This window comes from Ranitomeya imitator, chromosome 7 (assembly GCF_032444005.1).
Source record: "Ranitomeya imitator isolate aRanImi1 chromosome 7, aRanImi1.pri, whole genome shotgun sequence".
Taxonomy (NCBI): Eukaryota; Metazoa; Chordata; class Amphibia; order Anura; family Dendrobatidae; genus Ranitomeya; species Ranitomeya imitator.
Genome location: NC_091288.1, coordinates 81,994,333 through 83,147,765, shown reverse-complemented (window position 1 = coordinate 83,147,765; position 1,153,433 = coordinate 81,994,333).

The window sequence follows — 1,153,433 nt, the reverse complement described above, 5'->3', positions numbered from 1 at the left end:
TTACTCCTCCCAGTATAAAAATACTCCTCAAAATTGCTAAAAAAGAATATTCTTAACCTGCTGTAAAATATGTAGTGCGACCTCTGCTCTCATGAATACTCACCACTCTATGTATTTTATTTTTAAAAATGTTGCTACTTTTTTTCCCCAGTGATGTTCATAGACTTATACTGTTCGCTCGTTCCCCAAAGAGTTGGACCCACTGACTCATTTTTATTTTATTTTCAATTATTTTTTATTTGGTTTTCTTAAAATAAAACATTTGTAACTTTTTTTTTATGACAAAAACACAATCAATCATACAACATATCAATAGTTGCCGTACAATTAGGATTATTAGGTATGACTGTTTTTTTAAGTAATTTTTATTTGGTTTTACAATGCAATCAATACAACACAAAATATAATGATCACTGGCACAAAGGGTGTTCATCTACCGTGTGCTGAGCCAGCAGGCCTCAGAATATCACAATACCTATTACATTAGTAAATGCAGAGAAAAGAGATCTCTAGTTAACAAAACCTAAAATCAAAATCTATAATCATTACCATAAATACACATAACAATATTCACCTAATATAGTAATGTATACAATATATACATATAGAGAGCTAGATAGATACATATACACCGGGCTGAGGGACATATATGGCAAGATGTAGTGTATATATATATATATGTAGCAAGATGGGGCTAAGATGAGGAACATATGTACCTGAAGGGCCAATTCTTGCACCGGGGCCCATCGGACCCTAATTACATCCCATATCTGCACGGTACCAGGGCTGGGGTCAGGTATAACAAGAAACTCCTCACTGGCACCAACCGACACATTCCAACTGTCATGTCACAAATGGCAGAAAAAGGAAGCATCTGATTGGTTGGTTCAAAAATTCACTCATTAATATTAACAAAGAAAACAAAGCAAGCATCTGATTGGTTCATTACACTCATCACTTAGGTAAATGAGAGAATCAAGGAGCGTCTGATCATTTAGAGGTTCACGTGTAAAACTGTGTATGGAGAAATATGTCAACATTACAAGGTCTAAATAACAGAAAAAACTTATTCAATATAAATCCAAATCAGCATTGAACTTATTCAAAAAGATATATGTAAAATACAATATAAATAAAAAATGTAGGGAATTAATATTGTAAAATAAGATCTTGCTTTGGTTGAGAACATATGATATGCGTGTAGAGGACCTTCCACCAAATCTTTCATGTTGACCTGGACACACAACGTAATAGTGGCTGCAGAAGTGGAATAAAACTTTTTTTTTTAGTTTTTTTTCACCTCTCTCTTGCAGATATACCAGCAATCAAAGTATTTGGCATCCAATGAGTTCACTTTAGTTAAGCAGAAGTGGGTGTTTTTATTGGGGTGTGTACTTCTTCTCTCTGTAGGAGTCGCTCTCTGGTAACACCCACTTGGACGTGACAAAAGTTAACTCATTAGGTGCCAAATGATTTGATTGCTGATATCTCCACAAGGAGAGATGAAATTAAAAATAAATAAAAAAAAATGTTTTATTCTGCTCTGCAGTCACTATTACATCGTGTGTTCAGTTCAGCATGTGATGAAAGGTCCTTTACACGTATACCATCCAGTCTCAACCAAACACAAAATCTTATTTTACATTTTTAATTCGCTTTAGTTTTTTAATTTATAGTGTATTTTACATATATTTTTGTTTATAAGTTCAATTATGGACTTTGGAAATTGTACATATTATGTTATTATTGGGTTTCTTTTTTCCACTCTTGGATTAAAATGATCCCAAAACCTGGACAGGGAACATCTAAGGTTTAAATTTGCAACTTTTATTAATCCAGGATCACCCTGATATTCTAACATATAATTGGAAATGCACTGTGGTGAATAAACTCATGTCTAATGTTCAGGGATTCTTCCAGGAATTTCACAGCACCGTACTGTCAAACTTTTTGGGCCCCAGTTAGACTCCACCCAGGCTCCACCTGCACCCCAACTGCGCCTCCACCCCTTGAACACTTCAAAGTTCCACCGCCCACTCTTGGAAAAACTCTACTTCTGTACCACGTCCTTACCAATCACACATTAACAGTTCCCATAGAACACCAGATCACATACATAGCCAGCAGCTTTTGTTTCGCCAAAAGATTTTTTAAGAAGCTACACAACATGGTAGACTCTTCTGGCAGGACCCAACTCTACTCTAACCTATTAAACATTTCTTAAATACCCATGCTCTTTTTAGATATATTTTTATTTATTTTTCTCTAAGGGAATGTGTCACATACATTTTTTAAAATGACCAATAATACTATACACAAAGGACAAGCGCCATCACCAGGGGTGGATTAAGGGTAGCCAGGGCCCCGGGCTGTTCAGACACTTTGGGCCCCCCCCGGTCATGTGACGGGGGTCATGTGACGGGGGTCATGTGACGGGGGTCATGTGACGGGGGTCATGTGACGGGGGTCATGATATACCCGAACCAGATTATTCCAGAAAAATGGCCGGGCCCTACTCTACTGTAACCTATTAAATATTTGGTAGAATCTGCAATACAATTTAGGTATATTTTGACCAATAATATCACATACAAGGAACAAATACCACCGCAACATGACCAGACCACAAATTACAACCACAGTGATCGAATAATATCACATACAAGGAACAAATACCACCGCACCATGTCAAGACCACATATTACCACCACTTGGTGACCAAATATCACATACAAGGGACAAATACCACAACACCATTTCCAGACCACATATTACCACCACATAGTGACTGAATACTACAATACTGATCAGTAAAAAACAACAACACAATACTATCACCATAAGTGCCAGTATTCACAGGAGATCTGTACTTAGTATGCAGTGTCTGTGTAGAGGTAATACAGAGATCACTGGTGGTATTATACACAGGACCTCTATATAGTATACAGTGTATAGTGTCAGTGTATAGGTAACACTGACTCACCAGTGACGTCTCTAGGTGAAGTCCTTCATCTTTCATCCAGCACAGACCACCATCATTTCTTCCAGCCAGGACTCGTTTCTGCAGGAAATAACACAGTTATCTCGAGCTCCGCTTGTAGAACACATTACTTAATTTTTCACAACTTCTACATTACACCACATGAAGAAAAAAGGCGATATAGTGTCACTCTGCACAGTAACAGGACTGACCCCCATTTAAAACAGTATACTCAAAAAATAAAATAAATACATCACTGCAGTAATAATATCCCTTAATTAGCCCCTATGGTAATAATATTCCCCACCCTGGCCCCGTGTGTCTCATTCCAGGCTCCAGCCATATGTTCTCGCATCCTGCCCTCATGAGTATCCATTCTACTCCATATGATCTCCACATCCTGCCCCATATGTCTCCATCGTATCCATCCTGCCCCATGTCTTTCATTCTGCCCCGTGTCTCCAATCATGCCCTGTGTCTACATTCTGCCCATGCCTCCAGTCCTGCCCCCAGTGTGCCCAGCAATCTGCCCCAGTATGTCCAGCATATTGCCCCAGTGTCCAGCAATCTGCCCCAGTGTCTCCACCATATTGCCCCCAGTGTGTCCAGCATTGCCCCCAGACAGTGTGTCCAGCAATCTGCCCCAGTGTGTCCAGCAATCTGCCCCAGTGTGTCCAGCATATTACCCCCAGTGTGTCCAGCAATCTGCCCCAGCATGTCCAGCATAGTGCCCCAGTGTGTCCAGCAATCTGCCCCAGTGCGTCCAGCATTGCCCCCAGACAGTGTGTCCAGAATATTACCAACCGTGTGTCCAGCAATCTGCCCCAGTATGTCCAGCATTTCCCCCAGTGTCTCCAGCCATCTGCCCCAGTGTCCTCCAGCCATCTGCCCGTGTCCTCCAGCCATCTGCCCCAGTGTCCTCCAGCCATCTGCCCCAGTGTCCTCCAGCCATCTCCCCCAGTGTCCTCCAGCCATCTGCCCCAGTGTCCTCCAGCCATCTGCCCCAGTGTCCTCCAGCCATCTGCCCCAGTGTCCTCCAGCAATCTGCCCCAGTGTCCTCCAGCATTGCCCCAGTGTCCTCCAGCCATCTGCCCCAGTGTCCTCCAGCCATCTGCCCCAGTGTCCTCCTGCCATCTGCCCCAGTGTCCTCCAGCAATCTGCCCCAGTGTCCTCCAGCATTGCCCCAGTGTCCTCCAGCCATCTGCCCCAGTGTCCTCCAGCAATCTGCCCCAGTGTCCTCCAGCATTGCCCCAGTGTCCTCCAGCATTGCCCCAGTGTCCTCCAGCCATCTGCCCCAGTGTCCTCCAGCAATCTGCCCCAGTGTCCTCCAGCATTGCCCCAGTGTCCTCCAGCATTGCCCTCAGTGTGTCCACCGTTATAAAAAAAAAAACAAAAAAAAAACAAGCAGTCTCCTCACCTGTCCGCGCTCCAGGCGGCGAGCTCCCTGCAGCAGAGCACACTCGCCGGCGACTGACAATGACGTCAGACGCCGGCGACGTGTGCGCCTGCGGCCGACATCAGCCGCCAGCCTCCAATTGGCTGGCGGCTGTTGTTAACTATTGACGTGCGGGAGCGCACCTGCACATCAATAGGAAACCGCCGCAGCGCCAGAAGGGGCCCGGTGAGCAGATGAGAAGGGGCCCGATGCGGGCCCCCTCTCTCTGCCCACCGGGTACGGCGGGGGGGGCACATAAATACCGGCGGCGGCCGCCGGCATTCACAGATGATTATCAGAGGGTCAATCTGTGCGGTAGCCCAGGGCCCCCCAGACCGCTGGGCCCTGGGCTACCGCCCATATTGACCCTCTGATAATCCGCCCCTGGCCATCACAGCATGACCAAATCACATATTACCTCAACATAGTGACCGGATAATACCACATACAAGGAACAAATGCCACAACACCATGACCAGACCATGTATTACCACCACATAGTGACCGAATACAATACTGATCATTAATTAAAAAAAAAAATACTAAGTGCCATTATACACAGGAGCTCTGTATATAGTGTCAGTGTTCAGGTAAGACAGTGATCACAAGTGACATTGTACACATGAGCTCTGTCTATAGTGTCAGTGTACAGGTTCATACCCAGAAAAAAGATGACATAAGGTGAAAATTAGAGTACAAAAAACAATACTTTATTGATAAAACATTATAGACCATAAATGCTTGAAGGCAATAAAAACGAACAAAACAAGCTGAGTGTCATAAAACAATGGCAGGAGGAAGGCTAGGGAAAGGTCCTAATACATAATCCAACGATAAAAGGGATAAAGCCCCGTATAATTGACACTATAAACGGCGGGATATCCACTCCTATAGAGTCAGGAGTAAGTGGTAGGAACAACGGTTGCTGAGACTAGCACCATGCGGAGTAATCCCCACCCATAATTAGTATAAGCAGACAGCGATTGTAAGCCCAAAGTGGTTATGCTGCCGCAAAGTATACCGCCGTTGGTACCACTCACATAGTAGTATTAATGTGCACACACCAAAATCAATAAATAATCATGAGAATTACCCACCGCAATAGGGGACCCTCCACGAACCTGCCTCCGCCCCAACACGCGTTTCGGCACAAACAACCTTCGTCAGGGGGCATTGAAGTGAACTACAGCCGTGTACATATAGGAACAACCCCGGAAGTGAAAGGCGGCAATGACCCGGAAGTGACTGACGCTGCCATAGCAACCACCAACGCTAAACACTACAGGAACTCCGGGCAGAGACCAGCGACCACGGGGACCCCACGTGATCAGCCGTCACCCGACCGGGACCTGAGCGCTACAGCGTTGAGGGGGATGACAGCGCATAGAAGAAGTGGTAAGTAACATCACAGATGACAGTATGCCACGCACTAGAGAAAGCGATGTGCCAGAAGTAACACTTAACATACAAGAAATGTAAGCAGAGGTGATAGCAGGATAGTAAATAAACACAATGCTGACTATATATGCTGACTAATAATAGCCCACAGAGTGTACAAAGGGCGGAAATATACAGCCATAAACGGACAATCAAGAAAACCCGATTAAATCACAATACTAATAAATATAGCATAAATTGCAAAAGTCTACACCCCCTCAATAATATAAATAGCACTACAGCAATCACACTCAAAATATATACGTTTCGGCAATCAATAATTCTTGAAATATTCAGCCACATTTGGCCATAAATGTCCTCCAACACACGACAGCAACACAAAGTTCATCCGTAGATTGCAGAGAGACGCCGGTAACCGCCTAAGATCATCATAATGGAAAATCCACCGGGTAGGTAACCTAAACACCATACTGGACTAACATAACAGCAGTTAAAAACTTTAAAACAAAAACATATAAATTTGACACTCATACCCAAATGCTCAAATGCACAGCAGCCACCCGATAACTACAAAAAAGGGGCATAGCTGATATTATCATTTAATCCTATTGGGTGGACCGTATTAAGTGTCCAGATCCACCTAGACTCAATCTGGGCTAAACGTTGGAAAGTTCCCCCTCCTCGTATTCCCACCTCCAATTGGACATTTAGCCCAGATTGAGTCTAGGTGGATCTGGACACTTAATACGGTCCACCCAATAGGATTAAATGATAATATCAGCTATGCCCCTTTTTTGTAGTTATCGGGTGGCTGCTGTGCATTTGAGCATTTGGGTATGAGTGTCAAATTTATATGTTTTTGTTTTAAAGTTTTTAACTGCTGTTATGTTAGTCCAGTATGGTGTTTAGGTTACCTACCCGGTGGCTTTTCCATTATGATGATCTTAGGCGGTTACCGGCGTCTCTCTACAATCTACGGATGAACTTTGTGTTGCTGTCGTGTGTTGGAGGACATTTATGGCCAAATTTGGCTGAATATTTCAAGAATTATTGATTGCCGAAACGTATATATTTTGAGTGTGATTGCTGTAGTGCTATTTATATTATTGAGGGGGTGTAGACTTTTGCAATTTATGCTATATTTATTAGTATTGTGATTTAATTGGGGTTTTCTTGATTGTCCGTTTATGGCTGTATATTTCCGCCCTTTGTACACTCTGTGGACTATTATTAGCATTATTTGTAATATGTCGGGGTGTAGACTTTTGCAACATGTGCCATAATCTGGTCATTTGGCCATTTTATGTCCGCTTGGGGTGGGATTGGTATTTAGAGGAGGGTTTATAGTAATTATGTATCATTTAATTATTTATATGATGGTTGCCTCCTTTGTTTCTTTTCCCCCCCCTTCTCTTTTCCCCCTTTCTTCCCCCCTCCCCTTCCCTCGCTTCCCCTTTCTTCCTAATATAGTCAGCATTGTGTTTATTTACTATCCTGCTATCACCTCTGCTTACATTTCTTGTATGTGAAGTGTTACTTCTGGCACATCGCTTTCTCTAGTGCGTGGCATACTGTCATTGGTGATGTTACTTACCACTTCTTCTATGCGCTGTCATCCCCCTCAATGCTGTAGCGCTCAGGTCCCAGTCGGGTGACGGCTGATCACGTGGGGTCCCCGTGGTCGCTGGTCTCTGCCCGGAGTTCCTGTAGTGTTCAGCGTTGGTGGTTGCTATGGCAGCGTCAGTCACTTCCGGGTCATTGCCGCTTTTCACTTCCGGGGTTGTTCCTATATGTACACGGCTGTAGTTCACTTCAATGCCCCCTGACGAAGGTTGTTTGTGCCAAAACGCGCGTTGGGGCGGAGGCAGGTTCGTGTAGGGTCCCCTATTGCGGTGGGTAATTCTCATGATTATTTATTGATTTTGGTGTGTGCACATTAATACTACTATGTGAGTGGTACCAACGGCGGTATACTTTGCCGCAGGGATTCAAGCTTGAGGAGGCTAATTTGCATATTCCAGGTGCCTTCTGGGAAAAGCGAAGAGTCTCCCTAAGCTAGAAGATCGTTGGGTACAGCCGGGACCAGCTGCTTGGAAAGCATCACCAAACCAGGAATTCAAGCTTGAGGAGGCTAATTTGCATATTCCAGGTGCCTTCTGGGAAAAGCGAAGAGTCTCCCTAAGCTAGAAGATCGTTGGGTACAGTTCGGGACCAGCTGCTTGGAAAGCATCACCAAACCAGGGATTCAAGCTTGAGGAGGCTAATTTGCATATTCCAGGTGCCTTCTGGGAAAAGCAAAGAGTCTCCCTAAGCTAGAAGATCGTTGGGTACAGCCGGGACCAGCTGCTTGGAAAGCATCACCAAACCAGGGATTCAAGCTTGAGGAGGCTAATTTGCATATTTGCCTGTAGGACATTATTGCAAGAGAGCTTGGCTGAGTACATTACACAAGAAGGAAAACACACAGCAAGTCAGCAGGATCTAGGAGCAACATGGCAGATGTGACAACCTACATGGTGAGCTGCAGCATGTGCTACATGTTCACAGATCGACCAGAAGAAGAATCCAATTTCACCTGTCAGAAGTGTAGACTAGTGGCCCTTTTAGAAGAAAAGGGGTGCGGGGTCTGGAAGAAAGAATAGCAACTTTGAAACTCATCAAAGAGAATGAAGACTTTCTAGACAGAACAGAAGCATCTCTACTGGTCACAGAAGGTGAAAAAAGTGTCAGAGAACCTCCAAAAGCAGATGAGTGGAAGCATGTGACCAAAAGAACCAAGAAGACCATGGAGAAATCACCAACCACACAACTGAAGAACCGATATCAAATCTTTGTAGAGGATGAAGACGGCACACCTAAGGATGAAGCAATACCAGCAAGCAAAAAAGAAAAGGGCACACAGCAACAAGTGACAGCAAAAAGTACAGCCAAGAAGCAACGAAGAGTGGTGGTGGTGGGAGACTCACTACTGAGAGGCACAGAAGCAGCCATCTGCAGACCGGACATAACCGCAAGAGAAGTATGCTGCCTTCCAGGTGCGATGATGAAGGATGTGACCGATAGGATACCAAAGCTCTTCAGCTCCAAGGACGTCCAACCATTTCTTCTGATACATGTTGGCACCAATGACACGGCAAGGAAGGACCTACCGACAATCTGCAAAGACTTTGAAGAGTTGGGGAAGAAAGTAAAGGAACTGGATGCACAGGTAGTTTTTTCTTCTATCCTTCCAGTAGACGGGCATGGCACCAGGAGATGGAACAGGATCCTTGATGCAAACAACTGGCTAAGACGATGGTGCAGACAACAAGGATTCGGATTCCTGGACCACGGTGTGAATTACTTGTACGATGGACTCCTCGCCAGAGACGGACTACACGTCAACAAACCTGGGAAACACACATTCGCCAGAAGACTCGCTACACTCATCAGGAGGGCGTTAAACTAGAAGAAGAGGGGACGGGAAGAAAAACATTAGACTTGAACAAAGAAGACCCAGGAAAACATACTCAGAAGGGAGGTAAGAACATTTCTAAAACAATCCACAGCGAGGTGATTGGAACAAAAAAAATCCTCTAAACTGCATGCTCGCAAACGCCAAAAGCCTGACAAACAAGATGGAAAAACTAGAAGCAGAAATATCTACAGGTAACTTTGACATAGTGGGAATAACCGAGACATGGTTAGATGAAAGCTATGACTGGGCAGTTAACTTACAGGGTTACAGTCTGTTTAGAAAGGATCGTAAAAATCGGAGAGGAGGAGGGGTTTGTCTCTATGTAAAGTCTTGTCTAAAGTCCACTTTAAGGGAGGATATTAGCGAAGGAAATGAGGATGTCGAATCCATATGGGTCGAAATTCATGGAGGGAAAAATGGTAACAAAATTCTCATTGGGGTCTGTTACAAACCCCCAAATATAACAGAAACCATGGAAAGTCTACTTCTAAAGCAGATACATGAAGCTGCAACCCATAATGAGGTCCTGGTTATGGGGGACTTTAACTACCCGGATATTAACTGGGAAACAGACACCTGTGAAACCCATAAAGGCAACAGGTTTCTGCTAATAACCAAGAAAAATTATCTTTCACAATTGGTGCAGAATCCAACCAGAGGAGCAGCACTTTTAGACCTAATACTATCTAATAGACCTGACAGAATAACAAATCTGCAGGTGGTCGGGCATCTAGGAAATAGCGACCACAATATTGTACAGTTTCACTTGTCTTTCACTAGGGGAACTTGTCAGGGAGTCACAAAAACACTGAACTTTAGGAAGGCAAAGTTTGACCAGCTTAGAGATGCCCTTAACCCTGCTGTTCTGTTCGGTCTGGGGAGACCTATTTTGAACTTTGGTATTTTTTGGGGTGTTCAAGATGCGGTTCTGAAACTTGTGGTTGATTGACTTAAATGAGGATGGGTCGGTCGGCCACGGGTTTCAGAGCCGCATCTTGAATATTTTAAAGAATATTGAAGTTCAAAGTCGGTCATTTTTGACCAACAGAACAGCAGGGTTAATCTGGTAGACTGGGACAATATCCTCAGAAATAAGAATACAGATAATAAATGGAAAATGTTTAAGAACATCCTAAATAGGCAGTGTAAGCGGTTTATACCTTGTGGGAATAAAAGGACTAGAAATAGGAAAAACCCAATGTGGCTAAACAAAGAAGTAAGACAGGCAATTAACAGTAAAAAGAAAGCATTTGCACTACTAAAGCAGGATGGCACCATTGAAGCTCTAAAAAACTATAGGGAGAAAAATACTTTATCTAAAAAACTAATTAAAGCTGCCAAAAAGGAAACAGAGAAGCACATTGCTAAGGAGAGTAAAACTAATCCCAAACTGTTCTTCAACTATATCAATAGTAAAAGAATAAAAACTGAAAATGTAGGCCCTTTAAAAAATAGTGAGGAAAGAATGGTTGTAGATGACGAGGAAAAAGCTAACATATTAAACACCTTCTTCTCCACGGTATTCACGGTGGAAAATGAAATGCTAGGTGAAATCCCAAGAAACAATGAATACCCTATATTAAGGGTCACCAATCTAACCCAAGAAGTGGTGCGAAACCGGCTAAATAAGATTAAAATAGATAAATCTCCGGGTCCGGATGGCATACACCCACGAGTACTAAGAGAACTAAGTAATGTAATAGATAAACCATTATTTCTTATTTTTAGGGACTCTATAGCGACAGGGTCTGTTCCGCAGGACTGGCGCATAGCAAATGTGGTGCCAATATTCAAAAAGGGCTCTAAAAGTGAACCTGGAAATTATAGGCCAGTAAGTCTAACCTCTATTGTTGGTAAAATATTTGAAGGGTTTCTGAGGGATGTTATTCTGGATTATCTCAATGAGAATAACTGTTTAACTCCATATCAGCATGGGTTTATGAGAAATCGCTCCTGTCAAACCAATCTAATCAGTTTTTATGAAGAGGTAAGCTATAGGCTGGACCACGGTGAGTCATTGGACGTGGTATATCTCGATTTTTCCAAAGCGTTTGATACCGTGCCGCACAAGAGGTTGGTACACAAAATGAGAATGCTTGGTCTGGGGGAAAATGTGTGTAAATGGGTTAGTAACTGGCTTAGTGATAGAAAGCAGAGGGTGGTTATAAATGGTATAGTCTCTAACTGGGTCGGTGTGACCAGTGGGGTACCGCAGGGGTCAGTATTGGGACCTGTTCTCTTCAACATATTCATTAATGATCTGGTAGAAGGTTTACACAGTAAAATATCGATATTTGCAGATGATACAAAACTATGTAAAGCAGTTAATACAAGAGAAGATAAACTTGGGCTGAAAGGTGGCAGATGAGGTTTAACAATGATAAATGTAAGGTTATACACATGGGAAGAAGGAATCAATGTCACCATTACACACTGAATGGGAAACCACTGGGTAAATGTGACAGGGAGAAGGACTTGGGGATCCTAGTTAATGATAAACTTACCTGGAGCAGCCAGTGCCAGGCAGCAGCTGCCAAGGCAAACAGGATCATGGGGTGCATTAAAAGAGGTCTGGATACACATGATGAGAGCATTATACTGCCTCTGTACAAATCCCTAGTTAGACCGCACATGGAGTACTGTGTCCAGTTTTGGGCACCGGTGCTCAGGAAGGATATAATGGAACTAGAGAGAGTACAAAGGAGGGCAACAAAATTAATAAAGGGGATGGGAGAACTACAATACTCAGATAGATTAGCGAAATTAGGATTATTTAGTCTAGAAAAAAGACGACTGAGGGGCGATCAAATAACCATGTATAAGTATATAATGGGACAATACAAATATCTCGCTGAGGATCTGTTTATACCAAGGAAGGTGACGGGCACAAGGGGGCATTCTTTGCGTCTGGAGGAGAGAAGGTTTTTCCACCAACATAGAAGAGGATTCTTTACTGTTAGGGCAGTGAGAATCTGGAATTGCTTGCCTGAGGAGGTGGTGATGGCGAACTCAGTCGAGGGGTTCAAGAGAGGCCTGGATGTCTTCCTGGAGCAGAACAATATTGTATCATACAATTATTAGGTTCTGTAGAAGGACGTAGATCTGGGGATTTATTATGATGGAATATAGGCTGAACTGGATGGACAAATGTCTTTTTTCGGCCTTACTAACTATGTTACTATGTTACTATGTTACTATGTAGCATAACCACTTTGGGCTTACAATCGCTGTCCGCTTATACTAATTATGTGTGGGGATTACTCCGCATGGTGCTAGTCTCAGCAACCGTTGTTCCTACCACTTACTCCTGACTCTATAGGAGTGGATATCCCGCCGTTTATAGTGTCAATTATACGGGGCTTTATCCCTTTTATCGTTGGATTATGTATTAGGACCTTTCCCTAGCCTTCCTCCTGCCATTGTTTTATGACACTCAGCTTGTTTTGTTCGTTTTTATTGCCATCAAGCATTTATGGTCTATAATGTTTTATCAATAAAGTATTGTTTTTTGTACTCTAATTTTCACCTTATGTCAGGGTGTGGTATAGTCCTATCTGTGGTATGATAAATATTTAATGATCACTAGTTATGTACCATGTTCAGTAACACTATAAGTGTATATTCAGTGTACAGGTTGTACGGTGATCACCTGTGACATTATAAGAACCCAAATTTCTTTCACCACCTCCCTAACAATCTTGCACTGGATACTTGAATGAATACATAACTAAAATCCATGAGATAGGTCACAACAAAAACCCATGAGATAGGTCAGTCTTAGGTGTCTGATATTAGGGATGCCGTTTTTCTGACCGGTTTCAAGTTTGCCCTAAGTGAGTCAAATTCGTAAATTGTATTGTACATAGTTTTAACACTCCAAACTTAGCGTATTACCATCTTACTAGTAATTTTCTGTATAGACTCTATTACCTGAATGTAGTTTGCAAATCATTGGACAGTAAATTGTGCAGTAGATACTTGGTCTTTGTGCTGCGATCTCTGCTGAAACATGGACTTTTATGACTTTGATACATCAGCTTGCACATGACACTGTCCCTATGGAAGAAATTATAGTCATTTACATTCCAGAAGAGACGACATGTGACATCCCACAGGGGCGTAACATCTCAGAGGTCGCGACCGAACCCATGTGAGTGGAGGCTCGATGACGTCAGCACAATCCTCAACTGGGTGTGCATCCTCAGACCCACATTTAGTTGAAGTGTGTTGCAGCACAGAGACCCTTTGGGTATGTGCATGGCAATACACACCGCCGGCAAATCCGAGGCCAGAAGTTGACTATGGGGGAGCATTATACTACTGTGGGGGTGTATTATACAGCTATGGGGGTGCATTATATTACTACTAGATGGTGGCCCGATTCTAACGCATCAGGTATTCTAGAATATGCATGCCCACGTAGTATATTGTCCAGCCACGTAGTATATTGCCCAGCCACGTAGTATATTGCCCAGCCACGTAGTATATTGCACAGTCACGTAGTATATTGCCCAGTCACGTAGTATATTGCCCAGTCACGTAGTATATTGTCCAGCCACGCAGTATATTGCCCAGCCACGTAGTATATTGCCCAGCCACGTAGTATATTGCACAGTCACGTAGTATATTGCCCAGTCACGTAGTATATTGCCCAGTCACGTAGTATATTGCCCAGTCACGTAGTATATTGCCCAGCCACGTAGTATATTGTCCAGCCACGCAGTATATTGCCCAGCCACATAGTATATTGCCCAGCCACGTAGTATATTGCCCAGCCACGTAGTATATTGCCCAGTGATGTAGTATATTGGCCAACCACGTAGTATATTGCCCAGCCACGTAGTATATTGCCCAGTGACATAGTATATTGCCCAGCCACGTACTATATTGCACAGTCACGTAGTATATTGTCCAGCCACGCAGTATATTGCCCAGCCACATAGTATATTGCCCAGCCACGTAGTATATTGCCCAGTGACATAGTATATTGCCCAGCCACGTAGTATATTGCACAGTCACGTAGTATATTGTCCGGCCACGTAGCATATTGCCCAGCTACGTAGTATATTGCCCAGACACGTAGTATATTGCCCAGTGACGTAGTATATTGCCCAGACACGTAGTATATTACCCAGTCACGTAGTATATTGCCCAGTGACGTAGTATATTGCCCAGACACATAGTATATTGCCCAGTGACGTAGTATATTGCAGTCACGTAGTATATTGCCCAACCACATAGTATATTGCCCAACGATGTAGTATATTGCCCAGCCACGTAGTATATTGCACAGTCACGCAGTATATTGTCCAGCCACATAGTACAGTATATTGTCCAGCCACATAGCATATTGCACAGTCACGCAGTATAATGTCCAGCCACGTAGTATATTGTCCAGCCACGTAGTATATTGCCCTGCCATGTAGTATATTGCACAGTTACTTAGTATATTGCCCAGCCACGTAGTATATTGCCCACCTACGTAGTATATTGCCCAGACACGTAGTATATTGCCCAGACACGTAGTATATTGCCCAGCTACGTAGTATATTGCCCAGTGACGTAGTATATTGCCCAACCACGTAGTATATTGCCCAGTGACGTAGTATATTGCCCAGTCACGTAGTATATTGCCCAACCACGTAGTATATTGCCCAACCATGTAGTATATTGCCCAGTGACGTAGTATATTGCCCAGCCACGTAGTATATTGCCCAGTTACGTAGTATATTGCCTAGTGACGTGTATATGGCGCAGCAACGTAGTATATTGCCCAGTTACATAGTATATTGCCTAGTGACATGTATATTGTGCAGCCACGTAGTATATTGCCCAGTTACGTAGTATATTGCCCAGTGACGTAGTATATAGCACATAGCCACGTAGTATATTGCCCAGTTACGTAGTATATTGCCCAGTGACGTAGTATATTGCCCAGTGATGTAGTATACAGCACAGAGCCACGTAGTATATTGCACAGCGATGTAGTATACAGCACAGAGCCACGTAGTATATTGGCCAGTCACGTAGTATATTGCCCAGTGATGTAGTATACAGCACAGAGCCACGTAGTATATTGCACAGCGAAGTAGTATACAGCACAGAGCCACATAGTATATTGACCAGTCACGTAGTATATTGCCCAGCCAGGTTTGTCACAGGTTAAAAAATAAAAAATAAACATATATTCACCTTTTCGAGGGCCCCTTGTAGTCCATGGCAACTTCCGGTCCCAGGGTTGGTATGAGCGCAGGACCTGTGATGACGTCGCGGTCACATGACCGTGACGTCATGGCAGGTCTTTGTAGCGCAGGTGCGCAGGGCCTGTGATGACGTCATGTGACCGTGATGTCATGGCAGGTCCTTCTCCCATACCATCTTTTGTCTACATTCAAAGCTTTGAAAATTTGATAGAATGCTTGATCAATTGCTTACCACCCAGTTGGAATATGACCTGAATTCTTCAATGTCTTCCTAGGAATCCAATAGTCCAGGAACCGCTTCCAGGTAAGTAATAGGATCTTCCTGTTCTACAAGAAAGCAAAGCAAAAAAATATATTTGGACAAAAAGGGAAGATTATATCCAAACATTTAAATATAACATTAGTTCTACTTACCTTGATTTGTTGTTTTTAAAAAAAATGTTCAATAAAATCCACACATCTTCTTGAAGTTTCTTCTGATTGAAAATTTTCTTGATGGAAGGTCCAAAGCGATGTCGTAATCCAACATTCAAAAGATGACCCTTTGACAAAAGCAGAAGATCCTTTCCAAGGTTCCTCTATAACATGCATTAGCTATGCCATGGCTCATGCAATGAGCAAAAAGTTATTGCTCATAGCTCTGTGCATGCACATAGATTCACAACAATGCAGTAAAACAACTCTTTGACAAGAACCTTTACTGCATTTATCATTGTGAAATGTGTGGGCATTGCATAGGAACAACTAAGCACTTGAACATGATCTTCTTCCAATAAAAGCCTGAGGATACATGTTTCATTTACTCCAAAAAGGAGAATTGCCTGTATCGTGGACGGTCCCTTGTTTTTCTAATGAAAACACAGCAGTTTAGCTTGTAATAATAAAAATGAAATCTCAATGTAGAGCCTCTCAGCTTTCTGACACATGATGATTGCATATTGTCTACATTCAAAGCTTTGAAATTTTGATAGAATGCTTGATTAATTGCTTACCACCCAGTTGGAATATGACCTTAATTCTTCAATGTCTTCCTAGGAATCCAACAGTCCAGGAACCGCTTCCATGTAAGTAATAGGATCTTCCTGTTCTACAAGAAAGCAAAACCAAAAAACATATTTGGACAAAAAGGGAAGATTATATCCAAACATTTAAATATTACATTAGTTCTACTTACCTTGATTTGTTGTTTTTTAAAAAAATGTTCAACAAAATCCACACATCTTCTTGAAGGTTCTTCTGATTGAAACTTTTCTTGATGGAAGGTCCAAAGCGACGTCATAATCCAACATTCAAAAGATAACCCTTTGACAAAAACAGAAAATCCTTTACAAGGTTCCTCTATAACATGCATTATCTATGCTATAGCTCATGCAATGAGCAAAAAGTTATTGCCCATAGCTCTGTGCATGCACATAGTTTCACAACAATGCAGTAAAACAACTCCTTGACAAGAACCTTTACTGCATTTATCATTGTGAAATGTGTGGGCATTGCATAGGAACAACCAAGCACTTGAACATGTTCTTCTTCCTATAAAGGCCTGAGGATACATGTTTCATCGACTCCAAAAAGGGGAATTGCCTGTATCGTGCACAGTCCCTTGTTTTTCTAACGAAAACACAGCAGTTTAGCTTGTAGTAATAAAAATGCAATCTCAATGTAAAGCCTCTCAGCTTTCTGACACATGATGATTGCATATTGTCTACATTCAAAGCTTTGAAAATTTGATAGAATGCTTGATCAATTGCTTACCACCCAGTTGGAATATGACCTGAATTCTTCAATGTCTTCCTTGGAATCCAATACTCCAGGAACCGCTTCAAGGTAAGTAATAGGATTATCCTGTTCTACAAAAAAGCAAAACCAAAAAATACATTTGGACAAAAAGGGAAGATTATATCCAAACATTTAAATATTACATTAGTTCTACTTACCTTGATTTGTTTTTTTTTTTTAAATGTTCAATAAAATCCACACATCTTTTTGAAGGTTCTTCTGATTGAAACATTTCTTGATGGAAGGTCCAAAGTGACGTCGTAATCCAATATTCAAAAGATGACCCTTTGACAAAAGCAGAAGATCCTTTCCAAGGTTCCTCTATAACATGCATTAGCTATGCCATGGCTCATGCAATGAGCAAAAAGTTATTGCTCATAGCTCTTTGCATGCACATAGTTTCACAACAATGCAGTAAAACAACTCCTTGACAAGAACCTTTACTGCATTTATCATTGTGAAATGTGTGGGCATTGCATAGGAACAACCAAACACTTGAACATGATCTTCTTCCAATAAAAGCCTGAGGATACATGTTTCATTGACTCCAAAAAGGGGAATTGCCTGTATCGTGGACGGTCCCTTGTTTCTCTAACGAAAACGAAAACACAGTAATTTAGCTTGTAGTATTAAAAATGAAATCTCAATGTAGCGCCTCTCAGCTTTCTGACAAATGATGATTGAATATAATTTACATTCACAGGTTTGCACATGTAATTGAATGGTGGGATAAATACTTACCATCCAACTGAAGCATAAAGTGAATTTTAAAATGTTTTTCAATGATTCCAAAAGTCCAGAATTTGCTTACAGAGAAATAATTTTCTTGCCTACACAAAGCAAAACAAAAAATGTCAGCTAAGACCAATGGAGAAAATACAATGCAAAAAATGAAATACTAAATTTGTTCTACTTACTTTGATTTGTTGTCTTCCAAAAATTAAAGAGTAAAGGCCTCACATGTTCTTCAATGTTTTACTAATGGTATCCATTCTTGATAGAAGGTCCAAAATATCCTCAAAATTCAACACTTAGAAGGTGCTCCTTTGTCAAGAATGGCAGTATTTTTTCAGCTCTTCTACAAAGTGCATGAGCCATAGCTTAAGCCATGCAATACGTACGAAATGTGCATCCTAGGTTATGCGTAGGCACACAAATTCGCAACAATGCAGTAGCAACTAATCTGTATTAAGAACTTTTACCGTACTTATCAATGCAAAATGTGAGGGTATTGCACAGAAGCAACTAGTTAGGTCAACAAATATTTCGTACCGTATTTGGCTTGAGGATAACAGATTTAAGCAACTGCCAAAAGAGGATTGCATGGATCGAGGATGGTCTTTCGTTTCTTAACTGAAATACAAAAGATAAGTTTGTAGTAATAAAAATGCAATCTCAATGTAAAGCCTCTCAGCTTTCTGACACATGATGATTGCATATTGTCTACATTCAAAGCTAACATATTAAACACCTTCTTCTCCACGGTATTCACGGTGGAAAATGAAATGCTAGGTGAAATCCCAAGAAACAATGAATACCCTATATTAAGGGTCACCAATCTAACCCAAGAAGTGGTGCGAAACCGGCTAAATAAGATTAAAATAGATAAATCTCCGGGTCCGGATGGCATACACCCACGAGTACTAAGAGAACTAAGTAATGTAATAGATAAACCATTATTTCTTATTTTTAGGGACTCTATAGCGACAGGGTCTGTTCCGCAGGACTGGCGCATAGCAAATGTGGTGCCAATATTCAAAAAGGGCTCTAAAAGTGAACCTGGAAATTATAGGCCAGTAAGTCTAACCTCTATTGTTGGTAAAATATTTGAAGGGTTTCTGAGGGATGTTATTCTGGATTATCTCAATGAGAATAACTGTTTAACTCCATATCAGCATGGGTTTATGAGAAATCGCTCCTGTCAAACCAATCTAATCAGTTTTTATGAAGAGGTAAGCTATAGGCTGGACCACGGTGAGTCATTGGACGTGGTATATCTCGATTTTTCCAAAGCGTTTGATACCGTGCCGCACAAGAGGTTGGTACACAAAATGAGAATGCTTGGTCTGGGGGAAAATGTGTGTAAATGGGTTAGTAACTGGCTTAGTGATAGAAAGCAGAGGGTGGTTATAAATGGTATAGTCTCTAACTGGGTCGGTGTGACCAGTGGGGTACCGCAGGTACTGCCAAAAGAGGATTGCATGGATCGAGGATGGTCTTTCGTTTCTTAACTGAAATACAAAAGATAAGTTTGTAGTAATAAAAATGCAATCTCAATGTAAAGCCTCTCAGCTTTCTGACACATGATGATTGCATATTGTCTACATTCAAAGCTTTGAAAATTTGGTAGAATGCTTGATCAATTGCTTACCACCCACTTGGAATATGACCTGAATTCTTAAATGTCTTCCTAGGAATCCTACAGTCCAGGAAATGCTTCCATGTAAGTAATAGGATCTTCCTGTTCTACAAGAAAGCAAAACCAAAAACATATTTGGACAAAAAGGGAAGATTATATCCAAACATTTAAATATTACATTAGTTCTACTTACCTTGATTTGTTGTTTTTTTGAAAAATGTTCAACAAAATCCACACATCTTCTTGAAGGTTCTTCTGATTAAAACTTTTCTTGATGGAAGGTCCAAAGCGACGTCGTAATCCAACATTCAAAAGATGACCCTTTGACAAAAGCAGAAGATCCTTTACAAAAAGGTTCTTCTATAACATGCATTAGCTATGCTATGGCTCATGCAATGAGCAAAAAGTTATTGCTCATAGCTCTTTGCATGCACATAGTTTCAGGAAAATGCAGTAAAACAACTCCTTGACAAGAACCTTTACTGCATTTATCATTGTGAAATGTGTGGGCATTGCTTAGGAACAACCAAGCACTTGAACATGATCTTCTTCCACTAAAAGCCTGAGGATACATGTTTCATCGACTCCAAAAAGGGGAATTGCCTGTATTGTGGACGGTCCCTTGTTCTTCTAACGAAAACACAGCAGTTTAGCTTGTAATAATAAAAATGAAATCTCAATTTAGAGCCTCTCAGCTTTCTGACAAATGATGATTGAATACAATTTACATTCACAGCTTTGCACATGTAATTGAATGGTGGGATAAATACTTACCATCCAACTGAAGCATAACTTGGATTTTAAAATGTTTTTCATTGATTCCAAGAGTCCAGAATTTGCTTCCAGAAAAATAATTTTCTTGCCTACACAAAGCAAAACAAAAAATATCAGCTAAGACTAATGGAGAAATTACAATGCAGAAATTGAAATACTAAATTTGTTCTACTTACTTTGATTTGGTGTCTTCCAAAAATTAAAGAGTAAAGACCTCTCATTTTCTTCAATGTTTTACTAATTGCATCCATTCTTGATAGAAGGTCCAAAATATCCTCAAAATTCAACACTTAGAAGGTGCTCCTTTGTCAAGAATGGCAGTATTTTTTCAGCTCTACTACAAAGTGCATGAGCCATAGCTTAAGCCATGCAATTCGTAAGAAATGTACATCCTAGGTTATGCGTAGGCACACAAATTCGCAACAATGCAGTAGCAACTAATCTGTATTAAGAACTTTTACCGTACTTATCAATGTAAAATGTGAGGGTATTGCACAGAAGCAACTAGTTAGGTCAACAAATATTTCGTACCGTATTTGGCTTGAGGATAACAGATTTAAGCAACTGCCAAAAGAGGATTGCATGGATCGAGGATGGTCTTTCGTTTCTTAACTGAAATACAAAAGATTAGTTTGTAGTAATAAAAATGCAATCTCATTGTAAAGCCTCTCAGCTTTCTTACACATGATGATTGCATATTGTCTACATTCAAAGCTTTGAAAATTTGATAGAATTCTTGATCAATTGCTTACCACCCAGTTGGAATATGACCTGAATTCTTCAATGTCTTCCTAGGAATCCTACAGTCCAGGAACCGCTTCCATGTAAGTAATAGGATCATCCTGTTCTACAAGAAAGCAAAACCAAAAAACATATTTGGACAAAAAGGGAAGATTATATCCAAACATTTAAATATTACATAAGTTGTACTTACCTTGATTTGTTGTTTTTTTTTAAAAATGTTCAACAAAATCCACACATCTTCTTGAAGGTTCTTCTGATTGAATCTTTTCTTGATGGAAGTTCCAAAGCGACGTCGTAATCCAACATTCAAAAGATGACCCTTTGACAAAAGCAGAAGATCCTTTCCAAGGTTCTTCTATAACATGCATTAGCTATGCCGTGGCTCATGCAATGAGTAAAAAGTTATTGCTCATAGCTCTGTGCATGCAGATAGTTTCACAACAATTCAGTAAAACAACTCTTTGACAAGAACCTTTACTGCATTTATCATTATGAAATGTGTGGGCATTGCATAGGAACAACCAAGTACTTGAACATGATCTTCTTCCAAAAAAAGCCTGAGGATACATGTTTCATTGACTCCAAAAAGGGGAATTGCCTGTATCGTGGACGGTCCCTTGTTTTTCTAACGAAAACACAGCAGTTTAGCTTGTAATAATAAAAATGAAATCTCAATGTAGAGCCTCTCAGCTTTCTGACAAATGATGATTGAATACAATTTACATTCACAGCTTTGCACATGTAATTGAATGGTGGGATAAATACTTACCATCCAACTGAAGCATAACGTGAATTTTAAAATGTTTTTCATTGATTCCAACAGTCCAGAATTTGCTTCCAGAGAAATAATTTTCTTGCCTACACAAAGCAAAACAAAAAATGTCAGCTAAGACCAATGGAGAAATTACAATGCAAAAATTGAAATACTAAATTTGTTCTATTTACTTTGATTTGGTGTCTTCCAAAATTAAGGAGGAAAGGCCTCACATGTTCTTCAACGTTTTACTAATGGCATCCATTCTTGATAGAAGGTCCAAAATATCCTCAAAATTTAACACTTAGAAGGTGCTCCTTTGTCAAGAATGGCAGTATTTCTTCAGCTCTTCTAAAAAGTACATGGGCCATAGCTTAAGCCATGCAATACGTAAGAAATGTACATCATAGGTTATGCGTAGGCACACAAATTCGCAACAATGCAGTAGCAACTAATCTGTATTAAGAACTTTTACCGTACTTATCAATGTAAAATGTGAGGGTATAGCACAGAAGCAACCAGTTAGTTCAAGAAATATTTCGTACCGTATTTGGCTTGAGGATAACAGATTTAAGCAACTGTCAAAAGAGAATTGTATGGATCGAGGATGGTCTTTCTTTTTTTACCTGAAATACAAAAGATAAGTTTGTAGTAATAAAAATGCAAACTCAATGTAAAGCCTCTCAGCTTTCTGACACATGATGATTGCATATTGTCTACATTCTAAGCTTTGAAAAATTGATAGAATGCTTGATCAATTGCTTACCACCCAGTTGGAATATGACCTGAATTCTTCAATGTCTTCCTAGGAATCCAACAGTCCAGGAACCGCTTCCATGTAAGTAATAGGATCTTCCTGTTCTACAAGAAAGCAAAACCAAAAAACATATTTGGACAAAAAGGGAAGATTATATCCAAACATTTAAATATTACATTAGTTCTACTTACCTTGATTTGTTTTTTTTTTTAAAAAATGTTCAACAAAATCCACACATCTTCTTGAAGGTTCTTCTGATTGAAAATTTTCTTGATGGAAGGTCCAAAGCGACATCGTAATGCAACATTCAAAAGATGACCCTTTGACAAAAGCAGAAGATCCTTTCCAAGGTTCTTCTATAACATGCATTAGCTATGCTATGGCTCATGCAATGAGCAAAAAGTTATTGCTCACAGCTCTGTGCATGCAGATAGTTTCACAACAATGCAGTCAAATAACTCTTTGACAAGAACCTTTACTGCATTTATCATTATGAAATGTGTGGGCATTGCATAGGAACAACCAAGCACTTGAACATGATCTTCTTCCAATAAATAGCCTGAGGATACATGTTTCATTGACTCCAAAAAGGGGAATTGCCTGTATCGTGGACGGTCCCTTGTTTCTCTAACGAAAACACAGCAGTTTAGCTTGTAGTAATAAAAATGAAATCTCAATGTAGAGGCTCTTAGCTTTCTGACAAATGATGATTGAATCTAATTTACATTCACAGCTTTGCACACGTAATTGAATGGTGGGATAAATACCATCCAACTGAAGCATAACGTGAATTTTAAAATGTTTTTCATTGATTCCAAGAGTCCAGAATTTGCTTCCAGAAAAATAATTTTCTTGCCTACACAAAGCAAAACAAAAAATGTCAGCTAAGACCAATGGAGAAAATACAATGCAAAAATTGAAATACTAAATTTGTTCTACTTACTTTGATTTGGTGTCTTCCAAAAATTAAAGAGTAAAGGCCTCACATTTTCTTCAATGCTTTACTAATGGCATCCATTCTTGATAGAAGGTCCAAAATATCCTCAAAATTCAACACTTAGAAGGTGCTACTTTGTCAACAATGGCAGTATTTTTCCGCTCTTCTACAAAGTGCATGAGCCATAGCTTAAGCCATGCAATACATAAGAAATGTACATCCTAGGTTATGCATAGGCACACAATTTCACAACAATGCAGTAGCAACTAATCTGTATTAAGAACTTTTACCGTACTTATCAATGTAAAATGTGAGGGTATTGCACAGAAACAACAAGTTAGTTCAACAAATATTTCGTACCGTATTTGGCTTGAGGATAACAGATTTAAGCAACTGCCAAAAGAGAATTGCATGGATCGAGGATGGTCTTTCGTTTCTTAACTGAAATACAAAAGATTAGTTTGTAGTAATAAAAATGCAATCTCAATGTAAAGCCTCAGCTTTCTGACACATGATGATTGCATATTGTCCACATTCAAAGCTTTGAAAATTTGATAGAATGCTTGATCATTTGCTTACCACCCAGTTGGAATATGACCTGAATTCTTCAATGTCTTCCTAGGAATCCAATAGTCCAGAAACCGCTTCCAGGTAAGTAATAGGATCTTCCTGTTCTACAAAAAAGCAAAACCAAAAAATATATTTGGACAAAAAGGGAAGATTATATCCAAACATTTAAATATTACATTAGTTCTACTTACCTTGATTTGTTGTTTTTTTCACCCCTTAATCCCATATGACGTACTATCCCGTCAAGGTGCCCTGGGACTTAATTCCTAGTGACGGGATAGTATGTCATACGCGATCGGCCACGCTCACGGGGGGAGCGCGGCCGATCGCGGCCGGGTGTCAGCTGCCTATCGCAGCTGACATCCGGCACTATGTGCCAGGAGCGGTCACGGACCGCTCCCGGCACATTCACCCCCGGCACACCGCGGCATGATCGCGGTGTGCCAGTGGTGCAGGGAAGCATCGCGCAGGGAGGGGGCTCCCTGCGGGCTTCCCTGAGCCCCCCCAGCAACACGATGTGATCGCGCTGCTGCGAGGGTCTCTTCACCTCCCTCCCTGCTCCAGGCCCGGATCCAAGATGGCCACGGCATCCGGGTCCTGCAGGGAGGGAGGTGGCTTCACAGAGCCTGCTCAGAGCAGGCACTGTGAAGCCTGCACTGCTCTCAGACAGATCGGTGATCTGACAGAGTGCTGTGCAAACTGTCAGATCATTGATCTGTGATGTTCCCCCCTGGGGCAAAGTAAAAAAGTTAAAAAAAATTTTTCCAAATGTGTAAAAAAAAATAAAAAAAATTCCTAAATAATGAAAAAAAAAATATTATTCCCATAAATACATTTCTTTATCTAAATTAAAAAAAAACAATAAAAGTACACATATTTAGTATCGCCAGCCAATTCTGCGTTGAAAAAGTAAAACAGTGCTCCTTCCCTTCCGAGCTCTCCCATGTGCCCAAACAGGGGTTTACCCCAACATATGGGGTATCAGCGTACTCAGGTACTCAGGACAAATAGGACAACAACTTTTGGGGTCCAATTTCTCCTGTTACCCTTGGGAAAATACAAAACTGGGGGCTAAAAATAATTTTTGTGGGAAAAAAAAAGATTTTTTATTTTCACGGCTCTGCGTTATAAACTGTAGTGAAACACTTGGGGGTTAAAAGTTCTCACAACACATCTAGATAAGTTCCTTGGGGGGTCTAGTTTCCAATATGGGGTCACTTGTGGGGGGTTTCTACTGTTTAGGTACATTAGGGGCTCTGCAAATGCAATGTGATGCCTGCAGACCATTCCATCTAAATCTGCATTCCAAATGGCGCTCCTTTCCTTCCAAGCCCTCCCATGCGCCCAAACGGTGGTTCCCCCCACATATGGGGTATCAGCGTACTCAGGACAAATTGGACAACAACTTTTGGGGTCGAATTTCTCCTCTTACCCTCAGGAAAATACAAAACTGGGGGCTAAAAAATAATTTTTTGTGGAAAGTTTTTTTTTTATTTTCACGGCTCTGCGTTACAAACTGTAGTGAAACACTTGGGGGTTCAAAGCTCTCACAACACATCTAGATGAGTTCCTTAGGGGGTCTACTTTCCAAAATGGTGTCACTTATGGGGAGTTTCTTCTGGTTAGGTACATTAGGGGCTATGCAAACGCAATGTGATGCCTGAAGACCATTCCATCTAAGTCTGCATTCCAAATGGCCCTCCTTCCCTTCCGAGCCCTCCCATGCGTCCAAACGGTGGTTCCTCCCCACATATGGGGTATCAGCACACTCAGGACAAATTGGACAACAACTTTTGGCATCCAATTTCTCCTGTTACCCTCGGGAAAATACAAAACTGGGGGCTAAAAAATAATTTTAGTGGGAAAAAATTTTTGTTTTATTTTTATGGCTCTGCATTATAAACTTCTGTGAAGCCCTTGGTGGGTCAAAGCACTCAAAACACATCTAGATAAGTTCCTTAGGGGGTCTACTTTCCAAAATGGTGTCACTTGTGGGGGTTTCAATGTTTAAGCACATCAGTGGCTCTCCAAACGCAACATGGCGTCCCATCTCAATTCCTGTCAATTTTGCATTGAAAAGTCAAATGGGGCTCCTTCGCTTCCGAGCTCTGTCATGCGCCCAAACAGTGGTTTACCCCCACATATGGGGTATCGTTGTACTCATGACAAATTGTAAAACAACTTTTGGGGTCCATTTTCTCCTCTTACCCTTGGTAAAATAAAACAAATTGGAGCTGAAGTAAATTTTTTGTGAAAAAAAGTTAAATGTTCATTTTTATTTAAACATTCCAAAAATTCCTGTGAAGCACCAGAAGGGTTAATAAACTTCTTGAATATGGTTTTGAGCACCTTGAGGGGTGCAGGTTTTAGAATGGTGTCACACTTGGGTATTTTCTATCATATAGACCCCTCAAAATGACTTCAAATGAGATGTGGTCCCTAAAAAAAAATGGTGTTGTAAAAATGAGAAATTGCTGGTCAACTTTTAACCCTTATAACTCCCTAAAAAAAAAAATTTGGGTTCCAAAATTGTGCTGATGTAAAGCAGACATGTGGGAAATGTTACTTATTAATTATTTTGTGTGACATATCTCTGTGATTTAAGGGCATAAAAATTCAAAGTTTGAAAATTGCAAAATTTTCAAAATTTTCGCCAAATTTCCGTTTTTTTCACAAATAAATGCATGTTATATCGAAGAAATTTTACAAATGTCATGAAGTACAATATATCACAAGAAAACAATGTCAGAATCGCCAAGATCTGTTGAAGTGTTCCAGAGTTATAACCTCATAAAGGGACAGTGGTCAGAATTGTAAAAATTGGCCCGGTCATTAACGTGCAAACCACCCTCGGGGCTTAAGGGGTTAAAAAATGTTCAATAAAATCCACACATCTTCTTGAAGGTTCTTCTGATTGAAACTTTTCTTGATGGAAGGTCCAAAGCGACGTCGTAATCCAACATTCAAAAGATGACCCTTTGACAAAAGCAGAAGATCCTTTCCAAGGTTCTTCTATAACATGCATTAGCTATGCTATGGCTCATGCAATGAGCAAAAAGTTATTGCTCATAGCTCTGTGCATGCACATAGTTTCACAACAATTCAGTAAAACAACTCTTTGACAAGAACCTTTACTGCATTTATCATTGTGAAATGTGTGGGCATTGCATAGGAACAACCACACACTTGAACATGATCTTCTTCCCATAAATAGCCTGAGGATACATGTTTCATTGACTCCAAAAAGGGGAATTGCCTGTATCATGGACGGTCCCTTGTTTCTCTAACGAAAACACAGCAGTTTAGCTTGTAGTAATAAAAATGAAATCTCAATGTAGAGCCTCTCAGCTTTCTGACAAATGATGATTGAATATAATTTGCATTAACAGCTTTGCACATGTAATTGAATGGTGGGATAAATACTTACCATCCAACTGAAGCATAACGTGAATTTTAAAATGTTTTTCATTGATTCCAAGAGTCCAGAATTAGCTCTCAGAGAAATAATTTTCTTGCCTATGCAAAGCAAAACAAAAATGTCAGCTAAGACCAAAGGAGAAAAAACAATGCAAAAATTTGAAATACTAAATTTGTTCTACTTACTTTGATTTGGTGTCTTCCAAAAATTAAAGAGTAAAGGCCTCACATGTTCTTCAATGTTTTACTAATGGCATCCATTTTTGATAGAAGGTCCAAAATATCCTTAAAATTCAACACTTAGAAGGTGCTCCTTTGTCAAGAATGGCAGTATTTTTCAGCTCTTCTACAAAGTGCATGAGCTATAGCTTAAGCCATGCAATACGTAAGAAATGTACATCCTAGGTTATGCGTAGGCACACAAATTCGCAACAGTGCAGTAGCAACTAATCTGTATTAAGAACTTTTACCGTACGTATCAATGTAAAATGTGAGGGTATTGCACAGAAGCAACCAGTTAGTTCAACAAATATTTCGTACCATATTTGGCTTAAGGATAACAGATTTAAGCAACTGGCAGAAGAGAATTGCATGGATCGAGGATGGTCTTTCGTTTCTTAACTGAAATACAAAAGATTAGTTTGTAGTAATAAAAATGCAATCTTAATGTAAAGCCTCTCAGCTTTCTGACACATGATGATTGCATATTGTCTACATTCAAAGCTTTGAAAATTTGATAGAATGCTTGATCAATTGCTTACCACCCAGTTGGAATACGACCTGAATTCTTCAATGACTTCCTAGGAATCCAATAGTCCAGGAACCGCTTCCAGGTAAGTAATAGGATCTTCCTGTTCTACAAAAAAGCAAAACCAAGAAATATATTTGAACAAAAAGGGAAGATTATATCCAAACACTTAAATATTACATTAGTTCTACTTACCTTGATTTGTTGTTTTTTTAAAAAATGTTCAATAAAATCCACACATCTTCTTGAAGGTTCTTCTGATTGAAAATTTTTTCTTGATGGAAGGTCTAAAGCGACATCGTAATCCAACATTCAAAAGATGACCCTTTGACAAAAGCAGAAGATCCTTTCCAAGGTTCTTCTATAACACGCATTAGCTATGCTATGGCTAATGCAATGAGGAAAAAGTTATTGCTCAAGCTCTGTGCATGCACATAGTTTCACAACAACGCAGTAAAACAACCCTTTGACAAGAACCTTTACTGCATTTATCATTGTGAAATGTGTGGGCATTGCATAGGAACAACCAAGCACTTGAACATTATCTTCTTCGAATAAATAGCCCGAGGATACATGTTTCATTGACTCCAAAAAGGGGAATTGCCTGTATCGTGGACGGTCCCTTGTTTTTCTAACGAAAACACAGCAGTTTAGCTTGTAATAATAAAAATGAAATCTCAATGTAGAGCCTTTCAGCTTATTGACAAATGATGATTCAATGCAATTTACATTCACAGCTTTGCACATGTAATTGAATGGTGGAATAAATACTTACCATCCAACTGTAGCATAACGTGAATTTTAAAATGTTTTTCATTGATTCCAAGAGTCCAGAATTTGCTTCCAGAGAAATAATTTTCTTGCCTACACAAAGCAAAACAAAAAATGTCAGCTAAGACCAATGGAGAAAATACAATGCAAAAATTTGAAATACTAAATTTGTTCTACTTATTTTGATTTGGTGTCTTCCAAATATTAAAGAGTAAAGGCCTCACATTTTCTTCAATGTTTTACTAATGGCATCCATTCTTGATAGAAGGTCCAAAATATCCTCAAAATTCAACACTTAGAAGGTGCTCCTTTGTCAAGAATGGCAGTATTTTTTCAGCTCTTCTACAAAGTGCATGAGCCATAGCTTAAGCCATGCAATACGTAAGAAATGTACATCCTAGGTTATGCGTAGGCATATAAATTCGCAACAATGCAGTAGCAATTAATCTGTATTAAGATCTTTTACCGTACTTATCAATGTAAAATGTGAGGGTATTGCACAGAAGCAACCAGTTAGTTCAACAAATATTTCGTACCGTATTTGGCTTGAGGATAACAGATTTAAGCAACTGCCAAAAGAGGATTGCATGGATCGAGGATGGTCTTTCGTTTCTTAAGTGAAATACAAAAGATTAGTTTGTAGTAATAAAAATGCAATCTCAATGTAAAGCCTCTCAGTTTTCTGACACACGATGATTGCATATTGTCTACATTCAAAGCTTTGAAAATTTGATAGAATGCTTGATCAATTGCTTACCACCCAGTTGGAATATGACCTGAATTCTTCAATGTCTTCCTAGGAATCCAATAATCCAGGAACCGCTTCCAGGTAAGTAATAGGATCTTCCTGTTCTACAAGAAAGCAAAACCAAAAAACATATTTGGACAAAAAGGGAAGATTATATCCAAACATTTAAATATTACATTAGTTCTACTTAAATTGATTTGTTGTTTTTTTTTAAAAATGTTCAATAAAATCCACACATCGTCTTGAAGGTTCTTCTGATTGAAACTTTTCTTGATGGAAGGTCAAAAGCGACGTCGTAATCCAATATTCAAAAGATGACCCTTTGACAAAAGCTTAAGATCCTTTCCAAGGTTCCTCTATAACATGCATTAGCTATGCCATGGCTTATGCAAAGTGCAAAAAGTTATTGCTCATAGCTCTGTGCATGCACATAGTTTCACAACAATGCAGTAAAACAACTCTTTGACAAGAACCTTTTCTGCATTTATCATTGTGAAATGTGTGGGCATTGCATAGCAACAACCAAACACTTGAACATGATGTTCTTCCAATAAATAGCCTGAGGATACATGTTTCATTGACTCCAAAAAGGGGAATTGCCTGTATCGTGGACGGTCCCTTGTTTTTCTAATGAAAACACAGCAGTTTAGCTTGTAGTAATAAAAATGAAATCTCAATGTAGAGCCTCTCAGCTTTCTGACAAATGATGATTGCATATAATTTACATTCACAGCTTTGCACATGTAATTGAATGGTGGAATAAATACTTACCATCCAACTGAAGCATAACATGAATTTTAAAATGTTTTTCATTGATTCCAAGAGTCCAGAATTTGCTTCCAGAGAAATAATTTTCTTGCCTACACAAAGCAAAAGAAAAAATGTCAGCTAAGACCAAAGGTGAAAATACAATGCAAAAATTTGAAATACTAAATTTGTTCTACTTACTTTGATTTGGTGTCTTCCAAAAATTAAAGAGTAAAGGCCTCACATGTTCTTCAATGTTTTACTAATGACATCCATTCTTGATAGAAGGTCCAAAATATCCTCAAAAAATTCAACACTTAGAAGGTGCTCGTTTGTCAAGAATGGCAGCATTTTTTCAGCTCTTCTACAAAGTGCATGAGCCATAGCTTAAGCCATGCAATACGTAAGAAATGTACATCCTAGGTTATGCGTAGGCACACAAATTCGCAACAATTCAGCAGCAACTAGTCTGTATTAAGAACTTTTACCGTTCTTACCAATGTAAAATGTGAGGGTATTGCACAGAAGCAACCAGTTAGTTCAACAAATATTTTGTACCGTATTTGGCTTGAGGATAACAGATTTAAGCAACTGCCAAAAGAGAATTGCATGGATCGAGGATGGTCTTTCCTTTCTTTTTAGTTAAGTAAATAGGGCAGCACACTGCAGCGCCAAAACATGCAAACTAGAAAACACGAAATTTGAACTGCATTACTGCACTAGAAATATGAAAAATGAGAGCTTTTAGCGCATAAAAATGGTCAATTTTATGTGTACCTCGTAGCCACTTTACGGCATCTCTCTTATACGAGGTCCTACACTTGACCTACCTCGCTGAGAATAAACATCTCCATCTGAATGGGTACATGTGAAACCTCTTCTTGGACTTAAATTCTCTCTCTCTGTGGAGGGGTATTGGACCTACTATAATTAAAACACCTGAAGCTAGGAGGCGGGGAGTGCACGATCAGAAGGCTAAAGAATACATTTCAAAAACCTGACCTGCACATCCAAACATAGACTGAGTGTGAACAGGTGCTGAACCCAGAGTCGCCAACTCGTATATAGTTAAGTAAATAGGGCAGCACACTGCAGCGCCAAAACATGCAAACTTAAAAACACGAAATTTGAACTGCATTACTGCACTAGAAATATGAAAAATGAGAGCTTTTAGCGCATAAAAATGGCCAATTTTATGTGTACCTCGTAGCCACTTTACGGCATCTCTCTTATACGAGGTCCTACGCTTGACCTATCTCGCTGAGAATAAACGAGAATTGCATGGATCGAGGATGGTCTTTCGTTTCTTAACTGAAATACAAAAGATTAGTTTGTAGTAATAAAAATGCAATCTCAATGTAAAGCCTCTCAGCTTTCTGACACATGATGATTGCATATTGTCTACATTCAAAGCTTTGAAAATTTGATAGAATGCTTGATCAATTGCTTACCACCCAGTTGGAATATGACCTGAATTCTTCAATGTCTTCCTAGGAATCCAATAGTCCAGGAACCGCTTCAAGGTAAGTAATAGGATCATCCTGTTCTACAAAAAAGCAAAACCAAAAAATATATTTGGACAAAAAGGGAAGATTATATCCAAACATTTAAATATTACATTAGTTCTACTTACCTTGATTTGTTGTTTTTAAAAAAAATGTTCAATAAAATCCACACATCTTCTTGAAGGTTCTTATGATTGAAACATTTCTTGATGGAAGGTCCAAAGTGACGTCGTAATCCAATATTCAAAAGATGACCCTTTGACAAAAGCAGAAGATCCTTTCCAAAGTTCTTCTATAACATGCATTAGCTATGCCATGGCTCATGCAATGAGCAAAAAGTTATTGCTCATAGCTCTGTGCATGCACATAGTTTCACAACAATGCAGTAAAACAACTCTTTGACAAGAACCTTTACTGCATTTATCATTGTGAAATGTGTGGGCATTGCATAGGAACAACCAAACACTTGAACATGATCTTCTTCCAATAAAAGCCTGAGGATACATGTTTCATTGACTCCAAAAAGGGGAATTGCCTGTATCGTGGACGGTCCCTTGTTTTTCTAACGAAAACACAGCAGTTTAGCTTGTAATAATAAAAATGAAATCTCAATGTAGAGCCTCTCAGCTTTCTGACAAATGATGATTGAATACAATTTACATTCACAGCTTTGCACATGTAATTGAATGGTGGGATAAATACTTACCATCCAACTGTAGCATAACGTGAATTTTAAAATGTTTTTCATTGATTCCAACAGTCCAGAATTTGCTTCCAGAGAAATAATTTTCTTGCCTACACAAAGCAAAACAAAAAATGTCAGCTAACACCAATGGAGAAATTACAATGCAAAAATTGAAATACTAAATTTGTTCTACTTACTTTGATTTGGTGTCTTCCAAAATTAAAGAGGAAAGGCCTCACATGTTCTTCAACGTTTTACTAATGGCATCCATTCTTGATAGAAGGTCCAAAATATCCTCAAAATTTAACACTTAGAAGGTGCTCCTTTGTCAAGAATGGCAGTATTTCTTCAGCTCTTCTAAAAAGTACATGGGCCATAGCTTAAGCCATGCAATACGTAAGAAATGTACATCATAGGTTATGCGTAGGCAAACAAATTCGCAACAATGCAGTAGAAACTAATCTGTATTAAGAACTTCTCATTGTAAAGCCTCTCAGCTTTCTTACAATTGATGATTGCATATTGTCTACATTCAAAGCTTTGAAAATTTGATAGAATTCTTGATCAATTGCTTACCACCCAGCTGGAATATGACCTGAATTCTTCAATGTCTTCCTAGGAATCCTACAGTCCAGGAACCGCTTCCATGTAAGTAATAGGATCTTCCTGTTATACAAGAAAGCAAAACCAAAAAACATATTTGGACAAAAAGGGAAGATTATATCCAAACATTTAAATATTACATTAGTTGTACTTACCTTGATTTGTTGTTTTTTTTTTATTAAATGTTCAACAAAATCCACACATCTTCTTGAAGGTTCTTCTGATTGAATCTTTTCTTGATGGAAGGTCCAAAGCGACGTCGTAATCCAACATTCAAAAGATGACCCTTTGACAAAAGCAGAAGATCCTTTCCAAGGTTCTTCTATAACATGCATTAGCTATGCCATGGCTCATGCAATGAGCAAAAAGTTATTGCTCATAGCTCTGTGCATGCAGATAGTTTCACAACAATTCAGTAAAACAACTCTTTGACAAGAACCTTTACTGCATTTATCATTATGAAATGTTTGGGCATTGCATAGGAACAACCAAGCACTTGAACATGATCTTCTTCCAATAAAAGCCTGAGGATACATGTTTCATTGACTCCAAAAAGGGGAATTGCCTGTATCGTGGACGGTCCCTTGTTTTTCTAACGAAAACACAGCAGTTTAGCTTGTAATAATAAAAATGAAATCTCAATGTAGAGCCTCTCAGCTTTCTGACAAATGATGATTGAATACAATTTACATTCACAGCTTTGCACATGTAATTGAATGGTGGAATAAATACTTACCATCCAACTGAAGCATAGCGTGAATTTTAAAATGTTTTTCATTGATTCCAAGAGTCCAGAATTTGCTTCCAGAGAAATAATTTTCTTGCCTACACAAAGCAAAACAAAAAATGTCAGCTAAAACCAATGGAGAAATTACAATGCAAAAATTGAAATGCTAAATTTGTTCTACTTACTTTGATTTGGTGTCTTCCAAAAATTAAAGAGTAAAGGCCTCACATGTTCTTCAATGTTTTACTAATGGCATCCATTCTTGATAGAAGGTCCAAAATATCCTCAAAATTCAAGACTTAGAAGGTGCTCCTTTGTCAAGAATGGCAGTAATTTTTCAGCTCTTCTAAAAAGTACATGGGCCATAGCTTAAGCCATGCAATACGTAAGAAATGTACATCCTAGGTTATGCATAGGCAAACAAATTTGCAACAATGCAGTAGAAACTAATCTGTATTAAGAACTTTTACCGTACTTATCAATGTAAAATGTGAGGGTATTGCACAGAAGCAACCAGTTAGTCCAAGAAATATTTCATACCGTATTTGGCTTGAGGATAACAGATTTAAGCAACTGCCAAAAGAGAATTGCATGGATTGAGGATGGTCTTTCGTTTCTTAACTGAAATACAAAAGATTAGTTTGTATTAATAAAAATACAATCTTAATGTAAAGCCTCTCAGCTTTCTGACACATGATGATTGCATATTGTCTACATTCAAAGCTTTGAAAATTTGGTAGAATGCTTGATCAATTGCTTACCACCCAGTTGGAATATGACCTGAATTCTTAAATGTCTTCCTAGGAATCCTACAGTCCAGGAACCGCTTCCATGTAAGTAATAGGATCTTCCTGTTCTACAAGAAAGCAAAACCAAAAACATATTTGGACAAAAAGGGAAGATTATATCCAAACATTTAAATATTACATTAGTTCTACTTACTTGATTTGTTGTTTTTTTGAAAAATGTTCAACAAAATCCACACATCTTCTTGAAGGTTCTTCTGATTAAAACTTTTCTTGATGGAAGGTCCAAAGCGACGTCGTAATCCAACATTCAAAAGATGACCCTTTGACAAAAGCAGAAGATCCTTTACAAAAAGGTTCTTCTATAACATGCATTAGCTATGCTATGGCTCATGCAATGATCAAAAAGTTATTGCTCATAGCTCTTTGCATGCACATAGTTTCACGAAAATGCAGTAAAACAACTCCTTGACAAGAATGTTTACTGCATTTATCATTGTGAAATGTGTGGGCATTGCATAGGAACAACCAAGCACTTGAACATGATCTTCTTCCACTAAAAGCCTGAGGATACATGTTTCATCGACTCCAAAAAGGGGAATTGCCTGTATTGTGGACGGTCCCTTGTTCTTCTAACGAAAACACAGCAGTTTAGCTTGTAATAATAAAAATGAAATCTCAATGTAGAGCCTCTCAGCTTTCTGACAAATGATGATTGAATACAATTTACATTCACAGCTTTGCACATGTAGTTGAATGGTGGGATAAATACTTACCATCCAACTGAAGCATAACTTGGATTTTAAAATGTTTTTCATTGATTCCAAGAGTCCAGAATTTGCTTCCAGAAAAATAATTTTCTTGCCTACACAAAGCAAAACAAAAAATATCAGCTAAGACCAATGGAGAAATTACAATGCAGAAATTGAAATACTAAATTTGTTCTAATTACTTTGATTTGGTGTCTTCCAAAAATTAAAGAGTAAAGACCTCTCATTTTCTTCAATGTTTTACTAATGGCATCCATTCTTGATAGAAGGTCCAAAATATCCTCAAAATTCAACACTTAGAAGGTGCTCCTTTGTCAAGAATGGCAGTATTTTTTCAGCTCTTCTAAAAAGAGCGTGAGTCATAGCTTAAGCCATGCAATACATAAGAAATGTACATCCTAGGTTATGGTAGGCACACAAATTCGCAACAGTGCAGTAGCAACTAATCTGTATTAAGAACTTTTACCGTACTTATCAATGTAAAATGTGAGGGTATTGCACAGAAGCAACCAGTTAGTTCAACAAATATTTCGTACCGTATTTGGCTTGAGGATAACAGATTTAAGCAACTGCCAAAGAGAATTGCATGGATCGAGGATGGTCTTTCGTTTCTTAACTGAAATACAAAAGATTAGTTTGTAGTAATAAAAATGCAATCTCAATGTAAAGCCTCTCAGCTTTCTGACACATGATGATTGCATATTGTCTACATTCAAAGCTTTGAAAATTTGATAGAATGCTTGATCAATTGCTTACCACCCAGATGGAATATGACCTGAATTCTTCAGTGTGTTCCTAGGAATCCAATAGTCCAGGAACCACTTCCAGGTAAGTAATAGGATCTTCCTGTTCCACAAAAAAGCAAAACCAAGAAATATATTTGAACAAAAAGGGAAGATTATATCCAAACACTTAAATATTACATTAGTTCTACTTACCTTGATTTGTTGTTTTTTTTTAAAAATGTTCAATAAAATCCACACATCTTCTTGAAGGTTCTTATGATTGAAACATTTCTTGATGGAAGGTCCAAAGTGATGTTGTAATCCAACATTCAAAAGATGACCCTTTGACAAAAGCAGAAGATCCTTTCCAAGGTTCTTCTATAACATGCATTAGCTATGCTATGGCTCAAGCAATGAGCAAAAAGTTATTGCTCATAGCTCTGTGCATGCATATAGTTTCATAACAATTCAGTAAAACAACTCTTTGACAAGAACCTTTACTGCATTTATCATTGTGAAATGTGTGGGCATTGCATAGGAACAACCAAGCACTTGAACATGATCTTCTTCCAATAAAAGCCTGAGGATACATGTTTCATTTACTCCAAAAAGGGGAATTGCCTGTATCGTGGACGGTCCCTTGTTTTTCTAATGAAAACACAGCAGTTTCGCTTGTAATAAGAAAAATGAAATCTCAATGTAGAGCCTCTCAGCTTTCTGACAAATGATGATTGAATACAATTTACATTCACAGCTTTGCACATGTAATTGAATGCTGGAATAAATACTTACCATCCAACTGAAGCATAACGTGAATTTTAAAATATTTTTCATTGATTCCAAGCGTCCAGAATTTGCTTCCAGAGAAATAATTTTCTTGCCTACACAAAGCAAAACAAAAAATGTCAGCTAGGACCAATGGAGAAAATACAATGCAAAAATTGAAATACTAAACTTGTTCTACTTACTTTGATTTGGTGTCTTCCAAAAATTAAAGAGTAAAGGCCTCACATTTTCTTCAATGTTTTGCTAATGGCATTCATTCTTGATAGAAGGTCCAAAATATCCTCAAAATTCAACACTTAGAAAGTGCTCCTTTGTCAAGAATAGCAGTATTTTTTCAGCTCTTCTACAAAGTGCATGAGCCATAGCTTCAGCCATGCAATACGTAAGAAATGTACATCCTAGGTTATGCGTAGGCACACAAATTCGCAACAATGCAGTAGCAACTAATCTGTATTAAGAACTTTTACCGCACATATCAATGTAAAATGTGAGGGTATTGCACAGAAGCAACCAGTTAGTTCAAGAAATATTTCGTACCGTATTTGGCTTGAGGATAACAGATTTAAGCAACTGCCAAAAGAGAATTGCATGGATCGAGGATGGTCTTTCGTTTCTTAACTGAAATACAAAAGATTAGTTTGTAGTAATAAAAATGCAATCTCAATGTAAAGCCTCTCAGCTTTCTGACACATGATGATTGCATATTGTCTACATTCAAAGCTTTGAAAATTTGATAGAATGCTTGATCAATTGCTTACCACCCAGTTGGAATATGACCTGAAATCTTCAATGTCTTCCTAGGAATCCAATAGTCCAGGAACTGCTTCAAGGTAAGTAATAAGATCATCCTGTTCTACAAAAAAGCAAAATCAAAAAAAATATTTGGACAAAAAGGGAAGATTATATCCAATATTACTCTAGTTCTACTTACCTTGATTTGTTGTTTTTAAAAAAAATGTTCAATAAAATCCACACATCTTCTTGAAGGTTCTTATGATTGAAACATTTCTTGATGGAAGGTCCAAAGTGACGTTGTAATCCAATATTCAAAATATGAACCTTTGACAAAAGCAGAAGATCCTTTCCAAAGTTCTTCTATAACATGCATTAGCTATGCCATGGCTCATGCAATGAGCAAAAAGTTATTGCTCATAGCTCTGTGCATGCACATAGTTTCACAACAATGCAGTAAAACAACTCTTTGACAAGAACCTTTACTGCATTTATCATTGTGAAATGTGTGGGCATTGCATAGGAACAACCAAGCACTTGAACATGATCTTCTTCCAATAAAAGCCTGAGGATACATGTTTCATTTACTCCAAAAAGGGGAATTGCCTGTATCGTGGACGGTCCCTTGTTTTTCTAATGAAAACACAGCAGTTTCGCTTGTAATAAGAAAAATGAAATCTCAATGTAGAGCCTCTCAGCTTTCTGACAAATGATGATTGAATACAATTTACATTCACAGCTTTGCACATGTAATTGAATGGTGGGATAAATACTTACCATCCAACTGAAGCATAACGTGAATTTTAAAATGTTTTTCATTGATTCCAAGAGTCCAGAATTAGCTCTCAGAGAAATAATTTTCTTGCCTATGCAAAGCAAAACAAAAAATGTCAGCTAAGACCAAAGGAGAAAAAACAATGCAAAAATTTGAAATACTAAATTTGTTCTACTTACTTTGATTTGGTGTCTTCCAAAAATTAAAGAGTAAAGGCCTCACATGTTCTTCAGTGTTTTACTAATGGCATCCATTTTTGATAGAAGGTCCAAAATATCCTTAAAATTCAACACTTAGAAGGTGCTCCTTTGTCAAGAATGGCAGTATTTTTCAGCTCTTCTACAAAGTGCATGAGCTATAGCTTAAGCCATGCAATACGTAAGAAATGTACATCCTAGGTTATGCGTAGGCACACAAATTCGCAACAGTGCAGTAGCAACTAATCTGTATTAAGAACTTTTACCGTACTTATCAATGTAAAATGTGAGGGTATTGCACAGAAGCAACCAGTTAGTTCAACAAATATTTCGTACCATATTTGGCTTAAGGATAACAGATTTAAGCAACTGCCAAAAGAGGATTGCATGGATCGAGGATGGTCTTTTGTTTCTTAACTGAAATACAAAAGATTAGTTTGTAGTAATAAAAATGCAATCTCAATGTAAAGCCTCTCAGCTTTCTGACACATGATGATTGCATATTGTCTACATTCAAAGCTTTGAAAATTTGATAGAATGCTTGATCAATTGCTTACCACCCAGTTGGAATATTGTTGTGAATTCTGTGGCTGAATTCACTCCTGTGGTCACAAGTGGTACTGCAGCTTCTGAGCTTCCTCCCTCAGGTGTTCTGGTGAGCTCGTTAACTGCTTCATTACTTAACTCCGCCTGATGCTGCTATCCTTGCTCCTTGTCAATGTTTCAGTGTTGGATCTGAGCTTCTCCTGATTGTTCCTGTGACCTGCTGCTCTGTATAGCTAAGTGCTTTTTGCTTTTTTGTTGCTTTTTTTCTGTCCAGCTTGTCTTTTGTTTTGCTGGAAGCTCTGAGACGCAAAGGGTGTACCGCCGTGCCGTTAGTTCGGCACGGTGGGTTTTTTTTTGCCCCCTTTGCGTGGTTTTGCTTTAGGGTTTTTTGTAGACTGCAAAATTCGCTTTACTGTCCTCGCTCTGTCCTAGAATATCGGGCCCCACTTTGCTGAATCTATTTCATCCCTACGTTTTGTCTTTTCATCTTACTCACAGTCATTATATGTGGGGGGCTGCCTTTTCCTTTGGGGAATTTCTCTGGGGCAAGTCAGGCCTATTTTTCTATCTTCAGGCTAGCTAGTTTCTTAGGCTGTGCCGAGTTGCCTAGGTAGTTGTTAGGCGCAATCCACAGCCGCTTTTAGTTGTGTTTAGGATAGGATCAGGTGTGCAGTCTACAGAGTTTCCACGTCTCAGAGCTCGTTCTTGTATTTTTGGGTATTTGTCAGATCACTGTGTGCGCTCTGATCGCTAAGCACACTGTGTTTCTGGATTGCCTTCATAACACCTGTCATTAGCAAACATAACAGTACAAGGAGCCCAAACTAATGATTCTCAATAGAGGGAAAGAAAAAGTTCTGACATCATTTTTTTTTTTTTTTTTTCTTTTTTCTGCTCTGTGTTCACTTTTTTTTTTCCCCTAGACATTTGGGTGATTCTGGACACAGGTGTGGACATGGATATTCAGGGTCTGTGCTCTTCAATGGATAATCTCGTTTTAAATGTACAAAAAATTCAAGATACTATTGATCAGAAATCTATGTTAGAACCAAGAATTCCTATTCCTGATTTGTTTTTTGGAGATAGAACTAAGTTTCTAAGTTTCAAAAATAATTGTAAGCTATTTCTGGCCTTGAAACTTCATTCTTCTGGTAATCCTATTCAACAGGTTTTGATTATTATTTCTTTTTTGCGCGGCGACCCTCAAGACTGGGCATTTTCTCTTGCTCCAGGAGACCCTGCATTGAGTAGTGTCGATGCGTTTTTCCTGGCGCTCGGATTGCTGTACGATGAGCCTAATTCAGTGGATCAGGCTGAGAAAAATTTGCTGGCTTTGTGCCAGGGTCAGGATGATATAGAAGTATATTGTCAGAAATTTAGGAAATGGTCAGTACTCACTCAGTGGAATGAATCTGCGCTGGCAGCTTTGTTCAGAAAGGGTCTCTCTGAGGCTCTTAAGGATGTCATGGTGGGATTTCCTATGCCTGCTGGTTTGAATGAGTCTTTGTCTTTGGCCATTCAGATCGGTCGACGCTTGCGCGAGCGTAAATCTGTGCACCATTTGGCGGTACTGCCTGAGGTTAAACCTGAGCCTATGCAGTGCGATAGGACTATGACTGGAGTTGAACGGCAGGAATACAGACGTCTGAATGGTCTGTGTTTCTACTGTGGTGATTCCACTCATGCTATTTCTGATTGTCCTAAGCGCACTAAGCGGTCCGCTAGGTCTGCCGTCATTGGTACTGTACAGTCCAAATTCCTTCTGTCCATTACCTTGATATGCTCTTTGTCGTCGTTTTCTGTCATGGCATTTGTGGATTCGGGCGCTGCCCTGAATCTGATGGATTTGGATTATGCTAAACGTTGTGGGTTTTTCTTGGAGCCTTTGCGGTGTCCTATTCCATTGAGAGGAATTGATGCTACACCTTTGGCCAAGAATAAACCTCAATACTGGGCCCAGCTGACCATGTGTATGGCTCCTGCACATCAGGAAGTTATTCGCTTTCTGGTGTTGCATAATCTGCATGATGTGGTCGTGTTGGGGTTGCCATGGCTACAAACCCATAATCCAGTATTGGATTGGAATTCCATGTCGGTATCCAGCTGGGGTTGTCAGGGGGTACATGGTGATGTTCCATTTTTGTCGATTTCGTCATCCACCCCTTCTGAGGTCCCAGAGTTCTTGTCTGATTATCAGGATGTATTTGAAGAGCCCAAGTCCGATGCTCTACCTCCGCATAGGGATTGTGATTGTGCTATCAATTTGATTCCTGGTAGTAAATTCCCTAAAGGTCGATTATTTAATTTATCCGTGCCCGAACACGCCGCTATGCGCAGTTATGTGAAGGAATCCCTGGAGAAGGGACATATTCGCCCATCGTCATCACCACTGGGAGCAGGGTTCTTCTTTGTAGCCAAGAAGGATGGTTCGCTGAGACCGTGTATTGATTACCGCCTTCTTAATAAGATCACTGTTAAATTTCAGTATCCCTTGCCATTGTTATCTGACTTGTTTGCTCGGATTAAGGGGGCTAGTTGGTTCACTAAGATAGATCTTCGTGGTGCGTATAATCTGGTGAGAATCAGGCAAGGAGATGAATGGAAAACTGCATTCAATACGCCCGAGGGTCATTTTGAGTATCTAGTGATGCCGTTCGGACTTGCCAATGCTCCATCTGTGTTTCAGTCTTTTATGCATGACATCTTCCGTGAGTATCTGGATAAATTCCTGATTGTTTACTTGGATGACATTTTGATCTTCTCAGATGATTGGGAGTCTCATGTGAAGCAGGTCAGAATGGTTTTTCAGGTCCTGCGTGCTAACTCTTTGTTTGTGAAGGGATCAAAGTGTCTCTTCGGTGTGCAGAAAGTTTCATTTTTGGGGTTCATCTTTACCCCTTCTACTATCGAGATGGATCCAGTTAAGGTCCAAGCCATCCAGGATTGGATTCAGCCGACATCTCTGAAAAGTCTGCAAAAGTTCCTGGGCTTTGCTAATTTTTATCGTCGCTTCATCTGTAATTTTTCTAGCATTGCCAAACCATTGACCGATTTGACCAAGAAGGGTGCTGATTTGGTTAATTGGTCTTCTGCTGCTGTGGAAGCTTTTCAGGAGTTGAAGCGTCGTTTTTGTTCTGCCCCTGTGTTGTGTCAGCCAGATGTTTCTCTTCCGTTCCAGGTCGAGGTTGATGCTTCTGAGATTGGAGCAGGGGCGGTTTTGTCACAGAGAGGTTCTGATTGCTCAGTGATGAAACCATGTGCTTTCTTTTCCAGGAAGTTTTCGCCCGCTGAGCGTAATTATGATGTGGGCAATCGAGAGTTGCTGGCCATGAAGTGGGCATTCGAGGAGTGGCGTCATTGGCTTGAAGGAGCTAAGCATCGCGTGGTGGTACTGACTGATCATAAGAACTTGACTTATCTCGAGTCTGCCAAGCGCTTGAATCCTAGACAGGCCCGTTGGTCGTTATTTTTTGCCCGCTTCGACTTTGTGATTTCGTACCTTCCGGGCTCTAAAAATGTGAAGGCGGATGCTCTGTCTAGGAGTTTTGTGCCCGACTCTCCGGGTTTATCTGAGCCAGCGGGTATCCTCAAGGAAGGAGTCATTGTGTCTGCCATCTCCCCTGATTTGCGGCGGGTGCTGATCGTTGTCCAGCAGAGAAACTGTTCGTCCCTGATAGATGGACTAATAAACTTATCTCTGAACTTCATTGTTCGGTGTTGGCTGGTCATCCTGGAATCTTTGGTACCAGAGAGTTAGTGGCTAGATCCTTCTGGTGGCCATCTCTGTCACGGGATGTACGTACTTTTGTGCAGTCCTGTGGGATTTGTGCTAGGGCTAAGCCCTGCTGTTCTCGTGCCAGTGGGTTGCTTTTGCCCTTGCCGGTCCCAAAGAGGCCTTGGACACATATTTCGATGGATTTCATTTCTGACCTTCCCGTTTCTCAAAAGATGTCAGTCATTTGGGTGGTCTGTGATCGCTTTTCTAAAATGGTCCATCTGGTGCCCTTGGCTAAATTGCCTTCCTCCTCTGATTTGGTACCTTTGTTCTTTCAGCATGTGGTTCGGTTGCATGGCATTCCTGAGAATATTGTTTCTGACAGAGGTTCCCAGTTTGTTTCAAGGTTTTGGCGAGCCTTTTGTGGTAGGATGGGCATTGACCTATCCTTTTCCTCGGCTTTCCATCCTCAGACTAATGGCCAGACCGAACGAACCAATCAGACCTTGGAAACATATCTGAGATGTTTTGTTTCTGCAGACCAGGATGATTGGGTGTCCTTTTTGCCGTTGGCTGAGTTCGCCCTTAATAATCGGGCCAGCTCGGCTACCTTGGTTTCTCCATTTTTTTGCAATTCTGGGTTCCATCCTCGTTTCTCTTCAGGACAGGTTGAGTCTTCGGACTGTCCTGGTGTGGATTCTGTGGTGGATAGGTTGCAGCAGATCTGGACTCAGGTAGTGGACAATTTGATCTTGTCCCAGGAGAAAGCTCAACTTTTCGCTAATCGCAGACGCTGTGTGGGTCCCCGACTTCGTGTTGGGGATCTGGTTTGGTTATCTTCTCGTCATATTCCTATGAAGGTTTCCTCTCCTAAATTTAAACCTCGTTTTATTGGTCCGTATAGGATTTCTGAGGTTCTCAATCCTGTGTCTTTTCGTTTGACCCTCCCAGACTCCTTTTCCATACATAATGTATTCCATAGGTCGTTGTTGCGGAGATACGTGGCACCTATGGTTCCATCTGTTGAGCCTCCTGCCCCGATTTTGGTGGAGGGGGAATTGGAGTATATTGTGGAGAAGATTTTGGATTCTCGTGTTTCTAGACGGAAACTCCAGTATCTGGTTAAATGGAAGGGTTATGCTCAGGAAGATAATTCCTGGGTTTTTGCCTCTGATGTTCATGCTTCCGATCTTGTTCGTGCCTTTCATGCGGCTCATCCTGGTCGGCCTGGGGGGTCCGGTGAGGGTTCGGTGACCCCTCCTCAAGGGGGGGGTACTGTTGTGAATTCTGTGGCTGAATTCACTCCTGTGGTCACAAGTGGTACTGCAGCTTCTGAGCTTCCTCCCTCAGGTGTTCTGGTGAGCTCGTTAACTGCTTCATTACTTAACTCCGCCTGATGCTGCTATCCTTGCTCCTTGTCAATGTTTCAGTGTTGGATCTGAGCTTCTCCTGATTGTTCCTGTGACCTGCTGCTCTGTATAGCTAAGTGCTTTTTGCTTTTTTGTTGCTTTTTTTCTGTCCAGCTTGTCTTTTGTTTTGCTGGAAGCTCTGAGACGCAAAGGGTGTACCGCCGTGCCGTTAGTTCGGCACGGTGGGTTTTTTTTTGCCCCCTTTGCGTGGTTTTGCTTTAGGGTTTTTTGTAGACTGCAAAGTTCGCTTTACTGTCCTCGCTCTGTCCTAGAATATCGGGCCCCACTTTGCTGAATCTATTTCATCCCTACGTTTTGTCTTTTCATCTTACTCACAGTCATTATATGTGGGGGGCTGCCTTTTCCTTTGGGGAATTTCTCTGGGGCAAGTCAGGCCTATTTTTCTATCTTCAGGCTAGCTAGTTTCTTAGGCTGTGCCGAGTTGCCTAGGTAGTTGTTAGGCGCAATCCACAGCCGCTTTTAGTTGTGTTTAGGATAGGATCAGGTGTGCAGTCTACAGAGTTTCCACGTCTCAGAGCTCGTTCTTGTATTTTTGGGTATTTGTCAGATCACTGTGTGCGCTCTGATCGCTAAGCACACTGTGTTTCTGGATTGCCTTCATAACACCTGTCATTAGCAAACATAACAGAATATGACCTGAATTCTTCAGTGTGTTCCTAGGAATCCAATAGTCCAGGAAACGCTTCCAGGTAAGTAATAGGATCTTCCTGTTCTACAAAAAAGCAAAACCAAGAAATTTATTTGAACAAAAAGGGAAGATTATATCCAAACACTTAAATATTACATTAGTTCTACTTACCTTGATTTGTTGTTTTTTTTTAAAAATGTTCAATAAAATCCACACATCTTCTTGAAGGTTCTTCTGATTGAAAATTTTCTTGATGGAATGTCAAAAGCGACGTCGTAATCCAACATTCAATAGATGACCCTTTGACAAAAGCAGAAGATCCTTTCCAAGGTTCTTCTATAAAATGCATTAGCTATGCTATGGCTCAAGCAATGAGCAAAAAGTTATTGCTCATAGCTCTGTGCATGCACATAGTTTCACAACAATGCAGTAAAACAACTCTTTGACAAGAACCTTTACTGCATTTATCATTGTGAAATGTGTGGGCATTGCATAGGAACAACCAAGCACTTGAACATGATCTTCTTCCAATAAAAGCCTGAGGATACATGTTTCATTTACTCCAAAAAGGGGAATTGCCTGTATCGTGGACGGTCCCTTGTTTTTCTAATGAAAATACAGCAGTTTCGCTTGTAATAAGAAAAATGAAATCTCAATGTAGAGCCTCTCAGCTTTCTGACAAATGATGACTGAATCTAATTTACATTCACAGCTTTGCACATGTAATTGAATGCTGGAATAAATACTTACCATCCAACTGAAGCATAACGCGAATTTTAAAATGTATTTCATTGATTCCAAGCGTCCAGAATTTGCTTCCAGAGAAATAATTTTCTTGCCTAAACAAAGCAAAACAAAAAATGTCAGCTAGGACCAATGGAGAAAATACAATGCAAAAATTGAAATACTAAACTTGTTCTACTTACTTTGATTTGGTGTCTTCCAAAAATTAAAGAGTAAAGGCCTCACATTTTCTTCAATGTTTTGCTAATGGCATTCATTCTTGATAGAAGGTCCAAAATATCCTCAAAATTCAACACTTAGAAAGTGCTCCTTTGTCAAGAATAGCAGTATTTTTTCAGCTCTTCTACAAAGTGCATGAGCCATAGCTTAAGCCATGCAATACGTAAGAAATGTACATCCTAGGTTATGCGTAGGCACACAAATTCGCAACAATGCAGTAGCAACTAATCTGTATTAAGAACTTTTACCGCACATATCAATGTAAAATGTGAGGGTATTGCACAGAAGCAACCAGTTAGTTCAAGAAATATTTCGTACCGTATTTGGCTTGAGGATAACAGATTTAAGCAACTGCCAAAAGAGAATTGCATGGATCGAGGATGGTCTTTCGTTTGTTAACTGAAATACAAAAGATTAGTTTGTAGTAATAAAAATGCAATCTCAATGTAAAGCCTCTCAGCTTTCTGACACATGATGATTGCATATTGTCTACATTCAAAGCTTTGAAAATTTGATAGAATGCTTGATCAATTGCTTACCACCCAGTTGGAATATGACCTGAATTCTTCAATGTCTTCCTAGGAATCCAATAGTCCAGGAACCGCTTCAAGGTAAGTAATAGGATCTTCCTGTTCTACAAAAAAGCAAAACAAAAAAATATATTTGGACAAAAAGGGAAGATTATATCCAAACATTTAAATATTACATTAGTTCTACTTACCTTGATTTGTTGTTTTTAAAAAAAATGTTCAATAAAATCCACACATCTTCTTGAAGGTTCTTATGATTGAAACATTTCTTGATGGAAGGTCCAAAGTGACGTCGTAATCCAATAGTCAAAAGATGACCCTTTGACAAAAGCAGAAGATCCTTTCCAAAGTTCTTCTATAACATGCATTAGCTATGCCATGGCTCATGCAATGAGCAAAAAGTTATTGCTCATAGCTCTGTGCATGCAGATAGTTTCACAACAATGCAGTAAAACAACTCCTTGACAAGAACCTTTACTGCATTTATCAATGTGAAATGTGTGGGCATTGCATAGGAACAACCAAGCACTTGAACATGATCTTCTTCCACTAAAAGCCTGAGGATACATGTTTCATTGACTCCAAAAATGGGAATTGCCTGTATCGTGGACGGTCCTTTGTTCTTCTAACGAAAACACAGCAGTTTAGCTTGTAATAATAAAATTGAAATTTCAATGTAGAGCCTCTCAGCTTTCTGAAAAATGATGATTGAATACAATTTACATTCACAGCTTTGCACATGTAATTGAATGGTGGGATAAATACTTACCATCCAATTGAAGCATAGCGTGAATTTTAAAATGTTTTTCATTGATTCCAAGAGTCCAGAATTTGCTTCCAGAGAAATAATTTTCTTGCCTACACAAAGCAAAACAAAAAATCTCAGCTAAGACCAAAGGAGATAATACAATCCAAAAATTGAAATACTAAATTTGTTCTAATTACTTTGATTTGGTGTCTTCCAAAAATTAAAGAGTAAAGACCTCACATTTTCTTCAATGTTTTACTAATGGCATCCATTCTTGATAGAAGGTCCAAAATATCCTTAAAATTCAACACTTAGAAGGTGCTCCTTTGTCAAGAATAGCAGTATTTTTTCAGCTCTTCTACAAAGTGCATGAGCCATAGCTTAAGCCATGCAATACGAAGAAATGTACATCCTAGGTTATGCGTAGGCACACAAATTCGCAACAATGCAGTAGCAACTAATCTGTATTAAGATCTTTTATCGTACTTATCAATGTAAAATGTGAGGGTATTGCACAGAAGCAACCAGTTAGTTCAAGAAATATTTCGTACCGTATTTGGCTTGAGGATAACAGATTTAAGCAACTGCCAAAAGAGAATTGCATGGATCGAGGATGGTCTTTCGTTTCTTAACGGAAATACAAAACATTAGTTTCTAGTAATAAAAATGCAAACTCAATGTAAAGCCTCTCAGCTTTCTGACACATGATGATTGCATATTGTCTACATTCAAAGCTTTGAAAATTTGATAGAATGCTTGATCAATTGCTTACCACCCAGTTGGAATATGACCTGAATTCTTCAATGTCTTCCTAGGAATCCAACAGTCCAGGAACCGCTTCCATGTAAGTAATAGGATCTTCCTGTTCTACAAGAAAGCAAAACCAAAAAACATATTTGGACAAAAAGGGAAGATTATATCCAAACATTTAAATATTACATTAGTTCTACTTAACTTGATTTGTTGTTTTTTTTTTAAATGTTCAACAAAAACCACACATCTTCTTGAAGGTTCTTCTGATTGAAACTTTTCTTGATGGAAGGTCCAAAGCGACGTTTTAATGCAACATTCAAAAGATGACCCTTTGACAAAAGCAGAAGATCCTTTCCAAGGTTCTTCTATAACATGCATTAGCTATGCTATGGCTCATGTAATGAGCAAAAAGTTATTGCTCATAGCTCTGTGAATGCACATAGTTTCACAACAATTCAGTAAAACAACTCTTTGACAAGAACCTTTACTGCATTTATCATTGTGAAATGTGTGGGCATTGCATAGGAACAACCAAGCACTTGAACATGATCTTCTTCCCTTAAATAGCTTGAGGATACATGTTTCATTGACTCCAAAAAGGGGAATTGCTTGTATCGTGGACGGTCCCTTGTTTCTCTAATGAAAACGAAAACACAGCAATTTAGCTTGTAGTATTAAAAATGAAATCTCAATGTAGAGCCTCTCAGCTTTCTGACAAATGATGATTGAATATAATTTACATTCACAGCTTTGCACATGTAATTGAATGGTGGGATATATACTTACCATCCGACTGAAGCATAAAGTGAATTTTAAAATGTTTTTCAATGATTCCAAAAGTCCAGAATTTGCTTACAGAGAAATAATTTTCTTGCCTACACAAAGCAAAACAAAAAATGTCAGCTAAGACCAATGGAGAAAATACAATGCAAAAATTGAATTACTAAATTTGTTCTACTTACTTTGATTTGGTGTCTGTTAGGAGTCGAGTTTCCTCTGCTGCACAGGGGGAATCTCGATCCGTGTCTGCTGCGGTCTCCCATTCAGCATCGGCCGCAGTGGGGTCTGCTCAGCAGAGACGTCGCTCCCAGCGTCTCGCTGAGGCTGATTCTGTGCATAGGGTCACCACTGCCTTTTCTGGCTTTCCTATGGTACCCTGCACTGATCTGCGGCGAGCGGGTCTCTCTGGGACTAAGTCCTTATTTGCACACACTGAGCATGCCCAGGGCAACGTCTCCCATTGGAGGTCAAGGGTCACATGTTCGGTCAGATGTTCAGGTACTGCAGCGCATCCCATTGGTCCTCCAGGAAGGTCCTGAAAGGGCAAAACTTCGGTAGCAGCTTCCTGTGCTGTAACTATATAAACTGCGCATGACCGCACGGCCATGCGCTAGTATTGTCTTATGTTATGTGCTTTGCGCCAGTGTGGTCACATGTATGTGTGTTCAGGGACCCGGCTGAAATAAGCCCCTAGAATGCTGGCTCCTCCGGCGAGGAGATTGAGTCTGAGTGTATTCAGGGACCCGGCTGAAATAAGCCCCTAGAATGCTGGCTCCTCCGGCGAGGAGTTTTGTGTGTTTGTGTGACCACTGACTGCTCTCTGTTTGGGCAGTTAGCCTGTGCCTCTGTGGAGTCTAACAGGGCACAGTGCTTTCCTTTCACGGCTACTCAGTGAGATAACTGAGTTAGTCTATACCGCCATATAGCTCTGCCGTTTGCTAGCAGCAGGTACTCCTGCACGGTGGACCCCGGGCTGCGAACGCACCAATATCAATAAACATCTCTATTTACTCGGTGCGTTCCGCTAGCCCTAACAGAATACTAGCGCCAGGGTCTGGCTAGTAAATGGCGGACATTCAGCAATCTTTGCGGTATATCCAGCAGCTGGAGGGTAGGTTGGCGGCTCTCGAGAGCTCAACCTCAGCTGTGGATGTTACCGCAGTTGCTGTACAGGCTGCTAGCGTGGCTGCAGCAACCTTGTCCACTGCCACCCCTGTTCCGACGTTATCTCGCCTCCCACTGCCAGAAAAAATTTCTGGAAATAGCATAACTTGTAGGGGATTCGTGAGTCAGTGCTCTATTCACCTCGAGCTCCTGGCTGCACGTTTTCCTACAGAGCGGGCTAAGGTGGGATTTATTATGTCTCTTTTGTCGGACAGGGCGTTGGAGTGGGCTACGCCGCTGTGGGAGCGTGGTGATCATGTGGTACAGAGTGCTCCGTTGTTCCTGAGCACTCTGAAGAAGGTCTTTTTAGGACCTCAAGTGACCCATGACACAGCGCTCCAACTACTGGCATTAACTCAGGGTGAGTCCTTGGTCAGCCATTTTTCCGTCCGCCTCTGTACTTTAGCTTCCGAGCTGGAGTGGTCGGATAAAGCCCTTATCCCCATATTTTGGAGGGGCCTGGCTGACCACATTAAGGACGCTCTGGCCACTAGGGAGATTCCTGCCACACTGGAGGAGTTAATAACTGTCTCTACTCGTATTGACCTCCGTTTTAACGAGCGGAGGTTGGAGCAAGCCCAGTGTAGACAGAGGTTTCGGCTGGCTCCCACCTTCGCCAAACCTTTGGAATCTCCAGTCCAGGCATCCGAGTCACATGAGGCCTTAAAGGTGACACGAGCGGGATCCAAGTCTCAGTCCGCCCGTGCACATAAGGTCCGTCATGTTTGCCAGCAGTCAGGACACCTTGCCTCCAAGGGTCCTCAGCGGTCGGGGAAACGTCAGCGTCTAGTGGCAGTTGGAGGAGGTACACTAGACACGGCGACGTTTGCCTCAAAGTTGTCCTTCAAGGGGACAATTACCATAGGCCCATCCACTCTTATGGTCGAGCTATGCGTGGATTCTGAGGCAGAGGGTAACTTTATGTCTTCTGCTTTTGCCCAGCGTCACGCAATACCCTTGGTGATGCTCGCCAAGCCAGTTACCGTTCGAGTGGTAAATGGGTCAACACTACCTTCACAGATTACCCACCAAACCATTCCTTTCACGCTATCTGTGTCTCCATCACATCAGGAGATAATCTCCCTATTAGTCATTCCTGAGGGAATTGATGAGGTCCTGTTGGGGATACCATGGCTTCGCTACCATTCTCCTCATATTGAGTGGTCCTCTGGGAGAATTTTGGGATGGAGTAAATCCTGCGAGGGTAGATGTCTGAGGGAGTGCGTTCAGGTTGCTACTACACAGGTACCCGCAGATCTTTCCTCTCTCCCCAAGCACTATTGACCCTATGCAGACGTGTTCTTCAAAAGAGCTGCGGAGACCCTTCCGCCTCACCGCCCCTATGACTGTTCTATTGACCTCTTGCCTGGTGCTGAGCCTCCCCGGGGTCGAGTCTATCCGTTATCTCTCCCGGAGACGGAGGCAATGTCCCAGTACATCCAAGAGAATCTGGCAAGAGGATTCATTAGGAAGTCAGTGTTACCGGCAGGGGCTGGGTTCTTCTTCGTACAGAAGAAGACTGGAGACTTACGTCCATGCATAGACTACAGGGGTCTTAACGCCATCACCGTTAAGAACAAGTACCCATTACCCCTGATATCTGAGCTGTTTGATAGGCTACGGGGAGCGAGGGTATTTACAAAGTTAGATCTGCGGGGTGCTTACAACCTGATTCGCATCCGTGAGGGGGATGAATGGAAGACGGCTTTTAACACCAGGGATGGGCACTATGAATATCTGGTGATGCCCTTCGGGCTCTGTAATGCCCCAGCCGTTTTCCAAGACTTTGTGAACGACATCTTCCGGGATATGCTCACCACCTCGGTCGTAGTCTATCTGGATGATATTCTCATCTTCTCTCCAGATATTGAGGGCTAATAAAGAACAATCATGAAATAATAAACACAGGAATTTTATTGACAAACAACAACTTCAAAAACATAAAACATAATTAAAAACAACGGTACTGAATACATATGGTCCACATGTAGATATAACATATACAGTCCATATATCCATAATAACAGTCTGCAAACCTCAATATATATAATAATAGAAGTAACCCTCTGGCTCATGGAGCTAAATGCAAAAAATGGGCAAATCTGCACAGCCTAATAGCAGACAGAAGCACCTACCGAACCTAGGGAGTAACCCTTAAGAAAGCCACTTGCAGGAAAAAACCACCCTGATATAATGGCTCAAGATGCAATGTTAGAAAAACATCATAAGGCCCAGAGGCACCTCATGCCCCTAATAAGGCAGCAAAGTATAACATACCCACGTAGCCAAAGCGAGAGGGGGAGACAGACCGTCCCCAAGTGCAGACCCGTGTGGACCAAAAAGATACAGCCCAACGCGTATCGCCCTGCTAAAGAGGGCTGACGAAGCCCTCTTTAGCAGGGCGATACGCGTTGGGCTGTATCTTTTTGGTCCACACGGGTCTGCACTTGGGGACGGTCTGTCTCCCCCTCTCGCTTTGGCTACGTGGGTATGTTATACTTTGCTGCCTTATTAGGGGCATGAGGTGCCTCTGGGCCTTATGATGTTTTTCTAACATTGCATCTTGAGCCATTATATCAGGGTGGTTTTTTCCTGCAAGTGGCTTTCTTAAGGGTTACTCCCTAGGTTCGGTAGGTGCTTCTGTCTGCTATTAGGCTGTGCAGATTTGCCCATTTTTTGCATTTAGCTCCATGAGCCAGAGGGTTACTTCTATTATTATATATATTGAGGTTTGCAGACTGTTATGATGGATATATGGACTGTATATGTTATATCTACATGTGGACCATATGTATTCAGTACCGTTGTTTTTAATTATGTTTTATGTTTTTGAAGTTGTTGTTTGTCATTAAAATTCCTGTGTTTATTATTTCATGATTGTTCTTTATTAGCCCTGGGTGTGCATTCTATTGAGCAGCTTCTTTTTCTTTTGGTTCTAGTTTCAGTAGTTTGGCTGCTTGTTTGCACCCCGATAGGCATTTTATATTTCTTGGTACTAGTAGTGCGCTCTATCCTTTGTATTTCGCCTCTCCAGATATTGACTCCCATCGGAGAGATGTTCGCAAAGTATTCGACCTCTTACGGGCAAACTCCCTCTACGCCAAGTTGGAGAAGTGTGTGTTTGAGCAGGAGTCCTTGCCTTTCCTTGGTTATATCATCTCTGCCCAGGGTTTGGCTATGGATCCTGTAAAGCTACAGGCTGTAATGGACTGGCAGGAACCCCATTCTCTTAAAGCGGTGCAGCGCTTTATGGGGTTCATTAATTACTATCGCCAGTTCATTCCACACTTCTCAACTTTGGTAGCTCCCTTGGTTGCCCTCACCAAGAAGGGAGCAAATCCCAAGTTGTGGTCAGAGGAGGTCTCCAAAGCCTTTCTCTCGATCAAGTCACACTTCGCTAGCGCACCCATCCTACATCGCCCCGATGTTGATAAACCATTTATCTTGGAGGTGGATGCCTCATCCATTGGTGCTGGAGCAGTCCTTTTCCAAAAGGATGCTCAAGGTCGGAAGCATCCTTGCTTCTTCTTCTCCAAGACCTTCACACCAGCGGACAGGAATTATTCCATCGGGGACAGGGAGTTGCTAGCCATGAAGTTGGCTTTTTCAGAGTGGAGACATCTCTTGGAGGGAGCTCGCTTTCCCTTCCAAGTCTTCACTGACCACAAGAACTTGGTATATCTGCAAATGGCCCAGCGGCTGAATTCTCGCCAGGCTAGATGGTCCCTGTTCTTCTCCCGGTTCCATTTTACTCTCCATTTCCTCTCCGGGGAGAAGAACTTTCGTGCTGACGCTCTCTCCCGCTCCGTAGTGTCATCGGAGGAGGAGCCTCGGCTTATTGTCCCTTCTGAGAGCCTGAGAACTGTAGCTCCGGTTTCGCTAGAGTCTGTGCCCCCGGGCAAGACTTTCGTGCCAGCTAACTTGCGACCGGAGGTTCTCTCTTGGGCTCACTCCTCCAGAGTGGGTGGGCATTTTGTGACCAAGAGGACATCTGAGCTTTTGGCGAGAACATACTGGTGGCCGCATATGGCCCGAGATGTCAGGGACTATATTCAGGCGTGCGTTTCTTGCGCCCAGAATCGGTCTCCTCGGCAACGGCCTGCTGGGTTGCTTTATCCTCTACCGGTGGCAGACAGGCCCTGGGAGATGGTCGGGATGGACTTTGTGGTGGGCTTACCCAAGTCGCGTGGCTGCTCCATTGTTTGGGTTGTCACCGACCATTTCTCTAAGATGATGCATTTGGTGCCGCTTCCTCGGTTACCCTCAGTACGGGCCTTGGCGGTGTTGTTCATCAAGCACGTTTTCCGATTGCATGGTATGCCTGATAAGATTGTCAGCGATCGGGGTCCCCAGTTCGTGTCTCGGTTTTGGAGAGAGCTCTGCCGTTTACTCAGCATACAGTTAAACCTCTCCTCTGCATACCATCCCAAGACGAATGCGTTGGTGGAGAGAACCAACCAGACTCTGGTGACATATTTGCGACATTTCGTCTCTGCTAGGCAGGATGACTGGGCATCTTTGCTACCTTGGGCGGAATTTGCCTTGAACAACGCCGTAGCCGATTCCACTGGTCAAACACCTTTTCTCCTTAATTACAGCCAGCATCCGGGTGTCCCTGTGCACATGCCCGTGTCATCCACCGATTCTAGGGTGGCAGACTGGGCGGTGGAGCCACGTGACATCTGGGACCGCACACAGGATGCCATCCGGGCCTCCAAGGAGAGAATGAGGGTTTCGGCTGATACACACTGGCGCCCTGCTCCGGTCTTTGCTCCTGGCGACTTAGTGTGGCTCTCCGCCCGTAACATCAGGCTGCGAGTTGAGTCCACTAAGTTTGCTCCTCGCTACATTGGCCCGTTTAAGGTTCTGGAACAGGTCAACCCTGTGGTCTACCGTTTGGCTATTCCTCCACGCCTTGGTATCACCGATACTTTTCACGTTTCCCTCTTAAAGCCCGTTCGTTTGTCCAGGTTTTCTGAGTCATCTGCTGGGACATCGGGTTCATCCACGGATGAGTTTGAGGTGAATACTATTGTGGGGTGCAAGGTGGTACGTGGCAAGAAATTTTATCTGGTGGACTGGAAGGGTCACGGCCCAGAGGATAGAACCTGGGAGCCTGTGGAGCACATTCGGGCTCCGCTGCTTATTGCAGCTTTTGAGCGTAGTGAGGCTCAAGGAGGGGGGCCCTAGGAGGGGGGTAATGTTAGGAGTCGAGTTTCCTCTGCTGCACAGGGGGAATCTCGATCCGTGTCTGCTGCGGTCTCCCATTCAGCATCGGCCGCAGTGTCTCGCTGAGGCTGATTCTGTGCATAGGGTCACCACTGCCTTTTCTGGCTTTCCTATGGTACCCTGCACTGATCTGCGGCGAGCGGGTCTCTCTGAGACTAAGTCCTTATTTGCACACACTGAGCATGCCCAGGGCAAGGTCTCCCATTGGAGGTCGAGGGTCACATGTTCGGTCACATGTTCAGGCAAAACTTCGGTAGCAGCTTCCTGTGCTGCAACTATATAAACTGCGCATGACCGCACGGCCATGCGCTAGTATTGTCTTATGTTATGTGCTTTGCGCCAGTGTGGTCACATGTATGTGTGTTCAGGGACCCGGCTGAAATAAGCCCCTAGAATGCTGGCTCCTCCGGCGAGGAGATTGAGTCTGAGTGTTTTCAGGGACCCGGCTGAAATAAACCCCTAGAATGCTGGCTCCTCCGGCGAGGAGTTTTGTGTGTTTGTGTGACCACTGACTGCTCTCTGTTTGGGCAGTTAGCCTGTGCCTCTGTGGAGTCTAACAGGGCACAGTGCTTTCCTTTCACGGCTACTCAGTGAGATAACTGAGTTAGTCTATACCGCCATATAGCTCCGCCGTTTGCTAGCAGCAGGTACTCCTGCACGGTGGACCCCGGGCTGCGAACGCACCAATATCAATAAACATCTCTATTTACTCGGTGCGTTCCGCTAGCCCTAAAAGTGTCTTCCAAAAATTAAAGAGTAAAGGCCTCACATGTTCATCAATGTTTTACTAATGGTATCCATTCTTGATAGAAGGTCCAAAATATCCTCAAAATTCAACACTTAGAAGGTGCTCCTTTGTCAAGAATGGCAGTATTTTTTCAGCTCTTCTACAAAGTGCATGAGCCATAGCTTAAGCCATGCAATACGTAAGAAATGTGCATCCTAGGTTATGCGTAGGCACACAAATTAGCAACAATGCAGTAGCAACTAATCTGTATTAAGAACTTTTACTGTACTTATCAAAGTAAAATGTGAGGGTATTGCACAGAAGCAACTAGTTAGGTCAAGAAATATTTCGTACCGAATTTGGCTTGAGGATAACAGATTTAAGCAACTGCCAAAAGAGGATTGCATGAATCGAGGATGGTCTTTCGTTTCTTAACTGAAATACAAAAGATTAGTTTGTAGTAATAAAAATGCAATCTCATTGTAAAGCCTCTCAGCTTTCTTACACATGATGATTGCATATTGTCTACATTCAAAGCTTTGAAAATTTGATAGAATTCTTGATCAATTGCTTACCAACCAGTTGGAATATGACCTGAATTCTTCAATGTCTTCCTAGGAATCCTACAGTCCAGGAACCGCTTCCATGTAAGTAATAGGATCTTCCTGTTCTACAAGAAAGCAAAACCAAAAAACATATTTGGACAAAAAGGGAAGATTATATCCAAACATTTAAATATTACATTAGTTGTACTTACCTTGATTTGTTTTTTTTTTTTTAAATGTTCAACAAAATCCACACATCTTCTTGAAGGTTCTTCTGATTGAATCTTTTCTTGATGGAAGGTCCAAAGCGACGTCGTAATCCAACATTCAAAAGATGACCCTTTGACAAAAGCAGAAGATCCTTTCCAAGGTTCTTCTATAACATGCATTAGCTATGCCATGGCTCATGCAATGAGCAAAAAGTTATTGCTCATAGCTCTGTGCATGCAGATAGTTTCACAACAATTCAGTAAAACAACTCTTTGACAAGAACCTTTACTGCATTTATCATTATGAAATGTTTGGGCATTGCATAGGAACAACCAAGCACTTGAACATGATCTTCTTCCAATAAAAGCCTGAGGATACATGTTTCATTGACTCCAAAAAGGGGAATTGCCTGTATCGTGGATGATCCCTTGTTTCTCTAACAAAAACTAAAACACAGCAATTTAGCTTGTATTATTAAAAATGAAATCTCAATGTAGAGCCTCTCAGCTTTCTGACAAATCATGATTGAATATAATTTACATTCACAGCTTTGCACATGTAATTGAATGGTGGGATAAATACTTACCATCCAACTGAAGCATAAAGTGAATTTTAAAATGTTTTTCAATGATTCCAAGAGTCCAGAATTTGCTTACAGAGAAATAATTTTTTTGCCTACACAAAGCAAAACAAAAAATGTCAGCTAAGACCAATGGAGAAAATACAATGCAAAAATTGAAATACTAAATTTGTTCTACTTACTTTGATTTGGTGTCTTCCAAAAATTAAAGAGTAAAGGCCTCACATGTTCTTCAATGTTTTACTAATGGTATCCATTCTTGATAGAAGGTCCAAAATATCCTCAAAATTCAACACTTAGAAGGTGCTCCTTTGTCAAGAATGGCAGTATTTTTTCAGCTCTTCTACAAAGTGCATGAGCCATAGCTTAAGCCATGCAATATGTAAGAAATGTGCATCCTAGGTTATGCGTAGGCACACAAATTCAAAACAATGCAGTAGCAACTAATCTGTATTAAGAACTTTTACCGTACTTATTAATGTAAAATGTGAGGGTATTGCACAGAAGCAACTAGTTAGGTCAACAAATATTTCGTACCGTATTTGGCTTGAGGATAACAGATTTAAGCAACTGCCAAAAGAGGATTGCATGGATCGAGGATGGTCTTTCCTTTCTTAACTGAAATACAAAAGATTAGTTTGTAGTAATAAAAATGCAATCTCATTGTAAAGCCTCTCAGCTTTCTTACACATGATGATTGCATATTGTCTACATTCAAAGCTTTGAAAATTTGATAGAATTCTTCATCAATTGCTTACCACCCAGTTGGAATATGACCTGAATTTTTCAATGTCTTCCTAGGAATTCTACAGTCCAGGAACCGCTTCCATGTAAGTAATAGGATTTTCCTGTTCTACAAGAAAGCAAAAACCAAAAACATATTTGGACAAAAAGGGAAGATTATATCCAAACATTAGTTCTACTTACCTTGATTTGTTGTTTTTTTTAAAAAATGTTCAACAAAATCCACACATCTTCTTGAAGGTTCTTCTGATTGAAACTTTTCTTGATGGAAGGTCCAAAGCGACGTCGTAATCCAACATTCAAAAGATGACCCTTTGACAAAAGCAGAAGATCCTTTCCAAGGTTCTTCTATAACATGCATTAGCTGTGCCATGGCTCATGCAATGAGCTAAAAGTTATTGCTATTAGCTCTGTGCATGCAGATAGTTTCACAACAGTGCAGTAAGACAACTCTTTGACAAGAACCTTTACTGCATTTATCATTGTGAAATGTGTGGGCATTGCATAGGAACAACCAAGCACTTGAACATGATCTTCTTCCAATAAAAGCCTGAGGATACATGTTTCATTGACTCCAAAAAGGGGAATTGCCTTTATCGTGGACGGTCCCTTGTTTTTCTAACGAAAACACAGCAGTTTAGCTTGTAATAATAAAAATGAAATCTCTATGTAGAGCCTCTCAGCTTTCTGACAAATGATGATTGAATACAATTTACATTCACAGCTTTGCACATGTAATTGAATGGTGAAATAAATGCTTACCATCCAACTGTAGCATAACGTGAATTTTAAAATGTTTTTCATTGATTCCAAGAGTCCAGAATTTGCTTCCAGAGAAATAATTTTCTAGCCTACACAAAGCAAAACAAAAAATGTCAGCTAAGACCAATGGAGAAATTACAATGCAAAAATTGAAATACTAAATTTGTTCTACTTACTTTGATTTGGTGTCTTCCAAAAATTAAAGAGTAAAGGCCTCACATGTTCTTCAATGTTTTACTAATGGCATCCATTCTTGATAGAAGGTCCAAAATATCCTCAAAATTCAACACTTAGAAGGTGCTCCTTTGACAAGAATGGCAGTATTTTTTCAGCTCTTCGAAAAAGAACATGGGCAATAGCTTAAGCCATGCAATACATAAGAAATGTACATCCTAGGTTATGCGTAGGCAAACAAATTCGCAACAATGCAGTAGAAACTAATCTGTATTAAGAACTTTTACCGTACTTATCAATGTAAAATGTGAGGGTATTGCACAGAAGCAACCAGTTAGTTCAAGAAATATTTCATACCGTATTTGGCTTGAGGATAACAGATTTAAGCAACTGCCAAAAGAGAATTGCATGGATTGAGGATGGTCTTTCGTTTCTTAACTGAAATATAAAAGATTAGTTTGTAGTAATAAAAATGCAATCTCAATGTAAAGCCTCTCAGCTTTCTGACAAATGATGATTGCATATTGTCTACATTCAAAGCTTTGAAAATTTGGTAGAATGCTTGATCAATTGCTTACCACCCAGTTGGAATATGACCTGAATTCTTCAATGTCTTCCTAGGAATCCTACAGTCCAGGAACCGCTTCCATGTAAGTAATAGGATCTTCCTGTTCTACAAGAAAGCAAAACCAAAAACATATTTGGACAAAAAGGGAAGATTATATCCAAACATTTAAATATTACATTAGTTCTACTTACCTTGATTTGTTGTTTTTTTGAAAAATGTTCAACAAAATCCACACATCTTCTTGAAGGTTCTTCTGATTAAAACTTTTCTTGAAGGAAGGTCCAAAGCGACGTCGTAATCCAACATTCAAAAGATGACCCTTTGACAAAAGCAGAAGATCCTTTATAAGGTTCTTCTATAACATGCATTAGCTATGCTATGGCTCATGCAATGAGCAAAAAGTTATTGCTCATAGCTCTTTGCATGCACATAGTTTCACAACAATGCAGTTAAACAACTCCTTGACAAGAACCTTAACTGCATTTATCATTGTGAAATGTGTGGGCATTGCATAGGAACAACCAAGCACTTGAACATGATCTTCTTCCCTTAAATAGCCTCAGGATACATGTTTCATTGACTCCAAAAAGGGGAATTGCCTGTATCGTGGACGGTCCCTTGTTTCTCTAACGAAAACACAGCAGTTTAGCTTGTAGTAATAAAAATTAAATCTCAATGTAGAGCCTCTTAGCTTTCTGACAAATGATGATTGAATCTAATTTACATTCACAGCTTTGCACATGTAATTGAATGGTGGGATAAATACCATCCAACTGAAGCATAACGTGAATTTTAAAATGTTTTTCATTGATTCCAAGAGTCCAGAATTTGCTTCCAGAAAAATAATTTTCTTGCCTACACAAAGCAAAACAATAAATGTCAGCTAAGACCAATGGAGAAAATACAATGCAAAAATTGAAATACTAAATTTGTTCTACTTACTTTGATTTGGTGTCTTCCAAAAAATAAAGAGTAAAGGCCTCACATGTTCCTCAATGTTTTACTAATGGCATCCATTCTTGATAGAAGGTCCAAAATATCCTCAAAATTCAACACTTAGAAGGTGCTCCTTTGTCAAGAATGGCAGTATTTTTTCAGCTCTTCTACAAAGTGCATGAGCCATAGTTTAAGCCATGCAATACGTAAGAAATGTACATCCTAGGTTATGCGTAGGCACAGAAATTCGCAACAATGCAGTAGCAACTAATCTGTATTAAGAACTTTTATCGCACTTATCATTGTAAAATGTGAGGGTATTGCACAGAAGCAACCAGTTAGTTCAACAAATATTTTGTACCGTATTTGGCTTGAGGATAACAGATTTAAGCAACTGCCAAAGAGAATTGCATGGATCGAGGATGGTCTTTCGTTTCTTAACTGAAATACCAAAGATTAGTTTGTAGTAATAAAAATGCAATCTCAATGTAAAGCCTCTCAGCTTTCTTACACATGATGATTGCATATTGTCTACATTCAAAGCTTTGAAAATTTGATAGAATGCTTGATCAATTGCTTACCACCCAGTTGGAATATGACCTGAATTCTTCAATGTCTTCCTAGGAATCCAATAGTCCAGGAACCGCTTCCAGGTAAGTAATAGGATCTTCCTGTTCTACAAAAAAAGCAAAACAAAAAAATATATTTGGACAAAAAGGGAAGGTTATATCCAAGCATTAAAATATTACATTAGTTCTACTTACCTTGATTTGTTGTTGTTTTTTTTAAATGTTCAAAAAAATCCATACATCGTCTTGAAGGTCTTTCAGATTGAAACTTTTCTTGATGGAAGGTACAAAGCGACGTCGTAATCCAACATTGAAAAGGTGACCCTCTGACAAAAGCAGAAGATCCTTTCCAAGGTTCTTCTATAACATGCATTAGCTATGCTATGTCTCATGTAATGAGCAAAAAGTTATTGCTCATAGCTCTGTGCATGCACATAGTTTCACAACAATTCAGTAAAACAACTCTTTGACAAGAACCTTTCATGCATTTATCATTGTGAAATGTGTGGGCATTGCATAGGAACAACCAAGCACTTGAACATGGTCTTTTTCCCTTAAATAGCCTGAGGATACATGTTTCATTGACTCCAAAAAGGGGAATTGCCTGCATCGTGGACGGTCCCTTGTTTCTCTAACGAAAACACAGCAGTTTAGCTTGTAGTAATAAAAATGAAATCTCAATGTAGAGCCTCTTAGCTTTCTGACAAATGATGATTGAATCTAATTTACATTCACAGCTTTGCACATGTAATTGAATGGTGGGATAAATACCATCCAACTGAAGCATAACGTGAATTTTAAAATGTTTTTCATTGATTCCAAGAGTCCAGAATTTGCTTCCAGAGAAATAATTTTCTTGCCTACACAAAGCAAAACAAAAAATGTCAGCTAAGACCAATGGAGAAAATACAATGCAAAAAATTGAAATACTAAATATGTTCTACTTACTTTGATTTGGTGTCTTCCAAAAATTAAAGAGTAAAGGACTCACATGTTCTTCAATGTTTTACTAATGGCATCCATTCTTGATAGAAGGTCCAAAATATCCTCAAAATTCAACACTTAGAAGGTGCTCCTTTGTCAACAATGGCAGTATTTTTTCAGCTCTTCTACAAAGTGCATGAGCCATAGCTTCAGCCATGCAATACGTAAGAATTGTACATCCTAGGTTATGCATAGGCACACAAATTCGCAACAGTTCAGTAGCAACTAATCTGTATTAAGAACTTTTACCGTACTTATCAATGTAAAATGTGAGGGTATTGCACAGAAGCAACCAGTTAGTTCAACAAATATTTCGTACCATATTTGGCTTAAGGATAACAGATTTAAGCAACTGCCAAAAGAGAATTGCATGGATCGAGGATGGTCTTTCGTTTCTTAATCTTAACTGAAATACAAAAGATTAGTTTGTAGTAATAAAAATGCAATCTCAATGTAAAGCCTCTCAGCTTTCTGACATATGATGATTGCATATTGTCTACATTCAAAGCTTTGAAAATTTGATAGAATGCTTGGTCAATTGCTTACCACCCAGTTGGAATATGACCTGAATTCTTCAATGTGTTCCTAGGAATCCAATAGTCCAGGAACCGCTTCCAGGTAAGTAATAGGATCTTCCTGTTCTACAAAAAAGCAAAACCAAGAAATATATTTGGACAAAAAGGAAGATTATATCCAAACATTTAAATATTACATTAGTTCTACTTACCTTGATTTGTTGTTTTTTTTAAAAATGTTCAATAAAATCCACACATCTTCTTGAAGGTTCTTCTGATTGAAAATTTTCTTGATGGAAGGTCCAAAGTGACGTTGTAATCCAACATTCAAAAGATGACCCTTTGACAAAAGCAGAAGATCCTTTCCAAGGTTCTTCTATAACACGCATTAGCTATGCTATGGCTCATGCAATGAGGAAAAAGTTATTGCTCATAGCTCTGTGCATGCACATAGTTTCACAACAATGCAGTAAAACAACTCTTTGACAAGAACCTTTACTGCATTTATCATTGTGAAATGTGTGGGCATTGCATAGGAACAACCAAGCACTTGAACATGATCTTCTTCGAATAAATAGCCCAAGGATACATGTTTCATTGACTCAAAAAAGGGGAATTGCCTGTATCGTGGACGGTCCCTTGTTTCTCTAACGAAAGCACAGCAGTTTAGCTTGTAGTAATAAAAATTAAATCTCAATGTAGAGCCTCTCAGCTTTCTGACAAATGATGATTGAATATAATTTACATTCACAGCTTTGCACATGTAATTGAATGGTGGGATAAATACTTACCATCCAATTGAAGCATAACGTGAATTTTAAAATGTTACTCATTGATTGATAGAGTCCAGAATTTGCTTCCAGAGAAATAATTTTTTTGCCTACACAAAGCAAAACAAAAAATATTAGCTAAGACCAATGGAGAAAATACAATGCAAAAATTGAAATACTAAACTTGTTCTACTTACTTTGATTTGGTGTCTTCCAAAAATTAAAGAGAAAAGGCCTCACATGTTCTTCAATGTTTTACTAATGGCCATTCTTGATAGAAGGTCCAAAATATCCTCAAAATTCAACACTTCGAAGGTGCTCCTTTGTCAAGAATGGCAGCATTTTTTTTCAGCTCTTCTACAAAGTGCATGAGCCATTGCTTAAGCCATGCAATATGTAAGAAATGTGCATCCTAGGTTATGCGTAGGCACACAAATTCACAACAATGCAGTAGCAAATAATCTGTATTAAGAACTTTTACCGTACTTATCAATGTAAAATGTGAGGGTATTGCACAGAAGCAACCAGTTAGTTCAAGAAATATTTCATACCGTATTTGGCTTGAGGATAACAGATTTAAGCAACTGCCAAAAGAGAATTGCATGGATCAAGGACGGTCTTTCGTTTCTTAACTGAAATACAAAAGATTAGTTTGTAGTAATAAAAATGCAACCTCAATGTAAAGCCTCTCAGCTTTCTGACACATGATGATTGCATATTGTCTATATTCAAAGCTATGAAAATTTGATAGAATGCTTGATCAATTGCTTACCACCCAGTTGGAATATGACCTGAATTCTTCAATGTCTTCCTAGGAATCCAATAGTCCAGGAACCGCTTCCAGGTAAGTAATAGGATCTTCCTGTTCTACAAAAAAGCAAAACCAAGAAATATATTTGGACAAAAAGGGAAGATTATATCCAAACATTTAAATATTACATTAGTTCTACTTACCTTGATTTGTTGTTTTTTTAAAAAATGTTCAATAAAATCCACACATCTTCTTGAAGGTTCTTCTGATTGAAAATTTTCTTGATGGAAGGTCCAAAGCGACGTTGTAATCCAACATTCAAAAGATGACCCTTTGGCCATTCTTGATAGAAGGTCCAAAATATCCTCAAAATTCAACACTTGTTAGGGCAAGTTAGGTTAGGCTATGGGTTGAACTAGATGGACTTAAAGTCTTCCTTCAACCTTAATAACTATGTAACTATGTAACTATGTAACTATGTAACTTCGAAGGTGCTCCTTTCTACTGTTTAGGTACATTAGGGGCTCTGCAAATGCAATGTGACAACTGCAGACCATTCCATCTAAGTCTGCATTCCAAATGGCGCTCTTTCCCTTCCGAGCCCTCCCATGCGCCCAAACAGTGGTTCCCCCCAAATATGGTGTATCATCGCACTCAAGACAAATTGGAAAACAAATTTTGGGGTTCAATTTCTCCTGCTACTATCGGGAAAATACAAAACTGGGGGCTAAAAAAATCATTTTTGTGGGAAAAAATGTTTGTTTTATTTTTATGGCTCTGCATTATAAACTTCTGTGAAGCCCTTGGTGGGTCAAAGCGCTCAAAACACATCTAGATAAGTTCCTTAGGGGGTCTGCTTTCCAAAATGGTGTCACTTGTGGAGGGTTTCAATGTTTAAGCACATCAGTGGCTCTCCAAACGCAACATGGCGTCCCATCTCAATTCCTGTCAATTTTGCATTGAAAAGTCAAATGGGGCTCCTTCGCTTCCGAGCTCTGTCATGCGCCCAAACAGTGGTTTACCCCCACATATGGGGTATCGTTGTACTCAGGACAAATTGTAAAACAACTTTTGGGGTCCATTTTCTCCTGTTACCCATGGGAAAATAAAACAAATTGGAGCTGAAGTAAATTTTTTGTGAAAAAAAGTTAAATGTTCATTTTTATTTAAACATTCCAAAAATTCCTGTGAAGCACCAGAAGGGTTAATAAACTTCTTGAATATGGTTTTGAGCACCTTGAGGGGTGCAGATTTTAGAATGGTGTCACACTTGGGTATTTTCTATCATATAGACCCCTCAAAATGACTTCAAATGAGATGTGGTCCCTAAAAAAATGGTGTTGTAAAAATGAGAAATTGGTGGTCAACTTTTAACCCTTATAACTCCCTAACAAAAAAAAATTTTGGTTCCAAAATTATGCTGATGTAAAGTAGACATGTGGGAAATGTTACTTATTAATTATTTTGTGTGACATATCTCTGTGATTTAAGGGCATAAAAATTCAAAGTTGGAAAATTGCAAAATTTTCAAAATTTTCGCCAAATTTCCGTTTTTTTCACAAATAAATGCACATTATATCGAAGAAATTTTACAAGTATCATGAAGTACAATATATCATGAGAAAACAATGTCAGAATCACCAAGATCTGTTAAAGCGTTCCAGAGTTGCAAAAAATTGAAATACTAAATTTGTTCTACTTACTTTGATTTGGTGTCTTCCAAAAATTAAAGAGTAAAGGCCTCACATGTTCTTCAATGTTTTACTAATGGCATCCATTCTTGATATAAGGTCCAAAATATCCTCAAAATTCAACACTTAGAAGGTGCTCCTTTGTCAACAATGGCAGTATTTTTTCAGCTCTTCTACAAAGAGCATGAGTCATAGCTTCAGCCATGCAATACATAAGAAATGTACATCCTAGGTTATGCGTAGGCACACAAATTCGCAACAATGCAGTAGCAACTAATCTGTATTAAGAACTTTTACCGTACTTATCAATGTAAAATGTGAGGGTATTGCACAGAAGCAACCAGTTAGTTCAACAAATATTTCGTACCGTATTTGGCTTAAGGATAACAGATTTAAGCAACTGCCAAAAGAGAATTGCATGGATCGAGGATGGTCTTTCGTTTCTTAATCTTAACTGAAATACAAAAGATTAGTTTGTAGTAATAAAAATGCAATCTCAATGTAACGCCTCTCAGCTTTCTGACACATGATGATTGCATATTGTCTACATTCAAAGCTTTGAAAATTTGATAGAATGCTTGATCAATTGCTTACCACCCAGTTGGAATATGACCTGAATTCTTCAATGTCTTCCTAGGAATCCAATAGTCCAGGTACCGCTTCCAGGTAAGTAATAGGATCTTCCTGTTCTACAAAAAAGCAAAACCAAAAAATATATTTGGACAAAAAGGGAAGATTATATCCAAACATTTAAATATTACATTAGTTCTACCTACCTTGATTTGTTGTTTGTTTTTTTTTAATGTTCAATAAAATCCACACATCTTCTTGAAGGTTCTTCTGATTGAAACTTTTCTTGATGGAAGGTCCAAAGCGACATCGTAATCCAACATTCAAAAGATGACCCTTTGACAAAAGCAGAAGATCCTTTCCAAGGTTCTTCTATAACATGCATTAGCTATGCTATGGCTCATGCAATGAGCAAAAAGTTATTGCTCATAGCTCTGTGTATGCATATAGTTTCATAACAATTCAGTAAAACAACTCTTTGACAAGAACCTTTACTGCATTTATCATTGTGAAATGTGTGGGCATTGCATAGGAACAACTAAGCACTTGAACATGATTTTCTTCCCATAAATAGCCTGAGGATACATGTTTCATTGACTCCAAAAAGGGGAATTGCCTGTATCATGGACGGTCCCTTGTTTCTCTAACAAAAGCACAGCAATTTAGCTTGTAGTATTAAAAATGAAATCTCAATTTAGAGCCTCTGAGCTTTCTGACAAATGATGATTGAATATAATTTACATTCACAGCTTTGCACATGTAATTGAATGGTGGGATAAATACTTACCATCCAACTGACTCATAACGTGAATTTTAAAATGTTATTCAATGATTCCAAAAGTCCAGAATTTGGTTCCAGAGAAATAATTTTCTTACCTACACAAAACAAAAAATGTCAGCTAAGACCAATGGAGAAAATACAATGCAAAAATTGAAAAACTAAATTTGTTCTACTTACTTTGATTTGGTGTCTTCCAAAAATTAAAGAGTAAAGGCTGTTAGGGTTGGCGGAACGCACCAAATATATTGTTTATTAAATGGAATTGGTGCGTTCGCAACCCGGGATCCACCGTGCAGGAAAGTACCTGCTGCTAAATAATGGCGGCTCTATATGGCGGTATATACCAACTCTGTTAGCTTCACAGAGTAACCGCGAGAGGCAGGCTCTGTGCCCTGTTAGACTTTCACAGAGGCACAGGCCAACTACCCAGATGTGAGCAGTGAGGGGTCATGCATACATACACAATCTCCTCGCCGGAGGAGCCAGCATTCTAGGGGCTTATTTCAGCCGGGTCCCTGAACACACTTATACACAATCTCCTCGCCGGAGGTGCCAGCATTCTAGGGGCTTATTTCAGCCGGGTCCCTGAACACATACAAACACATGACCACATTGGCGCAAAGCATATGACAAAAGACGATACTAGCGCATGGCCATGCGGTCATGCGCAGTTTATATAGTTACAGCACAGGAAGCTGCTACCAAAGTTTTGCACTTTCAGGACCTTCCTGGAGGACCAATGGGATGCGCTGCAGTACCTGAACATGTGACCGAACATGTGACCCTCGACCACCAAAGGGAGACCTTGCCCTGGGCATGCTCAGTGTGTGTAAATAAGGACTTAGTCCCAGAGAGGCCTGCTCGCCGCAGATCAGTGCAGGGTACCATAGGAAAGCCAGAAAAGGCAGTAGTGACCCTATGCACCGAATCAGCCTCAGCGAGATGCTGGGAGCAATGTCTCCGCTGAGCAGACCCCACTGCGGCCTATGCTGAATGGGAGACCGCAGCAGACACGGATCGAGATTCCCCCTGTGCAGCAGAGGAAACTCGACTCCTAACATTACCCCCCCTCCTAGGGCCCCCCCTCCTTGAGCCTCACTACGCTCAAAAGCTGCAATAAGCAGCGGAGCCCGAATTTGCTCCACAGGCTCCCAGGTTCTATCCTCTGGGCCGTGACCCTTCCAGTCCACCAGATAAAATTTCTTGCCACGTACCACCTTGCACCCCACAATAGCATTCACCTCAAACTCATCCGTGGATGAACCCGATGTCCCAGCAGATGACTCAGAAGACCGGGACAAATGAACGGGCTTTAAGAGGGAAACGTGAAAAGTATCGGTGATACCAAGGTGTGGAGGAATAGCCAAACGGTAGACCACAGGGTTGACCTGTTCCAGAACCTTAAACGGGCCAATGTAGCGAGGAGCAAACTTAGTGGACTCAACTCGCAGCCTGATGTTACGGGCGGAGAGCCACACTAAGTCGCCAGGAGCAAAGACCGGAGCGGGGCGCCGGTGTGTATCAGCCGAAACCCTCATTCTCTCCTTGGAGGCCCGGATGGCATCCTGTGTGCGGTCCCAGATGTCACGTGCCTCCACCTCCCAGTCTGCCACCCTAGAATCGGTGGATGACACGGGCATGGGCACAGGGACACGCGGATGCTGGCCGAAATTAAGGAGAAAAGGAGTTTGACCAGTGGAATCGGCTACGGCGTTGTTCAAGGCAAATTCCGCCCAAGGTAGCAAAGATGCCCAGTCATCCTGCCTAGCAGAGACAAAATGTCGCAAATATGTCACCAGAGTCTGGTTGGTTCTCTCCACCAACCCATTCGTCTCGGGATGATATGCAGATGAGAGGTTTAACTCTATGCTGAGTAAACGGCAGAGCTCTCTCCAAAACCGAGACGCGAACTGGGGACCCCGATCGCTGACAATCTTATCAGGCATACCATGCAATCGGAAAACGTGCTTAATGAACAACACCGCCAAGGCCCGTGCTGAGGGTAACCGAGGAAGCGGCACCAAATGCACCATCTTAGAGAAATGGTCGGTGACAACCCAAATAATGGAGCAGCCACGCGACTTGGGTAGGCCCACCACAAAGTCCATCCTGACCATATCCCAGGGCCTGTCTGCCACCGGTAGAGGGTAAAGCAACCCAGCAGGCCGTTGCCGAGGAGACCGATTCTGGGCGCAAGAAACGCATGCCTGAATATAGTCCCTGACATCTCGGGCCATATGCGGCCACCAGTATGTTCTCGCCAAAAGCTCAGATGTCCTCTTGGTCCCAAAATGCCCACCCACTCTGGAGGAGTGAGCCCAAGAGAGAACCTCCGGTCGCAAGTTAGCTGGTACGAAAGTCTTGCCCGGGGGCACAGACTCAAGCGAAACCAGAGCTACAGTTCTCAGGCTCTCAGAAGGGACAATAAGCCGAGGCTCCTCCTCCTCCTCCTCCGATGACACTACGGAGCGGGAGAGAGTGTCAGCACGAACGTTCTTCTCCCCGGAGAGGAAATGGAGAGTAAAATGGAAGCGGGAGAAGAACAGGGACCATCTAGCCTGGCGAGAATTCAGCCGCTGGGCCGTTTATAGATATACCAAGTTCTTGTGGTCAGTGAAGACTTGGAAGGGAAAGCGAGCTCCCTCCAAGAGATGTCTCCACTCTGAAAAAGCCAACTTCATGGCTAGCAACTCCCTGTCCCCGATGGAATAATTCCTCTCCGCTGGTGTGAAGGTCTTGGAGAAGAAGAAGCAAGGATGCTTCCGACCTTGAGCATCCTTTTGGAAAAGGACTGCTCCAGCACCAACGGATGAGGCATCCACCTCCAAGATAAATGGTTTATCAACATCGGGGCGATGTAGGATGGGAGCGCTAGCGAAGTGTGACTTGATCAAGAGAAAGACTTTGGAGACCTCCTCTGACCACAACTTGGGATTTGCTCACTTTTTGGTGAGGGCAACCAAGGGAGCTACCAAAGTTGAGAAGTGTGGAATTAACTGGCGATAGTAATTAATGAACTCCATAAAGCGCTGCACCTCTTTAAGAGAATGGGGTTCCTGCCAGTCCATTACAGCCTGTAGCTTGGCAGGATCCATAGCCAAACCCTGGGCAGAGATGATGTAACCAAGGAAAGGCAAGGACTCCTGCTCAAACACACACTTCTCCAACTTAGAGGGAGTTTGCCCGTAAGAGGTCGAAGACTTTGCGAACATCTCTCCGATGGGAGTCAATATCTGGAGAGAAGATGAGAATATCATCCAGATAGACTACGACCGAGGTGGTGAGCATATACCGGAAGATGTCGTTCACAAAGTCTTGGAAAACGGCTGGGGCATTACAGAGCCCAAAGGGCATCACCAGATATTCATAGTGCCCATCCCTGGTGTTAAAAGCCGTCTTCCATTCATCCCCCTCACGGATGCGAATCAGGTTGTAAGCACCCCACAGATCTAACTTCGTAAATACCCTCGCTCCCCGTAGCCTATCAAACAGCTCAGATATCAGGGGTAATGGGTACTTGTTCTTAACGGTGATGGCGTTAAGACCCCTGTAGTCTATGCATGAACGTAAGTCTCCAATCTTCTTCTGTACGAAGAAGAACCCAGCCCCTGCCGGTGACACTGACTTCCTAATGAATCCTCTTGCCAGATTTTCTTGGATGTACTGAGACATTGCCTCCGTCTCCGGGAGAGATAACGGATAGACTCGACCCCGGGGAGGCTCAGCACCAGGCAAGAGGTCAATAGGACAGTCATAGGGGCGGTGAGGCGGAAGGGTCTCCGCAGCTCTTTTGGAGAACACGTCTGCATAGGGCCAATAGTGCTTGGGGAGAGAGGAAAGATCTGCGGGTACCTGTGTAATAGCAACCTGAACGCACTCCCTCTGACATCTACCCTTGCAGGATTTACTCCATCCCAAAATTCTCCCAGAGGACCACTCAATATGAGGAGAATGGTAGCGAAGCCATGGTATCCCCAACAGGACCTCATCAATTCCCTCAGGAATGACTAATAGGGAGATTATCTCCTGATGTGATGGAGACACAGAGAGCGTGAAAGGAATGGTTTGGTGGGTAATCAGTGAGGGTAGTGTTGACACATTTACCACTCGAACGGTTACAGGCTTGGCGAGCATCACCAAGGGTATTGCGTGACGCTGGGCAAAAGAGGAAGACATAAAATTACCCTCTGCCCCAGAATCCACGCATAGCTCGACCATAAGAGTGGATGGGCCTATGGTAATTGTCCCCTTGAAGGACAACTTTGAGGCAAACGTCGCCGTGTCTACTGTACCTCCTCCAACTGCCACTAGACGCTGATGTTTCCCCGACCGCTGAGGACCCTTGGAGGCAAGATGTCCTGACTGCCGGCAAACATGACGGACCTTATGTGCACGGGCGGACTGAGACTTGGATCCCGCTCGTGTCACCTCTAAGGCCTCATGTGACTCAGACGCCTGGACTGGAGATTCCAAAGGTTTGGCGAAGGTGGGAGCCAGCCGAAACCTCTGCCTACACTGGGCTCGCTCCAACCTTCGCTCGTGAAAACGAAGGTCTATGCGAGTAGATATGGCTATGAGCTCCTCCAGTGTGGCGGGAATCTCCCTAGTGGCCAAAGCATCTTTCACATGGTCAGCCAGCCCCCTCCAAAATACGGGAATGAGGGTTTTATCTGGCCATTCCAACTCAGATGCTAATGTCCGGAAGAGAACAGCAAAATGGCTGACCATGGTTGAACCCTGAGTCAAAGCCAGCAGTTGGAGCGCTGTATCATGGGTGACTTGAGGTCCTAAAAAGACCTGTTTCAGATAGTCCAGAAACCGAGGAACCACATGATCGTTGCGCTCCCACAGCGGCGTAGCCCACTCCAACGCTCTGTCCGACAAGACGGAGATTATGAATCCCACCTTTGCCCGCTCAGTAGGGAAACGTGCAGCCAGGAGCTCGAGGTGTATACCACATTGGCTCACGAAACCCCTACAGGACTTACTGTCCCCAGAGTATCTCTCAGGCAAAGGAAGGTGAGATAGGGTCGGAACAGAGGTGGCAGTGGGTAAAGCTGCTGCAGCCACGCTAGCAGCCTGAACAGCTATTGCGGTAACATCCACCGCCGAGGTTGCACGCTCAAGAGATGCCAATCGGCACTCCAGCAGCTGGATGTACCCCTGCAATCGCTGTTCATCCACCATTACTTAGCCAGATCCTGGCGCTAGTATACTGTTAGGGTTGGCGGAACGCACCAAATATATTGTTTATTAAATGGAATTGGTGCGTTCGCAACCCAGGATCCACCGTGCAGGAAAGTACCTGCTGCTAAATATGGCGGTATATACCAACTCTGTTAGCTTCACAGAGTAACCGTGAGAGACAGGCTCTGTGCCCTGTTAGACTTTCACAGAGGCACAGGCCAACTACCCAGATGTGAGCAGTGAGTGGTCGTGCATACATACACAATCTCCTCGCCGGAGGAGCCAGCATTCTAGGGGCTTATTTCAGCCGGGTCCCTGAACAAACTTGTACACAATCTCCTCGCCGGAGGAGCCAGCATTCTAGGGGCTTATTTCAGCCGGGTCCCTGAACAAACTTATACACAATCTCCTCGCTGGAGGTGCCAGCATTCTAGGGGCTTATTTCATCTGGGTCCCTGAACACATACAAACGCATGACCACATTGGCGCAAAGCATATGACAAAAGACGATACTAGTGCATGGCCGTGCGGTCATGCGCAGTTTATATAGTTACAGCACAGGAAGCTGCTACCAAAGTTTTGCACTTTCAGGACCTTCCTGGAGGACCAATGGGATGCGCTGCAGTACCTGAACATGTGACCGAACATGTGACCCTCGACCACCAATGGGAGACCTTGCCCTGGGCATGCTCAGTGTGTGTAAATAAGGACTTAGTCCCAGAGAGGCCTGCTCGCCGCAGATCAGTGCAGGGTACCATAGGAAAGCCAGAAAAGGCAGTAGTGACCCTATGCACCGAATCAGCCTCAGCGAGACGCTGGGAGCGACGTCTCCGCTGAGCAGACCCCACTGCGGCCGATGCTGAATGGGAGACCGCAGCAGACACGGATCGAGATTCCCCCTGTGCAGCAGAGGAAACTCGACTCCTAACAAAGGCCTCACATGTTCTTCAAAGTTTTACTAATGGCATCCATTCATGATAGAAGGTCCAAAATATCCTCAAAATTCAACACTTAGAAGGTGCTCCTTTGTCAAGAATGGCAATATTTTTTCAGCTCTTCTACAAAGTGCATGAGCCATAGCTTAAGCCATGCAATACGTAAGAAATGTACATCCTAGGTTATGCGTAGGCACACAAATTCGCAATGATGCAGTAGTAACTAATCTGTATTAAGAACTTTTACCGTACTTATCATTGTAAAATGTGAGGGTATTGCACAGAACCAACCAGTTAGTTCAACAAATATTTTGTACCGTATTTGGCTTGAGGATAACAGATTTAAGCAACTGCCAAAAGAGAATTGCATGGATCGAGGATGGTCTTTCGTTTCTTAAAGGGCCACTGTCACCCCCCCGGCAGCCGTTATAAACTAAAAGAGCCACCTTGTGCAGCAGTAATGCCGCATTCTAACAAGGTGGCTCTTTTAGTTTTGTGTTCAGGTATTACTAAAATAAAGCAGTTTGAAACTTTGCAGAAATACCTGTCTTTGTCCACGGAGGCGGGTCTGAAGCCTCCTCCGTGAAGCGCCCAACTGCCGTCACTCATGTCTTCTAGGGCGATGGTCGCCGCCCCCTCCGCGCTGTTTTCTTTTCAAATCCGGCGCCGGCGCTGTGTAAATATTTGTGGGGCAGGCGCAGTAAGCTCTGGCGGTCTGACGTCCCAGCCAGGCTTGCAGACTGCGCCTGTGCTGGCAGTGCGGCCACCCACCTCGGTAATCCCTGCCCCGCACTGTGTTATGCATTATGCACAGTGCGGGGCTGAGATTCCTGGGCATGCGCACTGCGTGTGTCAGCGGGGGGACTTGGGTGAGTGGCCACACTCACACACACACAGCGCCGGCGCCGGATTTGAAAAGAAAACAGCGCAGAGGGGGCGGCGACCATCTCCCCAGAAGAGATGAGTGACGGCAGTTGGGCGCTCCACAGAGGAGGCTTCAGACCCGCCTCCGTGGACAAAGACAGGTATTTCTGCAAAGTTTCAAACTGCTTTATTTTAGTAATACCTGAACACAAAACTAAAAGAGCCACCTTGTTAGAATGCGGCATTACTGCTGCACAAGGTGGCTCTTTTAGTTTATAACGGCTGCAGGGGGTGACATGCCCTTTAACTGAAACACAAAAGATTAGTTTGTAGTAATAAAAATGCAATCTCAATATAAAGCCTCTCAGCTTTCTGACACATGATGATTGCATATTGTCTACATTCAAAGCTTTGAAAATTTGATAGAATGCTTGATCAATTGCTTACCACCCAGTTGGAATATGACCTGAATTCTTCAATGTCTTCCTAGGAATCCAATAGTCCAGGAACCGCTTCCAGGTAAGTAATAGGATCTTCCTGTTCTACAAAAAAGCAAAACCAAAAAACATATTTTGACAAAAAGGGAAGATTATATCCAAACATTTAAATATTACATTAGTTCTACTTACCTTGATTTGTTTTTGTTTTTTTAAATGTTCAATAAAATCCACACATCTTCTTGAAGGTTCTTCTGATTGAAACTTTTCTTCATGGAAGGTCCAAAGCGACATTGTAATCCAACATTCAAAAGATGACACTTTGACAAAAGCAGAAGATCCTTGGTTTCCAAGGTTCTTCTATAACATGCATTAGCTATGCTATGTCTCATGCAATGAGCAAAAAGTTATTGCTCATAGCTCTGTGCATGCACATAGTTTCACAACAATGCAGTAAAACAACTCCTTGACAAGAACCTTTACTGCATTTATCATTGTGAAATGTGTTGGCATTGCATAGGAACAACCAAGCACTTGAACATGATCTTCTTCCCATAAACAGCCTGAGGATACATGTTTCATTGACTCCAAAAAGGGGAATTGCCTGTATCGTGGACGGTCCCTTGTTTCTCTAACGAAAACACAGCAGTTTAGCCTGTAGTAATAAAAAAGAAATTTCAATGTAGAGCCTCTGAGCTTTCTGACAAATGATGATTGAATACAATTTACATTCACAGCTTTGCACATGTAATTGAATGGTGGAATAAATACTTACCATCCAACTGAAGCATAACATGAATTTTAAAATGTTTTTCATTGATTCCAAGAGTCCAGAATTTGCTTCCGGAGAAATAATTTTCTTGCCTACACAAAGCAAAACAAAAAATGTCAGCTAAGACCAATGGAGAAAATACAATGCAAAAATTGAAATACTAAATTTGTTCTACTTACTTTGATTTGGTGTCTTCCAAAAATTAAAGAGTAAAGGCCTCACATGTTCTTCAATGTTTTACTAATGGCATCCATTCTTGATAGAAGGTCCAAAATATCCTCCAAATTCAACACTTAGAAGGTGCTCCTTTGCCAAGAATGGCAGTATTTTTTCAGCACTTCTACAAAGTGCATGAGCCATAGTTTAAGCAATGCAATACGTAAGAAATGTACATCCTAGGTTATGCGTAGGCACACAAATTCGCAACAATGCAGTAGAAACAAATCTGTATTAAGAACTTTTACCGTACTTATCATTGTAAAATGTGAGGGTATTGCACAGAAGCAACCAGTTAGTTCAACAATTATTTTGAACCGTATTTGGCTTGAGGATAACAGATTTAAGCAACTGCCAAAAGAGAATTGCATGGATCGAGGATGGTCTTTCGTTTCTTAACTGAAATACAAAAGATTAGTTTGTAGTAATAAAAATGCAATCTCAATGTAAAGCCTATCAGCTTTCTGACACATGATGATTGCATATTGTCTACATTCAAAGCTTTGAAAATTTGATAGAATGTTTGATCAATTGCTTACCACCCAGTTGGAATATGACCTGAATTCTTCAATGTCTTCCTAGGAATCCAATAGTCCAGGAACCGCTTCCAGGTAAGTAATAGGATCTTCCTGTTCTACAAAAAAGCAAAACCAAAAAATATATTTGGACAAAAAGGGAAGATTATATGCAAACATTTAAATATTACATTAGTTCTACTTACCTTGATTTGTTGTTTTTTTTTTAAAATGTTCAATAAAATCCACACATCTTCTTGAAGGTTCTTCTGATAAACTTTTCTTGATGGAAGGTCCAAAGCGACATCGTAATCCAACATTCAAAAGATGACCCTTTGACAAAAGCAGAAGATCCTTTCCAAGTTTCATCTATAACATGCATTAGCTATGCTATGGCTCATGTAATGAGCAAAAAGTTATTGCTCATAGCTCTGTGCATGCACATAATTTCACACCAATGCAGTAAAACAACTCTTTGACAAGAACCTTTTCTGCATTTATCATTGTGAAATGTGTGGGCATTGCATAGGAACAACCAAGCACTTGAACATGATCTTCTTCCCATAAATAGCCTGAGGATACATGTTTCATTGAATCCAAAAAGGGCAATTGCCTGTATTGTGGACGGTCCCTTGTTTTTCTAACGAAAACACAGCAGTTTAGCTTGTAGTAATAAAAATGAAATCTCAAGGTAGAGCCTCTCAGCTTTCTGACAAATGACGATTGAATATAATTTACATTCACAGCTTTGCACATGTAATTGAATGGTGGGATAAATACTTACCATCCAACTGAAGCATAACGTGAATTTTAAAATGTTTTTAATTGATTCCAAGAGTCCAGAATTTGCTTCCAGTGAAATAATTTTCTTGTCTGCACAAAGCAAAACAAATAATGTCAGCTAGTACCAAAGGAGAAAATACAATGCAAAAATTGAAATACTCACTTTGTTCTACAGGGTGGGCCATTTATATGGATACACTTAAATAAAATGGGAATGGTTGGTGATATCAACTTCCTGTTTGTGGCACATTAGTATATGGGAGAGGGGAAACTTTTCAATGGTTGTGACCATGGTCGCCATTTTGAAGTCAGCCATTTTGGATCCAACTTTATTTTTTTGAATGGGAGGATGGTCATGTGACACATCAAACTTATTGAGAATGTGGCAAGAAAAACGATGGTGTTTGGTTTTAACATAACTTTATTCTTTTATGAGTTATTTTCAAGTTTATGACCACTAATAAAATGTGTTCAAAGTGCTGCCCATTGTGTTGGATTGTCAATGCCACCCTCTTCTCCCACTCTTGACACACTGATAGCAACACCACAGAAGAAATGCTAGCACAGGCTTCCAGTATCCGTTGTTTCAGATGCTGCACATCTTATATCTTCACAGCATAGACAAGTGCACCACCACATTATGGGTGTCAGGTCTGAGCATTCCTACATGAACAGTTTCCTGGAAAGTGGATCAGTCATCGTGGGCCAGTGGAATGGCCCCCAAGGTCTCCCGATCTGACCCCTTTAGACTTTTATCTCTTGGGTCATCTGAAGGCAATTGTCTATGCTGTGAAGATACAAGATGTGCAGCATCTGAAACAACAGATACTGGAAGCCTGTGCTAGCATTTCTTCTACGGTGTTGTTATCAGTGTGTCAAGAGTGGGAGAAGATGTTTGCATTGACAATACAACACAATGGGCAGCACTTTGAACACATTTTATAAGTGGTCATAAACTTGTAAATATCTCATGAAAGAATAAAGTTACGTTAAAACCACGCACACCATTGTTTTTCTTGTGAAATTCTCAATAAGTTTGATATGTCACATGACCCTCTTCCCATTGGAAAAAATAAAGTTGGATCCAAAATGGCCAACTTCAAAATCGCTGCCATGGTCACAACCCATCTTGAAAAGTTTTCCCCTCCCATATACTAATGTGCCACAAACAGGAAGTTAACATCACCAACCATTCCCATTTTATTTTGGTGTGTCCATATAAATGGCCCACCCTGTACTATGAGGATATATTATAGTTTTATGGAAGTGTATTATGCTATATATGACTATGGGTGAGCATTATACTGATATGGAGGTGCATTATACTACTATGGGGATGCATTATACTACTTTGGGGTACATTTTACTACTATGGGGTGCATTATACTACTATGGGGTGTATTATACTACTTTGGGGGTGAAATATATGACTATAGAAGTGCATCATATGACTAGAGGGATGCATTATACTACTGCGGGGGTGCATTAAACTACTATGGGAGTGGATTATATACTAAGGGTTATATTATACTACTATGGGGTGCATTATACTACTATGCAGTGCATAATACTGCTATGGGTGCATTATACTGCTATTATGGTGCATTATCCTGCTATTGGGGTGCAATTACTCTATATATAATTGTTGAGGTGCATTATACTCCTATTGGGTTCATTATACGATACATGACTATGAGGGCGCTTTATACTGATATTGGGTGCATTATACTCCCATGGGAGTGCATTGTACTATATATGACTGTGGGTGCATTATATGGCTATGAGGGTGCATAATATTGATACTGGGGAGCATTATATTATATCTGACTATGGTGGTGGATAATACTACTATGGGGGTGCATTATACTACTATGGGGGGTCATTATACTACTATGGGGGTGCATTATACTACTATGGGGGTGCATTATACAACCATAGGGTGCAAAATACTACAATGAGGGTGCATTATACTCCCATGGGGGTGCACTGTATTGCTATAGGGGTACATTATACTACTATGAGGGTGCATTATTCTACTATGGGATGCATTATACTGCTATGGGGGTGCATTACACTGCTATGGGGGTGATTTATAGTATATATGACTATGGGGCTGCATTATACTACTATGGGGGTGCATTATACTACTGTGTTTGTGCATTATACGACTATAGGAGTGCATTATACTACTATAGGGATGCATTATCCTGCTATGGGGGTGGATTATACTGCTATGGGGCTGTATCATAATATATATGACTATGGTGGTGCATTATACTAATATAGGGGTGCATTATACTACTATGTTTGTGCATTATACGACTATAGGGGTGCATTACACTACTATAAGGATGCATTATCCTGCTATGGGGTGCATTATACTGCTATGGGGCTGTATTATAATATATATGACTATGGGGTGCATTATACTAGTATGGGGGTGCATTATACGAATGGGGCTGCATTATACTAATATGGGGGTGCATTATACTGCTATGGGACTGCAATATACTGTACACTGCTTTTGGGCTGCATTAAGCTGCTATGGGGATGCATTATACTGCTATGGGGGTGCATTACACTATAAATGACTATGGGGTGCCTTATACTGCTATGGGGGTGCATTATACTGTTATGGGGTGCATTATACTATATACTGCTATGGGGGTGCATTATACTACTATGTTTGTGCATTATACGATAGGGGTGCATTATACTACTATAGGGATGCATTATCCTGCTATAGGGGTGCATTATACTATATATGACTATGGGGTGCCTTATACTGCTATGGGGGTGCATTATACTGTTATGGGGTGAATTATACTATATACTACTATGGGGGTGCATTATACTACTATGTTTGTGCATTATACGATTATAGGGGTGCATTATACTACTATAGGGATGCATTATCCTGCTATGGGGGTGCATTATACTGCTATGGGGCTGTATTATAATATATATGACTATGGTGGTGCATTATACTGTTATGGGGGTGCATTATACTGTATACTGCTATAGGCTGCCGTCACACTAGCAGTATTTGGTCAGTATTTTACATCAGTATTTGTAAGCCAAAACCAGGAGTGGAACAATTAGTGGAAAAGTATAATAGAAACATATGCACCACTTCTGCATTTATCACCCACTTCTGGTTTTGGCTTACAAATACTGATGTAAAATACTGACCAAATATTGCTAGTCTGACGGCAGCCATAGCGGTACATTATACTGCATATGATTATGAGGTGCATTATACTGCTATGTGGGTGCATTATACTGATATTGGGTTGTATTATGCTATCTATGACTATGAGGTGCATTTTACTCTATGGGTTACTCTATGACTATGGGATTATACTGCTATGGGGGTGTTATTCTCCTGTGGGGGTGCATTATACTGCTATGGGGTGCATTATACCACTATGGGGGTGCAATATATGACTATGGGGGTGCATTGTACTGAGCGGGATACAGTATGCTATCCGTTTCCATTATACTGCTATGGGGGTGCATTTTACTGCTATGGTGGTGCATTATACTGCTATGCGGCCACATTATAGTCCTATGTGGTGCACTATAGTATATATGACTATGTGGTGCATTGTACTGCTATGGGGGTGCATTATACTACTATGGAGATGCATTATACTACTATGGGGGTGCATTATATGACTGGGGCTGCATTATACTAATATGGGGATGCATTATACTGCTACGGGGTGCATTATACTATATATGACTATGGGGTGCCTTATACTGCTATGGGGCTTGTAAGGATTTCACTCACTCAGCTGCGACGGCTGACACTCAGGAGACGTGTTCCTTTAAAGTTCACTGGGTTTATTGCTTCATAAACCATGTTGCAAACAACAGAAAACAAATAGCCTTTGGTTCAGGTAAAGAAAAACAAGTGTCCAGTTCATCCGGCTCAGTCCTGAAGCCGTAACACACTCAGGAGGGTTTCACCTCCACACATCTCTGCTGTGTAAAGGATTAGCCAGTCTTATAAAGAGCTAACCCCACCCAGTAACCCATCACATGATTAGCCATGTGGTCTGACATTACCACAGGTCCTGAAACACATATACAAGATTATGTGCAAGAAAGGAATACTCCGGGCTACATTACAGCAACCAGGCACTTATGTGGCACATACCTCCCATCGACTACAAACCCTTTAGCCATGCTACATACCTCCCCCCTCTGCCTAAAGCCGTGGGGCTTGGCACTTTCCCCCACTAAACAAGGGATTCTCGATAGGGCATCCGCATTACCGTGCAGCTTTCCGGCCCTATGTTCCACATGGAAACTGAAGTCCTGCAGGGCTAAGAACCAACGGGTGACTCTAGCATTTCTTCCTTTCGTTTCTCTCATCCACCTAAGCGGGGCATGGTCAGATACCAGTCTAAATTTACGTCCCAGCAGATAGTACCGCAATGTGTCCACTGCCCATTTTATGGCCAAGCACTCCTTCTCAACGACTGAGTAGTTCTTTTCAGATGAGGACAGCTTCCTACTCAGATAGAGAACAGGATGCTCCTCCCCACGTAGTTCTTGGGAAAGGACTGCTCCCACCCCAACATCTGAGGCATCTGTCTGAAGAATAAACTCTTTCTTGAAGTTTGGGGCCATCAGAACGGGTTGCTTACATAAAGCCTCTTTCATTTCTTGGAAGGCTGAATCTGTTTCTTCGGACCACTTAACCATTACTGATTTTGTCCCTTTTAGCAAGTCAGTCAGAGGCGCCGCCATTGTGGCGAAGTTTGGGATGAACCTCCTGTAATATCCCACGATTCCCAGGAAGGCTTTAACTTGCTTCTTGGAAACTGGTTTTAGCCATGTTTGAATTGCCTCCACTTTACTGGTTTGGGGTTTTATTTCTCCATGACCCACTATGTATCCAAGGTACTTAGCTTCTTCTTTACCCAATGCACACTTCTTCGGGTTTATTGTAAATCCGGCCTCTCTTATAGCATCAAACACCGCTTGGACTTTCTCCAGATGACTCTCCCAGTCCGGGCTAAAGATGACGATATCATCTAGGTACGCAGCAGCGTATGCCTTGTGGGGTGCAAGGACTCTATCCATAGCCCTTTGGAAGGCGGCCGGAGCTTCCTGTAGGCCAAATGGCATCCGGACATACTGGAAGCATCCATCTGGTGTAGAAAACGCCGTCTTCTCCTTGGCTTCCTGTGCCATGGGGATCTGCCAATACCCCTTCGTCAAATCCAAGGTGGTTATGTACCTGGCGGGCCCAAGCCTTTCGATGAGCTCATCAACTCGGGGCATGGGATATGCGTCGAACTTGGAGACCTCATTCAACTTCCTATAGTCGTTGCAAAATCTCCACTCCCCATCAGGTTTTTGGACCAGGACAATTGGGCTCGACCAACCGCTCTTGGATTCCTCAATGACTCCAAGCTTCAACATACGTTCCACTTCCTTGGAGACTATTTCTCGACGGGCCTCAGGAATTCTATAGGGCTTCACGTTCACGCGCACATGGGGCTCTGTCAGGACCTCATGCTCTATGACCTTCGTGTGCCCAGGCAACTCGGAAAACAGGTCCCTGTTTTTCTGGAGTAACTCCCGGCATTGCTGTTTCTGGGACTCCGATAGCGTCTCCGCTATAGTAACCGCTCCAACCTCATCTTCTGGGTTGCTTAACAACGATGGAGTTACTGTCGGCTCTCTATCTTGCCACGGCTTGATAAGGTTGACATGGTATACTTGGAATGGTTTCCGTCTTCCTGGTTGGTGAATTTTATAGTTTACTTCACCAAGTTTCTCGACAACCTCATATGGCCCTTGCCATTTGGCCAAGAACTTGCTTTCCACTGTCGGAACTAACACAAGAACTCGGTCTCCCGGATTGAATTGCCTCACTCTTGCAGACCGGTTGTAGACCCTGGCCTGAGCTTCTTGTGCTTGGAGAAGGTGTTCTTTCACGATAGGCATCACCTTTGCAATCCTCTGCTGCATCAGGGCCACATGCTCAATGACGCTTCTGTGGGGCGTGACTTCGGCTTCCCAGGTTTCCTTGGCTATATCCAGGAGTCCTCGTGGATGTCGGCCATACAGAAGCTCAAACGGTGAGAAACCTGTGGAGGCCTGTGGAACTTCACGAATGGAAAACATCAAATAGGGTAAGAGACAATCCCAGTCTCTACCGTTTTTCTCTATAGCTTTTCTCAGCATGCTCTTCAGTGTCTTGTTAAATCTCTCAACAAGGCCATCTGACTGGGGATGGTACACCGAGGTCCTCAACTGGGAGATTTTCAGGGCTTTGCATAGTTCCCTCATCACCTTGCTCATGAAAGGTGTCCCCTGGTCAGTCAGGATCTCCTTCGGCAGACCTGTCCGGGAAAAGACATGGACCAACTCGCGAGCTATACTCTTTGAAGAAGAATTTCTCAAGGGAATTGCCTCAGGATAGCGTGTGGCGTAGTCCAGGATGACTAATATATACTGATGGCCCCGGGCTGATTTAACTAAGGGACCGACCAAGTCCATGGCAATTCTCTCGAATGGCACCTCAATAATGGGCAGTGGCACAAGGGGGTTCCGGAAATGAGGAGTGGGAGCAGTTAGCTGACATGTAGGGCAGGACCTGCAATAGTTCACTATTTCCCGGTGGCACCCAGGCCAATAGAACCTCTGCACAACCCGTTCCTGCGTTTTTTCCACCCCTAGGTGTCCACCCAAGATGTGTGAATGGGCCATGTCCAACACCTTCCGTCTATATGGACCCGGCACTACCAACTGCTCTACCAACTCCTCCCTTATTTTCGTGACCCGGTACAACAACTCCCTGCTCATTAGAAAATAGGGAAATCTTGTGTCTGCCACCGGCTCCTGTACCACCCCGTCAATAACTGTGACATTATTAAAGGCTTCCCTCAGAGTGGGGTCCCTATGTTGGGCAGTCCCAAAATTTTCACCGGATACCTCTAACTCCAGAATGTCAGATGCAGGGGACACTTCCTCCTCATCTCCAGCCAGGACACAAAAAGGAAATCTGTCTGACTCTGGGTGTGGCACCACCCTTCCCGGGTTCACTGGTTCCCTACTCTTGCTAGGGAGCTCAGAACCTTTCCCCCACAAATCCCAAAACAAACAGAAATCCCGGCCAAAAATTATAGAATGCAACAAGTCCTGAACGACGCCGACTATGTGGGACTCCGTGCCACATGTCGTTTCAATGTTCACACTGGCCACAGGGTAGTCCTTTGCATCACCATGTATGCACCGCACTCCGACCTTCTTTCCCGGGAGCAGGTGGAGAGGAAAAGTGGCCCTCACCAGGGTCACTAGGCTCCCCGAGTCTAACAGTGCCGTTACTGCTTGACCGTTCACCTTCACGGGACATGCTTGAGGTCCCTCGTTGGGCGGAGAGTTCACACTGCAAGCTGGATACGCATAGTATGAACAACGGCGTCCCATGCTGCAGTCCATCTGCTCAGTGGTTTGGGAACAACGGGCAGCTATATGTCCTGGCTTGTGGCACCTCCAACAAATAATATCACCCGTGGGGACCTTGGGCACCACCTCCCCCGCCCTTTGTGACCTTGGACGCACCACCCCTTTTTGGGACTCAGCTGCCTTCTGGGATCCCCAGTACGGCATGGGCTGCCTCCCGAAGGAGCCTTCCAACCCTTGGTACCTCTCAACCAGTCCGATCAGCTCGTCGGCATTCTGGGGATCACCCTGGGCAACCCAAGACTGTATAGGCCTCGGGAGGGAATGGACAAACCGATCCATCATCACCCGTTCTACCATCTGTGCAGGCGCAGAGGATTCTGGCTGCAGCCATTTCTGGACCAGGTGCAACAGATCAAACATTTGGGAACGAGGTGGTTTGTCCCGGTGATAGCCCCAGGAGTGAACTCGCTGTGCCCTGACAGTCAGTGTCACCCCCAAACGTGCGAGAATCTCGGCTTTCAATTTGTGATACTCTTTGGCATCCTGCAAGGTCAAATCATAGTACGCCTTTTGGGGTTCTCCCGTCAGGTATGGCGCAAGTACCTCTGCCCACTGCTCTGGCGGAAGTTTTTCCCTCTCAGCGACCCTCTCAAACACCGTCAGGAAGGCCTCAACATCATCCCCGGGAGTCATTTTCTGCAACGCGCGTCTTACCGTTTTCCGGACGTGGGTGTCATCAGCCAAACCTGGGGTTGGGGCGCTCGTCTTGCCCTGGATGGCGGTTGCCAGAAGCTGCATCTGCTGCTGATGCTCCTGCTGGCTCTGCTGCATCTGCTGCCGTTGCTCCTGCTGGCTCTGCTGCATCTGCTGCTGGCTCTGTTGTAACTGCTGCCGTTGCTCCTGCTGGCTTTGTTGCATCTGCTGCCGTTGCTCCTGCTGGCTCTGTTGTATCTGCTGCATCAACAGCCTGTTGGTCTCTTGCTGCCTTTTCTCCTGCTGTGACTGCATCTGGACCAATTGTTTCAGCAGGTCCTCCATTTTCTCCGGCAATGCTTGCTGGCTTGCAACAGCCTTGACCCAGGACATTCAAAATAAACTCACGTCTCCGCTGGGAACGCTGCCCGCATTCTCCACCAATTGTAAGGATTTCACTCACTCAGCTGCGACGGCTGACACTCAGGAGACGTGTTCCTTTAAAGTTCACTGGGTTTATTGCTTCATAAACCATGTTGCAAACAACAGAAAACAAATAGCCTTTGGTTCAGGTAAAGAAAAACAAGTGTCCAGTTCATCCGGCTCAGTCCTGAAGCCGTAACACACTCAGGAGGGTTTCACCTCCACACATCTCTGCTGTGTAAAGGATTAGCCAGTCTTATAAAGAGCTAACCCCACCCAGTAACCCATCACATGATTAGCCATGTGGTCTGACATTACCACAGGTCCTGAAACACATATACAAGATTATGTGCAAGAAAGGAATACTCCAGGCTACATTACAGCAACCAGGCACTTATGTGGCACATACCTCCCATCGACTACAAACCCTTTAGCCATGCTACAAGCTGCATTATACTGCATACTGCTTTCGTGCTGCATTAAGCTGCTATGGGGATGCATTATACTGTTATGGGATGCATTATACTACTGTATATACTGCTTTGGGTGTGCATTATACTGCTTTGGGTGTGCATTATACTGTATATGATTATGGGGTACATTATACTGCTATTGGGGTGCATTATACTATATACAGTGGGGAAAAAAGTATTTAGTCAGCCACCAATTGTGCAAGTTCTCCCACTTAAAAAGATGATAGTTGGCTTAATTGACATCATAGGTAGACCACACCTATTAGAGTCACAATGAGAAAACAAATCCAGAAAATCACCTTGTCTGATTTTGCAAGATTTATTTTGCAAATTATGGTGGAAAATAAATATTTGGTCACCTAAAGACATGCAAGATTACTGGCTCTCACAGACCTGTAACTGCTCCTCTGTCCTCCACTCATTACCTGTAGTAATGGCACCTGTTTGAACTTGTTATCAGTATAAAAGACACATGTCCATAACCTCAAACAGTCACACTCCAAACACTACTATGATGAAGACCAAAGAGCTGTTGAAGGACACCAGAAACAAAATTGTAGCCCTGCAACAGGCTGGGAAGACTGAATCTGCAATAGGCAAGCAGCTTGGTGTGATAAAATCAACTGTGGGAGCAATAATAAAATGGAAGACATACAAGACTTTGATCTGGGGCTCCACGTATGATCTCACCCCGTGGGGTCAAAATGATCACAAGAACGGTGAGCAAAAATCCCAGAACCACACGGGGAGACGTAGTGAATGACCTGCATAGAGCTGGGACCACCATAACAAAGGCTACCATCAGTAACACACTACGCTGCCAGAGACTTAGATCCTGCAGTGAAAGACGCGTACCCCTGCTTAAACCAGTACATGTCCGGTCCCGTCTGAAGTTTGCTAGAGAGCATTTGGATTATCCAGAAGAGTACTGGGAGAATGTCATATAGTCTGATGAAACTGAAGTAGAACTGTTTGGTAGAAACAACACTTGTCGTGTTTGGAGGAGAAAGAAGGCTGAGTTGCATCCAAAGAACACCATACCTACTGTGAAGCTTTGGGGTGGCAACATCATGCTTTGAGGCTGCTACTCTGCAAAGTGACCAGGACGACTGATCGGTGTACATGAAACAATGAATGGGGCCATGTATTGTGAGATTTTGAGTGCAAACCTCCTTCCATCAGCAAGGACATTGAAGATCAAACATGGATAGGTCTTTCAGCATGATAATGATTCCAAACACACTGCCAGGGCAATGAAGGAGTGGCTTTGTAAGAAGCATATGAAGGTCCTGGAGTGGCCTAGCCAGTCTCCAGATCTCAACCCCATAGAAAACCTTTGGAGGGAGTTGAAAGTCTGTGTTGCCGAGCGACAGGCCCAAAACATCACGGCTCTAGAGGAGATCTGCATGGAGGAATGGGCCAACATACTACCAACAGTGTGTGCCAACCTTGTGAAGGCTTAATGAAAACATTTGACCTCTGTCATTGCCAACAAAGGATATATAACAAAATATTGACATGATCATTTGTTAATGACCAAATACTTATTTTCCACCATAATTTTCTAAATAAATCTTGCCAAATCAGGCAAGGTGATTTTCTGGATTTGTTTTCTCATTTTGACTCTCATAGTTGTGGTTTACCTATGATGTCAATTACAGGCCTCTCTCATCTTTTAAGTGGGAGAACTTGCACAATTGGTGGCTGACTAAGGCTGGGATCACACTAGCGTATGAGAAAGCAGCATAGGGCTGTGTAGTTCTTACCTTCAGATCCACATACATCCGCATCCGTCCTGCGTAACTATCTTTAACATTGTGTCCACAGGGACATGCGTGGTCCTGCGTTGAATGCGGATGCGTCCCTGTGCGGCGTTTTTTACGTGCCCCCCGAACGCAACATGTTAAAGATAGGTGCACAGGACGGATGCAGATGTATGCGGATCTGAAGGTAAGAAGTACGCAGCCCTATGCTGCATACCCAAACGCTAGTGTGAACCCAGCCTAAATACTTTTTCCCCACTGTATGATTATGGGGTACATTATACTCATACAGAGGTGCATTATACGGCTTTGGGGGTGCATTATACTATAAATGACTATGGTGGTGCATTATACTGCTATAGGGGCGCATTATACGCCTATCAGGGGTGCATTATACTATATATGACTATAGGGGTGCATTTCATTGCTGTGAGGGTGCATTATACTACTATGGGTATGCATTTTACTATATCTAAGACTATGGGGGTGCATTACATTATACTACTATATATGACTATGAGATGCATTATATTATTATGGATGACTGAGGGGTGCATTATACTATTATGGATGACTGTGGTGTGCATTATAATGTTATGGATGATTACGGGGTGCATTACACTAATTCTAGATGACTATGGGGTGCATTATATTATTATAGATGACTATGGGTTGCATTATATTACTATAAATCACTATGGGGGCAGTATGGGAGGACACTTGGGATTCAGAATGTGGGAAAGGCCGGGATCACACACAGCGAGATACGGCCGAATCTCGCAGGTTAAAACCAAGCTCTGGCACCGGCACTCCAGAGCGGAGTGTGCAGCTGCATAGCAATACATGGAGCTCTACGCTCCACTCCGGAGTGCCAGCGCCAGAGCTTGTTTTTAACCTGCGAGGCTCGGCCATAACTCGCTGTAGTGTGACTCCAGCCATATTATTACTCTAGGGGCTAATTAAAGAATATTATTTTTGAGGATACTGTTTTCAGCATGGGGGAGGAGAGGTACTGTTACTGGGCAGGGCTGCACAGTCGCTTTTTTTTCTTTATCTCGCATAGTGTAGAGGTTGGTGAAAAATTGGGGAATGTGCTCTAGATAACTGTTTTATTTTCTGCAGAGACAAGTCCTAGCTGGTAGAAGTGATGGCGGTGTGCGCTGGATGAAGATGATGTCACCGGTGAGTCAGTGTGTTACCTGTACACCAGCATTGTACACTGTATACCATATAGAGTTCCTATGTATAATGTCACTGGTGATCACTGTATTACCTGTACACTATACACTATATACAGAGCTCCTGTGTATAATGTAACTGGTGATCACTGTATTATATGTACACTATACACTATATACAGAGCTCCCATGTATAATGTCACTGGTGAGTCAGTGAGTTACCTATACACTGACACTATACATTGTATACTATGTACAGAGCACCTGTGTATAATGGCACATATTGTAAAATTTGTATTGTTTTTTTATTAATGATCAGTATTGTAGTATCCGTTAACTATGTGGTGGTAATATGTGGTCCGGCCATGGTGTGGTGGTATTTGTTCCTTGTATGTGGTATTATTCAGTCACTATGTGGTGATAATGCGGTCTGGTCATGGTGTGGTGGTATTTGTCCCTTGTATGTGGTATTATAGGTAATTATGTCGTGGTAATATGTGGTACGGCCATGGTGTGGTGGTATTTGTTCCTTGTATGTGGTATTATTCAGTCACTATGTGGTGATAATGCGGTATGGTCATGGTGTGCTGGTAGTTGTCCCTTGTATGTGGTATTATTCAGTCACAATGTGGTGGAAATATGTGGTTCGGCCATGGTGTGGCAGTATTTGCGCCTTGTATGTGGTATTATTCGGTCACTATGTGGTGGTGATATGTGGTCTGGTCACAGTGTGACAGTATTTGTCACTTGTATGTGGTATTATTGTTCATTTTAAAAAATATATGTGACTCATTCCCTTAAAGAAACAGAAATAAAAATATACCTAAAAAGAGTATTAGATATTTTAACAAAATGTTTAATAGGTTAGAGTAGGGTAGGGTTCAGGCAAAAGAGTCTACCTAGTTGTGGTGGTGCCTTAAAAAAAATCTTTTAGCCAAACAGAAGCTGCTGACTTTGCACTAATCTCCCAATATCTTCCCTCACGTAATCTCTGGTCCTCCCAAGACCTCCTTCTCTCCTCCACAGTTATTCGCTCTTCACCCAACCGCCTCCAAGACTTCTCCCGAATATCCCCCATCCTCTGGAATTCATTGCCCCAACACGTCCGACTATCAACCACATTCGGATCGTTCAGACTGAATATGAAAACCCACCTCTTCAGGAAATCTAACAGCCTGCACTCACCCCGCTGCCTCCTCACCACTACCGGAGCTACTGCCTCACCAAAACCAGAGCTGCTGCAACCCCCCAACCTACTGCTTTCTTCCCCACCATCCTGTAGAATGTAAGCCCGCAAGGGCAGGGTCCTCTCCCCTCTGCATCAGTCTGTCATTGTTACTTTGCCTACTGTAAGGGATGTCTGTAATTTGTATGTAACCCCTTCTCATGTGCAGCACCATGGAATCAATGGTGCTATATAAATAAATAATAATAATAATGTATGAGATCTGGTGTTAGTTGGGAACTGATAATGTGTGGTTGGTGAAGACATGGTGCAGATGTGGAATTTTTCTATGAGTGGGCGGTGGGACTGTGGAAGGTTCAAGGGTTGGAGGTGGAGCTGGGGTGGAGCCAGCGTGGAGAGTCAAGGGGGCGAGAAAATGTTGCCAGTATGGGGCCTTGAAATTCCTTGTGACATCCCCTGATTGTCATAAAAAACTCTCTGCTGCCCCACATCACCCTGAACAATAAATTTGCCTGGGGTTGGGGGTAAATTTATTATGAGATTATTACTGCAGAGCTTATTACATTTAATAATTTCATAACAATCCCCTCGCTGCTCACCCCAACACCCACACAATAGTCCTGGCGTAATCAGCACTAAATGTAATAATCTCATAGTAAACCCTTTGTTACCTTGATGAGGTCGTTGTTTGGTCTCAGAAGAAAAATCTGCAGTCACTCAATGTGACTGCAGACTGCTGACCACTACATTGTGTGATATGCATGGGGTCACAATTCCCCTGTATTCCTAGTATGTATGTGTGGTTATGTAACCACTAATCTAAATTCTAGTCCCTGACCCCGCATCTCAGTCAGGGAGCCGGCATATGGCATAACTGTAGGTCATATGTCAGAAAGGGTCAAAGGGGTCATTTCACTGATTTTTATGTCATGTAGTGCTCATACATACTGAGACGCATGCAAGATCAGAAGGCATTATGCACTTATCTTGGAAGATTTATGGGGTCGTAAATTAATTAGCACTTCTTATCTCAGATTTGGAACCGATTGGCTCCATAGCACCACTTTAAAAGGATTGACAATCTTTTCTTAATTGCCACAAGGTATAGCATAAATAAACTGTTTTCGTAGTGTCCTGATGGGCTCCGCTCCTCCAATATCAACGATATGTTCCCAATTGGTATCCTGACTTAAATAATGTCATGTGACCACTGCAGCCGAGAAACAGTGTCTCCTCCAGTTTGGTAGAATAGAGAATGCTGCAGCCAATCAGCGGTCACATGACATTGTTTTTGTCAGGATATGAGTGAGGCTGCCGTTTCACTAGCAGTATTTGGTCAGTATTTTACATCAGTATTTGCAAGCCAAAACCAGGAGTGGGTAATAAATACAGAAGTGGTGCATATGTTTCTATTATACTTTTCCTCTAATTGTTCCACTCCTGGTTTTGGCTTACAAATACTGAGGTAAAATACTGACCAAATACCGCTAGTGTGACGGCAGCCTGGAGAGGAACATCACTGGTCTGAAAGGAACATGCTGCCGCTGTTAAGAAGGGGTCATCTAGTAATGGACAACCCTTTAAAGAAGGGGTGGGGAATCGTTTTTCTGCCAAGGGCCATTTGGATATTTATACCATCCTTCGGGGGCCGTACAAACTCCGTCCACAAACATTCTAACTCTGGCACTGGTTTCAGGATGTAATCTTTCATTGCATGCCCTTCAGTGTTCAGTAGTGAACACTGTATATGTGTGTGCTAACAAAGCAAGAATGCGGTCCTTGAAAATCTGCCTGATAATTGAGGGCCGTAAATGGCCCTGGAGCCTGAAATTCACCACCCCTGCTTTAAAGGGAACCTGTCAGCAGGATTGTGCACAGTAACCTACGCACAGTGTCAGGTCGGCGCCGTTATACTGATTAAAATGATACCTTGGTTGATGAAATCCATTGTGTAGTTGTTCTTTAATCTTTTTTTTTCAGTTTTTTGCTAATGAGATTCTCGTGCCTTAAGGTGGGGTTGGGGTATGTGGTGCTCTGAATAGATATTCATAATGCAGACTGCAGACAGGTCACTGATCCCACACTGACCCGCCCCCTAGTTTGCATAATGAATACCTAACATACTGAATTAAAAAAAAGGCTTCTGCAAGTAGATGCACCTGCGCTGCGGCATAATCGCATGGCTATTATGCACTTAAACCCTTTTGCAGATTTTACTTGAGCGAGGAAAAAAAAGTTATTTTGAAAATGGCGCCAGCCGCGTCTACGCAGTGGCAGCTATCGGTTTGTATAGAGATCCGATAGCTGCTGTTGCGCAGGCGGCGCCACCTTGCTGGAGAAAAAAAATGTCCTCCACCAACATGGTGCCGCCCGTGCCTACACAGTAGCAGCTCTCGGAGATCGCAATCAGCTACTATTGCGCGTGCGCAGGTGGCGCCATCTTGGTGGTTGCTCAAGTAAATCTGCAAAAGGGATTAAGTGCACAGTAACCATGCGATTATGCTGCAGCGCAGGGGCCACGGCCAGCAACTGCCTCCAGAAGCGATTTTTTAACATTAATTCAGTATGTTAGGTATTCATTATGCAAACTAGGGGGCGGGTCAGTGAGGGATCGGTGACCTGTCAGCAGTCTGCAGTGTGAATATATAATCACCACATACACCAGCCCCACCTTAGGGCACGAGAATCTCATTAACACAAAACTGAAAATAAAGATTAAAGAAAAGACGGATTTCATCAACTAAGGTATCATTATATTCAGTATAACATCACCGACCTGACACTGTGTGTAGGTTACTGAGCACAACCCTGCTGACAGGTTCCCTGTAACATAAACCTTCTCTTGGCCTGTTATTGCAGTACAGCCTTTTCTAGAGGTTACACTAATCCTTTATTAAAGGGTTATTAAACTTTAAGGATGCTCATCTGTATTGGTCAGATATTAAAATGAGATGGTCCTCACCTTCCGAGTCCAGCTCTGGCTGTCCGCTGCTGCTATGGGCTCTTTATATTGGTGAGCTCACAACTACAGCCAATACAAAGAGACCTGGGCAGCGGAGAGCCGGCCCTGGACCCGGGGAAGGTGAGGGGAGCACCTGATTCTATTATTTATACACAGCACTGCCCAATACAGAGGACTCTCTGGAGAGTGGAAAACCCATTTCATGCTTGGAGACATGTATCTCTTTATATGTAGTGAGGCCTTAACATTCTGTAAACGTGCTTACTATAAATGTGACTTTATGCAAATTACTTACTCCTCCTTGTATTAAAATACTCCTTAAAATTGCTAAAAAGAGTATTCTTAACCTGCTGTAAAATATAATAATCCTATATGTCAAGCCAGCAACAAAAAGTGCTCAGTGCAAAGAATGAAAAAGTGTAAAAAGGTGCAAGGATGTATAGGACAAGGTTCAGTGCAAAACCATGAAAATCATACCAAGAAACAAAGCACCATAAAGAACCAAAATACTTAAAAATATAAACTTTATTATTCACAACAAATTGCATCATGCATGTTTTGAAAACAGGGACAAGACAATGGAATACCAGAAGATGCAACCACGGTAATAATACAGGTTAGCAAATTGCAAAAAAAACAAAAACCCAGGCCAAGTTAGTAGGGCAAACAGGTCATAAAAAAATAGTGCTAAAAATGTGTATCATAGTACAACAACAATATAGAGACCACTGTGGTAAAGTACTCATTGCGCACAGAATATACGTGGACTAGCAGCCATCAAGGCAACAAAGTACTAGACCTGAAGTCATTGATTTAAAGTATATAAAAAAGCCAAAGAGGATACCTGTATAACTGTGGAGACTCCCACCCCAACGCACGTTTCGGCAACAGTGCGACCTCTGCTCTTATGAATACTCACCACTGTATGTATTTTATTTTTCAACATTTTGCTACTTTTTTCCCCAGTGATGTTCAAAGACTTCTATTATATATGTTGTACTCTTCCGTACATTATCTATGCCATACTATCGCCAATATTTATTTCTCCTAGCACAGGTGACATGTTCACTTGTTCCCCAAAGAGTAGGACCCACTGACTTATTTTTATTTTATTTTCAATTAATTTTTATTTGGTTTTCTCAGATTAAAACATTTGTATTTTTTTTTATGACACAATCAATCATACAACATATCAATAGTTGCCGTACAATTAGGATTATTAGGTATGACTGTTTTTTTAAGTAATTTTTATTTGGTTTTACAATGCAATCAATACAACACAAAATATAATGATCACTGGCACAAAGGGTGTTCATCTACCGTGTGCTGAGCCAGCAGGCCTCAGAATATCACAATACCTATTACATTAGCAAATGCAGAGAAAAGAGATCTCTATTTAACAAAACCTAAAATCAAAATCTATAATCATTTCCATAAATACACATAACAATATTCATGTAATATATATATATAAAATATATATATATATACCAGGATAGATGGAATACAGATGAAAATACCAGGCTGAGGGACATATATAGCAGGATGTAGGGTATATATATATATATATATATATATATATATGTATATATATATATATATATATATACTGTATATATACAGTGTGTATATATATATATATATATATATATATATATATATATATATATATATATATATAGCAAGATGGGGCTAAGATGAGGGGCATATATACCTGAAGGGCCAATTCTTGCACCGGGGCCCATCGGACCCTAATTACATCCCATATCTGCACGGTACCAGGGCTGGGGTCAGGCACAACAAGAAACTCCTCACTGGCACCAACCGACACATTCCAACTGTCATGTCACAAATGGCAGAAAAAGGAAGCATCTGATTGGTTGGTTCAAAAATTCACTCATTAATATTAACAAAGAAAACAAAGCAAGCATCTGATTGGTTCATTAAACTCATCACTTAGGTAAATGAGAGAATCGATCTGATCATATAGATTTTCACATGTAAAACTGTGTATGGAGAAATATGTCACGTGATATGTTTAAATCATACCTTGGACTTATGAACCCTTTTTACAAAACGTAGCTCGTTCTTAGCAATTAAAAATAATCTAAGACACCACACCGCCTTATGTTGTCACATGAAACTCCCCTGAAGCGTCCACATACAATCAGGAAAGTTTGCCAGTTGTTGCGTTCCTCTGGTTACACACATTTGTTTAAAGGGATCCACTTTTCCCCCTCCATTTCCTTTCAGCATTTTCTTGGGATTTCTGTGTAAACCTCAGTTGTTCTAAGCTGTTCATAGTTCAAAATATTACAAGGTCTAAATACCAGAAAAACGTATTCAATATAAATCCAAATCAGCATTGAACTTATGCAAAAATAATATGTAAAATACAATATAAGGCCGGCGTCACACTAGCGAGTTTTACGGACGTATGAGCGCAGAAAATACGTCCGTAAAACACGCATTACAAACGGCCAAATGATTGTCAATGGGTCAGGTCCTAGTAGCCGTATACTACGCATCCGTATTATATGGATTTCTACGGCTGTACAAAATTGCAGCATGCTGCGTTTGTCAGCGTATTGCGCAAAAAATACGCCAATGAAAGTCTATGGGGGCAGGCAAAATACGCAATGCATACGGACCATGCGTGTGACTTGCGAGAAATACGCTACACTCAGGCAGATGTCCGGAAATGTCCAAAGGCCTCAATCAGGCAGGTGAGACATGCTAATTAGCTGAAAAAGCCAGACAGTGAACCCAGAAGTCTGCTGCACGCCTCCACGGAGTGAGAATCAGCATGGCTAACATTATTAATGTGGACATGCTCATTATTTTGGTGCAAGAAAGGCCAGTAATTTGGGACCAGAGAGATCCCAACTATTCCAACAGGGCCCAAAAAGAGGCAGCATGGAGGAGTGTGTGTGGGTCCCTATTCCCACATTATGAGCAGCAGCCACGTGAGGCACAGAGACAAATAAGTAAGTACACCCATGTTTGTAATTTATTTTTCGTGTGAAACAGCAGTACCTAACTCCTTTGATTTGTTAAACATGACTTTGATAATTATTACAGAACTTAATTTAAAGCACACCAGTACGTACATGGTGCTGTACATGACAATCGGATTTAAATAATGGTTGTAACAGATGTCCCTTACAGTGTTAACCTGAACAATTACATTCTGGGATAGAGGGTAGCGGACTCTGTACTTGTGGCCTTACATACAAATTGTATTATTTGATCTCAATTACTAATAATGTATTCCACAAATGCATATTCCTATGCTACACTCAAATCTGTGTAGTCAATTACACCTTGTGTGACCACTGTGCATAATGGGGTAATCAATTTGTTTAATGTATTTTGTTGCAGTGGGTGATGTTACGACAAGATGGCGGAGCATCCGCGATCAATATAGGAGGGAGAGGCAGCAGCGTGACAGGAGTGGGGCAGGCGCACCTCCTAAGAAAAAAAATATATATATTTTGATCTCGTGACATTCTTGAATCCCAGCATGGACCTCAGACCGTAAGTACAAACCTCCCAACACATTTTCATCCTTTTTTTTTGGGGGGGGGGGGGGTTAAAAAAAAAAAAGATATTTAAAAAAACAAAAATTTCATTACAGAACACAGTCTAACCTCACTGACAGGGAGAAAGGGTCGGATTCAGAATTGGTCATAGACCCAGTTGGGGAAGGAGAAGAGGTGGCTGGCCCATCTTCTGCTCCCTCAGGCTCCATCCCTCAAGGATCTTCAACATCTTCCCAGCCAGCTCCAGCACCACCATCCCAAGAAGATGCCCCACCATCAGCAGCAGCAGCAGCACCACCTAGTCAGGATGACCCTGCAAACAGCAGCAGCCCTACTGTTGCCCTGGAGCAATCACCACAGGCTGCAGTGATAACACAGCGTGGTCGCCGAAGAAGACAACTCCTCCAAAGTAGGAGAAATGTGGATGCTGGGGTGTTGGACTACCTGGCAAGGGTTTGTGAGGATGATGGGGAGGAGGGCTTTACGAGGAGCCTGGCCCGCGGATCAACATTCACCGGATATGGCTGCCCAAAGCGACGCGACAACAGCCAGTGAAACAACACCCACTGAGTTGTGCTTAAAGACACATGGTCAGACATGTTTGGAAGGTACAACCAACACAGACAAAATAAGCACAACAAATAAATGGGCAGATGGGAGGGTTCCACCTGTTGTAGAGGGCTTAAATAGTGATGTTAATGATGATTTGAATTATTTGCAGGCCAGAGAACCGTTAAATGTCCATTTTGTGATGTTGCGTGAAAAATACGCCCTACGGATCACACACGCAACAGTACATGCGCAAAATACGCGACCACACCTAGGCAACGGATTACCTACGGAACAATATTTCTAGGACATTTCGGCATATTACGCGCGTATTACGGCCGTAAAATACGGACCGTATTGTCTCACGCCGAGTGTGACGCCGGCCTAAGTAAAAACTATAGAGAATTAATATTGTAAAATAAGATCTTGCTTTGGTTAAGAACATATGATATGCGTGTAGAGGACCTTCCACCAAATTTTTCATGTTGACCTGGACACACAACGTAATAGTGGCTGCAGAAGTGGAATAAAACTTTTTTTTAGTTTTTTTTTCACCTCTCTCTTGCACATATACCAGCAATCAAAGTATTTGGCATCCAATGAGTTCACTTTAGTTAAGCTGAAGTGGGTGTTTTCATTGGGGTGTGTACTTCTTCTCCCTGTAGGAGTCGCTCTCTGGTAACACCCACTTGGACGTGACAAAAGTTAACTCATTAGGTGCCAAATCATTTGATTGCTGATATCGCCACAAGGAGAGATGAAATTAAAAATAAATAAAATGTTTTATTCTGCTCTGCAGCCACTATTACATCTTGTGTTCAGTTCAGCATGTGATGAAAGGTCCTGTACACGTATACCATACAGTCTCAACTAAAAACAAGATCTAATTTTACATTTAATTCTCTTTAGTTTTTATTTATATTGTATTTTACATATATTTTTGAGCATAAGTTCACTTATGAACTTTAGAAATTGTACATATTATGTTATTGGGTTTCTTTTTTTCCACTCATGGATTACATTGATCCCAAAACCTGGGGCAGGGAATATCTAAGGTTAAAATTGAAAACTTTTATTAATCCAGGATCACCCTGATATTCTAACATATAATTGGAAATGCACTGTGGTGAATAAACTCATGTCTAATATTCAGGGCTTCTACCAGGCCCCAGTTAGACTCCACCCAGGCTCCACCTGCACCCCAATTGCGCCTCCAACCCTTGAACATTTCACAGTTCCACCGCCCACTCTTGGAAAAACTCTACTTCTGTACCACGTCCTTACCAATCACACATTATCAGTTCCCATAGAACACCAGACCACATACATAGCCAGCAGCTTTTGTTTTGCCAAAAGATTTTTTAAGAAGCCATCAGACATGGTAGACTCTTCTTGTCAGGGTCCTACTCTACTCTAACCTATTAAACATTTCTTAAAATACCCAATGCTCTTTTAGGTATATTTTTATATAAATTTTCTCTAAGAGAATGTGTCACATACATTTTTTAAAGCGACCAATAATACTACACACAAGGGACAAGTGCCATCACAGCATGACCAAATCACATATTACCTCCAAATAGTGACCTGATAATACCACATACAAGGAACAAATGCCACCACACCATGACCAGACCACATATTAACACCACATACTGACCGAATACTGCAATACTAAAAAACCACAATACTAAGTGCCATTATACACAGGAGCTTTGTATATAGTGTCAGTGTACAGGTAATACAATAAACACAAAAGAAAAAAGACTCGACCAATAATGGTATGCACACCCATAAAATATGTGAAAATATCAAAAAATGTTTAATTACACCTCAAAGAACATGACAAACATATAAAACCATTTAAAAAGGTCTTAATACAGAACCATGAGTCACCACCCCTAAGCACAAATATCATGAAATAACAATACTACATGGATAAAGTGCTATATATGTACAAAATGTATCCTATCTAAACATGTAATGGTCCAATATGACATACATGAATATATAAAGGCCGAAACAAATGCATACGTAAACCTGTAGTCGTGCACTGACAGATAATGTAGCAATAAAATTACTGCAATTAGGTGTTTGGTATGTAACAATATAAAATGTTATATAAGCATGCTGTTTATAGCATTCCATTTACTGACCAGGTTTTGCACCTCATCTCCATTTGTTGTGCAGGGCTGCACCACTTATATCAATTGTACAGGTAATATAGTGATCACCAGTGACATTGTACTTTGGGGCTCTGTATATAGTGTCAGTGTACAGGTAATATAGTGATCACCAGTGACATTGTACTTTGGAGCTCTGTATATAGTGTCAGTGTACAGGTAATACAATGATCACCAGTGACATTATACACAGGAGCTCTGTCTATAGTGTCAGTGTACAGATTGTACAGTGATCACCACTGACATTATAAGGTCCCAAATTTCTTTCACCACCTCCCCAACACTCTTCCACTGGTTATTTGAATGCGTGCATAACTAAAATCCATGAGATAGGTCAGAACTAAAATCCATGAGATAGGTCAGAACTAAAACCCATGAGATAGGTCCGTCTTAGGTGTCTGATATTAGGGATGCAGTTTTTCTGTCCGGTTTCAATTCTGCCCTAAGTGAGTCAAATTCGTAAATTGTATTGTACATATTTTAACACTCCAAACTTAGCATATTACCGTCTTGCTAGTAATTTTCTGTATAGATTTTATTACCTGAAAATAATTTGCAAAACATTGGACAGTAATTTGTGCAGTAGATGCTTGATCTTTATGCTGTGATCTCTGCTGGAACATGGACTTTTATGACTTTGATACATCAGCTTGCACATGACACTGTCCCTATGGAAGAAATTATAGTCATTTACATTCCAGAAGAGACAACACGTGAAATCCCACAGGGGCGTAACATCGCAGAGGTCGCAACCAGACCCAAGTGGGTGGAGGCTCAATGACGTCAGCACAATGCCAAATTGGGTGTGCATCCTTAGACCCATGTTTAGTTGAAGTGTATTGCGGCGCAGAGATACATCGGGTCTGTGCATGGCAATACACACTGCAGGCAAATCCGAGGCCAGAAGTTGACTATGGGGGTGCATTATACTACTATGGGGCTTTATTATACTCCTACAGGGGTGCATTACACTATATATGACTATTGGGTTGCATTACACAGCTATAGGGGTGCATTATACTACTATGGGATGCATTATACTACTATGAGGGTGCATTATATGACTATCGGTGTGCATTTTACGACTGTGGGGGTGCATTATACTGCTATGGAGTGCATTATACTACTATGGGGGTGCATTATACTGCTTTAGGGTGCATTATACTACTATGGGACGCATTATATGACTATGGGGTGCATTATACTGCTATGGGTTTGCATTATATATGACTATGGGGGTGCATTAAACTGGTATTGGAGCGCATTTTACTGCTATATAGGTAGATTATTCTGCCATGGGGGTGTATTATACTATATACTGCTATGGGGATGCATTATGCTGCTATGTGGGTGCATTATACTGCTATGGGGTGCATTATACTGCTATTATGGTGCAGTATACTACTATGGGGGCGCATTATACTGATTTGGGGTGCATTATACTGTGTATGACTATGGGCTGCATTATATGGCTATGGGAGTGCATTATACTGCTATTGGGGTGCTTTATAATATATATGACTATGGGGTGCATTATACTTCTGTGGGGGTGCTTTACACTATATATGACTATTGGGGTGAATGATACTCCTATGGGGTGCATTATACTATACATGAGTTTGGTGGTGCATTATACTGCTATGGGGGTACATTATACTCCTATGGTAGTGCATTATACGACTATGGGGGTGTAGTATACTGCTATGGGGGTGCATTATACTGCTATGGGGGTGCATTATACTGCTATGGGGGTTCATTGTACGGATATGGTGGTGCATTGTACTATGTATGACTATGGGGTGCATTATACTTCTGTGGGGGTGGATTACACTATATATGACTATTGAGGTGCATTATACTCCAATGGGGTGTATTATTTTATACATGACTATGGGGGTGCTTTATACTGCTATGGGAGTGCATTATACTATATATGCCTATGGGGGTGCATTAAAATACTTTGGGGGTGCATTATGTTATATATGACTATGGGGGTGCATTAAACTACTTTGGGGATGCATTATACTACTATGGGATGCATTACAGTCATGGCCAAAAGTATTCACACCCCTGCAATTCTGTCAGATAATACTCAGTTTCTTCCTGAAAATGATTGCAAACACAAATTCTTTATTATTATCTTCATTTAATTTGTCTTAAATGAAAAAACACAAAAAGAATTGTCCTAAAGCCAAATTGGATATAATTCCACACCAAACATAAAAAAGGGGGTGGACAAAAGTATTGACACCGCTCGAAAAATCTTGTGATGCTTCTCTAATTTGTGTAATTAACAGCACCTGTATCTTACCTGTGGCACCTAACAGGTGTTGGCAATAACTAAATCACACTTGCAGCCAGTTGACATGGAATAAAGTTGACTCAACCTCTGTCCTGTGTCCTTGTGTGTACCACATTGAGCATGGAGAAAAGAAAGAAGACCAAAGAACTGTCTGAGGACTTGAGAAACCAAATTGTGAGGAAGCACGAGCAATCTCAAGGCTACAAGTCCATCTCCAAAGACCTGAATGTTCCTGTGTCTACCGTGCGCAGTGTCATCAAGAAGTTTAAAGCCCATGGCACTGTGGCTAACCTCCCTAGATGTGGACGGAAAAGAAAAATTGACAAGAGATTTCAACGCAAGATTGTGCGGATGTTGGATAAAGAACCTCGACTAACATCCAAACAAGTTCAAGCTGCCCTGCAGTCCAAGGGTACAACAGTGTCAACCCGTATTATCCGTCGGCATCTGAATGAAAAGGGACTGTATGGTAGGAGACCCAGGAAGACCCCACTTCTTATCCCGAGACATAAAAAAGCCAGACTGGAGTTTGCCAAAACTTACATGAAAAGGCCTAAAACGTTTTGGTACAATGTTCTCTGGTCAGATGAGACAAAAGTAGAGCTTTTTGGGCAAAGGCAAAGGTATCTTCCTTACCTGACCTATCTATCGCAGTCAATGACATCATGCTTTCCCCTGTACCCGAAGTCCGCTGCCTCGGAGTAACCTTCGACTCTGCCCTGTCCTTCAAACCACACATCCAAGCTCTTTCCACCTCCTGTCGCCTCCAGCTCAAAAATATCTCCAGGATCCGTCCTTTCCTCAACCCCCAATCTACTAAAATGCTTGTGCACGCCCTCATCATTTCCCGCCTTGACTACTGCAACATCCTTTTCTGTGGCCTCCCTGCTAACACCCTTGCACCTCTCCAGTCCATCCTTAACTCTGCTGCCCGACTAATCCATCTCTCTCCTCGCTACTCCTCCGCTTCCCCCCTCTGCAAATCTCTTCACTGGCTCCCATTCCCTCAGCGTATCCAGTTCAAATTGCTAATACTGACCTACAAAGCCATCCACAACCTGTCTCCTCCATATATCTCTGAACAAATCTCTCGATATCTTCCCTCACGTGATCTCCGGTCCTCCCAAGACCTCCTTCTCTCCTCCACACTTATTCGCTCCTCATCCAATCGCCTCCAAGACTTCTCCCGAATATCCCCCATCCTCTGGAACTCTCTGCCCCAACACGTCCGACTATCAACCACAGTCGGATCCTTCAGACGGAACCTGAAAACTCATCTCTTCAGGAAAGCCTACAGCCAGCACTGACACCGCTGCTGCCTCATCACTATCGAAGCTACCGCCTCACCAACACCAGAGCTACCGCCTCACCAACACCGGAGCTACCGCCTCACCAACACCGGAGCTCCTGCAACCCTCAACCTACTGTCTCCTTCCCCATAATCCTGTAGAATGTAAGCCCGCAAGGGCAGGGTCCTCGCCCCTCTGTATCAGTCCGTCATTGTTAGTTTGTTACGATACGATACGATACACTTTATTGATCCCGTGGGAAATTATGGTATTACAGCAGCACGACTTAAAACATAAAAATCATAAAGGAATTACATAGTTGACATGACAGTTTGTTGACAGAAGAACATTATACATTAGAATAGGACATACACAACAAGTGAACTGAAATGTAGAGAAATAAGTAGACATTCACCTTGGTGGTTTAACCCTAATGTTATTGTTGTACATTCCCATGGCAGTTGGCACAAACGATTTCCTATATTTTTCCTTCTTACACTTAGGAGTATAAGCCGGTTACTGAAGGTGCTCTTCTGTCTCATGAATAGCTCATATAATGGATGTGCATTATTGTTCATAATTGTCATACACTTTCTCAGAGTTCTTTTCTCCACTACCTCCCCAAAAGAGTCCAGCTTGCAGCCCACAGCAGAACTTGCCTTCTTAATAATCTTATTCAGCTTATTAGCATCAGAGGCCCGCACACTACTACCCCAGCACGTGATTGCAAAAAAGATGGCACTTGCCACCACAGACTGGTAGAACATTTCTAACATTTTGCTACACACACTAAAAGACCTCAGTTTCCTTAGGAAATACAGTCTGCTCATCCCCTTCTTGTAGACAAACTCTGAGTGGCATCTCCAGTCCAGTTTGCTATCCAAATGGACCCCCAAATATTTGTAACTCTCCACCTGCTCTACCTCCTGACCAGCAATAGTGATCGTTAAGCATTCCATCTTTATCCTGCTATAGTTGGCCACCAACTCCTTAGTTTTCTTAACATTTAGTTGCAGATAGTTACCATTGCACCAATCCACAAAATTCGACACCACCCTTCTATATTCCTCATCCCCCTGATCTCCCCTAATGCATCCCACAACCACAGAGTCATCCGAAAATTTTTGAAGGTGGCAAAGTTCAGATTTATACTGAAAGTCTGAAGTATACAGTGTGAATAGAAAGGGCGCAAGCACCGTTCCCTGGGGGGCACCTACACTGCTCAATAATCTGCTTGACACCACTGCTCCCATCTGTACAAACTGTGGCCGATCTGATAGGTAGTCAGTTATCCAATTTCTCATCCCCTCCTCAACCTTCATATCAGTCATCTTTTTGTGTAGTAAAAGTGGCTGCAGGGAGTTAAATGCACTCGAGAAATCGAAGAACATCGCTCGCACCATGGTTCCGTCAATCTCCAGAAATGAATGTACCCTATGTAACAGAGAAAGAATAGCATCATCCACCCCCAATCTATGTCGGTAAGCAAACTGAAGGGGATCAATAAAAGCATTGACCCTCGGTCTTAAGTGAGCAAGCACTAATCTTTCCAAGGCCTTCATAGCGTGAGATGTTAAGGCTACAGGACGATAGTCATTTAGGGTTGCAAGAGAAGTCGTCTTGGGTACCGGCACCAGACAGGAAGTTTTCCATAACACTGGTACCCTCTGTGTTTGTAGACTTCCATTAAATAGGCGCGTAAAGACAGTACACAGCTGGTCTGCACAAACTTTAAGGACACGTGAGCTGAGTCCATCAGGTCCTGCAGCTTTACCAATGTTAAGTGACTTAAACTGCCTCCTCACATCATTTTCGGATACTCTAAAATAGGTCTGCTCATCCTTCAATATCGATGTTGCAGAATTTGCACCCAGTTCCCATCCACTATCAGTTTGCATTACACATGTACTGCTAAATCTATTGAAATACTCATTCATCTCATTAGCCTTGTCCATTGTTCCTGGATCATTTTCAAGCCTCAGCTTAAGCCCAGTCAGTAATTTCATTCCTGCCCAAACCTCTCTGGTATTATTGTGGGACAGTTTCTTTTCAAGTTAAATTCTGAAGGCTTCCTGGGCCTCCTTTATTTTATGCTTCAATTCATGCTGTATCATTTTAATTTCCTCTTTGTCACCCAGTTTAAATGCCTTTTTTTTCCTGTTGAGCAAATGCTTACTGTATGTGATATTTGTAACTTGTATGTAACCCCTTCTCATGTACAGCACCATGGAATCAATGGTGCTATATAAATAAATAATAATAATAATAATAATAATAATAATAATAATAAAAAGGCATCAACATAGAGTTTACAGGAGAAAAAAAGAGGCATTCAAAGAAAAGAACACGGTCCCTACAGTCAAACATGGCAGAGGTTCCCTGATGTTTTGGGGTTGCTTTGTTGCCTCTGGCATTGAACTGCTTGACCGTGTGCATGGCATTATGAAGTCTGAAGACTACCAACAAATATTGCAGCATAATGTAGGGTCCAGTGTGAGAAAGCTGGGTCTCCCTCAGACGTCATGGGTCTTCCAGCAGGGCAATAACCCAAAACACACTTCAAAAAGCACTAGAAAATGGTTTGAGAGAAAGCACTGGAGACTTCTAAGGTGGCCAGCAATGAGTCCAGACCTCAATCCCATAGAACACCTGTGGAGAGATCTAAAAATGGCAGTTTGGAGAAGGCACCCTTCAAATATCAGGGACCTGGAGCAGTTTGCCAAAGAAGAATGGTCTAAAATTCCAGCAGAGCATTGTAAGAAACTCATTGATGGTTACCGGAAGCGGTTGGTCGCAGTTATTTTGGCTAAAGGTTGTGCAACCAAGTATTAGGCTGAGGGTGCCAATAATTTTGTCTAGCCCATTTTTGGAGTTTTGTGTGAAATGATCAATATTTTGCTTTTTGCTTCATTCTCTTTTCTGTATTTTCATTTAAGACAAATTAAATGAAGATAATAATACCAAAGAATTTGTGTTTGCAATCATTTTCAGGAAGAAAATGAGTATTATCTGACAGAATTGCAGGGGTGTGAATACTTTTGGCCATGACTGTATATGACTATGGGGTGCAGTATACGACTATGGGGTACAATATACTGCTATAAGGTACATTATACTACAATGAGGGTGCATTATACTACTATGGGGTGTTACGCTAACACCCTTTCTTGTTGGCATGAGCGAGGGGGTGTGGCTCCACTGTGAAACAAACCAGACTACCCTGGAAGGGGTGTGACTAAGTAGCTACCTTGGTGTTCACTGGAGTCTCTGATGGTAAGGTCAGGCTTGTGCGGCAGGTAGCTACCAGGTACCAAAATTTTATGAAGCATTCTTTGCTCGTATATTTTTATTTAAATGTGTTGGTATAGTCTAGTAGCATTTATTTATGCACGTTGATCTATGTCACCTCTATTGGATATATCAATGGTGAATTTATTTATGATAGTGGCTGTTTTCTACGTATACTGAACATCTGTTTATATTGTATGGTGCTTATTCTTGGTACATGCCCGTGTTGGCAGTGTCTTTGTCTGTGTTCCTTTTTATAATTATATTTATATGTATGTTAATGTTATAATATATTAATAAAATTTGTTTGGATTTTTATATTGGGCGTGTAACTTCCTTATATGTTCTTCTTTGGTTGTATTGATATTGGAAGTGCCATATATCTAGGCCTAGTGCTTTTTCTGATATAAGGAGTACATTATACTACTATGGGGGTGCATTATACTGCTAAGGGGTGCACTACACTGCTATGGAGCCACATTATACTCCTATGGGGGTACTTTAAAGTATATATTACAATGGGGGTGCATTATACTGCTATAGGGGTGCATTATACTGCTATGGGGGTGCATTATACTATATACTGCTATAGCGGTGCATTATACTGCATATGATTATGGGGTGCATTATACTGCTATGGGGGTGCATTATACTATACCTGACTATGGGGTGCATTTTACTCATATTGGTGTGCATTATAGTCTTATGGAGGTGCATTATGCTATAAATGGCTATGGGATTATACTGCTTTGGGGGAGCGTTATACTCCTGTGAGGGTGCAGCATATTACTATGGGGTGCATTGTCCTGCTATGGGGATTCCTTATACTATGCGGGTGCATTTTACTGCTATGGGGGTGCATTTTACTGCTATTGGGGTGCATTATACTGCTATGCGGCCACATTATAGTCCTATGGGGGTGCATTATAGTATATATGACTATGGGGTGCATTATACTGCTATGGTGGTGCATTATACAACAATAGGGGTGCATTATATTACTATGGGGCTGCATTATACTGTTTACTGCTATGGGGTGCATTATACTGCTATGGGGGTGCATTATACTGTTATGGGGTGCATTATACTATATATGACTATGGGGTACATTATACTCATATGGAGGTGTATTATACTATATATGACTTTGGGGTACATTATACTTCTATTGAGGTGCATTATACGGCTTTGGGGGTGCATTATACTATAAATGACTATGGTGGTGCATTATTCTACTATGGGGGTGCATTATATGACTGGGGCTGCATTATAGTAATATGGGGGTGCATTATACTTCTATGGGCCTGCATTATACTGTATACTGCTATGGTGGTGTATTATACGGCTGGGTTGGGGGGTAGATTTATTATGAGGTTATTACATGCAGAGCACATGTGATTTAATAATTTCATAGCAATCCCCCGGCTGCTCACCCCAACACCCACACAGTAGTCCTGGCGTAATCAGCACTAAATGTAATAATCTCATAATAAATAGTCATCAATAGTGATGAGCGAATATACTTGTTACTCGAGATTTCCCGAGCCCGAGTATTTTTTAGTGCTCAGAGATTAAGTTTTCCTCACCTCAGCTGAATGATTTACATCTCTTAGCCAGCTTGATTACATGCCTGGCAGCCCCCACATGTACTTATGCTGGCTAATAGATGTAAATCATTCAGCTGCGGTGATGAAAACTCAGGGAATCTCGAGTAACGAGTATATTCGCTCATCACTAATAATAAACCCTTTGTTACCTTGATGAGGTTGTTGCTTGGTCTCAGAAGGAAAGTCTGCAGTCACTCAATGTGACTGCAGACTGCTGACCAGTACAGTGTGTGATACGCATGGGGTCACAATTCCCCTGTATTCTCAGTATGTATGTGTGGTTATGTGACCACTAATCTTAATTCTTCCCCCCTGACACAAACGCCTCCCAGCCGTCACTCAGGCCTCTGTGCGCCGGACGCCACCTCCATTTCCTTCCTGAACGTCCCCGGCACCTACGCTGTAAGTTCCCGTCATGTGAATGTGATGGGAGTGGAAGGGCAGCGCAAACTGTGCATGCCAGAAAAGAAACTTACAGCACAGGCGCCGGGGACGTTCAGGAAGGAAATGGAAGCGGGGCCCGGCGCACGGAGGCCCTGAGTGACGGCTGGGAGGCGTTTATGTCAGGGGGAAAAGACATGCCCCCCTGACAAACTGCAGGTATGAGGGGCAAATTCTAAAAACGATTATTTCAGCGTTGGCAGGGACCCGAACTAAAAGAGCCACCTTGAGAGAATGCAGCATTAGTGCTGCACAAGATGGCTCTTTTAGTTAAAAACGCCTGGGGGAGGGGTGACAGGTTCCCTTTAATCTTTATTTTCGGTTTGTAGTTACGGTAATAAGATTCTCGTGCCCTAAGGTGGGGTTGGGGTATGTGGTCATTAGATATTCATAATGCAGACTGCTGACAGGTTACTGCTCCCTCACTGCCCCGCCCCCTAGTTTGCATAATGAATACCTAACATACTGAAGAAAAAAAAACCCTGCTGCATAATCGCACGGTTACTGTTTACTTAATCCCTTTTGCAGATTTACTTGAGCAAGGGAAAAAAAGTCATTTTTAGAATGCTGCTCGCTGTGCCAGCGCAGTAGCAGCTTTCGGTCTATATAGAGATCCAATAGCGGCTGTTGTGCAGGCGCCAGCGGCGCCATCTTGCTGGAGGAGAAAAAATGTCCTCCACCAAGATGGCGTCGCCTGCACAGTAGCAGCTCTCGGAGATCACCAACAGCTACTATTGCGCATGCCATCTTGGTGGTCGCTCAAGTAAATCTGCAAAAGGGATTAAGTGCACAGTAACCATGCGATTATACTGTAGCACAGGTACCACGGCCGACACCTGTCTGCAGAAGCGTTTTTTCTTTTTTTTATTCAGTATGTTAGGTATTCATTATGCAAACTAGGGGGCGGGTCAGTGAGGGATCGGTAATTCAGCTACATAGGGGCGATCTGAGCATCGCTCCTATGTAGCAGAGCCGATCAGGCTATGCCTGAGGCTACTGAAGCATGGCAAAAATAAAAAACAAAATGTTTTTAAAAATATGAAAAAAATATTTAGTATCACCGCGTTCAGAATCGCCCGATCTACCAATAAAAAAAGGATTAACCTGATCACTAAATGGCGTAGCGAGAAAAAAAATTTGAAACACCAAAATTACGTTTTTTTTGTTGCTGCAACATTGCATTAAAATGCAATAACGGGAGATCAAAAGAACGTATCTGCACCAAAATGGTATCATTAAAAATGTCAGCTCAGCACACAAAAAACAAACCCTCACCCGACCCCAGATCATGGAAAATGGAGACGCTATGGGCATCGGAAAATAGCGCTTTTTTTTTTTTTAGCAAAGTTTGGAATTTTTTTTTTTACCACTTAAATAAAAAATAACCTAGACATGTTTGGTGTCTATGAACTCGTAATGACCTGGAGAATCAAAAGAGCAGGTCAGTTTTAGCATTTAGTGAACCTAACAAAAAAGCCAAACAAAAAACAAGTGTGGGATTGCACCTTTTTTGCAATTTCACCGCACTTGGAATTTTTTTCCCATTTTCAAGTACAGGACATGCTAAAACCAATGATGCCTTTCAAAAGTACAACTTGTCTCACAAAAAATAAGCCCTTGCATGGCCATATTGACAGAAAAATAAAAAAGTTATGGCTCTGGGAAGGAGGGGAGCGAAAAACGAAAACGCAAAACCGAATGAAGCTGGGGTCATGAAGGGGTTAAAATGAGATGGTCGTCACTTTCCCTGAGTCCAGCTCCGGCTGTCCGCTGCTGCTATGGGCTCTTTATATTGGCAGCAGCAGTGAGGTCACAACTACAGCCAATACACAGAGACCTGGGCAGAGGAGAGCCAGCGCTGGACCCGGGGAAGGTGAGGGGAGCACCTGATTCTATTATTTATACACAGCACTGCCCGATACAGAGGACTCTCTGGAGAGTGGAAAACCCATTTCATGCTTGGAGACATGTATCTCTTTATATGCAGGGAGGTCTAAACATTCTGTAAACGTGTTTACTATAAATGTGACTTTATGCAAATTACTTACTCCTCCTAGTATAAAAATACTCCTCAAAATTGCTAAAAAAGAATATTCTTAACCTGCTGTAAAATATGTAGTGCGACCTCTGCTCTCATGAATACTCACCACTGTATGTATTTGATTTTTAAAAATTTTGCTACTTTTTTTCCCCAGTGATGTTCATAGACTTATACTGTTCGCTCGTTCCCCAAAGAGTTGGACCCACTGACTCATTTTTATTTTAATTTCAATTATTTTTTATTTGGTTTTCTTAAAATAAAACATTTGTAACTTTTTTTTATGACAAAAACACAATCAATCATACAACATATCAATAGTTGCCGTACAATTAGGATTATTAGGTATGACTGTTTTTTTAAGTAATTTTTATTTGGTTTTACAATGCAATCAATACAACACAAAATATAATGATCACTGGCACAAAGGGTGTTCATCTACCGTGTGCTGAGCCAGCAGGCCTCAGAATATCACAATACCTATTACATTAGTAAATGCAGAGAAAAGAGATCTCTAGATAACAAAACCTAAAATCAAAATCTATAATCATTACCATAAATACACATAACAATATTCACCTAATATAGTAATGTATACAATATATACATATAGAGAGCTAGATAGATACATATATACCGGGCTGAGGGACATATATGGCAGGATGTAGGGTATATATATATATGTAGCAAGATGGGGCTAAGATGAGGAACATATATATACCTGAAGGGCCAATTCTTGCACCGGGGCCCATCGGACCCTAATTACATCCCATATCTGCACGGTACCAGGGCTGGGGTCAGGTATAACAAGAAACTCCTCACTGGCACCAACCGACACATTCCAACTGTCATGTCACAAATGGCAGAAAAAGGAAGCATCTGATTGGTTGGTTCAAAAATTCACTCATTAATATTAACAAAGCAAACAAAGCAAGCATCTGATTGGTTCATTACACTCATCACTTAGGTAAATGAGAGAATCAAGGAGCGTCTGATCATTTAGAGGTTCACGTGTAAAACTGTGTATGGAGAAATATGTCAACATTACAAGGTCTAAATAACAGAAAAAACTTATTCAATATAAATCCAAATCAGCATTGAACTTATTCAAAAAGATATATGTAAAATACAATATAAATAAAAAATGTAGGGAATTAATATTGTAAAATAAGATCTTGCTTTGGTTGAGAACATATGATATGCGTGTAGAGGACCTTCCACCAAATCTTTCATGTTGACCTGGACACACAACGTAATAGTGGCTGCAGAAGTGGAATAAAACTTTTTTTTTTAGTTTTTTTTCACCTCTCTCTTGCAGATATACCAGCAATCAAAGTATTTGGCATCTAATGAGTTCACTTTAGTTAAGCTGAATTGGGTGTTTTTATTGGGGTGCGTACGTCTTCTCCCTGTAGGAGTCGCTCTCTGGTAACACCCACTTGGACGTGACAAAAGTTAACTCATTAGGTGCCAAATGATTTGATTGCTGATATCTCCACAAGGAGAGATGAGATTAAAAATAAATAAAAAAAAATGTTTTATTCTGCTCTGCAGTCACTATTACATCGTGTGTTCAGTTCAGCATGTGATGAAAGGTCCTTTACACGTATACCATCCAGTCTCAACCAGACACAAAATCTTATTTTACATTTTTAATTCGCTTTAGTTTTTTAATTTATATTGTATTTTACATATATTTTTGAGCATAAGTTCAATTATGGACTTTGGAAATTGTACATATTATGTTATTGGGTTTCTTTTTTCCACTCTTGGATTAAAATGATCCCAAAACCTGGACAGGGAACATCTAAAGTTTAAATTTGCAACTTTTATTAATCCAGGATCACCCTGATATTCTAACATATAATTGGAAATGCACTGTGGTGAATAAACTCATGTCTAATGTTCAGGGATTCTACCAGGAATTTCACAGCACCGTAGTGTCAAACTTTTTGGGCCCCAGTTAGACTCCACCCAGGCTCCACCTGCACCCCAACTGCGCCTCCACCCCTTGAACACTTCAAAATTCCACCGCCCACTCTTGGAAAAACTCTACTTCTGTACCACGTCCTTACCAATCACACATTAACAGTTCCCATAGAACACCAGATCACATACATAGCCAGCAGCTTTTGTTTCGCCAAAAGATTTTTTAAGAAGCTACACAACATGGTAGACTCTTCTGGCAGGACCCTACTCTACTCTAACCTATTAAATATTTCTTAAATACCCATGCTCTTTTTAGATATATTTTTATTTATTTTTCTCTAAGGGAATGTGTCACATACATTTTTTAAAACGACCAATAATACTATACACAAAGGACAAGCGCCATCACCAGGGGTGGATTAAGGGTAGCCAGGGCCCCGGGCTGTTCAGACACTTTGGGCCCCCCCCGGTCATGTGACGGGGGTCATGTGACGGGGGTCATGTGACGGGGGTCATGATATACCCGAACCAGATTATTCCAGAAAAATGGCCGGGCCCTACTCTACTGTAACCTATTAAATATTTGGTAGAATCTGCAATACAATTTAGGTATATTTTGACCAATAATATCACATACAAGGAACAAATACCACCGCAACATGACCAGACCACAAATTACAACCACAGTGATCGAATAATATCACATACAAGGAACAAATACCACCGCACCATGTCAAGACCACTTATTACCACCACTTGGTGACCAAATATCACATACAAGGGACAAATACCACAACACCATTTCCAGACCACATATTACCACCACATAGTGACTGAATACTACAATACTGATCAGTAAAAAACAACAACACAATACTATCACCATAAGTGCCAGTATTCACAGGAGATCTGTACTTAGTATGCAGTGTCTGTGTAGAGGTAATACAGAGATCACTGGTGGTATTATACACAGGACCTCTATATAGTATACAGTGTATAGTGTCAGTGTATAGGTAACACTGACTCACCAGTGACGTCTCTAGGTGAAGTCCTTCATCTTTCATCCAGCACAGACCACCATCATTTCTTCCAGCCAGGACTCGTTTCTGCAGGAAATAACACAGTTATCTCGAGCTCCGCTTGTAGAACACATTACTTAATTTTTCACAACTTCTACATTACACCACATGAAGAAAAAAGGCGATATAGTGTCACTCTGCACAGTAACAGGACTGACCCCCATTTAAAACAGTATACTCAAAAAATAAACTAAATACATCACTGCAGTAATAATATCCCTTAATTAGCCCCTATGGTAATAATATTCCCCACCCTGGCCCCGTGTGTCTCATTCCAGGCTCCAGCCATATGTTCTCGCATCCTGCCCTCATGAGTATCCATTCTACCCCATATGATCTCCACATCCTGCCCCATATGTCTCCATCGTATCCATCCTGCCCCATGTCTTTCATTCTGCCCCGTGTCTCCAATCATGCCCCGTGTCTACATTCTGCCCATGCCTCCAGTCCTGCCCCCAGTGTGTCCAGCAATCTGCCCCAGTATGTCCAGCATATTGCCCCAGTGTCCAGCAATCTGCCCCAGTGTCTCCACCATATTGCCCCCAGTGTGTCCAGCATTGCCCCCAGACAGTGTGTCCAGCAATCTGCCCCAGTGTGTCCAGCAATCTGCCCCAGTGTGTCCAGCATATTACCCCCAGTGTGTCCAGCAATCTGCCCCAGTATGTCCAGCATAGTGCCCCAGTGTGTCCAGCAATCTGCCCCAGTGCGTCCAGCATTGCCCCCAGACAGTGTGTCCAGAATATTACCAACCGTGTGTCCAGCAATCTGCCCCAGTATGTCCAGCATTTCCCCCAGTGTCTCCAGCCATCTGCCCCAGTGTCCTCCAGCCATCTGCCCGTGTCCTCCAGCCATCTGCCCCAGTGTCCTCCAGCCATCTGCCCCAGTGTCCTCCAGCCATCTGCCCCAGTGTCCTCCAGCCATCTGCCCCAGTGTCCTCCAGCCATCTGCCCCAGTGTCCTCCAGCCATCTGCCCCAGTGTCCTCCAGCAATCTGCCCCAGTGTCCTCCAGCATTGCCCCAGTGTCCTCCAGCCATCTACCCCAGTGTCCTCCAGCCATCTGCCCCAGTGTCCTCCAGCCATCTGCCCCAGTGTCCTCCAGCCATCTGCCCCAGTGTCCTCCAGCAATCTGCCCCAGTGTCCTCCAGCATTGCCCCAGTGTCCTCCAGCCATCTGCCCTAGTGTCCTCCAGCAATCTGCCCCAGTGTCCTCCAGCATTGCCCCAGTGTCCTCCAGCATTGCCCTCAGTGTGTCCACCGTTATAAAAAAAAAAACAAAAAAAAAACAAGCAGTCTCCTCACTTGTCCGCGCTCCAGGCGGTGAGCTCCCTGCAGCAGAGCACACTCGCCGGCGACTGACAATGACGTCAGACGCCGGCGACGTGTGCGCCTGCGGCCGACATCAGCCGCCAGCCTCCAATTGGCTGGCGGCTGTTGTTAACTATTGACGTGCGGGAGCGCGCCCGCACATCAATAGGAAACCGCCGCAGCGCCAGAAGGGGCCCGGTGAGCAGATGAGAAGGGGCCCGATGCGGGCCCCCTCTCTCTGCCCACCGGGTACGGCGGGGGGGGCACATAAATGCCGGCGGCGGCCGCTGGCATTCACAGATGATTATCAGAGGGTCAATCTGTGCGGTAGCCCAGGGCCCCCCCCTGGCCATCACAGCATGACCAAATCACATATTACCTCAACATAGTGACCGGATAATACCACATACAAGGAACAAATGCCACAACACCATGACCAGACCATGTATTACCACCACATAGTGACCGAATATTAAGTGTCCAGATCCACCTAGACTCAATCTGGGCTAAACGTTGGAAAGTTCCCCCTCCTCGTATTCCCAACTCCAATTGGACGTTTAGCCCAGATTGAGTCTAGGTGGATCTGGACACTTAATACGGTCCACCCAATAGGATTAAATGATAATATCAGCTATGCCCCTTTTTTGTAGTTATCGGGTGGCTGCTGTGCATTTGAGCATTTGGGTATGAGTGTCAAATTTATATGTTTTTGTTTTAAAGTTTTTAACTGCTGTTATGTTAGTCCAGTATGGTGTTTAGGTTACCTACCCGGTGGCTTTTCCATTATGATGATCTTAGGCGGTTACCGGCGTCTCTCTACAATCTACGGATGAACTTTGTGTTGCTGTCGTGTGTTGGAGGACATTTATGGCCAAATTTGGCTGAATATTTCAAGAATTATTGATTGCCGAAACGTATATATTTTGAGTGTGATTGCTGTAGTGCTATTTATATTATTGAGGGGGTGTAGACTTTTGCAATTTATGCTATATTTATTAGTATTGTGATTTAATTGGGGTTTTCTTGATTGTCCGTTTATGGCTGTATATTTCCGCCCTTTGTACACTCTGTGGGCTATTATTAGCATTATTTGTAATATGTCGGGGTGTAGACTTTTGCAACATGTGCCATAATCTGGTCATTTGGCCATTTTATGTCCGCTTGGGGTGGGATTGGTATTTAGAGGAGGGTTTATAGTAATTATGTATCATTTAATTATTTATATGATGGTTGCCTCCTTTGTTTCTTTCCCCCCCTCTCTTTTTCCCCCTTTCTTCCCCCCTCCCCTTCCCTCGCTTCCCCTTCCCCTTTCTTCCTAATATAGTCAGCATTGTGTTTATTTACTATCCTGCTATCACCTCTGCTTACATTTCTTGTATGTGAAGTGTCACTTCTGGCACATCGCTTTCTCTAGTGCGTGGCATACTGTCATTGGTGATGTTACTTACCACTTCTTCTATGCGCTGTCATCCCCCTCAACGCTGTAGCGCTCAGGTCCCGGTCGGGTGACGGCTGATCACGTGGGGTCCCCGTGGTCGCTGGTCTCTGCCCGGAGTTCCTGTAGTGTTCAGCGTTGGTGGTTGCTATGGCAGAGTCGGTCACTTCCGGGTCATTGCCGCCTTTCACTTCCGGGGTTGTTCCTATATGTACACGGCTGTAGTTCACTTCAATGCCCCCTGACGAAGGTTGTTTGTGCCAAAACGCGCGTTGGGGCGGAGGCAGGTTCGTGTAGGGTCCCCTATTGCGGTGGGTAATTCTCTTGATTATTTATTGATTTTGGTGTGTGCACATTAATACTACTATGTGAGTGGTACCAACGGCGGTATACTTTGCTGCAGGGATTCAAGCTTGAGGAGGCTAATTTGCATATTCCAGGTGCCTTCTGGGAAAAGCGAAGAGTCTCCCTAAGCTAGAAGATCGTTGGGTACAGCCGGGACAAGCTGCTTGGAAAGCATCACCAAACCAGGGATTCAAGCTTGAGGAGGCTAATTTGCATATTTGCCTGTAGGACATTATTGCAAGAGAGCTTGGCTGAGTACATTACACAAGAAGGAAAACACACAGCAAGTCAGCAGGATCTAGGAGCAACATGGCAGATGTGACAACCTACATGGTGAGCTGCAGCATGTGCTACATGTTCACAGATCGACCAGAAGAAGAATCCAATTTCACCTGTCAGAAGTGTAGACTAGTGGCCCTTTTAGAAGAAAAGGTGCGGGGTCTGGAAGAAAGAATAGCAACTTTGAAACTCATCAAAGAGAATGAAGACTTTCTAGACAGAACAGAAGCATCTCTACTGGTCACAGAAGGTGAAAAAAGTGTCAGAGAACCTCCAAAAGCAGATGAGTGGAAGCATGTGACCAAAAGAAGCAAGAAGACCATGGAGAAATCACCAACCACACAACTGAAGAACCGATATCAAATCTTTGTAGAGGATGAAGATGGCACACCTAAGGATGAAGCAATACCAGCAAGCAAAAAAGAAAAGGGCACACAGCAACAAGTGACAGCAAAAAGTACAGCCAAGAAGCAACGAAGAGTGGTGGTGGTGGGAGACTCACTACTGAGAGGCACAGAAGCAGCCATCTGCAGACCGGACATAACCGCAAGAGAAGTATGCTGCCTTCCAGGTGCGATGATCAAGGATGTGACCGATAGGATACCAAAGCTCTTCAGCTCCAAGGACGTCCAACCATTTCTTCTGATACATGTTGGCACCAGTGACACGGCAAGGAAGGACCTACCGACAATCTGCAAAGACTTTGAAGAGTTGGGGAAGAAAGTAAAGGAACTGGATGCACAGGTAGTTTTTTCTTCTATCCTTCCAGTAGACGGGCATGGCACCAGGAGATGGAACAGGATCCTTGATGCAAACAACTGGCTAAGACGATGGTGCAGACAACAAGGATTCGGATTCCTGGACCACGGTGTGAATTACTTGTACGATGGACTCCTCGCCAGAGACGGACTACACCTCAACAAACCTGGGAAACACACATTCGCCAGAAGACTCGCTACACTCATCAGGAGGGCATTAAACTAGAAGAAGAGGGGACAGGAAGAAAAACATTAGACTTGAACAAAGAAGACCCAGGAAAACATACTCAGAAGGGAGGTAAGAACATTTCTAAAACAATCCACAGCGAGGTGATTGGAACAAAACAAAATCCTCTAAACTGCATGCTCGCAAACGCCAGAAGCCTGACAAACAAGATGGAAAAACTAGAAGCAGAAATATCTACAGGTAACTTTGACATAGTGGGAATAACCGAGACATGGTTAGATGAAAGCTATGACTGGGCAGTTAACTTACAGGGTTACAGTCTGTTTAGAAAGGATCGTAAAAATCGGAGAGGAGGAGGGGTTTGTCTCTATGTAAAGTCTTGTCTAAAGTCCACTTTAAGGGAGGATATTAGCGAAGGAAATGAGGATGTTGAATCCATATGGGTCGAAATTCATGGAGGGAAAAATGGTAACAAAATTCTCATTGGGGTCTGTTACAAACCCCCAAACATAACAGAAACCATGGAAAGTCTACTTCTAAAGCAGATAGATGAAGCTGCAACCCATAATGAGGTCCTGGTTATGGGGGACTTTAACTACCCGGATATTAACTGGGAAACAGACACCTGTGAAACCCATAAAGGCAACAGGTTTCTGCTAATAACCAAGAAAAATTATCTTTCACAATTGGTGCAGAATCCAACCAGAGGAGCAGCACTTTTAGACCTAATACTATCTAATAGACCTGACAGAATAACAAATCTGCAGGTGGTCGGGCATCTAGGAAATAGCGACCACAATATTGTACAGTTTCACCTGTCTTTCACTAGGGGGACTTGTCAGGGAGTCACAAAAACACTGAACTTTAGGAAGGCAAAGTTTGACCAGCTTAGAGATGCCCTTAATCTGGTAGACTGGGACAATATCCTCAGAAATAAGAATACAGATAATAAATGGAAAATGTTTAAGAACATCCTAAATAGGCAGTGTAAGCGGTTTATACCTTGTGGGAATAAACAGACTAGAAATAGGAAAAACCCAATGTGGCTAAACAAAGAAGTAAGACAGGCAATTAACAGTAAAAAGAAAGCATTTGCACTACTAAAGCAGGATGGCACCATTGAAGCTCTAAAAAACTATAGGGAGAAAAATACTTTATCTAAAAAACTAATTAAAGCTGCCAAAAAGGAAACAGAGAAGCACATTGCTAAGGAGAGTAAAACTAATCCCAAACTGTTCTTCAACTATATCAATAGTAAAAGAATAAAAACTGAAAATGTAGGCCCTTTAAAAAATAGTGAGGAAAGAATGGTTGTAGATGACGAGGAAAAAGCTAACATATTAAACACCTTCTTCTCCACGGTATTCACGGTGGAAAATGAAATGCTAGGTGAAATCCCAAGAAACAATGAAAACCCTATATTAAGGGTCACCAATCTAACCCAAGAAGAGGTGCGAAACCGGCTAAATAAGATTAAAATAGATAAATCTCCGGGTCCGGATGGCATACACCCACGAGTACTAAGAGAACTAAGTAATGTAATAGATAAACCATTATTTCTTATTTTTAGGGACTCTATAGCGACAGGGTCTGTTCCGCAGGACTGGCGCATAGCAAATGTGGTGCCAATATTCAAAAAGGGCTCTAAAAGTGAACCTGGAAATTATAGGCCAGTAAGTCTAACCTCTATTGTTGGTAAAATATTTGAAGGGTTTCTGAGGGATGTTATTCTGGATTATCTCAATGAGAATAACTGTTTAACTCCATATCAGCATGGGTTTATGAGAAATCGCTCCTGTCAAACCAATCTAATCAGTTTTTATGAAGAGGTAAGCTATAGGCTGGACCACGGTGAGTCATTGGACGTGGTATATCTCGATTTTTCCAAAGCGTTTGATACCGTGCCGCACAAGAGGTTGGTACACAAAATGAGAATGCTTGGTCTGGGGGAAAATGTGTGTAAATGGGTTAGTAACTGGCTTAGTGATAGAAAGCAGAGGGTGGTTATAAATGGTATAGTCTCTAACTGGGTCGGTGTGACCAGTGGGGTACCGCAGGGGTCAGTATTGGGACCTGTTCTCTTCAACATATTCATTAATGATCTGGTAGAAGGTTTACACAGTAAAATATCGATATTTGCAGATGATACAAAACTATGTAAAGCAGTTAATACAAGAGAAGATAAACTTGGGCTGAAAGGTGGCAGATGAGGTTTAACAATGATAAATGTAAGGTTATACACATGGGAAGAAGGAATCAATGTCACCATTACACACTGAATGGGAAACCACTGGGTAAATCTGACAGGGAGAAGGACTTGGGGATCCTAGTTAATGATAAACTTACCTGGAGCAGCCAGTGCCAGGCAGCAGCTGCCAAGGCAAACAGGATCATGGGGTGCATTAAAAGAGGTCTGGATACACATGATGAGAGCATTATACTGCCTCTGTACAAATCCCTAGTTAGACCGCACATGGAGTACTGTGTCCAGTTTTGGGCACCGGTGCTCAGGAAGGATATAATGGAACTAGAGAGAGTACAAAGGAGGGCAACAAAAGTAATAAAGGGGATGGGAGAACTACAATACCCAGATAGATTAGCGAAATTAGGATTATTTAGTCTAGAAAAAAGATGACTGAGGGGCGATCAAATAACCATGTATAAGCATATAATGGGACAATACAAATATCTAGCTGAGGATCTGTTTATACCAAGGAAGGTGACGGGCACAAGGGGGCATTCTTTGCGTCTGGAGGAGAGAAGGTTTTTCCACCAACATAGAAGAGGATTCTTTACTGTTAGGGCAGTGAGAATCTGGAATTGCTTGCCTGAGGAGGTGGTGATGGCGAACTCAGTCGAGGGGTTCAAGAGAGGCCTGGATGTCTTCCTGGAGCAGAACAATATTGTATCATACAATTATTAGGTTCTGTAGAACCCATGTGACCGGCACGCGGCCAATCAGAAGCCGCGACGTCATTCTCATTCACAAAACTGCTAATGCTAGGAATTGAGGACCTGCGAATGACGTCGCGGCCTCTGATTGGTCGCGTGCCGGTCACATGGGCGGCACGCGACCAATCAGAAGCCGGGACGTCATTCACAGGTCCGAAAGGCGCGCTTTTTAAACAAAGAAGCCTCCCGGTTAGCAGCGTGAAGTCCAGGGGCCGCCGGAGAGGTGAGCATATCAATATTTTTTATTTTAATTCTTTATTTTACACATCCCTATTAATTCGGTACCGATACCCAATATCACAAAAATATCGGATCTCGGTATCGGAATTCCGATACCGCAAGTATCGGCCGATACCCGATACTTGCGGTATCGGAATGCTCAACACTAGTTATGTACCATGTTCAGTAACACTATAAGTGTATATTCAGTGTACAGGTTGTACGGTGATCACCTGTGACATTATAAGAACCCAAATTTCTTTCACCACCTCCCTAACAATCTTGCACTGGATACTTGAATGAATACATAACTAAAATCCATGAGATAGGTCACAACAAAAACCCATGAGATAGGTCAGTCTTAGGTGTCTGATATTAGGGATGCCGTTTTTCTGTCCGGTTTAAATTTTGCCCTAAGTGAGCCAAATTCGTAAATTGTATTGTACATAGTTTTAACACTCCAAACTTAGCGTTATACCATCTTACTAGTAATTTTCTGTATAGATTCTATTACCTGAATGTAGTTTGCAAATCATTGGACAGTAAATTGTGCAGTAGATACTTGGTCTTTGTGCTACGATCTCTGCTGAAACATGGACTTTTATGACTTTGATACATCAGCTTGCACATGACACTGTCCCTATGGAAGAAATTATAGTCATTTACATTCCAGAAGAGACGACATGTGACATCCCACAGGGGCGTAACATCTCAGAGGTCGCGACCGAACCCATGTGAGTGGAGGCTCGATGACGTCAGCACAATCCTCAACTGGGTGTGCATCCTCAGACCCACATTTAGTCGAAGTGTGTTGCAGCACAGAGACCCTCCGGGTATGTGCATGGCAATACACACCGCCGGCAAATCCGAGGCCAGAAGTTGACTATGGGGGAGCATTATACTACTGTGGGGGTGTATTATACAGCTATGGGGGTGCATTATATTACTACTAGATGGTGGCCCGATTCTAACGCATCGGGTATTCTAGAATATGCATGCCCACGTAGTATATTGTCCAGCCACGTAGTATATTGCCCAGCCACGTAGTATATTGCCCAGCCACGTAGTATATTGCACAGTCACGTAGTATATTGCCCAGTCACGTAGTATATTGCCCAGTCACGTAGTATATTGTCCAGCCACGCAGTATATTGCCCAGCCACGTAGTATATTGCCCAGCCACGTAGTATATTGCACAGTCACGTAGTATATTGCCCAGTCACGTAGTATATTGCCCAGTCACGTAGTATATTGCCCAGTCACGTAGTATATTGCCCAGCCACGTAGTATATTGTCCAGCCACGCAGTATATTGCCCAGCCACATAGTATATTGCCCAGCCACGTAGTATATTGCCCAGTGATGTAGTATATTGGCCAACCACGTAGTATATTGCCCAGCCACGTAGTATATTGCCCAGTGACATAGTATATTGCCCAGCCACGTACTATATTGAACAATCACGTAGTATATTGTCCAGCCACGCAGTATATTGCCCAGCCACATAGTATATTGCCCAGCCACGTAGTATATTGCCCAGTGACATAGTATATTGCCCAGCCACGTAGTATATTGCACAGTCACGTAGTATATTGTCCAGCCACGTAGCATATTGCCCAGCTACGTAGTATATTGCCCAGACACGTAGTATATTGCCCAGTGACGTAGTATATTGCCCAGACACGTAGTATATTACACAGTCACATAGTATATTGCCCAGTGACGTAGTATATTGCCCAGACACATAGTATATTGCCCAGTGACGTAGTATATTGCAGTCACGTAGTATATTGCCCAACCACGTAGTATATTGCCCAACGATGTAGTATATTGCCCAGCCACGTAGTATATTGTCCAGCCACGCAGTATATTGCCCAGCCACATAGTATATTGCCCAGCCACGTAGTATATTGCCCAGTGATGTAGTATATTGGCCAACCACGTAGTATATTGCCCAGCCACGTAGTATATTGCCCAGTGACATAGTATATTGCCCAGCCACGTACTATATTGCACAATTACGTAGTATATTGTCCAGCCACGCAGTATATTGCCCAGCCACATAGTATATTGCCCAGCCACGTAGTATATTGCCCAGTGACATAGTATATTGCCCAGCCACGTAGTATATTGCACAGTCACGTAGTATATTGTCCAGCCACGTAGCATATTGCCCAGCTATGTAGTATATTGCCCAGACACGTAGTATATTGCCCAGTGACGTAGTATATTGCCCAGACACGTAGTATATTACCCAGTCACATAGTATATTGCCCAGTGACGTAGTATATTGCCCAGACACATAGTATATTGCCCAGTGACGTAGTATATTGCAGTCACGTAGTATATTGCCCAACCACGTAGTATATTGCCCAACGATGTAGTATATTGCCCAGCCACGTAGTATATTGCCCAGCCACATAGTATATTGCACAGTCACGCAGTATATTGTCCAGCCACATAGTACAGTATATTGTCCAGCCACATAGCATATTGCACAGTCATGCAGTATAATGTCCAGCCACGTAGTATATTGTTCAGCCATGTAGTATATTGCCCTGCCATGTAGTATATTGCACAGTTACGTAGTATATTGCCCAGCCATGTAGTATATTGCCCAGCTACGTAGTATATTGCCCAGACACGTAGTATATTGCCCAGACACGTAGTATATTGCCCAGCTACGTAGTATATTGCCCAGTGACGTAGTATATTGCCCAACCACGTAGTATATTGCCCAGTGACGTAGTATATTGCCCAGTCACGTAGTATATTGCCCAACCACGTAGTATATTGCCCAACCATGTAGTATATTGCCCAGTGACGTAGTATATTGCCCAGCCACGTAGTATATTGCCCAGTTACGTAGTATATTGCCTAGTGACGTGTATATGGCGCAGCAACGTAGTATATTGCCCAGTTACATAGTATATTGCCTAGTGACATGTATATTATGCAGCCACGTAGTATATTGCCCAGTTACGTAGTATATTGCCCAGCCACGTAGTATATTGCCCAGTGATGTAGTATATTGGCCAACCACGTAGTATATTGCCCAGCCACGTAGTATATTGCCCAGTGACATAGTATATTGCCCAGCCACGTACTATATTGCACAATCACGTAGTATATTGTCCAGCCACGCAGTATATTGCCCAGCCACATAGTATATTGCCCAGCCACGTAGTATATTGCCCAGTGACATAGTATATTGCCCAGCCACGTAGTATATTGCACAGTCACGTAGTATATTGTCCAGCCACGTAGCATATTGCCCAGCTACGTAGTATATTGCCCAGACACGTAGTATATTGCCCAGTGACGTAGTATATTGCCCAGACACGTAGTATATTACCCAGTCACATAGTATATTGCCCAGTGACGTAGTATATTGCCCAGACACATAGTATATTGCCCAGTGACGTAGTATATTGCAGTCACGTAGTATATTGCCCAACCATGTAGTATATTGCCCAACGATGTAGTATATTGCCCAGCCACGTAGTATATTGTCCAGCCACGCAGTATATTGCCCAGCCACATAGTATATTGCCCAGCCACGTAGTATATTGCCCAGTGATGTAGTATATTGGCCAACCACGTAGTATATTGCCCAGCCACGTAGTATATTGCCCAGTGACATAGTATATTGCCCAGCCACGTAGTATATTGCACAGTCACGTAGTATATTGTCCAGCCACGTAGCATATTGCCCAGCTACGTAGTATATTGCCCAGACACGTAGTATATTGCCCAGTGACGTAGTATATTGCCCAGACACGTAGTATATTACCCAGTCACATAGTATATTGCCCAGTGACGTAGTATATTGCAGTCACGTAGTATATTGCCCAACCACGTAGTATATTGCCCAACGATGTAGTATATTGCCCAGCCACGTAGTATATTGCCCAGCCACATAGTATATTGCACAGTCACGCAGTATATTGTCCAGCCACATAGTACAGTATATTGTCCAGCCACATAGCATATTGCACAGTCACGCAGTATAATGTCCAGCCACGTAGTATATTGTTCAGCCATGTAGTATATTGCCCTGCCATGTAGTATATTGCACAGTTACGTAGTATATTGCCCAGCCACGTAGTATATTGCCCAGCTACGTAGTATATTGCCCAGACACGTAGTATATTGCCCAGACACGTAGTATATTGCCCAGCTACGTAGTATATTGCCCAGTGACGTAGTATATTGCCCAGTCACGTAGTATATTGCCAAACCACGTAGTATATTGCCCAACCATGTAGTATATTGCCCAGTGACGTAGTATATTGCCCAGCCACGTAGTATATTGCCCAGTTACGTAGTATATTGCCTAGTGACGTGTATATGGCGCAGCAACGTAGTATATTGCCCAGTTACATAGTATATTGCCTAGTGACATGTATATTATGCAGCCACGTAGTATATTGCCCAGTTACGTAGTATATTGCCCAGCCACGTAGTATATTGCCCAGTGATGTAGTATATTGGCCAACCACGTAGTATATTGCCCAGCCACGTAGTATATTGCCCAGTGACATAGTATATTGCCCAGCCACGTACTATATTGCACAATCACGTAGTATATTGTCCAGCCACGCAGTATATTGCCCAGCCACATAGTATATTGCCCAGCCACGTAGTATATTGCCCAGTGACATAGTATATTGCCCAGCCACGTAGTATATTGCACAGTCACGTAGTATATTGTCCAGCCACGTAGCATATTGCCCAGCTACGTAGTATATTGCCCAGACACGTAGTATATTGCCCAGTGACATAGTATATTGCCCAGACACGTAGTATATTACCCAGTCACATAGTATATTGCCCAGTGACGTAGTATATTGCCCAGACACATAGTATATTGCCCAGTGACGTAGTATATTGCAGTCACGTAGTATATTGCCCAACCACGTAGTATATTGCCCAACGATGTAGTATATTGCCCAGCCACGTAGTATATTGTCCAGCCACGCAGTATATTGCCCAGCCACATAGTATATTGCCCAGCCACGTAGTATATTGCCCAGTGATGTAGTATATTGGCCAACCACGTAGTATATTGCCCAGCCACGTAGTATATTGCCCAGTGACATAGTATATTGCCCAGCCACGTACTATATTGCACAATCACGTAGTATATTGTCCAGCCACGCAGTATATTGCCCAGCCACATAGTATATTGCCCAGCCACGTAGTATATTGCCCAGTGACATAGTATATTGCCCAGCCACGTAGTATATTGCACAGTCACGTAGTATATTGTCCAGCCACGTAGCATATTGCCCAGCTACGTAGTATATTGCCCAGACACGTAGTATATTGCCCAGTGACGTAGTATATTGCCCAGACACGTAGTATATTACCCAGTCACATAGTATATTGCCCAGTGACGTAGTATATTGCCCAGACACATAGTATATTGCCCAGTGACGTAGTATATTGCAGTCACGTAGTATATTGCCCAACCACGTAGTATATTGCCCAACGATGTAGTATATTGCCCAGCCACGTAGTATATTGCCCAGCCACATAGTATATTGCACAGTCACGCAGTATATTGTCCAGCCACATAGTACAGTATATTGTCCAGCCACATAGCATATTGCACAGTCACGCAGTATAATGTCCAGCCACGTAGTATATTGTTCAGCCATGTAGTATATTGCCCTGCCATGTAGTATATTGCACAGTTACGTAGTATATTGCCCAGCCACGTAGTATATTGCCCAGCTACGTAGTATATTGCCCAGACACGTAGTATATTGCCCAGACACGTAGTATATTGCCCAGCTACGTAGTATATTGCCCAGTGACGTAGTATATTGCCCAACCACGTAGTATATTGCCCAGTGACGTAGTATATTGCCCAGTCACGTAGTATATTGCCCAACCACGTAGTATATTGCCCAACCATGTAGTATATTGCCCAGTGACGTAGTATATTGCCCAGCCACGTAGTATATTGCCCAGTTACGTAGTATATTGCCTAGTGACGTGTATATGGTGCAGCAATGTAGTATATTGCCCAGTTACATAGTATATTGCCTAGTGACATGTATATTATGCAGCCACGTAGTATATTGCCCAGTTACGTAGTATATTGCCCAGCCACGTAGTATATTGCCCAGTGATGTAGTATATTGGCCAACCACGTAGTATATTGCCCAGCCACGTAGTATATTGCCCAGTGACATAGTATATTGCCCAGCCACGTACTATATTGCACAATCACGTAGTATATTGTCCAGCCACGCAGTATATTGCCCAGCCACGTAGTATATTGCCCAGTGACATAGTATATTGCCCAGCCACGTACTATATTGCACAATCACGTAGTATATTGTCCAGCCACGCAGTATATTGCCCAGCCACATAGTATATTGCCCAGCCACGTAGTATATTGCCCAACCATGTAGTATATTGCCCAGTGACGTAGTATATTGCCCAGCCACGTAGTATATTGCCCAGTTAAGTAGTATATTGCCTAGTGACGTGTATATGGCGCAGCAACGTAGTATATTGCCCAGTTACATAGTATATTGCCTAGTGACATGTATATTATGCAGCCACGTAGTATATTGCCCAGTTACGTAGTATATTGCCCAGCCACGTAGTATATTGCCCAGTGATGTAGTATATTGCCCAGCCACATAGTATATTGCCCAGCCACGTAGTATATTGCCCAGTGACATAGTATATTGCCCAGCCACGTAGTATATTGCACAGTCACGTAGTATATTGTCCAGCCACGTAGCATATTGCCCAGCTACGTAGTATATTGCCCAGACACGTAGTATATTGCCCAGTGACGTAGTATATTGCCCAGACACGTAGTATATTACCCAGTCACATAGTATATTGCCCAGTGACATAGTATATTGCCCAGACACATAGTATATTGCCCAGTGACGTAGTATATTGCAGTCACGTAGTATATTGCCCAACCACATAGTATATTGCCCAACAATGTAGTATATTGCCCAGCCACGTAGTATATTGTCCAGCCACGCAGTATATTGCCCAGCCACATAGTATATTGCCCAGCCACGTAGTATATTGCCCAGTGATGTAGTAAAATTGGCCAACCACGTAGTATATTGCCCAGCCACGTAGTATATTGCCCAGTGACATAGTATATTGCCCAGCCACGTACTATATTGCACAATCACGTAGTATATTGTCCAGCCACGCAGTATATTGCCCAGCCACATAGTATATTGCCCAGCCACGTAGTATATTGCCCAGTGACATAGTATATTGCCCAGCCACGTAGTATATTGCACAGTCACGTAGTATATTGTCCAGCCACGTAGCATATTGCCCAGCTACGTAGTATATTGCCCAGACACGTAGTATATTGCCCAGTGACGTAGTATATTGCCCAGACACGTAGTATATTACCCAGTCACATAGTATATTGCCCAGTGACGTAGTATATTGCCCAGACACATAGTATATTGCCCAGTGACGTAGTATATTGCAGTCACGTAGTATATTGCCCAACCACGTAGTATATTGCCCAACGATGTAGTATATTGCCCAGCCACGTAGTATATTGCCCAGCCACATAGTATATTGCACAGTCACGCAGTATATTGTCCAGCCACATAGTACAGTATATTGTCCAGCCACATAGCATATTGCACAGTCACGCAGTATAATGTCCAGCCACGTAGTATATTGTTCAGCCATGTAGTATATTGCCCTGCCATGTAGTATATTGCACAGTTACGTAGTATATTGCCCAGCCACGTAGTATATTGCCCAGCTACGTAGTATATTGCCCAGACACGTAGTATATTGCCCAGACACGTAGTATATTGCCCAGCTACGTAGTATATTGCCCAGTGACGTAGTATATTGCCCAACCACGTAGTATATTGCCCAGTGACGTAGTATATTGCCCAGTCACGTAGTATATTGCCCAACCACGTAGTATATTGCCCAACCATGTAGTATATTGCCCAGTGACGTAGTATATTGCCCAGCCACGTAGTATATTGCCCAGTTACGTAGTATATTGCCTAGTGACGTGTATATGGCGCAGCAACGTAGTATATTGCCCAGTTACATAGTATATTGCCTAGTGACATGTATATTATGCAGCCACGTAGTATATTGCCCAGTTACGTAGTATATTGCCCAGCCACGTAGTATATTGCCCAGTGATGTAGTATATTGGCCAACCACGTAGTATATTGCCCAGCCACGTAGTATATTGCCCAGTGACATAGTATATTGCCCAGCCACGTACTATATTGCACAATCACGTAGTATATTGTCCAGCCACGCAGTATATTGCCCAGCCACATAGTATATTGCCCAGCCACGTAGTATATTGCCCAGTGACATAGTATATTGCCCAGCCACGTAGTATATTGCACAGTCACGTAGTATATTGTCCAGCCACGTAGCATATTGCCCAGCTACGTAGTATATTGCCCAGACACGTAGTATATTGCCCAGTGACGTAGTATATTGCCCAGACACGTAGTATATTACCCAGTCACATAGTATATTGCCCAGTGACGTAGTATATTGCCCAGACACATAGTATATTGCCCAGTGACGTAGTATATTGCAGTCACGTAGTATATTGCCCAACCACGTAGTATATTGCCCAACGATGTAGTATATTGCCCAGCCACGTAGTATATTGTCCAGCCACGCAGTATATTGCCCAGCCACATAGTATATTGCCCAGCCACGTAGTATATTGCCCAGTGATGTAGTATATTGGCCAACCACGTAGTATATTGCCCAGCCACGTAGTATATTGCCCAGTGACATAGTATATTGCCCAGCCACGTACTATATTGCACAGTCACGTAGTATATTGTCCAGCCACGTAGCATATTGCCCAGCTACGTAGTATATTGCCCAGACACGTAGTATATTGCCCAGTGACGTAGTATATTGCCCAGACACGTAGTATATTACCCAGTCACATAGTATATTGCCCAGTGACGTAGTATATTGCCCAGACACATAGTATATTGCCCAGTGACGTAGTATATTGCAGTCACGTAGTATATTGCCCAACCACGTAGTATATTGCCCAACGATGTAGTATATTGCCCAGCCACGTAGTATATTGTCCAGCCACGCAGTATATTGCCCAGCCACATAGTATATTGCCCAGCCACGTAGTATATTGCCCAGTGATGTAGTATATTGGCCAACCACGTAGTATATTGCCCAGCCACGTAGTATATTGCCCAGTGACATAGTATATTGCCCAGCCACGTACTATATTGCACAATCACGTAGTATATTGTCCAGCCACGCAGTATATTGCCCAGCCACATAGTATATTGCCCAGCCACGTAGTATATTGCTCAGTGACATAGTATATTGCCCAGCCACGTAGTATATTGCACAGTCACGTAGTATATTGTCCAGCCACGTAGCATATTGCCCAGCTACGTAGTATATTGCCCAGACACGTAGTATATTGCCCAGTGATGTAGTATATTGCCCAGACACGTAGTATATTACCCAGTCACATAGTATATTGCCCAGTGACGTAGTATATTGCCCAGACACATAGTATATTGCCCAGTGACGTAGTATATTGCAGTCACGTAGTATATTGCCCAACCACGTAGTATATTGCCCAACGATGTAGTATATTGCCCAGCCACGTAGTATATTGCCCAGCCACATAGTATATTGCACAGTCACGCAGTATATTGTCCAGCCACATAGTACAGTATATTGTCCAGCCACATAGCATATTGCACAGTCACGCAGTATAATGTCCAGCCACGTAGTATATTGTTCAGCCATGTAGTATATTGCCCTGCCATGTAGTATATTGCACAGTTACGTAGTATATTGCCCAGCCACGTAGTATATTGCCCAGCTACGTAGTATATTGCCCAGACACGTAGTATATTGCCCAGACACGTAGTATATTGCCCAGCTACGTAGTATATTGCCCAGTGACGTAGTATATTGCCCAACCACGTAGTATATTGCCCAGTGACGTAGTATATTGCCCAGTCACGTAGTATATTGCCCAACCACGTAGTATATTGCCCAACCATGTAGTATATTGCCCAGTGACGTAGTATATTGCCCAGCCACGTAGTATATTGCCCAGTTACGTAGTATATTGCCTAGTGACGTGTATATGGCGCAGCAACGTAGTATATTGCCCAGTTACATAGTATATTGCCTAGTGACATGTATATTATGCAGCCACGTAGTATATTGCCCAGTTACGTAGTATATTGCCCAGCCACGTAGTATATTGCCCAGTGATGTAGTATATTGGCCAACCACGTAGTATATTGCCCAGCCACGTAGTATATTGCCCAGTGACATAGTATATTGCCCAGCCACGTACTATATTGCACAATCACGTAGTATATTGTCCAGCCACGCAGTATATTGCCCAGCCACATAGTATATTGCCCAGCCACGTAGTATATTGCCCAGTGACATAGTATATTGCCCAGCCACGTAGTATATTGCACAGTCACGTAGTATATTGTCCAGCCACGTAGCATATTGCCCAGCTACGTAGTATATTGCCCAGACACGTAGTATATTGCCCAGTGACGTAGTATATTGCCCAGACACGTAGTATATTACCCAGTCACATAGTATATTGCCCAGTGACGTAGTATATTGCCCAGACACATAGTATATTGCCCAGTGACGTAGTATATTGCAGTCACGTAGTATATTGCCCAACCACGTAGTATATTGCCCAACGATGTAGTATATTGCCCAGCCACGTAGTATATTGCCCAGCCACATAGTATATTGCACAGTCACGCAGTATATTGTCCAGCCACATAGTACAGTATATTGTCCAGCCACATAGCATATTGCACAGTCACGCAGTATAATGTCCAGCCACGTAGTATATTGTTCAGCCATGTAGTATATTGCCCTGCCATGTAGTATATTGCACAGTTACGTAGTATATTGCCCAGCCACGTAGTATATTGCCCAGCTACATAGTATATTGCCCAGACACGTAGTATATTGCCCAGACACGTAGTATATTGCCCAGCTACGTAGTATATTGCCCAGTGACGTAGTATATTGCCCAGTCACGTAGTATATTGCCCAACCACATAGTATATTGCCCAACCATGTAGTATATTGCCCAGTGACGTAGTATATTGCCCAGCCACGTAGTATATTGCCCAGTTACGTAGTATATTGCCTAGTGACGTTTATATGGCGCAGCAACGTAGTATATTGCCCAGTTACATAGTATATTGCCTAGTGACATGTATATTATGCAGCCACGTAGTATATTGCCCAGTTACGTAGTGTATTGCCCAGTGACGTAGTATACAGCACAGAGCCACGTAGTATATTGCACAGCGACGTAGTATACAGCACAGAGCCACGTAGAATATTGGCCAGTCACGTAGTATATTGCCCAGTGACGTAGTATACAGCACAGAGCCACGTAGTATATTGACCAGTCACGTAGTATATTGCCCAGCCAGGTTTGTCACAGGTTAAAAAATAAAAAATAAACATATATTCACCTTTTCGAGGGCCCCTTGTAGTCCATGGCAACTTCCGGTCCCAGGGTTGGTATGAGCGCAGGACCTGTGAAGACATCGCGGTCACATGACCGTGACGTCATGGCAGGTCTTTGTAGCGCAGGTGCGCAGGGCCTGTGATGACATCATGTGACCGTGATGTCATTGCAGGTCCTTCTCCCATACCATCTTTTGTCTACATTCAAAGCTTTGAAAATTTGATAGAATGCTTGATCAATTGCTTACCACCCAGTTGGAATATGACCTGAATTCTTCAATGTCTTCCTAGGAATCCAATAGTCCAGGAACCGCTTCCAGGTAAGTAATAGGATCTTCCTGTTCTACAAAAAAGCAAAACCAAAAAATATATTTGGACAAAAAGGGAAGATTATATCCAAACATTTAAATAGTATATTAGTTCTACTTACCTTGATTTGTTGTTTTTTAAAAAAATGTTCAATAAAATCCACACATCTTCTTGAAGGTTCTTCTGATTGAAACTTTTCTTGATGGAAGGTCCAAAGTGACGTCGTAATCCAATATTCAAAAGATGACCCTTTGACAAAAGCAGAAGATCCTTTCCAAAGGTTCTTCTATAACATGCATTAGCTATGCCATGGCTCATGCAATGAGCAAAAAGTTATTGCTCATAGCTCTGTGCATGCACATAGTTTCACAACAATGCAGTAAAACAACTCTTTGACAAGAACCTTTACTGCATTTATCATTGTGAAATGTGTGGGCATTGCATAGGAACAACCAAGCACTTGAACATGTTCTTCTTCCTATGAAAGCCTGAGGATACATGTTTCATCGACTCCAAAAAAAGGAATTGCCTGTATCGTGGATGGTCCCTTGTTCTTCTAACGAAAACACAGCAGTTTAGCTTGTAATAATAAAAATGAAATCTCAATGTAGAGCCTCTGAGCTTTCTGACAAATAATGATTGAATACAATTTACATTCACAGCTTTGCACATGTAATTGAATGGTGGGATAAATACTTACCATCCAACTGAAGCATAACGTGAATTTTAAAATGTTTTTCATTGATTCCAAGAGTCCAGAATTTGCTTCCAGAGAAAAATTTTTCTTGCCTACACAAAGCAAAACAAAAAATGTCAGCTAAGACCAATAGAGAAAATACAATGCAAAAATTGAAATACTAAATTTGTTCTACTTACTTTGATTTGGTGTCTTCCAAAAATTAAAGAGTAAAGGCCTCACATTTTCTTCAATGTTTTACTAATGGCATCCATTCTTGATAGAAGGTCCAAAATATCCTCAAAATTCAACACTTAGAAGGTGCTCCTTTGTCAAGAATGGCAGTATTTTTTCAGCTCTTCTACAAAGTGCCTGAGCCATAGCTTAAGCCATGCAATACATAAGAAATGTACATCCTAGGTTATGTATAGGCACACAATTTCACAACAATGCAGTAGCAACTAATCTGTATTAAGAACTTTTACCGTACCTATCAATGTAAAATTTGAGGGTATTGCACAGAAGCAACCAGTTAGTTCAAGAAATATTTCATACCGTATTTGGCTTGAGGATAACATATTTAAGCAACTGCCAAAAGAGAATTGCATGGATCGAGGATGGTCTTTCGTTTCTTAACTGAAATACAAAAGATTAGTTTGTAGTAATAAAAATGCAATCTCAATGTAAAGCCTCTCAGCTTTCTGACACATGATGATTGCATATTGTCTACATTCAAAGCTTTGAAAATTTGATAGAATGTTTGATCAATTGCTTACCACCCAGTTGGAATATGACCTGAATTCTTCAATGTCTTCTTTGGAATCCAACAGTCCAGGAACCGATTCCATGTAAGTAATAGGATCTTCCTGTTCTACAAGAAAGCAAAACCAAAAAACATATTTGGACAAAAAGGGAAGATTATATCCAAACATTAAAATATTACATTAGTTCTACTTACCTTGATTTGTTGTTCTTTTTTTAAAATGTTCAACAAAATCCACACATCTTCTTGAAGGTTCTTCTGATTGAAACTTTTCTTGATGGAAGGTCCAAAGCGACATCGTAATGCAACATTCAAAAGATGACCCTTTGACAAAAGCAGAAGATCCTTTCCAAGGTTCTTCTATAACATGCATTAGCTATGCTATGGCTCATGCAATGAGCAAAAAGTTATTGCTCATAGCTCTGTGCATGCACATAGTTTCACAACAATTCAGTAAAACAACTCTTTGACAAGAACCTTTACTGCATTTATCATTGTGAAATGTGTGGGCATTGCATAGGAACAACCAAGCACTTGAACATGATCTTCTTCCCTTAAATAGCCTGAGGATACATGTTTCATTGACTCCAAAAAGGGGAATTGCCTGTATCGTGGACGGTCCCTTGTTTCTCTAACGAAAACGAAAACACAGCAATTTAGCTTGTAGTATTAAAAATGAAATCTCAATGTAGAGCCTCTCAGCTTTCTGACAAATGTTGATTGAATATAATTTACATTCACAGCTTTGCACATGTAATTGAATGGTGGGATAAATACTTACCATCCAACTGAAGCATAAAGTGAATTTTAAAATGTTTTTCAATGATTCCAAAAGTCCAGAATTTGCTTACAGAGAAATAATTTTCTTGCCTACACAAAGCAAAACAAAAAATGTCAGCTAAGACCAATGGAGAAAATACAATGCAAAAAATGAAATACTAAATTTGTTCTACTTACTTTGATTTGTTGTCTTCCAAAAATTAAAGAGTAAATGCCTCACATGTTCTTCAATGTTTTACTAATGGTATCCATTCTTGATAGAAGGTCCAAAATATCCTCAAAATTCAACACTTAGAAGGTGCTCCTTTGTCAAGAATGGCAGTATTTTTTCAGCTCTTCTACAAAGTGCATGAGCCAAAGCTTAAGCCATGCAATACGTAAGAAATGTACATCCTAGGTTATGCGTAGGCACACAAATTCGCAACAATGCAGTAGCAACTAATCTGTATTAAGAACTTTTACCGTACCTATCAATGTAAAATGTGAGGGTATTGCACAGAAGCAACTAGTTAGGTCAACAAATATTTCGTACCGTATTTGGCTTGAGGATAACAGATTTAAGCAACTGCCAAAAGAGGATTGCATGGATCGAGGATGGTCTTTCGTTTCTTACCTGAAATACAAAAGATAAGTTTGTAGTAATAAAAATGCAATCTCAATGTAAAGCCTCTCAGCTTTCTGACACATGATGATTGCATATTGTCTCCATTCAAAGCTTTGAAAATTTGGTAGAATGCTTGATCAATTGCTTACCACCCACTTGGAATATGACCTGAATTCTTAAATGTCTTCCTAGGAATCCTACAGTCCAGGAAATGCTTCCATGTAAGTAATAGGATCTTCCTGTTCTACAAGAAAGCAAAACCAAAAACATATTTGGACAAAAAGGGAAGATTATATCCAAACATTTAAATATTACATTAGTTCTACTTACCTTGATTTGTTGTTTTTTGAAAAAATGTTCAACAAAATCCACACATCTTCTTGAAGGTTTTTCTGATTAAAACTTTTCTTGATGGAAGGTCCAAAGCGACGTCGTAATCCAACATTCAAAAGATGACCCTTTGACAAAAGCAGAAGATCCTTTACAAGTCTCTTCTATAACATGAATTAGCTATGCTATGGCTCATGCACTGAGCAAAAAGTTATTGCTCATAGCTCTGTGCATGCACATAGTTTCACAACAATGCAGTAAAACAACTCCTTGACAAGAACCTTTACTGCATTTATCATTGTGAAATGTGTGGGCGTTGCATAGGAACAACCAAGCACTTGAATATGATCTTCTTCCCTTAAATAGCCTGAGGATACATGTTTCAATGACTCCAAAAAGGGGAATTGCCTGTATCATGGACGGTCCCTTGTTTTTCTAACGAAAACACAGCAGTTTAGCTTGTAATAATAAAAATGAAATCTCAATGTAGAGCTTTTCAGCTTTCTGACAAATGATGATTGAATACAATTTACATTCACAGCTTTGCACATGTAATTGAATGGTGGAATAAATACTTACCATCCAACTGTAGCATAACGTGAATTTTAAAATGTTTTTCATTGATTCCAAGAGTCCAGAATTTGCTTCCAGAGAAATAATTTTCTTGCCTACACAAAGCAAAACAAAAAATGTCAGCTAAGACCAATGGAGAAATTACAATGCAAAAATTGAAATACTAAATTTGTTCTACTTACTTTGATTTGGTGTCTTCCAAAAATTAAAGAGTAAAGGCCTCACATGTTCTTCAATGTTTTACTAATGGCATCCATTCTTGATAGAAGGTCCAAAATATCCTCAAAATTCAAGACTTAGAACGTGCTCCTTTGTCAAGAATGGCAGTAATTTTTCAGCTCTTCTAAAAAGTACATGGGCCATAGCTTAAGCCATGTAATACGTAAGAAATGTACATCCTAGGTTATGCGTAGGCAAACAAATTCGCAACAATGCAGTAGAAACTAATCTGTATTAAGAACTTTTACCGTACTTATCAATGTAAAATGTGAGGGTATTGCACAGAAGCAACCAGTTAGGTCAAGAAATATTTCATACCGTATTTGGCTTGAGGATAACAGATTTAAGCAACTGCCAAAAGAGAATTGCATGGATTGAGGATGGTCTTTCGTTTCTTAACTGAAATACAAAAGATTAGTTTGTAGTAATAAAAATGCAATCTCAATGTAAAGCCTCTCAGCTTTCTGACACATGATGATTGCATATTGTCTACATTCAAAGCTTTGAAAATTTGGTAGAATGCTTGATCAATTGCTTACCACCCAGTTGGAATATGACCTGAATTCTTAAATGTCTTCCTAGGAATCCTACAGTCCAGGAACCGCTTCCATGTAAGTAATAGGATCTTCCTGTTCTACAAGAAAGGAAAACCAAAAACATATTTGGACAAAAAGGGAAGATTATATCCAAACATTTAAATATTACATTAGTTCTACTTATCGTGATTTGTTGTTTTTTTGAAAAATGTTCAACAAAATCCACACATCTTCTTGAAGGTTCTTCTGATTAAAACTTTTCTTGATGGAAGGTCCAAAGCGACGTCGTAATCCAACATTCAAAAGATGACCCTTTGACAAAAGCAGAAGATCCTTTACAAAAAGGTTCTTCTATAACATGCATTAGCTATGCTATGGCTCATGCAATGAGCAAAAAGTTATTGCTCACAGCTCTGTGCATGCAGATAGTTTCACAACAATGCAGTCAAATAACTCTTTGACAAGAACCTTTACTGCATTTATCATTATGAAATGTGTGGGCATTGCATAGGAACAACCAAGCACTTGAACATGATCTTCTTCCAATAAATAGCCTGAGGATACATGTTTCATTGACTCCAAAAACGGGAATTGCCTGTATCGTGGACGGTCCCTTGTTTCTCTAACGAAAACACAGCAGTTTAGCTTGTAGTAATAAAAATGAAATCTCAATGTAGAGCCTCTGAGCTTTCTGACAAATGATGATTGAATCTAATTTACATTCACAGCTTTGCACACGTAATTGAATGGTGGGATAAATACCATCCAACTGAAGCATAACGTGAATTTTAAAATGTTTTTCATTGATTCCAAGAGTCCAGAATTTGCTTCCAGAAAAATAATTTTCTTGCCTACACAAAGCAAAACAAAAAATGTCAGCTAAGACCAATGGAGAAAATACAATGCAAAAATTGAAATACTAAATTTGTTCTACTTACTTTGATTTGGTGTCTTCCAAAAATTAAAGAGTAAAGGCCTCACATTTTCTTCAATGCTTTACTAATGGCATCCATTCTTGATAGAAGGTCCAAAATATCCTCAAAATTCAACACTTAGAAGGTGCTCCTTTGTCAACAATGGCAGTATTTTTCAGCTCTTCTACAAAGTGCATGAGCCATAGCTTAAGCCATGCAATACATAAGAAATGTACATCCTAGGTTATGCATAGGCATATAAATTCGCAACAATGCAGTAGCAATTAATCTGTATTAAGATCTTTTACCGTACTTATCAATGTAAAATGTGAGGGTATTGCACAGAAGCAACCAGTTAGTTCAACAAATATTTCGTACCGTATTCGTCTTGAGGATAACAGATTTAAGCAACTGCCAAAAGAGGATTGCATGGATCGAGGATGGTCTTTCGTTTCTTAAGTGAAATACAAAAGATTAGTTTGTAGTAATAAAAATGCAATCTCAATGTAAAGCCTCTCAGCTTTCTGACACACGATGATTGCATATTGTCTACATTCAAAGCTTTGAAAATTTGATAGAATGCTTGATCAATTGCTTACCACCCAGTTGGAATATGACCTGAATTCTTCAATGTCTTCCTAGGAATCCAATAATCCAGGAACCGCTTCCAGGTAAGTAATAGGATCTTCCTGTTCTACAAGAAAGCAAAACCAAAAAACATATTTGGACAAAAAGGGAAGATTATATCCAAACATTTAAATATTACATTAGTTCTACTTAAATTGATTTGTTTTTTTTTTTTAAAATGTTCAATAAAATCCACACATCGTCTTGAAGATTCTTCTGATTGAAACTTTTCTTGATGGAAGGTCAAAAGCGACGTCGTAATCCAATATTCAAAAGATGACCCTTTGACAAAAGCTTAAGATCCTTTCCAAGGTTCCTCTATAACATGCATTAGCTATGCCATGGCTTATGCAAAGTGCAAAAAGTTATTGCTCATAGCTCTGTGCATGCACATAGTTTCACAACAATGCAGTAAAACAACTCTTTGACAAGAACCTTTTCTGCATTTATCATTGTGAAATGTGTGGGCATTGCATAGCAACAACCAAACACTTGAACATGATCTTCTTCCAATAAATAGCCTGAGGATACATGTTTCATTGACTCCAAAAAGGGGAATTGCCTGTATCGTGGACGGTCCCTTGTTTTTCTAATGAAAACACAGCAGTTTAGCTTGTAGTAATAAAAATGAAATCTCAATGTAGAGCCTCTCAGCTTTCTGACAAATGATGATTGAATATAATTTACATTCACAGCTTTGCACATGTAATTGAATGGTGGAATATATACTTACCATCCAACTGAAGCATAACATGAATTTTAAAATGTTTTTCATTGATTCCAAGAGTCCAGAATTTGCTTCCAGAGAAATAATTTTCTTGCCTACACAAAGCAAAACAAAAAATGTCAGCTAAGACCAAAGGAGAAAATACAATGCAAAAATTTGAAATACTAATTTTGTTCTACTTACTTTGATTTGGTGTCTTCCAAAAATTAAAGAGTAAAGGCCTCACATGTTCTTCAATGTTTTACTAATGGCATCCATTCTTGATAGAAGGTCCAAAATATCCTCAAAATTCAACACTTAGAAGGTGCTCGTTTGTCAAGAATGGCAGTAATTTTTCAGCTCTTCTAAAAAGTACGTGGGCCATAGCTTAAGCCATGCAATACGTAAGAAATGTACATCCTAGGTTATGCGTAGGCAAACAAATTCGCAACAATGCAGTAGAAACTAATCTGTATTAAGAACTTTTACCGTACTTATCAATGTAAAATGTGAGGGTATTGCACAGAAGCAACCAGTTAGTCCAAGAAATATTTCATACCGTATTTGGCTTGAGGATAACAGATTTAAGCAACTGCCAAAAGAGAATTGCATGGATTGAGGATGGTCTTTCGTTTCTTAACTGAAATACAAAAGATTAGTTTGTAGTAATAAAAATACAATCTTAATGTAAAGCCTCTCAGCTTTCTGACACATGATGATTGCATATTGTCTACATTCAAAGCTTTGAAAATTTGATAGAATGCTTGATCAATTGCTTACCACCCAGTTGGAATATGACCTGAATTCTTAAATGTCTTCCTAGGAATCCTACAGTCCAGGAACCGCTTCCATGTAAGTAATAGGATCTTCCTGTTCTACAAGAAAGCAAAACCAAAAACATATTTGGACAAAAAGGGAAGATTATATCCAAACATTTAAATATTACATTAGTTCTACTTACCTTGATTTGTTGTTTTTTTGAAAAATGTTCAACAAAATCCACACATCTTCTTGAAGGTTCTTCTGATTAAAACTTTTCTTGATGGAAGGTCCAAAGCGACGTCATAATCCAACATTCAAAAGATGACCCTTTGACAAAAGCAGAAGAACCTTTACAAAAAGGTTCTTCTATAACATGCATTAGCTATGCTATGGCTCATGCAATAATCAAAAAGTTATTGCTCATAGCTCTTTGCATGCACATAGTTTCACGAAAATGCAGTAAAACAACTCCTAGACAAGAACGTTTACTGCATTTATCATTGTGAAATGTGTGGGCATTGCATAGGAACAACCAAGCACTTGAACATGATCTTCTTCCACTAAAAGCCTGAGGATAAATGTTTCATCGACTCCAAAAAGGGGAATTGCCTGTATTGTGGACGGTCCCTTGTTCTTCTAACGAAAACACAGCAGTTTAGCTTGTAATAATAAAAATGAAATCTCAATGTAGAGCCTCTCAGCTTTCTGACAAATGATGATTGAATACAATTTACATTCACAGCTTTGCACATGTAGTTGAATGGTGGGATAAATACTTACCATCCAACTGAAGCATAACTTGGATTTTAAAATGTTTTTCATTGATTCCAAGAGTCCAGAATTTGCTTCCAGAAAAATAATTTTCTTGCCTACACAAAGCAAAACAAAAAATATCAGCTAAGACCAATGGAGAAATTACAATGCAGATATTGAAATACTAAATTTGTTCTACTTACTTTGATTTGGTGTCTTCCAAAAATTAAAGAGTAAAGACCTCTCATTTTCTTCAATGTTTTACTAATGGCATCCATTCTTGATAGTAGGTCCAAAATATCCTCAAAATTCAACACTTAGAAGGTGCTCCTTTGTCAAGAATGGCAGTATTTTTTCAGCTCTACTACAAAGTGCATGAGCCATAGCTTAAGCCATGCAATACGTAAGAAATGTACATCCTAGGTTATGCGTAGGCACACAAATTCGCAACAATGCAGTAGCAACTAATCTGTATTAAGAACTTTTACCGTACTTATCAATGTAAAATGTGAGGGTATTGCACAGAAGCAACTAGTTAGGTCAACAAATATTTCGTACCGTATTTGGCTTGAGGATAACAGATTTAAGCAACTGCCAAAAGAGGATTGCATGGATCGAGGATGGTCTTTCGTTTCTTAACTGAAATACAAAAGATTAGTTTGTAGTAATAAAAATGCAATCTCATTGTAAAGCCTCTCAGCTTTCTTACACATGATGATTGCATATTGTCTACATTCAAAGCTTTGAAAATTTGATAGAATTCTTGATCAATTGCTTACCACCCAGTTGGAATATGACCTGAATTCTTCAATGTTTTACTAGGAATCCTACAGTCCAGGAACCGCTTCCATGTAAGTAATAGGATCATCCTGTTCTACAAGAAAGCAAAACCAAAAAACATATTTGGACAAAAAGGGAAGATTATATCCAAACATTTAAATATTACATTAGTTCTACTTACCTTGATTTGTTGTTTTTTTTTTTAAATGTTCAACAAAATCCACACATCTTCTTGAAGGTTCTTCTGATTGAATCTTTTCTTGATGGAAGGTCCAAAGCGACGTCGTAATCCAACATTCAAAAGATGACCCTTTGACAAAAGCAGAAGATCCTTTCCAAGGTTCTTCTATAACATGCATTAGCTATGCCATGGCTCATGCAATGAGCAAAAAGTTATTGCTCATAGCTCTGAGCATGCAGATAGTTTCACAACAATTCAGTAAAACAACTCTTTGACAAGAACCTTTACTGGATTTATCATTATGAAATGTGTGGGCATTGCATAGGAACAACCAAGCACTTGAACATGACCTTCTTCCAATAAAAGTCTGAGGATACATGTTTCATTGACTCCAAAAAGGGGAATTGCCTGTATCGTGGACGGTCCCTTGTTTTTCTAACGAAAACACAGCAGTTTAGCTTGTAATAATAAAAATGAAATCTCAATGTAGAGCCTCTCAGCTTTCTGACAAATGATGATTGAATACAATTTACATTCACAGCTTTGCACATGTAATTGAATGGTGGGATAAATACTTACCATCCAACTGAAGCATAACGTGAATTTTAAAATGTTTTTCATTGATTCCAAGAGTCCAGAATTTGCTTCCAGAAAAATAATTTTCTTGCCTACACAAAGCAAAACAAAAAATATCAGCTAAAACCAATGGAGAAATTACAATGCAAAAATTGAAATACTAAATTTGTTCTACTTACTTTGATTTGGTGTCTTCCAAAAATTAAAGAGTAAAGACCTCTCATTTTCTTCAATGTTTTACTAATGGCATCCATTCTTGATAGAAGGTCCAAAATATCCTCAAAATTCAACACTTAGAAGGTGCTCCTTTGTCAAGAATGGCAGTATTTTTCAGCTCTTCTACAAAGTGCATGAGCCATAGCTTAAGCCATGCAATACGTAAGAAATGTACATCCTAGGTTATGCGTAGGCACACAAATTCGCAACAGTGCAGTAGCAACTAATCTGTATTAAGAACTTTTACCGTACTTATCAATGTAAAATGTGAGGGTATTGCACAGAAGCAACCAGTTAGTTCAAGAAATATTTCGTACCGTATTTGGCTTGAGGATAACAGATTTAAGCAACTGTCAAAAGAGAATTGTATGGATCGAGGATGGTCTTTCGTTTCTTACCTGAAATACAAAAGATAAGTTTGTAGTAATAAAAATGCAAACTCAATGTAAAGCCTCTCAGCTTTCCGACACATGATGATTGCATATTGTCTACATTCAAAGCTTTGAAAATTTGATAGAATGCTTGATCAATTGCTTACCACCCAGTTGGAATATGACCTGAATTCTTCAATGTCTTCCTAGGAATCCAACAGTCCAGGAACCGATTCCATGTAAGTAATAGGATCTTCCTGTTCTACAAGAAAGCAAAACCAAAAAACATATTTGGACAAAAAGGGAAGATTATATCCAAACATTTAAATATTACATTAGTTCTACTTACCTTGATTTGTTGTTTTTTTTTTTAAATGTTCAACAAAATCCACACATCTTCTTGAAGGTTCTTCTGATTGAAATTTTTCTTGATGGAAGGTCCAAAGCGACATCGTAATGCAACATTCAAAAGATGACCCTTTGACAAAAGCAGAAGATCCTTTCCAAGGTTCTTCTATAACATGCATTAGCTATGCTATGGCTCATGTAATGAGCAAAAAGTTATTGCTCATAGCTCTGTGCATGCACATAGTTTCACAACAAAGCAGTAAAACAACTCTTTGACAAGAACCTTTACTGCATTTATCATTGTGAAATGTGTGGGCATTGCATAGGAACAACCAATCACTTGAACATGATCTTCTTCCAATAAATAGCCTGAGGATACATGTTTCATTGACTCCAAAAAGGGGAATTGCCTGTATCGTGGACGGTCCCTTGTTTCTCTAACGAAAACACAGCAGTTTAGCTTGTAGTAATAAAAACGAAATCTCAATGTAGAGCCTCTGAGCTTTCTGACAAATGATGATTGAATCTAATTTACATTCACAGCTTTGCACACGTAATTGAATGGTGGGATAAATACCATCCAACTGAAGCATAACGTGAATTTTAAAATGTTTTTCATTGATTCCAAGAGTCCAGAATTTGCTTCCAGAAAAATAATTTTCTTGCCTACACAAAGCAAAACAAATAATGTCAGCTAAGACCAATGGAGAAAATACAATGCAAAAATTGAAATACTAAATTTGTTCTACTTACTTTGATTTGGTGTCTTCCAAAAATTAAAGCGTAAAGGCCTCACATTTTCTTCAATGCTTTACTAATGGCATCCATTCTTGATAGAAGGTCCAAAATATCCTCAAAATTCAACACTTAGAAGGTGCTCCTTTGTCAACAATGGCAGTATTTTTCAGCTCTTCTACAAAGTGCATGAGCCATAGCTTAAGCCATGCAATACATAAGAAATGTACATCCTAGGTTATGTATAGGCACACAATTTCACAACAATGCAGTAGCAACTAATCTGTATTAAGAACTTTTACCGTACTTATCAATGTAAAATGTGAGGGTATTGCACAGAAACAACAAGTTAGTTCAACAAATATTTCGTACCGTATTTGGCTTGAGGATAACAGATTTAAGCAACTGCCAAAAGAGAATTGCATGGATCGAGGATGGTCTTTCGTTTCTTAATCTTAACTGAAATACAAAAGATTAGTTTGTAGTAATAAAAATGCAATCTCAATGTAAAGCCTCAGCTTTCTGACACATGATGATTGCATATTGTCTACATTCAAAGCTTTGAAAATTTGATAGAATGCTTGATCATTTGCTTACCACCCAGTTGGAATATGACCTGAATTCTTCAATGTCTTCCTAGGAATCCAATAGTCCAGAAACCGCTTCCAGGTAAGTAATAGGATCTTCCTGTTCTACAACAAAGCAAAACCAAAAAATATATTTGGACAAAAAGGGAAGATTATATCCAAACATTTAAATGTTACATTAGTTCTACTTACCTTGATTTGTTGTTTTTTTAACCCCTTAATCCCATATGACGTACTATCCCGTCAAGGTGCCCTGGGACTTAATTCCTAGTGATGGGATAGTATGTCATACGCGATCGGCCACGCTCACGGGGGGAGCGTGGCCGATCGCGGCCGGGTGTCAGCTGCCTATCGCAGCTGACATCCGGCACTATGTGCCAGGAGCGGTCACGGACCGCTCCCGGCACATTAACCCCCGGCACACCGCGGCATGATCGCGGTGTGCCAGTGGTGCAGGGAAGAATCGCGCAGGGAGGGGGCTCCCTGCGGGCTTCCCTGAGCCCCCCGCAGCAACACGATGTGATCGCGCTGCTGCGAGGGTCTCTTCACCTCCCTCCCTGCTCCAGGCCCGGATCCAAGATGGCCACGGCATCCGGGTCCTGCAGGGAGGGAGGTGGCTTCACAGAGCCTGCTCAGAGCAGGCACTGTGAAGCCTGCACTGCTCTCAGACAGATCGGTGATCTGACAGAGTGCTGTGCAAACTGTCTGATCATTGATCTGTGATGTCCCCCCCTGGGGCAAAGTAAAAAAGTTTAAAAAATTTTTTTCCAAATGTTTAAAAAAAAATAAAAAAAATTCCTAAATAATGAAAAAAAAAAAATATTATTCCCATAAATACATTTCTTTATCTAAATTTAAAAAAAAACAATAAAAGTACACATATTTAGTATCGCCAGCCAATTCTGCGTTGAAAAAGTAAAACAGTGCTCCTTCCCTTCCGAGCTCTCCCGTGTGCCCAAACAGGGGTTTACCCCAACATATGGGGTATCAGCGTACTCAGGTACTCAGGACAAATAGGACAACAACTTTTGGGGTCCAATTTCTCCTATTACCCTTGGGAAAATACAAAACTGGGGGCTAAAAATAATTTTTGTGGGAAAAAAAGAGATTTTTTATTTTCACGGCTCTGCGTTATAAACTGTAGTGAAACACTTGGGGGTTAAAAGTTCTCACAACACATCTAGATAAGTTCCTTGGGGGGTCTAGTTTCCAATATGGGGTACTTGTGGGGGGTTTCTACTGTTTAGGTACATTAGGGGCTCTGCAAATGCAATGTGATGCCTGCAGACCATTCCATCTAAATCTGCATTCCAAATGGCGCTCCTTTCCTTCCAAGCCCTCCCATGCGCCCAAACGGTGGTTTCCCCCACATATGGGGTATCAGCGTACTCAGGACAAATTGGACAACAACTTTTGGGGTCGAATTTCTCCTCTTACCCTCAGGAAAATACAAAACTGGGGGCTAAAAAATAATTTTTTGTGGAAAGTTTTTTTTTTATTTTCACGACTCTGCGTTACAAACTGTAGTGAAACACTTGGGGGTTCAAAGCTCTCACAACACATCTAGATGAGTTCCTTAGGGGGTCTACTTTCCAAAATGGTGTCACTTATGGGGGGTTTCTTCTGTTTAGGTACATTAGGGGCTCTGCAAACGCAATGTGATGCCTGAAGGCCATTCCATCTAAGTCTGCATTCCAAATGGCCCTCCTTCCCTTCCGAGCCCTCCCATGCGTCCAAACGGTGGTTGCCCCCCACATATGGGGTATCAGCACACTCAGGACAAATTGGACAACAACTTTTGGCATCCAATTTCTCCTGTTACCCTCGGGAAAATACAAAACTGGGGGCTAAAAAATAATTTTAGTGGGAAAAAATTTTTGTTTTATTTTTATGGCTCTGAATTATAAACTTCTGTGAAGCCCTTGGTGTGTCAAAGCACTCAAAACACATCTAGATAAGTTCCTTAGGGGGTCTACTTTCCAAAATGGTGTCACTTGTGGGGGTTTCAATGTTTAAGCACATCAGTGGCTCTCCAAACGCAACATGGCGTCCCATCTCAATTCCTGTCAATTTTGCATTGAAAAGTCAAATGGGGCTCCTTCGCTTCCGAGCTCTGTCATGCGCCCAAACAGTGGTTTACCCCCACATATGGGGTATCGTTGTACTCATGACAAATTGTAAAACAACTTTTGGGGTCCATTTTCTCCTGTTACCCTTGGTAAAATAAAACAAATTGGAGCTGAAGTAAATTTTTTGTGAAAAAAAGTTAAATGTTCATTTTTATTTAAACATTCCAAAAATTCCTGTGAAGCACCAGAAGGGTTAATAAACTTCTTGAATATGGTTTTGAGCACCTTGAGGGGTGCAGGTTTTAGAATGGTGTCACACTTGGGTATTTTCTATCATATAGACCCCTCAAAATGACTTCAAATGAGATGTGGTCCCTAAAAAAAAATGGTGTTGTAAAAATGAGAAATTGCTGGTCAACTTTTAACCCTTATAACTCCCTAAAAAAAAAAATTTTGGTTCCAAAATTGTGCTGACGTAAAGCAGACATGTGGGAAATGTTACTTATTAATTATTTTGTGTGACATATCTCTGTGATTTAAGGGCATAAAAATTCAAAGTTGGAAAATTGCAAAATTTTCAAAATTTTCGCCAAATTTCCGTTTTTTTCACAAATAAATGCACGTTATATCGAAGAAATTTTACAAATGTCATGAAGTACAATATATCACAAGAAAACAATGTCAGAATCGCCAAGATCTGTTGAAGTGTTCCAGAGTTATAACCTCATAAAGGGACAGTGGTCAGAATTGTAAAAATTGGCCCAGTCATTAACGTGCAAACCACCCTCGGGGCTTAAGGGGTTAAAAAATGTTCAATAAAATCCACACATCTTCTTGAAGGTTCTTCTGATTGAAACTTTTCTTGATGGAAGGTCCAAAGCGACGTCGTAATCCAACATTCAAAAGATGACCCTTTGACAAAAGCAGAAGATCCTTTCCAAGGTTCTTCTATAACATGCATTAGCTATGCTATGGCTCATGCAATGAGCAAAAAGTTATTGCTCATAGCTCTGTGCATGCACATAGTTTCACAACAATTCAGTAAAACAACTCTTTGACAAGAACCTTTACTGCATTTATCATTGTGAAATGTGTGGGCATTGCATAGGAACAACCAAGCACTTGAACATGATCTTCTTCCCATAAATAGCCTGAGGATACATGTTTCATTGACTCCAAAAAGGGGAATTGCCTGTATCGTGGACGGTCCCTTGTTTCTGTAACGAAAACACAGCAGTTTAGCTTGTAGTAATAAAAATGAAATTTCAATGTAGAGCCTCTCAGCTTTCTGACAAATGATGATTGAATATAATTTGCATTCACAGCTTTGCACATGTAATTGAATGGTGGGATAAATACTTACCATCCAACTGAAGCATAACGTGAATTTTAAAATGTTTTTCATTGATTCCAAGAGTCCAGAATTAGCTCTCAGAGAAATAATTTTCTTGCCTATGCAAAGCAAAACAAAAAATGTCAGCTAAGACCAAAGGAGAAAAAACATTGCAAAAATTTGAAATACTAAATTTGTTCTACTTACTTTGATTTGGTGTCTTCCAAAAATTAAAGAGTAAAGGCCTCACATGTTCTTCAATGTTTTACTAATGGCATCCATTTTTGATAGAAGGTCCAAAATATCCTTAAAATTCAACACTTAGAAGGTGCTCCTTTGTCAAGAATGGCAGTATTTTTCAGCTCTTCTACAAAGTGCATGAGCTATAGCTTAAGCCATGCAATACGTAAGAAATGTACATCCTAGGTTATGCGTAGGCACACAAATTCGCAACAGTGCAGTAGCAACTAATCTGTATTAAGAACTTTTACCGTACTTATCAATGTAAAATGTGAGGGTATTGCACAGAAGCAACCAGTTAGTTCAACAAATATTTTGTACCATATTTGGCTTAAGGATAACAGATTTAAGCAACTGCCAAAGGAGAATTGCATGGATCGAGGATGGTCTTTCGTTTCTTAACTGAAATACAAAAGATTAGTTTGTAGTAATAAAATGCAATCTCAATGTAAAGCCTCTCAGCTTTCTGACACATGATGATTGCATATTGTCTACATTCAAAGCTTTGAAAATTTGATAGAATGCTTGATCAATTGCTTACCACCCAGTGGGAATATGACCTGAATTCTTCAGTGTGTTCCTAGGAATCCAATAGTCCAGGAACCGCTTCCAGGTAAGTAATAGGATCTTCCTGTTCTACAAAAAAGCAAAACCAAGAAATATATTTGAACAAAAAGGGAAGATTATATCCAAACACTTAAATATTACATTAGTTCTACTTACCTTGATTTGTTGTTTTTTTTAAAAATGTTCAATAAAATCCACACATCTTCTTGAAGGTTCTTCTGATTGAAAATTTTCTTGATGGAAGGTCTAAAGCGACGTCGTAATCCAATATTCAAAAGATGACCCTTTGACAAAAGCAGAAGATCCTTTCCAAAGTTCTTCTATAACATGCATTAGCTATGCCATGGCTCATGCAATGAGCAAAAAGTTATTGCTCATAGCTCTGTGCATGCAGATAGTTTCACAACAATGCAGTAAAACAACTCCTTGACAAGAAGCTTTACTGCATTTATCATTGTGAAATGTGTGGGCATTGCATAGGAACAACCAAGCACTTGAACATGATCTTCTTCCACTAAAAGCCTGAGGATACATGTTTCATTGACTCCAAAAAGGGGAATTGCCTGTATCGTGGACGGTCCCTTGTTCTTCTAACGAAAACACAGCAGTTTAGCTTGTAATAATAAAATTGAAATTTCAATGTAGAGCCTCTCAGCTTTCTGAAAAATGATGATTGAATACAATTTACATTCACAGCTTTGCACATGTAATTGAATGGTGGGATAAATACTTACCATCCAACTGAAGCATAGCGTGAATTTTAAAATGTTTTTCATTGATTCCAAGAGTCCAGAATTTGCTTCCAGAGAAATAATTTTCTTGCCTACACAAAGCAAAACAAATAATGTCAGCTAAGACCAATGGAGAAAATACAATGCAAAAATTGAAATACTAAATTTGTTCTACTTACTTTGATTTGGTGTCTTCCAAAAATTAAAGCGTAAAGGCCTCACATTTTCTTCAATGCTTTACTAATGGCATCCATTCTTGATAGAAGGTCCAAAATATCCTCAAAATTCAACACTTAGAAGGTGCTCCTTTGTCAACAATGGCAGTATTTTTCAGCTCTTCTACAAAGTGCATGAGCCATAGCTTAAGCCATGCAATACATAAGAAATGTACATCCTAGGTTATGTATAGGCACACAATTTCACAACAATGCAGTAGCAACTAATCTGTATTAAGAACTTTTACCGTACTTATCAATGTAAAATGTGAGGGTATTGCACAGAAACAACAAGTTAGTTCAACAAATATTTCGTACCGTATTTGGCTTGAGGATAACAGATTTAAGCAACTGCCAAAAGAGAATTGCATGGATCGAGGATGGTCTTTCGTTTCTTAATCTTAACTGAAATACAAAAGATTAGTTTGTAGTAATAAAAATGCAATCTCAATGTAAAGCCTCAGCTTTCTGACACATGATGATTGCATATTGTCTACATTCAAAGCTTTGAAAATTTGATAGAATGCTTGATCATTTGCTTACCACCCAGTTGGAATATGACCTGAATTCTTCAATGTCTTCCTAGGAATCCAATAGTCCAGAAACCGCTCCCAGGTAAGTAATAGGATCTTCCTGTTCTACAACAAAGCAAAACCAAAAAATATATTTGGACAAAAAGGGAAGATTATATCCAAACATTTAAATGTTACATTAGTTCTACTTACCTTGATTTGTTGTTTTTTTAACCCCTTAATTCCATATGACGTACTATCCCGTCAAGGTGCCCTGGGACTTAATTCCTAGTGATGGGATAGTATGTCATACGCGATCGGCCATGCTCACGGGGGGAGCGTGGCCGATCGCGGCCGGGTGTCAGCTGCCTATCGCAGCTGACATCCGGCACTATGTGCCAGAAGCGGTCACGGACCGCTCCCGGCACATTAACCCCCGGCACACCGCGGCATGATCGCGGTGTGCCAGTGGTGCAGGGAAGAATCGCGCAGGGAGGGGGCTCCCTGCGGGCTTCCCTGAGCCCCCCGCAGCAACACGATGTGATCGCGCTGCTGCGAGGGTCTCTTCACCTCCCTCCCTGCTCCAGGCCCGGATCCAAGATGGCCACGGCATCCGGGTCCTGCAGGGAGGGAGGTGGCTTCACAGAGCCTGCTCAGAGCAGGCACTGTGAAGCCTGCACTGCTCTCAGACAGATCGGTGATCTGACAGAGTGCTGTGCAAACTGTCTGATCATTGATCTGTGATGTCCCCCCCTGGGGCAAAGTAAAAAAGTTTAAAAAAAATTTTTCCAAATGTTTAAAAAAAAATAAAAAAAATTCCTAAATAATGAAAAAAAAAAAATATTATTCCCATAAATACATTTCTTTATCTAAATTTAAAAAAAAACAATAAAAGTACACATATTTAGTATCGCCAGCCAATTCTGCGTTGAAAAAGTAAAACAGTGCTCCTTCCCTTCCGAGCTCTCCCGTGTGCCCAAACAGGGGTTTACCCCAACATATGGGGTATCAGCGTACTCAGGTACTCAGGACAAATAGGACAACAACTTTTGGGGTCCAATTTCTCCTATTACCCTTGGGAAAATACAAAACTGGGGGCTAAAAATAATTTTTGTGGGAAAAAAAGAGATTTTTTATTTTCACGGCTCTGCGTTATAAACTGTAGTGAAACACTTGGGGGTTAAAAGTTCTCACAACACATCTAGATAAGTTCCTTGGGGGGTCTAGTTTCCAATATGGGGTACTTGTGGGGGGTTTCTACTGTTTAGGTACATTAGGGGCTCTGCAAATGCAATGTGATGCCTGCAGACCATTCCATCTAAATCTGCATTCCAAATGGCGCTCCTTTCCTTCCAAGCCCTCCCATGCGCCCAAACGGTGGTTTCCCCCACATATGGGGTATCAGCGTACTCAGGACAAATTGGACAACAACTTTTGGGGTCGAATTTCTCCTCTTACCCTCAGGAAAATACAAAACTGGGGGCTAAAAAATAATTTTTTGTGGAAAGTTTTTTTTTTATTTTCACGACTCTGCGTTACAAACTGTAGTGAAACACTTGGGGGTTCAAAGCTCTCACAACACATCTAGATGAGTTCCTTAGGGGGTCTACTTTCCAAAATGGTGTCACTTATGGGGGGTTTCTTCTGTTTAGGTACATTAGGGGCTCTGCAAACGCAATGTGATGCCTGAAGGCCATTCCATCTAAGTCTGCATTCCAAATGGCCCTCCTTCCCTTCCGAGCCCTCCCATGCGTCCAAACGGTGGTTGCCCCCCACATATGGGGTATCAGCACACTCAGGACAAATTGGACAACAACTTTTGGCATCCAATTTCTCCTGTTACCCTCGGGAAAATACAAAACTGGGGGCTAAAAAATAATTTTAGTGGGAAAAAATTTTTGTTTTATTTTTATGGCTCTGCATTATAAACTTCTGTGAAGCCCTTGGTGTGTCAAAGCACTCAAAACACATCTAGATAAGTTCCTTAGGGGGTCTACTTTCCAAAATGGTGTCACTTGTGGGGGTTTCAATGTTTAAGCACATCAGTGGCTCTCCAAACGCAACATGGCGTCCCATCTCAATTCCTGTCAATTTTGCATTGAAAAGTCAAATGGGGCTCCTTCGCTTCCGAGCTCTGTCATGCGCCCAAACAGTGGTTTACCCCCACATATGGGGTATCGTTGTACTCATGACAAATTGTAAAACAACTTTTGGGGTCCATTTTCTCCTGTTACCCTTGGTAAAATAAAACAAATTGGAGCTGAAGTAAATTTTTTGTGAAAAAAAGTTAAATGTTCATTTTTATTTAAACATTCCAAAAATTCCTGTGAAGCACCAGAAGGGTTAATAAACTTCTTGAATATGGTTTTGAGCACCTTGAGGGGTGCAGGTTTTAGAATGGTGTCACACTTGGGTATTTTCTATCATATAGACCCCTCAAAATGACTTCAAATGAGATGTGGTCCCTAAAAAAAAATGGTGTTGTAAAAATGAGAAATTGCTGGTCAACTTTTAACCCTTATAACTCCCTAAAAAAAAAAATTTTGGTTCCAAAATTGTGCTGACGTAAAGCAGACATGTGGGAAATGTTACTTATTAATTATTTTGTGTGACATATCTCTGTGATTTAAGGGCATAAAAATTCAAAGTTGGAAAATTGCAAAATTTTCAAAATTTTCGCCAAATTTCCGTTTTTTTCACAAATAAATGCACGTTATATCGAAGAAATTTTACAAATGTCATGAAGTACAATATATCACAAGAAAACAATGTCAGAATCGCCAAGATCTGTTGAAGTGTTCCAGAGTTATAACCTCATAAAGGGACAGTGGTCAGAATTGTAAAAATTGGCCCAGTCATTAACGTGCAAACCACCCTCGGGGCTTAAGGGGTTAAAAAATGTTCAATAAAATCCACACATCTTCTTGAAGGTTCTTCTGATTGAAACTTTTCTTGATGGAAGGTCCAAAGCGACGTCGTAATCCAACATTCAAAAGATGACCCTTTGACAAAAGCAGAAGATCCTTTCCAAGGTTCTTCTATAACATGCATTAGCTATGCTATGGCTCATGCAATGAGCAAAAAGTTATTGCTCATAGCTCTGTGCATGCACATAGTTTCACAACAATTCAGTAAAACAACTCTTTGACAAGAACCTTTACTGCATTTATCATTGTGAAATGTGTGGGCATTGCATAGGAACAACCAAGCACTTGAACATGATCTTCTTCCCATAAATAGCCTGAGGATACATGTTTCATTGACTCCAAAAAGGGGAATTGCCTGTATCGTGGACGGTCCCTTGTTTCTGTAACGAAAACACAGCAGTTTAGCTTGTAGTAATAAAAATGAAATTTCAATGTAGAGCCTCTCAGCTTTCTGACAAATGATGATTGAATATAATTTGCATTCACAGCTTTGCACATGTAATTGAATGGTGGGAAAAATACTTACCATCCAACTGAAGCATAACGTGAATTTTAAAATGTTTTTCATTGATTCCAAGAGTCCAGAATTAGCTCTCAGAGAAATAATTTTCTTGCCTATGCAAAGCAAAACAAAAAATGTCAGCTAAGACCAAAGGAGAAAAAACATTGCAAAAATTTGAAATACTAAATTTGTTCTACTTACTTTGATTTGGTGTCTTCCAAAAATTAAAGAGTAAAGGCCTCACATGTTCTTCAATGTTTTACTAATGGCATCCATTTTTGATAGAAGGTCCAAAATATCCTTAAAATTCAACACTTAGAAGGTGCTCCTTTGTCAAGAATGGCAGTATTTTTCAGCTCTTCTACAAAGTGCATGAGCTATAGCTTAAGCCATGCAATACGTAAGAAATGTACATCCTAGGTTATGCGTAGGCACACAAATTCGCAACAGTGCAGTAGCAACTAATCTGTATTAAGAACTTTTACCGTACTTATCAATGTAAAATGTGAGGGTATTGCACAGAAGCAACCAGTTAGTTCAACAAATATTTTGTACCATATTTGGCTTAAGGATAACAGATTTAAGCAACTGCCAAAGGAGAATTGCATGGATCGAGGATGGTCTTTCGTTTCTTAACTGAAATACAAAAGATTAGTTTGTAGTAATAAAATGCAATCTCAATGTAAAGCCTCTCAGCTTTCTGACACATGATGATTGCATATTGTCTACATTCAAAGCTTTGAAAATTTGATAGAATGCTTGATCAATTGCTTACCACCCAGTGGGAATATGACCTGAATTCTTCAGTGTGTTCCTAGGAATCCAATAGTCCAGGAATCGCTTCCAGGTAAGTAATAGGATCTTCCTGTTCTACAAAAAAGCAAAACCAAGAAATATATTTGAACAAAAAGGGAAGATTATATCCAAACACTTAAATATTACATTAGTTCTACTTACCTTGATTTGTTGTTTTTTTTAAAAATGTTCAATAAAATCCACACATCTTCTTGAAGGTTCTTCTGATTGAAAATTTTCTTGATGGAAGGTCTAAAGCGACGTCGTAATCCAATATTCAAAAGATGACCCTTTGACAAAAGCAGAAGATCCTTTCCAAAGTTCTTCTATAACATGCATTAGCTATGCCATGGCTCATGCAATGAGCAAAAAGTTATTGCTCATAGCTCTGTGCATGCAGATAGTTTCACAACAATGCAGTAAAACAACTCCTTGACAAGAAGCTTTACTGCATTTATCATTGTGAAATGTGTGGGCATTGCATAGGAACAACCAAGCACTTGAACATGATCTTCTTCCACTAAAAGCCTGAGGATACATGTTTCATTGACTCCAAAAAGGGGAATTGCCTGTATCGTGGACGGTCCCTTGTTCTTCTAACGAAAACACAGCAGTTTAGCTTGTAATAATAAAATTGAAATTTCAATGTAGAGCCTCTCAGCTTTCTGAAAAATGATGATTGAATACAATTTACATTCACAGCTTTGCACATGTAATTGAATGGTGGGATAAATACTTACCATCCAACTGAAGCATAGCGTGAATTTTAAAATGTTTTTCATTGATTCCAAGAGTCCAGAATTTGCTTCCAGAGAAATAATTTTCTTGCCTACACAAAGCAAAACAAAAAATATCAGCTAAGACCAAAGGAGAAAATACAATGCAAAAATTGAAATACTAAATTTGTTCTACTTACTTTGATTTGGTGTCTTCCAAAAATTAAAGAGTAAAGACCTCACATTTTCTTCAATGTTTTACTAATGGCATCCATTCTTGATAGAAGGTCCAAAATATCCTTAAAATTCAACACTTAGAAGGTGCTCCTTTGTCAAGAATGGCAGTATTTTTTCAACTCTTCTACAAAGTGCATGAGCCATAGCTTAAGCCATGCAATACGTAAGAAATGTACATCCTAGGTTATGCGTAGGCACACAAATTCGCAACAATGCAGTAGCAACTAATCTGTATTAAGAACTTTTACCGTACTTATCAATGTAAAATGTGAGGGTATTGCACAGAAGCAACTAGTTAGGTCAACAAATATTTTGTACCGTATTTGGCTTGAGGATAACAGATTTAAGCAACTGCCAAAAGAGAATTGCATGGATCGAGGATGGTCTTTCGTTTCTTAACTGAAATACAAAACATTAGTTTGTAGTAATAAAAATGCAAACTCAATGTAAAGCCTCTCAGCTTTCTGACACATGATGATTGCATATTGTCTACATTCAAAGCTTTGAAAATTTGATAGAATGCTTGATCAATTGCTTACCACCCAGTTGGAATATGACCTGAATTCTTCAATGTCTTCCTAGGAATCCAACAGTCCAGGAACCGCTTCCATGTAAGTGATAGGATCTTCCTGTTCTACAAGAAAGCAAAACCAAAAAACATATTTGGACAAAAAGGGAAGATTATATCCAAACATTTAAATATTACATTAGTTCTACTTAACTTGATTTGTTGTTTGTTTTAAAAATGTTCAACAAAAACCACACATCTTCTTGAAGGTTCTTCTGATTGAAACTTTTCTTGATGGAAGGTCCAAAGCGACGTCGTAATGCAACATTCAAAAGATGACCCTTTGACAAAAGCAGAAGATCCTTTCCAAGGTTCTTCTATAACATGCATTAGCTATGCTATGGCTCAAGCAATGAGCAAAAAGTTATTGCTCATAGCTCTGTGCATGCACATAGTTTCACAACAATGCAGTAAAACAACTCTTTGACAAGAACCTTTACTGCATTTATCATTGTGAAATGTGTGGGCATTGCATAGGAACAACCAAGCACTTGAACATGATCTTCTTCCAATAAAAGCCTGAGGATACATGTTTCATTTACTCCAAAAAGGGGAATTGCCTGTATCGTGGACGGTCCCTTGTTTTTCTAATGAAAACACAGCAGTTTCGCTTGTAATAAGAAAAATGAAATCTCAATGTAGAGCCTCTCAGCTTTCTGACAAATGATGATTGAATACAATTTACATTCACAGCTTTTCACATGTAATTGAATGCTGGAATAAATACTTACCATCCAACTGAAGCATAACGTGAATTTTAAAATGTTTTTCATTGATTCCAAGCGTCCAGAATTTGCTTCCAGAGAAATAATTTTCTTGCCTACACAAAGCAAAACAAAAAATGTCAGCTAGGACCAATGGAGAAAATACAATGCAAAAATTGAAATACTAAACTTGTTCTACTTACTTTGATTTGGTGTCTTCCAAAAATTAAAGAGTAAAGACCTCACATTTTCTTCAATGTTTTACTAATGGCATCCATTCTTGATAGAAGGTCCAAAATATCCTTAAAATTCAACACTTAGAAAGTGCTCCTTTGTCAAGAATAGCAGTATTTTTTCAGCTCTTCTACAAAGTGCATGAGCCATAGCTTAAGCCATGCAATACGTAAGAAATGTACATCCTAGGTTATGCGTAGGCACACAAATTCGCAGCAATGCAGTAGCAACTAATCTGTATTAAGAACTTTTACCGCACATATCAATGTAAAATGTGAGGGTATTGCACAGAAGCAACCAGTTAGTTCAAGAAATATTTCGTACCGTATTTGGCTTGAGGATAACAGATTTAAGCAACTGCCAAAAGAGAATTGCATGGATCGAGGATGGTCTTTCGTTTCTTAACTGAAATACAAAACATTGGTTTGTAGTAATAAAAATGCAAACTCAATGTAAAGCCTCTCAGCTTTCTGACACATGATGATTGCATATTGTCTACATTCAAAGCTTTGAAAATTTGATAGAATGCTTGATCAATTGCTTACCACCCAGTTGGAATATGACCTGAATTCTTCAATGTCTTCCTAGGAATCCAACAGTCCAGGAACCGCTTCCATGTAAGTAATAGGATCTTCTTGTTCTACAAGAAAGCAAAACCAAAAAACATATTTGGACAAAAAGGGAAGATTATATCCAAACATTTAAATATTACATTAGTTCTACTTAACTTGATTTGTTGTTTTTTTTTAAAATGTTCAACAAAAACCACACATCTTCTTGAAGGTTCTTCTGATTGAAACTTTTCTTGATGGAAGGTCCAAAGCGACGTCGTAATGCAACATTCAAAAGATGACCCTTTGACAAAAGCAGAAGATCCTTTCCAAGGTTCTTCTATAACATGCATTAGCTATGCTATGGCTCAAGCAATGAGCAAAAAGTTATTGCTCATAGCTCTGTGCATGCACATAGTTTCACAACAATGCAGTAAAACAACTCTTTGACAAGAACCTTTACTGCATTTATCATTGTGAAATGTGTGGGCATTGCATAGGAACAACCAAGCACTTGAACATGATCTTCTTCCAATAAAAGCCTGAGGATACATGTTTCATTTACTCCAAAAAGGGGAATTGCATGTATCGTGGACGGTCCCTTGTTTTTCTAATGAAAACACAGCAGTTTCGCTTGTAATAAGAAAAATGAAATCTCAATGTAGAGCCTCTCAGCTTTCTGACAAATGATGATTGAATACAATTTACATTCACAGCTTTGCACATGTAATTGAATGCTGGAATAAATACTTACCATCCAACTGAAGCATAACGTGAATTTTAAAATGTTTTTCATTGATTCCAAGCGTCCAGAATTTGCTTCCAGAGAAATAATTTTCTTGCCTACACAAAGCAAAACAAAAAATGTCAGCTAGGACCAATGGAGAAAATACAATGCAAAAATTGAAATACTAAACTTGTTCTACTTACTTTGATTTGGTGTCTTCCAAAAATTAAAGAGTAAAGGCCTCACATTTTCTTCAATGTTTTGCTAATGGCATTCATTCTTGATAGAAGGTCCAAAATATCCTCAAAATTCAACACTTAGAAAGTGCTCCTTTGTCAAGAATAGCAGTATTTTTTCAGCTCTTCTACAAAGTGCATGAGCCATAGCTTAAGCCATGCAATACGTAAGAAATGTACATCCTAGGTTATGCGTAGGCACACAAATTCGCAACAATGCAGTAGCAACTAATCTGTATTAAGAACTTTTACCGCACATATCAATGTAAAATGTGAGGGTATTGCACAGAAGCAACCAGTTAGTTCAAGAAATATTTCGTACCGTATTTGGCTTGAGGATAACAGATTTAAGCAACTGCCAAAAGAGAATTGCATGGATCGAGGATGGTCTTTCGTTTCTTAACTGAAATACAAAAGATTAGTTTGTAGTAATAAAAATGCAATCTCAATGTAAAGCCTCTCAGCTTTCTGACACATGATGATTGCATATTGTCTACATTCAAAGCTTTGAAAATTTGATAGAATGCTTGATCAATTGCTTACCACCCAGTTGGAATATGACCTGAATTCTTCAATGTCTTCCTAGGAATCCAATAGTCCAGGAACCGCTTCAAGGTAAGTAATAGGATCATCCTGTTCTACAAAAAAGCAAAATCAAAAAATATATTTGGACAAAAAGGGAAGATTATATCCAAACATTTAAATATTACATTAGTTCTACTTACCTTGATTTGTTGTTTTTAAAAAAAATGTTCAATAAAATCCACACATCTTCTTGAAGGTTCTTATGACTGAAACATTTCTTGATGGAAGGTCCAAAGTGACGTCGTAATCCAATATTCAAAAGATGACCCTTTGACAAAAGCAGAAGATCCTTTCCAAAGTTCTTCTATAACATGCATTAGCTATGCCATGGCTCATGCAATGAGCAAAAAGTTATTGCTCATAGCTCTGTGCATGCACATAGTTTCACAACAATGCAGTAAAACAACTCTTTGACAAGAACTTTTACTGCATTTATCATTGTGAAATGTGTGGGCATTGCATAGGAACAACCAAACACTTAAACATGATCTTCTTCCAATAAAAGCCTGAGGATACATGTTTCATTGACTCCAAAAAGGGGAATTGCCTGTATCGTGGACGGTCCCTTGTTTTTCTAACGAAAACACAGCAGTTTAGCTTGTAATAATAAAAATGAAATCTCAATGTAGAGCCTCTCAGCTTTCTGACAAATGATGATTGAATACAATTTACATTCACAGCTTTGCACATGTAATTGAATGGTGGGATAAATACTTACCATCCAACTGAAGCATAACGTGAATTTTAAAATGTTTTTCATTGATTCCAAGAGTCCAGAATTAGCTCTCAGAGAAATAATTTTCTTGCCTATGCAAAGCAAAACAAATAATGTCAGCTAAGACCAAAGGAGAAAATACAATGCAAAAAATTGAAATACTAAATTTGTTCTACTTACTTTGATTTGGTGTCTTCCAAAAATTAAAGAGTAAAGGCCTCACATGTTCTTCAATATTTTACTAATGGCATCCATTTTTGATAGAAGGTCCAAAATATCCTTAAAATTCAACACTTAGAAGGTGCTCCTTTGTCAAGAATGGCAGTATTTTTCAGCTCTTCTACAAAGTGCATGAGCTATAGCTTAAGCCATGCAATACGTAAGAAATGTACATCCTAGGTTATGCGTAGGCACACAAATTCGCAACAATGCAGTAGCAACTAATCTGTATTAAGAACTTTTACCGTACTTATCAATGTAAAATGTGAGGGTATTGCACAGAATCAACCAGTTAGTTCAACAAATATTTCGTACCGTATTTGGCTTAAGGATAACAGATTTAAGCATCTGCCAAAAGAGAATTGCATGGATCGAGGATGGTCTTTCGTTTCTTAACTGAAATACAAAAGATTAGTTTGTAGTAATAAAAATGCAATCTCAATGTAAAGCCTCTCAGCTTTCTGACACATGATGATTGCGTATTGTCTACATTCAAAGCTTTGAAAATTTGATAGAATGCTTGATCAATTGCTTACCACCCAGTTGGAATATGACCTGAATTCTTCAGTGTGTTCCTAGGAATCCAATAGTCCAGGAACCGCTTCCAGGTAAGTAATAGGATCTTCCTGTTCTACAAAAAAGCAAAACCAAGAAATATATTTGAACAAAAAGGGAAGATTATATCCAAACACTTAAATATTACATTAGTTCTACTTACCTTGATTTGTTGTTTTTTTTAAAAAATGTTCAATAAAATCCACACATCTTCTTGAAGGTTCTTCTGATTGAAAATTTTCTTGATGGAAGGTCTAAAGCGACGTCGTAATCCAACATTCAAAAGATGACCCTTTGACAAAAGCAGAAGATCCTTTCCAAGGTTCTTCTATAACATGCATTAGCTATGCTATGGCTCAAGCAATGAGCAAAAAGTTATTGCTCATAGCTCTGTGCATGCACATAGTTTCACAACAATGCAGTAAAACAACTCTTTGACAAGAACCTTTACTGCATTTATCATTGTGAAATGTGTGGGCATTGCATAGGAACAACCAAGCACTTGAACATGATCTTCTTCCAATAAAAGCCTGTGGATACATGTTTCATTTACTCCAAAAAGTGGAATTGCCTGTATCGTGGACGGTCCCTTGTTTTTCTAATGAAAATACAGCAGTTTCGCTTGTAATAAGAAAAATGAAATCTCAATGTAGAGCCTCTCAGCTTTCTGACAAATGATGATTGAATCTAATTTACATTCACAGCTTTGCACATGTAATTGAATGCTGGAATAAATACTTACCATCCAACTGAAGCATAACGCAAATTTTAAAATGTTTTTCATTGATTCCAAGCGTCCAGAATTTGCTTCCAGAGAAATAATTTTCTTGCCTACACAAAGCAAAACAAAAAATGTCAGCTATGACCAATGTAGAAAATACAATGCAAAAATTGAAATACTAAACTTGTTCTACTTACTTTGATTTGGTGTCTTCCAAAAATTAAAGAGTAAAGGCCTCACATTTTCTTCAATGTTTTGCTAATGGCATTCATTCTTGATAGAAGGTCCAAAATATCCTCAAAATTCAACACTTAGAAAGTGCTCCTTTGTCAAGAATGGCAGTATTTTTTCAGCTCTTCTACAAAGTGCATGAGCCATAGCTTAAGCCATGCAATACGTAAGAAATGTACATCCTAGGTTATGCATAGGCACACAAATTCGCAACAATGCAGTAGCAACTAATCTGTATTAAGAACTTTTACCGCACATATCAATGTAAAATGTGAGGGTATTGCACAGAAACAACCAGTTAGTTCAAGAAATATTTCGTACCGTATTTGGCTTGAGGATAACAGATTTAAGCAACTGCCAAAAGAGAATTGCATGGATCCAGGATGGTCTTTCGTTTCTTAACTGAAATACAAAAGATTAGTTTGTAGTAATAAAAATGCAATCTCAATGTAAAGCCTCTCAGCTTTCTGACACATGATGATTGCATATTGTCTACATTCAAAGCTTTGAAAATTTGATAGAATGCTTGATCAATTGCTTACCACCCAGTTGGAATATGACCTGAATTCTTCAATGTCTTCCTAGGAATCCAATAGTCCAGGAACCGCTTCAAGGTAAGTAATAGGATCATCCTGTTCTACAAAAAAGCAAAACCAAAAAATATATTTGGACAAAAAGGGAAGATTATATGCAAACATTTAAAGGGAACCTGTCACCTGAATTTGGCGGGACCGGTTTTGGGTCATATGGGCGGAGTTTTCGGTTGTTTGATCCACCCTTTCCTTACCTGCTGGCTGCATGCTGGCCGCAATATTGGATTGAAGTTCATTCTCTGTCCTCCAAAGTACACGCCTGCGCAAAACAATCTTGGCTTGCGCAGGCATGTACTATGGAGGACAGAGAATGAACTTCAATCCAATATTTCGGCCAGCATGCAGCCAGCAGGTAACGAAAGGGTGAATCAAACACCCGAAAACTCCGCCCATATGACCCAAAACTGGTCCCGCCAAATTCAGGTGACAGGTTCCCTTTAAATATTACATTAGTTCTACTTACCTTGATTTGTTGTTTTTTTTTAAAATGTTCAATAAAATCCACACATCTTCTTGAAGGTTCTTATGATTGAAACATTTTTTGATGGAAGGTCCAAAGTGACGTCGTAATCCAATATTCAAAAGATGACCCTTTGACAAAAGCAGAAGATCCTTTCCAAAGTTCTTCTATAACATGCATTAGCTATGCCATGGCTCATGCAATGAGCAAAAAGTTATTGTTCATAGCTCTGTGCATGCAGATAGTTTCACAACAATGCAGTAAAACAACTCCTTGACAAGAACCTTTACTGCATTTATCATTGTGAAATGTGTGGGCATTGCATAGGAACAACCAAGCACTTGAACATGATCTTCTTCCACTAAAAGCCTGAGGATACATGTTTCATTGACTCCAAAAAGGGGAATTGCCTGTATCGTGGACGGTCCCTTGTTCTTCTAACGAAAACACAGCAGTTTAGCTTGTAATAATAAAATTGAAATTTCAATGTAGAGCCTCTCAGCTTTCTGAAAAATGATGATTGAATACAATTTACATTCACAGCTTTGCACATGTAATTGAATGGTGGAATAAATACTTACCATCCAACTGTAGCATAACGTGAATTTTAAAATGCTTTTCATTGATTCCAAGAGTCCAGAATTTGCTTCCAGAGAAATAATTTTCTTGCCTACACAAAGCAAAACAAAAAATATCAGCTAAGACCAAAGGAGAAAATACAATGCAAAAATTGAAATACTAAATTTGTTCTACTTACTTTGATTTGGTGTCTTCCAAAAATTAAAGAGTAAAGACCTCACATTTTCTTCAATGTTTTACTAATGGCATCCATTCTTGATAGAAGGTCCAAAATATCCTTAAAATTCAACACTTAGAAGGTGCTCCTTTGTCAAGAATGGCAGTATTTTTTCAGCTCTTCTACAAAGTGCATGAGCCATAGCTTAAGCCATGCAATACGTAAGAAATGTACATCCTAGGTTATGCGTAGGCACACAAATTCGCAACAATGCAGTAGCAACTAATCTGTATTAAGAACTTTTACCGTACTTATCAATGTAAAATGTGAGGGTATTGCACAGAAGCAACCAGTTAGTTCAAGAAATATTTCGTATCGTATTTGGCTTGAGGATAACAGATTTAAGCAACTGCCAAAAGAGAATTGCATGGATCGAGGATGGTCTTTCGTTTCTTAACTGAAATACAAAACATTAGTTTGTAGTAATAAAAATGCAAACTCAATGTAAAGCCTCTCAGCTTTCTGACACATGATGATTGCATATTGTCTACATTCAAAGCTTTGAAAATTTGATAGAATGCTTGATCAATTGCTTACCACCCAGTTGGAATATGACCTGAATTCTTCAATGTCTTCCTAGGAATCCAACAGTCCAGGAACCACTTCCATGTAAGTAATAGGATCTTCCTGTTCTACAAGAAAGCAAAACCAAAAAACATATTTGGACAAAAAGGGAAGATTATATCCAAACATTTAAATATTACATTAGTTCTACTTAACTTGATTTGTTGTTTTTTTTAAAAATGTTCAACAAAAACCACACATCTTCTTGAAGGTTCTTCTGATTGAAACTTTTCTTGATGGAAGGTCCAAAGCGACATCGTAATCCAACATTCAAAAGATGACCCTTTGACAAAAGCAGAAGATCCTTTCCAAGGTTCTTCTATAACATGCATTAGCTATGCCATGGCTCATGTAATGAGCAAAAAGTTATTGCTCATAGCTCTGTGAATGCACATAGTTTCACAACAATTCAGTAAAACAACTCTTTGACCAGAACCTTTACTGCATTTATCATTGTGAAATGTGTGGGCATTGCATAGGAACAACCAAGCACTTGAACATGATCTTCTTCCCTTAAATAGCTTGAGGATACATGTTTCATTGACTCCAAAAAGGGGAATTGCTTGTATCGTGGACGGTCCCTTGTTTCTCTAATGAAAACGAAAACACAGCAATTTAGCTTGTAGTATTAAAAATGAAATCTCAATGTAGAGCCTCTCAGCCTTCTGACAAATGATGATTGAATATAATTTACATTCACAGCTTTGCACATGTAATTGAATGGTGGGATATATACTTACCATCCAACTGAAGCATAAAGTGAATTTTAAAATGTTTTTCAATGATTCCAAAAGTCCAGAATTTGCTTACAGAGAAATAATTTTCTTGCCTACACAAAGCAAAACAAAAAATGTCAGCTAAGACCAATGGAGAAAATACAATGCAAAAATTGAATTACTAAATTTGTTCTACTTACTTTGATTTGGTGTCTGTTAGGAGTCGAGTTTCCTCTGCTGCACAGGGGGAATCTCGATCCGTGTCTGCTGCGGTCTCCCATTCAGCATCGGCCGCAGTGGGGTCTGCTCAGCAGAGACATCGCTCCCAGCGTCTCGCTGAGGCTGATTCTGTGCATAGGGTCACCACTGCCTTTTCTGGCTTTCCTATGGTACCCTGCACTGATCTGCGGCGAGCGGGTCTCTCTGGGACTAAGTCCTTATTTGCACACACTGAGCATGCCCAGGGCAAGGTCTCCCATTGGAGGTCAAGGGTCACATGTTCGGTCAGATGTTCAGATACTGCAGCGCATCCCATTGGTCCTCCAGGAAGGTCCTGAAAGGGCAAAACTTCGGTAGCAGCTTCCTGTGCTGCAACTATATAAACTGCGCATGACCGCACGGCCATGCGCTAGTATTGTCTTATGTTATGTGCTTTGCGCCAGTGTGGTCACATGTATGTGTGTTCAGGGACCCGACTGAAATAAGCCCCTAGAATGCTGGCTCCTCCGGCGAGGAGATTGAGTCTGAGTGTATTCAGGGACCCGGCTGAAATAAGCCCCTAGAATGCTGGCTCCTCCCGCGAGGAGTTTTGTGTGTTTGTGTGACCACTGACTGCTCTCTGTTTGGGCAGTTAGCCTGTGCCTCTGTGGAGTCTAACAGGGCACAGTGCTTTCCTTTCACGGCTACTCAGTGAGATAACTGAGTTAGTCTATACCGCCATATAGCTCCGCCGTTTGCTAGCAGCAGGTACTCCTGCACGGTGGACCCCGGGCTGCGAACGCACCAATATCAATAAACATCTCTATTTACTCGGTGCGTTCCGCTAGCCCTAACAGAATACTAGTGCCAGGGTCTGGCTAGTAAATGGCGGACATTCAGCAATCTTTGCGGTATATCCAGCAGCTGGAGGGTAGGTTGGCGGCTCTCGAGAGCTCAACCTCAGCTGTGGATGTTACCGCAGTTGCTGTACAGGCTGCTAGCGTGGCTGCAGCAACCTTGTCCACTGCCACCCCTGTTCCGACGTTATCTCGCCTCCCGCTGCCAGAAAAAATTTCTGGAAATAGCATAACTTGTAGGGGATTCGTGAGTCAGTGCTCTATTCACCTCTAGCTCCTGGCTGCACGTTTTCCTACAGAGCGGGCTAAGGTGGGATTTATTGTGTCTCTTTTGTCGGACAGGGCGTTGGAGTGGGCTACGCCGCTGTGGGAGCGTGGTAATCATGTGGTACAGAGTGCTCCGTTGTTCCTGAGCACTCTGAAGAAGGTCTTTTTAGGACCTCAAGTCACCCATGACACAGTGCTCCAACTACTGGCATTAACTCAGGGTGAGTCCTTGGTCAGCCATTTTTCTGTCCGCCTCTGTACTTTAGCTTCCGAGCTGGAGTGGTCGGATAAAGCCCTTATCCCCATATTTTGGAGGGGCCTGGCTGACCACATTAAGGACGCTCTGGCCACTAGGGAGATTCCTGCCACACTGGAGGAGTTAATAACTGTCTCTACTCGTATTGACCTCCGTTTTAACGAGCGGAGGTTGGAGCAAGCCCAGAGTAGACAGAGGTTTCGGCTGGCTCCCACCTTCGCCAAACCTTTGGAATCTCCAGTCCAGGCATCCGAGTCACATGAGGCCTTAGAGGTGACACGAGCGGGATCCAAGTCTCAGTCCGCCCGTGCACATAAGGTCCGTCATGTTTGCCAGCAGTCAGGACACCTTGCCTCCAAGGGTCCTCAGCGGTCGGGGAAACGTCAGCGTCTAGTGGCAGTTGGAGGAGGTACACTAGACACGGCGACGTTTGCCTCAAAGTTGTCCTTCAAGTGGACAATTACCATAGGCCTATCCACTCTTATGGTCGAGCTATGCGTGGATTCTGGGGCAGAGGGTAACTTTATGTCTTCTGCTTTTGCCCAGCGTCACGCAATACCCTTGGTGATGCTCGCCAAGCCAGTTACCGTTCGAGTGGTAAATGGGTCAACACTACCTTCACAGATTACCCACCAAACCATTCCTTTCACGCTATCTGTGTCTCCATCACATCAGGAGATAATCTCCCTATTAGTCATTCCTGAGGGAATTGATGAGGTCCTGTTGGGGATACCATTGCTTCGCTACCATTCTCCTCATATTGAGTGGTCCTCTGGGAGAATTTTGGGATGGAGTAAATCCTGCGAGGGTAGATGTCTGAGGGAGTGCGTTCAGGTTGCTACTACACAGGTACCCGCAGATCTTTCCTCTCTCCCCAAGCACTATTGGCCCTATGCAGACGTGTTCTTCAAAAGAGCTGCGGAGACCCTTCCGCCTCACCGCCCCTATGACTGTCCTATTGACCTCTTGCCTGGTGCTGAGCCTCCCCGGGGTCGAGTCTATCCGTTATCTCTCCCGGAGACGGAGGCAATGTCCCAGTACATCCAAGAGAATCTGGCAAGAGGATTCATTAGGAAGTCAGTGTTACCGGCAGGGGCTGGGTTCTTCTTCGTACAGAAGAAGACTGGAGACTTACGTCCATGCATATACTACAGGGGTCTTAACGCCATCACCGTTAAGAACAAGTACCCATTACCCCTGATATCTGAGCTGTTTGATAGGCTACGGTGAGCGAGGGTATTTACAAAGTTAGATCTGCGGGGTGCTTACAACCTGATTCGCATCCGTGAGGGGGATGAATGGAAGACGGCTTTTAACACCAGGGATGGGCACTATGAATATCTGGTGATGCCCTTCGGGCTCTGTAATGCCCCAGCCGTTTTCCAAGACTTTGTGAACGACATCTTCCGGGATATGCTCACCACCTCGGTCGTAGTCTATCTGGATGATATTCTCATCTTCTCTCCAGATATTGACTCCCATCGGAGAGATGTTCGCAAAGTCTTCGACCTCTTACGGGCAAACTCCCTCTACGCCAAGTTGGAGAAGTGTGTGTTTGAGCAGGAGTCCTTGCCTTTCCTTGGTTATATCATCTCTGCCCAGGGTTTGGCTATGGATCCTGTAAAGCTACAGGCTGTAATGGACTGGCAGGAACCCCATTCTCTTAAAGCGGTGCAGCGCTTTATGGGGTTCATTAATTACTATCGCCAGTTCATTCCACACTTCTCAACTTTGGTAGCTCCCTTGGTTGCCCTCACCAAGAAGGGAGCAAATCCCAAGATGTGGTCAGAGGAGGTCTCCAAAGCCTTTCTCTCGATCAAGTCACACTTCGCTAGCGCACCCATCCTACATCGCCCCGATGTTGATAAACCATTTATCTTGGAGGTGGATGCCTCATCCATTGGTGCTGGAGCAGTCCTTTTCCAAAAGGATGCTCAAGGTCGGAAGCATCCTTGCTTCTTCTTCTCCAAGACCTTCACACCAGCGGAGAGGAATTATTCCATCGGGGACAGGGAGTTGCTAGCCATGAAGTTGGCTTTTTCAGAGTGGAGACATCTCTTGGAGGGAGCTCGCTTTCCCTTCCAAGTCTTCACTGACCACAAGAACTTGGTATATCTGCAAACGGCCCAGCGGCTGAATTCTCGCCAGTAGGGTTGAGCGAAACGGGTCGAACATTTTCAAAAGTCGCCGACTTTTGGCGAAGTCGAGTTTCATGAAACCCGATCCGACCCCTGTGCGTGGTCGGCCATGCGGTACGCGACTTTCGCGCCAAAGTCGCGTTTCAATGACGCGAAAAGCGCCATTTCTCAGCCAATGAAGGTAAACGCAGAGTGTGGGCAGCGTGATGACATAGGTCCTGGTCCCCACCATCTTAGAGAAGGGCATTGCAGTGATTGGCTTGCTGTCTGCGGCGTCACAGGGGCTATAAAGGGGAGTTCCCGCCGACCGCCATGTTACTGCTGCTGATCTGAGCTTAGGGAGAGGTTGCTGCCGCTTCGTCAGAAGCAGGGATAGCGTTAGGCAGGGTCCATTAACCACAAAACCGCTTGTGCTGTAGCGATTTCCACTGCCCAACACCACCTTCGGTGTGCAGGGACAGTGGAAGCTCCTTTTTTTTTTTTTTCCTCAGCGCTGTAGCTCATTGGGCTGCCCTAGAAGGCTCCCTGATAGCTGCATTGCTGTGTGTACGCCGCTGTGCAAACCAACTGCTTTTTTCAAAGCACAAATCCTCTTGTTCCTTCCTTTCTGCACAGCTATCTTGTTTGTTTGTCCACACTTTTTATTTAATTTGTGCATCAGTCCACTCCTTATTGCTGCCTGACATACCTGGCTGAGATTACTGCAGGGAGATAGTAATTGAAGGACAGTTCCTTTTTTTTTTTTTTTTTTTGTGGGAGATTAAGATTGACATTTCTGCTAGAGTGCCATCTCTGTCTGTGTCATCTCTCACTCAGTGGGCCATAGAAAGCCTATTTATTTTTTTGCTTGATTTAGGTTCCAAAATCTACCAGAAAAAATCACAACATCAATCAGTGGGAGAAAAATATTGGCCTCAGGGCTTGTGTGCCACTCCTTACTCCTGTGTGTGCCATCTCTCACTCAGTGGGCCATAGAAAGCCTATTAATTTTTGTGCTTGATTTGGGTTCTAAATTCTACCTGAAAAAATCAATAAATCAATCAGTGGGAGATTAATATTGGCCTTTGGGCTTGTGTGCCAGTCCTAAGCGTGCCATCTCTCTCTCTCTCAGATAGTGGGCCATAGAAAGCCTATTTTTTTATTATTTTATTGGGTTTATAAATTTTCCCTGGAAAAAAAAAAAAAGTGGGAGATTAATATTGGCCTCTGGGCTTGTGTGCCAGTCCTGAGCGTGCCATCTCTCTCACAAATAGTGGGCCATAGAAAGCCTATTTATTTTTTTGGTTGATTTGGGTTCATAATTCTACCTGAAAAAATCAATCAATCAATCAGTGGGAGATTAATATTGGCCTTTGGGCTTGTGTGCCAGTCCTAAGCGTGCCATCTCTCTCTCTCAGATAGTGGGCCATAGAAAGCCTATTTATTATTATTTTTTTTATTGGGTTTATAAATTTTCCCTGGAAAAAAAAAATGGGAGATTAATATTGGCCTCTGGGCTTGTGTGCCAGTCCTGAGCGTGCCATCTCTCTCACAAATAGTGGGCCATAGAAAGCCTATTAATTTTTTTGCTTGATTTGGGTTCCAAAATCTACCAAAAAAAATCACTAAATCAATCAGTGGGAGATTAATATTGGCCTCTGGGCTTGTGTGCCACTCCTGACTCCTGTGAGCGTCATCTGTCACTCAGTGGGCCCTAGAAAGCCTATTTTTTGTTTTATTTGTTTTCTAAATTCTCCCTGAAAAAATCATTTTATTTTCTTTGGTTTCTAAATTATTCCTGAAAAAAATCATTTTTTTTGTATTTTTTTTTCTCTAAAGTCTCCCTGAAAAAAAAAAATAAAAATCTGTGGGAGATTCATATTGCCCCTTCTGCTTGTGTGCCAGTCTTGACTCCTGGGTGTGCCATCTCTCTCTCTCTCCCCAATTGTGGGCCATAGAAAGCCTATTAATTTTTTTGCTTGATTTGGGTTCCAAAATCTACCAAAAAAAATAACTAAATCAATCAGTGGGAGATTAATATTGGCCTCTGGGCTTGTGTGCCACTCCTGTCTCCTGTGTGCGTCATCTGTCACTCAGTGGGCCCTAGAAAGCCTATTTTTTGTTTTATTTGTTTTCTAAATTCTCCCTGAAACAATCATTTTATTTTCTTTGGTTTCTAAATTATTCCTGAAAAAAAATCATTTTTTTTGTATTTTTTTTTCTCTCAAGTCTCCCTGAAAAAAAAAAAAAAAAAAAAATCTGTGGGAGATTCATATTGCCCCTTCTGCTTGTGTGCCAGTCTTGACTCCTGGGTGTGCCATCTCTCTCTCTCTCCCCAATTGTGGGCCATAGAAAGCCTATTAATTTTTTTGCTTGATTTGGGTTCCAAAATCTACCAGAAAAAATAACTAAATCAATCGGTGGGAGATTAATATTGGCCTCTGGGCTTGTGTGCCACTCCTTACTCCTGTGTGCGTCCTCTCTCTCTCAGTGGGCCCTACAAAGCCTTTTTTTTTTTTTTTTTTCCTAAATTCTCCCTGAAACAATCATTTCATTTTATTTGTTTTATAAATTCTTCTGTAAAAAATAATTTTTTTTTAATTTTTTTTTTCTGAAGTCTCCCTTTTAAAAAAAACAAACACAAATCAGTGGAAGATAAATATTTACATTTGCGCTTCAGTGACAGTCCTGCGTGTGTGCCATCTCATTTGTTGCCAACAACAACAGAGTGTGTAACATTGTGGCTGATTTTCGTTGTGGTCTCACCCACCTGTAAAGGGGTAGCTAAATCATACTGAAGTTATAGCTCACCGTGTAAGTTGTGTGACAGCAACAAATACCGTTCGTTTGGTAACGTTTTTAAAACAATGAGGAAGTCTGGTGGAAGAGGTCGTGGCCGGGGGCGTTCATTGTCAGCTGGTAATGAGGGTAGTGGTAGTGGTGGAGCATCAGGTGGTTGTGGAAAAAAAAATATTGCACCTAAGTCTGGAGCTGTGGAGCCAGGTTCGTCGTCTGGCTACACAAGGCCTCGAACCCTCCCTTTTCTGGGAGTAGGAAAACCGCTTTTAAAGCCGGAGCATCAAGAGCAAGTTTTGGCTTATCTTGCTGACTCAGCCTCTAGCTCTTTTGCCTCCTCTCGTGAAACTGGTAAAAGTAAAAGCAGCGCGTCGTTAGTGGATGTTCACGGTCAGGGACAAGTCGCTTCCTTGTCCTCTTCAGCAAAAACAACAACAGAGAAGAATGCAGCAGGCGACGCAACGGGTTACTCCATGGAGCTCTTAACACATACCGTCCCTGGCTTAGAAAGTGAAGCAGTTAACAGTCCATGCCCATTACAAGTTGAATCTGACATGGAGTGCACTGATGCACAGCCACAGCCAGACTACTATGCTGGTCCTTTGACTCAGACCACAACATTGCCCTCGCAGGGTGCTGATCAAGAATCAGACCCTGATGAGACTATGTTGCCCCATCACGAACGCTATACCACCGACCGACACGGTGACACAGACGAAGTTGCACACGAGCTACAAGAAGAGGTAATAGATGACCCAGTTCTTGACCCCGATTGGCAGCCATTGGGGGAACAGGGTGCAGGCGGCAGCAGTTCTGAAGCAGAGGAGGAGGGGCCGCAGCAGGCATCAACATCGCAACAGGTTCCATCTGCCGGGCCCGTCTCTTGGCCAAAACGCGTGGCAAAGTCAAAACCTGTTGGAGGACAGTGTGGCCATCCGGTTAAAGCTCAGTCTGCAATGCCTGAAAAGGTATCCGATGCTAGAAAGAGTGCAGTCTGGCATTTTTTTAAACAACATCCAATTGATCAGCACAAAGTAATCTGTCAAAAATGTTCAACTACCTTAAGCAGAGGGCAGAATCTGAAAAGTCTCAATACAAGTTGCATGCATAGACATTTAACCACCATGCATTTGCAAGCTTGGACTAACTACCAAACGTCCCTTAAGGTTGTAGCACCCTCGGCTAATGAAGCTACTCATCAACGCAACATCCCTTCCGGCAGTGTAGGGCCACCATTTTCTGCACCACCTGCAGTATCTGTGCAGGTTTCTTTGCCAGGCCAAAGCAGTCAGGGTCAGGGAATCTCCAGTTTCGTAGTAGGAAACACTGCATCTAGGGCACCGGCGGCAACAATACCATCTCCCACCGTCTCTCAGTCTGCCATGTCCACCGGCACCCCCGCTAGTTCCACGATCTCCAGCTCTCCAGTCCAGCTCACCCTACATGAGACTATGGTTAGAAAAAGGAAGTACTTAGCCTCGCATCCGCGTACACAGGGTTTGAACGCCCACATAGCTAGACTAATCTCGTTAGAGATGATGCCCTACCGGTTAGTTGAAAGCGAAGCTTTCAAAGACCTGATGGACTACGCTGTACCACGCTACGAGCTACCCAGTCGACACTTTTTTTCCAGAAAAGCCATCCCAGCCCTCCACCACCATGTTAAAGAGCGCATCGTCCATGCACTCAGGCAATCTGTGAGCACAAAGGTGCACCTGACAACAGATGCATGGACCAGTAGGCATGGCCAGGGACGTTACGTGTCCATCACGGCACACTGGGTAAATGTGGTGGATTCAGGGTCCACAGGGGACAGCAAGTTTGGGACAGTTCTGCCTAGCCCACGGTCTAGGAAACAGTTGGCTGTAGCCGTTCGCACCCCCTCCTCCTCCTCCTCGTCCTCCTGCAGAAGCGAGAGCTCGTCCACAGACCGCAGTCGCACAACCACTCCATCCGCAGCTGCCACTGTTGCACACCAGGTCTCCCATTATGGGGCAGCTACTGGCAAACGTCAGCAGGCTGTATTGGCTATGAAGTGTTTGGGCGACAACAGACACACCGCGGAAGTTCTGTCCGATTTCTTGCAGCAAGAAACGCAGTCGTGGCTGGGCACTGTAGATCTTGAGGCAGGCAAGGTAGTGAGTGATAACGGAAGGAATTTCATGGCTGCCATCTCCCTTTCCCAACTGAAACACATTCCTTGCCTGGCTCACACCTTAAACCTGGTGGTGCAGTGCTTCCTGAAAAGTTATCCGGGGTTATCCGACCTGCTCCTCAAAGTGCGTGGACTTTGCGCACATATCCGCCGTTCGCCTGTACACTCCAGCCGTATGCAGACCTATCAGCGTTCTTTGAACCTTCCCCAGCATCGCCTAATCATAGACGTTGTTACAAGGTGGAACTCAACACTGCACATGCTTCAGAGACTGTGCGAACAGAGGCGGGCTGTTATGTTTTTGTGGGAGGATACACATACACGGGCAGGCAGTAGGATGGCAGACATGGAGTTGTCAGGTGTGCAGTGGTCGAAGATTCAAGACATGTGTCAAGTCCTTCAGTGTTTTGAGGAATGCACACGGCTGGTTAGTGCAGACAACGCCATAATAAGCATGAGCATCCCCCTAATGTGTCTGCTGATGCAAAGTTTGACGCACATAAAGGATCAGGCATCTGCACCAGAGGAAGAGGAAAGCCTTGATGACAGTCAGCCATTGTCTGGTCAGGGCAGTGTACAGGACGAGGTAGCGGGCGAAGAGGAGGTGGAGGATGAGGAGGATGATGGGGATGAGTATATTTTTAATGAGGAAGCTTTCCCGGGGTCATTGGAAATTGGTGGCGTGGCAAGGGCGGGTTCTGGTTTTTTGAGGGACACAAGTGACGTAGATTTGCCTGCAACTGCCCCTCAACCAAGCACAACCGCAGATTTGACAACTGGAACTTTGGCCCACATGGCGGATTATGCCTTGCGTATCCTCAAAAGGGACACACGCATTACAAAAATGATGAACGATGACGATTACTGGTTGGCCTGCCTCCTTGATCCTCGCTATAAAGGCAAATTGCAAAATATTATGCCACATGAGAACTTGGAACTAATATTAGCAACAAAACAATCAACTCTTGTTGACCGTTTGCTTCTGGCATTCCCTGCACACAGCGCCCGTGATCGTTCTCACACGAGCTCCAGGGACCAGCAGACCAGAGGTGTTAGAGGGGCAGAAATCAGAAGTGGCGTTGGCCAGAGGGGTTTTCTGACCAGGTTGTGGAGTGATTTTGCTATGACCGCAGACAGGACAGGTACTGCAGCATCAATTCAAAGTGACAGGAGACAACATTTGTCCAGTATGGTTACAAACTATTTTTCATCCCTTATCGACGTTCTCCCTCAACCGTCATTCCCATTTGATTACTGGGCATCCAAATTAGACACCTGGCCAGAATTGGCAGAATATGCATTGCAGGAGCTTGCTTGCCCGGCAGCTAGTGTCCTATCAGAAAGAGTATTCAGTGCTGCAGGTTCAATACTAACTGAAAAAAGGACTCGTCTGGCTACCCAAAATGTAGATGATCTAACCTTCATTAAAATGAACCACAACTGGATTTCGAAATCTTTTGCCCCACCTTGCCCGGCTGACACCTAACTTTCCTATGAAAAGGTCTTGCCTGTGGACTCTTCTGAATGACTTTTCCAATCTCGTAATTTTCTGCACCTGATTGTCCAGCATACGACATGTTTACTCCTAACAAAATGGCCAAACTCCCCACACGGGGCCGTGGTATCGCCACTTTGCGCCAGCACCCGTGAGAGTGCTGTTTGTCTGAAGAGGTGGGTGTGCCCGCTTTTGGTCGACGGCACTGCCACTGGGTCCCTCCTAGTACAATAAAGTGTCTCTGGCGGTGGTGGTGCGCACCCAACGTCAGACACACCATTGTAATATGAGGGGCCCTGGGCCTGTACCGCCGGCCACAAGACAGTTCCCCCCCCCAGCTCAAACAGTGCTCTACCACTAGCAAAATTATCTCTCACAGCTTCACCAATGTTTAGTCTATGCGCTGACATCCTTCAATGCCTGGCACTGACAATACCATTGTTTTGACATTTTTGTTATGTTAGGCCTTCGAAGCCTGTCTGCGGTCCGTTCTTTCTACAACTACTACACTGACCAGGCCACTGCTGGCCGTGTTCCCCTGGAATCAATTTAAACTTGCCTACAGCCAGCCCAATTTTGTTATGTTAGGCCTTCTTAGCCTGTCTGCCGTCACTCCTTCCACTAGACTTCCACTGACCAGACCACTGTTGCCCGTGTACCCCTGGAACCAATTTTAAATTGCCAACAGCCAAATGTTATTATGTTAGGCCTTTGATGCCTGTCTGCCGTCACTCCTTCCACTAGACTTCCACTGACCAGACCACTGTTGCCCGTGTACCCCTGGAACCAATTTTAAATTGCCAACAGCCCAATGTTATGATGTTAGGCTTTTGATGCCTGTCTGCCGTCACTCCTTCCACTAGGCCTCCACTGACCTGTCTACTGCTGCCCGTGTTCCCATGGAACCAATTGTAAATTGCCTACAGCCAGCCCATTTTATTACGTTAGGCCTTCGAAGCCTGTCTGCGGTCCCTCCTTCCACTAGGCCTCCACTTACCTGTCTACTGCTGCCCGTGTTCCCCTGGAACCAATTTTAAATTGCCTACAGGCAGCCCAATTTATTATGTTAGGCCTTCGAAGCCTGTCTGCGGTCCCTCCTTCCACTAGGCCTCCACTTACCTGTCTACTGCTGCCCGTGTTCCCCTGGAACCAATTTTAAATTGCCTACAGCCAGCCCATTTTATTATGTTAGGCCTTCGAAGCCTGTCTGCGGTCCCTCCTTCCACTAGGCCTCCACTGACCTGTCTACTGCTGCCCGTGTTCCCCTGGAACCAATTTTAAATTGCCTACAGGCAGCCCAATTTATTATGTTAGGCCTTCGAAGCCTGTCTGCGGTCCCTCCTTCCACTAGGCCTCCACTTACCTGTCTACTGCTGCCCGTGTTCCCCTGGAACCAATTTTAAATTGCCTACAGCCAGCCCATTTTATTATGTTAGGCCTTCGAAGCCTGTCTGCGGTCCCTCCTTCCACTAGGCCTCCACTGACCTGTCTACTGCTGCCCGTGTTCCCCTGGAACCAATTTTAAATTGCCTACAGCCAGCCCATTTTATTATGTTAGGCCTTCGAAGCCTGTCTGCGGTCCCTCCTTCCACTAGGCCTGCACTTACCTGTCTACTGCTGCCCGTGTTCCCCTGGAACCAATTTTAAATTGCCTACAGGCAGCCCAATTTATTATGTTAGGGCTTCGAAGCCTGTCTGCGGTCCCTCCTTCCACTAGGCCTCCACTGACCTGTCTACTGCTGCCCGTGTTCCCCTGGAACCAATTTTAAACTGCCTACAGGCAGCCCAATTTATTATGTTAGGGCTTCGAAGCCTGTCTGCGGTCCCTCCTTCCACTAGGCCTCCACTGACCTGTCTACTGCTGCCCGTGTACCCCTTGAACCAACATCATAAAATAAAAAAAAAAGTATTTTGCTTATAAAAAAGAAAATACTGGTGAGATATCAAATGCAGACATTTTAACATTAAAAACAAACACACAACTAAAATCTGGTACAGTACTAAAAATGGCCACCAGCTACAATTACTTTATCCTGCAAGTATTTAACTGAAAGGTTTTTTAAATTGAAAACACAGATATGGCATCCACCGAGTGTTGTCCTGTCGCGTCTTCTTTATATTATTGCCGAGAAGATGCAAAACAATGAAAATAATAAAATCATTAATTACCAAAATAATAGAGAAAGTCAACACCACATTGCAAATAAACATTCATTCCAAATAAAGAAGCAGGGCGCGTCCGAGGGTGAGTATATACCTAATAAGAATATAATCACCCTCGGACACGCAATGCTTATTTCCAACAGCCTTCCTTCCTAAGAATCAGCTCTTCCGTGGTGTAGAGAGACGTTGTGTTACACTTCAAGGTGTTCCCCAGGTTGTCTTTCCTGAGCTTCGATCTTCCGGCTCTCGTTTAGTAGTTCTTGGAAACTACACTGCATTAGGCCTTCAAATTGGGTATGGGGTGTAGAGAGAGGGTGTGTTACACTCCAAGGTGTTCCCCAGGTTGCCTTTCCTGAGCTTCGATCTTCCGGCTCTCGTTTAGTAGTTGTTGGAAACTACGCTGCATTAGGCCTTCAAATTGGGTATGGGGTGTAGAGAGATGGTGTGTTCCACTCCAAGGTGTTCCCCAGGTTGCCTTTCCTGAGCTTCGATCTTCCGGCTCTCGTTTAGTAGTTCTTGGAAACTACACTGCATTAGGCCTTCAAATTGGGTATGGGGTGTAGAGAGAGGGTGTGTTACACTCCAAGGTGTTCCCCAGGTTGCCTTTCCTGAGCTTCGATCTTCATGCTCTCGTTTAGTAGTTGTCGGAAACTACGCTGCATTAGGCCTACAAATTGGGTATGGGGTGTAGAGAGAGGGTTTGTTACACTCCAAGGTGTTCCCCAGGTTGCCTTTCCTGAGCTTCGATCTTCCGGCTCTTGTTTAGTAGTTGTTGGAAACTACGCTGCATTAGGCCTTCAAATTGGGTATGGGGTGTAGAGAGAGGGTGTGTTACACTCCAAGGTGTTCCCCAGGTTGCCTTTCCTGAGCTTCGATCTTCCGGCTCTCGTTTAGTAGTTCTTGGAAACTACACTGCATTAGGCCTTCAAATTGGGTATGGGGTGTAGAGAGAGGGTGTGTTACACTCCAAGGTGTTCCCCAGGTTGCCTTTCCTGAGCTTCGATCTTCCGGCTCTCGTTTAGTAGTTCTTGGAAACTACACTGCATTAGGCCTACAAATTGGGTATGGGGTGGAGAGAGATGGTGTGTTACACTCCAAGGTGTTCCCCAGGTTTCCTTGCCATTGCTTCGGTCTTCCGACTCTCGTTTAGTAGTTGTAGAAAAGTACACTGCATTAGGCCTACAAAATGGGTATGGGGTGGAGAGAGATGGTGTGTTACACTCCAAGGTGTTCCCCAGGTTGCCTTTCCTGAGCTTCTATCTTCAGGCTCTCATTAAATTGTGGTTAAATGGAACAACTGCATTTGGCGTACTAGTTGGTTTGGGGCCTACTATCGGTGTCTGCCACTCCTTGCTGTTCTCCTGGTTTCCTGTCCTGAAATTCCATTTTCAGGCTCTCGTTAAGTAGTTGTTAATGTTAGACTGCATTTGGCCTACTAGTTGGGTTGGGGCCTACTATCGGTGTCTGCCACTCCTTGCTGTTCTCTTCCACTGAACAAAGCTGTGCCGCCTGTTTACTACGGTTGCCAATTTTGAACTGCATTTCGACTACTTACTGATTTGGCCCTACTCTCTGTGTCAGCCTCTCATTCCAGTTGTCCTCCACTGCAATGCCCCCTGGTTATTCCTGTGTTACCAATTTTGAACTGCATTTAGCCCACTTTATTCTTTGGGCCTATATCTGTGTTTCCACTTCATCGTGCCCATTGCCCAGCCAGTGATAGATGAGTCTGCTGGTACATTGACCCATAACGCAACATTCCCCGTGCATGCTACACAACAACATTGTGACCCTGCTGAAAGTCAGGTTGCTCTTCCCGCATACCATACCACCTTACACGGGGACAAAGAGGAAGGTGCAGATGAAAGTGCAGGTTCCTTCATCAGGTGGGGGGAGGAATACTAGTTGGCGACGTCACTGGCACAGGGCCTCTCATAGTACGCAAAAGTGTTGCTGCCGGTGGGAGGCGCCCCCGCCGTGCAAACACACCGCTGTACTTTGAGGGGCCCTGTGCCAGTGCCAATGCCAACAAGTGGGCCCCCCCTGCTTGCTCAGGATCACAGCACTTGCAAAGTTGAAATACTTACCTCTCCCTGCTCCACTGCCGTGACGTGGTCCAGATTTCCTGGGCCCACTAATTACTTGAACCAGCCCTACCCCACACAACTTTAGCGAAATGACCCCCAATTTCAAATGCCTTTCAATTATTATAAGGTAAATTACGCTTGACAAGCTTCATTAAGAAGAATGGATGGTTTTGACATTAAAATGGGCACTCTAGGTGTTTTCCTGGCCCCCACTCACTGCCGACTATGCTGCCCCATTGACTTGCATTGGGTTTCGTGTTTCGGTCGATCCCGACTTTTTGCCATAATCGGCCGATTTCACTCGACCCGACTTTTGAGATAGTCGGGTTTCGCGAAACCCGGCTCGACTCTAAAAAGGTCAAGGTCGCTCAACTCTACTCGCCAGGCTAGATGGTCCCTGTTCTTCTCCCGGTTCCATTTTACTCTCCATTTCCTCTCCGGGGAGAAGAACGTTCGTGCTGACGCTCTCTCCCGCTCCGTAGTGTCATCGGAGGAGGAGCCTCAGCTTATTGTCCCTTCTGAGAGCCTGAGAACTGTAGCTCCGGTTTCGCTAGAGTCTGTGCCCCCGGGCAAGACTTTCGTGCCAGCTAACTTGCGACCGGAGGTTCTCTCTTGGGCTCACTCCTCCAGAGTGGGTGGGCATTTTGGGACCAAGAGGACATCTGAGCTTTTGGCGAGAACATACTGGTGGCCGCATATGGCCCGAGATGTCAGGGACTATATTCAGGCGTGCGTTTCTTGCGCCCAGAATCGGTCTCCTCGGCAACGGCCTGCTGGGTTGCTTTATCCTCTACAGGTGGCAGACAGGCCCTGGGAGATGGTCGGGATGGACTTTGTGGTGGGCTTACCCAAGTCGCGTGGCTGCTCCATTATTTGGGTTGTCACCGACCATTTCTCTAAGATGATGCATTTGGTGCCGCTTCCTCGGTTACCCTCAGCACGGGCCTTGGCGGTGTTGTTCATCAAGCACGTTTTCCGATTGCATGGTATGCCTGATAAGATTGTCAGCGATCGGGGTCCCCAGTTCGCGTCTCAGTTTTGGAGAGAGCTCTGCCGTTTACTCAGCATACAGTTAAACCTCTCCTCTGCATACCATCCCGAGACGAATGGGTTGGTGGAGAGAACCAACCAGACTCTGGTGACATATTTGCGACATTTCGTCTCTGCTAGGCAGGATGACTGGGCATCTTTGCTACCTTGGGCGGAATTTGCCTTGAACAACGCCGTAGCCGATTCCACTGGTCAAACACCTTTTCTCCTTAATTTCGGCCAGCATCCGGGTGTCCCTGTGCACATGCCCGTGTCATCCACCGATTCTAGGGTGGCAGACTGGGCGGTGGAGGCACGTGACATCTGGGACCGCACACAGGATGCCATCCGGGCCTCCAAGGAGAGAATGAGGGTTTCGGCTGATACACACTGGCGCCCTGCTCCGGTCTTTGCTCCTGGCGACTTAGTGTGGCTCTCCGCCCGTAACATCAGGCTGCGAGTTGAGTCCACTAAGTTTGCTCCTCGCTACATTGGCCCGTTTAAGGTTCTGGAACAGGTCAACCCTGTGGTCTACCGTTTGGCTATTCCTCCACGCCTTGGTATCACCGATACTTTTCACGTTTCCCTCTTAAAGCCCGTTCGTTTGTCCCGGTTTTCTGAGTCATCTGCTGGGACATTGGGTTCATCCACGGATGAGTTTGAGGTGAATACTATTGTGGGGTGCAAGGTGGTACGTGGCAAGAAATTTTATCTGGTGGACTGGAAGGGTCACGGCCCAGAGGATAGAACCTGGGAGCCTGTGGAGCACATTCGGGCTCCGCTGCTTATTGCAGCTTTTGAGCGTAGTGAGGCTCAAGGAGGGGGGCCCTAGGAGGGGGGTAATGTTAGGAGTCGAGTTTCCTCTGCTGCACAGGGGGAATCTCGATCCGTGTCTGCTGCGGTCTCCCATTCAGCATCGGCCGCAGTGTCTCGCTGAGGCTGATTCTGTGCATAGGGTCACCACTGCCTTTTCTGGCTTTCCTATGGTACCCTGCACTGATCTGCGGCGAGCGGGTCTCTCTGGGACTAAGTCCTTATTTGCACACACTGAGCATGCCCAGGGCAAGGTCTCCCATTGGAGGTCGAGGATCACATGTTCGGTCACATGTTCAGGCAAAACTTCGGTAGCAGCTTCCTGTGCTGCAACTATATAAACTGAGCATGACCGCACGGCCATGCGCTAGTATTGTCTTATGTTATGTGCTTTGCGCCAGTGTGGTCACATGTATGTGTGTTCAGGGACCCGGCTGAAATAAGCCCCTAGAATGCTGGCTCCTCCGGCGAGGAGATTGAGTCTGAGTGTATTCAGGGACCCGGCTGAAATAAACCCCTAGAATGCTGGCTCCTCCGGCGAGGAGTTTTGTGTGTTTGTGTGACCACTGACTGCTCTCTGTTTGGGCAGTTAGCCTGTGCCTCTGTGGAGTCTAACAGGGCACAGTGCTTTCCTTTCACGGCTACTCAGTGAGATAACTGAGTTAGTCTATACCGCCATATAGCTCCGCCGTTTGCTAGCAGCAGGTACTCCTGCACGGTGGACCCGGGGCTGCGAACGCACCAATATCAATAAACATCTCTATTTACTCGGTGCGTTCCGCTAGCCCTAACAGTGTCTTCCAAAAATTAAAGAGTAAAGGCCTCACATGTTCTTCAATGTTTTACTAATGGTATCCATTCTTGATAGAAGGTCCAAAATATCCTCAAAATTCAACACTTAGAAGGTGCTCCTTTGTCAAGAATGGCAGTATTTTTTCAGCTCTTCTACAAAGTGCATGAGCCATAGCTTAAGCCATGCAATACGTAAGAAATGTGCATCCTAGGTTATGCGTAGGCACACAAATTAGCAACAATGCAGTAGCAACTAATCTGTATTAAGAACTTTTACTGTACTTATCAAAGTAAAATGTGAGGGTATTGCACAGAAGCAACTAGTTAGGTCAAGAAATATTTCGTACCGTATTTGGCTTGAGGATAACAGATTTAAGCAACTGCCAAAAGAGGATTGCATGAATCGAGGATGGTCTTTCGTTTCTTAACTGAAATACAAAAGATTAGTTTGTAGTAATAAAAATGCAATCTCAATGTAAAGCCTCTCAGCTTTCTTACACATGATGATTGCATATTGTCTACATTCAAAGCTTTGAAAATTTGATAGAATTCTTGATCAATTGCTTACCAACCAGTTGGAATATGACCTGAATTCTTTAATGTCTTCCTAGGAATCCTACAGTCCAGGAACCGCTTCCATGTAAGTAATAGGATCTTCCTGTTCTACAAGAAAGCAAAACCAAAAAACATATTTGGACAAAAAGGGAAGATTATATCCAAACATTTAAATATTACATTAGTTGTACTTACCTTGATTTGTTGTTTTTTTTTTAAATGTTCAACAAAATCCACACATCTTCTTGAAGGTTCTTCTGATTGAATCTTTTCTTGATGGAAGGTCCAAAGCGACGTCGTAATCCAACATTCAAAGATGACCCTTTGACAAAAGCAGAAGATCCTTTCCAAGGTTCTTCTATAACATGCATTAGCTATGCTATGGCTCATGTAATGAGCAAAAAGTTATTGCTCATAGCTCTGTGCATGCAGATAGTTTCACAACAATTCAGTAAAACAACTCTTTGACAAGAACCTTTACTGCATTTATCATTATGAAATGTTTGGGCATTGCATAGGAACAACCAAGCACTTGAACATGATCTTCTTCCAATAAAAGCCTGAGGATACATGTTTCATTGACTCCAAAAAGGGGAATTGCCTGTATCGTGGATGATCCCTTGTTTCTCTAACAAAAACGAAAACACAGCAATTTAGCTTGTATTATTAAAAATGAAATCTCAATGTAGAGCCTCTCAGCTTTCTGACAAATGATGATTGAATATAATTTACATTCACAGCTTTGCACATGTAATTGAATGGTGGGATAAATACTTACCATCCAACTGAAGCATAAAGTGAATTTTAAAATGTTTTTCAATGATTCCAAAAGTCCAGAATTTGCTTACAGAGAAATAATTTTTTTGCCTACACAAAGCAAAACAAAAAATGTCAGCTAAGACCAATGGAGAAAATACAATGCAAAAATTGAAATACTAAATTTGTTCTACTTACTTTGATTTGGTGTCTTCCAAAAATTAAAGAGTAAAGGCCTCACATGTTCTTCAATGTTTTACTAATGGTATCCATTCTTGATAGAAGGTCCAAAATATCCTCAAAATTCAACACTTAGAAGGTGCTCCTTTGTCAAGAATGGCAGTATTTTTTCAGCTCTTCTACAAAGTGCATGAGCCATAGCTTAAGCCATGCAATATGTAAGAAATGTGCATCCTAGGTTATGCGTAGGCACACAAATTCTAAACAATGCAGTAGCAACTAATCTGTATTAAGAACTTTTGCCGTACTTATTAATGTAAAATGTGAGGGTATTGCACAGAAGCAACTAGTTAGGTCAACAAATATTTTGTACCGTATTTGGCTTGAGAATAACAGATTTAAGCAACTGCCAAAAGAGGATTGCATGGATCGAGGATGGTCTTTCGTTTCTTAACTGAAATACAAAAGATTAGTTTGTAGTAATAAAAATGCAATCTCATTGTAAAGCCTCTCAGCTTTCTTACACATGATGATTGCATATTGTCTACATTCAAAGCTTTGAAAATTTGATAGAATTCTTCATCAATTGCTTACCACCCAGTTGGAATATGACCTGAATTCTTCAATGTCTTCCTAGGAATTCTACAGTCCAGGAACCGCTTCCATGTAAGTAATAGGATCTTCCTGTTCTACAAGAAAGCAAAAACCAAAAACATATTTGGACAAAAAGGGAAGATTATATCCAAACATTAGTTCTACTTACCTTGATTTGTTGTTTTTTTTTTTAAATGTTCAACAAAATCCACACATCTTCTTGAAGGTTCTTCTGATTGAAACTTTTCTTGATGGAAGGTCCAAAGCGACGTCGTAATCCAACATTCAAAAGATGACCCTTTGACAAAAGCAGAAGATCCTTTCCAAGGTTCTTCTATAACATGCATTAGCTGTGCCATGGCTCATGCAATGAGCAAAAAGTTATTGCTATTAGCTCTGTGCATGCAGATAGTTTCACAACAGTGCAGTAAGACAACTCTTTGACAAGAACCTTTACTGCATTTATCATTGTGAAATGTGTGGGCATTGCATAGGAACAACCAAGCACTTGAACATGATCTTCTTCCAATAAAAGCCTGAGGATACCTGTTTCATTGACTCCAAAAAGGGGAATTGCCTTTATCGTGGACGGTCCCTTGTTTTTCTAACGAAAACACAGCAGTTTAGCTTGTAATAATAAAAATGAAATCTCAATGTAGAGCCTCTCAGCTTTCTGACAAATGATGATTGAATACAATTTACATTCACAGCTTTGCACATGTAATTGAATGGTGGAATAAATACTTACCATCCAACTGTAGCATAACGTGAATTTTAAAATGTTTTTCATTGATTCCAAGAGTCCAGAATTTGCTTCCAGAGAAATAATTTTCTAGCCTACACAAAGCAAAACAAAAAATGTCAGCTAAGACCAATGGAGAAATTACAATGCAGAAATTGAAATACTAAATTTGTTCTACTTACTTTGATTTGGTGTCTTCCAAAAATTAAAGAGTAAAGGCCTCACATGTTCTTCAATGTTTTACTAATGGCATCCATTCTTGATAGAAGGTCCAAAATATCCTCAAAATTCAACACTTAGAAGGTGCTCCTTTGACAAGAATGGCAGTATTTTTTCAGCTCTTCGAAAAAGAACATGGGCAATAGCTTAAGCCATGCAATACATAAGAAATGTACATCCTAGGTTATGCGTAGGCAAACAAATTCGCAACAATGCAGTAGAAACTAATCTGTAGTAAGAACTTTTACAGTACTTATCAATGTAAAATGTGAGGGTATTGCACAGAAGCAACCAGTTAGTTCAAGAAATATTTCATACCGTATTTGGCTTGAGGATAACAGATTTAAGCAACTGCCAAAAGAGAATTGCATGGATTGAGGATGGTCTTTCGTTTCTTAACTGAAATATAAAAGATTAGTTTGTAGTAATAAAAATGCAATCTCATTGTAAAGCCTCTCTGCTTTCTGACACATGATGATTGCATATTGTCTACATTCAAAGCTTTGAAAATTTGGTAGAATGCTTGATCAATTGCTTACCACCCAGTTGGAATATGACCTGAATTCTTAAACGTCTTCCTAGGAATCCTACAGTCCAGGAACCGCTTCCATGTAAGTAATAGGATCTTCCTGTTCTACAAGAAAGCAAAACCAAAAACATATTTGGACAAAAAGGGAAGATTATATCCAAACATTTAAATATTACATTAGTTCTACTTACCTTGATTTGTTGTTTTTTTGAAAAATGTTCAACAAAATCCACACATCTTCTTGAAGGTTCTTCTGATTAAAACTTTTCTTGAAGGAAGGTCCAAAGCGACGTCGTAATCCAACATTCAAAAGATGACCCTTTGACAAAAGCAGAAGATCCTTTACAAGGTTCTTCTATAACATGCATTAGCTATGCTATGGCTCATGCAATGAGCAAAAACTTATTGCTCATAGCTCTTTGCATGCACATAGTTTCACAACAATGCATTAAAACAACTCCTTGACAAGAACCTTAACTGCATTTATCATTGTGAAATGTGTGGGCATTGCATAGGAACAACCAAGCACTTGAACATGATATTCTTCCCTTAAATAGCCTGAGGATACATGTTTCATTGACTCCAAAAAGGGGAATTGCCTGTATCGTGGACGGTCCCTTGTTTCTCTAACAAAAACACAGCAGTTTAGCTTGTAGTAATAAAAATGAAATCTCAATGTAGAGCCTCTGAGCTTTCTGACAAATGATGATTGAATCTAATTTACATTCACAGCTTTGCACATGTAATTGAATGGTGGGATAAATACCATCCAACTGAAGCATAACGTGAATTTTAAAATGTTTTTCATTGATTCCAAGAGTCCAGAATTTGCTTCCAGAAAAATAATTTTCTTGCCTACACAAAGCAAAACAATAAATGTCAGCTAAGACCAATGGAGAAAATACAATGCAAAAATTGAAATACTAAATTTGTTCTACTTACTTTGATTTGGTGTCTTCCAAAAAATAAAGAGTAAAGGCCTCACATGTTCCTCGATGTTTTACTAATGGCATCCATTCTTGATAGAAGGTCCAAAATATCCTCAAAATTCAACACTTAGAAGGTGCTCCTTTGTCAAGAATGGCAGCATTTTTTCAGCTCTTCTACAAAGTGCATGAGCCATAGTTTAAGCCATGCAATACATAAGAAATGTACATCCTAGGTTATGCGTAGGCACAGAAATTCGCAACAATGCAGTAGCAACTAATCTATATTAAGAACTTTCATCGCACTTATCATTGTAAAATGTGAGGGTATTGCACAAAAGCAACCAGTTAGTTCAACAAATATTTTGTACCGTATTTGGCTTGAGGATAACAGATTTAAGCAACTGCCAAAGAAAATTGCATGGATCGAGGATGGTCTTTCGTTTCTTAACTGAAATACCAAAGATTAGTTTGTAGTAATAAAAATGCAATCTCAATGTAAAGCCTCTCAGCTTTCTTACACATGATGATTGCATATTGTCTACATTCAAAGCTATGAAAATTTGATAGAATGCTTGATCAATTGCTTACCACCCAGTTGGAATATGACCTGAATTCTTCAATGTCTTCCTAGGAATCCAATAGTCCAGGAACCGCTTCCAGGTAAGTAATAGGATCTTCCTGTTCTACAAAAAAGCAAAACCAAGAAATATATTTGGACAAAAAGGGAAGATTATATCCAAACATTTAAATATTACATTAGTTCTACTTACATTGATTTGTTGTTTTTTTTAAAAATGTTCAATAAAATCCACACATCTTCTTGAAGGTTCTTCTGATTGAAAATTTTCTTGATGGAAGGTCCAAAGTGACGTCGTAATCCAACATTCAAAAGATGACCCTTTGACAAAAGCAGAAGATCCTTTCCAAGGTTCTTCTATAACATGCATTAGCTATGCTATGGCTAATGCAATGAGGAAAATGTTATTGCTCAAGCTCTGTGCATGCACATAATTTCACAACAACGCAGTAAAACAACTCTTTGACAAGAACATTTACTGCATTTATCATTGTGAAATGTGTGGGCATTGCATAGGAACAACCAGGCACTTGAACATGTTCTTCTTCCCATAAATAGCCTGGGGATACATGTTTCATTGACTCCAAAAAGGGGAATTGCCTGTATTGGGGACGGTCCCTTGTTTCTCTAACGAAAACACAGCAGTTTAGCTTGTAATAAAAATGAAATCTCAATGTAGAGCCTCTCAGCTTTCTGACAAATGATGATTGAATCTAATTTACATTCACAGCTTTGCACATGTAATTGAATGGTGGGATAAATACTTACCATCCAATTGAAGCATAACGTGAATTTTATAATGTTTTTCATTGATTCCAAGAGTCCAGAATTTGCTTCCGGAGAAATAATTTTCTTGCCTACACAAAGCAAAACAAAAAATGTCAGCTAAGTCCAATGGAGAAAATACAATGCAAAAAATTGAAATACTAAATATGTTCTACTTACTTTGATTTGGTGTCTTCCAAAAATTAAAGAGTAAAGGCCTCACATGTTCTTCAATGTTTTACTAATGGCATCCATTCTTGATAGAAGGTCCAAAATATCCTCAAAATTCAACACTTAGAAGGTGCTCCTTTGTCAACAATGGCAGTATTTTTTCAGCTCTTCTACAAAGTGCATGAGCCATAGCTTCAGCCATGCAATACGTAAGAAATGTACATCCTAGGTTATGCGTAGGCACACAAATTCGCAACAGTTCAGTAGCAACTAATCTGTATTAAGAACTTTTACCGTACTTATCAATGTAAAATGTGAGGGTATTGCACAGAAGCAACCAGTTAGTTCAACAAATATTTCGTACCGTATTTGGCTTAAGGATAACAGATTTAAGCAACTGCCAAAAGAGAATTGCATGGATCGAGGATCGTCTTTCGTTTCTTAATCTTAACTGAAATACAAAAGATTAGTTTGTAGTAATAAAAATGCAATCTCAATGTAAAGCCTCTCAGCTTTCTGACACATGATGATTGCATATTGTCTACATTCAAAGCTTTGAAAATTTTATAGAATGCTTGGTCAATTGCTTACCACCCAGTTGGAATATGACCTGAATTCTTCAATGTGTTCCTAGGAATCCAATAGTCCAGGAACCGCTTCCAGGTAAGTAATAGGATCTTCCTGTTCTACAAAAAAGCAAAACCAAGAAATATATTTGGACAAAAAGGGAAGATTATATCCAAACATTTAAATATTACATTAGTTCTACTTACATTGATTTGTTGTTTTTTTTTAAAATGTTCAATAAAATCCACACATCTTCTTGAAGGTTCTTCTGATTGAAAATTTTCTTGATGGAAGGTCCAAAGCGACGTTGTAATCCAACATTCAAAAGATGACCCTTTGACAAAAGCAGAAGATCCTTTCCAAGGTTCTTCTATAACACGCATTAGCTATGCTATGGCTCATGCAATGAGGAAAAAGTTATTGCTCATAGCTCTGTGCATGCACATAGTTTCACAACAATGCAGTAAAACAACTCTTTGACAAGAACCTTTACTGCATTTATCATTGTGAAATGTGTGGGCATTGCATAGGAACAACCAAGCACTTGAACATGATCTTCTTCGAATAAATAGCCCAAGGATACATGTTTCATTGACTCCAAAAAGGGGAATTGCCTGTATCGTGGACGGTCCCTTGTTTCTCTAACGAAAGCACAGCAGTTTAGCTTGTAGTAATAAAAATTAAATCTCAATGTAGAGCCTCTCAGCTTTCTGACAAATGATGATTGAATATAATTTACATTCACAGCTTTGCACATGTAATTGAATGGTGGGATAAATACTTACCATCCAATTGAAGCATAACGTGAATTTTAAAATGTTATTCATTGATTGCAAGAGTCCAGAACTTGCTTCCAGAGAAATAATTTTTTTGCCTACACAAAGCAAAACAAAAAATATTAGCTAAGACCAATGGAGAAAATACAATGCAAAAATTGAAATACTAAACTTGTTCTACTTACTTTGATTTGGTGTCTTCCAAAAATTAAAGAGAAAAGGCCTCACATGTTCTTCAATGTTTTACTAATGGCCATTCTTGATAGAAGGTCCAAAATATCCTCAAAATTCAACACTTCGAAGGTGCTCCTTTGTCAAGAATGGCAGCATTTTTTTCAGCTCTTCTACAAAGTGCATGAGCCATAGCTTAAGCCATGCAATATGTAAGAAATGTGCATCCTAGGTTATGCGTAGGCACACAAAATCACAACAATGCAGTAGCAAATAATCTGTATTAAGAACTTTTACCGTACTTATCAATGTAAAATGTGAGGGTATTGCACAGAAGCAACCAGTTAGTTCAAGAAATATTTCGTACCGTATTTGGCTTGAGGATAACAGATTTAAGCAACTGCCAAAAGAGAATTGCATGGATCAAGGACGGTCTTTCGTTTCTTAACTGAAATACAAAAGATTAGTTTGTAGTAATAAAAATGCAACCTCAATGTAAAGCCTCTCAGCTTTCTGACACATGATGATTGCATATTGTCTACATTCAAAGCTATGAAAATTTGATAGAATGCTTGATCAATTGCTTACCACCCAGTTGGAATATGACCTGAATTCTTCAATGTGTTCCTAGGAATCCAATAGTCCAGGAACCGCTTCCAGGTAAGTAATAGGATCTTCCTGTTCTACAAAAAAGCAAAACCAAGAAATATATTTGGACAAAAAGGGAAGATTATATCCAAACATTTAAATATTACATTAGTTCTACTTACCTTGATTTGTTGTTTTTTTTAAAAATGTTCAATAAAATCCACACATCTTCTTGAAGGTTCTTCTGATTGAAAATTTTCTTGATGGAAGGTCCAAAGCGACGTTGTAATCCAACATTCAAAGGATGACCCTTTGGCCATTCTTGATAGAAGGTCCAAAATATCCTCAAAATTCAACACTTGTTAGGGCAAGTTAGGTTAGGCTATGGGTTGAACTAGATGGACTTAAAGTCTTCCTTCAACCTTAATAACTATGTAACTATGTAACTTTGTAACTATGTAACTTCGAAGGTGCTCCTTTCTACTGTTTAGGTACATTAGGGGCTCTGCAAATGCAATGTGACAACTGCAGACCATTCCATCTAAGTCTGCATTCCAAATGGCGCTCTTTCCCTTCCGAGCCCTCCCATGCGCCCAAACAGTGGTTCCCCCCAAATATGGTGTATCATCGCACTCAAGACAAATTGGAAAACAAATTTTGGGGTTCAATTTCTCCTGCTACTATCGGGAAAATACAAAACTGGGGGCTAAAAAAATCATTTTTGTGGGAAAAAATGTTTGTTTTATTTTTATGGCTCTGCATTATAAACTTCTGTGAAGCCCTTGGTGGATCAAAGCGCTCAAAACACATCTAGATAAGTTCCTTAGGGGGTCTGCTTTCCAAAATGGTGTCACTTGTGGAGGGTTTCAATGTTTAAGCACATCAGTGGCTCTCCAAACGCAACATGGCGTCCCATCTCAATTCCTGTCAATTTTGCTTTGAAAAGTCAAATGGGGCTCCTTCGCTTCCGAGCTCTGTCATGCACCCAAACAGTGGTTTACCCCCACATATGGGGTATCGTTGTACTCAGGACAAATTGTAAAACAACTTTTGGGGTCCGTTTTCTCCTGTTACCCTTGGGAAAATAAAACAAATTGGAGCTGAAGTAAATTTTTTGTGAAAAAAAGTTAAATGTTCATTTTTATTTAAACATTCCAAAAATTCCTGTGAAGCACCAGAAGGGTTAATAAACTTCTTGAATATGGTTTTGAGCACCTTGAGGGGTGCAGATTTTAGAATGGTGTCACACTTGGGTATTTTCTATCATATAGACCCCTCAAAATGACTTCAAATGAGATGTGGTCCCTAAAAAAATGGTGTTGTAAAAATGAGAAATTGGTGGTCAACTTTTAACCCTTATAACTCCCTAACAAAAAAAAATTTTGGTTCCAAAATTATGCTGATGTAAAGTAGACATGTGGGAAATGTTACTTATTAATTATTTTGTGTGACATATCTCTGTGATTTAAGGGCATAAAAATTCAAAGTTGGAAAATTGCAAAATTTTCAAAATTTTCGCCAAATTTCCGTTTTTTTCACAAATAAATGCACGTTATATCGAAGAAATTTTACAAGTATCATGAAGTACAATATATCATGAGAAAACAATGTCAGAATCACCAAGATCTGTTGAAGCGTTCCAGAGTTGCAAAAAATTGAAATACTAAATTTGTTCTACTTACTTTGATTTGGTGTCTTCCAAAAATTAAAGAGTAAAGGCCTCACATGTTCTTCAATGTTTTACTAATGGCATCCATTCTTGATATAAGGTCCAAAATATCCTCAAAATTCAACACTTAGAAGGTGCTCCTTTGTCAACAATGGCAGTATTTTTTCAGCTCTTCTACAAAGAGCATGAGTCATAGCTTCAGCCATGCAATACATAAGAAATGTACATCCTAGGTTATGCGTAGGCACACAAATTCGCAACAATGCAGTAGCAACTAATCTGTATTAAGAACTTTTACCGTACTTATCAATGTAAAATGTGAGGGTATTGCACAGAAGCAACCAGTTAGTTCAACAAATATTTCGTACCGTATTTGGCTTAAGGATAACAGATTTAAGCAACTGCATGGATCGAGGATGGTCTTTCGTTTCTTAATCTTAACTGAAATACAAAAGATTAGTTTGTAGTAATAAAAATGCAATCTCATTGTAAAGCCTCTCAGCTTTCTTACACATGATGATTGCATATTGTCTACATTCAAAGCTTTGAAAATTTGATAGAATTCTTCATCAATTGCTTACCACCCAGTTGGAATATGACCTGAATTCTTCAATGTCTTCCTAGGAATTCTACAGTCCAGGAACCGCTTCCATGTAAGTAATAGGATCTTCCTGTTCTACAAGAAAGCAAAAACCAAAAACATATTTGGACAAAAAGGGAAGATTATATCCAAACATTAGTTCTACTTACCTTGATTTGTTGTTTTTTTTTTTTAAAATGTTCAACAAAATCCACACATCTTCTTGAAGGTTCTTCTGATTGAAACTTTTCTTGATGGAAGGTCCAAAGCGACGTCGTAATCCAACATTCAAAAGATGACCCTTTGACAAAAGCAGAAGATCCTTTCCAAGGTTCTTCTATAACATGCATTAGCTGTGCCATGGCTCATGCAATGAGCAAAAAGTTATTGCTATTAGCTCTGTGCATGCAGATAGTTTCACAACAGTGCAGTAAGACAACTCTTTGACAAGAACCTTTACTGCATTTATCATTGTGAAATGTGTGGGCATTGCATAGGAACAACCAAGCACTTGAACATGATCTTCTTCCAATAAAAGCCTGAGGATACATGTTTCATTGACTCCAAAAAGGGGAATTGCCTTTATCGTGGACGGTCCCTTGTTTTTCTAACGAAAACACAGCAGTTTAGCTTGTAATAATAAAAATGAAATCTCAATGTAGAGCCTCTCAGCTTTCTGACAAATGATGATTGAATACAATTTACATTCACAGCTTTGCACATGTAATTGAATGGTGGAATAAATACTTACCATCCAACTGTAGCATAACGTGAATTTTAAAATGTTTTTCATTGATTCCAAGAGTCCAGAATTTGCTTCCAGAGAAATAATTTTCTAGCCTACACAAAGCAAAACAAAAAATGTCAGCTAAGACCAATGGAGAAATTACAATGCAGAAATTGAAATACTAAATTTGTTCTACTTACTTTGATTTGGTGTCTTCCAAAAATTAAAGAGTAAAGGCCTCACATGTTCTTCAATGTTTTACTAATGGCATCCATTCTGGATAGAAGGTCCAAAATATCCTCAAAATTCAACACTTAGAAGGTGCTCCTTTGACAAGAATGGCAGTATTTTTTCAGCTCTTCGAAAAAGAACATGGGCAATAGCTTAAGCCATGCAATACATAAGAAATGTACATCCTAGGTTATGCGTAGGCAAACAAATTCGCAACAATACAGTAGAAACTAATCTGTAGTAAGAACTTTTACAGTACTTATCAATGTAAAATGTGAGGGTATTGCACAGAAGCAACCAGTTAGTTCAAGAAATATTTCATACCGTATTTGGCTTGAGGATAACAGATTTAAGCAACTGCCAAAAGAGAATTGCATGGATTGAGGATGGTCTTTCGTTTCTTAACTGAAATATAAAAGATTAGTTTGTAGTAATAAAAATGCAATCTCATTGTAAAGCCTCTCTGCTTTCTGAAACATGATGATTGCATATTGTCTACATTCAAAGCTTTGAAAATTTGGTAGAATGCTTGATCAATTGCTTACCACCCAGTTGGAATATGACCTGAATTCTTAAATGTCTTCCTAGGAATCCTACAGTCCAGGAACCGCTTCCATGTAAGTAATAGGATCTTCCTGTTCTACAAGAAAGCAAAACCAAAAACATATTTGGACAAAAAGGGAAGATTATATCCAAACATTTAAATATTACATTAGTTCTACTTACCTTGATTTGTGGTTTTTTTGAAAAATGTTTAACAAAATCCACACATCTTCTTGAAGGTTCTTCTGATTAAAACTTTTCTTGAAGGAAGGTCCAAAGCGACGTCGTAATCCAACATTCAAAAGATGACCCTTTGACAAAAGCAGAAGATCCTTTACAAGGTTCTTCTATAACATGCATTAGCTATGCTATGGCTCATGCAATGAGCAAAAAGTTATTGCTCATAGCTCTTTGCATGCACATAGTTTCACAACAATGCATTAAAACAACTCCTTGACAAGAACCTTAACTGCATTTATCATTGTGAAATGTGTGGGCATTGCATCGGAACAACCAAGCACTTGAACATGATATTCTTCCCTTAAATAGCCTGAGGATACATGTTTCATTGACTCCAAAAAGGGGAATTGCCTGTATCGTGGACGGTCCCTTGTTTCTCTAACGAAAACACAGCAGTTTAGCTTGTAGTAATAAAAATGAAATCTCAATGTAGAGCCTCTGAGCTTTCTGACAAATGATGATTGAATCTAATTTACATTCACAGCTTTGCACATGTAATTGAATGGTGGGATAAATACCATCCAACTGAAGCATAACGTGAATTTTTAAATGTTTTTCATTGATTCCAAGAGTCCAGAATTTGCTTCCAGAAAAATAATTTTCTTGCCTACACAAAGCAAAACAATAAATGTCAGCTAAGACCAATGGAGAAAATACAATGCAAAAATTGAAATACTAAATTTGTTCTACTTACTTTGATTTGGTGTCTTCCAAAAAATCAAGAGTAAAGGCCTCACATGTTCCTCGATGTTTTACTAATGGCATCCATTCTTGATAGAAGGTCCAAAATATCCTCAAAATTCAACACTTAGAAGGTGCTCCTTTGTCAAGAATGGCAGTATTTTTTCAGCTCTTCTACAAAGTGCATGAGCCATAGTTTAAGCCATGCAATACATAAGAAATGTACATCCTAGGTTATGCGTAGGCACAGAAATTCGCAACAATGCAGTAGCAACTAATCTATATTAAGAACTTTTATCGCACTTATCATTGTAAAATGTGAGGGTATTGCACAAAAGCAACCAGTTAGTTCAACAAATATTTTGTACCGTATTTGGCTTGAGGATAACAGATTTAAGCAACTGCCAAAGAAAATTGCATGGATCGAGGATGGTCTTTCGTTTCTTAACTGAAATACCAAAGATTAGTTTGTAGTAATAAAAATGCAATCTCAATGTAAAGCCTCTCAGCTTTCTTACACATGATGATTGCATATTGTCTACATTCAAAGCTATGAAAATTTGATAGAATGCTTGATCAATTGCTTACCACCCAGTTGGAATATGACCTGAATTCTTCAATGTCTTCCTAGGAATCCAATAGTCCAGGAACCGCTTCCAGGTAAGTAATAGGATCTTCCTGTTCTACAAAAAAGCAAAACCAAGAAATATATTTGGACAAAAAGGGAAGATTATATCCAAACATTTAAATATTACATTAGTTCTACTTACATTGATTTGTTGTTTTTTTAAAAAATGTTCAATAAAATCCACACATCTTCTTGAAGGTTCTTCTGATTGAAAATTTTCTTGATGGAAGGTCCAAAGTGACGTCGTAATCCAACATTCAAAAGATGACCCTTTGACAAAAGCAGAAGATCCTTTCCAAGGTTCTTCTATAACATGCATTAGCTATGCTATGGCTAATGCAATGAGGAAAATGTTATTGCTCAAGCTCTGTGCATGCACATAATTTCACAACAACGCAGTAAAACAACTCTTTGACAAGAACATTTACTGCATTTATCATTGTGAAATGTGTGGGCATTGCATAGGAACAACCAGGCACTTGAACATGTTCTTCTTCCCATAAATAGCCTGGGGATACATGTTTCATTGACTCCAAAAAGGGGAATTGCCTGTATTGGGGATGGTCCCTTGTTTCTCTAACGAAAACACAGCAGTTTAGCTTGTAATAAAAATGAAATCTCAATGTAGAGCCTCTCAGCTTTCTGACAAATGATGATTGAATCTAATTTACATTCACAGCTTTGCACATGTAATTGAATGGTGGGATAAATACTTACCATCCAATTGAAGCATAACGTGAATTTTATAATGTTTTTCATTGATTCCAAGAGTCCAGAATTTGCTTCCGGAGAAATAATTTTCTTGCCTACACAAAGCAAAACAAAAAATGTCAGCTAAGTCCAATGGAGAAAATACAATGCAAAAAATTGAAATACTAAATATGTTCTACTTACTTTGATTTGGTGTCTTCCAAAAATTAAAGAGTAAAGGCCTCACATGTTCTTCAATGTTTTACTAATGGCATCCATTCTTGATAGAAGGTCCAAAATATCCTCAAAATTCAACACTTAGAAGGTGCTCCTTTGTCAACAATGGCAGTATTTTTTCAGCTCTTCTACAAAGTGCATGATCCATAGCTTCAGCCATGCAATACGTAAGAAATGTACATCCTAGGTTATGCGTAGGCACACAAATTCGCAACAGTTCAGTAGCAACTAATCTGTATTAAGAACTTTTACCGTACTTATCAATGTAAAATGTGAGGGTATTGCACAGAAGCAACCAGTTAGTTCAACAAATATTTCGTACCGTATTTGGCTTAAGGATAACAGATTTAAGCAACTGCCAAAAGAGAATTGCATGGATCGAGGATGGTCTTTCGTTTCTTAATCTTAACTGAAATACAAAAGATTAGTTTGTAGTAATAAAAATGCAATCTCAATGTAAAGCCTCTCAGCTTTCTGACACATGATGATTGCAGATTGTCTACATTCAAAGCTTTGAAAATTTGATAGAATGCTTGGTCAATTGCTTACCACCCAGTTGGAATATGACCTGAATTCTTCAATGTGTTCCTAGGAATCCAATAGTCCAGGAACCGCTTCCAGGTAAGTAATAGGATCTTCCTGTTCTACAAAAAAGCAAAACCAAGAAATATATTTGGACAAAAAGGGAAGATTATATCCAAACATTTAAATATTACATTAGTTCTACTTACCTTGATTTGTTGTTTTTTTAAAAAATGTTCAATAAAATCCACACATCTTCTTGAAGGTTCTTCTGATTGAAAATTTTCTTGATGGAAGGTCCAAAGCGACGTTGTAATCCAACATTCAAAAGATGACCCTTTGACAAAAGCAGAAGATCCTTTCCAAGGTTCTTCTATAACACGCATTAGCTATGCTATGGCTCATGCAATGAGGAAAAAGTTATTGCTCATAGCTCTGTGCATGCATATAGTTTCACAACAATGCAGTAAAACAACTCTTTGACAAGAACCTTTACTGCATTTATCATTGTGAAATGTGTGGGCATTGCATAGGAACAACCAAGCACTTGAACATGATCTTCTTCGAATAAATAGCCCAAGGATACATGTTTCATTGACTCCAAAAAGGGGAATTGCCTGTATCGTGGACGGTCCCTTGTTTCTCTAACGAAAGCACAGCAGTTTAGCTTGTAGTAATAAAAATTAAATCTCAATGTAGAGCCTCTCAGCTTTCTGACAAATGATGATTGAATATAATTTACATTCACAGCTTTGCACATGTAATTGAATGGTGGGATAAATACTTACCATCCAATTGAAGCATAACGTGAATTTTAAAATGTTATTCATTGATTGCAAGAGTCCAGAACTTGCTTCCAGAGAAATAATTTTTTTGCCTACACAAAGCAAAACAAAAAATATTAGCTAAGACCAATGGAGAAAATACAATGCAAAAATTGAAATACTAAACTTGTTCTACTTACTTTGATTTGGTGTCTTCCAAAAATTAAAGAGAAAAGGCCTCACATGTTCTTCAATGTTTTACTAATGGCCATTCTTGATAGAAGGTCCAAAATATCCTCAAAATTCAACACTTCGAAGGTGCTCCTTTGTCAAGAATGGCAGCATTTTTTTCAGCTCTTCTACAAAGTGCATGAGCCATAGCTTAAGCCATGCAATATGTAAGAAATGTGCATCCTAGGTTATGCGTAGGCACACAAAATCACAACAATGCAGTAGCAAATAATCTGTATTAAGAACTTTTACCGTACTTATCAATGTAAAATGTGAGGGTATTGCACAGAAGCAACCAGTTAGTTCAAGAAATATTTCGTACCGTATTTGGCTTGAGGATAACAGATTTAAGCAACTGCCAAAAGAGAATTGCATGGATCAAGGACGGTCTTTCGTTTCTTAACTGAAATACAAAAGATTAGTTTGTAGTAATAAAAATGCAACCTCAATGTAAAGCCTCTCAGCTTTCTGACACATCGATGATTGCATATTGTCTACATTCAAAGCTATGAAAATTTGATAGAATGCTTGATCAATTGCTTACCACCCAGTTGGAATATGACCTGAATTCTTCAATGTGTTCCTAGGAATCCAATAGTCCAGGAACCACTTCCAGGTAAGTAATAGGATCTTCCTGTTCTACAAAAAAGCAAAACCAAGAAATATATTTGGACAAAAAGGGAAGATTATATCCAAACATTTAAATATTACATTAGTTCTACTTACCTTGATTTGTTGTTCTTTTAAAAAATGTTCAATAAAATCCACACATCTTCTTGAAGGTTCTTCTGATTGAAAATTTTCTTGATGGAAGGTCCAAAGCGACGTTGTAATCCAACATTCAAAAGATGACCCTTTGGCCATTCTTGATAGAAGGTCCAAAATATCCTCAAAATTCAACACTTGTTAGGGCAAGTTAGGTTAGGCTATGGGTTGAACTAGATGGACTTAAAGTCTTCCTTCAACCTTAATAACTATGTAACTATGTAACTATGTAACTATGTAACTTCGAAGGTGCTCCTTTCTACTGTTTAGGTACATTAGGGGCTCTGCAAATGCAATGTGACAACTGCAGACCATTCCATCTAAGTCTGCATTCCAAATGGCGCTCTTTCCCTTCCGAGCCCTCCCATGCGCCCAAACAGTGGTTCCCCCCAAATATGGTGTATCATCGCACTCAAGACAAATTGGAAAACAAATTTTGGGGTTCAATTTCTCCTGCTACTATCGGGAAAATACAAAACTGGGGGCTAAAAAAATCATTTTTGTGGGAAAAAATGTTTGTTTTATTTTTATGGCTCTGCATTATAAACTTCTGTGAAGCCCTTGGTGGGTCAAAGCGCTCAAAACACATCTAGATAAGTTCCTTAGGGGGTCTGCTTTCCAAAATGGTGTCACTTGTGGAGGGTTTCAATGTTTAAGCACATCAGTGGCTCTCCAAACGCAACATGGCGTCCCATCTCAATTCCTGTCAATTTTGCATTGAAAAGTCAAATGGGACTCCTTCGCTTCCGAGCTCTGTCATGCGCCCAAACAGTGGTTTACCCCCACATATGGGGTATCGTTGTACTCAGGACAAATTGTAAAACAACTTTTGGGGTCCGTTTTCTCCTGTTACCCTTGGGAAAATAAAACAAATTGGAGCTGAAGTAAATTTTTTGTGAAAAAAAGTTAAATGTTCATTTTTATTTAAACATTCCAAAAATTCCTGTGAAGCACCAGAAGGGTTAATAAACTTCTTGAATATGGTTTTGAGCACCTTGAGGGGTGCAGATTTTAGAATGGTGTCACACTTGGGTATTTTCTATCATATAGACCCCTCAAAATGACTTCAAATGAGATGTGGTCCCTAAAAAAATGGTGTTGTAAAAATGAGAAATTGGTGGTCAACTTTTAACCCTTATAACTCCCTAACAAAAAAAAATTTTGGTTCCAAAATTATGCTGATGTAAAGTAGACATGTGGGAAATGTTACTTATTAATTATTTTGTGTGACATATCTCTGTGATTTAAGGGCATAAAAATTCAAAGTTGGAAAATTGCAAAATTTTCAAAATTTTCGCCAAATTTCCGTTTTTTTCACAAATAAATGCACGTTATATCGAAGAAATTTTACAAGTATCATGAAGTACAATATATCATGAGAAAACAATGTCAGAATCACCAAGATCTGTTGAAGCGTTCCAGAGTTGCAAAAAATTGAAATACTAAATTTGTTCTACTTACTTTGATTTGGTGTCTTCCAAAAATTAAAGAGTAAAGGCCTCACATGTTCTTCAATGTTTTACTAATGGCATCCATTCTTGATATAAGGTCCAAAATATCCTCAAAATTCAACACTTAGAAGGTGCTCCTTTGTCAACAATGGCAGTATTTTTTCAGCTCTTCTACAAAGAGCATGAGTCATAGCTTCAGCCATGCAATACATAAGAAATGTACATCCTAGGTTATGCGTAGGCACACAAATTCGCAACAATGCAGTAGCAACTAATCTGTATTAAGAACTTTTACCGTACTTATCAATGTAAAATGTGAGGGTATTGCACAGAAGCAACCAGTTAGTTCAACAAATATTTCGTACCGTATTTGGCTTAAGGATAACAGATTTAAGCAACTGCCAAAAGAGAATTGCATGGATCGAGGATGGTCTTTCGTTTCTTAATCTTAACTGAAATACAAAAGATTAGTTTGTAGTAATAAAAATGCAATCTCAATGTAACGCCTCTCTGACACATGTTGATTGCATATTGTCTACATTCAAAGCTTTGAAAATTTGATAGAATGCTTGATCAATTGCTTACCACCCAGTTGGAATATGACCTGAATTCTTCAATGTCTTCCTAGGAATCCAATAGTCCAGAAACCGCTTCCAGGTAAGTAATAGGATCTTCCTGTTCTACAAAAAAGCAAAACCAAAAAATATATTTGGAAAAAAAGGGAAGATTATATCCAAACATTTAAATATTACATTAGTTCTACCTACCTTGATTTGTTGTTTTTTTTTTTAATGTTCAATAAAATCCACACATCTTCTTGAAGGTTCTTCTGATTGAAACTTTTCTTGATGGAAGGTCCAAAGCGACATCGTAATCCAACATTCAAAAGATGACCCTTTGACAAAAGCAGAAGATCCTTTCCAAGGTTCTTCTATAACATGCATTAGCTATGCTATGGCTCATGCAATGAGCAAAAAGTTATTGCTCATAGCTCTGTGTATGCATATAGTTTCATAACAATTCAGTAAAACAACTCTTTGACAAGAACCTTTACTGCATTTATCATTGTGAAATGTGTGGGCATTGCATAGGAACAACTAAGCACTTGAACATGATTTTGTTCCCATAAATAGCCTGAGAATACATGTTTCATTGACTTCAAAAAGGGGAATTGCCTGTATCGTGGACGGTCCCTTGTTCTTCTAACGAAAACACAGCAGTTTAGCTTGTAATAATAAAATTGAAATTTCAATGTAGAGCCTCTCAGCTTTCTGAAAAATGATGATTGAATACAATTTACATTCACAGCTTTGCACATGTAATTGAATGGTGGAATAAATACTTACCATCCAACTGTAGCATAACGTGAATTTTAAAATGCTTTTCATTGATTCCAAGAGTCCAGAATTTGCTTCCAGAGAAATAATTTTCTTGCCTACACAAAGCAAAACAAAAAATATCAGCTAAGACCAAAGGAGAAAATACAATGCAAAAATTGAAATACTAAATTTGTTCTACTTACTTTGATTTGGTGTCTTCCAAAAATTAAAGAGTAAAGACCTCACATTTTCTTCAATGTTTTACTAATGGCATCCATTCTTGATAGAAGGTCCAAAATATCCTTAAAATTCAACACTTAGAAGGTGCTCCTTTGTCAAGAATGGCAGTATTTTTTCAGCTCTTCTACAAAGTGCATGAGCCATAGCTTAAGCCATGCAATACGTAAGAAATGTACATCCTAGGTTATGCGTAGGCACACAAATTCGCAACAATGCAGTAGCAACTAATCTGTATTAAGAACTTTTACCGTACTTATCAATGTAAAATGTGAGGGTATTGCACAGAAGCAACCAGTTAGTTCAAGAAATATTTCGTACCGTATTTGGCTTGAGGATAACAGATTTAAGCAACTGCCAAAAGAGAATTGCATGGATCGAGGATGGTCTTTCGTTTCTTAACTGAAATACAAAACATTAGTTTGTAGTAATAAAAATGCAAACTCAATGTAAAGCCTCTCAGCTTTCTGACACATGATGATTGCATATTGTCTACATTCAAAGCTTTGAAAATTTGATAGAATGCTTGATCAATTGCTTACCACCCAGTTGGAATATGACCTGAATTCTTCAATGTCTTCCTAGGAATCCAGCAGTCCAGGAACCGCTTCCATGTAAGTAATAGGATCTTCCTGTTCTACAAGAAAGCAAAACCAAAAAACATATTTGGACAAAAAGGGAAGATTATATCCAAACATTTAAATATTACATTAGTTCTACTTAACTTGATTTGTTGTTTTTTTTAAAAAATGTTCAACAAAAACCACACATCTTCTTGAAGGTTCTTCTGATTGAAACTTTTCTTGATGGAAGGTCCAAAGCGACGTCGTAATGCAACATTCAAAAGATGACCCTTTGACAAAAGCAGAAGATCCTTTCCAAGGTTCTTCTATAACATGCATTAGCTATGCTATGGCTCATGTAATGAGCAAAAAGTTATTGCTCATAGCTCTGTGAATGCACATAGTTTCACAACAATTCAGTAAAACAACTCTTTGACCAGAACCTTTACTGCATTTATCATTGTGAAATGTGTGGGCATTGCATAGGAACAACCAAGCACTTGAACATGATCTTCTTCCCTTAAATAGCTTGAGGATACATGTTTCATTGACTCCAAAAAGGGGAATTGCTTGTATCGTGGACGGTCCCTTGTTTCTCTAATGAAAACGAAAACACAGCAATTTAGCTTGTAGTATTAAAAATGAAATCTCAATGTAGAGCCTCTCAGCTTTCTGACAAATGATGATTGAATATAATTTACATTCACAGCTTTGCACATGTAATTGAATGGTGGGATATATACTTACCATCCAACTGAAGCATAAAGTGAATTTTAAAATGTTTTTCAATGATTCCAAAAGTCCAGAATTTGCTTACAGAGAAATAATTTTCTTGCCTACACAAAGCAAAACAAAAAATGTCAGCTAAGACCAATGGAGAAAATACAATGCAAAAATTGAATTACTAAATTTGTTCTACTTACTTTGATTTGGTGTCTGTTAGGAGTCGAGTTTCCTTTGCTGCACAGGGGGAATCCGTGTCTGCTGCGGTCTCCCATTCAGCATCGGCCGCAGTGGGGTCTGCTCAGCAGAGACGTCGCTCCCAGCGTCTCGCTGAGGCTGATTCTGTGCATAGGGTCACCACTGCCTTTTCTGGCTTTCCTATGGTACCCTGCACTGATCTGCGGCGAGCGGGTCTCTCTGGGACTAAGTCCTTATTTGCACACACTGAGCATGCCCAGGGCAAGGTCTCCCATTGGAGGTCAAGGGTCACATGTTCGGTCAGATGTTCAGGTACTGCAGCGCATCCCATTGGTCCTCCAGGAAGGTCCTGAAAGGGCAAAACTTCGGTAGCAGCTTCCTGTGCTGCAACTATATAAACTGCGCATGACCACACGGTCATGCGCTAGTATTGTCTTATGTTATGTGCTTTGCGCCAGTGTGGTCACATGTATGTGTGTTCAGGGACCCGGCTGAAATAAGCCCCTAGAATGCTGGCTCCTCCGGCGAGGAGATTGAGTCTGAGTGTATTCAGGGACCCGGCTGAAATAAGCCCCTAGAATGCTGGCTCCTCCGGCGAGGAGTTTTGTGTGTTTGTGTGACCACTGACTGCTCTCTGTTTGGGCAGTTAGCCTGTGCCTCTGTGGAGTCTAACAGGGCACAGTGCTTTCCTTTCACGGCTACTCAGTGAGATAACTGAGTTAGTCTATACCGCCATATAGCTCCGCCGTTTGCTAGCAGCAGGTACTCCTGCACGGTGGACCCCGGGCTGCGAACGCACCAATATCAATAAACATCTCTATTTACTCGGTGCGTTCCGCTAGCCCTAACAGAATACTAGCGCCAGGGTCTGGCTAGTAAATGGCGGACATTCAGCAATCTTTGCGGTATATCCAGCAGCTGGAGGGTAGGTTGGCGGCTCTCGAGAGCTCAACCTCAGCTGTGGATGTTACCGCAGTTGCTGTACAGGCTGCTAGCGTGGCTGCAGCAACCTTGTCCACTGCCACCCCTGTTCCGACGTTATCTCGCCTCCCGCTGCCAGAAAAAATTTCTGGAAATAGCATAACTTGTAGGGGATTCGTGAGTCAATGCTCTATTCACCTCGAGCTCCTGGCTGCACGTTTTCCTACAGAGCGGGCTAAGGTGGGATTTATTGTGTCTCTTTTGTCGGACAGGGCGTTGGAGTGGGCTACGGCGCTGTGGGAGCGTGGTGATCATGTGGTACAGAGTGCTCCGTTGTTCCTGAGCACTCTGAAGAAGGTCTTTTTAGGACCTCAAGTCACCCATGACACAGTGCTCCAACTACTGGCATTAACTCAGGGTGAGTCCTTGGTCAGCCATTTTTCCGTCCGCCTCTGTACTTTAGCTTCCGAGCTGGAGTGGTCGGATAAAGCCCTTATCCCCATATTTTGTAGGGGCCTGGCTGACCACATTAAGGACGCTCTGGCCACTAGGGAGATTCCTGCCACACTGGAGGAGTTAATAACTGTCTCTACTCGTATTGACCTCCGTTTTAACGAGCGGAGGTTGGAGCAAGCCCAGAGTAGACAGAGGTTTCGGCTGGCTCCCACCTTCGCCAAACCTTTAGAATCTCCAGTCCAGGCATACGAGTCACATGAGGCCTTAGAGGTGACACGAGCGGGATCCAAGTCTCAGTCCGCCCGTGCACATAAGGTCCGTCATGTTTGCCAGCAGTCAGGACACCTTGCCTCCAAGGGTCCTCAGCGGTCGGGGAAACGTCAGCGTCTAGTGGCAGTTGGAGGAGGTACACTAGACACGGCGACGTTTGCCTCAAAGTTGTCCTTCAAGGGGACAATTACCATAGGCCCATCCACTCTTATGGTCGAGCTATGCGTGGATTCTGGGGCAGAGGGTAACTTTATGTCTTCTGCTTTTGCCCAGCGTCACGCAATACCCTTGGTGATGCTCGCCAAGCCAGTTACCGTTCGAGTGGTAAATGGGTCAACACTACCTTCACAGATTACCCACTAAACCATTCCTTTCACGCTATCTGTGTCTCCATCACATCAGGAGATAATCTCCCTATTAGTCATTCCTGAGGGAATTGATGAGGTCCTGTTGGGGATACCATGGCTTCGCTACCATTCTCCTCATATTGAGTGGTCCTCTGGGAGAATTTTGGGATGGAGTAAATCCTGCGAGGGTAGATGTCTGAGGGAGTGCGTTCAGGTTGCTACTACACAGGTACCCGCAGATCTTTCCTCTCTCCCCAAGCACTATTGGCCCTATGCAGACGTGTTCTTCAAAAGAGCTGCGGAGACCCTTCCGCCTCACCGCCCCTATGACTGTCCTATTGACCTCTTGCCTGGTGCTGAGCCTCCCCGGGGTCGAGTCTATCCGTTATCTCTCCCGGAGACGGAGGCAATGTCCCAGTACATCCAAGAGAATCTGGCAAGAGGATTCATTAGGAAGTCAGTGTTACCGGCAGGGGCTGGGTTCTTCTTCGTACAGAAGAAGACTGGAGACTTACGTCCATGCATAGACTACAGGGGTCTCAACGCCATCACCATTAAGAACAAGTACCCATTACCCCTGATATCTGAGCTGTTTGTTAGGCTACGGGGAGCGAGGGTATTTACAAAGTTAGATCTGCGGGGTGCTTACAACCTGATTCGCATCCGTGAGGGGGATGAATGGAAGACGACTTTTAACACCAGGGATGGGCACTATGAATATCTGGTGATGCCCTTCGGGCTCTGTAATGCCCCAGCCGTTTTCCAAGACTTTGTGAACGACATCTTCCGGGATATGCTCACCACCTCGGTCGTAGTCTATCTGGATGATATTCTCATCTTCTCTCCAGATATTGACTCCCATCGGAGAGATGTTCGCAAAGTCTTCGACCTCTTACGGGCAAACTCCCTCTACGCCAAGTTGGAGAAGTGTGTGTTTGAGCAGGAGTCCTTGCCTTTCCTTGGTTATATCATCTCTGCCCAGGGTTTGGCTATGGATCCTGTAAAGCTACAGGCTGTAATGGACTGGCAGGAACCCCATTCTCTTAAAGCGGTGCAGCGCTTTATGGGGTTCATTAATTACTATCGCCAGTTCATTCCACACTTCTCAACTTTGGTAGCTCCCTTGGTTGCCCTCACCAAGAAGGGAGCAAATCCCAAGATGTGGTCAGAGGAGGTCTCCAAAGCCTTTCTCTCGATCAAGTCACACTTCGCTAGCGCACCCATCCTACATCGCCCCGATGTTGATAAACCATTTATCTTGGAGGTGGATGCCTCATCCATTGGTGCTGGAGCAGTCCTTTTCCAAAAGGATGCTCAAGGTCGGAAGCATCCTTGCTTCTTCTTCTCCAAGACCTTCACACCAGCGGAGAGGAATTATTCCATCGGGGACAGGGAGTTGCTAGCCATGAAGTTGGCTTTTTCAGAGTGGAGACATCTCTTGGAGGGAGCTCGCTTTCCCTTCCAAGTCTTCACTGACCACAAGAACTTGGTATATCTGCAAACGGCCCAGCGGCTGAATTCTCGCCAGGCTAGATGGTCCCTGTTCTTCTCCCGGTTCCATTTTACTCTCCATTTCCTCTCCAGGGAGAAGAACGTTCATGCTGATGCTCTCTCCCGCTCCGTAGTGTCATCGGAGGAGGAGCCTCGGCTTATTGTCCCTTCTGAGAGCCTGAGAACTGTAGCTCCGGTTTCGCTAGAGTCTGTGCCCCCGGGCAAGACTTTCGTGCCAGCTAACTTGCGACCGGAGGTTCTCTCTTGGGCTCACTCCTCCAGAGTGGGTGGGCATTTTGGGACCAAGAGGACATCCGAGCTTTTGGCGAGAACATACTGGTGGCCGCATATGGCCCGAGATGTCAGGGACTATATTCAGGCGTGCGTTTCTTGCGCCCAGAATCGGTCTCCTCGGCAACGGCCTGCTGGGTTGCTTTATCCTCTACCGGTGGCAGACAGGCCCTGGGAGATGGTCGGGATGGACTTTGTGGTGGGCTTACCCAAGTCGCGTGGCTGCTCCATTATTTGGGTTGTCACCGACCATTTCTCTAAGATGATGCATTTGGTGCCGCTTCCTCGGTTACCCTCAGCACGGGCCTTGGCGGTGTTGTTCATCAAGCACGTTTTCCGATTGCATGGTATGCCTGATAAGATTGTCAGCGATCGGGGTCCCCAGTTCGCGTCTCAGTTTTGGAGAGAGCTCTGCCGTTTACTCAGCATACAGTTAAACCTCTCCTCTGCATACCATCCCGAGACGAATGGGTTGGTGGAGAGAACCAACCAGACTCTGGTGACATATTTGCGACATTTCATCTCTGCTAGGCAGGATGACTGGGCATCTTTGCTACCTTGGGCGGAATTTGCCTTGAACAACGCCGTAGCCGATTCCACTGGTCAAACACCTTTTCTCCTTAATTTCGGCCAGCATCCGGGTGTCCCTGTGCACATGCCCGTGTCATCCACCGATTCTAGGGTGGCAGACTGGGCGGTGGAGGCACGTGACATCTGGGACCGCACACAGGATGCCATCCGGGCCTCCAAGGAGAGAATGAGGGTTTCGGCTGATACACACTGGCGCCCTGCTCTGGTCTTTGCTCCTGGCGACTTAGTGTGGCTCTCCGCCCGTAACATCAGGCTGCGAGTTGAGTCCACTAAGTTTGCTCCTCGCTACATTGGCCCGTTTAAGGTTCTGGAACAGGTCAACCCTGTGGTCTACCGTTTGGCTATTCCTCCACGCCTTGGTATCACCGATACTTTTCACGTTTCCCTCTTAAAGCCCGTTCGTTTGTCCCGGTTTTCTGAGTCATCTGCTGGGACATCGGGTTCATCCATGGATGAGTTTGAGGTGAATACTATTGTGGGGTGCAAGGTGGTACGTGGCAAGAAATTTTATCTGGTGGACTGGAAGGGTCACGGCCCAGAGGATAGAACCTGGGAGCCTGTGGAGCACATTCGGGCTCCGCTGCTTATTGCAGCTTTTGAGCGTAGTGAGGCTCAAGGAGGGGGGCCCTAGGAGGGGGGTAAAGTTAGGAGTCGAGTTTCCTCTGCTGCACAGGGGGAATCTCGATCCGTGTCTGCTGCGGTCTCCCATTCAGCATCGGCCGCAGTGTCTCGCTGAGGCTGATTCTGTGCATAGGGTTACCACTGCCTTTTCTGGCTTTCCTATGGTACCCTGCACTGATCTGCGGCGAGCGGGTCTCTCTGGGACTAAGTCCTTATTTGCACACACTGAGCATGCCCAGGGCAAGGTCTCCCATTGGAGGTCGAGGGTCACATGTTCGGTCACATGTTCAGGCAAAACTTCGGTAGCAGCTTCCTGTGCTGCAACTATATAAACTGCGCATGACCGCACGGCCATGCGCTAGTATTGTCTTATGTTATGTGCTTTGCGCCAGTGTGGTCACATGTATGTGTGTTCAGGGACCCGGCTGAAATAAGCCCCTAGAATGCTGGCTCCTCTGGCGAGGAGATTGAGTCTGAGTGTATTCAGGGACCCGGCTGAAATAAACCCCTAGAATGCTGGCTCCTCCGGCGAGGAGTTTTGTGTGTTTGTGTGACCACTGACTGCTCTCTGTTTGGGCAGTTAGCCTGTGCCTCTGTGGAGTCTAACAGGGCACAGTGCTTTCCTTTCACGGCTACTCAGTGAGATAACTGAGTTAGTCTATACCGCCATATAGCTCCGCCGTTTGCTAGCAGCAGGTACTCCTGCACGGTGGACCCCGGGCTGCAAACGCACCAATATCAATAAACATCTCTATTTACTCGGTGCGTTCCGCTAGCCCTAACAGTGTCTTCCAAAAATTAAAGAGTAAAGGCCTCACATGTTCTTCAATGTTTTACTAATGGTATCCATTCTTGATAGAAGGTCCAAAATATCCTCAAAATTCAACACTTAGAAGGTGCTCCTTTGTCAACAATGGCAGTATTTTTTCAGCTCTTCTACAAAGTGCATGAGCCATAGCTTAAGCCATGCAATACGTAAGAAATGTGCATCCTAGGTTATGCGTAGGCACACAAATTAGCAACAATGCAGTAGCAACTAATCTGTATTAAGAACTTTTACTGTACTTATCAAAGTAAAATGTGAGGGTATTGCACAGAAGCAACTAGTTAGGTCAAGAAATATTTCGTACCGTATTTGGCTTGAGGATAACAGATTTAAGCAACTGCCAAAAGAGGATTGCATGAATCGAGGATGGTCTTTCGTTTCTTAACTGAAATACAAAAGATTAGTTTGTAGTAATAAAAATGCAATCTCATTGTAAAGCCTCTCAGCTTTCTTACACATGATGATTGCATATTGTCTACATTCAAAGCTTTGAAAATTTGATAGAATTCTTGATCAATTGCTTACCAACCAGTTGGAATATGACCTGAATTCTTCAATGTCTTCCTAGGAATCCTACAGTCCAGGAACCGCTTCCATGTAAGTAATAGGATCTTCCTGTTCTACAAGAAAGCAAAACCAAAAAACATATTTGGACAAAAAGGGAAGATTATATCCAAACATTTAAATATTACATTAGTTGTACTTACCTTGATTTGTTGTTTTTTTTTTAAATGTTCAACAAAATCCACACATCTTCTTGAAGGTTCTTCTGATTGAATCTTTTCTTGATGGAAGGTCCAAAGCGACGTCGTAATCCAACATTCAAAGATGACCCTTTGACAAAAGCAGAAGATCCTTTCCAAGGTTCTTCTATAACATGCATTAGCTATGCCATGGCTCATGCAATGAGCAAAAAGTTATTGCTCATAGCTCTGTGCATGCAGATAGTTTCACAACAATTCAGTAAAACAACTCTTTGACAAGAACCTTTACTGCATTTATCATTATGAAATGTTTGGGCATTGCATAGGAACAACCAAGCACTTGAACATGATCTTCTTCCAATAAAAGCCTGAGGATACATGTTTCATTGACTCCAAAAAGGGGAATTGCCTGTATCGTGGATGATCCCTTGTTTCTCTAACAAAAACGAAAACACAGCAATTTAGCTTGTATTATTAAAAATGAAATCTCAATGTAGAGCCTCTCAGCTTTCTGACAAATGATGATTGAATATAATTTACATTCACAGCTTTGCACATGTAATTGAATGGTGGGATAAATACTTACCATCCAACTGAAGCATAAAGTGAATTTTAAAATGTTTTCAATGATTCCAAAAGTCCAGAATTTGCTTACAGAGAAATAATTTTTTTGCCTACACAAAGCAAAACAAAAAATGTCAGCTAAGACCAATGGAGAAAATACAATGCAAAAATTGAAATACTAAATTTGTTCTACTTACTTTGATTTGGTGTCTTCCAAAAATTAAAGAGTAAAGGCCTCACATGTTCTTCAATGTTTTACTAAGGGTATCCATTCTTGATAGAAGGTCCAAAATATCCTCAAAATTCAACACTTAGAAGGTGCTCCTTTGTCAACAATGGCAGTATTTTTTCAGCTCTTCTACAAAGTGCATGAGCCATAGCTTAAGCCATGCAATATGTAAGAAATGTGCATCCTAGGTTATGCGTAGGCACACAATTTCTAAACAATGCAGTAGCAACTAATCTGTATTAAGAACTTTTACCGTACTTATTAATGTAAAATGTGAGGGTATTGCACAGAAGCAACTAGTTAGGTCAACAAATATTTTGTACCGTATTTGGCTTGAGGATAACAGATTTAAGCAACTGCCAAAAGAGGATTGCATGGATCGAGGATGGTCTTTCCTTTCTTAACTGAAATACAAAAGATTAGTTTGTAGTAATAAAAATGCAATCTCATTGTAAAGCCTCTCAGCTTTCTTACACATGATGATTGCATATTGTCTACATTCAAAGCTTTGAAAATTTGATAGAATTCTTCATCAATTGCTTACCACCCAGTTGGAATATGACCTGAATTCTTCAATGTCTTCCTAGGAATTCTACAGTCCAGGAACCGCTTCCATGTAAGTAATAGGATCTTCCTGTTCTACAAGAAAGCAAAAACCAAAAACATATTTGGACAAAAAGGGAAGATTATATCCAAACATTAGTTCTACTTACCTTGATTTGTTGTTTTTTTTTTTTTAAATGTTCAACAAAATCCACACATCTTCTTGAAGGTTCTTCTGATTGAAACTTTTCTTGATGGAAGGTCCAAAGCGACGTCGTAATCCAACATTCAAAAGATGACCCTTTGACAAAAGCAGAAGATCCTTTCCAAGGTTCTTCTATAACATGCATTAGCTGTGCCATGGCTCATGCAATGAGCAAAAAGTTATTGCTATTAGCTCTGTGCATGCAGATAGTTTCACAACAGTGCAGTAAGACAACTCTTTGACAAGAACCTTTACTGCATTTATCATTGTGAAATGTGTGGGCATTGCATAGGAACAACCAAGCACTTGAACATGATCTTCTTCCAATAAAAGCCTGAGGATACATGTTTCATTGACTCCAAAAAGGGGAATTGCCTTTATCGTGGACGGTCCCTTGTTTTTCTAACGAAAACACAGCAGTTTAGCTTGTAATAATAAAAATGAAATCTCAATGTAGAGCCTCTCAGCTTTCTGACAAATGATGATTGAATACAATTTACATTCACAGCTTTGCACATGTAATTGAATGGTGGAATAAATACTTACCATCCAACTGTAGCATAACGTGAATTTTAAAATGTTTTTCATTGATTCCAAGAGTCCAGAATTTGCTTCCAGAGAAATAATTTTCTTGCCTACACAAAGCAAAACAAAAAATGTCAGCTATGACCAATGGAGAAATTACAATGCAGAAATTGAAATACTAAATTTGTTCTACTTACTTTGATTTGGTGTCTTCCAAAAATTAAAGAGTAAAGGCCTCACATGTTCTTCAATGTTTTACTAATGGCATCCATTCTTGATAGAAGGTCCAAAATATCCTCAAAATTCAACACTTATAAGGTGCTCCTTTGACAAGAATGGCAGTATTTTTTCAGCTCTTCGAAAAAGAACATGGGCAATAGCTTAAGCCATGCAATACATAAGAAATGTACATCCTAGGTTATGCGTAGGCAAACAAATTCGCAACAATGCAGTAGAAACTAATCTGTATTAAGAACTTTTACCGTACTTATCAATGTAAAATGTGAGGGTATTGCACAGAAGCAACCAGTTAGTTCAAGAAATATTTCATACCGTATTTGGTTTGAGGATAACAGATTTAAGCAACTGCCAAAAGAGAATTGCATGGATTTAGGATGGTCTTTCGTTTCTTAACTGAAATATAAAAGACTAGTTTGTAGTAATAAAAATGCAATCTCATTGTAAAGCCTCTCTGCTTTCTGACACATGATGATTGCATATTGTCTACATTCAAAGCTTTGAAAATTTGGTAGAATGCTTGATCAATTGCTTACCACCCAGTTGGAATATGACCTGAATTCTTAAATGTCTTCCTAGGAATCCTACAGTCCAGGAACCGCTTCCATGTAAGTAATAGGATCTTCCTGTTCTACAAGAAAGCAAAACCAAAAACATATTTGGACAAAAAGGGAAGATTATATCCAAACATTTAAATATTACATTAGTTCTACTTACCTTGATTTGTTGTTTTTTTGAAAAATGTTCAACAAAATCCACACATCTTCTTGAAGGTTCTTCTGATTAAAACTTTTCTTGAAGGAAGGTCCAAAGCGACGTCGTAATCCAACATTCAAAAGATGACCCTTTGACAAAAGCAGAAGATCCTTTACAAGGTTCTTCTATAACATGCATTAGCTATGCTATGGCTCATGCAATAATCAAAAAGTTATTGCTCATAGCTCTTTGCATGCACATAGTTTCACGAAAATGCAGTAAAACAACTCCTTGACAAGAACGTTTACTGCATTTATCATTGTGAAATGTGTGGGCATTGCATAGGAACAACCAAGCACTTGAACATGATCTTCTTCCACTAAAAGCCTGAGGATACATGTTTCATCGACTCCAAAAAGGGGAATTGCCTGTATTGTGGACGGTCCCTTGTTCTTCTAACGAAAACACAGCAGTTTAGCTTGTAATAATAAAAATGAAATCTCAATGTAGAGCCTCTCAGCTTTCTGACAAATGATGATTGAATACAATTTACATTCACAGCTTTGCACATGTAGTTGAATGGTGGGATAAATACTTACCATCCAACTGAAGCATAACTTGGATTTTAAAATGTTTTTCATTGATTCCAAGAGTCCAGAATTTGCTTCCAGAAAAATAATTTTCTTGCCTACACAAAGCAAAACAAAAAATATCAGCTAAGACCAATGGAGAAATTACAATGCAGATATTGAAATACTAAATTTGTTCTACTTACTTTGATTTGGTGTCTTCCAAAAATTAAAGAGTAAAGACCTCTCATTTTCTTCAATGTTTTACTAATGGCATCCATTCTTGATAGAAGGTCCAAAATATCCTCAAAATTCAACACTTAGAAGGTGCTCCTTTGTCAAGAATGGCAGTATTTTTTCAGCTCTTCTACAAAGTGCATGAGCCATAGTTTAAGCCATGCAATACGTAAGAAATGTACATCCTAGGTTATGCGTAGGCACAGAAATTCGCAACAATGCAGTAGCAACTAATCTATATTAAGAACTTTTATCGCACTTATCATTGTAAAATGTGAGGGTATTGCACAAAAGCAACCAGTTAGTTCAACAAATATTTTGTACCGTATTTGGCTTGAGGATAACAGATTTAAGCAACTGCCAAAGAAAATTGCATGGATCGAGGATGGTCTTTCGTTTCTTAACTGAAATACCAAAGATTAGTTTGTAGTAATAAAAATGCAATCTCAATGTAAAGCCTCTCAGCTTTCTTACACATGATGATTGCATATTGTCTACATTCAAAGCTATGAAAATTTGATAGAATGCTTGATCAATTGCTTACCACCCAGTTGGAATATGACCTGAATTCTTCAATGTCTTCCTAGGAATCCAATAGTCCAGGAACCGCTTCCAGGTAAGTAATAGGATCTTCCTGTTCTACAAAAAAGCAAAACCAAGAAATATATTTGGACAAAAAGGGAAGATTATATCCAAACATTTAAATATTACATTAGTTCTACTTACATTGATTTGTTGTTTTTTTAAAAATGTTCAATAAAATCCACACATCTTCTTGAAGGTTCTTCTGATTGAAAATTTTCTTGATGGAAGGTCCAAAGCGACGTCGTAATGCAACATTCAAAAGATGACCCTTTGACAAAAGCAGAAGATCCTTTCCAAGGTTCTTCTATAACATGCATTAGCTATGCTATGGCTAATGCAATGAGGAAAATGTTATTGCTCAAGCTCTGTGCATGCACATAATTTCACAACAACGCAGTAAAACAACTCTTTGACAAGAACCTTTACTGCATTTATCATTGTGAAATGTGTGGGCATTGCATAGGAACAACCAGGCACTTGAACATGTTCTTCTTCCCATAAATAGCCTGGGGATACATGTTTCATTGACTCCAAAAAGGGGAATTGCCTGTATCGTGGACGGTCCCTTGTTTCTCTAACGAAAACACAGCAGTTTAGCTTGTAATAAAAATGAAATCTCAATGTAGAGCCTCTCAGCTTTCTGACAAATGATGATTGAATCTAATTTACATTCACAGCTTTGCACATGTAATTGAATGGTGGGATAAATACTTACCATCCAATTGAAGCATAACGTGAATTTTATAATGTTTTTCATTGATTCCAAGAGTCCAGAATTTGCTTCCGGAGAAATAATTTTCTTGCCTACACAAAGCAAAACAAAAAATGTCAGCTAAGTCCAATGGAGAAAATACAATGCAAAAAATTGAAATACTAAATTTGTTCTACTTACTTTGATTTGGTGTCTTCCAAAAATTAAAGAGTAAAGGCCTCACATGTTCTTCAATGTTTTACTAATGGCATCCATTCTTGATAGAAGGTCCAAAATATCCTCAAAATTCAACACTTAGAAGGTGCTCCTTTGTCAACAATGGCAGTATTTTTTCAGCTCTTCTACAAAGTGCATGAGCCATAGCTTCAGCCATGCAATACGTAAGAAATGTACATCCTAGGTTATGCATAGGCACACAAATTCGCAACAGTTCAGTAGCAACTAATCTGTATTAAGAACTTTTACCGTACTTATCAATGTAAAATGTGAGGGTATTGCACAGAAGCAACCAGTTAGTTCAACAAATATTTCGTACCGTATTTGGCTTAAGGATAACAGATTTAAGTAACTGCCAAAAGAGAATTGCATGGATCGAGGATGGTCTTTCGTTTCTTAATCTTAACTGAAATACAAAAGATTAGTTTGTAGTAATAAAAATGCAATCTCAATGTAAAGCCTATCAGCTTTCTGACACATGATGATTGCATATTGTCTACATTCAAAGCTTTGAAAATTTGATAGAATGCTTGGTCAATTGCTTACCACCCAGTTGGAATATGACCTGAATTCTTCAATGTGTTCCTAGGAATCCAATAGTCCAGGAACCGCTTCCAGGTAAGTAATAGGATCTTCCTGTTCTACAAAAAAGCAAAACCAAGAAATATATTTGGACAAAAAGGGAAGATTATATCCAAACATTTAAATATTACATTAGTTCTACTTACCTTGATTTGTTGTTTTTTTAAAAAATGTTCAATAAAATCCACACATCTTCTTGAAGGTTCTTCTGATTGAAAATTTTCTTGATGGAAGGTCCAAAGCGACGTCGTAATCCAACATTCAAAAGATGACCCTTTGACAAAAGCAGAAGATCCTTTCCAAGGTTCTTCTATAACACGCATTAGCTATGCTATGGCTCATGCAATCAGGAAAAAGTTATTGCTCATAGCTCTGTGCATGCACATAGTTTCACAACAATGCAGTAAAACAACTCTTTGACAAGAACCTTTACTGCATTTATCATTGTGAAATGTGTGGGCATTGCATAGGAACAACCAAGCACTTGAACATGATCTTCTTTGAATAAATAGCCCAAGGATACATGTTTCATTGACTCCAAAAAGGGGAATTGCCTGTATCGTGGACGGTCCCTTGTTTCTCTAACGAAAGCACAGCAGTTTAGCTTGTAGTAATAAAAATTAAATCTCAATGTAGAGCCTCTCAGCTTTCTGACAAATGATTATTGAATATAATTTACATTCACAGCTTTGCACATGTAATTGAATGGTGGGATAAATACTTACCATCCAATTGAAGCATAACGTGAATTTTAAAATGTTATTCATTGATTGCAAGAGTCCAGAACTTGCTTCCAGAGAAATAATTTTTTTGCCTACACAAAGCAAAACAAAAAATATTAGCTAAGACCAATGGAGAAAATACAATGCAAAAATTGAAATACTAAACTTGTTCTACTTACTTTGATTTGGTGTCTTCCAAAAATTAAAGAGAAAAGGCCTCACATGTTCTTCAATGTTTTACTAATGGCCATTCTTGATAGAAGGTCCAAAATATCCTCAAAATTCAACACTTCGAAGGTGCTCCTTTGTCAAGAATGGCAGCATTTTTTTCAGCTCTTCTTCAAAGTGCATGAGCCATAGCTTAAGCCATGCAATATGTAAGAAATGTGCATCCTAGGTTATGCGTAGGCACACAAAATCACAACAATGCAGTAGCAAATAATCTGTATTAAGAACTTTTACCGTACTTATCAATGTAAAATGTGAGGGTATTGCACAGAAGCAACCAGTTAGTTCAAGAAATATTTCGTACCGTATTTGGCTTGAGGATAACAGATTTAAGCAACTGCCAAAAGAGAATTGCATGGATCAAGGACGGTCTTTCGTTTCTTAACTGAAATACAAAAGATTAGTTTGTAGTAATAAAAATGCAACCTCAATGTAAAGCCTCTCAGCTTTCTGACACATGATGATTGCATATTGTCTACATTCAAAGCTATGAAAATTTGATAGAATGCTTGATCAATTGCTTACCACCCAGTTGGAATATGACCTGAATTCTTCAATGTGTTCCTAGGAATCCAATAGTCCAGGAACCGCTTCCAGGTAAGTAATAGGATCTTCCTGTTCTACAAAAAAGCAAAACCAAGAAACATATTTGGACAAAAAGGGAAGATTATATCCAAACATTTAAATATTACATTAGTTCTACTTACCTTGATTTGTTGTTTTTTTTAAAAATGTTCAATAAAATCCACACATCTTCTTGAAGGTTCTTCTGATTGAAAATTTTCTTGATGGAAGGTCCAAAGCGACGTTGTAATCCAACATTCAAAGGATGACCCTTTGGCCATTCTTGATAGAAGGTCCAAAATATCCTCAAAATTCAACACTTGTTAGGGCAAGTTAGGTTAGGCTATGGGTTGAACTAGATGGACTTAAAGTCTTCCTTCAACCTTAATAACTATGTAACTATGTAACTATGTAACTTCGAAGGTGCTCCTTTCTACTGTTTAGGTACATTAGGGGCTCTGCAAATGCAATGTGACAACTGCAGACCATTCCATCTAAGTCTGCATTCCAAATGGCGCTCTTTCCCTTCCGAGCCCTCCCATGCGCCCAAACAGTGGTTCCCCCCAAATATGGTGTATCATCGCACTCAAGACAAATTGGAAAACAAATTTTGGGGTTCAATTTCTCCTGCTACTATCGGGAAAATACAAAACTGGGGGCTAAAAAAATCATTTTTGTGGGAAAAAATGTTTGTTTTATTTTTATGGCTCTGCATTATAAACTTCTGTGAAGCCCTTGGTGGGTCAAAGCGCTCAAAACACATCTAGATAAGTTCCTTAGGGGGTCTGCTTTCCAAAATGGTGTCACTTGTGGAGGGTTTCAATGTTTAAGCACATCAGTGGCTCTCCAAACGCAACATGGCGTCCCATCTCAATTCCTGTCAATTTTGCATTGAAAAGTCAAATGGGGCTCCTTCGCTTCCGAGCTCTGTCATGCGCCCAAACAGTGGTTTACCCCCACATATGGGGTATCGTTGTACTCAGGACAAATTGTAAAACAACTTTTGGGGTCCGTTTTCTCCTGTTACCCTTGGGAAAATAAAACAAATTGGAGCTGAAGTAAATTTTTTGTGAAAAAAAGTTAAATGTTCATTTTTATTTAAACATTCCAAAAATTCCTGTGAAGCACCAGAAGGGTTAATAAACTTCTTGAATATGGTTTTGAGCACCTTGAGGGGTGCAGATTTTAGAATGGTGTCACACTTGGGTATTTTCTATCATATAAACCCCTCAAAATGACTTCAAATGAGATGTGGTCCCTAAAAAAATGGTGTTGTAAAAATGAGAAATTGGTGGTCAACTTTTAACCCTTATAACTCCCTAACAAAAAAAAATTTTGGTTCCAAAATTATGCTGATGTAAAGTAGACATGTGGAAAATGTTACTTATTAATTATTTTGTGTGACATATCTCTGTGATTTAAGGGCATAAAAAGTCAAAGTTGGAAAATTGCAAAATTTTCAAAATTTTCGCCAAATTTCCGTTTTTTTCACAAATAAATGCACGTTATATCGAAGAAATTTTACAAGTATCATGAAGTACAATATATCATGAGAAAACAATGTCAGAATCACCAAGATCTGTTGAAGTGTTCCAGAGTTGCAAAAAATTGAAATACTAAATTTGTTCTACTTACTTTGATTTGGTGTCTTCCAAAAATTAAAGAGTAAAGGCCTCACATGTTCTTCAATGTTTTACTAATGGCATCCATTCTTGATATAAGGTCCAAAATATCCTCAAAATTCAACACTTAGAAGGTGCTCCTTTGTCAACAATGGCAGTATTTTTTCAGCTCTTCTACAAAGAGCATGAGTCATAGCTTCAGCCATGCAATACATAAGAAATGTACATCCTAGGTTATGCGTAGGCACACAAATTCGCAACAATGCAGTAGCAACTAATCTGTATTAAGAACTTTTACCGTACTTATCAATGTAAAATGTGAGGGTATTGCACAGAAGCAACCAGTTAGTTCAACAAATATTTTGTACCGTATTTGGCTTGAGGATAACAGATTTAAGCAACTGCCAAAAGAGAATTGCATGGATCGAGGATGGTCTTTCGTTTCTTAAAGGGCCACTGTCACCCCCCCGGCAGCCGTTATAAACTAAAAGAGCCACCTTGTGCAGCAGTAATGCCGCATTCTAACAAGGTGGCTCTTTTAGTTTTGTGTTCAGGTATTACTAAAATAACGCAGTTTGAAACTTTGCAGAAATACCTGTCTTTGTCCACGGAGGCGGGTCTGAAGCCTCCTCCGTGAAGCGCCCAACTGCCGTCACTCATTTCTTCTGGGGCGATGGTCGCCGCCCCCTCCACGCTGTTTTCTTTTCAAATCCGGCGCCGGCGCTGTGTAAATATTTGTGGGGCAGGCGCAGTAAGCTCTGGCGGTCTGACGTCCCAGCCAGGCTTGCAGACTGCGCCTGTGCTGGCAGTGCGGCCACCCACCTCGGTAATCCCTGCCCCGCACTGTGTTATGAAAACAGCGCGGAGGGGGCGGCGACCATCGCCCCAGAAGAGATGAGTGACGGTAGTTGGGCGCTTCACAGAGGAGGCTTCAGACCCGCCTCCGTGGACAAAGACAGGTATTTCTGCAAAGTTTCAAACTGCTTTATTTTAGTAATACCTGAACACAAAACTAAAAGAGCCACCTTGTTAAAATGCGGCATTACTGCTGCACAAGGTGGCTCTTTTAGTTTATAACGGCTGCAGGGGGGTGACATGCCCTTTAACTGAAACACAAAAGATTAGTTTGTAGTAATAAAAATGCAATCTCAATATAAAGCCTCTCAGCTTTCTGACACATGATGATTGCATATTGTCTACATTCAAAGCTTTGAAAATTTGATAGAATGCTTGATCAATTGCTTACCACCCAGTTGGAATATGACCTGAATTCTTCAATGTCTTCCTAGGAATCCAACAGTCCAGGAACCGCTTCCATGTAAGTAATAGGATCTTCCTGTTCTACAAAAAAGCAAAACCAAAAAACATATTTTGACAAAAAGGGAAGATTATATCCAAACATTTAAATATTACATTAGTTCTACTTACCTTGATTTGTTTTTGTTTTTTTAAATGTTCAATAAAATCCACACATCTTCTTGAAGGTTCTTCTGATTGAAACTTTTCTTCATGGAAGGTCCAAAGCGACATTGTAATCCAACATTCAAAAGATGACCCTTTGACAAAAGCAGAAGATCCTTGGTTTCCAAGGTTCTTCTATAACATGCATTAGCTATGCTATGGCTCATGCAATGAGCAAAAACTTATTGCTCATAGCTCTGTGCATGCACATAATTTCACAACAATGCAGTAAAACAACTCCTTGACAAGAACCTTTACTGCATTTATCATTGTGAAATGTGTTGGCATTGCATAGGAACAACCAAGCACTTGAACATGATCTTCTTCCCATAAATAGCCTGAGGATACATGTTTCATTGACTCCAAAAAGGGGAATTGCCTGTATCGTGGACGGTCCCTTGTTTCTCTAACGAAAACACAGCAATTTAGCCTGTAGTAATAAAAATGAAATTTCAATGTAGAGCCTCTGAGCTTTCTGACAAATGATGATTGAATACAATTTACATTCACAGTTTTGCACATGTAATTGAATGGTGGAATAAATACTTACCATCCAACTGAAGCATAACATGAATTTTAAAATGTTTTTCATTGATTCCAAGAGTCCAGAATTTGCTTCCAGAGAAATAATTTTCTTGCCTACACAAAGCAAAACAAAAAATGTCAGCTAAGACCAATGGAGAAAATACAATGCAAAAATTGAAATACTAAATTTGTTCTACTTACTTTGATTTGGTGTCTTCCAAAAATTAAAGAGTAAAGGCCTCACATGTTCTTCAATGTTTTACTAATGGCATCCATTCTTGATAGAAGGTCCAAAATATCCTCCAAATTCAACACTTAGAAGGTGCTCCTTTGCCAAGAATGGCAGTATTTTTTCAGCTCTTCTACAAAGTGCATGAGCCATAGTTTAAGCCATGCAATACGTAAGAAATGTACATCCTAGGTTACGCATAAGCACACAAATTTGCAACAGTACAGTAGCAACTAATCTGTATTAAGAACTTTTACCATACTTATCATTGTAAAATATGAGGGTATTGCACAGATGCAACCAGTTAGTTCAACAAATATTTCGTACTGTATTTGGCTTGAGGATAACAGATTTAAGCAACTGCCAAAAGAGAATTGCATGGATCGAGGATGGTCTTTCGTTTCTTAACTGAAATACAAAAGATTAGTTTGTAGTAATAAAAATGCAATCTCAATGTAAAGCCTCTCAGCTTTCTGACACATGATGATTGCATATTGTCTACATTCAAAGCTTTGAAAATTTGATAGAATGCTTGATCAATTGCTTACAACCCAGTTGGAATATGACCTGAATTCTTCAATGTCTTCCTAGGAATCCAATAGTCCAGGAACCGCTTCCAGGTAAGTAATAGGATCTTCCTGTTCTACAAAAAAGCAAAACCAAAAAACATATTTTGACAAAAAGTGAAGATTATATCCAAACATTTAACCCCTTTCTGACATGGGACGTACTATCCCGTCGAGGTGGGGTGGGCCCCCATGACCACGGACGGGATAGTACGTCCAGCGCGATCGGCGGCACTCACGGGGGGAGCGCGGCCGATCGCGGCCGGGTGTCAGCTGTTTATCGCAGCTGACATCCGGCACTATGTGCCAGGAGCGGTCACGGACCGCCCCCGGCACATTAACCCCTGGCACACCGCGATCAAAGATGATCGCGATGTGCCGGCGGTATAGGGAAGCTTCCCGCAGGGAGGGGGCTCCCTGCGGGGCTTCCCTGAGCCCCCCCACAGCAACGCGATGTGATCGCGTTGCTGCGAGGGTCTTACCTCCCTCCCTGCTCAGTCCAGCCCCGGATCCAAGATGGCCGCGGATCCGGGTCCTGCAGGGAGGGAGGTGGCTTCACAATGTAAAAAAGTAAAAAAAATTTTTTCAAAATGTGTAAAAAAAAAATAAAAAAAAATATTCCTAAAAAATGAAAAAAAAAAAAAAATATTATTCCCCTAAATACATTTCGTTATCTAAATAAAAAAAAAAACAATAAAAGTACACATATTTAGTATCGCCGCGTCCGTAACGGCCCGACCTATAAAACTGGCCCACTAGTTAACCCCTTCAGTAAACACCGTAAGAAAAAAAAAACGAGGCAAAAAACAACGCTTTATTATCATACCGCCGAACAAAAAGTGGAATAACACGCGATCAAAAAGACAGATATAAATAATCATGGTTCCGCTGAAAGCGTCATCTTGTCCCGCAAAAAACGAGCTGCCATACAGCATCATCAGCAAAAAAATAAAAAAGTTATAGTCCTCAGAATAAAGCGATGCAAAAATAATTATTTTTTCTATAAAATAGTTTTTATCGTATAAAAGCGCCAAAACATAAAAAAAAGATATAAATGAGGTGTCGCTGTAATCGTACTGACCCGAAGAATAAAACTGATTTATCAATTTAACCAAACGCGGAACGGTATAAACGCCTCCCCCAAAAGAAATTCATGAATAGCTGGTTTTTGGTCATTCTGCCTCGCAAAAATCGGAATAAAAAGCGATCAAAAAATGTAACGTGCCCGAAAATGTTACCAATAAAAACGTCAACTCGTCCTGCAAAAAACAAGACCTCACATGACTCTGTGAACCAAAATATGGAAAAATTATAGCTCTCAAAATGTGGTAACGCAAAAAATATTTTTTGCAATAAAAAGCGTCTTTCAGTGTGTGACGGCTGCCAATCATAAAAATCCGCTAAAAAACTCGCTATAAAAGTAAATCAAACCCTCCTTCATCACCCCCTTAGTTAGGGAAAAATAAAAAAAAATGTATTTATTTCCATTTTTCCATTAGGGTTAGGGCTAGGGCTAGGGTTAGGGCTAGGGTTAGGATTTGGGCTAGGGCTAGGGTTAGGGCTAGGGTTAGGGCTAGGGTTAGGGTTAGGGTTAGGGCTAGGGTTAGGGCTAGGGTTAGGGCTAGGGTTAGGGCTAGGGTTAGGGTTAGGGTTAGGGCTATGGTTAGGGCTAGGGTTAAGGCTACAGTTAGGGTTGGGGCTAAAGTTAGGGTTAGGTCTATGGTTAGGGCTAGGGTTAGGGCTACAGTTTGGGTTCGGGCTAAAGTTAGGGTTGGGGCTAGGGTTAAGGCTACAGTTAGGGTTGGGGCTAAAGTTACGGTTAGGGTTTAGATTACATTTACAGTTGGGAATAGGGTTGGGATTAGGGTTAGGGGTGTGTCAGGGTTAGAGGTGTGGTTAGGGTTACTGTTGGGATTAGGGTTAGGGGTGTGTTTGGATTAGGGTTTCAGTTATAATTGGGGGGTTTCCACTGTTTAGGCACATCAGGGGCTCTCCAAACGCGACATGGCGTCCGATCTCAATTCCAGCCAATTCTGCATTGAAAAAGTAAAACAGTGCTTCTTCCCTTCCGAGCTCTCCCGTGTGCCCAAACAGGGGTTTACCCCAACATATGGGGTATCAGCGTACTCAGGACAAATTGGACAACAACTTTTGGGGTCCAATTTCTCCTGTTACCCTTGGGAAAATACAAAACTGGGGGCTAAAAAATAATTTTTGTGGGAAAAAAAGGATTTTTTATTTTCACGGCTCTGCGTTACAAACTGTAGTGAAACACGTGGGGGTTCAAACCTCTCAGAACACATCTAGATGAGTTCCTTAGGGGGTCTAGTTTCCAAAATGGTGTCACTTGTGGGGGGTTTCTAGTGTTTCGGTACATTAGGGGCTCTGCAAATGCAATGTGACACCTGCAGACCATTCCATCTAAGCCTGCATTCCAAATGGAGCTCCTTCCCTTCCGAGCCCTCCCATGCGCCCAAACAGTGGTTCCCCCCCACATATGGGGTATCAGCGCACTCAGGACAAATTGGACAACAAATTTTGGGGTCCAATTTCTCCTGTTACCCTCGGGAAAATACAAAACTGGGGACTAAAAAATAATTTTTGTGGGAAAAAATTTTTGTTTTATTTTTACGGCTCTCCATTATAAACTTCTGTGAAGCCCTTGGTGGGTCAAAGTGCTCACCACACATGTAGATAAGTTCCTTAGGGGGTCTACTTTCCAAAATGGTGTCACTTGTGGGGGGTTTCTACTGTTTAGGTACATTAGGGGCTCTGCAAACGCAATGTGACACCTGCAGACCATTCCATCTAAGTCTGCATTCAAATGGCACTCCTTCCCTTCCGAACCCTCCCATGCGCCCAAACAGTGGTTCCTGCCCACATATGGGGTATCAGCGCACTCAGGACAAATTGGACAACAACTTTTGGGGTCCACTTTCTCCTGTTACCCTCGGGAAAATACAAAACTGGGGGCTAAAAAAATAATTTTTGTGGGAAAAATTTTTTGTTTTATTTTTACGGCTCTGCATTATAAACTTCTGTGAAGCACTTGGTGGGTCAAAGTGCTCACCACACCTCTAGATAAGTTCCTTAGGGGGTCTACTTTCCAAAATGGTGTCACTTGTGGGGGGTTTCAATGTTTAGGCACATCAGTGGCCCTCCAAACGCAACATGGCGCCCCATTTCAATTCCTGTCAATTTTGCATTGAAAAGTCAAACGGCGCTCCTTCCCTTCCGAGCTCTCCCATCCGCCCAAACAGTGGTTTACCCCCACATATGGGGTATCAGCGTACTCAGGACAAATTGTACAACAACTTTTGGGGTCCAATTTCTTCTCTTACCCTTGGGAAAATAAAAAATTCGGGGCGGAAAGTTAATTTTTGTGAAAAAATATGATTTTTTATTTTTACGGTTCTACATTATAAACTTCTGTGAAGCACTTGGTGGGTCAAAGTGCTCACCACACATCTAGATAAGTTCCTTAAGGGGTCTACTTTCCAAAATGGTGTCACTTGTGGGGGGTTTCAATGTTTAGGCACATCAGGGGCTCTCCAAACGAAACATGGCATCCCATCTCAATTCCAGTCAATTTTGCATTGAAAAGTCAAATGGCGCTCCTTCGCTTCCGAGCTCTGCCATGCGCCCAAACAGTGGTTTACCCCCACATGTGGGGTATTGTCGTGCTCAGGACAAATTGTACAACAATGTTTGGGGTCTATTTTCTCCTGTTACCCTTGGTAAAATTGAACAAATTGGACCTGAATTAAATTTTTTGTGAAAAAAAGTTAAATGTTCATTTTTATTTAAACATTCAAAAAATTCCTGTGAAGCACCAGAAGGGTTAATAAACTTCCTGAATATGGTTTTGAGCACCTTGAGGGGTGTAGTTTTTAGAATGGTGTCACACTTGGGTATTTTCTATCATATAGACCCCTCAAAATGACTTCAAATGAGATGTGGTCCCTAAAAAAAAATGGTGTTGTAGAAATGAGAAATTGCTGGTCAACTTTTAACCCTTATAACTCCCTAACAAAAAAAAATTTTGGTTCCAAAATTGTGCTGATGTAAAGTAGACATGTGGGAAATGTTACTTATTTAGTATTTTGTGTGACATATCTCTGTGATTTAATTGCATAAAAATTCAAATTTGGAAAATTGCGACATTTTCATAATTTTCGCCAAATTTCCGTTTTTTTCACAAATAAACGCAGGTATTATCAAAGAATTTTTACCATTGTCATATTGTACCATTGTACAATATGTCATGAGAAAACAGTGTCAGAATCACTGGGATCCGTTGAAGCGTTCCAGAGTTATAACCTCACAAAGGGACAGTGGTCAGAATTGTAAAAATTGGCCCGGTCATTAACGTGCAAACCACCCTTGGGGGTAAAGGGGTTAAATATTACATTTGTTCTACTTACCTTGATTTGTTGTTTTTTTTAAATGTTCAATAAAATCCACACATCTTCTTGAAGGTTCTTCTGATTGAAACATTTCTTGATGGAAGGTCCAAAGTGACGTCGTAATCCAATATTCAAAAGATGACCCTTTGACAAAAGCAGAAGATCCTTTCCAAGGTTCCTCTATAACATGCATTAGCTATGCCATGGCTCATGCAATGAGCAAAAAGTTATTGCTCATAGCTCTGTGCATGCACATGGTTTCACAACAATGCAGTAAAACAACTCTTTGACAAGAACCTTTACTGCATTTATCATTGTGAAATGTGTGGGCATTGCATAGGAACAACCAAGCACTTGAACATGATCTTCTTCCCATAAATAGCCTGAGTATACATGTTTCATTGACTCCAAAAAGGGGAATTGCCTGTATCGTGGACGGTCCCTTGTTTCTCTAACGAAAACACAGCAGTTTAGCTTGTAGTAATAAAAATGAAATTTCAATGTAGAGCCTCTGAGCTTTCTGACAAATGATGATTGAATATAATTTACATTCACAGCTTTGCACATGTAATTGAATGGTGGGATAAATACTTACCATCCAACTGAAGCATAACGTGAATTTTAAAATGTTTTTCATTGATTCCAAGAGTCCAGAATTTGCTTCCAGTGAAATAATTTTCTTGCCTACACAAAGCAAAACAAAAAATGTCAGCTAAGACCAATGGAGAAAATACAATGCAAACATTGAAATACTCACTTTGTTCTACAGGGTGGGCCATTTATATGGATACACTTAAATAAAATGGGAATGGTTGGTGATACCAACTTCCTGTTTGTGGCACATTAGTATATGGGAGAGGGGAAACTTTTCAATGGTTGTGACCATGGTCGCCATTTTGAAGTCAGCCATTTTGGATCCAACTTTATTTTTTTGAATGGGAGGATGGTCATGTGACACATCAAACTTATTGAGAATGTGGCAAGAAAAACGATGGTGTTTGGTTTTAACATAACTTTATTCTTTTATGAGTTATTTTCAAGTTTATGACCACTAATAAAATGTGTTCAAAGTGCTGCCCATTGTGTTGGATTGTCAATGCCACCCTCTTCTCCCACTCTTGACACACTGATAGCAACACCACAGAAGAAATGCTAGCACAGGCTTCCAGTATCCGTTGTTTCAGATGCTGCACATCTCATATCTTCACAGCATAGACAAGTGCACCACCACATTATGGGTGTCAGGTCTGAGCATTCCTACATGAACAGTTTCCTGGAAAGTGGATCAGTCATCGTGGGCCAGTGGAATGGCCCCCAAGGTCTCCCGATCTGACCCCTTTAGACTTTTATCTCTTGGGTCATCTGAAGGCAATTGTCTATGCTGTGAAGATACAAGATGTGCAGCATCTGAAACAACAGATACTGGAAGCCTGTGCTAGCATTTCTTCTACGGTGTTGCTATCAGTGTGTCAAGAGTGGGAGAAGATGTTTGCATTGACGATACAACACAATGGGCAGCACTTTGAACACATTTTATAAGTGGTCATAAACTTGTAAATATCTCATGAAAGAATAAAGTTACGTTAAAACCACGCACACCATTGTTTTTCTTGTGAAATTCTCAATAAGTTTGATATGTCACATGACCCTCTTCCCATTGGAAAAAATAAAGTTGGATCCAAAATGGCCAACTTCAAAATCGCTGCCATGGTCACAACCCATCTTGAAAAGTTTTCCCCTCCCATATACTAATGTGCCACAAACAGGAAGTTAACATCACCAACCATTCTCATTTTATTTTGGTGTGTCCATATAAATGGCCCACCCTGTACTATGAGGATATATTATAGTTTTATGGAAGTTTATTATGCTATATATGACTATGGGTGAGCATTATACTGATATGGAGGTGCATTATACTACTATGGCGATGCATTATACTACTTTGGGGTACATTTTACTACTATGGGGTGCATTATACTACTATGGGGTGTATTATACTACTTTGGGGGTGAAATATATGACTATAGAAGTGCATCATATGACTAGAGGGATGCATTATACTACTGCGGGGGTGCATTAAACTACTATGGGAGTGGATTATATACTAAGGGTTATATTATACTACTATGGGGTGCATTATACTACTATGCAGTGCATAATACTGCTATGGGTGCATTATACTGCTATTATGGTGCATTATCCTGCTATTGGGGTGCAATTACTCTATATATAATTATTGAGGTGCATTATACTCCTATTGGGTTCATTATACGATACATGACTATGAGGGCGCTTTATACTGATATTGGGTGCATTATACTCCCATGGGAGTGCATTGTACTATATATGACTGTGGGTGCATTATATGGCTATGAGGGTGCATTATATTGATACTGGGGAGCATTATATTATATCTGACTATGGTGGTGGATAATACTACTATGGGGGTGCATTATACTACTATGGGGGGTCATTATACTACTATGGGGGTGCATTATACTACTATGGGGGTGCATTATACAACCATAGGGTGCAAAATACTACAATGAGGGTGCATTATACTCCCATGGGGGTGCACTGTATTGCTATAGGGGTACATTATACTACTATGTGGGTGCATTATTCTACTATGGGATGCATTATACTGCTATGGGGGTGCATTACACTGCTATGGGGGTGATTTATAGTATATATGACTATGGGGCTGCATTATACTACTATGGGGGTGCATTATACTACTGTGTTTGTGCATTATACGACTATAGGGGTGCATTATACTACTATAGGGATGCATTATCCTGCTATGGGGGTGGATTATACTGCTATGGGGCTGTATCATAATATATATGACTATGGTGGTGCATTATACTAATATAGGGGTGCATTATACCACTATGTTTGTGCATTATACGACTATAGGGGTGCATTACACTACTATAAGGATGCATTATCCTGCTATGGGGGTGCATTATACTGCTATGGGGCTGTATTATAATATATATGACTATGGGGTGCATTATACTAGTATGGGGGTGCATTATACGAATGGGGCTGCATTATACTAATATGGGGGTGCATTATACTGCTATGGGACTGCAATATACTGTACACTGCTTTTGGGCTGCATTAAGCTGCTATGGGGATGCATTATACTGCTATGGGGGTGCATTACACTATAAATGACTATGGGGTGCCTTATACTGCTATGGGGGTGCATTATACTGTTATGGGGTGCATTATACTATATACTGCTATGGGGGTGCATTATACTACTATGTTTGTGCATTATACGATAGGGATGCATTATACTACTATAGGGATGCATTATCCTGCTATGGGGGTGCATTATACTATATATGACTATGGGGTGCCTTATACTGCTATGGGGGTGCATTTTACTGTTATGGGGTGAATTATACTATATACTACTATGGGGGTGCATTATACTACTATGTTTGTGCATTATACGATTATAGGGGTGCATTATACTACTATAGGGATGCATTATCCTGCTATGGGGGTGCATTATACTGCTATGGGGCTGTATTATAATATATATGACTATGGTGGTGCATTATACTGTTATGGGGGTGCATTATACTGTATACTGCTATAGGCTGCCGTCACACTAGCAGTATTTGGTCAGTATTTTACATCAGTATTTGTAAGCCAAAACCAGGAGTGGACCAATTAGTGGAAAAGTATAATAGAAACATATGCACCACTTCTGCATTTATCACCCACTTCTGGTTTTGGCTTACAAATACTGATGCAAAATACTGACCAAATATTGCTAGTCTGACGGCAGCCATAGCGGTACATTATACTGCATATGATTATGAGGTGCATTATACTGCTATGTGGGTGCATTATACTGATATTGGGTTGTATTATGCTATCTATGACTATGAGGTGCATTTTACTCTATGGGTTACTCTATGACTATGGGATTATACTGCTATGGGGGTGTTATTCTCCTGTGGGGGTGCATTATACTGCTATGGGGTGCATTATACCACTATGGGGGTGCAATATATGACTATGGGGGTGCATTGTACTGAGCGGGATACAGTATGCTATCCGTTTCCATTATACTGCTATGGGGGTGCATTTTACTGCTATGGTGGTGCATTATACTGCTATGCGGCCACATTATAGTCCTATGGGGTGCACTATAGTATATATGACTATGTGGTGCATTGTACTGCTATGGGGGTGCATTATACTACTATGGAGATGCATTATACTACTATGGGGGTGCATTATATGACTGGGGCTGCATTATACTAATATGGGGATGCATTATACTGCTATGGGGTGCATTATACTATATATGACTATGGGGTGCCTTATACTGCTATGGGGCTGCATTATACTGCATACTGCTTTCGTGCTGCATTAAGCTGCTATGGGGATGCATTATACTGTTATGGGATGCATTATACTACTGTATATACTGCTTTGGGTGTGCATTATACTGCTTTGGGTGTGCATTATACTGTATATGATTATGGGTACATTATAATGCTATTGGGGTGCATTATACTATATACAGTGGGGACAAAAGTATTTAGTCAGCCACCAATTGTGCAAGTTCTCCCACTTAAAAAGATGATAGTTGGCTTAATTGACATCATAGGTAGACCACACCTATTAGAGTCACAATGAGAAAACAAATCCAGAAATTCACCTTGTCTGATTTTGCAAGATTTATTTTGCAAATTATGGTGGAAAATAAATATTTGGTCACCTAAAGACATGCAAGATTACTGGCTCTCACAGACCTGTAACTGCTCCTCTGTCCTCCACTCATTACCTGTAGTAATGGCACCTGTTTGAACTTGTTATCAGTATAAAAGACACATGTCCATAACCTCAAACAGTCACACTCCAAACACCACTATGATGAAGACCAAAGAGCTGTTGAAGGACACCAGAAACAAAATTGTAGCCCTGCAACAGGCTGGGAAGACTGAATCTGCAATAGGCAAGCAGCTTGGTGTGATAAAATCAACTGTGGGAGCAATAATAAAATGGAAGACATACAAGACTTTGATCTGGGGCTCCACGTATGATCTCACCCCGTGGGGTCAAAATGATCACAAGAACGGTGAGCAAAAATCCCAGAACCACACGGGGAGACGTAGTGAATGACCTGCATAGAGCTGGGACCACCATAACAAAGGCTACCATCAGTAACACACTACGCTGCCAGAGACTTAGATCCTGCAGTGAAAGACGTGTCCCCCTGCTTAAACCAGTACATGTCCGGTCCCGTCTGAAGTTTGCTAGAGAGCATTTGGATTATCCAGAAGAGTACTGGGAGAATGTCATATAGTCTGATGAAACTGAAGTAGAACTGTTTGGTAGAAACAACACTTGTCGTGTTTGGAGGAGAAAGAAGGCTGAGTTGCATCCAAAGAACACCATACCTACTGTGAAGCTTTGGGGTGGCAACATCATGCTTTGAGGCTGCTACTCTGCAAAGTGACCAGGACGACTGATCGGTGTACATGAAACAATGAATGGGGCCATGTATTGTGAGATTTTGAGTGCAAACCTCCTTCCATCAGCAAGGACATTGAAGATCAAACATGGATAGGTCTTTCAGCATGATAATGATTCCAAACACACTGCCAGGGCAATGAAGGAGTGGCTTCGTAAGAAGCATATGAAGGTCCTGGAGTGGCCTAGCCAGTCTCCAGATCTCAACCCCATAGAAAACCTTTGGAGGGAGTTGAAAGTCTGTGTTGCCGAGCGACAGGCCCAAAACATCACGGCTCTAGAGGAGATCTGCATGGAGGAATGGGCCAACATACTACCAACAGTGTGTGCCAACCTTGTGAAGGCTTAATGAAAACATTTGACCTCTGTCATTGCCAACAAAGGATATATAACAAAATATTGACATGATCATTTGTTAATGACCAAATACTTATTTTCCACCATAATTTTCTAAATAAATCTTGCCAAATCAGGCAAGGTGATTTTCTGGATTTGTTTTCTCATTTTGACTCTCATAGTTGTGGTTTACCTATAATGTCAATTACAGGCCTCTCTCATCTTTTAAGTGGGAGAACTTGCACAATTGGTGGCTGACTAAGGCTGGGATCACACTAGCGTATGAGAAAGCAGCATAGGGCTGTGTAGTTCTTACCTTCAGATCCACATACATCCGCATCCGTCCTGCGTAACTATCTTTAACATTGTGTCCACAGGGACATGCGTGGTCCTGCGTTGAATGCGGATGCGTCCCTGTGCGGCGTTTTTTACGTGCCCCCCGAACGCAACATGTTAAAGATAGGTGCACAGGACGGATGCAGATGTATGCGGATCTGAAGGTAAGAAGTACGCAGCCCTATGCTGCATACCCAAACGCTAGTGTGAACCCAGCCTAAATACTTTTTCCCCACTGTATGATTATGGGGTACATTATACTCATACAGAGGTGCATTATACGGCTTTATAGTGCATTATACTATAAATGACTATGGTGGTGCATTATACTGCTATAGGGGCGCATTATACACCTATCAGGGGTGCATTATACTATATATGACTATAGGGGTGCATTTCATTGCTGTGAGGGTGCATTATACTACTATGGGTATGCATTTTACTATATCTAAGACTATGGTGGTGCATTACATTATACTACTATATATGACTATGAGATGCATTATATTATTATGGATGACTGTGGGGTGCTTTATACTATTATGGATGACTGTGGTGTGCATTATAATGTTATGGATGATTACGGGGTGCATTACACTAATTCTAGATGACTATGGGGTGCATTATATTATTATAGATGACTATGGGTTGCATTATATTACTATAAATCACTATGGGGGCAGTATGGGAGGACACTTGGGATTCAGAATGTGGGAAAGGCCGGGATCACACACAGCGAGATACGGCCGAATCTCGCAGGTTAAAACCAAGCTCTGGCACCGGCACTCCAGAGCGGAGTGTGCAGCTGCATAGCAATACATGGAGCTCTACGCTCCACTCCGGAGTACCAGCGCCAGAGCTTGTTTTTAACCTGCGAGACTCGGCCATAACTCGCTGTAGTGTGACTCCAGCCATATTATTACTCTAGGGGCTAATTAAAGAATATTATTTTTGAGGATACTGTTTTCAGCGTGGGGGAGGAGAGGTACTGTTACTGGGCAGGGCTGCACAGTCGCTTTTTTTTCTTTATCGCGCATAGTGTAGAGGTTGGGGAAAAATTGGGGAATGTGCTCTAGATAACTGTTTTATTTTCTGCAGAGACAAGTCCTAGCTGGTAGAAGCGATGGCGGTGTGCGCTGGATGAAGATGATGTCACCGGTGAGTCAGTGTGTTACCTATACACCAGCATTGTACACTGTATACCATATAGAGTTCCTATGTTTAATGTCACTGGTGATCACTGTATTACCTGTACACTATACACTATATACAGAGCTCCTGTGTATAATGTAACTGGTGATCACTGTATTATATGTACACTATACACTATATACAGAGCTCCCATGTATAATGTCACTGGTGAGTCAGTGAGTTACCTATACACTGACACTATACATTGTATACTATGTACAGAGCACCTGTGTATAATGGCACATATTGTAAAATTTGTATTGTTTTTTTATTAATGATCAGTATTGTAGTATCCGTTAACTATGTGGTGGTATTATGTGGTCCGGCCATGGTGTGGTGGTATTTGTTCCTTGTATGTGGTATTATTCAGTCACTATGTGGTGATAATGCGGTCTGGTCATGGTGTGGTGGTATTTGTCCCTTGTATGTGGTATTATAGGTAATTATGTTGTGGTAATATGTGGTACGGCCATGGTGTGGTGGTATTTGTTCCTTGTATGTGGTATTATTCAGTCACTATGTGGTGATAATGCGGTATGGTCATGGTGTGCTGGTAGTTGTCCCTTGTATGTGGTATTATTCAGTCACAATGTGGTGGAAATATGTGGTTCGGCCATGGTGTGGCAGTATTTGCGCCTTGTATGTGGTATTATTCGGTCACTATGTGGTGGTGATATGTGGTCTGGTCACAGTGTGACAGTATTTGTCACTTGTATGTGGTATTATTGTTCATTTTAAAAAATATATGTGACTCATTCCCTTAAAGAAACAGAAATAAAAATATACCTAAAAAGAGTATTAGATATTTTAACAAAATGTTTAATAGGTTAGAGTAGGGTAGGGTTCAGGCAAAAGAGTCTACCTAGTTGTGGTGGTGGCTTCAAAAAAATCTTTTAGCCAAACAGAAGCTGCTGACTTTGCACTAATCTCCCAATATCTTCCCTCACGTAATCTCTGGTCCTCCCAAGACCTCCTTCTCTCCTCCACAGTTATTCGCTCTTCACCCAACCGCCTCCAAGACTTCTCCCAAATATCCCCCATCCTCTGGAATTCATTGCCCCAACACGTCCGACTATCAACCACATTCGGATCCTTCAGACTGAATATGAAAACTCACCTCTTCAGGAAATCTAACAGCCTGCACTCACCCAGCTGCCTCCTCACCACTACCGGAGCTACTGCCTCACCAAAACCAGAGCTGCTGCAACCCCCCAACCTACTGCTTCCTTCCCCACCATCCTGTAGAATGTAAGCTCGCAAGGGCAGGGTCCTCTCCCCTCTGCATCAGTCTGTCATTGTTACTTTGCCTACTGTAAGGGATGTCTGTAATTTGTATGTAACCCCTTCTCATGTGCAGCACCATGGAATCAATGGTGCTATATAAATAAATAATAATAATAATGTATGAGATCTGGTGTTAGTTGGGAACTGATAATGTGTGGTTGGTGAAGACATGGTGCAGATGTGGAATTTTTCTATGAGTGGGCGGTGGGACTGTGGAAGGTTCAAGGGTTGGAGGGGGAGCTGGGGTGGAGCCTGCGTGGAGACTCAAGGGGGCGAGAAAATGTTGCCAGTATGGGGCCTTGAAATTCCTTGTGACATCCCCTGATTGTCATAAAAAACTCTCTGCTGCCCCACATCACCCTGAACAATAAATTTGCCTGGGGTTGGGGGTAGATTTATTATGAGATTATTACTGCAGAGCAGATTGAGTTTATTACATTTAATAATTTCATAACAATCCCCTCGCTGCTCACCCCAACACCCACACAATAGTCCTGGCGTAATCAGCACTAAATGTAATAATCTCATAGTAAACCCTTTGTTACCTTGATGAGGTCGTTGTTTGGTCTCAGAAGAAAAATCTGCAGTCACTCAATGTGACTGCAAACTGCTGACCACTACATTGTGTGATATGCATGGGGTCACAATTCCCCTGTATTCCTAGTATGTATGTGTGGTTATGTAACCACTAATCTAAATTCTAGTCCCTGACCCCGCATCTCAGTCAGGGAGCCAGCATATGGCATAACTGTAGGTCATATGTCAGAAAGGGTCAAAGGGGTCATTTCACTGATTTTTATGTCATGTAGTGCTCATACATACTGAGACGCATGCAAGATCAGAAGGCATTATGCACTTATCTTGGAAGGTTTATGGGGTCGTAAATTAATTAGCACTTCTCATCTCAGATTTGGAACCGATTAGCTCCATAGCACCACTTTAAAAGGATTTACAATCTTTTCTTAATTGCTACAAGGTATAGCATAAAATAAACTGTTTTCGTAGTGTCCTGATGGGCTCCGCTCCTCCAATATCAACGATATGTTCCCAATTGGTATCCTGACTTAAATAATGTCATGTGACCACTGCAGCCGAGAAGCAGTGTCTCCTCCAGTTTGGTAGAATAGAGAATGCTGCAGCCAATCAGCGGTCACATGACATTGTTTTTGTCAGGATATGAGTGAGGCTGCCGTTTCACTAGCAGTATTTGGTCAGTATTTTACATCAGTATTTGTAAGCCAAAACCAGGAGTTGGTAATAAATGCAGAAGTGGTGCATATGTTTCTATTATACTTTTCCTCTAATTGTTCCACTCCTGGTTTTGGCTTACAAATACTGAGGTATAATACTGACCAAATACCGCTAGTGTGACGGCAGCCTGAAGAGGAACATCACTGGTCTGAAAGGAACATGCTGCCGCTGTTAAGAAGGGGTCATCTAGTAATGGACAACCCTTTAAAGAAGGGGTGGGGAATCGTTTTTCTGCCAAGGGCCATTTGGATATTTATACCATCCTTCGGGGGCCGTACAAACTCCGCCCACAAACATCCTAACTCTGGCACTGGTTTCAGGATGCAATCTTTCATTGCATGCCCTTCAGTGTTCAGTAGTGAACACTGTATATGTGTGTGCTAACAAAGCAAGAATGCGGTCCTTGAGAATCTGCCTGATAAAAGGTCATTGAGGGCCGTAAATGGCCCTGGAGCCTGAAATTCACCACCCCTGCTTTAAAGGGAACCTGTCAGCAGGATTGTGCACAGTAACCTACGCACAGTGTCAGGTCGGCGCCGTTATACTGATTAAAATGATACCTTGGTTGATGAAATCCATTGTGTAGTTGTTCTTTAATCTTTTTTTTTCAGTTTATTGCTAATGAGATTCTCGTGCCTTAAGGTGGGGTTGGGGTATGTGGTGCTCTGAATAGATATTCATAATGCAGACTGCAGACAGGTCACTGATCCCACACTGACCCGCCCCCTAGTTTGCATAATGAATACCTAACATACTGAATTAAAAAAAGGCTTCTGCAAATAGATGCACCTGCGCTGCGGCATAATCACATGGCTATTATGCACTTAAACCCTTTTGCAGATTTTACTTGAGCGAGGAAAAAAAAGTTATTTTGAAAATGGCGCCAGCCGCGTCTACGCAGTGGCAGCTATCGGTTTGTATAGAGATCCGATAGCTGCTGTTGCGCAGGCGGCGCCACCTTGCTGGAGAAAAAAAATGTCCTCCACCAACATGGCGCCGCCCGTGCCTACACAGTAGCAGCTCTCGGAGATCGCAATCAGCTACTATTGCGCGTGCGCAGGTGGCGCCATCTTGGTGGTTGCTCAAGTAAATCTGCAAAAGGGATTAAGTGCACAGTAACCATGCGATTATGCTGCAGCGCAGGGGCCACGGCCAGCAACTGCCTCCAGAAGCGATTTTTTAACATTAATTCAGTATGTTAGGTATTCATTATGCAAACTAGGGGGTGGGTCAGTGAGGGATCGTTGACCTGTCAGCAGTCTGCAGTGTGAATATATAATCAGAGCACCACATACACCAGCCCCACCTTAGGGCACGAGAATCTCATTAACACAAAACTGAAAATAAAGATTAAAGAAAAGACGGATTTCATCAACTAAGGTATCATTATATTCAGTATAACATCACCGACCTGACACTGTGTGTAGGTTACTGAGCACAACCCTGCTGACAGGTTCCCTGTAACATAAACCTTCTCTTGGCCTGTTATTGCAGTACAGCCTTTTCTAGAGGTTACACTAATCCTTTATTAAAGGGTTATTAAACTTTAAGGATGCTCATCTGTATTGGTCAGATATTAAAATGAGATGGTCCTCACCTTCCGAGTCCAGCTCTGGCTGTCCGCTGCTGCTATGGGCTCTTTATATTGGTGAGCTCACAACTACAGCCAATACAAAGAGACCTGGGCAGCGGAGAGCCGGCCCTGGACCCGGGGAAGGTGAGGGGAGCACCTGATTCTATTATTTATACACAGCACTGCCCAATACAGAGGACTCTCTGGAGAGTGGAAAACCCATTTCATGCTTGGAGACATGTATCTCTTTATATGTAGTGAGGCCTTAACATTCTGTAAACGTGCTTACTATAAATGTGACTTTATGCAAATTACTTACTCCTCCTTGTATTAAAATACTCCTTAAAATTGCTAAAAAGAGTATTCTTAACCTGCTGTAAAATATAATAATCCTATATGTCAAGCCAGCAACAAAAAGTGCTCAGTGCAAAGAATGAAAAAGTGTAAAAAGGTGCAAGGGTGTATAGGACAAGGTTCAGTGCAAAACCATGAAAATCATACCAAGAAACAAAGCACCATAAAGAACCAAAATACTTAAAAATATAAACTTTATTATTCACAACAAATTGCATCATGCATGTTTTGAAAACAGGGACAAGACAATGGAATACCAGAAGATGCAACCACGGTAGTAATACAGGTTAGCAAATTGCAAAAAAAACAAAAACCCAGGCCAAGTTAGTAGGTCAAACAGGTCATAAAAAAATAGTGCTAAAAATGTGTATCATAGTACAACAACAATATAGAGACCACTGTGGTAAAGTACTCATTGCGCACAGAATATACGTGGACTAGCAGCCATCAAGGCAACAAAGTACTAGACCTGAAGTCATTGATTTAAAGTATATAAAAAAGCCAAAGAGGATACCTGTATAACCGTGGAGACACCCACCCCAACGCACGTTTCGGCAACAGTGCGACCTCTGCTCTTATGAATACTCACCACTGTATGTATTTTATTTTTCAACATTTTGCTACTTTTTTCCCCAGTGATGTTCATAGACTTCTATTATATATGTTGTACTCTTCCGTACATTATCTATGCCATACTATCGCCAATATTTATTTCTCCTAGCACAGGTGACATGTTCACTTGTTCCCCAAAGAGTAGGACCCACTGACTTATTTTTATTTTATTTTCAATTAATTTTTATTTGGTTTTCTCAGATTAAAACATTTGTATTTTTTTTATGACACAATCAATCATACAACATATCAATAGTTGCCGTACAATTAGGAATATTAGGTATGACTGTTTTTTTAAGTAATTTTTATTTGGTTTTACAATGCAATCAATACAACACAAAATATAATGATCACTGGCACAAAGGGTGTTCATCTCCCGTGTGCTGAGCCAGCAGGCCTCCGAATATCACAATACCTATTACATTAGCAAATGCAGAGAAAAGAGTTCTCTATTTAACAAAACCTAAAATCAAAATCTATAATCATTTCCATAAATACACATAACAATATTCATGTAATATATATATTTAAATATATACCGTATTTTCCTCTTTGTAAGACGCACTTTATTTCCCCCAAATTTGGGGGGGAAATGTGGGTGCGTCTAACAAAGCGGATATACCGCTTACCATTACAGGCTGGGAGGAGGGGGTGTCCGCCGCCGCTACCGCCTGCCGCCGCTGTCATCCGCCGCCACTGCCGGGGTTGTCCGCTGCTGCCCCGGGTGATGCTGAAGGCTCCGGTGCTGCGGGGGGCTCTGGCGACATTTTGTGAAAGACCAGAGCCCCCCGGCAGTTCTTCCATGCGTTCCAGTATGACTAATTCCGGGAAAATGGCCGCCGGAATCTCGGGAGATGAGATTTCAGCGCTGAGATCTCATCTCTCGAGATTCCGGCGGCCATTTTCCCGGAGTTAGTTCCAGTATGACTGACTCCGGGAAAATGGCCGCCGGAATCTCGGGAGATGAGATTTCAGCGCTGAGATCTCATCTCTCGAGATTCCGGCGGCCATTTTCCCGGAATTAGTCATACTGGAACGCATGGAAGAACTGCCGGGGGGCTCTGGTCTTTCACAAAATGTCGCCAGAGCCCCCCGCAGCACCGGAGACAGCCCTACAGCACAGGAGCCCCCTGCAGACCCCTCATCCCAGCCTGCAGCAAAGGAGCCCCCTGCAGACCCCTCATCCCAGGCTGCAGCACAGGAGCCCCCCTGCAGCACAGGAGCCCCCTGCAGACCCCCTCATCCCAGCCTGCAGCAATGCTCCACTCCTGCCTCCGGCAACGAGCCTGGGACCCTGATCCACCACAACCACAACCCCTGGTAAGTAATAAGACGCATGGATTATAAGACGCCCCACCAATTTATTAAAAAATAGTTTTTTCCTATTTTTCTCCTCAAAATTTGGGGTGCGTCTTATAATCCGGAGCGTCTTACAAAGCGAAAAATACGGTATATATATATATATATATATATATATATATATATATATATATATATACCGTATATATATACCAGGATGGATGGAATACAGATGAAAATACCAGGCTGAGGGACATATATAGCAGGATGTAGGGTATATATATATGTAGCAAGATGGGGCTAAGATGAGGAACATATATATACCTGAAGGGCCAATTCTTGCACCGGGGCCCATCGGACCCTAATTACATCCAATATCTGCACGGTACCAGGGCTGGGGTCAGGCACAACAAGAAACTCCTCACTGGCACCAACCGACACATTTCAACTGTCATGTCACAAATGGCAGAAAAAGGAAGCATCTGATTGGTTGGTTCAAAAATTCACTCATTAATATTAACAAAGCAAACAAAGCAAGCATCTGATTGGTTCATTAAACTCATCACTTAGGTAAATGAGAGAATCGATCTGATCATATAGATTTTCACATGTAAAACTGTGTATGGAGAAATATGTCACGTGATATATTTAAATCATACCTTGGACTTATGAACCCTTTTTACAAAACGTAGCTCGTTCTTAGCAATTAAAAATAATCTAAGACACCTCACCGCCTTATGTTGTCACATGAAACTCCCCTGAAGCGTCCACATACAATCAGGAAAGTTTGCCAGTTGTTGCGTTCCTCTGGTTACACACATTTGTTTAAAGGGATCCACTTTTCCCCCTCCATTTCCTTTCAGCATTTTCTTGGGATTTCTGTGTAAACCTCAGTTGTTCTAAGCTGTTCATAGTTCAAAATATTACAAGGTCTAAATACCAGAAAAACGTATTCAATATAAATCCAAATCAGCATTGAACTTATGCAAAAATAATATGTAAAATACAATATAAGGCCGGCGTCACACTAGTGAGATTTACGGACGTATGAGCGCAGAAAATACGTCCGTAAAACACGCATTACAAACGGCCAAATGATTGTCAATGGGTCAGGTCCTAGTAGCCGTATACTACGCATCCGTATTATATGGATTTCTACGGCCGTACAAAATTGCAGCATGCTGCGTTTGTCAGCGTATTGCGCAAAAAATACGCCAATGAAAGTCTATGGGGGCAGGCAAAATACGCAATGCATACGGACCATGTGTGTGACTTGCGAGAAATACGCAACACTCAGGCAGATGTCCGGAAATGTCCAAAAAACCAAAGAAAAACAGGATTCATAAAAAATAACCTTTATTAATATATACTACTAAAAAACTCTAATCATTAAAACACAATAGCAGAAATGTGCCTATATGATCCTAGAACGACACTACGCTTCGTCCTACCTGGCAGCGGGGGTTGGCACCCTAAATTACGCTTGGCGCCCCCACTCCACGACGGCTCGCCCTCAGAATCCCTAGAGATCCCTACGATACAGGAAACCTGGAGCGACCTAATAAATGCCTAACGGACAAACCGTACCTGACAGTGGAGGTTGGCACCCTACTTTGAAACGGTTGGCGCCCCCACTCAGCGTCGACTAACCCTAGGATCCCTCAAAAATCCCTACAATGGAGATAAAGTTCAGAAAAAATGTCCCAATACACCCTGATAACCACGAAAAAAAATAAAGAATGAAAAATGTGAAACAAAAACATAAGAAAAAGAAAAATACCCCAACAAGATAATAAAGAGATCAGTATATCACAGATTGGGCTTCAATCTACAAAATCGGATATGCCCAGCTGATAAAGGGTATATCAGGATGTAGTAAATAAATCTCACATCATCAAAATAAGAAAAGATGATAACAAATATCCAATAGGGGGACACATTTATGTTTTAAAATAAATCAGTACATGATTATGTTACCGAGACACGATCGTCTCTAACCGAGCAGGCAATATACAAATGTTTAAACAGATTGTCCAGAAAGCCCCCTTATATGGACAAAAAAATAGGCTATTACATCAATCTCCAATCATACAAGTACAAACGGCAATAATAAAGTGCAAAGTGCCAAAATGATAAAGGGCGTAGGACCGATAATTATAGCAGCGTTATCGTCACAAAAAGCCCCGTACTAACTCAGACTTAACCCTTAATAATAAAGGGTACAGAAACAATAGTCACAGCAGCATGGTAATTCAATGATTAGCACAGTAAGATCAAAGATACTCATCTGTGAGCTGCGGCACGAGATCCCGAAATCCGGGTAACGCCGTAGGAGATGATGATAAGGAGATGACAAAAGCAGCACTCGATCAAAATCTTATCCCCAAAACAATGCCCAAATGTCCGGAAATGTCCAAAGGCCTCAATCAGGCAGGTGAGACATGCTAATTAGCTGAAAAAGCCAGACAGTGAACCCGGAAGTCTGCTGCACGCCTCCACGGAGTGAGATTCAGCATGGCTAACATTATTAATGTGGACATGCTCATTATTTTGGTGCAAGAAAGGCCAGTAATTTGGGACCAGAGGGATCCCAACTATTCCAACAGGGCCCAAAAAGAGGCAGCATGGAGGAGTGTGTGTGGGTCCCTATTCCCACATTATGAGCAGCAGCCACGTGAGGCACAGAGACAAATAAGTAAGTACACCCATGTTTGTAATTTATTTTTCGTGTGAAACAGCAGTACCTAGCTCCTTTGATTTGTTAAACATGACTTTGATAATTATTACAGAACTTAATTTAAAGCACACCAGTACGTACATGGTGCTGTACATGACAAACGGATTTAAATAATGGTTGTAACAGATGTCCCTTACAGTGTTAACCTGAACAATTACATTCTGGGATAGAGGGTAGCGGACTCTGTCCTTGTGGCCTTACATACAAATTGTATTATTTGATCTCAATTACTAATAATGTATTCCACAAATGCATATTCCTATGCTACACTCAAATCTGTGTAGTCAATTACACCTTGTGTGACCACTGTGCATAATGGGGTAATCAATTTGTTTAATGTATTTTGTAGCAGTGGGTGATGTTACGACAAGATGGCGGAGCATCCGCGATCAATATAGGAGGGAGAGGCAGCAGCGTGACAGGAGTGGGGCAGGCGCACCTCCTAAGAAAAAAAAATATATATATTTTGATCTCGTGACCTTCTTGAATCCCAGCATGGACCTCAGACCGTAAGTACAAACCTCCCAACACATTTTCATCCTTTTTTTTTTTTTTTGGGGGGGGGGGGTAAAAAAAAAATAAGATATTTAAAAAAACAAAAATTTCATTACAGAACACAGTCTAACCTCACTGACAGGGAGAAAGGGTCGGATTCAGAATTGGTCATAGACCCAGTTGGGGAAGGAGAAGAGGTGGCTGGCCCATCTTCTGCTCCCTCAGGCTCCATCCCTCAAGGATCCTCAATATCTTCCCAGCCAGCTCCAGCACCACCATCCCAAGAAGATGCCACACCATCAGCAGCAGCAGCAGCAGCACCACCTAGTCAGGATGACCCTGCAAACAGCAGCAGCCCTACTGTTGCCCTGGAGCAATCACCACAGGCTGCAGTGATAACACAGCGTGGTCGCCGAAGAAGACAACTCCTCCAAAGTAGGAGAAATGTGGATTCTGGGGTGTTGGACTACCTGGCAAGGGTTTGTGAGGATGATGGGGAGGAGGTCTTTACGAGGAGCCTGGCCCGGGATTTACGGCCCCTAGAGCGGGAGGTGAGGATTCGTGTGAGGGGGTGCTTTCAGATCCTTATTGATGCATGCACCCCCCCAAATAACCCATACCAGCTTATGGAGACAATTGAAAATTGGCAGCTGTCACCACAAAATCTCCTGCGGCTGCAAAGATGTCCACAGGTGCATGCTCAACAAGGATCTGAACCACCCCCTCCATGTGAGCCCACACCTCAACCCCTACCCACGACCAACCCACCATGGCAACCTCAGGCCCATATGGCAGGCTATCAGCAACCAGCCCAATATGGCTACTTGTCCAGACCCAGTGCTGGAGGCTGGTCCCAACCTGGGTTTGGACGACATGGCCATATTGGGTTTGGATATGATTCTAGGCCATATTATCCTCAACATGAGGGTTTGCCACAAAATCCTTATGGCCATTACACAACTGGCCCACATGAGTCCAGGCAGAACGTACCTCCAGCCCAAACATCATCCACACAGGGTGAAGGACAATTGGCCAGACAAAGGCCACCTGATGATGACCAAGATCTTACCCTATCTCCACCACCTACTTATCAAGATCTTTGATGTTTATTATTTTTTTGTATTATTTTTTTGGACATTTTAATGTCTTTATTATGTTTGTTCTGACATAGTACTATGGTTTTTTTTTTGGTTTAGGCATATCGTGGCCTTAAAAAATATTGGCTAAAAAGAGTTAAAAGTTGAGAAAAAAAAAAAGGCATTTCATTTTAGTAAAAATGAGCAGTTACCAAGCCTAATTATGGTTGTCGGCAATTCATTATTACATTACACACACATGCTAGCCTCAGAATCATATGTGATTTAAGAAAAGACAACACACAGTAGTTTGAGTTTGAAATGTAAATTGTTATTAAAATATGACAAATATATAGAAAGGCAAAAATTCAAACATGCAAAATTGACAAATCTTGCCAGGGAGTTGCACCTTGAGAAGAACAAAAAAAATTGGTGAAAACATCCCTAACTTTTAGACCAGAAAGGGGATGCCGTGGAGGATGGCCATATGGGGTAGGCCTAATCACATTGCTCATCAGTTGTTCACCAATATCAGCTGAGGAACAATCATGGATGCGGGTAAAATTGTTCAAAATAACACAGGCTTTTATGACTTCATTCACTGAAGCCTCACTGAGCTGAATGGCAGACTGGAGAACACGCCCTTTTGCAACAAGAATCCCAAAGGCACACTCCACCAGTCTTCGTGCCCTGGAAAGCCTCATATTAAAGACCCTCCACCAGTGGTCCAGGTTGCGCCGGGGATAAGGCCTCATGACGTGCCTTGTCAGTTGGAAAGCCTCATCTCAAACCAAAACAAAAGGCACTGCTTCCGCATTGGAGCCTGGTAGTTGTTGTGGTGGTGGGAGGTTTAACTGGTTGTCACGTAGCCGACGACCCATTATGGACGAATTGAAGACCCTAGAGTCTCCAGTTCGCCCATAGGCCCCAATGTCTACAATTATAAACCTGTAGTTACTGTCAGCAACAGCTAACAGAACTACAGAGAAAAACTGCTTATAATTGTAGAATTGGGAGCCAGAGTTCGGCGGCTTACGCACCCTGATATGTTTCCCATCCACAGCTCCAATGCAGTTAGGGAAGTCACAAGTGTTCTGGAATCCACGGGCGATTTTGAGCCAATCCTCCTGTTTGGGCTCAGGCATAACAAGTTCCTGAAGTTTCTCCCATATTTGAAAAGAGGTTGAACGAACAATGCCTGAAATTGTCGAACGCCCAATCAGAAACTCCAGGTGTAGTCCCGCATACGACAAGCCTGTGGACAGGAATCTGAAAGTCAAAGAAAGATAATATTAGGTATTTAACATGAGTAGAATGAAAACATGAAGAAGGACAAGTGCATAGTATATTTACAAAGACATTATTTTCATTTGCATGATAAAAATTACCTGGGTTACTTAACTACAACATTCACCACAGTTTGGGTGAAGTGCTTGGGCCATAATGTCCAAAAATACTTTAAAAAACATGCTAAAACACAACATTCTAAAAAAAAAATCATCAACATACAGTATGTGAGAATGTGGGATACATACCGTAATGTTAGGAGAAGACGCTCCTCAGCAGAGATGGCTTTTCACATCCTTGTGTCCTGATAGGTGATACCTGGACATAAGATCTCCAACAAGATATCAAAGGTCCTGATGGTCATGCGACAGTACAGATAGAACTTGTCAGGATGTGACCTCAAAGCTGTATAGAGCCTCTCAAAATGTCCTTTACTGAGGCATTGGGTCAATAGAGGATGCACCCACAATCTTCGACTCCTCTTTCGCGGATCAACATTCACCGGATATGGCTGCCCAAAGTGACGCGACAACAGCCAGTGAAACAACACCCGCTGAGTTGTGCTTAAAGACACATGGTCAGACATGTTTGGAAGGTACAACGAACACAGCCAAAATAAGCACAACAAATAAATGGGCAGATGGGAGGGTTCCACCTGTTGTAGAGGGCTTAAATAGTGATGTTAATGATGATTTGAATTATTTGCAGGCCAGAGAACCGTTAAATGTCCATTTTGTGATGTTGCGTGAAAAATACGCCCTACGGATCACGCACGCAACAGTACATGCGCAAAATACACGACCACACCTAGGCAACGGATTACCTACGGAACAATATTTCTAGGACATTTCGGCATATTACGCGCGTATTACGGCCGTAAAATACGGACCGTATTGTCTTACGCCGAGTGTGACGCCGTCCTAAGTAAAAACTATAGAGAATTAATATTGTAAAATAAGATCTTGCTTTGGTTAAGAACATATGATATGCGTGTAGAGGACCTTCCACCAAATTTTTCATGTTGACCTGGACACACAACGTAATAGTGGCTGCAGAAGTGGAATAAAACTTTTTTTTTTAGTTTTTTTTTCACCTCTCTCTTGCAGATATACCAGCAATCAATGAGTTCACTTTAGTTAAGCTGAAGTGGGTGTTTTCATTGGGGTGTGTACTTCTTCTCCCTGTAGGAGTCGCTCTCTGGTAACACCCACTTGGACGTGACAAAAGTTAACTCATTAGGTGCCAAATCATTTGATTGCTGATATCGCCACAAGGAGAGATGAAATTAAAAATAAATAAAATGTTTTATTCTGCTCTGCAGCCACTATTACATCTTGTGTTCAGTTCAGCATGAAAAATGTGATGAAAGGTCCTGTACACGTATACCATACAGTCTCAACCAAAAACAAGATCTAATTTTACATTTAATTCTCTTTAGTTTTTATTTATATTGTATTTTACATATATTTTTGAGCATAAGTTCACTTATGAACTTTAGAAATTGTACATATTATGTTATTGGGTTTCTTTTTTTCCACTCATGGATTACATTGATCCCAAAACCTGGGGCAGAGAATATCTAAGGTTAAAATTGAAAACTTTTATTAATCCAGGATCACCCTGATATTCTAACATATAATCTAACATATAATTGGAAATGCACTGTGGTGAATAAACTCATGTCTAATATTCAGGGCTTCTACCAGGCCCCAGTTAGACTCCACCCAGGCTCCACCTGCACCCCAACTGCGCCTCCACCCCTTGAACATTCCACAGTTCTACAGCCCACTCTTGGAAAAACTCCACTTCTGTACCACGTCCTTACCAATCACACATTAACAGTTCCCATAGAACACCAGATCACATACATAGCCAGCAGCTTTTGTTTTGCCAAAAGATTTTTTAAGAAGCCATCAGACATGGTAGACTCTTCTTATCAGGGTCCTACTCTACTCTAACCTATTAAACATTTCTTAAAATACCCAATGCTCTTTTAGGTATATTTTTATTTATTTTTCTCTAAGAGAACGTGTCACATACATTTTTTAAAGCGACCAATAATACTACACACAAGGGAAAAGTGCCATCACAGCATGACCAAATCACATATTACCTCCAAATAGTGACCTGATAATACCACATACAAGGAACAAATGCCACCACACCATGACCAGACCACATATTAACACCACATACTGACCGAATACTGCAATACTAAAAAAACACAATACTAAGTGCCATTATACACAGGAGCTTTGTATATAGTGTCAGTGTACAGGTAATACAATAAACACAAAAGAAAAAAGACTCGACCAATAATGGTATGCACACCCATAAAATATGTGAAAATATCAAAAAATGTTTAATTACACCTCAAAGAACATGACAAACATATAAAACCATTTAAAAAGGTCTGAATACAGAACCATGAGTCACCACCACTAAGCACAAATATCATGAAATAACAATACTACATGGATAAAGTGCTATATATGTACAAAATGTATCCTGTCTAAACATGTAATGGTCCAATATGACATACATGAATATATAAAGGCCGAAACAAATGCATACGTAAACCTGTAGTCGTGCACTGACAGATAATCTAGCAATAAAATTACTGCAATTCAGTGTTTGGTATATAACAATATAAAGTGTTATATCAGCATGCTGTTTAGCCAAGATGATAGCAGTACCAAGATAGGTATATACATGCGGGCTACAAGCATGTGCTAGAAAGCCTCAAGTATGACATACATGAATATATACAGGCCGAAACAAATGCATACGTAAACCTGTAGTCGTACACTGACAGATAATGTAGCAATAAAATTACTGCAATTAGGTGTTTGGTATGTAATAATATAAAATGTTATATAAGCATGCTGTTTATAGCATTCCATTTACTGACCAGGTTTTGCACCCCATCTCCATTTGTTGTGCAGGGCTGCACCACTTATATCAATTGTACAGGTAATATAGTGATCACCAGTGACATTGTACTTTGGGGCTCTGTATATAGTGTCAGTGTACAGGTAATATAGTGATCACCAGTGACATTGTACTTTGGAGCTCTGTATATAGTGTCAGTGTACAGGTAATACAATGATCACCAGTGACATTATACACATGAGCTCTGTCTATAGTGTCAGTGTACAGATTGTACAGTGATCACCACTGACATTATAAGGTCCCAAATTTCTTTCACCACCTCCCCAACACTCTTCCACTGGTTATTTGAATGCGTGCATAACTAAAATCCATGAGATAGGTCAGAACTAAAACCCATGAGATAGGTCAGAACTAAAACCCATGAGATAGGTCAGTCTTAGGTGTCTGATATTAGGGATGCAGTTTTTCTGTCCGGTTTCAATTCTGCCCTAAGTGAGTCAAATTCGTAAATTGTATTGTACATAGTTTTAACACTCCAAACTTAGCATATTACCGTCTTGCTAGTAATTTTCTGTATAGATTTTATTACCTGAAAATAATTTGCAAAACATTGGACAGTAAATTGTGCAGTAGATGCTTGATCTTTATGCTGTGATCTCTGCTGGAACATGGACTTTTATGACTTTGATACATCAGCTTGCACATGACACTGTCCCTATGGAAGAAATTATAGTCATTTACATTCCAGAAGAGACAACACGTGAAATCCCACAGGGGCGTAACATCGCAGAGGTCGCAACCGGACCCAAGTGGGTGGAGGCTCAATGACGTCAGCACAATGCCAAATTGGGTGTGCATCCTTAGACCCATGTTTAGTTGAAGTGTATTGCGGCGCAGAGATACATCGGGTCTGTGCATGGCAATACACACTGCAGGCAAATCCGAGGCCAGAAGTTGACTATGGGGGTGCATTATACTACTATGGGGCTTTATTATACTCCTACAGGGGTGCATTACACTATATATGACTATTGGGTTGCATTACACAGCTATAGGGGTGCATTATACTACTATGGGATGCATTATACTACTATGAGGGTGCATTATATGACTATCGGTGTGCATTTTACGACTGTGGGGGTGCATTATACTGCTATGGAGTGCATTATACTACTATGGGGGTGCATTATACTGCTATAGGGTGCATTATACTACTATGGGACGCATTATATGACTATGGGGTGCATTATACTGCTATGGGTTTGCATTATATATGACTATGGGGGTGCATTAAACTGCTATTGGAGCGCATTTTACTGCTATATAGGTAGATTATTCTGCCATGGGGGTGTATTATACTATATACTGCTATGGGGATGCATTATGCTGCTATGTGGGTGCATTATACTGCTATGGGGTGCATTATACTGCTATTATGGTGCATTATACTACTATGGGGGCGCATTATACTGATTTGGGGTGCATTATACTGTGTACGACTATGGGCTGCATTATATGGCTATGGGAGTGCATTATACTGCTATTGGGGTGCTTTATAATATATATGACTATGGGGTGCATTATACTTCTGTGGGGGTGCTTTACACTATATATGACTATTGGGGTGAATGATACTCCTATGGGGTGCATTATACTATACATGAGTTTGGTGGTGCATTATACTGCTATGGGGGTACATTATACTCCTATGGTAGTGCATTATACGACTATGGGGGTGTAGTATACTGCTATGGGGGTGCATTATACTGCTATGGGGGTGCATTATACTGCTATGGGGGTTCATTGTACGGATATGGTGGTGCATTGTACTATGTATGACTATGGGGTGCATTATACTTCTGTGGGGGTGGATTACACTATATATGACTATTGAGGTGCATTATACTCCAATGGGGTGTATTATTTTATACATGACTATGGGGGTGCTTTATACTGCTATGGGGGTGCATTATACAATATATGCCTATGGGGGTGCATTAAAATACTTTGGGGGTGCATTATGTTATATATGACTATGGGGGTGCATTAAACTACTTTGGGGGTGCATTATACTACTATGGGATGCATTACAGTCATGGCCAAAAGTATTCACACCCCTGCAATTCTGTCAGATAATACTCAGTTTCTTCCTGAAAATGATTGCAAACATAAATTCTTTATTATTATCTTCATTTAATTTGTCTTAAATGAAAAAACACAAAAAGAATTGTCCTAAAGCCAAATTGGATATAATTCCACACCAAACATAAAAAGGGGGTGGACAAAAGTATTGACACCGCTCGAAAAATCTTGTGATGTTTCTCTAATTTGTGTAATTAACAGCACCTGTATCTTACCTGTGGCACCTAACAGGTGTTGGCAATAACTAAATCACACTTGCAGCCAGTTGACATGGAATAAAGTTGACTCAACCTCTGTCCTGTGTCCTTGTGTGTACCACATTGAGCATGGAGAAAAGAAAGAAGACCAAAGAACTGTCTGAGGACTTGAGAAACCAAATTGTGAGGAAGCACGAGCAATCTCAAGGCTACAAGTCCATCTCCAAAGACCTGAATGTTCCTGTGTCTACCGTGCGCAGTGTCATCAAGAAGTTTAAAGCCCATGGCACTGTGGCTAACCTCCCTAGATGTGGACGGAAAAGAAAAATTGACAAGAGATTTCAACGCAAGATTGTGCGGATGTTGGATAAAGAACCTCGACTAACATCCAAACAAGTTCAAGCTGCCCTGCAGTCCAAGGGTACAACAGTGTCAACCCGTATTATCCGTCGGCATCTGAATGAAAAGGGACTGTATGGTAGGAGACCCAGGAAGACCCCACTTCTTATCCCGAGATATAAAAAAGCCAGGCTGGAGTTTGCCAAAACTTACCTGAAAAGGCCTAAAACGTTTTGGTACAATGTTCTCTGGTCAGATGAGACAAAAGTAGAGCTTTTTGGGCAAAGGCAAAGGTATCTTCCTTACCTGACCTATCTATCGCAGTCAATGACATCATGCTTTCCCCTGTACCCGAAGTCCGCTGCCTCGGAGTAACCTTCGATTCTGCCCTGTCCTTCAAACCACACATCCAAGCTCTTTCCACCTCCTGTCGCCTCCAGCTCAAAAATATCTCCAGGATCTGTCCTTTCCTCAACCCCCAATCTACTAAAATGCTTGTGCACGCCCTCATCATTTCCCGCCTTGACTACTGCAACATCCTTTTCTGTGGCCTCCCTGCTAACACCCTTGCACCTCTCCAGTCCATCCTTAACTCTGCTGCCCGACTAATCCATCTCTCTCCTCGCTACTCCTCCGCTTCCCCCCTCTGCAAATCTCTTCACTGGCTCCCATTCCCTCAGCGTATCCAGTTCAAATTGCTAATACTGACCTACAAAGCCATCCACAACCTGTCTCCTCCATATATCTCTGAACAAATCTCTCGATATCTTCCCTCACGTGATCTCCGGTCCTCCCAAGACCTCCTTCTCTCCTCCACACTTATTCGCTCCTCATCCAATCGCCTCCAAGACTTCTCCCGAATATCCCCCATCCTCTGGAACTCTCTGCCCCAACACGTCCGACTATCAACCACAGTCGGATCCTTCAGACGGAACCTGAAAACTCATCTCTTCAGGAAAGCCTACAGCCTGCACTGACACCGCTGCTGCCTCATCACTATCGAAGCTACCGCCTCACCAACACCGGAGCTACCGCCTCACCAACACCGGAGCTACCGCCTCACCAACAGCGGAGCTCCTGCAACCCTCAACCTACTGTCTCCTTCCCCATAATCCTGTAGAATGTAAGCCCGCAAGGGCAGGGTCCTCGCCCCTCTGTATCAGTCCGTCATTGTTAGTTTGTTACAATACGATACGAACGATACGATACGATACGATACACTTTATTGATCCCGTGGGAAATTATGGCATCACAGCAGCACGACTTAAAACATAAAAATCATAAAGGAATTACATAGTTGACATGACAGTTTGTTGACAGAAGAACATTATACATTAGAATAGGACATACACAACAAGTGAACTGAAATGTAGAGAAATAAGTAGACATTCACCTTGGTGGTTTAACCCTAATGTTATTGTTGTACATTCCCATGGCAGTTGGCACAAACGATTTCCTATATTTTTCCTTCTTACACCTCAGGAGTATAAGCCGGTTACTGAAGGTGCTCTTCTGTCTCATGAATAGCTCATATAGTGGATGTGCATTATTGTTCATAATTGTCATACACTTTTTCAGAGTTCTTTTCTCCACTACCTCCCCAAAAGAGTCCAGCTTGCAGCCCACAGCAGAACTTGCCTTCTTAATAATCTTATTCAGCTTATTAGCATCAGAGGCCCGCACACTACTACCCCAGCACTTGATTGCAAAAAAAGATGACACTTGCCACCACAGATTGGTAGAACATTTCTAACATTTTGCTACACACACTAAAAGACCTCAGTTTCCTTAGGAAATACAGTCTGCTCATCCCCTTCTTGTAGACAAACTCTGAGTGGCATCTCCAGTCCAGTTTGCTATCCAAATGGACCCCCAAATATTTGTAACTCTCCACCTGCTCTACCTCCTGACCAGCAATAGTGATCGGTAAGCATTCCATCTTTATCCTGCTATAGTTGGCCACCAACTCCTTAGTTTTCTTAACATTTAGTTGTAGATAGTTACCATTGCACCAATCCACGAAATTCGACACCACCCTTCTATATTCCTCATCCCCCTGATCTCCCCTAATGCATCCCACAACCACGGAGTCATCCGAAAATTTTTGAAGGTGGCAAAGTTCAGATTTATACTGAAAGTCTGAAGTATACAGTGTGAATAGAAAGGGCACAAGCACCGTTCCCTGGGGGGCACCTACACTGCTCAGTAATCTGCTTGACACCACTGCTCCCATCTGTACAAACTGTGGCCGATCTGATAGGTAGTCAGTTATCCAATTTCTCATCCCCTCCTCAACCTTCATATCAGTCATCTTTTTGTGTAGTAAAAGTGGCTGCAGGGAGTTAAATGCACTCGAGAAATCGAAGAACATCGCTCGCACCGTGGTACCGTCAGTCTCCAGAAATGAATGTACCCTATGTAACAGAGAAAGGATAGCATCATCCACCCCCAATCTATGTCGGTAAGCAAACTGAAGGGGATCAATAAAAGCATTGACCCTCGATCTTAAGTGAGCAAGCACTAATCTTTCCAAGGCCTTCATAGCGTGAGATGTTAAGGCTACAGGACGATAGTCATTTAGGGTTGCAGGAGAAGTCGTCTTGGGTACCGGCACCAGACAGGAAGTTTTCCATAACACTGGTACCCTCTGTGTTTGTAGACTTCCATTAAATAGGCGCGTAAAGATAGTACACAGCTGGTCTGCACAAACTTTAAGGACACGTGAGCTGAGTCCATCAGGTCCTGCAGCTTTACCAATGTTAAGTGACTTAAACTGCCTCCTCACATCATTTTCGGATACTCTAAAATAGGTCTGCTCATCCTCCAATATCGATGTTGCAGAATTTGCACCCAGTTCCCATCCACTATCAGTTTGCATTACACATGTACTGCTAAATCTATTGAAATACTCATTCATCTCATTAGCCTTGTCCATTGTTCCTGGATCATTTTCAGGCCTCAGCTTAAGCCCAGTCAGTAATTTCATTCCTGACCAAACCTCTCTGGTATTATTGTGGGACAGTTTCTTTTCAAGTTAAATTCTGAAGGCTTCCTGGGCCTCCTTTATTTTATGCTTCAATTCATGCTGTATCATTTTAATTTCCTCTTTGTCACCCAGTTTAAATGCCTTTTTTTTCCTGTTGAGCAAATGCTTACTGTATGTGATATTTGTAACTTGTATGTAACCCCTTCTCATGTACAGCACCATGGAATCAATGGTGCTATATAAATAAATAATAATAATAATAATAAAAAGGCATCAACATAGAGTTTACAGGAGAAAAAAAGAGGCATTCAAAGAAAAGAACACGGTCCCTACAGTCAAACATGGCAGAGGTTCCCTGATGTTTTGGGGTTGCTTTGTTGCCTCTGGCATTGAACTGCTTGACCGTGTGCATGGCATTATGAAGTCTGAAGACTACCAACAAATATTGCAGCATAATGTAGGGCCCAGTGTGAGAAAGCTGGGTCTCCCTCAGACGTCATGGGTCTTCCAGCAGGGCAATAACCCAAAACACACTTCAAAAAGCACTAGAAAATGGTTTGAGAGAAAGCACTGGAGACTTCTAAGGTGGCCAGCAATGAGTCCAGACCTGAATCCCATAGAACACCTGTGGAGAGATCTAAAAATGGCAGTTTGGAGAAGGCACCCTTCAAATATCAGGGACCTGGAGCAGTTTGCCAAAGAAGAATGGTCTAAAATTCCAGCAGAGCATTGTAAGAAACTCACTCATGGTCACCGGAAGCGGTTGGTCGCAGTTATTTTGGCTAAAGGTTGTGCAACCAAGTATTAGGCTGAGGGTGCCAATACTTTTGTCTGGCCCATTTTTGGAGTTTTGTGTGAAATGATCAATGTTTTGCTTTTTGCTTCATTCTCTTTTGTGTTTTTTCATTTAAGACAAATTAAATGAAGATAATAATACCAAAGAATTTGTGTTTGCAATCATTTTCAGGAAGAAACTGAGTATTATCTGACAGAATTGCAGGGGTGTGAATACTTTTGGCCATGACTGTATATGACTATGGGGTGCAGTATACGACTATGGGGTACAATATACTGCTATAGGGTACATTATACTACAATGAGGGTGCATTATACTACTATGGGGTGTTACGCTAACACCCTTTCTTGTTGGCATGAGCGAGGGGGTGTGGCTCCACTGTGAAACAAACCAGACTACCCTGGAAGGGGTGTGACTAAGTAGCTACCTTGGTGTTCACTGGAGTCTCTGATGGTAAGGTCAGGCTTGTGCGGCAGGTAGCTACCAGGTACCAAAATTTTATGAAGCATTCTTTGCTCGTATATTTTTATTTAAATGTGTTGGTATAGTCTAGTAGCATTTATTTATGCACGTTGATCTATGTCACCTCTATTGGATATATCAATGGTGAATTTATTTATGATAGTGGCTGTTTTCTACGTATACTGAACATCTGTTTATATTGTATGGTGCTTATTCTTGGTACATGCCCGTGTTGGCAGTGTCTTTGTCTGTGTTCCTTTTTATAATTATATTTATATGTATGTTAATGTTATAATATATTAATAAAATTTGTTTGGATTTTTATATTGGGCGTGTAACTTCCTTATATGTTCTTCTTTGGTTGTATTGATATTGGAAGTGCCATATATCTAGGCCTAGTGCTTTTTCTGATATAAGGAGTACATTATACTACTATGGGGGTGCATTATACTGCTAAGGGGTGCACTACACTGCTATGGAGCCACATTATACTCCTATGGGGGTACTTTAAAGTATATATTACAATGGGGGTGCATTATACTGCTATAGGGGTGCATTATACTGCTATGGGGGTGCATTATACTATATACTGCTATAGCGGTGCATTATACTGCATATGATTATGGGGTGCATTATACTGCTATGGGGGTGCATTATACTATACCTGACTATGGGGTGCATTTTACTCATATTGGGGTGCATTATAGTCTTATGGAGGTGCATTATGCTATAAATGGCTATGGGATTATACTGCTTTGGGGGAGCGTTATACTCCTGTGAGGGTGCAGCATATTACTATGGAGTGCATTGTCCTGCTATGGGGATTCCTTATACTATGCGGGTGCATTTTACTGCTATTGGGGTGCATTATACTGCTATGCGGCCACATTATAGTCCTATGGGGGTGCATTATAGTATATATGACTATGGGGTGCATTATACTGCTATGGTGGTGCATTATACAACAATAGGGGTGCATTATACTACTATGGGGCTGCATTATACTGTTTACTGCTATGGGGGTGCATTTTACTGCTATTGGGGTGCATTATACTGCTATGCGGCCACATTATAGTCCTATGGGGGTGCATTATAGTATATATGACTATGGGGTGCATTATACTGCTATGGTGGTGCATTATACAACAATAGGGGTGCATTATACTACTATGGGGCTGCATTATACTGTTTACTGCTATGGGGTGCATTATACTGCTATGGGGGTGCATTATACTGTTATGGGGTGCATTATACTATATATGACTATGGGGTACATTATACTCATATGGAGGTGTATTATACTATATATGACTTTGGGGTACATTATACTTCTATTGAGGTGCATTATACGGCTTTGGGGGTGCATTATACTATAAATGACTATGGTGGTGCATTATTCTACTATGGGGGTGCATTATACGACTGGGGCTGCATTATAGTAATATGGGGGTGCATTATACTTCTATGGGCCTGCATTATACTGTATACTGCTATGGTGGTGTATTATACGGCTGGGTTGGGGGGTAGATTTATTATGAGGTTATTACATGCAGAGCAGATGTGATTTAATAATTTCATAGCAATCCCCCGGCTGCTCACCCCAACACCCACACAGTAGTCCTGGCGTAATCAGCACTAAATGTAATAATCTCATAATAAATAGTCATCAATAGTGATGAGCGAATATACTTGTTACTCGAGATTTCCCGAGCCCGAGTATTTTTTAGTGCTCAGAGATTAAGTTTTCCTCACCTCAGCTGAATGATTTACATCTCTTAGCCAGCTTGATTACATGCCTGGCAACCCCCACATGTACTTATGCTGGATAATAGATGTAAATCATTCAGCTGCGGTGATGAAAACTCAGGGAATCTCAAGTAACGAGTATATTCGCTCATCACTAATAATAAACCCTTTGTTACCTTGATGAGGTTGTTGCTTGGTCTCAGAAGGAAAGTCTGCAGTCACTCAATGTGACTGCAGACTGCTGACCAGTACAGTGTGTGATACGCATGGGGTCACAATTCCCCTGTATTCTCAGTATGTATGTGTGGTTATGTGACCACTAATCTTAATTCTTCCCCCCTGACACAAACGCCTCCCAGCCGTCACTCAGGCCTCTGTGCGCCGGACGCCACCTCCATTTCCTTCCTGAACGTCCTCGGCACCTACGCTGTAAGTTCCCGTCATGTGAATGTGATGTGAGTCGAAGGGCAGTGCAAACTGTGCATGCCAGAAAAGAAACTTACAGCACAGGCGCCGGGGACGTTCAGGAAGGAAATGGAAGCGGGGCCCGGCGCACGGAGGCCCTGAGTGATGGCTGGGAGGCGTTTATGTCAGGGGGAAAAGACATGCCCCCCTGACAAACTGCAGGTATGAGGGGCAAATTCTAAAAACGATTATTTCAGCGTTGGCAGGGACCCGAACTAAAAGAGCCACCTTGAGAGAATGCAGCATTAGTGCTGCACAAGATGGCTCTTTTAGTTAAAAACGCCTGGGGGGGGGGGGGGTGACAGGTTCCCTTTAATCTTTATTTTCGGTTTGTAGTTGCAGTAATAAGATTCTCGTGCCCTAAGGTGGGGTTGGGGTATGTGGTCATTAGATATTCATAATGCAGACTGCTGACAGGTTACTGCTCCCTCACTGCCCCGCCCCCTAGTTTGCATAATGAATACCTAACATACTGAAGAAAAAAAACCCTGCTGCATAATCGCATGGTTACTGTTTACTTAATCCCTTTTGCAGATTTACTTGAGCAAGGGAAAAAAAGTCATTTTTAGAATGGTGCTCGCTGTGCCAGCGCAGTAGCAGCTTTCGGTCTGTATAGAGATCCAATAGCGGCTGTTGTGCAGGCGCCAGCGGCGCCATCTTGCTGGAGGAGAAAAAATGTCCTCCACCAAGATGGCGTCGCCTGCACAGTAGCAGCTCTCGGAGATCACCAACAGCTACTATTGCGCATGCCATCTTGGTGGTCGCTCAAGTAAATCTGCAAAAGGGATTAAGTGCACAGTAACCATGTGATTATACTGTAGCACAGGTACCACGGCCGACACCTGTCTGCAGAAGCGTTTTTTCTTTTTTTTATTCAGTATGTTAGGTATTCATTATGCAAACTAGGGGGCGGGTCAGTGAGGGATCGGTAATTCAGCTACATAGGGGCGATCTGAGCATCGCTCCTATGTAGCAGAGCCGATCAGTCTATGCCTGAGGCTACTGAAGCATGGCAAAAATAAAAAACAAAATGTTTTTAAAAATATGAAAAAAATATTTAGTATCACCGCGTTCAGAATCGCCCGATCTACCAATAAAAAAAGGATTAACCTGATCACTAAATGGCGTAGCGAGAAAAAAAATTTGAAACACCAAAATTACGTTTTTTTTGTTGCTGCAACATTGCATTAAAATGCAATAACGGGTGATCAAAAGAACGTATCTGCACCAAAATGGTATCATTAAAAATGTCAGCTCAGCACACAAAAAACAAACCCTCACCCGACCCCAGATCATGGAAAATGGAGACGCTATGGGCATCGGAAAATAGCGCTTTTTTTTTTTTAGCAAAGTTTGGAATTTTTTTTTTACCACTTAAATAAAAAATAACCTAGACATGTTTGGTGTCTATGAACTCGTAATGACCTGGAGAATCAAAAGAGCAGGTCAGTTTTAGCATTTAGTGAACCTAACAAAAAAGCCAAACAAAAAACAAGTGTGGGATTGCACCTTTTTTGCAATTTCACCGCACTTGGAATTTTTTTCCCATTTTCAAGTACACGACATGCTAAAACCAATGATGCCTTTCAAAAGTACAACTTGTCTCACAAAAAATAAGCCCTTGCATGGCCATATTGACAGAAAAATAAAAAATTTATGGCTCTGGGAAGGAGGGGAGCGAAAAACGAAAACGCAAAACCGAATGAAGCTGGGGTCATGAAGGGGTTAAAATGAGATGGTCGTCACCTTCCCTGAGTCCAGCTCCGGCTGCTGCTATGGGCTCTTTATATTGGCAGCAGCAGTGAGGTCACAACTACAGCCAATACACAGAGACCTGGGCAGAGGAGAGCCAGCGCTGGACCCGGGGAAGGTGAGGGGAGCACCTGATTCTATTATTTATACACAGCACTGCCCAATACAGAGGACTTTCTGGAGAGTGGAAAACCCATTTCATGCTTGGAAACATGTATCTCTTTATATGCAGGGAGGTCTAAACATTCTGTAAACGTGTTTACTATAAATGTGACTTTATGCAAATTACTTACTCCTCCTAGTATAAAAATACTCCTCAAAATTGCTAAAAAAGAATATTCTTAACCTGCTGTAAACTATGTAGTGCGACCTCTGCTCTTATGAATACTCAGCACTCTATGTATTTTATTTTTAAAAATTTTGCTACTTTTTTTCCCCAGTGATGTTCATAGACTTATACTGTTCGCTCGTTCCCCAAAGAGATGGACCCACTGACTCATTTTTATTTTATTTTCAATTATTTTTTATTTGGTTTTCTTAAAATAAAACATTTGTAACTTTTTTTTATGACAAAAACACAATCAATCATACAACATATCAATAGTTGCCGTACAATTAGGATTATTAGGTATGACTGTTTTTTTAAGTAATTTTTATTTGGTTTTACAATGCAATCAATACAACACAAAATATAATGATCACTGGCACAAAGGGTGTTCATCTACCGTGTGCTGAGCCAGCAGGCCTCAGAATATCACAATACCTATTACATTAGTAAATGCAGAGAAAAGAGATCTCTAGTTAACAAAACCTAAAATCAAAATCTATAATCATTACCATAAATACATAAAACAATATTCACGTAATATAGTAATGTATACAATATATACATATAGAGAGCTAGATAGATACATATATACCGGGCTGAGGGACTTATATGGCAGGATGAAGGGTATATATATATATATATATATATATATATATATATATATATATATATATATAAATATATATATATGTAGCAAGATGGGGCTAAGATGAGGAACATATATACCTGAAGGGCCAATTCTTGCACCGGGGCCCATCGGTCCCTAATTACATCCCATATCTGCACGGTACCAGGGCTGGGGTCAGGTATAACAAGAAACTCCTCACTGGCACCAACCGACACATTCCAACTGTCATGTCACAAATGGCAGAAAAAGGAAGCATCTGATTGGTTGGTTCAAAAATTCACTCATTAATATTAACAAAGCAAACAAAGCAAGCATCTGATTGGTTCATTACACTCATCACTTAGGTAAATGAGAGAATCAAGGAGCGTCTGATCATTTAGAGGTTCACGTGTAAAACTGTGTATGGAGAAATATGTCAACATTACAAGGTCTAAATACCAGAAAAAACTTATTCAATAAAAATCCAAATCAGCATTGAACTTATTAAAAAAGATATATGTAAAATACAATATAAATAAAAAATGTAGGGAATTAATATTTGTTAAATATTAATTATTCTTATTTTTATTCTGTACCGAGCACATGGTTTCTTGCTGACACTATCAAAAGCTATTTCTGTGTATGTAGCTCAGAGTATAAGTTAACTCCATATACAGAAGACACGTGATCAGTGTTGAACATATATAAACGTCTCTTAGGAGGGGGTGGGGGCTTTTTGTCACGTGGGACGGTCACCTCCCTTCCTTCACCATCATTCTCCATGGACATGGGACAAGACACGAGGAACAACAGCTGTTAGCTACTCCATGCTATGATGACTTCAGACTTCACACAGACAGATGACTTCTACCATTCTACCTTTTAAAGATGAGTAACAAGAAAAGCGCTGATATCTACACATGGACACTCTGTTTGTAATTGTTTCATCTACCTTTTATGTTTTCTGCAATTTGGTTTTTCTGTGGACTAGTCAATAAACCACTATACTTTCTTCAGAAAATCATGACATTTTTCTTTTAAGAATAACGCACCTGGTTAAGTCTTGATTAGATATTTTTGCGCAATAACGATTTTTAACATTTGGTCAAGCCAGCCAGTTTTGATTTTTTGTGCTATTTTTGCGTGAATTTCCTTCTTCTTGCACACGGGGGAAGACAGAAGAGTTCCGCTAGATTGTGCAAGTATTCAGGAATTCCACTTCAAGTCACAAAGATCTCACAAGAACCTACGAATTACGAAGACTTTAACAGGTGTCAGACGGATTGACAGCAAGCACTGGTAGTGCTGAAGATAGATGTGCTGAAAATAGCCGTGCTGAAGTCCGGAGCCCAGCGTTGTAAAAGCAAAGGAACTACAAGCTGAGATTTCAAGGTAAGACAAATGGATTTGATTAATTCATATGCTAAATCAAGTCAGATAGAATTTGTAAGTTTGTACGGATCTAGCTTAGAAATATTTTGGTCTAATTTATTTGCAGAATGCAGAATAGCGAATTCGAATTTGAATTTAGATTCTAAGCTAATGTTTAGGAAAAAAGAAAGAGAACAACTGAAAAATATCTTACATATGGTTTATGTATTTAACGAGTTTGTGACAGAGAAGTCCAAAAAAGACAGTGTAGAAAGAATTTCTAAGGAAACTAATGATGTTCCCAAGATTGACTGTAATGAGAAGAGTGAGGAAGATGTGACACACGTGTGTGTGTGTGCCCAAGGTGACATTGATGTGTCACAAGATGAAAAACAAGATGGAGGAAGCGTAGGAGAAACTGACAAAGATGATCTACGAGGGACAGATGTACCATTGCCCTTAAAAATAGAAGACGACTCAGAGTCCCAAAAACTCCAAACTAAATCTAGAAAAATCTTGCTAAAATTATGCAAAATCACATCTATGAAGTACGAAGAAAATTACTTATTTGCTACAAACCCTATGAATAGATTCAGGAGTCTATTAAAGAAATTTCTCTGAAAGATTTAAAATCTGAAGGCTCAGATCTGTCTCTAAAGATGGCGGAGACTGACAGACGGAAGCAGGTGAGTATCCCAGGGGGAGCTCTGCTGAACACTCCATTATCACAGCAGCTCTTCAAAGAGTCCATAGGGTTAAAACTGACCTTACTAAATTTAGCATTTCAGCAGATTATTGACAAACAGCCAAATTTTGGGATAGGAATTGGCTAAAAATTAATTATATTATATGATGAGTTATACAATGTATTATTTATTAATGTAATTATTCTATTTCAATATAATTCTGCAGTTACATATATTAATATAATATACAGTAAATACTGTAGCATATTTGTATAAGTAGAGATTATATTAACTGCATTTTTATATATATAGTGAAATAATTAAAATTTACTCCAGTAAAAAATATTTAGAATTACAATTAAATACATTTATTAAATATATACATATGTATAAGATATCTAAATTATTTTGTTTTGAAATAAATATGAAATTAACCTTTATCTTTCATTTTCCCTTAGAATTTTACTTTCAGAGCGAGGATTGAACAAAAAATACCTGTTTCATGAATTTATGTCTTATTCACACAGGAAGCTATATTAACTGCATGATATATATATATTTAACACTTAAAAATAAATAATATATCTAATAACCTAAAAATGTGTGTACTACATGTTTTTCTGTAACATTATGTTTTTTTTTTCCTCCCACTGCATGGTGCATGGTGTGACATATGTGAGTTAAGAAATATTATATAGCCTTGTTTTTTTAGTTTTAGGAATTTTCCTCAGCTTTACATGCAAATGGATTCCTGTACCGAAATAGCGTTGGAACATTCAACTCGGGTTTCTTGTAAATGGAGGAGTCCTTTCTATAGGTTAAAACATAGTGTTAGATAATATTTGGGGAATATTCAAAGGAATATTAGAATACTAAATTTAATAGATTACAATGCGCATTGATTGATAATTAGGATACAATATTTTGGGTTAATATACATGTTTTTTATTCTTTGTATGTGAAATGTATTGTGAACGTCTATGTGTGTCACAGTTTGAGTGACAGGTAACAGAGAATATGGGCAGCTGCTAAGAGTGAACCTAATGCTAAGTGTGTAATGTAAGAGTGACCAGAGCGTGGTATGTGGAATGTGGATGCACAGTTTGACTGAGGCCTCATGATTTATGGTATGTTTGAAAGAAAAAAAAAAAAAAACACCTTGTGTTAATGAGAAAATAATAGGATTCAGTTAAATTATTAGAATATTAAGATATATTTAAATATTATTATTCAACATATATTTCTTTAGTGATTATTAGTGAATAAGTACAATAACATTTCCCAAATTATAATTTTATGATATTCAGTGTTTTTTATGGTTACATAGATGAGTACACATCTTCAAACAAATATATGGCACAAGTTGATATGACAGTTATAAAAATAATGATTTTTCACTTGGGTTTTTACAAATTAATTTTTTCATAAAATAATATTTTTTGATATTAAGGGGGAAATGTGTTTTTGATTCTGATCACATCATCACATTTCATCAATACCTCTTTTTCTCACATTTTAATAAAGAAGAAATATTAATAAGGTATTATTGGGTATAATAACAATACATATTATAAAAGTCATTTTTTTCTCTAATGAAGGGTATTATATGCAAAGCTGCATAATTTCAATATTTTGGTGATCCAAGGTTATGACAACATCTACATGAGGAAAATATTAAGGGAATGTGTTACTGAGACATAATCTCAGCATTTGTCATCAACATATAAAGGCCTTATTTTTATTTTTTATTCTCGTTTTTATTTTTCATTTTTTTCCACTTTTCTTTCAATTTTTATTTTTCATTCTTATTTTTCATCAAGGAAAAATCAATATTTAATAGAGTAATGTCTACAAGCATATTGCTTTATCAAATATAGTGATCATATGGTTTCATTATATAAGAAAATTTCAATTCTGAGTTAAATACAACAATTCTTTCACTCATTCATTCATTCATATATATATACTTATTTTGGTTCATGGCTATACATACTTACATATTATTGGTCTACTGAACATAAATTAATAATGTTTTAATACTAAATATCAGCACTTGTTACATAAAAGACACACTGACATCTATGGGTTCAAAAAGAAATTACACCTATGACATAAAAATGTCCAATCACATGAAGAATATGGTTAATAATATACTATCATTTATCATTTATTATTATTATTATTATTATTATTATTTTATTTTTCCAAATATAAACTCCATTTTAATATCATTTAATAATTATATGGATATTATTGATTGCTATGGTACGCTGTGATATTATAAGTTAGGGAAATTACCAGATTTGGTATAGAATAGGGAATGAAGACTTCAATCAAGATACTAAAGATGTTAATAAAGATTTTCATATTTCTAAATTCAATTGATTCTTAAAAGTTGCAAGAAGAAAAGCCGTTATCCAGAAGTTCCACAAGGTAACAATGCTCTGATTTCTGAGTAATAATAGACTGTGTCAAATACAATTCATGTCACCACTCACAACTACAGCATCCATCACTGACAACTGAGTACAGTATCAAAGATGAACTGTGTTATTACGTTCTTATCACGATCCAGTGGTTTCCTATCACCTATAAGACTTCCATGAAAGCTGGTGAACACTCAGGTAATTGTCAGGACGCTACAGCCCTGACATGTGTCCTGTGCACTAAGGACTGGTTATGGTGCTATGTTTAGCAAGGAAGAGTCAATGTAACCCTTGCTGTGCTGACCAAAGACGTCACACCTGTTCCAACACCAACGTGGATGATATGAGGATTACAGATGATTTCCAAGGCGAGCCAATGTAAGTCCAGGTCTCTAAAGGTGACACTGCACAGATATTAAAGCTTCATTTCATCTATGGACTTTGTTTTCTTATCAACATTTGATTTTATGGACTTTGATTGACACATGACACTCAGTCTCTACATATCTACATGTTATCATCTATTAGAAAAGACTTATAATAAAGATTGTTTTAAAAGAAGAAGATATCAATATGAAGACCAGATGACATCAGACCTGAGATGCTTCAAGTAGATATAGGGAAGTATAATAATATATATTTTATATGAATATTAGTCACGGCTTACCATAACATGAATTACCATAACATGAATTACCATAACATGAATTTACATATCATTATATTATTGAGAACATATAACGATATTATTATTAATAATATTATTTATTACATCATTTTGCCAAAGAAGAAAGAAGATTTTATTAATATTTTAATTTGAGGGTTCCAATCAATGTCTGTCACCCTCAAAAGGGGGAATTGTTAAATATTAATTATTCTTATTTTTATTCTGTACCGAGCACATGGTTTCTTGCTGACACTATCAAAAGCTATTTCTGTGTATGTAGCTCAGAGTATAAGTTAACTCCATATACAGAAGACACGTGATCAGTGTTGAACATATATAAACGTCTCTTAGGAGGGGGTGGGGGCTTTTTGTCACGTGGGACGGTCACCTCCCTTCCTTCACCATCATTCTCCATGGACATGGGACAAGACACGAGGAACAACAGCTGTTAGCTACTCCATGCTATGATGACTTCAGACTTCACACAGACAGATGACTTCTACCATTCTACCTTTTAAAGATGAGTAACAAGAAAAGCGCTGATATCTACACATGGACACTCTGTTTGTAATTGTTTCATCTACCTTTTATGTTTTCTGCAATTTGGTTTTTCTGTGGACTAGTCAATAAACCACTATACTTTCTTCAGAAAATCATGACATTTTTCTTTTAAGAATAACGCACCTGGTTAAGTCTTGATTAGATATTTTTGCGCAATAACGATTTTTAACAATATTGTAACATAAGATCTTGCTTTGGTTGAGAACATATGATATGCGTGTAGAGGACCTTCCACCAAATCTTTCATGTTGACCTGGACACACAACGTAATAGTGGCTGCAGAAGTGGAATAAAACTTTTTTTTTTAGTTTTTTTTCACCTCTCTCTTGCAGATATACCAGCAATCAAAGTATTTGGCATCCAATGAGTTCACTTTAGTTAAGCTGAATTGGGTGTTTTTATTGGGGTGCGTACGTCTTCTCCCTGTAGGAGTCGCTCTCTGGTAACACCCACTTGGACGTGACAAAAGTTAACTCATTAGGTGCCAAATGATTTGATTGCTGATATCTCCACAAGGAGAGATGAGATTAAAAATAAATTAAAAAAAATGTTTTATTCTGCTCTGCAGTCACTATTACATCGTGTGTTCAGTTCAGCATGTGATGAAAGGTCCTTTACACGTATACCATCCAGTCTCAACCAGACACAAAATCTTATTTTACATTTTTAATTCGCTTTAGTTTTTTAATTTATATTGTATTTTACATATATTTTTGAGCATAAGTTCAATTATGGACTTTGGAAATTGTACATATTATGTTATTGGGTTTCTTTTTTCCACTCTTGGATTAAAATGATCCCAAAACCTGGACAGGGAACATCTAAGGTTTAAATTTGCAACTTTTATTAATCCAGGATCACCCTGATATTCTAACATATAATTGGAAATGCACTGTGGTGAATAAACTCATGTCTAATGTTCAGGGATTCTACCAGGAATTTCACAGCACCGTAGTGTCAAACTTTTTGGGCCCCAGTTAGACTCCACCCAGGCTCCACCTGCACCCCAACTGCGCCTCCACCCCTTGAACACTTCAAAATTCCACCGCCCACTCTTGGAAAAACTCTACTTCTGTACCACGTCCTTACCAATCACACATTAACAGTTCCCATAGAACACCAGATCACATACATAGCCAGCAGCTTTTGTTTCGCCAAAAGATTTTTTAAGAAGCTACACAACATGGTAGACTCTTCTGGCAGGACCCTACTCTACTCTAACTTATTAAACATTTCTTAAATACCCATGCTCTTTTTAGATATATTTTTATTTATTTTTCTCTAAGGGAATGTGTCACATACATTTTTTAAAACGACCAATAATACTATACACAAAGGACAAGCGCCATCACCAGGGGTGGATTAAGGGTAGCCAGGGTCCCGGGCTGTTCAGACACTTTGGGCCCCCCCCGGTCATGTGACGGGGGTCATGTGACGGGGGTCATGTGACGGGGGTCATGATATACCCGAACCAGATTATTCCAGAAAAATGGCCGGGCCCTACTCTACTGTAACCTATTAAATATTTGGTAGAATCTGCAATACAATTTAGGTATATTTTGACCAATAATATCACATACAAGGAACAAATACCACCGCAACATGACCAGACCACAAATTACAACCACAGTGATCGAATAATATCACATACAAGGAAAAAATACCACCGCACCATGTCAAGACCACATATTACCACCACTTGGTGACCAAATATCACATACAAGGGACAAATACCACAACACCATTTCCAGACCACATATTACCACCACATAGTGACTGAATACTACAATACTGATCAGTAAAAAACAACAACACAATACTATCACCATAAGTGCCAGTATTCACAGGAGATCTGTACTTAGTATGCAGTGTCTGTGTAGAGGTAATACAGAGATCACTGGTGGTATTATACACAGGACCTCTATATAGTATACAGTGTATAGTGTCAGTGTATAGGTAACACTGACTCACCAGTGACGTCTCTAGGTGAAGTCCTTCATCTTTCATCCAGCACAGACCACCATCATTTCTTCCAGCCAGGACTCGTTTCTGCAGGAAATAACACAGTTATCTCGAGCTCCGCTTGTAGAACACATTACTTAATTTTTCACAACTTCTACATTACACCACATGAAGAAAAAAGGCGATATAGTGTCACTCTGCACAGTAACAGGACTGACCCCCATTTAAAACAGTATACTCAAAAAATAAACTAAATACATCACTGCAGTAATAATATCCCTTAATTAGCCCCTATGGTAATAATATTCCCCACCCTGGCCCCGTGTGTCTCATTCCAGGCTCCAGCCATATGTTCTCGCATCCTGCCCTCATGAGTATCCATTCTACCCCATATGATCTCCACATCCTGCCCCATATGTCTCCATCGTATCCATCCTGCCCCATGTCTTTCATTCTGCCCCGTGTCTCCAATCATGCCCCGTGTCTACATTCTGCCCATGCCTCCAGTCCTGCCCCCAGTGTGTCCAGCAATCTGCCCCAGTATGTCCAGCATATTGCCCCAGTGTCCAGCAATCTGCCCCAGTGTCTCCACCATATTGCCCCCAGTGAGTCCAGCATTGCCCCCAGACAGTGTGTCCAGCAATCTGCCCCAGTGTGTCCAGCAATCTGCCCCAGTGTGTCCAGCATATTACCCCCAGTGTGTCCAGCAATCTGCCCCAGTATGTCCAGCATAGTGCCCCAGTGTGTCCAGCAATCTGCCCCAGTGCGTCCAGCATTGCCCCCAGACAGCGTGTCCAGAATATTACCAACCGTGTGTCCAGCAATCTGCCCCAGTATGTCCAGCATTTCCCCCAGTGTCTCCAGCCATCTGCCCCAGTGTCCTCCAGCCATCTGCCCGTGTCCTCCAGCCATCTGCCCCAGTGTCCTCCAGCCATCTGCCCCAGTGTCCTCCAGCCATCTGCCCCAGTGTCCTCCAGCCATCTGCCCCAGTGTCCTCCAGCCATCTGCCCCAGTGTCCTCCAGCCATCTGCCCCAGTGTCCTCCAGCCATCTGCCCCAGTGTCCTCCAGCCATCTGCCCTAGTGTCCTCCAGCAATCTGCCCCAGTGTCCTCCAGCATTGCCCCAGTGTCCTCCAGCATTGCCCTCAGTGTGTCCACCGTTATAAAAAAAAAAACAAAAAAAAAACAAGCAGTCTCCTCACCTGTCCGCGCTCCAGGCGGTGAGCTCCCTGCAGCAGAGCACACTCGCCGGCGACTGACAATGACGTCAGACGCCGGCGACGTGTGCGCCTGCGGCCGACATCAGCCGCCAGCCTCCAATTGGCTGGCGGCTGTTGTTAACTATTGACGTGCGGGAGCGCGCCCGCACATCAATAGGAAACCGCCGCAGCGCCAGAAGGGGCCCGGTGAGCAGATGAGAAGGGGCCCGATGCGGGCCCCCTCTCTCTGCCCACCGGGTACGGCGGGGGGGCACATAAATGCCGGCGGCGGCCGCCGGCATTCACAGATGATTATCAGAGGGTCAATCTGTGCGGTAGCCCAGGGCCCCCCCAGACTGCTGGGCCCTGGGCTACCGCCCATATTGACCCTCTGATAATCCGCCCCTGGCCATCACAGCATGACCAAATCACATATTACCTCAACATAGTGACCGGATAATACCACATACAAGGAACAAATGCCACAACACCATGACCAGACCATGTATTACCACCACATAGTGACCGAATACAATACTGATCATTAATTAAAAAAAAAAATACTAAGTGCCATTATACACAGGAGCTCTGTATATAGTGTCAGTGTTCAGGTAAGACAGTGATCACAAGTGACATTGTACACATGAGCTCTGTCTATAGTGTCAGTGTACAGGTTCATACCCAGAAAAAAGATGACATAAGGTGAAAATTAGAGTACAAAAAACAATACTTTATTGATAAAACATTATAGACCATAAATGCTTGAAGGCAATAAAAACGAACAAAACAAGCTGAGTGTCATAAAACAATGGCAGGAGGAAGGCTAGGGAAAGGTCCTAATACATAATCCAACGATAAAAGGGTTAAAGCCCCATATAATTGACACTATAAACGGCGGGATATCCACTCCTATAGAGTCAGGAGTAAGTGGTAGGAACAACGGTTGCTGAGACTAGCACCATGCGGAGTAATCCCCACACATAATTAGTATAAGCGGACAGCGATTGTAAGCCCAAAGTGGTTATGCTGCCGCAAAGTATACCGCCGTTGGTACCACTCACATAGTAGTATTAATGTGCACACACCAAAATCAATAAATAATCATGAGAATTACCCACCGCAATAGGGGACCCTCCACGAACCTGACTCCGCCCCAACACGCGTTTCGGCACAAACAACCTTCGTCAGGGGGCATTGAAGTGAACTACAGCCGTGTACATATAGGAACAACCCCGGAAGTGAAAGGCGGCAATGACCCGGAAGTGACTGACGCTGCCATAGCAACCACCAACGCTAAACACTACAGGAACTCCGGGCAGAGACCAGCGACCACGGGGACCCCACGTGATCAGCCGTCACCCGACCGGGACCTGAGCGCTACAGCGTTGAGGGGGATGACAGCGCATAGAAGAAGTGGTAAGTAACATCACCAATGACAGTATGCCACGCACTAGAGAAAGCGATGTGCCAGAAGTAACACTTCACATACAACAAATGTAAGCAGAGGTGATAGCAGGATAGTAAATAAACACAATGCTGACTATATATGCTGACTAATAATAGCCCACAGAGTGTACAAAGGGCGGAAATATACAGCCATAAACGGACAATCAAGAAAACCCCGATTAAATCACAATACTAATAAATATAGCATAAATTGCAAAAGTCTACACCCCCTCAATAATATAAATAGCACTACAGCAATCACACTCAAAATATATACGTTTCGGCAATCAATAATTCTTGAAATATTCAGCCACATTTGGCCATAAATGTCCTCCAACACACGACAGCAACACAAAGTTCATCCGTAGATTGTAGAGAGACGCCGGTAACCGCCTAAGATCATCATAATGGAAAAGCCACCGGGTAGGTAACCTAAACACCATACTGGACTAACATAACAGCAGTTAAAAACTTTAAAACAAAAACATATAAATTTGACACTCATACCCAAATGCTCAAATGCACAGCAGCCACCCGATAACTACAAAAAAGGGGCATAGCTGATATTATCATTTAATCCTATAGGGTGGACCGTATTAAGTGTCCAGATCCACCTAGACTCAATCTGGGCTAAACGTTGGAAAGTTCCCCCTCCTCGTATTCCCACCTCCAATTGGACATTTAGCCCAGATTGAGTCTAGGTGGATCTGGACACTTAATACGGTCCACCCAATAGGATTAAATGATAATATCAGCTATGCCCCTTTTTTGTAGTTATCGGGTGGCTGCTGTGCATTTGAGCATTTGGGTATGAGTGTCAAATTTATATGTTTTTGTTTTAAAGTTTTTAACTGCTGTTATGTTAGTCCAGTATGGTGTTTAGGTTACCTACCCGGTGGCTTTTCCATTATGATGATCTTAGGCGGTTACCGGCGTCTCTCTACAATCTACGGATGAACTTTGTGTTGCTGTCGTGTGTTGGAGGACATTTATGGCCAAATTTGGCTGAATATTTCAAGAATTATTGATTGCCGAAACGTATATATTTTGAGTGTGATTGCTGTAGTGCTATTTATATTATTGAGGGGGTGTAGACTTTTGCAATTTATGCTATATTTATTAGTATTGTGATTTAATTGGGGTTTTCTTGATTGTCCGTTTATGGCTGTATATTTCCGCCCTTTGTACACTCTGTGGGCTATTATTAGCATTATTTGTAATATGTCGGGGTGTAGACTTTTGCAACATGTGCCATAATCTGGTCATTTGGCCATTTTATGTCCGCTTGGGGTGGGATTGGTATTTAGAGGAGGGTTTATAGTAATTATGTATCATTTAATTATTTATATGATGGTTGCCTCCTTTGTTTCTTTCCCCCCCCTCTCTTTTCCCCCCTTTCTTCCCCCCTCCCCTTCCCTCGCTTCCCCTTCCCCTTTCTTCCTAATATAGTCAGCATTGTGTTTATTTACTATCCTGCTATCACCTCTGTTTACATTTCTTGTATGTGAAGTGTTACTTCTGGCACATCGCTTTCTCTAGTGCGTGGCATACTGTCATTGGTGATGTTACTTACCACTTCTTCTATGCGCTGTCATCCCCCTCAACGCTGTAGCGCTCAGGTCCCGGTCGGGTGACGGCTGATCACGTGGGGCCCCCGTGGTCGCTGGTCTCTGCCCGGAGTTCCTGTAGTGTTCAGCGTTGGTGGTTGCTATGGCAGAGTCGGTCACTTCCGGGTCATTGCCGCCTTTCACTTCCGGGGTTGTTCCTATATGTACACGGCTGTAGTTCACTTCAATGCCCCCTGACGAAGGTTGTTTGTGCCAAAACGCGCGTTGGGGTGGAGGCAGGTTCGTGTAGGGTCCCCTATTGCGGTGGGTAATTCTCTTGATTATTTATTGATTTTGGTGTGTGCACATTAATACTACTATGTGAGTGGTACCAATGGCGGTATACTTTGCCGCAGGGATTCAAGCTTGAGGAGGCTAATTTGCATATTCCAGGTGCCTTCTGGGAAAAGCGAAGAGTCTCCCTAAGCTAGAAGATCGTTGGGTACAGCCGGGACCAGCTGCTTGGAAAGCATCACCAAACCAGGGATTCAAGCTTGAGGAGGCTAATTTGCATATTTGCCTGTAGGACATTATTGCAAGAGAGCTTGGCTGAGTACATTACACAAGAAGGAAAACACACAGCAAGTCAGCAGGATCTAGGAGCAACATGGCAGATGTGACAACCTACATGGTGAGCTGCAGCATGTGCTACATGTTCACAGATCGACCAGAAGAAGAATCCAATTTCACCTGTCAGAAGTGTAGACTAGTGGCCCTTTTAGAAGAAAAGGTGCGGGGTCTGGAAGAAAGAATAGCAACTTTGAAACTCATCAAAGAGAATGAAGACTTTCTAGACAGAACAGAAGCATCTCTACTGGTCACAGAAGGTGAAAAAAGTGTCAGAGAACCTCCAAAAGCAGATGAGTGGAAGCATGTGACCAAAAGAAGCAAGAAGACCATGGAGAAATCACCAACCACACAACTGAAGAACCGATATCAAATCTTTGTAGAGGATGAAGATGGCACACCTAAGGATGAAGCAATACCAGCAAGCAAAAAAGAAAAGGGCACACAGCAACAAGTGACAGCAAAAAGTACAGCCAAGAAGCAACGAAGAGTGGTGGTGGTGGGAGACTCACTACTGAGAGGCACAGAAGCAGCCATCTGCAGACCGGACATAACCGCAAGAGAAGTATGCTGCCTTCCAGGTGCGATGATCAAGGATGTGACCGATAGGATACCAAAGCTCTTCAACTCCAAGGACGTCCAACCATTTCTTCTGATACATGTTGGCACCAGTGACACGGCAAGGAAGGACCTACCGACAATCTGCAAAGACTTTGAAGAGTTGGGGAAGAAAGTAAAGGAACTGGATGCACAGGTAGTTTTTTCTTCTATCCTTCCAGTAGACGGGCATGGCACCAGGAGATGGAACAGGATCCTTGATGCAAACAACTGGCTAAGACGAAGGTGCAGACAACAAGGATTCGGATTCCTGGACCACGGTGTGAATTACTTGTACGATGGACTCCTCGCCAGAGACGGACTACACCTCAACAAACCTGGGAAACACACATTCGCCAGAAGACTCGCTACACTCATCAGGAGGGCGTTAAACTAGAAGAAGAGGGGACGGGAAGAAAAACATTAGACTTGAACAAAGAAGACCCAGGAAAACATACTCAGAAGGGAGGTAAGAACATTTCTAAAACAATCCACAGCGAGGTGATTGGAACAAAAAAAATCCTCTAAACTGCATGCTCGCAAACGCCAGAAGCCTGACAAACAAGATGGAAAAACTAGAAGCAGAAATATCTACAGGTAACTTTGACATAGTGGGAATAACCGAGACATGGTTAGATGAAAGCTATGACTGGGCAGTTAACTTACAGGGTTACAGTCTGTTTAGAAAGGATCGTAAAAATCGGAGAGGAGGAGGGGTTTGTCTCTATGTAAAGTCTTGTCTAAAGTCCACTTTAAGGGAGGATATTAGCGAAGGAAATGAGGATGTCGAATCCATATGGGTCGAAATTCATGGAGGGAAAAATGGTAACAAAATTCTCATTGGGGTCTGTTACAAACCCCCAAATATAACAGAAACCATGGAAAGTCTACTTCTAAAGCAGATAGATGAAGCCGCAACCCATAATGAGGTCCTGGTTATGGGGGACTTTAACCCTGCTGTTCTGTTTGGTCTGGGGAGACCAATTTTGAACTTTGGTATTTTTTGGGGTGTTCAAGATGTGGTTCTGAAACTTGTGGTTGATTGACTTAAATGAGGATGGGTCGGTCGGCCACGGGTTTCAGAGCCGCATCTTGAATATTTTAAAGAATATTGAAGTTCAAAGTCGGTCATTTTTGACCAACAGAACAGCAGGGTTAACTACCCGGATATTAACTGGGAAACAGACACCTGTGAAACCCATAAAGGCAACAGGTTTCTGCTAATAACCAAGAAAAATTATCTTTCACAATTGGTGCAGAATCCAACCAGAGGAGCAGCACTTTTAGACCTAATACTATCTAATAGACCTGACAGAATAACAAATCTGCAGGTGGTCGGGCATCTAGGAAATAGCGACCACAATATTGTACAGTTTCACCTGTCTTTCACTAGGGGGACTTGTCAGGGAGTCACAAAAACACTGAACTTTAGGAAGGCAAAGTTTGACCAGCTTAGAGATGCCCTTAATCTGGTAGACTGGGACAATATCCTCAGAAATAAGAATACAGATAATAAATGGAAAATGTTTAAGAACATCCTAAATAGGCAGTGTAAGCGGTTTATACCTTGTGGGAATAAACGGACTAGAAATAGGAAAAACCCAATGTGGCTAAACAAAGAAGTAAGACAGGCAATTAACAGTAAAAAGAAAGCATTTGCACTACTAAAGCAGGATGGCACCATTGAAGCTCTAAAAAACTATAGGGAGAAAAATACTTTATCTAAAAAACTAATTAAAGCTGCCAAAAAGGAAACAGAGAAGCACATTGCTAAGGAGAGTAAAACTAATCCCAAACTGTTCTTCAACTATATCAATAGTAAAAGAATAAAAACTGAAAATGTAGGCCCTTTAAAAAATAGTGAGGAAAGAATGGTTGTAGATGACGAGGAAAAAGCTAACATATTAAACACCTTCTTCTCCACGGTATTCACGGTGGAAAATGAAATGCTAGGTGAAATCCCAAGAAACAATGAAAACCCTATATTAAGGGTCACCAATCTAACCCAAGAAGAGGTGCGAAACCGGCTAAATAAGATTAAAATAGATAAATCTCCGGGTCCGGATGGCATACACCCACGAGTACTAAGAGAACTAAGTAATGTAATAGATAAACCATTATTTCTTATTTTTAGGGACTCTATAGCGACAGGGTCTGTTCCGCAGGACTGGCGCATAGCAAATGTGGTGCCAATATTCAAAAAGGGCTCTAAAAGTGAACCTGGAAATTATAGGCCAGTAAGTCTAACCTCTATTGTTGGTAAAATATTTGAAGGGTTTCTGAGGGATGTTATTCTGGATTATCTCAATGAGAATAACTGTTTAACTCCATATCAGCATGGGTTTATGAGAAATCGCTCCTGTCAAACCAATCTAATCAGTTTTTATGAAGAGGTAAGCTATAGGCTGGACCACGGTGAGTCATTGGACGTGGTATATCTCGATTTTTCCAAAGCGTTTGATACCGTGCCGCACAAGAGGTTGGTACACAAAATGAGAATGCTTGGTCTGGGGGAAAATGTGTGTAAATGGGTTAGTAACTGGCTTAGTGATAGAAAGCAGAGGGTGGTTATAAATGGTATAGTCTCTAACTGGGTCGGTGTGACCAGTGGGGTACCGCAGGGGTCAGTATTGGGACCTGTTCTCTTCAACATATTCATTAATGATCTGGTAGAAGGTTTACACAGTAAAATATCGATATTTGCAGATGATACAAAACTATGTAAAGCAGTTAATACAAGAGAAGATAAACTTGGGCTGAAAGGTGGCAGATGAGGTTTAACAATGATAAATGTAAGGTTATACACATGGGAAGAAGGAATCAATGTCACCATTACACACTGAATGGGAAACCACTGGGTAAATCTGACAGGGAGAAGGACTTGGGGATCCTAGTTAATGATAAACTTACCTGGAGCAGCCAGTGCCAGGCAGCAGCTGCCAAGGCAAACAGGATCATGGGGTGCATTAAAAGAGGTCTGGATACACATGATGAGAGCATTATACTGCCTCTGTACAAATCCCTAGTTAGACCGCACATGGAGTACTGTGTCCAGTTTTGGGCACCGGTGCTCAGGAAGGATATAATGGAACTAGAGAGAGTACAAAGGAGGGCAACAAAAGTAATAAAGGGGATGGGAGAACTACAATACCCAGATAGATTAGCGAAATTAGGAATATTTAGTCTAGAAAAAAGATGACTGAGGGGCGATCAAATAACCATGTATAAGTATATAATGGGACAATACAAATATCTAGCTGAGGATCTGTTTATACCAAGGAAGGTGACGGGCACAAGGGGGCATTCTTTGCGTCTGGAGGAGAGAAGGTTTTTCCACCAACATAGAAGAGGATTCTTTACTGTTAGGGCAGTGAGAATCTGGAATTGCTTGCCTGAGGAGGTGGTGATGGCGAACTCAGTCGAGGGGTTCAAGAGAGGCCTGGATGTCTTCCTGGAGCAGAACAATATTGTATCATACAATTATTAGGTTCTGTAGAAGGACGTAGATCTGGGGATTTATTATGATGGAATATAGGCTGAACTGGATGGACAAATGTCTTTTTTCGGCCTTACTAACTATGTTACTATGTTACTATGTTACTATGTAGCATAACCACTTTGGGCTTACAATCGCTGTCCGCTTATACTAATTATGTGTGGGGATTACTCCGCATGGTGCTAGTCTCAGCAACCGTTGTTCCTACCACTTACTCCTGACTCTATAGGAGTGGATATCCCGCCGTTTATAGTGTCAATTATACGGGGCTTTATCCCTTTTATCGTTGGATTATGTATTAGGACCTTTCCCTAGCCTTCCTCCTGCCATTGTTTTATGACACTCAGCTTGTTTTGTTCGTTTTTATTGCCATCAAGCATTTATGGTCTATAATGTTTTATCAATAAAGTATTGTTTTTTGTACTCTAATTTTCACCTTATGTCAGGGTGTGGTATAGTCCTATCTGTGGTATGATAAATATTTAATGATCACTAGTTATGTATAGTGTTGAGCGATACCGTCCGATACTTGAAAGTATCGGTATCGGATAGTATCGGCCGATACCCGAAAAATATCGGATATCGCCGATACCGATATCCGATACCAATACAAGTCATTGGGACATCAAGTATCGGAAGGTATTCTCATGGTTCCCAGGGTCTGAAGGAGAGGAAACTCTCCTTCAGACCCTGGGAACCATAGGGATGTGTAAAATAAAGAATTAAAATAAAAATATTGATATGCTCACCTCTCCGGCGGCCCCTGGACTTCACGCTGCTAACCGGGAGTCTTCTTTGTTTAAAAAGCGCGCCTTTCGGACCTGTGAATGACGTCCCGGCTTCTGATTGGTCGCGTGCCGCCCATGTGACCGGCACGCGACCAATCAGAGGCCGCGACGTCATTCGCAGGTCCTCAATTCCTAGCATTAGCAGTTTTGTGAATGAGAATGACGTCGCGGCTTCTGATTGGCCGCGTGCCGCCCATGTGACCGGCACGCGGCCAATCAGAAGCCGCGACGTCATTCTCATTCACAAAACTGCTAATGCTAGGAATTGAGGACCTGCGAATGACGTCGCGGCCTCTGATTGGTCGCGTGCCGGTCACATGGGCGGCACGCGACCAATCAGAAGCCGGGACGTCATTCACAGGTCCGAAAGGCGCGCTTTTTAAACAAAGAAGCCTCCCGGTTAGCAGCGTGAAGTCCAGGGGCCGCCGGAGAGGTGAGCATATCAATATGTTTTATTTTAATTCTTTATTTTACACATCCCTATTAATTCGGTACCGATACCCGATATCACAAAAATATCGGATCTCGGTATCGGAATTCCGATACCGCAAGTATCGGCCGATACCCGATACTTGCGGTATCGGAATGCTCAACACTAGTTATGTACCATGTTCAGTAACACTATAAGTGTATATTCAGTGTACAGGTTGTACGGTGATCACCTGTGACATTATAAGAACCCAAATTTCTTTCACCACCTCCCTAACAATCTTGCACTGGATACTTGAATGAATACATAACTAAAATCCATGAGATAGGTCACAACAAAAACCCATGAGATAGGTCAGTCTTAGGTGTCTGATATTAGGGATGCCGTTTTTCTGTCCGGTTTCAATTTTGCCCTAAGTGAGTCAAATTCGTAAATTGTATTGTACATAGTTTTAACACTCCAAACTTAGCGTATTACCATCTTACTAGTAATTTTCTGTATAGATTCTATTACCTGAATGTAGTTTGCAAATCATTGGACAGTAAATTGTGCAGTAGATACTTGGTCTTTGTGCTACGATCTCTACTGAAACATGGACTTTTATGACTTTGATACATCAGCTTGCACATGACACTGTCCCTATGGAAGAAATTATAGTCATTTACATTCCAGAAGAGACGACATGTGACATCCCACAGGGGCGTAACATCTCAGAGGTCGCGACCGAACCCATGTGAGTGGAGGCTCGATGACGTCAGCACAATCCTCAACTGGGTGTGCATCCTCAGACCCACATTTAGTTGAAGTGTGTTGCAGCACAGAGACCCTTCGGGTATGTGCATGGCAATACACACCGCCGGCAAATCCGAGGCCAGAAGTTGACTATGGGGGAGCATTATACTACTGTGGGGGTGTATTATACAGCTATGGGGGTGCATTATATTACTACTAGATGGTGGCCCGATTCTAACGCATCGGGTATTCTAGAATATGCATGCCCACGTAGTATATTGTCCAGCCACGTAGTATATTGCCCAGCCACGTAGTATATTGCCCAGCCACATAGTATATTGCACAGTCACGTAGTATATTGCCCAGTCACGTAGTATATTGCCCAGTCACGTAGTATATTGTCCAGCCACGCAGTATATTGCCCAGCCACGTAGTATATTGCCCAGCCACGTAGTATATTGCACAGTCACGTAGTATATTGCCCAGTCACGTAGTATATTGCCCAGTCACGTAGTATATTGCCCAGCCACGTAGTATATTGTCCAGCCACGCAGTATATTGCCCAGCCACATAGTATATTGCCCAGCCACGTAGTATATTGCCCAGCCATGTAGTATATTGCCCAGTGATGTAGTATATTGGCCAACCACGTAGTATATTGCCCAGCCACGTAGTATATTGCCCAGTGACATAGTATATTGCCCAGCCACGTACTATATTGCACAATCACGTAGTATATTGTCCAGCCACGCAGTATATTGCCCAGCCACATAGTATATTGCCCAGCCACGTAGTATATTGCCCAGTGACATAGTATATTGCCCAGCCACGTACTATATTGCACAGTCACGTAGTATATTGTCCAGCCACGTAGCATATTGCCCAGCTACGTAGTATATTGCCCAGACACGTAGTATATTGCCCAGTGACGTAGTATATTGCCCAGACACGTAGTATATTACCCAGTCACATAGTATATTGCCCAGTGACATAGTATATTGCCCAGACACATAGTATATTGCCCAGTGACGTAGTATATTGCAGTCACGTAGTATATTGCCCAACCACGTAGTATATTGCCCAACGATGTAGTATATTGCCCAGCCACGTAGTATTTTGCCCAGCCACGTAGTATATTGCACAGTCACGCAGTATATTGTCCAGCCACATAGTACAGTATATTGTCCAGCCACATAGCATATTGCACAGTCACGCAGTATAATGTCCAGCCACGTAGTATATTGTTCAGCCACGTAGTATATTGCCCTGCCATGTAGTATATTGCACAGTTACGTAGTATATTGCCCAGCCACGTAGTATATTGCCCAGCTGCGTAGTATATTGCCCAGACACGTAGTATATTGCCCAGACATGTAGTATATTGCCCAGCTACGTAGTATATTGCCCAGTGACGTAGTATATTGCCCAACCACGTAGTATATTGCCCAGTGACGTAGTATATTGCCCAGTCACGTAGTATATTGCCCAACCACGTAGTATATTGCCCAACCATGTAGTATATTGCCCAGTGACGTAGTATATTGCCCAGCCACGTAGTATATTGCCCAGTTACGTAGTATATTGCCTAGTGACGTGTATATGGCGCAGCAACGTAGTATATTGCCCAGTTACATAGTATATTGCCTAGTGACATGTATATTATGCAGCCACGTAGTATATTGCCCAGTTACGTAGTATATTGCCTAGTGACGTAGTATACAGCACAGAGCCACGTAGTATATTGCACAGCGACGTAGTATACAGCACAGAGCCACGTAGAATATTGGCCAGTCACGTAGTATATTGCCCAGTGACGTAGTATACAGCACAGAGCCACGTAGTATATTGCACAGCGAAGTAGTATACAGCACAGAGCCACGTAGTATATTGACCAGTCACGTAGTATATTGCCCAGCCAGGTTTGTCACAGGTTAAAAAATAAAAAATAAACATATATTCACCTTTTCGAGGGCCCCTTGTAGTCCATGGCAACTTCCGGTCCCAAGGTTGGTATGAGCGCAGGACCTGTGATGACATCGCGGTCACATGACCGTGACGTCATGGCAGGTCTTTGTAGCGCAGGTGCGCAGGGCCTGTGATGACATCATGTGACCGTGATGTCATTGCAGGTCCTTCTCCCATACCATCTTTTGTCTACATTCAAAGCTTTGAAAATTTGATAGAATGCTTGATCAATTGCTTACCACCCAGTTGGAATATGACCTGAATTCTTCAATGTCTTCCTAGGAATCCAATAGTCCAGGAACCGCTTCCAGGTAAGTAATAGGATCTTCCTGTTCTACAAAAAAGCAAAACCAAAAAATATATTTGGAGAAAAAGGGAAGATTATATCCAAACATTTAAATAGTATATTAGTTCTACTTACCTTGATTTGTTGTTTTTAAAAAAAATGTTCAATAAAATCCACACATCTTCTTGAAGGTTCTTCTGATTGAAACTTTTCTTGATGGAAGGTCCAAAGTGACGTCGTAATCCAATATTCAAAAGATGACCCTTTGACAAAAGCAGAAGATCCTTTCCAAGGTTCTTCTATAACATGCATTAGCTATGCCATGGCTCATGCAATGAGCAAAAAGTTATTGCTCATAGCTCTGTGCATGCACATAGTTTCACAACAATGCAGTAAAACAACTCTTTGACAAGAACCTTTACTGCATTTATCATTGTGAAATGTGTGGGCATTGCATAGGAACAACCAAGCACTTGAACATGTTCTTCTTCCTATGAAAGCCTGAGGATACATGTTTCATCGACTCCAAAAAAAGGAATTGCCTGTATCGTGGATGGTCCCTTGTTCTTCTAACGAAAACACAGCAGTTTAGCTTGTAATAATAAAAATGAAATCTCAATGTAGAGCCTCTGAGCTTTCTGACAAATAATGATTGAATACAATTTACATTCACAGCTTTGCACATGTAATTGAATGGTGGGATAAATACTTACCATCCAACTGAAGCATAACGTGAATTTTAAAATGTTTTTCATTGATTCCAAGAGTCCAGAATTTGCTTCCAGAGAAAAATTTTTCTTGCCTACACAAAGCAAAACAAAAAATGTCAGCTAAGACCAATAGAGAAAATACAATGCAAAAATTGAAATACTAAATTTGTTCTACTTACTTTGATTTGGTGTCTTCCAAAAATTAAAGAGTAAAGTCCTCACATTTTCTTCAATGTTTTACTAATGGCATCCATTCTTGATAGAAGGTCCAAAATATCCTCAAAATTCAACACTTAGAAGGTGCTCCTTTGTCAAGAATGGCAGTATTTTTTCAGCTCTTCTACAAAGTGCCTGAGCCATAGCTTAAGCCATGCAATACATAAGAAATGTACATCCTAGGTTATGTATAGGCACACAAATTCGCAACAATGCAGTAGCAACTAATCTGTATTAAGAACTTTTACCGTACCTATCAATGTAAAATGTGAGGGTATTGCACAGAAGCAACCAGTTAGTTCAAGAAATATTTCGTACTGTATTTGGCTTGAGGATAACATATTTAAGCAACTGCCAAAAGAGAATTGCATGGATCGAGGATGGTCTTTCGTTTCTTAACTGAAATACAAAAGATTAGTTTGTAGTAATAAAAATGCAATCTCAATGTAAAGCCTCTCAGCTTTCTGACACATGATGATTGCATATTGTCTACATTCAAAGCTTTGAAAATTTGATAGAATGTTTGATCAATTGCTTACCACCCAGTTGGAATATGACCTGAATTCTTCAATGTCTTCCTTGGAATCCAATACTCCAGGAACCGCTTCCATGTAAGTAATAGGATCATCCTGTTCTACAAAAAAGCAAAACCAAAAAATATATTTGGACAAAAAGGGAAGATTATATCCAAACATTTAAATATTACATTAGTTCTACTTACCTTGATTTGTTTTTTTTTTTTTTAAATGTTCAATAAAATCCACACATCTTCTTGAAGGTTCTTCTGATTGAAACATTTCTTGATGGAAGGTCCAAAGTGACGTCGTAATCCAACATTCAAAAGATGACCCTTTGACAAAAGCAGAAGATCCTTTCCAAAGTTCTTCTATAACATGCATTAGCTATGCCATGGCTCATGCAATGAGCAAAAAGTTATTGCTCATAGCTCTGTGCATGCACATAGTTTCACAACAATGCAGTAAAACAACTCTTTGACAAGAACCTTTACTGCATTTATCATTATGAAATGTTTGGGCATTGCATAGGAACAACCAAGCACTTGAACATGATCTTCTTCCAATAAAAGCCTGAGGATACATGTTTCATTGACTCCAAAAAGGGGAATTGCCTGTATCGTGGACGGTCCCTTGTTTTTCTAACGAAAACACAGCAGTTTAGCTTGTAATAATAAAAATGAAATCTCAATGTAGAGCCTCTCAGCTTTCTGACAAATGATGATTGAATACAATTTACATTCACAGCTTTGCACATGTAATTGAATGGTGGGATAAATACTTACCATCCAACTGAAGCATAACGTGAATTTTAAAATGTTTTTCATTGATTCCAAGAGTCCAGAATTTGCTTCCAGAAAAATAATTTTCTTGCCTACACAAAGCAAAACAAAAAATATCAGCTAAGACCAATGGAGAAATTACAATGCAAAAATTGAAATACTAAATTTGTTCTACTTACTTTGATTTGGTGTCTTCCAAAAATTAAAGAGTAAAGACCTCTCATTTTCTTCAATGTTTTACTAATGGCATCCATTCTTGATAGAAGGTCCAAAATATCCTCAAAATTCAACACTTAGAAGGTGCTCCTTTGTCAAGAATGGCAGTATTTTTTCAGCTCTTCTACAAAGTGCATGAGCCATAGCTTAAGCCATGCAATACGTAAGAAATGTACATCCTAGGTTATGCGTAGGCACACAAATTCGCAACAATGCAGTAGCAACTAATCTGTATTAAGAACTTTTACCGTACTTATCAATGTAAAATGTGAGGGTATTTGCACAGAAGCAACCAGTTAGTTCAAGAAATATTTCGTACCGTATTTGGCTTGAGGATAACAGATTTAAGCAACTGTCAAAAGAGAATTGTATGGATCGGGGATGGTCTTTCGTTTCTTACCTGAAATACAAAAGATAAGTTTGTAGTAATAAAAATGCAAACTCAATGTAAAGCCTCTCAGCTTTCTGACACATGATGATTGCATATTGTCTACATTCAAAGCTTTGAAAATTTGATAGAATGCTTGATCAATTGCTTACCACCCAGTTGGAATATGACCTGAATTCTTCAATGTCTTCCTAGGAATCCAACAGTCCAGGAACCGATTCCATGTAAGTAATAGGATCTTCCTGTTCTACAAGAAAGCAAAACCAAAAAACATATTTGGACAAAAAGGGAAGATTATATCCAAACATTTAAATATTACATTAGTTCTACTTACCTTGATTTGTTGTTTTTTTTTTAAAAATGTTCAACAAAATCCACACATCTTCTTGAAGGTTCTTCTGATTGAAACTTTTCTTGATGGAAGGTCCAAAGCGACATCGTAATGCAACATTCAAAAAATGACCCTTTGACAAAAGCAGAAGATCCTTTCCAAGGTTCTTCTATAACATGCATTAGCTATGCTATGGCTCATGCAATGAGCAAAAAGTTATTGCTCATAGCTCTGTGCATGCACATAGTTTCACAACAATTCAGTAAAACAACTCTTTGACAAGAACCTTTACTTCATTTATCATTGTGAAATGTGTGGGCATTGCATAGGAACAACCAAGCACTTGAACATGATCTTCTTCCCTTAAATAGCCTGAGGATACATGTTTCATTGACTCCAAAAAGGGGAATTGCCTGTATCGTGGACGGTCCCTTGTTTCTCTAACGAAAACGAAAACACAGCAATTTAGCTTGTAGTATTAAAAATGAAATCACAATGTAGAGCCTCTCAGCTTTCTGACAAATGTTGATTGAATATAATTTACATTCACAGCTTTGCACATGTAATTGAATGGTGGGATAAATACTTACCATCCAACTGTAGCATAACGTGAATTTTAAAATGTTTTTCATTGATTCCAAGAGTCCAGAATTTGCTTCCAGAGAAATAATTTCCTTGCCTACACAAAGCAAAACAAAAAATGTCAGCTAAGACCAATGGAGAAATTACAATGCGAAAATTGAAATACTAAATTTGTTCTACTTACTTTGATTTGGTGTCTTCCAAAAATTAAAGAGTAAAGGCCTCACATATTCTTCAATGTTTTACTAATGGCTTCCATTCTTGATAGAAGGTCCAAAATATCCTCAAAATTCAAGACTTAGAACGTGCTCCTTTGTCAAGAATGGCAGTAATTTTTCAGCTCTTCTAAAAAGTACATGGGCCATAGCTTAAGCCATGTAATACGTAAGAAATGTACATCCTAGGTTATGCGTAGGCAAACAAATTCGCAACAATGCAGTAGAAACTAATCTGTATTAAGAACTTTTACCGTACTTATCAATGTAAAATGTGAGGGTATTGCACAGAAGCAACCAGTTAGGTCAAGAAATATTTCATACCGTATTTGGCTTGAGGATAACAGATTTAAGCAACTGCCAAAAGAGAATTGCATGGATTGAGGATGGTCTTTCGTTTCTTAACTGAAATACAAAAGATTAGTTTGTAGTAATAAAAATGCAATCTCAATGTAAAGCCTCTCAGCTTTCTGACACATGATGATTGCATATTGTCTACATTCAAAGCTTTGAAAATTTGGTAGAATGCTTGATAAATTGCTTACCACCCAGTTGGAATATGACCTGAATTCTTAAATGTCTTCCTAGGAATCCTACAGTCCAGGAACCGCTTCCATGTAAGTAATAGGATCTTCCTGGTCTACAAGAAAGCAAAACCAAAAACATATTTGGACAAAAAGGGAAGATTATATCCAAACATTTAAATATTACATTAGTTCTACTTATCGTGATTTGTTGTTTTTTTGAAAAATGTTCAACAAAATCCACACATCTTCTTGAAGGTTCTTCTGATTAAAACTTTTCTTGATGGAAGGTCCAAAGCGAAGTCGTAATCCAACATTCAAAAGATGACCCTTTGACAAAAGCAGAAGATCCTTTACAAAAAGGTTCTTCTATAACATGCATTAGCTATGCTATGGCTCATGCAATGAGCAAAAAGTTATTGCTCACAGCTCTGTGCATGCAGATAGTTTCACAACAATGCAGTCAAATAACTCTTTGACAAGAACATTTACTGCATTTATCATTATGAAATGTGTGGGCATTGCATAGGAACAACCAAGCACTTGAACATGATCTTCTTCCAATAAATAGCCTGAGGATACATGTTTCATTGACTCCATAAAGGGGAATTGCCTGTATCGTGGACGGTCCCTTGTTTCTCTAACGAAAACACAGCAGTTTAGCTTGTAGTAATAAAAATTAAATCTCAATGTAGAGCCTCTGAGCTTTCTGACAAATGATGATTGAATCTAATTTACATTCACAGCTTTGCACACGTAATTGAATGGTGGGATAAATACCATCCAACTGAAGCATAACGTGAATTTTAAAATGTTTTTCATTGATTCCAAGAGTCCAGAATTTGCTTCCAGAAAAATAATTTTCTTGCCTACACAAAGCAAAACAAAAAATGTCAGCTAAGACCAATGGAGAAAATACAATGCAAAAATTGAAATACTAAATTTGTTCTACTTACTTTGATTTGGTGTCTTCCAAAAATTAAAGAGTAAAGGCCTCACATTTTCTTCAATGCTTTACTAATGGCATCCATTCTTGATAGAAGGTCCAAAATATCCTCAAAATTCAACACTTAGAAGGTGCTCCTTTGTCAACAATGGCAGTATTTTTCAGCTCTTCTACAAAGTGCATGAGCCATAGCTTAAGCCATGCAATACGTAAGAAATGTACATCCTAGGTTATGCGTAGGCACACAAATTAGCAACAATGCAGTAGCAACTAATCTGTATTAAGAACTTTTACCGTACTTATCAATGTAAAATGTGAGGGTATTGCACAGAAGCAACCAGTTAGTTCAAGAAATATTTCGTACCGTATTTGGCTTGAGGATAACAGATTTAAGCAACTGCCAAAAGAGGATTGCATGGATCGAGGATGGTCTTTCGTTTCTTAAGTGAAATACAAAAGATTAGTTTGTAGTAATAAAAATGCAATCTCAATGTAAAGCCTCTCAGCTTTCTGACACATGATGATTGCATATTGTCTACATTCAAAGCTTTGAAAATTTGATAGAATGCTTGATCAATTGCTTACCACCCAGTTGGAATATGACCTGAATTCTTCAATGTCTTCCTAGGAATCCAATAGTCCAGGAACCGCTTCATGGTAAGTAATAGGATCATCCTGTTCTACAAAAAAGCAAAACCAAAAAATATATTTGGACAAAAAGGGAAGATTATATCCAAACATTTAAATATTACATTAGTTCTACTTACCTTGATTTGTTGTTTTTAAAAAAAATGTTCAATAAAATCCACACATCTTCTTGAAGGTTCTTATGATTGAAACATTTCTTGATGGAAGGTCCAAAGTGACGTCGTAATCCAATATTCAAAAGATGACCCTTTGACAAAAGCAGAAGATCCTTTCCAAAGTTCTTCTATAACATGCATTAGCTATGCCATGGCTCATGCAATGAGCAAAAAGTTATTGCTCATAGCTCTGTGCATGCACATAGTTTCACAACAATGCAGTAAAACAACTCTTTGACAAGAACCTTTACTGCATTTATCATTGTGAAATGTGTGGGCATTGCATAGGAACAACCAACAACTTGAACATGATCTTCTTCCAATAAAAGCCTGAGGATACATGTTTCATTGACTCCAAAAAGGGGAATTGCCTGTATCGTGGACGGTCCCTTGTTTTTCTAACGAAAACACAGCAGTTTAGCTTGTAATAATAAAAATGAAATCTCAATGTAGAGCCTCTCAGCTTTCTGACAAATGATGATTGAATACAATTTACATTCACAGCTTTGCACATGTAATTGAATGGTGGAATAAATACTTACCATCCAACTGTAGCATAACGTGAATTTTAAAATGTTTTTCATTGATTCCAAGAGTCCAGAATTTGCTTCCAGAGAAATAATTTTCTTGCCTACACAAAGCAAAACAAAAAATGTCAGCTAAGACCAATGGAGAAAATACAATGCAAAAATTGAAATACTAAATTTGTTCTACTTACTTTGATTTGGTGTCTTCCAAAAATTAAAGAGTAAAAGCCTCACATGTTCTTCAATGTTTTACTAATGGCATCCATTCTTGATAGAAGGTCCAAAATATCCTCAAAATTCAACACTTAGAAGGTGCTCCTTGTCAAGAATGGCAGTATTTTTTCAACTCTTCTACAAAGTGCATGAGCCATAGCTTAAGCCATGCAATACATAAGAAATGTATCTGCCCCGTATTCACATGTAAAGCGCCATGGAATAAATGGCGCTATAAAAATGCATAATAATAATAATAATAATAAATAAAATGTACATCCTAGGTTATGCATAGGCACACAAATTCGCAACAATGCAGTAGCAACTAATCTGTATTAAGAACTTTTACCATACTTATCAATGTAAAATGTGAGGCTATTGCACAGAAGCAACCAGTTTGTTCAAGAAATATTTCATACCGTATTTGGCTTGAGGATAACAGATTTAAGCAACTCCCAAAAGAGAATTGCATGGATTGAGGATGGCCTTTCGTTTCTTAACTGAAATACAAAAGATTAGTTTGTAGTAATAAAAATGCAATCTCAATGTAAAGCCTCTCAGCTTTCTGACACATGATGTTTGCATATTGTCTACATTCAAAGCTTTGAAAATTTGATAGAATTCTTGATCAATTGCTTACCACCCAGTTGGAATATGACCTGAATTCTTCAATGTCTTCCAAGGAATCCTACAGTCCAGGAACCGCTTCCATGTAAGTAATAGGATCTTCCTGTTCTACAAGAAAGCAAAATCAAAAAACATATTTGGACAAAAAGGGAAGATTATATCCAAACATTTAAATATTACATTAGTTGTACTTACCTTGATTTGTTTTTTTTTTTTTTAAATGTTCAACAAAATCCACACATCTTCTTGAAGGTTCTTCTGATTGAAACTTTTCTTGATGGAAGGTCCAAAGCGACGTCGTAATCCAACATTCAAAAGATGACCCTTTGACAAAAGCAGAAGATCCTTTCCAAGGTTCTTCTATAACATGCATTAGCTATGCCATGGCTCATGCAATGAACAAAAAGTTATTGCTCATAGCTCTGTGCATGCAGATAGTTTCACAACAATTCAGTAAAACAACTCTTTGACAAGAACCTTTACTGCATTTATCATTATGAAATGTTTGGGCATTGCATAGGAACAACCAAGCACTTGAACATGATCTTCTTCCAATAAAAGCCTGAGGATACATGTTTCATTGACTCCAAAAAGGGGAATTGCCTGTATCGTGGACGGTTCCTTGTTTTTCTAACGAAAACACAGCAGTTTAGCTTGTAATAATAAAAATGAAATCTCAATGTAGAGCCTCTCAGCTTTCTGACAAATGATGATTGAATACAATTTACATTCACAGCTTTGCACATGTAATTGAATGGTGGAATAAATACTTACCATCCAACTGAAGCATAGCGTGAATTTTAAAATGTTTTTCATTGATTCCAAGAGTCCAGAATTTGCTTCCAGAGAAATAATTTTCTTGCCTACACAAAGCAAAACAAAAAATGTCAGCTAAGACCAATGGAGAAAATACAATGCAAAAAATGAAATACTAAATTTGTTCTACTTACTTTGATTTGTTGTCTTCCAAAAATTAAAGAGTAAAGGCCTCACATGTTCTTCAATGTTTTACTAATGGCATCCATTCTTGATAGAAGGTCCAAAATATCCTCAAAATTCAAGACTTAGAAGGTGCTCCTTTGTCAAGAATGGCAGTAATTTTTCAGCTCTTCTAAAAAGTACATGGGCCATAGCTTAAGCCATGCAATACGTAAGAAATGTACATCCTAGGTTATGCGTAGGCAAACAAATTCGCAACAATGCAGTAGAAACTAATCTGTATTAAGAACTTTTACCGTACTTATCAATGTAAAATGTGAGGGTATTGCACAGAAGCAACCAGTTAGTCCAAGAAATATTTCATACCGTATTTGGCTTGAGGATAACAGATTTAAGCAACTGCCAAAAGAGAATTGCATGGATTGAGGATGGTCTTTCGTTTCTTAACTGAAATACAAAAGATTAGTTTGTAGTAATAAAAATACAATCTTAATGTAAAGCCTCTCAGCTTTCTGACACATGATGATTGCATATTGTCTACATTCAAAGCTTTGAAAATTTGGTAGAATGCTTGATCAATTGCTTACCACCCAGTTGGAATATGACCTGAATTCTTAAATGTCTTCCTAGGAATCCTACAGTCCAGGAACCGCTTCCATGTAAGTAATAGGATCTTCCTGTTCTACAAGAAAGCAAAACCAAAAAACATATTTGGACAAAAAGGGAAGATTATATCCAAACATTTAAATATTACATTAGTTCTACTTACCTTGATTTGTTGTTTTTTTAAAAAATGTTCAACAAAATCCACACATCTTCTTGAAGGTTCTTCTGATTGAATCTTTTCTTGATGGAAGGTCCAAAGCGACGTCGTAATCCAACATTCAAAAGATGACCCTTTGACAAAAGCAGAAGATCCTTTCCAAGGTTCTTCTATAACATGCATTAGCTATGCCATGGCTCATGCAATGAGCAAAAAGTTATTGCTCATAGCTCTGTGCATGCACATAGTTTCACAACAATGCAGTAAAACTACTCTTTGACAAGAACCTTTACTGCATTTATCATTGTGAAATGTGTGGGCATTGCATAGGAACAACCAAGCACTTGAACATGATCTTCTTCCAATAAAAGCCTGAGGATACATGTTTCATTTACTCCAAAAAGGGGAATTGCCTGTATCGTGGACGGTCCCTTGTTTTTCTAATGAAAATACAGCAGTTTCGCTTGTAATAAGAAAAATGAAATCTCAATGTAGAGCCTCTCAGCTTTCTGACAAATGATGATAGAATCTAATTTACATTCACAGCTTTGCACATGTAATTGAATGCTGGAATAAATACTTACCATCCAACTGAAGCATAACGCGAATTTTAAAATGTTTTTCATTGATTCCAAGCGTCCAGAATTTGCTTCCAGAGAAATAATTTTCTTGCCTACACAAAGCAAAACAAAAAATGTCAGCTAGGACCAATGGAGAAAATACAATGCAAAAATTGAAATACTAAACTTGTTCTACTTACTTTGATTTGGTGTCTTCCAAAAATTAAAGAGTAAAGGCCTCACATTTTCTTCAATGTTTTGCTAATGGCATTCATTCTTGATAGAAGGTCCAAAATATCCTCAAAATTCAACACTTAGAAAGTGCTCCTTTGTCAAGAATAGCAGTATTTTTTCAGCTCTTCTACAAAGTGCATGAGCCATAGCTTAAGCCATGCAATACGTAAGAAATGTACATCCTAGGTTATGCGTAGGCACACAAATTCGCAACAATGCAGTAGCAACTAATCTGTATTAAGAACTTTTACCGCACATATCAATGTAAAATGTGAGGGTATTGCACAGAAGCAACCAGTTAGTTCAAGAAATATTTCGTACCGTATTTGGCTTGAGGATAACAGATTTAAGCAACTGCCAAAAGAGAATTGCATGGATCGAGGATGGTCTTTCGTTTCTTAACTGAAATACAAAAGATTAGTTTGTAGTAATAAAAATGCAATCTCAATGTAAAGCCTCTCAGCTTTCTGACACATGATGATTGCATATTGTCTACATTCAAAGCTTTGAAAATTTGATAGAATGCTTGATCAATTGCTTACCACCCAGTTGGAATATGACCTGAATTCTTCAATGTCTTCCTAGGAATCCAATAGTCCAGGAACCGCTTCAAGGTAAGTAATAGGATCATCCTGTTCTACAAAAAAGCAAAACCAAAAGATATATTTGGACAAAAAGGGAAGATTATATCCAAACATTTAAAGGGAACCTGTCACCTGAATTTGGCGGGACCGGTTTTGGGTCATATGGGCGGAGTTTTCGGGTGTTTGATCCACCCTTTCCTTACCTGCTGGCTGCATGCTGGCCGCAATATTGGATTGAAGTTCATTCTCTGTCCTCCAAAGTACACGCCTGCGCAAAACAATCTTGGCTTGCGCAGGCGTGTACTATGGAGGACAGAGAATGAACTTCAATCCAATATTTCGGCCAGCATGCAGCCAGCAGGTAACGAAAGGGTGAATCAAACACCCGAAAACACCGCCCATATGACCCAAAACTGGTCCCGCCAAATTCAGGTGACAGGTTCCCTTTAAATATTACATTAGTTCTACTTACCTTGATTTGTTGTTTTTTTAAAAAATGTTCAATAAAATCCACACATCTTCTTGAAGGTTCTTATGATTGAAACATTTCTTGATGGAAGGTCCAAAGTGACGTCGTAATCCAATATTCAAAAGATGACCCTTTGACAAAAGCAGAAGATCCTTTCCAAAGTTCTTCTATAACATGCATTAGCTATGCCATGGCTCATGCAATGAGCAAAAAGTTATTGCTCATAGCTCTGTGCATGCAGATAGTTTCACAACAATGCAGTAAAACAACTCCTTGACAAGAAGCTTTACTGCATTTATCATTGTGAAATGTGTGGGCATTGCATAGGAACAACCAAGCACTTGAACATGATCTTCTTCCACTAAAAGCCTGAGGATACATGTTTCATTGACTCCAAAAAGGGGAATTGCCTGTATCGTGGACGGTCCCTTGTTCTTCTAACGAAAACACAGCAGTTTAGCTTGTAATAATAAAATTGAAATTTCAATGTAGAGCCTCTCAGCTTTCTGAAAAATGATGATTGAATACAATTTACATTCACAGCTTTGCACATGTAATTGAATGGTGGGATAAATACTTACCATCCAACTGAAGCATAGCGTGAATTTTAAAATGTTTTTCATTGATTCCAAGAGTCCAGAATTTGCTTCCAGAGAAATAATTTTCTTGCCTACACAAAGCAAAACAAAAAATATCAGCTAAGACCAAAGGAGAAAATACAATGCAAAAATTGAAATACTAAATTTGTTCTACTTACTTTGATTTGGTGTCTTCCAAAAATTAAAGAGTAAAGACCTCACATTTTCTTCAATGTTTTACTAATGGCATCCATTCTTGATAGAAGGTCCAAAATATCCTTAAAATTCAACACTTAGAAGGTGCTCCTTTGTCAACAATGGCAGTATTTTTTCAGCTCTTCTACAAAGTGCATAAGCCATAGCTTAAGCCATGCAATACGTAAGAAATGTACATCCTAGGTTATGCGTAGGCACACAAATTCGCAACAATGCAGTAGCAACTAATCTGTATTAAGAACTTTTACCGTACTTATCAATGTAAAATGTGAGGGTATTGCACAGAAGCAACCAGTTAGTTCAAGAAATATTTCGTACCGTATTTGGCTTGAGGATAACAGATTTAAGCAACTGCCAAAAGAGAATTGCATGGATCGAGGATGGTCTTTCGTTTCTTAACTGAAATACAAAACATTAGTTTGTAGTAATAAAAATGCAAACTCAATGTAAAGCCTCTCAGCTTTCTGACACATGATGATTGCATATTGTCTACATTCAAAGCTTTGAAAATTTGATAGAATGCTTGATCAATTGCTTACCACCCAGTTGGAATATGACCTGAATTCTTCAATGTCTTCCTAGGAATCCAACAGTCCAGGAACCGCTTCCATGTAAGTAATAGGATCTTCCTGTTCTACAAGAAAGCAAAACCAAAAAACATATTTGGACAAAAAGGGAAGATTATATCCAAACATTTAAATATTACATTAGTTCTACTTAACTTGATTTGTTGTTTTTTTTAAAAATGTTCAACAAAAACCACACATCTTCTTGAAGGTTCTTCTGATTGAAACTTTTCTTGATGGAAGGTCCAAAGCGACGTCGTAATGCAACATTCAAAAGATGACCCTTTGACAAAAGCAGAAGATCCTTTCCAAGGTTCTTCTATAACATGCATTAGCTATGCTATGGCTCATGTAATGAGCAAAAAGTTATTGCTCATAGCTCTGTGAATGCACATAGTTTCACAACAATTCAGTAAAAAAACTCTTTGACCAGAACCTTTACTGCATTTATCATTGTGAAATGTGTGGGCATTGCATAGGAACAACCAAGCACTTGAACATGATCTTCTTCCCTTAAATAGCTTGAGGATACATGTTTCATTGACTCCAAAAAGGGGAATTGCTTGTATCGTGGACGGTCGCTTGTTTCTCTAATGAAAACGAAAACACAGCAATTTAGCTTGTAGTATTAAAAATGAAATCTCAATGTAGAGCCTCTCAGCTTTCTGACAAATGATGATTGAATATAATTTACATTCACAGCTTTGCACATGTAATTGAATGGTGGGATATATACTTACCATCCAACTGAAGCATAAAGTGAATTTTAAAATGTTTTTCAATGATTCCAAAAGTCCAGAATTTGCTTACAGAGAAATAATTTTCTTGCCTACACAAAGCAAAACAAAAAATGTCAGCTAAGACCAATGGAGAAAATACAATGCAAAAATTGAATTACTAAATTTGTTCTACTTACTTTGATTTGGTGTCTGTTAGGAGTCGAGTTTCCTCTGCTGCACAGGGGGAATCTCGATCCGTGTCTGCTGCGGTCTCCCATTCAGCATCGGCCGCAGTGGGGTCTGCTCAGCAGAGACGTCGCTCCCAGCGTCTCGCTGAGGCTGATTCTGTGCATAGGGTCACCACTGCCTTTTCTGGCTTTCCTATGGTACCCTGCACTGATCTGCGGCGAGCGGGTCTCTCTGGGACTAAGTCCTTATTTGCACACACTGAGCATGCCCAGGGCAAGGTCTCCCATTGGAGGTCAAGGGTCACATGTTCGGTCAGATGTTCAGGTACTGCAGCGCATCCCATTGGTCCTCCAGGAAGGTCCTGAAAGGGCAAAACTTCGGTAGCAGCTTCCTGTGCTGCAACTATATAAACTGCGCATGACCGCACGGCCATGCGCTAGTATTGTCTTATGTTATGTGCTTTGCGCCAGTGTGGTCACATGTATGTGTGTTCAGGGACCCGGCTGAAATAAGCCCCTAGAATGCTGGCTCCTCCGGCGAGGAGATTGAGTCTGAGTGTATTCAGGGACCCGGCTGAAATAAGCCCCTAGAATGCTGGCTCCTCCGGCGAGGAGTTTTGTGTGTTTGTGTGACCACTGACTGCTCTCTGTTTGGGCAGTTAGCCTGTGCCTCTGTGGAGTCTAACAGGGCACAGTGCTTTCCTTTCACGGCTACTCAGTGAGATAACTGAGTTAGTCTATACCGCCATATAGCTCCGCCGTTTGCTAGCAGCAGGTACTCCTGCACGGTGGACCCCGGGCTGCGAACGCACCAATATCAATAAACATCTCTATTTACTCGGTGCATTCCGCTAGCCCTAACAGAATACTAGCGCCAGGGTCTGGCTAGTAAATGGCGGACATTCAGCAATCTTTGTGGTATATCCAGCAGCTGGAGGGTAGGTTGGCGGCTCTCGAGAGCTCAACCTCAGCTGTGGATGTTACCGCAGTTGCTGTACAGGCTGCTAGCGTGGCTGCAGCAACCTTGTCCACTGCCACCCCTGTTCCGACGTTATCTCGCCTCCCGCTGCCAGAAAAAATTTCTGGAAATAGCATAACTTGTAGGGGATTCGTGAGTCAGTGCTCTATTCACCTCGAGCTCCTGGCTGCACGTTTTCCTACAGAGCGGGCTAAGGTGGGATTTATTGTGTCTCTTTTGTCGGACAGGGCGTTGGAGTGGGCTACGCCGCTGTGGGAGCATGGTGATCATGTGGTACAGAGTGCTCCGTTGTTCCTGAGCACTCTGAAGAAGGTCTTTTTAGGACCTCAAGTCACCCATGACACAGTGCTCCAACTACTGGCATTAACTCAGGGTGAGTCCTTGGTCAGCCATTTTTCCGTCCGCCTCTGTACTTTAGCTTCCGAGCTGGAGTGGTCGGATAAAGCCCTTATCCCCATATTTTGGAGGGGCCTGGCTGACCACATTAAGGACGCTCTGGCCACTAGGGAGATTCCTGCCACACTGGAGGAGTTAATAACTGTCTCTACTCGTATTGACCTCCGTTTTAACGAGCGGAGGTTGGAGCAAGCCCAGAGTAGACAGAGGTTTCGGCTGGCTCCCACCTTCGCCAAACCTTTGGAATCTCCAGTCCAGGCATCCGACTCACATGAGGCCTTAGAGGTGACACGAGCGGGATCCAAGTCTCAGTCCGCCCGTGCACATAAGGTCCGTCATGTTTGCCAGCAGTCAGGACACCTTGCCTCCAAGGGTCCTCAGCGGTCGGGGAAACGTCAGCGTCTAGTGGCAGTTGGAGGAGGTACACTAGACACGGCGACGTTTGCCTCAAAGTTGTCCTTCAAGGGGACAATTACCATAGGCCCATCCACTCTTATGGTCGAGCTATGCGTGGATTCTGGGGCAGAGGATAACTTTATGTCTTCTGCTTTTGCCCAGCGTCACGCAATACCCTTGGTGATGCTCGCCAAGCCAGTTACCGTTCGAGTGGTAAATGGGTCAACACTACCTTCACAGATTACCCACCAAACCATTCCTTTCACGCTATCTGTGTCTCCATCACATCAGGAGATAATCTCCCTATTAGTCATTCCTGAGGGAATTGATGAGGTCCTGTTGGGGATACCATGGCTTCGCTACCATTCTCCTCATATTGAGTGGTCCTCTGGGAGAATTTTGGGATGGAGTAAATCCTGCGAGGGTAGATGTCTGAGGGAGTGCGTTCAGGTTGCTACTACACAGGTACCCGCAGATCTTTCCTCTCTCCCCAAGCACTATTGGCCCTATGCAGACGTGTTCTTCAAAAGAGCTGCGGAGACCCTTCCGCCTCACCGCCCCTATGACTGTCCTATTGACCTCTTGCCTGGTGCTGAGCCTCCCCGGGGTCGAGTCTATCCGTTATCTCTCCCGGAGACGGAGGCAATGTCCCAGTACATCCAAGAGAATCTGGCAAGAGGATTCATTAGGAAGTCAGTGTTACCGGCAGGGGCTGGGTTCTTCTTCGTACAGAAGAAGACTGGAGACTTACGTCCATGCATAGACTACAGGGGTCTTAACGCCATCACCGTTAAGAACAAGTACCCATTACCCCTGATATCTGAGCTGTTTGATAGGCTACGGGGAGCGAGGGTATTTACAAAGTTAGATCTGCTGGGTGCTTACAACCTGATTCGCATCCGTGAGGGGGATGAATGGAAGACGGTTTTTAACACCAGGGATGGGCACTATGAATATCTGGTGATGCCCTTCGGGCTCTGTAATGCCCCAGCCGTTTTCCAAGACTTTGTGAACGACATCTTCCGGGATATGCTCACCACCTCGGTCGTAGTCTATCTGGATGATATTCTCATCTTCTCTCCAGATATTGACTCCCATCGGAGAGATGTTCGCAAAGTCTTCGACCTCTTACGGGCAAACTCCCTCTACGCCAAGTTGGAGAAGTGTGTGTTTGAGCAGGAGTCCTTGCCTTTCCTTGGTTATATCATCTCTGCCCAGGGTTTGGCTATGGATCCTGTAAAGCTACAGGCTGTAATGGACTGGCAGGAACCCCATTCTCTTAAAGCGGTGCAGCGCTTTATGGGGTTCATTAATTACTATCGCCAGTTCATTCCACACTTCTCAACTTTGGTAGCTCCCTTGGTTGCCCTCACCAAGAAGGGAGCAAATCCCAAGTTGTGGTCAGAGGAGGTCTCCAAAGCCTTTCTGTCGATCAAGTCACACTTCGCTAGCGCACCCATCCTACATCGCCCCGATGTTGATAAACCATTTATCTTGGAGGTGGATGCCTCATCCATTGGTGCTGGAGCAGTCCTTTTCCAAAAGGATGCTCAAGGTCGGAAGCATCCTTGCTTCTTCTTCTCCAAGACCTTCACACCAGCGGAGAGGAATTATTCCATCGGGGACAGGGAGTTGCTAGCCATGAAGTTGGCTTTTTCAGAGTGGAGACATCTCTTGGAGGGAGCTCGCTTTCCCTTCCAAGTCTTCACTGACCACAAGAACTTGGTATATCTGCAAACGGCCCAGCGGCTGAATTCTCGCCAGGCTAGATGGTCCCTGTTCTTCTCCCGGTTCCATTTTACTCTCCATTTCCTCTCCGGGGAGAAGAACGTTCGTGCTGACGCTCTCTCCCGCTCCGTAGTGTCATCGGAGGAGGAGCCTCGGCTTATTGTCCCTTCTGAGAGCCTGAGAACTGTAGCTCCGGTTTCGCTAGAGTCTGTGCCCCCGGGCAAGACTTTCGTGCCAGCTAACTTGCGACCGGAGGTTCTCTCTTGGGCTCACTCCTCCAGAGTGGGTGGGCATTTTGGGACCAAGAGGACATCTGAGCTTTTGGCGAGAACATACTGGTGGCCGCATATGGCCCGAGATGTCAGGGACTATATTCAGGCGTGCGTTTCTTGCGCCCAGAATCGGTCTCCTCGGCAACGGCCTGCTGGGTTGCTTTATCCTCTACCGGTGGCAGACAGGCCCTGGGAGATGGTCGGGATGGACTTTGTGGTGGGCTTACCCAAGTCGCGTGGCTGCTCCATTATTTGGGTTGTCACCGACCATTTCTCTAAGATGATGCATTTGGTGCCGCTTCCTCGGTTACCCTCAGCACGGGCCTTGGCGGTGTTGTTCATCAAGCACGTTTTCCGATTGCATGGTATGCCTGATAAGATTGTCAGCGATCGGGGTCCCCAGTTCGCGTCTCGGTTTTGGAGAGAGCTCTGCCGTTTACTCAGCATACAGTTAAACCTCTCCTCTGCATACCATCCCGAGACGAATGGGTTGGTGGAGAGAACCAACCAGACTCTGGTGACATATTTGCGACATTTCGTCTCTGCTAGGCAGGATGACTGGGCATCTTTGCTACCTTGGGCGGAATTTGCCTTGAACAACGCCGTAGCCGATTCCACTGGTCAAACACCTTTTCTCCTTAATTTCGGCCAGCATCCGGGTGTCCCTGTGCACATGCCCGTGTCATCCACCGATTCTAGGGTGGCAGACTGGGCGGTGGAGGCACGTGACATCTGGGACCGCACACAGGATGCCATCCGGGCCTCCAAGGAGAGAATGAGGGTTTCGGCTGATACACACTGGCGCCCTGCTCCGGTCTTTGCTCCTGGCGACTTAGTGTGGCTCTCCGCCCGTAACATCAGGCTGCGAGTTGAGTCCACTAAGTTTGCTCCTCGCTACATTGGCCCGTTTAAGGTTCTGGAACAGGTCAACCCTGTGGTCTACCGTTTGGCTATTCCTCCACGCCTTGGTATCACCGATACTTTTCACGTTTCCCTCTTAAAGCCCGTTCGTTTGTCCCGGTTTTCTGAGTCATCTGCTGGGACATCGGGTTCATCCACGGATGAGTTTGAGGTGAATACTATTGTGGGGTGCAAGGTGGTACGTGGCAAGAAATTTTATCTGGTGGACTGGAAGGGTCACGGCCCAGAGGATAGAACCTGGGAGCCTGTGGAGCACATTCGGGCTCCGCTGCTTATTGCAGCTTTTGAGCGTAGTGAGGCTCAAGGAGGGGGGCCCTAGGAGGGGGGTAATGTTAGGAGTCGAGTTTCCTCTGCTGCACAGGGGGAATCTCGATCCGTGTCTGCTGCGGTCTCCCATTCAGCATCGGCCGCAGTGTCTCGCTGAGGCTGATTCTGTGCATAGGGTCACCACTGCCTTTTCTGGCTTTCCTATGGTACCCTGCACTGATCTGCGGCGAGCGGGTCTCTCTGGGACTAAGTCCTTATTTGCACACACTGAGCATGCCCAGGGCAAGGTCTCCCATTGGAGGTCGAGGGTCACATGTTCGGTCACATGTTCAGGCAAAACTTCGGTAGCAGCTTCCTGTGCTGCAACTATATAAACTGCGCATGACCGCACGGCCATGCGCTAGTATTGTCTTATGTTATGTGCTTTGCGCCAGTGTGGTCACATGTATGTGTGTTCAGGGACCCGGCTGAAATAAGCCCCTAGAATGCTGGCTCCTCCGGCGAGGAGATTGAGTCTGAGTGTATTCAGGGACCCGGCTGAAATAAACCCCTAGAATGCTGGCTCCTCCGGCAAGGAGTTTTGTGTGTTTGTGTGACCACTGACTGCTCTCTGTTTGGGCAGTTAGCCTGTGCCTCTGTGGAGTCTAACAGGGCACAGTGCTTTCCTTTCACGGCTACTCAGTGAGATAACTGAGTTAGTCTATACCGCCATATAGCTCCGCCGTTTGCTAGCAGCAGGTACTCCTGCACGGTGGACCCCGGGCTGCGAACGCACCAATATCAATAAACATCTCTATTTACTCGGTGCGTTCCGCTAGCCCTAACAGTGTCTTCCAAAAATTAAAGAGTAAAGGCCTCACATGTTCTTCAATGTTTTACTAATGGTATCCATTCTTGATAGAAGGTCCAAAATATCCTCAAAATTCAACACTTAGAAGGTGCTCCTTTGTCAAGAATGGCAGTATTTTTTCAGCTCTTCTACAAAGTGCATGAGCCATAGCTTAAGCCATGCAATACATAAGAAATGTGCATCCTAGGTTATGCGTAGGCACACAAATTAGCAACAATGCAGTAGCAACTAATCTGTATTAAGAACTTTTACTGTACTTATCAAAGTAAAATGTGAGGGTATTGCACAGAAGCAACTAGTTAGGTCAAGAAATATTTCGTACCGTATTTGGCTTGAGGATAACAGATTTAAGCAACTGCCAAAAGAGGATTGCATGAATCGAGGATGGTCTTTCGTTTCTTAACTGAAATACAAAAGATTAGTTTGCAGTAATAAAAATGCAATCTCATTGTAAAGCCTCTCAGCTTTCTTACACATGATGATTGCATATTGTCTACATTCAAAGCTTTGAAAATTTGATAGAATTCTTGATCAATTGCTTACCACCCAGTTGGAATATGACCTGAATTCTTCAATGTCTTCCTAGGAATCCTACAGTCCAGGAACCGCTTCCATGTAAGTAATAGGATCTTCCTGTTCTACAAGAAAGCAAAACCAAAAAACATATTTGGACAAAAAGGGAAGATTATATCCAAACATTTAAATATTACATTAGTTGTACTTACCTTGATTTGTTGTTTTTTTTTAAATGTTCAACAAAATCCACACATCTTCTTGAAGGTTCTTCTGATTGAATCTTTTCTTGATGGAAGGTCCAAAGCGACGTCGTAATCCAACATTCAAAGATGACCCTTTGACAAAAGCAGAAGATCCTTTCCAAGGTTCTTCTATAACATGCATTAGCTATGCCATGGCTCATGCAATGAGCAAAAAGTTATTGCTCATAGCTCTGTGCATGCAGATAGTTTCACAACAATTCAGTAAAACAACTCTTTGACAAGAACCTTTACTGCATTTATCATTATGAAATGTTTGGGCATTGCATAGGAACAACCAAGCACTTGAACATGATCTTCTTCCAATAAAAGCCTGAGGATACATGTTTCATTGACTCCAAAAAGGGGAATTGCCTGTATCGTGGATGATCCCTTGTTTCTCTAACAAAAACGAAAACACAGCAATTTAGCTTGTATTATTAAAAATGAAATCTCAATGTAGAGCCTCTCAGCTTTCTGACAAATGATGATTGAATACAATTTACATTCACAGCTTTGCACATGTAATTGAATGGTGGAATAAATACTTACCATCCAACTGTAGCATAACGTGAATTTTAAAATGTTTTTCATTGATTCCAAGAGTCCAGAATTTGCTTCCAGAGAAATAATTTTCTAGCCTACACAAAGCAAAACAAAAAATGTCAGCTAAGACCAATGGAGAAATTACAATGCAGAAATTGAAATACTAAATTTGTTCTACTTACTTTGATTTGGTGTCTTCCAAAAAATAAAGAGTAAAGGCCTCACATGTTCCTCAATGTTTTACTAATGGCATCCATTCTTGATAGAAGGTCCAAAATATCCTCAAAATTCAACACTTAGAAGGTGCTCCTTTGACAAGAATGGCAGTATTTTTTCAGCTCTTCTACAAAGTGCATGAGCCATAGTTTAAGCCATGCAATACATAAGAAATGTACATCCTAGGTTATGCGTAGGCAAACAAATTCGCAACAATGCAGTAGCAACTAATCTATATTAAGAACTTTTATCGCACTTATCATTGTAAAATGTGAGGGTATTGCACAAAATCAACCAGTTAGTTCAACAAATATTTTGTACCGTATTTGGCTTGAGGATAACAGATTTAAGCAACTGCCAAAGAAAATTGCATGGATCGAGGATGGTCTTTCGTTTCTTAACTGAAATACCAAAGATTAGTTTGTAGTAATAAAAATGCAATCTCAATGTAAAGCCTCTCAGCTTTCTTACACATGATGATTGCATATTGTCTACATTCAAAGCTTTGAAAATTTGGTAGAATGCTTGATCAATTGCTTACCACCCAGTTGGAATATGACCTGAATTCTTCAATGTCTTCCTAGGAATCCAATAGTCCAGGAACCGCTTCCAGGTAATTAATAGGATCTTCCTGTTCTACAAAAAAGCAAAACCAAGAAATATATTTGGACAAAAAGGGAAGATTATATCCAAACATTTAAATATTACATTAGTTCTACTTACATTGATTTGTTGTTTTTTTTTAAAAATGTTCAATAAAATCCACACATCTTCTTGAAGGTTCTTCTGATTGAAAATTTTCTTGATGGAAGGTCCAAAGCGACGTCGTAATCCAACATTCAAAAGATGACCCTTTGACAAAAGCAGAAGATCCTTTCCAAGGTTCTTCTATAACATGCATTAGCTATGCTATGGCTAATGCAATGAGGAAAATGTTATTGCTCAAGCTCTGTGCATGCACATAATTTCACAACAACGCAGTAAAACAACTCTTTGACAAGAACCTTTACTGCATTTATCATTGTGAAATGTGTGGGCATTGCATAGGAACAACCAGGCACTTGAACATGTTCTTCTTCCCATAAATAGCCTGGGGATACATGTTTCATTGACTCCAAAAAGGGGAATTGCCTGTATTGGGGACGGTCCCTTGTTTGTCTAACGAAAACACAGCAGTTTAGCTTGTAATAAAAATGAAATCTCAATGTAGAGCCTCTCAGCTTTCTGACAAATGATGATTGAATCTAATTTACATTCACAGCTTTGCACATGTAATTGAATGGTGGGATAAATACTTACCATCCAATTGAAGCATAACGTGAATTTTATAATGTTTTTCATTGATTCCAAGAGTCCAGAATTTGCTTCCGGAGAAATAATTTTCTTGCCTACACAAAGCAAAACAAAAAATGCCAGCTAAGTCCAATGGAGAAAATACAATGCAAAAAATTGAAATACTAAATATGTTCTACTTACTTTGATTTGGTGTCTTCCAAAAATTAAAGAGTAAAGACCTCACATGTTCTTCAATGTTTTACTAATGGCATCCATTCTTGATAGAAGGTCCAAAATATCCTCAAAATTCAACACTTAGAAGGTGCTCCTTTGTCAACAATGGCAGTATTTTTTCAGCTCTTCTACAAAGTGCATGAGCCATAGCTTCAGCCATGCAATACGTAAGAAATGTACATCCTAGGTTATGCGTAGGCACACAAATTCGCAACAGTTCAGTAGCAACTAATCTGTATTAAGAACTTTTACCGTACTTATCAATGTAAAATGTGAGGGTATTGCACAGAAGCAACCAGTTAGTTCAACAAATATTTCGTACCGTATTTGGCTTAAGGATAACAGATTTAAGCAACTGCCAAAAGAGAATTGCATGGATCGAGGATGGTCTTTCGTTTCTTAATCTTAACTGAAATACAAAAGATTAGTTTGTAGTAATAAAAATGCAATCTCAATGTAAAGCCTCTCAGCTTTCTGACACATGATGATTGCATATTGTCTACATTCAAAGCTTTGAAAATTTGATAGAATGCTTGGTCAATTGCTTACCACCCAGTTGGAATATGACCTGAATTCTTCAATGTGTTCCTAGGAATCCAATAGTCCAGGAACTGCTTCCAGGTAAGTAATAGGATCTTCCTGTTCTACAAAAAAGCAAAACCAAGAAATATATTTGGACAAAAAGGGAAGATTATATCCAAACATTTAAATATTACATTAGTTCTACTTACCTTGATTTGTTGTTTTTTTTAAAAATGTTCAATAAAATCCACACATCTTCTTGAAGGTTCTTCTGATTGAAAATTTTCTTGATGGAAGGTCCAAAGCGACGTTGTAATCCAACATTCAAAAGATGACCCTTTGGCCATTCTTGATAGAAGGTCCAAAATATCCTCAAAATTCAACACTTGTTAGGGCAAGTTAGGTTAGGCTATGGGTTGAACTAGATGGACTTAAAGTCTTCCTTCAACCTTAATAACTATGTAACTATGTAACTATGTAACTATGTAACTTCGAAGGTGCTCCTTTCTACTGTTTAGGTACATTAGGGGCTCTGCAAATGCAATGTGACAACTGCAGACCATTCCATCTAAGTCTGCATTCCAAATGGCGCTCTTTCCCTTCCGAGCCCTCCCATGCGCCCAAACAGTGGTTCCCCCCAAATATGGTGTATCATCGCACTCAAGACAAATTGGAAAACAAATTTTGGTTTTCAATTTCTCCTGCTACTATCGGGAAAATACAAAACTGGGGGCTAAAAAAATCATTTTTGTGGGAAAAAATGTTTGTTTTATTTTTATGGCTCTGCATTATAAACTTCTGTGAAGCCCTTGGTGGGTCAAAGCGCTCAAAACACATCTAGATAAGTTCCTTAGGGGGTCTGCTTTCCAAAATGGTGTCACTTGTGGAGGGTTTCAATGTTTAAGCACATCAGTGGCTCTCCAAACGCAACATGGCGTCCCATCTCAATTCCTGTCAATTTTGCATTGAAAAGTCAAATGGGGCTCCTTCGCTTCCGAGCTCTGTCATGCGCCCAAACAGTGGTTTACCCCCACATATGGGGTATCGTTGTACTCAGGACAAATTGTAAAACAACTTTTGGGGTCCGTTTTCTCCTGTTACCCTTGGGAAAATAAAACAAATTGGAGCTGAAGTAAATTTTTTGTGAAAAAAAGTTAAATGTTCATTTTTATTTAAACATTCCAAAAATTCCTGTGAAGCACCAGAAGGGTTAATAAACTTCTTGAATATGGTTTTGAGCACCTTGAGGGGTGCAGATTTTAGAATGGTGTCACACTTGGGTATTTTCTATCATATAGACCCCTCAAAATGACTTCAAATGAGATGTGGTCCCTAAAAAAATGGTGTTGTAAAAATGAGAAATTGGTGGTCAACTTTTAACCCTTATAACTCCCTAACAAAAAAAAATTTTGGTTCCAAAATTATGCTGATGTAAAGTAGACATGTGGGAAATGTTACTTATTAATTATTTTGTGTGACATATCTCTGTGATTTAAGGGCATAAAAATTCAAAGTTGGAAAATTGCAAAATTTTCAAAATTTTCACCAAATTTCCGTTTTTTTCACAAATAAATGCACGTTATATCGAAGAAATTTTACAAGTATCATGAAGTACAATATATCATGAGAAAACAATGTCAGAATCACCAAGATCTGTTGAAGCGTTCCAGAGTTGCAAAAAATTGAAATACTAAATTTGTTCTACTTACTTTGATTTGGTGTCTTCCAAAAATTAAAGCGTAAAGGCCTCACATGTTCTTCAATGTTTTACTAATGGCATCCATTCTTGATATAAGGTCCAAAATATCCTCAAAATTCAACACTTAGAAGGTGCTCCTTTGTCAACAATGGCAGTATTTTTTCAGCTCTTCTACAAAGAGCATGAATCATAGCTTCAGCCATGCAATACATAAGAAATGTACATCCTAGGTTATGCGTAGGCACACAAATTCGCAACAATGCAGTAGCAACTAATCTGTATTAAGAACTTTTACCGTACTTATCAATGTAAAATGTGAGGGTATTGCACAGAAGCAACCAGTTAGTTCAACAAATATTTCGTACCGTATTTGGCTTAAGGATAACAGATTTAAGCAACTGCCAAAAGAGAATTGCATGGATCGAGGATGGTCTTTCGTTTCTTAATCTTAACTGAAATACAAAAGATTAGTTTGTAGTAATAAAAATGCAATCTCAATGTAACGCCTCTCAGCTTTCTGACACATGATGATTGCATATTGTCTACATTCAAAGCTTTGAAAATTTGATAGAATGCTTGATCAATTGCTTACCACCCAGTTGGAATATGACCTGAATTCTTCAATGTCTTCCTAGGAATCCAATAGTCCAGGAACCGCTTCCAGGTAAGTAATAGGATCTTCCTGTTCTACAAAAAAGCAAAACCAAAAAATATATTTGGACAAAAAGGGAAGATTATATCCAAACATTTAAATATTACATTAGTTCTACTTACCTTGATTTGTTGTTTTTTTTTTTAATGTTCAATAAAATCCACACATCTTCTTGAAGGTTCTTCTGATTGAAACTTTTCTTGATGGAAGGTCCAAAGCGACATCGTAATCCAACATTCAAAAGATGACCCTTTGACAAAAGCAGAAGATCCTTTCCAAGGTTCTTCTATAACATGCATTAGCTATGCTATGGCTCATGCAATGAGCAAAAAGTTATTGCTCATAGCTCTGTGTCTGCATATAGTTTCATAACAATTCAGTAAAACAACTCTTTGACAAGAACCTTTACTGCATTTATCATTGTGAAATGTGTGGGCATTGCATAGGAACAACTAAGCACTTGAACATGATTTTCTTCCCATAAATAGCCTGAGGATACATGTTTCATTGACTCCAAAAAGGGGAATTGCCTGTATCGTGGACGGTCCCTTGTTCTTGTAAGAAAACACAGCAGTTTAGCTTGTAATAATAAAATTGAAATTTCAATGTAGAGCCTCTCAGCTTTCTGAAAAATGATGATTGAATACAATTTACATTCACAGCTTTGCACATGTAATTGAATGGTGGAATAAATACTTACCATCCAACTGTAGCATAACGTGAATTTTAAAATGCTTTTCATTGATTCCAAGAGTCCAGAATTTGCTTCCAGAGAAATAATTTTCTTGCCTACACAAAGCAAAACAAAAAATATCAGCTAAGACCAATGGAGAAAATACAATGCAAAAATTGAAATACTAAATTTGTTCTACTTACTTTGATTTGGTGTCTTCCAAAAATTAAAGAGTAAAGACCTCACATTTTCTTCAATGTTTTACTAATGGCATCCATTCTTGATAGAAGGTCCAAAATATCCTTAAAATTCAACACTTAGAAGGTGCTCCTTTGTCAAGAATGGCAGTATTTTTTCAGCTCTTCTACAAAGTGCATGAGCCATAGCTTAAGCCATGCAATACGTAAGAAATGTACATCCTAGGTTATGCGTAGGCACACAAATTCGCAACAATACAGTAGCAACTAATCTGTATTAAGAACTTTTACCGTACTTTTCAATGTAAAATGTGAGGGTATTGCACAGAAGCAACCAGTTAGTTCAAGAAATATTTCGTACCGTATTTGGCTTGAGGATAACAGATTTAAGCAACTGCCAAAAGAGAATTGCATGGATCGAGGATGGTCTTTCGTTTCTTAACTGAAATACAAAACATTAGTTTGTAGTAATAAAAATGCAAACTCAATGTAAAGCCTCTCAGCTTTCTGACACATGATGATTGCATATTGTCTACATTCAAAGCTTTGAAAATTTGATAGAATGCTTGATCAATTGCTTACCACCCAGTTGGAATATGACCTGAATTCTTCAATGTCTTCCTAGGAATCCAACAGTCCAGGAACCGCTTCCATGTAAGTAATAGGATCTTCCTGTTCTACAAGAAAGCAAAACCAAAAAACATATTTGGACAAAAAGGGAAGATTATATCCAAACATTTAAATATTACATTAGTTCTACTTAACTTGATTTGTTGTTTTTTTTAAAAATGTTCAACAAAAACCACACATCTTCTTGAAGGTTCTTCTGATTTAAACTTTTCTTGATGGAAGGTCCAAAGCGACGTCGTAATGCAACATTCAAAAGATGACCCTTTGACAAAAGCAGAAGATCCTTTCCAAGGTTCTTCTATAACATGCATTAGCTATGCTATGGCTCATGTAATGAGCAAAAAGTTATTGCTCATAGCTCTGTGAATGCACATAGTTTCACAACAATTCAGTAAAACAACTCTTTGACCAGAACCTTTACTGCATTTTTCATTGTGAAATGTGTGGGCATTGCATAGGAACAACCAAGCACTTGAACATGATCTTCTTCCCTTAAATAGCTTGAGGATACATGTTTCATTGACTCCAAAAAGGGGAATTGCCTGTATCGTGGACGGTCCCTTGTTTCTCTAATGAAAACGAAAACACAGCAATTTAGCTTGTAGTATTAAAAATGAAATCTCAATGTAGAGCCTCTCAGCTTTCTGACAAATGATGATTGAATATAATTTACATTCACAGCTTTGCACATGTAATTGAATGGTGGGATATATACTTACCATCCAACTGAAGCATAAAGTGAATTTTAAAATGTTTTTCAATGATTCCAAAAGTCCAGAATTTGCTTACAGAGAAATAATTTTCTTGCCTACACAAAGCAAAACAAAAAATGTCAGCTAAGACCAATGGAGAAAATACAATGCAAAAATTGAATTACTAAATTTGTTCTACTTACTTTGATTTGGTGTCTGTTAGGAGTCGAGTTTCCTCTGCTGCACAGGGGGAATCTCGATCCGTGTCTGCTGCGGTCTCCCATTCAGCATCGGCCGCAGTGGGGTCTGCTCAGCAGAGACGTCGCTCCCAGCGTCTCGCTGAGGCTGATTCTGTGCATAGGGTCACCACTGCCTTTTCTGGCTTTCCTATGGTACCCTGCACTGATCTGCGGCGAGCGGGTCTCTCTGGGACTAAGTCCTTATTTGCACACACTGAGCATGCCCAGGGCAAGGTCTCCCATTGGAGGTCAAGGGTCACATGTTCGGTCAGATGTTCAGGTACTGCAGCGCATCCCATTGGTCCTCCAGGAAGGTCCTGAAAGGGCAAAACTTCGGTAGCAGCTTCCTGTGCTGCAACTATATAAACTGCGCATGACCGCACAGCCATGCGCTAGTATTGTCTTATGTTATGTGCTTTGCGCCAGTGTGGTCACATGTATGTGTGTTCAGGGACCCGGCTGAAATAAGCCCCTAGAATGCTGGCTCCTCCGGCGAGGAGATTGAGTCTGAGTGTATTCAGGGACCCGGCTGAAATAAGCCCCTAGAATGCTGGCTCCTCCGGCGAGGAGTTTTGTGTGTTTGTGTGACCACTGACTGCTCTCTGTTTGGGCAGTTAGCCTGTGCCTCTGTGGAGTCTAACAGGGCACAGTGCTTTCCTTTCACGGCTACTCAGTGAGATAACTGAGTTAGTCTATACCGCCATATAGCTCCGCCGTTTGCTAGCAGCAGGTACTCCTGCACGGTGGACCCCGGGCTGCGAACGCACCAATATCAATAAACATCTCTATTTACTCGGTGCGTTCCGCTAGCCCTAACAGTGTCTTCCAAAAATTAAAGAGTAAAGGCCTCACATGTTCTTCAATGTTTTACTAATGGTATCCATTCTTGATAGAAGGTCCAAAATATCCTCAAAATTCAACACTTAGAAGGTGCTCCTTTGTCAAGCATGGCAGTATTTTTTCAGCTCTTCTACAAAGTGCATGAGCCATAGCTTAAGCCATGCAATACGTAAGAAATGTGCATCCTAGGTTATGCGTAGGCACACAAATTAGCAACAATGCAGTAGCAACTAATCTGTATTAAGAACTTTTACTGTACTTATCAAAGTAAAATGTGAGGGTATTGCACAGAAGCAACTAGTTAGGTCAAGAAATATTTCGTACCGTATTTGGCTTGAGGATAACAGATTTAAGCAACTGCCAAAAGAGGATTGCATGAATCGAGGATGGTCTTTCGTTTCTTAACTGAAATACAAAAGATTAGTTTGTAGTAATAAAATTGCAATCTCATTGTAAAGCCTCTCAGCTTTCTTACACATGATGATTGCATATTGTCTACATTCAAAGCTTTGAAAATTTGATAGAATTCTTGATCAATTGCTTACCAACCAGTTGGAATATGACCTGAATTCTTCAATGTCTTCCTAGGAATCCTACAGTCCAGGAACCGCTTCCATGTAAGTAATAGGATCTTCCTGTTCTACAAGAAAGCAAAACCAAAAAACATATTTGGACAAAAAGGGAAGATTATATCCAAACATTTAAATATTACATTAGTTGTACTTACCTTGATTTGTTGTTTTTTTTTTTAAATGTTCAACAAAATCCACACATCTTCTTGAAGGTTCTTCTGATTGAATCTTTTCTTGATGGAAGGTCCAAAGCGACGTCGTAATCCAACATTCAAAGATGACCCTTTGACAGAAGCAGAAGATCCTTTCCAAGGTTCTTCTATAACATGCATTAGCTATGCCATGGCTCATGCAATGAGCAAAAAGTTATTGCTCATAGCTCTGTGCATGCAGATAGTTTCACAACAATTCAGTAAAACAACTCTTGACAAGAACCTTTACTGCATTTATCATTATGAAATGTTTGGGCATTGCATAGGAACAACCAAGCACTTGAACATGATCTTCTTCCAATAAAAGCCTGAGGATACATGTTTCATTGACTCCAAAAAGGGGAATTGCCTGTATCGTGGATGATCCCTTGTTTCTCTAACAAAAATGAAAACACAGCAATTTAGCTTGTATTATTAAAAATGAAATCTCAATGTAGAGCCTCTCAGCTTTCTGACAAATGATGATTGAATATAATTTACATTCACAGCTTTGCACATGTAATTGAATGGTGGGATAAATACTTACCATCCAACTGAAGCATAAAGTGAATTTTAAAATGTTTTTCAATGATTCCAAAAGTCCAGAATTTGCTTACAGAGAAATAATTTTTTTGCCTACACAAAGCAAAACAAAAAATGTCAGCTAAGACCAATGGAGAAAATACAATGCAAAAATTGAAATACTAAATTTGTTCTACTTACTTTGATTTGGTGTCTTCCAAAAATTAAAGACTAAAGGCCTCACATGTTCTTCAATGTTTTACTAATTGTATCCATTCTTGATAGAAGGTCCAAAATATCCTCAAAATTCAACACTTAGAAGGTGCTCCTTTGTCAAGAATGGCAGTATTTTTTCAGCTCTTCTACAAAGTGCATGAGCCATTGCTTAAGCCATGCAATATGTAAGAAATGTGCATCCTAGGTTATGCGTAGGCACACAAATTCTAAACAATGCAGTAGCAACTAATCTGTATTAAGAACTTTTACCGTACTTATTAATGTAAAATGTGAGGATATTGCACAGAAGCAACTAGTTAGGTCAACAAATATTTCGTACCGTATTTGGCTTGAGGATAACAGATTTAAGCAACTGCCAAAAGAGGATTGCATGGATCGAGGATGGTCTTTCCTTTCTTAACTGAAATACAAAAGATTAGTTTGTAGTAATAAAAATGCAATCTCAATGTAAAGCCTCTCAGCTTTCTTACACATGATGATTGCATATTGTCTACATTCAAAGCTTTGAAAATTTGATAGAATTCTTCATCAATTGCTTACCACCCAGTTGGAATATGACCTGAATTCTTCAATGTCTTCCTAGGAATTCTACAGTCCAGGAACCGCTTCCATGTAAGTAATAGGATCTTCCTGTTCTACAAGAAAGCAAAAACCAAAAACATATTTGGACAAAAAGGGAAGATTATATCCAAACATTTAAATATTACATTAGTTCTACTTACCTTGATTTGTTGTTTTTTTGAAAAATGTTCAACAAAATCCACACATCTTCTTGAAGGTTCTTCTGATTAAAACTTTTCTTGAAGGAAGGTCCAAAGCGACGTCGTAATCCAACATTCAAAAGATGACCCTTTGACAAAAGCAGAAGATCCTTTACAAGGTTCTTCTATAACATGCATTAGCTATGCTATGGCTCATGCAATGAGCAAAAAGTTATTGCTCATAGCTCTTTGCATGCACATAGTTTCACAACAATGCAGTAAAACAACTCCTTGACAAGAACCTTAACTGCATTTATCATTGTGAAATGTGTGGGCATTGCATAGGAACAACCAAGCACTTGAACATGATCTTCTTCCCTTAAATAGCCTGAGGATACATGTTTCATTGACTCCAAAAAGGGGAATTGCCTGTATCGTGGACGGTCCCTTGTTTCTCTAACGAAAACACAGCAGTTTAGCTTGTAGTAATAAAAATGAAATCTCAATGTAGAGCCTCTGAGCTTTCTGACAAATGATGATTGAATCTAATTTACATTCACAGCTTTGCACATGTAATTGAATGGTGGGATAAATACCATCCAACTGAAGCATAACGTGAATTTTAAAATGTTTTTCATTGATTCCAAGAGTCCAGAATTTGCTTCCAGAAAAATAATTTTCTTGCCTACACAAAGCAAAACAATAAATGTCAGCTAAGACCAATGGAGAAAATACAATGCAAAACTTGAAATACTAAATTTGTTCTACTTACTTTGATTTGGTGTCTTCCAAAAAATAAAGAGTAAAGGCCTCACATGTTCCTTAATGTTTTACTAATGGCATCCATTCTTGATAGAAGGTCGAAAATATCCTCAAAATTCAACACTTAGAAGGTGCTCCTTTGTCAAGAATGGCAGTATTTTTTCAGCTCTTCTACAAAGTGCATGAGCCATAGTTTAAGCCATGCAATACGTAAGAAATGTACATCCTAGGTTATGCGTAGGCACAGAAATTCGCAACAATGCAGTAGCAACTAATCTATATTAAGAACTTTTATCGCACTTATCATTGTAAAATGTGAGGGTATTGCACAAAAGCAACCAGTTAGTTCAACAAATATTTTGTACCGTATTTGGCTTGAGGATAACAGATTTAAGCAACTGCCAAAGAAAATTGCATGGATCGAGGATGGTCTTTCGTTTCTTAACTGAAATACCAAAGATTAGTTTGTAGTAATAAAAATGCAATCTCAATGTAAAGCCTCTCAGCTTTCTTACACATGATGATTGCATATTGTCTACATTCAAAGCTATGAAAATTTGATAGAATGCTTGATCAATTGCTTACCACCCAGTTGGAATATGACCTGAATTCTTCAATGTCTTCCTAGGAATCCAATAGTCCAGGAACCGCTTCCAGGTAAGTAATAGGATCTTCCTGTTCTACAAAAAAGCAAAACCAAGAAATATATTTGGACAAAAAGGGAAGATTATATCCAAACATTTAAATATTACATTAGTTCTACTTACATTGATTTGTTGTTTTTTTTAAAAATGTTCAATAAAATCCACACATCTTCTTGAAGGTTCTTCTGATTGAAAATTTTCTTGATGGAAGGTCCAAAGCGACGTCGTAATCCAACATTCAAAAGATGACCCTTTGACAAAAGCAGAAGATCCTTTCCAAGGTTCTTCTATAACATGCATTAGCTATGCTATGGCTAATGCAATGAGGAAAATGTTATTGCTCAAGCTCTGTGCATGCACATAATTTCACAACAACGCAGTAAAACAACTCTTTGACAAGAACCTTTACTGCATTTATCATTGTGAAATGTGTAGGCATTGCATAGGAACAACCAGGCACTTGAACATGTTCTTCTTCCCATAAATAGCCTGGGGATACATGTTTCATTGACTCCAAAAAGGGGAATTGCCTGTATTGGGGACGGTCCCTTGTTTCTCTAACGAAAACACAGCAGTTTAGCTTGTAATAAAAATGAAATCTCAATGTAGAGCCTCTCAGCTTTCTGACAAATGATGATTGAATCTAATTTACATTCACAGCTTTGCACATGTAATTGAATGGTGGGATAAATACTTACCATCCAACTGAAGCATAACGTGAATTTTATAATGTTTTTCATTGATTCCAAGAGTCCAGAATTTGCTTCCGGAGAAATAATTTTCTTGCCTACACAAAGCAAAACAAAAAATGTCAGCTAAGTCCAATGGAGAAAATACAATGCAAAAAATTGAAATACTAAATATGTTCTACTTACTTTGATTTGGTGTCTTCCAAAAATTAAAGAGTAAAGGCCTCACATGTTCTTCAATGTTTTACTAATGGCATCCATTCTTGATAGAAGGTCCAAAATATCCTCAAAATTCAACACTTAGAAGGTGCTCCTTTGTCAACAATGGCAGTATTTTTTCAGCTCTTCTACAAAGTGCATGAGCCATAGCTTCAGCCATGCAATATGTAAGAAATGTACATCCTAGGTTATGCATAGGCACACAAATTCGCAACAGTTCAGTAGCAACTAATCTGTATTAAGAACTTTTACCGTACTTATCAATGTAAAATGTGAGGGTATTGCACAGAAGCAACCAGTTAGTTCAACAAATATTTCGTACCGTATTTGGCTTAAGGATAACAGATTTAAGCAACTGCCAAAAGAGAATTGCATGGATCGAGGATGGTCTTTCGTTTCTTAATCTTAACTGAAATACAAAAGATTAGTTTGTAGTAATAAAAATGCAATCTCAATGTAAAGCCTCTCAGCTTTCTGACACATGATGATTGCATATTGTCTACATTCAAAGCTTTGAAAATTTGATAGAATGCTTGGTCAATTGCTTACCACCCAGTTGGAATATGACCTGAATTCTTCAATGTGTTCCTAGGAATCCAATAGTCCAGGAACCGCTTCCAGGTAAGTAATAGGATCTTCCTGTTCTACAAAAAAGCAAAACCAAGAAATATATTTGGACAAAAAGGGAAGATTATATCCAAACATTTAAATATTACATTAGTTCTACTTACCTTGATTTGTTGTTTTTTTTAAAAATGTTCAATAAAATCCACACATCTTCTTGAAGGTTCTTCTGATTGAAAATTTTCTTGATGGAAGGTCCAAAGCGACGTTGTAATCCAACATTCAAAAGATGACCCTTTGACAAAAGCAGAAGATCCTTTCCAAGGTTCTTCTATAACACGCTTTAGCTATGCTATGGCTCATGCAATGAGGAAAAAGTTATTGCTCATAGCTCTGTGCATGCACATAGTTTCACAACAATGCAGTAAAACAACTCTTTGACAAGAACCTTTACTGCATTTATCATTGTGAAATGTGTGGGCATTGCATAGGAACAACCAAGCACTTGAACATGATCTTCTTTGAATAAATAGCCCAAGGATACATGTTTCATTGACTCCAAAAAGGGGAATTGCCTGTATCGTGGACGGTCCCTTGTTTCTCTAACGAAAGCACAGCAGTTTAGCTTGTAGTAATAAAAATTAAATCTCAATGTAGAGCCTCTCAGCTTTCTGACAAATGATGATTGAATATAATTTACATTCACAGCTTTGCACATGTAATTGAATGGTGGAATAAATACTTACCATCCAACTGAAGCATAACATGAATTTTAAAATGTTTTTCATTGATTCCAAGAGTCCAGAATTTGCTTCCAGAGAAAAAATTTTCTTGCCTACACAAAGCAAAACAAAAAATGTCAGCTAAGACCAATGGAGAAAATACAATGCAAAAATTGAAATACTAAATTTGTTCTACTTACTTTGATTTGGTGTCTTCCAAAAATTAAAGAGGAAAGGCCTCACATGTTCTTCAATGTTTTACTAATGGCATCCATTCTTGATAGAAGGTCCAAAATATCCTCATAATTCAACACTTAGAAGGTGCTCCTTTGTCAACAATGGCAGTATTTTTTCAGCTCTTCTACAAAGTGCATGAGCCATAGCTTCAGCCATGCAATACGTAAGAAATGTACATCCTAGGTTATGCATAGGCACACAAATTCGCAACAGTTCAGTAGCAACTAATCTGTATTAAGAACTTTTACCGTACTTATCAATGTAAAATGTGAGGGTATTGCACAGAAGCAACCAGTTAGTTCAACAAATATTTCGTACCGTATTTGACTTAAGGATAACAGATTTAAGCAACTGCCAAAAGAGAATTGCATGGATCGAGGATGGTCTTTCGTTTCTTAATCTTAACTGAAATACAAAAGATTAGTTTGTAGTAATAAATATGCAATCTCAATGTAAAGCCTCTCAGCTTTCTGACACATGATGATTGCATATTGTCTACATTCAAAGCTTTGAAAATTTGATAGAATGCTTGGTCAATTGCTTACCACCCAGTTGGAATATGACCTGAATTCTTCAATGTGTTCCTAGGAATCCAATAGTCCAGGAACCGCTTCCAGGTAAGTAATAGGATCTTCCTGTTCTACAAAAAAGCAAAACCAAGAAATATATTTGGACAAAAAGGGAAGATTATATCCAAACATTTAAATATTACATTAGTTCTACTTACCTTGATTTGTTGTTTTTTTTAAAAATGTTCAATAAAATCCACACATCTTCTTGAAGGTTCTTCTGATTGAAAATTTTCTTGATGGAAGGTCCAAAGCGACGTTGTAATCCAACATTCAAAAGATGACCCTTTGACAAAAGCAGAAGATCCTTTCCAAGGTTCTTCTATAACACGCATTAGCTATGCTATGGCTCATGCAATGAGGAAAAAGTTATTGCTCATAGCTCTGTGCATGCACATAGTTTCACAACAATGCAGTAAAACAACTCTTTGACAAGAACCTTTACTGCATTTATCATTGTGAAATGTGTGGGCATTGCATAGGAACAACCAAGCACTTGAACATGATCTTCTTTGAATAAATAGCCCAAGGATACATGTTTCATTGACTCCAAAAAGGGGAATTGCCTGTATCGTGGACGGTCCCTTGTTTCTCTAACGAAAGCACAGCAGTTTAGCTTGTAGTAATAAAAATTAAATCTCAATGTAGAGCCTCTCAGCTTTCTGACAAATGATGATTGAATATAATTTACATTCACAGCTTTGCACATGTAATTGAATGGTGGAATAAATACTTACCATCCAACTGAAGCATAACATGAATTTTAAAATGTTTTTCATTGATTCCAAGAGTCCAGAATTTGCTTCCAGAGAAAAAATTTTCTTGCCTACACAAAGCAAAACAAAAAATGTCAGCTAAGACCAATGGAGAAAATACAATGCAAAAATTGAAATACTAAATTTGTTCTACTTACTTTGATTTGGTGTCTTCCAAAAATTAAAGAGGAAAGGCCTCACATGTTCTTCAATGTTTTACTAATGGCATCCATTCTTGATAGAAGGTCCAAAATATCCTCATAATTCAACACTTAGAAGGTGCTCCTTTGTCAACAATGGCAGTATTTTTTCAGCTCTTCTACAAAGTGCATGAGCCATAGCTTCAGCCATGCAATACGTAAGAAATGTACATCCTAGGTTATGCATAGGCACACAAATTCGCAACAGTTCAGTAGCAACTAATCTGTATTAAGAACTTTTACCGTACTTATCAATGTAAAATGTGAGGGTATTGCACAGAAGCAACCAGTTAGTTCAACAAATATTTCGTACCGTATTTGACTTAAGGATAACAGATTTAAGCAACTGCCAAAAGAGAATTGCATGGATCGAGGATGGTCTTTCGTTTCTTAATCTTAACTGAAATACAAAAGATTAGTTTGTAGTAATAAATATGCAATCTCAATGTAAAGCCTCTCAGCTTTCTGACACATGATGATTGCATATTGTCTACATTCAAAGCTTTGAAAATTTGATAGAATGCTTGGTCAATTGCTTACCACCCAGTTGGGATATGACCTGAATTCTTCAATGTGTTCCTAGGAATCCAATAGTCCAGGAACCGCTTCCAGGTAAGTAATAGGATCTTCCTGTTCTACAAAAAAGCAAAACCAAGAAATATATTTGGACAAAAAGGGAAGATTATATCCAAACATTTAAATATTACATTAGTTCTACTTACCTTGATTTGTTGTTTTTTTAAAAAATGTTCAATAAAATCCACACATCTTCTTGAAGGTTCTTCTGATTGAAAATTTTCTTGATGGAAGGTCCAAAGCGACGTTGTAATCCAACATTCAAAAGATGACCCTTTGACAAAAGCAGAAGATCCTTTCCAAGGTTCTTCTATAACACGCATTAGCTATGCTATGGCTCATGCAATGAGGAAAAAGTTATTGCTCATAGCTCTGTGCATGCACATAGTTTCACAACAATGCAGTAAAACAACTCTTTGACAAGAACCTTTACTGCATTTATCATTGTGAAATGTGTGGGCATTGCATAGGAACAACCAAGCACTTGAACATGATCTTCTTTGAATAAATAGCCCAAGGATACATGTTTCATTGACTCCAAAAAGGGGAATTGCCTGTATCGTGGACGGTCCCTTGTTTCTCTAACGAAAGCACAGCAGTTTAGCTTGTAGTAATAAAAATTAAATCTCAATGTAGAGCCTCTCAGCTTTCTGACAAATGATGATTGAATATAATTTACATTCACAGCTTTGCACATGTAATTGAATGGTGGAATAAATACTTACCATCCAACTGAAGCATAACATGAATTTTAAAATGTTTTTCATTGATTCCAAGAGTCCAGAATTTGCTTCCAGAGAAAAAATTTTCTTGCCTACACAAAGCAAAACAAAAAATGTCAGCTAAGACCAATGGAGAAAATACAATGCAAAAATTGAAATACTAAATTTGTTCTACTTACTTTGATTTGGTGTCTTCCAAAAATTAAAGAGTAAAGGCCTCACATGTTCTTCAATGTTTTACTAATGGCATCCATTCTTGATAGAAGGTCCAAAATATCCTCCAAATTCAACACTTAGAAGGTGCTCCTTTGCCAAGAATGGCAGTATTTTTTCAGCTCTTCTACAAAGTGCATGAGTCATAGCTTAAGCCATGCAATACGTAAGAAATGTACATCCTAGGTTACGCATAAGCACACAAATTTGCAACAGTACAGTAGCAACTAATCGGTATTAAGAACTTTTACCATACTTACCGTTGTAAAATATGAGGGTATTGCACAGAAGCAACCAGTTAGTTCAACAAATATTTCGTACTGTATTTGGCTTGAGGATAACAGATTTAAGCAACTGCCAAAAGAGAATTGCATGGATCGAGGATGGTCTTTCGTTTCTTAACTGAAATACAAAAGATTAGTTTGTAGTAATAAAAATGCAATCTCAATGTAAAGCCTCTCAGCTTTCTGACACATGATGATTGCATATTGTCTACATTCAAAGCTTTGAAAATTTGATAGAATGCTTGATCAATTGCTTACAACCCAGTTGGAATATGACCTGAATTCTTCAATGTCTTCCTAGGAATCCAATAGTCCAGGAACCGCTTCCAGGTAAGTAATAGGATCTTCCTGTTCTACAAAAAAGCAAAACCAAAAAACATATTTTGACAAAAAGTGAAGATTATATCCAAACATTTAACCACTTTCTGACATGGGACGTACTATCCTGTCGAGGTGGGGTGGGCCCCCATGACCACGGACGGGATAGTACGTCCAGCGCGATCGGCGGCGCTCACGGGGGGAGCGCGGCCGATCGCGGCCGGGTGTCAGCTGTTTATCGCAGCTGACATCCGGCACTATGTGCCAGGAGCGGTCACGGACCGCCCCCGGCACATTAACCCCTGGCACACCGCGATCAAAGATGATCGCGATGTGCCGGCGGTATAGGGAAGCTTCCCGCAGGGAGGGGGCTCCCTGCGGGGCTTCCCTGAGCCCCCCCACAGCAACGCGATGTGATCGCGTTGCTGCGAGGGTCTTACCTCCCTCCCTGCTCAGTCCAGCCCCGGATCCAAGATGGCAACGGATCCGGGTCCTGCAGGGAGGGAGGTGGCTTCACAATGTAAAAAAGTAAAAAAAAATTTTTCAAAATGTGTACAAAAAAATAAAAAAGAATATTCCTAAAAAATGAAAAAAAAAAAAAAATGTTATTCCCTTAAATACATTTCTTTATCTAAATAAAAAAAAAACAATAAAAGTACACATATTTAGTATCGCCGCGTCCGTAACGGCCCGACCTATAAAACTCGCCCACTAGTTAACCCCTTCAGTAAACACCGTAAGAAAAAAAAAACGAAGCAAAAAACAACGCTTTATTATCATACCGCCGAACAAAAAGTGGAATAACACGCGATCAAAAAGACAGATATAAATAATCATGGTTCCGCTGAAAGCGTCATCTTGACCCGCAAAAAACGAGCTGCCATACAGCATCATCAGCAAAAAAATAAAAAAGTTATAGTCCTCAGAATAAAGCGATGCAAAAATAATTATTTTTTCTATAAAATAGTTTTTATCGTATAAAAGCGCCAAAACATAAAAAAAAGATATAAATGAGGTGTCGCTGTAATCGTACTGACCCGAAGAATAAAACTGATTTATCAATTTAACCAAACGCGGAACGGTATAAACGCCTCCCCCAAAAGAAATTCATGAATAGCTGGTTTTTGGTCATTCTGCCTCGCAAAAATCGGAATAAAAAGCGATCAAAAAATGTAACGTGCCCGAAAATGTTACCAATAAAAACGTCAACTCGTCCTGCAAAAAACAAGACCTCACATGACTCTGTGAACCAAAATATGGAAAAATTATAGCTCTCAAAATGTGGTAACGCAAAAAATATTTTTTGCAATAAAAAGCGTCTTTCAGTGTGTGACGGCTGCCAATCATAAAAATCCGCTAAAAAACTCGCTATAAAAGTAAATCAAACCCCCCTTCATCACCCCCTTAGTTAGGGAAAAATTAAAAAAAATGTATTCATTTCCATTTTTCCATTAGGGTTAGGGCTAGGGTTAGGGCTAGGGTTAGGGTTTGGGCTAGGGCTAGGGTTAGGGCTAGGGTTAGGGCTAGGGTTAGGGTTAGGGCTAGGGTTAGGGCTAGGGTTAGGGCTAGGGTTAGGGCTAGGGTTAGGGTTAGGGTTAGGGCTATGGTTAGGGCTAGGGTTAAGGCTACAGTTAGGGTTGGGGCTAAAGTTAGGGTTAGGTCTATGGTTAGGGCTAGGGTTAGGGCTACAGTTTGGGTTGGGGCTAAAGTTAGGGTTGGGGCTAGGGTTAAGGCTACAGTTAGGGTTGGGGCTAAAGTTACGGTTAGGGTTTAGATTACATTTACAGTTGGGAATAGGGTTGGGATTAGGGTTAGGTGTGTGTCAGGGTTAGAGGTGTGGTTAGGGTTACTGTTGGGATTAGGGTTAGGGGTGTGTTTGGATTAGGGTTTCAGTTATAATTGGGGGGTTTCCACTGTTTAGGCACATCAGGGGCTCTCCAAACGCGACATGGCGTCCGATCTCAATTCCAGCCAATTCTGCATTGAAAAAGTAAAACAGTGCTTCTTCCCTTCCGAGCTCTCCCGTGTGCCCAAACAGGGGTTTACCCCAACATATGGGGTATCAGCGTACTCAGGACAAATTGGACAACAACTTTTGGGGTCCAATTTCTCCTGTTACCCTTGGGAAAATACAAAACTGGGGGCTAAAAAATAATTTTTGTGGGAAAAAAAGGATTTTTTATTTTCACGGCTCTGCGTTACAAACTGTAGTGAAACACTTGGGGGTTCAAACCTCTCAGAACACATCTAGATGAGTTCCTTAGGGGTCTAGTTTCCAAAATGGTGTCACTTGTGGGGGGTTTCTAGTGTTTAGGTACATTAGGGGCTCTGCAAATGCAATGTGACACCTGCAGACCATTCCATCTAAGCCTGCATTCCAAATGGAGCTCCTTCCCTTCCGAGCCCTCCCATGCGCCCAAACAGTGGTTCCCCCCCACATATGGGGTATCAGCGCACTCAGGACAAATTGGACAACAAATTTTGGGATCCAATTTCTCCTGTTACCCTCGGGAAAATACAAAACTGAGGGCTAAAAAATAATTTTTGTGGGAAAAAATTTTTGTTTTATTTTTACGGCTCTCCATTATAAACTTCTGTGAAGCCCTTGGTGGGTCAAAGTGCTCACCACACATGTAGATAAGTTCCTTAGGGGGTCTACTTTCCAAAATGGTGTCACTTGTGGGGGGTTTCTACTGTTTAGGTACATTAGGGGCTCTGCAAACGCAATGTGACACCTGCAGACCATTCCATCTAAGTCTGCATTCAAATGGCACTCCTTCCCTTCCGAACCCTCCCATGCGCCCAAACAGTGGTTCCTGCCCACATATGGGGTATCAGCGCACTCAGGACAAATTGGACAACAACTTTTGGGGTCCACTTTCTCCTGTTACCCTCGGGAAAATACAAAACTGGGGGCTAAAAAAATAATTTTTGTGGGAAAAATTTTTTGTTTTATTTTTACGGCTCTGCATTATAAACTTCTGTGAAGCACTTGGTGGGTCAAAGTGCTCTCCACACCTCTAGATAAGTTCCTTAGGGGGTCTACTTTCCAAAATGGTGTCACTTGTGGGGGGTTTCAATGTTTAGGCACATCAGTGGCTCTCCAAACGCAACATGGCGCCCCATCTCAATTCCTGTCAATTTTGCATTGAAAAGTCAAACGGCGCTCCTTCCCTTCCGATCTCTCCCATCCGCCCAAACAGTGGTTTACCCCCACATATGGGGTATCAGCGTACTCAGGACAAATTGTACAACAACTTTTGGGGTCCAATTTCTTCTCTTACCCTTGGGAAAATAAAAAATTGGGGGCGGAAAGTTAATTTTTGTAAAAAAATATGATTTTTTATTTTTACGGTTCTACATTATAAACTTCTGTGAAGCACTTGGTGGGTCAAAGTGCTCACCACACATCTAGATAAGTTCCTTAAGGGGTCTACTTTCCAAAATGGTGTCACTTGTGGGGGGTTTCAATGTTTAGGCACATCAGGGGCTCTCCAAACGAAACATGGCATCCCATCTCAATTCCAGTCAATTTTGCATTGAAAAGTCAAATGGCGCTCCTTCGCTTCCGAGCTCTGCCATGCGCCCAAACAGTGGTTTACCCCCACATGTGGGGTATTGTCGTGCTCAGGACAAATTGTACAACAATGTTTGGGGTCTATTTTCTCCTGTTACCCTTGGTAAAATTGAACAAATTGGAGCTGAATTAAATTTTTTGTGAAAAAAAGTTAAATGTTCATTTTTATTTAAACATTCAAAAAATTCCTGTGAAGCACCAGAAGGGTTAATAAACTTCTTGAATATTGTTTTGAGCACCTTGAGGGGTGTAGTTTTTAGAATGGTGTCACACTTGGGTATTTTCTATCATATAGACCCCTCAAAATGACTTCAAATGAGATGTGGTCCCTAAAAAAAAATGGTGTTGTAGAAATGAGAAATTGCTGGTCAACTTTTAACCCTTATAACTCCCTAACAAAAAAAAATTTTGGTTCCAAAATTGTGCTGATGTAAAGTAGACATGTGGGAAATGTTACTTATTTAGTATTTTGTGTGACATATCTCTGTGATTTAATTGCATAAAAATTCAAATTTGGAAAATTGCAAAATTTTCATAATTTTCGCCAAATTTCCGTTTTTTTCACAAATAAACGCAGGTATTATCAAAGAATTTTTACCATTGTCATGAAGTACAATATGTCACGAGAAAACAGTGTCAGAATCACTGGGATCCGTTGAAGCGTTCCAGAGTTATAACCTCACAAAGGGACAGTGGTCAGAATTGTAAAAATTGGCCCGGTCATTAACGTGCAAACCACCCTTGGGGGTAAAGGGGTTAAATATTACATTAGTTCTACTTACCTTGATTTGTTGTTTTTTTTTTTAAATGTTCAATAAAATCCACACATCTTCTTGAAGGTTCTTCTGATTGAAACATTTCTTGATGGAAGGTCCAAAGTGACGTCGTAATCCAATATTCAAAAGATGACCCTTTGACAAAAGCAGAAGATCCTTTCCAAGGTTCCTCTATAACATGCATTAGCTATGCCATGGCTCATGCAATGAGCAAAAAGTTATTGCTCATAGCTCTGTGCATGCACATGGTTTCACAACAATGCAGTAAAACAACTCTTTGACAAGAACCTTTACTGCATTTATCATTGTGAAATGTGTGGGCATTGCATAGGAACAACCAAGCACTTGAACATGATCTTCTTCCCATAAATAGCATGAGGATACATGTTTCATTGACTCCAAAAAGGGGAATTGCCTGTATCGTGGACGGTCCCTTGTTTCTCTAACGAAAACACAGCAGTTTAGCTTGTAGTAATAAAAATGAAATTTCAATGTAGAGCCTCTGAGCTTTCTGACAAATGATGATTGAATATAATTTACATTCACAGCTTTGCACATGTAATTGAATGGTGGGATAAATACTTACCATCCAACTGAAGCATAACGTGAATTTTAAAATGTTTTTCATTGATTCCAAGAGTCCAGAATTTGCTTCCAGTGAAATAATTTTCTTGCCTACACAAAGCAAAACAAAAAATGTCAGCTAAGACCAATGGAGAAAATACAATGCAAAGATTGAAATACTAAATTTGTTCTACTTACTTTGATTTGGTGTCTTCCAAAAATTAAAGAGTAAAGGCCTCACATGTTCTTCAATGTTTTACTAATGGCATCCATTCTTGATAGAAGGTCCAAAATATCCTCAAAATCCAACACTTAGAAGGAGCTCCTTTGTCAAGAATGGCAGTATTTTTTCAACTCTTCTACAAAGTGCATGAGCCATAGCTTAAGCCATGCAATACGTAAGAAATGTACATCCTAGGTTATGCGTAGGCACACAAATTCGCAACAATGCAGTAGAAACAAATCTGTATTAAGAACTTTTACCGTACTTATCATTGTAAAATGTGAGGGTATTGCACAGAAGCAACCAGTTAGTTCAACAATTATTTTGTACCGTATTTGGCTTGAGGATAACAGATTTAAGCAACTGCCAAAAGAGAATTGCATGGATCGAGGATGGTCTTTCGTTTCTTAACTGAAATACAAAAGATTAGTTTTTAGTAATAAAAATGCAATCTCAATGTAAAGCCTATCAGCTTTCTGACACATGATGATTGCATATTGTCTACATTCAAAGCTTTGAAAATTTGATAGAATGTTTGATCAATTGCTTACCACCCAGTTGGAATATGACCTGAATTCTCCAATGTCTTCCTAGGAATCCAATAGTCCAGGAACCGCTTCCAGGTAAGTAATAGGATCTTCCTGTTCTACAAAAAAGCAAAACCAAAAAATATATTTGGACAAAAAGGGAAGATTATATCCAAACATTTAAATATTACATTAGTTCTACTTACCTTGATTTGTTGTTTTTTTTTTAAAATGTTCAATAAAATCCACACATCTTCTTGAAGGTTCTTCTGATTGAAACTTTTCTTGATGGAAGGTCCAAAGCGACATCGTAATCCAACATTCAAAAGATGACCCTTTGACAAAAGCAGAAGATCCTTTCCAAGTTTCATCTATAACATGCATTAGCTATGCTATGGCTCATGTAATGAGCAAAAAGTTATTGCTCATAGCTCTGTGCATGCACATAATTTCACACCAATGCAGTAAAACAACTCTTTGACAAGAACCTTTTCTGCATTTATCATTGTGAAATGTGTGGGCATTGCATAGGAACAACCAAGCACTTGAACATGATCTTCTTCCAATAAAAGCCTGAGGATACATGTTTCATTGACTCCAAAAAGGGGAATTGCCTGTATCGTGGACGGTCCCTTGTTTTTCTAACGAAAACTCAGCAGTTTAGCTTGTAGTAATAAAAATGAAATCTCAATGTAGAGCCTCTCAGCTTTCTGACAAATGACGATTGAATATAATTTACATTCACAGCTTTGCACATGTAATTGAATGGTGGAATAAATACTTACCATCCAACTGAAGCATAACGTGAATTTTAAAATGTTTTTAATTGATTCCAAGAGTCCAGAATTTGCTTCCAGTGAAATAATTTTCTTGTCTGCACAAAGCAAAACAAATAATGTCAGCTAGTACCAAAGGAGAAAATACAATGCAAACATTGAAATACTCACTTTGTTCTACAGGGTGGGCCATTTATATGGATACACTTAAATAAAATGGGAATGGTTGGTGATACCAACTTCCTGTTTGTGGCACATTAGTATATGGGCGAGGGGAAAGTTTTCAATGGTTGTGACCATGGTCGCCATTTTGAAGTCACCCATTTTGGATCCAACTTTATTTTTTTGAATGGGAGGATGGTCATGTGACACATCAAACTTATTGAGAATGTGGCAAGAAAAACTATGGTGTTTGGTTTTAACATAACTTTATTCTTTTATGAGTTATTTTCAAGTTTATGACCACTAATAAAATGTGTTCAAAGTGCTGCCCATTGTGTTGGATTGTCAATGCCACCCTCTTCTCCCACTCTTGACACACTGATAGCAACACCACAGAAGAAATGCTAGCACAGGCTTCCAGTATCCGTTGTTTCAGATGCTGCACATCTCATATCTTCACAGCATAGACAAGTGCACCACCACATTATGGGTGTCAGGTCTGAGCTGTCAGGTCTGAGCATTCCTACATGAACAGTTTCCTGGAAAGTGGATCAGTCATCGTGGGCCAGTGGAATGGCCCCCAAGGTCTCCCGATCTGACCCCTTTAGACTTTTATCTCTTGGGTCATCTGAAGGCAATTGTCTATGCTGTGAAGATACAAGATGTGCAGCATCTGAAACAACAGATACTGGAAGCCTGTGCTAGCATTTCTTCTACGGTGTTGCTATCAGTGTGTCAAGAGTGGGAGAAGATGTTTGCATTGACAATACAACACAATGGGCAGCACTTTGAACACATTTTATAAGTGGTCATAAACTTGTAAATATCTCATGAAAGAATAAAGTTACGTTAAAACCACGCACACCATTGTTTTTCTTGTGAAATTCTCAATAAGTTTGATATGTCACATGACCCTCTTCCCATTGGAAAAAATAAAGTTGGATCCAAAATGGCCAACTTCAAAATCGCTGCCATGGTCACAACCCATCTTGAAAAGTTTTCCCCTCCCATATACTAATGTGCCACAAACAGGAAGTTAACATCACCAACCATTCTCATTTTATTTTGGTGTGTCCATATAAATGGCCCACCCTATACTATGAGGATATATTATAGTTTTATGGAAGTGTATTATGCTATATATGACTATGGGTGAGCATTATACTGATATGGAGGTGCATTATACTACTATGGCGATGCATTATACTACTTTGGGGTACATTTTACTACTATGGGGTGCATTATACTACTATGGGGTGTATTATACTACTTTGGGGGTGAAATATATGACTATAGAAGTGCATCATATGACTAGAGGGATGCATTATACTACTACGGGGGTGCATTAAACTACTATGGGAGTGGATTATATACTAAGGGTTATATTATACTACTATGGGGTGCATTATACTACTATGCAGTGCATAATACTGCTATGGGTGCATTATACTGCTATTATGGTGCATTATCCTGCTATTGGGGTGCAATTACTCTATATATAATTATTGAGGTGCATTATACTCCTATTGGGTTCATTATACGATACATGACTATGAGGGCGCTTTATACTGATATTGGGTGCATTATACTCCCATGGGAGTGCATTGTACTATATATGACTGTGGGTGCATTATATGGCTATGAGGGTGCATTATATTGATACTGGGGAGCATTATATTATATCTGACTATGGTGGTGGATAATACTACTATGGGGGTGCATTATACTACTATGGGGGGTCATTATACTACTATGGGGGTGCATTATACTACTATGGGGGTGCATTATACAACCATAGGGTGCAAAATACTACAATGAGGGTGCATTATACTCCCATGGGGGTGCACTGTATTGCTATAGGGGTACATTATACTACTATGATGGTGCATTATTCTACTATGGGATGCATTATACTGCTATGGGGGTGCATTACACTGCTATGGGGGTGATTTATAGTATATATGACTATGGGGCTGCATTATACTACTATGGGGGTGCATTATACTACTGTGTTTGTGCATTATACGACTATAGGGGTGCATTATACTACTATAGGGATGCATTATCCTGCTATGGGGGTGGATTATACTGCTATGGGGCTGTATCATAATATATATTACTATGGTGGTGCATTATACTAATATAGGGGTGCATTATACCACTATGTTTGTGCATTATACGACTATAGGGGTGCATTACACTACTATAAGGATGCATTATCCTGCTATGGGGGTGCATTATACTGCTATGGGGCTGTATTATAATATATATGACTATGGGGTGCATTATACTAGTATGGGGGTGCATTATACGAATGGGGCTGCATTATACTAATATGGGGGTGCATTATACTGCTATGGGACTGCAATATACTGTACACTGCTTTTGGGCTGCATTAAGCTGCTATGGGGATGCATTATACTGCTATGGGGGTGCATTACACTATAAATGACTATGGGGTGCCTTATACTGCTATGGGGGTGCATTATACTGTTATGGGGTGCATTATACTATATACTGCTATGGGGGTGCATTATACTACTATGTTTGTGCATTATACGATAGGGGTGCATTATACTACTATAGGGATGCATTATCCTGCTATGGGGGTGCATTATACTATATATGACTATGGGGTGCCTTATACTGCTATGGGGGTGCATTATACTGTTATGGGGTGAATTATACTATATACTACTATGGGGGTGCATTATACTACTATGTTTGTGCATTATACGATTATAGGGGTGCATTATACTACTATAGGGATGCATTATCCTGCTATGGGGGTGCATTATACTGCTCTGGGGCTGTATTATAATATATATGACTATGGTGGTGCATTATACTGTTATGGGGGTGCATTATACTGTATACTGCTATAGGCTGCCGTCACACTAGCAGTATTTGGTCAGTATTTTACATCAGTATTTGTAAGCCAAAACCAGGAGTGGACCAATTAGTGGAAAAGTATAATAGAAACATATGCACCACTTCTGCATTTATCACCCACTTCTGGTTTTGGCTTACAAATACTGATGCAAAATACTGACCAAATATTGCTAGTCTGACGGCAGCCATAGCGGTACATTATACTGCATATGATTATGAGGTGCATTATACTGCTATGTGGGTGCATTATACTGATATTGGGTTGTATTATGCTATCTATGACTATGAGGTGCATTTTACTCTATGGGTTACTCTATGACTATGGGATTATACTGCTATGGGGGTGTTATTCTCCTGTGGGGGTGCATTATACTGCTATGGGGTGCATTATACCACTATGGGGGTGCAATATATGACTATGGGGGTGCATTGTACTGAGCGGGATACAGTATGCTATCCGTTTCCATTATACTGCTATGGGGGTGCATTTTACTGCTATGGTGGTGCATTATACTGCTATGCGGCCACATTATAGTCCTATGGGGTGCACTATAGTATATATGACTATGTGGTGCATTGTACTGCTATGGGGGTGCATTATACTACTATGGAGATGCATTATACTACTATGGGGGTGCATTATATGACTGGGGCTGCATTATACTAATATGGGGATGCATTATACTGCTATGGGGTGCATTATACTATATATGACTATGGGGTGCCTTATACTGCTATGGGGCTGCATTATACTGCATACTGCTTTCGTGCTGCATTAAGCTGCTATGGGGATGCATTATACTGTTATGGGATGCATTATACTACTGTATATACTGCTTTGGGTGTGCATTATACTGCTTTGGGTGTGCATTATACTGTATATGATTATGGGGTACATTATAATGCTATTGGGGTGCATTATACTATATACAGTGGGGAAAAAAGTATTTAGTCAGCCACCAATTGTGCAAGTTCTCCCACTTAAAAAGATGATAGTTGGCTTAATTGACATCATAGGTAGACCACACCTATTAGAGTCACAATGAGAAAACAAATCCAGAAATTCACCTTGTCTGATTTTGCAAGATTTATTTTGCAAATTATGGTGGAAAATAAATATTTGGTCACCTAAAGACATGCAAGATTACTGGCTCTCACAGACCTGTAACTGCTCCTCTGTCCTCCACTCATTACCTGTAGTAATGGCACCTGTTTGAACTTGTTATCAGTATAAAAGACACATGTCCATAACCTCAAACAGTCACACTCCAAACACCACTATGATGAAGACCAAAGAGCTGTTGAAGGACACCAGAAACAAAATTGTAGCCCTGCAACAGGCTGGGAAGACTGAATCTGCAATAGGCAAGCAGCTTGGTGTGATAAAATCAACTGTGGGAGCAATAATAAAATGGAAGACATACAAGACTTTGATCTGGGGCTCCACGTATGATCTCACCCCGTGGGGTCAAAATGATCACAAGAACGGTGAGCAAAAATCCCAGAACCACACGGGGAGACGTAGTGAATGACCTGCATAGAGCTGGGACCACCATAACAAAGGCTACCATCAGTAACACACTACGCTGCCAGAGACTTAGATCCTGCAGTGAAAGACGCGTCCCCCTGCTTAAACCAGTACATGTCCGGTCCCGTCTGAAGTTTGCTAGAGAGCATTTGGATTATCCAGAAGAGTACTGGGAGAATGTCATATAGTCTGATGAAACTGAAGTAGAACTGTTTGGTAGAAACAACACTTGTCGTGTTTGGAGGAGAAAGAAGGCTGAGTTGCATCCAAAGAACACCATACCTACTGTGAAGCTTTGGGGTGGCAACATCATGCTTTGAGGCTGCTACTCTGCAAAGTGACCAGGACGACTGATCGGTGTACATGAAACAATGAATGGGGCCATGTATTGTGAGATTTTGAGTGCAAACCTCCTTCCATCAGCAAGGACATTGAAGATCAAACATGGATAGGTCTTTCAGCATGATAATGATTCCAAACACACTGCCAGGGCAATGAAGGATTGGCTTCGTAAGAAGCATATGAAGGTCCTGGAGTGGCCTAGCCAGTCTCCAGATCTCAACCCCATAGAAAACCTTTGGAGGGAGTTGAAAGTCTGTGTTGCCGAGCGACAGGCCCAAAACATCACGGCTCTAGAGGAGATCTGCATGGAGGAATGGGCCAACATACTACCAACAGTGTGTGCCAACCTTGTGAAGGCTTAATGAAAACATTTGACCTCTGTCATTGCCAACAAAGGATATATAACAAAATATTGACATGATCATTTGTTAATGACCAAATACTTATTTTCCACCATAATTTTCTAAATAAATCTTGCCAAATCAGGCAAGGTGATTTTCTGGATTTGTTTTCTCATTTTGACTCTCATAGTTGTGGTTTACCTATAATGTCAATTACAGGCCTCTCTCATCTTTTAAGTGGGAGAACTTGCACAATTGGTGGCTGACTAAGGCTGGGATCAGACTAGCGTATGAGAAAGCAGCATAGGGCTGTGTAGTTCTTACCTTCAGATCCACATACATCCGCATCCGTCCTGCGTAACTATCTTTAACATTGTGTCCACAGGGACATGCGTGGTCCTGCGTTGAATGCGGATGCGTCCCTGTGCGGCGTTTTTTACGTGCCCCCCGAACGCAACATGTTAAAGATAGGTGCACAGGACGGATGCAGATGTATGCGGATCTGAAGGTAAGAAGTACGCAGCCCTATGCTGCATACCCAAACGCTAGTGTGAACCCAGCCTAAATACTTTTTCCCCACTGTATGATTATGGGGTACATTATACTCATACAGAGGTGCATTATACGGCTTTGGGGGTGCATTATACTATAAATGATTATGGTGGTGCATTATACTGCTATAGGGGCGCATTATACACCTATCAGGGGTGCATTATACTATATATGACTATAGGGGTGCATTTCATTGCTGTGAGGGTGCATTATACTACTATGGGTATGCATTTTACTATATCTAAGACTATGGGGGTGCATTACATTATACTACTATATATGACTATGAGATGCATTATATTATTATGGATGACTGTGGGGTGCTTTATACTATTATGGATGACTGTGGTGTGCATTATAATGTTATGGATGATTACGGGGTGCATTACACTAATTCTAGATGACTATGGGGTGCATTATATTATTATAGATGACTATGGGTTGCATTATATTACTATAAATCACTATGGGGGCAGTATGGGAGGACACTTGGGATTCAGAATGTGGGAAAGGCCGGGATCACACACAGCGAGATACGGCAGAATCTCGCAGGTTAAAACCAAGCTCTGGCACCGGCACTCCAGAGCGGAGTGTGCAGCTGCATAGCAATACATGGAGCTCTACGCTCCACTCCGGAGTGCCAGCGCCAGAGCTTGTTTTTAACCTGCGAGACTCGGCCATAACTCGCTGTAGTGTGACTCCAGCCATATTATTACTCTAGGGGCTAATTAAAGAATATTATTTTTGAGGATACTGTTTTCAGCGAGGGGGAGGAGAGGTACTGTTACTGGGCAGGGCTGCACAGTCGATTTTTTTTCTTTATCTCGCATAATGTAGAGGTTGGGGAAAAATTGGGGAATGTGCTCTAGATAACTGTTTTATTTTGTGCAGAGACAAGTCCTAGCTGGTAGAAGCGATGGTGGTGTGCGCTGGATGAAGATGACGTCACCGGTGAGTCAGTGTGTTACCTGTACACCAGCATTGTACACTGTATACCATATAGAGTTCCTATGTATAATGTCACTGGTGATCACTGTATTACCTGTACACTATACACTATATACAGAGCTCCTGTGTATAATGTAACTGGTGATCACTGTATTATATGTACACTATACACTATATACAGAGCTCCCATGTATAATGTCACTGGTGAGTCAGTGAGTTACCTATACACTGACACTATACATTGTATACTATGTACAGAGCACCTGTGTATAATGGCACATATTGTAAAATTTGTATTGTTTTTTTATTAATGACCAGTATTGTAGTATCCGTTAACTATGTGGTGGTAATATGTGGTCCGGCCATGGTGTGGTGGTATTTGTTCCTTGTATGTGGTATTATTCAGTCACTATGTGGTGATAATGCGGTCTGGTCATGGTGTGGTGGTATTTGTCCCTTGTATGTGGTATTATAGGTAATTATGTCGTGGTAATATGTGGTACGGCCATGGTGTGGTGGTATTTGTTCCTTGTATGTGGTATTATTCAGTCACTATGTGGTGATAATGCGGTATGGTCATGGTGTGCTGGTAGTTGTCCCTTGTATGTGGTATTATTCAGTCACTATGTGGTGATAATGCGGTATGGTCATGGTGTGCTGGTAGTTGTCCCTTGTATGTGGTATTATTCAGTCACAATGTGGTGGAAATATGTGGTTCGGCCATGGTGTGGCAGTATTTGCGCCTTGTATGTGGTATTATTCGGTCACTATGTGGTGGTGATATGTGGTCTGGTCACAGTGTGACAGTATTTGTCACTTGTATGTGGTATTATTGTTCATTTTAAAAAATATATGTGACTCATTCCCTTAAAGAAACAGAAATAAAAATATACCTAAAAAGAGTATTAGATATTTTAACAAAATGTTTAATAGGTTAGAGTAGGGTAGGGTTCAGGCAAAAGAGTCTACCTAGTTGTGGTGGTGGCTTCAAAAAAATCTTTTAGCCAAACAGAAGCTGCTGACTTTGCACTAATCTCCCAATATCTTCCCTCACGTAATCTCTGGTCCTCCCAAGACCTCCTTCTCTCCTCCACAGTTATTCGCTCTTCACCCAACCGCCTCCAAGACTTCTCCCGAATATCCCCCATCCTCTGGAATTCATTGCCCCAACACGTCCGACTATCAACCACATTCGGATCCTTCAGACTGAATATGAAAACTCACCTCTTCAGGAAATCTAACAGCCTGCACTCACCCCGCTGCCTCCTCACCACTACCGGAGCTACTGCCTCACCAAAACCAGAGCTGCTGCAACCCCCCAACCTACTGCTTCCTTCCCCACCATCCTGTAGAATGTAAGCCCGCAAGGGCAGGGTCCTCTCCCCTCTGCATCAGTCTGTCATTGTTACTTTGCCTACTGTAAGGGATGTCTGTAATTTGTATGTAACCCCTTCTCATGTGCAGCACCATGGAATCAATGGTGCTATATAAATAATAATAATAATAATGTATGAGATCTGGTGTTAGTTGGGAACTGATAATGTGTGGTTGGTGAAGACATGGTGCAGATGTGGAATTTTTCTATGAGTGGGCGGTGGGACTGTGGAAGGTTCAAGGGTTGGAGGGGGAGCTGGGGTGGAGCCTGCGTGGAGACTCAAGGGGGCGAGAAAATGTTGCCAGTATGGGGCCTTGAAATTCCTTGTGACATCCCCTGATTGTCATAAAAAACTCTCTGCTGCCCCACATCACCCTGAACAATAAATTTGCCTGGGGTTGGGGGTAGATTTATTATGAGATTATTACTGCAGAGCAGATTGAGTTTATTACATTTAATAATTTCATAACAATCCCCTCGCTGCTCACCCCAACACCCACACAATAGTCCTGGCGTAATCAGCACTAAATGTAATAATCTCATAGTAAACCCTTTGTTACCTTGATGAGGTCGTTGTTTGGTCTCAGAAGAAAAATCTGCAGTCACTCAATGTGACTGCAGACTGCTGACCACTACATTGTGTGATATGCATGGGGTCACAATTCCCCTGTATTCCTAGTATGTATGTGTGGTTATGTAACCACTAATCTAAATTCTAGTCCCTGACCCCGCATCTCAGTCAGGGAGCCAGCATATGGCATAACTGTAGGTCATATGTCAGAAAGGGTCAAAGGGGTCATTTCACTGATTTTTATGTCATGTAGTGCTCATACATACTGAGACGCATGCAAGATCAGAAGGCATTATGCACTTATCTTGGAAGGTTTATGGGGTCGTAAATTAATTAGCACTGCTCATCTCAGATTTGGAACCGATTGGCTCCATAGCACCACTTTAAAAGGATTGACAATCTTTTCTTAATTGCCACAAGGTATAGCATAAAATAAACTGTTTTCGTAGTGTCCTGATGGGCTCCGCTCCTCCAATATCAACGATATGTTCCCAATTGGTATCCTGACTTAAATAATGTCATGTGACCACTGCAGCCGAGAAACAGTGTCTCCTCCAGTCTGGTAGAATAGAGAATGCTGCAGCCAATCAGCGGTCACATGACATTGTTTTTGTAAGGATATGAGTGAGGCTGCCGTTTCACTAGCAGTATTTGGTCAGTATTTTACATCAGTATTTGTAAGCCAAAACCAGGAGTGGGTAATAAATACAGAAGTGGTGCATATGTTTCTATTATACTTTTCCTCTAATTGTTCCACTCCTGGTTTTGGCTTACAAATACTGAGGTAAAATACTGACCAAATACCGCTAGTGTGACGGCAGCCTGAAGAGGAACATCACTGGTCTGAAAGGAACATGCTGCTGCTGTTAAGAAGGGGTCATCTAGTAATGGACAACCCTTTAAAGCAGGGGTGGGGAATCGTTTTTCTGCCAAGGGCCATTTGGATATTTATACCATCCTTCGGGGGCCGTACAAACTCCGCCCACAAACATCCTAACTCTGGCACTGGTTTCAGGATGTAATCTTTCATTGCATGCCCTTCAGTGTTCAGTAGTGAACACTGTATATGTGTGTGCTAACAAAGCAAGAATGCCGTCCTTGAGAATCTGCCTGATAAAAGGTCATTGAGGGCCGTAAATGGCCCTGGAGCCTGAAATTCACCACCCCTGCTTTAAAGGGAACCTGTCAGCAGGATTGTGCACAGTAACCTACGCACAGTGTCAGGTCGGCGCCGTTATACTGATTAAAATGATACCTTGGTTGATGAAATCCATTGTGTAGTTGTTCTTTAATCTTTTTTTTTCAGTTTATTGCTAATGAGATTCTCGTGCCTTAAGGTGGGGTTGGGGTATGTGGTGCTCTGAATAGATATTCATAATGCAGACTGCAGACAGGTCACTGATCCCACACTGACCCGCCCCCTAGTTTGCATAATGAATACCTAACATACTGAATTAAAAAAAAGGCTTCTGCAAGTAGATGCACCTGCGCTGCGGCATAATCGCATGGCTATTATGCACTTAAACCCTTTTGCAGATTTTACTTGAGCGAGGAAAAAAAAGTTATTTTGAAAATGGCGCCAGCCGCGTCTACGCAGTGGCAGCTATCGGTTTGTATAGAGATCCGATAGCTGCTGTTGCGCAGGCGGCGCCACCTTGCTGGAGAAAAAAAATGTCCTCCACCAACATGGCGCAGCCCGTGCCTACACAGTAGCAGCTCTCGGAGATCGCAATCAGCTACTATTGCGCGTGCGCAGGTGGCGCCATCTTGGTGGTTGCTCAAGTAAATCTGCAAAAGGGATTAAGTGCACAGTAACCATGCGATTATGTTGCAGCGCAGGGGCCACGGCCAGCAACTGCCTCCAGAAGCGATTTTTTAACATTAATTCAGTATGTTAGGTATTCATTATGCAAACTAGGGGGCGGGTCAGTGAGGGATCGTTGACCTGTCAGCAGTCTGCAGTGTGAATATATAATCACCACATACACCAGCCCCACCTTAGGGCACGAGAATCTCATTAACACAAAACTGAAAATAAAGATTAAAGAAAAGACGGATTTCATCAACTAAGGTATCATTATATTCAGTATAACATCACCAACCTGACACTGTGTGTAGGTTAAGCACAACCCTGCTGACAGGTTCCCTGTAACATAAACCTTCTCTTGGCCTGTTATTGCAGTACAGCCTTTTCTAGAGGTTACACTAATCCTTTATTAAAGGATTATTAAACTTTAAGGATGCTCATCTGTATTGGTCAGATATTAAAATGAGATGGTCCTCACCTTCCGAGTCCAGCTCTGGCTGTCCGCTGCTGCTATGGGCTCTTTATATTGGTGAGCTCACAACTACAGCCAATACAAAGAGACCTGGGCAGCGGAGAGCCGGCCCTGGACCCGGGGAAGGTGAGGGGAGCACCTGATTCTATTATTTATACACAGCACTGCCCAATACAGAGGACTCTCTGGAGAGTGGAAAACCCATTTCATGCTTGGAGACATGTATCTCTTTATATGTAGTGAGGCCTTAACATTCTGTAAACGTGCTTACTATAAATGTGACTTTATGCAAATTACTTACTCCTCCTTGTATTAAAATACTCCTTAAAATTGCTAAAAAGAGTATTCTTAACCTGCTGTAAAATATAATAATCCTATATGTCAAGCCAGCAACAAAAAGTGCTCAGTGCAAAGAATGAAAAAGTGTAAAAAGGTGCAAGGGTGTATAGGACAAGGTTCAGTGCAACACCATGAAAATCATACCAAGAAACAAAGCACCATAAAGAACCAAAATACTTAAAAATATAAACTTTATTATTCACAACAAATTGTATCATGCATGTTTTGAAAACAGGGACAAGACAATGGAATACCAGAAGATGCAACCACGGTAGTAATACAGGTTAGCAAATTGCAAAAAAAACAAAAACCCAGGCCAAGTTAGTAGGTCAAACAGGTCATAAAAAAATAGTGCTAAAAATGTGTATCATAGTACAACAACAATATAGAGACCACTGTGGTAAAGTACTCATTGCGCACAGAATATACGTGGACTAGCAGCCATCAAGGCAACAAAGTACTAGACCTGAAGTCATTGATTTAAAGTATATAAAAAAGCCAAAGAGGATACCTGTATAACCGTGGAGACACCCACCCCAACGCACGTTTCGGCAACAGTGCGACCTCTGCTCTTATGAATACTCACCACTGTATGTATTTTATTTTTCAACATTTTGCTACTTTTTTCCCCAGTGATGTTCATAGACTTCTATTATATATGTTGTACTCTTCCGTACATTATCTATGCCATACTATCGCCAATATTTATTTCTCCTAGCACAGGTGACATGTTCACTTGTTCCCCAAAGAGTAGGACCCACTGACTTATTTTTATTTTATTTTCAATTAATTTTTATTTGGTTTTCTCAGATTAAAACATTTGTATTTTTTTTTATGACACAATCAATCATACAACATATCAATAGTTGCCGTACAATTAGGAATATTAGGTATGACTGTTTTTTTAAGTAATTTTTATTTGGTTTTACAATGCAATCAATACAACACAAAATATAATGATCACTGGCACAAAGGGTGTTCATCTACCGTGTGCTGAGCCAGCAGGCCTCCGAATATCACAATACCTATTACATTAGCAAATGCAGAGAAAAGAGATCTCTATTTAACAAAACCTAAAATCAAAATCTATAATCATTACCATAAATACACATAACAATATTCATGTAATATATATATTTAAATATATATATATATATATACCAGGATGGATGGAATACAGATGAAAATACCAGGCTGAGGGACATATATAGCAGGATGTAGGGTATATATATATATATGTAGCAAGATGGGGCTAAGATGAGGAACATATATATACATGAAGGGCCAATTCTTGCACCGGGGCCCATCGGACCCTAATTACATCCCATATCTGCACGGTACCAGGGCTGGGGTCAGGCACAACAAGAAACTCCTCACTGGCACCAACCGACACATTTCAACTGTCATGTCACAAATGGCAGAAAAAGGAAGCATCTGATTGGTTGGTTCAAAAATTCACTCATTAATATTAACAAAGCAAACAAAGCAAGCATCTGATTGGTTCATTAAACTCATCACTTAGGTAAATGAGAGAATCGATCTGATCATATAGATTTTCACATGTAAAACTGTGTATGGAGAAATATGTCACGTGATATATTTAAATCATACCTTGGACTTATGAACCCTTTTTACAAAACGTAGCTCGTTCTTAGCAATTAAAAATAATCTAAGACACCACACCGCCTTATGTTGTCACATGAAACTCCCCTGAAGCGTCCACATACAATCAGGAAAGTTTGCCAGTTGTTGCGTTCCTCTGGTTGCACACATTTGTTTAAAGGGATCCACTTTTCCCCCTCCATTTCCTTTCAGCATTTTCTTGGGATTTCTGTGTAAACCTCAGTTGTTCTAAGCTGTTCATAGTTCAAAATATTACAAGGTCTAAATACCAGAAAAACGTATTCAATATAAATCCAAATCAGCATTGAACTTATGCAAAAATAATATGTAAAATACAATATAAGGCCGGCGTCACACTAGCGAGTTTTACGGACGTATGAGCGCAGAAAATATGTCCGTAAAACACGCATTACAAACGGCCAAATGATTGTCAATGGGTCAGGTCCTAGTAGCCGTATACTACGCATCCGTATTATATGGATTTCTACGGCCGTACAAAATTGCAGCATGCTGCGTTTGTCAGCGTATTGCGCAAAAAATACGCCAATGAAAGTCTATGGGGGCACGCAAAATACGCAATGCATACGGACCATGCGTGTGACTTGCGAGAAATACGCAACACTCAGGCAGATGTCCGGAAATGTCCAAAAAACCAAAGAAAAACAGGATTCATAAAAAATAACCTTTATTAATATATACTACTAAAAAACTCTAATCATTAAAACACAATAGCAGAAATGTGCCTATATGATCCTAGAACGACACTACGCTTCGTCCTACCTGGCAGCGGGGGTTGGCACCCTAAATTACGCTTGGCGCCCCCACTCCTCGACGGCTCGCCCTCAGAATCCCTAGAGATCCCTACGATACAGGAAACCTGGAGCGACCTAATAAATGCCTAACGGACAAACCGTACCTGACAGTGGAGGTTGGCACCCTACTTTGAAACGGTTGGCGCCCCCACTCAGCGTCGACTAACCCTAGGATCCCTCAAAAATCCCTACAATGGAGATAAAGTTCAGAAAAAATGTCCCAATACACCCTGATAACCACGAAAAAAAATAAAGAATGAAAAATGTGAAACAAAAACATAAGAAAAAGAAAAATACCCCAACAAGATAATGTGATGTAATAAAGAGATCAGTATATCACAGATTGGGCTTCAATCTACAAAATCGGATATGCCCAGCTGATAAAGGGTATATCAGGATGTAGTAAATAAATCTCACATCATCAAAATAAGAAAAGATGATAACAAATATCCAATAGGGGGACACATTTATGTTTTAAAATAAATCAGTACATGATTATGTTACCGAGACACGATCGTCTCTAACCGAGCAGGCAATATACAAATGTTTAAACAGATTGTCCAGAAAGCCCCCTTATATGGACAAAAAAATAGGCTATTACATCAATCTCCAATCATACAAGTACAAACGGCAATAATAAAGTGCAAAGTGCCAAAATGATAAAGGGCGTAGGACCGATAATTATAGCAGCGTTATCGTCACAAAAAGCCCCGTACTAACTCAGACTTAACCCTTAATAATAAAGGGTACAGAAACAATAGTCACAGCAGCATGGTAATTCAATGATTAGCACAGTAAGATCAAAGATACTCATCTGTGAGCTGCGGCACGAGATCCCGAAATCCGGGTAACGCCGTAGGAGATGATGATAAGGAGATGACAAAAGCAGCACTCGATCAAAATCTTATCCCCAAAACAATGCCCAAATGTCCGGAAATGTCCAAAGGCCTCAATCAGGCAGGTGAGACATGCTAATTAGCTGAAAAAGCCAGACAGTGAACCCGGAAGTCTGCTGCACGCCTCCACGGAGTGAGAATCAGCATGGCTAACATTATTAATGTGGACATGCTCATTATTTTGGTGCAAGAAAGGCCAGTAATTTGGGACCAGAGGGATCCCAACTATTCCAACAGGGCCCAAAAAGAGGCAGCATGGAGGAGTGTGTGTGGGTCCCTATTCCCACATTATGAGCAGCAGCCACGTGAGGCACAGAGACAAATAAGTAAGTACACCCATGTTTGTAATTTATTTTTCGTGTGAAACAGCAGTACCTAGCTCCTTTGATTTGTTAAACATGACTTTGATAATTATTACAGAACTTAATTTAAAGCACACCAGTACGTACATGGTGCTGTACATGACAAACGGATTTAAATAATGGTTGTAACAGATGACCCTTACAGTGTTAACCTGAACAATTACATTCTGGGATAGAGGGTAGCGGACTCTGTCCTTGTGGCCTTACATACAAATTGTATTATTTGATCTCAATTACTAATAAATGTATTCCACAAATGCATATTCCTATGCTACACTCAAATCTGTGTAGTCAGTTACACCTTGTGTGACCACTGTGCATAATGGGGTAATCAATTTGTTTAATGTATTTTGTAGCAGTGGGTGATGTTACGACAAGATGGCGGAGCATCCGCGATCAATATAGGAGGGAGAGGCAGCAGCGTGACAGGAGTGGGGCAGGCGCACCTCCTAAGAAAAAAAATATATATATTTTGATCTCGTGACCTTCTTGAATCCCAGCATGGACCTCAGACCGTAAGTACAAACCTCCCAACACATTTTCATCCTTTTTTTTTTTTTTTTTTGGGGGGGGGGGGGGTTAAAAAAAAATAAGATATTTAAAAAAACAAAAATTTCATTACAGAACACAGTCTAACCTCACTGACAGGGAGAAAGGGTCGGATTCAGAATTGGTCATAGACCCAGTTGGGGAAGGAGAAGAGGTGGCTGGCCCATCTTCTGCTCCCTCAGGCTCCATCCCTCAAGGATCCTCAATATCTTCCCAGCCAGCTCCAGCACCACCATCCCAAGAAGATGCCACACCATCAGCAGCAGCAGCAGCACCACCTAGTCAGGATGACCCTGCAAACAGCAGCAGCCCTACTGTTGCCCTGGAGCGATCACCACAGGCTGCAGTGATAACACAGCGTGGTCGCCGAAGAAGACAACTCCTCCAAAGTAGGAGAAATGTGGATTCTGGGGTGTTGGACTACCTGGCAAGGGTTTGTGAGGATGATGGGGAGGAGGTCTTTACGAGGAGCCTGGCCCGGGATTTACGGCCCCTAGAGCGGGAGGTGAGGATTCGTGTGAGGGGGTGCTTTCAGATCCTTATTGATGCATGCACCCCCCCAAATAACCCATACCAGCTTATGGAGACAATTGAAAATTGGCAGCTGTCACCACAAAATCTCCTGCGGCTGCAAAGATGTCCACAGGTGCATGCTCAACAAGGATCTGAACCACCCCCTCCATGTGAGCCCACACCTCAACCCCTACCCACGACCAACCCACCATGGCAACCTCAGGCCCATATGGCAGGCTATCAGCAACCAGCCCAATATGGCTACTTGTCCAGACCCAGTGCTGGAGGCTGGTCCCAACCTGGGTTTGGACGACATGGCCATATTGGGTTTGGATATGATTCTAGGCCATATTATCCTCAACATGAGGGTTTGCCACAAAATCCTTATGGCCATTACACAACTGGCCCACATGAGTCCAGGCAGAACGTACCTCCAGCCCAAACATCATCCACACAGGGTGAAGGACAATTGGCCAGACAAAGGCCACCTGATGATGACCAAGACCTTACCCTATCTCCACCACCTACTTATCAAGATCTTTGATGTTTATTATTTTTTTGTATTATTTTTTTGGACATTTTAATGTCTTTATTATGTTTGTTCTGACATAGTACTATGGTTTTTTTTTTGGTTTAGGCATATCGTGGCCTTAAAAAATATTGGCTAAAAAGAGTTAAAAGTTGAGAAAAAAAAAGGCATTTCATTTTAGTTAAAATGAGCAGTTACCAAGCCTAATTATGGTTGTCGGCAATTCATTATTACATTACACACACATGCTAGCCTCAGAATCATATGTGATTTAAGAAAAGACAACACACAGTAGTTTGAGTTTGAAATGTAAATTGTTATTAAAATATGACAAATATATAGAAAGGCAAAAATTCAAACATGCAAACTTGACAAATCTTGCCAGGGAGTTGCACCTTGAGAAGAACAAAAAAAATTGGTGAAAACATCCCTAACTTTTAGACCAGAAAGGGGATGCCGTGGAGGATGGCCATATGGGGTAGGCCTAATCACATTGCTCATCAGTTGTTCACCAATATCAGCTGAGGAACAATCATGGATGCGGGTAAAATTGTTCAAAATAACACAGGCTTTTATGACTTCATTCACTGAAGCCTCACTGAGCTGAATGGCAGACTGGAGAACACGCCCTTTTGCAACAAGAATCCCAAAGGCACACTCCACCAGTCTTCGTGCCCTGGAAAGCCTCATATTAAAGACCCTCCACCAGTGGTCCAGGTTGCGCCGGGGATAAGGCCTCATGACGTGCCTTGTCAGTTGGAAAGCCTCATCTCAAACCAAAACAAAAGGCACTGCTTCCGCATTGGAGCCTGGTAGTTGTTGTGGTGGTGGGAGGTTTAACTGGTTGTCACGTAGCCGACGACCCATTATGGACGAATTGAAGACCCTAGAGTCTCCAGTTCGCCCATAGGCCCCAATGTCTACAATTATAAACCTGTAGTTACTGTCAGCAACAGCTAACAGAACTACAGAGAAAAACTGCTTATAATTGTAGAATTGGGAGCCAGAGTTCGGCGGCTTACGCACCCTGATATGTTTCCCATCCACAGCTCCAATGCAGTTAGGGAAGTCACAAGTGTTCTGGAATCCACGGGCGATTTTGAGCCAATCCTCCTGTTTGGGCTCAGGCATAACAAGTTCCTGAAGTTTCTCCCATATTTGAAAAGAGGTTGAACGAACAATGCCTGAAATTGTCGAACACCCAATCAGAAACTCCAGGTGTAGTCCCGCATACGACAAGCCTGTGGACAGGAATCTGAAAGTCAAAGAAAGATAATATTAGGTATTTAACATGAGTAGAATGAAAACATGAAGAAGGACAAGTGCATAGTATATTTACAAAGACATTATTTTCATTTGCATGATAAAAATTACCTGGGTTACTTAACTACAACATTCACCACAGTTTGGGTGAAGTGCTTGGGCCATAATGTCCAAAAATACTTTAAAAAACATGCTAAAACACAACATTCTAAAAAAAAAATCATCAACATACAGTATGTGAGAATGTGGGATACATACCGTAATGTTAGGAGAAGACGCTCCTCAGCAGAGATGGCTTTTCACATCCTTGTGTCCTGATAGGTGATACCTGGACATAAGATCTCCAACAAGATATCAAAGGTCCTGATGGTCATGCGACAGTACAGATAGAACTTGTCAGGATGTGACCTCAAAGCTGTATAGAGCCTCTCAAAATGTCCTTTACTGAGGCATTGGGTCAATAGAGGATGCACCCACAATCTTCGACTCCTCTTTCGCGGATCAACATTCACCGGATATGGCTGCCCAAAGTGACGCGACAACAGCCAGTGAAACAACACCCGCTGAGTTGTGCTTAAAGACACATGGTCAGACATGTTTGGAAGGTACAACGAACACAGCCAAAATAAGCACAACAAATAAATGGGCAGATGGGAGGGTTCCACCTGTTGTAGAGGGCTTAAATAGTGATGTTAATGATGATTTGAATTATTTGCAGGCCAGAGAACCGTTAAATGTCCATTTTGTGATGTTGCGTGAAAAATACGCCCTACGGATCACACACGCAACAGTACATGCGCAAAATACGCGACCACACCTAGGCAACGGATTACCTACGGAACAATATTTCTAGGACATTTCGGCATATTACGCGCGTATTACGGCCGTAAAATACGGACCGTATTGTCTTACGCCGAGTGTGACGCCGTCCTAAGTAAAAACGATAGAGAATTAATATTGTAAAATAAGATCTTGCTTTGGTTAAGAACATATGATATGCGTGTAGAGGACCTTCCACCAAATTTTTCATGTTGACCTGGACACACAACGTAATAGTGGCTGCAGAAGTGGAATAAAACTTTTTTTTTTAGTTTTTTTTTCACCTCTCTCTTGCAGATATACCAGCAATCAATGAGTTCACTTTAGTTAAGCTGAAGTGGGTGTTTTCATTGGGGTGTGTACTTCTTCTCCCTGTAGGAGTCGCTCTCTGGTAACACCCACTTGGACGTGACAAAAGTTAACTCATTAGGTGCCAAATCATTTGATTGCTGATATCGCCACAAGGAGAGATGAAATTAAAAATAAATAAAATGTTTTATTCTGCTCTGCAGCCACTATTACATCTTGTGTTCAGTTCAGCATGAAAAATGTGATGAAAGGTCCTGTACACGTATACCATACAGTCTCAACCAAAAACAAGATCTAATTTTACATTTAATTCTCTTTAGTTTTTATTTATATTGTATTTTACATATATTTTTGAGCATAAGTTCACTTATGAACTTTAGAAATTGTACATATTATGTTATTGGGTTTCTTTTTTTCCACTCATGGATTACATTGATCCCAAAACCTGGGGCAGAGAATATCTAAGGTTAAAATTGAAAACTTTTATTAATCCAGGATCACCCTGATAGTCTAACATATAATTGGAAATGCACTGTGGTGAATAAACTCATGTCTAATATTCAGGGCTTCTACCAGGCCCCAGTTAGACTCCACCCAGGCTCCACCTGCACCCCAACTGCGCCTCCACCCCTTGAACATTCCACAGTTCTACAGCCCACTCTTGGAAAAACTCCACTTCTGTACCACGTCCTTACCAATCATACATTAACAGTTCCCATAGAACACCAGACCACATACATAGCCAGCAGCTTTTGTTTTGCCAAAAGATTTTTTAAGAAGCCATCAGACATGGTAGACTCTTCTTATCAGGGTCCTACTCTACTCTAACCTATTAAACATTTCTTAAAATACCCAATGCTCTTTTAGGTATATTTTTATTTATTTTTCTCTAAGAGAATGTGTCACATACATTTTTTAAAGCGACCAATAATACTACACACAAGGGACAAGTGCCATCACAGCATGACCAAATCACATATTACCTCCAAATAGTGACCTGATAATACCACATACAAGGAACAAATGCCACCACACCATGACCAGACCACATATTAACACCACATACTGACCGAATACTGCAATACTAAAAAAACACAATACTAAGTGCCATTATACACAGGAGCTTTGTATATAGTGTCAGTGTACAGGTAATACAATAAACACAAAAGAAAAAAGACTCGACCAATAATGGTATGCACACCCATAAAATATGTGAAAATATCAAAAAATGTTTAATTACACCTCAAAGAACATGACAAACATATAAAACCATTTAAAAAGGTCTGAATACAGAACCATGAGTCACCACCACTAAGCACAAATATCATGAAATAACAATACTACATGGATAAAGTGCTATATATGTACAAAATGTATCCTGTCTAAACATGTAATGGTCCAATATGACATACATGAATATATAAAGGCCGAAACAAATGCATACGTAAACCTGTAGTCGTGCACTGACAGATAATCTAGCAATAAAATTACTGCAATTCAGTGTTTGGTATATAACAATATAAAGTGTTATATCAGCATGCTGTTTAGCCAAGATGATAGCAGTACCAAGATAGGTATATACATGCGGGCTACAAGCATGTGCTAGAAAGCCTCAAGTATGACATACATGAATATATACAGGCCGAAACAAATGCATACGTAAACCTGTAGTCGTACACTGACAGATAATGTAGCAATAAAATTACTGCAATTAGGTGTTTGGTATGTAATAATATAAAATGGTATATAAGCATGCTGTTTATAGCATTCCATTTACTGACCAGGTTTTGCACCCCATCTCCATTTGTTGTGCAGGGCTGCACCACTTATATCAATTGTACAGGTAATATAGTGATCACCAGTGACATTGTACTTTGGGGCTCTGTATATAGTGTCAGTGTACAGGTAATATAGTGATCACCAGTGACATTGTACTTTGGAGCTCTGTATATAGTGTCAGTGTACAGGTAATACAATGATCACCAGTGACATTATACACATGAGCTCTGTCTATAGTGTCAGTGTACAGATTGTACAGTGATCACCACTGACATTATAAGGTCCCAAATTTCTTTCACCACCTCCCCAACACTCTTCCACTGGTTATTTGAATGCGTGCATAACTAAAATCCATGAGATAGGTCAGAACTAAAACCCATGAGATAGGTCAGAACTAAAACCCATGAGATAGGTCAGTCTTAGGTGTCTGATATTAGGGATGCAGTTTTTCTGTCCGGTTTCAATTCTGCCCTAAGTGAGTCAAATTCGTAAATTGTATTGTACATAGTTTTAACACTCCAAACTTAGCATATTACCGTCTTGCTAGTAATTTTCTGTATAGATTTTATTACCTGAAAATAATTTGCAAAACATTGGACAGTAATTTGTGCAGTAGATACTTGGTCTTTATGCTGTGATCTCTGCTGGAACATGGACTTTTATGACTTTGATACATCAGCTTGCACATGACACTGTCCCTATGGAAGAAATTATAGTCATTTACATTCCAGAAGAGACGACACGTGACATCCCACAGGGGCGTAACATCTCAGAGGTCGCAACCGAACCCAAGTGGGTGGAGGCTCAATGACGTCAGCACAATCCCAAATTGGGTGTGCATCCTTAGACCCATGTTTAGTTGAAGTGTATTGCGGCGCAGAGATACATCGGGTCTGTGCATGGCAATACACACTGCAGGCAAATCCGAGGCCAGAAGTTGACTATGGGGGTGCATTATACTACTATGGGGCTTTATTATACTCCTACAGGGGTGCATTACACTATATATGACTATTGGGTTGCATTACACAGCTATAGGGGTGCATTATACTACTATGGGATGCATTATACTACTATGAGGGTGCATTATATGACTATGGGTGTGCATTTTACGACTGTGGGGGTGCATTATACTGCTATGGAGTGCATTATACTACTATGGGGGTGCATTATACTGCTATAGGGTGCATTATACTACTATGGGACGCATTATATGACTATGGGGTGCATTATACTGCTATGGGTTTGCATTATATATGACTATGGGGGTGCATTAAACTGGTATTGGAGCGCATTTTACTGCTATATAGGTAGATTATTCTGCCATGGGGGTGTATTATACTATATACTGCTATGGGGATGCATTATGCTGCTATGTGGGTGCATTATACTGCTATGGGGTGCATTATACTGCTATTATGGTGCATTATACTACTATGGGGGCGCATTATACTGATTTGGGGTGCATTATACTGTGTATGACTATGGGCTGCATTATATGGCTATGGGAGTGCATTATACTGCTATTGGGGTGCTTTATAATATATATGACTATGGGGTGCATTATACTTCTGTGGGGGTGCTTTACACTATATATGACTATTGGGGTGAATGATACTCCTATGGGGTGCATTATACTATACATGAGTTTGGTGGTGCATTATACTGCTATGGGGGTACATTATACTCCTATGGTAGTGCATTATACGACTATGGGGGTGTATTATACTGCTATGGGGGTGCATTATACTGCTATGGGGGTGCATTATACTGCTATGGGGGTTCATTGTACGGATATGGTGGTGCATTGTACTATGTATGACTATGGGGTGCATTATACTTCTGTGGGGGTGGATTACACTATATATGACTATTGAGGTGCATTATACTCCAATGGGGTGTATTATTTTATATATGACTATGGGGGTGCTTTATACTGCTATGGGGGTGCATTATACTATATATGCCTATGGGGGTGCATTAAAATACTTTGGGAGTGCATTATGTTATATATGACTATGGGGGTGCATTAAACTACTTTGGGGGTGCATTATACTACTATGGGATGCATTACAGTCATGGCCAAAAGTATTCACACCCCTGCAATTCTGTCAGATAATACTCAGTTTCTTCCTGAAAATGATTGCAAACATAAATTCTTTATTATTATCTTCATTTAATTTGTCTTAAATGAAAAAACACAAAAAGAATTGTCCTAAAGCCAAATTGGATATAATTCCACACCAAACATAAAAAAGGGGGTGGACAAAAGTATTGACACCGCTCGAAAAATCTTGTGATGTTTCTCTAATTTGTGTAATTAACAGCACCTGTATCTTACCTGTGGCACCTAACAGGTGTTGGCAATAACTAAATCACACTTGCAGCCAGTTGACATGGAATAAAGTTGACTCAACCTCTGTCCTGTGTCCTTGTGTGTACCACATTGAGCATGGAGAAAAGAAAGAAGACCAAAGAACTGTCTGAGGACTTGAGAAACCAAATTGTGAGGAAGCACGAGCAATCTCAAGGCTACAAGTCCATCTCCAAAGACCTGAATGTTCCTGTGTCTACCGTGCGCAGTGTCATCAAGAAGTTTAAAGCCCATGGCACTGTGGCTAACCTCCCTAGATGTGGACGGAAAAGAAAAATTGACAAGAGATTTCAACGCAAGATTGTGCGGATGTTGGATAAAGAACCTCGACTAACATCCAAACAAGTTCAAGCTGCCCTGCAGTCCAAGGGTACAACAGTGTCAACCCGTATTATCCGTCGGCATCTGAATGAAAAGGGACTGTATGGTAGGAGACCCAGGAAGACCCCACTTCTTATCCCGAGATATAAAAAAGCTAGGCTGGAGTTTGCCAAAACTTACCTGAAAAGGCCTAAAACGTTTTGGTACAATGTTCTCTGGTCAGATGAGACAAAAGTAGAGCTTTTTGGGCAAAGGCAAAGGTATCTTCCTTACCTGACCTATCTATCGCAGTCAATGACATCATGCTTTCCCCTGTACCCGAAGTCCGCTGCCTCGGAGTAACCTTCGATTCTGCCCTGTCCTTCAAACCACACATCCAAGCTCTTTCCACCTCCTGTCGCCTCCAGCTCAAAAATATCTCCAGGATCTGTCCTTTCCTCAACCCCCAATCTACTAAAATGCTTGTGCACGCCCTCATCATTTCCCGCCTTGACTACTGCAACATCCTTTTCTGTGGCCTCCCTGCTAACACCCTTGCACCTCTCCAGTCCATCCTTAACTCTGCTGCCCGACTAATCCATCTCTCTCCTCGCTACTCCTCCGCTTCCCCCCTCTGCAAATCTCTTCACTGGCTCCCATTCCCTCAGCGTATCCAGTTCAAATTGCTAATACTGACCTACAAAGCCATCCACAACCTGTCTCCTCCATATATCTCTGAACAAATCTCTCGATATCTTCCCTCACGTGATCTCCGGTCCTCCCAAGACCTCCTTCTCTCCTCCACACTTATTCGCTCCTCATCCAATCGCCTCCAAGACTTCTCCCGAATATCCCCCATCCTCTGGAACTCTCTGCCCCAACACGTCCGACTATCAACCACAGTCGGATCCTTCAGACGGAACCTGAAAACTCATCTCTTCAGGAAAGCCTACAGCCTGCACTGACACCGCTGCTGCCTCATCACTATCGAAGCTACCGCCTCACCAACACCGGAGCTACCGCCTCACCAACACCGGAGCTACCGCCTCACCAACACGGGAGCTCCTGCAACCCTCAACCTACTGTCTCCTTCCCCATAATCCTGTAGAATGTAAGCCCGCAAGAGCAGGGTCCTCGCCCCTCTGTATCAGTCCGTCATTGTTAGTTTGTTACGATACGATACGAACGATACGATACGATACACTTTATTGATCCCGTGGGAAATTATGGCATCACAGCAGCACGACTTAAAACATAAAAATCATAAAGGAATTACATAGTTGACATGACAGTTTGTTGACAGAAGAACATTATACATTAGAATAGGACATACACAACAAGTGAACTGAAATGTAGAGAAATAAGTAGACATTCACCTTGGTGGTTTAACCCTAATGTTATTGTTGTACATTCCCATGGCAGTTGGCACAAACGATTTCCTATATTTTTCCTTCTTACACCTCAGGAGTATAAGCCGGTTACTGAAGGTGCTCTTCTGTCTCATGAATAGCTCATATAATGGATGTGCATTATTGTTCATAATTGTCATACACTTTCTCAGAGTTCTTTTCTCCACTACCTCCCCAAAAGAGTCCAGCTTGCAGCCCACAGCAGAACTTGCCTTCTTAATAATCTTATTCAGCTTATTAGCATCAGAGGCCCGCACACTACTACCCCAGCACTTGATTGCAAAAAAAGATGGCACTTGCCACCACAGATTGGTAGAACATTTCTAACATTTTGCTACACACACTAAAAGACCTCAGTTTCCTTAGGAAATACAGTCTGCTCATCCCCTTCTTGTAGACAAACTCTGAGTGGCATCTCCAGTCCAGTTTGCTATCCAAATGGACCCCCAAATATTTGTAACTCTCCACCTGCTCTACCTCCTGACCAGCAATAGTGATCGGTAAGCATTCCATCTTTATCCTGCTATAGTTGGCCACCAACTCCTTAGTTTTCTTAACATTTAGTTGTAGATAGTTACCATTGCACCAATCCACGAAATTCGACACCACCCTTCTATATTCCTCATCCCCCTGATCTCCCCTAGTGCATCCCACAACCACGGAGTCATCCGAAAATTTTTGAAGGTGGCAAAGTTCAGATTTATACTGAAAGTCTGAAGTATACAGTGTGAATAGAAAGGGCACAAGCACCGTTCCCTGGGGGGCACCTACACTGCTCAATAATCTGCTTGACACCACTGCTCCCATCTGTACAAACTGTGGCCGATCTGATAGGTAGTCAGTTATCCAATTTCTCATCCCCTCCTCAACCTTCATATCAGTCATCTTTTTGTGTAGTAAAAGTGGCTGCAGGGAGTTAAATGCACTCGAGAAATCGAAGAACATCGCTCGCACCGTGGTACCGTCAGTCTCCAGAAATGAATGTACCCTATGTAACAGAGAAAGGATAGCATCATCCACCCCCAATCTATGTCGGTAAGCAAACTGAAGGGGATCAATAAAAGCATTGACCCTCGATCTAAAGTGAGCAAGCACTAATCTTTCCAAGGCCTTCATAGCGTGAGATGTTAAGGCTACAGGACGATAGTCATTTAGGGTTGCAGGAGAAGTCGTCTTGGGTACCGGCACCAGACAGGAAGTTTTCCATAACACTGGTACCCTCTGTGTTTGTAGACTTCCATTAAATAGGCGCGTAAAGACAGTACACAGCTGGTCTGCACAAACTTTAAGGACACGTGAGCTGAGTCTATCAGGTCCTGCAGCTTTACCAATGTTAAGTGACTTAAACTGCCTCCTCACATCATTTTCGGATACTCTAAAATAGGTCTGCTCATCCTCCAATATCGATGTTGCAGAATTTGCACCCAGTTCCCATCCACTATCAGTTTGCATTACACATGTACTGCTAAATCTATTGAAATACTCATTCATCTCATTAGCCTTGTCCATTGTTCCTGGATCATTTTCAGGCCTCAGCTTAAGCCCAGTCAGTAATTTCATTCCTGACCAAACCTCTCTGGTATTATTGTGGGACAGTTTCTTTTCAAGTTAAATTCTGAAGGCTTCCTGGGCCTCCTTTATTTTATGCTTCAATTCATGCTGTATCATTTTAATTTCCTCTTTGTCACCCAGTTTAAATGCCTTTTTTTTCCTGTTGAGCAAATGCTTACTGTATGTGATATTTGTAACTTGTATGTAACCCCTTCTCATGTACAGCACCATGGAATCAATGGTGCTATATAAATAAATAATAATAATAATAAAAAGGCATCAACATAGAGTTTACAGGAGAAAAAAAGAGGCATTCAAAGAAAAGAACACGGTCCCTACAGTCAAACATGGCAGAGGTTCCCTGATGTTTTGGGGTTGCTTTGTTGCCTCTGGCATTGAACTGCTTGACCGTGTGCATGGCATTATGAAGTCTGAAGACTACCACCAAATTTTGCAGAATAATGTAGGGCCCAGTGTGAGAAAGCTGGGTCTCCCTCAGACGTCATGGGTCTTCCAGCAGGGCAATAACCCAAAACACACTTCAAAAAGCACTAGAAAATGGTTTGAGAGAAAGCACTGGAGACTTCTAAGGTGGCCAGCAATGAGTCCAGACCTGAATCCCATAGAACACCTGTGGAGAGATCTAAAAATGGCAGTTTGGAGAAGGCACCCTTCAAATATCAGGGACCTGGAGCAGTTTGCCAAAGAAGAATGGTCTAAAATTCCAGCAGAGCATTGTAAGAAACTCACTCATGGTCACCGGAAGCGGTTGGTCGCAGTTATTTTGGCTAAAGGTTGTGCAACCAAGTATTAGGCTGAGGGTGCCAATACTTTTGTCTGGCCCATTTTTGGAGTTTTGTGTGAAATGATCAATGTTTTGCTTTTTGCTTCATTCTCTTTTGTGTTTTTTCATTTAAGACAAATTAAATGAAGATAATAATACCAAAGAATTTGTGTTTGCAATCATTTTCAGGAAGAAACTGAGTATTATCTGACAGAATTGCAGGGGTGTGAATACTTTTGGCCATGACTGTATATGACTATGGGGTGCAGTATACGACTATGGGGTACAATATACTGCTATAGGGTACATTATACTACAATGAGGGTGCATTATACTACTATGGGGTGTTACGCTAACACCCTTTCTTGTTGGCATGAGCGAGGGGGTGTGGCTCCACTGTGAAACAAACCAGACTACCCTGGAAGGGGTGTGACTAAGTAGCTACCTTGGTGTTCACTGGAGTCTCTGATGGTAAGGTCAGGCTTGTGCGGCAGGTAGCTACCAGGTACCAAAATTTTATGAAGCATTCTTTGCTCGTATATTTTTATTTAAATGTGTTGGTATAGTCTAGTAGCATTTATTTATGCACGTTGATCTATGTCACCTCTATTGGATATATCAATGGTGAATTTATTTATGACAGTGGCTGTTTTCTACGTATACTGAACATCTGTTTATATTGTATGGTGCTTATTCTTGGTACATGCCCGTGTTGGCAGTGTCTTTGTCTGTGTTCCTTTTTATAATTATATTTATATGTATGTTAATGTTATAATATATTAATAAAATTTGTTTGGATTTTTATATTGGGCGTGTAACTTCCTTATATGTTCTTCTTTGGTTGTATTGATATTGGAAGTGCCATATATCTAGGCCTAGTGCTTTTTCTGATATAAGGAGTACATTATACTACTATGGGGGTGCATTATACTGCTAAGGGGTGCACTACACTGCTATGGAGCCACATTATACTCCTATGGGGGTACTTTAAAGTATATATTACAATGGGGGTGCATTATACTGCTATAGGGGTGCATTATACTGCTATGGGGGTGCATTATACTATATACTGCTATAGCGGTGCATTATACTGCATATGATTATGGGGTGCATTATACTGCTATGGGGGTGCATTATACTATACCTGACTATGGGGTGCATTTTACTCATATTGGGGTGCATTATAGTCTTATGGAGGTGCATTATGCTATAAATGGCTATGGGATTATACTGCTTTGGGGGAGCGTTATACTCCTGTGAGGGTGCAGCATATTACTATGGAGTGCATTGTCCTGCTATGGGGATTCCTTATACTATGCGGGTGCATTTTACTGCTATTGGGGTGCATTATACTGCTATGCGGCCACATTATAGTCCTATGGGGGTGCATTATAGTATATATGACTATGGGGTGCATTATACTGCTATGGTGGTGCATTATACAACAATAGGGGTGCATTATACTACTATGGGGCTGCATTATACTGTTTACTGCTATGGGGTGCATTATACTGCTATGGGGGTGCATTATACTGTTATGGGGTGCATTATACTATATATGACTATGGGGTACATTATACTCATATGGAGGTGTATTATACTATATATGACTTTGGGGTACATTATACTTCTATTGAGGTGCATTATACGGCTTTGGGGGTGCATTATACTATAAATGACTATGGTGGTGCATTATTCTACTATGTGGGTGCATTATACGACTGGGGCTGCATTATAGTAATATGGGGGTGCATTATACTTCTATGCGCCTGCATTATACTGTATACTGCTATGGTGGTGTATTATACGGCTGGGTTGGGGGGTAGATTTATTATGAGGTTATTACATGCAGAGCAGATGTGATTTAATAATTTCATAGCAATCCCCCGGCTGCTCACCCCAACACCCACACAGTAGTCCTGGCGTAATCAGCACTAAATGTAATAATCTCATAATAAATAGTCATCAATAGTGATGAGCGAATATACTTGTTACTCGAGATTTCCCGAGCCCGAGTATTTTTTAGTGCTCAGAGATTAAGTTTTCCTCACCTCAGCTGAATGATTTACATCTCTTAGCCAGCTTGATTACATGCCTGGCAGCCCCCACATGTACTTATGCTGGCTAATAGATGTAAATCATTCAGCTGCGGTGATGAAAACTCAGGGAATCTCGAGTAACGAGTATATTCGCTCATCACTAATAATAAACCCTTTGTTACCTTGATGAGGTTGTTGCTTGGTCTCAGAAGGAAAGTCTGCAGTCACTCAATGTGACTGCAGACTGCTGACCAGGACAGTGTGTGATACGCATGGGGTCACAATTCCCCTGTATTCTCAGTATGTATGTGTGGTTATGTGACCACTAATCTTAATTCTTCCCCCCTGACACAAACGCCTCCCAGCCGTCACTCAGGCCTCTGTGCGCCGGACGCCACCTCCATTTCCTTCCTGAACGTCCCCGGCAGCTGCGCTGTAAGTTCCCGTCATGTGAATGTGATGGGAGTGGAAGGGCAGCGCAAACTGTGCATGCCAGAAAAGAAACTTACAGCACAGGCGCCGGGGACATTCAGGAAGGAAATGGAAGCGGGGCCCGGCGCACGGAGGCCCTGAGTGATGGCTGGGAGGCGTTTATGTCAGGGGGAAAAGACATGCCCCCCTGACAAACTGCAGGTATGAGGGGCAAATTCTAAAAATGATTATTTCAGCGTTGGCAGGGACCCGAACTAAAAGAGCCACCTTGAGAGAATGCAGCATTAGTGCTGCACAAGATGGCTCTTTTAGTTAAAAACGCCTGGGGGGGGGGTGACAGGTTCCCTTTAATCTTTATTTTCGGTTTGTAGTTACGGTAATAAGATTCTCGTGCCCTAAGGTGGGGTTGGGGTATGTGGTCATTAGATATTCATAATGCAGACTGCTGACAGGTTACTGCTCCCTCACTGCCCCGCCCCCTAGTTTGCATAATGAATACCTAACATACTGAAGAAAAAAAAAACCCTGCTGCATAATCGCATAGTTACTGTTTACTTAATCCCTTTTGCAGATTTACTTGAGCGAGGGAAAAAAGTCATTTTTAGAATGGTGCTCGCTGTGCCAGCGCAGTAGCAGCTTTCGGTCTGTATAGAGATCCAATAACTGCTGTTGTGCAGGCGCCAGCGGCGCCATCTTGCTGGAGGAGAAAAAATGTCCTCCACCAAGATGGCGTCGCCTGCACAGTAGCAGCTCTCGGAGATCACCAACAGCTACTATTGCGCATGCCATCTTGGTGGTCGCTCAAGTAAATCTGCAAAAGGGATTAACTGCACAGTAACCATGCGATTATACTGTAGCACAGGTACCACGGCCGACACCTGTCTGCAGAAGCGTTTTTTCTCTTTTTTTTATTCAGTATGTTAGGTATTCATTATGCAAACTAGGGGGTGGGTCAGTGAGGGATCGGTAATTCAGCTACATAGGGGCGATCTGAGCATCGCTCCTATGTAGCAGAGCCGATCAGGCTATGCCTGAGGCTACTGAAGCATGGCAAAAATAAAAAACAAAATGTTTTTAAAAATATGAAAAAAATATTTAGTATCACCGCGTTCAGAATCGCCCGATCTATCAATCAAAAAAGGATTAACCTGATCACTAAATGGCGTAGCGAGAAAAAAAAATTGAAACACCAAAATTACGTTTTTTTTGTTGTCGCAACATTGCATTAAAATGCAATAACGGGCGATCAAAAGAACTTATCTCCACCAAAATGGTATCATTAAAAATGTCAGCTCAGCACACAAAAAATAAACCCTACCCGACCCCAGATCATGGAAAATGGAGACGCTACGGGCATCGGAAAATAGCGCTTTTTTTTTTTTTAGCAAAGTTTGGAATTTTTTTTTTTACCACTTAAATAAAAAATAACCTAGACATGTTTGGTGTCTATGAACTCGTAATGACCTGGAGAATCAAAAGAGCAGGTCAGTTTTAGCATTTAGTGAACCTAACAAAAAAGGCAAACAAAAAACAAGTGTGGGATTGCACCTTTTTTGCAGTTTCACCGCACTTGGAATTTTTTTCCCATTTTCAAGTACACGACATGCTAAAACCAATGATGCCTTTCAAAAGTACAACTTGTCTCACAAAAAATAAGCCCTTGCATGGCCATATTGACAGAAAAATAAAAAATTTATGGCTCTGGGAAGGAGGGGAGCGAAAAACGAAAACGCAAAACCAAATAAAGCTGGGGTCATGAAGGGGTTAAAATGAGATGGTCGTCACTTTCCCTGAGTCCAGCTCCGGCTGTCCGCTGCTGCTATGGGCTCTTTATATTGGCAGCAGCAGTGAGGTCACAACTACAGCCAATACACAGAGACCTGGGCAGAGGAGAGCCAGCGCTGGACCCGGGGAAAGTGAGAGGGGCTTCTGATTCTATTATTTATACACAGCACTGCCCGATACAGAGGACTTTCTGGAGAGAGGAAAACCCATTTCATGCTTGGAGACATGTATCTCTTTATATGCAGGGAGGTCTAAACATTCTGTAAACGTGTTTACTATAAATGTGACTTTATGCAAATTACTTACTCCTCCTAGTATAAAAATACTCCTCAAAATTGCTAAAAAAGAATATTCTTAACCTGCTGTAAAATATATAGTGCGACCTCTGCTCTCATGAATACTCACCACTCTATGTATTTTATTTTTAAAAATGTTGCTACTTTTTTTCCCCAGTGATGTTCATAGACTTATACTGTTTGCTCGTTCCCCAAAGAGTTGGACCCACTGACTCATTTTTATTTTACTTTCAATTATTTTTTATTTGGTTTTCTTAAAATAAAACATTTGTAACTTTTTTTTTATGACAAAAACACAATCAATCATACAACATATCAATAGTTGCCGTACAATTAGGATTATTAGGTATGACTGTTTTTTTAAGTAATTTTTATTTGGTTTTACAATGCAATCAATACAACACAAAATATAATGATCACTGGCACAAAGGGTGTTCATCTACCGTGTGCTGAGCCAGCAGGCCTCAGAATATCACAATACCTATTACATTAGTAAATGCAGAGAAAAGAGATCTCTAGTTAACAAAACTTAAAATCAAAATCTATAATCATTACCATAAATACACATAACAATATTCACCTAATATAGTAATGTATACAATATATACATATAGAGAGCTAGATAGATACATATACACCGGGCTGAGGGACATATATGGCAGGATGTAGGGTATATATATATATATAGCAAGACGGGGCTAAGATGAGAGGCATATGTACCTGAAGGGCCAATTCTTGCACCGGGGCCCATCGGACCCTAATTACATCCCATATCTGCACGGTACCAGGGCTGGGGTCAGGTATAACAAGAAACTCCTCACTGGCACCAACCGACACATTCCAACTGTCATGTCACAAATGGCAGAAAAAGGAAGCATCTGATTGGTTGGTTCAAAAATTCACTCATTAATATTAACAAAGCAAACAAAGCAAGCATCTGATTGGTTCATTAAACTCATCACTTAGGTAAATGAGAGAATCAAGGAGCGTCTGATCATTTAGAGGTTCACGTGTAAAACTGTGTATGGAGAAATATGTCAACATTACAAGGTCTAAATACCAGAAAAAACGTATTCAATATAAATCCAAATCAGCATTGAACTTATTCAAAAAGATATATGTAAAATACAATATAAATAAAAAATGTAGGGAATTAATATTGTAAAATAAGATCTTGCTTTGGTTAAGAACATATGATATGCGTGTAGAGGACCTTCCACCAAATTTTTCATGTTGACCTGGACACACAACGTAATAGTGGCTGCAGAAGTGGAATAAAACTTTTTTTTTTAGTTTTTTTTCACCTCTCTCTTGCAGATATACCAGCAATCAAAGTATTTGGCATCTAATGAGTTCACTTTAGTTAAGCTGAATTGGGTGTTTTTATTGGGGTGCGTACGTCTTCTCTCTGTAGCAGTCGCTCTCTGGTAACACCCACTTGGACGTGACAAAAGTTAACTCATTAGGTGCCAAATGATTTGATTGCTGATATCTCCACAAGGAGAGATGAAATTAAAAATAAATAAAAAAAAATGTTTTATTCTGCTCTGCAGTCACTATTACATCGTGTGTTCAGTTCAGCATGTGATGAAAGGTCCTTTACACGTATACCATACAGTCTCAACTAGACACAAAATCTTATTTTACATTTTTAATTCGCTTTAGTTTTTTAATTTATATTGTATTTTACATATATTTTTGTTTATAAGTTCAATTATGGACTTTGGAAATTGTACATATTATGTTATTATTGGGTTTCTTTTTTCCACTCTTGGATTAAAATGATCCCAAAACCTGGACAGGGAACATCTAAGGTTTAAATTTGCAACTTTTATTAATCCAGGATCACCCTGATATTCTAACATATTATTGGAAATGCACTGTGGTGAATAAACTCATGTCTAATGTTCAGGGATTCTACCAGGAATTTCACAGCACCGTACTGTCAAACTTTTTGGGCCCCAGTTAGACTCCACCCAGGCTCCACCTGCACCCCAACTGCGCCTCCACCCCTTGAACACTTCAAAGTTCCACCGCCCACTCTTGGAAAAACTCTACTTCTGTACCACGTCCTTACCAATCACACATTAACAGTTCCCATAGAACACCAGATCACATACATAGCCAGCAGCTTTTGTTTCGCTAAAAGATTTTTTAAGAAGCTACACAACATGGTAGACTCTTCTGGCAGGACCCTACTCTACTCTAACCTATTAAACATTTCTTAAATACCCATGCTCTTTTTAGATATATTTTTATTTATTTTTCTCTAAGGGAATGTGTCACATACATTTTTTAAAATGACCAATAATTCTATACACAAAGGACAAGCGCCATCACCAGGGGTGGATTAAGGGTAGCCAGGGCCCCGGGCTGTTCAGACACTTTGGGCCCCCCCGGTCATGTGACGGGGGTCATGTGACGGGGGTCATGTGACGGGGGTAATGTGACGGGGGTCATGATATACCCGAACCAGATTATTCCAGAAAAATGGCCGGGCCCTACTCTACTGTAACCTATTAAATATTTGGTAGAATCTGCAATACAATTTAGGTATATTTTGACCAATAATATCACATACAAGGAACAAATACCACCGCAACATGACCAGACCACAAATTACAACCACAGTGATCGAATAATATCACATACAAGGAACAAATACCACCGCACCATGTCAAGACCACATATTACCACCACTTGGTGACCAAATATCACATACAAGGGACAAATACCACAACACCATTTCCAGACCACATATTACCACCACATAGTGACTGAATACTACAATACTGATCAGTAAAAAACAACAACACAATACTATCACCATAAGTGCCAGTATTCACAGGAGATCTGTACTTAGTATGCAGTGTCTGTGTAGAGGTAATACAGAGATCACTGGTGGTATTATACACAGGACCTCTATATAGTATACAGTGTATAGTGTCAGTGTATAGGTAACACTGACTCACCAGTGACGTCTCTAGGTGAAGTCCTTCATCTTTCATCCAGCACAGACCACCATCATTTCTTCCAGCCAGGACTCGTTTCTGCAGGAAATAACACAGTTATCTCGAGCTCCGCTTGTAGAACACATTACTTAATTTTTCACAACTTCTACATTACACCACATGAAGAAAAAAGGCGATATAGTGTCACTCTGCACAGTAACAGGACTGACCCCCATTTAAAACAGTATACTCAAAAAATAAAATAAATACATCACTGCAGTAATAATATCCCTTAATTAGCCCCTATGGTAATAATATTCCCCACCCTGGCCCCGTGTGTCTCATTCCAGGCTCCAGCCATATGTTCTCGCATCCTGCCCTCATGAGTATCCATTCTACTCCATATGATCTCCACATCCTGCCCCATATGTCTCCATCGTATCCATCCTGCCCCATGTCTTTCATTCTGCCCCGTGTCTCCAATCATGCCCCGTGTCTACATTCTGCCCATGCCTCCAGTCCTGCCCCCAGTGTGCCCAGCAATCTGCCCCAGTATGTCCAGCATATTGCCCCAGTGTCCAGCAATCTGCCCCAGTGTCTCCACCATATTGCCCCCAGTGTGTCCAGCATTGCCCCCAGACAGTGTGTCCAGCAATCTGCCCCAGTGTGTCCAGCAATCTGCCCCAGTGTGTCCAGCATATTACCCCCAGTGTGTCCAGCAATCTGCCCCAGTATGTCCAGCATAGTGCCCCAGTGTGTCCAGCAATCTGCCCCAGTGCGTCCAGCATTGCCCCCAGACAGTGTGTCCAGAATATTACCAACCGTGTGTCCAGCAATCTGCCCCAGTATGTCCAGCATTTCCCCCAGTGTCTCCAGCCATCTGCCCCAGTGTCCTCCAGCCATCTGCCCGTGTCCTCCAGCCATCTGCCCCAGTGTCCTCCAGCCATCTGCACCAGTGTCCTCCAGCCATCTGCCCCAGTGTCCTCCAGCCATCTGCCCCAGTGTCCTCCAGCCATCTGCCCCAGTGTCCTCCAGCAATCTGCCCCAGTGTCCTCCAGCATTGCCCCAGTGTCCTCCAGCCATCTGCCCCAGTGTCCTCCAGCCATCTGCCCCAGTGTCCTCCAGCCATCTGCCCCAGTGTCCTCCAGCCATCTGCCCCAGTGTCCTCCAGCAATCTGCCCCAGTGTCCTCCAGCATTGCCCCAGTGTCCTCCAGCCATCTGCCCCAGTGTCCTCCAGCAATCTGCCCCAGTGTCCTCCAGCATTGCCCCAGTGTCCTCCAGCATTGCCCTCAGTGTGTCCACCGTTATAAAAAAAAAAACAAAAAAAAAACAAGCAGTCTCCTCACCTGTCCGCGCTCCAGGCGGCGAGCTCCCTGCAGCAGAGCACACTCGCCGGCGACTGACAATGATGTCAGACGCCGGCGACGTGTGCGCCTGCGGCCGACATCAGCCGCCAGCCTCCAATTGGCTGGCGGCTGTTGTTAACTATTGACGTGCGGGAGCGCGCCCGCACATCAATAGGAAACCGCCGCAGCGCCAGAAGGGGCCCGGTGAGCAGATGAGAAGGGGCCCGATGCGGGCCCCCTCTCTCTGCCCACCGGGTACGGCGAGGGGGGGCACATAAATGCCGGCGGCGGCCGCCGGCATTCACAGATGATTATCAGAGGGTCAATCTGTGCGGTAGCCCAGGGCCCCCCCCTGGCCATCACAGCATGACCAAATCACATATTACCTCAACATAGTGACCGGATAATACCACATACAAGGAACAAATGCCACAACACCATGACCAGACCATGTATTACCACCACATAGTGACCGAATACAATACTGATCATTAATTAAAAAAAAAAATACTAAGTGCCATTATACACAGGAGCTCTGTATATAGTGTCAGTGTTCAGGTAAGACAGTGATCACAAGTGACATTGTACACATGAGCTCTGTCTATAGTGTCAGTGTACAGGTTCATACCCAGAAAAAAGATGACATAAGGTGAAAATTAGAGTACAAAAAACAATACTTTATTGATAAAACATTATAGACCATAAATGCTTGAAGGCAATAAAAACGAACAAAACAAGCTGAGTGTCATAAAACAATGGCAGGAGGAAGGCTAGGGAAAGGTCCTAATACATAATCCAACGATAAAAGGGATAAAGCCCCGTATAATTGACACTATAAACGGCGGGATATCCACTCCTATAGAGTCTGGAGTAAGTGGTAGGAACAACGGTTGCTGAGACTAGCACCATGCGGAGTAATCCCCACCCATAATTAGTATAAGCGGACAGCGATTGTAAGCCCAAAGTGGTTATGCTGCCGCAAAGTATACCGCCGTTGGTACCACTCACATAGTAGTATTAATGTGCACACACCAAAATCAATAAATAATCATGAGAATTACCCACCGCAATAGGGGACCCTCCACGAACCTGCCTCCGCCCCAACACGCGTTTCGGCACAAACAACCTTCGTCAGGGGGCATTGAAGTGAACTACAGCCGTGTACATATAGGAACAACCCCGGAAGTGAAAGGCGGCAATGACCCGGAAGTGACTGACGCTGCCATAGCAACCACCAACGCTAAACACTACAGGAACTCCGGGCAGAGACCAGCGACCACGGGGACCCCACGTGATCAGCCGTCACCCGACCGGGACCTGAGCGCTACAGCGTTGAGGGGGATGACAGCGCATAGAAGAAGTGGTAAGTAACATCACCAATGACAGTATGCCACGCACTAGAGAAAGCGATGTGCCAGAAGTAACACTTCACATACAACAAATGTAAGCAGAGGTGATAGCAGGATAGTAAATAAACACAATGCTGACTATATATGCTGACTAATAATAGCCCACAGAGTGTACAAAGGGCGGAAATATACAGCCATAAACGGACAATCAAGAAAACCCGATTAAATCACAATACTAATAAATATAGCATAAATTGCAAAAGTCTACACCCCCTCAATAATATAAATAGCACTACAGCAATCACACTCAAAATATATACGTTTCGTCAATCAATAATTCTTGAAATATTCAGCCACATTTGGCCATAAATGTCCTCCAACACACGACAGCAACACAAAGTTCATCCGTAGATTGCAGAGAGACGCCGGTAACCGCCTAAGATCATCATAATGGAAAAGCCACCGGGTAGGTAACCTAAACACCATACTGGACTAACATAACAGCAGTTAAAAACTTTAAAACAAAAACATATAAATTTGACACTCATACCCAAATGCTCAAATGCACAGCAGCCACCCGATAACTACAAAAAAGGGGCATAGCTGATATTATCATTTAATCCTATTGGGTGGACCGTATTAAGTGTCCAGATCCACCTAGACTCAATCTGGGCTAAACATTGGAAAGTTCCCCCTCCTCGTATTCCCACCTCCAATTGGACGTTTAGCCCAGATTGAGTCTAGGTGGATCTGGACACTTAATACGGTCCACCCAATAGGATTAAATGATAATATCAGCTATGCCCCTTTTTTGTAGTTATCGGGTGGCTGCTGTGCATTTGAGCATTTGGGTATGAGTGTCAAATTTATATGTTTTTGTTTTAAAGTTTTTAACTGCTGTTATGTTAGTCCAGTATGGTGTTTAGGTTACCTACCCGGTGGCTTTTCCATTATGATGATCTTAGGCGGTTACCGGCGTCTCTCTACAATCTACGGATGAACTTTGTGTTGCTGTCGTGTGTTGGAGGACATTTATGGCCAAATTTGGCTGAATATTTCAAGAATTGTTGATTGCCGAAACGTATATATTTTGAGTGTGATTGCTGTAGTGCTATTTATATTATTGAGGGGGTGTAGACTTTTGCAATTTATGCTATATTTATTAGTATTGTGATTTAATTGGGGTTTTCTTGATTGTCCGTTTATGGCTGTATATTTCCGCCCTTTGTACACTCTGTGGGCTATTATTAGCATTATTTGTAATATGTCGGGGTGTAGACTTTTGCAACATGTGCCATAATCTGGTCATTTGGCCATTTTATGTCCGCTTGGGGTGGGATTGGTATTTAGAGGAGGGTTTATAGTAATTATGTATCATTTAATTATTTATATGATGGTTGCCTCCTTTGTTTCTTTTCCCCCCCTTCTCTTTTCCCCCTTTCTTCCCCCCTCCCCTTCCCTCGCTTCCCCTTTCTTCCTAATATAGTCAGCATTGTGTTTATTTACTATCCTGCTATCACCTCTGCTTACATTTCTTGTATGTGAAGTGTTACTTCTGGCACATCGCTTTCTCTAGTGCGTGGCATACTGTCATTGGTGATGTTACTTACCACTTCTTCTATGCGCTGTCATCCCCCTCAACGCTGTAGCGCTCAGGTCCCGGTCGGGTGACGGCTGATCACGTGGGGTCCCCGTGGTCGCTGGTCTCTGCCCGGAGTTCCTGTAGTGTTCAGCGTTGGTGGTTGCTATGGCAGAGTCGGTCACTTCCGGGTCATTGCCGCCTTTCACTTCCGGGGTTGTTCCTATATGTACACGGCTGTAGTTCACTTCAATGCCCCCTGACGAAGGTTGTTTGTGCCAAAACGTGCGTTGGGGCGGAGGCAGGTTCGTGTAGGGTCCCCTATTGCGGTGGGTAATTCTCATGATTATTTATTGATTTTGGTGTGTGCACATTAATACTACTATGTGAGTGGTACCAACGGCGGTATACTTTGCCGCAGGGATTCAAGCTTGAGGAGGCTAATTTGCATATTCCAGGTGCCTTCTGGGAAAAGCGAAGAGTCTCCCTAAGCTAGAAGATCGTTGGGTACAGCCGGGACCAGCTGCTTGGAAAGCATCACCAAACCAGGGATTCAAGCTTGAGGAGGCTAATTTGCATATTCCAGGTGCCTTCTGGGAAAAGCGAAGAGTCTCCCTAAGCTAGAAGATCGTTGGGTACAGCCGGGACCAGCTGCTTGGAAAGCATCACCAAACCAGGGATTCAAGCTTGAGGAGGCTAATTTGCATATTTGCCTGTAGGACATTATTGCAAGAGAGCTTGGCTGAGTACATTACACAAGAAGGAAAACACACAGCAAGTCAGCAGGATCTAGGAGCAACATGGCAGATGTGACAACCTACATGGTGAGCTGCAGCATGTGCTACATGTTCACAGATCGACCAGAAGAAGAATCCAATTTCACCTGTCAGAAGTGTAGACTAGTGGCCCTTTTAGAAGAAAAGGTGCGGGGTCTGGAAGAAAGAATAGCAACTTTGAAACTCATCAAAGAGAATGAAGACTTTCTAGACAGAACAGAAGCATCTCTACTGGTCACAGAAGGTGAAAAAAGTGTCAGAGAACCTCCAAAAGCAGATGAGTGGAAGCATGTGACCAAAAGAACCAAGAAGACCATGGAGAAATCACCAACCACACAACTGAAGAACCGATATCAAATCTTTGTAGAGGATGAAGACGGCACACCTAAGGATGAAGCAATACCAGCAAGCAAAAAAGAAAAGGGCACACAGCAACAAGTGACAGCAAAAAGTACAGCCAAGAAGCAACGAAGAGTGGTGGTGGTGGGAGACTCACTACTGAGAGGCACAGAAGCAGCCATCTGCAGACCGGACATAACCGCAAGAGAAGTATGCTGCCTTCCAGGTGCGATGATGAAGGATGTGACCGATAGGATACCAAAGCTCTTCAGCTCCAAGGACGTCCAACCATTTCTTCTGATACATGTTGGCACCAATGACACGGCAAGGAAGGACCTACCGACAATCTGCAAAGACTTTGAAGAGTTGGGGAAGAAAGTAAAGGAACTGGATGCACAGGTAGTTTTTTCTTCTATCCTTCCAGTAGACGGGCATGGCACCAGGAGATGGAACAGGATCCTTGATGCAAACAACTGGCTAAGACGATGGTGCAGACAACAAGGATTCGGATTCCTGGACCACGGTGTGAATTACTTGTACGATGGACTCCTCGCCAGAGACGGACTACACCTCAACAAACCTGGGAAACACACATTCGCCAGAAGACTCGCTACACTCATCAGGAGGGCGTTAAACTAGAAGAAGAGGGGACGGGAAGAAAAACATTAGACTTGAACAAAGAAGACCCAGGAAAACATACTCAGAAGGGAGGTAAGAACATTTCTAAAACAATCCACAGCGAGGTGATTGGAACAAAAAAAATCCTCTAAACTGCATGCTCGCAAACGCCAGAAGCCTGACAAACAAGATGGAAAAACTAGAAGCAGAAATATCTACAGGTAACTTTGACAGTGGGAATAACCGAGACATGGTTAGATGAAAGCTATGACTGGGCAGTTAACTTACAGGGTTACAGTCTGTTTAGAAAGGATCGTAAAAATCGGAGAGGAGGAGGGGTTTGTCTCTATGTAAAGTCTTGTCTAAAGTCCACTTTAAGGGAGGATATTAGCGAAGGAAATGAGGATGTCGAATCCATATGGGTCGAAATTCATGGAGGGAAAAATGGTAACAAAATTCTCATTGGGGTCTGTTACAAACCCCCAAATATAACAGAAAGCATGGAAAGTCTACTTCTAAAGCAGATACATGAAGCTGCAACCCATAATGAGGTCCTGGTTATGGGGGACTTTAACTACCCGGATATTAACTGGGAAACAGACACCTGTGAAACCCATAAAGGCAACAGGTTTCTGCTAATAACCAAGAAAAATTATCTTTCACAATTGGTGCAGAATCCAACCAGAGGAGCAGCACTTTTAGACCTAATACTATCTAATAGACCTGACAGAATAACAAATCTGCAGGTGGTCGGGCATCTAGGAAATAGCGACCACAATATTGTACAGTTTCACTTGTCTTTCACTAGGGGAACTTGTCAGGGAGTCACAAAAACACTGAACTTTAGGAAGGCAAAGTTTGACCAGCTTAGAGATGCCCTTAATCTGGTAGACTGGGACAATATCCTCAGAAATAAGAATACAGATAATAAATGGAAAATGTTTAAGAACATCCTAAATAGGCAGTGTAAGCGGTTTATACCTTGTGGGAATAAACGGACTAGAAATAGGAAAAACCCAATGTGGCTAAACAAAGAAGTAAGACAGGCAATTAACAGTAAAAAGAAAGCATTTGCACTACTAAAGCAGGATGGCACCATTGAAGCTCTAAAAAACTATAGGGAGAAAAATACTTTATCTAAAAAACTAATTAAAGCTGCCAAAAAGGAAACAGAGGAGCACAATGCTAAGGAGAGTAAAACTAATCCCAAACTGTTCTTCAACTATATCAATAGTAAAAGAATAAAAACTGAAAATGTAGGCCCTTTAAAAAATAGTGAGGAAAGAATGGTTGTAGATGACGAGGAAAAAGCTAACATATTAAACACCTTCTTCTCCACGGTATTCACGGTGGAAAATGAAATGCTAGGTGAAATCCCAAGAAACAATGAAAACCCTATATTAAGGGTCACCAATCTAACCCAAGAAGAGGTGCGAAACCGGCTAAATAAGATTAAAATAGATAAATCTCCGGGTCCGGATGGCATACACCCACGAGTACTAAGAGAACTAAGTAATGTAATAGATAAACCATTATTTCTTATTTTTAGGGACTCTATAGTGACAGGGTCTGTTCCGCAGGACTGGCGCATAGCAAATGTGGTGCCAATATTCAAAAAGGGCTCTAAAAGTGAACCTGGAAATAATAGGCCAGTAAGTCTAACCTCTATTGTTGGTAAAATATTTGAAGGGTTTCTGAGGGATGTTATTCTGGATTATCTCAATGAGAATAACTGTTTAACTCCATATCAGCATGGGTTTATGAGAAATCGCTCCTGTCAAACCAATCTAATCAGTTTTTATGAAGAGGTAAGCTATAGGCTGGACCACGGTGAGTCATTGGACGTGGTATATCTCGATTTTTCCAAAGCGTTTGATACCGTGCCGCACAAGAGGTTGGTACACAAAATGAGAATGCTTGGTCTGGGGGAAAATGTGTGTAAATGGGTTAGTAACTGGCTTAGTGATAGAAAGCAGAGGGTGGTTATAAATGGTATAGTCTCTAACTGGGTCGGTGTGACCAGTGGGGTACCGCAGGGGTCAGTATTGGGACCTGTTCTCTTCAACATATTCATTAATGATCTGGTAGAAGGTTTACACAGTAAAATATCGATATTTGCAGATGATACAAAACTATGTAAAGCAGTTAATACAAGAGAAGATAAACTTGGGCTGAAAGGTGGCAGATGAGGTTTAACAATGATAAATGTAAGGTTATACACATGGGAAGAAGGAATCAATGTCACCATTACACACTGAATGGGAAACCACTGGGTAAATCTGACAGGGAGAAGGACTTGGGGATCCTAGTTAATGATAAACTTACCTGGAGCAGCCAGTGCCAGGCAGCAGCTGCCAAGGCAAACAGGATCATGGGGTGCATTAAAAGAGGTCTGGATACACATGATGAGAGCATTATACTGCCTCTGTACAAATCCCTAGTTAGACCGCACATGGAGTACTGTGTCCAGTTTTGGGCACCGGTGCTCAGGAAGGATATAATGGAACTAGAGAGAGTACAAAGGAGGGCAACAAAATTAATAAAGGGGATGGGAGAACTACAATACCCAGATAGATTAGCGAAATTAGGATTATTTAGTCTAGAAAAAAGACGACTGAGGGGCGATCAAATAACCATGTATAAGTATATAATGGGACAATACAAATATCTCGCTGAGGATCTGTTTATACCAAGGAAGGTGACGGGCACAAGGGGGCATTCTTTGCGTCTGGAGGAGAGAAGGTTTTTCCACCAACATAGAAGAGGATTCTTTACTGTTAGGGCAGTGAGAATCTGGAATTGCTTGCCTGAGGAGGTGGTGATGGCGAACTCAGTCGAGGGGTTCAAGAGAGGCCTGGATGTCTTCCTGGAGCAGAACAATATTGTATCATACAATTATTAGGTTCTGTAGAAGGACGTAGATCTGGGGATTTATTATGATGGAATATAGGCTGAACTGGATGGACAAATGTCTTTTTTCGGCCTTACTAACTATGTTACTATGTTACTATGTAGCATAACCACTTTGGGCTTACAATCGCTGTCCGCTTATACTAATTATGTGTGGGGATTACTCCGCATGGTGCTAGTCTCAGCAACCGTTGTTCCTACCACTTACTCCTGACTCTATAGGAGTGGATATCCCGCCGTTTATAGTGTCAATTATACGGGGCTTTATCCCTTTTATCGTTGGATTATGTATTAGGACCTTTCCCTAGCCTTCCTCCTGCCATTGTTTTATGACACTCAGCTTGTTTTGTTCGTTTTTATTGCCATCAAGCATTTATGGTCTATAATGTTTTATCAATAAAGTATTGTTTTTTGTACTCTAATTTTCACCTTATGTCAGGGTGTGGTATAGTCCTATCTGTGGTATGATAAATATTTAATGATCACTAGTTATGTACCATGTTCAGTAACACTATAAGTGTATATTCAGTGTACAGGTTGTACGGTGATCACCTGTGACATTATAAGAACCCAAATTTCTTTCACCACCTCCCTAACAATCTTGCACTGGATACTTGAATGAATACATAACTAAAATCCATGAGATAGGTCACAACAAAAACCCATGAGATAGGTCAGTCTTAGGTGTCTGATATTAGGGATGCCGTTTTTCTGACCGGTTTCAATTTTGCCCTAAGTGAGTCAAATTCGTAAATTGTATTGTACATAGTTTTAACACTCCAAACTTAGCGTATTACCATCTTACTAGTAATTTTCTGTATAGACTCTATTACCTGAATGTAGTTTGCAAATCATTGGACAGTAAATTGTGCAGTAGATACTTGGTCTTTGTGCTGCGATCTCTGCTGAAACATGGACTTTTATGACTTTGATACATCAGCTTGCACATGACACTGTCCCTATGGAAGAAATTATAGTCATTTACATTCCAGAAGAGACGACATGTGACATCCCACAGGGGCGTAACATCTCAGAGGTCGCGACCGAACCCATGTGAGTGGAGGCTCGATGACGTCAGCACAATCCTCAACTGGGTGTGCATCCTCAGACCCACATTTAGTTGAAGTGTGTTGCAGCACAGAGACCCTTTGGGTATGTGCATGGCAATACACACCGCCGGCAAATCCGAGGCCAGAAGTTGACTATGGGGGAGCATTATACTACTGTGGGGGTGTATTATACAGCTATGGGGGTGCATTATATTACTACTAGATGGTGGCCCGATTCTAACGCATCAGGTATTCTAGAATATGCATGCCCACGTAGTATATTGTCCAGCCACGTAGTATATTGCCCAGCCACGTAGTATATTGCCCAGCCACGTAGTATATTGCACAGTCACGTAGTATATTGCCCAGTCACGTAGTATATTGCCCAGTCACGTAGTATATTGTCCAGCCACGCAGTATATTGCCCAGCCACGTAGTATATTGCCCAGCCACGTAGTATATTGCACAGTCACGTAGTATATTGCCCAGTCACGTAGTATATTGCCCAGTCACGTAGTATATTGCCCAGTCACGTAGTATATTGCCCAGCCACGTAGTATATTGTCCAGCAACGCAGTATATTGCCCAGCCACATAGTATATTGCCCAGCCACGTAGTATATTGCCCAGCCACGTAGTATATTGCCCAGTGATGTAGTATATTGGCCAACCACGTAGTATATTGCCCAGCCACGTAGTATATTGCCCAGTTACATAGTATATTGCCCAGCCACATACTATATTGCACAGTCACGTAGTATATTGTCCAGCCACGCAGTATATTGCCCAGCCACATAGTATATTGCCCAGCCACGTAGTATATTGCCCAGTGACATAGTATATTGCCCAGCCACGTAGTATATTGCACAGTCACGTAGTATATTGTCCGGCCACGTAGCATATTGCCCAGCTACGTAGTATATTGCCCAGATACGTAGTATATTGCCCAGTGACATAGTATATTGCCCAGACACGTAGTATATTACCCAGTCACGTAGTATATTGCCCAGTGACGTAGTATTTTGCCCAGACACATAGTATATTGCCCAGTGACGTAGTATATTGCAGTCACGTAGTATATTGCCCAACCACGTAGTATATTGCCCAACGATGTAGTATATTGCCCAGCCACATAGTATATTGCCCAGCCACGTAGTATATTGCACAGTCACGCAGTATATTGTCCAGCCACATAGTACAGTACATTGTCCAGCCACATAGCATATTGCACAGTCACGCAGTATAATGTCCAGCCACGTAGTATATTGTCCAGCCACGTAGTATATTGCCCTGCCATGTAGTATATTGCACAGTTACGTAGTATATTGCCCAGCCACGTAGTATATTGCCCAGCTACGTAGTATATTGCCCAGACACGTAGTATATTGCCCAGACACGTAGTATATTGCCCAGCTACGTAGTATATTGCCCAGTGACGTAGTATATTGCCCAACCACGTAGTATATTGCCCAGTGACGTAGTATATTGCCCAGTCACGTAGTATATTGCCCAACCACGTAGTATATTGCCCAACCATGTAGTATATTGCCCAGTGACGTAGTATATTGCCCAGCCACGTAGTATATTGCCCAGTTACGTAGTATATTGCCTAGTGACGTGTATATGGCGCAGCAACGTAGTATATTGCCCAGTTACATAGTATATTGCCTAGTGACATGTATATTGTGCAGCCACGTAGTATATTGCCCAGTTACGTAGTATATTGCCCAGTGACGTAGTATATAGCACATAGCCACGTAGTATATTGCCCAGTTACGTAGTATATTGCCCAGTGACGTAGTATATTGCCCAGTGACGTAGTATACAGCACAGAGCCACGTAGTATATTGCACAGCGACGTAGTATACAGCACAGAGCCACGTAGTATATTGGCCAGTCACGTAGTATATTGCCCAGTGACGTAGTATACAGCACAGAGCCACGTAGTATATTGCACAGCGAAGTAGTATACAGCACAGAGCCACGTAGTATATTGTCCAGCCACGTAGTATATTGCCCTGCCATGTAGTATATTGCACAGTTACGTAGTATATTGCCCAGCCACGTAGTATATTGCCCAGCTACGTAGTATATTGCCCAGACACGTAGTATATTGCCCAGACACGTAGTATATTGCCCAGCTACGTAGTATATTGCCCAGTGACGTAGTATATTGCCCAACCACGTAGTATATTGCCCAGTGACGTAGTATATTGCCCAGTCACGTAGTATATTGCCCAACCACGTAGTATATTGCCCAACCATGTAGTATATTGCCCAGTGACGTAGTATATTGCCCAGCCACGTAGTATATTGCCCAGTTACGTAGTATATTGCCTAGTGACGTGTATATGGCGCAGCAACGTAGTATATTGCCCAGTTACATAGTATATTGCCTAGTGACATGTATATTGTGCAGCCACGTAGTATATTGCCCAGTTACGTAGTATATTGCCCAGTGACGTAGTATATAGCACATAGCCACGTAGTATATTGCCCAGTTACGTAGTATATTGCCCAGTGACGTAGTATATTGCCCAGTGACGTAGTATACAGCACAGAGCCACGTAGTATATTGCACAGCGACGTAGTATACAGCACAGAGCCACGTAGTATATTGGCCAGTCACGTAGTATATTGCCCAGTGACGTAGTATACAGCACAGAGCCACGTAGTATATTGCACAGCGAAGTAGTATACAGCACAGAGCCACATAGTATATTGACCAGTCACGTAGTATATTGCCCAGCCAGGTTTGTCACAGGTTAAAAAATAAAAAACAAACATATATTCACCTTTTCGAGGGCCCCTTGTAGTCCATGGCAACTTCCGGTCCCAGGGTTGGTATGAGCGCAGGACCTGTGATGACGTCGCGGTCACATGACCGTGACGTCATGGCAGGTCTTTGTAGCGCAGGTGCGCAGGGCCTGTGATGACGTCATGTGACCGTGATGTCATGGCAGGTCCTTCTCCCATACCATCTTTTGTCTACATTCAAAGCTTTGAAAATTTGATAGAATGCTTGATCAGTTGCTTACCACCCAGTTGGAATATGACCTGAATTCTTCAATGTCTTCCTAGGAATCCAATAGTCCAGGAACCGGTTCCAGGTAAGTAATAGGATCTTCCTGTTCTACAAAAAAGCAAAACCAAAAAATATATTTGGACAAAAAGGGAAGATTATATCCAAACATTTAAATATTACATTAGTTCTACTTACCTTGATTTGTTGTTTTTAAAAAAAATGTTCAATAAAATCCACACATCTTCTTGAAGGTTCTTCTGATTGAAACTTTTCTTGATGGAAGGTCCAAAGTGACGTCGTAATCCAATATTCAAAAGATGACCCTTTGACAAAAGCAGAAGATCCTTTCCAAGGTTCTTCTATAACATGCATTAGCTATGCCATGGCTCATGCAATGAGCAAAAAGTTATTGCTCATAGCTCTGTGCATGCAGATAGTTTCACAACAATGCAGTAAAACAACTCTTTCACAAGAACCTTTACTGCATTTATCATTATGAAATGTTTGGGCATTGCATTGGAACAACCAAGCACTTGACCATGATCTTCTTCAAATAAAAGCCTGAGGATACATGTTTCATTGACTCCAAAAAGGGGAATTGCCTGTATCGTGGACGGTCCCTTGTTTCTCTAACGAAAACGAAAACACAGCAATTTAGCTTGTAGTATTAAAAATGAAATCTCAATGTAGAGCCTCTCAGCTTTCTGACAAATGATGATTGAATATAATTTACATTCACAGCTTTGCACATGTAATTGAATGGTGGGATAAATACTTACCATCCAACTGAAGTATAAAGTGAATTTTAAAATGTTTTTCAATGATTCCAAATGTCCAGAATTTGCTTACAGAGAAATAATTTTCTTGCCTACACAAAGCAAAACAAAAAATGTCAGCTAAGACCAATGGAGAAAATACAATGCAAAAAATGAAATACTAAATTTGTTCTACTTACTTTGATTTGTTGTCTTCCAAAAATTAAAGAGTAAAGGCCTCACATGTTCTTCAATGTTTTACTAATGGTATCCATTCTTGATAGAAGGTCCAAAATATCCTCAAAATTCAACACTTAGAAGGTGCTCCTTTGTCAAGAATGGCAGTATTTTTTCAGCTCTTCTACAAAATGCATGAGCCATAGTTTAAGCCATGCAATACGTAAGAAATGTGCATCCTAGGTTATGCGTAGGCACACAAATTCGCAACAATGCAGTAGCAACTAATCTGTATTAAGAACTTTTACCGTGCTTATCAATGTAAAATGTGAGGGTATTGCACAGAAGCAACTAGTTAGGTCAACAAATATTTCGTACCGTATTTGGCTTGAGGATAACAGATTTAAGCAACTGCCAAAAGAGGATTGCATGGATCGAGGATGGTCTTTCGTTTCTTACCTGAAATACAAAAGATAAGTTTGTAGTAATAAAAATGCAATCTCAATGTAAAGCCTCTCAGCTTTCTGACACATGATGATTGCATATTGTCTCCATTCAAAGCTTTGAAAATTTGGTAGAATGCTTGATCAATTGCTTACCACCCACTTGGAATATGACCTGAATTCTTAAATGTCTTCCTAGGAATCCTACAGTCCAGGAAATGCTTCCATGTAAGTAATAGGATCTTCCTGTTCTACAAGAAAGCAAAACCAAAAACATATTTGGACAAAAAGGGAAGATTATATCCAAACATTTAAATATTACATTAGTTCTACTTACCTTGATTTGTTGTTTTTTTGAAAAATGTTCAACAAAATCCACACATCTTCTTGAAGGTTCTTCTGATTAAAACTTTTCTTGATGGAAGGTCCAAAGCGACGTCGTAATCCAACATTCAAAAGATGACCCTTTGACAAAAGCAGAAGATCCTTTACAAGGCTCTTCTATAACATGCATTAGCTATGCTATGGCTCATGCAATGAGCAAAAAGTTATTGCTCATAGCTCTTTGCATGCACATAGTTTCACAACAATGCAGTAAAACAACTCCTTGACAAGAACCTTTACTGCATTTATCATTGTGAAATGTGTGGGCATTGCATAGGAACAACCAAGCACTTGAACATGACCTTCTTCCCTTAAATAGCCTGAGGATACATGTTTCATTGACTCCAAAAAGGGGAATTGCCTGTATCGTGGACGGTCCCTTGTTTTTCTAACGAAAACACAGCAGTTTAGCTTGTAATAATAAAAATGAAATCTCAATGTAGAGCCTTTCAGCTTTCTGACAAATGATGATTGAATACAATTTACATTCACAGCTTTGCACATGTAATTGAATGGTGGAATAAATACTTACCATCCAACTGTAGCATAACGTGAATTTTAAAATGTTTTTCATTGATTCCAAGAGTCCAGAATTTGCTTCCAGAGAAATAATTTTCTTGCCTACACAAAGCAAAACAAAAAATGTCAGCTAAGACCAATGGAGAAATTACAATGCAAAAATTGAAATACTAAATTTGTTCTACTTACTTTGATTTGGTGTCTTCCAAAAATAAAGAGTAAAGGCCTCACATGTTCTTCAATGTTTTACTAATGGCATCCATTCTTGATAGAAGGTCCAAAATATCCTCAAAATTCAAGACTTAGAACGTGATCCTTTGTCAAGAATGGCAGTAATTTTTCAGCTCTTCTAAAACGTACATGGGCCATAGCTTAAGCCATGCAATACGTAAGAAATGTACATCCTAGGTTATGCGTAGGCACACAAATTCGCAACAATGCAGTAGCAACTAATCTGTATTAAGAACTTTTACCGTACTTATCAATGTAAAATGTGAGGGTATTGCACAGAAGCAACCAGTTAGGTCAAGAAATATTTCATACCGTATTTGGCTTGAGGATAACAGATTTAAGCAACTGCCAAAAGAGAATTGCATGGATTGAGGATGGTCTTTCGTTTCTTAACTGAAATACAAAAGATTAGTTTGTAGTAATAAAAATGCAATCTCAATGTAAAGCCTCTCAGCTTTCTGACACATGATGATTGCATATTGTCTAAATTCAAAGCTTTGAAAATTTGGTAGAATGCTTGATCAATTGCTTACCACCCAGTTGGAATATGACCTGAATTCTTAAATGTCTTCCTAGGAATCCTACAGTCCAGGAACCGCTTCCATGTAAGTAATAGGATCTTCCTGTTCTACAAGAAAGCAAAACCAAAAAACATATTTGGACAAAAAGGGAAGATTATATCCAAACATTTAAATATTACATTAGTTCTACTTATCGTGATTTGTTGTTTTTTTGAAAAATGTTCAACAAAATCCACACATCTTCTTGAAGGTTCTTCTGATTGAAACTTTTCTTGATGGAAGGTCCAAAGCGACATCGTAATGCAACATTCAAAAGATGACCCTTTGACAAAAGCAGAAGATCCTTTCCAAGGTTCTTCTATAACATGCATTAGCTATGCTATGGCTCATGCAATGAGCAAAAAGTTATTGCTCATAGCTCTGTGCATGCACATAGTTTCACAACAATTCAGTAAAACAACTCTTTGACAAGAACCTTTACTGCATTTATCATTGTGAAATGTGTGGGCATTGCATAGGAACAACCAAGCACTTGAACATGATCTTCTTCCACTAAAAGCCTGAGGATACATGTTTCATCGACTCCAAAAAGGGGAATTGCCTGTATTGTGGACGGTCCCTTGTTCTTCTAACGAAAACACAGCAGTTTAGCTTGTAATAATAAAAATGAAATCTCAATGTAGAGCCTCTCAGCTTTCTGACAAATGATGATTGAATCTAATTTACATTCACAGCTTTGCACATGTAAATGAATGGTGGGATAAATACTTACCATCCAACTGAAGCATAACGTGAATTTTAAAATGTTTTTCATTGATTCCAAGAGTCCAGAATTTGCTTCCAGAAAAATAATTTTCTTGCCTACACAAAGCAAAACAAAAAATATCAGCTAAGACCAATGGAGAAATTACAATGCAGAAATTGAAATACTAAATTTGTTCTACTTACTTTGATTTGGTGTCTTCCAAAAATTAAAGAGTAAAGACCTCTCATTTTCTTCAATGTTTTACTAATGGCATCCATTCTTGATAGAAGGTCCAAAATATCCTCAAAATTCAACACTTAGAAGGTGCTGCTTTGTCAAGAATGGCAGTATTTTTTCAGCTCTACTACAAAGTGCATGAGCCATAGCTTAAGCCATGCAATACGTAAGAAATGTACATCCTAGGTTATGCGTAGGCACACAAATTCGCAACAATGCAGTAGCAACTAATCTGTATTAAGAACTTTTACCGTACTTATCAATGTAAAATGTGAGGGTATAGCACAGAAGCAACCAGTTAGTTCAAGAAATATTTCGTACCGTATTTGGCTTGGGGATAACAGATTTAAGCAACTGTCAAAAGAGAATTGTATGGATCGAGGATGGTCTTTCGTTTCTTACCTGAAATACAAAAGATAAGTTTGTAGTAATAAAAATGCAAACTCAATGTAAAGCCTCTCAGCTTTCTGACACATGATGATTGCATATTGTCTACATTCAAAGCTTTGAAAATTTGATAGAATGCTTGATCAATTGCTTACCACCCAGTTGGAATATGACCTGAATTCTTCAATGTCTTCCTAGGAATCCAACAGTCCAGGAACCGATTCCATGTAAGTAATAGGATCTCCCTTTTCTACAAGAAAGCAAAACCAAAAAACATATTTGGACAAAAAGGGAAGATTATATCCAAACATTTAAATATTACATTAGTTCTACTTACCTTGATTTGCTGTTTTTTTAAAAAAATAGTCAACAAAATCCACACATCTTCTTGAAGGTTCTTCTGATTGAAACTTTTCTTGATGGAAGGTCCAAAGCGACATCGTAATGCAACATTCAAAAGATGACCCTTTGACAAAAGCAGAAGATCCTTTCCAAGGTTCTTCTATAACATGCATTAGCTATGCTATGGCTCATGCAATGAGCAAAAAGTTATTGCTCATAGCTCCGTGCATGCACATAGTTTCACAACAATTCAGTAAAACAACCTCTTTGACAAGAACCTTTACTGCATTTATCATTGTGAAATGTGTGGGCATTGCATAGGAACAACCAATCACTTGAACATGATCTTCTTCCCTTAAATAGCCTGAGGATACATGTTTCATTGACTCCAAAAAGGGGAATTGCATGTATCGTGGACGGTCCCTTGTTTCTCTAACGAAAACACAGCAGTTTAGCTTGTAGTAATAAAAATGAAATCTCAATGTAGAGCCTCTGAGCTTTCTGACAAATGATGATTGAATCTAATTTACATTCACAGCTTTGCACATGTAATTGAATGGTGGGATAAATACCATCCAACTGAAGCATAACGTGAATTTTAAAATGTTTTTCATTGATTCCAAGAGTCCAGAATTTGCTTCCAGAAAAATAATTTTCTTGCCTACACAAAGCAAAACAAAAAATGTCAGCTAAGACCAATGGAGAAAATACAATGCAAAAATTGAAATACTAAATTTGCTCTACTTACTTTGATTTGGTGTCTTCCAAAAATTAAAGAGTAAAGGCCTCACATGTTCTTCAATGTTTTACTAATGGCATCCATTCTTGATAGAAGGTCCAAAATATCCTCAAAATTCAACACTTAGAAGGTGCTCCTTTGTCAAGAATGGCAGTATTTTTTCAGTTCTTCTACAAAGAGCATGAGTCATAGCTTAAGCCATGCAATACATAAGAAATGTACATCCTAGGTTATGCGTAGGCACACAAATTCACAATAATGCAGTAGCAACTAATCTGTATTAAGAACTTTTATCACACTTATCATTGTAAAATGTGAGGGTATTGCACAAAAGCAACCAGTTAGTTCAACAAATATTTCGTACCGTATTTGGCTTGAGGATAACAGATTTAAGCAACTGCCAAAAGAGAATTGCATATATCGAGGATGGTCTTTCGTTTCTTAACTGAAATACAAAGATTAGTTTGTGGTAATAAAAATGCAACCTCAATGTAAAGCCTCTCAGCTTTCTGACACATGATGATTGCATATTGTCTACATTCAAAGCTTTGAAAATTTGATAGAATGCTTGATCAATTGCTTACCACCCAGTTGGAATATGACCTGAATTCTTCAATGTCTTCCTAGGAATCCAACAGTCCAGGAACCACTTCCAGGTAAGTAATAGGATCTTCCTGTTCTACAAAAAAAGCAAAACCAAAAAATATATTTGGACAAAAAGGGAAGATTATATCCAAACATTAAAATATTACATTAGTTCTACTTACCTTGATTTGTTGTTGTTTTTTAAAAGTTCAATAAAATCCATACATCTTCTTGAAGGTTCTTCTGATTACATAGTAACATAGTAACATAGTAACATAGTTAGTAAGGCCGAAAAAAGACATTTGTCCATCCAGTTCAGCCTATATTCCGTCATAATAAATCCCCAGATCTACGTCCTTTTACAGAACCTAATAATTGTATGATACAATATTGTTCTGCTCCAGGAAGACATCCAGGCCTCTCTTGAACCCCTCGACTGAGTTCGCCATCACCACCTCCTCAGGCAAGCAATTCCAGATTCTCACTGCCCTAACAGTAAAGAATCCTCTTCTATGTTGGTGGAAAAACCTTCTCTCCTCCAGACGCAAAGAATGCCCCCTTGTGCCCGTCACCTTCCTTGGTATAAACAGATCCTCAGCGAGATATTTGTATTGTCCCCTTATATACTTATACATGGTTATTAGATCGCCCCTCAGTCGTCTTTTTTCTAGACTAAATAATCCTAATTTCGCTAATCTATCTGGGTATTGTAGTTCTCCCATCCCCTTTATTAATTTTGTTGCCCTCCTTTGTACTCTCTCTAGTTCCATTATATCCTTCCTGAGCACCGGTGCCCAAAACTGGACACAGTACTCCATGTGCGGTCTAACTAGGGATTTGTACAGAGGCAGTATAATGCTCTCATCATGTGTATCCAGACCTCTTTTAATGCACCCCATGATCCTGTTTGCCTTGGCAGCTGCTGCCTGGCACTGGCTGCTCCAGGTAAGTTTATCATTAACTAGGATCCCCAAGTCCTTCTCCCTGTCAGATTTACCCAGTGGTTTCCCGTTCAGTGTGTAATGGTGATATTGATTCCTTCTTCCCATGTGTATAACCTTACATTTATCATTGTTAAACCTCATCTGCCACCTTTCAGCCCAAGTTTCCAACTTATCCAGATCCATCTGTAGCAGAATACTATCTTCTCTTGTATTAACTGCTTTACATAGTTTTGTATCATCTGCAAATATCGATATTTTACTGTGTAAACCTTCTACCAGATCATTAATGAATATGTTGAAGAGAACAGGTCCCAATACTGACCCCTGCGGTACCCCACTGGTCACAGCGACCCAGTTAGAGACTATACCATTTATAACCACCCTCTGCTTTCTATCACTAAGCCAGTTACTAACCCATTTACACACATTTTCCCCCAGACCAAGCATTCTCATTTTGTGTACCAACCTCTTGTGCGGCACGGTATCAAACGCTTTGGAAAAATCGAGATATACCACGTCCAATGACTCACCGTGGTCCAGCCTATAGCTTACCTCTTCATAAAAATTGATTAGATTGGTTTGACAGGAGCGATTTCTCATAAACCCATGCTGATATGGAGTTAAACAGTTATTCTCATTGAGATAATCCAGAATAACATCCCTCAGAAACCCTTCAAATATTTTACCAACAATAGAGGTTAGACTTACTGGCCTATAATTTCCAGGTTCACTTTTAGAGCCCTTTTTGAATATTGGCACCACATTTGCTATGCGCCAGTCCTGCGGAACAGACCCTGTCGCTATAGAGTCCCTAAAAATAAGAAATAATGGTTTATCTATTACATTACTTAGTTCCCTTAGTACTCGTGGGTGTATGCCATCCGGACCCGGAGATTTATCTATTTTAATCTTATTTAGCCGGTTTCGCACCTCTTCTTGGGTTAGATTGGTGACCCTTAATATAGGGTTTTCATTGTTTCTTGGGATTTCACCTAGCATTTCATTTTCCACCGTGAATACCGTGGAGAAGAAGGTGTTTAATATGTTAGCTTTTTCCTCGTCATCTACAACCATTCTTTCCTCACTATTGTTTAAGGGGCCTACATTTTCAGTTTTTATTCTTTTACTATTGATATAGTTGAAGAACAGTTTGGGATTAGTTTTACTCTCCTTAGCAATGTGCTTCTCTGTTTCCTTTTTGGCAGCTTTAATTAGTTTTTTAGATAAAGTATTTTTCTCCCTATAGTTTTTTAGAGCTTCAATGGTGCCATCCTGCTTTAGTAGTGCAAATGCTTTCTTTTTACTGTTAATTGCCTGTCTTACTTCTTTGTTTAGCCACATTGGGTTTTTCTTATTTCTAGTCCTTTTATTCCCACAAGGTATAAACCGCTTACACTGCCTATTTAGGATGTTCTTAAACATTTCCCATTTATTATCTGTATTCTCATTTCTGAGGATATTGTCCCAGTCTACCAGATTAAGGGCATCTCTAAGCTGTTCAAACTTTGCCTTCCTAAAGTTCAATGTTTTTGTGACTCCCTGACAAGTCCCCCTAGTGAAAGACAGGTGAAACTGCACAATATTGTGGTCGCTATTTCCTAAATGCCCAACCACCTGCAGATTTGTTATTCTGTCAGGTCTATTAGATAGTATTAGGTCTAAAAGTGCTGCTCCTCTGGTTGGATTCTGCACCAATTGTGAAAGATAATTTTTCTTGGTTATTAGCAGAAACCTGTTGCCTTTATGGGTTTCACAGGTTTCCGTTTCCCAGTTAATATCCGGGTAGTTAAAGTCCCCCATAACCAGGACCTCATTATGGGTTGCAGCTTCATCTATCTGCTTTAGAAGTAGACTTTCCATGCTTTCTGTTATATTTGGGGGTTTGTAACAGACCCCAATGAGAATTTTGTTACCATTTTTCCCTCCATGAATTTCAACCCATATGGACTCGACATCTTCATTCCCTTCGCTAATATCCTCCCTTAAAGTGGACTTTAGACAAGACTTTACATAGAGACAAACCCCTCCTCCTCTCCGATTTTTACGATCCTTTCTAAACAGACTGTAACCCTGTAAGTTAACTGCCCAGTCATAGCTTTCATCTAACCATGTCTCGGTTATTCCCACTATGTCAAAGTTACCTGTAGATATTTCTGCTTCTAGTTCTTCCATCTTGTTTGTCAGGCTTCTGGCGTTTGCGAGCATGCAGTTTAGAGGATTTTGTTTTGTTCCAATCTCCTCACTGTGGATTGTTTTAGAAATGTTCTTACCTCCCTTCTGAGTATGTTTTCCTGGGTCGTCTTTGTACGAGTCTAATGTTTTTCTTCCCGTCCCCTCTTCTTCTAGTTTAACGCCCTCCTGATGAGTGTAGCGAGTCTTCTGGCGAATGTGTGTTTCCCAGGTTTGTTGAGGTGTAGTCCGTCTCTGGCGAGGAGTCCATCATACCAGTAATTCACACCGTGGTCCAGGAATCCAAATCCTTGTTGTCTGCACCATCGTCTTAGCCAGTTGTTTGCATCAAAAATCCTGTTCCATCTCCTGGTGCCATGCCCATCTACTGGAAGGATAGAAGAAAAAACTACCTGTGCATCCAGTTCCTTTACTTTCTTCCCCAACTCTTCAAAGTCCTTGCAGATTGTCGGTAGGTCCTTCCTTGCCGTGTCATTGGTGCCAACATGTATCAGAAGAAATGGGTGGACGTCCTTGGAGCTGAAGAGCTTTGGTATCCTATCGGTCACATCCTTGATCATCGCACCTGGAAGGCAGCATACTTCTCTTGCAGTTATGTCCGGTCTGCAGATGGCTGCTTCTGTGCCTCTCAGTAGTGAGTCTCCCACCACCACCACTCTTCGTTGCTTCTTGGCTGTACTTTTTGCTGTCACTTGTTGCTGTGTGCCCTTTTCTTTTTTGCTTGCTGGTATTGCTTCATTCTTAGGTGTGCCATCTTCATCCTCTACAAAGATTTGATATCGGTTCTTCAGTTGTGTGGTTGGTGATTTCTCCATGGTCTTCTTGCTTCTTTTGGTCACATGCTTCCACTCATCTGCTTTTGGAGGTTCTCTGACACTTTTTGCACCTTCTGTGACCAGTAGAGATGCTTCTGTTCTGTCTAGAAAGTCTTCATTCTCTTTGATGAGTTTCAAAGTTGCTATTCTTTCTTCCAGACCCCGCACCTTTTCTTCTAAAAGGGCCACTAGTCTACACTTCTGACAGGTGAAATTGGATTCTTCTTCTGGTCGATCTGTGAACATGTAGCACATGCTGCAGCTCACCATGTAGGTTGTCACATCTGCCATGTTGCTCCTAGATCCTGCTGACTTGCTGTGTGTTTTCCTTCTTGTGTAATCTACTCAGCCAAGCTCTCTTGCAATAATGTCCTACAGGCAAAAATTTGGTGATGCTTTCGAAGCAGCTGGTCCCGGCTGTACCCAACGATCTTCTAGCTTAGGGAGACTTCGCTTCTCCCAGAAACTTTTCTTGATGGAAGGTCCAAAGCGACGTCGTAATCCAACATTCAAAAGATGACACTCTGACAAAAGCAGAAGATCCTTTCCAAGGTTCTTCTATAACATGCATTAGCTATGCTATGGCTCATGCAATGAGCAAAAAGTTATTGCTCACAGCTCTGTGCATGCAGATAGTTTCACAACAATGCAGTCAAATAACTCTTTGACAAGAACCTTTACTGCATTTATCATTATGAAATGTGTGGGCATTGCATAGGAACAACCAAGCACTTGAATATGATCTTCTTCCAATAAATAGCCTGAGGATACATGTTTCATTGACTCCAAAAAGGGGAATTGCCTGTATCGTGGACGGTCCCTTGTTTCTCTAACGAAAACACAGCAGTTTAGCTTGTAGTTATAAAAATGAAATCTCAATGTAGAGCCTCTGAGCTTTCTGACAAATGATGATTGAATCTAATTTACATTCACAGCTTTGCACACGTAATTGAATGGTGGGATAAATACCATCCAACTGAAGCATAACGTGAATTTTAAAATGTTTTTCATTGATTCCAAGAGTCCAGAATTTGCTTCCAGAAAAATAATTTTCTTGCCTACACAAAGCAAAACAAAAAATGTCAGCTAAGACCAATGGAGAAAATACAATGCAAAAATTGAAATACTAAATTTGTTCTACTTACTTTGATTTGGTGTCTTCCAAAAATTAAAGAGTAAAGGCCTCACATTTTCTTCAATGCTTTACTAATGGCATCCATTCTTGATAGAAGGTCCAAAATATCCTCAAAATTCAACACTTAGAAGGTGCTACTTTGTCAACAATGGCAGTATTTTTCAGCTCTTCTACAAAGTGCATGAGCCATAGCTTAAGCCATGCAATACATAAGAAATGTACATCCTAGGTTATGCGTAGGCACACAAATTCGCAACAATGCAGTAGCAACTAATCTGTATTAAGAACTTTTACCGTACTTATCAATGTAAAATGTGAGGGTATTGCACAGAAGCAACCAGTTAGGTCAAGAAATATTTCATACCGTATTTGGCTTGAGGATAACAGATTTAAGCAACTGCCAAAAGAGAATTGCATGGATTGAGGATGGTCTTTCGTTTCTTAACTGAAATACAAAAGATTAGTTTGTAGTAATAAAAATGCAATCTCAATGTAAAGCCTCTCAGCTTTCTGACACATGATGATTGCATATTGTCTAAATTCAAAGCTTTGAAAATTTGGTAGAATGCTTGATCAATTGCTTACCACCCAGTTGGAATATGACCTGAATTCTTAAATGTCTTCCTAGGAATCCTACAGTCCAGGAACCGCTTCCATGTAAGTAATAGGATCTTCCTGTTCTACAAGAAAGCAAAACCAAAAAACATATTTGGACAAAAAGGGAAGATTATATCCAAACATTTAAATATTACATTAGTTCTACTTATCGTGATTTGTTGTTTTTTTGAAAAATGTTCAACAAAATCCACACATCTTCTTGAAGGTTCTTCTGATTGAAACTTTTCTTGATGGAAGGTCCAAAGCGACATCGTAATGCAACATTCAAAAGATGACCCTTTGACAAAAGCAGAAGATCCTTTCCAAGGTTCTTCTATAACATGCATTAGCTATGCTATGGCTCATGCAATGAGCAAAAAGTTATTGCTCATAGCTCTGTGCATGCACATAGTTTCACAACAATTCAGTAAAACAACTCTTTGACAAGAACCTTTACTGCATTTATCATTGTGAAATGTGTGGGCATTGCATAGGAACAACCAAGCACTTGAACATGATCTTCTTCCACTAAAAGCCTGAGGATACATGTTTCATCGACTCCAAAAAGGGGAATTGCCTGTATTGTGGACGGTCCCTTGTTCTTCTAACGAAAACACAGCAGTTTAGCTTGTAATAATAAAAATGAAATCTCAATGTAGAGCCTCTCAGCTTTCTGACAAATGATGATTGAATCTAATTTACATTCACAGCTTTGCACATGTAAATGAATGGTGGGATAAATACTTACCATCCAACTGAAGCATAACGTGAATTTTAAAATGTTTTTCATTGATTCCAAGAGTCCAGAATTTGCTTCCAGAAAAATAATTTTCTTGCCTACACAAAGCAAAACAAAAAATATCAGCTAAGACCAATGGAGAAATTACAATGCAGAAATTGAAATACTAAATTTGTTCTACTTACTTTGATTTGGTGTCTTCCAAAAATTAAAGAGTAAAGACCTCTCATTTTCTTCAATGTTTTACTAATGGCATCCATTCTTGATAGAAGGTCCAAAATATCCTCAAAATTCAACACTTAGAAGGTGCTGCTTTGTCAAGAATGGCAGTATTTTTTCAGCTCTACTACAAAGTGCATGAGCCATAGCTTAAGCCATGCAATACGTAAGAAATGTACATCCTAGGTTATGCGTAGGCACACAAATTCGCAACAATGCAGTAGCAACTAATCTGTATTAAGAACTTTTACCGTACTTATCAATGTAAAATGTGAGGGTATAGCACAGAAGCAACCAGTTAGTTCAAGAAATATTTCGTACCGTATTTGGCTTGGGGATAACAGATTTAAGCAACTGTCAAAAGAGAATTGTATGGATCGAGGATGGTCTTTCGTTTCTTACCTGAAATACAAAAGATAAGTTTGTAGTAATAAAAATGCAAACTCAATGTAAAGCCTCTCAGCTTTCTGACACATGATGATTGCATATTGTCTACATTCAAAGCTTTGAAAATTTGATAGAATGCTTGATCAATTGCTTACCACCCAGTTGGAATATGACCTGAATTCTTCAATGTCTTCCTAGGAATCCAACAGTCCAGGAACCGATTCCATGTAAGTAATAGGATCTCCCTTTTCTACAAGAAAGCAAAACCAAAAAACATATTTGGACAAAAAGGGAAGATTATATCCAAACATTTAAATATTACATTAGTTCTACTTACCTTGATTTGCTGTTTTTTTAAAAAAATAGTCAACAAAATCCACACATCTTCTTGAAGGTTCTTCTGATTGAAACTTTTCTTGATGGAAGGTCCAAAGCGACATCGTAATGCAACATTCAAAAGATGACCCTTTGACAAAAGCAGAAGATCCTTTCCAAGGTTCTTCTATAACATGCATTAGCTATGCTATGGCTCATGCAATGAGCAAAAAGTTATTGCTCATAGCTCCGTGCATGCACATAGTTTCACAACAATTCAGTAAAACAACCTCTTTGACAAGAACCTTTACTGCATTTATCATTGTGAAATGTGTGGGCATTGCATAGGAACAACCAATCACTTGAACATGATCTTCTTCCCTTAAATAGCCTGAGGATACATGTTTCATTGACTCCAAAAAGGGGAATTGCATGTATCGTGGACGGTCCCTTGTTTCTCTAACGAAAACACAGCAGTTTAGCTTGTAGTAATAAAAATGAAATCTCAATGTAGAGCCTCTGAGCTTTCTGACAAATGATGATTGAATCTAATTTACATTCACAGCTTTGCACATGTAATTGAATGGTGGGATAAATACCATCCAACTGAAGCATAACGTGAATTTTAAAATGTTTTTCATTGATTCCAAGAGTCCAGAATTTGCTTCCAGAAAAATAATTTTCTTGCCTACACAAAGCAAAACAAAAAATGTCAGCTAAGACCAATGGAGAAAATACAATGCAAAAATTGAAATACTAAATTTGCTCTACTTACTTTGATTTGGTGTCTTCCAAAAATTAAAGAGTAAAGGCCTCACATGTTCTTCAATGTTTTACTAATGGCATCCATTCTTGATAGAAGGTCCAAAATATCCTCAAAATTCAACACTTAGAAGGTGCTCCTTTGTCAAGAATGGCAGTATTTTTTCAGTTCTTCTACAAAGAGCATGAGTCATAGCTTAAGCCATGCAATACATAAGAAATGTACATCCTAGGTTATGCGTAGGCACACAAATTCACAATAATGCAGTAGCAACTAATCTGTATTAAGAACTTTTATCACACTTATCATTGTAAAATGTGAGGGTATTGCACAAAAGCAACCAGTTAGTTCAACAAATATTTCGTACCGTATTTGGCTTGAGGATAACAGATTTAAGCAACTGCCAAAAGAGAATTGCATATATCGAGGATGGTCTTTCGTTTCTTAACTGAAATACAAAGATTAGTTTGTGGTAATAAAAATGCAACCTCAATGTAAAGCCTCTCAGCTTTCTGACACATGATGATTGCATATTGTCTACATTCAAAGCTTTGAAAATTTGATAGAATGCTTGATCAATTGCTTACCACCCAGTTGGAATATGACCTGAATTCTTCAATGTCTTCCTAGGAATCCAACAGTCCAGGAACCACTTCCAGGTAAGTAATAGGATCTTCCTGTTCTACAAAAAAAGCAAAACCAAAAAATATATTTGGACAAAAAGGGAAGATTATATCCAAACATTAAAATATTACATTAGTTCTACTTACCTTGATTTGTTGTTGTTTTTTAAAAGTTCAATAAAATCCATACATCTTCTTGAAGGTTCTTCTGATTACATAGTAACATAGTAACATAGTTAGTAAGGCCGAAAAAAGACATTTGTCCATCCAGTTCAGCCTATATTCCGTCATAATAAATCCCCAGATCTACGTCCTTTTACAGAACCTAATAATTGTATGATACAATATTGTTCTGCTCCAGGAAGACATCCAGGCCTCTCTTGAACCCCTCGACTGAGTTCGCCATCACCACCTCCTCAGGCAAGCAATTCCAGATTCTCACTGCCCTAACAGTAAAGAATCCTCTTCTATGTTGGTGGAAAAACCTTCTCTCCTCCAGACGCAAAGAATGCCCCCTTGTGCCCGTCACCTTCCTTGGTATAAACAGATCCTCAGCGAGATATTTGTATTGTCCCCTTATATACTTATACATGGTTATTAGATCGCCCCTCAGTCGTCTTTTTTCTAGACTAAATAATCCTAATTTCGCTAATCTATCTGGGTATTGTAGTTCTCCCATCCCCTTTATTAATTTTGTTGCCCTCCTTTGTACTCTCTCTAGTTCCATTATATCCTTCCTGAGCACCGGTGCCCAAAACTGGACACAGTACTCCATGTGCGGTCTAACTAGGGATTTGTACAGAGGCAGTATAATGCTCTCATCATGTGTATCCAGACCTCTTTTAATGCACCCCATGATCCTGTTTGCCTTGGCAGCTGCTGCCTGGCACTGGCTGCTCCAGGTAAGTTTATCATTAACTAGGATCCCCAAGTCCTTCTCCCTGTCAGATTTACCCAGTGGTTTCCCGTTCAGTGTGTAATGGTGATATTGATTCCTTCTTCCCATGTGTATAACCTTACATTTATCATTGTTAAACCTCATCTGCCACCTTTCAGCCCAAGTTTCCAACTTATCCAGATCCATCTGTAGCAGAATACTATCTTCTCTTGTATTAACTGCTTTACATAGTTTTGTATCATCTGCAAATATCGATATTTTACTGTGTAAACCTTCTACCAGATCATTAATGAATATGTTGAAGAGAACAGGTCCCAATACTGACCCCTGCGGTACCCCACTGGTCACAGCGACCCAGTTAGAGACTATACCATTTATAACCACCCTCTGCTTTCTATCACTAAGCCAGTTACTAACCCATTTACACACATTTTCCCCCAGACCAAGCATTCTCATTTTGTGTACCAACCTCTTGTGCGGCACGGTATCAAACGCTTTGGAAAAATCGAGATATACCACGTCCAATGACTCACCGTGGTCCAGCCTATAGCTTACCTCTTCATAAAAATTGATTAGATTGGTTTGACAGGAGCGATTTCTCATAAACCCATGCTGATATGGAGTTAAACAGTTATTCTCATTGAGATAATCCAGAATAACATCCCTCAGAAACCCTTCAAATATTTTACCAACAATAGAGGTTAGACTTACTGGCCTATAATTTCCAGGTTCACTTTTAGAGCCCTTTTTGAATATTGGCACCACATTTGCTATGCGCCAGTCCTGCGGAACAGACCCTGTCGCTATAGAGTCCCTAAAAATAAGAAATAATGGTTTATCTATTACATTACTTAGTTCCCTTAGTACTCGTGGGTGTATGCCATCCGGACCCGGAGATTTATCTATTTTAATCTTATTTAGCCGGTTTCGCACCTCTTCTTGGGTTAGATTGGTGACCCTTAATATAGGGTTTTCATTGTTTCTTGGGATTTCACCTAGCATTTCATTTTCCACCGTGAATACCGTGGAGAAGAAGGTGTTTAATATGTTAGCTTTTTCCTCGTCATCTACAACCATTCTTTCCTCACTATTGTTTAAGGGGCCTACATTTTCAGTTTTTATTCTTTTACTATTGATATAGTTGAAGAACAGTTTGGGATTAGTTTTACTCTCCTTAGCAATGTGCTTCTCTGTTTCCTTTTTGGCAGCTTTAATTAGTTTTTTAGATAAAGTATTTTTCTCCCTATAGTTTTTTAGAGCTTCAATGGTGCCATCCTGCTTTAGTAGTGCAAATGCTTTCTTTTTACTGTTAATTGCCTGTCTTACTTCTTTGTTTAGCCACATTGGGTTTTTCTTATTTCTAGTCCTTTTATTCCCACAAGGTATAAACCGCTTACACTGCCTATTTAGGATGTTCTTAAACATTTCCCATTTATTATCTGTATTCTCATTTCTGAGGATATTGTCCCAGTCTACCAGATTAAGGGCATCTCTAAGCTGTTCAAACTTTGCCTTCCTAAAGTTCAATGTTTTTGTGACTCCCTGACAAGTCCCCCTAGTGAAAGACAGGTGAAACTGCACAATATTGTGGTCGCTATTTCCTAAATGCCCAACCACCTGCAGATTTGTTATTCTGTCAGGTCTATTAGATAGTATTAGGTCTAAAAGTGCTGCTCCTCTGGTTGGATTCTGCACCAATTGTGAAAGATAATTTTTCTTGGTTATTAGCAGAAACCTGTTGCCTTTATGGGTTTCACAGGTTTCCGTTTCCCAGTTAATATCCGGGTAGTTAAAGTCCCCCATAACCAGGACCTCATTATGGGTTGCAGCTTCATCTATCTGCTTTAGAAGTAGACTTTCCATGCTTTCTGTTATATTTGGGGGTTTGTAACAGACCCCAATGAGAATTTTGTTACCATTTTTCCCTCCATGAATTTCAACCCATATGGACTCGACATCTTCATTCCCTTCGCTAATATCCTCCCTTAAAGTGGACTTTAGACAAGACTTTACATAGAGACAAACCCCTCCTCCTCTCCGATTTTTACGATCCTTTCTAAACAGACTGTAACCCTGTAAGTTAACTGCCCAGTCATAGCTTTCATCTAACCATGTCTCGGTTATTCCCACTATGTCAAAGTTACCTGTAGATATTTCTGCTTCTAGTTCTTCCATCTTGTTTGTCAGGCTTCTGGCGTTTGCGAGCATGCAGTTTAGAGGATTTTGTTTTGTTCCAATCTCCTCACTGTGGATTGTTTTAGAAATGTTCTTACCTCCCTTCTGAGTATGTTTTCCTGGGTCGTCTTTGTACGAGTCTAATGTTTTTCTTCCCGTCCCCTCTTCTTCTAGTTTAACGCCCTCCTGATGAGTGTAGCGAGTCTTCTGGCGAATGTGTGTTTCCCAGGTTTGTTGAGGTGTAGTCCGTCTCTGGCGAGGAGTCCATCATACCAGTAATTCACACCGTGGTCCAGGAATCCAAATCCTTGTTGTCTGCACCATCGTCTTAGCCAGTTGTTTGCATCAAGGATCCTGTTCCATCTCCTGGTGCCATGCCCATCTACTGGAAGGATAGAAGAAAAAACTACCTGTGCATCCAGTTCCTTTACTTTCTTCCCCAACTCTTCAAAGTCCTTGCAGATTGTCGGTAGGTCCTTCCTTGCCGTGTCATTGGTGCCAACATGTATCAGAAGAAATGGGTGGACGTCCTTGGAGCTGAAGAGCTTTGGTATCCTATCGGTCACATCCTTGATCATCGCACCTGGAAGGCAGCATACTTCTCTTGCAGTTATGTCCGGTCTGCAGATGGCTGCTTCTGTGCCTCTCAGTAGTGAGTCTCCCACCACCACCACTCTTCGTTGCTTCTTGGCTGTACTTTTTGCTGTCACTTGTTGCTGTGTGCCCTTTTCTTTTTTGCTTGCTGGTATTGCTTCATTCTTAGGTGTGCCATCTTCATCCTCTACAAAGATTTGATATCGGTTCTTCAGTTGTGTGGTTGGTGATTTCTCCATGGTCTTCTTGCTTCTTTTGGTCACATGCTTCCACTCATCTGCTTTTGGAGGTTCTCTGACACTTTTTGCACCTTCTGTGACCAGTAGAGATGCTTCTGTTCTGTCTAGAAAGTCTTCATTCTCTTTGATGAGTTTCAAAGTTGCTATTCTTTCTTCCAGACCCCGCACCTTTTCTTCTAAAAGGGCCACTAGTCTACACTTCTGACAGGTGAAATTGGATTCTTCTTCTGGTCGATCTGTGAACATGTAGCACATGCTGCAGCTCACCATGTAGGTTGTCACATCTGCCATGTTGCTCCTAGATCCTGCTGACTTGCTGTGTGTTTTCCTTCTTGTGTAATCTACTCAGCCAAGCTCTCTTGCAATAATGTCCTACAGGCAAAAATTTGGTGATGCTTTCGAAGCAGCTGGTCCCGGCTGTACCCAACGATCTTCTAGCTTAGGGAGACTTCGCTTCTCCCAGAAACTTTTCTTGATGGAAGGTCCAAAGCGACGTCGTAATCCAACATTCAAAAGATGACACTCTGACAAAAGCAGAAGATCCTTTCCAAGGTTCTTCTATAACATGCATTAGCTATGCTATGGCTCATGCAATGAGCAAAAAGTTATTGCTCACAGCTCTGTGCATGCAGATAGTTTCACAACAATGCAGTCAAATAACTCTTTGACAAGAACCTTTACTGCATTTATCATTATGAAATGTGTGGGCATTGCATAGGAACAACCAAGCACTTGAATATGATCTTCTTCCAATAAATAGCCTGAGGATACATGTTTCATTGACTCCAAAAAGGGGAATTGCCTGTATCGTGGACGTTCCCTTGTTTCTCTAACGAAAACACAGCAGTTTAGCTTGTAGTAATAAAAATGAAATCTCAATGTAGAGCCTCTGAGCTTTCTGACAAATGATGATTGAATCTAATTTACATTCACAGCTTTGCACACGTAATTGAATGGTGGGATAAATACCATCCAACTGAAGCATAACGTGAATTTTAAAATGTTTTTCATTGATTCCAAGAGTCCAGAATTTGCTTCCAGAAAAATAATTTTCTTGCCTACACAAAGCAAAACAAAAAATGTCAGCTAAGACCAATGGAGAAAATACAATGCAAAAATTGAAATACTAAATTTGTTCTACTTACTTTGATTTGGTGTCTTCCAAAAATTAAAGAGTAAAGGCCTCACATTTTCTTCAATGCTTTACTAATGGCATCCATTCTTGATAGAAGGTCCAAAATATCCTCAAAATTCAACACTTAGAAGGTGCTACTTTGTCAACAATGGCAGTATTTTTCAGCTCTTCTACAAAGTGCATGAGCCATAGCTTAAGCCATGCAATACATAAGAAATGTACATCCTAGGTTATGCATAGGCACACAATTTCACAACAATGCAGTAGCAACTAATCTGTATTAAGAACTTTTACCGTACTTATCAATGTAAAATGTGAGGGTATTGCACAGAAACAACAAGTTAGTTCAACAAATATTTTGTACCGTATTTGGCTTGAGGATAACAGATTTAAGCAACTGCCAAAAGAGAATTGCATGGATCGAGGATGGTCTTTTGTTTCTTAACTGAAATACAAAAGATTAGTTTGTAGTAATAAAAATGCAATCTCAATGTAAAGCCTCAGCTTTCTGACACATGATGATTGCATATTGTCCACATTCAAAGCTTTGAAAATTTGATAGAATGCTTGATCATTTGCTTACCACCCAGTTGGAATATGACCTGAATTCTTCAATGTCTTCCTAGGAATCCAATAGTCCAGAAACCGCTTCCAGGTAAGTAATAGGATCTTCCTGTTCTACAAAAAAGCAAAACCAAAAAATATATTTGGACAAAAAGGGAAGATTATATCCAAACATTTAAATATTACATTAGTTCTACTTACCTTGATTTGTTGTTTTTTTCATCCCTTAATCCCATATGACGTACTATCCCGTCAAGGTGCCCTGGGACTTAATTCCTAGTGACGGGATAGTATGTCATACGCGATCGGCCACGCTCACGGGGGGAGCGCGGCCGATCGCGGCCGGGTGTCAGCTGCCTATCGCAGCTGACATCCGGCACTATGTGCCAGGAGCGGTCACGGACCGCTCCCGGCACATTCACCCCCGGCACACCGCGGCATGATCGCGGTGTGCCAGTGGTGCAGGGAAGCATCGCGCAGGGAGGGGGCTCCCTGCGGGCTTCCCTGAGCCCCCCGCAGCAACACGATGTGATCGCGCTGCTGCGAGGGTCTCTTCACCTCCCTCCCTGCTCCAGGCCCGGATCCAAGATGGCCACGGCATCCGGGTCCTGCAGGGAGGGAGGTGGCTTCACAGAGCCTGCTCAGAGCAGGCACTGTGAAGCCTGCACTGCTCTCAGACAGATCGGTGATATGACAGAGTGCTGTGCAAACTGTCAGATCATTGATCTGTGATGTCCCCCCCTGGGGCAAAGTAAAAAAGTTAAAAAAAAAATTTCCAAATGTGTAAAAAAAAATAAAAAAAATTCCTAAATAATGAAAAAAAAAATATTATTCCCATAAATACATTTCTTTATCTAAATTAAAAAAAAACAATAAAAGTACACATATTTAGTATCGCCAGCCAATTCTGTGTTGAAAAAGTAAAACAGTGCTCCTTCCCTTCCGAGCTCTCCCATGTGCCCAAACAGGGGTTTACCCCAGCATATGGGGTATCAGCGTACTCAGGTACTCAGGACAAATAGGACAACAACTTTTGGGGTCCAATTTCTCCTGTTACCCTTGGGAAAATACAAAACTGGGGGCTAAAAATAATTTTTGTGGGAAAAAAAAAGATTTTTTATTTTCACGGCTCTGCGTTATAAACTGTAGTGAAACACTTGGGGGTTAAAAGTTCTCACAACACATCTAGATAAGTTCCTTGGGGGGTCTAGTTTCCAATATGGGGTCACTTGTGGGGGGTTTCTACTGTTTAGGTACATTAGGGGCTCTGCAAATGCAATGTGATGCCTGCAGACCATTCCATCTAAATCTGCATTCCAAATGGCGCTCCTTTCCTTCCAAGCCCTCCCATGCGCCCAAACGGTGGTTCCCCCCACATATGGGGTATCAGCGTACTCAGGACAAATTGGACAACAACTTTTGGGGTCGAATTTCTCCTCTTACCCTCAGGAAAATACAAAACTGGGGGCTAAAAAATAATTTTTTGTGGAAAGTTTTTTTTTTATTTTCACGGCTCTGCGTTACAAACTGTAGTGAAACACTTTGGGGTTCAAAGCTCTCACAACACATCTAGATGAGTTCCTTAGGGGGTCTACTTTCCAAAATGGTGTCACTTATGGGGGGTTTCTTTTGTTTAGGTACATTAGGGGCTCTGCAAACGCAATGTGATGCCTGAAGACCATTCCATCTAAGTCTGCATTCCAAATGGCCCTCCTTCCCTTCCGAGCCCTCCCATGCGTCCAAACGGTGGTTCCTCCCCACATATGGGGTATCAGCACACTCAGGACAAATTGGACAACAACTTTTGGCATCCAATTTCTCCTGTTACCCTCGGGAAAATAAAAAACTGGGGGCTAAAAAATAATTTTAGTGGGAAAAAATTTTTGTTTTATTTTTATGGCTCTGCATTATAAACTTCTGTGAAGCCCTTGGTGGGTCAAAGCACTCAAAACACATCTAGATAAGTTCCTTAGGGGGTCTACTTTCCAAAATGGTGTCAATTGTGGGGGTTTCAATGTTTAAGCACATCAGTGGCTCTCCAAACGCAACATGGCGTCCCATCTCAATTCCTGTCAATTTTGCATTGAAAAGTCAAATGGGGCTCCTTCGCTTCCGAGCTCTGTCATGCGCCCAAACAGTGGTTTACCCCCACATATGGGGTATCGTTGTACTCATGACAAAATGTAAAACAACTTTTGGGGTCCATTTTCTCCTCTTACCCTTGGTAAAATAAAACAAATTGGAGCTTAAGTAAATTTTTTGTGAAAAAAAGTTAAATGTTCATTTTTATTTAAACATTCCAAAAATTCCTGTGAAGCACCAGAAGGGTTAATAAACTTCTTGAATATGGTTTTGAGCACCTTGAGGGGTGCAGGTTTTAGAATGGTGTCACACTTGGGTATTTTCTATCATATAGACCCCTCAAAATGACTTCAAATGAGATGTGGTCCCTAAAAAAAAATGGTGTTGTAAAAATGAGAAATTGCTGGTCAACTTTTAACCCTTATAACTCCCTAAAAAAAAAAATTTTGGTTCCAAAATTGTGCTGATGTAAAGCAGACATGTGGGAAATGTTACTTATTAATTATTTTGTGTGACATATCTCTGTGATTTAAGGGCATAAAAATTCAAAGTTGGAAAATTGCAAAATTTTCAAAATTTTCGCCAAATTTCCGTTTTTTTCACAAATAAATGCACATTATATCGAAGAAATTTTACAAATGTCATGAAGTACAATATATCACAAGAAAACAATGTCAGAATCGCCAAGATCTGTTGAAGTGTTCCAGAGTTATAACCTCATAAAGGGACAGTGGTCAGAATTGTAAAAATTGGCCCGGTCATTAACGTGCAAACCACCCTTGGGGCTTAAGGGGTTAAAAAATGTTCAATAAAATCCACACATCTTCTTGAAGGTTCTTCTGATTGAAACTTTTCTTGATGGAAGGTCCAAAGCGACGTCGTAATCCAACATTCAAAAGATGACCCTTTGACAAAAGCAGAAGATCCTTTCCAAGGTTCTTCTATAACATGCATTAGCTATGCTATGGCTCATGCAATGAGCAAAAAGTTATTGCTCATAGCTCTGTGCATGCACATAGTTTCACAACAATTCAGTAAAACAACTCTTTGACAAGAACCTTTACTGCATTTATCATTGTGAAATGTGTGGGCATTGCATAGGAACAACCACACACTTGAACATGATCTTCTTCCCATAAATAGCCTGAGGATACATGTTTCATTGACTCCAAAAAGGGGAATTGCCTGTATCATGGACGGTCCCTTGTTTCTCTAACGAAAACACAGCAGTTTAGCTTGTAGTAATAAAAATGAAATCTCAATGTAGAGCCTCTCAGCTTTCTGACAAATGATGATTGAATATAATTTGCATTAACAGCTTTGCACATGTAATTGAATGGTGGGATAAATACTTACCATCCAACTGAAGCATAACGTGAATTTTAAAATGTTTTTCATTGATTCCAAGAGTCCAGAATTAGCTCTCAGAGAAATAATTTTCTTGCCTATGCAAAGCAAAACAAAAATGTCAGCTAAGACCAAAGGAGAAAAAACAATGCAAAAATTTGAAATACTAAATTTGTTCTACTTACTTTGATTTGGTGTCTTCCAAAAATTAAAGAGTAAAGGCCTCACATGTTCTTCAATGTTTTACTAATGGCATCCATTTTTGATAGAAGGTCCAAAATATCCTTAAAATTCAACACTTAGAAGGTGCTCCTTTGTCAAGAATGGCAGTATTTTTCAGCTCTTCTACAAAGTGCATGAGCTATAGCTTAAGCCATGCAATACGTAAGAAATGTACATCCTAGGTTATGCGTAGGCACACAAATTCGCAACAGTGCAGTAGCAACTAATCTGTATTAAGAACTTTTACCGTACTTATCAATGTAAAATGTGAGGGTATTGCACAGAAGCAACCAGTTAGTTCAACAAATATTTCGTACCATATTTGGCTTAAGGATAACAGATTTAAGCAACTGGCAGAAGAGAATTGCATGGATCGAGGATGGTCTTTCGTTTCTTAACTGAAATACAAAAGATTAGTTTGTAGTAATAAAAATGCAATCTTAATGTAAAGCCTCTCAGCTTTCTGACACATGATGATTGCATATTGTCTACATTCAAAGCTTTGAAAATTTGATAGAATGCGTGATCAATTGCTTACCACCCAGTTGGAATATGACCTGAATTCTTCAATGACTTCCTAGGAATCCAATAGTCCAGGAACTGCTTCCAGGTAAGTAATAGGATCTTCCTGTTCTACAAAAAAGCAAAACCAAGCAATATATTTGAACAAAAAGGGAAGATTATATCCAAACACTTAAATATTACATTAGTTCTACTTACCTTGATTTGTTGTTTTTTTAAAAAATGTTCAATAAAATCCACACATCTTCTTGAAGGTTCTTCTGATTGAAAATTTTCTTGATGGAAGGTCTAAAGCGACGTCGTAATCCAACATTCAAAAGATGACCCTTTGACAAAAGCAGAAGATCCTTTCCAAGGTTCTTCTATAACACGCATTAGCTATGCTATGGCTAATGCAATGAGGAAAAAGTTATTGCTCAAGCTCTGTGCATGCACATAGTTTCACAACAACGCAGTAAAACAACTCTTTGACAAGAACCTTTACTGCATTTATCATTGTGAAATGTGTGGGCATTGCATAGGAACAACCAAGCACTTGAACATTATCTTCTTCGAATAAATAGCCCGAGGATACATGTTTCATTGACTCCAAAAAGGGGAATTGCCTGTATCGTGGACGGTCCCTTGTTTTTCTAACGAAAACACAGCAGTTTAGCTTGTAATAATAAAAATGAAATCTCAATGTAGAGCCTCTCAGCTTATTGACAAATGATGATTCAATGCAATTTACATTCACAGCTTTGCACATGTAATTGAATGGTGGAATAAATACTTACCATCCAACTGTAGCATAACGTGAATTTTAAAATGTTTTTCATTGATTCCAAGAGTCCAGAATTTGCTTCCAGAGAAATAATTTTCTTGCCTACACAAAGCAAAACAAAAAATGTCAGCTAAGACAAATGGAGAAAATACAATGCAAAAATTTGAAATACTAAATTTGTTCTACTTATTTTGATTTGGTGTCTTCCAAAAATTAAAGAGTAAAGGCCTCACATTTTCTTCAATGTTTTACTAATGGCATCCATTCTTGATAGAAGGTCCAAAATATCCTCAAAATTCAACACTTAGAAGGTGCTCCTTTGTCAAGAATGTCAGAATTTTTTCAGCTCTTCTACAAAGTGCATGAGCCATAGCTTAAGCCATGCAATACGTAAGAAATGTACATCCTAGGTTATGCGTAGGCATATAAATTCGCAACAATGCAGTAGCAATTAATCTGTATTAAGATCTTTTACCGTACTTATCAATGTAAAATGTGAGGGTATTGCACAGAAGCAACCAGTTAGTTCAACAAATATTTCGTACCGTATTTGGCTTGAGGATAACAGATTTAAGCAACTGCCAAAAGAGGATTGCATGGATCGAGGATGGTCTTTCGTTTCTTAAGTGAAATACAAAAGATTAGTTTGTAGTAATAAAAATGCAATCTCAATGTAAAGCCTCTCAGTTTTCTGACACACGATGATTGCATATTGTCTACATTCAAAGCTTTGAAAATTTGATAGAATGCTTGATCAATTGCTTACCACCCAGTTGGAATATGACCTGAATTCTTCAATGTCTTCCTAGGAATCCAATAATCCAGGAACCGCTTCCAGGTAAGTAATAGGATCTTCTGTTCTACAAGAAAGCAAAACCAAAAAACATATTTGGACAAAAAGGGAAGATTATATCCAAACATTTAAATATTACATTAGTTCTACTTAAATTGATTTGTTGTTTTTTTAAAAAATGTTCAATAAAATCCACACATCGTCTTGAAGGTTCTTCTGATTGAAACTTTTCTTGATGGAAGGTCAAAAGCGACGTCGTAATCCAATATTCAAAAGATGACCCTTTGACAAAAGCTTAAGATCCTTTCCAAGGTTCCTCTATAACATGCATTAGCTATGCCATGGCTTATGCAAAGTGCAAAAAGTTATTGCTCATAGCTCTGTGCATGCACATAGTTTCACAACAATGCAGTAAAACAACTCTTTGACAAGAACCTTTTCTGCATTTATCATTGTGAAATGTGTGGGCATTGCATAGCAACAACCAAACACTTGAACATGATGTTCTTCCAATAAATAGCCTGAGGATACATGTTTCATTGACTCCAAAAAGGGGAATTGCCTGTATCGTGGACGGTCCCTTGTTTTTCTAATGAAAACACAGCAGTTTAGCTTGTAGTAATAAAAATGAAATCTCAATGTAGAGCCTCTCAGCTTTCTGACAAATGATGATTGAATATAATTTACATTCACAGCTTTGCACATGTAATTGAATGGTGGAATAAATACTTACCATCCAACTGAAGCATAACATGAATTTTAAAATGTTTTTCATTGATTCCAAGAGTCCAGAATTTGCTTCCAGAGAAATAATTTTCTTGCCTACACAAAGCAAAACAAAAAATGTCAGCTAAGACCAAAGGAGAAAATACAATGCAAAAATTTGAAATACTAAATTTGTTCTACTTACTTTGATTTGGTGTCTTCCAAAAATTAAAGAGTAAAGGCCTCACATGTTCTTCAATGTTTTACTAATGACATCCATTCTTGATAGAAGGTCCAAAATATCCTCAAAAAATTCAACACTTAGAAGGTGCTCGTTTGTCAAGAATGGCAGCATTTTTTCAGCTCTTCTACAAAGTGCATGAGCCATAGCTTAAGCCATGCAATACGTAAGAAATGTACATCCTAGGTTATGCGTAGGCACACAAATTCGCAACAATTCAGCAGCAACTAGTCTGTATTAAGAACTTTTACCGTTCTTACCAATGTAAAATGTGAGGGTATTGCACAGAAGCAACCAGTTAGTTCAACAAATATTTTGTACCGTATTTGGCTTGAGGATAACAGATTTAAGCAACTGCCAAAAGAGAATTGCATGGATCGAGGATGGTCTTTCCTTTCTTTTTAGTTAAGTAAATAGGGCAGCACACTGCAGCGCCAAAACATGCAAACTAGAAAACACGAAATTTGAACTGCATTACTGCACTAGAAATATGAAAAATGAGAGCTTTTAGCGCATAAAAATGGCCAATTTTATGTGTACCTCGTAGCCACTTTACGGCATCTCTCTTATACGAGGTCCTACACTTGACCTACCTCGCTGAGAATAAACATCTCCATCTGAATGGGTACATGTGAAACCTCTTCTTGGACTTAAATTCTCTCTCTCTGTGGAGGGGTATTGGACCTACTATAATTAAAACACCTGAAGCTAGGAGGCGGGGAGTGCACGATCAGAAGGCTAAAGAATACATTTCAAAAACCTGACCTGCACATCCAAACATAGACTGAGTGTGAACAGGTGCTGAACCCAGAGTCGCCAACTCGTATATAGTTAAGTAAATAGGGCAGCACACTGCAGCGCCAAAACATGCAAACTTAAAAACACGAAATTTGAACTGCATTACTGCACTAGAAATATGAAAAATGAGAGCTTTTAGCGCATAAAAATGGCCAATTTTATGTGTACCTCGTAGCCACTTTACGGCATCTCTCTTATACGAGGTCCTACGCTTGACCTATCTCGCTGAGAATAAACGAGAATTGCATGGATCGAGGATGGTCTTTCGTTTCTTAACTGAAATACAAAAGATTAGTTTGTAGTAATAAAAATGCAATCTCAATGTAAAGCCTCTCAGCTTTCTGACACATGATGATTGCATATTGTCTACATTCAAAGCTTTGAAAATTTGATAGAATGCTTGATCAATTGCTTACCACCCAGTTGGAATATGACCTGAATTCTTCAATGTCTTCCTAGGAATCCAATAGTCCAGGAACCGCTTCAAGGTAAGTAATAGGATCATCCTGTTCTTCAAAAAAGCAAAACCAAAAAATATATTTGGACAAAAAGGGAAGATTATATCCAAACATTTAAATATTACATTAGTTCTACTTACCTTGATTTGTTGTTTTTAAAAAAAATGTTCAATAAAATCCACACATCTTCTTGAAGGTTCTTATGATTGAAACATTTCTTGATGGAAGGTCCAAAGTGACGTCGTAATCCAATATTCAAAAGATGACCCTTTGACAAAAGCAGAAGATCCTTTCCAAAGTTCTTCTATAACATGCATTAGCTATGCCATGGCTCATGCAATGAGCAAAAAGTTATTGCTCATAGCTCTGTGCATGCACATAGTTTCACAACAATGCAGTAAAACAACTCTTTGACAAGAACCTTTACTGCATTTATCATTGTGAAATGTGTGGGCATTGCATAGGAACAACCAAACACTTGAACATGATCTTCTTCCAATAAAAGCCTGAGGATACATGTTTCATTGACTCCAAAAAGGGGAATTGCCTGTATCGTGGATGGTCCCTTGTTTTTCTAACGAAAACACAGCAGTTTAGCTTGTAATAATAAAAATGAAATCTCAATGTAGAGCCTCTCAGCTTTCTGACAAATGATGATTGAATACAATTTACATTCACAGCTTTGCACATGTAATTGAATGGTGGGATAAATACTTACCATCCAACTGTAGCATAACGTGAATTTTAAAATGTTTTTCATTGATTCCAACAGTCCAGAATTTGCTTCCAGAGAAATAATTTTCTTGCCTACACAAAGCAAAACAAAAAATGTCAGCTAAGACCAATGGAGAAATTACAATGCAAAAATTGAAATACTAAATTTGTTCTACTTACTTTGATTTGGTGTCTTCCAAAATTAAAGAGGAAAGGCCTCACATGTTCTTCAACGTTTTACTAATGGCATCCATTCTTGATAGAAGGTCCAAAATATCCTCAAAATTTAACACTTAGAAGGTGCTCCTTTGTCAAGAATGGCAGTATTTTTTCAGCTCTTCTAAAAAGTACATGGGCCATAGCTTAAGCCATGCAATACGTAAGAAATGTACATCATAGGTTATGCGTAGGCAAACAAATTCGCAACAATGCAGTAGAAACTAATCTGTATTAAGAACTTCTCATTGTAAAGCCTCTCAGCTTTCTTACAAATGATGATTGCATATTGTCTACATTCAAAGCTTTGAAAATTTGATAGAATTCTTGATCAATTGCTTACCACCCAGTTGGAATATGACCTGAATTCTTCAATGTCTTCCTAGGAATCCTACAGTCCAGGAACCGCTTCCATGTAAGTAATAGGATCTTCCTGTTCTACAAGAAAGCAAAACCAAAAAACATATTTGGACAAAAAGGGAAGATTATATCCAAACATTTAAATATTACATTAGTTGTACTTACCTTGATTTGTTGTTTTTTTTTTTTTTAAATGTTCAACAAAATCCACACATCTTCTTGAAGGTTCTTCTGATTGAATCTTTTCTTGATGGAAGGTCCAAAGCGACGTCGTAATCCAACATTCAAAAGATGACCCTTTGACAAAAGCAGAAGATCCTTTCCAAGGTTCTTCTATAACATGCATTAGCTATGCCATGGCTCATGCAATGAGCAAAAAGTTATTGCTCATAGCTCTGTGCATGCAGATAGTTTCACAACAATTCAGTAAAACAACTCTTTGACAAGAACCTTTACTGCATTTATCATTATGAAATGTTTGGGCATTGCATAGGAACAACCAAGCACTTGAACATGATCTTCTTCCAATAAAAGCCTGAGGATACATGTTTCATTGACTCCAAAAAGGGGAATTGCCTGTATCGTGGACGGTCCCTTGTTTTTCTAACGAAAACACAGCAGTTTAGCTTGTAATAATAAAAATGAAATCTCAATGTAGAGCCTCTCAGCTTTCTGACAAATGATGATTGAATACAATTTACATTCACAGCTTTGCACATGTAATTGAATGGTGGAATAAATACTTACCATCCAACTGAAGCATAGCGTGAATTTTAAAATGTTTTTCATTGATTCCAAGAGTCCAGAATTTGCTTCCAGAGAAATAATTTTCTTGCCTACACAAAGCAAAACAAAAAATGTCAGCTAAAACCAATGGAGAAATTACAATGCAAAAATTGAAATACTAAATTTGTTCTACTTACTTTGATTTGGTGTCTTCCAAAAATTAAAGAGTAAAGGCCTCACATGTTCTTCAATGTTTTACTAATGGCATCCATTCTTGATAGAAGGTCCAAAATATCCTCAAAATTCAAGACTTAGAAGGTGCTCCTTTGTCAAGAATGGCAGTAATTTTTCAGCTCTTCTAAAAAGTACATGGGCCATAGCTTAAGCCATGCAATATGTAAGAAATGTACATCCTAGGTTATGCATAGGCAAACAAATTCGCAACAATGCAGTAGAAACTAATCTGTATTAAGAACTTTTACCGTACTTATCAATGTAAAATGTGAGGGTATTGCACAGAAGCAACCAGTTAGTCCAAGAAATATTTCATACCGTATTTGGCTTGAGGATAACAGATTTAAGCAACTGCCAAAAGAGAATTGCATGGATTGAGGATGGTCTTTCGTTTCTTAACTGAAATACAAAAGATTAGTTTGTAGTAATAAAAATACAATCTTAATGTAAAGCCTCTCAGCTTTCTGACACATGATGATTGCATATTGTCTACATTCAAAGCTTTGAAAATTTGGTAGAATGCTTGATCAATTGCTTACCACCCAGTTGGAATATGACCTGAATTCTTAAATGTCTTCCTAGGAATCCTACAGTCCAGGAACCGCTTCCATGTAAGTAATAGGATCTTCCTGTTCTACAAGAAAGCAAAACCAAAAACATATTTGGACAAAAAGGGAAGATTATATCCAAACATTTAAATATTACATTAGTTCTACTTACTTGATTTGTTGTTTTTTTGAAAAATGTTCAACAAAATCCACACATCTTCTTGAAGGTTCTTCTGATTAAAACTTTTCTTGATGGAAGGTCCAAAGCGACGTCGTAATCCAACATTCAAAAGTTGACCCTTTGACAAAAGCAGAAGATCCTTTACAAAAAGGTTCTTCTATAACATGCATTAGCTATGCTATGGCTCATGCAATGATCAAAAAGTTATTGCTCATAGCTCTTTGCATGCACATAGTTTCACGAAAATGCAGTAAAACAACTCCTTGACAAGAACGTTTACTGCATTTATCATTGTGAAATGTGTGGGCATTGCATAGGAACAACCAAGCACTTGAACATGATCTTCTTCCACTAAAAGCCTGAGGATACATGTTTCATCGACTCCAAAAAGGGGAATTGCCTGTATTGTGGACGGTCCCTTGTTCTTCTAACGAAAACACAGCAGTTTAGCTTGTAATAATAAAAATGAAATCTCAATGTAGAGCCTCTCAGCTTTCTGACAAATGATGATTGAATACAATTTACATTCACAGCTTTGCACATGTAGTTGAATGGTGGGATAAATACTTACCATCCAACTGAAGCATAACTTGGATTTTAAAATGTTTTTCATTGATTCCAAGAGTCCAGAATTTGCTTCCAGAAAAATAATTTTCTTGCCTACACAAAGCAAAACAAAAAATATCAGCTAAGACCAATGGAGAAATTACAATGCAGAAATTGAAATACTAAATTTGTTCTACTTACTTTGATTTGGTGTCTTCCAAAAATTAAAGAGTAAAGACCTCTCATTTTCTTCAATGTTTTACTAATGGCATCCATTCTTGATAGAAGGTCCAAAATATCCTCAAAATTCAACACTTAGAAGGTGCTCCTTTGTCAAGAATGGCAGTATTTTTTCAGCTCTACTACAAAGTGCATGAGCCATAGCTTAAGCCATGCAATACGTAAGAAATGTACATCCTAGGTTATGCGTAGGCACACAAATTCGCAACAATGCAGTAGCAACTAATCTGTTAAGAACTTTTACCGTACTTATCAATGTAAAATGTGAGGGTATTGCACAGAAGCAACTAGTTAGGTCAACAAATATTTCGCACCGTATTTGGCTTGAGGATAACAGATTTAAGCAACTGCCAAAAGAGGATTGCATGGATCGAGGATGGTCTTTCGTTTCTTAACTGAAATACAAAAGATTAGTTTGTAGTAATAAAAATGCAATCTCATTGTAAAGCCTCTCAGCTTTCTTACACATGATGATTGCATATTGTCTACATTCAAAGCTTTGAAAATTTGATAGAATTCTTGATCAATTGCTTACCACCCAGTTGGAATATGACCTGAATTCTTCAATGTCTTACTAGGAATCCTACAGTCCAGGAACCGCTTCCATGTAAGTAATAGGATCATCCTGTTCTACAAGAAAGCAAAACCAAAAAACATATTTGGACAAAAAGGGAAGATTATATCCAAACATTTAAATATTACATTAGTTCTACTTACCTTGATTTGTTGTTTTTTTTAAAAAATGTTCAACAAAATCCACACATCTTCTTGAAGGTTCTTCTGATTGAAACTTTTCTTGATGGAAGGTCCAAAGCGACATCGTAATGCAACATTCAAAAGATGACCCTTTGACAAAAGCAGAAGATCCTTTCCAAGGTTCTTCTATAACATGCATTACTAATGCTATGGCTCAAGCAATGAGCAAAAAGTTATTGCTCATAGCTCTGTGCATGCACATAGTTTCACAACAAATCAGTAAAACAACTCTTTGACAAGAACCTTTACTGCATTTATCATTGTGAAATGTGTGGGCATTGCATAGGAACAACCAATCACTTGAACATGATCTTCTTCCCTTAAATAGCCTGAGGATACATGTTTCATTGACTCCAAAAAGGGGAATTGCCTGTATCGTGGACGGTCCCTTGTTTCTCTAACGAAAACACAGCAGTTTAGCTTGTAGTAATAAAAATGAAATCTCAATGTAGAGCCTCTGAGCTTTCTGACAAATGATGATTGAATACAATTTACATTCACAGCTTTTCACACGTAATTGAATGGTGGGATAAATACCATCCAACTGAAGCATAACGTGAATTTTAAAATGTTTTTCATTGATTCCAAGAGTCCAGAATTTGCTTCCAGAAAAATAATTTTCTTGCCTACACAAAGCAAAACAAAAAATGTCAGCTAAGACCAATGGAGAAAATACAATGCAAAAATTGAAATACTAAATTTGCTCTACTTACTTTGATTTGGTGTCTTCCAAAAATTAAAGAGTAAAGGCCTCACATGTTCTTCAATGTTTTACTAATGGCATCCATTCTTGATAGAAGGTCCAAAATATCCTCAAAATTCAACACTTAGAAGGTGCTCCTTTGTCAAGAATGGCAGTATTTTTTCAGCTCTTCTACAAAGAGCGTGAGTCATAGCTTAAGCCATGCAATACATAAGAACTGTACATCCTAGGTTATGGTAGGCACACAAATTCGCAACAGTGCAGTAGCAACTAATCTGTATTAAGAACTTTTACCGTACTTATCAATGTAAAATGTGAGGGTATTGCACAGAAGCAACCAGTTAGTTCAGCAAATATTTCGTACCGTATTTGGCTTGAGGATAACAGATTTAAGCAACTGCCAAAGAGAATTGCATGGATCGAGGATGGTCTTTCGTTTCTTAACTGAAATACAAAAGATTAGTTTGTAGTAATAAAAATGCAATCTCAATGTAAAGCCTCTCAACTTTCTGACACATGATGATTGCATATTGTCTACATTCAAAGCTTTGAAAATTTGATAGAATGCTTGATCAATTGCTTACCACCCAGTTGGAATATGACCTGAATTCTTCAGTGTGTTCCTAGGAATCCAACAGTCCAGGAACCACTTCCAGGTAAGTAATAGGATCTTCCTGTTCCACAAAAAAGCAAAACCAAGAAATATATTTGAACAAAAAGGGAAGATTATATCCAAACACTTAAATATTACATTAGTTCTACTTACCTTGATTTGTTGTTTTTTTTTAAAAATGTTCAATAAAATCCACACATCTTCTTGAAGGTTCTTCTGATTGAAAATTTTCTTGATGGAAGGTCCAAAGTGACGTCGTAATCCAACATTCAAAAGATGACCCTTTGACAAAAGCAGAAGATCCTTTCCAAGGTTCTTCTATAACATGCATTAGCTATGCTATGGCTCAAGCAATGAGCAAAAAGTTATTGCTCATAGCTCTGTGCATGCACATAGTTTCACAACAATGCAGTAAAACAACTCTTTGACAAGAACCTTTACTGCATTTATCATTGTGAAATGTGTGGGCATTGCATAGGAACAACCAAGCACTTGAACATGATCTTCTTCCAATAAAAGCCTGAGGATACATGTTTCATTTACTCCAAAAAGGGGAATTGCCTGTATCGTGGACGGTCCCTTGTTTTTCTAATGAAAACACAGCAGTTTCGCTTGTAATAAGAAAAATGAAATCTCAATGTAGAGCCTCTCAGCTTTCTGACAAATGATGATTGAATACAATTTACATTCACAGCTTTGCACATGTAATTGAATGCTGGAATAAATACTTACCATCCAACTGAAGCATAACGTGAATTTTAAAATATTTTTCATTGATTCCAAGCGTCCAGAATTTGCTTCCAGAGAAATAATTTTCTTGCCTACACAAAGCAAAACAAAAAATGTCAGCTAGGACCAATGGAGAAAATACAATGCAAAAATTGAAATACTAAACTTGTTCTACTTACTTTGATTTGGTGTCTTCCAAAAATTAAAGACTAAAGGCCTCACATTTTCTTCAATGTTTTGCTAATGGCATTCATTCTTGATAGAAGGTCCAAAATATCCTCAAAATTCAACACTTAGAAAGTGCTCCTTTGTCAAGAATAGCAGTATTTTTTCAGCTCTTCTACAAAGTGCATGAGCCATAGCTTAAGCCATGCAATACGTAAGAAATGTACATCCTAGGTTATGCGTAGGCACACAAATTCGCAACAATGCAGTAGCAACTAATCTGTATTAAGAACTTTTACCGCACTTATCAATGTAAAATGTGAGGGTATTGCACAGAAGCAACCAGTTAGTTCAAGAAATATTTCGTACCGTATTTGGCTTGAGGATAACAGATTTAAGCAACTGCCAAAAGAGAATTGCATGGATCGAGGATGGTCTTTCGTTTCTTAACTGAAATACAAAAGATTAGTTTGTAGTAATAAAAATGCAATCTCAATGTAAAGCCTCTCAGCTTTCTGACACATGATGATTGCATATTGTCTACATTCAAAGCTTTGAAAATTTGATAGAATGCTTGATCAATTGCTTACCACCCAGTTGGAATATGACCTGAAATCTTCAATGTCTTCCTAGGAATCCAATAGTCCAGGAACCGCTTCAAGGTAAGTAATAAGATCATCCTGTTCTACAAAAAAGCAAAATCAAAAAAAATATTTGGACAAAAAGGGAAGATTATATCCAAACATTTAAATATTACATTAGTTCTACTTACCTTGATTTGTTGTTTTTAAAAAAAATGTTCAATAAAATCCACACATCTTCTTGAAGGTTCTTATGATTGAAACATTTCTTGATGGAAGGTCCAAAGTGACGTTGTAATCCAATATTCAAAATATGAACCTTTGACAAAAGCAGAAGATCCTTTCCAAAGTTCTTCTATAACATGCATTAGCTATGCCATGGCTCATGCAATGAGCAAAAAGTTATTGCTCATAGCTCTGTGCATGCACATAGTTTCACAACAATGCAGTAAAACAACTCTTTGACAAGAACCTTTACTGCATTTATCATTGTGAAATGTGTGGGCATTGCATAGGAACAACCAAGCACTTGAACATGATCTTCTTCCAATAAAAGCCTGAGGATACATGTTTCATTTACTCCAAAAAGGGGAATTGCCTGTATCGTGGACGGTCCCTTGTTTTTCTAATGAAAACACAGCAGTTTCGCTTGTAATAAGAAAAATGAAATCTCAATGTAGAGCCTCTCAGCTTTCTGACAAATGATGATTGAATACAATTTACATTCACAGCTTTGCACATGTAATTGAATGCTGGAATAAATACTTACCATCCAACTGAAGTATAACGTGAATATTAAAATATTTTTCATTGATTCCAAGCGTCCAGAATTTGCTTCCAGAGAAATAATTTTCTTGCCTACACAAAGCAAAACAAAAAATGTCAGCTAGGACCAATGGAGAAAATGCAATGCAAAAATTGAAATACTAAACTTGTTCTACTTACTTTGATTTGGTGTCTTCCAAAAATTAAAGAGTAAAGTCCTCACATTTTCTTCAATGTTTTGCTAATGGCATTCATTCTTGATAGAAGGTCCAAAATATCCTCAAAATTCAACACTTAGAAAGTGCTCCTTTGTCAAGAATGGCAGTATTTTTTCAGCTCTTCTACAAAGTGCATGAGCCATAGCTTAAGCCATGCAATACGTAAGAAATGTACATCCTAGGTTATGCGTAGGCACACAAATTCGCAACAATGCAGTAGCAACTAATCTGTATTAAGAACTTTTACCGCACATATCAATGTAAAATGTGAGGGTATTGCACAGAAGCAACCAGTTAGTTCAAGAAATATTTTGTACCGTATTTGGCTTGAGGATAACAGATTTAAGCAACTGCCAAAAGAGAATTGCATGGATCGAGGATGGTCTTTCGTTTCTTAACTGAAATACAAAAGATTAGTTTGTAGTAATAAAAATGCAATCTCAATGTAAAGCCTGTCAGCTTTCTGACACATGATGATTGCATATTGTCTACATTCAAAGCTTTGAAAATTTGATAGAATGCTTGATCAATTGCTTACCACCCAGTTGGAATATGACCTGAATTCTTCAATGTCTTCCTAGGAATCCAATAGTCCAGGAACCGCTTCAAGGTAAGTAATAGGATCATCCTGTTCCATAAAAAAGCAAAATCAAAAAAAATATTTGGACAAAAAGGGAAGATTATATCCAAACATTTAAATATTACATTAGTTCTACTTACCTTGATTTGTTGTTTTTTAAAAAAATGTTCAATAAAATCCACACATCTTCTTGAAGGTTCTTATGATTGAAACATTTCTTGATGGAAGGTCCAAAGTGACGTCGTAATCCAATATTCAAAATATGAACCTTTGACAAAAGCAGAAGATCCTTTCCAAGGTTCTTCTATAACATGCATTAGCTATGCCATGGCTCATGCAATGAGCAAAAAGTTATTGCTCATAGCTCTGTGCATGCACATAGTTTCACAACAATGCAGTAAAACAACTCTTTGACAACAACCTTTACTGCATTTATCATTGTGAAATGTGTGGGCATTGCATAGGAACAACCAAACACTTAAACATGATCTTCTTCCAATAAAAGCCTGAGGATACATGTTTCATTGACTCCAAAAAGGGGAATTGCCTGTATCGTGGACAGTCCCTTGTTTTTCTAACGAAAACACAGCAGTTTAGCTTGTAATAATAAAAATGAAATCTCAATGTAGAGCCTCTCAGCTTTCTGACAAATGATGATTGAATACAATTTACATTCACAGCTTTGCACATGTAATTGAATGGTGGGATAAATACTTACCATCCAACTGAAGCATAACGTGAATTTTAAAATGTTTTTCATTGATTCCAAGAGTCCAGAATTAGCTCTCAGAGAAATAATTTTCTTGCCTATGCAAAGCAAAACAAAAAATGTCAGCTAAGACCAAAGGAGAAAAAACAATGCAAAAATTTGAAATACTAAATTTGTTCTACTTACTTTGATTTGGTGTCTTCCAAAAATTAAAGAGTAAAGGCCTCACATGTTCTTCAATGTTTTACTAATGGCATCCATTTTTGATAGAAGGTCCAAAATATCCTTAAAATTCAACACTTAGAAGGTGCTCCTTTGTCAAGAATGGCAGTATTTTTCAGCTCTTCTACAAAGTGCATGAGCTATAGCTTAAGCCATGCAATACGTAAGAAATGTACATCCTAGGTTATGCGTAGGCACACAAATTCGCAACAGTGCAGTAGCAACTAATCTGTATTAAGAACTTTTACCGTACTTATCAATGTAAAATGTGAGGGTATTGCACAGAAGCAACCAGTTAGTTCAACAAATATTTCGTACCATATTTGGCTTAAGGATAACAGATTTAAGCAACTGCCAAAAGAGGATTGCATGGATCGAGGATGGTCTTTTGTTTCTTAACTGAAATACAAAAGATTAGTTTGTAGTAATAAAAATGCAATCTCAATGTAAAGCCTCTCAGCTTTCTGACACATGATGATTGCATATTGTCTACATTCAAAGCTTTGAAAATGTGATAGAATGCTTGATCAATTGCTTACCACCCAGTTGGAATATGACCTGAAATCTTCAATGTCTTCCTAGGAATCCAATAGTCCAGGAACCGCTTCAAGGTAAGTAATAAGATCATCCTGTTCTACAAAAAAGCAAAATCAAAAAAAATATTTGGACAAAAAGGGAAGATTATATCCAAACATTTAAATATTACATTAGTTCTACTTACCTTGATTTGTTGTTTTTAAAAAAAATGTTCAATAAAATCCACACATCTTCTTGAAGGTTCTTATGATTGAAACATTTCTTGATGGAAGGTCCAAAGTGACGTTGTAATCCAATATTCAAAATATGAACCTTTGACAAAAGCAGAAGATCCTTTCCAAAGTTCTTCTATAACATGCATTAGCTATGCCATGGCTCATGCAATGAGCAAAAAGTTATTGCTCATAGCTCTGTGCATGCACATAGTTTCACAACAATGCAGTAAAACAACTCTTTGACAAGAACCTTTACTGCATTTATCATTGTGAAATGTGTGGGCATTGCATAGGAACAACCAAGCACTTGAACATGATCTTCTTCCAATAAAAGCCTGAGGATACATGTTTCATTTACTCCAAAAAGGGGAATTGCCTGTATCGTGGACGGTCCCTTGTTTTTCTAATGAAAACACAGCAGTTTCGCTTGTAATAAGAAAAATGAAATCTCAATGTAGAGCCTCTCAGCTTTCTGACAAATGATGATTGAATACAATTTACATTCACAGCTTTGCACATGTAATTGAATGCTGGAATAAATACTTACCATCCAACTGAAGTATAACGTGAATATTAAAATATTTTTCATTGATTCCAAGCGTCCAGAATTTGCTTCCAGAGAAATAATTTTCTTGCCTACACAAAGCAAAACAAAAAATGTCAGCTAGGACCAATGGAGAAAATGCAATGCAAAAATTGAAATACTAAACTTGTTCTACTTACTTTGATTTGGTGTCTTCCAAAAATTAAAGAGTAAAGTCCTCACATTTTCTTCAATGTTTTGCTAATGGCATTCATTCTTGATAGAAGGTCCAAAATATCCTCAAAATTCAACACTTAGAAAGTGCTCCTTTGTCAAGAATGGCAGTATTTTTTCAGCTCTTCTACAAAGTGCATGAGCCATAGCTTAAGCCATGCAATACGTAAGAAATGTACATCCTAGGTTATGCGTAGGCACACAAATTCGCAACAATGCAGTAGCAACTAATCTGTATTAAGAACTTTTACCGCACATATCAATGTAAAATGTGAGGGTATTGCACAGAAGCAACCAGTTAGTTCAAGAAATATTTTGTACCGTATTTGGCTTGAGGATAACAGATTTAAGCAACTGCCAAAAGAGAATTGCATGGATCGAGGATGGTCTTTCGTTTCTTAACTGAAATACAAAAGATTAGTTTGTAGTAATAAAAATGCAATCTCAATGTAAAGCCTGTCAGCTTTCTGACACATGATGATTGCATATTGTCTACATTCAAAGCTTTGAAAATTTGATAGAATGCTTGATCAATTGCTTACCACCCAGTTGGAATATGACCTGAATTCTTCAATGTCTTCCTAGGAATCCAATAGTCCAGGAACCGCTTCAAGGTAAGTAATAGGATCATCCTGTTCCATAAAAAAGCAAAATCAAAAAAAATATTTGGACAAAAAGGGAAGATTATATCCAAACATTTAAATATTACATTAGTTCTACTTACCTTGATTTGTTGTTTTTTAAAAAAATGTTCAATAAAATCCACACATCTTCTTGAAGGTTCTTATGATTGAAACATTTCTTGATGGAAGGTCCAAAGTGACGTCGTAATCCAATATTCAAAATATGAACCTTTGACAAAAGCAGAAGATCCTTTCCAAGGTTCTTCTATAACATGCATTAGCTATGCCATGGCTCATGCAATGAGCAAAAAGTTATTGCTCATAGCTCTGTGCATGCACATAGTTTCACAACAATGCAGTAAAACAACTCTTTGACAACAACCTTTACTGCATTTATCATTGTGAAATGTGTGGGCATTGCATAGGAACAACCAAACACTTAAACATGATCTTCTTCCAATAAAAGCCTGAGGATACATGTTTCATTGACTCCAAAAAGGGGAATTGCCTGTATCGTGGACAGTCCCTTGTTTTTCTAACGAAAACACAGCAGTTTAGCTTGTAATAATAAAAATGAAATCTCAATGTAGAGCCTCTCAGCTTTCTGACAAATGATGATTGAATACAATTTACATTCACAGCTTTGCACATGTAATTGAATGGTGGGATAAATACTTACCATCCAACTGAAGCATAACGTGAATTTTAAAATGTTTTTCATTGATTCCAAGAGTCCAGAATTAGCTCTCAGAGAAATAATTTTCTTGCCTATGCAAAGCAAAACAAAAAATGTCAGCTAAGACCAAAGGAGAAAAAACAATGCAAAAATTTGAAATACTAAATTTGTTCTACTTACTTTGATTTGGTGTCTTCCAAAAATTAAAGAGTAAAGGCCTCACATGTTCTTCAATGTTTTACTAATGGCATCCATTTTTGATAGAAGGTCCAAAATATCCTTAAAATTCAACACTTAGAAGGTGCTCCTTTGTCAAGAATGGCAGTATTTTTCAGCTCTTCTACAAAGTGCATGAGCTATAGCTTAAGCCATGCAATACGTAAGAAATGTACATCCTAGGTTATGCGTAGGCACACAAATTCGCAACAGTGCAGTAGCAACTAATCTGTATTAAGAAATTTTACCGTACTTATCAATGTAAAATGTGAGGGTATTGCACAGAAGCAACCAGTTAGTTCAACAAATATTTCGTACCATATTTGGCTTAAGGATAACAGATTTAAGCAACTGCCAAAAGAGGATTGCATGGATCGAGGATGGTCTTTTGTTTCTTAACTGAAATACAAAAGATTAGTTTGTAGTAATAAAAATGCAATCTCAATGTAAAGCCTCTCAGCTTTCTGACACATGATGATTGCATATTGTCTACATTCAAAGCTTTGAAAATGTGATAGAATGCTTGATCAATTGCTTACCACCCAGTTGGAATATTGTTGTGAATTCTGTGGCTGAATTCACTCCTGTGGTCACAAGTGGTACTGCAGCTTCTGAGCTTCCTCCCTCAGGTGTTCTGGTGAGCTCGTTAACTGCTTCATTACTTAACTCCGCCTGATGCTGCTATCCTTGCTCCTTGTCAATGTTTCAGTGTTGGATCTGAGCTTCTCCTGATTGTTCCTGTGACCTGCTGCTCTGTATAGCTAAGTGCTTTTTGCTTTTTTGTTGCTTTTTTTCTGTCCAGCTTGTCTTTTGTTTTGCTGGAAGCTCTGAGATGCAAAGGGTGTACCGCCGTGCCGTTAGTTCGGCACGGTGGGTTTTTTTTGGCCCCCTTTGTGTGGTTTTGCTTTAGGGTTTTTTGTAGACTGCAAAGTTCGCTTTACTGTCCTCGCTCTGTCCTAGAATATCGGGCCCCACTTTGCTGAATCTATTTCATCCCTACGTTTTGTCTTTTCATCTTACTCACAGTCATTATATGTGGGGGGCTGCCTTTTCCTTTGGGGAATTTCTCTGGGGCAAGTCAGGCCTATTTTTCTATCTTCAGGCTAGCTAGTTTCTTAGGCTGTGCCGAGTTGCCTAGGTAGTTGTTAGGCGCAATCCACAGCCGCTTTTAGTTGTGTTTAGGATAGGATCAGGTGTGCAGTCTACAGAGTTTCCACGTCTCAGAGCTCGTTCTTGTATTTTTGGGTATTTGTCAGATCACTGTGTGCGCTCTGATCGCTAAGCACACTGTGTTTCTGGATTGCCTTCATAACACCTGTCATTAGCAAACATAACAGTACAAGGAGCCCAAACTAATGATTCTCAATAGAGGGAAAGAAAAAGTTCTGACATCATTTTTTTTTTGATTGATCAGAAATCTATGTTAGAACCAAGAATTCCTATTCCTGATTTGTTTTTTGGAGATAGAACTAAGTTTCTAAGTTTCAAAAATAATTGTAAGCTATTTCTGGCCTTGAAACTTCATTCTTCTGGTAATCCTATTCAACAGGTTTTGATTATTATTTCTTTTTTGCGCGGCGACCCTCAAGACTGGGCATTTTCTCTTGCGCCAGGAGACCCTGCATTGAGTAGTGTCGATGCGTTTTTCCTGGCGCTCGGATTGCTGTACGATGAGCCTAATTCAGTGGATCAGGCTGAGAAAAATTTGCTGGCTTTGTGCCAGGGTCAGGATGATATAGAAGTATATTGTCAGAAATTTAGGAAATGGTCAGTACTCACTCAGTGGAATGAATCTGCGCTGGCAGCTTTGTTCAGAAAGGGTCTCTCTGAGGCTCTTAAGGATGTCATGGTGGGATTTCCTATGCCTGCTGGTTTGAATGAGTCTTTGTCTTTGGCCATTCAGATCGGTCGACGCTTGCGCGAGCGTAAATCTGTGCACCATTTGGCGGTACTGCCTGAGGTTAAACCTGAGCCTATGCAGTGCGATAGGACTATGACTGGAGTTGAACGGCAGGAATACAGACGTCTGAATGGTCTGTGTTTCTACTGTGGTGATTCCACTCATGCTATTTCTGATTGTCCTAAGCGCACTAAGCGGTCCGCTAGGTCTGCCGTCATTGGTACTGTACAGTCCAAATTCCTTCTGTCCATTACCTTGATATGCTCTTTGTCGTCGTTTTCTGTCATGGCGTTTGTGGATTCGGGCGCTGCCCTGAGTCTGATGGATTTGGATTATGCTAAACGTTGTGGGTTTTTCTTGGAGCCTTTGCGGTGTCCTATTCCATTGAGAGGAATTGATGCTACACCTTTGGCCAAGAATAAACCTCAATACTGGGCCCAGCTGACCATGTGTATGGCTCCTGCACATCAGGAAGTTATTCGCTTTCTGGTGTTGCATAATCTGCATGATGTGGTCGTGTTGGGGTTGCCATGGCTACAAACCCATAATCCAGTATTGGATTGGAATTCCATGTCGGTATCCAGCTGGGGTTGTCAGGGGGTACATGGTGATGTTCCATTTTTGTCGATTTCGTCATCCACCCCTTCTGAGGTCCCAGAGTTCTTGTCTGATTATCAGGATGTATTTGAAGAGCCCAAGTCCGATGCTCTACCTCCGCATAGGGATTGTGATTGTGCTATCAATTTGATTCCTGGTAGTAAATTCCCTAAAGGTCGATTATTTAATTTATCCGTGCCCGAACACGCCACTATGCGCAGTTATGTGAAGGAATCCCTGGAGAAGGGACATATTCGCCCATCGTCATCACCACTGGGAGCAGGGTTCTTCTTTGTAGCCAAGAAGGATGGTTCGCTGAGACCGTGTATTGATTACCGCCTTCTTAATAAGATCACTGTTAAATTTCAGTATCCCTTGCCATTGTTATCTGACTTGTTTGCTCGGATTAAGGGGGCTAGTTGGTTCACTAAGATAGATCTTCGTGGTGCATATAATCTGGTGAGAATAAGGCAAGGAGATGAATGGAAAACTGCATTCAATACGCCCGAGGGTCATTTTGAGTATCTAGTGATGCCATTCGGACTTGCCAATGCTCCATCTGTGTTTCAGTCTTTTATGCATGACATCTTCCGTGAGTATCTGGATAAATTCCTGATTGTTTACTTGGATGACATTTTGATCTTCTCAGATGATTGGGAGTCTCATGTGAAGCAGGTCAGAATGGTTTTTCAGGTCCTGCGTGCTAACTCTTTGTTTGTGAAGGGATCAAAGTGTCTCTTCGGTGTGCAGAAAGTTTCATTTTTGGGGTTCATCTTTACCCCTTCTACTATCGAGATGGATCCAGTTAAGGTCCAAGCCATCCAGGATTGGATTCAGCCGACATCTCTGAAAAGTCTGCAAAAGTTCCTGGGCTTTGCTAATTTTTATCGTCGCTTCATCTGTAATTTTTCTAGCATTGCCAAACCATTGACCGATTTGACCAAGAAGGGTGCTGATTTGGTTAATTGGTCTTCTGCTGCTGTGGAAGCTTTTCAGGAGTTGAAGCGTCGTTTTTGTTCTGCCCCTGTGTTGTGTCAGCCAGATGTTTCTCTTCCGTTCCAGGTCGAGGTTGATGCTTCTGAGATTGGAGCAGGGGCGGTTTTGTCACAGAGAGGTTCTGATTGCTCAGTGATGAAACCATGTGCTTTCTTTTCCAGGAAGTTTTCGCCCGCTGAGCGTAATTATGATGTGGGCAATCGAGAGTTGCTGGCCATGAAGTGGGCATTCGAGGAGTGGCGTCATTGGCTTGAAGGAGCTAAGCATCGCGTGGTGGTACTGACTGATCATAAGAACTTGACTTATCTCGAGTCTGCCAAGCGCTTGAATCCTAGACAGGCCCGTTGGTCGTTATTTTTTGCCCGCTTCGACTTTGTGATTTCGTACCTTCCGGGCTCTAAAAATGTGAAGGCGGATGCTCTGTCTAGGAGTTTTGTGCCCGACTCTCCGGGTTTATCTGAGCCAGCGGGTATCCTCAAGGAAGGAGTCATTGTGTCTGCCATCTCCCCTGATTTGCGGCGGGTGCTGATCGTTGTCCAGCAGAGAAACTGTTCGTCCCTGATAGATGGACTAATAAACTTATCTCTGAACTTCATTGTTCGGTGTTGGCTGGTCATCCTGGAATCTTTGGTACCAGAGAGTTAGTGGCTAGATCCTTCTGGTGGCCATCTCTGTCACGGGATGTACGTACTTTTGTGCAGTCCTGTGGGATTTGTGCTAGGGCTAAGCCCTGCTGTTCTCGTGCCAGTGGGTTGCTTTTGCCCTTGCCGGTCCCAAAGAGGCCTTGGACACATATTTCGATGGATTTCATTTCTGACCTTCCCGTTTCTCAAAAGATGTCAGTCATTTGGGTGGTCTGTGATCGCTTTTCTAAAATGGTCCATCTGGTGCCCTTGGCTAAATTGCCTTCCTCCTCTGATTTGGTACCTTTGTTCTTTCAGCATGTGGTTCGGTTGCATGGCATTCCTAAGAATATTGTTTCTGACAGAGGTTCCCAGTTTGTTTCAAGGTTTTGGCGAGCCTTTTGTGGTAGGATGGGCATTGACCTATCCTTTTCCTCGGCTTTCCATCCTCAGACTAATGGCCAGACCGAACGAACCAATCAGACCTTGGAAACATATCTGAGATGTTTTGTTTCTGCAGACCAGGATGATTGGGTGTCCTTTTTGCCGTTGGCTGAGTTCGCCCTTAATAATCGGGCCAGCTCGGCTACCTTGGTTTCTCCATTTTTTTGCAATTCTGGGTTCCATCCTCGTTTCTCTTCAGGACAGGTTGAGTCTTCGGACTGTCCTGGTGTGGATTCTGTGGTGGATAGGTTGCAGCAGATCTGGACTCAGGTAGTGGACAATTTGATCTTGTCCCAGGAGAAAGCTCAACTTTTCGCTAATCGCAGACGCCGTGTGGGTCCCCGACTTCGTGTTGGGGATCTGGTTTGGTTATCTTCTCGTCATATTCCTATGAAGGTTTCCTCTCCTAAATTTAAACCTCGTTTTATTGGTCCGTATAGGATTTCTGAGGTTCTCAATCCTGTGTCTTTTCGTTTGACCCTCCCAGACTCCTTTTCCATACATAATGTATTCCATAGGTCGTTGTTGCGGAGATACGTGGCACCTATGGTTCCATTTGTTGAGCCTCCTGCCCCGGTTTTGGTGGAGGGGGAATTGGAGTATATTGTGGAGAAGATTTTGGATTCTCGTGTTTCTAGACGGAAACTCCAGTATCTGGTTAAATGGAAGGGTTATGCTCAGGAAGATAATTCCTGGGTTTTTGCCTCTGATGTTCATGCTTCCGATCTTGTTCGTGCCTTTCATGCGGCTCATCCTGGTCGGCCTGGGGGCTCTGGTGAGGGTTCGGTGACCCCTCCTCAAGGGGGGGTACTGTTGTGAATTCTGTGGCTGAATTCACTCCTGTGGTCACAAGTGGTACTGCAGCTTCTGAGCTTCCTCCCTCAGGTGTTCTGGTGAGCTCGTTAACTGCTTCATTACTTAACTCCGCCTGATGCTGCTATCCTTGCTCCTTGTCAATGTTTCAGTGTTGGATCTGAGCTTCTCCTGATTGTTCCTGTGACCTGCTGCTCTGTATAGCTAAGTGCTTTTTGCTTTTTTGTTGCTTTTTTTCTGTCCAGCTTGTCTTTTGTTTTGCTGGAAGCTCTGAGACGCAAAGGGTGTACCGCCGTGCCGTTAGTTCGGCACGGTGGGTTTTTTTTTGCCCCCTTTGCGTGGTTTTGCTTTAGGGTTTTTTGTAGACTGCAAAGTTCGCTTTACTGTCCTCACTCTGTCCTAGAATATCGGGCCCCACTTTGCTGAATCTATTTCATCCCTACGTTTTGTCTTTTCATCTTACTCACAGTCATTATATGTGGGGGGCTGCCTTTTCCTTTGGGGAATTTCTCTGGGGCAAGTCAGGCCTATTTTTCTATCTTCAGGCTAGCTAGTTTCTTAGGCTGTGCCGAGTTGCCTAGGTAGTTGTTAGGCGCAATCCACAGCCGCTTTTAGTTGTGTTTAGGATAGGATCAGGTGTGCAGTCTACAGAGTTTCCACGTCTCAGAGCTCGTTCTTGTATTTTTGGGTATTTGTCAGATCACTGTGTGCGCTCTGATCGCTAAGCACACTGTGTTTCTGGATTGCCTTCATAACACGTGTCATTAGCAAACATAACAGAATATGACCTGAATTCTTCAGTGTGTTCCTAAGAATCCAATAGTCCAGGAAACGCTTCCAGGTAAGTAATAGGATCTTCCTGTTCTACAAAAAAGCAAAACCAAGAAATATATTTGAACAAAAAGGGAAGATTATATCCAAACACTTAAATATTACATAAGTTCTACTTACCTTGATTTGTTGTTTTTTTTAAAAATGTTCAATAAAATCCACACATCTTCTTGAAGGTTCTTCTGATTGAAAATTTTCTTGATGGAATGTCTAAAGCGACGTCGTAATCCAACATTCAATAGATGACCCTTTGACAAAAGCAGAAGATCCTTTCCAAGGTTCTTCTATAAAATGCATTAGCTATGCTATGGCTCAAGCAATGAGCAAAAAGTTATTGCTCATAGCTCTGTGCATGCACATAGTTTCACAACAATGCAGTAAAACAACTCTTTGACAAGAACCTTTACTGCATTTATCATTGTGAAATGTGTGGGCATTGCATAGGAACAACCAAGCACTTGAACATGATCTTCTTCCAATAAAAGCCTGAGGATACATGTTTCATTTACTCCAAAAAGGGGAATTGCCTGTATCGTGGACGGTCCCTTGTTTTTCTAATGAAAATACAGCAGTTTCGCTTGTAATAAGAAAAATGAAATCTCAATGTAGAGCCTCTCAGCTTTCTGACAAATGATGATTGAATCTAATTTACATTCACAGCTTTGCACATGTAATTGAATGCTGGAATAAATACTTACCATCCAACTGAAGCATAACGCGAATTTTAAAATGTATTTCATTGATTCCAAGCGTCCAGAATTTGCTTCCAGAGAAATAATTTTCTTGGCTACACAAAGCAAAACAAAAAATGTCAGCTAGGACCAATGGAGAAAATACAATGCAAAAATTGAAATACTAAACTTGTTCTACTTACTTTGATTTGGTGTCTTCCAAAAATTAAAGAGTAAAGGCCTCACATTTTCTTCAATGTTTTGCTAATGGCATTCATTCTTGATAGAAGGTCCAAAATATCCTCAAAATTCAACACTTAGAAAGTGCTCCTTTGTCAAGAATAGCAGTATTTTTTCAGCTCTTCTACAAAGTGCATGAGCCATAGCTTAAGCCATGCAATACGTAAGAAATGTACATCCTAGGTTATGCGTAGGCACACAAATTCGCAACAATGCAGTAGCAACTAATCTGTATTAAGAACTTTTACCGCACATATCAATGTAAAATGTGAGGGTATTGCACAGAAGCAACCAGTTAGTTCAAGAAATATTTCGTACCGTATTTGGCTTGAGGATAACAGATTTAAGCAACTGCCAAAAGAGAATTGCATGGATCGAGGATGGTCTTTCGTTTGTTAACTGAAATACAAAAGATTAGTTTGTAGTAATAAAAATGCAATCTCAATGTAAAGCCTCTCAGCTTTCTGACACATGATGATTGCATATTGTCTACATTCAAAGCTTTGAAAATTTGATAGAATGCTTGATCAATTGCTTACCACCCAGTTGGAATATGACCTGAATTCTTCAATGTCTTCCTAGGAATCCAATAGTCCAGGAACCGCTTCAAGGTAAGTAATAGGATCATCCTGTTCTACAAAAAAGCAAAACCAAAAAATATATTTGGACAAAAAGGGAAGATTATATCCAAACATTTAAATATTACATTAGTTCTACTTACCTTGATTTGTTGTTTTTAAAAAAAATGTTCAATAAAATCCACACATCTTCTTGAATGTTCTTATGATTGAAACATTTCTTGATGGAAGGTCCAAAGTGACGTCGTAATCCAATATTCAAAAGATGACCCTTTGACAAAAGCAGAAGATCCTTTCCAAAGTTCTTCTATAACATGCATTAGCTATGCCATGGCTCATGCAATGAGCAAAAAGTTATTGCTCATAGCTCTGTGCATGCACATAGTTTCACAACAATGCAGTAAAACAACTCCTTGACAAGAACCTTTACTGCATTTATCAATGTGAAATGTGTGGGCATTGCATAGGAACAACCAAGCACTTGAACATGATCTTCTTCCACTAAAAGCCTGAGGATACATGTTTCATTGACTCCAAAAAGGGGAATTGCCTGTATCGTGGACGGTCCCTTGTTCTTCTAACGAAAACACAGCAGTTTAGCTTGTAATAATAAAATTGAAATTTCAATGTAGAGCCTCTCAGCTTTCTGAAAAATGATGATTGAATACAATTTACATTCACAGCTTTGCACATGTAATTGAATGGTGGGATAAATACTTACCATCCAATTGAAGCATAGCGTGAATTTTAAAATGTTTTTCATTGATTCCAAGAGTCCAGAATTTGCTTCCAGAGAAATAATTTTCTTGCCTACACAAAGCAAAACAAAAAATATCAGCTAAGACCAAAGGAGAAAATACAATGCAAAAATTGAAATACTAAATTTGTTCTAATTACTTTGATTTGGTGTCTTCCAAAAATTAAAGAGTAAAGACCTCACATTTTCTTCAATGTTTTACTAATGGCATCCATTCTTGATAGAAGGTCCAAAATATCCTTAAAATTCAACACTTAGAAGGTGCTCCTTTGTCAAGAATAGCAGTATTTTTTCAGCTCTTCTACAAAGTGCATGAGCCATAGCTTAAGCCATGCAATACGAAGAAATGTACATCCTAGGTTATGCGTAGGCACACAAATTCGCAACAATGCAGTAGCAACTAATCTGTATTAAGAACTTTTACCGTACTTATCAATGTAAAATGTGAGGGTATTGCACAGAAGCAACCAGTTAGTTCAAGAAATATTTCGTACCGTATTTGGCTTGAGGATAACAGATTTAAGCAACTGCCAAAAGAGAATTGCATGGATCGAGGATGGTCTTTCGTTTCTTAACGGAAATACAAAACATTAGTTTGTAGTAATAAAAATGCAAACTCAATGTAAAGCCTCTCAGCTTTCTGACACATGATGATTGCATATTGTCTACATTCAAAGCTTTGAAAATTTGATAGAATGCTTGATCAATTGCTTACCACCCAGTTGGAATATGACCTGAATTCTTCAATGTCTTCCTAGGAATCCAACAGTCCAGGAACCGCTTCCATGTAAGTAATAGGATCTTCCTGTTCTACAAGAAAGCAAAACCAAAAAACATATTTGGACAAAAAGGGAAGATTATATCCAAACATTTAAATATTACATTAGTTCTACTTAACTTGATTTGTTGTTTTTTTTTTAAATGTTCAACAAAAACCACACATCTTCTTGAAGGTTCTTCTGATTGAAACTTTTCTTGATGGAAGGTCCAAAGCGACGTCTTAATGCAACATTCAAAAGATGACCCTTTGACAAAAGCAGAAGATCCTTTCCAATGTTCTTCTATAACATGCATTAGCTATGCTATGGCTCATGTAATGAGCAAAAAGTTATTGCTCATAGCTCTGTGAATGCACATAGTTTCACAACAATTCAGTAAAACAACTCTTTGACAAGAACCTTTACTGCATTTATCATTGTGAAATGTGTGGGCATTGCATAGGAACAACCAAGCACTTGAACATGATCTTCTTCCCTTAAATAGCTTGAGGATACATGTTTCATTGACTCCAAAAAGGGGAATTGCTTGTATCGTGGAGGGTCCCTTGTTTCTCTAATGAAAACGAAAACACAGCAATTTAGCTTGTAGTATTAAAAATGAAATCTCAATGTAGAGCCTCTCAGCTTTCTGACAAATGATGATTGAATATAATTTACATTCACAGCTTTGCACATGTAATTGAATGGTGGGATATATACTTACCATCCGACTGAAGCATAAAGTGAATTTTAAAATGTTTTTCAATGATTAAATAAAGTCCAGAATTTGCTTACAGAGAAATAATTTTCTTGCCTACACAAAGCAAAACAAAAAGTGTCAGCTAAGACCAATGGAGAAAATACAATGCAAAAATTGAATTACTAAATTTGTTCTACTTACTTTGATTTGGTGTCTGTTAGGAGTCGAGTTTCCTCTGCTGCACAGGGGGAATCTCGATCCGTGTCTGCTGCGGTCTCCCATTCAGCATCGGCCGCAGTGGGGTCTGCTCAGCAGAGACGTCGCTCCCAGCGTCTCGCTGAGGCTGATTCTGTGCATAGGGTCACCACTGCCTTTTCTGGCTTTCCTATGGTACCCTGCACTGATCTGCGGCGAGCGGGTCTCTCTGGGACTAAGTCCTTATTTGCACACACTGAGCATGCCCAGGGCAAGGTCTCCCATTGGAGGTCAAGGGTCACATGTTCGGTCAGATGTTCAGGTACTGCAGCGCATCCCATTGGTCCTCCAGGAAGGTCCTGAAAGGGCAAAACTTCGGTAGCAGCTTCCTGTGCTGCAACTATATAAACTGCGCATGACCGCACGGCCATGCGCTAGTATTGTCTTATGTTATGTGCTTTGCGCCAGTGTGGTCACATGTATGTGTGTTCAGGGACCCGGCTGAAATAAGCCCCTAGAATGCTGGCTCCTCCGGCGAGGAGATTGAGTCTGAGTGTATTCAGGGACCCGGCTGAAATAAGCCCCTAGAATGCTGGCTCCTCCGGCGAGGAGTTTTGTGTGTTTGTGTGACCACTGACTGCTCTCTGTTTGGGCAGTTAGCCTGTGCCTCTGTGGAGTCTAACAGGGCACAGTGCTTTCCTTTCACGGCTACTCAGTGAGATAACTGAGTTAGTCTATACCGCCATATAGCTCTGCCGTTTGCTAGCAGCAGGTACTCCTGCACGGTGGACCCCGGGCTGCGAACGCACCAATATCAATAAACATCTCTATTTACTCGGTGCGTTCCGCTAGCCCTAACAGAATACTAGCGCCAGGGTCTGGCTAGTAAATGGCGGACATTCAGCAATCTTTGCGGTATATCCAGCAGCTGGAGGGTAGATTGGCGGCTCTCGAGAGCTCAACCTCAGCTGTGGATGTTACCGCAGTTGCTGTACAGGCTGCTAGCGTGGCTGCAGCAACCTTGTCCACTGCCACCCCTGTTCCGACGTTATCTCGCCTCCCGCTGCCAGAAAAAATTTCTGGAAATAGCATAACTTGTAGGGGATTCGTGAGTCAGTGCTCTATTCACCTCGAGCTCCTGGCTGCACGTTTTCCTACAGAGCGGGCTAAGGTGGGATTTATTATGTCTCTTTTGTCGGACAGGGCGTTGGAGTGGGCTACGTCGCTGTGGGAGCGTGGTGATCATGTGGTACAGAGTGCTCCGTTGTTCCTGAGCACTCTGAAGAAGGTCTTTTTAGGACCTCAAGTCACCCATGACACAGCGTTCCAACTACTGGCATTAACTCAGGGTGAGTCCTTGGTCAGCCATTTTTCCGTCCGCCTCTGTACTTTAGCTTCCGAGCTGGAGTGGTCGGATAAAGCCCTTATCCCCATATTTTGGAGGGGCCTGGCTGACCACATTAAGGACGCTCTGGCCACTAGGGAGATTCCTGCCACACTGGAGGAGTTAATAACTGTCTCTACTCGTATTGACCTCCGTTTTAACGAGCGGAGGTTGGAGCAAGCCCAGTGTAGACAGAGGTTTCGGCTGGCTCCCACCTTCGCCAAACCTTTGGAATCTCCAGTCCAGGCATCCGAGTCACATGAGGCCTTAGAGGTGACACGAGCGGGATCCAAGTCTCAGTCCGCCCGTGCACATAAGGTCCGTCATGTTTGCCAGCAGTCAGGACACCTTGCCTCCAAGGGTCCTCAGCGGTCGGGGAAACGTCAGCGTCTAGTGGCAGTTGGAGGAGGTACACTAGACACGGCGACGTTTGCCTCAAAGTTGTCCTTCAAGGGGACAATTACCATAGGCCCATCCACTCTTATGGTCGAGCTATGCGTGGATTCTGGGGCAGAGGGTAACTTTATGTCTTCTGCTTTTGCCCAGCGTCACGCAATACCCTTGGTGATGCTCGCCAAGCCAGTTACCGTTCGAGTGGTAAATGGGTCAACACTACCTTCACAGATTACCCACCAAACCATTCCTTTCACGCTATCTGTGTCTCCATCACATCAGGAGATAATCTCCCTATTAGTCATTCCTGAGGGAATTGATGAGGTCCTGTTGGGGATACCATGGCTTCGCTACCATTCTCCTCATATTGAGTGGTCCTCTGGGAGAATTTTGGGATGGAGTAAATCCTGCGAGGGTAGATGTCTGAGGGAGTGCGTTCAGGTTGCTACTACACAGGTACCCGCAGATCTTTCCTCTCTCCCCAAGCACTATTGGCCCTATGCAGACGTGTTCTTCAAAAGAGCTGCGGAGACCCTTCCGCCTCACCGCCCCTATGACTGTTCTATTGACCTCTTGCCTGGTGCTGAGCCTCCCCGGGGTCGAGTCTATCCGTTATCTCTCCCGGAGACGGAGGCAATGTCCCAGTACATCCAAGAGAATCTGGCAAGAGGATTCATTAGGAAGTCAGTGTTACCGGCAGGGGCTGGGTTCTTCTTCGTACAGAAGAAGACTGGAGACTTACGTCCATGCATAGACTACAGGGGTCTTAACGCCATCACCGTTAAGAACAAGTACCCATTACACCTGATATCTGAGCTGTTTGATAGGCTACGGGGAGCGAGGGTATTTACAAAGTTAGATCTGCGGGGTGCTTACAACCTGATTCGCATCCGTGAGGGGGATGAATGGAAGACGGCTTTTAACACCAGGGATGGGCACTATGAATATCTGGTGATGCCCTTCGGGCTCTGTAATGCCCCAGCCGTTTTCCAAGACTTTGTGAACGACATCTTCCGGGATATGCTCACCACCTCGGTCGTAGTCTATCTGGATGATATTCTCATCTTCTCTCCAGATATTGACTCCCATCGGAGAGATGTTCGCAAAGTCTTCGACCTCTTACGGGCAAACTCCCTCTACGCCAAGTTGGAGAAGTGTGTGTTTGAGCAGGAGTCCTTGCCTTTCCTTGGTTATATCATCTCTGCCCAGGGTTTGGCTATGGATCCTGTAAAGCTACAGGCTGTAATGGACTGGCAGGAACCCCATTCTCTTAAAGCGGTGCAGCGCTTTATGGGGTTCATTAATTACTATCGCCAGTTCATTCCACACTTCTCAACTTTGGTAGCTCCCTTGGTTGCCCTCACCAAGAAGGGAGCAAATCCCAAGTTGTGGTCAGAGGAGGTCTCCAAAGCCTTTCTCTCGATCAAGTCACACTTCGCTAGCGCACCCATCCTACATCGCCCCGATGTTGATAAACCATTTATCTTGGAGGTGGATGCCTCATCCATTGGTGCTGGAGCAGTCCTTTTCCAAAAGGATGCTCAAGGTCGGAAGCATCCTTGCTTCTCCTTCTCCAAGACCTTCACACCAGCGGACAGGAATTATTCCATCGGGGACAGTGAGTTGCTAGCCATGAAGTTGGCTTTTTCAGAGTGGAGACATCTCTTGGAGGGAGCTTGCTTTCCCTTCCAAGTCTTCACTGACCACAAGAACTTGGTATATCTGCAAATGGCCCAGCGGCTGAATTCTCGCCAGGCTAGATGGTCCCTGTTCTTCTCCCGGTTCCATTTTACTCTCCATTTCCTCTCCGGGGAGAAGAACGTTCGTGCTGACGCTCTCTCCCGCTCCGTAGTGTCATCGGAGGAGGAGCCTCGGCTTATTGTCCCTTCTGAGAGCCTGAGAACTGTAGCTCCGGTTTCGCTAGAGTCTGTGCCCCCGGGCAAGACTTTCGTGCCAGCTAACTTGCGACCGGAGGTTCTCTCTTGGGCTCACTCCTCCAGAGTGGGTGGGCATTTTGGGACCAAGAGGACATCTGAGCTTTTGGCGAGAACATACTGGTGGCCGCATATGGCCCGAGATGTCAGGGACTATATTCAGGCGTGCGTTTCTTGCGCCCAGAATCGGTCTCCTCGGCAACGGCCTGCTGGGTTGCTTTATCCTCTACCGGTGGCAGACAGGCCCTGGGAGATGGTCGGGATGGACTTTGTGGTGGGCTTACCCAAGTCGCGTGGCTGCTCCATTATTTGGGTTGTCACCGACCATTTCTCTAAGATGATGCATTTGGTGCCGCTTCCTCGGTTACCCTCAGTACGGGCCTTGGCGGTGTTGTTCATCAAGCACGTTTTCCGATTGCATGGTATGCCTGATAAGATTGTCAGCGATCGGGGTCCCCAGTTCGCGTCTCGGTTTTGGAGAGAGCTCTGCCGTTTACTCAGCATACAGTTAAACCTCTCCTCTGCATACCATCCCGAGACGAATGGGTTGGTGGAGAGAACCAACCAGACTCTGGTGACATATTTGCGACATTTCGTCTCTGCTAGGCAGGATGACTGGGCATCTTTGCTACCTTGGGCGGAATTTGCCTTGAACAACGCCGTAGCCGATTCCACTGGTCAAACACCTTTTCTCCTTAATTACAGCCAGCATCCGGGTGTCCCTGTGCACATGCCCGTGTCATCCACCGATTCTAGGGTGGCAGACTGGGCGGTGGAGGCACGTGACATCTGGGACCGCACACAGGATGCCATCCGGGCCTCCAAGGAGAGAATGAGGGTTTCGGCTGATACACACTGGCGCCCTGCTCCGGTCTTTGCTCCTGGCGACTTAGTGTGGCTCTCCGCCCGTAACATCAGGCTGCGAGTTGAGTCCACTAAGTTTGCTCCTCGCTACATTGGCCCGTTTAAGGTTCTGGAACAGGTCAACCCTGTGGTCTACCGTTTGGCTATTCCTCCACGCCTTGGTATCACCGATACTTTTCACGTTTCCCTCTTAAAGCCCGTTCGTTTGTCCAGGTTTTCTGAGTCATCTGCTGGGACATCGGGTTCATCCACGGATGAGTTTGAGGTGAATACTATTGTGGGGTGCAAGGTGGTACGTGGCAAGAAATTTTATCTGGTGGACTGGAAGGGTCACGGCCCAGAGGATAGAACCTGGGAGCCTGTGGAGCACATTCGGGCTCCGCTGCTTATTGCAGCTTTTGAGCGTAGTGAGGCTCAAGGAGGGGGGCCCTAGGAGGGGGGTAATGTTAGGAGTCGAGTTTCCTCTGCTGCACAGGGGGAATCTCGATCCGTGTCTGCTGCGGTCTCCCATTCAGCATCGGCAGCAGTGTCTCGCTGAGGCTGATTCTGTGCATAGGGTCACCACTGCCTTTTCTGGCTTTCCTATGGTACCCTGCACTGATCTGCGGCGAGCGGGTCTCTCTGAGACTAAGTCCTTATTTGCACACACTGAGCATGCCCAGGGCAAGGTCTCCCATTGGAGGTCGAGGGTCACATGTTCGGTCACATGTTCAGGCAAAACTTCGGTAGCAGCTTCCTGTGCTGCAACTATATAAACTGCGCATGACCGCACGGCCATGCGCTAGTATTGTCTTATGTTATGTGCTTTGCGCCAGTGTGGTCACATGTATGTGTGTTCAGGGACCCGGCTGAAATAAGCCCCTAGAATGCTGGCTCCTCCGGCGAGGAGATTGAGTCTGAGTGTATTCAGGGACCCGGCTGAAATAAACCCCTAGAATGCTGGCTCCTCCGGCGAGGAGTTTTGTGTGTTTGTGTGACCACTGACTGCTCTCTGTTTGGGCAGTTAGCCTGTGCCTCTGTGGAGTCTAACAGGGCACAGTGCTTTCCTTTCACGGCTACTCAGTGAGATAACTGAGTTAGTCTATACCGCCATATAGCTCCGCCGTTTGCTAGCAGCAGGTACTCCTGCACGGTGGACCCCGGGCTGCGAACGCACCAATATCAATAAACATCTCTATTTACTCGGTGCGTTCCGCTAGCCCTAAAAGTGTCTTCCAAAAATTAAAGAGTAAAGGCCTCACATGTTCATCAATGTTTTACTAATGGTATCCATTCTTCATAGAAGGTCCAAAATATCCTCAAAATTCAACACTTAGAAGGTGCTCCTTTGTCAAGAATGGCAGTATTTTTTCAGCTCTTCTACAAAGTGCATGAGCCATAGCTTAAGCCATGCAATACGTAAGAAATGTGCATCCTAGGTTATGCGTAGGCACACAAATTAGCAACAATGCAGTAGCAACTAATCTGTATTAAGAACTTTTCCTGTACTTATCAAAGTAAAATGTGAGGGTATTGCACAGAAGCAACTAGTTAGGTCAAGAAATATTTCGTACCGAATTTGGCTTGAGGATAACAGATTTAAGCAACTGCCAAAAGAGGATTGCATGAATCGAGGATGGTCTTTTGTTTCTTAACTGAAATACAAAAGATTAGTTTGTAGTAATAAAAATGCAATCTCATTGTAAAGCCTCTCAGCTTTCTTACACATGATGATTGCATATTGTCTACATTCAAAGCTTTGAAAATTTGATAGAATTCTTGATCAATTGCTTACCACCCAGTTGGAATATGACCTGAATTCTTCAATGTCTTCCTAGGAATCCTACAGTCCAGCAACCGCTTCCATGTAAGTAATAGGATCTTCCAGTTCTACAAGAAAGCAAAACCAAAAAACATATTTGGACAAAAAGGGTAGATTATATCCAAACATTTAAATATTACATTAGTTGTACTTACCTTGATTTGTTTTTTGTTTTTTTTAAATGTTCAACAAAATCCACACATCTTCTTGAAGGTTCTTCTGATTGAATCTTTTCTTGATGGAAGGTCCAAAGCGACGTCGTAATCCAACATTCAAAAGATGACCCTTTGACAAAAGCAGAAGATCCTTTCCAAGGTTCTTCTATAACATGCATTAGCTATGCCATGGCTCATGCAATGAGCAAAAAGTTATTGCTCATAGCTCTGTGCATGCAGATAGTTTCACAACAATTCAGTAAAACAACTCTTTGACAAGAACCTTTACTGCATTTATCATTATGAAATGTTTGGGCATTGCATAGGAACAACCAAGCACTTGAACATGATCTTCTTCCAATAAAAGCCTGAGGATACATGTTTCATTGACTCCAAAAAGGGGAATTGCCTGTATCGTGGATGATCCCTTGTTTCTCTAACAAAAACTAAAACACAGCAATTTAGCTTGTATTATTAAAAATGAAATCTCAATGTAGAGCCTCTCAGCTTTCTGACAAATGATGATTGAATATAATTTACATTCACAGCTTTGCACATATAATTGAATGGTGGGATAAATACTTACCATCCAACTGAAGCATAAAGTGAATTTTAAAATGTTTTTCAATGATTCCAAGAGTCCAGAATTTGCTTACAGAGAAATAATTTTTTTGCCTACACAAAGCAAAACAAAAAATGTCAGCTAAGACCAATGGAGAAAATACAATGCAAAAATTGAAATACTAAATTTGTTCTACTTACTTTGATTTGGTGTCTTCCAAAAATTAAAGAGTAAAGGCCTCACATGTTCTTCAATGTTTTACTAATGGTATCCATTCTTGATAGAAGGTCCAAAATATCCTCAAAATTCAACACTTAGAAGGTGCTCCTTTGTCAAGAATGGCAGTATTTTTTCAGCTCTTCTACAAAGTGCATGAGCCATAGCTTAAGCCATGCAATATGTAAGAAATGTGCATCCTAGGTTATGCGTAGGCACACAAATTCAAAACAATGCAGTAGCAACTAATCTGTATTAAGAACTTTTACCGTACTTATTAATGTAAAATGTGAGGGTATTGCACAGAAGCAACTAGTTAGGTCAACAAATATTTCGTACCGTATTTGGCTTGAGGATAACAGATTTAAGCAACTGCCAAAAGAGGATTGCATGGATCGAGGATGGTCTTTCCTTTCTTAACTGAAATACAAAAGATTAGTTTGTAGTAATAAAAATGCAATCTCATTGTAAAGCCTCTCAGCTTTCTTACACATGATGATTGCATATTGTCTACATTCAAAGCTTTGAAAATTTGATAGAATTCTTCATCAATTGCTTACCACCCAGTTGGAATATGACCTGAATTTTTCAATGTCTTCCTAGGAATTCTACAGTCCAGGAACCGCTTCCATGTAAGTAATAGGATCTTCCTGTTCTACAAGAAAGCAAAAACCAAAAACATATTTGGACAAAAAGGGAAGATTATATCCAAACATTAGTTCTACTTACCTTGATTTGTTGTTTTTTTTAAAAAATGTTCAACAAAATCCACACATCTTCTTGAAGGTTCTTCTGATTGAAACTTTTCTTGATGGAAGGTCCAAAGCGACGTCGTAATCCAACATTCAAAAGATGACCCTTTGACAAAAGCAGAAGATCCTTTCCAAGGTTCTTCTATAACATGCATTAGCTGTGCAATGGCTCATGCAATGAGCAAAAAGTTATTGCTATTAGCTCTGTGCATGCAGATAGTTTCACAACAGTGCAGTAAGACAACTCTTTGACAAGAACCTTTACTGCATTTATCATTGTGAAATGTGTGGGCATTGCATAGGAACAGCCAAGCACTTGAACATGATCTTCTTCCAATAAAAGCCTGAGGATACATGTTTCATTGACTCCAAAAAGGGGAATTGCCTTTATCGTGGACGGTCCCTTGTTTTTCTAACGAAAACACAGCAGTTTAGCTTGTAATAATAAAAATGAAATCTCAATGTAGAGCCTCTCAGCTTTCTGACAAATGATGATTGAATACAATTTACATTCACAGCTTTGCACATGTAATTGAATGGTGGAATAAATGCTTACCATCCAACTGTAGCATAACGTGAATTTTAAAATGTTTTTCATTGATTCCAAGAGTCCAGAATTTGCTTCCAGAGAAATAATTTTCTAGCCTACACAAAGCAAAACAAAAAATGTCAGCTAAGACCAATGGAGAAATTACAATGCAAAAATTGAAATACTAAATTTGTTCTACTTACTTTGATTTGGTGTCTTCCAAAAATTAAAGAGTAAAGGCCTCACATGTTCTTCAATGTTTTACTAATGGCATCCATTCTTGATAGAAGGTCCAAAATATCCTCAAAATTCAACACTTAGAAGGTGCTCCTTTGACAAGAATGGCAGTATTTTTTCAGCTCTTCGAAAAAGAACATGGGCAATAGCTTAAGCCATGCAATACATAAGAAATGTACATCCTAGGTTATGCGTAGGCAAACAAATTCGCAACAATGCAGTAGAAACTAATCTGTATTAAGAACTTTTACCGTACTTATCAATGTAAAATGTGAGGGTATTGCACAGAAGCAACCAGTTAGTTCAAGAAATATTTCATACCGTATTTGGCTTGAGGATAACAGATTTAAGCAACTGCCAAAAGAGAATTGCATGGATTGAGGATGGTCTTTCGTTTCTTAACTGAAATATAAAAGATTAGTTTGTAGTAATAAAAATGCAATCTCAATGTAAAGCCTCTCAGCTTTCTGACAAATGATGATTGCATATTGTCTACATTCAAAGCTTTGAAAATTTGGTAGAATGCTTGATCAATTGCTTACCACCCAGTTGGAATATGACCTGAATTCTTCAATGTCTTCCTAGGAATCCTACAGTCCAGGAACCGCTTCCATGTAAGTAATAGGATCTTCCTGTTTTACAAGAAAGCAAAACCAAAAACATATTTGGACAAAAAGGGAAGATTATATCCAAACATTTAAATATTACATTAGTTCTACTTACCTTGATTTGTTGTTTTTTTGAAAAATGTTCAACAAAATCCACACATCTTCTTGAAGGTTCTTCTGATTAAAACTTTTCTTGAAGGAAGGTCCAAAGCGACGTCGTAATCCAACATTCAAAAGATGACCCTTTGACAAAAGCAGAAGATCCTTTACAAGGTTCTTCTATAACATGCATTAGCTATGCTATGGCTCATGCAATGAGCAAAAAGTTATTGCTCATAGCTCTTTGCATGCACATAGTTTCACAACAATGCAGTTAAACAACTCCTTGACAAGAACCTTAACTGCATTTATCATTGTGAAATGTGTGGGCATTGCATAGGAACAACCAAGCACTTGAACATGATCTTCTTCCCTTAAATAGCCTCAGGAGACATGTTTCATTGACTCCAAAAAGGGGAATTGCCTGTATCGTGGACGGTCCCTTGTTTCTCTAACGAAAACACAGCAGTTTAGCTTGTAGTAATAAAAATTAAATCTCAATGTAGAGCCTCTCAGCTTTCTGACAAATGATGATTGAATCTAATTTGCATTCACAGCTTTGCACATGTAATTGAATGGTGGGATAAATACCATCCAACTGAAGCATAACGTGAATTTTAAAATGTTTTTCATTGATTCCAAAAGTCCAGAATTTGCTTCCAGAAAAATAATTTTCTTGCCTACACAAAGCAAAACAATAAATGTCAGCTAAGACCAATGGAGAAAATACAATGCAAAAATTGAAATACTAAATTTGTTCTACTTACTTTGATTTGGTGTCTTCCAAAAAATAAAGAGTAAAGGCCTCACTGTTGTGAATTCTGTGGCTGAGTTCACTTCTGTGGTCACAAGTGGTATTGCAGTCTCTGGGCTTCCTCCCTCAGGTGTTTTGGTGAGCTCGTTGGCTGCCTTGCTATTTAGCTCCACCTGAGTCTGTCTTCCTTGCTCCTTGTCAATGTTCCAGTGTTGGATCTGAGCTACTGCATCTTTCCTTGGGCCTGCTGCTCTGCTAGATAAGTGCTTCTAGTTTGTTTTCTGTTTTTTCTGTCCAGCTTGTTATTATCTTTTGCTGGAAGCTCTGAGAAGCAAAGGGGTGCACCGCCGTGCTGTTAGTTCGGCACGGTGGGTCTTTTTTGCCCCTTTGCGTGGTTTTCGTTTTAGGGTTTTTTGTAGACTGCATAGTTCTCTTTGCTATCCTCGCTCTGTCTAGAATATCGGGCCTCACTTTGCTGAATCTATTTCATTCCTACGTTTGTCTTTTCATCTTGCTAACAGTCATTATATGTGGGGGCTGCCTATTCCTTTGGGGTATTTCTCTGAGGTAAGTCAGGCTTGTATTTCTATCTTCAGGCTAGTCAGCTCCTCAGGCAGTGCCGAGTTGCATAGGTAGTTGTTAGGCGCAATCCACTGCTGCTTCCAGTTGTGTGAGGACAGTTCAGGTACTGCAGTCTACAGAGATTCCACGTCTCAGAGCTCGTCCTATTGTTTTGGGTTTTTGCCAGATCTCTGTATGTGCGCTGATTACTGCACGCTGTGTTGCCTGATTGCCAGCCATAACAGTACAAGGAGCCAATTCAATGATTTCCAATAGAGGGAAAAAAGAAATCCTGACATCATTTTTTTTTCTTAGCTCTGTCTTCAGTCTTTTTTTTCCCCTAGACATTAGAGTGCTTCAGGACACAGCTGTGGACATGGATATTCAGGCTCTGTGCTCCTCAATGGATAATCTCGTTGTAAATGTACAAAAGATTCAAGATACTATTGATCAGAAATCGATGCTAGAACCAAGAATTCCGATTCCTGATTTGTTTTTTGGTGACAGAACTAAGTTCCTGAGCTTCAGAAATAATTGTAAGCTATTTTTGGCCTTGAAACCTCATTCTTCTGGTAATCCTATTCAACAGGTTTTGATTATTATTTCTTTTTTGCGCGGCGACCCACAGGACTGGGCGTTTTCTCTTGCACCAGGAGATTCTGCATTGAGTAATGTTGATGCATTTTTCCAGGCGCTGGGATTGCTTTACGATGAGCCTAATTCAGTGGATCAAGCTGAGAAGAATCTGCTGGCTTTATGCCAGGGTCAGGATGATGTAGAAGTATATTGTCAGAAATTTAGAAAATGGTCAGTACTCACTCTGTGGAATGAATCTGCACTAGCGGCTTTGTTCAGAAAGGGTCTCTCTGAAGCTCTTAAGGATGTAATGGTGGGATTTCCTATGCCTGCTGGTTTGAATGAGTCTATGTCCTTGGCCATTCAGATCGGTCGTCGCTTGCGCGAGCGTAAATCTGTGCACCATCTGGCGGTATTGTCTGAGAGTAAGCCTGAGCCTATGCAGTGCAACAGGACTATGACTAAAGTAGAACGGCACGAACACAGACGTCTGAACAGACTGTGTTTCTATTGTGGTGATTCTACTCATGCTATTTCTAATTGTCCTAAACGCACTAGGCGGTTCGATAGCTCTGCCGTTATTGGTACTGTACAGTCCAAATTCCTTTTGTCCATTACCTTAATGTGCTCTTTGTCATCATATTCTGTCATGGCGTTTGTGGATTCAGGCGCTGCCCTGAATCTGATGGATTTGGATTATGCTAAACGTTGTGGATTTTTCTTGGAGCCTTTGCAGTGTCCTATTCCGTTGAGAGGAATTGATGCTACACCTCTGGCCAAGAATAAGCCTCAGTACTGGGCCCAGCTGACCATGTGCATGGCTCCTGCACATCAGGAAGTTATTCGCTTTTTGGTACTGCATAATTTGCATGATGTGGTCGTGTTGGGGTTGCCATGGCTACAAACCCATAATCCAGTATTGGATTGGAACTCTATGTCGGTAACCAGCTGGGGTTGTCAGGGAGTACATGGTGATGTTCCATTTTTGTCTATTTCGTCATCCATTCCTTCTGACATCCCAGAGTTCTTGTCGGACTTTCAGGATGTATTTGAAGAGTCCAAGTCTGATGCCCTTCCTCCGCATAGGAATTGTGATTGTGCTATCGATTTGATTCCTGGTAGTAAATTCCCTAAGGGTCGTTTATTTAATTTGTCCGTACCTGAACACACCGCTATGCGCAGTTATGTGAAGGAGTCCCTGGAGAAGGGACATATTCGCCCATCGTCGTCACCATTGGGAGCAGGGTTCTTTTTTGTAGCCAAGAAGGATGGTTCGCTAAGACCGTGTATTGATTACCGCCTTCTTAATAAGATCACTGTTAAGTTTCAGTATCCCTTGCCATTGATTTCTGACTTGTTTGCTCGGATTAAGGGGGCTAGTTGGTTTACTAAGATTGATCTTCGTGGTGCGTATAATCTGGTGAGAATCAGGCAGGGAGATGAATGGAAAACGGCATTTAATACGCCCGAGGGTCATTTTGAGTATCTGGTGATGCCGTTCGGACTTGCCAATGCTCCATCTGTTTTTCAGTCTTTTATGCATGACATTTTCCGTGAGTATCTGGATAAATTCTTGATTGTTTACTTGGATGACATTTTGATCTTCTCAGATGATTGGGAGTCTCATGTAAAGCAAGTCAGAATGGTTTTCCAGGTACTGCGTGCTAATTCCTTGTTCGTGAAGGGATCAAAGTGTCTCTTCGGTGTGCAGAAAGTTTCATTTTTGGGGTTCATCTTTTCCCCTTCTACTATCGAGATGGATCCGGTTAAGGTTCAGGCCATCCAGGATTGGACTCAGCCGACATCTCTAAAAAGTTTGCAGAAATTCCTGGGCTTTGCTAATTTTTATCGTCGCTTCATCTGTAATTTTTCTAGCATTGCCAGACCATTGACCGATTTGACCAAGAAGGGTGCTGATTTGGTTAATTGGTCTTCTGCTGCCGTGGAAGCTTTTCAGGAGTTGAAGCGTCGTTTTTGCTGTGCCCCTGTGTTGTGTCAACCTGATGTTTCTCTTCCGTTCCAGGTCGAGGTTGATGCTTCTGAGATTGGTGCAGGGGCGGTTTTGTCACAGAGAGGTTCTGGTTGCTCAGTGTTCAAACCATGTGCTTTCTTTTCCAGGAAATTTTCTGCTGCTGAGCGTAATTATGATGTGGGCAACCGAGAGTTGCTGGCCATGAAGTGGGCATTCGAGGAGTGGCGTCATTGGCTTGAGGGTGCTAAGCATCGCGTGGTGGTTTTGACTGATCATAAGAACCTTACTTATCTTGAGTCTGCCAAGCGCTTGAATCCTAGACAGGCCCGTTGGTCGTTATTTTTTGCTCGTTTTGATTTTGTGATTTCATACCTTCCGGGCTCTAAAAATGTGAAGGCGGATGCTCTGTCTAGGAGTTTTGTGCCCGACTCTCCGGGGTTATCTGAGCCGGCGAGTATCCTCAAGGAAGGAGTCATTGTGTCTGCCATCTCCCCTGATTTGCGGAGAGTGTTGCAGAAATTTCAGGCTAATAAACCTGATCGTTGTCCGGCCGAGAAACTGTTCGTCCCTGATAGGTGGACTAGTAAAGTTATCTCTGAACTTCATTGTTCGGTGCTGGCCGGTCATCCAGGAATCTTTGGTACCAGGGAGTTGGTTGCTAGATCCTTCTGGTGGCCATCTCTGTCGCGGGATGTGCGTGCTTTTGTGCAGTCCTGTGGAATTTGTGCTAGGGCTAAGCCCTGCTGTTCACGTGCCAGTGGGTTGCTTTTGCCCTTGCCGGTCCCAAAGAGGCCTTGGACACATATTTCGATGGATTTCATTTCTGACCTTCCCGTTTCTCAAAAGATGTCTGTCATTTGGGTGGTCTGTGATCGCTTTTCTAAAATGGTCCATCTGGTGCCCTTGGTTAAATTGCCTTCCTCCTCTGATTTGGTGCCTTTGTTCTTCCAGCATGTGGTTCGTTTACATGGCATTCCTGAGAATATTGTTTCTGACAGAGGTTCCCAGTTTGTCTCGAGGTTCTGGCGAGCCTTTTGTGGTAGGATGGGCATTGACCTATCTTTTTCCTCGGCCTTCCATCCTCAGACTAATGGCCAGACCGAACGAACCAATCAGACCTTGGAAACATATCTGAGATGTTTTGTTTCCGCTGACCAGGATGATTGGGTGTCATTTTTGCCGTTGGCTGAGTTCGCCCTTAATAATCGGGCCAGCTCGGCTACCTTGGTCTCTCCATTTTTCTGCAATTCTGGGTTCCATCCTCGTTTCTCTTCAGGACAGGTTGAGTCTTCGGACTGTCCTGGTGTGGATTATGTGGTGGACAGGTTGCAGCAGATCTGGACTCAGGTAGTGGACAATTTGACCTTGTCCCAGGAGAAGGCTCAGCTTTTCGCTAATCGCAGACGCCGTGTGGGACCCCGACTTCGTGTTGGGGATCTGGTTTGGTTATCTTCTCGTCATATACCTATGAAGGTTTCCTCTCCTAAATTTAAACCTCGTTTTATTGGTCCGTATAGGATTTCTGAGATTCTCAATCCGGTGTCTTTTCGTCTGACCCTCCCAGACTCCTTTTCCATACATAATGTATTCCATAGGTCGTTGTTGAGGAGATACGTGGCACCTATGGTTCCATCTGTGGAGCCTCCTGCCCCTGTTTTGGTGGAGGGGGAATTGGAGTATATTGTGGAGAAGATTTTGGATTCTCGTGTCTCTAGACGGAAACTCCAGTATCTGGTCAAATGGAAGGGTTATGCTCAGGAAGATAATTCCTGGGTTTTTGCCTCTGATGTCCATGCCCCAGATCTTGTTCGTGCCTTTCATGTGGCTCATCCTGGTCGGCCTGGGGGTTCTGGTGAGGGTTCGGTGACCCCTCCTCAAGGGGGGGGTACTGTTGTGAATTCTGTGGCTGAGTTCACTTCTGTGGTCACAAGTGGTATTGCAGTCTCTGGGCTTCCTCCCTCAGGTGTTTTGGTTAGCTCGTTGGCTGCCTTGCTATTTAGCTCCACCTGAGTCTGTCTTCCTTGCTCCTTGTCAATGTTCCAGTGTTGGATCTGAGCTACTGCATCTTTCCTTGGGCCTGCTGCTCTGCTAGATAAGTGCTTCTAGTTTGTTTTCTGTTTTTTCTGTCCAGCTTGTTATTATCTTTTGCTGGAAGCTCTGAGAAGCAAAGGGGTGCACCGCCGTGCTGTTAGTTCGGCACGGTGGGTCTTTTTTGCCCCTTTGCGTGGTTTTCGTTTTAGGGTTTTTTGTAGACTGCATAGTTCTCTTTGCTATCCTCGCTCTGTCTAGAATATCGGGCCTCACTTTGCTGAATCTATTTCATTCCTACGTTTGTCTTTTCATCTTGCTAACAGTCATTATATGTGGGGGCTGCCTATTCCTTTGGGGTATTTCTCTGAGGTAAGTCAGGCTTGTATTTCTATCTTCAGGCTAGTCAGCTCCTCAGGCAGTGCCGAGTTGCATAGGTAGTTGTTAGGCGCAATCCACTGCTGCTTCCAGTTGTGTGAGGACAGTTCAGGTACTGCAGTCTACAGAGATTCCACGTCTCAGAGCTCGTCCTATTGTTTTGGGTTTTTGCCAGATCTCTGTATGTGCGCTGATTACTGCACGCTGTGTTGCCTGATTGCCAGCCATAACACCTCACATGTTCCTCAATGTTTTACTAATGGCATCCATTCTTGATAGAAGGTCCAAAATATCCTCAAAATTCAACACTTAGAAGGTGCTCCTTTGTCAAGAATGGCAGTATTTTTTCAGCTCTTCTACAAAGTGCATGAGCCATAGTTTAAGCCATGCAATACGTAAGAAATGTACATCCTAGGTTATGCGTAGGCACAGAAATTCGCAACAATGCAGTAGCAACTAATCTGTATTAAGAACTTTTATCGCACTTATCATTGTAAAATGTGAGGGTATTGCACAGAAGCAACCAGTTAGTTCAACAAATATTTTGTACCGTATTTGGCTTGAGGATAACAGATTTAAGCAACTGCCAAAGAGAATTGCATGGATCGAGGATGGTCTTTCGTTTCTTAACTGAAATACCAAAGATTAGTTTGTAGTAATAAAAATGCAATCTCAATGTAAAGTCTCTCAGCTTTCTCACACATGATGATTGCATATTGTCTACATTCAAAGCTTTGAAAATTTGATAGAATGCTTGATCAATTGCTTACCACCCAGTTGGAATATGACCTGAATTCTTCAATGTCTTCCTAGGAATCCAATAGTCCAGGAACCGCTTCCAGGTAAGTAATAGGATCTTCCTGTTCTACAAAAAAAGCAAAACAAAAAAATATATTTGGACAAAAAGGGAAGGTTATATCCAAACATTAAAATATTACATTAGTTCTACTTACCTTGATTTGTTGTTGTTTTTTTTAAATGTTCAATAAAATCCATACATCGTCTTGAAGGTCTTTCAGATTGAAACTTTTCTTGATGGAAGGTACAAAGCGACGTCGTAATCCAACATTGAAAAGGTGACCCTCTGACAAAAGCAGAAGATCCTTTCCAAGGTTCTTCTATAACATGCATTAGCTATGCTATGTCTCATGTAATGAGCAAAAAGTTATTGCTCATAGCTCTGTGCATGCACATAGTTTCACAACAATTCAGTAAAACAACTCTTTGACAAGAACCTTTCATGCATTTATCATTGTGAAATGTGTGGGCATTGCATAGGAACAACCAAGCACTTGAACATGATCTTTTTCCCTTAAATAGCCTGAGGATACATGTTTCATTGACTCCAAAAAGGGGAATTGCCTGCATCGTGGACGGTCCCTTGTTTCTCTAACGAAAACACAGCAGTTTAGCTTGTAGTAATAAAAATGAAATCTCAATGTAGAGCCTCTTAGCTTTCTGACAAATGATGATTGAATCTAATTTACATTCACAGCTTTGCACATGTAATTGAATGGTGGGATAAATACCATCCAACTGAAGCATAACGTGAATTTTAAAATGTTTTTCATTGATTCCAAGAGTCCAGAATTTGCTTCCAGATAAATAATTTTCTTGCCTACACAAAGCAAAACAAAAAATGTCAGCTAAGTCCAATGGAGAAAATACAATGCAAAAAATTGAAATACTAAATATGTTCTACTTACTTTGATTTGGTGTCTTCCAAAAATTAAAGAGTAAAGGACTCACATGTTCTTCAATGTTTTACTAATGGCATCCATTCTTGATAGAAGGTCCAAAATATCCTCAAAATTCAACACTTAGAAGGTGCTCCTTTGTCAACAATGGCAGTATTTTTTCAGCTCTTCTACAAAGTGCATGAGCCATATCTTCAGCCATGCAATACGTAAGAAATGTACATCCTAGGTTATGCGTAGGCACACAAATTCGCAACAGTTCAGTAGCAACTAATCTGTATTAAGAACTTTTACAGTACTTATCAATGTAAAATGTGAGGGTATTGCACAGAAGCAACCAGTTAGTTCAACAAATATTTCGTACCATATTTGGCTTAAGGATAACAGATTTAAGCAACTGCCAAAAGAGAATTGCATGGATCGAGGATGGTCTTTCGTTTCTTAATCTTAACTGAAATACAAAAGATTAGTTTGTAGTAATAAAAATGCAATCTCAATGTAAAGCCTCTCAGCTTTCTGACACATGATGATTGCATATTGTCTACATTCAAAGCTTTGAAAATTTGATAGAATGCTTGGTCAATTGCTTACCACCCAGTTGTAATATGACCTGAATTCTTCAATGTGTTCCTAGGAATCCAATAGTCCAGGAACCGCTTCCAGGTAAGTAATAGGATCTTCCTGTTCTACAAAAAAGCAAAACCAAGAAATATATTTGGACAAAAAGGGAAGATTATATCCAAACATTTAAATATTACATTAGTTCTACTTACCTTGATTTGTTGTTTTTTTAAAAAATGTTCAATAAAATCCACACATCTTCTTGAAGGTTCTTCTGATTGAAAATTTTCTTGATGGAAAGTCCAAAGCGACGTTGTAATCCAACATTCAAAAGATGACCCTTTGACAAAAGCAGAAGATCCTTTCCAAGGTTCTTCTATAACACGCATTAGCTATGCTATGGCTCATGCAATGAGGAAAAAGTTATTGCTCATAGCTCTGTGCATGCACATAGTTTCACAACAATGCAGTAAAACAACTCTTTGACAAGAACCTTTACTACATTTATCATTGTGAAATGTGTGGGCATTGCATAGGAACAACCAAGCACTTGAACATGATCTTCTTCGAATAAATAGCCCAAGGATACATGTTTCATTGACTCAAAAAAGGGGAATTGCCTGTATCGTGGACGGTCCCTTGTTTCTCTAACGAAAGCACAGCAGTTTAGCTTGTAGTAATAAACATTAAATCTCAATGTAGAGCCTCTCAGCTTTCTGACAAATGATGATTGAATATAATTTACATTCACAGCTTTGCACATGTAATTGAATGGTGGGATAAATACTTACCATCCAATTGAAGAATAACGTGAATTTTAAAATGTTATTCATTGATTGCAAGAGTCCAGAATTTGCTTCCAGAGAAATAATTTTTTTGCCTACACAAAGCAAAACAAAAAATATTAGCTAAGACCAATGGAGAAAATACAATGCAAAAATTGAAATACTAAACTTGTTCTACTTACTTTGATTTGGTGTCTTCCAAAAATTAAAGAGAAAAGGCCTCACATGTTCTTCAATGTTTTACTAATGGCCATTCTTGATAGAAGGTCCAAAATATCCTCAAAATTCAACACTTCGAAGGTGCTCCTTTGTCAAGAATGGCAGCATTTTTTTCAGCTCTTCTACAAAGTGCATGAGCCATAGCTTAAGCCATGCAATACGTAAGAAATGTACATCCTAGGTTATGCGTAGGCACACAAATTCACAACAATGCAGTAGCAAATAATCTGTATTAAGAACTTTTACCGTACTTATCAATGTAAAATGTGAGGGTATTGCACAGGAGCAACCAGTTAGTTCAAGAAATATTTCATACCGTATTTGGCTTGAGGATAACAGATTTAAGCAACTGCCAAAAGAGAATTGCATGGATCAAGGACGGTCTTTCGTTTCTTAACTGAAATACAAAAGATTAGTTTGTAGTAATAAAAATGCAACCTCAATGTAAAGCCTCTCAGCTTTCTGACACATGATGATTGCATATTGTCTATATTCAAAGCTATGAAAATTTGATAGAATGCTTGATCAATTGCTTACCACCCAGTTGGAATATGACCTGAATTCTTCAATGTCTTCCTAGGAATCCAATAGTCCAGGAACCGCTTCCAGGTAAGTAATAGGATCTTCCTGTTCTACAAAAAAGCAAAACCAAGAAATATATTTGGACAAAAAGGGAAGATTATATCCAAACATTTAAATATTACATTAGTTCTACTTACCTTGATTTGTTGTTTTTTTAAAAAATGTTCAATAAAATCCACACATCTTCTTGAAGGTTCTTCTGATTGAAAATTTTCTTGATGGAAGGTCCAAAGCGACGTTGTAATCCAACATTCAAAAGATGACCCTTTGGCCATTCTTGATAGAAGGTCCAAAATATCCTCAAAATTCAACACTTGTTAGGGCAAGTTAGGTTAGGCTATGGGTTGAACTAGATGGACTTAAAGTCTTCCTTCAACCTTAATAACTATGTAACTATGTAACTATGTAACTTCGAAGGTGCTCCTTTCTACTGTTTAGGTACATTAGGGGCTCTGCAAATGCAATGTGACAACTGCAGACCATTCCATCTAAGTCTGCATTCCAAATGGCGCTCTTTCCCTTCCGAGCCCTCCCATGCGCCCAAACAGTGGTTCCCCCCAAATATGGTGTATCATCGCACTCAAGACAAATTGGAAAACAAATTTTGGGGTTCAATTTCTCCTGCTACTATCGGGAAAATACAAAACTGGGGGCTAAAAAAATCATTTTTGTGGGAAAAAATGTTTGTTTTATTTTTATGGCTCTGCATTATAAACTTCTGTGAAGCCCTTGGTGGGTCAAAGCGCTCAAAACACATCTAGATAAGTTCCTTAGGGGGTCTGCTTTCCAAAATGGTGTCACTTGTGGATTGTTTCAATGTTTAAGCACATCAGTGGCTCTCCAAACGCAACATTGCGTCCCATCTCAATTCCTGTCAATTTTGCATTGAAAAGTCAAATGGGGCTCCTTCGCTTCCGAGCTCTGTCATGCGCCCAAACAGTGGTTTACCCCCACATATGGGGTATTGTTGTACTCAGGACAAATTGTAAAACAACTTTTGGGGTCCATTTTCTCCTGTTACCCTTGGGAAAATAAAACAAATTGGAGCTGAAGTAAATTTTTTGTGAAAAAAAGTTAAATGTTCATTTTTATTTAAACATTCCAAAAATTCCTGTGAAGCACCAGAAGGGTTAATAAACTTCTTGAACATGGTTTTGAGCACCTTGAGGGGTGCAGATTTTAGAATGGTGTCACACTTGGGTATTTTCTATCATATAGACCCCTCAAAATGACTTCAAATGAGATGTGGTCCCTAAAAAAATGGTGTTGTAAAAATGAGAAATTGGTGGTCAACTTTTAACCCTTATAACTCCCTAACAAAAAAAAATTTTGGTTCCAAAATTATGCTGATGTAAAGTAGACATGTGGGAAATGTTACTTATTAATTATTTTGTGTGACATATCTCTGTGATTTAAGGGCATAAAAATTCAAAGTTGGAAAATTGCAAAATTTTCAAAATTTTCGCCAAATTTCCGTTTTTTTCACAAATAAATGCACATTATATCGAAGAAATTTTACAAGTATCATGAAGTACAATATATCATGAGAAAACAATGTCAGAATCACCAAGATCTGTTGAAGCGTTCCAGAGTTGCAAAAAATTGAAATACTAAATTTGTTCTACTTACTTTGATTTGGTGTCTTCCAAAAATTAAAGAGTAAAGGCCTCACATGTTCTTCAATGTTTTACTAATGGCATCCATTCTTGATATAAGGTCCAAAATATCCTCAAAATTCAACACTTAGAAGGTGCTCCTTTGTCAACAATGGCAGTATTTTTTCAGCTCTTCTACAAAGAGCATGAGTCATAGCTTCAGCCATGCAATACATAAGAAATGTACATCCTAGGTTATGCGTAGGCACACAAATTCGCAACAATGCAGTAGCAACTAATCTGTATTAAGAACTTTTACCGTACTTATCAATGTAAAATGTGAGGGTATTGCACAGAAGCAACCAGTTAGTTCAACAAATATTTCGTACCGTATTTGGCTTAAGGATAACAGATTTAAGCAACTGCCAAAAGAGAATTGCATGGATCGAGGATGGTCTTTCGTTTCTTAATCTTAACTGAAATACAAAAGATTAGTTTGTAGTAATAAAAATGCAATCTCAATGTAACGCCTCTCAGCTTTCTGACACATGATGATTGCATATTGTCTACATTCAAAGCTTTGAAAATTTGATAGAATGCTTGATCAATTGCTTACCACCCAGTTGGAATATGACCTGAATTCTTCAATGTCTTCCTAGGAATCCAATAGTCCAGGTACCGCTTCCAGGTAAGTAATAGGATCTTCCTGTTCTACAAAAAAGCAAAACCAAAAAATATATTTGGACAAAAAGGGAAGATTATATCCAAACATTTAAATATTACATTAGTTCTACCTACCTTGATTTGTTGTTTGTTTTTTTTTAATGTTCAATAAAATCCACACATCTTCTTGAAGGTTCTTCTGATTGAAACTTTTCTTGATGGAAGGTCCAAAGCGACATCGTAATCCAACATTCAAAAGATGACCCTTTGACAAAAGCAGAAGATCCTTTCCAAGGTTCTTCTATAACATGCATTAGCTATGCTATGGCTCATGCAATGAGCAAAAAGTTATTGCTCATAGCTCTGTGTATGCATATAGTTTCATAACAATTCAGTAAAACAACTCTTTGACAAGAACCTTTACTGCATTTATCATTGTGAAATGTGTGGGCATTGCATAGGAACAACTAAGCACTTGAACATGATTTTCTTCCCATAAATAGCCTGAGGATACATGTTTCATTGACTCCAAAAGGGGGAATTGCCTGTATCGTGGACGGTCCCTTGTTTCTCTAACAGAAGCACAGCAATTTAGCTTGTAGTATTAAAAATGAAATCTCAATTTAGAGCCTCTGAGCCTTCTGACAAATGATGATTGAATATAATTTACATTCACAGCTTTGCACATGTAATTGAATGGTGGGATAAATACTTACCATCCAACTGACTCATAACGTGAATTTTAAAATGTTATTCAATGATTCCAAAAGTCCAGAATTTGGTTCCAGAGAAATAATTTTCTTACCTACACAAAACAAAAAATGTCAGCTAAGACCAATGGAGAAAATACAATGCAAAAATTGAAAAACTAAATTTGTTCTACTTACTTTGATTTGGTGTCTTCCAAAAATTAAAGAGTAAAGGCTGTTAGGGTTGGCGGAACGCACCAAATATATTGTTTATTAAATGGAATTGGTGCGTTCGCAACCCAGGATCCACCGTGCAGGAAAGTACCTGCTGCTAAATAATGGCGGCTCTATATGGCGGTATATACCAACTCTGTTAGCTTCACAGAGTAACCGCGAGAGGCAGGCTCTGTGCCCTGTTAGACTTTCACAGAGGCACAGGCCAACTACCCAGATGTGAGCAGTGAGGGGTGATGCATACATACACAATCTCCTCGCCGGAGGAGCCAGCATTCTAGGGGCTTATTTCAGCCGGGTCCCTGAATACACTTATACACAATCTCCTCGCCGGAGGTGCCAGCATTCTAGGGGCTTATTTCAGCCGGGTCCCTGAACACATACAAACACATGACCACATTGGCGCAAAGCATATGACAAAAGACGATACTAGCGCATGGCCATGCGGTCATGCGCAGTTTATATAGTTACAGCACAGGAAGCTGCTACCAAAGTTTTGCACTTTCAGGACCTTCCTGGAGGACCAATGGGATGCGCTGCAGTACCTGAACATGTGACCGAACATGTGACCCTCGACCTCCAATGGGAGACCTTGCCCTGGGCATGCTCAGTGTGTGTAAATAAGGACTTAGTCCCAGAGAGGCCTGCTCGCCGCAGATCAGTGCAGGGTACCATAGGGAAGCCAGAAAAGGCAGTAGTGACCCTATGCACCGAATCAGCCTCAGCGAGATGCTGGGAGCGATGTCTCCGCTGAGCAGACCCCACTGCGGCCTATGCTGAATGGGAGACCGCAGCAGACACGGATCGAGATTCCCCCTGTGCAGCAGAGGAAACTTGACTCCTAACATTACCCCCCCTCCTAGGGCCCCCCCTCCTTGAGCCTCACTACGCTCAAAAGCTGCAATAAGCAGCGGAGCCCGAACTTGCTCCACAGGCTCCCAGGTTCTATCCTCTGGGCCGTGACCCTTCCAGTCCACCAGATAAAATTTCTTGCCACGTACCACCTTGCACCCCACAATAGCATTCACCTCAAACTCATCCGTGGATGAACCCGATGTCCCAGCAGATGACTCAGGAGACCGGGACAAATGAACGGGCTTTAAGAGGGAAACGTGAAAAGTATCGGTGATACCAAGGCGTGGAGGAATAGCCAAACGGTAGACCACAGGGTTGACCTGTTCCAGAACCTTAAACGGGCCAATGTAGCGAGGAGCAAACTTAGTGGACTCAACTCGCAGCCTGATGTTACGGGCGGAGAGCCACACTAAGTCGCCAGGAGCAAAGACCGGAGCGGGGCGCCGGTGTGTATCAGCCGAAACCCTCATTCTCTCCTTGAAGGCCCGGATGGCATCCTGTGTGCAATCCCAGATGTCACGTGCCTCCACCGCCCAGTCTGCCACCCTAGAATCGGTGGATGACACGGGCATGGGCACAGGGACACGCGGATGCTGGCCGAAATTAAGGAGAAAAGGAGTTTGACCAGTGGAATCGGCTACGGCGTTGTTCAAGGCAAATTCCGCCCAAGGTAGCAAAGATGCCCAGTCATCCTGCCTAGCAGAGACAAAATGTCGCAAATATGTCACCAGAGTCTGGTTGGTTCTCTCCACCAACCCATTCGTCTCGGGATGATATGCAGATGAGAGGTTTAACTCTATGCTGAGTAAACGGCAGAGCTCTCTCCAAAACCGAGACGTGAACTGGGGACCCCGATCGCTGACAATCTTATCAGGCATACCATGCAATCGGAAAACGTGCTTAATGAACAACACCGCCAAGGCCCGTGCTGAGGGTAACCGAGGAAGCGGCACCAAATGCACCATCTTAGAGAAATGGTCGGTGACAACCCAAATAATGGAGCAGCCACGCGACTTGGGTAGGCCCACCACAAAGTCCATCCTGACCATATCCCAGGGCCTGTCTGCCACCGGTAGAGGGTAAAGCAACCCAGCAGGCCGTTGCCGAGGAGACCGATTCTGGGCGCAAGAAACGCACGCCTGAATATAGTCCCTGACATCTCGGGCCATATGCGGCCACCAGTATGTTCTCGCCAAAAGCTCAGATGTCCTCTTGGTCCCAAAATGCCCACCCACTCTGGAGGAGTGAGCCCAAGAGAGAACCTCCGGTCGCAAGTTAGCTGGTACGAAAGTCTTGCCCGGGGGCACAGACTCAAGCGAAACCAGAGCTACAGTTCTCAGGCTCTCAGAAGGGACAATAAGCCGAGGCTCCTCCTCCTCCTCCTCCGATGACACTACGGAGCGGGAGAGAGTGTCAGCACGAACGTTCTTCTCCCCGGAGAGGAAATGGAGAGTAAAATGGAAGCGGGAGAAGAACAGGGACCATCTAGCCTGGCGAGAATTCAGCCGCTGGGCCGTTTATAGATATACCAAGTTCTTGTGGTCAGTGAAGACTTGGAAGGGAAAGCGAGCTCCCTCCAAGAGATGTCTCCACTCTGAAAAAGCCAACTTCATGGCTAGCAACTCCCTGTCCCCGATGGAATAATTCCTCTCCGCTGGTGTGAAGGTCTTGGAGAAGAAGAAGCAAGGATGCTTCCGACCTTGAGCATCCTTTTGGAAAAGGACTGCTCCAGCACCAACGGATGAGGCATCCACCTCCAAGATAAATGGTTTATCAACATCGGGGCGATGTAGGATGGGAGCGCTAGCGAAGTGTGACTTGATCAAGAGAAAGGCTTTGGAGACCTCCTCTGACCACAACTTGGGATTTGCTCCCTTTTTGGTGAGGGCAACCAAGGGAGCTACCAAAGTTGAGAAGTGTGGAATTAACTGGCGATAGTAATTAATGAACCCCATAAAGCGCTGCACCTCTTTAAGAGAATGGGGTTCCTGCCAGTCCATTACAGCCTGTAGCTTGGCAGGATCCATAGCCAAACCCTGGGCAGAGATGATGTAACCAAGGAAAGGCAAGGACTCCTGCTCAAACACACACTTCTCCAACTTAGAGGGAGTTTGCCCGTAAGAGGTCGAAGACTTTGCGAACATCTCTCCGATGGGAGTCAATATCTGGAGAGAAGATGAGAATATCATCCAGATAGACTACGACCGAGGTGGTGAGCATATACCGGAAGATGTCGTTCACAAAGTCTTGGAAAACGGCTGGGGCATTACAGAGCCCAAAGGGCATCACCAGATATTCATAGTGCCCATCCCTGGTGTTAAAAGCCGTCTTCCATTCATCCCCCTCACGGATGCGAATCAGGTTGTAAGCACCCCACAGATCTAACTTCGTAAATACCCTCGCTCCCCGTAGCCTATCAAACAGCTCAGATATCAGGGGTAATGGGTACTTGTTCTTAACGGTGATGGCGTTAAGACCCCTGTAGTCTATGCATGAACGTAAGTCTCCAATCTTCTTCTGTACGAAGAAGAACCCAGCCCCTGCCGGTGACACTGACTTCCTAATGAATCCTCTTGCCAGATTCTCTTGGATGTACTGAGACATTGCCTCCGTCTCCGGGAGAGATAACGGATAGACTCGACCCCGGGGAGGCTCAGCACCAGGCAAGAGGTCAATAGGACAGTCATAGGGGCGGTGAGGCGGAAGGGTCTCCGCAGCTCTTTTGGAGAACACGTCTGCATAGGGCCAATAGTGCTTGGGGAGAGAGGAAAGATCTGCGGGTACCTGTGTAATAGCAACCTGAACGCACTCCCTCTGACATCTACCCTTGCAGGATTTACTCCATCCCAAAATTCTCCCAGAGGACCACTCAATATGAGGAGAATGGTAGCGAAGCCATGGTATCCCCAACAGGACCTCATCAATTCCCTCAGGAATGACTAATAGGGAGATTATCTCCTGATGTGATGGAGACACAGAAAGCGTGAAAGGAATGGTTTGGTGGGTAATCAGTGAGGGTAGTGTTGACACATTTACCACTCGAACGGTTACAGGCTTGGCGAGCATCACCAAGGGTATTGCGTGACGCTGGGCAAAAGAGGAAGACATAAAATTACCCTCTGCCCCAGAATCCACGCATAGCTCGACCATAAGAGTGGATGGGCCTATGGTAATTGTCCCCTTGAAGGACAACTTTGAGGCAAACGTCGCCGTGTCTACTGTACCTCCTCCAACTGCCACTAGACGCTGATGTTTCCCCGACCGCTGAGGACCCTTGGAGGCAAGATGTCCTGACTGCCGGCAAACATGACGGACCTTATGTGCACGGGCGGACTGAGACTTGGATCCCGCTCGTGTCACCTCTAAGGCCTCATGTGACTCAGACGCCTGGACTGGAGATTCCAAAGGTTTGGCGAAGGTGGGAGCCAGCCGAAACCTCTGCCTACACTGGGCTCGCTCCAACCTTCGCTCGTGAAAACGAAGGTCTATGCGAGTAGATATGGCTATGAGCTCCTCCAGTGTGGCGGGAATCTCCCTAGTGGCCAAAGCATCTTTCACATGGTCAGCCAGCCCCCTCCAAAATACGGGAATGAGGGTTTTATCTGGCCATTCCAACTCAGATGCTAATGTCCGGAAGAGAACAGCAAAATGGCTGACCATGGTTGAACCCTGAGTCAAAGCCAGCAGTTGGAGCGCTGTATCATGGGTGACTTGAGGTCCTAAAAAGACCTGTTTCAGATAGTCCAGAAACCGAGGAACCACATGATCGTTGCGCTCCCACAGCGGCGTAGCCCATTCCAACGCTCTGTCCGACAAGACGGAGATTATGAATCCCACCTTTGCCCGCTCAGTAGGGAAACGTGCAGCCAGGAGCTCGAGGTGTATACCACATTGGCTCACGAAACCCCTACAGGACTTACTGTCCCCAGAGTATCTCTCAGGCAAAGGAAGGTGAGATAGGGTCGGAACAGAGGTGGCAGTGGGTAAAGCTGCTGCAGCCACGCTAGCAGCCTGAACAGCTATTGCGGTAACATCCACCGCCGAGGTTGCACGCTCAAGAGATGCCAATCGGCACTCCAGCAGCTGGATGTACCCCTGCAATCGCTGTTCATCCACCATTACTTAGCCAGATCCTGGCGCTAGTATACTGTTAGGGTTGGCGGAACGCACCAAATATATTGTTTATTAAATGGAATTGGTGCGTTCGCAACCCAGGATCCACCGTGCAGGAAAGTACCTGCTGCTAAATATGGCGGTATATACCAACTCTGTTAGCTTCACAGAGTAACCGTGAGAGACAGGCTCTGTGCCCTGTTAGACTTTCACAGAGGCACAGGCCAACTACCCAGATGTGAGCAGTGAGTGGTCGTGCATACATACACAATCTCCTCGCCGGAGGAGCCAGCATTCTAGGGGCTTATTTCAGCCGGGTCCCTGAACAAACTTGTACACAATCTCCTCGCCGGAGGAGCCAGCAATCTAGGGGCTTATTTCAGCCGGGTCCCTGAACAAACTTATACACAATCTCCTCGCTGGAAGTGCCAGCATTCTAGGGGCTTATTTCATCTGGGTCCCTGAACACATACAAACGCATGACCACATTGGCGCAAAGCATATGACAAAAGACGATACTAGCGCATGGCCGTGCGGTCATGCGCAGTTTATATAGTTACAGCACAGGAAGCTGCTACCAAAGTTTTGCACTTTCAGGACCTTCCTGGAGGACCAATGGGATGCGCTGCAGTACCTGAACATGTGACCGAACATGTGACCCTCGACCACCAATGGGAGACCTTGCCCTGGGCATGCTCAGTGTGTGTAAATAAGGACTTAGTCCCAGAGAGGCCTGCTCGCCGCAGATCAGTGCAGGGTACCATAGGAAAGCCAGAAAAGGCAGTAGTGACCCTATGCACCGAATCAGCCTCAGCGAGACGCTGGGAGCGACGTCTCTGCTGAGCAGACCCCACTGCGGCCGATGCTGAATGGGAGACCGCAGCGGACACGGATCGAGATTCCCCCTGTGCAGCAGAGGAAACTCGACTCCTAACAAAGGCCTCACATGTTCTTCAAAGTTTTACTAATGGCATCCATTCATGATAGAAGGTCCAAAATATCCTCAAAATTCAACACTTAGAAGGTGCTCCTTTGTCAAGAATGGCAATATTTTTTCAGCTCTTCTACAAAGTGCATGAGCCATAGCTTAAGCCATGAAATACGTAAGAAATGTACATCCTAGGTTATGCGTAGGCACACAAATTCGCAATGATGCAGTAGTAACTAATCTGTATTAAGAACTTTTACCGTACTTATCATTGTAAAATGTGAGGGTATTGCACAGAACCAACCAGTTAGTTCAACAAATATTTTGTACCGTATTTGGCTTGAGGATAACAGATTTAAGCAACTGCCAAAAGAGAATTGCATGGATCGAGGATGGTCTTTCGTTTCTTAAAGGGCCACTGTCACCCCCCCGGCAGCCGTTATAAACTAAAAGAGCCACCTTGTGCAGCAGTAATGCCGCATTCTAACAAGGTGGCTCTTTTAGTTTTTTGTTCAGGTATTACTAAAATAAAGCAGTTTGAAACTTTGCAGAAATACCTGTCTTTGTCCACGGAGGCGGGTCTGAAGCCTCCTCCGTGAAGCGCCCAACTGCCGTCACTCATGTCTTCTGGGGCGATGGTCGCCGCCCCCTCCGCGCTGTTTTCTTTTCAAATCTGGCGCCGGCGCTGTGTAAATATTTGTGGGGCAGGCGCAGTAAGCTCTGGCGGTCTGACGTCCCAGCCAGGCTTGCAGACTGCGCCTGTGCTGGCAGTGCGGCCACCCACCTCGGTAATCCCTGCCCCGCACTGTGTTATGCATTATGCACAGTGCGGGGCTGGGATTCCTGGGCATGCGCACTGCGTGTGTCAGCGGGGGGACTTGGGTGAGTGGCCAGAGCTTACTGCGCCTGCCCCACAAATATTTACACAGCGCCGGCTCCGGATTTGAAAAGAAAACAGCGCGGAGGGGGCGGCGACCATCGCCCCAGAAGAGATGAGTGACGGCAGTTGGGCGCTCCACAGAGGAGGCTTCAGACCCGCCTCCGTGGACAAAGACAGGTATTTCTGCAAAGTTTCAAACTGCTTTATTTTAGTAATACCTGAACACAAAACTAAAAGAGCCACCTTGTTAGAATGCGGCATTACTGCTGCACAAGGTGGCTCTTTTAGTTTATAACGGCTGCAGGGGGTGACATGCCCTTTAACTGAAACACAAAAGATTAGTTTGTAGTAATAAAAATGCAATCTCAATATAAAGCCTCTCAGCTTTCTGACACATGATGATTGCATATTGTCTACATTCAAAGCTTTGAAAATTTGATAGAATGCTTGATCAATTGCTTACCACCCAGTTGGAATATGACCTGAATTCTTCAATGTCTTCCTAGGAATCCAATAGTCCAGGAACCGCTTCCAGGTAAGTAATAGGATCTTCCTGTTCTACAAAAAAGCAAAACCAAAAAACATATTTTGACAAAAAGGGAAGATTATATCCAAACATTTAAATATTACATTAGTTCTACTTACCTTGATTTGTTTTTGTTTTTTTAAATGTTCAATAAAATCCACACATCTTCTTGAAGGTTCTTCTGATTGAAACTTTTCTTCATGGAAGGTCCAAAGCGACATTGTAATCCAACATTCAAAAGATGACACTTTGACAAAAGCAGAAGATCCTTGGTTTCCAAGGTTCTTCTATAACATGCATTAGCTATGCTATGTCTCATGCAATGAGCAAAAAGTTATTGCTCATAGCTCTGTGCATGCACATAGTTTCACAACAATGCAGTAAAACAACTCCTTGACAAGAACCTTTACTGCATTTATCATTGTGAAATGTGTTGGCATTGCATAGGAACAACCAAGCACTTGAACATGATCTTCTTCCCATAAACAGCCTGAGGATACATGTTTCATTGACTCCAAAAAGGGGAATTGCCTGTATCGTGGACGGTCCCTTGTTTCTCTAACGAAAACACAGCAGTTTAGCCTGTAGTAATAAAAATGAAATTTCAATGTAGAGCCTCTGAGCTTTCTGACAAATGATGATTGAATACAATTTACATTCACAGCTTTGCACATGTAATTGAATGGTGGAATAAATACTTACCATCCAACTGAAGCATAACATGAATTTTAAAATGTTTTTCATTGATTCCAAGAGTCCAGAATTTGCTTCCGGAGAAATAATTTTCTTGCCTACACAAAGCAAAACAAAAAATGTCAGCTAAGACCAATGGAGAAAATACAATGCAAAAATTGAAATACTAAATTTGTTCTATTTGTTCTACTTACTTTGATTTGGTGTCTTCCAAAAATTAAAGAGTAAAGGCCTCACATGTTCTTCAATGTTTTACTAATGGCATCCATTCTTGATAGAAGGTCCAAAATATCCTCCAAATTCAACACTTAGAAGGTGCTCCTTTGCCAAGAATGGCAGTATTTTTTCAGCTCTTCTACAAAGTGCATGAGCCATAGTTTAAGCCATGCAATACGTAAGAAATGTACATCCTAGGTTATGCATAAGCACACAAATTCGCAACAGTACAGTAGCAACTAATCTGTATTAAGAACTTTTACCATACTTACCGTTGTAAAATATGAGGGTATTGCACAGAAGGAACCAGTGAGTTCAACAAATATTTCGTACTGTATTTGGCTTGAGGATAACAGATTTAAGCAACTGCCAAAAGAGAATTGCATGGATCGAGGATGGTCTTTCGTTTCTTAACTGAAATACAAAAGATTAGTTTGTAGTAATAAAAATGCAATCTCAATGTAAAGCCTCTCAGCTTTCTGACACATGATGATTGCATATTGTCTACATTCAAAGCTTTGAAAATTTGATAGAATGCTTGATCAATTGCTTACAACCCAGTTGGAATATGACCTGAATTCTTCAATGTCTTCCTAGGAATCCAATAGTCCAGGAACCACTTCCATGTAAGTAATAGGATCTTCCTGTTCTACAAAAAAGCAAAACCAAAAAACATATTTTGACAAAAAGGGAAGATTATATCCAAACATTTAACCCCTTTCTGACATGGGACGTACTATCCCGTCGAGGTGGGGTCCAGCGCGATCGGCGGCGCTCACGGGGGGAGCGCGGCCGATCGCGGCCGGGTGTCAGCTGTTTATCGCAGCTGACATCCGGCACTATGTGCCAGGAGCGGTCACGGACTGCCCCCGGCACATTAACCCCTGGCACACCGCGATCAAAGATGATCGCGATGTGCCGGCGGTATAGGGAAGCTTCCCGCAGGGAGGGGGCTCCCTGCGGGGCTTCCATGAGCCCCCCCGCAGCAACGCGATGTGATCGCGTTGCTGCGAGGGTCTTACCTCCCTCCCTGCTCAGTCCAGCCCCGGATCCAAGATGGCCGCGGATCCGGGTCCTGCAGGGACGGAGGTGGCTTCACAATGTAAAAAAGTAAAAAAAAATTTTTCAAAATGTGTAAAAAAAAAAAAAAAAAACTATTCCTAAAAAATGAAAAAAAAAAAATATTATTCCCCTAAATACATTTCTTTATCTAAATAAAAAAAAAACAATAAAAGTACACATATTTAGTATCGCCGCGTCCGTAACAGCCCGACCTATAAAACTGGCCCACTAGTTAACCCCTTCAGTAAACACCGTAAGAAAAAAAAAACGAGGCAAAAAACAACGCTTTATTATCATACCGCCGAACAAAAAGTGGAATAACACGCGATCAAAAAGACAGATATAAATAATCATGGTTCCGCTGAAAGCGTCATCTTGTCCCGCAAAAAACGAGCTGCCATACAGCATCATCAGCAAAAAAATAAAAAAGTTATAGTCCTCAGAATAAAGCGATGCAAAAATAATTATTTTTTCTATAAAATAGTTTTTATCGTATAAAAGCGCCAAAACATAAAAAAAATATAAATGAGGTGTCGCTGTAATCGTACTGACCCGAAGAATAAAACTGATTTATCAATTTAACCAAACGCGGAACGGTATAAACGCCTCTCCCAAAAGAAATTCATGAATAGCTGGTTTTTGGTCATTCTGCCTCGCAAAAATCGGAATAAAAAGCGATCAAAAAATGTAACGTGCCCGAAAATGTTACCAATAAAAACGTCAACTCGTCCCGCAAAAAACAAGACCTCACATGACTCTGTGAACCAAAATATGGAAAAATTATAGCTCTCAAAATGTGGTAACGCAAAAAATATTTTTTGCAATAAAAAGCGTCTTTCAGTGTGTGACGGCTGCCAATCATAAAAATCCGCTAAAAAACCCGCTATAAAAGTAAATCAAACCCCCCTTCATCACCCCCTTAGTTAGGGAAAAATTTTAAAAAATGTATTTATTTCCATTTTTCCATTAGGGTTAGGGCTAGGGCTAGGGTTAGGGCTAGGGTTAAGGTTTGGGCTAGGGCTAGGGTTAGGGCTAGGGTTAGGGCTAGGGTTAGGGTTAGGGCTAGGGTTAGGGCTAGGGTTAGGGCTAGGGTTAGGGCTAGGGTTAGGGTTAGGGTTAGGGCTATGGTTAGGGCTAGGGTTAAGGCTACAGTTAGGGTTGGGGCTAAAGTTAGGGTTAGGTCTATGGTTAGGGCTAGGGTTAGGGCTACAGTTTGGGTTGGGGCTAAAGTTAGGGTTGGGGCTAGGGTTAAGGCTACAGTTAGGGTTGGGGCTAAAGTTACGGTTAGGGTTTAGATTACATTTACAGTTGGGAATAGGGTTGGGATTAGGGTTAGGTGTGTGTCAGGGTTAGAGGTGTGGTTAGGGTTACTGTTGGGATTAGGGTTAGGGGTGTGTTTGGATTAGGGTTTCAGTTATAATTGGGGGGTTTCCACTGTTTAGGCACATCAGGGGCTCTCCAAACGCGACATGGCGTCCGATCTCAATTCCAGCCAATTCTGCATTGAAAAAGTAAAACAGTGCTTCTTCCCTTCCGAGCTCTCCCGTGTGCCCAAACAGGGGTTTACCCCAACATATGGGGTATCAGCGTACTCAGGACAAATTGGACAACAACTTTTGGGGTCCAATTTCTCCTGTTACCCTTGGGAAAATACAAAACTGGGGGCTAAAAAATAATTTTTGTGGGAAAAAAAGGATTTTTTATTTTCACGGCTCTGCGTTACAAACTGTAGTGAAACACTTGGGGGTTCAAACCTCTCAGAACACATCTAGATGAGTTCCTTAGGGGGTCTAGTTTCCAAAATGGTGTCACTTGTGGGGAGTTTCTAGTGTTTCGGTACATTAGGGGCTCTGCAAATGCAATGTGACACCTGCAGACCATTCCATCTAAGCCTGCATTCCAAATGGAGCTCCTTCCCTTCCGAGCCCTCCCATGCGCCCAAACAGTGGTTCCCCCCCACATATGGGGTATCAGCGCACTCAGGACAAATTGGACAACAAATTTTGGGGTCCAATTTCTCCTGTTACCCTCGGGAAAATACAAAACTGGGGGCTAAAAAATAATTTTTGTGGGAAAAAATTTTTGTTTTATTTTTACGGCTCTCCATTATAAACTTCTGTGAAGCCCTTGGTGGGTCAAAGTGCTCACCACACATGTAGATAAGTTCCTTAGGGGGTCTACTTTCCAAAATGGTGTCACTTGTGGGGGGTTTCTACTGTTTAGGTACATTAGGGGCTCTGCAAACGCAATGTGACACCTGCAGACCATTCCATCTAAGTCTGCATTCAAATGGCACTCCTTCCCTTCCGAACCCTCCCATGCGCCCAAACAGTGGTTCCTGCCCACATATGGGGTATCAGCGCACTCAGGACAAATTGGACAACAACTTTTGGGGTCCACTTTCTCCTGTTACCCTCGGGAAAATACAAAACTGGGGGCTAAAAAAATAATTTTTGTGGGAAAAATTTTTTGTTTTATTTTTACGGCTCTGCATTATAAACTTCTGTGAAGCACTTGGTGGGTCAAAGTGCTCACCACACCTCTAGATAAGTTCCTTAGGGGGTCTACTTTCCAAAATGGTGTCACTTGTGGGGGGTTTCAATGTTTAGGCACATCAGTGGCTCACCAAACGCAACATGGCGCCCCATCTCAATTCCTGTCAATTTTGCATTGAAAAGTCAAACGGCGCTCCTTCCCTTCCGAGCTCTCCCATCCGCCCAAACAATGGTTTACCCCCACATATGGGGTCTCAGGGTACTCAGGACAAATTGTACAACAACTTTTGGGGTCCAATTTCTTCTCTTACCCTTGGGAAAATAAAAAATTGGGGGCGGAAAGTTAATTTTTGTGAAAAAATATGATTTTTTATTTTTACGGTTCTACATTATAAACTTCTGTGAAGCACTTGGTGGGTCAAAGTGCTCACCACACATCTAGATAAGTTCCTTAAGGGGTCTACTTTCCAAAATGGTGTCACTTGTGGGGGGTTTCAATGTTTAGGCACATCAGGGGCTCTCCAAACGAAACATGGCGTCCCATCTCAATTCCAGTCAATTTTGCATTGAAAAGTCAAATGGCGCTCCTTCGCTTCCGAGCTCTGCCATGCGCCCAAACAGTGGTTTACCCCCCACATGTGGGGTATTGTCGTGCTCAGGACAAATTGTACAACAATGTTTGGGGTCTATTTTCTCCTGTTACCCTTGGTAAAATTTAACAAATTGGAGCTGAATTAAATTTTTTGTGAAAAAAAGTTAAATGTTCATTTTTATTTAAACATTCAAAAAATTCCTGTGAAGCACCAGAAGGGTTGATAAACTTCTTGAATATGGTTTTGAGCACCTTGAGGGGTGTAGTTTTTAGAATGGTGTCACACTTGGGTATTTTCTATCATATACACCCCTCAAAATGACTTCAAATGAGATGTGGTCCCTAAAAAAAATGGTGTTGTAGAAATGAGAAATTGCTGGTCAAATTTAACCCTTATAACTCCCTAACAAAAAAAAATGTTGGTTCCAAAATTGTGCTGATGTAAAGTAGATATGTGGGAAATGTTACTTATTAAGTATTTTGTGTGACATATCTCTGTGATTTAATTGCATAAAAATTCAAAGTTGGAAAATTGTGAAATTTTCATAATTTTCGCCAAATTTCCGTTTTTTTCACAAATAAACGCAGGTACTATCAAAGAATTTTTACCATTGTCATGAAGTACAATATGTCAAGAGAAAACAGTGCCAGAATCACTGGGATCCGTTGAAGCGTTCCAGAGTTATAACCTCACAAAGGGACAGTGGTCAGAATTGTAAAAATTTGCCCGGTCATTAACGTGCAAACCACCCTTGGGGGTAAAGGGGTTAAATATTACATTAGTTCTACTTACCTTGATTTGTTGTTTTTTTTAAATGTTCAATAAAATCCACACATCTTCTTGAAGGTTCTTCTGATTGAAACATTTCTTGATGGAAGGTCCAAAGTGACGTCGTAATCCAATATGCAAAAGATGACCCTTTGACAAAAGCAGAAGATCCTTTCCAAGGTTCCTCTATAACATGCATTAGCTATGCCATGGCTCATGCAATGAGCAAAAAGTTATTGCTCATAGCTCTGTGCATGCACATGGTTTCACAACAATGCAGTAAAACAACTCTTTGACAAGAACCTTTACTGCATTTATCATTGTGAAATGTGTGGGCATTGCATAGGAACAACCAAGCACTTGAACATGATCTTCTTCCCATAAATAGCATGAGGATACATGTTTCATTGACTCCAAAAAGGGGAATTGCCTGTATCGTGGACGGTCCCTTGTTTCTCTAACGAAAACACAGCAGTTTAGCTTGTAGTAATAAAAATGAAATTTCAATGTAGAGCCTCTGAGCTTTCTGACAAATGATGATTGAATATAATTTACATTCACAGCTTTGTACATGTAATTGAATGGTGGGATAAATACTTACCATCCAACTGAAGCATAACGTGAATTTTCAAATGTTTTTCATTGATTCCAAGAGTACAAAATTTGCTTCCAGTGAAATAATTTTCTTGCCTACACAAAGCAAAACAAAAAATGTCAGCTAAGACCAATGGAGAAAATACAATGCAAAAATTGAAATACTAAATTTGTTCTACTTACTTTGATTTGGTGTCTTCCAAAAATTAAAGAGTAAAGGCCTCACATGTTCTTCAATGTTTTACTAATGGCATCCATTCTTGATAGAAGGTCCAAAATATCCTCAAAATCCAACACTTAGAAGGTGCTCCTTTGTCAAGAATGGCAGTATTTTTTCAACTCTTCTACAAAGTGCATGAGCCATAGCTTAAGCCATGCAATACGTAAGAAATGTACATCCTAGGTTATGCGTAGGCACACAAATTCGCAACAATGCAGTAGAAACAAATCTGTATTAAGAACTTTTACCGTACTTATCATTGTAAAATGTGAGGGTATTGCACAGAAGCAACCAGTTAGTTCAACAATTATTTTGAACCGTATTTGGCTTGAGGATAACAGATTTAAGCAACTGCCAAAAGAGAATTGCATGGATCGAGGATGGTCTTTCGTTTCTTAACTGAAATACAAAAGATTAGTTTGTAGTAATAAAAATGCAATCTCAATGTAAAGCCTATCAGCTTTCTGACACATGATGATTGCATATTGTCTACATTCAAAGCTTTGAAAATTTGATAGAATGTTTGATCAATTGCTTACCACCCAGTTGGAATATGACCTGAATTCTTCAATGTCTTCCTAGGAATCCAATAGTCCAGGAACCGCTTCCAGGTAAGTAATAGGATCTTCCTGTTCTACAAAAAAGCAAAACCAAAAAATATATTTGGACAAAAAGGGAAGATTATATGCAAACATTTAAATATTACATTAGTTCTACTTACCTTGATTTGTTGTTTTTTTTTTTAAATGTTCAATAAAATCCACACATCTTCTTGAAGGTTCTTCTGATAAACTTTTCTTGATGGAAGGTCTAAAGCGACATCGTAATCCAACATTCAAAAGATGACCCTTTGACAAAAGCAGAAGATCCTTTCCAAGTTTCATCTATAACATGCATTAGCTATGCTATGGCTCATGTAATGAGCAAAAAGTTATTGCTCATAGCTCTGTGCATGCACATAATTTCACACCAATGCAGTAAAACAACTCTTTGACAAGAACCTTTTCTGCATTTATCATTGTGAAATGTGTGGGCATTGCATAGGAACAACCAAGCACTTGAACATGATCTTCTTCCCATAAATAGCCTGAGGATACATGTTTCATTGACTCCAAAAAGGGCAATTGCCTGTATCGTGGACGGTCCCTTGTTTTTCTAACGAAAACACAGCAGTTTAGCTTGTAGTAATAAAAATGAAATCTCAAGGTAGAGCCTCTCAGCTTTCTGACAAATGACGATTGAATATAATTTACATTCACAGCTTTGCACATGTAATTGAATGGTGGGATAAATACTTACCATCCAACTGAAGCATAACGTGAATTTTAAAATGTTTTTAATTGATTCCAAGAGTCCAGAATTTGCTTCCAGTGAAATAATTTTCTTGTCTGCACAAAGCAAAACAAATAATGTCAGCTAGTACCAAAGGAGAAAATACAATGCAAAAATTTAAATACTCACTTTGTTCTACAGGGTGGGCCATTTATATGGATACACTTAAATAAAATGGGAATGGTTGGTGATATCAACTTCCTGTTTGTGGCACATTAGTATATGGGAGAGGGGAAACTTTTCAATGGTTGTGACCATGGTCGCCATTTTGAAGTCAGCCATTTTGGATCCAACTTTATTTTTTTGAATGGGAGGATGGTCATGTGACACATCAAACTTATTGAGAATGTGGCAAGAAAAACGATGGTGTTTGGTTTTAACATAACTTTATTCTTTTATGAGTTATTTTCAAGTTTATGACCACTAATAAAATGTGTTCAAAGTGCTGCCCATTGTGTTGGATTGTCAATGCCACCCTCTTCTCCCACTCTTGACACACTGATAGCAACACCACAGAAGAAATGCTAGCACAGGCTTCCAGTATCCGTTGTTTCAGATGCTGCACATCTTATATCTTCACAGCATAGACAAGTGCACCACCACATTATGGGTGTCAGGTCTGAGCATTCCTACATGAACAGTTTCCTGGAAAGTGGATCAGTCATCGTGGGCCAGTGGAATGGCCCCCAAGGTCTCCCGATCTGACCCCTTTAGACTTTTATCTCTTGGGTCATCTGAAGGCAATTGTCTATGCTGTGAAGATACAAGATGTGCAGCATCTGAAACAACAGATACTGGAAGCCTGTGCTAGCATTTCTTCTACGGTGTTGTTATCAGTGTGTCAAGAGTGGGAGAAGATGTTTGCATTGACAATACAACACAATGGGCAGCACTTTGAACACATTTTATAAGTGGTCATAAACTTGTAAATATCTCATGAAAGAATAAAGTTACGTTAAAACCACGCACACCATTGTTTTTCTTGTGAAATTCTCAATAAGTTTGATATGTCACATGACCCTCTTCCCATTGGAAAAAATAAAGTTGGATCCAAAATGGCCAACTTCAAAATCGCTGCCATGGTCACAACCCATCTTGAAAAGTTTTCCCCTCCCATATACTAATGTGCCACAAACAGGAAGTTAACATCACCAACCATTCCCATTTTATTTTGGTGTGTCCATATAAATGGCCCACCCTGTACTATGAGGATATATTATAGTTTTATGGAAGTGTATTATGCTATATATGACTATGGGTGAGCATTATACTGATATGGAGGTGCATTATACTACTATGGGGATGCATTATACTACTTTGGGGTACATTTTACTACTATGGGGTGCATTATACTACTATGGGGTGTATTATACTACTTTGGGGGTGAAATATATGACTATAGAAGTGCATCATATGACTAGAGGGATGCATTATACTACTGCGGGGGTGCATTAAACTACTATGGGAGTGGATTATATACTAAGGGTTATATTATACTACTATGGGGTGCATTATACTACTATGCAGTGCATAATACTGCTATGGGTGCATTATACTGCTATTATGGTGCATTATCCTGCTATTGGGGTGCAATTACTCTATATATAATTGTTGAGGTGCATTATACTCCTATTGGGTTCATTATACGATACATGACTATGAGGGCGCTTTATACTGATATTGGGTGCATTATACTCCCATGGGAGTGCATTGTACTATATATGACTGTGGGTGCATTATATGGCTATGAGGGTGCATTATATTGATACTGGGGAGCATTATATTATATCTGACTATGGTGGTGGATAATACTACTATGGGGGTGCATTATACTACTATGGGGGGTCATTATACTACTATGGGGGTGCATTATACTACTATGGGGGTGCATTATACAACCATAGGGTGCAAAATACTACAATGAGGGTGCATTATACTCCCATGGGGGTGCACTGTATTGCTATAGGGGTACATTATACTACTATGAGGGTGCATTATTCTACTATGGGATGCATTATACTGCTATGGGGGTGCATTACACTGCTATGGGGGTGATTTATAGTATATATGACTATGGGGCTGCATTATACTACTATGGGGGTGCATTATACTACTGTGTTTGTGCATTATACGACTATAGGGGTGCATTATACTACTATAGGGATGCATTATCCTGCTATGGGGGTGGATTATACTGCTATGGGGCTGTATCATAATATATATGACTATGGTGGTGCATTATACTAATATAGGGGTGCATTATACTACTATGTTTGTGCATTATACGACTATAGGGGTGCATTACACTACTATAAGGATGCATTATCCTGCTATGGGGGTGCATTATACTGCTATGGGGCTGTATTATAATATATATGACTATGGGGTGCATTATACTAGTATGGGGGTGCATTATACGAATGGGGCTGCATTATACTAATATGGGGGTGCATTATACTGCTATGGGAATGCAATATACTGTACACTGCTTTTGGGCTGCATTAAGCTGCTATGGGGATGCATTATACTGCTATGGGGGTGCATTACACTATAAATGACTATGGGGTGCCTTATACTGCTATGGGGGTGCATTATACTGTTATGGGGTGCATTATACTATATACTGCTATGGGGGTGCATTATACTACTATGTTTGTGCATTATATGATAGGGGTGCATTATACTACTATAGGGATGCATTATCCTGCTATGGGGGTGCATTATACTATATATGACTATGGGGTGCCTTATACTGCTATGGGGGTGCATTATACTGTTATGGGGTGAATTATACTATATACTACTATGGGGGTGCATTATACTACTATGTTTGTGCATTATACGATTATAGGGGTGCATTATACTACTATAGGGATGCATTATCCTGCTATGGGGGTGCATTATACTGCTATGGGGCTGTATTATAATATATATGACTATGGTGGTGCATTATACTGTTATGGGGGTGCATTATACTGTATACTGCTATAGGCTGCCGTCACACTAGCAGTATTTGGTCAGTATTTTACATCAGTATTTGTAAGCCAAAACCAGGAGTGGAACAATTAGTGGAAAAGTATAATAGAAACATATGCACCACTTCTGCATTTATCACCCACTTCTGGTTTTGGCTTACAAATACTGATGTAAAATACTGACCAAATATTGCTAGTCTGACGGCAGCCATAGCGGTACATTATACTGCATATGATTATGAGGTGCATTATACTGCTATGTGGGTGCATTATACTGATATTGGGTTGTATTATGCTATCTATGACTATGAGGTGCATTTTACTCTATGGGTTACTCTATGACTATGGGATTATACTGCTATGGGGGTGTTATTCTCCTGTGGGGGTGCATTATACTGCTATGGGGTGCATTATACCACTATGGGGGTGCAATATATAACTATGGGGGTGCATTGTACTGAGCGGGATACAGTATGCTATCCGTTTCCATTATACTGCTATGGGGGTGCATTTTACTGCTATGGTGGTGCATTATACTGCTATGCGGCCACATTATAGTCCTATGGGGTGCACTATAGTATATATGACTATGTGGTGCATTGTACTGCTATGGGGGTGCATTATACTACTATGGAGATGCATTATACTACTATGGGGGTGCATTATATGACTGGGGCTGCATTATACTAATATGGGATGCATTATACTGCTATGGGGTGCATTATACTATATATGACTATGGGGTGCCTTATACTGCTATGGGGCTTGTAAGGATTTCACTCACTCAGCTGCGACGGCTGACACTCAGGAGACGTGTTCCTTTAAAGTTCACTGGGTTTATTGCTTCATAAACCATGTTGCAAACAACAGAAAACAAATAGCCTTTGGTTCAGGTAAAGAAAAACAAGTGTCCAGTTCATCCGGCTCAGTCCTGAAGCCGTAACACACTCAGGAGGGTTTCACCTCCACACATCTCTGCTGTGTAAAGGATTAGCCAGTCTTATGAAGAGCTAACCCCACCCAGTAACCCATCACATGATTAGCCATGTGGTCTGACATTACCACAGGTCCTGAAACACATATACAAGATTATGTGCAAGAAAGGAATACTCCGGGCTACATTACAGCAACCAGGCACTTATGTGGCACATACCTCCCATCGACTACAAACCCTTTAGCCATGCTACATACCTCCCCCCTCTGCCTGAAGCCGTGGGGCTTGGCACTTTCCCCCACTAAACAAGGGATTCTCGATAGGGCATCCGCATTACCGTGCAGCTTTCCGGCCCTATGTTCCACATGGAAACTGAAGTCCTGCAGGGCTAAGAACCAACGGGTGACTCTAGCATTTCTTCCTTTCGTTTCTCTCATCCACCTAAGCGGGGCATGGTCAGATACCAGTCTAAATTTACGTCCCAGCAGATAGTACCGCAATGTGTCCACTGCCCATTTTATGGCCAAGCACTCCTTCTCAACGACTGAGTAGTTCTTTTCAGATGAGGACAGCTTCCTACTCAGATAGAGAACAGGATGCTCCTCCCCATGTAGTTCTTGGGAAAGGACTGCTCCCACCCCAACATCTGAGGCATCTGTCTGAAGAATAAACTCTTTCTTGAAGTTTGGGGCCATCAGAACGGGTTGCTTACATAAAGCCTCTTTCATTTCTTGGAAGGCTGAATCTGTTTCTTCGGACCACTTAACCATTACTGATTTTGTCCCTTTTAGCAGGTCAGTCAGAGGCGCCGCCATTGTGGCGAAGTTTGGGATGAACCTCCTGTAATATCCCACGATTCCCAGGAAGGCTTTAACTTGCTTCTTGGAAACTGGTTTTGGCCATGTTTGAATTGCCTCCACTTTACTGATTTGGGGTTTTATTTCTCCATGACCCACTATGTATCCAAGGTACTTAGCTTCTTCTTTACCCAATGCACACTTCTTCGGGTTTATTGTAAATCCGGCCTCTCTTATAGCATCAAACACCGCTTGGACTTTCTCCAGATGACTCTCCCAGTCCGGGCTAAAGATGACGATATCATCTAGGTACGCAGCAGTGTATGCCTTGTGGGGTGCAAGGACTCTATCCATAGCCCTTTGGAAGGTGGCCGGAGCTTCCTGTAGGCCAAATGGCATCCGGACATACTGGAAGCATCCATCTGGTGTAGAAAACGCCGTCTTCTCCTTGGCTTCCTGTGCCATGGGGATCTGCCAATACCCCTTCGTCAAATCCAAGGTGGTTATGTACCTGGCGGGCCCAAGCCTTTCGATGAGCTCATCAACTCGGGGCATGGGATATGCATCGAACTTGGAGACCTCATTCAACTTCCTATAGTCGTTGCAAAATCTCCACTCCCCATCAGGTTTTGGGACCAGGACAATTGGGCTCGACCAACCGCTCTTGGATTCCTCAATGACTCCAAGCTTCAACATACGCTCCACTTCCTTGGAGACTATTTCTCGACGGGCCTCAGGAATTCTATAGGGCTTCACGTTCACGCGCAGATGGGGCTCTGTCAGGACCTCATGCTCTATGACCTTCGTGTGCCCAGGCAACTCGGAAAACAGGTCCCTGTTTTTCTGGAGTAACTCCCGGCATTGCTGTTTCTGGGACTCCGATAGCGTCTCCGCTATAGTAACCGCTCCAACCTCATCTTCTGGGTTGCTTAACAACGATGGAGTTACTGTCGGCTCTCTATCTTGCCACGGCTTGATAAGGTTGACATGGTATACTTGGAATGGTTTCCGTCTTCCTGGTTGGTGAATTTTATAGTTTACTTCACCAAGTTTCTCGACAACCTCATATGGCCCTTGCCATTTGGCCAAGAACTTGCTTTCCACTGTCGGAACTAACACAAGAACTCGGTCTCCCGGATTGAATTGCCTCACTCTTGCAGACCGGTTGTAGACCCTGGCCTGAGCTTCTTGTGCTTGGAGAAGGTGTTCTTTCACGATAAGCATCACCTTTGCAATCCTCTGCTGCATCAGGGCCACATGCTCAATGACGCTTCTGTGGGGCGTGACTTCGGCTTCCCAGGTTTCCTTGGCTATATCCAGGAGTCCTCGTGGATGTCGGCCATACAGAAGCTCAAACGGTGAGAAACCTGTGGAGGCCTGTGGAACTTCACGAATGGAAAACATCAAATAGGGTAAGAGACAATCCCAGTCTCTACCGTCTTTCTCTATAGCTTTTCTCAGCATGCTCTTCAGTGTCTTGTTAAATCTCTCAACAAGGCCATCTGACTGGGGATGGTACACCGAGGTCCTCAACTGGGAGATTTTCAGGGCTTTGCATAGTTCCCTCATCACATTGCTCATGAAAGGTGTCCCCTGGTCAGTCAGGATCTCCTTCGGCAGACCTGTCCGGGAAAAGACATGGACCAACTCGCGAGCTATACTCTTTGAAGAAGAATTTCTCAAGGGAATTGCCTCAGGATAGCGTGTGGCGTAGTCCAGGATGACTAATATATACTGATGGCCCCGGGCTGATTTAACTAAGGGACCGACCAAGTCCATGGCAATTCTCTCGAATGGCACCTCAATAATGGGCAGTGGCACAAGGGGGTTCCGGAAATGAGGAGTGGGAGCAGTTAGCTGACATGTAGGGCAGGACCTGCAATAGTTCACTATTTCCCGGTGGCACCCAGGCCAATAGAACCTCTGCACAACCCGTTCCTGCGTTTTTTCCACCCCTAGGTGTCCACCCAAGATGTGTGAATGGGCCATGTCCAACACCTTCCGTCTATATGGACCCGGCACTACCAACTGCTCTACCAACTCCTCCCTTATTTTCGTGACCCGGTACAACAACTCCCTGCTCATTAGAAAATGGGGAAATCTTGTGTCTGCCACCGGCTCCTGTACCACCTCGTCAATAACTGTGACATTATTAAAGGCTTCCCTCAGAGTGGGGTCCCTATGTTGGGCAGTCCCAAAATTTTCACCGGATACCTCTAACTCCAGAATGTCAGATGCAGGGGACACTTCCTCCTCATCTCCAGCCAGGACACAAAAAGGAAATCTGTCTGACTCTGGGTGTGGCACCACCCTTCCCGGGTTCACTGGTTCCCTACTCTTGCTAGGGAGCTCAGAACCTTTCCCCCACAAATCCCAAAACAAACAGAAATCCCGGCCAATAATTATAGGGTGCAACAAGTCCTGAACGACGCCGACTATGTGGGACTCCGTGCCACATGTCGTTTCAATGTTCACACTGGCCACAGGGTAGTCCTTTGCATCACCATGTATGCACCGCACTCCGACCTTCTTTACCGGGAGCAGGTGGAGAGGAAAAGTGGCCCTCACCAGGGTCACTAGGCTCCCCGAGTCTAACAGTGCCGTTACTGCTTGACCGTTCACCTTCACGGGACATGCTTGAGGTCCCTCGTTGGGCGGAGAGTTCACACTGCAAGCTGGATACGCATAGTATGAACAACGGCGTCCCATGCTGCAGTCCATCTGCTCAGTGGTTTGGGAACAACGGGCAGCTATATGTCCTGGCTTGTGGCACCTCCAACAAATAATATCACCCGTGGGGACCTTGGGCACCACCTCCCCCGCCCTTTGTGACCTTGGACGCACCACCCCTTTTTGGGACTCAGCTGCCTTCTGGGATCCCCAGTACGGCATGGGCTGCCTCCCGAAGGAGCCTTCCAACCCTTGGTACCTCTCAACCAGTCCGATCAGCTCGTCGGCATTCTGGGGATCACCCTGGGCAACCCAAGACTGTATAGGCCTCGGGAGGGAATGGACAAACCGATCCATCATCACCCGTTCTACCATCTGTGCAGGCGCAGAGGATTCTGGCTGCAGCCATTTCTGGACCAGGTGCAACAGATCAAACATTTGGGAACGAGGTGGTTTGTCCCGGTGATAGCCCCAGGAGTGAACTCGCTGTGCCCTGACAGTCAGTGTCACCCCCAAACGTGCGAGAATCTCAGCTTTCAATTTGTGATACTCTTTGGCATCCTGCAAGGTCAAATCATAGTACGCCTTTTGGGGTTCTCCCGTCAGGTATGGCGCAAGTACCTCTGCCCACTGCTCTGGCGGAAGTTTTTCCCTCTCAGCGACCCTCTCAAACACCGTCAGGAAGGCCTCAACATCATCCCCGGGAGTCATTTTCTGCAACGCGCGTCTTACCGTTTTCCGGACGTGGGTGTCATCAGCCAAACCTGGGGTTGGGGCGCTCGTCTTGCCCTGGATGGCGGTTGCCAGAAGCTGCATCTGCTGCTGATGCTCCTGCTGGCTCTGCTGCATCTGCTGCCGTTGCTCCTGCTGGCTCTGCTGCATCTGCTGCTGGCTCTGTTGTAACTGCTGCCATTGCTCCTGCTGGCTTTGTTGCATCTGCTGCCGTTGCTCCTGCTGGCTCTGTTGTATCTGCTGCATCAACAGCCTGTTGGTCTCTTGCTGCCTTTTCTCCTGCTGTGACTGCATCTGGACCAATTGTTTCAGCAGGTCCTCCATTTTCTCCGGCAATGCTTGCTGGCTTGCAACAGCCTTGACCCAGGACATTCAAAATAAACTCACGTCTCCGATGGGAACGCTGCCCGCATTCTCCACCAATTGTAAGGATTTCACTCACTCAGCTGCGACGGCTGACACTCAGGAGACGTGTTCCTTTAAAGTTCACTGGGTTTATTGCTTCATAAACCATGTTGCAAACAACAGAAAACAAATAGCCTTTGGTTCAGGTAAAGAAAAACAAGTGTCCAGTTCATCCGGCTCAGTCCTGAAGCCGTAACACACTCAGGAGGGTTTCACCTCCACACATCTCTGCTGTGTAAAGGATTAGCCAGTCTTATAAAGAGCTAACCCCACCCAGTAACCCATCACATGATTAGCCATGTGGTCTGACATTACCACAGGTCCTGAAACACATATACAAGATTATGTGCAAGAAAGGAATACTCCGGGCTACATTACAGCAACCAGGCACTTATGTGGCACATACCTCCCATCGACTACAAACCCTTTAGCCATGCTACAGGCTGCATTATACTGCATACTGCTTTCGTGCTGCATTAAGCTGCTATGGGGATGCATTATACTGTTATGGGATGCATTATACTACTGTATATACTGCTTTGGGTGTGCATTATACTGCTTTGGGTGTGCATTATACTGTATATGATTATGGGGTACATTATACTGCTATTGGGGTGCATTATACTATATACAGTGGGGAAAAAAGTATTTAGTCAGCCACCAATTGTGCAAGTTCTCCCACTTAAAAAGATGATAGTTGGCTTAATTGACATCATAGGTAGACCACACCTATTAGAGTCACAATGAGAAAACAAATCCGGAAAATCACCTTGTCTGATTTTGCAAGATTTATTTTGCAAATTATGGTGGAAAATAAATATTTGGTCACCTAAAGACATGCAAGATTACTGGCTCTCACAGACCTGTAACTGCTCCTCTGTCCTCCACTCATTACCTGTAGTAATGGCACCTGTTTGAACTTGTTATCAGTATAAAAGACACATGTCCATAACCTCAAACAGTCACACTCCAAACACCACTATGATGAAGACCAAAGAGCTGTTGAAGGACACCAGAAACAAAATTGTAGCCCTGCAACAGGCTGGGAAGACTGAATCTGCAATAGGCAAGCAGCTTGGTGTGATAAAATCAACTGTGGGAGCAATAATAAAATGGAAGACATACAAGACTTTGATCTGGGGCTCCACGTATGATCTCACCCCGTGGGGTCAAAATGATCACAAGAACGGTGAGCAAAAATCCCAGAACCACACGGGGAGACGTAGTGAATGACCTGCATAGAGCTGGGACCACCATAACAAAGGCTACCATCAGTAACACACTACGCTGCCAGAGACTTAGATCCTGCAGTGAAAGACGCGTACCCCTGCTTAAACCAGTACATGTCCGGTCCCGTCTGAAGTTTGCTAGAGAGCATTTGGATTATCCAGAAGAGTACTGGGAGAATGTCATATAGTCTGATGAAACTGAAGTAGAACTGTTTGGTAGAAACAACACTTGTCGTGTTTGGAGGAGAAAGAAGGCTGAGTTGCATCCAAAGAACACCATACCTACTGTGAAGCTTTGGGGTGGCAACATCATGCTTTGAGGCTGCTACTCTGCAAAGTGACCAGGACGACTGATCGGTGTACATGAAACAATGAATGGGGCCATGTATTGTGAGATTTTGAGTGCAAACCTCCTTCCATCAGCAAGGACATTAAAGATCAAACATGGATAGGTCTTTCAGCATGATAATGATTCCAAACACACTGCCAGGGCAATGAAGGAGTGGCTTCGTAAGAAGCATATGAAGGTCCTGGAGTGGCCTAGCCAGTCTCCAGATCTCAACCCCATAGAAAACCTTTGGAGGGAGTTGAAAGTCTGTGTTGCCGAGCGACAGGCCCAAAACATCACGGCTCTAGAGGAGATCTGCATGGAGGAATGGGCCAACATACTACCAACAGTGTGTGCCAACCTTGTGAAGGCTTAATGAAAACATTTGACCTCTGTCATTGCCAACAAAGGATATATAACAAAATATTGACATGATCATTTGTTAATGACCAAATACTTATTTTCCACCATAATTTTCTAAATAAATCTTGCCAAATCAGGCAAGGTGATTTTCTGGATTTGTTTTCTCATTTTGACTCTCATAGTTGTGGTTTACCTATGATGTCAATTACAGGCCTCTCTCATCTTTTAAGTGGGAGAACTTGCACAATTGGTGGCTGACTAAGGCTGGGATCACACTAGCGTATGAGAAAGCAGCATAGGGCTGTGTAGTTCTTACCTTCAGATCCACATACATCCGCATCCGTCCTGCGTAACTATCTTTAACATTGTGTCCACAGGGACATGCGTGGTCCTGCGTTGAATGCGGATGCGTCCCTGTGCGGCGTTTTTTACGTGCCCCCCGAACGCAACATGTTAAAGATAGGTGCACAGGACGGATGCAGATGTATGCGGATCTGAAGGTAAGAAGTACGCAGCCCTATGCTGCATACCCAAACGCTAGTGTGAACCCAGCCTAAATACTTTTTCCCCACTGTATGATTATGGGGTACATTATACTCATACAGAGGTGCATTATACGGCTTTGGGGGTGCATTATACTATAAATGATTATGGTGGTGCATTATACTGCTATAGGGGCGCATTATACGCCTATCAGGGGTGCATTATACTATATATGACTATAGGGGTGCATTTCATTGCTGTGAGGGTGCATTATACTACTATGGGTATGCATTTTACTATATCTAAGACTATGGGGGTGCATTACATTATACTACTATATATGACTATGAGATGCATTATATTATTATGGATGACTGAGGGGTGCATTATACTATTATGGATGACTGTGGTGTGCATTATAATGTTATGGATGATTACGGGGTGCATTACACTAATTCTAGATGACTATGGGGTGCATTATATTATTATAGATGACTATGGGTTGCATTATATTACTATAAATCACTATGGGGGCAGTATGGGAGGACACTTGGGATTCAGAATGTGGGAAAGGCCGGGATCACACACAGCGAGATACGGCCGAATCTCGCAGGTTAAAACCAAGCTCTGGCACCGGCACTCCAGAGCGGAGTGTGCAGCTGCATAGCAATACATGGAGCTCTACGCTCCACTCCGGAGTGCCAGCGCCAGAGCTTGTTTTTAACCTGCGAGGCTCGGCCATAACTCGCTGTAGTGTGACTCCAGCCATATTATTTCAGCGTGGGGGAGGAGAGGTACTGTTACTGGGCAGGGCTGCACAGTCGCTTTTTTTTCTTTATCTCGCATAGTGTAGAGGTTGGGGAAAAATTGGGGAATGTGCTCTAGATAACTGTTTTATTTTCTGCAGAGACAAGTCCTAGCTGGTAGAAGTGATGGCGGTGTGCGCTGGATGAAGATGATGTCACCGGTGAGTCAGTGTGTTACCTGTACACCAGCATTGTACACTGTATACCATATAGAGTTCCTATGTATAATGTCACTGGTGATCACTGTATTACCTGTACACTATACACTATATACAGAGCTCCTGTGTATAATGTAACTGGTGATCACTGTATTATATGTACACTATACACTATATACAGAGCTCCCATGTATAATGTCACTGGTGAGTCAGTGAGTTACCTATACACTGACACTATACATTGTATACTATGTACAGAGCACCTGTGTATAATGGCACATATTGTAAAATTTGTATTGTTTTTTTATTAATGATCAGTATTGTAGTATCCGTTAACTATGTGGTGGTAATATGTGGTCCGGCCATGGTGTGGTGGTATTTGTTCCTTGTATGTGGTATTATTCAGTCACTATGTGGTGATAATGCGGTCTGGTCATGGTGTGGTGGTATTTGTCCCTTGTATGTGGTATTATAGGTAATTATGTCGTGGTAATATGTGGTACGGCCATGGTGTGGTGGTATTTGTTCCTTGTATGTGGTATTATTCAGTCACTATGTGGTGATAATGCGGTATGGTCATGGTGTGCTGGTAGTTGTCCCTTGTATGTGGTATTATTCAGTCACAATGTGGTGGAAATATGTGGTTCGGCCATGGTGTGGCAGTATTTGCGCCTTGTATGTGGTATTATTCGGTCACTATGTGGTGGTGATATGTGGTCTGGTCACAGTGTGACAGTATTTGTCACTTGTATGTGGTATTATTGTTCATTTTAAAAAATATATGTGACTCATTCCCTTAAAGAAACAGAAATAAAAATATACCTAAAAAGAGTATTAGATATTTTAACAAAATGTTTAATAGGTTAGAGTAGGGTAGGGTTCAGGCAAAAGAGTCTACCTAGTTGTGGTGGTGGCTTAAAAAAAATCTTTTAGCCAAACAGAAGCTGCTGACTTTGCACTAATCTCCCAATATCTTCCCTCACGTAATCTCTGGTCCTCCCAAGACCTCCTTCTCTCCTCCACAGTTATTCGCTCTTCACCCAACCGCCTCCAAGACTTCTCCCGAATATCCCCCATCCTCTGGAATTCATTGCCCCAACACATCCGACTATCAACCACATTCGGATCCTTCAGACTGAATATGAAAACCCACCTCTTCAGGAAATCTAACAGCCTGCACTCACCCCGCTGCCTCCTCACCACTACCGGAGCTACTGCCTCACCAAAACCAGAGCTGCTGCAACCCCCCAACCTACTGCTTCCTTCCCCACCATCCTGTAGAATGTAAGCCCGCAAGGGCAGGGTCCTCTCCCCTCTGCATCAGTCTGTCATTGTTACTTTGCCTACTGTAAGGGATGTCTGTAATTTGTATGTAACCCCTTCTCATGTGCAGCACCATGGAATCAATGGTGCTATATAAATAAATAATAATAATAATGTATGAGATCTGGTGTTAGTTGGGAACTGATAATGTGTGGTTGGTGAAGACATGGCGCAGATGTGGAATTTTTCTATGAGTGGGCGGTGGGACTGTGGAAGGTTCAAGGGTTGGAGGGGGAGCTGGGGTGGAGCCTGCGTGGAGACTCAAGGGGGCGAGAAAATGTTGCCAGTATGGGGCCTTGAAATTCCTTGTGACATCCCCTGATTGTCATAAAAAACTCTCTGCTGCCCCACATCACCCTGAACAATAAATTTGCCTGGGGTTGGGGGTAGATTTATTATGAGATTATTACTGCAGAGCAGATTGAGTTTATTACATTTAATAATTTCATAACAATCCCCTCGCTGCTCACCCCAACACCCACACAATAGTCCTGGCGTAATCAGCACTAAATGTAATAATCTCATAGTAAACCCTTTGTTACCTTGATGAGGTCGTTGTTTGGTCTCAGAAGAAAAATCTGCAGTCACTCAATGTGACTGCAGACTGCTGACCACTACATTGTGTGATATGCATGGGGTCACAATTCCCCTGTATTCCTAGCATGTATGTGTGGTTATGTAACCACTAATCTAAATTCTAGTCCCTGACCCCGCATCTCAGTCAGGGAGCCGGCATATGGCATAACTGTAGGTCATATGTCAGAAAGGGTCAAAGGGGTCATTTCACTGATTTTTATGTCATGTAGTGCTCATACATACTGAGACGCATGCAAGATCAGAAGGCATTATGCACTTATCTTGGAAGGTTTATGGGGTCGTAAATTAATTAGCACTGCTCATCTCAGATTTGGAACCGATTGGCTCCATAGCACCACTTTAAAAGGATTGACAATCTTTTCTTAATTGCCACAAGGTATAGCATAAAATAAACTGTTTTCGTAGTGTCCTGATGGGCTCCGTTCCTCCAATATCAACGATATGTTCCCAATTGGTATCCTGACTTAAATAATGTCATGTGACCACTGCAGCCGAGAAACAGTGTCTCCTCCAGTTTGGTAGAATAGAGAATGCTGCAGCCAATCAGCGGTCACATGACATTGTTTTTGTCAGGATATGAGTGAGGCTGCCGTCACACTAGCAGTATTTGGTCAGTATTTTACATCAGTATTTGCAAGCCAAAACCAGGAGTGGGTAATAAATGCAGAAGTGGTGCATATGTTTCTATTATACTTTTCCTCTAATTGTTCCACTCCTGGTTTTGGCTTACAAATACTGAGGTAAAATACTGACCAAATACCGCTAGTGTGACGGCAGCCTGGAGAGGAACATCACTGGTCTGAAAGGAACATGCTGCTGCTGTTAAGAAGGGGTCATCTAGTAATGGACAACCCTTTAAAGAAGGGGTGGGGAATCGTTTTTCTGCCAAGGGCCATTTGGATATTTATACCATCCTTCGGGGGCCGTACAAACTCCGCCCACAAACATCCTAACTCTGGCACTGGTTTCAGGATGTAATCTTTCATTGCATGCCCTTCAGTGTTCAGTAGTGAACACTGTATATGTGTGTGCTAACAAAGCAAGAATGCGGTCCTTGAAAATCTGCCTGATAATTGAGGGCTGTAAATGGCCCTGGAGCCTGAAATTCACCACCCCTGCTTTAAAGGGAACCTGTCAGCAGGATTGTGCACAGTAACCTACGCACAGTGTCAGGTCGGCGCCGTTATACTGATTAAAATGATACCTTGGTTGATGAAATCCATTGTGTAGTTGTTCTTTAATCTTTTTTTTTCAGTTTATTGCTAATGAGATTCTCGTGCCTTAAGGTGGGGTTGGGGTATGTGGTGCTCTGAATAGATATTCATAATGCAGACTGCAGACAGGTCACTGATCCCACACTGACCCGCCCCCTAGTTTGCATAATGAATACCTAACATACTGAATTAAAAAAAAGGCTTCTGCAAGTAGATGCACCTGCGCTGCGGCATAATCGCATGGCTATTATGCACTTAAACCCTTTTGCAGATTTTACTTGAGCGAGGAAAAAAAAGTTATTTTGAAAATGGCGCCAGCCGCGTCTACGCAGTGGCAGCTATCGGTTTGTATAGAGATCCGATAGCTGCTGTTGCGCAGGCGGCGCCACCTTGCTGGAGAAAAAAAATGTCCTCCACCAACATGGCGCCGCCCGTGCCTACACAGTAGCAGCTCTCGGAGATCGCAATCAGCTACTATTGCGCGTGCGCAGGTGGCGCCATCTTGGTGGTTGCTCAAGTAAATCTGCAAAAGGGATTAAGTGCACAGTAACCATGCGATTATGCTGCAGCGCAGGGGCCACGGCCAGCAACTGCCTCCAGAAGCGATTTTTTAACATTAATTCAGTATGTTAGGTATTCATTATGCAAACTAGGGGGCGGGTCAGTGAGGGATCGTTGACCTGTCAGCAGTCTGCAGTGTGAATATATAATCAGAGCACCACATACACCAGCCCCACCTTAGGGCACGAGAATCTCATTAACACAAAACTGAAAATAAAGATTAAAGAAAAGACGGATTTCATCAACTAAGGTATCATTATATTCAGTATAACATCACCGACCTGACACTGTGTGTAGGTTACTGAGCACAACCCTGCTGACAGGTTCCCTGTAACATAAACCTTCTCTTGGCCTGTTATTGCAGTACAGCCTTTTCTAGAGGTTACACTAATCCTCTATTAAAGGGGTATTAAACTTTAAGGATGCTCATCTGTATTGGTCAGATATTAAAATGAGATGGTCCTCACCTTCCGAGTCCAGCTCTGGCTGTCCGCTGCTGCTATGGGCTCTTTATATTGGTGAGCTCACAACTACAGCCAATACAAAGAGACCTGGGCAGCGGAGAGCCGGCCCTGGACCCGGGGAAGGTGAGGGGAGCACCTGATTCTATTATTTATACACAGCACTGCCCAATACAGAGGACTCTCTGGAGAGTGGAAAACCCATTTCATGCTTGGAGACATGTATCTCTTTATATGTAGTGAGGCCTTAACATTCTGTAAACGTGCTTACTATAAATGTGACTTTATGCAAATTACTTACTCCTCCTTGTATTAAAATACTCCTTAAAATTGCTAAAAAGAGTATTCTTAACCTGCTGTAAAATATAATAATCCTATATGTCAAGCCAGCAACAAAAAGTGCTCAGTGCAAAGAATGAAAAAGTGTAAAAAGGTGCAAGGATGTATAGGACAAGGTTCAGTGCAAAACCATGAAAATCATACCAAGAAACAAAGCACCATAAAGAACCAAAATACTTAAAAATATAAACTTTATTATTCACAACAAATTGCATCATGCATGTTTTGAAAACAGGGACAAGACAATGGTATACCAGAAGATGCAACCACGGTAATAATACAGGTTAGCAAATTGCAAAAAAAACAAAAACCCAGGCCAAGTTAGTAGGGCAAACAGGTCATAAAAAAATAGTGCTAAAAATGTGTATCATAGTACAACAACAATATAGAGACCACTGTGGTAAAGTACTCATTGCGCACAGAATATACGTGGACTAGCAGCCATCAAGGCAACAAAGTACTAGACCTGAAGTCATTGATTTAAAGTATATAAAAAAGCCAAAGAGGTTACCTGTATAACGGTGGAGACACCCACCCCAACGCACGTTTCGGCAACAGTGCGACCTCTGCTCTTATGAATACTCACCACTGTATGTATTTTATTTTTCAACATTTTGCTACTTTTTTCCCCAGTGATGTTCAAAGACTTCTATTATATATGTTGTACTCTTCTGTACATTATCTATGCCATACTATCGCCAATATTTATTTCTCCTAGCACAGGTGACATGTTCACTTGTTCCCCAAAGAGTAGGACCCACTGACTTATTTTTATTTTATTTTGAATTAATTTTTATTTGGTTTTCTCAGATTAAAACATTTGCATTTTTTTATGACACAATCAATCATACAACATATCAATAGTTGCCGTACAATTAGGAATATTAGGTATGACTGTTTTTTTAAGTAATTTTTATTTGGTTTTACAATGCAATCAATACAACACAAAATATAATGATCACTGGCACAAAGGGTGTTCATCTCCCGTGTGCTGAGCCAGCAGGCCTCAGAATATCACAATACCTATTACATTAGCAAATGCAGAGAAAAGAGATCTCTATTTAACAAAACCTAAAATCAAAATCTATAATCATTACCATAAATACACATAACAATATTCATGTAATATATATATTTAAATATATATATATATATATATATATATATATATATATATACCAGGATGGATGGAATACAGATGAAAATACCAGGCTGAGGGACATATATGGCAAGATGTAGGGTACATATATATATATATAGCAAGATGGGGCTAAGATGAGGGGCATATGTACCTGAAGGGCCAAATCTTGCACCGGGGCCCATCGGACCCTAATTACATCCCATATCTGCACGGTACCAGGGCTGGGGTCAGGCACAACAAGAAACTCCTCACTGGCACCAACCGACACATTCCAACTGTCATGTCACAAATGGCAGAAAAAGGAAGCATCTGATTGGTTGGTTCAAAAATTCACTCATTAATATTAACAAAGCAAACAAAGCAAGCATCTGATTGGTTCATTAAACTCATCACTTAGGTAAATGAGAGAATCGATCTGATCATATAGATTTTCACATGTAAAACTGTGTATGGAGAAATATGTCACGTGATATATTTAAATCATACCTTGGACTTATGAACCCTTTTTACAAAACGTAGCTCGTTCTTAGCAATTAAAAATAATCTAAGACACCACACCGCCTTATGTTGTCACATGAAACTCCCCTGAAGCGTCCACATACAATCAGGAAAGTTTGCCAGTTGTTGCGTTCCTCTGGTTACACACATTTGTTTAAAGGGATCCACTTTTCCCCCTCCATTTCCTTTCAGCATTTTCTTGGGATTTCTGTGTAAACCTCAGTTGTTCTAAGCTGTTCATAGTTCAAAATATTACAAGGTCTAAATACCAGAAAAACGTATTCAATATAAATCCAAATCAGCATTGAACTTATGCAAAAATAATATGTAAAATACAATATAAGGCCGGCGTCACACTAGCGAGTTTTACGGACGTATGAGCGCAGAAAATACGTCCGTAAAACACGCATTACAAACGGCCAAATGATTGTCAATGGGTCAGGTCCTAGTAGCCGTATACTACGCATCCGTATTATATGGATTTCTACGGCCGTACAAAATGGCAGCATGCTGCGTTTGTCAGCGTATTGCGCAAAAAATACGCCAATGAAAGTCTATGGGGGCACGCAAAATACGCAATGCATACGGACCATGCGTGTGACTTGCGAGAAATACGCTACACTCAGGCAGATGTCCGGAAATGTGCAAAAGGCCTCAATCAGGCAGGTGAGACATGCTAATTAGCTGAAAAAGCCAGACAGTGAACCCGGAAGTCTGCTGCACGCCTCCACGGAGTGAGATTCAGCATGGCTAACATTATTAATGTGGACATGCTCATTATTTTGGTGCAAGAAAGGCTAGTAATTTGGGACCAGAGGGATCCCAACTATTCCAACAGGGCCCAAAAAGAGGCAGCATGGAGGAGTGTATGTGGGTCCCTATTCCCACATTATGAGCAGCAGCCACGTGAGGCACAGAGACAAATAAGTAAGTACACCCATGTTTGTAATTTATTTTTCGTGTGAAACAGCAGTACCTAACTCCTTTGATTTGTTAAACATGACTTTGATAATTATTACAGAACTTAATTTAAAGCACACCAGTACGTACATGGTGCTGTACATGACAAACGGATTTAAATAATGGTTGTAACAGATGTCCCTTACAGTGTTAACCTGAACAATTACATTCTGGGATAGAGGGTAGCGGACTCTGTACTTGTGGCCTTACATACAAATTGTATTATTTGATCTCACTTACTAATAAATGTATTCCACAAATGCATATTCCTATGCTACACTCAAATCTGTGTAGTCAATTACACCTTGTGTGACCACTGTGCATAATGGGGTAATCAATTTGTTTAATGTATTTTGTTGCAGTGGGTGATGTTACGACAAGATGGCGGAGCATCCGCGATCAATATAGGAGGGAGAGGCAGCAGCGTGACAGGAGTGGGGCAGGCGCACCTCCTAAGAAAAAAAATATATATATTTTGATCTCGTGACCTTCTTGAATCCCAGCATGGACCTCAGACCGTAAGTACAAACCTCCCAACACATTTTCATCCTTTTTTTGGGGGGGGGGTTTAAAAAAAAAAAAGATATTTAAAAAAACAAAAATTTCATTACAGAACACAGTCTAACCTCACTGACAGGGAGAAAGGGTCGGATTCAGAATTGGTCATAGACCCAGTTGGGGAAGGAGAAGAGGTGGCTGGCCCATCTTCTGCTCCCTCAGGCTCCATCCCTCAAGGATCCTCAACATCTTCCCAGCCAGCTCCAGCACCACCATCCCAAGCCAAGAAGATGCCCCACCATCAGCAGCAGCACCACCTAGTCAGGATGACCCTGCAAACAGCAGCAGCCCTACTGTTGCCCTGGAGCAATCACCACAGGCTGCAGTGATAACACAGCGTGGTCGCCGAAGAAGACAACTCCTCCAAAGTGGGAGAAATGTGGATGCTGGGGTGTTGGACTACCTGGCAAGGGTTCGTGAGGATGATGGGGAGGAGGGCTGTACGAGGAGCCTGGCCCGCGGATCAACATTCACCGGATATGGCTGCCCAAAGCGACGCGACAACAGCCAGTGAAACAACACCCACTGAGTTGTGCTTAAAGACACATGGTCAGACATGTTTGGAAGGTACAACCAACACAGACAAAATAAGCACAACAAATAAATGGGCAGATGGGAGGGTTCCACCTGTTGTAGAGGGCTTAAATAGTGATGTTAATGATGATTTGAATTATTTGCAGGCCAGAGAACCGTTAAATGTCCATTTTGTGATGTTGCGTGAAAAATACGCCCTACGGATCACACACGCAACAGTACATGCGCAAAATACGCGACCACACCTAGGCAACGGATTACCTCCGGAACAATATTTCTAGGACATTTCGGCATATTACGCGCGTATTACGGCCGTAAAATACGGACCGTATTGTCTCACGCCGAGTGTGACGCCGGCCTAAGTAAAAACGATAGAGAATTAATATTGTAAAATAAGATCTTGCTTTGGTTGAGAACATATGATATGCGTGTAGAGGACCTTCCACCAAATTTTTCATGTTGACCTGGACACACAACGTAATAGTGGCTGCAGAAGTGGAATAAAACTTTTTTTTAGTTTTTTTTTCACCTCTCTCTTGCAGATATACCAGCAATCAAAGTATTTGGCATCTAATGAGTTCACTTTAGTTAAGCTGAAGTGGGTGTTTTCATTGGGGTGTGTACTTCTTCTCCCTGTAGGAGTCGCTCTCTGGTAACACCCACTTGGACGTGACAAAAGTTAACTCATTAGGTGCCAAATCATTTGATTGCTGATATCGCCACAAGGAGAGATGAAATTAAAAATAAATAAAATGTTTTATTCTGCTCTGCAGCCACTATTACATCTTGTGTTCAGTTCAGCATGTGATGAAAGGTCCTTTACACGTATACCATACAGTCTCAACCAAAAACAAGATCTAATTTTACATTTAATTCTCTTTAGTTTTTATTTATATTGTATTTTACATATATTTTTGAGCATAAGTTCACTTATGAACTTTAGAAATTGTACATATTATGTTATTGGGTTTCTTTTTTTCCACTCATGGATTACATTGATCCCAAAACCTGGGGCAGGGAATATCTAAGGTTAAAATTGAAAACTTTTATTAATCCAGGATCACCCTAATATTCTAACATATAATTGGAAATGCACTGTGGTGAATAAACTCATGTCTAATATTCAGGGCTTCTACCAGGCCCCAGTTAGACTCCACCCAGGCTCCACCTGCACCCCAACTGCGCCTCCACCCCTTGAACATTTCACAGTTCCACCGCCCACTCTTGGAAAAACTCTACTTCTGTACCACGTCCTTACCAATCACACATTATCAGTTCCCATAGAACACCAGACCACATACATAGCCAGCAGCTTTTGTTTTGCCAAAAGATTTTTTAAGAAGCCATCAGACATGGTAGACTCTTCTTGTCAGGGTCCTACTCTACTCTAACCTATTAAACATTTCTTAAAATACCCAATGCTCTTTTAGGTATATTTTTATATAAATTTTCTCTAAGAGAATGTGTCACATACATTTTTTAAAGCGACCAATAATACTACACACAAGGGACAAGTGCCATCACAGCATGACCAAATCACATATTACCTCCAAATAGTGACCTGATAATACCACATACAAGGAACAAATGCCACCACACCATGACCAGACCACATATTAACACCACATACTGACCGAATACTGCAATACTAAAAAAACACAATACTAAGTGCCATTATACACAGGAGCTTTGTATATAGTGTCAGTGTACAGGTAATACAATAAACACAAAAGAAAAAAGACTCGACCAATAATGGTATGCACACCCATAAAATATGTGAAAATATCAAAAAATGTTTAATTACACCTCAAAGAACATGACAAACATATAAAACCATTTAAAAAGGTCTGAATACAGAACCATGAGTCACCACCACTAAGCACAAATATCATGAAATAACAATACTACATGGATAAAGTGCTATATATGTACAAAATGTATCCTACCTAAACATGTAATGGTCCAATATGACATACATGAATATATAAAGGCCGAAACAAATGCATACGTAAACCTGTAGTCGTGCACTGACAGATAATCTAGCAATAAAATTACTGCAATTCAGTGTTTGGTATATAACAATATAAAGTGTTATATCAGCATGCTGTTTAGCCAAGATGATAGCAGTACCAAGATAGGTATATACAGGCGGGCTACAAGCATGTGCTAGAAAGCCTCAAGTATGACATACATGAATATATACAGGCCGAAACAAATGCATACGTAAACCTGTAGTCATACACTGACAGATATTGTAGCAATAAAATTACTGCAATTAGGTGTTTGGTATGTAATAATATAAAATGTTATATAAGCATGCTGTTTATAGCATTCCATTTACTGACCAGGTTTTGCACCCCATCTCCATTTGTTGTGCAGGGCTGCACCACTTATATCAATTGTACAGGTAATATAGTGATCACCAGTGACATTGTACTTTGGAGCTCTGTATATAGTGTCAGTGTACAGGTAATACAATGATCACCAGTGACATTATACACATGAGCTCTGTCTATAGTGTCAGTGTACAGATTGTACAGTGATCACCACTGACATTATAAGGTCCCAAATTTCTATCACCACCTCCCCAACACTCTTCCACTGGTTATTTGAATGCGTGCATAACTAAAATCCATGAGATAGGTCAGAACTAAAACCCATGAGATAGGTCAGTCTTAGGTGTCTGATATTAGGGATGCAGTTTTTCTGTCCGGTTTCAATTCTGCCCTAAGTGAGTCAAATTCGTAAATTGTATTGTACATAGTTTTAACACTCCAAACTTAGCATATTATCGTCTTGCTAGTAATTTTCTGTATAGATTTTATTACCTGAAAATAATTTGCAAAACATTGGACAGTAATTTGTGCAGTAGATGCTTGGTCTTTATGCTGTGATCTCTGCTGGAACATGGACTTTTATGACTTTGATACATCAGCTTGCACATGACACTATCCCTATGGAAGAAATTATAGTCATTTACATTCCAGAAGAGACAACATGTGAAATCCCACAGGGGCGTAACATCTGCGATCGCAGAGGTCGCAACCGGACCCAAGTGGGTGGAGGCTCAATGACGTCAGCACAATGCCAAATTGGGTGTGCATCCTTAGACCCATGTTTAGTTGAAGTGTATTGCGGCGCAGAGATACATCGGGTCTGTGCATGGCAATACACACTGCAGGCAAATCCGAGGCCAGAAGTTGACTATGGGGGTGCATTATACTACTATGGGGCTTTATTATACTCCTACAGGGGTGCATTACACTATATATGACTATTGGGTTGCATTACACAGCTATAGGGGTGCATTATACTACTATGGGATGCATTATACTACTATGAGGGTGCATTATATGACTATCGGTGTGCATTTTACGACTGTGGGGGTGCATTATACTGCTATAGGGTGCATTATACTACTATGGGACGCATTATATGACTATGGGGTGCATTATACTGCTATGGGTTTGCATTATATATGACAATGGGGGTGCATTAAACTGCTTTTGGAGCGCATTTTACTGCTATATAGGTAGATTATTCTGCCATGGGGGTGTATTATACTATATACTGCTATGGGGATGCATTATGCTGCTATGTGGGTGCATTATACTGCTATGGGGTGCATTATACTGCTATTATGGTGCATTATACTACTATGGGGGCGCATTATACTGATTTGGGGTGCATTATACTGTGTATGACTATGGGCTGCATTATATGGCTATGGGAGTGCATTATACTGCTATTGGGGTGCTTTATAATATATGACTATGGGGTGCATTATACTTCTGTGGGGGTGCTTTACACTATATATGACTATTGGGGTGAATGATACTCCTATGGGGTGCATTATACTATACATGAGTTTGGTGGTGCATTATACTGCTATGGGGGTACATTATACTCCTATGGTAGTGCATTATACGACTATGGGGGTGTATTATACTGCTATGGGGGTGCATTATACTGCTATGGGGGTGCATTATACTGCTATGGGGGTTCATTGTACGGATATGGTGGTGCATTGTACTATGTATGACTATGGGGTGCATTATACTTCTGTGGGGGTGGATTACACTATATATGACTATTGAGGTGCATTATACTCCAATGGGGTGTATTATTTTATACATGACTATGGGGGTGCTTTATACTGCTATGGGGGTGCATTATACTATATATGCCTATGGGGGTGCATTAAAATACTTTGGGGGTGCATTATGTTATATATGACTATGGGGGTGCATTAAACTACTTTGGGGGTGCATTATACTACTATGGGATGCATTACAGTCATGGCCAAAAGTATTCACACCCCTGCAATTCTGTCAGATAATACTCAGTTTCTTCCTGAAAATGATTGCAAACACAAATTCTTTATTATTATCTTCATTTAATTTGTCTTAAATGAAAAAACACAAAAAGAATTGTCCTAAAGCCAAATTGGATATAATTCCACACCAAACATAAAAAAGGGGGTGGACAAAAGTATTGACACCGCTCGAAAAATCTTGTGATGCTTCTCTAATTTGTGTAATTAACAGCACCTGTAACTTACCTGTGGCACCTAACAGGTGTTGGCAATAACTAAATCACACTTGCAGCCAGTTGACATGGATTAAAGTTGACTCAACCTCTGTCCTGTGTCCTTGTGTGTACCACATTGAGCATGGAGAAAAGAAAGAAGACCAAAGAACTGTCTGAGGACTTGAGAAACCAAATTGTGAGGAAGCACGAGCAATCTCAAGGCTACAAGTCCATCTCCAAAGACCTGAATGTTCCTGTGTCTACCGTGCGCAGTGTCATCAAGAAGTTTAAAGCCCATGGCACTGTGGCTAACCTCCCTAGATGTGGACGGAAAAGAAAAATTGACAAGAGATTTCAACGCAAGATTGTGCGGATGTTGGATAAAGAACCTCGACTAACATCGAAACAAGTTCAAGCTGCCCTGCAGTCCAAGGGTACAACAGTGTCAACCTGTATTATCCGTCGGCATCTGAATGAAAAGGGACTGTATGGTAGGAGACCCAGGAAGACCCCACTTCTTATCCCGAGACATAAAAAAGCCAGGCTGGAGTTTGCCAAAACTTACCTGAAAAGGCCTAAAACGTTTTGGTACAATGTTCTCTGGTCAGATGAGACAAAAGTAGAGCTTCTTGGGCAAAGGCAAAGGTATCTTCCTTACCTGACCTATCTATCGCAGTCAATGACATCATGCTTTCCCCTGTACCCGAAGTCCGCTGCCTCGGAGTAACCTTCGACTCTGCCCTGTCCTTCAAACCACACATCCAAGCTCTTTCCACCTCCTGTCGCCTCCAGCTCAAAAATATCTCCAGGATCTGTCCTTTCCTCAACCCCCAATCTACTAAAATGCTTGTGCACGCCCTCATCATTTCCCGCCTTGACTACTGCAACATCCTTTTCTGTGGCCTCCCTGCTAACACCCTTGCACCTCTCCAGTCCATCCTTAACTCTGCTGCCCGACTAATCCATCTCTCTCCTCGCTACTCCTCCGCTTCCCCCCTCTGCAAATCTCTTCACTGGCTCCCATTCCCTCAGCGTATCCAGTTCAAATTGCTAATACTGACCTACAAAGCCATCCACAACCTGTCTCCTCCATATATCTCTGAACAAATCTCTCGATATCTTCCCTCACGTGATCTCCGGTCCTCCCAAGACCTCCTTCTCTCCTCCACACTTATTCGCTCCTCATCCAATCGCCTCCAAGACTTCTCCCGAATATCCCCCATCCTCTGGAACTCTCTGCCCCAACACGTCCGACTATCAACCACAGTCGGATCCTTCAGACGGAACCTGAAAACTCATCTCTTCAGGAAAGCCTACAGCCTGCACTGACACCGCTGCTGCCTCATCACTATCGAAGCTACCGCCTCACCAACACCGGAGCTACCGCCTCACCAACACCGGAGCTACCGCCTCACCAACAGCGGAGCTCCTGCAACCCTCAACCTACTGTCTCCTTCCCCATAATCCTGTAGAATGTAAGCCCGCAAGGGCAGGGTCCTCGCCCCTATGTATCAGTCCGTCATTGTTAGTTTGTTACGATACGATATGATACGATACGATACACTTTATTGATCCCGTGGGAAATTATGGTATCACAGCAGCACGACTTAAAACATAAAAATCATAAAGGAATTACATAGTTGACATGACAGTTTGTTGACAGAAGAACATTATACATTAGAATAGGACATACACAACAAGTGAACTGAAATGTAGAGAAATAAGTAGACATTCACCTTGGTGGTTTAACCCTAATGTTATTGTTGTACATTCCCATGGCAGTTGGCACAAACGATTTCCTATATTTTTCCTTCTTACACCTCAGGAGTATAAGCCGGTTACTGAAGGTGCTCTTCTGACTCATGAATAGCTCATATAGTGGATGTGCATTATTGTTCATAATTGCCATACACTTTCTCAGAGTTCTTCTCTCCACTACCTCCCCAAAAGAGTACAGATTACAGCCCACAGCAGAACTTGCCTTCTTGATAATTTTATTCAGCTTATTAGCATCAGAGGCCCGCACACTACTACCCCAGCACGTGATTGCAAAAAAGATGGCACTTGCCACCACAGATTGGTAGAACATTTCTAACATTTTGCTACACACATTAAAAGACCTCAGTTTCCTTAGGAAATACAGTCTGCTCATCCCCTTCTTGTAGACAAACTCTGAGTGGCATCTCCAGTCCAGTTTGCTATCCAAATGGACCCCCAAATATTTGTAACTCTCCACCTGCTCTACCTCCTGATCAGCAATAGTGATCGGTAAGCATTCCATCTTTATCCTGCTATAGTTGGCCACCAACTCCTTAGTTTTCTTAACATTTAGTTGCAGATAGTTACCATTGCACCAATCCACGAAATTCGACACCACCCTTCTATATTCCTCATCCCCCTGATCTCCCCTAATGCATCCCACAACCACAGAGTCATCCGAAAATTTTTGAAGGTGGCAAAGTTCAGATTTATACTGAAAGTCTGAAGTATACAATGTGAATAGAAAGGGTGCAAGCACCGTTCCCTGGGGGGCACCTACACTGCTCAGTAATCTGCTTGACACCACTGCTCCCATCTGTACAAACTGTGGCCGATCTGATAGGTAGTCAGTTATCCAATTTCTCATCCCCTCCTCAACCTTCATATCAGTCATCTTTTTGTGTAGTAAAAGTGGCTGCAGGGAGTTAAATGCACTCGAGAAATCGAAGAACATCGCTCGCACCGTGGTTCCGTCAGTCTCCAGAAATGAATGTACCCTATGTAACAGAGAAAGGATAGCATCATCCACCCCCAATCTATGTCGGTAAGCAAACTGAAGGGGATCAATAAAAGCATTGACCCTCGGTCTTAAGTGAGCAAGCACTAATCTTTCCAAGGCCTTCATAGCGTGAGATGTTAAGGCTACAGGACGATAGTGATTTAGGGTTGCAAGAGAAGTCGTCTTGGGTACCGGCACCAGACAGGAAGTTTTCCATAACACTGGTACCCTCTGTGTTTGTATACTTCCATTAAATAGGCGTGTAAAGACAGTACACAGCTGGTCTGCACACACTTTAAGGACACGTGAGCTGAGTCCATCAGGTCCTGCAGCTTTACCAATGTTAAGTGACTTAAACTGCCTCCTCACATCATTTTCGGATACTCTAAAATAGGTCTGCTCATCCTTCAATATCGATGTTGCAGAATTTGCACCCAGTTCCCATCCACTATCAGTTTGCATTACACATGTACTGCTAAATCTATTGAAATACTCATTCATCTCATTAGCCTTGTCCATTGTTCCTGGATCATTTTCAAGCCTCAGCTTAAGCCCAGTCAGTAATTTCATTCCTGCCCAAACCTCTCTGGTATTATTGTGGGACAGTTTCTTTTCAAGTTAAATTCTGAAGGCTTCCTGGGCCTCCTTTATTTTATGCTTCAATTCATGCTGTATCATTTTAATTTCCTCTTTGTCACCCAGTTTAAATGCCTTTTTTTTCCTGTTGAGCAAATGCTTACTGTATGTGATATTTGTAACTTGTATGTAACCCCTTCTCATGTACAGCACCATGGAATCAATGGTGCTATATAAATAAATAATAATAATAATAATAATAATAAAAAGGCATCAACATAGAGTTTACAGGAGAAAAAAAGAGGCATTCAAAGAAAAGAACACGGTCCCTACAGTCAAACATGGCAGAGGTTCCCTGATGTTTTGGGGTTGCTTTGCTGCCTCTGGCACTGGACTGCTTGACTGTGTGCATGGCATTATGAAGTCTGAAGACTACCACCAAATTTTGCAGCATAATGTAGGGCCCAGTGTGAGAAAGCTGGGTCTCCCTCAGACGTCATGGGTCTTCCAGCAGGGCAATAACCCAAAACACACTTCAAAAAGCACTAGAAAATGGTTTGAGAGAAAGCACTAGAGACTTCTAAGGTGGCCAGCAATGAGTCCAGACCTGAATCCCATAGAACACCTGTGGAGAGATCTAAAAATGGCAGTTTGGAGAGGGCACCCTTCAAATATCAGGGACCTGGAGCAGTTTGCCAAAGAAGAATGGTCTAAAATTCCAGCAGAGCATTGTAAGAAACTCATTGATGGTTACCGGAAGCGGTTGGTCGCAGTTATTTTGGCTAAAGGTTGTGCAACCAAGTATTAGGCTGAGGGTGCCAATACTTTTGTCTGGCCCATTTTTGGAGTTTTGTGTGAAATGATCAATGTTTTGCTTTTTGCTTCATTCTCTTTTGTGTTTTTTCATTTAAGACAAATTAAATGAAGATAATAATACCAAAGAATTTGTGTTTGCAATCATTTTCAGGAAGAAAATGAGTATTATCTGACAGAATTGCAGGGGTGTAAATACTTTTGGCCATGACTGTATATGACTATGGGGTGCAGTATACGACTATGGGGTACAATATACTGCTATAGGGTACATTATACTACAATGAGGGTGCATTATACTACTATGGGGTGTTACGCTAACACCCTTTCTTGTTGGCATGAGCGAGGGGGTGTGGCTCCACTGTGAAACAAACCAGACTACCCTGGAAGGGGTGTGACTAAGTAGCTACCTTGGTGTTCACTGGAGTCTCTGATGGTAAGGTCAGGCTTGTGCGGCAGGTAGCTACCAGGTACCAAAATTTTATGAAGCATTCTTTGCTCGTATATTTTTATTTAAATGTGTTGGTATAGTCTAGTAGCATTTATTTATGCACGTTGATCTATGTCACCTCTATTGGATATATCAATGGTGAATTTATTTATGATAGTGGCTGTTTTCTACGTATACTGAACATCTGTTTATATTGTATGGTGCTTATTCTTGGTACATGCCCGTGTTGGCAGTGTCTTTGTCTGTGTTCCTTTTTATAATTATATTTATATGTATGTTAATGTTATAATATATTAATAAAATTTGTTTGGATTTTTATATTGGGCGTGTAACTTCCTTATATGTTCTTCTTTGGTTGTATTGATATTGGAAGTGCCATATATCTAGGCCTAGTGCTTTTTCTGATATAAGGAGTACATTATACTACTATGGGGGTGCATTATACTGCTAAGGGGTGCACTACACTGCTATGGAGCCACATTATACTCCTATGGGGGTACTTTAAAGTATATATTACAATGGGGGTGCGTTATACTGCTATAGGGGTGCATTATACTGCTATGGGGGTGCATTATACTATATACTGCTATAGCGGTGCATTATACTGCATATGATTATGGGGTGCATTATACTGCTATGGGGGTGCATTATACTATACCTGACTATGGGGTGCATTTTACTCATATTGGGGTGCATTATAGTCTTATGGAGGTGCATTATGCTATAAATGGCTATGGGATTATACTGCTTTGGGGGAGCGTTATACTCCTGTGAGGGTGCAGCATATTACTATGGGGTGCATTGTCCTGCTATGGGGATTCCTTATACTATGCGGGTGCATTTTACTGCTATGGGGGTGCATTTTACTGCTATTGGGGTGCATTATACTGCTATGCGGCCACATTATAGTCCTATGGGGGTGCATTATAGTATATATGACTATGGGGTGCATTATACTGCTATGGTGGTGCATTATACAACAATAGGGGTGCATTATACTACTATGGGGCTGCATTATACTGTTTACTGCTATGGGGTGCATTATACTGCTATGGGGGTGCATTATACTGTTATGGGGTGCATTATACTATATATGACTATGGGGTACATTATACTCATATGGAGGTGTATTATACTATATATGACTTTGGGGTACATTATACTTCTATTGAGGTGCATTATACGGCTTTGGGGGTGCATTATACTATAAATGACTATGGTGGTGCATTATTCTACTATGGGGGTGCATTATACGACTGGGGCTGCATTATAGTAATATGGGGGTGCATTATACTTCTATGCGCCTGCATTATACTGTATACTGCTATGGTGGTGTATTATACGGCTGGGTTGGGGGGTAGATTTATTATGAGGTTATTACATGCAGAGCAGATGTGATTTAATAATTTCATAGCAATCCCCCGGCTGCTCACCCCAACACCCACACAGTAGTCCTGGCGTAATCAGCACTAAATGTAATAATCTCATAATAAATAGTCATCAATAGTGATGAGCGAATATACTTGTTACTCGAGATTTCCCGAGCCCGAGTATTTTTTAGTGCTCAGAGATTAAGTTTTCCTCACCTCAGCTGAATGATTTACATCTCTTAGCCAGCTTGATTACATGCCTGGCAACCCCCACATGTACTTATGCTGGCTAATAGATGTAAATCATTCAGCTGCGGTGATGAAAACTCAGGGAATCTCGAGTAACGAGTATATTCGCTCATCACTAATAATAAACCCTTTGTTACCTTGATGAGGTTGTTGCTTGGTCTCAGAAGGAAAGTCTGCAGTCACTCAATGTGACTGCAGACTGCTGACCAGTACAGTGTGTGATACGCATGGGGTCACAATTCCCCTGTATTCCCAGTATGTATGTGTGGTTATGGGACCACTAATCTAAATTCTTCCCCCCTGACACAAACGCCTCCCAGCCGTCACTCAGGCCTCTGTGCGCCGGACGCCACCTCCATTTCCTTCCTGAACGTCCCCGGCAGCTGCGCTGTAAGTTCCCGTCATGTGAATGTGATGGGAGTGGAAGGGCAGCGCAAACTGTGCATGCCAGAAAAGAAACTTACAGCACAGGCGCCGGGGACGTTCAGGAAGGAAATGGAAGCGGGGCCCGGCGCACGGAGGCCCTGAGTGACGGCTGGGAGGCGTTTATGTCAGGGGGAAAAGACATGCCCCCCTGACAAACTGCAGGTATGAGGGGCAAATTCTAAAAACGATTATTTCAGCGTTGGCAGGGACCCGAACTAAAAGAGCCACCTTGAGAGAATGCAGCATTAGTGCTGCACAAGATGGCTCTTTTAGTTAAAAACGCCTGGGGGGGTGACAGGTTCCCTTTAATCTTTATTTTCGGTTTGTAGTTACGGTAATAAGATTCTCGTGCCCTAAGGTGGGGTTGGGGTATGTGGTCATTAGATATTCATAATGCAGACTGCTGACAGGTTACTGCTCCCTCACTGCCCCGCCCCCTAGTTTGCATAATGAATACCTAACATACTGAAGAAAAAAAAAACCCTGCTGCATAATCGCACGGTTACTGTTTACTTAATCCCTTTTGCAGATTTACTTGAGCGAGGGAAAAAAAGTCATTTTTAGAATGGTGCTCGCTGTGCCAGCGCAGTAGCAGCTTTCGGTCTGTATAGAGATCCAATAGCGGCTGTTGTGCAGGCGCCAGCGGCGCCATCTTGCTGGAGGAGAAAAAATGTCCTCCACCAAGATGGCGTCGCCTGCACAGTAGCAGCTCTCGGAGATCACCAACAGCTACTATTGCGCATGCCATCTTGGTGGTCGCTCAAGTAAATCTGCAAAAGGGATTAAGTGCACAGTAACCATGCGATTATACTGTAGCACAGGTACCACGGCCGACACCTGACTGCAGAAGCGTTTTTTCTCTTTTTTTTATTCAGTATGTTAGGTATTCATTATGCAAACTAGGGGGCGGGTCAGTGAGGGATCGGTAATTCAGCTACATAGGGGCGATCTGAGCATCGCTCCTATGTAGCAGAGCCGATCAGGCTATGCCTGAGGCTACTGAAGCATGGCAAAAATAAAAAACAAAATGTTTTTAAAAATATGAAAAAAATATTTAGTATCACCGCGTTCAGAATCGCCCGATCTATCAATAAAAAAAGGATTAACCTGATCACTAAATGGCGTAGCGAGAAAAAAAATTTGAAACACCAAAATTACGTTTTTTTTGTTGCCGCAACATTGCATTAAAATGCAATAACGGGCGATCAAAAGAACGTATCTGCACTAAAATGGTATCATTAAAAATGTCAGCTCAGCACACAAAAAATAAACCATCACCCGACCCCAGATCATGGAAAATGGAGACGCTACAGGCATCGGAAAATAGCGCTTTTTTTTTTTTTTAGCAAAGTTTGGAATTTTTTTTTTTACCACTTAAATAAAAAATAACCTAGACATGTTTGGTGTCTATGAACTCGTAATGACCTGGAGAATCAAAATAGCAGGTCAGTTTTAGCATTTAGTGAACCTAACAAAAAAGCCAAACAAAAAACAAGTGTGGGATTGCACCTTTTTTGCAATTTCACCACACTTGGAATTTTTTTCCCATTTTCAAGTACACGACATGCTAAAACCAATGATGCCTTTCAAAAGTACAACTTGTCTCACAAAAAATAAGCCCTTGCATGGCCATATTGACAGAAAAATAAAAAATTTATGGCTCTGGGAAGGAGGGGAGCGAAAAACGAAAACGCAAAACCAAATAAAGCTGGGGTCATGAAGGGGTTAAAATGAGATGGCCGTCACCTTCCCTGAGTCCAGCTCCGGCTGTCCGCTGCTGCTATGGGCTCTTTATATTGGCAGCAGCAGTGAGGTCACAACTACAGCCAATACACAGAGACCTGGGCAGAGGAGAGCCAGCGCTGGACCCGGGGAAGGTGAGGGGAGCACCTGATTCTATTATTTATACACAGCACTGCCCGATACAGAGGACTCTCTGGAGAGTGGAAAACCCATTTCATGCTTGGAAACATGTATCTCTTTATATGCAGGGAGGTCTAAACATTCTGTAAACGTGTTTATTATAAATGTGACTTTATGCAAATTACTTACTCCTCCTAGTATAAAAATACTCCTCAAAATTGCTAAAAAAGAATATTCTTAACCTGCTGTAAAATATGTAGTGCGACCTCTGCTCTCATGAATACTCACCACTGTATGTATTTGATTTTTAAAAATTTTGCTACTTTTTTTCCCCAGTGATGTTCATAGACTTATACATGTTCGCTCGTTCCCCAAAGAGTTGGACCCACTGACTCATTTTTATTTTATTTTCAATTATTTTTTATTTGGTTTTCTTAAAATAAAACATTTGTAACTTTTTTTTTATGACAAAAACACAATCAATCATACAACATATCAATAGTTGCCGTACAATTAGGATTATTAGGTATGACTGTTTTTTTAAGTAATTTTTATTTGGTTTTACAATGCAATCAATACAACACAAAATATAATGATCACTGGCACAAAGGGTGTTCATCTCCCGTGTGCTGAGCCAGCAGACCTCAGAATATCACAATACCTATTACATTAGCAAATGCAGAGAAAAGAGATCTCTAGTTAACAAAACTTAAAATCAAAATCTATAATCATTACCATAAATACATAAAACAATATTCACCTAATATAGTAATGTATACAATATATACATATAGAGAGCTAGATAGAAACATATATACCAGGCTGAGGGACATATATGGCAGGATGAAGGGTATATATATATATATATATATATAAATATATATATATATATATATATATATATATATATATATAAATATATATATATATATATGTAGCAAGACGGGGCTAAGATGAGGAACATATATACCTGAAGGGCCAATTCTTGCACCGGGGCCCATCGGACCCTAATTACATCCCATATCTGCACGGTACCAGGGCTGGGGTCAGGTATAACAAGAAACTCCTCACTGGCTCCAACCGACACATTCCAACTGTCATGTCACAAATGGCAGAAAAAGGAAGCATCTGATTGGTTGGTTCAAAAATTCACTCATTAATATTAACAAAGCAAACAAAGCAAGCATCTGATTGGTTCATTACACTCATCACTTAGGTAAATGAGAGAATCAAGGAGCGTCTGATCATTTAGAGGTTCACGTGTAAAACTGTGTATGGAGAAATATGTCAACATTACAAGGTCTAAATAACAGAAAAAACTTATTCAATATAAATCCAAATCAGCATTGAACTTATTCAAAAAGATATATGTAAAATACAATATAAATAAAAAATGTAGGGAATTAATATTGTAAAATAAGATCTTGCTTTGGTTGAGAACATATGATATGCGTGTAGAGGACCTTCCACCAAATTTTTCATGTTGACCTGGACACACAACGTAATAGTGGCTGCAGAAGTGGAATAAAACTTTTTTTTTTAGTTTTTTTTCACCTCTCTCTTGCAGATATACCAGCAATCAAAGTATTTGGCATCTAATGAGTTCACTTTAGTTAAGCAGAAGTGGGTGTTTTTATTGGGGTGTGTACTTCTTCTCTCTGTAGGAGTCGCTCTCTGGTAACACCCACTTGGACGTGACAAAAGTTAACTCATTAGGTGCCAAATGATTTGATTGCTGATATCTCCACAAGGAGAGATGAAATTAAAAATAAATAAAAAAAAATGTTTTATTCTGCTCTGCAGTCACTATTACATCGTGTGTTCAGTTCAGCATGTGATGAAAGGTCCTTTACACGTATACCATACAGTCTCAACCAAACACAAAATCTTATTTTACATTTTTAATTCGCTTTAGTTTTTTAATTTATATTGTATTTTACATATATTTTTGTTTATAAGTTCAATTATGGACTTTGGAAATTGTACATATTATGTTATTATTGGGTTTCTTTTTTCCACTCTTGGATTAAAATGATCCCAAAACCTGGACAGGGAACATCTAAGGTTTAAATTTGCAACTTTTATTTATCCAGGATCACCCTGATATTCTAACATATAATTGGAAATGCACTGTGGTGAATAAACTCATGTCTAATGTTCAGGGATTCTACCAGGAATTTCACAGCACCATAGTGTCAAACTTTTTGGGCCCCAGTTAGACTCCACCCAGGCTCCACCTGCACCCCAACTGCGCCTCCATCCCTTGAACACTTCAAAGTTCCACCGCCCACTCTTGGAAAAACTCTACTTCTGTACCACGTCCTTACCAATCACACATTAACAGTTCCCATAGAACACCAGATCACATACATAGCCAGCAGCTTTTGTTTCGCCAAAAGATTTTTTAAGAAGCTACACAACATGGTAGACTCTTCTGGCAGGACCCTACTCTACTCTAACCTATTAAACATTTCTTAAATACCCATGCTCTTTTTAGATATATTTTTATTTATTTTTCTCTAAGGGAATGTGTCACATACATTTTTTAAAACGACCAATAATACTATACACAAAGGACAAGCGCCATCACCAGGGGTGGATTAAGGGTAGCCAGGGCCCCGGGCTGTTCAGACACTTTGGGCCCCCCCGGTCATGTGACGGGGGTCATGTGACGGGGGTCATGTGACGGGGGTCATGTGACGGGGGTCATGTGACGGGGGTCATGATATACCCGAACCAGATTATTCCAGAAAAATGGCCGGGCCCTACTCTACTGTAACCTATTAAATATTTGGTAGAATCTGCAATACAATTTAGGTATATTTTGACCAATAATATCACATACAAGGAACAAATACCACCGCAACATGACCAGACCACAAATTACAACCACAGTGATCGAATAATATCACATACAAGGAACAAATACCACCGCACCATGTCAAGACCACATATTACCACCACTTGGTGACCAAATATCACATACAAGGGACAAATACCACAACACCATTTCCAGACCACATATTACCACCACATAGTGACTGAATACTACAATACTGATCAGTAAAAAACAACAACACAATACTATCACCATAAGTGCCAGTATTCACAGGAGATCTGTACTTAGTATGCAGTGTCTGTGTAGAGGTAATACAGAGATCACTGGTGGTATTATACACAGGACCTCTATATAGTATACAGTGTATAGTGTCAGTGTATAGGTAACACTGACTCACCAGTGACGTCTCTAGGTGAAGTCCTTCATCTTTCATCCAGCACAGACCACCATCATTTCTTCCAGCCAGGACTCGTTTCTGCAGGAAATAACACAGTTATCTCGAGCTCCGCTTGTAGAACACATTACTTAATTTTTCACAACTTCTACATTACACCACATGAAGAAAAAAGGCGATATAGTGTCACTCTGCACAGTAACAGGACTGACCCCCATTTAAAACAGTATACTCAAAAAATAAAATAAATACATCACTGCAGTAATAATATCCCTTAATTAGCCCCTATGGTAATAATATTCCCCACCCTGGCCCCGTGTGTCTCATTCCAGGCTCCAGCCATATGTTCTCGCATCCTGCCCTCATGAGTATCCATTCTACCCCATATGATCTCCACATCCTGCCCCATATGTCTCCATCGTATCCATCCTGCCCCATGGCTTTCATTCTGCCCCGTGTCTCCAATCATGCCCCGTGTCTACATTCTGCCCATGCCTCCAGTCCTGCCCCCAGTGTGTCCAGCAATCTGCCCCAGTATGTCCAGCATATTGCCCCAGTGTCCAGCAATCTGCCCCAGTGTCTCCACCATATTGCCCCCAGTGTGTCCAGCATTGCCCCCAGACAGTGTGTCCAGCAATCTGCCCCAGTGTGTCCAGCAATCTGCCCCAGTGTGTCCAGCATATTACCCCCAGTGTGTCCAGCAATCTGCCCCAGTATGTCCAGCATAGTGCCCCAGTGTGTCCAGCAATCTGCCCCAGTGTGTCCAGCATTGCCCCCAGACAGTGTGTCCAGAATATTACCAACCGTGTGTCCAGCAATCTGCCCCAGTATGTCCAGCATTTCCCCCAGTGTCTCCAGCCATCTGCCCCAGTGTCCTCCAGCCATCTGCCCGTGTCCTCCAGCCATCTGCCCCAGTGTCCTCCAGCCATCTGCCCCAGTGTCCTCCAGCCATCTGCCCCAGTGTCCTCCAGCCATCTGCCCCAGTGTCCTCCAGCCATCTGCCCCAGTGTCCTCCAGCAATCTGCCCCAGTGTCCTCCAGCATTGCCCCAGTGTCCTCCAGCCATCTGCCCCAGTGTCCTCCAGCCATCTGCCCCAGTGTCCTCCAGCAATCTGCCCCAGTGTCCTCCAGCATTGCCCCAGTGTCCTCCAGCCATCTGCCCCAGTGTCCTCCAGCAATCTGCCCCAGTGTCCTCCAGCATTGCCCCAGTGTCCTCCAGCATTGCCCTCAGTGTGTCCACCGTTATAAAAAAAAAAACAAAAAAAAAACAAGCAGTCTCCTCACCTGTCCGCGCTCCAGGCGGCGAGCTCCCTGCAGCAGAGCACACTCGCCGGCGACTGACAATGACTTCAGACGCCGGCGATGTGTGCGCCTGCAGCCGACATCAGCCGCCAGCCTCCAATTGGCTGGCGGCTGTTGTTAACTATTGATGTGCGGGAGCACTATTGAATGCCGCCGGCATTCACAGATGATTATCAGAGGGTCAATCTGTGCGGTAGCCCAGGGCCCCCCCAGACCGCTGGGCCCTGGGCTACCGCCCATATTGACCCTCTGATAATCCGCCCCTGGCCATCACAGCATGACCAAATCACATATTACCTCAACATAGTGACCGGATAATACCACATACAAGGAACAAATGCCACAACACCATGACCAGACCATGTATTACCACCACATAGTGACCGAATACAATACTGATCATTAATTAAAAAAAAAAATACTAAGTGCCATTATACACAGGAGCTCTGTATATAGTGTCAGTGTTCAGGTAAGACAGTGATCACAAGTGACATTGTACACATGAGCTCTGTCTATAGTGTCAGTGTACAGGTTCATACCCAGAAAAAAGATGACATAAGGTGAAAATTAGAGTACAAAAAACAATACTTTATTGATAAAACATTATAGACCATAAATGCTTGAAGGCAATAAAAACGAACAAAACAAGCTGAGTGTCATAAAACAATGGCAGGAGGAAGGCTAGGGAAAGGTCCTAATACATAATCCAACGATAAAAGGGATAAAGCCCCGTATAATTGACACTATAAACGGCGGGATATCCACTCCTATAGAGTCAGGAGTAAGTGGTAGGAACAACGGTTGCTGAGACTAGCACCATGCGGAGTAATCCCCACCCATAATTAGTATAAGCGGACAGCGATTGTAAGCCCAAAGTGGTTATGCTGCCGCAAAGTATACCGCCGTTGGTACCACTCACATAGTAGTATTAATGTGCACACACCAAAATCAATAAATAATCATGAGAATTACCCACCGCAATAGGGGACCCTCCACGAACCTGCCTCCGCCCCAACACGCGTTTCGGCACAAACAACCTTCGTCAGGGGGCATTGAAGTGAACTACAGCCGTGTACATATAGGAACAACCCCGGAAGTGAAAGGCGGCAATGACCCGGAAGTGACTGACGCTGCCATAGCAACCACCAACACTGAACACTACAGGAACTCCGGGCAGAGACCAGCGACCACGGGGACCCCACGTGATCAGCCGTCACCCGACCGGGACCTGAGCGCTACAGCGTTGAGGGGGATGACAGCGCATAGAAGAAGTGGTAAGTAACATCACCAATGACAGTATGCCACGCACTAGAGAAAGCGATGTGCCAGAAGTAACACTTCACATACAAGAAATGTAAGCAGAGGTGATAGCAGGATAGTAAATAAACACAATGCTGACTATATATGCTGACTAATAATAGCCCACAGAGTGTACAAAGGGCGGAAATATACAGCCATAAACGGACAATCAAGAAAACCCCGATTAAATCACAATACTAATAAATATAGCATAAATTGCAAAAGTCTACACCCCCTCAATAATATAAATAGCACTACAGCAATCACACTCAAAATATATACGTTTCGGCAATCAATAATTCTTGAAATATTCAGCCACATTTGGCCATAAATGTCCTCCAACACACGACAGCAACACAAAGTTCATCCGTAGATTGTAGAGAGACGTCGGTAACCGCCTAAGATCATCATAATGGAAAAGCCACCGGGTAGGTAACCTAAACACCATACTGGACTAACATAACAGCAGTTAAAAACTTTAAAACAAAAACATATAAATTTGACACTCATACCCAAATGCTCAAATGCACAGCAGCCACCCGATAACTACAAAAAAGGGGCATAGCTGATATTATCATTTAATCCTATTGGGTGGACCGTATTAAGTGTCCAGATCCACCTAGACTCAATCTGGGCTAAACGTTGAAAAGTGCCCCCTCCTCGTATTCCCACCTCCAATTGGACATTTAGCCCAGATTGAGTCTAGGTGGATCTGGACACTTAATACGGTCCACCCAATAGGATTAAATGATAATATCAGCTATGCCCCTTTTTTGTAGTTATCGGGTGGCTGCTGTGCATTTGAGCATTTGGGTATGAGTGTCAAATTTATATGTTTTTGTTTTAAAGTTTTTAACTGCTGTTATGTTAGTCCAATATGGTGTTTAGCAATTTATGCTATATTTATTAGTATTGTGATTTAATTGGGGTTTTCTTGATTGTCCATTTATGGCTGTATATTTCCGCCCTTTGTACACTCTGTGGGCTATTATTAGCATTATTTGTAATATGTCGGGGTGTAGACTTTTGCAACATGTGCCATAATCTGGTCATTTGGCCATTTTATGTCCGCTTGGGGTGGGATTGGTATTTAGAGGAGGGTTTATAGTAATTATGTATCATTTAATTATTTATATGATGGTTGCCTCCTTTGTTTCTTTTCCCCCCCTTCTCTTTCCCCCCCTTTCTTCCCCCCTCCCCTTCCCTCGCTTCCCCTTTCTTCCTAATATAGTCAGCATTGTGTTTATTTACTATCCTGCTATCACCTCTGCTTACATTTCTTGTATGTGAAGTGTTACTTCTGGCACATCGCTTTCTCTAGTGCGTGGCATACTGTCATTGGTGATGTTACTTACCACTTCTTCTATGCGCTGTCATCCCCCTCAACGCTGTAGCGCTCAGGTCCCGGTCGGGTGACGGCGTTGGTGGTTGCTATGGCAGAGTCGGTCACTTCCGGGTCATTGCCGCCTTTCACTTCCGGGGTTGTTCCTATATGTACACGGCTGTAGTTCACTTCAATGCCCCCTGACGAAGGTTGTTTGTGCCAAAACGCGCGTTGGGGCGGAGGCAGGTTCGTGTAGGGTCCCCTATTGCGGTGGGTAATTCTCATGATTATTTATTGATTTTGGTGTGTGCACATTAATACTACTATGTGAGTGGTACCAACGGCGGTATACTTTGCCGCAGGGATTCAAGCTTGAGGAGGCTAATTTGCATATTCCAGGTGCCTTCTGGGAAAAGCGAAGAGTCTCCCTAAGCTAGAAGATCGTTGGGTACAGCCGGGACCAGCTGCTTGGAAAGCATCACCAAACCAGGGATTCAAGCTTGAGGAGGCTAATTTGCATATTCCAGGTGCCTTCTGGGAAAAGCGAAGAGTCTCCCTAAGCTAGAAGATCGTTGGGTACAGTGTTGTGAATTCTGTGGCTGAGTTCACTTCTGTGGTCACAAGTGGTATTGCAGTCTCTGGGCTTCCTCCCTCAGGTGTTTTGGTGAGCTCGTTGGCTGCCTTGCTATTTAGCTCCACCTGAGTCTGTCTTCCTTGCTCCTTGTCAATGTTCCAGTGTTGGATCTGAGCTACTGCATCTTTCCTTGGGCCTGCTGCTCTGCTAGATAAGTGCTTCTAGTTTGTTTTCTGTTTTTTCTGTCCAGCTTGCTATTAATTTTTGCTGGAAGCTCTGAGAAGCAAAGGGGTGCACCGCCGTGCTGTTAGTTCGGCACGGTGGGTCTTTTTGCCCCTTTGCGTGGTTTTCGTTTTAGGGTTTTTTGTAGACTGCATAGTTCTCTTTGCTATCCTCGCTCTGTCTAGAATATCGGGCCTCACTTTGCTGAATCTATTTCATTCCTACGTTTGTCTTTTCATCTTGCTAACAGTCATTATATGTGGGGGACTGCCTATTCCTTTGGGGTATTTCTCTGAGGTAAGTCAGGCTTGTATTTCTATCTTCAGGCTAGTCAGCTCCTCAGGCAGTGCCGAGTTGCATAGGTAGTGATAGGCGCAATCCACTGCTGCTTATAGTTGTGTGAGGATAGATCAGGTACTGCAGTCTACAGAGATTCCACGTCTCAGAGCTCGTCCTATTGTTTTTGGTTATTGCCAGATCTCTGTATGTGCGCTGATTACTGCACGCTGTGTTGCCTGATTGCCAGCCATAACAGTACAAGGAGCCCCACCAATGATTCCCAATAGAGGGAAAAAAGAAATCCTGACATAATTTTTTTTTCTTAGCTCTGTCTTCAGTCTTTTTTTTCCCCTAGACATTAGAGTGCTTCAGGACACAGCTGTGGACATGGATATTCAGGCTCTGTGCTCCTCAATGGATAATCTCGTTGTAAATGTACAAAAGATTCAAGATACTATTGATCAGAAATCGATGCTAGAACCAAGAATTCCGATTCCTGATTTGTTTTTTGGTGACAGAACTAAGTTCCTGAGCTTCAGAAATAATTGTAAGCTATTTTTGGCCTTGAAACCTCATTCTTCTGGTAATCCTATTCAACAGGTTTTGATTATTATTTCTTTTTTGCGCGGCGACCCACAGGACTGGGCGTTTTCTCTTGCACCAGGAGATTCTGCATTGAGTAATGTTGATGCATTTTTCCAGGCGCTGGGATTGCTTTATGATGAGCCTAATTCAGTGGATCAGGCTGAGAAAAATCTGCTGGCTTTATGCCAGGGTCAGGATGATGTAGAAGTATATTGTCAGAAATTTAGGAAGTGGTCAGTATTCACTCTGTGGAATGAATCTGCACTAGCGGCTTTGTTCAGAAAGGGTCTCTCTGAAGCTCTTAAGGATGTAATGGTGGGATTTCCTATGCCTGCTGGTTTGAATGAGTCTATGTCCTTGGCCATTCAGATCGGTCGTCGCTTGCACGAGCGTAAATCTGTGCACCATCTGGCGGTATTGTCTGAGAGTAAACCTGAGCCTATGCAGTGCGACAGGACTATGACTAAAGTAGAACGGCAAGAACACAGACGTCTGAACAGACTGTGTTTCTATTGTGGTGATTCTACTCATGCTATTTCTAATTGTCCTAAACGCACTAGGCGGTTCGATAGCTCTGCCGTTATTGGTACTGTACAGTCCAAATTCCTTTTGTCCATTACCTTAATGTGCTCTTTGTCATCGTATTCTGTCATGGCGTTTGTGGATTCAGGCGCTGCCCTGAATCTGATGGATTTGGATTATGCTAAACGTTGTGGATTTTTCTTGGAGCCTTTGCGGTGTCCTATTCCGTTGAGAGGAATTGATGCTACACCTTTGGCCAAGAATAAGCCTCAGTACTGGGCCCAGCTGACCATGTGCATGGCTCCTGCACATCAGGAAGTTATTCGCTTTCTGGTACTGCATAATTTGCATGATGTGGTCGTGTTGGGGTTGCCATGGCTACAAACCCATAATCCAGTATTGGATTGGAACTCTATGTCGGTAACCAGCTGGGGTTGTCAGGGAGTACATGGTGATGTTCCATTTTTGTCTATTTCGTCATCCATTCCTTCTGACATCCCAGAGTTCTTGTCGGACTTTCAGGATGTATTTGAAGAGTCCAAGTCTGATGCCCTACCTCCGCATAGGAATTGTGATTGTGCTATCGATTTGATTCCTGGTAGTAAATTCCCTAAGGGTCGTTTATTTAATTTGTCCGTACCTGAACACACCGCTATGCGCAGTTATGTGAAGGAGTCCCTGGAGAAGGGACATATTCGCCCATCGTCGTCACCATTGGGAGCAGGGTTCTTTTTTGTAGCCAAGAAGGATGGTTCGCTAAGACCGTGTATTGATTACCGCCTTCTTAATAAGATCACTGTTAAGTTTCAGTATCCCTTGCCATTGATTTCTGACTTGTTTGCTCGGATTAAGGGGGCTAGTTGGTTTACTAAGATTGATCTTCGTGGTGCGTATAATCTGGTGAGAATCAGGCAGGGAGATGAATGGAAAACGGCATTTAATACGCCCGAGGGTCATTTTGAGTATCTGGTGATGCCGTTCGGACTTGCCAATGCTCCATCTGTTTTTCAGTCTTTTATGCATGACATTTTCCGTGAGTATCTGGATAAATTCTTGATTGTTTACTTGGATGACATTTTGATCTTCTCAGATGATTGGGAGTCTCATGTGAAGCAAGTCAGAATGGTTTTCCAGGTACTGCGTGCTAATTCCTTGTTCGTGAAGGGATCAAAGTGTCTCTTCGGTGTGCAGAAAGTTTCATTTTTGGGGTTCATCTTCTCCCCTTCTACTATCGAGATGGATCCGGTTAAGGTTCAGGCCATCCAGGATTGGACTCAGCCGACATCTCTAAAAAGTCTGCAGAAATTCCTGGGCTTTGCTAATTTTTATCGTCGCTTCATCTGTAATTTTTCTAGCATTGCCAGACCATTGACCGATTTGACCAAGAAGGGTGCTGATTTGGTTAATTGGTCTTCTGCTGCCGTGGAAGCTTTTCAGGAGTTGAAGCGTCGTTTTTGCTGTGCCCCTGTGTTGTGTCAACCTGATGTTTCTCTTCCGTTCCAGGTCGAGGTTGATGCTTCTGAGATTGGTGCAGGGGCGGTTTTGTCACAGAGAGGTTCTGGTTGCTCAGTGTTCAAACCATGTGCTTTCTTTTCCAGGAAATTTTCTGCTGCTGAGCGTAATTATGATGTGGGCAACCGAGAGTTGCTGGCCATGAAGTGGGCATTCGAGGAGTGGCGTCATTGGCTTGAGGGTGCTAAGCATCGCGTGGTGGTATTGACTGATCATAAGAACCTTACTTATCTTGAGTCTGCCAAGCGCTTGAATCCTAGACAGGCCCGTTGGTCGTTATTTTTTGCTCGTTTTGATTTTGTGATTTCATACCTTCCGGGCTCTAAAAATGTGAAGGCGGATGCTCTGTCTAGGAGTTTTGTGCCCGACTCTCCGGGGTTATCTGAGCCGGCGAGTATCCTCAAGGAAGGAGTCATTGTGTCTGCCATCTCCCCTGATTTGCGGAGAGTGTTGCAGAAATTTCAGGCTAATAAACCTGATCGTTGTCCGGCCGAGAAACTGTTCGTCCCTGATAGGTGGACTAGTAAAGTTATCTCTGAACTTCATTGTTCGGTGCTGGCCGGTCATCCAGGAATCTTTGGTACCAGGGAGTTGGTTGCTAGATCCTTCTGGTGGCCATCTCTGTCACGGGATGTGCGTGCTTTTGTGCAGTCCTGTGGAATTTGTGCTAGGGCTAAGCCCTGCTGTTCACGTGCCAGTGGGTTGCTTTTGCCCTTGCCGGTCCCGAAGAGGCCTTGGACACATATTTCGATGGATTTCATTTCTGACCTTCCCGTTTCTCAAAAAATGTCGGTCATTTGGGTGGTCTGTGATCGCTTTTCTAAAATGGTCCATCTGGTGCCCTTGGTTAAATTGCCTTCCTCCTCTGATTTGGTGCCTTTGTTCTTCCAGCATGTGGTTCGTTTACATGGCATTCCTGAGAATATTGTTTCTGACAGAGGTTCCCAGTTTGTCTCGAGGTTCTGGCGAGCCTTTTGTGGTAGGATGGGCATTGACCTATCTTTCTCCTCGGCCTTCCATCCTCAGACTAATGGCCAGACCGAACGAACCAATCAGACCTTGGAAACATATCTGAGATGTTTTGTTTCCGCTGACCAGGATGATTGGGTGTCATTTTTGCCGTTGGCTGAGTTCGCCCTTAATAATCGGGCCAGCTCGGCTACCTTGGTCTCTCCATTTTTCTGCAATTCTGGGTTCCATCCTCGTTTCTCTTCAGGACAGGTTGAGTCTTCGGACTGTCCTGGTGTGGATTCTGTGGTGGACAGGTTGCAGCAGATCTGGACTCAGGTAGTGGACAATTTGACCTTGTCCCAGGAGAAGGCTCAGCTTTTCGCTAATCGCAGACGCCGTGTGGGACCCCGACTTTGTGTTGGGGATCTGGTTTGGTTATCTTCTCGTCATATTCCTATGAAGGTTTCCTCTCCTAAATTTAAACCTCGTTTTATTGGTCCGTATAGGATTTCTGAGATTCTCAATCCGGTGTCTTTTCGTCTGACCCTCCCAAACTCCTTTTCCATACATAATGTATTCCATAGGTCGTTGTTGAGGAGATACGTGGCACCTATGGTTCCATCTGTGGAGCCTCCTGCCCCTGTTTAGGTGGAGGGGGAATTGGAGTATATTGTGGAGAAGATTTTGGATTCTCGTGTCTCTAGACGGAAACTCCAGTATCTGGTCAAATGGAAGGGTTATGCTCAGGAAGATAATTCCTGGGTTTTTGCCTCTGATGTCCATGCCCCAGATCTTGTTCGTGCCTTTCATGTGGCTCATCCTGGTCGGCCTGGGGGTTCTGGTGAGGGTTCGGTGACCCCTCCTCAAGGGGGGGGTACTGTTGTGAATTCTGTGGCTGAGTTCACTTCTGTGGTTACAAGTGGTATTGCAGTCTCTGGGCTTCCTCCCTCAGGTGTTTTGGTGAGCTCGTTGGCTGCCTTGCTATTTAGCTCCACCTGAGTCTGTCTTCCTTGCTCCTTGTCAATGTTCCAGTGTTGGATCTGAGCTACTGCATCTTTCCTTGGGCCTGCTGCTCTGCTAGATAAGTGCTTCTAGTTTGTTTTCTGTTTTTTCTGTCCAGCTTGCTATTAACTTTTGCTGGAAGCTCTGAGAAGCAAAGGGGTGCACCGCCGTGCTGTTAGTTCGGCACGGTGGGTCTTTTTGCCCCTTTGCGTGGTTTTCGTTTTAGGGTTTTTTGTAGACTGCATAGTTCTCTTTGCTATCCTCGCTCTGTCTAGAATATCGGGCCTCACTTTGCTGAATCTATTTCATTCCTACGTTTGTCTTTTCATCTTGCTAACAGTCATTATATGTGGGGGGCTGCCTATTCCTTTGGGGTATTTCTCTGAGGTAAGTCAGGCTTGTATTTCTATCTTCAGGCTAGTCAGCTCCTCAGGCAGTGCCGAGTTGCATAGGTAGTGATAGGCGCAATCCACTGCTGCTTATAGTTGTGTGAGGATAGATCAGGTACTGCAGTCTACAGAGATTCCACGTCTCAGAGCTCGTCCTATTGTTTTTGGTTATTGCCAGATCTCTGTATGTGCGCTGATTACTGCACGCTGTGTTGCCTGATTGCTGGCCATAACAGTACAGCCGGGACCAGCTGCTTGGAAAGCATCACAAAACCAGTGATTCAAGCTTGAGGAGGCTAATTTGCATATTCCAGGTGCCTTCTGGGAAAAGCGAAGAGTCTCCCTAAGCTAGAAGATCGTTGGGTACAGCCGGGACCAGCTGCTTGGAAAGCATCACCAAACCAGGGATTCAAGATTGAGGAGGCTAATTTGCATATTTGCCTGTAGGACATTATTGCAAGAGAGCTTGGCTGAGTACATTACACAAGAAGGAAAACACACAGCAAGTCAGCAGGATCTAGGAGCAACATGGCAGATGTGACAACCTACATGGTGAGCTGCAGCATGTGCTACATGTTCACAGATCGACCAGAAGAAGAATCCAATTTCACCTGTCAGAAGTGTAGACTAGTGGCCCTTTTAGAAGAAAAGGTGCGGGGTCTGGAAGAAAGAATAGCAACTTTGAAACTCATCAAAGAGAATGAAGACTTTCTAGACAGAACAGAAGCATCTCTACTGGTCACAGAAGGTGAAAAAAGTGTCAGAGAACCTCCAAAAGCAGATGAGTGGAAGCATGTGACCAAAAGAACCAAGAAGACCATGGAGAAATCACCAACCACACAACTGAAGAACCGATATCAAATCTTTGTAGAGGATGAAGATGGCACACCTAAGGATGAAGCAATACCAGCAAGCAAAAAAGAAAAGGGCACACAGCAACAAGTGACAGCAAAAAGTACAGCCAAGAAGCAACGAAGAGTGGTGGTGGTGGGAGACTCACTACTGAGAGGCACAGAAGCAGCCATCTGCAGACCGGACATAACTGCAAGAGAAGTATGCTGCCTTCCAGGTGCGATGATCAAGGATGTGACCGATAGGATACCAAAGCTCTTCAGCTCCAAGGACGTCCAACCATTTCTTCTGATACATGTTGGCACCAATGACACGGCAAGGAAGGACCTACCGACAATCTGCAAAGACTTTGAAGAGTTGGGGAAGAAAGTAAAGGAACTGGATGCACAGGTAGTTTTTTCTTCTATCCTTCCAGTAGACGGGCATGGCACCAGGAGATGGAACAGGATCCTTGATGCAAACAACTGGCTAAGACGATGGTGCAGACAACAAGGATTCGGATTCCTGGACCACGGTGTGAATTACTTGTACGATGGACTCCTCGCCAGAGACGGACTACACCTCAACAAACCTGGGAAACACACATTCGCCAGAAGACTCGCTACACTCATCAGGAGGGCGTTAAGCTAGAAGAAGAGGGGACGGGAAGAAAAACATTAGACTTGAACAAAGAAGACCCAGGAAAACATACTCAGAAGGGAGGTAAGAACATTTCTAAAACAATCCACAGCGAGGTGATTGGAACAAAAAAAATCCTCTAAACTGCATGCTCGCAAACGCCAGAAGCCTGACAAACAAGATGGAAAAACTAGAAGCAGAAATATCTACAGGTAACTTTGACATAGTGGGAATAACCGAGACATGGTTAGATGAAAGCTATGACTGGGCAGTTAACTTACAGGGTTACAGTCTGTTTAGAAAGGATCGTAAAAATCGGAGAGGAGGAGGGGTTTGTCTCTATGTAAAGTCTTGTCTAAAGTCCACTTTAAGGGAGGATATTAGCGAAGGAAATGAGGATGTCGAATCCATATGGGTCGAAATTCATGGAGGGAAAAATGGTAACAAAATTCTCATTGGGGTCTGTTACAAACCCCCAAATATAACAGAAACCATGGAAAGTCTACTTCTAAAGCAGATAGATGAAGCTGCAACCCATAATGAGGTCCTGGTTATGGGGGACTTTAACTACCCGGATATTAACTGGGAAACAGACACCTGTGAAACCCATAAAGGCAACAGGTTTCTGCTAATAACCAAGAAAAATTATCTTTCACAATTGGTGCAGAATCCAACCAGAGGAGCAGCACTTTTAGACCTAATACTATCTAATAGACCTGACAGAATAACAAATCTGCAGGTGGTCGGGCATCTAGGAAATAGCGACCACAATATTGTACAGTTTCACCTGTCTTTCACTAGGGGGACTTGTCAGGGAGTCACAAAAACACTGAACTTTAGGAAGGCAAAGTTTGACCAGCTTAGAGATGCCCTTAATCTGGTAGACTGGGACAATATCCTCAGAAATAAGAATACAGATAATAAATGGAAAATGTTTAAGAACATCCTAAATAGGCAGTGTAAGCGGTTTATACCTTGTGGGAATAAACGGACCAGAAATAGGAAAAACCCAATGTGGCTAAACAAAGAAGTAAGACAGGCAATTAACAGTAAAAAGAAAGCATTTGCACTACTAAAGCAGGATGGCACCATTGAAGCTCTAAAAAACTATAGGGAGAAAAATACTTTATCTAAAAAACTAATTAAAGCTGCCAAAAAGGAAACAGAGAAGCACATTGCTAAGGAGAGTAAAACTAATCCCAAACTGTTCTTCAACTATATCAATAGTAAAAGAATAAAAACTGAAAATGTAGGCCCTTTAAAAAATAGTGAGGAAAGAATGGTTGTAGATGACGAGGAAAAAGCTAACATATTAAACACCTTCTTCTCCACGGTATTCACGGTGGAAAATGAAATGCTAGGTGAAATCCCAAGAAACAATGAAAACCCTATATTAAGGGTCACCAATCTAACCCAAGAAGAGGTGCGAAACCGGCTAAATAAGATTAAAATAGATAAATCTCCGGGTCCGGATGGCATACACCCACGAGTACTAAGAGAACTAAGTAATGTAATAGATAAACCATTATTTCTTATTTTTAGGGACTCTATAGCGACAGGGTCTGTTCCGCAGGACTGGCGCATAGCAAATGTGGTGCCAATATTCAAAAAGGGCTCTAAAAGTGAACCTGGAAATTATAGGCCAGTAAGTCTAACCTCTATTGTTGGTAAAATATTTGAAGGGTTTCTGAGGGATGTTATTCTGGATTATCTCAATGAGAATAACTGTTTAACTCCATATCAGCATGGGTTTATGAGAAATCGCTCCTGTCAAACCAATCTAATCAGTTTTTATGAAGAGGTAAGCTATAGACTGGACCACGGTGAGTCATTGGACGTGGTATATCTCGATTTTTCCAAAGCGTTTGATACCGTGCCGCACAAGAGGTTGGTACACAAAATGAGAATGCTTGGTCTGGGGGAAAATGTGTGTAAATGGGTTAGTAACTGGCTTAGTGATAGAAAGCAGAGGGTGGTTATAAATGGTATAGTCTCTAACTGGGTCGGTGTGACCAGTGGGGTACCGCAGGGGTCAGTATTGGGACCTGTTCTCTTCAACATATTCATTAATGATCTGGTAGAAGGTTTACACAGTAAAATATCGATATTTGCAGATGATACAAAACTATGTAAAGCAGTTAATACAAGAGAAGATAAACTTGGGCTGAAAGGTGGCAGATGAGGTTTAACAATGATAAATGTAAGGTTATACACATGGGAAGAAGGAATCAATGTCACCATTACACACTGAATGGGAAACCACTGGGTAAATCTGACAGGGAGAAGGACTTGGGGATCCTAGTTAATGATAAACTTACCTGGAGCAGCCAGTGCCAGGCAGCAGCTGCCAAGGCAAACAGGATCATGGGGTGCATTAAAAGAGGTCTGGATACACATGATGAGAGCATTATACTGCCTCTGTACAAATCCCTAGTTAGACCGCACATGGAGTACTGTGTCCAGTTTTGGGCACCGGTGCTCAGGAAGGATATAATGGAACTAGAGAGAGTACAAAGGAGGGCAACAAAATTAATAAAGGGGATGGGAGAACTACAATACCCAGATAGATTAGCGAAATTAGGATTATTTAGTCTAGAAAAAAGACGACTGAGGGGCGATCAAATAACCATGTATAAGTATATAATGGGACAATACAAATATCTCGCTGAGGATCTGTTTATACCAAGGAAGGTGACGGGCACAAGGGGGCATTCTTTGCGTCTGGAGGAGAGAAGGTTTTTCCACCAACATAGAAGAGGATTCTTTACTGTTAGGGCAGTGAGAATCTGGAATTGCTTGCCTGAGGAGGTGGTGATGGCGAACTCAGTCGAGGGGTTCAAGAGAGGCCTGGATGTCTTCCTGGAGCAGAACAATATTGTATCATACAATTATTAGGTTCTGTAGAAGGACGTATATCTGGGGATTTATTATGATGGAATATAGGCTGAACTGGATGGACAAATGTCTTTTTTCGGCCTTACTAACTATGTTACTATGTTACTATGTTACTATGTAGCATAACCACTTTGGGCTTACAATCGCTGTCCGCTTATACTAATTATGTGTGGGGATTACTCCGCATGGTGCTAGTCTCAGCAACCGTTGTTCCTACCACTTACTCCTGACTCTATAGGAGTGGATATCCCGCCATTTATAGTGTCAATTATACGGGGCTTTATCCCTTTTATCGTTGGATTATGTATTAGGACCTTTCCCTAGCCTTCCTCCTGCCATTGTTTTATGACACTCAGCTTGTTTTGTTCGTTTTTATTGCCATCAAGCATTTATGGTCTATAATGTTTTATCAATAAAGTATTGTTTTTTGTACTCTAATTTTCACCTTATGTCAGGGTGTGGTATAGTCCTATCTGTGGTATGATAAATATTTAATGATCACTAGTTATGTACCATGTTCAGTAACACTATAAGTGTATATTCAGTGTACAGGTTGTACGGTGATCACCTGTGACATTATAAGAGCCCAAATTTCTTTCACCACCTCCCTAACAATCTTGCACTGGATACTTGAATGAATACATAACTAAAATCCATGAGATAGGTCACAACAAAAACCCATGAGATAGGTCAGTCTTAGGTGTCTGATATTAGGGATGCCGTTTTTCTGTCCGGTTTCAATTTTGCCCTAAGTGAGTCAAATTCGTAAATTGTATTGTACATAGTTTTAACACTCCAAACTTAGCGTATTACCATCTTACTAGTAATTTTCTGTATAGACTCTATTACCTGAATGTAGTTTGCAAATCATTGGACAGTAAATTGTGCAGTAGATACTTGGTCTTTGTGCTGCGATCTCTGCTGAAACATGGACTTTTATGACTTTGATACATCAGCTTGCACATGACACTGTCCCTATGGAAGAAATTATAGTCATTTACATTCCAGAAGAGACGACATGTGACATCCCACAGGGGCGTAACATCTCAGAGGTCGCGACCGAACCCATGTGAGTGGAGGCTCGATGACGTCAGCACAATCCTCAACTGGGTGTGCATCCTCAGACCCACATTTAGTTGAAGTGTGTTGCAGCACAGAGACCCTTTGGGTATGTGCATGGCAATACACACCGCCGGCAAATCCGAGGCCAGAAGTTGACTATGGGGGAGCATTATACTACTTTGGGGGTGTATTATACAGCTATGGGGGTGCATTATATTACTACTAGATGGTGGCCCGATTCTAACGCATCAGGTATTCTAGAATATGCATGCCCACGTAGTATATTGTCCAGCCACGTAGTATATTGCCCAGCCACGTAGTATATTGCCCAGCCACGTAGTATATTGCACAGTCACGTAGTATATTGCCCAGTCACGTAGTATATTGCCCAGTCACGTAGTATATTGTCCAGCCACGCAGTATAATGCCCAGCCACATAGTATATTGCCCAGCCACGTAGTATATTGCCCAGCCACGTAGTATATTGCCCAGTGATGTAGTATATTGGCCAACCACGTAGTATATTGCCCAGCCACGTAGTATATTGCCCAGTGACATAGTATATTGCCCAGCCACGTACTATATTGCACAGTCACGTAGTATATTGTCCAGCCACGCAGTATATTGCCCAGCCACATAGTATATTGCCCAGCCACGTAGTATATTGCCCAGTGACATAGTATATTGCCCAGCCACGTAGTATATTGCACAGTCACGTAGTATATTGTCCGGCCACGTAGCATATTGCCCAGCTATGTAGTATATTGCCCAGACACGTAGTATATTGCCCAGTGACGTAGTATATTGCCCAGACACATAGTATATTACCCAGTCACGTAGTATATTGCCCAGTGACGTAGTATATTGCCCAGACACATAGTATATTGCCCAGTGACGTAGTATATTGCAGTCACGTAGTATATTGCCCAACCACGTAGTATATTGCCCAACGATGTAGTATATTGCCCAGCCACATAGTATATTGCCCAGCCACGTAGTATATTGCACAGTCACGCAGTATATTGTCCAGCCACATAGTACAGTATATTGTCCAGCCACATAGCATATTGCACAGTCACGCAGTATAATGTCCAGCCACGTAGTATATTGTCCAGCCACGTAGTATATTGCCCTGCCATGTAGTATATTGCACAGTTATGTAGTATATTGCCCAGCCACGTAGTATATTGCCCAGCTACGTAGTATATTGCCCAGACACGTAGTATATTGCCCAGACACGTAGTATATTGCCCAGCTACGTAGTATATTGCCCAGTGACGTAGTATATTGCCCAACCACGTAGTATATTGCCCAGTGACGTAGTATATTGCCCAGTCACGTAGTATATTGCCCAACCACGTAGTATATTGCCCAACCATGTAGTATATTGCCCAGTGACGTAGTATATTGCCCAGCCACGTAGTATATTGCCCAGTTACGTAGTATATTGCCTAGTGACGTGTATATGGCGCAGCAACGTAGTATATTGCCCAGTTACATAGTATATTGCCTAGTGACATGTATATTGTGCAGCCACGTAGTATATGGCCCAGTTACGTAGTATATTGCCCAGTGACGTAGTATATAGCACATAGCCACGTAGTATATTGCCCAGTTACGTAGTATATTGCCCAGTGACGTAGTATATTGCCCAGTGACGTAGTATACAGCACAGAGCCACGTAGTATATTGCACAGCGACGTAGTATACAGCACAGAGCCACGTAGTATATTGCACAGCGAAGTAGTATACAGCAGAGAGCCACGTAGTATATTGACCAGTCACGTAGTATATTGCCCAGCCAGGTTTGTCACAGGTTAAAAAATAAAAAATAAACATATATTCACCTTTTCGAGGGCCCCTTGTAGTCCATGGCAACTTCCGGTCCCAGGGTTGGTATGAGCGCAGGACCTGTGATGGCGTCGCGGTCACATGACCGTGACGTCATGGCAGGTTTTGTAGCGCAGGTGCGCAGGGCCTGTGATGACATCATGTGACCGTGATATCATGGCAGGTCCTTCTCCCATACCATCTTTTGTCTACATTCAAAGCTTTGAAAATTTGATAGAATGCTTGATCAATTGCTTACCACCCAGTTGGAATATGACCTGAATTCTTCAATGTCTTCCTAGGAATCCAATAGTCCAGGAACCGGTTCCAGGTAAGTAATAGGAACTTCCTGTTCTACAAAAAAGCAAAACCAAAAAATATATTTGGACAAAAAGGGAAGATTATATCCAAACATTTAAATATTACATTAGTTCTACTTACGTTGATTTGTTGTTTTTAAAAAAAATGTTCAATAAAATCCACACATCTTCTTGAAGGTTCTTCTGATTGAAACTTTTCTTGATGGAAGGTCCAAAGTGACGTCGTAATCCAATATTCAAAAGATGACCCTTTGACAAAAGCAGAAGATCCTTTCCAAGGTTCTTCTATAACATGCATTAGCTATGCCATGGCTCATGCAATGAGCAAAAAGTTATTGCTCATAGCTCTGTGCATGCACATAGTTTCACAACAATGCAGTAAAACAACTCTTTGACAAGAACCTTTACTGCATTTATCATTGTGAAATGTGTGGGCATTGCATAGGAACAACCAAGCACTTGAACATGATCTTCTTCCCTTAAATAGCCTGAGGATACATGTTTCATTGACTCCAAAAAGAGGAATTGCCTGTATCGTGCACAGTCCCTTGTTTTTCTAAGGAAAACACAGCAGTTTAGCTTGTAGTAATAAAAATGAAATCTCAATGTAGAGCCTCTGAGCTTTCTGACAAATGATGATTGAATATAATTTACATTCACAGCTTTACACATGTAATTGAATGGTGGAATAAATACTTACCATCCAACTGAAGCATAACATGAATTTTAAAATGTTTTTCATTGATTCCAAGAGTCCAGAATTTGCTTCCAGAGAAATAATTTTCTTGCCTACACAAAGCAAAACAAAAAATGTCAGCTAAGACCAATGGAGAAAATACAATGCAAAAATTGAAATACTAAATTTGTTCTACTTACTTTGATTTGGTGTCTTCCAAAAATTAAAGAGTAAAGGCCTCACATGTACTTCAATGTTTTACTAATGGCATCTATTCTTGATAGAAGGTCCAAAATATCCTCAAAATTCAACACTTAGAAAGTGCTCCTTTGTCAAGAATAGCATTATTTTTTCAGCTCTTCTACAAAGTGCATGAGCCATAGCTTAAGCCATGCAATACGTAAGAAATGTACATCCTAGGTTATGCGTAGGCACACAAATTCGCAACAATGCAGTAGCAACTAATCTGTATTAAGAACTTTTACCGCACATATCAATGTAAAATGTGAGGGTATTGCACAGAAGCAACCAGTTAGTTCAAGAAATATTTCGTACCGTATTTGGCTTGAGGATAACAGATTTAAGCAACTGCCAAAAGAGAATTGCATGGATCGAGGATGGTCTTTCGTTTCTTAACTGAAATACAAAAGATTAGTTTGTAGTAATAAAAATGCAATCTCAATGTAAAGCCTCTCAGCTTTCTGACACATGATGATTGCATATTGTCTACATTCAAAGCTTTGAAAATTTGATAGAATGCTTGATCAATTGCTTACCACCCAGTTGGAATATGACCTGAATTCTTCAATGTCTTCCTAGGAATCCAATAGTCCAGGAACCGCTTCATGGTAAGTAATAGGATCATCCTGTTCTACAAAAAAGCAAAATCAAAAAAAATATTTGTACAAAAAGGGAAGATTATATCCAAACATTTAAATATTACTTTAGTTCTACTTACCTTGATTTGTTGTTTTTAAAAAAAATGTTCAATAAAATCCACACATCTTCTTGAAGGTTCTTATGATTGAAACATTTCTTGATGGAAGGTCCAAAGTGACGTCGTAATCCAATATTCAAAATATGAACCTTTGACAAAAGCAGAAGATCCTTTCCAAAGTTCTTCTATAACATGCATTAGCTATGCCATGGCTCATGCAATGAGCAAAAAGTTATTGCTCATAGCTCTGTGCATGCACATAGTTTCACAACAATGCAGTAAAACAACTCTTTGACAAGAACCTTTACTGCATTTATCATTGTGAAATGTGTGGGCATTGCATAGGAACAACCAAGCACTTAAACATGATCTTCTTCCAATAAAAGCCTGAGGATACATGTTTCATTGACTCCAAAAAGGGGAATTGCCTGTATCGTGGACGGTCCCTTGTTTTTCTAACGAAAACACAGCAGTTTAGCTTATAATAATAAAAATGAAATCTCAATGTAGAGCCTCTCAGCTTTCTGACAAATGATGATTGAATACAATTTACATTCACAGCTTTGTACATGTAATTGAATGGTGGAATAAATACTTACCATCCAACTGAAGCATAACGTGAATTTTAAAATGTTTTTCATTGATTCCAAGAGTCCAGAATTAGCTCTCAGAGAAATAATTTTCTTGCCTATGCAAAGCAAAACAAAAAATGTCAGCTAAGACCAAAGGAGAAAAAACAATGCAAAAATTTGAAATACTAAATTTGTTCTACTTACTTTGATTTGGTGTCTTCCAAAAATTAAAGAGTAAAGGCCTCACATGTTCTTCAATGTTTTACTAATGGTATCCCTTTTTGATAGAAGGTCCAAAATATCCTTAAAATTCAACACTTAGAAGGTGCTCCTTTGTCAAGAATGGCAGTATTTTTCAGCTCTTCTACAAAGTGCATGAGCTATAGCTTAAGCCATGCAATACGTAAGAAATGTACATCCTAGGTTATGCGTAGGCACACAAATTCGCAACAGTGCAGTAGCAACTAATCTGTATTAAGAACTTTTACCGTACTTATCAATGTAAAATTTGAGGGTATTGCACAGAAGCAACCAGTTAGTTCAACAAATATTTTGTACCATATTTGGCTTAAGGATAACAGATTTAAGCAACTGCCAAAAGAGGATAGCATGGATCGAGGATGGTCTTTCGTTTCTTAACTGAAATACAAAAGATTAGTTTGTAGTAATAAAAATGCAATCTCAATGTAAAGCCTCTCAGCTTTCTGACACATGATGATTGCATATTGTCTACATTCAAAGCTTTGAAAATTTGATAGAATGCTTGATCAATTGCTTACCACCCAGTTGGAATATGACCTGAATTCTTCAATGTCTTCCTAGGAATCCAATAGTCCAGGAAACGCTTCCAGGTAAGTAATAGGATCTTCCTGTTCTACAAAAAAGCAAAACCAAGAAATATATTTGAACAAAAAGGGAAGATTATATCCAAACACTTAAATATTACATTAGTTCTACTTACCTTGATTTGTTGTTTTTTTAAAAAATGTTCAATAAAATCCACACATCTTCTTGAAGGTTCTTCTGATTGAAAATTTTCTTGATGGAATGTCTAAAGCGACGTCGTAATCCAACATTCAATAGATGACCCTTTGACAAAAGCAGAAGATCCTTTCCAAGGTTCTTCTATAAAATGCATTAGCTATGCTATGGCTCAAGCAATGAGCAAAAAGTTATTGCTCATAGCTCTGTGCATGCACATAGTTTCACAACAATGCAGTAAAACAACTCTTTGACAAGAACCTTTACTGCATTTATCATTGTGAAATGTGTGGGCATTGCATAGGAACAACCAAGCACTTGAACATGATCTTCTTCCAATAAAAGCCTGAGGATACATGTTTCATTTACTCCAAAAAGGGGAATTGCCTGTATCGTGGACGGTCCCTTGTTTTTCTAATGAAAATACAGCAGTTTCGCTTGTAATAAGAAAAATGAAATCTCAATGTAGAGCCTCTCAGCTTTCTGACCAATGATGATTGAATCTAATTTACATTCACAGTTTTGCACATGTAATTGAATGCTGGAATAAATACTTACCATCCAACTGAAGCATAACGCAAATTTTAAAATGTTTTTCATTGATTCCAAGCGTCCAGAATTTGCTTCCAGAGAAATAATTTTCTTGCCTACACAAAGCAAAACAAAAAATGTCAGCTAGGACCAATGGAGAAAATACAATGCAAAAATTGAAATACTAAACTTGTTCTACTTACTTTGATTTGGTGTCTTCCAAAAATTAAAGGGTAAAGGCCTCACATTTTCTTCAATGTTTTGCTAATGGCATTCATTCTTGATAGAAGGTCCAAAATATCCTCAAAATTCAACACTTAGAAAGTGCTCCTTTGTCAAGAATAGCAGTATTTTTTCAGCTCTTCTACAAAGTGCATGAGCCATAGCTTAAGCCATGCAATACGTAAGAAATGTACATCCTAGGTTATGCGTAGGCACACAAATTCGCAACAATGCAGTAGTCACTAATCTGTATTAAGAACTTTTACCGCACATATCAATGTAAAATGTGAGGGTATTGCACAGAAGCAACCAGTTAGTTCAAGAAATATTTCGTACCGTATTTGGCTTGAGGATAACAGATTTAAGCAACTGCCAAAAGAGAATTGCATGGATCGAGGATGGTCTTTCGTTTCTTAACTGAAATACAAAAGATTAGTTTGTAGTAATAAAAATGCAATCTCAATGTAAAGCCTCTCAGCTTTCTGACACATGATGATTGCATATTGTCTACATTCAAAGCTTTGAAAATTTGATAGAATGCTTGATCAATTGCTTACCACCCAGTTGGAATATGACCTGAATTCTTCAATGTCTTCCTAGGAATCCAATAGTCCCGGAACCGCTTCAAGGTAAGTAATAGGATCATCCTGTTCTACAAAAAAGCAAAACCAAAAAATATATTTGGACAAAAAGGGAAGATTATATCCAAACATTTAAATATTACATTAGTTCTACTTACCTTGATTTGTTGTTTTTTTTTAAAATGTTCAATAAAATCCACACATCTTCTTGAAGGTTCTTATTATTGAAACATTTCTTGATGGAAGGTCCAAAGTGACGTCGTAATCCAATATTCAAAAGATGACCCATTGACAAAAGCAGAAGATCCTTTCCAAAGTTCCTCTATAACATGCATTAGCTATGCCATGGCTCATGCAATGAGCAAAAAGTTATTGCTCATAGCTCTGTGCATGCAGATAGTTTCACAACAATGCAGTAAAACAACTCCTTGACAAGAACCTTTACTGCATTTATCAATGTGAAATGTGTGGGCATTGCATAGGAACAACCAAGCACTTGAACATGATCTTCTTCCACTAAAAGCCTGAGGATACATGTTTCATTGACTCCAAAAAGGGGAATTGCCTGTATCGTGGACGGTCCCTTGTTCTTCTAACGAAAACACAGCAGTTTAGCTTGTAATAATAAAATTGAAATTTCAATGTAGAGCCTCTCAGCTTTCTGAAAAATGATGATTGAATACAATTTACATTCACAGCTTTGCACATGTAATTGAATAGTGGGATAAATACTTACCATCCAACTGAAGCATAGCGTGAATTTTAAAATGTTTTTCATTGATTCCAAGAGTCCAGAATTTGCTTCCAGAGAAATAATTTTCTTGCCTACACAAAGCAAAACAAAAAATATCAGCTAAGCCCAAAGGAGAAAATACAATGCAAAAATTGAAATACTAAATTTGTTCTACTTACTTTGACTTGGTGTCTTCCAAAAATTAAAGAGTAAAGACCTCACATTTTCTTCAATGTTTTACTAATGGCATCCATTCTTGATAGAAGGTCCAAAATATCCTTAAAATTCAACACTTAGAAGGTGCTCCTTTGTCAAGAATGGCAGTATTTTTTCAGCTCTTCTACAAAGTGCATGAGCCATAGCTTAAGCCATGCAATACGTAAGAAATGTACATCCTAGGTTATGCGTAGGCACACAAATTCGCAACAATGCAGTAGCAACTAATCTGTATTAAGAACTTTTACCGTACTTATCAATGTAAAATGTGAGGATATTGCACAGAAGCAACCAGTTAGTTCAAGAAATATTTCGTACCGTATTTGGCTTGAGGATAACAGATTTAAGCAACTGCCAAAAGAGAATTGCATGGATCGAGGATGGTCTTTCGTTTCTTAACTGAAATACAAAACATTAGTTTGTAGTAATAAAAATGCAAACTCAATGTAAAGCCTCTCAGCTTTCTGACACATGATGATTGCATATTGTCTACATTCAAAGCTTTGAAAATTTGATAGAATGCTTGATCAATTGCTTACCACCCAGTTGGAATATGACCTGAATTCTTCAATGTCTTCCTAGGAATCCAACAGTCCAGGAACCGCTTCCATGTAAGTAATAGGATCTTCCTGTTCTACAAGAAAGCAAAACCAAAAAACATATTTGGACAAAAAGGGAAGATTATATCCAAACATTTAAATATTACATTAGTTCTACTTAACTTGATTTGTTGTTTTTTTTTAAAATGTTCAACAAAAACCACACATCTTCTTGAAGGTTCTTCTGATTGAAACTTTTCTTAATGGAAGGTCCAAAGCGACGTCTTAATGCAACATTCAAAAGATGACCCTTTGACAAAAGCAGAAGATCCTTTCCAAGGTTCTTCTATAACATGCATTAGCTATGCTATGGCTCATGTAATGAGCAAAAAGTTATTGCTCATAGCTCTGTGAATGCACATAGTTTCACAACAATTCAGTAAAACAACTCTTTGACAAGAACCTTTACTGCATTTATCATTGTGAAATGTGTGGGCATTGCATAGGAACAACCAAGCACTTGAACATGATCTTCTTCCCTTAAATAGCTTGAGGATACATGTTTCATTGACTTCAAAAAGGGGAATTGCTTGTATCGTGGACGGTCCCTTGTTTCTCTAATGAAAACGAAAACACAGCAATTTAGCTTGTAGTATTAAAAATGAAATCTCAATGTAGAGCCTCTCAGCTTTCTGACAAATGATGATTGAATATAATTTACATTCACAGCTTTGCACATGTAATTGAATGGTGGGATATATACTTACCATCCGACTGAAGCATAAAGTGAATTTTAAAATGTTTTTCAATGATTCCAAAAGTCCAGAATTTGCTTACAGAGAAATAATTTTCTTGCCTACACAAAGCAAAACAAAAAATGTCAGCTAAGACCAATGGAGAAAATACAATGCAAAAATTGAATTACTAAATTTTTTCTACTTACTTTGATTTGGTGTCTGTTAGGAGTCGAGTTTCCTCTGCTGCACAGGGGGAATCTCGATCCGTGTCTGCTGCGGTCTCCCATTCAGCATCGGCCGCAGTGGGGTCTGCTCAGCAGAGACGTCGCTCCCAGCGTCTCGCTGAGGCTGATTCTGTGCATAGGGTCACCACTGCCTTTTCTGGCTTTCCTATGGTACCCTGCACTGATCTGCGGCGAGCGGGTCTCTCTGGGACCAAGTCCTTATTTGCACACACTGAGCATGCCCAGGGCAAGGTCTCCCATTGGAGGTCAAGGGTCACATGTTCGGTCAGATGTTCAGGTACTGCACTCCAGGAAGGTCCTGAAAGGGCAAAACTTCGGTAGCAGCTTCCTGTGCTGCAACTATATAAACTGCGCATGACCGCACGGCCATGCGCTAGTATTGTCTTATGTTATGTGCTTTGCGCCAGTGTGGTCACATGTATGTGTGTTCAGGGACCCGGCTGAAATAAGCCCCTAGAATGCTGGCTCCTCCGGCGAGGAGTTTTGTGTGTTTGTGTGACCACTGACTGCTCTCTGTTTGGGCAGTTAGCCTGTGCCTCTGTGGAGTCTAACAGGGCACAGTGCTTTCCTTTCACGGCTACTCAGTGAGATAACTGAGTTAGTCTATACCGCCATATAGCTCTGCCGTTTGCTAGCAGCAGGTACTCCTGCACGGTGGACCCCGGGCTGCGAACGCACCAATATCAATAAACATCTCTATTTACTCGGTGCGTTCCGCTAGCCCTAACAGAATACTAGCGCCAGGGTCTGGCTAGTAAATGGCGGACATTCAGCAATCTTTGCGGTATATCCAGCAGCTGGAGGGTAGGTTGGCGGCTCTCGAGAGCTCAACCTCAGCTGTGGATGTTACCGCAGTTGCTGTACAGGCTGCTAGCGTGGCTGCAGCAACCTTGTCCACTGCCACCCCTGTTCCGACGTTATCTCGCCTCCCGCTGCCAGAAAAAATTTCTGGAAATAGCATAACTTGTAGGGGATTCGTGAGTCAGTGCTCTATTCACCTCGAGCTCCTGGCTGCACGTTTTCCTACAGAGCGGGCTAAGGTGGGATTTATTATGTCTCTTTTGTCGGACAGGGCGTTGGAGTGGGCTACGCCGCTGTGGGAGCGTGGTGATCATGTGGTACAGAGTGCTCCGTTGTTCCTGAGCACTCTGAAGAAGGTCTTTTTAGGACCTCAAGTCACCCATGACACAGCGCTCCAACTACTGGCATTAACTCAGGGTGAGTCCTTGGTCAGCCATTTTTCCGTCCGCCTCTGTACTTTAGCTTCCGAGCTGGAGTGGTCGGATAAAGCCCTTATCCCCATATTTTGGAGGGGCCTGGCTGACCACATTAAGGACGCTCTGGCCACTAGGGAGATTCCTGCCACACTGGAGGAGTTAATAACTGTCTCTACTCGTATTGACCTCCGTTTTAACGAGCGGAGGTTGGAGCAAGCCCAGTGTAGACAGAGGTTTCGGCTGGCTCCCACCTTCGCCAAACCTTTGGAATCTCCAGTCCAGGCATCTGAGTCACATGAGGCCTTAGAGGTGACACGAGCGGGATCCAAGTCTCAGTCCGCCCGTGCACATAAGGTCCGTCATGTTTGCCAGCAGTCAGGACACCTTGCCTCCAAGGGTCCTCAGCGGTCGGGGAAACGTCAGCGTCTAGTGGCAATTGGAGGAGGTACACTAGACACGGCGACGTTTGCCTCAAAGTTGTCCTTCAAGGGGACAATTACCATAGGCCCATCCACTCTTATGGTCGAGCTATGCGTGGATTCTGGGGCAGAGGGTAACTTTATGTCTTCTGCTTTTGCCCAGCGTCACGCAATACCCTTGGTGATGCTCGCCAAGCCAGTTACCATTCGAGTGGTAAATGGGTCAACACTACCTTCACAGATTACCCACCAAACCATTCCTTTCACGCTATCTGTGTCTCCATCACATCAGGAGATAATCTCCCTATTAGTCATTCCTGAGGGAATTGATGAGGTCCTGTTGGGGATACCATGGCTTCGCTACCATTCTCCTCATATTGAGTGGTCCTCTGGGAGAATTTTGGGATGGAGTAAATCCTGCGAGGGTAGATGTCTGAGGGAGTGCGTTCAGGTTGCTACTACACAGGTACCCGCAGATCTTTCCTCTCTCCCCAAGCACTATTGGCCCTATGCAGACGTGTTCTTCAAAAGAGCTGCGGAGACCCTTCCGCCTCACCGCCCCTATGACTGTTCTATTGACCTCTTGCCTGGTGCTGAGCCTCCCCGGGGTCGAGTCTATCCGTTATCTCTCCCGGAGACGGAGGCAATGTCCCAGTACATCCAAGAGAATCTGGCAAGAGGATTCATTAGGAAGTCAGTGTTACCGGCAGGGGCTGGGTTCTTCTTCGTACAGAAGAAGACTGGAGACTTACGTCCATGCATAGACTACAGGGGTCTTAACGCCATCACCGTTAAGAACAAGTACCCATTACCCCTGATATCTGAGCTGTTTGATAGGCTACGGGGAGCGAGGGTATTTACAAAGTTAGATCTGCGGGGTGCTTACAACCTGATTCGCATCCGTGAGGGGGATGAATGGAAGACGGCTTTTAACACCAGGGATGGGCACTATGAATATCTGGTGATGCCCTTCGGGCTCTGTAATGCCCCAGCCGTTTTCCAAGACTTTGTGAACGACATCTTCCGGGATATGCTCACCACCTCGGTCGTAGTCTATCTGGATGATATTCTCATCTTCTCTCCAGATATTGACTCCCATCGGAGAGATGTTCGCAAAGTCTTCGACCTCTTACGGGCAAACTCCCTCTACGCCAAGTTGGAGAAGTGTGTGTTTGAGCAGGAGTCCTTGCCTTTCCTTGGTTATATCATCTCTGCCCAGGGTTTGGCTATGGATCCTGTAAAGCTACAGGCTGTAATGGACTGGCAGGAACCCCATTCTCTTAAAGCGGTGCAGCGCTTTATGGGGTTCATTAATTACTATCGCCAGTTCATTCCACACTTCTCAACTTTGGTAGCTCCCTTGGTTGCCCTCACCAAGAAGGGAGCAAATCCCAAGTTGTGGTCAGAGGAGGTCTCCAAAGCCTTTCTCTCGATCAAGTCATGCTTCGCTAGCGCACCCATCCTACATCGCCCCGATGTTGATAAACCATTTATCTTGGAGGTGGATGCCTCATCCATTGGTGCTGGAGCAGTACTTTTCCAAAAGGATGCTCAAGGTCGGAAGCATCCTTGCTTCTTCTTCTCCAAGACCTTCACACCAGCGGAGAGGAATTATTCCATCGGGGACAGGGAGTTGCTAGCCATGAAGTTGGCTTTTTCAGAGTGGAGACATCTCTTGGAGGGAGCTCGCTTTCCCTTCCAAGTCTTCACTGACCACAAGAACTTGGTATATCTGCAAACGGCCCAGCGGCTGAATTCTCGCCAGGCTAGATGGTCCCTGTTCTTCTCCCGGTTCCATTTTACTCTCCATTTCCTCTCCGGGGAGAAGAACGTTCGTGCTGACGCTCTCTCCCGCTCCGTAGTGTCATCGGAGGAGGAGGAGGAGCCTCGGCTTATTGTCCCTTCTGAGAGCCTGAGAACTGTAGCTCCGGTTTCGCTAGAGTCTGTGCCCCCGGGCAAGACTTTCGTGCCAGCTAACTTGCGACCAGAGGTTGTCTCTTGGGCTCACTCCTCCAGAGTGGGTGGGCATTTTGGGACCAAGAGGACATCTGAGCTTTTGGCGAGAACATACTGGTGGCCGCATATGGCCCGAGATGTCAGGGACTATATTCAGGCGTGCGTTTCTTGCGCCCAGAATCGGTCTCCTCGGCAACGGCCTGCTGGGTTGCTTTATCCTCTACCGGTGGCAGACAGGCCCTGGGAGATGGTCGGGATGGACTTTGTGGTGGGCTTACCCAAGTCGCGTGGCTGCTCCATTATTTGGGTTGTCACCGACCATTTCTCTAAGATGATGCATTTGGTGCTGCTTCCTCGGTTACCCTCAGTACGGGCCTTGGCGGTGTTGTTCATCAAGCACGTTTTCCGATTGCATGGTATGCCTGATAAGATTGTCAGCGATCGGGGTCCCCAGTTCGCGTCTCGGTTTTGGAGAGAGCTCTGCCGTTTACTCAGCATACAGTTAAACCTCTCCTCTGCATACCATCCCGAGACGAATGGGTTGGTGGAGAGAACCAACCAGACTCTGGTGACATATTTGCGACATTTCGTCTCTGCTAGGCAGGATGACTGGGCATCTTTGCTACCTTGGGCGGAATTTGCCTTGAACAACGCCGTAGCCGATTCCACTGGTCAAACACCTTTTCTCCTTAATTACAGCCAGCATCCGGGTGTCCCTGTGCACATGCCCGTGTCAGCCACCGATTCTAGGGTGGCAGACTGGGCGGTGGAGGCACGTGACATCTGGGACCGCACACAGGATGCCATCCGGGCCTCCAAGGAGAGAATGAGGGTTTCGGCTGATACACACTGGCGCCCTGCTCCGGTCTTTGCTCCTGGCGACTTAGTGTGGCTCTCCGTCCGTAACATCAGGCTGCGAGTTGAGTCCACTAAGTTTGCTCCTCGCTACATTGGCCCGTTTAAGGTTCTGGAACAGGTCAACCCTGTGGTCTACCGTTTGGCTATTCCTCCACGCCTTGGTATCACCGATACTTTTCACGTTATCCTCTTAAAGCCCGTTCGTTTGTCCCGGTTTTCTGAGTCATCTGCTGGGACATCGGGTTCATCCACGGATGAGTTTGAGGTGAATACTATTGTGGGGTGCAAGGGGTACGTGGCAAGAAATTTTATCTGGTGGACTGGAAGGGTCACGGCCCAGAGGATAGAACCTGGGAGCCTGTGGAGCACATTCGGGCTCCGCTGCTTATTGCAGCTTTTGAGCGTAGTGAGGCTCAAGGAGGGGGGCCCTAGGAGGGGGGTAATGTTAGGAGTCGAGTTTCCTCTGCTGCACAGGGGGAATCTCGATCCGTGTCTGCTGCGGTCTCCCATTCAGCATCGGCCACAGTGTCTCGCTGAGGCTGATTCTGTGCATAGGGTCACCACTGCCTTTTCTGGCTTTCCTATGGTACCCTGCACTGATCTGCCGCGAGCGGGTCTCTCTGAGACTAAGTCCTTATTTGCACACACTGAGCATGCCCAGGGCAAGGTCTCCCATTGGAGGTCGAGGGTCACATGTTCGGTCACATGTTCAGGCAAAACTTCGGTAGCAGCTTCCTGTGCTGCAACTATATAAACTGCGCATGACCGCACGGCCATGCGCTAGTATTGTCTTATGTTATGTGCTTTGCGCCAGTGTGGTCACATGTATGTGTGTTCAGGGACCCGGCTGAAATAAGCCCCTAGAATGCTGGCTCCTCCGGTGAGGAGATTGAGTCTGAGTGTATTCAGGGACCCGGCTGAAATAAACCCCTAGAATGCTGGCTCCTCCGGCGAGGAGTTTTGTGTGTTTGTGTGACCACTGACTGCTCTCTGTTTGGGCAGTTAGCCTGTGCCTCTGTGGAGTCTAACAGGGCACAGTGCTTTCCTTTCACGGCTACTCAGTGAGATAACTGAGTTAGTCTATACCGCCATATAGCTCCGCCGTTTGCTAGCAGCAGGTACTCCTGCACGGTGGACCCCGGGCTGCGAACGCACCAATATCAATAAACATCTCTATTTACTCGGTGCGTTCCGCTAGCCCTAAAAGTGTCTTCCAAAAATTAAAGAGTAAAGGCCTCACATGTTCTTCAATGTTTTACTAATGGTATCCATTCTTGATAGAAGGTCCAAAATATCCTCAAAATTCAACACTTAGAAGGTGCTCCTTTGTCAAGAATGGCAGTATTTTTTCAGCTCTTCTACAAAGTGCATGAGCCATAGCTTAAGCCATGCAATACGTAAGAAATGTGCATCCTAGGTTATGCGTAGGCACACAAATTAGCAACAATGCAGTAGCAACTAATCTGTATTAAGAACTTTTACTGTACTTATCAAAGTAAAATGTGAGGGTATTGCACAGAAGCAACTAGTTAGGTCAAGAAATATTTCGTACCGAATTTGGCTTGAGGATAACAGATTTAAGCAACTGCCAAAAGAGGATTGCATGAATCGAGGATGGTCTTTCGTTTCTTAACTGAAATACAAAAGATTAGTTTGTAGTAATAAAAATGCAATCTCATTGTAAAGCCTCTCACCTTTCTTACACATGATGATTGCATATTGTCTACATTCAAAGCTTTGAAAATTTGATAGAATTCTTGATCAATTGCTTACCAACCAGTTGGAATATGACCTGAATTCTTCAATGTCTTCCTAGGAATCCTACAGTCCAGGAACCGCTTCCATGTAAGTAATAGGATCTTCCTGTTCTACAAGAAAGCAAAACCAAAAAACATATTTGGACAAAAAGGGAAGATTATATCCAAACATTTAAATATTACATTAGTTGTACTTACCTTGATTTGTTTTGTTTTTTTTAAATGTTCAACAAAATCCACACATCTTCTTGAAGGTTCTTCTGATTGAATCTTTTCTTGATGGAAGGTCCAAAGCGACGTCGTAATCCAACATTCAAAAGATGACCCTTTGACAAAAGCAGAAGATCCTTTCCAAGGTTCTTCTATAACATGCATTAGCTATGCCATGGCTCATGCAATGAGCAAAAAGTTATTGCTCATAGCTCTGTGCATGCAGATAGTTTCACAACAATTCAGTAAAACAACTCTTTGACAAGAACCTTTACTGCATTTATCATTATGAAATGTTTGGGCATTGCATAGGAACAACCAAGCACTTGAACATGATCTTCTTCCAATAAAAGCCTGAGGATACATGTTTCATTGACTCCAAAAAGGGGAATTGCCTGTATCGTGGATGATCCCTTGTTTCTCTAACAAAAACTAAAACACAGCAATTTAGCTTGTATTATTAAAAATGAAATCTCAATGTAGAGCCTCTCAGCTTTCTGACAAATGATGATTGAATATAATTTACATTCACAGCTTTGCACATGTAATTGAATGGTGGGATAAATACTTACCATCCAACTGAAGCATAAAGTGAATTTTAAAATGTTTTTCAATGATTCCAAGAGTCCAGAATTTGCTTACAGAGAGATAATTTTTTTGCCTACACAAAGCAAAACAAAAAATGTCAGCTAAGACCAATGGAGAAAATACAATGCAAAAATTGAAATACTAAATTTGTTCCACTTACTTTGATTTGGTGTCTTCCAAAAATTAAAGAGTAAAGGCCTCACATGTTCTTCAATGTTTTACTAATGGTATCCATTCTTGATAGAAGGTCCAAAGTATCCTCAAAATTCAACACTTAGAAGGTGCTCCTTTGTCAAGAATGGCAGTATTTTTTCAGCTCTTCTACAAAGTGCATGAGCCATAGCTTAAGCCATGCAATATGTAAGAAATGTGCATCCTAGGTTATGCGTAGGCACACAAATTCAAAACAATGCAGTAGCAACTAATCTGTATTAAGAACTTTTACCGTACTTATTCTTTCTTTCTTTCAATTGTCTTTTTATTGAAAATTTTTAGAATAATACAACAGCTTTCAGTTAAAGTAAGCATAACAGTAAACATAACATGTTATCTAGTTTGAGATATATGAATTACATAGTAGACTAAACTGCTAACTTTAGATGAGGACATAAAGGTGTTAGCATTGAGTCCTACATTTTTGAGCTAGCTTGATTAAACTAGATAGATTAACTTTAATCAATGATTAAAGAAAATATAAGAGGATAGGGATATGAGAAGGAAAAAGCTTGAGAAGGCGTTATTGAAGGAAGTAAATAGAAAGGCAGACAGGAGGGTGGGGGGGGAAAGGGTGGGGAGCGGCAGTTCCTTGGGACAATTGTGTGCTCATGATGATAATGTAGAGAGAAATGATGAACTAGTTCTAAATAAGGTCCAAGATCTCCAAGTATTGTGAAACTTATCAATGGTATGGTTTATTTTTAAGGCTAGTTCTTCTGTGTGGTAAAGCTGTTCAATCTTGGAATATATTTGTTGTGTGGTAGGTATTGATTTTGAATTCCAAAACTTTGGTAACAGAGATTTCCCCGCTGTCAAGATAAATTGGGCCAATTTAGAAGCATTCCCATCATCTGGCCAGATTGGAAAGTTTAGCAGGACAAATTCTGGTTTCAGGACAATACGTTTACCCACTATTTCGTATATGGTAGATTCCAACACCCTCCAGAAAGTGGATAGTATTGGGCAAGACCACCACATATGTTTGTAGCTGCCTTCACCTGTTCCGCATCTCCAGCAGTTTAAAGACGAGGCACGGCTCCATTTCTGCATTCGATTGGGTGTCACATACCATCTAGTAATAATTTTAAATGAGTTTTCTTGGATGCGCACGCATTTAGAGGGACCATGCGAATGTCTGTATATATGATTGATTTGTGATTCAGAAAAGGAAGTACCCATGTCTTTTTCCCATTTCATTATGTAGGCTCGTTTCAGTGATGTTTCCAGTTTTAGTATAGATTGGTATATTTTTGAAAGGATACGGGTTGGTGGTAGTTTTCTGGCACATAGTGTTTCATAGGAGGACAGGGACCTATTAAAGTCGACCGAATGGTGACTCTGGCGAAGAAAATGTGTGAGTTTACCGTATTGCAAGAATGTTAGACCTGAGAGACCAGGGATTTTGCGTATTTCTTGTAGGGGAAGAAGGGTTCCATCTTCGCAGAGTTGCTCCAAAGATACGTGCGCCGCTTGGTTGGGCAGTGAGTCTAAAATGTCTATGACTTTTGTTAGTGGAGAGAGGGAAGGGATCAGGGCACTATGAAGTTTACCCCATATCTTTAATGTAGCTAGTGTATGTAGATTTTTTGGTTTAGTTAGAGTCAGATCATTGTTTTGCCCTAATAAAATGGAGCGCAGTGGTAACGGGGACAATGCTTCCTCTATTCTGAGCCACTGTTTGTCTTCTGTGTTTCTGATCCAGTGGATCGTTCTAGATATGTGCGATGCTTGGTAGTATTTTACAATATCTGGTGCACCCATTCCACCCATATCTTTTGGAAGTGTGAGAGTTTTGAAATTAATACGCGGTTTATTTTTGTGCCAAATATATCTAAGAAATAGGGAGTGTATTTTAGCTAAGAAGGAGTAGGGGACCTGGATAGGGATCATATTAAACATATACAGAAATTTTGGTAAGATCAGACTTTTTAGGATGTTTTTTCTTCCTATCCAGGATAGAAAATTGTCCTTCCAGGACCTGAGACATGAAGTCACTTCTACCAATAGACGGTTATAATTAAGAGTGAAGAGGTCCCTATCAGTAGCACATAACTGAATGCCTAGGTATGTTAAACTTTTCTGTTGCCAGGGAAAAGGATATGTAGACTTGATGTAGTTCACCTCTCTGGTTGGTAGGCCTATGTTTAGTAATTCGGATTTTGTTTTGTTCATTTTAAAATTTGATAATTTACCGTAGCGCTCTAGGGTATCCATAATGGCTGGCATGCTTTTTAAGGGTTTTGAGATTACTAATAAGAGGTCGTCTGCAAATGCTGTTGTTTTATAGTGGTTACCGCATATCTGCATGCCTTCTATGTCTGTGCATTTTGTATGGCATGTATGAGGGGTTCTAGGGACAAAACAAAAAGTAACGGAGACAGTGGGCAGCCTTGTCTGGTACCATTTAGGATTTGGAATGAGTCGGTGAGAAATCCATTTATTCTGATTTTCGCTGTGGGGTCTGAATACATGCCCATAATTGCCGTTATTATTGCAGGGGGGAAGCTAAATTTTAGTAAAGTTTCTTGTAGGAAAGTCCAGTCAACCCTATCGAACGCTTTCTCAGCATCTATACTCATTAGTGCAATCGGAATCTTTTTTAGTTTGGCATATTGTAACAAGTGTAAAATTTTATATGTGTTATCTTTCCCCTCTCTACCCTTCACAAATCCAGTTTGGTTTAAGGAGATTAACTGAGGCAGTACGCTCGCCACTCTATCTGCCAACATTCTCGCGTATAGCTTTAGATCCAGATTCAACAATGATATGGGTCTATAACTACCACATTGTTCTGGGTCTTTCCCTTCTTTATGAATCAGTGAGATCCTAGCTTCAAGAAATTGGCGAGGCGCCTGCTCACCTCCTTGTAGAGCGTTAGACATTTTGAGAAGGTAAGGGAGTAAGATTTCCACATTGGATTTGTAATAATGAGCCGTGAAGCCATCCGGGCCCGGAGCTTTCCCTTTGGGGCACTTCGACAGGGCTGACTGGAGCTCCACAAGAGTAAATGGTTTAACTAGTAGTTCTTGTTGGGTTGTTGAGAGAGTTGGGAGATTTAAGTTTTTTAAGAATGTTTCAATATCATGTTTCCTCTGGTTTTTTTCCTGTCCCTCTTCATTAAGGCGTAATTGGTAAAGGGATTTATAATAGTTTAAAAATTCTTTTTCTATTTGGGACTAATTTTGGGTTTTGGAACCAGTTCTAGTTAAAATAGAATGAATAAATGTGCGTGCTTGTCTTTTCTTGATTAATGACATGGATAATTTTGTAGCTTTATCACCATGCACTAGTATGTGATTTTTCCAAGACGTGAAAAATTTAGCAGATTGCTGTCTAAGAATATCCTTTAATCTTTGTCTCTTTTCTGTGAGTTCTGTTAAGGTTTGTTGTAGCAGTGTTTTCTTGTGTTGGGATTCTAGCCTTATTATCTCTCTATGTAGAGAATCTAGTTCTTTATTTTTTATTTTATTCAGGTACGACGCCAGTGATATCAGCTCACCCCTTATCACTGACTTGTGCGCTTCCCAAAGTATTAACGGTGATGTTTCGGCTGTATTGTTCAATTCAAAATATGTTTTAATTGCTTTAATGATGCGAGGTTTAATGGTGGGGTTGTCTAAAAGGGTATCGTTTAGTTGCCAAGATCTATTGGGGGAGAATTCTTTGGATAGGAGCAGTGAAGTCATCACTACCGAGTGATCTGAATACAGTGAGGGGATAATGTCTGCTTTTTGGATACTAGGTAACAATGATCTAGGTGCAAATAAGTAATCTATCCGGTGATAAGAACCATGTGGGCGTGAGAAAAAAGTATAGTCTCGCTCAGTCGGATGTAAATATCTCCAAATATCTATGAGGTTTAAGGAAAGAAGAGCTTGCTTTAGTCTTGCTAGGTCTTTTAGAGAGATTGCACTCTTTTTCTTTGTAGTATCTATGGAAGGTTCCATAGCCAGGTTGAAATCCCCCCCTAGTATGAGAGTACCTTCTCTAAAGTCTCTTATCTTCTTAACCCCTTCCCGACCTTTGACGCCACGTAGGCGTCATGAAAGTCGGTGCCATTCCGACCCATGACGCCTATGCGGCGTCATGGAAAGATCGCGTCCCTGCAGATCGGGTGAAAGGGTTAACTCCCATTTCACCCGATCTGCAGGGACAGGGGGAGTGGTAGTTTAGCCCAGGGGGGGTGGCTTCACCCCCTCGTGGCTACGATCGCTCTGATTGGCTGTTGAAAGTGAAACTGCCAATCAGAGCGATTTGTAATACTTCACCCATTATAACGGGTGAAATATTACAATCCAGCCATGGCCGATGCTGAAATATCATCGGCCATGGCTGGAAATACTAGTGTGCCCCCACCCCACCCCTCCGATCGCCCCCCCAGCCCTCCGATCTGGCCGGTACACTGCTCCGGCTCCCCTCCGTCCAGTGCTCCGCTCCCCCCCGTGCTCTTGTCCGCTCCCCCCGTGCTCCAATCACCCCCCCGTGCTCCAATCACCCCCCCTGCACTCCGATCCACCCCCCCGGTGCTCCGTTCCACCCCCCCGTGCTCCATTCCAGCCCCCCCGTGCTCCGTTCCACGCCCCCCGTGCTCCGTTCCACCCCTCCCGCACTCCGATTCCCCCCCCGTGCTCCGATCCCCCCCCCCGTGGTCCCCCCCACCCCATCATACTTACCGATCCAGCCGGGGTCCCGTCCGTCTTCTCCCTGGGCGCCGCCATCTTCCAAAATGGCGGGCGCATGCGCAGTGCGCCCGCCGAATCTGCCGGCAGGCAGATTCGTTCCAAAGTGCATTTTGATCACTGAGATATAATCTATCTCAGTGATCAAAATAAAAAAAATAATAAATGACCCCCCCCCTTTGTCACCCCCATAGGTAGGGACAATAAAAAAATAAAGAAATTTTTTTTTTCCACTAATGTTAGAATAGGGTTAGGGTTAGGGTTAGGGGTAGGGTTAGGGTTAGGGGTAGGGTTAGGGCTAGGGTTAGGGTTAGGGCTAGGGGTAGGGTTAGGGTTAGGGCTAGGGGTAGGGGTAGGGGTAGGGGTAGGGTTAGGGGTAGGGTTAGGGTTAGGGTTTCGGTATGTGCACACGTATTCTGGTCCTCTGCGGATTTTTCCGCTGCGGATTTGATAAATCCGCAGTGCTAAACCGCTGCGGATTTATGGCGGATTTACCCCGGTTTTTCTGCGCATTTCACTGCGGTTTTACAACTGCGATTTTCTATTTGAGCAGTTGTAAAACCGCTGCGGAATCCGCACAAAGAAGTGACATGTTGCGGAATGTAAACCGTTGCGTTTCCGTGCAGTTTTTCCGCAGCATGGGGACAGCGATTTTTGTTTCCCGTAGGTTTACATTGAACTGTAAACTCATGGGAAACTGCTGCGGATCCGCAGCGTTTTCCGCAGCGTGTGCACATACCTTTAGAATTAGGCTATGTGCACACGGTGCGGATTTGGCTGCGGATTCGCAGCAGTGTTCCATCAGGTTTACAGTACCATGTAAACATATGGAAACCAAATCCGCTGTGCCCATGGTGCAGAAAATACCACGCGGAAACGCTGCGTTGTATTTTCCGCAGCATGTCAATTCTTTGTGCGGATTCCGCAGCGTTTTACACCTGTTCCTCAATAGGAATCCGCAGGTGAAATCCGCACAAAAAACACTGGAAATCCGCGGAAAATCCGCAGGTAAAACGCAGTGCCTTTTACCCGCGGATTTTTCAAAAATGGTGTGAAAATATCTCACACGAATCCGCAACGTGGGCACATAGCCTTAGGGTTAGGGTTGGAATTAGGGTTGTGGTTATGGTTAGGGGTGTGTTGGGGTTAGGGTTGTGGTTAGGGGTGTGTTGCGGTTAGGGTTGTGTTTAGGGTTATGGCTACAGTTGGGATTAGGGTTAGGGGTGTGTTGGGGTTAGTGTTGGAGGTAGAATTGAGGGGTTACCACTGTTTAGGCACATCAGGGGTCTCCAAACGCAACATGGCGCCACCATTGATTCCAGCCAACCTCGTATTCAAAAAGTCAAATGGTGCTCCCTCACTTCCGAGCCCTGACGTGTGCCCAAACAGTGGTTTACCCCCACATATGGGGTACCAGCATACTCAGGACAAACTGCGCAACAATTACTGGGGTCCAATTTCTCCTGTTACCCTTGTGAATCAAAAAAAATGCTTGCTAAAACATAATTTTTGAGGAAAGAAAAATTATTTTTTATTTTCACGGCTCTGCGTTGTAAACGTCTGTGAAGCACTTGGGGGTTCAAAGTGCTCACCACATATCTAGATAAGTTCCTTGGAGGGTCTAATTTCTAAAATGGGGTCACTTGTGGGGGTTTCTACTGTTTAGGCACACCAGGGGCTCTGCAAACGCAACGTGACACCCGCAGACCATTCCATCAAAGTCTGCATTTCAAAAGTCACTACTTCCCTTCTGAGCCCCGACGTGTGCCCAAACAGTGGTTTACCCCCACTCATGGGGTATCACCGTACTCAGGAGAAACTGGACAACAACTTTTGGGGTCCAATTTCTCCTGTAACCCTTGGGAAAATAAAAAATTCTGGGCTAAATAATTATTTTTGAGGAAAGAAAACGTATTTATTATTTTCACGGCTCTGCATTATAAACTTCTATGAAGCACTTGGGGGTTCAAAGTGCTCACCACACATCTAGATAAGTTCCTTTCGGGGTCTAGTTTCCAAAATGGGGTCACTTGTGGGGGGTTTCTACTGTTTAGGCACATCAGGGGCTCTGCAAACGCAACGTGACGCCCGCAGAGCATTCCATCAAAGTCTGCATTTCAAAACGTCACTACTTCAATTCCAAGCCCCGGCATGTGCCCAAACAGTAGTTTACCCCCACATATGGGGTATCACCATACTCAGGAGAAACTGGACAACAAATATTGGGGTCAAATTTCTCCTGTTACCCTTGGGAAAATTAAAAAATTCTGGGCTAAATAATTATTTTTGAGGAAAGAAAACGTATTTATTATTTTCACGGCTCTGCATTATAAACTTCTATGAAGCGCTTGGGGGTTCAAAGTGCTCACCACACATCTAGATAAGTTCCTTTCGGGGTCTAGTTTCCAAAATGCGGTCACTTGTGGGGGGTTTCTACTGGTAAGCCACATCAGGGGCTCTGCAAACGCAACGTGACGCCCACAGAGCATTCCATCAAAGTCTGCATTTCAAAACGTCACTACTTCACTTCCGAGCCTCGGCATGTGCCCAAACAGTGGTTTACCCCCACATATGGGGTATCAGCGTACTCAGGAGAAACTGGACAACAACTTTTGGGGTCCAGTTTCTTCTGTAACCCTTGGGAAAATAAAAAATTCTGGGCTAAATAATTATTTTTGAGGAAAGAAAACGTATTTATTATTTTCACGGCTCTGCATTATAAACTTCTATGAAGCACTTGGGGGTTCAAAGTGCTCACCACACATCTAGATAAGTTCCTTTGGGGGTCTAGTTTCCAAAATGGGGTCACTTGTGGGGGGTTTCTACTGTTAAGCCACATCAGGGGCTCTGCAAACGCAACGTGACGCCCACAGAGCATTCCATCAAAGTCTGCATTTCAAAACGTCACTACTTCCCTTCCGAGCCCCGGCATGTGCCCAAACAGTGATTTACCCCCACATATGGGGTATCAGCGTACTCAGGAGAAACTGGACAACAACTTTTGGGGTCAAATTTCTCCTGTTACCCTTGGGAAAATAAAAAATTGCAGGTTAAAAGATCATTTTTGAGAAAATAATTTTTTTTTTTTTTTTCATGGCTCTGCGTTATAAACTTCTGTGAAGCACTTGGGGGTTCAAAGTCCTCACCACACATCTAGATTAGTTCCTTTGGGGGTCTAGTTTCCAAAATGGTGTCATTTCTGGGGGATCTCCAATGTTTAGGCACACAGGGGCTCTCCAAACGTGACATGGTGTCCGCTAATGATTGGAGCTAATTTTCCATTTAAAAAGCCAAATGGCGTGCCATCCCTTCCGAGCCCTGCCGTGCGCCCAAACAGTGGTTTACCCCCACATATTGGGTATCTGCGTACTCAGGACAAACAGGACAACAATATTTGGGGTCCAATTTCTCCTATTATCCTTGGCAAAATAGGAAATTCCAGGCTAAAAAATCATTTTTGAGGAAAGAAAAATTATTTTTTATTTTCATGGCTCTGCGTTATAAACTTCTGTGAAGCACCTGGGGGTTTAAAGTGCTCAATATGCATCTAGATAAGTTCCTTGGGGGGTCTAGTTTCCAAAATGGGGTCACTTGTGGGGGAGCTCCAATGTTTAGGCACACAGGGGCTCTCCAAACGCGACATGGTGTCCGCTAACAATTGGAGCTAATTTTCCATTCAAAAAGTCAAATGGCGCGCCTTCCCTTCCGAGCCCTGCCGAGTGCCCAAACAGTGGTTTACCCCCACATATGAGGTATCGACGTACTCGGGAGAAATTGCCCAACAAATTTTATGATCCATTTTACCCTACTGCCCATGTGAAAATGAAAAAATTGAGGCGAAAAGAATTTTTTTGTGAAAAAAAAGTACTTTTTCATTTTTACAGATCAATTTGTGAAGCACCTGAGGGTTTAAAGTGCTCACTAGGCATCTAAATAAGTTCCTTGGGGGGTCTAGTTTCCAAAATGGGGTCACTTGTGGGGGAGCGCCAATGTTTAGGCACACAGGAGCTCTCCAAACGCGACATGGTGTCCGCTAACGATGGAAATAATTTTTCATTCAAAAAGTCAAATGGCGCTCCTTCCCTTCCGAGCCTTACCATGTGCCCAAACAGTGGTTTACCCCCACATGTGAGGTATTGGTGTACTCAGGAGAAATTGCCCAACACATTTTAGGATCCATTTTATCCTGTTGCCCATGTGAAAATGAAAAAATTGAGGCTAAAAAATTTTTTTGTGAAAAAAAAGTACTTTTTCATTTTTACGGATTAATTTGTGAAGCACCTGGGGGTTCAAAGTGCTCACTATGCATCTAGATAAGTTCCTTGGGGCGTCTAGTTTCCAAAATGGGGTCACTTGTGGGGGAGCTCCAATTTTTAGGCACACGGGGGCTCTCCAAACGTGACATGGTGTCCGCTAAAGAGTGGAGCCAATTTTTGATTCAAAAAGTCAAATGGCGCTCCTTCCCTTCCAAGCCCTGCCGTGCGCCCAAACAGTGGTTTACCCCCACATATGAGGTATCAGCGTACTCAGGACAAATTGGACAACAACTTTCGTGGTTCAGTTTCTCCTTTTACCATTGGGAAAATAAAAAAATTGTTGCTAAAAGATAATTTTTGTGACTAAAAAGTTAAATGTTCATTTTTTCCTTCCATGTTGCTTCTGCTGCTGTGAAGCACCTGAAGGGTTAATAAACTTCTTGAATGTGGTTTTGAGTACCTTGAGGGGTGCAGTTTTTAGAATGGTGTCACTTTTGGGTATTTTCAGCCATATAGACCCCTCAAACTGACTTCAAATGTGAGGTGGTCCCTAAAAAAAATGGTTTTGTAAATTTCGTTGTAAAAATGACAAATCGCTGGTCAAATTTTAAGCCTTATAACTTCCTAACAAAAAAAAAATTTTGTTTCCAAAATTGTGCTGATGTAAAGTAAACATGTGGGAAATGTTATTTATTAACTATTTTGTGTCACATATCTCTCTGGTTTAACAGAATAAAAATTCAAAATGTGAAAATTGCGAAATTTTCAAAATTTTCGCCAAATTTCCGTTTTTATCACAAATAAACGCAGAATTTATTGACCTAAATTTACCACTAACATGAAGCCCAATATGTCACGAAAAAACAATCTCAGAACCGCTAGGATCCGTTGAAGCGTTCCTGAGTTATTACCTCATAAAGGGACACTGGTCAGAATTGCAAAAAACGGCAAGGTCTTTAAGGTCAAAATAGGCTGGGTCATGAAGGGGTTAAACATAGACAAGAGCCATTTTAATTGTTTCTTGTTGGGGGCATAGATATTACAGATCGTGACAGTCACTCCCGCCAAAGTTCCTTTTATCATTAAATAGCGGCCATTTGTATCTGCCATTTGGTCTTGGAGTAAGAAAGGGATTCCTTTAGCTAAGGCTATGGATACTCCTTTGGATTTTGCTTGGGGGGAAGTGGCGTGGTACCACCTGTCATAGTATGCTTTTTCAAAAGTAGGGACTTTATTGCTAGTGAAGTGTGTTTCTTGTAGAAGTAGTATGTCAATACCTTTTTTCTTAAAGTGTGAGAGGGTTTGACCTCTTGGTATCGGAGAATTGAATCCATTGGTATTGGAGGTGAGCAGCTTAAATACCTTCTGGTTGTCAGCCATGTGGTTGTATTTCCCATCGATAGTGTGCGTCCCAAGGTGCCTGGGGGAAGAGAAGGGTGAGGGAGGATGGGGGAGGTAAAGAAAGGAAGGGTGTAGAGAAGTTATGAGAATAAAAGGTTAAAGGTTGAAGAAACATAACATAGTAACGATTTAGTTGTAACATTTTGAAATATGTCAAAATAATGAAGTGATGCCCGCTGGCGGGAGGCATAATAACTTGTAACAGTAGCTACTTTTTAAACTTTTGATATTACTTTGAGCTATAAAAAATATTTATAAAGAGGAAAGGGTCAAAAACCAAGGTATGTTCTACAGATTACTCCTAAAGAGTCTCAATGTAGCTAAAACCAACTAATTTTCAAGTCAAACTTTCAGGTGTCTTGATCCTTGATAGGAGTCGATTTGGGACCTTTGCGTTTTGATTTCTGGGACTTAGGAGTTGAGACCTGGTGCCAAGGGGTGGGCGCAGGTAAGGGTTGTAACCGAGCAGCCGCATGGAATGTCTCGATGTTGGGGTATTGGTCTAGTGAAATGTTCAGTTCCTTGCATAATTTTTGTATTTCAGCAGAGGTTCTGGCCTGTAATCTTTTATCCACAGTGATGACTTGTATTCCAAATGGGAATAGCCAACGGTATTGAAGTTTTTTCTGAAGTAACGCATCAGTGAATGGTTTTAACAAATATCGTTTCTTTAGGGTGGTTGCTGACAAGTCCTGAAATAGTTTGATTTGTGTGCCTTCGAATTTAATTTCTTGGGCTTCTCTCGCCCATCTCAACACCAAGTCTTTAGTGCGGAAGTCTAAGAATCTACATATTATATCTCTAGGTGGATCTCCTTGCTTAGGTTTGGGACGGAGTGCTCTATGTATTCTTATGATTTCCATATCTTTGGGATCTTGCTCCATTAATAGGGAGCCGAAGATTTCAATTGCTGCCTTATTTAGGGCTTCAAAGGCGACAGATTCAGGCAGGCCCTTTATTCGGATATTATTTCTACGCTCCCGGTTCTCGTGGTCCTCTAAAGTAGCTAGGACGATGTGTAGTTGTTCTTCCTGGGCTTTAATACAGGTCAGAATAGTATTAGAGTGTTCCATGCAGCTGTTTTGAGTGTTTTCCAGGGTCTCTAGTCTATGGCCTTGTTGGGATATTTCCTGTTTGATATCCACCAATTCTTTTCCAATAGGCCCTAGTGCCTCGGATAGGATCCTTTTAATGAAGGAGCGTGTCACCTGTTGGTCTCTGTAATCAGAACCTATGTCCGAATCGCTTTCCATGTCTGTATCTGTTTCCCCTACTAATACTGGGTTAGCAGGGTAGTTTGCTTTGTTGTCACTGGGGTTAGTAAGACGCTTTTTTAGATATTTATCTAGGTCTGATTGGGTGGCTTGGGAGTTTGCCTTAATTGACTTTGGCGTCTTCGTACTGGTTTTGACCATTGTGCAACTTGTAAAACACAAAGAAAGCAACTGATTCCTCCTTTTACCAGCAGGCAAAATTTCTATTACATCATATTATTGGAGTATTTGCACTGTAACTCAATCATTGGTTTAGTTATCACTGTCCCAGCTATAGAAAAGAAGAAGGAGCCACTGTTCTTTTGAGTGGCCACTAGGTGTCAGTATCAGCTCACTTAATTATTTTCCCCACTGTAATAGTGTGATATATTAGCTGGTTTCTTATTTGACTGGCTGGACTCTTGTTTTTATATAGGTATTTCGTTGCTGAGGGGTTAAATATTAAATGGTTAATAGAGTTTAACCCCTTGTCCAGGTGCGGATCACAATTTTCAGGTAGAGAGAAGCCGCAGGGCCTCTTTTCTCCAGACAAGCGCGGTGCTTTGCTCAATGCCGCAGAAGTAGTGCTGCAGCCACGCAGGGGTTAAGTCCGCCGAGTGCTGGGCCCGGGATTCTTTATCTCCGGCTGCTTATGTGGTGTGCACAGCGGGGAGCAGGTGAGCGTGGGGGAGTCCTGGCTGCCAGCCGCAAGTGTGGCACTGTAATGCAATGTAACGCTGTAGCCGCGTAGGGGAACAGCCCGCCGAGTACTGGGTCCGGGATTCTTTATCTCCGGCCGCTTAAATGGTGTGCACAGCGGAGAGCAGATGAGTGTGGGGGAGTCTTGGCTGCCAGCCACAAGTGTGGCGCTGTGATGTAATGTAGCACCGCAGCCGCACAGGGGAACAGTTTGTCGAGTGCTGGGTCCGGGACTCCTTACCTCCGGTTCGGCAGCAGCGCCTAGCGCCGGCACTCAGCTGGGTCCTGTGTGATCCCCGACCGTTGTCCCGGCGAGCATTCACTTCGGCGGGTCCTCAGCCGACCGCAGCTCCTCCTCCGGCGGCAGTGTAGTTCACCTCCCCACCGCGCCCGGCCACAACGCAGTCCAGAAAGCTTCCCGCTCGCCGCCCGGCGTCTCCTGTCACCGGGCGGGGGGGAGGGGGAGAGCGCGCCGGCGGCTCCCGCCTCCGGTAACCAGCGGCAGCGGGGGATGAGTGCGAGGATGTCCTCTGACGCTTCTCTCAGCCCGCAGCTCTTGCGGGTCTGAGACTCGAGGTGTTGGGGACGGAGGGGAAGGCGCGCTCCCACGCCTACCCCCTCAGGGTCCCAGCGGCTTCAGGGACAGATATGATGGCGGCTCTGGACTTGCCTCCGGACTATTAACCGCCACAGCAGCCTGCAGATCCTTGCGGGGGGATTCAGATGATTACCCACAGTTGTGGAGGGGGCAATGATAAGCCCAGGGAGTTGAGAGCCCAACTGTGAGGGCGGGTAGATATGAGGGCAGATACAGTTTAAGGCCTGCGGCTAGGCCCAGACCATGCGGCCTGTTAAGTTCTTGCCCTCAGCTTATGGTAGGAGACCCCAGATTTGGCAATTTGGGTCTCTAAATGATCCAGGGATCTTATAGAGGAAGGATCCAGTGTCCAAATTGTAAAAATTAGTGTTTTGGAGCCGATGTTGGATGATTAAGTGGAAGCCTCCTCAGAGCTCTCTGGTAGCACGACCTGCACCATTGCCGCCCAGGCCACGCCCTTTACCGTACTTATTAATGTAAAATGTGAGGGTATTGCACAGAAGCAACTAGTTAGGTCAACAAATATTTCGTACCGTATTTGGCTTGAGGATAACAGATTTAAGCAACTGCCAAAAGAGGATTGCATGGATCGAGGATGGTCTTTCCTTTCTTAACTGAAATACAAAAGATTAGTTTGTAGTAATAAAAATGCAATCTCATTGTAAAGCCTCTCAGCTTTCTTACACATGATGATTGCATATTGTCTACATTCAAAGCTTTGAAAATTTGATAGAATTCTTCATCAATTGCTTACCACCCAGTTGGAATATGACCTGAATTTTTCAATGTCTTCCTAGGAATTCTACAGTCCAGGAACCGCTTCCATGTAAGTAATAGGATCTTCCTGTTCTACAAGAAAGCAAAAACCAAAAACATATTTGGACAAAAAGGGAAGATTATATCCAAACATTAGTTGTACTTACCTTGATTTGTTGGTTTTTTTTTTAAATGTTCAACAAAATCCACAAATCTTCTTGAAGGTTCTTCTGATTGAAACTTTTCTTGATGGAAGGTCCAAAGCGACGTCGTAATCCAACATTCAAAAGATGACCCTTTGACAAAAGCAGAAGATCCTTTCCAAGGTTCTTCTATAACATGCATTAGCTGTGCCATGGCTCATGCAATGAGCAAAAAGTTATTGCTATTAGCTCTGTGCATGCAGATAGTTTCACAACAGTGCAGTAAGACAACTCTTTGACAAGAACCTTTACTGCATTTATCATTGTGAAATGTGTGGGCATTGCATAGGAACAACCAAGCACTTGAACATGATCTTCTTCCAATAAAAGCCTGAGGATACATGTTTCATTGACTCCAAAAAGGGGAATTGCCTTTATCGTGGACGGTCCCTTGTTTTTCTAACGAAAACACAGCAGTTTAGCTTGTAATAATAAAAATGAAATCTCAATGTAGAGCCTCTCAGCTTTCTGACAAATGATGATTGAATACAATTTACATTCACAGCTTTGCACATGTAATTGAATGGTGGAATAAATGCTTACCATCCAACTGTAGCATAACGTGAATTTTAAAATGTTTTTCATTGATTCCAAGAGTCCAGAATTTGCTTCCAGAGAAATAATTTTCTAGCCTACACAAAGCAAAACAAAAAATGTCAGCTAAGACCAATGGAGAAATTACAATGCAAAAATTGAAATACTAAATTTGTTCTACTTACTTTGATTTGGTGTCTTCCAAAAATTAAAGAGTAAAGGCCTCACATGTTCTTCAATGTTTTACTAATGGCATCCATTCTTGATAGAAGGTCCAAAATATCCTCAAAATTCAACACTTAGAAGGTGCTCCTTTGACAAGAATGGCAGTATTTTTTCAGCTCTTCGAAAAAGAACATGGGCAATAGCTTAAGCCATGCAATACATAAGAAATGTACATCCTAGGTTATGCGTAGGCAAACAAATTCGCAACGATGCAGTAGAAACTAATCTGTATTAAGAACTTTTACCGTACTTATCAATGTAAAATGTGAGGGTATTGCACAGAAGCAACCAGTTAGTTCAAGAAATATTTCATACCGTATTTGGCTTGAGGATAACAGATTTAAGCAACTGCCAAAAGAGAATTGCATGGATTGAGGATGGTCTTTCGTTTCTTAACTGAAATATAAAAGATTAGTTTGTAGTAATAAAAATGCAATCTCAATGTAAAGCCTCTCAGCTTTCTGACAAATGATGATTGCATATTGTCTACATTCAAAGCTTTGAAAATTTGGTAGAATGCTTGATCAATTGCTTACCACCCAGTTGGAATATGACCTGAATTCTTAAATGTCTTCCTAGGAATCCTACAGTCCAGGAACCGCTTCCATGTAAGTAATAGGATCTTCTTGTTCTACAAGAAAGCAAAACCAAAAACATATTTGGACAAAAAGGGAAGATGATATCCAAACATTTAAATATTACATTAGTTCTACTTACCTTGATTTGTTGTTTTTTTGAAAAATGTTCAACAAAATCCACACATCTTCTTGAAGGTTCTTCTGATTAAAACTTTTCTTGAAGGAAGGTCCAAAGCGACGTCGTAATCCAACATTCAAAAGATGACCCTTTGACAAAAGCAGAAGATCCTTTACAAGGTTCTTCTATAACATGCATTAGCTATGCTATGGCTCATGCAATGAGCACAAAGTTATTGCTCATAGCTCTTTGCATGCACATGGTTTCACAACAATGCAGTAAAACAACTCCTTGACAAGAACCTTAACTGCATTTATCATTGTGAAATGTGTGGGCATTGCATAGGAACAACCAAGCACTTGAACATGATCTTCTTCCCTTAAATAGCCTCAGGATACATGTTTCATTGACTCCAAAAAGGGGAATTGCCTGTATCGTGGACGGTCCCTTGTTTCTCTAACGAAAACACAGCAGTTTAGCTTGTAGTAATAAAAATTAAATCTCAATGTAGAGCCTCTCAGCTTTCTGACAAATGATGATTGAATCTAATTTACATTCACAGCTTTGCACATGTAATTGAATGGTGGGATATATACTTACCATCCAACTGAAGCATAACGTGAATTTTAAAATGTTTTTCATTGATTCCAAGAGTCCAGAATTTGCTTCCAGAAAAATAATTTTCTTGCCTACACAAAGCAAAACAATAAATGTCAGCTAAGACCAATGGAGAAAATACAATGCAAAAATTGAAATACTAAATTTGTTCTACTTACTTTAATTTGGTGTCTTCCAAAAAATAAAGAGTAAAGGCCTCACATGTTCCTCAATGTTTTACTAATGGCATCCATTCTTGATAGAAGGTCCAAAATATCCTCAAAATTCAACACTTAGAAGGTGCTCCTTTGTCAAGAATGGCAGTATTTTTTCAGCTCTTCTACAAAGTGCATGAGCCATAGTTTAAGCCATGCAATACGTAAGAAATTCAACTATATCAATAGTAAAAGAATAAAAACTGAAAATGTAGGCCCCTTAAAAAATAGTGAGGAAAGAATGGTTGTAGATGACGAGGAAAAAGCTAACATATTAAACACCTTCTTCTCCACGGTATTCACGGTGGAAAATGAAATGCTAGGTGAAATCCCAAGAAACAATGAAAACCCTATATTAAGGGTCACCAATCTAACCCAAGAAGAGGTGCGAAATCGGCTAAATAAGATTAAAATAGATAAATCTCCGGGTCCGGATGGCATACACCCACGAGTACTAAGGGAACTAAGTAATGTAATAGATAAACCATTATTTCTTATTTTTAGGGACTCTATAGCGACAGGATCTGTTCCGCAGGACTGGCGCATAGCAAATGTGGTGCCAATATTCAAAAAGGGCTCTAAAAGTGAACCTGGAAATTATAGGCCAGTAAGTCTAACCTCTATTGTTGGTAAAATATTTGAAGGGTTTCTGAGGGATGTTATTCTGGATTATCTCAATGAGAATAACTGTTTAACTCCATATCAGCATGGGTTTATGAGAAATCGCTCCTGTCAAACCAATCTAATCAGTTTTTATGAAGAGGTAAGCTATAGGCTGGACCACGGTGAGTCATTGGACGTGGTATATCTCGATTTTTCCAAAGCGTTTGATACCGTGCCGCACAAGAGGTTGGTACACAAAATGAGAATGCTTGGTCTGGGGGAAAATGTGTGTAAATGGGTTAGTAACTGGCTAAGTGATAGAAAGCAGAGGGTGGTTATAAATGGTATAGTCTCTAACTGGGTCGCTGTGACCAGTGGGGTACCGCAGGGGTCAGTAATGGGACCTGTTCTCTTCAATATATTCATTAATGATCTGGTAGAAGGTTTACACAGTAAAATATCGATATTTGCAGATGATACAAAACTATGTAAAGCAGTTAATACAAGAGAAGATAGTATTCTGCTACAGATGGATCTGGATAAGTTGGAAACTTGGGCTGAAAGGTGGCAGATGAGGTTTAACAATGATAAATGTAAGGTTATACACATGGGAAGAAGGAATCAATATCACCATTACACACTGAATGGGAAACCACTGGGTAAATCTGACAGGGAGAAGGACTTGGGGATCCTAGTTAATGATAAACTTACCTGGAGCAGCCAGTGCCAGGCAGCAGCTGCCAAGGCAAACAGGATCATGGGGTGCATTAAAAGAGGTCTGGATACACATGATGAGAGCATTATACTGCCTCTGTACAAATCCCTAGTTAGACCGCACATGGAGTACTGTGTCCAGTTTTGGGCACCAGTGCTCATGAAGGATATAATGGAACTAGAGAGAGTACAAAGGAGGGCAACAAAATTAATAAAGTGGATGGGAGAACTACAATACCCAGATAGATTAGCGAAATTAGGATTATTTAGTCTAGAAAAAAGACGACTGAGGGGCGATCTAATAACCATGTATAAGTATATAAGGGGACAATACAAATATCTCGCTGAGGATCTGTTTATACCAAGGAAGGTGACGGGCACAAGGGGGCATTCTTTGCGTCTGGAGGAGAGAAGGTTTTTCCACCAACATAGAAGAGGATTCTTTACTGTTAGGGCAGTGACAATCTGGAATTGCTTGCCTGAGGAGGTGGTGATGGCGAACTCAGTCGAGGGGTTCAAGAGAGGCCTGGATGTCTTCCTGGAGCAGAACAATATTGTATCATACAATTATTAGGTTCTGTAGAAGGACGTAGATCTTGGGATTTATTATGATGGAATATAGGCTGAACTGGATGGACAAATGTCTTTTTTCGGCCTTACTTACTATGTTACTATGTTAAATGTACATCCTAGGTTATGCGTAGGCACAGAAATTCGCAACAATGCAGTAGCAACTAATCTGTATTAAGAACTTTTATCGCACTTATCATTGTAAAATGTGAGGGTATTGCACAAAAGCAACCAGTTAGTTCAACAAATATTTTGTACCGTATTTGGCTTGAGGATAACAGATTTAAGCAACTGCCAAAGACAATTGCATGGATCGAGGATGGTCTTTCGTTTCTTAACTGAAATACCAAAGATTAGTTTGTAGTAATAAAAATGCAATCTCAATGTAAAGCCTCTCAGCTTTCTTACACATGATGATTGCATATGGTCTACATTCAAAGCTTTGAAAATTTGATAGAATGCTTGATCAATTGCTTACCACCCAGTTGGAATATGACCTGAATTCTTCAATGTCTTCCTAGGAATCCAATAGTCCAGGAACCGCTTCCAGGTAAGTAATAGGATCTTCCTGTTCTACAAAAAAAGCAAAACAAAAAAATATATTTGGACAAAAAGGGAAGGTTATATCCAAACATTAAAATATTACATTAGTTCTACTTACCTTGATTTGTTGTTGTTTTTTTTAAATGTTCAATAAAATCCATACATCGTCTTGAAGGTCTTTCAGATTGAAACTTTTCTTGATGGAAGGTACAAAGCGACGTCGTAATCCAACATTGAAAAGGTGACCCTCTGACAAAAGCAGAAGATCCTTTCCAAGGTTCTCCTATAACATGCATTAGCTATGCTATGTCTCATGTAATGAGCAAAAAGTTATTGCTCATAGCTCTGTGCATGCACATAGTTTCACAACAATTCAGTAAAACAACTCTTTGACAAGAACCTTTCATGCATTTATCATTGTGAAATGTGTGGGCATTGCATAGGAACAGCCAAGCACTTGAACATGATCTTTTTCCCTTAAATAGCCTGAGGATACATGTTTCATTGACTCCAAAAAGGGGAATTGCCTGTATCGTGGACGGTCCCTTGTTTCTCTAACGAAAACACAGCAGTTTAGCTTGTAGTAATAAAAATGAAATCTCAATGTAGAGCCTCTTAGCTTTCTGACAAATGATGATTGAATACAATTTACATTCACAGCTTTGCACATGTAATTGAATGGTGGGATAAATACTTACCATCCAACTGAAGCATAACGTGAATTTTAAAATGTTTTTCATTGATTCCAAGAGTCCAGAATTTGCTTCCGGAGAAATAATGTTCTTGCCTACACAAAGCAAAACAAAAAATGTCAGCTAAGACCAATGGAGAAAATACAATGCAAAAATTTGAAATACTAAATTTGCTCTACTTACTTTGATTTGGTGTCTTCTCAAAATTAAAGAGTAAAGGCCTCACATGTTCTTCAATGTTTTACTAATGGCATCCATTCTTGATAGAAGGTCCAAAATATCCTCAAAATTCAACACTTCGAAGGTGCTCCTTTGTCAACAATGGCAGTATTTTTCAGCTCTTCTACAAAGTGCATGAGCCATAGCTTAAGCCATGCAATATGTAAGAAATGTACATCCTAGGTTATGCGTAGGCACACAAATTCGCAACAATGCAGTAGCAACTAATCTGTATTAAGAACTTTTACCATACTTATCAATGTAAAATGTGAGGGTATTGCACAGAAGCAACCAGTTAGTTCAACAAATATTTCGTACCGTATTTGGCTGAAGGATAACAGATTTAAGCAACTGCCAAAAGAGAATTGCATGGATCGAAGATGGTCTTTCGTTTCTTAACTGAAATACAAAAGATTAGTGTGTAGTAATAAAAATGCAATCTCAATGTAAAGCCTCTCAGCTTTCTGACACATGATGATTGCATATTGTCTACATTCAAAGCTTTGAAAATTAGATAGAATGCTTGGTCAATTGCTTACCACCCAGTTGGAATATGACCTGAATTCTTCAATGTCTTCCTAGGAATCCAATAGTCCAGGAACCGCTTCCAGGTAAGTAATAGGATCTTCCTGTTCTACAAAAAAGCAAAACCAAAAAATATATTTGGACAAAAAGGGAAGATTATATCCAAACATTTAAATATTACATTAGTTCTACTTACCTTGATTTGTTGTTTTTTTAAAAAATGTTCAATAAAATCCACACATCTTCTTGAAGGTTCTTCTGATTGAAAATTTTCTTGATGGAAGGTCCAAAGCGACGTTGTAATCCAACATTCAAAAGATGACCCTTTGACAAAAGCAGAAGATCCTTTCCAAGGTTCTTCTATAACACGCATTAGCTATGCTATGGCTCATGCAATGAGGAAAAAGTTATTGCTCATAGCTCTGTGCATGCACATAGTTTCACAACAATGCAGTAAAACAACTCTTTGACAAGAACCTTTACTGCATTTATCATTGTGAAATGTGTGGGCATTGCATAGGAACAACCAAGCACTTGAACATGATCTTCTTCGAATAAATAGCCCAAGGATACATGTTTCATTGACTCAAAAAAGGGGAATTGCCTGTATCGTGGACGGTCCCTTGTTTCTCTAACGAAAGCACAGCAGTTTAGCTTGTAGTAATAAAAATTAAATCTCAATGTAGAGCCTCTCAGCTTTCTGACAAATGATGATTGAATATAATTTACATTCACAGCTTTGCACATGTAATTGAATGGTGGGATAAATACTTACCATCCAATTGAAGCATAACGTGAATTTTAAAATGTTATTCATTGATTGCAAGAGTCCAGAATTTGCTTCCAGAGAAATAATTTTTTTGCCTACACAAAGCAAAACAAAAAATATTAGCTAAGACCAATGGAGAAAATACAATGCAAAAATTGAAATACTAAACTTGTTCTACTTACTTTGATTTGGTGTCTTCCAAAAATTAAAGAGAAAAGGCCTCACATGTTCTTCAATGTTTTACTAATGGCCATTCTTGATAGAAGGTCCAAAATATCCTCAAAATTCAACACTTCGAAGGTGCTCCTTTGTCAAGAATGGCAGCATTTTTTTCAGCTCTTCTACAAAGTGCATGAGCCATAGCTTAAGCCATGCAATATGTAAGAAATGTGCATCCTAGGTTATGCGTAGGCACACAAATTCACAACAATGCAGTAGCAAATAATCTGTATTAAGAACTTTTACCGTACTTATCAATGTAAAATGTGAGGGTATTGCACAGAAGCAACCAGTTAGTTCAAGAAATATTTCATACCGTATTTGGCTTGAGGATAACAGATTTAAGCAACTGCCAAAAGAGAATTGTATGGATCGAGGATGGTCTTTCGTTTCTTAACTGAAATACAAAAGATTAGTTTGTAGTAATAAAAATTCAACCTCAATGTAAAGCCTCTCAGCTTTCTGACACATGATGATTGCATATTGTCTACATTCAAAGCTATGAAAATTTGATAGAATGCTTGATCAATTGCTTACCACCCAGTTGGAATATGACCTGAATTCTTCAATGTCTTCCTAGGAATCCAATAGTCCAGGAACCGCTTCCAGGTAAGTAATAGGATCATCCTGTTCTACAAAAAAGCAAAACCAAGAAATATATTTGGACAAAAAGGGAAGATTATATCCAAACATTTAAATATTACATTAGTTCTACTTACCTTGATTTGTTGTTTTTTTTAAAAATGTTCAATAAAATCCACACATCTTCTTGAAGGTTCTTCTGATTGAAAATTTTCTTGATGGAAGGTCCAAAGCGACGTTGTAATCCAACATTCAAAAGATGACCCTTTGGCCATTCTTGATAGAAGGTCCAAAATATCCTCAAAATTCAACACTTGTTAGGGCAAGTTAGGTTAGGCTATGGGTTGAACTAGATGGACTTAAAGTCTTCCTTCAACCTTAATAACTATGTAACTATGTAACTATGTAACTATGTAACTTCGAAGGTGCTCCTTTCTACTGTTTAGGTACATTAGGGGCTCTGCAAATGCAATGTGACAACTGCAGACCATTCCATCTAAGTCTGCATTCCAAATGGCGCTCTTTCCCTTCCGAGCCCTCCCATGCGCCCAAACAGTGGTTCCCCCCAAATATGGTGTATCATCGCACTCAAGACAAATTGGAAAACAAATTTTGGGGTTCAATTTCTCCTGCTACTATCGGGAAAATACAAAACTGGGGGCTAAAAAAATCATTTTTGTGGGAAAAAATGTTTGTTTTATTTTTATGGCTCTGCATTATAAACTTCTGTGAAGCCCTTGGTGGGTCAAAGCGCTCAAAACACATCTAGATAAGTTCCTTAGGGGGTCTGCTTTCCAAAATGGTGTCACTTGTGGAGGGTTTCAATGTTTAAGCACATCAGTGGCTCTCCAAACGCAACATGGCGTCCCATCTCAATTCCTGTCAATTTTGCATTGAAAAGTCAAATGGGGCTCCTTCGCTTCCGAGCTCTGTCATGCGCCCAAACAGTGGTTTACCCCCACATATGGGGTATCGTTGTACTCAGGACAAATTGAAAAACAACTTTTGGGGTCCATTTTCTCCTGTTACCCTTGGTAAAATAAAACAAATTGGAGCTGAAGTAAATTTTTTGTGAAAAAAAGTTAAATGTTCATTTTTATTTAAACATTCCAAAAATTCCTGTGAAGCACCAGAAGGGTTAATAAACTTCTTGAATATGGTTTTGAGCACCTTGAGGGGTGCAGATTTTAGAATGGTGTCACACTTGGGTATTTTCTATCATATAGACCCCTCAAAATGACTTCAAATGAGATGTGGTCCCTAAAAAAATGGTGTTGTAAAAATGAGAAATTAGTGGTCAACTTTTAACCCTTATAACTCCCTAACAAAAAAAAATTTTGGTTCCAAAATTATGCTGATGTAAAGTAGACATGTGGGAAATGTTACTTATTAATTATTTTGTGTGACATATCTCTGTGATTTAAGGGCATAAAAATTCAAAGTTGGAAAATTGCAAAATTTTCAAAATTTTCGCCAAATTTCCGTTTTTTTCACAAATAAATGCACATTATATCGAAGAAATTTTACAAGTATCATGAAGTACAATATATCATGAGAAAACAATGTCAGAATCACCAAGATCTGTTGAAGCGTTCCAGAGTTGCAAAAAATTGAAATACTAAATTTGTGCTACTTACTTTGATTTGGTGTCTTCCAAAAATTAAAGAGTAAAGGCCTCACATGTTCTTCAATGTTTTACTAATGGCATCCATTCTTGATATAAGGTCCAAAATATCCTCAAAATTCAACACTTAGAAGGTGCTCCTTTGTCAACAATTGCAGTATTTTTTCAGCTCTTCTACAAGAGACAGGTTTTTTGGGTTATCAGGAGTTGTATGCCAAAATCATCAGTATTAAAACAATAAAAGACCTGACAAATTTCAGTTGGTGGATAATGAATCTATAATATATGAAAGTTTAATTGTAATCATTACATTATGGTAAATAATGAAATTTAACACTATATGCTAATTTTTTGAGAAGGACCTGTACATCCTAGGTTATGCGTAGGCACACAAATTCGCAACAATGCAGTAGCAACTAATCTGTATTAAGAACTTTTACCGTACTTATCAATGTAAAATGTGAGGGTATTGCACAGAAGCAATCAGTTAGTTCAACAAATATTTCGTACCGTATTTGGCTTGAGGATAACAGATTTAAGCAACTGCCAAAAGAGAATTGCATGGATCGAGGATGGTCTTTCGTTTCTTAATCTTAACTGAAATACAAAAGATTAGTTTGTAGTAAAAAAATGCAATCTCAATGTAACGCCTCTCAGCTTTCTGACACATGATGATTGCATATTGTCTACATTCAAAGCTTTGAAAATTTGATAGAATGCTTGATCAATTGCTTACCACCCAGTTGGAATATGACCTGAATTCTTCAATGTCTTCCTAGGAATCCAATAGTCCAGGAACCGCTTCCAGGTAAGTAATAGGATCTTCCTGTTCTACAAAAAAGCAAAACCAAAAAATATATTTGGACAAAAAGGGAAGATTATATCCAAACATTTAAATATTACATTAGTTCTACCTACCTTGATTTGTTTTTTTTTTTTTTTTTAATGTTCAATAAAATCCACACATCTTCTTGAAGGTTCTTCTGATTGAAACTTTTCTTGATGGAAGGTCCAAAGCGACATCGTAATCCAACATTCAAAAGATGACCCTTTGACAAAAGCAGAAGATCCTTTCCAAGGTTCTTCTATAACATGCATAAGCTATGCTATGGCTCATGCAATGAGCAAAAAGTTATTGCTCATAGCTCTGTGTATGCATATAGTTTCATAACAATTCAGTAAAACAACTCTTTGACAAGAACCTTTACTGCATTTATCATTGTGAAATGTGTGGGCATTGCATAGGAACAACTAAGCACTTGAACATGATTTTCTTCCCATAAATAGCCTGAGGATACATGTTTCATTGACTCCAAAAAGGGAAATTGCCTGTATCGTGGACGGTCCCTTGTTTCTCTAACAAAAGCACAGCAATTTAACTTGTAGTATTAAAAATGAAATCTCAATTTAGAGCCTCTGAGCTTTCTGACAAATGATGATTGAATATAATTTACATTCACAGCTTTGCACATGTAATTGAATGGTGGGATAAATACTTACCATCCAACTGACTCATAACGTGAATTTTAAAATGTTATTCAATGATTCCAAAAGTCCAGAATTTGGTTCCAGAGAAATAATTTTCTTACCTACACAAAACAAAAAATGTCAGCTAAGACCAATGGAGAAAATACAATGCAAAAATTGAAAAACTAAATTTGTTCTACTTACTTTGATTTGTTGTCTTCCAAAAATTAAAGAGTAAAGGCTGTTAGGGTTGGCGGAACGCACCAAATATATTGTTTATTAAATGGAATTGGTGCGTTCGCAACCTGGGATCCACCGTGCAGGAAAGTACCTGCTGCTAAATAATGGCGGCTCTATATGGCGGTATATACCAACTCTGTTAGCTTCACAGAGTAACCGCGAGAGGCAGGCTCTGTGCCCTGTTAGACTTTCACAGAGGCACAGGCCAACTACCCAGATGTGAGCAGTGAGGGGTCATGCATACATACACAATCTCCTCGCCGGAGGAGCCAGCATTCTAGGGGCTTATTTCAGCCGGGTCCCTGAACACACTTATACACAATCTCCTCGCCGGAGGTGCCAGCATTCTAGGGGCTTATTTCAGCCGGGTCCTTGAACACATACAAACACATGACCACATTGGTGCAAAGCATATGACAAAAGACGATACTAGCGCATGGCCATGCGGTCATGCGCAGTTTATATAGTTACAGCACAGGAAGCTGCTACCAAAGTTTTGCACTTTCAGGACCTTCCTGGAGGACCAATGGGATGCGCTGCAGTACCTGAACATGTGACCGAACATGTGACCCTCGACCTCCAATGGGAGACCTTGCCCTGGGCATGCTCAGTGTGTGTAAATAAGGACTTAGTCCCAGAGAGGCCTGCTCGCCGCAGATCAGTGCAGGGTACCATAGGAAAGCCAGAAAAGGCAGTAGTGACCCTATGCACCGAATCAGCCTCAGCGAGATGCTGGGAGCGATGTCTCCGCTGAGCAGACCCCACTGCGGCCTATGCTGAATGGGAGACCGCAGCAGACACGGATCGAGATTCCCCCTGTGCAGCAGAGGAAACTCGACTCCTAACATTACCCCCCCTCCTAGGGCCCCCCCCTCCTTGAGCCTCACTACGCTCAAAAGCTGCAATAAGCAGCGGAGCCCGAATTTGCTCCACAGGCTCCCAGGTTCTATCCTCTGGGCCGTGACCCTTCCAGTCCACCAGATAAAATTTCTTGCCACGTACCACCTTGCACCCCACAATAGCATTCACCTCAAACTCATCCGTGGATGAACCCGATGTCCCAGCAGATGACTCAGAAGACCGGGACAAATGAACGGGCTTTAAGAGGGAAACGTGAAAAGTATCGATGATACCAAGGCGTGGAGGAATAGCCAAACGGTAGACCACAGGGTTGACCTGTTCCAGAACCTTAAACGGGCCAATGTAGCGAGGAGCAAACTTAGTGGACTCAACTCGCAGCCTGATGTTACTGGCGGAGAGCCACACTAAGTCGCCAGGAGCAAAGACCGGAGCGGGGCGCCGGTGTGTATCAGCCGAAACCCTCATTCTCTCCTTGAAGGCCCGGATGGCATCCTGTGTGCGGTGTTGTGAATTCTGTGGCTGAGTTCACTTCTGTGGTCACAAGTGGTATTGCAGTCTCTGTGCTTCCTCCCTCAGGTGTTTTGGTGAGCTCGTTGGCTGCCTTGCTATTTAGCTCCACCTGAGTCTGTCTTCCTTGCTCCTTGTCAATGTTCCAGTGTTGGATCTGAGCTACTGCATCTTTCCTTGGGCCTGCTGCTCTGCTAGATAAGTGCTTCTAGTTTGTTTTCTGTTTTTTTTTCTGTCCAGCTTGCTATTGTCTTTTGCTGGAAGCTCTGAGAAGCAGAGGGGTGCACCGCCGTGCTGTTAGTTCGGCACGGTGGGTCTTTTTGCCCCTTTGCGTGGTTTTCGTTTTAGGGTTTTTTGTAGACTGCATAGTTCTCTTTGCTATCCTCGCTCTGTCTAGAATATCGGGCCTCACTTTGCTGAATCTATTTCATTCCTACGTTTGTCTTTTCATCTTGCTAACAGTCATTATATGTGGGGGGCTGCCTATTCCTTTGGGGTATTTCTCTGAGGTAAGTCAGGCTTGTATTTCTATCTTCAGGCTAGTCAGCTCCTCAGGCAGTGCCGAGTTGCATAGGTAGTTGTTAGGCGCAATCCACTGCTGCTTATAGTTGTGTGAGGATAGATCAGGTACTGCAGTCTACAGAGATTCCACGTCTCAGAGCTCGTCCTATTGTTTTTGGTTATTGCCAGATCTCTGTATGTGCGCTGATTACTGCACGCTGTGTTGCCTGATTGCCAGCCATAACAGTACAAGGAGCCCCACCAATGATTCCCAATAGAGGGAAAAAAGAAATCCTGACATCATTTTTTTTTCTTAGCTCTGTCTTCAGTCTTTTTTTTTCCCCTAGACATTAGAGTGCTTCAGGACACAGCTGTGGACATGGATATTCAGGCTCTGTGCTCCTCAATGGATAATCTCGTTGTAAATGTACAAAAGATTCAAGATACTATTGATCAGAAATCGATGCTAGAACCAAGAATTCCGATTCCTGATTTGTTTTTTGGTGACAGAACTAAGTTCCTTAGCTTCAGAAATAATTGTAAGCTATTTTTGGCCTTGAAACCTCATTCTTCTGGTAATCCTATTCAACAGGTTTTGATTATTATTTCTTTTTTGCGCGGCGACCCACAGGACTGGGCGTTTTCTCTTGCACCGGGAGATTCTGCATTGAGTAATGTTGATGCATTTTTCCTGGCGCTCGGATTGCTTTACGATGAGCCTAATTCAGTGGATCAGGCTGAGAAAAATCTGCTGGCTTTATGCCAGGGTCAGGATGATGTAGAAGTATATTGTCAGAAATTTAGGAAATGGTCAGTACTCATTCTGTGGAATGAATCTGCACTAGCGGCTTTGTTCAGAAAGGGTCTCTCTGAAGCTCTTAAGGATGTAATGGTGGGATTTCCTATGCCTGCTGGTTTGAATGAGTCTATGTCCTTGGCCATTCAGATCGGTCGTCGCTTGCGCGAGCGTAAATCTGTGCACCATCTGGCGGTACTGCCTGAGAGTAAACCTGAGCCTATGCAGTGCGACAGGACTATGACTAAAGTAGAACGGCAAGAACACAGACGTCTGAACAGACTGTGTTTCTATTGTGGTGATTCTACTCATGCTATTTCTAATTGTCCTAAACGCACTAGGCGGTTCGATAGCTCTGCCGTTATTGGTACTGTACAGTCCAAATTCCTTTTGTCCATTACCTTAATGTGCTCTTTGTCATCGTATTCTGTCATGGCGTTTGTGGATTCAGGCGCTGCCCTGAATCTGATGGATTTGGATTATGCTAAACGTTGTGGATTTTTCTTGGAGCCTTTGCGGTGTTCTATTCCGTTGAGAGGAATTGATGCTACACCTTTGGCCAAGAATAAGCCTCAGTACTGGGCCCAGCTGACCATGTGCATGGCTCCTGCACATCAGGAAGTTATTCGCTTTCTGGTACTGCATAATTTGCATGATGTGGTCGTGTTGGGGTTGCCATGGCTACAAACCCATAATCCAGTATTGGATTGGAACTCTATGTCGGTAACCAGCTGGGGTTGTCAGGGAGTACATGGTGATGTTCCATTTTTGTCTATTTCGTCATCCATTCCTTCTGACATCCCAGAGTTCTTGTCGGACTTTCAGGATGTATTTGAAGAGTCCAAGTCTGATGCCCTACCTCCGCATAGGAATTGTGATTGTGCTATCGATTTGATTCCTGGTAGTAAATTCCCTAAGGGTCGTTTATTTAATTTGTCCGTACCTGAACACACCGCTATGCGCAGTTATGTGAAGGAGTCCCTGGAGAAGGGACATATTCGCCCATCGTCGTCACCATTGGGAGCAGGGTTCTTTTTTGTAGCCAAGAAGGATGGTTCGCTAAGACCGTGTATTGATTACCGCCTTCTTAATAAGATCACTGTTAAGTTTCAGTATCCCTTGCCATTGATTTCTGACTTGTTTGCTCGGATTAAGGGGGCTAGTTGGTTTACTAAGATTGATCTTCGTGGTGCGTATAATCTGGTGAGAATCAGGCAGGGAGATGAATGGAAAACGGCATTTAATACGCCCGAGGGTCATTTTGAGTATCTGGTGATGCCGTTCGGACTTGCCAATGCTCCATCTGTTTTTCAGTCTTTTATGCATGACATTTTCCGTGAGTATCTGGATAAATTCTTGATTGTTTACTTGGATGACATTTTGATCTTCTCAGTTGATTGGGAGTCTCATGTGAAGCAAGTCAGAATGGTTTTCCAGGTACTGCGTGCTAATTCCTTGTTCGTGAAGGGATCAAAGTGTCTCTTCGGTGTGCAGAAAGTTTCATTTTTGGGGTTCATCTTTTCCCCTTCTACTATCGAGATGGATCCGGTTAAGGTTCAGGCCATCCAGGATTGGACTCAGCCGACATCTCTAAAAAGTCTGCAGAAATTCCTGGGCTTTGCTAATTTTTATCGTCGCTTCATCTGTAATTTTTCTAGCATTGCTAGACCATTGACCGATTTGACCAAGAAGGGTGCTGATTTGGTTAATTGGTCTTCTGCTGCCGTGGAAGCTTTTCAGGAGTTGAAGCGTCGTTTTTGCTGTGCCCCTGTGTTGTGTCAACCTGATGTTTCTCTTCCGTTCCAGGTCGAGGTTGATGCTTCTGAGATTGGTGCAGGGGCGGTTTTGTCACAGAGAGGTTCTGGTTGCTCAGTGTTCAAACCATGTGCTTTCTTTTCCAGGAAATTTTCTGCTGCTGAGCGTAATTATGATGTGGGCAACCGAGAGTTGCTGGCCATGAAGTGGGCATTCGAGGAGTGGCGTCATTGGCTTGAGGGTGCTAAGCATCGCGTGGTGGTATTGACTGATCATAAGAACTTGACTTATCTCGAGTCTGCCAAGCGCTTGAATCCTAGACAGGCCCGTTGGTCGTTATTTTTTGCTCGTTTTGATTTTGTGATTTCATACCTTCCGGGCTCTAAAAATGTGAAGGCGGATGCTCTGTCTAGGAGTTTTGTGCCCGACTCTCCGGGGTTATCTGAGCCGGCGAGTATCCTCAAGGAAGGAGTCATTGTGTCTGCCATCTCCCCTGATTTGCGGAGAGTGTTGCAGAAATTTCAGGCTAATAAACCTGATCGTTGTCCGGCCGAGAAACTGTTCGTCCCTGATAGGTGGACTAGTAAAGTTATCTCTGAACTTCATTGTTCGGTGCTGGCCGGTCATCCAGGAATCTTTGGTACCAGGGAGTTGGTTGCTAGATCCTTCTGGTGGCCATCTCTGTCACGGGATGTGCGTGCTTTTGTGCAGTCCTGTGGAATTTGTGCTAGGGCTAAGCCCTGCTGTTCACGTGCCAGTGGGTTGCTTTTGCCCTTGCCGGTCCCGAAGAGGCCTTGGACACATATTTCGATGGATTTCATTTCTGACCTTCCCGTTTCTCAAAAAATGTCGGTCATTTGGGTGGTCTGTGATCGCTTTTCTAAAATGGTCCATCTGGTGCCCTTGGTTAAATTGCCTTCCTCCTCTAATTTGGTGCCTTTGTTCTTCCAGCATGTGGTTCGTTTACATGGCATTCCTGAGAATATTGTTTCTGACAGAGGTTCCCAGTTTGTCTCGAGGTTCTGGCGAGCCTTTTGTGGTAGGATGGGCATTGACCTATCTTTCTCCTCGGCCTTCCATCCTCAGACTAATGGCCAGACCGAACGAACCAATCAGACCTTGGAAACATATCTGAGATGTTTTGTTTCCGCTGACCAGGATGATTGGGTGTCATTTTTGCCGTTGGCTGAGTTCGCCCTTAATAATCGGGCCAGCTCGGCTACCTTGGTCTCTCCATTTTTCTGCAATTCTGGGTTCCATCCTCGTTTCTCTTCAGGACAGGTTGAGTCTTCGGACTGTCCTGGTGTGGATTCTGTGGTGGACAGGTTGCAGCAGATCTGGACTCAGGTAGTGGACAATTTGACCTTGTCCCAGGAGAAGGCTCAGCTTTTCGCTAATCGCAGACGCCGTGTGGGACCCCGACTTCGTGTTGGGGATTTGGTTTGGTTATCTTCTCGTCATATTCCTATGAAGGTTTCCTCTCCTAAATTTAAACCTCGTTTTATTGGTCCGTATAGGATTTCTGAGATTCTCAATCCGGTGTCTTTTCGTCTGACCCTCCCAGACTCCTTTTCCATACATAATGTATTCCATAGGTCGTTGTTGAGGAGATACGTGGCACCTATGGTTCCATCTGTGGAGCCTCCTGCCCCTGTTTTGGTGGAGGGGGAATTGGAGTATATTGTGGAGAAGATTTTGGATTCTCGTGTCTCTAGACGGAAACTCCAGTATCTGGTCAAATGGAAGGGTTATGCTCAGGAAGATAATTCCTGGGTTTTTGCCTCTGATGTCCATGCCCCAGATCTTGTTCGTGCCTTTCATGTGGCTCATCCTGGTCGGCCTGGGGGTTCTGGTGAGGGTTCGGTGACCCCTCCTCAAGGGGGGGGTACTGTTGTGAATTCTGTGGCTGAGTTCACTTCTGTGGTCACAAGTGGTATTGCAGTCTCTGGGCTTCCTCCCTCAGGTGTTTTGGTGAGCTCGTTGGCTGCCTTGCTATTTAGCTCCACCTGAGTCTGTCTTCCTTGCTCCTTGTCAATGTTCCAGTGTTGGATCTGAGCTACTGCATCTTTCCTTGGGCCTGCTGCTCTGCTAGATAAGTGCTTCTAGTTTGTTTTCTGTTTTTTTTTCTGTCCAGCTTGCTATTGTCTTTTGCTGGAAGCTCTGAGAAGCAGAGGGGTGCACCGCCGTGCTGTTAGTTCGGCACGGTGGGTCTTTTTGCCCCTTTGCGTGGTTTTCGTTTTAGGGTTTTTTGTAGACTGCATAGTTCTCTTTGCTATCCTCGCTCTGTCTAGAATTTCGGGCCTCACTTTGCTGAATCTATTTCATTCCTACGTTTGTCTTTTCATCTTGCTAACAGTCATTATATGTGGGGGGCTGCCTATTCCTTTGGGGTATTTCTCTGAGGTAAGTCAGGCTTGTATTTCTATCTTCAGGCTAGTCAGCTCCTCAGGCAGTGCCGAGTTGCATAGGTAGTTGTTAGGCGCAATCCACTGCTGCTTATAGTTGTGTGAGGATAGATCAGGTACTGCAGTCTACAGAGATTCCACGTCTCAGAGCTCGTCCTATTGTTTTTGGTTATTGCCAGATCTCTGTATGTGCGCTGATTACTGCACGCTGTGTTGCCTGATTGCCAGCCATAACAGTGCGGTCCCAGATGTCACGTGCCTCCACCGCCCAGTCTGCCACCCTAGAATCGGTGGATGACACGGGCATGGGCACAGGGACACGCGGATGCTGGCCGAAATTAAGGAGAAAAGGAGTTTGACCAGTGGAATCAGCTACGGCGTTGTTCAAGGCAAATTCCGCCCAAGGTAGCAAAGATGCCCAGTCATCCTGCCTAGCAGAGACGAAATGTCGCAAATATGTCACCAGAGTCTGGTTGGTTCTCTCCACCAACCCATTCGTCTCGGGATGATATGCAGATGAGAGGTTTAACTCTATGCTGAGTAAACGGCAGAGCTCTCTCCAAAACCGAGACGCGAACTGGGGACCCCGATCGCTGACAATCTTATCAGGCATACCATGCAATCGGAAAACGTGCTTAATGAACAACACCGCCAAGGCCCGTGCTGAGGGTAACCGAGGAAGCGGCACCAAATGCACCATCTTAGAGAAATGGTCGGTGACAACCCAAATAATGGAGCAGCCACGCGACTTGGGTAGGCCCACCACAAAGTCCATCCTGACCATATCCCAGGGCCTGTCTGCCACCGGTAGAGGGTAAAGCAACCCAGCAGGCCGTTGCCGAGGAGACCGATTCTGGGCGCAAGAAACGCACACCTGAATATAGTCCCTGACATCTCGGGCCATATGCGGCCACCAGTATGTTCTCGCCAAAAGCTCAGATGTCCTCTTGGTCCCAAAATGCCCACCCACTCTGGAGGAGTGAGCCCAAGAGAGAACCTCCGGTCGCAAGTTAGCTGGTACGAAAGTCTTGCCCGGGGGCACAGACTCAAGCGAAACCAGAGCTACAGTTCTCAGGCTCTCAGAAGGGACAATAAGCTGAGGCTCCTCCTCCTCCTCCTCCGATGACACTTCGGAGCGGGAGAGAGTGTCAGCACGAACGTTCTTCTCCCCGGAGAGGAAATGGAGAGTAAAATGGAAGCGGGAGAAGAACAGGGACCATCTAGCCTGGCGAGAATTCAGCCGCTGGGCCGTTTATAGATATACCAAGTTCTTGTGGTCAGTGAAGACTTGGAAGGGAAAGCGAGCTCCCTCCAAGAGATGTCTCCACTCTGAAAAAGCCAACTTCATGGCTAGCAACTCCCTGTCCCCGATGGAATAATTCCTCTCCGCTGGTGTGAAGGTCTTGGAGAAGAAGAAGCAAGGATGCTTCCGACCTTGAGCATCCTTTTGGAAAAGGACTGCTCCAGCACCAACGGATGAGGCATCCACCTCCAAGATAAATGGTTTATCAACATCGGGGCGATGTAGGATGGGAGCGCTAGCGAAGTGTGACTTGATCAAGAGAAAGGCTTTGGAGACCTCCTCTGACCACAACTTGGGATTTGCTCCCTTTTTGGTGAGGGCAACCAAGGGAGCTACCAAAGTTGAGAAGTGTGGAATTAACTGGCGATAGTAATTAATGAACCCCATAAAGCGCTGCACCTCTTTAAGAGAATGGGGTTCCTGCCAGTCCATTACAGCCTGTAGCTTGGCAGGATCCATAGCCAAACCCTGGGCAGAGATGATGTAACCAAGGAAAGGCAAGGACTCCTGCTCAAACACACACTTCTCCAACTTAGAGGGAGTTTGCCCGTAAGAGGTCGAAGACTTTGCGAACATCTCTCCGATGGGAGTCAATATCTGGAGAGAAGATGAGAATATCATCCAGATAGACTACGACCGAGGTGGTGAGCATATACCGGAAGATGTCGTTCACAAAGTCTTGGAAAACGGCTGGGGCATTACAGAGCCCAAAGGGCATCACCAGATATTCATAGTGCCCATCCCTGGTGTTAAAAGCCGTCTTCCATTCATCCCCCTCACGGATGCGAATCAGGTTGTAAGCACCCCACAGATCTAACTTCGTAAATACCCTCGCTCCCCGTAGCCTATCAAACAGCTCAGATATCAGGGGTAATGGGTACTTGTTCTTAACGGTGATGGCGTTAAGACCCCTGTAGTCTATGCATGAACGTAAGTCTCCAATCTTCTTCTGTACGAAGAAGAACCCAGCCCCTGCCGGTGACACTGACTTCCTAATGAATCCTCTTGCCAGATTTTCTTGGATGTACTGAGACATTGCCTCCGTCTCCGGGAGAGATAACGGATAGACTCGACCCCGGGGAGGCTCAGCACCAGGCAAGAGGTCAATAGGACAGTCATAGGGGCGGTGAGGCGGAAGGGTCTCCGCAGCTCTTTTGGAGAACACGTCTGCATAGGGCCAATAGTGCTTGGGGAGAGAGGAAAGATCTGCGGGTACCTGTGTAATAGCAACCTGAACGCACTCCCTCTGACATCTACCCTTGCAGGATTTACTCCATCCCAAAATTCTCCCAGAGGACCACTCAATATGAGGAGAATGGTAGCGAAGCCATGGTATCCCCAACAGGACCTCATCAATTCCCTCAGGAATGACTAATAGGGAGAGTATCTCCTGATGTGATGGAGACACAGAAAGCGTGAAAGGAATGGTTTGGTGGGTAATCAGTGAGGGTAGTGTTGACACATTTACCACTCGAACGGTTACAGGCTTGGCGAGCATCACCAAGGGTATTGCGTGACGCTGGGCAAAAGAGGAAGACATAAAATTACCCTCTGCCCCAGAATCCACGCATAGCTCGACCATAAGAGTGGATGGGCCTATGGTAATTGTCCCCTTGAAGGACAACTTTGAGGCAAACGTCGCCGTGTCTACTGTACCTCCTCCAACTGCCACTAGACGCTGATGTTTCCCCGACCGCTGAGGACCCTTGGAGGCAAGATGTCCTGACTGCCGGCAAACATGACGGACCTTATGTGTACGGGCGGACTGAGACTTGGATCCCGCTCGTGTCACCTCTAAGGCCTCATGTGACTCGGACGCCTGGACTGGAGATTCCAAAGGTTTGGCGAAGGTGGGAGCCAGCCGAAACCTCTGCCTACACTGGGCTCGCTCCAACCTTCGCTCGTGAAAACGAAGGTCTATGCGAGTAGATATGGCTATGAGCTCCTCCAGTGTGGCGGGAATCTCCCTAGTGGCCAAAGCATCTTTCACATGGTCAGCCAGCCCCCTCCAAAATACGGGAAGGAGGGTTTTATCTGGCCATTCCAACTCAGATGCTAATGTCCGGAAGAGAACAGCAAAATGGCTGACCATGGTTGAACCCTGAGTCAAAGCCAGCTGTTGGAGCGCTGTATCATGGGTGACTTGAGGTCCTAAAAAGACCTGTTTCAGATAGTCCAGAAACCGAGGAACCACATGATCGTTGCGATCCCACAGCGGCGTAGCCCACTCCAACGCTCTGTCCGACAAGACGGAGATTATGAATCCCACCTTTGCCCGCTCAGTAGGGAAACGTGCAGCCAGGAGCTCGAGGTGTATACCACATTGACTCACGAAACCCCTACAGGACTTACTGTCCCCAGAGTATCTCTCAGGCAAAGGAAGGTGAGATAGGGTCGGAACAGAGGTGGCAGTGGGTAAAGCTGCTGCAGCCACGCTAGCAACCTGAACAGCTATTGCGGTAACATCCACCGCCGAGGTTGCACGCTCAAGAGATGCCAATCGGCCCTCCAGCAGCTGGATGTACCCCTGCAATCGCTGTTCATCCACCATTACTTAGCCAGATCCTGGCGCTAGTATACTGTTAGGGTTGGCGGAACGCACCAAATATATTGTTTATTAAATGGAATTGGTGCGTTCGCAACCCAGGATCCACCGTGCAGGAAAGTACCTGCTGCTAAATATGGCGGAATATACCAACTCTGTTAGCTTCACAGAGTAACCGCGAGAGACAGGCTCTGTGCCCTGTTAGACTTTCACAGAGGCACAGGCCAACTACCCAGATGTGAGCAGTGAGTGGTCGTGCATACATACACAATCTCCTCGCCGGAGGAGCCAGCATTCTAGGGGCTTATTTCAGCTGGGTCCCTGAACAAACTTGTACACAATCTCCTCGCCGGAGGAGCCAGCATTCTAGGGGCTTATTTCAGCCGGGTCCCTGAACAAACTTATACACAATCTCCTCGCTGGAGGTGCCAGCATTCTAGGGGCTTATTTCATCTGGGTCCCTGAACACATACAAACGCATGACCACATTGGCGCAAAGCATATGACAAAAGACGATACTAGCGCATGGCCGTGCGGTCATGCGCAGTTTATATAGTTACAGCACAGGAAGCTGCTACCAAAGTTTTGCACTTTCAGGACCTTCCTGGAGGACCAATGGGATGCGCTGCAGTACCTGAACATGTGACCGAACATGTGACCCTCGACCACCAATGGGAGACCTTGCCCTGGGCATGCTCAGTGTGTGTAAATAAGGACTTAGTCCCAGAGAGGCCTGCTCGCCGCAGATCAGTGCAGGGTACCATAGGAAAGCCAGAAAAGGCAGTAGTGACCCTATGCACCGAATCAGCCTCAGCGAGACGCTGGGAGCGACGTCTCCGCTGAGCAGACCCCACTGCGGCCGATGCTGAATGGGAGACCGCAGCAGACACGGATCGAGATTCCCCCTGTGCAGCAGAGGAAACTCGACTCCTAACAAAAGCCTCACATGTTCTTCAAAGTTTTACTAATGGCATCCATTCATGATAGAAGGTCCAAAATATCCTCAAAATTCAACACTTAGAAGGTGCTCCTTTGTCAAGAAAGGCAATATTTTTTCAGCTCTTCTACAAAGTGCATGAGCCATAGCTTAAGCCATGCAATACGTAAGAAATGTACATCCTAGGTTATGCGTAGGCACACAAATTCGCAATGATGCAGTAGTAACTAATCTGTATTAAGAACTTTTACCGTACTTATCATTGTAAAATGTGAGGGTATTGCACAGAAGCAACCAGTTAGTTCAACAAATATTTTGTACCGTATTTGGCTTGAGGATAACAGATTTAAGCAACTGCCAAAAGAGAATTGCATGGATCGAGGATGGTCTTTCGTTTCCTAAAGGGCCACTGTCACCCCCCCGGCAGCCGTTATAAACTAACAGAGCCACCTTGTGCAGCAGTAATGCCGCATTCTAACAAGGTGGCTCTTTTAGTTTTGTGTTCATGTATTACTAAAATAAAGCAGTTTGAAACTTTGCAGAAATACCTGTCTTTGTCCACGGAGGCGGGTCTGAAGCCTCCTCCGTGAAGCGCCCAACTGCCGTCACTCATCTCTTCTGGGGCGATGGTCGCCGCCCCCTCCACGCTGTTTTCTTTTCAAATCCGGCGCCGGCGCTGTGTAAATATTTGTGGGGCAGGCGCAGTAAGCTCTGGCGGTCTGACGTCCCAGCCAGGCTTGCAGACTGCGCCTGTGCTGGCAGTGCGGCCACCCACCTCGGTAATCCCTGCCCCGCACTGTGTTATGCATTATGCACAGTGCGGGGCTTGGATTCCTGGGCATGCGCACTGCGTGTGTCAGCGGGGGGACTTGGGTGAGTGGCTGACACACGCAGTGCGCATGCCCAGGAATACCAGCCCCGCACTATGCATAATGCATAACACAGTGCGGGGCAGGGATTACCGAGGTGGGTGGCCGCACTGCCAGCACAGGCGCAGTCTGCAAGCCTGGCTGGGATGTCAGACCGCCAGAGCTTACTGCGCCTGCCCCAAAAATATTTACACAGCGCCGGCGCCGGATTTGAAAAGAAAACAGCGCGGAGGGGGCGGCGACCATCGCCCCAGAAGAGATGAGTGACGGCAGTTGGGCGCTTCACAGAGGAGGCTTCAGACCCGCCTCCGTGGACAAAGACAGGTATTTCTGCAAAGTTTCAAACTGCTTTATTTTAGTAATACCTGTTATGTTTGCTAATGACAGGTGTTATGAAGGCAATCCAGAAACACAGTGTGCTTAGCGATCAGAGCGCACACAGTGATCTGACAAATACCCAAAAATACAAGAACGAGCTCTGAGACGTGGAAACTCTGTAGACTGCACACCTGATCCTATCCTAAACACAACTAAAAGCGGCTGTGGATTGCGCCTAACAACTACCTAGGCAACTCGGCACAGCCTAAGAAACTAGCTAGCCTGAAGATAGAAAAATAGGCCTGACTTGCCCCAGAGAAATTCCCCAAAGGAAAAGGCAGCCCCCCACATATAATGACTGTGAGTAAGATGAAAAGACAAAACGTAGGGATGAAATAGATTCAGCAAAGTGGGGCCCGATATTCTAGGACAGAGCGAGGACAGTAAAGCGAACTTTGCAGTCTACAAAAAACCCTAAAGCAAAACCCGCAAAGGGGGCAAAAAAAACCCACCGTGCCGAACTAACGGCACGGCGGTACACCCTTTGCGTCTCAGAGCTTCCAGCAAAACAAAAGACAAGCTGGACAGAAAAAAAAGCAACAAAAAAGCAAAAAGCACTTAGCTATACAGAGCAGCAGGTCACAGGAACAATCAGGAGAAGCTCAGATCCAACACTGAAACATTGACAAGGAGCAAGGATAGCATCATCAGGCGGAGTTAAGTAATGAAGCAGTTAACGAGCTCACCAGAACACCTGAGGGAGGAAGCTCAGAAGCTGCAGTACCACTTGTGACCACAGGAGTGAATTCAGCCACAGAATTCACAACAGTACCCCCCCCTTGAGGAGGGGTCACCGAACCCTCACCAGAGCCCCCAGGCCGACCAGGATGAGCCGCATGAAAGGCACGAACAAGATCGGAAGCATGAACATCAGAGGCAAAAACCCAGGAATTATCTTCCTGAGCATAACCCTTCCATTTAACCAGATACTGGAGTTTCCGTCTAGAAACACGAGAATCCAAAATCTTCTCCACAATATACTCCAATTCCCCCTCCACCAAAACCGGGGCAGGAGGCTCAACAGATGGAACCATAGGTGCCACGTATCTCCGCAACAACGACCTATGGAATACATTATGTATGGAAAAGGAGTCTGTGAGGGTCAAACGAAAAGACACAGGATTGAGAACCTCAGAAATCCTATACGGACCAATAAAACGAGGTTTAAATTTAGGAGAGGAAACCTTCATAGGAATATGACGAGAAGATAACCAAACCAGATCCCCAACACGAAGTCGGGGACCCACACGGCGTCTGCGATTAGCGAAAAGTTGAGCTTTCTCCTGGGACAAGATCAAATTGTCCACTACCTGAGTCCAGATCTGCTGCAACCTATCCACCACAGAATCCACACCAGGACAGTCCGAAGACTCAACCTGTCCTGAAGAGAAACGAGGATGGAACCCAGAATTGCAAAAAAATGGAGAAACCAAGGTAGCCGAGCTGGCCCGATTATTAAGGGCGAACTCAGCCAACGGCAAAAAGGACACCCAATCATCCTGGTCTGCAGAAACAAAACATCTCAGATATGTTTCCAAGGTCTGATTGGTTCGTTCGGTCTGGCCATTAGTCTGAGGATGGAAAGCCGAGGAAAAGGATAGGTCAATGCCCATCCTACCACAAAAGGCTCGCCAAAACCTTGAAACAAACTGGGAACCTCTGTCAGAAACAATATTCTCAGGAATGCCATGCAACCGAACCACATGCTGAAAGAACAAATGTACCAAATCAGAGGAGGAAGGCAATTTAGCCAAGGGCACCAGATGGACCATTTTAGAAAAGCGATCACAGACCACCCAAATGACTGACATCTTTTGAGAAACGGGAAGGTCAGAAATGAAATCCATCGAAATATGTGTCCAAGGCCTCTTTGGGACCGGCAAGGGCAAAAGCAACCCACTGGCACGAGAACAGCAGGGCTTAGCCCTAGCACAAATCCCACAGGACTGCACAAAAGTACGTACATCCCGTGACAGAGATGGCCACCAGAAGGATCTAGCCACTAACTCTCTGGTACCAAAGATTCCAGGATGACCAGCCAACACCGAACAATGAAGTTCAGAGATAAGTTTATTAGTCCACCTATCAGGGACGAACAGTTTCTCTGCTGGACAACGATCAGGTTTATTTGCCTGAAATTTTTGCAGCACCCGCCGCAAATCAGGGGAGATGGCAGACACAATGACTCCTTCCTTGAGGATACCCGCTGGCTCAGATAAACCCGGAGAGTCGGGCACAAAACTCCTAGACAGAGCATCCGCCTTCACATTTTTAGAGCCCGGAAGGTACGAAATCACAAAGTCGTAGCGGGCAAAAAATAACGACCAACGGGCCTGTCTAGGATTCAAGCGCTTGGCAGACTCGAGATAAGTCAAGTTCTTATGATCAGTCAATACCACCACGCGATGCTTAGCTCCTTCAAGCCAATGACGCCACTCCTCGAATGCCCACTTCATGGCCAGCAACTCTCGATTGCCCACATCATAATTACGCTCAGCGGGCGAAAACTTCCTGGAAAAGAAAGCACATGGTTTCATCACTGAGCAATCAGAACCTCTCTGTGACAAAACCGCCCCTGCTCCAATCTCAGAAGCATCAACCTCGACCTGGAACGGAAGAGAAACATCTGGCTGACACAACACAGGGGCAGAACAAAAACGACGCTTCAACTCCTGAAAAGCTTCCACAGCAGCAGAAGACCAATTAACCAAATCAGCACCCTTCTTGGTCAAATCGGTCAATGGTTTGGCAATGCTAGAAAAATTACAGATGAAGCGACGATAAAAATTAACAAAGCCCAGGAACTTTTGCAGACTTTTCAGAGATGTCGGCTGAATCCAATCCTGGATGGCTTGGACCTTAACTGGATCCATCTCGATAGTAGAAGGGGTAAAGATGAACCCCAAAAATGAAACTTTCTGCACACCGAAGAGACACTTTGATCCCTTCACAAACAAAGAGTTAGCACGCAGGACCTGAAAAACCATTCTGACCTGCTTCACATGAGACTCCCAATCATCTGAGAAGATCAAAATGTCATCCAAGTAAACAATCAGGAATTTATCCAGATACTCACGGAAGATGTCATGCATAAAAGACTGAAACACAGATGGAGCATTGGCAAGTCCGAACGGCATCACTAGATACTCAAAATGACCCTCGGGCGTATTGAATGCAGTTTTCCATTCATCTCCTTGCCTGATTCTCACCAGATTATACGCACCACGAAGATCTATCTTAGTGAACCAACTAGCCCCCTTAATCCGAGCAAACAAGTCAGATAACAATGGCAAGGGATACTGAAATTTAACAGTGATCTTATTAAGAAGGCGGTAATCAATACACGGTCTCAGCGAACCATCCTTCTTGGCTACAAAGAAGAACCCTGCTCCCAGTGGTGATGACGATGGGCGAATATGTCCCTTCTCCAGGGATTCCTTCACATAACTGCGCATAGCGGCGTGTTCGGGCACGGATAAATTAAATAATCGACCTTTAGGGAATTTACTACCAGGAATCAAATTGATAGCACAATCACAATCCCTATGCGGAGGTAGAGCATCGGACTTGGGCTCTTCAAATACATCCTGATAATCAGACAAGAACTCTGGGACCTCAGAAGGGGTGGATGACGAAATCGACAAAAATGGAACATCACCATGTACCCCCTGACAACCCCAGCTGGATACCGACATGGAATTCCAATCCAATACTGGATTATGGGTTTGTAGCCATGGCAACCCCAACACGACCACATCATGCAGATTATGCAACACCAGAAAGCGAATAACTTCCTGATGTGCAGGAGCCATGCACATGGTCAGCTGGGCCCAGTATTGAGGTTTATTCTTGGCCAAAGGTGTAGCATCAATTCCTCTCAATGGAATAGGACACCGCAAAGGCTCCAAGAAAAACCCACAACGTTTAGCATAATCCAAATCCATCAGATTCAGGGCAGCGCCCGAATCCACAAACGCCATGACAGAAAACGACGACAAAGAGCATATCAAGGTAATGGACAGAAGGAATTTGGACTGTACAGTACCAATGACGGCAGACCTAGCGGACCGCTTTGTGCGCTTAGGACAATCAGAAATAGCATGAGTGGAATCACCACAGTAGAAACACAGACCATTCAGACGTCTGTATTCCTGCCGTTCAACTCTAGTCATAGTCCTATCGCACTGCATAGGCTCAGGTTTAACCTCAGGCAGTACCGCCAAATGGTGCACAGATTTACGCTCGCGCAAGCGTCGACCGATCTGAATGGCCAAAGACAAAGACTCATTCAAACCAGCAGGCATAGGAAATCCCACCATGACATCCTTAAGAGCCTCAGAGAGACCCTTTCTGAACAAAGCTGCCAGCGCAGATTCATTCCACTGAGTGAGTACTGACCATTTCCTAAATTTCTGACAATATACTTCTATATCATCCTGACCCTGGCACAAAGCCAGCAAATTTTTCTCAGCCTGATCCACTGAATTAGGCTCATCGTACAGCAATCCGAGCGCCAGGAAAAACGCATCGACACTACTCAATGCAGGGTCTCCTGGCGCAAGAGAAAATGCCCAGTCTTGAGGGTCGCCGCGCAAAAAAGAAATAATAATCAAAACCTGTTGAATAGGATTACCAGAAGAATGAGGTTTCAAGGCCAGAAATAGCTTACAATTATTTTTGAAACTTAGAAACTTAGTTCTATCTCCAAAAAACAAATCAGGAATAGGAATTCTTGGTTCTAACATAGATTTCTGATCAATAGTATCTTGAATTTTTTGTACATTTATAACGAGATTATCCATTGAAGAGCACAGACCCTGAACATCCATGTCCACACCTGTGTCCAGAATCACCCAAATGTCTAGGGGAAAAAAAAAAAAGTGAACACAGAGCAAAAAAAAAAAAAAAAAAAATGATGTCAGAACTTTTTCTTTCCCTCTATTGAGAATCATTAGTTTGGCTCCTTGTACTGTTATGTTTGCTAATGACAGGTGTTATGAAGGCAATCCAGAAACACAGTGTGCTTAGCGATCAGAGCGCACACAGTGATCTGACAAATACCCAAAAATACAAGAACGAGCTCTGAGACGTGGAAACTCTGTAGACTGCACACCTGATCCTATCCTAAACACAACTAAAAGCGGCTGTGGATTGCGCCTAACAACTACCTAGGCAACTCGGCACAGCCTAAGAAACTAGCTAGCCTGAAGATAGAAAAATAGGCCTGACTTGCCCCAGAGAAATTCCCCAAAGGAAAAGGCAGCCCCCCACATATAATGACTGTGAGTAAGATGAAAAGACAAAACGTAGGGATGAAATAGATTCAGCAAAGTGGGGCCCGATATTCTAGGACAGAGCGAGGACAGTAAAGCGAACTTTGCAGTCTACAAAAAACCCTAAAAGCAAAACCACGCAAAGGGGGCAAAAAAAAACCACCGTGCCGAACTAACGGCACGGCGGTACACCCTTTGCGTCTCAGAGCTTCCAGCAAAACAAAAGACAAGCTGGACAGAAAAAAAAGCAACAAAAAAGCAAAAAGCACTTAGCTATACAGAGCAGCAGGTCACAGGAACAATCAGGAGAAGCTCAGATCCAACACTGAAACATTGACAAGGAGCAAGGATAGCAGCATCAGGCGGAGTTAAGTAATGAAGCAGTTAACGAGCTCACCAGAACACCTGAGGGAGGAAGCTCAGAAGCTGCAGTACCACTTGTGACCACAGGAGTGAATTCAGCCACAGAATTCACAACAAATACCTGAACACAAAACTAAAAGAGCCACCTTGTTAGAATGCGGCATTACTGCTGCACAAGGTGGCTCTTTTAGTTTATAACGGCTGCAGGGGGTGACATGCCCTTTAACTGAAACACAAAAGATTAGTTTGTAGTAATAAAAATGCAATCTCAATGTAAAGCCTCTCAGCTTTCTGACACATGATGATTGCATATTGTCTACATTCTAAGCTTTGAAAAATTGATAGAATGCTTGATCAATTGCTTACCACCCAGTTGGAATATGACCTGAATTCTTCAATGTCTTCCTAGGAATCCAACAGTCCAGGAACCGCTTCCATGTAAGTAATAGGATCTTCCTGTTCTACAAGAAAGCAAAACCAAAAAACATATTTGGACAAAAAGGGAAGATTATATCCAAACATTTAAATATTACATTAGTTCTACTTACCTTGATTTGTTTTTTTTTTTTTAAATGTTCAACAAAATCCACACATCTTCTTGAAGGTTCTTCTGATTGAAACTTTTCTTGATGGAAGGTCCAAAGCGACATCGTAATGCAACATTCAAAAGATGACCCTTTGACAAAAGCAGAAGATCCTTTCCAAGGTTCTTCTATAACATGCATTAGCTATGCTATGGCTCATGCAATGAGCAAAAAGTTATTGCTCACAGCTCTGTGCATGCAGATAGTTTCACAACAATGCAGTCAAATAACTCTTTGACAAGAACCTTTACTGCATTTATCATTATGAAATGTGTGGGCATTGCATAGGAACAACCAAGCACTTGAACATGATCTTCTTCCAATAAATAGCCTGAGGATACATGTTTCATTGACTCCAAAAAGGGGAATTGCCTGTATCGTGGACGGTCCCTTGTTTCTCTAACGAAAACACAGCAGTTTAGCTTGTAGTAATAAAAATGAAATCTCAATGTAGAGCCTCTTAGCTTTCTGACAAATGATGATTGAATCTAATTTACATTCACAGCTTTGCACACGTAATTGAATGGTGGGATAAATACCATCCAACTGAAGCATAACGTGAATTTTAAAATGTTTTTCATTGATTCCAAGAGTCCAGAATTTGCTTCCAGAAAAATAATTTTCTTGCCTACACAAAGCAAAACAAAAAATGTCAGCTAAGACCAATGGAGAAAATACAATGCAAAAATTGAAATACTAAATTTGTTCTACTTACTTTGATTTGGTGTCTTCCAAAAATTAAAGAGTAAAGGCCTCACATTTTCTTCAATGCTTTACTAATGGCATCCATTCTTGATAGAAGGTCCAAAATATCCTCAAAATTCAACACTTAGAAGGTGCTACTTTGTCAACAATGGCAGTATTTTTCAGCTCTTCTACAAAGTGCATGAGCCATAGCTTAAGCCATGCAATACATAAGAAATGTACATCCTAGGTTATGCATAGGCACACAATTTCACAACAATGCAGTAGCAACTAATCTGTATTAAGAACTTTTACCGTACTTATCAATGTAAAATGTGAGGGTATTGCACAGAAACAACAAGTTAGTTCAACAAATATTTCGTACCGTATTTGGCTTGAGGATAACAGATTTAAGCAACTGCCAAAAGAGAATTGCATGGATCGAGGATGGTCTTTCGTTTCTTAACTGAAATACAAAAGATTAGTTTGTAGTAATAAAAATGCAATCTCAATGTAAAGCCTCAGCTTTCTGACACATGATGATTGCATATTGTCCACATTCAAAGCTTTGAAAATTTGATAGAATGCTTGATCATTTGCTTACCACCCAGTTGGAATATGACCTGAATTCTTCAATGTCTTCCTAGGAATCCAATAGTCCAGAAACCGCTTCCAGGTAAGTAATAGGATCTTCCTGTTCTACAAAAAAGCAAAACCAAAAAATATATTTGGACAAAAAGGGAAGATTATAGCCAAACATTTAAATATTACATTAGTTCTACTTACCTTGATTTGTTGTTTTTTTCACCCCTTAATCCCATATGACGTACTATCCCGTCAAGGTGCCCTGGGACTTAATTCCTAGTGACGGGATAGTATGTCATACGCGATCGGCCACGCTCACGGGGGGAGCGCGGCCGATTGCGGCCGGGTGTCAGCTGCCTATCGCAGCTGACATCCGGCACTATGTGCCAGGAGCGGTCACGGACCGCTCCCGGCACATTCACCCCCGGCACACCGCGGCATGATCGCGGTGTGCCAGTGGTGCAGGGAAGCATCGCGCAGGGAGGGGGCTCCCTGCGGGCTTCCCTGAGCCCCCCGCAGCAACACGATGTGATCGCGCTGCTGCGAGGGTCTCTTCACCTCCCTCCCTGCTCCAGGCCCGGATCCAAGATGGCCACGGCATCCGGGTCCTGCAGGGAGGGAGGTGGCTTCACAGAGCCTGCTCAGAGCAGGCACTGTGAAGCCTGCACTGCTCTCAGACAGATCGGTGATCTGACAGAGTGCTGTGCAAACTGTCAGATCATTGATCTGTGATGTCCCCCCCTGGGGCAAAGTAAAAAAGTTAAAAAAAAAATTTCCAAATGTGTAAAAAAAAATAAAAAAAATTCCTAAATAATGAAAAAAAAAATATTATTCCCATAAATACATTTCTTTATCTAAATTAAAAAAAAACAATAAAAGTACACATATTTAGTATCGCCAGCCAATTCTGCGTTGAAAAAGTAAAACAGTGCTCCTTCCCTTCCGAGCTCTCCCATGTGCCCAAACAGGGGTTTACCCCAACATATGGGGTATCAGCGTACTCAGGTACTCAGGACAAATAGGACAACAACTTTTGGGGTCCAATTTCTCCTGTTACCCTTGGGAAAATACAAAAAAGGGGGCGCTCTCCGGCGCCCCCTTTGTCTCTCAGGCCAGTAAAGGGACTGCACCTAGAGCAAATGGCCGCCGGGGAGACTGCCCTGTTACCCACCCTGGGTATTCTAAGATTCGCAATCAGAGTAAAAGGATCAGCCCAAAATTAATTTATGATTTAATTGCCTTAAGGGCGCACTAGATAATTACAAGAAATATACAATCAGAATATATCAAGAGTTACAGTCAGAGTACAATATAACAACAATAATACAAGGCTTAAAGGTATAAAGCTGGAGGTCAATTTACCAGGTCGAAGGTCGCTTGTGGAAGCCGGGGGGCATAGCATTCCGCAGGTCCAAATCTTAGTTGCCGGGCAGCCCCCAGAAAGCATGTGCTTGCTCCCCTCTGGCTGGCATACCCTGTTCCTTAAGATGTCATCATCATCATCTTCTTCTGTGGAGTGAGTCCCTCCCAGTGACCTCAGCGTCTTCTTATACCTGGCTGAGCCCCCCTGCCTGCAGCTGGGTGGGCTTAGCAATCTCCACCCCCTCTGTCTCCCTGCAAGATTTATTCCAATATCTAATAAATGGGATAACTTCTCTCAGGATGATCGGATCAGCACACGGGCAGTACCAGCGCCTGTGGTTTGTTCTGCCGGTCGTACTGGGATCAAACCTGGACCCATTCGGTCCCTGTGGGAGGCTGATCCCTATATCTCGGGTTTCAGACCTTCCACCGTCACGGGAGTCACACTGTTGGATGCACAATTTCTTTAGGGTAAGGAGAATATTTTTTATGAGCCTGTACCTCGGACGATGCGTCCATAATTCACAATTCCATGTTTTATGGGCAGCACGGTGGCGCAGTGGTTAGCACTACAGCCTTGCAGCGCTGGGGTCCTGGGTTCTAATCCCACCCAGGACAACATCTGCAAAGAGTTTGTATGTTCTCTCCGTGTTTGCGTGGGTTTCCTCCGGGCACTCCGGTTTCCTCCCACATTCCAAAGACATACTGATAGGAATTCTAGATTGTGAGCCCAATTGGGGACAGTGATGATAATGTGTGCAAACTGTAAAGCGCTGCGGAATATGTTAGCGCTATATAAAAATAAAGATTATTATTTTTGTGGGAAAAAAAAGATTTTTTATTTTCACGGCTCTGCGTTATAAACTGTAGTGAAACACTTGGGGGTTAAAAGTTCTCACAACACATCTAGATAAGTTCCTTGGGGGGTCTAGTTTCCAATATGGGGTCACTTGTGGGGGGTTTCTACTGTTTAGGTACATTAGGGGCTCTGCAAATGCAATGTGATGCCTGCAGACCATTCCATCTAAATCTGCATTCCAAATGGCGCTCCTTTCCTTCCAAGCCCTCCCATGCGCCCAAACGGTGGTTCCCCCCACATATCAGCGTACTCAGGACAAATTGGACAACAACTTTTGGGGTCGAATTTCTCCTCTTACCCTCAGGAAAATACAAAACTGGGGGCTAAAAAATAATTTTTTGTGGAAAGTTTTTTTTTTATTTTCACGGCTCTGCGTTACAAACTGTAGTGAAACACTTGGGGGTTCAAAGCTCTCACAACACATCTAGATGAGTTCCTTAGGGGGTCTACTTTCCAAAATGGTGTCACTTATGGGGGGTTTCTTCTGTTTAGGTACATTAGGGGCTCTGCAAACGCAATGTGATGCCTGAAGACCATTCCATCTAAGTCTGCATTACAAATGGCCCTCCTTCCCTTCCGAGCCCTCCCATGCGTCCAAACGGTGGTTCCTCCCCACATATGGGGTATCAGCACACTCAGAACAAATTGGACAACAACTTTTGGCATCCAATTTCTCCTGTTACCCTCGGGAAAATACAAAACTGGGGGCTAAAAAATAATTTTAGTGGGAAAAAATTTTTGTTTTATTTTTATGGCTCTGCATTATAAACTTCTGTGAAGCCCTTGGTGGGTCAAAGCGCTCAAAACACATCTAGATAAGTTCCTTAGGGGGTCTACTTTCCAAAATGGTGTCACTTGTGGGGGTTTCAATGTTTAAGCACATCAGTGGCTCTCCAAACGCAACATGGCGTCCCATCTCAATTCCTGTCAATTTTGCATTGAAAAGTCAAATGGGGCTCCTTCGCTTCCGAGCTCTGTCATGCGCCCAAACAGTGGTTTACCCCCACATATGGGGTAACGTTGTACTCATGACAAATTGTAAAACAACTTTTGGGGTCCATTTTCTCCTCTTACCCTTGGTAAAATAAAACAAATTGGAGCTGAAGTAAATTTTTTGTGAAAAAAAGTTAAATGTTCATTTTTATTTAAACATTCCAAAAATTCCTGTGAAGCACCAGAAGGGTTAATAAACTTCTTAAATATGGTTTTGAGCACCTTGAGGGGTGCAGGTTTTAGAATGGTGTCACACTTGGGTATTTTCTATCATATAGACCCCTCAAAATGACTTCAAATGAGATGTGGTCCCTAAAAAAAAATGGTGTTGTAAAAATGAGAAATTGCTGGTCAACTTTTAACCCTTATAACTCCCTAAAAAAAAAAATTTTGGTTCCAAAATTGTGCTGATGTAAAGCAGACATGTGGGAAATGTTACTTATTAATTATTTTGTGTGACATATCTCTGTGATTTAAGGGCATAAAAATTCAAAGTTGGAAAATTGCAAAATTTTCAAAATTTTCGCCAAATTTCCGTTTTTTTCACAAATAAATGCACGTTATATCGAAGAAATTTTACAAATGTCATGAAGTACAATATATCACAAGAAAACAATGTCAGAATCGCCAAGATCTGTTGAAGTGTTCCAGAGTTAAAAGCTCATAAAGGGACAGTGGTCAGAATTGTAAAAATTGGCCCGGTCATTAACGTGCAAACCACCCTCGGGGCTTAAGGGGTTAAAAAATGTTCAATAAAATCCACACATCTTCTTGAAGGTTCTTCTGATTGAAACTTTTCTTGATGGAAGGTCCAAAGCGACGTCGTAATCCAACATTCAAAAGATGACCCTTTGACAAAAGCAGAAGATCCTTTCCAAGGTTCTTCTATAACATGCATTAGCTATGCTATGGCTCATGCAATGAGCAAAAAGTTATTGCTCATAGCTCTGTGCATGCACATAGTTTCACAACAATTCAGTAAAACAACTCTTTGACAAGAACCTTTACTGCATTTATCATTGTGAAATGTGTGGGCATTGCATAGGAACAACCACACACTTGAACATGATCTTCTTCCCATAAATAGCCTGAGGATACATGTTTCATTGACTCCAAAAAGGGGAATTGCCTGTATCATGGACGGTCCCTTGTTTCTCTAACGAAGTTTATAATGCAGAGCCATAAAAATAAAACAAACATTTTTTCCCACTAAAATTATTTTTTAGCCCCCAGTTTTTTATTTTCCCGAGGGTAACAGCAGAGCCCCTAATGTACCTAAACAAAAGAAACCCCCCATAAGTGACACCATTTTGGAAAGTAGACCCCCTAAGGAACTCATCTAGATGTGTTGTGAGAGCTTTGAACCCCAAAGTGTTTCACTACAGTTTGTAACGCAGAGCCGTGAAAATAAAAAAAAAACTTTCCACAAAAAATTATTTTTTAGCCCCCAGTTTTGTATTTTCCTGAGGGTAAGAGGAGAAATTCGACCCCAAAAGTTGTTGTCCAATTTGTCCTGAGTACGCTGATACCCCATATGTGGGGGGAACCACCGTTTGGGCGCATGGGAGGGCTTGGAAGGAAAGGAGCGCCATTTGGAATGCAGATTTAGATGGAATGGTCTGCAGGCATCACATTGCATTTGCAGAGCCCCTAATGTACCTAAACAGTAGAAACCCCCCACAAGTGACCCCATATTGGAAACTAGACCCCCCAAGGAACTTATCTAGATGTGTTGTGAGAACTTTTAACCCCCAAGTGTTTCACTACAGTTTATAACGCAGAGCCGTGAAAATAAAAAATCTTTTTTTTTCCCACAAAAATTATTTTTAGCCCCCAGTTTTGTATTTTCCCAAGGGTAACAGGAGAAATTGGACCCCAAAAGTTGTTGTCCTATTTGTCCTGAGTACCTGAGTACGCTGATACCCCATATGCTGGGGTAAACCCCTGTTTGGGCACATGGGAGAGCTCGGAAGGGAAGGAGCACTGTTTTACTTTTTCAACACAGAATTGGCTGGCGATACTAAATATGTGTACTTTTATTGTTTTTTTTTAATTTAGATAAAGAAATGTATTTATGGGAATAATATTTTTTTTTTCATTATTTAGGAATTTTTTTTATTTTTTTTTACACATTTGGAAATTTTTTTTTTTAACTTTTTTACTTTGCCCCAGGGGGGGACATCACAGATCAATGATCTGACAGTTTGCACAGCACTCTGTCAGATCACCGATCTGTCTGAGAGCAGTGCAGGCTTCACAGTGCCTGCTCTGAGCAGGCTCTGTGAAGCCACCTCCCTCCCTGCAGGACCCGGATGCCGTGGCCATCTTGGATCCGGGCCTGGAGCAGGGAGGGAGGTGAAGAGACCCTCGCAGCAGCGCGATCACATCGTGTTGCTGCGGGGGGCTCAGGGAAGCCCGCAGGGAGCCCCCTCCCTGCGCGATGCTTCCCTGCACCACTGGCACACCGCGATCATGCCGCGGTGTGCCGGGGGTGAATGTGCCGGGAGCGGTCCGTGACCGCTCCTGGCACATAGTGCCGGATGTCAGCTGCGATAGGCAGCTGACACCCGGCCGCGATCGGCCGCGCTCCCCCCGTGAGCGTGGCCGATCGCGTATGACATACTATCCCGTCACTAGGAATTAAGTCCCAGGGCACCTTGACGGGATAGTACGTCATATGGGATTAAGGGATGAAAAAAACAACAAATCAAGGTAAGTAGAACTAATGTAATATTTAAATGTTTGGATATAATCTTCCCTTTTTGTCCAAATATATTTTTTGGTTTTGCTTTTTTGTAGAACAGGAAGATCCTATTACTTACCTGGAAGCGGTTTCTGGACTATTGGATTCCTAGGAAGACATTGAAGAATTCAGGTCATATTCCAACTGGGTGGTAAGCAAATGATCAAGCATTCTATCAAATTTTCAAAGCTTTGAATGTGGACAATATGCAATCATCATGTGTCAGAAAGCTGAGGCTTTACATTGAGATTGCATTTTTATTACTACAAACTAATCTTTTGTATTTCAGTTAAGAAACAAAAGACCATCCTCGATCCATGCAATTCTCTTTTGGCAGTTGCTTAAATCTGTTATCCTCAAGCCAAATACGGTACAAAATATTTGTTGAACTAACTTGTTGTTTCTGTGCAATACCCTCACATTTTACATTGATAAGTACGGTAAAAGTTCTTAATACAGATTAGTTGCTACTGCATTGTTGTGAAATTGTGTGCCTATGCATAACCTAGGATGTACATTTCTTATGTATTGCATGGCTTAAGCTATGGCTCATGCACTTTGTAGAAGAGCTGAAAAATACTGCCATTGTTGACAAAGTAGCACCTTCTAAGTGTTGAATTTTGAGGATATTTTGGACCTTCTATCAAGAATGGATGCCATTAGTAAAGCATTGAAGAAAATGTGAGGCCTTTACTCTTTAATTTTTGGAAGACACCAAATCAAAGTAAGTAGAACAAATTTAGTATTTCAATTTTTGCATTGTATTTTCTCCATTGGTCTTAGCTGACATTTTTTGTTTTGCTTTGTGTAGGCAAGAAAATTATTTTTCTGGAAGCAAATTCTGGACTCTTGGAATCAATGAAAAACATTTTAAAATTCACGTTATGCTTCAGTTGGATGGTATTTATCCCACCATTCAATTACGTGTGCAAAGCTGTGAATGTAAATTAGATTCAATCATCATTTGTCAGAAAGCTCAGAGGCTCTACATTGAGATTTCATTTTTATTACTACAAGCTAAACTGCTGTGTTTTCGTTAGAGAAACAAGGGACCGTCCACGATACAGGCAATTCCCCTTTTTGGAGTCAATGAAACATGTATCCTCAGGCTATTTATTGGAAGAAGATCATATTCAAGTGCTTGGTTGTTCCTATGCAATGCCCACACATTTCATAATGATAAATGCAGTAAAGGTTCTTGTCAAAGAGTTATTTGACTGCATTGTTGTGAAACTATCTGCATGCACAGAGCTGTGAGCAATAACTTTTTGCTCATTGCATGAGCCATAGCATAGCTAATGCATGTTATAGAAGAACCTTGGAAAGGATCTTCTGCTTTTGTCAGAGTGTCATCTTTTGAATGTTGGATTACGACGTCGCTTTGGACCTTCCATCAAGAAAAGTTTCTGGGAGAAGCGAAGTCTCCCTAAGCTAGAAGATCGTTGGGTACAGCCGGGACCAGCTGCTTCGAAAGCATCACCAAATTTTTGCCTGTAGGACATTATTGCAAGAGAGCTTGGCTGAGTAGATTACACAAGAAGGAAAACACACAGCAAGTCAGCAGGATCTAGGAGCAACATGGCAGATGTGACAACCTACATGGTGAGCTGCAGCATGTGCTACATGTTCACAGATCGACCAGAAGAAGAATCCAATTTCACCTGTCAGAAGTGTAGACTAGTGGCCCTTTTAGAAGAAAAGGTGCGGGGTCTGGAAGAAAGAATAGCAACTTTGAAACTCATCAAAGAGAATGAAGACTTTCTAGACAGAACAGAAGCATCTCTACTGGTCACAGAAGGTGCAAAAAGTGTCAGAGAACCTCCAAAAGCAGATGAGTGGAAGCATGTGACCAAAAGAAGCAAGAAGACCATGGAGAAATCACCAACCACACAACTGAAGAACCGATATCAAATCTTTGTAGAGGATGAAGATGGCACACCTAAGAATGAAGCAATACCAGCAAGCAAAAAAGAAAAGGGCACACAGCAACAAGTGACAGCAAAAAGTACAGCCAAGAAGCAACGAAGAGTGGTGGTGGTGGGAGACTCACTACTGAGAGGCACAGAAGCAGCCATCTGCAGACCGGACATAACTGCAAGAGAAGTATGCTGCCTTCCAGGTGCGATGATCAAGGATGTGACCGATAGGATACCAAAGCTCTTCAGCTCCAAGGACGTCCACCCATTTCTTCTGATACATGTTGGCACCAATGACACGGCAAGGAAGGACCTACCGACAATCTGCAAGGACTTTGAAGAGTTGGGGAAGAAAGTAAAGGAACTGGATGCACAGGTAGTTTTTTCTTCTATCCTTCCAGTAGATGGGCATGGCACCAGGAGATGGAACAGGATCCTTGATGCAAACAACTGGCTAAGACGATGGTGCAGACAACAAGGATTTGGATTCCTGGACCACGGTGTGAATTACTGGTATGATGGACTCCTCGCCAGAGACGGACTACACCTCAACAAACCTGGGAAACACACATTCGCCAGAAGACTCGCTACACTCATCAGGAGGGCGTTAAACTAGAAGAAGAGGGGACGGGAAGAAAAACATTAGACTCGTACAAAGACGACCCAGGAAAACATACTCAGAAGGGAGGTAAGAACATTTCTAAAACAATCCACAGTGAGGAGATTGGAACAAAACAAAATCCTCTAAACTGCATGCTCGCAAACGCCAGAAGCCTGACAAACAAGATGGAAGAACTAGAAGCAGAAATATCTACAGGTAACTTTGACATAGTGGGAATAACCGAGACATGGTTAGATGAAAGCTATGACTGGGCAGTTAACTTACAGGGTTACAGTCTGTTTAGAAAGGATCGTAAAAATCGGAGAGGAGGAGGGGTTTGTCTCTATGTAAAGTCTTGTCTAAAGTCCACTTTAAGGGAGGATATTAGCGAAGGGAATGAAGATGTCGAGTCCATATGGGTTGAAATTCATGGAGGGAAAAATGGTAACAAAATTCTCATTGGGGTCTGTTACAAACCCCCAAATATAACAGAAAGCATGGAAAGTCTACTTCTAAAGCAGATAGATGAAGCTGCAACCCATAATGAGGTCCTGGTTATGGGGGACTTTAACTACCCGGATATTAACTGGGAAACAGAAACCTGTGAAACCCATAAAGGCAACAGGTTTCTGCTAATAACCAAGAAAAATTATCTTTCACAATTGGTGCAGAATCCAACCAGAGGAGCAGCACTTTTAGACCTAATACTATCTAATAGACCTGACAGAATAACAAATCTGCAGGTGGTTGGGCATTTAGGAAATAGCGACCACAATATTGTGCAGTTTCACCTGTCTTTCACTAGGGGGACTTGTCAGGGAGTCACAAAAACATTGAACTTTAGGAAGGCAAAGTTTGAACAGCTTATAGATGCCCTTAATCTGGTAGACTGGGACAATATCCTCAGAAATGAGAATACAGATAATAAATGGGAAATGTTTAAGAACATCCTAAATAGGCAGTGTAAGCGGTTTATACCTTGTGGGAATAAAAGGACTAGAAATAGGAAAAACCCAATGTGGCTAAACAAAGAAGTAAGACAGGCAATTAACAGTAAAAAGAAAGCATTTGCACTACTAAAGCAGGATGGCACCATTGAAGCTCTAAAAAACTATAGGGAGAAAAATACTTTATCTAAAAAACTAATTAAAGCTGCCAAAAAGGAAACAGAGAAGCACATTGCTAAGGAGAGTAAAACTAATCCCAAACTGTTCTTCAACTATATCAATAGTAAAAGAATAAAAACTGAAAATGTAGGCCCCTTAAAAAATAGTGAGGAAAGAATGGTTGTAGATGACGAGGAAAAAGCTAACATATTAAACACCTTCTTCTCCACGGTATTCACGGTGGAAAATGAAATGCTAATTGAAGTCCCAAGAAACAATGAAAACCCTATATTAAGGGTCACCAATCTAACCCAAGAAGAGGTGCGAAACCGGCTAAATAAGATTAAAATAGATAAATCTCCGGGTCCGGATGACATACACCCACGAGTACTAAGAGAACTAAGTAATGTAATAGATAAACCATTATTTCTTATTTTTAGGGACTCTATAGCGACAGGGTCTGTTCCGCAGGATTGGCGCATAGCAAATGTGGTGCCAATATTCAAAAAGGGCTCTAAAAGTGAACCTGGAAATTATAGGCCAGTAAGTCTAACCTCTATTGTTGGTAAAATATTTGAAGGGTTTCTGAGGGATGTTATTCTGGATTATCTCAATGAGAATAACTGTTTAACTCCATATCAGCATGGGTTTATGAGAAATCGCTCCTGTCAAACCAATCTAATCAGTTTTTATGAAGAGGTAAGCTATAGGCTGGACCACGGTGAGTCATTGGACGTGGTATATCTCGATTTTTCCAAAGCGTTTGATACCGTGCCGCACAAGAGGTTGGTACACAAAATGAGAATGCTTGGTCTGGGGGAAAATGTGTGTAAATGGGTTAGTAACTGGCTTAGTGATAGAAAGCAGAGGGTGGTTATAAATGGTATAGTCTCTAACTGGGTCGCTGTGACCAGTGGGGTACCGCAGGGGTCAGTATTGGGACCTGTTCTCTTCAACATATTCATTAATGATCTGGTAGAAGGTTTACACAGTAAAATATCGATATTTGCAGATGATACAAAACTATGTAAAGCAGTTAATACAAGAGAAGATAGTATTCTGCTACAGATGGATCTGGATAAGTTGGAAACTTGGGCTGAAAGGTGGCAGATGAGGTTTAACAATGATAAATGTAAGGTTATACACATGGGAAGAGGGAATCAATATCACCATTACACACTGAACGGGAAACCACTGGGTAAATCTGACAGGGAGAAGGACTTGGGGATCCTAGTTAATGATAAACTTACCTGGAGCAGCCAGTGCCAGGCAGCAGCTGCCAAGGCAAACAGGATCATGGGGTGCATTAAAAGAGGTCTGGATACACATGATGAGAGCATTATACTGCCTCTGTACAAATCCCTAGTTAGACCGCACATGGAGTGCTGTGTCCAGTTTTGGGCACCGGTGCTCAGGAAGGATATAATGGAACTAGAGAGAGTACAAAGGAGGGCAACAAAATTAATAAAGGGGATGGGAGAACTACAATACCCAGATAGATTAGCGAAATTAGGATTATTTAGTCTAGAAAAAAGACGACTGAGGGGCGATCTAATAACCATGTATAAGTATATAAGGGGACAATACAAATATCTCGCTGAGGATCTGTTTATACCAAGGAAGGTGACGGGCACAAGGGGGCATTCTTTGCGTCTGGAGGAGAGAAGGTTTTTCCACCAACATAGAAGAGGATTCTTTACTGTTAGGGCAGTGAGAATCTGGAATTGCTTGCCTGAGGAGGTGGTGATGGCGAACTCAGTCGAGGGGTTCAAGAGAGGCCTGGATGTCTTCCTGGAGCAGAACAATATTGTATCATACAATTATTAGGTTCTGTAAAAGGACGTAGATCTGGGGATTTATTATGACGGAATATAGGCTGAACTGGATGGACAAATGTCTTTTTTCGGCCTTACTAACTATGTTACTATGTTACTATGTTATGTAACACTTAGAAGGTGCTCCTTTGTCAAGAATGGCAGTATTTTTCAGCTCTTCTACAAAGTGCATGAGCTATAGCTTAAGCCATGCAATACGTAAGAAATGTACATCCTAGGTTATGCGTAGGCACACAAATTCGCAACAGTGCAGTAGCAACTAATCTGTATTAAGATCTTTTACCGTACTTATCAATGTAAAATGTGAGGGTATTGCACAGAAGCAACCAGTTAGTTCAACAAATATTTCGTACCATATTTGGCTTAAGGATAACAGATTTAAGCAACTGGCAGAAGAGAATTGCATGGATCGAGGATGGTCTTTCGTTTCTTAACTGAAATACAAAAGATTAGTTTGTAGTAATAAAAATGCAATCTTAATGTAAAGCCTCTCAGCTTTCTGACACATGATGATTGCATATTGTCTACATTCAAAGCTTTGAAAATTTGATAGAATGCTTGATCAATTGCTTACCACCCAGTTGGAATACGACCTGAATTCTTCAATGACTTCCTAGGAATCCAATAGTCCAGGAACCGCTTCCAGGTAAGTAATAGGATCTTCCTGTTCTACAAAAAAGCAAAACCAAGAAATATATTTGAACGAAAAGGGAAGATTATATCCAAACACTTAAATATTACATTAGTTCTACTTACCTTGATTTGTTGTTTTTTTAAAAAATGTTCAATAAAATCCACACATCTTCTTGAAGGTTCTTCTGATTGAAAATTTTCTTGATGGAAGGTCTAAAGCGACGTCGTAATCCAACATTCAAAAGATGACCCTTTGACAAAAGCAGAAGATCCTTTCCAAGGTTCTTCTATAACACGCATTAGCTATGCTATGGCTAATGCAATGAGGAAAAAGTTATTGCTCAAGCTCTGTGCATGCACATAGTTTCACAACAACGCAGTAAAACAACTCTTTGACAAGAACCTTTACTGCATTTATCATTGTGAAATGTGTGGGCATTGCATAGGAACAACCAAGCACTTGAACATTATCTTCTTCGAATAAATAGCCTGAGGATACATGTTTCATTGACTCCAAAAAGGGGAATTGCCTGTATCGTGGATGGTCCCTTGTTTTTCTAACGAAAACACAGCAGTTTAGCTTGTAATAATAAAAATGAAATCTCAATGTAGAGCCTTTCAGCTTATTGACAAATGATGATTCAATGCAATTTACATTCACAGCTTTGCACATGTAATTGAATGGTGGAATAAATACTTACCATCCAACTGTAGCATAACGTGAATTTTAAAATGTTTTTCATTGATTCCAAGAGTCCAGAATTTGCTTCCAGAGAAATAATTTTCTTGCCTACACAAAGCAAAACAAAAAATGTCAGCTAAGACCAATGGAGAAAATACAATGCAAAAATTTGAAATACTAAATTTGTTCTACTTATTTTGATTTGGTGTCTTCCAAATATTAAAGAGTAAAGGCCTCACATTTTCTTCAATGTTTTACTAATGGCATCCATTCTTGATAGAAGGTCCAAAATATCCTCAAAATTCAACACTTAGAAGGTGCTCCTTTGTCAAGAATGTCAGTATTTTTTCAGCTCTTCTACAAAGTGCATGAGCCATAGCTTAAGCCATGCAATACGTAAGAAATGTACATCCTAGGTTATGCGTAGGCATATAAATTCGCAACAATGCAGTAGCAATTAATCTGTATTAAGATCTTTTACCGTACTAATCAATGTAAAATGTGAGGGTATTGCACAGAAGCAACCAGTTAGTTCAACAAATATTTCGTACCGTATTTGGCTTGAGGATAACAGATTTAAGCAACTGCCAAAAGAGGATTGCATGGATTGAGGATGGTCTTTCGTTTCTTAAGTGAAATACAAAAGATTAGTTTGTAGTAATAAAAATGCAATCTCAATGTAAAGCCTCTCAGTTTTCTGACACACGATGATTGCATATTGTCTACATTCAAAGCTTTGAAAATTTGATAGAATGCTTGATCAATTGCTTACCACCCAGTTGGAATATGACCTGAATTCTTCAATGTCTTCCTAGGAATCCAATAATCCAGGAACCGCTTCCAGGTAAGTAATAGGATCTTCCTGTTCTACAAGAAAGCAAAACCAAAAAACATATTTGGACAAAAAGGGAAGATTATATCCAAACATTTAAATATTACATTAGTTCTACTTAAATTGATTTGTTGTTTTTTTTTTAAATGTTCAATAAAATCCACACATCGTCTTGAAGGTTCTTCTGATTGAAACTTTTCTTGATGGAAGGTCAAAAGCGACGTCGTAATCCAATATTCAAAAGATGACCCTTTGACAAAAGCTTAAGATCCTTTCCAAGGTTCCTCTATAACATGCATTAGCTATGCCATGGCTTATGCAAAGTGCAAAAAGTTATTGCTCATAGCTCTGTGCATGCACATAGTTTCACAACAATGCAGTAAAACAACTCTTTGACAAGAACCTTTTCTGCATTTATCATTGTGAAATGTGTGGGCATTGCATAGCAACAACTAGTGTTGAGCATTCCGATACCGCAAGTATCGGGTATCGGCCGATATTTGCGGTATCGGAATTCCGATACTGAATTCCGATACTTCCCGCGTATCGGATACCGGAATCGGAAGTTCCCAGAATTCAAATTGAACGCAGCAGCCAATGAGGAATGAATGAAAGTGTGGGCACATCCTGTTTAGCATGGTGGGCATGTAAGTACTGGCAAGGCTGGGATTGGCTGCTGAAATGATGTCACTCTGCACTATAAAAAAGCGCTGCCGCCATTTTGCGCTCACTCTGCTGTGATTTCAGTTAGGGACAGGACGCTGTGTTCTAACTGAGGGCCAGTCGAGCTAGCTAATTGCTTTATTTTCCTTTCCAAAGGCTAATTTAGCAAAACGCTGTGTGTTCTTCACTGTTCACCTTGCTCTTGCCTTGCAGCGCTGTTTTAACAGCGTTCTGCAAGGTCTCTGTGTGTGTGTGTGTGTGCAGCTCACTCTGTAGTCTGTGTGCAGCCATATACCCGGTTGTATTCAGCTCAGGGGGGGTTCACACTGCCTCACACAGTTGTTCTTTTTTGCTCTTAGTGCAGCCTGCTGCACATTTTTTCTCAAATTTCCTATTAGTGTTTTTCCACCAGTCTCCAGCTCTATTGTGGAAAAACACTACATAGGATAACCTAGAGGGGGGTTTTTGGGCCTTGCAGCGCCGTTTACGGCTGTCTGCACGGTCTCCGTGTGAGCCCAGCTCGCCCTGTAGTCTGTGTGCAGCCATAGCCGGTTGGATTCAGCTCAGGGTTCGTTACTGGCTCATACCTTGAGAAAAATTTTCCTTTTTTTCAAATAGTGCAGCCTGTTTAAAATTTGAAAAAAAAAATTCCTATTAGTGTCTTTCCACTCGTATCCAGCTAAATAGTGGAAAAACACTATATAGGATAACCTAGAGGAGGGTTTTTTGGCCTTGCAGCGCCGTTTACGGCTGTCTGCACGGTCTCCGTGTGAGCCCAGCTCGCCCTGTAGTCTGTGTGCAGCCATAGCCGGTTGGATTCAGCTCAGGGTTCGTTACTGGCTCATACCTTGAGAAAAATTTTCCTTTTTTTCAAATAGTGCAGCCTGTTTAAAATCTGAAAAAAAAATTCCTATTAGTGTCTTTCCACTCGTATCCAGCTAAATAGTGGAAAAACACTATATAGGATAACCGAGAGGAGGGTTTTTTGGCCTTGCAGCGCCGTTTACGGCTGTCTGCACGGTCTCCGTGTGAGCCCAGCTCGCCCTGTAGTCTGTGTGCAGCCATAGCCGGTTGGATTCAGCTCAGGGTTCGTTACTGGCTCATACCTTGAGAAAAATTTTCCTTTTTTTCAAATAGTGCAGCCTGTTTAAAATTTGAAAAAAAAAATTCCTATTAGTGTCTTTCCACTCGTATCCAGCTAAATAGTGGAAAAACACTATATAGGATAACCTAGAGGAGGGTTTTTTGGCCTTGCAGCGCCGTTTACGGCTGTCTGCACGGTCTCTGTGTGAGCGCAGCTCGCCCTGTAGTCTGTGTGCAGCCATAGCCGGTTGGATTCAGCTCAGGGTGCGTTACTGCCTCATACCTTGAAAAACAATTTCCTTTTTTTCAAATAGTGCAGCCAGTTTAAAATTTGAAAAAAAAAATTCCTATTAGTGTCTTTCCACTCGTATCCAGCTAAATAGTGGAAAAACACTATATAGGATAACCGAGAGGAGGGTTTTTTGGCCTTGCAGCGCCGTTTACGGCTGTCTGCACGCTCTCCGTGTGATTTAAACTAGCTCTGTAGCCCGATCTGCACCAAAAAAAAAGTTAAGTTCACCAAACACAACTTAACACTTGTGTAGGCCACATTTGAAAAATAATAAAGTTTAGTCCACAATTTACAACATTAGTGTTTCTTACACCTGTTAGGAGGAGCATTACAGGAATAAGCACACTAAGGCCTTAGTACTTTTCTGCTTATCTTTATCTGTCAACCAAGATGAAGAGGGCAGGGAGTAAGGCACGTGGGCGTGGGCGCGGAGCAGGGAGAGGAGCAGGGAGAGGACGTGGTGATTCTGTGCCTGCTGCGGGCGCCGGTGACTCGTCGTCACTCAGTTTCAGCAGGGAACAGTCCTTCATGCGCAGCTTTGTCGGAGAGCGCCGTGCACCGCTGCTGCGTGAAGACCAAATTGAAGCCGTTGTCGGGTGGATGGCAGCTAACGCCTCGGCATCGACTTCAGTTAGTGCCACATCCTCTCAGGCACAGAGCACTGGAGAGCAGCCATCTGTCTCTTCACCACCTGCCAAATTGGCCAGGCAGTCAGAGAGCCCAGGACAGGAGCCGTCTCTACTTCTGTTCTCTGAATCTCTTGGCTTGGAAACAGGGGGCCAGCCAAGCAGCATTGGAGAAATGGAAGAAGAGGCAGTGTGCAGTGATGCCCAACACCTTTTTCTCTCTGACTCTGAAGAGGCAGGTGGGCCAGTGCCTCCGGTGACCACAGCGCAGTACGCATCTGATGATGAAACTCAGGTGCCGCTTTCTCGTGCGTACTGTGCTGCTGAGACTACCCAGGAGGAGCAGTTGGTGGCAGAGGGTAGTGGAGATGATGAGGTACTTGACCCATCGTGGCGTGAGGAACAGGAAGGTGGTGGGAGCAGCTCAGAGGAAGAGCTTCCTCTTACGGGCCAAAGAGGGAGAGGGAGGGGGAAGACTGCGGAGCCTGTAGCCTCCACTTTGGCACCCGTTAGGAGCCTGTCTCTTTCCAAAGCCAAAAAGGGCGCTCCCAAGACTTGCAGTGCCTGGTCCTTTTTTGACACAGTTGCAGATGACATTTGTTTTGTCAAATGCAAGCTGTGTCATCATAAAGTAAAAAGAGGGAAAAATGTCAGCAACCTCAATACCACAAATATGTGGAAACATGTGCGGACCAGGCACGCGGTGGAGTTACAGAAACACACTGAAGATGTAGGCCAACCAACAGCGGCAGCTACCACCTCTTCAGCTCGTGTTGCCTCTTCCTCCAGCTCACGCACAGCTGGTTTGGCTTCCTCCCAGAGACCTTGTGTAATTCCACCCACAGCACCACCTTCCCAGTCATCCTCACACTCCCAGTCTACTCTACAGCCATCGGTAGTACAGGCATGGGAGAAAAGGCGGGCATTCTCGGCCAACCACCCCCGAGCACAGGCTCTGAATGCAGGCATTGCCAAACTGTTGTCCCTGGAAATGCTCTCGTTCAGGCTGGTGGAGACTGACAGCTTCCGTGACTTGATGGCATTGGCAGTCCCACAGTACAAGGTGCCCAGCCGCTTTTACTTCAGCAGGCAGGCTGTCCCTGCCCTGCACAGGCATGTTGAGGCAAACATAAAACATGCGCTACTGAACGCCGTCAGTAGCAAGGTCCACCTCACCACCGATGCGTGGACCAGTCAGCATGGACAGGGGCGATATGTTTCCCTCACTGCCCATTGGGTTAATGTTGTTGAGCCAGGTACAGATCGTGCGAGTGGCGCAGGACGTGTCCTGCCCACTCCAAGGATTGCAGGAATCCAGTCTGTACGCATCGACTCCTCCTCTTACACCAGTTCCTCTGATTCCTCTCTGCAGGATCCGTCACAGTCCACCCCCACATGGACCCGTGAACGTTTACCTATGACCGACATGAGCACAGCCGTGGCCAAACGTCAGCAGGCCGTCTTGAAACTAGTTTCATTGGGGCATCGAAGCCACACAGCGCAGGAGCTCTGGAATGCTATAAAGCAGGAGAGCGATGTGTGGTTACTGCCAGCGAATCTCCAGCCAGGCATGGTAGTGTGTGACAATGGCCGAAATCTGGTGGCAGCTTTGGCCCTTGGCAACCTCACTCACATCCCATGTCTGGCACATGTGCTCAATTTGGTTGTGCAGAGTTTTCTGAGGGACTATCCGGATCTTGATGCCCTGCTGCACAAGGTCCGCCTAGAGTGTGCTCACTTGCGGCGTTCCAGCTTGGCCAGATCCCGCATTGCTGCTCTGCAGCGCCGATTCCGCCTTCCGGAACACCGCATCATATGTGACCTACCTACCCGGTGGAATTCCACGTTACATATGTTGGAGCGGTTGTGTGAGCAGCAGCAAGCAGTTATGGAGTACCAGCTGCATCAGGCGCAAAGAAGTCGCAGTCAGCGCCGATCAGACTTCACAACCACAGAGTGGGCCACTATGAAGGACGTCTGCCAGGTTTTGCGTCCTTTTGATTATTCCACGCGGATGGCAAGTGCAGATGATGCACTAGTCAGCATGACTGTCCCCCTTATCTGCCTGCTTCAGCAAACTTTGCAAGGGTTAAGGGATGATGTGGTGGAAGAGGTGGAGGATGAGGAGTCACCTTTTCCATCAGCTTCTGGAGAGTCAGCGCCACGTGGTTCCTCACAAAGGGGTACGCAGGGGCCAATTTGTGAGGAGGATGAGGAGGAGTCAATGGAGGAGGAAGAGCTCCGTCCAGAGGAGGGAGCGACACAATTGTCCAGTGGTCAGTGTGTACAGCGAGGGTGGGGTGATGACGAGCGGGCAGAGATCATGTCTCAAGCAGGGGACAGCGTTTCTGGGCCGGTTGGCACTCTGCAGCACATGGTGGATTTCATGCTGCAGTGCCTGAGAAACGACCGCCGCATCGACCACATTCTCAACATGCCTGATTATTGGGTGTTCACCCTCCTCGATCCTCGCTACCGGGACAACGTCCAAAACCTCATCCCTGCGTTGACCCGGGAGCGTAAATTGCGGGAGTACCACGACACACTGGTGAATTCCATCATCTTCTCCTGTCCAACTGAGAGGAGTGCTGCTAGTGCTTTACAAAGCAGCTCAGTGCGTCGAGGCAGTGGGGGAGGCTCTGCCCAAAGAGGGAGCAGAAGCAGTGCCTCTGCCCAAGGCAAGCCCAGTATGGCACAACTCTGGCACACTTTTGTGTGCCCGCCCCAAATGTCTACACCATCACCGGCGGCTCCAGTCAGCAGGAGGCAACGGTTCCGTCAGATGGTGACAGACTACATGGCTTGCCCTCTTACTGTACTCCCAGACGGCTCTTCCCCGTTCAAGTTTTGGGTCTCTAAGCTGGATACATGGCCAGAGCTAAGCCAGTATGCATTGGAGGTGCTGGCTTGCCCTGCGGCTAGTGTCTTATCGGAACGTGTCTTTAGTGCCGCAGGTGGTGTACTAACAGACCGTCGCATGCGACTATCCTCCGATAACGTTGACCGGCTTACTTTCCTGAAAATGAACCAGGCCTGGATCTCGCAGGAATTTGCCACTCCTCTGCCTGATTAAGTAATTGGGTGTCATCCAGGTCTCCTGCTGTGTTCATCTTTCTACCACCTGAACTGCTATTCCTGGGCTCCAACACCGCCAGTTGCGGCTCAGAAGTGCAGGCTGCACAGTAAAAACATACGACCCAGTGTTATTGGGTTTCAGTAACGTCAGCTGATCCCCAGCTGTGTAGCCGGCAATGTGTCCTGCGACCGCCACGCTGGCACAACAACCTAAATGTAAGGGAACCTGTCCCCCCCCCCCCCCCCGTCGTTTGTTACTGAAAGAGCCATCTTGTGCAGCAGTAATGCTGCACAAGGAAAAGGTAGCTCTTTTTTTTTAGCTCTTTGCACACGCAGAACTTAACACTTATAAAATGTGTTCACTGATACCGTTATACCGTCCCGGAGCTGGGACTTTCCTTCGTAATGTGACGCAGCACAGCCGTCATTCCTACCCCCTTGGTGCCATGCGCTGCCTCCTCAGCGTTGTTTTAAGCTGTCACGGAGCCTGCGCTGTTCTGTTATCCCTTGGGCATGCCCTATTTGCGCTGCCTGTCTTCTGACATAATTTGGTGTCAGGCTGGCTGCGCCTGTGCGGCCGCGGTGCCCGAGATCCCGCCTCGCAGTGTCTTCTGATTGAGTCACACTGCGGGCCTGGGATCCATGGGCATGCGCAGTGCATATCTTCCCCTCGGGCTCTCGCTCATTTCCCTCCGCCTTCTTTAGACTGTGCGCCGTCAGCTGATCCCTAGCATGCCACGGCCGTGACACCGCACAGTCTGAAGAAGAGGGAAGGAGGGGAGTGAGAGTCGAGGTTATGCACTGTGCATGCCCATGGTTCCAAGGCCCGCAGTGGGATTACGTTAGATGAGACTGCGAGGTGGGATCTGGAGCAGCGTGGACGCACAGGCACTGACAGCCTGACACCAAATTATGTCAGAAGACAGGCAGCGCTAATTGGGCATGGCCAAGGGCTAACAGAACAGCGCAGGCTCCGTGGCAGCTTAAAACAACGCTGAGGAGGCAGCGCACGGCATCAAGGGGATAGGAATGACAGCTGTGCTGTGTCCCATTACGAAGGAAATTCGCACCTCCGGAACGGTTTAACGGTATAAAGGGACACATTTTTAGTGTTTACTTCGGTGTTTGCAAGGAGCATAATTAAAAGAGCAACCTTTTCCTTTTGCATCCTTAGTGCTGCACAACATGGCTCTTTCAGCTACAAACGTCTTGGGGGGGGGGTTAAAGGTTTCCTTTCAACTTGCTCCAATCAGGCTTCGGCCTACACTCTGTTCCTCTGCTCCTCCTGCTGTCCCTGGGCTCTAACACCGCCAGTTGGTGCCTGGAAGTGCTGTGTGCACAGTCAACAGTCGCTCCTCTGTTATTGGGGTTCAGTAACGTCAGCTGATCCCCAGCTGTGTGTGCGGCAATACCTCCAATCTGCTCCTCCTGCTGTCCCTGGGCTCTAACACCGCCAGTTGGTGCCTGGAAGTGCTGTGTGCACAGTCAACAGTCGCTCCTCTGTTATTGGGGTTCAGTAACGTCAGCTGATCCCCAGCTGTGTGTGCGGCAATACCTCCAATCTGCTCCTCCTGCTGTCCCTGGGCTCTAACACCGCCAGTTGGTGCCTGGAAGTGCTGTGTGCACAGTCAACAGTCGCTCCTCTGTTATTGGGGTTCAGTAACGTCAGCTGATCCCCAGCTGTGTATCCGGCAACGTGTCATGCGACCGCCACGCTGGCACAACTAAAATGTAAGGGGACCTGTCCCCCCCCCCCCTAGGCGTTTGTTACTGAAAGAGCCACCATGTGCAGCACTAATACTGCACAAGGGAAAGGTCGCTCTTGAAATTATGCTCCTTGCAAACGCTGAACTACACACTCATGTAATGTGTCCCCTCACACCGTCCAACCGTCCCGGAGGTGGGACTTTCCTTTGTAATGTGACGCAGCACAGCCGTCATTGCTACCCCCTTGGCACCGTGCGCTGCCTCCTTAGCGTTGTTTGATTCCGTCATGGACCCTGCGCTGTTATGTTATCCCTTGGCCATGCACAGTTTGCGCTGCCCGTCCTCTGACATCATTTGTTGTCGTCCTGGCTGCGCCTGTGCGTCCACGCTGCCCGAAATCACACCTCGCAGTGTCGTCTAATGTGATCCCACAGTGGGCCTGGTATCCATGGCCATGCGCAGTGCATATACTAGCCTCTCACTCCCCTTCTTCACGCTTCTTCAGACTAGGCGGCGTCAGCTGATCCCTAATAGCATGCCACGGCCGTGACGCCGCACAGTCTGAAGAAGCAGGAAGGAGGTGAGTGAGAGGCGATGATATGCACTGCGCATGCCCATGGATCCCTGGCCCGCAGTGGGACTACATTAGATGACACTGCAAGGTTGGATCTCGGGCAGCTTGGACGCACAGGCACTGCCAGCCTGACACCTACATGATGTCAGAAGACGGGCACCGCTAACTGTGCATGGCCAAGGGATAACATTACAGTGCGGGCTCCGTGACAGAACCAAACAACGTTGAGGAGGTGGTGCCCGGCACCAAGGGGGTTGGAATGACGGCTGTGCTGTGTCACATTACAAAGGAAAGTCCCACTTCCGGGATGGTTTGACGGTGTGAGGGGACACATTATATGAGTGTGTACTTCAGCGTTTGCAAGGAGCATAATTTTCGGAGCCACCATTTTCCATGTGCAGTATTACTGCTGTACAAGATGGCTCTTTCAGCAACAAATGCCTGGGGGAGGGGGGTTAAAGGTTCCCTTTCAACTTGCTCCACTGCAGGCTTCGGCCTACACTCTGCTCCTCTTTGATTCCCTGGGTTTCAACACTGTCAGTTGCCACCTGGAAGTGTTGTCTACACAGAAAAAAACACTAGGTGATGTGTCAGTGGGGTTCAGCACCGCCAGCTGTTCCCCTGCTGTGTAGTCGGCAACGTGTCCAGCACAAGCCACGCTGGCACAACAGAACAAAAGCTGCCACCAGTGCAGGCTTCGGCCTACACTCTGCTCCTCTCCTCCTCCTGCTGACCCTGGGCTCAAACACCGCTAGTTTTTGCCCGGAAGTGCTAGCTGCACAGAGAAAAACACCAGCCAATGTGTTAGTGGGGTTCAGCAACGCCAGCTGTTCCCCTGCTGTGTAGCCGGCAACGTGACCTGCAAACGCCATGCAGGCACAGGAACTGAAATTAAAAGGGAACCTGGCCCCACCCCCCCAGGTGTTTCTATGTATAACAGCCACCTAGTACAGCAGTACTGCTGCATTTGTACAAGGTGGCTGACTTTTTCTCCTTGCCCACGTGGAACTCAACACGTACAAAATGTGTCTCATTGAGACCATTCCACTGTCCCTGAGGTGTGACTTTCCTTTGTAATGATACGCAGCACCCCCCTTGGTAGCGTTTCCCGTCTTTTGTCATCATGGTTAGCTGGCTGCGCCTGTGCATCCGCCCTGCTAGAAACAACGCCCCTCGTTGTCATATTTATTTTGTCAGCGAGGGTGTGGTTTATGGGCACGAGCAGTGCATATGTTCGCCTGTCTTAACTCATCTCCTTCCGCCTTCTTCAGACTGTGCGGCCTCCTGGCCGTGGTAGGCGATAAGGGATCAGCTGAGGCCGCCCAGTCTGGAGCAGGTGTAAGGACATGTGTAAGCGGCAAACCTATTTACTGCACAAGGCCACGAATCCCAGCCACGCAGTGTGATTTTTTGAAAACACACTGTGGGTCTGGGATTCATGTCCATCGCTAACCGCAACGGCCGACATGAAATGAGGTCAGAAGACAGGAAGCGCTCACAGCGCATGGCCAAGGGATCACAATAGCGCAGACTCCTGTACAGCAAATAACAACGCTCAGGAATCTGCGCCCAGTACCTAGGTGCAAATTTTGACACCTGTGCTGCGTCTCGTTAAAAAGACAAGTCACGCCTCCACAACTGTTTGACAGTATAATGGGCTAAATAGTGTACGTGTTTTAGTCAGCGTGTGCAAGGAGCAAAACAAATAGAGCAACCTTTTACTTGTGCAGCATTAATGCTGCACAAGGTGTGGCTCTTGTACCTTGCAACACCTGAGGGGGGGGTTAAAGGTAACCTTTGAAATTGGTTCAACTAGGCTTCGGCCTACACTCTGCTCCTCTACTCCTCCTGCTGACCCTGGGCTCAAACACCGCTAGTTTTTGCCCGGAAATGCTAGCTGCACAGAGAAAAACACCAGCCAATGTGTTAGTGGGGTTCAGCACCGCCAGCTGTTCCCCTGCTGTGTAGTCGGCAACGTGTCCAGCACAAGCCACGCTGGCACAACCGACCAAAAGCTGCCACCAGTGCAGGCTTCGGCCTACACTTTGCTCCTCTCCTCCTCCTGCTGACCCTGGGCTCAAACAACGCCAGTTTCTGCCCGGACATGCTAGCTGCACAGAGAAAAACACCAGCCAATGTGTTAGTGGGGTTCAGCACCGCCTGCTGTTCCCCCGCTGTGTAGCCGGCATCGTGTCCAGCACAAGCCACGCTGGCACAACCGACCAAAAGCTGCCACCAGTGCAGGCTTCGGCCTACACTTTGCTCCTCTCCTCCTCCTGCTGACCCTGGGCTCAAACAACGCCAGTTTCTGCCCGGACATGCTAGCTGCACAGAGAAAAACACCAGCCAATGTGTTAGTGGGGTTCAGCAACGCCAGCTGTTCCCCTGCTGTGTAGCTTGCAACGTGACCTGCAAACGCCACGCAGGCACATGAACTGAAATTGAAGGGAGCCTGCCCCCCACCCACAGGTGTTTCTATGTATATCAGCCACCTTGTACAGCAGTACTGCTGCATTTGTACGAGGTGGCTGACTTTTTCTCCTTGCCCACGTGGAACTCAACACGTACAAAATGTGTCTCATTAGAGACCATTACAATGTCCCTGAGGTGTGACTTTCCTTTGTAATGACACGCAGCACCCCCATTGTTAGCGCTGCCCGTCTCCTGACATCATTGGTTGGCTGGCTGTGCCTGTGCGTCCCCCCTGCCCGACACAACGCCCCCCGTTGTCTCATATATTTTGACTGCGAGGGTGTGATTGATGGGCACGAGCAGTGCATATGTTCCCCTGTTTTCACTCCCCTCCTTCCGCCTTCTTCTGACTGTGCGGCCTCATGGCCGCGGCATGCGATAAGGGATCAGCTGAGGCCGCCCAGTCTGAAGCAGGTGTAAGGACATGTGTGAGCGGCGAACATATTTACTGCACAAGGCCACGAATCCCAGCACCGCAGTGTGACTTTAGGAAAAGCCACTGTGGGTCTGGGATTTATGGCCATCGTTAACCGCACCGGCCAACATGAAATGAGGTCATGAGACGGCCTGCACTAACAGGGTATTGCCAAGGGATAACACAAGAGCGCAGACTCCTGTACAGCAAATAACAACGCTCAGGAATCTGCGCCCAGTACCTAGGTGCAAATTTTGACACCTGTGCTGCGTCTCGTTAAAAAGACAAGTCACGCCTCCACAACTGTTTGACAGTATAATGGGCTAAATAGTGTACGTGTTTAATTCAGCGTGTGCAAGGAGCAAAATTAAATAGAGCAACCTTTGACTTGTGCATCATTAATGCTGTTCAAGGTGTGGCTCTTGTACCTTGCAACACCTGAGGGGGGGGTTAAAGGTAACCTTTGAAATTGGTTCAACTAGGCTTTGGCCTACACTCTGCTCCTCTACTCCTCCTGCTGACCCTGGGCTCAAACACCGCTAGTTTTTGCCCGGAAATGCTAGCTGCACAGAGAAAAACACCAGCCAATGTGTTAGTGGGGTTCAGCACCGCCAGCTGTTCCCCTGCTGTGTAGTCGGCAACGTGTCCAGCACAAGCCACGCTGGCACAACAGAACAAAAGCTGCCACCAGTGCAGGCTTCGGCCTACACTTTGCTCCTCTCCTCCTCCTGCTGACCCTGGGCTCAAACAACGCCAGTTTCTGCCCGGACATGCTAGCTGCACAGAGAAAAACACCAGCCAATGTGTTAGTGTGGTTCAGCACCGCCAGCTGTTCCCCCGCTGTGTAGCCGGCATCGTGTCCAGCACAAGCCACGCTGGCACAACCGACCAAAAGCTGCCACCAGTGCAGGCTTCGGCCTACACTTTGCTCCTCTCCTCCTCCTCCTGCTGACCCTGGGCTCTAACACCGCTAGTTTTTGCCCGGACATGCAATCTGCACAGAGAAAAACACCAGTCAATGTGTCAGTGGGGTTCAGCAACGCCAGCTGTTCCCCTGCTGTGTAGCTTGCAACGTGACCTGCAAACGCCACGCAGGCACATGAACTGAAATTGAAGGGAGCCTGCCCCCCACCCCCCCAGGTGTTTCTATGTATAACAGCCACCTTGTACAGCAGTACTGCTGCATTTGTACAAGGTGGCTGACTTTTTCTCCTTGCACACGTGGAACTCAACAAGTACAAAATGTGTCTCATTACAGACCATTACAATGTCCCTGAGGTGTGACTTTCCTTTTTAATGACACGCAGCACCCCCATTGTTAGCGCTGCCCGTCTCCTGACATCATTGGTTGGCTGGCTGTGCCTGTGCGTCCCCCCTGCCCGACACAACGCCCCCCGTTGTCTCATATATTTTGACTGCGAGGGTGTGATTGATGGGCACGAGCAGTGCATATGTTCCCCTGTTTTCACTCCCCTCCTTCCGCCTTCTTCTGACTGTGCGGCCTCATGGCCGCGGCATGCGATAAGGGATCAGCTGAGGCCGCCCAGTCTGAAGCAGGTGTAAGGACATGTGTGAGCGGCGAACATATTTACTGCACAAGGCCACGAATCCCAGCACCGCAGTGTGACTTTAGGAAAAGCCACTGTGGGTCTGGGATTTATGGCCATCGTTAACCGCACCGGCCAACATGAAATGAGGTCATGAGACGGCCTGCACTAACAGGGTATTGCCAAGGGATAACACAAGAGCGCAGTTTCCTGTACTGCAAATAACAACGGTAAGGAATCTGCGCACAGCACCTAGGTGTAAATTTGTACACCTGTGCTGCGTCTCCTTAAAAAGACTAGTAGTCACGCCTCCACTACTGTTTGACAGTATAATGGGCTAAATAGTGTACGTGTTTAATTCAGCGTGTGCAAGGAGCAAAATTAAATAGAGCAACCTTTGACTTGTGCATCAATAATGCTGTTCAAGGTGTGGCTCTTGTACCTTGCAACACCTGAGGGGGGGGTTAAAGGTAACCTTTGAAATTGGTTCAACTAGGCTTTGGCCAACACTCTGCTCCTCTACTCCTCCTGCTGACCCTGGGCTCAAACACCGCTAGTTTTTGCCCGGAAATGCTAGCTGCACAGAGAAAAACACCAGCCAATGTGTTAGTGGGGTTCAGCACCGCCAGCTGTTCCCCTGCTGTGTAGTCGGCAACGTGTCCAGCACAAGCCACGCTGGCACAACAGAACAAAAGCTGCCACCAGTGCAGGCTTCGGCCTACACTTTGCTCCTCTCCTCCTCCTGCTGACCCTGGGCTCAAACAACGCCAGTTTCTGCCCGGACATGCTAGCTGCACAGAGAAAAACACCAGCCAATGTGTTAGTGGGGTTCAGCACCGCCAGCTGTTCCCCTGCTGTGCAGCTTGCAACGTGACCTGCAAACGCCACGCAGGCACATGAACTGAAATTGAAGGGAGCCTGCCCCCCACCCACAGGTGTTTCTATGTATATCAGCCACCTTGTACAGCAGTACTGCTGCATTTGTACGAGGTGGCTGACTTTTTCTCCTTGCCCACGTGGAACTCAACACGTACAAAATGTGTCTCATTAGAGACCATTACAATGTCCCTGAGGTGTGACTTTCCTTTGTAATGACACGCAGCACCCCCATTGTTAGCGCTGCCCGTCTCCTGACATCATTGGTTGGCTGGCTGTGCCTGTGCGTCCCCCCTGCCCGACACAACGCCCCCCGTTGTCTCATATATTTTGACTGCGAGGGTGTGATTGATGGGCACGAGCAGTGCATATGTTCCCCTGTTTTCACTCCCCTCCTTCCGCCTTCTTCTGACTGTGCGGCCTCATGGCCGCGGCATGCGATAAGGGATCAGCTGAGGCCGCCCAGTCTGAAGCAGGTGTAAGGACATGTGTGAGCGGCGAACATATTTACTGCACAAGGCCACGAATCCCAGCACCGCAGTGTGACTTTAGGAAAAGCCACTGTGGGTCTGGGATTTATGGCCATCGTTAACCGCACCGGCCAACATGAAATGAGGTCATGAGACGGCCTGCACTAACAGGGTATTGCCAAGGGATAACACAAGAGCGCAGACTCCTGTACAGCAAATAACAACGCTCAGGAATCTGCGCCCAGTACCTAGGTGCAAATTTTGACACCTGTGCTGCGTCTCGTTAAAAAGACAAGTCACGCCTCCACAACTGTTTGACAGTATAATGGGCTAAATAGTGTACGTGTTTAATTCAGCGTGTGCAAGGAGCAAAATTAAATAGAGCAACCTTTGACTTGTGCATCATTAATGCTGTTCAAGGTGTGGCTCTTGTACCTTGCAACACCTGAGGGGGGGGTTAAAGGTAACCTTTGAAATTGGTTCAACTAGGCTTCGGCCTACACTCTGCTCCTCTACTCCTCCTGCTGACCCTGGGCTCAAACACCGCTAGTTTTTGCCCGGAAATGCTAGCTGCACAGAGAAAAACACCAGCCAATGTGTTAGTGGGGTTCAGCACCGCCAGCTGTTCCCCTGCTGTGTAGTCGGCAACGTGTCCAGCACAAGCCACGCTGGCACAACAGAACAAAAGCTGCCACCAGTGCAGGCTTCGGCCTACACTTTGCTCCTCTCCTCCTCCTGCTGACCCTGGGCTCAAACAACGCCAGTTTCTGCCCGGACATGCTAGCTGCACAGAGAAAAACACCAGCCAATGTGTTAGTGTGGTTCAGCACCGCCAGCTGTTCCCCCGCTGTGTAGCCGGCATCGTGTCCAGCACAAGCCACGCTGGCACAACCGACCAAAAGCTGCCACCAGTGCAGGCTTCGGCCTACACTTTGCTCCTCTCCTCCTCCTCCTGCTGACCCTGGGCTCTAACACCGCTAGTTTTTGCCCGGACATGCAATCTGCACAGAGAAAAACACCAGTCAATGTGTCAGTGGGGTTCAGCAACGCCAGCTGTTCCCCTGCTGTGTAGCTTGCAACGTGACCTGCAAACGCCACGCAGGCACATGAACTGAAATTGAAGGGAGCCTGCCCCCCACCCCCCCAGGTGTTTCTATGTATAACAGCCACCTTGTACAGCAGTACTGCTGCATTTGTACAAGGTGGCTGACTTTTTCTCCTTGCACACGTGGAACTCAACAAGTACAAAATGTGTCTCATTACAGACCATTACAATGTCCCTGAGGTGTGACTTTCCTTTTTAATGACACGCAGCACCCCCATTGTTAGCGCTGCCCGTCTCCTGACATCATTGGTTGGCTGGCTGTGCCTGTGCGTCCCCCCTGCCCGACACAACGCCCCCCGTTGTCTCATATATTTTGACTGCGAGGGTGTGATTGATGGGCACGAGCAGTGCATATGTTCCCCTGTTTTCACTCCCCTCCTTCCGCCTTCTTCTGACTGTGCGGCCTCATGGCCGCGGCATGCGATAAGGGATCAGCTGAGGCCGCCCAGTCTGAAGCAGGTGTAAGGACATGTGTGAGCGGCGAACATATTTACTGCACAAGGCCACGAATCCCAGCACCGCAGTGTGACTTTAGGAAAAGCCACTGTGGGTCTGGGATTTATGGCCATCGTTAACCGCACCGGCCAACATGAAATGAGGTCATGAGACGGCCTGCACTAACAGGGTATTGCCAAGGGATAACACAAGAGCGCAGTTTCCTGTACTGCAAATAACAACGGTAAGGAATCTGCGCACAGCACCTAGGTGTAAATTTGTACACCTGTGCTGCGTCTCCTTAAAAAGACTAGTAGTCACGCCTCCACTACTGTTTGACAGTATAATGGGCTAAATAGTGTACGTGTTTAATTCAGCGTGTGCAAGGAGCAAAATTAAATAGAGCAACCTTTGACTTGTGCATCAATAATGCTGTTCAAGGTGTGGCTCTTGTACCTTGCAACACCTGAGGGGGGGGTTAAAGGTAACCTTTGAAATTGGTTCAACTAGGCTTTGGCCAACACTCTGCTCCTCTACTCCTCCTGCTGACCCTGGGCTCAAACACCGCTAGTTTTTGCCCGGAAATGCTAGCTGCACAGAGAAAAACACCAGCCAATGTGTTAGTGGGGTTCAGCACCGCCAGCTGTTCCCCTGCTGTGTAGTCGGCAACGTGTCCAGCACAAGCCACGCTGGCACAACAGAACAAAAGCTGCCACCAGTGCAGGCTTCGGCCTACACTTTGCTCCTCTCCTCCTCCTGCTGACCCTGGGCTCAAACAACGCCAGTTTCTGCCCGGACATGCTAGCTGCACAGAGAAAAACACCAGCCAATGTGTTAGTGGGGTTCAGCACCGCCAGCTGTTCCCCTGCTGTGCAGCTTGCAACGTGACCTGCAAACGCCACGCAGGCACATGAACTGAAATTGAAGGGAGCCTGGCCACCACCCCCAGGTGTTTCTATGTATAACAGCCACCTTGTACAGCAGTACTGCTGCATTTGTACAAGGTGGCTGACGTTTTCTCCTTGCCCACGTGGAACTCAACACGTACAAAATGTGTCTCTTTGAGACCATTCCACTGTCCCTGAGGTGTGACTTTCCTTTCTAATGATACGCAGCACCCCCCTTGGTAGCGCTTCCCGTCTTCTGACATCATTGGTTGGCTACTTGCGCCTGTTCGTCCGCCCTGCCTGAATAAAATGCTCCTCGTTGTCTTAATTATTTTGACTGCGAGGGTGTGATTGATGGGCACGAGCAGTGCATATCTTCGCCTGTCTTAACTCATCTCCTTCCGCCTTCTTCAGACTGTGCAGCCTCATGGCCGCGGCATGCGAGAAGGGATCAGCAGAGGCCGCCCAGTCTGAAGCAGGTGTAAGGACGTGTGTGAGCGGCCAAAATATTTACTGCTCAAGGCCACGAATCCCAGCACCGCAGTGTGGCTTTATGAAAAGACACTGTGGGTCTGGGATTTATGGCCATCGTTAACCACACCGGCCAACATGAAATGAGGTCATAAGATGGGCAGCGCTAACAGGGCATTGCCAAGGGATAACACAAGAGCGCAGACTCCTGTACAGCAAATAACAACGCTCAGGAAGCTGCGCCAAGCACCAAGGCGTTATTTTGGACACCTGTGCTGCGTCTCATCAAAAAACCAAGTCACGCATCCACTACAGTTTGACTGTAGAATGGGGTAAATTGTGTATGTCTTTCATTCAGCGTGTGCAAGTAGACAAATTAATAGAGCAACCTTTCACTTGTGCAGCATTAATACTGCACAAGGTGTGTCTCTTGTACTTTGTAACACCTGAGGGGGGGGTTAAAGGTTTCCTTTGAAATTGGTTCAACTAGGCTTCGGCCTACACTCTGCTCCTCTCCTCCTCCTCCTGCTTCAACACGGGCTCTAACATCGCAAGTTTTTGCCCGCAAGTGCTAGCTGCACAGATAAAAACACACGCCATTGTGTTAGTGGGGTTCAGCAACGCCAGCTGTTCCCCCAGTGTGTAGCCGGCAAAGTGTCCTGCAAACGCAACGCAGACACAAAGCTGCCTCCAGTGCAGGCTTCGGCCTACACTCATCTCCCCCTGCTTACCCTTTGCTCCAACACCGCTAGTTGGGGCTCTAGGAAGACAATCTTTAATAGGCAAGGCAACGCATCCGGGTTCCAGCACCGCCAGCTGGTTCTCGGCAGTGTTCTTGTCACAGGTACTCCCTCGTGCCAAGCCTGGTTTCAGCACCGTCAGCTGTTTCCGGGTTGTGTCAACTTCACTGAGACGCCTATGCTTGCCCCGTCGTGGGGCGGTCGAGTTAGCCAACTCCAGGGTGCCTCCAGTTTAGGAGCTTCCTATGTGGGCTGCGTGAACTGGTAGTCAAGGCTGGTTCTGTAGTGCCAGTAGGCCCAGCTCCCCCTGTAGGACTGTTGGGGTTCGGTAACTGCGGCTGCCTCGCGGCCTAGCTGTTCTCTCCTCTCCTGTGGGCCTTGGGGTCCACCACCTGGTTCCAGCACCGTCAGCTGGTTCCGGGCCGAGCCTTTGGCTTAGGTGCCTCCTCCTGGGTATCCGAGTTCCGCCAACGCCAGGCGGTCCTTGGTAGTGCTTTTAAGCGCGGGCACCTACAGCTTAGTAACCGGGTTCCAGCACCGTCAGCTGGTCCTCGGTCGTGCCATTGGCTCTTGCACACTGGGGCAACGCATCCGGGTTCCAGCACCGCCAGCTGGTTCTCGGCAGTGTTCTTGTCACAGGTACTCCCTCGTGCCAAGCCTGGTTTCAGCACCGTCAGCTGTTTCCGGGTTGTGTCAACTTCACTGAGACGCCTATGCTTGCCCCGTCGTGGGGCGGTCGAGTTAGCCAACTCCAGGGTGCCTCCAGTTTAGGAGCTTCCTATGTGGGCTGCGTGAACTGGTAGTCAAGGCTGGTTCTGTAGTGCCAGTAGGCCCAGCTCCCCCTGTAGGACTGTTGGGGTTCGGTAACTGCGGCTGCCTCGCGGCCTAGCTGTTCTCTCCTCTCCTGTGGGCCTTTGGGTCCACCACCTGGTTCCAGCACCGTCAGCTGGTTCCGGGCCGAGCCTTTGGCTAAGGTGCCTCCTCCTGGGTATCCGAGTTCCGCCAACGCCAGGCGGTCCTTGGTAGTGCTTTTAAGCGCGGGCACCTACAGCTTAGTAACCGGGTTCCAGCACCGTCAGCTGGTCCTCGGTCGTGCCATTGGCTCTTGCACACTGGGGCAACGCATCCGAGTTCCAGCACCGCCAGCTGGTTCTCGGCAGTGTTCTTGTCACAGGTACTCCCTCGTGCCAAGCCTGGTTTCAGCACCGTCAGCTGTTTCCGGGTTGTGTCAACTTCACTGAGACGCCTATGCTTGCCCCGTCGTGGGGCGGTCGAGTTAGCCAACTCCAGGGTGCCTCCAGTTTAGGAGCTTCCTATGTGGGCTGCGTGAACTGGTAGTCAAGGCTGGTTCTGTAGTGCCAGTAGGCCCAGCTCCCCCTGTAGGACTGTTGGGGTTCGGTAACTGCGGCTGCCTCGCGGCCTAGCTGTTCTCTCCTCTCCTGTGGGCCTTGGGGTCCACCACCTGGTTCCAGCACCGTCAGCTGGTTCCGGGCCGAGCCTTTGGCTAAGGTGCCTCCTCCTGGGTATCCGAGTTCCGCCAACGCCAGGCGGTCCTTGGTAGTGCTTTTAAGCGCGGGCACCTACAGCTTAGTAACCGGGTTCCAGCACCGTCAGCTGGTCCTCGGTCGTGCCATTGGCTCTTGCACACTGGGGCAACGCATCCGGGTTCCAGCACCGCCAGCTGGTTCTCGGCAGTGTTCTTGTCACAGGTACTCCCTCGTGCCAAGCCTGGTTTCAGCACCGTCAGCTGTTTCCGGGTTGTGTCAACTTCACTGAGACGCCTATGCTTGCCCCGTCGTGGGGCGGTCGAGTTAGCCAACTCCAGGGTGCCTCCAGTTTAGGAGCTTCCTATGTGGGCTGCGTGAACTGGTAGTCAAGGCTGGTTCTGTAGTGCCAGTAGGCCCAGCTCCCCCTGTAGGACTGTTGGGGTTCGGTAACTGCGGCTGCCTCGCGGCCTAGCTGTTCTCTCCTCTCCTGTGGGCCTTGGGGTCCACCACCTGGTTCCAGCACCGTCAGCTGGTTCCGGGCCGAGCCTTTGGCTAAGGTGCCTCCTCCTGGGTATCCGAGTTCCGCCAACGCCAGGCGGTCCTTGGTAGTGCTTTTAAGCGCGGGCACCTACAGCTTAGTAACCGGGTTCCAGCACCGTCAGCTGGTCCTCGGTCGTGCCATTGGCTCTTGCACACTGGGGCAACGCATCCGAGTTCCAGCACCGCCAGCTGGTTCTCGGCAGTGTTCTTGTCACAGGTACTCCCTCGTGCCAAGCCTGGTTTCAGCACCGTCAGCTGTTTCCGGGTTGTGTCAACTTCACTGAGACGCCTATGCTTGCCCCGTCGTGGGGCGGTCGAGTTAGCCAACTCCAGGGTGCCTCCAGTTTAGGAGCTTCCTATGTGGGCTGCGTGAACTGGTAGTCAAGGCTGGTTCTGTAGTGCCAGTAGGCCCAGCTCCCCCTGTAGGACTGTTGGGGTTCGGTAACTGCGGCTGCCTCGCGGCCTAGCTGTTCTCTCCTCTCCTGTGGGCCTTGGGGTCCACCACCTGGTTCCAGCACCGTCAGCTGGTTCCGGGCCGAGCCTTTGGCTAAGGTGCCTCCTCCTGGGTATCCGAGTTCCGCCAACGCCAGGCGGTCCTTGGTAGTGCTTTTAAGCGCGGGCACCTACAGCTTAGTAACCGGGTTCCAGCACCGTCAGCTGGTCCTCGGTCGTGCCATTGGCTCTTGCACACTGGGGCAACGCATCCGAGTTCCAGCACCGCCAGCTGGTTCTCGGCAGTGTTCTTGTCACAGGTACTCCCTCGTGCCAAGCCTGGTTTCAGCACCGTCAGCTGTTTCCGGGTTGTGTCAACTTCACTGAGACGCCTATGCTTGCCCCGTCGTGGGGCGGTCGAGTTAGCCAACTCCAGGGTGCCTCCAGTTTAGGAGCTTCCTATGTGGGCTGCGTGAACTGGTAGTCAAGGCTGGTTCTGTAGTGCCAGTAGGCCCAGCTCCCCCTGTAGGACTGTTGGGGTTCGGTAACTGCGGCTGCCTCGCGGCCTAGCTGTTCTCTCCTCTCCTGTGGGCCTTGGGGTCCACCACCTGGTTCCAGCACCGTCAGCTGGTTCCGGGCCGAGCCTTTGGCTAAGGTGCCTCCTCCTGGGTATCCGAGTTCCGCCAACGCCAGGCGGTCCTTGGTAGTGCTTTTAAGCGCGGGCACCTACAGCTTAGTAACCGGGTTCCAGCACCGTCAGCTGGTCCTCGGTCGTGCCATTGGCTCTTGCACACTGGGGCAACGCATCCGAGTTCCAGCACCGCCAGCTGGTTCTCGGCAGTGTTCTTGTCACAGGTACTCCCTCGTGCCAAGCCTGGTTTCAGCACCGTCAGCTGTTTCCGGGTTGTGTCAACTTCACTGAGACGCCTATGCTTGCCCCGTCGTGGGGCGGTCGAGTTAGCCAACTCCAGGGTGCCTCCAGTTTAGGAGCTTCCTATGTGGGCTGCGTGAACTGGTAGTCAAGGCTGGTTCTGTAGTGCCAGTAGGCCCAGCTCCCCCTGTAGGACTGTTGGGGTTCGGTAACTGCGGCTGCCTCGCGGCCTAGCTGTTCTCTCCTCTCCTGTGGGCCTTGGGGTCCACCACCTGGTTCCAGCACCGTCAGCTGGTTCCGGGCCGAGCCTTTGGCTAAGGTGCCTCCTCCTGGGTATCCGAGTTCCGCCAACGCCAGGCGGTCCTTGGTAGTGCTTTTAAGCGCGGGCACCTACAGCTTAGTAACCGGGTTCCAGCACCGTCAGCTGGTCCTCGGTCGTGCCATTGGCTCTTGCACACTGGGGCAACGCATCCGGGTTCCAGCACCGCCAGCTGGTTCTCGGCAGTGTTCTTGTCACAGGTACTCCCTCGTGCCAAGCCTGGTTTCAGCACCGTCAGCTGTTTCCGGGTTGTGTCAACTTCACTGAGACGCCTATGCTTGCCCCGTCGTGGGGCGGTCGAGTTAGCCAACTCCAAGGTGCCTCCAGTTTAGGAGCTTCCTATGTGGGCTGCGTGAACTGGTAGTCAAGGCTGGTTCTGTAGTGCCAGTAGGCCCAGCTCCCCCTGTAGGACTGTTGGGGTTCGGTAACTGCGGCTGCCTCGCGGCCTAGCTGTTCTCTCCTCTCCTGTGGGCCTTGGGGTCCACCACCTGGTTCCAGCACCGTCAGCTGGTTCCGGGCCGAGCCTTTGGCTAAGGTGCCTCCTCCTGGGTATCCGAGTTCCGCCAACGCCAGGCGGTCCTTGGTAGTGCTTTTAAGCGCGGGCACCTACAGCTTAGTAACCGGGTTCCAGCACCGTCAGCTGGTCCTCGGTCGTGCCATTGGCTCTTGCACACTGGGGCAACGCATCCGAGTTCCAGCACCGCCAGCTGGTTCTCGGCAGTGTTCTTGTCACAGGTACTCCCTCGTGCCAAGCCTGGTTTCAGCACCGTCAGCTGTTTCCGGGTTGTGTCAACTTCACTGAGACGCCTATGCTTGCCCCGTCGTGGGGCGGTCGAGTTAGCCAACTCCAGGGTGCCTCCAGTTTAGGAGCTTCCTATGTGGGCTGCGTGAACTGGTAGTCAAGGCTGGTTCTGTAGTGCCAGTAGGCCCAGCTCCCCCTGTAGGACTGTTGGGGTTCGGTAACTGCGGCTGCCTCGCGGCCTAGCTGTTCTCTCCTCTCCTGTGGGCCTTCGGGTCCACCACCTGGTTCCAGCACCGTCAGCTGGTTCTCGGCAGTGTCTTTTGCTCTTGTACCTTCTGCTCCCCATCCTGGTTCCAGTACCGTCAGCTGGTTCCGGGCAGAGCCTTTGGCTTAGGTGCCTCCTTCTGGGTATCCAAGTTCCACCAATGTCAGGTGGTCCTTGGTAGTGCTTTCAGGCACGGGTACCTCCTGCTTAGTAACCGGGTTCCAGTAACGTCAGCTGGTCCTTGGTAGTTCCATTGGCTCTTGGACATTCGGCTACCCATCCGGGTTCCAGTACCGTCAGCTGGTTCTCGGCAGTGTCTTTTGCTCTTGTACCTTCTGCTCCCCATCCTGGTTCCAGTAACGTCATCTGGTTCCGGGCAGAGCCTTTGGCTTAGGTGCCTCCTTCTGGGTATCCGAGTTCCGCCAACGTCAGGCGGTCCTTGGTAGTGCTTTTTAGCACGGGTACCTCCTGCTTAGTAACCGGGTTCCAGTAACGTCAGCTGGTCCTCGGTAGTTCCATAGGCTCTTGAACCTTCGGGTAGCCATCCGAGTTCCAGTTCCATCAGCTGGTTCTTGGCATTTTCTCAGCCTTCTTGTACCTTCTGCTACATTTCCAAGTTGAAGACCCTAACGTCGACAACCCGGAAGACCACCCCGATGACGACGACCCGGAAGACCACCCCGATGACGACGACGACGACGACGGCGGAGACGACGACGGCTGAGACGACGACGGCGGAGATGACGACACTGGAGACGAAGACCCTGGAGACGACAACATGGAAGACCGAGAAGCAGAAGAACAAGAGGCTGCAGAACAAAGAGCAGAAGAACATTAAGCATAAGACTTAATATCAGAGCAAAAGATATTATCTAAATTATATGCAGAAGAAGACTAAGCAGTGTATGGGGGTGAGTCCGTTCCTCCTCGTGGTGCCCCTGGATAAAGCCTGATGCTGCAGGCCAAACTGAACGCGGACAAATGTAACTTTTGTGACTGGCAGAACGGAAGGTGTAATCTTCCAACTTTTATAGATAACAACTACGGGAATGCCTGTCACAAATGAGAATATGATGAAGAAGTAGAATAGGAAGAATAATAACAGTGGAATAAAAAGAATATGTAGAATAGGAAGAATAATAATAGTTGAAGAAAATGAATATGAAGAATGTAATAAAAAAAAAAATAGGTAGAAGATGAAGAAGAAGATGAATAAGGTGAAGAAGTTGATGTCAAGGATGCTGATGATGATGAAGATGAAAGTGTGGGAAAAGAAAAAAAAAAAAAAGAAAAAAAAGAAGGGGAAGGGCGTGGAATAGTGAAACATCAATATCTGACAAAATAAAAAAAATTTACATACTCAATATCTTTTTCAATCCGAACTTCTTTAAAAAAAAAAAAAAAACATGCTATTCTATTTGATTGGACTAATCCTCATTGCCTTTAATGTCTCCGCCACCTCCCCCATACATCCTACATTATTCTTAGTTGTTTTCCTTCAGGTAGAATGAACCTACAAGGAAAGAAAGGGTTTATTTTAATTCCGATATTTTGGTCCCGTTGACTTGCATTGGGATCGGGTATCGGTATCGGCGATATCCGATATTTTTTGAATATCGGCCGATCCAAACCGATACCGATACTTTCCGATATCGGAAGGTATCGCTCAACACTAGCAACAACCAAACACTTGAACATGATGTTCTTCCAATAAATAGCCTGAGGATACATGTTTCATTGACTCCAAAAAGGGGAATTGCCTGTATCGTGGACGGTCCCTTGTTTTTCTAATGAAAACACAGCAGTTTAGCTTGTAGTAATAAAAATGAAATCTCAATGTAGAGCCTCTCAGCTTTCTGACAAATGATGATTGCATATAATTTACATTCACAGCTTTGCACATGTAATTGAATGGTGGAATAAATACTTACCATCCAACTGAAGCATAACATGAATTTTAAAATGTTTTTCATTGATTCTAAGAGTCCAGAATTTGCTTCCAGAGAAATAATTTTCTTGCCTACACAAAGCAAAACAAAAAATGTCAGCTAAGACCAAAGGTGAAAATACAATGCAAAAATTTGAAATACTAAATTTGTTCTACTTACTTTGATTTGGTGTCTTCCAAAAATTAAAGAGTAAAGGCCTCACATGTTCTTCAATGTTTTACTAATGACATCCATTCTTGATAGAAGGTCCAAAATATCCTCAAAAAATTCAACACTTAGAAGGTGCTCGTTTGTCAAGAATGGCAGCATTTTTTCAGCTCTTCTACAAAGTGCATGAGCCATAGCTTAAGCCATGCAATACGTAAGAAATGTACATCCTAGGTTATGCGTAGGCACACAAATTCGCAACAATTCAGCAGCAACTAGTCTGTATTAAGAACTTTTACCGTTCTTACCAATGTAAAATGTGAGGGTATTGCACAGAAGCAACCAGTTAGTTCAACAAATATTTTGTACCGTATTTGGCTTGAGGATAACAGATTTAAGCAACTGCCAAAAGAGAATTGCATGGATCGAGGATGGTCTTTCCTTTCTTTTTAGTTAAGTAAATAGGGCAGCACACTGCAGCGCCAAAACATGCAAACTAGAAAACACGAAATTTGAACTGCATTACTGCACTAGAAATATGAAAAATGAGAGCTTTTAGCGCATAAAAATGGTCAATTTTATGTGTACCTCGTAGCCACTTTACGGCATCTCTCTTATACGAGGTCCTACACTTGACCTACCTCGCTGAGAATAAACATCTCCATCTGAATGGGTACATGTGAAACCTCTTCTTGGACTTAAATTCTCTCTCTCTGTGGAGGGGTATTGGACCTACTATAATTAAAACACCTGAAGCTAGGAGGCGGGGAGTGCACGATCAGAAGGCTAAAGAATACATTTCAAAAACCTGACCTGCACATCCAAACATAGACTGAGTGTGAACAGGTGCTGAACCCAGAGTCGCCAACTCGTATATAGTTAAGTAAATAGGGCAGCACACTGCAGCGCCAAAACATGCAAACTTAAAAACACGAAATTTGAACTGCATTACTGCACTAGAAATATGAAAAATGAGAGCTTTTAGCGCATAAAAATGGCTAATTTTATGTGTACCTCGTAGCCACTTTACGGCATCTCTCTTATACGAGGTCCTACGCTTGACCTATCTCGCTGAGAATAAACGAGAATTGCATGGATCGAGGATGGTCTTTCGTTTCTTAACTGAAATACAAAAGATTAGTTTGTAGTAATAAAAATGCAATCTCAATGTAAAGCCTCTCAGCATTCTGACACATGATGATTGCATATTGTCTACATTCAAAGCTTTGAAAATTTGATAGAATGCTTGATCAATTGCTTACCACCCAGTTGGAATATGACCTGAATTCTTCAATGTCTTCCTAGGAATCCAATAGTCCAGGAACCGCTTCAAGGTAAGTAATAGGATCATCCTGTTCTACAAAAAAGCAAAAACAAAAAATATATTTGGACAAAAAGGGAAGATTATATCCAAACATTTAAATATTACATTAGTTCTACTTACCTTGATTTGTTGTTTTAAAAAAAAATGTTCAATAAAATCCACACATCTTCTTGAAGGTTCTTATGATTGAAACATTTCTTGATGGAAGGTCCAAAGTGACGTCGTAATCCAATATTCAAAAGATGACCCTTTGACAAAAGCAGAAGATCCTTTCCAAAGTTCTTCTATAACATGCATTAGCTATGCCATGGCTCATGCAATGAGCAAAAAGTTATTGCTCATAGCTCTGTGCATGCACATAGTTTCACAACAATGCAGTAAAACAACTCTTTGACAAGAACCTTTACTGCATTTATCATTGTGAAATGTGTGGGCATTGCATAGGAACAACCAAACACTTGAACATGATCTTCTTCCAATAAAAGCCTGAGGATACATGTTTCATTGACTCCAAAAAGGGGAATTGCCTGTATCGTGGACGGTCCCTTGTTTTTCTAACGAAAACACAGCAGTTTAGCTTGTAATAATAAAAATGAAATCTCAATGTAGAGCCTCTCAGCTTTCTGACAAATGATGATTGAATACAATTTACATTCACAGCTTTGCACATGTAATTGAATGGTGGGATAAATACTTACCATCCAACTGTAGCATAACGTGAATTTTAAAATGTTTTTCATTGATTCCAACAGTCCAGAATTTGCTTCCAGAGAAATAATTTTCTTGCCTACACAAAGCAAAACAAAAAATGTCAGCTAGGACCAATGGAGAAAATACAATGCAAAAATTGAAATACTAAATTTGTTCTACTTACTTTGATTTGGTGTCTTCCAAAATTAAAGAGGAAAGGCCTCACATGTTCTTCAACGTTTTACTAATGGCATCCATTCTTGATAGAAGGTCCAAAATATCCTCAAAATTTAACACTTAGAAGGTGCTCCTTTGTCAAGAATGGCAGTATTTCTTCAGCTCTTCTAAAAAGTACATGGGCCATAGCTTAAGCCATGCAATACGTAAGAAATGTACATCATAGGTTATGCGTAGGCAAACAAATTCGCAACAATGCAGTAGAAACTAATCTGTATTAAGAACTTCTCATTGTAAAGCCTCTCAGCTTTCTTACAATTGATGATTGCATATTGTCTACATTCAAAGCTTTGAAAATTTGATAGAATTCTTGATCAATTGCTTACCACCCAGTTGGAATATGACCTGAATTCTTCAATGTCTTCCTAGGAATCCTACAGTCCAGGAACCGCTTCCATGTAAGTAATAGGATCTTCCTGTTCTACAAGAAAGCAAAACCAAAAAACATATTTGGACAAAAAGGGAAGATTATATCCAAACATTTAAATATTACATTAGTTGTACTTACCTTGATTTGTTGTTTTTTTTTTTTTTAAATGTTCAACAAAATCCACACATCTTCTTGAAGGTTCTTCTGATTGAATCTTTTCTTGATGGAAGGTCCAAAGCGACGTCGTAATCCAACATTCAAAAGATGACCCTTTGACAAAAGCAGAAGATCCTTTCCAAGGTTCTTCTATAACATGCATTAGCTATGCCATGGCTCATGCAATGAGCAAAAAGTTATTGCTCATAGCTCTGTGCATGCAGATAGTTTCACAACAATTCAGTAAAACAACTCTTTGACAAGAACCTTTACTGCATTTATCATTATGAAATGTTTGGGCATTGCATAGGAACAACCAAGCACTTGAACATGATCTTCTTCCAATAAAAGCCTGAGGATACATGTTTCATTGACTCCAAAAAGGGGAATTGCCTGTATCGTGGACGGTCCCTTGTTTTTCTAACGAAAACACAGCAGTTTAGCTTGTAATAATAAAAATGAAATCTCAATGTAGAGCCTCTCAGCTTTCTGACAAATGATGATTGAATACAATTTACATTCACAGCTTTGCACATGTAATTGAATGGTGGAATAAATACTTACCATCCAACTGAAGCATAGCGTGAATTTTAAAATGTTTTTCATTGATTCTAAGAGTCCAGAATTTGCTTCCAGAGAAATAATTTTCTTGCCTACACAAAGCAAAACAAAAAATGTCAGCTAAAACCAATGGAGAAATTACAATGCAAAAATTGAAATACTAAATTTGTTCTACTTACTTTGATTTGGTGTCTTCCAAAAATTAAAGAGTAAAGGCCTCACATGTTCTTCAATGTTTTACTAATGGCATCCATTCTTGATAGAAGGTCCAAAATATCCTCAAAATTCAAGACTTAGAAGGTGCTCCTTTGTCAAGAATGGCAGTAATTTTTCAGCTCTTCTAAAAAGTACATGGGCCATAGCTTAAGCCATGCAATACGTAAGAAATGTACATCCTAGGTTATGCATAGGCAAACAAATTCGCAACAATGCAGTAGAAACTAATCTGTATTAAGAACTTTTACCGTACTTATCAATGTAAAATGTGAGGGTATTGCACAGAAGCAACCAGTTAGTCCAAGAAATATTTCATACCGTATTTGGCTTGAGGATAACAGATTTAAGCAACTGCCAAAAGAGAATTGCATGGATTGAGGATGGTCTTTCGTTTCTTAACTGAAATACAAAAGATTAGTTTGTATTAATAAAAATACAATCTTAATGTAAAGTCTCTCAGCTTTCTGACACATGATGATTGCATATTGTCTACATTCAAAGCTTTGAAAATTTGGTAGAATGCTTGATCAATTGCTTACCACCCAGTTGGAATATGACCTGAATTCTTAAATGTCTTCCTAGGAATCCTACAGTCCAGGAACCGCATCCATGTAAGTAATAGGATCTTCCTGTTCTACAAGAAAGCAAAACCAAAAACATATTTGGACAAAAAGGGAAGATTATATCCAAACATTTAAATATTACATTAGTTCTACTTACCTTGATTTGTTGTTTTTTTTTTTAAATGTTCAATAAAATCCACACATCTTCTTGAAGGTTCTTCTGATAAACTTTTCTTGATGGAAGGTCCAAAGCGACATCGTAATCCAACATTCAAAAGATGACCCTTTGACAAAAGCAGAAGATCCTTTCCAAGTTTCATCTATAACATGCATTAGCTATGCTATGGCTCATGTAATGAGCAAAAAGTTATTGCTCATAGCTCTGTGCATGCACATAATTTCACACCAATGCAGTAAAACAACTCTTTGACAAGAACCTTTTCTGCATTTATCATTGTGAAATGTGTGGGCATTGCATAGGAACAACCAAGCACTTGAACATGATCTTCTTCCCATAAATAGCCTGAGGATACATGTTTCATTGAATCCAAAAAGGGCAATTGCCTGTATCGTGGACGGTCCCTTGTTTTTCTAACGAAAACACAGCAGTTTAGCTTGTAGTAATAAAAATGAAATCTCAATGTAGAGCCTCTCAGCTTTCTGACAAATGACAATTGAATATAATTTACATTCACAGCTTTGCACATGTAATTGAATGGTGGGATAAATACTTACCATCCAACTGAAGCATAACGTGAATTTTAAAATGTTTTTAATTGATTCCAAGAGTCCAGAATTTGCTTCCAGTGAAATAATTTTCTTGTGTGCACAAAGCAAAACAAATAATGTCAGCTAGTACCAAAGGAGAAAATACAATGCAAAAATTGAAATACTCACTTTGTTCTACAGGGTGGGCCATTTATATGGATACACTTAAATAAAATGGGAATGGTTGGTGATATCAACTTCCTGTTTGTGGCACATTAGTATATGGGAGAGGGGAAACTTTTCAATGGTTGTGACCATGGTCGCCATTTTGAAGTCAGCCATTTTGGATCCAACTTTATTTTTTTGAATGGGAGGATGGTCATGTGACACATCAAACTTATTGAGAATGTGGCAAGAAAAACGATGGTGTTTGGTTTTAACATAACTTTATTCTTTTATGAGTTATTTTCAAGTTTATGACCACTAATAAAATGTGTTCAAAGTGCTGCCCATTGTGTTGGATTGTCAATGCCACCCTCTTCTCCCACTCTTGACACACTGATAGCAACACCACAGAAGAAATGCTAGCACAGGCTTCCAGTATCCGTTGTTTCAGATGCTGCACATCTCATATCTTCACAGCATAGACAAGTGCACCACCACATTATGGGTGTCAGGTCTGAGCATTCCTACATGAACAGTTTCCTGGAAAGTGGATCAGTCATCGTGGGCCAGTGGAATGGCCCCCAAAGTCTCCCGATCTGACCCCTTTAGACTTTTATCTCTTGGGTCATCTGAAGGCAATTGTCTATGCTGTGAAGATACAAGATGTGCAGCATCTGAAACAACAGATACTGGAAGCCTGTGCTAGCATTTCTTCTACGGTGTTGTTATCAGTGTGTCAAGAGTGGGAGAAGATGTTTGCATTGACAATACAACACAATGGGCAGCACTTTGAACACATTTTATAAGTGGTCATAAACTTGTAAATATCTCATGAAAGAATAAAGTTACGTTAAAACCACGCACACCATTGTTTTTCTTGTGAAATTCTCAATAAGTTTGATATGTCACATGACCCTCTTCCCATTGGAAAAAATAAAGTTGGATCCAAAATGGCCAACTTCAAAATCGCTGCCATGGTCACAACCCATCTTGAAAAGTTTTCCCCTCCCATATACTAATGTGCCACAAACAGGAAGTTAACATCACCAACCATTCCCATTTTATTTTGGTGTGTCCATATAAATGGCCCACCCTGTACTATGAGGATATATTATAGTTTTATGGAAGTGTATTATGCTATATATGACTATGGGTGAGCATTATACTGATATGGAGGTGCATTATACTACTATGGGGATGCATTATACTACTTTGGGGTACATTTTACTACTATGGGGTGCATTATACTACTATGGGGTGTATTATACTACTTTGGGGGTGAAATATATGACTATAGAAGTGCATCATATGACTAGAGGGATGCATTATACTACTGCGGGGGTGCATTAAACTACTATGGGAGTGGATTATATACTAAGGGTTATATTATACTACTATGGGGTGCATTATACTACTATGCAGTGCATAATACTGCTATGGGTGCATTATACTGCTATTATGGTGCATTATCCTGCTATTGGGGTGCAATTACTCTATATATAATTGTTGAGGTGCATTATACTCCTATTGGGTTCATTATACGATACATGACTATGAGGGAGCTTTATACTGATATTGGGTGCATTATACTCCCATGGGAGTGCATTGTACTATATATGACTGTGGGTGCATTATATGGCTATGAGGGTGCATAATATTGATACTGGGGAGCATTATATTATATCTGACTATGGTGGTGGATAATACTACTATGGGGGTGCATTATACTACTATGGGGGGTCATTATACTACTATGGGGGTGCATTATACTACTATGGGGGTGCATTATACAACCATAGGGTGCAAAATACTACAATGAGGGTGCATTATACTCCCATGGGGGTGCACTGTATTGCTATAGGGGTACATTATACTACTATGAGGGTGCATTATTCTACTATGGGATGCATTATACTGCTATGGGGGTGCATTACACTGCTATGGGGGTGATTTATAGTATATATGACTATGGGGCTGCATTATACTACTATGGGGGTGTATTATACTACTGTGTTTGTGCATTATACGACTATAGGAGTGCATTATACTACTATAGGGATGCATTATCCTGCTATGGGGGTGGATTATACTGCTATGGGGCTGTATCATAATATATATGACTATGGTGGTGCATTATACTAATATAGGGGTGCATTATACTACTATGTTTGTGCATTATACGACTATAGGGGTGCATTACACTACTATAAGGATGCATTATCCTGCTATGGGGGTGCATTATACTGCTATGGGGCTGTATTATAATATATATGACTATGGGGTGCATTATACTAGTATGGGGGTGCATTATACGAATGGGGCTGCATTATACTAATATGGGGGTGCATTATACTGCTATGGGACTGCAATATACTGTACACTGCTTTTGGGCTGCATTAAGCTGCTATGGGGATGCATTATACTGCTATGGGGGTGCATTACACTATAAATGACTATGGGGTGCCTTATACTGCTATGGGGGTGCATTATACTGTTATGGGGTGCATTATACTATATACTGCTATGGGGGTGCATTATACTACTATGTTTGTGCATTATACGATAGGGGTGCATTATACTACTATAGGGATGCATTATCCTGCTATAGGGGTGCATTATACTATATATGACTATGGGGTGCCTTATACTGCTATGGGGGTGCATTATACTGTTATGGGGTGATTTATACTATATACTACTATGGGGGTGCATTATACTACTATGTTTGTGCATTATACGATTATAGGGGTGCATTATACTACTATAGGGATGCATTATCCTGCTATGGGGGTGCATTATACTGCTATGGGGCTGTATTATAATATATATGACTATGGTGGTGCATTATACTGTTATGGGGGTGCATTATACTGTATACTGCTATAGGCTGCCGTCACACTAGCAGTATTTGGTCAGTATTTTACATCAGTATTTGTAAGCCAAAACCAGGAGTGGAACAATTAGTGGAAAAGTATAATAGAAACATATGCACCACTTCTGCATTTATCACCCACTTCTGGTTTTGGCTTACAAATACTGATGTAAAATACTGACCAAATATTGCTAGTCTGACGGCAGCCATAGCGGTACATTATACTGCATATGATTATGAGGTGCATTATACTGCTATGTGGGTGCATTATACTGATATTGGGTTGTATTATGCTATCTATGACTATGAGGTGCATTTTACTCTATGGGTTACTCTATGACTATGGGATTATACTGCTATGGGGGTGTTATTCTCCTGTGGGGGTGCATTATACTGCTATGGGGTGCATTATACCACTATGGGGGTGCAATATATGACTATGGGGGTGCATTGTACTGAGCGGGATACAGTATGCTATCCGTTTCCATTATACTGCTATGGGGGTGCATTTTACTGCTATGGTGGTGCATTATACTGCTATGCGGCCACATTATAGTCCTATGGGGTGCACTATAGTATATATGACTATGTGGTGCATTGTACTGCTATGGGGGTGCATTATACTACTATGGAGATGCATTATACTACTATGGGGGTGCATTATATGACTGGGGCTGCATTATACTAATATGGGGATGCATTATACTGCTATGGGGTGCATTATACTATATATGACTATGGGGTGCCTTATACTGCTATGGGGCTTGTAAGGATTTCACTCACTCAGCTGCGACGGCTGACACTCAGGAGACGTGTTCCTTTAAAGTTCACTGGGTTTATTGCTTCATAAACCATGTTGCAAACAACAGAAAACAAATAGCCTTTGGTTCAGGTAAAGAAAAACAAGTGTCCAGTTCATCCGGCTCAGTCCTGAAGCCGTAACACACTCAGGAGGGTTTCACCTCCACACATCTCTGCTGTGTAAAGGATTAGCCAGTCTTATAAAGAGCTAACCCCACCCAGTAACCCATCACATGATTAGCCATGTGGTCTGACATTACCACAGGTCCTGAAACACATATACAAGATTATGTGCAAGAAAGGAATACTCCGGGCTACATTACAGCAACCAGGCACTTATGTGGCACATACCTCCCATCGACTACAAACCCTTTAGCCATGCTACATACCTCCCCCCTCTGCCTAAAGCCGTGGGGCTTGGCACTTTCCCCCACTAAACAAGGGATTCTCGATAGGGCATCCGCATTACCGTGCAGCTTTCCGGCCCTATGTTCCACATGGAAACTGAAGTCCTGCAGGGCTAAGAACCAACGGGTGACTCTAGCATTTCTTCCTTTCGTTTCTCTCATCCACCTAAGCGGGGCATGGTCAGATACCAGTCTAAATTTACGTCCCAGCAGATAGTACCGCAATGTGTCCACTGCCCATTTTATGGCCAAGCACTCCTTCTCAACGACTGAGTAGTTCTTTTCAGATGAGGACAGCTTCCTACTCAGATAGAGAACAGGATGCTCCTCCCCATGTAGTTCTTGGGAAAGGACTGCTCCCACCCCAACATCTGAGGCATCTGTCTGAAGAATAAACTCTTTCTTGAAGTTTGGGGCCATCAGAACGGGTTGCTTACATAAAGCCTCTTTCATTTCTTGGAAGGCTGAATCTGTTTCTTCGGACCACTTAACCATTACTGATTTTGTCCCTTTTAGCAGGTCAGTCAGAGGCGCCGCCATTGTGGCGAAGTTTGGGATGAACCTCCTGTAATATCCCACGATTCCCAGGAAGGCTTTAACTTGCTTCTTGGAAACTGGTTTTGGCCATGTTTGAATTGCCTCCACTTTACTGATTTGGGGTTTTATTTCTCCATGACCCACTATGTATCCAAGGTACTTAGCTTCTTCTTTACCCAATGCACACTTCTTCGGGTTTATTGTAAATCCGGCCTCTCTTATAGCATCAAACACCGCTTGGACTTTCTCCAGATGACTCTCCCAGTCCGGGCTAAAGATGACGATATCATCTAGGTACGCAGCAGCGTATGCCTTGTGGGGTGCAAGGACTCTATCCATAGCCCTTTGGAAGGTGGCCGGAGCTTCCTAGAGGCCAAATGGCATCCGGACATACTGGAAGCATCCATCTGGTGTAGAAAACACCGTCTTCTCCTTGGCTTCCTGTGCCATGGGGATCTGCCAATACCCCTTCGTCAAATCCAAGGTGGTTATGTACCTGGCGGGCCCAAGCCTTTCGATGAGCTCATCAACTCGGGGCATGGGATATGCGTCGAACTTGGAGACCTCATTCAAATTCCTATAGTCGTTGCAAAATCTCCACTCCCCATCAGGTTTTGGGACCAGGACAATTGGGCTCGACCAACCGCTCTTGGATTCCTCAATGACTCCAAGCTTCAACATACGCTCCACTTCCTTGGAGACTATTTCTCGACGGGCCTCAGGAATTCTATAGGGCTTCACGTTCACGCGCACATGGGGCTCTGTCAGGACCTCATGCTCTATGACCTTCGTGTGCCCAGGCAACTCGGAAAACAGGTCCCTGTTTTTCTGGAGTAACTCCCGGCATTGCTGTTTCTGGGACTCCGATAGCGTCTCCGCTATAGTAACCGCTCCAACCTCATCTTCTGGGTTGCTTAACAACGATGGAGTTACTGTCGGCTCTCTATCTTGCCACGGCTTGATAAGGTTGACATGGTATACTTGGAATGGTTTCCGTCTTCCTGGTTGGTGAATTTTATAGTTTACTTCACCAAGTTTCTCGACAACCTCATATGGCCCTTGCCATTTGGCCAAGAACTTGCTTTCCACTGTCGGAACTAACACAAGAACTCGGTCTCCCGGATTGAATTGCCTCACTCTTGCAGACCGGTTGTAGACCCTGGCCTGAGCTTCTTGTGCTTGGAGAAGGTGTTCTTTCACGATAGGCATCACCTTTGCAATCCTCTGCTGCATCAGGGCCACATGCTCAATGACGCTTCTGTGGGGCGTGACTTCGGCTTCCCAGGTTTCCTTGGCTATATCCAGGAGTCCTCGTGGATGTCGGCCATACAGAAGCTCAAACGGTGAGAAACCTGTGGAGGCCTGTGGAACTTCACGAATGGAAAACATCAAATAGGGTAAGAGACAATCCCAGTCTCTACCGTCTTTCTCTATAGCTTTTCTCAGCATGCTCTTCAGTGTCTTGTTAAATCTCTCAACAAGGCCATCTGACTGGGGATGGTACACCGAGGTCCTCAACTGGGAGATTTTCAGGGCTTTGCATAGTTCCCTCATCACCTTGCTCATGAAAGGTGTCCCCTGGTTAGTCAGGATCTCCTTCGGCAGACCTGTCCGGGAAAAGACATGGACCAACTCGCGAGCTATACTCTTTGAAGAAGAATTTCTCAAGGGAATTGCCTCAGGATAGCGTGTGGCGTAGTCCAGGATGACTAATATATACTGATGGCCCCGGGCTGATTTAACTAAGGGACCGACCAAGTCCATGGCAATTCTCTCGAATGGCACCTCAATAATGGGCAGTGGCACAAGGGGGTTCCGGAAATGAGGAGTGGGAGCAGTTAGCTGACATGTAGGGCAGGACCTGCAATAGTTCACTATTTCCCGGTGGCACCCAGGCCAATAGAACCTCTGCACAACCCGTTCCTGCGTTTTTTCCACCCCTAGGTGTCCACCCAAGATGTGTGAATGGGCCATGTCCAACACCTTCCGTCTATATGGACCCGGCACTACCAACTGCTCTACCAACTCCTCCCTTATTTTCGTGACCCGGTACAACAACTCCCTGCTCATTAGAAAATGGGGAAATCTTGTGTCTGCCACCGGCTCCTGTACCACCCCGTCAATAACTGTGACATTATTAAAGGCTTCCCTCAGAGTGGGGTCCCTATGTTGGGCAGTCCCAAAATTTTCACCGGATACCTCTAACTCCAGAATGTCAGATGCAGGGGACACTTCCTCCTCATCTCCAGCCAGGACACAAAAAGGAAATCTGTCTGACTCTGGGTGTGGCACCACCCTTCCCGGGTTCACTGGTTCCCTACTCTTGCTAGGGAGCTCAGAACCTTTCCCCCACAAATCCCAAAACAAACAGAAATCCCGGCCAAAAATTATAGGGTGCAACAAGTCCTGAACGACGCCGACTATGTGGGACTCCGTGCCACATGTCGTTTCAATGTTCACACTGGCCACAGGGTAGTCCTTTGCATCACCATGTATGCACCGCACTCCGACCTTCTTTCCCGGGAGCAGGTGGAGAGGAAAAGTGGCCCTCACCAGGGTCACTAGGCTCCCCGAGTCTAACAGTGCCGTTACTGCTTGACCGTTCACCTTCACGGGACATGCTTGAGGTCCCTCGTTGGGCGGAGAGTTCACACTGCAAGCTGGATACGCATAGTATGAACAACGGCGTCCCATGCTGCAGTCCATCTGCTCAGTGGTTTGGGAACAACGGGCAGCTATATGTCCTGGCTTGTGGCACCTCCAACAAATAATATCACCCGTGGGGACCTTGGGCACCACCTCCCCCGCCCTTTGTGACCTTGGACGCACCACCCCTTTTTGGGACTCAGCTGCCTTCTGGGATCCCCAGTACGGCATGGGCTGCCTCCCGAAGGAGCCTTCCAACCCTTGGTACCTCTCAACCAGTCCGATCAGCTCGTCGGCATTCTGGGGATCATCCTGGGCAACCCAAGACTGTATAGGCCTCGGGAGGGAATGGACAAACCGATCCATCATCACCCGTTCTACCATCTGTGCAGGCGCAGAGGATTCTGGCTGCAGCCATTTCTGGACCAGGTGCAACAGATCAAACATTTGGGAACGAGGTGGTTTGTCCCGGTGATAGCCCCAGGAGTGAACTCGCTGTGCCCTGACAGTCAGTGTCACCCCCAAACGTGCGAGAATCTTGGCTTTCAATTTGTGATACTCTTTGGCATCCTGCAAGGTCAAATCATAGTACGCCTTTTGGGGTTCTCCCGTCAGGTATGGCGCAAGTACCTCTGCCCACTGCTCTGGCGGAAGTTTTTCCCTCTCAGCGACCCTCTCAAACACCGTCAGGAAGGCCTCAACATCATCCCCGGGAGTCATTTTCTGCAACGCGCGTCTTACCGTTTTCCAGACGTGGGTGTCATCAGCCAAACCTGGGGTTGGGGCGCTCGTCTTGCCCTGGATGGCGGTTGCCAGAAGCTGCATCTGCTGCTGATGCTCCTGCTGGCTCTGCTGCATCTGCTGCCGTTGCTCCTGCTGGCTCTGCTGCATCTGCTGCTGGCTCTGTTGTAACTGCTGCCGTTGCTCCTGCTGGCTTTGTTGCATCTGCTGCCATTGCTCCTGCTGGCTCTGTTGTATCTGCTGCATCAACAGCCTGTTGGTCTCTTGCTGCCTTTTCTCCTGCTGTGACTGCATCTGGACCAATTGTTTCAGCAGGTCCTCCATTTTCTCCGGCAATGCTTGCTGGCTTGCAACAGCCTTGACCCAGGACATTCAAAATAAACTCACGTCTCCGCTGGGAACGCTGCCCGCATTCTCCACCAATTGTAAGGATTTCACTCACTCAGCTGCGACGGCTGACACTCAGGAGACGTGTTCCTTTAAAGTTCACTGGGTTTATTGCTTCATAAACCATGTTGCAAACAACAGAAAACAAATAGCCTTTGGTTCAGGTAAAGAAAAACAAGTGTCCAGTTCATCCGGCTCAGTCCTGAAGCCGTAACACACTCAGGAGGGTTTCACCTCCACACATCTCTGCTGTGTAAAGGATTAGCCAGTCTTATAAAGAGCTAACCCCACCCAGTAACCCATCACATGATTAGCCATGTGGTCTGACATTACCACAGGTCCTGAAACACATATACAAGATTATGTGCAAGAAAGGAATACTCCGGGCTACATTACAGCAACCAGGCACTTATGTGGCACATACCTCCCATCGACTACAAACCCCTTAGCCATGCTACAGGCTGCATTATACTGCATACTGCTTTCGTGCTGCATTAAGCTGCTATGGGGATGCATTATACTGTTATGGGATGCATTATACTACTGTATATACTGCTTTGGGTGTGCATTATACTGCTTTGGGTGTGCATTATACTGTATATGATTATGGGGTACATTATACTGCTATTGGGGTGCATTATACTATATACAGTGGGGAAAAAAGTATTTAGTCAGCCACCAATTGTGCAAGTTCTCCCACTTAAAAAGATGATAGTTGGCTTAATTGACATCATAGGTAGACCACACCTATTAGAGTCACAATGAGAAAACAAATCCAGAAAATCACCTTGTCTGATTTTGCAAGATTTATTTTGCAAATTATGGTGGAAAATAAATATTTGGTCACCTAAAGACATGCAAGATTACTGGCTCTCACAGACCTGTAACTGCTCCTCTGTCCTCCACTCATTACCTGTAGTAATGGCACCTGTTTGAACTTGTTATCAGTATAAAAGACACATGTCCATAACCTCAAACAGTCACACTCCAAACACCACTATGATGAAGACCAAAGAGCTGTTGAAGGACACCAGAAACAAAATTGTAGCCCTGCAACAGGCTGGGAAGACTGAATCTGCAATAGGCAAGCAGCTTGGTGTGATAAAATCAACTGTGGGAGCAATAATAAAATGGAAGACATACAAGACTTTGATCTGGGGCTCCACGTATGATCTCACCCCGTGGGGTCAAAATGATCACAAGAACGGTGAGCAAAAATCCCAGAACCACACGGGGAGACGTAGTGAATGACCTGCATAGAGCTGGGACCACCATAACAAAGGCTACCATCAGTAACACACTACGCTGCCAGAGACTTAGATCCTGCAGTGAAAGACGCGTCCCCCTGCTTAAACCAGTACATGTCCGGTCCCGTCTGAAGTTTGCTAGAGAGCATTTGGATTATCCAGAAGAGTACTGGGAGAATGTCATATAGTCTGATGAAACTGAAGTAGAACTGTTTGGTAGAAACAACACTTGTCGTGTTTGGAGGAGAAAGAAGGCTGAGTTGCATCCAAAGAACACCATACCTACTGTGAAGCTTTGGGGTGGCAACATCATGCTTTGAGGCTGCTACTCTGCAAAGTGACCAGGACGACTGATCGGTGTACATGAAACAATGAATGGGGCCATGTATTGTGAGATTTTGAGTGCAAACCTCCTTCCATCAGCAAGGACATTGAAGATCAAACATGGATAGGTCTTTCAGCATGATAATGATTCCAAACACACTGCCAGGGCAATGAAGGAGTGGCTTTGTAAGAAGCATATGAAGGTCCTGGAGTGGCCTAGCCAGTCTCCAGATCTCAACCCCATAGAAAACCTTTGGAGGGAGTTGAAAGTCTGTGTTGCCGAGCGACAGGCCCAAAACATCACGGCTCTAGAGGAGATCTGCATGGAGGAATGGGCCAACATACTACCAACAGTGTGTGCCAACCTTGTGAAGGCTTAATGAAAACATTTGACCTCTGTCATTGCCAACAAAGGATATATAACAAAATATTGACATGATCATTTGTTAATGACCAAATACTTATTTTCCACCATAATTTTCTAAATAAATCTTGCCAAATCAGGCAAGGTGATTTTCTGGATTTGTTTTCTCATTTTGACTCTCATAGTTGTGGTTTACCTATGATGTCAATTACAGGCCTCTCTCATCTTTTAAGTGGGAGAACTTGCACAATTGGTGGCTGACTAAGGCTGGGATCACACTAGCGTATGAGAAAGCAGCATAGGGCTGTGTAGTTCTTACCTTCAGATCCACATACATCCGCATCCGTCCTGCGTAACTATCTTTAACATTGTGTCCACAGGGACATGCGTGGTCCTGCGTTGAATGCGGATGCGTCCCTGTGCGGCGTTTTTTACGTGCCCCCCGAACGCAACATGTTAAAGATAGGTGCACAGGACGGATGCAGATGTATGCGGATCTGAAGGTAAGAAGTACGCAGCCCTATGCTGCATACCCAAACGCTAGTGTGAACCCAGCCTAAATACTTTTTCCCCACTGTATGATTATGGGGTACATTATACTCATACAGAGGTGCATTATACGGCTTTGGGGGTGCATTATACTATAAATGACTATGGTGGTGCATTATACTGCTATAGGGGCGCATTATACGCCTATCAGGGGTGCATTATACTATATATGACTATAGGGGTGCATTTCATTGCTGTGAGGGTGCATTATACTACTATGGGTATGCATTTTACTATATCTAAGACTATGGGGGTGCATTACATTATACTACTATATATGACTATGAGATGCATTATATTATTATGGATGACTGAGGGGTGCATTATACTATTATGGATGACTGTGGTGTGCATTATAATGTTATGGATGATTACGGGGTGCATTACACTAATTCTAGATGACTATGGGGTGCATTATATTATTATAGATGACTATGGGTTGCATTATATTACTATAAATCACTATGGGGGCAGTATGGGAGGACACTTGGGATTCAGAATGTGGGAAAGGCCGGGATCACACACAGCGAGATACGGCCGAATCTCGCAGGTTAAAACCAAGCTCTGGCACCGGCACTCCAGAGCGGAGTGTGCAGCTGCATAGCAATACATGGAGCTCTACGCTCCACTCCGGAGTGCCAGCGCCAGAGCTTGTTTTTAACCTGCGAGGCTCGGCCATAACTCGCTGTAGTGTGACTCCAGCCATATTATTACTCTAGGGGCTAATTAAAGAATATTATTTTTGAGGATACTGTTTTCAGCGTGGGGGAGGAGAGGTACTGTTACTGGGCAGGGCTGCACAGTCGCTTTTTTTCCTTTATCTCGCATAGTGTAGAGGTTGGTGAAAAATTGGGGAATGTGCTCTAGATAACTGTTTTATTTTCTGCAGAGACAAGTCCTAGCTGGTAGAAGTGATGGCGGTGTGCGCTGGATGAAGATGATGTCACCGGTGAGTCAGTGTGTTACCTGTACACCAGCATTGTACACTGTATACCATATAGAGTTCCTATGTATAATGTCACTGGTGATCACTGTATTACCTGTACACTATACACTATATACAGAGCTCCTGTGTATAATGTAACTGGTGATCACTGTATTATATGTACACTATACACTATATACAGAGCTCCCATGTATAATGTCACTGGTGAGTCAGTGAGTTACCTATACACTGACACTATACATTGTATACTATGTACAGAGCACCTGTGTATAATGGCACATATTGTAAAATTTGTATTGTTTTTTTATTAATGATCAGTATTGTAGTATCCGTTAACTATGTGGTGGTAATATATGGTCCGGCCATGGTGTGGTGGTATTTGTTCCTTGTATGTGGTATTATTCAGTCACTATGTGGTGATAATGCGGTCTGGTCATGGTGTGGTGGTATTTGTCCCTTGTATGTGGTATTATAGGTAATTATGTCGTGGTAATATGTGGTACGGCCATGGTGTGGTGGTATTTGTTCCTTGTATGTGGTATTATTCAGTCACTATGTGGTGATAATGCGGTATGGTCATGGTGTGCTGGTAGTTGTCCCTTGTATGTGGTATTATTCAGTCACAATGTGGTGGAAATATGTGGTTCGGCCATGGTGTGGCAGTATTTGCGCCTTGTATGTGGTATTATTCGGTCACTATGTGGTGGTGATATGTGGTCTGGTCACAGTGTGACAGTATTTGTCACTTGTATGTGGTATTATTGTTCATTTTAAAAAATATATGTGACTCATTCCCTTAAAGAAACAGAAATAAAAATATACCTAAAAAGAGTATTAGATATTTTAACAAAATGTTTAATAGGTTAGAGTAGGGTAGGGTTCAGGCAAAAGAGTCTACCTAGTTGTGGTGGTGGCTTAAAAAAAATCTTTTAGCCAAACAGAAGCTGCTGACTTTGCACTAATCTCCCAATATCTTCCCTCACGTAATCTCTGGTCCTCCCAAGACCTCCTTCTCTCCTCCACAGTTATTCGCTCTTCACCCAACCGCCTCCAAGACTTCTCCCGAATATCCCCCATCCTCTGGAATTCATTGCCCCAACACGTCCGACTATCAACCACATTCGGATCGTTCAGACTGAATATGAAAACCCACCTCTTCAGGAAATCTAACAGCCTGCACTCACCCCGCTGCCTCCTCACCACTACCGGAGCTACTGCCTCACCAAAACCAGAGCTGCTGCAACCCCCCAACCTACTGCTTCCTTCCCCACCATCCTGTAGAATGTAAGCCCGCAAGGGCAGGGTCCTCTCCCCTCTGCATCAGTCTGTCATTGTTACTTTGCCTACTGTAAGGGATGTCTGTAATTTGTATGTAACCCCTTCTCATGTGCAGCACCATGGAATCAATGGTGCTATATAAATAAATAATAATAATAATGTATGAGATCTGGTGTTAGTTGGGAACTGATAATGTGTGGTTGGTGAAGACATGGTGCAGATGTGGAATTTTTCTATGAGTGGGCGGTGGGACTGTGGAAGGTTCAAGGGTTGGAGGTGGAGCTGGGGTGGAGCCAGCGTGGAGAGTCAAGGGGGCGAGAAAATGTTGCCAGTATGGGGCCTTGAAATTCCTTGTGACATCCCCTGATTGTCATAAAAAACTCTCTGCTGCCCCACATCACCCTGAACAATAAATTTGCCTGGGGTTGGGGGTAGATTTATTATGAGATTATTACTGCAGAGCAGATTGAGTTTATTACATTTAATAATTTCATAACAATCCCCTCGCTGCTCACCCCAACACCCACACAATAGTCCTGGCGTAATCAGCACTAAATGTAATAATCTCATAGTAAACCCTTTGTTACCTTGATGAGGTCGTTGTTTGGTCTCAGAAGAAAAATCTGCAGTCACTCAATGTGACTGCAGACTGCTGACCACTACATTGTGTGATATGCATGGGGTCACAATTCCCCTGTATTCCTAGTATGTATGTGTGGTTATGTAACCACTAATCTAAATTCTAGTCCCTGACCCCGCATCTCAGTCAGGGAGCCGGCATATGGCATAACTGTAGGTCATATGTCAGAAAGGGTCAAAGGGGTCATTTCACTGATTTTTATGTCATGTAGTGCTCATACATACTGAGACGCATGCAAGATCAGAAGGCATTATGCACTTATCTTGGAAGGTTTATGGGGTCGTAAATTAATTAGCACTTCTCATCTCAGATTTGGAACCGATTGGCTCCATAGCACCACTTTAAAAGGATTGACAATCTTTTCTTAATTGCCACAAGGTATAGCATAAATAAACTGTTTTCGTAGTGTCCTGATGGGCTCCGCTCCTCCAATATCAACGATATGTTCCCAATTGGTATCCTGACTTAAATAATGTCATGTGACCACTGCAGCCGAGAAACAGTGTCTCCTCCAGTCTGGTAGAATAGAGAATGCTGCAGCCAATCAGCGGTCACATGACATTGTTTTTGTCAGGATATGAGTGAGGCTGCCGTTTCACTAGCAGTATTTGGTCAGTATTTTACATCAGTATTTGCAAGCCAAAACCAGGAGTGGGTAATAAATGCAGAAGTGGTGCATATGTTTCTATTATACTTTTCCTCTAATTGTTCCACTCCTGGTTTTGGCTTACAAATACTGAGGTAAAATACTGACCAAATACCGCTAGTGTGACGGCAGCCTGAAGAGGAACATCACTGGTCTGAAAGGAACATGCTGCTGCTGTTAAGAAGGGGTCATCTAGTAATGGACAACCCTTTAAAGAAGGGGTGGGGAATCGTTTTTCTGCCAAGGGCCATTTGGATATTTATACCATCCTTTGGGGGCCGTACAAACTCCGCCCACAAACATTCTAACTCTGGCACTGGTTTCAGGATGTAATCTTTCATTGCATGCCCTTCAGTGTTCAGTAGTGAACACTGTATATGTGTGTGCTAACAAAGCAAGAATGCGGTCCTTGAGAATCTGCCTGATAATTGAGGGCCGTAAATGGCCCTGGAGCCTGAAATTCACCACCCCTGCTTTAAAGGGAACCTGTCAGCAGGATTGTGCACAGTAACCTACGCACAGTGTCAGGTCGGCGCCGTTATACTGATTAAAATGATACCTTGGTTGATGAAATCCATTGTGTAGTTGTTCTTTAATCTTTTTTTTTCAGTTTTTTGCTAATGAGATTCTCGTGCCTTAAGGTGGGGTTGGGGTATGTGGTGCTCTGAATAGATATTCATAATGCAGACTGCAGACAGGTCACTGATCCCACACTGACCCGCCCCCTAGTTTGCATAATGAATACCTAACATACTGAATTAAAAAAAAGGCTTCTGCAAGTAGATGCACCTGCGCTGCGGCATAATCGCATGGCTATTATGCACTTAAACCCTTTTGCAGATTTTACTTGAGCGAGGAAAAAAAAGTTATTTTGAAAATGGCGCCAGCCGCGTCTACGCAGTGGCAGCTATCGGTTTGTATAGAGATCCGATAGCTGCTGTTGCGCAGGCGGCGCCACCTTGCTGGAGAAAAAAAATGTCCTCCACCAACATGGCGCCGCCCGTGCCTACACAGTAGCAGCTCTCGGAGATCGCAATCAGCTACTATTGCGCGTGCGCAGGTGGCGCCATCTTGGTGGTTGCTCAAGTAAATCTGCAAAAGGGATTAAGTGCACAGTAACCATGCGATTATGCTGCAGCGCAGGGGCCACGGCCAGCAACTGCCTCCAGAAGCGATTTTTTAACATTAATTCAGTATGTTAGGTATTCATTATGCAAACTAGGGGGCGGGTCAGTGAGGGATCGGTGACCTGTCAGCAGTCTGCAGTGTGAATATATAATCACCACATACACCAGCCCCACCTTAGGGCACGAGAATCTCATTAACACAAAACTGAAAATAAAGATTAAAGAAAAGACGGATTTCATCAACTAAGGTATCATTATATTCAGTATAACATCACCGACCTGACACTGTGTGTAGGTTACTGAGCACAACCCTGCTGACAGGTTCCCTGTAACATAAACCTTCTCTTGGCCTGTTATTGCAGTACAGCCTTTTCTAGAGGTTACACTAAACCTCTATTAAAGGGGTATTAAACTTTAAGGATGCTCATCTGTATTGGTCAGATATTAAAATGAGATGGTCCTCACCTTCCGAGTCCAGCTCTGGCTGTCCGCTGCTGCTATGGGCTCTTTGTATTGGTGAGCTCACAACTACAGCCAATACAAAGAGACCTGGGCAGCGGAGAGCCGGCCCTGGACCCGGGGAAGGTGAGGGGAGCACCTGATTCTATTATTTATACACAGCACTGCCCAATACAGAGGACTCTCTGGAGAGTGGAAAACCCATTTCATGCTTGGAGACATGTATCTCTTTATATGTAGTGAGGCCTTAACATTCTGTAAACGTGCTTACTATAAATGTGACTTTATGCAAATTACTTACTCCTCCTTGTATTAAAATACTCCTTAAAATTGCTAAAAAGAGTATTCTTAACCTGCTGTAAAATATAATAATCCTATATGTCAAGCCAGCAACAAAAAGTGCTCAGTGCAAAGAATGAAAAAGTGTAAAAAGGTGCAAGGATGTATAGGACAAGGTTCAGTGCAAAACCATGAAAATCATACCAAGAAACAAAGCACCATAAAGAACCAAAATACTTAAAAATATAAACTTTATTATTCACAACAAATTGCATCATGCATGTTTTGAAAACAGGGACAAGACAATGGAATACCAGAAGATGCAACCACGGTAATAATACAGGTTAGCAAATTGCAAAAAAAACAAAAACCCAGGCCAAGTTAGTAGGGCAAACAGGTCATAAAAAAATAGTGCTAAAAATGTGTATCATAGTACAACAACAATATAGAGACCACTGTGGTAAAGTACTCATTGCGCACAGAATATACGTGGACTAGCAGCCATCAAGGCAACAAAGTACTAGACCTGAAGTCATTGATTTAAAGTATATAAAAAAGCCAAAGAGGTTACCTGTATAACTGTGGAGACTCCCACCCCAACGCACGTTTCGGCAACAGTGCGACCTCTGCTCTTATGAATACTCACCACTGTATGTATTTTATTTTTCAACATTTTGCTACTTTTTTCCCCAGTGATGTTCAAAGACTTCTATTATATATGTTGTACTCTTCCGTACATTATCTATGCCATACTATCGCCAATATTTATTTCTCCTAGCACAGGTGACATGTTCACTTGTTCCCCAAAGAGTAGGACCCACTGACTTATTTTTATTTTATTTTCAATTAATTTTTATTTGGTTTTCTCAGATTAAAACATTTGCATTTTTTTATGACACAATCAATCATACAACATATCAATAGTTGCCGTACAATTAGGATTATTAGGTATGACTGTTTTTTTAAGTAATTTTTATTTGGTTTTACAATGCAATCAATACAACACAAAATATAATGATCACTGGCACAAAGGGTGTTCATCTACCGTGTGCTGAGCCAGCAGGCCTCAGAATATCACAATACCTATTACATTAGCAAATGCAGAGAAAAGAGATCTCTAGATAACAAAACCTAAAATCAAAATCTATAATCATTACCATAAATACACATAACAATATTCACGTAATATAGTAATGTATACAATATATACATATAGAGAGCTAGATAGATACATATATACCGGGCTGAGGGACTTATATGGCAGGATGAAGGGTATATATATATATATATATATATATATATATATATATATATAAATATATATATATATATATATATATATATATATATATATATATATATATATATATATATATATATATATATGTAGCAAGATGGGGCTAAGATGAGGAACATATATGTACCTGAAGGGCCAATTCTTGCACCGGGGCCCATCGGACCCTAATTACATCCCATATCTGCACGGTACCAGGGCTGGGGTCAGGTATAACAAGAAACTCCTCACTGGCACCAACCGACACATTCCAACTGTCATGTCACAAATGGCAGAAAAAGGAAGCATCTGATTGGTTGGTTCAAAAATTCACTCATTAATATTAACAAAGCAAACAAAGCAAGCATCTGATTGGTTCATTACACTCATCACTTAGGTAAATGAGAGAATCAAGGAGCGTCTGATCATTTAGAGGTTCACGTGTAAAACTGTGTATGGAGAAATATGTCAACATTACAAGGTCTAAATAACAGAAAAAACTTATTCAATATAAATCCAAATCAGCATTGAACTTATTCAAAAAGATATATGTAAAATACAATATAAATAAAAAATGTAGGGAATTAATATTGTAAAATAAGATCTTGCTTTGGTTGAGAACATATGATATGCGTGTAGAGGACCTTCCACCAAATCTTTCATGTTGACCTGGACACACAACGTAATAGTGGCTGCAGAAGTGGAATAAAACTTTTTTTTTTAGTTTTTTTTCACCTCTCTCTTGCAGATATACCAGCAATCAAAGTATTTGGCATCTAATGAGTTCACTTTAGTTAAGCAGAAGTGGGTGTTTTTATTGGGGTGTGTACTTCTTCTCTCTGTAGGAGTCGCTCTCTGGTAACACCCACTTGGACGTGACAAAAGTTAACTCATTAGGTGCCAAATGATTTGATTGCTGATATCTCCACAAGGAGAGATGAAATTAAAAATAAATAAAAAAAAATGTTTTATTCTGCTCTGCAGTCACTATTACATCGTGTGTTCAGTTCAGCATGTGATGAAAGGTCCTTTACACGTATACCATCCAGTCTCAACCAAACACAAAATCTTATTTTACATTTTTAATTCGCTTTAGTTTTTTAATTTATATTGTATTTTACATATATTTTTGTTTATAAGTTCAATTATGGACTTTGGAAATTGTACATATTATGTTATTGGGTTTCTTTTTTCCACTCTTGGATTAAAATGATCCCAAAACCTGGACAGGGAATATCTAAGGTTTAAATTTGCAACTTTTATTTATCCAGGATCACCCTGATATTCTAACATATAATTGGAAATGCACTGTGGTGAATAAACTCATGTCTAATGTTCAGGGATTCTACCAGGAATTTCACAGCACCGTAGTGTCAAACTTTTTGGGCCCCAGTTAGACTCCACCCAGGCTCCACCTGCACCCCAACTGCGCCTCCACCCCTTGAACACTTCAAAGTTCCACCGCCCACTCTTGGAAAAACTCTACTTCTGTACCACGTCCTTACCAATCACACATTAACAGTTCCCATAGAACACCAGATCACATACATAGCCAGCAGCTTTTGCTTCGCCAAAAGATTTTTTAAGAAGCTACACAACATGGTAGACTCTTCTGGCAGGACCCTACTCTACTCTAACCTATTAAACATTTCTTAAATACCCATGCTCTTTTTAGATATATTTTTATTTATTTTTCTCTAAGGGAATGTGTCACATACATTTTTTAAAACGACCAATAATACTATACACAAAGGACAAGCGCCATCACCAGGGGTGGATTAAGGGTAGCCAGGGCCCCGGGCTGTTCAGACACTTTGGGCCCCCCCGGTCATGTGACGGGGGTCATGTGACGGGGGTCATGTGACGGGGGTCATGTGACGGGGGTCATGTGACGGGAGTCATGATATACCCGAACCAGATTATTCCAGAAAAATGGCCGGGCCCTACTCTACTGTAACCTATTAAATATTTGGTAGAATCTGCAATACAATTTAGGTATATTTTGACCAATAATATCACATACAAGGAACAAATACCACCGCAACATGACCAGACCACAAATTACAACCACAGTGATCGAATAATATCACATACAAGGAACAAATACCACCGCACCATGTCAAGACCACATATTACCACCACTTGGTGACCAAATATCACATACAAGGGACAAATACCACAACACCATTTCCAGACCACATATTACCACCACATAGTGACTGAATACTACAATACTGATCAGTAAAAAACAACAACACAATACTATCACCATAAGTGCCAGTATTCACAGGAGATCTGTACTTAGTATGCAGTGTCTGTGTAGAGGTAATACAGAGATCACTGGTGGTATTATACACACGACCTCTATATAGTATACAGTGTATAGTGTCAGTGTATAGGTAACACTGACTCACCAGTGACGTCTCTAGGTGAAGTCCTTCATCTTTCATCCAGCACAGACCACCATCATTTCTTCCAGCCAGGACTCGTTTCTGCAGGAAATAACACAGTTATCTCGAGCTCCGCTTGTAGAACACATTACTTAATTTTTCACAACTTCTACATTACACCACATGAAGAAAAAAGGCGATACAGTGTCACTCTGCACAGTAACAGGACTGACCCCCATTTAAAACAGTATACTCAAAAAATAAAATAAATACATCACTGCAGTAATAATATCCCTTAATTAGCCCCTATGGTAATAATATTCCCCACCCTGGCCCCGTGTGTCTCATTCCAGGCTCCAGCCATATGTTCTCGCATCCTGCCCTCATGAGTATCCATTCTACCCCATATGATCTCCACATCCTGCCCCATATGTCTCCATCGTATCCATCCTGCCCCATGTCTTTCATTCTGCCCCGTGTCTCCAATCATGCCCCGTGTCTACATTCTGCCCATGCCTCCAGTCCTGCCCCCAGTGTGTCCAGCAATCTGCCCCAGTATGTCCAGCATATTGCCCCAGTGTCCAGCAATCTGCCCCAGTGTCTCCACCATATTGCCCCCAGTGTGTCCAGCATTGCCCCCAGACAGTGTGTCCAGCAATCTGCCCCAGTGTGTCCAGCAATCTGCCCCAGTGTGTCCAGCATATTACCCCCAGTGTGTCCAGCAATCTGCCCCAGTGTGTCCAGCAATCTGCCCCAGTGTGTCCAGCATATTACCCCCAGTGTGTCCAGCAATCTGCCCCAGTATGTCCAGCATAGTGCCCCAGTGTGTCCAGCAATCTGCCCCAGTGCGTCCAGCATTGCCCCCAGACAGTGTGTCCAGAATATTACCAACCGTGTGTCCAGCAATCTGCCCCAGTATGTCCAGCATTTCCCCCAGTGTCTCCAGCCATCTGCCCCAGTGTCCTCCAGCCATCTGCCCGTGTCCTCCAGCCATCTGCCCCAGTGTCCTCCAGCCATCTGCCCCAGTGTCCTCCAGCCATCTGCCCCAGTGTCCTCCAGCCATCTGCCCGAGTGTCCTCCAGCCATCTGCCCCAGTGTCCTCCAGCAATCTGCCCCAGTGTCCTCCAGCATTGCCCCAGTGTCCTCCAGCCATCTGCCCCAGTGTCCTCCAGCCATCTGCCCCAGTGTCCTCCAGCCATCTGCCCCAGTGTCCTCCAGCCATCTGCCCTAGTGTCCTCCAGCAATCTGCCCCAGTGTCCTCCAGCATTGCCCCAGTGTCCTCCAGCATTGCCCTCAGTGTGTCCACCGTTATAAAAAAAAAAACAAAAAAAAAACAAGCAGTCTCCTCACCTGTCCGCGCTCCAGGCGGCGAGCTCCCTGCAGCAGAGCACACTCGCCGGCGACTGACAATGACGTCAGACGCCGGCGACGTGTGCGCCTGCGGCCGACATCAGCCGCCAGCCTCCAATTGGCTGGCGGCTGTTGTTAACTATTGACGTGCGGGAGCGCGCCCGCACATCAATAGGAAACCGCCGCAGCGCCAGAAGGGGCCCGGTGAGCAGATGAGAAGGGGTCCGATGCGGGCCCCCTCTCTCTGCCCACCGGGTACGGCGGGGGGGGCACATAAATGCCGGCGGCGGCCGCCGGCATTCACAGATGATTATCAGAGGGTCAATCTGTGCGGTAGCCCAGGGCCCCCCCAGACCGCTGGGCCCTGGGCTACCGCCCATATTGACCCTCTGATAATCCGCCCCTGGCCATCACAGCATGACCAAATCACATATTACCTCAACATAGTGACCGGATAATACCACATACAAGGAACAAATGCCACAACACCATGACCAGACCATGTATTACCACCACATAGTGACCGAATACAATACTGATCATTAATTAAAAAAAAAAATACTAAGTGCCATTATACACAGGAGCTCTGTATATAGTGTCAGTGTTCAGGTAAGACAGTGATCACAAGTGACATTGTACACATGAGCTCTGTCTATAGTGTCAGTGTACAGGTTCATACCCAGAAAAAAGATGACATAAGGTGAAAATTAGAGTACAAAAAACAATACTTTATTGATAAAACATTATAGACCATAAATGCTTGAAGGCAATAAAAACGAACAAAACAAGCTGAGTGTCATAAAACAATGGCAGGAGGAAGGCTAGGGAAAGGTCCTAATACATAATCCAACGATAAAAGGGATAAAGCCCCGTATAATTGACACTATAAACGGCGGGATATCCACTCCTATAGAGTCAGGAGTAAGTGGTAGGAACAACGGTTGCTGAGACTAGCACCATGCGGAGTAATCCCCACACATAATTAGTATAAGCGGACAGCGATTGTAAGCCCAAAGTGGTTATGCTGCCGCAAAGTATACCGCCGTTGGTACCACTCACATAGTAGTATTAATGTGCACACACCAAAATCAATAAATAATCATGAGAATTACCCACCGCAATAGGGGACCCTCCACGAACCTGCCTCCGCCCCAACACGCGTTTCGGCACAAACAACCTTCGTCAGGGGGCATTGAAGTGAACTACAGCCGTGTACATATAGGAACAACCCCGGAAGTGAAAGGCGGCAATGACCCGGAAGTGACCGACGCTGCCATAGCAACCACCAACGCTGAACACTACAGGAACTCCGGGCAGAGACCAGCGACCACGGGGACCCCACGTGATCGGCCGTCACCCGACCGGGACCTGAGCGCTACAGCGTTGAGGGGGATGACAGCGCATAGAAGAAGTGGTAAGTAACATCACCAATGACAGTATGCCACGCACTAGAGAAAGCGATGTGCCAGAAGTAACACTTCACATACAACAAATGTAAGCAGAGGTGATAGCAGGATAGTAAATAAACACAATGCTGACTATATATGCTGACTAATAATAGCCCACAGAGTGTACAAAGGGCGGAAATATACAGCCATAAACGGACAATCAAGAAAACCCCGATTAAATCACAATACTAATAAATATAGCATAAATTGCAAAAGTCTACACCCCCTCAATAATATAAATAGCACTACAGCAATCACACTCAAAATATATACGTTTCGGCAATCAATAATTCTTGAAATATTCAGCCACATTTGGCCATAAATGTCCTCCAACACACGACAGCAACACAAAGTTCATCCGTAGATTGCAGAGAGACGCCGGTAACCGCCTAAGATCATCATAATGGAAAAGCCACCGGGTAGGTAACCTAAACACCATACTGGACTAACATAACAGCAGTTAAAAACTTTAAAACAAAAACATATAAATTTGACACTCATACCCAAATGCTCAAATGCACAGCAGCCACCCGATAACTACAAAAAAGGGGCATAGCTGATATTATCATTTAATCCTATTGGGTGGACCGTATTAAGTGTCCAGATCCACCTAGACTCAATCTGGGCTAAACGTTGGAAAGTTCCCCCTCCTCGTATTCCCACCTCCAATTGGACGTTTAGCCCAGATTGAGTCTAGGTGGATCTGGACACTTAATACGGTCCACCCAATAGGATTAAATGATAATATCAGCTATGCCCCTTTTTTGTAGTTATCGGGTGGCTGCTGTGCATTTGAGCATTTGGGTATGAGTGTCAAATTTATATGTTTTTGTTTTAAAGTTTTTAACTGCTGTTATGTTAGTCCAATATGGTGTTTAGGTTACCTACCCGGTGGCTTTTCCATTATGATGATCTTAGGCGGTTACCGGCGTCTCTCTACAATCTACGGATGAACTTTGTGTTGCTGTCGTGTGTTGGAGGACATTTATGGCCAAATTTGGCTGAATATTTCAAGAATTATTGATTGCCGAAACGTATATATTTTGAGTGTGATTGCTGTAGTGCTATTTATATTATTGAGGGGGTGTAGACTTTTGCAATTTATGCTATATTTATTAGTATTGTGATTTAATTGGGGTTTTCTTGATTGTCCGTTTATGGCTGTATATTTCCGCCCTTTGTACACTCTGTGGGCTATTATTAGCATTATTTGTAATATGTCGGGGTGTAGACTTTTGCAACATGTGCCATAATCTGGTCATTTGGCCATTTTATGTCCGCTTGGGGTGGGATTGGTATTTAGAGGAGGGTTTATAGTAATTATGTATCATTTGATTATTTATATGATGGTTGCCTCCTTTGTTTCTTTTTCCCCCCCTTCTCTTTCCCCCCCTTTCTTCCCCCCTCCCCTTCCCTCGCTTCCCCTTTCTTCCTAATATAGTCAGCATTGTGTTTATTTACTATCCTGCTATCACCTCTGCTTACATTTCTTGTATGTGAAGTGTTACTTCTGGCACATCGCTTTCTCTAGTGCGTGGCATACTGTCATTGGTGATGTTACTTACCACTTCTTCTATGCGCTGTCATCCCCCTCAACGCTGTAGCGCTCAGGTCCCGGTCGGGTGACGGCTGATCACGTGGGGTCCCCGTGGTCGCTGGTCTCTGCCCGGAGTTCCTGTAGTGTTCAGCGTTGGTGGTTGCTATGGCAGAGTTGGTCACTTCCGGGTCATTGCCGCCTTTCACTTCCGGGGTTGTTCCTATATGTACACGGCTGTAGTTCACTTCAATGCCCCCTGACGAAGGTTGTTTGTGCCAAAACGCGCGTTGGGGCGGAGGCAGGTTCGTGTAGGGTCCCCTATTGCGGTGGGTAATTCTCATGATTATTTATTGATTTTGGTGTGTGCACATTAATACTACTATGTGAGTGGTACCAACGGCGGTATACTTTGCCGCAGGGATTCAAGCTTGAGGAGGCTAATTTGCATATTCCAGGTGCCTTCTGGGAAAAGCGAAGAGTCTCCCTAAGCTAGAAGATCGTTGGGTACAGCCGGGACCAGCTGCTTGGAAAGCATCACCAAACCAGGGATTCAAGCTTGAGGAGGCTAATTTGCATATTCCAGGTGCCTTCTGGGAAAAGCGAAGAGTCTCCCTAAGCTAGAAGATCGTTGGGTACAGCCGGGACCAGCTGCTTGGAAAGCATCACCAAACCAGGGATTCAAGCTTGAGGAGGCTAATTTGCATATTCCAGGTGCCTTCTGGGAAAAGCGAAGAGTCTCCCTAAGCTAGAAGATCGTTGGGTACAGCCGGGACCAGCTGCTTGGAAAGCATCACCAAACCAGGGATTCAAGCTTGAGGAGGCTAATTTGCATATTTGCCTGTAGGACATTATTGCAAGAGAGCTTGGCTGAGTACATTACACAAGAAGGAAAACACACAGCAAGTCAGCAGGATCTAGGAGCAACATGGCAGATGTGACAACCTACATGGTGAGCTGCAGCATGTGCTACATGTTCACAGATCGACCAGAAGAAGAATCCAATTTCACCTGTCAGAAGTGTAGACTAGTGGCCCTTTTAGAAGAAAAGGTGCGGGGTCTGGAAGAAAGAATAGCAACTTTGAAACTCATCAAAGAGAATGAAGACTTTCTAGACAGAACAGAAGCATCTCTACTGGTCACAGAAGGTGAAAAAAGTGTCAGAGAACCTCCAAAAGCAGATGAGTGGAAGCATGTGACCAAAAGAACCAAGAAGACCATGGAGAAATCACCAACCACACAACTGAAGAACCGATATCAAATCTTTGTAGAGGATGAAGATGGCACACCTAAGGATGAAGCAATACCAGCAAGCAAAAAAGAAAAGGGCACACAGCAACAAGTGACAGCAAAAAGTACAGCCAAGAAGCAACGAAGAGTGGTGGTGGTGGGAGACTCACTACTGAGAGGCACAGAAGCAGCCATCTGCAGACCGGACATAACTGCAAGAGAAGTATGCTGCCTTCCAGGTGCGATGATCAAGGATGTGACCGATAGGATACCAAAGCTCTTCAGCTCCAAGGACGTCCAACCATTTCTTCTGATACATGTTGGCACCAATGACACGGCAAGGAAGGACCTACCGACAATCTGCAAAGACTTTGAAGAGTTGGGGAAGAAAGTAAAGGAACTGGATGCACAGGTAGTTTTTTCTTCTATCCTTCCAGTAGACGGGCATGGCACCAGGAGATGGAACAGGATCCTTGATGCAAACAACTGGCTAAGACGATGGTGCAGACAACAAGGATTTGGATTCCTGGACCACGGTGTGAATTACTTGTACGATGGACTCCTCGCCAGAGACGGACTACACCTCAACAAACCTGGGAAACACACATTCGCCAGAAGACTCGCTACACTCATCAGGAGGGCGTTAAACTAGAAGAAGAGGGGACGGGAAGAAAAACATTAGACTTGAACAAAGAAGACCCAGGAAAACATACTCAGAAGGGAGGTAAGAACATTTCTAAAACAATCCACAGCGAGGTGATTGGAACAAAAAAAATCCTCTAAACTGCATGCTCGCAAATGCCAGAAGCCTGACAAACAAGATGGAAAAACTAGAAGCAGAAATATCTACAGGTAACTTTGACATAGTGGGAATAACCGAGACATGGTTAGATGAAAGCTATGACTGGGCAGTTAACTTACAGGGTTACAGTCTGTTTAGAAAGGATCGTAAAAATCGGAGAGGAGGAGGGGTTTGTCTCTATGTAAAGTCTTGTCTAAAGTCCACTTTAAGGGAGGATATTAGCGAAGGAAATGAGGATGTCGAATCCATATGGGTCGAAATTCATGGAGGGAAAAATGGTAACAAAATTCTCATTGGGGTCTGTTACAAACCCCCAAATATAACAGAAACCATGGAAAGTCTACTTCTAAAGCAGATAGATGAAGCTGCAACCCATAATGAGGTCCTGGTTATGGGGGACTTTAACTACCCGGATATTAACTGGGAAACAGACACCTGTGAAATCCATAAAGGCAACAGGTTTCTGCTAATAACCAAGAAAAATTATCTTTCACAATTGGTGCAGAATCCAACCAGAGGAGCAGCACTTTTAGACCTAATACTATCTAATAGACCTGACCGAATAACAAATCTGCAGGTGGTCGGGCATCTAGGAAATAGCGACCACAATATTGTACAGTTTCACCTGTCTTTCACTAGGGGGACTTGTCAGGGAGTCACAAAAACACTGAACTTTAGGAAGGCAAAGTTTGACCAGCTTAGAGATGCCCTTAATCTGGTAGACTGGGACAATATCCTCAGAAATAAGAATACAGATAATAAATGGAAAATGTTTAAGAACATCCTAAATAGGCAGTGTAAGCGGTTTATACCTTGTGGGAATAAACGGACTAGAAATAGGAAAAACCCAATGTGGCTAAACAAAGAAGTAAGACAGGCAATTAACAGTAAAAAGAAAGCATTTGCACTACTAAAGCAGGATGGCACCATTGAAGCTCTAAAAACTATAGGGAGAAAAATACTTTATCTAAAAAACTAATTAAAGCTGCCAAAAAGGAAACAGAGAAGCACATTGCTAATGAGAGTAAAACTAATCCCAAACTGTTCTTCAACTATATCAATAGTAAAAGAATAAAAACTGAAAATGTAGGCCCTTTAAAAAATAGTGAGGAAAGAATGGTTGTAGATGACGAGGAAAAAGCTAACATATTAAACACCTTCTTCTCCACGGTATTCACGGTGGAAAATGAAATGCTAGGTGAAATCCCAAGAAACAATGAAAACCCTATATTAAGGGTCACCAATCTAACCCAAGAAGAGGTGCGAAACCGGCTAAATAAGATTAAAATAGATAAATCTCCGGGTCCGGATGGCATACACCCACGAGTACTAAGAGAACTAAGTAATGTAATAGATAAACCATTATTTCTTATTTTTAGGGACTCTATAGCGACAGGGTCTGTTCCGCAGGACTGGCGCATAGCAAATGTGGTGCCAATATTCAAAAAGGGCTCTAAAAGTGAACCTGGAAATTATAGGCCAGTAAGTCTAACCTCTATTGTTGGTAAAATATTTGAAGGGTTTCTGAGGGATGTTATTCTGGATTATCTCAATGAGAATAACTGTTTAACTCCATATCAGCATGGGTTTATGAGAAATCGCTCCTGTCAAACCAATCTAATCAGTTTTTATGAAGAGGTAAGCTATAGACTGGACCACGGTGAGTCATTGGACGTGGTATATCTCGATTTTTCCAAAGCGTTTGATACCGTGCCGCACAAGAGGTTGGTACACAAAATGAGAATGCTTGGTCTGGGGGAAAATGTGTGTAAATGGGTTAGTAACTGGCTTAGTGATAGAAAGCAGAGGGTGGTTATAAATGGTATAGTCTCTAACTGGGTCGGTGTGACCAGTGGGGTACCGCAGGGGTCAGTATTGGGACCTGTTCTCTTCAACATATTCATTAATGATCTGGTAGAAGGTTTACACAGTAAAATATCGATATTTGCAGATGATACAAAACTATGTAAAGCAGTTAATACAAGAGAAGATAAACTTGGGCTGAAAGGTGGCAGATGAGGTTTAACAATGATAAATGTAAGGTTATACACATGGGAAGAAGGAATCAATGTCACCATTACACACTGAATGGGAAACCACTGGGTAAATCTGACAGGGAGAAGGACTTGGGGATCCTAGTTAATGATAAACTTACCTGGAGCAGCCAGTGCCAGGCAGCAGCTGCCAAGGCAAACAGGATCATGGGGTGCATTAAAAGAGGTCTGGATACACATGATGAGAGCATTATACTGCCTCTGTACAAATCCCTAGTTAGACCGCACATGGAGTACTGTGTCCAGTTTTGGGCACCGGTGCTCAGGAAGGATATAATGGAACTAGAGAGAGTACAAAGGAGGGCAACAAAATTAATAAAGGGGAGGGAGAACTACAATACCCAGATAGATTAGCGAAATTAGGATTATTTAGTCTAGAAAAAAGACGACTGAGGGGCGATCAAATAACCATGTATAAGTATATAATGGGATAATATAAATATCTCGCTGAGGATCTGTTTATACCAAGGAAGGTGACGGGCACAAGGGGCCATTCTTTGCGTCTGGAGGAGAGAAGGTTTTTCCACCAACATAGAAGAGGATTCTTTACTGTTAGGGCAGTGAGAATCTGGAATTGCTTGCCTGAGGAGGTGGTGATGGCGAACTCAGTCGAGGGGTTCAAGAGAGGCCTGGATGTCTTCCTGGAGCAGAACAATATTGTATCATACAATTATTAGGTTCTGTAGAAGGACGTAGATCTGGGGATTTATTATGATGGAATATAGGCTGAACTGGATGGACAAATGTCTTTTTTCGGCCTTACTAACTATGTTACTATGTTACTATGTTACTATGTAGCATAACCACTTTGGGCTTACAATCGCTGTCCGCTTATACTAATTATGTGTGGGGATTACTCCGCATGGTGCTAGTCTCAGCAACCGTTGTTCCTACCACTTACTCCTGACTCTATAGGAGTGGATATCCCGCCGTTTATAGTGTCAATTATACGGGGCTTTATCCCTTTTATCGTTGGATTATGTATTAGGACCTTTCCCTAGCCTTCCTCCTGCCATTGTTTTATGACACTCAGCTTGTTTTGTTCGTTTTTATTGCCATCAAGCATTTATGGTCTATAATGTTTTATCAATAAAGTATTGTTTTTTGTACTCTAATTTTCACCTTATGTCAGGGTGTGGTATAGTCCTATCTGTGGTATGATAAATATTTAATGATCACTAGTTATGTACCATGTTCAGTAACACTATAAGTGTATATTCAGTGTACAGGTTGTACGGTGATCACCTGTGACATTATAAGAACCCAAATTTCTTTCACCACCTCCCTAACAATCTTGCACTGGATACTTGAATGAATACATAACTAAAATCCATGAGATAGGTCACAACAAAAACCCATGAGATAGGTCAGTCTTAGGTGTCTGATATTAGGGATGCCGTTTTTCTGTCCGGTTTCAATTTTGCCCTAAGTGAGTCAAATTCGTAAATTGTATTGTACATAGTTTTAACACTCCAAACTTAGCGTATTACCATCTTACTAGTAATTTTCTGTATAGACTCTATTACCTGAATGTAGTTTGCAAATCATTGGACAGTAAATTGTGCAGTAGATACTTGGTCTTTGTGCTGCGATCTCTGCTGAAACATGGACTTTTATGACTTTGATACATCAGCTTGCACATGACACTGTCCCTATGGAAGAAATTATAGTCATTTACATTCCAGAAGAGACGACATGTGACATCCCACAGGGGCGTAACATCTCAGAGGTCGCGACCGAACCCATGTGAGTGGAGGCTCGATGACGTCAGCACAATCCTCAGCTGGGTGTGCATCCTCAGACCCACATTTAGTTGAAGTGTGTTGCAGCACAGAGACCCTTTGGGTATGTGCATGGCAATACACACCGCCGGCAAATCCGAGGCCAGAAGTTGACTATGGGGGAGCATTATACTACTGTGGGGGTGTATTATACAGCTATGGGGGTGCATTATATTACTACTAGATGGTGGCCCGATTCTAACGCATCGGGTATTCTAGAATATGCATGCCCACGTAGTATATTGTCCAGCCACGTAGTATATTGCCCTGCCACGTAGTATATTGCCCAGCCACGTAGTATATTGCACAGTCACGTAGTATATTGCCCAGTCACGTAGTATATTGCCCAGTCACGTAGTATATTGTCCAGCCACGCAGTATATTGCCCAGCCACGTAGTATATTGCCCAGCCACGTAGTATATTGCACAGTCACGTAGTATATTGCCCAGTCACGTAGTATATTGCCCAGTCACGTAGTATATTGCCCAGCCACGTAGTATATTGTCCAGCCACGCAGTATATTGCCCAGCCACATAGTATATTGCCCAGCCACGTAGTATATTGCCCAGCCACGTAGTATATTGCCCAGTGATGTAGTATATTGGCCAACCACGTAGTATATTGCCCAGCCACGTAGTATATTGCCCAGTGACATAGTATATTGCCCAGCCACGTACTATATTGCACAGTCACGTAGTATATTGTCCAGCCACGCAGTATATTGCCCAGCCACATAGTATATTGCCCAGCCACGTAGTATATTGCCCAGTGACATAGTATATTGCCCAGCCACATAGTATATTGCACAGTCACGTAGTATATTGTCCGGCCACGTAGCATATTGCCCAGCTACGTAGTATATTGCCCAGACACGTAGTATATTGCCCAGTGACGTAGTATATTGCCCAGACACGTAGTATATTACCCAGTCACGTAGTATATTGCCCAGTGACGTAGTATATTGCCCAGACACATAGTATATTGCCCAGTGACGTAGTATATTGCAGTCACGTAGTATATTGCCCAACCACGTAGTATATTGCCCAACGATGTAGTATATTGCCCTGCCACATAGTATATTGCCCAGCCACGTAGTATATTGCACAGTCACGCAGTATATTGTCCAGCCACATAGTACAGTATATTGTCCAGCCACATAGCATATTGCACAGTCACGCAGTATAATGTCCAGCCACGTAGTATATTGTCCAGCCACGTAGTATATTGCCCTGCCATGTAGTATATTGCACAGTTACGTAGTATATTGCCCAGCCACGTAGTATATTGCCCAGCTACGTAGTATATTGCCCAGACACATAGTATATTGCCCAGACACGTAGTATATTGCCCAGCTACGTAGTATATTGCCCAGTGACGTAGTATATTGCCCAACCACGTAGTATATTGCCCAGTGACGTAGTATATTGCCCAGTCACGTAGTATATTGCCCAACCACGTAGTATATTGCCCAACCATGTAGTATATTGCCCAGTGACGTAGTATATTGCCCAGCCACGTAGTATATTGCCCAGTTACGTAGTATATTGCCTAGTGATGTGTATATGGCGCAGCAACGTAGTATATTGCCCAGTTACATAGTATATTGCCTAGTGACATGTATATTGTGCAGCCACGTAGTATATTGCCCAGTTACGTAGTATATTGCCCAGTGACGTAGTATATAGCACATAGCCACGTAGTATATTGCCCAGTTACGTAGTATATTGCCCAGTTACGTAGTATATTGCCCAGTGACGTAGTATACAGCACAGAGCCACGTAGTATATTGCACAGCGACGTAGTATACAGCACAGAGCCACGTAGTATATTGCACAGCGAAGTAGTATACAGCACAGAGCCACGTAGTATATTGACCAGTCACGTAGTATATTGCCCAGCCAGGTTTGTCACAGGTTAAAAAATAAAAAATAAACATATATTCACCTTTTCGAGGGCCCCTTGTAGTCCATGGCAACTTCCGGTCCCAGGGTTGGTATGAGCGCAGGACCTGTGATGGCGTCGCGGTCACATGACCGTGACGTCATGGCAGGTCTTTGTAGCGCAGGTGCGCAGGGCCTGTGATGACGTCATGTGACCGTGATGTCATGGCAGGTCCTTCTCCCATACCATCTTTTGTCTACATTCAAAGCTTTGAAAATTTGATAGAATGCTTGATCAATTGCTTACCACCCAGTTGGAATATGACCTGAATTCTTCAATGTCTTCCTAGGAATCCAATAGTCCAGGAACCGGTTCCAGGTAAGTAATAGGAACTTCCTGTTCTACAAAAAAGCAAAACCAAAAAATATATTTGGACAAAAAGGGAAGATTATATCCAAACATTTAAATATTACATTAGTTCTACTTACCTTGATTTGTTGTTTTTAAAAAAAATGTTCAATAAAATCCACACATCTTCTTGAAGGTTCTTCTGATTGAAACTTTTCTTGATGGAAGGTCCAAAGTGACGTCGTAATCCAATATTCAAAAGATGACCCTTTGACAAAAGCAGAAGATCCTTTCCAAGGTTCTTCTATAACATGCATTAGCTATGCCATGGCTCATGCAATGAGCAAAAAGTTATTGCTCATAGCTCTGTGCATGCACATAGTTTCACAACAATGCAGTAAAACAACTCTTTGACAAGAACCTTTACTGCATTTATCATTGTGAAATGTGTGGGCATTGCATAGGAACAACCAAGCACTTGAACATGATCTTCTTCCAATAAAAGCCTGAGGATACATGTTTCATTTACTCCAAAAAGGGGAATTGCCTGTATCGTGGACGGTCCCTTGTTTTTCTAATGAAAACACAGCAGTTTCGCTTGTAATAAGAAAAATGAAATCTCAATGTAGAGCCTCTGAGCTTTCTGACAAATGATGATTGAATACAATTTACATTCACAGCTTTGCACATGTAATTGAATGCTGGAATAAATACTTACCATCCAACTGAAGCATAACGTGAATTTTAAAATATTTTTCATTGATTCCAAGCGTCCAGAATTTGCTTCCAGAGAAATAATTTTCTTGCCTACACAAAGCAAAACAAAAAATGTCAGCTAGGACCAATGGAGAAAATACAATGCAAAAATTGAAATACTAAACTTGTTCTACTTACTTTGATTTGGTGTCTTCCAAAAATTAAAGAGTAAAGACCTCACATTTTCTTCAATGTTTTGCTAATGGCATTCATTCTTGATAGAAGGTCCAAAATATCCTCAAAATTCAACACTTAGAAAGTGCTCCTTTGTCAAGAATGGCAGTATTTTTTCAGCTCTTCTACAAAGTGCATGAGCCATAGCTTAAGCCATGCAATACGTAAGAAATGTACATCCTAGGTTATGCGTAGGCACACAAATTCGCTACAATGCAGTAGCAACTAATCTGTATTAAGAACTTTTACCGCACATATCAATGTAAAATGTGAGGGTATTGCACAGAAGCAACCAGTTAGTTCAAGAAATATTTCGTACCGTATTTGGCTTGAGGATAACAGATTTAAGCAACTGCCAAAAGAGAATTGCATGGATCGAGGATGGTCTTTCGTTTCTTAACTGAAATACAAAAGATTAGTTTGTAGTAATAAAAATGCAATCTCAATGTAAAGCCTCTCAGCTTTCTGACACATGATGATTGCATATTGTCTACATTCAAAGCTTTGAAAATTTGGTAGAATGCTTGATCAATTGCTTACCACCCAGTTGGAATATGACCTGAATTCTTCAATGTCTTCCTAGGAATCCAATAGTCCAGGAACCGGTTCCAGGTAAGTAATAGGAACTTCCTGTTCTACAAAAAAGCAAAACCAAAAAATATATTTGGACAAAAAGGGAAGATTATATCCAAACATTTAAATATTACATTAGTTCTACTTACCTTGATTTGTTGTTTTTAAAAAAAATGTTCAATAAAATCCACACATCTTCTTGAAGGTTCTTCTGATTGAAACTTTTCTTGATGGAAGGTCCAAAGTGACGTCGTAATCCAATATTCAAAAGATGACCCTTTGACAAAAGCAGAAGATCCTTTCCAAGGTTCTTCTATAACATGCATTAGCTATGCCATGGCTCATGCAATGAGCAAAAAGTTATTGCTCATAGCTCTGTGCATGCACATAGTTTCACAAAAATGCAGTAAAACAACTCTTTGACAAGAACCTTTACTGCATTTATCATTGTGAAATGTGTGGGCATTGCATAGGAACAACCAAACACTTAAACATGATCTTCTTCCAATAAAAGCCTGAGGATACATGTTTCATTGACTCCAAAAAGGGGAATTGCCTGTATCGTGGACGGTCCCTTGTTTTTCTAACGAAAACACAGCAGTTTAGCTTGTAATAATAAAAATGAAATCTCAATGTAGAGCCTCTCAGCTTTCTGACAAATGATGATTGAATACAATTTACATTCACAGCTTTGTACATGTAATTGAATGGTGGAATAAATACTTACCATCCAACTGAAGCATAACGTGAATTTTAAAATGTTTTTCATTGATTCCAAGAGTCCAGAATTAGCTCTCAGAGAAATAATTTTCTTGCCTATGCAAAGCAAAACAAAAAATGTCAGCTAAGACCAAAGGAGAAAAAACAATGCAAAAATTTGAAATACTAAATTTGTTCTACTTACTTTGATTTGGTGTCTTCCAAAAATTAAAGAGTAAAGGCCTCACATGTTCTTCAATGTTTTACTAATGGCATCCATTTTTGATAGAAGGTCCAAAATATCCTTAAAATTCAACACTTAGAAGGTGCTCCTTTGTCAAGAATGGCAGTATTTTTCAGCTCTTCTACAAAGTGCATGAGCTATAGCTTAAGCCATGCAATACGTAAGAAATGTACATCCTAGGTTATGCGTAGGCACACAAATTCGCAACAGTGCAGTAGCAACTAATCTGTATTAAGAACTTTTACCGTACTTATCAATGTAAAATGTGAGGGTATTGCACAGAAGCAACCAGTTAGTTCAACAAATATTTCGTACCGTATTTGGCTTGAGGATAACAGATTTAAGCAACTGCCAAAAGAGAATTGCATGGATCGAGGATGGTCTTTCGTTTCTTAACTGAAATACAAAAGATTAGTTTGTAGCAATAAAAATGCAATCTCAATGTAACATAGTAACATAGTAACATAGTTAGTAAGGCAGAAAAAAGACATTTGTCCATCCAGTTCAGCCTATATTCCATCATAATAAATACCCAGATCTACGTCCTTCTACAGAACCTAATAATTGTATGATACAATATTGTTCTGCTCCAGGAAGACATCCAGGCCTCTCTTGAACCCCTCGACTGAGTTCGCCATCACCACCTCCTCAGGCAAGCAATTCCAGATTCTCACTGCCCTAACAGTAAAGAATCCTCTTCTATGTTGGTGGAAAAACCTTCTCTCCTCCAGACGCAAAGAATGCCCCCTTGTGCCCGTCACCTTCCTTGGTATAAACAGATCCTCAGCGAGATATTTGTATTGTCCCCTTATATACTTATACATGGTTATTAGATCGCCCCTCAGTCGTCTTTTTTCTAGACTAAATAATCCTAATTTCGCTAATCTATCTGGGTATTGTAGTTCTCCCATCCCCTTTATTAATTTTGTTGCCCTCCTTTGTACTCTCTCTAGATCCATTATATCCTTCCTGAGCCTCTCAGCTTTCTGACACATGATGATTGCATATTGTCTACATTCAAAGCTTTGAAAATTTGATAGAATGCTTGATCAATTGCTTACCACCCAGTTGGAATATGACCTGAATTCTTCAATGTCTTCCTAGGAATCCAACAGTCCAGGAACCGCTTCCATGTAAGTAATAGGATCTTCCTGTTCTACAAGAAAGCAAAACCAAAAAACATATTTGGACAAAAAGGGAAGATTATATCCAAACATTTAAATATTACATTAGTTCTACTTAACTTGATTTGTTGTTTTTTTTTTAAATGTTCAACAAAAACCACACATCTTCTTGAAGGTTCTTCTGATTGAAACTTTTCTTAATGGAAGGTCCAAAGCGACGTCTTAATGCAACATTCAAAAGATGACCCTTTGACAAAAGCAGAAGATCCTTTCCAAGGTTCTTCTATAACATGCATTAGCTATGCTATGGCTCATGTAATGAGCAAAAAGTTATTGCTCATAGCTCTGTGAATGCACATAGTTTCACAACAATTCAGTAAAACAACTCTTTGACAAGAACCTTTACTGCATTTATCATTGTGAAATGTGTGGGCATTGCATAGGAACAACCAAGCACTTGAACATGATCTTCTTCCCTTAAATAGCTTGAGGATACATGTTTCATTGACTCCAAAAAGGGGAATTGCTTGTATCGTGGACGGTCCCTTGTTTCTCTAATGAAAACGAAAACACAGCAATTTAGCTTGTAGTATTAAAAATGAAATCTCAATGTAGAGCCTCTCAGCTTTCTGACAAATGATGATTGAATATAATTTACATTCACAGCTTTGCACATGTAATTGAATGGTGGGATATATACTTACCATCCGACTGAAGCATAAAGTGAATTTTAAAATGTTTTTCAATGATTCCAAAAGTCCAGAATTTGCTTACAGAGAAATAATTTTCTTGCCTACACAAAGCAAAACAAAAAATGTCAGCTAAGACCAATGGAGAAAATACAATGCAAAAATTGAATTACTAAATTTTTTCTACTTACTTTGATTTGGTGTCTGTTAGGAGTCGAGTTTCCTCTGCTGCACAGGGGGAATCTCGATCCGTGTCTGCTGCGGTCTCCCATTCAGCATCGGCCGCAGTGGGGTCTGCTCAGCAGAGACGTCGCTCCCAGCGTCTCGCTGAGGCTGATTCTGTGCATAGGGTCACCACTGCCTTTTCTGGCTTTCCTATGGTACCCTGCACTGATCTGCGGCGAGCGGGTCTCTCTGGGACTAAGTCCTTATTTGCACACACTGAGCATGCCCAGGGCAAGGTCTCCCATTGGAGGTCAAGGGTCACATGTTCGGTCAGATGTTCAGGTACTGCAGCGCATCCCATTGGTCCTCCAGGAAGGTCCTGAAAGGGCAAAACTTCGGTAGCAGCTTCCTGTGCTGCAACTATATAAACTGCGCATGACCGCACGGCCATGCGCTAGTATTGTCTTATGTTATGTGCTTTGCGCCAGTGTGGTCACATGTATGTGTGTTCAGGGACCCGGCTGAAATAAGCCCCTAGAATGCTGGCTCCTCCGGCGAGGAGATTGAGTCTGAGTGTATTCAGGGACCCGGCTGAAATAAGCCCCTAGAATGCTGGCTCCTCCGGCGAGGAGTTTTGTGTGTTTGTGTGACCACTGACTGCTCTCTGTTTGGGCAGTTAGCCTGTGCCTCTGTGGAGTCTAACAGGGCACAGTGCTTTCCTTTCACGGCTACTCAGTGAGATAACTGAGTTAGTCTATACCGCCATATAGCTCTGCCGTTTGCTAGCAGCAGGTACTCCTGCATGGTGGACCCCGGGCTGCGAACGCACCAATATCAATAAACATCTCTATTTACTCGGTGCGTTCCGCTAGCCCTAACAGAATACTAGCGCCAGGGTCTGGCTAGTAAATGGCGGACATTCAGCAATCTTTGCGGTATATCCAGCAGCTGGAGGGTAGGTTGGCGGCTCTCGAGAGCTCAACCTCAGCTGTGGATGTTACCGCAGTTGCTGTACAGGCTGCTAGCGTGGCTGCAGCAACCTTGTCCACTGCCACCCCTGTTCCGACGTTATCTCGCCTCCCGCTGCCAGAAAAAATTTCTGGAAATAGCATAACTTGTAGGGGATTCGTGAGTCAGTGCTCTATTCACCTCGAGCTCCTGGCTGCACGTTTTCCTACAGAGCGGGCTAAGGTGGGATTTATTATGTCTCTTTTGTCGGACAGGGCGTTGGAGTGGGCTACGCCGCTGTGGGAGCGTGGTGATCATGTGGTACAGAGTGCTCCGTTGTTCCTGAGCACTCTGAAGAAGGTCTTTTTAGGACCTCAAGTCACCCATGACACAGCGCTCCAACTACTGGCATTAACTCAGGGTGAGTCCTTGGTCAGCCATTTTTCCGTCCGCCTCTGTACTTTAGCTTCCGAGCTGGAGTGGTCGGATAAAGCCCTTATCCCCATATTTTGGAGGGGCCTGGCTGACCACATTAAGGACGCTCTGGCCACTAGGGAGATTCCTGCCACACTGGAGGAGTTAATAACTGTCTCTACTCGTATTGACCTCCGTTTTAACGAGCGGAGGTTGGAGCAAGCCCAGTGTAGACAGAGGTTTCGGCTGGCTCCCACCTTCGCCAAACCTTTGGAATCTCCAGTCCAGGCATCCGAGTCACATGAGGCCTTAGAGGTGACACGAGCGGGATCCAAGTCTCAGTCCGCCCGTGCACATAAGGTCCGTCATGTTTGCCAGCAGTCAGGACACCTTGCCTCCAAGGGTCCTCAGCGGTCGGGGAAACGTCAGCGTCTAGTGGCAATTGGAGGAGGTACACTAGACACGGCGACGTTTGCCTCAAAGTTGTCCTTCAAGGGGACAATTACCATAGGCCCATCCACTCTTATGGTCGAGCTATGCGTGGATTCTGGGGCAGAGGGTAACTTTATGTCTTCTGCTTTTGCCCAGCGTCACGCAATACCCTTGGTGATGCTCGCCAAGCCAGTTACCGTTCGAGTGGTAAATGGGTCAACACTACCTTCACAGATTACCCACCAAACCATTCATTTCACTCTATCTGTGTCTCCATCACATCAGGAGATAATCTCCCTATTAGTCATTCCTGAGGGAATTGATGAGGTCCTGTTGGGGATACCATGGCTTCGCTACCATTCTCCTCATATTGAGTGGTCCTCTGGGAGAATTTTGGGATGGAGTAAATCCTGCGAGGGTAGATGTCTGAGGGAGTGCGTTCCGGTTGCTACTACACAGGTACCCGCAGATCTTTCCTCTCTCCCCAAGCACTATTGGCCCTATGCAGACGTGTTCTTCAAAAGAGCTGCGGAGACCCTTCCGCCTCACCGCCCCTATGACTGTTCTATTGACCTCTTGCCTGGTGCTGAGCCTCCCCGGGGTCGAGTCTATCCGTTATCTCTCCCGGAGACGGAGGCAATGTCCCAGTACATCCAAGAGAATCTGGCAAGAGGATTCATTAGGAAGTCAGTGTTACCGGCAGGGGCTGGGTTCTTCTTCGTACAGAAGAAGACTGGAGACTTACGTCCATGCATAGACTACAGGGGTCTTAACGCCATCACCGTTAAGAACAAGTACCCATTACCCCTGATATCTGAGCTGTTTGATAGGCTACGGGGAGCGAGGGTATTTACAAAGTTAGATCTGCGGGGTGCTTACAACCTGATTCGCATCCGTGAGGGGGATGAATGGAAGACGGCTTTTAACACCAGGGATGGGCACTATGAATATCTGGTGATGCCCTTCGGGCTCTGTAATGCCCCAGCCGTTTTCCAAGACTTTGTGAACGACATCTTCCGGGATATGCTCACCACCTCGGTCGTAGTCTATCTGGATGATATTCTCATCTTCTCTCCAGATATTGACTCCCATCGGAGAGATGTTCGCAAAGTCTTCGACCTCTTACGGGCAAACTCCCTCTACGCCAAGTTGGAGAAGTGTGTGTTTGAGCAGGAGTCCTTGCCTTTCCTTGGTTATATCATCTCTGCCCAGGGTTTGGCTATGGATCCTGTAAAGCTACAGGCTGTAATGGACTGGCAGGAACCCCATTCTCTTAAAGCGGTGCAGCGCTTTATGGGGTTCATTAATTACTATCGCCAGTTCATTCCACACTTCTCAACTTTGGTAGCTCCCTTGGTTGCCCTCACCAAGAAGGGAGCAAATCCCAAGTTGTGGTCAGAGGAGGTCTCCAAAGCCTTTCTCTCGATCAAGTCACACTTCGCTAGCGCACCCATCCTACATCGCCCCGATGTTGATAAACCATTTATCTTGGAGGTGGATGCCTCATCCATTGGTGCTGGAGCAGTCCTTTTCCAAAAGGATGCTCAAGGTCGGAAGCATCCTTGCTTCTTCTTCTCCAAGACCTTCACACCAGCGGAGAGGAATTATTCCATCGGGGACAGGGAGTTGCTAGCCATGAAGTTGGCTTTTTCAGAGTGGAGACATCTCTTGGAGGGAGCTCGCTTTCCCTTCCAAGTCTTCACTGACCACAAGAACTTGGTATATCTGCAAACGGCCCAGCAGCTGAATTCTCGCCAGGCTAGATGGTCCCTGTTCTTCTCCCGGTTCCATTTTACTCTCCATTTCCTCTCCGGGGAGAAGAACGTTCGTGCTGACGCTCTCTCCCGCTCCGTAGTGTCATCGGAGGAGGAGGAGGAGCCTCGGCTTATTGTCCCTTCTGAGAGCCTGAGAACTGTAGCTCCGGTTTCGCTAGAGTCTGTGCCCCCGGGCAAGACTTTCGTGCCAGCTAACTTGCGACCAGAGGTTGTCTCTTGGGCTCACTCCTCCAGAGTGGGTGGGCATTTTGGGACCAAGAGGACATCTGAGCTTTTGGCGAGAACATACTGGTGGCCGCATATGGCCCGAGATGTCAGGGACTATATTCAGGCGTGCGTTTCTTGCGCCCAGAATCGGTCTCCTCGGCAACGGCCTGCTGGGTTGCTTTATCCTCTACCGGTGGCAGACAGGCCCTGGGAGATGGTCGGGATGGACTTTGTGGTGGGCTTACCCAAGTCGCGTGGCTGCTCCATTATTTGGGTTGTCACCGACCATTTCTCTAAGATGATGCATTTGGTGCCGCTTCCTCGGTTACCCTCAGTACGGGCCTTGGCGGTGTTGTTCATCAAGCACGTTTTCCGATTGCATGGTATGCCTGATAAGATTGTCAGCGATCGGGGTCCCCAGTTCGCGTCTCGGTTTTGGAGAGAGCTCTGCCGTTTACTCAGCATACAGTTAAACCTCTCCTCTGCATACCATCCCGAGACGAATGGGTTGGTGGAGAGAACCAACCAGACTCTGGTGACATATCTGCGACATTTCGTCTCTGCTAGGCAGGATGACTGGGCATCTTTGCTACCTTGGGCGGAATTTGCCTTGAACAACGCCGTAGCCGATTCCACTGGTCAAACACCTTTTCTCTTTAATTACAGCCAGCATCCGGGTGTCCCTGTGCACATGCCCGTGTCATCCACCGATTCTAGGGTGCCAGACTGGGCGGTGGAGGCACGTGACATCTGGGACCGCACACAGGATGCCATCCGGGCCTCCAAGGAGAGAATGAGGGTTTCGGCTGATACACACTGGCGCCCTGTTCCGGTCTTTGCTCCTGGCGACTTAGTGTGGCTCTCCATCCGTAACATCAGGCTGCGAGTTGAGTCCACTAAGTTTGCTCCTCGCTACATTGGCCCGTTTAAGGTTCTGGAACAGGTCAACCCTGTGGTCTACCGTTTGGCTATTCCTCCACGCCTTGGTATCACCGATACTTTTCACGTTATCCTCTTAAAGCCCGTTCGTTTGTCCCGGTTTTCTGAGTCATCTGCTGGGACATCGGGTTCATCCACGGATGAGTTTGAGGTGAATACTATTGTGGGGTGCAAGGTGGTACGTGGCAAGAAATTTTATCTGGTGGACTGGAAGGGTCACGGCCCAGAGGATAGAACCTGGGAGCCTGTGGAGCACATTCGGGCTCCGCTGCTTATTACAGCTTTTGAGCGTAGTGAGGCTCAAGGAGGGGCCCTAGGAGGGGGGTAATGTTAGGAGTCGAGTTTCCTCTGCTGCACAGGGGGAATCTCGATCTGTGTCTGCTGCGGTCTCCCATTCAGCATCGGCCGCAGTGTCTCGCTGAGGCTGATTCTGTGCATAGGGTCACCACTGCCTTTTCTGGCTTTCCTATGGTACCCTGCACTGATCTGCGGCGAGCGGGTCTCTCTGAGACTAAGTCCTTATTTGCACACACTGAGCATGCCCAGGGCAAGGTCTCCCATTGGAGGTCGAGGGTCACATGTTCGGTCACATGTTCAGGCAAAACTTCGGTAGCAGCTTCCTGTGCTGCAACTATATAAACTGCGCATGACCGCACGGCCATGCGCTAGTATTGTCTTATGTTATGTGCTTTGCGCCAGTGTGGTCACATGTATGTGTGTTCAGGGACCCGGCTGAAATAAGCCCCTAGAATGCTGGCTCCTCCGGCGAGGAGATTGAGTCTGAGTGTATTCAGGGACCCGGCTGAAATAAACCCCTAGAATGCTGGCTCCTCCGGCGAGGAGTTTTGTGTGTTTGTGTGACCACTGACTGCTCTCTGTTTGGGCAGTTAGCCTGTGCCTCTGTGGAGTCTAACAGGGCACAGTGCTTTCCTTTCACGGCTACTCAGTGAGATAACTGAGTTAGTCTATACCGCCATATAGCTCCGCCGTTTGCTAGCAGCAGGTACTCCTGCACGGTGGACCCCGGGCTGCGAACGCACCATATCAATAAACATCTCTATTTACTCGGTGCGTTCCGCTAGCCCTAAAAGTGTCTTCCAAAAATTAAAGAGTAAAGGCCTCACATGTTCTTCAATGTTTTACTAATGGTATCCATTCTTGATAGAAGGTCCAAAATATCCTCAAAATTCAACACTTAGAAGGTGCTCCTTTGTCAAGAATGGCAGTATTTTTTCAGCTCTTCTACAAAGTGCATGAGCCATAGCTTAAGCCATGCAATACGTAAGAAATGTGCATCCTAGGTTATGCGTAGGCACACAAATTAGCAACAATGCAGTAGCAACTAATCTGTATTAAGAACTTTTACTGTACTTATCAAAGTAAAATGTGAGGGTATTGCACAGAAGCAACTAGTTAGGTCAAGAAATATTTCGTACCGAATTTGGCTTGAGGATAACAGATTTAAGCAACTGCCAAAAGAGGATTGCATGAATCGAGGATGGTCTTTCGTTTCTTAACTGAAATACAAAAGATTAGTTTGTAGTAATAAAAATGCAATCTCATTGTAAAGCCTCTCAGCTTTCTTACACATGATGATTGCATATTGTCTACATTCAAAGCTTTGAAAATTTGATAGAATTCTTGATCAATTGCTTACCAACCAGTTGGAATATGACCTGAATTCTTCAATGTCTTCCTAGGAATCCTACAGTCCAGGAACCGCTTCCATGTAAGTAATAGGATCTTCCTGTTCTACAAGAAAGCAAAACCAAAAAACATATTTGGACAAAAAGGGAAGATTATATCCAAACATTTAAATATTACATTAGTTGTACTTACCTTGATTTGTTTTGTTTTTTTTAAATGTTCAACAAAATCCACACATCTTCTTGAAGGTTCTTCTGATTGAATCTTTTCTTGATGGAAGGTCCAAAGCGACGTCGTAATCCAACATTCAAAAGATGACCCTTTGACAAAAGCAGAAGATCCTTTCCAAGGTTCTTCTATAACATGCATTAGCTATGCCATGGCTCATGCAATGAGCAAAAAGTTATTGCTCATAGCTCTGTGCATGCAGATAGTTTCACAACAATTCAGTAAAACAACTCTTTGACAAGAACCTTTACTGCATTTATCATTATGAAATGTTTGGGCATTGCATAGGAACAACCAAGCACTTGAACATGATCTTCTTCCAATAAAAGCCTGAGGATACATGTTTCATTGACTCCAAAAAGGGGAATTGCCTGTATCGTGGATGATCCCTTGTTTCTCTAACAAAAACTAAAACACAGCAATTTAGCTTGTATTATTAAAAATGAAATCTCAATGTAGAGCCTCTCAGCTTTCTGACAAATGATGATTGAATATAATTTACATTCACAGCTTTGCACATGTAATTGAATGGTGGGATAAATACTTACCATCCAACTGAAGCATAAAGTGAATTTTAAAATGTTTTTCAATGATTCCAAGAGTCCAGAATTTGCTTACAGAGAAATAATTTTTTTGCCTACACAAAGCAAAACAAAAAATGTCAGCTAAGACCAATGGAGAAAATACAATGCAAAAATTGAAATACTAAATTTGTTCCACTTACTTTGATTTGGTGTCTTCCAAAAATTAAAGAGTAAAGGCCTCACATGTTCTTCAATGTTTTACTAATGGTATCCATTCTTGATAGAAGGTCCAAAGTATCCTCAAAATTCAACACTTAGAAGGTGCTCCTTTGTCAAGAATGGCAGTATTTTTTCAGCTCTTCTACAAAGTGCATGAGCCATAGCTTAAGCCATGCAATATGTAAGAAATGTGCATCCTAGGTTATGCGTAGGCACACAAATTCAAAACAATGCAGTAGCAACTAATCTGTATTAAGAACTTTTACCGTACTTATTCTTTCTTTCTTTCAATTGTCTTTTTATTGAAAATTTTTAGAATAATACAACAGCTTTCAGTTAAAGTTTAGTAAGCATAACAGTAAACATAACATGTTATCTAGTTTGAGATATATGAATTACATAGTAGACTAAACTGCTAACTTTAGATGAGGACATAAAGTTGTTAGCATTGAGTCCTACATTTTTGAGCTAGCTTGATTAAACTAGATAGATTAACTTTAATCAATGATTAAAGAAAATATAAGAGGATAGGGATATGAGAAGGAAAAAGCTTGAGAAGGCGTTATTGAAGGAAGTAAATAGAAAGGCAGACAGGAGGGTGGGGGGGAAAGGGTGGGGAGCGGCAGTTCCTTGGGACAATTGTGTGCTCATGATGATAATGTAGAGAGAAATGATGAACTAGTTCTAAATAAGGTCCATGATCTCCAAGTATTGTGAAACTTATCAATGGTATGGTTTATTTTTAAGGCTAGTTCTTCTGTGTGGTAAAGCTGTTCAATCTTGGAATATATTTGTTGTGTGGTAGGTATTGATTTTGAATTCCAAAACTTTGGTAACAGAGATTTCCCCGCTGTCAAGATAAATTGGGCCAATTTAGAAGCATTCCCATCATCTGGCCAGATTGGAAAGTTTAGCAGGACAAATTCTGGTTTCAGGACAATACGTTTACCCACTATTTCGTATATGGTAGATTCCAACACCCTCCAGAAAGTGGATAGTATTGGGCAAGACCACCACATATGTTTGTAGCTGCCTTCACCTGTTCCGCATCTCCAGCAGTTTAAAGACGAGGCACGGCTCCATTTCTGCATTCGATTGGGTGTCACATACCATCTAGTAATAATTTTAAATGAGTTTTCTTGGATGCGCACGCATTTAGAGGGACCATGCGAATGTCTGTATATATGATTGATTTGTGATTCAGAAAAGGAAGTACCCATGTCTTTTTCCCATTTCATTATGTAGGCTCGTTTCAGTGATGTTTCCAGTTTTAGTATAGATTGGTATATTTTTGAAAGGATACGGGTTGGTGGTAGTTTTCTGGCACATAGTGTTTCATAGGAGGACAGGGACCTATTAAAGTCGACCGAATGGTGACTCTGGCGAAGAAAATGTGTGAGTTTACCGTATTGCAAGAATGTTAGACCTGAGAGACCAGGGATTTTGCGTATTTCTTGTAGGGGAAGAAGGGTTCCATCTTCGCAGAGTTGCTCCAAAAATACGTGCGCCGCTTGGTTGGGCAGTGAGTCTAAAATGTCTATGACTTTTGTTAGTGGAGAGAGGGAAGGGATCAGGGCACTATGAAGTTTACCCCATATCTTTAATGTAGCTAGTGTATGTAGATTTTTTGGTTTAGTTAGAGTCAGATCATTGTTTTGCCCTAATAAAATGGAGCGCAGTGGTAACGGGGACAATGCTTCCTCTATTCTGAGCCACTGTTTGTCTTCTGTGTTTCTGATCCAGTGGATCGTTCTAGATATGTGCGATGTTTGGTAGTATTTTACAATATCTGGTGCACCCATTCCACCCATATCTTTTGGAAGTGTGAGAGTTTTGAAATTAATACGCGGTTTATTTTTGTGCCAAATATATCTAAGAAATAGGGAGTGTATTTTAGCTAAGAAGGAGTAGGGGACCTGGATAGGGATCATATTAAACATATACAGAAATTTTGGTAAGATCAGACTTTTTAGGATGTTTTTTCTTCCTATCCAGGATAGAAAATTGTCCTTCCAGGACCTGAGACATGAAGTCACTTCTACCAATAGACGGTTATAATTAAGAGTGAAGAGGTCCCTATCAGTAGCACATAACTGAATGCCTAGGTATGTTAAACTTTTCTGTTGCCAGGGAAAAGGATATGTAGACTTGATGTAGTTCACCTCTCTGGTTGGTAGGCCTATGTTTAGTAATTCGGATTTTGTTTTGTTCATTTTAAAATTTGATAATTTACCGTAGCGCTCTAGGATATCCATAATGGCTGGCATGCTTTTTAAGGGTTTTGAGATTACTAATAAGAGGTCGTCTGCAAATGCTGTTGTTTTATAGTGGTTACCGCATATCTGCATGCCTTCTATGTCTGTGCATTGTTGTATGGCTTGTATGAGGGGTTCTAGGGACAAAACAAAAAGTAACGGAGACAGTGGGCAGCCTTGTCTGGTACCATTTAGGATTTGGAATGAGTCGGTGAGAAATCCATTTATTCTGATTTTCGCTGTGGGGTCTGAATACATGCCCATAATTGCCGTTATTATTGCAGGGGGGAAGCTAAATTTTAGTAAAGTTTCTTGTAGGAAAGTCCAGTCAACCCTATCGAACGCTTTCTCAGCATCTATACTCATTAGTGCAATCGGAATCTTTTTTAGTTTGGCATATTGTAACAAGTGTAAAATTTTATATGTGTTATCTTTCCCCTCTCTACCCTTCACAAATCCAGTTTGGTTTAAGGAGATTAACTGAGGCAGTACGCTCGCCACTCTATCTGCCAACATTCTCGCGTATAGCTTTAGATCCAGATTCAACAATGATATGGGTCTATAACTACCACATTGTTCTGGGTCTTTCCCTTCTTTATGAATCAGTGAGATCCTAGCTTCAAGAAATTGGCGAGACGCCTGCTCACCTCCTTGTAGAGCGTTAGACATTTTGAGAAGGTAAGGGAGTAAGATTTCCGCATTGGATTTGTAATAATGAGCCGTGAAGCCATCCGGGCCCGGAGCTTTCCCTTTGGGGCACTTCGACAGGGCTGACTGGAGCTCCACAAGAGTAAATGGTTTAACTAGTAGTTCTTGTTGGGTTGTTGAGAGAGTTGGGAGATTTAAGTTTTTTAAGAATGTTTCAATATCATGTTTCCTCTGGTTTTTTTCCTGTCCCTCTTCATTAAGGCGTAATTGGTAAAGGGATTTATAATAGTTTAAAAATTCTTTTTCTATTTGGGAGTAATTTTGGGTTTTGGAACCAGTTCTAGTTAAAATAGAATGAATAAATGTGCGTGCTTGTCTTTTCTTGATTAATGACATGGATAATTTTGTAGCTTTATCACCATGCACTAGTATGTGATTTTTCCAAGACGTGAAAAATTTAGCAGATTGCTGTCTAAGAATATCCTTTAATCTTTGTCTCTTTTCTGTGAGTTCTGTTAAGGTTTGTTGTAGCAGTGTTTTCTTGTGTTGGGATTCTAGCCTTATTATCTCTCTATGTAGAGAATCTAGTTCTTTATTTTTTATTTTATTCAGGTACGACGCCAGTGATATCAGCTCACCCCTTATCACTGACTTGTGCGCTTCCCAAAGTATTAACGGTGATGTTTCGGCTGTATTGTTCAATTCAAAATATGTTTTAATTGCTTTAATGATGCGAGGTTTAATGGTGGGGTTGTCTAAAAGGGTATCGTTTAGTTGCCAAGATCTATTGGGGGAGAATTCTTTGGATAGGAGCAGTGAAGTCATCACTACCGAGTGATCTGAATACAGTGAGGGGATAATGTCTGCTTTTTGGATACTAGGTAACAATGATCTAGGTGCAAATAAGTAATCTATCCGGTGATAAGAACCATGTGGGCGTGAGAAAAAAGTATAGTCTCGCTCAGTCGGATGTAAATATCTCCAAATATCTATGAGGTTTAAGGAAAGAAGAGCTTGCTTTAGTCTTGCTAGGTCTTTTAGAGAGATTGCACTCTTTTTCTTTGTAGTATCTATGGAAGGTTCCATAGCCAGGTTGAAATCCCCCCCTAGTATGAGAGTACCTTCTCTAAAGTCTCTTATCTTCTTAAACATAGACAAGAGCCATTTTAATTGTTTCTTGTTGGGGGCATAGATATTACAGATCGTTACAGTCACTCCCGCCAAAGTTCCTTTTATCATTAAATAGCGGCCATTTGTATCTGCCATTTGGTCTTGGAGTAAGAAAGGGATTCCTTTAGCTAAGGCTATGGATACTCCTTTGGATTTTGCTTGGGGGGAAGTGGCGTGGTACCACCTGTCATAGTATGCTTTTTCAAAAGTAGGGACTTTATTGCTAGTGAAGTGTGTTTCTTGTAGAAGTAGTATGTCAATACCTTTTTTCTTAAAGTGTGAGAGGGTTTGACCTCTTGGTATCGGAGAATTGAATCCATTGGTATTGGAGGTGAGCAGCTTAAATACCTTCTGGTTGTCAGCCATGTGGTTGTATTTCCCATCGATAGTGTGCGTCCCAAGGTGCCTGGGGGAAGAGAAGGGTGAGGGAGGATGGGGGAGGTAAAGAAAGGAAGGGTGTAGAGAAGTTATGAGAATAAAAGGTTAAAGGTTGAAGAAACATAACATAGTAACGATTTAGTTGTAACATTTTGAAATATGTCAAAATAATGAAGTGATGCCCGCTGGCGGGAGGCATAATAACTTGTAACAGTAGCTACTTTTTAAACTTTTGATATTACTTTGAGCTATAAAAAATATTTATAAAGAGGAAAGGGTCAAAAACCAAGGTATGTTCTACAGATTACTCCTAAAGAGTCTCAATGTAGCTAAAACCAACTAATTTTCAAGTCAAACTTTCAGGTGTCTTGATCCTTGATAGGAGTCGATTTGGGACCTTTGCGTTTTGATTTCTGGGACTTAGGAGTTGAGACCTGGTGCCAAGGGGTGGGCGCAGGTAAGGGTTGTAACCGAGCAGCCGCATGGAATGTCTCGATGTCGGGGTATTGGTCTAGTGAAATGTTCAGTTCCTTGCATAATTTTTGTATTTCAGCAGAGGTTCTGGCCTGTAATCTTTTATCCTCAGTGATGACTTGTATTCCAAATGGGAATAGCCAACGGTATTGAAGTTTTTTCTGAAGTAACGCATCAGTGAATGGTTTTAACAAATATCGTTTCTTTAGGGTGGTTGCTGACAAGTCCTGAAATAGTTTGATTTGTGTGCCTTCGAATTTAATTTCTTGGGCTTCTCTCGCCCGTCTCAACACCAAGTCTTTAGTGCGGAAGTCTAAGAATCTACATATTATATCTCTAGGTGGATCTCCTTGCTTAGGTTTGGGACGGAGTGCTCTATGTATTCTTATGATTTCCATATCTTTGGGATCTTGCTCCATTAATAGGGAGCCGAAGATTTCAATTGCTGCCTTATTTAGGGCTTCAAAGGCGACAGATTCCGGCAGGCCCTTTATTCGGATATTATTTCTACGCTCCCGGTTCTCGTGGTCCTCTAAAGTAGCTTGGACGATGTGTAGTTGTTCTTCCTGGGCTTTAATACAGGTCAGAATAGTATTAGAGTGTTCCATGCAGCTGTTTTGAGTGTTTTCTAGGGTCTCTAGTCTATGGCCTTGTTGGGATATTTCCTGTTTGATATCCGCCAATTCTTTTCCAATAGGCCCTAGTGCCTCGGATAGGATCCTTTTAATGAAGGAGCGTGTCACCTGTTGGTCTCTGTAATCAGAACCTATGTCCGAATCGCTTTCCATGTCTGTATCTGTTTCCCCTACTAATACTGGGTTAGCAGGGTAGTTTGCTTTGTTGTCACTGGGGTTAGTAAGACGCTTTTTTAGATATTTATCTAGGTCTGATTGGGTGGCTTGGGAGTTTGCCTTAATTGACTTTGGCGTCTTCATACTGGTTTTGACCATTGTGCAACTTGTAAAACACAAAGAAAGCAACTGATTCCTCCTTTTACCAGCAGGCAAAATTTCTATTACATCATATTATTGGAGTATTTGCACTGTAACTCAATCATTGGTTTAGTTATCACTGTCCCAGCTATAGAAAAGAAGAAGGAGCCACTGTTCTTTTGAGTGGCCACTAGGTGTCAGTATCAGCTCACTTAATTATTTTCCCCACTGTAATAGTGTGATATATTAGCTGGTTTCTTATTTGACTGGCTGGACTCTTGTTTTTATATAGGTATTTCGTTGCTGAGGGGTTAAATATTAAATGGTTAATAGAGTTTAACCCCTTGTCCAGGTGCGGATCACAATTTTTAGGTAGAGAGAAGCCGCAGGGCCTCTTTTCTCCAGACAAGCGCGGTGCTTAGCTCAATGCCGCAGAAGTAGTGCTGCAGCCACGCAGGGGTTAAGTCCGCCGAGTGCTGGGCCCGGGATTCTTTATCTCCGGCTGCTTATGTGGTGTGCACAGCGGGGAGCAGGTGAGCGTGGGGGAGTCCTGGCTGCCAGCCGCAAGTGTGGCACTGTAATGCAATGTAACGCTGTAGCCGCGTAGGGGAACAGCCCGCCGAGTACTGGGTCCGGGATTCTTTATCTCCGGCCGCTTAAATGGTGTGCACAGCGTAGAGCAGATGAGTGTGGGGGAGTCTTGGCTGCCAGCCACAAGTGCGGCGCTGTGATGTAATGTAGCACCGCAGCCGCACAGGGGAACAGTTTGTCGAGTGCTGGGTCCGGGACTCCTTACCTCCGGTTCGGCAGCAGCGCCTAGCGCCGGCACTCAGCTGGGTCCTGTGTGATCCCCGACCGTTGTCCCGGCGAGCATTCACTTCGGCGGGTCCTCAGCGACCGCAGCTCCTCCTCCGGCGGCAGTGTAGTTCACCTCCCCACCGCGCCCGGCCACAACGCAGTCCAGAAAGCTTCCCGCTCGCCGCCCGGCGTCTCCTGTCACCGGGCGGGGGGGAGGAGGAGAGCGCGCCGGCGGCTCCCGCCTCCGGTAACCAGCGGCAGCGGGGGATGAGTGCGAGGATGTCCTCTGATGCTTCTCTCAGCCCGCAGCTCTTGCGGGTCTGAGACTCGAGGTGTTGGGGACGGAGGGGAAGGCGCGCTCCCACGCCTACCCCCTCAGGGTCCCAGCGGCTTCAGGGACAGATATGATGGCGGCTCTGGACTTGCCTCCGGACTATTAACCGCCACAGCAGCCTGCAGATCCTTGCGGGGGGATTCAGATGATTACCCACAGTTGTGGAGGGGGCAATGATAAGCCCAGGGAGTTGAGAGCCCAACTGTGAGGGCGGGTAGATATGAGGGCAGATACAGTTTAAGGCCTGCGGCTAGGCCCAGACCATGCGGCCTGTTAAGTTCTTGCCCTCAGCTTATGGTAGGAGACCCCAGATTTGGCAATTTGGGTCTCTAAATGATCCAGGGATCTTATAGAGGAAGGATCCAGTGTCCAAATTGTAAAAATTAGTGTTTTGGAGCCGATGTTGGATGATTAAGTGGAAGCCTCCTCAGAGCTCTCTGGTAGCACGACCTGCACCATTGCCGCCCAGGCCACGCCCTTTACCGTACTTATTAATGTAAAATGTGAGGGTATTGCACAGAAGCAACTAGTTAGGTCAACAAATATTTTGTACCGTATTTGGCTTGAGGATAACAGATTTAAGCAACTGCCAAAAGAGGATTGCATGAATCGAGGATGGTCTTTCCTTTCTTAACTGAAATACAAAAGATTAGTTTGTAGTAATAAAAATGCAATCTCATTGTAAAGCCTCTCAGCTTTCTTACACATGATGATTGCATATTGTCTACATTCAAAGCTTTGAAAATTTGATAGAATTCTTCATCAATTGCTTACCACCCAGTTGGAATATGACCTGAATTTTTCAATGTCTTCCTAGGAATTCTACAGTCCAGGAACCGCTTCCAGGTAAGTAATAGGATCTTCCTGTTCTACAAGAAAGCAAAAACCAAAAACATATTTGGACAAAAAGGGAAGATTATATCCAAACATTAGTTCTACTTACCTTGATTTGTTGTTTTTTTTTTTAAATGTTCAACAAAATCCACAAATCTTCTTGAAGGTTCTTCTGATTGAAACTTTTCTTGATGGAAGGTCCAAAGCGACGTCGTAATCCAACATTCAAAAGATGACCCTTTGACAAAAGCAGAAGATCCTTTCCAAGGTTCTTCTATAACATGCATTAGCTGTGCCATGGCTCATGCAATGAGCAAAAAGTTATTGCTATTAGCTCTGTGCATGCAGATAGTTTCACAACAGTGCAGTAAGACAACTCTTTGACAAGAACCTTTACTGCATTTATCATTGTGAAATGTGTGGGCATTGCATAGGAACAACCAAGCACTTGAACATGATCTTCTTCCAATAAAAGCCTGAGGATACATGTTTCATTGACTCCAAAAAGGGGAATTGCCTTTATCGTGGACGGTTCCTTGTTTTTCTAACGAAAACACAGCAGTTTAGCTTGTAATAATAAAAATGAAATCTCAAAGTAGAGCCTCTCAGCTTTCTGACAAATGATGATTGAATACAATTTACATTCACAGCTTTGCACATGTAATTGAATGGTGGAATAAATGCTTACCATCCAACTGTAGCATAACGTGAATTTTAAAATGTTTTTCATTGATTCCAAGAGTCCAGAATTTGCTTCCAGAGAAATAATTTTCTAGCCTACACAAAGCAAAACAAAAAATGTCAGCTAAGACCAATGGAGAAATTACAATGCAAAAATTGAAATACTAAATTTGTTCTACTTACTTTGATTTGGTGTCTTCCAAAAATTAAAGAGTAAAGGCCTCACATGTTCTTCAATGTTTTACTAATGGCATCCATTCTTGATAGAAGGTCCAAAATATCCTCAAAATTCAACACTTAGAAGGTGCTCCTTTGACAAGAATGGCAGTATTTTTTCAGCTCTTCGAAAAAGAACATGGGCAATAGCTTAAGCCATGTAATACATAAGAAATGTACATCCTAGGTTATGCGTAGGCAAACAAATTCGCAACGATGCAGTAGAAACTAATCTGTATTAAGAACTTTTACCGCACATATCAATGTAAAATGTGAGGGTATTGCACAGAAGCAACCTGTTAGTCCAAGAAATATTTCATACCGTATTTGGCTTGAGGATAACAGATTTAAGCAACTGCCAAAAGAGAATTGCATGGATTGAGGATGGTCTTTCGTTTCTTAACTGAAATATAAAAGATTAGTTTGTAGTAATAAAAATGCAATCTCAATGTAAAGCCTCTCAGCTTTCTGACAAATGATGATTGCATATTGTCTACATTCAAAGCTTTGAAAATTTGGTAGAATGCTTGATCAATTGCTTACAACCCAGTTGGAATATGACCTGAATTCTTAAATGTCTTCCTAGGAATCCTACAGTCCAGGAACCGCTTCCATGTAAGTAATAGGATCTTCCTGTTCTACAAGAAAGCAAAACCAAAAACATATTTGGACAAAAAGGGAAGATGATATCCAAACATTTAAATATTACATTAGTTCTACTTACCTTGATTTGTTGTTTTTTTGAAAAATGTTCAACAAAATCCACACATCTTCTTGAAGGTTCTTCTGATTAAAACTTTTCTTGAAGGAAGGTCCAAAGCGACGTCGTAATCCAACATTCAAAAGATGACCCTTTGACAAAAGCAGAAGATCCTTTACAAGGTTCTTCTATAACATGCATTAGCTATGCTATGGCTCATGCAATGAGCAAAAAGTTATTGCTCATAGCTCTTTGCATGCACATAGTTTCACAACAATGCAGTAAAACAACTCCTTGACAAGAACCTTAACTGCATTTATCATTGTGAAATGTGTGGGCATTGCATAGGAACAACCAAGCACTTGAACATGATCTTCTTCCCTTAAATAGCCTCAGGGTACATGTTTCATTGACTCCAAAAAGGGGAATTGCCTGTATCGTGGACGGTCCCTTGTTTCTCTAACGAAAACACAGCAGTTTAGCTTGTAGTAATAAAAATTAAATCTCAATGTAGAGCCTCTCAGCTTTCTGACAAATGATGATTGAATCTAATTTACATTCACAGCTTTGCACATGTAATTGAATGGTGGGATAAATACCATCCAACTGAAGCATAACGTGAATTTTAAAATGTTTTTCATTGATTCCAAGAGTCCAGAATTTGCTTCCAGAAAAATAATTTTCTTGCCTACACAAAGCAAAACAATAAATGTCAGCTAATACCAATGGAGAAAATACAATGCAAAAATTGAAATACTAAATTTGTTCTACTTACTTTGATTTGGTGTCTTCCAAAAAATAAAGAGTAAAGGCCTCACATGTTCCTCAATGTTTTACTAATGGCATCCATTCTTGATAGAAGGTCCAAAATATCCTCAAAATTCAACACTTAGAAGGTGCTCCTTTGTCAAGAATGGCAGTATTTTTTCAGCTCTTCTACAAAGTGCATGAGCCATAGTTTAAGCCATGCAATACGTAAGAAATTCAACTATATCAATAGTAAAAGAATAAAAACTGAAAATGTAGGCCCCTTAAAAAATAGTGAGGAAAGAATGGTTGTAGATGACGAGGAAAAAGCTAACATATTAAACACCTTCTTCTCCACGGTATTCACGGTGGAAAATGAAATGCTAGGTGAAATCCCAAGAAACAATGAAAACCCTATATTAAGGGTCACCAATCTAACCCAAGAAGAGGTGCGAAATCGGCTAAATAAGATTAAAATAGATAAATCTCCGGGTCCGGATGGCATACACCCACGAGTACTAAGGGAACTAAGTAATGTAATAGATAAACCATTATTTCTTATTTTTAGGGACTCTATAGCGACAGGATCTGTTCCGCAGGACTGGCGCATAGCAAATGTGGTGCCAATATTCAAAAAGGGCTCTAAAAGTGAACCTGGAAATTATAGGCCAGTAAGTCTAACCTCTATTGTTGGTAAAATATTTGAACGGTTTCTGAGGGATGTTATTCTGGATTATCTCAATGAGAATAACTGTTTAACTCCATATCAGCATGGGTTTATGAGAAATCGCTCCTGTCAAACCAATCTAATCAGTTATTATGAAGAGGTAAGCTATAGGCTGGACCACGGTGAGTCATTGGACGTGGTATATCTCGATTTTTCCAAAGCGTTTGATACCGTGCCGCACAAGAGGTTGGTACACAAAATGAGAATGCTTGGTCTGGGGGAAAATGTGTGTAAATGGGTTAGTAACTGGCTAAGTGATAGAAAGCAGAGGGTGGTTATAAATGGTATAGTCTCTAACTGGGTCGCTGTGACCAGTGGGGTACCGCAGGGGTCAGTATTGGGACCTGTTCTCTTCAATATATTCATTAATGATCTGGTAGAAGGTTTACACAGTAAAATATTGATATTTGCAGATGATACAAAACTATGTAAAGCAGTTAATACAAGAGAAGATAGTATTCTGCTACAGATGGATCTGGATAAGTTGGAAACTTGGGCTGAAAGGTGGCAGATGAGGTTTAACAATGATAAATGTAAGGTTATACACATGGGAAGAAGGAATCAATATCACCATTACACACTGAATGGGAAACCACTGGGTAAATCTGACAGGGAGAAGGACTTGGGGATCCTAGTTAATGATAAACTTACCTGGAGCAGCCAGTGCCAGGCAGCAGCTGCCAAGGCAAACAGGATCATGGGGTGCATTAAAAGAGGTCTGGATACACATGATGAGAGCATTATACTGCCTCTGTACAAATCCCTAGTTAGACCGCACATGGAGTACTGTGTCCAGTTTTGGGCACCAGTGCTCATGAAGGATATAATGGAACTAGAGAGAGTACAAAGGAGGGCAACAAAATTAATAAAGGGGATGGGAGAACTACAATACCCAGATAGATTAGCGAAATTAGGATTATTTAGTCTAGAAAAAAGACGACTGAGGGGCGATCTAATAACCATGTATAAGTATATAAGGGGACAATACAAATATCTCGCTGAGGATCTGTTTATACCAAGGAAGGTGACGGGCACAAGGGGGCATTCTTTGCGTCTGGAGGAGAGAAGGTTTTTCCACCAACATAGAAGAGGATTCTTTACTGTTAGGGCAGTGAGAATCTGTAATTGCTTGCCTGAGGAGGTGGTGATGGCGAACTCAGTCGAGGGGTTCAAGAGAGGCCTGGATGTCTTCCTGGAGCAGAACAATATTGTATCATACAATTATTAGGTTCTGTAGAAGGACGTAGATCTTGGGATTTATTATGATGGAATATAGGCTGAACTGGATGGACAAATGTCTTTTTTCGGCCTTACTAACTATGTTACTATGTTAAATGTACATCCTAGGTTATGCGTAGGCACAGAAATTCGCAACAATGCAGTAGCAACTAATCTGTATTAAGAACTTTTATCGCACTTATCATTGTAAAATGTGAGGGTATTGCACAAAAGCAACCAGTTAGTTCAACAAATATTTTGTACCGTATTTGGCTTGAGGATAACAGATTTAAGCAACTGCCAAAGAGAATTGCATGGATCGAGGATGGTCTTTCGTTTCTTAACTGAAATACAAAAGATTAGTTTGTAGTAATAAAAATGCAATCTCAATGTAAAGCCTCTCAGCTTTCTTACACATGATGATTGCAAATTGTCTACATTCAAAGCTTTGAAATTTTGATAGAATGCTTGATCAATTGCTTACCACGCAGTTGGAATATGACCTGAATTCTTCAATGTGTTCCTAGGAATCCAATAGTCCAGGAACCGCTTCCAGGTAAGTAATAGGATCTTCCTGTTCTACCAAAAAGCAAAACCAAGAAATATATTTGGACAAAAAGGGAAGATTATATACAAACATTTAAATATTACATTAGTTCTACTTACATTGATTTGTTGTTTTTTTTAAAAATGTTCAATAAAATCCACACTACTTCTTGAAGGTTCTTCTGATTGAAAATTTTCTTGATGGAAGGTCCAAAGCGACGTCGTAATCCAACATTCAAAAGATGACCCTTTGACAAAAGCAGAAGATCCTTTCCAAGGTTCTTCTATAACATGCATTAGCTATGCTATGGCTAATGCAATGAGGAAAATGTTATTGCTCAAGCTCTGTGCATGCACATAATTTCACAACAACGCAGTAAAACAACTCTTTGACAAGAACCTTTACTGCATTTATCATTGTGAAATGTGTGGGCATTGCATAGGAACAGCCAGGCACTTGAACATGTTCTTCTTCCCATAAATAGCCTGGGGATACATGTTTCATTGACTCCAAAAAGGGGAATTGCCTGTATTGGGGACGGTCCCTTGTTTCTCTAACGAAAACACAGCAGTTTAGCTTGTAATAAAAATGAAATCTCAATGTAGAGCCTCTCGGCTTTCTGACAAATGATGATTGAATCTAATTTACATTCACAGCTTTGCACATGTAATTGAATGGTGGAATAAATACTTACCATCCAACTGAAGCATAACGTGAATTTTATAATGTTTTTCATTGATTCCAAGAGTCCAGAATTTGCTTCCGGAGAAATAATTTTCTTGCCTACACAAAGCAAAACAAAAAATGTCAGCTAAGTCCAATGGAGAAAATACAATGCAAAAAATTGAAATACTAAATATGTTCTACTTACTTTGATTTGGTGTCTTCCAAAAATTAAAGAGTAAAGGCCTCACATGTTCTTCAATGTTTTACTAATGGCATCCATTCTTGATAGAAGGTCCAAAATATCTTCAAAATTCAACACTTAGAAGGTGCTCCTTTGTCAACAATGGCAGTATTTTTTCAGCTCTTCTACAAAGTGCATGAGCCATAGCTTCAGCCATGCAATACGTAAGAAATGTACATCCTAGGTTATGCGTAGGCACACAAATTCGCAACAGTTCAGTAGCAACTAATCTGTATTAAGAACTTTTACCGTACTTATCAATGTAAAATGTGAGGGTATTGCACAGAAGCAACCAGTTAGTTCAACAAATATTTCGTACCATATTTGGCTTAAGGATAACAGATTTAAGCAACTGCCAAAAGAGAATTGCATGGATCGAGGATGGTCTTTCGTTTCTTAAAGGGAACCTGTCACCTGAATTTGGCGGGACTGGTTTTGGGTCATATGGGCGGAGTTTTCGGGTGTTTGATTCACCCTTTCCTTACCCGCTGGCTGCATGCTGGCTGCAATATTGGTTTGAAGTTCATTATCTGTCCTCCATAGTACACGCCTGCATAAGGCAAGATTGCCTTGCGCAGGCGTGTACTATGGAGGACAGAGAATGAACTTCAATCCAATATTGCAGCCAGCATGCAGCCAGCGGGTAAGGAAAGGGTGAATCAAACACCCGAAAACTCCGCCCATATGACCCAAAACCAGTCCCGCCAAATTCAGGTGACAGAGTCCCTTTAATCTTAACTGAAATACAAAAGATTAGTTTGTAGTAATAAAAATGCAATCTCAATGTAAAGCCTCTCAGCTTTCTGACACATGATGATTGCATATTGTCTACATTCAAAGCTTTGAAAATTTGATAGAATGCTTGGTCAATTGCTTACCACCCAGTTGGAATATGACCTGAATTCTTCAATGTCTTCCTAGGAATCCAATAGTCCAGGAACCGCTTCCAGGTAAGTAATAGGATCTTCCTGTTCTACAAAAAAGCAAAACCAAGAAATATATTTGGACAAAAAGGGAAGATTATATCCAAACATTTAAATATTACATTAGTTCTACTTACCTTGATTTGTTGTTTTTTTAAAAAATGTTCAATAAAATCCACACATCTTCTTGAAGGTTCTTCTGATTGAAAATTTTCTTGATGGAAGGTCCAAAGCGACGTTGTAATCCAACATTCAAAAGATGACCCTTTGACAAAAGCAGAAGATCCTTTCCAAGGTTCTTCTATAACACGCATTAGCTATGCTATGGCTCATGCAATGAGGAAAAAGTTATTGCTCATAGCTCTGTGCATGCACATAGTTTCACAACAATTCATTAAAACAACTCTTTGACAAGAACCTTTACTGCATTTATCATTGTGAAATGTGTGGGCATTGCATAGGAACAACCAAGCACTTGAACATGATCTTCTTCGAATAAATAGCTGTTATGGCAGGCAATCAGGCAACACAGCGTGCAGTAATCAGCGCACATACAGAGATCTGGCAATAACCAAAAACAATAGGACGAGCTCTGAGACGTGGAATCTCTGTAGACTGCAGTACCTGATCTATCCTCACACAACTATAAGCAGCAGTGGATTGCGCCTATCAACTACCTATGCAACTCGGCACTGCCTGAGGAGCTGACTAGCCTGAAGATAGAAATACAAGCCTGACTTACCTCAGAGAAATACCCCAAAGGAATAGGCAGCCCCCCACATATAATGACTGTTAGCAAGATGAAAAGACAAACGTAGGAATGAAATAGATTCAGCAAAGTGAGGCCCGATATTCTAGACAGAGCGAGGATAGCAAAGAGAACTATGCAGTCTACAAAAAACCCTAAAACGAAAACCACGCAAAGGGGCAAAAAGACCCACCGTGCCGAACTAACAGCACGGCGGTGCACCCCTTTGCTTCTCAGAGCTTCCAGCAAAAGTTAATAGCAAGCTGGACAGAAAAAACAGAAAACAAACTAGAAGCACTTATCTAGCAGAGCAGCAGGCCCAAGGAAAGATGCAGTAGCTCAGATCCAACACTGGAACATTGACAAGGAGCAAGGAAGACAGACTCAGGTGGAGCTAAATAGCAAGGCAGCCAACGAGCTCACCAAAACACCTGAGGGAGGAAGCCCAGAGACTGCAATACCACTTGTGACCACAGAAGTGAACTCAGCCACAGAATTCACAACAAATAGCCCAAGGATACATGTTTCATTGACTCAAAAAAGGGGAATTGCCTGTATCGTGGACGGTCCCTTGTTTCTCTAACGAAAGCACAGCAGTTTAGCTTGTAGTAATAAAAATTAAATCTCAATGTAGAGCCTCTCAGCTTTCTGACAAATGATGATTGAATATAATTTACATTCACAGCTTTGCACATGTAATTGAATGGTGGGATAAATACTTACCATCCAATTGAAGCATAACGTGAATTTTAAAATGTTATTCATTGATTGCAAGAGTCCAGAATTTGCTTCCAGAGAAATAATTTTTTTGCCTACACAAAGCAAAACAAAAAATATTAGCTAAGACCAATGGAGAAAATACAATGCAAAAATTGAAATACTAAACTTGTTCTACTTACTTTGATTTGGTGTCTTCCAAAAATTAAAGAGAAAAGACCTCACATGTTCTTCAATGTTTTACTAATGGCCATTCTTGATAGAAGGTCCAAAATATCCTCAAAATTCAACACTTCGAAGGTGCTCCTTTGTCAAGAATGGCAGCATTTTTTTCAGCTCTTCTACAAAGTGCATGAGCCATAGCTTAAGCCATGCAATATGTAAGAAATGTGCATCCTAGGTTATGCGTAGGCACACAAATTCACAACAATGCAGTAGCAAATAATCTGTATTAAGAACTTTTACCGTACTTATCAATGTAAAATGTGAGGGTATTGCACAGAAGCAACCAGTTAGTTCAAGAAATATTTCATACCGTATTTGGCTTGAGGATAACAGATTTAAGCACCTGCCAAAAGAGAATTGCATGGATCAAGGACGGTCTTTCGTTTCTTAACTGAAATACAAAAGATTAGTTAGTAGTAATAAAAATTCAACCTCAATGTAAAGCCTCTCAGCTTTCTGACACGATGATTGCATATTGTCTACATTCAAAGCTATGAAAATTTGATAGAATGCTTGATCAATTGCTTACCACCCAGTTGGAATATGACCTGAATTCTTCAATGTCTTCCTAGGAATCCAATAGTCCAGGAACCGCTTCCAGGTAAGTAATAGGATCTTCCTGTTCTACAAAAAAGCAAAACCAAGAAATATATTTGGACAAAAAGGGAAGATTATATCCAAACATTTAAATATTACATTAGTTCTACTTACCTTGATTTGTTGTTTTTTTAAAAAATGTTCAATAAAATCCACACATCTTCTTGAAGGTTCTTCTGATTGAAAATTTTCTTGATGGAAGGTCCAAAGCGACGTTCTAGTCCAACATTCAAAAGATGACCCTTTGGCCATTCTTGATAGAAGGTCCAAAATATCCTCAAAATTCAACACTTGTTAGGGCAAGTTAGGTTAGGCTATGGGTTGAACTAGATGGACTTAAAGTCTTCCTTCAACCTTAATAACTATGTAACTATGTAACTATGTAACTATGTAACTTCGAAGGTGCTCCTTTCTACTGTTTAGGTACATTAGGGGCTCTGCAAATGCAATGTGACAACTGCAGACCATTCCATCTAAGTCTGCATTCCAAATGGCGCTCTTTCCCTTCCGAGCCCTCCCATGCGCCCAAACAGTGGTTCCCCCCAAATATGGTGTATCATCGCACTCAAGACAAATTGGAAAACAAATTTTGGGGTTCAATTTCTCCTGCTACTATCGGGAAAATACAAAACTGGGGGCTAAAAAAATCATTTTTGTGGGAAAAAATGTTTGTTTTATTTTTATGGCTCTGCATTATAAACTTCTGTGAAGCCCTTTGTGGGTCAAAGCACTCAAAACACATCTAGATAAGTTCCTTAGGGGGTCTGCTTTCCAAAATGGTGTCACTTGTGGAGGGTTTCAATGTTTAAGCACATCAGTGGCTCTCCAAACGCAACATGGCGTCCCATCTCAATTCCTGTCAATTTTGCATTGAAAAGTCAAATGGGGCTCCTTCGCTTCCGAGCTCTGTCATGCGCCCAAACAGTGGTTTACCCCCACATATGGGGTATCGTTGTACTCAGGACAAATTGAAAAACAACTTTTGGGGTCCATTTTCTCCTGTTACCCTTGGGAAAATAAAACAAATTGGAGCTGAAGTAAATTTTTTGTGAAAAAAAGTTAAATGTTCATTTTTATTTAAACATTCCAAAAATTCCTGTGAAGCACCAGAAGGGTTAATAAACTTCTTGAATATGGTTTTGAGCACCTTGAGGGGTGCAAATTTTAGAATGGTGTCACACTTGGGTATTTTCTATCATATAGACCCCTCAAAATGACTTCAAATGAGATGTGGTCCCTAAAAAAATGGTGTTGTAAAAATGAGAAATTGGTGGTCAACTTTTAACCCTTATAACTCCCTAACAAAAAAAAATTTTGGTTCCAAAATTATGCTGATGTAAAGTAGACATGTGGGAAATGTTACTTATTAATTTTGTGTGACATATCTCTGTGATTTAAGGGCATAAAAATTCAAAGTTGGAAAATTGCAAAATTTTCTAAATTTTCGCCAAATTTCCGTTTTTTTCACAAATAAATGCACATTATATCGAAGAAATTTTACAAGTATCATGAAGTACAATATATCATGAGAAAACAATGTCAGAATCACCAAGATCTGTTGAAGCGTTCCAGAGTTGCAAAAAATTGAAATACTAAATTTGTTCTACTTACTTTGATTTGGTGTCTTCCAAAAATTAAAGAGTAAAGGCCTCACATGTTCTTCAATGTTTTACTAATGGCATCCATTCTTGATATAAGGTCCAAAATATCCTCAAAATTCAACACTTAGAAGGTGCTCCTTTGTCAACAATGGCAGTATTTTTTCAGCTCTTCTACAAAGAGCATGAGTCATAGCTTCAGCCATGCAATACATAAGAAATGTACAGGTCCTTCTCAAAAAATTAGCATATAGTGTTAAATTTCATTATTTACCATAATGTAATGATTACAATTAAACTTTCATATATTATAGATTCATTATCCACCAACTGAAATTTGTCAGGTCTTTTATTGTTTTAATACTGATGATTTTGGCATACAACTCCTGATAACCCAAAAAACCTGTCTCAATAAATTAGCATATTTCACCCATCCAATCAAATAAAAGTGTTTTTTAATAACAAACAAAAAAACCATCAAATAATAATGTTCAGTTATGCACTCAATACTTGGTCGGGAATCCTTTGGCAGAAATGACTGCTTCAATGCGGCGTGGCATGGAGGCAATCAGCCTGTGACACTGCTGAGATGTTATGGAGGCCCAGGATGCTTCAATAGCGGCCTTAAGCTCATCCAGAGTGTTGGGTCTTGCGTCTCTCAACTTTCTCTTCACAATATCCCACAGATTCTCTATGGGGTTCAGGTCAGGAGAGTTGGCAGGCCAATTGAGCCCAGTAATACCATGGTCAGTAAACCATTTACCAGTGGTTTTGGCACTGTGAGCAGGTGCCAGGTCGTGCTGAAAAATGAAATCTTCATCTCCATAAAGCATTTCAGCCGATGGAAGCATGAAGTGCTCCAAAATCTCCTGATAACTAGCTGCATTGACCCTGCCCTTGATGAAACACAGTGGACCAACACCAGCAGCTGACATGGCACCCCACACCATCACTGACTGTGGGTACTTGACACTGGACTTCAGGCATTTTGGCATTTCCTTCTCCCCAGTCTTCCTCCAGACTCTGGCACCTTGATTTTCGAATGGCATGCAAAATTTGCTTTCATCAGAAAAAAGTACTTGGGACCACTTAGCAACAGTCCAGTGCTGCTTCTCTGTAGCCCAGGTCAGGCGCCTCTGCCTCTGTTTATGGTTCAAAAGTGGCTTTACCTGGGGAATGCGGCACCTGTAGCCCATTTCCTGCACACGCCTGTGCACGGTGGCTCTGGATGTTTCCACACCAGACTCAGTCCACTGCTTCCTCAGGTTCCCCAAGGTCTGGAATCGGTCCTTCTCCACAATCTTCCTCAGGGTCCGGTCTCCTCTTCTCGTTGTACAGCGTTTTCTGCCACATTGTTTCCTTCCAACAGACTTACCATTGAGGTGCCTTGATACAGCACTCTGGGAACAGCCTATTTGTTGAGAAATTTCTTTCTGGGTCTTACCCTCTTGCTTGAGGGTGTCAATGATGGCCTTCTTGACATCTGTCAGGTCGCTAGTCTTACCCATGATGGGGGTTTTGAGTAATGAACCAGGCAGGGAGTTTATAAAAGCCTCAGGTATCTTTTGCATGTGTTTAGAGTTAATTAGTTGATTCAGAAGATTAGGGTAATAGGTCGTTTAGAGAACCTTTTCTTGATATGCTAATTTATTGAGACAGGTTTTTTGGGTTATCAGGAGTTGTATGCCAAAATCATCAGTATTAAAACAATAAAAGACCTGACAAATTTCAGTTGGTGGATAATGAATCTATAATATATGAAAGTTTAATTGTAATCATTACATTATGGTAAATAATGAAATTTAACACTATATGCTAATTTTTTGAGAAGGACCTGTACATCCTAGGTTATGCGTAGGCACACAAATTCGCAACAATGCAGTAGCAACTAATCTGTATTAAGAACTTTTACCGTACTTATCAATGTAAAATGTGAGGGTATTGCACAGAAGCAATCAGTTAGTTCAACAAATATTTCGTACCGTATTTGGCTTAAGGATAACAGATTTAAGCAACTGCCAAAAGAGAATTGCATGGATCGAGGATGGTCTTTCGTTTCTTAATCTTAACTGAAATACAAAAGATTAGTTTGTAGTAATAAAAATGCAATCTCAATGTAACGCCTCTCAGCTTTCTGACACATGATGATTGCATATTGTCTACATTCAAAGCTTTGAAAATTTGATAGAATGCTTGATCAATTGCTTACCACCCAGTTGGAATATGACCTGAATTCTTCAATGTCTTCCTAGGAATCCAATAGTCCAGGAACCGCTTCCAGGTAAGTAATAGGATCTTCCTGTTCTACAAAAAAGCAAAACCAAAAAATATATTTGGACAAAAAGGGAAGATTATATCCAAACATTTAAATATTACATTAGTTCTACCAACCTTGATTTGTTGTTTTTTTTTTTTTAATGTTCAATAAAATCCACACATCTTCTTGAAGGTTCTTCTGATTGAAACTTTTCTTGATGGAAGGTCCAAAGCGACATCGTAATCCAACATTCAAAAGATGACCCTTTGACAAAAGCAGAAGATCCTTTCCAAGGTTCTTCTATAACATGCATTAGCTATGCTATGGCTCATGCAATGAGCAAAAAGTTATTGCTCATAGCTCTGTGTATGCATATAGTTTCATAACAATTCAGTAAAACAACTCTTTGACAAGAACCTTTACTGCATTTATCATTGTGAAATGTGTGGGCATTGCATAGGAACAACTAAGCACTTGAACATGATTTTCTTCCCATAAATAGCCTGAGGATACATGTTTCATTGACTCCAAAAAGGGAAATTGCCTGTATCATGGACGGTCCCTTGTTTCTCTAACAAAAGCACAGCAATTTAGCTTGTAGTATTAAAAATGAAATCTCAATTTAGAGCCTCTGAGCTTTCTGACAAATGATGATTGAATATAATTTACATTCACAGCTTTGCACATGTAATTGAATGGTGGGATAAATACTTACCATCCAACTGACTCATAACGTGAATTTTAAAATGTTATTCAATGATTCCAAAAGTCCAGAATTTGGTTCCAGAGAAATAATTTTCTTACCTACACAAAACAAAAAATGTCAGCTAAGACCAATGGAGAAAATACAATGCAAAAATTGAAAAACTAAATTTGTTCTACTTACTTTGATTTGGTGTCTTCCAAAAATTAAAGAGTAAAGGCTGTTAGGGTTGGCGGAACGCACCAAATATATTGTTTATTAAATGGAATTGGTGCGTTCGCAACCCGGGATCCACCGTGCAGGAAAGTACCTGCTGCTAAATAATGGCGGCTCTATATGGCGGTATATACCAACTCTGTTAGCTTCACAGAGTAACCGCGAGAGGCAGGCTCTGTGCCCTGTTAGACTTTCACAGAGGCACAGGCCAACTACCCAGATGTGAGCAGTGAGGGGTCATGCATACATACACAATCTCCTCGCCGGAGGAGCCAGCATTCTAGGGGCTTATTTCAGCCGGGTCCCTGAACACACTTATACACAATCTCCTCGCCGGAGGTGCCAGCATTCTAGGGGCTTATTTCAGCCGGGTCCTTGAACACATACAAACACATGACCACATTGGCGCAAAGCATATGACAAAAGACGATACTAGCGCATGGCCATGCGGTCATGCGCAGTTTATATAGTTACAGCACAGGAAGCTGCTACCAAAGTTTTGCACTTTCAGGACCTTCCTGGAGGACCAATGGGATGTGCTGCAGTACCTGAACATGTGACCGAACATGTGACAATCGACCTCCAATGGGAGACCTTGCCCTGGGCATGCTCAGTGTGTGTAAATAAGGACTTAGTCCCAGAGAGGCCTGCTCGCCGCAGATCAGTGCAGGGTACCATAGGAAAGCCAGAAAAGGCAGTAGTGACCCTATGCACCGAATGAGCCTCAGCGAGATGCTGGGAGCGATGTCTCCGCTGAGCAGACCCCACTGCGGCCTATGCTGAATGGGAGACCGCAGCAGACACGGATCGAGATTCCCCCTGTGCAGCAGAGGAAACTCGACTCCTAACATTACCCCCCCTCCTAGGGCCCCCCCCTCCTTGAGCCTCACTACGCTCAAAAGCTGCAATAAGCAGCGGAGCCCGAATTTGCTCCACAGGCTCCCAGGTTCTATCCTCTGGGCCGTGACCCTTCCAGTCCACCAGATAAAATTTCTTGCCACATACCACCTTGCACCCCACAATAGCATTCACCTCAAACTCATCCGTGGATGAACCCGATGTCCCAGCAGATGACTCAGAAGACCGGGACAAATGAACGGGCTTTAAGAGGGAAACGTGAAAAGTATCGGTGATACCAAGGCGTGGAGGAATAGCCAAACGGTAGACCACAGGGTTGACCTGTTCCAGAACCTTAAACGGGCCAATGTAGCGAGGAGCAAACTTAGTGGACTCAACTCGCAGCCTGATGTTACGGGCGGAGAGCCACACTAAGTCGCCAGGAGCAAAGACCGGAGCGGGGCGCCGGTGTGTATCAGCCGAAACCCTCATTCTCTCCTTGAAGGCCCGGATGGCATCCTGTGTGCGGTCCCAGATGTCACGTGCCTCCACCGCCCAGTCTGCCACCCTAGAATCGGTGGATGACACGGGCATGGGCACAGGGACACGCGGATGCTGGCCGAAATTAAGGAGAAAAGGAGTTTGACCAGTGGAATCGGCTACGGCGTTGTTCAAGGCAAATTCCGCCCAAGGTAGCAAAGATGCCCAGTCATCCTGCCTAGCAGAGACGAAATGTCGCAAATATGTCACCAGAGTCTGGTTGGTTCTCTCCACCAACCCATTCGTCTCGGGATGATATGCAGATGAGAGGTTTAACTCTATGCTGAGTAAACGGCAGAGCTCTCTCCAAAACCGAGACGCGAACTGGGGACCCCGATCGCTGACAATCTTATCAGGCATACCATGCAATCGGAAAACGTGCTTAATGAACAACACCGCCAAGGCCCGTGCTGAGGGTAACCGAGGAAGCGGCACCAAATGCACCATCTTAGAGAAATGGTCGGTGACAACCCAAATAATGGAGCAGCCACGCGACTTGGGTAGGCCCACCACAAAGTCCATCCTGACCATATCCCAGGGCCTGTCTGCCACCGGTAGAGGGTAAAGCAACCCAGCAGGCCGTTGCCGAGGAGACCGATTCTGGGCGCAAGAAACGCACACCTGAATATAGTCCCTGACATCTCGGGCCATATGCGGCCACCAGTATGTTCTCGCCAAAAGCTCAGATGTCCTCTTGGTCCCAAAATGCCCACCCACTCTGGAGGAGTGAGCCCAAGAGAGAACCTCCGGTCGCAAGTTAGCTGGTACGAAAGTCTTGCCCGGGGGCACAGACTCAAGCGAAACCAGAGCTACAGTTCTCAGGCTCTCAGAAGGGACAATAAGCCGAGGCTCCTCCTCCTCCGATGACACTACGGAGCGGGAGAGAGTGTCAGCACGAACGTTCTTCTCCCCGGAGAGGAAATGGAGAGTAAAATGGAAGCGGGAGAAGAACAGGGACCATCTAGCCTGGCGAGAATTCAGCCGCTGGGCCGTTTATAGATATACCAAGTTCTTGTGGTCAGTGAAGACTTGGAAGGGAAAGCGAGCTCCCTCCAAGAGATGTCTCCACTCTGAAAAAGCCAACTTCATGGCTAGCAACTCCCTGTCCCCGATGGAATAATTCCTCTCCGCTGGTGTGAAGGTCTTGGAGAAGAAGAAGCAAGGATGCTTCCGACCTTGAGCATCCTTTTGGAAAAGGACTGCTCCAGCACCAACGGATGAGGCATCCACCTCCAAGATAAATGGTTTATCAACATCGGGGCGATGTAGGATGGGAGCGCTAGCGAAGTGTGACTTGATCAAGAGAAAGGCTTTGGAGACCTCCTCTGACCACAACTTGGGATTTGCTCCCTTTTTGGTGAGGGCAACCAAGGGAGCTACCAAAGTTGAGAAGTGTGGAATTAACTGGCGATAGTAATTAATGAACCCCATAAAGTGCTGCACCTCTTTAAGAGAATGGGGTTCCTGCCAGTCCATTACAGCCTGTAGCTTGGCAGGATCCATAGCCAAACCCTGGGCAGAGATGATGTAACCAAGGAAAGGCAAGGACTCCTGCTCAAACACACACTTCTCCAACTTAGAGGGAGTTTGCCCGTAAGAGGTCGAAGACTTTGCGAACATCTCTCCGATGGGAGTCAATATCTGGAGAGAAGATGAGAATATCATCCAGATAGACTACGACCGAGGTGGTGAGCATATACCGGAAGATGTCGTTCACAAAGTCTTGGAAAACGGCTGGGGCATTACAGAGCCCAAAGGGCATCACCAGATATTCATAGTGCCCATCCCTGGTGTTAAAAGCCGTCTTCCATTCATCCCCCTCACGGATGCGAATCAGGTTGTAAGCACCCCACAGATCTAACTTCGTAAATACCCTCGCTCCCCGTAGCCTATCAAACAGCTCAGATATCAGGGGTAATGGGTACTTGTTCTTAACGGTGATGGCGTTAAGACCCCTGTAGTCTATGCATGAACGTAAGTCTCCAATCTTCTTCTGTACGAAGAAGAACCCAGCCCCTGCCGGTGACACTGACTTCCTAATGAATCCTCTTGCCAGATTTTCTTGGATGTACTGAGACATTGCCTCCGTCTCCGGGAGAGATAATGGATAGACTCGACCCCGGGGAGGCTCAGCACCAGGCAAGAGGTCAATAGGACAGTCATAGGGGCGGTGAGGCGGAAGGGTCTCCGCAGCTCTTTTGGAGAACACGTCTGCATAGGGCCAATAGTGCTTGGGGAGAGAGGAAAGATCTGCGGGTACCTGTGTAATAGCAACCTGAACGCACTCCCTCTGACATCTACCCTTGCAGGATTTACTCCATCCCAAAATTCTCCCAGAGGACCACTCAATATGAGGAGAATGGTAGCGAAGCCATGGTATCCCCAACAGGACCTCATCAATTCCCTCAGGAATGACTAATAGGGAGATTATCTCCTGATGTGATGGAGACACAGAAAGCGTGAAAGGAATGGTTTGGTGGGTAATCAGTGAGGGTAGTGTTGACACATTTACCACTCGAACGGTTACAGGCTTGGCGAGCATCACCAAGGGTATTGCGTGACGCTGGGCAAAAGAGGAAGACATAAAATTACCCTCTGCCCCAGAATCCACGCATAGCTCGACCATAAGAGTGGATGGGCCTATGGTAATTGTCCCCTTGAAGGACAACTTTGAGGCAAACGTCGCCGTGTCTACTGTACCTCCTCCAACTGCCACTAGACGCTGATGTTTCCCCGACCGCTGAGGACCCTTGGAGGCAAGATGTCCTGACTGCCGGCAAACATGACGGACCTTATGTGTACAGGCGGACTGAGACTTGGATCCCGCTCGTGTCACCTCTAAGGCCTCATGTGACTCGGACGCCTGGACTGGAGATTCCAAAGGTTTGGCGAAGGTGGGAGCCAGCCGAAACCTCTGCCTACACTGGGCTCGCTCCAACCTTCGCTCGTGAAAACGAAGGTCTATGCAAGTAGATATGGCTATGAGCTCCTCCAGTGTGGCGGGAATCTCCCTAGTGGCCAAAGCATCTTTCACATGGTCAGCCAGCCCCCTCCAAAATACGGGAAGGAGGGTTTTATCTGGCCATTCCAACTCAGATGCTAATGTCCGGAAGAGAACAGCAAAATGGCTGACCATGGTTGAACCCTGAGTCAAAGCCAGCAGTTGGAGCGCTGTATCATGGGTGACTTGAGGTCCTAAAAAGACCTGTTTCAGATAGTCCAGAAACCGAGGAACCACATGATCGTTGCGATCCCACAGCGGCGTAGCCCACTCCAACGCTCTGTCCGACAAGACGGAGATTATGAATCCCACCTTTGCCCGCTCAGTAGGGAAACGTGCAGCCAGGAGCTCGAGGTGTATACCACATTGGCTCACGAAACCCCTACAGGACTTACTGTCCCCAGAGTATCTCTCAGGCAAAGGAAGGTGAGATAGGGTCGGAACAGAGGTGGCAGTGGGTAAAGCTGCTGCAGCCACGCTAGCAGCCTGAACAGCTATTGCGGTAACATCCACCGCCGAGGTTGCACGCTCAAGAAATGCCAATCGGCCCTCCAGCAGCTGGATGTACCCCTGCAATCGCTGTTCATCCACCATTATTTAGCCAGATCCTGGCGCTAGTATACTGTTAGGGTTGGCGGAACGCACCAAATATATTGTTTATTAAATGGAATTGGTGCGTTCGCAACCCAGGATCCACCGTGCAGGAAAGTACCTGCTGCTAAATATGGCGGAATATACCAACTCTGTTAGCTTCACAGAGTAACCGCGAGAGACAGGCTCTGTGCCCTGTTAGACTTTCACAGAGGCACAGGCCAACTACCCAGATGTGAGCAGTGAGTGGTCGTGCATACATACACAATCTCCTCGCCGGAGGAGCCAGCATTCTAGGGGCTTATTTCAGCTGGGTCCCTGAACAAACTTGTACACAATCTCCTCGCCGGAGGAGCCAGCATTCTAGGGGCTTATTTCAGCCGGGTCCCTGAACACACTTATACACAATCTCCTCGCTGGAGGTGCCAGCATTCTAGGGGCTTATTTCATCTGGGTCCCTGAACACATACAAACGCATGACCACATTGGCGCAAAGCATATGACAAAAGACGATACTAGCGCATGGCCGTGCGGTCATGCGCAGTTTATATAGTTACAGCACAGGAAGCTGCTACCAAAGTTTTGCACTTTCAGGACCTTCCTGGAGGACCAATGGGATGCGCTGCAGTACCTGAACATGTGACCGAACATGTGACCCTCGACCACCAATGGGAGACCTTGCCCTGGGCATGCTCAGTGTGTGTAAATAAGGACTTAGTCCCAGAGAGGCCTGCTCGCCGCAGATCAGTGCAGCGTACCATAGGAAAGCCAGAAAAGGCAGTAGTGACCCTATGCACCGAATCAGCCTCAGCGAGACGCTGGGAGCGACGTCTCCGCTGAGCAGACCCCACTGCGGCCGATGCTGAATGGGAGACCGCAGCAGACACGGATCGAGATTCCCCCTGTGCAGCAGAGGAAACTCGACTCCTAACAAAGGCCTCACATGTTCTTCAAAGTTTCACTAATGGCATCCATTCATGATAGAAGGTCCAAAATATCCTCAAAATTCAACACTTAGAAGGTGCTCCTTTGTCAAGAATGGCAATATTTTTTCAGCTCTTCTACAAAGTGCATGAGCCATAGCTTAAGCCATGCAATACGTAAGAAATGTACATTCTAGGTTATGCGTAGGCACACAAATTCGCAATGATGCAGTAGTAACTAATCTATATTAAGAACTTTTACCGTACTTATCATTGTAAAATGTGAGGGTATTGCACAGAAGCAACCAGTTAGTTCAACAAATATTTTGTACCGTATTTGGCTTGAGGATAACAGATTTAAGCAACTGCCAAAAGAGAATTGCATGGATCGAGGATGGTCTTTCGTTTCTTAAAGGGCCACTGTCACCCCCCCGGCAGCCGTTATAAACTAAAAGAGCCACCTTGTGCAGCAGTAATGCCGCATTCTAACAAGGTGGCTCTTTTAGTTTTGTGTTCATGTATTACTAAAATAAAGCAGTTTGAAACTTTGCAGAAATACCTGTCTTTGTCCACGGAGGCGGGTCTGAAGCCTCCTCCGTGAAGCGCTCAACTGCCGTCACTCATCTCTTCTGGGGCGATGGTCGCCGCCCCCTCCACGCTGTTTTCTTTTCAAATCCGGCGCCGGCGCTGTGTAAATATTTGTGGGGCAGGCGCAGTAAGCTCTGGCGGTCTGACGTCCCAGCCAGGCTTGCAGACTGCGCCTGTGCTGGCAGTGCGGCCACCCACCTCGGTAATCCCTGCCCCGCACTGTGTTATGCATTATGCACAGTGCGGGGCTGGGATTCCTGGGCATGCGCACTGCGTGTGTCAGCGGGGGGACTTGGGTGAGTGGCTGACACACGCAGTGCGCATGCCCAGGAATCCCAGCCCCGCACTATGCATAATGCATAACACAGTGCGGGGCAGGGATTACCGAGGTGGGTGGCCGCACTGCCAGCACAGGCGCAGTCTGCAAGCCTGGCTGGGATGTCAGACCGCCAGAGCTTACTGCGCCTGCCCCAAAAATATTTACACAGCGCCAGCGCCGGATTTGAAAAGAAAACAGCGCGGAGGGGGCGGCGACCATCGCCCCAGAAGAGATGAGTGACGGCCGTTGGGCGCTTTACAGAGGAGGCTTCAGACCCGCCTCCGTGGACAAAGACAGGTATTTCTGCAAAGTTTCAAACTGCTTTATTTTAGTAATACCTGTTATGTTTGCTAATGACAGGTGTTATGAAGGCAATCCAGAAACACAGTGTGCTTAGCGATCAGAGCGCACACAGTGATCTGACAAATACCCAAAAATACAAGAACGAGCTCTGAGACGTGGAAACTCTGTAGACTGCACACCTGATCCTATCCTAAACACAACTAAAAGCGGCTGTGGATTGCGCCTAACAACTACCTAGGCAACTCGGCACAGCCTAAGAAACTAGCTAGCCTGAAGATAGAAAAATAGGCCTGACTTGCCCCAGAGAAATTCCCCAAAGGAAAAGGCAGCCCCCCACATATAATGACTGTGAGTAAGATGAAAAGACAAAACGTAGGGATGAAATAGATTCAGCAAAGTGGGGCCCGATATTCTAGGACAGAGCGAGGACAGTAAAGCGAACTTTGCAGTCTACAAAAAACCCTAAAGCAAAACCACGCAAAGGGGGCAAAAAAAAACCACCGTGCCGAACTAACGGCACGGCGGTACACTCTTTGCGTCTCAGAGCTTCCAGCAAAACAAAAGACAAGCTGGACAGAAAAAAAGCAACAAAAAAGCAAAAAGCACTTAGCTATACAGAGCAGCAGGTCACAGGAACAATCAGGAGAAGCTCAGATCCAACACTGAAACATTGACAAGGAGCAAGGATAGCAGCATCAGGCGGAGTTAAGTAATGAAGCAGTTAACGAGCTCACCAGAACACCTGAGGGAGGAAGCTCAGAAGCTGCAGTACCACTTGTGACCACAGGAGTGAATTCAGCCACAGAATTCACAACAAATACCTAAACACAAAACTAAAAGAGCCACCTTGTTAGAATGCGGCATTACTGCTGCACAAGGTGGCTCTTTTAGTTTATAACGGCTGCAAGGGGTGACATGCCCTTTAACTGAAACACAAAAGATTAGTTTGTAGTAATAAAAATGCAATCTCAATATAAAGCCTCTCAGCTTTCTGACACATGATGATTGCATATTGTCTACATTCAAAGCTTTGAAAATTTGATAGAATGCTTGATCAATTGCTTACCACCCAGTTGGAATATGACCTGAATTCTTCAATGTCTTCCTAGGAATCCAATAGTCCAGGAACCGCTTCCAGGTGAGTAATATGATCTTCCTGTTCTACAAAAAAGCAAAACCAAAAAACATATTTTGACAAAAAGGGAAGATTATATCCAAACATTTAAATATTACATTAGTTCTACTTACCTTGATTTGTTTTTGTTTTTTTAAATGTTCAATAAAATCCACACATCTTCTTGAAGGTTCTTCTGATTGAAACTTTTCTTCATGGAAGGTCCAAAGCGACATTGTAATCCAACATTCAAAAGATGACCCTTTGACAAAAGCAGAAGATCCTTGGTTTCCAAGGTTCTTCTATAACATGCATTAGCTATGCTATGGCTCATGCAATGAGCAAAAAGTTATTGCTCATAGCTCTGTGCATGCACATAGCTTCACAACAATGCAGTAAAACAACTCCTTGACAAGAACCTTTACTGCATTTATCATTGAGAAATGTGTTGGCATTGCATAGGAACAACCAAGCACTTGAACATGATCTTCTTCCCATAAATAGCCTGAGGATACATGTTTCATTGACTCCAAAAAGGGGAATTGCCTGTATCGTGGACGGTCCCTTGTTTCTCTAACGAAAACACAGCAGTTTAGCCTGTAGTAATAAAAATGAAATTTCAATGTAGAGCCTCTGAGCTTTCTGACAAATGATGATTGAATACAATTTACATTCACAGCTTTGCACATGTAATTGAATGGTGGAATAAATACTTACCATCCAACTGAAGCATAACGTGAATTTTAAAATGTTTTTCATTGATTCCAAGAGTACAGAATTTGCTTCCAGTGAAATAATTTTCTTGCCTACACAAAGCAAAACAAAAAATGTCAGCTAAGACCAATGGAGAAAATACAATGCAAAAATTGAAATACTAAATTTGTTCTACTTACTTTGATTTGGTGTCTTCCAAAAATTAAAGAGTAAAGGCCTCACATGTTCTTCAATGTTTTACTAATGGCATCCATTCTTGATAGAAGGTCCAAAATATCCTCCAAATTCAACACTTAGAAGGTGCTCCTTTGCCAAGAATGGCAGTATTTTTTCAGCTCTTCTACAAAGTGCATGAGCCATAGTTTAAGCCATGCAATACGTAAGAAATGTACATCCTAGGTTATGCGTAGGCACACAAATTCGCAACAGTACAGTAGCAACTAATCTGTATTAAGAACTTTTACCATACTTATCAATGTAAAATGTGAGGGTGTTGCACAGAAGGAACCAGTTAGTTCAACAAATATTTCGTACTGTATTTGGCTTGAGGATAACAGATTTAAGCAACTGCCAAAAGAGAATTGCATGGATCGAGGATGGTCTTTCGTTTCTTAACTGAAATACAAAAGATTAGTTTGTAGTAATAAAAATGCAATCTCAATGTAAAGCCTCTCAACTTTCTGACACATGATGATTGCATATTGTCTACATTCAAAGCTTTGAAAATTTGATAGAATGCTTGATCAATTGCTTACAACCCAGTTGGAATATGACCTGAATTCTTCAATGTCTTCCTAGGAATCCAATAGTCCAGGAACCGCTTCCAGGTAAGTAATAGGATCTTCCTGTTCTACAAAAAAGCAAAACCAAAAAACATATTTTGACAAAAAGGGAAGATTATATCCAAACATTTAACCCCTTTCTGACATGGGACGTACTATCCCGTCGAGGTGGGGTGGGCCCCCATGACCACGGACGGGATAGTACGTCCAGCGCGATCGGCGGCGCTCACGGGGGGAGCGCGGCCGATCGCGGCCGGGTGTCAGCTGTTTATCGCAGCTGACATCCGGCACTATGTGCCAGGAGCGGTCACGGACTGCCCCCGGCACATTAACCCCTGGCACACCGCGATCAAAGATGATCGCGATGTGCCGGCGGTATAGGGAAGCTTCCCGCAGGGAGGGGGCTCCCTGCGGGGCTTCCATGAGCCCCCCCGCAGCAACGCGATGTGATCGCGTTGCTGCGAGGGTCTTACCTCCCTCCCTGCTCAGTCCAGCCCCGGATCCAAGATGGCCGCGGATCCGGGTCCTGCAGGGAGGGAGGTGGCTTCACAATGTAAAAAAGTTAAAAAAAAATTTTCAAAATGTGTAAAAAAAAATAAAAAAAAATATTCCTAAAAAATGAAAAAAAAAAAAAAATATTATTCCCCTAAATACTTTTTTTTATCTAAATAAAAAAAAAACAATAAAAGTACACATATTTAGTATTGCCGCGTCCGTAACGGCCCGACCTATAAAACTGGCCCAGTAGTTAACCCCTTCAGTAAACACCGTAAGAAAAAAAAAACGAGGCAAAAAACAACGCTTTATTATCATACCGCCGAACAAAAAGTGGAACAACACGCGATCAAAAAGACAGATATAAATAATCATGGTTCCGCTGAAAGCGTCATCTTGTCCCGCAAAAAACGAGCCGCCATACAGCATCATCAGCAAAAAAATAAAAAAGTTATAGTCCTCAGAATAAAGCGATGCAAAAATAATTATTTTTTCTATAAAATAGTTTTTATCGTATAAAAGCGCCAAAACATAAAAAAAGATATAAATGAGGTGTCGCTGTAATCGTACTGACCCAAAGAATAAAACTGATTTATCAATTTAACCAAACGCGGAACGGTATAAACGCCTCTCCCAAAAGAAATTCATGAATAGCTGGTTTTTGGTCATTCTGCCTCGCAAAAATCGGAATAAAAAGCGATCAAAAAATGTAACATGCCCGAAAATGTTACCAATAAAAACGTCAACTCGTCCCGCAAAAAACAAGACCTCACATGACTCTGTGAACCAAAATATGGAAAAATTATAGCTCTCAAAATGTGGTAACGCAAAAAATATTTTTTGCAATAAAAAGCGTCTTTCAATGTGTGACGGCTGCCAATCATAAAAATCCGCTAAAAAACCCGCTATAAAAGTAAATCAAACCCCCCTTCATCACCCCCTTAGTTAGGGAAAAATTTAAAAAAATGTATTTATTTCCATTTTTCCATTAGGGTTAGGGCTAGGGCTAGGGTTAGGGCTAGGGTTAGGGTTTGGGCTAGGGCTAGGGTTAGGGCTAGGGTTAGGGCTAGGGTTAGGGTTAGGGCTAGGGTTAGGGCTAGGGTTAGGGCTAGGGTTAGGGTTAGGGTTAGGGCTATGGTTAGGGCTAGGGTTAAGGCTACAGTTAGGGTTGGGGCTAAAGTTAGGGTTAGGTCTATGGTTAGGGCTAGGGTTAGGGCTACAGTTTGGGTTGGGGCTAAAGTTAGGGTTGGGGCTAGGGTTAAGGCTACAGTTAGGGTTGGGGCTAAAGTTACGGTTAGGGTTTAGATTACATTTACAGTTGGGAATAGGGTTGGAATTAGGGTTAGGTGTGTGTCAGGGTTAGAGGTGTGGTTAGGGTTACTGTTGGGATTAGGGTTAGGGGTGTGTTTGGATTAGGGTTTCAGTTATAATTTGGGGGTTTCCACTGTTTAGGCACATCAGGGGCTCTCCAAACGCGACATGGCGTCCGATCTCAATTCCAGCCAATTCTGCATTGAAAAAGTAAAACAGTGCTTCTTCCCTTCCGAGCTCTCCCGTGTGCCCAAACAGGGGTTTACCCCAACATATGGGGTATCAGCGTACTCAGGACAAATTGGACAAAAACTTTTGGGGTCCAATTTCTCCTGTTACCCTTGGAAAAATACAAAACTGGGGGCTAAAAAATAATTTTTGTGGGAAAAAAAGGATTTTTTATTTTCACGGCTCTGCGTTACAAACTGTAGTGAAACACTTGGGGGTTCAAACCTCTCAGAACACATCTAGATGAGTTCCTTAGGGGGTCTAGTTTCCAAAATGGTGTCACTTGTGGGGGGTTACTAGTGTTTCGGTACATTAGGGGCTCTGCAAATGCAATGTGACACCTGCAGACCATTCCATCTAAGCCTGCATTCCAAATGGAGCTCCTTCCCTTCCGAGCCCTCCCATGCGCCCAAACAGTGGTTCCCCCCCACATATGGGATATCAGCGCACTCAAGACAAATTGGACAACAAATTTTGGGGTCCAATTTCTCCTGTTACCCTCGGGAAAATACAAAACTGGGGGCTAAAAAATAATTTTTGTGGGAAAAAATTTTTGTTTTATTTTTACGGCTCTCCATTATAAACTTCTGTGAAGCCCTTGGTGGGTCAAAGTGCTCACCACACATGTAGATAAGTTCCTTAGGGGGTCTACTTTCCAAAATGGTGTCACTTGTGGGGGGTTTCTACTGTTTAGGTACATTAGGGGCTCTGCAAACGCAATGTGACACCTGCAGACCATTCCATCTAAGTCTGCATTCAAATGGCACTCCTTCCCTTCCGAACCCTCCCATGCGCCCAAACAGTGGTTCCTGCAAACATATGGGGTATCAGCGCACTCAGGACAAATTGGACAACAACTTTTGGGGTCCACTTTCTCCTGTTACCCTCGGGAAAATACAAAACTGGGGGCTAAAAAAATAATTTTTGTGGGAAAAATTTTTTGTTTTATTTTTACGGCTCTGCATTATAAACTTCTGTGAAGCACTTGGTGGGTCAAAGTGCTCACCACACCTCTAGATAAGTTCCTTAGGGGGTCTACTTTCCAAAATGGTGTCACTTGTGGGGGGTTTCAATGTTTAGGCACATCAGTGGCTCTCCAAACGCAACATGGCGCCCCATCTCAATTCCTGTCAATTTTGCATTGAAAAGTCAAACGGCGCTCCTTCCCTTCCGAGCTCTCCCATCCGCCCAAACAGTGGTTTACCCCCACATATGGGGTCTCAGCGTACTCAGGACAAATTGTACAACAACTTTTGGGGTCCAATTTCTTCTCTTACCCTTGGAAAAAATAAAAAATTGGGGGCGGAAAGTTAATTTTTGTGAAAAAATATGATTTTTTATTTTTACGGTTCTACATTATAAACTTCTGTGAAGCACTTGGTGGGTCAAAGTGCTCACCACACATCTAGATAAGTTCCTTAAGGGGTCTACTTTCCAAAATGGTGTCACTTGTGGGGGGTTTCAATGTTTAGGCACATCAGGGGCTCTCTAAACGAAACATGGCGTCCCATCTCAATTCCAGTCAATTTTGCATTGAAAAGTCAAATGGCGCTCCTTCGCTTCCGAGCTCTGCCATGCGCCCAAACAGTGGTTTACCCCCACATGTGGGGTATTGTCGTGCTCAGGACAAATTGTACAACTATGTTTGGGGTCTATTTTCTCCTGTTACCCTTGGTGAAATTGAACAAATTGGAGCTGAATTAAATTTTTTGTGAAAAAAAGTTAAATGTTCATTTTTATTTAAACATTCAAAAAATTCCTGTGAAGCACCAGAAGGGTTGATAAACTTCTTGAATATGGTTTTGAGCACCTTGAGGGGTGTAGTTTTTAGAATGGTGTCACACTTGGGTATTTTCTATCATATAGACCCCTCAAAATGACTTCAAATGAGATGTGGTCCCTAAAAAAAATGGTGTTGTAGAAATGAGAAATTGCTGGTCAACTTTTAACCCTTATAACTCCCTAACAAAAAAAAATTTTGGTTCCAAAATTGTGCTGATGTAAAGTAGACATGTGGGAAATGTTACTTATTAAGTATTTGTGTGACATATCTCTGTGATTTAATTGCATAAAAATTCAAAGTTGGAAAATTGCGAAATTTTCATAATTTTCGCCAAATTTCCGTTTTTTCACAAATAAACGCAGGTACTATCAAAGAATTTTTACCATTGTCATGAAGTACAATATGTCACGAGAAAACAGTGCCAGAATCACTGGGATCCGTTGAAGCGTTCCAGAGTTATAACCTCACAAAGGGACAGTGGTCAGAATTGTAAAAATTGGCCCGGTCATTAACGTGCAAACCACCCTTGGGGGTAAAGGGGTTAAATATTACATTAGTTCTACTTACCTTGATTTTTTGTTTTTTTTTTAAATGTTCAATAAAATCCACACATCTTCTTGAAGGTTCTTCTGATTGAAACATTTCTTGATGGAAGGTCCAAAGTGACGTCGTAATCCAATATTCAAAAGATGACCCTTTGACAAAAGCAGAAGATCCTTTCCAAGGTTCCTCTATAACATGCATTAGCTATGCCATGGCTCATGCAATGAGCAAAAAGTTATTGCTCATAGCTCTGTGCATGCACATGGTTTCACAACAATGCAGTAAAACAACTCTTTGACAAGAACCTTTACTGCATTTATCATTGTGAAATGTGTGGGCATTGCATAGGAACAACCAAGCACTTGAACATGATCTTCTTCCCATAAATAGCATGAGGATACATGTTTCATTGACTCCAAAAAGGGGAATTGCCTGTATCGTGGACGGTCCCTTGTTTCTCTAACGAAAACACAGCAGTTTAGCTTGTAGTAATAAAAATGAAATTTCAATGTAGAGCCTCTGAGCTTTCTGACAAATGATGATTGAATATAATTTACATTCACAGCTTTGCACATGTAATTGAATGGTGGGATAAATACTTACCATCCAACTGAAGCATAACGTGAATTTTAAAATGTTTTTCATTGATTCCAAGAGTACAGAATTTGCTTCCAGTGAAATAATTTTCTTGCCTACACAAAGCAAAACAAAAAATGTCAGCTAAGACCAATGGAGAAAATACAATGCAAAAATTGAAATACTAAATTTGTTCTACTTACTTTGATTTGGTGTCTTCCAAAAATTAAAGAGTAAAGGCCTCACATGTTCTTCAATGCTTTACTAATGGCATCCATTCTTGATAGAAGGTCCAAAATATCCTCAAAATTCAACACTTAGAAGGTGCTCCTTTGTCAAGAATGGCAGTATTTTTTCAACTCTTCTACAAAGTGCATGAGCCATAGCTTAAGCCATGCAATACGTAAGAAATGTACATCCTAGGTTATGCGTAGGCACACAAATTCGCAACAATGCAGTAGAAACAAATCTGTATTAAGAACTTTTACCGTACTTATCATTTTAAAATGTGAGGGTATTGCACAGAAGCAACCAGTTAGTTCAACAATTATTTTGTACTGTATTTGGCTTGAGGATAACAGATTTAAGCAACTGCCAAAAGAGAATTGCATGGATCGAGGATGGTCTTTCGTTTCTTAACTGAAATACAAAAGATTAGTTTGTAGTAATAAAAATGCAATCTCAATGTAAAGCCTCTAAGCTTTCTGACACATGATGATTGCATATTGTCTACATTCAAAGCTTTGAAAATTTGATAGAATGCTTGATCAATTGCTTACCACCCAGTTGGAATATGACCTGAATTCTTCAATGTCTTCCTAGGAATCCAATAGTCCAGGAACCGCTTCCAGGTAAGTAATAGGATCTTCCTGTTCTACAAGAAAGCAAAACCAAAAAATATATTTGGATAAAAAGGGAAGATTATATCCAAACATTTAAATATTACATTAGTTCTACTTACCTTGATTTGTTGGTTTTTTTTTTAAATGTTCAATAAAATCCACACATCTTCTTGAAGGTTCTTCTGATTGAAACTTTTCTTGATGGAAGGTCCAAAGCGACATCGTAATCCAACATTCAAAAGATGACCCTTTGACAAAAGCAGAAGATCCTTTCCAAGTTTCATCTATAACATGCATTAGCTATGCTATGGCTCATGTAATGAGCAAAAAGTTATTGCTCATAGCTCTGTGCATGCACATAATTTCACACCAATGCAGTAAAACAGCTCTTTGACAAGAACCTTTTCTGCATTTATCATTGTGAAATGTGTGGGCATTGCATAGGAACAACCAAGCACTTGAACATGATCTTCTTCCCATAAATAGCCTGAGGATACATGTTTCATTGACTCCAAAAAGGGCAATTGCCTGTATCGTGGACGGTCCCTTGTTTTTCTAACGAAAACACAGCAGTTTAGCTTGTAGTAATAAAAATGAAATCTCAATGTAGAGCCTCTCAGCTTTCTGACAAATGATGATTGAATATAATTTACATTCACAGCTTTGCACATGTAATTGAATGGTGGGATAAATACTTACCATCCAACTGAAGCATAACGTGAATTTTAAAATGTTTTTCATTGATTCCAAGAGTACAGAATTTGCTTCCAGTGAAATAATTTTCTTGCCTACACAAAGCAAAACAAAAAATGTCAGCTAAGACCAATGGAGAAAATACAATGCAAAAATTGAAATACTAAATTTGTTCTACTTACTTTGATTTGGTGTCTTCCAAAAATTAAAGAGTAAAGGCCTCACATGTTCTTCAATGTTTTACTAATGGCATCCATTCTTGATAGAAGGTCCAAAATATCCTCAAAATTCAACACTTAGAAGGTGCTCCTTTGTCAAGAATGGCAGTATTTTTTCAACTCTTCTACAAAGTGCATGAGCCATAGCTTAAGCCATGCAATACGTAAGAAATGTACATCCTAGGTTATGCGTAGGCACACAAATTCGCAACAATGCAGTAGAAACAAATCTGTATTAAGAACTTTTACCGTACTTATCATTTTAAAATGTGAGGGTATTGCACAGAAGCAACCAGTTAGTTCAACAATTATTTTGTACCGTATTTGGCTTGAGGATAACAGATTTAAGCAACTGCCAAAAGAGAATTGCATGGATCGAGGATGGTCTTTCGTTTCTTAACTGAAATACAAAAGATTAGTTTGTAGTAATAAAAATGCAATCTCAATGTAAAGCCTCTAAGCTTTCTGACACATGATGATTGCATATTGTCTACATTCAAAGCTTTGAAAATTTGATAGAATGCTTGATCAATTGCTTACCACCCAGTTGGAATATGACCTGAATTCTTCAATGTCTTCCTAGGAATCCAATAGTCCAGGAACCGCTTCCAGGTAAGTAATAGGATCTTCCTGTTCTACAAGAAAGCAAAACCAAAAAATATATTTGGATAAAACGGGAAGATTATATCCAAACATTTAAATATTACATTAGTTCTACTTACCTTGATTTGTTGGTTTTTTTTTTAAATGTTCAATAAAATCCACACATCTTCTTGAAGGTTCTTCTGATTGAAACTTTTCTTGATGGAAGGTCCAAAGCGACATCGTAATCCAACATTCAAAAGATGACCCTTTGACAAAAGCAGAAGATCCTTTCCAAGTTTCATCTATAACATGCATTAGCTATGCTATGGCTCATGTAATGAGCAAAAAGTTATTGCTCATAGCTCTGTGCATGCACATAATTTCACACCAATGCAGTAAAACAGCTCTTTGACAAGAACCTTTTCTGCATTTATCATTGTGAAATGTGTGGGCATTGCATAGGAACAACCAAGCACTTGAACATGATCTTCTTCCCATAAATAGCCTGAGGATACATGTTTCATTGACTCCAAAAAGGGCAATTGCCTGTATCGTGGACGGTCCCTTGTTTTTCTAACGAAAACACAGCAGTTTAGCTTGTAGTAATAAAAATGAAATCTCAATGTAGAGCCTCTCAGCTTTCTGACAAATGACGATTGAATATAATTTACATTCACAGCTTTGCACATGTAATTGAATGGTGGGATAAATACTTACCATCCAACTGAAGCATAACGTGAATTTTAAAATGTTTTTAATTGATTCCAAGAGTCCAGAATTTGCTTCCAGTGAAATAATTTTCTTGTCTGCACAAAGCAAAACAAATAATGTCAGCTAGTACCAAAGGAGAAAATACAATGCAAAAATTGAAATACTCACTTTGTTCTACAGGGTGGGCCATTTATATGGATACACTTAAATAAAATGGGAATGGTTGGTGATACCAACTTCCTGTTTGTGGCACATTAGTATATGGGAGAGGGGAAACTTTTCAATGGTTGTGACCATGGTCGCCATTTTGAAGTCAGCCATTTTGGATCCAACTTTATTTTTTTGAATGGGAGGATGGTCATGTGACACATCAAACTTATTGAGAATGTGGCAAGAAAAACGATGGTGTTTGGTTTTAACATAACTTTATTCTTTTATGAGTTATTTTCAAGTTTATGACCACTAATAAAATGTGTTCAAAGTGCTGCCCATTGTGTTGGATTGTCAATGCCACCCTCTTCTCCCACTCTAGACACACTGATAGCAACACCACAGAAGAAATGCTAGCACAGGCTTCCAGTATCCGTTGTTTCAGATGCTGCACATCTCATATCTTCACAGCATAGACAAGTGCACCACCACATTATGGGTGTCAGGTCTGAGCATTCCTACATGAACAGTTTCCTGGAAAGTGGATCAGTCATCATGGGCCAGTGGAATGGCCCCCAAGGTCTCCCGATCTGACCCCTTTAGACTTTTATCTCTTGGGTCATCTGAAGGCAATTGTCTATGCTGTGAAGATACAAGATGTGCAGCATCTGAAACAACAGATACTGGAAGCCTGTGCTAGCATTTCTTCTACGGTGTTGCTATCAGTGTGTCAAGAGTGGGAGAAGATGTTTGCATTGACAATACAACACAATGGGCAGCACTTTGAACACATTTTATAAGTGGTCATAAACTTGTAAATATCTCATGAAAGAATAAAGTTACGTTAAAACCACGCACACCATTGTTTTTCTTGCATTATACTACTGTGTTTGTGCATTATACGACTATAGGGGTGCATTATACTACTATAGGGATGCATTATCCTGCTATGGGGGTGGATTATACTGCTATGGGGCTGTATCATAATATATATGACTATGGTGGTGCATTATACTAATATAGGTAATATAGGTAATATACTAATATACTAATATAGGGGTGCATTATACTACTATGTTTGTGCATTATACGACTATAGGGGTGCATTACACTACTATAAGGATGCATTATCCTGCTATGGGGGTGCATTATACTGCTATGGGGCTGTATTATAATATATATGACTATGGGGTGCATTATACTAGTATGGGGGTGCATTATACGAATGGGGCTGCATTATACTAATATGGGGGTGCATTATACTGCTATGGGACTGCAATATACTGTACACTGCTTTTGGGCTGCATTAAGCTGCGATGGGGATGCATTATACTGCTATGGGGGTGCATTACACTATAAATGACTATGGGGTGCCTTATACTGCTATGGGGGTGCATTATACTGTTATGGGGTGCATTATACTATATACTGCTATGGGGGTGCATTATACTACTATGTTTGTGCATTATACGATAGGGGTGCATTATACTACTATAGGGATGCATTATCCTGCTATGGGGGTGCATTATACTATATATGACTATGGGGTGCCTTATACTGCTATGGGGGTGCATTATACTGTTATGGGGTGAATTATACTATATACTACTATGGGGGTGCATTATACTACTATGTTTGTGCATTATACGATTATAGGGGTGCATTATACTACTATAGGGATGCATTATCCTGCTATGGGGGTGCATTATACTGCTATGGGGCTGTATTATAATATATATGACTATGGTGGTGCATTATACTGTTATGGGGGTGCATTATACTGTATACTGCTATAGGCTGCCGTCACACTAGCAGTATTTGGTCAGTATTTTACATCAGTATTTGTAAGCCAAAACCAGGAGTGGAACAATTAGTGGAAAAGTATAATAGAAACATATGCACCACTTCTGCATTTATCACCCACTTCTGGTTTTGGCTTACAAATACTGATGTAAAATACTGACCAAATATTGCTAGTCTGACGGCAGCCATAGCGGTACATTATACTGCATATGATTATGAGGTGCATTATACTGCTATGTGGGTGCATTATACTAATATTGGGTTGTATTATGCTATCTATGACTATGAGGTGCATTTTACTCTATGGGTTACTCTATGACTATGGGATTATACTGCTATGGGGGTGTTATTCTCCTGTGGGGGTGCATTATACTGCTTTGGGGTGCATTATACCACTATGGGGGTGCAATATATGACTATGGGGGTGCATTGTACTGAGCGGGATACAGTATGCTATCCGTTTCCATTATACTGCTATGGGGGTGCATTTTACTGCTATGGTGGTGCATTATACTGCTATGCGGCCACATTATAGTCCTATGGGGTGCACTATAGTATATATGACTATGTGGTGCATTGTACTGCTATGGGGGTGCATTATACTACTATGGAGATGCATTATACTACTATGGGGGTGCATTATATGACTGGGGCTGCATTATACTAATATGGGGATGCATTATACTGCTATGGGGTGCATTATACTATATATGACTATGGGGTGCCTTATACTGCTATGGGACTGCATTATACTGCATACTGCTTTCGTGCTGCATTAAGCTGCTATGGGGATGCATTATACTGTTATGGGATGCATTATACTACTGTATATACTGCTTTGGGTGTGCATTATACTGCTTTGGGTGTGCATTATACTGTATATGATTATGGGGTACATTATACTGCTATTGGGGTGCATTATACTATATACAGTGGGGAAAAAAGTATTTAGTCAGCCACCAATTGTGCAAGTTCTCCCACTTAAAAAGATGATAGTTGGCTTAATTGACATCATAGGTAGACCACACCTATTAGAGTCACAATGAGAAAACAAATCCAGAAAATCACCTTGTCTGATTTTGCAAGATTTATTTTGCAAATTATGGTGGAAAATAAATATTTGGTCACCTAAAGACATGCAAGATTACTGGCTCTCACAGACCTGTAACTGCTCCTCTGTCCTCCACTCATTACCTGTAGTAATGGCACCTGTTTGAACTTGTTATCAGTATAAAAGACACATGTCCATAACCTCAAACAGTCACACTCCAAACACCACTATGATGAAGACCAAAGGGCTGTTGAAGTACACCAGAAACAAAATTGTAGCCCTGCAACAGGCTGGGAAGACTGAATCTGCAATAGGCAAGCAGCTTGGTGTGATAAAATCAACTGTGGGAGCAATAATAAAATGGAAGACATACAAGACTTTGATCTGGGGCTCCACGTATGATCTCACCCCGTGGGGTCAAAATGATCACAAGAACAGTGAGCAAAAATCCCAGAACCACACGGGGAGACGTAGTGAATGACCTGCATAGAGCTGGGACCACCATAACAAAGGCTACCATCAGTAACACACTACGCTGCCAGAGACTTAGATCCTGCAGTGAAAGACGTGTCCCCCTGCTTAAACCAGTACATGTCCGGTCCCGTCTGAAGTTTGCTAGAGAGCATTTGGATTATCCAGAAGAGTACTGGGAGAATGTCATATAGTCTGATGAAACTGAAGTAGAACTGTTTGGTAGAAACAACACTTGTCGTGTTTGGAGGAGAAAGAAGGCTGAGTTGCATCCAAAGAACACCATACCTACTGTGAAGCTTTGGGGTGGCAACATCATGCTTTGAGGCTGCTACTCTGCAAAGTGACCAGGACGACTGATCGGTGTACATGAAACAATGAATGGGGCCATGTATTGTGAGATTTTGAGTGCAAACCTCCTTCCATCAGCAAGGACATTGAAGATCAAACATGGATAGGTCTTTCAGCATGATAATGATTCCAAACACACTGCCAGGGCAATGAAGGAGTGGCTTCGTAAGAAGCATATGAAGGTCCTGGAGTGGCCTAGCCAGTCTCCAGATCTCAACCCCATAGAAAACCTTTGGAGGGAGTTGAAAGTCTGTGTTGCCGAGCGACAGGCCCAAAACATCACGGCTCTAGAGGAGATCTGCATGGAGGAATGGGCCAACATACTACCAACAGTGTGTGCCAACCTTGTGAAGGCTTAATGAAAACATTTGACCTCTGTCATTGCCAACAAAGGATATATAACAAAATATTGACATGATCATTTGTTAATGACCAAATACTTATTTTCCACCATAATTTTCTAAATAAATCTTGCCAAATCAGGCAAGGTGATTTTCTGGATTTGTTTTCTCATTTTGACTCTCATAGTTGTGGTTTACCTATAATGTCAATTACAGGCCTCTCTCATCTTTTAAGTGGGAGAACTTGCACAATTGGTGGCTGACTAAGGCTGGGATCACACTAGCGTATGAGAAAGCAGCATAGGGCTGTGTAGTTCTTACCTTCAGATCCACATACATCAGCATCCGTCCTGCGTAACTATCTTTAACATTGTGTCCACAGGGACATGCGTGGTCCTGCGTTGAATGCGGATGCGTCCCTGTGCGGCGTTTTTTACGTGCCCCCCGAACGCAACATGTTAAAGATAGGTGCACAGGACGGATGCAGATGTATGCGGATCTGAAGGTAAGAAGTACGCAGCCCTATGCTGCATACCCAAACGCTAGTGTGAACCCAGCCTAAATACTTTTTCCCCACTGTATGATTATGGGGTACATTATACTCATACAGAGGTGCATTATACGGCTTTGGGGGTGCATTATACTATAAATGACTATGGTGGTGCATTATACTGCTATAGGGGCGCATTATACGCCTATCAGGGGTGCATTATACTATATATGACTATAGGGGTGCATTTCATTGCTGTGAGGGTGCATTATACTACTATGGGTATGCATTTTACTATATCTAAGACTATGGGGGTGCATTACATTATACTACTATATATGACTATGAGATGCATTATATTATTATGGATGACTGTGGGGTGCATTATACTATTATGGATGACTGTGGTGTGCATTATAATGTTATGGATGATTACGGGGTGCATTACACTAATTCTAGATGACTATGGGGTGCATTATATTATTATAGATGACTATGGGTTGCATTATATTACTATAAATCACTATGGGGGCAGTATGGGAGGACACTTGGGATTCAGAATGTGGGAAAGGCCGGGATCACACACAGCGAGATACGGCCGAATCTCGCAGGTTAAAACCAAGCTCTGGCACCGGCACTCCAGAGCGGAGTGTGCAGCTGCATAGCAATACATGGAGCTCTACGCTCCACTCCGGAGTGCCAGCGCCAGAGCTTGTTTTTAACCTGCGAGACTCGGCCATAACTCGCTGTAGTGTGACTCCAGCCATATTATTACTCTAGGGGCTAATTAAAGAATATTATTTTTGAGGATACTGTTTTCAGCGTGGGGGAGGAGAGGTACTGTTACTGGGCAGGGCTGCACAGTCGCTTTTTTTTCTTTATCTCGCATAGTGTAGAGGTTGGGGAAAAATTGGGGAATGTGCTCTAGATAACTGTTTTATTTTCTGCAGAGACAAGTCCTAGCTGGTAGAAGCGATGGCGGTGTGCGCTGGATGAAGATGACGTCACCGGTGAGTCAGTGTGTTACCTGTACACCAGCATTGTACACTGTATACCATATAGAGTTCCTATGTATAATGTCACTGGTGATCACTGTATTACCTGTACACTATACACTATATACAGAGCTCCTGTGTATAATGTAACTGGTGATCACTGTATTATATGTACACTATACACTATATACAGAGCTCCCATGTATAATGTCACTGGTGAGTCAGTGAGTTACCTATACACTGACACTATACATTGTATACTATGTACAGAGCACCTGTGTATAATGGCACATATTGTAAAATTTGTATTGTTTTTTTATTAATGATCAGTATTGTAGTATCCGTTAACTATGTGGTGGTAATATGTGGTCCGGCCATGGTGTGGTGGTATTTGTTCCTTGTATGTGGTATTATTCAGTCACTATGTGGTGATAATGCGGTCTGGTCATGGTGTGGTGGTATTTGTCCCTTGTATGTGGTATTATAGGTAATTATGTCGTGGTAATATGTGGTACGGCCATGGTGTGGTGGTATTTGTTCCTTGTATGTGGTATTATTCAGTCACTATGTGGTGATAATGCGGTATGGCATGGTGTGCTGGTAGTTGTCCCTTGTATGTGGTATTATTCAGTCACAATGTGGTGGAAATATGTGGTTCGGCCATGGTGTGGCAGTATTTGCGCCTTGTATGTGGTATTATTCGGTCACTATGTGGTGGTGATATGTGGTCTGGTCACAGTGTGACAGTATTTGTCACTTGTATGTGGTATTATTGTTCATTTTAAAAAATATATGTGACTCATTCCCTTAAAGAAACAGAAATAAAAATATACCTAAAAAGAGTATTAGATATTTTAACAAAATGTTTAATAGGTTAGAGTAGGGTAGGGTTCAGGCAAAAGAGTCTACCTAGTTGTGGTGGTGGCTTCAAAAAAATCTTTTAGCCAAACAGAAGCTGCTGACTTTGCACTAATCTCCCAATTTCTTCCCTCACGTAATCTCTGGTCCTCCCAAGACCTCCTTCTCTCCTCCACAGTTATTCGCTCTTCACCCAACCGCCTCCAAGACTTCTCCCGAATATCCCCCATCCTCTGGAATTCATTGCCCCAACACGTCCGACTATCAACCACATTCGGATCCTTCAGACTGAATATGAAAACCCACCTCTTCAGGAAATCTAACAGCCTGCACTCACCCCGCTGCCTCCTCACCACTACCGGAGCTACTGCCTCACCAAAACCAGAGCTGCTGCAACCCCCCAACCTACTGTTTCCTTCCCCACCATCCTGTAGAATGTAAGCCCGCAAGGGCAGGGTCCTCTCCCCTCTGCATCAGTCTGTCATTGTTACTTTGCCTACTGTAAGGGATGTCTGTAATTTGTATGTAACCCCTTCTCATGTGCAGCACCATGGAATCAATGGTGCTATATAAATAAATAATAATAATAATGTATGAGATCTGGTGTTAGTTGGGAACTGATAATGTGTGGTTGGTGAAGACATGGTGCAGATGTGGAATTTTTCTATGAGTGGGCGGTGGGACTGTGGAAGGTTCAAGGGTTGGAGGTGGAGCTGGGGTGGAGCCAGCGTGGAGACTCAAGGGGGCGAGAAAATGTTACCAGTATGGGGCCTTGAAATTCCTTGTGACATCCCCTGATTGTCATAAAAAACTCTCTGCTGCCCCACATCACCCTGAACAATAAATTTGCCTGGGGTTGGGGGTAGATTTATTATGAGATTATTACTGCAGAGCAGATTGAGTTTATTACATTTAATAATTTCATAACAATCCCCTCGCTGCTCACCCCAACACCCACACAATAGTCCTGGCGTAATCAGCACTAAATGTAATAATCTCATAGTAAACCCTTTGTTACCTTGATGAGGTTGTTGTTTGGTCTCAGAAGAAAAATCTGCAGTCACTCAATGTGACTGCAGACTGCTGACCACTACATTGTGTGATATGCATGGGGTCACAATTCCCCTGTATTCCTAGTATGTATGTGTGGTTATGTAACCACTAATCTAAATTCTAGTCCCTGACCCCGCATCTCAGTCAGGGAGCCAGCATATGGCATAACTGTAGGTCATATGTCAGAAAGGGTCAAAGGGGTCATTTCACTGATTTTTATGTCATGTAGTGCTCATACATACTGAGACGCATGCAAGATCAGAAGGCATTATGCACTTATCTTGGAAGGTTTATGGGGTCGTAAATTAATTAGCACTTCTCATCTCAGATTTGGAACCGATTGGCTCCATAGCACCACTTTAAAAGGATTGACAATCTTTTCTTAATTGCCACAAGGTATAGCATAAATAAACTGTTTTCGTAGTGTCCTGATGGGCTCCGCTCCTCCAATATCAACGATATGTTCCCAATTGGTATCCTGACTTAAATAATGTCATGTGACCACTGCAGCCGAGAAACAGTGTCTCCTCCAGTCTGGTAGAATAGCCAGATCAGCGGTCACATGACATTGTTTATGTCAGGATATGAGTGAGGCTGCCGTTTCACTAGCAGTATTTGGTCAGTATTTTACATCAGTATTTGTAAGCCAAAACCAGGAGTGGGTAATAAATGCAGAAGTGGTGCATATGTTTCTATTATACTTTTCCTCTAATTGTTCCACTCCTGGTTTTGGCTTACAAATACTGAGGTAAAATGCTGACCAAATACCGCTAGTGTGACGGCAGCCTGAAGAGGAACATCACTGGTCTGAAAGGAACATGCTGCTGCTGTTAAGAAGGGGTCATCTAGTAATGGACAACCCTTTAAAGAAGGGGTGGGGAATCGTTTTTCTGCCAAGGGCCATTTGGATATTTATACCATCCTTCGGGGGCCGTACAAACTCCGCCCACAAACATCCTAACTCTGGCACTGGTTTCAGGATGTAATCTTTCATTGCATGCCCTTCAGTGTTCAGTAGTGAACACTGTATATGTGTGTGCTAACAAAGCAAGAATGCGGTCCTTGAGAATCTGCCTGATAATTGAGGGCCGTAAATGGCCCTGGAGCCTGAAATTCACCACCCCTGCTTTAAAGGGAACCTGTCAGCAGGATTGTGCACAGTAACCTACGCACAGTGTCAGGTCGGCGCCGTTATACTGATTAAAATGATACCTTGGTTGATGAAATCCATTGTGTAGTTGTTCTTTAATCTTTTTTTTTCAGTTTATTGCTAATGAGATTCTCGTGCCTTAAGGTGGGGTTGGGGTATGTGGTGCTCTGAATAGATATTCATAATGCAGACTGCAGACAGGTCACTGATCCCACACTGACCCGCCCCCTAGTTTGCATAATGAATACCTAACATACTGAATTAAAAAAAAGGCTTCTGCAAGTAGATGCACCTGCGCTGCGGCATAATCGCATGGCTATTATGCACTTAAACCCTTTTGCAGATTTTACTTGAGCGAGGAAAAAAAAGTTATTTTGAAAATGGCGCCAGCCGCGTCTACGCAGTGGCAGCTATCGGTTTGTATAGAGATCCGATAGCTGCTGTTGCGCAGGCGGCGCCACCTTGCTGGAGAAAAAAAATGTCCTCCACCAACATGGCGCCGCCCGTGCCTACACAGTAGCAGCTCTCGGAGATCGCAATCAGCTACTATTGCGCGTGCGCAGGTGGCGCCATCTTGGTGGTTGCTCAAGTAAATCTGCAAAAGGGATTAAGTGCACAGTAACCATGCGATTATGTTGCAGCGCAGGGGCCACGGCCAGCAACTGCCTCCAGAAGCGATTTTTTAACATTAATTCAGTATGTTAGGTATTCATTATGCAAACTAGGGGGCGGGTCAGTGAGGGATCGTTGACCTGTCAGCAGTCTGCAGTGTGAATATATAATCAGAGCACCACATACACCAGCCCCACCTTAGGGCACGAGAATCTCATTAACACAAAACTGAAAATAAAGATTAAAGAAAAGACGGATTTCATCAACTAAGGTATCATTATATTCAGTATAACATCACCGACCTGACACTGTGTGTAGGTTACTGAGCACAACCCTGCTGACATGTTCCCTGTAACATAAACCTTCTCTTGGCCTGTTATTGCAGTACAGCCTTTTCTAGAGGTTACACTAAACCTCTATTAAAGGGTTATTAAACTTTAAGGATGCTCATCTGTATTGGTCAGATATTAAAATGAGATGGTCCTCACCTTCTGAGTCCAGCTCTGGCTGTCCGCTGCTGCTATGGGCTCTTTATATTGGTGAGCTCACAACTACAGCCAATACAAAGAGACCTGGGCAGCGGAGAGCCGGCCCTGGACCCGGGGAAGGTGAGGAGAGCACCTGATTCTATTATTTATACACAGCACTGCCCAATACAGAGGACTCTCTGGAGAGTGGAAAACCCATTTCATGCTTGGAGACATGTATCTCTTTATATGTAGTGAGGCCTTAACATTCTGTAAACGTGCTTACTATAAATGTGACTTTATGCAAATTACTTACTCCTCCTTGTATAAAAATACTCCTTAAAATTGCTAAAAAGAGTATTCTTAACCTGCTGTAAAATATAATAATCCTATATGTCAAGCCAGCAACAAAAAGTGCTCAGTGCAAAGAATGAAAAAGTGTAAAAAGGTGCAAGGATGTATAGGACAAGGTTCAGTGCAAAACCATGAAAATCATACCAAGAAACAAAGCACCATAAAGAACCAAAATACTTAAAAATATAAACTTTATTATTCACAACAAATTGCATCATGCATGTTTTGAAAACAGGGACAAGACAATGGAATACCAGAAGATGCAACCACGGTAATAATACAGGTTAGCAAATTGCAAAAAAAACAAAAACCCAGGCCAAGTTAGTAGGGCAAACAGGTCATAAAAAAATAGTGCTAAAAATGTGTATCATAGTACAACAACAATATAGAGACCACTGTGGTAAAGTACTCATTGCGCACAGAATATACGTGGACTAGCAGCCATCAAGGCAACAAAGTACTAGACCTGAAGTCATTGATTTAAAGTATATAAAAAAGCCAAAGAGGTTACCTGTATAACGGTGGAGACACCCACCCCAACGCACGTTTCGGCAACAGTGCGACCTCTGCTCTTATGAATACTCACCACTGTATGTATTTTATTTTTCAACATTTTGCTACTTTTTTCCCCAGTGATGTTCAAAGACTTCTATTATATATGTTGTACTCTTCCGTACATTATCTATGCCATATTATCGCCAATATTTATTTCTCCTAGCACAGGTGACATGTTCACTTGTTCCCCAAAGAGTAGGACCCACTGACTTATTTTTATTTTATTTTCAATTAATTTTTATTTGGTTTTCTCAGATTAAAACATTTGTATTTTTTTTTATGACACAATCAATCATACAACATATCAATAGTTGCCGTACAATTAGGATTATTAGGTATGACTGTTTTTTTAAGTAATTTTTATTTGGTTTTACAATGCAATCAATACAACACAAAATATAATGATCACTGGCACAAAGGGTGTTCATCTCCCGTGTGCTGAGCCAGCAGGCCTCAGAATATCACAATACCTATTACATTAGCAAATGCAGAGAAAAGAGATCTCTATTTAACAAAACCTAAAATCAAAATCTATAATCATTTCCATAAATACACATAACAATATTCATGTAATATATATATTTAAATATATATATATATATATACCAGGATGGATGGAATACAGATGAAAATACCAGGCTGAGGGACATATATGGCAAGATGTAGGGTATATATATATAGCAAGATGGGGCTAAGATGAGGGGCATATGTACCTGAAGGGCCAAATCTTGCACCGGGGCCCATCGGACCCTAATTACATCCCATATCTGCACGGTACCAGGGCTGGGGTCAGGTATAACAAGAAACTCCTCACTGGCACCAACCGACACATTTCAACTGTCATGTCACAAATGGCAGAAAAAGGAAGCATCTGATTGGTTGGTTCAAAAATTCACTCATTAATATTAACAAAGCAAACAAAGCAAGCATCTGATTGGTTCATTAAACTCATCACTTAGGTAAATGAGAGAATCGATCTGATCATATAGATTTTCACATGTAAAACTGTGTATGGAGAAATATGTCACGTGATATGTTTAAATCATACCTTGGACTTATGAACCCTTTTTACAAAACGTAGCTCGTTCTTAGCAATTAAAAATAATCTAAGACACCTCACCGCCTTATGTTGTCACATGAAACTCCCCTGAAGCGTCCACATACAATCAGGAAAGTTTGCCAGTTGTTGCGTTCCTCTGGTTACACACATTTGTTTAAAGGGATCCACTTTTCCCCCTCCATTTCCTTTCAGCATTTTCTTGGGATTTCTGTGTAAACCTCAGTTGTTCTAAGCTGTTCATAGTTCAAAATATTACAAGGTCTAAATACCAGAAAAACGTATTCAATATAAATCCAAATCAGCATTGAACTTATGCAAAAATAATATGTAAAATACAATATAAGGCCGGCGTCACACTAGCGAGTTTTACGGACGTATGAGCGCAGAAAATACGTCCGTAAAACACGCATTACAAACGGCCAAATGATTGTCAATGGGTCAGGTCCTAGTAGCCGTATACTACGCATCCGTATTATATGGATTTCTACGGCCGTACAAAATGGCAGCATGCTGCGTTTGTCAGCGTATTGCGCAAAAAATACGCCAATGAAAGTCTATGGGGGCACGCAAAATACGCAATGCATACGGACCATGCGTGTGACTTGCGAGAAATACGCAACACTCAGGCAGATGTCCGGAAATGTCCAAAGGCCTCAATCAGGCAGGTGAGACATGCTAATTAGCTGAAAAAGCCAGACAGTGAACCCGGAAGTCTGCTGCACGCCTCCACGGAGTGAGATTCAGCATGGCTAACATTATTAATGTGGACATGCTCATTATTTTGGTGCAAGAAAGGCTAGTAATTTGGGACCAGAGGGATCCCAACTATTCCAACAGGGCCCAAAAAGAGGCAGCATGGAGGAGTGTGTGTGGGTCCCTATTCCCACATTATGAGCAGCAGCCACGTGAGGCACAGCGACAAATAAGTAAGTACACTCATGTTTGTAATTTATTTTTCGTGTGAAACAGCAGTACCTAACTCCTTTGATTTGTTAAACATGACTTTGATAATTATTACAGAACTTAATTTAAAGCACACCAGTACGTACATGGTGCTGTACATGACAAACGGATTTAAATAATGGTTGTAACAGATGTCCCTTACAGTGTTAACCTGAACAATTACATTCTGGAATAGACGGTAGCGGACTCTGTCCTTGTGGCCTTACATACAAATTGTATTATTTGATCTCACTTACTAATAAATGTATTCCACAAATGCATATTCCTATGCTACACTCAAATCTGTGTAGTCAATTACACCTTGTGTGACCACTGTGCATAATGGGGTAATCAATTTGTTTAATGTATTTTGTTGCAGTGGGTGATGTTACGACAAGATGGCGGAGCATCCGCGATCAATATAGGAGGGAGAGGCAGCAGCGTGACAGGAGTGGGGCAGGCGCACCTCCTAAGAAAAAAAATATATATATTTTGATCTCGTGACCTTCTTGAATCCCAGCATGGACCTCAGACCGTAAGTACAAACCTCCCAACACATTTTCATCCTTTTTTGGGGGGGGGGTTTAAAAAAAAAAAAGATATTTAAAAAAACAAAAATTTCATTACAGAACACAGTCTAACCTCACTGACAGGGAGAAAGGGTCGGATTCAGAATTGGTCATAGACCCAGTTGGGGAAGGAGAAGAGGTGGCTGGCCCATCTTCTGCTCCCTCAGGCTCCATCCCTCAAGGATCTTCAACATCTTCCCAGCCAGCTCCAGCACCACCATCCCAAGAAGATGCCCCACCATCAGCAGCAGCAGCAGCAGCAGCAGCACCACCACCTAGTCAGGATGACCCTGCAAACAGCAGCAGCCCTACTGTTGCCCTGGAGCAATCACCACAGGCTGCAGTGATAACACAGCGTGGTCGCCGAAGAAGACAACTCCTCCAAAGTAGGAGAAATGTGGATGCTGGGGTGTTGGACTACCTGGCAAGGGTTCGTGAGGATGATGGGGAGGAGGGCTTTACGAGGAGCCTGGCCCGCGGATCAACATTCACCGGATATGGCTGCCCAAAGCGACGCGACAACAGCCAGTGAAACAACACCCGCTGAGTTGTGCTTAAAGACACATGGTCAGACATGTTTGGAAGGTACAACCAACACAGACAAAATAAGCACAACAAATAAATGGGCAGATGGGAGGGTTTCACCTGTTGTAGAGGGCTTAAATAGTGATGTTAATGATGATTTGAATTATTTGCAGGCCAGAGAACCGTTAAATGTCCATTTTGTGATGTTGCGTGAAAAATACGCCCTACGGATCACACACGCAACAGTACATGCGCAAAATACGCGACCACACCTAGGCAACGGATTACCTACGGAACAATATTTCTAGGACATTTCGGCATATTACGCGCGTATTAAGGCCGTAAAATACGGACCGTATTGTCTCACGCCGAGTGTGACGCCGGCCTAAGTAAAAACGATAGAGAATTAATATTGTAAAATAAGATCTTGCTTTGGTTAAGAACATATGATATGCGTGTAGAGGACCTTCCACCAAATTTTTCATGTTGACCTGGACACACAACGTAATAGTGGCTGCAGAAGTGGAATAAAACTTTTTTTTAGTTTTTTTTTCACCTCTCTCTTGCACATATACCAGCAATCAAAGTATTTGGCATCCAATGAGTTCACTTTAGTTAAGCTGAAGTGGGTGTTTTCATTGGGGTGTGTACTTCTTCTCCCTGTAGGAGTCGCTCTCTGGTAACACCCACTTGGACGTGACAAAAGTTAACTCATTAGGTGCCAAATCATTTGATTGCTGATATCGCCACAAGGAGAGATGAAATTAAAAATAAATAAAATGTTTTATTCTGCTCTGCAGCCACTATTACATCTTGTGTTCAGTTCAGCATGAAAAATGTGATGAAAGGTCCTGTACACGTATACCATACAGTCTCAACTAAAAACAAGATCTAATTTTACATTTAATTCTCTTTAGTTTTTATTTATATTGTATTTTACATATATTTTTGAGCATAAGTTCACTTATGAACTTTAGAAATTGTACATATTATGTTATTGGGTTTCTTTTTTTCCACTCATGGATTACATTGATCCCAAAACCTGGGGCAGGGAATATCTAAGGTTAAAATTGAAAACTTTTATTAATCCAGGATCACCCTGATATTCTAACATATAATTGGAAATGCACTGTGGTGAATAAACTCATGTCTAATATTCAGGGCTTCTACCAGGCCCCAGTTAGACTCCACCCAGGCTCCACCTGCACCCCAACTGCGCCTCCAACCCTTGAACATTTCACAGTTCCACCGCCCACTCTTGGAAAAACTCCACTTCTATACCACGTCCTTACCAATCACACATTATCAGTTCCCATAGAACACCAGACCACATACATAGCCAGCAGCTTTAGTTTTGCCAAAAGATTTTTTAAGAAGCCATCAGACATGGTAGACTCTTCTTGTCAGGGTCCTACTCTACTCTAACCTATTAAACATTCTTTAAAATACCCAATGCTCTTTTAGGTATATTTTTATATAAATTTTCTCTAAGAGAATGTGTCACATACATTTTTTAAAGCGACCAATAATACTACACACAAGGGACAAGTGCCATCACAGCATGACCAAATCACATATTACCTCCAAATAGTGACCTGATAATACCACATACAAGGAACAAATGCCACCACACCATGACCAGACCACATATTAACACCACATACTGACCGAATACTGCAATACTAAAAAACCACAATACTAAGTGCCATTATACACAGGAGCTTTGTATATAGTGTCAGTGTACAGGTAATACAATAAACACAAAAGAAAAAAGACTCGACCAATAATGGTATGCACACCCATAAAATATGTGAAAATATCAAAAAATGTTTAATTACACCTCAAAGAACATGACAAACATATAAAACCATTTAAAAAGGTCTGAATAAAGAACCATGAGTCACCACCACTAAGCACAAATATCATGAAATAACAATACTACATGGATAAAGTGCTATATATGTACAAAATGTATCCTACCTAAACATGTAATGGTCCAATATGACACACATGAATATATAAAGGCCGAAACAAATGCATACGTAAACCTGTAGTCGTGCACTGACAGATAATCTAGCAATAAAATTACTGCAATTCAGTGTTTGGTATATAACAATATAAAGTGTTATATCAGCATGCTGTTTAGCCAAGATGATGGCAGTACCAAGATAGGTATATACATGCGGGCTACAAGCATGTGCTAGAAAGCCTCAAGTATGACATACATGAATATATACAGGCCGAAACAAATGCATACGTAAACCTGTAGTCATACACTGACAGATATTGTAGCAATAAAATTACTGCAATTAGGTGTTTGGTATGTAACAATATAAAATGAAGCGTCCGCAGCGATACGCGTGGGGCTCTCGCCTCACCCCTTAAGCCTGTCTCCTGTCTCCATTAGGTATCTGGGCTCATGGTATACCATTGTTCAGAGTTCATGCCGTTCCTTTGGAATATTTTTTCCTCTCTTTACTCCCCCCATTTTTTCTTACATCTTGGCACCCATTGGGTTATTATTTGATTGCAGGGGAGTACCAGTGTATGCCTATTTGAGGCTTTCTGGCACATGCTTGTAGCCCACATCTATACACCTATCTTGGTACTGCCATCATCTTGGCTAAACAGCATGCTGATATAACATTTTATATTATTACATACCAAACACCTAATTGCAGTAATTTTATTGCTACATTATCTGTCAGTGTACGACTACAGGTTTACGTATGCATTTGTTTCGGCTTGTATATATTCATGTATGTCATACTTGAGGCTTTCTAGCACATGCTTGTAGCCCGCATGTATATACCTATCTTGGTACTGCCATCATCTTGGCTAAACAGCATGCTGATATAACACTTTATATTGTTATATACCAAACACTGAATTGCAGTAATTTTATTGCTAGATTATTTGTCAGTGCACGACTACAGGTTTACGTATGCATTTGTTTCGGCCTTTATATATTCATGTGTGTCATATTGGACCATTACATGTTTAGACATGACACATTTTGTACATATATAGCACTTTATCCATGTAGTATTGTTATTTCATGATATTTGGGCTTAGGGGTGGTGACTCATGGTTCTGTATTCAGACCTTTTTAAATGGTTTTATATGTTTGTCATGTTCTTTGAGGTGTAATTAAACATTTTTTGATATTTTCACATATTTTATGGGTGTGCATACCATTATTGGTCGAGTCTTTTTCTTTTGTGTTTATAGCATTCCATTTACTGACCAGGTTTTGCACCCCATCTCCATTTGTTGTGCAGGGCTGCACCACTTATATCAATTGTACAGGTAATATAGTGATCACCAGTGACATTGTACTTTGGAGCTCTGTATATAGTGTCAGTGTACAGGTAATACAATGATCACCAGTGACATTATACACAGGAGCTCTGTCTATAGTGTCAGTGTACAGATTGTACAGTGATCACCACTGACATTATAAGGTCCCAAATTTCTTTCACCACCTCCCCAACACTCTTCCACTGGTTAATTGAATGCGTGCATAACTAAAATCCATGAGATAGGTCAAAACTAAAATCCATGAGATAGGTCAGAACTAAAACCCATGAGATAGGTCAGTCTTAGGTGTCTGATATTAGGGATGCAGTTTTTCTGTCCGGTTTCAATTCTGCCCTAAGTGAGTCAAATTCGTAAATTGTATTGTACATAGTTTTAACACTCCAAACTTAGCATATTACCGTCTTGCTAGTAATTTTCTGTATAGATTTTATTACCTGAAAATAATTTGCAAAACATTGGACAGTAATTTGTGCAGTAGATACTTGGTCTTTATGCTGTGATCTCTGCTGGAACATGGACTTTTATGACTTTGATACATCAGCTTGCACATGACACTGTCCCTATGGAAGAAATTATAGTCATTTACATTCCAGAAGAGACAACACGTGAAATCGCACAGGGGCGTAACATCTGCGATCGCAGAGGTCGCAACCGGACCCAAGTGGGTGGAGGGTCAATGACGTCAGCACAATGCCAAATTGGGTGTGCATCCTCAGACCCATGTTTAGTTGAAGTGTATTGCGGCGCAGAGATACATCGGGTCTGTGCATGGCAATACACACCGCCGGCAAATCCGAGGCCAGAAGTTGACTATGGGGGTGCATTATACTACTATGGGGCTTTATTATACTCCTACAGGGGTGCATTACACTATATATGACTATTGGGTTGCATTACACAGCTATAGGGGTGCATTATACTACTATGGGATGCATTATACTACTATGAGGGTGCATTATATGACTATCGGTGTGCATTTTACGACTGTGGGGGTGCATTATACTGCTATGGAGTGCATTATACTACTATAGGGGTGCATTATACTGCTATAGGGTGCATTATACTACTATGGGACGCATTATATGACTATGGGGTGCATTATACTGCTATGGGTTTGCATTATATATGACTATGGGGGTGCATTAAACTGCTATTGGAGTGCATTTTACTGCTATATAGGTAGATTATTCTGCCATGGGGGTGTATTATACTATATACTGCTATGGGGATGCATTATGCTGCTATGTGGGTGCATTATACTGCTATGGGGTGCATTATACTGCTATTATGGTGCATTATACTACTATGGGGGCGCATTATACTGATTTGGGGTGCATTATACTGTGTATGACTATGGGCTGCATTATATGGCTATGGGAGTGCATTATACTGCTATTCGGGTGCTTTACACTATATATGACTATTGGGGTGAATGATACTCCTATGGGGTGCATTATACTATACATGAGTTTGGTGGTGCATTATACTGCTATGGGGGTACATTATACTCCTATGGGGGTTCATTGTACGGATATGGTGGTGCATTGTACTATGTATGACTATGGGGTGCATTATACTTCTGTGGGGGTGGATTACACTATATATGACTATTGAGGTGCATTATACTCCAATGGGGTGTATTATTTTATACATGACTATGGGGGTGCTTTATACTGCTATGGGGGTGCATTATACTATATATGCCTATGGGGGTGCATTAAAATACTTTGGGGGTGCATTATGTTATATATGACTATGGGGGTGCATTAAACTACTTTGGGGGTGCATTATACTACTATGGGATGCATTACAGTCATGGCCAAAAGTATTCACACCCCTGCAATTCTGTCAGATAATACTCAGTTTCTTCCTGAAAATGATTGCAAACACAAATTCTTTATTATTATCTTCATTTAATTTGTCTTAAATGAAAAAACACAAAAAGAATTGTCCTAAAGCCAAATTGGATATAATTCCACACCAAACATAAAAAAGGGGGTGGACAAAAGTATTGACACCGCTCGAAAAATCTTGTGATGCTTCTCTAATTTGTGTAATTAACAGCACCTGTATCTTACCTGTGGCACCTAACAGGTGTTGGCAATAACTAAATCACACTTGCAGCCAGTTGACATGGAATAAAGTTGACTCAACCTCTGTCCTGTGTCCTTGTGTGTACCACATTGAGCATGGAGAAAAGAAAGAAGACCAAAGAACTGTCTGAGGACTTGAGAAACCAAATTGTGAGGAAGCACGAGCAATCTCAAGGCTACAAGTCCATCTCCAAAGACCTGAATGTTCCTGTGTCTACCGTGCGCAGTGTCATCAAGAAGTTTAAAGCCCATGGCACTGTGGCTAACCTCCCTAGATGTGGACGGAAAAGAAAAATTGACAAGAGATTTCAACGCAAGATTGTGCGGATGTTGGATAAAGAACCTCGACTAACATCCAAACAAGTTCAAGCTGCCCTGCAGTCCAAGGGTACAACAGTGTCAACCCGTATTATCCGTCGGCATCTGAATGAAAAGGGACTGTATGGTAGGAGACCCAGGAATACCCCACTTCTTATCCCGAGACATAAAAAAGCCAGACTGGAGTTTGCCAAAACTTACATGAAAAGGCCTAAAACGTTTTGGTACAATGTTCTCTGGTCAGATGAGACAAAAGTAGAGCTTTTTGGGCAAAGGCAAAGGTATCTTCCTTACCTGACCTATCTATCGCAGTCAATGACATCATGCTTTCCCCTGTACCCGAAGTCCGCTGCCTCGGAGTAACCTTCGACTCTGCCCTGTCCTTCAAACCACACATCCAAGCTCTTTCCACCTCCTGTCGCCTCCAGCTCAAAAATATCTCCAGGATCCGTCCTTTCCTCAACCCCCAATCTACTAAAATGCTTGTGCACGCCCTCATCATTTCCCGCCTTGACTACTGCAACATCCTTTTCTGTGGCCTCCCTGCTAACACCCTTGCACCTCTCCAGTCCATCCTTAACTCTGCTGCCCGACTAATCCATCTCTCTCCTCGCTACTCCTCCGCTTCCCCCCTCTGCAAATCTCTTCACTGGCTCCCATTCCCTCAGCGTATCCAGTTCAAATTGCTAATACTGACCTACAAAGCCATCCACAACCTGTCTCCTCCATATATCTCTGAACAAATCTCTCGATATCTTCCCTCACGTGATCTCCGGTCCTCCCAAGACCTCCTTCTCTCCTCCACACTTATTCGCTCCTCATCCAATTGCCTCCAAGACTTCTCCCGAATATCCCCCATCCTCTGGAACTCTCTGCCCCAACACGTCCGACTATCAACCACAGTCGGATCCTTCAGACGGAACCTGAAAACTCATCTCTTCAGGAAAGCCTACAGCCTGCACTGACACCGCTGCTGCCTCATCACTATCGAAGCTACCGCCTCACCAACACCAGAGCTACCGCCTCACCAACACCGGAGCTACCGCCTCACCAACACCGGAGCTCCTGCAACCCTCAACCTACTGTCTCCTTCCCCATAATCCTGTAGAATGTAAGCCCGCAAGGGCAGGGTCCTCGCCCCTCTGTATCAGTCCGTCATTGTTAGTTTGTTACGATACGATACGATACGATACACTTTATTGATCCCGTGGGAAATGATGGTATCACAGCAGCACGACTTAAAACATAAAAATCATAAAGGAATTACATAGTTGACATGACAGTTTGTTGACAGAAGAACATTATACATTAGAATAGGACATACACAACAAGTGAACTGAAATGTAGAGAAATAAGTAGACATTCACCTTGGTGGTTTAACCCTAATGTTATTGTTGTACATTCCCATGGCAGTTGGCACAAACGATTTCCTATATTTTTCCTTCTTACACCTCAGGAGTATAAGCCGGTTACTGAAGGTGCTCTTCTGTCTCATGAATAGCTCATATAATGGATGTGCATTATTGTTCATAATTGTCATACACTTTCTCAGAGTTCTTTTCTCCACTACCTCCCCAAAAGAGTCCAGCTTGCAGCCCACAGCAGAACTTGCCTTCTTAATAATCTTATTCAGCTTATTAGCATCAGAGGCCCGCACACTACTACCCCAGCACGTGATTGCAAAAAAGATGGCACTTGCCACCACAGACTGGTAGAACATTTCTAACATTTTGCTACACACACTAAAAGACCTCAGTTTCCTTAGGAAATACAGTCTGCTCATCCCCTTCTTGTAGACAAACTCTGAGTGGCATCTCCAGTCCAGTTTGCTATCCAAATGGACCCCCAAATATTTGTAACTCTCCACCTGCTCTACCTCCTGACCAGCAATAGTGATCGGTAAGCATTCCATCTTTATCCTGCTATAGTTGGCCACCAACTCCTTAGTTTTCTTAACATTTAGTTGCAGATAGTTACCATTGCACCATTCCACGAAATTCGACACCACCCTTCTATATTCCTCATCCCCCTGATCTCCCCTAATGCATCCCACAACCACAGAGTCATCCGAAAATTTTTGAAGGTGGCAAAGTTCAGATTTATACTGAAAGTCTGAAGTTTACAGTGTGAATAGAAAGGGCGCAAGCACCGTTCCCTGGGGGGCACCTACACTGCTCAATAATCTGCTTGACACCACTGCTCCCATCTGTACAAACTGTGGCCGATCTGATAGGTAGTCAGTTATCCAATTTCTCATCCCCTCCTCAACCTTCATATCAGTCATCTTTTTGTGTAGTAAAAGTGGCTGCAGGGAGTTAAATGCACTCGAGAAATCGAAGAACATCGCTCGCACCATGGTTCCGTCAATCTCCAGAAATGAATGTACCCTATGTAACAGAGAAAGAATAGCATCATCCACCCCCAATCTATGTCGGTAAGCAAACTGAAGGGGATCGATAAAAGCATTGACCCTCGGTCTTAAGTGAGCAAGCACTAATCTTTCCAAGGCCTTCATAGCGTGAGATGTTAAGGCTACAGGACGATAGTCATTTAGGGTTGCAAGAGAAGTCGTCTTGGGTACCGGCACCAGACAGGAAGTTTTCCATAACACTGGTACCCTCTGTGTTTGTAGACTTCCATTAAATAGGCGCGTAAAGACAGTACACAGCTGGTCTGCACAAACTTTAAGGACACGTGAGCTGAGTCCAGGGGCTGGCTGGCACTTTTCAGCCTGGGGGGCAATCACAAGGCAGTGGCCCACCAGTTGCGGTGGACCACCCCTGCCCTGCTTATCTCTGGTCCCTGCATTAAAGCAGCAGAAATAACATCCTTTAAAAAAACGGGATGGTATATAGATATGGGAACAGAACGGAGCTTGCTGAATAGATATGGGAACACAAGCAAGCTTACTACCTACATAGATACTGCAACAGAAGCAAGCTGACTGCATAGACATGAGAATGGAACCAAGATTACTACATACATACCTGAACTGAATTGAGCTTACAAAAAAGATATGTGAGCAGAATCAAGCTTACTACAAAGCTATGGGAAAAGCACGGAGCTTACTACAGAGATAAGGGAGCAGAGCCAAGCTTTCGCTTACTAAGTCTACTACATAGATAGAGCAATAAAACCAAGACTCCTACGTAAATATGGGAACAGAACCAAGCATACCGCATACATATGGTACCGGAATCTAGATTACTACATTGATACAGTACCAGAACCAAGCTTACCACATACATATGGTACCAGAATCTAGATTACTACATTGATACAGTACCAAAACCAAGCTTACTGCTTACATATGGTAACATAACTGAGCTGATATACAAACATACATGCAACTCCAGAAACACAGACATGTAAAACACACAGTATGGCAGGGGTGTTGCTAGGGTCACAAAAGATCAGGGGCCCAAGCCCCAAAGTGCATGTCTCCCCATACGACCCCCCTATAGCTATTTAACATAGCATCTATACATGTATAATTACAGTATATACTGTTGCTAACCAAAAACACAATGCAATGACCAATATTATAAAATTACGGCTATAAAATGCCAAATAATACGGCTACACAATGTCAACTACCATAACCACTACATAGCGAATACATAATATTATAATATTACCATTACCTCTACATAACAAAACACTTTATATAAATACCAATGACACCACTATACACCTTCTACTACATAATGACTGAAACACATTAAACTGTTACTAAATAAAAAAAGAAAACAAAAATGCTACTAAAGAGCAATAATACCACCTTATAGTAACTGTATATTGGTAGATCACAGTCCTGCACATACATGTGATTACAGTACAGTCATATATAGTAACTTACAGATGACGTTTTTTCTCACTCAGGTGGCCCTATGAAAACTATTAATTTCCCTATTTATAACAAATAATGTCCTCTGAGTTCCCAACCAGCTCTGTATACAGTGGGTACGGAAAGTATTCAGACCCCTTTAAATTTTTCACTCTTTGTTTCATGACAGCCATTTGGTACATTCAAAAAAGTTTATTTTTTTTTCACATTAATGTACACTCTGCACTCCCATCTTGACTGAAAAAAAAACAGAAATGTAGAAATTTTTTAAAATTTATGAAAAAGGAAAAACTGAAATATCACATGGTCATAAGTATTTAGACCCTTTGCTCAGTATTGAATAGAAACCCTCTTTTGAGCTAGTATATCCATTAGTCTTCTTGGGAATGATGCAATAAGTTTTTCACACCTGGATTTGGGGATCCTCGGCCATTCTTCCTTGCAGATCCTCTCCAGTTCCGTCAGGTTGGATGGTGAACATTGGTGGACAGCCATTTTCAGGTCTCTCCAGAGATGCTCAATTGGGTTTAGGTCAGGGCTCTGGCTGGGCCAGTCAAGAATGGTCACAGAGTTGTTCTGAAGCCACTGCTTTGATATTTTAGCTGTGTGCTTAGGGTCATTGTCTTGTTGGAAGGTGAACCTTCGGCCAAGTCTGAGGTCCAGAGCACTCTGGCAGAGGTTTCCATCCAGGATATCTCTACACTTGGCCGCATTCATGTTTCCTTCAATGATAACCAGTCGTCTTGTCCCTGTAGCTGAAAAAAACCCCACAGCATGATGCTGCCACCACCATGTATCACTGTTGGGATTGTATTGGGCTGGTGATGAGCAGTGCCTGGTTTTCTCCACACATACCGCTTAGAATTATCACCAAAAAGGTCTATCTTCATCTCATCAGCCCAGAGAATCTTATTTCTCATAGTCTGGGAGTCCTTCATGTGTTTTTTAGCAAACTATTGGGGCTTTCATATGTCTTGCACTGAGGAGAGGCTTCCGTCGGGCTGCTCTGCCATAAAAGCCTGACTGGTGGAGGCTGCAGTGATAGTTGACTTTGTGGAACTTTCTCCCATCTCCCTACTGCATCTCTGGAGCTCAGCCACAGTGATCTTGGGGTTCTTCTTTACGTCTCTCACCAAGGCTCTTCTCTCACGATTGCTCAGTTTGGCTGGACGGCCAGGTCTAGGAAGACTTCCGGAGGTCCCAAACTTCTTCCATTTTTTTCTTTTTTATTAAATTACCAAAAATTTCTACATTCCTGTTTTTTTCAGTCAAGATGGGGTACATTACAGAGTGTACATTAATGAGAAAAAAATTAAGATTTTTGAATTTACCAAATTGCTGCAATAAAACAAAAAATGAAAAATTTAAAGGGGTCTGAATACTTTCCGTACCCACTATGTATACAGGATACTATGTGAGTGGTGTATATTACACAATGACTACAGACATCAGATATTACACCAGTCACATATCCAGTATATACCATCAGATATCTGTGCACGTAGTATATTACATACAGTATACAGGATGTGACTGGTGGGTGAAATTTGTAGACATATCTACAAACATCAGATGTCATATACAGGATTGTATGTGACTGGTATACTGTATATTATACTACGAGTACAGACATCAGGTATTTGACCATCACATACAATATTATCTACTATATAACATCTGATGTCTGTACACATAGTATAAGGGTATGTTTCCATGGTCAGGAAACGTAGCGCTTTGGATGCAGCGGACACCCCGCTCCGCCCAAAGTGCCGCCCCCCTTTGTACGCGTGGTGATTCCGCCTGTGTTCATTGAGCACATGTGCATGCGGAATCACCGCATCCTGTACATAGAGTGGGTTATTTATCTTGCAGAGACAGAGCGTCTTCTCTGCAAGATAGACATGCTGCGGTCTAGAAAGACGCGCCGCATGTGCGTAAATGCAGGGCCGCCAGATGCGTCCCTGCACGCATAGTGGAGATGGAATTTCATAAAATCTCCTCCACTATGCTGTAATATCTGGACGCTGCGGATATACACAGTGTCCAATCCGCAGCAAATCCTGATTTATTATGCCACGTGGAAACATGCCCTTACACATATAGGATAATATATTACTTGCATATGAAACACTGTCATACAAACATCAGATGTTATACAGTATACACATGTGTATGTGTGTAGATACGTATACATGAGAGTGTGTATACTGTATAACATCTCATGTCTGTACGCAAAGTATAAGGCCATGTTCACACTTGCGCATATTTGCCATGTTTTTTTCTGCGCAGATTTGTTAACAAAACCTAAAGCAAAACCTGATGCCAGCAAAGTTAATGAGAAACCTGAAGTGTCATGCAGATGTTGAGTATTCTTGACTTAGTTCACACAGGGCGTTTTTGCAATGTATGTTATTGATGCTTTTCTTATGCAAATTTTCAGCTGCATTTTACAGAACCAGCAAAGTCTATGAGATTTCAGAAATCTCATGCACACATTGTTTTTTTTGTCATCAGGATTTTGTGCTTTGCATGTTTTTTTTGCACAATGGAGCATGTCACTTTCACCATTTGTTTACCCACTGAAATGAATGGGTGGTGAAAAAATGTTGACAAAACACACCAAAAACTCAGGTATCAGGTTTTGCTGCGTTTTTTGTGCCAAAACCCTGATTCTATAGAATAGGACTTTTTTTTCAATACTAAACTTTATCAGCACGCACAAGAGACAAATCTAGCATGCCAAAACCGCAGCAAAAACCTCATAAAAAAAGCAGCAAAAAACCGCAAGAAAAACATACTTTTTTCTGCAGCTTCTTTCCTGCCAAGAGATCAGGTTTTGCTGCAGAAAAACCGCATAGTGTGAACTTACCCTTTCAGATTCGGTGCAGAGAATAATCTGCAGCATGTCAATTCTCTGTGTATTTTTCTGTGCGTTTTTCACCATTGACTTCAGTCAAATCAGTTAAAAACGCAGGGATAAAAAATATCGATTTTGTAGCTGCACGTTTCCTGCCAAGAAAGGCTGAAATTTTACTTTGTGCGCATACCCCAAGGGTATGTCCACAGTATTTGGTGCAGAAATTTCCCGCCCCATTTCTGTCTTTCTTTGCAGGAAAAAGGCTGCATATAGTAGTTTTTGAGGTGTTTTTTTACATGCATTTTTATTGCAGATTTTTCCCCACTTATTAAGGTACTGTCACACATAACGATATCGTTAACGATATCGCTGCTTTTTGTGACGTAGCAACGATATCGTTAACAAAATCGTTATGCGTGACAGCGACCAACGATCAGGCCCCTGCTGGGAGATCGTTGGTCGCTGGGGAATGATCAGGACTTTATTTCGTCGCTGGACTCCCTGCTGACATCGCTGGATCGGCGTGTGTGACGCCGATCCAGCGATGTCTTCACTGGTAACCAGGGTAAATATCGGGTTACTAAGCGCAGGGCCGCGCTTAGTAACCCGATGTTTACCCTGGTTACTATTGTAAAAGTAAAAAAAAAACACTACATACTTACATTCCTGTCGCGTCCCTCGCCGTCAGCTTCCCTGCGTCCCCCAGTGTCAGCGCCGGCCGGCCGTAAAGAAGAGCACAGCGGTGACGTCACCGCTCTGCTTTCCGGCCGGCGCTTACACAGTGCAGGGAAGCTGACGCCGGGAGACGCGACAGGAATGTAAGTATGTAGTGTTTTTTTTTCACTTTTACAACGGTAACCAGGGTAAACATCGGGTTACTAAGCGCGGCCTTGCGCTTAGTAACCCGATGTTTACCCTGGTTACCTGGGGACTTCGGCATCGTTGGTCGCTGGAGAGCTGTCTGTGTGACAGCTCCCCAGCGACCACACAACGACTTACCAACGATCACGGCCAGGTCGTATCGCTGGTCGTGATCGTTGGTAAATCGTTAAGTGTAACGGTACCTTTAGTCTGAGTGAAATCTGCAGCAAAAGCACTGATAAAAGTGAAATGCTGAAGATTTACATCTGTACAAAATCTGCAAGGAAAAAATATAAGGAATGTTTGCACGAGACATCAGCATTCTCAGTCACTTGCTGGCATTAGGAATCCCTTTAGGTTTGGTGAGAAATCTGTGCAGAAAAATCTGCGACAATCTGCAGCGTGTGCACAGGCCCTAACACATACAACATAACGTATAACTGGCATTTGATATACTGTTAGGCAGGGTTCACATTAGCGTTTGAGTCCACAGCGTGGTGCAGCGGACTTCTTTCCTTAAGCTCTGCCTACTTCCACATGCGTCCTGTGTACCTATCTTTAACATTGTGTATGCAGGGACATGTGTTGTATGCGGTGCGTCCTTGTGCAACGTTTTGACGTGCCTGCAGCAACATGTTGCATTTTCTTGCATTCTAAGGGGACGTCAAAATGATGCACGCGGGTGCATCCACATACAATGCATGTCCCTGCGTACACAATGTTAAAGATAGGTACGCAGGACGCATGCAGAGTAGGCGGAGCTTAAGGAAAGAAGTCCACAGCACCACGCTGCAGACTGAAAAGCTAATGTGAACTTTGCCTTATACAGTATACGCATTTTTGTATGTATAATACAGATCTAGGATAGCGTGTGTGTACATGGTATAACCTCCAATCTCTGTATTTTAATTCTTTGTACCAGGCTCCGGCTGGATCAGTCCAGGGCAGGATTCAGTAATGTGTCTCTGGTCACTCTGAGGTACAGGGATGGAGATTTATTGCAGGAGATTGAACTTTCCTGCAGATCTGGTGACCCTGGTGCTGATAACCTGTCACTGACAGGGCTACCCTGAAAGTTCACTCTCCTGCAATAAATCTCAGTGATCAGCAGAGCAGCGGCCGCTGACTCTATACAGTAGCGGCCCTAGATTTATCAGCGTCCCCCTCCTCACCACACAGAAGCTCTACTACTCACCATCCGGCCTCCTGTCTGAGCCGCCCACAAGCTCCTCTCCGGCCGGATGAAGATACAGCCGCGCTCTCTCCACTTCAGCAGAGCAGACGGCCGCACACAGGGAGCTGTGGCTGCGTCTGTGTCTGCTCCACTGTGATGCCGCCTGCACAGATAAAATAAGGCGGCCCCCTGGTGGCCTTAATCAGCTGCTTGGTGACCGGCCCAGGGGGCAAATGCCCCTTTGCAACCCGGCCCAGTCCGCCCCTGGCTGAGTCCATCAGGTCCTGCAGCTTTACCAATGTTAAGTGACTTAAACTGCCTCCTCACATCATTTTCGGATACTCTAAAATAGGTCTGCTCATCCTTCAATATCGATGTTGCAGAATTTGCACCCAGTTCCCATCCACTATCAGTTTGCATTACACATGTACTGCTAAATCTATTGAAATACTCATTCATCTCATTAGCCTTGTCCATTGTTCCTGGATCATTTTCAGGCCTCAGCTTAAGCCCAGTCAGTAATTTCATTCCTGCCCAAACCTCTCTGGTATTATTGTGGGACAGTTTCTTTTCAAGTTAAATTCTGAAGGCTTCCTGGGCCTCCTTTATTTTATGCTTCAATTCATGCTGTATCATTTTAATTTCCTCTTTGTCACCCAGTTTAAATGCCTTTTTTTTCCTGTTGAGCAAATGCTTACTGTATGTGATATTTGTAACTTGTATGTAACCCCTTCTCATGTACAGCACCATGGAATCAATGGTGCTATATAAATAAATAATAATAATAATAATAATAATAATAATAAAAAGGCATCAACATAGAGTTTACAGGAGAAAAAAAGAGGCATTCAAAGAAAAGAACACGGTCCCTACAGTCAAACATGGCAGAGGTTCCCTGATGTTTTGGGGTTGCTTTGTTGCCTCTGGCATTGAACTGCTTGACCGTGTGCATGGCATTATGAAGTCTGAAGACTACCAACAAATTTTGCAGCATAATGTAGGGTCCAGTGTGAGAAAGCTGGGTCTCCCTCAGACGTCATGGGTCTTCCAGCAGGGCAATAACCCAAAACACACTTCAAAAAGCACTAGAAAATGGTTTGAGAGAAAGCACTGGAGACTTCTAAGGTGGCCAGCAATGAGTCCAGACCTGAATCCCATAGAACACCTGTGGAGAGATCTAAAAATGGCAGTTTGGAGAAGGCACCCTTCAAATATCAGGGACCTGGAGCAGTTTGCCAAAGAAGAATGGTCTAAAATTCCAGCAGAGCATTGTAAGAAACTCATTGATGGTTACTGGAAGCGGTTGGTCGCAGTTATTTTGGCTAAAGGTTGTGCAACCAAGTATTAGGCTGAGGGTGCCAATAATTTTGTCTAGCCCATTTTTGGAGTTTTGTGTGAAATGATCAATATTTTGCTTTTTGCTTCATTCTCTTTTCTGTATTTTCATTTAAGACAAATTAAATGAAGATAATAATACCAAAGAATTTGTGTTTGCAATCATTTTCAGGAAGAAAATGAGTATTATCTGACAGAATTGCAGGGGTGTGAATACTTTTGGCCATGACTGTATATGACTATGGGGTGCAGTATACGACTATGGGGTACAATATACTGCTATAAGGTACATTATACTACAATGAGGGTGCATTATACTACTATGGGGTGTTACGCTAACACCCTTTCTTGTTGGCATGAGCGAGGGGGTGTGGCTCCACTGTGAAACAAACCAGACTACCCTGGAAGGGGTGTGACTAAGTAGCTACCTTGGTGTTCACTGGAGTCTCTGATGGTAAGGTCAGGCTTGTGCGGCAGGTAGCTACCAGGTACCAAAATTTTATGAAGCATTCTTTGCTCGTATATTTTTATTTAAATGTGTTGGTATAGTCTAGTAGCATTTATTTATGCACGTTGATCTATGTCACCTCTATTGGATATATCAATGGTGAATTTATTCATGATAGTGGCTATTTTCTACGTATACTGAACATCTGTTTATATTGTATGGTGCTTATTCTTGGTACATGCCCGTGTTGGCAGTGTCTTTGTCTGTGTTCCTTTTTATAATTATATTTATATGTATGTTAATGTTATAATATATTAATAAAATTTGTTTGGATTTTTATATTGGGCGTGTAACTTCCTTATATGTTCTTCTTTGGTTGTATTGATATTGGAAGTGCCATATATCTAGGCCTAGTGCTTTTTCTGATATAAGGAGTACATTATACTACTATGGGGGTGCATTATACTGCTAAGGGGTGCACTACACTGCTATGGAGCCACATTATACTCCTATGGGGGTACTTTAAAGTATATATTACAATGGGGGTGCATTATACTGCTATAGGGGTGCATTATACTGCTATGGGGGTGCATTATACTATATACTGCTATAGCGGTGCATTATACTGCATATGATTATGGGGTGCATTATACTGCTATGGGGGTGCATTATACTATACCTGACTATGGGGTGCATTTTACTCATATTGGGGTGCATTATAGTCTTATGGAGGTGCATTATGCTATAAATGGCTATGGGATTATACTGCTTTGGGGGAGCGTTATACTCCTGTGAGGGTGCAGCATATTACTATGGGGTGCATTGTCCTGCTATGGGGATTCCTTATACTATGCGGGTGCATTTTACTGCTATGGGGGTGCATTTTACTGCTATTGGGGTGCATTATACTGCTATGCGGCCACATTATAGTCCTATGGGGGTGCATTATAGTATATATGACTATGGGGTGCATTATACTGCTATGGTGGTGCATTATACAACAATAGGGGTGCATTATACTACTATGGGGCTGCATTATACTGTTTACTGCTATGGGGTGCATTATACTGCTATGGGGTGCATTATACTGTTATGGGGTGCATTATACTATATATGACTATGGGGTACATTATACTCATATGGAGGTGTATTATACTATATATGACTTTGGGGTACATTATACTTCTATTGAGGTGCATTATACGGCTTTGGGGGTGCATTATACTATAAATGACTATGGTGGTGCATTATTCTACTATGGGGGTGCATTATACGACTGGGGCTGCATTATAGTAATATGGGGGTGCATTATACTTCTATGGGCCTGCATTATACTGTATACTGCTATGGTGGTGTATTATACGGCTGGGTTGGGGGGTAGATTTATTATGAGGTTATTACATGCAGAGCAGATGTGATTTAATAATTTCATAGCAATCCCCCGGCTGCTCACCCCAACACCCACACAGTAGTCCTGGCGTAATCAGCACTAAATGTAATAATCTCATAATAAATAGTCATCAATAGTGATGAGCGAATATACTTGTTACTCGAGATTTCCCGAGCCCGAGTATTTTTTAGTGCTCAGAGATTAAGTTTTCCTCACCTCAGCTGAATGATTTACATCTCTTAGCCAGCTTGATTACATGCCTGGCAGCCCCCACATGTACTTATGCTGGCTAATAGATGTAAATCATTCAGCTGCGGTGATGAAAACTCAGGGAATCTCAAGTAACGAGTATATTCGCTCATCACTAATAATAAACCCTTTGTTACCTTGATGAGGTTGTTGCTTGGTCTCAGAAGGAAAGTCTGCAGTCACTCAATGTGACTGCAGACTGCTGACCAGTACAGTGTGTGATACGCATGGGGTCACAATTCCCCTGTATTCTCAGTATGTATGTGTGGTTATGTGACCACTAATCTTAATTCTTCCCCCCTGACACAAACGCCTCCCAGCCGTCACTCAGGCCTCTGTGCGCCGGACGCCACCTCCATTTCCTTCCTGAACGTCCCCGGCAGCTGCGCTGTAAGTTCCCGTCATGTGAATGTGATGGGAGTCGAAGGACAGCGCAAACTGTGCATGCCAGAAAAGAAACTTACAGCACAGGCGCCGGGGACGTTCAGGAAGGAAATGGAAGCGGGGCCCGGCGCACGGAGGCCCTGAGTGACGGCTGGGAGGCGTTTATGTCAGGGGGAAAAGACATGCCCCCCTGACAAACTGCAGGTATGAGGGGCAAATTCTAAAAACGATTATTTCAGCGTTGGCAGGGACCCGAACTAAAAGAGCCACCTTGAGAGAATGCAGCATTAGTGCTGCACAAGATGGCTCTTTTAGTTAAAAACGCCTGGGGGGGTGACAGGTTCCCTTTAATCTTTATTTTCGGTTTGTAGTTACGGTAATAAGATTCTCGTGCCCTAAGGTGGGGTTGGGGTATGTGGTCATTAGATATTCATAATGCAGACTGCTGACAGGTTACTGCTCCCTCACTGCCCCGCCCCCTAGTTTGCATAATGAATACCTAACATACTGAAGAAAAAAAAACCCTGCTGCATAATCGCACGGTTACTGTTTACTTAATCCCTTTTGCAGATTTACTTGAGCGAGGGAAAAAAAGTCATTTTTAGAATGGTGCTCGCTGTGCCAGCGCAGTAGCAGCTTTCGGTCTGTATAGAGATCCAATAGCTGCTGTTGTGCAGGCGCCAGCGGCGCCATCTTGCTGGAGGAGAAAAAATGTCCTCCACCAAGATGGCGTCGCCTGCACAGTAGCAGCTCTCGGAGATCACCAACAGCTACTATTGCGCATGCCATCTTGGTGGTCGCTCAAGTAAATCTGCAAAAGGGATTAAGTGCACAGTAACCATGCGATTATACTGTAGCACAGGTACCACGGCCGACACCTGTCTGCAGAAGCGTTTTTTCTCTTTTTTTTATTCAGTATGTTAGGTATTCATTATGCAAACTAGGGGGCGGGTCAGTGAGGGATCGGTAATTCAGCTACATAGGGGCGATCTGAGCATCGCTCCTATGTAGCAGAGCCGATCAGGCTATGCCTGAGGCTACTGAAGCATGGCAAAAATAAAAAACAAAATGTTTTTAAAAATATGAAAAAAATATTTAGTATCACCGCGTTCAGAATCGCCCGATCTATCAATCAAAAAAGGATTAACCTGATCACTAAATGGCGTAGCGAGAAAAAAAAATTGAAACACCAAAATTACGTTTTTTTTGTTGCCGCAACATTGCATTAAAATGCAATAACGGGCGATCAAAAGAACGTATCTGCACTAAAATGGTATCATTAAAAATGTCAGCTCAGCACACAAAAAATAAACCCTCACCCGACCCCAGATCATGGAAAATGGAGACGCTACGGGCATCGGAAAATAGCGCTTTTTTTTTTTTTTAGCAAAGTTTGGAATTTTTTTTTTTACCACTTAAATAAAAAATAACCTAGACATGTTTGGTGTCTATGAACTCGTAATGACCTGGAGAATCAAAAGAGCAGGTCAGTTTTAGCATTTAGTGAACCTAACAAAAAAGCCAAACAAAAAACAAGTGTGGGATTGCACCTTTTTTGCAATTTCACCGCACTTGGAATTTTTTTCCCATTTTCAAGTACACGACATGCTAAAACCAATGATGCCTTTCAAAAGTACAACTTGTCTCACAAAAAATAAGCCCTTGCATTGCCATATTGACAGAAAAATAAAAAATTTATGGCTCTGGGAAGGAGGGGAGCGAAAAACGAAAACGCAAAACCGAATAAAGCTGGGGTCATGAAGGGGTTAAAATGAGATGGTCGTCACCTTCCCTGAGTCCAGCTCCGGCTGTCCGCTGCTGCTATGGGCTCTTTATATTGGCAGCAGCAGTGAGGTCACAACTACAGCCAATACACAGAGACCTGGGCAGAGGAGAGCCAGCGCTGGACCCGGGGAAGGTGAGGGGAGCGCCTGATTCTATTATTTATACACAGCACTGCCCGATACAGAGGACTTTCTGGAGAGAGGAAAACCCATTTCATGCTTGGAGACATGTATCTCTTTATATGCAGGGAGGTCTAAACATTCTGTAAACGTGTTTACTATAAATGTGACTTTATGCAAATTACTTACTCCTCCCAGTATAAAAATACTCCTCAAAATTGCTAAAAAAGAATATTCTTAACCTGCTGTAAAATATGTAGTGCGACCTCTGCTCTCATGAATACTCACCACTGTATGTATTTGATTTTTAAAAATTTTGCTACTTTTTTTCCCCAGTGATGTTCATAGACTTATACTGTTCGCTCGTTCCCCAAAGAGTTGGACCCACTGACTCATTTTTATTTTATTTTCAATTATTTTTTATTTGGTTTTCTTAAAATAAAACATTTGTAACTTTTTTTTATGACAAAAACACAATCAATCATACAACATATCAATAGTTGCCGTACAATTAGGATTATTAGGTATGACTGTTTTTTTAAGTAATTTTTATTTGGTTTTACAATGCAATCAATACAACACAAAATATAATGATCACTGGCACAAAGGGTGTTCATCTACCGTGTGCTGAGCCAGCAGACCTCAGAATATCACAATACCTATTACATTAGTAAATGCAGAGAAAAGAGATCTCTAGTTAACAAAACCTAAAATCAAAATCTATAATCATTACCATAAATACATAAAACAATATTCACCTAATATAGTAATGTATACAATATATACATATAGAGAGCTAGATAGATACATATACACCGGGCTGAGGGACTTATATGGCAGGATGTAGGGTATATATATATATATGTAGCAAGATGGGGCTAAGATGAGGAACATATATATACCTGAAGGGCCAATTCTTGCACCGGGGCCCATCGGACCCTAATTACATCCCATATCTGCACGGTACCAGGGCTGGGGTCAGGTATAACAAGAAACTCCTCACTGGCACCAACCGACACATTCCAACTGTCATGTCACAAATGGCAGAAAAAGGAAGCATCTGATTGGTTGGTTCAAAAATTCACTCATTAATATTAACAAAGCAAACAAAGCAAGCATCTGATTGGTTCATTACACTCATCACTTAGGTAAATGAGAGAATCAAGGAGCGTCTGATCATTTAGAGGTTCACGTGTAAAACTGTGTATGGAGAAATATGTCAACATTACAAGGTCTAAATAACAGAAAAAACTTATTCAATATAAATCCAAATCAGCATTGAACTTATTCAAAAAGATATATGTAAAATACAATATAAATAAAAAATGTAGGGAATTAATATTGTAACATAAGATCTTGCTTTGGTTGAGAACATATGATATGTGTGTAGAGGACCTTCCACCAAATTTTTCATGTTGACCTGGACACACAACGTAATAGTGGCTGCAGAAGTGGAATAAAACTTTTTTTTTTAGTTTTTTTTCACCTCTCTCTTGCAGATATACCAGCAATCAAAGTATTTGGCATCTAATGAGTTCACTTTAGTTAAGCTGAATTGGGTGTTTTTATTGGGGTGCGTACGTCTTCACCCTGTAGGAGTCGCTCTCTGGTAACACCCACTTGGACGTGACAAAAGTTAACTCATTAGGTGCCAAATGATTTGATTGCTGATATCTCCACAAGGAGAGATGAGATTAAAAATAAATAAAAAAAAATGTTTTATTCTGCTCTGCAGTCACTATTACATCGTGTGTTCAGTTCAGCATGTGATGAAAGGTCCTTTACACGTATACCATCCAGTCTCAACCAGACACAAAATCTTATTTTACATTTTTAATTCGCTTTAGTTTTTTAATTTATATTGTATTTTACATATATTTTTGAGCATAAGTTCAATTATGGACTTTGGAAATTGTACATATTATGTTATTGGGTTTCTTTTTTCCACTCTTGGATTAAAATGATCCCAAAACCTGGACAGGGAACATCTAAGGTTTAAATTTGCAACTTTTATTAATCCAGGATCACCCTGATATTCTAACATATAATTGGAAATGCACTGTGGTGAATAAACTCATGTCTAATGTTCAGGGATTCTACCAGGAATTTCACAGCACCGTAGTGTCAAACTTTTTGGGCCCCAGTTAGACTCCACCCAGGCTCCACCTGCACCCCAACTGCGCCTCCACCCCTTGAACACTTCAAAATTCCACCGCCCACTCTTGGAAAAACTCTACTTCTGTACCACGTCCTTACCAATCACACATTAACAGTTCCCATAGAACACCAGATCACATACATAGCCAGCAGCTTTTGTTTCGCCAAAAGATTTTTTAAGAAGCTACACAACATGGTAGACTCTTCTGGCAGGACCCTACTCTACTCTAACCTATTAAACATTTCTTAAATACCCATGCTCTTTTTAGATATATTTTTATTTATTTTTCTCTAAGGGAATGTGTCACATACATTTTTTAAAACGACCAATAATACTATACACAAAGGACAAGCGCCATCACCAGGGGTGGATTAAGGGTAGCCAGGGCCCCGGGCTGTTCAGACACTTTGGGCCCCCCCCCCCGGTCATGTGACGGGGGTCATGTGACGGGGGTCATGATATACCCGAACCAGATTATTCTAGAAAAATGGCCGGGCCCTACTCTACTGTAACCTATTAAATATTTGGTAGAATCTGCAATACAATTTAGGTATATTTTGACCAATAATATCACATACAAGGAACAAATACCACCGCAACATGACCAGACCACAAATTACAACCACAGTGATCGAATAATATCACATACAAGGAACAAATACCACCGCACCATGTCAAGACCACATATTACCACCACTTGGTGACCAAATATCACATACAAGGGACAAATACCACAACACCATTTCCAGACCACATATTACCACCACATAGTGACTGAATACTACAATACTGATCAGTAAAAAACAACAACACAATACTATCACCATAAGTGCCAGTATTCACAGGAGATCTGTACTTAGTATGCAGTGTCTGTGTAGAGGTAATACAGAGATCACTGGTGGTATTATACACAGGACCTCTATATAGTATACAGTGTATAGTGTCAGTGTATAGGTAACACTGACTCACCAGTGACGTCTCTAGGTGAAGTCCTTCATCTTTCATCCAGCACAGACCACCATCATTTCTTCCAGCCAGGACTCGTTTCTGCAGGAAATAACACAGTTATCTCGAGCTCCGCTTGTAGAACACATTACTTAATTTTTCACAACTTCTACATTACACCACATGAAGAAAAAAGGCGATATAGTGTCACTCTGCACAGTAACAGGACTGACCCCCATTTAAAACAGTATACTCAAAAAATAAACTAAATACATCACTGCAGTAATAATATCCCTTAATTAGCCCCTATGGTAATAATATTCCCCACCCTGGCCCCGTGTGTCTCATTCCAGGCTCCAGCCATATGTTCTCGCATCCTGCCCTCATGAGTATCCATTCTACCCCATATGATCTCCACATCCTGCCCCATATGTCTCCATCGTATCCATCCTGCCCCATGTCTTTCATTCTGCCCCGTGTCTCCAATCATGCCCCGTGTCTACATTCTGCCCATGCCTCCAGTCCTGCCCCCAAATGTGGTGCCAATATTCAAAAAGGGCTCTAAAAGTGAACCTGGAAATTATAGGCCAGTAAGTCTAACCTCTATTGTTGGTAAAATATTTGAAGGGTTTCTGAGGGATGTTATTCTGGATTATCTCAATGAGAATAACTGTTTAACTCCATATCAGCATGGGTTTATGAGAAATCGCTCCTGTCAAACCAATCTAATCAGTTTTTATGAAGAGGTAAGCTATAGGCTGGACCACGGTGAGTCATTGGACGTGGTATATCTCGATTTTTCCAAAGCGTTTGATACCGTGCCGCACAAGAGGTTGGTACACAAAATGAGAATGCTTGGTCTGGGGGAAAATGTGTGTAAATGGGTTAGTAACTGGCTTAGTGATAGAAAGCAGAGGGTGGTTATAAATGGTATAGTCTCTAACTGGGTCGGTGTGACCAGTGGGGTACCGCAGGGGTCAGTATTGGGACCTGTTCTCTTCAACATATTCATTAATGATCTGGTAGAAGGTTTACACAGTAAAATATCGATATTTGCAGATGATACAAAACTATGTAAAGCAGTTAATACAAGAAAAGATAAACTTGGGCTGAAAGGTGGCAGATGAGGTTTAACAATGATAAATGTAAGGTTATAAACATGGGAAGAAGGAATCAATGTCACCATTACACACTGAATGGGAAACCACTGGGTAAATCTGACAGGCAGAAGGACTTGGGGATCCTAGTTAATGATAAACTTACCTGGAGCAGCCAGTGCCAGGCAGCAGCTGCCAAGGCAAACAGGATCATGGGGTGCATTAAAAGAGGTCTGGATACACATGATGAGAGCATTATACTGCCTCTGTACAAATCCCTAGTTAGACCGCACATGGAGTACTGTGTCCAGTTTTGGGCACCGGTGCTCAGGAAGGATATAATGGAACTAGAGAGAGTACAAAGGAGGGCAACAAAAGTAATAAAGGGGATGGGAGAACTACAATACCCAGATAGATTAGCGAAATTAGGATTATTTAGTCTAGAAAAAAGATGACTGAGGGGCGATCAAATAACCATGTATAAGTATATAATGGGACAATACAAATATCTAGCTGAGGATCTGTTTATACCAAGGAAGGTGACGGGCACAAGGGGGCATTCTTTGCGTCTGGAGGAGAGAAGGTTTTTCCACCAACATAGAAGAGGATTCTTTACTGTTAGGGCAGTGAGAATCTGGAATTGCTTGCCTGAGGAGGTGGTGATGGCGAACTCAGTCGAGGGGTTCAAGAGAGGCCTGGATGTCTTCCTGGAGCAGAACAATATTGTATCATACAATTATTAGGTTCTGTAGAACCCATGTGACCGGCACGCGGCCAATCAGAAGCCGCGACGTCATTCTCATTCACAAAACTGCTAATGCTAGGAATTGAGGACCTGCGAATGACGTCGCGGCCTCTGATTGGTCGCGTGCCGGTCACATGGGCGGCACGCGACCAATCAGAAGCCGGGACGTCATTCACATGTCCGAAAGGCGCGCTTTTTAAACAAAGAAGCCTCCCGGTTAGCAGCGTGAAGTCCAGGGGCCGCCGGAGAGGTGAGCATATCAATATTTTTTATTTTAATTCTTTATTTTACACATCCCTATTAATTCGGTACCGATACCCGATATCACAAAAATATCGGATCTCGGTATCGGAATTCCGATACCGCAAGTATCGGCCGATACCCGATACTTGCGGTATCGGAATGCTCAACACTAGTTATGTACCATGTTCAGTAACACTATAAGTGTATATTCAGTGTACAGGTTGTACGGTGATCACCTGTGACATTATAAGAACCCAAATTTCTTTCACCACCTCCCTAACAATCTTGCACTGGATACTTGAATGAATACATAACTAAAATCCATGAGATAGGTCACAACAAAAACCCATGAGATAGGTCAGTCTTAGGTGTCTGATATTAGGGATGCCGTTTTTCTGTCCGGTTTCAATTTTGCCCTAAGTGAGTCAAATTCGTAAATTGTATTGTACATAGTTTTAACACTCCAAACTTAGCGTATTACCATCTTACTAGTAATTTTCTGTATAGATTCTATTACCTGAATGTAGTTTGCAAATCATTGGACAGTAAATTGTGCAGTAGATACTTGGTCTTTGTGCTACGATCTCTGCTGAAACATGGACTTTTATGACTTTGATACATCAGCTTGCACATGACACTGTCCCTATGGAAGAAATTATAGTCATTTACATTCCAGAAGAGACGACATGTGACATCCCACAGGGGCGTAACATCTCAGAGGTCGCGACCGAACCCATGTGAGTGGAGGCTCGATGACGTCAGCACAATCCTCAACTGGGTGTGCATCCTCAGACCCACATTTAGTTGAAGTGTGTTGCAGCACAGAGACCCTTCGGGTATGTGCATGGCAATACACACCGCCGGCAAATCCGAGGCCAGAAGTTGACTATGGGGGAGCATTATACTACTGTGGGGGTGTATTATACAGCTATGGGGGTGCATTATATTACTACTAGACGGTGGCCCGATTCTAACGCATCGGGTATTCTAGAATATGCATGCCCACGTAGTATATTGTCCAGCCACGTAGTATATTGCCCAGCCACGTAGTATATTGCCCAGCCACGTAGTATATTGCACAGTCACGTAGTATATTGCCCAGTCACGTAGTATATTGCCCAGTCACGTAGTATATTGTCCAGCCACGCAGTATATTGCCCAGCCACGTAGTATATTGCCCAGCCACATAGTATATTGCACAGTCACGTAGTATATTGCCCAGTCACGTAGTATATTGCCCAGTCACGTAGTATATTGCCCAGTCACGTAGTATATTGCCCAGCCACGTAGTATATTGTCCAGCCACGCAGTATATTGCCCAGCCACATAGTATATTGCCCAGCCACGTAGTATATTGCCCAGTGATGTAGTATATTGGCCAACCACGTAGTATATTGCCCAGCCACGTAGTATATTGCCCAGTGACATAGTATATTGCCCAGCCATGTACTATATTGCACAATCACGTAGTATATTGTCCAGCCACGCAGTATATTGCCCAGCCACATAGTATATTGCCCAGCCACGTAGTATATTGCCCAGTGACATAGTATATTGCCCAGCCACGTAGTATATTGCACAGTCACGTAGTATATTGTCCAGCCACATAGCATATTGCCCAGCTACGTAGTATATTGCCCAGACACGTAGTATATTGCCCAGTGACGTAGTATATTGCCCAGACACGTAGTATATTACCCAGTCACATAGTATATTGCCCAGTGACGTAGTATATTGCCCAGACACATAGTATATTGCCCAGTGACGTAGTATATTGCAGTCACGTAGTATATTGCCCAACCACGTAGTATATTGCCCAACGATGTAGTATATTGCCCAGCCACGTAGTATATTGCCCAGCCACATAGTATATTGCACAGTCACGCAGTATATTGTCCAGCCACATAGTACAGTATATTGTCCAGCCACATAGCATATTGCACAGTCACGCAGTATAATGTCCAGCCACGTAGTATATTGTTCAGCCATGTAGTATATTGCCCTGCCATGTAGTATATTGCACAGTTACGTAGTATATTGCCCAGCCACGTAGTATATTGCCCAGCTATGTAGTATATTGCCCAGACACGTAGTATATTGCCCAGACACGTAGTATATTGCCCAGCTACGTAGTATATTGCCCAGTGACGTAGTATATTGCCCAACCACGTAGTATATTGCCCAGTGACGTAGTATATTGCCCAGTCACGTAGTATATTGCCCAACCACGTAGTATATTGCCCAACCATGTAGTATATTGCCCAGTGACGTAGTATATTGCCCAGCCACGTAGTATATTGCCCAGTTACGTAGTATATTGCCTAGTGACGTGTATATGGCGCAGCAACGTAGTATATTGCCCAGTTACATAGTATATTGCCTAGTGACATGTATATTATGCAGCCACGTAGTATATTGCCCAGTTACGTAGTATATTGCCCAGTGACGTAGTATACAGCACAGAGCCACGTAGTATATTGCACAGCGACGTAGTATACAGCACAGAGCCACGTAGAATATTGGCCAGTCACGTAGTATATTGCCCAGTGACGTAGTATACAGCACAGAGCCACGTAGTATATTGACCAGTCACGTAGTATATTGCCCAGCCAGGTTTGTCACAGGTTAAAAAATAAAAAATAAACATATATTCACCTTTTCGAGGGCCCCTTGTAGTCCATGGCAACTTCCGATCCCAGGGTTGGTATGAGCGCAGGACCTGTGAAGACATCGCGGTCACATGACCGTGACGTCATGGCAGGTCTTTGTAGCGCAGGTGCGCAGGGCCTGTGATGACATCATGTGACCGTGATGTCATTGCAGGTCCTTTTCCCATACCATCTTTTGTCTACATTCAAAGCTTTGAAAATTTGATAGAATGCTTGATCAATTGCTTACCACCCAGTTGGAATATGACCTGAATTCTTCAATGTCTTCCTAGGAATCCAATAGTCCAGGAACCGCTTCCAGGTAAGTAATAGGATCTTCCTGTTCTACAAAAAAGCAAAACCAAAAAATATATTTGGACAAAAAGGGAAGATTATATCCAAACATTTAAATAGTATATTAGTTCTACTTACCTTGATTTGTTGTTTTTAAAAAAAATGTTCAATAAAATCCACACATCTTCTTGAAGGTTCTTCTGATTGAAACTTTTCTTGATGGAAGGTCCAAAGTGACGTCGTAATCCAATATTCAAAAGATGACCCTTTGACAAAAGCAGAAGATCCTTTCCAAGGTTCTTCTATAACATGCATTAGCTATGCCATGGCTCATGCAATGAGCAAAAAGTTATTGCTCATAGCTCTGTGCATGCACATAGTTTCACAACAATGCAGTAAAACAACTCTTTGACAAGAACCTTTACTGCATTTATCATTGTGAAATGTGTGGGCATTGCATAGGAACAACCAAGCACTTGAACATGTTCTTCTTCCTATGAAAGCCTGAGGATACATGTTTCATCGACTCCAAAAAAAGGAATTGCCTGTATCGTGGATGGTCCCTTGTTCTTCTAACGAAAACACAGCAGTTTAGCTTGTAATAATAAAAATGAAATCTCAATGTAGAGCCTCTTAGCTTTCTGACAAATAATGATTGAATACAATTTACATTCACAGCTTTGCACATGTAATTGAATGGTGGGATAAATACTTACCATCCAACTGAAGCATAACGTGAATTTTAAAATGTTTTTCATTGATTCCAAGAGTCCAGAATTTGCTTCCAGAGAAAAATTTTTCTTGCCTACACAAAGCAAAACAAAAAATGTCAGCTAAGACCAATAGAGAAAATACAATGCAAAAATTGAAATACTAAATTTGTTCTACTTACTTTGATTTGGTGTCTTCCAAAAATTAAAGAGTAAAGGCCTCACATTTTCTTCAATGTTTTACTAATGGCATCCATTCTTGATAGAAGGTCCAAAATATCCTCAAAATTCAACACTTAGAAGGTGCTCCTTTGTCAAGAATGGCAGTATTTTTTCAGCTCTTCTACAAAGTGCCTGAGCCATAGCTTAAGCCATGCAATACATAAGAAATGTACATCCTAGGTTATGTATAGGCACACAAATTCGCAACAATGCAGTAGCAACTAATCTGTATTAAGAACTTTTACCGTACCTATCAATGTAAAATGTGAGGGTATTGCACAGAAGCAACCAGTTAGTTCAAGAAATATTTCGTACCGTATTTGGCTTGAGGATAACATATTTAAGCAACTGCCAAAAGAGAATTGCATGGATCGAGGATGGTCTTTCGTTTCTTAACTGAAATACAAAAGATTAGTTTGTAGTAATAAATATGCAATCTCAATGTAAAGCCTCTCAGCTTTCTGACACATGATGATTGCATATTGTCTACATTCAAAGCTTTGAAAATTTGATAGAATGTTTGATCAATTGCTTACCACCCAGTTGGAATATGACCTGAATTCTTCAATGTCTTCCTTGGAATCCAATACTCCAGGAACCGCTTCCATGTAAGTAATAGGATCATCCTGTTCTACAAAAAAGCAAAACCAAAAAATATATTTGGACAAAAAGGGAAGATTATATCCAAACATTTAAATATTACATTAGTTCTACTTACCTTGATTTGTTTTGTTTTTTTTAAATGTTCAATAAAATCCACACATCTTCTTGAAGGTTCTTCTGATTGAAACATTTCTTGATGGAAGGTCCAAAGTGACGTCGTAATCCAATATTCAAAAGATGACCCTTTGACAAAAGCAGAAGATCCTTTCCAAAGTCCTTCTATAACATGCATTAGCTATGCCATGGCTCATGCAATGAGCAAAAAGTTATTGCTCATAGCTCTGTGCATGCACATAGTTTCACAACAATGCAGTAAAACAACTCTTTGACAAGAACCTTTACTGCATTTATCATTATGAAATGTTTGGGCATTGCATAGGAACAACCAAGCACTTAAACATGATCTTCTTCCAATAAAAGCCTGAGGATACATGTTTCATTGACTCCAAAAAGGGGAATTGCCTGTATCGTGGACGGTCCCTTGTTTTTCTAACGAAAACACAGCAGTTTAGCTTGTAATAATAAAAATGAAATCTCATTGTAGAGCCTCTCAGCTTTCTGACAAATGATGATTGAATACAATTTACATTCACAGCTTTGCACATGTAATTGAATGGTGGGATAAATACTTACCATCCAACTGAAGCATAACGTGAATTTTAAAATGTTTTTCATTGATTCCAAGAGTCCAGAATTTGCTTCCAGAAAAATAATTTTCTTGCCTACACAAAGCAAAACAAAAAATATCAGCTAAGACCAATGGAGAAATTACAATGCAAAAATTGAAATACTAAATTTGTTCTACTTACTTTGATTTGGTGTCTTCCAAAAATTAAAGAGTAAAGACCTCTCATTTTCTTCAATGTTTTACTAATGGCATCCATTCTTGATAGAAGGTCCAAAATATCCTCAAAATTCAACACTTAGAAGGTGCTCCTTTGTCAAGAATGGCAGTATTTTTTCAGCTCTTCTACAAAGTGCATGAGCCATAGCTTAAGCCATGCAATACGTAAGAAATGTACATCCTAGGTTATGCGTAGGCACACAAATTCGCAACAATGCAGTAGCAACTAATCTGTATTAAGAACTTTTACCGTACTTATCAATGTAAAATGTGAGGGTATAGCACAGAAGCAACCAGTTAGTTCAAGAAATATTTTGTACCGTATTTGGCTTGAGGATAACAGATTTAAGCAACTGTCAAAAGAGAATTGTATGGATCGAGGATGGTCTTTCTTTTCTTACCTGAAATACAAAAGATAAGTTTGTAGTAATAAAAATGCAAACTCAATGTAAAGCCTCTCAGCTTTCTGACACATGATGATTGCATATTGTCTACATTCAAAGCTTTGAAAATTTGATAGAATGCTTGATCAATTGCTTACCACCCAGTTGGAATATGACCTGAATTCTTCAATGTCTTCCTAGGAATCCAACAGTCCAGGAACCGATTCCATGAAAGTAATAGGATCTTCCTGTTCTACAAGAAAGCAAAACCAAAAAACATATTTGGACAAAAAGGGAAGATTATATCCAAACATTTAAATATTACATTAGTTCTACTTACCTTGATTTGTTGTTTTTTTTTTTAAATGTTCAACAAAATCCACACATCTTCTTGAAGGTTCTTCTGATTGAAACTTTTCTTGATGGAAGGTCCAAAGCGACATCGTAATGCAACATTCAAAAGATGACCCTTTGACAAAAGCAGAAGATCCTTTCCAAGGTTCTTCTATAACATGCATTAGCTATGCTATGGCTCATGCAATGAGCAAAAAGTTATTGCTCATAGCTCTGTGCATGCACATAGTTTCACAACAATTCAGTAAAACAACTCTTTGACAAGAACCTTTACTGCATTTATCATTGTGAAATGTGTGGGCATTGCATAGGAACAACCAAGCACTTGAACATGATCTTCTTCCCTTAAATAGCCTGAGGATACATGTTTCATTGACTCCAAAAAGGGGAATTGCCTGTATCGTGGACGTTCCCTTGTTTCTCTAACGAAAACGAAAACACAGCAATTTAGCTTGTAGTATTAAAAATGAAATCTCAATGTAGAGCCTCTCAGCTTTCTGACAAATGTTGATTGAATATAATTTACATTCACAGCTTTGCACATGTAATTGAATGGTGGGATAAATACTTACCATCCAACTGAAGCATAACGTGAATTTTAAAATGTTTTTCATTGATTCCAAGAGTCCAGAATTTGCTTCCAGAAAAATAATTTTCTTGCCTACACAAAGCAAAACAAAAAATGTCAGCTAAGACCAATGGAGAAAATACAATGCAAAAATTGAAATACTAAATTTGTTCTACTTACTTTGATTTGGTGTCTTCCAAAAATTAAAGAGTAAAGGCCTCACATTTTCTTCAATGCTTTACTAATGGCATCCATTCTTGATAGAAGGTCCAAAATATCCTCAAAATTCAACACTTAGAAGGTACTCCTTTGTCAACAATGGCAGTATTTTTCAGCTCTTCTACAAAGTGCATGAGCCATAGCTTAAGCCATGCAATACATAAGAAATGTACATCCTAGGTTATGCATAGGCATATAAATTCGCAACAATGCAGTAGCAATTAATCTGTATTAAGATCTTTTACCGTACTTATCAATGTAAAATGTGAGGGTATTGCACAGAAGCAACCAGTTAGTTCAACAAATATTTCGTACCGTATTTGGCTTGAGGATAACAGATTTAAGCAACTGCCAAAAGAGGATTGCATGGATCGAGGATGGTCTTTCGTTTCTTAAGTGAAATACAAAAGATTAGTTTGTAGTAATAAAAATGCAATCTCAATGTAAAGCCTCTCAGCTTTCTGACACAAGATGATTGCATATTGTCTACATTCAAAGCTTTGAAAATTTGATAGAATGCTTGATCAATTGCTTACCACCCAGTTGGAATATGACCTGAATTCTTCAATGTCTTCCTAGGAATCCAATAATCCAGGAACTGCTTCCAGGTAAGTAATAGGATCTTCCTGTTCTACAACAAAAGCAAAACCAAAAAACATATTTGGACAAAAGGGAAGATTATATCCAAACATTTAAATATTACATTAGTTCTACTTAAATTGATTTGTTGTTTTTTTTAAAAATGTTCAATAAAATCCACACATCGTCTTGAAGGTTCTTCTGATTAAAACTTTTCTTGATGGAAGGTCCAAAGCGACGTCGTAATCCAACATTCAAAAGATGACCCTTTGACAAAAGCAGAAGATCCTTTACAAAAAGGTTCTTCTATAACATGCATTAGCTATGCTATGGCTCATGCAATGATCAAAAAGTTATTGCTCATAGCTCTTTGCATGCACATAGTTTCACGAAAATGCAGTAAAACAACTCTTTGACAAGAACGTTTACTGCATTTATCATTGTGAAATGTGTGGGCATTGCATAGGAACAACCAAGCACTTGAACATGATCTTCTTCCACTAAAAGCCTGAGGATACATGTTTCATCGACTCCAAAAAGGGGAATTGCCTGTATTGTGGACTGTCCCTTGTTCTTCTAACGAAAACACAGCAGTTTAGCTTGTAATAATAAAAATGAAATCTCAATGTAGAGCCTCTCAGCTTTCTGACAAATGATGATTGAATACAATTTACATTCACAGCTTTGCACATGTAGTTGAATGGTGGGATAAATACTTACCATCCAACTGAAGCATAACTTGGATTTTAAAATGTTTTTCATTGATTCCAAGAGTCCAGAATTTGCTTCCAGAAAAATAATTTTCTTGCCTACACAAAGCAAAACAAAAAATATCAGCTAAGACCAATGGAGAAATTACAATGCAGAAATTGAAATACTAAATTTGTTCTACTTACTTTGATTTGGTGTCTTCCAAAAATTAAAGAGTAAAGACCTCTCATTTTCTTCAATGTTTTACTAATGGCATCCATTCTTGATAGAAGGTCCAAAATATCCTCAAAATTCAACACTTAGAAGGTGCTCCTTTGTCAAGAATGGCAGTATTTTTTCAGCTCTACTACAAAGTGCATGAGCCATAGCTTAAGCCATGCAATACGTAAGAAATGTACATCCTAGGTTATGCGTAGGCACACAAATTCGCAACAATGCAGTAGCAACTAATCTGTTAAGAACTTTTACCGTACTTATCAATGTAAAATGTGAGGGTATTGCACAGAAGCAACTAGTTAGGTCAACAAATATTTCGCACCGTATTTGGCTTGAGGATAACAGATTTAAGCAACTGCCAAAAGAGGATTGCATGGATCGAGGATGGTCTTTCGTTTCTTAACTGAAATACAAAAGATTAGTTTGTAGTAATAAAAATGCAATCTCATTGTAAAGCCTCTCAGCTTTCTTACACATGATGATTGCATATTGTCTACATTCAAAGCTTTGAAAATTTGATAGAATTCTTGATCAATTGCTTACCACCCAGTTGGAATATGACCTGAATTCTTCAATGTCTTACTAGGAATCCTACAGTCCAGGAACCGCTTCCATGTAAGTAATAGGATCATCCTGTTCTACAAGAAAGCAAAACCAAAAAACATATTTGGACAAAAAGGGAAGATTATATCCAAACATTTAAATATTACATTAGTTCTACTTACCTTGATTTGTTGTTTTTTTTTTTTAAATGTTCAACAAAATCCACACATCTTCTTGAAGGTTCTTCTGATTGAAACTTTTCTTGATGGAAGGTCCAAAGCGACATCGTAATGCAACATTCAAAAGATGACCCTTTGACAAAAGCAGAAGATCCTTTCCAAGGTTCTTCTATAACATGCATTAGCTATGCTATGGCTCAAGCAATGAGCAAAAAGTTATTGCTCATAGCTCTGTGCATGCACATAGTTTCACAACAAATCAGTAAAACAAATCTTTGACAAGAACCTTTACTGCATTTATCATTGTGAAATGTGTGGGCATTGCATAGGAACAACCAATCACTTGAACATGATCTTCTTCCCTTAAATAGCCTGAGGATACATGTTTCATTGACTCCAAAAAGGGGAATTGCCTGTATCGTGGACGGTCCCTTGTTTTTCTAACGAAAACACAGCAGTTTAGCTTGTAGTAATAAAAATGAAATCTCAATGTAGAGCCTCTGAGCTTTCTGACAAATGATGATTGAATACAATTTACATTCACAGCTTTTCACACGTAATTGAATGGTGGGATAAATACCATCCAACTGAAGCATAACGTGAATTTTAAAATGTTTTTCATTGATTCCAAGAGTCCAGAATTTGCTTCCAGAAAAATAATTTTCTTGCCTACACAAAGCAAAACAAAAAATGTCAGCTAAGACCAATGGAGAAAATACAATGCAAAAATTGAAATACTAAATTTGCTCTACTTACTTTGATTTGGTGTCTTCCAAAAATTAAAGAGTAAAGGCCTCACATGTTCTTCAATGTTTTACTAATGGCATCCATTCTTGATAGAAGGTCCAAAATATCCTCAAAATTCAACACTTAGAAGGTGCTCCTTTGTCAAGAATGGCAGTATTTTTTCAGCTCTTCTACAAAGAGCGTGAGTCATAGCTTAAGCCATGCAATACATAAGAAATGTACATCCTAGGTTATGGTAGGCACACAAATTCGCAACAGTGCAGTAGCAACTAATCTGTATTAAGAACTTTTACCGTACTTATCAATGTAAAATGTGAGGGTATTGCACAGAAGCAACCAGTTAGTTCAACAAATATTTCGTACCGTATTTGGCTTGAGGATAACAGATTTAAGCAACTGCCAAAGAGAATTGCATGGATCGAGGATGGTCTTTCGTTTCTTAACTGAAATACAAAAGATTAGTTTGTAGTAATAAAAATGCAATCTCAATGTAAAGCCTCTCAGCTTTCTGACACATGATGATTGCATATTGTCTACATTCAAAGCTTTGAAAATTTGATAGAATGCTTGATCAATTGCTTACCACCCAGTTGGAATATGACCTGAATTCTTCAGTGTGTTCCTAGGAATCCAATAGTCCAGGAACCACTTCCAGGTAAGTAATAGGATCTTCCTGTTCCACAAAAAAGCAAAACCAAGAAATATATTTGAACAAAAAGGGAAGATTATATCCAAACACTTAAATATTACATTAGTTCTACTTACCTTGATTTGTTGTTTTTTTTTAAAAATGTTCAATAAAATCCACACATCTTCTTGAAGGTTCTTCTGATTGAAAATTTTCTTGATGGAAGGTCCAAAGCGACGTCGTAATCCAACATTCAAAAGATGACCCTTTGACAAAAGGAGAAGATCCTTTCCAAGGTTCTTCTATAACATGCATTAGCTATGCTATGGCTCAAGCAATGAGCAAAAAGTTATTGCTCATAGCTCTGTGCATGCACATAGTTTCACAACAATGCAGTAAAACAACTCTTTGACAAGAACCTTTACTGCATTTATCATTGTGAAATGTGTGGGCATTGCATAGGAACAACCAAGCTCTTGAACATGATCTTCTTCCAATAAAAGCCTGAGGATACATGTTTCATTTACTCCAAAAAGGGGAATTGCCTGTATCGTGGACGGTCCCTTGTTTTTCTAATGAAAACACAGCAGTTTCGCTTGTAATAAGAAAAATGAAATCTCAATGTAGAGCCTCTCAGCTTTCTGACAAATGATGATTGAATACAATTTACATTCACAGCTTTGCACATGTAATTGAATGCTGGAATAAATACTTACCATCCAACTGAAGCATAACGTGAATTTTAAAATATTTTTCATTGATTCCAAGCGTCCAGAATTTGCTTCCAGAGAAATAATTTTCTTGCCTACACAAAGCAAAACAAAAAATGTCAGCTAGGACCAATGGAGAAAATACAATGCAAAAATTGAAATACTAAACTTGTTCTACTTACTTTGATTTGGTGTCTTCCAAAAATTAAAGAGTAAAGGCCTCACATTTTCTCCAATGTTTTGCTAATGGCATTCATTCTTAATAGAAGGTCCAAAATATCCTCAAAATTCAACACTTAGAAAGTGCTCCTTTGTCAAGAATAGCAGTATTTTTTCAGCTCTTCTACAAAGTGCATGAGCCATAGCTTAAGCCATGCAATACGTAAGAAATGTACATCCTAGGTTATGCGTAGGCACACAAATTCGCAACAATGCAGTAGCAACTAATCTGTATTAAGAACTTTTACCGCACATATCAATGTAAAATGTGAGGGTATTGCACAGAAGCAACCAGTTAGTTCAAGAAATATTTCGTACCGTATTTGGCTTGAGGATAACAGATTTAAGCAACTGCTAAAAGAGAATTGCATGGATCGAGGATGGTCTTTCGTTTCTTAACTGAAATACAAAAGATAAGTTTGTAGTAATAAAAATGCAATCTCAATGTGAAGCCTCTCAGCTTTCTGACACATGATGATTGCATATTGTCTACATTCAAAGCTTTGAAAATTTGATAGAATGCTTGATCAATTGCTTACCACCCATTTGGAATATGACCTGAAATCTTCAATGTCTTCCTAGGAATCCAATAGTCCAGGAACCGCTTCAAGGTAAGTAATAAGATCATCCTGGTCTACCAAAAAGCAAAATCAAAAAAAATATTTGGACAAAAAGGGAAGATTATGTCCAAACATTTAAATATTACATTAGTTCTACTTACCTTGATTTGTTGTTTTTTAAAAAAATGTTCAATAAAATCCACACATCTTCTTGAAGGTTCTTATGATTGAAACATTTCTTGATGGAAGGTCCAAAGTGACGTTGTAATTCAATATTCAAAATATGAACCTTTGACAAAAGCAGAAGATCCTTTCCAAAGTTCTTCTATAACATGCATTAGCTATGCCATGGCTCATGCAATGAGCAAAAAGTTATTGCTCATAGCTCTGTGCATGCACATAGTTTCACAACAATGCAGTAAAACAACTCTTTGACAAGAACCTTTACTGCATTTATCATTGTGAAATGTGTGGGCATTGCATAGGAACAACCAAGCACTTGAACATGATCTTCTTCCAATAAAAGCCTGAGGATACATGTTTCATTTACTCCAAAAAGGGGAATTGCCTGTATCGTGGACGGTCCCTTGTTTTTCTAATGAAAACACAGCAGTTTCGCTTGTAATAAGAAAAATGAAATCTCAATGTAGAGCCTCTCAGCTTTCTGACAAATGATGATTGAATACAATTTACATTCACAGCTTTGCACATGTAATTGAATGGTGGGATAAATACTTACCATCCAACTGAAGCATAACGTGAATTTTAAAATGTTTTTCATTGATTCCAAGAGTCCAGAATTAGCTCTCAGAGAAATAATTTTCTTGCCTATGCAAAGCAAAACAAAAAATGTCAGCTAAGACCAAAGGAGAAAAAACAATGCAAAAATTTGAAATACTAAATTTGTTCTACTTACTTTGATTTGGTGTCTTCCAAAAATTAAAGAGTAAAGGCCTCACATGTTCTTCAATGTTTTACTAATGGCATCCATTTTTGATAGAAGGTCCAAAATATCCTTAAAATTCAACACTTAGAAGGTGCTCCTTTGTCAAGAATGGCAGTATTTTTCAGCTCTTCTACAAAGTGCATGAGCTATAGCTTAAGCCATGCAATACGTAAGAAATGTACATCCTAGGTTATGCGTAGGCACACAAATTCGCAACAGTGCAGTAGCAACTAATCTGTATTAAGAACTTTTACCGTACTTATCAATGTAAAATGTGAGGGTATTGCACAGAAGCAACCAGTTAGTTCAACAAATATTTCGTACCATATTTGGCTTAAGGATAACAGATTTAAGCAACTGCCAAAAGAGGATTGCATGGATCGAGGATGGTCTTTTGTTTCTTAACTGAAATACAAAAGATTAGTTTGTAGTAATAAAAATGCAATCTCAATGTAAAGCCTCTCAGCTTTCTGACACATGATGATTGCATATTGTCTACATTCAAAGCTTTGAAAATTTGATAGAATGCTTGATCAATTGCTTACCACCCAGTTGGAATATTGTTGTGAATTCTGTGGCTGAATTCACTCCTGTGGTCACAAGTGGTACTGCAGCTTCTGAGCTTCCTCCCTCAGGTGTTCTGGTGAGCTCGTTAACTGCTTCATTACTTAACTCCGCCTGATGCTGCTATCCTTGCTCCTTGTCAATGTTTCAGTGTTGGATCTGAGCTTCTCCTGATTGTTCCTGTGACCTGCTGCTCTGTATAGCTAAGTGCTTTTTGCTTTTTTGTTGCTTTTTTTCTGTCCAGCTTGTCTTTTGTTTTGCTGGAAGCTCTGAGACGCAAAGGGTGTACCGCCGTGCCGTTAGTTCGGCACGGTGGTTTTTTTTTTGCCCCCTTTGCGTGGTTTTGCTTTAGGGTTTTTTGTAGACTGCAAAGTTCGCTTTACTGTCCTCGCTCTGTCCTAGAATATCGGGCCCCACTTTGCTGAATCTATTTCATCCCTACGTTTTGTCTTTTCATCTTACTCACAGTCATTATATGTGGGGGGCTGCCTTTTCCTTTGGGGAATTTCTCTGGGGCAAGTCAGGCCTATTTTTCTATCTTCAGGCTAGCTAGTTTCTTAGGCTGTGCCGAGTTGCCTAGGTAGTTGTTAGGCGCAATCCACAGCCGCTTTTAGTTGTGTTTAGGATAGGATCAGGTGTGCAGTCTACAGAGTTTCCACGTCTCAGAGCTCGTTCTTGTATTTTTGGGTATTTGTCAGATCACTGTGTGCGCTCTGATCGCTAAGCACACTGTGTTTCTGGATTGCCTTCATAACACCTGTCATTAGCAAACATAACAGTACAAGGAGCCCAAACTAATGATTCTCAATAGAGGGAAAGAAAAAGTTCTGACATCATTTTTTTTTTTTTTCTTTTTTCTGCTCTGTGTTCACTTTTTTTTCCCCTAGACATTTGGGTGATTCTGGACACAGGTGTGGACATGGATATTCAGGGTCTGTGCTCTTCAATGGATAATCTCGTTTTAAATGTACAAAAAATTCAAGATACTATTGATCAGAAATCTATGTTAGAACCAAGAATTCCTATTCCTGATTTGTTTTTTGGAGATAGAACTAAGTTTCTAAGTTTCAAAAATAATTGTAAGCTATTTCTGGCCTTGAAACTTCATTCTTCTGGTAATCCTATTCAACAGGTTTTGATTATTATTTCTTTTTTGCGCGGCGACCCTCAAGACTGGGCATTTTCTCTTGCGCCAGGAGACCCTGCATTGAGTAGTGTCGATGCGTTTTTCCTGGCGCTCAGATTGCTGTACGATGAGCCTAATTCAGTGGATCAGGCTGAGAAAAATTTGCTGGCTTTGTGCCAGGGTCAGGATGATATAGAAGTATATTGTCAGAAATTTAGGAAATGGTCAGTACTCACTCAGTGGAATGAATCTGCGCTGGCAGCTTTGTTCAGAAAGGGTCTCTCTGAGGCTCTTAAGGATGTCATGGTGGGATTTCCTATGCCTGCTGGTTTGAATGAGTCTTTGTCTTTGGCCATTCAGATCGGTCGACGCTTGCGCGAGCGTAAATCTGTGCACCATTTGGCGGTACTGCCTGAGGTTAAACCTGAGCCTATGCAGTGCGATAGGACTATGACTGGAGTTGAACGGCAGGAATACAGACGTCTGAATGGTCTGTGTTTCTACTGTGGTGATTCCACTCATGCTATTTCTGATTGTCCTAAGCGCACTAAGCGGTCCGCTAGGTCTGCCGTCATTGGTACTGTACAGTCCAAATTCCTTCTGTCCATTACCTTGATATGCTCTTTGTCGTCGTTTTCTGTCATGGCGTTTGTGGATTCGGGCGCTGCCCTGAATCTGATGGATTTGGATTATGCTAAACGTTGTGGGTTTTTCTTGGAGCCTTTGCAGTGTCCTATTCCATTGAGAGGAATTGATGCTACACCTTTGGCCAAGAATAAACCTCAATACTGGGCCCAGCTGACCATGTGCATGGCTCCTGCACATCAGGAAGTTATTCGCTTTCTGGTGTTGCATAATCTACATGATGTGGTCGTGTTGGGGTTGCCATGGCTACAAACCCATAATCCAGTATTGGATTGGAATTCCATGTCGGTATCCAGCTGGGGTTGTCAGGGGGTACATGGTGATGTTCCATTTTTGTCGATTTCGTCATCCACCCCTTCTGAGGTCCCAGAGTTCTTGTCTGATTATCAGGATGTATTTGAAGAGCCCAAGTCCGATGCTCTACCTCCGCATAGGGATTGTGATTGTGCTATCAATTTGATTCCTGGTAGTAAATTCCCTAAAGGTCGATTATTTAATTTATCCTTGCCCGAACACGCCGCTATGCGCAGTTATGTGAAGGAATCCCTGGAGAAGGGACATATTCGCCCATCGTCATCACCACTGGGAGCAGGGTTCTTCTTTGTAGCCAAGAAGGATGGTTCGCTGAGACCGTGTATTGATTACCGCCTTCTTAATAAGATCACTGTTAAATTTCAGTATCCCTTGCCATTGTTATCTGACTTGTTTGCTCGGATTAAGGGGGCTAGTTGGTTCACTAAGATAGATCTTCGTGGTGCGTATAATCTGGTGAGAATCAGGCAAGGAGATGAATGGAAAACTGCATTCAATACGCCCGAGGGTCATTTTGAGTATCTAGTGATGCCGTTCGGACTTGCCAATGCTCCATCTGTGTTTCAGTCTTTTATGCATGACATCTTCCGTGAGTATCTGGATAAATTCCTGATTGTTTACTTGGATGACATTTTGATCTTCTCAGATGATTGGGAGTCTCATGTGAAGCAGGTCAGAATGGTTTTTCAGGTCCTGCGTGCTAACTCTTTGTTTGTGAAGGGATCAAAGTGTCTCTTCGGTGTGCAGAAAGTTTCATTTTTGGGGTTCATCTTTACCCCTTCTACTATCGAGATGGATCCAGTTAAGGTCCAAGCCATCCAGGATTGGATTCAGCCGACATCTCTGAAAAGTCTGCAAAAGTTCCTGGGCTTTGCTAATTTTTATCGTCGCTTCATCTGTAATTTTTCTAGCATTGCCAAACCATTGACCGATTTGACCAAGAAGGGTGCTGATTTGGTTAATTGGTCTTCTGCTGCTGTGGAAGCTTTTCAGGAGTTGAAGCGTCGTTTTTGTTCTGCCCCTGTGTTGTGTCAGCCAGATGTTTCTCTTCCGTTCCAGGTCGAGGTTGATGCTTCTGAGATTGGAGCAGGGGCGGTTTTGTCACAGAGAGGTTCTGATTGCTCAGTGATGAAACCATGTGCTTTCTTTTCCAGGAAGTTTTCGCCCGCTGAGCGTAATTATGATGTGGGCAATCGAGAGTTGCTGGCCATGAAGTGGGCATTCGAGGAGTGGCGTCATTGGCTTGAAGGAGCTAAGCATCGCGTGGTGGTACTGACTGATCATAAGAACTTGACTTATCTCGAGTCTGCCAAGCGCTTGAATCCTAGACAGGCCCGTTGGTCGTTATTTTTTGCCCGCTTCGACTTTGTGATTTCGTACCTTCCGGGCTCTAAAAATGTGAAGGCGGATGCTCTGTCTAGGAGTTTTGTGCCCGACTCTCCGGGTTTATCTGAGCCAGCGGGTATCCTCAAGGAAGGAGTCATTGTGTCTGCCATCTCACCTGATTTGCGGCGGGTGCTGATCGTTGTCCAGCAGAGAAACTGTTCGTCCCTGATAGATGGACTAATAAACTTATCTCTGAACTTCATTGTTCGGTGTTGGCTGGTCATCCTGGAATCTTTGGTACCAGAGAGTTAGTGGCTAGATCCTTCTGGTGGCCATCTCTTTCACGGGATGTACGTACTTTTGTGCAGTCCTGTGGGATTTGTGCTAGGGCTAAGCCCTGCTGTTCTCGTGCCAGTGGGTTGCTTTTGCCCTTGCCGGTCCCAAAGAGGCCTTGGACACATATTTCGATGGATTTCATTTCTGACCTTCCCGTTTCTCAAAAGATGTCAGTCATTTGGGTGGTCTGTGATCGCTTTTCTAAAATGGTCCATCTGGTGCCCTTGGCTAAATTGCCTTCCTCCTCTGATTTGGTACCTTTGTTCTTTCAGCATGTGGTTCGGTTGCATGGCATTCCTGAGAATATTGTTTCTGACAGAGGTTCCCAGTTTGTTTCAAGGTTTTGGCGAGCCTTTTGTGGTAGGATGGGCATTGACCTATCCTTTTCCTCGGCTTTCCATCCTCAGACTAATGGCCAGACCGAACGAACCAATCAGACCTTGGAAACATATCTGAGATGTTTTGTTTCTGCAGACCAGGATGATTGGGTGTCCTTTTTGCCGTTGGCTGAGTTCGCCCTTAATAATCGGGCCAGCTCGGCTTCCTTGGTTTCTCCATTTTTTTGCAATTCTGGGTTCCATCCTCGTTTCTCTTCAGGACAGGTTGAGTCTTCGGACTGTCCTGGTGTGGATTCTGTGGTGGATAGGTTGCAGCAGATCTGGACTCAGGTAGTGGACAATTTGATCTTTTCGCTAATCGCAGACGCCGTGTGGGTCCCTGACTTCGTGTTGGGGATCTGGTTTGGTTATCTTCTCGTCATATTCCTATGAAGGTTTCCTCTCCTAAATTTAAACCTCGTTTTATTGGTCCGTATAGGATTTCTGAGGTTCTCAATCCTGTGTCTTTTCGTTTGACCCTCCCAGACTCCTTTTCCATACATAATGTATTCCATAGGTCGTTGTTGCGGAGATACGTGGCACCTATGGTTCCATCTGTTGAGCCTCCTGCCCCGGTTTTGGTGGAGGGGGAATTGGAGTATATTGTGGAGAAGATTTTGGATTCTCGTGTTTCTAGACGGAAACTCCAGTATCTGGTTAAATGGAAGGGTTATGCTCAGGAAGATAATTCCTGGGTTTTTGCCTCTGATGTTCATGCTTCCGATCTTGTTCGTGCCTTTCATGCGGCTCATCCTGGTCGGCCTGGGGGCTCTGGTGAGGGTTCGGTGACCCCTCCTCAAGGGGGGGGTACTGTTGTGAATTCTGTGGCTGAATTCACTCCTGTGGTCACAAGTGGTACTGCAGCTTCTGAGCTTCCTCCCTCAGGTGTTCTGGTGAGCTCGTTAACTGCTTCATTACTTAACTCCGCCTGATGCTGCTATCCTTGCTCCTTGTCAATGTTTCAGTGTTGGATCTGAGCTTCTCCTGATTGTTCCTGTGACCTGCTGCTCTGTATAGCTAAGTGCTTTTTGCTTTTTTGTTGCTTTTTTTCTGTCCAGCTTGTCTTTTGTTTTGCTGGAAGCTCTGAGACGCAAAGGGTGTACCGCCGTGCCGTTAGTTCGGCACGGTGGTTTTTTTTTTGCCCCCTTTGCGTGGTTTTGCTTTAGGGTTTTTTGTAGACTGCAAAGTTCGCTTTACTGTCCTCGCTCTGTCCTAGAATATCGGGCCCCACTTTGCTGAATCTATTTCATCCCTACGTTTTGTCTTTTCATCTTACTCACAGTCATTATATGTGGGGGGCTGCCTTTTCCTTTGGGGAATTTCTCTGGGGCAAGTCAGGCCTATTTTTCTATCTTCAGGCTAGCTAGTTTCTTAGGCTGTGCCGAGTTGCCTAGGTAGTTGTTAGGCGCAATCCACAGTCGCTTTTAGTTGTGTTTAGGATAGGATCAGGTGTGCAGTCTACAGAGTTTCCACGTCTCAGAGCTCGTTCTTGTATTTTTGGGTATTTGTCAGATCACTGTGTGCGCTCTGATCGCTAAGCACACTGTGTTTCTGGATTGCCTTCATAACACCTGTCATTAGCAAACATAACAGAATATGACCTGAATTCTTCAGTGTGTTCCTAGGAATCCAATAGTCCAGGAAACGCTTCCAGGTAAGTAATAGGATCTTCCTGTTCTACAAAAAAGCAAAACCAAGAAATATATTTGAACAAAAAGGGAAGATTATATCCAAACACTTAAATATTACATTAGTTCTACTTACCTTGATTTGTTGTTTTTTTTAAAAATGTTCAATAAAATCCACACATCTTCTTGAAGGTTCTTCTGATTGAAAATTTTCTTGATGGAATGTCTAAAGCGACGTCGTAATCCAACATTCAATAGATGACCCTTTGACAAAAGCAGAAGATCCTTTCCAAGGTTCTTCTATAAAATGCATTAGCTATGCTATGGCTCAAGCAATGAGCAAAAAGTTATTGCTCATAGCTCTGTGCATGCACATAGTTTCACAACAATGCAGTAAAACAACTCTTTGACAAGAACCTTTACTGCATTTATCATTGTGAAATGTGTGGGCATTGCATAGGAACAACCAAGCACTTGAACTTGATCTTCTTCCAATAAAAGCCTGAGGATACATGTTTCATTTACTCCAAAAAGGGGAATTGCCTGTATCGTGGACGGTCCCTTGTTTTTCTAATGAAAACACAGCAGTTTCGCTTGTAATAAGAAAAATGAAATCTCAATGTAGAGCCTCTCAGCTTTCTGACAAATGATGATTGAATCTAATTTACATTCACAGCTTTGCACATGTAATTGAATGCTGGAATAAATACTTACCATCCAACTGAAGCATAACGCGAATTTTAAAATGTATTTCATTGATTCCAAGCGTCCAGAATTTGCTTCCAGAGAAATAATTTTCTTGCCTACACAAAGCAAAACAAAAAATGTCAGCTAGGACCAATGGAGAAAATACAATGCAAAAATTGAAATACTAAACTTGTTCTACTTACTTTGATTTGGTGTCTTCCAAAAATTAAAGAGTAAAGGCCTCACATTTTCTTCAATGTTTTGCTAATGGCATTCATTCTTGATAGAAGGTCCAAAATATCCTCAAAATTCAACACTTAGAAAGTGCTCCTTTGTCAAGAATAGCAGTATTTTTTCAGCTCTTCTACAAAGTGCATGAGCCATAGCTTAAGCCATGCAATACGTAAGAAATGTACATCCTAGGTTATGCGTAGGCACACAAATTCGCAACAATGCAGTAGCAACTAATCTGTATTAAGAACTTTTACCGCACATATCAATGTAAAATGTGAGGGTATTGCACAGAAGCAACCAGTTAGTTCAAGAAATATTTCGTACCGTATTTGGCTTGAGGATAACAGATTTAAGCAACTGCCAAAAGAGAATTGCATGGATCGAGGATGGTCTTTCGTTTGTTAACTGAAATACAAAAGATTAGTTTGTAGTAATAAAAATGCAATCTCAATGTAAAGCCTCTCAGCTTTCTGACACATGATGATTGCATATTGTCTACATTCAAAGCTTTGAAAATTTGATAGAATGCTTGATCAATTGCTTACCACCCAGTTGGAATATGACCTGAATTCTTCAATGTCTTCCTAGGAATCCAATAGTCCAGGAACCGCTTCAAGGTAAGTAATAGGATCATCCTGTTCTACAAAAAAGCAAAACCAAAAAATATATTTGGACAAAAAGGGAAGATTATATCCAAACATTTAAATATTACATTAGTTCTACTTACCTTGATTTGTTGTTTTTAAAAAAAATGTTCAATAAAATCCACACATCTTCTTGAAGGTTCTTATGATTGAAACATTTCTTGATGGAAGGTCCAAAGTGACGTCGTAATCCAATATTCAAAAGATGACCCTTTGACAAAAGCAGAAGATCCTTTCCAAAGTTCTTCTATAACATGCATTAGCTATGCCATGGCTCATGCAATGAGCAAAAAGTTATTGCTCATAGCTCTGTGCATGCAGATAGTTTCACAACAATGCAGTAAAACAACTCCTTGACAAGAACCTTTACTGCATTTATCAATGTGAAATGTGTGGGCATTGCATAGGAACAACCAAGCACTTGAACATGATCTTCTTCCACTAAAAGCCTGAGGATACATGTTTCATTGACTCCAAAAAGGGGAATTGCCTGTATCGTGGACGGTCCCTTGTTCTTCTAACGAAAACACAGCAGTTTAGCTTGTAATAATAAAATTGAAATTTCAATGTAGAGCCTCTCAGCTTTCTGAAAAATGATGATTGAATACAATTTACATTCACAGCTTTGCACATGTAATTGAATGGTGGGATAAATACTTACCATCCAATTGAAGCATAGCGTGAATTTTAAAATGTTTTTCATTGATTCCAAGAGTCCAGAATTTGCTTCCAGAGAAATAATTTTCTTGCCTACACAAAGCAAAACAAAAAATATCAGCTAAGACCAAAGGAGAAAATACAATGCAAAAATTGAAATACTAAATTTGTTCTAATTACTTTGATTTGGTGTCTTCCAAAAATTAAAGAGTAAACACCTTACATTTTCTTCAATGTTTTACTAATGGCATCCATTCTTGATAGAAGGTTCAAAATATCCTTAAAATTCAACACTTAGAAGGTGCTCCTTTGTCAAGAATAGCAGTATTTTTTCAGCTCTTCTACAAAGTGCATGAGCCATAGCTTAAGCCATGCAATACGAAGAAATGTACATCCTAGGTTATGCGTAGGCACACAAATTCGCAACAATGCAGTAGCAACTAATCTGTATTAAGAACTTTTACCGTACTTATCAATGTAAAATGTGAGGGTATTGCACAGAAGCAACCAGTTAGTTCAAGAAATATTTCGTACCGTATTTGGCTTGAGGATAACAGATTTAAGCAACTGCCAAAAGAGAATTGCATGGATCGAGGATGGTCTTTCGTTTCTTAACGGAAATACAAAACATTAGTTTGTAGTAATAAAAATGCAAACTCAATGTAAAGCCTCTCAGCTTTCTGACACATGATGATTGCATATTGTCTACATTCAAAGCTTTGAAAATTTGATAGAATGCTTGATCAATTGCTTACCACCCAGTTGGAATATGACCTGAATTCTTCAATGTCTTCCTAGGAATCCAACAGTCCAGGAACCGCTTCCATGTAAGTAATAGGATCTTCCTGTTCTACAAGAAAGCAAAACCAAAAAACATATTTGGACAAAAAGGGAAGATTATATCCAAACATTTAAATATTACATTAGTTCTACTTAACTTGATTTGTTGTTTTTTTTTTTAAATGTTCAACAAAAGCCACACATCTTCTTGAAGGTTCTTCTGATTGAAACTTTTCTTGATGGAAGGTCCAAAGCGACGTCTTAATGCAACATTCAAAAGATGACCCTTTGACAAAAGCAGAAGATCCTTTCCAAGGTTCTTCTATAACATGCATTAGCTATGCTATGGCTCATGTAATGAGCAAAAAGTTATTGCTCATAGCTCTGTGAATGCACATAGTTTCACAACAATTCAGTAAAACAACTCTTTGACAAGAACCTTTACTGCATTTATCATTGTGAAATGTGTGGGCATTGCATAGGAACAACCAAGCACTTGAACATGATCTTCTTCCCTTAAATAGCTTGAGGATACATGTTTCATTGACTCCAAAAAGGGGAATTGCTTGTATCGTGGACGGTCCCTTGTTTCTCTAATGAAAACGAAAACACAGCAATTTAGCTTGTAGTATTAAAAATGAAATCTCAATGTAGAGCCTCTCAGCTTTCTGACAAATGATGATTGAATATAATTTACATTCACAGCTTTGCACATGTAATTGAATGGTGGGATATATACTTACCATCCGACTGAAGCATAAAGTGAATTTTAAAATGTTTTTCAATGATTCCAAAAGTCCAGAATTTGCTTACAGAGAAATAATTTTTTTGCCTACACAAAGCAAAACAAAAAATGTCAGCTAAGACCAATGGAGAAAATACAATGCAAAAATTGAATTACTAAATTTGTTCTACTTACTTTGATTTGGTGTCTGTTAGGAGTCGAGTTTCCTCTGCTGCACAGGGGGAATCTCGATCCGTGTCTGCTGCGGTCTCCCATTCAGCATCGGCCGCAGTGGGGTCTGCTCAGCAGAGACGTCGCTCCCAGCGTCTCGCTGAGGCTGATTCTGTGCATAGGGTCACCACTGCCTTTTCTGGCTTTCCTATGGTACCCTGCACTGATCTGCGGCGAGCGGGTCTCTCTGGGACTAAGTCCTTATTTGCACACACTGAGCATGCCCAGGGCAAGGTCTCCCATTGGAGGTCAAGGGTCACATGTTCGGTCAGATGTTCAGGTACTGCAGCGCATCCCATTGGTCCTCCAGGAAGGTCCTGAAAGGGCAAAACTTCGGTAGCAGCTTCCTGTGCTGCAACTATATAAACTGCGCATGACCGCACGGCCATGCGCTAGTATTGTCTTATGTTATGTGCTTTGCGCCAGTGTGGTCACATGTATGTGTGTTCAGGGACCCGGCTGAAATAAGCCCCTAGAATGCTGGCTCCTCCGGCGAGGAGATTGAGTCTGAGTGTATTCAGGGACCCGGCTGAAATAAGCCCCTAGAATGCTGGCTCCTCCGGTGAGGAGTTTTGTGTGTTTGTGTGACCACTGACTGCTCTCTGTTTGGGCAGTTAGCCTGTGCCTCTGTGGAGTCTAACAGGGCACAGTGCTTTCCTTTCACGGCTACTCAGTGAGATAACTGAGTTAGTCTATACCGCCATATAGCTCTGCCGTTTGCTAGCAGCAGGTACTCCTGCACGGTGGACCCCGGGCTGCGAACGCACCAATATCAATAAACATCTCTATTTACTCGGTGCGTTCCGCTAGCCCTAACAGAATACTAGCGCCAGGGTCTGGCTAGTAAATGGCGGACATTCAGCAATCTTTGCGGTATATCCAGCAGCTGGAGGGTAGGTTGGCGGCTCTCGAGAGCTCAACCTCAGCTGTGGATGTTACCGCAGTTGCTGTACAGGCTGCTAGCGTGGCTGCAGCAACCTTGTCCACTGCCACCCCTGTTCCGACGTTATCTCGCCTCCCGCTGCCAGAAAAAATTTCTGGAAATAGCATAACTTGTAGGGGATTCGTCAGTCAGTGCTCTATTCACCTCGAGCTCCTGGCTGCACGTTTTCCTACAGAGCGGGCTAAGGTGGGATTTATTATGTCTCTTTTGTCGGACAGGGCGTTGGAGTGGGCTACGCCGCTGTGGGAGCGTGGTGATCATGTGGTACAGAGTGCTCCGTTGTTCCTGAGCACTCTGAAGAAGGTCTTTTAGGACCTCAAGTCACCCATGACACAGCGCTCCAACTACTGGCATTAACTCAGGGTGAGTCCTTGGTCAGCCATTTTTCCGTCCGCCTCTGTACTTTAGCTTCCGAGCTGGAGTGGTCGGATAAAGCCCTTATCCCCATATTTTGGAGGGGCCTGGCTGACCACATTAAGGACGCTCTGGCCACTAGGGAGATTCCTGCCACACTGGAGGAGTTAATAACTGTCTCTACTCGTATTGACCTCCGTTTTAACGAGCGGAGGTTGGAGCAAGCCCAGTGTAGACAGAGGTTTCGGCTGGATCCCACCTTCGCCAAACCTTTGGAATCTCCAGTCCAGGCATCCGAGTCACATGAGGCCTTAGAGGTGACACAAGCGGGATCCAAGTCTCAGTCCGCCCGTGCACATAAGGTCCGTCATGTTTGCCAGCAGTCAGGACACCTTGCCTCCAAGGGTCCTCAGCGGTCGGGGAAACGTCAGCGTCTAGTGGCAGTTGGAGGAGGTACACTAGACATGGCGACGTTTGCCTCAAAGTTGTCCTTCAAGGGGACAATTACCATAGGCCCATCCACTCTTATGGTCGAGCTATGCGTGGATTCTGGGGCAGAGGGTAACTTTATGTCTTCTGCTTTTGCCCAGCGTCACGCAATACCCTTGGTGATGCTCGCCAAGCCAGTTACCGTTCGAGTGGTAAATGGGTCAACACTACCTTCACAGATTACCCACCAAACCATTCCTTTCACGCTATCTGTGTCTCCATCACATCAGGAGATAATCTCCCTATTAGTCATTCCTGAGGGAATTGATGAGGTCCTGTTGGGGATACCATGGCTTCGCCACCATTCTCCTCATATTGAGTGGTCCTCTGGGAGAATTTTGGGATGGAGTAAATCCTGCGAGGGTAGATGTCTGAGGGAGTGCGTTCACGTTGCTACTACACAGGTACCCGCAGATCTTTCCTCTCTCCCCAAGCACTATTGGCCCTATGCAGACGTGTTCTTCAAAAGAGCTGCGGAGACCCTTCCGCTTCACCGCCCCTATGACTGTTCTATTGACCTCTTGCCTGGTGCTGAGCCTCCCCGGGGTCGAGTCTATCCGTTATCTCTCCCGGAGACGGAGGCAATGTCCCAGTACATCCAAGAGAATCTGGCAAGAGGATTCATTAGGAAGTCAGTGTTACCGGCAGGGGCTGGGTTCTTCTTTGTACAGAAGAAGACTGGAGACTTACGTCCATGCATAGACTACAGGGGTCTTAACGCCATCACCGTTAAGAACAAGTACCCATTACCCCTGATATCTGAGCTGTTTGATAGGCTACGGGGAGCGAGGGTATTTACAAAGTTAGATCTGCGGGGTGCTTACAACCTGATTCGCATCCGTGAGGGGGATGAATGGAAGACGGCTTTTAACACCAGGGATGGGCACTATGAATATCTGGTGATGCCCTTCGGGCTCTGTAATGCCCCAGCCGTTTTCCAAGACTTTGTGAACGACATCTTCCGGGATATGCTCACCACCTCGGTCGTAGTCTATCTGGATGATATTCTCATCTTCTCTCCAGATATTGACTCCCATCGGAGAGATGTTCGCAAAGTCTTCGACCTCTTACGGGCAAACTCCCTCTACGCCAAGTTGGAGAAGTGTGTGTTTGAGCAGGAGTCCTTGCCTTTCCTTGGTTATATCATCTCTGCCCAGGGTTTGGCTATGGATCCTGTAAAGCTACAGGCTGTAATGGACTGGCAGGAACCCCATTCTCTTAAAGCGGTGCAGCGCTTTATGGGGTTCATTAATTACTATCGCCAGTTCATTCCACACTTCTCAACTTTGGTAGCTCCCTTGGTTGCCCTCACCAAGAAGGGAGCAAATCCCAAGTTGTGGTCAGAGGAGGTCTCCAAAGCCTTTCTCTCGATCAAGTCACACTTCGCTAGCGCACCCATCCTACATCGCCCCGATGTTGATAAACCATTTATCTTGGAGGTGGATGCCTCATCCATTGGTGCTGGAGCAGTCCTTTTCCAAAAGGATGCTTAAGGTCGGAAGCATCCTTGCTTCTTCTTCTCCAAGACCTTCACACCAGCGGACAGGAATTATTCCATCGGGGACAGGGAGTTGCTAGCCATGAAGTTGGCTTTTTCAGAGTGGAGACATCTCTTGGAGGGAGCTCGCTTTCCCTTCCAAGTCTTCACTGACCACAAGAACTTGGTATATCTGCAAATGGCCCAGCGGCTGAATTCTCGCCAGGCTAGATGGTCCCTGTTCTTCTCCCGGTTCCATTTTACTCTCCATTTCCTCTCCGGGGAGAAGAACGTTCGTGCTGACGCTCTCTCCCGCTCCGTAGTGTCATCGGAGGAGGAGCCTCGGCTTATTGTCCCTTCTGAGAGCCTGAGAACTGTAGCTCCGGTTTCGCTAGAGTCTGTGCCCCCGGGCAAGACTTTCGTGCCAGCTAACTTGCGACCGGAGGTTGTCTCTTGGGCTCACTCCTCCAGAGTGGGTGGGCATTTTGGGACCAAGAGGACATCTGAGCTTTTGGCGAGAACATACTGGTGGCCGCATATGGCCCGAGATGTCAGGGACTATATTCAGGCGTGCGTTTCTTGCGCCCAGAATCGGTCTCCTCGGCAACGGCCTGCTGGGTTGCTTTATCCTCTACCGGTGGCAGACAGGCCCTGGGAGATGGTCGGGATGGACTTTGTGGTGGGCTTACCCAAGTCGCGTGGCTGCTCCATTATTTGGGTTGTCACCGACCATTTCTCTAAGATGATGCATTTGGTGCCGCTTCCTCGGTTACCCTCAGTACGGGCCTTGGCGGTGTTGTTCATCAAGCACGTTTTCCGATTGCATGGTATGCCTGATAAGATTGTCAGCGATCGGGGTCCCCAGTTCGCGTCTCGGTTTTGGAGAGAGCTCTGCCGTTTACTCAGCATACAGTTAAACCTCTCCTCTGCATACCATCCCGAGACGAATGGGTTGGTGGAGAGAACCAACCAGACTCTGGTGACATATTTGCGACATTTCGTCTCTGCTAGGCAGGATGACTGGGCATCTTTACTACCTTGGGCGGAATTTGCCTTGAACAACGCCGTAGCCGATTCCACTGGTCAAACACCTTTTCTCCTTAATTACAGCCAGCATCCGGGTGTCCCTGTGCACATGCCCGTGTCATCCACCGATTCTAGGGTGGCAGACTGGGCGGTGGAGGCACGTGACATCTGGGACCGCACACAGGATGCCATCCGGGCCTCCAAGGAGAGAATGAGGGTTTCGGCTGATACACACTGGCGCCCTGCTCCGGTCTTTGCTCCTGGCGACTTAGTGTTGCTCTCCGCCCGTAACATCAGGCTGCGAGTTGAGTCCACTAAGTTTGCTCCTCGCTACATTGGCCCGTTTAAGGTTCTGGAACAGGTCAACCCAGTGGTCTACCGTTTGGCTATTCCTCCACGCCTTGGTATCACCGATACTTTTCACGTTTCCCTCTTAAAGCCCGTTCGTTTGTCCAGGTTTTCTGAGTCATCTGCTGGGACATCGGGTTCATCCACGGATGAGTTTGAGGTGAATACTATTGTGGGGTGCAAGGTGGTACGTGGCAAGAAATTTTATCTGGTGGACTGGAAGGGTCACGGCCCAGAGGATAGAACCTGGGAGCCTGTGGAGCACATTCGGGCTCCGCTGCTTATTGCAGCTTTTGAGCGTAGTGAGGCTCAAGGAGGGGGGCCCTAGGAGGGGGGTAATGTTAGGAGTCGAGTTTCCTCTGCTGCACAGGGGGAATCTCGATCCGTGTCTGCTGCGGTCTCCCATTCAGCATCGGCCGCAGTGTCTCGCTGAGGCTGATTCTGTGCATAGGGTCACCACTGCCTTTTCTGGCTTTCCTATGGTACCCTGCACTGATCTGCGGCGAGCGGGTCTCTCTGAGACTAAGTCCTTATTTGCACACACTGAGCATGCCCAGGGCAGGGTCTCCCATTGGAGGTCGAGGGTCACATGTTCAGTCACATGTTCAGGCAAAACTTCGGTAGCAGCTTCCTGTGCTGCAACTATATAAACTGCGCATGACCGCACGGCCATGCGCTAGTATTGTCTTATGTTATGTGCTTTGCGCCAGTGTGGTCACATGTATGTGTGTTCAGGGACCCGGCTGAAATAAGCCCCTAGAATGCTGGCTCCTCCGGCGAGGAGATTGAGTCTGAGTGTATTCAGGGACCCGGCTGAAATAAACCCCTAGAATGCTGGCTCCTCCGGCGAGGAGTTTTGTGTGTTTGTGTGACCTCTGACTGCTCTCTGTTTGGGCAGTTAGCCTGTGTGTCTGTGGAGTCTAACAGGGCACAGTGCTTTCCTTTCACGGCTACTCAGTGAGATAACTGAGTTAGTCTATACCGCCATATAGCTCCGCCGTTTGCTAGCAGCAGGCACTCCTGCACGGTGGACCCCGGGCTGCGAACGCACCAATATCAATAAACATCTCTATTTACTCGGTGCGTTCCGCTAGCCCTAAAAGTGTCTTCCAAAAATTAAAGAGTAAAGGCCTCACATGTTCATCAATGTTTTACTAATGGTATCCATTCTTGATAGAAGGTCCAAAATATCCTCAAAATTCAACACTTAGAAGGTGCTCCTTTGTCAAGAATGGCAGTATTTTTTCAGCTCTTCTACAAAGTGCATGAGCCATAGCTTAAGCCATGCAATACGTAAGAAATGTGCATCCTAGGTTATGCGTAGGCACACAAATTAGCAACAATGCAGTAGCAACTAATCTGTATTAAGAACTTTTACTGTACTTATCAAAGTAAAATGTGAGGGTATTGCACAGAAGCAATTAGTTAGGTCAAGAAATATTTCGTACCGAATTTGGCTTGAGGATAACAGATTTAAGCAACTGCCAAAAGAGGATTGCATGAATCGAGGATGGTCTTTCGTTTCTTAACTGAAATACAAAAGATTAGTTTGTAGTAATAAAAATGCAATCTCATTGTAAAGCCTCTCAGCTTTCTTACACATGATGATTGCATATTGTCTACATTCAAAGCTTTGAAAATTTGATAGAATTCTTGATCAATTGCTTACCAACCAGTTGGAATATGACCTGAATTCTTCAATGTCTTCCTAGGAATCCTACAGTCCAGGAACCGCTTCCATGTAAGTAATAGGATCTTCCTGTTCTACAAGAAAGCAAAACCAAAAAACATATTTGGACAAAAAGGGAAGATTATATCCAAACATTTAAATATTACATTAGTTGTACTTACCTTGATTTGTTTTTTTTTTTAAATGTTCAACAAAATCCACACATCTTCTTGAAGGTTCTTCTGATTGAATCTTTTCTTGATGGAAGGTCCAAAGCGACGTCGTAATCCAACATTCAAAAGATGACCCTTTGACAAAAGCAGAAGATCCTTTCCAAGGTTCTTCTATAACATGCATTAGCTATGCCATGGCTCATGCAATGAGCAAAAAGTTATTGCTCATAGCTCTGTGCATGCAGATAGTTTCACAACAATTCAGTAAAACAACTCTTTGACAAGAACCTTTACTGCATTTATCATTATGAAATGTTTGGGCATTGCATAGGAACAACCAAGCACTTGAACATGATCTTCTTCCAATAAAAGCCTGAGGATACATGTTTCATTGACTCCAAAAAGGGGAATTGCCTGTATCGTGGATGATCCCTTGTTTCTCTAACAAAAACTAAAACACAGCAATTTAGCTTGTATTATTAAAAATGAAATCTCAATGTAGAGCCTCTCAGCTTTCTGACAAATGATGATTGAATATAATTTACATTCACAGCTTTGCACATGTAATTGAATGGTGGGATAAATACTTACCATCCAACTGAAGCATAAAGTGAATTTTAAAATGTTTTTCAATGATTCCAAGAGTCCAGAATTTGCTTACAGAGAAATAATTTTTTTGCCTACACAAAGCAAAACAAAAAATGTCAGCTAAGACCAATGGAGAAAATACAATGCAAAAATTGAAATACTAAATTTGTTCTACTTACTTTGATTTGGTGTCTTCCAAAAATTAAAGAGTAAAGGCCTCACATGTTCTTCAATGTTTTACTAATGGTATCCATTCTTGATAGAAGGTCTAAAATATCCTCAAAATTCAACACTTAGAAGGTGCTCCTTTGTCAAGAATGGCAGTATTTTTTCAGCTCTTCTACAAAGTGCATGAGCCATAGCTTAAGCCATGCAATATGTAAGAAATGTGCATCCTAGGTTATGCGTAGGCACACAAATTCAAAACAATGCAGTAGCAACTAATCTGTATTAAGAACTTTTACCGTACTTATTAATGTAAAATGTGAGGGTATTGCACAGAAGCAACTAGTTAGGTCAACAAATATTTCGTACCGTATTTGGCTTGAGGATAACAGATTTAAGCAACTGCCAAAAGAGGATTGCATGGATCGAGGATGGTCTTTCCTTTCTTAACTGAAATACAAAACATTAGTTTGTAGTAATAAAAATGCAATCTCATTGTAAAGCCTCTCAGCTTTCTTACACATGATGATTGGATATTGTCTACATTCAAAGCTTTGAAAATTTGATAGAATTCTTCATCAATTGCTTACCACCCAGTTGGAATATGACCTGAATTTTTCAATGTCTTCCTAGGAATTCTACAGTCCAGGAACCGCTTCCATGTAAGTAATAGGATCTTCCTGTTCTACAAGAAAGCAAAAACCAAAAACATATTTGGACAAAAAGGGAAGATTATATCCAAACATTAGTTCTACTTACCTTGATTTGTTGTTTTTTTTAAAAAATGTTCAACAAAATCCACACATCTTCTTGAAGGTTCTTCTGATTTAAACTTTTCTTGATGGAAGGTCCAAAGCGACGTCGTAATCCAACATTCAAAAGATGACCCTTTGACAAAAGCAGAAGATCCTTTCCAAGGTTCTTCTATAACATGCATTAGCTGTGCCATGGCTCATGCAATGAGCAAAAAGTTATTGCTATTAGCTCTGTGCATGCAGATAGTTTCACAACAGTGCAGTAAGACAACTCTTTGACAAGAACCTTTACTGCATTTATCATTGTGAAATGTGTGGGCATTGCATAGGAACAACCAAGCACTTGAACATGATCTTCTTCCAATAAAAGCCTGAGGATACATGTTTCATTGACTCCAAAAAGGGAAATTGCCTTTATCGTGGACGGTCCCTTGTTTTTCTAACGAAAACACAGCAGTTTAGCTTGTAATAATTAAAATGAAATCTCAATGTAGAGCCTCTCAGCTTTCTGACAAATGATGATTGAATACAATTTACATTCACAGCTTTGCACATGTAATTGAATGGTGGAATAAATGCTTACCATCCAACTGTAGCATAACGTGAATTTTAAAATGTTTTTCATTGATTCCAAGAGTCCAGAATTTGCTTCCAGAGAAATAATTTTCTAGCCTACACAAAGCAAAACAAAAAATGTCAGCTAAGACCAATGGAGAAATTACAATGCAAAAATTGAAATACTAAATTTGTTCTACTTACTTTGATTTGGTGTCTTCCAAAAATTAAAGAGTAAAGGCCTCACATGTTCTTCAATGTTTTACTAATGGCATCCATTCTTGATAGAAGGTCCAAAATATCCTCAAAATTCAACACTTAGAAGGTGCTCCTTTGACAAGAATGGCAGTATTTTTTCAGCTCTTCGAAAAAGAACATGGGCAATAGCTTAAGCCATGCAATACATAAGAAATGTACATCCTAGGTTATGCGTAGGCAAACAAATTCGCAACAATGCAGTAGAAACTAATCTGTATTAAGAACTTTTACCGTACTTATCAATGTAAAATGTGAGGGTATTGCACAGAAGCAACCAGTTAGTTCAAGAAATATTTCATACCGTATTTGGCTTGAGGATAACAGATTTAAGCAACTGCCAAAAGAGAATTGCATGGATTGAGGATGGTCTTTCGTTTCTTAACTGAAATATAAAAGATTAGTTTGTAGTAATAAAAATGCAATCTCAATGTAAAGCCTCTCAGCTTTCTGACAAATGATGATTGCATATTGTCTACATTCAAAGCTTTGAAAATTTGGTAGAATGCTTGATCAATTGCTTACCACCCAGTTGGAATATGACCTGAATTCTTCAATGTCTTCCTAGGAATGCTACAGTCCAGGAACCGCTTCCATGTAAGTAATAGGATCTTCCTGTTCTACAAGAAAGCAAAACCAAAAACATATTTGGACACAAAGGGAAGATTATATGCAAACATTTAAATATTACATTAGTTCTACTTACCTTGATTTGTTGTTTTTTTGAAAAATGTTCAACAAAATCCACAGATCTTCTTGAAGGTTCTTCTGATTAAAACTTTTCTTGAAGGAAGGTCCAAAGCGACGTCGTAATCCAACATTCAAAAGATGACCCTTTGACAAAAGCAGAAGATCCTTTACAAGGTTCTTCTATAACATGCATTAGCTATGCTATGGCTCATGCAATGAGCAAAAAGTTATTGCTCATAGCTCTTTGCATGCACATAGTTTCACAACAATGCAGTTAAACAACTCCTTGACAAGAACCTTAACTGCATTTATCATTGTGAAATGTGTGGGCATTGCATAGGAACAACCAAGCACTTGAACATGATCTTCTTCCCTTAAATAGCCTCAGGATACATGTTTCATTGACTCCAAAAAGGGGAATTGCCTGTATCGTGGACGGTCCCTTGTTTCTCTAACGAAAACACAGCAGTTTAGCTTGTAGTAATAAAAATTAAATCTCAATGTAGAGCCTCTCAGCTTTCTGACAAATGATGATTGAATCTAATTTACATTCACAGCTTTGCACATGTAATTGAATGGTGGGATAAATACCATCCAACTGAAGCATAACGTGAATTTTAAAATGTTTTTCATTGATTCCAAGAGTCCAGAATTTGCTTCCAGAAAAATAATTTTCTTGCCTACACAAAGCAAAACAATAAATGTCAGCTAAGACCAATGGAGAAAATACAATGCAAAAATTGAAATACTAAATTTGTTCTACTTACTTTGATTTGGTGTCTTCCAAAAAATAAAGAGTAAAGGCCTCACATGTTCCTCAATGTTTTACTAATGGCATCCATTCTTGATAGAAGGTCCAAAATATCCTCAAAATTCAACACTTAGAAGGTGCTCCTTTGTCAAGAATGGCAGTATTTTTTCAGCTCTTCTACAAAGTGCATGAGCCATAGTTTAAGCCATGCAATACGTAAGAAATGTACATCCTAGGTTATGCGTAGGCACAGAAATTCGCAACAATGCAGTAGCAACTAATCTGTATTAAGAACTTTTATCGCACTTATCATTGTAAAATGTGAGGGTATTGCACAGAAGCAACCAGTTAGTTCAACAAATATTTTGTACCGTATTTGGCTTGAGGATAACAGATTTAAGCAACTGCCAAAAGAGAATTGCATGGATCGAGGATGGTCTTTCGTTTCTTAACTGAAATACCAAAGATTAGTTTGTAGTAATAAAAATGCAATCTCAATGTAAAGCCTCTCAGCTTTCTTACACATGATGATTGCATATTGTCTACATTCAAAGCTTTGAAAATTTGATAGAATGCTTGATCAATTGCTTACCACCCAGTTGGAATATGACCTGAATTCTTCAATGTCTTCCTAGGAATCCAATAGTCCAGGAACCGCTTCCAGGTAAGTAATAGGATCTTCCTGTTCTACAAAAAAAGCAAAACAAAAAAATATATTTGGACAAAAAGGGAAGGTTATATCCAAACATTAAAATATTACATTAGTTCTACTTACCTTGATTTGTTGTTGTTTTTTTTAAATGTTCAATAAAATCCATACATCGTCTTGAAGGTCTTTCAGATTGAAACTTTTCTTGATGGAAGGTACAAAGCGACGTCGTAATCCAACATTGAAAAGGTGACCCTCTGACAAAAGCAGAAGATCCTTTCCAAGGTTCTTCTTTAACATGCATTAGCTATGCTATGTCTCATGTAATGAGCAAAAAGTTATTGCTCATAGCTCTGTGCATGCACATAGTTTCACAACAATTCAGTAAAACAACTCTTTGACAAGAACCTTTCATGCATTTATCATTGTGAAATGTGTCGGCATTGCATAGGAACAACCAAGCACTTGAACATGATCTTTTTCCCTTAAATAGCCTGAGGATACATGTTTCATTGACTCCAAAAAGGGGAATTGCCTGCATCGTGGACGGTCCCTTGTTTCTCTAACGAAAACACAGCAGTTTAGCTTGTAGTAATAAAAATGAAATCTCAATGTAGAGCCTCTGAGCTTTCTGACAAATGATGATTGAATATAATTTACATTCACAGCTTTGCACATGTAATTGAATGGTGGGATAAATACTTACCATCCAACTGACTCATAACGTGAATTTTAAAATGTTATTCAATGATTCCAAAAGTCCAGAATTTGGTTCCAGAGAAATAATTTTCTTACCTACACAAAACAAAAAATGTCAGCTAAGACCAATGGAGAAAATACAATGCAAAAATTGAAAAACTAAATTTGTTCTACTTACTTTGATTTGGTGTCTTCCAAAAATTAAAGAGTAAAGGCTGTTAGGGTTGGCGGAACGCACCAAATATATTGTCTATTAAATGGAATTGGTGCGTTCGCAACCCGGGATCCACCGTGCAGGAAAGTACCTGCTGCTAAATAATGGCGGCTCTATATGGCGGTATATACCAACTCTGTTAGCTTCACAGAGTAACCGCGAGAGGCAGGCTCTGTGCCCTGTTAGACTTTCACAGAGGCACAGGCCAACTACCCAGATGTGAGCAGTGAGGGGTCATGCATACATACACAATCTCCTCGCCGGAGGAGCCAGCATTCTAGGGGCTTATTTCAGCCGGGTCCCTGAACACACTTATACACAATCTCCTCGCCGGAGGTGCCAGCATTCTAGGGGCTTATTTCAGCCGGGTCCCTGAACACATACAAACACATGACCACATTGGCGCAAAGCATATGACAAAAGACGATACTAGCGCATGGCCATGCGGTCATGCGCAGTTTATATAGTTACAGCACAGGAAGCTGCTACCAAAGTTTTGCACTTTCAGGACCTTCCTGGAGGACCAATGGGATGCGCTGCAGTACCTGAACATGTGACCGAACATGTGACCCTCGACCTCCAATGGGAGACCTTGCCCTGGGCATGCTCAGTGTGTGTAAATAAGGACTTAGTCCCAGAGAGGCCTGCTCGCCGCAGATCAGTGCAGGGTACCATAGGAAAGCCAGAAAAGGCAGTAGTGACCCTATGCACCGAATCAGCCTCAGCGAGATGCTGGGAGCGATGTCTCCGCTGAGCAGACCCCACTGCGGCCTATGCTGAATGGGAGACCGCAGCAGACACGGATCGAGATTCCCCCTGTGCAGCAGAGGAAACTCGACTCCTAACATTACCCCCCTCCTAGGGCCCCCCCTCCTTGAGCCTCACTACGCTCAAAAGCTGCAATAAGCAGCGGAGCCCGAATTTGCTCCACAGGCTCCCAGGTTCTATCCTCTGGGCCGTGACCCTTCCAGTCCACCAGATAAAATTTCTTGCCACGTACCACCTTGCACCCCACAATAGCATTCACCTCAAACTCATCCGTGGATGAACCCGATGTCCCAGCAGATGACTCAGAAGACCGGGACAAATGAACGGGCTTTAAGAGGGAAACGTGAAAAGTATCGGTGATACCAAGACGTGGAGGAATAGCCAAACGGTAGACCACAGGGTTGACCTGTTCCAGAACCTTAAACGGGCCAATGTAGCGAGGAGCAAACTTAGTGGACTCAACTCGCAGCCTGATGTTACGGGCGGAGAGCCACACTAAGTCGCCAGGAGCAAAGACCGGAGCGGGGCGCCGGTGTGTATCAGCCGAAACCCTCATTCTCTCCTTGAAGGCCCGGATGGCATCCTGTGTGCGGTCCCAGATGTCACGTGCCTCCACCGCCCAGTCTGCCACCCTAGAATCGGTGGATGACACGGGCATGGGCACAGGGACACGCGGATGCTGGCCGAAATTAAGGAGAAAAGGAGTTTGACCAGTGGAATCGGCTACGGCGTTGTTCAAGGCAAATTCCGCCCAAGGTAGCAAAGATGCCCAGTCATCCTGCCTAGCAGAGACAAAATGTCGCAAATATGTCACCAGAGTCTGGTTGGTTCTCTCCACCAACCCATTCGTCTCGGGATGATATGCAGATGAGAGGTTTAACTCTATGCTGAGTAAACGGCAGAGCTCTCTCCAAAACCGAGACGCGAACTGGGGACCCCGATCGCTGACAATCTTATCAGGCATACCATGCAATCGGAAAACGTGCTTAATGAACAACACCGCCAAGGCCCGTGCTGAGGGTAACCGAGGAAGCGGCACCAAATGCACCATCTTAGAGAAATGGTCGGTGACAACCCAAATAATGGAGCAGCCACGCGACTTGGGTAGGCCCACCACAAAGTCCATCCTGACCATATCCCAGGGCCTGTCTGCCACCGGTAGAGGGTAAAGCAACCCAGCAGGCCGTTGCCGAGGAGACCGATTCTGGGCGCAAGAAACGCACGCCTGAATATAGTCCCTGACATCTCGGGCCATATGCGGCCACCAGTATGTTCTCGCCAAAAGCTCAGATGTCCTCTTGGTCCCAAAATGCCCACCCACTCTGGAGGAGTGAGCCCAAGAGAGAACCTCCGGTCGCAAGTTAGCTGGTACGAAAGTCTTGCCCGGGGGCACAGACTCAAGCGAAACCAGAGCTACAGTTCTCAGGCTCTCAGAAGGGACAATAAGCCGAGGCTCCTCCTCCTCCTCCTCCGATGACACTACGGAGCGGGAGAGAGTGTCAGCACGAACGTTCTTCTCCCCGGAGAGGAAATGGAGAGTAAAATGGAAGCGGGAGAAGAACAGGGACCATCTAGCCTGGCGAGAATTCAGCCGCTGGGCCGTTTATAGATATACCAAGTTCTTGTGGTCAGTGAAGACTTGGAAGGGAAAGCGAGCTCCCTCCAAGAGATGTCTCCACTCTGAAAAAGCCAACTTCATGGCTAGCAACTCCCTGTCCCCGATGGAATAATTCCTCTCCGCTGGTGTGAAGGTCTTGGAGAAGAAGAAGCAAGGATGCTTCCGACCTTGAGCATCCTTTTGGAAAAGGACTGCTCCAGCACCAACGGATGAGGCATCCACCTCCAAGATAAATGGTTTATCAACATCGGGGCGATGTAGGATGGGAGCGCTAGCGAAGTGTGACTTGATCAAGAGAAAGGCTTTGGAGACCTCCTCTGACCACAACTTGGGATTTGCTCCCTTTTTGGTGAGGGCAACCAAGGGAGCTACCAAAGTTGAGAAGTGTGGAATTAACTGGCGATAGTAATTAATGAACCGCATAAAGCGCTGCACCTCTTTAAGAGAATGGGGTTCCTGCCAGTCCATTACAGCCTGTAGCTTGGCAGGATCCATAGCCAAACCCTGGGCAGAGATGATGTAACCAAGGAAAGGCAAGGACTCCTGCTCAAACACACACTTCTCCAACTTAGAGGGAGTTTGCCCGTAAGAGGTCGAAGACTTTGCGAACATCTCTCCGATGGGAGTCAATATCTGGAGAGAAGATGAGAATATCATCCAGATAGACTACGACCGAGGTGGTGAGCATATACCGGAAGATGTCGTTCACAAAGTCTTGGAAAACGGCTGGGGCATTACAGAGCCCAAAGGGCATCACCAGATATTCATAGTGCCCATCCCTGGTGTTAAAAGCCGTCTTCCATTCATCCCCCTCACGGATGCGAATCAGGTTGTAAGCACCCCACAGATCTAACTTCGTAAATACCCTCGCTCCCCGTAGCCTATCAAACAGCTCAGATATCAGGGGTAATGGGTACTTGTTCTTAACGGTGATGGCGTTAAGACCCCTGTAGTCTATGCATGAACGTAAGTCTCCAATCTTCTTCTGTACGAAGAAGAACCCAGCCCCTGCCGGTGACACTGACTTCCTAATGAATCCTCTTGCCAGATTTTCTTAGATGTACTGAGACATTGCCTCCGTCTCCGGGAGAGATAACGGATAGACTCGACCCCGGGGAGGCTCAGCACCAGGCAAGAGGTCAATAGGACAGTCATAGGGGCGGTGAGGCGGAAGGGTCTCCGCAGCTCTTTTGGAGAACACGTCTGCATAGGGCCAATAGTGCTTGGGGAGAGAGGAAAGATCTGCGGGTACCTGTGTAATAGCAACCTGAACGCACTCCCTCTGACATCTACCCTTGCAGGATTTACTCCATCCCAAAATTCTCCCAGAGGACCACTCAATATGAGGAGAATGGTAGCGAAGCCATGGTATCCCCAACAGGACCTCATCAATTCCCTCAGGAATGACTAATAGGGAGATTATCTCCTGATGTGATGGAGACACAGAAAGCGTGAAAGGAATGGTTTGGTGGGTAATCAGTGAGGGTAGTGTTGACACATTTACCACTCGAACGGTTACAGGCTTGGCGAGCATCACCAAGGGTATTGCGTGACGCTGGGCAAAAGAGGAAGACATAAAATTACCCTCTGCCCCAGAATCCACGCATAGCTCGACCATAAGAGTGGCTGGGCCTATGGTAATTGTCCCCTTGAAGGACAACTTTGAGGCAAACGTCGCCGTGTCTACTGTACCTCCTCCAACTGCCACTAGAAGCTGATGTTTCCCCGACCGCTGAGGACCCTTGGAGGCAAGATGTCCTGACTGCCGGCAAACATGACGGACCTTATGTGCACGGGCGGACTGAGACTTGGATCCCGCTCGTGTCACCTCTAAGGCCTCATGTGACTCAGACGCCTGGACTGGAGATTCCAAAGGTTTGGCGAAGGTGGGAGCCAGCCGAAACCTCTGCCTACACTGGGCTCGCTCCAACCTTCGCTCGTGAAAACGAAGGTCTATGCGAGTAGATATGGCTATGAGCTCCTCCAGTGTGGCGGGAATCTCCCTAGTGGCCAAAGCATCTTTCACATGGTCAGACAGCCCCCTCCAAAATACGGGAATGAGGGTTTTATCTGGCCATTCCAACTCAGATGCTAATGTCCGGAAGAGAACAGCAAAATGGCTGACCATGGTTGAACCCTGAGTCAAAGCCAGCAGTTGGAGCGCTGTATCATGGGTGACTTGAGGTCCTAAAAAGACCTGTTTCAGATAGTCCAGAAACCGAGGAACCACATGATCGTTGCGCTCCCACAGCGGAGTAGCCCACTCCAACGCTCTGTCCGACAAGACGGAGATTATGAATCCCACCTTTGCCCGCTCAGTAGGGAAACGTGCAGCCAGGAGCTCGAGGTGTATACCACATTGGCTCACGAAACCCCTACAGGACTTACTGTCCCCAGAGTATCTCTCAGGCAAAGGAAGGTGAGATAGGGTCGGAACAGAGGTGGCAGTGGGTAAAGCTGCTGCAGCCACGCTAGCAGCCTGAACAGCTATTGCGGTAACATCCACCGCCGAGGTTGCACGCTCAAGAGATGCCAATCGGCACTCCAGCAGCTGGATGTACCCCTGCAATCGCTGTTCATCCACCATTACTTAGCCAGATCCTGGCGCTAGTATACTGTTAGGGTTGGCGGAACGCACCAAATATATTGTTTATTAAATGGAATTGGTGCGTTCGCAACCCAGGATCCACCGTGCAGGAAAGTACCTGCTGCTAAATATGGTGGTATATACCAACTCTGTTAGCTTCACAGAGTAACCGTGAGAGACAGGCTCTGTGCCCTGTTAAACTTTCACAGAGGCACAGGCCAACTACCCAGATGTGAGCAGTGAGTGGTCGTGCATACATACACAATCTCCTCGCCGGAGGAGCCAGCATTCTAGGGGCTTATTTCAGCCGGGTCCCTGAACAAACTTGTACACAATCTCCTCGCCGGAGGAGCCAGCATTCTAGGGGCTTATTTCAGCCGGGTCCCTGAACAAACTTATACACAATCTCCTCGCTGGAGGTGCCAGCATTCTAGGGGCTTATTTCATCTGGGTCCCTGAACACATACAAACGCATGACCACATTGGCGCAAAGCATATGACAAAAGACGATACTAGCGCATGGCCGTGCGGTCATGCGCAGTTTATATAGTTACAGCACAGGAAGCTGCTACCAAAGTTTTGCACTTTCAGGACCTTCCTGGAGGACCAATGGGATGCGCTGCAGTACCTGAACATGTGACCGAACATGTGACCCTCGACCACCAATGGGAGACCTTGCCCTGGGCATGCTCAGTGTGTGTAAATAAGGACTTAGTCCCAGAGAGGCCTGCTCGCCGCAGATCAGTGCAGGGTACCATAGGAAAGCCAGAAAAGGCAGTAGTGACCCTATGCACCGAATCAGCCTCAGCGAGACGCTGGGAGCGACGTCTCCGCTGAGCAGACCCCACTGCGGCCGATGCTGAATGGGAGACCGCAGCAGACACGGATCGAGATTCCCCCTGTGCAGCAGAGGAAACTCGACTCCTAACAAAGGCCTCACATGTTCTTCAAAGTTTTACTAATGGCATCCATTCATGATAGAAGGTCCAAAATATCCTCAAAATTCAACACTTAGAAGGTGCTCCTTTGTCAAGAATGGCAATATTTTTTCAGCTCTTCTACAAAGTGCATGAACCATAGCTTAAGCCATGAAATACGTAAGAAATGTACATCCTAGGTTATGCGTAGGCACACAAATTCGCAATGATGCAGTAGTAACTAATCTGTATTAAGAACTTTTACCGTACTTATCATTGTAAAATGTGAGGGTATTGCACAGAACCAACCAGTTAGTTCAACAAATATTTTGTACCGTATTTGGCTTGAGGATAACAGATTTAAGCAACTGCCAAAAGAGAATTGCATGGATCGAGGATGGTCTTTCATTTCTTAAAGGGCCACTGTCACCCCCCCGGCAGCCGTTATAAACTAAAAGAGCCACCTTGTGCAGCAGTAATGCCGCATTCTAACAAGGTGGCTCTTTTAGTTTTGTGTTCAGGTATTACTAAAATAAAGCAGTTTGAAACTTTGCAGAAATACCTGTCTTTGTCCACGGAGGCGGGTCTGAAGCCTCCTCCGTGAAGCGCCCAACTGCCGTCACTCATGTCTTCTGGGGCGATGGTCGCCGCCCCCTCCGCTCTGTTTTCTTTTCAAATCCGGCGCCGGCGCTGTGTAAATATTTGTGGGGCAGGCGCAGTAAGCTCTGGCGGTCTGACGTCCCAGCCAGGCTTGCAGACTGCGCCTGTGCTGGCAGTGCGGCCACCCACCTCGGTAATCCCTGCCCCGCACTGTGTTATGCATTATGCACAGTGCGGGGCTGGGATTCCTGGGCATGCGCACTGCGTGTGTCAGCGGGGGGACTTGGGTGAGTGGCCGGATTTGAAAAGAAAACAGCGCGGAGGGGGCGGCGACCATCGCCCCAGAAGAGATGAGTGACGGCAGTTGGGCGCTCCACAGAGGAGGCTTCAGACCCGCCTCCGTGGACAAAGACAGGTATTTCTGCAAAGTTTCAAACTGCTTTATTTTGGTAATACCTGAACACAAAACTAAAAGAGCCACCTTGTTAGAATGCGGCATTACTGCTGCACAAGGTGGCTCTTTTAGTTTATAACGGCTGCAGGGGGTGACATGCCCTTTAACTGAAACACAAAAGATTAGTTTGTAGTAATAAAAATGCAATCTCAATATAAAGCCTCTCAGCTTTCTGACACATGATGATTGCATATTGTCTACATTCAAAGCTTTGAAAATTTGATAGAATGCTTGATCAATTGCTTACCACCCAGTTGGAATATGACCTGAATTCTTCAATGTCTTCCTAGGAATCCAATAGCCCAGGAACCGCTTCATAGTAACATAGTAACATAGTAACATAGTTAGTAAGGCCGAAAAAAGACATTTGTCCATCCAGTTCAGCCTATATTCCATCATAATAAATCCCCAGATCTACGTCCTTCTACAGAACCTAATAATTGTATGATACAATATTGTTCTGCTCCAGGAAGCCTCTCTTGAACCCCTCGACTGAGTTCGCCATCACCACCTCCTCAGGCAAGCAATTCCAGATTCTCACTGCCCTAACAGTAAAGAATCCTCTTCTATGTTGGTGGAAAAACCTTCTCTCCTCCAGACGCAAAGAATGCCCCCTTGTGCCCGTCACCTTCCTTGGTATAAACAGATCCTCAGCGAGATATTTGTATTGTCCCCTTATATACTTATACATGGTTATTAGATCGCCCCTCAGTCGTCTTTTTTCTAGACTAAATAATCCTAATTTCGCTAATCTATCTGGGTATTGTAGTTCTCCCATCCCCTTTATTAATTTTGTTGCCCTCCTTTGTACTCTCTCTAGTTCCATTATATCCTTCCTGAGCACCGGTGCCCAAAACTGGACACAGTACTCCATGTGCGGTCTAACTAGGGATTTGTACAGAGGCAGTATAATGCTCTCATCATGTGTATCCAGACCTCTTTTAATGCACCCCATGATCCTGTTTGCCTTGGCAGCTGCTGCCTGGCACTGGCTGCTCCAGGTAAGTTTATCATTAACTAGGATCCCCAAGTCCTTCTCCCTGTCAGATTTACCCAGTGGTTTCCCGTTCAGTGTGTAATGGTGATATTGATTCCCTCTTCCCATGTGTATAACCTTACATTTATCATTGTTAAACCTCATCTGCCACCTTTCAGCCCAAGTTTCCAACTTCTCCAGATCCATCTGTAGCAGAATACTATCTTCTCTTGTATTAACAGCTTTACATAGTTTTGTATCATCTGCAAATATCGATATTTTACTGTGTAAACCTTCTACCAGATCATTAATGAATATGTTGAAGAGAACAGGTCCCAATACTGACCCCTGCGGTACCCCACTGGTCACAGCGACCCAGTTAGAGACTATACCATTTATAACCACCCTCTGCTTTCTATCACTAAGCCAGTTACTAACCCATTTACACACATTTTCCCCCAGACCAAGCATTCTCATTTTGTGTACCAACCTCTTGTGCGGCACGGTATCAAACGCTTGGAAAAATCGAGATATACCACGTCCAATGACTCACCGTGGTCCAGTCTATAGCTTACCTCTTCATAAAAACTGATTAGATTGGTTTGACAGGAGCGATTTCTCATAAACCCATGCTGATATGGAGTTAAACAGTTATTCTCATTGAGATAATCCAGAATAACATCCCTCAGAAACCCTTCAAATATTTTACCAACAATAGAGGTTAGACTTACTGGCCTATAATTTCCAGGTTCACTTTTAGAGCCCTTTTTGAATATTGGCACCACATTTGCTATGCGCCAGTCCTGCGGAACAGACCCTGTCGCTATAGAGTCCCTAAAAATAAGAAATAATGGTTTATCTATTACATTACTTAGTTCTCTTAGTACTCGTGGGTGTATGCCATCCGGACCCGGAGATTTATCTATTTTAATCTTTACTTCCAGGTAAGTAATAGGATCTTCCTGTTCTACAAAAAAGCAAAACCAAAAAACATATTTTGACAAAAAGGGAAGATTATATCCAAACTTTTAAATATTACATTAGTTCTACTTACCTTGATTTGTTTTTGTTTTTTTAAATGTTCAATAAAATCCACACATCTTCTTGAAGGTTCTTCTGATTGAAACTTTTCTTCATGGAAGGTCCAAAGCGACATTGTAATCCAACATTCAAAAGATGACACTTTGACAAAAGCAGAAGATCCTTGGTTTCCAAGGTTCTTGTATAACATGCATTAGCTATGCTATGTCTCATGCAATGAGCAAAAAGTTATTGCTCATAGCTCTGTGCATGCACATAGTTTCACAACAATGCAGTAAAACAACTCCTTGACAAGAACCTTTACTGCATTTATCATTGTGAAATGTGTTGGCATTGCATAGGAACAACCAAGCACTTGAACATGATCTTCTTCCCATAAACAGCCTGAGGATACATGTTTCATTGACTCCAAAAAGGGGAATTGCCTGTATCGTGGACGGTCCCTTGTTTCTCTAACGAAAACACAGCAGTTTAGCCTGTAGTAATAAAAATGAAATTTCAATGTAGAGCCTCTGAGCTTTCTGACAAATGATGATTGAATACAATTTACATTCACAGCTTTGCACATGTAATTGAATGGTGGAATAAATACTTACCATCCAACTGAAGCATAACATGAATTTTAAAATGTTTTTCATTGATTCCAAGAGTCCAGAATTTGCTTCCGGAGAAATAATTTTCTTGCCTACACAAAGCAAAACAAAAAATGTCAGCTAAGACCAATGGAGAAAATACAATGCAAAAATTGAAATACTAAATTTGTTCTACTTACTTTGATTTGGTGTCTTCCAAAAATTAAAGAGTAAAGGCCTCACATGTTCTTCAATGTTTTACTAATGGCATCCATTCTTGATAGAAGGTCCAAAATATCCTCCAAATTCAACACTTAGAAGGTGCTCCTTTGCCAAGAATGGCAGTATTTTTTCAGCTCTTCTACAAAGTGCATGAGCCATAGTTTAGGCCATGCAATACGTAAGAAATGTACATCCTAGGTTATGCATAAGCACACAAATTCGCAACAGTACAGTAGCAACTAATCTGTATTAAGAACTTTTACCATACTTACCGTTGTAAAATATGAGGGTATTGCACAGAAGGAACCAGTTAGTTCAACAAATATTTCATACTGTATTTGGCTTGAGGATAACAGATTTAAGCAACTGCCAAAAGAGAATTGCATGGATCGAGGATGGTCTTTCGTTTCTTAACTGAAATACAAAAGATAAGTTTGTAGTAATAAAAATGCAATCTCAATGTAAAGCCTCTCAGCTTTCTGACACATGATGATTGCATATTGTCTACATTCAAAGCTTTGAAAATTTGATAGAATGCTTGATTAATTGCTTACAACCCAGTTGGAATATGACCTGAATTCTTCAATGTCTTCCTAGGAATCCAATAGTCCAGGAACCGCTTACATGTAAGTAATAGGATCTTCCTGTTCTACAAAAAAGCAAAACCAAAAAACATATTTTGACAAAAAGGGAAGATTATATCCAAACATTTAACCCCTTTCTGACATGGCACGTACTATCCCGTCGAGGTGGGGTGGGCCCCCATGACCACGGACGGGATAGTACGTCCAGCGCGATCGGCGGCGCTCACGGGGGGAGCGCGGCCGATCGCGGCCGGGTGTCAGCTGTTTATCGCAGCTGACATCCGGCACTATGTGCCAGGAGCGGTCACGGACTGCCCCCGGCACATTAACCCCTGGCACACCGCGATCAAAGATGATCGCGATGTGCCGGCGGTAAAGGGAAGCTTCCCGCAGGGAGGGGGCTCCCTGTGGGGCTTCCATGAGCCCCCCCGCAGCAACGCGATGTGATCGCGTTGCTGCGAGGGTCTTACCTCCCTCCCTGCTCAGTCCAGCCCCGGATCCAAGATGGCCGCGGATCCGGGTCCTGCAGGGAGGGAGGTGGCTTCACAATGTAAAAAAGTAAAAAAAAAATTTTCAAAATGTGTAAAAAAAATTAAAAAAAATATTCCTAAAAAATGAAGAAAAAAAAATATTATTCCCCTAAATACATTTCTTTATCTAAATAAAAAAAAAAACAATAAAAGTACACATATTTAGTATCGCCGCGTCCGTAACGGCCCGACCTATAAAACTGGCCCACTAGTTAACCCCTTCAGTAAACACCGTAAGAAAAAAAAAACGAGGCAAAAAACAACGCTTTATTATCATACCGCCGAACAAAAAGTGGAATAACACGCGATCAAAAAGACAGATATAAATAATCATGGTTCCGCTGAAAGCGTCATCTTGTCCCGCAAAAAACGAGCTGCCATACAGCATCATCAGCAAAAAAATAAAAAAGTTATAGTCCTCAGAATAAAGCGATGCAAAAATAATTATTTTTTCTATAAAATAGTTTTTATCGTATAAAAGCGCCAAAACATAAAAAAAGATATAAATGAGGTGTCGCTGTAATCGTACTGACCCGAAGAATAAAACTGATTTATCAATTTAACCAAACGCGGAACGGTATAAACGCCTCTCCCAAAAGAAATTCATGAATAGCTGGTTTTTGGTCATTCTGCCTCGCAAAAATCGGAATAAAAAGCGATCAAAAAATGTAACGTGCCCGAAAATGTTACCAATAAAAACGTCAACTCGTCCCGCAAAAAACAAGACCTCACATGACTCTGTGAACCAAAATATGGAAAAATTATAGCTCTCAAAATGTGGTAACGCAAAAAATATTTTTTGCAATAAAAAGCGTCTTTCAGTGTGTGACGGCTGCCAATCATAAAAATCCGCTAAAAAACCCGCTATAAAAGTAAATCAAACCCCCCTTCATCACCCCCTTAGTTAGGGAAAAATTTTAAAAAATGTATTTATTTCCATTTTTCCATTAGGGTTAGGGCTAGGGCTAGGGTTAGGGCTAGGGTTAAGGTTTGGGCTAGGGCTAGGGTTAGGGCTAGGGTTAGGGCTAGGGTTAGGGTTAGGGCTAGGGTTAGGGCTAGGGTTAGGGCTAGGGTTAGGGCTAGGGTTAGGGTTAGGGTTAGGGCTATGGTTAGGGCTAGGGTTAAGGCTACAGTTAGGGTTGGGGCTAAAGTTAGGGTTAGGTCTATGGTTAGGGCTAGGGTTAGGGCTACAGTTTGGGTTGGGGCTAAAGTTAGGGTTGGGGCTAGGGTTAAGGCTACAGTTAGGGTTGGGGCTAAAGTTACGGTTAGGGTTTAGATTACATTTACAGTTGGGAATAGGGTTGGGATTAGGGTTAGGTGTGTGTCAGGGTTAGAGGTGTGGTTAGGGTTACTGTTGGGATTAGGGTTAGGGGTGTGTTTGGATTAGGGTTTCAGTTATAATTGGGGGGTTTCCACTGTTTAGGCACATCAGGGGCTCTCCAAACGCGACATGGCGTCCGATCTCAATTCCAGCCAATTCTGCATTGAAAAAGTAAAACAGTGCTTCTTCCCTTCCGAGCTCTCCCGTGTGCCCAAACAGGGGTTTACCCCAACATATGGGGTATCAGCGTACTCAGGACAAATTGGACAACAACTTTTGGGGTCCAATTTCTCCTGTTACCCTTGGGAAAATACAAAACTGGGGGCTAAAAAATAATTTTTGTGGGAAAAAAAGGATTTTTTATTTTCACGGCTCTGCGTTACAAACTGTAGTGAAACACTTGGGGGTTCAAACCTCTCAGAACACATCTAGATGAGTTCCTTAGGGGGTCTAGTTTCCAAAATGGTGTCACTTGTGGGGGGTTTCTAGTGTTTCGGTACATTAGGGGCTCTGCAAATGCAATGTGACACCTGCAGACCATTCCATCTAAGCCTGCATTCCAAATGGAGCTCCTTCCCTTCCGAGCCCTCCCATGCGCCCAAACAGTGGTTCCCCCCCACATATGGGGTATCAGCGCACTCAGGACAAATTGGACAACAAATTTTGGGGTCCAATTTCTCCTGTTACCCTCGGGAAAATACAAAACTGGGGGCTAAAAAATAATTTTTGTGGGAAAAAATTTTTGTTTTATTTTTACGGCTCTCCATTATAAACTTCTGTGAAGCCCTTGGTGGGTCAAAGTGCTCACCACACATGTAGATAAGTTCCTTAGGGGGTCTACTTTCCAAAATGGTGTCACTTGTGGGGGGTTTCTACTGTTTAGGTACATTAGGGGCTCTGCAAACGCACTGTGACACCTGCAGACCATTCCATCTAAGTCTGCATTCAAATGGCACTCCTTCCCTTCCGAACCCTCCCATGCGCCCAAACAGTGGTTCCTGCCCACATATGGGGTATCAGCGCACTCAGGACAAATTGGACAACAACTTTTGGGGTCCACTTTCTCCTGTTACCCTCGGGAAAATACAAAACTGGGGGCTAAAAAAATAATTTTTGTGGGAAAAATTTTTTGTTTTATTCTTACGGCTCTGCATTATAAACTTCTGTGAAGCACTTGGTGGGTCAAAGTGCTCACCACACCTCTAGATAAGTTCCTTAGGGGGTCTACTTTCCAAAATGGTGTCACTTGTGGGGGGTTTCAATGTTTAGGCACATCAGTGGCTCTCCAAACGCAACATGGCGCCCCATCTCAATTCCTGTCAATTTTGCATTGAAAAGTCAAACGGCGCTCCTTCCCTTCCGAGCTCTCCCATCCGCCCAAACAGTGGTTTACCCCCACATATGGGGTCTCAGGGTACTCAGGACAAATTGTACAACAACTTTTGGGGTCCAATTTCTTCTCTTACCCTTGGGAAAATAAAAAATTGGGGGCGGAAAGTTAATTTTTGTGAAAAAATATGATTTTTTATTTTTACGGTTCTACATTATAAACTTCTGTGAAGCACTTGGTGGGTCAAAGTGCTCACCACACATCTAGATAAGTTCCTTAAGGGGTCTACTTTCCAAAATGGTGTCACTTGTGGGGGGTTTCAATGTTTAGGCGCATCAGGGGCTCTCCAAACGAAACATGGCGTCCCATCTCAATTCCAGTCAATTTTGCATTGAAAAGTCAAATGGCGCTCCTTCGCTTCCGAGCTCTGCCATGCGCCCAAACAGTGGTTTACCCCCACATGTGGGGTATTGTCGTGCTCAGGACAAATTGTACAACAATGTTTGGGGTCTATTTTCTCCTGTTACCCTTGGTAAAATTGAACAAATTGGAGCTGAATTAAATTTTTTGTGAAAAAAAGTTAAATGTTCATTTTTATTTAAACATTCAAAAAATTCCTGTGAAGCACCAGAAGGGTTGATAAACTTCTTGAATATGGTTTTGAGCACCTTGAGGGGTGTAGTTTTTAGAATGGTGTCACACTTGGGTATTTTCTATCATATACACCCCTCAAAATGACTTCAAATGAGATGTGGTCCCTAAAAAAAATGGTGTTGTAGAAATGAGAAATTGCTGGTCAACTTTTAACCCTTATAACTCCCTAACAAAAAAAAATTTTGGTTCCAAAATTGTGCTGATGTAAAGTAGATATGTGGGAAATGTTACTTATTAAGTATTTTGTGTGACATATCTCTGTGATTTAATTGCATAAAAATTCAAAGTTGGAAAATTGTGAAATTTTCATAATTTTCGCCAAATTTCCGTTTTTTTCACAAATAAACGCAGGTACTATCAAAGAATTTTTACCATTGTCATGAAGTACAATATGTCACGAGAAAACAGTGCCAGAATCACTGGGATCCGTTGAAGCGTTCCAGAGTTATAACCTCACAAAGGGACAGTGGTCAGAATTGTAAAAATTTGCCCGGTCATTAACGTGCAAACCACCCTTGGGGGTAAAGGGGTTAAATATTACATTAGTTCTACTTACCTTGATTTGTTGTTTTTTTTAAATGTTCAATAAAATCCACACATCTTCTTGAAGGTTCTTCTGATTGAAACATTTCTTGATGGAAGGTCCAAAGTGACGTCGTAATCCAATATTCAAAAGATGACCCTTTGACAAAAGCAGAAGATCCTTTCCAAGGTTCCTCTATAACATGCATTAGCTATGCCATGGCTCATGCAATGAGCAAAAAGTTATTGCTCATAGCTCTGTGCATGCACATGGTTTCACAACAATGCAGTAAAACAACTCTTTGACAAGAACCTTTACTGCATTTATCATTGTGAAATGTGTGGGCATTGCATAGGAACAACCAAGCACTTGAACATGATCTTCTTCCCATAAATAGCATGAGGATACATGTTTCATTGACTCCAAAAAGGGGAATTGCCTGTATCGTGGACGGTCCCTTGTTTCTCTAACGAAAACACAGCAGTTTAGCTTGTAGTAATAAAAATGAAATTTCAATGTAGAGCCTCTGAGCTTTCTGACAAATGATGATTGAATATAATTTACATTCACAGCTTTGTACATGTAATTGAATGGTGGGATAAATACTTACCATCCAACTGAAGCATAACGTGAATTTTCGAATGTTTTTCATTGATTCCAAGAGTACAGAATTTGCTTCCAGTGAAATAATTTTCTTGCCTACACAAAGCAAAACAAAAAATGTCAGCTAAGACCAATGGAGAAAATACAATGCAAAAATTGAAATACTAAATTTGTTCTACTTACTTTGATTTGGTGTCTTCCAAAAATTAAAGAGTAAAGGCCTCACATGTTCTTCAATGTTTTACTAATGGCATCCATTCTTGATAGAAGGTCCAAAATATCCTCAAAATCCAACACTCAGAAGGTGCTCCATTGTCAAGAATGGCAGTATTTTTTCAACTCTTCTACAAAGTGCATGAGCCATAGCTTAAGCCATGCAATACATAAGAAATGTACATCCTAGGTTATGCGTAGGCACACAAATTCGCAACAATGCAGTAGAAACAAATCTGTATTAAGAACTTTTACCGTACTTATCATTGTAAAATGTGAGGGTATTGCACAGAAGCAACCAGTTAGTTCAACAATTATTTTGAACCGTATTTGGCTTGAGGATAACAGATTTAAGCAACTGCCAAAAGAGAATTGCATGGATCGAGGATGGTCTTTCGTTTCTTAACTGAAATACAAAAGATTAGTTTGTAGTAATAAAAATGCAATCTCAACGTAAAGCCTATCAGCTTTCTGACACATGATGATTGCATATTGTCTACATTCAAAGCTTTGAAAATTTGATAGAATGTTTGATCAATTGCTTACCACCCAGTTGGAATATGACCTGAATTCTTCAATGTCTTCCTAGGAATCCAATAGTCCAGGAACCGCTTCCAGGTAAGTAATAGGATCTTCCTGTTCTACAAAAAAGCAAAACCAAAAAATATATTTGGACAAAAAGGGAAGATTATATGCAAACATTTAAATATTACATTAGTTCTACTTACCTTGATTTGTTGTTTTTTTTTTTAAATGTTCAATAAAATCCACACATCTTCTTGAAGGTTCTTCTGATAAACTTTTCTTGATGGAAGGTCCAAAGCGACATCGTAATCCAACATTCAAAAGATGACCCTTTGACAAAAGCAGAAGATCCTTTCCAAGTTTCAGCTATAACATGCATTAGCTATGCTATGGCTCATGTAATGAGCAAAAAGTTATTGCTCATAGCTCTGTGCATGCACATAATTTCACACCAATGCAGTAAAACAACTCTTTGACAAGAACCTTTTCTGCATTTATCATTGTGAAATGTGTGGGCATTGCATAGGAACAACCAAGCACTTGAACATGATCTTCTTCCCATAAATAGCCTGAGGATACATGTTTCATTGACTCCAAAAAGGGCAATTGCCTGTATCGTGGACGGTCCCTTGTTTTTCTAACGAAAACACAGCAGTTTAGCTTGAAGTAATAAAAATGAAATCTCAAGGTAGAGCCTCTCAGCTTTCTGACAAATGACGATTGAATATAATTTACATTCACAGCTTTGCACATGTAATTGAATGGTGGGATAAATACTTACCATCCAACTGAAGCATAACGTGAATTTTAAAATGTTTTTAATTGATTCCAAGAGTCCAGAATTTGCTTCCAGTGAAATAATTTTCTTGTCTGCACAAAGCAAAACAAATAATGTCAGCTAGTACCAAAGGAGAAAATACAATGCAAAAATTGAAATACTCACTTTGTTCTACAGGGTGGGCCATTTATATGGATACACTTAAATAAAATGGGAATGGTTGGTGATATCAACTTCCTGTTTGTGGCACATTAGTATATGGGAGAGGGGAAACTTTTCAATGGTTGTGACCATGGTCGCCATTTTGAAGTCAGCCATTTTGGATCCAACTTTATTTTTTTGAATGGGAGGATGGTCATGTGACACATCAAACTTATTGAGAATGTGGCAAGAAAAACGATGGTGTTTGGTTTTAACATAACTTTATTCTTTTATGAGTTATTTTCAAGTTTATGACCACTAATAAAATGTGTTCAAAGTGCTGCCCATTGTGTTGGATTGTCAATGCCACCCTCTTCTCCCACTCTTGACACACTGATAGCAACACCACAGAAGAAATGCTAGCACAGGCTTCCAGTATCCGTTGTTTCAGATGCTGCACATCTTATATCTTCACAGCATAGACAAGTGCACCACCACATTATGGGTGTCAGGTCTGAGCAGTCCTACATGAACAGTTTCCTGGAAAGTGGATCAGTCATCGTGGGCCAGTGGAATGGCCCCCAAGGTCTCCCGATCTGACCCCTTTAGACTTTTATCTCTTGGGTCATCTGAAGGCAATTGTCTATGCTGTGAAGATACAAGATGTGCAGCATCTGAAACAACAGATACTGGAAGCCTGTGCTAGCATTTCTTCTACGGTGTTGTTATCAGTGTGTCAAGAGTGGGAGAAGATGTTTGCATTGACAATACAACACAATGGGCAGCACTTTGAACACATTTTATAAGTGGTCATAAACTTGTAAATATCTCATGAAAGAATAAAGTTACGTTAAAACCACGCACACCATTGTTTTTCTTGTGAAATTCTCAATAAGTTTGATATGTCACATGACCCTCTTCCCATTGGAAAAAATAAAGTTGGATCCAAAATGGCCAACTTCAAAATCGCTGCCATGGTCACAACCCACCTTGAAAAGTTTTCCCCTCCCATATACTAATGTGCCACAGACAGGAAGTTAACATCACCAACCATTCCCATTTTATTTTGGTGTGTCCATATAAATGGCCCACCCTGTACTATGAGGATATATTATAGTTTTATGGAAGTGTATTATGCTATATATGACTATGGGTGAGCATTATACTGATATGGAGGTGCATTATACTACTATGGGGATGCATTATACTACTTTGGGGTACATTTTACTACTATGGGGTGCATTATACTACTATGGGGTGTATTATACTACTTTGGGGGTGAAATATATGACTATAGAAGTGCATCATATGACTAGAGGGATGCATTATACTACTGCGGGGGTGCATTAAACTACTATGGGAGTGGATTATATACTAAGGGTTATATTATACTACTATGGGGTGCATTATACTACTATGCAGTGCATAATACTGCTATGGGTGCATTATACTGCTATTATGGTGCATTATCCTGCTATTGGGGTGCAATTACTCTATATATAATTGTTGAGGTGCATTATACTCCTATTGGGTTCATTATACGATACATGACTATGAGGGCGCTTTATACTGATATTGGGTGCATTATACTCCCATGGGAGTGCATTGTACTATATATGACTGTGGGTGCATTATATGGCTATGAGGGTGCATAATATTGATACTGGGGAGCATTATATTATATCTGACTATGGTGGTGGATAATACTACTATGGGGGTGCATTATACTACTATGGGGGGTCATTATACTACTATGGGGGTGCATTATACTACTATGGGGGTGCATTATACAACCATAGGGTGCAAAATACTACAATGAGGGTGCATTATACTCCCATGGGGGTGCACTGTATTGCTATAGGGGTACATTATACTACTATGAGGGTGCATTATTCTACTATGGGATGCATTATACTGCTATGGGGGTGCATTACACTGCTATGGGGGTGATTTATAGTATATATGACTATGGGGCTGCATTATACTACTATGGGGGTGCATTATACTACTGTGTTTGTGCATTATACGACTATAGGGGTGCATTATACTACTATAGGGATGCATTATCCTGCTATGGGGGTGGATTATACTGCTATGGGGCTGTATCATAATATATATGACTATGGTGGTGCATTATACTAATATAGGGGTGCATTATACTACTATGTTTGTGCATTATACGACTATAGGGGTGCATTACACTACTATAAGGATGCATTATCCTGCTATGGGGGTGCATTATACTGCTATGGGGCTGTATTATAATATATATGACTATGGGGTGCATTATACTAGTATGGGGGTGCATTATACGAATGGGGCTGCATTATACTAATATGGGGGTGCATTATACTGCTATGGGACTGCAATATACTGTACACTGCTTTTGGGCTGCATTAAGCTGCTATGGGGATGCATTATACTGCTATGGGGGTGCATTACACTATAAATGACTATGGGGTGCCTTATACTGCTATGGGGGTGCATTATACTGTTATGGGGTGCATTATACTATATACTGCTATGGGGGTGCATTATACTACTATGTTTGTGCATTATACGATAGGGGTGCATTATACTACTATAGGGATGCATTATCCTGCTATGGGGGTGCATTATACTATATATGACTATGGGGTGCCTTATACTGCTATGGGGGTGCATTATACTGTTATGGGGTGAATTATACTATATACTACTATGGGGGTGCATTATACTACTATGTTTGTGCATTATACGATTATAGGGGTGCATTATACTACTATAGGGATGCATTATCCTGCTATGGGGGTGCATTATACTGCTATGGGGCTGTATTATAATATATATGACTATGGTGGTGCATTATACTGTTATGGGGGTGCATTATACTGTATACTGCTATAGGCTGCCGTCACACTAGCAGTATTTGGTCAGTATTTTACATCAGTATTTGTAAGCCAAAACCAGGAGTGGAACAATTAGTGGAAAAGTATAATAGAAACATATGCACCACTTCTGCATTTATCACCCACTTCTGGTTTTGGCTTACAAATACTGATGTAAAATACTGACCAAATATTGCTAGTCTGACGGCAGCCATAGCGGTACATTATACTGCATATGATTATGAGGTGCATTATACTGCTATGTGGGTGCATTATACTGATATTGGGTTGTATTATGCTATCTATGACTATGAGGTGCATTTTACTCTATGGGTTACTCTATGACTATGGGATTATACTGCTATGGGGGTGTTATTCTCCTGTGGGGGTGCATTATACTGCTATGGGGTGCATTATACCACTATGGGGGTGCAATATATGACTATGGGGGTGCATTGTACTGAGCGGGATACAGTATGCTATCCGTTTCCATTATACTGCTATGGGGGTGCATTTTACTGCTATGGTGGTGCATTATACTGCTATGCGGCCACATTATAGTCCTATGGGGTGCACTATAGTATATATGACTATGTGGTGCATTGTACTGCTATGGGGGTGCATTATACTACTATGGAGATGCATTATACTACTATGGGGGTGCATTATATGACTGGGGCTGCATTATACTAATATGGGGATGCATTATACTGCTATGGGGTGCATTATACTATATATGACTATGGGGTGCCTTATACTGCTATGGGGCTTGTAAGGATTTCACTCACTCAGCTGCGACGGCTGACACTCAGGAGACGTGTTCCTTTAAAGTTCACTGGGTTTATTGCTTCATAAACCATGTTGCAAACAACAGAAAACAAATAGCCTTTGGTTCAGGTAAAGAAAAACAAGTGTCCAGTTCATCCGGCTCAGTCCTGAAGCCGTAACACACTCAGGAGGGTTTCACCTCCACACATCTCTGCTGTGTAAAGGATTAGCCAGTCTTATAAAGAGCTAACCCCACCCAGTAACCCATCACATGATTAGCCATGTGGTCTGACATTACCACAGGTCCTGAAACACATATACAAGATTATGTGCAAGAAAGGAATACTCCGGGCTACATTACAGCAACCAGGCACTTATGTGGCACATACCTCCCATCGACTACAAACCCTTTAGCCATGCTACATACCTCCCCTCTCTGCCTAAAGCCGTGGGGCTTGGCACTTTCCCCCACTAAACAAGGGATTCTCGATAGGGCATCCGCATTACCGTGCAGCTTTCCGGCCCTATGTTCCACATGGAAACTGAAGTCCTGCAGGGCTAAGAACCAACGGGTGACTCTAGCATTTCTTCCTTTCGTTTCTCTCATCCACCTAAGCGGGGCATGGTCAGATACCAGTCTAAATTTACGTCCCAGCAGATAGTACCGCAATGTGTCCACTGCCCATTTTATGGCCAAGCACTCCTTCTCAACGACTGAGTAGTTCTTTTCAGATGAGGACAGCTTCCTACTCAGATAGAGAACAGGATGCTCCTCCCCATGTAGGTCTTGGGAAAGGACTGCTCCCACCCCAACATCTGAGGCATCTGTCTGAAGAATAAACTCTTTCTTGAAGTTTGGGGCCATCAGAACGGGTTGCTTACATAAAGCCTCTTTCATTTCTTGGAAGGCTGAATCTGTTTCTTCGGACCACTTAACCATTACTGATTTTGTCCCTTTTAGCAGGTCAGTCAGAGGCGCCGCCATTGTGGCGAAGTTTGGGATGAACCTCCTGTAATATCCCACGATTCCCAGGAAGGCTTTAACTTGCTTCTTGGAAACTGGTTTTGGCCATGTTTGAATTGCCTCCACTTTACTGATTTGGGGTTTTATTTCTCCATGACCCACTATGTATCCAAGGTACTTAGCTTCTTCTTTACCCAATGCACACTTCTTCGGGTTTATTGTAAATCCGGCCTCTCTTATAGCATCAAACACCGCTTGGACTTTCTCCAGATGACTCTCCCAGTCCGGGCTAAAGATGACGATATCATCTAGGTACGCAGCAGCGTATGCCTTGTGGGGTGCAAGGACTCTATCCATAGCCCTTTGGAAGGTGGCCGGAGCTTCCTGTAGGCCAAATGGCATCTGGACATACTGGAAGCATCCATCTGGTGTAGAAAACGCCGTCTTCTCCTTGGCTTCCTGTGCCATGGGGATCTGCCAATACCCCTTCGTCAAATCCAAGGTGGTTATGTACCTGGCGGGCCCAAGCCTTTCGATGAGCTCATCAACTCGGGGCATGGGATATGCGTCGAACTTGGAGACCTCATTCAACTTCCTATAGTCGTTGCAAAATCTCCACTCCCCATCAGGTTTTGGGACCAGGACAATTGGGCTCGACCAACCGCTCTTGGATTCCTCAATGACTCCAAGCTTCAACATACGCTCCACTTCCTTGGAGACTATTTCTCGACGGGCCTCAGGAATTCTATAGGGCTTCACGTTCACGCGCACATGGGGCTCTGTCAGGACCTCATGCTCTATGACCTTCGTGTGCCCAGGCAACTCGGAAAACAGGTCCCTGTTTTTCTGGAGTAACTCCCGGCATTGCTGTTTCTGGGACTCCGATAGCGTCTCCGCTATAGTAACCGCTCCAACCTCATCTTCTGGGTTGCTTAACAACGATGGAGTTACTGTCGGCTCTCTATCTTGCCACGGCTTGATAAGGTTGACATGGTATACTTGGAATGGTTTCCGTCTTCCTGGTTGGTGAATTTTATAGTTTACTTCACCAAGTTTCTCGACAACCTCATATGGCCCTTGCCATTTGGCCAAGAACTTGCTTTCCACTGTCGGAACTAACACAAGAACTCGGTCTCCCGGATTGAATTGCCTCACTCTTGCAGACCGGTTGTAGACCCTGGCCTGAGCTTCTTGTGCTTGGAGAAGGTGTTCTTTCACGATAGGCATCACCTTTGCAATCCTCTGCTGCATCAGGGCCACATGCTCAATGACGCTTCTGTGGGGCGTGACTTCGGCTTCCCAGGTTTCCTTGGCTATATCCAGGAGTCCTCGTGGATGTCGGCCATACAGAAGCTCAAACGGTGAGAAACCTGTGGAGGCCTGTGGAACTTCACGAATGGAAAACATCAAATAGGGTAAGAGACAATCCCAGTCTCTACCGTCTTTCTCTATAGCTTTTCTCAGCATGCTCTTCAGTGTCTTGTTAAATCTCTCAACAAGGCCATCTGACTGGGGATGGTACACCGAGGTCCTCAACTGGGAGATTTTCAGGGCTTTGCATAGTTCCCTCATCACCTTGCTCATGAAAGGTGTCCCCTGGTCAGTCAGGATCTCCTTCGGCAGACCTGTCCGGGAAAAGACATGGACCAACTCGCGAGCTATACTCTTTGAAGAAGAATTTCTCAAGGGAATTGCCTCAGGATAGCGTGTGGCGTAGTCCAGGATGACTAATATATACTGATGGCCCCGGGCTGATTTAACTAAGGGACCGACCAAGTCCATGGCAATTCTCTCGAATGGCACCTCAATAATGGGCAGTGGCACAAGGGGGTTCCGGAAATGAGGAGTGGGAGCAGTTAGCTGACATGTAGGGCAGGACCTGCAATAGTTCACTATTTCCCGGTGGCACCCAGGCCAATAGAACCTCTGCACAACCCGTTCCTGCGTTTTTTCCACCCCTAGGTGTCCACCCAAGATGTGTGAATGGGCCATGTCCAACACCTTCCGTCTATATGGACCCGGCACTACCAACTGCTCTACCAACTCCTCCCTTATTTTCGTGACCCGGTACAACAACTCCCTGCTCATTAGAAAATGGGGAAATCTTGTGTCTGCCACCGGCTCCTGTACCACCCCGTCAATAACTGTGACATTATTAAAGGCTTCCCTCAGAGTGGGGTCCCTATGTTGGGCAGTCCCAAAATTTTCACCGGATACCTCTAACTCCAGAATGTCAGATGCAGGGGACACTTCCTCCTCATCTCCAGCCAGGACACAAAAAGGAAATCTGTCTGACTCTGGGTGTGGCACCACCCTTCCCGGGTTCACTGGTTCCCTACTCTTGCTAGGGAGCTCAGAACCTTTCCCCCACAAATCCCAAAACAAACAGAAATCCCGGCCAATAATTATAGGGTGCAACAAGTCCTGAACGACGCCGACTATGTGGGACTCCGTGCCACATGTCGTTTCAATGTTCACACTGGCCACAGGGTAGTCCTTTGCATCACCATGTATGCACCGCACTCCGACCTTCTTTCCCGGGAGCAGGTGGAGAGGAAAAGTGGCCCTCACCAGGGTCACTAGGCTCCCCGAGTCTAACAGTGCCGTTACTGCTTGACCGTTCACCTTCACGGGACATGCTTGAGGTCCCTCGTTGGGCGGAGAGTTCACACTGCAAGCTGGATACGCATAGTATGAACAACGGCGTCCCATGCTGCAGTCCATCTGCTCAGTGGTTTGGGAACAACGGGCAGCTATATGTCCTGGCTTGTGGCACCTCCAACAAATAATATCACCCGTGGGGACCTTGGGCACCACCTCCCCCGCCCTTTGTGACCTTGGATGCACCACCCCTTTTTGGGACTCAGCTGCCTTCTGGGATCCCCAGTACGGCATGGGCTGCCTCCCGAAGGAGCCTTCCAACCCTTGGTACCTCTCAACCAGTCCGATCAGCACGTCGGCATTCTGGGGATCACCCTGGGCAACCCAAGACTGTATAGGCCTCGGGAGGGAATGGACAAACCGATCCATCATCACCCGTTCTACCATCTGTGCAGGCGCAGAGGATTCTGGCTGCAGCCATTTCTGGACCAGGTGCAACAGATCAAACATTTGGGAACGAGGTGGTTTGTCCCGGTGATAGCCCCAGGAGTGAACTCGCTGTGCCCTGACAGTCAGTGTCACCCCCAAACGTGCGAGAATCTCGGCTTTCAATTTGTGATACTCTTTGGCATCCTGCAAGGTCAAATCATAGTACGCCTTTTGGGGTTCTCCCGTCAGGTATGGCGCAAGTACCTCTGCCCACTGCTCTGGCGGAAGTTTTTCTCTCTCAGCGACCCTCTCAAACACCGTCAGGAAGGCCTCAACATCATCCCCGGGAGTCATTTTCTGCAACGCGCGTCTTACCGTTTTCCGGACGTGGGTGTCATCAGCCAAACCTGGGGTTGGGGCGCTCGTCTTGCCCTGGATGGCGGTTGCCAGAAGCTGCATCTGCTGCTGATGCTCCTGCTGGCTCTGCTGCATCTGCTGCCGTTGCTCCTGCTGGCTCTGCTGCATCTGCTGCTGGCTCTGTTGTAACTGCTGCCGTTGCTCCTGCTGGCTTTGTTGCATCTGCTGCCGTTGCTCCTGCTGGCTCTGTTGTATCTGCTGCATCAACAGCCTGTTGGTCTCTTGCTGCCTTTTCTCCTGCTGTGACTGCATCTGGACCAATTGTTTCAGCAGGTCCTCCATTTTCTCCGGCAATGCTTGCTGGCTTGCAACAGCCTTGACCCAGGACATTCAAAATAAACTCACGTCTCCGCTGGGAACGCTGCCCGCATTCTCCACCAATTGTAAGGATTTCACTCACTCAGCTGCGATGGCTGACACTCAGGAGACGTGTTCCTTTAAAGTTCACTGGGTTTATTGCTTCATAAACCATGTTGCAAACAACAGAAAACAAATAGCCTTTGGTTCAGGTAAAGAAAAACAAGTGTCCAGTTCATCCGGCTCAGTCCTGAAGCCGTAACACACTCAGGAGGGTTTCACCTCCACACATCTCTGCTGTGTAAAGGATTAGCCAGTCTTATAAAGAGCTAACCCCACCCAGTAACCCATCACATGATTAGCCATGTGGTCTGACATTACCACAGGTCCTGAAACACATATACAAGATTATGTGCAAGAAAGGAATACTCCGGGCTACATTACAGCAACCAGGCACTTATGTGGCACATACCTCCCATCGACTACAAACCCTTTAGCCATGCTACAGGCTGCATTATACTGCATACTGCTTTCGTGCTGCATTAAGCTGCTATGGGGATGCATTATACTGTTATGGGATGCATTATACTACTGTATATACTGCTTTGGGTGTGCATTATACTGCTTTGGGTGTGCATTATACTGTATATGATTATGGGGTACATTATACTGCTATTGGGGTGCATTATACTATATACAGTGGGGAAAAAAGTATTTAGTCAGCCACCAATTGTGCAAGTTCTCCCACTTAAAAAGATGATAGTTGGCTTAATTGACATCATAGGTAGACCACACCTATTAGAGTCACAATGAGAAAACAAATCCAGAAAATCACCTTGTCTGATTTTGCAAGATTTATTTTGCAAATTATGGTGGAAAATAAATATTTGGTCACCTAAAGACATGCAAGATTACTGGCTCTCACAGACCTGTAACTGCTCCTCTGTCCTCCACTCATTACCTGTAGTAATGGCACCTGTTTGAACTTGTTATCAGTATAAAAGACACATGTCCATAACCTCAAACATGAAAAGAAGCTGCGGAGACACCATCACGTGTTTCTCGACGCAAGCAGTGAATAGCCAGGCCTTTCCCCGGGAAGGAACAACCACGGGAAGGGCAGCATCCTATGAAGAAAAGCCACCTATGCCAAGCATGGTATCCATCCACAGACAGCTGTTTCGGGGTTTTGCCCGTCATCAGTGTGGAGTAGGAATCTGGCTATTAGGAGCAGTGCCTAGTAAAAAGGCTATAAAGGCACAGATGATTGGCCTCGGGGAGACCAAAACATCCAACACCGCGGAGACACCATCACGTGTTTCTCAACGCAGTGATTCCAGAACACTGCCCCCATCCCTTATGGGAAATATGCAGATGCATGAAAAGAAGCTGCGGAGACACCATCACGTGTTTCTCGACGCAAGCAGTGAATAGCCAGGCCTTTCCCCGGGAGGGAACAACCACGGGAAGGGCAGCATCCTATGAAGAAAAGCCACCTATGCCAAGCATGGTATCCATCCACAGACAGCTGTTTCGGGGTTTTGCCCGTCATCAGTGTGGAGTAGGAATCTGGCTATTAGGAGCAGTGCCTAGTAAAAAGGCTATAAAGGCACAGATGATTGGCCTCGGGGAGACCAAAACATCCAACACCGCGGAGACACCATCACGTGTTTCTCAACGCAGTGATTCCAGAACACTGCCCCCATCCCTTATGGGAAATATGCAGATGCATGAAAAGAAGCTGCGGAGACACGATCACGTGTTTCTCGACGCAAGCAGTGAATAGCCAGGCCTTTCCCCGGGAAGGAACAACCACGGGAAGGGCAGCATCCTATGAAGAAAAGCCACCTATGCCAAGCATGGTATCCATCCACAGACAGCTGTTTCGGGGTTTTGCCCCTCATCAGTGTGGAGTAGGAATCTGGCTATTAGGAGCAGTGCCTAGTAAAAAGGCTATAAAGGCACAGATGATTGGCCTCGGGGAGACCAAAACATCCAACACCGCGGAGACACCATCACGTGTTTCTCAACGCAGTGATTCCAGAACACTGCCCCCATCCCTTATGGGAAATATGCAGATGCATGAAAAGAAGCTGCGGAGACACCATCACGTGTTTCTCGACGCAAGCAGTGAATAGCCAGGCCTTTCCCCGGGAAGGAACAACCACGGGAAGGGCAGCATTATAGCCAGATTCCTACTCCACACTGATGAGGGGCAAAACCCCGAAACAGCTGTCTGTGGATGGATACCATGCTTGGCATAGGTGGCTTTTCTTCATAGGATGCTGCCCTTCCCGTGGTTGTTCCTTCCCGGGGAAAGGCCTGGCTATTCACTGCTTGCGTCGAGAAACACGTGATGGTGTCTCCGCAGCTTCTTTTCATGCATCTGCATATTTCCCATAAGGGATGGGGGCAGTGTTCTGGAATCACTGCGTTGAGAAACACGTGATGGTGTCTCCGCGGTGTTGGATGTTTTGGTCTCCCCGAGGCCAATCATCTGTGCCTTTATAGCCTTTTTACTAGGCACTGCTCCTAATAGCCAGATTCCTACTCCACACTGATGAGGGGCAAAACCCCGAAACAGCTGTCTGTGGATGGATACCATGCTTGGCATAGGTGGCTTTTCTTCATAGGATGCTGCCCTTCCCGTGGTTGTTCCTTCCCGGGGAAAGGCCTGGCTATTCACTGCTTGCGTCGAGAAACACGTGATGGTGTCTCCGCAGCTTCTTTTCATGCATCTGCATATTTCCCATAAGGGATGGGGGCAGTGTTCTGGAATCACTGCGTTGAGAAACACGTGATGGTGTCTCCGCGGTGTTGGATGTTTTGGTCTCCCCGAGGCCAATCATCTGTGCCTTTATAGCCTTTTTACTAGGCACTGCTCCTAATAGCCAGATTCCTACTCCACACTGATGAGGGGCAAAACCCCGAAACAGCTGTCTGTGGATGGATACCATGCTTGGCATAGGTGGCTTTTCTTCATAGGATGCTGCCCTTCCCGTGGTTGTTCCTTCCCGGGGAAAGGCCTGGCTATTCACTGCTTGCGTCGAGAAACACGTGATGGTGTCTCCGCAGCTTCTTTTCATGCATCTGCATATTTCCCATAAGGGATGGGGGCAGTGTTCTGGAATCACTGCGTTGAGAAACACGTGATGGTGTCTCCGCGGTGTTGGATGTTTTGGTCTCCCCGAGGCCAATCATCTGTGCCTTTATAGCCTTTTTACTAGGCACTGCTCCTAATAGCCAGATTCCTACTCCACACTGATGAGGGGCAAAACCCCGAAACAGCTGTCTGTGGATGGATACCATGCTTGGCATAGGTGGCTTTTCTTCATAGGATGCTGCCCTTCCCGTGGTTGTTCCTTCCCGGGGAAAGGCCTGGCTATTCACTGCTTGCGTCGAGAAACACGTGATGGTGTCTCCGCAGCTTCTTTTCATGCATCTGCATATTTCCCATAAGGGATGGGGGCAGTGTTCTGGAATCACTGCGTTGAGAAACACGTGATGGTGTCTCCGCGGTGTTGGATGTTTTGGTCTCCCCGAGGCCAATCATCTGTGCCTTTATAGCCTTTTTACTAGGCACTGCTCCTAATAGCCAGATTCCTACTCCACACTGATGAGGGGCAAAACCCCGAAACAGCTGTCTGTGGATGGATACCATGCTTGGCATAGGTGGCTTTTCTTCATAGGATGCTGCCCTTCCCGTGGTTGTTCCTTCCCGGGGAAAGGCCTGGCTATTCACTGCTTGCGTCGAGAAACACGTGATGGTGTCTCCGCAGCTTCTTTTCATGCATCTGCATATTTCCCATAAGGGATGGGGGCAGTGTTCTGGAATCACTGCGTTGAGAAACACGTGATGGTGTCTCCGCGGTGTTGGATGTTTTGGTCTCCCCGAGGCCAATCATCTGTGCCTTTATAGCCTTTTTACTAGGCACTGCTCCTAATAGCCAGATTCCTACTCCACACTGATGAGGGGCAAAACCCCGAAACAGCTGTCTGTGGATGGATACCATGCTTGGCATAGGTGGCTTTTCTTCATAGGATGCTGCCCTTCCCGTGGTTGTTCCTTCCCGGGGAAAGGCCTGGCTATTCACTGCTTGCGTCGAGAAACACGTGATGGTGTCTCCGCAGCTTCTTTTCATGCATCTGCATATTTCCCATAAGGGATGGGGGCAGTGTTCTGGAATCACTGCGTTGAGAAACACGTGATGGTGTCTCCGCGGTGTTGGATGTTTTGGTCTCCCCGAGGCCAATCATCTGTGCCTTTATAGCCTTTTTACTAGGCACTGCTCCTAATAGCCAGATTCCTACTCCACACTGATGAGGGGCAAAACCCCGAAACAGCTGTCTGTGGATGGATACCATGCTTGGCATAGGTGGCTTTTCTTCATAGGATGCTGCCCTTCCCGTGGTTGTTCCTTCCCGGGGAAAGGCCTGGCTATTCACTGCTTGCGTCGAGAAACACGTGATGGTGTCTCCGCAGCTTCTTTTCATGCATCTGCATATTTCCCATAAGGGATGGGGGCAGTGTTCTGGAATCACTGCGTTGAGAAACACGTGATGGTGTCTCCGCGGTGTTGGATGTTTTGGTCTCCCCGAGGCCAATCATCTGTGCCTTTATAGCCTTTTTACTAGGCACTGCTCCTAATAGCCAGATTCCTACTCCACACTGATGAGGGGCAAAACCCCGAAACAGCTGTCTGTGGATGGATACCATGCTTGGCATAGGTGGCTTTTCTTCATAGGATGCTGCCCTTCCCGTGGTTGTTCCTTCCCGGGGAAAGGCCTGGCTATTCACTGCTTGCGTCGAGAAACACGTGATGGTGTCTCCGCAGCTTCTTTTCATGCATCTGCATATTTCCCATAAGGGATGGGGGCAGTGTTCTGGAATCACTGCGTTGAGAAACACGTGATGGTGTCTCCGCGGTGTTGGATGTTTTGGTCTCCCCGAGGCCAATCATCTGTGCCTTTATAGCCTTTTTACTAGGCACTGCTCCTAATAGCCAGATTCCTACTCCACACTGATGAGGGGCAAAACCCCGAAACAGCTGTCTGTGGATGGATACCATGCTTGGCATAGGTGGCTTTTCTTCATAGGATGCTGCCCTTCCCGTGGTTGTTCCTTCCCGGGGAAAGGCCTGGCTATTCACTGCTTGCGTCGAGAAACACGTGATGGTGTCTCCGCAGCTTCTTTTCATGCATCTGCATATTTCCCATAAGGGATGGGGGCAGTGTTCTGGAATCACTGCGTTGAGAAACACGTGATGGTGTCTCCGCGGTGTTGGATGTTTTGGTCTCCCCGAGGCCAATCATCTGTGCCTTTATAGCCTTTTTACTAGGCACTGCTCCTAATAGCCAGATTCCTACTCCACACTGATGAGGGGCAAAACCCCGAAACAGCTGTCTGTGGATGGATACCATGCTTGGCATAGGTGGCTTTTCTTCATAGGATGCTGCCCTTCCCGTGGTTGTTCCTTCCCGGGGAAAGGCCTGGCTATTCACTGCTTGCGTCGAGAAACACGTGATGGTGTCTCCGCAGCTTCTTTTCATGCATCTGCATATTTCCCATAAGGGATGGGGGCAGTGTTCTGGAATCACTGCGTTGAGAAACACGTGATGGTGTCTCCGCGGTGTTGGATGTTTTGGTCTCCCCGAGGCCAATCATCTGTGCCTTTATAGCCTTTTTACTAGGCACTGCTCCTAATAGCCAGATTCCTACTCCACACTGATGAGGGGCAAAACCCCGAAACAGCTGTCTGTGGATGGATACCATGCTTGGCATAGGTGGCTTTTCTTCATAGGATGCTGCCCTTCCCGTGGTTGTTCCTTCCCGGGGAAAGGCATGGCTATTCACTGCTTGCGTCGAGAAACACGTGATGGTGTCTCCGCAGCTTCTTTTCATGCATCTGCATATTTCCCATAAGGGATGGGGGCAGTGTTCTGGAATCACTGCGTTGAGAAACACGTGATGGTGTCTCCGCGGTGTTGGATGTTTTGGTCTCCCCGAGGCCAATCATCTGTGCCTTTATAGCCTTTTTACTAGGCACTGCTCCTAATAGCCAGATTCCTACTCCACACTGATGAGGGGCAAAACCCCGAAACAGCTGTCTGTGGATGGATACCATGCTTGGCATAGGTGGCTTTTCTTCATAGGATGCTGCCCTTCCCGTGGTTGTTCCTTCCCGGGGAAAGGCCTGGCTATTCACTGCTTGCGTCGAGAAACACGTGATGGTGTCTCCGCAGCTTCTTTTCATGCATCTGCATATTTCCCATAAGGGATGGGGGCAGTGTTCTGGAATCACTGCGTTGAGAAACACGTGATGGTGTCTCCGCGGTGTTGGATGTTTTGGTCTCCCCGAGGCCAATCATCTGTGCCTTTATAGCCTTTTTACTAGGCACTGCTCCTAATAGCCAGATTCCTACTCCACACTGATGAGGGGCAAAACCCCGAAACAGCTGTCTGTGGATGGATACCATGCTTGGCATAGGTGGCTTTTCTTCATAGGATGCTGCCCTTCCCGTGGTTGTTCCTTCCCGGGGAAAGGCCTGGCTATTCACTGCTTGCGTCGAGAAACACGTGATGGTGTCTCCGCAGCTTCTTTTCATGCATCTGCATATTTCCCATAAGGGATGGGGGCAGTGTTCTGGAATCACTGCGTTGAGAAACACGTGATGGTGTCTCCGCGGTGTTGGATGTTTTGGTCTCCCCGAGGCCAATCATCTGTGCCTTTATAGCCTTTTTACTAGGCACTGCTCCTAATAGCCAGATTCCTACTCCACACTGATGAGGGGCAAAACCCCGAAACAGCTGTCTGTGGATGGATACCATGCTTGGCATAGGTGGCTTTTCTTCATAGGATGCTGCCCTTCCCGTGGTTGTTCCTTCCCGGGGAAAGGCCTGGCTATTCACTGCTTGCGTCGAGAAACACGTGATGGTGTCTCCGCAGCTTCTTTTCATGCATCTGCATATTTCCCATAAGGGATGGGGGCAGTGTTCTGGAATCACTGCGTTGAGAAACACGTGATGGTGTCTCCGCGGTGTTGGATGTTTTGGTCTCCCCGAGGCCAATCATCTGTGCCTTTATAGCCTTTTTACTAGGCACTGCTCCTAATAGCCAGATTCCTACTCCACACTGATGAGGGGCAAAACCCCGAAACAGCTGTCTGTGGATGGATACCATGCTTGGCATAGGTGGCTTTTCTTCATAGGATGCTGCCCTTCCCGTGGTTGTTCCTTCCCGGGGAAAGGCCTGGCTATTCACTGCTTGCGTCGAGAAACACGTGATGGTGTCTCCGCAGCTTCTTTTCATGCATCTGCATATTTCCCATAAGGGATGGGGGCAGTGTTCTGGAATCACTGCGTTGAGAAACACGTGATGGTGTCTCCGCGGTGTTGGATGTTTTGGTCTCCCCGAGGCCAATCATCTGTGCCTTTATAGCCTTTTTACTAGGCACTGCTCCTAATAGCCAGATTCCTACTCCACACTGATGAGGGGCAAAACCCCGAAACAGCTGTCTGTGGATGGATACCATGCTTGGCATAGGTGGCTTTTCTTCATAGGATGCTGCCCTTCCCGTGGTTGTTCCTTCCCGGGGAAAGGCCTGGCTATTCACTGCTTGCGTCGAGAAACACGTGATGGTGTCTCCGCAGCTTCTTTTCATGCATCTGCATATTTCCCATAAGGGATGGGGGCAGTGTTCTGGAATCACTGCGTTGAGAAACACGTGATGGTGTCTCCGCGGTGTTGGATGTTTTGGTCTCCCCGAGGCCAATCATCTGTGCCTTCATAACCTCAAACAGTCACACTCCAAACACCACTATGATGAAGACCAAAGAGCTGTTGAAGGACACCAGAAACAAAATTGTAGCCCTGCAACAGGCTGGGAAGACTGAATCTGCAATAGGCAAGCAGCTTGGTGTGATAAAATCAACTGTGGGAGCAATAATAAAATGGAAGACATACAAGACTTTGATCTGGGGCTCCACGTATGATCTCACCCCGTGGGGTCAAAATGATCACAAGAACGGTGAGCAAAAATCCCAGAACCACACGGGGAGACGTAGTGAATGACCTGCATAGAGCTGGGACCACCATAACAAAGGCTACCATCAGTAACACACTACGCTGCCAGAGACTTAGATCCTGCAGTGAAAGACGCGTACCCCTGCTTAAACCAGTACATGTCCGGTCCCGTCTGAAGTTTGCTAGAGAGCATTTGGATTATCCAGAAGAGTACTGGGAGAATGTCATATAGTCTGATGAAACTGAAGTAGAACTGTTTGGTAGAAACAACACTTGTCGTGTTTGGAGGAGAAAGAAGGCTGAGTTGCATCCAAAGAACACCATACCTACTGTGAAGCTTTGGGGTGGCAACATCATGCTTTGAGGCTGCTACTCTGCAAAGTGACCAGGACGACTGATCGGTGTACATGAAACAATGAATGGGGCCATGTATTGTGAGATTTTGAGTGCAAACCTCCTTCCATCAGCAAGGACATTGAAGATCAAACATGGATAGGTCTTTCAGCATGATAATGATTCCAAACACACTGCCAGGGCAATGAAGGAGTGGCTTTGTAAGAAGCATATGAAGGTCCTGGAGTGGCCTAGCCAGTCTCCAGATCTCAACCCCATAGAAAACCTTTGGAGGGAGTTGAAAGTCTGTGTTGCCGAGCGACAGGCCCAAAACATCACGGCTCTAGAGGAGATCTGCATGGAGGAATGGGCCAACATACTACCAACAGTGTGTGCCAACCTTGTGAAGGCTTAATGAAAACATTTGACCTCTGTCATTGCCAACAAAGGATATATAACAAAATATTGACATGATCATTTGTTAATGACCAAATACTTATTTTCCACCATAATTTTCTAAATAAATCTTGCCAAATCAGGCAAGGTGATTTTCTGGATTTGTTTTCTCATTTTGACTCTCATAGTTGTGGTTTACCTATGATGTCAATTACAGGCCTCTCTCATCTTTTAAGTGGGAGAACTTGCACAATTGGTGGCTGACTAAGGCTGGGATCACACTAGCGTATGAGAAAGCAGCATAGGGCTGTGTAGTTCTTACCTTCAGATCCACATACATCCGCATCCGTCCTGCGTAACTATCTTTAACATTGTGTCCACAGGGACATGCGTGGTCCTGCGTTGAATGCGGATGCGTCCCTGTGCGGCGTTTTTTACGTGCCCCCCGAACGCAACATGTTAAAGATAGGTGCACAGGACGGATGCAGATGTATGCGGATCTGAAGGTAAGAAGTACGCAGCCCTATGCTGCATACCCAAACGCTAGTGTGAACCCAGCCTAAATACTTTTTCCCCACTGTATGATTATGGGGTACATTATACTCATACAGAGGTGCATTATACGGCTTTGGGGGTGCATTATACTATAAATGACTATGGTGGTGCATTATACTGCTATAGGGGCGCATTATACGCCTATCAGGGGTGCATTATACTATATATGACTATAGGGGTGCATTTCATTGCTGTGAGGGTGCATTATACTACTATGGGTATGCATTTTACTATATCTAAGACTATGGGGGTGCATTACATTATACTACTATATATGACTATGAGATGCATTATATTATTATGGATGACTGAGGGGTGCATTATACTATTATGGATGACTGTGGTGTGCATTATAATGTTATGGATGATTACGGGGTGCATTACACTAATTCTAGATGACTATGGGGTGCATTATATTATTATAGATGACTATGGGTTGCATTATATTACTATAAATCACTATGGGGGCAGTATGGGAGGACACTTGGGATTCAGAATGTGGGAAAGGCCGGGATCACACACAGCGAGATACGGCCGAATCTCGCAGGTTAAAACCAAGCTCTGGCACCGGCACTCCAGAGCGGAGTGTGCAGCTGCATAGCAATACATGGAGCTCTACGCTCCACTCCGGAGTGCCAGCGCCAGAGCTTGTTTTTAACCTGCGAGGCTCGGCCATAACTCGCTGTAGTGTGACTCCAGCCATATTATTACTCTAGGGGCTAATTAAAGAATATTATTTTTGAGGATACTGTTTTCAGCGTGGGGGAGGAGAGGTACTGTTACTGGGCAGGGCTGCACAGTCGCTTTTTTTTCTTTATCTCGCATAGTGTAGAGGTTGGGGAAAAATTGGGGAATGTGCTCTAGATAACTGTTTTATTTTCTGCAGAGACAAGTCCTAGCTGGTAGAAATGATGGCGGTGTGGCTGGATGAAGATGATGTCACCGGTGAGTCAGTGTGTTACCTGTACACCAGCATTGTACACTGTATACCATATAGAGTTCCTATGTATAATGTCACTGGTGATCACTGTATTACCTGTACACTATACACTATATAGAGAGCTCCTGTGTATAATGTAACTGGTGATCACTGTATTATATGTACACTATACACTATATACAGAGCTCCCATGTATAATGTCACTGGTGAGTCAGTGAGTTACCTATACACTGACACTATACATTGTATACTATGTACAGAGCACCTGTGTATAATGGCACATATTGTAAAATTTGTATTGTTTTTTTATTAATGATCAGTATTGTAGTATCCGTTAACTATGTGGTGGTAATATGTGGTCCGGCCATGGTGTGGTGGTATTTGTTCCTTGTATGTGGTATTATTCAGTCACTATGTGGTGATAATGCGGTCTGGTCATGGTGTGGTGGTATTTGTCCCTTGTATGTGGTATTATAGGTAATTATGTCGTGGTAATATGTGGTACGGCCATGGTGTGGTGGTATTTGTTCCTTGTATGTGGTATTATTCAGTCACTATGTGGTGATAATGCGGTATGGTCATGGTGTGCTGGTAGTTGTCCCTTGTATGTGGTATTATTCAGTCACAATGTGGTGGAAATATGTGGTTCGGCCATGGTGTGGCAGTATTTGCGCCTTGTATGTGGTATTATTCGGTCACTATGTGGTGGTGATATGTGGTCTGGTCACAGTGTGACAGTATTTGTCACTTGTATGTGGTATTATTGTTCATTTTAAAAAATATATGTGACTCATTCCCTTAAAGAAACAGAAATAAAAATATACCTAAAAAGAGTATTAGATATTTTAACAAAATGTTTAATAGGTTAGAGTAGGGTAGGGTTCAGGCAAAAGAGTCTACCTAGTTGTGGTGGTGGCTTAAAAAAAATCTTTTAGCCAAACAGAAGCTGCTGACTTTGCACTAATCTCCCAATATCTTCCCTCACGTAATCTCTGGTCCTCCCAAGACCTCCTTCTCTCCTCCACAGTTATTCGCTCTTCACCCAACCGCCTCCAAGACTTCTCCCGAATATCCCCCATCCTCTGGAATTCATTGCCCCAACACGTCCGACTATCAACCACATTCGGATCCTTCAGACTGAATATGAAAACCCACCTCTTCAGGAAATCTAACAGCCTGCACTCACCCCGCTGCCTCCTCACCACTACCGGAGCTACTGCCTCACCAAAACCAGAGCTGCTGCAACCCCCCAACCTACTGCTTCCTTCCCCACCATCCTGTAGAATGTAAGCCCGCAAGGGCAGGGTCCTCTCCCCTCTGCATCAGTCTGTCATTGTTACTTTGCCTACTGTAAGGGATGTCTGTAATTTGTATGTAACCCCTTCTCATGTGCAGCACCATGGAATCAATGGTGCTATATAAATAAATAATAATAATAATGTATGAGATCTGGTGTTAGTTGGGAACTGATAATGTGTGGTTGGTGAAGACATGGTGCAGATGTGGAATTTTTCTATGAGTGGGCGGTGGGACTGTGGAAGGTTCAAGGGTTGGAGGTGGAGCTGGGGTGGAGCCAGCGTGGAGACTCAAGGGGGCGAGAAAATGTTGCCAGTATGGGGCCTTGAAATTCCTTGTGACATCCTCTGATTGTCATAAAAAACTCTCTGCTGCCCCACATCACCCTGAACAATAAATTTGCCTGGGGTTGGGGGTAGATTTATTATGAGATTATTACTGCAGAGCAGATTGAGTTTATTACATTTAATAATTTCATAACAATCCCCTCGCTGCTCACCCCAACACCCACACAATAGTCCTGGCGTAATCAGCACTAAATGTAATAATCTCATAGTAAACCCTTTGTTACCTTGATGAGGTCGTTGTTTGGTCTCAGAAGAAAAATCTGCAGTCACTCAATGTGACTGCAGACTGCTGACCACTACATTGTGTGATATGCATGGGGTCACAATTCCCCTGTATTCCTAGTATGTATGTGTGGTTATGTAACCACTAATCTAAATTCTAGTCCCTGACCCCGCATCTCAGTCAGGGAGCCAGCATATGGCATAACTGTAGGTCATATGTCAGAAAGGGTCAAAGGGGTCATTTCACTGATTTTTATGTCATGTAGTGCTCATACATACTGAGACGCATGCAAGATCAGAAGGCATTATGCACTTATCTTGGAAGGTTTATGGGGTCGTAAATTAATTAGCACTTCTCATCTCAGATTTGGAACCGATTGGCTCCATAGCACCACTTTAAAAGGATTGACAATCTTTTCTTAATTGCCACAAGGTATAGCATAAAATAAACTGTTTTCGTAGTGTCCTGATGGGCTCCGCTCCTCCAATATCAACGATATGTTCCCAATTGGTATCCTGACTTAAATAATGTCATGTGACCACTGCAGCCGAGAAACAGTGTCTCCTCCAGTTTGGTAGAATAGAGAATGCTGCAGCCAATCAGCGGTCACATGACATTGTTTTTGTCAGGATATGAGTGAGGCTGCCGTTTCACTAGCAGTATTTGGTCAGTATTTTACATCAGTATTTGTAAGCCAAAACCAGGAGTGGGTAATAAATGCAGAAGTGGTGCATATGTTTCTATTATACTTTTCCTCTAATTGTTCCACTCCTGGTTTTGGCTTACAAATACTGAGGTAAAATACTGACCAAATACCGCTAGTGTGACGGCAGCCTGAAGAGGAACATCACTGGTCTGAAAGGAACATGCTGCCGCTGTTAAGAAGGGGTCATCTAGTAATGGACAACCCTTTAAAGAAGGGGTGGGGAATCGTTTTTCTGCCAAGGGCCATTTGGATATTTATACCATCCTTCGGGGGCCGTACAAACTCCGCCCACAAACATTCTAACTCTGGCACTGGTTTCAGGATGTAATCTTTCATTGCATGCCCTTCAGTGTTCAGTAGTGAACACTGTATATGTGTGTGCTAACAAAGCAAGAATGCGGTCCTTGAAAATCTGCCTGATAATTGAGGGCCGTAAATGGCCCTGGAGCCTGAAATTCACCACCCCTGCTTTAAAGGGAACCTGTCAGCAGGATTGTGCACAGTAACCTACGCACAGTGTCAGGTCGGCGCCGTTATACTGATTAAAATGATACCTTGGTTGATGAAATCCATTGTGTAGTTGTTCTTTAATCTTTTTTTTTCAGTTTTTTGCTAATGAGATTCTCGTGCCTTAAGGTGGGGTTGGGGTATGTGGTGCTCTGAATAGATATTCATAATGCAGACTGCAGACAGGTCACTGATCCCACACTGACCCGCCCCCTAGTTTGCATAATGAATACCTAACATACTGAATTAAAAAAAAGGCTTCTGCAAGTAGATGCACCTGCGCTGCGGCATAATCGCATGGCTATTATGCACTTAAACCCTTTTGCAGATTTTACTTGAGCGAGGAAAAAAAAGTTATTTTGAAAATGGCGCCAGCCGCGTCTACGCAGTGGCAGCTATCGGTTTGTATAGAGATCCGATAGCTGCTGTTGCGCAGGCGGCGCCACCTTGCTGGAGAAAAAAAATGTCCTCCACCAACATGGCGCCGCCCGTGCCTACACAGTAGCAGCTCTCGGAGATCGCAATCAGCTACTATTGCGCGTGCGCAGGTGGCGCCATCTTGGTGGTTGCTCAAGTAAATCTGCAAAAGGGATTAAGTGCACAGTAACCATGCGATTATGCTGCAGCGCAGGGGCCACGGCCAGCAACTGCCTCCAGAAGCGATTTTTTAACATTAATTCAGTATGTTAGGTATTCATTATGCAAACTAGGGGGCGGGTCAGTGAGGGATCGTTGACCTGTCAGCAGTCTGCAGTGTGAATATATAATCACCACATACACCAGCCCCACCTTAGGGCACGAGAATCTCATTAACACAAAACTGAAAATAAAGATTAAAGAAAAGACGGATTTCATCAACTAAGGTATCATTATATTCAGTATAACATCACCGACCTGACACTGTGTGTAGGTTACTGAGCACAACCCTGCTGACAGGTTCCCTGTAACATAAACCTTCTCTTGGCCTGTTATTGCAGTACAGCCTTTTCTAGAGGTTACACTAAACCTCTATTAAAGGGGTATTAAACTTTAAGGATGCTCATCTGTATTGGTCAGATATTAAAATGAGATGGTCCTCACCTTCCGAGTCCAGCTCTGGCTGTCCGCTGCTGCTATGGGCTCTTTATATTGGTGAGCTCACAACTACAGCCAATACAAAGAGACCTGGGCAGCGGAGAGCCGGCCCTGGACCCGGGGAAGGTGAGGGGAGCTCCTGATTCTATTATTTATACACAGCACTGCCCAATACAGAGGACTCTCTGGAGAGTGGAAAACCCATTTCATGCTTGGAGACATGTATCTCTTTATATGTAGTGAGGCCTTAACATTCTGTAAACGTGCTTACTATAAATGTGACTTTATGCAAATTACTTACTCCTCCTTGTATTAAAATACTCCTTAAAATTGCTAAAAAGAGTATTCTTAACCTGCTGTAAAATATAATAATCCTATATGTCAAGCCAGCAACAAAAAGTGCTCAGTGCAAAGAATGAAAAAGTGTAAAAAGGTGCAAGGGTGTATAGGACAAGGTTCAGTGCAAAACCATGAAAATCATACCAAGAAACAAAGCACCATAAAGAACCAAAATACTTAAAAATATAAACTTTATTATTCACAACAAATTGCATCATGCATGTTTTGAAAACAGGGACAAGACAATGGAATACCAGAAGATGCAACCACGGTAGTAATACAGGTTAGCAAATTGCAAAAAAAACAAAAACCCAGGCCAAGTTAGTAGGTCAAACAGGTCATAAAAAAATAGTGCTAAAAATGTGTATCATAGTACAACAACAATATAGAGACCACTGTGGTAAAGTACTCATTGCGCACAGAATATACGTGGACTAGCAGCCATCAAGGCAACAAAGTACTAGACCTGAAGTCATTGATTTAAAGTATATAAAAAAGCCAAAGAGGATACCTGTATAACCGTGGAGACACCCACCCCAACGCACGTTTCGGCAACAGTGCGACCTCTGCTCTTATGAATACTCACCACTGTATGTATTTTATTTTTCAACATTTTGCTACTTTTTTCCCCAGTGATGTTCAAAGACTTCTATTATATATGTTGTACTCTTCCGTACATTATCTATGCCATACTATCGCCAATATTTATTTCTCCTAGCACAGGTGACATGTTCACTTGTTCCCCAAAGAGTAGGACCCACTGACTTATTTTTATTTTATTTTCAATTAATTTTTATTTGGTTTTCTCAGATTAAAACATTTGTATTTTTTTTTATGACACAATCAATCATACAACATATCAATAGTTGCCGTACAATTAGGAATATTAGGTATGACTGTTTTTTTAAGTAATTTTTATTTGGTTTTACAATGCAATCAATACAACACAAAATATAATGATCACTGGCACAAAGGGTGTTCATCTACCGTGTGCTGAGCCAGCAGGCCTCAGAATATCACAATACCTATTACATTAGCAAATGCAGAGAAAAGAGATCTCTATTTAACAAAACCTAAAATCAAAATCTATAATCATTTCCATAAATACACATAACAATATTCATGTAATATATATATTTAAATATATATATATATATATATATATATATATATATATATATACCGTATATATATACCAGGATGGATGGAATACAGATGAAAATACCAGGCTGAGGGACATATATAGCAGGATGTAGGGTATATATATATATATGTAGCAAGATGGGGCTAAGATGAGGAACATATATATACCTGAAGGGCCAATTCTTGCACCGGGGCCCATCGGACCCTAATTACATCCCATATCTGCACGGTACCAGGGCTGGGGTCAGGTATAACAAGAAACTCCTCACTGGCACCAACCGACACATTTCAACTGTCATGTCACAAATGGCAGAAAAAGGAAGCATCTGATTGGTTGGTTCAAAAATTCACTCATTAATATTAACAAAGCAAACAAAGCAAGCATCTGATTGGTTCATTAAACTCATCACTTAGGTAAATGAGAGAATCGATCTGATCATATAGATTTTCACATGTAAAACTGTGTATGGAGAAATATGTCACGTGATATATTTAAATCATACCTTGGACTTATGAACCCTTTTTACAAAACGTAGCTCGTTCTTAGCAATTAAAAATAATCTAAGACACCACACCGCCTTATGTTGTCACATGAAACTCCCCTGAAGCGTCCACATACAATCAGGAAAGTTTGCCAGTTGTTGCGTTCCTCTGGTTGCACACATTTGTTTAAAGGGATCCACTTTTCCCCCTCCATTTCCTTTCAGCATTTTCTTGGGATTTCTGTGTAAACCTCAGTTGTTCTAAGCTGTTCATAGTTCAAAATATTACAAGGTCTAAATACCAGAAAAACGTATTCAATATAAATCCAAATCAGCATTGAACTTATGCAAAAATAATATGTAAAAAACAATATAAGGCCGGCGTCACACTAGCGAGTTTTACGGACGTATGAGCGCAGAAAATACGTCCGTAAAACACGCATTACAAACGGCCAAATGATTGTCAATGGGTCAGGTCCTAGTAGCCGTATACTACGCATCCGTATTATATGGATTTCTACGGCCGTACAAAATTGCAGCATGCTGCGTTTGTCAGCGTATTGCGCAAAAAATACGCCAATGAAAGTCTATGGGGGCACGCAAAATACGCAATGCATACGGACCATGCGTGTGACTTGCGAGAAATACGCAACACTCAGGCAGATGTCCGGAAATGTCCAAAAAACCAAAGAAAAACAGGATTCATAAAAAATAACCTTTATTAATATATACTACTAAAAAACTCTAATCATTAAAACACAATAGCAGAAATGTGCCTATATGATCCTAGAACGACACTACGCTTCGTCCTACCTGGCAGCGGGGGTTGGCACCCTAAATTACGCTTGGCGCCCCCACTCCTCGACGGCTCGCCCTCAGAATCCCTAGAGATCCCTACGATACAGGAAACCTGGAGCGACCTAATAAATGCCTAACGGACAAACCGTACCTGACAGTGGAGGTTGGCACCCTACTTTGAAACGGTTGGCGCCCCCACTCAGCGTCGACTAACCCTAGGATCCCTCAAAAATCCCTACAATGGAGATAAAGTTCAGAAAAAATGTCCCAATACACCCTGATAACCACGAAAAAAAATAAAGAATGAAAAATGTGAAACAAAAACATAAGAAAAAGAAAAAATACCCCAACAAGATAATGTGATGTAATAAAGAGATCAGTATATCACAGATTGCGCTTCAATCTACAAAATCGGATATGCCCAGCTGATAAAGGGTATATCAGGATGTAGTAAATAAATCTCACATCATCAAAATAAGAAAAGATGATAACAAATATCCAATAGGGGGACACATTTATGTTTTAAAATAAATCAGTACATGATTATGTTACCGAGACACGATCGTCTCTAACCGAGCAGGTAATATACAAATGTTTAAACAGATTGTCCAGAAAGCCCCCTTATATGGACAAAAAAATAGGCTATTACATCAATCTCCAATCATACAAGTACAAACGGCAATAATAAAGTGCAAAGTGCCAAAATGATAAAGGGCGTAGGACCGATAATTATAGCAGCGTTATCGTCACAAAAAGCCCCGTACTAACTCAGACTTAACCCTTAATAATAAAGGGTACAGAAACAATAGTCACAGCAGCATGGTAATTCAATGATTAGCACAGTAAGATCAAAGATACTCATCTGTGAGCTGCGGCACGAGATCCCGAAATCCGGGTAACGCCGTAGGAGATGATGATAAGGAGATGACAAAAGCAGCACTCGATCAAAATCTTATCCCCAAAACAATGCCCAAATGTCCGGAAATGTCCAAAGGCCTCAATCAGGCAGGTGAGACATGCTAATTAGCTGAAAAAGCCAGACAGTGAACCCGGAAGTCTGCTGCACGCCTCCACGGAGTGAGAATCAGCATGGCTAACATTATTAATGTGGACATGCTCATTATTTTGGTGCAAGAAAGGCTAGTAATTTGGGACCAGAGGGATCCCAACTATTCCAACAGGGCCCAAAAAGAGGCAGCATGGAGGAGTGTGTGTGGGTCCCTATTCCCACATTATGAGCAGCAGCCACGTGAGGCACAGAGACAAATAAGTAAGTACACCCATGTTTGTAATTTATTTTTCGTGTGAAACAGCAGTACCTAGCTCCTTTGATTTGTTAAACATGACTTTGATAATTATTACAGAACTTAATTTAAAGCACACCAGTACGTACATGGTGCTGTACATGACAAACGGATTTAAATAATGGTTGTAACAGATGTCCCTTACAGTGTTAACCTGAACAATTACATTCTGGGATAGACGGTAGCGGACTCTGTCCTTGTGGCCTTACATACAAATTGTATTATTTGATCTCAATTACTAATAAATGTATTCCACAAATGCATATTCCTATGCTACACTCAAATCTGTGTAGTCAATTACACCTTGTGTGACCACTGTGCATAATGGGGTAATCAATTTGTTTAATGTATTTTGTAGCAGTGGGTGATGTTACGACAAGATGGCGGAGCATCCGCGATCAATATAGGAGGGAGAGGCAGCAGCGTGACAGGAGTGGGGCAGGCGCACCTCCTAAGAAAAAAAAATATATATATTTTGATCTCGTGACCTTCTTGAATCCCAGCATGGACCTCAGACCGTAAGTACAAACCTCCCAACACATTTTCATCCTTTTTTTTTTTTTTTTTTTTGGGGGGGGGGGGGGTTAAAAAAAAATAAGATATTTAAAAAAACAAAAATTTCATTACAGAACACAGTCTAACCTCACTGACAGGGAGAAAGGGTCGGATTCAGAATTGGTCATAGACCCAGTTGGGGAAGGAGAAGAGGTGGCTGGCCCATCTTCTGCTCCCTCAGGTTCCATCCCTCAAGGATCCTCAATATCTTCCCAGCCAGCTCCAGCACCACCATCCCAAGAAGATGCCACACCATCAGCAGCAGCAGCAGCACCACCTAGTCAGGATGACCCTGCAAACAGCAGCAGCCCTACTGTTGCCCTGGAGCGATCACCACAGGCTGCAGTGATAACACAGCGTGGTCGCCGAAGAAGACAACTCCTCCAAAGTAGGAGAAATGTGGATTCTGGGGTGTTGGACTACCTGGCAAGGGTTTGTGAGGATGATGTGAGGATGATGGGGAGGAGGGCTTTACGAGGAGCCTGGCCCGGGATTTACGGCCCCTAGAGCGGGAGGTGAGGATTCGTGTGAGGGGGTGCTTTCAGATCCTTATTGATGCATGCACCCCCTCAAATAACCCATACCAGCTTATGGAGACAATTGAAAATTGGCAGCTGTCACCACAAAATCTCCTGCGGCTGCAAAGATGTCCACAGGTGCATGCTCAACAAGGATCTGAACCACCCCCTCCATGTGAGCCCACACCTCAACCCCTACCCACGACCAACCCACCATGGCAACCTCAGGCCCATATGGCAGGCTATCAGCAACCAGCCCAATACTTGTCCAGACCCAGTGCTGGAGGCTGGTCCCAACCTGGGTTTGGACGACATGGCCATATTGGGTTTGGATATGATTCTAGGCCATATTATCCTCAACATGAGGGTTTGCCACAAAATCCTTATGGCCATTACACAACTGGCCCACATGAGTCCAGGCAGAACGTACCTCCAGCCCAAACATCATCCACACAGGGTGAAGGACAATTGGCCAGACAAAGGCCACCTGATGATGACCAAGATCTTACCCTATCTCCACCACCTACTTATCAAGATCTTTGATGTTTATTATTTTTTTGTATTATTTTTTTGGACATTTTAATGTCTTTATTATGTTTGTTCTGACATAGTACTATGGTTTTTTTTTGGTTTAGGCATATCGTGGCCTTAAAAAATATTGGCTAAAAAGAGTTAAAAGTTGAGAAAAAAAAAGGCATTTCATTTTAGCAAAAATGAGCAGTTACCAAGCCTAATTATGGTTGTCGGCAATTCATTATTACATTACACACACATGCTAGCCTCAGAATCATATGTGATTTAAGAAAAGACAACACACAGTAGTTTGAGTTTGAAATGTAAATTGTTATTAAAATATGACAAATATATAGAAAGGCAAAAATTCAAACATGCAAAATTGACAAATCTTGCCAGGGAGTTGCACCTTGAGAAGAACAAAAAAAATTGGTGAAAACATCCCTAACTTTTAGACCAGAAAGGGGATGCCGTGGAGGATGGCCATATGGGGTAGGCCTAATCACATTGCTCATCAGTTGTTCACCAATATCAGCTGAGGAACAATCATGGATGCGGGTAAAATTGTTCAAAATAACACAGGCTTTTATGACTTCATTCACTGAAGCCTCACTGAGCTGAATGGCAGACTGGAGAACACGCCCTTTTGCAACAAGAATCCCAAAGGCACACTCCACCAGTCTTCGTGCCCTGGAAAGCCTCATATTAAAGACCCTCCACCAGTGGTCCAGGTTGCGCCGGGGATAAGGCCTCATGACGTGCCTTGTCAGTTGGAAAGCCTCATCTCCAACCAAAACAAAAGGCACTGCTTCCGCATTGAAGCCTGGTATTTGTTGTGGTGGTGGGAGGTTTAACTGGTTGTCACGTAGCCGACGACCCATTATGGACGAATTGAAGACCCTAGAGTCTCCAGTTCGCCCATAGGCCCCAATGTCTACAATTATAAACCTGTAGTTACTGTCAGCAACAGCTAACAGAACTACAGAGAAAAACTGCTTATAATTGTAGAATTGGGAGCCAGAGTTCGGCGGCTTACGCACCCTGATATGTTTCCCATCCACAGCTCCAATGCAGTTAGGGAAGTCACAAGTGTTCTGGAATCCACGGGCGATTTTGAGCCAATCCTCCTGTTTGGGCTCAGGCATAACAAGTTCCTGAAGTTTCTCCCATATTTGAAAAGAGGTTGAACGAACAATGCCTGAAATTGTCGAACGCCCAATCAGAAACTCCAGGTGTAGTCCCGCATACGACAAGCCTGTGGACAGGAATCTGAAAGTCAAAGAAAGATAATATTAGGTATTTAACATGAGTAGAATGAAAACATGAAGAAGGACAAGTGCATAGTATATTTACAAAGACATTATTTTCATTTGCATGATAAAAATTACCTGGGTTACTTAGCTACAACATTCACCACAGTTTGGGTGAAGTGCTTGGGCCATAATGTCCAAAAATACTTTAAAAAACATGCTAAAACACAACATTCTAAAAAAAAAATCATCAACATACAGTATGTGAGAATGTGGGATACATACCGTAATGTTAGGAGAAGACGCTCCTCAGCAGAGATGGCTTTTCACATCCTTGTGTCCTGATAGGTGATACCTGGACGTAAGATCTCCAACAAGATATCAAAGGTCCTGATGGTCATGCGACAGTAAAGATAGAACTTGTCAGGATGTGATCTCAAAGCTGTATAGAGCCTCTCAAAATGTCCTTTACTGAGGCATTGGGTCAATAGAGGATGCACCCACAATCTTCGACTCCTCTTTCGCGGATCAACATTCACCGGATATGGCTGCCCAAAGTGACGCGACAACAGCCAGTGAAACAACACCCGCTGAGTTGTGCTTAAAGACACATGGTCAGACATGTTTGGAAGGTACAACGAACACAGCCAAAATAAGCACAACAAATAAATGGGCAGATGGGAGGGTTCCACCTGTTGTAGAGGGCTTAAATAGTGATGTTAATGATGATTTGAATTATTTGCAGGCCAGAGAACCGTTAAATGTCCATTTTGTGATGTTGCGTGAAAAATACGCCCTACGGATCACACACGCAACAGTACATGCGCAAAATACGCGACCACACCTAGGCAACGGATTACCTACGGAACAATATTTCTAGGACATTTCGGCATATTACGCGCGTATTACGGCCGTAAAATACGGACCGTATTGTCTTACGCCGAGTGTGACGCCGTCCTAAGTAAAAACTATAGAGAATTAATATTGTAAAATAAGATCTTGCTTTGGTTAAGAACATATGATATGCGTGTAGAGGACCTTCCACCAAATTTTTCATGTTGACCTGGACACACAACGTAATAGTGGCTGCAGAAGTGGAATAAAACTTTTTTTTTTAGTTTTTTTTTCACCTCTCTCTTGCAGATATACCAGCAATCAATGAGTTCACTTTAGTTAAGCTGAAGTGGGTGTTTTCATTGGGGTGTGTACTTCTTCTCCCTGTAGGAGTCGCTCTCTGGTAACACCCACTTGGACGTGACAAAAGTTAACTCATTAGGTGCCAAATCATTTGATTGCTGATATCGCCACAAGGAGAGATGAAATTAAAAATAAATAAAATGTTTTATTCTGCTCTGCAGCCACTATTACATCTTGTGTTCAGTTCAGCATGAAAAATGTGATGAAAGGTCCTGTACACGTATACCATACAGTCTCAACTAAAAACAAGATCTAATTTTACATTTAATTCTCTTTAGTTTTTATTTATATTGTATTTTACATATATTTTTGAGCATAAGTTCACTTATGAACTTTAGAAATTGTACATATTATGTTATTGGGTTTCTTTTTTTCCACTCATGGATTACATTGATCCCAAAACCTGGGGCAGAGAATATCTAAGGTTAAAATTGAAAACTTTTATTAATCCAGGATCACCCTGATATTCTAACATATAATCTAACATATAATTGGAAATGCACTGTGGTGAATAAACTCATGTCTAATATTCAGGGCTTCTACCAGGCCCCAGTTAGACTCCACCCAGGCTCCACCTGCACCCCAACTGCGCCTCCACCCCTTGAACATTCCACAGTTCTACAGCCCACTCTTGGAAAAACTCCACTTCTGTACCACGTCCTTACCAATCACACATTAACAGTTCCCATAGAACACCAGATCACATACATAGCCAGCAGCTTTTGTTTTGCCAAAAGATTTTTTAAGAAGCCATCAGACATGGTAGACTCTTCTTATCAGGGTCCTACTCTACTCTAACCTATTAAACATTTCTTAAAATACCCAATGCTCTTTTAGGTATATTTTTATTTATTTTTCTCTAAGAGAATGTGTCACATACATTTTTTAAAGCGACCAATAATACTACACACAAGGGACAAGTGCCATCACAGCATGACCAAATCACATATTACCTCCAAATAGTGACCTGATAATACCACATACAAGGAACAAATGCCACCACACCATGACCAGACCACATATTAACACCACATACTGACCGAATACTGCAATACTAAAAAAACACAATACTAAGTGCCATTATACACAGGAGCTTTGTATATAGTGTCAGTGTACAGGTAATACAATAAACACAAAAGAAAAAAGACTCGACCAATAATGGTATGCACACCCATAAAATATGTGAAAATATCAAAAAATGTTTAATTACACCTCAAAGAACATGACAAACATATAAAACCATTTAAAAAGGTCTGAATACAGAACCATGAGTCACCACCCCTAAGCACAAATATCATGAAATAACAATACTACATGGATAAAGTGCTATATATGTACAAAATGTATCCTGTCTAAACATGTAATGGTCCAATATGACATACATGAATATATAAAGGCCGAAACAAATGCATACGTAAACCTGTAGTCGTGCACTGACAGATAATCTAGCAATAAAATTACTGCAATTCAGTGTTTGGTATATAACAATATAAAGTGTAATATCAGCATGCTGTTTAGCCAAGATGATAGCAGTACCAAGATAGGTATATACATGCGGGCTACAAGCATGTGCTAGAAAGCCTCAAGTATGACATACATGAATATATACAGGCCGAAACAAATGCATACGTAAACCTGTAGTCGTACACTGACAGATAATGTAGCAACAAAATTACTGCAATTAGGTGTTTGGTATGTAACAATATAAAATGAAGCGTCTGCAGCGATACGCGTGGGGCTCTCGCCTCACCCCTTAAGCCTGTCTCCTGTCTCCATTAGGTATCTGGGCTCATGGTATACCATTGTTCAGAGTTCATGCCGTTCCTTTGGAATATTTTTTCCTCTCTTTACTCCCCCCATTTTTTCTTACATCTTGGCACCCATTGGGTTATTATTTGATTGCAGGGGAGTACCAGTGTATGCCTATTTGAGGCTTTCTGGCACATGCTTGTAGCCCACATCTATACACCTATCTTGGTACTGCCATCATCTTGGCTAAACAGCATGCTGATATAACATTTTATATTATTACATACCAAACACCTAATTGCAGTAATTTTATTGCTACATTATCTGTCAGTGTACGACTACAGGTTTACGTATGCATTTGTTTCGGCCTGTATATATTCATGTATGTCATACTTGAGGCTTTCTAGCACATGCTTGTAGCCCGCATGTATATACCTATCTTGGTACTGCTATCATCTTGGCTAAACAGCATGCTGATATAACACTTTATATTATTACATACCAAACACTGAATTGCAGTAATTTTATTGCTAGATTATCTGTCAGTGCACGACTACAGGTTTACGTATGCATTTGTTTCGGCCTTTATATATTCATGTGTGTCATATTGGACCATTACATGTTTAGACATGACACATTTTGTACATATATAGCACTTTATCCATGTAGTATTGTTTTTTCATGATATTTATGCTTAGGGGTGGTGACTCATGGTTCTGTATTCAGACCTTTTTAAATGGTTTTATATGTTTGTCATGTTCTTTGAGGTGTAATTAAACATTTTTTGATATTTTCACATATTTTATGGCTGTGCATACCATTATTGGTCGAGTCTTTTTTCTTTTGTGTTTATAGCATTCCATTTACTGACCAGGTTTTGCACCCCATCTCCATTTGTTGTGCAGGGCTGCACCACTTATATCAATTGTACATGTAATATAGTGATCACCAGTGACATTGTACTTTGGAGCTCTGTATATAGTGTCAGTGTACAGGTAATACAATGATCACCAGTGACATTATACACAGGAGCTCTGTCTATAGTGTCAGTGTACAGATTGTACAGTGATCACCACTGACATTATAAGGTCCCAAATTTCTTTCACCACCTCCCCAACACTCTTCCACTGGTTATTTGAATGCGTGCATAACTAAAATCCATGAGATAGGTCAGAACTAAAACCCATGAGATAGGTCCGTCTTAGGTGTCTGATATTAGGGATGCAGTTTTTCTGTCCGGTTTCAATTCTGCCCTAAGTGAGTCAAATTCGTAAATTGTATTGTACATAGTTTTAACACTCCAAACTTAGCATATTACCGTCTTGCTAGTAATTTTCTGTATAGATTTTATTACCTGAAAATAATTTGCAAAACATTGGACAGTAATTTGTGCAGTAGATACTTGGTCTTTATGCTGTGATCTCTGCTGGAACATGGACTTTTATGACTTTGATACATCAGCTTGCACATGACACTGTCCCTATGGAAGAAATTATAGTCATTTACATTCCAGAAGAGACAACACGTGAAATCGCACAGGGGCGTAACATCTGCGATCGCAGAGGTCGCAACCGGACCCAAGTGGGTGGAGGCTCGATGACGTCAGCACAATCCCAAATTGGGTGTGCATCCTTAGACCCATGTTTAGTTGAAGTGTATTGCGGCGCCTAGATACATCGGGTCTGTGCATGGCAATACACACCGCCGGCAAATCCGAGGCCAGAAGTTGACTATGGGGGTGCATTATACTACTATGGGGCTTTATTATACTCCTACAGGGGTGCATTACACTATATATGACTATTGGGTTGCATTACACAGCTATAGGGGTGCATTATACTACTATGGGATGCATTATACTACTATGAGGGTGCATTATATGACTATCGGTGTGCATTTTACGACTGTGGGGGTGCATTATACTGCTATGGAGTGCATTATACTACTATAGGGGTGCATTATACTGCTATAGGGTGCATTATACTACTATGGGACGCATTATATGACTATGGGGTGCATTATACTGCTATGGGTTTGCATTATATATGACTATGGGGGTGCATTAAACTGCTATTGGAGTGCATTTTACTGCTATATAGGTAGATTATTCTGCCATGGGGGTGTATTATACTATATACTGCTATGGGGATGCATTATGCTGCTATGTGGGTGCATTATACTGCTATGGGGTGCATTATACTGCTATTATGGTGCATTATACTACTATGGGGGCGCATTATACTGATTTGGGGTGCATTATACTGTGTATGACTATGGGCTGCATTATATGGCTATGGGAGTGCATTATACTGCTATTCGGGTGCTTTACACTATATATGACTATTGGGGTGAATGATACTCCTATGGGGTGCATTATACTATACATGAGTTTGGTGGTGCATTATACTGCTATGGGGGTACATTATACTCCTATGGTAGTGCATTATACGACTATGGGGGTGTATTATATTGCTATGGGGGTGCATTATACTGCTATGGGGGTGCATTATACTGCTATGGGGTTTCATTGTACGGATATGGTGGTGCATTGTACTATGTATGACTATGGGGTGCATTATACTTCTGTGGGGGTGGATTACACTATATATGACTATTGAGGTGCATTATACTCCAATGGGGTGTATTATTTTATACATGACTATGGGGGTGCTTTATACTGCTATGGGGGTGCATTATACTATATATGCCTATGGGGGTGCATTAAATACTTTGGGGGTGCATTATGTTATATATGACTATGGGGGTGCATTAAACTACTTTGGGGGTGCATTATACTACTATGGGATGCATTACAGTCATGGCCAAAAGTATTCACACCCCTGCAATTATGTCAGATAATACTCAGTTTCTTCCTGAAAATGATTGCAAACACAAATTCTTTATTATTATCTTCATTTAATTTGTCTTAAATGAAAAAACACAAAAAGAATTGTCCTAAAGCCAAATTGGATATAATTCCACACCAAACATAAAAAAGGGGGTGGACAAAAGTATTGACACCGCTCGAAAAATCTTGTGATGCTTCTCTAATTTGTGTAATTAACAGCACCTGTATCTTACCTGTGGCACCTAACAGGTGTTGGCAATAACTAAATCACACTTGCAGCCAGTTGACATGGAATAAAGTTGACTCAACCTCTGTCCTGTGTCCTTGTGTGTACCACATTGAGCATGGAGAAAAGAAAGAAGACCAAAGAACTGTCTGAGGACTTGAGAAACCAAATTGTGAGGAAGCACGAGCAATCTCAAGGCTACAAGTCCATCTCCAAAGACCTGAATGTTCCTGTGTCTACCGTGCGCAGTGTCATCAAGAAGTTTAAAGCCCATGGCACTGTGGCTAACCTCCCTAGATGTGGACGGAAAAGAAAAATTGACAAGAGATTTCAACGCAAGATTGTGCGGATGTTGGATAAAGAACCTCGACTAACATCCAAACAAGTTCAAGCTGCCCTGCAGTCCAAGGGTACAACAGTGTCAACCCGTATTATCCTTCGGCATCTGAATGAAAAGGGACTGTATGGTAGGAGACCCAGGAAGACCCCACTTCTTATCCCGAGACATAAAAAAGCCAGACTGGAGTTTGCCAAAACTTACATGAAAAGGCCTAAAACGTTTTGGTACAATGTTCTCTGGTCAGATGAGACAAAAGTAGAGCTTTTTGGGCAAAGGCAAAGGTATCTTCCTTACCTGACCTATCTATCGCAGTCAATGACATCATGCTTTCCCCTGTACCCGAAGTCCGCTGCCTCGGAGTAACCTTCGACTCTGCCCTGTCCTTCAAACCACACATCCAAGCTCTTTCCACCTCCTGTCGCCTCCAGCTCAAAAATATCTCCAGGATCCGTCCTTTCCTCAACCCCCAATCTACTAAAATGCTTGTGCACGCCCTCATCATTTCCCGCCTTGACTACTGCAACATCCTTTTCTGTGGCCTCCCTGCTAACACCCTTGCACCTCTCCAGTCCATCCTTAACTCTGCTGCCCGAATAATCCATCTCTCTCCTTGCTACTCCTCCGCTTCCCCCCTCTGCAAATCTCTTCACTGGCTCCCATTCCCTCAGCGTATCCAGTTCAAATTGCTAATACTGACCTACAAAGCCATCCACAACCTGTCTCCTCCATATATCTCTGAACAAATCTCTCGATATCTTCCCTCACGTGATCTCCGGTCCTCCCAAGACCTCCTTCTCTCCTCCACACTTATTCGCTCCTCATCCAATCGCCTCCAAGACTTCTCCCGAATATCCCCCATCCTCTGGAACTCTCTGCCCCAACACGTCCGACTATCAACCACAGTCGGATCCTTCAGACGGAACCTGAAAACTCATCTCTTCAGGAAAGCCTACAGCCTGCACTGACACCGCTGCTGCCTCATCACTATCGAAGCTACCGCCTCACCAACACCAGAGCTACCGCCTCACCAACACCGGAGCTACCGCCTCACCAACACCGGAGCTCCTGCAACCCTCAACCTACTGTCTCCTTCCCCATAATCCTGTAGAATGTAAGCCCGCAAGGGCAGGGTCCTCGCCCCTCTGTATCAGTCCGTCATTGTTAGTTTGTTACGATACGATACGATACGATACACTTTATTGATCCCGTGGGAAATTATGGTATCACAGCAGCACGACTTAAAACATAAAAATCATAAAGGAATTACATAGTTGACATGACAGTTTGTTGACAGAAGAACATTATACATTAGAATAGGACATACACAACAAGTGAACTGAAATGTAGAGAAATAAGTAGACATTCACCTTGGTGGTTTAACCCTAATGTTATTGTTGTACATTCCCATGGCAGTTGGCACAAACGATTTCCTATATTTTTCCTTCTTACACCTCAGGAGTATAAGCCGGTTACTGAAGGTGCTCTTCTGTCTCATGAATAGCTCATATAATGGATGTGCATTATTGTTCATAATTGTCATACACTTTCTCAGAGTTCTTTTCTCCACTACCTCCCCAAAAGAGTCCAGCTTGCAGCCCACAGCAGAACTTGCCTTCTTAATAATCTTATTCAGCTTATTAGCATCAGAGGCCCGCACACTACTACCCCAGCACGTGATTGCAAAAAAGATGGCACTTGCCACCACAGACTGGTAGAACATTTCTAACATTTTGCTACACACACTAAAAGACCTCAGTTTCCTTAGGAAATACAGTCTGCTCATCCCCTTCTTGTAGACAAACTCTGAGTGGCATCTCCAGTCCAGTTTGCTATCCAAATGGACCCCCAAATATTTGTAACTCTCCACCTGCTCTACCTCCTGACCAGCAATAGTGATCGGTAAGCATTCCATCTTTATCCTGCTATAGTTGGCCACCAACTCCTTAGTTTTCTTAACATTTAGTTGCAGATAGTTACCATTGCACCAATCCACGAAATTCGACACCACCCTTCTATATTCCTCATCCCCCTGATCTCCCCTAATGCATCCCACAACCACAGAGTCATCCGAAAATTTTTGAAGGTGGCAAAGTTCAGATTTATACTGAAAGTCTGAAGTATACAGTGTGAATAGAAAGGGTGCAAGCACCGTTCCCTGGGGGGCACCTACACTGCTCAGTAATCTGCTTGACACCACTGCTCCCATCTGTACAAACTGTGGCCGATCTGATAGGTAGTCAGTTATCCAATTTCTCATCCCCTCCTCAACCTTCATATCAGTCATCTTTTTGTGTAGTAAAAGTGGCTGCAGGGAGTTAAATGCACTCGAGAAATCGAAGAACATCGCTCGCACCGTGGTACCGTCAGTCTCCAGAAATGAATGTACCCTATGTAACAGAGAAAGGATAGCATCATCCACCCCCAATCTATGTCGGTAAGCAAACTGAAGGGGATCAATAAAAGCATTGACCCTCGGTCTTAAGTGAGCAAGCACTAATCTTTCCAAGGCCTTCATAGCGTGAGATGTTAAGGCTACAGGACGATAGTCATTTAGGGTCGCAAGAGAAGTCGTCTTGGGTACCGGCACCAGACAGGAAGTTTTCCATAACACTGGTACCCTCTGTGTTTGTAGACTTCCATTAAATAGGCGTGTAAAGACAGTACACAGCTGGTCTGCACACACTTTAAGGACACGTGAGCTGAGTCCATCAGGTCCTGCAGCTTTACCAATGTTAAGTGACTTAAACTGCCTCCTCACATCATTTTCGGATACTCTAAAATAGGTCTGCTCATCCTTCAATATCGATGTTGCAGAATTTGCACCCAGTTCCCATCCACTATCAGTTTGCATTACACATGTACTGCTAAATCTATTGAAATACTCATTCATCTCATTAGCCTTGTCCATTGTTCCTGGATCATTTTCAAGCCTCAGCTTAAGCCCAGTCAGTAATTTCATTCCTGCCCAAACCTCTCTGGTATTATTGTGGGACAGTTTCTTTTCAAGTTAAATTCTGAAGGCTTCCTGGGCCTCCTTTATTTTATGCTTCAATTCATGCTGTATCATTTTAATTTCCTCTTTGTCACCCAGTTTAAATGCCTTTTTTTTCCTGTTGAGCAAATGCTTACTGTATGTGATATTTGTAACTTGTATGTAACCCCTTCTCATGTACAGCACCATGGAATCAATGGTGCTATATAAATAAATAATAATAATAATAATAAAAAGGCATCAACATAGAGTTTACAGGAGAAAAAAAGAGGCATTCAAAGAAAAGAACACGGTCCCTACAGTCAAACATGGCAGAGGTTCCCTGATGTTTTGGGGTTGCTTTGTTGCCTCTGGCATTGAACTGCTTGACCGTGTGCATGGCATTATGAAGTCTGAAGACTACCAACAAATTTTGCAGCATAATGTAGGGTCCAGTGTGAGAAAGCTGGGTCTCCCTCAGACGTCATGGGTCTTCCAGCAGGGCAATAACCCAAAACACACTTCAAAAAGCACTAGAAAATGGTTTGAGAGAAAGCACTGGAGACTTCTAAGGTGGCCAGCAATGAGTCCAGACCTGAATCCCATAGAACACCTGTGGAGAGATCTAAAAATGGCAGTTTGGAGAAGGCACCCTTCAAATATCAGGGACCTGGAGCAGTTTGCCAAAGAAGAATGGTCTAAAATTCCAGCAGAGCATTGTAAGAAACTCATTGATGGTTACTGGAAGCGGTTGGTCGCAGTTATTTTGGCTAAAGGTTGTGCAACCAAGTATTAGGCTGAGGGTGCCAATAATTTTGTCTAGCCCATTTTTGGAGTTTTGTGTGAAATGATCAATATTTTGCTTTTTGCTTCATTCTCTTTTCTGTATTTTCATTTAAGACAAATTAAATGAAGATAATAATACCAAAGAATTTGTGTTTGCAATCATTTTCAGGAAGAAACTGAGTATTATCTGACAGAATTGCAGGGGTGTAAATACTTTTGGCCATGACTGTATATGACTATGGGGTGCAGTATACGACTATGGGGTACAATATACTGCTATAGGGTACATTATACTACAATGAGGGTGCATTATACTACTATGGGGTGTTACGCTAACACCCTTTCTTGTTGGCATGAGCGAGGGGGTGTGGCTCCACTGTGAAACAAACCAGACTACCCTGGAAGGGGTGTGACTAAGTAGCTACCTTGGTGTTCACTGGAGTCTCTGATGGTAAGGTCAGGCTTGTGCGGCAGGTAGCTACCAGGTACCAAAATTTTATGAAGCATTCTTTGCTCGTATATTTTTATTTAAATGTGTTGGTATAGTCTAGTAGCATTTATTTATGCACGTTGATCTATGTCACCTCTATTGGATATATCAATGGTGAATTTATTTATGATAGTGGCTATTTTCTACGTATACTGAACATCTGTTTATATTGTATGGTGCTTATTCTTGGTACATGCCCGTGTTGGCAGTGTCTTTGTCTGTGTTCCTTTTTATAATTATATTTATATGTATGTTAATGTTATAATATATTAATAAAATTTGTTTGGATTTTTATATTGGGCGTGTAACTTCCTTATATGTTCTTCTTTGGTTGTATTGATATTGGAAGTGCCATATATCTAGGCCTAGTGCTTTTTCTGATATAAGGAGTACATTATACTACTATGGGGGTGCATTACACTGCTATGGAGCCACATTATACTCCTATGGGGGTACTTTAAAGTATATATTACAATGGGGGTGCATTATACTGCTATAGGGGTGCATTATACTGCTATGGGGGTGCATTATACTATATACTGCTATAGCGGTGCATTATACTGCATATGATTATGGGGTGCATTATACTGCTATGGGGGTGCATTATACTATACCTGACTATGGGGGTGCATTTTACTCATATTGGGGTGCATTATAGTCTTATGGAGGTGCATTATGCTATAAATGGCTATGGGATTATACTGCTTTGGGGAGCGTTATACTCCTGTGAGGGTGCAGCATATTACTATGGGGTGCATTGTCCTGCTATGGGGATTCCTTATACTATGCGGGTGCATTTTACTGCTATGGGGGTGCATTTTACTGCTATTGGGGTGCATTATACTGCTATGCGGCCACATTATAGTCCTATGGGGGTGCATTATAGTATATATGACTATGGGGTGCATTATACTGCTATGGTGGTGCATTATACAACAATAGGGGTGCATTATACTACTATGGGGCTGCATTATACTGTTTACTGCTATGGGGTGCATTATACTGCTATGGGGGTGCATTATACTGTTATGGGGTGCATTATACTATATATGACTATGGGGTACATTATACTCATATGGAGGTGTATTATACTATATATGACTTTGGGGTACATTATACTTCTATTGAGGTGCATTATACGGCTTTGGGGGTGCATTATACTATAAATGACTATGGTGGTGCATTATTCTACTATGGGGGTGCATTATACGACTGGGGCTGCATTATAGTAATATGGGGGTGCATTATACTTCTATGGGCCTGCATTATACTGTATACTGCTATGGTGGTGTATTATACGGCTGGGTTGGGGGGTAGATTTATTATGAGGTTATTACATGCAGAGCAGATGTGATTTAATAATTTCATAGCAATCCCCCGGCTGCTCACCCCAACACCCACACAGTAGTCCTGGCGTAATCAGCACTAAATGTAATAATCTCATAATAAATAGTCATCAATAGTGATGAGCGAATATACTTGTTACTCGAGATTTCCCGAGCCCGAGTATTTTTTAGTGCTCAGAGATTAAGTTTTCCTCACCTCAGCTGAATGATTTACATCTCTTAGCCAGCTTGATTACATGCCTGGCAACCCCCACATGTACTTATGCTGGCTAATAGATGTAAATCATTCAGCTGCGGTGATGAAAACTCAGGGAATCTCAAGTAACGAGTATATTCGCTCATCACTAATAATAAACCCTTTGTTACCTTGATGAGGTTGTTGCTTGGTCTCAGAAGGAAAGTCTGCAGTCACTCAATGTGACTGCAGACTGCTGACCAGTACAGTGTGTGATACGCATGGGGTCACAATTCCCCTGTATTCTCAGTATGTATGTGTGGTTATGTGACCACTAATCTTAATTCTTCCCCCCTGACACAAACGCCTCCCAGCCGTCACTCAGGCCTCTGTGCGCCGGACGCCACCTCCATTTCCTTCCTGAACGTCCCCGGCAGCTGCGCTGTAAGTTCCCGTCATGTGAATGTGATGGGAGTGGAAGGGCAGCGCAAACTGTGCATGCCAGAAAAGAAACTTACAGCACAGGCGCCGGGGACGTTCAGGAAGGAAATGGAAGCGGGGCCCGGCGCACGGAGGCCCTGAGTGATGGCTGGGAGGCGTTTATGTCAGGGGGAAAAGACATGCCCCCCTGACAAACTGCAGGTATGAGGGGCAAATTCTAAAAACGATTATTTCAGCGTTGGCAGGGACCCGAACTAAAAGAGCCACCTTGAGAGAATGCAGCATTAGTGCTGCACAAGATGGCTCTTTTAGTTAAAAACGCCTGGGGGGGTGACAGGTTCCCTTTAATCTTTATTTTCGGTTTGTAGTTACGGTAATAAGATTCTCGTGCCCTAAGGTGGGGTTGGGGTATGTGGTCATTAGATATTCATAATGCAGACTGCTGACAGGTTACTGCTCCCTCACTGCCCCGCCCCCTAGTTTGCATAATGAATACCTAACATACTGAAGAAAAAAAAAACCCTGCTGCATAATCGCACGGTTACTGTTTACTTAATCCCTTTTGCAGATTTACTTGAGGGAGGGAAAAAAAGTCATTTTTAGAATGGTGCTCGCTGTGCCAGCGCAGTAGCAGCTTTCGGTCTGTATAGAGATCCAATAGCGGCTGTTGTGCAGGCGCCAGCGGCGCCATCTTGCTGGAGGAGAAAAAATGTCCTCCACCAAGATGGCGTCGCCTGCACAGTAGCAGCTCTCGGAGATCACCAACAGCTACTATTGCGCATGCCATCTTGGTGGTCGCTCAAGTAAATCTGCAAAAGGGATTAAGTGCACAGTAACCATGCGATTATACTGTAGCACAGGTACCACGGCCGACACCTGTCTGCAGAAGCGTTTTTTCTTTTTTTTATTCAGTATGTTAGGTATTCATTATGCAAACTAGGGGGCGGGTCAGTGAGGGATCGGTAATTCAGCTACATAGGGGCGATCTGAGCATCGCTCCTATGTAGCAGAGCCGATCAGGCTATGCCTGAGGCTACTGAAGCATGGCAAAAATAAAAAACAAAATGTTTTTAAAAATATGAAAAAAATATTTAGTATCACCGCGTTCAGAATCGCCCGATCTACCAATAAAAAAAGGATTAACCTGATCACTAAATGGCGTAGCGAGAAAAAAAATTTGAAACACCAAAATTACGTTTTTTTTGTTGCTGCAACATTGCATTAAAATGCAATAACGGGTGATCAAAAGAACGTATCTGCACCAAAATGGTATCATTAAAAATGTCAGCTCAGCACACAAAAAACAAACCCTCACCCGACCCCAGATCATGGAAAATGGAGACGCTATGGGCATCGGAAAATAGCGCTTTTTTTTTTTTTAGCAAAGTTTGGAATTTTTTTTTTTACCACTTAAATAAAAAATAACCTTGACATGTTTGGTGTCTATGAACTCGTAATGACCTGGAGAATCAAAAGAGCAGGTCAGTTTTAGCATTTAGTGAACCTAACAAAAAAGCCAAACAAAAAACAAGTGTGGGATTGCACCTTTTTTGCAATTTCACCGCACTTGGAATTTTTTTCCCATTTTCAAGTACACGACATGCTAAAACCAATGATGCCTTTCAAAAGTACAACTTGTCTCACAAAAAATAAGCCCTTGCATGGCCATATTGACAGAAAAATAAAAAATTTATGGCTCTGGGAAGGAGGGGAGCGAAAAACAAAAACGCAAAACCGAATAAAGCTGGGGTCATGAAGGGGTTAAAATGAGATGGTCGTCACTTTCCCTGAGTCCAGCTCCGGCTGTCCGCTGCTGCTATGGGCTCTTTATATTGGCAGCAGCAGTGAGGTCACAACTACAGCCAATACACAGAGACCTGGGCAGAGGAGAGCCAGCGCTGGACCCGGGGATGGTGAGAGGGGCTTCTGATTCTATTATTTATACACAGCACTGCCCGATACAGAGGACTTTCTGGAAAGAGGAAAACCCATTTCATGCTTGGAGACATGTATCTCTTTATATGCAGGGAGGTCTAAACATTCTGTAAACGTGTTTACTATAAATGTGACTTTATGCAAATTACTTACTCCTCCTAGTATAAAAATACTCCTCAAAATTGCTAAAAAAGAATATTCTTAACCTGCTGTAAACTATGTAGTGCGACCTCTGCTCTTATGAATACTCACCACTCTATGTATTTTATTTTTAAAAATTTTGCTACTTTTTTTCCCCAGTGATGTTCATAGACTTATACTGTTCGCTCGTTCCCCAAAGAGTTGGACCCACTGACTCATTTTTATTTTATTTTCAATTATTTTTATTTGGTTTTCTTAAAATAAAACATTTGTAACTTTTTTTTTATGACAAAAACACAATCAATCATACAACATATCAATAGTTGCCGTACAATTAGGATTATTAGGTATGACTGTTTTTTTAAGTAATTTTTATTTGGTTTTACAATGCAATCAATACAACACAAAATATAATGATCACTGGCACAAAGGGTGTTCATCTACCGTGTGCTGAGCCAGCAGGCCTCAGAATATCACAATACCTATTACATTAGTAAATGCAGAGAAAAGAGATCTCTAGATAACAAAACCTAAAATCAAAATCTATAATCATTACCATAAATACACATAACAATATTCATGTAATATAGTAATGTATACAATATATACATATAGAGAGCTAGATAGAAACATATATACCGGGCTGAGGGACATATATGGCAGGATGTAGGGTATATATATATGTAGCAAGATGGGGCTAAGATGAGGAACATATATATACTTGAAGGGCCAATTCTTGCACCGGGGCCCATCGGACCCTAATTACATCCCATATCTGCACGGTACCAGGGCTGGGGTCAGGTATAACAAGAAACTCCTCACTGGCACCAACCGACACATTCCAACTGTCATGTCACAAATGGCAGAAAAAGGAAGCATCTGATTGGTTGGTTCAAAAATTCACTCATTAATATTAACAAAGCAAACAAAGCAAGCATCTGATTGGTTCATTACACTCATCACTTAGGTAAATGAGAGAATCAAGGAGCGTCTGATCATTTAGAGGTTCACGTGTAAAACTGTGTATGGAGAAATATGTCAACATTACAAGGTCTAAATACCAGAAAAAACTTATTCAATATAAATCCAAATCAGCATTGAACTTATTCAAAAAGATATATGTAAAATACAATATAAATAAAAAATGTAGGGAATTAATATTTGTTAAATATTAATTATTCTTATTTTTATTCTGTACCGAGCACATGGTTTCTTGCTGACACTATCAAAAGCTATTTCTGTGTATGTAGCTCAGAGTATAAGTTAACTCCATATACAGAAGACACGTGATCAGTGTTGAACATATATAAACGTCTCTTAGGAGGGGGTGGGGGCTTTTTGTCACGTGGAACGGTCACCTCCCTTCCTTCACCATCATTCTCCATGGACATGGGACAAGACACGAGGAACAACAGCTGTTAGCTACTCCATGCTATGATGACTTCAGACTTCACACAGACAGATGACTTCTACCATTCTACCTTTTAAAGATGAGTAACAAGAAAAGCGCTGATATCTACACATGGACACTCTGTTTGTAATTGTTTCATCTACCTTTTATGTTTTCTGCAATTTGGTTTTTCTGTGGACTAGTCAATAAACCACTATACTTTCTTCAGAAAATCATGACATTTTTCTTTTAAGAATAACGCACCTGGTTAAGTCTTGATTAGATATTTTTGCGCAATAACGATTTTTAACAATATTGTAACATAAGATCTTGCTTTGGTTGAGAACATATGATATGCGTGTAGAGGACCTTCCACCAAATCTTTCATGTTGACCTGGACACACAACGTAATAGTGGCTGCAGAAGTGGAATAAAACTTTTTTTTTTAGTTTTTTTTCACCTCTCTCTTGCAGATATACCAGCAATCAAAGTATTTGGCATCCAATGAGTTCACTTTAGTTAAGCTGAATTGGGTGTTTTTATTGGGGTGCGTACGTCTTCTCCCTGTAGGAGTCGCTCTCTGGTAACACCCACTTGGACGTGACAAAAGTTAACTCATTAGGTGCCAAATGATTTGATTGCTGATATCTCCACAAAGAGATGAGATTAAAAATAAATTAAAAAAAATGTTTTATTCTGCTCTGCAGTCACTATTACATCATGTGTTCAGTTCAGCATGTGATGAAAGGTCCTTTACACGTATACAATCCAGTCTCAACCAGACACAAAATCTTATTTTACATTTTTAATTCGCTTTAGTTTTTTAATTTATATTGTATTTTACATATATTTTTGAGCATAAGTTCAATTATGGACTTTGAAAATTGTACATATTATGTTATTGGGTTTCTTTTTTCCACTCTTGGATTAAAATGATCCCAAAACCTGGACAGGGAACATCGAAGGTTTAAATTTGCAACTTTTATTAATCCAGGATCACCCTGATATTCTAACATATAATTGGAAATGCACTGTGGTGAATAAACTCATGTCTAATGTTCAAGGATTCTACCAGGAATTTCACAGCACCGTAGTGTCAAACTTCTTGGGCCCCAGTTAGACTCCACCCAGGCTCCACCTGCACCCCAACTGCGCCTCCACCCCTTGAACACTTCAAAATTCCACCGCCCACTCTTGGAAAAACTCTACTTCTGTACCACGTCCTTACCAATCACACATTAACAGTTCCCATAGAACACCAGATCACATACATAGCCAGCAGCTTTTGTTTCGCCAAAAGATTTTTTAAGAAGCTACACAACATGGTAGACTCTTCTGGCAGGACCCTACTCTACTCTAACCTATTAAACATTTCTTAAATACCCATGCTCTTTTTAGATATATTTTTATTTATTTTTCTCTAAGGGAATGTGTCACATACATTTTTTAAAACGACCAATAATACTATACACAAAGGACAAGCGCCATCACCAGGGGTGGATTAAGGGTAGCCAGGGCCCCGGGCTGTTCAGACACTTTGGGCCCCCCCCGGTCATGTGACGGGGGTCATGTGACGGGGGTCATGTGACGGGGGTCATGATATACCCGAACCAGATTATTCCAGAAAAATGGCCGGGCCCTACTCTACTGTAACCTATTAAATATTTGGTAGAATCTGCAATACAATTTAGGTATATTTTGACCAATAATATCACATACAAGGAACAAATACCACCGCAACATGACCAGATCACAAATTACAACCACAGTGATCGAATAATATCACATACAAGGAACAAATACCACCGCACCATGTCAAGACCACATATTACCACCACTTGGTGACCAAATATCACATACAAGGGACAAATACCACAACACCATTTCCAGACCACATATTACCACCACATAGTGACTAGAGTTGAGCGACCTTGACCTTTTTAGAGTCGAGCCGGGTTTTGCGAAACCCGACTATGTCCAAAGTCGGGTCGAGTGAAATCGGCCGATTATGACGTAAAGTCGGGATCGACCGAAACACGAAACCCAATGCAAGTCAATGGGGCAGCATAGTCGGCAGTGAGTGGGGGCCAGGAAAACACCTAGAGTGGCCATTTTAATGTCAAAACCATCCATTCTTCTTAATGAAGCTTGTCAAGCGTAATTTACCTTATAATAATTGGAAGGCATTTGAAATTGGGGGTCATTTGGCTAAAGTTGTGGGGGGTAGGGCTGGTTCAAGTAATTAGTGGGCCCAGGAAATCTGGACCACGTCACGGCAGTGGAGCAGGGAGAGGTAAGTATTTCAACTTTGCAAGTGCTGTGAACCTGAGCAAGCAGGGGGGGCCCACTCGTTGGCATTGGCACTGGCACAGGGCCCCTCAAAGTACAGCGGTGTGTTTGCACGGCGGGGGCGCCTCCCACCGGCAGCAACACTTTTGCGTACTATGAGAGGCCCTGTGCCAGTGACGTCGCCAACTAGTATTCCTCCCCCCACCTGATGAAGGAACCTGCACTTTCATCTGCACCTTCCTCTTTGTCCCCGTGTAAGGTGGTATGGTATGCGGGAAGAGCAACCTGACTTTCAGCAGGGTCACAATGTTGTTGTGTAGCGTGCACGGGGAATGTTGCGTTATGGGTCAATGTACCAGCAGACTCATCTATCACTGGCTGGGCAATGGGCACGATGAAGTGGAAACACAGATATAGGCCCAAAGAAGAAAGTGGGCTAAATGCAGTTCAAAATTGGTAACACAGGAATAACCAGGGGGCATTGCAGTGGAGGACAACTGGAATGAGAGGCTGACACAGAGAGTAGGGCCAAATCAGTAAGTAGTCGAAATGCAGTTCAAAATTGGCAACCGTAGTAAACAGGCGGCACAGCTTTGTTCAGTGGAGGAGAACAGCAAGGAGTGGCAGACACCGATAGTAGGCCCCAAACCAACTAGTACGCCAAATGCAGTTGTTCCATTTAACCACAATTTAATGAGAGCCTGAAGATAGAAGCTCAGGAAAGGCAACCTGGGGAACACCTTGGAGTGTAACACACCCTCTCTCTACACCCCATACCCAATTTGAAGGCCTAATGCAGTGTAGTTTCCAAGAACTACTAAACGAGAGCCGGAAGATCGAAGCTCAGGAAAGGCAACCTGGGGAACACCTTGGAGTGTAACACACCCTCTCGCTACACCCCATACCCAATTTGAAGGCCTAATGCAGCGTAGTTTCCAACAACTACTAAACGAGAGCCGGAAGATCGAAGCTCAGGAAAGGCAACCTGGGGAACACCTTGGAGTGGAACACACCATCTCTCTACACCCCATACCCAATTTGAAGGCCTAATGCAGAGTAGTTTCCAAGAACTACTAAACGAGAGCCGGAAGATCGAAGCTCAGGAAAGGCAACCTGGGGAACACCTTGGAGTGTAACACAACGTCTCTCTACACGACGGAAGGGCTGATTCTTAGGAAGGAAGGCTGTTGGAAATAAGCATTGCGCGTCCGAGGGTGATTATATTCTTATTAGGTATATACTCACCCTCGGACGCGCCCTGCTTCTTTATTTGGAATGAATGTTTATTTGCAATGTGGTGTTGACTTTCTCTATTATTTTGGTAATTAATGATTTTATTATTTTCATTATTTTGCATCTTCTCGGCAATAATATAAAGAAGACGCGACAGGACAACACTCGGTGGATGCCATATGTGTGTTTTCAATTTAAAAAAACTTTCAGTTAACTACTTGCAGGAGAAAGTAATTGTAGCTGGTGGCCATTTTTAGTACTGTACCAGATTAGAGTTGTGTGTTTGTTTTTAATGTTAAAATGTCTGCATTTGATATCTCACCAGTATTTTCTTTTTTATAAGCAAAATACTTATTTTTATATTTTCTGATGTTGGTTCCAGGGGTACACGGCCAGCAGTGCCCTGGTCAGTGTAGTAGTAGTTGAAAGAATGGACCGCAGACAGGCATCGAAGGCCTAAAATAATAACACATGGCTGTAGGCAATTTTAAATTGGTTCCAGGGGTACACGGACAGCAGTGGTGTGGTCAGTGGAGGCCTAGTGGAAGGAGTGACCGCAGACAGGCATCGAAGGCCTAAAATAATAACACATGGCTGTAGGCAATTTTAAATTGGTTCCAGGGGTACACGGGCAGCAGTGACCTGGTCAGTGTAGTAGTAGTTGAAAGAATGGACCGCAGACAGGCATCGAAGGCCTAAAATAAAAAAATTGGGCTGGCTGTAGGCAATTTTAAATTGGTTCCAGGGGTACACGGGCAGCAGTGACCTGGTCAGTGTAGTAGTAGTTGAAAGAATGGACCGCAGACAGGCTTAGAAGGCCTAACATAACAAACTTGGGCTGGCTGTAGGCACTTTTAAATTGGTTCCAGGGGTACACGGGCAGCAGTGGTCTGGTCAGTGGAAGTCTAGTGGAAGGAGTGACCGCAGACAGGCTTCCAAGGCCTAACATAACAAACTTGGGCTGGCTGTAGGCACTTTTAAATTGGTTCCAGGGGTACACGGGCAGCAGTGGTCTGGTCAGTGGAAGTCTAGTGGAAGGAGTGACCGCAGACAGGCTTCCAAGGCCTAACATAACAAACTTGGGCTGGCTGTAGGCACTTTTAAATTGGTTCCAGGGGTACACGGGCAGCAGTGGTCTGGTCAGTGGAAGTCTAGTGGAAGGAGTGACCGCAGACAGGCTTCCAAGGCCTAACATAACAAACTTGGGCTGGCTGTAGGCACTTTTAAATTGGTTCCAGGGGTACACGGGCAGCAGTGGTCTGGTCAGTGGAAGTCTAGTGGAAGGAGTGACCGCAGACAGGCTTCCAAGGCCTAACATAACAAACTTGGGCTGGCTGTAGGCACTTTTAAATTGGTTCCAGGGGTACACGGGCAGCAGTGGTCTGGTCAGTGGAAGTCTAGTGGAAGGAGTGACCGCAGACAGGCTTCCAAGGCCTAACATAACAAACTTGGGCTGGCTGTAGGCACTTTTAAATTGGTTCCAGGGGTACACGGGCAGCAGTGGTCTGGTCAGTGGAAGTCTAGTGGAAGGAGTGACCGCAGACAGGCTTCCAAGGCCTAACATAACAAACTTGGGCTGGCTGTAGGCACTTTTAAATTGGTTCCAGGGGTACACGGGCAGCAGTGGTCTGGTCAGTGGAAGTCTAGTGGAAGGAGTGACCGCAGACAGGCTTCGAAGGCCTAACATAACAAAATTGGGCTGGCTGTAGGCACTTTAAATTGGTTCCAGGGGTACATGGGCAGCAGTGTATGGTCAGTGGAAGTCTAGTGGAAGGAGTGACGGCAGACAGTCTTCGAAGGCCTAACATAACAAAATTGGGCTGACTGTAGGCACTTTTAAATTGGTTCCAGGGTAACACGGCCAGCAGTGGCCTGGTCAGTGTAGTAGTTGTAGAAAGAAGGGACCGCAGACAGGCTTCGAAGGCCTAACATAACAAAAATGTCAAAACAATGGTATTGTCAGTGCCAGGCATTGAAGGATGTCAGCGGCTAGACTACACATTGGTGAAGCTGTGAGAGATAATTTTGCTAGTGGTAGAGCACTGTTTGAGCTGGGGGGGGGAACTGTCTTGTGGCCGGCGGTACAGGCACAGGGCCCCTCATATTACAACGGTGTGTCTGACGTTGGGTGCGCACCACCACCGCCAGAGACACTTTATTGTACTATGAGGGACCCAGTGGCAGTGCCGTCGACCAAAAGCGGCCACACCCACCTCTTCAGACAAACAGCACTCTCAAGGGTCCAAGCGCAAAGTGGCGATAGCACGGCCCCGTGTGGGGAGTTTGGCCATTTCGTGAGGTGGAAACATGTCGTATGCTGGACAATCAGGTGAAGAAAATTACGAGATTGGAAAAGTCATTCAGAATAGTCCACAGGCAAGACCTTTTCATAGGAAAGCTAGGTGTCAGCCGGGCAGGGTGGGGCAAAAGATTTTGAAATCCAGTTGTGGTTCATTTTAATGAAGGTTAGATCATCTACATTTTGGGTAGCCAGACGAGTCCTTTTTTCTGTTAGTATTGAACCTGCAGCACTGAATACTCTTTCTGATAGGACACTAGCTGCCGGGCAAGCAAGCTCCTGCAATGCATATTCTGCCAATTCTGGCCAGGTGTCTAATTTGGATGCCCAGTAATCAAATGGGAATGACGGTTGAGGGAGAACGTCGATAAGGGATGAAAAATAGTTTGTAACCATACTGGACAAATGTTGTCTCCTGTCACTTTGAATTGATGCTGCAGTACCTGTCCTGTCTGCGGTCATAGAAAAATCACTCCACAACCTGGTCAGAAAACCCCTCTGTCCAACGCCACTTCTGATTTCTGCCCCTCTAACACCTCTGGTCTGCTGGCCCCTGGAGCTCGTGTGAGAACGATCACGGGCGCTGTGTGCAGGGAATGCCAGAAGCAAACGGTCAACAAGAGTTGATTGTTTTGTTGCTAATATTAGTTCCAAGTTCTCATGTGGCATAATATTTTGCAATTTGCCTTTATAGCGAGGATCAAGGAGGCAGGCCAACCAGTAATCGTCATCGTTCATCATTTTTGTAATGCGTGTGTCCCTTTTGAGGATACGCAAGGCATAATCCGCCATGTGGGCCAAAGTTCCCGTTGTCAAATCTGCGGTTGTGCTTGGTTGAGGGGCAGTTGCAGGCAAATCTACGTCACTTGTGTCCCTCAAAAAACCAGAACCCGGCCTTGCCACGCCACCAATTTCCCGTGCCCCCGGGAAAGCTTCCTCATTAAAAATATACTCATCCCCATCATCCTCCTCATCCTCCACCTCCTCTTCGCCCGGTACCTCGTCATGTACACTGCCCTGACCAGACAATCGCTGACTGTCATCAAGGCTTTCCTCTTCCTCTGGTGCAGACGCCTGATCCTTTATGTGCGTCAAACTTTGCATCAGCAGACGCATTAGGGGGATGCTCATGCTTATTATGGCGTTGTCTGCACTAACCAGCCGTGTGCATTCCTCAAAACACTGAAGGACTTGACACATGTCTTGAATCTTCGACCACTGCACACCTGACAACTCCATGTCTGCCATCCTACTGCCTGCCCGTGTATGTGTATCCTCCCACAAAAACATAACAGCCCGCCTCTGTTCGCACAGTCTCTGAAGCATGTGCAGTGTTGAGTTCCACCTTGTTGCAACGTCTATGATTAGGCGATGCTGGGGAAGGTTCAAAGAACGCTGATAGGTCTGCATACGGCTGGAGTGTACAGGCGAACGGCGGATATGTGCGCAAAGTCCACGCACTTTGAGGAGCAGGTCGGATAACCCCGGATAACTTTTCAGGAAGCACTGCACCACCAGGTTTAAGGTGTGAGCCAGGCAAGGAATGTGTTTCAGTTGGGAAAGGGAGATGGCAGCCATGAAATTCCTTCCGTTATCACTCACTACCTTGCCTGCCTCAAGATCTACAGTGCCCAGCCACGACTGCGTTTCTTGCTGCAAGAACTCGGACAGAACTTCCGCGGTGTGTCTATTGTCGCCCAAACACTTCATAGCCAATACAGCCTGCTGACGTATGCCAGTAGCTGCCCCATAATGGGAGACCTGGTGTGCAACAGTGGCAGGTGCGGATGGAGTGTTTGTGCGACTGCGGTCTGTGGACGAGCTCTTGCTTCTGCAGGAGGACGAGGAGGAGGAGGAGGAGGGGGTGCGAACGGCTACAGACAACTGTTTACTAGACCGTGGGCTAGGCAGAACTGTCCCAAACTTGCTGTCCCCTGTGGACCCTGAATCCACCACATTTACCCAGTGTGCCGTGATGGACACGTAACGTCCCTGGCCATGCCTACTGGTCCATGCATCTGTTGTCAGGTGCACCTTTGTGCTCACAGATTGCCTGAGTGCATGGACGATGCGCTCTTTAACATGCTGGTGGAGGGCTGGGATGGCTTTTCTGGAAAAAAAGTGTCGACTGGGTAGCTCGTAGCGTGGTACAGCGTAGTCCATCAGGTCTTTGAAAGCTTCGCTTTCAACTAACCGGTAGGGCATCATCTCTAACGAGATTAGTCTAGCTATGTGGGCGTTCAAACCCTGTGTACGCGGATGCGAGGCTAAGTATTTCCTTTTTCTAACCATAGTCTCATGTAGGGTGAGCTGGACTGGAGAGCTGGAGATCGTGGAACTAGCGGGGGTGCCGGTGGACATGGCAGACTGAGAGACGGTGGGAGATGGTATTGTTGCCGCCGGTGCCCTAGATGCAGTGTTTCCTACTACGAAACTGGTGATTCCCTGACCCTGACTGCTTTGGCCTGGCAAAGATACCTGCACAGATACAGCAGGTGGTGCGCTAAATGGTGGTCCTACACTGCCGGAAGGGATGTTGCGTTGATGACTAGCTTCATTGGCCGAGGGTGCAACAACCTTAAGGGACGTTTGGTAGTTAGTCCAAGCTTTCAAATGCATGGTGGTTAAATGTCTATGCATGCAACTAGTATTGAGACTTTTCAGATTCTGACCTCTGCTTAAGGAAGTAGAACATTTTTGACAGATGACTTTGCGCTGATCAATTGGATGTTGTTTAAAAAAATGCCAGACTGCACTCTTTCTAGCATCGGATACCTTTTCAGGCATTGCAGACTGAGCTTTAACCGGATGGCCACGCTGTCCTCCACCAGGTTTTGGCTTTGCCACGCGTTTTGGGCAAGATACGGGCCCGGCAGATGGAACCTGTGGCGATGTTGATGCCTGCTGCGGCCCCTCCTCCTCCTCTGCTTCAGAACTGCTGCCGCCTGCACCCTGTTCCCCCAATGGCTGCCAATCGGGGTCAAGAACTGGGTCATCTAATAACTCTTCTTGTACCTCCTGCGCAACTTCGTCTGTGTCACCGTGTCGTTCGGTGGTATAGCGTTCGTGATGGGGCAACATAGTCTCATCAGGGTCTGATTCTTGATCAGCACCCTGCGAGGGCAATGTTGTGGTCTGAGTCAAAGGACCAGCATAGTAGTCTGGCTGTGGCTGTGCGTCAGTGCACTCCATGTCAGATTCAATTTGTAATGGGCATGGACTGTTAACTGCTTCACTTTCTAAGCCAGGGACGGTATGTGTAAAGAGCTCCATGGAGTAACCCGTTGTGTCGCCTGCTGCATTCTTCTCTGTTGTTGTTTTTGCTGAAGAGGACAAGGAAGTGACTTGTCCCTGACCGTGAACATCCACTAACGACGCGCTGCTTTTACTTTTACCAGTTTCACGAGATGAGGCAAAAGAGCTAGAGGCTGAGTCAGCAAGATAAGCCAAAACTTGCTCTTGCTGCTCCGGCTTTAAAAGCGGTTTTCCTAATCCCAGAAAAGGGAGCGTTCGAGGCCTTGTGTAGCCGGACGACGAACCTGGCTCCACAGCTCCAGACTTAGGTGCAATATTTTTTCCCCCACGACCACCTGATGCTCCACCACTACCACTACCCTCATTACCAGCTGACAATGAACGCCCCCGGCCACGACCTCTTCCACTAGACTTCCTCATTGTTTTAAAAACGTAACCAAACTAACGTTATTTGTTGCAGTCACACAACTTACACGGTGAGCTATAACTTCAGTATGATTTAGCTACCCCTTTACAGGTTGGTGAGACCACAGCGAAAATCAGGCCCAATGTTACACACTCTTTTTTTGGTGGCTGCAAATTAGAGAGATGCCCCACACGCAGGACTGTCACTGAAGCACAAATGTTAATATTAATGTCACACTATTATTTTTTTTTTATTTTTATTTTTTTCAGGAACACTTTAGAAACCCCCCAAAAAAAAAAAATAGATTTTTGCAGGGAGAATTTAGAAAACAAATGTAACAAACTATATGCTTTCTATGGGCCACTGAGTGAGAGATGACGCACACAGGAATCAGGAGTGGCACACAAGCCCAGAGGCCAATATTTTTCTACCAATGATTGATGGAGTTATTTTCTCTGGTAGATTTTGGAACCCAAATCAAGGAAAAAAAATGTAGGCTTTCTATGGACCACAATTGGAGAGAGAGAGAGAGAGAGATGGCACACCCAGGAGTCAAGACTGGCACACAAGCAGAAAGGCCAATATTAATCTCCCACTGTTTTTTTTGGTTGTTTTTTTTTTTTTTTTTTTCAGGGAGACTTTAGAAAAAAAAATAATAAAAAAAATATGATTTTATCAGGAAGAATTTAGAAACCAAATAAAATAAAATGATTTTTTCAGGGAGAATTTATAAAACAAATAAAACCAAAAATAGGCGTTCTATGGCCCACTGACTGAGAGATGACGCACCCAGGAGTCAAGACTGGCACACAAGCAGAAAGGCCAATATTAATCTCCCACTGTTTTTTTTGGTTGTTTTTTTTTTTTTTTTTTCAGGGAGACTTTAGAAAAAAAAATAATAAAAAAAATATGATTTTATCAGGAAGAATTTAGAAACCAAATAAAATAAAATGATTTTTTCAGGGAGAATTTATAAAACAAATAAAACCAAAAATAGGCGTTCTATGGCCCACTGACTGAGAGATGACGCACCCAGGAGTCAAGACTGGCACACAAGCAGAAAGGCCAATATTAATCTCCCACTGTTTTTTTTTTTTTTTTTCAGGGAGACTTTAGAAAAAAAAATAATAAAAAAAATATGATTTTATCAGGAAGAATTTAGAAACCAAATAAAATAAAATAATTTTTTCAGGGAGAATTTAGAAAACAAATAAAACCAAAAATAGGCGTTCTATGGCCCACTGACTGAGAGATGACGCACACAGGAGTCAGGAGTGGCACACAAACCCAGAGGCCAATATTTTTCTACCAATGATTGATGTAGTTATTTTCTCTGGTAGATTTTAGAACCCAAATCAAGGAAAAAAAATATAGGCTTTCTATGGACCACAATTGGAGAGAGAGAGAGAGAGAGAGAGAGAGAGAGAGATGGCACACCCAGGAGTCAAGACTGGCACACAAGCAGAAAGGCCAATATTAATCTCCCACTGTTTTTTTGGTTGTTTTTTTTTTTTTTTTTTCAGGGAGACTTTAGAAAAAAAAATAATAAAAAAAATATGATTTTATCAGGAAGAATTTAGAAACCAAATAAAATAAAATGATTTTTTCAGGGAGAATTTAGAAAACAAATAAAACCAAAAATATGCGTTCTATGGCCCACTGACTGAGAGAGAGAGAGAGATGGAACGCTTAGTACTGGCACACAAGCCCAAAGGGCAATATTAATCTCCCTTTTTTTTTCCAGGGAGAATTTCTGAAACCCAAAAAAAAAATAAAATAGGCTTTCTATGGCCCACTATTTGTGAGAGAGATGGGACGCTCAGGACTGGCACAGATGGCACGCTCAGGACTGGCACAGAAGCCCAGAGGCCAATATTAATCTCCCTTTTTTTCTGGGAGAATTTATAAAACCAAAAAAATATTTAAATAGGCTTTCTATGGCCCACTATTTGTGAGAGAGATGGCACGCTCAGGACTGGCACAGATGGCACGCTCACAACTGGCACACAAGCCCAGAGGCCAATATTAATCTCCCTTTTTTCAGGGAGAATTTCTAAAACCCAAAAAAAAAATAAAATAGGCTTTCTATGGCCCACTATTTGTGAGAGAGATGGGACGCTCAGGACTGGCACAGATGGCACGCTCAGGACTGGCACAGAAGCCCAGAGGCCAATATTAATCTCCCTTTTTTTCTGGGAGAATTTATAAAACCAAAAAAATATTTAAATAGGCTTTCTATGGCCCACTATTTGTGAGAGAGATGGCACGCTCAGGACTGGCACAGATGGCACGCTCACAACTGGCACACAAGCCCAGAGGCCAATATTAATCTCCCTTTTTTCAGGGAGAATTTCTAAAACCCAAAAAAAAAATAAAATAGGCTTTCTATGGCCCACTATTTGTGAGAGAGATGGGACGCTCAGGACTGGCACAGATGGCACGCTCAGGACTGGCACAGAAGCCCAGAGGCCAATATTAATCTCCCTTTTTTTCTGGGAGAATTTATAAAACCAAAAAAATATTTAAATAGGCTTTCTATGGCCCACTATTTGTGAGAGAGATGGCACGCTCAGGACTGGCACAGATGGCACGCTCACAACTGGCACACAAGCCCAGAGGCCAATATTAATCTCCCTTTTTTCAGGGAAAATTTATAAAACAAAAAAAAAAATTAAATAGGCTTTCTATGGCCCACTATTTCTGAGAGAGATGGCACGCTCAGGGCTGGCACAGATGGCACGCTCAGGACTGGCACACAAGCCCAGAGGCCAATATTAATCTCCCTTTTTTTCAGGGAGAATTTATAAAACCAAAAAAAAAAATAAATAGGCTTTCTATGGCCCACTATTTGTGAGAGAGATGGCACACTCAGGACTGGCACACAAGCCCAAAGGCCAATATTAATCTCCCACTGTATTTTTATCAGGGAGAATTTATACACCCCACAAAAAAAAATACAGAAAAATGAAAAGGCTTTCTATGGCCCACTATGTGAGAGAGATGGCACACACAGGGATGGCACTCTAGCAGAAATGCCAAATTGCCAATCTTAATCTCCCACCAAAAAAAAAAAAAAAAAAAAAACAGGGAATGTCCTACAATTACTATCTCCCTGCCTGCAGTAATCTCAGCCAGGTATGGCAGGCAGCTACTATCTCCCTGCCTGCAGTAATCTCAGCCAGGTATGGCAGGCAGCAATAAGGAGTGGACTGATGCACAAATGAAATAAAAAGTGTGGACAAACAAAAAAGATAGCTGTGCAGAAAGGAAGGAACAAGAGGATTTGTGCTTTGAAAAAAGCAGTTGGTTTGCACAGCGGCGTACACACAGCAATGCAGCTATCAGGGAGCCTTCTAGGGCAGCCCAATGAGCTACAGCGCTGAGGGGAAAAAAAAAAAAAAAAAAATTCCACTGTCCCTGCACACCGAGGGTGGTGTTGGACAGTGCAAATCGCTGCAGCACAAGCGGTTTTGTGGTTAATGGACCCTGCCTAACGCTATCCCTGCTTCTGACAAAGCGGCAGCAACCTCTCCCTAAGCTCAGATCAGCAGCAGTAAGATGGCGGTCGGCGGGAACGCCTCTTTATAGCCCCTGTGACGTCGCAGACAGCAAGCCAATCACTGCAATGCCCTTCTCTAAGATGGTGGGGACCAGGACCTATGTCATCACGCTGCCCACACTCTGCGTTTACCTTCATTGGCTGAGAAATGGCGCTTTTCGCGTCATTGAAACGCGACTTTGGCGCGAAAGTCGCGTACCGCATGGCCGACCCCGCACAGGGGTCGGATTGGGTTTCATGAAACCCCGACTTAGCCAAAAGTCGGCGACTTTTGAAAATGTTCGACCCGTTTCGCTCAACCCTAATAGTGACTGAATACTACAATAATGATCAGTAAAAAACAACAACACAATACTATCACCATAAGTGCCAGTATTCACAGGAGATCTGTACTTAGTATGCAGTGTCTGTGTAGAGGTAATACAGAGATCACTGGTGGTATTATACACAGGACCTCTATATAGTATACAGTGTATAGTGTCAGTGTATAGGTAACACTGACTCACCAGTGACGTCTCTAGGTGAAGTCCTTCATCTTTCATCCAGCACAGACCACCATCATTTCTTCCAGCCAGGACTCGTTTCTGCAGGAAATAACACAGTTATCTCGAGCTCCGCTTGTAGAACACATTACTTAATTTTTCACAACTTCTACATTACACCACATGAAGAAAAAAGGCGATATAGTGTCACTCTGCACAGTAACAGGACTGACCCCCATTTAAAACAGTATACTCAAAAAATAAACTAAATACATCACTGTAGTAATAATATCCCTTAATTAGCCCCTATGGTAATAATATTCCCCACCCTGGCCCCGTGTGTCTCATTCCAGGCTCCAGCCATATGTTCTCGCATCCTGCCCTCATGAGTATCCATTCTACCCCATATGATCTCCACATCCTGCCCCATATGTCTCCATCGTATCCATCCTGCCCCATGTCTTTCATTCTGCCCCGTGTCTCCAATCATGCCCCGTGTCTACATTCTGCCCATGCCTCCAGTCCTGCCCCCAGTGTGTCCAGCAATCTGCCCCAGTATGTCCAGCATATTGCCCCAGTGTCCAGCAATCTGCCCCAGTGTCTCCACCATATTGCCCCCAGTGTGTCCAGCATTGCCCCCAGACAGTGTGTCCAGCAATCTGCCCCAGTGTGTCCAGCAATCTGCCCCAGTGTGTCCAGCATATTACCCCCAGTGTGTCCAGCAATCTGCCCCAGTATGTCCAGCATAGTGCCCCAGTGTGTCCAGCAATCTGCCCCAGTGCGTCCAGCATTGCCCCCAGACAGTGTGTCCAGAATATTACCAACCGTGTGTCCAGCAATCTGCCCCAGTATGTCCAGCATTTCCCCCAGTGTCTCTAGCCATCTGCCCCAGTGTCCTCCAGCCATCTGCCCGTGTCCTCCAGCCATCTGCCCCAGTGTCCTCCAGCCATCTGCCCCAGTGTCCTCCAGCCATCTGCCCCAGTGTCCTCCAGCCATCTGCCCCAGTGTCCTCCAGCCATCTGCCCCAGTGTCCTCCAGCCATCTGCCCCAGTGTCCTCCAGCCATCTGCCCCAGTGTCCTCCAGCAATCCGCCCCAGTTTCCTCCAGCATTGCCCCAGTGTCCTCCAGCCATCTGTCCCAGTGTCCTCCAGCCATCTGCCCCAGTGTCCTCCAGCCATCTGCCCCAGTGTCCTCCAGCCATCTGCCCCAGTGTCCTCCAGCAATCTGCCCCAGTGTCCTCCAGCATTGCCCCAGTGTCCTCCAGCCATCTGCCCTAGTGTCCTCCAGCAATCTGCCCCAGTGTCCTCCAGCATTGCCCCAGTGTCCTCCAGCATTGCCCTCAGTGTGTCCACCGTTATAAAAAAAAAAACAAAAAAAAAACAAGCAGTCTCCTCACCTGTCCGCGCTCCAGGCGGTGAGCTCCCTGCAGCAGAGCACACTCGCCGGCGACTGACAATGACGTCAGACGCCGGCGACGTGTGCGCCTGCGGCCGACATCAGCCGCCAGCCTCCAATTGGCTGGCGGCTGTTGTTAACTATTGACGTGCGGGAGCGCGCCCGCACATCAATAGGAAACCGCCGCAGCGCCAGAAGGGGCCCGGTGAGCAGATGAGAAGGGGCCCGATGCGGGCCCCCTCTCTCTGCCCACCGGGTACGGCGGGGGGGCACATAAATGCCGGCGGCGGCCGCCGGCATTCACAGATGATTATCAGAGGGTCAATCTGTGCGGTAGCCCAGGGCCCCCCCAGACCGCTGGGCCCTGGGCTACCGCCCATATTGACCCTCTGATAATCCGCCCCTGGCCATCACAGCATGACCAAATCACATATTACCTCAACATAGTGACCGGATAATACCACATACAAGGAACAAATGCCACAACACCATGACCAGACCATGTATTACCACCACATAGTGACCGAATACAATACTGATCATTAATTAAAAAAAAAAATACTAAGTGCCATTATACACAGGAGCTCTGTATATAGTGTCAGTGTTCAGGTAAGACAGTGATCACAAGTGACATTGTACACATGAGCTCTGTCTATAGTGTCAGTGTACAGGTTCATACCCAGAAAAAAGATGACATAAGGTGAAAATTAGAGTACAAAAAACAATACTTTATTGATAAAACATTATAGACCATAAATGCTTGAAGGCAATAAAAACGAACAAAACAAGCTTAGTGTCATAAAACAATGGCAGGAGGAAGGCTAGGGAAAGGTCCTAATACATAATCCAACGATAAAAGGGATAAAGCCCCGTATAATTGACACTATAAACGGCGGGATATCCACTCCTATAGAGTCAGGAGTAAGTGGTAGGAACAACGGTTGCTGAGACTAGCACCATGCGGAGTAATCCCCACACATAATTAGTATAAGCGGACAGCGATTGTAAGCCCAAAGTGGTTATGCTGCCGCAAAGTATACCGCCGTTGGTACCACTCACATAGTAGTATTAATGTGCACACACCAAAATCAATAAATAATCATGAGAATTACCCACCGCAATAGGGGACCCTCCACGAACCTGCCTCCGCCCCAACACGCGTTTCGGCACAAACAACCTTCCTCAGGGGGCATTGAAGTGAACTACAGCCGTGTACATATAGGAACAACCCCGGAAGTGAAAGGCGGCAATGACCCGGAAGTGACTGACGCTGCCATAGCAACCACCAACGCTAAACACTACAGGAACTCCGGGCAGAGACCAGCGACCACGGGGACCCCACGTGATCAGCCGTCACCCGACCGGGACCTGAGCGCTACAGCGTTGAGGGGGATGACAGCGCATAGAAGAAGTGGTAAGTAACATCACCAATGACAGTATGCCACGCACTAGAGAAAGCGATGTGCCAGAAGTAACACTTCACATACAACAAATGTAAGCAGAGGTGATAGCAGGATAGTAAATAAACACAATGCTGACTATATATGCTGACTAATAATAGCCCACAGAGTGTACAAAGGGCGGAAATATACAGCCATAAACGGACAATCAAGAAAACCCCGATTAAATCACAATACTAATAAATATAGCATAAATTGCAAAAGTCTACACCCCCTCAATAATATAAATAGCACTACAGCAATCACACTCAAAATATATACGTTTCGGCAATCAATAATTCTTGAAATATTCAGCCACATTTGGCCATAAATGTCCTCCAACACACGACAGCAACACAAAGTTCATCCGTAGATTGTAGAGAGACGCCGGTAACCGCCTAAGATCATCATAATGGAAAAGCCACCGGGTAGGTAAGCTAAACACCATACTGGACTAACATAACAGCAGTTAAAAACTTTAAAACAAAAACATATAAATTTGACACTCATACCCAAATGCTCAAATGCACAGCAGCCACCCGATAACTACAAAAAAGGGGCATAGCTGATATTATCATTTAATCCTATTGGGTGGACCGTATTAAGTGTCCAGATCCACCTAGACTCAATCTGGGCTAAACGTTGGAAAGTTCCCCCTCCTCGTATTCCCACCTCCAATTGGACGTTTAGCCCAGATTGAGTCTAGGTGGATCTGGACACTTAATACGGTCCACCCAATAGGATTAAATGATAATATCAGCTATGCCCCTTTTTTGTAGTTATCGGGTGGCTGCTGTGCATTTGAGCATTTGGGTATGAGTGTCAAATTTATATGTTTTTGTTTTAAAGTTTTTAACTGCTGTTATGTTAGTCCAGTATGGTGTTTAGGTTACCTACCCGGTGGCTTTTCCATTATGATGATCTTAGGCGGTTACCGGCGTCTCTCTACAATCTACGGATGAACTTTGTGTTGCTGTCGTGTGTTGGAGGACATTTATGGCCAAATTTGGCTGAATATTTCAAGAATTATTGATTGCCGAAACGTATATATTTTGAGTGTGATTGCTGTAACATAGTAACATAGTAACATAGTTAGTAAGGCCGAAAAAAGACATTTGTCCATCCAGTTCAGCCTATATTCCATCATAATAAATACCCAGATCTACGTCCTTCTACAGAACCTAATAATTGTATGATGCAATATTGTTCTGCTCCAGGAAGACATCCAGGCCTCTCTTGAACCCCTCGACTGAGTTCGCCATCACCACCTCCTCAGGCAAGCAATTCCAGATTCTCACTGCCCTAACAGTAAAGAATCCTCTTCTGTGTTGGTGGAAAAACCTTCTCTCCTCCAGACGCAAAGAATGCCCCCTTGTGCCCGTCACCTTCCTTGGTATAAACAGATCCTCAGCGAGATATTTGTATTGTCCCCTTATATACTTATACATGGTTATTAGATCGCCCCTCAGTCGTCTTTTTTCTAGACTAAATAATCCTAATTTCGCTAATCTATCTGGGTATTGTAGTTCTCCCATCCCCTTTATTACTTTTGTTGCCCTCCTTTGTACTCTCTCTAGTTCCATTATATCCTTCCTGAGCACCGGTGCCCAAAACTGGACACAGTACTCCATGTGCGGTCTAACTAGGGATTTGTACAGAGGCAGTATAATGCTCTCATCATGTGTATCCAGACCTCTTTTAATGCACCCCATGATCCTGTTTGCCTTGGCAGCTGCTGCCTGGCACTGGCTGCTCCAGGTAAGTTTATCATTAACTAGGATCCCCAAGTCCTTCTCCCTGTCAGATTTACCCAGTGGTTTCCCGTTCAGTGTGTAATGGTGATATTGATTCCCTCTTCCCATGTGTATAACCTTACATTTATCATTGTTAAACCTCATCTGCCACCTTTCAGCCCAAGTTTCCAACTTATCCAGATCCATCTGTAGCAGAATACTATCTTCTCTTGTATTAACTGCTTTACATAGTTTTGTATCATCTGCAAATATCGATATTTTACTGTGTAAACCTTCTACCAGATCATTAATGAATATGTTGAAGAGAACAGGTCCCAATACTGACCCCTGCGGTACCCCACTGGTCACAGCGACCCAGTTAGAGACTATACCATTTATAACCACCCTCTGCTTTCTATCACTAAGCCAGTTACTAACCCATTTACACACATTTTCCCCCAGACCAAGCATTCTCATTTTGTGTACCAACCTCTTGTGCGGCACGGTATCAAACGCTTTGGAAAAATCGAGATATACCACGTCCAATGACTCACCGTGGTCCAGCCTATAGCTTACCTCTTCATAAAAACTGATTAGATTGGTTTGACAGGAGCGATTTCTCATAAACCCATGCTGATATGGAGTTAAACAGTTATTCTCATTGAGATAATCCAGAATAACATCCCTCAGAAACCCTTCAAATATTTTACCAACAATAGAGGTTAGACTTACTGGCCTATAATTTCCAGGTTCACTTTTAGAGCCCTTTTTGAATATTGGCACCACATTTGCTATGCGCCAGTCCTGCGGAACAGACCCTGTCGCTATAGAGTCACTAAAAATAAGAAATAATGGTTTATCTATTACATTACTTAGTTCTCTTAGTACTCGTGGGTGTATGCCATCCGGACCCGGAGATTTATCTATTTTAATCTTATTTAGCCGGTTTCGCACCTCTTCTTGGGTTAGATTGGTGACCCTTAATATAGGGTTTTCATTGTTTCTTGGGATTTCACCTAGCATTTCATTTTCCACCGTGAATACCGTGGAGAAGAAGGTGTTTAATATGTTAGCTTTTTCCTCGTCATCTACAACCATTCTTTCCTCACTATTTTTTAAGGGGCCTACATTTTCAGTTTTTATTCTTTTACTATTGATATAGATGAAGAACAGTTTGGGATTAGTTTTACTCTCCTTAGCAATGTGCTTCTCTGTTTCCTTTTTGGCAGCTTTAATTAGTTTTTTAGATAAAGTATTTTTCTCCCTATAGTTTTTTAGAGCTTCAATGGTGCCATCCTGCTTTAGTAGTGCAAATGCTTTCTTTTTACTGTTAATTGCCTGTCTTACTTCTTTGTTTAGCCACATTGGGTTTTTCCTATTTCTAGTCCTTTTATTCCCACAAGGTATAAACCGCTTACACTGCCTATTTAGGATGTTCTTAAACATTTCCCATTTATTATCTGTATTCTCATTTCTGAGGATATTGTCCCAGTCTACCAGATTAAGGGCATCTCTAAGCTGTTCAAACTTTGCCTTCCTAAAGTTCAATGTTTTTGTGACTCCCTGACAAGTCCCCCTAGTGAAAGACAGGTGAAACTGCACAATATTGTGGTCGCTATTTCCTAAATGCCCAACCACCTGCAGATTTGTTATTCTGTCAGGTCTATTAGATAGTATTAGGTCTAAAAGTGCTGCTCCTCTGGTTGGATTCTGCACCAATTGTGAAAGATAATTTTTCTTGGTTATTAGCAGAAACCTGTTGCCTTTATGGGTTTCACAGGTTTCTGTTTCCCAGTTAATATCCGGGTAGTTAAAGTCCCCCATAACCAGGACCTCATTATGGGTTGCAGCTTCATCTATCTGCTTTAGAAGTAGACTTTCCATGCTTTCTGTTATATTTGGGGGTTTGTAACAGACCCCACTGAGAATTTTGTTACCATTTTTCCCTCCATGAATTTCAACCCATATGGACTCGACATCCTCATTCCCTTCGCTAATATCCTCCCTTAAAGTGGACTTTAGACAAGACTTTACATAGAGACAAACCCCTCCTCCTCTACGATTTTTACGATCCTTTCTAAACAGACTGTAACCCTGTAAGTTAACTGCCCAGTCATAGCTTTCATCTAACCATGTCTCGGTTATTCCCACTATGTCAAAGTTACCTGTAGATATTTCTGCTTCTAGTTCTTCCATCTTGTTTGTCAGGCTTCTGGCGTTTGCGAGCATGCAGTTTAGAGGATTTTGTTTTGTTCCAATCTCCTCACTGTGGATTGTTTTAGAAATGTTCTTACCTCCCTTCTGAATATGTTTTCCTGGGTCGTCTTTGTTCGAGTCTAATGTTTTTCTTCCCGTCCCCTCTTCTTCTAGTTTAACGCCCTCCTGATGAGTGTAGCGAGTCTTCTGGCGAATGTGTGTTTCCCAGGTTTGTTGAGGTGTAGTCCGTCTCTGGCGAGGAGTCCATCATACCAGTAATTCTATTTATAGTGCTATTTATATTATATATTTATATTATTGAGGGGGTGTAGACTTTTGCAATTTATGCTATATTTATTAGTATTGTGATTTAATTGGGGTTTTCTTGATTGTCCGTTTATGGCTGTATATTTCCGCCCTTTGTACACTCTGTGGGCTATTATTAGCATTATTTGTAATATGTCGGGGTGTAGACTTTTGCAACATGTGCCATAATCTGGTCATTTGGCCATTTTATGTCCGCTTGGGGTGGGATTGGTATTTAGAGGAGGGTTTATAGTAATTATGTATCATTTAATTATTTATATGATGGTTGCCTCCTTTGTTTCTTTCCCCCCCCTCTCTTTTCCCCCCTTTCTTCCCCCCTCCCCTTCCCTCGCTTCCCCTTCCCCTTTCTTCCTAATATAGTCAGCATTGTGTTTATTTACTATCCTGCTATCACCTCTGCTTACATTTCTTGTATGTGAAGTGTTACTTCTGGCACATCGCTTTCTCTAGTGCGTGGCATACTGTCATTGGTGATGTTACTTACCACTTCTTCTATGCGCTGTCATCCCCCTCAACGCTGTAGCGCTCAGGTCCCGGTCGGGTGACGGCTGATCACGTGGGGCCCCCGTGGTCGCTGGTCTCTGCCCGGAGTTCCTGTAGTGTTCAGCGTTGGTGGTTGCTATGGCAGAGTCGGTCACTTCCGGGTCATTGCCGCCTTTCACTTCCGGGGTTGTTCCTATATGTACACGGCTGTAGTTCACTTCAATGCCCCCTGACGAAGGTTGTTTGTGCCAAAACGTGCGTTGGGGCGGAGGCAGGTTCGTGTAGGGTCCCCTATTGCGGTGGGTAATTCTCTTGATTATTTATTGATTTTGGTGTGTGCACATTAATACTACTATGTGAGTGGTACCAACGGCGGTATACTTTGCCGCAGGGATTCAAGCTTGAGGAGGCTAATTTGCATATTCCAGGTGCCTTCTGGGAAAAGCGAAGAGTCTCCCTAAGCTAGAAGATCGTTGGGTACAGCCGGGACCAGCTGCTTGGAAAGCATCACCAAACCAGGGATTCAAGCTTGAGGAGGCTAATTTGCATATTTGCCTGTAGGACATTATTGCAAGAGAGCTTGGCTGAGTACATTACACAAGAAGGAAAACACACAGCAAGTCAGCAGGATCTAGGAGCAACATGGCAGATGTGACAACCTACATGGTGAGCTGCAGCATGTGCTACATGTTCACAGATCGACCAGAAGAAGAATCCAATTTCACCTGTCAGAAGTGTAGACTAGTGGCCCTTTTAGAAGAAAAGGTGCGGGGTCTGGAAGAAAGAATAGCAACTTTGAAACTCATCAAAGAGAATGAAGACTTTCTAGACAGAACAGAAGCATCTCTACTGGTCACAGAAGGTGAAAAAAGTGTCAGAGAACCTCCAAAAGCAGATGAGTGGAAGCATCTGACCAAAAGAAGCAAGAAGACCATGGAGAAATCACCAACCACACAACTGAAGAACCGATATCAAATCTTTGTAGAGGATGAAGATGGCACACCTAAGGATGAAGCAATACCAGCAAGCAAAAAAGAAAAGGGCACACAGCAACAAGTGACAGCAAAAAGTACAGCCAAGAAGCAACGAAGAGTGGTGGTGGTGGGAGACTCACTACTGAGAGGCACAGAAGCAGCCATCTGCAGACCGGACATAACCGCAAGAGAAGTATGCTGCCTTCCAGGTGCGATGATCAAGGATGTGACCGATAGGATACCAAAGCTCTTCAGCTCCAAGGACGTCCAACCATTTCTTCTGATACATGTTGGCACCAGTGACACGGCAAGGAAGGACCTACCGACAATCTGCAAAGACTTTGAAGAGTTGGGGAAGAAAGTAAAGGAACTGGATGCACAGGTAGTTTTTTATTCTATCCTTCCAGTAGACGGGCATGGCACCAGGAGATGGAACAGGATCCTTGATGCAAACAACTGGCTAAGACGAAGGTGCAGACAACAAGGATTCGGATTCCTGGACCACGGTGTGAATTACTTGTACGATGGACTCCTCGCCAGAGACGGACTACACCTCAACAAACCTGGGAAACACACATTCGCCAGAAGACTCGCTACACTCATCAGGAGGGCGTTAAACTAGAAGAAGAGGGGACGGGAAGAAAAACATTAGACTTGAACAAAGAAGACCCAGGAAAACATACTCAGAAGGGAGGTAAGAACATTTCTAAAACAATCCACAGCGAGGTGATTGGAACAAAAAAAATCCTATAAACTGCATGCTCGCAAACGCCAGAAGCCTGACAAACAAGATGGAAAAACTAGAAGCAGAAATATCTACAGGTAACTTTGACATAGTGGGAATAACCGAGACATGGTTAGATGAAAGCTATGACTGGGCAGTTACCTTACAGGGTTACAGTCTGTTTAGAAAGGATCGTAAAAATCGGAGAGGAGGAGGGGTTTGTCTCTATGTAAAGTCTTGTCTAAAGTCCACTTTAAGGGAGGATATTAGCGAAGGAAATGAGGATGTCGAATCCATATGGGTCGAAATTCATGGAGGGAAAAATGGTAACAAAATTCTCATTGGGGTCTGTTACAAACCCCCAAATATAACAGAAACCATGGAAAGTCTACTTCTAAAGCAGATAGATGAAGCTGCAACCCATAATGAGGTCCTGGTTATGGGGGACTTTAACTACCCGGATATTAACTGGGAAACAGACACCTGTGAAACCCATAAAGGCAACAGGTTTCTGCTAATAACCAAGAAAAATTATCTTTCACAATTGGTGCAGAATCCAACCAGAGGAGCAGCACTTTTAGACCTAATACTATCTAATAGACCTGACAGAATAACAAATCTGCAGGTGGTCGGGCATCTAGGAAATAGCGACCACAATATTGTACAGTTTCACCTGTCTTTCACTAGGGGGACTTGTCAGGGAGTCACAAAAACACTGAACTTTAGGAAGGCAAAGTTTGACCAGCTTAGAGATGCCCTTAATCTGGTAGACTGGGACAATATCCTCAGAAATAAGAATACAGATAATAAATGGAAAATGTTTAAGAACATCCTAAATAGGCAGTGTAAGCGGTTTATACCTTGTGGGAATAAAAGGACTAGAAATAGGAAAAACCCAATGTGGCTAAACAAAGAAGTAAGACAGGCAATTAACAGTAAAAAGAAAGCATTTGCACTACTAAAGCAGGATGGCACCATTGAAGCTCTAAAAAACTATAGGGAGAAAAATACTTTATCTAAAAAACTAATTAAAGCTGCCAAAAAGGAAACAGAGAAGCACATTGCTAAGGAGAGTAAAACTAATCCCAAACTGTTCTTCAACTATATCAATAGTAAAAGAATAAAAACTGAAAATGTAGGCCCTTTAAAAAATAGTGAGGAAAGAATGGTTGTAGATGACGAGGAAAAAGCTAACATATTAAACACCTTCTTCTCCACGGTATTCACGGTGGAAAATGAAATGCTAGGTGAAATCCCAAGAAACAATGAAAACCCTATATTAAGGGTCACCAATCTAACCCAAGAAGAGGTGCGAAACCGGCTAAATAAGATTAAAATAGATAAATCTCCGGGTCCGGATGGCATACACCCACGAGTACTAAGAGAACTAAGTAATGTAATAGATAAACCATTATTTCTTATTTTTAGGGACTCTATAGCGACAGGGTCTGTTCCGCAGGACTGGCGCATAGCAAATGTGGTGCCAATATTCAAAAAGGGCTCTAAAAGTGAACCTGGAAATTATAGGCCAGTAAGTCTAACCTCTATTGTTGGTAAAATATTTGAAGGGTTTCTGAGGGATGTTATTCTGGATTATCTCAATGAGAATAACTGTTTAACTCCATATCAGCATGGGTTTATGAGAAATCGCTCCTGTCAAACCAATCTAATCAGTTTTTATGAAGAGGTAAGCTATAGGCTGGACCACGGTGAGTCATTGGACGTGGTATATCTCGATTTTTCCAAAGCGTTTGATACCGTGCCGCACAAGAGGTTGGTACACAAAATGAGAATGCTTGGTCTGGGGGAAAATGTGTGTAAATGGGTTAGTAACTGGCTTAGTGATAGAAAGCAGAGGGTGGTTATAAATGGTATAGTCTCTAACTGGGTCGCTGTGACCAGTGGGGTACCGCAGGGGTCAGTATTGGGACCTGTTCTCTTCAACATATTCATTAATGATCTGGTAGAAGGTTTACACAGTAAAATATCGATATTTGCAGATGATACAAAACTATGTAAAGCAGTTAATACAAGAGAAGATAAACTTGGGCTGAAAGGTGGCAGATGAGGTTTAACAATGATAAATGTAAGGTTATACACATGGGAAGAAGGAATCAATGTCACCATTACACACTGAATGGGAAACCACTGGGTAAATCTGACAGGGAGAAGGACTTGGGGATCCTAGTTAATGATAAACTTACCTGGAGCAGCCAGTGCCAGGCAGCAGCTGCCAAGGCAAACAGGATCATGGGGTGCATTAAAAGAGGTCTGGATACACATGATGAGAGCATTATACTGCCTCTGTACAAATCCCTAGTTAGACCGCACATGGAGTACTGTGTCCAGTTTTGGGCACCGGTGCTCAGGAAGGATATAATGGAACTAGAGAGAGTACAAAGGAGGGCAACAAAAGTAATAAAGGGGATGGGAGAACTACAATACCCAGATAGATTAGCGAAATTAGGATTATTTAGTCTAGAAAAAAGACGACTGAGGGGCGATCAAATAACCATGTATAAGTATATAATGGGACAATACAAATATCTCGCTGAGGATCTGTTTATACCAAGGAAGGTGACGGGCACAAGGGGGCATTCTTTGCGTCTGGAGGAGAGAAGGTTTTTCCACCAACATAGAAGAGGATTCTTTACTGTTAGGGCAGTGAGAATCTGGAATTGCTTGCCTGAGGAGGTGGTGATGGCGAACTCAGTCGAGGGGTTCAAGAGAGGCCTGGATGTCTTCCTGGAGCAGAACAATATTGTATCATACAATTATTAGGTTCTGTAGAAGGACGTAGATCTGGGGATTTATTATGATGGAATATAGGCTGAACTGGATGGACAAATGTCTTTTTTCGGCCTTACTAACTATGTTACTATGTTACTATGTTACTATGTAGCATAACCACTTTGGGCTTACAATCGCTGTCCGCTTATACTAATTATGTGTGGGGATTACTCCGCATGGTGCTAGTCTCAGCAACCGTTGTTCCTACCACTTACTCCTGACTCTATAGGAGTGGATATCCCGCTGTTTATAGTGTCAATTATACGGGGCTTTATCCCTTTTATCGTTGGATTATGTATTAGGACCTTTCCCTAGCCTTCCTCCTGCCATTGTTTTATGACACTCAGCTTGTTTTGTTCGTTTTTATTGCCATCAAGCATTTATGGTCTATAATGTTTTATCAATAAAGTATTGTTTTTTATACTCTAATTTTCACCTTATGTCAGGGTGTGGTATAGTCCTATCTGTGGTATGATAAATATTTAATGATCACTAGTTATGTATAGTGTTGAGCGATACCGTCCGATACTTGAAAGTATCGGTATCGTATAGTATCGGCCGATACCCGAAAAATATCGGATATCGCCGATACCGATATCTGATACCAATACAAGTCAATGGGACATCAAGTATCGGAAGGTATTCTCATGGTTCCCAGGGTCTGAAGGAGAGGAAACTCTCCTTCAGACCCTGGGAACCATAGGGATGTGTAAAATAAAGAATTAAAATAAAAATATTGATATGCTCACCTCTCCGGCGGCCCCTGGACTTCACGCTGCTAACCGGGAGGCTTCTTTGTTTAAAAAGCGCGCCTTTCGGACCTGTGAATGACGTCCCGGCTTCTGATTGGTCGCGTGCCGCCCATGTGACCGGCACGCGACCAATCAGAGGCCGCGACGTCATTCGCAGGTCCTCAATTCCTAGCATTAGCAGTTTTGTGAATGAGAATGACGTCGCGGCTTCTGATTGGCCGCGTGCCGCCCATGTGACCGCGACGTCATTCTCATTCACAAAACTGCTAATGCTAGGAATTGAGGACCTGCGAATGACGTCGCGGCCTCTGATTGGTCGCGTGCCGGTCACATGGGCGGGACGTCATTCACAGGTCCGAAAGGCGCGCTTTTTAAACAAAGAAGCCTCCCGGTTAGCAGCGTGAAGTCCAGGGGCCGCCGGAGAGGTGAGCATATCAATATGTTTTATTTTAATTCTTTATTTTACACATCCCTATTAATTCGGTACCGATACCCGATATCACAAAAATATCGGATCTCGGTATCGGAATTCCGATACCGCAAGTATCGGCCGATACCCGATACTTGCGGTATCGGAATGCTCAACACTAGTTATGTACCATGTTCAGTAACACTATAAGTGTATATTCAGTGTACAGGTTGTACGGTGATCACCTGTGACATTATAAGAACCCAAATTTCTTTCACCACCTCCCTAACAATCTTGCACTGGATACTTGAATGAATACATAACTAAAATCCATGAGATAGGTCACAACAAAAACCCATGAGATAGGTCAGTCTTAGGTGTCTGATATTAGGGATGCCGTTTTTCTGTCCGGTTTCAATTTTGCCCTAAGTGAGTCAAATTCGTAAATTGTATTGTACATAGTTTTAACACTCCAAACTTAGCGTATTACCATCTTACTAGTAATTTTCTGTATAGATTCTATTACCTGAATGTAGTTTGCAAATCATTGGACAGTAAATTGTGCAGTAGATACTTGGTCTTTGTGCTACGATCTCTGCTGAAACATGGACTTTTATGACTTTGATACATCAGCTTGCACATGACACTGTCCCTATGGAAGAAATTATAGTCATTTACATTCCAGAAGAGACGACATGTGACATCCCACAGGGGCGTAACATCTCAGAGGTCGCGACCGAACCCATGTGAGTGGAGGCTCGATGACGTCAGCACAATCCTCAACTGGGTGTGCATCCTCAGACCCACATTTAGTTGAAGTGTGTTGCAGCACAGAGACCCTTCGGGTATGTGCATGGCAATACACACCGCCGGCAAATCCGAGGCCAGAAGTTGACTATGGGGGAGCATTATACTACTGTGGGGGTGTATTATACAGCTATGGGGGTGCATTATATTACTACTAGATGGTGGCCCGATTCTAACGCATCGGGTATTCTAGAATATGCATGCCCACGTAGTATATTGTCCAGCCACGTAGTATATTGCCCAGCCACGTAGTATATTGCCCAGCCACGTAGTATATTGCACAGTCACGTAGTATATTGCCCAGTCACGTAGTATATTGCCCAGTCACGTAGTATATTGTCCAGCCACGCAGTATATTGCCCAGCCACGTAGTATATTGCCCAGCCACGTAGTATATTGCACAGTCACGTAGTATATTGCCCAGTCACGTAGTATATTGCCCAGTCACGTAGTATATTGCCCAGTCACGTAGTATATTGCCCAGCCACGTAGTATATTGTCCAGCCACGCAGTATATTGCCCAGCCACATAGTATATTGCCCAGCCACGTAGTATATTGCCCAGCCATGTAGTATATTGCCCAGTGATGTAGTATATTGGCCAACCACGTAGTATATTGCCCAGCCACGTAGTATATTGCCCAGTGACATAGTATATTGCCCAGCCACGTACTATATTGCACAATCACGTAGTATATTGTCCAGCCACGCAGTATATTGCCCAGCCACATAGTATATTGCCCAGCCACGTAGTATATTGCCCAGTGACATAGTATATTGCCCAGCCACATACTATATTGCACAGTCACGTAGTATATTGTCCAGCCACGTAGCATATTGCCCAGCTACGTAGTATATTGCCCAGACACGTAGTATATTGCCCAGTGACGTAGTATATTGCCCAGACACGTAGTATATTACCCAGTCACATAGTATATTGCCCAGTGACGTAGTATATTGCCCAGACACATAGTATATTGCCCAGTGACGTAGTATATTGCAGTCACGTAGTATATTGCCCAACCACGTAGTATATTGCCCAACGATGTAGTATATTGCCCAGCCACGTAGTATTTTGCCCAGCCACGTAGTATATTGCACAGTCACGCAGTATATTGTCCAGCCACATAGTACAGTATATTGTCCAGCCACATAGCATATTGCACAGTCACGCAGTATAATGTCCAGCCACGTAGTATATTGTTCAGCCACGTAGTATATTGCCCTGCCATGTAGTATATTGCACAGTTACGTAGTATATTGCCCAGCCACGTAGTATATTGCCCAGCTACGTAGTATATTGCCCAGACACGTAGTATATTGCCCAGACACGTAGTATATTGCCCAGCTACGTAGTATATTGCCCAGTGACGTAGTATATTGCCCAACCACGTAGTATATTGCCCAGTGACGTAGTATATTGCCCAGTCACGTAGTATATTGCCCAACCACGTAGTATATTGCCCAACCATGTAGTATATTGCCCAGTGACGTAGTATATTGCCCAGCCACGTAGTATATTGCCCAGTTACGTAGTATATTGCCTAGTGACGTGTATATGGCGCAGCAACGTAGTATATTGCCCAGTTACATAGTATATTGCCTAGTGACATGTATATTATGCAGCCACGTAGTATATTGCCCAGTTACGTAGTATATTGCCCAGTGACGTAGTATACAGCACAGAGCCACGTAGTATATTGCACAGCGACGCAGTATACAGCACAGAGCCACGTAGAATATTGGCCAGTCACGTAGTATATTGCCCAGTGACGTAGTATACAGCACAGAGCCACGTAGTATATTGCACAGCGAAGTAGTATACAGCACAGAGCCACGTAGTATATTGACCAGTCACGTAGTATATTGCCCAGCCAGGTTTGTCACAGGTTAAAAAATAAAAAATAAACATATATTCACCTTTTCGAGGGCCCCTTGTAGTCCATGGCAACTTCCGGTCCCAGGGATGGTATGAGCGCAGGACCTGTGATGACATCGCGGTCACATGACCGTGACGTCATGGCAGGTCTTTGTAGCGCAGGTGCGCAGGGCCTGTGATGACATCATGTGACCGTGATGTCATTGCAGGTCCTTCTCCCATACCATCTGTTGTCTACATTCAAAGCTTTGAAAATTTGATAGAATGCTTGATCAATTGCTTACCACCCAGTTGGAATATGACCTGAATTCTTCAATGTCTTCCTAGGAATCCAATAGTCCAGGAACCGCTTCCAGGTAAGTAATAGGATCTTCCTGTTCTACAAAAAAGCAAAACCAAAAAATATATTTGGACAAAAAGGGAAGATTATATCCAAACATTTAAATATTACATTAGTTCTACTTACCTTGATTTGTTGTTTTTAAAAAAAATGTTCAATAAAATCCACACATCTTCTTGAAGGTTCTTCTGATTGAAACTTTTCTTGATGGAAGGTCCAAAGTGACGTCGTAATCCAATATTCAAAAGATGACCCTTTGACAAAAGCAGAAGATCCTTTCCAAGGTTCTTCTATAACATGCATTAGCTATGCCATGGCTCATGCAATGAGCAAAAAGTTATTGCTCATAGCTCTGTGCATGCACATAGTTTCACAACAATGCAGTAAAACAACTCTTTGACAAGAACCTTTACTGCATTTATCATTGTGAAATGTGTGGGCATTGCATAGGAACAACCAAGCACTTGAACATGTTCTTCTTCCTATGAAAGCCTGAGGATACATGTTTCATCGACTCCAAAAAAAGGAATTGCCTGTATCGTGGATGGTCCCTTGTTCTTCTAACGAAAACACAGCAGTTTAGCTTGTAATAATAAAAATGAAATCTCAATGTAGAGCCTCTGAGCTTTCTGACAAATGATGATTGAATACAATTTACATTCACAGCTTTGCACATGTAATTGAATGGTGGGATAAATACTTACCATCTAACTGAAGCATAACGTGAATTTTAAAATGTTTTTCATTGATTCCAAGAGTCCAGAATTTGCTTCCAGAGAAAAAAATTTCTTGCCTACACAAAGCAAAACAAAAAATGTCAGCTAAGACCAAATGAGAAAATACAATGCAAAAATTGAAATACTAAATTTGTTCTACTTACTTTGATTTGGTGTCTTCCAAAAATTAAAGAGTAAAGTCCTCACATTTTCTTCAATGTTTTACAAATGGCATCCATTCTTGATAGAAGGTCCAAAATATCCTCAAAATTCAACACTTAGAAGGTGCTCCTTTGTCAAGAATGGCAGTATTTTTTCAGCTCTTCTACAAAGTGCCTGAGCCATAGCTTAAGCCATGCAATACATAAGAAATGTACATCCTAGGTTATGTATAGGCACACAAATTCGCAACAATGCAGTAGCAACTAATCTGTATTAAGAACTTTTACCGTACCTATCAATGTAAAATGTGAGGGTATTGCACAGAAGCAACCAGTTAGTTCAAGAAATATTTCGTACCGTATTTGGCTTGAGGATAACATATTTAAGCAACTGCCAAAAGAGAATTGCATGGATCGAGGATGGTCTTTCATTTCTTAACTGAAATACAAAAGATTAGTTTGTAGTAATAAAAATGCAATCTCAATGTAAAGCCTCTCAGCTTTCTGACACATGATGATTGCATATTGTCTACATTCAAAGCTTTGAAAATTTGATAGAATGCTTGATCAATTGCTTACCACCCAGTTGGAATATGACCTGAATTCTTCAATGTCTTCCTAGGAATCCAATAGTCCAGGAACCGCTTCATGGTAAGTAATAGGATCATCCTGTTCTACAAAAAAGCAAAACCAAAAAATATATTTGGACAAAAAGGGAAGATTATATCCAAACATTTAAATATTACATTAGTTCTACTTACCTTGATTTGTTGTTTTTAAAAAAAATGTTCAATAAAATCCACACATCTTCTTGAAGGTTCTTATAATTGAAACATTTCTTGATGGAAGGTCCAAAGTGACGTCGTAATCCAATATTCAAAAGATGACCCTTTGACAAAAGCAGAAGATCCTTTCCAAAGTTCTTCTATAACATGCATTAGCTATGCCATGGCTCATGCAATGAGCAAAAAGTTATTGCTCATAGCTCTGTGCATGCACATAGTTTCACAACAATGCAGTAAAACAACTCTTTGACAAGAACCTTTACTGCATTTATCATTGTGAAATGTGTGGGCATTGCATAGGAACAACCAACAACTTGAACATTATCTTCTTCCAATAAAAGCCTGAGGATACATGTTTCATTGACTCCAAAAAGGGGAATTGCCTGTATCGTGGACGGTCCCTTGTTTTTCTAACGAAAACACAGCAGTTTAGCTTGTAATAATAAAAATGAAATCTCAATGTAGAGCCTCTCAGCTTTCTGACAAATGATGATTGAATACAATTTACATTCACAGCTTTGCACATGTAATTGAATGGTGGAATAAATACTTACCATCCAACTGTAGCATAACGTGAATTTTAAAATGTTTTTCATTGATTCCAAGAGTCCAGAATTTGCTTCCAGAGAAATAATTTTCTTGCCTACACAAAGCAAAACAAAAAATGTCAGCTAAGACCAATGGAGAAAATACAATGCAAAAATTGAAATACTAAATTTGTTCTACTTACTTTGATTTGGTGTCTTCCAAAAATTAAAGAGTAAAAGCCTCACATGTTCTTCAATGTTTTACTAATGGCCTCCATTCTTGATAGAAGGTCCAAAATATCCTCAAAATTCAACACTTAGAAGGTGCTCCTTGTCAAGAATGGCAGTATTTTTTCAACTCTTCTACAAAGTGCATGAGCCATAGCTTAAGCCATGCAATACGTAAGAAATGTACATCCTAGGTTATGCGTAGGCACACAAATTCGCAACAATGCAGTAGCAACTAATCTGTATTAAGAACTTTTACCGTACTTATCAATGTAAAATGTGAGGGTATTGCACAGAAGCAACTAGTTAGGTCAACAAATATTTCGTACCGTATTTGGCTTGAGGATAACAGATTTAAGCAACTGCCAAAAGAGGATTGCATGGATCGAGGATGGTCTTTCGTTTCTTAACTGAAATACAAAAGATTAGTTTGTAGTAATAAAAATGCAATCTCATTGTAAAGCCTCTCAGCTTTCTAACACATGATGATTGCATATTGTCTACATTCAAAGCTTTGAAAATTTGATAGAATTCTTGATCAATTGCTTACCACCCAGTTGGAATATGACCTGAATTCTTCTATGTTTTACTAGGAATCCTACAGTCCAGGAACCGCTTCAATGTAAGTAATAGGATCATCCTGTTCTACAAGAAAGCAAAACCAAAAAACATATTTGGACAAAAAGGGAAGATTATATCCAAACATTTAAATATTACATTAGTTCTACTTACCTTGATTTGTTGTTTTTTTAAAAAATGTTCAACAAAATCCACACATCTTCTTGAAGGTTCTTCTGATTGAATCTTTTCTTGATGGAAGGTCCAAAGCGACGTCGTAATCCAACATTCAAAAGATGACCCTTTGACAAAAGCAGAAGATCCTTTCCAAGGTTCTTCTATAACATGCATTAGCTATGTCATGGCTCATGCAATGAGTAAAAAGTTATTGCTCATAGCTCTGTGCATGCAGATAGTTTCACAACAATTCAGTAAAACAACTCTTTGACAAGAACCTTTACTGGATTTATCATTATGAAATGTGTGGGCATTGCATAGGAACAACCAAGCACTTGAACATGACCTTCTTCCAATAAAAGTCTGAGGATACATGTTTCATTGACTCCAAAAAGGGGAATTGCCTGTATCGTGGACGGTCCCTTGTTTTTCTAACGAAAACACAGCAGTTTAGCTTGTAATAATAAAAATGAAATCTCAATGTAGAGTCTCTCAGTTTTCTGACAAATGATGATTGAATACAATTTACATTCACAGCTTTGCACATGTAATTGAATGGTGGGATAAATACTTACCATCCAACTGAAGCATAACGTGAATTTTAAAATGTTTTTCATTGATTCCAAGAGTCCAGAATTTGCTTCCAGAAAAATAATTTTCTTGCCTACACAAAGCAAAACAAAAAATATCAGCTAAAACCAATGGAGAAATTACAATGCAAAAATTGAAATACTAAATTTGTTCTACTTACTTTGATTTGGTGTCTTCCAAAAATTAAAGAGTAAAGACCTCTCATTTTCTTCAATGTTTTACTAATGGCATCCATTCTTGATAGAAGGTCCAAAATATCCTCAAAATTCAACACTTAGAAGGTGCTCCTTTGTCAAAAATGGCAGTATTTTTCAGCTCTTTTACAAAGTGCATGAGCCATAGCTTAAGCCATGCAATACGTAAGAAATGTACATCCTAGGTTATGCGTAGGCACACAAATTCGCAACAGTGCAGTAGCAACTAATCTGTATTAAGAACTTTTACCGTACTTATCAATGTAAAATGTGAGGGTATTGCACAGAAGCAACTAGTTAGGTCAACAAATATTTCGTACCGTATTTGGCTTGAGGATAACAGATTTAAGCAACTGCCAAAAGAGGATTGCATGGATCGAGGATGGTCTTTCGTTTCTTAACTGAAATACAAAAGATTAGTTTGTAGTAATAAAAATGCAATCTCATTGTAAAGCCTCTCAGCTTTCTAACACATGATGATTGCATATTGTCTACATTCAAAGCTTTGAAAATTTGATAGAATTCTTGATCAATTGCTTACCACCCAGTTGGAATATGACCTGAATTCTTCAATGTTTTACTAGGAATCCTACAGTCCAGGAACCGCTTCAATGTAAGTAATAGGATCATCCTGTTCTACAAGAAAGCAAAACCAAAAAACATATTTGGACAAAAAGGGAAGATTATATCCAAACATTTAAATATTACATTAGTTCTACTTACCTTGATTTGTTGTTTTTTTAAAAAATGTTCAACAAAATCCACACATCTTCTTGAAGGTTCTTCTGATTGAATCTTTTCTTGATGGAAGGTCCAAAGCGACGTCGTAATCCAACATTCAAAAGATGACCCTTTGACAAAAGCAGAAGATCCTTTCCAAGGTTCTTCTATAACATGCATTAGCTATGTCATGGCTCATGCAATGAGTAAAAAGTTATTGCTCATAGCTCTGTGCATGCAGATAGTTTCACAACAATTCAGTAAAACAACTCTTTGACAAGAACCTTTACTGGATTTATCATTATGAAATGTGTGGGCATTGCATAGGAACAACCAAGCACTTGAACATGACCTTCTTCCAATAAAAGTCTGAGGATACATGTTTCATTGACTCCAAAAAGGGGAATTGCCTGTATCGTGGACGGTCCCTTGTTTTTCTAACGAAAACACAGCAGTTTAGCTTGTAATAATAAAAATGAAATCTCAATGTAGAGTCTCTCAGCTTTCTGACAAATGATGATTGAATACAATTTACATTCACAGCTTTGCACATGTAATTGAATGGTGGGATAAATACTTACCATCCAACTGAAGCATAACGTGAATTTTAAAATGTTTTTCATTGATTCCAAGAGTCCAGAATTTGCTTCCAGAAAAATAATTTTCTTGCCTACACAAAGCAAAACAAAAAATATCAGCTAAAACCAATGGAGAAATTACAATGCAAAAATTGAAATACTAAATTTGTTCTACTTACTTTGATTTGGTGTCTTCCAAAAATTAAAGAGTAAAGACCTCTCATTTTCTTCAATGTTTTACTAATGGCATCCATTCTTGATAGAAGGTCCAAAATATCCTCAAAATTCAACACTTAGAAGGTGCTCCTTTGTCAAAAATGGCAGTATTTTTCAGCTCTTTTACAAAGTGCATGAGCCATAGCTTAAGCCATGCAATACGTAAGAAATGTACATCCTAGGTTATGCGTAGGCACACAAATTCGCAACAGTGCAGTAGCAACTAATCTGTATTAAGAACTTTTACCGTACTTATCAATGTAAAATGTGAGGGTATTGCACAGAAGCAACCAGTTAGTTCAAGAAATATTTCATACCGTATTTGGCTTGAGGATAACAGATTTAAGCAACTGTCAAAAGAGAATTGTATGGATCGAGGATGGTCTTTCGTTTCTTACCTGAAATACAAAAGATAAGTTTGTAGTAATAAAAATGCAAACTCAATGTAAAGCCTCTCAGCTTTCTGACACATGATGATTGCATATTGTCTACATTCAAAGCTTTGAAAATTTGATAGAATGCTTGATCAATTGCTTACCACCCAGTTGGAATATGACCTGAATTCTTCAATGTCTTCCTAGGAATCCAACAGTCCAGGAACCGCTTCCATGTAAGTAATAGGATCTTCCTTTTCTACAAGAAAGCAAAACCAAAAAACATATTTGGACAAAAAGGGAAGATTATATCCAAACATTTAAATATTACATTAGTTCTACTTACCTTGATTTGTTGTTTTTTTTTTTTAAATGTTCAACAAAATCCACACATCTTCTTGAAGGTTCTTCTGATTGAAACTTTTCTTGATGGAAGGTCCAAAGCGACATCGTAATGCAACATTCAAAAGATGACCCTTTGACAAAAGCAGAAGATCCTTTCCAAGGTTCTTCTATAACATGCATTAGCTATGCTATGGCTCATGTAATGAGCAAAAAGTTATTGCTCATAGCTCTGTGCATGCACATAGTTTTACAACAAATCAGTAAAACAACTCTTTGACAAGAACCTTTACTGCATTTATCATTGTGAAATGTGTGGGCATTGCATAGGAACAACCAATCACTTGAACATGATCTTCTTCCAATAAATAGCCTGAGGATACATGTTTCATTGACTCCAAAAAGGGGAATTGCCTGTATCGTGGACGGTCCCTTGTTTCTCTAACGAAAACACAGCAGTTTAGCTTGTAGTAATAAAAACGAAATCTCAATGTAGAGCCTCTGAGCTTTCTGACAAATGATGATTGAATCTAATTTACATTCACAGCTTTGCACACGTAATTGAATGGTGGGATAAATACCATCCAACTGAAGCATAACGTGAATTTTAAAATGTTTTTCATTGATTCCAAGAGTCCAGAATTTGCTTCCAGAAAAATAATTTTCTTGCCTACACAAAGCAAAACAAAAAATGTCAGCTAAGACCAATGGAGAAAATACAATGCAAAAATTGAAATACTAAATTTGTTCTACTTACTTTGATTTGGTGTCTTCCAAAAATTAAAGCGTAAAGGCCTCACATTTTCTTCAATGCTTTACTAATGGCATCCATTCTTGATAGAAGGTCCAAAATATCCTCAAAATTCAACACTTAGAAGGTGCTCCTTTGTCAACAATGGCAGTATTTTTCAGCTCTTCTACAAAGTGCATGAGCCATATCTTAAGCCATGCAATACATAAGAAATGTACATCCTAGGTTATGTATAGGCACACAATTTCACAACAATGCAGTAGCAACTAATCTGTATTAAGAACTTTTACCGTACTTATCAATGTAAAATGTGAGGGTATTGCACAGAAACAACAAGTTAGTTCAACAAATATTTCGTACCGTATTTGGCTTGAGGATAACAGATTTAAGCAACTGCCAAAAGAGAATTGCATGGATCGAGGATGGTCTTTCGTTTCTTAATCTTAACTGAAATACAAAAGATTAGTTTGTAGTAATAAAAATGCAATCTCAATGTAAAGCCTCAGCTTTCTGACACATGATGATTGCATATTGTCTACATTCAAAGCTTTGAAAATTTTATAAAATGCTTGATCATTTGCTTACCACCCAGTTGGAATATGACCTGAATTGTTCAATGTCTTCCTAGGAATCCAATAGTCCAGAAACCGCTTCCAGGTAAGTAATAGGATCTTCCTGTTCTACAACAAAGCAAAACCAAAAAATATATTTGGACAAAAAGGGAAGATTATATCCAAACATTTAAATATTACATTAGTTCTACTTACCTTGATTTGTTGTTTTTTTAACCCCTTAATCCCATATGACGTACTATCCCGTCAAGGTGCCCTGGGACTTAATTCCTAGTAATGGGATAGTATGTCATACGCGATCGGCCACGCTCACGGGGGGAGCGTGGCCGATCGCGGCCGGGTGTCAGCTGCCTATCGCAGCTGTCATCCGGCACTATGTGCCAGGAGCGGTCACAGACCGCTCCCGGCACATTAACCCCCGGCACACCGTGGCATGATCGCGGTGTGCCAGTGGTGCAGGGAAGAATCGCGCAGGGAGGGGGCTCCCTGCGGGCTTCCCTGAGCCCCCCGCAGCAACACGATGTGATCGCGCTGCTGCGAGGGTCTCTTCACCTCCCTCCCTGCTCCAGGCCCGGATCCAAGATGGCCACGGCATCCGGGTCCTGCAGGGAGGGAGGTGGCTTCACAGAGCCTGCTCAGAGCAGGCACTGTGAAGCCTGCACTGCTCTCAGACAGATCGGTGATCTGACAGAGTGCTGTGCAAACTGTCTGATCATTGATCTGTGATGTCCCCCCCCTGGGGCAAAGTAAAAAAGTTTAAAAAAAATTTTTCCAAATGTTTAAAAAAAAATAAAAAAAATTCCTAAATAATAAAAAAAAAAAAAATATTATTCCCATAAATACATTTCTTTATCTAAATTAAAAAAAAAACAATAAAAGTACACATATTTAGTATCGCCAGCCAATTCTGCGTTGAAAAAGTAAAACAGTGCTCCTTCCCTTCCGAGCTCTCCCGTGTGCCCAAACAGGGGTTTACCCCAACATATGGGGTATCAGCGTACTCAGGTACTCAGGACAAATAGGACAACAACTTTTGGGGTCCAATTTCTCCTGTTACCCATGGGAAAATACAAAACTGGGGGCTAAAAATAATTTTTGTGGGAAAAAAAGAGATTTTTTATTTTCACGGCTCTGCGTTATAAATTGTAGTGAAACACTTGGGGGTTAAAAGTTCTCACAACACATCTAGATAAGTTCCTTGGGGGGTCTAGTTTCCAATATGGGGTACTTGTGGGGGGTTTCTACTGTTTAGGTACATTAGGGGATCTGCAAATGCAATGTGATGCCTGCAGACCATTCCATCTAAATCTGCATTCCAAATGGCGCTCCTTTCCTTCCAAGCCCTCCCATGCGCCCAAACGGTGGTTTCCCCCACATATGGGGTATCAGCGTACTCAGGACAAATTGGACAACAACTTTTGGGGTCGAATTTCTCCTCTTACCCTCAGGAAAATACAAAACTGGGGGCTAAAAAATAATTTTTTGTGGAAAGTTTTTTTTTTATTTTCACGACTCTGCGTTACAAACTGTAGTGAAACACTTGGGGGTTCAAAGCTCTCACAACACATCTAGATGAGTTCCTTAGGGGGTCTACTTTCCAAAATGGTGTCACTTATGGGGGGTTTCTTCTGTTTAGGTACATTAGGGGCTCTGCAAACGCAATGTGATGCCTGAAGGCCATTCCATCTAAGTCTGCATTCCAAATGGCCCTCCTTCCCTTCCGAGCCCTCCCATGCGTCCAAACGGTGGTTCCCCCCCACATATGGGGTATCAGCACACTCAGGACAAATTGGACAACAACTTTTGGCATCCAATTTCTCCTGTTACCCTCGGGAAAATACAAAACTGTAAATAATTTTAGTGGGAAAAAATTTTTGTTTTATTTTTATGGCTCTGCATTATAAACTTCTGTGAAGCCCTTGGTGTGTCAAAGCACTCAAAACACATCTAGATAAGTTCCTTAGGGGGTCTACTTTCCAAAATGGTGTCACTTGTGGGGGTTTCAATGTTTAAGCACATCAGTGGCTCTCCAAACGCAACATGGCGTCCCATCTCAATTCCTGTCAATTTTGCATTGAAAAGTCAAATGGGGCTCCTTCGCTTCCGAGCTCTGTCATGCGCCCAAACAGTGGTTTACCCCCACATATGGGGTATCGTTGTACTCATGACAAATTGTAAAACAACTTTTGGGGTCCATTTTCTCCTGTTACCCTTGGTAAAATAAAACAAATTGGAGCTGAAGTAAATTTTTTGTGAAAAAAAGTTAAATGTTCATTTTTATTTAACCATTCCAAAAATTCCTGTGAAGCACCAGAAGGGTTAATAAACTTCTTGAATATGGTTTTGAGCACCTTGAGGGGTGCAGGTTTTAGAATGGTGTCACACTTGGGTATTTTCTATCATATAGACCCCTCAAAATGACTTCAAATGAGATGTGGTCCCTAAAAAAAAATGGTGTTGTAAAAATGAGAAATTGCTGGTCAACTTTTAACCCTTATAACTCCCTAAAAAAAAAAATTTTGGTTCCAAAATTGTGCTGACGTAAAGCAGACATGTGGGAAATGTTACTTATTAATTATTTTGTGTAACATATCTCTGTGATTTAAGGGCATAAAAATTCAAAGTTGGAAAATTGCAAAATTTTCAAAATTTTCGCCAAATTTCCGTTTTTTTCACAAATAAATGCACGTTATATCGAAGAAATTTTACAAATGTCATGAAGTACAATATATCACAAGAAAACAATGTCAGAATCGCCAAGATCTGTTAAAGTGTTCCAGAGTTATAACCTCATAAAGGGACAGTGGTCAGAATTGTAAAAATTGGCCCGGTCATTAACGTGCAAACCACCCTCGGGGCTTAAGGGGTTAAAAAATGTTCAATAAAATCCACACATCTTCTTGAAGGTTCTTCTGATTGAAACTTTTCTTGATGGAAGGTCCAAAGCGACGTCGTAATCCAACATTCAAAAGATGACCCTTTGACAAAAGCAGAAGATCCTTTCCAAGGTTCTTCTATAACATGCATTAGCTATGCTATGGCTCATGCAATGAGCAAAAAGTTATTGCTCATAGCTCTGTGCATGCACATAGTTTCATAACAATTCAGTAAAACAACTCTTTGACAAGAACCTTTACTGCATTTATCATTGTGAAATGTGTGGGCATTGCATGGGAACAACCAAGCACTTGAACATGATCTTCTTCCCATAAATAGCCTGAGGATACATGTTTCATTGACTCCAAAAAGGGGAATTGCCTGTATCGTGGACGGTCCCTTGTTTCTGTAACGAAAACACAGCAGTTTAGCTTGTAGTAATAAAAATGAAATTTCAATGTAGAGCCTCTCAGCTTTCTGACAAATGATGATTGAATATAATTTGCATTCACAACTTTGCACATGTAATTGAATGGTGGGATAAATACTTACCATCCAACTGAAGCATAACGTGAATTTTAAAATGTTTTTCATTGATTCCAAGAGTCCAGAATTAGCTCTCAGAGAAATAATTTTCTTGCCTATGCAAAGCAAAACAAAAAATGTCAGCTAAGACCAAAGGAGAAAAAACAATGCAAAAATTTGAAATACTAAATTTGTTCTACTTACTTTGATTTGGTGTCTTCCAAAAATTAAAGAGTAAAGGCCTCACATGTTCTTCAATGTTTTACTAATGGCATCCATTTTTGATAGAAGGTCCAAAATATCCTTAAAATTCAACACTTAGAAGGTGCTCCTTTGTCAAGAATGGCAGTATTTTTCAGCTCTTCTACAAAGTGCATGAGCTATAGCTTAAGCCATGCAATACGTAAGAAATGTACATCCTAGGTTATGCGTAGGCACACAAATTCGCAACAGTGCAGTAGCAACTAATCTGTATTAAGAACTTTTACCGTACTTATCAATTTAAAATGTGACGGTATTGCACAGGAGCAACCAGTTAGTTCAACAAATATTTTGTACCATATTTGGCTTAAGGATAACAGATTTAAGCAACTGCCAAAAGAGAATTGCATGGATCGAGGATGGTCTTTCGTTTCTTAACTGAAATACAAAAGATTAGTTTGTAGTAATAAAATGCAATCTCAATGTAAAGCCTCTCAGCTTTCTGACACATGATGATTGCATATTGTCTACATTCAAAGATTTGAAAATTTGATAGAATGCTTGATCAATTGCTTACCACCCAGTTGGAATATGACCTGAATTCTTCAGTGTGTTCCTAGGAATCCAATAGTCCAGGAACCGCTTCCAGGTAAGTAATAGGATCTTCCTGTTCTACAAAAAAGCAAAACCAAGAAATATATTTGAACAAAAAGGGAAGATTATATCCAAACACTTAAATATTACATTAGTTCTACTTACCTTGATTTGTTGTTTTTTTTTAAAATGTTCAATAAAATCCACACATCTTCTTGAAGGTTCTTCTGATTGAAAATTTTCTTGATGGAAGGTCTAAAGCGACGTCGTAATCCAACATTCAAAAGATGACCCTTTGACAAAAGCAGAAGATCCTTTCCAAGGTTCTTCTATAACATGCATTAGCTATGCTATGGCTCAAGCAATGAGCAAAAAGTTATTGCTCATAGCTCTGTGCATGCACATAGTTTCACAACAATGCAGTAAAACAACTCTTTGACAAGAACCTTTACTGCATTTATCATTGTGAAATGTGTGGGCATTGCATAGGAACAACCAAGCACTTGAACATGATCTTCTTCCAATAAAAGCCTGAGGATACATGTTTCATTTACTCCAAAAAGGGGAATTGCCTGTATCGTGGACGGTCCCTTGTTTTTCTAATGAAAACACAGCAGTTTCGCTTGTAATAAGAAAAATGAAATCTCAATGTAGAGCCTCTCAGCTTTCTGACAAATGATGATTGAATACAATTTACATTCACAGCTTTGCACATGTAATTGAATGCTGGAATAAATACTTACCATCCAACTGAAGCATAACGTGAATTTTAAAATGTTTTTCATTGATTCCAAGCGTCCAGAATTTGCTTCCAGAGAAATAATTTTCTTGCCTACACAAAGCAAAACAAAAAATGTCAGCTAGGACCAATGGAGAAAATACAATGCAAAAATTGAAATACTAAACTTGTTCTACTTACTTTGATTTGGTGTCTTCCAAAAATTAAAGAGTAAAGGCCTCACATTTTCTTCAATGTTTTGCTAATGGCATTCATTCTTGATAGAAGGTCCAAAATATCCTCAAAATTCAACACTTAGAAAGTGCTCCTTTGTCAAGAATAGCAGTATTTTTTCAGCTCTTCTACAAAGTGCATGAGCCATAGCTTAAGCCATGCAATACGTAAGAAATGTACATCCTAGGTTATGCGTAGGCACACAAATTCGCAACAATGCAGTAGCAACTAATCTGTATTAAGAACTTTTACCGCACATATCAATGTAAAATGTGAGGGTATTGCACAGAAGCAACCAGTTAGTTCAAGAAATATTTCGTACCGTATTTGGCTTGAGGATAACAGATTTAAGCAACTGCCAAAAGAGAATTGCATGGATCGAGGATGGTCTTTCGTTTCTTAACTGAAATACAAAAGATTAGTTTGTAGTAATAAAAATGCAATCTCAATGTAAAGCCTCTCAGCTTTCTGACACATGATGATTGCATATTGTCTACATTCAAAGCTTTGAAAATTTGATAGAATGCTTGATCAATTGCTTACCACCCAGTTGGAATATGACCTGAATTCTTCAATGTCTTCCTAGGAATCCAATAGTCCAGGAACCGCTTCAAGGTAAGTAATAGGATCATCCTGTTCTACAAAAAAGCAAAATCAAAAAATATATTTGGACAAAAAGGGAAGATTATATCCAAACATTTAAATATTACATTAGTTCTACTTACCTTGATTTGTTGTTTTTTTAAAAAATGTTCAACAAAATCCACACATCTTCTTGAAGGTTCTTCTGATTGAATCTTTTCTTGATGGAAGGTCCAAAGTGACGTCGTAATCCAATATTCAAAAGATGACCCTTTGACAAAAGCAGAAGATCCTTTCCAAGGTTCTTCTATAACATGCATTAGCTATGCCATGGCTCATGCAATGAGCAAAAAGTTATTGCTCATAGCTCTGTGCATGCACATAGTTTCACAACAATGCAGTAAAACAACTCTTTGACAAGAACCTTTACTGCATTTATCATTGTGAAATGTGTGGGCATTGCATAGGAACAACCAAACACTTAAACATGATCTTCCAATAAAAGCCTGAGGATACATGTTTCATTGACTCCAAAAAGGGGAATTGCCTGTATCGTGGACGGTCCCTTGTTTTTCTAACGAAAACACAGCAGTTTAGCTTGTAATAATAAAAATGAAATCTCAATGTAGAGCCTCTCAGCTTTCTGACAAATGATGATTGAATACAATTTACATTCACAGCTTTGCACATGTAATTGAATGGTGGAATAAATACTTACCATCCAAATGAAGCATAACGTGAATTTTAAAATGTTTTTCATTGATTCCAAGAGTCCAGAATTAGCTCTCAGAGAAATAATTTTCTTGCCTATGCAAAGCAAAACAAAAAATGTCAGCTAAGACCAAAGGAGAAAAAACAATGCAAAAATTTGAAATACTAAATTTGTTCTACTTACTTTGATTTGGTGTCTTCCAAAAATTAAAGAGTAAAGGCCTCACATGTTCTTCAATGTTTTACTAATGGCATCCATTTTTGATAGAAGGTCCAAAATATCCTTAAAATTCAACACTTAGAAGGTGCTCCTTTGTCAAGAATGGCAGTATTTTTCAGCTCTTCTACAAAGTGCATGAGCCATAGCTTCAGCCATGCAATACGTAAGAAATGTACATCCTAGGTTATCCGTAGGCACACAAATTCGCAACAGTGCAGTAGCAACTAATCTGTATTAAGAACTTTTACCGTACTTATCAATGTAAAATGTGAGGGTATTGCACAGAAGCAACCAGTTAGTTCAACAAATATTTTGTACCATATTTGGCTTAAGGATAACAGATTTAAGCAACTGCCAAAAGAGAATTGCATGAATCGAGGATGGTCTTTCGTTTCTTAACTGAAATACAAAAGATTAGTTTGTAGTAATAAAAATGCAATCTCAATGTAAAGCCTCCCAGCTTTCTGACACATGATGATTGCATATTGTCTACATTCAAAGCTTTGAAAATTTGATAGAATGCTTGATCAATTGCTTACCACCCAGTTGGAATATGACCTGAATTCTTCAGTGTGTTCCTAGGAATCCAATAGTCCAGGAACCGCTTCCAGGTAAGTAATAGGATCATCCTGTTCTACAAAAAAGCAAAACCAAAAGATATATTTGGACAGAAAGGGAAGATTATATCCAAACATTTAAAGGGAACCTGTCACCTGAATTTGGCGGGACCGGTTTTGGGTCATATGGGCGGAGTTTTTGGGTGTTTGATCCACCCTTTCCTTACCTGCTGGCTGCATGCTGGCCGCAATATTGGATTGAAGTTCATTCTCTGTCCTCCAAAGTACACGCCTGCGCAAAACAATCTTGGCTTGCGCAGGCGTGTACTATGGAGGACAGAGAATGAACTTCAATCCAATATTTCGGCCAGCATGCAGCCAGCAGGTAACGAAAGGGTGAATCAAACACCCGAAAACTCCGCCCATATGACCCAAAACTGGTCCCGCCAAATTCAGGTGACAGGTTCCCTTTAAATATTACATTAGTTCTACTTACCTTGATTTGTTGTTTTTTTTTTAAATGTTCAATAAAATCCACACATCTTCTTGAAGGTTCTTATGATTGAAACATTTCTTGATGGAAGGTCCAAAGTCACGTCGTAATCCAATATTCAAAAGATGACCCTTTGACAAAAGCAGAAGATCCTTTCCAAAGTTCTTCTATAACATGCATTAGCTATGCCATGGCTCATGCAATGAGCAAAAAGTTATTGCTCATAGCTCTGTGCATGCAGATAGTTTCACAACAATGCAGTAAAACAACTCCTTGACAAGAAGCTTTACTGCATTTATCATTGTGAAATGTGTGGGCATTGCATAGGAACAACCAAGCACTTGAACATGATCTTCTTCCACTAAAAGCCTGAGGATACATGTTTCATTGACTCCAAAAAGGGGAATTGCCTGTATCGTGGACGGTCCCTTGTTCTTCTAACGAAAACACAGCAGTTTAGCTTGTAATAATAAAATTGAAATTTCAATGTAGAGCCTCTCAGCTTTCTGAAAAATGATGATTGAATACAATTTACATTCACAGCTTTGCACATGTAATTGAATGGTGGGATAAATACTTACCATCCAACTGAAGCATAGCGTGAATTTTAAAATGTTTTTCATTGATTCCAAGAGTCCAGAATTTGCTTCCAGAGAAATAATTTTCTTGCCTACACAAAGCAAAACAAAAAATATCAGCTAAGACCAAAGGAGAAAATACAATGCAAAAATTGAAATACTAAATTTGTTCTACTTACTTTGATTTGGTGTCTTCCAAAAATTAAAGAGTAAAGACCTCACATTTTCTTCAATGTTTTACTAATGGCATCCATTCTTGATAGAAGGTCCAAAATATCCTTAAAATTCAACACTTAGAAGGTGCTCCTTTGTCAAGAATGGCAGTATTTTTTCAGCTCTTCTACAAAGTGCATGAGCCATAGCTTAAGCCATGTAATACGTAAGAAATGTACATCCTAGGTTATGCGTAGGCACACAAATTCGCAACAATGCAGTAGCAACTAATCTGTATTAAGAACTTTTACCGTACTTATCAATGTAAAATGTGAGGGTATTGCACAGAAGCAACCAGTTAGTTCAAGAAATATTTCGTACCGTATTTGGCTTGAGGATAACAGATTTAAGCAACTGCCAAAAGAGAATTGCATGGATCGAGGATGGTCTTTCGTTTCTTAACTGAAATACAAAACATTAGTTTGTAGTAATAAAAATGCAAACTCAATGTAAAGCTTCTCAGCTTTCTGACACATGATGATTGCATATTGTCTATATTCAAAGCTTTGAAAATTTGATAGAATGCTTGATCAATTGCTTACCACCCAGTTGGAATATGACCTGAATTCTTCAATGTCTTCCTAGGAATCCAACAGTCCAGGAACCGCTTCCATGTAAGTAATAGGATCTTCCTGTTCTACAAGAAAGCAAAACCAAAAAACATATTTGGACAAAAAGGGAAGATTATATCCAAACATTTAAATATTACATTAGTTCTACTTAACTTGATTTGTTGTTTTTTTTAAAAATGTTCAACAAAAACCACACATCTTCTTGAAGGTTCTTCTGATTGAAACTTTTCTTGATGGAAGGTCCAAAGCGACGTCGTAATGCAACATTCAAAAGACGACCCTTTGACAAAAGCAGAAGATCCTTTCCAAGGTTCTTCTATAACATGCATTAGCTATGCTATGGCTCATGTAATGAGCAAAAAGTTATTGCTCATAGCTCTGTGAATGCACATAGTTTCACAACAATTCAGTAAAACAACTCTTTGACCAGAACCTTTACTGCATTTATCATTGTGAAATGTGTGGGCATTGCATAGGAACAACCAAGCACTTGAACATGATCTTCTTCCCTTAAATAGCTTGAGGATACATGTTTCATTGACTCCAAAAAGGGGAATTGCTTGTATCGTGGACGGTCGCTTGTTTCTCTAATGAAAACGAAAACACAGCAATTTAGCTTGTAGTATTAAAAATGAAATCTCAATGTAGAGCCTCTCAGCTTTCTGACAGATCATGATTGAATATAATTTACATTCACAGCTTTGCACATGTAATTGAATGGTGGGATATATACTTACCATCCAACTGAAGCATAAAGTGAATTTTAAAATGTTTTTCAATGATTCCAAAAGTCCAGAATTTGCTTACAGAGAAATAATTTTCTTGCCTACACAAAGCAAAACAAAAAATGTCAGCTAAGACCAATGGAGAAAATACAATGCAAAAATTGAATTACTAAATTTGTTCTACTTACTTTGATTTGGTGTCTGTTAGGAGTCGAGTTTCCTCTGCTGCACAGGGGGAATCTCGATCCATGTCTGCTGCGGTCTCCCATTCAGCATCGGCCGCAGTGGGGTCTGCTCAGCAGAGACGTCGCTCCCAGCGTCTCGCTGAGGCTGATTCTGTGCATAGGGTCACCACTGCCTTTTCTGGCTTTCCTATGGTACCCTGCACTGATCTGCGGCGAGCGGGTCTCTCTGGGACTAAGTCCTTATTTGCACACACTGAGCATGCCCAGGGCAAGGTCTCCCATTGGAGGTCAAGGGTCACATGTTCGGTCAGATGTTCAGGTACTGCAGCGCATCCCATTGGTCCTCCAGGAAGGTCCTGAAAGGGCAAAACTTCGGTAGCAGCTTCCTGTGCTGCAACTATATAAACTGCGCATGACCGCACGGCCATGCGCTAGTATTGTCTTATGTTATGTGCTTTGCGCCAGTGTGGTCACATGTATGTGTGTTCAGGGACCCGGCTGAAATAAGCCCCTAGAATGCTGGCTCCTCCGGCGAGGAGATTGAGTCTGAGTGTATTCAGGGACCCGGCTGAAATAAGCCCCTAGAATGCTGGCTCCTCCGGCGAGGAGTTTTGTGTGTTTGTGTGACCACTGACTGCTCTCTGTTTGGGCAGTTAGCCTGTGCCTCTGTGGAGTCTAACAGGGCACAGTGCTTTCCTTTCACGGCTACTCAGTGAGATAACTGAGTTAGTCTATACCGCCATATAGCTCCGCCGTTTGCTAGCAGCAGGTACTCCTGCACGGTGGACCCCGGGCTGCGAACACACCAATATCAATAAACATCTCTATTTACTCGGTGCGTTCCGCTAGCCCTAACAGAATACTAGTGCCAGGGTCTGGCTAGTAAATGGCGGACATTCAGCAATCTTTGCGGTATATCCAGCAGCTGGAGGGTAGGTTGGCGGCTCTCGAGAGCTCAACCTCAGCTGTGGATGTTACCGCAGTTGCTGTACAGGCTGCTAGCGTGGCTGCAGCAACCTTGTCCACTGCCACCCCTGTTCCGACGTTATCTCGCCTCCCGCTGCCAGAAAAAATTTCTGGAAGTAGCATAACTTGTAGGGGATTCGTGAGTCAGTGCTCTATTCACCTCGAGCTCCTGGCTGCACGTTTTCCTACAGAGCGGGCTAAGGTGGGGGTGGGATTTATTGTGTCTCTTTTGTCGGACAGGGCGTTGGAGTGGGCTACGCCGCTGTGGGAGCGTGGTGATCATGTGGTACAGAGTGCTCCGTTGTTCCTGAGCACTCTGAAGGTCTTTTTAGGACCTCAAGTCACCCATGACACAGTGCTCCAACTACTGGCATTAACTCAGGGTGAGTCCTTGGTCAGCCATTTTTCCGTCCGCCTCTGTACTTTAGCTTCCGAGCTGGAGTGGTCGGATAAAGCCCTTATCCCCATATTTTGGAGGGGCCTGGCTGACCACATTAAAGACGCTCTGGCCACTAGGGAGATTCCTGCCACACTGGAGGAGTTAATAACTGTCTCTACTCGTATTGACCTCCGTTTTAACGAGCGGAGGTTGGAGCAAGCCTAGAGTAGACAGAGGTTTCGGCTGGCTCCCACCTTCGCCAAACCTTTGGAATCTCCAGTCCAGGCATCCGAGTCACATGAGGCCTTAGAGGTGACACGAGCGGGATCCAAGTCTCAGTCCGCCCGTGCACATAAGGTCCGTCATGTTTGCCAGCAGTCAGGACACCTTGCCTCCAAGGGTCCTCAGCGGTCGGGGAAACGTTGTCCTTCAAGGGGACAATTACCATAGGCCCATCCACTCTTATGGTCGAGCTATGCGTGGATTCTCGGGCAGAGGGTAACTTTATGTCTTCTGTTTTTGCCCAGCGTCACGCAATACCCTTGGTGATGCTCGCCAAGCCAGTTACCGTTCGAGTGGTAAATGGGTCAACACTACCTTCACAGATTACCCACCAAACCATTCCTTTCACGCTATCTGTGTCTCCATCACATCAGGAGATAATCTCCCTATTAGTCATTCCTGAGGGAATTGATGAGGTCCTGTTGGGGATACCATGGCTTCGCTACCATTCTCCTCATATTGAGTGGTCCTCTGGGAGAATTTTGGGATGGAGTAAATCCTGCGAGGGTAGATGTCTGAGGGAGTGCGTTCAGGTTGCTACTACACAGGTACCCGCAGATCTTTCCTCTCTCCCCAAGCACTATTGGCCCTATGCAGACGTGTTCTTCAAAAGAGCTGCGGAGACCCTTCCGCCTCACCGCCCCTATGACTGTCCTATTGACCTCTTGCCTGGTGCTGAGCCTCCCCGGGGTCGAGTCTATCCGTTATCTCTCCCGGAGACGGAGGCAATGTCCCAGTACATCCAAGAGAATCTGGCAAGAGGATTCATTAGGAAGTCAGTGTTACCGGCAGGGGCTGGGTTCTTCTTCGTACAGAAGAAGACTGGAGACTTACGTCCATGCATAGACTACAGGGGTCTTAACGCCATCACCGTTAAGAACAAGTACCCATTACCCCTGATATCTGAGCTGTTTGATAGGCTACGGGGAGCGAGGGTATTTACAAAGTTAGATCTGCTGGGTGCTTACAACCTGATTCGCATCCGTGAGGGGGATGAATGGAAGACGGCTTTTAACACCAGGGATGGGCACTATGAATATCTGGTGATGCCCTTCGGGCTCTGTAATGCCCCAGCCGTTTTCCAAGACTTTGTGAACGACATCTTCCGGGATATGCTCACCACCTCGGTCGTAGTCTATCTGGATGATATTCTCATCTTCTCTCCAGATATTGACTCCCATCGGAGAGATGTTCGCAAAGTCTTCGACCTCTTACGGGCAAACTCCCTCTACGCCAAGTTGGAGAAGTGTGTGTTTGAGCAGGAGTCCTTGCCTTTCCTTGGTTATATCATCTCTGCCCAGGGTTTGGCTATGGATCCTGTAAAGCTACAGGCTGTAATGGACTGGCAGGAACCCCATTCTCTTAAAGCGGTGCAGCGCTTTATGGGGTTCATTAATTACTATCGCCAGTTCATTCCACACTTCTCAACTTTGGTAGCTCCCTTGGTTGCCCTCACCAAGAAGGGAGCAAATCCCAAGATGTGGTCAGAGGAGGTCTCCAAAGCCTTTCTCTCGATCAAGTCACACTTCGCTAGCGCACCCATCCTACATCGCCCCGATGTTGATAAACCATTTATCTTGGAGGTGGATGCCTCATCCATTGGTGCTGGAGCAGTCCTTTTCCAAAAGGATGCTCAAGGTCGGAAGCATCCTTGCTTCTTCTTCTCCAAGACCTTCACACCAGCGGAGAGGAATTATTCCATCGGGGACAGGGAGTTACTAGCCATGAAGTTGGCTTTTTCAGAGTGGAGACATCTCTTGGAGGGAGCTCGCTTTCCCTTCCAAGTCTTCACTGACCACAAGAACTTGGTATATCTGCAAACGGCCTAGCGGCTGAATTCTCGCCAGGCTAGATGGTCCCTGTTCTTCTCCCGGTTCCATTTTACTCTCCATTTCCTCTCCGGGGAGAAGAACGTTCGTGCTGACGCTCTCTCCCGCTCCGTAGTGTCATCGGAGGAGGAGCCTCGGCTTATTGTCCCTTCTGAGAGCCTGAGAACTGTAGCTCCGGTTTCGCTAGAGTCTGTGCCCCCGGGCAAGACTTTCGTGCCAGCTAACTTGCGACCGGAGGTTCTCTCTTGGGCTCACTCCTCCAGAGTGGGTGGGCATTTTGGGACCAAGAGGACATCTGAGCTCTTGGCGAGAACATACTGGTGGCCGCATATGGCCCGAGATGTCAGGGACTATATTCAGGCGTGCGTTTCTTGCGCCCAGAATCGGTCTCCTCGGCAACGGCCTGCTGGGTTGCTTTATCCTCTACCGGTGGCAGACAGGCCCTGGGAGATGGTCGGGATGGACTTTGTGGTGGGCTTACCCAAGTCGCGTGGCTGCTCCATTATTTGGGTTGTCACCGACCATTTCTCTAAGATGATGCATTTGGTGCCGCTTCCTCGGTTACCCTCAGCACGGGCCTTGGCGATGTTGTTCATCAAGCACGTTTTCCGATTGCATGGTATGCCTGATAAGATTGTCAGCGATCGGGGTCCCCAGTTCACGTCTCGGTTTTGGAGAGAGCTCTGCCGTTTACTCAGCATACAGTTAAACCTCTCCTCTGCATACCATCCCGAGACGAATGGGTTGGTGGAGAGAACCAACCAGACTCTGGTGACATATTTGCGACATTTCGTCTCTGCTAGGCAGGATGACTGGGCATCTTTGCTACCTTGGGCGGAATTTGCCTTGAACAACGCCGTAGCCGATTCCACTGGTCAAACACCTTTTCTCCTTAATTTCGGCCAGCATCCGGGTGTCCCTGTGCACATGCCCGTGTCATCCACCGATTCTAGGGTGGCAGACTGGGCGGTGGAGGCACGTGACATCTGGGACCGCACACAGGATGCCATCCGGGCCTCCAAGGAGAGAATGAGGGTTTCGGCTGATACACACTGGCGCCCTGCTCCGGTCTTTGCTCCTGGCGACTTAGTGTGGCTCTCCGCCCGTAACATCAGGCTGCGAGTTGAGTCCACTAAGTTTGCTCCTCGCTACATTGGCCCGTTTAAGGTTCTGGAACAGGTCAACCCTGTGGTCTACCGTTTGGCTATTCCTCCACGCCTTGGTATCACCGATACTTTTCACGTTTCCCTCTTAAAGCCCGTTCGTTTGTCCCGGTTTTCTGAGTCATCTGCTGGGACATCGGGTTCATCCACGGATGAGTTTGAGGTGAATACTATTGTGGGGTGCCAGGTGGTACGTGGCAAGAAATTTTATCTGGTGGACTGGAAGGGTCACGGCCCAGAGGATAGAACCTGGGAGCCTGTGGAGCACATTCGGGCTCCGCTGCTTATTGCAGCTTTTGAGCGTAGTGAGGCTCAAGGAGGGGGGCCCTAGGAGGGGGGTAATGTTAGGAGTCGAGTTTCCTCTGCTGCACAGGGGGAATCTCGATCCGTGTCTGCTGCGGTCTCCCATTCAGCATCGGCCGCAGTGTCTCGCTGAGGCTGATTCTGTGCATAGGGTCACCACTGCCTTTTCTGGCTTTCCTATGGTACCCTGCACTGATCTGCGGCGAGCGGGTCTCTCTGGGACTAAGTCCTTATTTGCACACACTGAGCATGCCCAGGGCAAGGTCTCCCATTGGAGGTCGAGGGTCACATGTTCGGTCACATGTTCAGGCAAAACTTCGGTAGCAGCTTCCTGTGCTGCAACTATATAAACTGCGCATGACCGCACGGCCATGCGCTAGTATTGTCTTATGTTATGTGCTTTGCGCCAGTGTGGTCACATGTATGTGTGTTCAGGGACCCGGCTGAAATAAGCCCCTAGAATGCTGGCTCCTCCGGCGAGGAGATTGAGTCTGAGTGTATTCAGGGACCCGGCTGAAATAAACCCCTAGAATGCTGGCTCCTCCGGCGAGGAGTTTTGTGTGTTTGTGTGACCACTGACTGCTCTCTGTTTGGGCAGTTAGCCTGTGCCTCTGTGGAGTCTAACAGGGCACAGTGCTTTCCTTTCACGGCTACTCAGTGAGATAACTGAGTTAGTCTATACCGCCATATAGCTCCGCCGTTTGCTAGCAGCAGGTACTCCTGCACGGTGGAAACCGGGCTGCGAACGCACCAATATCAATAAACATCTCTATTTACTCGGTGCGTTCCGCTAGCCCTAACAGTGTCTTCCAAAAATTAAAGAGTAAAGGCCTCACATGTTCTTCAATGTTTTACTAATGGTATCCATTCTTGATAGAAGGTCCAAAATATCCTCAAAATTCAACACTTAGAAGGTGCTCCTTTGTCAAGAATGGCAGTATTTTTTCAGCTCTTCTACAAAGTGCATGAGCCATAGCTTAAGCCATGCAATACGTAAGAAATGTGCATCCTAGGTTATGCGTAGGCACACAAATTAGCATCAATGCAGTAGCAACTAATCTGTATTAAGAACTTTTACTGTACTTATCAAAGTAAAATGTGAGGGTATTGCACAGAAGCAACTAGTTAGGTCAAGAAATATTTCGTACCGTATTTGGCTTGAGGATAACAGATTTAAGCAACTGCCAAAAGAGAATTGCATGGATCGAGGATGGTCTTTCGTTTCTTAACTGAAATACAAAACATTAGTTTGTAGTAATAAAAATGCAAACTCAATGTAAAGCCTCTCAGCTTTCTGACACATGATGATTGCATATTGTCTACATTCAAAGCTTTGAAAATTTGATAGAATGCTTGATCAATTGCTTACCACCCAGTTGGAATATGACCTGAATTCTTCAATGTCTTCCTAGGAATCCAACAGTCCAGGAACCGCTTCCATGTAAGTAATAGGATCTTCCTGTTCTACAAGAAAGCAAAACCAAAAAACATATTTGGACAAAAAGGGAAGATTATATCCAAACATTTAAATATTACATTAGTTCTACTTAACTTGATTTGTTGTTTTTTTTAAAAATGTTCAACAAAAACCACACATCTTCTTGAAGGTTCTTCTGATTGAAACTTTTCTTGATGGAAGGTCCAAAGCGACGTCGTAATGCAACATTCAAAAGATAACCCTTTGACAAAAGCAGAAGATCCTTTCCAAGGTTCTTCTATAACATGCATTAGCTATGCTATGGCTCATGTAATGAGCAAAAAGTTATTGCTCATAGCTCTGTGAATGCACATAGTTTCACAACAATTCAGTAAAACAACTCTTTGACCAGAACCTTTACTGCATTTATCATTGTGAAATGTGTGGGCATTGCATAGGAACAACCAAGCACTTGAACATGATCTTCTTCCCTTAAATAGCTTGAGGATACATGTTTCATTGACTCCAAAAAGGGGAATTGCTTGTATCGTGGACGGTCGCTTGTTTCTCTAATGAAAACGAAAACACAGCAATTTAGCTTGTAGTATTAAAAATGAAATCTCAATGTAGAGCCTCTCAGCTTTCTGACAAATGATGATTGAATATAATTTACATTCACAGCTTTGCACATGTAATTGAATGGTGGGATATATACTTACCATCCAACTGAAGCATAAAGTGAATTTTAAAATGTTTTTCAATGATTCCAAAAGTCCAGAATTTGCTTACAGAGAAATAATTTTCTTGCCTACACAAAGCAAAACAAAAAATGTCAGCTAAGACCAATGGAGAAAATACAATGCAAAAATTGAATTACTAAATTTGTTCTACTTACTTTGATTTGGTGTCTGTTAGGAGTCGAGTTTCCTCTGCTGCACAGGGGGAATCTCGATCCGTGTCTGCTGCGGTCTCCCATTCAGCATCGGCCGCAGTGGGGTCTGCTCAGCAGAGACGTCGCTCCCAGCGTCTCGCTGAGGCTGATTCTGTGCATAGGGTCACCACTGCCTTTTCTGGCTTTCCTATGGTACCCTGCACTGATCTGCGGCGAGCGGGTCTCTCTGGGACTAAGTCCTTATTTGCACACACTGAGCATGCCCAGGGCAAGGTCTCCCATTGGAGGTCAAGGGTCACATGTTCGGTCAGATGTTCAGGTACTGCAGCGCATCCCATTGGTCCTCCAGGAAGGTCCTGAAAGGGCAAAACTTCGGTAGCAGCTTCCTGTGCTGCAACTATATAAACTGCGCATGACCGCACGGCCATGCGCTAGTATTGTCTTATGTTATGTGCTTTGCGCCAGTGTGGTCACATGTATGTGTGTTCAGGGACCCGGCTGAAATAAGCCCCTAGAATGCTGGCTCCTCCGGCGAGGAGATTGAGTCTGAGTGTATTCAGGGACCCGGCTGAAATAAGCCCCTAGAATGCTGGCTCCTCCGGCGAGGAGTTTTGTGTGTTTGTGTGACCACTGACTGCTCTCTGTTTGGGCAGTTAGCCTGTGCCTCTGTGGAGTCTAACAGGGCACAGTGCTTTCCTTTCACGGCTACTCAGTGAGATAACTGAGTTAGTCTATACCGCCATATAGCTCCGCCGTTTGCTAGCAGCAGGTACTCCTGCACGGTGGACCCCGGGCTGCGAACGCACCAATATCAATAAACATCTCTATTTACTCGGTGCGTTCCGCTAGCCCTAACAGAATACTAGTGCCAGGGTCTGGCTAGTAAATGGCGGACATTCAGCAATCTTTGCGGTATATCCAGCAGCTGGAGGGTAGGTTGGCGGCTCTCGAGAGCTCAACCTCAGCTGTGGATGTTACCGCAGTTGCTGTACAGGCTGCTAGCGTGGCTGCAGCAACCTTGTCCACTGCCACCCCTGTTCCGACGTTATCTCGCCTCCCGCTGCCAGAAAAATTTCTGGAAATAGCATAACTTGTAGGGGATTCATGAGTCAGTGCTCTATTCACCTCGAGCTCCTGGCTGCACGTTTTCCTACAGAGCGGGCTAAGGTGGGATTTATTGTGTCTCTTTTGTCGGACAGGGCGTTGGAGTGGGCTACGCCGCTGTGGGAGCGTGGTGATCATGTGGTACAGAGTGCTCCGTTGTTCCTGAGCACTCTGAAGGTCTTTTTAGGACCTCAAGTCACCCATGACACAGTGCTCCAACTACTGGCATTAACTCAGGGTGAGTCCTTGGTCAGCCATTTTTCCGTCCGCCTCTGTACTTTAGCTTCCGAGCTGGAGTGGTCGGATAAAGCCCTTATCCCCATATTTTGGAGGGGCCTGGCTGACCACATTAAAGACGCTCTGGCCACTAGGGAGATTCCTGCCACACTGGAGGAGTTAATAACTGTCTCTACTCGTATTGACCTCCGTTTTAACGAGCGGAGGTTGGAGCAAGCCTAGAGTAGACAGAGGTTTCGGCTGGCTCCCACCTTCGCCAAACCTTTGGAATCTCCAGTCCAGGCATCCGAGTCACATGAGGCCTTAGAGGTGACACGAGCGGGATCCAAGTCTCAGTCCGCCCGTGCACATAAGGTCCGTCATGTTTGCCAGCAGTCAGGACACCTTGCCTCCAAGGGTCCTCAGCGGTCGGGGAAACGTTGTCCTTCAAGGGGACAATTACCATAGGCCCATCCACTCTTATGGTCGAGCTATGCGTGGATTCTCGGGCAGAGGGTAACTTTATGTCTTCTGTTTTTGCCCAGCGTCACGCAATACCCTTGGTGATGCTCGCCAAGCCAGTTACCGTTCGAGTGGTAAATGGGTCAACACTACCTTCACAGATTACCCACCAAACCATTCCTTTCACGCTATCTGTGTCTCCATCACATCAGGAGATAATCTCCCTATTAGTCATTCCTGAGGGAATTGATGAGGTCCTGTTGGGGATACCATGGCTTCGCTACCATTCTCCTCATATTGAGTGGTCCTCTGGGAGAATTTTGGGATGGAGTAAATCCTGCGAGGGTAGATGTCTGAGGGAGTGCGTTCAGGTTGCTACTACACAGGTACCCGCAGATCTTTCCTCTCTCCCCAAGCACTATTGGCCCTATGCAGACGTGTTCTTCAAAAGAGCTGCGGAGACCCTTCCGCCTCACCGCCCCTATGACTGTCCTATTGACCTCTTGCCTGGTGCTGAGCCTCCCCGGGGTCGAGTCTATCCGTTATCTCTCCCGGAGACGGAGGCAATGTCCCAGTACATCCAAGAGAATCTGGCAAGAGGATTCATTAGGAAGTCAGTGTTACCGGCAGGGGCTGGGTTCTTCTTCGTACAGAAGAAGACTGGAGACTTACGTCCATGCATAGACTACAGGGGTCTTAACGCCATCACCGTTAAGAACAAGTACCCATTACCCCTGATATCTGAGCTGTTTGATAGGCTACGGGGAGCGAGGGTATTTACAAAGTTAGATCTGCTGGGTGCTTACAACCTGATTCGCATCCGTGAGGGGGATGAATGGAAGACGGCTTTTAACACCAGGGATGGGCACTATGAATATCTGGTGATGCCCTTCGGGCTCTGTAATGCCCCAGCCGTTTTCCAAGACTTTGTGAACGACATCTTCCGGGATATGCTCACCACCTCGGTCGTAGTCTATCTGGATGATATTCTCATCTTCTCTCCAGATATTGACTCCCATCGGAGAGATGTTCGCAAAGTCTTCGACCTCTTACGGGCAAACTCCCTCTACGCCAAGTTGGAGAATTGTGTGTTTGAGCAGGAGTCCTTGCCTTTCCTTGGTTATATCATCTCTGCCCAGGGTTTGGCTATGGATCCTGTAAAGCTACAGGCTGTAATGGACTGGCAGGAACCCCATTCTCTTAAAGCGGTGCAGCGCTTTATGGGGTTCATTAATTACTATCGCCAGTTCATTCCACACTTCTCAACTTTGGTAGCTCCCTTGGTTGCCCTCACCAAGAAGGGAGCAAATCCCAAGATGTGGTCAGAGGAGGTCTCCAAAGCCTTTCTCTCGATCAAGTCACACTTCGCTAGCGCACCCATCCTACATCGCCCCGATGTTGATAAACCATTTATCTTGGAGGTGGATGCCTCATCCATTGGTGCTGGAGCAGTCCTTTTCCAAAAGGATGCTCAAGGTCGGAAGCATCCTTGCTTCTTCTTCTCCAAGACCTTCACACCAGCGGAGAGGAATTATTCCATCGGGGACAGGGAGTTACTAGCCATGAAGTTGGCTTTTTCAGAGTGGAGACATCTCTTGGAGGGAGCTCGCTTTCCCTTCCAAGTCTTCACTGACCACAAGAACTTGGTATATCTGCAAACGGCCTAGCGGCTGAATTCTCGCCAGGCTAGATGGTCCCTGTTCTTCTCCCGGTTCCATTTTACTCTCCATTTCCTCTCCGGGGAGAAGAACGTTCGTGCTGACGCTCTCTCCCGCTCCGTAGTGTCATCGGAGGAGGAGCCTCGGCTTATTGTCCCTTCTGAGAGCCTGAGAACTGTAGCTCCGGTTTCGCTAGAGTCTGTGCCCCCGGGCAAGACTTTCGTGCCAGCTAACTTGCGACCGGAGGTTCTCTCTTGGGCTCACTCCTCCAGAGTGGGTGGGCATTTTGGGACCAAGAGGACATCTGAGCTCTTGGCGAGAACATACTGGTGGCCGCATATGGCCCGAGATGTCAGGGACTATATTCAGGCGTGCGTTTCTTGCGCCCAGAATCGGTCTCCTCGGCAACGGCCTGCTGGGTTGCTTTATCCTCTACCGGTGGCAGACAGGCCCTGGGAGATGGTCGGGATGGACTTTGTGGTGGGCTTACCCAAGTCGCGTGGCTGCTCCATTATTTGGGTTGTCACCGACCATTTCTCTAAGATGATGCATTTGGTGCCGCTTCCTCGGTTACCCTCAGCACGGGCCTTGGCGATGTTGTTCATCAAGCACGTTTTCCGATTGCATGGTATGCCTGATAAGATTGTCAGCGATCGGGGTCCCCAGTTCGCGTCTCGGTTTTGGAGAGAGCTCTGCCGTTTACTCAGCATACAGTTAAACCTCTCCTCTGCATACCATCCCGAGACGAATGGGTTGGTGGAGAGAACCAACCAGACTCTGGTGACATATTTGCGACATTTCGTCTCTGCTAGGCAGGATGACTGGGCATCTTTGCTACCTTGGGCGGAATTTGCCTTGAACAACGCCGTAGCCGATTCCACTGGTCAAACACCTTTTCTCCTTAATTTCGGCCAGCATCCGGGTGTCCCTGTGCACATGCCCGTGTCATCCACCGATTCTAGGGTGGCAGACTGGGCGGTGGAGGCACGTGACATCTGGGACCGCACACAGGATGCCATCCGGGCCTCCAAGGAGAGAATGAGGGTTTCGGCTGATACACACTGGCGCCCTGCTCCGGTCTTTGCTCCTGGCGACTTAGTGTGGCTCTCCGCCCGTAACATCAGGCTGCGAGTTGAGTCCACTAAGTTTGCTCCTCGCTACATTGGCCCGTTTAAGGTTCTGGAACAGGTCAACCCTGTGGTTTACCGTTTGGCAATTCCTCCACGCCTTGGTATCACCGATACTTTTCACGTTTCCCTCTTAAAGCCCGTTCGTTTGTCCCGGTTTTCTGAGTCATCTGCTGGGACATCGGGTTCATCCACGGATGAGTTTGAGGTGAATACTATTGTGGGGTGCAAGGTGGTACGTGGCAAGAAATTTTATCTGGTGGACTGGAAGGGTCACGGCCCAGAGGATAGAACCTGGGAGCCTGTGGAGCACATTCGGGCTCCGCTGCTTATTGCAGCTTTTGAGCGTAGTGAGGCTCAAGGAGGGGGGCCCTAGGAGGGGGGTAATGTTAGGAGTCGAGTTTCCTCTGCTGCACAGGGGGAATCTCGATCCGTGTCTGCTGCGGTCTCCCATTCAGCATCGGCCGCAGTGTCTCGCTAAGGCTGATTCTGTGCATAGGGTCACCACTGCCTTTTCTGGCTTTCCTATGGTACCCTGCACTGATCTGCGGCGAGCGGGTCTCTCTGGGACTAAGTCCTTATTTGCACACACTGAGCATGCCCAGGGCAAGGTCTCCCATTGGAGGTCGAGGGTCACATGTTCGGTCACATGTTCAGGCAAAACTTCGGTAGCAGCTTCCTGTGCTGCAACTATATAAACTGCGCATGACCGCACGGCCATGCGCTAGTATTGTCTTATGTTATGTGCTTTGCGCCAATGTGGTCACATGTATGTGTGTTCAGGGACCCGGCTGAAATAAGCCCCTAGAATGCTGGCTCCTCCGGCGAGGAGATTGAGTCTGAGTGTATTCAGGGACCCGGCTGAAATAAACCCCTAGAATGCTGGCTCCTCCGGCGAGGAGTTTTGTGTGTTTGTGTGACCACTGACTGCTCTCTGTTTGGGCAGTTAGCCTGTGCCTCTGTGGAGTCTAACAGGGCACAGTGCTTTCCTTTCACGGCTACTCAGTGAGATAACTGAGTTAGTCTATACCGCCATATAGCTCCGCCGTTTGCTAGCAGCAGGTACTCCTGCACGGTGGACCCCGGGCTGCGAACGCACCAATATCAATAAACATCTCTATTTACTCGGTGCGTTCCGCTAGCCCTAACAGTGTCTTCCAAAAATTAAAGAGTAAAGGCCTCACATGTTCTTCAATGTTTTACTAATGGTATCCATTCTTGATAGAAGGTCCAAAATATCCTCAAAATTCAACACTTAGAAGGTGCTCCTTTGTCAAGAATGGCAGTATTTTTTCAGCTCTTCTACAAAGTGCATGAGCCATAGCTTAAGCCATGCAATACGTAAGAAATGTGCATCCTAGGTTATGCGTAGGCACACAAATTAGCAACAATGCAGTAGCAACTAATCTGTATTAAGAACTTTTACTGTACTTATCAAAGTAAAATGTGAGGGTATTGCACAGAAGCAACTAGTTAGGTCAAGAAATATTTCGTACCGTATTTGGCTTGAGGATAACAGATTTAAGCAACTGCCAAAAGAGGATTGCATGAATCGAGGATGGTCTTTCGTTTCTTAACTGAAATACAAAAGATTAGTTTGTAGTAATAAAAATGCAATCTCATTGTAAAGCCTCTCAGCTTTCTTACACATGATGATTGCATATTGTCTACATTCAAAGCTTTGAAAATTTGATAGAATTCTTGATCAATTGCTTACCAACCAGTTGGAATATGACCTGAATTCTTCAATGTCTTCCTAGGAATCCTACAGTCCAGGAACCGCTTCCATGTAAGTAATAGGATCTTCCTGTTCTACAAGAAAGCAAAACCAAAAAACATATTTGGACAAAAAGGGAAGATTATATCCAAACATTTAAATATTACATTAGTTGTACTTACCTTGATTTGTTGTTTTTTTTTTTTAAATGTTCAACAAAATCCACACATCTTCTTGAAGGTTCTTCTGATTGAATCTTTTCTTGATGGAAGGTCCAAAGCGACGTCGTAATCCAACATTCAAAGATGACCCTTTGACAAAAGCAGAAGATCCTTTCCAAGGTTCTTCTATAACATGCATTAGCTATGCCATGGCTCATGCAATGAGCAAAAAGTTATTGCTCATAGCTCTGTGCATGCAGATAGTTTCACAACAATTCAGTAAAACAACTCTTTGACAAGAACCTTTACTGCATTTATCATTATGAAATGTTTGGGCATTGCATAGGAACAACCAAGCACTTGAACATGATCTTCTTCCAATAAAAGCCTGAGGATAAATGTTTCATTGACTCCAAAAAGGGGAATTGCCTGTATCGTGGATGATCCCTTGTTTCTCTAACAAAAACGAAAACACAGCAATTTAGCTTGTATTATTAAAAATGAAATCTCAATGTAGAGCCTCTCAGCTTTCTGACAAATGATGATTGAATATAATTTACATTCACAGCTTTGCACATGTAATTAAATGGTGGGATAAATACTTACCATCCAACTGAAGCATAAAGTGAATTTTAAAATGTTTTTCAATGATTCCAAAAGTCCAGAATTTGCTTACAGAGAAATAATTTTTTTGCCTACAGAAAGCAAAACAAAAAATGTCAGCTAAGACCAATGGAGAAAATACAATGCAAAAATTTAAATACTAAATTTGTTCTACTTACTTTGATTTGGTGTCTTCCAAAAATTAAAGAGTAAAGGCCTCACATGTTCTTCAGTGTTTTGCTAATGGCATCCATTCTTGATAGAAGGTCCAAAATATCCTCAAAATTCAACACTTAGAAGGTGCTCCTTTGTCAAGAATGGCAGTATTTTTTCAGCTCTTCTACAAAGTGCATGAGCCATAGCTTAAGCCATGCAATATGTAAGAAATGTGCATCCTAGGTTATGCGTAGGCACACAAATTCTAAACAATGCAGTAGCAACTAATCTGTATTAAGAACTTTTACCGTACTTATTAATGTAAAATGTGAGGGTATTGCACAGAAGCAACTAGTTAGGTCAACAAATATTTCGTACCGTATTTGGCTTGAGGATAACAGATTTAAGCAACTGCCAAAAGAGGATTGCATGGATCGAGGATGGTCTTTCGTTTCTTAACTAAAATACAAAAGATTAGTTTGTAGTAATAAAAATGCAATCTCAATGTAAAGCCTATCAGCTTTCTTACACATGATGATTGCATATTGTCTACATTCAAAGCTTTGAAAATTTGATAGAATTCTTCATCAATTGCTTACCACCCAGTTGGAATATGACCTGAATTCTTCAATGTCTTCCTAGGAATTCTACAGTCCAGGAACCGCTTCCATGTAAGTAATAGGATCTTCCTGTTCTACAAGAAAGCAAAAACCAAAAACATATTTGGACAAAAAGGGAAGATTATATCCAAACATTAGTTCTACTTACCTTGATTTGTTGTTTTTTTTTTAAAATGTTCAACAAAATCCACACATCTTCTTGAAGGTTCTTCTGATTGAAACTTTTCTTGATGGAAGGTCCAAAGCGACGTCGTAATCCAACATTCAAAAGATGACCCTTTGACAAAAGCAGAAGATCCTTTCCAAGGTTCTTCTATAACATGCATTAGCTGTGCCATGGCTCATGCAATGAGCAAAAAGTTATTGCTATTAGCTCTGTGCATGCAGATAGTTTCACAACAGTGCAGTAAGACAACTCCTTGACAAGAACCTTTACTGCATTTATCATTGTGAAATGTGTGGGCATTGCATAGGAACAACCAAGCACTTGAACATGATCTTCTTCCAATAAAAGCCTGAGGATACATGTTTCATTGACTCCAAAAAGGGGAATTGCCTTTATCGTGGACGGTCCCTTGTTTTTCTAACGAAAACACAGCAGTTTAGCTTGTAATAATAAAAATGAAATCTCAATGTAGAGCCTCTCAGCTTTCTGACAAATGATGATTGAATACAATTTACATTCACAGCTTTGCACATGTAATTGAATGGTGGGATAAATACTTACCATCCAACTGTAGCATAACGTGAATTTTAAAATGTTTTTCATTGATTCCAAGAGTCCAGAATTTGCTTCCAGAGAAATAATTTTCTAGCCTACACAAAGCAAAACAAAAAATGTCAGCTAAGACCAATGGAGAAATTACAATGCAGAAATTGAAATACTAAATTTGTTCTACTTACTTTGATTTGGTGTCTTCCAAAAATTAAAGAGTAAAGGCCTCACATGTTCTTCAATGTTTTACTAATGGCATCCATTCTTGATAGAAGGTCCAAAATATCCTCAAAATTCAACACTTAGAAGGTGCTCCTTTGACAAGAATGGCAGTATTTTTTCAGCTCTTCGAAAAAGAACATGGGCAATAGCTTAAGCCATGCAATATATAAGAAATGTACATCCTAGGTTATGCGTAGGCAAACAAATTCGCAACAATGCAGTAGAAACTAATCTGTATTAAGAACTTTTACCGTACTTATCAATGTAAAATGTGAGGGTATTGCACAGAAGCAACCAGTTAGTTCAAGAAATATTTCATACCGTATTTGGCTTGAGGATAACAGATTTAAGCAACTGCCAAAAGAGAATTGCATGGATTGAGGATGGTCTTTCGTTTCTTAACTGAAATATAAAAGATTAGTTTGTAGTAATAAAAATGCAATCTCATTGTAAAGCCTCTCTGCTTTCTGACACATGATGATTGCATATTGTCTACATTCAAAGCTTTGAAAATTTGATAGAATGCTTGATCAATTGCTTACCACCCAGTTGGAATATGACCTGAATTCTTAAATGTCTTCCTAGGAATCCTACAGTCCAGGAACCGCTTCCATGTAAGTAATAGGATCTTCCTGTTCTACAAGAAAGCAAAACCAAAAACATATTTGGACAAAAAGGGAAGATTATATCCAAACATTTAAATATTACATTAGTTCTACTTACCTTGATTTGTTGTTTTTTTGAAAAATGTTCAACAAAATCCACACATCTTCTTGAAGGTTCTTCTGATTAAAACTTTTCTTGAAGGAAGGTCCAAAGCGACGTCGTAATCCAACATTCAAAAGATGACCCTTTGACAAAAGCAGAAGATCCTTTACAAGGTTCTTCTATAACATGCATTAGCTATGCTATGGCTCATGCAATGAGCAAAAAGTTATTGCTCATAGCTCTTTGCATGCACATAGTTTCACAACAATGCAGTAAAACAACTCCTTGACAAGAACCTTAACTGCATTTATCATTGTGAAATGTGTGGGCATTGCATAGGAACAACCAAGCACTTGAACATGATCTTCTTCCCTTAAATAGCCTGAGGATACATGTTTCATTGACTCCAAAAAGGGGAATTGCCTGTATCGTGGACGGTCCCTTGTTTCTCTAACGAAAACACAGCAGTTTAGCTTGTAGTAATAAAAATGAAATCTCAATGTAGAGCCTCTGAGCTTTCTGACAAATGATGATTGAATCTAATTTACATTCACAGCTTTGCACATGTAATTGAATGGTGGGATAAATACCATCCAACTGAAGCATAACGTGAATTTTAAAATGTTTTTCATTGATTCCAAGAGTCCAGAATTTGCTTCCAGAAAAATAATTTTCTTGCCTACACAAAGCAAAACAATAAATGTCAGCTAAGACCAATGGAGAAAATACAATGCAAAAATTGAAATACTAAATTTGTTCTACTTACTTTGATTTGGTGTCTTCCAAAAAATAAAGAGTAAAGGCCTCACATGTTCCTCAATGTTTTACTAATGGCATCCATTCTTGATAGAAGGTCCAAAATATCCTCAAAATTCAACACTTAGAAGGTGCTCCTTTGTCAAGAATGGCAGTATTTTTTCAGCTCTTCTACCAAGTGCATGAGCCATAGTTTAAGCCATGCAATACGTAAGAAATGTACATCCTAGGTTATGCGTAGGCACAGAAATTCGCAACAATGCAGTAGCAACTAATCTATATTAAGAACTTTTATCGCACTTATCATTGTAAAATGTGAGGGTATTGCACAAAAGCAACCAGTTAATTCAACAAATATTTTGTACCGTATTTGGCTTGAGGATAACAAATTTAAGCAACTGCCAAAAGAGGATTGCATGGATCGAGGATGGTCTTTCGTTTCTTAACTGAAATACCAAAGATTAGTTTGTAGTAATAAAAATGCAATCTTAATGTAAAGCCTCTCAGCTTTCTTACACATGATGATTGCATATTGTCTACATTCAAAGCTATGAAAATTTGATAGAATGCTTGATCAATTGCTTACCACCCAGTTGGAATATGACCTGAATTCTTCAATGTCTTCCTAGGAATCCAATAGTCCAGGAACCGCTTCCAGGTAAGTAATAGGATCTTCCTGTTCTACAAAAAAGCAAAGCCAAGAAATATATTTGGACAAAAAGGGAAGATTATATCCAAACATTTAAATATTACATTAGTTCTACTTACATTGATTTGTTGTTTTTTTTTAAAATGTTCAATAAAATCCACACATCTTCTTGAAGGTTCTTCTGATTGAAAATTTTCTTGATGGAAGGTCCAAAGCGACGTCGTAATCCAACATTCAAAAGATGACCCTTTGACAAAAGCAGAAGATCCTTTCCAAGGTTCTTCTATAACATGCATTAGCTATGCTATGGCTAATGCAATGAGGAAAATGTTATTGCTCAAGCTCTGTGCATGCACATAATTTCACAACAACGCAGTAAAACAACTCTTTGACAAGAACCTTTACTGCATTTATCATTGTGAAATGTGTGGGCATTGCATAGGAACAACCAGGCACTTGAACATGTTCTTCTTCCCATAAATAGCCTGGGGATACATGTTTCATTGACTCCAAAAAGGGGAATTGCCTGTATTGGGGACGGTCCCTTGTTTCTCTAACGAAAACACAGCAGTTTAGCTTGTAATAAAAATGAAATCTCAATGTAGAGCCTCTCAGCTTTCTGACAAATGATGATTGAATCTAATTTACATTCACAGCTTTGCACATGTAATTGAATGGTGGGATAAATACTTACCATCCAATTGAAGCATAACGTGAATTTTATAATGTTTTTCATTGATTCCAAGAGTCCAGAATTTGCTTCCGGAGAAATAATTTTCTTGCCTACACAAAGCAAAACAAAAAATGTCAGCTAAGTCCAATGGAGAAAATACAATGCAAAAAATTGAAATACTAAATATGTTCTACTTACTTTGATTTGGTGTCTTCCAAAAATTAAAGAGTAAAGGCCTCACATGTTCTTCAATGTTTTACTAATGGCATCCATTCTTGATAGAAGGTCCAAAATATCCTCAAAATTCAACACTTAGAAGGTGCTCCTTTGTCAACAATGGCAGTATTTTTTCAGCTCTTCTACAAAGTGCATGAGCCATAGCTTCAGCCATGCAATACGTAAGAAATGTACATCCTAGGTTATGCGTAGGCACACAAATTCGCAACAGTTCAGTAGCAACTAATCTGTATTAAGAACTTTTACCGTACTTATCAATGTAAAATGTGAGGGTATTGCACAGAAGCAACCAGTTAGTTCAACAAATATTTCGTACCGTATTTGGCTTAAGGATAACAGATTTAAGCAACTGCCAAAAGAGAATTGCATGGATCGAGGATGGTCTTTCGTTTCTTAATCTTAACTGAAATACAAAAGATTAGTTTGTAGTAATAAAAATGCAATCTCAATGTAAAGCCTCTCAGCTTTCTGACACATGATGATTGCATATTGTCTACATTCAAAGCTTTGAAAATTTGATAGAATGCTTGGTCAATTGCTTACCACCCAGTTGGAATATGACCTGAATTCTTCAATGTCTTCCTAGGAATCCAATAGTCCAGGAACCGCTTCCAGGTAAGTAATAGGATCTTCCTGTTCTACAAAAAAGCAAAACCAAGAAATATATTTGGACAAAAAGGGAAGATTATATCCAAACATTTAAATATTACATTAGTTCTACTTACCTTGATTTGTTGTTTTTCTTTTTAATGTTCAATAAAATCCACACATCTTCTTGAAGGTTCTTCTGATTGAAACTTTTCTTGATGGAAGGTCCAAAGCGACATCGTAATCCAACATTCAAAAGATGACCCTTTGACAAAAGCAGAAGATCCTTTCCAAGGTTCTTCTATAACATGCATTAGCTATGCTATGGCTCATGCAATGAGCAAAAAGTTATTGCTCATAGCTCTGTGTATGCATATAGTTTCATAACAATTCAGTAAAACAACTCTTTGACAAGAACCTTTACTGCATTTATCATTGTGAAATGTGTGGGCATTGCATAGGAACAACTAAGCACTTGAACATGATTTTCTTCCCATAAATAGCCTGAGGATACATGTTTCATTGACTCCAAAAAGGGGAATTGCCTGTATCGTGGACGGTCGCTTGTTCTTCTAACGAAAACACAGCAGTTTAGCTTGTAATAATAAAATTGAAATTTCAATGTAGAGCCTCTCAGCTTTCTGACAAATGATCATTGAATATAATTTACATTCACAGCTTTGCACATGTAATTGAATGGTGGGATATATACTTACCATCCAACTGAAGCATAAAGTGAATTTTAAAATGTTTTTCAATGATTCCAAAAGTCCAGAATTTGCTTACAGAGAAATAATTTTCTTGCCTACACAAAGCAAAACAAAAAATGTCAGCTAAGACCAATGGAGAAAATACAATGCAAAAATTGAATTACTAAATTTGTTCTACTCACTTTGATTTGGTGTCTGTTAGGAGTCGAGTTTCCTCTGCTGCACAGGGGGAATCTCGATCCGTGTCTGCTGCGGTCTCCCATTCAGCATCGGCCGCAGTGGGGTCTGCTCAGCAGAGACGTCGCTCCCAGCGTCTCGCTGAGGCTGATTCTGTGCATAGGGTCACCACTGCCTTTTCTGGCTTTCCTATGGTACCCTGCACTGATCTGCGGCGAGCGGGTCTCTCTGGGACTAAGTCCTTATTTGCACACACTGAGCATGCCCAGGGCAAGGTCTCCCATTGGAGGTCAAGGGTCACATGTTCGGTCAGATGTTCAGGTACTGCAGCGCATCCCATTGGTCCTCCAGGAAGGTCCTGAAAGGGCAAAACTTCGGTTGCAGCTTCCTGTGCTGCAACTATATAAACTGCGCATGACCGCACGGCCATGCGCTAGTATTGTCTTATGTTATGTGCTTTGCGCCAGTGTGGTCACATGTATGTGTGTTCAGGGACCCGGCTGAAATAAGCCCCTAGAATGCTGGCTCCTCCGGCGAGGAGATTGAGTCTGAGTGTATTCAGGGACCCGGCTGAAATAAACCCCTAGAATGCTGGCTCCTCCGGCGAGGAGTTTTGTGTGTTTGTGTGACCACTGACTGCTCTCTGTTTGGGCAGTTAGCCTGTGCCTCTGTGGAGTCTAACAGGGCACAGTGCTTTCCTTTCACGGCTACTCAGTGAGATAACTGAGTTAGTCTATACCGCCATATAGCTCCGCCGTTTGCTAGCAGCAGGTACTCCTGCACGGTGGACCCCGGGCTGCGAACGCACCAATATCAATAAACATCTCTATTTACTCGGTGCGTTCCGCTAGCCCTAACAGAATACTAGCGCCAGGGTCTGGCTAGTAAATGGCGGACATTCAGCAATCTTTGCGGTATATCCAGCAGCTGGAGGGTAGGTTGGCGGCTCTCGAGAGCTCAACCTCAGCTGTGGATGTTACCGCAGTTGCTGTACAGGCTGCTAGCGTGGCTGCAGCAACCTTGTCCACTGCCACCCCTGTTCCGACGTTATCTCGCCTCCCGCTGCCAGAAAAAATTTCTGGAAATAGCATAACTTGTAGGGGATTCGTGAGTCAGTGCTCTATTCACCTCGAGCTCCTGGCTGCACGTTTTCCTACAGAGCGGGCTAAGGTGGGGGTGGGATTTATTGTGTCTCTTTTGTCGGACAGGGCGTTGGAGTGGGCTACGCCGCTGTGGGAGCGTGGTGATCATGTGGTACAGAGTGCTCCGTTGTTCCTGAGCACTCTGAAGAAGGTCTTTTTAGGACCTCAAGTCACCCATGACACAGTGCTCCAACTACTGGCATTAACTCAGGGTGAGTCCTTGGTCAGCCATTTTTCCGTCCGCCTCTGTACTTTAGCTTCCGAGCTGGAGTGGTCGGATAAAGCCCTTATCCCCATATTTTGGAGGGGCCTGGCTGACCACATTAAGGACGCTCTGGCCACTAGGGAGATTCCTGCCACACTGGAGGAGTTAATAACTGTCTCTACTCGTATTGACCTCCGTTTTAACGAGCGGAGGTTGGAGCAAGCCCAGAGTAGACAGAGGTTTCGGCTGGCTCCCACCTTCGCCAAACCTTTGGAATCTCCAGTCCAGGCATCCGAGTCACATGAGGCCTTAGAGGTGACACGAGCGGGATCCAAGTCTCAGTCCGCCCGTGCACATAAGGTCCGTCATGTTTGCCAGCAGTCAGGACACCTTGCCTCCAAGGGTCCTCAGCGGTCGGGGAAACGTCAGCGTCTAGTGGCAGTTGGAGGAGGTACACTAGACACGGCGACATTTGCCTCAAAGTTGTCCTTCAAGGGGACAATTACCATAGGCCCATCCACTCTTATGGTCGAGCTATGCGTGGATTCTGGGGCAGAGGGTAACTTTATGTCTTCTGCTTTTGCCCAGCGTCACGCAATACCCTTGGTGATGCTCGCCAAGCCAGTTACCGTTCGAGTGGTAAATGGGTCAACACTACCTTCACAGATTACCCACCAAACCATTCCTTTCACGCTATCTGTGTCTCCATCACATCAGGAGATAATCTCCCTATTAGTCATTCCTGAGGGAATTGATGAGGTCCTGTTGGGGATACCATGGCTTCGCTACCATTCTCCTCATATTGAGTGGACCTCTCGGAGAATTTTGGGATGGAGTAAATCCTGCGAGGGTAGATGTCTGAGGGAGTGCGTTCAGGTTGCTACTACACAGGTACCCGCAGATCTTTCCTCTCTCCCCAAGCACTATTGGCCCTATGCAGACGTGTTCTTCAAAAGAGCTGCGGAGACCCTTCCGCCTCACCGCCCCTATGACTGTCCTATTGACCTCTTGCCTGGTGCTGAGCCTCCCCGGGGTCGAGTCTATCCGTTATCTCTCCCGGAGACGGAGGCAATGTCCCAGTACATCCAAGAGAATCTGGCAAGAGGATTCATTAGGAAGTCAGTGTTACCGGCAGGGGCTGGGTTCTTCTTCGTACAGAAGAAGACTGGAGACTTACGTCCATGCATAGACTACAGGGGTCTTAACGCCATCACCGTTAAGAACAAGTACCCATTACCCCTGATATCTGAGCTGTTTGATAGGCTACGGGGAGCGAGGGTATTTACAAAGTTAGATCTGCGGGGTGCTTACAACCTGATTCGCATCCGTGAGGGGGATGAATGGAAGACGGCTTTTAACACCAGGGATGGGCACTATGAATATCTGGTGATGCCCTTCGGGCTCTGTAATGCCCCAGCCATTTTCCAAGACTTTGTGAACGACATCTTCCGGGATATGCTCACCACCTCGGTCGTAGTCTATCTGGATGATATTCTCATCTTCTCTCCAGATATTGACTCCCATCGGAGAGATGTTCGCAAAGTCTTCGACCTCTTACGGGCAAACTCCCTCTACGCCAAGTTGGAGAAGTGTGTGTTTGAGCAGGAGTCCTTGCCTTTCCTTGGTTATATCATCTCTGCCCAGGGTTTGGCTATGGATCCTGTAAAGCTACAGGCTGTAATGGACTGGCAGGAACCCCATTCTCTTAAAGCGGTGCAGCGCTTTATGGGGTTCATTAATTACTATCGCCAGTTCATTCCACACTTCTCAACTTTGGTAGCTCCCTTGGTTGCCCTCACCAAGAAGGGAGCAAATCCCAAGATGTGGTCAGAGGAGGTCTCCAAAGCCTTTCTCTCGATCAAGTCACACTTCGCTAGCGCACCCATCCTACATCGCCCCGATGTTGATAAACCATTTATCTTGGAGGTGGATGCCTCATCCATTGGTGCTGGAGCAGTCCTTTTCCAAAAGGATGCTCAAGGTCGGAAGCATCCTTGCTTCTTCTTCTCCAAGACCTTCACACCAGCGGAGAGGAATTATTCCATCGGGGACAGGGAGTTGCTAGCCATGAAGTTGGCTTTTTCAGAGTGGAGACATCTCTTGGAGGGAGCTCGCTTTCCCTTCCAAGTCTTCACTGACCACAAGAACTTGGTATATCTGCAAACGGCCCAGCGGCTGAATTCTCGCCAGGCTAGATGGTCCCTGTTCTTCTCCCGGTTCCATTTTACTCTCCATTTCCTCTCCGGGGAGAAGAACGTTCGTGCTGACGCTCTCTCCCGCTCCGTAGTGTCATCGGAGGAGGAGCCTCGGCTTATTGTCCCTTCTGAGAGCCTGAGAACTGTAGCTCCGGTTTCGCTAGAGTCTGTGCCCCCGGGCAAGACTTTCGTGCCAGCTAACTTGCGACCGGAGGTTCTCTCTTGGGCTCACTCCTCCAGAGTGGGTGGGCATTTTGGGACCAAGAGGACATCTGAGCTTTTGGCGAGAACATACTGGTGGCCGCATATGGCCCGAGATGTCAGGGACTATATTCAGGCGTGCCTTTCTTGCGCCCAGAATCGGTCTCCTCGGCAACGGCCTGCTGGGTTGCTTTATCCTCTACCGGTGGCAGACAGGCCCTGGGAGATGGTCGGGATGGACTTTGTGGTGGGCTTACCCAAGTCGCGTGGCTGCTCCATTATTTGGGTTGTCACCGACCATTTCTCTAAGATGATGCATTTGGTGCCGCTTCCTCGGTTACCCTCAGCACGGGCCTTGGCGGTGTTGTTCATCAAGCACGTTTTCCGATTGCATGGTATGCCTGATAAGATTGTCAGCGATCGGGGTCCCCAGTTCGCGTCTCGGTTTTGGAGAGAGCTCTGCCGTTTACTCAGCATACAGTTAAACCTCTCCTCTGCATACCATCCCGAGACGAATGGGTTGGTGGAGAGAACCAACCAGACTCTGGTGACATATTTGCGACATTTCGTCTCTGCTAGGCAGGATGACTGGGCATCTTTGCTACCTTGGGCGGAATTTGCCTTGAACAACGCCGTAGCCGATTCCACTGGTCAAACACCTTTTCTCCTTAATTTCGGCCAGCATCCGGGTGTCCCTGTGCACATGCCCGTGTCATCCACCGATTCTAGGGTGGCAGACTGGGCGGTGGAGGCACGTGACATCTGGGACCGCACACAGGATGCCATCCGGGCCTCCAAGGAGAGAATGAGGGTTTCGGCTGATACACACTGGCGCCCTGCTCCGGTCTTTGCTCCTGGCGACTTAGTGTGGCTCTCCGCCCGTAACATCAGGCTGCGAGTTGAGTCCACTAAGTTTGCTCCTCGCTACATTGGCCCGTTTAAGGTTCTGGAACAGGTCAACCCTGTGGTCTACCGTTTGGCTATTCCTCCACGCCTTGGTATCACCGATACTTTTCACGTTTCCCTCTTAAAGCCCGTTCGTTTGTCCCGGTTTTCTGAGTCATCTGCTGGGACATCGGGTTCATCCACGGATGAGTTTGAGGTGAATACTATTGTGGGGTGCAAGGTGGTACGTGGCAAGAAATTTTATCTGGTGGACTGGAAGGGTCACGGCCCAGAGGATAGAACCTGGGAGCCTGTGGAGCACATTCGGGCTCCGCTGCTTATTGCAGCTTTTGAGCGTAGTGAGGCTCAAGGAGGGGGGCCCTAGGAGGGGGGTAATGTTAGGAGTCGAGTTTCCTCTGCTGCACAGGGGGAATCTCGATCCGTGTCTACTGCGGTCTCCCATTCAGCATCGGCCGCAGTGTCTCGCTGAGGCTGATTCTGTGCATAGGGTCACCACTGCCTTTTCTGGCTTTCCTATGGTACCCTGCACTGATCTGCGGTGAGCGGGTCTCTCTGGGACTAAGTCCTTATTTGCACACACTGAGCATGCCCAGGGCAAGGTCTCCCATTGGAGGTCGAGGGTCACATGTTCGGTCACATGTTCAGGCAAAACTTCAGTAGCAGCTTCCTGTGCTGCAACTATATAAACTGCGCATGACCGCACGGCCACGCACTAGTATTGTCTTATGTTATGTGCTTTGCGCCAGTGTGGTCACATGTATGTGTGTTCAGGGACCCGGCTGAAATAAGCCCCTAGAATGCTGGCTCCTCCGGCGAGGAGATTGAGTCTGAGTGTATTCAGGGACCCGGCTGAAATAAACCCCTAGAATGCTGGCTCCTCCGGCGAGGAGTTTTGTGTGTTTGTGTGACCACTGACTGCTCTCTGTTTGGGCAGTTAGCCTGTGCCTCTGTGGAGTCTAACAGGGCACAGTGCTTTCCTTTCACGGCTACTCAGTGAGATAACTGAGTTAGTCTATACCGCCATATAGCTCCGCCGTTTGCTAGCAGCAGGTACTCCTGCACGGTGGACCCCGGGCTGCGAACGCACCAATATCAATAAACATCTCTATTTACTCGGTGCGTTCCGCTAGCCCTAACAGTGTCTTCCAAAAATTAAAGAGTAAAGGCCTCACATGTTCTTCAATGTTTTACTAATGGTATCCATTCTTGATAGAAGGTCCAAAATATCCTCAAAATTCAACACTTAGAAGGTGCTCCTTTGTCAAGAATGGCAGTATTTTTTCAGCTCTTCTACAAAGTGCATGAGCCATAGCTTAAGCCATGCAATACGTAAGAAATGTGCATCCTAGGTTATGCGTAGGCACACAAATTAGCAACAATGCAGTAGCAACTAATCTGTATTAAGAACTTTTACTGTACTTATCAAAGTAAAATGTGAGGGTATTGCACAGAAGCAACTAGTTAGGTCAAGAAATATTTCGTACCGTATTTGGCTTGAGGATAACAGATTTAAGCAACTGCCAAAAGAGGATTGCATGAATCGAGGATGGTCTTTCGTTTCTTAACTGAAATACAAAAGATTAGTTTGCAGTAATAAAAATGCAATCTCATTGTAAAGCCTCTCAGCTTTCTTACACATGATGATTGCATATTGTCTACATTCAAAGCTTTGAAAATTTGATAGAATTCTTGATCAATTGCTTACCAACCAGTTGGAATATGACCTGAATTCTTCAATGTCTTCCTAGGAATTCTACAGTCCAGGAACCGCTTCCATGTAAGTAATAGGATCTTCCTGTTCTACAAGAAAGCAAAACCAAAAAACATATTTGGACAAAAAGGGAAGATTATATCCAAACATATAAATATTACATTAGTTGTACTTACCTTGATTTGTTGTTTTTTTTTAAATGTTCAACAAAATCCACACATCTTCTTGAAGGTTCTTCTGATTGAATCTTTTCTTGATGGAAGGTCCAAAGCGACGTCGTAATCCAACATTCAAAGATGACCCTTTGACAAAAGCAGAAGATCCTTTCCAAGGTTCTTCTATAACATGCATTAGCTATGCTATGGCTCATGTAATGAGCAAAAAGTTATTGCTCATAGCTCTGTGAATGCACATAGTTTCACAACAATTCAGTAAAACAACTCTTTGACCAGAACCTTTACTGCATTTATCATTGTGAAATGTGTGGGCATTGCATAGGAACAACCAAGCACTTGAACATGATCTTCTTCCCTTAAATAGCTTGAGGATACATGTTTCATTGACTCCAAAAAGGGGAATTGCTTGTATCGTGGACGGTCGCTTGTTTTTCTAATGAAAACGAAAACACAGCAATTTAGCTTGTAGTATTAAAAATGAAATCTCAATGTAGAGCCTCTCAGCTTTCTGACAAATGATGATTGAATATAATTTACATTCACAGCTTTGCACATGTAATTGAATGGTGGGATATATACTTACCATCCAACTGAAGCATAAAGTGAATTTTAAAATGTTTTTCAATGATTCCAAAAGTCCAGAATTTGCTTACAGAGAAATAATTTTCTTGCCTACACAAAGCAAAACAAAAAATGTCAGCTAAGACCAATGGAGAAAATACAATGCAAAAATTGAATTACTAAATTTGTTCTACTTACTTTGATTTGGTGTCTGTTAGGAGTCAAGTTTCCTCTGCTGCACAGGGGGAATCTCGATCCGTGTCTGCTGCGGTCTCCCATTCAGCATCGGCCGCAGTGGGGTCTGCTCAGCAGAGACGTCGCTCCCAGCGTCTCGCTGAGGCTGATTCTGTGCATAGGGTCACCACTGCCTTTTCTGGCTTTCCTATGGTACCCTGCACTGATCTGCGGCGAGCGGGTCTCTCTGGGACTAAGTCCTTATTTGCACACACTGAGCATGCCCAGGGCAAGGTCTCCCATTGGAGGTCAAGGGTCACATGTTCGGTCAGATGTTCAGGTACTGCAGCGCATCCCATTGGTCCTGCAGGAAGGTCCTGAAAGGGCAAAACTTCGGTAGCAGCTTCCTGTGCTGCAACTATATAAACTGCGCATGACCGCACGGCAATGCGCTAGTATTGTCTTATGTTATGTGCTTTGCGCCAGTGTGGTCACATGTATGTGTGTTCAGGGACCCGGCTGAAATAAGCCCCTAGAATGCTGGCTCCTCCGGCGAGGAGATTGAGTCTGAGTGTATTCAGGGACCCGGCTGAAATAAGCCCCTAGAATGCTGGCTCCTCCGGCGAGGAGTTTTGTGTGTTTGTGTGACCACTGACTGCTCTCTGTTTGGGCAGTTAGCCTGTGCCTCTGTGGAGTCTAACAGGGCACAGTGCTTTCCTTTCACGGCTACTCAGTGAGATAACTGAGTTAGTCTATACCGCCATATAGCTCCGCCGTTTGCTAGCAGCAGGTACTCCTGCACGGTGGACCCCGGGCTGCGAACGCACCAATATCAATAAACATCTCTATTTACTCGGTGCGTTCCGCTAGCCCTAACAGAATACTAGTGCCAGGGTCTGGCTAGTAAATGGCGGACATTCAGCAATCTTTGCGGTATATCCAGCAGCTGGAGGGTAGGTTGGCGGCTCTCGAGAGCTCAACCTCAGCTGTGGATGTTACCGCAGTTGCTGTACAGGCTGCTAGCGTGGCTGCAGCAACCTTGTCCACTGCCACCCCTGTTCCGACGTTATCTCGCCTCCCGCTGCCAGAAAAAATTTCTGGAAATAGCATAACTTGTAGGGGATTCGTGAGTCAGTGCTCTATTCACCTCGAGCTCCTGGCTGCACGTTTTCCTACAGAGCGGGCTAAGGTGGGATTTATTGTGTCTCTTTTGTCGGACAGGGCGTTGGAGTGGGCCACGCCGCTGTGGGAGCGTGGTGATCATGTGGTACAGAGTGCTCCGTTGTTCCTGAGCACTCTGAAGGTCTTTTTAGGACCTCAAGTCACCCATGACACAGTGCTCCAACTACTGGCATTAACTCAGGGTGAGTCCTTGGTCAGCCATTTTTCCGTCCGCCTCTGTACTTTAGCTTCCGAGCTGGAGTGGTCGGATAAAGCCCTTATCCCCATATTTTGGAGGGGCCTGGCTGACCACATTAAAGACGCTCTGGCCACTAGGGAGATTCCTGCCACACTGGAGGAGTTAATAACTGTCTCTACTCGTATTGACCTCCGTTTTAACGAGCGGAGGTTCGAGCAAGCCTAGAGTAGACAGAGGTTTCGGCTGGCTCCCACCTTCGCCAAACCTTTGGAATCTCCAGTCCAGGCATCCGAGTCACATGAGGCCTTAGAGGTGACACGAGCGGGATCCAAGTCTCAGTCCGCCCGTGCACATAAGGTCCGTCATGTTTGCCAGCAGTCAGGACACCTTGCCTCCAAGGGTCCTCAGCGGTCGGGGAAACGTTGTCCTTCAAGGGGACAATTACCATAGGCCCATCCACTCTTATGGTCGAGCTATGCGTGGATTCTCGGGCAGAGGGTAACTTTATGTCTTCTGCTTTTGCCCAGCGTCACGCAATACCCTTGGTGATGCTCGCCAAGCCAGTTACCGTTCGAGTGGTAAATGGGTCAACACTACCTTCACAGATTACCCACCAAACCATTCCTTTCACGCTATCTGTGTCTCCATCACATCAGGAGATAATCTCCCTATTAGTCATTCCTGAGGGAATTGATGAGGTCCTGTTGGGGATACCATGGCTTCGCTACCATTCTCCTCATATTGAGTGGTCCTCTGGGAGAATTTTGGGATGGAGTAAATCCTGCGAGGGTAGATGTCTGAGGGAGTGCGTTCAGGTTGCTACTACACAGGTACCCGCAGATCTTTCCTCTCTCCCCAAGCACTATTGGCCCTATGCAGACGTGTTCTTCAAAAGAGCTGCGGAGACCCTTCCGCCTCACCGCCCCTATGACTGTCCTATTGACCTCTTGCCTGGTGCTGAGCCTCCCCGGGGTCGAGTCTATCCGTTATCTCTCCCGGAGACGGAGGCAATGTCCCAGTACATCCAAGAGAATCTGGCAAGAGGATTCATTAGGAAGTCAGTGTTACCGGCAGGGGCTGGGTTCTTCTTCGTACAGAAGAAGACTGGAGACTTACGTCCATGCATAAGACTACAGGGGTCTTAACGCCATCACCGTTAAGAACAAGTACCCATTACCCCTGATATCTGAGCTGTTTGATAGGCTACGGGGAGCGAGGGTATTTACAAAGTTAGATCTGCGGGGTGCTTACAACCTGATTCGCATCCGTGAGGGGGATGAATGGAAGACGGCTTTTAACACCAGGGATGGGCACTATGAATATCTGGTGATGCCCTTCGGGCTCTGTAATGCCCCAGCCGTTTTCCAAGACTTTGTGAATGACATCTTCCGGGATATGCTCACCACCTCGGTCGTAGTCTATCTGGATGATATTCTCATCTTCTCTCCAGATATTGACTCCCATCGGAGAGATGTTCGCAAAGTCTTCGACCTCTTACGGGCAAACTCCCTCTACGCCAAGTTGGAGAAGTGTGTGTTTGAGCAGGAGTCCTTGCCTTTCCTTGGTTATATCATCTCTGCCCAGGGTTTGGCTATGGATCCTGTAAAGCTACAGGCTGTAATGGACTGGCAGGAACCCCATTCTCTTAAAGCGGTGCAGCGCTTTATGGGGTTCATTAATTACTATCGCCAGTTCATTCCACACTTCTCAACTTTGGTAGCTCCCTTGGTTGCCCTCACCAAGAAGGGAGCAAATCCCAAGATGTGGTCAGAGGAGGTCTCCAAAGCCTTTCTCTCGATCAAGTCACACTTCGCTAGCGCACCCATCCTACATCGCCCCGATGTTGATAAACCATTTATCTTGGAGGTGGATGCCTCATCCATTGGTGCTGGAGCAGTCCTTTTCCAAAAGGATGCTCAAGGTCGGAAGCATCCTTGCTTCTTCTTCTCCAAGACCTTCACACCAGCGGAGAGGAATTATTCCATCGGGGACAGGGAGTTACTAGCCATGAAGTTGGCTTTTTCAGAGTGGAGACATCTCTTGGAGGGAGCTCGCTTTCCCTTCCAAGTCTTCACTGACCACAAGAACTTGGTATATCTGCAAACGGCCTAGCGGCTGAATTCTCGCCAGGCTAGATGGTCCCTGTTCTTCTCCCGGTTCCATTTTACTCTCCATTTCCTCTCCGGGGAGAAGAACGTTCGTGCTGACGCTCTCTCCCGCTCCGTAGTGTCATCGGAGGAGGAGCCTCGGCTTATTGTCCCTTCTGAGAGCCTGAGAACTGTAGCTCCGGTTTCGCTAGAGTCTGTGCCCCCGGGCAAGACTTTCGTGCCAGCTAACTTGCGACCGGAGGTTCTCTCTTGGGCTCACTCCTCCAGAGTGGGTGGGCATTTTGGGACCAAGAGGACATCTGAGCTCTTGGCGAGAACATACTGGTGGCCGCATATGGCCCGAGATGTCAGGGACTATATTCAGGCGTGCGTTTCTTGTGCCCAGAATCGGTCTCCTCGGCAACGGCCTGCTGGGTTGCTTTATCCTCTACCGGTGGCAGACAGGCCCTGGGAGATGGTCGGGATGGACTTTGTGGTGGGCTTACCCAAGTCGCGTGGCTGCTCCATTATTTGGGTTGTCACCGACCATTTCTCTAAGATGATGCATTTGGTGCCGCTTCCTCGGTTACCCTCAGCACGGGCCTTGGCGATGTTGTTCATCAAGCACGTTTTCCGATTGCATGGTATGCCTGATAAGATTGTCAGCGATCGGGGTCCCCAGTTCGCGTCTCGGTTTTGGAGAGAGCTCTGCCGTTTACTCAGCATACAGTTAAACCTCTCCTCTGCATACCATCCCGAGACGAATGGGCTGGTGGAGAGAACCAACCAGACTCTGGTGACATATTTGCGACATTTCGTCTCTGCTAGGCAGGATGACTGGGCATCTTTGCTACCTTGGGCGGAATTTGCCTTGAACAACGCCGTAGCCGATTCCACTGGTCAAACACCTTTTCTCCTTAATTTCGGCCAGCATCCGGGTGTCCCTGTGCACATGCCCGTGTCATCCACCGATTCTAGGGTGGCAGACTGGGCGGTGGAGGCACGTGACATCTGGGACCGCACACAGGATGCCATCCGGGCCTCCAAGGAGAGAATGAGGGTTTCGGCTGATACACACTGGCGCCCTGCTCCGGTCTTTGCTCCTGGCGACTTAGTGTGGCTCTCCGCCCGTAACATCAGGCTGCGAGTTGAGTCCACTAAGTTTGCTCCTCGCTACATTGGCCCGTTTAAGGTTCTGGAACAGGTCAACCCTGTGGTCTACCGTTTGGCTATTCCTCCACGCCTTGGTATCACCGATACTTTTCACGTTTCCCTCTTAAAGCCCGTTCGTTTGTCCCGGTTTTCTGAGTCATCTGCTGGGACATCGGGTTCATCCACGGATGAGTTTGAGGTGAATACTATTGTGGGGTGCAAGGTGGTACGTGGCAAGAAATTTTATCTGGTGGACTGAAAGGGTCACGGCCCAGAGGATAGAACCTGGGAGCCTGTGGAGCACATTTGGGCTCCGCTGCTTATTGCAGCTTTTGAGCGTAGTGAGGCTCAAGGAGGGGGGCCCTAGGAGGGGGGTAATGTTAGGAGTCGAGTTTCCTCTGCTGCACAGGGGGAATCTCGATCCGTGTCTGCTGCGGTCTCCCATTCAGCATCGGCCGCAGTGTCTCGCTGAGGCTGATTCTGTGCATAGGGTCACCACTGCCTTTTCTGGCTTTCCTATGGTACCCTGCACTGATCTGCGGCGAGCGGGTCTCTCTGGGACTAAGTCCTTATTTGCACACACTGAGCATGCCCAGGGCAAGGTCTCCCATTGGAGGTCGAGGGTCACATGTTCGGTCACATGTTCAGGCAAAACTTCGGTAGCAGCTTCCTGTGCTGCAACTATATAAACTGCGCATGACCGCACGGCCATGCGCTAGTATTGTCTTATGTTATGTGCTTTGCGCCAGTGTGGTCACATGTATGTGTGTTCAGGGACCCGGCTGAAATAAGCCCCTAGAATGCTGGCTCCTCCGGCGAGGAGATTGAGTCTGAGTGTATTCAGGGACCCGGCTGAAATAAACCCCTAGAATGCTGGCTCCTCCGGCGAGGAGTTTTGTGTGTTTGTGTGACCACTGACTGCTCTCTGTTTGGGCAGTTAGCCTGTGCCTCTGTGGAGTCTAACAGGGCACAGTGCTTTCCTTTCACGGCTACTCAGTGAGATAACTGAGTTAGTCTATACCGCCATATAGCTCCGCCGTTTGCTAGCAGCAGGTACTCCTGCACGGTGGACCCCGGGCTGCGAACGCACCAATATCAATAAACATCTCTATTTACTCGGTGCGTTCCGCTAGCCCTAACAGTGTCTTCCAAAAATTAAAGAGTAAAGGCCTCACATGTTCTTCAATGTTTTACTAATGGTATCCATTCTTGATAGAAGGTCCAAAATATCCTCAAAATTCAACACTTAGAAGGTGCTCCTTTGTCAAGAATGGCAGTATTTTTTCAGCTCTTCTACAAAGTGCATGAGCCATAGCTTAAGCCATGCAATACGTAAGAAATGTGCATCCTAGGTTATGCGTAGGCACACAAATTAGCAACAATGCAGTAGCAACTAATCTGTATTAAGAACTTTTACTGTACTTATCAAAGTAAAATGTGAGGGTATTGCACAGAAGCAACTAGTTAGGTCAAGAAATATTTCGTACCGTATTTGGCTTGAGGATAACAGATTTAAGCAACTGCCAAAAGAGGATTGCATGAATCGAGGATGGTCTTTCGTTTCTTAACTGAAATACAAAAGATTAGTTTGTAGTAATGAAAATGCAATCTCATTGTAAAGCCTCTCAGCTTTCTTACACATGATGATTGCATATTGTCTACATTCAAAGCTTTGAAAATTTGATAGAATTCTTGATCAATTGCTTACCAACCAGTTGGAATATGACCTGAATTCTTCAATGTCTTCCTAGGAATCCTACAGTCCAGGAACCGCTTCCATGTAAGTAATAGGATCTTCCTGTTCTACAAGAAAGCAAAACCAAAAAACATATTTGGACAAAAAGGGAAGATTATATCCAAACATTTAAATATTACATTAGTTGTACTTACCTTGATTTGTTGTTTTTTTTTTTAAATGTTCAACAAAATCCACACATCTTCTTGAAGGTTCTTCTGATTGAATCTTTTCTTGATGGAAGGTCCAAAGCGACGTCGTAATCCAACATTCAAAGATGACCCTTTGACAAAAGCAGAAGATCCTTTCCAAGGTTCTTCTATAACATGCATTAGCTATGCCATGGCTCATGCAATGAGCAAAAAGTTATTGCTCATAGCTCTGTGCATGCAGATAGTTTCACAACAATTCAGTAAAACAACTCTTTGACAAGAACCTTTCCTGCATTTATCATTATGAAATGTTTGGGCATTGCATAGGAACAACCAAGCACTTGAACATGATCTTCTTCCAATAAAAGCCTGAGGATAAATGTTTCATTGACTCCAAAAAGGGGAATTGCCTGTATCGTGGATGATCCCTTGTTTCTCTAACAAAAACGAAAACACAGCAATTTAGCTTGTATTATTAAAAATGAAATCTCAATGTAGAGCCTCTCAGCTTTCTGACAAATGATGATTGAATATAATTTACATTCACAGCTTTGCACATGTAATTAAATGGTGGGATAAATACTTACCATCCAACTGAAGCATAAAGTGAATTTTAAAATGTTTTTCAATGATTCCAAAAGTCCAGAATTTGCTTACAGAGAAATAATTTTTTTGCCTACACAAAGCAAAACAAAAAATGTCAGCTAAGACCAATGGAGAAAATACAATGCAAAAATTTAAATACTAAATTTGTTCTACTTACTTTGATTTGGTGTCTTCCAAAAATTAAAGAGTAAAGGCCTCACATGTTCTTCAGTGTTTTGCTAATGGCATCCATTCTTGATAGAAGGTCCAAAATATCCTCAAAATTCAACACTTAGAAGGTGCTCCTTTGTCAAGAATGGCAGTATTTTTTCAGCTCTTCTACAAAGTGCATGAGCCATAGCTTAAGCCATGCAATATGTAAGAAATGTGCATCCTAGGTTATGCGTAGGCACACAAATTCTAAACAATGCAGTAGCAACTAATCTGTATTAAGAACTTTTACCATACTTATTAATGTAAAATGTGAGGGTATTGCACAGAAGCAACTAGTTAGGTCAACAAATATTTCGTACCGTATTTGGCTTGAGGATAACAGATTTAAGCAACTGCCAAAAGAGGATTGCATGGATCGAGGATGGTCTTTCGTTTCTTAACTGAAATACAAAAGATTAGTTTGTAGTAATAAAAATGCAATCTCATTGTAAAGCCTCTCAGCTTTCTTACACATGATGATTGCATATTGTCTACATTCAAAGCTTTGAAAATTTGATAGAATTCTTCATCAATTGCTTACCACCCAGTTGGAATATGACCTGAATTCTTCAATGTCTTCCTAGGAATTCTACAGTCCAGGAACCGCTTCCATGTAAGTAATAGGATCTTCCTGTTCTACAAGAAAGCAAAAACCAAAAACATATTTGGACAAAAAGGGAAGATTATATCCAAACATTAGTTCTACTTACCTTGATTTGTTGTTTTTTTTTTTAAATGTTCAACAAAATCCACACATCTTCTTGAAGGTTCTTCTGATTGAAACTTTTCTTGATGGAAGGTCCAAAGCGACGTCGTAATCCAACATTCAAAAGATGACCCTTTGACAAAAGCAGAAGATCCTTTCCAAGGTTCTTCTATAACATGCATTAGCTGTGCCATGGCTCATGCAATGAGCAAAAAGTTATTGCTATTAGCTCTGTGCATGCAGATAGTTTCACAACAGTGCAGTAAGACAACTCTTTGACAAGAACCTTTACTGCATTTATCATTGTGAAATGTGTGGGCATTGCATAGGAACAACCAAGCACTTGAACATGATCTTCTTCCAATAAAAGCCTGAGGATACATGTTTCATTGACTCCAAAAAGGGGAATTGCCTTTATCGTGGACGGTCCCTTGTTTTTCTAACGAAAACACAGCAGTTTAGCTTGTAATAATAAAAATGAAATCTCAATGTAGAGCCTCTCAGCTTTCTGACAAATGATGATTGAATACAATTTACATTCACAGCTTTGCACATGTAATTGAATGGTGGGATAAATACTTACCATCCAACTGTAGCATAACGTGAATTTTAAAATGTTTTTCATTGATTCCAAGAGTCCAGAATTTGCTTCCAGAGAAATAATTTTCTAGCCTACACAAAGCAAAACAAAAAATGTCAGCTAAGACCAATGGAGAAATTACAATGCAGAAATTGAAATACTAAATTTGTTCTACTTACTTTGATTTGGTGTCTTCCAAAAATTAAAGAGTAAAGGCCTCACATGTTCTTCAATGTTTTACTAATGGCATCCATTCTTGATAGAAGGTCCAAAATATCCTCAAAATTCAACACTTAGAAGGTGCTCCTTTGACAAGAATGGCAGTATTTTTTCAGCTCTTCGAAAAAGAACATGGGCAATAGCTTAAGCCATGCAATATATAAGAAATGTACATCCTAGGTTATGCGTAGGCAAACAAATTCGCAACAATGCAGTAGAAACTAATCTGTATTAAGAACTTTTACCGTACTTATCAATGTAAAATGTGAGGGTATTGCACAGAAGCAACCAGTTAGTTCAAGAAATATTTCATACCGTATTTGGCTTGAGGATAACAGATTTAAGCAACTGCCAAAAGAGAATTGCATGGATTGAGGATGGTCTTTCGTTTCTTAACTGAAATATAAAAGATTAGTTTGTAGTAATAAAAATGCAATCTCATTGTAAAGCCTCTCTGCTTTCTGACACATGATGATTGCATATTGTCTACATTCAAAGCTTTGAAAATTTGATAGAATGCTTGATCAATTGCTTACCACCCAGTTGGAATATGACCTGAATTCTTAAATGTCTTCCTAGGAATCCTACAGTCCAGGAACCGCTTCCATGTAAGTAATAGGATCTTCCTGTTCTACAAGAAAGCAAAACCAAAAACATATTTGGACAAAAAGGGAAGATTATATCCAAACATTTAAATATTACATTAGTTCTACTTACCTTGATTTGTTGTTTTTTTGAAAAATGTTCAACAAAATCCACACATCTTCTTGAAGGTTCTTCTGATTAAAACTTTTCTTGAAGGAAGGTCCAAAGCGACGTCGTAATCCAACATTCAAAAGATGACCCTTTGACAAAAGCAGAAGATCCTTTACAAGGTTCTTCTATAACATGCATTAGCTATGCTATGGCTCATGCAATGAGCAAAAAGTTATTGCTCATAGCTCTTTGCATGCACATAGTTTCACAACAATGCAGTAAAACAACTCCTTGACAAGAACCTTAACTGCATTTATCATTGTGAAATGTGTGGGCATTGCATAGGAACAACCAAGCACTTGAACATGATCTTCTTCCCTTAAATAGCCTGAGGATACATGTTTCATTGACTCCAAAAAGGGGAATTGCCTGTATCGTGGACGGTCCCTTGTTTCTCTAACGAAAACACAGCAGTTTAGCTTGTAGTAATAAAAATGAAATCTCAATGTAGAGCCTCTGAGCTTTCTGACAAATGATGATTGAATCTAATTTACATTCACAGCTTTGCACATGTAATTGAATGGTGGGATAAATACCATCCAACTGAAGCATAACGTGAATTTTAAAATGTTTTTCATTGATTCCAAGAGTCCAGAATTTGCTTCCAGAAAAATAATTTTCTTGCCTACACAAAGCAAAACAATAAATGTCAGCTAAGACCAATGGAGAAAATACAATGCAAAAATTGAAATACTAAATTTGTTCTACTTACTTTGATTTGGTGTCTTCCAAAAAATAAAGAGTAAAGGCCTCACATGTTCCTCAATGTTTTACTAATGGCATCCATTCTTGATAGAAGGTCCAAAATATCCTCAAAATTCAACACTTAGAAGGTGCTCCTTTGTCAAGAATGGCAGTATTTTTTCAGCTCTTCTACAAAGTGCATGAGCCATAGTTTCAGCCATGCAATACGTAAGAAATGTACATCCTAGGTTATGCGTAGGCACAGAAATTCGCAACAATGCAGTAGCAACTAATCTATATTAAGAACTTTTATCGCACTTATCATTGTAAAATGTGAGGGTATTGCACAAAAGCAACCAGTTAATTCAACAAATATTTTGTACCGTATTTGGCTTGAGGATAACAGATTTAAGCAACTGCCAAAAGAGGATTGCATGGATCGAGGATGGTCTTTCGTTTCTTAACTGAAATACCAAAGATTAGTTTGTAGTAATAAAAATGCAATCTCAATGTAAAGCCTCTCAGCTTTCTGACACATGATGATTGCATATTGTCTACATTCAAAGCTTTGAAAATTTGATAGAATGCTTGGTCAATTGCTTACCACCCAGTTGGAATATGACCTGAATTCTTCAATGTCTTCCTAGGAATCCAATAGTCCAGGAACCGCTTCCAGGTAAGTAATAGGATCTTCCTGTTCTACAAAAAAGCAAAACCAAGAAATATATTTGGACAAAAAGGGAAGATTATATCCAAACATTTAAATATTACATTAGTTCTACTTACCTTGATTTGTTTTTTTTTTTTTAATGTTCAATAAAATCCACACATCTTCTTGAAGGTTCTTCTGATTGAAACTTTTCTTGATGGAAGGTCCAAAGCGACATCGTAATCCAACATTCAAAAGATGACCCTTTGACAAAAGCAGAAGATCCTTTCCAAGGTTCTTCTATAACATGCATTAGCTATGCTATGGCTCATGCAATGAGCAAAAAGTTATTGCTCATAGCTCTGTGTATGCATATAGTTTCATAACAATTCAGTAAAACAACTCTTTGACAAGAACCTTTACTGCATTTATCATTGTGAAATGTGTGGGCATTGCATAGGAACAACCAAGCACTTGAACATGATTTTCTTCCCATAAATAGCCTGAGGATACATGTTTCATTGACTCCAAAAAGGGGAATTGCCTGTATCGTGGACGGTCCCTTGTTCTTCTAACGAAAACACAGCAGTTTAGCTTGTAATAATAAAATTGAAATTTCAATGTAGAGCCTCTCAGCTTTCTGACAAATGATCATTGAATATAATTTACATTCACAGCTTTGCACATGTAATTGAATGGTGGGATATATACTTACCATCCAACTGAAGCATAAAGTGAATTTTAAAATGTTTTTCAATGATTCCAAAAGTCCAGAATTTGCTTACAGAGAAATAATTTTCTTGCCTACACAAAGCAAAACAAAAAATGTCAGCTAAGACCAATGGAGAAAATACAATGCAAAAATTGAATTACTAAATTTGTTCTACTCACTTTGATTTGGTGTCTGTTAGGAGTCAAGTTTCCTCTGCTGCACAGGGGGAATCTCGATCCGTGTCTGCTGCCGTCTCCCATTCAGCATCGGCCGCAGTGGGGTCTGCTCAGCAGAGACGTCGCTCCCAGCGTCTCGCTGAGGCTGATTCTGTGCATAGGGTCACCACTGCCTTTTCTGGCTTTCCTATGGTACCCTGCACTGATCTGCGGCGAGCGGGTCTCTCTGGGACTAAGTCCTTATTTGCACACACTGAGCATGCCCAGGGCAAGGTCTCCCATTGGAGGTCAAGGGTCACATGTTCGGTCAGATGTTCAGGTACTGCAGCGCATCCCATTGGTCCTCCAGGAAGGTCCTGAAAGGGCAAAACTTCGGTTGCAGCTACCTGTGCTGCAACTATATAAACTGCGCATGACCGCACGGCCATGCGCTAGTATTGTCTTATGTTATGTGCTTTGCGCCAGTGTGGTCACATGTATGTGTGTTCAGGGACCCGGCTGAAATAAGCCCCTAGAATGCTGGCTCCTCCGGCGAGGAGATTGAGTCTGAGTGTATTCAGGGACCCGGCTGAAATAAACCCCTAGAATGCTGGCTCCTCCGGCGAGGAGTTTTGTGTGTTTGTGTGACCACTGACTGCTCTCTGTTTGGGCAGTTAGCCTGTGCCTCTGTGGAGTCTAACAGGGCACAGTGCTTTCCTTTCACGGCTACTCAGTGAGATAACTGAGTTAGTCTATACCGCCATATAGCTCCGCCGTTTGCTAGCAGCAGGTACTCCTGCACGGTGGACCCCGGGCTGCGAACGCACCAATATCAATAAACATCTCTATTTACTCGGTGCGTTCCGCTAGCCCTAACAGAATACTAGCGCCAGGGTCTGGCTAGTAAATGGCGGACATTCAGCAATCTTTGCGGTATATCCAGCAGCTGGAGGGTAGGTTGGCGGCTCTCGAGAGCTCAACCTCAGCTGTGGATGTTACCGCAGTTGCTGTACAGGCTGCTAGCGTGGCTGCAGCAACCTTGTCCACTGCCACCCCTGTTCCGACGTTATCTCGCCTCCCGCTGCCAGAAAAAATTTCTGGAAATAGCATAACTTGTAGGGGATTCGTGAGTCAGTGCTCTATTCACCTCGAGCTCCTGGCTGCACGTTTTCCTACAGAGCGGGCTAAGGTGGGGGTGGGATTTATTGTGTCTCTTTTGTCGGACAGGGCGTTGGAGTGGGCTACGCCGCTGTGGGAGCGTGGTGATCATGTGGTACAGAGTGCTCCGTTGTTCCTGAGCACTCTGAAGAAGGTCTTTTTAGGACCTCAAGTCACCCATGACACAGTGCTCCAACTACTGGCATTAACTCAGGGTGAGTCCTTGGTCAGCCATTTTTCCGTCCGCCTCTGTACTTTAGCTTCCGAGCTGGAGTGGTCGGATAAAGCCCTTATCCCCATATTTTGGAGGGGCCTGGCTGACCACATTAAGGACGCTCTGGCCACTAGGGAGATTCCTGCCACACTGGAGGAGTTAACCCCTTTACCCCCAAGGGTGGTTTGCACGTTAATGACCAGGCCAATTTTTACAATTCTGACCACTGTCCCTTTATGAGGTTATAACTCCGAAACGCTTCAACGGATCTTAGCGATTCTGAGATTGTTTTCTTGTAACATATTGTACTTCATGATAGTGCTAAAATTTCTTCGATATAACTTGCGTTTATTTGTGAAAAAAACGGAAATTTGGCGAAAATTTTGAAAATTTCACAATTTTCCAACTTTGAATTTTTATTCTGTTAAACCAGAGAGTTATGTGACACAATATAGTTAATAAATAACATTTCCCACATGTCTACTTTACATCAGCACAATTTTTGAAACAAACTTTTTTTTTTCAAGGAAGTTATAAGGGTTAAAATTTGACCAGCAATTTCTCATTTTTACAACCAAATTTACAAAACCATTTTTTTTAGGGACCATCTCACATTTGAAGTCATTTTGAAGGGTCTATATGGCAGAAAATACCCAAAAGCGACACCATTCTAAAAACTGCACCCCTCAAGGTGCTCAAAACCACATTCAAGAAGTTTATTAACCCTTCAGGTGATTCACAGCAGCAGAAGCAACATGGAAGGAAAAAATTAACATTTTACTTTTTAGTCACAAAAATGATCTTTCAGCAATAATCTTTTTAATTTCCCAAGGGTAAAAAGAGAAAATGGACCTCAAAAGTTGTTGTCCAATTTATCCTGAGTACGCTGATACCCCACATGTGAGGGGGAACCACTTTTTGGGCGCATGGCAGGGCTCAGAAGGAAAGGAGCGCCGTTTGACTTTTTCAAGCTAAATTTGGCTGGAATTGAGATCGGACGCCATGTCGCGTTTGGCGACCCCCTGATGTGCCTAAACAGTGGAAACCCCCCACAAGTGACCCTATTTTGGAAACTAGACCCCCTAAGGAACTTATCTAGATGTGTCATGAGCACTTTTATCCCCCAAGTGCTTCACGAAAGTTTATAACGCCCGGGCGTGAAAAAAAAAATTCCTATTTTTTCCACAAACATGATCGTTTAGTCCCCAATTTTTTATTTTCTCAAGGGTAAAAGGAGAAATTGGACCCCAAAAGTTGTTGTCCAATTTGTCCTGAGTACGCTGATACCCCATATGTGGGGGGGACCACTGTTTGGGCGCATGGCAGGGCTCAGAAGGAAAGGAGCGCCGTTTGACTTTTTCAAGCTAAATTTGGCTGGAATTGAGATCGGACGCCATGTCGCGTTTGGCGACCCCCTGATGTGCCTAAGCAGTGGAAACCTCCCACAAATGACCCCATTTTGGAAACTAGACCCCCTAAGGAACTTATCTAGATGTGTCATGAGCACTTTTATCCCCCAAGTTATTCACGAAAGTTTATAACGCCCGGGCGTGAAAAAAAAAATTCCTATTTTTTCCACAAACATGATCGTTTAGTCCCCAATTTTTTATTTTCTCAAGGGTAAAAGGAGAAATTGGACCCCAAAAGTTGTTGTCCAATTTGTCCTGAGTACGCTGATACCCCATATGTGGGGGGGGACCACTGTGTGGGCGCATGGCAGGGCTCAGAAGGAAAGGAGCGCCGTTTGACTTTTTCAAGCTAAATTTGGCTGGAATTGAGATCGGACGCCATGTCGCGTTTGGCGACCCCCTGATGTGCCTAAACAGTGGAAACCCCCCACAAATGACCCCATTTTGGAAACTAGACCCCCTAAGGAACTTATCTAGATGTGTCATGAGCACTTTTATCCCCCAAGTGCTTCACGAAAGTTTATAACGCCCGGGCGTGAAAAAAAAAAATCCTATTTTTTCCACAAACATGATCGTTTAGTCCCCAATTTTTTATTTTCTCAAGGGTAAAAGGAGAAATTGGACCCCAAAAGTTGTTGTCCAATTTGTCCTGAGTACGCTGATACCCCATATGTGGGGGGGGACCACTGTTTGGGCGCATGGCAGGGCTCAGAAGGAAAGGAGCGCCGTTTGACTTTTTCAAGCTAAATTTGGCTGGAATTGAGATCGGACGCCATGTCGCGTTTGGCGACCCCCTGATGTGCCTAAACAGTGGAAACCCCCCACAAATGACCCCATTTTGGAAACTAGACCCCCTAAGGAACTTATCTAGATGTGTCATGAGCACTTTTATCCCCCAAGTGCTTCACGAAAGTTTATAACGCCCGGGCGTGAAAAAAAAAATTCCTATTTTTTCCACAAACATGATCGTTTAGTCCCCAATTTTTTATTTTCTCAAGGGTAAAAGGAGAAATTGGACCCCAAAAGTTGTTGTCCAATTTGTCCTGAGTACGCTGATACCCCATATGTGGGGGGGACCACTGTTTGGGCGCATGGCAGGGCTCAGAAGGAAAGGAGCGCCGTTTGACTTTTTCAAGCTAAATTTGGCTGGAATTGAGATCGGACGCCATGTCGCGTTTGGCGACCCCCTGATGTGCCTAAACAGTGGAAACCCCCCACAAATGACCCCATTTTTGAAACTAGACCCCCTAAGGAACTTATCTAGATGTGTCATGAGCACTTTTATCCCCCAAGTGCTTCACGAAAGTTTATAACGCCCGGGCATGAAAAAAAAAATTCCTATTTTTTCCACAAACATGATCGTTTAGTCCCCAATTTTTTATTTTCTCAAGGGTAAAAGGAGAAATTGGACCCCAAAAGTTGTTGTCCAATTTGTCCTGAGTACGCTGATACCCCATATGTGGGGGGGGACCACTGTTTGGGCGCATGGCAGGGCTCAGAAGGAAAGGAGCGCCGTTTGACTTTTTCAAGCTAACTTTGGCTGGAATTGAGATCGGACGCCATGTCGCGTTTGGCGACCCCCTGATGTGCCTAAACAGTGGAAACCCCCCACAAGTGACCCCATTTTGGAAACTAGACCCCCTAAGGAACTTATCTAGATGTGTCATGAGCACTTTTATCCCCCAAGTGCTTCACGAAAGTTTATAACGCCCTGGCGTGAAAAAAAAAAATCCTATTTTTTTCCACAAACATGATCGTTTAGTCCCCAATTTTTTATTTTCTCAAGGGTAAAAGGAGAAATTGGACCCCAAAAGTTGTTGTCCAATTTGTCCTGAGTACGCTGATACCCCATATGTGGGGGGGGACCACTGTTTGGGCGCATGGCAGGGCTCAGAAGGAAAGGAGCGCCGTTTGACTTTTTCAAGCTAACTTTGGCTGGAATTGAGATCGGACGCCATGTCGCGTTTGGCGACCCCCTGATGTGCCTAAACAGTGGAAACCCCCCACAAGTGACCCCATTTTGGAAACTAGACCCCCTAAGGAACTTATCTAGATGTGTCATGAGCACTTTTATCCCCCAAGTGCTTCACGAAAGTTTATAACGCCCTGGCGTGAAAAAAAAAATTCCTATTTTTTTCCACAAACATGATCGTTTAGTCCCCAATTTTTTATTTTCTCAAGGGTAAAAGGAGAAATTGGACCCCAAAAGTTGTTGTCCAATTTGTCCTGAGTACGCTGATACCCCATATTTGGGGGGAACCACTGTTTGGGCGCATGGCAGGGCTCAGAAGGAAAGGAGCGCCGTTTGACTTTTTCAAGCTAACTTTGGCTGGAATTGAGATCGGACGCCATGTCGCGTTTGGAGAGCCCATGATGTGCCTAAACAGTGGAAACCCCCCACAAGTGACCCCATTTTGGAAACTAGACCCTCTAAGGAACTTATCTAGTTGTGTGGTGAGAATTTTGAACCCCCACGTGCTTCACTAAAGTATATAATGCCCAGGCGTGAAAATAAAAAATCCTATTTTTTCCTACAAAAATGATATTTTAGTCCCCAATTTTTAATTTTCCCAAGGGTACCAGGAGAAATTGGACCCCAAAAGTTGTTGTCCAATTTGTCCTGAGTACGCTGATACCCCATATGTGGGGAGGAACTACTGTTTGGGCACACGTTGGGGCTCGAAAGGGAAGTAGTGACGTTTTGGAATGCAGACTTTGATGGAATGTTCTGCTGGCATCATGTTCCATTTGCAGAGCCCCTGATGTGACTAAACAGTAGAAACCCCCACAAGTGACCCCATTTTGGAAACTGTACCCCCTAAGGAACTTATCTAGTTGTGTGGTGAGAATTTTGAACCCCCACGTGCTTCACTAAACTTTATAATGCCCAGGTGTGAAAATAAAAAATCCTATTTTTTCCCACAAAAATGATATTTTAGTCCCCAATTTTTAATTTTCCCAAGGGTACCAGGAGAAATTGGACCCCAAAAGTTGTTGTCCAATTTGTCCTGAGTACGCTGATACCCCATATGTGGGGAGGAACTACTGTTTGGGCACACGTTGGGGCTCGAAAGGGAAGTAGTGACGTTTTGGAATGCAGACTTTGATGGAATGTTCTGCTGGCATCATGTTCCATTTGCAGAGCCCCTGATGTGACTAAACAGTAGAAACCCCCCACAAGTGACCCCATTTTGGAAACTGTACCCCCTAAGGAACTTATCTAGTTGTGTGGTGAGAATTTTGAACCCCCACGTGCTTCACTAAACTTTATAATGCCCAGGTGTGAAAATAAAAAATCCTATTTTTTCCCACAAAAATGATATTTTAGTCCCCAATTTTTAATTTTCCCAAGGGTACCAGGAGAAATTGGACCCCAAAAGTTGTTGTCCAATTTGTCCTGAGTACGCTGATACCCCATATGTGGGGAGGAACTACTGTTTGGGCACACGTTGGGGCTCGAAAGGGAAGTAGTGACGTTTTGGAATGCAGACTTTGATGGAATGTTCTGCTGGCATCATGTTCCATTTGCAGAGCCCCTGATGTGACTAAACAGTAGAAACCCCCCACAAGTGACCCCATTTTGGAAACTGTACCCCCTAAGGAACTTATCTAGTTGTGTGGTGAGAAATTTGAACCCCCACGTGCTTCACTAAAGTTTATAATGCCCAGGCGTGAAAATAAAAAATCCTATTTTTTCCCACAAAAATGATATTTTAGTCCCCAATTTTTAATTTTCCCAAAGGTAACAGGAGAAATTGGACATCAAAAGTTGTTGTCCAAATTGTCCTGATTACGCTGGTACGCCATATGTGGGAAAAAACTGTTTAGGCACACGTTGGGGCTCGAAAGGGAAGTTGTGACGTTTTGGAATGCAGAAATTGTCTGCGGTCGTCATGTTCCGTTTGCAGAGCCCCTGATGTGCCTAAACAGTAAAAAAAACCCACAAGTGACATCATTTTGGAACCTAGACCCCCCCCCAAGGAACTTATCTAGATGTGCCCCCTTTTTGGAACTAATGTACGCTTTCTTGTAAAGTAAATTAGTAGTGCATGGAGGTGTGGTACAATCTGAAGCAATCCTTCATACACAGGCCAGGTTTTTCGGGGCAGGTGTCGCATTGATAAATGGTGTCCTTGCGTATTCCCCTTTTGTAACACACTCGGCACCTTTTTTGCGGCTTACCTTTTCTGCCGGTTGGCGGGACCACCCCCGGAAAATGCTGGCCTGGTACGATACGAGCACCTTCAGTTCCGGAAGTACTGGGGCCCTCTCCTTCCGGAGTACCAAATATCAGGGCCTTAACCACTACCTCCTGGAACTGAAGGTACGACGTATCGGTGTGGCGTGCACATCGTAACAGCAGGAAAGCGTTGAGCATTGCCATTTGTACGATGTGGACGGCCAACTTTTTGTACCACACCTTGGCCTTTCTCAAAGCACTGTATGGTTGGAGGAGTTGATCAGAGAGATCAACCCCCCCCATGCTTTTGTTGTAGCCCAGTACACAGTCCGGTTTGCAGACCTGTGTAGAGGTACCCCGTACAGTGCTGAGGGCTCTGCCATCACCATGTATGGTGGTCAAGAGAAGGACATCCCTCTTGTCCTTGTACTTGACCACCAGCAGGTGGTCGCTACATTGGGCCTTGCTCTCACCTTTTCTGAGCATCTGCCGAAGTAGCGTCTTTGGGAGGCCTCTCTGATTTTTGCGCACAGTACCGCAGGCTGCGGTACCTCGCGCAGAGAGGGATTTGTAGAGTGGGATGCTGGTATAAAAGTTATCAGTATAGAGGTGATAACCTTTATCCAGCAGTGGGTGCACCAAATCCCACACGATCTTCCCACTCACTCCCAGGACAGGAGGACACTCAGGGGGTTCAATCCTGCTGTCCTTCCCTTCATACACTCTAAACCTGTGGATGTACCCTGAGGCACTCTCACACAGCTTGTAGAGTTTGATTCCGTACCTGGCCCTTTTGTTGGGCAGGTATTGACGGAATCCGAGCCGCCCCTTAAAATGGACCAAGGACTCATCCACGCAGATGTCCCTTTTGGGCACGTACACTTCAGAAAACTTTTTGTTGAAGTGTTCGATGACCGGCCGAACTTTGAACAGACGGTCAAAGTTGGGGTCATCTCGTGCGGGACACTGTGCATTATCGGAATAATGCAGGAATTTATGGATGGCCTCAAAACGTCTCCGAACCATGGCCATTCGGAATACTGGAGTGTTATATAAAACATCTACACTCCAATATTGCCGCATTTCTGGCTTCTTCACGATCCCCATGTGGAGGACCAGGCCCCAAAACTGCATCATTTCAACTGCGTCTACAGGAGACCAGTTGGAAAATGATGTACCGGGGTTTTGCTCCAAAAATTGACGAGCATACAAATTAGTTTGCTCCACCATGAGGTTAATAAAATCCTCAGAGAAAAAGACTTTGAAAAAGTCTGTTTCTGTGAGGCCCGTGGTGTCAAACTTGATTCCTGATTCTGCCACAAAATCAGGAATCAGTGGCTCGTAATTTTCGGGGGGCGAGGTCCATGTGGGTTCCGCAGTGGGGAGCGCTGGTTCAGGAGTGGTGGGGGCTGCCTCATCTTCTGTCCTGGGGCGTCTGCGTGGTGGTTCCGCAGGACCCGAGGAGGAAGAGGAGGAGGAGGAGGAAGAGGAGGAGGAGGAGGAAGAGGATGAAGAATCAGAAAAGTGAAGAAAAGTGGGATCCTCTCCCTCGCTATCAGTGTCGGAGGCAAGGAAAGCATATGCCTCCTCCAATGAATAGCGCTGTTGGGACGAACGGGACGAGCGGGACATTTTTGTGTGAATATGGTGATTGGGTGCACTTTATTGATAACTGTATGTGTATGTGTGGGGGGATAGTGATTTGTGCAAACTTATCTGAAAAGAAAATGCTAAAAGGAGAAGAAAAACCTGTAAAAAAAAAAAAAAGGCAGGCACAAACTCTGATAAGAGAACTGCGTCACTTATCAAAGTTTGGCGGCTGCGGGATGTGTGTACGGAGGTTGCGCAAAAAGGCTGAAGGGAAAAAAGCGAGCGCGAGAGTTGATCGGTGAACTGCGTCACCAATCAACGCTCGGCGGCTGTTAAATGGGCGCACGGAAAGAGGTGCAAAGGGGGGTAAAAAGAGGGGGAAGGGAGATGGGGGTGGAAGTGGGGATTGGGCAGGGATCAGTGATCAAAACGTACGGTTGTAGTCAGGTGGCGCAAAAGGGGGGTGAAAAAAAAAAAAGGAAAACGGCAGGCACAAACTCTGATAAGTGAACTGCGTCACTTATCAAACTTTGGCGGCTGCGGAATGTGTGTACGGAGTTGGCGCAACGGGGGTGAGGGAAAAAAAGCGAGCGCGAGCGTTGATCGGTGAACTGCATCACCAATCAACGTTCGGCGGCTGTTAAATGGGCGCACGGAAGGAGGTGCAAAGGGGGGTAAAAAGAGGGGGAAGGGAGATGGGGGTGGAAGTGGGGATTGGGCAGGGATCAGTGATCAAAACGTACGGTTGTAGTCAGGTGGCGCAAAAGGGGGGTGAAAAAAAAAAAAAGGAAAACGGCAGGCACAAACTCTGATAAGTGAACTGCGTCACTTATCAAACTTTGGCGGCTGCGGAATGTGTGTACGGAGTTGGCGCAACGGGGGTGAGGGAAAAAAAGCGAGCGCGAGCGTTGATCGGTGAACTGCGTCACCAATCAACGTTCGGCGGCTGTTAAATGGGCGCACGGAAGGAGGTGCAAAGGGGGGTAAAAAGAGGGGGAAGGGAGATGGGGGTGGAAGTGGGGATTGGGCAGGAATCAGTGATCAAAACGTACGGTTGTAGTCAGGTGGCGCAAAAGGGGGGTGAAAAAAAAAAAAAGGGAAAACGGCAGGCACAAACTCTGATAAGTGAACTGCGTCACTTATCAAACTTCGGCGGCTGCGGAATGTGTGTACGGAGTTGGCGCAACGGGGGTGAGGGAAAAAAGCGAGCGCGAGCGTTGATCGGTGAACTACGTCACCAATCAACGTTCGGCGGCTGTTAAATGGGCGCACGGAAGGAGGTGCAAAGGGGGGTAAAAAGAGGGGGAAGGGAGATGGGGGTGGAAGTGGGGATTGGGCAGGGATCAGTGATCAAAACGTACGGTTGTAGTCAGGTGGCGCAAAAGGGGGGTGAAAAAAAAAAAAGGAAAACGGCAGGCACAAACTCTGATAAGTGAACTGCGTCACTTATCAAACTTTGGCGGCTGCGGAATGTGTGTACGGAGTTGGCGCAACGGGGGCGAGGGAAAAAAAGCGAGCGCGAGCGTTGATCGGTGAACTGCGTCACCAATCAACGCTCGGCGGCTACTAAATGTGCGCACGGAGGCGGCACAAATGGGGGTGGAGGGGGTAAAAAGAGGGGGAAGGGGGGATTGGGGTGGATGAACGGGGATTGGGGTGGATGAACGGGGATTGGGCAGGGATCAGGGATAAAACTTACGTTTAGTTGTCTTCTTTCTTTAGCAGGGATTGTGGTGCTACAGGCTGCTGTGGCACCACAATACCCAGCACGGCAGGGAGATCCAGGCACAAAATCCAGCAGGGAGATCCAGCAGTATGACCGCTCTGTAGGAATCCTCAGCTAGAATGAGGACCCTGCAGAGCGGTCATACACAGGTCAGGCAGGTGACACAGACAGGTCACAGAGCGGTCATGCTGCTGCTGTGACCTGTCATTGGTGGGATCGACCATAACATCGATCCCACCAATCAGAGCTTTCCTGGTGACCTGGCTGTGACCTGCCTAGGATCGGATCTGTTCGCGCCATCCTAGGCAGGTCACAGCCAGGTCACCTGCAGGGCACAGAGCGGTCACAGAGTGATCGCCGCTGCGCCCTGTGATTGGCGCGATCGACGATGACATCGATCGCGCCAATCGGCTCCTGCAGGCCCTGCTGGGCCTGCACTGTGTCCTATCCTAGGATCGGTGCTATTAGAGCACCGATCCACGCAGGTTCCGGCAGGGCACAGCGCGGTAATACCGCGCGGTGCCCTGCGATTGGCGCGATCGATGCGATCGGCGATCGCGCCAATCCGGGCTGTTCTTGCCGGTGCCTGGCGTTGCCAGGCACCGGACCTAGGATCGAGTACATCGGTACTCGATCCTAGCCTGTGACCTCATTGTTTCAGCCGCTCCGATTGGCTGAAACAATGAGAATGGCTGTGATTGGCTGTTCAGAATTGAACAGCCAATCACAGCGATCGAGAGGGCGGGTGGGCGGCGACAATGCCCTGGATGCCGAGGCCATCTCCCCCCAGGTGAGATGGCGTCGGAATTTTAATGCGATCACCGCGACTTAAGTCGCGGTATCGCATTAAAGGGCAGGACGTACTATCCCGTCAAGGGTCAGATAGGCCCAGGGCACCTCGACGGGATAGTACGTCCAAGGTCACAGAGGGGTTAATAACTGTCTCTACTCGTATTGACCTCCGTTTTAACGAGCGGAGGTTGGAGCAAGCCCAGAGTAGACAGAGGTTTCGGCTGGCTCCCACCTTCGCCAAACCTTTGGAATCTCCAGTCCAGGCATCCGAGTCACATGAGGCCTTAGAGGTGACACGAGCGGGATCCAAGTCTCAGTCCGCCCGTGCACATAAGGTCCGTCATGTTTGCCAGCAGTCAGGACACCTTGCCTCCAAGGGTCCTCAGCGGTCGGGGAAACGTCAGCGTCTAGTGGCAGTTGGAGGAGGTACACTAGACACGGCGACGTTTGCCTCAAAGTTGTCCTTCAAGGGGACAATTACCATAGGCCCATCCACTCTTATGGTCGAGCTATGCGTGGATTCTGGGGCAGAGGGTAACTTTATGTCTTCTGCTTTTGCCCAGCGTCACGCAATACCCTTGGTGATGCTCGCCAAGCCAGTTACCGTTCGAGTGGTAAATGGGTCAACACTACCTTCACAGATTACCCACCAAACCATTCCTTTCACGCTATCTGTGTCTCCATCACATCAGGAGATAATCTCCCTATTAGTCATTCCTGAGGGAATTGATGAGGTCCTGTTGGGGATACCATGGCTTCGCTACCATTCTCCTCATATTGAGTGGACCTCTCGGAGAATTTTGGGATGGAGTAAATCCTGCGAGGGTAGATGTCTGAGGGAGTGCGTTCAGGTTGCTACTACACAGGTACCCGCAGATCTTTCCTCTCTCCCCAAGCACTATTGGCCCTATGCAGACGTGTTCTTCAAAAGAGCTGCGGAGACCCTTCCGCCTCACCGCCCCTATGACTGTCCTATTGACCTCTTGCCTGGTGCTGAGCCTCCCCGGGGTCGAGTCTATCCGTTATCTCTCCCGGAGACGGAGGCAATGTCCCAGTACATCCAAGAGAATCTGGCAAGAGGATTCATTAGGAAGTCAGTGTTACCGGCAGGGGCTGGGTTCTTCTTCGTACAGAAGAAGACTGGAGACTTACGTCCATGCATAGACTACAGGGGTCTTAACGCCATCACCGTTAAGAACAAGTACCCATTACCCCTGATATCTGAGCTGTTTGATAGGCTACGGGGAGCGAGGGTATTTACAAAGTTAGATCTGCGGGGTGCTTACAACCTGATTCGCATCCGTGAGGGGGATGAATGGAAGGCGGCTTTTAACACCAGGGATGGGCACTATGAATATCTGGTGATGCCCTTCGGGCTCTGTAATGCCCCAGCCATTTTCCAAGACTTTGTGAACGACATCTTCCGGGATATGCTCACCACCTCGGTCGTAGTCTATCTGGATGATATTCTCATCTTCTCTCCAGATATTGACTCCCATCGGAGAGATGTTCGCAAAGTCTTCGACCTCTTACGGGCAAACTCCCTCTACGCCAAGTTGGAGAAGTGTGTGTTTGAGCAGGAGTCCTTGCCTTTCCTTGGTTATATCATCTCTGCCCAGGGTTTGGCTATGGATCCTGTAAAGCTACAGGCTGTAATGGACTGGCAGGAACCCCATTCTCTTAAAGCGGTACAGCGCTTTATGGGGTTCATTAATTACTATCGCCAGTTCATTCCACACTTCTCAACTTTGGTAGCTCCCTTGGTTGCCCTCACCAAGAAGGGAGCAAATCCCAAGATGTGGTCAGAGGAGGTCTCCAAAGCCTTTCTCTCGATCAAGTCACACTTCGCTAGCGCACCCATCCTACATCGCCCCGATGTTGATAAACCATTTATCTTGGAGGTGGATGCCTCATCCATTGGTGCTGGAGCAGTCCTTTTCCAAAAGGATGCTCAAGGTCAGAAGCATCCTTGCTTCTTCTTCTCCAAGACCTTCACACCAGCGGAGAGGAATTATTCCATCGGGGACAGGGAGTTGCTAGCCATGAAGTTGGCTTTTTCAGAGTGGAGACATCTCTTGGAGGGAGCTCGCTTTCCCTTCCAAGTCTTCACTGACCACAAGAACTTGGTATATCTGCAAACGGCCCAGCGGCTGAATTCTCGCCAGGCTAGATGGTCCCTGTTCTTCTCCCGGTTCCATTTTACTCTCCATTTCCTCTCCGGGGAGAAGAACGTTCGTGCTGACGCTCTCTCCCGCTCCGTAGTGTCATCGGAGGAGGAGCCTCGGCTTATTGTCCCTTCTGAGAGCCTGAGAACTGTAGCTCCGGTTTCGCTAGAGTCTGTGCCCCCGGGCAAGACTTTCGTGCCAGCTAACTTGCGACCGGAGGTTCTCTCTTGGGCTCACTCCTCCAGAGTGGGTGGGCATTTTGGGACCAAGAGGACATCTGAGCTTTTGGCGAGAACATACTGGTGGCCGCATATGGCCCGAGATGTCAGGGACTATATTCAGGCGTGCCTTTCTTGCGCCCAGAATCGGTCTCCTCGGCAACGGCCTGCTGGGTTGCTTTATCCTCTACCGGTGGCAGACAGGCCCTGGGAGATGGTCGGGATGGACTTTGTGGTGGGCTTACCCAAGTCGCGTGGCTGCTCCATTATTTGGGTTGTCACCGACCATTTCTCTAAGATGATGCATTTGGTGCCGCTTCCTCGGTTACCCTCAGCACGGGCCTTGGCGGTGTTGTTCATCAAGCACGTTTTCCGATTGCATGGTATGCCTGATAAGATTGTCAGCGATCGGGGTCCCCAGTTCGCGTCTCGGTTTTGGAGAGAGCTCTGCCGTTTACTCAGCATACAGTTAAACCTCTCCTCTGCATACCATCCCGAGACGAATGGGTTGGTGGAGAGAACCAACCAGACTCTGGTGACATATTTGCGACATTTCGTCTCTGCTAGGCAGGATGACTGGGCATCTTTGCTACCTTGGGCGGAATTTGCCTTGAACAACGCCGTAGCCGATTCCACTGGTCAAACACCTTTTCTCCTTAATTTCGGCCAGCATCCGGGTGTCCCTGTGCACATGCCCGTGTCATCCACCGATTCTAGGGTGGCAGACTGGGCGGTGGAGGCACGTGACATCTGGGACCGCACACAGGATGCCATCCGGGCCTCCAAGGAGAGAATGAGGGTTTCGGCTGATACACACTGGCGCCCTGCTCCGGTCTTTGCTCCTGGCGACTTAGTGTGGCTCTCCGCCCGTAACATCAGGCTGCGAGTTGAGTCCACTAAGTTTGCTCCTCGCTACATTGGCCCGTTTAAGGTTCTGGAACAGGTCAACCCTGTGGTCTACCGTTTGGCTATTCCTCCACGCCTTGGTATCACCGATACTTTTCACGTTTCCCTCTTAAAGCCCGTTCGTTTGTCCCGGTTTTCTGAGTCATCTGCTGGGACATCGGGTTCATCCACGGATGAGTTTGAGGTGAATACTATTGTGGGGTGCAAGGTGGTACGTGGCAAGAAATTTTATCTGGTGGACTGGAAGGGTCACGGCCCAGAGGATAGAACCTGGGAGCCTGAGGAGCACATTCGGGCTCCGCTGCTTATTGCAGCTTTTGAGCGTAGTGAGGCTCAAGGAGGGGGGCCCTAGGAGGGGGGTAATGTTAGGAGTCGAGTTTCCTCTGCTGCACAGGGGGAATCTCGATCCGTGTCTGCTGCGGTCTCCCATTCAGCATCGGCCGCAGTGTCTCGCTGAGGCTGATTCTGTGCATAGGGTCACCACTGCCTTTTCTGGCTTTCCTATGGTACCCTGCACTGATCTGCGGCGAGCGGGTCTCTCTGGGACTAAGTCCTTATTTGCACACACTGAGCATGCCCAGGGCAAGGTCTCCCATTGGAGGTCGAGGGTCACATGTTCGGTCACATGTTCAGGCAAAACTTCGGTAGCAGCTTCCTGTGCTGCAACTATATAAACTGCGCATGACCGCACGGCCATGCACTAGTATTGTCTTATGTTATGTGCTTTGCGCCAGTGTGGTCACATGTATGTGTGTTCAGGGACCCGGCTGAAATAAGCCCCTAGAATGCTGGCTCCTCCGGCGAGGAGATTGAGTCTGAGTGTATTCAGGGACCCGGCTGAAATAAACCCCTAGAATGCTGGCTCCTCCGGCGAGGAGTTTTGTGTGTTTGTGTGACCACTGACTGCTCTCTGTTTGGGCAGTTAGCCTGTGCCTCTGTGGAGTCTAACAGGGCACAGTGCTTTCCTTTCACGGCTACTCAGTGAGATAACTGAGTTAGTCTATACCGCCATATAGCTCCGCCGTTTGCTAGCAGCAGGTACTCCTGCACGGTGGACCCCGGGCTGCGAACGCACCAATATCAATAAACATCTCTATTTACTCGGTGCGTTCCGCTAGCCCTAACAGTGTCTTCCAAAAATTAAAGAGTAAAGGCCTCACATGTTCTTCAATGTTTTACTAATGGTATCCATTCTTGATAGAAGGTCCAAAATATCCTCAAAATTCAACACTTAGAAGGTGCTCCTTTGTCAAGAATGGCAGTATTTTTTCAGCTCTTCTACAAAGTGCATGAGCCATAGCTTAAGCCATGCAATACGTAAGAAATGTGCATCCTAGGTTATGCGTAGGCACACAAATTAGCAACAATGCAGTAGCAACTAATCTGTATTAAGAACTTTTACTGTACTTATCAAAGTAAAATGTGAGGGTATTGCACAGAAGCAACTAGTTAGGTCAAGAAATATTTCGTACCGTATTTGGCTTGAGGATAACAGATTTAAGCAACTGCCAAAAGAGGATTGCATGAATCGAGGATGGTCTTTCGTTTCTTAACTGAAATACAAAAGATTAGTTTGCAGTAATAAAAATGCAATCTCATTGTAAAGCCTCTCAGCTTTCTTACACATGATGATTGCATATTGTCTACATTCAAAGCTTTGAAAATTTGATAGAATTCTTGATCAATTGCTTACCAACCAGTTGGAATATGACCTGAATTCTTCAATGTCTTCCTAGGAATCCTACAGTCCAGGAACCGCTTCCATGTAAGTAATAGGATCTTCCTGTTCTACAAGAAAGCAAAACCAAAAAACATATTTGGACAAAAAGGGAAGATTATATCCAAACATTTAAATATTACATTAGTTGTACTTACCTTGATTTGTTGTTTTTTTTTAAATGTTCAACAAAATCCACACATCTTCTTGAAGGTTCTTCTGATTGAATCTTTTCTTGATGGAAGGTCCAAAGCGACGTCGTAATCCAACATTCAAAGATGACCCTTTGACAAAAGCAGAAGATCCTTTCCAAGGTTCTTCTATAACATGCATTAGCTATGCCATGGCTCATGCAATGAGCAAAAAGTTATTGCTCATAGCTCTGTGCATGCAGATAGTTTCACAACAATTCAGTAAAACAACTCTTTGACAAGAACCTTTACTGCATTTATCATTATGAAATGTTTGGGCATTGCATAGGAACAACCAAGCACTTGAACATGATCTTCTTCCAATAAAAGCCTGAGGATACATGTCTCATTGACTCCAAAAAGGGGAATTGCCTGTATCGTGGATGATCCCTTGTTTCTCTAACAAAAACGAAAACACAGCAATTTAGCTTGTATTATTAAAAATGAAATCTCAATGTAGAGCCTCTCAGCTTTCTGACAAATGATGATTGAATACAATTTACATTCACAGCTTTGCACATGTAATTGAATGGTGGAATAAATACTTACCATCCAACTGTAGCATAACGTGAATTTTAAAATGTTTTTCATTGATTCCAAGAGTCCAGAATTTGCTTCCAGAGAAATAATTTTCTAGCCTACACAAACACAAAGCAAAACAAAAAATGTCAGCTAAGACCAATGGAGAAATTACAATGCAGAAATTGAAATACTAAATTTGTTCTACTTACTTTGATTTGGTGTCTTCCAAAAATTAAAGAGTAAAGGCCTCACATGTTCTTCAATGTTTTACTAATGGCATCCATTCTTGATAGAAGGTCCAAAATATCCTCAAAATTCAACACTTAGAAGGTGCTCCTTTGACAAGAATGGCAGTATTTTTTCAGCTCTTCGAAAAAGAACATGGGCAATAGCTTAAGCCATGCAATACATAAGAAATGTACATCCTAGGTTATGCGTAGGCAAACAAATTCGCAACAATGCAGTAGAAACTAATCTGTATTAAGAACTTTTACCGTACTTATCAATGTAAAATGTGAGGGTATTGCACAGAAGCAACCCGTTAGTTCAAGAAATATTTCATACCGTATTTGGCTTGAGGATAACAGATTTAAGCAACTGCCAAAAGAGAATTGCATGGATTGAGGATGGTCTTTCGTTTCTTAACTGAAATATAAAAGATTAGTTTGTAGTAATAAAAATGCAATCTCATTGTAAAGCCTCTCTGCTTTCTGACACATGATGATTGCATATTGTCTACATTCAAAGCTTTGAAAATTTGGTAGAATGCTTGATCAATTGCTTACCACCCAGTTGGAATATGACCTGAATTCTTAAATGTCTTCCTAGGAATCCTACAGTCCAGGAACCGCTTCCATGTAAGTAATAGGATCTTCCTGTTCTACAAGAAAGCAAAACCAAAAACATATTTGGACAAAAAGGGAAGATTATATCCAAACATTTAAATATTACATTAGTTCTACTTACCTTGATTTGTTGTTTTTTTGAAAAATGTTCAACAAAATCCACACATCTTCTTGAAGGTTCTTCTGATTAAAACTTTTCTTGAAGGAAGGTCCAAAGCGACGTCGTAATCCAACATTCAAAAGATGACCCTTTGACAAAAGCAGAAGATCCTTTACAAGGTTCTTCTATAACATGCATTAGCTATGCTATGGCTCATGCAATGAGCAAAAAGTTATTGCTCATAGCTCTTTGCATGCACATAGTTTCACAACAATGCAGTAAAACAACTCCTTGACAAGAACCTTAACTGCATTTATCATTGTGAAATGTGTGGGAATTGCATAGGAACAACCAAGCACTTGAACATGATCTTCTTCCCTTAAATAGCCTGAGGATACATGTTTCATTGACTCCAAAAAGGGGAATTGCCTGTATCGTGGACGGTCCCTTGTTTCTCTAACGAAAACACAGCAGTTTAGCTTGTAGTAATAAAAATGAAATCTCAATGTAGAGCCTCTGAGCTTTCTGACAAATGATGATTGAATCTAATTTACATTCACAGCTTTGCACATGTAATTGAATGGTGGGATAAATACCATCCAACTGAAGCATAACGTGAATTTTAAAATGTTTTTCATTGATTCCAAGAGTCCAGAATTTGCTTCCAGAAAAATAATTTTCTTGCCTACACAAAGCAAAACAATAAATGTCAGCTAAGACCAATGGAGAAAATACAATGCAAAAATTGAAATACTAAATTTGTTCTACTTACTTTGATTTGGTGTCTTCCAAAAAATAAAGAGTAAAGGCCTCACATGTTCCTCAATGTTTTACTAATGGCATCCATTCTTGATAGAAGGTCCAAAATATCCTCAAAATTCAACACTTAGAAGGTGCTCCTTTGTCAAGAATGGCAGTATTTTTTCAGCTCTTCTACAAAGTGCATGAGCCATAGTTTAAGCCATGCAATACGTAAGAAATGTACATCCTAGGTTATGCGTAGGCACAGAAATTCGCAACAATGCAGTAGCAACTAATCTATATTAAGAACTTTTATCGCACTTATCATTGTAAAATGTGAGGGTATTGCACAAAAGCAACCAGTTAGTTCAACAAATATTTTGTACCGTATTTGGCTTGAGGATAACAGATTTAAGCAACTGCCAAAGAAAATTGCATGGATCGAGGATGGTCTTTCGTTTCTTAACTGAAATACCAAAGATTAGTTTGTAGTAATAAAAATGCAATCTCAATGTAAAGCCTCTCAGCTTTCTTACACATGATGATTGCATATTGTCTACATTCAAAGCTATGAAAATTTGATAGGATGCTTGATCAATTGCTTACCACCCAGTTGGAATATGACCTGAATTCTTCAATGTCTTCCTAGGAATCCAATAGTCCAGGAACCGCTTCCAGGTAAGTAATAGGATCTTCCTGTTCTACAAAAAAGCAAAACCAAGAAATATATTTGGACAAAAAGGGAAGATTATATCCAAACATTTAAATATTACATTAGTTCTACTTACATTGATTTGTTGTTTTTTTTAAAAATGTTCAATAAAATCCACACATCTTCTTGAAGGTTCTTCTGATTGAAAATTTTCTTGATGGAAGGTCCAAAGCGACGTCGTAATCCAACATTCAAAAGATGACCCTTTGACAAAAGCAGAAGATCCTTTCCAAGGTTCTTCTATAACATGCATTAGCTATGCTATGGCTAATGCAATGAGGAAAATGTTATTGCTCAAGCTCTGTGCATGCACATAATTTCACAACAACGCAGTAAAACAACTCTTTGACAAGAACCTTTACTGCATTTATCATTGTGAAATGTGTGGGCATTGCATAGGAACAACCAGGCACTTGAACATGTTCTTCTTCCCATAAATAGCCTGGGGATACATGTTTCATTGACTCCAAAAAGGGGAATTGCCTGTATTGGGGACGGTCCCTTGTTTCTCTAACGAAAACACAGCAGTTTAGCTTGTAATAAAAATGAAATCTCAATGTAGAGCCTCTCAGCTTTCTGACAAATGATGATTGAATCTAATTTACATTCACAGCTTTGCACATGTAATTGAATGGTGGGATAAATACTTACCATCCAATTGAAGCATAACGTGAATTTTATAATGTTTTTCATTGATTCCAAGAGTCCAGAATTTGCTTCCGGAGAAATAATTTTCTTGCCTACACAAAGCAAAACAAAAAATGTCAGCTAAGTCCAATGGAGAAAATACAATGCAAAAAATTGAAATACTAAATATGTTCTACTTACTTTGATTTGGTGTCTTCCAAAAATTAAAGAGTAAAGGCCTCACATGTTCTTCAATGTTTTACTAATGGCATCCATTCTTGATAGAAGGTCCAAAATATCCTCAAAATTCAACACTTAGAAGGTGCTCCTTTGTCAACAATGGCAGTATTTTTTCAGCTCTTCTACAAAGTGCATGAGCCATAGCTTCAGCCATGCAATACGTAAGAAATGTACATCCTAGGTTATGCGTAGGCACACAAATTCGCAACAGTTCAGTAGCAACTAATCTGTATTAAGAACTTTTACCGTACTTATCAATGTAAAATGTGAGGGTATTGCACAGAAGCAACCAGTTAGTTCAACAAATATTTCGTACCGTATTTGGCTTAAGGATAACAGATTTAAGCAACTGCCAAAAGAGAATTGCATGGATCGAGGATGGTCTTTCGTTTCTTAATCTTAACTGAAATACAAAAGATTAGTTTGTAGTAATAAAAATGCAATCTCAATGTAAAGCCTCTCAGCTTTCTGACACATGATGATTGCATATTGTCTACATTCAAAGCTTTGAAAATTTGATAGAATGCTTGGTCAATTGCTTACCACCCAGTTGGAATATGACCTGAATTCTTCAATGTGTTCCTAGGAATCCAATAGTCCAGGAACCGCTTCCAGGTAAGTAATAGGATCTTCCTGTTCTACAAAAAAGCAAAACCAAGAAATATATTTGGACAAAAAGGGAAGATTATATCCAAACATTTAAATATTACATTAGTTCTACTTACCTTGATTTGTTGTTTTTTTTAAAAATGTTCAATAAAATCCACACATCTTCTTGAAGGTTCTTCTGATTGAAAATTTTCTTGATGGAAGGTCCAAAGCGACGTTGTAATCCAACATTCAAAAGATGACCCTTTGACAAAAGCAGAAGATCCTTTCCAAGGTTCTTCTATAACACGCATTAGCTATGCTATGGCTCATGCAATGAGGAAAAAGTTATTGCTCATAGCTCTGTGCATGCACATAGTTTCACAACAATGCAGTAAAACAACTCTTTGACAAGAACCTTTACTGCATTTATCATTGTGAAATGTGTGGGCATTGCATAGGAACAACCAAGCACTTGAACATGATCTTCTTCGAATAAATAGCCCAAGGATACATGTTTCATTGACTCCAAAAAGGGGAATTGCCTGTATCGTGGACGGTCCCTTGTTTCTCTAACGAAAGCACAGCAGTTTAGCTTGTAGTAATAAAAATTAAATCTCAATGTAGAGCCTCTCAGCTTTCTGACAAATGATGATTGAATATAATTTACATTCACAGCTTTGCACATGTAATTGAATGGTGGGATAAATACTTACCATCCAATTGAAGCATAACGTGAATTTTAAAATGTTATTCATTGATTGCAAGAGTCCAGAACTTGCTTCCAGAGAAATAATTTTTTTGCCTACACAAAGCAAAACAAAAAATATTAGCTAAGACCAATGGAGAAAATACAATGCAAAAATTGAAATACTAAACTTGTTCTACTTACTTTGATTTGGTGTCTTCCAAAAATTAAAGAGAAAAGGCCTCACATGTTCTTCAATGTTTTACTAATGGCCATTCTTGATAGAAGGTCCAAAATATCCTCAAAATTCAACACTTCGAAGGTGCTCCTTTGTCAAGAATGGCAGCATTTTTTTCAGCTCTTCTACAAAGTGCATGAGCCATAGCTTAAGCCATGCAATATGTAAGAAATGTGCATCCTAGGTTATGCGTAGGCACACAAAATCACAACAATGCAGTAGCAAATAATCTGTATTAAGAACTTTTACCGTACTTATCAATGTAAAATGTGAGGGTATTGCACAGAAGCAACCAGTTAGTTCAAGAAATATTTCGTACCGTATTTGGCTTGAGGATAACAGATTTAAGCAACTGCCAAAAGAGAATTGCATGGATCAAGGACCGTCTTTCGTTTCTTAACTGAAATACAAAAGATTAGTTTGTAGTAATAAAAATGCAACCTCAATGTAAAGCCTCTCAGCTTTCTGACACATCGATGATTGCATATTGTCTACATTCAAAGCTATGAAAATTTGATAGAATGCTTGATCAATTGCTTACCACCCAGTTGGAATATGACCTGAATTCTTCAATGTCTTCCTAGGAATCCAATAGTCCAGGAACCGCTTCCAGGTAAGTAATAGGATCTTCCTGTTCTACAAAAAAGCAAAACCAAGAAATATATTTGGACAAAAAGGGAAGATTATATCCAAACATTTAAATATTACATTAGTTCTACTTACCTTGATTTGTTGTTTTTTTAAAAAATGTTCAATAAAATCCACACATCTTCTTGAAGGTTCTTCTGATTGAAAATTTTCTTGATGGAAGGTCCAAAGCGACGTTGTAATCCAACATTCAAAAGATGACCCTTTGGCCATTCTTGATAGAAGGTCCAAAATATCCTCAAAATTCAACACTTGTTAGGGCAAGTTAGGTTAGGCTATGGGTTGAACTAGATGGACTTAAAGTCTTCCTTCAACCTTAATAACTATGTAACTATGTAACTATGTAACTATGTAACTTCGAAGGTGCTCCTTTCTACTGTTTAGGTACATTAGGGGCTCTGCAAATGCAATGTGACAACTGCAGACCATTCCATCTAAGTCTGCATTCCAAATGGCGCTCTTTCCCTTCCGAGCCCTCCCATGCGCCCAAACAGTGGTTCCCCCCAAATATGGTGTATCATCGCACTCAAGACAAATTGGAAAACAAATTTTGGGGTTCAATTTCTCCTGCTACTATCGGGAAAATACAAAACTGGGGGCTAAAAAAATCATTTTTGTGGGAAAAAATGTTTGTTTTATTTTTATGGCTCTGCATTATAAACTTCTGTGAAGCCCTTGGTGGGTCAAAGCGCTCAAAACACATCTAGATAAGTTCCTTAGGGGGTCTGCTTTCCAAAATGGTGTCACTTGTGGAGGGTTTCAATGTTTAAGCACATCAGTGGCTCTCCAAACGCAACATGGCGTCCCATCTCAATTCCTGTCAATTTTGCATTGAAAAGTCAAATGGGGCTCCTTCGCTTCCGAGCTCTGTCATGCGCCCAAACAGTGGTTTACCCCCACATATGGGGTATCGTTGTACTCAGGACAAATTGTAAAACAACTTTTGGGGTCCGTTTTCTCCTGTTACCCTTGGGAAAATAAAACAAATTGGAGCTGAAGTAAATTTTTTGTGAAAAAAAGTTAAATGTTCATTTTTATTTAAACATTCCAAAAATTCCTGTGAAGCACCAGAAGGGTTAATAAACTTCTTGAATATGGTTTTTAGCACCTTGAGGGGTGCAGATTTTAGAATGGTGTCACACTTGGGTATTTTCTATCATACAGACCCCTCAAAATGACTTCAAATGAGATGTGGTCCCTAAAAAAATGGTGTTGTAAAAATGAGAAATTGGTGGTCAACTTTTAACCCTTATAACTCCCTAACAAAAAAAAATTTTGGTTCCAAAATTATGCTGATGTAAAGTAGACATGTGGGAAATGTTACTTATTAATTATTTTGTGTGACATATCTCTGATTTAAGGGCATAAAAATTCAAAGTTGGAAAATTGCAAAATTTTCAAAATTTTCGCCAAATTTCCGTTTTTTTCACAAATAAATGCACGTTATATCGAAGAAATTTTACAAGTATCATGAAGTACAATATATCATGAGAAAACAATGTCAGAATCACCAAGATCTGTTGAAGCGTTCCAGAGTTGCAAAAAATTGAAATACTAAATTTGTTCTACTTACTTTGATTTGGTGTCTTCCAAAAATTAAAGAGTAAAGGCCTCACATGTTCTTCAATGTTTTACTAATGGCATCCATTCTTGATATAAGGTCCAAAATATCCTCAAAATTCAACACTTAGAAGGTGCTCCTTTGTCAACAATGGCAGTATTTTTTCAGCTCTTCTACAAAGAGCATGAGTCATAGCTTCAGCCATGCAATACATAAGAAATGTACATCCTAGGTTATGCGTAGGCACACAAATTCGCAACAATGCAGTAGCAACTAATCTGTATTAAGAACTTTTACCGTACTTATCAATGTAAAATGTGAGGGTATTGCACAGAAGCAACCAGTTAGTTCAACAAATATTTCGTACCGTATTTGGCTTAAGGATAACAGATTTAAGCAACTGCCAAAAGAGAATTGCATGGATCGAGGATGGTCTTTCGTTTCTTAATCTTAACTGAAATACAAAAGATTAGTTTGTAGTAATAAAAATGCAATCTCAATGTAACGCCTCTCAGCTTTCTGACACATGATGATTGCATATTGTCTACATTCAAAGCTTTGAAAATTTGATAGAATGCTTGATCAATTGCTTACCACCCAGTTGGAATATGACCTGAATTCTTCAATGTCTTCCTAGGAATCCAATAGTCCAGGAACCGCTTCCAGGTAAGTAATAGGATCTTCCTGTTCTACAAAAAAGCAAAACCAAAAAATATATTTGGACAAAAAGGGAAGATTATATCCAAACATTTAAATATTACATTAGTTCTACTTACCTTGATTTGTTTTTTTTTTTTTTAATGTTCAATAAAATCCACACATCTTCTTGAAGGTTCTTCTGATTGAAACTTTTCTTGATGGAAGGTCCAAAGCGACATCGTAATCCAACATTCAAAAGATGACCCTTTGACAAAAGCAGAAATCCTTTCCAAGGTTCTTCTATAACATGCATTAGCTATGGTATGGCTCATGCAATGAGCAAAAAGTTATTGCTCATAGCTCTGTGTATGCATATAGTTTCATAACAATTCAGTAAAACAACTCTTTGACAAGAACCTTTACTGCATTTATCATTGTGAAATGTGTGGGCATTGCATAGGAACAACTAAGCACTTGAACATGATTTTCTTCCCATAAATAGCCTGAGGATACATGTTTCATTGACTCCAAAAAGGGGAATTGCCTGTATCGTGGACGGTCCCTTGTTCTTCTAACGAAAACACAGCAGTTTAGCTTGTAATAATAAAATTGAAATTTCAATGTAGAGCCTCTCAGCTTTCTGAAAAATGATGATTGAATACAATTTACATTCACAGCTTTGCACATGTAATTGAATGGTGGAATAAATACTTACCATCCAACTGTAGCATAACGTGAATTTTAAAATGCTTTTCATTGATTCCAAGAGTCCAGAATTTGCTTCCAGAGAAATAATTTTCTTGCCTACACAAAGCAAAACAAAAAATATCAGCTAAGACCAATGGAGAAAATACAATGCAAAAATTGAAATACTAAATTTGTTCTACTTACTTTGATTTGGTGTCTTCCAAAAATTAAAGAGTAAAGACCTCACATTTTCTTCAATGTTTTACTAATGGCATCCATTCTTGATAGAAGGTCCAAAATATCCTTAAAATTCAACACTTAGAAGGTGCTCCTTTGTCAAGAATGGCAGTATTTTTTCAGCTCTTCTACAAAGTGCATGAGCCATAGCTTAAGCCATGCAATACGTAAGAAATGTACATCCTAGTTTATGCGTAGGCACACAAATTCGCAACAATGCAGTAGCAACTAATCTGTATTAAGAACTTTTACCGTACTTATCAATGTAAAATGTGAGGGTATTGCACAGAAGCAACCAGTTAGTTCAAGAAATATTTCGTACCGTATTTGGCTTGAGGATAACAGATTTAAGCAACTGCCAAAAGAGAATTGCATGGATCGAGGATGGTCTTTCGTTTCTTAACTGAAATACAAAACATTAGTTTGTAGTAATAAAAATGCAAACTCAATGTAAAGCCTCTCAGCTTTCTGACACATGATGATTGCATATTGTCTACATTCAAAGCTTTCAAAATTTGATAGAATGCTTGATCAATTGCTTACCACCCAGTTGGAATATGACCTGAATTCTTCAATGTCTTCCTAGGAATCCAACAGTCCAGGAACCGCTTCCATGTAAGTAATAGGATCTTCCTGTTCTACAAGAAAGCAAAACCAAAAAACATATTTGGACAAAAAGGGAAGATTATATCCAAACATTTAAATATTACATTAGTTCTACTTAACTTGATTTGTTGTTTTTTTAAAAAATGTTCAACAAAAACCACACATCTTCTTGAAGGTTCTTCTGATTGAAACTTTTCTTGATGGAAGGTCCAAAGCGACGTCGTAATGCAACATTCAAAAGATGACCCTTTGACAAAAGCAGAAGATCCTTTCCAAGGTTCTTCTATAACATGCATTAGCTATGCTATGGCTCATGTAATGAGCAAAAAGTTATTGCTCATAGCTCTGTGAATGCACATAGTTTCACAACAATTCAGTAAAACAACTCTTTGACCAGAACCTTTACTGCATTTATCATTGTGAAATGTGTGGGCATTGCATAGGAACAACCAAGCACTTGAACATGATCTTCTTCCCTTAAATAGCTTGAGGATACATGTTTCATTGACTCCAAAAAGGGGAATTGCCTGTATCGTGGACGGTCCCTTGTTTCTCTAATGAAAACGAAAACACAGCAATTTAGCTTGTAGTATTAAAAATGAAATCTCAATGTAGAGCCTCTCAGCTTTCTGACAAATGTTGATTGAATATAATTTACATTCACAGCTTTGCACATGTAATTGAATGGTGGGATATATACTTACCATCCAACTGAAGCATAAAGTGAATTTTAAAATGTTTTTCAATGATTCCAAAAGTCCAGAATTTGCTTACAGAGAAATAATTTTCTTGCCTACACAAAGCAAAACAAAAAATGTCAGCTAAGACCAATGGAGAAAATACAATGCAAAAATTGAATTACTAAATTTGTTCTACTTACTTTGATTTGGTGTCTGTTAGGAGTCGAGTTTCCTCTGCTGCACAGGGGGAATCTCGATCCGTGTCTGCTGCGGTCTCCCATTCAGCATTGGCCGCAGTGGGGTCTGCTCAGCAGAGACGTCGCTCCCAGCGTCTCGCTGAGGCTGATTCTGTGCATAGGGTCACCACTGCCTTTTCTGGCTTTCCTATGGTACCCTGCACTGATCTGCGGCGAGCGGGTCTCTCTGGGACTAAGTCCTTATTTGCACACACTGAGCATGCCCAGGGCAAGGTCTCCCATTGGAGGTCAAGGGTCACATGTTCGGTCAGATGTTCAGGTACTGCAGCGCATCCCATTGGTCCTCCAGGAAGGTCCTGAAAGGGCAAAACTTCAGTAGCAGCTTCCTGTGCTGCAACTATATAAACTGTGCATGACCGCACGGCCATGCGCTAGTATTGTCTTATGTTATGTGCTTTGCGCCAGTGTGGTCACATGTATGTGTGTTCAGGGACCCGGCTGAAATAAGCCCCTAGAATGCTGGCTCCTCCGGCGAGGAGATTGAGTCTGAGTGTATTCAGGGACCCGGCTGAAATAAGCCCCTAGAATGCTGGCTCCTCCGGCGAGGAGTTTTGTGTGTTTGTGTGACCACTGACTGCTCTCTGTTTGGGCAGTTAGCCTGTGCCTCTGTGGAGTCTAACAGGGCACAGTGCTTTCCTTTCACGGCTACTCAGTGAGATAACTGAGTTAGTCTATACCGCCATATAGCTCCGCCGTTTGCTAGCAGCAGGTACTCCTGCACGGTGGACCCCGGGCTGCGAACGCACCAATATCAATAAACATCTCTATTTACTCGGTGCGTTCCGCTAGCCCTAACAGAATACTAGCGCCAGGGTCTGGCTAGTAAATGGCGGACATTCAGCAATCTTTGCGGTATATCCAGCAGCTGGAGGGTAGGTTGGCGGCTCTCGAGAGCTCAACCTCAGCTGTGGATGTTACCGCAGTTGCTGTACAGGCTGCTAGCGTGGCTGCAGCAACCTTGTCCACTGCCACCCCTGTTCCAACGTTATCTCGCCTCCCGCTGCCAGAAAAAATTTCTGGAAATAGCATAACTTGTAGCGGATTCGTGAGTCAGTGCTCTATTCACCTCGAGCTCCTGGCTGCACGTTTTCCTACAGAGCGGGCTAAGGTGGGATTTATTGTGTCTCTTTTGTCGGACAGGGCGTTGGAGTGGGCTACGCCGCTGTGGGAGCGTGGTGATCATGTGGTACAGAGTGCTCCGTTGTTCCTGAGCACTCTGAAGAAGGTCTTTTTAGGACCTCAAGTCACCCATGACACAGTGCTCCAACTACTGGCATTAACTCAGGGTGAGTCCTTGGTCAGCCATTTTTCCGTCCGCCTCTGTACTTTAGCTTCCGAGCTGGAGTGGTCGGATAAAGCCCTTATCCCCATATTTTGGAGGGGCCTGGCTGACCACATTAAGGACGCTCTGGCCACTAGGGAGATTCCTGCCACACTGGAGGAGTTAATAACTGTCTCTACTCGTATTGACCTCCGTTTTAACGAGCGGAGGTTGGAGCAAGCCCAGAGTAGACAGAGGTTTCGGCTGGCTCCCACCTTCGCCAAACCTTTGGAATCTCCAGTCCAGGCATCCGAGTCACATGAGGCCTTAGAGGTGACACGAGCGGGATCCAAGTCTCAGTCCGCCCGTGCACATAAGGTCCGTCATGTTTGCCAGCAGTCAGGACACCTTGCCTCCAAGGGTCCTCAGCGGTCGGGGAAACGTCAGCGTCTAGTGGCAGTTGGAGGAGGTACACTAGACACGGCGACGTTTGCCTCAAAGTTGTCCTTCAAGGGGACAATTACCATAGGCCCATCCACTCTTATGGTCGAGCTATGCGTGGATTCTGGGGCAGAGGGTAACTTTATGTCTTCTGCTTTTGCCCAGCGTCACGCAATACCCTTGGTGATGCTCGCCAAGCCAGTTACCGTTCGAGTGGTAAATGGGTCAACACTACCTTCACAGATTACCCACCAAACCATTCCTTTCACGCTATCTGTGTCTCCATCACATCAGGAGATAATCTCCCTATTAGTCATTCCTGAGGGAATTGATGAGGTCCTGTTGGGGATACCATGGCTTCGCTACCATTCTCCTCATATTGAGTGGTCCTCTGGGAGAATTTTGGGATGGAGTAAATCCTGCGAGGGTAGATGTCTGAGGGAGTGCGTTCAGGTTGCTACTACACAGGTACCCGCAGATCTTTCCTCTCTCCCCAAGCACTATTGGCCCTATGCAGACATGTTCTTCAAAAGAGCTGCGGAGACCCTTCCGCCTCACCGCCCCTATGACTGTCCTATTGACCTCTTGCCTGGTGCTGAGCCTCCCCGGGGTCGAGTCTATCCGTTATCTCTCCCGGAGACGGAGGCAATGTCCCAGTACATCCAAGAGAATCTGGCAAGAGGATTCATTAGGAAGTCAGTGTTACCGGCAGGGGCTGGGTTCTTCTTCGTACAGAAGAAGACTGGAGACTTACGTCCATGCATAGACTACAGGGGTCTTAACGCCATCACCGTTAAGAACAAGTACCCATTACCCCTGATATCTGAGCTGTTTGATAGGCTACGGGGAGCGAGGGTATTTACAAAGTTAGATCTGCGGGGTGCTTACAACCTGATTCGCATCCGTGAGGGGGATGAATGGAAGACGGCTTTTAACACCAGGGATGGGCACTATGAATATCTGGTGATGCCCTTCGGGCTCTGTAATGCCCCAGCCGTTTTCCAAGACTTTGTGAACGACATCTTCCGGGATATGCTCACCACCTCGGTCGTAGTCTATCTGGATGATATTCTCATCTTCTCTCCAGATATTGACTCCCATCGGAGAGATGTTCGCAAAGTCTTTGACCTCTTATGGGCAAACTCCCTCTACGCCAAGTTGGAGAAGTGTGTGTTTGAGCAGGAGTCCTTGCCTTTCCTTGGTTATATCATCTCTGCCCAGGGTTTGGCTATGGATCCTGTAAAGCTACAGGCTGTAATGGACTGGCAGGAACCCCATTCTCTTAAAGCGGTGCAGCGCTTTATGGGGTTCATTAATTACTATCGCCAGTTCATTCCACACTTCTCAACTTTGGTAGCTCCCTTGGTTGCCCTCACCAAGAAGGGAGCAAATCCCAAGATGTGGTCAGAGGAGGTCTCCAAAGCCTTTCTCTCGATCAAGTCACACTTCGCTAGCGCACCCATCCTACATCGCCCCGATGTTGATAAACCATTTATCTTGGAGGTGGATGCCTCATCCATTGGTGCTGGAGCAGTCCTTTTCCAAAAGGATGCTCAAGGTCGGAAGCATCCTTGCTTCTTCTTCTCCAAGACCTTCACACCAGCGGAGAGGAATTATTCCATCGGGGACAGGGAGTTGCTAGCCATGAAGTTGGCTTTTTCAGAGTGGAGACATCTCTTGGAGGGAGCTCGCTTTCCCTTCCAAGTCTTCACTGACCACAAGAACTTGGTATATCTGCAAACGGCCCAGCGGCTGAATTCTCGCCAGGCTAGATGGTCCCTGTTCTTCTCCCGGTTCCATTTTACTCTCCATTTCCTCTCCGGGGAGAAGAACGTTCGTGCTGACGCTCTCTCCCGCTCCGTAGTGTCATCGGAGGAGGAGCCTCGGCTTATTGTCCCTTCTGAGAGCCTGAGAACTGTAGCTCCGGTTTCGCTAGAGTCTGTGCCCCCGGGCAAGACTTTCGTGCCAGCTAACTTGCGACCGGAGGTTCTCTCTTGGGCTCACTCCTCCAGAGTGGGTGGGCATTTTGGGACCAAGAGGACATCTGAGCTTTTGGCGAGAACATACTGGTGGCCGCATATGGCCCGAGATGTCAGGGACTATATTCAGGCGTGCCTTTCTTGCGCCCAGAATCGGTCTCCTCGGCAACGGCCTGCTGGGTTGCTTTATCCTCTACCGGTGGCAGACAGGCCCTGGGAGATGGTCGGGATGGACTTTGTGGTGGGCTTACCCAAGTCGCGTGGCTGCTCCATTATTTGGGTTGTCACCGACCATTTCTCTAAGATGATGCATTTGGTGCCGCTTCCTCGGTTACCCTCAGCACGGGCCTTGGCGGTGTTGTTCATCAAGCACATTTTCCGATTGCATGGTATGCCTGATAAGATTGTCAGCGATCGGGGTCCCCAGTTCGCGTCTCAGTTTTGGAGAGAGCTCTGCCGTTTACTCAGCATACAGTTAAACCTCTCCTCTGCATACCATCCCGAGACGAATGGGTTGGTGGAGAGAACCAACCAGACTCTGGTGACATATTTGCGACATTTCGTCTCTGCTAGGCAGGATGACTGGGCATCTTTGCTACCTTGGGCGGAATTTGCCTTGAACAACGCCGTAGCCGATTCCACTGGTCAAACACCTTTTCTCCTTAATTTCGGCCAGCATCCGGGTGTCCCTGTGCACATGCCCGTGTCATCCACCGATTCTAGGGTGGCAGACTGGGCGGTGGAGGCACGTGACATCTGGGACCGCACACAGGATGCCATCCGGGCCTCCAAGGAGAGAATGAGGGTTTCGGCTGATACACACTGGCGCCCTGCTCCGGTCTTTGCTCCTGGCAACTTAGTGTGGCTCTCCGCCCGTAACATCAGGCTGCGAGTTGAGTCCACTAAGTTTGCTCCTCGCTACATTGGCCCGTTTAAGGTTCTGGAACAGGTCAACCCTGTGGTCTACCGTTTGGCTATTCCTCCACGCCTTGGTATCACTGATACTTTTCACGTTTCCCTCTTAAAGCCCGTTCGTTTGTCCCGGTTTTCTGAGTCATCTGCTGGGACATCGGGTTCATCCACGGATGAGTTTGAGGTGAATACTATTGTGGGGTGCAAGGTGGTACTTGGCAAGAAATTTTATCTGGTGGACTGGAAGGGTCACGGCCCAGAGGATAGAACCTGGGAGCCTGTGGAGCACATTCGGGCTCCGCTGCTTATTGCAGCTTTTGAGCGTAGTGAGGCTCAAGGAGGGGGGCCCTAGGAGGGGGGTAATGTTAGGAGTCGAGTTTCCTCTGCTGCACAGGGGGAATCTCGATCTCCCATTCAGCATCGGCCGCAGTGTCTCGCTGAGGCTGATTCTGTGCATAGGGTCACCACTGCCTTTTCTGGCTTTCCTATGGTACCCTGCACTGATCTGCGGCGAGCGGGTCTCTCTGGGACTAAGTCCTTATTTGCACACACTGAGCATACCCAGGGCAAGGTCTCCCATTGGAGGTCGAGGGTCACATGTTCGGTCACATGTTCAGGCAAAACTTCGGTAGCAGCTTCCTGTGCTGCAACTATATAAACTGCGCATGACCGCACGGCCATGCGCTAGTATTGTCTTATGTTACGTGCTTTGCGCCAGTGTGGTCACATGTATGTGTGTTCAGGGACCCGGCTGAAATAAGCCCCTAGAATGCTGGCTCCTCCGGCGAGGAGATTGAGTCTGAGTGTATTCAGGGACCCGGCTGAAATAAACACCTAGAATGCTGGCTCCTCCGGCGAGGAGTTTTGTGTGTTTGTGTGACCACTGACTGCTCTCTGTTTGGGCAGTTAGCCTGTGCCTCTGTGGAGTCTAACAGGGCACAGTGCTTTCCTTTCACGGCTACTCAGTGAGATAACTGAGTTAGTCTATACCGCCATATAGCTCCGCCGTTTGCCAGCAGCAGGTACTCCTGCACGGTGGACCCCGGGCTGCGAACGCACCAATATCAATAAACATCTCTATTTACTCGGTGCGTTCCGCTAGCCCTAACAGTGTCTTCCAAAAATTAAAGAGTAAAGGCCTCACATGTTCTTCAATGTTTTACTAATGGTATCCATTCTTGATAGAAGGTCCAAAATATCCTCAAAATTCAACACTTAGAAGGTGCTCCTTTGTCAAGAATGGCAGTATTTTTTCAGCTCTTCTACAAAGTGCATGAGCCATAGCTTAAGCCATGCAATACGTAAGAAATGTGCATCCTAGGTTATGCATAGGCACACAAATTAGCAACAATGCAGTAGCAACTAATCTGTATTAAGAACTTTTACTGTACTTATCAAAGTAAAATGTGAGGGTATTGCACAGAAGCAACTAGTTAGGTCAAGAAATATTTCGTACCGTATTTGGCTTGAGGATAACAGATTTAAGCAACTGCCAAAAGAGGATTGCATGAATCGAGGATGGTCTTTCGTTTCTTAACTGAAATACAAAAGATTAGTTTGTAGTAATAAAATTGCAATCTCATTGTAAAGCCTCTCAGCTTTCTTACACATGATGATTGCATATTGTCTACATTCAAAGCTTTGAAAATTTGATAGAATTCTTGATCAATTGCTTACCAACCAGTTGGAATATGACCTGAATTCTTCAATGTCTTCCTAGGAATCCTACAGTCCAGGAACCGCTTCCATGTAAGTAATAGGATCTTCCTGTTCTACAAGAAAGCAAAACCAAAAAACATATTTGGACAAAAAGGGAAGATTATATCCAAACATTTAAATATTACATTAGTTGTACTTACCTTGATTTGTTGTTTTTTTTTTTAAATGTTCAACAAAATCCACACATCTTCTTGAAGGTTCTTCTGATTGAATCTTTTCTTGATGGAAGGTCCAAAGCGACGTCGTAATCCAACATTCAAAGATGACCCTTTGACAAAAGCAGAAGATCCTTTCCAAGGTTCTTCTATAACATGCATTAGCTATGCCATGGCTCATGCAATGAGCAAAAAGTTATTGCTCATAGCTCTGTGCATGCAGATAGTTTCACAACAATTTAGTAAAACAACTCTTTGACAAGAACCTTTACTGCATTTATCATTATGAAATGTTTGGGCATTGCATAGGAACAACCAAGCACTTGAACATGATCTTCTTCCAATAAAAGCCTGAGGATACATGTTTCATTGACTCCAAAAAGGGGAATTGCCTGTATCGTGGATGATCCCTTGTTTCTCTAACAAAAATGAAAACACAGCAATTTAGCTTGTATTATTAAAAATGAAATCTCAATGTAGAGCCTCTCAGCTTTCTGACAAATGATGATTGAATATAATTTACATTCACAGCTTTGCACATGTAATTGAATGGTGGGATAAATACTTACCATCCAACTGAAGCATAAAGTGAATTTTAAAATGTTTTTCAATGATTCCAAAAGTCCAGAATTTGCTTACAGAGAAATAATTTTTTTGCCTACACAAAGCAAAACAAAAAATGTCAGCTAAGACCAATGGAGAAAATACAATGCAAAAATTGAAATACTAAATTTGTTCTACTTACTTTGATTTGGTGTCTTCCAAAAATTAAAGACTAAAGGCCTCACATGTTCTTCAATGTTTTACTAATTGTATCCATTCTTGATAGAAGATCCAAAATATCCTCAAAATTCAACACTTAGAAGGTGCTCCTTTGTCAAGAATGGCAGTATTTTTTCAGCTCTTCTACAAAGTGCATGAGCCATAGCTTAAGCCATGCAATATGTAAGAAATGTGCATCCTAGGTTATGCGTAGGCACACAAATTCTAAACAATGCAGTAGCAACTAATCTGTATTAAGAACTCTTACCGTACTTATTAATGTAAAATGTGAGGATATTGCACAGAAGCAACTAGTTAGGTCAACAAATATTTCGTACCGTATTTGGCTTGAGGATAACAGATTTAAGCAACTGCCAAAAGAGGATTGCATGGATCGAGGATGGTCTTTCCTTTCTTAACTGAAATACAAACGATTAGTTTGTAGTAATAAAAATGCAATCTCATTGTAAAGCCTCTCAGCTTTCTTACACATGATGATTGCATATTGTCTACATTCAAAGCTTTGAAAATTTGATAGAATTCTTCATCAATTGCTTACCACCCAGTTGGAATATGACCTGAATTCTTCAATGTCTTCCTAGGAATTCTACAGTCCAGGAACCGCTTCCATGTAAGTAATAGGATCTTCCTGTTCTACAAGAAAGCAAAAACCAAAAACATATTTGGACAAAAAGGGAAGATTATATCCAAACATTAGTTCTACTTACCTTGATTTGTTGTTTTTTTTTTAAAATGTTCAACAAAATCCACACATCTTCTTGAAGGTTCTTCTGATTGAAACTTTTCTTGATGGAAGGTCCAAAGCGACGTCGTAATCCAACATTCAAAAGATGACCCTTTGACAAAAGCAGAAGATCCTTTCCAAGGTTCTTCTATAACATGCATTAGCTGTGCCATGGCTCATGCAATGAGCAAAAAGTTATTGCTATTAGCTCTGTGCATGCAGATAGTTTCACAACAGTGCAGTAAGACAACTCTTTGACAAGAACCTTTACTGCATTTATCATTGTGAAATGTGTGGGCATTGCATAGGAACAACCAAGCACTTGAACATGATCTTCTTCCAATAAAAGCCTGAGGATACATGTTTCATTGACTCCAAAAAGGGGAATTGCCTTTATCGTGGACGGTCCCTTGTTTTTCTAACGAAAACACAGCAGTTTAGCTTGTAATAATAAAAATGAAATCTCAATGTAGAGCCTCTCAGCTTTCTGACAAATGATGATTGAATACAATTTACATTCACAGCTTTGCACATGTAATTGAATGGTGGAATAAATACTTACCATCCAACTGTAGCATAACGTGAATTTTAAAATGTTTTTCATTGATTCCAAGAGTCCAGAATTTGCTTCCAGAGAAATAATTTTCTAGCCTACACAAAGCAAAACAAAAAATGTCAGCTAAGACCAATGGAGAAATTACAATGCAGAAATTGAAATACTAAATTTGTTCTACTAACTTTGATTTGGTGTCTTCCAAAAATTAAAGAGTAAAGGCCTCACATGTTCTTCAATGTTTTACTAATGGCATCCATTCTTGATAGAAGGTCCAAAATATCCTCAAAATTCAACACTTAGAAGGTGCTCCTTTGTCAACAATGGCAGTATTTTTTCAGCTCTTCGAAAAAGAACATGGGCAATAGCTTAAGCCATGCAATACATAAGAAATGTACATCCTAGGTTATGCGTAGGCAAACAAATTCGCAACAATGCAGTAGAAACTAATCTGTATTAAGAACTTTTACCGTACTTATCAATGTAAAATGTGAGGGTATTGCACAGAAGCAACCAGTTAGTTCAAGAAATATTTCATACCGTATTTGGCTTGAGGATAACAGATTTAAGCAACTGCCAAAAGAGAATTGCATGGATTGAGGATGGTCTTTCGTTTCTTAACTGAAATATAAAAGATTAGTTTGTAGTAATAAAAATGCAATCTCATTGTAAAGCCTCTCTGCTTTCTGACACATGATGATTGCATATTGTCTACATTCAAAGCTTTGAAAATTTGGTAGAATGCTTGATCAATTGCTTACCACCCAGTTGGAATATGACCTGAATTCTTAAATGTCTTCCTAGGAATCCTACAGTCCAGGAACCGCTTCCATGTAAGTAATAGGATCTTCCTGTTCTACAAGAAAGCAAAACCAAAAACATATTTGGACAAAAAGGGAAGATTATATCCAAACATTTAAATATTACATTAGTTCTACTTACATTGATTTGTTGTTTTTTTTAAAAATGTTCAATAAAATCCACACATCTTCTTGAAGGTTCTTCTGATTGAAAATTTTCTTGATGGAAGGTCCAAAGCGACGTCGTAATCCAACATTCAAAAGATGACCCTTTGACAAAAGCAGAAGATCCTTTCCAAGGTTCTTCTATAACATGCATTAGCTATGCTATGGCTAATGCAATGAGGAAAATGTTATTGCTCAAGCTCTGTGCATGCACATAATTTCACAACAACGCAGTAAAACAACTCTTTGACAAGAACCTTTACTGCATTTATCATTGAGAAATGTGTGGGCATTGCATAGGAACAACCAGGCACTTGAACATGTTCTTCTTCCCATAAATCGCCTGGGGATACATGTTTCATTGACTCCAAAAAGGGGAATTGCCTGTATTGGGGACGGTCCCTTGTTTCTCTAACGAAAACACAGCAGTTTAGCTTGTAATAAAAATGAAATCTCAATGTAGAGCCTCTCAGCTTTCTGACAAATGATGATTGAATCTAATTTACATTCACAGCTTTGCACATGTAATTGAATGGTGGGATAAATACTTACCATCCAATTGAAGCATAACGTGAATTTTATAATGTTTTTCATTGATTCCAAGAGTCCAGAATTTGCTTCCAGAGAAATAATTTTCTTGCCTACACAAAGCAAAACAAAAAATGTCAGCTAAGTCCAATGGAGAAAATACAATGCAAAAAATTGAAATACTAAATATGTTCTACTTACTTTGATTTGGTGTCTTCCAAAAATTAAAGAGTAAAGGCCTCACATGTTCTTCAATGTTTTACTAATGGCATCCATTCTTGATAGAAGGTCCAAAATATCCTCAAAATTCAACACTTAGAAGGTGCTCCTTTGTCAACAATGGCAGTATTTTTTCAGCTCTTCTACAAAGTGCATGAGCCATAGCTTCAGCCATGCAATACGTAAGAAATGTACATCCTAGGTTATGCGTAGGCACACAAATTCGCAACAATGCAGTAGCAACTAATCTGTATTAAGAACTTTTACCGTACTTATCAATGTAAAATGTGAGGGTATTGCACAGAAGCAACCAGTTAGTTCAACAAATATTTCATACCGTATTTGGCTTAAGGATAACAGATTTAAGCAACTGCCAAAAGAGAATTGCATGGATCGAGGATGGTCTTTCGTTTCTTAATCTTAACTGAAATACAAAAGATTAGTTTGTAGTAATAAAAATGCAATCTCAATGTAAAGCCTCTCTGCTTTCTGACACATGATGATTGCATATTGTCTACATTCAAAGCTTTGAAAATTTGATAGAATGCTTGATCAATTGCTTACCACCCAGTTGGAATATGACCTGAATTCTTCAATGTCTTCCTAGGAATCCAACAGTCCAGGAACCGATTCCATGTAAGTAATAGGATCTTCCTGTTCTACAAGAAAGCAAAACCAAGAAATATATTTGGACAAAAAGGGAAGATTATATCCAAACATTTAAATATTACATTAGTTCTACTTACCTTGATTTGTTGTTTTTTTAAAAAATGTTCAATAAAATCCACACATCTTCTTGAAGGTTCTTCTGATTGAAAATTTTCTTGATGGAAGGTCCAAAGCGACGTTGTAATCCAACATTCAAAAGATGACCCTTTGACAAAAGCAGAAGATCCTTTCCAAGGTTCTTCTATAACACGCTTTAGCTATGCTATGGCTTGCAATGAGGAAAAAGTTATTGCTCATAGCTCTGTGCATGCACATAGTTTCACAACAATGCAGTAAAACAACTCTTTGACAAGAACCTTTACTGCATTTATCATTGTGAAATGTGTGGGCATTGCATAGGAACAACCAAGCACTTGAACATGATCTTCTTCGAATAAATAGCCCAAGGATACATGTTTCATTGAATCCAAAAAGGGGAATTGCCTGTATCGTGGACGGTCCCTTGTTTCTCTAACGAAAGCACAGCAGTTTAGCTTGTAGTAATAAAAATTAAATCTCAATGTAGAGCCTCTCAGCTTTCTGACAAATGATGATTGAATATAATTTACATTCACAGCTTTGCACATGTAATTGAATGGTGGGATAAATACTTACCATCCAATTGAAGCATAACGTGAATTTTAAAATGTTATTCATTGATTGCAAGAGTCCAGAACTTGCTTCCAGAGAAATATTTTTTTTGCCTACACAAAGCAAAACAAAAAATATTAGCTAAGACCAATGGAGAAAATACAATGCAAAAATTGAAATACTAAACTTGTTCTACTTACTTTGATTTGGTGTCTTCCAAAAATTAAAGAGAAAAGGCCTCACATGTTCTTCAATGTTTTACTAATGGCCATTCTTGATAGAAGGTCCAAAATATCCTCAAAATTCAACACTTCGAAGGTGCTCCTTTGTCAAGAATGGCAGCATTTTTTTCAGCTCTTCTACAAAGTGCATGAGCCATAGCTTAAGCCATGCAATATGTAAGAAATGTGCATCCTAGGTTATGCGTAGGCACACAAAATCACAACAATGCAGTAGCAAATAATCTGTATTAAGAACTTTTACCGTACTTTTCAATGTAAAATGTGAGGGTATTGCACAGAAGCAACCAGTTAGTTCAAGAAATATTTCGTACCGTATTTGGCTTGAGGATAACAGATTTAAGCAACTGCCAAAAGAGAATTGCATGGATCAAGGACCGTCTTTCGTTTCTTAACTGAAATACAAAAGATTAGTTTGTAGTAATAAAAATGCAACCTCAATGTAAAGCCTCTCAGCTTTCTGACACATCGATGATTGCATATTGTCTACATTCAAAGCTATGAAAATTTGATAGAATGCTTGATCAATTGCTTACCACCCAGTTGGAATATGACCTGAATTCTTCAATGTCTTCCTAGGAATCCAATAGTCCAGGAACCGCTTCCAGGTAAGTAATAGGATCTTCCTGTTCTACAAAAAAGCAAAACCAAGAAATATATTTGGACAAAAAGGGAAGATTATATCCAAACATTTAAATATTACATTAGTTCTACTTACCTTGATTTGTTGTTTTTTTAAAAAATGTTCAATAAAATCCACACATCTTCTTGAAGGTTCTTCTGATTGAAAATTTTCTTGATGGAAGGTCCAAAGCGACGTTGTAATCCAACATTCAAAAGATGACCCTTTGGCCATTCTTGATAGAAGGTCCAAAATATCCTCAAAATTTAACACTTGTTAGGGCAAGTTAGGTTAGGCTATGGGTTGAACTAGATGGACTTAAAGTCTTCCTTCAACCTTAATAACTATGTAACTATGTAACTATGTAACTATGTAACTTCGAAGGTGCTCCTTTCTACTGTTTAGGTACATTAGGGGCTCTGCAAATGCAATGTGACAACTGCAGACCATTCCATCTAAGTCTGCATTCCAAATGGCGCTCTTTCCCTTCCGAGCCCTCCCATGCGCCCAAACAGTGGTTCCCCCCAAATATGGTGTATCATCGCACTCAAGACAAATTGGAAAACAAATTTTGGGGTTCAATTTCTCCTGCTACTATCGGGAAAATACAAAACTGGGGGCTAAAAAAATCATTTTTGTGGGAAAAAATGTTTGTTTTATTTTTATGGCTCTGCATTATAAACTTCTGTGAAGCCCTTGGTGGGTCAAAGCGCTCAAAACACATCTAGATAAGTTCCTTAGGGGGTCTGCTTTCCAAAATGGTGTCACTTGTGGAGGGTTTCAATGTTTAAGCACATCAGTGGCTCTCCAAACGCAACATGGCGTCCCATCTCAATTCCTGTCAATTTTGCATTGAAAAGTCAAATGGGGCTCCTTCGCTTCCGAGCTCTGTCATGCGCCCAAACAGTGGTTTACCCCCACATATGGGGTATCGTTGTACTCAGGACAAATTGTAAAACAACTTTTGGGGTCCGTTTTCTCCTGTTACCCTTGGGAAAATAAAACAAATTGGAGCTGAAGTAAATTTTTTGTGAAAAAAAGTTAAATGTTCATTTTTATTTAAACATTCCAAAAATTCCTGTGAAGCACCAGAAGGGTTAATAAACTTCTTGAATATGGTTTTGAGCACCTTGAGGGGTGCAGATTTTAGAATGGTGTCACACTTGGGTATTTTCTATCATATAGACCCCTCAAAATGACTTCAAATGAGATGTGGTCCCTAAAAAAATGGTGTTGTAAAAATGAGAAATTGGTGGTCAACTTTTAACCCTTATAACTCCCTAACAAAAAAAAATTTTGGTTCCAAAATTATGCTGATGTAAAGTAGACATGTGGGAAATGTTACTTATTAATTATTTTGTGTGACATATCTCTGTGATTTAAGGGCATAAAAATTCAAAGTTGGAAAATTGCAAAATTTTCAAAATTTTCGCCAAATTTCCGTTTTTTTCACAAATAAATGCACGTTATATCGAAGAAATTTTACAAGTATCATGAAGTACAATATATCATGAGAAAACAATGTCAGAATCACCAAGATCTGTTGAAGCGTTCCAGAGTTGCAAAAAATTGAAATACTAAATTTGTTCTACTTACTTTGATTTGGTGTCTTCCAAAAATTAAAGAGTAAAGGCCTCACATGTTCTTCAATGTTTTACTAATGGCATCCATTCTTGATATAAGGTCCAAAATATCCTCAAAATTCAACACTTAGAAGGTGCTCCTTTGTCAACAATGGCAGTATTTTTTCAGCTCTTCTACAAAGAGCATGAGTCATAGTTTCAGCCATGCAATACATAAGAAATGTACATCCTAGGTTATGCGTAGGCACACAAACTCGCAACAATGCAGTAGCAACTAATCTGTATTAAGAACTTTTACCGTACTTATCAATGTAAAATGTGAGGGTATTGCACAGAAGCAACCAGTTAGTTCAACAAATATTTCGTACCGTATTTGGCTTAAGGATAACAGATTTAAGCAACTGCCAAAAGAGAATTGCATGGATCGAGGATGGTCTTTCGTTTCTTAATCTTAACTGAAATACAAAATATTAGTTTGCAGTAATAAAAATGCAATCTCAATGTAACGCCTCTCAGCTTTCTGACACATGATGATTGCATATTGTCTACATTCAAAGCTTTGAAAATTTGATAGAATGCTTGATCAATTGCTTACCACCCAGTTGGAATATGACCTGAATTCTTCAATGTCTTCCTAGGAATCCAATAGTCCAGGAACCGCTTCCAGGTAAGTAATAGGATCTTCCTGTTCTACAAAAAAGCAAAACCAAAAAATATATTTGGACAAAAAGGGAAGATTATATCCAAACATTTAAATATTACATTAGTTCTACTTACCTTGATTTGTTGGTTTTTTTTTAATGTTCAATAAAATCCACACATCTTCTTGAAGGTTCTTCTGATTGAAACTTTTCTTGATGGAAGGTCCAAAGCGACGTCGTAATCCAACATTCAAAAGATGACCCTTTGACAAAAGCAGAAGATCCTTTCCAAGGTTCTTCTATAACATGCATTAGCTATGCTATGGCTCATGCAATGAGCAACAAGTTATTGCTCATAGCTCTGTGTATGCATATAGTTTCATAACAATTCAGTAAAACAACTCTTTGACAAGAACCTTTACTGCATTTATCATTGTGAAATGTGTGGGCATTGCATAGGAACAACTAAGCACTTGAACATGATTTTCTTCCCATAAATAGCCTGAGGATACATGTTTCATTGACTCCAAAAAGGGGAATTGCCTGTATCGTGGACGGTCCCTTGTTCTTCTAACGAAAACACAGCAGTTTAGCTTGTAATAATAAAATTGAAATTTCAATGTAGAGCCTCTCAGCTTTCTGAAAAATGATGATTGAATACAATTTACATTCACAGCTTTGCACATGTAATTGAATGGTGGAATAAATACTTACCATCCAACTGTAGCATAACGTGAATTTTAAAATGCTTTTCATTGATTCCAAGAGTCCAGAATTTGCTTCCAGAGAAATAATTTTCTTGCCTACACAAAGCAAAACAAAAAATATCAGCTAAGACCAATGGAGAAAATACAATGCAAAAATTGAAATACTAAATTTGTTCTACTTACTTTGATTTGGTGTCTTCCAAAAATTAAAGAGTAAAGACCTCACATTTTCTTCAATGTTTTACTAATGGCATCCATTCTTGATAGAAGGTCCAAAATATCCTTAAAATTCAACACTTAGAAGGTGCTCCTTTGTCAAGAATGGCAGTATTTTTTCAGCTCTTCTACAAAGTGCATGAGCCATAGCTTAAGCCATGCAACACGTAAGAAATGTACATCCTAGGTTATGCGCAGGCACACAAATTCGCAACAATGCAGTAGCAACTAATCTGTATTAAGAACTTTTACCGTACTTATCAATGTAAAATGTGAGGGTATTGCACAGAAGCAACCAGTTAGTTCAAGAAATATTTCGTACCGTATTTGGCTTGAGGATAACAGATTTAAGCAACTGCCAAAAGAGAATTGCATGGATCGAGGATGGTCTTTCGTTTCTTAACTGAAATACAAAACATTAGTTTGTAGTAATAAAAATGCAAACTCAATGTAAAGCCTCTCAGCTTTCTGACACATGATGATTGCATATTGTCTACATTCAAAGCTTTGAAAATTTGATAGAATGCTTGATCAATTGCTTACCACCCAGTTGGAATATGACCTGAATTCTTCAATGTCTTCCTAGGAATCCAACAGTCCAGGAACCGCTTCCATGTAAGTAATAGGATCTTCCTGTTCTACAAGAAAGCAAAACCAAAAAACATATTTGGACAAAAAGGGAAGATTATATTCAAACATTTAAATATTACATTAGTTCTACTTAACTTGATTTGTTGTTTTTTTTTAAATGTTCAACAAAAACCACACATCTTCTTGAAGGTTCTTCTGATTGAAACTTTTCTTGATGGAAGGTCCAAAGCGACGTCGTAATGCAACATTCAAAAGATGACCCTTTGACAAAAGCAGAAGATCCTTTCCAAGGTTCTTCTATAACATGCATTAGCTATGCTATGGCTCATGTAATGAGCAAAAAGTTATTGCTCATAGCTCTGTGAATGCACATAGTTTCACAACAATTCAGTAAAACAACTCTTTGACCAGAACCTTTACTGCATTTATCATTGTGAAATGTGTGGGCATTGCATAGGAACAACCAAGCACTTGAACATGATCTTCTTCCCTTAAATAGCTTGAGGATACATGTTTCATTGACTCCAAAAAGGGGAATTGCCTGTATCGTGGACGGTCCCTTGTTTCTCTAATGAAAACGAAAACACAGCAATTTAGCTTGTAGTATTAAAAATGAAATCTCAATGTAGAGCCTCTCAGCTTTCTGACAAATGATGATTGAATATAATTTACATTCACAGCTTTGCACATGTAATTGAATGGTGGGATATATACTTACCATCCAACTGAAGCATAAAGTGAATTTTAAAATGTTTTTCAATGATTCCAAAAGTCCAGAATTTGCTTACAGAGAAATAATTTTCTTGCCTACACAAAGCAAAACAAAAAATGTCAGCTAAGACCAATGGAGAAAATACAATGCAAAAATTGAATTACTAAATTTGTTCTACTTACTTTGATTTGGTGTCTGTTAGGAGTCGAGTTTCCTCTGCTGCACAGGGGGAATCTCGATCCGTGTCTGCTGCGGTCTCCCATTCAGCATCGGCCGCAGTGGGGTCTGCTCAGCAGAGACGTCGCTCCCAGCGTCTCGCTGAGGCTGATTCTGTGCATAGGGTCACCACTGCCTTTTCTGGCTTTCCTATGGTACCCTGCACTGATCTGCGGCGAGCGGGTCTCTCTGGGACTAAGTCCTTATTTGCACACACTGAGCATGCCCAGGGCAAGGTCTCCCATTGGAGGTCAAGGGTCACATGTTCGGTCAGATGTTCAGGTACTGCAGCGCATCCCATTGGTCCTCCAGGAAGGTCCTGAAAGGGCAAAACTTCGGTAGCAGCTTCCTGTGCTGCAACTATATAAACTGCGCATGACCGCACGGCCATGCGCTAGTATTGTCTTATGTTATGTGCTTTGCGCCAGTGTGGTCACATGTATGTGTGTTCAGGGACCCGGCTGAAATAAGCCCCTAGAATGCTGGCTCCTCCGGCGAGGAGTTTTGTGTGTTTGTGTGACCACTGACTGCTCTCTGTTTGGGCAGTTAGCCTGTGCCTCTGTGGAGTCTAACAGGGCACAGTGCTTTCCTTTCACGGCTACTCAGTGAGATAACTGAGTTAGTCTATACCGCCATATAGCTCCGCCGTTTGCTAGCAGCAGGTACTCCTGCACGGTGGACCCCGGGCTGCGAACGCACCAATATCAATAAACATCTCTATTTACTCGGTGCGTTCCGCTAGCCCTAACAGAATACTAGCGCCAGGGTCTGGCTAGTAAATGGCGGACATTCAGCAATCTTTGCGGTATATCCAGCAGCTGGAGGGTAGGTTGGCGGCTCTCGAGAGCTCAACCTCAGCTGTGGATGTTACCGCAGTTGCTGTACAGGCTGCTAGCGTGGCTGCAGCAACCTTGTCCACTGCCACCCCTGTTCCGACGTTATCTCGCCTCCCGCTGCCAGAAAAAATTTCTGGAAATAGCATAACTTGTAGCGGATTCGTGAGTCAGTGCTCTATTCACCTCGAGCTCCTGACTGCACGTTTTCCTACAGAGCGGGCTAAGTTGGGATTTATTGTGTCTCTTTTGTCGGACAGGGCGTTGGAGTGGGCTACGCCGCTGTGGGAGCGTGGTGATCATGTGGTACAGAGTGCTCCGTTGTTCCTGAGCACTCTGAAGAAGGTCTTTTTAGGACCTCAAGTCACCCATGACACAGTGCTCCAACTACTGGCATTAACTCAGGGTGAGTCCTTGGTCAGCCATTTTTCCGTCCGCCTCTGTACTTTAGCTTCCGAGCTGGAGTGGTCGGATAAAGCCCTTATCCCCATATTTTGGAGGGGCCTGGCTGACCACATTAAGGACGCTCTGGCCACTAGGGAGATTCCTGCCACACTGGAGGAGTTAATAACTGTCTCTACTCGTATTGACCTCCGTTTTAACGAGCGGAGGTTGGAGCAAGCCCAGAGTAGACAGAGGTTTCGGCTGGCTCCCACCTTCGCCAAACCTTTGGAATCTCCAGTCCAGGCATCCGAGTCACATGAGGCCTTAGAGGTGACACGAGTGGGATCCAAGTCTCAGTCCGCCCGTGCACATAAGGTCCGTCATGTTTGCCAGCAGTCAGGACACCTTGCCTCCAAGGGTCCTCAGTGGTCGGGGAAACGTCAGCGTCTAGTGGCAGTTGGAGGAGGTACACTAGACACGGCGACGTTTGCCTCAAAGTTGTCCTTCAAGGGGACAATTACCATAGGCCCATCCACTCTTATGGTCGAGCTATGCGTGGATTCTGGGGCAGAGGGTAACTTTATGTCTTCTGCTTTTGCCCAGCGTCACGCAATACCCTTGGTGATGCTCGCCAAGCCAGTTACCGTTCGAGTGGTAAATGGGTCAACACTACCTTCACAGATTACCCACCAAACCATTCCTTTCACGCTATCTGTGTCTCCATCACATCAGGAGATAATCTCCATATTAGTCATTCCTGAGGGAATTGATGAGGTCCTGTTGGGGATACCATGGCTTCGCTACCATTCTCCTCATATTGAGTGGTCCTCTGGGAGAATTTTGGGATGGAGTAAATCCTGCGAGGGTAGATGTCTGAGGGAGTGCGTTCAGGTTGCTACTACACAGGTACCCGCAGATCTTTCCTCTCTCCCCAAGCACTATTGGCCCTATGCAGACATGTTCTTCAAAAGAGCTGCGGAGACCCTTCCGCCTCACCGCCCCTATGACTGTCCTATTGACCTCTTGCCTGGTGCTGAGCCTCCCCGGGGTCGAGTCTATCCGTTATCTCTCCCGGAGACTGAGGCAATGTCCCAGTACATCCAAGAGAATCTGGCAAGAGGATTCATTAGGAAGTCAGTGTTACCGGCAGGGGCTGTGTTCTTCTTCGTACAGAAGAAGACTGGAGACTTACGTCCATGCATAGACTACAGGGGTCTTAACGCCATCACCGTTAAGAACAAGTACCCATTACCCTGATATCTGAGCTGTTTGATAGGCTACGGGGAGCGAGGGTATTTACAAAGTTAGATCTGCGGGGTGCTTACAACCTGATTCGCATCCGTGAGGGGGATGAATGGAAGACGGCTTTTAACACCAGGGATGGGCACTATGAATATCTGGTGATGCCCTTCGGGCTCTGTAATGCCCCAGCCGTTTTCCAAGACTTTGTGAACGACATCTTCCGGGATATGCTCACCACCTCGGTCGTAGTCTATCTGGATGATATTCTCATCTTCTCTCCAGATATTGACTCCCATCGGAGAGATGTTCGCAAAGTCTTCGACCTCTTACGGGCAAACTCCCTCTACGCCAAGTTGGAGAAGTGTGTGTTTGAGCAGGAGTCCTTGCCTTTCCTTGGTTATATCATCTCTGCCCAGGGTTTGGCTATGGATCCTGTAAAGCTACAGGCTGTAATGGACTGGCAGGAACCCCATTCTCTTAAAGCGGTGCAGCGCTTTATGGGGTTCATTAATTACTATCGCCAGTTCATTCCACACTTCTCAACTTTGGTAGCTCCCTTGGTTGCCCTCACCAAGAAGGGAGCAAATCCCAAGATGTGGTCAGAGGAGGTCTCCAAAGCCTTTCTCTCGATCAAGTCACACTTCGCTAGCGCACCCATCCTACATCGCCCCGATGTTGATAAACCATTTATCTTGGAGGTGGATGCCTCATCCATTGGTGCTGGAGCAGTCCTTTTCCAAAAGGATGCTCAAGGTCGGAAGCATCCTTGCTTCTTCTTCTCCAAGACCTTCACACCAGCGGAGAGGAATTATTCCATCGGGGACAGGGAGTTGCTAGCCATGAAGTTGGCTTTTTCAGAGTGGAGACATCTCTTGGAGGGAGCTCGCTTTCCCTTCCAAGTCTTCACTGACCACAAGAACTTGGTATATCTGCAAACGGCCCAGCGGCTGAATTCTCGCCAGGCTAGATGGTCCCTGTTCTTCTCCCGGTTCCATTTTACTCTCCATTTCCTCTCCGGGGAGAAGAACGTTCATGCTGACGCTCTCTCCCGCTCCGTAGTGTCATCGGAGGAGGAGGAGGAGCCTCGGCTTATTGTCCCTTCTGAGAGCCTGAGAACTGTAGCTCCGGTTTCGCTAGAGTCTGTGCCCCCGGGCAAGACTTTCGTGCCAGCTAACTTGCGACCGGAGGTTCTCTCTTGGGCTCACTCCTCCAGAGTGGGTGGGCATTTTGGGACCAAGAGGACATCTGAGCTTTTGGCGAGAACATACTGGTGGCCGCATATGGCCCGAGATGTCAGGGACTATATTCAGGCGTGCGTTTCTTGCGCCCAGAATCGGTCTCCTCGGCAACGGCCTGCAGGGTTGCTTTATCCTCTACCGGTGGCAGACAGGCCCTGGGAGATGGTCGGGATGGACTTTGTGGTGGGCTTACCCAAGTCGCGTGGCTGCTCCATTATTTGGGTTGTCACCGACCATTTCTCTAAGATGATGCATTTGGTGCCGCTTCCTCGGTTACCCTCAGCACGGGCCTTGGTGGTGTTGTTCATCAAGCACGTTTTCCGATTGCATGGTATGCCTGATAAGATTGTCAGCGATCGGGGTCCCCAGTTCGCGTCTCAGTTTTGGAGAGAGCTCTGCCGTTTACTCAGCATACAGTTAAACCTCTCCTCTGCATACCATCCCGAGACGAATGGGTTGGTGGAGAGAACCAACCAGACTCTGGTGACATATTTGTGACATTTCGTCTCTGCTAGGCAGGATGACTGGGCATCTTTGCTACCTTGGGCGGAATTTGCCTTGAACAACGCCGTAGCCGATTCCACTGGTCAAACACCTTTTCTCCTTAATTTCGGCCAGCATCCGGGTGTCCCTGTGCACATGCCCGTGTCATCCACCGATTCTAGGGTGGCAGACTGGGCGGTGGAGGCACGTGACATCTGGGACCGCACACAGGATGCCATCCGGGCCTCCAAGGAGAGAATGAGGGTTTCGGCTGATACACACTGGCGCCCTGCTCCGGTCTTTGCTCCTGGCAACTTAGTGTGGCTCTCCGCCCGTAACATCAGGCTGCGAGTTGAGTCCACTAAGTTTGCTCCTCGCTACATTGGCCCGTTTAAGGTTCTGGAACAGGTCAACCCTGTGGTCTACCGTTTGGCTATTCCTCCACGCCTTGGTATCACCGATACTTTTCACGTTTCCCTCTTAAAGCCCGTTCGTTTGTCCCGGTTTTCTGAGTCATCTGCAGGGACATCGGGTTCATCCACGGATGAGTTTGAGGTGAATACTATTGTGGGGTGCAAGGTGGTACGTGGCAAGAAATTTTATCTGGTGGACTGGAAGGGTCACGGCCCAGAGGATAGAACCTGGGAGCCTGTGGAGCACATTCGGGCTCCGCTGCTTATTGCAGCTTTTGAGCGTAGTGAGGCTCAAGGAGGGGGGCCCTAGGAGGGGGGTAATGTTAGGAGTCGAGTTTCCTCTGCTGCACAGGGGGAATCTCGATCTCCCATTCAGCATCGGCCGCAGTGTCTCGCTGAGGCTGATTCTGTGCATAGGGTCACCACTGCCTTTTCTGGCTTTCCTATGGTACCCTGCACTGATCTGCGGCGAGCGGGTCTCTCTGGGACTAAGTCCTTATTTGCACACACTGAGCATGCCCAGGGCAAGGTCTCGCATTGGAGGTCGAGAGTCACATGTTCGGTCACATGTTCAGGCAAAACTTCGGTAGCAGCTTCCTGTGCTGCAACTATATAAACTGCGCATGACCGCACGGCCATGCGCTAGTATTGTCTTATGTTATGTGCTTTGCGCCAGTGTGGTCACATGTATGTGTGTTCAGGGACCCGGCTGAAATAAGCCCCTAGAATGCTGGCTCCTCCGGCGAGGAGATTGAGTCTGAGTGTATTCAGGGACCCGGCTGAAATAAACCCCTAGAATGCTGGCTCCTCCGGCGAGGAGTTTTGTGTGTTTGTGTGACCACTGACTGCTCTCTGTTTGGGCAGTTAGCCTGTGCCTCTGTGGAGTCTAACAGGGCACAGTGCTTTCCTTTCACGGCTACTCAGTGAGATAACTGAGTTAGTCTATACCGCCATATAGCTCCGCCGTTTGCTAGCAGCAGGTACTCCTGCACGGTGGACCCCGGGCTGCGAACGCACCAATATCAATAAACATCTCTATTTACTCGGTGCGTTCCGCTAGCCCTAACAGTGTCTTCCAAAAATTAAAGAGTAAAGGCCTCACATGTTCTTCAATGTTTTACTAATGGTATCCATTCTTGATAGAAGGTCCAAAATATCCTCAAAATTCAACACTTAGAAGGTGCTCCTTTGTCAAGAATGGCAGTATTTTTTCAGCTCTTCTACAAAGTGCATGAGCCATAGCTTAAGCCATGCAATACGTAAGAAATGTGCATCCTAGGTTATGCGTAGGCACACAAATTAGCAACAATGCAGTAGCAACTAATCTGTATTAAGAACTTTTACTGTACTTATCAAAGTAAAATGTGAGGGTATTGCACAGAAGCAACTAGTTAGGTCAAGAAATATTTCGTACCGTATTTGGCTTGAGGATAACAGATTTAAGCAACTGCCAAAAGAGGATTGCATGAATCGAGGATGGTCTTTCGTTTCTTAACTGAAATACAAAAGATTAGTTTGTAGTAATAAAATTGCAATCTCATTGTAAAGCCTCTCAGCTTTCTTACACATGATGATTGCATATTGTCTACATTCAAAGCTTTGAAAATTTGATAGAATTCTTGATAAATTGCTTACCACCCAGTTGGAATATGACCTGAATTCTTCAATGTCTTCCTAGGAATCCTACAGTCCAGGAACCGCTTCCATGTAAGTAATAGGATCTTCCTGTTCTACAAGAAAGCAAAACCAAAAAACATATTTGGACAAAAAGGGAAGATTATATCCAAACATTTAAATATTACATTAGTTGTACTTACCTTGATTTGTTGTTTTTTTGAAAAATGTTCAACAAAATCCACACATCTTCTTGAAGGTTCTTCTGATTAAAACTTTTCTTGAAGGAAGGTCCAAAGCGACGTCGTAATCCAACATTCAAAAGATGACCCTTTGACAAAAGCAGAAGATCCTTTACAAGGTTCTTCTATAACATGCATTAGCTATGCTATGGCTCATGCAATGAGCAAAAAGTTATTGCTCATAGCTCTTTGCATGCACATAGTTTCACAACAATGCAGTAAAACAACTCCTTGACAAGAACCTTAACTGCATTTATCATTGTGAAATGTGTGGGCATTGCATAGGAACAACCAAGCACTTGAACATGATCTTCTTCCCTTAAATAGCCTGAGGATACATGTTTCATTGACTCCAAAAAGGGGAATTGCCTGTATCGTGGACGGTCCCTTGTTTCTCTAACGAAAACACAGCAGTTTAGCTTGTAGTAATAAAAATGAAATCTCAATGTAGAGCCTCTGAGCTTTCTGACAAATGATGATTGAATCTAATTTACATTCACAGCTTTGCACATGTAATTGAATGGTGGGATAAATACCATCCAACTGAAGCATAACGTGAATTTTAAAATGTTTTTCATTGATTCCAAGAGTCCAGAATTTGCTTCCAGAAAAATAATTTTCTTGCCTACACAAAGCAAAACAATAAATGTCAGCTAAGACCAATGGAGAAAATACAATGCAAAAATTGAAATACTAAATTTGTTCTACTTACTTTGATTTGGTGTCTTCCAAAAAATAAAGAGTAAAGGCCTCACATGTTCCTCAATGTTTTACTAATGGCATCCATTCTTGATAGAAGGTCCAAAATATCCTCAAAATTCAACACTTAGAAGGTGCTCCTTTGTCAAGAATGGCAGTATTTTTTCAGCTCTTCTACAAAGTGCATGAGCCATAGTTTAAGCCATGCAATACGTAAGAAATGTACATCCTAGGTTATGCGTAGGCACAGAAATTCGCAACAATGCAGTAGCAACTAATCTATATTAAGAACTTTTATCGCACTTATCATTGTAAAATGTGAGGGTATTGCACAAAAGCAACCAGTTAGTTCAACAAATATTTTGTACCGTATTTGGCTTGAGGATAATAGATTTAACCCTGCTGTTCTGTTGGTCAAAAATGACCGACTTTGAACTTCAATATTCTTTAAAATATTCAAGATGCGGCTCTGAAACCCGTGGCCGACCGACCCATCCTCATTTAAGTCAATCAACCACAAGTTTCAGAACCGCATCTTGAACACCCCAAAAAATACCAAAGTTCAAAATAGGTCTCCCCAGACCGAGCAGAACAGCAGGGTTAAGCAACTGCCAAAGAAAATTGCATGGATCGAGGATGGTCTTTCGTTTCTTAACTGAAATACCAAAGATTAGTTTGTAGTAATAAAAATGCAATCTCAATGTAAAGCCTCTCAGCTTTCTTACACATGATGATTGCATATTGTCTACATTCAAAGCTATGAAAATTTGATAGAATGCTTGATCAATTGCTTACCACCCAGTTGGAATATGACCTGAATTCTTCATTGTCTTCCTAGGAATCCAATAGTCCAGGAACCGCTTCCAGGTAAGTAATAGGATCTTCCTGTTCTACAAAAAAGCAAAACGAAGAAATATATTTGGACAAAAAGGGAAGATTATATCCAAACATTTAAATATTACATTAGTTCTACTTACATTGATTTGTTGTTTTTTTAAAAATGTTCAATAAAATCCACACATCTTCTTGAAGGTTCTTCTGATTGAAAATTTTCTTGATGGAAGGTCCAAAGCGACATCGTAATCCAACATTCAAAAGATGACCCTTTGACAAAAGCAGAAGATCCTTTCCAAGGTTCTTCTATAACATGCATTAGCTATGCTATGGCTAATGCAATGAGGAAAATGTTATTGCTCAAGCTCTGTGCATGCACATAATTTCACAACAACGCAGTAAAACAACTCTTTGACAAGAACCTTTACTGCATTTATCATTGTGAAATGTGTGGGCATTGCATAGGAACAACCAGGCACTTGAACATGTTCTTCTTCCCATAAATAGCCTGGGGATACATGTTTCATTCACTCCAAAAAGGGGAATTGCCTGTATTGGGGACGGTCCCTTGTTTCTCTAACGAAAACACAGCAGTTTAGCTTGTAATAAAAATGAAATCTCAATGTAGAGCCTCTCAGCTTTCTGACAAATGATGATTGAATCTAATTTACATTCACAGCTTTGCACATGTAATTGAATGGTGGGATAAATACTTACCATCCAATTGAAGCATAACGTGAATTTTATAATGTTTTTCATTGATTCCAAGAGTCCAGAATTTGCTTCCGGAGAAATAATTTTCTTGCCTACACAAAGCAAAACAAAAAATGTCAGCTAAGTCCAATGGAGAAAATACAATGCAAAAAATTGAAATACTAAATATGTTCTACTTACTTTGATTTGGTGTCTTCCAAAAATTAAAGAGTAAAGGCCTCACATGTTCTTCAATGTTTTACTAATGGCATCCATTCTTGATAGAAGGTCCAAAATATCCTCAAAATTCAACACTTAGAAGGTGCTCCTTTGTCAACAATGGCAGTATTTTTTCAGCTCTTCTACAAAGTGCATGAGCCATAGCTTCAGCCATGCAATACGTAAGAAATGTACATCCTAGGTTATGCATAGGCACACAAATTCGCAACAGTTCAGTAGCAACTAATCTGTATTAAGTACTTTTACCGTACTTATCAATGTAAAATGTGAGGGTATTGCACAGAAGCAACCAGTTAGTTCAACAAATATTTCGTACCGTATTTGGCTTAAGGATAACAGATTTAAGCAACTGCCAAAAGAGAATTGCATGAATCGAGGATGGTCTTTCGTTTCTTAATCTTAACTGAAATGCAAAAGATTAGTTTGTAGTAATAAAAATGCAATCTCAATGTAAAGCCTCTCAGCTTTCTGACACATGATGATTGCATATTGTCTACATTCAAAGCTTTGAAAATTTGATAGAATGCTTGGTCAATTGCTTACCACCCAGTTGGAATATGACCTGAATTCTTCAATGTGTTCCTAGGAATCCAATAGTCCAGGAACCGCTTCCAGGTAAGTAATAGGATCTTCCTGTTCTACAAAAAAGCAAAACCAAGAAATATATTTGGACAAAAAGGGAAGATTATATCCAAACATTTAAATATTACATTAGTTCTACTTACCTTGATTTGTTGTTTTTTTTAAAAATGTTCAATAAAATCCACACATCTTCTTGAAGGTTCTTCTGATTGAAAATTTTCTTGATGGAAGGTCCAAAGCGACGTTGTAATCCAACATTCAAAAGATGACCCTTTGACAAAAGCAGAAGATCCTTTCCAAGGTTCTTCTATAACACGCATTAGCTATGCTATGGCTCATGCAATGAGGAAAAAGTTATTGCTCATAGCTCTGTGCATGCACATAGTTTCACAACAATGCAGTAAAACAACTCTTTGACAAGAACCTTTACTGCATTTATCATTGTGAAATGTGTGGACATTGCATAGGAACAACCAAGCACTTGAACATGATCTTCTTCGAATAAATAGCCTGAGGATACATGTTTCATTGACTCCAAAAAGTGGAATTGCCTGTATCATGGACGGTCCCTTGTTTCTCTAACGAAAGCACAGCAGTTTAGCTTGTAGTAATAAAAATTAAATCTCAATGTAGAGCCTCTCAGCTTTCTGACACATGATGATTGCATATTGTCTACATTCAAAGCTTTGAAAATTTGATAGAATGCTTGGTCAATTGCTTACCACCCAGTTGGAATATGACCTGAATTCTTCAATGTGTTCCTAGGAATCCAATAGTCCAGGAACCGCTTCCAGGTAAGTAATAGGATCTTCCTGTTCTACAAAAAAGCAAAACCAAGAAATATATTTGGACAAAAAGGGAAGATTATATCCAAACATTTAAATATTACATTAGTTCTACTTACCTTGATTTGTTGTTTTTTTTAAAAATGTTCAATAAAATCCACACATCTTCTTGAAGGTTCTTCTGATTGAAAATTTTCTTGATGGAAGGTCCAAAGCGACGTTGTAATCCAACATTCAAAAGATGACCCTTTGACAAAAGCAGAAGATCCTTTCCAAGGTTCTTCTATAACACGCATTAGCTATGCTATGGCTCATGCAATGAGGAAAAAGTTATTGCTCATAGCTCTGTGCATGCACATAGTTTCACAACAATGCAGTAAAACAACTCTTTGACAAGAACCTTTACTGCATTTATCATTGTGAAATGTGTGGACACTGCATAGGAACAACCAAGCACTTGAACATGATCTTCTTCGAATAAATAGCCTGAGGATACATGTTTCATTGACTCCAAAAAGGGGAATTGCCTGTATCGTGGACGGTCCCTTGTTTCTCTAACGAAAGCACAGCAGTTTAGCTTGTAGTAATAAAAATTAAATCTCAATGTAGAGCCTCTCAGCTTTCTGACAAATGATGATTGAATATAATTTACATTCACAGCTTTGCACATGTAATTGAATGGTGGAATAAATACTTACCATCCAACTGAAGCATAACATGAATTTTAAAATGTTTTTCATTGATTCCAAGAGTCCAGAATTTGCTTCCAGAGAAATAATTTTCTTGCCTACACAAAGCAAAACAAAAAATGTCAGCTAAGACCAATGGAGAAAATACAATGCAAAAATTGAAATACTAAATTTGTTCCACTTACTTTGATTTGGTGTCTTCCAAAAATTAAAGAGTAAAGGCCTCACATGTTCTTCAATGTTTTACTAATGGCATCCATTCTTGATAGAAGGTCCAAAATATCCTCCAAATTCAACACTTAGAAGGTGCTCCTTTGCCAAGAATGGCAGTATTTTTTCAGCTCTTCTACAAAGTGCATGAGCCATAGTTTAAGCCATGCAATACGTAAGAAATGTACATCCTAGGTTACGCATAAGCACACAAATTTGCAACAGTACAGTAGCAACTAATCTGTATTAAGAACTTTTACCATACTTACCGTTGTAAAATATGAGGGTATTGCACAGAAGCAACCAGTTAGTTCAACAAATATTTCGTACTGTATTTGGCTTGAGGATAACAGATTTAAGCAACTGCCAAAAGAGAATTGCATGGATCGAGGATGGTCTTTCGTTTCTTAACTGAAATACAAAAGATTAGTTTGTAGTAATAAAAATGCAATCTCAATGTAAAGCCTCTCAGCTTTCTGACACATGATGATTGCATATTGTCTACATTCAAAGCTTTGAAAATTTGATAGAATGCTTGATCAATTGCTTACAACCCAGTTGGAATATGACCTGAATTCTTCAATGTCTTCCTAGGAATCCAATAGTCCAGGAACCGCTTCCAGGTAAGTAATAGGATCTTCCTGTTCTACAAAAAAGCAAAACCAAAAAACATATTTTGACAAAAAGTGAAGATTATATCCAAACATTTAACCCCTTTCTGACATGGGACGTACTATCCCGTCGAGGTGGGGTGGGCCCCCATGACCACGGACGGGATAGTACGTCCAGCGCGATCGGCGGAGCTCACGGGGGGAGCGCGGCCGATCGCGGCCGGGTGTCAGCTGTTTATCGCAGCTGACATCCGGCACTATGTGCCAGGAGCGGTCACGGACCGCCCCCGGCACATTAACCCCTGGCACACCGCGATCAAAGATGATCGCGATGTGCCGGCGGTATAGGGAAGCTTCCCGCAGGGAGGGGGCTCCCTGCGGGGCTTCCCTGAGCCCCCCCACAGCAACGCGATGTGATCGCGTTGCTGCGAGGGTCTTACCTCCCTCCCTGCTCAGTCCAGCCCCGGATCCAAGATGGCCACGGATCCTGGTCCTGCAGGGAGGGAGGTGGCTTCACAATGTAAAAAAGTAAAAAAAAATTTTTCAAAATGTGTACAAAAAAATAAAAAAAAATATTCCTAAAAAATGAAAAAAAAAAATATATATTATTCCCTTAAATACATTTCTTTATCTAAATAAAAAAAAAAACAATAAAAGTACACATATTTAGTATCGCCGCGTCCGTAACGGTCTGACCTATAAAACTCGCCCACTAGTTAACCCCTTCAGTAAACACCGTAAGAAAAAAAAAACGAGGCAAAAAACAACGCTTTATTATCATACCGCCGAACAAAAAGTGGAATAACACGCGATCAAAAAGACAGATATAAATAATCATGGTTCCGCTGAAAGCGTCATCTTGTCCCGCAAAAAACGAGCTGCCATACAGCATCATCAGCAAAAAAATAAAAAAGTTATAGTCCTCAGAATAAAGCGATGCAAAAATAATTATTTTTTCTATAAAATAGTTTTTATCGTATAAAAGCGCCAAAACATAAAAAAAAGATATAAATGAGGTGTCGCTGTAATCGTACTGACCCGAAGAATAAAACTGATTTATCAATTTAACCAAACGCGGAACGGTATAAACGCCTCCCCCAAAAGAAATTCATGAATAGCTGGTTTTTGGTCATTCTGCCTCGCAAAAATCGGAATAAAAAGCGATAAAAAAATGTAACGTGCCCGAAAATGTTACCAATAAAAACGTCAACTCGTCCTGCAAAAAACAAGACCTCACATGACTCTGTGAACCAAAATATGGAAAAATTATAGATCTCAAAATGTGGTAACGCAAAAAATATTTTTTGCAATAAAAAGCGTCTTTCAGTGTGTGACGGCTGCCAATCATAAAAATCCGCTAAAAAACTCGCTATAAAAGTAAATCAAACCCCCCTTCATCACCCCCTTAGTTAGGGAAAAATTAAAAAAAATGTATTTATTTCCATTTTTCCATTAGGGTTAGGGCTAGGGTTAGGGCTAGGGTTAGGGTTTGGGCTAGGGCTAGGGTTAGGGCTAGGGTTAGGGCTAGGGTTAGGGTTAGGGCTAGGGTTAGGGCTAGGGTTAGGGCTAAGGTTAGGGCTAGGGTTAGGGTTAGGGTTAGGGCTATGGTTAGGGCTAGGGTTAAGGCTACAGTTAGGGTTGGGGCTAAAGTTAGGGTTAGGTCTATGGTTAGGGCTAGGGTTAGGGCTACAGTTTGGGTTGGGGCTAAAGTTAGGGTTGGGGCTAGGGTTAAGGCTACAGTTAGGGTTGGGGCTAAAGTTACGGTTAGGGTTTAGATTACATTTACAGTTGGGAATAGGGTTGGGATTAGGGTTAGGTGTGTGTCAGGGTTAGAGGTGTGGTTAGGGTAACTGTTGGGATTAGGGTTAGGGGTGTGTTTGGATTAGGGTTTCAGTTATAATTGGGGGGTTTCCACTGTTTAGGCACATCAGGGGCTCTCCAAACGCGACATGGCGTCCGATCTCAATTCCAGCCAATTCTGCATTGAAAAAGTAAAACAGTGCTTCTTCCCTTCCGAGCTCTCCCGTGTGCCCAAACAGGGGTTTACCCCAACATATGGGGTATCAGCGTACTCAGGACAAATTGGACAACAACTTTTGGGGTCCAATTTCTCCTGTTACCCTTGGGAAAATACAAAACTGGGGGCTAAAAAATAATTTTTGTGGGAAAAAAAGGATTTTTTATTTTCACAGCTCTGCGTTACAAACTGTAGTGAAACACTTGGGGGTTCAAACCTCTCAGAACACATGTAGATAAGTTCCTTAGGGGGTCTACTTTCCAAAATGGTGTCACTTGTGGGGGGTTTCTACTGTTTAGGTACATTAGGGGCTCTGCAAACGCAATGTGACACCTGCAGACCATTCCATCTAAGTCTGCATTCAAATGGCACTCCTTCCCTTCCGAACCCTCCCATGCGCCCAAACAGTGGTTCCTGCCCACATATGGGGTATCAGCGCACTCAGGACAAATTGGACAACAACTTTTGGGGTCCACTTTCTCCTGTTACCCTCGGGAAAATACAAAACTGGGGGCTAAAAAAATAATTTTTGTGGGAAAAATTTTTTGTTTTATTTTTACGGCTCTGCATTATAAACTTCTGTGAAGCACTTGGTGGGTCAAAGTGCTCACCACACCTCTAGATAAGTTCCTTAGGGGGTCTACTTTCCAAAATGGTGTCACTTGTGGGGGGTTTCAATGTTTAGGCACATCAGTGGCTCTCCAAACGCAACATGGCGCCCCATCTCAATTCCTGTCAATTTTGCATTGAAAAGTCAAACGGCGCTCCTTCCCTTCCGAGCTCTCCCATCCGCCCAAACAGTGGTTTACCCCCACATATGGGGTATCAGCGTACTCAGGACAAATTGTACAACAACTTTTGGGGTCCAATTTCTTCTCTTACCCTTGGGAAAATAAAAAATTGGGGGCGGAAAGTTAATTTTTGTGAAAAAATATGATTTTTTATTTTTACGGTTCTACATTATAAACTTCTGTGAAGCACTTGGTGGGTCAAAGTGCTCACCACACATCTAGATAAGTTCCTTAAGGGGTCTACTTTCCAAAATGGTGTCACTTGTGGGGGGTTTCAATGTTTAGGCACATCAGGGGATCTCCAAACGAAACATGGCATCCCATCTCAATTCCAGTCAATTTTGCATTGAAAAGTCAAATGGCGCTCCTTCGCTTCCGAGCTCTGCCATGCGCCCAAACAGTGGTTTACCCCCACATGTGGGGTATTGTCGTGCTCAGGACAAATTGTACAACAATGTTTGGGGTCTATTTTCTCCTGTTACCCTTGGTAAAATTGAACAAATTGGAGCTGAATTAAATTTTTTGTGAAAAAAAGTTAAATGTTCATTTTTATTTAAACATTCAAAAAATTCCTGTGAAGCACCAGAAGGGTTAATAAACTTCTTGAATATGGTTTTGAGCACCTTGAGGGGTGTAGTTTTTAGAATGGTGTCACACTTGGGTATTTTCTATCATATAGACCCCTCAAAATGACTTCAAATGAGATGTGGTCCCTAAAAAAAAATGGTGTTGTAGAAATGAGAAATTGCTGGTCAACTTTTAACCCTTATAACTCCCTAACAAAAAAAAATTTTGGTTCCAAAATTGTGCTGATGTAAAGTAGACATGTGGGAAATGTTACTTATTTAGTATTTTGTGTGACATATCTCTGTGATTTAATTGCATAAAAATTCAAATTTGGAAAATTGCAAAATTTTCATAATTTTCGCCAAATTTCCGTTTTTTTCACAAATAAACGCAGGTATTATCAAAGAATTTTTACAATTGTCATGAAGTACAATATGTCACGAGAAAACAGTGTCAGAATCACTGGGATCCGTTGAAGCGTTCCAGAGTTATAACCTCACAAAGGGACAGTGGTCAGAATTGTAAAAATTGGCCCGGTCATTAACGTGCAAACCACCCTTGGGGGTAAAGGGGTTAAATATTACATTAGTTCTACTTACCTTGATTTGTTGTTTTTTTTTAAATGTTCAATAAAATCCACACATCTTCTTGAAGGTTCTTCTGATTGAAACATTTCTTGATGGAAGGTCCAAAGTGACGTCGTAATCCAATATTCAAAAGATGACCCTTTGACAAAAGCAGAAGATCCTTTCCAAGGTTCCTCTATAACATGCATTAGCTATGCCATGGCTCATGCAATGAGCAAAAAGTTATTGCTCATAGCTCTGTGCATGCACATGGTTTCACAACAATGCAGTAAAACAACTCTTTGACAAGAACCTTTACTGCATTTATCATTGTGAAATGTGTGGGCATTGCATAGGAACAACCAAGCACTTGAACATGATCTTCTTCCCATAAATAGCATGAGGATACATGTTTCATTGACTCCAAAAAGGGGAATTGCCTGTATCGTGGACGGTCCCTTGTTTCTCTAACGAAAACACAGCTGTTTAGCTTGTAGTAATAAAAATGAAATTTCAATGTAGAGCCTCTGAGCTTTCTGACAAATGATGATTGAATATAATTTACATTCACAGCTTTGCACATGTAATTGAATGGTGGGATAAATACTTACCATCCAACTGAAGCATAACGTGAATTTTAAAATGTTTTTCATTGATTCCAAGAGTCCAGAATTTGCTTCCAGTGAAATAATTTTCTTGCCTACACAAAGCAAAACAAAAAATGTCAGCTAAGACCAATGGAGAAAATACAATGCAAAGATTGAAATACTAAATTTGTTCTACTTACTTTGATTTGGTGTCTTCCAAAAATTAAAGAGTAAAGGCCTCACATGTTCTTCAATGTTTTACTAATGGCATCCATTCTTGATAGAAGGTCCAAAATATCCTCAAAATCCAACACTTAGAAGGTGCTCCTTTGTCAAGAATGGCAGTATTTTTTCAACTCTTCTACAAAGTGCATGAGCCATAGCTTAAGCCATGCAATACGTAAGAAATGTACATCCTAGGTTATGCGTAGGCACACAAATTCGCAACAATGCAGTAGAAACAAATCTGTATTAAGAACTTTTACCGTACTTATCATTGTAAAATGTGAGGGTATTGCACAGAAGCAACCAGTTAGTTCAACAATTATTTTGTACCGTATTTGGCTTGAGGATAACAGATTTAAGCAACTGCCAAAAGAGAATTGCATGGATCGAGGATGGTCTTTCGTTTCTTAACTGAAATACAAAAGATTAGTTTTTAGTAATAAAAATGCAATCTCAATGTAAAGCCTATCAGCTTTCTGACACATGATGATTGCATATTGTCTACATTCAAAGCTTTGAAAATTTGATAGAATGTTTGATCAATTGCTTACCACCCAGTTGGAATATGACCTGAATTCTCCAATGTCTTCCTAGGAATCCAATAGTCCAGGAACCGCTTCCAGGTAAGTAATAGGATCTTCCTGTTCTACAAAAAAGCAAAACCAAAAAATATATTTGGACAAAAAGGGAAGATTATATCCAAACATTTAAATATTACATTAGTTCTACTTACCTTGATTTGTTGTTTTTTTTTAAAAATGTTCAATAAAATCCACACATCTTCTTGAAGGTTCTTCTGATTGAAACTTTTCTTGATGGAAGGTCCAAAGCGACATCGTAATCCAACATTCAAAAGATGACCCTTTGACAAAAGCAGAAGATCCTTTCCAAGTTTCATCTATAACATGCATTAGCTATGCTATGGCTCATGTAATGAGCAAAAAGTTATTGCTCATAGCTCTGTGCATGCACATAATTTCACAACAATGCAGTAAAACAACTCTTTGACAAGAACCTTTTCTGCATTTATCATTGTGAAATGTGTGGGCATTGCATAGGAACAACCAAGCACTTGAACATGATCTTCTTCCAATAAAAGCCTGAGGATACATGTTTCATTGACTCCAAAAAGGGCAATTGCCTGTATCGTGGACGGTCCCTTGTTTTTCTAATGAAAACTCAGCAGTTTAGCTTGTAGTAATAAAAATGAAATCTCAATGTAGAGCCTCTCAGCTTTCTGACAAATGACGATTGAATATAATTTACATTCACAGCTTTGCACATGTAATTGAATGGTGGAATAAATACTTACCATCCAACTGAAGCATAACGTGAATTTTAAAATGTTTTTAATTGATTCCAAGAGTCCAGAATTTGCTTCCAGTGAAATAATTTTCTTGTCTGCACAAAGCAAAACAAATAATGTCAGCTAGTACCAAAGGAGAAAATACAATGCAAACATTGAAATACTCACTTTGTTCTACAGGGTGGGCCATTTATATGGATACACTTAAATAAAATGGGAATGGTTGGTGATACCAACTTCCTGTTTGTGGCACATTAGTATATGGGAGAGGGGAAACTTTTCAATGGTTGTGACCATGGTCGCCATTTTGAAGTCACCCATTTTGGATCCAACTTTATTTTTTTGAATGGGAGGATGGTCATGTGACACATCAAACTTATTGAGAATGTGGCAAGAAAAACTATGGTGTTTGGTTTTAACATAACTTTGTTCTTTTATGAGTTATTTTCAAGTTTATGACCACTAATAAAATGTGTTCAAAGTGCTGCCCATTGTGTTGGATTGTCAATGCCACCCTCTTCTCCCACTCTTGACACACTGATAGCAACACCACAGAAGAAATGCTAGCACAGGCTTCCAGTATCCGTTGTTTCAGATGCTGCACATCTTATATCTTCACAGCATAGACAAGTGCACCACCACATTATGGGTGTCAGGTCTGAGCATTCCTACATGAACAGTTTCCTGGAAAGTGGATCAGTCATCGTGGGCCAGTGGAATGGCCCCCAAGGTCTCCCGATCTGACCCCTTTAGACTTTTATCTCTTGGGTCATCTGAAGGCAATTGTCTATGCTGTGAAGATACAAGATGTGCAGCATCTGAAACAACAGATACTGGAAGTCTGTGCTAGCATTTCTTCTACGGTGTTGCTATCAGTATGCCAAGAGTGGGAGAAGATGTTTGCATTGACAATACAACACAATGGGCAGCACTTTGAACACATTTTATAAGTGGTCATAAACTTGTAAATATCTCATGAAAGAATAAAGTTACGTTAAAACCACGCACACCATTGTTTTTCTTGTGAAATTCTCAATAAGTTTGATATGTCACATGACCCTCTTCCCATTGGAAAAAATAAAGTTGGATCCAAAATGGCCAACTTCAAAATCGCTGCCATGGTCACAACCCATCTTGAAAAGTTTTCGCCTCCCATATACTAATGTGCCACAAACAGGAAGTTAACATCACCAACCATTCTCATTTTATTTTGGTGTGTCCATATAAATGGCCCACCCTGTACTATGAGGATATATTATAGTTTTATGGAAGTGTATTATGCTATATATGACTATGGGTGAGCATTATACTGATATGGAGGTGCATTATACTACTATGGCGATGCATTATACTACTTTGGGGTACATTTTACTACTATGGGGTGCATTATACTACTATGGGGTGTATTATACTACTTTGGGGGTGAAATATATGACTATAGAAGTGCATCATATGACTAGAGGGATGCATTATACTACTGCGGGGGTGCATTAAACTACTATGGGAGTGGATTATATACTAAGGGTTATATTATACTACTATGGGGTGCATTATACTACTATGCAGTGCATAATACTGCTATGGGTGCATTATACTGCTATTATGGTGCATTATCCTGCTATTGGGGTGCAATTACTCTATTTATAATTATTGAGGTGCATTATACTCCTATTGGGTTCATTATACGATACATGACTATGAGGGCGCTTTATACTGATATTGGGTGCATTATACTCCCATGGGAGTGCATTGTACTATATATGACTGTGGGTGCATTATATGGCTATGAGGGTGCATTATATTGATACTGGGGAGCATTATATTATATCTGACTATGGTGGTGGATAATACTACTATGGGGGTGCATTATACTACTATGGGGGGTCATTATACTACTATGGGGGTGCATTATACTACTATGGGGGTGCATTATACAACCATAGGGTGCAAAATACTACAATGAGGGTGCATTACACTCCCATGGGGGTGCACTGTATTGCTATAGGGGTACATTATACTACTATGAGGGTGCATTATTCTACTATGGGATGCATTATACTGCTATGGGGGTGCATTACACTGCTATGGAGGTGATTTATAGTATATATGACTATGGGGCTGCATTATACTACTATGGGGGTGCATTATACTACTGTGTTTGTGCATTATACGACTATAGGGGTGCATTATACTACTATAGGGATGCATTATCCTGCTATGGGGGTGGATTATACTGCTATGGGGCTGTATCATAATATATATTACTATGGTGGTGCATTATACTAATATAGGGGTGCATTATACCACTATGTTTGTGCATTATACGACTATAGGGGTGCATTACACTACTATAAGGATGCATTATCCTGCTATGGGGGTGCATTATACTGCTATGGGGCTGTATTATAATATATATGACTATGGGGTGCATTATACTAGTATGGGGGTGCATTATACGAATGGGGCTGCATTATACTAATATGGGGGTGCATTATACTGCTATGGGACTGCAATATACTGTACACTGCTTTTGGGCTGCATTAAGCTGCTATGGGGATGCATTATACTGCTATGGGGGTGCATTACACTATAAATGACTATGGGGTGCCTTATACTGCTATGGGGGTGCATTATACTGTTATGGGGTGCATTATACTATATACTGCTATGGGGGTGCATTATACTATTATGTTTGTGCATTATACGATAGGGGTGCATTATACTACTATAGGGATGCATTATCCTGCTATGGGGGTGCATTATACTATATATGACTATGGGGTGCCTTATACTGCTATGGGGGTGCATTATACTGTTATGGGGTGAATTATACTATATACTACTATGGGGGTGCATTATACTACTATGTTTGTGCATTATACGATTATAGGGGTGCATTATACTACTATAGGGATGCATTATCCTGCTATGGGGGTGCATTATACTGCTATGGGGCTGTATTATAATATATATGACTATGGTGGTGCATTATACTGTTATGGGGGTGCATTATACTGTATACTGCTATAGGCTGCCGTCACACTAGCAGTATTTGGTCAGTATTTTACATCAGTATTTGTAAGCCAAAACCAGGAGTGGACCAATTAGTGGAAAAGTATAATAGAAACATATGCACCACTTCTGCATTTATCACCCACTTCTGGTTTTGGCTTACAAATACTGATGCAAAATACTGACCAAATATTGCTAGTCTGACGGCAGCCATAGCGGTACATTATACTGCATATGATTATGAGGTGCATTATACTGCTATGTGGGTGCATTATACTGATATTGGGTTGTATTATGCTATCTATGACTATGAGGTGCATTTTACTCTATGGGTTACTCTATGACTATGGGATTATACTGCTATGGGGGTGTTATTCTCCTGTGGGGGTGCATTATACTGCTATGGGGTGCATTATACCACTATGGGGGTGCAATATATGACTATGGGGGTGCATTGTACTGAGCGGGATACAGTATGCTATCCGTTTCCATTATACTGCTATGGGGGTGCATTTTACTGCTATGGTGGTGCATTATACTGCTATGCGGCCACATTATAGTCCTATGGGGTGCACTATAGTATATATGACTATGTGGTGCATTGTACTGCTATGGGGGTGCATTATACTACTATGGAGATGCATTATACTACTATGGGGGTGCATTATATGACTGGGGCTGCATTATACTAATATGGGGATGCATTATACTGCTATGGGGTGCATTATACTATATATGACTATGGGGTGCCTTATACTGCTATGGGGCTGCATTATACTGCATACTGCTTTCGTGCTGCATTAAGCTGCTATGGGGATGCATTATACTGTTATGGGATGCATTATACTACTGTATATACTGCTTTGGGTGTGCATTATACTGCTTTGGGTGTGCATTATACTGTATATGATTATGGGGTACATTATAATGCTATTGGGGTGCATTATACTATATACAGTGGGGAAAAAAGTATTTAGTCAGCCACCAATTGTGCAAGTTCTCCCACTTAAAAAGATGATAGTTGGCTTAATTGACATCATAGGTAGACCACACCTATTAGAGTCACAATGAGAAAACAAATCCAGAAATTCACCTTGTCTGATTTTGCAAGATTTATTTTGCAAATTATGGTGGAAAATAAATATTTGGTCACCTAAAGACATGCAAGATTACTGGCTCTCACAGACCTGTAACTGCTCCTCTGTCCTCCACTCATTACCTGTAGTAATGGCACCTGTTTGAACTTGTTATCAGTATAAAAGACACATGTCCATAACCTCAAACAGTCACACTCCAAACACCACTATGATGAAGACCAAAGAGCTGTTGAAGGACACCAGAAACAAAATTGTAGCCCTGCAACAGGCTGGGAAGACTGAATCTGCAATAGGCAAGCAGCTTGGTGTGATAAAATCAACTGTGGGAGCAATAATAAAATGGAAGACATACAAGACTTTGATCTGGGGCTCCACGTATGATCTCACCCCGTGGGGTCAAAATGATCACAAGAACGGTGAGCAAAAATCCCAGAACCACACGGGGAGACGTAGTGAATGACCTGCATAGAGCTGGGACCACCATAACAAAGGCTACCATCAGTAACACACTACGCTGCCAGAGACTTAGATCCTGCAGTGAAAGACGCGTCCCCCTGCTTAAACCAGTACATGTCCGGTCCCGTCTGAAGTTTGCTAGAGAGCATTTGGATTATCCAGAAGAGTACTGGGAGAATGTCATATAGTCTGATGAAACTGAAGTAGAACTGTTTGGTAGAAACAACACTTGTCGTGTTTGGAGGAGAAAGAAGGCTGAGTTGCATCCAAAGAACACCATACCTACTGTGAAGCTTTGGGGTGGCAACATCATGCTTTGAGGCTGCTACTCTGCAAAGTGACCAGGACGACTGATCGGTGTACATGAAACAATGAATGGGGCCATGTATTGTGAGATTTTGAGTGCAAACCTCCTTCCATCAGCAAGGACATTGAAGATCAAACATGGATAGGTCTTTCAGCATGATAATGATTCCAAACACACTGCCAGGGCAATGAAGGAGTGGCTTCGTAAGAAGCATATGAAGGTCCTGGAGTGGCCTAGCCATTCACCAGATCTCAACCCCATAGAAAACCTTTGGAGGGAGTTGAAAGTCTGTGTTGCCGAGCGACAGGCCCAAAACATCACGGCTCTAGAGGAGATCTGCATGGAGGAATGGGCCAACATACTACCAACAGTGTGTGCCAACCTTGTGAAGGCTTAATGAAAACATTTGACCTCTGTCATTGCCAACAAAGGATATATAACAAAATATTGACATGATCATTTGTTAATGACCAAATACTTATTTTCCACCATAATTTTCTAAATAAATCTTGCCAAATCAGGCAAGGTGATTTTCTGGATTTGTTTTCTCATTTTGACTCTCATAGTTGTGGTTTACCTATAATGTCAATTACAGGCCTCTCTCATCTTTTAAGTGGGAGAACTTGCACAATTGGTGGCTGACTAAGGCTGGGATCACACTAGCGTATGAGAAAGCAGCATAGGGCTGTGTAGTTCTTACCTTCAGATCCACATACATCCGCATCCGTCCTGCGTAACTATCTTTAACATTGTGTCCATAGGGACATGCGTGGTCCTGCGTTGAATGCGGATGCGTCCCTGTGCGGCGTTTTTTACGTGCCCCCCGAACGCAACATGTTAAAGATAGGTGCACAGGACGGATGCAGATGTATGCGGATCTGAAGGTAAGAAGTACGCAGCCCTATGCTGCATACCCAAACGCTAGTGTGAACCCAGCCTAAATACTTTTTCCCCACTGTATGATTATGGGGTACATTATACTCATACAGAGGTGCATTATACGGCTTTGGGGGTGCATTATACTTTAAATGACTATGGTGGTGCATTATACTGCTATAGGGGCGCATTATACACCTATCAGGGGTGCATTATACTATATATGACTATAGGGGTGCATTTCATTGCTGTGAGGGTGCATTATACTACTATGGGTATGCATTTTACTATATCTAAGACTATGGGGGTGCATTACATTATACTACTATATATGACTATGAGATGCATTATATTATTATGGATGACTGTGGGGTGCTTTATACTATTATGGATGACTGTGGTGTGCATTATAATGTTATGGATGATTACGGGGTGCATTACACTAATTCTAGATGACTATGGGGTGCATTATATTATTATAGATGACTATGGGTTGCATTATATTACTATAAATCACTATGGGGGCAGTATGGGAGGACACTTGGGATTCAGAATGTGGGAAAGGCCGGGATCACACACAGCGAGATACGGCCGAATCTCGCAGGTTAAAACCAAGCTCTGGCACCGGCACTCCAGAGCGGAGTGTGCAGCTGCATAGCAATACATGGAGCTCTACGCTCCACTCCGGAGTGCCAGCGCCAGAGCTTGTTTTTAACCTGCGAGACTCGGCCATAACTCGCTGTAGTGTGACTCCAGCCATATTATTACTCTAGGGGCTAATTAAAGAATATTATTTTTGAGGATACTGTTTTCAGTGAGGGGGAGGAGAGGTACTGTTACTGGGCAGGGCTGCACAGTCGCTTTTTTTTCTTTATCTCGCATAATGTAGAGGTTGGGGAAAAATTGGGGAATGTGCTCTAGATAACTGTTTTATTTTCTGCAGAGACAAGTCCTAGCTGGTAGAAGCGATGGCGGTGTGCGCTGGATGAAGATGACGTCACCGGTGAGTCAGTGTGTTACCTGTACACCAGCATTGTACACTGTATACCATATAGAGTTCCTATGTATAATGTCACTGGTGATCACTGTATTACCTGTACACTATACACTATATACAAAGCTCCTGTGTATAATGTAACTGGTGATCACTGTATTATATGTACACTATACACTATATACAGAGCTCCCATGTATAATGTCACTGGTGAGTCAGTGAGTTACCTATACACTGACACTATACATTGTATGCTATGTACAGAGCACCTGTGTATAATGGCACATATTGTAAAATTTGTATTGTTTTTTTATTAATGACCAGTATTGTAGTATCCGTTAACTATGTGGTGGTAATATGTGGTCCGGCCATGGTGTGGTGGTATTTGTTCCTTGTATGTGGTATTATTCAGTCACTATGTGGTGATAATGCGGTCTGGTCATGGTGTGGTGGTATTTGTCCCTTGTATGTGGTATTATAGGTAATTATGTCGTGGTAATATGTGGTACGGCCATGGTGTGGTGGTATTTGTTCCTTGTATGTGGTATTATTCAGTCACTATGTGGTGATAATGCGGTATGGTCATGGTGTGCTGGTAGTTGTCCCTTGTATGTGGTATTATTCAGTCACAATGTGGTGGAAATATGTGGTTCGGCCATGGTGTGGCAGTATTTGCGCCTTGTATGTGGTATTATTCGGTCACTATGTGGTGGTGATATGTGGTCTGGTCACAGTGTGACAGTATTTGTCACTTGTATGTGGTATTATTGTTCATTTTAAAAAATATATGTGACTCATTCCCTTAAAGAAACAGAAATAAAAATATACCTAAAAAGAGTATTAGATATTTTAACAAAATGTTTAATAGGTTAGAGTAGGGTAGGGTTCAGGCAAAAGAGTCTACCTAGTTGTGGTGGTGGCTTCAAAAAAATCTTTTAGCCAAACAGAAGCTGCTGACTTTGCACTAATCTCCCAATATCTTCCCTCACGTAATCTCTGGTCCTCCCAAGACCTCCTTCTCTCCTCCACAGTTATTCGCTCTTCACCCAACCGCCTCCAAGACTTCTCCCGAATATCCCCCATCCTCTGGAATTCATTGCCCCAACACGTCCGACTATCAACCACATTCGGATCCTTCAGACTGAATATGAAAACTCACCTCTTCAGGAAATCTAACAGCCTGCACTCACCCCGCTGCCTCCTCACCACTACCGGAGCTACTGCCTCACCAAAACCAGAGCTGCTGCAACCCCACAACCTACTGTTTCCTTCCCCACCATCCTGTAGAATGTAAGCTCGCAAGGGCAGGGTCCTCTCCCCTCTGCATCAGTCTGTCATTGTTACTTTGCCTACTGTAAGTGATGTCTGTAATTTGTATGTAACCCCTTCTCATGTGCAGCACCATGGAATCAATGGTGCTATATAAATAAATAATAATAATAATGTATGAGATCTGGTGTTAGTTGGGAACTGATAATGTGTGGTTGGTGAAGACATGGTGCAGATGTGGAATTTTTCTATGAGTGGGCGGTGGGACTGTGGAAGGTTCAAGGGTTGGAGGTGGAGCTGGGGTGGAGCCTGCGTGGAGACTCAAGGGGGCGAGAAAATGTTGCCAGTATGGGGCCTTGAAATTCCTTGTGACATCCCCTGATTGTCATAAAAAACTCTCTGCTGCCCCACATCACCCTGAACAATAAATTTGCCTGGGGTTGGGGGTAGATTTATTATGAGATTATTACTGCAGAGCAGATTGAGTTTATTACATTTAATAATTTCATAACAATCCCCTCGCTGCTCACCCCAACACCCACACAATAGTCCTGGCGTAATCAGCACTAAATGTAATAATCTCATAGTAAACCCTTTGTTACCTTGATGAGGTCGTTGTTTGGTCTCAGAAGAAAAATCTGCAGTCACTCAATGTGACTGCAGACTGCTGACCACTACATTGTGTGATATGCATGGGGTCACAATTCCCCTGTATTCCTAGTATGTATGTGTGGTTATGTAACCACTAATCTAAATTCTAGTCCCTGACCCCGCATCTCAGTCAGGGAGCCAGCATATGGCATAACTGTAGGTCATATGTCAGAAAGGGTCAAAGGGGTCATTTCACTGATTTTTATGTCATGTAGTGCTCATACATACTGAGACGCATGCAAGATCAGAAGGCATTATGCACTTATCTTGGAAGGTTTATGGGGTCGTAAATTAATTAGCACTGCTCATCTCAGATTTGGAACCGATTGGCTCCATAGCACCACTTTAAAAGGATTGACAATCTTTTCTTAATTGCCACAAGGTATAGCATAAAATAAACTGTTTTCGTACTGTCCTGATGGGCTCCGTTCCTCCAATATCAACGATATGTTCCCAATTGGTATCCTGACTTAAATAATGTCATGTGACCACTGCAGCCGAGAAACAGTGTCTCCTCCAGTTTGGTAGAATAGAGAATGCTGCAGCCAATCAGCGGTCACATGACATTGTTTTTGTCAGGATATGAGTGAGGCTGCCGTCACACTAGCAGTATTTGGTCAGTATTTTACATCAGTATTTGTAAGCCAAAACCAGGAGTGGGTAATAAATGCAGAAGTGGTGCATATGTTTCTATTATACTTTTCCTCTAATTGTTCCACTCCTGGTTTTGGCTTACAAATACTGAGGTAAAATACTGACCAAATACCGCTAGTGTGACGGCAGCCTGAAGAGGAACATCACTGGTCTGAAAGGAACATGCTGCTGCTGTTAAGAAGGGGTCATCTAGTAATGGACAACCCTTTAAAGAAGGGGTGGGGAATCGTTTTTCTGCCAAGGGCCATTTGGATATTTATACCATCCTTCGGGGGCCGTACAAACTCCGCCCACAAACATCCTAACTCTGGCACTGGTTTCAGGATGTAATCTTTCATTGCATGCCCTTCAGTGTTCAGTAGTGAACACTGTATATGTGTGTGCTAACAAAGCAAGAATGCAGTCCTTGAAAATCTGCCTGATAATTGAGGGCCTTAAATGGCCCTGGAGCCTGAAATTCACCACCCCTGCTTTAAAGGGAACCTGTCAGCAGGATTGTGCACAGTAACCTACGCACAGTGTCAGGTCGGCGCCGTTATACTGATTAAAATGATACCTTGGTTGATGAAATCCATTGTGTAGTTGTTCTTTAATCTTTTTTTTTCAGTTTATTGCTAATGAGATTCTCGTGCCTTAAGGTGGGGTTGGGGTATGTGGTGCTCTGAATAGATATTCATAATGCAGACTGCAGACAGGTCACTGATCCCACACTGACCCGCCCCCTAGTTTGCATAATGAATACCTAACATACTGAATTAAAAAAAGGCTTCTGCAAGTAGATGCACCTGCGCTGCGGCATAATCGCATGGCTATTATGCACTTAAACCCTTTTGCAGATTTTACTTGAGCGAGGAAAAAAAAGTTATTTTGAAAATGGCGCCAGCCGCGTCTACGCAGTGGCAGCTATCGGTTTGTATAGAGATCCGATAGCTGCTGTTGCGCAGGCGGCGCCACCTTGCTGGAGAAAAAAAATGTCCTCCACCAACATGGCGCCGCCCGTGCCTACACAGTAGCAGCTCTCGGAGATCGCAATCAGCTACTATTGCGCGTGCGCAGGTGGCGCCATCTTGGTGGTTGCTCAAGTAAATCTGCAAAAGGGATTAAGTGCACAGTAACCATGCGATTATGCTGCAGCGCAGGGGCCACGGCCAGCAACTGCCTCCAGAAGCGATTTTTTAACATTAATTCAGTATGTTAGGTATTCATTATGCAAACTAGGGGGCGGGTCAGTGAGGGATCGTTGACCTGTCAGCAGTCTGCAGTGTGAATATATAATCACCACATACACCAGCCCCACCTTAGGGCACGAGAATCTCATTAACACAAAACTGAAAATAAAGATTAAAGAAAAGACGGATTTCATCAACTAAGGTATCATTATATTCAGTATAACATCACCGACCTGACACTGTGTGTAGGTTACTGAGCACAACCCTGCTGACAGGTTCCCTGTAACATAAACCTTCTCTTGGCCTGTTATTGCAGTACAGCCTTTTCTAGAGGTTACACTAAACCTCTATTAAAGGGGTATTAAACTTTAAGGATGCTCATCTGTATTGGTCAGATATTAAAATGAGATGGTCCTCACCTTCCGAGTCCAGCTCTGGCTGTCCGCTGCTGCTATGGGCTCTTTATATTGGTGAGCTCACAACTACAGCCAATACAAAGAGACCTGGGCAGCGGAGAGCCGGCCCTGGACCCGGGGAAGGTGAGGGGAGCTCCTGATTCTATTATTTATACACAGCACTGCCCAATACAGAGGACTCTCTGGAGAGTGGAAAACCCATTTCATGCTTGGAGACATGTATCTCTTTATATGTAGTGAGGCCTTAACATTCTGTAAACGTGCTTACTATAAATGTGACTTTATGCAAATTACTTACTCCTCCTTGTATTAAAATACTCCTTAAAATTGCTAAAAAGAGTATTCTTAACCTGCTGTAAAATATAATAATCCTATATGTCAAGCCAGCAACAAAAAGTGCTCAGTGCAAAGAATGAAAAAGTGTAAAAAGGTGCAAGGGTGTATAGGACAAGGTTCAGTGCAAAACCATGAAAATCATACCAAGAAACAAAGCACCATAAAGAACCAAAATACTTAAAAATATAAACTTTATTATTCACAACAAATTGCATCATGCATGTTTTGAAAACAGGGACAAGACAATGGTATACCAGAAGATGCAACCACGGTAATAATACAGGTTAGCAAATTGCAAAAAAAACAAAAACCCAGGCCAAGTTAGTAGGGCAAACAGGTCATAAAAAAATAGTGCTAAAAATGTGTATCATAGTACAACAACAATATAGAGACCACTGTGGTAAAGTACTCATTGCGCACAGAATATACGTGGACTAGCAGCCATCAAGGCAACAAAGTACTAGACCTGAAGTCATTGATTTAAAGTATATAAAAAAGCCAAAGAGGTTACCTGTATAACTGTGGAGACTCCCACCCCAACGCACGTTTCGGCAACAGTGCGACCTCTGCTCTTATGAATACTCACCACTGTATGTATTTTATTTTTCAACATTTTGCTACTTTTTTCCCCAGTGATGTTCATAGACTTCTATTATATATGTTGTACTCTTCCGTACATTATCTATGCCATACTATCGCCAATATTTATTTCTCCTAGCACAGGTGACATGTTCACTTGTTCCCCAAAGAGTAGGACCCACTGACTTATTTTTATTTTATTTTCAATTAATTTTTATTTGGTTTTCTCAGATTAAAACATTTGCATTTTTTTATGACACAATCAATCATACAACATATCAATAGTTGCCGTACAATTAGGAATATTAGGTATGACTGTTTTTTTAAGTAATTTTTATTTGGTTTTACAATGCAATCAATACAACACAAAATATAATGATCACTGGCACAAAGGGTGTTCATCTCCCGTGTGCTGAGCCAGCAGGCCTCAGAATATCACAATACCTATTACATTAGCAAATGCAGAGAAAAGAGATCTCTATTTAACAAAACCTAAAATCAAAATCTATAATCATTACCATAAATACACATAACAATATTCATGTAATATATATATTTATATATATATTACACGGGCAGCACGGTGGCGCACGGTGGCGCAGTGGTTAGCACAACAGCCTTGCAGCGCTGGGGTCCTGGGTTCTAATCCCACCCAGGACAACATCTGCAAAGAGTTTGTATGTTCTCTCCGTGTTTGCGTGGGTTTCCTCCGGGCACTCCGGTTTCCTCCCACATTCCAAAGACATACTGATAGGAATTCTAGATTGTGAGCCCAATCGGGGACAGTGATGATAATGTGTGCAACCTGTAAAGCGCTGCGGAATATGTTAGCGCTATATAAAAATAAAGATTATTATTATTTATTATTATTTAAATATATATATATATATACCAGGATGGATGGAATACAGATGAAAATACCAGGCTGAGGGACATATATAGCAGGATGTAGGGTATATATATATAGCAAGATGGGGCTAAGATGAGGGGCATATGTACCTGAAGGGCCAAATCTTGCACCGGGGCCCATCGGACCCTAATTACATCCCATATCTGCACGGTACCAGGGCTGGGGTCAGGTATAACAAGAAACTCCTCACTGGCACCAACCGACACATTCCAACTGTCATGTCACAAATGGCAGAAAAAGGAAGCATCTGATTGGTTGGTTCAAAAATTCACTCATTAATATTAACAAAGCAAACAAAGCAAGCATCTGATTGGTTCATTACACTCATCACTTAGGTAAATGAGAGAATCGATCTGATCATATAGATTTTCACATGTAAAACTGTGTATGGAGAAATATGTCACGTGATATGTTTAAATCATACCTTGGACTTATGAACCCTTTTTACAAAACGTAGCTCGTTCTTAGCAATTAAAAATAATCTAAGACACCACACCGCCTTATGTTGTCACATGAAACTCCCCTGAAGCGTCCACATACAATCAGGAAAGTTTGCCAGTTGTTGCGTTCCTCTGGTTACACACATTTGTTTAACCCCTTCAAGACCCAGCCTATTTTGACCTTAAAGACCTTGCCGTTTTTTGCAATTCTGACCAGTGTCCCTTTATGAGGTAATAACTCAGGAACGCTTCAACGGATCCTAGCGGTTCTGAGATTGTTTTTTCGTGACATATTGGGCTTCATGTTAGTGGTAAATTTAGGTCAATAAATTCTGCGTTTATTTGTGATAAACACGGAAATTTGGCGAAAATTTTGAAAATTTCGCAATTTTCACATTTTGAATTTTTATTCTGTTAAACCAGAGAGATATGTGACACAAAATAGTTAATAAATAACATTTCCCACATGTTTACTTTACATCAGCACAATTTTGGAAACAAAATTTTTTTTTGTTAGGAAGTTATAAGGGTTAAAATTCGACCAGCGATTTGTCATTTTTACAACGAAATTTACAAAACCATTTTTTTTAGGGACCACCTCACATTTGAAGTCAGTTTGAGGGGTCTATATGGCTGAAAATACCCAAAAGTGACACCATTCTAAAAACTGCACCCCTCAAGGTACTCAAAACCACATTCAAGAAGTTTATTAACCCTTCAGGTGCTTCACAGCAGCAGAAGCAACATGGAAGGAAAAAATGAACATTTAACTTTTTAGTCACAAAAATTATCTTTTAGCAACAATTTTTTTATTTTCCCAATGGTAAAAGGAGAAACTGAACCATGAAAGTTGTTGTCCAATTTGTCCTGAGTACGCTGATACCTCATATGTGGGGGTAAACCACTGTTTTGGCGCATGGCAGGGCTTGGAAGGGAAGGAGCGCCATTTGACTTTTTGAATCAAAAATTGGCTCCACTCTTTAGCGGACACCATGTCACGTTTGGAGAGCCCCCGTGTGCCTAAAAATTGGAGCTCCCCCACAAGTGACCCCATTTTGGAAACTAGACGCCCCAAGGAACTTATCTAGATGCATAGTGAGCACTTTGAACCCCCAGGTGCTTCACAAATTGATCCGTAAAAATGAAAAAGTACTTTTTTTTCACAAAAAAATTCTTTTAGCCTCAATTTTTTCATTTTCACGTGGGCAACAGGATAAAATGGATCCTAAAATGAGTTGGGCAATTTCTCCTGAGTACACCAATACCTCACATGTGGAGGTAAACCACTGTTTGGGCACATGGTAAGGCTCGGAAGGGAAGGAGCGCCATTTGACTTTTTGAATGAAAAATTATTTCCATCGTTAGCGGACACCATGTCGCGTTTGGATAGCTCCTGTGTGCCTAAACATTGGCGCTCCCCCACAAGTGACCCCATTTTGGAAACTAGACCCCCCAAGGAACTAATTTAGATGCCTAGTGAGCACTTTAAACCCTCAGGTGCTTCACAAATTGATCTGTAAAAATGAAAAAGTAATTTTTTTTCACAAAAAAATTCTTTTCGCCTCAATTTTTTCATTTTCACATGGGCAGTAGGATAAAATGGATCATAAAATTTGTTGGGCAATTTCTCCCGAGTACGCCGATACCTCATATGTGGGGGTAAACCACTGTTTGGGCACTCGGCAGGGCTCGGAAGAGAAGGCGCGCCATTTGACTTTTTGAATGGAAAATTAGCTCCAATTGTTAGCGGACACCATGTCGCGTTTGGAGAGCCCCTGTGTGCCTAAACATTGGAGCTCCCGCACAAGTGACCCCATTTTGGAAACTAGACCCCCCAAGGAACTTATCTAGATGCATATTGAGCACTTTAAACCCCCAGGTGCTTCACAGAAGTTTATAACGCAGAGCCATGAAAATAAAAAATAATTTTTCTTTCCTCAAAAATGATTTTTTAGCCTGGAATTTCCTATTTTGCCAAGGATAATAGGAGAAATTGGACCCCAAATATTGTTGTCCAGTTTGTCCTGAGTACGCTGATACCCCATATGTGGGGGTAAACCACTGTTTGGGCGCACGGCAGGGCTCGGAAGGAATGGCACGCCATTTGGCTTTTTAAATGGAAAATTAGCTCCAATCATTAGCGGACACCATGTCACGTTTGGAGAGCCCCTGTGTGCCTAAACATTGGAGATCCCCCAGAAATGACACCATTTTAGAAACTAGACCCCCAAAGGAACTAATCTAGATGTGTGGTGAGGACTTTGAACCCCCAAGTGCTTCACAGAAGTTTATAACGCAGAGCCATGAAAATAAAAAAAAAAATTATTTTCTCAAAAATGATCTTTTAGCCTGCAATTTTTTATTTTCCCAAGGGTAACAGGAGAAATTTGACCCCAAAAGTTGTTTTCCAGTTTCTCCTGAGTACGCTGATACCCCATATGTGGGGGTAAATCACTGTTTGGGCACATGCCGGGGCTCGGAAGTGAAGTAGTGACGTTTTGAAATGCAGACTTTGATGGAATGCTCTGTGGGCGTCACGTTGCGTTTGCAGAGCCCCTGATGTGGCTTAACAGTAGAAACCCCCCACAAGTGACCCCATTTTGGAAACTAGACCCCCAAAGGAACTTATCTAGATGTGTGGTGAGCACTTTGAACCCCCAAGTGCTTCATAGAAGTTTATAATGCAGAGCCGTGAAAATAATAAATACGTTTTCTTTCCTCAAAAATAATTATTTAGCCCAGAATTTTTTAATTTTCCCAAGGGTAACAGGAGAAATTTGACCCCAATATTTGTTGTCCAGTTTCTCCTGAGTACGGTGATACCCCATATGTGGGGGTAAACTACTGTTTGGGCACATGCCGGGGCTTGGAATTGAAGTAGTGACGTTTTGAAATGCAGACTTTGATGGAATGCTCTGCGGGCGTCACGTTGCGTTTGCAGAGCCCCTGATGTGCCTAAACAGTAGAAACCCCCCACAAGTGACCCCATTTTGGAAACTAGACCCTGAAAGGAACTTATCTAGATGTGTGATGAGCACTTTGAACCCCCAAGTGCTTCATAGAAGTTTATAATGCAGAGCCGTGAAAATAATAAATACGTTTTCTTTCCTCAAAAATAATTATTTAGCCCAGAATATTTTATTTTCCCAAGGGTTACAGGAGAAATTGGACCCCAAAAGTTGTTGTCCAGTTTCTCCTGAGTACGCTGATACCCCATATGTGGGGGTAAACCACTGTTTGGGCACACGTCGGGGCTCAGAAGGGAAGTAGTCACTTTTGAAATGCAGACTTTGATGGAATGGTCTGCGGGTGTCACGTTGCGTTTGCAGAGCCCCTGGTGTGCCTAAACAGTAGAAACCCCCCACAAGTGACCCCATTTTAGAAACTAGACCCCCCAAGGAACTTATCTAGATATGTGGTGAGCACTTTGAACCTCCAAGTGCTTCACAGACGTTTACAACGCAGAGCCGTGAAAATAAAAAATCATTTTTCTTTCCTCAAAAATTATGTTTTAGCAAGCATTTTTTTATTTTCACAAGGGTAACAGGAGAAATTGGACCCCAGTAATTGTTGCGCAGTTTGTCCTGAGTATGCTGGTACCCCATATGTGGGGGTAAACCACTGTTTGGGCACACGTCAGGGCTCGGAAGTGAGGGAGCACCATTTGACTTTTTGAATACGAGATTGGCTGGAATCAATGGTGGCGCCATGTTGCGTTTGGAGACCCCTGATGTGCCTAAACAGTGGTAACCCCTCAATTCTAACTCCAACACTAACCCCAACACACCCCTAACCCTAATCCCAACTGTAGCCATAACCCTAATCACAACCCTAACCCCAACACACCCCTAACCACAACACTAACCCCAACACACCCCTAACCCTAACCACAACCCTAATTCCAACCCTAACCCTAAGGCTATGTGCCCACGTTGCGGATTCGTGTGAGATATTTCCGCACCATTTTTGAAAAATCTGCGGGTAAAAGGCACTGCGTTTTACCTGCGGATTTTCCGCGGATTTCCAGTGTTTTTTGTGCGGATTTCACCTGCGGATTCCTATTGAGGAACAGGTGTAAAACGCTGCGGAATCCGCACAAAGAATTGACATGCTGCGGAAAATACAACGCAGCGTTCCCGCGCGGTATTTTCCGCACCATGGGCACAGCGGATTTGGTTTTTCATATGTTTACATGGTACTGTAAACCTGATGGAACACTGCTGCGAATCCGCAGCCAAATCCGCACCGTGTGCACATAGCCTAATTCTAAAGGTATGTGCACACGCTGCGGAAAACGCTGCGGATCCGCAGCAGTTTCCCATGAGTGTACAGTTCAATGTAAACCTACGGGAAACAAAAATCGCTGTACACATGCTGCGGAAAAACTGCACGGAAACGCAGCGGTTTACATTCCGCAGCATGTCACTTCTTTGTGCGGATTCCGCAGCGGTTTTACAACTGCTCCAATAGAAAATCGCAATTGTAAAACCGCAGTGAAATGCGCAGAAAAAAACGCGGTAAATCCGCCATAAATCCGCAGCGGTTTAGCACTGCGGATTTATCAAATCCGCAGCGGAAAAATCCGCAGAGGACCAGAATACGTGTGCACATTCCTAACCCTAACCCTAACCCTAGCCCTAACCCTAGCCCTACCCCTAACCCTAACCCTACCCCTAACCCTAACCCTACCCCTACCCCTAACCCTAACCCTACCCCTAACCCTACCCCTAACCCTAACCCTACCCCTACCCCTAACCCTAACCCTATTCTAACATTAGTGGGAAAAAAAAAATTTCTTTATTTTTTTATTGTCCCTACCTATGGGGGTGACAAAGGGGGGGGGTCATTTATTATTTTTTTTATTTTGATCACTGAGATAGATTATATCTCAGTGATCAAAATGCACTTTGGAACGAATCTGCCGGCCGGCAGATTCGGCGGGCGCACTGCGCATGCGCCCGCCATTTTGGAAGATGGCGGCGCCCGGGAGAAGACGGACGGGACCCCGGCTGGATCGGTAAGTATGATAGGGTGGGGGGGACCACGGGGGGGGGATCGGAGCACGGGGGGGGGAATCGGAGCGCGGGAGGGGTGGAACGGAGCGCGGGGGGCGTGGAACGGAGCACGGGGGGGCTGGAACGGAGCACGGGGGGGTGGAACGGAGCACGGGGGGGGGTGGATCGGAGTGCAGGGGGGGTGATTGGAGCACGGGGGGGTGATTGGAGCACGGGGCGAGCGGACACGAGCACGGGGGGGAGCGGAGCACAGGGCGGAGGGGAGCCGGAGCAGTGTACCGGCCAGATCGGGGGGGTGGGGGGGCGATCGGAGGGGTGGGGTGGGGGCACACTAGTATTTCCAGCCATGGCCGATGATATTTCAGCATCGGCCATGGCTGGATTGTAATATTTCACCCGTTATAATGGGTGAAATATTACAAATCGCTCTGATTGGCAGTTTCACTTTCAACAGCCAATCAGAGCGATCGTAGCCACGAGGGGGTGAAGCCACCCCCCCTGGGCTAAACTACCACTCCCCCTGTCCCTGCAGATCGGGTGAAATGGGAGTTAACCCTTTCACCCGGCCTGCAGGGACGCGATCTTTCCATGACGCCGCATAGGCGTCATGGGTCGGAATGGCACCGACTTTCATGACGCCTACGTGGCGTCATGGGTCGGGAAGGGGTTAAAGGGATCCACTTTTCCCCCTCCATTTCCTTTCAGCATTTTCTTGGGATTTCTGTGTAAACCTCAGTTGTTCTAAGCTGTTCATAGTTCAAAATATTACAAGGTCTAAATACCAGAAAAACGTATTCAATATAAATCCAAATCAGCATTGAACTTATGCAAAAATAATATGTAAAATACAATATAAGGCCGGCGTCACACTAGCGAGTTTTACGGACGTATGAGCGCAGAAAATACGTCCGTAAAACACGCATTACAAACGGCCAAATGATTGTCAATGGGTCAGGTCCTAGTAGCCGTATATTACGCATCCGTATTATATGGATTTCTACGGCCGTACAAAATGGCAGCATGCTGCGTTTGTCAGCGTATTGCGCAAAAAATACGCCAATGAAAGTCTATGGGGGCACGCAAAATACGCAATGCATACGGACCATGCGTGTGACTTGCGAGAAATACGCTACACTCAGGCAGATGTCCAGAAATGTCCAAAGGCCTCAATCAGGCAGGTGAGACATGCTAATTAGCTGAAAAAGCCAGACAGTGAACCCGGAAGTCTGCTGCACGCCTCCACGGAGTGAGAATCAGCATGGCTAACATTATTAATGTGGACATGCTCATTATTTTGGTGCAAGAAAGGCTAGTAATTTGGGACTAGAGGGATCCCAACTATTCCAACAGGGCCCAAAAAGAGGCAGCATGGAGGAGTGTATGTGGGTCCCTATTCCCACATTATGAGCAGCAGCCACGTGAGGCACAGAGACAAATAAGTAAGTACACTCATGTTTGTAATTTATTTTTCGTGTGAAACAGCAGTACCTAACTCCTTTGATTTGTTAAACATGACTTTGATAATTATTACAGAACTTAATTTAAAGCACACCAGTACGTACATGGTGCTGTACATGACAAACGGATTTAAATAATGGTTGTAACAGATGTCCCTTACAGTGTTAACCTGAACAACTACATTCTGGAATAGACGGTAGCGGACTCTGTCCTTGTGGCCTTACATACAAATTGTATTATTTGATCTCAATTACTAATAAATGTATTCCACAAATGCATATTCCTATGCTACACTCAAATCTGTGTAGTCAATTACACCTTGTGTGACCACTGTGCATAATGGGGTAATCAATTTGTTTAATGTATTTTGTTGCAGTGGGTGATTGTTGTGAATTCTGTGGCTGAGTTCACTTCTGTGGTCACAAGTGGTATTGCAGCCTCTGGGCTTCCTCCCTCAGGTGTTTTGGTGAGCTCGTTGGCTGCCTTGCTATTTAGCTCCACCTGAGTCTGTCTTCCTTGCTCCTTGTCAATGTTCCAGTGTTGGATCTGAGCTACTGCATCTTTCCTTGGGCCTGCTGCTCTGCTAGATAAGTGCTTCTAGTTTGTTTTCTGTTTTTTCTGTCCAGCTTGCTATTAACTTTTGCTGGAAGCTCTGAGAAGCAAAGGGGTGCACCGCCGTGCTGTTAGTTCGGCACGGTGGGTCTTTTTGCCCCTTTGCGTGGTTTTCGTTTTAGGGTTTTTTGTAGACTGCATAGTTCTCTTTGCTATCCTCGCTCTGTCTAGAATATCGGGCCTCACTTTGCTGAATCTATTTCATTCCTACGTTTGTCTTTTCATCTTGCTAACAGTCATTATATGTGGGGGGCTGCCTATTCCTTTGGGGTATTTCTCTGAGGTAAGTCAGGCTTGTATTTCTATCTTCAGGCTAGTCAGCTCCTCAGGCAGTGCCGAGTTGCATAGGTAGTTATAGGCGCAATCCACTGCTGCTTATAGTTGTGTTAGGATAGATCAGGTACTGCAGTCTACAGAGATTCCACGTCTCAGAGCTCATCCTATTGTTTTTGGTTATTGCCAGATCTCTGTATGTGCGCTGATTACTGCACGCTGTGTTGCCTGATTGCCAGCCATAACAGTACAAGGAGCCACACCAATGATTCCCAATAGAGGGAAAAAAGAAATCCTGACATCATTTTTTTTTCTTAGCTCTGTCTTCAGTCTTTTTTTTCCCCTAGACATTAGAGTGCTTCAGGACACAGCTGTGGACATGGATATTCAGGCTCTGTGCTCCTCAATGGATAATCTCGTTGTAAATGTACAAAAGATTCAAGATACTATTGATCAGAAATCGATGCTAGAACCAAGAATTCCGATTCCTGATTTGTTTTTTGGTGACAGAACTAAATTCCTGAGCTTCAGAAATAATTGTAAGCTATTTTTGGCCTTGAAACCTCATTCTTCTGGTAATCCTATTCAACAGGTTTTGATTATTATTTCTTATTTGCGCGGCGACCCACAGGACTGGGCGTTTTCTCTTGCACCAGGAGATTCTGCATTGAGTAATGTTGATGCATTTTTCCAGGCGCTGGGATTGCTTTACGATGAGCCTAATTCAGTGGATCAGGCTGAGAAAAATCTGCTGGCTTTATGCCAGGGTCAGGATGATGTAGAAGTATATTGTCAGAAATTTAGAAAGTGGTCAGTACTCACTCAGTGGAATGAATCTGCGCTGGCAGCTTTGTTCAGAAAGGGTCTCTCTGAAGCTCTTAAGGATGTAATGGTGGGATTTCCTATGCCTGCTGGTTTGAATGAGTCTATGTCCTTGGCCATTCAGATCGGTCGTCGCTTGCACGAGCGTAAATCTGTGCACCATCTGGCGGTATTGTCTGAGAGTAAACCTGGGCCTATGCAGTGCGACAGGACTATGACTAAAGTAGAACGGCAAGAACACAGACGTCTGAACAGACTGTGTTTCTATTGTGGTGATTCTACTCATGCTATTTCTAATTGTCCTAAACGCACTAGGCGGTTCGATAGCTCTGCCGTTATTTGTACTGTACAGTCCAAATTCCTTTTGTCCATTACCTTAATGTGCTCTTTGTCTTCGTATTCTGTCATGGCGTTTGTGGATTCAGGCGCTGCCCTGAATCTGATGGATTTGGATTATGCTAAACGTTGTGGATTTGTCTTGGAGCCTTTGCGGTGTCCTATTCCGTTGAGAGGAATTGATGCTACACCTTTGGCCAAGAATAAGCCTCAGTACTGGGCCCAGCTGACCATGTGCATGGCTCCTGCACATCAGGAAGTTATTCGCTTTCTGGTACTGCATAATTTGCATGATGTGGTCGTGTTGGGGTTGCCATGGCTACAAACCCATAATCCAGTATTGGATTGGAACTCTATGTCGGTAACCAGCTGGGGTTGTCAGGGAGTACATGGTGATGTTCCATTTTTGTCTATTTCGTCATCCATTCCTTCTGACATCCCAGAGTTCTTGTCGGACTTTCAGGATGTATTTGAAGAGTCCAAGTCTGATGCCCTACCTCCGCATAGGAATTGTGATTGTGCTATCGATTTGATTCCTGGTAGTAAATTCCCTAAGGGTCGTTTATTTAATTTGTCCGTACCTGAACACACCGCTATGCGCAGTTATGTGAAGGAGTCCCTGGAGAAGGGACATATTCGCCCATCGTCGTCACCATTGGGAGCAGGGTTCTTTTTTGTAGCCAAGAAGGATGGTTCGCTAAGACCGTGTATTGATTACCGCCTTCTTAATAAGATCACTGTTAAGTTTCAGTATCCCTTGCCATTGATTTCTGACTTGTTTGCTCGGATTAAGGGGGCTAGTTGGTTTACTAAGATTGATCTTCGTGGTGCGTATAATCTGGTGAGAATCAGGCAGGGAGATGAATGGAAAACGGCATTTAATACGCCCGAGGGTCATTTTGAGTATCTGGTGATGCCGTTCGGACTTGCCAATGCTCCATCTGTTTTTCAGTCTTTTATGCATGACATTTTCCGTGAGTATCTGGATAAATTCTTGATTGTTTACTTGGATGACATTTTGATCTTCTCAGATGATTGGGAGTCTCATGTGAAGCAAGTCAGAATGGTTTTCCAGGTACTGCGTGCTAATTCCTTGTTCGTGAAGGGATCAAAGTGTCTCTTCGGTGTGCAGAAAGTTTCATTTTTGGGGTTCATCTTTTCCCCTTCTACTATCGAGATGGATCCGGTTAAGGTTCAGGCCATCCAGGATTGGACTCAGCCGACATCTCTAAAAAGTCTGCAGAAATTCCTGGGCTTTGCTAATTTTTATCGTCGCTTCATCTGTAATTTTTCTAGCATTGCCAGACCATTGACCGATTTGACCAAGAAGGGTGCTGATTTGGTTAATTGGTCTTCTGCTGCCGTGGAAGCTTTTCAGGAGTTGAAGCGTCGTTTTTGCTGTGCCCCTGTGTTGTGTCAACCTGATGTTTCTCTTCCGTTCCAGGTCGAGGTTGATGCTTCTGAGATTGGTGCAGGGGCGGTTTTGTCACAGAGAGGTTCTGGTTGCTCAGTGTTCAAACCATGTGCTTTCTTTTCCAGGAAATTTTCTGCTGCTGAGCGTAATTATGATGTGGGCAACCGAGAGTTGCTGGCCATGAAGTGGGCATTCGAGGAGTGGCGTCATTGGCTTGAGGGTGCTAAGCATCGCGTGGTGGTTTTGACTGATCATAAGAACCTTACTTATCTTGAGTCTGCCAAGCGCTTGAATCCTAGACAGGCCCGTTGGTCGTTATTTTTTGCTCGTTTTGATTTTGTGATTTCATACCTTCCGGGCTCTAAAAATGTGAAGGCGGATGCTCTGTCTAGGAGTTTTGTGCCCGACTCTCCGGGGTTATCTGAGCCGGCGAGTATCCTCAAGGAAGGAGTCATTGTGTCTGCCATCTCCCCTGATTTGCGGAGAGTGTTGCAGAAATTTCAGGCTAATAAACCTGATCGTTGTCCGGCCGAGAAACTGTTCGTCCCTGATAGGTGGACTAGTAAAGTTATCTCTGAACTTCATTGTTCGGTGCTGGCCGGTCATCCAGGAATCTTTGGTACCAGGGAGTTGGTTGCTAGATCCTTCTGGTGGCCGTCTCTGTCACGGGATGTGCGTGCTTTTGTGCAGTCCTGTGGAATTTGTGCTAGGGCTAAGCCCTGCTGTTCACGTGCCAGTGGGTTGCTTTTGCCCTTGCCGGTCCCGAAGAGGCCTTGGACACATATTTCGATGGATTTCATTTCTGACCTTCCCGTTTCTCAAAACATGTCGGTCATTTGGGTGGTCTGTGATCGCTTTTCTAAAATGGTCCATCTGGTGCCCTTGGTTAAATTGCCTTCCTCCTCTGATTTGGTGCCTTTGTTCTTCCAGCATGTGGTTCGTTTACATGGCATTCCTGAGAATATTGTTTCTGACAGAGGTTCCCAGTTTGTCTCGAGGTTCTGGCGAGCCTTTTGTGGTAGGATGGGCATTGACCTATCTTTCTCCTCGGCCTTCCATCCTCAGACTAATGGCCAGACCGAACGAACCAATCAGACCTTGGAAACATATCTGAGATGTTTTGTTTCCGCTGACCAGGATGATTGGGTGTCATTTTTGCCGTTGGCTGAGTTCGCCCTTAATAATCGGGCCAGCTCGGCTACCTTGGTCTCTCCATTTTTCTGCAATTCTGGGTTCCATCCTCGTTTCTCTTCAGGACAGGTTGAGTCTTCGGACTGTCCTGGTGTGGATTCTGTGGTGGACAGGTTGCAGCAGATCTGGACTCAGGTAGTGGACAATTTGACCTTGTCCCAGGAGAAGGCTCAGCTTTTCGCTAATCGCAGACGCCGTGTGGGACCCCGACTTCGTGTTGGGGATCTGGTTTGGTTATCTTCTCGTCATATTCCTATGAAGGTTTCCTCTCCTAAATTTAAACCTCGTTTTATTGGTCCGTATAGGATTTCTGAGATTCTCAATCCGGTGTCTTTTCGTCTGACCCTCCCAGACTCCTTTTCCATACATAATGTATTCCATAGGTCGTTGTTGAGGAGATACGTGGCACCTATGGTTCCATCTGTGGAGCCTCCTGCCCCTGTTTTGGTGGAGGGGGAATTGGAGTATATTGTGGAGAAGATTTTGGATTCTCGTGTCTCTAGACGGAAACTCCAGTATCTGGTCAAATGGAAGGGTTATGCTCAGGAAGATAATTCCTGGGTTTTTGCCTCTGATGTCCATGCCCCAGATCTTGTTCGTGCCTTTCATGTGGCTCATCCTGGTCGGCCTGGGGGTTCTGGTGAGGGTTCGGTGACCCCTCCTCAAGGGGGGGGGTACTGTTGTGAATTCTGTGGCTGAGTTCACTTCTGTGGTCACAAGTGGTATTGCAGTCTCTGGGCTTCCTCCCTCAGGTGTTTTGGTGAGCTCGTTGGCTGCCTTGCTATTTAGCTCCACCTGAGTCTGTCTTCCTTGCTCCTTGTCAATGTTCCAGTGTTGGATCTGAGCTACTGCATCTTTCCTTGGGCCTGCTGCTCTGCTAGATAAGTGCTTCTAGTTTGTTTTCTGTTTTTTCTGTCCAGCTTGCTATTAACTTTTGCTGGAAGCTCTGAGAAGCAAAGGGGTGCACCGCCGTGCTGTTAGTTCGGCACGGTGGGTCTTTTTGCCCCTTTGCGTGGTTTTCGTTTTAGGGTTTTTTGTAGACTGCATAGTTCTCTTTGCTATCCTCGCTCTGTCTAGAATATCGGGCCTCACTTTGCTGAATCTATTTCATTCCTACGTTTGTCTTTTCATCTTGCTAACAGTCATTATATGTGGGGGGCTGCCTATTCCTTTGGGGTATTTCTCTGAGGTAAGTCAGGCTTGTATTTCTATCTTCAGGCTAGTCAGCTCCTCAGGCAGTGCCGAGTTGCATAGGTAGTTATAGGCGCAATCCACTGCTGCTTATAGTTGTGTTAGGATAGATCAGGTACTGCAGTCTACAGAGATTCCACGTCTCAGAGCTCGTCCTATTGTTTTTGGTTATTGCCAGATCTCTGTATGTGCGCTGATTACTGCACGCTGTGTTGCCTGATTGCCAGCCATAACAGGTGATGTTACGACAAGATGGCGGAGCATCCGCGATCAATATAGGAGGGAGAGGAAGCAGCGTGACAGGAGTGGGGCAGGCGCACCTCCTAAGAAAAAAAATATATATATTTTGATCTCGTGACCTTCTTGAATCCCAGCATGGACCTCAGACCGTAAGTACAAACCTCCCAACACATTTTCATCCTTTTTTTTTGGGGGGGGGGGGTTTAAAAAAAAAAAAGATATTTAAAAAAACAAAAATTTCATTACATTACACAGTCTAACCTCACTGACAGGGAGAAAGGGTCGGATTCAGAATTGGTCATAGACCCAGTTGGGGAAGGAGAAGAGGTGGCTGGCCCATCTTCTGCTCCCTCAGGCTCCATCCCTCAAGGATCCTCAACATCTTCCCAGCCAGCTCCAACACCAGCATCCCAAGAAGATGCCCCACCATCAGCAGCAGCAGCAGCAGCAACACCTAGTCAGGATGACCCTGCAAACAGCAGCAGCCCTACTGTTGCCCTGAAGCAATCACCACAGGCTGCAGTGATAACACAGCGTGGTCGCCGAAGAAGACAACTCCTCCAAAGTAGGAGAAATGTGGATGCTGGGGTGTTGGACTACCTGGCAAGGGTTCGTGAGGATGATGGGGAGGAGGGCTGTACGAGGAGCCTGGCCCGCGGATCAACATTCACCGGATATGGCTGCCCAAAGCGACGCGACAACAGCCAGTGAAACAACACCCACTGAGTTGTGCTTAAAGACACATGGTCAGACATGTTTGGAAGGTACAACCAACACAGACAAAATAAGCACAACAAATAAATGGGCAGATGGGAGGGTTCCACCTGTTGTAGAGGGCTTAAATAGTGATGTTAATGATGATTTGAATTATTTGCAGGCCAGAGAACCGTTAAGTGTCCATTTTGTGATGTTGCGTGAAAAATACGCCCTACGGATCACACACGCAACAGTACATGCGCAAAATACGCGACCACACCTAGGCAACGGATTACCTCCGGAACAATATTTCTAGGACATTTCGGCATATTACGCGCGTATTACGGCCGTAAAATACGGACCGTATTGTCTCACGCCGAGTGTGACGCCGGCCTAAGTAAAAACGATAGAGAATTGATATTGTAAAATAAGATCTTGCTTTGGTTAAGAACATATGATATGCGTGTAGAGGACCTTCCACCAAATTTTTCATGTTGACCTGGACACACAACGTAATAGTGGCTGCAGAAGTGGAATAAAACTTTTTTTTAGTTTTTTTTTCACCTCTCTCTTGCAGATATACCAGCAATCAAAGTATTTGGCATCTAATGAGTTCACTTTAGTTAAGCTGAAGTGGGTGTTTTCATTGGGGTGTGTACTTCTTCTCCCTGTAGGAGTCGCTCTCTGGTAACACCCACTTGGACGTGACAAAAGTTAACTCATTAGGTGCCAAATCATTTGATTGCTGATATCGCCACAAGGAGAGATGAAATTAAAAATAAATAAAATGTTTTATTCTGCTCTGCAGCCACTATTACATCTTGTGTTCAGTTCAGCATGTGATGAAAGGTCCTTTACACGTATACCATACAGTCTCAACCAAAAACAAGATCTAATTTTACATTTAATTCTCTTTAGTTTTTATTTATATTGTATTTTACATATATTTTTGAGCATAAGTTCACTTATGAACTTTAGAAATTGTACATATTATGTTATTGGGTTTCTTTTTTTCCACTCATGGATTACATTGATCCCAAAACCTGGGGCAGGGAATATCTAAGGTTAAAATTGAAAACTTTTATTAATCCAGGATCACCCTAATATTCTAACATATAATTGGAAATGCACTGTGGTGAATAAACTCATGTCTAATATTCAGGGCTTCTACCAGGCCCCAGTTAGACTCCACCCAGGCTCCACCTGCACCCCAACTGCGCCTCCAACCCTTGAACATTTCACAGTTCCACCGCCCACTCTTGGAAAAACTCCACTTCTATACCACGTCCTTACCAATCACACATTATCAGTTCCCATAGAACACCAGACCACATACATAGCCAGCAGCTTTTGTTTTGCCAAAAGATTTTTTAAGAAGCCATCAGACATGGTAGACTCTTCTTGTCAGGGTCCTACTCTACTCTAACCTATTAAACATTTCTTAAAATACCCAATGCTCTTTTAGGTATATTTTTATATAAATTTTCTCTAAGAGAATGTGTCACATACATTTTTTAAAGCGACCAATAATACTACACACAAGGGACAAGTGCCATCACAGCATGACCAAATCACATATTACCTCCAAATAGTGACCTGATAATACCACATACAAGGAACAAATGCCACCACACCATGACCAGACCACATATTAACACCACATACTGACCGAATACTGCAATACCAAAAAAACACAATACTAAGTGCTATTATACACAGGAGCTTTGTACAGGGTGGAGCGCGGTAATTTGCTGATTTGGGAATGAAATAAAAAAATTATGATCATTAGAAAAATTTATTTTATATTTTAATTATACTGAACAGTAATGGAATTTTTAAATTACATGGTTTTAAATAGTGTATCTGGCAAATGTCGACCTTCGCTATCCACACACTGCTGCATACGTTTTCTGAAGTTTTCATGAACTCTAACAAGCATGTCCACTGGTATTCTGCCAATTTCAGCTTCAATATTGTTCCTTAGGTCTTCCAAGGTGTTGGGACGGTTGATATACACCTTAGACTTCAGGTAACCCCAAAGGAAAAAAATCGCATGGGGCTAAATCTGGTGAGCGTGCTGGCCAGTTCACATCTCCCCTCAAAGAGATAAGCCGTCCAGAAAACATTTGCCTCAAACAATTCATGGTAACCCTCGCTGTGTGTGCAGTGGCACCATCCTGTTGGAACCATGTATCCTCTAGTTCCATTGCCTCAAGAGCCGGCTGAAAATAATCCTGTATCATAGACAAGTACCGTTCGGAGTTCACAGTTATGGCACGACCATTATCCTGAAAAAAGTAAGGACCAATGATGCCTACTCGTGATATGGCGCACCACACAGTGAAAATGAGGTGAAAATGTGCCTCATCAGAAAAAAACACAATTGCGTCACGGGGTATCGTTGCTAACATGTCTTCACAAGAGGTCCGCCGTGTCAAATAGTCCCATGCTGACAAATGTTGGACCACGCACATTTTATACGGGTGAAAATTCAGTTCATCATGAAGAATCCGGTGGAGAGAACGTCTTGAAATGCCAAGAGCAAATGATTGCTTCCGAGTAGAGCGTTTCGGAGATTGCAGTACTGCTGCTCTAACTCTCTCGATGTTTTGTATTGTTGTAATCCTTCTCTCAGGTCCCCTTCGTACACATGACACATTCCCTGCTGTTCTGAATGCATTCACCCAATTTACAATTGATTGCCGTCCAGGAACACGTCCGCGTGGAGGAACAGCGAATTGTAAACGAAAAGCACGCTGCACTGCAATGATCGAGTGGGCATTTGAAAAATACGCTTCAACACAAAATGACCTCTCCTCACGTGTCCACTGCATGATGGCAACTGAAAGGCAGAGGAATACAAATCTCCCATCAGCCACTGTAAGCCACACCCACTCTCCCCTCTCTTCGACCGACAGTGCCGCCACAGCATGCAGTGCAAAAAAGCAAATTACCGCGCTCCACCCTGTATATAGTGTCAGTGTACAGGTGATACAATAAACACAAAAGAAAAAAGACTCGACCAATAATGGTATGCACACCCATAAAATATGTGAAAATATCAAAAAATGTTTAATTACACCTCAAAGAACATGACAAACATATAAAACCATTTAAAAAGGTCTGAATACAGAACCATGAGTCACCACCCCTAAGCACAAATATCATGAAATAACAATACTACATGGATAAAGTGCTATATATGTACAAAATGTATCCTGTCTAAACATGTAATGGTCCAATATGACATACATGAATATATAAAGGCCGAAACAAATGCATACGTAAACCTGTAGTCGTGCACTGACAGATAATCTAGCAATAAAATTACTGCAATTCAGTGTTTGGTATATAACAATATAAAGTGTTATATCAGCATGCTGTTTAGCCAAGATGATAGCAGTACCAAGATAGGTATATACATGCGGGCTACAAGCATGTGCTAGAAAGCCTCAAGTATGACATACATGAATATATACAGGCCGAAACAAATGCATACGTAAACCTGTAGTCGTACACTGGCAGATATTGTAGCAATAAAATTACTGCAATTAGGTGTTTGGTATGTAATAATATAAAATGTTATATAAGCATGCTGTTTATAGCATTCCATTTACTGACCAGGTTTTGCACCCCATCTCCATTTGTTGTGCAGGGCTGCACCACTTATATCAATTGTACAGGTAATATAGTGATCACCAGTGACATTGTACTTTGGAGCTCTGTATATAGTGTCAGTGTACAGGTCATACAATGATCACCAGTGACATTATACACAGGAGCTCTGTCTATAGTGTCAGTGTACAGATTGTACAGTGATCACCACTGACATTATAAGGTCCCAAATTTCTTTCACCACCTCCCCAACACTCTTCCACTGGTTATTTGAATGCGTGCATAACTAAAATCCATGAGATAGGTCAGAACTAAAACCCATGAGATAGGTCAGTCTTAGGTGTCTGATATTAGGGATGCAGTTTTTCTGTCCGGTTTCAATTCTGCCCTAAGTGAGTCAAATTCGTAAATTGTATTGTACATATTTTAACACTCCAAACTTAGCATATTATCGTCTTGCTAGTAATTTTCTGTATAGATTTTATTACCTGAAAATAATTTGCAAAACATTGGACAGTAATTTGTGCAGTAGATGCTTGGTCTTTATGCTGTGATCTCTGCTGGAACATGGACTTTTATGACTTTGATACATCAGCTTGCACATGACACTGTCCCTATGGAAGAAATTATAGTCATTTACATTCCAGAAGAGACAACATGTGAAATCCCACAGGGGCGTAACATCTGCGATCGCAGAGGTCGCAACCGGACCCAAGTGGGTGGAGGCTCAATGACGTCAGCACAATGCCAAATTGGGTGTGCATCCTCAGACCCATGTTTAGTTGAAGTGTATTGCGGCGCAGAGATACATCGGGTCTGTGCATGGCAATACACACTGCAGGCAAATCCGAGGCCAGAAGTTGACTATGGGGGTGCATTATACTACTATGGGGCTTTATTATACTCCTACAGGGGTGCATTACACTATATATGACTATTGGGTTGCATTACACAGCTATAGGGGTGCATTATACTACTATGGGATGCATTATACTACTATGAGGGTGCATTATATGACTATCGGTGTGCATTTTACGACTGTGGGGGTGCATTATACTGCTATAGGGTGCATTATACTACTATGGGACGCATTATATGACTATGGGGTGCATTATACTGCTATGGGTTTGCATTATATATGACAATGGGGGTGCATTAAACTGCTTTTGGAGCGCATTTTACTGCTATATAGGTAGATTATTCTGCCATGGGGGTGTATTATACTATATACTGCTATGGGGATGCATTATGCTGCTATGTGGGTGCATTATACTGCTATGGGGTGCATTATACTGCTATTATGGTGCATTATACTACTATGGGGGCGCATTATACTGATTTGGGGTGCATTATACTGTGTATGACTATGGGCTGCATTATATGGCTATGGGAGTGCATTATACTGCTATTGGGGTGCTTTATAATATATGACTATGGGGTGCATTATACTTCTGTGGGGGTGCTTTACACTATATATGACTATTGGGGTGAATGATACTCCTATGGGGTGCATTATACTATACATGAGTTTGGTGGTGCATTATACTGCTATGGGGGTACATTATACTCCTATGGTAGTGCATTATACGACTATGGGGGTGTATTATACTGCTATGGGGGTGCATTATACTGCTATGGGGGTGCATTATACTGCTATGGGGGTTCATTGTACGGATATGGTGGTGCATTGTACTATGTATGACTATGGGGTGCATTATACTTCTGTGGGGGTGGATTACACTATATATGACTATTGAGGTGCATTATACTCCTATGGGGTGTATTATTTTATACATGACTATGGGGTGCTTTATACTGCTATGGGGGTGCATTATACTATATATGCCTATGGGGGTGCATTAAAATACTTTGGGGGTGCATTATGTTATATATGACTATGGGGGTGCATTAAACTACTTTGGGGGTGCATTATACTACTATGGGATGCATTACAGTCATGGCCAAAAGTATTCACACCCCTGCAATTCTGTCAGATAATACTCAGTTTCTTCCTGAAAATGATTGCAAACACAAATTCTTTATTATTATCTTCATTTAATTTGTCTTAAATGAAAAAACACAAAAAGAATTGTCCTAAAGCCAAATTGGATATAATTCCACACCAAACATAAAAAAGGGGGTGGACAAAAGTATTGACACCGCTCGAAAAATCTTGTGATGCTTCTCTAATTTGTGTAATTAACAGCACCTGTAACTTACCTGTGGCACCTAACAGGTGTTGGCAATAACTAAATCACACTTGCAGCCAGTTGACATGGATTAAAGTTGACTCAACCTCTGTCCTGTGTCTTGTGTGTACCACATTGAGCATGGAGAAAAGAAAGAAGACCAAAGAACTGTCTGAGGACTTGAGAAACCAAATTGTGAGGAAGCACGAGCAATCTGAAGGCTACAAGTCCATCTCCAAAGACCTGAATGTTCCTGTGTCTACCGTGCGCAGTGTCATCAAGAAGTTTAAAGCCCATGGCACTGTGGCTAACCTCCATAGATGTGGACGGAAAAGAAAAATTGACAAGAGATTTCAACGCAAGATTGTGCGGATGTTGGATAAAGAACCTCGACTAACATCCAAACAAGTTCAAGCTGCCCTGCAGTCCAAGGGTACAACAGTGTCAACCTGTATTATCCGTCGGCATCTGAATGAAAAGGGACTGTATGGTAGGAGACCCAGGAAGACCCCACTTCTTATCCCGAGACATAAAAAAGCCAGGCTGGAGTTTGCCAAAACTTACCTGAAAAGGCCTAAAACGTTTTGGTACAATGTTCTCTGGTCAGATGAGACAAAAGTAGAGCTTTTTGGGCAAAGGCAAAGGTATCTTCCTTACCTGACCTATCTATCGCAGTCAATGACATCATGCTTTCCCCTGTACCCGAAGTCCGCTGCCTCGGAGTAACCTTCGACTCTGCCCTGTCCTTCAAACCACACATCCAAGCTCTTTCCACCTCCTGTCGCCTCCAGCTCAAAAATATCTCCAGGATCTGTCCTTTCCTCAACCCCCAATCTACTAAAATGCTTGTGCACGCCCTCATCATTTCCCGCCTTGACTACTGCAACATCCTTTTCTGTGGCCTCCCTGCTAACACCCTTGCACCTCTCCAGTCCATCCTTAACTCTGCTGCCCGACTAATCCATCTCTCTCCTCGCTACTCCTCCGCTTCCCCCCTCTGCAAATCTCTTCACTGGCTCCCATTCCCTCAGCGTATCCAGTTCAAATTGCTAATACTGACCTACAAAGCCATCCACAACCTGTCTCCTCCATATATCTCTGAACAAATCTCTCGATATCTTCCCTCACGTGATCTCCGGTCCTCCCAAGACCTCCTTCTCTCCTCCACACTTATTCGCTCCTCATCCAATCGCCTCCAAGACTTCTCCCGAATATCCCCCATCCTCTGGAACTCTCTGCCCCAACACGTCCGACTATCAACCACAGTCGGATCCTTCAGACGGAACCTGAAAACTCATCTCTTCAGGAAAGCCTACAGCCTGCACTGACACCGCTGCTGCCTCATCACTATCGAAGCTACCGCCTCACCAACACCGGAGCTACGGCCTCACCAACACCGGAGCTACCGCCTCACCAACAGCGGAGCTCCTGCAACCCTCAACCTACTGTCTCCTTCCCCATAATCCTGTAGAATGTAAGCCCGCAAGGGCAGGGTCCTCGCCCCTCTGTATCAGTCCGTCATTGTTAGTTTGTTACGATACGATATGATACGATACACTTTATTGATCCCGTGGGAAATTATGGTATCACAGCAGCACGACTTAAAACATAAAAATCATAAAGGAATTACATAGTTGACATGACAGTTTGTTGACAGAAGAACATTATACATTAGAATAGGACATACACAACAAGTGAACTGAAATGTAGAGAAATAAGTAGACATTCACCTTGGTGGTTTAACCCTAATGTTATTGTTGTACATTCCCATGGCAGTTGGCACAAACGATTTCCTATATTTTTCCTTCTTACACCTCAGGAGTATAAGCCGGTTACTGAAGGTGCTCTTCTGACTCATGAATAGCTCATATAGTGGATGTGCATTATTGTTCATAATTGTCATACACTTTTTCAGAGTTCTTTTCTCCACTACCTCCCCAAAAGAGTCCAGATTGCAGCCCACAGCAGAACTTGCCTTCTTAATAATCTTATTCAGCTTATTAGCATCAGAGGCCCGCACACTACTACCCCAGCACGTGATTGCAAAAAAGATGGCACTTGCCACCACAGATTGGTAGAACATTTCTAACATTTTGCTACACACATTAAAAGACCTCAGTTTCCTTAGGAAATACAGTCTGCTCATCCCCTTCTTGTAGACAAACTCTGAGTGGCATCTCCAGTCCAGTTTGCTATCCAAATGGACCCCCAAATATTTGTAACTCTCCACCTGCTCTACCTCCTGATCAGCAATAGTGATCGGTAAGCATTCCATCTTTATCCTGCTATAGTTGGCCACCAACTCCTTAGTTTTCTTAACATTTAGTTGCAGATAGTTACCATTGCACCAATCCACGAAATTCGACACCACCCTTCTATATTCCTCATCCCCCTGATCTCCCCTAATGCATCCCACAACCACAGAGTCATCCGAAAATTTTTGAAGGTGGCAAAGTTCAGATTTATACTGAAAGTCTGAAGTATACAGTGTGAATAGAAAGGGTGCAAGCACCGTTCCCTGGGGGGCACCTACACTGCTCAGTAATCTGCTTGACACCACTGCTCCCATCTGTACAAACTGTGGCCGATCTGATAGGTAGTCAGTTATCCAATTTCTCATCCCCTCCTCAACCTTCATATCAGTCATCTTTTTGTGTAGTAAAAGTGGCTGCAGGGAGTTAAATGCACTCGAGAAATCGAAGAACATCGCTCGCACCATGGTTCCGTCAGTCTCCAGAAATGAATGTACCCTATGTAACAGAGAAAGGATAGCATCATCCACCCCCAATCTATGTCGGTAAGCAAACTGAAGGGGATCAATAAAAGCATTGACCCTCGATCTTAAGTGAGCAAGCACTAATCTTTCCAAGGCCTTCATAGCGTGAGATGTTAAGGCTACAGGACGATAGTCATTTAGGGTTGCAAGAGAAGTCGTCTTGGGTACCGGCACCAGACAGGAAGTTTTCCATAACACTGGTACCCTCTGTGTTTGTAGACTTCCATTAAATAGGCGCGTAAAGACAGTACACAGCTGGTCTGCACACACTTTAAGGACACGTGAGCTGAGTCCATCAGGTCCTGCAGCTTTACCAATGTTAAGTGACTTAAACTGCCTCCTCACATCATTTTCGGATACTCTAAAATAGGTCTGCTCATCCTCCAATATCGATGTTGCAGAATTTGCACCCAGTTCCCATCCACTATCAGTTTGCATTACACATGTACTGCTAAATCTATTGAAATACTCATTCATCTCATTAGCCTTGTCCATTGTTCCTGGATCATTTTCAAGCCTCAGCTTAAGCCCAGTCAGTAATTTCATTCCTGCCCAAACCTCTCTGGTATTATTGTGGGACAGTTTCTTTTCAAGTTAAATTCTGAAGGCTTCCTGGGCCTCCTTTATTTTATGCTTCAATTCATGCTGTATCATTTTAATTTCCTCTTTGTCACCCAGTTTAAATGCCTTTTTTTTCCTGTTGAGCAAATGCTTACTGTATGTGATATTTGTAACTTGTATGTAACCCCTTCTCATGTACAGCACCATGGAATCAATGGTGCTATATAAATAAATAAATAATAATAATAATAATAAAAAGGCATCAACATAGAGTTTACAGGAGAAAAAAAGAGGCATTCAAAGAAAAGAACACGGTCCCTACAGTCAAACATGGCAGAGGTTCCCTGATGTTTTGAGGTTGCTTTGTTGCCTCTGGCATTGAACTGCTTGACTGTGTGCATGGCATTATGAAGTCTGAAGACTACCAACAAATTTTGCAGCATAATGTAGGGCCCAGTGTGAGAAAGCTGGGTCTCCCTCAGACGTCATGGGTCTTCCAGCAGGGCAATAACCCAAAACACACTTCAAAAAGCACTAGAAAATGGTTTGAGAGAAAGCACTGGAGACTTCTAAGGTGGCCAGCAATGAGTCCAGACCTGAATCCCATAGAACACCTGTGGAGAGATCTAAAAATGGCAGTTTGGAGAAGGCACCCTTCAAATATCAGGGACCTGGAGCAGTTTGCCAAAGAAGAATGGTCTAAAATTCCAGCAGAGCATTGTAAGAAACTCACTCATGGTCACCGGAAGCGGTTGGTCGCAGTTATTTTGGCTAAAGGTTGTGCAACCAAGTATTAGGCTGAGGGTGCCAATACTTTTGTCTGGCCCATTTTTGGAGTTTTGTGTGAAATGATCAATGTTTTGCTTTTTGCTTCATTCTCTTTTGTGTTTTTTCATTTAAGACAAATTAAATGAAGATAATAATACCAAAGAATTTGTGTTTGCAATCATTTTCAGGAAGAAAATGAGTATTATCTGACAGAATTGCAGGGGTGTGAATACTTTTGGCCATGACTGTATATGACTATGGGGTGCAGTATACGACTATGGGGTACAATATACTGCTATAGGGTACATTATACTACAATGAGGGTGCATTATACTACTATGGGGTGTTACGCTAACACCCTTTCTTGTTGGCATGAGCGAGGGGGTGTGGCTCCACTGTGAAACAAACCAGACTACCCTGGAAGGGGTGTGACTAAGTAGCTACCTTGGTGTTCACTGGAGTCTCTGATGGTAAGGTCAGGCTTGTGCGGCAGGTAGCTACCAGGTACCAAAATTTTATGAAGCATTCTTTGCTCGTATATTTTTATTTAAATGTGTTGGTATAGTCTAGTAGCATTTATTTATGCACGTTGATCTATGTCACCTCTATTGGATATATCAATGGTGAATTTATTTATGATAGTGGCTATTTTCTACGTATACTGAACATCTGTTTATATTGTATGGTGCTTATTCTTGGTACATGCCCGTGTTGGCAGTGTCTTTGTGTTCCTTTTTATAATTATATTTATATGTATGTTAATGTTATAATATATTAATAAAATTTGTTTGGATTTTTATATTGGGCGTGTAACTTCCTTATATGTTCTTCTTTGGTTGTATTGATATTGGAAGTGCCATATATCTAGGCCTAGTGCTTTTTCTGATATAAGGAGTACATTATACTACTATGGGGGTGCATTATACTGCTAAGGGGTGCACTACACTGCTATGGAGCCACATTATACTCCTATGGGGGTACTTTAAAGTATATATTACAATGGGGGTGCGTTATACTGCTATAGGGGTGCATTATACTGCTATGGGGGTGCATTATACTATATACTGCTATAGCGGTGCATTATACTGCATATGATTATGGGGTGCATTATACTGCTATGGGGGTGCATTATACTATACCTGACTATGGGGTGCATTTTACTCATATTGGGGTGCATTATAGTCTTATGGAGGTGCATTATGCTATAAATGGCTATGGGATTATACTGCTTTGGGGGAGCGTTATACTCCTGTGAGGGTGCAGCATATTACTATGGAGTGCATTGTCCTGCTATGGGGATTCCTTATACTATGCGGGTGCATTTTACTGCTATTGGGGTGCATTATACTGCTATGCGGCCACATTATAGTCCTATGGGGGTGCATTATAGTATATATGACTATGGGGTGCATTATACTGCTATGGTGGTGCATTATACAACAATAGGGGTGCATTATACTACTATGGGGCTGCATTATACTGTTTACTGCTATGGGGGTGCATTTTACTGCTATTGGGGTGCATTATACTGCTATGCGGCCACATTATAGTCCTATGGGGGTGCATTATAGTATATATGACTATGGGGTGCATTATACTGCTATGGTGGTGCATTATACAACAATAGGGGTGCATTATACTACTATGGGGCTGCATTATACTGTTTACTGCTATGGGGTGCATTATACTGCTATGGGGGTGCATTATACTGTTATGGGGTGCATTATACTATATATGACTATGGGGTACATTATACTCATATGGAGGTGTATTATACTATATATGACTTTGGGGTACATTATACTTCTATTGAGGTGCATTATACGGCTTTGGGGGTGCATTATACTATAAATGACTATGGTGGTGCATTATTCTACTATGGGGGTGCATTATACGACTGGGGCTGCATTATAGTAATATGGGGGTGCATTATACTTCTATGGGCCTGCATTATACTGTATACTGCTATGGTGGTGTATTATACGGCTGGGTTGGGGGGTAGATTTATTATGAGGTTATTACATGCAGAGCAGATGTGATTTAATAATTTCATAGCAATCCCCCGGCTGCTCACCCCAACACCCACACAGTAGTCCTGGCGTAATCAGCACTAAATGTAATAATCTCATAATAAATAGTCATCAATAGTGATGAGCGAATATACTTGTTACTCGAGATTTCCCGAGCCCGAGTATTTTTTAGTGCTCAGAGATTAAGTTTTCCTCACCTCAGCTGAATGATTTACATCTCTTAGCCAGCTTGATTACATGCCTGGCAACCCCCACATGTACTTATGCTGGCTAATAGATGTAAATCATTCAGCTGCGGTGATGAAAACTCAGGGAATCTCGAGTAACGAGTATATTCGCTCATCACTAATAATAAACCCTTTGTTACCTTGATGAGGTCGTTGCTTGGTCTCAGAAGGAAAGTCTGCAGTCACTCAATGTGACTGCAGACTGCTGACCAGTACAGTGTGTGATACGCATGGGGTCACAATTCCCCTGTATTCTCAGTATGTATGTGTGGTTATGTGACCACTAATCTTAATTCTTCCCCCCTGACACAAACGCCTCCCAGCCGTCACTCAGGCCTCTGTGCGCCGGACGCCACCTCCATTTCCTTCCTGAACGTCCCCGGCACCTACGCTGTAAGTTCCCGTCATGTGAATGTGATGGGAGTCGAAGGGCAGCGCAAACTGTGCATGCCAGAAAAGAAACTTACAGCACAGGCGCCGGGGACGTTCAGGAAGGAAATGGAAGCGGGGCCCGGCGCACGGAGGCCCTGAGTGACGGCTGGGAGGCGTTTATGTCAGGGGGAAAAGACATGCCCCCCTGACAAACTGCAGGTATGAGGGGCAAATTCTAAAAACGATTATTTCAGCGTTGGCAGGGACCCGAACTAAAAGAGCCACCTTGAGAGAATGCAGCATTAGTGCTGCACAAGATGGCTCTTTTAGTTAAAAACGCCTGGGGGGGGGGGTGACAGGTTCCCTTTAATCTTTATTTTCGGTTTGTAGTTACGGTAATAAGATTCTCGTGCCCTAAGGTGGGGTTGGGGTATGTGGTCATTAGATATTCATAATGCAGACTGCTGACAGGTTACTGCTCCCTCACTGCCCCGCCCCCTAGTTTGCATAATGAATACCTAACATACTGAAGAAAAAAAAACCCTGCTGCATAATCGCACGGTTACTGTTTACTTAATCCCTTTTGCAGATTTACTTGAGCGAGGGAAAAAAAGTCATTTTTAGAATGGTGCTCGCTGTGCCAGCGCAGTAGCAGCTTTCGGTCTGTATAGAGATCCAATAGCTGCTGTTGTGCATGCGCCAACGGCGCCATCTTGCTGGAGGAGAAAAAATGTCCTCCACCAAGATGGCGTCGCCTGCACAGTAGCAGCTCTCAGAGATCACCAACAGCTACTATTGCGCATGCCATCTTGGTGGTCGCTCAAGTAAATCTGCAAAAGGGATTAAGTGCACAGTAACCATGCGATTATACTGTAGCACAGGTACCACGGCCGACACCTGTCTGCAGAAGCGTTTTTTCTTTTTTTTATTCAGCATGTTAGGTATTCATTATGCAAACTAGGGGGCGGGTCAGTGAGGGATCGGTAATTCAGCTACATAGGGGCGATCTGAGCATCGCTCCTATGTAGCAGAGCCGATCAGGCTATGCCTGAGGCTACTAAAGCATGGCAAAAATAAAAAACAAAATGTTTTTAAAAATATGAAAAAAATATTTAGTATCACCGCGTTCAGAATCGCCCGATCTATCAATAAAAAAAGGATTAACCTGATCACTAAATGGCGTAGCGAGAAAAAAAATTTGAAACACCAAAATTACGTTTTTTTTGTTGCCGCAACATTGCATTAAAATGCAATAACGGGCGATCAAAAGAACGTATCTCCACCAAAATGGTATCATTAAAAATGTCAGCTCAGCACACAAAAAATAAACCCTCACCCGACCCCAGATCATGGAAAATGGAGACGCTACGGGCATCGGAAAATAGCGCTTTTTTTTTTTTTTAGCAAAGTTTGGAATTTTTTTTTTTACCACTTAAATAAAAAATAACCTAGACATGTTTGGTGTCTATAAACTCGTAATGACCTGGAGAATCAAAAGAGCAGGTCAGTTTTAGCATTTAGTGAACCTAACAAAAAAGCCAAACAAAAAACAAGTGTGGGATTGCACCTTTTTTGCAATTTCACCGCACTTGGAATTTTTTTCCCATTTTCAAGTACACGACATGCTAAAACCAATGATGCCTTTCAAAAGTACAACTTGTCTCACAAAAAATAAGCCCTTGCATGGCCATATTGACAGAAAAATAAAAAAGTTATGGCTCTGGGAAGGAGGGGAGCGAAAAACGAAAACGCAAAACCGAATGAAGCTGGGGTCATGAAGGGGTTAAAATGAGATGGCCGTCACCTTCCCTGAGTCCAGCTCCGGCTGCTGCTATGGGCTCTTTATATTGGCAGCAGCAGTGAGGTCACAACTACAGCCAATACACAGAGACCTGGGCAGAGGAGAGCCAGCGCTGGACCCGGGGAAGGTGAGAGGGGCTTCTGATTCTATTATTTATACACAGCACTGCCCAATACAGAGGACTTTCTGGAGAGTGGAAAACCCATTTCATGCTTGGAGACATGTATCTCTTTATATGCAGGGAGGTCTAAACATTCTGTAAACGTGTTTACTATAAATGTGACTTTATGCAAATTACTTACTCCTCCTAGTATAAAAATACTCCTCAAAATTGCTAAAAAAGAATATTCTTAACCTGCTGTAAAATATGTAGTGCGACCTCTGCTCTTATGAATACTCACCACTCTATGTATTTTATTTTTAAAAATTTTGCTACTTTTTTTCCCCAGTGATGTTCATAGACTTATACTGTTCGCTCGTTCCCCAAAGAGTTGGACCCACTGACTCATTTTTATTTTATTTTCAATTATTTTTTATTTGGTTTTCTTAAAATAAAACATTTGTAACTTTTTTTTTATGACAAAAACACAATCAATCATACAACATATCAATAGTTGCCGTACAATTAGGATTATTAGGTATGACTGTTTTTTTAAGTAATTTTTATTTGGTTTTACAATGCAATCAATACAACACAAAATATAATGATCACTGGCACAAAGGGTGTTCATCTACCGTGTGCTGAGCCAGCAGGCCTCAGAATATCACAATACCTATTACATTAGTAAATGCAGAGAAAAGAGATGTCTAGTTAACAAAACGTAAAATCAAAAACTATAATCATTACCATAAATACATAAAACAATATTCACCTAATATAGTAATGTATACAATATATACATATAGAGAGCTAGATAGATACATATACACCGGGCTGAGGGACATATATAGCAGGATGTAGTGTATATATATATATATGTAGCAAGATGGGGCTAAGATGAGGAACATATATACCTGAAGGGCACATTCCAACTGTCATGTCACAAATGGCACAAAAAGGAAGCATCTGATTGGTTGGTTCAAAAATTCACTCATTAATATTAACAAAGCAAACAAAGCAAGCATCTGATTAGTTCATTACACTCATCACTTAGGTAAATGAGAGAATCAAGGAGCGTCTGATCATTTAGAGGTTCACGTGTAAAACTGTCTATGGAGAAATATGTCAACATTACAAGGTCTAAATACCAGAAAAAACTTATTCAATATAAATCCAAATCAGCATTGAACTTATTCAAAAAGATATATGTAAAATACAATATAAATAAAAAATGTAGGGAATTAACCCCTTTACCCCCAAGGGTGGTTTGCACGTTAATGACCAGGCCAATTTTTACAATTCTGACCACTGTCCCTTTATGAGGTTATAACTCCGAAACGCTTCAACGGATCCTGGTGATTCTGACATTGTTTTCTCGTGACATATTGTACTTCATGATAGTGGTAAAATTTCTTTGATAGTACCTGCGTTTATTTGTGAAAAAAACGGAAATTTGGCGAAAATTTTGAAAATTTCGCAATTTTCAAACTTTGAATTTTTATGCAATTAAATCACAGAGATATGTCACACAAAATACTTAATAAGTAACATTTCCCACATGTCTCCTTTACATCAGCATAATTTTGGAACCAATTTTTTTTTTTGTTAGGGAGTTATAAGGGTTAAAAGTTGACCAGCAATTTCTCATTTTTACAACACCATTTTTTTTTAGGGACCACGTCTCATTTGAAGTCATTTTGAGGGGTCTATATGATAGAAAATGCCCAAGTGTGACACCATTCTAAAAACTGCACCCCTCAAGGTGCTCAAAACCACATTCAAGAAGTTTATTAACCCTTCAGGTGTTTAATAGGAATTTTTGGAATGTTTAAATAAAAATGAACATTTAACTTTTTTACACAAAAAATTTACTTCAGCTCCAATTTGTTTTATTTTACCAAGGGTAACAGGAGAAATTGGACCCAAAAAGTTGTTGTCCAATTTGTCCTGAGTACGCTGATACCCCATATGTGGCAGTAAACCACTGTTTGGGCGCATGGGAGAGCTCGGAAGGGAAGGAGCGCTATTTGACTTTTCAATGCAAAATTGACAGGAATTGAGATGGGACGCCATGTTGCGTTTGGAGAGCCACTGATGTGCCTAAACATTGAAACCCCCCACAAGTGACACCATTTTGGAAAGTAGACCCCCTAAGGAACTTATCTGGATGTGTGGTGAGCACTTTGACCCACCAAGTGCTTCACAGAAGTTTATAATGCAGAACCGTAAAAATAAAAAATCATATTTTTTCACAAAAATTATATTTTTGCCCCCAATTTTTTATTTTTCCAAGGGTAAGAGAAGAAATTGGACCTCAAAAGTTGTTGTCCAATTTGTCCCGAGTACGCTGATACCCCATATGTGGCAGTAAACCACTGTTTGGGCGCATGGGAGAGCTCGGAAGGGAAGGAGCGCCGTTTGACTTTTCAATGCAAAATTGACAGGAATTGAGATGGGACGCCATGTTGCGTTTGGAGAGCCACTGATGTGCCTAAACATTGAAACCCCCCACAAGTGACACCATTTTGGAAAGTAGACCCCCTAAGGAACTTATCTGGATGTGTGGTGAGCACTTTGACCCACCAAGGGCTTCACAGAAGTTTATAATGCAGAGCCATAAAAATAAAACAAAATTTTTTTCCCACAAAAATTATTTTTTAGCCCCCAGTTTTGTATTTTCCCTAGGGTAACAGGAGAAATTGGACCACAAAAGTTGTTGTCCAATTTGTCCTGAGTACGCTGATACCCCATATGTGGGGAGGAACCACCGTTTGGGCGCATGGGAGGGTTCGGAAGGGAAGGAGCGCCATTTGGAATGCAGACTTAGATGGAATGGTCTGCAGGCGTCACATTGCGTTTGCAGAGCCCCTAATGTACCTAAACAGTAGAAACCCCCCACAAGTGACACCATTTTGGAAAGTAGACCCCCTAAGGAACTCATCTTGATGTGTTGTGAGAGCTTTGAACCCCCAAGTATTTCACTACAGTTTATAACGCAGAGCCATGCAAATAAAAAATATTTTTTTTTCCACAAAAATTATATTTTAGCCCCCAGTTTTGTATTTTTCCAAGGTTAGCAGGAGAAATTGGACCCTAAATGTTGTTGTCCAATTTGTCCTGAGTACGCTGATACCCGATATGTGGGGGGGAACCACCGTTTGGGCGCATGGGAGGGCTCGGAAGGGAAGGAGCATCATTTGGAATGCAGACTTAGATGGATTGGTCTGCAGGCGTCACATTGCGTTTGCAGAGCCCCTAATGTACCTAAACAGTAGAAACCCCCCACAAGTGACCCCATATTGGAAACTAGACCCCTCAATGAACTTATCTAGATGTGTTGTGAGAACTTTGAACCCCCAAGTGTTTCACTACAGTTTATAACGCAGAGCCGTGAAAATAAAAAATCTTTTTGTTTTCCCACAAAAATTATTTTTTAGCCCCCCACAAAAGTTGTTGTCCAATTTGTCCTGAGTACGCTGATACCCCATATGTTGGGGTAAACCCCTGTTTGGGCACACAGGAGAGCTCGGAAGGGAAGGAGCACTGTTTTACTTTTTCAACGCAGAATTGGCTGGAATTGAGATCGGACGCCATGTCGTTTTTTGGAGAGCCCCTGATGTGCCGAAACAGTGGAAACCCCCCAATTATAACTGAAACCCTAATCTAAACACACCCCTAACCCTAATTCCAACGGTAACCCTAACCACACCTCTAACCCTGACACACCCCTAACCCTAATCCCAACCCTATTCCCAACTGTAAATGTAATCTAAACCCTAACCCTAACTTTAGCCCCAACCCTAACTGTAGCCCCAACCCTAACCCTAACCCTAATCCTAGCCCTAACCCTAGCCCTAACCCTAACCCTAGCCCTAACCCTAGCCCTAACCCTAGCCCTAACCCTAGCCCTAACCCTAGCCCTAACCCTAGCCCTAGCCCTAACCCTAGCCCTAACCCTAGCCCTAACCCTAGCCCTAACCCTAGCCCTAACCCTAGCCCTAACCCTAACCCTAGCCCTAGCCCTAACCCTAACCCTAGCCCTAACCCTAGCCCTAACCCTAGCCCTAACCCTAGCCCTAGCCCTAACCCTAGCCCTAACCCTAGCCCTAATGGGAAAATGGAAATAAATACATTTTTTTTTATTTTTCCCTAACTAAGGGGGTGATGAAGGGGGGTTTGATTTACTTTTATAGCGAGTTTTTTAGCGGATTTTTATGATTGGCAGCCGTCACACACTGAAAGACCCTTTTTATTGCAAAAAATATTTTTTGCAATACCACATTTTGAGAGCTATAATTTTTCCATATTTTGGTCCACAGAGTCATGTGAGGTCTTGTTTTTTGCGGGACGAGTTGACGTTTTTATTGAAAACATTTTTGGGCACGTGACATTTTTTTATCGCTTTTTATTCCGATTTTTGTGAGGAAGAATGACCAAAAGCCAGCTATTCATGAATTTCTATTGGGGGAGGCGTTTATACCGTTCCGCGTTTGGTAAAATTGATAAATCAGTTTTATTCTTCGGGTCAGTACGATTACAGCGACACCTCATTTATATCATTTTTTTATGGTTTGGCGCTTTTATACGATAAAAACTATTTTACAGAAAAAATAATTATTTTTGCATCGCTTTATTCTCAGGACTATAACTTTTTTATTTTTTTGCTGATGATGCTGTATGGCGGCTCTTTTTTTGCGGGACAATATGACGCTTTCAGCGGTACCATGGTTATTTATATCTGTCCTTTTGATCGCGTGTTATTCCACTTTTTGTTCGGCGGTATGATAATAAAGCGTTGTTTTTTGCCTCGTTTTTTTTTTTTTTTTCTTACGGTGTTTACTGAAGGGGTTAACTAGTGGGCCAGTTTTATAGGTCGGGCCGTTACGGACGCGGCGATACTAAATATGTGTACTTTTATTGTTTTTTTTTTTTTATTTAGATGAAGAAATGTATTTATGGGAATAATATTTTTATTTTTTTTTCATTATTTTGGAATATTTTTTTTAATTTTTTTTACACATTTGGAAAATTTTTTTTTTACTTTTTTACATTGTCCCAGGGGGGGACATCACAGATCAGTGATCTGACAGTTTGCACAGCACTCTGTCAGATCACTGATCTGACATGCAGCGCTGCAGCCTTCACAGTGCCTGCTCTGAGCAGGCTCTGTGAAGCCACCTCCCTCCCTGCAGGACCCGGATCCGCGGCCATCTTGGATCCGGGGCTCGAGCAGGGAGGGAGGTGAGGAGACCCTCGCAGCAACGCGATCACATCGCGTTGCTGCGGGGGGCTCAGGGAAGCCCGCAGGGAGCCCCCTCCCTGCGCGGTGCTTCCCTGTACCGCCGGCACATCGCGATCATCTTTGATCGCGGTGTGCCAGGGGTTAATGTGCCGGGGGCGGTCCGTGACCGCTCCTGGCACATAGTGCCGGATGTCAGCTGCGATAAGCAGCTGACACCCGGCCGCGATCGGCCGCGCTCCCCCCGTGAGCGCGGCCGATCGGCTATGACGTACTATCCCGTCCAGGGTCAGATAAGCCCAGGGCACCTCGACGGGATAGTACGTCTAAGGTCACAGAGGGGTTAATATTGTAAAATAAGATCTTGCTTTGGTTGAGAACATATGATATGCGTGTAGAGGACCTTCCACCAAATTTTTCATGTTGACCTGGACACACAACGTAATAGTGGCTGCAGAAGTGGAATAAAACTTTTTTTTTTAGTTTTTTTCACCTCTCTCTTGCAGATATACCAGCAATCAAAGTATTTGGCATCCAATGGGTTCACTTTAGATAAGCTGAAGTGGGTGTTTTCATTGGGGTGTGTACGTCTTCTCCCTGTAGGAGTCGCTCTCTGGTAACACCCACTTGGACGTGACAAAAGTTAACTCATTAGGTGCCAAATGATTTGATTGCTGATATCTCCACAAGGAGAGATGAAATTAAAAATAAATTTAAAAAAATGTTTTATTCTGCTCTGCAGTCACTATTACATCGTGTGTTCAGTTCAGCATGTGATGAAAGGTCCTTTACACGTATACCATCCAGTCTCAACCAAACAAAAAATCTTATTTTACATTTTTAATTCTCTTTAGTTTTTTAATTTATATTGTATTTTACATATATTTTTGAGCATAAGTTCAATTATGGACTTTGGAAATTGTACATATTATGTTATTGGGTTTCTTTTTCCACTCTTGGATTAAAATTACATTACATAGTTATTACATAGTTATTACATAGTTATTAAGGTTGAAGGAAGACTATATGTCCATCTAGTTCAACCCATAGCCTAACCTAACATGCCCTAACATGTTGATCCAGAGGAAGGCAAAAAAAACCCATGTGGCAAAGAGTAAGCTCCACATTGGGGAAAAAAATTTAGATAAGCTGAAGTGGGTGTTTTCATTGGGGTGTGTACTTCTTCTCCCTGTAGGAGTCGCTCTCTGGTAACACCCACTTGGACGTGACAAAAGTTAACTCATTAGGTGCCAAATCATTTGATTGCTGATATCGCCACAAGGAGAGATGAAATTAAAAATAAATAAAATGTTTTATTCTGCTATGCAGCCACTATTACATCTTGTGTTCAGTTCAGCATGTGATGAAAGGTCCTTTACACGTATACCATACAGTCTCAACCAAAAACAAGATCTAATTTTACATTTAATTCTCTTTAGTTTTTATTTATATTGTATTTTACATATATTTTTGAGCATAAGTTCACTTATGAACTTTAGAAATTGTACATATTATGTTATTGGGTTTCTTTTTTTCCACTCATGGATTACATTGATCCCAAAACCTGGGGCAGGGAATATCTAAGGTTAAAATTGAAAACTTTTATTAATCCAGGATCACCCTAATATTCTAACATATAATTGGAAATGCACTGTGGTGAATAAACTCATGTCTAATATTCAGGGCTTCTACCAGGCCCCAGTTAGACTCCACCCAGGCTCCACCTGCACCCCAACTGCGCCTCCAACCCTTGAACATTTCACAGTTCCACCGCCCACTCTTGGAAAAACTCCACTTCTATACCACGTCCTTACCAATCACACATTATCAGTTCCCATAGAACACCAGACCACATACATAGCCAGCAGCTTTTGTTTTGCCAAAAGATTTTTTAAGAAGCCATCAGACATGGTAGACTCTTCTTGTCAGGGTCCTACTCTACTCTAACCTATTAAACATTTCTTAAAATACCCAATGCTCTTTTAGGTATATTTTTATATAAATTTTCTCTAAGAGAATGTGTCACATACATTTTTTAAAGCGACCAATAATACTACACACAAGGGACAAGTGCCATCACAGCATGACCAAATCACATATTACCTCCAAATAGTGACCTGATAATACCACATACAAGGAACAAATGCCACCACACCATGACCAGACCACATATTAACACCACATACTGACCGAATACTGCAATACTAAAAAAACACAATACTAAGTGCTATTATACACAGGAGCTTTGTACAGGGTGGAGCGCGGTAATTTGCTGATTTGGGAATGAAATAAAAAAATTATGATCATTAGAAAAATTTATTTTATATTTTAATTATACTGAACAGTAATGGAATTTTTAAATTACATGGTTTTAAATAGTGTATCTGGCAAATGTCGACCTTCGCTATCCACACACTGCTGCATACGTTTTCTGAAGTTTTCATGAACTCTAACAAGCATGTCCACTGGTATTCTGCCAATTTCAGCTTCAATATTGTTCCTTAGGTCTTCCAAGGTGTTGGGACGGTTGATATACACCTTAGACTTCAGGTAACCCCAAAGGAAAAAAATCGCATGGGGCTAAATCTGGTGAGCGTGCTGGCCAGTTCACATCTCCCCTCAAAGAGATAAGCCGTCCAGAAAACATTTGCCTCAAACAATTCATGGTAACCCTCGCTGTGTGTGCAGTGGCACCATCCTGTTGGAACCATGTATCCTCTAGTTCCATTGCCTCAAGAGCCGGCTGAAAATAATCCTGTATCATAGACAAGTACCGTTCGGAGTTCACAGTTATGGCACGACCATTATCCTGAAAAAAGTAAGGACCAATGATGCCTACTCGTGATATGGCGCACCACACAGTGAAAATGAGGTGAAAATGTGCCTCATCAGAAAAAAACACAATTGCGTCACGGGGTATCGTTGCTAACATGTCTTCACAAGAGGTCCGCCGTGTCAAATAGTCCCATGCTGACAAATGTTGGACCACGCACATTTTATACGGGTGAAAATTCAGTTCATCATGAAGAATCCGGTGGAGAGAACGTCTTGAAATGCCAAGAGCAAATGATTGCTTCCGAGTAGAGCGTTTCGGAGATTGCAGTACTGCTGCTCTAACTCTCTCGATGTTTTGTATTGTTGTAATCCTTCTCTCAGGTCCCCTTCGTACACATGACACATTCCCTGCTGTTCTGAATGCATTCACCCAATTTACAATTGATTGCCGTCCAGGAACACGTCCGCGTGGAGGAACAGCGAATTGTAAACGAAAAGCACGCTGCACTGCAATGATCGAGTGGGCATTTGAAAAATACGCTTCAACACAAAATGACCTCTCCTCACGTGTCCACTGCATGATGGCAACTGAAAGGCAGAGGAATACAAATCTCCCATCAGCCACTGTAAGCCACACCCACTCTCCCCTCTCTTCGACCGACAGTGCCGCCACAGCATGCAGTGCAAAAAAGCAAATTACCGCGCTCCACCCTGTATATAGTGTCAGTGTACAGGTGATACAATAAACACAAAAGAAAAAAGACTCGACCAATAATGGTATGCACACCCATAAAATATGTGAAAATATCAAAAAATGTTTAATTACACCTCAAAGAACATGACAAACATATAAAACCATTTAAAAAGGTCTGAATACAGAACCATGAGTCACCACCCCTAAGCACAAATATCATGAAATAACAATACTACATGGATAAAGTGCTATATATGTACAAAATGTATCCTGTCTAAACATGTAATGGTCCAATATGACATACATGAATATATAAAGGCCGAAACAAATGCATACGTAAACCTGTAGTCGTGCACTGACAGATAATCTAGCAATAAAATTACTGCAATTAGGTGTTTGGTATGTAATAATATAAAATGTTATATAAGCATGCTGTTTATAGCATTCCATTTACTGACCAGGTTTTGCACCCCATCTCCATTTGTTGTGCAGGGCTGCACCACTTATATCAATTGTACAGGTAATATAGTGATCACCAGTGACATTGTACTTTGGAGCTCTGTATATAGTGTCAGTGTACAGGTAATACAATGATCACCAGTGACATTATACACAGGAGCTCTGTCTATAGTGTCAGTGTACAGATTGTACAGTGATCACCACTGACATTATAAGGTCCCAAATTTCTTTCACCACCTCCCCAACACTCTTCCACTGGTTATTTGAATGCGTGCATAACTAAAATCCATGAGATAGGTCAGAACTAAAACCCATGAGATAGGTCAGTCTTAGGTGTCTGATATTAGGGATGCAGTTTTTCTGTCCGGTTTCAATTCTGCCCTAAGTGAGTCAAATTCGTAAATTGTATTGTACATATTTTAACACTCCAAACTTAGCATATTATCGTCTTGCTAGTAATTTTCTGTATAGATTTTATTACCTGAAAATAATTTGCAAAACATTGGACAGTAATTTGTGCAGTAGATGCTTGGTCTTTATGTTGTGATCTCTGCTGGAACATGGACTTTTATGACTTTGATACATCAGCTTGCACATGACACTGTCCCTATGGAAGAAATTATAGTAATTTACATTCCAGAAGAGACAACATGTGAAATCCCACAGGGGCGTAACATCTGCGATCGCAGAGGTCGCAACCGGACCCAAGTGGGTGGAGGCTCAATGACGTCAGCACAATGCCAAATTGGGTGTGCATCCTCAGACCCATGTTTAGTTGAAGTGTATTGCGGCGCAGAGATACATCGGGTCTGTGCATGGCAATACACACTGCAGGCAAATCCGAGGCCAGAAGTTGACTATGGGGGTGCATTATACTACTATAGGGCTTTATTATACTCCTACAGGGGTGCATTACACTATATATGACTATTGGGTTGCATTACACAGCTATAGGGGTGCATTATACTACTATGGGATGCATTATACTACTATGAGGGTGCATTATATGACTATCGGTGTGCATTTTACGACTGTGGGGGTGCATTATACTGCTATAGGGTGCATTATACTACTATGGGACGCATTATATGACTATGGGGTGCATTATACTGCTATGGGTTTGCATTATATATGACAATGGGGGTGCATTAAACTGCTTTTGGAGCGCATTTTACTGCTATATAGGTAGATTATTCTGCCATGGGGGTGTATTATACTATATACTGCTATGGGGATGCATTATGCTGCTATGTGGGTGCATTATACTGCTATGGGGTGCATTATACTGCTATTATGGTGCATTATACTACTATGGGGGCGCATTATACTGATTTGGGGTGCATTATACTGTGTATGACTATGGGCTGCATTATATGGCTATGGGAGTGCATTATACTGCTATTGGGGTGCTTTATAATATATGACTATGGGGTGCATTATACTTCTGTGGGGGTGCTTTACACTATATATGACTATTGGGGTGAATGATACTCCTATGGGGTGCATTATACTATACATGAGTTTGGTGGTGCATTATACTGCTATGGGGGTACATTATACTCCTATGGAAGTGCATTATACGACTATGGGGGTGTATTATACTGCTATGGGGGTGCATTATACTGCTATGGGGGTGCATTATACTGCTATGGGGGTTCATTGTACGGATATGGTGGTGCATTGTACTATGTATGACTATGGGGTGCATTATACTTCTGTGGGGGTGGATTACACTATATATGACTATTGAGGTGCATTATACTCCTATGGGGTGTATTATTTTATACATGACTATGGGGGTGCTTTATACTGCTATGGGGGTGCATTATACTATATATGCCTATGGGGGTGCATTAAAATACTTTGGGGGTGCATTATGTTATATATGACTATGGGGGTGCATTAAACTACTTTGGGGGTGCATTATACTACTATGGGATGCATTACAGTCATGGCCAAAAGTATTCACACCCCTGCAATTCTGTCAGATAATACTCAGTTTCTTCCTGAAAATGATTGCAAACACAAATTCTTTATTATTATCTTCATTTAATTTGTCTTAAATGAAAAAACACAAAAAGAATTGTCCTAAAGCCAAATTGGATATAATTCCACACCAAACATAAAAAAGGGGGTGGACAAAAGTATTGACACCGCTCGAAAAATCTTGTGATGCTTCTCTAATTTGTGTAATTAACAGCACCTGTAACTTACCTGTGGCACCTAACAGGTGTTGGCAATAACTAAATCACACTTGCAGCCAGTTGACATGGATTAAAGTTGACTCAACCTCTGTCCTGTGTCCTTGTGTGTACCACATTGAGCATGGAGAAAAGAAAGAAGACCAAAGAACTGTCTGAGGACTTGAGAAACCAAATTGTGAGGAAGCACGAGCAATCTCAAGGCTACAAGTCCATCTCCAAAGACCTGAATGTTCCTGTGTCTACCGTGCGCAGTGTCATCAAGAAGTTTAAAGCCCATGGCACTGTGGCTAACCTCCCTAGATGTGGACGGAAAAGAAAAATTGACAAGAGATTTCAACGCAAGATTGTGCGGATGTTGGATAAAGAACCTCGACTAACATCCAAACAAGTTCAAGCTGCCCTGCAGTCCAAGGGTACAACAGTGTCAACCTGTATTATCCGTCGGCATCTGAATGAAAAGGGACTGTATGGTAGGAGACCCAGGAAGACCCCACTTCTTATCCCGAGACATAAAAAAGCCAGGCTGGAGTTTGCCAAAACTTACCTGAAAAGGCCTAAAACGTTTTGGTACAATGTTCTCTGGTCAGATGAGACAAAAGTAGAGCTTTTTGGGCAAAGGCAAAGGTATCTTCCTTACCTGACCTATCTATCGCAGTCAATGACATCATGCTTTCCCCTGTACCCGAAGTCCGCTGCCTCGGAGTAACCTTCGACTCTGCCCTGTCCTTCAAACCACACATCCAAGCTCTTTCCACCTCCTGTCGCCTCCAGCTCAAAAATATCTCCAGGATCTGTCCTTTCCTCAACCCCCAATCTACTAAAATGCTTGTGCACGCCCTCATCATTTCCCGCCTTGACTACTGCAACATCCTTTTCTGTGGCCTCCCTGCTAACACCCTTGCACCTCTCCAGTCCATCCTTAACTCTGCTGCCCGACTAATCCATCTCTCTCCTCGCTACTCCTCCGCTTCCCCCCTCTGCAAATCTCTTCACTGGCTCCCATTCCCTCAGCGTATCCAGTTCAAATTGCTAATACTGACCTACAAAGCCATCCACAACCTGTCTCCTCCATATATCTCTGAATAAATCTCTCGATATCTTCCCTCACGTGATCTCCGGTCCTCCCAAGACCTCCTTCTCTCCTCCACACTTATTCGCTCCTCATCCAATCGCCTCCAAGACTTCTCCCGAATATCCCCCATCCTCTGGAACTCTCTGCCCCAACACGTCCGACTATCAACCACAGTCGGATCCTTCAGACGGAACCTGAAAACTCATCTCTTCAGGAAAGCCTACAGCCTGCACTGACACCGCTGCTGCCTCATCACTATCGAAGCTACCGCCTCACCAACACCGGAGCTACGGCCTCACCAACACCGGAGCTACCGCCTCACCAACAGCGGAGCTCCTGCAACCCTCAACCTACTGTCTCCTTCCCCATAATCCTGTAGAATGTAAGCCCGCAAGGGCAGGGTCCTCGCCCCTCTGTATCAGTCCGTCATTGTTAGTTTGTTACGATACGATATGATACGATACACTTTATTGATCCCGTGGGAAATTATGGTATCACAGCAGCACGACTTAAAACATAAAAATCATAAAGGAATTACATAGTTGACATGACAGTTTGTTGACAGAAGAACATTATACATTAGAATAGGACATACACAACAAGTGAACTGAAATGTAGAGAAATAAGTAGACATTCACCTTGGTGGTTTAACCCTAATGTTATTGTTGTACATTCCCATGGCAGTTGGCACAAACGATTTCCTATATTTTTCCTTCTTACACCTCAGGAGTATAAGCCGGTTACTGAAGGTGCTCTTCTGACTCATGAATAGCTCATATAGTGGATGGGCATTATTGTTCATAATTGTCATACACTTTTTCAGAGTTCTTTTCTCCACTACCTCCCCAAAAGAGTCCAGATTGCAGCCCACAGCAGAACTTGCCTTCTTAATTATCTTATTCAGCTTATTAGCATCAGAGGCCCGCACACTACTACCCCAGCACGTGATTGCAAAAAAGATGGCACTTGCCACCACAGATTGGTAGAACATTTCTAACATTTTGCTACACACATTAAAAGACCTCAGTTTCCTTAGGAAATACAGTCTGCTCATCCCCTTCTTGTAGACAAACTCTGAGTGGCATCTCCAGTCCAGTTTGCTATCCAAATGGACCCCCAAATATTTGTAACTCTCCACCTGCTCTACCTCCTGATCAGCAATAGTGATCGGTAAGCATTCCATCTTTATCCTGCTATAGTTGGCCACCAACTCCTTAGTTTTCTTAACATTTAGTTGCAGATAGTTACCATTGCACCAATCCACGAAATTCGACACTACCCTTCTATATTCCTCATCCCCCTGATCTCCCCTAATGCATCCCACAACCACAGAGTCATCCGAAAATTTTTGAAGGTGGCAAAGTTCAGATTTATACTGAAAGTCTGAAGTATACAGTGTGAATAGAAAGGGTGCAAGCACCGTTCCCTGGGGGGCACCTACACTGCTCAGTAATCTGCTTGACACCACTGCTCCCATCTGTACAAACTGTGGCCGATCTGATAGGTAGTCAGTTATCCAATTTCTCATCCCCTCCTCAACCTTCATATCAGTCATCTTTTTGTGTAGTAAAAGTGGCTGCAGGGAGTTAAATGCACTCGAGAAATCGAAGAACATCGCTCGCACCGTGGTTCCGTCAGACTCCAGAAATGAATGTACCCTATGTAACAGAGAAAGGATAGCATCATCCACCCCCAATCTATGTCGGTAAGCAAACTGAAGGGGATCAATAAAAGCATTGACCCTCGATCTTAAGTGAGCAGCACTAATCTTTCCAAGGCCTTCATAGCGTGAGATGTTAAGGCTACAGGACGATAGTCATTTAGGGTTGCAAGAGAAGTCGTCTTGGGTACCGGCACCAGACAGGAAGTTTTCCATAACACTGGTACCCTCTGTGTTTGTAGACTTCCATTAAATAGGCGCGTAAAGACAGTACACAGCTGGTCTGCACAAACTTTAAGGACACGTGAGCTGAGTCCATCAGGTCCTGCAGCTTTACCAATGTTAAGTGACTTAAACTGCCTCCTCACATCATTTTCGGATACTCTAAAATAGGTCTGCTCATCCTCCAATATCGATGTTGCAGAATTTGCACCCAGTTCCCATCCACTATCAGTTTGCATTACACATGTACTGCTAAATCTATTGAAATACTCATTCATCTCATTAGCCTTGTCCATTGTTCCTGGATCATTTTCAAGCCTCAGCTTAAGCCCAGTCAGTAATTTCATTCCTGCCCAAACCTCTCTGGTATTATTGTGGGACAGTTTCTTTTCAAGTTAAATTCTGAAGGCTTCCTGGGCCTCCTTTATTTTATGCTTCAATTCATGCTGTATCATTTTAATTTCCTCTTTGTCACCCAGTTTAAATGCCTTTTTTTTCCTGTTGAGCAAATGCTTACTGTATGTGATATTTGTAACTTGTATGTAACCCCTTCTCATGTACAGCACCATGGAATCAATGGTGCTATATAAATAAATAAATAATAATAATAATAATAATAAAAAGGCATCAACATAGAGTTTACAGGAGAAAAAAAGAGGCATTCAAAGAAAAGAACACGGTCCCTACAGTCAAACATGGCAGAGGTTCCCTGATGTTTTGAGGTTGCTTTGTTGCCTCTGGCATTGAACTGCTTGACTGTGTGCATGGCATTATGAAGTCTGAAGACTACCAACAAATTTTGCAGCATAATGTAGGGCCCAGTGTGAGAAAGCTGGGTCTCCCTCAGACGTCATGGGTCTTCCAGCAGGGCAATAACCCAAAACACACTTCAAAAAGCACTAGAAAATGGTTTGAGAGAAAGCACTGGAGACTTCTAAGGTGGCCAGCAATGAGTCCAGACCTGAATCCCATAGAACACCTGTGGAGAGATCTAAAAATGGCAGTTTGGAGAAGGCACCCTTCAAATATCAGGGACCTGGAGCAGTTTGCCAAAGAAGAATGGTCTAAAATTCCAGCAGAGCATTGTAAGAAACTCACTCATGGTCACCGGAAGCGGTTGGTCGCAGTTATTTTGGCTAAAGGTTGTGCAACCAAGTATTAGGCTGAGGGTGCCAATACTTTTGTCTGGCCCATTTTTGGAGTTTTGTGTGAAATGATCAATGTTTTGCTTTTTGCTTCATTCTCTTTTGTGTTTTTTCATTTAAGACAAATTAAATGAAGATAATAATACCAAAGAATTTGTGTTTGCAATCATTTTCAGGAAGAAACTGAGTATTATCTGACAGAATTGCAGGGGTGTGAATACTTTTGGCCATGACTGTATATGACTATGGGGTGCAGTATACGACTATGGGGTACAATATACTGCTATAGGGTACATTATACTACAATGAGGGTGCATTATACTACTATGGGGTGTTACGCTAACACCCTTTCTTGTTGGCATGAGCGAGGGGGTGTGGCTCCACTGTGAAACAAACCAGACTACCCTGGAAGGGGTGTGACTAAGTAGCTACCTTGGTGTTCACTGGAGTCTCTGATGGTAAGGTCAGGCTTGTGCGGCAGGTAGCTACCAGGTACCAAAATTTTATGAAGCATTCTTTGCTCGTATATTTTTATTTAAATGTGTTGGTATAGTCTAGTAGCATTTATTTATGCACGTTGATCTATGTCACCTCTATTGGATATATCAATGGTGAATTTATTTATGATAGTGGCTGTTTTCTACGTATACTGAACATCTGTTTATATTGTATGGTGCTTATTCTTGGTACATGCCCGTGTTGGCAGTGTCTTTGTGTTCCTTTTTATAATTATATTTATATGTATGTTAATGTTATAATATATTAATAAAATTTGTTTGGATTTTTATATTGGGCGTGTAACTTCCTTATATGTTCTTCTTTGGTTGTATTGATATTGGAAGTGCCATATATCTAGGCCTAGTGCTTTTTCTGATATAAGGAGTACATTATACTACTATGGGGGTGCATTATACTGCTAAGGGGTGCACTACACTGCTATGGAGCCACATTATACTCCTATGGGGGTACTTTAAAGTATATATTACAATGGGGGTGCGTTATACTGCTATAGGGGTGCATTATACTGCTATGGGGGTGCATTATACTATATACTGCTATAGCGGTGCATTATACTGCATATGATTATGGGGTGCATTATACTGCTATGGGGGTGCATTATACTATACCTGACTATGGGGTGCATTTTACTCATATTGGGGTGCATTATAGTCTTATGGAGGTGCATTATGCTATAAATGGCTATGGTATTATACTGCTTTGGGGGAGCGTTATACTCCTGTGAGGGTGCAGCATATTACTATGGAGTGCATTGTCCTGCTATGGGGATTCCTTATACTATGCGGGTGCATTTTACTGCTATTGGGGTGCATTATACTGCTATGCGGCCACATTATAGTCCTATGGGGGTGCATTATAGTATATATGACTATGGGGTGCATTATACTGCTATGGTGGTGCATTATACAACAATAGGGGTGCATTATACTACTATGGGGCTGCATTATACTGTTTACTGCTATGGGGGTGCATTTTACTGCTATTGGGGTGCATTATACTGCTATGCGGCCACATTATAGTCCTATGGGGGTGCATTATAGTATATATGACTATGGGGTGCATTATACTGCTATGGTGGTGCATTATACAACAATAGGGGTGCATTATACTACTATGGGGCTGCATTATACTGTTTACTGCTATGGGGTGCATTATACTGCTATGGGGGTGCATTATACTGTTATGGGGTGCATTATACTATATATGACTATGGGGTACATTATACTCATATGGAGGTGTATTATACTATATATGACTTTGGGGTACATTATACTTCTATTGAGGTGCATTATACGGCTTTGGGGGTGCATTATACTATAAATGACTATGGTGGTGCATTATTCTACTATGGGGGTGCATTATACGACTGGGGCTGCATTATAGTAATATGGGGGTGCATTATACTTCTATGGGCCTGCATTATACTGTATACTGCTATGGTGGTGTATTATACGGCTGGGTTGGGGGGTAGATTTATTATGAGGTTATTACATGCAGAGCAGATGTGATTTAATAGTTTCATAGCAATCCCCCGGCTGCTCACCCCAACACCCACACAGTAGTCCTGGCGTAATCAGCACTAAATGTAATAATCTCATAATAAATAGTCATCAATAGTGATGAGCGAATATACTTGTTACTCGAGATTTCCCGAGCCCGAGTATTTTTTAGTGCTCAGAGATTAAGTTTTCCTCACCTCAGCTGAATGATTTACATCTCTTAGCCAGCTTGATTACATGCCTGGCAACCCCCACATGTACTTATGCTGGCTAATAGATGTAAATCATTCAGCTGCGGTGATGAAAACTCAGGGAATCTCGAGTAACGAGTATATTCGCTCATCACTAATAATAAACCCTTTGTTACCTTGATGAGGTCGTTGCTTGGTCTCAGAAGGAAAGTCTGCAGTCACTCAATGTGACTGCAGACTGCTGACCAGTACAGTGTGTGATACGCATGGGGTCACAATTCCCCTGTATTCTCAGTATGTATGTGTGGTTATGTGACCACTAATCTTAATTCTTCCCCCCTGACACAAACGCCTCCCAGCCGTCACTCAGGCCTCTGTGCGCCGGACGCCACCTCCATTTCCTTCCTGAACGTCCCCGGCACCTACGCTGTAAGTTTCCGTCATGTGAATGTGATGGGAGTCGAAGGGCAGCGCAAACTGTGCATGCCAGAAAAGAAACTTACAGCACAGGCGCCGGGGACGTTCAGGAAGGAAATGGAAGCGGGGCCCGGCGCACGGAGGCCCTGAGTGACGGCTGGGAGGCGTTTATGTCAGGGGGAAAAGACATGCCCCCCTGACAAACTGCAGGTATGAGGGGCAAATTCTAAAAACGATTATTTCAGCGTTGGCAGGGACCCGAACTAAAAGAGCCACCTTGAGAGAATGCAGCATTAGTGCTGCACAAGATGGCTCTTTTAGTTAAAAACGCCTGGGGGGGGGGGTGACAGGTTCCCTTTAATCTTTATTTTCGGTTTGTAGTTACGGTAATAAGATTCTCGTGCCCTAAGGTGGGGTTGGGGTATGTGGTCATTAGATATTCATAATGCAGACTGCTGACAGGTTACTGCTCCCTCACTGCCCCGCCCCCTAGTTTGCATAATGAATACCTAACATACTGAAGAAAAAAAAACCCTGCTGCATAATCGCACGGTTACTGTTTACTTAATCCCTTTTGCAGATTTACTTGAGCGAGGGAAAAAAAGTCATTTTTAGAATGGTGCTCGCTGTGCCAGCGCAGTAGCAGCTTTCGGTCTGTATAGAGATCCAATAGCTGCTGTTGTGCATGCGCCAACGGCGCCATCTTGCTGGAGGAGAAAAAATGTCCTCCACCAAGATGGTGTCGCCTGCACAGTAGCAGCTCTCAGAGATCACCAACAGCTACTATTGCGCATGCCATCTTGGTGGTCGCTCAAGTAAATCTGCAAAAGGGATTAAGTGCACAGTAACCATGCGATTATACTGTAGCACAGGTACCACGGCCGACACCTGTCTGCAGAAGCGTTTTTTCTTTTTTTTATTCAGTATGTTAGGTATTCATTATGCAAACTAGGGGGCGGGTCAGTGAGGGATCGGTAATTCAGCTACATAGGGGCGATCTGAGCATCGCTCCTATGTAGCAGAGCCGATCAGGCTATGCCTGAGGCTACTAAAGCATGGCAAAAATAAAAAACAAAATGTTTTTAAAAATATGAAAAAAATATTTAGTATCACCGCGTTCAGAATCGCCCGATCTATCAATAAAAAAAGGATTAACCTGATCACTAAGTGGCGTAGCGAGAAAAAAAATTTGAAACACCAAAATTACGTTTTTTTTGTTGCCGCAACATTGCATTAAAATGCAATAACGGGCGATCAAAAGAACGTATCTCCACCAAAATGGTATCATTAAAAATGTCAGCTCAGCACACAAAAAATAAACCCTCACCCGACCCCAGATCATGGAAAATGGAGACGCTACGGGCATCGGAAAATGGCGTTTTTTTTTTTTTTTAGCAAAGTTTGGAATTTTTTTTTTTACCACTTAAATAAAAAATAACCTAGACATGTTTGGTGTCTATAAACTCGTAATGACCTGGAGAATCAAAAGAGCAGGTCAGTTTTAGCATTTAGTGAACCTAACAAAAAAGCCAAACAAAAAACAAGTGTGGGATTGCACCTTTTTTGCAATTTCACCGCACTTGGAATTTTTTTCCCATTTTCAAGTACACGACATGCTAAAACCAATGATGCCTTTCAAAAGTACAACTTGTCTCACAAAAAATAAGCCCTTGCATGGCCATATTGACAGAAAAATAAAAAAGTTATGGCTCTGGGAAGGAGGGGAGCGAAAAACGAAAACGCAAAACCGAATGAAGCTGGGGTCATGAAGGGGTTAAAATGAGATGGCCGTCACCTTCCCTGAGTCCAGCTCCGGCTGCTGCTATGGGCTCTTTATATTGGCAGCAGCAGTGAGGTCACAACTACAGCCAATACACAGAGACCTGGGCAGAGGAGAGCCAGCGCTGGACCCGGGGAAGGTGAGAGGGGCTTCTGATTCTATTATTTATACACAGCACTGCCCAATACAGAGGACTTTCTGGAGAGTGGAAAACCCATTTCATGCTTGGAGACATGTATCTCTTTATATGCAGGGAGGTCTTAACATTCTGTAAACGTGTTTACTATAAATGTGACTTTATGCAAATTACTTACTCCTCCTAGTATAAAAATACTCCTCAAAATTGCTAAAAAAGAATATTCTTAACCTGCTGTAAAATATGTAGTGCGACCTCTGCTCTTATGAATACTCACCACTCTATGTATTTTATTTTTAAAAATTTTGCTACTTTTTTTCCCCAGTGATGTTCATAGACTTATACTGTTCGCTCGTTCCCCAAAGAGTTGGACCCACTGACTCATTTTTATTTTATTTTCAATTATTTTTTATTTGGTTTTCTTAAAATAAAACATTTGTAACTTTTTTTTTATGACAAAAACACAATCAATCATACAACATATCAATAGTTGCCGTACAATTAGGATTATTAGGTATGACTGTTTTTTTAAGTAATTTTTATTTGGTTTTACAATGCAATCAATACAACACAAAATATAATGATCACTGGCACAAAGGGTGTTCATCTACCGTGTGCTGAGCCAGCAGGCCTCAGAATATCACAATACCTATTACATTAGTAAATGCAGAGAAAAGAGATCTCTAGTTAACAAAACCTAAAATCAAAATCTATAATCATTACCATAAATACATAAAACAATATTCACGTAATATAGTAATGTATACAATATATACATATAGAGAGCTAGATAGATACATATACACCGGGCTGAGGGACATATATAGCAGGATGAAGGGTATATATATATATATGTAGCAAGATGGGGCTAAGATGAGGAACATATGTACCTGAAGGGCCAATTCTTGCACCGGGGCCCATCGGACCCTAATTACATCCCATATCTGCACGGTACCAGGGCTGGGGTCAGGTATAACAAGAAACTCCTCACTGGCACCAACCGACACATTCCAACTGTCATGTCACAAATGGCAGAAAAAGGAAGCATCTGATTGGTTGGTTCAAAAATTCACTCATTAATATTAACAAAGCAAACAAAGCAAGCATCTGATTGGTTCATTACACTCATCACTTAGGTAAATGAGAGAATCAAGGAGCGTCTGATCATTTAGAGGTTCACGTGTAAAACTGTGTATGGAGAAATATGTCAACATTACAAGGTCTAAATAACAGAAAAAACTTATTCAATATAAATCCAAATCAGCATTGAACTTATTCAAAAAGATATATGTAAAATACAATATAAATAAAAAATGTAGGGAATTAATATTGTAAAATAAGATCTTGCTTTGGTTGAGAACATATGATATGCGTGTAGAGGACCTTCCACCAAATCTTTCATGTTGACCTGGACACACAACGTAATAGTGGCTGCAGAAGTGGAATAAAACTTTTTTTTTTAGTTTTTTTTCACCTCTCTCTTGCAGATATACCAGCAATCAAAGTATTTGGCATCTAATGAGTTCACTTTAGTTAAGCTGAATTGGGTGTTTTTATTGGGGTGTGTACGTCTTCTCTCTGTAGGAGTCGCTCTCTGGTAACACCCACTTGGACGTGACAAAAGTTAACTCATTAGGTGCCAAATGATTTGATTACTGATATCTCCACAAGGAGAGATGAAATTAAAAATAAATAAAAAAAAATGTTTTATTCTGCTCTGCAGTCACTATTACATCGTGTGTTCAGTTCAGCATGTGATGAAAGGTCCTTTACACGTATACCATACAGTCTCAACCAAACACAAAATCTTATTTTACATTTTTAATTCGCTTTAGTTTTTTAATTTATATTGTATTTTACATATATTTTTGTTTATAAGTTCAATTATGGACTTTGGAAATTGTACATATTATGTTATTATTGGGTTTCTTTTTTCCACTCTTGGATTAAAATGATCCCAAAACCTGGACAGGGAACATCTAAGGTTTAAATTTGCAACTTTTATTAATCCAGGATCACCCTGATATTCTAACATATAATTGGAAATGCACTGTGGTGAATAAACTCATGTCTAATGTTCAGGGATTCTACCAGGAATTTCACAGCACCATAGTGTCAAACTTTTTGGGCCCCAGTTAGACTCCACCCAGGCTCCACCTGCACCCCAACTGCGCCTCCACCCCTTGAACACTTCAAAGTTCCACCGCCCACTCTTGGAAAAACTCTACTTCTGTACCACGTCCTTACCAATCACACATTAACAGTTCCCACAGAACACCAGATCACATACATAGCCAGCAGCTTTTGTTTCGCCAAAAGATTTTTTAAGAAGCTACACAACATGGTAGACTCTTCTGGCAGGACCCTACTCTACTCTAACCTATTAAACATTTCTTAAATACCCATGCTCTTTTTAGATATATTTTTATTTATTTTTCTCTAAGGGAATGTGTCACATACATTTTTTAAAATGACCAATAATACTATACACAAAGGACAAGCGCCATCACCAGGGGTGGATTAAGGGTAGCCAGGGCCCCGGGCTGTTCAGACACTTTGGGCCCCCCCCGGTCATGTGACGGGGGTCATGTGACGGGGGTCATGTGACGGGGGTCATGTGACGGGGGTCATGTGACGGGGGTCATGATATACCCGAACCAGATTATTCCAGAAAAATGGCCGGGCCCTACTCTACTGTAACCTATTAAATATTTGGTAGAATCTGCAATACAATTTAGGTATATTTTGACCAATAATATCACATACAAGGAACAAATACCACCGCAACATGACCAGACCACAAATTACAACCACAGTGATCGAATAATATCACATACAAGGAACAAATACCACCGCACCATGTCAAGACCACATATTACCACCACTTGGTGACCAAATATCACATACAAGGGACAAATACCACAACACCATTTCCAGACCACATATTACCACCACATAGTGACTGAATACTACAATACTGATCAGTAAAAAACAACAACACAATACTATCACCATAAGTGCCAGTATTCACAGGAGATCTGTACTTAGTATGCAGTGTCTGTGTAGAGGTAATACAGAGATCACTGGTGGTATTATACACAGGACCTCTATATAGTATACAGTGTATAGTGTCAGTGTATAGGTAACACTGACTCACCAGTGACGTCTCTAGGTGAAGTCCTTCATCTTTCATCCAGCACAGACCACCATCATTTCTTCCAGCCAGGACTCGTTTCTGCAGGAAATAACACAGTTATCTCGAGCTCCGCTTGTAGAACACATTACTTAATTTTTCACAACTTCTACATTACACCACATGAAGAAAAAAGGCGATATAGTGTCACTCTGCACAGTAACAGGACTGACCCCCATTTAAAACAGTATACTCAAAAAATAAAATAAATACATCACTGCAGTAATAATATCCCTTAATTAGCCCCTATGGTAATAATATTCCCCACCCTGGCCCCGTGTGTCTCATTCCAGGCTCCAGCCATATGTTCTCGCATCCTGCCCTCATGAGTATCCATTCTACCCCATATGATCTCCACATCCTGCCCCATATGTCTCCATCGTATCCATCCTGCCCCATGGCTTTCATTCTGCCCCGTGTCTCCAATCATGCCCCGTGTCTACATTCTGCCCATGCCTCCAGTCCTGCCCCCAGTGTGTCCAGCAATCTGCCCCAGTATGTCCAGCATATTGCCCCAGTGTCCAGCAATCTGCCCCAGTGTCTCCACCATATTGCCCCCAGTGTGTCCAGCATTGCCCCCAGACAGTGTGTCCAGCAATCTGCCCCAGTGTGTCCAGCAATCTGCCCCAGTGTGTCCAGCATATTACCCCCAGTGTGTCCAGCAATCTGCCCCAGTATGTCCAGCATAGTGCCCCAGTGTGTCCAGCAATCTGCCCCAGTGTGTCCAGCATTGCCCCCAGACAGTGTGTCCAGAATATTACCAACCGTGTGTCCAGCAATCTGCCCCAGTATGTCCAGCATTTCCCCCAGTGTCTCCAGCCATCTGCCCCAGTGTCCTCCAGCCATCTGCCCGTGTCCTCCAGCCATCTGCCCCAGTGTCCTCCAGCCATCTGCCCCAGTGTCCTCCAGCCATCTGCCCCAGTGTCCTCCAGCCATCTGCCCCAGTGTCCTCCAGCCATCTGCCCCAGTGTCCTCCAGCCATCTGCCCCAGTGTCCTCCAGCAATCTGCCCCAGTGTCCTCCAGCATTGCCCCAGTGTCCTCCAGCCATCTGCCCCAGTGTCCTCCAGCCATCTGCCCCAGTGTCCTCCAGCCATCTGCCCCAGTGTCCTCCAGCAATCTGCCCCAGTGTCCTCCAGCATTGCCCCAGTGTCCTCCAGCCATCTGCCCCAGTGTCCTCCAGCAATCTGCCCCAGTGTCCTCCAGCATTGCCCCAGTGTCCTCCAGCATTGCCCTCAGTGTGTCCACCGTTATAAAAAACAAAACAAAAAAAAAACAAGCAGTCTCCTCACCTGTCCGCGCTCCAGGCGGCGAGCTCCCTGCAGCAGAGCACACTCGCCGGCGACTGACAATGACGTCAGACGCCGGCGATGTGTGCGCCTGCAGCCGACATCAGCCGCCAGCCTCCAATTGGCTGGCGGCTGTTGTTAACTATTGACGTGCGGGAGCGCGCCCGCACATCAATAGGAAACCGCCGCAGCGCCAGAAGGGGCCCGGAGAGCAGATGAGAAGGGGCCCGATGCGGGCCCCCTCTCTCTGCCCACTGGGTACGGCGGGGGGGCACATAAATGCCGGCGGCGGCCGCCGGCATTCACAGATGATTATCAGAGGGTCAATCTGTGCGGTAGCCCAGGGCCCCCCCAGACCGCTGGGCCCTGGGCTACCGCCCATATTGACCCTCTGATAATCCGCCCCTGGCCATCACAGCATGACCAAATCACATATTACCTCAACATAGTGACCGGATAATACCACATACAAGGAACAAATGCCACAACACCATGACCAGACCATGTATTACCACCACATAGTGACCGAATACAATACTGATCATTAATTAAAAAAAAAATACTAAGTGCCATTATACACAGGAGCTCTGTATATAGTGTCAGTGTTCAGGTAAGACAGTGATCACAAGTGACATTGTACACATGAGCTCTGTCTATAGTGTCAGTGTACAGGTTCATACCCAGAAAAAAGATGACATAAGGTGAAAATTAGAGTACAAAAAACAATACTTTATTGATAAAACATTATAGACCATAAATGCTTGAAGGCAATAAAAACGAACAAAACAAGCTGAGTGTCATAAAACAATGGCAGGAGGAAGGCTAGGGAAAGGTCCTAATACATAATCCAACGATAAAAGGGATAAAGCCCCGTATAATTGACACTATAAACGGCGGGATATCCACTCCTATAGAGTCAGGAGTAAGTGGTAGGAACAACGGTTGCTGAGACTAGCACCATGCGGAGTAATCCCCACCCATAATTAGTATAAGCGGACAGCGATTGTAAGCCCAAAGTGGTTATGCTGCCGCAAAGTATACCGCCGTTGGTACCACTCACATAGTAGTATTAATGTGCACACACCAAAATCAATAAATAATCATGAGAATTAACCACCGCAATAGGGGACCCTCCACGAACCTGCCTCCGCCCCAACACGCGTTTCGGCACAAACAACCTTCGTCAGGGGGCATTGAAGTGAACTACAGCCGTGTACATATAGGAACAACCCCGGAAGTGAAAGGCGGCAATGACCCGGAAGTGACCGACGCTGCCATAGCAACCACCAACGCTGAACACTACAGGAACTCCGGGCAGAGACCAGCGACCACGGGGACCCCACGTGATCAGCCGTCACCCGACCGGGACCTGAGCGCTACAGCGTTGAGGGGGATGACAGCGCATAGAAGAAGTGGTAAGTAACATCACCAATGACAGTATGCCACGCACTAGAGAAAGCGATGTGCCAGAAGTAACACTTCACATACAAGAAATGTAAGCAGAGGTGATAGCAGGATAGTAAATAAACACAATGCTGACTATATATGCTGACTAATAATAGCCCACAGAGTGTACAAAGGGCGGAAATATACAGCCATAAACGGACAATCAAGAAAACCCCGATTAAATCACAATACTAATAAATATAGCATAAATTGCAAAAGTCTACACCCCCTCAATAATATAAATAGCACACAGCAATCACACTCAAAATATATACGTTTCGGCAATCAATAATTCTTGAAATATTCAGCCACATTTGGCCATAAATGTCCTCCAACACACGACAGCAACACAAAGTTCATCCGTAGATTGCAGAGAGACGCCGGTAACCGCCTAAGATCATCATAATGGAAAAGCCACCGGGTAGGTAACCTAAACACCATACTGGACTAACATAACAGCAGTTAAAAACTTTAAAACAAAAACATATAAATTTGACACTCATACCCAAATGCTCAAATGCACAGCAGCCACCCGATAACTACAAAAAGGGGGCATAGCTGATATTATCATTTAATCCTATTGGGTGGACCGTATTAAGTGTCCAGATCCACCTAGACTCAATCTGGGCTAAACGTTGAAAAGTGCCCCCTCCTCGTATTCCCACCTCCAATTGGACGTTTAGCCCAGATTGAGTCTAGGTGGATCTGGACACTTAATACGGTCCACCCAATAGGATTAAATGATAATATCAGCTATGCCCCTTTTTTGTAGTTATCGGGTGGCTGCTGTGCATTTGAGCATTTGGGTATGAGTGTCAAATTTATATGTTTTTGTTTTAAAGTTTTTAACTGCTGTTATGTTAGTCCAATATGGTGTTTAGGTTACCTACCCGGTGGCTTTTCCATTATGATGATCTTAGGCGGTTACCGGCGTCTCTCTACAATCTACGGATGAACTTTGTGTTGCTGTCGTGTGTTGGAGGACATTTATGGCCAAATTTGGCTGAATATTTCAAGAATTATTGATCGCCGAAACGTATATATTTTGAGTGTGATTGCTGTAGTGCTATTTATATTATTGAGGGGGTGTAGACTTTTGCAATTTATGCTATATTTATTAGTATTGTGATTTAATTGGGGTTTTCTTGATTGTCCGTTTATGGCTGTATATTTCCGCCCTTTGTACACTCTGTGGGCTATTATTAGCATTATTTGTAATATGTCGGGGTGTAGACTTTTGCAACATGTGCCATAATCTGGTCATTTGGCCATTTTATGTCCGCTTGGGGTGGGATTGGTATTTAGAGGAGGGTTTATAGTAATTATGTATCATTTAATTATTTATATGATGGTTGCCTCCTTTGTTTCTTTTCCCCCCCCTTCTCTTTTCCCCCTTTCTTCCCCCCTCCCCTTCCCTCGCTTCCCCTTTCTTCCTAATATAGTCAGCATTGTGTTTATTTACTATCCTGCTATCACCTCTGCTTACATTTCTTGTATGTGAAGTGTTACTTCTGGCACATCGCTTTCTCTAGTGCGTGGCATACTGTGATTGGTGATGTTACTTACCACTTCTTCTATGCGCTGTCATCCCCCTCAACGCTGTAGCGCTCAGGTCCCGGTCGGGTGACGGCTGATCACGTGGGGTCCCCGTGGTCGCTGGTCTCTGCCCGGAGTTCCTGTAGTGTTCAGCGTTGGTGGTTGCTATGGCAGCGTCAGTCACTTCCGGGTCATTGCCGCCTTTCACTTCCGGGGTTGTTCCTATATGTACACGGCTGTAGTGCACTTCAATGCCCCCTGACGAAGGTTGTTTGTGCCAAAACGCGCGTTGGGGCGGAGGCAGGTTCGTGTAGGGTCCCCTATTGCGGTGGGTAATTCTCATGATTATTTATTGATTTTGGTGTGTGCACATTAATACTACTATGTGAGTGGTACCAACGGCGGTATACTTTGCCGCAGGGATTCAAGCTTGAGGAGGCTAATTTGCATATTCCAGGTGCCTTCTGGGAAAAGCGAAGAGTCTCCCTAAGCTAGAAGATCGTTGGGTACAGCCGGGACCAGCTGCTTGGAAAGCATCACCAAACCAGGGATTCAAGCTTGAGGAGGCTAATTTGCATATTCCAGGTGCCTTCTGGGAAAAGCGAAGAGTCTCCCTAAGCTAGAAGATCGTTGGGTACAGCCGGGACCAGCTGCTTGGAAAGCATCACCAAACCAGGGATTCAAGCTTGAGGAGGCTAATTTGCATATTCCAGGTGCCTTCTGGGAAAAGCGAAGAGTCTCCCTAAGCTAGAAGATCGTTGGGTACAGCCGGGACCAGCTGCTTGGAAAGCATCACCAAACCAGGGATTCAAGCTTGAGGAGGCTAATTTGCATATTTGCCTGTAGGACATTATTGCAAGAGAGCTTGGCTGAGTACATTACACAAGAAGGAAAACACACAGCAAGTCAGCAGGCTCTAGGAGCAACATGGCAGATGTGACAACCTACATGGTGAGCTGCAGCATGTGCTACATGTTCACAGATCGACCAGAAGAAGAATCCAATTTCACCTGTCAGAAGTGTAGACTAGTGGCCCTTTTAGAAGAAAAGGTGCGGGGTCTGGAAGAAAGAATAGCAACTTTGAAACTCATCAAAGAGAATGAAGACTTTCTAGACAGAACAGAAGCATCTCTACTGGTCACAGAAGGTGAAAAAAGTGTCAGAGAACCTCCAAAAGCAGATGAGTGGAAGCATGTGACCAAAAGAACCAAGAAGACCATGGAGAAATCACCAACCACACAACTGAAGAACCGATATCAAATCTTTGTAGAGGATGAAGACGGCACACCTAAGGATGAAGCAATACCAGCAAGCAAAAAAGAAAAGGGCACACAGCAACAAGTGACAGCAAAAAGTACAGCCAAGAAGCAACGAAGAGTGGTGGTGGTGGGAGACTCACTACTGAGAGGCACAGAAGCAGCCATCTGCAGACCGGACATAACCGCAAGAGAAGTATGCTGCCTTCCAGGTGCGATGATGAAGGATGTGACCGATAGGATACCAAAGCTCTTCAGCTCCAAGGACGTCCAACCATTTCTTCTGATACATGTTGGCACCAATGACACGGCAAGGAAGGACCTACCGACAATCTGCAAAGACTTTGAAGAGTTGGGGAAGAAAGTAAAGGAACTGGATGCACAGGTAGTTTTTTCTTCTATCCTTCCAGTAGACGGGCATGGCACCAGGAGATGGAACAGGATCCTTGATGCAAACAACTGGCTAAGACGATGGTGCAGACAACAAGGATTCGGATTCCTGGACCACGGTGTGAATTACTTGTACGATGGACTCCTCGCCAGAGACGGACTACACCTCAACAAACCTGGGAAACACACATTCGCCAGAAGACTCGCTACACTCATCAGGAGGGCGTTAAACTAGAAGAAGAGGGGACGGGAAGAAAAACATTAGACTTGAACAAAGAAGACCCAGGAAAACATACTCAGAAGGGAGGTAAGAACATTTCTAAAACAATCCACAGCGAGGTGATTGGAACAAAAAAAATCCTCTAAACTGCATGCTCGCAAACGCCAGAAGCCTGACAAACAAGATGGAAAAACTAGAAGCAGAAATATCTACAGGTAACTTTGACATAGTGGGAATAACCGAGACATGGTTAGATGAAAGCTATGACTGGGCAGTTAACTTACAGGGTTACAGTCTGTTTAGAAAGGATCATAAAAATCGGAGAGGAGGAGGGGTTTGTCTCTATGTAAAGTCTTGTCTAAAGTCCACTTTAAGGGAGGATATTTGCGAAGGAAATGAGGATGTCGAATCCATATGGGTCGAAATTCATGGAGGGAAAAATGGTAACAAAATTCTCATTGGGGTCTGTTACAAATCCCCAAATATAACAGAAACCATGGAAAGTCTACTTCTAAAGCAGATACATGAAGCTGCAACCCATAATGAGGTCCTGGTTATGGGGGACTTTAACTACCCGGATATTAACTGGGAAACAGACACCTGTGAAACCCATAAAGGCAACAGGTTTCTGCTAATAACCAAGAAAAATTATCTTTCACAATTGGTGCAGAATCCAACCAGAGGAGCAGCACTTTTAGACCTAATACTATCTAATAGACCTGACAGAATAACAAATCTGCAGGTGGTTGGGCATCTAGGAAATAGCGACCACAATATTGTACAGTTTCACCTGTCTTTCACTAGGGGGACTTGTCAGGGAGTCACAAAAACATTGAACTTTAGGAAGGCAAAGTTTGACCAGCTTAGAGATGCCCTTAATCTGGTAGACTGGGACAATATCCTCAGAAATAAGAATACAGATAATAAATGGAAAATGTTTAAGAACATCCTAAATAGGCAGTGTAAGCGGTTTATACCTTGTGGGAATAAACGGACTAGAAATAGGAAAAACCCAATGTGGCTAAACAAAGAAGTAAGACAGGCAATTAACAGTAAAAAGAAAGCATTTGCACTACTAAAGCAGGATGGCACCATTGAAGCTAAAAAACTAATTAAAGCTGCCAAAAAGGAAACAGAGAAGCACATTGCTAAGGAGAGTAAAACTAATCCCAAACTGTTCTTCAACTATATCAATAGTAAAAGAATAAAAACTGAAAATGTAGGCCCTTTAAAAAATAGTGAGGAAAGAATGGTTGTAGATGACGAGGAAAAAGCTAACATATTAAACACCTTCTTCTCCACGGTATTCACGGTGGAAAATGAAATGCTAGGTGAAATCCCAAAAAACAATGAAAACCCTATATTAAGGGTCACCAATCTAACCCAAGAAGAGGTGCGAAACCGGCTAAATAAGATTAAAATAGATAAATCTCCGGGTCCGGATGGCATACACCCACGAGTACTAAGAGAACTAAGTAATGTAATAGATAAACCATTATTTCTTATTTTTAGGGACTCTATAGCGACAGGGTCTGTTCCGCAGGACTGGCGCATAGCAAATGTGGTGCCAATATTCAAAAAGGGCTCTAAAAGTGAACCTGGAAATTATAGGCCAGTAAGTCTAACCTCTATTGTTGGTAAAATATTTGAAGGGTTTCTGAGGGATGTTATTCTGGATTATCTCAATGAGAATAACTGTTTAACTCCATATCAGCATGGGTTTATGAGAAATCGCTCCTGTCAAACCAATCTAATCAGTTTTTATGAAGAGGTAAGCTATAGGCTGGACCACGGTGAGTCATTGGACGTGGTATATCTCGATTTTTCCAAAGCGTTTGATACCGTGCCGCACAAGAGGTTGGTACACAAAATGAGAATGCTTGGTCTGGGGGAAAATGTGTGTAAATGGGTTAGTAACTGGCTTAGTGATAGAAAGCAGAGGGTGGTTATAAATGGTATAGTCTCTAACTGGGTCGGTGTGACCAGTGGGGTACCGCAGGGGTCAGTATTGGGACCTGTTCTCTTCAACATATTCATTAATGATCTGGTAGAAGGTTTACACAGTAAAATATCGATATTTGCAGATGATACAAAACTATGTAAAGCAGTTAATACAAGAGAAGATAAACTTGGGCTGAAAGGTGGCAGATGAGGTTTAACAATGATAAATGTAAGGTTATACACATGGGAAGAAGGAATCAATGTCACCATTACACACTGAATGGGAAACCACTGGGTAAATCTGACAGGGAGAAGGACTTGGGGATCCTAGTTAATGATAAACTTACCTGGAGCAGCCAGTGCCAGGCAGCAGCTGCCAAGGCAAACAGGATCATGGGGTGCATTAAAAGAGGTCTGGATACACATGATGAGAGCATTATACTGCCTCTGTACAAATCCCTAGTTAGACCGCACATGGAGTACTGTGTCCAGTTTTGGGCACCGGTGCTCAGGAAGGATATAATGGAACTAGAGAGAGTACAAAGGAGGGCAACAAAAGTAATAAAGGGGATGGGAGAACTACAATACCCAGATAGATTAGCGAAATTAGGATTATTTAGTCTAGAAAAAAGATGACTGAGGGGCGATCAAATAACCATGTATAAGTATATAATGGGACAATACAAATATCTAGCTGAGGATCTGTTTATACCAAGGAAGGTGACGGGCACAAGGGGGCATTCTTTGCGTCTGGAGGAGAGAAGGTTTTTCCACCAACATAGAAGAGGATTCTTTACTGTTAGGGCAGTGAGAATCTGGAATTGCTTGCCTGAGGAGGTGGTGATGGCGAACTCAGTCGAGGGGTTCAAGAGAGGCCTGGATGTCTTCCTGGAGCAGAACAATATTGTATCATACAATTATTAGGTTCTGTAGAAGGACGTAGATCTGGGTATTTATTATGATGGAATATAGGCTGAACTGGATGGACAAATGTCTTTTTTCGGCCTTACTAACTATGTTACTATGTTACTATGTTACTATGTAGCATAACCACTTTGGGCTTACAATCGCTGTCCGCTTATACTAATTATGTGTGGGGATTACTCCGCATGGTGCTAGTCTCAGCAACCGTTGTTCCTACCACTTACTCCTGACTCTATAGGAGTGGATATCCCGCTGTTTATAGTGTCAATTATACGGGGCTTTATCCCTTTTATCGTTGGATTATGTATTAGGACCTTTCCCTAGCCTTCCTCCTGCCATTGTTTTATGACACTCAGCTTGTTTTGTTCGTTTTTATTGCCATCAAGCATTTATGGTCTATAATGTTTTATCAATAAAGTATTGTTTTTTGTACTCTAATTTTCACCTTATGTCAGGGTGTGGTATAGTCCTATCTGTGGTATGATAAATATTTAATGATCACTAGTTATGTATAGTGTTGAGCGATACCGTCCGATACTTGAAAGTATCGGTATCGTATAGTATCGGCCGATACCCGAAAAATATCGGATATCGCCGATACCGATATCTGATACCAATACAAGTCAATGGGACATCAAGTATCGGAAGGTATTCTCATGGTTCCCAGGGTCTGAAGGAGAGGAAACTCTCCTTCAGACCCTGGGAACCATAGGGATGTGTAAAATAAAGAATTAAAATAAAAATATTGATATGCTCACCTCTCCGGCGGCCCCTGGACTTCACGCTGCTAACCGGGAGGCTTCTTTGTTTAAAAAGCGCGCCTTTCGGACCTGTGAATGACGTCCCGGCTTCTGATTGGTCGCGTGCCGCCCATGTGACCGGCACGCGACCAATCAGAGGCCGCGACGTCATTCGCAGGTCCTCAATTCCTAGCATTAGCAGTTTTGTAAATGAGAATGACGTCGCGGTCACATGGGCGGCACGCGGCCAATCAGAAGCCGCGACGTCATTCTCATTCACAAAACTGCTAATGCTAGGAATTGAGGACCTGCGAATGACGTCGCGGCCTCTGATTGGTCGCGTGCCGGTCACATGGGCGGGACGTCATTCACAGGTCCGAAAGGCGCGCTTTTTAAACAAAGAAGCCTCCCGGTTAGCAGCGTGAAGTCCAGGGGCCGCCGGAGAGGTGAGCATATCAATATGTTTTATTTTAATTCTTTATTTTACACATCCCTATTAATTCGGTACCGATACCCGATATCACAAAAATATCGGATCTCGGTATCGGAATTCCGATACCGCAAGTATCGGCCGATACCCGATACTTGCGGTATCGGAATGCTCAACACTAGTTATGTACCATGTTCAGTAACACTATAAGTGTATATTCAGTGTACAGGTTGTACGGTGATCACCTGTGACATTATAAGAACCCAAATTTCTTTCACCACCTCCCTAACAATCTTGCACTGGATACTTGAATGAATACATAACTAAAATCCATGAGATAGGTCACAACAAAAACCCATGAGATAGGTCAGTCTTATGTGTCTGATATTAGGGATGCCGTTTTTCTGTCCGGTTTCAATTTGGCCCTAAGTGAGTCAAATTCGTAAATTGTATTGTACATAGTTTTAACACTCCAAACTTAGCGTATTACCATCTTACTAGTAATTTTCTGTATAGATTCTATTACCTGAATGTAGTTTGCAAATCATTGGACAGTAAATTGTGCAGTAGATACTTGGTCTTTGTGCTACGATCTCTGCTGAAACATGGACTTTTATGACTTTGATACATCAGCTTGCACATGACACTGTCCCTATGGAAGAAATTATAGTCATTTACATTCCAGAAGAGACGACATGTGACATCCCACAGGGGCGTAACATCTCAGAGGTCGCGACCGAACCCATGTGAGTGGAGGCTCGATGACGTCAGCACAATCCTCAACTGGGTGTGCATCCTCAGACCCACATTTAGTTGAAGTGTGTTGCAGCACAGAGACCCTTCGGGTATGTGCATGGCAATACACACCGCCGGCAAATCCGAGGCCAGAAGTTGACTATGGGGGAGCATTATACTACTGTGGGGGTGTATTATACAGCTATGGGGGTGCATTATATTACTACTAGATGGTGGCCCGATTCTAACGCATCGGGTATTCTAGAATATGCATGCCCACGTAGTATATTGTCCAGCCACGTAGTATATTGCCCAGCCACGTAGTATATTGCCCAGCCACGTAGTATATTGCACAGTCACGTAGTATATTGCCCAGTCACGTAGTATATTGCCCAGTCACGTAGTATATTGTCCAGCCACGCAGTATATTGCCCAGCCACGTAGTATATTGCCCAGCCACGTAGTATATTGCACAGTCACATAGTATATTGCCCAGTCACGTAGTATATTGCCCAGTCACGTAGTATATTGCCCAGTCACGTAGTATATTGCCCAGCCACGTAGTATATTGTCCAGCCACGCAGTATATTGCCCAGCCACATAGTATATTGCCCAGCCACGTAGTATATTGCCCAGCCATGTAGTATATTGCCCAGTGATGTAGTATATTGGCCAACCACGTAGTATATTGCCCAGCCACGTAGTATATTGCCCAGTGACATAGTATATTGCCCAGCCACGTACTATATTGCACAATCACGTAGTATATTGTCCAGCCACGCAGTATATTGCCCAGCCACATAGTATATTGCCCAGCCACGTAGTATATTGCCCAGTGACATAGTATATTGCCCAGCCACATACTATATTGCACAGTCACGTAGTATATTGTCCAGCCACGTAGCATATTGCCCAGCTACGTAGTATATTGCCCAGACACGTAGTATATTGCCCAGTGACGTAGTATATTGCCCAGACACGTAGTATATTACCCAGTCACATAGTATATTGCCCAGTGACGTAGTATATTGCCCAGACACATAGTATATTGCCCAGTGACGTAGTATATTGCAGTCACGTAGTATATTGCCCAACCACGTAGTATATTGCCCAACGATGTAGTATATTGCCCAGCCACGTAGTATTTTGCCCAGCCACGTAGTATATTGCACAGTCACGCAGTATATTGTCCAGCCACATAGTACAGTATATTGTCCAGCCACATAGCATATTGCACAGTCACGCAGTATAATGTCCAGCCACGTAGTATATTGTTCAGCCACGTAGTATATTGCCCTGCCATGTAGTATATTGCACAGTTACGTAGTATATTGCCCAGCCACGTAGTATATTGCCCAGCTACGTAGTATATTGCCCAGACACGTAGTATATTGCCCAGACACGTAGTATATTGCCCAGCTACGTAGTATATTGCCCAGTGACGTAGTATATTGCCCAACCACGTAGTATATTGCCCAGTGACGTAGTATATTGCCCAGTCACGTAGTATATTGCCCAACCACGTAGTATATTGCCCAACCATGTAGTATATTGCCCAGTGACGTAGTATATTGCCCAGCCACGTAGTATATTGCCCAGTTACGTAGTATATTGCCTAGTGACGTGTATATGGCGCAGCAACGTAGTATATTGCCCAGTTACATAGTATATTGCCTAGTGACATGTATATTATGCAGCCACGTAGTATATTGCCCAGTTACGTAGTATATTGCCCAGTGACGTAGTATACAGCACAGAGCCACGTAGTATATTGCACAGCGACGCAGTATACAGCACAGAGCCACGTAGAATATTGGCTAGTCACGTAGTATATTGCCCAGTGACATAGTATACAGCACAGAGCCACGTAGTATATTGCACAGCGAAGTAGTATACAGCACAGAGCCACGTAGTATATTGACCAGTCACGTAGTATATTGCCCAGCCAGGTTTGTCACAGGTTAAAAAATAAAAAATAAACATATATTCACCTTTTCGAGGGCCCCTTGTAGTCCATGGCAACTTCCGGTCCCAGGGATGGTATGAGCGCAGGACCTGTGATGACATCGCGGTCACATGACCGTGACGTCATGGCAGGTCTTTGTAGCGCAGGTGCGCAGGGCCTGTGATGACATCATGTGACCGTGATGTCATTGCAGGTCCTTCTCCCATACCATCTGTTGTCTACATTCAAAGCTTTGAAAATTTGATAGAATGCTTGATCAATTGCTTACCACCCAGTTGGAATATGACCTGAATTCTTCAATGTCTTCCTAGGAATCCAATAGTCCAGGAACCGCTTCCAGGTAAGTAATAGGATCTTCCTGTTCTACAAAAAAGCAAAACCAAAAAATATATTTGGACAAAAAGGGAAGATTATATCCAAACATTTAAATAGTATATTAGTTCTACTTACCTTGATTTGTTGTTTTTAAAAAAAATGTTCAATAAAATCCACACATCTTCTTGAAGGTTCTTCTGATTGAAACTTTTCTTGATGGAAGGTCCAAAGTGACGTCGTAATCCAATATTCAAAAGATGACCCTTTGACAAAAGCAGAAGATCCTTTCCAAGGTTCTTCTATAACATGCATTAGCTATGCCATGGCTCATGCAATGAGCAAAAAGTTATTGCTCATAGCTCTGTGCATGCACATAGTTTCACAACAATGCAGTAAAACAACTCTTTGACAAGAACCTTTACTGCATTTATCATTGTGAAATGTGTGGGCATTGCATAGGAACAACCAAGCACTTGAACATGATCTTCTTCCAATAAAAGCCTGAGGATACATGTTTCATTTACTCCAAAAAGGGGAATTGCCTGTATCGTGGACGGTCCCTTGTTTTTCTAATGAAAACACAGCAGTTTCGCTTGTAATAAGAAAAATGAAATCTCAATGTAGAGCCTCTCAGCTTTCTGACAAATGATGATTGAATACAATTTACATTCACAGCTTTGCACATGTAATTGAATGCTGGAATAAATACTTACCATCCAACTGAAGCATAACGTGAATTTTAAAATGTTTTTCATTGATTCCAAGCGTCCAGAATTTGCTTCCAGAGAAATAATTTTCTTGCCTACACAAAGCAAAACAAAAAATGTCAGCTAGGACCAATGGAGAAAATACAATGCAAAAATTGAAATACTAAACTTGTTCTACTTACTTTGATTTGGTGTCTTCCAAAAATTAAAGAGTAAAGGCCTCACATTTTCTTCAATGTTTTGCTAATGGCATTCATTCTTGATAGAAGGTCCAAAATATCCTCAAAATTCAACACTTAGAAAGTGCTCCTTTGTCAAGAATGGCAGTATTTTTCAGCTCTTCTACAAAGTGCATGAGCCATAGCTTCAGCCATGCAATACGTAAGAAATGTACATCCTAGGTTATCCGTAGGCACACAAATTCGCAACAGTGCAGTAGCAACTAATCTGTATTAAGAACTTTTACCGTACTTATCAATGTAAAATGTGAGGGTATTGCACAGAAGCAACCAGTTAGTTCAACAAATATTTTGTACCATATTTGGCTTAAGGATAACAGATTTAAGCAACTGCCAAAAGAGAATTGCATGGATCGAGGATGGTCTTTCGTTTCTTAACTGAAATACAAAAGATTAGTTTGTAGTAATAAAAATGCAATCTCAATGTAAAGCCTCTCAGCTTTCTGACACATGATGATTGCATATTGTCTACATTCAAAGCTTTGAAAATTTGATAGAATGCTTGATCAATTGCTTACCACCCAGTTGGAATATGACCTGAATTCTTCAGTGTGTTCCTAGGAATCCAATAGTCCAGGAACCGCTTCCAGGTAAGTAATAGGATCATCCTGTTCTACAAAAAAGCAAAACCAAAAGATATATTTGGACAGAAAGGGAAGATTATATCCAAACATTTAAAGGGAACCTGTCACCTGAATTTGGCGGGACCGGTTTTGGGTCATATGGGCGGAGTTTTTGGGTGTTTGATCCACCCTTTCCTTACCTGCTGGCTGCATGCTGGCCGCAATATTGGATTGAAGTTCATTCTCTGTCCTCCAAAGTACACGCCTGCGCAAAACAATCTTGGCTTGCGCAGACGTGTACTATGGAGGACAGAGAATGAACTTCAATCCAATATTTCGGCCAGCATGCAGCCAGCAGGTAACGAAAGGGTGAATCAAACACCCGAAAACTCCGCCCATATGACCCAAAACTGGTCCCGCCAAATTCAGGTGACAGGTTCCCTTTAAATATTACATTAGTTCTACTTACCTTGATTTGTTGTTTTTTTTTTAAATGTTCAATAAAATCCACACATCTTCTTGAAGGTTCTTATGATTGAAACATTTCTTGATGGAAGGTCCAAAGTCACGTCGTAATCCAATATTCAAAAGATGACCCTTTGACAAAAGCAGAAGATCCTTTCCAAAGTTCTTCTATAACATGCATTAGCTATGCTATGGCTCATGCAATGAGCAAAAAGTTATTGCTCATAGCTCTGTGCATGCAGATAGTTTCACAACAATGCAGTAAAACAACTCCTTGACAAGAAGCTTTACTGCATTTATCATTGTGAAATGTGTGGGCATTGCATAGGAACAACCAAGCACTTGAACATGATCTTCTTCCACTAAAAGCCTGAGGATACATGTTTCATTGACTCCAAAAAGGGGAATTGCCTGTATCGTGGACGGTCCCTTGTTCTTCTAACGAAAACACAGCAGTTTAGCTTGTAATAATAAAATTGAAATTTCAATGTAGAGCCTCTCAGCTTTCTGAAAAATGATGATTGAATACAATTTACATTCACAGCTTTGCACATGTAATTGAATGGTGGGATAAATACTTACCATCCAACTGAAGCATAGCGTGAATTTTAAAATGTTTTTCATTGATTCCAAGAGTCCAGAATTTGCTTCCAGAGAAATAATTTTCTTGCCTACACAAAGCAAAACAAAAAATATCAGCTAAGACCAAAGGAGAAAATACAATGCAAAAATTGAAATACTAAATTTGTTCTACTTACTTTGATTTGGTGTCTTCCAAAAATTAAAGAGTAAAGACCTCACATTTTCTTCAATGTTTTACTAATGGCATCCATTCTTGATAGAAGGTCCAAAATATCCTCAAAATTCAACACTTAGAAGGTGCTCCTTTGTCAAGAATGGCAGTATTTTTTCAGCTCTTCTACAAAGTGCATGAGCCATAGCTTAAGCCATGCAATACGTAAGAAATGTACATCCTAGGTTATGCGTAGGCACACAAATTCGCAACAATGCAGTAGCAACTAATCTGTATTAAGAACTTTTACCGTACTTATCAATGTAAAATGTGAGGGTATTGCACAGAAGCAACCAGTTAGTTCAAGAAATATTTCGTACCGTATTTGGCTTGAGGATAACAGATTTAAGCAACTGCCAAAAGAGAATTGCATGGATCGAGGATGGTCTTTCGTTTCTTAACTGAAATACAAAACATTAGTTTGTAGTAATAAAAATGCAAACTCAATGTAAAGCCTCTCAGCTTTCTGACACATGATGATTGCATATTGTCTACATTCAAAGCTTTCAAAATTTGATAGAATGCTTGATCAATTGCTTACCACCCAGTTGGAATATGACCTGAATTCTTCAATGTCTTCCTAGGAATCCAACAGTCCAGGAACCGCTTCCATGTAAGTAATAGGATCTTCCTGTTCTACAAGAAAGCAAAACCAAAAAACATATTTGGACAAAAAGGGAAGATTATATCCAAACATTTAAATATTACATTAGTTCTACTTAACTTGATTTGTTGTTTTTTTAAAAAATGTTCAACAAAAACCACACATCTTCTTGAAGGTTCTTCTGATTGAAACTTTTCTTGATGGAAGGTCCAAAGCGACGTCGTAATGCAACATTCAAAAGATGACCCTTTGACAAAAGCAGAAGATCCTTTCCAAGGTTCTTCTATAACATGCATTAGCTATGCTATGGCTCATGTAATGAGCAAAAAGTTATTGCTCATAGCTCTGTGAATGCACATAGTTTCACAACAATTCAGTAAAACAACTCTTTGACCAGAACCTTTACTGCATTTATCATTGTGAAATGTGTGGGCATTGCATAGGAACAACCAAGCACTTGAACATGATCTTCTTCCCTTAAATAGCTTGAGGATACATGTTTCATTGACTCCAAAAAGGGGAATTGCTTGTATCGTGGACGGTCGCTTGTTTCTCTAATGAAAACGAAAACACAGCAATTTAGCTTTTAGTATTAAAAATGAAATCTCAATGTAGAGCCTCTCAGCTTTCTGACAAATGATGATTGAATATAATTTACATTCACAGCTTTGCACATGTAATTGAATGGTGGGATATATACTTACCATCCAACTGAAGCATAAAGTGAATTTTAAAATGTTTTTCAATGATTCCAAAAGTCCAGAATTTGCTTACAGAGAAATAATTTTCTTGCCTACACAAAGCAAAACAAAAAATGTCAGCTAAGACCAATGGAGAAAATACAATGCAAAAATTGAATTACTAAATTTGTTCTACTTACTTTGATTTGGTGTCTGTTAGGAGTCGAGTTTCCTCTGCTGCACAGGGGGAATCTCGATCCGTGTCTGCTGCGGTCTCCCATTCAGCATCGGCCGCAGTGGGGTCTGCTCAGCAGAGACGTCGCTCCCAGCGTCTCGCTGAGGCTGATTCTGTGCATAGGGTCACCACTGCCTTTTCTGGCTTTCCTATGGTACCCTGCACTGATCTGCGGCGAGCGGGTCTCTCTGGGACTAAGTCCTTATTTGCACACACTGAGCATGCCCAGGGCAAGGTCTCCCATTGGAGGTCAAGGGTCACATGTTCGGTCAGATGTTCAGGTACTGCAGCGCATCCCATTGGTCCTCCAGGAAGGTCCTGAAAGGGCAAAACTTTGGTAGCAGCTTCCTGTGCTGCAACTATATAAACTGCGCATGACCGCACGGCCATGCGCTAGTATTGTCTTATGTTATGTGCTTTGCGCCAGTGTGGTCACATGTATGTGTGTTCAGGGACCCGGCTGAAATAAGCCCCTAGAATGCTGGCTCCTCCGGCGAGGAGATTGAGTCTGAGTGTATTCAGGGACCCGGCTGAAATAAGCCCCTAGAATGCTGGCTCCTCCGGCGAGGAGTTTTGTGTGTTTGTGTGACCACTGACTGCTCTCTGTTTGGGCAGTTAGCCTGTGCCTCTGTGGAGTCTAACAGGGCACAGTGCTTTCCTTTCACGGCTACTCAGTGAGATAACTGAGTTAGTCTATACCGCCATATAGCTCCGCCGTTTGCTAGCAGCAGGTACTCCTGCACGGTGGACCCCGGGCTGCGAACACACCAATATCAATAAACATCTCTATTTACTCGGTGCGTTCCGCTAGCCCTAACAGAATACTAGTGCCAGGGTCTGGCTAGTAAATGGCGGACATTCAGCAATCTTTGCGGTATATCCAGCAGCTGGAGGGTAGGTTGGCGGCTCTCGAGAGCTCAACCTCAGCTGTGGATGTTACCGCAGTTGCTGTACAGGCTGCTAGCGTGGCTGCAGCAACCTTGTCCACTGCCACCCCTGTTCCGACGTTATCTCGCCTCCCGCTGCCAGAAAAAATTTCTGGAAGTAGCATAACTTGTAGGGGATTCGTGAGTCAGTGCTCTATTCACCTCGAGCTCCTGGCTGCACGTTTTCCTACAGAGCGGGCTAAGGTGGGATTTATTGTGTCTCTTTTGTCGGACAGGGCGTTGGAGTGGGCTACGCCGCTGTGGGAGCGTGGTGATCATGTGGTACAGAGTGCTCCGTTGTTCCTGAGCACTCTGAAGGTCTTTTTAGGACCTCAAGTCACCCATGACACAGTGCTCCAACTACTGGCATTAACTCAGGGTGAGTCCTTGGTCAGCCATTTTTCCGTCCGCCTCTGTACTTTAGCTTCCGAGCTGGAGTGGTCGGATAAAGCCCTTATCCCCATATTTTGGAGGGGCCTGGCTGACCACATTAAAGACGCTCTGGCCACTAGGGAGATTCCTGCCACACTGGAGGCGTTAATAACTGTCTCTACTCGTATTGACCTCCGTTTTAACGAGCGGAGGTTGGAGCAAGCCTAGAGTAGACAGAGGTTTCGGCTGGCTCCCACCTTCGCCAAACCTTTGGAATCTCCAGTCCAGGCATCCGAGTCACATGAGGCCTTAGAGGTGACACGAGCGGGATCCAAGTCTCAGTCCGCCCGTGCACATAAGGTCCGTCATGTTTGCCAGCAGTCAGGACACCTTGCCTCCAAGGGTCCTCAGCGGTCGGGGAAACGTTGTCCTTCAAGGGGACAATTACCATAGGCCCATCCACTCTTATGGTCGAGCTATGCGTGGATTCTCGGGCAGAGGGTAACTTTATGTCTTCTGTTTTTGCCCAGCGTCACGCAATACCCTTGGTGATGCTCGCCAAGCCAGTTACCGTTCGAGTGGTAAATGGGTCAACACTACCTTCACAGATTACCCACCAAACCATTCCTTTCACGCTATCTGTGTCTCCATCACATCAGGAGATAATCTCCCTATTAGTCATTCCTGAGGGAATTGATGAGGTCCTGTTGGGGATACCATGGCTTCGCTACCATTCTCCTCATATTGAGTGGTCCTCTGGGAGAATTTTGGGATGGAGTAAATCCTGCGAGGGTAGATGTCTGAGGGAGTGCGTTCAGGTTGCTACTACACAGGTACCCGCAGATCTTTCCTCTCTCCCCAAGCACTATTGGCCCTATGCAGACGTGTTCTTCAAAAGAGCTGCGGAGACCCTTCCGCCTCACCGCCCCTATGACTGTCCTATTGACCTCTTGCCTGGTGCTGAGCCTCCCCGGGGTCGAGTCTATCCGTTATCTCTCCCGGAGACGGAGGCAATGTCCCAGTACATCCAAGAGAATCTGGCAAGAGGATTCATTAGGAAGTCAGTGTTACCGGCAGGGGCTGGGTTCTTCTTCGTACAGAAGAAGACTGGAGACTTACGTCCATGCATAGACTACAGGGGTCTTAACGCCATCACCGTTAAGAACAAGTACCCATTACCCCTGATATCTGAGCTGTTTGATAGGCTACGGGGAGCGAGGGTATTTACAAAGTTAGATCTGCTGGGTGCTTACAACCTGATTCGCATCCGTGAGGGGGATGAATGGAAGACGGCTTTTAACACCAGGGATGGGCACTATGAATATCTGGTGATGCCCTTCGGGCTCTGTAATGCCCCAGCCGTTTTCCAAGACTTTGTGAACGACATCTTCCGGGATATGCTCACCACCTCGGTCGTAGTCTATCTGGATGATATTCTCATCTTCTCTCCAGATATTGACTCCCATCGGAGAGATGTTCGCAAAGTCTTCGACCTCTTACGGGCAAACTCCCTCTACGCCAAGTTGGAGAAGTGTGTGTTTGAGCAGGAGTCCTTGCCTTTCCTTGGTTATATCATCTCTGCCCAGGGTTTGGCTATGGATCCTGTAAAGCTACAGGCTGTAATGGACTGGCAGGAACCCCATTCTCTTAAAGCGGTGCAGCGCTTTATGGGGTTCATTAATTACTATCGCCAGTTCATTCCACACTTCTCAACTTTGGTAGCTCCCTTGGTTGCCCTCACCAAGAAGGGAGCAAATCCCAAGATGTGGTCAGAGGAGGTCTCCAAAGCCTTTCTCTCGATCAAGTCACACTTCGCTAGCGCACCCATCCTACATCGCCCCGATGTTGATAAACCATTTATCTTGGAGGTGGATGCCTCATCCATTGGTGCTGGAGCAGTCCTTTTCCAAAAGGATGCTCAAGGTCGGAAGCATCCTTGCTTCTTCTTCTCCAAGACCTTCACACCAGCGGAGAGGAATTATTCCATCGGGGACAGGGAGTTGCTAGCCATGAAGTTGGCTTTTTCAGAGTGGAGACATCTCTTGGAGGGAGCTCGCTTTCCCTTCCAAGTCTTCACTGACCACAAGAACTTGGTATATCTGCAAACGGCCCAGCGGCTGAATTCTCGCCAGGCTAGATGGTCCCTGTTCTTCTCCCGGTTCCATTTTACTCTCCATTTCCTCTCCGGGGAGAAGAACGTTCGTGCTGACGCTCTCTCCCGCTCCGTAGTGTCATCGGAGGAGGAGCCTCGGCTTATTGTCCCTTCTGAGAGCCTGAGAACTGTAGCTCCGGTTTCGCTAGAGTCTGTGCCCCCGGGCAAGACTTTCGTGCCAGCTAACTTGCGACCGGAGGTTCTCTCTTGGGCTCACTCCTCCAGAGTGGGTGGGCATTTTGGGACCAAGAGGACATCTGAGCTTTTGGCGAGAACATACTGGTGGCCGCATATGGCCCGAGATGTTAGGGACTATATTCAGGCGTGCCTTTCTTGCGCCCAGAATCGGTCTCCTCGGCAACGGCCTGCTGGGTTGCTTTATCCTCTACCGGTGGCAGACAGGCCCTGGGAGATGGTCGGGATGGACTTTGTGGTGGGCTTACCCAAGTCGCGTGGCTGCTCCATTATTTGGGTTGTCACCGACCATTTCTCTAAGATGATGCATTTGGTGCCGCTTCCTCGGTTACCCTCAGCACGGGCCTTGGCGGTGTTGTTCATCAAGCACGTTTTCCGATTGCATGGTATGCCTGATAAGATTGTCAGCGATCGGGGTCCCCAGTTCGCGTCTCGGTTTTGGAGAGAGCTCTGCCGTTTACTCAGCATACAGTTAAACCTCTCCTCTGCATACCATCCCGAGACGAATGGGTTGGTGGAGAGAACCAACCAGACTCTGGTGACATATTTGCGACATTTCGTCTCTGCTAGGCAGGATGACTGGGCATCTTTGCTACCTTGGGCGGAATTTGCCTTGAACAACGCCGTAGCCGATTCCACTGGTCAAACACCTTTTCTCCTTAATTTCGGCCAGCATCCGGGTGTCCCTGTGCACATGCCCGTGTCATCCACCGATTCTAGGGTGGCAGACTGGGCGGTGGAGGCACGTGACATCTGGGACCGCACACAGGATGCCATCTGGGCCTCCAAGGAGAGAATGAGGGTTTCGGCTGATACACACTGGCGCCCTGCTCCGGTCTTTGCTCCTGGCGACTTAGTGTGGCTCTCCGCCCGTAACATCAGGCTGCGAGTTGAGTCCACTAAGTTTGCTCCTCGCTATATTGGCCCGTTTAAGGTTCTGGAACAGGTCAACCCTGTGGTCTACCGTTTGGCTATTCCTCCACGCCTTGGTATCACCGATACTTTTCACGTTTCCCTCTTAAAGCCCGTTCGTTTGTCCCGGTTTTCTGAGTCATCTGCTGGGACATCGGGTTCATCCACGGATGAGTTTGAGGTGAATACTATTGTGGGGTGCAAGGTGGTACGTGGCAAGAAATTTTATCTGGTGGACTGGAAGGGTCACGGCCCAGAGGATAGAACCTGGGAGCCTGTGGAGCACATTCGGGCTCCGCTGCTTATTGCAGCTTTTGAGCGTAGTGAGGCTCAAGGAGGGGGGCCCTAGGAGGGGGGTAATGTTAGGAGTCGAGTTTCCTCTGCTGCACAGGGGGAATCTCGATCCGTGTCTACTGCGGTCTCCCATTCAGCATCGGCCGCAGTGTCTCGCTGAGGCTGATTCTGTGCATAGGGTCACCACTGCCTTTTCTGGCTTTCCTATGGTACCCTGCACTGATCTGCGGCGAGCGGGTCTCTCTGGGACTAAGTCCTTATTTGCACACACTGAGCATGCCCAGGGCAAGGTCTCCCATTGGAGGTCGAGGGTCACATGTTCGGTCACATGTTCAGGCAAAACTTCGGTAGCAGCTTCCTGTGCTGCAACTATATAAACTGCGCATGACCGCACGGCCATGCACTAGTATTGTCTTATGTTATGTGCTTTGCGCCAGTGTGGTCACATGTATGTGTGTTCAGGGACCCGGCTGAAATAAGCCCCTAGAATGCTGGCTCCTCCGGCGAGGAGATTGAGTCTGAGTGTATTCAGGGACCCGGCTGAAATAAACCCCTAGAATGCTGGCTCCTCCGGCGAGGAGTTTTGTGTGTTTGTGTGACCACTGACTGCTCTCTGTTTGGGCAGTTAGCCTGTGCCTCTGTGGAGTCTAACAGGGCACAGTGCTTTCCTTTCACGGCTACTCAGTGAGATAACTGAGTTAGTCTATACCGCCATATAGCTCCGCCGTTTGCTAGCAGCAGGTACTCCTGCACGGTGGACCCCAGGCTGCGAACGCACCAATATCAATAAACATCTCTATTTACTCGGTGCGTTCCGCTAGCCCTAACAGTGTCTTCCAAAAATTAAAGAGTAAAGGCCTCACATGTTCTTCAATGTTTTACTAATGGTATCCATTCTTGATAGAAGGTCCAAAATATCCTCAAAATTCAACACTTAGAAGGTGCTCCTTTGTCAAGAATGGCAGTATTTTTTCAGCTCTTCTACAAAGTGCATGAGCCATAGCTTAAGCCATGCAATACGTAAGAAATGTGCATCCTAGGTTATGCGTAGGCACACAAATTAGCAACAATGCAGTAGCAACTAATCTGTATTAAGAACTTTTACTGTACTTATCAAAGTAAAATGTGAGGGTATTGCACAGAAGCAACTAGTTAGGTCAAGAAATATTTCGTACCGTATTTGGCTTGAGGATAACAGATTTAAGCAACTGCCAAAAGAGGATTGCATGAATCGAGGATGGTCTTTCGTTTCTTAACTGAAATACAAAAGATTAGTTTGCAGTAATAAAAATGCAATCTCATTGTAAAGCCTCTCAGCTTTCTTACACATGATGATTGCATATTGTCTACATTCAAAGCTTTGAAAATTTGATAGAATTCTTGATCAATTGCTTACCAACCAGTTGGAATATGACCTGAATTCTTCAATGTCTTCCTAGGAATCCTACAGTCCAGGAACCGCTTCCATGTAAGTAATAGGATCTTCCTGTTCTACAAGAAAGCAAAACCAAAAAACATATTTGGACAAAAAGGGAAGATTATATCCAAACATTTAAATATTACATTAGTTGTACTTACCTTGATTTGTTGTTTTTTTTTAAATGTTCAACAAAATCCACACATCTTCTTGAAGGTTCTTCTGATTGAATCTTTTCTTGATGGAAGGTCCAAAGCGACGTCGTAATCCAACATTCAAAGATGACCCTTTGACAAAAGCAGAAGATCCTTTCCAAGGTTCTTCTATAACATGCATTAGCTATGCCATGGCTCATGCAATGAGCAAAAAGTTATTGCTCATAGCTCTGTGCATGCACATAGTTTCACAACAATTCAGTAAAACAACTCTTTGACAAGAACCTTTACTGCATTTATCATTATGAAATGTTTGGGCATTGCATAGGAACAACCAAGCACTTGAACATGATCTTCTTCCAATAAAAGCCTGAGGAAACATGTCTCATTGACTCCAAAAAGGGGAATTGCCTGTATCGTGGATGATCCCTTGTTTCTCTAACAAAAACGAAAACACAGCAATTTAGCTTGTATTATTAAAAATGAAATCTCAATGTAGAGCCTCTCAGCTTTCTGACAAATGATGATTGAATATAATTTACATTCACAGCTTTGCACATGTAATTGAATGGTGGGATATATACTTACCATCCAACTGAAGCATAAAGTGAATTTTAAAATGTTTTTCAATGATTCCAAAAGTCCAGAATTTGCTTACAGAGAAATAATTTTCTTGCCTACACAAAGCAAAACAAAAAATGTCAGCTAAGACCAATGGAGAAAATACAATGCAAAAATTGAATTACTAAATTTGTTCTACTTACTTTGATTTGGTGTCTGTTAGGAGTCGAGTTTCCTCTGCTGCACAGGGGGAATCTCGATCCGTGTCTGCTGCGGTCTCCCATTCAGCATCGGCCGCAGTGGGGTCTGCTCAGCAGAGACGTCGCTCCCAGCGTCTCGCTGAGGCTGATTCTGTGCATAGGGTCACCACTGCCTTTTCTGGCTTTCCTATGGTACCCTGCACTGATCTGCGGCGAGCGGGTCTCTCTGGGACTAAGTCCTTATTTGCACACACTGAGCATGCCCAGGGCAAGGTCTCCCATTGGAGGTCAAGGGTCACATGTTCGGTCAGATGTTCAGGTACTGCAGCGCATCCCATTGGTCCTCCAGGAAGGTCCTGAAAGGACAAAACTTCGGTAGCAGCTTCCTGTGCTGCAACTATATAAACTGCGCATGACCGCACGGCCATGCGCTAGTATTGTCTTATGTTATGTGCTTTGCGCCAGTGTGGTCACATGTATGTGTGTTCAGGGACCTGGCTGAAATAAGCCCCTAGAATGCTGGCTCCTCCGGCGAGGAGATTGAGTCTGAGTGTATTCAGGGACCCGGCTGAAATAAGCCCCTAGAATGCTGGCTCCTCCGGCGAGGAGTTTTGTGTGTTTGTGTGACCACTGACTGCTCTCTGTTTGGGCAGTTAGCCTGTGCCTCTGTGGAGTCTAACAGGGCACAGTGCTTTCCTTTCACGGCTACTCAGTGAGATAACTGAGTTAGTCTATACCGCCATATAGCTCCGCCGTTTGCTAGCAGCAGGTACTCCTGCACGGTGGACCCCGGGCTGCGAACACACCAATATCAATAAACATCTCTATTTACTCGGTGCGTTCCGCTAGCCCTAACAGAATACTAGTGCCAGGGTCTGGCTAGTAAATGGCGGACATTCAGCAATCTTTGCGGTATATCCAGCAGCTGGAGGGTAGGTTGGCGGCTCTCGAGAGCTCAACCTCAGCTGTGGATGTTACCGCAGTTGCTGTACAGGCTGCTAGCGTGGCTGCAGCAACCTTGTCCACTGCCACCCCTGTTCCGACGTTATCTCGCCTCCCGCTGCCAGAAAAAATTTCTGGAAGTAGCATAACTTGTAGGGGATTCGTGAGTCAGTGCTCTATTCACCTCGAGCTCCTGGCTGCACGTTTTCCTACAGAGCGGGCTAAGGTGGGATTTATTGTGTCTCTTTTGTCGGACAGGGCGTTGGAGTGGGCTACGCCGCTGTGGGAGCGTGGTGATCATGTGGTACAGAGTGCTCCGTTGTTCCTGAGCACTCTGAAGGTCTTTTTAGGACCTCAAGTCACCCATGACACAGTGCTCCAACTACTGGCATTAACTCAGGGTGAGTCCTTGGTCAGCCATTTTTCCGTCCGCCTCTGTACTTTAGCTTCCGAGCTGGAGTGGTCGGATAAAGCCCTTATCCCCATATTTTGGAGGGGCCTGGCTGACCACATTAAAGACGCTCTGGCCACTAGGGAGATTCCTGCCACACTGGAGGAGTTAATAACTGTCTCTACTCGTATTGACCTCCGTTTTAACGAGCGGAGGTTGGAGCAAGCCTAGAGTAGACAGAGGTTTCGGCTGGCTCCCACCTTCGCCAAACCTTTGGAATCTCCAGTCCAGGCATCCGAGTCACATGAGGCCTTAGAGGTGACACGAGCGGGATCCAAGTCTCAGTCCGCCCGTGCACATAAGGTCCGTCATGTTTGCCAGCAGTCAGGACACCTTGCCTCCAAGGGTCCTCAGCGGTCGGGGAAACGTTGTCCTTCAAGGGGACAATTACCATAGGCCCATCCACTCTTATGGTCGAGCTATGCGTGGATTCTCGGGCAGAGGGTAACTTTATGTCTTCTGTTTTTGCCCAGCGTCACGCAATACCCTTGGTGATGCTCGCCAAGCCAGTTACCGTTCGAGTGGTAAATGGGTCAACACTACCTTCACAGATTACCCACCAAACCATTCCTTTCACGCTATCTGTGTCTCCATCACATCAGGAGATAATCTCCCTATTAGTCATTCCTGAGGGAATTGATGAGGTCCTGTTGGGGATACCATGGCTTCGCTACCATTCTCCTCATATTGAGTGGTCCTCTGGGAGAATTTTGGGATGGAGTAAATCCTGCGAGGGTAGATGTCTGAGGGAGTGCGTTCAGGTTGCTACTACACAGGTACCCGCAGATCTTTCCTCTCTCCCCAAGCACTATTGGCCCTATGCAGACGTGTTCTTCAAAAGAGCTGCGGAGACCCTTCCACCTCACCGCCCCTATGACTGTCCTATTGACCTCTTGCCTGGTGCTGAGCCTCCCCGGGGTCGAGTCTATCCGTTATCTCTCCCGGAGACGGAGGCAATGTCCCAGTACATCCAAGAGAATCTGGCAAGAGGATTCATTAGGAAGTCAGTGTTACCGGCAGGGGCTGGGTTCTTCTTCGTACAGAAGAAGACTGGAGACTTACGTCCATGCATAGACTACAGGGGTCTTAACGCCATCACCGTTAAGAACAAGTACCCATTACCCCTGATATCTGAGCTGTTTGATAGGCTACGGGGAGCGAGGGTATTTACAAAGTTAGATCTGCTGGGTGCTTACAACCTGATTCGCATCCGTGAGGGGGATGAATGGAAGACGGCTTTTAACACCAGGGATGGGCACTATGAATATCTGGTGATGCCCTTCGGGCTCTGTAATGCCCCAGCCGTTTTCCAAGACTTTGTGAACGACATCTTCCGGGATATGCTCACCACCTCGGTCGTAGTCTATCTGGATGATATTCTCATCTTCTCTCCAGATATTGACTCCCATCGGAGAGATGTTCGCAAAGTCTTCGACCTCTTACGGGCAAACTCCCTCTACGCCAAGTTGGAGAAGTGTGTGTTTGAGCAGGAGTCCTTGCCTTTCCTTGGTTATATCATCTCTGCCCAGGGTTTGGCTATGGATCCTGTAAAGCTACAGGCTGTAATGGACTGGCAGGAACCCCATTCTCTTAAAGCGGTGCAGCGCTTTATGGGGTTCATTAATTACTATCGCCAGTTCATTCCACACTTCTCAACTTTGGTAGCTCCCTTGGTTGCCCTCACCAAGAAGGGAGCAAATCCCAAGATGTGGTCAGAGGAGGTCTCCAAAGCCTTTCTCTCGATCAAGTCACACTTCGCTAGCGCACCCATCCTACATCGCCCCGATGTTGATAAACCATTTATCTTGGAGGTGGATGCCTCATCCATTGGTGCTGGAGCAGTCCTTTTCCAAAAGGATGCTCAAGGTCAGAAGCATCCTTGCTTCTTCTTCTCCAAGACCTTCACACCAGCGGAGAGGAATTATTCCATCGGGGACAGGGAGTTACTAGCCATGAAGTTGGCTTTTTCAGAGTGGAGACATCTCTTGGAGGGAGCTCGCTTTCCCTTCCAAGACTTCACTGACCACAAGAACTTGGTATATCTGCAAACGGCCTAGCGGCTGAATTCTCGCCAGGCTAGATGGTCCCTGTTCTTCTCCCGGTTCCATTTTACTCTCCATTTCCTCTCCGGGGAGAAGAACGTTCGTGCTGACGCTCTCTCCCGCTCCGTAGTGTCATCGGAGGAGGAGCCTCGGCTTATTGTCCCTTCTGAGAGCCTGAGAACTGTAGCTCCGGTTTCGCTAGAGTCTGTGCCCCCGGGCAAGACTTTCGTGCCAGCTAACTTGCGACCGGAGGTTCTCTCTTGGGCTCACTCCTCCAGAGTGGGTGGGCATTTTGGGACCAAGAGGACATCTAAACTCTTGGCGAGAACATACTGGTGGCCGCATATGGCCCGAGATGTCAGGGACTATATTCAGGCGTGCGTTTCTTGCGCCCAGAATCGGTCTCCTCGGCAACGGCCTGCTGGGTTGCTTTATCCTCTACCGGTGGCAGACAGGCCCTGGGAGATGGTCGGGATGGACTTTGTGGTGGGCTTACCCAAGTCGCGTGGCTGCTCCATTATTTGGGTTGTCACCGACCATTTCTCTAAGATGATGCATTTGGTGCCGCTTCCTCGGTTACCCTCAGCACGGGCCTTGGCGATGTTGTTCATCAAGCACGTTTTCCGATTGCATGGTATGCCTGATAAGATTGTCAGCGATCGGGGTCCCCAGTTCGCGTCTCGGTTTTGGAGAGAGCTCTGCCGTTTACTCAGCATACAGTTAAACCTCTCCTCTGCATACCATCCCGAGACGAATGGGCTGGTGGAGAGAACCAACCAGACTCTGGTGACATATTTGCGACATTTCGTCTCTGCTAGGCAGGATGACTGGGCATCTTTGCTACCTTGGGCGGAATTTGCCTTGAACAACGCCGTAGCCGATTCCACTGGTCAAACACCTTTTCTCCTTAATTTCGGCCAGCATCCGGGTGTCCCTGTGCACATGCCCGTGTCATCCACCGATTCTAGGGTGGCAGACTGGGCGGTGGAGGCACGTGACATCTGGGACTGCACACAGGATGCCATCCGGGCCTCCAAGGAGAGAATGAGGGTTTCGGCTGATACACACTGGCGCCCTGCTCCGGTCTTTGCTCCTGGCGACTTAGTGTGGCTCTCCGCCCGTAACATCAGGCTGCGAGTTGAGTCCACTAAGTTTGCTCCTCGCTATATTGGCCCGTTTAAGGTTCTGGAACAGGTCAACCCTGTGGTCTACCGTTTGGCTATTCCTCCACGCCTTGGTATCACCGATACTTTTCACGTTTCCCTCTTAAAGCCCGTTCGTTTGTCCCGGTTTTCTGAGTCATCTGCTGGGACATCGGGTTCATCCACGGATGAGTTTGAGGTGAATACTATTGTGGGGTGCAAGGTGGTACGTGGCAAGAAATTTTATCTGGTGGACTGGAAGGGTCACGGCCCAGAGGATAGAACCTGGGAGCCTGTGGAGCACATTCGGGCTCCGCTGCTTATTGCAGCTTTTGAGCGTAGTGAGGCTCAAGGAGGGGGGCCCTAGGAGGGGGGTAATGTTAGGAGTCGAGTTTCCTCTGCTGCACAGGGGGAATCTCGATCCGTGTCTGCTGCGGTCTCCCATTCAGCATCGGCCGCAGTGTCTCGCTGAGGCTGATTCTGTGCATAGGGTCACCACTGCCTTTTCTGGCTTTCCTATGGTACCCTGCACTGATCTGCGGCGAGCGGGTCTCTCTGGGACTAAGTCCTTATTTGCACACACTGAGCATGCCCAGGGCAAGGTCTCCCATTGGAGGTCGAGGGTCACATGTTCGGTCACATGTTCAGGCAAAACTTCGGTAGCAGCTTCCTGTGCTGCAACTATATAAACTGCGCATGACCGCACGGCCATGCGCTAGTATTGTCTTATGTTATGTGCTTTGCGCCAGTGTGGTCACATGTATGTGTGTTCAGGGACCCGGCTGAAATAAGCCCCTAGAATGCTGGCTCCTCCGGCGAGGAGATTGAGTCTGAGTGTATTCAGGGACCCGGCTGAAATAAACCCCTAGAATGCTGGCTCCTCCGGCGAGGAGTTTTGTGTGTTTGTGTGACCACTGACTGCTCTCTGTTTGGGCAGTTAGCCTGTGCCTCTGTGGAGTCTAACAGGGCACAGTGCTTTCCTTTCACGGCTACTCAGTGAGATAACTGAGTTAGTCTATACCGCCATATAGCTCCGCCGTTTGCTAGCAGCAGGTACTCCTGCACGGTGGACCCCGGGCTGCGAACGCACCAATATCAATAAACATCTCTATTTACTCGGTGCGTTCCGCTAGCCCTAACAGTGTCTTCCAAAAATTAAAGAGTAAAGGCCTCACATGTTCTTCAATGTTTTACTAATGGTATCCATTCTTGATAGAAGGTCCAAAATATCCTCAAAATTCAACACTTAGAAGGTGCTCCTTTGTCAAGAATGGCAGTATTTTTTCAGCTCTTCTACAAAGTGCATGAGCCATAGCTTAAGCCATGCAATACGTAAGAAATGTGCATCCTAGGTTATGCGTAGGCACACAAATTAGCAACAATGCAGTAGCAACTAATCTGTATTAAGAACCTTTACTGTACTTATCAAAGTAAAATGTGAGGGTATTGCACAGAAGCAACTAGTTAGGTCAAGAAATATTTCGTACCGTATTTGGCTTGAGGATAACAGATTTAAGCAACTGCCAAAAGAGGATTGCATGAATCGAGGATGGTCTTTCGTTTCTTAACTGAAATACAAAAGATTAGTTTGTAGTAATAAAAATGCAATCTCATTGTAAAGCCTCTCAGCTTTCTTACACATGATGATTGCATATTGTCTACATTCAAAGCTTTGAAAATTTGATAGAATTCTTGATCAATTGCTTACCAACCAGTTGGAATATGACCTGAATTCTTCAATGTCTTCCTAGGAATCCTACAGTCCAGGAACCGCTTCCATGTAAGTAATAGGATCTTCCTGTTCTACAAGAAAGCAAAACCAAAAAACATATTTGGACAAAAAGGGAAGATTATATCCAAACATTTAAATATTACATTAGTTGTACTTACCTTGATTTGTTGTTTTTTTTTTTAAATGTTCAACAAAATCCACACATCTTCTTGAAGGTTCTTCTGATTGAATCTTTTCTTGATGGAAGGTCCAAAGCGACGTCGTAATCCAACATTCAAAGATGACCCTTTGACAAAAGCAGAAGATCCTTTCCAAGGTTCTTCTATAACATGCATTAGCTATGCCATGGCTCATGCAATGAGCAAAAAGTTATTGCTCATAGCTCTGTGCATGCAGATAGTTTCACAACAATTCAGTAAAACAACTCTTTGACAAGAACCTTTACTGCATTTATCATTATGAAATGTTTGGGCATTGCATAGGAACAACCAAGCACTTGAACATGATCTTCTTCCAATAAAAGCCTGAGGATAAATGTTTCATTGACTCCAAAAAGGGGAATTGCCTGTATCGTGGATGATCCCTTGTTTCTCTAACAAAAACGAAAACACAGCAATTTAGCTTGTATTATTAAAAATGAAATCTCAATGTAGAGCCTCTCAGCTTTCTGACAAATGATGATTGAATATAATTTACATTCACAGCTTTGCACATGTAATTAAATGGTGGGATAAATACTTACCATCCAACTGAAGCATAAAGTGAATTTTAAAATGTTTTTCAATGATTCCAAAAGTCCAGAATTTGCTTCCAGAGAAATAATTTTCTAGCCTACACAAAGCAAAACAAAAAATGTCAGCTAAGACCAATGGAGAAATTACAATGCAGAAATTGAAATACTAAATTTGTTCTACTTACTTTGATTTGGTGTCTTCCAAAAATTAAAGAGTAAAGGCCTCACATGTTCTTCAATGTTTTACTAATGGCATCCATTCTTGATAGAAGGTCCAAAATATCCTCAAAATTCAACACTTAGAAGGTGCTCCTTTGACAAGAATGGCAGTATTTTTTCAGCTCTTCGAAAAAGAACATGGGCAATAGCTTAAGCCATGCAATATATAAGAAATGTACATCCTAGGTTATGCGTAGGCAAACAAATTCGCAACAATGCAGTAGAAACTAATCTGTATTAAGAACTTTTACCGTACTTATCAATGTAAAATGTGAGGGTATTGCACAGAAGCAACCAGTTAGTTCAAGAAATATTTCATACCGTATTTGGCTTGAGGATAACAGATTTAAGCAACTGCCAAAAGAGAATTGCATGGATTGAGGATGGTCTTTCGTTTCTTAACTGAAATATAAAAGATTAGTTTGTAGTAATAAAAATGCAATCTCATTGTAAAGCCTCTCTGCTTTCTGACACATGATGATTGCATATTGTCTACATTCAAAGCTTTGAAAATTTGATAGAATGCTTGATCAATTGCTTACCACCCAGTTGGAATATGACCTGAATTCTTAAATGTCTTCCTAGGAATCCTACAGTCCAGGAACCGCTTCCATGTAAGTAATAGGATCTTCCTGTTCTACAAGAAAGCAAAACCAAAAACATATTTGGACAAAAAGGGAAGATTATATCCAAACATTTAAATATTACATTAGTTCTACTTACCTTGATTTGTTGTTTTTTTGAAAAATGTTCAACAAAATCCACACATCTTCTTGAAGGTTCTTCTGATTAAAACTTTTCTTGAAGGAAGGTCCAAAGCGACGTCGTAATCCAACATTCAAAAGATGACCCTTTGACAAAAGCAGAAGATCCTTTACAAGGTTCTTCTATAACATGCATTAGCTATGCTATGGCTCATGCAATGAGCAAAAAGTTATTGCTCATAGCTCTTTGCATGCACATAGTTTCACAACAATGCAGTAAAACAACTCCTTGACAAGAACCTTAACTGCATTTATCATTGTGAAATGTGTGGGCATTGCATAGGAACAACCAAGCACTTGAACATGATCTTCTTCCCTTAAATAGCCTGAGGATACATGTTTCATTGACTCCAAAAAGGGGAATTGCCTGTATCGTGGACGGTCCCTTGTTTCTCTAACGAAAACACAGCAGTTTAGCTTGTAGTAATAAAAATGAAATCTCAATGTAGAGCCTCTGAGCTTTCTGACAAATGATGATTGAATCTAATTTACATTCACAGCTTTGCACATGTAATTGAATGGTGGGATAAATACCATCCAACTGAAGCATAACGTGAATTTTAAAATGTTTTTCATTGATTCCAAGAGTCCAGAATTTGCTTCCAGAAAAATAATTTTCTTGCCTACACAAAGCAAAACAATAAATGTCAGCTAAGACCAATGGAGAAAATACAATGCAAAAATTGAAATACTAAATTTGTTCTACTTACTTTGATTTGGTGTCTTCCAAAAAATAAAGAGTAAAGGCCTCACATGTTCCTCAATGTTTTACTAATGGCATCCATTCTTGATAGAAGGTCCAAAATATCCTCAAAATTCAACACTTAGAAGGTGCTCCTTTGTCAAGAATGGCAGTATTTTTTCAGCTCTTCTACAAAGTGCATGAGCCATAGTTTAAGCCATGCAATACGTAAGAAATGTACATCCTAGGTTATGCGTAGGCACAGAAATTCGCAACAATGCAGTAGCAACTAATCTATATTAAGAACTTTTATCGCACTTATCATTGTAAAATGTGAGGGTATTGCACAAAAGCAACCAGTTAATTCAACAAATATTTTGTACCGTATTTGGCTTGAGGATAACAGATTTAAGCAACTGCCAAAAGAGGATTGCATGGATCGAGGATGGTCTTTCGTTTCTTAATCTTAACTGAAATACAAAAGATTAGTTTGTAGTAATAAAAATGCAATCTCAATGTAACGCCTCTCAGCTTTCTGACACATGATGATTGCATATTGTCTACATTCAAAGCTTTGAAAATTTGATAGAATGCTTGATCAATTGCTTACCACCCAGTTGGAATATGACCTGAATTCTTCAATGTCTTCCTAGGAATCCAATAGTCCAGGAACCGCTTCCAGGTAAGTAATAGGATCTTCCTGTTCTACAAAAAAGCAAAACCAAAAAATATATTTGGACAAAAAGGGAAGATTATATCCAAACATTTAAATATTACATTAGTTCTACTTACCTTGATTTGTTTTTTTTTTTTTAATGTTCAATAAAATCCACACATCTTCTTGAAGGTTCTTCTGATTGAAACTTTTCTTGATGGAAGGTCCAAAGCGACATCGTAATCCAACATTCAAAAGATGACCCTTTGACAAAAGCAGAAATCCTTTCCAAGGTTCTTCTATAACATGCATTAGCTATGCTATGGCTCATGCAATGAGCAAAAAGTTATTGCTCATAGCTCTGTGTATGCATATAGTTTCATAACAATTCAGTAAAACAACTCTTTGACAAGAACCTTTACTGCATTTATCATTGTGAAATGTGTGGGCATTGCATAGGAACAACTAAGCACTTGAACATGATTTTCTTCCCATAAATAGCCTGAGGATACATGTTTCATTGACTCCAAAAATGGGAATTGCCTGTATCGTGGACGGTCCCTTTTTCTTCTAACGAAAACACAGCAGTTTAGCTTGTAATAATAAAATTGAAATTTCAATGTAGAGCCTCTCAGCTTTCTGACAAATGATCATTGAATATAATTTACATTCACAGCTTTGCACATGTAATTGAATGGTGGGATATATACTTACCATCCAACTGAAGCATAAAGTGAATTTTAAAATGTTTTTCTTGTAGATTGTGAGCCCTCGCGGGCAGGGTCCTCTCTCCTCCTGTACCAGTTGTGACTTGTATTTTTCAAGATTATTGTACTTGTTTTATTATGTATACCCCTCCTCACATGTAAAGCGCCATGGAATAAATGGCGCTATAATAATAAATAATAATAATAATAATGATTCCAAAAGTCCAGAATTTGCTTACAGAGAAATAATTTTCTTGCCTACACAAAGCAAAACAAAAAATGTCAGCTAAGACCAATGGAGAAAATACAATGCAAAAATTGAATTACTAAATTTGTTCTACTCACTTTGATTTGGTGTCTGTTAGGAGTCGAGTTTCCTCTGCTGCACAGGGGGAATCTCGATCCGTGTCTGCTGCCGTCTCCCATTCAGCATCGGCCGCAGTGGGGTCTGCTCAGCAGAGACGTCGCTCCCAGCGTCTCGCTGAGGCTGATTCTGTGCATAGGGTCACCACTGCCTTTTCTGGCTTTCCTATGGTACCCTGCACTGATCTGCGGCGAGCGGGTCTCTCTGGGACTAAGTCCTTATTTGCACACACTGAGCATGCCCAGGGCAAGGTCTCCCATTGGAGGTCAAGGGTCACATGTTCGGTCAGATGTTCAGGTACTGCAGCGCATCCCATTGGTCCTCCAGGAAGGTCCTGAAAGGGCAAAACTTCGGTTGCAGCTTCCTGTGCTGCAACTATATAAACTGCGCATGACCGCACGGCCATGCGCTAGTATTGTCTTATGTTATGTGCTTTGCGCCAGTGTGGTCACATGTATGTGTGTTCAGGGACCCGGCTGAAATAAGCCCCTAGAATGCTGGCTCCTCCGGCGAGGAGATTGAGTCTGAGTGTATTCAGGGACCCGGCTGAAATAAACCCCTAGAATGCTGGCTCCTCCGGCGAGGAGTTTTGTGTGTTTGTGTGACCACTGACTGCTCTCTGTTTGGGCAGTTAGCCTGTGCCTCTGTGGAGTCTAACAGGGCACAGTGCTTTCCTTTCACGGCTACTCAGTGAGATAACTGAGTTAGTCTATACCGCCATATAGCTCCGCCGTTTGCTAGCAGCAGGTACTCCTGCACGGTGGACCCCGGGCTGCGAACGCACCAATATCAATAAACATCTCTATTTACTCGTTGCGTTCCGCTAGCCCTAACAGAATACTAGCGCCAGGGTCTGGCTAGTAAATGGCGGACATTCAGCAATCTTTGCGGTATATCCAGCAGCTGGAGGGTAGGTTGGCGGCTCTCGAGAGCTCAACCTCAGCTGTGGATGTTACCGCAGTTGCTGTACAGGCTGCTAGCGTGGCTGCAGCAACCTTGTCCACTGCCACCCCTGTTCCGACGTTATCTCGCCTCCCGCTGCCAGAAAAAATTTCTGGAAATAGCATAACTTGTAGGGGATTCGTGAGTCAGTGCTCTATTCACCTCGAGCTCCTGGCTGCACGTTTTCCTACAGAGCGGGCTAAGGTGGGGGTGGGATTTATTGTGTCTCTTTTGTCGGACAGGGCGTTGGAGTGGGCTACGCCGCTGTGGGAGCGTGGTGATCATGTGGTACAGAGTGCTCCGTTGTTCCTGAGTACTCTGAAGAAGGTCTTTTTAGGACCTCAAGTCACCCATGACACAGTGCTCCAACTACTGGCATTAACTCAGGGTGAGTCCTTGGTCAGCCATTTTTCCGTCCGCCTCTGTACTTTAGCTTCCGAGCTGGAGTGGTCGGATAAAGCCCTTATCCCCATATTTTGGAAGGGCCTGGCTGACCACATTAAGGACGCTCTGGCCACTAGGGAGATTCCTGCCACACTGGAGGAGTTAATAACTGTCTCTACTCGTATTGACCTCCGTTTTAACGAGCGGAGGTTGGAGCAAGCCCAGAGTAGACAGAGGTTTCGGCTGGCTCCCACCTTCGCCAAACCTTTGGAATCTCCAGTCCAGGCATCCGAGTCACATGAGGCCTTAGAGGTGACACGAGCGGGATCCAAGTCTCAGTCCGCCCGTGCACATAAGGTCCGTCATGTTTGCCAGCAGTCAGGACACCTTGCCTCCAAGGGTCCTCAGCGGTCGGGGAAACGTCAGCATCTAGTGGCAGTTGGAGGAGGTACACTAGACACGGCGACGTTTGCCTCAAAGTTGTCCTTCAAGGGGACAATTACCATAGGCCCATCCACTCTTATGGTCGAGCTATGCGTGGATTCTGGGGCAGAGGGTAACTTTATGTCTTCTGCTTTTGCCCAGCGTCACGCAATACCCTTGGTGATGCTCGCCAAGCCAGTTACCGTTCGAGTGGTAAATGGGTCAACACTACCTTCACAGATTACCCACCAAACCATTCCTTTCACGCTATCTGTGTCTCCATCACATCAGGAGATAATCTCCCTATTAGTCATTCCTGAGGGAATTGATGAGGTCCTGTTGGGGATACCATGGCTTCGCTACCATTCTCCTCATATTGAGTGGACCTCTCGGAGAATTTTGGGATGGAGTAAGTCCTGCGAGGGTAGATGTCTGAGGGAGTGCGTTCAGGTTGCTACTACACAGGTACCCGCAGATCTTTCCTCTCTCCCCAAGCACTATTGGCCCTATGCAGACGTGTTCTTCAAAAGAGCTGCGGAGACCCTTCCGCCTCACCGCCCCTATGACTGTCCTATTGACCTCTTGCCTGGTGCTGAGCCTCCCCGGGGTCGAGTCTATCCGTTATCTCTCCCGGAGACGGAGGCAATGTCCCAGTACATCCAAGAGAATCTGGCAAGAGGATTCATTAGGAAGTCAGTGTTACCGGCAGGGGCTGGGTTCTTCTTCGTACAGAAGAAGACTGGAGACTTACGTCCATGCATAGACTACAGGGGTCTTAACGCCATCACCGTTAAGAACAAGTACCCATTACCCCTGATATCTGAGCTGTTTGATAGGCTACGGGGAGCGAGGGTATTTACAAAGTTAGATCTGCGGGGTGCTTACAACCTGATTCGCATCCGTGAGGGGGATGAATGGAAGGCGGCTTTTAACACCAGGGATGGGCACTATGAATATCTGGTGATGCCCTTCGGGCTCTGTAATGCCCCAGCCATTTTCCAAGACTTTGTGAACGACATCTTCCGGGATATGCTCACCACCTCGGTCGTAGATATTCTCATCTTCTCTCCAGATATTGACTCCCATCGGAGAGATGTTCGCAAAGTCTTCGACCTCTTACGGGCAAACTCCCTCTACGCCAAGTTGGAGAAGTGTGTGTTTGAGCAGGAGTCCTTGCCTTTCCTTGGTTATATCATCTCTGCCCAGGGTTTGGCTATGGATCCTGTAAAGCTACAGGCTGTAATGGACTGGCAGGAACCCCATTCTCTTAAAGCGGTGCAGCGCTTTATGGGGTTCATTAATTACTATCGCCAGTTCATTCCACACTTCTCAACTTTGGTAGCTCCCTTGGTTGCCCTCACCAAGAAGGGAGCAAATCCCAAGATGTGGTCAGAGGAGGTCTCCAAAGCCTTTCTCTCGATCAAGTCACACTTCGCTAGCGCACCCATCCTACATCGCCCCGATGTTGATAAACCATTTATCTTGGAGGTGGATGCCTCATCCATTGGTGCTGGAGCAGTCCTTTTCCAAAAGGATGCTCAAGGTCGGAAGCATCCTTGCTTCTTCTTCTCCAAGACCTTCACACCAGCGGAGAGGAATTATTCCATCGGGGACAGGGAGTTGCTAGCCATGAAGTTGGCTTTTTCAGAGTGGAGACATCTCTTGGAGGGAGCTCGCTTTCCCTTCCAAGTCTTCACTGACCACAAGAACTTGGTATATCTGCAAACGGCCCAGCGGCTGAATTCTCGCCAGGCTAGATGGTCCCTGTTCTTCTCCCGGTTCCATTTTACTCTCCATTTCCTCTCCGGGGAGAAGAACGTTCGTGCTGACGCTCTCTCCCGCTCCGTAGTGTCATCGGAGGAGGAGCCTCGGCTTATTGTCCCTTCTGAGAGCCTGAGAACTGTAGCTCCGGTTTCGCTAGAGTCTGTGCCCCCGGGCAAGACTTTCGTGCCAGCTAACTTGCGACCGGAGGTTCTCTCTTGGGCTCACTCCTCCAGAGTGGGTGGGCATTTTGGGACCAAGAGGACATCTGAGCTTTTGGCGAGAACATACTGGTGGCCGCATATGGCCCGAGATGTCAGGGACTATATTCAGGCGTGCCTTTCTTGCGCCCAGAATCGGTCTCCTCGGCAACGGCCTGCTGGGTTGCTTTATCCTCTACCGGTGGCAGACAGGCCCTGGGAGATGGTCGGGATGGACTTTGTGGTGGGCTTACCCAAGTCGCGTGGCTGCTCCATTATTTGGGTTGTCACCGACCATTTCTCTAAGATGATGCATTTGGTGCCGCTTCCTCGGTTACCCTCAGCACGGGCCTTGGCGGTGTTGTTCATCAAGCACGTTTTCCGATTGCATGGTATGCCTGATAAGATTGTCAGCGATCGGGGTCCCCAGTTCGCGTCTCGGTTTTGGAGAGAGCTCTGCCGTTTACTCAGCATACAGTTAAACCTCTCCTCTGCATACCATCCCGAGACGAATGGGTTGGTGGAGAGAACCAACCAGACTCTGGTGACATATTTGCGACATTTCGTCTCTGCTAGGCAGGATGACTGGGCATCTTTGCTACCTTGGGCGGAATTTGCCTTGAACAACGCCGTAGCCGATTCCACTGGTCAAACACCTTTTCTCCTTAATTTCGGCCAGCATCCGGGTGTCCCTGTGCACATGCCCGTGTCATCCACCGATTCTAGGGTGGCAGACTGGGCGGTGGAGGCACGTGACATCTGAGACCGCACACAGGATGCCATCCGGGCCTCCAAGGAGAGAATGAGGGTTTCGGCTGATACACACTGGCGCCCTGCTCCGGTCTTTGCTCCTGGCGACTTAGTGTGGCTCTCCGCCCGTAACATCAGGCTGCGAGTTGAGTCCACTAAGTTTGCTCCTCGCTACATTGGCCCGTTTAAGGTTCTGGAACAGGTCAACCCTGTGGTCTACCGTTTGGCTATTCCTCCACGCCTTGGTATCACCGATACTTTTCACGTTTCCCTCTTAAAGCCCGTTCGTTTGTCCCGGTTTTCTGAGTCATCTGCTGGGACATCGGGTTCATCCACGGATGAGTTTGAGGTGAATACTATTGTGGGGTGCAAGGTGGTACGTGGCAAGAAATTTTATCTGGTGGACTGGAAGGGTCACGGCCCAGAGGATAGAACCTGGGAGCCTGTGGAGCACATTCGGGCTCCGCTGCTTATTGCAGCTTTTGAGCGTAGTGAGGCTCAAGGAGGGGGGCCCTAGGAGGGGGGTAATGTTAGGAGTTGAGTTTCCTCTGCTGCACAGGGGGAATCTCGATCCGTGTCTGCTGCGGTCTCCCATTCAGCATCGGCCGCAGTGTCTCGCTGAGGCTGATTCTGTGCATAGGGTCACCACTGCCTTTTCTGGCTTTCCTATGGTACCCTGCACTGATCTGCGGCGAGCGGGTCTCTCTGGGACTAAGTCCTTATTTGCACACACTGAGCATGCCCAGGGCAAGGTCTCCCATTGGAGGTCGAGGGTCACATGTTCGGTCACATGTTCAGGCAAAACTTCGGTAGCAGCTTCCTGTGCTGCAACTATATAAACTGCGCATGACCGCACGGCCATGCACTAGTATTGTCTTATGTTATGTGCTTTGCGCCAGTGTGGTCACATGTATGTGTGTTCAGGGACCCGGCTGAAATAAGCCCCTAGAATGCTGGCTCCTCCGGCGAGGAGATTGAGTCTGAGTGTATTCAGGGACCCGGCTGAAATAAACCCCTAGAATGCTGGCTCCTCCGGCGAGGAGTTTTGTGTGTTTGTGTGACCACTGACTGCTCTCTGTTTGGGCAGTTAGCCTGTGCCTCTGTGGAGTCTAACAGGGCACAGTGCTTTCCTTTCACGGCTACTCAGTGAGATAACTGAGTTAGTCTATACCGCCATATAGCTCCGCCGTTTGCTAGCAGCAGGTACTCCTGCACGGTGGACCCCGGGCTGCGAACGCACCAATATCAATAAACATCTCTATTTACTCGGTGCGTTCCGCTAGCCCTAACAGTGTCTTCCAAAAATTAAAGAGTAAAGGCCTCACATGTTCTTCAATGTTTTACTAATGGTATCCATTCTTGATAGAAGGTCCAAAATATCCTCAAAATTCAACACTTAGAAGGTGTTCCTTTGTCAAGAATGGCAGTATTTTTTCAGCTCTTCTACAAAGTGCATGAGCCATAGCTTAAGCCATGCAATACGTAAGAAATGTGCATCCTAGGTTATGCGTAGGCACACAAATTAGCAACAATGCAGTAGCAACTAATCTGTATTAAGAACTTTTACTGTACTTATCAAAGTAAAATGTGAGGGTATTGCACAGAAGCAACTAGTTAGGTCAAGAAATATTTCGTACCGTATTTGGCTTGAGGATAACAGATTTAAGCAACTGCCAAAAGAGGATTGCATGAATCGAGGATGGTCTTTCGTTTCTTAACTGAAATACAAAAGATTAGTTTGCAGTAATAAAAATGCAATCTCATTGTAAAGCCTCTCAGCTTTCTTACACATGATGATTGCATATTGTCTACATTCAAAGCTTTGAAAATTTGATAGAATTCTTGATCAATTGCTTACCAACCAGTTGGAATATGACCTGAATTCTTCAATGTCTTCCTAGGAATCCTACAGTCCAGGAACCGCTTCCATGTAAGTAATAGGATCTTCCTGTTCTACAAGAAAGCAAAACCAAAAAACATATTTGGACAAAAAGGGAAGATTATATCCAAACATTTAAATATTACATTAGTTGTACTTACCTTGATTTGTTGTTTTTTTTTAAATGTTCAACAAAATCCACACATCTTCTTGAAGGTTCTTCTGATTGAATCTTTTCTTGATGGAAGGTCCAAAGCGACGTCGTAATCCAACATTCAAAGATGACCCTTTGACAAAAGCAGAAGATCCTTTCCAAGGTTCTTCTATAACATGCATTAGCTATGCCATGGCTCATGCAATGAGCAAAAAGTTATTGCTCATAGCTCTGTGCATGCACATAGTTTCACAACAATTCAGTAAAACAACTCTTTGACAAGAACCTTTACTGCATTTATCATTATGAAATGTTTGGGCATTGCATAGGAACAACCAAGCACTTGAACATGATCTTCTTCCAATAAAAGCCTGAGGAAACATGTCTCATTGACTCCAAAAAGGGGAATTGCCTGTATCGTGGATGATCCCTTGTTTCTCTAACAAAAACGAAAACACAGCAATTTAGCTTGTATTATTAAAAATGAAATCTCAATGTAGAGCCTCTCAGCTTTCTGACAAATGATGATTGAATACAATTTACATTCACAGCTTTGCACATGTAATTGAATGGTGGAATAAATACTTACCATCCAACTGTAGCATAACGTGAATTTTAAAATGTTTTTCATTGATTCCAAGAGTCCAGAATTTGCTTCCAGAGAAATAATTTTCTAGCCTACACAAACACAAAGCAAAACAAAAAATGTCAGCTAAGACCAATGGAGAAATTACAATGCAGAAATTGAAATACTAAATTTGTGCTACTTACTTTGATTTTGTGTCTTCCAAAAATTAAAGAGTAAAGGCCTCACATGTTCTTCAATGTTTTACTAATGGCATCCATTCTTGATAGAAGGTCCAAAATATCCTCAAAATTCAACACTTAGAAGGTGCTCCTTTGACAAGAATGGCAGTATTTTTTCAGCTCTTCGAAAAAGAACATGGGCAATAGCTTAAGCCATGCAATACATAAGAAATGTACATCCTAGGTTATGCGTAGGCAAACAAATTCGCAACAATGCAGTAGAAACTAATCTGTATTAAGAACTTTTACCGTACTTATCAATGTAAAATGTGAGGGTATTGCACAGAAGCAACCAGTTAGTTCAAGAAATATTTCATACCGTATTTGGCTTGAGGATAACAGAATTAAGCAACTGCCAAAAGAGAATTGCATGGATTGAGGATGGTCTTTCGTTTCTTAACTGAAATATAAAAGATTAGTTTGTAGTAATAAAAATGCAATCTCATTGTAAAGCCTCTCTGCTTTCTGACACATGATGATTGCATATTGTCTACATTCAAAGCTTTGAAAATTTGGTAGAATGCTTGATCAATTGCTTACCACCCAGTTGGAATATGACCTGAATTCTTAAATGTCTTCCTAGGAATCCTACAGTCCAGGAACCGCTTCCATGTAAGTAATAGGATCTTCCTGTTCTACAAGAAAGCAAAACCAAAAACATATTTGGACAAAAAGGGAAGATTATATCCAAACATTTAAATATTACATTAGTTCTACTTACCTTGATTTGTTGTTTTTTTGAAAAATGTTCAACAAAATCCACACATCTTCTTGAAGGTTCTTCTGATTAAAACTTTTCTTGAAGGAAGGTCCAAAGCGACGTCGTAATCCAACATTCAAAAGATGACCCTTTGACAAAAGCAGAAGATCCTTTACAAGGTTCTTCTATAACATGCATTAGCTATGCTATGGCTCATGCAATGAGCAAAAAGTTATTGCTCATAGCTCTTTGCATGCACATAGTTTCACAACAATGCAGTAAAACAACTCCTTGACAAGAACCTTAACTGCATTTATCATTGTGAAATGTGTGGGAATTGCATAGGAACAACCAAGCACTTGAACATGATCTTCTTCCCTTAAATAGCCTGAGGATACATGTTTCATTGACTCCAAAAAGGGGAATTGCCTGTATCGTGGACGGTCCCTTGTTTCTCTAATGAAAACACAGCAGTTTAGCTTGTAGTAATAAAAATGAAATCTCAATGTAGAGCCTCTGAGCTTTCTGACAAATGATGATTGAATCTAATTTACATTCACAGCTTTGCACATGTAATTGAATGGTGGGATAAATACCATCCAACTGAAGCATAACGTGAATTTTAAAATGTTTTTCATTGATTCCAAGAGTCCAGAATTTGCTTCCAGAAAAATAATTTTCTTGCCTACACAAAGCAAAACAATAAATGTCAGCTAAGACCAATGGAGAAAATACAATGCAAAAATTGAAATACTAAATTTGTTCTACTTACTTTGATTTGGTGTCTTCCAAAAAATAAAGAGTAAAGGCCTCACATGTTCCTCAATGTTTTACTAATGGCATCCATTCTTGATAGAAGGTCCAAAATATCCTCAAAATTCAACACTTAGAAGGTGCTCCTTTGTCAAGAATGGCAGTATTTTTTCAGCTCTTCTACAAAGTGCATGAGCCATAGTTTAAGCCATGCAATACGTAAGAAATGTACATCCTAGGTTATGCGTAGGCACAGAAATTCGCAACAATGCAGTAGCAACTAATCTATATTAAGAACTTTTATCGCACTTATCATTGTAAAATGTGAGGGTATTGCACAAAAGCAACCAGTTAGTTCAACAAATATTTTGTACCGTATTTGGCTTGAGGATAACAGATTTAAGCAACTGCCAAAGAAAATTGCATGGATCGAGGATGGTCTTTCGTTTCTTAACTGAAATACCAAAGATTAGTTTGTAGTAATAAAAATGCAATCTCAATGTAAAGCCTCTCAGCTTTCTTACACATGATGATTGCATATTGTCTACATTCAAAGCTATGAAAATTTGATAGGATGCTTGATCAATTGCTTACCACCCAGTTGGAATATGACCTGAATTCTTCAATGTCTTCCTAGGAATCCAATAGTCCAGGAACCGCTTCCAGGTAAGTAATAGGATCTTCCTGTTCTACAAAAAAGCAAAACCAAGAAATATATTTGGACAAAAAGGGAAGATTATATCCAAACATTTAAATATTACATTAGTTCTACTTACATTGATTTGTTGTTTTTTTTAAAAATGTTCAATAAAATCCACACATCTTCTTGAAGGTTCTTCTGATTGAAAATTTTCTTGATGGAAGGTCCAAAGCGACGTCGTAATCCAACATTCAAAAGATGACCCTTTGACAAAAGCAGAAGATCCTTTCCAAGGTTCTTCTATAACATGCATTAGCTATGCTATGGCTAATGCAATGAGGAAAATGTTATTGCTCAAGCTCTGTGCATGCACATAATTTCACAACAACGCAGTAAAACAACTCTTTGACAAGAACCTTTACTGCATTTATCATTGTGAAATGTGTGGGCATTGCATAGGAACAACCAGGCACTTGAACACGTTCTTCTTCCCATAAATAGCCTGGGGATACATGTTTCATTGACTCCAAAAAGGGGAATTGCCTGTATTGGGGACGGTCCCTTGTTTCTCTAACGAAAACACAGCAGTTTAGCTTGTAATAAAAATGAAATCTCAATGTAGAGCCTCTCAGCTTTCTGACAAATGATGATTGAATCTAATTTACATTCACAGCTTTGCACATGTAATTGAATGGTGGGATAAATACTTACCATCCAATTGAATCATAACGTGAATTTTATAATGTTTTTCATTGATTCCAAGAGTCCAGAATTTGCTTCCGGAGAAATAATTTTCTTGCCTACACAAAGCAAAACAAAAAATGTCAGCTAAGTCCAATGGAGAAAATACAATGCAAAAAATTGAAATACTAAATATGTTCTACTTACTTTGATTTGGTGTCTTCCAAAAATTAAAGAGTAAAGGCCTCACATGTTCTTCAATGTTTTACTAATGGCATCCATTCTTGATAGAAGGTCCAAAATATCCTCAAAATTCAACACTTAGAAGGTGCTCCTTTGTCAACAATGGCAGTATTTTTTCAGCTCTTCTACAAAGTGCATGAGCCATAGCTTCAGCCATGCAATACGTAAGAAATGTACATCCTAGGTTATGCGTAGGCACACAAATTCGCAACAGTTCAGTAGCAACTAATCTGTATTAAGAACTTTTACCGTACTTATCAATGTAAAATGTGAGGGTATTGCACAGAAGCAACCAGTTAGTTCAACAAATATTTCGTACCGTATTTGGCTTAAGGATAACAGATTTAAGCAACTGCCAAAAGAGAATTGCATGGATCGAGGATGGTCTTTCGTTTCTTAATCTTAACTGAAATACAAAAGATTAGTTTGTAGTAATAAAAATGCAATCTCAATGTAAAGCCTCTCAGCTTTCTGACACATGATGATTGCATATTGTCTACATTCAAAGCTTTGAAAATTTGATAGAATGCTTGGTCAATTGCTTACCACCCAGTTGGAATATGACCTGAATTCTTCAATGTGTTCCTAGGAATCCAATAGTCCAGGAACCGCTTCCAGGTAAGTAATAGGATCTTCCTGTTCTACAAAAAAGCAAAACCAAGAAATATATTTGGACAAAAAGGGAAGATTATATCCAAACATTTAAATATTACATTAGTTCTACTTACCTTGATTTGTTGTTTTTTTTTAAAATGTTCAATAAAATCCACACATCTTCTTGAAGGTTCTTCTGATTGAAAATTTTCTTGATGGAATGTCCAAAGCGACGTTGTAATCCAACATTCAAAAGATGACCCTTTGACAAAAGCAGAAGATCCTTTCCAAGGTTCTTCTATAACACGCATTAGCTATGCTATGGCTCATGCAATGAGGAAAAAGTTATTGCTCATAGCTCTGTGCATGCACATAGTTTCACAACAATGCAGTAAAACAACTCTTTGACAAGAACCTTTACTGCATTTATCATTGTGAAATGTGTGGGCATTGCATAGGAACAACCAAGCACTTGAACATGATCTTCTTCGAATAAATAGCCCAAGGATACATGTTTCATTGACTCCAAAAAGGGGAATTGCCTGTATCGTGGACGGTCCCTTGTTTCTCTAACGAAAGCACAGCAGTTTAGCTTGTAGTAATAAAAATGAAATCTCAATGTAGAGCCTCTCAGCTTTCTGACAAATGATGATTGAATCTAATTTACATTCACAGCTTTGCACATGTAATTGAATGGTGGGATAAATACTTACCATCCAATTGAAGCATAACGTGAATTTTAAAATGTTATTCATTGATTGCAAGAGTCCAGAACTTGCTTCCAGAGAAATAATTTTTTTGCCTACACAAAGCAAAACAAAAAATATTAGCTAAGACCAATGGAGAAAATACAATGCAAAAATTGAAATACTAAACTTGTTCTACTTACTTTGATTTGGTGTCTTCCAAAAATTAAAGAGAAAAGGCCTCACATGTTCTTCAATGTTTTACTAATGGCCATTCTTGATAGAAGGTCCAAAATATCCTCAAAATTCAACACTTCGAAGGTGCTCCTTTGTCAAGAATGGCAGCATTTTTTTCAGCTATTCTACAAAGTGCATGAGCCATAGCTTAAGCCATGCAATATGTAAGAAATGTGCATCCTAGGTTATGCGTAGGCACACAAAATCACAACAATGCAGTAGCAAATAATCTGTATTAAGAACTTTTACCGTACTTATCAATGTAAAATGTGAGGGTATTGCACAGAAGCAACCAGTTAGTTCAAGAAATATTTCGTACCGTATTTGGCTTGAGGATAACAGATTTAAGCAACTGCCAAAAGAGAATTGCATGGATCAAGGACCGTCTTTCGTTTCTTAACTGAAATACAAAAGATTAGTTTGTAGTAATAAAAATGCAACCTCAATGTAAAGCCTCTCAGCTTTCTGACACATCGATGATTGCATATTGTCTACATTCAAAGCTATGAAAATTTGATAGAATGCTTGATCAATTGCTTACCACCCAGTTGGAATATGACCTGAATTCTTCAATGTCTTCCTAGGAATCCAATAGTCCAGGAACCGCTTCCAGGTAAGTAATAGGATCTTCCTGTTCTACAAAAAAGCAAAACCAAGAAATATATTTGGACAAAAAGGGAAGATTATATCCAAACATTTAAATATTACATTAGTTCTACTTACCTTGATTTGTTGTTTTTTTAAAAAATGTTCAATAAAATCCACACATCTTCTTGAAGGTTCTTCTGATTGAAAATTTTCTTGATGGAATGTCCAAAGCGACGTTGTAATCCAACATTCAAAAGATGACCCTTTGGCCATTCTTGATAGAAGGTCCAAAATATCCTCAAAATTCAACACTTGTTAGGGCACGTTAGGTTAGGCTATGGGTTGAACTAGATGGACTTAAAGTCTTCCTTCAACCTTAATAACTATGTAACTATGTAACTATGTAACTATGTAACTTCGAAGGTGCTCCTTTCTACTGTTTAGGTACATTAGGGGCTCTGCAAATGCAATGTGACAACTGCAGACCATTCCATCTAAGTCTGCATTCCAAATGGCGCTCTTTCCCTTCCGAGCCCTCCCATGCGCCCAAACAGTGGTTCCCCCCAAATATGGTGTATCATCACACTCAAGACAAATTGGAAAACAAATTTTGGGGTTCAATTTCTCCTGCTACTATCGGGAAAATACAAAACTGGGGGCTAAAAAAATCATTTTTGTGGGAAAAAATGTTTGTTTTATTTTTATGGCTCTGCATTATAAACTTCTGTGAAGCCCTTGGTGGGTCAAAGCGCTCAAAACACATCTAGATAAGTTCCTTAGGGGGTCTGCTTTCCAAAATGGTGTCACTTGTGGAGGGTTTCAATGTTTAAGCACATCAGTGGCTCTCCAAACGCAACATGGCGTCCCATCTCAATTCCTGTCAATTTTGCATTGAAAAGTCAAATGGGGCTCCTTCGCTTCCGAGCTCTGTCATGCGCCCAAACAGTGGTTTACCCCCACATATGGGGTATTGTTGTACTCAGGACAAATTGTAAAACAACTTTTGGGGTCCGTTTTCTCCTGTTACCCTTGGGAAAATAAAACAAATTGGAGCTGAAGTAAATTTTTTGTGAAAAAAAGTTAAATGTTCATTTTTATTTAAACATTCCAAAAATTCCTGTGAAGCACCAGAAGGGTTAATAAACTTCTTGAATATGGTTTTGAGCACCTTGAGGGGTGCAGATTTTAGAATGGTGTCACACTTGGGTATTTTCTATCATATAGACCCCTCAAAATGACTTCAAATGAGATGTGGTCCCTAAAAAAATGGTGTTGTAAAAATGAGAAATTGGTGGTCAACTTTTAACCCTTATAACTCCCTAACAAAAAAAAATTTTGGTTCCAAAATTATGCTGATGTAAAGTAGACATGTGGGAAATGTTACTTATTAATTATTTTGTGTGACATATCTCTGTGATTTAAGGGCATAAAAACTCAAAGTTGGAAAATTGCAAAATTTTCAAAATTTTCGCCAAATTTCCGTTTTTTTCACAAATAAATGCACGTTATATCGAAGAAATTTTACAAGTATCATGAAGTACAATATATCATGAGAAAACAATGTCAGAATCACCAAGATCTGTTGAAGCGTTCCAGAGTTGCAAAAAATTGAAATACTAAATTTGTTCTACTTACTTTGATTTGGTGTCTTCCAAAAATTAAAGAGTAAAGGCCTCACATGTTCTTCAATGTTTTACTAATGGCATCCATTCTTGATATAAGGTCCAAAATATCCTCAAAATTCAACACTTAGAAGGTGCTCCTTTGTCAACAATGGCAGTATTTTTTCAGCTCTTCTACAAAGTGCATGAGCCATAGCTTAAGCCATGCAATATGTAAGAAATGTGCATCCTAGGTTATGCGTAGGCACACAAAATCACAACAATGCAGTAGCAAATAATCTGTATTAAGAACTTTTACCGTACTTATCAATGTAAAATGTGAGGGTATTGCACAGAAGCAACCAGTTAGTTCAAGAAATATTTCGTACCGTATTTGGCTTGAGGATAACAGATTTAAGCAACTGCCAAAAGAGAATTGCATGGATCAAGGACCGTCTTTCGTTTCTTAACTGAAATACAAAAGATTAGTTTGTAGTAATAAAAATGCAACCTCAATGTAAAGCCTCTCAGCTTTCTGACACATCGATGATTGCATATTGTCTACATTCAAAGCTATGAAAATTTGATAGAATGCTTGATCAATTGCTTACCACCCAGTTGGAATATGACCTGAATTCTTCAATGTCTTCCTAGGAATCCAATAGTCCAGGAACCGCTTCCAGGTAAGTAATAGGATCTTCCTGTTCTACAAAAAAGCAAAACCAAGAAATATATTTGGACAAAAAGGGAAGATTATATCCAAACATTTAAATATTACATTAGTTCTACTTACCTTGATTTGTTGTTTTTTTAAAAAATGTTCAATAAAATCCACACATCTTCTTGAAGGTTCTTCTGATTGAAAATTTTCTTGATGGAATGTCCAAAGCGACGTTGTAATCCAACATTCAAAAGATGACCCTTTGGCCATTCTTGATAGAAGGTCCAAAATATCCTCAAAATTCAACACTTGTTAGGGCACGTTAGGTTAGGCTATGGGTTGAACTAGATGGACTTAAAGTCTTCCTTCAACCTTAATAACTATGTAACTATGTAACTATGTAACTATGTAACTTCGAAGGTGCTCCTTTCTACTGTTTAGGTACATTAGGGGCTCTGCAAATGCAATGTGACAACTGCAGACCATTCCATCTAAGTCTGCATTCCAAATGGCGCTCTTTCCCTTCCGAGCCCTCCCATGCGCCCAAACAGTGGTTCCCCCCAAATATGGTGTATCATCACACTCAAGACAAATTGGAAAACAAATTTTGGGGTTCAATTTCTCCTGCTACTATCGGGAAAATACAAAACTGGGGGCTAAAAAAATCATTTTTGTGGGAAAAAATGTTTGTTTTATTTTTATGGCTCTGCATTATAAACTTCTGTGAAGCCCTTGGTGGGTCAAAGCGCTCAAAACACATCTAGATAAGTTCCTTAGGGGGTCTGCTTTCCAAAATGGTGTCACTTGTGGAGGGTTTCAATGTTTAAGCACATCAGTGGCTCTCCAAACGCAACATGGCGTCCCATCTCAATTCCTGTCAATTTTGCATTGAAAAGTCAAATGGGGCTCCTTCGCTTCCGAGCTCTGTCATGCGCCCAAACAGTGGTTTACCCCCACATATGGGGTATCGTTGTACTCAGGACAAATTGTAAAACAACTTTTGGGGTCCGTTTTCTCCTGTTACCCTTGGGAAAATAAAACAAATTGGAGCTGAAGTAAATTTTTTGTGAAAAAAAGTTAAATGTTCATTTTTATTTAAACATTCCAAAAATTCCTGTGAAGCACCAGAAGGGTTAATAAACTTCTTGAATATGGTTTTGAGCACCTTGAGGGGTGCAGATTTTAGAATGGTGTCACACTTGGGTATTTTCTATCATATAGACCCCTCAAAATGACTTCAAATGAGATGTGGTCCCTAAAAAAATGGTGTTGTAAAAATGAGAAATTGGTGGTCAACTTTTAACCCTTATAACTCCCTAACAAAAAAAAATTTTGGTTCCAAAATTATGCTGATGTAAAGTAGACATGTGGGAAATGTTACTTATTAATTATTTTGTGTGACATATCTCTGTGATTTAAGGGCATAAAAACTCAAAGTTGGAAAATTGCAAAATTTTCAAAATTTTCGCCAAATTTCCGTTTTTTTCACAAATAAATGCACGTTATATCGAAGAAATTTTACAAGTATCATGAAGTACAATATATCATGAGAAAACAATGTCAGAATCACCAAGATCTGTTGAAGCGTTCCAGAGTTGCAAAAAATTGAAATACTAAATTTGTTCTACTTACTTTGATTTGGTGTCTTCCAAAAATTAAAGAGTAAAGGCCTCACATGTTCTTCAATGTTTTACTAATGGCATCCATTCTTGATATAAGGTCCAAAATATCCTCAAAATTCAACACTTAGAAGGTGCTCCTTTGTCAACAATGGCAGTATTTTTTCAGCTCTTCTACAAAGAGCATGAGTCATAGCTTCAGCCATGCATAAGATATGTACATAAGAAATGTACATCCTAGGTTATGCGTAGGCACACAAATTCGCAACAATGCAGTAGCAACTAATCTGTATTAAGAACTTTTACCGTACTTATCAATGTAAAATGTGAGGGTATTGCACAGAAGCAACCAGTTAGTTCAACAAATATTTCGTACCGTATTTGGCTTAAGGATAACAGATTTAAGCAACTGCCAAAAGAGAATTGCATGGATCGAGGATGGTCTTTCGTTTCTTAATCTTAACTGAAATACAAAAGATTAGTTTGTAGTAATAAAAATGCAATCTCAATGTAACGCCTCTCAGCTTTCTGACACATGATGATTGCATATTGTCTACATTCAAAGCTTTGAAAATTTGATAGAATGCTTGATCAATTGCTTACCACCCAGTTGGAATATGACCTGAATTCTTCAATGTCTTCCTAGGAATCCAATAGTCCAGGAACCGCTTCCAGGTAAGTAATAGGATCTTCCTGTTCTACAAAAAAGCAAAACCAAAAAATATATTTGGACAAAAAGGGAAGATTATATCCAAACATTTAAATATTACATTAGTTCTACTTACCTTGATTTGTTTTTTTTTTTTTAATGTTCAATAAAATCCACACATCTTCTTGAAGGTTCTTCTGATTGAAACTTTTCTTGATGGAAGGTCCAAAGCGACATCGTAATCCAACATTCAAAAGATGACCCTTTGACAAAAGCAGAAATCCTTTCCAAGGTTCTTCTATAACATGCATTAGCTATGCTATGGCTCATGCAATGAGCAAAAAGTTATTGCTCATAGCTCTGTGTATGCATATAGTTTCATAACAATTCAGTAAAACAACTCTTTGACAAGAACCTTTACTGCATTTATCATTGTGAAATGTGTGGGCATTGCATAGGAACAACTAAGCACTTGAACATGATTTTCTTCCCATAAATAGCCTGAGGATACATGTTTCATTGACTCCAAAAAGGGGAATTGCCTGTATCGTGGACGGTCCCTTGTTCTTCTAACGAAAACACAGCAGTTTAGCTTGTAATAATAAAATTGAAATTTCAATGTAGAGCCTCTCAGCTTTCTGAAAAATGATGATTGAATACAATTTACATTCACAGCTTTGCACATGTAATTGAATGGTGGAATAAATACTTACCATCCAACTGTAGCATAACGTGAATTTTAAAATGCTTTTCATTGATTCCAAGAGTCCAGAATTTGCTTCCAGAGAAATAATTTTCTTGCCTACACAAAGCAAAACAAAAAATATCAGCTAAGACCAATGGAGAAAATACAATGCAAAAATTGAAATACTAAATTTGTTCTACTTACTTTGATTTGGTGTCTTCCAAAAATTAAAGCGTAAAGACCTCACATTTTCTTCAATGTTTTACTAATGGCATCCATTCTTGATAGAAGGTCCAAAATATCCTTAAAATTCAACACTTAGAAGGTGCTCCTTTGTCAAGAATGGCAGTATTTTTTCAGCTCTTCTACAAAGTGCATGAGCCATAGCTTAAGCCATGCAATACGTAAGAAATGTACATCCTAGTATATGCGTAGGCACACAAATTCGCAACAATGCAGTAGCAACTAATCTGTATTAAGAACTTTTACCGTACTTATCAATGTAAAATGTGAGGGTATTGCACAGAAGCAACCAGTTAGTTCAAGAAATATTTCGTACCGTATTTGGCTTGAGTATAACAGATTTAAGCAACTGCCAAAAGAGAATTGCATGGATCGAGGATGGTCTTTCGTTTCTTAACTGAAATACAAAACATTAGTTTGTAGTAATAAAAATGCAAACTCAATGTAAAGCCTCTCAGCTTTCTGACACATGATGATTGCATATTGTCTACATTCAAAGCTTTCAAAATTTGATAGAATGCTTGATCAATTGCTTACCACCCAGTTGGAATATGACCTGAATTCTTCAATGTCTTCCTAGGAATCCAACAGTCCAGGAACCGCTTCCATGTAAGTAATAGGATCTTCCTGTTCTACAAGAAAGCAAAACCAAAAAACATATTTGGACAAAAAGGGAAGATTATATCCAAACATTTAAATATTACATTAGTTCTACTTAACTTGATTTGTTGTTTTTTTAAAAAATGTTCAACAAAAACCACACATCTTCTTGAAGGTTCTTCTGATTGAAACTTTTCTTGATGGAAGGTCCAAAGCGACGTCGTAATGCAACATTCAAAAGATGACCCTTTGACAAAAGCAGAAGATCCTTTCCAAGGTTCTTCTATAACATGCATTAGCTATGCTATGGCTCATGTAATGAGCAAAAAGTTATTGCTCATAGCTCTGTGAATGCACATAGTTTCACAACAATTCAGTAAAACAACTCTTTGACCAGAACCTTTACTGCATTTATCATTGTGAAATGTGTGGGCATTGCATAGGAACAACCAAGCACTTGAACATGATCTTCTTCCCTTAAATAGCTTGAGGATACATGTTTCATTGACTCCAAAAAGGGGAATTGCCTGTATCGTGGACGGTCCCTTGTTTCTCTAATGAAAACGAAAACACAGCAATTTAGCTTGTAGTATTAAAAATGAAATCTCAATGTAGAGCCTCTCAGCTTTCTGACAAATGATGATTGAATATAATTTACATTCACAGCTTTGCACATGTAATTGAATGGTGGGATATATACTTACCATCCAACTGAAGCATAAAGTGAATTTTAAAATGTTTTTCAATGATTCCAAAAGTCCAGAATTTGCTTACAGAGAAACAATTTTCTTGCCTACACAAAGCAAAACAAAAAATGTCAGCTAAGACCAATGGAGAAAATACAATGCAAAAATTGAATTACTAAATTTGTTCTACTTACTTTGATTTGGTGTCTGTTAGGAGTCGAGTTTCCTCTGCTGCACAGGGGGAATCTCGATCCGTGTCTGCTGCGGTCTCCCATTCAGCATCGGCCGCAGTGGGGTCTGCTCAGCAGAGACGTCGCTCCCAGCGTCTCGCTGAGGCTGATTCTGTGCATAGGGTCACCACTGCCTTTTCTGGCTTTCCTATGGTACCCTGCACTGATCTGCGGCGAGCGGGTCTCTCTGGGACTAAGTCCTTATTTGCACACACTGAGCATGCCCAGGGCAAGGTCTCCCATTGGAGGTCAAGGGTCACATGTTCGGTCAGATGTTCAGGTACTGCAGAGCATCCCATTGGTCCTCCAGGAAGGTCCTGAAAGGGCAAAACTTCGGTAGCAGCTTCCTGTGCTGCAACTATATAAACTGTGCATGACCGCACGGCCATGCGCTAGTATTGTCTTATGTTATGTGCTTTGCGCCAGTGTGGTCACATGTATGTGTGTTCAGGGACCCGGCTGAAATAAGCCCCTAGAATGCTGGCTCCTCCGGCGAGGAGATTGAGTCTGAGTGTATTCAGGGACCCGGCTGAAATAAGCCCCTAGAATGCTGGCTCCTCCGGCGAGGAGTTTTGTGTGTTTGTGTGACCACTGACTGCTCTCTGTTTGGGCAGTTAGCCTGTGCCTCTGTGGAGTCTAACAGGGCACAGTGCTTTCCTTTCACGGCTACTCAGTGAGATAACTGAGTTAGTCTATACCGCCATATAGCTCCGCCGTTTGCTAGCAGCAGGTACTCCTGCACGGTGGACCCCGGGCTGCGAACGCACCAATATCAATAAACATCTCTATTTACTCGGTGCGTTCCGCTAGCCCTAACAGAATACTAGCGCCAGGGTCTGGCTAGTAAATGGCGGACATTCAGCAATCTTTGCGGTATATCCAGCAGCTGGAGGGTAGGTTGGCGGCTCTCGAGAGCTCAACCTCAGCTGTGGATGTTACCGCAGTTGCTGTACAGGCTGCTAGCGTGGCTGCAGCAACCTTGTCCACTGCCACCCCTGTTCCAACGTTATCTCGCCTCCCGCTGCCAGAAAAAATTTCTGGAAATAGCATAACTTGTAGCGGATTCGTGAGTCAGTGCTCTATTCACCTCGAGCTCCTGGCTGCACGTTTTCCTACAGAGCGGGCTAAGGTGGGATTTATTGTGTCTCTTTTGTCGGACAGGGCGTTGGAGTGGGCTACGCCGCTGTGGGAGCGTGGTGATCATGTGGTACAGAGTGCTCCGTTGTTCCTGAGCACTCTGAAGAAGGTCTTTTTAGGACCTCAAGTCACCCATGACACAGTGCTCCAACTACTGGCATTAACTCAGGGTGAGTCCTTGGTCAGCCATTTTTCCGTCCGCCTCTGTACTTTAGCTTCCGAGCTGGAGTGGTCGGATAAAGCCCTTATCCCCATATTTTGGAGGGGCCTGGCTGACCACATTAAGGACGCTCTGGCCACTAGGGAGATTCCTGCCACACTGGAGGAGTTAATAACTGTCTCTACTCGTATTGACCTCCGTTTTAACGAGCGGAGGTTGGAGCAAGCCCAGAGTAGACAGAGGTTTCGGCTGGCTCCCACCTTCGCCAAACCTTTGGAATCTCCAGTCCAGGCATCCGAGTCACATGAGGCCTTAGAGGTGACACGAGCGGGATCCAAGTCTCAGTCCGCCCGTGCACATAAGGTCCGTCATGTTTGCCAGCAGTCAGGACACCTTGCCTCCAAGGGTCCTCAGCGGTCGGGGAAACGTCAGCGTCTAGTGGCAGTTGGAGGAGGCACACTAGACACGGCGACGTTTGCCTCAAAGTTGTCCTTCAAGGGGACAATTACCATAGGCCCATCCACTCTTATGGTCGAGCTATGCGTGGATTCTGGGGCAGAGGGTAACTTTATGTCTTCTGCTTTTGCCCAGCGTCACGCAATACCCTTGGTGATGCTCGCCAAGCCAGTTACCGTTCGAGTGGTAAATGGGTCAACACTACCTTCACAGATTACCCACCAAACCATTCCTTTCACGCTATCTGTGTCTCCATCACATCAGGAGATAATCTCCCTATTAGTCATTCCTGAGGGAATTGATGAGGTCCTGTTGGGGATACCATGGCTTCGCTACCATTCTCCTCATATTGAGTGGTCCTCTGGGAGAATTTTGGGATGGAGTAAATCCTGCGAGGGTAGATGTCTGAGGGAGTGTGTTCAGGTTGCTACTACACAGGTACCCGCAGATCTTTCCTCTCTCCCCAAGCACTATTGGCCCTATGCAGACATGTTCTTCAAAAGAGCTGCGGAGACCCTTCCGCCTCACCGCCCCTATGACTGTCCTATTGACCTCTTGCCTGGTGCTGAGCCTCCCCGGGGTCGAGTCTATCCGTTATCTCTCCCGGAGACGGAGGCAATGTCCCAGTACATCCAAGAGAATCTGGCAAGAGGATTCATTAGGAAGTCAGTGTTACCGGCAGGGGCTGGGTTCTTCTTCGTACAGAAGAAGACTGGAGACTTACGTCCATGCATAGACTACAGGGGTCTTAACGCCATCACCGTTAAGAACAAGTACCCATTACCCCTGATATCTGAGCTGTTTGATAGGCTACGGGGAGCGAGGGTATTTACAAAGTTAGATCTGCGGGGTGCTTACAACCTGATTCGCATCCGTGAGGGGGATGAATGGAAGACGGCTTTTAACACCAGGGATGGGCACTATGAATATCTGGTGATGCCCTTCGGGCTCTGTAATGCCCCAGCCGTTTTCCAAGACTTTGTGAACGACATCTTCCGGGATATGCTCACCACCTCGGTCGTAGTCTATCTGGATGATATTCTCATCTTCTCTCCAGATATTGACTCCCATCGGAGAGATGTTCGCAAAGTCTTTGACCTCTTACGGGCAAACTCCCTCTACGCCAAGTTGGAGAAGTGTGTGTTTGAGCAGGAGTCCTTGCCTTTCCTTGGTTATATCATCTCTGCCCAGGGTTTGGCTATGGATCCTGTAAAGCTACAGGCTGTAATGGACTGGCAGGAACCCCATTCTCTTAAAGCGGTGCAGCGCTTTATGGGGTTCATTAATTACTATCGCCAGTTCATTCCACACTTCTCAACTTTGGTAGCTCCCTTGGTTGCCCTCACCAAGAAGGGAGCAAATCCCAAGATGTGGTCAGAGGAGGTCTCCAAAGCCTTTCTCTCGATCAAGTCACACTTCGCTAGCGCACCCATCCTACATCGCCCCGATGTTGATAAACCATTTATCTTGGAGGTGGATGCCTCATCCATTGGTGCTGGAGCAGTCCTTTTCCAAAAGGATGCTCAAGGTCGGAAGCATCCTTGCTTCTTCTTCTCCAAGACCTTCACACCAGCGGAGAGGAATTATTCCATCGGGGACAGGGAGTTGCTAGCCATGAAGTTGGCTTTTTCAGAGTGGAGACATCTCTTGGAGGGAGCTCGCTTTCCCTTCCAAGTCTTCACTGACCACAAGAACTTGGTATATCTGCAAACGGCCCAGCGGCTGAATTCTCGCCAGGCTAGATGGTCCCTGTTCTTCTCCCGGTTCCATTTTACTCTCCATTTCCTCTCCGGGGAGAAGAACGTTCGTGCTGACGCTCTCTCCCGCTCCGTAGTGTCATCGGAGGAGGAGCCTCGGCTTATTGTCCCTTCTGAGAGCCTGAGAACTGTAGCTCCGGTTTCGCTAGAGTCTGTGCCCCCGGGCAAGACTTTCGTGCCAGCTAACTTGCGACCGGAGGTTCTCTCTTGGGCTCACTCCTCCAGAGTGGGTGGGCATTTTGGGACCAAGAGGACATCTGAGCTTTTGGCGAGAACATACTGGTGGCCGCATATGGCCCGAGATGTCAGGGACTATATTCAGGCGTGCCTTTCTTGCGCCCAGAATCGGTCTCCTCGGCAACGGCCTGCTGGGTTGCTTTATCCTCTACCGGTGGCAGACAGGCCCTGGGAGATGGTCGGGATGGACTTTGTGGTGGGCTTACCCAAGTCGCGTGGCTGCTCCATTATTTGGGTTGTCTCCCACCATTTCTCTAAGATGATGCATTTGGTGCCGCTTCCTCGGTTACCCTCAGCACGGGCCTTGGCGGTGTTGTTCATCAAGCACATTTTCCGATTGCATGGTATGCCTGATAAGATTGTCAGCGATCGGGGTCCCCAGTTCGCGTCTCAGTTTTGGAGAGAGCTCTGCCGTTTACTCAGCATACAGTTAAACCTCTCCTCTGCATACCATCCCGAGACGAATGGGTTGGTGGAGAGAACCAACCAGACTCTGGTGACATATTTGCGACATTTCGTCTCTGCTAGGCAGGATGACTGGGCATCTTTGCTACCTTGGGCGGAATTTGCCTTGAACAACGCCGTAGCCGATTCCACTGGTCAAACACCTTTTCTCCTTAATTTCGGCCAGCATCCGGGTGTCCCTGTGCACATGCCCGTGTCATCCACCGATTCTAGGGTGGCAGACTGGGCGGTGGAGGCACGTGACATCTGGGACCGCACACAGGATGCCATCCGGGCCTCCAAGGAGAGAATGAGGGTTTCGGCTGATACACACTGGCGCCCTGCTCCGGTCTTTGCTCCTGGCAACTTAGTGTGGCTCTCCGCCCGTAACATCAGGCTGCGAGTTGAGTCCACTAAGTTTGCTCCTCACTACATTGGCCCGTTTAAGGTTCTGGAACAGGTCAACCCTGTGGTCTACCGTTTGGCTATTCCTCCACGCCTTGGTATCACCGATACTTTTCACGTTTCCCTCTTAAAGCCCGTTCGTTTGTCCCGGTTTTCTGAGTCATCTGCTGGGACATCGGGTTCATCCACGGATGAGTTTGAGGTGAATACTATTGTGGGGTGCAAGGTGGTACTTGGCAAGAAATTTTATCTGGTGGACTGGAAGGGTCACGGCCCAGAGGATAGAACCTGGGAGCCTGTGGAGCACATTCGGGCTCCGCTGCTTATTGCAGCTTTTGAGCGTAGTGAGGCTCAAGGAGGGGGGCCCTAGGAGGGGGGTAATGTTAGGAGTCGAGTTTCCTCTGCTGCACAGGGGGAATCTCGATCTCCCATTCAGCATCGGCCGCAGTGTCTTGCTGAGGCTGATTCTGTGCATAGGGTCACCACTGCCTTTTCTGGCTTTCCTATGGTACCCTGCACTGATCTGCGGCGAGCGGGTCTCTCTGGGACTAAGTCCTTATTTGCACACACTGAGCATGCCCAGGGCAAGGTCTCCCATTGGAGGTCGAGGGTCACATGTTCGGTCACATGTTCAGGCAAAACTTCGGTAGCAGCTTCCTGTGCTGCAACTATATAAACTGCGCATGACCGCACGGCCATGCGCTAGTATTGTCTTATGTTACGTGCTTTGCGCCAGTGTGGTCACATGTATGTGTGTTCAGGGACCCGGCTGAAATAAGCCCCTAGAATGCTGGCTCCTCCGGCGAGGAGATTGAGTCTGAGTGTATTCAGGGACCCGGCTGAAATAAACCCCTAGAATGCTGGCTCCTCCGGCGAGGAGTTTTGTGTGTTTGTGTGACCACTGACTGCTCTCTGTTTGGGCAGTTAGCCTGTGCCTCTGTGGAGTCTAACAGGGCACAGTGCTTTCCTTTCACGGCTACTCAGTGAGATAACTGAGTTAGTCTATACCGCCATATAGCTCCGCCGTTTGCCAGCAGCAGGTACTCCTGCACGGTGGACCCCGGGCTGCGAACGCACCAATATCAATAAACATCTCTATGTACTCGGTGCGTTCCGCTAGCCCTAACAGTGTCTTCCAAAAATTAAAGAGTAAAGGCCTCACATGTTCTTCAATGTTTTACTAATGGTATCCATTCTTGATAGAAGGTCCAAAATATCCTCAAAATTCAACACTTAGAAGGTGCTCCTTTGTCAAGAATGGCAGTATTTTTTCAGCTCTTCTACAAAGTGCATGAGCCATAGCTTAAGCCATGCAATACGTAAGAAATGTGCATCCTAGGTTATGCATAGGCACACAAATTAGCAACAATGCAGTAGCAACTAATCTGTATTAAGAACTTTTACTGTACTTATCAAAGTAAAATGTGAGGGTATTGCACAGAAGCAACTAGTTAGGTCAAGAAATATTTCGTACCGTATTTGGCTTGAGGATAACAGATTTAAGCAACTGCCAAAAGAGGATTGCATGAATCGAGGATGGTCTTTCGTTTCTTAACTGAAATACAAAAGATTAGTTTGTAGTAATAAAATTGCAATCTCATTGTAAAGCCTCTCAGCTTTCTTACACATGATGATTGCATATTGTCTACATTCAAAGCTTTGAAAATTTGATAGAATTCTTGATCAATTGCTTACCAACCAGTTGGAATATGACCTGAATTCTTCAATGTCTTCCTAGGAATCCTACAGTCCAGGAACCGCTTCCATGTAAGTAATAGGATCTTCCTGTTCTACAAGAAAGCAAAACCAAAAAACATATTTGGACAAAAAGGGAAGATTATATCCAAACATTTAAATATTACATTAGTTGTACTTACCTTGATTTGTTGTTTTTTTTTTTAAATGTTCAACAAAATCCACACATCTTCTTGAAGGTTCTTCTGATTGAATCTTTTCTTGATGGAAGGTCCAAAGCGACGTCGTAATCCAACATTCAAAGATGACCCTTTGACAAAAGCAGAAGATCCTTTCCAAGGTTCTTCTATAACATGCATTAGCTATGCCATGGCTCATGCAATGAGCAAAAAGTTATTGCTCATAGCTCTGTGCATGCAGATAGTTTCACAACAATTCAGTAAAACAACTCTTTGACAAGAACCTTTACTGCATTTATCATTATGAAATGTTTGGGCATTGCATAGGAACAACCAAGCACTTGAACATGATCTTCTTCCAATAAAAGCCTGAGGATACATGTTTCATTGACTCCAAAAAGGGGAATTGCCTGTATCGTGGATGATCCCTTGTTTCTCTAACAAAAATGAAAACACAGCAATTTAGCTTGTATTATTAAAAATGAAATCTCAATGTAGAGCCTCTCAGCTTTCTGACAAATGATGATTGAATATAATTTACATTCACAGCTTTGCACATGTAATTGAATGGTGGGATAAATACTTACCATCCAACTGAAGCATAAAGTGAATTTTAAAATGTTTTTCAATGATTCCAAAAGTCCAGAATTTGCTTACAGAGAAATAATTTTTTTGCCTACACAAAGCAAAACAAAAAATGTCAGCTAAGACCAATGGAGAAAATACAATGCAAAAATTGAAATACTAAATTTGTTCTACTTACTTTGATTTGGTGTCTTCCAAAAATTAAAGACTAAAGGCCTCACATGTTCTTCAATGTTTTACTAATTGTATCCATTCTTGATAGAAGATCCAAAATATCCTCAAAATTCAACACTTAGAAGGTGCTCCTTTGTCAAGAATGGCAGTATTTTTTCAGCTCTTCTACAAAGTGCATGAGCCATAGCTTAAGCCATGCAATATGTAAGAAATGTGCATCCTAGGTTATGCGTAGGCACACAAATTCTAAACAATGCAGTAGCAACTAATCTGTATTAAGAACTCTTACCGTACTTATTAATGTAAAATGTGAGGATATTGCACAGAAGCAACTAGTTAGGTCAACAAATATTTCGTACCGTATTTGGCTTGAGGATAACAGATTTAAGCAACTGCCAAAAGAGGATTGCATGGATCGAGGATGGTCTTTCCTTTCTTAACTGAAATACAAACGATTAGTTTGTAGTAATAAAAATGCAATCTCATTGTAAAGCCTCTCAGCTTTCTTACACATGATGATTGCATATTGTCTACATTCAAAGCTTTGAAAATTTGATAGAATTCTTCATCAATTGCTTACCACCCAGTTGGAATATGACCTGAATTCTTCAATGTCTTCCTAGGAATTCTACAGTCCAGGAACCGCTTCCATGTAAGTAATAGGATCTTCCTGTTCTACAAGAAAGCAAAAACCAAAAACATATTTGGACAAAAAGGGAAGATTATATCCAAACATTAGTTCTACTTACCTTGATTTGTTGTTTTTTTTTTAAAATGTTCAACAAAATCCACACATCTTCTTGAAGGTTCTTCTGATTGAAACTTTTCTTGATGGAAGGTCCAAAGCGACGTCGTAATCCAACATTCAAAAGATGACCCTTTGACAAAAGCAGAAGATCCTTTCCAAGGTTCTTCTATAACATGCATTAGCTGTGCCATGGCTCATGCAATGAGCAAAAAGTTATTGCTATTAGCTCTGTGCATGCAGATAGTTTCACAACAGTGCAGTATGACAACTCTTTGACAAGAACCTTTACTGCATTTATCATTGTGAAATGTGTGGGCATTGCATAGGAACAACCAAGCACTTGAACATGATCTTCTTCCAATAAAAGCCTGAGGATACATGTTTCATTGACTCCAAAAAGGGGAATTGCCTTTATCGTGGACGGTCCCTTGTTTTTCTAACGAAAACACAGCAGTTTAGCTTGTAATAATAAAAATGAAATCTCAATGTAGAGCCTCTCAGCTTTCTGACAAATGATGATTGAATACAATTTACATTCACAGCTTTGCACATGTAATTGAATGGTGGAATAAATACTTACCATCCAACTGTAGCATAACGTGAATTTTAAAATGTTTTTCATTGATTCCAAGAGTCCAGAATTTGCTTCCAGAGAAATAATTTTCTAGCCTACACAAAGCAAAACAAAAAATGTCAGCTAAGACCAATGGAGAAATTACAATGCAGAAATTGAAATACTAAATTTGTTCTACTTACTTTGATTTGGTGTCTTCCAAAAATTAAAGAGTAAAGGCCTCACATGTTCTTCAATGTTTTACTAATGGCATCCATTCTTGATAGAAGGTCCAAAATATCCTCAAAATTCAACACTTAGAAGGTGCTCCTTTGTCAACAATGGCAGTATTTTTTCAGCTCTTCGAAAAAGAACATGGGCAATAGCTTAAGCCATGCAATACATAAGAAATGTACATCCGAGGTTATGCGTAGGCAAACAAATTCGCAACAATGCAGTAGAAACTAATCTGTATTAAGAACTTTTACCGTACTTATCAATGTAAAATGTGAGGGTATTGCACAGAAGCAACCAGTTAGTTCAAGAAATATTTCATACCGTATTTGGCTTGAGGATAACAGATTTAAGCAACTGCCAAAAGAGAATTGCATGGATTGAGGATGGTCTTTCGTTTCTTAACTGAAATATAAAAGATTAGTTTGTAGTAATAAAAATGCAATCTCATTGTAAAGCCTCTCTGCTTTCTGACACATGATGATTGCATATTGTCTACATTCAAAGCTTTGAAAATTTGGTAGAATGCTTGATCAATTGCTTACCACCCAGTTGGAATATGACCTGAATTCTTCAATGTCTTCCTAGGAATCCTACAGTCCAGGAACCGCTTCCATGTAAGTAATAGGATCTTCCTGTTCTACAAGAAAGCAAAACCAAAAACATATTTGGACAAAAAGGGAAGATTATATCCAAACATTTAAATATTACATTAGTTCTACTTACATTGATTTGTTGTTTTTTTTAAAAATGTTCAATAAAATCCACACATCTTCTTGAAGGTTCTTCTGATTGAAAATTTTCTTGATGGAAGGTCCAAAGCGACGTCATAATCCAACATTCAAAAGATGACCCTTTGACAAAAGCAGAAGATCCTTTCCAAGGTTCTTCTATAACATGCATTAGCTATGCTATGGCTAATGCAATGAGGAAAATGTTATTGCTCATAGCTCTGTGCATGCACATAATTTCACAACAACGCAGTAAAACAACTCTTTGACAAGAACCTTTACTGCATTTATCATTGAGAAATGTGTGGGCATTGCATAGGAACAACCAGGCACTTGAACATGTTCTTCTTCCCATAAATAGCCTGGGGATACATGTTTCATTGACTCCAAAAAGGGGAATTGCCTGTATTGGGGACGGTCCCTTGTTTCTCTAACGAAAACACAGCAGTTTAGCTTGTAATAAAAATGAAATCTCAATGTAGAGCCTCTCAGCTTTCTGACAAATGATGATTGAATCTAATTTACATTCACAGCTTTGCACATGTAATTGAATGGTGGGATAAATACTTACCATCCAATTGAAGCATAACGTGAATTTTATAATGTTTTTCATTGATTCCAAGAGTCCAGAATTTGCTTCCGGAGAAATAATTTTCTTGCCTACACAAAGCAAAACAAAAAATGTCAGCTAAGTCCAATGGAGAAAATACAATGCAAAAAATTGAAATACTAAATATGTTCTACTTACTTTGATTTGGTGTCTTCCAAAAATTAAAGAGTAAAGGCCTCACATGTTCTTCAATGTTTTACTAATGGCATCCATTCTTGATAGAATGTCCAAAATATCCTCAAAATTCAACACTTAGAAGGTGCTCCTTTGTCAACAATGGCAGTATTTTTTCAGCTCTTCTACAAAGTGCATGAGCCATAGCTTCAGCCATGCAATACGTAAGAAATGTACATCCTAGGTTATGCGTAGGCACACAAATTCGCAACAATGCAGTAGCAACTAATCTGTATTAAGAACTTTTACCGTACTTATCAATGTAAAATGTGAGGGTATTGCACAGAAGCAACCAGTTAGTTCAACAAATATTTCGTACCGTATTTGGCTTAAGGATAACAGATTTAAGCAACTGCCAAAAGAGAATTGCATGGATCGAGGATGGTCTTTCGTTTCTTAATCTTAACTGAAATACAAAAGATTAGTTTGTAGTAATAAAAATGCAATCTCAATGTAAAGCCTCTCTGCTTTCTGACACATGATGATTGCATATTGTCTACATTCAAAGCTTTGAAAATTTGATAGAATGCTTGATCAATTGCTTACCACCCAGTTGGAATATGACCTGAATTCTTCAATGTCTTCCTAGGAATCCAACAGTCCAGGAACCGATTCCATGTAAGTAATAGGATCTTCCTGTTCTACAAGAAAGCAAAACCAAGAAATATATTTGGACAAAAAGGGAAGATTATATCCAAACATTTAAATATTACATTAGTTCTACTTACCTTGATTTGTTGTTTTTTTAAAAAATGTTCAATAAAATCCACACATCTTCTTGAAGGTTCTTCTGATTGAAAATTTTCTTGATGGAAGGTCCAAAGCGACGTTGTAATCCAACATTCAAAAGATGACCCTTTGACAAAAGCAGAAGATCCTTTCCAAGGTTCTTCTATAACACGCATTAGCTATGCTATGGCTTGCAATGAGGAAAAAGTTATTGCTCATAGCTCTGTGCATGCACATAGTTTCACAACAATGCAGTAAAACAACTCTTTGACAAGAACCTTTACTGCATTTATCATTGTGAAATGTGTGGGCATTGCATAGGAACAACCAAGCACTTGAACATGATCTTCTTCGAATAAATAGCCCAAGGATACATGTTTCATTGAATCCAAAAAGGGGAATTGCCTGTATCGTGGACGGTCCCTTGTTTCTCTAACGAAAGCACAGCAGTTTAGCTTGTAGTAATAAAAATTAAATCTCAATGTAGAGCCTCTCAGCTTTCTGACAAATGATGATTGAATATAATTTACATTCACAGCTTTGCACATGTAATTGAATGGTGGGATAAATACTTACCATCCAATTGAAGCATAACGTGAATTTTAAAATGTTATTCATTGATTGCAAGAGTCCAGAACTTGCTTCCAGAGAAATAATTTTTTTGCCCACACAAAGCAAAACAAAAAATATTAGCTAAGACCAATGGAGAAAATACAATGCAAAAATTGAAATACTAAACTTGTTCTACTTACTTTGATTTGGTGTCTTCCAAAAATTAAAGAGAAAAGGCCTCACATGTTCTTCAATGTTTTACTAATGGCCATTCTTGATAGAAGGTCCAAAATATCCTCAAAATTCAACACTTCGAAGGTGCTCCTTTGTCAAGAATGGCAGCATTTTTTTCAGCTCTTCTACAAAGTGCATGAGCCATAGCTTAAGCCATGCAATATGTAAGAAATGTGCATCCTAGGTTATGCGTAGGCACACAAAATCACAACAATGCAGTAGCAAATAATCTGTATTAAGAACTTTTACCGTACTTTTCAATGTAAAATGTGAGGGTATTGCACAGAAGCAACCAGTTAGTTCAAGAAATATTTCGTACCGTATTTGGCTTGAGGATAACAGATTTAAGCAACTGCTAAAAGAGAATTGCATGGATCAAGGACCGTCTTTCGTTTCTTAACTGAAATACAAAAGATTAGTTTGTAGTAATAAAAATGCAACCTCAATGTAAAGCCTCTCAGCTTTCTGACACATCGATGATTGCATATTGTCTACATTCAAAGCTATGAAAATTTGATAGAATGCTTGATCAATTGCTTACCACCCAGTTGGAATATGACCTGAATTCTTCAATGTCTTCCTAGGAATCCAATAGTCCAGGAACCGCTTCCAGGTAAGTAATAGGATCTTCCTGTTCTACAAAAAAGCAAAACCAAGAAATATATTTGGACAAAAAGGGAAGATTATATCCAAACATTTAAATATTACATTAGTTCTACTTACCTTGATTTGTTGTTTTTTTAAAAAATGTTCAATAAAATCCACACATCTTCTTGAAGGTTCTTCTGATTGAAAATTTTCTTGATGGAAGGTCCAAAGCGACGTTGTAATCCAACATTCAAAAGATGACCCTTTGGCCATTCTTGATAGAAGGTCCAAAATATCCTCAAAATTTAACACTTGTTAGGGCAAGTTAGGTTAGGCTATGGGTTGAACTAGATGGACTTAAAGTCTTCCTTCAACCTTAATAACTATGTAACTATGTAACTATGTAACTATGTAACTTCGAAGGTGCTCCTTTCTACTGTTTAGGTACATTAGGGGCTCTGCAAATGCAATGTGACAACTGCAGACCATTCCATCTAAGTCTGCATTCCAAATGGCGCTCTTTCCCTTCCGAGCCCTCCCATGCGCCCAAACAGTGGTTCCCCCCAAATATGGTGTATCATCGCACTCAAGACAAATTGGAAAACAAATTTTGGGGTTCAATTTCTCCTGCTACTATCGGGAAAATACAAAACTGGGGGCTAAAAAAATCATTTTTGTGGGAAAAAATGTTTGTTTTATTTTTATGGCTCTGCATTATAAACTTCTGTGAAGCCCTTGGTGGGTCAAAGCGCTCAAAACACATCTAGATAAGTTCCTTAGGGGGTCTGCTTTCCAAAATGGTGTCACTTGTGGAGGGTTTCAATGTTTAAGCACATCAGTGGCTCTCCAAACGCAACATGGCGTCCCATCTCAATTCCTGTCAATTTTGCATTGAAAAGTCAAATGGGGCTCCTTCGCTTCCGAGCTCTGTCATGCGCCCAAACAGTGGTTTACCCCCACATATGGGGTATCGTTGTACTCAGGACAAATTGTAAAACAACTTTTGGGGTCCGTTTTCTCCTGTTACCCTTGGGAAAATAAAACAAATTGGAGCTGAAGTAAATTTTTTGTGAAAAAAAGTTAAATGTTCATTTTTATTTAAACATTCCAAAAATTCCTGTGAAGCACCAGAAGGGTTAATAAACTTCTTGAATATGGTTTTGAGCACCTTGAGGGGTGCAGATTTTAGAATGGTGTCACACTTGGGTATTTTCTATCATATAGACCCCTCAAAATGACTTCAAATGAGATGTGGTCCCTAAAAAAATGGTGTTGTAAAAATGAGAAATTGGTGGTCAACTTTTAACCCTTATAACTCCCTAACAAAAAAAAATTTTGGTTCCAAAATTATGCTGATGTAAAGTAGACATGTGGGAAATGTTACTTATTAATTATTTTGTGTGACATATCTCTGTGATTTAAGGGCATAAAAATTCAAAGTTGGAAAATTGCAAAATTTTCAAAATTTTCGCCAAATTTCCGTTTTTTTCACAAATAAATGCACGTTATATCGAAGAAATTTTACAAGTATCATGAAGTACAATATATCATGAGAAAACAATGTCAGAATCACCAAGATCTGTTGAAGCGTTCCAGAGTTGCAAAAAATTGAAATACTAAATTTGTTCTACTTACTTTGATTTGGTGTCTTCCAAAAATTAAAGAGTAAAGGCCTCACATGTTCTTCAATGTTTTACTAATGGCATCCATTCTTGATAGAAGGTCCAAAATATCCTCAAAATTCAACACTTAGAAGGTGCTCCTTTGTCAACAATGGCAGTATTTTTTCAGCTCTTCTACAAAGAGCATGAGTCATAGCTTCAGCCATGCAATACATAAGAAATGTACATCCTAGGTTATGCGTAGGCACACAAACTCGCAACAATGCAGTAGCAACTAATCTGTATTAAGAACTTTTACCGTACTTATCAATGTAAAATGTGAGGGTATTGCACAGAAGCAACCAGTTAGTTCAACAAATATTTCGTACCGTATTTGGCTTAAGGATAACAGATTTAAGCAACTGCCAAAAGAGAATTGCATGGATCGAGGATGGTCTTTCGTTTCTTAATCTTAACTGAAATACAAAAGATTAGTTTGCAGTAATAAAAATGCAATCTCAATGTAACGCCTCTCAGCTTTCTGACACATGATGATTGCATATTGTCTACATTCAAAGCTTTGAAAATTTGATAGAATGCTTGATCAATTGCTTACCACCCAGTTGGAATATGACCTGAATTCTTCAATGTCTTCCTAGGAATCCAATAGTCCAGGAACCGCTTCCAGGTAAGTAATAGGATCTTCCTGTTCTACAAAAAAGCAAAACCAAAAAATATATTTGGACAAAAAGGGAAGATTATATCCAAACATTTAAATATTACATTAGTTCTACTTACCTTGATTTGTTGGTTTTTTTTTAATGTTCAATAAAATCCACACATCTTCTTGAAGGTTCTTCTGATTGAAACTTTTCTTGATGGAAGGTCCAAAGCGACGTCGTAATCCAACATTCAAAAGATGACCCTTTGACAAAAGCAGAAGATCCTTTCCAAGGTTCTTCTATAACATGCATTAGCTATGCTATGGCTCATGCAATGAGCAAAAAGTTATTGCTCATAGCTCTGTGTATGCATATAGTTTCATAACAATTCAGTAAAACAACTCTTTGACAAGAACCTTTACTGCATTTATCATTGTGAAATGTGTGGGCATTGCATAGGAACAACTAAGCACTTGAACATGATTTTCTTCCCATAAATAGCCTGAGGATACATGTTTCATTGACTCCAAAAAGGGGAATTGCCTGTATCGTGGACGGTCCCTTGTTCTTCTAACGAAAACACAGCAGTTTAGCTTGTAATAATAAAATTGAAATTTCAATGTAGAGCCTCTCAGCTTTCTGAAAAATGATGATTGAATACAATTTACATTCACAGCTTTGCACATGTAATTGAATGGTGGAATAAATACTTACCATCCAACTGTAGCATAACGTGAATTTTAAAATGCTTTTCATTGATTCCAAGAGTCCAGAATTTGCTTCCAGAGAAATAATTTTCTTGCCTACACAAAGCAAAACAAAAAATATCAGCTAAGACCAATGGAGAAAATACAATGCAAAAATTGAAATACTAAATTTGTTCTACTTACTTTGATTTGGTGTCTTCCAAAAATTAAAGAGTAAAGACCTCACATTTTCTTCAATGTTTTACTAATGGCATCCATTCTTGATAGAAGGTCCAAAATATCCTTAAAATTCAACACTTAGAAGGTGCTCCTTTGTCAAGAATGGCAGTATTTTTTCAGCTCTTCTACAAAGTGCATGAGCCATAGCTTAAGCCATGCAATACGTAAGAAATGTACATCCTAGGTTATGCGTAGGCACACAAATTCGCAACAATGCAGTAGCAACTAATCTGTATTAAGAACTTTTACCGTACTTATCAATGTAAAATGTGAGGGTATTGCACAGAAGCAACCAGTTAGTTCAACAAATATTTCGTACCGTATTTGGCTTAAGGATAACAGATTTAAGCAACTGCCAAAAGAATTGCATGGATCGAGGATGGTCTTTCGTTTCTTAACTGAAATACAAAACATTAGTTTGTAGTAATAAAAATGCAAACTCAATGTAAAGCCTCTCAGCTTTCTGACACATTATGATTGCATATTGTCTACATTCAAAGCTTTGAAAATTTGATAGAATGCTTGATCAATTGCTTACCACCCAGTTGGAATATGACCTGAATTCTTCAATGTCTTCCTAGGAATCCAACAGTCCAGGAACCGCTTCCATGTAAGTAATAGGATCTTCCTGTTCTACAAGAAAGCAAAACCAAAAAACATATTTGGACAAAAAGGGAAGATTATATTCAAACATTTAAATATTACATTAGTTCTACTTAACTTGATTTGTTGTTTTTTTTTAAATGTTCAACAAAAACCACACATCTTCTTGAAGGTTCTTCTGATTGAAACTTTTCTTGATGGAAGGTCCAAAGCGACGTCGTAATGCAACATTCAAAAGATGACCCTTTGACAAAAGCAGAAGATCCTTTCCAAGGTTCTTCTATAACATGCATTAGCTATGCTATGGCTCATGTAATGAGCAAAAAGTTATTGCTCATAGCTCTGTGAATGCACATAGTTTCACAACAATTCAGTAAAACAACTCTTTGACCAGAACCTTTACTGCATTTATCATTGTGAAATGTGTGGGCATTGCATAGGAACAACCAAGCACTTGAACATGATCTTCTTCCCATAAATAGCCTGAGGATACATGTTTCATTGACTCCAAAAAGGGGAATTGCCTGTATCGTGGACGGTCCCTTGTTTCTCTAATGAAAACGAAAACACAGCAATTTAGCTTGTAGTATTAAAAATGAAATCTCAATGTAGAGCCTCTCAGCTTTCTGACAAATGATGATTGAATATAATTTACATTCACAGCTTTGCACATGTAATTGAATGGTGGGATATATACTTACCATCCAACTGAAGCATAAAGTGAATTTTAAAATGTTTTTCAATGATTCCAAAAGTCCAGAATTTGCTTACAGAGAAATAATTTTCTTGCCTACACAAAGCAAAACAAAAAATGTCAGCTAAGACCAATGGAGAAAATACAATGCAAAAATTGAATTACTAAATTTGTTCTACTTACTTTGATTTGGTGTCTGTTAGGAGTCGAGTTTCCTCTGCTGCACAGGGGGAATCTCGATCCGTGTCTGCTGCGGTCTCCCATTCAGCATCGGCCGCAGTGGGGTCTGCTCAGCAGAGACGTCGCTCCCAGCGTCTCGCTGAGGCTGATTCTGTGCATAGGGTCACCACTGCCTTTTCTGGCTTTCCTATGGCACCCTGCACTGATCTGCGGCGAGCGGGTCTCTCTGGGACTAAGTCCTTATTTGCACACACTGAGCATGCCCAGGGCAAGGTCTCCCATTGGAGGTCAAGGGTCACATGTTCGGTCAGATTTTCAGGTACTGCAGCGCATCCCATTGGTCCTCCAGGAAGGTCCTGAAAGGGCAAAACTTCGGTAGCAGCTTCCTGTGCTGCAAGTATATAAACTGCGCATGACCGCACGGCCATGCGCTAGTATTGTCTTATGTTATGTGCTTTGCGCCAGTGTGGTCACATGTATGTGTGTTCAGGGACCCGGCTGAAATAAGCCCCTAGAATGCTGGCTCCTCCGGCGAGGAGATTGAGTCTGAGTGTATTCAGGGACCCGGCTGAAATAAGCCCCTAGAATGCTGGCTCCTCCGGCGAGGAGTTTTGTGTGTTTGTGTGACCACTGACTGCTCTCTGTTTGGGCAGTTAGCCTGTGCCTCTGTGGAGTCTAACAGGGCACAGTGCTTTCCTTTCACGGCTACTCAGTGAGATAACTGAGTTAGTCTATACCGCCATATAGCTCCGCCGTTTGCTAGCAGCAGGTACTCCTGCACGGTGGACCCCGGGCTGCGAACGCACCAATATCAATAAACATCTCTATTTACTCGGTGCGTTCCGCTAGCCCTAACAGAATACTAGCGCCAGGGTCTGGCTAGTAAATGGCGGACATTCAGCAATCTTTGCGGTATATCCAGCAGCTGGAGGGTAGGTTGGCGGCTCTCGAGAGCTCAACCTCAGCTGTGGATGTTACCGCAGTTGCTGTACAGGCTGCTAGCGTGGCTGCAGCAACCTTGTCCACTGCCACCCCTGTTCCGACGTTATCTCGCCTCCCGCTGCCAGAAAAAATTTCTGGAAATAGCATAACTTGTAGCGGATTCGTGAGTCAGTGCTCTATTCACCTCGAGCTCCTGACTGCACGTTTTCCTACAGAGCGGGCTAAGTTGGGATTTATTGTGTCTCTTTTGTCGGACAGGGCGTTGGAGTGGGCTACGCCGCTGTGGGAGCGTGGTGATCATGTGGTACAGAGTGCTCCGTTGTTCCTGAGCACTCTGAAGAAGGTCTTTTTAGGACCTCAAGTCACCCATGACACAGTGCTCCAACTACTGGCATTAACTCAGGGTGAGTCCTTGGTCAGCCATTTTTCCGTCCGCCTCTGTACTTTAGCTTCCGAGCTGGAGTGGTCGGATAAAGCCCTTATCCCCATATTTTGGAGGGGCCTGGCTGACCACATTAAGGACGCTCTGGCCACTAGGGAGATTCCTGCCACACTGGAGGAGTTAATAACTGTCTCTACTCGTATTGACCTCCGTTTTAACGAGCGGAGGTTGGAGCAAGCCCAGACTAGACAGAGGTTTCAGCTGGCTCCCACCTTCGCCAAACCTTTGGAATCTCCAGTCCAGGCATCCGAGTCACATGAGGCCTTAGAGGTGACACGAGTGGGATCCAAGTCTCAGTCCGCCCGTGCACATAAGGTCCGTCATGTTTGCCAGCAGTCAGGACACCTTGCCTCCAAGGGTCCTCAGTGGTCGGGGAAACGTCAGCGTCTAGTGGCAGTTGGAGGAGGTACACTAGACACGGCGACGTTTGCCTCAAAGTTGTCCTTCAAGGGGACAATTACCATAGGCCCATCCACTCTTATGGTCGAGCTATGCGTGGATTCTGGGGCAGAGGGTAACTTTATGTCTTCTGCTTTTGCCCAGCGTCACGCAATACCCTTGGTGATGCTCGCCAAGCCAGTTACCGTTCGAGTGGTAAATGGGTCAACACTACCTTCACAGATTACCCACCAAACCATTCCTTTCACGCTATCTGTGTCTCCATCACATCAGGAGATAATCTCCCTATTAGTCATTCCTGAGGGAATTGATGAGGTCCTGTTGGGGATACCATGGCTTCGCTACCATTCTCCTCATATTGAGTGGTCCTCTGGGAGAATTTTGGGATGGAGTAAATCCTGCGAGGGTAGATGTCTGAGGGAGTGCGTTCAGGTTGCTACTACACAGGTACCCGCAGATCTTTCCTCTCTCCCCAAGCACTATTGGCCCTATGCAGACATGTTCTTCAAAAGAGCTGCGGAGACCCTTCCGCCTCACCGCCCCTATGACTGTCCTATTGACCTCTTGCCTGGTGCTGAGCCTCCCCGGGGTCGAGTCTATCCGTTATCTCTCCCGGAGACTGAGGCAATGTCCCAGTACATCCAAGAGAATCTGGCAAGAGGATTCATTAGGAAGTCAGTGTTACCGGCAGGGGCTGTGTTCTTCTTCGTACAGAAGAAGACTGGAGACTTACGTCCATGCATAGACTACAGGGGTCTTAACGCCATCACCGTTAAGAACAAGTACCCATTACCCTGATATCTGAGCTGTTTGATAGGCTACGGGGAGCGAGGGTATTTACAAAGTTAGATCTGCGGGGTGCTTACAACCTGATTCGCATCCGTGAGGGGGATGAATGGAAGACGGCTTTTAACACCAGGGATGGGCACTATGAATATCTGGTGATGCCCTTCGGGCTCTGTAATGCCCCAGCCGTTTTCCAAGACTTTGTGAACGACATCTTCCGGGATATGCTCACCACCTCGGTCGTAGTCTATCTGGATGATATTCTCATCTTCTCTCCAGATATTGACTCCCATCGGAGAGATGTTCGCAAAGTCTTCGACCTCTTACGGGCAAACTCCCTCTACGCCAAGTTGGAGAAGTGTGTGTTTGAGCAGGAGTCCTTGCCTTTCCTTGGTTATATCATCTCTGCCCAGGGTTTGGCTATGGATCCTGTAAAGCTACAGGCTGTAATGGACTGGCAGGAACCCCATTCTCTTAAAGCGGTGCAGCGCTTTATGGGGTTCATTAATTACTATCGCCAGTTCATTCCACACTTCTCAACTTTGGTAGCTCCCTTGGTTGCCCTCACCAAGAAGGGAGCAAATCCCAAGATGTGGTCAGAGGAGGTCTCCAAAGCCTTTCTCTCGATCAAGTCACACTTCGCTAGCGCACCCATCCTACATCGCCCCGATGTTGATAAACCATTTATCTTGGAGGTGGATGCCTCATCCATTGGTGCTGGAGCAGTCCTTTTCCAAAAGGATGCTCAAGGTCGGAAGCATCCTTGCTTCTTCTTCTCCAAGACCTTCACACCAGCGGAGAGGAATTATTCCATCGGGGACAGGGAGTTGCTAGCCATGAAGTTGGCTTTTTCAGAGTGGAGACATCTCTTGGAGGGAGCTCGCTTTCCCTTCCAAGTCTTCACTGACCACAAGAACTTGGTATATCTGCAAACGGCCCAGCGGCTGAATTCTCGCCAGGCTAGATGGTCCCTGTTCTTCTCCCGGTTCCATTTTACTCTCCATTTCCTCTCCGGGGAGAAGAACGTTCATGCTGACGCTCTCTCCCGCTCCGTAGTGTCATCGGAGGAGGAGGAGGAGCCTCGGCTTATTGTCCCTTCTGAGAGCCTGAGAACTGTAGCTCCGGTTTCGCTAGAGTCTGTGCCCCCGGGCAAGACTTTCGTGCCAGCTAACTTGCGACCGGAGGTTCTCTCTTGGGCTCACTCCTCCAGAGTGGGTGGGCATTTTGGGACCAAGAGGACATCTGAGCTTTTGGCGAGAACATACTGGTGGCCGCATATGGCCCGAGATGTCAGGGACTATATTCAGGCGTGCGTTTCTTGCGCCCAGAATCGGTCTCCTCGGCAACGGCCTGCTGGGTTGCTTTATCCTCTACCGGTGGCAGACAGGCCCTGGGAGATGGTCGGGATGGACTTTGTGGTGGGCTTACCCAAGTCGCGTGGCTGCTCCATTATTTGGGTTGTCACCGACCATTTCTCTAAGATGATGCATTTGGTGCCGCTTCCTCGGTTACCCTCAGCACGGGCCTTGGTGGTGTTGTTCATCAAGCACGTTTTCCGATTGCATGGTATGCCTGATAAGATTGTCAGCGATCGGGGTCCCCAGTTCGCGTCTCAGTTTTGGAGAGAGCTCTGCCGTTTACTCAGCATACAGTTAAACCTCTCCTCTGCATACCATCCCGAGACGAATGGGTTGGTGGAGAGAACCAACCAGACTCTGGTGACATATTTGCGACATTTCGTCTCTGCTAGGCAGGATGACTGGGCATCTTTGCTACCTTGGGCGGAATTTGCCTTGAACAACGCCGTAGCCGATTCCACTGGTCAAACACCTTTTCTCCTTAATTTCGGCCAGCATCCGGGTGTCCCTGTGCACATGCCCGTGTCATCCACCAATTCTAGGGTGGCAGACTGGGCGGTGGAGGCACGTGACATCTGGGACCGCACACAGGATGCCATCCGGGCCTCCAAGGAGAGAATGAGGGTTTCGGCTGATACACACTGGCGCCCTGCTCCGGTCTTTGCTCCTGGCAACTTAGTGTGGCTCTCCGCCCGTAACATCAGGCTGCGAGTTGAGTCCACTAAGTTTGCTCCTCGCTACATTGGCCCGTTTAAGGTTCTGGAACAGGTCAACCCTGTGGTCTACCGTTTGGCTATTCCTCCACGCCTTGGTATCACCGATACTTTTCACGTTTCCCTCTTAAAGCCCGTTCGTTTGTCCCGGTTTTCTGAGTCATCTGCTGGGACATCGGGTTCATCCACGGATGAGTTTGAGGTGAATACTATTGTGGGGTGCAAGGTGGTACGTGGCAAGAAATTTTATCTGGTGGACTGGAAGGGTCACGGCCCAGAGGATAGAACCTGGGAGCCTGTGGAGCACATTCGGGCTCCGCTGCTTATTGCAGCTTTTGAACGTAGTGAGGCTCAAGGAGGGGGGCCCTAGGAGGGGGGTAATGTTAGGAGTCGAGTTTCCTCTGCTGCACAGGGGGAATCTCGATCTCCCATTCAGCATCGGCCGCAGTGTCTCGCTGAGGCTGATTCTGTGCATAGGGTCACCACTGCCTTTTCTGGCTTTCCTATGGTACCCTGCACTGATCTGCGGCGAGCGGGTCTCTCTGGGACTAAGTCCTTATTTGCACACACTGAGCATGCCCAGGGCAAGGTCTCGCATTGGAGGTCGAGGGTCACATGTTCGGTCACATGTTCAGGCAAAACTTCGGTAGCAGCTTCCTGTGCTGCAACTATATAAACTGCGCATGACCGCACGGCCATGCGCTAGTATTGTCTTATGTTATGTGCTTTGCGCCAGTGTGGTCACATGTATGTGTGTTCAGGGACCCGGCTGAAATAAGCCCCTAGAATGCTGGCTCCTCCGGCGAGGAGATTGAGTCTGAGTGTATTCAGGGACCCGGCTGAAATAAACCCCTAGAATGCTGGCTCCTCCGGCGAGGAGTTTTGTGTGTTTGTGTGACCACTGACTGCTCTCTGTTTGGGCAGTTAGCCTGTGCCTCTGTGGAGTCTAACAGGGCACAGTGCTTTCCTTTCACGGCTACTCAGTGAGATAACTGAGTTAGTCTATACCGCCATATAGCTCCGCCGTTTGCTAGCAGCAGGTACTCCTGCACGGTGGACCCCGGGCTGCGAACGCACCAATATCAATAAACATCTCTATTTACTCGGTGCGTTCCGCTAGCCCTAACAGTGTCTTCCAAAAATTAAAGAGTAAAGGCCTCACATGTTCTTCAATGTTTTACTAATGGTATCCATTCTTGATAGAAGGTCCAAAATATCCTCAAAATTCAACACTTAGAAGGTGCTCCTTTGTCAAGAATGGCAGTATTTTTTCAGCTCTTCTACAAAGTGCATGAGCCATAGCTTAAGCCATGCAATACGTAAGAAATGTGCATCCTAGGTTATGCGTAGGCACACAAATTAGCAACAATGCAGTAGCAACTAATCTGTATTAAGAACTTTTACTGTACTTATCAAAGTAAAATGTGAGGGTATTGCACAGAAGCAACTAGTTAGGTCAAGAAATATTTCGTACCGTATTTGGCTTGAGGATAACAGATTTAAGCAACTGCCAAAAGAGGATTGCATGAATCGAGGATGGTCTTTCGTTTCTTAACTGAAATACAAAAGATTAGTTTGTAGTAATAAAATTGCAATCTCATTGTAAAGCCTCTCAGCTTTCTTACACATGATGATTGCATATTGTCTACATTCAAAGCTTTGAAAATTTGATAGAATTCTTGATAAATTGCTTACCACCCAGTTGGAATATGACCTGAATTCTTCAATGTCTTCCTAGGAATCCTACAGTCCAGGAACCTCTTCCATGTAAGTAATAGGATCTTCCTGTTCTACAAGAAAGCAAAACCAAAAAACATATTTGGACAAAAAGGGAAGATTATATCCAAACATTTAAATATTACATTAGTTGTACTTACCTTGATTTGTTGTTTTTTTGAAAAATGTTCAACAAAATCCACACATCTTCTTGAAGGTTCTTCTGATTAAAACTTTTCTTGAAGGAAGGTCCAAAGCGACGTCGTAATCCAACATTCAAAAGATGACCCTTTGACAAAAGCAGAAGATCCGTTACAAGGTTCTTCTATAACATGCATTAGCTATGCTATGGCTCATGCAATGAGCAAAAAGTTATTGCTCATAGCTCTTTGCATGCACATAGTTTCACAACAATGCAGTAAAACAACTCCTTGACAAGAACCTTAACTGCATTTATCATTGTGAAATGTGTGGGCATTGCATAGGAACAACCAAGCACTTGAACATGATCTTCTTCCCTTAAATAGCCTGAGGATACATGTTTCATTGACTCCAAAAAGTGGAATTGCCTGTATCGTGGACGGTCCCTTGTTTCTCTAACGAAAACACAGCAGTTTAGCTTGTAGTAATAAAAATGAAATCTCAATGTAGAGCCTCTGAGCTTTCTGACAAATGATGATTGAATCTAATTTACATTCACAGCTTTGCACATGTAATTGAATGGTGGGATAAATACCATCCAACTGAAGCATAACGTGAATTTTAAAATGTTTTTCATTGATTCCAAGAGTCCAGAATTTGCTTCCAGAAAAATAATTTTCTTGCCTACACAAAGCAAAACAATAAATGTCAGCTAAGACCAATGGAGAAAATACAATGCAAAAATTGAAATACTAAATTTGTTCTACTTACTTTGATTTGGTGTCTTCCAAAAAATAAAGAGTAAAGGCCTCACATGTTCCTCAATGTTTTACTAATGGCATCCATTCTTGATAGAAGGTCCAAAATATCCTCAAAATTCAACACTTAGAAGGTGCTCCTTTGTCAAGAATGGCAGTATTTTTTCAGCTCTTCTACAAAGTGCATGAGCCATAGTTTAAGCCATGCAATACGTAAGAAATGTACATCCTAGGTTATGCGTAGGCACAGAAATTCGCAACAATGCAGTAGCAACTAATCTATATTAAGAACTTTTATCGCACTTATCATTGTAAAATGTGAGGGTATTGCACAGAAGCAACCAGTTAGTTCAACAAATATTTCGTACCGTATTTGGCTTAAGGATAACAGATTTAAGCAACTGCCAAAAGAGAATTGCATGAATCGAGGATGGTCTTTCGTTTCTTAATCTTAACTGAAATACAAAAGATTAGTTTGTAGTAATAAAAATGCAATCTCAATGTAAAGCCTCTCAGCTTTCTGACACATGATGATTGCATATTGTCTACATTCAAAGCTTTGAAAATTTGATAGAATGCTTGGTCAATTGCTTACCACCCAGTTGGAATATGACCTGAATTCTTCAATGTGTTCCTAGGAATCCAATAGTCCAGGAACCGCTTCCAGGTAAGTAATAGGATCTTCCTGTTCTACAAAAAAGCAAAACCAAGAAATATATTTGGACAAAAAGGGAAGATTATATCCAAACATTTAAATATTACATTAGTTCTACTTACCTTGATTTGTTGTTGTTTTTTTAAATGTTCAATAAAATCCACACATCTTCTTGAAGGTTCTTCTGATTGAAAATTTTCTTGATGGAAGGTCCAAAGCGACGTTGTAATCCAACATTCAAAAGATGACCCTTTGACAAAAGCAGAAGATCCTTTCCAAGGTTCTTCTATAACACGCATTAGCTATGCTATGGCTCATGCAATGAGGAAAAAGTTATTGCTCATAGCTCTGTGCATGCACATAGTTTCACAACAATGCAGTAAAACAACTCTTTGACAAGAACCTTTACTGCATTTATCATTGTGAAATGTGTGGACATTGCATAGGAACAACCAAGCACTTGAACATGATCTTCTTCGAATAAATAGCCTGAGGATACATGTTTCATTGACTCCAAAAAGGGGAATTGCCTGTATCGTGGACGGTCCCTTGTTTCTCTAACGAAAGCACAGCAGTTTAGCTTGTAGTAATAAAAATTAAATCTCAATGTAGAGCCTCTCAGCTTTCTGACAAATGATGATTGAATATAATTTACATTCACAGCTTTGCACATGTAATTGAATGGTGGAATAAATACTTACCATCCAACTGAAGCATAACATGAATTTTAAAATGTTTTTCATTGATTCCAAGAGTCCAGAATTTGCTTCCAGAGAAATAATTTTCTTGCCTACACAAAGCAAAACAAAAAATGTCAGCTAAGACCAATGGAGAAAATACAATGCAAAAATTGAAATACTAAATTTGTTCTACTTACTTTGATTTGGTGTCTTCCAAAAATTAAAGAGTAAAGGCCTCACATGTTCTTCAATGTTTTACTAATGGCATCCATTCTTGATAGAAGGTCCAAAATATCCTCCAAATTCAACACTTAGAAGGTGCTCCTTTGCCAAGAATGGCAGTATTTTTTCAGCTCTTCTACAAAGTGCATGAGCCATAGTTTAAGCCATGCAATACGTAAGAAATGTACATCCTAGGTTACGCATAAGCACACAAATTTGCAACAGTACAGTAGCAACTAATCTGTATTAAGAACTTTTACCATACTTACCGTTGTAAAATATGAGGGTATTGCACAGAAGCAACCAGTTAGTTCAACAAATATTTCGTACTGTATTTGGCTTGAGGATAACAGATTTAAGCAACTGCCAAAAGAGAATTGCATGGATCGAGGATGGTCTTTCGTTTCTTAACTGAAATACAAAAGATTAGTTTGTAGTAATAAAAATGCAATCTCAATGTAAAGCCTCTCAGCTTTCTGACACATGATGATTGCATATTGTCTACATTCAAAGCTTTGAAAATTTGATAGAATGCTTGATCAATTGCTTACAACCCAGTTGGAATATGACCTGAATTCTTCAATGTCTTCCTAGGAATCCAATAGTCCAGGAACCGCTTCCAGGTAAGTAATAGGATCTTCCTGTTCTACAAAAAAGCAAAACCAAAAAACATATTTTGACAAAAAGTGAAGATTATATCCAAACATTTAACCCCTTTCTGACATGGGACGTACTATCCCGTCGAGGTGGGGTGGGCCCCCATGACCACGGACGGGATAGTACGTCCAGCGCGATCGGCGGCGCTCACAGGGGGAGCGCGGCCGATCGCGGCCGGGTGTCAGCTGTTTATCGCAGCTGACATCCGGCACTATGTGCCAGGAGCGGTCACGGACCGCCCCCGGCACATTAACCCCTGGCACACCGCGATCAAAGATGATCGCGATGTGCCGGCGGTATAGGGAAGCTTCCCGCAGGGAGGGGGCTCCCTGCGGGGCTTCCCTGAGCCCCCCCACAGCAACGCGATGTGATCGCGTTGCTGCGAGGGTCTTACCTCCCTCCCTGCTCAGTCCAGCCCCGGATCCAAGATGGCCACGGATCCTGGTCCTGCAGGGAGGGAGGTGGCTTCACAATGTAAAAAAGTAAAAAAAAATTTTTCAAAATGTGTACAAAAAAATAAAAAAAAATATTCCTAAAAAATGAAAAAAAAAAAAAAATATTATTCCCTTAAATACATTTCTTTATCTAAATAAAAAAAAAAACAATAAAAGTACACATATTTAGTATCGCCGCGTCCGTAACGGTCCGACCTATAAAACTCGCCCACTAGTTAACCCCTTCAGTAAACACCGTAAGAAAAAAAAAACGAGGCAAAAAACAACGCTTTATTATCATACCGCCGAACAAAAAGTGGAATAACACGCGATCAAAAAGACAGATATAAATAATCATGGTTCCGCTGAAAGCGTCATCTTGTCCCGCAAAAAACGAGCTGCCATACAGCATCATCAGCAAAAAAATAAAAAAGTTATAGTCCTCAGAATAAAGCGATGCAAAAATAATTATTTTTTCTATAAAATAGTTTTTATCGTATAAAAGCGCCAAAACATAAAAAAAAGATATAAATGAGGTGTCGCTGTAATCGTACTGACCCGAAGAATAAAACTGATTTATCAATTTAACCAAACGCGGAACGGTATAAACGCCTCCCCCAAAAGAAATTCATGAATAGCTGGTTTTTGGTCATTCTGCCTCGCAAAAATCGGAATAAAAAGCGATCAAAAAATGTAACGTGCCCGAAAATGTTACCAATAAAAACGTCAACTCGTCCTGCAAAAAACAAGACCTCACATGACTCTGTGAACCAAAATATGGAAAAATTATAGCTCTCAAAATGTGGTAACGCAAAAAATATTTTTTGCAATAAAAAGCGTCTTTCAGTGTGTGACGGCTGCCAATCATAAAAATCCGCTAAAAAACTCGCTATAAAAGTAAATCAAACCCCCCTTCATCACCCCCTTAGTTAGGGAAAAATTAAAAAAAATGTATTTATTTCCATTTTTCCATTAGGGTTAGGGCTAGGGTTAGGGCTAGGGTTAGGGTTTGGGCTAGGGCTAGGGTTAGGGCTAGGGTTAGGGCTAGGGTTAGGGTTAGGGCTAGGGTTAGGGCTAGGGTTAGGGCTAAGGTTAGGGCTAGGGTTAGGGTTAGGGTTAGGGCTATGGTTAGGGCTAGGGTTAAGGCTACAGTTAGGGTTGGGGCTAAAGTTAGGGTTAGGTCTATGGTTAGGGCTAGGGTTAGGGCTACAGTTTGGGTTGGGGCTAAAGTTAGGGTTGGGGCTAGGGTTAAGGCTACAGTTAGGGTTGGGGCTAAAGTTACGGTTAGGGTTTAGATTACATTTACAGTTGGGAATACGGTTGGGATTAGGGTTAGGTGTGTGTCAGGGTTAGAGGTGTGGTTAGGGTAACTGTTGGGATTAGGGTTAGGGGTGTGTTTGGATTAGGGTTTCAGTTATAATTGGGGGGTTTCCACTGTTTAGGCACATCAGGGGCTCTCCAAACGCGACATGGCGTCCGATCTCAATTCCAGCCAATTCTGCATTGAAAAAGTAAAACAGTGCTTCTTCCCTTCCGAGCTCTCCCGTGTGCCCAAACAGGGGTTTACCCCAACATATGGGGTATCAGCGTACTCAGGACAAATTGGACAACAACTTTTGGGGTCCAATTTCTCCTGTTACCCTTGGGAAAATACAAAACTGGGGGCTAAAAAATAATTTTTGTGGGAAAAAAAGGATTTTTTATTTTCACAGCTCTGCGTTACAAACTGTAGTGAAACACTTGGGGGTTCAAACCTCTCAGAACACATCTAGATGAGTTCCTTAGGGGGTCTAGTTTCCAAAATGGTGTCACTTGTGGGGGGTTTCTAGTGTTTAGGTACATTAGGGGCTCTGCAAATGCAATGTGACACCTGCAGACCATTCCATCTAAGCCTGCATTCCAAATGGAGCTCCTTCCCTTCCGAGCCCTCCCATGCGCCCAAACAGTGGTTCCCCCCCACATATGGGGTATCAGCGCACTCAGGACAAATTGGACAACAAATTTTGGGGTCCAATTTTTCCTGTTACCCTCGGGAAAATACAAAACTGGGGGCTAAAAAATAATTTTTGTGGGAAAAAATTTTTGTTTTATTTTTACGGCTCTCCATTATAAACTTCTGTGAAGCCCTTGGTGGGTCAAAGTGCTCACCACACATGTAGATAAGTTCCTTAGGGGGTCTACTTTCCAAAATGGTGTCACTTGTGGGGGGTTTCTACTGTTTAGGTACATTAGGGGCTCTGCAAACGCAATGTGACACCTGCAGACCATTCCATCTAAGTCTGCATTCAAATGGCACTCCTTCCCTTCCGAACCCTCCCATGCGCCCAAACAGTGGTTCCTGCCCACATATGGGGTATCAGCGCACTCAGGACAAATTGGACAACAACTTTTGGGGTCCACTTTCTCCTGTTACCCTCGGGAAAATACAAAACTGGGGGCTAAAAAAATAATTTTTGTGGGAAAAATTTTTTGTTTTATTTTTACGGCTCTGCATTATAAACTTCTGTGAAGCACTTGGTGGGTCAAAGTGCTCACCACACCTCTAGATAAGTTCCTTAGGGGGTCTACTTTCCAAAATGGTGTCACTTGTGGGGGGTTTCAATGTTTAGGCACATCAGTGGCTCTCCAAACGCAACATGGCGCCCCATCTCAATTCCTGTCAATTTTGCATTGAAAAGTCAAACGGCGCTCCTTCCCTTCCGAGCTCTCCCATCCGCCCAAACAGTGGTTTACCCCCACATATGGGGTATCAGCGTACTCAGGACAAATTGTACAACAACTTTTGGGGTCCAATTTCTTCTCTTACCCTTGGGAAAATAAAAAATTGGGGGCGGAAAGTTAATTTTTGTGAAAAAATATGATTTTTTATTTTTACGGTTCTACATTATAAACTTCTGTGAAGCACTTGGTGGGTCAAAGTGCTCACCACACATCTAGATAAGTTCCTTAAGGGGTCTACTTTCCAAAATGGTGTCACTTGTGGGGGGTTTCAATGTTTAGGCACATCAGGGGATCTCCAAACGAAACATGGCATCCCATCTCAATTCCAGTCAATTTTGCATTGAAAAGTCAAATGGCGCTCCTTCGCTTCCGAGCTCTGCCATGCGCCCAAACAGTGGTTTACCCCCACATGTGGGGTATTGTCGTGCTCAGGACAAATTGTACAACAATGTTTGGGGTCTATTTTCTCCTGTTACCCTTGGTAAAATTGAACAAATTGGAGCTGAATTAAATTTTTTGTGAAAAAAAGTTAAATGTTCATTTTTATTTAAACATTCAAAAAATTCCTGTGAAGCACCAGAAGGGTTAATAAACTTCTTGAATATGGTTTTGAGCACCTTGAGGGGTGTAGTTTTTAGAATGGTGTCACACTTGGGTATTTTCTATCATATAGACCTCTCAAAATGACTTCAAATGAGATGTGGTCCCTAAAAAAAAATGGTGTTGTAGAAATGAGAAATTGCTGGTCAACTTTTAACCCTTATAACTCCCTAACAAAAAAAAAATTTTGGTTCCAAAATTGTGCTGATGTAAAGTAGACATGTGGGAAATGTTACTTATTTAGTATTTTGTGTGACATATCTCTGTGATTTAATTGCATAAAAATTCAAATTTGGAAAATTGCAAAATTTTCATAATTTTCGCCAAATTTCCGTTTTTTTCACAAATAAACGCAGGTATTATCAAAGAATTTTTACCATTGTCATGAAGTACAATATGTCACGAGAAAACAGTGTCAGAATCACTGGGATCCGTTGAAGCGTTCCAGAGTTATAACCTCACAAAGGGACAGTGGTCAGAATTGTAAAAATTGGCCCGGTCATTAACGTGCAAACCACCCTTGGGGGTAAAGGGGTTAAATATTACATTAGTTCTACTTACCTTGATTTGTTGTTTTTTTTTTAAATGTTCAATAAAATCCACACATCTTCTTGAAGGTTCTTCTGATTGAAACATTTCTTGATGGAAGGTCCAAAGTGACGTCGTAATCCAATATTCAAAAGATGACCCTTTGACAAAAGCAGAAGATCCTTTCCAAGGTTCCTCTATAACATGCATTAGCTATGCCATGGCTCATGCAATGAGCAAAAAGTTATTGCTCATAGCTCTGTGCATGCACATGGTTTCACAACAATGCAGTAAAACAACTCTTTGACAAGAACCTTTACTGCATTTATCATTGTGAAATGTGTGGGCATTGCATAGGAACAACCAAGCACTTGAACATGATCTTCTTCCCATAAATAGCATGAGGATACATGTTTCATTGACTCCAAAAAGGGGAATTGCCTGTATCGTGGACGGTCCCTTGTTTCTCTAACGAAAACACAGCAGTTTAGCTTGTAGTAATAAAAATGAAATTTCAATGTAGAGCCTCTGAGCTTTCTGACAAATGATGATTGAATATAATTTACATTCACAGCTTTGCACATGTAACTGAATGGTGGGATAAATACTTACCATCCAACTGAAGCATAACGTGAATTTTAAAATGTTTTTCATTGATTCCAAGAGTCCAGAATTTGCTTCCAGTGAAATAATTTTCTTGCCTACACAAAGCAAAACAAAAAATGTCAGCTAAGACCAATGGAGAAAATACAATGCAAAGATTGAAATACTAAATTTGTTCTACTTACTTTGATTTGGTGTCTTCCAAAAATTAAAGAGTAAAGGCCTCACATGTTCTTCAATGTTTTACTAATGGCATCCATTCTTGATAGAAGGTCCAAAATATCCTCAAAATCCAACACTTAGAAGGTGCTCCTTTGTCAAGAATGGCAGTATTTTTTCAACTCTTATACAAAGTGCATGAGCCATAGCTTAAGCCATGCAATACGTAAGAAATGTACATCCTAGGTTATGCGTAGGCACACAAATTCGCAACAATGCAGTAGAAACAAATCTGTATTAAGAACTTTTACCGTACTTATCATTGTAAAATGTGAGGGTATTGCACAGAAGCAACCAGTTAGTTCAACAATTATTTTGTACCGTATTTGGCTTGAGGATAACAGATTTAAGCAACTGCCAAAAGAGAATTGCATGGATCGAGGATGGTCTTTCGTTTCTTAACTGAAATACAAAAGATTAGTTTTTAGTAATAAAAATGCAATCTCAATGTAAAGCCTATCAGCTTTCTGACACATGATGATTGCATATTGTCTACATTCAAAGCTTTGAAAATTTGATAGAATGTTTGATCAATTGCTTACCACCCAGTTGGAATATGACCTGAATTCTCCAATGTCTTCCTAGGAATCCAATAGTCCAGGAACCGCTTCCAGGTAAGTAATAGGATCTTCCTGTTCTACAAAAAAGCAAAACCAAAAAATATATTTGGACAAAAAGGGAAGATTATATCCAAACATTTAAATATTACATTAGTTCTACTTACCTTGATTTGTTGTTTTTTTTTAAAAATGTTCAATAAAATCCACACATCTTCTTGAAGGTTCTTCTGATTGAAACTTTTCTTGATGGAAGGTCCAAAGCGACATCGTAATCCAACATTCAAAAGATGACCCTTTGACAAAAGCAGAAGATCCTTTCCAAGTTTCATCTATAACATGCATTAGCTATGCTATGGCTCATGTAATGAGCAAAAAGTTATTGCTCATAGCTCTGTGCATGCACATAATTTCACAACAATGCAGTAAAACAACTCTTTGACAAGAACCTTTTCTGCATTTATCATTGTGAAATGTGTGGGCATTGCATAGGAACAACCAAGCACTTGAACATGATCTTCTTCCAATAAAAGCCTGAGGATACATGTTTCATTGACTCCAAAAAGGGCAATTGCCTGTATCGTGGACGGTCCCTTGTTTTTCTAATGAAAACTCAGCAGTTTAGCTTGTAGTAATAAAAATGAAATCTCAATGTAGAGCCTCTCAGCTTTCTGACAAATGACGATTGAATATAATTTACATTCACAGCTTTGCACATGTAATTGAATGGTGGAATAAATACTTACCATCCAACTGAAGCATAACGTGAATTTTAAAATGTTTTTAATTGATTCCAAGAGTCCAGAATTTGCTTCCAGTGAAATAATTTTCTTGTCTGCACAAAGCAAAACAAATAATGTCAGCTAGTACCAAAGGAGAAAATACAATGCAAACATTGAAATACTCACTTTGTTCTACAGGGTGGGCCATTTATATGGATACACTTAAATAAAATGGGAATGGTTGGTGATACCAACTTCCTGTTTGTGGCACATTAGTATATGGGAGAGGGGAAACTTTTCAATGGTTGTGACCATGGTCGCCATTTTGAAGTCACCCATTTTGGATCCAACTTTATTTTTTTGAATGGGAGGATGGTCATGTGACACATCAAACTTATTGAGAATGTGGCAAGAAAAACTATGGTGTTTGGTTTTAACATAACTTTATTCTTTTATGAGTTATTTTCAAGTTTATGACCACTAATAAAATGTGTTCAAAGTGCTGCCCATTGTGTTGGATTGTCAATGCCACCCTCTTCTCCCACTCTTGACACACTGATAGCAACACCACAGAAGAAATGCTAGCACAGGCTTCCAGTATCCGTTGTTTCAGATGCTGCACATCTCATATCTTCACAGCATAGACAAGTGCACCACCACATTATGGGTGTCAGGTCTGAGCATTCCTACATGAACAGTTTCCTGGAAAGTGGATCAGTCATCGTGGGCCAGTGGAATGGCCCCCAAGGTCTCCCGATCTGACCCCTTTAGACTTTTATCTCTTGGGTCATCTGAAGGCAATTGTCTATGCTGTGAAGATACAAGATGTGCAGCATCTGAAACAACAGATACTGGAAGTCTGTGCTAGCATTTCTTCTACGGTGTTGCTATCAGTATGCCAAGAGTGGGAGAAGATGTTTGCATTGACAATACAACACAATGGGCAGCACTTTGAACACATTTTATAAGTGGTCATAAACTTGTAAATATCTCATGAAAGAATAAAGTTACGTTAAAACCACGCACACCATTGTTTTTCTTGTGAAATTCTCAATAAGTTTGATATGTCACATGACCCTCTTCCCATTGGAAAAAATAAAGTTGGATCCAAAATGGCCAACTTCAAAATCGCTGCCATGGTCACAACCCATCTTGAAAAGTTTTCGCCTCCCATATACTAATGTGCCACAAACAGGAAGTTAACATCACCAACCATTCTCATTTTATTTTGGTGTGTCCATATAAATGGCCCACCCTGTACTATGAGGATATATTATAGTTTTATGGAAGTGTATTATGCTATATATGACTATGGGTGAGCATTATACTGATATGGAGGTGCATTATACTACTATGGCGATGCATTATACTACTTTGGGGTACATTTTACTACTATGGGGTGCATTATACTACTATGGGGTGTATTATACTACTTTGGGGGTGAAATATATGACTATAGAAGAGCATCATATGACTAGAGGGATGCATTATACTACTGCGGGGGTGCATTAAACTACTATGGGAGTGGATTATATACTAAGGGTTATATTATACTACTATGGGGTGCATTATACTACTATGCAGTGCATAATACTGCTATGGGTGCATTATACTGCTATTATGGTGCATTATCCTGCTATTGGGGTGCAATTACTCTATATATAATTATTGAGGTGCATTATACTCCTATTGGGTTCATTATACGATACATGACTATGAGGGCGCTTTATACTGATATTGGGTGCATTATACTCCCATGGGAGTGCATTGTACTATATATGACTGTGGGTGCATTATATGGCTATGAGGGTGCATTATATTGATACTGGGGAGCATTATATTATATCTGACTATGGTGGTGGATAATACTACTATGGGGGTGCATTATACTACTATGGGGGGTCATTATACTACTATGGGGGTGCATTATACTACTATGGGGGTGCATTATACAACCATAGGGTGCAAAATACTACAATGAGGGTGCATTATACTCCCATGGGGGTGCACTGTATTGCTATAGGGGTACATTATACTACTATGAGGGTGCATTATTCTACTATGGGATGCATTATACTGCTATGGGGGTGCATTACACTGCTATGGAGGTGATTTATAGTATATATGACTATGGGGCTGCATTATACTACTATGGGGGTGCATTATACTACTGTGTTTGTGCATTATACGACTATAGGGGTGCATTATACTACTATAGGGATGCATTATCCTGCTATGGGGGTGGATTATACTGCTATGGGGCTGTATCATAATATATATTACTATGGTGGTGCATTATACTAATATAGGGGTGCATTATACCACTATGTTTGTGCATTATACGACTATAGGGGTGCATTACACTACTATAAGGATGCATTATCCTGCTATGGGGGTGCATTATACTGCTATGGGGCTGTATTATAATATATATGACTATGGGGTGCATTATACTAGTATGGGGGTGCATTATACGAATGGGGCTGCATTATACTAATATGGGGGTGCATTATACTGCTATGGGACTGCAATATACTGTACACTGCTTTTGGGCTGCATTAAGCTGCTATGGGGATGCATTATACTGCTATGGGGGTGCATTACACTATAAATGACTATGGGGTGCCTTATACTGCTATGGGGGTGCATTATACTGTTATGGGGTGCATTATACTATATACTGCTATGGGGGTGCATTATACTACTATGTTTGTGCATTATACGATAGGGGTGCATTATACTACTATAGGGATGCATTATCCTGCTATGGGGGTGCATTATACTATATATGACTATGGGGTGCCTTATACTGCTATGGGGGTGCATTATACTGTTATGGGGTGAATTATACTATATACTACTATGGGGGTGCATTATACTACTATGTTTGTGCATTATACGATTATAGGGGTGCATTATACTACTATAGGGATGCATTATCCTGCTATGGGGGTGCATTATACTGCTATGGGGCTGTATTATAATATATATGACTATGGTGGTGCATTATACTGTTATGGGGGTGCATTATACTGTATACTGCTATAGGCTGCCGTCACACTAGCAGTATTTGGTCAGTATTTTACATCAGTATTTGTAAGCCAAAACCAGGAGTGGACCAATTAGTGGAAAAGTATAATAGAAACATATGCACCACTTCTGCATTTATCACCCACTTCTGGTTTTGGCTTACAAATACTGATGCAAAATACTGACCAAATATTGCTAGTCTGACGGCAGCCATAGCGGTACATTATACTGCATATGATTATGAGGTGCATTATACTGCTATGTGGGTGCATTATACTGATATTGGGTTGTATTATGCTATCTATGACTATGAGGTGCATTTTACTCTATGGGTTACTCTATGACTATGGGATTATACTGCTATGGGGGTGTTATTCTCCTGTGGGGGTGCATTATACTGCTATGGGGTGCATTATACCACTATGGGGGTGCAATATATGACTATGGGGGTGCATTGTACTGAGCGGGATACAGTATGCTATCCGTTTCCATTATACTGCTATGGGGGTGCATTTTACTGCTATGGTGGTGCATTATACTGCTATGCGGCCACATTATAGTCCTATGGGGTGCACTATAGTATATATGACTATGTGGTGCATTGTACTGCTATGGGGGTGCATTATACTACTATGGAGATGCATTATACTACTATGGGGGTGCATTATATGACTGGGGCTGCATTATACTAATATGGGGATGCATTATACTGCTATGGGGTGCATTATACTATATATGACTATGGGGTGCCTTATACTGCTATGGGGCTGCATTATACTGCATACTGCTTTCGTGCTGCATTAAGCTGCTATGGGGATGCATTATACTGTTATGGGATGCATTATACTACTGTATATACTGCTTTGGGTGTGCATTATACTGCTTTGGGTGTGCATTATACTGTATATGATTATGGGGTACATTATAATGCTATTGGGGTGCATTATACTATATACAGTGGGGAAAAAAGTATTTAGTCAGCCACCAATTGTGCAAGTTCTCCCACTTAAAAAGATGATAGTTGGCTTAATTGACATCATAGGTAGACCACACCTATTAGAGTCACAATGAGAAAACAAATCCAGAAATTCACCTTGTCTGATTTTGCAAGATTTATTTTGCAAATTATGGTGGAAAATAAATATTTGGTCACCTAAAGACATGCAAGATTACTGGCTCTCACAGACCTGTAACTGCTCCTCTGTCCTCCACTCATTACCTGTAGTAATGGCACCTGTTTGAACTTGTTATCAGTATAAAAGACACATGTCCATAACCTCAAACAGTCACACTCCAAACACCACTATGATGAAGACCAAAGAGCTGTTGAAGGACACCAGAAACAAAATTGTAGCCCTGCAACAGGCTGGGAAGACTGAATCTGCAATAGGCAAGCAGCTTGGTGTGATAAAATCAACTGTGGGAGCAATAATAAAATGGAAGACATACAAGACTTTGATCTGGGGCTCCACGTATGATCTCACCCCGTGGGGTCAAAATGATCACAAGAACGGTGAGCAAAAATCCCAGAACCACACGGGGAGACGTAGTGAATGACCTGCATAGAGCTGGGACCACCATAACAAAGGCTACCATCAGTAACACACTACGCTGCCAGAGACTTAGATCCTGCAGTGAAAGACGCGTCCCCCTGCTTAAACCAGTACATGTCCGGTCCCGTCTGAAGTTTGCTAGAGAGCATTTGGATTATCCAGAAGAGTACTGGGAGAATGTCATATAGTCTGATGAAACTGAAGTAGAACTGTTTGGTAGAAACAACACTTGTCGTGTTTGGAGGAGAAAGAAGGCTGAGTTGCATCCAAAGAACACCATACCTACTGTGAAGCTTTGGGGTGGCAACATCATGCTTTGAGGCTGCTACTCTGCAAAGTGACCAGGACGACTGATCGGTGTACATGAAACAATGAATGGGGCCATGTATTGTGAGATTTTGAGTGCAAACCTCCTTCCATCAGCAAGGACATTGAAGATCAAACATGGATAGGTCTTTCAGCATGATAATGATTCCAAACACACTGCCAGGGCAATGAAGGAGTGGCTTCGTAAGAAGCATATGAAGGTCCTGGAGTGGCCTAGCCATTCACCAGATCTCAACCCCATAGAAAACCTTTGGAGGGAGTTGAAAGTCTGTGTTGCCGAGCAACAGGCCCAAAACATCACGGCTCTAGAGGAGATCTGCATGGAGGAATGGGCCAACATACTACCAACAGTGTGTGCCAACCTTGTGAAGGCTTAATGAAAACATTTGACCTCTGTCATTGCCAACAAAGGATATATAACAAAATATTGACATGATCATTTGTTAATGACCAAATACTTATTTTCCACCATAATTTTCTAAATAAATCTTGCCAAATCAGGCAAGGTGATTTTCTGGATTTGTTTTCTCATTTTGACTCTCATAGTTGTGGTTTACCTATAATGTCAATTACAGGCCTCTCTCATCTTTTAAGTGGGAGAACTTGCACAATTGGTGGCTGACTAAGGCTGGGATCACACTAGCGTATGAGAAAGCAGCATAGGGCTGTGTAGTTCTTACCTTCAGATCCACATACATCCGCATCCGTCCTGCGTAACTATCTTTAACATTGTGTCCATAGGGACATGCGTGGTCCTGCGTTGAATGCGGATGCGTCCCTGTGCGGCGTTTTTTACGTGCCCCCCGAACGCAACATGTTAAAGATAGGTGCACAGGACGGATGCAGATGTATGCGGATCTGAAGGTAAGAAGTACGCAGCCCTATGCTGCATACCCAAACGCTAGTGTGAACCCAGCCTAAATACTTTTTCCCCACTGTATGATTATGGGGTACATTATACTCATACAGAGGTGCATTATACGGCTTTGGGGGTGCATTATACTATAAATGACTATGGTGGTGCATTATACTGCTATAGGGGCGCATTATACACCTATCAGGGGTGCATTATACTATATATGACTATAGGGGTGCATTTCATTGCTGTGAGGGTGCATTATACTACTATGGGTATGCATTTTACTATATCTAAGACTATGGTGGTGCATTACATTATACTACTATATATGACTATGAGATGCATTATATTATTATGGATGACTGTGGGGTGCTTTATACTATTATGGATGACTGTGGTGTGCATTATAATGTTATGGATGATTACGGGGTGCATTACACTAATTCTAGATGACTATGGGGTGCATTATATTATTATAGATGACTATGGGTTGCATTATATTACTATAAATCACTATGGGGGCAGTATGGGAGGACACTTGGGATTCAGAATGTGGGAAAGGCCGGGATCACACACAGCGAGATACGGCCGAATCTCGCAGGTTAAAACCAAGCTCTGGCACCGGCACTCCAGAGCGGAGTGTGCAGCTGCATAGCAATACATGGAGCTCTACGCTCCACTCCGGAGTGCCAGCGCCAGAGCTTGTTTTTAACCTGTGAGACTCGGCCATAACTCGCTGTAGTGTGACTCCAGCCATATTATTACTCTAGGGGCTAAATAAAGAATATTATTTTTGAGGATACTGTTTTCAGCGAGGGGGAGGAGAGGTACTGTTACTGGGCAGGGCTGCACAGTCGCTTTTTTTTCTTTATCTCGCATAATGTAGAGGTTGGGGAAAAATTGGGGAATGTGCTCTAGATAACTGTTTTATTTTCTGCAGAGACAAGTCCTAGCTGGTAGAAGCGATGGCGGTGTGCGCTGGATGAAGATGAGGTCACCGGTGAGTCAGTGTGTTACCTGTACACCAGCATTGTACACTGTATACCATATAGAGTTCCTATGTATAATGTCACTGGTGATCACTGTATTACCTGTACACTATACACTATATACAAAGCTCCTGTGTATAATGTAACTGGTGATCACTGTATTATATGTACACTATACACTATATACAGAGCTCCCATGTATAATGTCACTGGTGAGTCAGTGAGTTACCTATACACTGACACTATACATTGTATACTATGTACAGAGCACCTGTGTATAATGGCACATATTGTAAAATTTGTATTGTTTTTTTATTAATGACCAGTATTGTAGTATCCGTTAACTATGTGGTGGTAATATGTGGTCCGGCCATGGTGTGGTGGTATTTGTTCCTTGTATGTGGTATTATTCAGTCACTATGTGGTGATAATGCAGGCTGGTCATGGTGTGGTGGTATTTGTCCCTTGTATGTGGTATTATAGGTAATTATGTCGTGGTAATATGTGGTACGGCCATGGTGTGGTGGTATTTGTTCCTTGTATGTGGTATTATTCAGTCACTATGTGGTGATAATGCGGTATGGTCATGGTGTGCTGGTAGTTGTCCCTTGTATGTGGTATTATTCAGTCACAATGTGGTGGAAATATGTGGTTCGGCCATGGTGTGGCAGTATTTGCGCCTTGTATGTGGTATTATTCGGTCACTATGTGGTGGTGATATGTGGTCTGGTCACATTGTGACAGTATTTGTCACTTGTATGTGGTATTATTGTTCATTTTAAAAAATATATGTGACTCATTCCCTTAAAGAAACAGAAATAAAAATATACCTAAAAAGAGTATTAGATATTTTAACAAAATGTTTAATAGGTTAGAGTAGGGTAGGGTTCAGGCAAAAGAGTCTACCTAGTTGTGGTGGTGGCTTCAAAAAAATCTTTTAGCCAAACAGAAGCTGCTGACTTTGCACTAATCTCCCAATATCTTCCCTCACGTAATCTCTGGTCCTCCCAAGACCTCCTTCTCTCCTCCACAGTTATTCGCTCTTCACCCAACCGCCTCCAAGACTTCTCCCGAATATCCCCCATCCTCTGGAATTCATTGCCCCAACACGTCCGACTATCAACCACATTCGGATCCTTCAGACTGAATATGAAAACTCACCTCTTCAGGAAATCTAACAGCCTGCACTCACCCCGCTGCCTCCTCACCACTACCGGAGCTACTGCCTCACCAAAACCAGAGCTGCTGCAACCCCACAACCTACTGTTTCCTTCCCCACCATCCTGTAGAATGTAAGCTCGCAAGGGCAGGGTCCTCTCCCCTCTGCATCAGTCTGTCATTGTTACTTTGCCTACTGTAAGTGATGTCTGTAATTTGTATGTAACCCCTTCTCATGTGCAGCACCATGGAATCAATGGTGCTATATAAATAAATAATAATAATAATGTATGAGATCTGGTGTTAGTTGGGAACTGATAATGTGTGGTTGGTGAAGACATGGTGCAGATGTGGAATTTTTCTATGAGTGGGCGGTGGGACTGTGGAAGGTTCAAGGGTTGGAGGTGGAGCTGGGGTGGAGCCTGCGTGGAGACTCAAGGGGGCGAGAAAATGTTGCCAGTATGGGGCCTTGAAATTCCTTGTGACATCCCCTGATTGTCATAAAAAACTCTCTGCTGCCCCACATCACCCTGAACAATAAATTTGCCTGGGGTTGGGGGTAGATTTATTATGAGATTATTACTGCAGAGCAGATTGAGTTTATTACATTTAATAATTTCATAACAATCCCCTCGCTGCTCACCCCAACACCCACACAATAGTCCTGGCGTAATCAGCACTAAATGTAATAATCTCATAGTAAACCCTTTGTTACCTTGATGAGGTCGTTGTTTGGTCTCAGAAGAAAAATCTGCAGTCACTCAATGTGACTGCAGACTGCTGACCACTACATTGTGTGATATGCATGGGGTCACAATTCCCCTGTATTCCTAGTATGTATGTGTGGTTATGTAACCACTAATCTAAATTCTAGTCCCTGACCCCGCATCTCAGTCAGGGAGCCGGCATATGGCATAACTGTAGGTCATATGTCAGAAAGGGTCAAAGGGGTCATTTCACTGATTTTTATGTCATGTAGTGCTCATACATACTGAGACGCATGCAAGATCAGAAGGCATTATGCACTTATCTTGGAAGGTTTATGGGGTCGTAAATTAATTAGCACTGCTCATCTCAGATTTGGAACCGATTGGCTCCATAGCACCACTTTAAAAGGATTGACAATCTTTTCTTAATTGCCACAAGGTATAGCATAAAATAAACTGTTTTCGTAGTGTCCTGATGGGCTCCGCTCCTCCAATATCAACGATATGTTCCCAATTGGTATCCTGGCTTAAATAATGTCATGTGACCACTGCAGCCGAGAAACAGTGTCTCCTCCAGTTTGGTAGAATAGAGAATGCTGCAGCCAATCAGCGGTCACATGACATTGTTTTTGTCAGGATATGAGTGAGGCTGCCGTCACACTAGCAGTATTTGGTCAGTATTTTACATCAGTATTTGTAAGCCAAAACCAGGAGTGGGTAATAAATGCAGAAGTGGTGCATATGTTTCTATTATACTTTTCCTCTAATTGTTCCACTCCTGGTTTTGGCTTACAAATACTGAGGTAAAATACTGACCAAATACCGCTAGTGTGACGGCAGCCTGAAGAGGAACATCACTGGTCTGAAAGGAACATGCTGCTGCTGTTAAGAAGGGGTCATCTAGTAATGGACAACCCTTTAAAGAAGGGGTGGGGAATCGTTTTTCTGCCAAGGGCCATTTGGATATTTATACCATCCTTCGGGGGCCGTACAAACTCCGCCCACAAACATCCTAACTCTGGCACTGGTTTCAGGATATAATCTTTCATTGCATGCCCTTCAGTGTTCAGTAGTGAACACTGTATATGTGTGTGCTAACAAAGCAAGAATGCAGTCCTTGAAAATCTGCCTGATAATTGAGGGCCTTAAATGGCCCTGGAGCCTGAAATTCACCACCCCTGCTTTAAAGGGAACCTGTCAGCAGGATTGTGCACAGTAACCTACGCACAGTGTCAGGTCAGCGCCGTTATACTGATTAAAATGATACCTTGGTTGATGAAATCCATTGTGTAGTTGTTCTTTAATCTTTTTTTTTCAGTTTATTGCTAATGAGATTCTCGTGCCTTAAGGTGGGGTTGGGGTATGTGGTGCTCTGAATAGATATTCATAATGCAGACTGCAGACAGGTCACTGATCCCACACTGACCCGCCCCCTAGTTTGCATAATGAATACCTAACATACTGAATTAAAAAAAGGCTTCTGCAAGTAGATGCACCTGCGCTGCGGCATAATCGCATGGCTATTATGCACTTAAACCCTTTTGCAGATTTTACTTGAGCGAGGAAAAAAAAGTTATTTTGAAAATGGCGCCAGCCGCGTCTACGCAGTGGCAGCTATCGGTTTGTATAGAGATCCGATAGCTGCTGTTGCGCAGGCGGCGCCACCTTGCTGGAGAAAAAAAATGTCCTCCACCAACATGGCGCCGCCCGTGCCTACACAGTAGCAGCTCTCGGAGATCGCAATCAGCTACTATTGCGCGTGCGCAGGTGGCGCCATCTTGGTGGTTGCTCAAGTAAATCTGCAAAAGGGATTAAGTGCACAGTAACCATGCGATTATGCTGCAGCGCAGGGGCCACGGCCAGCAACTGCCTCCAGAAGCGATTTTTTAACATTAATTCAGTATGTTAGGTATTCATTATGCAAACTAGGGGGCGGGTCAGTGAGGGATCGTTGACCTGTCAGCAGTCTGCAGTGTGAATATATAATCACCACATACACCAGCCCCACCTTAGGGCACGAGAATCTCATTAACACAAAACTGAAAATAAAGATTAAAGAAAAGACGGATTTCATCAACTAAGGTATCATTATATTCAGTATAACATCACCGACCTGACACTGTGTGTAGGTTACTGAGCACAACCCTGCTGACAGGTTCCCTGTAACATAAACCTTCTCTTGGCCTGTTATTGCAGTACAGCCTTTTCTAGAGGTTACACTAAACCTCTATTAAAGGGGTATTAAACTTTAAGGATGCTCATCTGTATTGGTCAGATATTAAAATGAGATGGTCCTCACCTTCCGAGTCCAGCTCTGGCTGTCCGCTGCTGCTATGGGCTCTTTATATTGGTGAGCTCACAACTACAGCCAATACAAAGAGACCTGGGCAGCGGAGAGCCGGCCCTGGACCCGGGGAAGGTGAGGGGAGCACCTGATTCTATTATTTATACACAGCACTGCCCAATACAGAGGACTCTCTGGAGAGTGGAAAACCCATTTCATGCTTGGAGACATGTATCTCTTTATATGTAGTGAGGCCTTAACATTCTGTAAACGTGCTTACTATAAATGTGACTTTATGCAAATTACTTACTCCTCCTTGTATTAAAATACTCCTTAAAATTGCTAAAAAGAGTATTCTTAACCTGCTGTAAAATATAATAATCCTATATGTCAAGCCAGCAACAAAAAGTGCTCAGTGCAAAGAATGAAAAAGTGTAAAAAGGTGCAAGGGTGTATAGGACAAGGTTCAGTGCAAAACCATGAAAATCATACCAAGAAACAAAGCACCATAAAGAACCAAAATACTTAAAAATATAAACTTTATTATTCACAACAAATTGCATCATGCATGTTTTGAAAACAGGGACAAGACAATGGTATACCAGAAGATGCAACCACGGTAATAATACAGGTTAGCAAATTGCAAAAAAAACAAAAACCCAGGCCAAGTTAGTAGGGCAAACAGGTCATAAAAAAATAGTGCTAAAAATGTGTATCATAGTACAACAACAATATAGAGACCACTGTGGTAAAGTACTCATTGCGCACAGAATATACGTGGACTAGCAGCCATCAAGGCAACAAAGTACTAGACCTGAAGTCATTGATTTAAAGTATATAAAAAAGCCAAAGAGGTTACCTGTATAACTGTGGAGACTCCCACCCCAACGCACGTTTCGGCAACAGTGCGACCTCTGCTCTTATGAATACTCACCACTGTATGTATTTTATTTTTCAACATTTTGCTACTTTTTTCCCCAGTGATGTTCAAAGACTTCTATTATATATGTTGTACTCTTCCGTACATTATCTATGCCATACTATCGCCAATATTTATTTCTCCTAGCACAGGTGACATGTTCACTTGTTCCCCAAAGAGTAGGACCCACTGACTTATTTTTATTTTATTTTCAATTAATTTTTATTTGGTTTTCTCAGATTAAAACATTTGCATTTTTTTATGACACAATCAATCATACAACATATCAATAGTTGCCGTACAATTAGGATTATTAGGTATGACTGTTTTTTTAAGTAATTTTTATTTGGTTTTACAATGCAATCAATACAACACAAAATATAATGATCACTGGCACAAAGGGTGTTCATCTCCCGTGTGCTGAGCCAGCAGGCCTCAGAATATCACAATACCTATTACATTAGCAAATGCAGAGAAAAGAGATCTCTATTTAACAAAACCTAAAATCAAAATCTATAATCATTACCATAAATACACATAACAATATTCATGTAATATATATATTTAAATATATATATATATATACCAGGATGGATGGAATACAGATGAAAATACCAGGCTGAGGGACATATATGGCAAGATGTAGGGTATATATATATAGCAAGATGGGGCTAAGATGAGGGGCATATGTACCTGAAGGGCCAAATCTTGCACCGGGGCCCATCGGACCCTAATTACATCCCATATCTGCACGGTACCAGGGCTGGGGTCAGGTATAACAAGAAACTCCTCACTGGCACCAACCGACACATTCCAACTGTCATGTCACAAATGGCAGAAAAAGGAAGCATCTGATTGGTTGGTTCAAAAATTCACTCATTAATATTAACAAAGCAAACAAAGCAAGCATCTGATTGGTTCATTACACTCATCACTTAGGTAAATGAGAGAATCGATCTGATCATATAGATTTTCACATGTAAAACTGTGTATGGAGAAATATGTCACGTGATATGTTTAAATCATACCTTGGACTTATGAACCCTTTTTACAAAACGTAGCTCGTTCTTAGCAATTAAAAATAATCTAAGACACCACACCGCCTTATGTTGTCACATGAAACTCCCCTGAAGCGTCCACATACAATCAGGAAAGTTTGCCAGTTGTTGCGTTCCTCTGGTTACACACATTTGTTTAAAGGGATCCACTTTTCCCCCTCCATTTCCTTTCAGCATTTTCTTGGGATTTCTGTGTAAACCTCAGTTGTTCTAAGCTGTTCATAGTTCAAAATATTACAAGGTCTAAATACCAGAAAAACGTATTCAATATAAATCCAAATCAGCATTGAACTTATGCAAAAATAATATGTAAAATACAATATAAGGCCGGCGTCACACTAGCGAGTTTTACGGACGTATGAGCGCAGAAAATACGTCCGTAAAACACGCATTACAAACGGCCAAATGATTGTCAATGGGTCAGGTCCTAGTAGCCGTATATTACGCATCCGTATTATATGGATTTCTACGGCCGTACAAAATGGCAGCATGCTGCGTTTGTCAGCGTATTGCGCAAAAAATACGCCAATGAAAGTCTATGGGGGCACGCAAAATACGCAATGCATACGGACCATGCGTGTGACTTGCGAGAAATACGCTACACTCAGGCAGATGTCCAGAAATGTCCAAAGGCCTCAATCAGGCAGGTGAGACATGCTAATTAGCTGAAAAAGCCAGACAGTGAACCCGGAAGTCTGCTGCACGCCTCCACGGAGTGAGAATCAGCATGGCTAACATTATTAATGTGGACATGCTCATTATTTTGGTGCAAGAAAGGCTAGTAATTTGGGACTAGAGGGATCCCAACTATTCCAACAGGGCCCAAAAAGAGGCAGCATGGAGGAGTGTATGTGGGTCCCTATTCCCACATTATGAGCAGCAGCCACGTGAGGCACAGAGACAAATAAGTAAGTACACTCATGTTTGTAATTTATTTTTCGTGTGAAACAGCAGTACCTAACTCCTTTGATTTGTTAAACATGACTTTGATAATTATTACAGAACTTAATTTAAAGCACACCAGTACGTACATGGTGCTGTACATGACAAACGGATTTAAATAATGGTTGTAACAGATGTCCCTTACAGTGTTAACCTGAACAATTACATTCTGGGATAGACGGTAGCGGACTCTGTCCTTGTGGCCTTACATACAAATTGTATTATTTGATCTCAATTACTAATAAATGTATTCCACAAATGCATATTCCTATGCTACACTCAAATCTGTGTACTCAATTACACCTTGTGTGACCACTGTGCATAATGGGGTAATCAATTTGTTTAATGTATTTTGTTGCAGTGGGTGATTGTTGTGAATTCTGTGGCTGAGTTCACTTCTGTGGTCACAAGTGGTATTGCAGTCTCTGGGCTTCCTCCCTCAGGTGTTTTGGTGAGCTCGTTGGCTGCCTTGCTATTTAGCTCCACCTGAGTCTGTCTTCCTTGCTCCTTGTCAATGTTCCAGTGTTGGATCTGAGCTACTGCATCTTTCCTTGGGCCTGCTGCTCTGCTAGATAAGTGCTTCTAGTTTGTTTTCTGTTTTTTCTGTCCAGCTTGCTATTAACTTTTGCTGGAAGCTCTGAGAAGCAAAGGGGTGCACCGCCGTGCTGTTAGTTCGGCACGGTGGGTCTTTTTGCCCCTTTGCGTGGTTTTCGTTTTAGGGTTTTTTGTAGACTGCATAGTTCTCTTTGCTATCCTCGCTCTGTCTAGAATATCGGGCCTCACTTTGCTGAATCTATTTCATTCCTACGTTTGTCTTTTCATCTTGCTAACAGTCATTATATGTGGGGGGCTGCCTATTCCTTTGGGGTATTTCTCTGAGGTAAGTCAGGCTTGTATTTCTATCTTCAGGCTAGTCAGCTCCTCAGGCAGTGCCGAGTTGCATAGGTAGTTATAGGCGCAATCCACTGCTGCTTATAGTTGTGTTAGGATAGATCAGGTACTGCAGTCTACAGAGATTCCACGTCTCAGAGCTCGTCCTATTGTTTTTGGTTATTGCCAGATCTCTGTATGTGCGCTGATTACTGCACGCTGTGTTGCCTGATTGCCAGCCATAACAGTACAAGGAGCCTCACCAATGATTCCCAATAGAGGGAAAAAAGAAATCCTGACATCATTTTTTTTTCTTAGCTCTGTCTTCAGTCTTTTTTTCCCCCTAGACATTAGAGTGCTTCAGGACACAGCTGTGGACATGGATATTCAGGCTCTGTGCTCCTCAATGGATAATCTCGTTGTAAATGTACAAAAGATTCAAGATACTATTGATCAGAAATCGATGCTAGAACCAAGAATTCCGATTCCTGATTTGTTTTTTGGTGACAGAACTAAATTCCTGAGCTTCAGAAATAATTGTAAGCTATTTTTGGCCTTGAAACCTCATTCTTCTGGTAATCCTATTCAACAGGTTTTGATTATTATTTCTTTTTTGCGCGGCGACCC